General features: G+C 44.4%; 1 protein-coding gene across 1 annotated transcript; it reads right to left on the reverse strand.

Annotated features, from left to right (window-relative positions):
* Nucleotides 1–47,726: 47,726 nt before the first annotated feature.
* Nucleotides 47,727–928,679, reverse strand: VIPR2 (vasoactive intestinal peptide receptor 2). The gene is made up of 13 exons (XM_069211169.1): nt 928,161–928,679; nt 749,031–749,133; nt 539,936–540,043; nt 524,695–524,795; nt 348,548–348,645; nt 226,367–226,502; nt 210,758–210,908; nt 152,646–152,706; nt 113,834–113,903; nt 107,877–107,968; nt 72,480–72,609; nt 72,353–72,394; nt 47,727–48,659 (listed from the first exon to the last, which is right to left on the reverse strand). The coding sequence occupies exons 1-13, from the start codon at nt 928,218–928,220 to the stop codon at nt 48,486–48,488; spliced, it is 1,326 nt and encodes a 441-aa protein (XP_069067270.1). The 5' UTR covers nt 928,221–928,679; the 3' UTR covers nt 47,727–48,485.
* Between the last annotated feature and the right edge of the window lie 220,115 nt (nt 928,680–1,148,794).

The raw sequence follows: 1,148,794 nt of genomic DNA on the forward strand, positions 1-1,148,794 counted from the left end.
AGTTTTGTGAGAAAGAAGACCAGTATTTGGGACATATAATTGAAAGAGGAAAGAGAACGGTGTCAAGAGAAAGAGTCAAAAGTATCTTGAAAATGAGAGAAAAAATGATTTTTGGGGGAATGGTTGGTTACGGTAAACAATAGATAGCCAAAATTTCCTTGGTAGCAAAACCTTTCCTGAAGTTGACACACAAAGATGTACCAGATCCGATTCCATGGGCTGATGAATGCAAGAAACCGTTCCTAGAGCTGAGAGAAAGTCTCTGTCGTACCCTAGCACAGGGAATGCCAGCTTATACAAAATATTCATCCTGGTATGCAATGAAAGGGAGGGCTACAATTGTCTATGCTAAGCTGAATTCATGAAGATGTCAAAAAGCTTGTGGCATACTTCTCCATAACTCTTGATCCTGTAGCTGTCACCTTACCTGGTTGTCCTAAAGTGGCAGTTAACGCCAGCCTTTAAAAGTGTGCGAATATTGTGATCGGATATCCATTGACGGTCGTGGTCCTTCACTCATTCGAGGTATTGCTTACTGAAACTAAAACACAGCAGCTTACAAATTCAAGACTGAAGTGTTACAAGCAGCAAATATTGGCGGGAACCAATGTTGTGCTGGGAAGATGTCAAGTACTGAATCCTAGCACATCATTGCCTATTCCCAAAGAAGAAGGATCTGATTGTTCTGAACATGATTGCCTTAATGACACGGACTTATGCAGCAAACCCAAAACAGACATAAAATATGAACATTTAATATTTTCAAATGATATCCTATTTGTAGATGGCTCATGCTTGAGAACAAATTAAGGTTTAATAAGAGCAGCATATCCAGTCTGCACAATTCCATAATTGATAGAAGCTTCATGGCTTCAATAGGTTTCTTCAGTCCAAGTTGCAGAACTAATTGCCCTTACCAGAGCTAGCAGCTTGACAGCAAAATTGAGAGTGAGTATATTTACAGATAGTCAGTATGGATTTGGTGCTGTCCAGGATTTGGGACAATTGTAGTCTCGGAGAGGGTTCATGACCTCTTCTGGTTCACCCATTTGAAATGGGAAACAGGCCAAAAACCTTCTAGAAGCTCTACAACTCTACCCTGGAGTTGCAGTGCCAAAATGTGCAGCACACAGGAGTGGCAATGGTTATGTCACGATTGGCAACAGGTATGCTGAAGAAGTGGCACGTTTGCGTGCAAATGTGGTTTGCACATTTAACAACTCTTTCACAAATGGAAATGCAGGGGAAACATTCTTACCATGATAATGAGAATAGCTGACAATTGGGATGCATTGAGACAAATGCAAAAAAATGCACCAGAGGTAGAGAAGCACAGTGGATCAGAGCAGGTTGTGGAATAGATGAATAGAATGTCTGGGCTTTAGTGGATTGAAGACCAGAATTGCCAGACAGTTTACTATTTCCAGTGACAAGGCACTTCCATGGCCAGACTCATTTAGGTAGTTAGGTAGGGATGCAATGATATGCACCTTTAAGAAATTCTGGTGTAATCCCAAATTCAGAGCCTAAGCAGAAAAATTGTGTCATCCATGTGTGACATGTCAACAATTGAATGTAGGCAAACGAATGTATGTTACACTAAGTCATGCAGAATGAACAGGAGGTCCTCTTAACCGGATACAGATAGATTTCATGGAAATGCACATTTGCAGTTAATTGAGATATGTTATGGTAATTGTCTGCATATTCTCCTGATGGGTACAAGTTTACCCAGAAAGGAGAAATTATAGTCTTACTGTAGCAAAGTAACTATTGAGGGAGTTAGTACCATGGTGCCTCTCTCTCCAGAATCAAATTGTAGTACTCACTTTAACATTGAGATTATAAAAATATTACAAGTTGAATAGAAGCTCCTTTGCAGTTTGTGAGCAACTCAGCGGAATAATTCAATCACAATTGGAAAAAGTTTGTGCTTCCACTTCCCTGAAATGGCATTATGCTTTGTCTCTGGTGTGAATGAGTCTACAAAGTACATCTGACAGTAAAACTGGCTTACCGCCACATAAAATCCTAATGTGTAGAGCAGTGAGATGACCTGAAGTTCCAGCAAATGCACTTGTGAATATTACAGGTGACATGGTACTTGATTGCTGCAAGGGATTGGCTGATGTAGTATGTTCTGTCTTTCGACAGATTGAAGCTGTTTCCGCAAATCCAAATCAGAGAAAAGAATAAAGAAAACATCTTAAAGAAAAGATGTTCCTCCGGCTGAAGATGCTATTGCACACAAGAACAGGGAGACCACAAAAAGGGTGGGGGAAAGACAGAAGAAAGACACGTTCAGTGCATGCAATACCACTACTGTTGGCGGACACTACAAACACAGCAGCCCGCTGCACTACGCCATGCACTTAGAGTTCCTAGAGTAATTACATGCCCATGGGGTACAAGGCCTATGACCGATTGCTGCACACGTGGAAGTCACAGGACCCTGACTAGGTGTAGATGGCTGTTACCACTGGTGGGGTTGGGATAACTGGCAGCACAATGTGTGGTGAGCAGGAGAATGCACGTGCTGGTACAAAGGTGTGAGCCCCATCTGCCCTTCAATTATAGGAATGTTTTAGTAGCTACCCAAATGAGGCTAATTTTCATAGTATATATAAGGGCAGAGGACACCATTGCTATGCCATTGGAGGGATATTAGTGATAATGTATAGCAGTGTTTTTGTAACTGGGGGGTCTTCTCTGAATTGTACCAATTAAGAGATTGAAATTAAAATAAGGACATTCAGACACAATACAACTAAAAATCTTTATTAAACACACTTGCACCTTTAACATAAAAATGTGTTCATTTTTATTAAAAATACACATTATTTTACACAAAATGTTGGATTTACTAGATCAATTATAGTGACCTTTTTGTGGCTCAAAAGCTAGTGTACAAGACAATATTTACATGACTTACAGCTCCGTAGTTGTTGGTATTAATAACATCTATATTAGCCTGAGCATAAATTTGGTAAATTCAAATAAAGACTAATTCGGGACGTCTGCAAATACTGTTGTGCAAACAAATGACTGCATTTTATTGTTGTGTGAATAATGTGAAAACAGCAAATGTTTCAGCGTCTGAAACATATTGTCAGTCCGAAATATTCCTTTTGAAATGTGTTCTGTATTTTATGTAAAGAGTTATGTTAATTATAGTTTTTTAAATTACTAGATCTATTTATTCTCACAGGCTTTAAGTTCTGCGCTAGAGGTATACTCCTATAACTAGAACTAAAAGTACACTGTTAGACTGGAGGAACACATCCATGTTTTTTCACAGCTATGAAGTATCTTGAACATTTTGTAATGTCTTGAATAATATGAGCTATAATTTTATCGAAGCTTTGTTAATTATGATGTCATCAAAGATTAATTAGCCTGGCTTCATATTCCCTCCCATGAAGCATTGTGATCATGTACTAAACCGATTTGCCTAAAGAGTTATTAAATATGTTTTGCATGTCTAGAATAAGGGCTAATCATGTTAGACTGACATATAGGCGGTCATTCTGACCCTGGCGGTCACAGACCGCCAGGGCGGAGGACCGCGGGAGCACCGCCGACAGGCCGGCGGTGCTCCAATGGGGATTCCGACCGCGGCGGTAAAGCCGCGGTCGGACCGGCACCACTGGCGGGCTCCCGCCAGTGTACCGCCGCCCCATTGAATCCTCCAAGGCGGCGCAGCTTGCTGCGCCGCCGAGGGGATTCCGACCCCCCCTACCGCCATCCAGATCCCGGCGGTCCGACCGCCGGGATCCGGATGGCGGTAGGGGGGGTCGCGGGGCCCCTGGGGGCCCCTGCAGTGCCCATGCCACTGGCATGGGCATTGCAGGGGCCCCCGTAAGAGGGCCCCTAAATGTATTTCACTGTCTGCTGCGCAGACAGTGAAATACGCGACGGGTGCAACTGCACCCGTCGCACAGCTTCCACTCCGCCGGCTCGATTCCGAGCCGGCTTCATCGTGGAAGCCTCTTTCCCGCTGGGCTGGCGGGCGGCCTGAAGGCGACCGCCCGCCAGCCCAGCGGGAAAGTCAGAATTACCGCCGCGGTCTTTCGACCGCGGAACGGTAACCTGACGGCGGGACTTTGGCGGGCGGCCTCCGCCGCCCGCCAAGGTCAGAATGAGGGCCATAGACTGTTTGTGTGTGCTAACACTGAAGCCCTGATTACGACCCTGGCGGTCTTTTGTAAAAGGCTATAATGCATCAGTAACCATCTATACGGTATTTGTTACTATCACGCTGGGTTCTTTGAAAAGCAGTTCACTGTCCTATAGGTCCAGTTCAGCACAATATAAATGCTGCCAATAAAATATAATAATAAACTGAATTGCAAAATTGTATATAAAATGTGCACCCAAGTAGTTGGCCAAGTACAAATATGGATATAATAAGTTTGAAAAGCCAATAAACATTGATTATAAAAGAAGTACACAAACTCTTGTAAATGTGTTCTACTATGTAACATAATGCATCAAATCCATACCATATTTTGAGATTTTGTAGATGTGCCATCATTTAAAACCAGTTGTAATTATCTTTTTCGACATCTGCGTGTAATGGTGAGCATAGGTTGGAATTGAGCCCCGACGGTCCTGTAGAGATGGTGCTACTAAAGCAGCAAAATAGCATCCAACTTGAGACTCAGCCCCCTGATGCATATGTTATGCTCTGAGTGTTAAAGGAATGGCCCAGAATAGTGGTGGGTGGAGTGTGAGTACATGACGATTTTGATCACAGAACCTTGGACACAGGAGAGGCCAGTGATACTTGATTTCAGTTTATAAACCTGTTTTTTTTATAAACAATTTTTACTAATTTTAAAACAAAAAAGGGTAAGGCATAGCAATCTACAGAGTCAGTGAATTATTATCAGTTTACTGGCAGTCACATTAGTTTTCTCCCGCAGGAGTAGTCCCGCAGATAGTGCATACAGGTTTCGGAAAGAACCCAGCCTGGTGCAATCTAGTCGGAGAGAGGTAGGCCAGCATACAGGTAATATGTTTGTATTATCCTGAGGCAGAGGGAGGAGGGGGTTCCGCCCAGGGTTGGTGAGCTGATGCCCTTCTATAAGCAATTCGTATGCAGATGCCGATGTCTCAAAAAAACATGTCTTGTCCTCATCAACCACTCTGAGCCGCTCCGGAAACAGGAGTCGATATGTTAGTCCCATCGCCCTGAGTGTCTGTTTAACTTCAAGATATGACCTGAGCTGTTGTTGGACCTCTTTAGTATAGTCCAGGAAAAGAAAGAGTTTAGCACTTCCACACCAGAGATCTTCCCAGGTCCTGGACTCTTATAAGACTGCATCCCTGTCTCGAAAATTGAAAAAATGGTCAACCACTAGCCTGGGTGCGGCCCCAGGTGGAGGCCGCATAGTAAACTCCTGGTGGGCCCGCTCGATCGCAAACCAGGGCAACAGATGAGATGAAGGCATCCAAGTTATAAACTAGCTTTCTAGATAGTCATTCATGGGTTGGGTCTCCATGCCTTCCAGAATGCCAATTATGCATATATTGTTATGCCGTAAATGGTTTTCGGCATCTTCGGCACAATGGTGCAGCTCCGATCTGTGTGCCAGAAGAGTTGAGTCCTGGAATTTGAGGCTTTTCACCTCATCTTCAATATCAGATTGTCTTGGCCCACCAGTGCGACATCCACCCTGGCCTCCCCAATCTTTGTTTCAATAGCCTCTCTTGATGACTGGATCACTTGAAGGATTGTAGCAAGCTTCTCGAATGGGTGATTCGTCGCACTGTATTCATTTCCCCTTTGGGGGCTGTCAGTGGGCCAGTAGTGAAGTTGTCCACATGTGTCTGGGCTGCTGAGGAGCAGTATGCTCTGTCTTTGCCCTTGGTGAGGTCACCACAAAGGTGTATTCCAGCTGCTGAACCTGCTTGTCATCCTCTCATGACAGCAGGAGCATTTGAACACAGAAGGTAATTCTGGTTCTCTTGTACAAGGAGACAGCTTCAATTGAATGCCAGAAGCACCTCAGCCTGCCAGGTTCCAGACATTCCCCGTTAAGCACTCTCAGTGGAGCTCTGTCTGAGTTGGTGATTATAGGTTTGCCACTGTTTGCACTGCCAAAAGCAATATGACTAATCAATCTTTCAGTCTCTTCCACCTACATCACTCTGTGACCACTCCAAGGCTCGTCTCAGTACCTCAACCCACCTACTGCAAGCACGGTAGCATGAGCAGTCGAGTGTAGGGGTCTGAACTAGCTGATTCCAGTAGATGTGCACAGGAGGAGGAGATTCCTAGCACCCCTGAGGACCCTCCTTTTTACAGTGCTTCAGTTCCCATCATCTGGGCCCCCCTCTGCTTTCAGAGTCAGGTCACCACCGGGGCCCCGGCCAGCCCACAACCCGAGCTGCTCTCCGACCAATTGGAATCCTCTAGGGCCCCTCGTAGCTGGCCCAGTCAATCCATCCCTGAGCAGACAAAGGTACCTTGGTCCAGGCCGTCCCCTCCAGTCAGTGTCAACCAATCAAAACCCTTGGTCAGACTTGCCTCGGATCGCTCCTTTGCCTCTTATCGCTTGCTTCAGCCCGTCCCCACTTTGCCCAGGTCGGGCCAGTTGTGTCAATGCCGGGGGATGGTCACCCCCTCGATCCCCAGATGCTTCACAGGAGGGTCTCAGGGCCAATATCCAGGGTACCGGGGGATCAAGCACCGCTCCACTGTCTACAATTTTGCTTGTGGCTTTTCCTGCTGGGGACCAAACACTGCCCGGCACTGCTACCACACTTAGAATCCTCCCTCCTTGTGGGGTGCCCACATCCTAGGGCCAGGCCTGGCCATGACCAAGGAGGGCCCATTTGGGGGCTAACTGCCACACTCATCTTTCTCTTCTGATGTACTGTGGGTCACCACAGCTTCTCATCCCACAACGTGATGTCTGCAATGATGTCATCCAGGCCGTGCTGATTTCACTGTAGTCCGAGGCCCACTGCCCCAATCTCTGGATTTCCACAAGGGGGGCCGGACCCTAGATCATCGCTCTATTGGCACACGGGCCCAGGCATCGTGCCATCCCCAGCACTCCGAAACACAGCCCCGACTCTGTGCTGCACACTCCAACCGGCGCTGCCTCCCTGAGCACGTTCTCTCTTCCTCATGGGAGGCCCACACCTTCAGAGGCAGGCCTGGTAACGAGGGACAGGGCCACCATGAGAAGTCAACTGCTGCACCTCCGGTGCTTTTCCTTTCACAGCACGGCCACCTCAGTTTTCTGTTCCGCTCTCCAGTGGCCTTCGCAGCCCTGACTCAGGCCCACCGGACCGCACCATTGCCACCTGCCATGTTATGCCGTGGTACACGCTGCGAGTTGAAGAGTAGCTGTCCGCAATCGGCGTCGGCACACCCACCACTCTGATCCAGGCCAACGGCGGTCTCAGTGTTCCGGGGAACAAAGATGTCCCTGGATATCCCGCCATCAGGATGCACAGATGCAGGAGCACTCCTAAGGTACTTCAGCCATTTTGATACCTCAGGGCGCTACCCAACTTCTGTTATTTTTAAAATGAAGGTGTATTTTTGAAAATGTATCAGCATTTGAATATGCTAACCTAGTGTTCTTCATATAGATGTATGGATGAAATGGAATACCTTACTTTTGGATACAAATTCACTGGATACCCACTCAAAGGCAAACTTTGTGACAGCCCTTATAACAAGGACATTGGAAGCTGTTTTGCAGACATTAATATGTGCTTGAATAAAACTTTACCTGTATGCTTTGTACGGTTGAATTGTACATAAATATCCCATATATGTATAGAAACCACACATACTTGAAACAACACATATTTTAACTCCATTCTTAAATAAAGAATAGAATTATTGAATAAAAAATCAAACCTTTTTTGTAGTGAGGTATTTTTCTACATATAAACAACATGCAAAGAATTGAGTCCTAGTATACACATTCTTGGGTCTATGTAACATAAAAGAATATGAAATCTTCAGCATAATCCACTTTTCTTTCAATAAACCCCAAATCATTAATGCAATTAATATTGCATTATTGGAAATATATATATTTTTATTTTTAAATCTGGGCCAAGCACTATCTTTCCACGCAGACCTTAAATTAAGTTATTTTGGATTGATGTATGTGCACGTGAATAACGAGCTGGTCATCATGTGATCAACATATGTATAACCGGACTGTCAAAATATGCATATCTATGCCACTCATTCAGGTGTACAAAAAAGTTGTAAATTCATCTAGCGGTACACCAGTGTCAACCAAGTATCCCTGTTCCAGTCTGACACCTAAAGATGTATTACCTTAACTGTACTAATCGGCAAAAATGCTGTGACCTCTGCCGTTTATCCTGTTTGTGCTGATTTGGTCGTTAAAGGAAGATCGCCTTTTTGCTTGAGTTTTGTTCGTTGCATTATGTTTTTACCTCAAGCGCACCACAGGAAAGGATAACTTGGATCTAAAAAAGCCTCTTAAGCATACCGCTACCAAAGAGATAATAAAAATGTTGTATGCTTTCACAGGGGGGAAGGGAAATAAAAAAACGCGCAGGGAAAAGATATATGTTTGCACTGTTTGGTTATGTTGACATATCTATTTTTGCAGGCACACATTCTATAATGTATGAACTAATAGCCACAGATGAGACATAACATTTCACACATCAAAAAAGTTAGACTGTATCTGGGCTCTGCTCAAGCTAAATGAAAAGTATGGCTGTTGCCCAAAAACTGATACATTTTTTGGCATGTTTAAAATGATGTGATGTACAGCAGATACTAACATTCTTCACTTTAGCTCTGGGGAATAATTGAGTTTTGACCCATCCGCTGAATGAAAATAGCACAAACTCACACTGCTAAAAGAATGATTATAGCCAAACGTATAAAAATATTTTACCTAATCAAACAACATATATTACAACACATTTCAGATTTTTTGTGTTAACTTAAACATGTCAGCTAAAATAGCATCAATGAAAAGCAAGTGAAGAAACGAATAGAAAAAAAGTCAAGCTTGAAACAAGAAAAAAGAAAGATAAATAAAAACAGTTAAAGGAAGAATAAAGAAAAAAAAAGGAACAGGAAAAATGTAAAGGAAGTAATTACGTTTGATGGAAAAATAAATTGTCATGTTTGGTGGAATACGAGAACTATTTTACCTTATTGTTGTAACAGTCACTGTAGATGGACATCTAGCAAACTAAAATAGAGAAAAGGAGCACACTGGACAATGACGTTAGTCGGGCAGCATGTAAGCACAAAAAGATGAAAAGGAATTTCACTGGGCCCTTTCAGGAAGGAGAATATAAAGGAGTAACTTAAAGTGGAAAGTCAGACATTTATAATTATAAATGGCTATATAAAGGCATTCAAATCACAATTAATTGCATATAATTTAGTGATGCGATATAAAATGGCATAAGTTGGATTACTTTTATTTCAGAGATACCAAGGGAATTGATTTATATAAAGAAAACTAAGGAATGACTAGGTGATTTAAGACCTTAGTGATTTAGTACCATTACCATTAAAATCTTTAAGTATCAAAATGTTAGGATGTTAGGATCCAGCCCAAAATGACTGAGGAACAAAGTAAAGCTTTATTGTTAATAACCTGCTTGCATTTATCTCTTCATACTGCAATTCTGTCATCTTTAAGCCAGGAGCGGTTTGCGGTGCTAACAGGGGTGGGGCGGTGGGTGGAGGAAGGGCCATGGGGGGGGTGATTTATTTTTATTTTTTAAACGTACCTTCCTCATCTCCGTCTTCACCGCTGCCACCGCCGCACTGCTCCTCTAATGCAGGCACGCTGCAGGCACCCAGCCTGCTGTGTGACCAATCCTGACACTGCTGAGACGGCCGGCCAAACACACATGCACTTTGAGGGAGAGCGTTGTGCACTCCTCCTCACTGCTCGTCACCCGGTGGCCCCGCCCCTTTTACTAAAAATGATAATCAACATGGTTTATTATCGTTTTTTGGTAAAAGATTTGTAGCAGCTGCTGCTGGCGGTGGGGGGGGGGGGGGTGTGACGCTCCTCCACCCTAGCAGAGGAGTCACGCCTGCTTTAAGCACTGTAAATAACTATTAACTAATGTAGGGGCATATTTATGAGCCCCTAGCCCCACCTTGTGCCACTAAAGCATCATTATTTGTGTGGCCCAACGAGGCCAAAGTACCTGCGCCATATTTACAGAATGGCGCAATGCATGCATTGCACCACTTTGTAACCCTTTGCAGTACATTATACCTGCGTCAGGCACAATGTATGCAAAGGGGCGTTCCCCCGCTACAGGAGCCAAAAAGCTGGGACAAAGAAATCTAACAGATTGCGTCGTTTTTTCCAGCACTTTTGGCGAGTACATCAATAGCGTCATAAAAAATAACGCTGTTGCCCCTGCCCTGCGCCATGGTGCACTGTATTTTAAATATAAAAAAGTGTAGTGGTTATTGCTTTGAAAATAAGAAAATTGGTAACCTCTGCTGAACTTTATAAGAGTGTTGGGATGTAAGGACACTTTAGTTCACCAATGAGGTCTGCTATCAAACAGAGGAACAAGGTCTAAGTCCAAGTTGTTTTGGCAGCTCACATTACCTCAGTGGTATTTCCAATAGCCTCTTCATAATTAGCAGGGGTACTTTATATCTTATTACATGGTAAAAGCATCAACCTGCTTTTTATCCCCTCCAAAATGTTGTGTTTTGCTTTTTCTGAAGTAAAATATGTTCTGCTTGTGGACACTGATGAATCATGAAAACTGTTATTTGGGAATCAATAAATCAAGTTTTATCTCACAGTTTGTTACAAACAAATAGTTTAAGCAGTTTAATGTATTTCTAAAAACGTGCTTTCATATATAAAATGTATGGCATCTTGTATTTAGATTTCAGCTTTCTTGTGCCTAACTCCCACAGTGTATCACAGCAACAAATTACAAAAATATCTTCTTGCATGGCAATGACTGTGAATTTCAGGGAACCAAATAAAGGGTCTGTGACATTAAACTTGTGCTGGTGAGTTTGTGGGAAGTTGAGAAATGGAAGTTGAAACTGCAAAGTTTATCATCATGTCATAACTTTAACTGTAAACTAAATTTCCCACCAAAACATTTCTGCTGAGGAATCTCCTTTATAATCTATCTTCTACAGGAATATTGAACACTTTTGGAAATATAATAAGCTATTTAAAGACGGCAATGTTTTTGAAAATGAAATGCACAAACATGGCAAAGTGCCCTTTGCACCTGCTTCACGGAAGGCTTGAACAAAATCAGGAGAAAATGTTATTCCTTAATTTTTTTCAAGTGGTGGCCGTTATTCTGCCCAGGGAGTTACATATTTTGCTCTGTTAGATGGTTCTCTCTCTGTAGGAATGCATTTCCAGTACTCGACTGTAACAATATTTCACAATCGAGTAGTGTAACTTGCTTATGTGACTAGAGATGTCACAGCCAGACTATATCATGGACTTTATGTTTTGCAGAAACCCACTTATCAGACATTGTATCAAAATTGCTGAACGTGATTGTCAGGCCGCATTTAATGATTTTGTATAATGAAGAGTGTTCATGATGTTCCACCAGTCACGTAACGCTTGGTGCACACATGATCTTGTGGTATGTTATATTTATTATGAACGCAAGAAACAGGCTCCAAATCTGCCTAATAGACTTGCAATTAGAAACAAAGGCAGTGTAAGCATGTTTGTATTTTTTTTAAACGTTGTATTATTTAAAAAAAATATATTTTATAAACAAAAGTGCTGTGAACCATGCATTTACTGTAAAACACAGATGGAATGTATGGCTTATAATTCAGTTTAAGGGATATTTGCGGCAAGATCTACCCACAACACATGAGCAAGATACAATGAACACCTGATCTCCTCCTACCCCATCCAATGACACAGATAAGCGTCCTGCTGTACTCTGTAGGAGCGTGTTCTCCCTCATAGGGAGCGCAAAATTTTGAAACTGGATTAGGCATGGAAAACAAGTAAAATTCAAAGGAGATATCATGCCCCAACCAACCTGCAACAGTGTACCATTTGAACTAATTTTCAATGTTAAATCTGCAATTCTCTACGAGTAGTATTTTTTGTGAGTATATAAGGGTATACAGTTTTTGCTAGGAACATTTGAAAGGTTTTAAATAGTGTCTGATCATGAATGTTCTTGTTTTATATTTTTCGAAGAAAAATGGGGAAGAGGGAAACCACTTTTGAGTACTTCTTGTGGTTTCTCAAGGCAACAAAGTGGGATTTAACTTAAAACAATAGACCAAAGGTCATCCTCTAATTTAATTATTAACCCCTTCACTGCCGGGCCTTTCCCCCCCTCAGGTGCCAAGCTTTTTTTTGGCTTTTTGCTGCAGTTCGTGCTTAGGTCCTCATAACTTTTTGTCCACATAAGCCACCCACGCCAAATGTGCATCCTTTTTTCCAGCATCCTAGTGATTCTAGAGGTACCCAGACCTTGTGGGTTCCCCTTAAGGAGGCCAAGAAATTAGCCAAAATACAGCTAAACTTTCGTTTTTTCCCAAAAAAATTGGAAAAACGGGCTGCAAAAGAAGGCTTGTGTTTTTTCCCTGAAAATGGCATCAACAAAAGGTTTGCAGTGCTAGAATCACCATCTTCAGAGCTTTCAGGAACAGGCAGACTTGAATCAGAAAACCACATTTTTCAACACAATTTTGGCATTTTACAGGGACATACCCCATTTTTACTATTTTTTGTGCTTTCAGCCTTCTTCCAGTTAGTGACAGAAATGGGTGTGAAACCAATGCTGGGTCCCAGAGAGAGAAACATCTCTGAAAAGTAGACAATGTTCTGAATTTAGCAAGAGGTAATTTATGTAGATCCTACAAGGGTTTCCTACACAAAAACGCAGTTGAAATAAAAAAAAAGTATTGAAATTGAGGTGAAAAAAAACAGCCATTTGTCTCCACGTTTTACTCTGTAACTTGTTCCTGCGATGTCAGATGTTTTAAAGCAATATACTGTTACGTCTGCTTGACTCTTCCGGTTGCAGGGATATATAGGGGTTGTAGGTTCATCAAGAACCCTAGGTACCCAGAGCCAATAAATGAGCTGCACCTTGCAATCGGTTTTCATTCTATACTGGGTATTCAGCAATTTATTTGCTGAAATATAAAGAGTGAAAAATAGGTATCAAGAAAAATTTTGTATTTGCAAAATGGTCACAAGATAAGGTTTTGAGAAGCAGTGTTTATTTGCACATCTCTGAATTCCGGGGTGCCCACACTAGCATGTGAATTACAGGGCATTTCTGAAATAGACGTCTTTTTTACACACTGTCTTACATTTGGAAGGAAAAGGGTAGAGAAAGACAAGGGGCAATAAGACTTGGTTTGCTATTCTGTGTTCCCCCAAGTCTCCCAATAAAAATGGTACCTCACTTTCATGGGTAGGCCTAATGCTTGAAACAAGAAACACAACATGGACACATCACATTTTAACATTGAAATCTGACATGTTTTTTGCAAAGTGCCTAGCTGTAGATTTTGGCCTCTAACTCAGCCTGCACCTAGGGAAACCTACCAAACCTGCGCATTTTTGGAAACTAGACACCTGGGAGAATCCAAGATGGGATGACTTGTGGGGCTCCCATCAGGTTCTGGTATGCAGAATCCTTGCAAACCTAAACAAATTGGCCAAAAAAACACTTTTTCCTCACATTTTGGTGACAGAAAGTTCTGGAATCCGAGAGGAGCCACAAATTTCTTTTCACCCAGTGCCCCCCCAAGTCTCCCAATAAAAATGGTACCTCACTTGTGTGGGTAGCCCTAACGTCCGCAACAGGAAATGCCCCAAAACACAAATTGGACACATCACATTTTCCCAAAGAAAACAGAGCTGTTTTTTGCAAAGTCCCTAGCTGTGGATTTTGGCCTCTAGCTCAGCCGGCACTTAGGGACAACTACCAAACCTGCGCAGTTTTGAATACTAGACACCTAGCGGAATCCAAAATAGGATGACTGTGGGGCTCTCACCAGGTTCTGTTACCCAGAATCCTTTGCAAACCTCAAAAGTTGGCCAAAAAACACTTTTTCCTCCCATTTCAGTGACAGAAAATTCTGGAATCTGAGAGGAGCCACAAATTTCCTTCCACCCAGCATTCCCCCAAGTCTCCCAATAAAAATAGTACCTCATTTCTGTGGGTAGTCCTAGTGCTTGAGACAGGGAATGCCCCAAAAACACTATCTGAACACATCAAAATGCTCAAATGCGAAACTACCTGTTTTTGCGGGGGGCACCTGCGTCTTTGGTCCTGGGCTCAGCAGCCATCTAGGGAAACCTACCAAACCCAGAGATTTCTGAAGACTAGACACCAGAGGGAGTCCAGGGAGGTGTGACTTGCGTTGATCCCCCAATGTTTTCTTACCCAGAATCCTCAGCAAACCTCAAATTTAGCTAAGAAATCAAATTTTTCCACCATTTCTGTGTGGGATCACCGTACTGGGACACATTTTCTACCACCCAATGTTCCCCTCAGTCTCCCGGTAAAAATGATACCTCACTTTTGTAGGTGGGCCAAGTGCCTGTGACAGGGAAGAGCCAAAAACATGTTGAAATTGAGGGGGAACCAAAGCGGGTCCAAAAGGGCAGTCTAAAAAAAAAAGAAATTTAGGCTGACAAGTGCAGCAGAAATTTTATTGGTATAGATGAGACACTGTTGGGTGGTAGGAGTTTTGTGGAGTCCTGCAGATCCGGGAAGGTTTCATCACAAAAATGTGGGAAAAATGTGTGATTTCCAGCAAAGTTGGAGGTCTGCAGGGCATTGTGAGTAAGAAAATGGTGCGGGTGTATGTGAAGCACACCACCCTGGAATCAACCAGATGTTTAGTTTTGTCTAGGTCTTGTGGATTTTTCTACATGGCAGAGTCCCAAAGTCAAAAAAGTGCGGCCCTCACCATTCCAGGTGGGACGATTTTGAGAGTTAGCCAAGCTCTCATGGCCCAAATGTAAAACCAGAACTGAAAATAATCAAATGTCCTCTTGCTTGCCATAGGATAAGATGTTTTAGTGTGTGGGGGAGAGCTGAAAGACTGTTACCCTCTTCAGTTGGGGTGGGGACCTAACCAGGCCCATATTGGTTGGTAGCCACCACCCCACTACTTTTGTTTTTTTTAATTCCCTGGCATCTAGTAAACTTTCTGCCCCCCCCGGGTGTGGATCAGGGGTAATTGCCCAATCTGGCAGAACATCTTTGGCCCCATTTATTTGGGGTGGGGGTATGGCTATACCCCCACCCTCTTATTTAGAAAAAGAAATCTTCGAGGGTCTCTGGTGGGCTTTCTGCCCCCCTTGGGAGCAGATGGGCATTCCAAAATTATTATATTAGGCCGATCTGCCCCCGGGGGGGTACAAATGGCATAAAAATATTTATCCCCTCCTGGGGAGCGGCCCTTGCCCAAGAGGCCACTCCCCTTATGCGTAAGAATAAAACAAAACAAAAATCCTGGTGTCTAGTGGTTTCCGCTACCCTGGGGGCAGATCGGCCTAATGATATTATCCTGATCTGACCACGAGGGGCAGAAATGGCTAAAAAAAAAAATGGCCCCCTGGGGAGTGGCCCTTGCCCAACGGGCTGCTCCCCACAGGACAATTACAATACAAAACAGAATTCCCTGGTGTCTATTGGGCATTTCTGCTGCCCGATCGCATCGCGATCGGGCAGCAGAAATGCTTTGAGAGACATGAAAGGAGAGGAAAGGCCTTTCCTCTTCTTTCATGCCTTTCTCTGCCCCTCCAGTGATTGGAAGAGAAATGCAAAAGCATTTCTCTTCCGATCGACGCTGGAAGCCTAGCTTCCAGAACAGAGGGGCAGGCCTCTGATGAGGTCAGCTCACGTGATCGTGCGCTGATGTCATCAGACGCCACGGGCGGGGCTGGTCGGAGGTGGAAGGGAATGGCCCTCGGGGAGCGATAGTTCTTCCCCCGAGGGCCGGTACATGAACGTAATGGTTACGTCCGTGGCGCCTGAGAGGCACAGCCACGGACGTAACCATTATGTCCGTGGCGATTAAGGGGTTAATACCCGTGGTGCACATTAACATGTTCCCTTGCAAACAAAAATACATATTTTCAAGCATTTCCCTTAGCTTAATGGCTCCTAAAATTATGGAAAAGCATGACACATTAGTCTTTATCATGTTGTATAGGATAATATATTGCAAAGAAGTTCTTATAAATCCTATCGCTCACACTAGGTAGTTGAGCTTTAGAAAAATACTTGGGGCTTTATTTAGGAGTTCACAGCATGGGTTACTCCGTGACGGATATCCTGTCCGCCATATTACACAGACCATTGGATATAATGCACTTACAATAAGCAGACGGGATATCTGTCACCTTTCTGATGGGCTAACCCATCCACTGAACTCTAAATAAGGCCCTCTTTTTAGGGTCTCATGCAACATGTGGCACAGAACTCTGAGTCCCGCAATATTCAAATATTTTCTGTTTACAAACCTTTTAAGAAGCCTGAGGTAAGGCAAAAAAGTCACTATTTACCACTTGCAAAATGTCAAATTTAATTTGATTACTTTTGAAGGGGGCTTGTGCAAATCATGTACTTTATTATTTTGTTTGTTATTTTTTTAATAGCACTACAGCACCCAAAATGTGGTTTACCAACACTTTTGAAAGGGAAAGGGGTGAAGTAATCATATTAAATAGAAATATTGTTGGTAGTAATAGCCATAGGTCGGGGTTATCAACTGTGGGGCAGGCCAAATGCCTGTCAGAAAGCTGTGTCTTTTGGGACTTACTGAATCTCAAAAAGTTATCTTTGTGGCACAGCGGTGAAGAAAGGGAGGTTCAAGTGGGTAAGCATGGAGCAACAAGTAATCCCCCCCCCCCAAAAAAAATATTTATATCTCACTGGGTGTGCACTGGCTCAGATTCAGGAGTCTGACCATGGCCGTCAGGTTTGACGGCATGGCATCAACAGATTGGGACAATAGGAGGTTGCCTGCCTATGAGCACCTTTTGCACAAAGTATAAGGTCTTTAGGCCTATACTTTTGTTTGTCAAAGAGGTTCAGGAATCACATCAGTGTCGAACAGATGTGGCATGAGGCAGGCAATGTAATTTTGCTCTCTTTTGTGCGAAGCCTGGCTTTTTGGTGAAGGGCCTGCATCTGGAGTGGTAGCTAATTCTGGAGAGTACCATGGCCAGCACAAGGGAAAGCCTTGGGCAGAAACACCTGCAGCATTCTTCAAAGGTCTTGTAGATGGTAAATTGTAATTTTCTCTGCTACTTACCAATTATATTATTGACAAACTGTTGTCCAGGGTAGCTCCCAGGAGACAGATATTGTGAGGGCATTACTGTAGCTGGTTCAAGGGGAGGTTCTACTCAGACAGGAGTGCAGTGGGATCACTTGGACTTGAGGACAAGATCTTGGTCTCAGTGGCATTGAGGCACAGGTAGTTCTGGTGACAGTAGTATAGGACGCTTTTCATGCAGTCCATGACTTGTTCTTTGATTTCTGCGTTGCTGTTGTAGGCATCTAAGTTTATCTGTAGAAAAGTAATACAAATATTATCATGTAGACATTAAAGAGGGTGACATTAGTGCTTGCCTTGTATGAATATTTAGACCTAAAAGTTTTATAAATCAATAGTGGAAAATGTACTTTAATGGATGAAAACGGCTTAATGTATGCCTACTAGGTATTCACATTAATTTACTCCTTATGTTATCGGCTGTGCTTTGGTTAAGTGAGCTGTTAAAATTACTGTGGACTGGATCTTGCATTTGGAAAATGAGATAACGTGCTATCTTTGTCCTCCATTTTATCATCCTTTTTAAATTAATTTTGTAAAGGTTTTAATTAGTTTGTAACATATAAAGATATATTCATTCATTTACTCCTGCCTAATTGCATGCCGCTACTGACTATAATTATGCAGTAGTAACTCTCAAGCAGGAGGACAGTAGTAGGCTTTCTCAGGCATGGTTAGCCCTGAGAGTTGCTGCACAAATTCAAGTATATGTGCTTGTGAGTGTCGACAAACTTCTCTCTGATTCTTTCACGTCCTGGAAATGATTGGAGATTTTCTCCGTCAGTGGGCTGCAGTTAAAGAGAACAGAACGAAATTAATTCAAAGGTGGAGCAGGAGAAGGGGTTAATGTTTTCCCCACAGGAAAAAGAGCGAAATGTGAGTTGCAGTTGCACATCAATACTGAGTACCTTCAATGTGGTCTTCTACTGTGCTTACAATTGCACACTGTTGGAAATCCGCTGTCATAAAAATTCACGCAGCTTTCCCACCGGTACCCATGGGTAGGTGCAACTTGCGCAGCTTTCCAGACGTACAACACAATATTTGTGATTTCCTAGCACTGCAGGAATATGTTAAAATGTGAGAGGAAATATCGGAATATACTAACACAAGTTTGTATGTAAATGGGCTTGTGTTTTTTTCTTTTTTTTGCTGGCTGTAGAATAACACCTTGGTGCAAATTAGCAGAACCGTAGCACTTTCTCTGTTCTGACCCAGTGTCTATTGTTTGGTGTCTGTTTCATTATTCCCAATTATGCACTCCAATAAAAACTCAGGGAAAATGTTAAGTAGAGCTTTTAATTATCTGCATTTTCCAAATGAGTCATCAGGTGTCAAAAGGATGCATGTCACTGTAATTAGCATTCTAGTAGATCAAGTTATCATTTAGCGTAAGTCAACCTTTTGTGCTGTTGCAATATAACTGAATGATATAACAATAATAATTATTCTACTTAACCACTGAACTTTTTTTTATAGCAAGTGCATTTATCCTAGTTTGGTAGGTGGCAGTTGTCTGTCACAGGTTATTGGGGCTTCTGACATCACTCCCGCTTCCTCTGATTTGATGAAAGTACACCAAGCTTGAATGAGCAGAATCGAAGAATCTAAATTGGTTACTAAGCAATGTATCCTCTCCAACACTTGAAGCTCATACTTGTTTTACTATTTTGAAGATGGGTGTAAGTGGTTTCAAAAGCATTGCCCCATTTTGTGTCTTACTGCTATTGTCTCATTGATTGGTCTGTTCCACATATCTAAATGTCCTTAAATGCTGTGAAGTGTAGCATACAGATGTTACACGCAGGAGGACCCTAGTGTTTCAGCAAACCCTGCGTGGGTTCTGTACCTGGTCTACCCTAAATCGTAGTTGGCCTTGGATTTTGTCTTTGCATCGGTCCTGCATGACGTCAAGTAACCTTTTGACCGCCACTAACTTTTAAGCACTGTTTTCACTTTTAATCTTTAACAATTTATAACTTGACTTCTTTTTGGAATTTTGTCATTTTGGTCTTATTTTTCTCAGATAAATAGTCCCTATTGTTCTAAGCCTGTGTGGAGTCTTTTTGTGGTGTTTTCATTGAGATACTGCATTTTAAGTATATTGCACAAATACCTTACAAAATCCCTCTTAATTTAAGCCTGACTGCTCTGTACCAAGCTACCAGTGGGTGAGCACAGGGTAATTTAGGGAGTGTACCTGTCTTACCCAGACTAGGATTGTGGTCTCTATTTGGACAGAGTGCATTCCTCTGCCAACTAGAGACCCAATTTCCAAGCGACATATACAATAGATTGCTTTTAAATAATGTTAAAAGATTTGCCAATGTTAGTGACATAGAACTTGGTTGTGAAGTTTGAATTGCTGGGTACATTTCTGTTCCGAAGTGCTATGAACTTAGCCACAGTAAAAAAAAAGTAACCAGATGCAGGGGCTCAGAGGTGGCCAATATTGGATGTTATGGTTCCTGGCAGTATTATGTTATAAAGTGCTTTGTGACAGAATGCAATGCAATGTTTTTTGCAAAGCATCCCAATGTCAGTGGAGCAGCTCTCCAAGCCACTGTGCTGCAACCACTTGTACATGCTTATTTCCACCTTTGACGACAAAGTGCAAATGCTGTTTGTTGGAAATGGCCACTCTGCAGGGTCACCCCCAAAGTTTTTTCCTTCCTCCTTCTCTTTTTTGGACCTAATTTTTGCTGGCTTTAGAACTCAGCGCACTTTACCACTGATAATCAGTGCTAAAGTACATATGCTCTCTCCCTTAAAACATGGTAACATTGGATCATTCCCAATTGGCATATTTGATCTACTTGTAAGTCCCTAGTAAAGTGCACTACACGTGCCCAGGGTCTTTAGATGGAATGTGACTAGTGGGCCTGCAGCACTGGTTGTGCCACCCACATAAGTAGCCCTTTAACCATGTCTCAGGCCTGCCATTGCTAAGCCTGTGTGTGGAGTTTCGCTGCCACTTCGACCTCTCATTTAAAAGTACTTGCCAAGCCTTTAACTTCCCTTTTTCTACATATAAGTTACCCTAAGGTAGGCCCTGGGTTACCCATAGGGCTGGGTGCTGTGCAGATAAAAGGCAGGACATATACCTGTGTGTTTTACATGTCCTGGTAGCAGAAAACACCTAACTTATTTTTCTACTGCTGTGAGGCCTGCTCCTTCAAAGGCTAATGTTAGGCCTAACCTCATATATTGTTTGAGTAGTAGATTCAGATCAGAAAGGAGTAAAGAGGTCATATTTAGTATGGCCAGGATGGTAATACAAAATCCTGCTTATTGATGAGGTTGGATTTTATATTACTATTTTAGAAATGCCACTTTTAAAAGGTGAGCATTTCTCTGCACTTAAAATCCTTCTGTACCTTTAGCCTGTCTCCAATCCAAGTCTGGTTGGGCTGATTGACAGGTCCCTTGTGCATTTCACCCAGACAACCACAAACACAGGATGCTCAGTTACACCTGCACACATCTGCACACTGAATGGGTCTCCCTGGGATGGAAGAGTGGCGGGCCTGACACTTACATTTCAAAGGACAGTGGCCTGCCCTCACGCAATGGACTGCCAAACCCCCTACTGGGACCCTGGCAGACAGAGTTGTACCGAAAGGGGAGCTTGTGCACTTCAAAACCAATATTTGAAGACTCCCCACTTCAAAGGCTCCTTTGGGTATATAAACTGGGTCTCTGACCCCACCAACTCAGACACTTCCTGGGACAGACACTCTGAACCAGATCCTGCAACCTGCCAAGAGGAGCTGCCTAGCTGCCCAAAGGACTCACCTGGACTGCTTTGCTGTGAAGGACTGCTGCCTTGCTGTTACCCTTTTGCCTTGCTGGCCTCTGGCTCTGGTGAGAAGTGCTCTTCAAGGACTTGGATTGAGCTTGCCTCCTGTTCCTGAAGTCTCAGGGCCAAAAAGCCTTCTTCTCTTCAAAAGAACTCCTTGTGTGGCAAAAATTGACGCATAGCCTGCCGTTATCGATGCACAGCCTCACTAGAGGTGAAAGAATCACCACATCGTTGACCCAGAATGAAGCAGCCCGGGTCCCCGAGTAGAGATCAACGCAGCACCAGCATTGTGACCAGAACTTCGATGCACAGCCCAATGGATCAACTCATTGCCGAGCCGGAACGACGCAGCTCGACTTGCTGCATGAGGAATCGATGCAGCCCCTGCCATGTGACAGAAACTCCAACGCATCGCCCACCAGATTGATGCAGCACCTTTGACTTCATCCTGCACACCCAGGATTTCGACGCATTGTCCCTGGGCATCAAAAGAACCCCGCATCGCAGTGAGGATTCAAGACTGCATGCTGGAAATTGACGCAAACCTCTTTCTGCATGGGAAGAATCGATGTCTCATCTGTGCGTGTCAGGAAATCCGACTCGTACCTTTCTTTTTCCACGCATCTTCTCCTCTGCGGTTTTCGTGCAAGTAATTTTGACGCATACCAGGTACTTTGTGCACACAAGCGACAATTGCTGATTTTTAAGAACTTATGACTCTACTCATCATTGCAACTTGTGCTTATCAAATCTTGATCGTTTTTTACCTTAAAATATGCTAAAAGGGAAGAGATACTAGGGGAAAAAAGCGCTCCCAACAATCCCCTAATGAAGTTAAAAACGAGTAATAATATTGGAAAAAATGGTGCTCCCGGCCTCGGAGGAATCTTCCCTACCCCCTAAACTTTGAGAACACAGATACACAAACTAAACAATAGAGACCTAGGCACTCATGTGTACATCAGAAATATATAGAAATCAATATTAAATATTAAACAAAGTATATATATCATTGAATGTGTATCCACTAACAATTGCAAATTAACAAAATCCAAGAGGAATCAATTTGATTGGCTGATCCATCCTTTAATGTGATACAGAAACAGCCAACACGTGTTTCGTCATGGGAGTAGATACTCCCCGTGACTTTTTCAAGGCTGAAAGAAATATCAAACATGCGATATATACATCACCAAACAAAGTCCACATCTGTTACAAAACTCCACATAGTTAATATAAATAAATAACATAAATAACAATTTGCCAATTATTTAGTGTTAGGCTGGCATTAACAAAATAATAATAGGAACTAATCGTTAAGTATATTGTGACAATATCGTATGACATTATATGCTAGTATTGTCCCAGTCCAGTGAGAAAAGTGAGAGAGGGAGACCAAGGCATAAACCAACAGGTATCCAAATTAGTAATAATAATATATATTACATAGAAAACACAAACATTAATACTCACACTCAGTGCATATCCGTGAAAATCCATCAAAACCACAAATAAACGGTGAACCATATCCCAAAATAATGCAAAACTAGAGTTCCACTATTGTGTGACGAAAATCACAAAGTGTCCAATAAGTGACCCCCAGAGCACACTGCATCCTACCTCAATTGGGTGCAGAATAAAGACTACCAATACTTCAAGTTGCTTGACAGATTAGCGACAACTACTCTATAAACAAATCACACAAAATGTGTAAGAAAAGACAGGTAGCAAAAGAATACTGGAACCAAGTGCTGCACCAAACATCGACAAAGAGCACCTACACGCTCATAGTCATAAGCATGACTATATGTAGAAGTGAAAAAATATCCAGAACACCTATAACAGCAATAATAGTTATGTACAACCAATTAGTATAACACTATATTAAGAATGTGTCATGTAATTAAGTATCATTCTGACGTACATAGCAGTGACTCTAATCTCTTACCGAATTCCCAAATGCAAACATGCACACCAAACGGAGCTGGAAATACCAGCTCCGCATGCCGATACTCCAAAGAAACCGTTTGCACTGAGCCATCATTCTTAAACTCTCAGCCAATATCCGGCGCGCGTAACAGTCAAACGCGTCACAGAGTGCCTAGGTCTCTATTGTTTAGTTTGTTTTTTACCTTAACTTAATTAGAAAAATATCTTATATATTTTTCTAAACCTGTGTGGTGTATTTTTGTGGTGTCTTCGATGTGTTATGGCATTATTTATTGCACAAATACTTTACACATTGCCTTCTAAATTAAGCCTTACTGCTCAGTGCAAAGCTACCAGAGGGTGGGCACAGGATAAATTGGATTGTGTGTGACTTACCCTGACTAGGATTGTGGTCCCTAATTGGACAAGGGTGGATACCTCTGCCAACTAGAGGCCCCATTTCTAACTCTGTTCTCACCTTAGTGAATGTTATGTGAGTGATAGTCCTTGTAAGGTCAGTTCAGTGGTTGCAATGGACAACCAAGGCCTAGCATGCAAAAATGTTTCTTCAGAATTTCGGCTAGAGGTTTGTGGACATTTGAGAGCCACAGAACGTCTTAATGGCTTCGGCTTGTTATTTACATGCAGTTGGGAGCCAGGGAGCTGTTGCACAATCCTAAGGCTCCATGGTGTGACTACGGTGAAAGGTCGCTAAGATCGTGCACAGCTCATTGGTTGCAGCAGGTTGTTCATTCTGTCCGAGTTGCAGAACCTTCTGATCCACACTGTTCTTTTGGCTCGTATCACAAATTTTACCAGCCAGCAACTTAACACCACATCATCTGACCTAAAACCTGAGAGGATAGCTTGGTGCCTGATTCTTATGCCCCATTGAATTAGGCCTTGGCGAAGTAGCTGGAGTCTCTCATAAGCTAGTTTGGGGCAGAGGCACATGGTTTGAGTCGTGTCCTCATTTGCATCCCCGCAGAGCTGACCAAGTGGCGAATTGAACTCTGTTTTCCAAGTCAACCTGTGGGCAGAGAATGATAATATGGCAGGCCTAAACTTTAGGAATTTTTTGTTCATGTGGATGGAATAGCCTGTCTCCAAATATGGCTGGGGTTCCTGAAGAATGTAAATGTTCAAAGTCATCTATACATACCACCTGCTAGCTAGGGTGGCTATGCCTTTATTGAGTGACTGTATGTTGCCTGATCTATTGATCATTCTTTTGAAGACCGGGTGACCTGTCGCAGTTTCCCAGAGCTCTCTGGCTCCTATGGATGTCAATACCTGAGTAAGGTATTGGCATGCTGGAGACTTAGGGGGTCATTCTGACCCTGGCGGTCTTTTCGCAAGACCGCCGAGTTACCGCCGCGGTGAAGACCGCCGGCCGCGGCGGTATGCCGCTGCGCGTATTCCGACCGCTGGCAGCGTTCCGCCGGAAAACCGCCAGCAGCCACACTGGCGGTCGGCGGGAAAGTGGAGACTGGTCAACCTCCACCACCACGACAGCAGAACACCGCCCACAGAATTACGACCCACATTTCTGTGTGGCGGTCTTCTGTTGGCGGTCTTCTGTTGGCGGTCATGTCCCTATGGCTCCCATCGCCTCCCGGAGGACCAACGCACAAGGTGAGTTGATCGTCCGTGAGGGGAGGGGGTGGGGGGGTGTTGTGTGATGTGTGCGTGCATGGGGGTGTGCGTGTGAGTGTGTAGAGGGGGTGTGTGAGTGCGTGTATGCGGGCGGGGGGTGCTGCTGTGTCAATGGGTAATGTGTGCAGTTCGGCAGGTGCACATGTCTGCATGTATGTGTGCGGGTATGTGTCCCCGTCGTGTATGTGTGTGTGTAGGGGGTGTGTATATGTGCATGTTGGGGGTGTGTGCATGTCGGGGTGCGTGTATGTGCATGTCGGGGTGGGGGTTTGTAACATCTCTGAGGGTGGCAGGGGGGTGGAGGGTGTGGGGGGAGGACTAGTGGGGGGTGGGGGAGACCCCTATCAGTGCCAGGGAAGGAATTCCCTGGTCCCGATAGTGCCTACCGCCATGGTTCGCATGGCGGTTCCCGACCGCCAGAAACCGCGGCGGTAAGCAGGGTCATGATACCCTTGGCGGTCTTGGGTCGACCGCCGGGCTGAAGAGCGCAACCTCCAGCCCGGCGGTCATGACCGCCGTGGCGGTCGGAGTGGTGAAGTTGCGGTCGATCGCGGCGGTGACCGCCGCGGTCAGAATGCCATTTTTTTTACTGCCGGTCTGGTCGCGGTCCGACCGCCGCCTCTCCGCCGACCGCCAGGGTCAGAATGAGGGCCTTAAGGTCTTATTTACAAGAAAGTGATGCTCCACTTTTCTTGTGTTGCCCTGCGTCACTCTAACACCATGTGTGCACCGTATTTACAATATGACGCAACATGGGGCACGTTAGAACAATAGCGTCAAAAATGTTGACACTAATGTGGCACCTTGCAGGATTAGCGCCAAAAATGATGGCACTAATATTGCAAAGTAAAGGGAGGCCCATAGACTAATATGTGTGCAACATTTTAATGCCTGCCCTAGGCAGCCATTAAAAATGACACACAAAATGGCACTGTGAAATCTACTGGATTTCACTGCACCATTTTTTAGGGTCTCCTAGCGCTGGAACGCACCCCTTGCATACATTATGCCTGGTGCAGGCATAAAGTGGTGCAAGGGTTTACAAAGTGGTGCAACGCAAGCTTTGCGCCACTTTGTAAATATGGCGCAATGGAAATGCCTATCTAACGCCACATTATCGTGAAAACAAATAATGCTAATGTGGCGGAAGGAGGCCCTCAGGGGCTTGTAAATATGCCCCTTCGTCTGACATCTCCGTCCAGATTAGCTGGTTCAGTGGCATTACTGTTGTATATTTTAACTTGGGGCACATTTTTACAAAGGCTGCTTATCTAGCTAAGAAATGTTTATTAATTCCAAAATAAGCCGAAGCTGCGTCCGTGAGACGTGCGTTGGTAAGTGGAACACATAACTTAGGATATTAGAAATATTTTTTTTTTGTTGCAGTAAACTGTCCCTCCCTCTCAAAGGTTCACTGCCATGAGGTATAGTTGAGATGAGTTTAGATTCATCGCTTTTATTAACGGTGTTAGAGGCGGCCCTCTCAGTGTTTCATGTAATATAAGAAAGGGTATATATTTCTTAAATATATTTATACAAATTATTGGAAATGCTAATAGATAGATAGTGTTACTTTTTTACATAATGCATTACATCGAATTAGCTGATAATTTAAAATAAACATTTCTGCTTTAACTACTCCACGTCCATTTTTTCTTAAGTGTACGGCGCTGTGGGGTGTCTCTGTGTGTACGTTAAAAACACTAAACACAACCTAGTCTAACACAATAAAGTACCAGTTTTGCCAAAACATAGTTGAGACAACACCTAGAGAGAAAAAGTAGTCAAACAGAAATGATTCAGGAACATCAAAGTTTTCAAATTTCTTCAGAAAGATTGCTGATATGTTTCTAGTGCTAAAGATCCGTGTTTAGAATTTCAAATCATTAGAGCCAAGCCTCAGCGGCACTTGTTAATGAATGTGAATGTTTCACAACTTGCAGCCTCAAACCTCAATGTGTCAGTTTATCTAAAACTCTGAGTTCTTTTTGAGAAATTGAGGTTGGTGGTATATGCTGGCTAGACCAATTTGGAGGATTCTCAGACCATTTTAAAATTTAACCTATTACCCAGTTCACTCCTATGCAGGCTTCAAAGTATTAGTGTAAATTGAGAAAACCTTCCAGATCCGGTAAATGGGCTTGTTGTGGACGAAAGTCTAGCCGGAATAAGGCCATCACTTGAATAACACACACAGTAAAATTTGCGGTTCTATAAAAATTCCAAGTAATTAAATTATAATCTAATCTTTGAGATGGAGAAAAAAATCACAATTTCATGGCCCTCTGACTAACATTCCAGAAGTTATACCCCCGGATTTATAGCACTTGGTTATTCTTTATTGATTGATTCTGCAAATTTTATTATTTTTTAAAATCTATACCCAACATGTTTGTTGCTGTGGGTTGGTTGCAGCACCCTTGTTTTTCGCTATTTACATCAGATAGTCAAATAAGGTAGACAACCTAAGTAGCTAGGTAGCTTGTAGTTTTCTAAATTCATTAATAACTGTGATAATCAGACCCCCCAGCTTTAAGCAATTGTGTAAATCACTAATATTCAATGAAAGTAACCAAGATGCATGATGGCCGGAATTTTCAGGGTAAGGGCGTCAAAGAAAATTAGAAAGTCTTGGTAGGGTCTGCCTTAATACCGTTTTAATTTGCTTTAATTAGTAAATTCCAGTCCGAGTATGCAAAGTGCCATGAAAATAATAATTGTGTAAAAGAATAGGCTTTATACCAACATGCCTTGCTGTCCGTTTTCCTATGGATGAAAGCAGATTATCCTGCAGGTGTAGGAGTTGGTTTTACAGGTGAACCATGAATTTCACTGACTCCCGCCCTTTCTCCCCGCTGTGCGGGATTTGGATCGGTTGAGCTGGAGAGAGCGAGGACGCTAGACCCGCCTTTTTTCTTTTTCTCTATACAGTTTATGACCGAAATAAGCTGCTTAGATGAAACCCAAACAATAATTGGACAAGTGCTTATTATTTCCGCACCATATTCTGTGCATAGAAAATTAACATTACTCCTAATGGGTGTTTGGCAATCTTCAAGGGCTCTAACCCAACGAAATCCAAAAATGGATCCTGGCATCTAAGAGAGGGACTGAATGAGCTGGTGCTGGATGGCAACATTAGTTAAAACATTTGTATGATTATGCACTGTGTCCCTGCACTTCTCCTGCTGAGTGATGCTTTAAGTTAATCAGCTGCAATCTGCTGTTCTTTTAGACTTGGCATCCGTGGCCTGGTTCCTCCTAATGTTTTGCTTTCTAACCTCCTGTTTTTCTGACCCACTTTTGCTGCCCCTTAGGAGTCTGTGCACTTCACCACTGCTGACCAGTGCAGGTGCTATGTACTCAGAAACATGGTAACATTGGCTCTCCACAATTGCCATATTTAATTCACCTGTACGTTCCTAGTAAAGTGCACTACATGTGCCATGGGCCTGTAATTTGAATACTTTAAATGGACCTGCAGCACTGATTGTGCCACCCACTTACCAAATATGTCTCAGATCTGCCACTGCAGAGCCTGTGTGTGCAGTTCAAGCTGCCATTTCGACTTGGCAAGTGTGCCTTCTTGCCCGGCCCAAACCTTCCTTTTTATTACATTTACGTCACACCGAAGGTAGGCACCTAGTTAACCCCAAGGGCAGCGTGCAGTGTCATAAAAGGATTTGGACATGTACTTTTAGGTTTAACATGTCCAGATAGTGAAAAACTTTTAAATTAGTTTTTCATTATTGCAGGGACTATGGCGTTCATTATGAACATGGTGGTAAACCTCGTTCCCCGCTGTGGCGACGCTGAACAGAATCCCGCCATTGGCGATGAACAGAAACCCACCATATAAAGATGCAAAAATCTGAATCTGTCAAAAAAGACCCAGCAAACAGTCACCACCAGGCCCTTGTCGGCAGAACTGCAGGACATCCCACCCCACCACTGCCGAGCACACAAACTCCCCGCCCTCCAAATAATGATGCACAAATCATTTCGGCGGTCAGTGGAAGTCAAACGACCATTGGCGGTACAGACCGCCAGCAATGGGACCCAACAGTAAGAACTGCACACATTGGCAAGTTTGAAACCCACACACCTGACACACATCCACAACACTATAAAACACTCACAGACACATCCCACAATCCTTTGCAATGCCATTAGGACAACTGAGATTGAGAACACCACAAGCAGATACTGAACGCCACAATACACAAATCATACACCCAACCACACAACAGCACCCTCATCTAGATTCACACAACACACCACTCACAGCACACACCATGGCACCCCCAAATACTCACGCTTCACAGAAAGGGAGCTAAGGACCCTGGTGGATGAGATACTGAAGGTCGAGCCACAATTATTCGGGGCACAGGTCCAGCACACACCCACCGCCAGGAAGATGGAGTTATGGCAGACCATTGTCAACAAGGTCAATGCAGTGGGACACCATCCACGCACGAGGGACGACATCCGCAAGAGATGGAACGACCTGCACGGGAAGGTGAGGTCCATGGCATCCTGGCACAACAATGCAGTCCAGAAGACTGGGAGAGTACCTCCACCAACAGCACCTGACTTCACTGACTGAGAGGAAAAGGTACTGGCCATCTGCACCCTGAAGGCCTCACTGGAGGAATGGACTCGGGTAAGTCAAATACAATTACCCCTTGTCCACCACACCTGTAATGCATGCACCACCCCACCTCTCCAACATCCACCAGGACCACTATCCCACTCAGCCCACAATCACTACATACAGTCACCCTGCATGCCCCAAATCCGCTAAGAGGCCCACATCCCTCCCCCTGTACACAGCCACCCACCCCAGCAAGAAATAACAAAGGCACTACACCAACCACAATGCACCTCCACATCCTAAACCAAAATGCAATGGAAACCTCACAAAGGCACCCTGCATGGCCCACAGTGGAAAACCTGCACAAAACAGCCCAGCCCTGTGCACCCCTTTGATTATGCAACTGTAACAGACATGTCCATTCCCCCCAACAGGCACCACCAGCCATGCCACCCTGACAGACAGGACAAGGAGTGGCAGTGCCCCACATGGAGATAAAGGCGCCACCCAGGACACTGGAGACAAAACCCTGGACAGTGAGGAATACCCTGGCCCCTCATACAGTCCTGGACTCTCACCATCCAGCAGCCCCACCCAGGACACCACTGACACCCCTACCACCCAGCCTCCAACATCAGACCAGGGCAACTGGCCCCACACCTGTGTACAGACTGGTGGAACACAAGGACAGAGGCCACAGTCACCGCCTACCAACAGGCAGGAAGATGATGGCCCCAGTACAAGTGGTACCCCCAGATCTGTGCAGGGGACACAGGGGGCTAGGCCCAGTGAGAGGGCATCAGTGGCCCAGGGGGGAGGCCACAGGATGGATGCTGCAGCCCAGGATGTGATCTCAGAGGTTCTGGGAGAATACCACCATACCCAGGACAGATTGGCCCAGATTGTTGATACCCTGGAGCAGAGTCAAAGGCTGCAGAGAGCCCAACACCAAGAGACCATGGAACAGTGGAAACTGCACAATGACACCATGGCCACCATTGCAGGGACGCTGCTGCACCTTGTCCCAACACAAGCCTGAGACCCCCACAGACCAGGAAGCCCCTACTATAGGGCAAGATACAGACAGGCCAACAACAGCAGCAGCAGAAACTGGACTTGTGCCACCATCTCAGCACACACAGGAGACCTGCACTTCAACCTGTACAGGCCAACACCAGGCACCCAAACAGTCCCTCAGGCCCAGATATGGCACTGGAACACCTGCTAAGACCAAGGCCCCCTCTAAGAAGTGACTCTGACAAGAACTGTCCTCCAAGTGTGCCACTGAACCCCGTACACACCGTGCAATAACGACACCAAAAACTGTAAATAACAGATGGACATACCAGCACTGCTAACAAATGCTGAGACCATGTAGCCAATATGGACATCCACCAGTAGCCCACTCCCATCACTGTAAAGTGCACAATGGCATCCCTGACACCAAAAAAAACACCTGTTCACCAATATAAATGTCCCCTATCATTATGTTGAATCAAATGGAAGTGTGGATGCAATTGTCTTTGAAATCATTTATTCATATCTTAATTGCAGGAATGACACCCCACGCATAACATGTGGTTGCGCCAATAGAATTGTCAAACAAGTTGTCCATAATGTCACATGTCCCATGCAAACCTGTTCACAGTGACAATGTCTATAGACCCAACACCCCCATAGAGGATACGGCATACTGACAGTATGCTGCACAGACAGCAACATCATCAAATAGTCCCACATAGTTACTTCAAGTAAAGTTGGATCAGTTGGTTCCTGGAGCGTACATCTTTCCCCTTCTCATCATCATCATCACTCTCATCCCCTCTCTGAGGAAGCTGGTCTGGATATACAGCCCCCTCCGCCTCCAAGAGGGGAATAGATTTCCTCACAGCCTCGTTGTGCAGCATGCAGCAGGCCACCACTATTCTACACACCTTTTCAGGCTCATACCAGAGATCCCCCAGAGATGTTGAGGCAACAGAATCTAGCCTTCAGGACCCCTATTGTGTGCTCCATCACCCTCCTAGTACGTCCAGGGTCCTCATTGTAATTCCTTTCTGCATCTGTCCTAGGATTCCTCACTGGTGTCAGGAGCCAACGCATGTTGGGTAGCCAGATTCACCTGAAAAAGGGGGTAAAACAGGGCTGTCACTGACAACCCTCATTTTCAGACAGCCTGGCTGTCCGCTATGTGCCAAAAAGTGTCAAACCCAATACCTATGATCCATCCTCTGTCCCCTTGTAGTTGTTCCATTATGTGTGGGACACTGCTGTTCCTCAGCACAAAGGAATCATGGACTGATCCAGGGAACATAGCATTCACATGTGAGATGTACTGGTCTGCAGTACACACCAATTAAATGTTCATGGATTGAAAGTTCTTCCTGTTTCTGTGCACCTGTTCACTTACTCTTGGGGGGATGAGAGATACGTGGGATCCATCAATGGCACCTATCACATGGGAAGTGTTGGCACAGGCATAGAAGTCTGAATTGATGGCAGGGAGGTCAGCACTTTGGGTGAATCTCACATAGGACTGCAGGTGTCATACAAATGCATTCAGGAATCTGGACAATATAATGCTAAACATTGGCTGTGAAAACCCTGCACTCATGCCCACTGTCACATGAAATGAGCCTGTGGCCAGGAAATGGAGTGCAGAGAGCACCTGCACTTCAGTAGGGATGGCATGCTGATTCCATCAGGACTGTTGTGGTGAGTAAATATATATTTGTTCATGCCTATGGGGGTTTGGAAAAATAGGACCTGCATGGGGCTAATGAGGGATTAATAACTGCGTAGTAATGGCCAAAATGTCTGCCCCCTGTAATCCAGAAATGTTATAGTGCAAGTGACCTCATACCGCTACCAGCTGTCATAATAGCAGAAGGCGGTGTTCACCGCCGTGCGACCTTTCATTGGTTAACATGGTTGTCAATGGGGTTTATTAGCGTCACCCAAACATCACTTGACTCCCGGATTACGTGCATGCAGGCACTCCACTGAGTGTGCTGCTGTGTCCTGCCTTTGGTCCTCGAAATGGCAAGAGTGGCAGGGGAAAGGGCCCCGGCCTTCACAAGTCAGGAACTGGACTCGCTTGTGGACGGGGTCCTGCATCCGTACGCCAAGATCTACAGACAACCAGAGGTACAGGTGAGTAGGTGGATTGGGGGGCATGGATGAGTGTAATGGTGGTAGATGGCTGTAAACATGTGTGCACGTTTGACACTGTACAGTCGTGGGATTCATGACATGCTGCATGTGTGAGGTCCTGTTATGCTGTTGTGAGTGTCCGTCCCATATGGAAGGTATAGCCAGCTGTATGTAATGTGCATAGTCTGACCTCTGTGTTCCTTTTTCTATGTGTCCCACATAGGTCAGCGCCCATCAGAAGAGGGGACTCTGGCAGGCCATAGCCAGGGAGGTGCAGACCCTTGGGGTCTACAACAGGCAGAGCACCCACTGCAGGAAGCAGTGGGAGGAACTTCGACGCTGGGCGAGGAAGACCTGCGAAGCCCAGCTGGGGAAATCCTCTCAATAAGGAAGGGCTGCCCGTCGGGCACTGACCCTCCCTAATGTGCCGCATTCTGGCAGTGGCGTATCCGGGTCTGGATGGGCACTTGAAGGCTGCACATCAGACCCAAGGGGGTGAGTACAGAAACCATTGAATGCCTCCTTGATGGTTGTGTGACTGTGCTGTGGTATGTATGCTGTCTAGTGGCAGGGACTCTGACTGACGTCCTTTCACATAATGGCCCCCATGGAAAGTGGGGTTGTAAGGGTCAGGTCTGCAGTACTTCAGGTCCTTCAGTAATGTAGGGAATGGCTGTAGAGCAGGGCTGTGGCCACTAGTCAGGGGCATTGCCATGTGTATAGTGGTAGGTGCTGCATGGTGGAATATTTGCAGGGTGGGTGTTTGTGTGAACCAGTATTGTACCTCCATTCGGCTATTTACAAGTGTCTCTCCTGTTTTGTCTCCCCATCCCTATTCTCTTGTGTTGTCTGTGTACATCAGCATCATCTGGCGAGGGAGCTGAGGCACCGGTGAGTGCGGATGCAGTGGCCCACAGTTCCACGGAGGCAGAGTCGACCGAAGCCAAGGGGACCAGTGGTTTGGTGGGCGAGGGGAGTACCACAGGGGAGGCAACTACCACTGGAGGTAGTGACTCTGATAACTTCTCCGATGGTAGCACCCTGGCAGTGATGGACCCCAGTGGGCCCACCCATTCTGTGTCATCTTCTGCCATCCCCCATACCATCACCACCCTCCCATTTGCTGCCCACCGAGTTGCCCGTTCCCACTCACCCAGAAGGGTGGGCGTCTCCTTTGTCCCAGGCAGCTCCTCCCCTGCCCCAGTCAGCCCTGCTGCCCTCACAGAGGAGGCTATTGACCTCTTGAGGACCATCTCTGTAGGGCAGACAACCATCGTCAATGCCATCCAAGGGGTAGCATCAGAGGTGCAGCAGACCAATGCCAACCTGGATGGCATTCACTGTACCGTATCTGGCCTACAGAGACCTTTTCAGGCTCTGGCCTCCTCTTTGACGTCAACCAGTGTCCCTGGTCATTCCGTCCCCCCTCCAACCACCTCTACCCCTTCCAGCACCCCACACCCTTCAACCGTCCCAAGTACACATTCTGACAGCCATGCTCACACCTCAACACACAAGAAGCATACTGCAAAACACAAGCACCACACTTCCCACCACTGGCATACACACAGCCAACATACAAAGGCACACACACCAACATCCACTTCCCCTAGTGTGCCCACCTCTTCTGCCTCCCTGTCTGTCCCCTCTACATGCACACTGCCCCCTCATTCACTGTTGCTGAGCACATTCTTACAATCACCACAAAATCAGACATCCATTCATGCACCCCAGACACCACACCTGCACTCACGACAACGACTTTGGTTGACACGTGCAGCACACTAACTTAACTTGCAGACACACAGACAACATACATTTACACTGGCAGCCTGTCTTGTCCTACTTTGTCCACCCACCTCTTCCCAGGACACTCAAACGCTCAAAAACACCCACCCAACACACATCCACTACACCTCAGCATACTGTACAGTCACCTGCACCCATGTCATGCACACCTACTCCTGTCACGACCACTCCCTCTACCTTCACTCCCACGCCTTCCTCCAGGTCCACCTGATTGCCCCTTAATAACTTTTTCTATCCCGTGTTGACCTATTCGAACCCACTGGCCCACCCCGTCTCGTCCCTAAAAGTGCCCACCTCATTGCCCTGTCCACTCCTCCCACATCACAGCCCGCCCCTGTCCGTCCTTCCCATTCCTGTGCTACCTCCCCTGTGAGCAAGAGACTCCTTGCTAGCCCAGGAATATCTGCCGCACCCCAGTCCAAGGCCGCTCCACCAGCTTCAATGACCAGACTCAAGCCCCCTCCCAAATTTAAAGCCAAGCACCCCCTCCCAGTCGTAAGTTCCCACCCCCTCCACTCCCTGCCCCCTGTTCCCTGAGGTGACTGGATGCCCCATTGTTGCCCCTATGAGGTGGAGTACCTTTGCACTTTTGGCAGTCAAGTTGGGGCAATTTGGGCCCATGGGACTTCGAAATATGGACTTACCATTGGCCTTCTGTTGCTCATGGAGCTTAATTAAAGTTTGTGTGGCCAGTGTTGGTTTTAGCACACTCTGGATCCGTGGTTCATTGTTTCTTTGTGTGGGGGTGTTGTGCACATGTGTGTACTTTGGGCAGGTTTAATTTGCCTTGTGTCGGGTAAGTACCTCTTGTTCAGGTGTGTATGGCTTGTGCTGTTGTGAGGGGTTGCGGGTGCGTTGCTGGGTGAGTGGGGTCGGTGGGTATGTAACTGTGCCCTTTCTTCCCTTGTTTTGTAGGTTGTGGTACTTAACGTCGTCATCTTCATCAGTGGTCTCGGTCGTGGAGGTATGTGGCAAGGAGCAGGCCATGCCTGATTTGCAACTCTCTATCCATATCTGCTTGGGTGTGTTGTGTGAGCCTATGGTGAGTGTTTCCTTTTATTTTGTTTGCTTCCGCCTGGCTTTGCGTGGAGGTGGTTCCTGCCCCCGAACTGATGGCGGTGTTGTGCTTCATTATTTGATGGGCGGGTAGGGCCTTTCCATCAGCCTGTGGGCGGCCTCTGCCATCGTTGTCGGCACTCCTCTGCTGGTGGTGAGTGGTTTTCAGGCTGCCTGTTTTTCAGGTGGTTCATTATTTGGTGGTCCAGACCTCCTGACTGTTGGCGGTAGTTACCGCCACCGCAGGCAGAGCAGTCTTTCCCGCCGTGTTCATAATGAGGGCCTATGTCTCCCATAAGATAGCATTGGCATTAACTTAAAACATCTTATGAGTGTAATTTCCAATTGGGGAAGAGACAAGGATATGAGTTTGGCATCTCTGGACTTACACTTTAAAATCTCAACTTATGGTGAAGTTGGATTTTAAATTTTAAGTCTGAAAATGGCACTTTTAGAAAGTTGGTATTTTCTCACCATAAACCATTCTGTGCCTGAGCCTATCTCTGAATACACATCTGGGATGGGATGGGTAACAGCTATACTTTGTGAATTCTCTCCAGACAGCCAAAAACATAGGTCACTCACCTGCATCTCAATTCATCTGCATACTGATGGATCTTCCTGGGCAGAGGGAAGGGGAGGGCTTGACACTTACATCTCAAAAGGTGGTTTCCTATCTCCACACAAAAAACTGATCACCTTCAACAGATTGCCTAGCAGTCAGGGGCCCCTTGTGCACTTAAAAGAACTCTTCTGAAGTCCCCCTATCTCAAAGGCCTTTTCTGGGTCTAAGTTCTGGACCCCAAACCTCTGAAAATTAGATCTCTGCTGGGACCAAATACACTTTGCCAGGAAGAAGGACTGCTGTGCTGCCAGAAGGGACTGCCATTCTGCAACTGCATTGCTGTGTTGGCCTTATGCTGCTGCTCTAGGGGGGACTGCCACTTTGCTGCTTCCTCTGCTGTATTGGCATGCTGCTTGCTACTTCTGTCCTGCAGCTTGTGGGCTTGTTGGCTTGCCCACTGTTTTTTCCCAGAGGTCCCTGGGACATCAATTAGCTCATGCTTCAATTGTGCACTCCCAGCTCCAGGAGTGTGCCTGGACACTAACGGCAAGACTCAAGTGTGATGCTTCATTTGAGTCCTGCACCGCTGTATCAGGACTGCCTCTGTGTTAGCCCGTAATGCAAACTTCTCCTCATCAGGTGGAAGCGCTGAGGACTGTTGGTCCCAGCCCACATCTGGGCTCCTTGCCCTAGCTATGTTCCTGCAATCCCTCCTTGGAACACGGGCTCCGTGTGCAAGGCCACCCTGCGAGACTTGGGTCCCATGCCAGCCCAGCCTGCAACAACATGAGCCATTCCACCGTGCAATTCACATTTCTCAACTGTAGGCCATGTGTGTGAGGCCCACCATTACCGAAGTCACCAGTCATCAGCCTGTCAGCACCAACCTTAGCCTGGCAGTGGTGCATCTCTTTTTCCATGAACGGGCCACATGTGCAATGCCCGCCAGTACAGATATCATTTCTGTCACACCCTGCCAAAGTCCTGCCTCGCCACCAGCAAGGCGAGCCAGAGAGGGAAGCCTGCCAACACCAGAGTGGCAGCGGGTTCTGTACCTAGGATGGTTGTCTGGGAGGACTCACCTGAGTGCCAGCCCCCGAGTGCAAGGCGGTACCAGAGTATACTCGGCCCCAGAAGCAGAGCTGACCGTGCCTCTTGATCGATTTGGGGCACCACCGGCAAGATGCCACATGGGACAAGGTAAAGACTGACTTCTGTCCTGTTTTCACTTTGAACCTGAGCTCCCAGCTGGGACTATTCTTAACATCCTAAACAGTAGAACAGAAGCATACAGGCTCCTGAAACCACTAGAACATTCACCTAACTCAGCGTTTTGACAACTGACAGCACTCCTTTTTCCATCTTTACCTGAGAAGTATCACACACTATAATAATTGAATGTTTGACATTTTGGCCTCACTATACTCATACTAAAATTCAGTATTTTTGTAAAACTTGCTGTAAAGTTCTCTTTTGGTGGTGTTTTCACTGATTTGCTGTAATTAAGTGTTGCACAATACTTTACAATTTGCCTTCTAAGTTAAGCCTGCCTGCTCTGTGCCAACCTACCAGAGGGTGAGTACAGGTTAATTTAGGTTGTGTATCTGACTTACTCTGACTAAGATTGGGGTCTCTACTTAGACAGGGTGCACACCTCTGCCAACTAGAGACCCAATTTCTAACATGCACCAATGGGAAATGCATGGTATGTTTAACAGGGAGATCAGCTAGTAAACATGACTGGAGTCTAGGTAGGGCTGGTCTAAGGCCATGACTACTGGAGTATGGTGACTGGACTTAACAAGAGGTAGAATTTGACCTGGTGAATCTTAACTTATTCAATCATTTCTGTATTCATTAGCTCAGTTTCTGTAGGAGTGGTAAAAAAAGCTTATTGCAATCCAAAGACAAACTGTCTTTTAAGCAAACTGCTGGTAGAAACATAATCAGGCAAGGTCCACTAGTGAGAATGATGGAGCCTGAATATTAACAGTTTGTTACCTGCGTACGTATAAAAGTGAATTGGTGAAGGTGATTTGCCTAGCCAACAGGGCGCATAGATCTTCAGTGACTTTAAACAGTTCTCCAGCTAAGTTGTATGACTGACTGATGAACTGAGAATAGTATTTGTGTTGTTATTAACTGGCTAAAGCCACTGCTTGGTGCAATTTGGATTCCTGAGATTAGTTGAGCCTCCTGAACTGTTCAGCTTTCCTAGTGTTTCATTTGAACGACTGGCCTTTTGTAGTAAAAAATGGTTTACATCTCAATACAGGTTTAATAGAACGAGGTAATATCCGCAAAGGCAGCATTCTGTTAAAACAAATGAGTACAGTTTGAGTTATTAATAGTACGGAGATGGTAAACATCATGATAGGTATGTAACATTTGGCATGCCAGTAGAATACAGCTTACTATATTGGTGGGGGAGAAAGAACTCCAACATCAGTCATAGGTGGTACACTTGAGAGATGAAGTCTGAAATTGTTTGGCAACTTGTATCTTAAATTGAATTCCCAAATGATGATAAAGGGGACACAGAAACTAGGAACACAGCACATAGCTACAGTTGAACAGAGTGTCAAGGAGGTGACCTTGATCTGTGGGCTCTGTAATAACAAAAAGCAAGCAATAGACTTCTGTGCCACAAAGGAAGGCTGAGGAAGTTGTTTTTGGAGATTTAAGCCAGCTATTAAAGTAATCTAAAACTAAGGCATGATTATTATCTATTTTGTCTACTAAGTACACAGTGATTTCAGCAGCCACTTGCAGAGGGTTGTAGGCCGTGAAAAATATGTTCCGAATTCACTTTTACAAATATGGAAAATGAGAAAAGAAAGAGAAATCATTTTGGCCATAAACGAGCAGATTGGAGCGCTTGTTACCAGAGATTATTGGGCGCATACGAGTGTCAGAAATGAAAGAAACAACATGGTTGGGAGTTGGTGGGTTGTGGGCATAGACTGGTGCAACTGAACGTCCCTTCCTTCCTCCAGATAGGTGTCGGCAGGACAACACTTGGACCACAATTCTCACACAAGCTGGCTATTGTTGGAAAACAAGAAAAAATAATTATTTTGTCTCCTCGTCTTCCTTTGAAGGATGTTGAGTGTGAGGGTGTAAGGTACGGACAGAGTAAAAGTCCACAATGTCGTGTAATGCATCATAGTTCAAGGGGGCCTGCACTGGGGCTAGGCAGCACATTGTGCACAAGCACAGTAAGAGAGCAGGAATGTGCTGTAAAATGTTAAATATGGTGCATTTCTACCATCTCTCTTTTAAGTAGTGCAGCTCAGCAAGGTGGCTTGCTGCGTTACGCTGCATGCATGTTAGATAAATCTGCCCCATTATATCTGAAAAAGTAAAGTTAAATATTAACTGATTGTTCAAGATATAAAGTGCTCAATTACTCAGTGTGCCATGATGTCAATTTAATTGTTGGAATTATAAAGACCAAAAAAAGGAAACACATAAGAAACACATGAGTAAATAATCAGAAGGGAAACTGAAGTAAAATTTGTGTGCGACTTAAGCTGTTTAGAATTTGAATTGAACACAGTTGCCAGGTTGGAGAGAGCCTGTACAGGCTCCCAGTGAATCCTGATCCTGCTTTAAGCAGTGTCAGGATTGGCCGCAGTGCAGGCTGGGAGCCTGTGCCTGCAGCGAGGAGATGGAGGAGCGGAGCGGCGCGTGGCGGAGGAGGTAAGTGTTTTTTCATTTTTTTTCAAATTTAATTGTTATTCCCCCCTCCCCCCGAGCGCCGCCCCTTACGGTTGTCGCGAGCCGTGACTGTTTGTTACTGGGGGCCGATGTTGCAGCATCCAGTAACAAAAGCAGCAGTGCTTCACACTTGCACTCCTACCCCTCCCCGGAGGGCTGGTCTGGCAAAATTGCCAGGGCTGCTTGTTATTCCCAGTCTTGCCTTGCCTGTAGAACTATTTAATCCACATGGAATACCTGACTCCATGGCATTTAACATTTACTGCCTGCTCAAGGGAATGGGCAGCATGTTGCCTTGTTCGAGGAGCCTTACATGCTTTCCCTGTGTCTTAGCTGAGGGTCAGGCAGGGACGGAGAAGAGGTTCGGCTGTAATTCCACCCACCTCCAAAGCTTATCAGCCAGAATTTCCAACAGGTCAAATCTGAGTACTGTAACACCAGGCAAAATATAATTGTTAGGACCGGAGATTGACACAATGATTCCACCTAAGTGTCATCTTTCAAGATATTTAAGGGAATGTTTTATAAAAATTCACACTGTCTCAGTGGCAATGTGGATTTTTCTGGTGTCAATTAATTAATAACATTTTAAATGATGGTTGGTGGGTGACATTTAGTAGGACAACGTTTACATACTTTGTAACCTTTGTGTTTAATCAATTTTTGAACTCCGCCTAACATTGCTGGAAATGTTTTTCACCAACATAAAGATTTTATGAGAGTCTTCTCTCAAAACCTGATTTTCGAGCAAATTCTCCAGCGACAAGTGGTGTTCAGCAAATCTACCTTTAGTGGAAATGTTCTCTTTAATTTTAACAGTGTGGACACTTTGGTACACCCATGAAGAACACAAGCTTTTTTTTAAAACACTTCACAAAGTTAAGGAGGAAAATTGGTCTCACTTGGCATATTCTAAATTGTATCAGGGTGCTGTGCTGTGGTGATGAATGGCTTTAAATTCACATATTTCAGTACTTTGTTTTACTGTTTAATGATGTCCCCTGTAATTGCCAATGCCATCTAGTATATGGGTGAATTAATGGAGTGACTTCCTTTGGACAGTCTTATATGAACTTGTTATACATAAGGGGCGGAGATCTAATGGAGAGCAAAGGCTTTGAGAAAGAATAAGAGTGTACCATCTACTGTGTGAATGTATCTGAATCACCCAAAAACGCATATGCCACACCACCAGAATGTGACCCATTATGTAGAAAACAACTACTACAAGACATTGAGATTTGGTTTACTGTATATTAAACAAAGGTCTAACATTGGGTAACATGAAAGTGAAAACATAGATATTGAAGCAAAAGCTCTCTGCAACTTAAACCAATGGGAATTTCACAATCTCTAATCTTTGAACATTGGTAAGATTTCAAATTAATTGTCATCAAACATGTACTCAGACTGGGATCAGTCTGCCTGAATGTTTAACTTCTGCCACATCACTTTCTATAATCTCATTGGTACTAGAGATCATGTGATATAGTTTAAGGTAATGGCATTCGTTAATGGTCACATGATGTTGCTTTCTGAAACACCTTCAGGGTCAAGAGGCACAAGACATCACTTTGCTCCCTTTGATGTTTCAGCGAATCCTTGTTCATGCTCTTGAACCATTTGACCATTCACAAATGATTTTGACTGTATCCAGGTGTGGAATACTGGCTATGTACAATGAACCATATGTACCCAAAACAAGCAGGGACCCTATTTGTGAAATAAAAATACCATTAGAAATCTATATATACCAAATTGAAGTATATGTGCTAAAAAACAAACAGACAATTATATTTGTGAAATAAAAATACCATTAGAAAACAATAGATCAGAAGAATAGATGGGTTTTTCTATGAGCTTCATCAGTAAATTTCCAAAACTAAATTTGTCAACAGTTAAATACTATATACAACATGTAACTGAAATTTCCAAGATGTGATTGTGTCCCACTGTAGATGGTTTCTTCTCCTTCTGACATCCAGAGAAATGCTAACACACATCAGTGAGAGAAAATAGAAGCACTAAGAGAAAAAGGCAGAGAGAGAAAGATAAAGATAAAGTGAGAAAGATATACAGGGCCAGATCTACAAAGAGAAGGAATAGCCATTTTCAAATAGCAATTTTATCCGAATTGTTATTTGAAAATCCATATTCCTTATGTATGAAATATTTTGTTTCATACTTGTAATTCCTAGTGGGTCACAAATCGACCTACTTCATGAGAAATAATGAGGTGGGTCCCAATTTGCAACCCATTAGGAATCGCTGCTATCTCAGGGATGGTGGCCTTCTGGGATCAGTAGACCAGCATGCCTGTGATTGCATTTAAACAAAGCAATTTTTTTTTTTTAACGCAGCCCGTTTTCCTTAGAGGAAAATCGGACATGTTTAAAAAGAAAACAATGAAACTTTGAAGTTTCATTTTTTAAGAGTAGCAGTGGTCTTGCAACCGCATTTCGGTTGAAAAGCCTTGGTACATAACACTGGAAATCGCTATTTAGAAGGGATACCCTAAAAACGCTCCTTGCAAAGAGCGATTTCTACACCCAAACTGTGATTCTGAAGAATCGCAGTTTGGGTGTTTTTCCATTTGGAAAAGCATTTTTGCTGTCACAAACAGTGCATTTTGGAAATTGGGCAGTTTGGGACTGCAAAAATGCTTTCTTCATATGGCCCATAGAGAGTAAAGGATAAGAAGATAAAAGTGTAAAAGAGAGACAGGGTAAGGATGAAAGAAACAGTTAGAAAGTGGGTGAGATAGAGGGAGAGATAGTGAAAGAGGAAGAGAGAGAGAGGGGAGAGAGAGAGAAAGAGAGAGAGGGAGAGGGAAATTTGAGCTGGTGGTCGCATGTGCGGCCCACTGACACTCATTTTTGGGGACGGATGCTTATTTTTCCTAACACAAAAAGGGGAAAGAAAGAGGAAGGGGAAGACATACAATTAGTGACAATGGGAGGCAGCAAGAATGAAAAAGAACTTGCCAGAGATAGAAAGGAAGGAAACCCTGTTGGCGGAAGAGTCATAAGGTGGAATCAAGAATATGCAGCCTTGGTATTTGGAATTCTGACATTCAATAATTCTGGGTGCCGGCTTCTGAGCAAAACTTTGGGCACTTGAACTTATTCTTTTAAAAATAGGCTGATCCATCAGGACAAAGATGTGTGCCTCCCCTACACATGCCTAATTATTATCAGGTTCCCAAAAAAGGCTCTGATTTAAAAGATGTAACAAATCACAGTTATGGAAAATCCTATTTAAAAATAATACATAATTAAATCATGCTGCAGAACTGCAGAACGAAACAGTCTTCTTAAGCTATACACACATTCCTGCATGCCTGCACACACACACACAAACACACATAAACACACACACACACACTTTTATACTGGAAATGACCTACTCATAAACCTTCCTTTAAACGTCATTTCTAGTGGTTTGTGCACAGACAGAAGCAGGCATGTACATGCTCCCATGCATGCATTCACGGTCTCTTGCGAGCACACGCACACATAGAAGCTCTAATGCATTATACATACAAACACCCATACCCACACATCAATTCATCAATATGTACATTTTTATAAATACATGCATTCATGTATATATGTTTACATACTTACACTATATATCATCTTTTTAATACATAGAACTCTTTTCATCAATTATATTTGCACAGTGGTAAGCAGTTGGATACATTAATTCACATGGAGAACCCTTTTCATTTCTCCCTACCCTCATTGTTTTGCATTCATTACTTAGGACTTGATTTATATCTTGACAGCATTACTGCCAATCTGCCATGGCAGCAGAAACAAGGGTGCCGTCAAGTAGCCAGTGCTCATACTGACGTTTTTCGATGAACTGTGACTGAGCCACTGACCGCCATGGCGGAGTGCTCTTCCTATCTGTCAGGCTGGCTCGATCCCACTGACTGTATTTAGATGACACAGTTCCTCCAGCGGTGGACTGCTGACAGAGGAAGGCTATCGTGGGACCCAATGAACTATGTACAATGGCAGTGGCTATGGAAGAGAGATAAGTCACACATGCACAATGTGCCTTAGCCATTTGTGTCCCCCTATAGTACACTACACACTACATAATACACCATATACACCCTTTTATTCTGTGCCATTCCACCACAACCCGTACATGCCGGAACCACACATTGCCATGCATCAATGAGACAACATACACGCACTATTGATACTACATCCACACACGACACCACCACGACAACCAAACACAACTAAACACCCATCTACACAAACACACTCACACAAAAGCTCAATTACACACATCACAACGACCACCACACAACATCGACACTCACTTGCATGTTACACACAGCAACACAACACAACACACAACCAAACATACACAACATCAGACCCATTGTCAAATAGTACACAGTCTGTCACTACAACATCATCCACTCCAGCTCCCTCCAACTCAACCAGCCAATTGCACACACACATACACATACTGACTCACATACACAGCTGGAATCACAACATCACAGGTCCCCTTGCCATGTGCCCACATGAACATGGTTGACAAGTGTAAATATTACGTCAATATGGTGCCAGCATTCATTTGGCACTGAATGCTGATACCAAAATGATATCTGTACATGTGTGTGATATGTGCCTTGTACCAGTGTGTCCCAATCCATGTCCGACACAATTAAGGTCACAACGTACGCATGTCACAGTAATTTCAAAAGATTTACTTTAACATGTATATGACTGCGGTGGTCCCAAGCTCATGTGGAGTGACCACACCACATAGACTGGCAATGCAGATTGCCTACCTTCGAGTCTGACAATGGGGGTGGGTTGTGTTTTCTCCTTGGTCCAATGACAGCAGAGACAGAAGGTCTTGTCCAGTCGTGTCCAGTCAAAAACAGAAGTGGAATCTGTAAAAAGGGTAGGTTTTTACCCAACCAGTCCACCAACTCAGGTGTGGGGAAGGTCTTGTCCAGTCGTGTCCAGTTGAAAACAGAAGTGGAATCCTGAAAAAGGTAGGTTTTTACCTCATTTCCCCCCACCCAATCCACCAACTAAGGTGTGGAGGTAACAGCGCCACAGTTGGCTTGGGGTAAGGCACATTTAAATCTGCTCGGCATGAAGGGTGGCTGGAGTCCCACCATCAGCCTCCTTTTCCCTTAGCACCGTCAACATGGTTGGGCAGTTCTGATGCAGTCGGTGGGACTCAGTTGGGTTATTGGCTATGGAACTGCCAGCACCTAAATTGGGTGGGTGGACCGCCTGGTAGGTGGATGGATTTTCCATTGAGAAATCGACAGAGGGACTATTACTGCCCATATCTAAATCAGGCCCATATTCATTACAACTGTATATATGAGACCAATGTGTTTATTAATGAAAATCTATGATTCCATTGCAAGACTTCAAATTGAACTACGTTTTATGATAAAACCAAGTGTAATATAAGAGGAGATTGGTTGAATCTAAATTTCAAAGAGGAAGCGGAGACTAGGTACTATATCATTCCCAACATATGGGTGCAGCTCTTCACAAAACTGTATTAGAAGACTGATGATGGGAGAATACGTTTCCTCAGTAGCTCAGCTAGACCCTTTGGATCCTGGTGTATCTTTGTTTACTTTTATCTACATTCAATCACTTATGTGTGACCAAAAACTCAATATTTTGTGAGGCCCCGACTGGATATCTCCTAAGTTCTTGAAGTGAAGTTTGGAAATCAGGACGCTTTACTACTACAAGTGGTGAATGCCATGTCACTGAATTATTACACTTTATCAAGTCCTCATGTAAATCTGTGTTCTTAACAGCACTCTATACGAAAGTCCCCAAGATTGATGCTGCAAATTACAGATCTGTTTATCTCCGAGATGCAGCAGGGAAAATATTTGGAAAATGTATTACGAATAGGTATTATGAGTAGTTTGAGACGGAGGATGTTCTAATTGATTCCAAGTCTGAGTCTTGAAAGGGTATGGGAGGTACAGATCAACAGGATCTGGTATAGTTGGGATCCTGCAGGAACCTCATGTGGGAATGTTGGTCGAGGTATGTTTTTGTGAAATCTTAATTTAATAACTCAGAAGGAGTTAAGCAAGGTTGTGTGCTGGCAGCCACTATTTTCAGTTGCTTTATTTATAACATTGAGGAAATTTTCAAGGACTTACTCTGCCTGAACTTTTTATGCATAAGTCATTGTATACCTTCTTTCAGTACTGTAGTGACATAGATCTAACAATGAATAAGACTAAGGGTATGGTCAATGGCAGGGGGAATTCTCTTAACACAGCATTCACAATCTATGGCAATTTGGCCGAAATAAATTGGTATTTAATTATTTTGGGCTCAAATATTCAGAAAACCTTGGATGAATAGCACAAATTGAAAAAGCATTTTTTTCACTGATATTAACACGAAGGCCTCGGGTTGCTTCAAGGATAGGCTTGGAATTAATTCCTTAGGGCGTGCCCTAAAAAAGTATAACACTAAAGGGGTCTCTTTGGCTCTGCATAGGGAGGAAATATGGGAATGTGCTGATCAAAGGTGTATTGTAGTCAGTGTAATTTGTCAAGTGTTTATTGAACTAGGCCACGGCACCTTTTAACCCTACTGCACCTCAAGCCAGGGCTGGTTTCCATTGAGACACGGTTGAAGATAAGTCTTGCTGTACTATGGATATATTTGTAGACCAGCGAAGAAGGCTTTATTTACAAAGGGTACTGGTGTGAGGGTGCACTCTGGCTATTCTGATTGTCTCTGATTTAGCTATGCCGGGTCTTTCATATTCAAATTATGCTGAGCTATAATATTATAGTTGTGTGGAGAACTTCCTATCTAGTATATGAAAGGTATCTTAATATTAAGGTGTTTCCCTTGAGTGTCTACGCTATAAGCATAGTCCCTGGAACAGTCCTTTTGGCCCATATTAACCTGTGCATTACGTACCATGGAAACTTCCAGGAACCTTGAACATATACTAACAGTTTATTAATCCTCCCGGTGCTAAAAATGTTATTTTAGTACGCCGTTTGGGATGTTTAACAGTTCAGTATTTTGGACACCACAGTGTCAAGGGCACTTAAATGTTTTCAGCATCGTGTCTCCTCCCGGTGTATACTTAAACAAGGCCCTTGCTATACCTACTTGGGGGCATATTTATACTCCGTTTGCGCCGAATTTGCGTCGTTTTTTTCGACGCAAATTCGACGCAAAACTAACTCCATATTTATACTTTGGCGTTAGACGCGCCTAGCGCCAAAGTTCATGGAGTTAGCGTCATTTTTTTGCGTGAAAACCTTCCTTGCGTTAATGATATGCAAGGTAGGCGTTCCCGTCTTAAAAAATGACTCCGATGCATATGCGTCGTATTTATACTCCCGGGCAAAAATGACGCCCGGGAGTGGGCGGGTCTAAAAAACCCGCATTAGCGCCGGATTTTAGCGCCTGGGTCAGGGCAGGCGTTAAGGGACCTGTGGGCTCAGAATGAGCCCAGAGGTGCCCTCCCCTGCCCCCAGGGACACCCCCTGCCACCCTTGCCCACCCCAGGAGGACACCCAAGGATGGAGGGACCCACCCCAGGGACATTAAGGTAAGTTCAGGTAAGTCATTTTTTTTAAAAAAAATTGTGGCATAGGGGGGCCTGATTTGTACCCCCCTACATGCCACTAGGGGCCTACAGGCGATTTTTTTGCCTCAGCCTGACTTGCACCATTTGTGGACGCCCATACGCCATTTTCCCCCGCCGGCGCTGCCTGGTGTACGTCGTTTTTTTTAACGCACACCAGACAGCGCCGGCGACTAACGCCGGCTAACGTCATTCAATAAATATGGCGCCCGCATGGCGCTTTAGAATGGCGTTAGCCGGCGCTAATTTTTTTGGCGCAAAACTGTGTTGGCGCAGTTTTGCGTCAAAAAGTATAAATATGGCCCTGGATGTCATCAATATTTAAGTTGAATCATATTTTCACAAATTACAATCTCAGAAACATTCCAATCCCGAAAAGTGAAGTTTGGAAGAGGGAACCTTCAATAAGATTTTAACAAATTACGCATTCACTAAAAGCCCACCAAGGCTACGATGTGTGCTCCACCTTGATATTTTGAGATTGAACACTGCTGTATTTTATTCTTAGTGTGCCACGCTGGAGAAACATCAATGTACAAAATAAAAAAATTGCATACAAAGATGGAATGCGATTTTACAGGAGCTTGGGGTCTTGGGGCTTCCAACGAAGATACAACAACTTGCTTCAGCAGCTCTAAATCTTTCATGACATTATTGCCCTTCTGTGACCAACAGACCGAGCTCGAGATATTGATGAGGTCCTTCTGAGCACTTTTAGGCTCGTGACAGGATGCAACAGCTTTCAGTACAAATCTACAAGTTTGAAGATTCATTTAGTGAGGCATCCATGACGTCCTTAAGAAAATCCTCTGGCCACAGTCTCAAAGCTCAAAATTGCTCGCGTAATGACTCCGTTTTGCAAACTGCCCTTAATATTTACAGAAAGAACTCATGACATTACTCGCTAAACAGAAATGACCCAGCAAACATAAAAAAATACAGGTTAAGCGAACAGCGCATCTCTGAAATTCATAAACAATTACTATTAGGAAGCTGCATTGGTACAATAATTTATATATAACTACGATACGTTTGATAAAATAACAATTAAACATAGATTTTGAATGCAAAAGTGAACTCCGAGTTGATGAGTTCAGGATGTCCGCTGTTTGCCTTGACTCGTCCATAGAACTGTCTGTCCTAAACATTACATTGCCAAGCACACATCTTGTTGATTGCATACAATCTCGTTCATTGCAGCCTTTTGGAGTTGACCTTTCTCTTGTGGGCTGACGAGGTTTTATATAACGGTGGTTTCTGTTTGCAGAAAAGACTCAGCGCGAGAGTTCCGCGGGAAGTGTGAGACGCTTTCTGAGCCGTTACGAGAAATTGAACAGCTGTGTAGTCTGTAATCTCGATCCAAATACCTGTTCAAGTATAAACTTCTCCATTTTCTTTTCAACTCCCCTTGCACCTGTAAGGAAAGGTCAGACAGAGACTGAGTGACATTTAACACGATTTTTCTTATGACTGAAGTAACTACATTTTTCTATCAGCCGAGGACAATGGGTCAGCTTTCAGGAGCTGACCTGGTCAAACGTATATTGCAGTGAAATCATTTTGGACATCACTTCAAAGGAAGAAGAATATGAATCGTCAAACTGAAAGCAACTCAAGAGCGATATATGTAAGTAAACAATTGTGGTGAGAATAAGCAATTCATTGAGAGTAGGTGACGCAATAGATGTGAAAAAGGCACATGATTTGAATGCAGATCTTAGAAAGAACGTCGACAAAAGGTATGGAAATTCAAAAATATAGGTTTTCTACCTAACGTTTGGTGAATAATGATTTTTTTTTTTATAACTTCTGTAGATTGTGGGTTACATTGCAGACATGGACATGCAGGGGGGCTTGCAGGACCAGCGCTTCCTGCTCATCCAAGTCCTGTCGGCCAAATTGCTGAAGCAGATTTAGTCCACCAACAACTCCTGCTGCGCGGGACAGGCACAGGTATGTCCAAGCTGAGGCAGGGTGAATCCAAAGGCGGAACCATCTTTGTCTTGGCCTATACTTAAAGAGGCTGGACTCTGAAGCTAAGACAGTTCCTGGTAAGAAAGCCAAATCCAGTGTGGCCAGTCACTCTAGATGGCTGTCTAGAGATCTTTGAGATGCATTACACTGCCTCCTTGTTCGAATAAACCTTATGACTGTATCACTCTGCCTACCAGATACATTGATAACATGCCTGACAGCAAATTCCTATTCAGACTTCCATGACTTGGGTCTCAGGACCTGCAGGGCAAGTGAAAATTAAATTTAAGGATAGAATTAAGAGACTTTATTAAATACTTTTCAAAAATTTGTGTATATACTTTCACATAGTAAAGAATACCTGGACTATATGTGTTGGGTGATACTAGGACGGATTAATTATATCCACCTCTAGATAATGGTGCTATTGAACCACAGGTTCTGTTTGGCCCAGATTTACAAAGATTTGAAATTGGCTTTGCATTGCGTCTTTAATGGCGACCCAATGCAAAATCCTTTTTGGGATTTACAAACCAACGCAAATTGCCATTTGCATTGTAGCGCATTTCATCCTTCAACTCAGACAGGGTATCAAGTTAGGGGGGCATTTTAGCACTCTGTTTTTTTTTCTCTGTATTAACCAATTGAAATTTGAACTGCTGAGTGAAAATAGTTACACCCCCTAAGGTTGTGAAAAATACCTCCCCTTTCTCATATGCAGATGATGCATTTTTCTGTAACAGACCCCAAATGGTTTACAATCTTTGGTTTCCAGGTATGTGTCTTGCATGGGGTCTATTGGACTAATCACTAAGCTAATAGATTTGAAGGTTATAGCTATTTGCACCCGTTATCACACTCAAGTCAATATGTATTAATAATCAACCATTTGAAAGAGTTGATTCCTACACATATTTGGTGTTCTTTTCGACTCTAAACTAAAATGGTCTCACTTCATGATTTATCTTTTTAGTGAGACTGGTAGAGTAAATAGAATGAATACATTATTTTGCCACTAGTGTTATTTTGGCATAGTGTTATGTGCATACCTTCTGCCATAAACGTTTACAGAGCCAAGTATCTGCTGCAACATATAGAGCTGGCATATGGGAATATAGCAATTCCCCCAAAAATACCAGAACCAATAAAATGGCCTTTTGAGGAAGAATGTGGGCCTCACAGTACACATCTTTAGGTATGCTTGCCATGAAGAAACTGGGTTACAGTAAATCTGTGACAAGATCAAACATGCTCTGTCTCTTTATGGCTCTTGGTCCGGTTCAATTTGCATTCCCTTCTAATAAAGAAAATTGCATGAGGAACAATAAAAACAACTTAAGTCCTAATACATATTATTATTATGTGATTTATGAAATATTGTAACTCAAATAGGTTTTGAATACATTGTGGGCGGATGTTTAGGACTGATGCAATATCAGAAATACAAAATATTGAGTTCCCTAAATCATATATGGTCAAGTAGAGATTTACTCTTCTTCACTCCTCATCTACATAACTTTAAGATGTATATATGATCAAGGGAGGTAGATTTGGAGTTAAGAATGGTATACTTACCATGACAATTTAGTGGTAGTCTATAGTCAAATTAATATTTTTGTAAGTCAATATTAGGAAGTTATTATTATGCCAACATACTCTAGTGAGAAAGTACAGGAGATATTCAAGGAAGTATGCTGATGCAGGAGTTTTTGGTGATGCTGCATCTGTCACAGGTGTATAACTATAAGAACTGAGTTGTAGAGGAGAAAGTGCCACAATTGTCTTTGCTTGGCGAGTATCTCTGCTGTCCAACAATATTATTGTGGTGAAAGGTACATCAGAGAGGCATTTGAGTTGGGGAAGTGTTGCTTAAAAGACAAGAAAAATGTACAATAAGATGAAACAGTGCGTTAGATGAAGTGGACTCACAAAAGATCTCTGAAGATGCCGTAAAGAACACAGCCCCCATTATGAGTTTGGTGGGTGGTGGAGGCTGCCTGCCAAACTCATCCCGCCATCAGGCCGCCTATGTGGCCTGAACCTTGCCAGCCCTAATTTGAGATCCCCACTGGGCTGGTGGGCAGAAACAGTGTTTCCGCCTGCCGGCCCAGCGGGGAACAAGGCCTTAGCATTGCAGCCGGCACCTAATGGAGCCGGCGGCAGTATGGTGGTGCAGCGGGTGCAGCAGCACCTGTCGCGCATTCCACTGCCCATAATTTGGGCTGTGCATGGGGGCCCCTGCACTGGCCATGCCATGTGCATGGGCCCGCAGGGGCCCTCAAGTCCCCCTTTCTGTAATCCTTACCATGGTGGTGTAAACCAACATGGACAGGCTAGCGTATGGGGACTTGTAATCCCCAGGGCAGCGCTGATTGCAGTGCTGGCCTGGTGGATTACAACTGCCGGGAACACCAGTCTGCAGGCTGGCGGCAACCTTGCGTTGTCAGCGGTCAAAATGTGGCAGTTGAACTGCCACGACCATGGTGGTTCAACCGCAACCTTGACCCTGGAGGTCTGGTGACCGCCATGGTCATAATCAGGCCCACAGTGTCCTTAAAATTCGTGTCTGTGTACCAAGATAAATGTGGCCTCTCCATCCAGCATCAGGTATGCACCGAATAAAGAAACGGGCTTGGGCCTCGTAGGGTACGCTGGCCATACCCATTTGGTTCTGGATACAGAAAATAAGCAGTGGAAAAAACACAGGATGACAATCTACATATCAGCACATGTCGGCTGACCTTGAATGAAAACATTTAAATCCTGCGCATCTCTGATACTAGAAATGCTTCCGAAAGAGTTTCTACCACAGTACAGATCTCTTCAAGTGCAGCATTGTGACTGATGATATCCTCACTCCTAGTGGAGCCCGATCTATCAGCTATGATCCCAACCTAGTAAGACAAAGTGGAATAGCATTGTAGAGAACATTCCTATTACTGAACAGTAATACGCTCCACAGAGTATCTCAAGAAAAGTTCAGCAGAAACGTGGACCATCCTTATCAACCATATTACTAGCAAAACCTACTGAATTCCTCATTCTGCTTAGACTTATCAGTTGAAAGTGCAAAAGAAAATAGTTATTGAGGCATTGAGCTTAAGGGCCATAGATCTCTTGCATGGTCATTTATCTAACACCAAGTCACACTAAACATAATTAAATGTGCTATCATGCAGAAGAAGCATTCCCTTCCTTCATCTAATGTCTACTACTGGAAAATACCCTTATTTGGAAAGTCTTGAAAAGGGTGCTTGTGGTTCAGAATTCGAAAGCCATGATACTTGTTATTTCAAAAAGTATAAATAGCAAATTTGAAAATGTGCTTCAGTGAAAGCAAGTGATGGAAGGTTGCATCATTAAAAGTAGGCATGGTAAGAACACAAAGAGACAGTGTATTGTAAAAGATCCTTCTTAGAAAATAAATCATGCCACTATAATACAAGCTTTTGGGAATTCCAGAAATCAGGAACGATAATGATAAACAACATAATTTCTGAATATTGTAATCTGTGGTAATTAGAAGAAATGCAGGACTTCTAACTTCATAATGGACCATGCTCATTATGTACCTTTTCTAGAACAAGCAGCCTCTCCCTCTTTTATGAAGCATTTATTTTTAGAATGATAAAGTTAAAGAAATGGTGTTAACTGAAGCACGGTGCTCGTAATGAAATAATGTCATTGTTCGGGGTAGATTGTACCACCTTGTGATAAAACATATGCAGGCATGACAATTCAAGATGTCAGAATCATGTTATTCAACATCACATATATGCTGCAAAACACTATATGCACCATTAGTCAAATATTCTCTAGAGACAGGACACACACCTGAAAAGGTGCATTGGCCATTTTGGCAAATTAAATAACAATGATAGAGGAGGCTTTGTAAAAAAAAAGACTATGGCCTAATTTACTGTTTGGCATATAGGGTACTCCATTGTAAACGTAACAAAGAACCTTCTTTTCCAAAATGATGTTAAGCCTGCCCACATTTGGGTAGGAGGATTGTCATCCTTCAGTTAACCGAGCTCCTGTTGTCATCCTTCAGCAAGATATACCATTCTGGGACAAGTAATCCTCACCACCTTTGTTACGAGTCCAGGATTTCAGATATTTTTCATGATGTGTGCACTAAAAATAGAAAAAAGTATCCCGCAATGCTCCAACTGACAAAGGGACCTAATCCAAACCACTACTAAGTTATAATTTTCATAAGGGCTTTTGAATTCAACAATGAGGAGGTAAGCATATGTTAGTTTGTCACCCCCTCCTTGTGACTGGAACCCATCTGCCTTAGACTTGCTCCCATATTTCCTAGCTATCCAAGTCATCACCCCCACTTTTTTATACGCAAATCTGTTAGAAAATTTGTTTTCAGTTGGAATAGTGAGACTTGCCATATAAAAGTTCCATTAGAGGTGAATGTAACCTCTATGCCAAAGAAAAAATCTATAAACCTTATTTTGTAGTTGTATAGAATCATAATGCGTATATAACTTTGACACGCATTTGGGTTCAAGCTCTTGTAAGAAAGGAGCAGTAGAAAAAGATGTTCATGCATTATAATATAAAGCCATGTCTGAACCACACAATTCCTTCTATATATATTTAACTGATACGTAGCCTGAAAGAACTTCATGACCTAGTTTAAATATAGAACATTACGTCTAAAATGCAGTAGGTTTGTTCAAAAGATTATAGACCTGCTTCACAAGGGGTAACTTACCTTTTTGAGTAAGTTTACAACTTTTTGGTTTTTAACAAAATCTGAGTGTATATTAACTCCAAAGGTATAACTCACATGCCTCACCCAAATTGGGGGCATAGGGCTACACACATTGTCTATTTTGTTTCACGCAATACAGTAATACAGTAATAGGTTCAAATTACTGTGAAATGTTGTTGTGGAAATTAAATAGGACATGGACAATGACAAGCATTACAAAGAGCCTGATTCACAAGGGTGAACGTACACTTTTGTGTAAGTTTAAGATTTTTTGCAATTCACAAAGCAATTTTATGAGTAGTATCCTTAGGACGCCTATGTTTTTATGTGCTGAGTCTCTGCCACGAGTGCAGAGACTCCACATTTATAAAGATGCTACTCTTAAAATTGCTTTGTGAATTGCAAAAAATCATAAACTTACCCAAAAGTATAAGTTCAACTTTGTGAATCAGGCCCTCCGTCTTAAGAGGCAATTCTTCAATGGGAACTGACAGTGTAGTGAGCTGTCAAGTTTTATTTCAACAAGGAAATATGAAATGCCAAATCTTACAAGTAGAGGGTTCTGAGTACGAGTAGTATCCTTAGGACCGCCTATCTTTTTATGTGCTGAGTCTCTGCCACGAGTGCAGAGACTCTGCATTTGTAAAGATGCTACCCTTAAAATTGCTTTGAGCATTGCAAAAAATCATAAACTTACACAAAAGTATAAGTTCAACTTTGTGAATCAGGCCCTCCCTCTTCAGAGGCAATTCTACAATGGGAACTGATAGTCTACTGAGTTGTCAAGTTTTATCTCAACAAGGAAATATGAAAGGCCAAATCTTACAAGTAGAGGGTTCTGAGTAATGGGATATATATTTTTTTTGTTCTCAAATTTTAGCCTCAATCATAATTTTTGTACGACTGGCCAATCTCCTGGAACAAAGAGAAAGCAGTGGATTCTATAACATCTTGATTTAAGTATAAAGATCAATGTGAAATGACTTTGCTCCTAACGTTTGGAAGCCTTTCCTGGAATGCTGAAGCTGCAGTTGTGTAGAAGAAGATCTGACTGTTTGGCCTCCTTTATTGGGCAATTCACACAGACATTGCAGAATGCATCACAGGCAGCATAACATTGTCTAGCACTCATTTGTTGCTTTAGGCAATAGATTTTCCGGAGACAAGGCAAATCGACCCGGTGGCTTCTTTATCAGACACAGAAAAGAAGCATCTGATGGTTAACTAAAACTATTTATGACTTTCCTATGAAGCCACACTATTTGTAGTAACATCTTTACTCTGTATGACTATTAGAGGGAACATTACTGAAAGTAACAGGTTTATGTAGATTTGTAGGGTCAGTAGGAAGATGGTTGTTAGAAACGACTTCCACGGAGTCGCAGACTTCAGCGGGGCTGCTGCGGCGTCGGATCTGCGAAGAGCGTCGCGTTCCAGCGGAGGTCACGGCGTCAGGTGCAGGCGGCGTTACAGGATTCAGCAGCGGCGTCGGTCCGAAGTTGATTTCCTTGGATTCCACCAGCTTCCCTTTCAAGGGCCCAGGGACTGGATAGGGCACCACTTGTCAGAGCAGGAGTCTCTCCAGACACTCCAGGTGCTGGCAGAGAGAAGTCTTTGCTGTCCCTGAGACTTCAAACAACAGGAGGCAAGCTCTAACTCAAGCCCTTGGAGATTTCTTCACAAGATGGAAGGCACACAAAATCCAGTCTTTGCCCTCTTACTCTGGCAGAAGCAGCACTGCAGAAAAGCTCCACAAAGCATAGTCACAGGCAGGGCAGCACTTCTTCCTCAGCTATCAGCTCTTCTCCAGGCAGAGGTTCCCCTTGGTTCCAAAAGTGTTTCTAAAGTCTGTAGATTTGGGTGCCCTTCTTATAGCCATTTTAGTCTTTGAAGTCACCTTTCTTCAAAGGGGACTCACACCCGCTTGTGAAATCCTTCCTTGCCCAGGCAAGGCCTCAGACACACACCAGGGGGTTGGAGCCGGCATTGTCAGAGGCAGGCACAGTCCTTTCAGATGAGAGTGACCACTCCACCCCTCCCTCCTAGCAGAGATGGCTAATCAGGAAATGCAGGTTACACCGCAGCCCCCTTTGTGTCACTGTCTAGTGCGAGGTGAAAAACAACCCAACTGTCAAACTGACCCAGACAGGGAATCCACAAACAAGGCAGAGTCACAGAATGGTTTAAGCAAGAAAATGCTTACTTTCTAAAAGTGGCATTTTCAAACGCACAATCTTAAAATCAACTTTACTAAAAGATGTATTTTTTTAATTGTGAGTTCAGGCACCCCAAATTCCACATGTCCATCTACTCTCTAGGGGAATCTACTCTTTAATCATATTTAAAGGTAGCCCCCATATTATCCTATGAGAGAGACAGGCCTTGCAACAGTGAAAAACGAAGTTGGCAGTATTTCACTGTCAGGACATATAAACCACATTACTATATGTCCTACCTTATCCATACACTGCACCCTGCCCTTGGGGCTACCTAGGGCCTACCTTAGGGGTGCCTTACATGTAAGAAAAGGGAAGGTTTAGGCCTGGCAAGTGGGTACACTTGCCAAGTCGAATTTACAGTGTAAAAAATACACACACAGACACTGCAGTGGCAGGTCTGAGACATGATTACAGAGCTACTTATGTGGGTGGCACAACCAGTGCTGCAGGCCCACTAGTAGCATTTGATTAACAGGCCCTGGCACCTCTAGTGCACCTTACTAGGGACTTACTAGTAAATCAAATAGGTCAATCATGGATAAACCAATTACATACAATTTACACAGAGAGCATATGCACTTTAGCACTGGTTAGCAGTGGTAAAGTGCTCAGAGTTCAAAAGCCAACAGCGACAGGTCAGAAAAAATAGGAGGCAGGAGGCAAAAAGATTCGGGATGACCCTGCATAAGCAAAAGTCCAACACGACCCTCTACCAGTCTAAAGCCAGGGTAGAACAATCAACACCTTGATGTACTTCCCTGATTGGGGCGATAGAACAAGGACCCAGGCCCACAACAGCAGGGGCATGTTCCAGTTCTATGCTTTCCTGACTCCAGTTGGATCCCTCTGTCCATACTCTCAGGGCCCACTAAGCTAACCCATGGGGAACCCTTCTCCACATCTGCAGACACCATCTGTGCAGCGCCTAACTTTACTTTGCTCACAGATGTATTGCAATGGGCAGATAGTACCACCAGGGCCAACACAGTGGTGTTGCCCACTCCACCCCCAATGTGTGACTCTCGTTCCACCCCCAGGGGCAACTCTGTCCACCAGGACAGCAAGCCACAGTGGCCCCAGACAACTGTCAGGGATGAGAGCCCGACCTCAGGCCTCTCCAAGCACTGTGACTGTGGAGAGTGGGGGGCAGTAGCCCCAGGTGCCTGACACTCTCCCTTCCACCAGGTCAGAGAAGATAACCTGACCCTGGTCCTCCCCTCTGGGTCTCTGTACCCTCCCTCCAGGAGCGGCACCCCCAGAATAAAAAATTGTCAGGGCGCTTGTAGAAGCAGTCCTGCACAATTCTTTCACTAGTGCAGGGATGTTAACCTGCAACTGATCCTCCAACCTGGGGTCTGTACCTTCAGGTTGGACCAGGGCCAGGGGTGAGGCTTCCCTCCCCCCCCCCTCTCTTCTGGGATCCGGAACCACCCAACTAGGAGTGGCCCCCTCTGAAGACAACATGGTAGGGGCACTGTTAGCAGTAGCCCCTTCCTCCAGGTCAGGGGGGACACCCTGAACCTGATCCTCCAGTCCAGGGTCTGTACACACAGACTGGACCACCGCCTGGCAACCCAGGACTTCCTGGGGGGCATACCTACCCCCCACCACGTCATAGTTTACCCTCTGAACCTGGTCATCCAACCTAGAGTCACCACCCTGCGGTTAAACCACTGCCTGGCACACCAGGACTTCCTTGGGAGCACACTTACCCCCCATCAGGTCAGAGTTTACCCCCTGAACCTGATCATTCAACCCAGAGTCACCACCCTGCGGTTGAACCTTTGCCTGGCACACCAGGACTTCCAGGGGGCACACTTACCCCCCTCTCGGGACACACTGTCCCCAAGGGCCACACAATAGTCTGGCTGGCGCAGGTCCCCTGACCTCTGCCCATCTGACAGAGTCTGGATTCCCCTCAACCCAGAAATGATCTCACCAAGGTCATTTCTGGGGGGCTCTGCTCTCAGAGCTGACCCCTGACCCTCCAGGTTCTCCACTGGGGTCCCCAACCCCCTCTCAACCCTCTGTTTGGACTTCTGCACCCCCTCACTAGGAGTGGTACTGCCAGACACCAGAACTGGTGGGACGCTGGCTACAGCCGCCCCCCCCAAGTTCTCCTGACACTGTGGGGTCTCCCTCAACAGATGGCCCTATGGTACAGGCTAGGCTCCCCTCCTGGTGTTCCCTCATGGAACCCTCCAGGACCTGGGACCGGATCTCGGGCACCTTGGGCCTCAACCCATCCCACTACACTGGAACCTACCTGGGACACTACAATCCTTCCCTACCTCACCTGGTTGGGAACTACCTAGACCACTCCTCTCAGGAGCACCCCCAAATGCCTCTTCAGACTCTCTGGTACTCACCCAGAAGTCTGCCTCCATTGTGATCTCCCTGTGGTCAGAGAACTCACACTCCACCTGGTGTTGGCATAGCTCTGGAAAATAAGGACTAGACATATGCTCTCCAGCAATTACATCACTCAGCCCCTCAGATGAATTAACCAAAGTATCCTTCACCCAACCATTCAGTGACTCTGCTTTGAAAAAGCACCCCACATCACCCTCCTGAGACTGGTGAGACAGTACCTGACTGTCCCTTACACTCAACCCACACTCTTCTGGGATGTATTCACACTCCATAACCAGGACTTCTACCTGCAGGGGAACCCCTCTCCCTGTCACTCTTACCTAGAGTCAGTAGAGTGTCCCTCCCACCAGTAGGAATATGATTCCCCATGCCAGTTCCCCAATCCACCTCACGGACCCTGTGCATCACTGGAGCTACCTCATACCCCTGAACCTCCTGGTGTGTGTTAACTCCCTCCTTCAAGTAGGACACCACATCTCTGGGCATGTGCACTTCTTCAGCAGCACTAGATTTAAAATTGTTGCTGCCACCATTCCAGCTGGATTCAGCCCTCATGACTTCCAGCTCCTTCATTTTGAGCTCATAAGTCCAAATCCTCTTTTTGATCTCTAAGTCCCTCCTCCATTCTTCCAACTCCTTCTCCCTTTGCATCCTCAACTCCTTGAACCGGCGAGCCCTCTCTGCCTGTCTGTCCTGTAACTCTTCAGGAGTCAGACCCTTGGATGACACCATGCTACCCCTCCTGGGGACCCCCCCCCCCCAGGCGTAACAGGTACCTCCACTACACCACTGTGTATCCTCTGCACTTCCACACCCACATTCTCCTCCTCTGTGTGCCCTCCAGCCTTCTTGATTGTCACCGAGGCCCTCTGTGCCTTTTGCAGCTCCCCCTCCCTGGTGGAGCTCTCAGTGGGACAGTCAAGATCTTTAAGGAACTTTTTCAATTGAGCAACTGAGTACTCCTTCAGTTTCTCTATTTCAAACACAGCTCCAGTTGTTGCATCTCCAGATTGAGACATGATGATCACAAGTGCAAATTTCCAAAGGCAGAAAATAAGTTCCCAATGAAGTAAAAAGAATCAGTCAAGGGATCAGCAAAATCATGGAAGTAGAATAAAAAGAGTCCCAAAGAGGAAAAATCGAAGATCACCAAACAAGTAGTATGTGGTCACGTAGTGGTCTGAACTCAAACTGTAGTGTACACCTAATTACTGTATGTCAAGTACAAATACAAGTCCAAATCCCAACCGCTAATCACCAATGTTAGAAATGGGGTCTTTAGTTGACAGTCAGGTTACCCCCTATTCAAGCAAGGACCCTCACTCTAGTCAGGGTAAAAGAGAATCACCCTCAGCTAACCCCTGCTTACCCCCTTGGTAGCTTGGCAGAGCAGTAGGCTTAACTTCAGAGTGCTAGGTGTAAAGTATTTGTACCAACACACACAGTAACTTAATGAAAACACTACAAAATGACACAACACCAGTTTAGAAAAATAGGAAATATTTATCTAAACAAAACAAGACCAAAACGACAAAAATCCAACATACATAAGTCAAGTTATGAATTTTTAAAGATTAAACTCAAAAATAGCGCTTAGAAGCAAAAATGCTTAGATGAGATGTTAACACGGCGTCGTGATGGAGTCGTTCCCAACAAGCCGACACCAGCGGCGCCGGACACGGAGTCGTGTAGACCCCCAAGTACAGTACCTTTGGTGAAGAGTGAAAACAAGCCGATGTGCGTAGTCGGGAAACGCGGCGTCTGTGCGAAATGTTGAATCCGTGCACTTCGAGCGGCGTCGGTCACGACGTGGTGCGGCGACTTCCACGGAGACGCAGACTTCAGCGGGGCTGCTGCGGCGTCGGGCCTGCGAAGAGCGTCGCGTTCCAGCGGAGGTCACGGCGTCAGGTGCAGGCGGCGTTACGGGATTCAGCAGCGGCGTTGGTCCGAAGTCGATTTCCTTGGATTCCACCAGCTTCCCTTTCAAGGGCCCAGGGACTGGATAGGGCACCACTTGTCAGAGCAGGAGTCTCTCCAGAGACTCCAGGTGCTGGCAGAGAGAAGTCTTTGCTGTCCCTGAGACTTCAAACAACAGGAGGCAAGCTCTAACTCAAGCCCTTGGAGATTTCTTCACACGATGGAAGGCACACTGTTGGAAAATGGGTTATTGGTAAGGGCAGGTAGGTACCTACACCTAGCAACAAGCCACTAACCTCCACTTAGGTCCAGTTAGGTCTCAGTAAATTAACCCCAGCTCAACCCTTGGTAGCTTGGCAACGAGCATCAAGGCTTAACTTAGGAGACAATGTGTAAAGCATTCAAATATCACAAAACAGTAATTAAATAAAACACAGGAAACAGCTTAAAAATCCAAAACCAATTTATAAAAATAGTTTATATTTTTATCTTTAAAATGACACAAAAACGAATAAAATCGGATAAAGGGAACCGGAGATATGAATTTTTAAAGAATTATTAGTTTTCTAGCGCTTAGAAACAAAAAGCGCCAATCGGGTCATCTGGTTGCACCAGGACCGGGGCAAAGTCAAAGTTTCAGGCCCACCGCGATGGAGCCCTGCTCGGCTACAAGTCGCGGGAGGCCTCGGTTAAAAAGTTACCTTCTGACTTAGTCTTTATTTTGAAGATTTTCTTCAGCGGGACGAACCTGCCAGTTGAATCCGACCTCCTGGAGCCCTTGTCCGGATACGCGATGTGGGTTTCCTCGGTGGAGATTTTTACCTTCGGACTTAGTCGTTTTTTCGAGGTGAAAATCCTTCGACCGGGGTAAACCTGGATCTTGATCCGACGTCCGTGGAGCCCTTCTCGGATACGATGGCTGGGAGGTCCCGGTCAACTTTTTACCTTCGGACTTAGTCTCTTTTTCGGAGATTTTTCTTTACCGGGACGAACCACCAAGTCAGGCCGGGTCGCGGTTGAGGCAAGCCGGCTAGAATTTCCGCGGCGGGTCGGTCCCTCTCTGGAGCTTTTTTACAAAAATTCTCCAATCTTCTCCAAACTTTTGGGGCTTCACCCAGATGCTCTTTTAAGGTTCTTTTGGGGTCCACAGCTCACCCCAAGGGTCCAGAATTTCTGTGATGGTCCTTGGGGGGTGCGGACTTCAACTCCCAGAATGCACCTGGCACAAACTCCTTTTTGGCCACTGGACAGTGGTCAGCTGGTCACTTTTCAGGAGTTGGTGCAGGGGGACTCTGGATAGCAATTTTTCACCTGTAGCAAACAGGGAGTCCCTCCTTGAACCAGTTGAAGCCAGGCAAAGTCCTTCTTGTGGTGAAGCCCAAGTGTGCAGCTGGTGCAGTCCTTCTGAGTGCAGGTTCCAGGTGCAGGCCAGGGGTCCAGCAGGGCAGTCCTTCTTCTCCTTTAGTTCTTTTCTTCTTGAAATCTGGCAGGGATCTGAGGTGTGGGGGCAGGTCTGCCAGTTTTATCCTTGCTCCTGGGTGAAAAGCAGGGGGGTCCTGGTTCTCCAATCAGGTACAGGGTCGCCCCCCTGTGATGACCACTTCCTGGGAAGTGTGGCAAAAATCCATCCCAAAAGGCAACATTCTCTAAAAATCCAACATGGCTGAATCTGATTTTTGGAGGTTACATCTGGCTGAGCCCACCCACTGGTGTGGCTAAAAATCGTAAACACACCCCTCTCCTGCCCTCTCCTAATCTAATCAAGGGGGCACCTAGTTGTCTGGGGTTGCAGGATGTGGGGGTGTTGCTGGTTGCTCCAAATGTCCTTCTCTGCCTTTGAAGACCAGTTTGGCAGCCCTCCCCCTTCCTGCCTCACCATCTGCTGAGTGGAGATTCTCTCCCCCAAGCACATTCCTTTGTGTGAAGCCAGGCCACTTCACACCTCATCAAGGCAGCTTTGACTAAGCTGCTGCAGGCTGGCCAATCAGAGCACAGCAGCAAAAACAATGCAGGGCTGAAATTGGCAACTTTTTAGGTAAAGTCTAAAACTCTTTACCTGAACAAGTTATATTAAATCCCACAACTGGAAGTTGTGGGATTTATTACAACAATTAATTTGATACCAAATTCTTGGTATGCAACATTTAAGGAGACTTTAAAATTTAAAATAAAGTCTCCCCATTCTAGCCTATGCAGGCCATTTACTTCAATGAGGGAAAAACGAATTTGGCTGTTTTTACCTCACCAGGGTTTATAAACCTATTTTTATAAAGTCCCTGCTTATAGTTACATGGCACCCAGCCCTAGGGGCACATAGGGCACACCTTAGGGGTGACTTATATGTAAAAATAAGGTAGTTTAAGACTTTGGAACTACTTTTAATTCCAAAGTCGAATTTGCATATAACTTTAATTTAAAAGCAGCCAGCAAGGCAGGCCTGCCTTTAAAATGACACTGGGCACCTCAGCAGTGCACCTAGGTGTGCACCACCTATGCTGTGGTCCCTAAACCTACATGCCCTACCATATACTAGGGACTTATAGGTAGGTTAACTTAGCCAATTATAATTAGCCGAATTTGCATATTGATTTTACACAGAGCACAGGCCCTGGAACTGGTTAGCAGTACCCAGGGCACCATCAGAGTCAGGAAAACACCAGCAAAAAGTGGAAAATGGGGGCAAAAAGTTAGGGGGCCTCTGCAATCAGCCCTGTTTTCTCACACACACAAAGTCCAGTCTTTGCCCTCTTACTCTGGCAGAAGCAGCACTGCAGAAAAGCTCCACAAAGCACAGTCACAAGCAGGGCAGCACTTCTTCCTCAGCTATCAGCTCTTCTCCAGGCAGAGGTTCCTCTTGGTTCCAGAACTGTTTCTAAAGTCTGTAGATTTGGGTGCCCTTCTTATAGCCATTTTAGTCTTTGAAGTCACCTTTCTTCAAAGGGGACTCACACCCGCTTGTGAAATCCTGCCTTGCCCAGGCAAGGCCTCAGACACAAACCAGGGGGTTGGAGCCGGCATTGTCAGAGGCAGGCACAGTCCTTTCAGATGGGAGTGACCACTCCACCCCTCCCTCCTAGCAGAGATGGCTAATCAGGAAATGCAGGTTACACCCCAGCCCCCTTTGTGTCACTGTCTAGTGTGAGGTGAAAAACAACCCAACTGTCAAACTGACCCAGACAGGGAATCCACAAACACGGCAGAGTCACAGAATGGTTTATGCAAGAAAATGCTTACTTTATAAAAGTGGCATTTTCAAACGCACAATCTTAAAATCAACTTTACTAAAAGAAGTATTTTTTTTATTGTGAGTTCAGGGACCCCAAACTCCACATGTCCATCTACTCTCTAGGGGAATCTACTCTTTAATCATATTTAAAGGTAGCCCCCATATTATCCTATGAGAGAGACAGGCCTTGCAACAGTGAAAAACGAAGTTGGCAGTATTTCACTGTCAGGACATATAAACCATATTACTATATGTCCTACCTTATCCATACACTGCACCCTGCACTTGGGGCTACCTAGGGCCTACCTTAGGGGTGCCTTACATGTGAGAAAAGGGAAGGTTTAGGCCTGGCAAGTGGGTACACTTGCCATGTCGAATTTACAGTGTAAAAAATACACACACAGACACTGCAGTGGCAGGTCTGAGACATGATTACAGAGCTACTTATGTGGGTGGCACAACCAGTGCTGCAGGCCCACTAGTAGCATTTGATTTACAGGCCCTGGCACCTCTGGTGCACCTTACTAGGGACTTACTAGTAAATCAAATAGGTCAATCATGGATAAACCAATTACATACAATTTACACAGAGAGCATATGCACTTTAGCACTGGTTAGCAGTGGTAAAGTGCTCAGAGTTCAAAAGCCAACAGCGACAGGTCAGAAAAAATAGGAGGCAGGAGGCAAAAAGATTCAGGATGACCCTGCATAAGCAAAAGTCCAACAATGGTATTTGATTAAAGTTTGTTGTATTATTAACTGTCTTGCTACATGTTTATGAAATATATATACCCATTATATACTGCCCTGCCTTATTGTATTATTTGTGTTCAAGGTGTTTTGCTGTAAGATTTTCTTTTTCATCCTTTTTTTACAGTAGTTACTGGAAAAAAGTAGAAAAGGCACAACACATCAGTTTTGATATTGTCCATCAGGTTATCTTTATTAAGGTAGATTCTTCATGAGTTTATGACATTGCCTGGGAGAATAGATGGTTTGGGTTAAGAATTGTTTTAAATATGTGTTGCAATAGGTGTGTGGTGCCAGTAACTGAAAAGCTCAGCACATTGGTCTTGCTACTTGTTGCAGACTTAAGATCCTTAGGGTCTGATTTAAGGAAAGTGGCACTGCATCTAGTGCAGCAACACTTTTCTTGCGCCCCAAAGCACCCCCCTACCACCACCATATGTGTGTGCCGTATTTAAAATATGGTACATCATGGCACAGGGTAGGGGCAATAGCATCAGAATTCCTGACACTATTGATGACGCAACACTTTGGCGCTACTCCTGCTGAGTACATAGGGGCCTATTGTATGAAATGGCATGCCCACTATTAGCCCCTGATCTGAGCAGACATTAAAAGTGCCAAAATAAATGGTGAAAGGAAATCCCTTAGGTTTTCTTGTGGCATGTTTTCGCCCCCCCAATGGGGATGCGTCTGCCTTGAATACAATATGCCTGGCAATGTTAATGGTCTGTGGCATTCAAATAGATAAATATAATAAATATCTTGGTCCATGTGATGCCTACAAGTTATCATAGCAAATGAAGATGCCAGAAAACTGAGTGTGGTCTTCTAACCTGCAATCTAGAGACTATTTTATGGCACATGGAACACAAATTTCGTATCAATTGCCAAGGGAAAGTCTCATATAATACAGCTGGAATTGTCAGCTAACCATGAGAACATTTGTTTCAAGCTAATACAATTATATGATAAGCCATACCAAATATCATGCAAGAGGTGACCATCAACTAGCCACAGTACAAAGAGTCAACCGCGAAGAAGCAAAACCAGCACAGTTCCAGAACAGAAAGCCATGTTTTCAAACCAAACCAAAGAGTAAGAGTAATCTAGGATCAAGCCTGTGGTAAGAGGAATCTGATCAGAGACCATGTGCTCGGATTCTGAGAAAAAGGAGTCAATGACTGGTTAGAAATCAATGTTTGAGAAGAGAGCTAAGAATAGCAGTGACATTATTCTCTAATTACAATTGTTGCACAGCCACAGGAAGTGAAAAAGAAAATTGTTCTCAAAATATGGGGTGACATGCAGAGTGCTAAATATCCTCTTAGTCAATTACTAGACAGTTCAACAAATAAAAACTCCCACATTTATCATCTCTCAGCTACAGGAGGATGGAATGCAACCGGTAGAGTTAAGACTGGGATGGAAAAAGAATCAGATGTGGTGGCAAGCAAATCTCAGAGCTCACCTGCCCCTCAAAAATAATATTCTGTCATATAATGGTCAATCTATTCTGTACAAGAAGTTCACTTTGGACTGAATATAGAAATTTGATCTTTTTACTTCGCTTTTCAATTGTTATTTCTGAATTGTTCTTCTTTACTTTTCACTCTTGATTAAACTGATGTACTTTTGTGCAATATGGGTACTGATTCATCGAAAGGCTGTTGCCAATAGGTTCTACAATATAAAACCTGGAGCATCTGCAATTAATTAGATTTACAGAGCTTCAAAGGGAGAATATTTTGCATTTAAAGGGAACTTTTTACATTATAGATGATGTCCAGCTATTTCCCTTAGATCTGGTATTTCAACAGTGCTCCAAAATTAGCGCTTCAGCACACTAGGGGTTGTCTTATATAACTTTTGGAATTGTAATGACCTTTGTACAGTAGAGATGTCATGTAGGGCCATCTCAAGAGGAGGGAAGCCACAGCTCTTTGTTTCAGGTCCCCCACTAACTTAGATCTTAATGATTGTATCACATTTATTGACATAATTAAATGGAGGCCAGACCCATTCCTTCCTGAAAAAGCTATTTCTGCTAAGCACTAGGGGGACCAAATAATGTTGTTTCTATTTCACTACTATACTTGTTTCCTAAATTAGCTGCTACTTCTTTCATGGGAAATGTTGAAAAGTGGTTGATTAGTAAGAGCATGTAGGTACCTACACTTAGGGCCTGATTATGTCCTTGGCAGATGGGATACTCTGTCACAAACGTGATGGATATCCACCCATTGTTTTACAGGTTCCATAGAATATACTGTAACTTGTAATATGGCAGGTGGGATATCTGTCATGTTTGTGACAGAGTATCCCATCCGCCAAGGTCGTAATCAGGCCATTAGTAATAAGGCCGCAATCACAAATAAGGTCTAGCCAAGGCCTCAATAAATTAATCCTTGCTCAACCCTTGGTAGCTTGGCCGACAAACATTTAGGCTTAACTTAGGAGACAGGTGTGTTAAGCATTTATTATCAACAAAACAGTAAATAAGTAAGACATAGCACCCAATAAAAATCCAACACCGATATACAAAAATAGGAAATCATTTTATCTTTAAAATGATACTAAAAGACAAAACATACATTTTTAAAGAATAAATCATTTTTTTTTTGTTGTGCTTAAAAGCAAACAGTACTAGCTGCCGATATCTGGTCGCGATGGACTGGGTCAAAGTTTGAGACCGACCACGATAGAGCTCAAGTTGGATACACTGAGCGGTAGGCCTTAGTCAAAATTGTACCTTCAAACTTAGTCTCTTTTCTGGTTCTTTTCCCCTCAACAATGAGCAAACCTCCCCAGCAGGCCGACTTACTGTTTGATGACAGCGGCTTGCTTTACTGTGAGGCCTCAGTGAATTCCTGGAGGTCTTGGTTCTTGTCATCGATGGCAAAGAGCTCCGAAGCTTGAGTGAGAACACCTGAAATTCAGGCCGGGTTGCAGTTCAACATCGCTGGCTTGACTCTTGATGATGGGATGGTCACTTTATAGAGCTTCTATCACAAAAATGCTCCAAATGTCCCTAAACCTCTGGATTCTTCCAGAAGGTCTTTTTGTGGTCTTGAAGGGTCCACAACACCAGCCAATGTTCTAGAAGCTCTGAGTTGCTCCTTGGAGTGTCGGGACTACAATTCCCACAATGCACCTGGTCAAATCCTTAAAAGTCCACTGGGCGCTGGTCAGCTGGGCTGTTCTTACAGGAGTTGACACAAGGGACTCTTGGTAGCTCCTTTGAACCTGTTGCACACAGGGCGTCCACTCCTGGATCTTTAGGAGCAAGGGAAAGTTATTTAATGTGGTGAAGCACAGAGTGTGCAGCAGGTGCAGTCAGAGTGAAATCCTTCTTTGTGGAAACCAGGGGTTCAGCAGGGCAGTCTTTCTTCTTCTGATTTCTTCCAGCAGGGATCTAAGTTGCAGGGCAGCACTCTTACTTTTATCCAGGTTTCTGGACTGGCGAGCAGGGGGACACCCATGACCAATAAGGTGCAGAGTGCCACCCTCTGCGGTGATCACTTCTTGCAAAGTGTGACACATTTGTGTCCCAGAAGGCACTGATTATCAACACTTCAAGATGGAGAAACTCTCTCTTGGAGGTTCAGGTCTAGCTAAACCCACTTACAGGTGTAATTGACATTCCCCTATGCTCCCCTTCCAGCCCCTCTCCCAATCTAATTAAAGGGACACCCATCTGGCTGGGGCGCAGGGAATGGGGGAGGTCTGGTTTCTGTCCCAACTGTCTTTCCTCTTTTGAAGACCGGTTTGGCCACCCAACCCCTTCCTGCACTGGCAACTGCTGCTGTGGTTCCTTTGTCTGAGCCCAGGCAACTTCACACCTCATCAAAGCAGCCTGGCAGCCTGACAAAGGCTGACCAATCAGGTGAGGCTGCAACAGGACTGGCTTTAGGTAACTTTAGGAAATAGTTCTAAGCCTCTTTCCCTGTAATAGTTATTTTAAATTTAACACTGGGAAGTTGTTGGAATTATCTTAACAATTATTTTGACACTGTGACGCAAATGTTTAGGTCACTCCTATCAAAAGATAGACGGTATGAGTTTTAAATAAAGCCTTCCCATGTTAGCCTATGGAGCTAAATATTACAATAGGGTACTATGAAATTGGCAATGTTTCCTTCTCAAGGCTGGGCTTATAGGACATCATTTATGATTTCCCTGCTTATAATTACAAGGCACCATACCCTTGGGGCACCTAAGGCAGACTTTATGGGTGACGTACATGTAAAAATAAGGTAGATTGAGACTTTGGCGTGCTGACCCCTACATTGTTTTTGTTGTTTATTAATGCATGTATCCCTTATTTTACGGCCTGCGATAATGATGCACCAAGATTAGGTGGGATAAAGACCCCGTGTTTACTATTTGCGGATGATACCTTGTTATTATCTTAAACTGCCCCTGGCCATGCCAATTTACTTGAGAAGTGTATGTCCTTCTGTAAGGACTATAGTCTTGAAGTTAACACTTCAAAAAACAAATACATGATTTTGGTGATAAAAAACATAAAATAAGGAGGACGATTCTATTGGGTGGAGAAGCATTAGAGAGAGTTACCGATTTTGATTATTTGAGAGTTACACTAGAGGACACTCATAAATGGCAGGCCCATTTGTCACAAGCACATATGAGACTGAAACAGAACTCGGGGGGGGGATCTTGAGATTCGCTTATAGATCTCCTAGATTTGTAATCTCCCCCGCAATAGAAATATACATAATATAAGCTAGAGGGGGCTCTCTGTATGGTGCAGAGCTATAGGGACATGGCAATTTGATGAATTTAGAGCTTGCTGAAAACGCATTTATAAAGGTTTTATTAAACATTCCCACTAGTTCCCTCACGTTGCCTATTCGGTTGGACTTAAAATTAGATTCTATCGCCCATATAGTCGCTATAATACCAATATTGTATTGGATCAGGATCTGGTCCACGGATATTTATGGCCCATACAGAATATGGCTGAATGCCCTGCTGAGCACACATATAACAAGAAAAATTCCCTGGTGTAATGAGGTCGAAAATACTTTGACCAATTTAGGGTTGTCCCAGTTTTGGTCAGACCCTTACGGTGTTCCAAAAAAATGCGGTACAAGTGGTTAAGGATGCATACTGGTCTAATTTAAAAACAAGAAAGCTAGCCGAGGTATCTTCGTCCAGCTTGACAGATAGGTCACGACAATCAAATGCCATTATGAATTTGAAAAATATATGGATTTGATTTTATCCCCTCGAGCACGTGCACTTTATATTAGGTTTAGATTGGGATCATTACCATTATGCACTTTTACTTGCAGATGGCCTAAACAGAATAACCAACAAGACCTATGCCCAATGGGCTGTGGGTTACCTGAATGTATTGCCCATGTGTTATTTTATTGCCCTGCATATGCTAAACAGCGGACCAAATGGATCATACCCCTTTGTAGATCCATGGGTATTAATTATCGCCACTTAGCTCTAAGGATTTGTAAAACAAATACCCATGGTGTTGTGGTGTGTGCTTTGGCTGGATTCCTGGAGGCAACTTGGCACATAAGAGCCAAAAATTTAAGGGGCAGCTTGCAATGTTTTACACCAAATCAAGTTTAAGGCCCTCATTCCGACTTTGACCGGCGGCGGACGCCGCCGGCCTGTCGGGGGCCGCCAGAATACCGCTGCGCGGTCAAAAGACCGCCGCGGTAATTCTGACTTTCCCGCTGGGCTGGCGGGCGGCCGCCTTCAGGCCGCCCGCCAGCCCAGCGGGAAAGATGCTTCCACGATGAAGCCGGCCAAGCAGACAGTGAAATACTTGTAGGGGCCCTCTTATGAGGGCCCCTGCAATGCCCATGCCAGTGGCATGGGCACTGAAGGGGCCCCCAGGGGCCCCGCGACCCCCCCTACCGCCATCCGGTTCCCGGCGGTCGGACCGCCGGGATCTGGATGGCGGTAGGGGGGGTCGGAATCCCCTCGGCGGCGCAGCAAGCTGCGCCGCCTTGGAGGATTCAATGGGGCGGCGGTACACTGGCGGGAGACCGCCAGTGTTGCCGGTCCGACCGCGGCTTTACCGCCGCGGTCGGAATCCCCATTGGAGCACCGCCGGCCTGTCGGCGGTGCTCCCGCGGTCCTCCGCCCTGGCGGTCTTTGACCGCCAGGGTCAGAATGACCGCCTAAGTCTGTAGAGAAAATTGGATATGCTGTGCTTACAGCTAATTTTTGATTTTAAAATTGTTATATTGTATTTTTTTTGTTTTTGTTTATTAAGTCTAATGCGTGAAGGCCCTTATATTGTTCTTTTTATATTGGTGGACTCTTATCATACCTGATTTTGCTCTAGAAACTTCTTGAATATTTTTTAGCTAAAGTGTTTTATATTATGGCTCTTTTATTCTAAAATGTGTATTGTAGAATGAGCTTTTATGGTACTTTTATTACCGAAATAAAGCTTAATGAATGAGACTTTGGCAGTATTTTTTATTTCAAAGTCAAACTTGGGCTCAATTTTATTATAAATGCAGCCTGCAAGACAGGAATGCCTTTAAAATGATAGCAGACACCCAGCAGTGCACCGATAAGTACCTTGACTTCACTATGGTCCCTAAACCTAAATGCCCTACCCGACTTACTGGTAGGTTGCCCAAGACAATTATAATTATGCCTAATTACCACATAACTTTTAAACAAAGCACTGGCCCTGGGCCTGGTTAGCAGAGCCCAGGGATGAGTCAGCGTCAGTAACCATCAGCATCATTCAAAAAAATGGGTTGATCAGGGAAAAAAAAGATGACTTTCTCACAATAAGGGTCCCATGCTTTTATTTTGCTCTCAGTCCCACCAAAGCTTCTGAAATGACTAAGGGCGTATATTCTGCAGTACTGCAAGATTATACCACTTTATCCTTCACAAAACTCCAATCTCTTTTTCATCTGCCAAAAAGTGATATATGGAACATTGGAATATTTGTCAAGTGTTCCAACCACTTAAATCTTTGAACTTATCCAACATTATTTTAATAACACATCTCTTACTTATATTCACCTCTCCTCTACTTGACATGCCATCCTCATCTAATATATGCATTTGGATCAATGGTGCGTCAAGTCTCAAGGAAATAAAACAATATTGCATAAAATATTTAGGAACATCCTGTCAGATGAAATCTCAGAGACCTATCTTAAATGGATTCCAGTGATTAGCGCTTCACTTAATACAGTTTTCAATAATATATACTGTTGAGGATGTTCAGAACAACCTTGAAAATTTCTAAACTAAAATTAACAAATATCTTATCCTCCTGGAGATTGCAGTTGTGAAAAACATTGCTTTCTCATAAGATATACATTTGGTATGCAGTGCAAGCATTCTGGAAAGACATTTGTGTAGGTTTACTTAAATCCTGGGCAAGAACATAATTTTGAATCCACTCATGGCCTTGCTCAATCAAGTTTCATCTGCCATATTGCTTCCATACTTCTGAAGAATTGGAAATTTGCACTGAAAGTTTATGTTGGTAATTGGTTAATGCAGAGGCTTTCAGAAGATAAAAGGATCTTCTGTCATCTAGCTGACAAGCAACAAGTGTTCTGCTAAATCTGAAATACTTTTCTGAGTGTGTAGGATTAATTATGTTTTTATCACTGCAGAATTTGTCAGTAGGTTAAGTACATTTTCCATCCCTTTATGTCCTCTTGAGGGTTTGTAATTCATAGTTTGTATTTACATATTATTATTTTTTCTTCTGTGTAAGTGTTATTCTTGTATAGTGTTGTCATGCCATAGTTTTTCACATTGCTTTCGACTGTTAGGATTCATAGGAAAAAGTCTTTGAATGTTTTATGTTTTGTTCTGCTAATGTTCTCACACAATTTAAAAAGTGTATTCATAGAACAAAACACATAGCTGGAGGGGAAATAACTTACCTCACTGTTCAAAAAGCAGTAGAGAACAGCAACAACCAGCCCCTGCATGAAGACATTTTTCATTAGTAAAAAAATGTAACAATAAATCATTATATTCAGCTGTGAGAAAAGTTAGCATCCTAGTTACCTGGAAAGATCCTATGCACAATTCAAACCATATCTGATAAAGACTGAAATTTGGGATTGATAGAACAGCAAATACTATGTAGTGGACTCCGAATAGTGGAATCAAGAGCAGCGTTGATTTTGCTAGTCTCCTGGAAAATGAGAAGATAAAATACTATTTCAGTCAGTGTGTGCCTTACACCGTTTCTGCAGCAAAGTATAATACCAAGAATGTATAATTCAGTGTTTAATGCCTCTTGCATGCAAGGTACCTTTATGTGACAATCTATCCTTATGCAGTTTGAGGAAATACACATGGAAGCAGATATAATTATACTTGATTCAATAATGTCTTATTATTAAGGCCAACACAACACAGAATGCATCAACAGCACATTATTAAGAGTGATACGGTATCCATGCTTATACGTGCACCATTTTCTAGAGCCACCATGCCTAGGAAAATACCGTGAACATTTGGCACACTTTATTAATCACATACAATGTACATTTAAATTGAGATTATTTTTATTTTCTGAAAATGAAGAGTGCTAAATTTGTTTTTTTTGCCCTCAGTCAAGGAAAGATTGGATGAAGTGATCAAGTAGAAATCTTGCCCGAAATTGTTTTTTCACCACCTCCCTTTGTGGTGTTTAGAGGCTTTTTCACAAAAGCATTTATGAGCGAAAGGTGCCTATTAGAGGAATACTGATTTAAGAACTCTTGCATAACTTTGTGAATCAGACCTGAAACCTCCAACTCTGTATCAGTAAATGTGTAAGGAGGGTACAGTTCTTTCAGTCTATACTCTCTGTACCTGAATATTTCTCAAATATTCAAATTTTATTCCTATTTTATTTGTTCTGAGGAGAGTTCAGGAAAGTACATAAACAACAGGGGAATCTAGTTAATTTAAAATGTCTTTGTGAATATGCCCCTCGTATTTCTAGTAGATCAAATGTGTAGACAAAGAGGAATCAACACGGTTTAGGGCCTGATTACAAGTTTGGCAAATGGACCACCAGACCACTGTGGCGATGGTCTCAGAAAACCCGCCACAGTGGCAGTCCCACACCCACCATATTACGATGTTCCAGCCGGCCCAGCGGCAGTGTTGATGATGGCGGTAGCCCTGCGGAGGACGTGGACAGGGAAACAATGAATATATTACCATAGGTGTTGATGCAGGTGTGTAAAGTTTGTGTAAAAAATACACATATGCATGACGTGTGGAAAAATATGTGTACATTTTTTAAAGGTTTTATTGAGCAGAACAAGAACTGTATAATGTATGTAGGTAAATTGCAATACAAAATATTAAGGTAAGTTATAACATTGTGCGATAATATTAGAGAGAAATAATTAAAATACAGAGTTGAAATAGGCAATATAAATGTGAGAAACAAGCATTTTGGTATGAGAAAAAGAAGAAGAGGGAAAAGAAAAGTAAAGATAGCAATGATAGTGAGATTATTTATTAATGGCCTTGTGAAAACATATAACAACTTTTAACATTGTTAAACATTAAGTATAAACAAGTCGTAAAATTATATGTACATCTTACACGTGAACAGTCAAGAAAGAGATAATACATGTTTTTTAGCATAACATGGTAAATGTTTAGTGAGTAGCATCCATAGCTGAGCGCGCTTAATTGATAGCTGCACCGAGACAATTTTGTAATTGTTGAACCTGTGATGATGAGCATAAAAGGTTAATATTGTCTTTAGACTTCTAGTTGGAGGTAATGCCTGATATGGCTATAGAGATGAGGAGGTCAATTAATTTTCCAAGTAATTTATGCAAACTCCGAAATACATGTGCACTGCCTAGAAACAATAGGTCAAATGAAAATGGTAAATGGTTCTGAGTAATGTCTGTAATGCAATTCCAAATTTAAGCCCAGAATGCGGACAAAGGTGAACATGAAAAAAATATATGAAAATCTGTACTCGGATATTTGTGGCAGCGCCAGCAAGTGTCATGTAGTATTAGTTTAAGATTGTATAGTCATGCAGCAGTGCAGAAAAGTCTAATATAGAAGAAATACAGTGTTTGTGTGTGATTATTGGTGCATGCTGTGAAGTGAATTTTCCTCCATATTTTATCCTAGACAAGGGTTGACCAGCAGAGACCAAAAATCTTCCCATAATGTCTCAATGTGAGTTTTAGATCTGATCAGGTCAGGTTCAATCAGAACCTGATAGATATGTACAAATTTCGAATAAGTCGGTGAAGAGATGAACTAGATTAAGAGGGAGTGTTAGAGAGCTACTGAGTGGTTGCATGTTCACTCAAATTACAAAGTTTATGATACTGAGAGTGCATATTAGGTGAAAGATTGTACATGGAAGATAAATGAGAAAAAGGAATTGGAGAACCAGATTGATGTATTTGAGAAATTAGGTTAATACCTGTTTTTCCACACAGTTCTTCCTTTTTGTTTAATTAAGTTGTTATAATGAATCGGGCTGTTAAAATATTAATCTGTGGTGGGAAGGGTTGTAACGTAATAAGGTTTCGGAAGGGCACATGCGTGAGAAACAGTATTAGGTAACCAGTATTTGTGAGGATTTGTCATAAAAAGAATATTTTTATATGGAAAGGGTGCTATGCCTTGTTCTAGAGTTAACCATAGCTTATGTGGATCATCAGTTGATGAAGATAAGTAGGTTTACAATTCCTTAATGCCAAAGGCTTTGTGATAATTCAGGAAATCAGGGAAGTTAACTACTCCTAAAGATTTGGGCAATTTCAACTTTGAGAGAGAGCTTCGGCAGGGAAGGGGGGCTTGCCACGCCATAGATATTTAGAAAGAACTTTATATATTGAGTCAAAGAAACCTGTGGGTATACGAATAGGAAGCACCATAAGATAAGAATTAATAATGGTAAGCAGCATAATGTTGATGGTGTCAAGTCTACCCCTCCAAGAGAGGTATAACAGAGACGATTTCTGAATAAGGTTCAGGAGTTAGTCAGATAAGATCTCTGAATTGCTTTTGAGTGTACGTTTAAGAGATTGCCCATACCAAATATTTAGGCATTTAATTTTGTTCGGATTCCATAAAAGACCTGTTCCTTCAAAAGTAGTTTTAGTGCAATATTTATTGTGCGGTGATAACCCTGTTTTGTTCAGATTTAATATATATCCTCGTACTGCAGAGTATAGATGAAGTTTTTGAAGAAAGGTAGGAAGAGAGATCTCAGGGCATGACATAAACAAAAGGATATCATCTGCATATGCAGTAAATTTGATATGAGTGTTACTAAATTTAAATCCTGGAAAGTCATCAGAAGTTCGTAATTGATACAGAAAGGGTTCCAAAGCTAAAAGCTTTGGAGTGGAAAATAGTGGGATCTAATGTTACTAGGTCCGAAGAGTGAGGAGAGGAAAAAAGTAATGGGATAAGTTGGAGGAAGTATGGCCCAATACCATGCCATTGTAGAGCTCTCATTAAAAAATCCCAGCCTACTCTGTCAAATGTTTTTCTGCATCCTGAGATAATGCTGCTAGTGATTCCTGTATCTTCTGGGTTTATTAATGCTGTTTCAGAAAGTTCGAGAGTTATCTGTGACATTCCTATTTGTTATGAGATCAGATTAGTGAACATCAATGAGGTTGGGCATAAGAGGAAATAAACGAAGGGCTAATGCTTTGGCAAACATTTTACAATCCGTATTAAGAGACTGGTCTATAGTTCTTACATTGAGTCAGATTGCTATCTTTTTTAAGGATTAAGCATATAGTGGCTTCTATAAAGTTAAAGAGCCAAAAACACAATTTGATTTAATTAAGTAGGTAAAAAGTTTAAAGAATTTGGAAAGGTTCTAAGGAGAAGCTGAGCAAAATGAAGGTAAAATTCTATTGTGTTGTCATCAGGGCCAGGCGCTTTACCTTTTGGAAGGGATCAGAGTGTAGATTGTATTTCTTCAAATAGAAGTGTTTTTTCTAATACTGATAGTTCCGTAGGTAGTATAGTTTTCGGTTTTACATTGGAAAAGTAAGTGGTAAGTGTTGTCTGGAGTATATAACTCCTGGTAGTACGAGGCAAAACATGCTTTAATATCATGCTCTCTGAACGTGTTTTCGCCATGTTGGTTAGTGACAGATTGATCACAGTTTTTTCCTTTCTACATTTTAGATAATGAGTGTGAAGTGAACCAGCTTTATTGTTTCCACCGTAAAATCTTCAATTAATTTTAGGAGGTGAGCCATAAGGTTGCTCAGTTGTAAATTTATTGAACTATATCCTAGCATTGACTAAGGCGTCAAGATCCTGTTTGTTATTCTTGCTGGTATAATATGGAAAATATTTTAAACATGTTCCAATGCCATTGCAGAAGAATGGATCATACATGTTCATTCTAGTCAATAGCAGGAAATATGACAGGTACGCACACGCTTTTACCTGCCTGTATTGGGGGTGGAGTTCCTGATGTGACAGGGGGTCCTGGGCAGAGGGGCCCACTTCAGGGACTGACGTGAACAGAAAGGATTGGGATTGCAAACATCTCATTTCCCTCCATTCCGCCAGCTGAAGGCTGGTGGTGCTCACCGCCACAGTCAGGTCAACAGGAAAGCACTTCGTAATCTGGACAGTGTTTTTCTTACCTGCAATGCCGTAAGGTAGCTGAAATTCCCAGACTGACAGGCTGGTGGTGCCAGCGGGACAGCGGAGGTCTTGTGGCTATGCAAATGCCTGCATTGTAATATGGCGGTTGGACCAACAACGCTGCAGTGGTACGCCCTAATTTTGCTGAAGTTGGATGAGCAAAAGCATTCCCCCAGTAAAATGGCAGCTGATAAATAGTTAAGAAACTAAGGCCCATATTTATACTGTTTTAGCGCCGCATTTGCTCCGCTTTTTGATGCAAAAACGGTGCAAACTTACAAAATACAATTGTATTTTGTAAGTTTGTGCCGTATTTGCCTCAAAAAACGGCGCTAATGCAGCACTAAAAAAGTATAAATATGGGCCTAAATTTAGCAGCAGCAGGCATACACAGGCGAAAAAGAAAATGAGCTTAGAAAATGATACACATCCATTTCTTAAGTAAAAAGATACAACATGTTTCACAGATGTAGAACACTTTCAAAAACAGGATTGTGGTGAGATGCCACTACTTAGAATGTAAAATGTAGACAGTGAACATCCATTCAGCGGTACTTGCTCCAACAGTATTTTGACAGATTCTAATGAGCTTCTTCACTAAAATACTTCAGAGCAAAGCATCCAATGACAAACAAAAATGCGATAAGCTAGCAAATGCAACATCTCAGTGTTCAAGTACCAGTGATTACAGCACAAAAACATGCCTTCAAACGTCTATATATACACTGAAAGTTAAGATAATTTTCTGGGCCTACAAAAATATGGACATTGCTGTGCCAGTATATCATATGGCACCAATTGAACTACAGAAATACACACTAACACCACCACAAAAGAAAGCACACCAGAGGTTTGTGTTTGCGTAACACTTTCTAGTGCCAAAATGTGATCATACAACCACAAGGAAACATAAAGTAAAAAATTATTTTCACATGGAAAATTCAAACAATGCAAAATAAGGCAAGAAATGGAACTTAAGTTTTCATGCGATGTGAAGTACCTAGGGCCATATTAATGGCAGAGTGACGCAGCACAACAAGTCACCTTGCTGTGGTGTGGAAAGTGCTGTATTTAAAAGAATACAGTTTGTTCATGTGTTTGTCCCTACACTAGTGTGTTTTTGGCTGTTGAGCGAGAATGCAGGCACCCTTGCACCTTTGGTGCATTCCTAGGTCTACCACTTCTGGTAAATCTGTGAATGCATCAAAATCTAGGGATATTAAGTGAGAACACCAATGCAACACCTATGGCATGCCTCCCTGGGTCAGAGTAACACGGTGCAGCGCTTTGTGGTGCGTTGCTTTACTCCAGATTTTTGAAGCTGCTTAGGGGCAGAAAGGTGCTCTTGCGTGGCTTCACATATCGCATTTTGGGCTTATGCTGTGCTTGCATCATGTTTTATGGTGAAAGAGTGACGCAACTACCCTTGTATATATGCCCCTTAGTGTCTTTAGAAGTCAGTGCACAGGTGTTTGTTCCTCAGTACAGAGAGAGATGCAGTTTCATTTGCCACAACTAATAACAGGTGTGCTCTCTCCATCTCTTTTGTCAGATTGTGGTTCAGGGATAATTCACCAGTGAAGGGAAGCAAAATTTGTCATTAGAAAAGGCTGTCTATGAGGATTGCCAGCACTGCTGAGCTATATGACGACAAGGAAGAAAAGAGTGTCTTCACAATCTTTTTAATAGTTGTGTTTTCTAGTTCAAGACTGTCAGGTTGTCTTATGTTTGCTCTCTAATTTCCATTTCACTGAGGTTTTACATATTGCAGTGTCTTCTTGATGGGCAGTATTTTCCCTGGCCACCAGTCCACCTGGTGTGGAACAATAAATCTTATCCAATTTTGTTGCAGTCTCTTTAGGCTTGTTTTTAACCTGAACACTAGCACCAGTATTTGTACAGCACTCGGAACATGCAGTGGGACATTTCTCACTTTGAGAGAATTTACATTCTGCCATCACCTCCAGCATCACAATGGCACAGCTGTTGTGATTTCAAATGAATATGTGCATTCAGGTGTGCACTCTCCCTAAGACTTGGATCTCTTTGTTCTCTATATTATTTCACTGTGTAATAATATGTATACATCTAAAGTTTTATTCCAAATTATGTTTTGTGGCATGATTAGCTTCAGATGTGCACAGGTAACACACTATTAAGTACACCAACATGTCCCACTAGGATTCCTCATTCTAAATAAGAAAGACGATTGTTCCCTAATAGTATGATCCGATACGTTAGGTCAGTTAAATTCACAGATAGCCTCCAATGACACTTTAAGTTGGCTCATGCTTCTAACACTGGAGACAGAAAGAAATGCTAGAACGATAAAATAATACAAGACAGCTTGCAGGTACCTGTGAAATATGTATCTCAAATGTTCCCATTATGTCTAGTTGTTCCATCCCTTCTCACGCAAATTAAGTAGATGATATATTTACTCCACTGTTATATTAATAGCATCAATGTTTTCAGTGTTTATTTTATTGTGGATTCAAGTTGTCTTTTTTTCCAGTATTTTACTGACTTTTAAAAATCAGTGGTCATTGTTTCAGCAGCTGCCTGCCGATGAAAGAGACGAAGAGTAGTGGTCACCAGAGTTTGCAAACCATGATGTTTTTATAGAAGTGTATGTTACAGTATGCATATTTCATTTAAAAAAGGAATTTTTCTAGAGATATGGGATTCCCCTGTGGTCTGTGTGTGCAATGAACTGATGGTAGGCTTTGCTACTCACAGCTTTTTTGTGTTTTTCATGTGTTTGATCTATCTCACTAAAAGTCTGTCACTTTTTCTTACACTCATTGATTCACACTCCATCTCACCCAAAATCTCTCCCACAATTACTGCCTCTTACACTCCCACTGTCTTAGAACAATGTGGTGTTTACAGCACTATTAAAGGTACTTCTAAGATAACATTTGGGTCCTACTACAACAATCACTGAGGTCTCTTTGTCAAACACATCAGTACAAGATATAGACAATAGAGAATCCATTCTCTTTTTCACAATGGAGGAGCTGTATGTTTAGACACCAGTCTTGCACATATTAATTAAGTAAACTGACTCCTCACCAAACTTACCACTGCACAGACAGAAGGATTTAATTATTTGTGCTAACAGCTTCAGAATTTACATGCACTAGCCTGTGCCATAATTAAAAATAAAATGTAACCCTCATTTAGAGAATTGAAGCCAGAGGCATAACAAAACGTTCATACTTCTTTTACAGAGCCTCAGGATTCCAGATCTTCTGAATAAAAACATCTGGTGCTGAGATACAAACTCTTGCAAGGAAATGTGAGCTAATTTGTTACTACTTTCTGAATTTCAAGAGGCACAACACAGAAGACCATCAAACCACTTTGTTAAATATGAGAAGCAGAGCACACACACACACAGATATACACTGAAAGAAAATTAAGTTTAAAGGGAAATTATAATTAGTTTTAGACATTATACACACAAAAGCATAGAAATTAAGCAGTTATAATCACAATTATCTCAAGTAACTGTAACTCGTGCCCCCACCATGCAAACTGTTCTCATCAAAAATGTCACTGCAGATGTTGCAGTACTGTTATCAATTAAGTCATAGAGGAAGTCATGAGTGATGTAGTATATAGGGTTATTAGCAATGCATGGCGAGGGCGACTGGTATAGTTGCCTTAGGGTACGAATTATAGTTACTTGAGATAACTATACCTACTGAATTTCTATGGTTTTGTGTGTGTAAAATCCGAACCTATAAGATTCCTGCAGCCTTTTGTTTTTTTCAGTGACATCCTATGTTTGTTTACATTTTATTTCCTAAATATAACATCCCTATAACCTTTGGTTTTTTTGTGAATTTCTTTTTTTAATGCTATTTCCTAACTATAACATCCCTGTAACCTGGGTGTGTGAGTGGGTGTGTAAGTGGTTGTGTGGGTGTGTGAGTGTGTGTGAGTGTGTAGTGGGTGTGTGAGTGCATGTGTGGCTGGCTGTGTGGGTCTCTGAATGGGTTGGTGAGGTGTGTGAATGGTTGTGTGGGTGTGTAAGCGGGTGAGTGAGTTGGTGTTCGAGTGCTGTGTGTGTCTATGAGTTGGTGTATGAGTTGTTTTTTGGGTCTGTGAGTGGGTGTGTGAGTGGTTGTGTGGGTGTGTAAGTAGGTGTATGAGTGGGTGTGTGAGTGGCTATATAGGTGTGAGAGTGGGGGTGTGAGTGCTTGTGTGTAATGGTTGTGTGAGTGTGTGGTGGGTGTGTGAGTGTATGTGACTGACTGTAGGTCTGTGAGTGGGAGCAGTTGTGTGGTTGCATGAGTAGGGATATGAGTGATTGTATGGGTATGTGTGTGGTTTTGTGGGTCTGTGAGTGGGTGTGTGAATGGCTGTATGGGTGTTAATGGGTGTGTGAGTGGATTTATGAGTGTGTGGTGTGTGAGTGTATGTGTGAATGGTTTTGTGGGTCTGTGAGTAGGTTGCTTCGGCTGTAGTCATGCCTACAATACCGATGGGAAATTGCATGAGCAAAATACGTTTTGGCACCCACCCCTTTTTCTTGGCCCCCACCTCGCTTGACAAATCACCCTGAAAAATTCCAATCAGCAGCTGAAGTGAATGTCACACTAAATTTGAAAATGTTGTGAAGACTCATCAAATGGCGCCAAAGTTATTAGCAAAACTAAAAATGCTCTTTACATGTGTCTATATATATATATATATATATATATATATATATATATATATATATATATATATAGCTAGATGTTTAAATGTAGTTATAGTTAATACATATCTCCCATAGACCATGCGTTTGGTGCCGCTTGACAAATCGTCATGAACATTTCAAAACTGGTACACTAATTAGTTCAGCTGCCACGTGCAAAGTTTTGGGGTGATTCGTTAAGAAGGGGCTGAAAAAAAGGGGGTCCCAAAATGTGTTTACCCCATGCAATTCCCATGGGGAATTTGAACATGACTACAGCCCAAACGGCTGAACAGAGTTACACCAAATTTGGAGGAAAGCTAGAGCTTTGTCTAGAAAGCTCTCTATTTGTTATTTGGTTTAAATACCTTCAGAAGTTTTGGATGTAATTAAGGGAAAAGAAATTTGTATATCTAGGGACTCAAACCCTTTGCTTATCCACATCTAGAAGGATCCACAGATGAAGGAGAAAAGCAAGACCTTGATTGGCTGCCCACAACCTGAGAGGAAAGATGTGGCCACCATTTTCTTTCTTGCATGGGTCGAGGCGAGGAGAAAAGGATAAAAACTAGCATAAGGGGCCAGGATGAAGGTATCCTGCTAGAGGGAGGCATCCCCGAGGGAGCCCTAATTGGCAAAACTTCTCTAAATATTTTTTTTTAATGATTTGTGGATCCACTCTGGTGCTCAGTGTGTCCCCCACCCTAGTGTAAACTCGCAGAGGATCCATGGATCCCAAATAAATGAAAACAAAATACACCCACTAACACAACAAAACCCGTTGCACACAACCAAAGGCTGTGTGTGACATAGGTTGGATGCCTGCAGAGGGGTTTGCCACAGGGCGCAGCACAGTTTGTAATAACGTGAAGTAATTAGATATTACTTAATACAAAACAAAACATAGAAATTCACTGACAAGCACAATGGTTACAGGGGCGTTACAGTTAGGTTGATGTTTTGCCCATACAAAACCATCAGTTTTAGTTATACATATAGGGGGTGATTCTAACTCTGGAGGGCGGCGGAGGCCGCCCGCCAGAGTTCCCCCCTCCAGAATACCGCACCGCGGTCGTAAGACCGCTGCGGTGATTCTGGGTTTTCCTGGGCTGGCGGGCGACCGCCAAAAGGCCGCCCGCTAGCCCAGTGGAAAACAACCTTCCCACGAGGACGCCGGCTCTGAATGGAGACGGCGGAGTGGGAAGGTGCGACGGGTGCAGTTGCACCCGTCGCCAATTTCAGTGTCTGCTGAGCAGACACTGAAATTCTTTGTGGGGCCCTCTTACGGGGGCCCCTGCAGTGCCCATGCCATTGCCGCCAGGAACAGGATGGCGGTATGGGGTGTCAGAATCCCTCGCTGCGCCGCCATGGAGGATTCTTTTGGGCAGCGGAAAACCGGCGGGAGACCGCCGGTTTTCCACTTCTGACCGCGGCCAAACCGCTGCGGTCAGAATGCCCTGCGGGGCACCGCCAGCCTGTTGGCGGTGCTCCCGCCAACCCTGACCTGTCCATGACCGACGGGGTCAGAATGACCCCCATAGTGATATTTATCTATAACTTGTGGCAATAAGTAACTTTCGGCAACAAGTTATAGTTTCCTAACATAAGTATAACTATATCTGCTGAATATATAGTGGTGGTCACCGCTAGGTAGTTAAAGATATGTCTGCTTTTCCATAAAAAGTGCGATTTTTAGTTTGCTCATAATTTTGGCATCGTTTGATGAATCTTCACAAAACCTTCCAAATAAAAAGGTTCATCAACCTCAGCTCCTTCCTGGAATGTTTTGAATTGATCCATCAAGCAAAGGCAGAGAAAAAAAGGACATCTCAAAATGCAAAATCCCCATACATTTTCCATAGACTTCTTTTAAATGGGCTACAGTAAAAACTGATGAGCAAAATTACTCCAAATTCGGTTGGGAGCAAGGAGAGTCAGACTCCTGTGAGAGCAAGTGCTCTGATTGGCTGCCAGCGGCCAGAGCTGACTGTTGAAAATGGGAAAGGGGGCCATGTGGCCCCCCCCCCCAGAGTTTTAAAAGACCCCAGGGAGCCTACTGCTTGGGCCGATTATGCAAAGTAATAAGAGCCATCATTGAGCCATTAATGGCCCCTGGGACACCATTTGCTGAGGGTGGCTCACAGGCAAGTGTCCTTTGGAGCCCACTGTCTGGGTCACAGTGGTTTTCCTGCCTGCTCAGAAGTTTGAAAAATGCCCCCACTCTCTATGAGCAGACTTTTCATCTGTTTCCCTGCCTGCATTAATGCAGGCAGGAAAACAGATGAAAATATTGGTCAGGCCCATAGGGTGCAGCATTAGGAGCTGCTCCCTGCGGCCTGGAACAATGCTGACTCCTGTTGGACACAGAGAGCTGGCTGGGGCTGCAGGGGCCTTTGGGACTCCCCCGCTGCACCTTACAACACTATGGTGGGTGCCCTGGGGGGCACTGTGACATCCACCTCTATGTTGCAGGTCCCAGGTGGATGGGGTACCTGGGGCTGAAATTGGCCCAGGGTGGGGTGCCACATGCCATTCTCCCCGCACGAATGTCCCCAGGGCCAAAATTGGCCCAAGGAGGGGGACACTTCTGCCCCCTCATCCTCTAAATGTCACTGGGCTCTGGGGGTCCCAGGGACAAGATTGACCATGGGGGCCACAAGCACCCTCTCCCCACAAAAATAAAGCTAGCCCAGGGGGATAGGGTCCCCGTGGCTAAAATAGGTGTGAGGAGGAGGGACTGGTACACCCTCTTGACCTAAAAATCACATGGGCCTCAGGGGAATGGAGTCCTGCTGGGCTAAAATCGGCCCATGGAGGGTGGCCACATGTGCCCTCACCTCAAAGTAACTTCACACCCCAAGAAATGGGGTCCCCAAGCCTGAAATTAGCCCGGGGATGGGGCCACTCATGGCCCCTTCACCTTTATTTAAATAAATGGTCCAAGGGCCTAACAAGGGAAATGGACTTGAGGCATTTGTTCCCCAAGGCCGATCACGGCTTGGGGAGGGGTCTGTATATCCCCCTCTTCTCTTAAAAAATACACGTTTCTGGGGGATGTGGTCTCCAGGGCCTAAAGAGGCTGAGGAAGGGGGGTGGGGCGCGTGGCCCTCCTACCCTTTCAATGTATATGTATGGCCCTGGAGAATGGGGTCCCCAGGGCCTAAGGAGGTTCGGGAAGAAGGGCCACATAGCCCAAACAAAAAACATCTTTCCTATGCACCTCAGTGGAATAAAATGAAGAATTGATCTAGCAGTGATCCACACAAACTACTAATTTTTTTAGGGTATGATAATTGACCACTATGAAAAAAATGATAATCTCTATTTTTATAACAATAATAATGTTTGCTTTTCATTCACTTTTGCCTTTATATGTAGCACAATCCCACTAAAAGTAGCAAAGAACCCTAAAAAATAAACTTGACTGCATATGTAGATTCAGATTTTCTACATGAACAATTGAAAGACCCATTTATGGTCACCTGCTAATGGAAAACTATCAACAAATACATAACTAACAGAATACATCTTAATCTACATACATTTCTCTGCCTGCTCTCTGGCTCACAAATTAAAACTTTGCCCAGCAAGCCCCAAAAAAAAAACATCTTCTGTATGTGTTCTGTACTTTTCTGCACCAAAATGGACAAGACACCAAGCATGGAGCTACACAAACTACTAAATTGAGGACATGATAACTGCCCTTTAGGAAATATTAATAAATCTAATGTTTCTAACAACAGTGGTTGGCTTTCATTTACTTTGGGCGTCATATGTAGGACAATCCTGCAAAAATTAGCAAGGAAGCCTAAAACATAAACTAGACTTTATATGTAAAGTTTCAGAATTACTATATGAACAACTGAAAGACACCTTTATAGTCACACGTTTAAATAAACCAATAAACAAATACATAACAAAGACAATAGATAAAAAGAAAGAAATCACATTAAATCTGATTGCCCCTCTGTAGTTATAGTTAGTATTCCCAAAGATAAGAATTCCTGTGATATTACCTCCCTAATAGCTTTTTATCTGTTTGACAAATCACCACAAACATTTCCAGACCTATAGCATTTTCTATATTTTTAGATGATGTACATTTTTTGTGGTGAATAATTAAGGGGGTGCAAAGACTGAAGGGGTTCCAAAACTTGTTATTGCACCAATGCATTTTCCATAGACTATTGTATTTGATGTAGCATGAAAAAGACGGAATATATTTACCTGAAATTCGTCAGGATCATTCATTATGGTGCAGAGAGGATGCTATAAGTTATAAGGCTTAAACTTATTTAAAATATAAAAAATATATATAAATATATGTCCCTACCTATTATCACTTTAATTAAGTGGTAATAGTGACCTACTACTTACCTGTATCTGAGGCCCTAACGTGGAACACAGCCAAAGTGTAGTAAAACAATATGGCTGCCCTTTCATTTAAAAAAAACAGCCAATTATATACTAGCTTGTCATTGTCATGTACCACGGTACTGCTGAGTTATCATGATAAACCATGGCCCAAACTATAGCTAAGGCCTTGTTGCATTATTGGATTGTGGTACCCTTGCATCACTCATGGTGTTTCATGGCCTATGCAAGACGTAAGTCACCATGTGTGGTCCTGCGTTCATAGGTAAATATGGAGAACTGCAAGGCAGTGCAATGTGCTGTTTGCGTTATTCTGCACACAATAATCTGCATTGCTGCTAAATTTCTGATATATATCTGTATGCCACTGCACTGAAGTCACTCCACTATACATTATTTCCCTCTATGCATCCCTCCACTCTATGCCACTCCAATATATGCTATTACACTGTACACAGCACCATGTATGCCATTCCAGTCTACTTCAATCCACTGTACATCACTCACTAGATGCAACTCCGCCATATGCTATTCCACTCTACGTCATTTTAGTGTATGCCATTCTACTCTTCTCTATTCTACTGTATACTCCTCCACTATACAATACTCCACTGTATGCTGTTCCACTGTATGCCACTCCACTGTATGCTACTTCACTCTATGCCACTCCAGTGTATGGCACTCCACTCTATAGCACTTCATTCTAAGCTATTCTATTGGACCCCACTCCAATGTATGACATTCCACTGTATGCTGTTACACTCTACTCCACGCCACTGTTCGCCACTCCAGTCTACAGCACTCCATTATATATATCACTTCACTATATGTTATTCTTCTGTAGACCATTACATTCTACACCACTGCAAAGTACAACACTCCACTCTACTCTCCTCCACTCTATGCTTTTTTAATTGTACACATCTCCACTCTGCACCAATCCACTCTATGCTGTTACACCGTATGCAACCCCACTCTTTAGTGTACCCCACTTCACTGTACGCAACTCTGCTATACGCTACTCCAGTATGTGTTATTCAATGGTATGCCATTCTACTGTATTCCGCTCCACTCTATGCTATTCCACTATTTCACTGGGTGCCCTCCACTGTATGCTACTCCACTCCACTACTTCAGTGTATTGCACTCCACTCTAACCCACTTTATTCAAAGCTATTCCATTGGACGTCACTCTGCTGTATGCTATTACACTCTACCCCATTCCAGTGTACACCACTCCTCTCCACAACACTTCACTGTACCCCACTGCACTGTAGACTACTCCACGGTATGCTATTCCCATCTATTTCACTTTCCTGTACACCACTCCACTCTCCACTATTCCACTGTAGACCACTCCACTATATGCAACTCCACTCTTCACCACTCAAGTACACACCACTCCATTATATGCCACTACTTTTGATGGTAGTCAATTGGGTACCACACCATTGTACTCCAGTCCAATGTTCACTACTCCAATCTACACCACTCCACTGTACGTCACTTCATTCTACACTATTGTACTCTAAGCTATTTCACTCTACGCTACTCTACCCTAATTGACTCTACTCCATTCTATGCTGTTCTACTGTATGCCACTCCATTCTATACTAGTACACTCTACGCAATTTCAATCCTTACCTCTCTACTGTATGGTATTCCACTCTACCCCACTTTGCTGTATGTCACTCTAGTGTATATTATTACACTCTACCCAACCCCACAATACACCACTCCAGTGTAAACCACGTCATTGTATGCCACTTCACTGCAGGTTACTTCCCTATACACTATTAGACTGTACGCAACTCCACTAAACCCTGTTACAGTCTATGGTACTCCATTGTATGCCACTCCAGTCTATGCTACTCCACTCAATGCTATTGCACTGTATGCCACTCCACTGTATGTTGCCCCACCTAGGCCACTTCACTGTACTGTTCTCCACTCTAACTAACTTCACTGTACAAAACTTTACTACACTCTATGCCACCCTACTAGACTCTACTCACTCTATCCCAGTACACTTCCTGTACAAATTTGCACTCAACTCTATGCTTGCACACTCTATTATACAGTACATTACAAACGTTTCCAGCACTGTATGACACAGCACTCCAGTCTCCTGTATGAAACGGCACTCCTGCATATGTAGCGCTACATACTCATAGTGAGCCCCTGCCCTGCAGCCTGGCCAGGGCAGGGGCTCACTATGAGTATGGAGTGAGCCCCTGCCCTGCCCTAATAGCCACATTGGTGAGGTAGCACAGTTAGTAAGCAGATTTTACTCATATGAAACCCTAAAGTTTTCTAAGCACTATTAATCAAGCCCTAATTAGTAGCACTGCATACTTATAGTGAGCCTCTGCCTTGACCTAATAGCTGCATAGGCACGATGTCTCAGTTAGTATGCAGATTTTATTCCAGGTCACATGAAACCTTTAAAAAAACAGTGTGAAACTCTGCCATATTTTAATGTTGACATTGAAATAAAGTGTTTTTTCCGACTCTTTTTTTAACAATAAACAGCAGCATCTAACTGAACTAGCTGGTGTTTCTTGCTGCAAAGTTGCAGATTAGAGCCAAGAACGTTTTCATAGTGGGAGAAATGTAAAATGAAATTCCTGGTCCCGGTTTGTGTCCAAGGTTGAACTTAAAAACAGAGATGAAAATGCTGAGATTATGGGAAAAATGTAAAATTAAGTTTTAACTTTATGGCACAAAAATCATTTAACACTTGGCCTTACTTTTAGCCAATTAAAAAAGTATCTGTATACCTATGTGTTGATTCTGTTGTAAATGTGGCTTACACTAACTGAGAGAGCTAAATCAAGGATCAGGGTTGGTTCCATGACCGCTTTGCATTAGCATTCATTGTAATTACAAATAATGCACATAGTGAAAGTAGTCTTGCCACCTTTCCAAATAGTGTTTTAGTAGTCTGCAAAGGCTTGGACATGAAAGAAAATCGTATGTATTCACTTATTACATAACACTTTTAAAAGCTTGCTTTTTATTTTTGCTGTTTGAAGTATGTACAAAGGGCAAAAAATGCCGGCTTTAGGTGATGCACTGGCTTGGACATTAAAATACTGGTGTTACAAGTAGAAAAACAGGTGGCAACACTAAAGGGGTCATTACGAGTTTGGTGGGCGGTACGACTGCCATGTTGGCAATGGCAGTCGTACAGCCAACAGGCTGGTGGATAAGACTGCCAAATTATGACCATGGTGGTATTCCTAACAGAATATAGCTAAACCACCGCCAGTGCAGTCAGGATGCCAAGGTCGATGGTAGCCACCTGCATGCCAGCAGATACCATGTTTCCGTCTGACCTAATACAAGGGTGCACACCACTAAGGTTTCCATCGCGGTCACACCACCACGGAAACCCTGTCAGAAATCAACAGTATAAAAAGCAACACTCACCTTCAGAAAGCCATACCCATCCAGAGCTGCCATTATACCTGAACCACATGTCTTCCCGCTGCTCCTGCACGCCCAACAACTCTGGAACCAGCAACAATGACAGCAACCGTGAGTACACACACCTATCACACCCATCACTGTTGCAGAAAGCCAAAGTACCTGCCCACACACAACATACACATTGGGAACGGGCGGTGAGAGTAAAACACACATGTAACCTCACATTGAAACACACACAGCCACATACACACATACATAGTACACACACTACGGCCATCTCACACACATGGCTGGAACACATACCAACCCCCAGATACACAGCACCGGCACAGTCACACACAACAACACACAACACGACACAAGTACACCACAACCACAACACTGCAAAAGCACTGTTAAGCACCTACATTTCACACCTCCACTTGACAAATCATATATACAACACAATGTAACAACACCAGAAGACAAACACACATAATCACACATTCTAACAGCGAGGCATATCTCATAGCCCGCAAATACACATCACAACGGATCTGACATACCAATCCCCACATACACTCATGCTCATAGTACAACCACACAAAGGCACACAACAATGGAAATAACTCATGTCAACACTAACACCACACATTTCCAACACAATTGCATGCCCCCAAGATACACATGCCCATCACACAATACACACCCATCACTGTGGGACAAAAGCAAAGCACACAACCAAACATGCTGCCCAGACACAACAGGTAGCACAACCACCACTCACACAAAATTGACTTACACACGAACAAAATCATCCAAGACCAAAACAGCCCTAAGAAAATAAAGGCAGGACAAAGATGTAACCTTCAAACCAACAACTGGTTGGCCCAGATTTATATAAATTATGAAATTAAAAATACATACATAAATTTGTACAAAAATAAAGGCCATAGGCCATTGTAAACAGATATGTGCAACATGCACATAAGGCACTGGTAAGTGCTCCAGCTTGACTCCTGACTGCCATGTAGATCCACAGGTAGGGGCATCAAGAGGGCAGGCAGGCACCTCAGGGGTGGGGGGGGCAGAAGGGCAGGTTTGGTGTCAGGGATGGAAGGGGAACCTTTGGGCTTGGGGGGCTTAGGTCAAGGCTTAGGGGAGGGCTGGGGGGGTCACACATGATGGGAGTGGAGATGGGAAAAGGTTCAACTCAGAGAGGAAAGATTTCATAGACACATAGGGACAATCATGGCAAAAGGGTTTGGGTGTGGACGCAGAGGGAGTGGTCGTCTGAGGTGGTTTGGTGGATGTCTTTGCTGCATGTGTGTGCGAGGTGTGCTTGTGAGTGTCTGTTGGGTGAGTGAGTGTGGCCTAGGAGGAAGGGGGTGGAGGTGCCCGGAGATGCTGTGATAGATGGGTCACTATCTGTTGGGGTGGTGACTGCAGGCATGGTGGATGTGCTGCATGTAGGCGTGTCTGTGGCGGCTGCAGATGTGGTGACTGGGGTGGATGTCTGAGGTTCTTCTATTGTGCTGATTGTGGGTAGGATAGGTGTTGTGGTTGTATCGGTGAATGTTGTAGTCAAGACTGCAGGTGTGTCAGGTGTGTCTGTGATGCTGGGGTCGTGGGAGTGTCAGTTCAGGTAGTGACTGTTGGTGTGTATGCAGCTGGGTGTTGTTTGTGTGCATACCGGTGGTGTGTCCTGTGGTGCTTGTGTTTGTTAGCGCTACCCTTAGATGTTGATGTGGATGCATGCTTGTCTGTTTGTGTGCTATGGCTGGGTCGGGGAAGAGGGGTTTGGTATTGGGAAGAGGAAGGTGGAGGGGTGACAGAAGACAAAGGGTAACTGTCTGCCATCAGTGTGGAGCACAGAGCCTGAAAGGATCTCTATAGGCCAGCCAGTGCACTATGCATGCCCTCTAGGACCGCATTACTATGCTGGACTTGAGTTGCCACTCCCTGGATGGCATTCATGATGGTCGACTGACCCAGAGAGATCGACCTCAGGAGGGCAAAAGCCTACTCACTGACGACAGCAGGGCTGACTGAGGCAGAGGTGCCTGCGCTGAAGGAGATGCCCATCCTCTTGGGTGAGCAGGCACGTACAACTGGGTGGAGAGCTACAAGGAGGGAAGTGGTAGTAAGGGGGTGGTAGACAAAGATTGCACTGGAGTGGTCTCAGAAGGGTCTGCCAACACCAGGGAGTGTCCACTGGAGGAGGATTCGGAAGATTATGAAGTGGAAGATCCGGTCTCCCCCATGGCACTCTCCTTGCCCTCAGGGCCACTTAGTCCCTCGCTGTTGGTGGTGTCAGCAGGGCGGGTCCCGTGGCCGGCAGCATCCCCATTCGCCTGTGCCCCGTTCCTTTGCCTGCCGATGCTGATGCACACAAACAGAAAGACACATTACAATAGGCACAACTGTAGGTATACATCCCCTGACTAGGGAATCCCTTATAGTATACCACATATCCTACACCATGTCACAACATGTTACTTCTATCCACCTCTTCATGTCATGTCTCTCACTGACATCATAATCCATGTAAGGTAGCACTACTGGAGCTTTCCAGCAATTCACCTGTAAATCTATGTCAGTATGCACATCATGCTCTAGATAAAGCTGATATTCTGTGCAAATCCTGGAAATATCTCTCCATACTCCTATCATATGTTCCATGCAAATAAATACAACTCTAAGGGCACAATCCCGGATGAAGACACAATGTGGCAGTCCCATACAGGTGCCATCTGATTTACAGAATCCATATCTGGAGAACAGCTATGTCACTACATGTACCATGTACCAAATGTTAGAAGAATAGCTGCAGTCACAAAACACAGATACTCAACATCACACCATACATGCATTTACCGCAACAGTGGCCTTCCTAGCACACATGAGGCATCCACTGACAATCACAGAGCGGTGTAACAACAGCTAAACAAAGGACATCCAACTAATTCCTAATAGGGCACAGGACATTCCACCTGACATGTGGATGCAGAGCCACGACATGACAACATGAGTAGACTAACATCACTCACACCAATCCTGACATGTGATTACCTATTCCTGTGCCCAGACAACGCATTTATCCCACTGAAAATACATGTACACATGGACCTACACGACTCCTATTGCACTTACAACATATCCCACAACAACACCTGTATGACAAATAGTGGTACAGCCAACTATGACATCTCGAATTATGAGGTGACCCAAAAACAATGGCTGTCTTAAACCTGTCCACATCAGCTAAGCTAAGGGAAGCAATGATTGTCTCACTCAACAATATCTGCCCCACATAACCATTGTGGCATGATGCAGGCGACTAATAGCTTATGTTACTTTCGTATTGGTACACGATTTCCATATACTGAATGGACATTGCACATTGTCAAAGGGTAGGACAGCCTAAACACTTACCTCCTCTAAAACAATCGCATTGGGATAATAGTGAATCGTCTACACTTCAATGGCATGGAAATGCATTATAAGCCAAATAGACAATGTCAGACACCCATAGTTGGATGTCCTTCCATAACAACCTTCATATTCTCCATAGTATGCATATGAAGGGACAATGGTGACACCTCCACAAACCCAAATGTACAGTCCAATACTGCCAATATCTGTTGACTGATTGAGATGCCAGACTCACATGGATTCAATATCTGTACCAGGACCAAAGGTAACTAGGCCCTGTACCAAATATGTCAGGCACTCTGTAGCAAATATAGCTGATCTCCATAGATGAGAGTTGTTTGACCTCAGAGCTACATATTGAAATATTCTGAAATTTGGACCTGGAAATATTAGATGGGTAGGATGCTACAGCATCTTACATACATATATATGGCTGGATGGAGTCACACATGTGGCACTGTGCACCTAAACATGCAGTCATAGATGTACCTTGACATAGGTAATCTAAACCTACACATGTGCAGGCCTAAGGCCAGATCTCCATCTCTTAATCAAGGAAAATCAGTACTATGTATTTCCAGTAGTCAACATACATGTAGCACCTACTACATTGTCATAGCTACTAAAGTGTGACAGAAAACACCAAACTATGGAGCTAAGTACAAGGATACAGTCAGTACTTGCCCTCTTGTGGATACTGTGCTGCCCTCAGACACCCATCTACCTCAGGGTAGGCCACAGCCAAAATGTGGGCCATTAGGGGGGTTCAGGGTCCGACAGGCACCCCTCCCTCATTAGGAGGTCATCCCCAGCTGGGCCTCCATGGTCTTCTGGGCCCAGCATCTCAGGTGCTCCCACCGCTTTCGGCAATGGGTGCTGGGATCTGATATTGTCTGATGATGCACATCAGTCACAGCAAGTAGGCACACATATCCATCCTCTCTGCACAAAAGCCTTCACAATAAGCCATCACCATGCATCTACACCCTCACAAGTTCACATGCCTGAGGCAACATCACACACAACACCTATCACACATGGCTAGCCCATTGGACTCACCTGCACCTCTGGTGCCCCATATAGCTATTCATACAGGGGTAGGACCTCCTCCACCAGTCTTTCAAGTTCTTCTGGAGTGAAGACAGTGGCGTGTCACCTGCAAGATGTGGCATGATGGCTCCCAGAGGCAGTACAAAGCAGCTCACGTCACTGTGGTCTGCTGGCAACAGTGTCAGGGGTCAAGTGAGCAATACTATAGAAATTTGCGGTCACGGCCGGCACACACAGGACCGTCACTGCCAGTGGTCATTGCCATTGGCCCAAGTCCACCAAAGTCAGCAATGTTAACCAACAGCAAGTTTCACTGCGGTTGTGACTGCCTATCGCCATGACGACTTCCGGCGGCGGATTTATGTCACTTCCAACTGTCCACTACAGTAGGTCAGACACTTGCCATTTTGGGCACATTTCATTGATAGATGTGTTTACTAATCTGCATCATTCACTTACTCCCCCAAAATGCTGTATATCTGTAAGTAGTGGCATCATGTTTGTGCAACAGATTGTCTAAAACATTACAAAGTGACACGTTGAGGGAGTATATATGGTGAAAACTATGTAATGCTACTCAGAGGTTCATAGCCCATAGGTAGTTACTGTTCAATTCCAAAAGATGTGTGTGAATGGTGCAGGGCAGCTAAGTCTTACACACACATACCCGCCCATTAATTTCCTATGTACAATCCCATTTGCATGTTTGCCAATGTGCAGAAATGAGGGTGTATTCTGAGCACATCTGTGGGCTCTACTGTATATGTCTCAAGTGCTAGGCATCCTCTACAGATGTTAGGTGTGAGGTAATATACAAAGTGTTCATGATGTGTGCATACTGCAAACTTCATTGGTTTTTCACTTCTCTCAACAGTTATCCTGCCATGAGGAGAGTGAGACTACCACCAGTGTGCCATCCACTAGTAGACCTAGACACCATGGAGGAAAGGCATGTCATCCATTGTCTGAATTGTCAGACCATCATGGATATTTGTACTGCCTGCAATTCACAACCCTTTGGCATATCTCCCATCGTTCAAGTCTTGTCAGTGCTACACTTCTTGGCCACAGGCTCCTATCAGAATACCTTAAGAGCAGGGATGGTTTAGCCCATGTTCAGTATGGTTTTGAAGGATGTACTGTGTGCATTGTTGAAACACCTAGACAGCTACATCAGGTTTCCCCAATGAGCGGATTTGGCCTATGTGAAGGAAGGCTTTTATGAGATGGTACACATTACTCATGTGGTAGGAGCAATTGATGGTACCTGTATAGCTCTAGTTCCTCCCAGTGCCAATGAACAGGTGTATAGGAACAGGAAGAATTACCACTCAATCAATGTACAGGTGGTGTGTCTTGCGGACCAGTACATCTCACAAGTCACAGCCAAGTATCCAGGATCTGTGCATGATTCCTACAGTACCTGGGGATCAGGGAGGACTTGAAGGACACCACCCTGGTCACCATTGAAGGGGTGCTGGCAGACATGGCCAACACGATGAGGGAGGCAGTGGCACATCACCCGGCCCCTACCACTAGCCAAACCGATGAACAGCCCTCCACCTCCGCTGCCGCTAGTGGACAGGAGGCCCGCCACAGGACCAACAGGCCACCACCACACCTCCCCCTGCGGAAGGAGACCCACCCCGCAAACATTCCCTGAGATCCAGAGGCAGAGGCCACAGACTATTGCCAAGACCCCGCCAGGAAATAAGACTCTCCTGAATGTCACTCTTGTGTCCCACCTTGTCAACCTGTCCACCTTGAACTGCCATTGTTCCCCTTCCTATGCCCCCTTGGACAATGCACCTGTGATCCACATAGACTGGACTCTATCCTGGACTTTCCTCCACCATCACCCCAGCCCATTGCACATCCCCCTCTACTTCTTAGCATTTAAATAAACACCCTTTGAAAAAATACAAGTATGGAGTATGTCAAATGATTTAAGTATGTATTCATTTAACAGGGTTTAAACATTGCAATTCAACTGTACAGTAATGTATATATAGGAAAGACCTGTAGTTTGCTGCAGTCAACACACCAGGAGCGAAAGTAGGGCACACATATCTGCAAATAGAGATGCCAAAACATACAGTGAGTGACCATAGAATTTGGAAAATCATCCTGCCAGAGATAATGTCAAACACAAAACTGTCAATTAAGTCTTAAGTTACACTGTCTTACCTGTGTGTCATTGGAAGTATTAACGTATGATTGCACTTCTGTTGTCCTCATCCTCCACACGGCCATCTCCAGCTTCATTCTCCTGCAGAAAAGGCACCTGGCACATAAGACAAGGTTGTGCAACATAAAGCATGCCACGATGATCTGGCAGACCTTCTTGAGTGAGTAGAACAGTGAACCACCTGTCAGATGGAGGCATCAAAACCTGGCCTTCAGGAGGCAGAATGTCCTCTCTATAATTCTTCTTGTTCACCCATGTGCCTCACTGTAACGTTCCTCTGCCCTTGTCCTAGGATTCCTCACAGGGGTCAGTAGCCATGAGAGGCTGGAGTAACCAGAGTCACCTGCAAATATCGAGGGACAATTGTTAGACACACATTAACCCTTAGGGCCCACACCATACCCATACACCAACATCCACTGGATGGTAACCAGGGCTCACCTATTAGCCACCCCCTCTGCCTCTGGAGTTGAGCCACCACATGCTATTCCTGCCATTCCTCAGGATAAAGGCATCATGCACAGACCCAGGATACTTACATGGGAGATGTACTGGTCCGCAAGGCATACTATCTGCACATTCATTGAGTGAAAGCTCTTTTCGATTTCTAAACACCTGTTCATTTCTCCGGGGGGGGCACAAATGCAATATGTGTATCATCAGTTGCCTCAATGATGTTGGGGATATGTCCCATTGCATAGCAATCAGCTTTCACTGTGGCCAAATCATCCACCTGGGGGAAAACAATGTAGCTGCACATGTGTTTAATCAGGGCAGCCAACACTTTGGTTAACACTATTGAGAACACTGGCTGAGAAATTCCTGCTGCCAAGCCCGCTGTCACTTGGAAGGAGCCATTTGCCAGGAAATGGAGCACAGATAGGACTTGCTCAAGAGGGGGGATCGCAGTGGGTTGATGGATAGCATATATCAGGTCAGGCACCAATTGGGCACTCAGCTCTGTGATTGTGGCCCTGTCAAGTCTATAGGTGAGAATGGTGTGCCTGTCCTCCATTGTTGCCAAGTCAACCAAGGTTCTGTACACGGGAGGATGTCTCCATCTCCTATTCATCTGCAGCGGTTGCAAGCCATGGGGCAAAACGGTGAGCAGCTGGTCAGTATCTCAAATTTCCAACCACTACACTGCATTGCATGATATGATTGTAACAGTATATTGTTGGAGAAGTTCAAATGGTGCTTATGTGTACTGTGATGCAGTTAGGTGCCATGGCCTGCCCCCCCCCCCGAAATAGCGCCTGTCTGTCTTGTAGAGAGGGATATGTGGAAATTAGGTAATTCCGATGACGTTGTACACCGTTGCGGGAGGCGGTCGAGAACCGCTGTGCAACTCCTCATTGGTTATTATTGGTCCCTATGGGGTACAGTGGCCAATGGTGATGTACGTAGGCAGTGATGGTACACCCCGCCGCAGACGTGACCGCCATTTTCTATCTGTTCCCTCACTTGCTTCCTGACCTTCAACAGGAGAGGACCTGCACTGCATGTGCTGCTGTGACCTGTGTGTGGAACCGACCATGGCTCGTGTGACTGAGGAAAGGACCCCTGCCTTCACCTTAGCGGAGTTGGAGAGACTGGTGGATGGGGTGCTACCCCAGTACCGAATGCTGTATGGTCCTCTAGACCAACAGTTGAGTACACTGTGAGCACGAGGACATTGAAAAACACAGCAATATTGTCACAGCTGCAATTGAAGGGTAATTACTCTTTGAATCCATTTATATTTGTGATTCAGCAAAGCTTTGCACCAGTTGAATACCACACACTGTGAGTACTATAATTTCCTCAGAGTTACCCTCCCAGAATACACAATACTAGCGGACATCACACAGTTCCACATTGAAGGTATGATTTATTTTCTTGTGTATTTGTTAATTGCGCTTCATCACAATGACTAATGCAGTGACAGCTATTAATTGAAAGGTCTTGAAGCTTGGTGACAACATAAATCCAAAGTCATTCCTATCAGGGTTTCTAAGGGAACTTTAAGTATTTTGTTCAAATCACAGTATGGGCTCCGATGAAATTTGGCTGAAAGTCAATAAAGCTAGGCATGGGGGTGTCTCTCAGAAAAATGTGCAAGTTGCTTGACCTTCAGTAGCTCATGATGATTTTTACTGACACTACAGAAAAGGTTGGATACCCCTCTTCTAAAGTTATAGATATACCTTTCATTTACAATTTATCCACCACCTTGAAATTGTTCTAAGTAGTGGACCTTGTTACACACTGTTTTTCACAGCTAACCAGACAACTCTAACTAGAACTCTCCACACTACCATGCACTGTGTTATCACTAATAATTATATTATACTCCACAATACAACACTACGCTGTATGGACTCTCTGTCACTCTACTGCACAACACTACACTCAACAAAACTGAACTACACAACACTCTACTCCACTCTATGCCACTACACTCTACAGCACTCTGTTACACTCAAAGCCACACTACTTGATGACACTCCGCTCAACCACAATCCATTTTGTACACTCCAGTCGACAACACTCCACTTTACAAAACTCGGCTCTACAGTTTGACATGCCACTACACTACAACATGCTGCTCCACTCTATAATATTCCACGCCACAATGCGACACACAACGCCACTCCACTGTATAACACATTACTCCACTGTACGCTACATCACTCCAATCTACTCAACTCCACTCTGTTCCACTCTACAGTACTCCATTTTGTGACACTAGACTTTATAACACTCTGTGCTGTACTGTACTGTACAACACTGCACTTTATGACACTGCAGTCAATGACAATCCACACTGCAATTCGAAACACATTTTTTTTACTAAAAAATAATAACCATCAATATACAATGAAAAAAGCAAAGGTTAAGGATAATTTATAGTTAGAAATATGTTTGTTTATTCTTTCTATACAAATCCAACTTAAAATGCACAAACATTAAAAATTATTAAGTTATAATTATAATTTCAATTTATAATGTATGCACCTTCTTGAAATTACTATGCCATACACCTTTGAACACTCTCTCCACACTACGTTAAATATAACTCATGCCTTTTCCTTGCACTGTTTATACCCCTGCATACTACATCACGTATAGCTTGTGAAATCATAGCATTCATAACAACACTTATAACTGCTGAAATAACATTATTTGTCACAACACAGTGCATGGAAGAGTGGCAAGTTATAGTTAGTGTTGTCTGGTTAGCGAGCTGAAAAGAGGATATAATGAGGTTCGCTACTTATAATAATTTGAAGTTGATGGATGAATTCTAAATGAAAGTTATAACTATAACTCTAGAATTTGTAAAGTTTGTGTAAGTTAAACTTGGTTTGTATAGGGAAAATATGTTTCCCTAACTGTAACACTACAAATAAGCTTTAACTTTGGTTTATTCTATCTATCTATCTATCTATCTATCTATCTATCTATCTATCTATCTATCTATCTATCTATCTATCTATCTATTTATCTATCTATCTATCGATTCCATCTATATTTATCAGAAGATGACATAGAAATAACCATTAAGAAATACTAGTCAAGAAAAGTACACATATAGTAGAGAAACCCTCATGTTCTATGTTTAGACTACACTAGTCATAAATGGTAAGGAAGCTGTCCCAAAATAGTTAGTAGACATCATCCATACTAGTATACAACTGAACAAACTTTTCTATATTATGAATCTACCTGGCATTTTCATGCTAAATAGTGCACCATTTATTTTGATTTCTTGTAGACAGGTTATGGGGAGGGTTAAAGCTTTATGATCTGTTAAAATAAGTTTGGAGAGCTGTAGAAGTTGTACAATAAAGATATTTGGCAGAACCCTGACGCTGTTGTACAAAGAACCTGTCAGTTTGATCCAGTGCAGCTCTGGAATCAGGAGACTGATACAGAACAACCAACTAGCTGCAAATCGACATACAAAAACAATCCAATGATTCATATCTAATCTCTAGTGTGAACTGTGCAAATAGAAATGTGAGTTTACAAGGGTTCTCCAAAGCTAGACTTTGATCTGTTGAGAGCTGTGTCTAATTAAAGTGATTAGAACAAGGTCGTACTGAGGTGAAGAGTGATTAAATGTGCCTTTGACATGATACAGGGCATTTTGAACATTCTTTCTGCACACCTGTGCAACATTTATATACAAAACCTCTAAATCATGTATTGTAAATTAAAAAATAGGAAAATACTTGCTAACTTTTGATTTCAACACTTAAACGTGCCTGCAGCAGCCATGAACTATAGCAAAACCAGGCTTGTCTCAAGCTTTTGTAAGGACCTGAGCGAACATTCTTGCGCTCCCCATTTTAGATTTGGAATCTAAGGAGAACCTTGAAGTTGGAAAAAATGTTCACTGGGCAAAGAGTAAACAGAGTATTTAGCACCACTCAGTGGCATGGCCATGATAGCTGCATCAAGTGAGGTCTGCTTTTTAGGTTTCACCTGTACTGCACTTGTGCTGTTCTTGTGCAATCTATTGCATTTGATATAAAACATCTTAAAAGGGGCTTTAAATTGACCCATTACTTACCTCTACTTACCACTGGCTAATCCCACATGGCTCTCACATCACTCTACTTGCTATTGGCTGGTTTCCACATGGGTGTCATTTCCTTGCTTTCTATTGGTCAGCACCTCCTTACTTGCCATTGACTGGCTCCCACATGGGTCTTGTTTCTTTGCTTCCTATCGGTCAGCAACTCCTCCTGGCCTCCAGCTTCATCCAGCTCTTTGAATTCTTCGTCCATGTGGTGGAGATTGGACCCAGTATTGCTTCCAGTGGCCAGTGCATTTTCACTGGCCAGCAGATACCCTTTTTTTATTTACTTTTGAACATTTACTGAGAGAGCATGTGTCTGCAGTTTCTCGCTTGCACCAGCCTCCATGCATGCTTGTAAGCACTATTGCCGGAAGCTTCTTAAGGTACTTTTTTTTGTACATGCTCTCTCCAAAACTGCATGTCTGCTTTCAGTCTCATGCCTGTCTCTCCCTCCCTCCTCTGCACCTTCCTCGTGGTGGCCCTATGCCCCGGCTGTTGTTGCTGCTCCCCAGGCCTCTCTTGTGTTTTGGCTTTGTTTTTTATTTTTGGGACTTTGTTAATTTTTAATGTAGTGCTCATTCCACTCAGAAGTATTGGAGTGCTTTATCTAAGCACCCCCAACAGTGCATGTCTGCAGTCACTCTCATGCCCCACTCTCCTTCCCTCCTCCCTTCCCCACACCTCCCTCAGACTGCCTCCCATCTGATTTTGCTGCTCCCAGCCTCCTCATGTCTCTCTTCTGTATTTGTATTTTATTTTTAAAGCAGTTTGCTCATTTATATACCCTAAATTCGACTCAGAGTTATTTTAGCGCTTTACCTAAGCACTTCCCTTTGCAGCCTTGTTACTACAGCAGGCACTATCTGGTTGCTGTGGGCGGGGGAGGGGTGGAAGGAAGTGCCGTGCTTCAGTAAAGAGCCCTCCAGCTGGGTCACTGACTGTCTTCACCCAAGCGCTCTGATAAAATCTTTATTTAATGTCAGTGGTGATCGGAGGCAAGTATGGGGTGGAATCTTCCTTTGGGCTACAAGTGGCAGGAGCATTCCTCTTCATGACTGGAGAGGCTTGGCTGAAAGCAGCAACCCACAGCTGCTCATGTTTTCTTATATTTTTAATAGAAGAGTCACTGAGCCTCTTATGTTTGATAAAACCCCTTCCACGCCTTCCCTTTTCCACAAGCAGGTGGCTAAAAAAAGCTGAAGTGGTATTTAGATAAGCAAACAAGGAAGGCGTGCTGTGTTTAAGAAAAACTCACCACTTAAACACTTTTTCTGTTGACGTTCAGCACAAGAAGTGGTTTTAGCTGTTATTTTTTCAGAACCCGCCAGATGCCTCCCGGCCAACCATCCCACGGCAATAAAAAAAAACTATAATCCGACCATACCTGAAGCTCAGCAACACGGCTTGTTCTTACTATTTACGTACATTTTGTACCTGGAGTGGTGCCCCAAAATGTGGCACCGATGGATATGGACTGGATACAACTCAATGCATTAGACAAATGCTGCAGATTATCCAACATTTACATACATCATTTCCGATGTGCTAAATTGTCCTCAAACAATGAACTGACATTTTTGGCTGTATTTACTCTTTAACATAATTTATCAGTCAATTCTATCATTATGTTTGTACACCACCATCATACTTAATATCAACTAGAAAAAGTTGCATTTAACAAATCCATGCGACCCCTTCACATAATGACAGCTTTGGTAGCACTGGCAAATTCAGAATGCTTCTTCCAGCAGTAGCACAGACCCATAACAGAAGAGGATGGAGTGAACAAGTTAAAGTCCCTTACCCACAACCCTCCACCGCTTTTGGCAGCATAGTGCCATTGTCCCCAAGGGATCTTATTTGAAAGGAGACGCACCATCCTGCAAATGAACTGTTCCCCCGGTGTTTCATCACAGGAACAAAGAGCCAGAGGAGGCAGGGTTCACATATACAATATAGGACCAGTTCTTTGCCAGTCTGAATATAGGTGATGTTGATGAGAGGCATTGAGGATTGTTCCAGAAACACAAGAGAGTTTTGATGGTTCTGGGCTTCATTGAGAACCAAGAGACACATTCCACATCATCTATCAGTAAGTGAGGCCCAGTGGAAATCGACAGGAAAACTGGCAGAACACACAACCTGTGGTGATGCAGCAGACCAAAGGCTTGTTTTATCCACTGAGCAGACATGCAATGTTTTGATGTATTTTGAGCCAGCCTTGTGTTTTTTGTGAACTTCATTGCATGCCTTTGACTATTAGAGACAGTGATTAACAATCAAAGGAAGCGGGCAATGGGCTGGCAATTAGGTCTCAGGAATCGCCAGACACGCCTTCATATCTGACAGATATGTCCTCTGTTGTTCATCAAGGGGTGCTTTAGGGGAACTGGGGTCATAGTGGCTTTTGGAGGGCTAATTAGAATGGGATGCACAGCAGCATTTGGTGATGTCCAGCCTCAGCTGATGGGGATCCTTAATGTCTATGACATAAGACAGGTAAGTTCCCAGGAGTTCAAGTAATTAGATATCAGAAGTACAAGGATTAACTATATGAAATGGGCATCCTGCATATTCCTGTGGGCCAAAGCATGTTACAGTCTAGAGAGATATGGTCCTCTGAGGATTCAATCAATCAATCAATTAGAAATTTGTAAAGCGCACTACTCACACATGAGGTGTTGAGGTGGGGGGAGGAGGGGAGGTGCTGCTACTGCTCGAACTGCCAGGTATTGAGAAGTTTCCTGAAGGTAAGGAAGTCTTTGGTCTGACGCAGGTGGGTGGGAAGTGTGTTCCACATCTTGGTGGCGAGGTGCGAGAATGATCTGCCACCGGTTGTAGTTCTATGAACACGGGTGACAGTTGCGAGGGCGAGGTCGGCGGAGCGGAGATGCCAGGTCTAGGTGTAGAAAGAGAGCCGTCTGTTGAGGTATTCTGGTCAGGTGTTGTGCAATGCTTTGTAAGCGTGGGTGAGGAGTTTCAAGGTGATTCTCTTGTTGACTGGAAGCCAGTGCAGGTCTCTCAGATGGCCTGTGATGTGGCAGTGGCAGGGGATGTCCAGGATCCGGCGTGCTGAGGCGCTCTGGATGTGTTGCAGTGTCTTCTGGACTTTGGCCATGGTTCCTGCGTAGAGGGCATTGTCGTAGTCCAGTTTTCTGCTTACGAGGGCTTGGGTGACTGTTCTTCTGGTTTCGGTAGGGATCCATTTGTAGATCTTTCAGAGCATGCAGAGGGTGTTGAAGCAGGAGGAGGAGATCGCGCTGACACGCTGGGTCATGGATAATTAGGAATCCAAGATGAATCCTAGGTTGCCTGCGTGGTCGGTAGGAGTCGGAGTGGCTCTAAGACAGGCAGGCCAACAGGAGTCATCCCATGTGGAGGGAATGGAGCCGAAGATGAGGACTTCCGATTTTGTCGGAATTGAGTTTGAGGCAGCTGTTTTTCATCCATTTGGCGATGGCCTTCATTCCTTCGTGGAGGTTGGTCTTGGCGGAGTCCTTGGTGAGGGAAAGGATCAGCTGGGTGTTGTCGGTGGATGAGATGGTGTTGAGGTTGTGGGATCGGGCGGCGTTAGCGAGCGGGGCCATGTAGACGTTGAAGAGGGTTGGGCTGACAGACGAACCCTGGGGAACGCCGCAGATGATTTTGGTGGCCTCCAAGTGGAATGGGGGGAGGCAGACTCTCTGGGTCCTGCTGGTGAGAAAGGAGGTGACCCAGTCCAGGGTTATGTTGTGGATTCCTGCATTGCTGAGGCGTGAGTGTAGGGTGTGGTGGCAGATGGTGTCAAATGCAGTCGAGAGGTCCAGGAGAATGAGGGCCACGGTTTCGCCATTGTCCAGTTTGGTTCTGATGTCGTCAGTGGCAGTGATGAGGGCAGTTTCGGTACTGTGGTTGCTGCGCAATCCGGATTGGGAAGGGTCCAGGGTGCAGTTCTCCTAGAGGAAGCGGGTTAGTTGTCTGTTGATGGCCTTCTCAATGACTTTTGCCGGGAAGGGGAACAGGGAGATAGGGCAGACGTTCTTGAGGTCCTTTGGGTCTGCCTTTGAGAAGGGTGTTGATGCCAGCATGTTTCCAGCTCTCCGGGACAAAAAAGAGCTGCTAATGATCTTCCGTAGTTGGGGTACGATGACAGAGCTTGCTTTGTTGAGGATATGGTGAGGGCAGGGGTCAGATGGTGAGCCAGAGTAGATGGTGATCATGATTTCGATGGTGTAGTTGTCGTTGATGGGGGTCCATGAGAGCAGGAGGTTGGTCGGAGGTGAATCTGTGGTGTTAGTGGTTGCTGGGGGTTCTGGGTGCTGAAGCTGTCGTGGATGTCTGCAATCTTGCGGTGGAAGTAGGAGGCTAGGGAGTCGCAGAGGTCTTGAGAAGGCGGGATGACATTGGCATCGGTGCTGGGGTTGGAGAGTTCCTTCACGATGTTGAAGAGTTCCTTGTGGCTATGTGCATCGTTGTTGATTTGGTCTTTGAAGGCAGTTCTCTTGGTGGTTCGGATGAGTTGCTGGTGTGTGTAGATGGCGTTTTTGAAGGCTGTGTGGTTGTCCAGAGTCTGCTCTTGGCACTTTCTTTCAAGTCTGTGGAAGGTTTGCTTAGATTCGAGGAGGTCGGCGGTAAACCAGAAGGCCCCTCTGTCAGTGCATCTGTTGGAAGGATTCTTGATCGGGTGAGAGAACTGGCACAGGTGTCGGTCCATTGCCTGAAGTTGCGGGCAGCTGCATCAGTGTTGGTGGTGTCGACGGTGGGTTCTAGGAGAGGGTTGCAATGAGTTGCTCTTCGGTGACCTTGTTCAATTTGCGGTGGGGGATCCACTGTGGGTGGTGGTGTGTTGTGGGTTTCTTGAAGGAGAAGTGGATGCAGCGTGATCTGTCCAGTCAAGTTCAGTGGTGTGGCTGAAGGAGACGTGATTGCTGACAGAAAAAATAGGGTTGAGTGTGTCCCCTGTGGAATGGCTTGGTGTCATGATGAGTTGTTTGTGGCCATGGTTGGAGAGGTTGTTGAGCAGGGTGGTGGTGTTGTAGTCATTGATGTTCTCTAGGTGGAAGTTTAAGTCCTCGAGGAGTATGTAGTCAGTGGATGCAAGAGCGTGCGTGCTGATGACGTCAGTGATGGAGTCACTGAACTGCTGTCTGGGGCTGGGTGGCCTGTAGACAAGGGTCCCTCGGAGGGTGGAGTTTGGGTCGGTGTGGATCTGGAAGCACAGGTGTTCGGCGGTGTTGAGGGTGCCTTCAGTGCTGGTCGTGATCCTGAGGGTGTTCTTGTGGATGATGGGGATGCCTCCTCCTGGTTTGTTGGGGCTGTCCCTGCGGGTGATCTTGTAGCCTTCCGGGATGGCTACGATGATGTCAGGGACTGTGGAGGGGTTTATCCAGGTCTCAGTCAGGAAGGTGACATCTGGGGAGGCTGAGTCGAGTAGATACCATAGCTCTACTGCATGCTTTTGGACAGAGCGAGTTTTGAGGAGGATACATCTAAGTTGGTTGCGTCCTGCCTTAGTGGGTGGGTCGTTGGTGTGGAGTTTGGTGAAGGTGTAGTTCCGGCAGAAGAAGGGTCCGCGGGTGGTCAACGGGGAGTCTTGAAGGCAGGCGGGAGAGCAGCTGGTGTTGAGGGCATCGTGGGTGGCGGCGTCCTAGTGAAGATGTGCATGGAGGAGGTGGGTGGGACGAGAGCCAGGGGCACCATTAAGTAGGGAGGTGGGTGGGAGAAGAGGACAGCTGGGAGGCAGGAGTGTGGGTGAAAAAGGGGGCAGGGCCACGGGGCAGCAGCGGCAGGGGAGATAGAGGGGGAAAAGTGAAGTGAGAGAGAGCGGAGTGAGAGAAAAACAGGGAAGAGTGAGCGCAAGAAAAAGGAGTACAAAAAGGGACAGACAGACAGAGGTGAGAGCGGAACGGAGGGCAAAGCAGAAAATAGGAGGAGAGAGGCAGAGGGCAAATGGAAAACAGCAGGGACAGACACAGAAGTGCAGCAGAACGGAGGGCAAGCAGACCAAAGGAGGAGAGAGGCAGAGGGCAGCCTAGTGGGAAAGCAGAGCTCTCCCTCTAGACACCAGGGATAAGGCACAGGCAGAAGCCTGCGGGTGGAGGAGGGCCTCGAACTCCTGACAGGAGTCAGGAGTTCAGAGGAGCGAGGGGTAAAATGTAAATTAGCACTTGTATAGCGCACTACTCACCCGTTAGGGTCTCAAGGCGCTGTACTGATACCGCTATGGAACCCCTCCTGGCTTTTCCCTGTGAGGCACCCACTCCTGAGCACCCCCAGGGTGAAGCCAGGCATCCAAGCGCTGTTGGGGCCGTTGTGGAGATTAAGCAAGCTATTGCCCAGAGTTGCACAGTGGGACCCATGAATTAGATTAGGCACCGAGGCGAGAATTATCTGGTCAAGGGGAATTGAGCCCAAGACCTGCCGAAGCGGGGCTTGAACCCTGGTCTTGAGCCAGATCTCTGCTTCAGGGTCTGCCGCTCTAACCATTGAGCCACACTTCTCCACTTACCAGGTTCTACTTACCAGGTGGAGCCACAGGAAGTAGAGCAGTGCACTGACCAGGTCAGTGGTATTGCTCCTATGTTGGAACCTTGTTATTTATAGCCTAAGAAGTCACACTGTATATTACTGTCCAATGTGGTGTATTTGTACAATGGTGGCAGATGAGAGCAGAGGCTGGTCCAAGCACACAGTACTGGTTGAGAGTGAGCTAGTTACTTTAGTGGATGCACTCGCACAATACTGGCTGGTTAGGCCAATTGTAGACAGTACTTCCTGACTGGCGGAGGACATCTGCACATTAGTGTTCAGTGCACCCTTTCTCTGCACAATAGCGCCTAATTTTTGAGTGGTCCCACATGTTTACCATCACATCCATTGAGACACCCACATAATGCAAATATGAATAGACAGTGAAATATAGTACTATGTTAATAGAATCAGCATTTATCAATAGACTCATCTTACACACAAGCCTAATTTCTGTTTACATTTCATATGCAATGCCCACTATCTTCTGCTTTGGGTAAGTAATTAACTTTAAAACAGTATTATCGTATTAATAAGTTGTGTTATGTTGAAAACATATTTAGTTCACATAGTAATAGTACTTACTTATATTGAGATTGTTCATTGCCTCCAATATCGGGTGACATCAGTTTTTGAAGTAAAATTCGTATGATATTGATAAAGAGGAAGAAGTTTACCTGCGAAAATTCAAATTTCTTATTTTAAACGATAGATTCAAGCCATAAAAGCCTAATATTGTTATCTCTTAACATGTTCTCAGTTGCTTAATACAACTATCTGCTTTCCCGTTTTTTGTAAAGTAAGCTAAATTGGGCAGCGCGGTCTGTGGAATACAAACACTGTCAATCAATCCTAGACATTCAAGGCAAATTCTAAGTTTGACAGTGAAAAATAATAGCCAAGAAAACATAGTTATGCTGCTTTCTCTGCTGTGATATTGTAGCGTTTCATATAGAGCCAAAAAATGCAAATTTGGAAATATTCACAGAATTGGCCCACAGATTATCACATAATATGACATCACAGCTCTCAGGTTTCTAAACACATTGCGTGGGCAGGCTGCCCAGTCCAGCTTTGAAATTTGCAATAGTGTGCTTGTATTTTTGCTCATGGGATAATAAATTAAAGACCACGGGTTCCAGAATGCACTTCTGCTAAAATGACAAGCTGTTTGAAGACCTAACCCGTGTTTATTAAACATGAACACGATAATTTCATACAAATCAATGATTTATTTGTTCATGAAAATTCAAAACTTTTCTTAGCGGAAATTCAGCTGATTTAGCCAAAATATCAAGCTATTGGATCGTTCCATGACATATGAACCCCAAAGTAAAGGGTTGGAATTTTACAACTATACTTTACTCCTCAAGCATTTTGTGAGCAGTGGAGTAGCCACTCTCAGGAGCGGCTCACAGTGGTAAACAGGGATGGGCAAGCACGCACTCAGGTGGTGGGAGGTAGGTGGCAGGCTAATTCATTAAAAAAAATAACTTACCTGTGCCGCCGCCGTCACCACCGCACTGCTCCTCTCCTAGGCTACAGACAGGCTGCAGGCACAAACTCCCAGCCTGGCCTGCGGCCAATTCTGACACTGCTCAGAGCAGGTTTAGGATTGCCTGGGAGCGCCCAGCCAAGGCACTTCCAGGCAGATTGTGAGCCTGTGCCTGCTCTCTCCAGCCGGGCAACAGACTACTTCTTGTGTGTATGGCCGGCCGGAGACAGCCGGCCAAACATATGTGTGCAATATCAATTGAACAGAATATTGAGGGCAGAATAGCAAAAAAATATAGACAGGAAAGTCTATCTTTTTTTGTACCTAACTCCCCATATACAGGGGCATAACTTGGTCAGTAATATTGGTGAGGTGTTAACTTCAAATTTTCCAACAATCTTGCTAGCATATCATGTTATTCTATAGGAGAAGCAGTCCATAAATGGGGCTTGGGAGAAAGTGGAAGGTGAGAGGAGTGCTGATTGTTAGGGGTACTTAAACACAATGGCACAGATTTAAGGGGGCCTAGTGCCATTCCAACCCCACATTAGCGTCATTTTTTCATGCTACTGTGGCGTTGGAAGGCCAAAAACGCGTAGCCATATTTACATGCATTACGCCTCTTTGCAATCCCTTGCGCCACATTATGCCTCTCCAGGCATAATGTATGCATGGGGCATTCCAGCACTGGGGGGGGGGGGGTTGGGGGAAATGGCACAGAGAAATCTTTCTTTGCGTCATTTTTTCTGGGATTTTTAACGCCTGCTCAGTGCAGGTGTTAAAAGGAGACTCCCGTTGGTTTCAATGGGTCCTGGGTGCTTTGCAGATTAGTGTCAACAGATTTGACGCTAGTCCTGCAAAGCGCAAATTATGTGTAAAAAATGATGACACTAGTTCCCTAACTACTGTCATGGTGCACCCTATTTTAAATATAGTGTACACATGGTGGCATTAGGGGGCGCAAAGGGCCAGGAAAAATGGCACTACACTAGGTGCAGTGCCATGTTTCATAAACCTGCCTCAATATTTTGTAGGCCAACCAACATTTTTAAGACCTTCAAAACAAAGACGAGAGAATGTGTGTATGGGTTTTGTCAGTATGTTATATAAAAATGATGGATGAAATCTGACACACATTCCAGAATGACAGCATCTGTACTCAACTAATTACTAGAGAGTACACTTATTAGAGGGGGGGTATGTAACGCTGCAAATACCTCCCCTGAAGCTACGCCCCTGAACATATATGTAACTGTACAGTGCATATATTTTCAATATATAGATGTGGTGGTAGGAATAGTAAATCTATACTTCCTTATATGCATCTACTTTTCTTTATTCTGTCCTCAGTATAAGTATAAGTATGTCAAAAAATTGTTGGTGTGGATAGTCAGTAGTATACTTGTGTTTGGCAACCATGTCACTTGCCAGCAGCAGCAGTTATTCAGCAACCATGCACTTGCCCAATATGCCTTGGAAGAACGGAAGGTGCCCCACACCCCTAGACATGCCCAGCCTTGAAAATTCTGCAGGGGAGAAGATGCTATTACACACCATATTTTATTGCATATTTTGTATATGTACACATTAATTTAACAAATATCACTATGCATAAAATGCACTTTGTTGGATCTAAGCTAGCTAGATTGATTCTATACATTTGTGAATCATCTCAGAGTGTCTCCCACATGCGCAACTACCTTAAATAACTTTTGCATCTAGAATTTAGGCTACCTAATGTAGTTCAGTAAAAATTACGCCTTTGCTTTTAAAAGTGATATTTCTTTGTTTCCTTATGGCAGATGTCAAATAAATGTTTTGCTAAATATTAAAGTAACCCTCAACATCTCCCAAAGAATATAGCTCAAAAGACATTTTTGCCAGTTGTGGGCTCTGACCTAGAAGATTAAAAGTGCATATCAGCAACATCCCTGGAAAAAAGGATATCTTAATTGTGCAGAAGCAAACTTTTGTTGTTTTTGCGCAGTGTGGTATTTATTGAATGTAGTGTGTTTTTCACGTTCAGGAGGAGACTGAAATTATGGTGTTGTCTATGCCTACTTTTTGTTTGTGTTTATTTCTTAGACATTTTTCTAGTACCCACCACATAACTCATTTAAAACTGATCTCTTGCTGCCGGGTGTTCCAGATTATAGTAGCAGAGATTGCTTGAAAGAGAGATGCCTTCAGAGGATGCTGCATTTGGACGTTGTCAGTCACAGTGACGTGACCCTAAACTGACTCACGCTCTGCTGGCTCCAGGAGTCGTAGCCATAGTTAGTGGTTCTTGTATGATACTACCAGGGTTAAAAGATCTAATCTTAGAACTGGCACGATGTGTACCAATCCCAAACATTATTTATACCTCCATCCCCCCTTAGAATTTTGTTTAACTAATGCACCTTCCATTAATGGCTTAACCAAACGTGTTCCATTTAATGCTTATTTCTCCTGAAATTCTATTTTAGGAAATCCTACATTATTCTGTAAAAGTGATCTTCAGATCATGTGAAAATGTGTCCAAATATTTTAGCCTCAAATGCTCTATGCAAATGTTAACTTGTGGGGGAAAGCCACAATTCCACATTATGGTGCAGTCTAATCCCATTACATGTGTCAGGTGGTAGTGACCCAATATTTTGTGAAGACCATATTTTTTCAAGATTTTTAGACTAAGAAGTCCTTCAATAGTGAACTACAATAGTAATATTGTGAATGGTTCTATTTGTCAAATATGAGTGAAAGTGCACAAGTTATCACAATTTATTTTTAAGATGACTGGAACGGTAGAACCTCAAGTCGTTTTTTGACCTGGGCTTCAGAAAAGCTTCAGACATGCCTGTCCGTGATAATGTTCCACAGTACCATTTAACACTGGGGAAGGGGAACTACTCTGCTCTCCAAGGTTGTGTAATCATTACAAGACCCACAAGGGAGCTGGAAAATATTGGATATCGGAAATAAGGAACTAATGAAAAGCCACCAGAGTAGCACAAGCGCAAGACTGTGGCTGTGGCTGGGTCAGGATCTTGCATTGCAAGTCTTACTTAATTGGAATAATATCCCACTCCAAATTCCTCTGTCACATTCATGAAATGTGGTACCAGCTTTACAATAAAGATTATCATCTGATGGACTAGGGTATAATTCTACTGATACATCGAGTAGAACTTATTCCTTGTAAGTTTAGAATTTAAAGAGAGTGAATCGAGATTTCATCTTTCTCTATTTAGAATCATGAAAACAAAGCCAAAACCCTCTGTCCACCTTCAACACATTTTCATGCTTTACAAACATATGTTTTGGCAAACACCATATTGGTACTGAGGAGGATATTTACTAACGTTTTAAGTGTTCAATCTTGTAGTAGATACAAAAACAATGTGTCAGTTGACTTATATTTCTAAGAGTCTACCATTGCAAGGAAAAATCGTGCAGTATTGCTTCTTCCTATTTAGTACTAATAAGAGACTTGAAAAAGCCCTATTGACATGGGGATGAAACATGTCAGCTTAAATATTTTCAATCTAGATGGATGTTGAATAATATAGCCTTCTAAGGAGAAGGGCAATCATGTTATTAGAACATTCCACCCCCTAAGGGTAGAATGTTCGAAATTAAAAAGGGAAAAACAAAAAGATTAGCATTGGAATAGTGGAGCAGAAGGCTTATACAAGCCATCAATAGCCCTGACCCACTACTTTGTATTCAATGAAGCTCTCAACATTCCTATATTGTAATATGTTTTAAGTAATAAACTAGCTTTGATATATATACATTTGGAACTACAATATGCACTATTCATGATTATTCCAGACATTTCAATTCAACAAAATATTTGTTACATTTGTTTGATGCAATCTAAATTAATATACATTTTCCTTTTGGTGGTCCACTGGGCACACAATTTAAGATCATTTTTATGAGTAGGAGGACCTTTAGGTTGGCACTACTGAGCTATACCTATTATATTTACAGTTCAAGCACAATTTCCTTATTGGGACAGGTAGGCGAAGCAGGAGAGGACTCCCTTGCTACTCACAGTTAACTAGTTCAGAAAAAGCAGGGACTGGAGAAGAGTTTCAAGTTTACATTCAGTAGAGGAGTAATGTTTATTGCAGCATGTTGATAAGCACAAATCGATGGCTCAAACAATGCTGGCAAAAACTAAATGCATACTTACATTTAAAATATAAGTACCCAGATCAAATAAATCACATAGGTTGCAAAGGGGATAAGGGTTGCAGGCTGCAACATGGGACAGTGATTGCGACACTTAGGGCCTCATTACGAGACTGGCAGTCTTAAGACCGCCAGCCTTATGGTGGCAGAGAGGACTGCCGCTGCCATGGTGGTCCGACTGCCATATTAACACCAGCACTGCTGGAATCCATGAGCCCGATGGACTGGCCGTGGCAGAGATCGTAATCAAGCAGAGCGGCGCTGCATGCAGCGCCGCCCTGCTGATTACGACCTTGTTCTCCACCAGCCTTTCCATGGCAGTTTTACCACTATGAAAAGGCTGGAGGAGAAAAGGTACAGATGGCTACAGTGCCCCCCCGCTTTGCCCATGCACTTGGCATTGGCAGTTCAGAGATCCCGCTACCCAGCACCATCCCAATTTTCACTATCTGCTGTGCAGACAGAGAACATTGTGAAGGTGCTGGTTTACCCTGCGGCAGCAGCATTGCCTCCGGCTCGATTTTGAGCCGAGATAATGCTGGTGCCTGTTTGCCACTAGGCTGACAGGCGGAAACCTCGTTTTCTGCCCATCAGCCTTGCAGGAAACACCTAATAGGTCCCTCGAGGTGGCCGCTACTACAGCCGCAGCCACCCTGTCGGGAGTTTGCCGGACAGGCTATCCAATCTTAAAATTTCTTAATAAGGCCCATAGTTACTCTAAAGTCATGCACCTGATGAATACGCCTCACAAAGATACAAATGCCCTTAGTTCTATAACATTTGCATACTATGACAGATAAAATACACACAAATATTGCAAAACTGCTATTATGGCACATGCAATCCAAGATTTTATGTCACTTACTATTATTGAAATTAAAATGGGCAACTTCAAAACCCACCATGGGACACTGTTGTCATTCTCATCCCAGCAACTGCAGGAAAAATAAAAAAAAATCATAAATAGAACACACTTTTTGTATTTGGAAATATGAATAACGTGTTACAGGACTTCAGTATAAGTGCAGTACCTGAATTGCTGAATAAGTTTGGTGAAAGTACAAAATATTGGAAAGAAGACACATGGTCAAAGAGCCAAAAATACAAATCGGAATAAAAGTTCTAATTTTGAACACAACAGTTACATGAGTTGAACAAATGTAAAGTTTTTCATTTGTAGACAGTACTGCCATCATTATGCTTTTCTCTTCATTTGCATTTATCCAATCATCACCTGTACATAGAACTGTGGCTACTGGATCAGAAGTGGTCTCCCTCTGGTCTGAAATTTCTCTGGTAATGTAGAAACGTGTTACAGTGTGCATACTTTAGCTAATCTTTTGCATTTTTTTTAAGTATTCTAATAAATTAGAATGATGATCTATGCCAGATATGGCCTGTAAATAGGTGAAAGCAACCCTGCTATGAAAATGGTTTTGTTTGCTTTTAAGTCAAGAAAATGCTCACACCAGTCTGTGAAATTTAGTTTCACAAATTGCATGAAATTATACTGACCCAAAATGTCACAGTATGGCATGTGCAGACTTAACTTTGTGGAATGCCTTGCATTCATAAGTCACACAACATACTGGCATAGGAAGTGGTGGGAGCAGAGCATGTCTCATGCCCCTACAAGATTTCAGCTCAAAATGTTTAAAACGGAACAAACTTCTGCAAAATTTCACGGACGTAAAATGTCCAGAATTTTAAAAAAATTGTGCAGCATACTCCATGTATTGCACAAATTTATGAAAATAATACAAATTTTGCACAGGTCTTCTTCAAAATCTGTTTTAATCAGTAGGAAGTCTGACCAGGATTTTCATAACAGACTAATACAGTAAGATTATGGAGTTTAAGTTAGTCAATATTTTATCTATGGCAGCACTCCCATGCATTTGGAGATGAGGGGTTACCTACTTATTCCTGGGACCATCTCAATATAGTTCAAGTCTTTGGGACCATTCAGTACTGTGAAAACCACACTTCTCAGCACTAAGGCCCTCATTACAACATTGGCGGGCGGCAGAGCCCGCCCGCCAATATTGTACCACCAATGCGGCCTGAAATCCGCCAGCCATAATTTGACATCCCACCTGGCCCGGCGGGCGAGTACGGCCATAACTTTGCAGCTGGTGGCAATGTGGTGGTGTGGCGGGTGCAGCAGCACCCGTCGCGCAATCCACTGCCCGTAATTCGGGCAGTGGATTGAGCGATGGGGCTGTGCATGGGCCGTGCAGGGGACCCCAGGGCCCCCCGAGTCACCCATTCCGCCAGCTATTCCATGGCAGTATTTACCGCCATGGAACGGATGGCAGTTGGGGACTTGTAATCCCAGGGCAGGCCTGCTTGCAGCGCTGTTTTGGCGGATTACAACCGCCTGGACTGCTATGGTGGTAGCCTGGCAGTCCCGGCGTTATGACTGTGGTGAATCCACCACGGTCATAATGCGGGCTTTAGTACCGCCAGCCTGTTGGCGGTACTAACGCTACCTTCGTCCTGGCGGTCAAAGGTCAATGAGGCCCTAAGTCATTAGACAAGAGGGAAGCACACAGTCTAAGATTCCACATGCTCCTCTATTCATTGGCTCCATTGAAGGATCCTGCAGTACAACAATATGTCTAGGCTTCCCACCTTCAGTTGAGGGGGGGGGTCACAGTACTACCCACATCGTATGTGAAGTAACTGTACAGAAAGTCACTGTCAGAGGCCATCAATTGGGTTTCAAAATCCTCAACTCAGTGCTTAAGTTAAAGCTTACAACTTCAAAAGTGGTAGCACAAGATCAGGCTTTTCCAACCGGGAAACCAACCATCACTCAGCTTCAGCATCTGAGAGGCCATGCTCCAGTGTCCTGGTACAGTTGGGTCATTTGGTGGTTACATTGGGAACGTGCAGACAAATCTCTACACTGATGATTAAGTGTCAGTGGGAAATGTTGAATTCTATCATGTCTCCGTGCCACCTCTGGGTGGGGATGGCTCCTCAGCCTCCTACAGTTTCTACCCTCACTACATACAACTCAGAAGCTCTATCATGCGTTTTATCATTTCCTTGAGCACCCCTGAACTTCCAAAGGCTGTCTCTGGGCACAGGTTCTCGTTGGTAGCACCTATTTCCTTCTCTGCCTAAGGGGGATCCTTAATCACTTGCCACATATTAACGTTTTTCATGTCAGAGGTTGCACCTCCAATGCCCATTCTAGGGAGCTCTCCAGTAGCGAGGCAAAACTCGCCTAAATGCTTCACTACTGCGTGGTTTACTTGCCTTGCAATCCTCACCCTGAGTTTCCTGAGATCTCTTCCTATGGACATGACTCAGAACACTCTTCTAAAGGCAGGGCAGACATCCTGAGCTACAAAGCATTAAATCATGTAATAAAGTTCCACCAAACTACATAATAAGCAAATACTGCATCAGAAATTGAATACAGAGGTGTGGTTTAAAAATAGGAGGACTGTTGCTCATTGTGTGGTATTTGCACAAAATATTGAGTTTTTAATATCAGAATTTACAAACATTAGACACAAAATATTGCAATATAAAAATATTGTGATGCAGAAATAGCATTGTCAAGAATATATATTTTTTCAGATAAGTAATATCATTATGAAGAATATCTTTGATAATATCGTTTTAAAAAATGTGGTTGTGAAGAACCATTCATTAATTATTTTAATGTGTTTTAGTTCATATATTACATTTAAGATATTATTGTTTATATAATTGTTTTAAATATAGTTTGTAATTTTAAGCAGTTTAAAATTTTTCATTTAATTGTTAATAGTAATATAGTGTTGTAGCAGGTTTTTGGTTTGCAAGTTAATTACGTAATAATTATATTTTAATTAATGAATAATTTTAAAGTATGTATATGATTGATATTAATTACGTATATTTATTTAATTGATTATATTTTTAAGTGTGTGTTTGCTATATTTGTAGGGATAGAGTAGAAAGCTAATAAAGTAATTTTACTGTATTATTAATTTTTTGAGTGATTATTAATTATGTACATAATGTAACACTGAATTATATTAGCTATATTTTAGTTGCTGGATGCTAGGTTTTTTAGGGGTATAGAGTGGGAAGATGATTAAGTAATATTTCATAAATAATAATCATCAAATATTTAATTGATCAATAATTATGTCAATTTTGTAATAATTACATATATATATTGATTATTTTCTAAGTGTGGGCTTCTGCGTTTGTAGAGTTGGGTGTAAAGTTAATTAAGAAATTAATAATTAATTAATAATTGTTAATTAGGTATTTAATTGATTATCAAATATGTACGTTTTGTTATAATCATTTTATATATGGGTTGCTTGGCTTGTAGGGGTATAGGGTGGCACGTCAATTAAGTAATAATTAAAAAGCCACATTTTACAATTGAAAATAAATTATATTGTTTATGAACAATATAGGTTGGTAAATAGTTTTTTTGTTGTACATATGTATATATATATATGTATATATATATATATATACATATATATGTATATATATATAAAATATATATATATGTATAGTAATATTAAGTTATAATGTTTATATTAGAGTTTTGTATTTTTTCTAAATGAATACAGTTATGCAAACATGTAATGTGTTTGAAGTAAAGTTGTTTACTTACTGTTGCTTAGATTAGAGTGGGAATAGCAAATCTTAACCCTTTGAAGTCCAACGCTTTCCCTACTGTTGAATAGTAATTTTAACCCCTCCAAAGTCCAATCTTTTCCAAAATGTTGCACAGACGAGAGTGGGAATAATACATTTTACCCCTCCAAAGTGTAACAGTTTTGCTACTGTTACACAGGCTAGTGCGGCCTGGGAATAGTAAATTGTACCCCTATGAAGCTCAATCCTTTCTCTACTGCTGCACAATAAGGAGTAGGAATAGTAAATCTTACCCCTCCGAGGTCCAACACTTTGCCTGTTTTGTATGTTGCTTACCCCTCCTAAGACCAGCGATTTCCCTACTGTTGCGCGAGCTGGAGTGTAAATAGTAATTTTAACCCCTCCGAAGCCCAACACTTTCCCTACTGTTGCATAGACTGGAGTGGGAATAATAAACTTTACCCCTCTGAAGTCCAACACCTTCCCTACTGTTGCATAGACTGGAGTAGGAATTGTAAATGTATCCCCTCTGAAGTCCAATGCTTTCCCTACTGTTGCAGTGTTTGGAACAGGAATAATATATTTAACCCCTCTGAAGCTACATACTTTCTATACTGTTGCATTAACTGGAGTGGACATAGTGTATGTATTTTTCCAGACTTAAATACAGTTCCTTATATTGTTTACATGCAATTATTATTATTAGTATTTGTTTCTAATTTTAATTTTATAGTATTTGTTATACTGTATTTTTATTTGTTTCTAAATTTTTATTTGTGTTTATTTTTTTGTTTAGTAATTTGTATAACGTTCTAAAAATAAATTAATACTTTTTTATGTTTCATGTAATATATATATATATATATATATATATATATTTATATTCATATATACTACTCTCAAAATAAAGAGAAAATTGGCACTCCAGCTTGAGAACAATATATTTTATTCCATGCAGCAGTCTTGACCTCTGTACCTAGGATGCACTTCGGCTGTGCAATCAGCCTTTATCAACTGAAGCAGAACACTGTAATTGAATGCCTCTTACGTGTATCAAATAATATCATAGTAAAATATTTCCATCATGGCATTCTCAAATATTGTTTGGTGTCCATTTATAATACAAAAGTAAGACGTATTCGAACCTGCGATTTTTCATCAAGCGCTGCTTTAACATAAGTTTGTCTCTTGTTTCACCACTCTGCTATTACACGGGCCCAGCTCGAAAATCCAATTACATCCCATTCAAGTCTCAATGCAGGGTGCTCTCTGACTTTAGTACACACACTAAAAGTTATAGTGCCAGAGGGCTGCCAAATTGCTTGTGGTGCTCAGTGAGGTGCTCAGCCAGCTCCTTAACATTAACACTATTCCTCTCAAAATAAAGAGAAAACAGGCACTCCAGCTCAATAACACTGTCTTTTATTCCAAGCAGCAGCCTTGACCTCTGTACTCAGGATGCGTTTCAGTTGTGTAATAAGCCTTTATCAACTGAAGCAGAACACCGCAATTGAATGTCCCTCATGTGTATCAAATAATATCATAGTAAAATAGTTCCTTCACGGCATTCTCTAATATTTTTTGCTGTCCATCCACGATAGTAAAGTTAAACTTTTGCAGCCTCTGCGATCTTTCATCTTGTGTTTCTTAGGTTTGTCTCTTGCTTCACCACTCTGCTGTTACGTTGTGCCCAGCTCTAGAAATCCAATTACATCTCATTCAAATCTCAACTCCAGAGGCTCTCTGACTTTAGTACACACATTGAAAGTTGTGGTACCAGAGTGCTGCCAAATCGCTGGTGACATTCAATTGTGGTGTTATACTTCAGTTGATAAAGGCTGATTACAAAGTAGGACCATGTCCTGAGTACAGAGGTCAAGCCTGGTGCTTTTAATAAAAGACATTGGGGGTCATTACAACATTGGCGGTAAAAGGCGCTTACCGCCGTGCAGAAGACTGCCAATACACCACGGCGGCGGTGGTAGCCCGCCACAGCTTTTATGACACACATTTTGGAATCCGCCGAAATACAGACACCCACACAACTCCGCCACACCAAAGGTCAGAGTTAAAGTGTCGAAAACAAAACCTCCACCTCCACGCCAACAGAAACACGCCCATGCTATTACGACCCACAAATCCACGCGGCGGTCTTTCAACCGCGGTATTCTATTGGCGGTACACACCACCGCGCTCAAAATACACACACATCTCCAAAACACCGCCACATTGGACAATTCAAAATACACACACCTGATACACATACAAACAACACTCCCACACACCCAACTCAATATAAAACACACACCCACATCACCCACAAACCCCTACGACCAAAATTCACGGACGAAGGCCAGAGAGACAGCACAGCCAAGACAACACCACCATACAGAGGCACACAACACCATCACCCACACCACATCCACGCACAAAACACCACACACCACTACACATCACCACACGTATCAACACTCACTCCGCCCCACACATCACACACACCACCCCATGTCACGCCAAAGACACCCCCGCTTCTCCGAGGAGGAGCTCAGGGTCATGGTGGAGGAAATCATCCGGGTAGAGCCACAGCTATTTGGCTCACAGGTACAGCACACCTCCATAGCCAGGAAGATGGAGCTATGGCGAAGAATCGTGGACAGGGCCAACGCTGTGGGACAGCATCCAAAAAATAGGGAGGACATCAGGAAGAGGTGGGACGACCTACGGGGGAAGGTGCGTTCAACGGTCTCCAGGCACAACATAGCGGTTCAGCGGACTGGCGGCGGACCCCCACCTCCTCCCCCACAACTAACAACATGGGAGGAGCAAGTCTTGACCATCATGCATCCAGAGGGCCTCGGAGGAGTCGGTGGAGGAATTGACACTGGTAAGTCAAATCTTAACTATCATATCCCCCACCCTACCTGCATGCCATCACACACCCCCATCTTCATCCCCACCCCTATCACCCACAATCCTCACTAATGTACTAATAACACAAACCACCCATCCCAACACCAAGCCCTGCATGACACAACTAAGCATGGACACCCAGCACTAAAGCATGCCCACTGCACATAGCCAGAACAACCTCCTAACCATCATCACACAAGCCCCCACTCAGGAATGCCTGCACTGGGGTACACAGAAACCCACCCATTGCACACCATCACACACACAAATGCACTAATCATGCTCTTATGCCCCTGCAGGAACCCGAAGGACCGTCACGACACCAGAGGGTCCAGACAACACCACTCCACCCCCAGAAGAGGCCCACAGTGACAATAGCAGCTCTGCCCTACTGGATCCTGATGACCAGCCCGGACCATCGTGGGTCTCGGGACAGTCGGTTCCCCTTGCACAGGCACAGCCCAACACTGACCTTCCACCCTCTGGTAACACCAGCACAGCACCCACCCAGCGGGCCCAAACCTCACTACCCAGGACAGGTCAATCAGTGGTGTGTCCACCACTACAGGGAACCCAGGATAACCCACCACCCCAACAACAACAGGGACCTGGGGGCATTGGTAGTGAGCACACAGTCCAGGGGACGGAGGCCCAGGAACACAGGGGAACTGGGAGGGCTGCTGTGCGACAGGGGGCGGACAGGCCAAGGGAACCCACTCTCCACGAGGCCCTCTCCTCCATCATGGGAGCATACCACCATTCCCAGGAGACGATGGCTACGGTCCTGGCCAAGTTTCAGGAGACCCAGTGCCTGCAGGAGGACCATTATTTGGGGTTCAGGGAGGAGCTCAGGACCATCAGCTCCGCCCTGGGCACCATCGTAGGGGTGCTGAAGGACATACAGCATACCCTGAGGGACACCCTGGCACTCCAAGGGGCCCCTGACACTAGCCAGGACGATGAACTGCCCAGCTCCTCCGCCGGCGCTAGTGGACATGACGTCCCGCCACAGGACCACCACACCAGCACCCCACCCCCTGCAGACGGACAACCACCACACAAGCGGCCCCTGAGAGCCAGGAACAGGACAGAGCAAGATGGCAAGACCCCCGCCAGGAAATGAGACCACCCTGATTGTCCTCCCACTGACCCACTTTGTTACCCTGTCCATACTTGAACTGCCCCAGCTCCACTTCCTATGCCCAGATGGGCAGTGCACCTGTGAGACTAATAGACTGGACTCTGCCATGGACATTCCTCCGCCATCACCCATCCTCATTTTACAACCCCCTCCCATTTCTGAGCACTTCAATAGACACCCTTGAAACACAAAACAATCTGGAGACAGTCTGTGATATTGTAAATATGTATTATCAATGACAGAGTCATAATGCGTTTCCCATTGTAAAGCCAACATACCTATGTCACACATCACAAGTCCTTGAAGGATGCAAGCAGATGACACACGTTGGTAACCACACCTGTGAAACCATAATGGAAAGGTACAACTTAGTAGCCAAATACTGGTTGAAATCGACAGACAGGATAGAGGTAGACGTGTGAAAGTTAATGTAATGGTAAAAATGAAAATGTTCTCATCTGTGTCTCACTGGAAATATTGTTGTATGACTGACTCCCTGTTGTCGTTGTCTTCTTCCTCAGCTTTCTCCTCATCACTGTCCACAGGCTCCACAGCTGCCAAAACACCGTCATCTGGACCATCCTCCTGCAGAAAAGGCACCTGGCGTCGCAAAGCCAAATTATGAAGCATCGAGCAGGCGACGATGATCTCGCACACCTTCTTCGGTGAGTAGAATAGGGAACCACCTGTCATATGGAGGCACCTGAACCTGGCCTTCAGGAGGCCGAAGGTGCGTTCGATCACCCTCCTAGTCCGCCCATGGGCCTCATTGTACCGTTCCTCTGCCCTGATCCTGGGATTCCTCACTGGGGTCAATAGCCATGACAGGTTGGGGTAACCAGAGTCCCCCAATAGCCATACACGGTGCCTCTGGAGTTGAGCCATATATCAGGGATGCTGCTATTCCGCAGGATGTAGGCGTCATACACTGAGCCAGAGACCATAGCATTTACCTGGGAGATGTACTGGTCTGCCAAACAGACCATCTGAACATTCATGGAATGATAAGTCTTCCTGTTTCTGTACACCTGTTCACTCCTGTGGGGGGAGACCAGAGCTACATGGGTCACATCAATGGCACCTATGACGTTGGGGATATGTCCAAGGGCATAGAAGTCACCTTTCACTGTAGGCAAATCTTCTACCTCAGGGAAAATGATGTATCTCCTTACATGTTTCAGCAGGGCAGACAACACTCTGGACAAAACGTTGGAAAACATCGGGTGGGACATCCCTGATGCCATGGCCACTGTTGTCTGGAATGACCCACTTGCAAGGAAATGGAGCACTGACAGCACCTGCATGTCAGGGGGGATTCCAGTGGGATGGCGGATTGGTGACATCAGGTCTGGCTCCAACTGGGTGCATAGTTCCTGGATTGTGGCACGGTCAAACGGGTAGGTGACGATGACATGTTGCTCTTCCATTGTCAACAGGTCCACCAGAGGTCGGTACACCGGAGGATTCCGCCATCTTCTCACATGTCCCAGCTGACGGTGCCTACGAAGGACAACAGCGACGAATCAGTAATTTTTCCTCCAGGTATGTACCCACAGTTACACACAAGACTACACCAATCACAAAACCCTTCCTGTATGTGTGTTGAGTGTAGGCCTAGCTATGTGTGACGCAGAGGTAAATGAAGCCATGTGGGCCACTGAAATGGCGGCTGCCTGACTTCTAAACTGGCACAATGGGATTGTGGGGTAACAGCGCTGGCGTTGCACACCATCGCGGTAGGCGGTCGTAGACCGCGGCGCAATGCTGCATTGGTTAACATTGGACCCTATGGGTCCCAGGAGCCAATGAACAGGTGCGCTGGCGCCGATGATGCGCACCGCCGCGGAAGTCACTGCCATTTTCTATCTGTTCAATCACTAGATACCTGACCTTCGACAGGAGAGGACCTACACTGCAAGTGCTGCTGTGACCTCGGTCTGGAAGCGACGATGGCTGCTGCGTCTGGGGAAAGGGCCCCTGCCTTCACTGCTCAGGAGTTGGAGAAACTGGTAGACGGGGTCCTCCCCCAGTACACGCTACTCTACGGTCCTCCAGACCAACAGGTTAGTACACAGGGAGCACGTTGTATGGGCTAGGCCTGGGTGGAGAGGGCTGGTTGTAAGAGGGAAGGGGGCAGAGTTCATAGAACATTATTGCATGTGAATGAATGGGCCACATGGCCAGAGTAGGGAGGGGGCCACTCACATCGACGGTGCAGTTGGTAATGACTGTTCCTCTTCCCTTGTGCATGTCATGTAGGTCAGCGCCCACCAGAAGAGGGACATTTGGCGTGCCATCGCCAAGGAGGTCCGGACCCTGGGGGCCCACCAGAGACGGGGCACCCACTGCCGGAAAAGATGGGAGGACATTCGCCGCTGCAGCAAGAAGACGGCGGAGGCTCAGCTGGGGATGGCCTCCCAATGTGGGAGGGGTGCCCATCGCACCATGACCCCCCTGATGTTCCGGATCCTGGCGGTGGCCTACCCGGAGTTGGATGGGCGCTTGAGGGCATCACAGCAGACACAAGGGGGTGAGTACAACCTCATTCTGCGGCCTTTGCGCGCAGTAGAGGGGTCTGGGTGGGGGAGGAGGCCTGTGGGTGTACCTAGGCCAGCCAGAAACACGAAGACTTGGCCCCTCTGTAATGCAGCCCATGTGGTACTCTACCACACCTCAGTATAGTGCCAAGTCGAGGTATAGTTGCCCCGGTGGTATCCATGTGTGCAGATGTCCACCATTGCAATGTAGGCTATATCCCAGAAATTGCATATGCAGAGGGCAGGAGCACAGCGTAATACAGGGGGCTGCTGTGTCTGTCTTGTCCGCCAACGGTAGCGGTATGCCATGCACTCAACCTGTCTTTCTTCTGTCCCCCCCCTTTTTCTGCTCTCCCTGTTCTTTTGTACATCAGCATCATCAGGCGGAGGTACAGTGGCACCGGAGCACGAGGGAGCTGCATCCTACAGGGCCATGGAGGGCCATACCACGGACTCTGAATGCACCAGTGGGACGGAGGGCGAGGGAAGCTTCACGTCGGCCACCGGATCACCAACCAGCGACACAGACTCATCCGCCGATGGGGGCTCGCTTATGGTGGCGGCACCATCTGTGCGCCCCACTTCTACAGGTACAGCCGCCACCTTCCCTACCAGCACCGCCCTCCCAGCAGCCCCTCAGCGTTTGCCCCGTGCCCGCTCACCCAGGAGGGTGGGCATCACCTTCGCCCCAGGCACCTCAGTCCCTGCCCCAGTCACCCCTGCTGCCCTCAGTGAGGAGGCCATTGACCTCCTCAGGTCACTCACTGTTGGGCAGTCTACCATTGTGAATGCCATCCAGGGTGTAGAACGAGAGTTGCAACACAGTAATGCATTCCTGGAGGGCATTCATTCTGGTCATGCTGTCCTTCAGCGAACCCTGCAATCTCTGGCCTCAGCACTGATGGCAGCCATTGTCTCTGTGTCTAGCTTCCCCCCTCCAACCTCCTCCACCTAGACCCAATCCCCTGTACCCCAGCCCATCCCAAGCACACCTACAGACCAGCATGCACACAAGTCAGCACACACAAGTAGCTCAAGCAAACATAGGCACCACACAACCCACAGGCACTCACGCAAGCCTCACCCACATACAGACCCAGCAACATCCACTGCCTCCACTGTGTCCCCCTCCTCCTCATCTCCCTCCTCCCTCCCAGTCTCGTCTACACACACACTCCTGCATGCACCACATCTACAGGCACCATGAATCGCACAAGGACACCCAGCACCCCAAGCCGCTCACCTGCACTCACCACCTCCACTCCCATTTACACGTCCCCTGTGTCCTCTCCCAGTGTGTCTGTGATGCCCCCTCCCAAAGTACACAAACGCCGGCAACCACACACCCAACGTCCATCCACCTCACCACAGCCTCCAGTACCTGCACCTGCACCCAAAACACCTAAAGTGACACCTCCTACAACCACCTCCTCTTCCTCCACTCCCAGACCCCCTCAAACTACCCATCCCAGTGTTCGTCAGAAACTGTCCCTCTGTAAATTTGACCTTTTTGCCCCCCCTCCAATTCATCAGTCCCGTCGTAGCGCCTCAGCCAAAAAGCCTCCAATACCAGTGGTGCCTGTACAAGGAATGTGGAGTGCACCGGCCACGAGGGCAGGCAGTGTGACCCGGAGCCAAGGCACTGGCAGCCCACCCCCTGTAAAGGCTCTGAAATTGGAGAGTGGACGACGGGACCGTGTGAAGACTCCTGGTGGGAAAACAACTCACATGTGTTCCATGGGGATTGGAGAGTCAGCTGTGACTCCACCAAAGGTGGGGAAGGGCCAGAGGAAGTCTGCCCAGCCTGTTGTGAGTATCACCGCCGGAGTCATAGCCCAGGAGGGCCCAAGTATCATCACTGGTCAGGAGACCACCACCACCGTCATAGCCCAGGAGGGCCCAATATCGTCACTGGTCAGGAGACCACCGCCACCGCCGGAGTCATATCCCAGGAGGGCCCAAGTATCGTCACTGGTCAGGAGACCACCGCACTGTCATAGCCCAGGAGGGCCCAAGTATAGTCACTGGTCAGGAGACCACCGCCACCGCCGGAGTCATAGCCCAGGAGGGCCTAAGTATCGTCACTGGTCAGGAGACCACCGCCGGAGTCATAGCCCAGGAGGGCCCAAGTATCGGCACTGGTCAGGAGACCACCGCCACCGCCGGAGTCAGTGCCCAGGAGGGCCCCGGCTGCCACAGCCCAGGTGGGCTATGAGGGAACGTCCTGCCACACACCAATGCCCAGTCTAGTGAACGTCATGCCACACACCAATGTCCGTACCAGAACCGCGATAGCAAAGCACCGCTGAACAGTCCAGAACCGCCATGGCAAAGCACAGCTGAACAGGCCAAAGACCGCCATGGCAAAGCACTGCTGAACAGGGCAAAGACCGCCATGGCAAAGCACCGCTGAACAGTCCAGAACCGCCATGGCAAAGCACCGCTGAACAGGCCAAAGACCACCATGGCAAAGCACCTCTGAACAGTCCAGAACCACCATGGCAAAGCACCGCTGAACAGGGCAAAAACCGCCATGGCAAAGCACCACTGAACAGGGCAAAGACCGCCATGGCAAAGCACCGCTGAACAGTCCAGAACCGCCATGGCAAATCACCGCTGAACAGGGCAAAGACCGCCATGGCAAAGCACCACTGAACAGTCCAGAACCGCCATGGCAAAGCACCGCTGAACAGGCCAAAGACCGCCATGGCAAATCACCGCTGAACAGGGCAAAGACCGCCATGGCAAAGCACCGCTGAACAGGCCAAAGACCGCCATGGCAAAGCACCGCTGAACAGGCAAAAGACTGCAATGGCAAATCACCGCTGAACAGGGCAAAGACCGCCATGGCAACCCACCCACTGTATAGACTTGAGAGACTGTGGCTTTGCACTCCCCAGAATGGTCCAGTGGGCAAGCCACCCACTGTAGAGACTTGAGAGACTGTGGCTTTGCACTCCCCAGGATGGTCCAGTGGGCAAGCCACCCACTGTATAGACCTGAGAGACTGTGGCTTTGCACTCCCCAGGATGGTCCAGTGGGCAAGCCACCCACTGTAGAGACTTGAGAGACTGTGGCTTTGCACTCCCCAGGATGGTCCAGTGGGAAAGCCACCCACTGTAGAGACTTGAGAGACTGTGGCTTTGCACTCCCCAGGATGGTCCAGTGGGCAAACCACCCACTGTAGAGACTTTAGAGACTGTGGCTTTGCACTCCCCAGGATGGTCCAGTGGGCAAGCCACCCACTGTAGAGACTTGAGAGACTGTGGCTTTGCACTCCCCAGGATGGTACAGTGGGCAAACCACCCACTGTAGAGACTTGAGAGACTGTGGCTTTGCACTCCCCAGGATGCCACAGTGGGCATGGAGCCCCGTCGTGGATCTGGCTTTTCAGTCATCCGGCTGAGGTGCCCCCCCTTCCCTTCCCCCTGAGGTGCCTGTAGTATTTCTATCTGATGCCCCGGCAGTGTTCTCTCCAATTGTGGTCAGGTATCTTTTGTGGGCCTCGCCCATGCATTTTCGGGCTAGTGGTGCACGGACATTGATATGTACATATCTGCACTACTTCTCGTAATGTATATATTTCTGCCTGATTTTCGTATATATCTGTATATTTTTGCAAGACATGTATATTGATACATTACAATGTCTGAACGGATTTCGCTTTGTCTTTGCATTCTTCCGGGGGGATTGTGGGTTGTTACTGTGATTTTTGTGGATGCATTGGTGTGTATGTTGTAATATGTGAGGGTGGGGGTGGGGGTGTTTCGTGGGTGTCCCCCTAACTTTTGCTTCCCCCCTCCCCCATGTCGTAGGTGCAGTACTCACCATTGTCTTTGGCGCCTACGTAGATGGTGGTCGTAGAGGAGCAGAAAGACAAGCGCAGGGAGTATTTGGAGTTCCGGCTCCATGGAGTCCTCGTTCCTCGTGGGATGTGTTCAGGTGAGCATTTTCCCATTGCAGCAACTGTTTCCGCCGTGTTTTTATCCACAGTGAATCCGCCACGGAAAAGGTGGCGGATTGGCGGGTTGTGATACTATGGGCGGTACATTGTCTTCCGCCTGTCTGTTGGCGGTGACCGCCGCGCTGCTTGTCTGTACCGCCCTGGCGGGCGGTGTGTTAAAGTGGCTGTCTTTGTTGGCGGTTTCCGCCAGGGTCATAATTTGCTTTTTTGTTCCGCCGGCCTGTTTGCGGTATTACCGCAGCTTTACCACCGTCTGCCAGGGTTGTAATGACCCCCATTGTTCTTGAGCTGGAGTGTTGGTTTTCTCTTTGTTTTGGGAGGGGTAGTGCTAATGTTAAGGTGCGTGGCAGAGCCCCTCACTGAGCACCACCAGTGATTTGGCAGCACTCTGGCACCACAACTTTCATTTTGTCTAACATAAGTAATTTCAACACTAGCAAAAAGGAGGCGCAGGCCACTCTCAAATGCGGGCTCGAGGCAATTAATCACACTGTCTTACTCCATAGAAGTGCCCATGTGGCCCCTTTGGGAAGCACAGCACCTGGCGCAAGGGCCGGCTCCTCTATCAAAACTACCCTAGTGGGGGTCTCAGTATGGGAAGACAGGGGGTTCCTACTGTGCTGGCAACCGCAGAACTGATGCTAAGCATAAGCACCAGAACTTAAGTGAGAACAAACTAGCTGTGGTCCACTCTAAGGGCAGTCTCTTGTTGAAGTGGGTTACCGCCAAACTGAAAAAGAGCTCAAATCTTCCAGCAAAAATCAGCACAGCACAATTTGCTGATTCACAACTTGGATACATGGAAATTCTTGTTAACTCTGAGGGAAATACAGTGACAGCCCTTATCATAGCTAATCTGCCAAAAAATAACCCTGAGCTACTATTGCTTAGCAAAGGTCCAGCAGCGGCTGTGACAGGGGATACTGGTGCATTAAATAATAACCCTGCAGCTATCCCAGCTTTTCACACCACGTTATCAACAATAATCCAACTGGTGCAAGTCCAATGCTCTGAGACACCTCAAAATAATGCACAACCACAAGCAGAAAACTTGCAGGTGCTGAAATCATTAGCTGTGATAGCAGGGAAGGTATCAGCACTCACATCTCCGGTCTCAGAGCTACAGCAAAGAGTGACTGATACGGAATAGGTTGGATCAGCTTCTGCAAGGGCCATCGGAGAGCATGAGGGTGAGCTTGCTCTGGTCCAGTCTAAGATTGAAGACCTGGAGAATCGGTAGCATCACAACAACCTTCAGGTTTTTGAGATCCCTGAAGGAAAGAAGGGGGGTGACCTGCAACAGGGTGTTGTTCAGGTATTTAAGGGTTTACTCTGAACTGTCAAATTGGGACAAGTAAGAAATAAGTAAAATTATTTAAAATCATTTAAAAAAAAGTTACATATAATGTTTTGGAATTTAATTGTTTATATCTAAACAATATATGTATATATATATATATATTTACATATACATGTATATATATATATATATATATATATATATATATATATATATATATATATATATATATATATATATTAGAAATGCTGTTGTTGGTTGATTCGGGTGTAAGCCCTGGTCAAGCAGCAGTCACAATCCTAGTCAGGGTAAAGCACAAGCATAGCATGGATCCACTTCATAGATGTGTTGCGCAGAGCTGAGCAAGACGATGGTTCTGAGATGCGTCAAGGCTGCGGTGTGAGGTCCTGTTGATTCAACGTTGAGGATCCAGTTGATGGGGCTTGCAGTGTAAAGCTCGGTGTGAAAGATGTGTTGCGCAGTGAAATGATATGTCGGTTTTGATGAATGGTGAAGCTGGGATACAGAGTTGTGATATTGACATCAAGGCTGCAGTTGACGGGAGATGCAGGGAGCATTCCCAAGTTACTAGCACTTGAGTGGTACCATTTGGCAGGGTAGACTTTTAGTTGGAGGAGTCCAGCTGCAAGCGCAGGGTGGTTGGTAGTCTTTTATGTTCCTGAGACTTCAATTCAGGAGGCCAGCCATCTATCCCTTGGAGTCACCCTGGAGTCAAATGATGCAGGTCCAGTCCTTTCCACCCAGGCAGGGAAATAGCAGGCAGCAGGGCAGCACAGCAAGGCAGGAATCTAGCAAAGCAGAAGTCCAGGAAAGTGGCAGTCCTTCAGCAGCACAGCAGTCCTTCTTCCTGACAGAGTATTGAAAGGTCCAGAAATGCACTGAAGTGCCGGTGTCTGAGGTCCAGTTCTTATACCTAGTGGTGCCTTTGAAATGAGGGAGACTTCAAAGACAGGCCTTTGAAAACTCTGATCCCCAAAGCCGTGGGGAGGAGGCAGCCGTCATACCGGCTACTTCCCCCCAGTCGTACGACGATGTTCCCCCCGTGCTGACCGGCAGGAGCATCGCATTACGATGTTATCGCTGGTCAGACCAGCAGGAACAGTGCTACGGTATCAGCCTTGGATCCCTTAAGGGAGCAGAGGCCAATAATGTAGCACAGCAGCACCCTCAGAATGCCCACTGTCTACAAAATAGACACTGCTCATTCTGAGGGTGCTAGGCAGAGGGAGCCCTGCACTGCCCATGCCCCTGTGGCCCCATGCACTGTGTTTCCACCAGCCTTTCAATGGCAGGGTCTCTGTAATGGAAAGGCAGGTGGAAACAGGAGTTGTGATCACGCAGCTCTGTCGTGGCTGACCACAAGTCTGTCTGCCATCAGCCGGTCAGGAACCAAGTCACCAGCAGTTACAACGGTCCCTGTCTTGTGGCGGTCAGACCCCCTGGAGTGCGTCGGTCCAACTGTCACAGCGGCGCTGGGGGTCTCAAGACCGCCAGCCTCGTAATGAGGGCTTAAATGTTGTCAGGGTGAGCTATCCCATCAGGATGGGGGTGTGAAGGTCTGCACTTCGAAGACACTGCCTCAGCACACACACAAATAATTCTCACTAGCCTGTTGTGTACCCAGCCATCCTTGGACCAGGGCAGAGAAGCAGGAAATTCTATACACCTCTGTGGGGGTATACTCTGGACGTTTCTTACACTTCAAAGATGGCACCATATGCAAAACTACAACCCTCAGACCCTCTCTTCAGTTCACTTCTGGACCTGAGGAAGGTCTTTCAGAGTACTGGCCTGCTGCCTGTGGCCTGCTGTGAATGTCAAAGGACTGCCCTGCCTCCTGAAGTCTGTCTTGTGTCCTCAGAGGACAGCCCTGGTGCTCGGACCTGCTTTCCTGCTTTAGTCCAAGACTTCCACTGTGATTCCAATGGATAGTTAGATGGCCTCCTGATCAGAGCCTCAAGGACAGAAAAGGGTCCAACCGTCTTGAACCCACACCTGGACTCAGACTACGCCAGTCCGGTCCCTCTAAGTGGTGGCCTTTCATTCCTGGACCCTTGGAATTGGTGCTCAATGTGCCCAGCTAGCCCAAAGCAAAGACTTTGGAATTTTCTGCCAAAATGTGGTCTGAGAACCGACAGGTAACTGGGACATACCAACTAGCCGATCCGCCCAAAGTGCATCTGTGTTCGCCCTAAACGGCAGATCCTGTTACATTCTTGCAGTAGCAAATCCTGTGTAGTGGCTCCTCGCAGAAGATGTATCCGCCCTTCTGGATCCCTCATTGGCTACAGCCTGTAGATTTGTCCTGCTGGAGATCTTTGACTTCCCAAAAAGAGAATATGTTTGAATGAAGAAATCTTCACCGTTACCTCTTCCAGTGATTCTCTGATGACAATACCGTCTCCTCTGGCACCGTTAGCTGCCTTGCCCCGGTAAAATTCACCTTCTCAGACATTTTTCTTAAAAAAATTCTTCCTAGTCTAAAGGCAAGCTGGGACCGGGCAAAATCCACTTCAGGTATCCAAACGGCACTCCATCACAGTCAGCAATAACTCAACTTTGCCCCAGTCTCATGGGAATTTTCTTGTGTTGTGTTTTCACTTATTAATGACTGTTTAAGTGCTGCAAGTGTACTTTACACATTTTCCCTATGTAAAGCCTGAGTGGTTTTGTTGCCAAGCTATCAGAAAGTTAAGCACAGGTTAATTTAGTGAATTTTTACAGTTCACCCTGACAAGGATTGTGGCTATTGCTTGATTAGGGATTCACACCCTCAACCAACAATTCAATTTCTCTCATTGGTGCTCAGTGGTGGATTCCAGTATTTGTGTTTGTCAAGTACCATGCAGTGAATAGTGTAACTCCCACTACTAATCTTGTTACAAATAATATTGTACCAATTGGATTTCTTTTTCAAATTCTCCTCAACTGGGAATTTTTGCTTTTTCCAAATTCACTGCCATTGAACGTGACTGTCTGTGCCTAGGTATGACTCTACCTGCTGGTACAGAGTTTGAGCTTGATAACCTGGAGTGCTACACTGCAGCTGAACTCAGTGGAGCCGGAAGACAGAAGGGCTGAGAAAGAGTTGAAGCTGCAGCTGGTTAAATTAAACTTGAAGGCAGCCAAGGAAGAGGTTGCTGTTAAGAGGACCCCTGAGAAAAGGAAACTGATGCTGGAGGAGGATTTGGCAGAGGAAAAAAAGGCTAAGACAGCCTTGGAAATATAAAGATCTTCTTGAGCCTGAGAGAGTTGGACCTTAAAGTTAGACAAGCAGCAGAATTCAACAGCAATGGTGGTGTAGGTTCTCATTATAGTAATGCATCGACTGCGGGTACTAAGTACAATTCCATACCATGTGACACTTTCTGCCTAATCCGGGTATTCTGGAAACTGCAGCTCCTCACCTTTGACCAAGAACAGGGATGATTGTGGCAACAGGGCAAATGACAAAAAAAACTCTGCAGGGGAATCGTAGTCGATCAGATCTCATCCTTTTCTCCCAATTGCATTAATCTCACACAGGCAAAGACAAACAGAGGCAGAATATAATTCAATAAGGATTTATTGAAGTAACCGGATCTTAGATAAAATGGCATGTATTGCAAACACTAGGATGATAAAATACAATAAAAGCAAAGTTGTGACAAGGAGAGTGAAACACAAAAACAGTCCCACCAACCTGTTTTTTATAATAAAACAGCTGACATTCTAAGAAAGGGTCCCCATGTAGGAATATGTGTGGTTCTATCAATGTTGGAGACACAGTGTACCACTTTTGCCGGCAACCCTATCTAACTGTAGCCTTGAGGAAAGCTCAAAGTGAAATGAATGTCCTACTGAGAACATAATGCTTTCCTAGGCGAAAGAACAATTAGTTAGAGAAAAATAAAACAACACCGCAAATGGCAATTGCAAGAAAAATAAAGCCAGGCTGTATAAAATGTAGCTGGGCTAAAGTGCACAACGGCAGGCCTAGTTTACTAAAATAATGTGTCTACAATATGGCTGAAGTAGCTATACAACAGTGGCAGCTCACATTCAGTGTCCACTGGAGAGGTGGAGGTCCACATACCAAAAGACCTGGTTCTTGGTTCTGTGATGAGGGATGACACAGACAAGTGGTTTTCCGCCTCTGAGGCAGCCCTGAGGATGCATGGGGTACTAGAGGAGTATTGGAGGAGGGGAGTTAGTTTTCATGACCATTTCAGACCTTGAGCATTGAGAACAGGCAAGAAAACTGCAGGGTGCCAGCTTAGAAAATTTCATTTTATGTCTTTACCACTATTTCAAAGTTGTTTAAAGCACAACAGTGTAATCCCAAAAATGACCAATAGTCTATATTTGATGGACAGTTTAGAGAATGAGAAATCACAATCATGATGCATGATGTGAATGAGTTCTGGAAGGATCCGCAAAGATATATATTTTTTTCCGAGGGTTTTCTCTGAACCCCTGTGGTAGCTCGTTCTTAGAATGTAAGTGTGTTGTTAAAGGTAATAAAACCAACCAAACAACAATATAGATAAATATATAAAATACATGGTGGTTCAAACAAATTTGAACTTAGAAGATGCACATTTTATGAGAAAAATTAAAATAACATGGGGACAAATGGATCAGGAGTGATTACTGAAAAGCTAATTTTCTTTAGAAACCAAAAGAAAAATATGTCTTGTGCAAAACAATAAGAGTGAAAGAACTCATGAGAAAATAGATGTCTAACTGGAAACTCTGGGTCCGACTTCATTAACCCAGAAGTGTATGTGTTTGGATTGATACTGGATTTCAGTTAAAGAGTGTCACAATGTCTCACTGATGCAATTCAGCATTTTTATGGTAGTCAATTTATATTTTGTGAATTGATTCAGGAGGCTATATCCAGTAAGTTGGTATCAAGATATTTGTCACCCCAATATAATTTAGGATGTACTCAAGGTGTCAGTAGGTGGAGCCACGTTCAGTTATGCCACAGATAAAATGTCATTCCTCAAGCAGATTGCCAAATTTAGGGTCACCCTGATTCAGCTAGAGTTGGAACATTGTTAACTAATTATGAAACAGAATAGCACAAATAAAGCAATGGAGATATTTAAGAAGATCAGGGTTTTCTATAAGTAACTTAAAAAAATATAAGACTTAAGGCTCCAAAGGTGCATCAGCTTCTTAAGACCTTTGAATATATCACATTTCTTTGTTGTATTATAGTTCTGAAGATAGGGGAACAAAATAATAAAAATTATATCAATTGCTTAATCAATCAGAGTGGGCCAGAAGTCTATAAAATGAAATATACACTTGAAACTCTTTGGACCCCATAATGAGTTTGGCGGATGGAAAAGTCCATCCGCCAAACTCCCATCATGGTGGCTGCCACCTAAGCAGCGAACCCTTTACCAGAGCTATTATGGGTTTCCTGCTAGGTTTTCGTAATCGAGCCAGCGGAAATGTTGTCGGCTGCAGGGTGCACTAGCACCCTTGCAATGTTCACTGTCTGCAAAGCAGACATTGAGCATTTCGCAGGTGCTGGTCAGGGAGGACCCTGCACTTTCCATGCCAAGTGCATGGGCAGAGTAGGGGCCCCCCGTGGCTCCGTCCACCTGTTCTCTACTAGCCATTTCATGGCGGGGCTACCGCTATGAAACTGCTGGTGAGGAATGTGGTTATAAACCCAAGAGCAGCGACAGGATCCAAGATCCTGTTTGAGCTGGTGGTTCCCTGGTGGTCCGACCACCAGGGTTGTCATGTGGCAGTCGGACAGCCGCATTGGCAGCGGTCCAGACCAGGACTGTGAGTGAGTGTGACAGTCTATAGATTGCCACACTCGTAATAACGCACTTTGTATTTATTATTCAAATTTGTATACGGAGGCTATCCAGTGTGCTTTAGAGGCAATAGAAGGATAATGGTTCTCAACAGAAAAGGGAGTATTGGGAGGTAATGGCTATAAAATTAAAGAAACCCTATTCTATGGAAGATGTAGTCATTAGTATAAATAACGTCCCAATGGCAAAGTGCCTGGTGCTGAATCCATTCCTTCTGAAGCCTATAAAACATTTTGGGATATAATAATCCTCGTTCCTTGACAATTAGTAACACCTTTGGAGGATGTGTAGCTGCTCCTTCCTCTACTGCAAAATTAATATTGATGGTTTTCCCAAAACAATGGGGGGATATCAATCAATGTGGGTTGTAATGATAAAATGGTGTACACCATTAATAAAGTCATAAAAATGACATAAAAATGTATAAAAAATAAAAATTGCTAAAAGTTTCGTATACTTTGTTTGACATGATGAAAAAAAAAATGTATTCCATCCATAGATATTACAGTGCACACTTACATAGTCACAATAAATTTTCAATGAAGAACCACAATATTTATTAGTTGGGATACTTCCTAGTGCAGTAATGGTATTCTTGAGGGCCCTGTTGGCCTTTTCTGTTGACCAACCTGAGAAAAATGGGATCTTACTCAACATGCTAATGCCAAACGTGATCAGAAATGTGGTAGCTGTGATTAAAAAATTACCCCACTTTTGTAATGTAGGGTGAGTAGGAGAGAGCTATAGGTAATATGATTTACAGGTTGGACTCTAAGCTACCACATTAGTATCAATATTGTGTGTGGGAGAAACCTCTCACACCACCATACAATACAAACAACAAACATAGATCAAAAATAACAATCAGTTGAATAGTACATTTGGAAGAGTAATAGCATGTTATAGCTATTAGTAAAGAGTCCATTCGTAATATCAACACTTATTTATTTCACAAGCAGATGGCAATCGACATGTGTTTCATCAATGACAACTTTTTCAAGGCTGTAATTTCACAAGTAAAACCACCAAGAGTAATGTAATGCACAATATAATGGATGGTCCTGATTATATTTGAACCAGGGAAAGACCACCAACAGTCGTGCTGATCAAGTGTAATAGTAATGGACTAGAAACAAGGTGGGTCGCTTCAAAATGGTCAAAATGCCATGTGCTAGGAAATCATGATAACAGCCATGAATCAATTGGTAGAGTCAACGAATAAGTGCTGCTTGTGGCAGAAAAGTCAGCCAAATATAGGTCCTTGATGAGATGCTAAAGGCATTATAAGTATGAATGCAGTTTCAGATTTGTTAAATATTACTCTTGGAAAACGACAGATGGAACAGCAATGCCCTTGTCCCTACTATTGTTTGCTTTGTTTTTCGAGCCATGATTATCACAACTGTATAAAACTGAGGATATACCCGAATCACATTACAGAATGGGGATCGTAAAATCATAGCAGGTGCTGAATATATTCCTGCTTTTATCACACATCCAGTCACTAATTGGAATAAAGGACGAAACCATAGTGTTCAGGGAATTAGTAACATTTTAAACTTCATAAAACACAACTACTTTGTAACCAGATGAAGCTAGATCAGGACCGAAGACTAGCGAGATTAGCTACTTAGTTTAGTGTAAAGATACCACACAATCAAACATGTGTTAGACTTGAACTATAAATTGCTTAATAAAGAATCAGTAGCATTTCTGTGTAAATGGAATATATCAACCACTGAGTTAACATTATAAAATTAATCATCCTCCTGCAATTCTTGTTTTTTGTTCATGTCACTAGCGCTAATTATTCTGGATATTTTTCCGAGAGGGTGGAGGCATCATGGAGGAGTTTAATAAAGGGGTATCATAAACCACGTGGCGTTCTACATTATGTGCAGCAACCTACTAGGCACGGAGGCTGGACCATTACACGCCCAAAATTATATTGATGAGACACATTTGGGGGTAGTCAGCTTAGTTTATGGGTATGAGGAAAATTGTATGGCAACTCGTGAGCCATTGTATGTCAATCTGCAAAGCAGCATGTTTTATGAACCTTATACTTCTACATGATATAAAACACTTGCGGTACTTATAAAATATATGTGGTATGAAAAAAATATTAAGCACATTTATACAAAGGTGGAGTTATTTTTTCGTTCAAAGAATCACAGCATAGATATGGGATGACTGCATCCTTGTTTTTTCAAAGACCCTTAATTCTGAGATTACTCGTACCATCTGAGTAAAGAAGGTTAAATCGTTGTACATATTGCCTAGTTTGAATTATTCACAAAAAAACGGAAAATGATTCATGAGACAACTATACAATTTATTTTTAGACAAATGAAGTGATATCTGTATGCGTTCAGTAAACAAATAGGCAGAAAAATTGGGTGAAGTAATTACCATTGCTATCATGAATAGCATCTTACCTACTCATAAATTGACTAATACAACAAATGCAAAAGTTCAACACTTTAAAATCATACTAGATCTTATTTATACAACAGTTAAACCTCAGCTATTGGGAGCAAAGCACACATTCAGATGTTTTTAGATTTTCTAGATGTGACACACCTGATGCGGGCCTGATTTTTCTGGTTTCTCAGTGTAGTTAAATCCAGATATATTGGAATCAAATGTTTAAATAAATTATTGAACTGTTCAGATCTAAACTTAGCTGTGCCTCTTGTGTCCCACACTCTTGGCCAACACTGTGATCGTATTTTAAAGTGTTGATAATTATCTCACACACCATATCCTGTATAGTAAGAGGTAGCAGAAGTCTTTCCTACTGGGTATGTGGTTTGCTTTAACAGTGAGCCCACCCTTCATCTGCCAGTTTGTTACCACTACGTTGCTCATCCATATCCCACGTATTACTTACAAGGTGATTCCTACCTCACTAAGACAGGAATATCCAGGCCCAAATACCGAAAAAAAACATTCCCATGCTGAGTGACATAAAAGGCTATTCTACTGAAAATTCGACCTGTTTTTTCCTGTCTTGACCGAGACAGAAGCTGGGTTGCAAGGTAGCAATACAATATCTGGGAACTTTAACCACAGTCCTCATAATGGTGTTGTTACACTTCATGTTTCACCCCAAATGTGCTCACTATATTATCCATTTAGGAAACTATGGCCGTCATTATGAACTCGGGGGTAATCACCGCCGACCGCTGTGGAGACGGTGAACAGAAGACCACCAGTGGCGGTGGACTGCACACCGCCGAAAAATGATGCAAAAAGGTTAAACCTCCAAAAATCCTGCAACCTCCACCCACGGCCAGGGCATACAACGGCGGAAAGGCAGTACACCGCACCCTGCCACCGCCATGCAGACAAACCCTCCACCCACCAAATAATGCTGCACAAATCAGCGTGGCGGATAGTGAATGCCAAACGACTATTGCCGGCACGGACCGCCACAGCCAGCAATGGGACCCACCAACAACAAATGCACACATTTGCAAGTCTGAAACCCACACACCTGACACACATTCAAAACACTATAAAACACTCACATACACACCCACAATCCTTTGCATTGGCAAGAGCATGACTGAGTTTGACAACACAACACGCATACACTGAACCCAGCATCACTCAAGTCACACACACAAATACACCACCAAAACACATACATACCCCAAACACCATCACAAGCCCCACACACAACCACACAACAGCACCCTCACCAATACACCCACAACACATCACCCACAACACACACAATGGCACCCCCTAAGCACCTCCGCTTCACAGACAGGGAGCTAATGACCATGGTGGACGAAATATTCAGGGTCGAGCCACAGCTATTAGGGGCACAGGTGCCGCAGATACCCGTGGCCAGGGAGATGGAGTTATGGCAGCAGATAGTCAACAAGGTCAACGCAGTGGGAAACCATCCACGCACAAGGGACAACATCCAGAAGAGATGGAACAACCTGCGCGGGAAGGTTCAGTCAATGGCATCCAGGCACAACATCGCCATATAAAAGACTGGTGGTGGTCCCCCAACTACTCCATCCAAACACACTGACTGGTAGGAGAAAGTCCTGGCTATCCTTGACCCGTAGGGCCTCACTGGACTCACAGGAGGACTGGACTCCGGTAAGTCAACGGCAATACCTTAACAGTCACCACACCTGTAATGCATGTATTACCCCATCCCCTCACTACCACCAGGACCACATCCCCTACCACATCCTAGGTCCCAGCATGACCACAATCCCACAAACAGATCTCCATCCAGTCCCCTGTGCACAGTCACTTACCCCTGCATGGAATCCCAGTGCCACTACAGCACCCACAATGCACCTCCACCCTCACATAAAATGCAACTAAATGTACACGAAGGGACCTTGCATGCTATGACAGGGGAATATAACCATCAAATAGTGCAGAGCAGTGCAGTGCAGCAAATGCCAATAAAGTTCCTGACACCCACCTGCCTATTCCCCCACACACAGGCACCACCACCCATGCCACCCAGATGGAGATGTCAACGAGTGCCAGCCCTCCACCTGAAGATAGAGGCCCCACTCAGGAGACTGCAGAGAGATGTATTGAAATAGAGGAACTCCCTTGCCCATCACACAGTCCTGGACTGTCATCCTCCAGAAGCCCCACCCAGGACATCACTGACACCCCTACCACCCAGCCACCATCATCAGCTCTGGCCAACAGACCCCACACCAGTGTCTCCCAGCCACGGACTGACAGACCACATATACAGAGGCCAGAGTCTCCACCCAACAACAGGCAGGATGATGAAGGGCCAACTGCAAGTGGGACTGCCAGACCTGTGCAGGAGGCACAGACACAGGGGGCTAGGGCCAGTGGAAGGGCATCAGTGGCCCACGGGGTGGCCAAAGGAGGGCTGCTGCAGCCCAGGAGGTGATATCTGAAGTCCTGGGAGCATACCACCATACCCAGGACAGGATGGGCCAGATCCTGGCCACCCTGAAGCACATTCAGAGGCTGCAGATAGCACAACACCAGGAAGCCATGGAGCAATTGAAACAGCTCAATGTCACCTTGGCCCCCATTGCAGGGGTGCTGCAGCACCAGTACCACAGCCAGCCTGAGTCCTCCACCCACCTGCAAGCCTCGACCACTAGCCAGGACACTGCCCTGCCATCTACATCTGCAGCAGCTACTGGACTGGTGGCACTGCCAGAGGACACACAGGAAACCAGCACCCCTACCCCTGCAGCCCAGCTGCACCTTCGCAAATGTGCCCTCAGACATACCACTGAAACACCAGCCAAGACCAAGACCAGCGCCAGGAAGTGACTCTGACCTGAACTGTCTTCCTTGTATGCAACTGAGCTACCATGTTGACATGCCACTGCCATCACACCATCTTCCAATGGGCACATGAACTAAAACACAGTGCTACCAACAGCTGAGCATGTATTTGCACTATAGGCCCACTCTCTGTCACTGTCCCAATACTTATGCATATTTTGCCATTCCATAAATACACCTGTGCACCCAAATTGTATGCCTCTCATCAATATGAGATATGAATTGTGAGTGTGTATGCATTTGCCAGTTAATATAATAATCACACCTTTATTGCAGGAGGGGATTCAACAGACTGTAGTGTCTGAAGTATGTCACACTGTACCTAATATTGAGTTCCCTGGCACTTGCCACTTCAGTCATCATTTAGCATTGTCACAGACAAAAGACACCACAGTACTTATTACATGAGTCAGACTGTAAGTGTGCAGTGAAGACATCAGCATCATTGAACAGAACCTTAGAGTCACTGGAAGTATAGACGTATTAGTTGGGTCCTGGAGTTGAGATCTTCCCCTTCTTCTCCCTCACCATCCTCTCATCTTCTCCTCCTCTCTCTCTGAGGTTGCAGGGCTGTTTGGACAGCACCCTCCTCTTCCAGCCAAGTTGTGCAGCAATACAGCAGACCACCACTATCCTACACACCTTGTCAGGGACATAGCACAGGGATCCCCAGCGAGATGAAGGCAACAAAATCTAACCTTCAGGAGACCTATTGTGTGCTCAATCACCCTCCTAGTACGTCCATTGGCCTCATTTTACTTCCTCTCTGTTACTGTTCTGGGATTCCTCAATGGTGTCAGGAGCCATTGCATGTTGGGGTAGGCAGAATTACCTGCAGAAGTGGTCAAAAGAGAACTTGAACAAACTGCCTTTACTTGCATACAGCCTGGATGTCAGCAATGTACTAACCAGTGTCATACACACTCACCTATGAGCCAACCTCTCTCCACTTGTAGTTGTTCCATCATGGGTGGCACACTGCTGTTTCTCAGGACAAATGAATCATTGACTGAGCCTGGGAACCTGGCATTGACATGTGATATCTACTGATCAGCAGTACACACCAATTGTACATTCATGGAGTGATAGCTCTTATGATTCCTATACACCTGTTCAATCTCTCTTTGGGGTATGAGAGGTATGTGAGTTCCATCAATGGCACCAATCACATGGGGGATATTGGCAAAGGCATAAAATCCAGATGTGATGCCTGGGAGTTCAGCCCGTTGGGGAAACGGGACATATGTTTGAAGTGTTGAACCTAGGCATCCAGGAATCTGGACAGGATTTGGCCATGGTCATGATTCCATTTTTTTTACCGCCAGCCTGTTGGCGGTAAGACCGCCGCTTCTCTGCCAACCACCAGGGTTGTAATGAGGGCCCAAATGTAGTAAGAATTGCTCTGACGCTCCATTGCAGGGACATGCTGGCAAGTTGCTGCCCCACATTTTTGCCCCATCAGAAAAACACAGCGGACGCCACACGGTGCTTGCCCTGAATCTAGAAAGCAGAGACCTCTCCCACTGTGAGAGCTCCAATGTTAAATAGTTGGGCAAATCTCCTGTAGCTCATGTAACAAAATAGAGTACAAGTTAAAAAGCTCCTCCATTCTTTGGGAGATGCTGAACTCTGTGTAACAACACTTTACCAGCCACATGCTGTGTTTGCTTAGTGTATCAGGATAAACATCTTGGAAAAGCCAATGCCAGTGAAACACTTTTGTAGCATATTTCAGCCAGGGAATAGAGCGACCATTGTCTGAGCTGAAATAATCTCAAATAACTTCTCTATTAAAGCTTCCCTCTGTGTTTGTCCACACACTCACTCAAAGTGGAAGTGAGGCCAGTTTGATTCTATGTGAAACATATTCAAGATTGAGTTCAGAATGAAGAGTAAAGTGGGGACAAGTTGGCGGAAGACTCAACAACCATATTGAAAGCCTGTTTTTCTCCACCTACATGGGGGAAGCCCCCTGACCCCTGCTCCATATGTAGCTGTAGGTACACACTGGAGATTAAAAATCTTGTTATAAGGGCAAATGGCCCCCCTGCCTTCTCTCTGAAAAAGATTAAATAGTGGCCTGGCCGCCCTTCTCATTTTCATGCATGCTGCATTCACTTGGGGTTGCCAGGAGTTAGAGGCATCAAATATAACCCAACTAGCAAAAATTCTGTAGAGCGCTCAGAGAATGGCTTGCAGCTTAACGTCAGATTTCTCCTATCTTGTCCAGAGACCATTAAGTGTGATTTCCAGAAGTTAGTTTTCATGTCAGCAAGGCATGGGTGTCTTTGCCATTAAAACTTCATCATCATCATGTAATAATGCGGATAGAAGTGTATTGCCACTTTTCAGTACATCCCTCGTAGTAAAGGATTAAGTGGGTGCTTAGATCATTTATATAAATATTAAAAAGCAGGGGAGCCAACACAGACCACTGATGCACCCCACTCTCTAAGGGAAAAACACCAGAAATGTCTCCTGTTCAGCCATAATGCATCCTAGCCCCTAGATTTTTGTGTATGGAGTGCAAAATTCTTTCCTAAGGAACTTATACCATAACGCTAAATCAGTCATCCAAAGCTTGGCCCTGTTCATGTAGTAGAATGCAGAAGATAGGTCCATAATTGCCAAGTACAGTGGGCAACTGTGGTATCAACGATGATGATGAGAACAGGTCCACGCAGATGATGTTGATAACAGCCTTTTATTCAGTACAAGTTTCTCAAGTAAAATAACAGGAGCTCCAGCCTTCAATAAAACCTCCAGCACCTTCAACTGTCCAGCACAGAATGCTGACCAGCTGAGGAAGATTCTAAATGCCGCAGGTGAAGCTGGAATATACCAAATAAATCCCACACAATACAGATACCCCAAAAACATAGAAATACTACAACAAAACACTACCTACAATATAGTTCTAGAAATAAACACAATACTACACCACCCCCCACCCTATATAAATTAAATTACAACAATTCGATTCAAATTCCAAATCCGTCCATCATCAAGTTTGACAGCCCCTTTAAACACTTTAACAACCACATGTATAGGATTGAACTTAGATGAACTAGAACTGTTAGTTCCTGGTAATTTAACCTTAACCTTGTCACCAATACATACAACACTTTTTCTCACAGATTTACGAACATCATAGATTTCCTTTCTTCTTAGTCGTTAATATTCATCTTTTTCGTTAGCACTGCTTTCAATAGATTCTTTCTCCACCACACAAGAAAGATGTCTCCTAAACCAGGGAGGATTAATTTTGGTGTGTGGCACACACTTCTTAAACAATAAGAAAGGAGTCTGACCAGTGCTGGAATGTGGAGTGAACCTGTACTCTTCCACCGTATTCTCCACCCAACTCTCCCAACCAACTCCATTTATTTTAGCTAATTGGATGGTTTCTTTCAAAGTTCTATTGAAACACATTCAACAATACCATTGGTTTTATGATGATAAAGTGCACAGTTTCTGTGAACAATACCCCTAGATACCAGAAAATCTCTCATAAATTTCGAGGTGAATTGAACACCATTATCTGACAGAATCGCACCAGGATTCCCCTCCCTGCTGAAAACTTTGGAGAGAAAATCCACAACAACCTTTGAAGTGATCTCAGAAACAATGCACACTTCTGGCCAACGAGAAAGCATATCCATTAGTACGATGATATACTTAGAACTACACCTAGAGGACACAGGTGCCATAATGTCAATAGCAACTTCGATCCATACCTCATTTGGAATTTCTTTAAGTACTAATGGTTGAGTTCTCACCTTAAGTATCTTGTCTGCCAAACAGCATTCAACGCAATCACGTACTTTCCTTTCTAAAGCAATATCCATTCCTGGCCACCAATATGAAGTTTTCATTCTTTCCTTAGTTTTGCTTATGCCAGGATGACCAGAATGTGAGAGGGCAAGAAGCCGGTTACGTAAAGATAACGGAGGAACAAGTTTGTTACCCCTTAGCAACAAACCTTCATGTAACCACAACTCATCCCACACTTTCTTGTAAGGTAAAATTGAAGTGCCACGATAATCCTTCAGTTTCCCTGTCTCCAGTAAATTTATCCCATTAGAAAGATCTTCATCCTTACTTAACTCTTCACGCCATTCACCTTCTAAAACACACCCATCTGTTATAGTACAAACTCGCACCTCTTCATCCGTCCACCACGACATGTTATCACACTCATCAATAACATCATCAGACACTAACCTAGACAAGCAATCCGCCGTCTTGTTGTCACATCCTGGAACATATTTCACCTTAAAAGTATAATCTTGGAGCCCCACTATCCACTTACAAATGCGAGAAGACACATTATCTAAACCCTTCTTCCCAAATATTTGTTGCAAAGGTTTATGATCGGATAGTACTTCAAAAGAAGTTCCCCAAAGAAACTGTCTAAATTTCTTAATGGCCCAATAAATTGCGAGAGCTTCTTTCTCAATAGTAGAATAATTAAATTCTGCATCACGTAAAGTGCGAGATGCAAACGCAACTGTGGTTTCAAATCCCTTTCTCAGTTGCTTCCATACACATCCCAACCCCTTATCAGATGCATCAGTGATAAGGTGACACGGAAGACCAGGTTGGAAGCTACTAAGAGATTGGGCAGAAGAGAGTGCTTCTTTAAGATCCTGAAACTCCATCTCACAATCCTTTGACCAAACAAACTCACTCCTCTTCTTGATTTAAAAATCTAATGGAGTTTGATCTTTTAGCAAAGTTGGGAATGTAGCTAGCATAGAATTCTGCCATGCCTAAAAAGATCTGAATATCTTTCTTACAACTCGGAGTAGACAAATCTGCAATAGTATGTACTAAATCATCTTTCGGCTTAACACCATCACCTGAAATAATATGTCCTAAATACGTTATTTGAGACTGACCAAATTTACACTTTTCTTTTTTCAGTGTGATGCCCTTGGCTCTGAACAGTGAAAGAACACTTATCAATTTCTTGATATGTTCTTCATGAGTGTTGGTGAACACAAGAACATCGTCTTGGAAAAAACACACACCCCCCAACCCCCCTAAAACATCTTGCATTAGTCTCCGAAATACAGCTGCTGCTGAACATAAACCAAATGGCATACGATTAAATTTGAAAACACCAAAGGGAGTAATAAAAGAGGTGAGAAGTTTAGAATCTTCAGTCAGTTGCACTTGGTGATACGCAAAAGTTAAGTCAAGGGTAGAAAAAACGTTTGCATCTCCTAATGAACTTATCATTTCATTGATGTTCGGTAATGAAAATCTGTCTTCAACCACTTGCTTGTTCAGGTTGCGAAGATCAATACACAGTCTAATGTCTCCAGAATGTTTGGTCGCAACCACTATGGGAGCTATCCATTGTGCTGCTCCTACTTCCTGGATAATTCCACTGTCTTTAAGTCTTTCAAGTTCTTCCTTCATCTTTCCTTTTAAACTTATAGGAATGTTTAGTACTTTTGAAACTATGGGTTGTGCATCTTTTCTCTAAACAATCCGATGTTTGTAGCCTTTTATGCAACCTACTTTGGCACTAAATACATCAGGATATTCATTCCATAATTGCCGCTCAAGATCTGACAACTGTAGCACCGTAACCTGTGGCACTGCATTAGGGTTCAAAACAATTCCCAATTCCTTCTGATGAAGCCATCTTAAAATGGTATCTCCAACCATAGGAACGTAAATTTTCCCTGTTATTTCATTTCCTTTGAAATTAATCTTTGCATTAAAGTATCCTTTCAATTCAATAGGTTTGCCACCATATGAAAAGGTCAAAACATCAGGTGACAGCAGATCAACTTTACCTTCAAAGGACGTCTTATAATCTTCCACTGACACAAGAGATAGTTTGGCACCAGAATCCATCATCATTGTGATAGGATATTCATTTATCATAACAAGGTCTCTTGGATACTCACAACGAACAGTGGAAATGCAGTTAACATCATTTACTATTTGTAAGATGAAAGGTTGATTATCATTATCATCTGACACTTCATTATATTTACGTTGACTTTATTAGAGGATTTACAGCACTTAGCGAAATGACCTTTTTTGTTGCATTTGTTGCAGACGACATGATTAGCTGGACAGTCTTTGAAGTTCGCTAGATGAGAAGGTGACCCACATCTAAAGCAAAATGTTTTAGTTTTGTTCTTTAAGTTAATGGAGTTTTTAAGCTTTACATCAATTTTGTTTAAAGAAGAAGAAGCTTTGGAATTCTTTAAGGTTTCAATACAAGCTTGAGAATGTTTAATTTGTTTGGCAACTTTCAACACCTCATCAAGAGAAGGATCACTCTTGGACCATAGAGCTTCCCTAATTTTATCACACTTGCATTCTAACATAAATTGGTCTCTAATGCGTTCTTCAATAGTAGTACCAAAATTGCAAAGAGAAGCTAGTTCACGAAGTTTCGTTATATAATCTTCTATAGATTCTTCATCCATCTGTTTACTTTTGCCAAAATAAAACCTTTGTAGGAGAATTGATACTTTAGGTAAGAAATGTCTGTCAAGGCGAAGAAGAGTTTCATCAAAATCATTTAAAGGAGCATCACCAACTGCTCCGTCCAAATTTGACACTGCAGGTAAAGTGTCTAATATTTCTTGCCCTTCTGCACCTAAGCAATGTTGTAGAAGTGATGTCTTCTTTTCAATAGAGAAATTGGTTCCACAAACCTTTAAGTATGTTAAAAAAACTTTTTTCCATTTTGGCCAAGGAATTGTCGGATCACCAGGAGAAGATAAGAAAAAAGGAGGAGGAGAAATGTTCTGCAGTATAGAAAATCAGAAAATAAAGATGAAAGAAAGTCAGTGTAGGAATAACAGAACTGAAGAAAAAAAGAAATAAAGAGAGAAAGAGAAAACCGTACCAAACTGAAATTCAAAGAAAAGGAAAGTTGTAATGCTATGAAAGAAATTAACAAGTAAAAATGAACAAGGAAAAGAAGAGGTGAAAAGAAGGAGTGAGAACAATGTATGCAGATTAATTGTCACAAATAATGTAACAATTTATGCAAAATATACGATTTGCAAAACAATAGAACCGAAAGTGCAGGAGTAAGATTACTAATATGCCAAAATATGCGAACTAGAAATGAAACACTGGCCACATAAGCACAGATACGATCTTCCTTAATATTAAAAGAACACTGACTATATGCGGAAGCGCACACAACTAGAAAAAACAGGTGTATACACACAAAAACGAGAGAATACAAGTCAGCGTGTTTAAATAGTAACTCTAGCGGCAAAACAAGCTGCGGCATAAAATTAAATGAAATCGTTCCTCGTTGCCTGGTAACCGCATGTGCGGGCAAGCAACGAGAGGCTTTCTCTCGCCGCGCGAAGGAAAAAAGCTTTCCTCGCTGCCTGAAAACTGCGCGCACGTAATACAAGCAGTGAAGAAACAACGCTTTCCTCGTTGCCTGGAAACAGCGCGCACGCGGTCGAGCAGCGTGGATGAAAGTAAACGATATTAAAAGGAAACAAATTAGCGACAGAGTTAAGATTGAGGAGGAAAGGTAATTAGAAGGCAAGAAGGCGAATAAAGAGAACAGGCAAGTTGAAATAGCAAGAATGAAAGAAAAGAAAACTGAATAAGAGAACAGCAAAAAGGGGAAAATTAGCAAGAGAAAAAGAAGAAATATGTGAAGAAAAAAACGAGTAAAACAGATAGTTAAGAGAAAATGAATACAAATAGAAGCATAAAAAGTAAGATTAGGTGATCTACAATACCAGAGCCAAAAATAGACTAGAGTTCCTGTTTCAGGACTAAGGTTCGCCAGCTTGTCGCCAAAATGTGGTATCAATGATGGTGATGAGAACAGGTCCACGCAGATGATGTTGATAACAGCCTTTTATTCAGTACAAGTTTCTCAAGTAAAATAACAGGAACTCCAGCCTTCAATAAAACCTCCAGCACCTTCAACTGTCCAGCATGGAATGCTGACCAGCTGAGAAAGATACTAAATGCCGCAGGTGAAGCTGGAATATACCAAATAAATCCCACACAATACAGATACCCCAAAAACAAAAATACTACAACAAAACACTACCTACAATATAGTTCTAGAAATAAACACAATACTACAGCAACATCTATCAATGGTAGTTTTACTCACAATCAAAAGCACGTTCAGGCACTGCTCCACTGTACCTAGCCCATGTCGAAAGCCGTACTGACAGGAGGGACCAGAATGTTATTGCCGCTAACCCAGGTCTGTAGACAGTTACAAATAACCCTCCCTAGGATCTTCACTAAACTATTGATGAGGGCGATCAGCCAATACCATTTGGGGGGCCTTCTAGCTCCTTTTTTAAAGATCGGGACACTTGTGGAAAATGGCTGAAGAATTCAGGAGCCTGCTACACAGTTATATTCTCATAAGAACGAACAGAGATATAACTTCAATAGAGATTAGCCTTGCCTCTTTGACCTACACTTCAGACTGAGAAAACATTGACGTATGAGCAGATATGGGTGTTGCAGACCTTTTTAAGACAAGATTTTGATGCTAACGTATACACCTTTCAGAGCTAAAATGAAACGATTCCATTATTGTTTCGATCTAATGAATATCATCTGATACATTGCCAATTTTCATTGTTTTCACATGTATTGCATTGTGCTTCACTCTTTGGTAGCATGGCACAAAAGCAGTCTGGCTTAACTTAGAGACCCTAAGAACACCTTCCTGCACTTAAACAATAATTCATGGCACTTTGCTCTTTCTATGTGTGCTGCATCCTGCAGCACACAGAGATAGAGCAAAAACAAGGAGAAGTAAAAGTATTTCTCCTTGTTGCACCATGCTAACACCACCCCTGGGGTCATAAATCTGGGGACAGCGTCAAAATGCAATGGGTGTTGCAGTGGAACACCCACAGCAAAACCCATTGCACATCCCTTTCATGATAAGTCATGTGTGTAAAGGGGCTGTATTTACAAGGCGGTGTTAAGCTGAAAAAAGTGGCTTAACACCACCTTGTAAATATGTGATGGGACATTTCACCACCGCAGCGTAGCTAAAAGTGACGTTCCGGTGGCATAATGGGCTTGTAAACAGGCCCCCTGGTGTTCTTAGAGAACTGCCCTAATGTAAAAACATGCATGTTTCCATGAAGTGACAGGGAATCCAGTGTTCTACATTGTACCAACAACATTATCGTTTAAAGCCTTAAGCACAGCACTGAGTGAAAATGTTGTGCTAAAAAATGAAAACATTTTCAAAGCAGAGCGAACAAAAGATAAAAGACTAAAAACATCACCACAACATGAAGATTCTGCAAAAATAATAAAATGAATAATTCGTGTAACTAATTTGCAGTGTTTCACATATTGTTTTTATTGTTTTAATCTATCTAGGTAGTTCATTAAACCTCCATCTTCATAAATTATGTAATTGTGTACCACATTAATGTGTTTTAGTATTCAGATTACCTGTGTCATCTAACAAATATTTATTTTCTTTCTGCCAGTCTTCTGCTTCAAATGTGTGCATAAATCATAGCATCAAACATCAAACTATCCCTCTTCCATCCAGTACGTTCAATAAAACCCTCAACACAACATACAGAGCCATCCTTTCACAGAAGAAGTTCATGTGTCCTTTTATTCCTGCCCCTTTGTCACCAATTAACAAAACTTCAACAGTTCAAGTCCTGTACTAGTAAGACCCTAAAACTTGATAATGGATCCCAACTGTATCTCACTGCAAATTGTAGCCAGCACTCAGCAGAGGCTATTCCCTTCCACCACCAAACTGAAAACAGGGAGAAGGCCTAACTTTTATGGCTTTCAAATTTCCCTCTAGAGTCAAAAGATACAAAAACGCATCATAGAGTCTTTGATCCCCGAGCAGCCAATCAAACAGTTCAACATTGTGTAAGTCTAGTACGTGACCACTCGAGTTATGGGAAAGAGCGACAAATCATTTTCATGTTAAAATGTAATGGAATTGTATTCATTTACTTTAAATGCAGAACAAAATTACACAAATGCTACAACACTATTGAAAACATTTTGAATTAAAAGTTTAATAGATGGAAATATATCAAATTGAACTAAAAGTCTTTTTTCTCATATTTAAATTAAATAAACTTCCACTGGAAAATTGTTTATATGTATTAATAATTATTATTTGTGATCTGTAGACTTAATTACTGTTAATGTAATTATTTTAATAACATTTATTGTTACATCAGTTTATAAATTCAAAATATGTTATTACAAGACTTTTGGTAAACAATAAATAGGTACTATGTTTATATTTTGTAACATTAATACCTATTTATTTAACAATTTAACTATTTAAAATCATTTAATTTCATTCAACATTATTTCCTCTGTTATGTTATCTTAAGTACCTACCTCAATTTTTTTTATGGGATGGTGTTTCAGTACCAATGGTTAGTCATATATAGTGCTGGACATACTGCTGTTTTTAGTAGTAGCTTACACTTGTAGTTTGTGAATGCTGAAAAGTAGCAAACTTTCTCAAAAGTGTAAACTTACTCAAATGTATAAGTCACCTTTTTGAATCAGCATGTAGGAATTCATTGTCATTCTTGTTAAGCCAGTTCTAACCGCTAATGGTAACCTGGGAACATCTCTCATTCCTTGCTCTCTATAGTCTTACAAACAATAATTAGTGTTCTGAGGTCTAAAAACCCTTAGCTATCATATTGAATGTGTTCTAAATATTTTCCTCAACTCCACTACTGATTATTATTCCTCTTTGCTTGTTGTTGCTAGTGTGCTATCTCTGTAGATTAGTGTTTTGCTAGTTGAAACATGCTTAGGTTCATTATTTTGTTCTAATTTTGTTGCACTCAGGATTCTGTTGGACCTTGTTGCCCCCACCTGATGTATTTTGTTGACTCCACCCCTTCCTCCTGCCATCCATCTGTCAAGTTCCACACCTATTCCAGTTTTGTGCAGCAAATGGACCATCTAGACTTTTACTGAATGAATTCCCATAGACAACACCTGTACTTATTTCCACAGGATCTCACAGAGAAGCCTTTTACTCAATAAAAACATTTTCTCTGTTTTTGTACTTATTGTCTGGAGGTAGACACATTTGTTTTCTCATACTAGATAGGCAGCATTCTTCATGCAAGATGTAATATATCTTCTTTGTCCAACTAAGTTGGAGCAAACATAGCTTTTTAGTGAATTGACGTAACAGTAAATCATATCAAAATATTTGTAAATCAAGCCTTTTGTTTCTATCTTGGCTCAAATATGACACATTTAATGTTGACAAAGAAATCTTGAGGTCAGTGTTAAAGGAAAATGTGGATACAGTTAAAGTCAAGAAAACTATATAAGGCTGATTATTGAACAGAGAATCATCAATTTGGCTTTGATCCACTAAAGGTTGCAATGAGTAGAGTTACTCGCTCTTGTGACAATTATGGTGTACTTCTGAAATCCAGAGTAACAAGTAAGCTGGGAGTACTGTGAGAGTAAGGCACATCACAATCTTTGTGATTTTGTCCATTTGTGTTCAGGCCAATTCACTAATAAGTTAGGCTTGCTTGCAATAAACCAGAAAAAAACAAAAGGTAGACTGTAAACCCAGAAAATAAAAGTCCACTCAAAATTGTGTCAACGTTTGATGTCTTCATCAGGAAATCAGATATAATGTTGAACATTCGAAAAAAGATTTTTTTGATCAGGTTGTCAAAGAGAAAAGTGCTACTCCAGTGTTTTTCATAATCCCAAAAGAAATTAACAATGTGATAGTGGTGTATGCTACCAGCAATTAACAAATTTAATTAAGAGTCTTTGCAACTGGGAAATATCATTTGGCATCCCATTGGAAATGTTGTTAGGAAAGAATGTCTCACCCATATTCATATAATGGTTAAAACTATGGCCACAAATAATTATGTGAATAAAATACTATTCATCAGCATCATAAAAAAAACTCAAAAATAACCTAATAAAATATACATTATAAGGTGACATACAGTAAAGCTTCTGAGCAGGTAGAGACACGTACACTTGCAATTCTTCTTACCCATTGTCCTCTAGATACACTCTTGTCACTATCCATATGCTTGTGAATATAGTTGGGATTCCTGTAAAACAGAAACTGTCATATGATCTTGGAAATATTAATTACTAAAAAACAAAATAGAAACTACTACATACTTTAAAACATGAGAAAAACACTCCTTCATATGGTGATTTTAGATGATACCAAATGATGTTTATCATTAACTGATAATACAGTCTAACTCATAGTCAATGATGTGCACCATAATAAAACTTGAAGGGTCCAGTTCACAAAGAATTTTCATGAGTATGTGTAACTTACTTTTGCAGTACCCCGGGATTAATTTCACAATTAAGCCAAGAGTACTACAACAGTAACACAACAGGTTCTTTGTGAGTCGGGCCCTTCATGAGCAAAACAATCATCTTTAAGCATCACTACCCTGAACTTGAATCACAGAATCTAGATCAGAACAGCCGACATGCACATTTTTAGATTCATTTTTGTAAAGAGGGCAATCCCTTTGGTACAGTAGATTGTCCATAGAACTGTCAAATGCAGGGGAGCGAAAGAAGGTTTTGTGAGAGGGGTTTTCAAAATGTAGTTAGCAGCCACAAATACTTGAATCTTGAAGCTTTTTCCATCCTGGAACCACTTCATACTCTGCTTCTTGGAAGAGGGAGGAAATGCCGCCCTATGAGCTAGGGACATGAGGAATTAGTTTATCCACAGAAATGCAATATTTCAGTGGAGAAAAACATGCAATAAAAATATGAAAACTAATTCCTTGTTGATCAATTTCAGTGGATTGTCCACTGTGCAGATGACAGAAGTCCTATGCATTAATGAGCAAAAATACAAGTGGATCTCTGCAACTTGGCTATATTTGTATTCATACTCTAGGGGGATCTATAATGATGCACCACACATTGAAAATGGTATTAAGAAGAACATATTTCTATTCACAAAATGCTCCACAGTAAGGTGTGTATCTTTCTTAGACATTGTCCAGCACTAACCCCTTTAGTATCTTACAAATCCTATCCACATTACGCATAGAACGTGTAGAATGTTCAACTCTACTGAAGATACCATATACCACCCTTCTCATAATATTAAAATGACAGCCACGTTATTAAGAACAAATGATAACATATTACTGAAACATAACACAATCTTTATATTTCCCAGGTCTCTTTATATTTCTGTCAGACCTTCTCAACCAACTCTGTGACTTTTTCAGACACTGTACTTTGACTGACCAAATGTCTTTCATTATCTTCTTGAACTACACTTTTACATTTTGCATTTCACCACACTGTTGAGATTCCAAATGTGAGAATTATTGGTCTTGGCAGCATTTTTAAATAACTTTACCACCCTTAAAGGTTTACTAAATATTAACAGTATAACATGACTTATTGGAACTTTGACTCTTAACTCTCACTAAATCTATGAGTTTTCCTACAGCTTTCTTGTAATCAACACATTCTTCCTTTGCCTTCAACTTATCTTTTTCTCTCATTCTCCACTCTCCTCTTTTACTCACCTTACCCACATCCTTACCAATATTTGTCCATGCAGAACACAACATTGTGTTAGTCTTTCTTCCTGTAAATAACTTGAAAGGAGCACGACCTGTGGTGCTATGAGGTGTGACCCTATAAGCTTCAATCCATTTTCATCTCTTTTGGGAAATATCTCCTTCCCTAAAAACTATAACATTTCCTCAGAAGTACATTGTACTCCATGTCAATAAGAAATGTCTTAGGAAGATATTCCATGCTAAAATTTTCCAAAAGAAAGTTTATGATACTTCTCCTATTTATCTCATCCACTATTACATTTTCAGGCCATCTTGAAAACATATCTACCAACTCTACAATACAAATCCCCTGAGCTTCATTACTCATCCCACGCCTTTTGAGGAAATTGCCTTATAATCATGGGTTGCTGTCTTGTAAATCTTGTTACTTTGAGAGCACTCCATGTATTCCCTCACAACTTTCTCCACCTGTTTGCCTATTCCCGGTCACTGCTTATCCTGCTTATCCCTTGGTGTCCTTCATGTGTCATTTTCAGCAACTTTTCCCTATCTAAATTAGATGGAATTAGTCTACTTCCCTCATAGGTCAACTCCTGACTCTCTGAAAACTCATCTCTCACATTCCAATATACTGATTTTTTTTTGTACTTACATTCCTGTTTTGACCTCTACCCTTTCCTAACAAATCTTTTCATCTTTGAAAAGAAGCATCCTTTGCTAACTCATTTTTTCATTTAAAATGGTCCACCACTCCATCACTAATGAAACATACTTATTTATTTTCTTTATCATTCTCTACATCCACTACAACATCCTTATCTATTAATCCTGAACAACAATTGGCCGCTACATTGCTTTCCCCAGGTGCATACCCCTTTGCTTATTCTACTCGAAACATTATCAATTTCTTTTTGTAAATACAAAATGTTTGAGTGACTTGTGATCTGTGTTTTTCCCCCAGACAAAACATTTTCATTTTTGATGGTTCAGAACACAGGCATTGCCTCTTTATCTGTAACAGAATATTTATTTTCTGTGTCCTTAAAGTAGCGAGATGAATGTTACAGTATTTTTCAACATTACTGTTGGACTTTTTTCCTTATGCAGGGTCATCCCCAGTCTTTTTGCCTCCTGCCTCCTATTTTTTCTGACCTGTCGCTGTTGGCTCTACGACTCTGAGCACTTTATCACTGCTGACCAGTGCTAAAGTGCAGGTGCTCTCCCATCTAAAGTTGGCATGATTGACTTATACCTAATTGGCATATTTAATTTAGCTATAAGTCCCTTGTAACAGTGGTATCTCTATTCCCAGGGCCTGTAAATTAAATGCTACTAGTCGGACTGCAGCGCTGCTTGAGCCACCTACTGAAGTAGACTTTCAAACCTGTCTCAGGCCTGCTAGCACAGGGCCTGTGTGCGCAGTTTTCTGTCACAGGGACCTGGCATCTAAATTCACTTGCCAGGCCCAGAAATCCCCTTTTACTACATGTAAGTCACCCCTAAGGTACGCCCCAGCTAGCCCTATGGCCAGGGTGCCATGCATGTAGAAGGCAGGACATGTGCCAGGTTGCATGGCCGGTCCTGGTAGTGACAAACAGCCCAACTTGGTGTCTCACTGCTGTGAGTGCTGCCTTCTCAGAGGATTGCATTAAAAATGCCCTGCCTTAAGTTTAAGGGGTATTGTCTGATTTATGAGGGGTAGTGTAGGCATGTTTGGTATGGTTGTGATGGTGATAATAAATGCTGCTTACTGGTGTAGGTGTATTATTTATTACTATTACAGAAATGCCTCTTCTAGAAAGTGCACATTTCTCTGTGCTTATAACTCTGGTGTTTTGCAGCTTGACTCCAATCCACGTCTGGGCAGAGTAACAGTTGGGGCTTTGTGCATAATTTTTAGACAGCCTGTTCACAGGGAGGGTGGAGGTGTCACAGAGGTGCATCTGCATACTGAATAGTCTTCCTGGGGTGGGAGAAGGGAGAGGCATTTGTAAAGGCTGTGCCCTGGCCTCACACAATAGGGTCACTTACCCCCCACTAATGTTTGGAGCCTGTGCTGGAGGAGAGAGGAGGCACTCCCAGAAACAGTTGTAACTGGTTGGAAACTCCTCTCCCCATCATTGCAAAAACTGTAAAGATTGAGTATAAGTACAGGGGAATTAGTCCCACAATTTGGAGACTCTTGGAATCATCTTGGAACTGGGCACAAAGGACTGGAAGGACTCACCAGGAACCGCCATGGACTGCTGCTGCTGTGCCTACCTGTGATCTGCTTGGTCACTGTAAAGGACTTGCCACCTGCTTGCATCCCCTGTGCTGGCCTGTTGCTGGGCCCCTCCCCTTGTGGGCATTTTTCTCTGACTCTTGTCCCCCATGGGCAGGGTGCTGTGGCCTCTGACCCTTATGACGATCTTAGGGCACGAAGAGTGCCTCAACATGTGTCTGTAACTAGCACTGTGGAAAGCGCTGCTTCTGTAGTGCTGGTAGCACTTGAAAAGCGATTTTTCAGCCTGTGGCAAGGAATCACTGACGTGACCCGGACTTAGGATAATGCCCTAGGTACTTTAAAAGAGTGCGTTGCTGTGCCCGTAATCACCGCCGCACCCCGAGGAGGCTGTACGACCAAAGAGCGAGTGCAGCGCGCTTCACAGTGCCCCCGGGGCACAAAGGAAATACTTTTTCTGGAGTCTGGAGAAAGCGTGCTCCTATTGGTGCCCCAGGGGCAAGGTTTGCTCCGTGGAGTGCCCCGGGGCACCAGAAGGCCCTTAGTCGGGCCCAGATGACGCCAGAGGCAGGCGAGAGAGGAGGAAGCCGCTCCTTGCCCTGTCGAGCCAAAAAGGGCTCTTTGTCGGATCACGGGCGGGGCAGTAACCTTGTCGGAGGCTCCCCTGCACCGTGGGTCCCTTGTTTGGCCCCCTTGTGGGCCAGTGCCATTTTGGTGGTTTCCCCCCTGCATTGGAGGGCCAGTGCTGGCCCAGGGGGGATCCATAGATATCGTGGGCCCCAGGAGGGGCCCGTTACAAATCAGAGGGGGTGCGTGGTGCCCCCCTAACTCCTTTGGGGACTTTGGCCCCCCTCACGAGGGCTGGTTGCGGCCCAGGGTGGTGCCCCCAGCGATCACAGGCCCCCAGAGGGGCCCATCAGTAGTGCAGAGGGAGTGCATGCCGCCCCCCTCTGCCTCAGAGTTTATCAGAAGCCCCCGTTTGGTGCAGAGGAGCTCCGGGGGCTCCATGTTTTCGTTCTCCCAGCACTGGAGGTGCCTTCATCATCAAACCAGGTACTTTTAAAGGGACAATATATATCATCGGTTCTTCTAGAGACTTTGTTGATGCATATATTGCCTACCTGTTTATGATGCCTTCATATATGTATGTAAATGTTCCTATTATGGGCATACCATGCTAATATGTTTTTCTGACTTGCCATATGTTTTATAATGTTCCTACTATGGGCATTTATGATATCCTTATGACAAGTGCTTTGGTGTAATAACTTGTCTCCTGACTACTGCTTATGTTGCAGAACACTGAGTAACCTGTGTGTTATATGTGACTACTGCTAGTTTGCAGAGTAACTAATGTGTAACGTTCTGACAAATGCTAAGGTAGCAGGATACTACTGATATGTAATGTTTGGTCTAATAATTGCATTGTGTACAATACAGTATATTTTCATATAACTGGCTGTTGTGTTTCCTTTGTGGTTGGGATAGTGTGTCACATGCGTTGTGTGTGTTGTGCAAATGCTTTACACATTGCCTCTGGGATAGGCCTGACTGCTCGTGCCAAGCTACCAAGGGGGTCAGCAGGGGTTATCTTGGACGTGCAACTCCCTCGCCCTGACTAGAGTAGGTGGGTTCTGCCTGGCTGAGGTGCATACCGTAGCCAACCAGAAACCCCATTTCTAACAATTACCATGCAATTACAATAGCACCACCCCCAAACCTTTTTTACTGGCTTCAGTCCATGGGATACTATTGTAATCAGGAAATAAATGTGCACCATTTGAATGCCTTACGTTTCTTCTTCGTTTCACCACATTTTTTCCACATGCTTCATCCCATGTATATTCTAGGCGCTTTTTTTGTAAATTCCTGATTCCTGCCATTATCTGGAAATTAATTTACTGTAATATACAAGTAATCCTAAAGATTATGATAGTTTCTTTTTATTCTTGAGAACAGGCATGGCTGTTATGGTCTCAATGAGCTCTTGCTTTAGCTTCACTCTATCTTTAGAAAGTATACGACCCAAAATTTCTAGTTCTTCTCATGTTAATTTGCATTTTTCCACTTTCTTTGGTGAAACCTTCTCCCTAGTATCATATTCTTCAATTGATGAACCACATATTAACCGAGTCCTGATATATCCCGACATCTTTCATTTCATTTAATATTTCAGACATTGTCATCTGAAAGTTAGAGGCAGCAGATATTAACCTGAATGACATCCTTCTAAATCTGAAAATGCCACCAGGGGTCACAATTGCTGTATAGTCAATTGTTTATTTTTGTAATTGAATTTGGTGGTACACCAGCATTAGGTCGAGCTCCGAAAAATACTTTGCATCACCTAACATATTTTTGCAAGTTATTTATGCAGGGAATGGGAAATCTGTCAACCACCATTCATTTATTCAGTCCTCTAAGATCTACATTCAACAGGAGCCAACCATTCTGTAGCCTCTACTCTCTCTATCGCACCCAATTGTTCCACCTTTATCAGCTATGTTTCTCACTTTACTCACCTCTCTTTACTTCAACTTGATTTTATGGGCGTATAATTTCAAACACAACTACCCTCCATAGAATACTTCCACAAATTCTTTCTGAAACTTCATCTCACCATCTTCTTTTTCTTTCAAAACTTTTAAAGGATCAGTATTGGGATCTCACACTGTGCAAGATCTATTTGATGAAAACCAATTATTGCATCTGCTTTCAATGCAACATAAAACACCATAGTGCAAGCGTGTCTGAGTTGAGGGGATAGATTGTTTATGTGCAGGAAGGTGTCCCTTCCTGCATGTAAACAATTGTCCATGGCATTTTGCTTCTTCTATGTGTGCTGCAGAATGCAAAAAATGAGGAGGAATAAAACCATTCCTCCTCGTTTTGCCATGCTAATACCACCCTTGGAGTGGTGTTAGTTGTTGGCGCTGCCTCGGGTTTTTGACAACTCGTAAATCTCGGGCAGTATCAAAAGCAATGGGTGTTGCAGTAGAATGCCCACAGCAACACCCATTGCACACCCCTCTGTCGTAGAAAACTGCGTCAGAGGGGCTTATATTTACAAGGAGGCATAACAACACAAAAAAAGTGGCGTCACACTTTGTAAACATGGACCAGTACTTAGTGACACCGGAGTGTCATGAAAAGTGAAGCTTCGGTGGTGCTAGGGGCTCCTAAATATGCCCCTTAATCTATTACATTTTTTATTTGAGAGTTCATTCAAATGATCAAAAATGCCTTGGCTTTGTGGTCCCAAACATCATTCTACAATAAGGATTTTCCCTCTGTTATACCTTGTAAATTAATTGTTCTATTTTTCCCACCTCAAGTTAGGTTCTCTGGGCATTGTTAAAAAACAGAGGAGGACCTATATTTTGCGTTATCAATATCAATATTACACATTACACAGTTTTATAATACTGTGTGTAATCTCTGGCACCCGCCTGACCCGCCCTCACTAGGAAAAATATAGGTTATAAAAGCAAAATGTAAAACGATAAACAAAAGAAGAAAAATACAAAACGAGAGAAAACAACAGTTCTCACTCAAAATACAACCAAAATGAAATGCAGCTATTCTTTATCACTCTCCTTCTTTAATTGTTTAAATTAATATGTTGAAGATATTAAGCTGCACCAACTTGGAAGCAGATGAGTTATGTCCCCTATGCTATAAAAAACAAGAAAGAAACCAGATAATAAAATCTTTTCTTCTAGAGTTAGATGATTGGCCAATCCAGTTTCTCAACAGAATACAGTCTTGGTTGGCCAATGCAAATCCAGCTTTGAATTCTAGCTTTTATAGTTTTGATAAAAATGTGCATTTTCCATTAAAATGAAAGAAAAAAGGCCCTCATTACAAGTCTGTCAGTCCTAAGACCGCCAGACTCGCAGTGGCGGTTGGACTGCCACCAATGCGGCAGTCGGACAGCTACATTATGAACGTGGCAAAAGCACCATGGTCCGACTGCTGGCACTGCCAATTTTATGCCATCCAGCAGCCTGGCAGTGCCACAGTCTTAATCCGCCAGGGCAGCGCTGCAGCTTTTGCATGGCTGTTCAACCACCATGCAAAGGCTGGGGGAGACGGGGTGCTGGGGGTCCCATGGGGGCCCTGCACTGTGAATGCACTTGGATTGGGCAGTGCAAGGGCCCCCATGGGCAGCCCTGTCGCTCTTTTAACTGTGTGAATTACAGGTAGTGAACCTGACGCACCGCAACATTGCTGCCGGCTTGATTACAAGCCGGCATCAATGTTGTGGGTAGTTACTCGCTAGGTCAGGGGGCAGAAACTCTGTCTCCGCCCGCTGGCCCAGCAGGCCAGCAGGTTGAAGACTGAAATGGTGGTCTTCCCTCCTTACATGTTTAGCGGGAGACCTCCGCCTCCCGCCAAAATGGTAATGAAGGCCCTAAGTGTCTTTCAAGCCAATCTAGCGTCTATGTTGATAAACGTGAATTATTTTCCTTTATTTTTGCAATAAATTAAATGAATGCAACCAAACAATGGACGCAGCTCTTTTGACTCTGCCCTCAGTAAAGTGAATGCATCACACCATGAACACATGCACAAACCAAACAACCTATTTCCTCAGTAAATCCTATGATCACACAGTGAAATTAGGGTTTGCTATCTGTTGAGTTTGTTTTCTGTTGTGCTCCTCTGTCACTAAGTATGTCAGCACTCTGGAACAATTTCAAAACAGAGCACTGTTAACTGATAAACTTTGACATGCTCTACAGAATAACAAATCTATAAGCGGATGGATGACCAACTGCCTTCCAGAATTAAACAATACATTGTGTTTTCATACAATTGATAGTGCTGAGATATTTTCAGAGTGTGTGATACTCTTCACATTAATTTTTCATTACATATCATGAAATACGTAATCAGCAATTAAAACAGCACACTCTTTGGTTTAGCAAACATAATGAACAATAAAGCAGTGGCGGCTGGTGAAATTAGAAAGTAGTGAGGTGCAACAGCTGCTGCTAATTTCACCAAGTGATCTAGAAAAGCGAGCACCCTTGAGTTCTCCAATGGGTTTTTAGGACTATCTCCCAAGAACATAATGAAAAGTATGGAACCAACCGGTACGTTTTCTGATACAGTTTTCAAAGTTTTAGAAGTGCTCCAGACCATTTTCAGGGGGGACTTATGAAATCTACCAATACTTGTTCAAGGTGTGCTTTATAGTAATGACCCTCCTTATGTGTTCTGATTGAATTTTCCCTCAGCACCGCTAATGATTTTATTGATGCATAACTGCTGCTCCGTATCCCTACTTGCTCTCCACTACAGTGCAATGACCCATGTGACAAATTCTTGCTTCAGTCTGCTAGTCTTTCAGAGCAGCTGGTGCCAACTCTGGACCAGTACACCTGACTATTTAGAGGCAATAGACCTTCAGTATACCTCTGAACTTACCCCATTTTGCAAGGTATTACTGACTTTGGAATAATTTCAACCCTCCCAACATTTGAAATGCTTCCCACTTGCTTTAACTGGGACACATGTTCAAATGTGGGCTATACCAATCAACCTTTCATCATTCTTAGGTTGATAAAATGAGTAACAATAAACATCTCTTATAATACAGCACCATGATGTCCTAACGGATGAATTGTGCAATTTACAAACACACATTATATTCTCTGAATATATATTAGGGGTGAGCATTAAACTTTGCTCTGCAAGCGGCCACCCTGCGTGGTGGAGATTACCTGCAGCCACCCCTACAAAGCACACTTTCCCTTCAACTAGACTCTCTTGGCCCTAATGAAATAGCCCTAATTATCAGTGCACAACTTACAATCTGCCTATGTAGGAAACAACTAAGTTTTCACAGCTTCTTGAAACTTGCCAAGGCCAGATTCAGTCTGCATTTCCAGTGGAAATGAATTCCATAGTCAGGCACACAGGACTCAAGAGGCTCTCAAACCCCAATGGTGACCATGGTCACTGTAGTAGCTTTTCTGTGTCAATACCTGAGTCAACGCAACCTCACCTAGACCGGCCCCCTCCGTTCTTGGCCAATCAGATTTCAAGGAGGTCAGAGTACGTTGTTACCACCACCTGGTTGAAAGTTTCTCTGCTGACTGAGTCGGCCATTTCACCAGTTGTCTTCCCAGCCATTGGACCTGTGAAACCCGCACCACCCAGGGTAGAACAAAGTGTTCTTCCGTGCACCCTAGTAACACCACCAACCATCACCATGACCAACACCACTATTTCCTTTGCCAAGTACTTCATGGTCGATGGAGTGGCTGCAGCCATCTCGAAGACTGTTGTGGCAACAAACGAGAGGGTCAAGCTGTTGCTGCAGGGAAGAGGGTGGACCATGATGGGCATTGTTGGTTATTACTGTGAGGGTTGCATTATTTGGATATTAACGGGGAGTGGGATTTCTTAATTAAAGGGGCAGAATGTATATTAACTGCAATGCTTTGGAACAGATGTAGCTTGTAGACAGTCGCAAACAGCCTTTACAATATATCAAGACGCTAAATCTAGTATTAACAAATCTCTTGTGATTTGAACCTAACAACATCTTTTATATATGAATGCAGCAACTATTCTGCTACAGTCACTGTATATGCTAGATGCATAGTTTTGTTCAGCGTTTTTGCCTGCTTTCGACTGGCCCACATTTGCAGCTTTGAGATCTTTAGAGTCCTAGATTAGTTTACAGCTGTGGTACATGCTGGAGAAAGGGTACAAATAAATGTTCTTCTAATTGGAGGTCGTTGAAGCTACTTTTCTTTACCTTCACTGTGGGTTTCATGCATGGGCCTATAGTGTTTTTGTTAATCTGTTGAGTGTGATGGTGCTCACCCTAAAGACTGAAGCCTCTTTGCTCTTGTCTAAGGTCATAAGATTTGTTGCAGGAAATACTACTTGCAGACAACCCAGAACACCTGGCCACTATAGAGGCCTGCAGTTATACCTCTACGAAATAAACTGCGGCTTCCATTGGACCTGGGCCCTAAGCATGGGGGCTCAAAGGCAACACATCCTCCTTTGTTCTGTAGGCCCCTGGCCTGCCTCTGTGTACAACTTCCACTTCCTCCAGCCTCCATAATGGCTACTACTCTGTCTGATAAAAAACCAGCAGCCATTATTGTGCTGGTCTCAGACTGGTCTCCCGCAGTTCCAAATAATCCCTTTACATAATCACCTTTTCTTGGGTGTAAACCACCTGTCATGGTCCAAAATGCCATAACTGCCTTTTAGGAAGCAGAGATGAGCCTCAAATTAACTCTTTAAATGGGAGCAGGTATAAATGATTTAAGGTGGGTGGAACTCTGCAAAATCTCACAGTTTTTACGTAACTCTGCGGAATTCCATGGAGTACATATATATATATATATATATATATATACATATATATATATATATATATATAGGACCTACTGGCAGTCACCACTAGTTATTTATAGTTAGGATCTGGTTTCTATAGAAAAAGCATTTTTTTGTTTTGCTAATAACGTTGGAGCCACTTGACAAAAAACTTTCATGTTCACATCAGCAGCTGTCTGGAAAGTTTGGGGGTGATCCAATCGGGGGGGCAAAGAAAATGGGGGGGTCTGAAAATGCATTTTCCCATAGGGATTTTAAACAGCACTAGAGCCAAAACTACTGGACAGAATTACACCAAAGTTGGCAGAAAGATAGCTCTTGGTCCAGAAAGAGCCCTTTCTTTAATTGGTGTAAATCCTTACAGTAGTTTTTGAGAAATTAAAGGAAATCCAAATTTGTATATATAGGGACGCGGGTCCGTCTCAAATCCAACGCGAAGCATCATAGCTTTACACAACAGAAGAAACCAGTCTGATTGGCTGGACTCAACCTTTGGAGAAATTTGTGCACGGCTCCAGGTACTGGAAATAGGGGCTGTAAATAATAAAGGGGGTTAGGGTAGAGGTAGTCTGACCCAGTGAGTGACTGAGGGATCCCTTATGAGTTTGAAATGGTTTGAAACTCTTTTTTTCCACAGTTGTGGAGTCTCAACTCCATCATCAAAAACCTAGAAATTCACTGAAAAACAAAGCTTACAGGGATGTTATAGTTAGGGTCACGTTTTAAACATACAAAACTATAGAAAGATACCTGTGTCCAGGGAAAAGAGATGAAAACTCTGCTTTTTGACAGTGGACCTGTTTGACAGGTCCTGCTGCCAACAAGGGGAGTGTTTGCTGTGACTTGACAGCTGCAGCCAAAGCACAGCAAACAGCTTAGTCCCGGGGGGGGGCACCTCAGGACATAGCAGGAGCTTGTTGTGGGGGGTGGCTGTCCCCAGGGCCATCTGTGTCTCCATGAGGAGGGCCTCACCGCCCCCCTCCAATGTGTTAGAAACCCCAGGGAGGTTGTGATCTTTGGGGCTACGGAGGTGCAAAACAGACCCTCTTTCAATTTTTTTCAGTTTGCCCTGTGGAGGGGATGGTCCCCGGAGCTGCAGAGGGGGAGGTGCCCAGTGAATTAATTCTGAAAAGCCCTAGGGAGGTGGTGATTCCTGGTGCTGTGCCTCCCCCACTTAATTTAAATATAGCCCAGGGGAGGTGGTGGTCCCCAGGGCTGCAGAGGGGCTGGGCGCTCCCAGCATAATAATTCCTAAAAGTCGCAGGGAGGTGGTGGTCCTGGGGGCTGCGGGAGGGGGGCCAGGCACCCCCCCAATCAAAATCAACATTGCCCCTCAGACTTGGTCCACCTGGGGGCTTGAAAAAATTGAAGCGCTGGAGTCCCCGCTGAATTGTTTTTTCAATTTTCGCGAGATCCGCTGATCCGCCGCAAATTGCTGTGAAAAGTAAAAGAAAATACTTTTTTGCCATTAGGGATCCCTTTGGGACCCAAGCACCAGAGCTAAGAGGTCAGGGTGTTCAACCCTAGGCCATTTTGTAGTTTTTATTCTTTTCTTTCTGGCACTCTACTCCAGCTGAGTCCCAAGATGGCTGACAACACTTCAACAGCTTCCTTGTTGAAGTGTTGTCAGCCAATCCGATCTCAGCGCGAGATCCAAAGGGGTTGTGAATCCTTCGCATCCCTAGATATACAAATTTGGATTTTCTTTATTTCTCTAAAAATACTGAATGGATTTACATCAAAACAGGGTGATTTCCGGACCAGGACCTACCTTTATGGCAAATTTGGTGTAATTCCGCCACTAGTTTCGGCGATATCGCTGTTCAATTTTTATGAATGTGGGAAAAAGTGTTTTGGGATTCCCTCTTTTTCTTGCCTCCCCCGCCCAGATTCCCCCCCCCCCGGACGGAACACCCTGAACCTTTCCAGACTGCAGCTGACGTGACTGTCAAATTTTTGGGAAAGTTTCATGAAGATAAGTCAAGCGGCACCAAAGATATATGGGCAAGAAAAAAATGGTTTTTATATAGAAACTAGGTCCTAACTATAGCTAACTAATGGCGACAGTCACTAAGAAATATATATAGTATATAATGTATATATATATATAGGACCGGGCCTACCCGGGGGAATGTGAGCTTTAGAAAATTAAGAGGGGGCGTGGAAGGATGCGCTTGATTTTTTAAAAAATTCACATTAAAATTTGCGAATATTAGCAGACTTTCTGTGAATTATTTAAAAAGTGCTTTTTTCCATGGTGGGCTCCCAGGGGACCGTTGGACCAAGGTTAGGGGTTTAGGGTATTCCTACCCTACCGTCTTTTTCCTTTTTTTGCATTTTTGGCGTCCAACACTTCCTGGTTGAAGTGTTGGCTGCCATTAAAATCTCAGATATTACTTTTCCAATATATTTTAATGTTCCCAGAGCAATTAGAAATTTATTGAACGATAATGACATTGTTGAATCTATCCCACTAGAGCCCCCTTTTGCTCCTTTGTTCATTGTATAGCCTAGGCCCTAGAGGGTATATATATGCTTACTGTTAGAAATTGGGTCTTTGGTTGGCAGTCAGGTTACCCCCTGTCCATGCAAAAACCCTCACTCTAGTCAGGGTAAGTCACACACAATCCAAATTATCCTGTGCCCACCCTCTGGTAGCTTGACACTGAGCAGTCAGGCTTAACTTAGAAAGCAATGTGTAAAATATTTGTGCAATAAATCATGCAATAACACAATATAAACAGCACAAAAATACACCACAGAAGTTTAGAAAAATATTGAATATTTATCTGAGTAGAATAAGGTCAAAACTATCAAGATTTGATAAATAGAAGTTGAGATATCACTTTTGTAATGAAAAATAGAGTCTTTAGTTCTTAAAAAAAGCAATAAGTATCTCTTGCAAGAACAAAGTACCTGGTTTGCATCTAAATTCTCCGCAAGGGACCGCAGAGGAGGAGATGCGTAGAAAACTGGGAGGTATGCATTGGTTTCTCCAGGCGCATACAGATGAGGCGTCAATATTTTCCACACAGCAAGGGCCTTGCGTCAATTTCCAACGCACGGACTTGGATCCTCTTTGGGTTGCGGGGTATTTGGATGCCCCGGGGATGATGCGGAGAAATCCTGGGCATGCGGGACGAAGTCACAGGAACTGCGTCGATCCGGAGGTTGATGCAGGGAAGTTTCTGTTGCACGGTATGTGCTGCATTGATTCCTCTTTGCAGGAAGTCAGTCTCTGTTGTTCTGGCTCAGCAATGCGTCGATCCAGTGGGCAGTGCGTCTAATTTTCTGTTGCAATGCTTGTGCTGAGTCGTTCTCCACTTGGGGAGCTGGGCTGCGTCATTCCGTTTCGGCGTGTGGTGATTTTCTCACCGCAATGCAGGCTCTGCATCGATTCTGGCAGGCAGTGCATTGATTTGTCACTGCAAAAGAAGTTCTTTGCAGAGATTAAGGGGTTCGTTATGACCCCAGCGGTCGGAGCTAATGTTGCGGTACTACCGCCAACAGGCTGGCTGTACTTACCACCACATTATGACATTGGCAATGTGACCACCATGGCGGTAGCAGCTGCAAGGCTGGAGATATGAATCTCTAGCCCGGCAGCCGCCATTGTGCCGCTGGGGGGTATTATGACCCTGCCTACTGCCATGGAGGTAGGTCCTATCACTGATAGGAGGCCCCCTCCCCCCAAACCTCTCCAAACACCCCTCACCCCTCTCTACATCCACGTCCCCATTCACACACACACGCAGACACACACTCATCCACACATACATACACGCATGCGTTCATCCATTCAAGCACACATCTGCACACACATCGAAACATACACACAGGCACGCATTCACATTTCCATACATACACGCACTAACACACATTCATACAAGCACTCACACACATTCATACACACATACAAATAATACTAAACACACACTTGCATTCACGCACACACTCACCAATACATGCACACCCCCCCACACACACTCAACACCCCCAGCCCCCTACCCTGTCCGAGACCTGACTTACCTGGATCCAGGGTGTCTTCTGGCAGGGGACGAGACGGGACGCTGCTGGTGGTAGCAGTGCCACCTTACTGCCATCCGCCAGTATGGCCACAGCTGGATTTCCACCTTCCTTTTGGGGGAAATCTGGCTGTGGACATTTTATGGCAGACGGATGGTAGCCGCGGCAGCGGTCTTTTGACGGCCGTCACAGCCACAGTAGGCGGTTTTTACCACCACTGTCTAAATGAGGGCCTAAGTCTTTTTGGCCCTGAGACTCCAGAAAACAGGAGGCAAGCTCAATCCAAGCCCTTGGAGAGCACTTCTCAGCAGAGCCAGAGGGCAGCAAGGCAGGAGGGCAACAGCAAGGCAGCAGTCCTTTTCAGCAAAGCAGTCAGGTGAGTCCTTTGGGCAGCCAGGCAGCTTCTCTTGGCAAGTTGCATGTTCTGGTTCAGAGTTTCTTCTCCAGTAGGTATCATGTCCAGAAGTGTCTGAGTTGGTAGGGTCAGAGGCCCTGTTTAAATACCCAAATGTGCCTTTGAAGTGGGGGAGACTTCAAAGAGTGGCTTAGAAGTGCACACGGTCCCCTTTCAGTTTCAACCTGTTTGCCAGTGTCCCAGTAGGGCGTTTGTGTGAGGGCAGGCCACTGTCCTTTGACGTGTAAGTGCCAGGCCTTCCACCCTCCCAGACCAGGAAGATCCATTAAGTGTGCAGATGTGTGCAGGTGTGACTGAGCATCCTGTGTTTGGGGTTGTCTGAGTAAAATGCCCAAGGGAGCTGTCTACTAACCCAGCCAGACCTGGATTGTAAGGCACAGAAAAATGTAAGTGCAGGCCTCACAGCAGTGTAAAATGAACTTAGGAGTTTTAAACTACCAGGACATATAAACTACTCAGATACATGTCCTGCTTTTTCCCTACATAGCACCCTGCCCTATAGGTTACGCATGGCCTACCTTAGGGATGACTTATATGTAGAAAAAGGGGAGTTTAGGGCTTGGCAAGTACTTTTAAATGTCAGGTCGAATTGGCAGCAAAACTGCACACATGGGCCTTGCAATGGCAGGCCTGAGACGTGGTTAGGGGGATACTTATGTAGGTGGCACAATTAGTGCTGCAGGCCCACTACTAGCATTTATTCTACAGGCCCTGGGCACATGTAGTGCACTTTTAGTAGGGACTTATAAGCAACTTCAATAAGCCAATTCGGTATGAGCCAATGTCACCATGTTTTAAGGGAGAGAGCATATGCACATTAGCACTAGTTAGCAGTAGTAAGGTGCGCAGAGTCCTAAAAACAGCAAAAACAGTGGCAAAATGTGGAGGGGCGCAGGCAAAATGTTGAGGGTGACCACCCTAAGGCTTTCAGTTCTAACACTTACCCCTTTATGTGTAACAGTCAAATCAAAGATTTGGATGGAGTAAACTAAATAGGGGAATTAACAAACTCCTGCTTGACCTTGGATATTGTTTTGTAGCTTTGGCAATGTCCTTTTTCAATTTTATGTTGTTTTGGCAAAAGTTACCACCTAGGGTAGTGATGGCAATCACCAATTTTGATTATATGGATTTTAGGATCCGTTTAAAGTCACAGACCACGTAGCATTTGGTGCATTGCCAGTAATCAGACATTGTGGTTTAACTTTTGGCCCAAAATATGCACACTTGCATGCCAGCACATAAACATTTATTGGGATCGATAATACATATGTTCAGACAGCACACAGATAATACATCTAGGCCCAATCTCCCACTGCACTGCTTTCACTCACTTACCTGTATGTTGTTGCATATCGTCGCCCCACAGGGCTTCCCCAGAAAACAACTATGAGCCAGTTCATTGTCTGATCCTGGGCTGAAGGGCATCATCATGCAAACAGGCCACAGAAAGGCATGGGCCCAGCCTTAGCTGCAGCTCGTGAAGTCTGTACTGGGTGTGACATCCGAAAACAAGTACACTTCACAGACATGCATGTATATCCTACCAGCAGGAAACGTATGCGTGTGTCATTCTATTCCTATGAAGCAATGAGGACTTAGCTTGAAGAAAAACTCCAAAAAATAACTCTTCCACAGGCCAAGAGCAAAGCTGAACAGAAGCTCACATAAAGGGAAGCACTCACTTACCGAGTATAAACATCTCAGTGATGGTTACGACTGAGTTCTACAAAGTTGAAAAACAGCAGTTGTTGAAGAACAAATGGCAATGTATAAAATTAAAGTAATATGAACTTGCAGGCAAATAAACACGTGCATTGCACTCCCAGAAGTCCGTCTGCTACTGGACACAGCCTCACGCAAATTTAACAACCAATCAACAAAACATTAAAGGTGGGTGAAGCTCAGTCTCTCTATCCAGCCTAGGGCCACCCTCTCTCACCTTGACTTTACAGGAGCAGAAATGTTACTGATTATTTTATTAATTAAAAATGTACTGATCATTGATGAACTAATACATGAAAATGGGTGACTTTTGTAAATGGCCACCATAATCCATTTTGTTTTCGGCTTAGGCTAACTTTAGCTCAATTTGCCGTTGTTTTTCATTGCTCAACGCTTTCCTAAAAGAGTGTGATTAATAGCTTATAGACGTGTAGACAGCTCCCCCTAGAGGGATTTTGTGTTATGTCTTACAAAGTCAGATTTATTAGGTCATTGCTTGAGTTTGACTGTCCCATTGTTTAGAAAATTGTCACTAACTTGTGTTGTTCCTCGAGGGTGGGAATAGATGGCAACTGTATTAGATGTTTCTTCCTGAACCTAAAATTCGGACAAGATGGAACAATGGATCCACAGACGAGACGGAAGAGAAGAAGAAACTGTTATAAATTGAGACTAGCTAATGATTACGTAAATGAAATGTTGACAAATGAACATTCAGTGTATTATGAATGTGTAACTTTTAGTTATCTAACTTTAGTTTTATTGGCTGAATTGTATAACACCCCATGTCTTAACCAATCATGAGTTTTGTGAAAGTTAATGTAATGTTCTGTCACCTATTCTTGGGAGCTTTTTGTTGGTTGAAGAGAGAGACAGACTAGACTTTTCGAGATTTCCCAGTGATAATTTCAGAGTTAGATTAATGGGGAGTTTTATAGTCATGTAGGCTTGAGGGATTTAGAGATCATCCTACTGATGCTGTCCCCTTGCTGAAGTAATCTTCTGATTGTTGTTCTATGGGTAATGTATAAATGGTGTATTGTTATATGTGTCTTTTGTTTTACAAGTACCAGCTGCAAATCACAAATTAAATGCTGCATAATTACATTGTTATTGTTATAACCAGAGTTAGTACATTTTACTAAATTTGTGTTTCTAAATCTTTTACATGAAGCCGAACATGTTAATGCTAATTAGTGGTTAGTGAGGGAATTCATCTTTACATGCTCATGATTTATATTGACATTCTTTGATCTATTGCTCAAATGTATTCTATTTCACTGTTACAAATATTGGAGTTTTAAGTTGTGATATAATACTTGAGTTAACTTGTTTACTTGCATTGATTAAACTCACATATATAAGGCATTCTAATCAACCGTTGATGATCCTATATGCATATCATTTATATTTGAGAATTATTTTCGTGACTTTAACATTGTTAACATAGGGAAATCAATTTATAATCCTTCTTAATAAACTGGTGTGTTTATTGTATAGTGATTAGATTATTGATTTATTGTTTATTGATGTTTATTATGACATACATCCTTGACATCCTCTCAAATCAATGTTGTGTCAATCCATTGGCCTAAGGCGCGAAATCCACTATTTAATTTGAGGTAATAGCTAGGATAACTTCACTGGTTTGCCCTATCCCCTGCTCATTAGAAACAATGGAGATTTGCTAACTCCGCCCTGTGCCACTGCTATCAATGCTCATGTGCAGATTGTATTAATGCTACGGAAGGCAGGCATTCACCCACTGCTGACATAACTGCTCTGGCATGTGCATCAAGGGTGAGGGATACCTTACCCAGCACATAAGCAGCTACACTGCATTTCACCTCTGAAAAAATAAATAAAAAGCATGACCGATCTTTTCTCTTTACTGAGCTGCTTGTGTATGCACACCCTTCTCTCCTCTTCCATGAATAATGGGGCACCACTCCTTTGGCCCCTATATGCCAGGCACCCCTGCAATAAAGGTTCAGTTCAGCAATATCTGTAGATATCCGATCCTCATTACCTCTTTCAAAAGTGCAGAAGCGGTGTAAATTGGCTTTTATCCTCAGTCGCTAATATAATGTTGCAAAATGGTGTTAAAAATAGTATCCTTATTTGCAAAACGCTCTATTTACAGTTAGATCTGTATCTTTCTTAGTTGTTGTCCAGAACTAGCCCCTCTTGCATCTTACAAATCATATCCATGTCCTGCATTACCCCCAGAAGATGTAGATCTCTTGCTCAAGGTACTACAGGATGCTCTTAAATTCTTTCAAAAAATTATAATCTGTTCACATTGTAGATGTAAATGAATGGTGAGTAGATTCCTGATTTTTCAGAATTATTCATGAATGATATCCTCAGCAGCTGTTTTTGAAATATCAATTGGGTCTCTATGCACAAGATAGATTCGCATTTAATGAAACCTCTTGCTACGAAGCATGATACCATCAATTGTACTAGAAAGTATAACCAGACAATCTGACGTCCACAAACTGGGAGAATGTCAAGTGAAAGAGCAATTTGTTGTCCACACTCGCAATTGGTTACTACCCAGTAAAAGAAATGAAAAATATTTAGAATTTCTGATGTAATAACAGCCTGCTTCTACTGAAGCCCACTGGTCCTTTTTCTCTCTGCACCTTCTTCAACACTTAACTTACTGCTATTTGGCTGAAGGGAGAGCAAAGCAATTATTTCAATGAAATACTGATTCAAGCTAATAAAGGCAGCACTCTCTACATTGGGAAGTGACAAATTTGTCAGTCTGTTCCTATCCAGAAGTGAAATGATATGCTACTGCCAACAGAGTAGTTATGCCTACATTGGGCTCTCAAATGTATTTTTTGAGTCTTCAATAAATTTAGCACTATTTGAGAAAACTGCAGAAAAGTTTTAAAAAGTTTGACTCATCTTCAAACATTTCATTTTTTAGAGATTCATAAAGGTCCTTCACGTTAGGCATAATAAATAGGATAGTGGTGGAGTCTCGAAGTGAACTTCCTGCCTGTATTTTCCATATAGAAAAATATGTAGCACCTGCTGCAAAATCTATGGGATGGGTTTTCACCAAACATGGATGAGGTGAAGTAACTTGGTTCAGATTTAATGTGTTCTTTCATTGTGTTTATATCTATACTTCTTTTTTTGCCTAAAAGTCAAAGAACCAAATGTCAAACCTAAAGGAAAACTAATGGTGTCTCAGTCAGCAGTAATCACAGTTTTGGAATGACAACTTTTGTTGATCAAATGAACATTTTTGAAACATGTTTTGTTGAGTGAATGCTTCTGAAAATTGCAATTGTGGCTGACCGTCTCTAAGCTGATACAGTGCCTGGTGTGTGCAATTTAGGTAGAGGGGAGGAAGTCCACATAGTGGTTGGAAAATTTCTTCTTGGCTACAAAATAATTTAAGTTTTGGAAGTGAAAGTCATTATTTTATAATTTAATCACATAACTCAGAATAAATTCATTATTTTCAACTCTATAATTTTACATTGAAATGTGATTTTATATATGAATATGGTATGGTGTAATTTCCATTTTTCTAGGAAAACACATTCAAGCAAAGCTCTTCCACACAATTGTTTTTTCCAGAAACCCGTTTCTAAGCAAATATGTTTCTAAGGGTGTTACTTTATCCTAATTAATGTCCTTTGTATCTATAAAAAAAAACCTGCAGTGTTATTTTCCAGGATCACATAACTCTCTTATTTCAATTTTGTTGGGAAAAGCCCCACACCACATTAGTTTACATCTGTGTTTCGACTTGTCTTCTTTCAGAGAGAAACATCCCACACATTCCTCCATTTTTAATTTCTCCCTCCCTTTTTGATCCCCAGGCTAGTTTTGCCACCTTCTTCACTTCAATTGCTATATCTCCAGCTCTGCCTATGCTCTTGTAAATCTATTTTGAACTTAACCTAGTAGCTCTACCTGTTCTGTAGTAACTCTTTGACTATGGATATGGTAGTAGTTATTCCTAACTATACATTGATACTCCTACCTTGACTTCAACCCTAGGTCCTCTACCAATTCTGAAACCCTGGCACCTTCCTCCCTGATATTACACTGGTGTTGCTGCCTCTGCATCTACATAATTCACGTCCCCCTTAATTAACCTATTATCTCTAAACCTGCCTAAAATACCTGCAACTATACTACTAACTATACTTGAGTACATCTACCTCTATCTATACCCTAGTAACCCCACCCCTATCTATGCCCTGGTACGTCAAACCCTTTCTATAACTTTGTACCTCTATCCCTGACTATGTACTAATACTACTACATCCATGCATACCAGTAAGTCTGCCAGTACCTATGAATTAGTGACTCTACTCATACATATGCTTAGGTATTTTAATCTTTGTCCCTGTCTATTACTCTTCCCTCAGTACATCTACTTAGTACTTAGTACCTCTATCAATATCAATAAACTAGCACCTTTTCTGCGACATATATTCTAGAATCGATTCTCCCTCTTCATCTCTCCATTATGCCAGACCCTTTTTAATTCTGTCACTACCTTTATCATAATACCTATACCCATTCATATTGATATGTGCTTCAAACTCTGTCCCTGCCCTATTACCCTTGCCCCTTCTATACTCTAGTACCTATTTATTTAAAATAACTATACCTCTCTCACTATCTATGACCTAGAATCTATTTTCCTCTTCACGTCTCCTTTATGCTGGCCAGAATCAGTGTTTTGTGCCCTTTTACTATTCTGTATTCATTTCTGGCTGCTTTGTTCTGACTTAGCATCAATACTATGGGCCTGATTTAGATCTTGATGGAAGTCTTGCCATTCTTCTGTGGTGGCAGTTTCAAATAGTCCATCAAGCTGACAGAGTTTCGACCTCGATATTTAGATGTATGGTGGCTGAACCTCGGACTGCCGCAATGGAGTGTTATCGAGGGCTGCCTCGCCTATGGCGCGGTGGACACCTATGCTGGCTAACATTACTTCATCACCATCAGGCTGGCGGGTTACCGTCAACCATATTTAGGTTTCACAGTTGTACTGGTGTTGTTCTGGCGGCGGTTTTCTAACAGACAGAGTCTGTTGTGGGAGGTGTTTAACACTGTGCTATGCCTGTGGCTATGAAATGATTGCCAGCAGCACACACCTGATGTACTGTTGCTATATAAGTCCACTCGCATACCACACTACACAATGCACTCAATTCACACCAGTATCCTTTGCCTTTCCATGACCACATTTTCCTGCAGGAAACACACAATGTTATATATCAGAAAACACAGCTGAGGCTACACCTACACACAATAGAACCACACCAACCACCACAACAGCACAAGAAATCAAATCCATACAAAATCACACATACACACATCACAACACCAACCAGAACCAGAACCAAATAACCACACTCACCTGAATTTTACACATAGAAAAGGTCACACAACCAAACATAAACAACAAACACCAGACCCACATGCAACTGCCACACATACAGACAGAACCACATCACCCACTCCAGCTCTCTCTGCCTCAACCAGCCAATCAACTCCCACCCCTCCCACCCTTACTCCCCCTTTCCAATTCTACATTTACCTTACCTTGATACCTACGACACCTAATCCCACCCCCCCAAGTAAAAACCTTGATATGTCAGATATGTCCCCAAAAGAGGACCCCTAATGAGGAGTTTACGCCTGGAGTATAGGCAGGAGACAAGTTAAGGGAAACAGAACCAGGAGAAATTGTATCTTCCAAACATTGTTCACTGTCATATATGTGTTACATTGCCCAAATTTGTACATGAGAGAAGTTTTACATGAATGATTACTTGCGTTCAACTTTCATAAAGTTTGTCCCACACTGTGTATTGCTGTCCAATTCATTGTGTTAAAGGAATGGAATTGATGTTACAGTGAGATACATGTTCTGACTCACATTCACAACTAGAAATACATTCCAATTGCAGAGTTCACATATAGACATTGCTTACATTTGTAATGGATTTTTAGATTTTGGTGCAAGCATTCAGTTTGGTAATGAATACTTACACCAAATGAAAAGTTTTGTAAGGTATCAATAGGCATTGTTACGGGTGTGTGTCAATTAATGTCTGACACAACTATTTTCCAAACATATGCATTACACAAGTGTTTTCAAGATAGTTATAGGACATGTATATAAATGTATGGGTCCCGAGCTAATGTTTAGTGACAATTCAATGTTAACTAGTAATATTGAATGTTAACCTTTGAGTCTGGTGACAACAGGGTGGTTTTTCTTCGTGATCAAGGACTTCTCCAGTCAGGTTCCACTTCAGAAACGAAAGTGGAAAAAGGAAAGAAGGTAGGATTTTACCTCATTCCCCTTCCAATCTGCCAACTCAGGTGTGGAGGTTTCCCCGTCACACATGCCTTGGAGGGAAGGCACATCATGATTGGCTTGGTGGTAAAACTGGCTGGCATCCCACTGCCAGCCACTATTTCCTACGGGGCAGTCGATGTGAGTGTAAAGTTCTGGTGGACTTGATGGGACTTGGGCGGTCTATCGTCTATGGTCCTGCACGTATCTAAGTCGCCAAGTCAGAGGATGAACTATCCAAAGGAAAACTGAAGGTGGGACTGATTCTATTAAGATCTAAAATACCACTTTCTGTTTATTTTCTTTAGATATCACTCTTCTCCTTTTTGGTTTTACCCTCCATCTGCTTTCTGTTACACTTTCTCTAGAAAGGTAAGCATCATGGGTTAATTAATTTGGTAAGTTGTGAACTATTGATGTTGTTCACTGCTCCTATTAACCATAATCAGGTATTGTCTAACGGGTTTCCACAATGCCTATATCAAAGCCAGACTTTCAGGATACCCACATGACATAAATAAGATTACAGCAAAGGGTTGTACAAATCCTCCAAACTTTTTCATGACATTTTCCAAAATTCCATTAAAAAGTGCAGAGAATTGGATTTTTTAGTGTGAAACATGGCTTGTGGGTACTTGAAGTGACTTTTTTTTCTAGAGCACGCTTTATGTAAAAATAATTTAAGAGATAGAAGAAGAGTGGTTTAAACAGAATTTGTCTCTCAATGAGATATTTTTTTGCAAATGCGAGACTCCAGCATGCAAAACATCACACAAAATTGCATAATGCAAAATTTCAAGATATTTCACCCACATATTATGATTTACATTTATGCTCCACTTCAAGTATCATGAAGGCTGCAGGTAAGTAAACATTTGGCTCAGTGTTGTGGTGAGCAACAGGGAATCCAAGTTAGAGGGTTACAAGATTGAGGATTTGATACCTGGTTCTGGGGTAGTAAAGAGCATTGTTTTGGGTTGCATTTGTTTTAAACCAATTACTTTTTGTAATACAAACTCTAGACCTAGAATGATCCCAGTTCAATAGGGCGGTGCCCAATAAGTTGGGCCTGACCTCCTGCTTCCTTGTCTGGGTCATATACCATTTGGCAGGACTCATTATTATCCAGTCCACAGGGAACTGCCTCCAACCTGGGTGTGCCACTATTGCACCATCTGACTAACCCCCATTCTTATTGTGGCATATATAGACTTTCTCAAATAATTGTCCTGGTCTCTTGTGGGCATTGGACCTCAGCCAGTTTCTCTTGGGCAGTATAGGGTCTTCAATACTGTATTAATGGTAATGTCACACCATAGCTTCTACTTCACCAGAGGGTTTTTGTAGGAAGGTGGGTTATTAGCAGGTAGAGGTATGCACCTTCAGCTAGTAATAATACCACAATTACTAATAATGTACAGTCAAGTCTCAATTAATCCTTTCTCAACCCTTGGTAGCTTGGCAATGAACAGTCCAGCTTAATTTAGGAGACAGGCAAGTGTAAAGCATTCATATCACCAAAACAGTAAATAAGTAGAAGACACAACACAATAGAAATCCAACACCAATTTATAAAAATAGGGACTGCTTTTATCCTTAGAAGGACACCACAATGAGGAAAATCTAATGTAGGGAACCAGAGATATGAATTTTCAAAGATTAAATTATAAAAATGTGCATACTAGCACCAAAAAGCATTAAGTGCCAATTGTGTCTAGCTGGTCGCGCTGGACCGGGACAAAGTCAAAGTTTTAGGCTGACCGTGATGGAGCACATGTCAGATGGGGTAAACAGGAAGTCCCTTTTTTACCTTCACTTTTTTGGAGCTTTTTCTCTCTGCTTTGAGCGAGTGGGTCTTCGGATGCAGACTTCAAGTGGATGATTGCAGCCTGCTGCAACGCAATGCTTTGGTGAACTCCTGCAGGTCTTCATCATCAATGGCGAGGAGCTATGGAGATTTCAGCTGGACAAGCCAGTTCTATCAGGCCAAGTCACAGTTTTTTGATGGCCACTTGACTCTCGACAAGCCAGTCTTCTTCTGGAGCTTAGTCAAAATTTCCCAAACTTTCAGAAGTTCTTTTCTGAAGGTTCCTAGATGAAGGAAAGGGTCCATAACACCTGAGAAGGGTTTAGGAAAATCTGATGTGCCTATTGAGGGTCTGGGACTCCAACTCCCACAATACACATGTTCAATCCAGGAAAATGAGCTGGAGTTGTCATGTAGTGGATTTTGCAGGTGGCTTCTTCCAGCACTTTTCTACCTGTTGCTGTTCAGGAAGTATATTCCCCATTCTTCAAGACAGGCAAATCCCTTATTGTGTGGATACTTTAAAGTGCAGCAAGTGCAGGCATTCTGAGTGCAGTCCCCTGTTGTGCAGTCCAAGTGTTCAGCAGGGCAGCCCTGCTTCATTAGATGTTTGAGTCAGGGATCTGAGGGGCTCCTGCAGATCTCCCATATTTATTCCACATTCTGTGCTGGCGAGAAGGGGGTGCATCCCAGCCAATGGGGTTCAAGTTGTCTCCCTTTGTGATGACCACTTCCAGGGAAGTGTGGCATATTTTGTCCCAGAATGTGCAGATACTCAAAAATCAAAATGGAGAAATTATCTCCTTGGAGTGCAGGTCTGGTTCACCCACCGTCATGTGTGGCAAACGTATCCCTGCACTACCCATCTAGCCCCTCTCCTAAATGTAATTAGGGGAGCTCCCATCTGGCTGGGGATCAGGGAACTGAGCACTGGCCTGGATCCTGTGACATCAGTGCTTCTACCTTTGCTGTTCAGTTTATTTCTCCAAGCCCCCTTCCTGCCCTGAAGTACTTTTAATTTCAAAGATGAGCATAGTTTTATTTTAAAACTAGCCTGCAAGGCAGGCCTGGCATTATAATGACAGTAGACACCACAGGAGGGCACACCTAAGTGCATGAAGTCCACTGGTATCTCTAACTTACATGCCATAACATTTACTAAGGACTTACAGGTAAGTTGTCTTGGCCAAATAGAATTATATCAATTACCATATACTTTGAAAGACAGAGGACTGACCCTGGGATTGGTTAGCAGAGCCCAGGGCACTTTCAGAGTCAATAACCACCAGTACCAGTCAAAAAACTGGGGTGATCAGGGCAAAAAGGATGACTTTCCTACAGTTTTCATGTATGTATTGCAGTTAATGTCGAAGCATAGCTCCTGCTTACCCAAACAATTTGGTGCCCTGCACAAAATATTGGTGTTAGCGCGTCTGACCTTAATAAGTAAACTTACAAGGGGAGGCGACTAGGTTGATGAACCTTTTGACATGCAATTAAGATGTTCTTATCATAACTCCAGTACATGCAAATCAATAATCAATAACCAATATGCAATATCAAAAGTCAACAATAATCAATAACAGCAAAAATCAATAAAGTCAGTAATTGTCATGCACCATGACCTTTCAGTCATGACTAATCACACCTTTTAGTAAAAGTTAGAATATGTATTTCCCTATATTAACAATGCTAAGGTCATGTAGATTAATCTCAATATCAAATGAAACACATACAGAAACAATAGTGGCTGTCCAAAGCGGCGGAAGAAATGTAATCTAATCAAAGCTTGAACTACAACACATTCTAAGGTTATGGTGCAAATTAATAACAAAGTCAACTACGTCAAAGTGATTACATACATTCGAGTTCAGCAGAGAAATTCATCAAGTATTACTCCCTATTAGCACAATTTTATCATTGAGGATCCTTAACTAGCATCAGATTAGCATCAGCATATTGGGCATCATGCAAAACAATTTAGTAACACAAATTTGGAAAAACATCTAACTATGGCTCTATCAAAAAAGTGCAGTTGGTACCTAGAAAGAAAAACAGATATGAATGATAATCAATAGCCTAATTCATAATACCGCTCCTCAATGTGGATCAGCAGGCAGAGTCATTCTTCATCCTCAGGACATCAGTCGATTAGCAAGGCATCAGGATTCAGCATCAAAGTTCAGAAACGCAAAGTCTTTAAGCATTAAAGTTAAGCACATCTCTTGTCAAGATGCCCAAGAAATATTGACCTTTCAGCCAGCAAGAAAATGGACAATGATGGTGTGGCAAATGCTGCTTTCTCCTCAATGCAGTCCAGTTAAATTAAAACTACTAAACTATTTCACAAATCCCTACTGGTCAATTAATCGCATGTTCACACTTTGTCTAATAAAACAAAAACTCCAAATCCATTAATTCTACTATTACTCCATTCACATGTCGTTGATTGGTTGTCCTGCAATGTCCTCATCTACTGGCTTGTCAGGCAACAATATTGTTGCAGCTTCTACTCCAGTCAGTCGCTCCATTGTTCTCCTCCTGAGAAAGTCAGTCTCACACACATTACACATAAAATGTTACATTAGCAAGAAATGCATCTTCTAGAAGTTGGTTCTCTAAGTTATGAGCACATTTAAACAATGCAAATGGAAAAGCACAGTTAAACTCTCTAGGACAGCCATTTATTAAACATAAGAAATACAGCTTTGACATGAGGCCTGGCAACTAGGCCAAGATCTTTGCTAAGTTAAGACCTGCAATTAATAAAGCTAATACATACTGCGTAACCCTTAATATAACATATTACTACATTAGACAAACATATATTTAACATTTCATAGTATTAGAATATTAATAAGTACTCTGTGAACATTGACGGCCACTCATCATAATCACATTTTCAAATGTGTGCATTATTTTTCTACGTTATTATATTTTCTACACAAACTCTTTACTCAGAATACATGAATACTCTTTAATAATGTTTATTAAAATGCCTGCACTGTCATTGGTGAAGCAGCTTATACTTCTATATAGTACTTACACCACAAGACCATTCCATGCCTCCACAAGGGCCCTTCTATACTTGCACCATAACATTTGTACTGCTACTGAAGTGGTCTAAGAATTAGGGGTTTACTGTTACATGTCTGCCAGAGAACAGTATCTAATAAAGAAAATGCTGAGCACTGGCACAGGTCCTCATATGTGTGAGGTCCTTTTTTGTAATCCTAATGTGCCTGAAAATTAAAAAAGACAAAATAAAATTTGTTATGTATTACTCTACATACCTATTATGTAATTCAAGCTAAAATCTGTAAAGTGTACATGTCTCCTTACAGCCCCTATAAGAGACTAAGGATTACGATTTACATATATCATAATAAATTATATATATGAATTCGTTGAATCTAAACTCTTTACTACTGACTATTATTGGGTTATTTATTGATGCTATCTGCATTTCCACAGTCAAGTGGCGGTAAGTCAGAATAAGCTTTTTGCGTGGGAAGCAGATTTCAGATCATGTTCTTTCTAGTATCTCATGTTTGAGCATCCCTCAGAGTATGGGAAAATCCTTAAACAATTTTACGGAACAACTTCTGACGTTATCCACAGTATTAAGATTATAATCTCAGACACACCATTGACATCACAGAGGCTATCCAAATATCAGCCCTGTCAACATTACGTTAGTTATGCTTTTTCTACATTACAAGAGACTTTAACTGTAACCATAGTTCAGATCATCAGATATATTTTTAGACAAATATTCCTGTAAAGCATGTGAGTTTTTCAATATTTGTTTTTATGTCTGGGTTTTTCAAACAGGTTAATTAATTTTAACATCCTTAAAGGGGGCTTTGGGACCAACCCTTTTCAGCATACCGTTTTTGCTCAGATTCTTTCAGCCACTGGCAAGACTCTCATTATTATGACATTATTATGACATTGGTGGTAAGTCCCGCTTACCGCCATGCCGACTGCCGCCAACATACAGCCACCGCCGCAGTTTACCGCTGCCCATATTATGACCCACACATAGCAATCTGTCACTATACAGACACAAACATAAGTCCGCCAGCCCAAAGGTCAGTGATAAACTGGCGGTAGCAAAACCCACACCATTACGCAAACAGAACTACGTCCACAGCATTAGGACCCACGAATCACCGCAGAGGACATTCAACCACGGTAAACCATTGGCAGTACATACCGCTGCACTCAAATTACACACACACATACGAAACAACACCACATTGGACAATTCAAATTACACACACCTGAGACCCTTACACACACCACACCCACACCACTATAAAACACACACCCACACTACCCACAACCCTTTACGACTAGTAAGAATTGCCACTAGAGGGAGATACAGCAAGAGCACCCACACAACCAGAGCCACAGAATTCCATCACCCATACACCATCCAGGCAACTCACAGCACACACCAGAACACATCACCCCACACACCCTCACACACACCACTCACACTACACCCGTGGCACCACAGACACCCCAGGTTCTGGTGGAAGAAATCATCCGGGTAGAGCCACAGCTACTTGGATCACAGGTGCAGCAGACATCCATTGCTAGGAAGATGGAGCTATGGCGGAGAATTGTGGACAGGGTCAACGTCGTGGGACAGCACCTCAGAACCAGGGATGACATCAGAAAGAGGTGGAACGACCTACGGGGGAAGGTGCTTTCCGTTGTAGCAAGACATCAACTGGCTGTACAGAGGACTACCGGTGGACCCCCACCTCCTTCCCCACAACTAACAACATGGGAGGAGCAAGTCTTGGCAATCATGCATCCTGAGGGCCTGGCAGGAGTAGCAGGAGGACTGGACTCTGGTAAGTCAAATCTCTCTTACTATCACCCCCCCACCTGCATGCCATCACAAACCCCCACCCATCTGACCTGGGGTCAGTGGCAGTGGGCACACGGTTCAGGGGACAGAGGCACAGGACAACAGGGAAGCTGGGAAGACTACTGTGCAGCAGGGGGAGGACAGGCCCAGGGAACCAACTCTCTACAAGACACTCACCTACATCCTGGGAGCATACCACCATTTCCAGGAGACAATGGGCCAGATACTGGCCAAGTTGCAAGAGACTCAGCAGCTGCAGGAGGGACAGTACCTGGGGATCAAGGAGGACCTGAGGGACATCCACACCACCCTGGTCACCATTGCAGGGATGCTGGCAGACATGGCCAACACTATGAGGGAGGCAGTGGCACACCACCAGGCCCCTACAACTAGCCAAACCGATCAACAGCCCTCCACCTCCACCACCAGAACCCCACCCCCTGCAGAAGGAGAACCATCCCGCAAACGGTCCCTGCGATCCAGGCAAAAGCCAGAGAACATTGACAAGACCCCCGCCAGGAAATAAGACTCTCCTGATTGTCACCCTTGTGTCCCACTCTGTCACCCTGTCCAACTTGAACTGCTATTTTTCCCATTCCTATGCCACCTTGGACAATGCACCTGTGATACAAATAGACTGGAACTCTTACCTGGACTCTCATCCACCACCCTCCCCCCCAGCCTACAGCAATACCCCATCCACTTATTAGCACGAAAATAAACATCCTTGTAAAAAATACAAGTATTGAACTGTGTATTTGTTTAACAATCTGTAGACACTGCAATTCAACTGTACAGTAATGTATATATAGGTATGACCTGTAGTTTGCTGCAGTCAATATACCAGGAGCCAGAGTGGGGCACATATATCTGTAAATAGACATGTCAAAGGGTACAGTAAGTGGCCATAGTAGCGGGAATATCATCCTGCCAGTGACAACTTACAATATATAACTGCAATGGAAGGTGAAGTTACTGTGTCTTACCTGTGTGTCACTGGAAGTACTGTCGTATGATTGATGTTCGATTCTCTACTGTCCACAGCCTCCACCGCTGCCACACGCCCATCTCCAGCCTCATCCTCCTGCAGAAAAGGCACCTGGTGACGTAAGGCAAGGTTGTGCAACATGCCACAATGATATGGCAGACCTTCTTGGGTGAGTAGCACAGGGAACCACCTGTTAGATGGAGGCATCGAAACCTGGCATTCAGGAGGCTGAATGTCCTCTCGATTATTCTTCTTGTTCGCCCATGTGCCTCATTATAATGTTCCTCTGCCCTTGTCATGGGATTCCTCACTGGGGTCAGTAGCCATGAGAGGTTGGGGTAACCAGAGTCACCTGCAAATATCGAGGGATACCTGTAAGCCAGACACCAAATCTTAGGGCCAACCCCATACTCAAACATCAACATATACTGGGTGGGGACCATGGGCTCACCTATTACCCACACCCGGTGCCTCTGGAGTTGAGACATCATATATGGGATGCTGCTATTCCTCAGGATAAAGGCATCATGCACAGACCCAGGATACCTTGCACTGACATGGGAGATGTACGGGTCCGCCAGGCACACTATCTGCACATTCCTGGAGTGAAAGCTCTTTCGATTTCTGAACACCTGTTCATTTCTCGGGGGGAGGGAATGCAATATGTGTACCATCAATTGCCCCAATGATGTTGGGGATGTGTTCCATTGCATAGAAGTCAGCTTTCACTGTGGCTAAATCCTCCACCTGGGGGAAAACAATGTAGCTGCGCATGTGTTTAATCAGGGCACACAACACTCTTGTTAGCACAATTGAGAACATTGGCTGTGACATTCCTGCTGCCAAGCCCATTGTCACTTGGAAAGAACCGCTTGCCAAGAAATGGAGCACGGATAGGACTTGCACAGGAGGGGGCATCCCAGTGGAGGGATGGATAGCAGAGATCAGGTCTGGTTCCGATTGGGCACACAGCTCTGTGACTGTGGCCCTGTCAAGTATGTAGGTGAGGATAATGTGCCTGTCCTCCATTGTTGCCAAGTCCACCTGTACACGGGGGGATGTCTCCATCTCCTATTCATCCTCAGCGGTTGTAATCTAGGGGGCAAAATGATGAGCATCTGGTCAGTATTCAACATTTCCAAAATGTACAGTGCATTGCATGTTGTGAGTGAAACAGTATGTTGTTGTATAGGCCCTAATGGTGCCTACGTGTGCTGTGACACAGTTAGGTGCCATGGCCTGCCCCCCCCGAAATGGCGTCCGCCTGTCAAGTGTGGATGGACAAGTGGAAATGAGGTAATGCTGCTGATGTGGTGCGCCGTTGCGGGAGGTGGTCGAGTACCGCAGTGCAACTCCTCATTGGTTGTCATTGGGCCCTATGGGTTTCAGTAGCCAATGGTGATGTATGCCGGCAGTGATGGTAAACACCGCCGTGGACGTGGCCTCCATTTTCTATCTGTTCACTAACTTGCTACCTGACCTTCAACAGGAGAGGACCTACACTGCATGTGATGCTGTGACCTGTGTCTGGAACCTACCATGGCTCGTGTCACTGGGGAAAGGGCCCCTGCCTTCACTGCTGCAGAGATTGTTGGATGGGGTCCTACCCCAGTACTGAATCCTGTATGGGCCTCCAGACCAACAGGTGAGGTCACTGTGAGCACGATGCATGGGGCATGAATGCATGGAGTGCTGTATGTGAGGGCCTCGTGTGAGGGGAGGTGGTTGAGGGGTCCAGGCAGCGTACTGCATGTATGGTGGACAATCTATGTGCGTAAGGGGATGGGAGGGATATGGTGGGACATTAGTGTAACAGTCCGGACGGTCTGACTGATAACTTTTTTCTATGTGTATTTCTCTGCAGGTCAGTGCCCATCAGAAAAAGGGTATATGGCGTGCTATCGCCAAGGATGTGCGGACCCTGGGGGTCTACGGCAGACGGAGCACCCTCTGTCGCAAACAGTGGGAGGACCTGCAACGCTGGGCAAGGAAGACGGCGGAGGCCCAGCTGGGGATGGCCTCCCAACGAGGAAGGGGTGCCAGTCGAAACTTGACCCCCCCTGATGTTCTGCATGCTGGCGGAGGCCTATCCGGAGCTGGATTGGCACTTGAGGGCATTATAGCAGCCACAAGGAGGTGAGTACAGATTCACATTATACCACTTGTGCGTGGTGGAGTGGCCTTGAGGTGGGAGATGTGGGCCTGTTGGTTCCCCTAGGCCAGGCCGGACATTGCAGAGTAGGTTCCATGTTGGGGAGGGGCTGATGAACTCCACCTCCAACCAAGCTAGTGGGCATCCACTACTGGGCAGGTCTCTGTGGGTCTCAGGTATGCTTCAGTTGGCGTTAGGTATTACTGTCCATGGCATGGTGACTAGAATTGTGACTGGTAGTGCATTGCCTAGTGTGTAGGGAGGTTCCCTGTGTGTGTGTGTGTCATGTACGCCAATGGTGGTGTTGTTGTTGCCAATGACCAAGTGTATCCTCTGTCTCTTTTCCCTCTTTTTGTTTTGTCATTCTGTCCTTATGTGCATTAGCATCATCTGGCGGAGGGGCAGAGGCACCGGCGCCAGAGAGAGCTGCATCCCACAGGGCCCATGAGGCCGAATCCACCGATGGTGAGTGCACCAGTGGGACGGAGGGCGAGGGGAGCACCACGGCAGAGACAGGAGGGGACGGTTCGGAAAATGATACCTCCTCTGATGGAAGATCCCTAGTGGTGTCGGACAGCTCTGTGCCTACCCCAACTACAGGTACAGCCGCCAACCCCCGTATCAGCAATGCCTTCCCAGCAGACCCTCAGCAAGTTTCCTGTGCCCGCTCACCCAGGAGGGTGGGCATCTCCTTTGCCCCAGGCACCTCAGACCCTGCCCCAGTTAGCCTTCCTATCCTGAGTGAGGAGGCTATTGACCTCCTGCGATCTATCTCTGTTGGGCAGTCAACCATAGTGAATGCCATCCAGAGGCTGGCAGGGCATTTGCAACACACAAATGCATTCCTGGAGGGCATTCACTCTGGCATGGCGGCCCAACAGAGATCAATCCAGGCTCTGGTCTCCTACCTGATGGCAGCCATTGTTCCTGTCTCTAGCCTCCCCCCTCCAACTTACTTTGCCGAGTCCCATTCCCCTCAACCCTAACCTATCCCAAGCACACATTCAGACCAGCATGCACCCAAGACAACACACAGGAGTGGCTCAGGCAAACACAAGCACCACACATCATCCCACAGGCACTCACACAAACACCATCCAGATGCAGACACACCAACATCCACTGCCTCCAATGTGTCCCCCTCCTCCTCCTCGCCCACCTCCCTCCCAGTAGCATCTCCACTCACACCTGCATGCACTACATCCACATCAACTGCCTCCATCACCATCACACCTATCACTACAATCCCTTCACTGGCAGTCACCATCCCCACATCCATGCACACATCCCCTGTGTCCTCTCTCATTGTGTCTGTGCCCCCTCCTCCCAAAGTACACAAACGCAAGCACTCAGACACCCAACAGCCATCCACCTCACAACAGCATCCAGCCCATGCACCTGCACCAAAACACAGCAGACAGACACCTCCAACAACCACTCCCTCTTCCTCCACTCCCAAACCTTCACCCTCTTTTGGCCCCAGTGTCCCTAGGAAGCTTTTCCTCTCTGAAGTTGACCTCTTCCCTCCCCCCCCCTCCCGTCCTTCACATCGGGCCAAGGTGGTCAGAACCCAGGCTAGCACCTAAGCCACCCAGTCCATGGCCACAGTAGTTTCGTCAGCTACTGCAGGTGTGACAGGCTCCAAGGAAACACCCATCAGCCCTGGCAGCGTGCCTGCACCAGCTGCCAAGGGGAAGGGCAAGGGTGCACCACCAGTTGGCAAGGGCAAGGAGGCACCACCAGCTGCCAAGGGTAAGGGCAAAGAGGCACCACCAGCTGCCAAGGGGAAGGGCAAGGAGGCACCACCAGATGGCAAGGGGAAGGGCAAGGAGGCACCACCAGATGGCAAGGGCAAGAAGGCACCACCAGCTTACAAGGGGAAGGGCAAAGGGCCTGGCCCTGCAGGTAGGAAGGACAGGAGGCCTGGTGCTGGGACTGATTCTAGGCCTCAACACCAACCATGGCACTTCAGCCGTCCGAGGCGGCAGGAGAAAGGCTGGAGCCTCCCCCACCACTGGCAGCACCAACACCAGCACCGCCACCAGCACCGCCACCAGCACCACCACCAGCAGCAGCAGCCCCTGTGGGCAGCCGTCCAAGGCTGCAGGGGAAGGGTTGGAGCCTCCCCCCACCACTGGCAGCACCGCCACCAGCACCGGCACCTGCACCGGCACCTGCACAGTCACCAGCACTGCTGCCAGCAGCAGCAGCCCTAGTGGGCAGCCGTCCGAGGCTGCAGAGGAAGAGCTGGAGCCTCCCCCCACCACTGGCAGCACCAATAACAGCAACACCGCCAGCAGGAGCAGCCCCAGTGGGCAGCCGTCCTAGGATGCAGGGGAAGGGCTGGAGCCTCCCCCACCACTTGCAGCACTGACACCAGCACCGCTGCCAGCAGCAGCAGCACCAGTGGGCAGGCATCCATGGCTGCAGGGGAAGGGCTGGAGCCTCCCCCTCACCACTGGCAGCACAGACACAAGCACCGTCGCAAGCAGCAGCAGCCCCAGTGGGCAGCCAGCTGAGGCTGCAGGGGATGGGCTGGAGCCTTTCCTCACCACTGCCAGCCCCAACGCCAGCACTGCCACCACTGAGCAGCCGTTGCCGCCGGCGGGCAGTGTGTAGTCCTGCCTCCATGGACTGTAATGCATCCTGACCCCTGCAAATCGTGTGGGTCTGACACCCAGGTAAGAGACTGTGACCTTGCACTCCCCAAGATCTGAATCACAGGGCACACAGCCCCATCCAGAACCGGTGAAAGAAGGCATCCACTCACCCCCTCCTTGCCAGGATGAAGCACACTGGGCACAAAGCCCCTTCCAGAACCAGTGGAAGAAGGCATCCACTCACCCCCTCCTTGCCAGGATGAAACACACTGGGCACAAAGCCCCCTCCAGAACCAGTGGAAGAAGGCATCCAGTCACCCCCTGCTTGCCAGGATGAAGCACACTGGGCACAAGGCCCCCTCTAGAACCAGTGGAAGAAGGCATCCACTTACCCCCTCCTTGCCAGGATGACGCACACTGAGCACAAGGCCCCCTCCAGAACCAGTGGAAGAAGGCATCCACTCACCCCCTGCTTTCCAGGATGAAGCACACTGGGCACAAGGCCCCCTCTAGAACCAGTGGAAGAAGGCATCCACTTACCCCCTTCTTGCCAGGATGAAACACGCTGGGCACAAAGCCCCCTCCAGAACCAGTGGAGGAGCCACCCACTTGAGAGGCTGTGGCCTTGCACTACCCAGGACCAAGCAGTGGGCAAACCACCCACTTGAGAGACTGTGGCCTTGCACTCCCCAGGACCAAGCAGTGGGCAAACCACCCTCTTGAGAGACTGTGGCTTTGCACTCCCCAGGACCAAGCAAAGGGCATGTTGCCCCCTCCAGGACAAGTGGTGTTGTACCATCTTTGGGCTGAGGTGTCCCCCTGTTCCCCGTCCCCCTGATGTGCCTGTGTATTTTCGACCTGATGCCCCTGCAGTGTTCTCTCTGTGTTGATGCAGGAGTAAGGTGAGGCCTTGGCCTATGTGATGTGGCCCTGTGGCCCACGGACATTATGGACTGGGCAGTGTCCCTCCATTTGTATATATGTAAATACTGTTTTGATTTTTGAGGATGTATTTCTAGTATTTTATCTTACTACACTCACTTCAATCAATTCCTTTTGTCCTTGCATTATTCCTGATGGGTGGGGGTGGATGTGTAATGTTGTTGCATCTGGTTGTGTGTATGGTGTTGGGGGTGGGGTGTTGCGTCTGTGTGTCACTCTCGTTTTCCTCCCCCTTCCCCTGTGTGCTAGGCGGCAGTACTCACCGTGGTCATCTTCGCCGGCGTTGGTATTCCTGGTGTAGGAGGAGGTAGACCAGCATGGGGAACACCTGCAGTTCGGGCTCCATGGCGGTGTGGTTCTTCCCTGAGTGTCCAGAGGTGAGTTGTTTCCCTTTTATGTTCTGTTCCCGCCATGCTTTTGATATTGTTGGTACTACACCGGGAAAGGTGGAAGATAGGCCTCTTGTAATACTGTGGGTGGTAAATTGTCTTCCGCCTGGATTTTGGCGGTTACCGCCGAGGTGCTTGTTGCTACCACTGTGGCGGTCGGTGTGTTGAAGTGGCTGCCTGTGTGGACGATTTTCGCTGTGGTCATAATTCAATTTTTCTTACTGCTGGCTTGTTGGTGGTATTACCACCGCTTTATCACTGACCTCCGGGGTTGTAATGAGGGCCTTATTTATTCACACTTTGGCTCAGCTCATGGTGTACAGCTCTCATACCTGATGAGGACAGTCCTCTGTGTCAGCTCCTCATTTCTCATTTTCACCATCACTTGACATGCCTCTCACTTGTTCTTGCCCCTGCCATCACTTCTGATTTGCGCACTCCGGTTTGCTTCCACCCCTCACCTATGTGTCACTCCTCGTTCATCTGCCTCCAACCTCTTTCACATGTGTGTTGCTCATCACTGCTTGTTAGACCTGGAATCCTTGTTGTGGTTTCCCTAGTCTTTTTGCCTCTGCTTCCTGTGTTTTGACTGTGTGCTGGACTTTGTTTTGCCTGTTTTTGGTCCTCTCTGGGCACTTTATCACTGCTGACCAGTGCTAAAGTTCAAGTGCTTTCTGCGTAAACTATATGTGTAATTGGCTTTTCCATGATTGGCATCCTTGATTTACTAGTACGTCCCTAGTAAAGTGCACTAGAGGTGCCCCGGGGCCTGTAAATCAAATGCTACTAGTGGGCCTGCAATACTGACTGTGCCACTCACCTGAGTAGCCCTGTAAACATGACTCAGACCTGCCACTACAGTGTCTGTCTGTGCAGTTTCAAAACTGCCAATTCAACCTTGCAAGAATACCCACTTGCAGGGCCCAAATCTGCCCTATTTGTACATGTAAGGCATCCCTAAGGTAGGTCCTAGGTAGGCCCAGGGACAGTGTGAAGTGTATGATAAAGGTAGGACATGTAATCGTGTGTTTTACATGTCCTGACAGTAAATACTGCCACATTTGGTTTTCAGTGAGGCAAGGCCTATCACTCTCGTAGGTTAACATGGGGACTGCCTTAAATATCTTTTAAGTGCAGTTTCCCATTAGGGGCAGATAGATATTTGGAGTTTGGGGTCTATGAACTCACAATTTGAAAATACATCTTTTGGTAAAGTTGTCTTTTAGAACTCTGCCAAGTAGAAGAGCTTGAGGAGGAGTACTTCCCCTTTGCCAGTGAGTTTGGTCTGCTGGGTTGGTCTGCAGTTGCTGCTTCTGCCTTTGAGAGGACAAAGACTGGACTTTGCTGTGTTTTCCTGCTCGTGAAGTGACTCCAAGGGCTTGGACTGAGCGTGCCCCCCATTCTGTAGTCTCAGGTCCATTAGAGACTTACTCTGCCAGCACCTGGACTCTCTTGCTGAGACTCCTACCCTTCCAAGTGGTGCCCAATCCAGTCCCTGGACCCTTGAAAGTAGAAGCTGTTGAAAAACCAAGACTGAAATCCATGCAGAGGAACCGTGCGGGAAAACAATCTAGGCAGCACCTGTTTTGCAGCTGAAAAATCTATGCACCACCTGCATCGCGACTGAGAAATCAGTGCAACACCGGTGTGCGGCTGCTAAAATTGATGCACCGCGCACACAGCGCGGCTCTTCATCACAGTGCGCCAGAATTTTACTTGCATCGTCCCTGATGTCAAAACTACAGTGAACCAGCGCGGACCCAATGTTGCCTGTCCAGATATCGATGCATTGTTCTTCTGCGGGAGATAAAAACGATGCATTATCTGCCCGACTGGAGAACAATTGATGCACGTCCTCACTTGCGAGTAAGGAATCGACTTATCGATGACTTTCTCGACACACGCTCGCTGGTGCAGCTTCATTTTTAACACAAACCAGGTACTTTGTGTAAAAAAAAATGTATCCACTGATTTCTATTTTCTAGGGATTAAGACTTTTTTTAATTTAAAAATTCATAACTTTTCTTATGTATGTTGGATTTTTGTCGTATTCGTCATTGTGTTACTGTGTGTGTTGGTACAAATACGTTACACATTGCTTTTGAGAAAAGTCTGATTGATTGTGCTAAGCTACCAAGGGGGTGAGCAGGGGGTATCCTAGGTGTGTATCCTACCCGGACTAGACAGAGTGTCCCTGCTGGACAGAGTGCAAACTGACTGCCAACCAGAGACCCCATTTCTAACATTGGTGATCAGTGCTTGGGATAGAACTTGTATTTGTACTTGGCATACAGTGGTTGGTGAACACTACTGTTTTCAGTGCAGACCATTACATGACCACATACTACTTGTTTTTTTCTCTGTGGATTTTTTCAGCTTCATTTTTGTTCCTTTTTCCTTGGGATCACTCTGTCTTTTTGGAACTCTTACATCTTTATTGAACCTCACCCACAAGCATGTCTCAAACTGGGGATGCACCAGCTGTTACTACATAAGTTGTGTTTGAGTTGGAGAAACTGGAGGAGTATACAGTGGCTCAGCTCAAACAATTTTGCAAAGAACTTTCCGGTCCAATCAAAGGGCCCGTTAGGAAGGAGGAGCTGCAGAAGGCGCTGGGAGCCTGGTTGGCAGCTAAAGAGAATGAGAGGCACACAGAGGAGGAGAATGTGGATGAGGAGGTGTAGGGCATACATGATGTTGTGTTGGGTAACTCTGACCAGCCTGGAGGGAGGGCATCCCAAGGGGGTGAGCAGGGGTTATCCTAGGTTCGTATCCCCCTACCCTGACTAGAGTGAGGGTCCCTGCTGAGACAGAGTGCAAGCTGACTGCCAACCAGCGAACCCATTTCTCACACTGCTCATTAATTCCACCCCAACATCATTTTTCCTCCCTCTACTTTCATTAGATGTCTCACTTACACTACATTGTTTGAAGAGTCAGCAAAGAAGAAGTAATTCAGTAGTAAAAAAATGACAGTCTTTATTTATAACGACTCTTAAATTACTTGTTTTGCATAGTTTTACATTTATTAGCGCGGTTCACATATAACTTAATGTATTCTCTGGAATGTCATATAAATTAAAACTTCATTGAAATTTAATAATGATCTGGACAATCATATATTTTTATATGAGTTATGCAAGAAAATGTGTTCCGGTGCTCTAAGATGGCAACTTTTCTGACAGACTGCACACAAACCCGAGGGCACCACATAAAATCTCTGGGGGCACTAGCCAAAGTAAAATCAGGCAGAATGTTATAATGCACTTCTGCCAAATGTACCCTGTGATGTCACATATTCAAATCAAATAAAGGGTACACTAACTTGGTCACACTTGTGAATCTATATTGCCATGCGCTTGCTAGAAATACTTGTTGTGCAGATGGGTTTGTTATCAGTTTAGCAAACCCATACAAAGAGTAAACAAAAACAATAAAACGTCAGTAAAACATGACCCAAACAATTCGATTATGTTCAAAAGCTTAACTAATGTAGCACTTGATGAGAACATAGGTTATACAAGGCTTCATAAATCATATGCCATGTATGGTCAATTGTTACATATCGGCCACATAAAAATGACTGGATACGATTAAGTCATAAGCCATGGAAGCCACGGAGAGCGTGAAACTCGTGATTAAACCATATTGTGTTACTATTGCCAAGGAGCCCACACACCCTTCTTGCTTTAGTTAAGTCTGTCCAAACCCCTACCATCGAAAGAAAAGGACGACCCTTCAACCTAAATATACATTCGACAATGGAAGTGAAACCTATACAGAGATACGGTTTTACTGGTAAAGAAGTGAAAAAACAGGCATAGATAAAAAAAAAAAAAAAAGAAACGACTTCGCCTTTCTAAGAGGATATGTGAACTGTTCGATAACCATTATCTAAACGAACGAACACTGGCTTTGAATTTTCTATCAGATATGTGCTGGCTAATAAAAATGAATTTAGAACAAAAACGGACAAAATCCCTGCTCTCTGCTGCTTTATTAAATTTTGCATAGTTGAGTTCTTATGTTATACTTTAATTAGAGTAGGCAGAATTTGTCGGCCACTACCACATCTTCAAATTTGTCAGCTTGAAAGAACCAGTGTGTGGGCTGTTTTCTTTGTTACCATCACGACTCATCAAACCAATATAAAAAAACGACCCACACACTGACTCTAATAAACTTACCCATTTGGCAGTGCCAGGTGGCCAGAATGCACAAAAGGCTAGTCCAAAACTGATAGAAGGGTTTTAGGAACAAGATATAAAACTCAATCCCGCCAGTTTAAATAATCAGCCGAAGAGCATTCTCATGTTGGGAACTCACACATAAGCCTTATTACAACCTTGGAGGTCGGTGATAAAGTGGCATTAATACCGCCAACAGGTCAGCGGTAATACCCGTGAAATTATGACCACAGCAGAAACAGCTCAGAGAGACATCAACTTTAACACACCAACCGCCAACGCGGAATTAACATGCACCACGCGGTAACCGCCAACAGCCAGACGGAAGACAATGTTCCGCCCACTGTATTATGAGAGCCCAATCCGCCACCTTTTTCGGGGCAGTACCAATGACATCCAAAGCCTGGGGGAAACACTGCACAGAAGGGAAACAACACACCTGTGGAGACTCAGGGAACAGCCACGCCGCCATGGAGCCCGAGATGCATATATTCCCAATGTTGTTTTACAACCTGCTCCACTACGAACACCAACAACAGCGAAGATGACCACGGTGAGTACTGCCACCTAGCACACAGGGGATGGGGGAGGAAAAAGAGAGTGACACACACATACGCAACACGCAACACCCCCGACACCATACAAACAAGCAGATGCAGTAACATAACATATACAGCCCGTACCCCTCAGGAATAATGCAAGGACAACTACTATAGAGCAAAAAGAGTGTAATAAGATAAATATAGTAGAAATAACTGCACACAGAGAGAACACTGAAGGGGCATCAGGTCAAAAATAGCCAGGCACCTCAGGGGGACGGGGAACGTGGGAGCACCTCAGCCAGAAGATGGTACAACGCCACTGGTCCTGGAGGGGATAACATGCCCATTACTCTGTCCTGGTGAGTGCAAGGCCACAGTCTCTCAAGTGGGTGACTTGCCCACTGACACTGGAGGGGGCAATAAGCCCATTACTCTTTCCTGGGCAGTGCAAGGCCACAGTCTCTCAAGTGGGTGACTTGCCCACATGCTCTGGAGGGGGCAACATGCCCATTACTCTGTCCTGGGGAGTGCAAGTCCACAGTCTCTGTAAAGTGGGTGACTTGCCCACTGGCTCTGGAGGGGCAACATGCCCTATGATCTTCATCCTGGGGAGGATGGGGTGAGTGGTTGGCTTCTAGACTGGTTCCGGAGGAGGCATCGTGCCCCACGTGCTTCATCCCGGGGAGGATAGGGTGAGTGGATGTCTTCTCCACTGGTTCTGGAGGGGGATTGTGCCCAGTGAGCTTCATCCTGGTGAGGATGGGGTGAGTGGATGGCTTCTCCACTGGTTCTGGAGGGGGCATCGTGCCCAGTGAGCTTCATCCTGGGTAGGATGGGGTGAGTGGATGGCTTCTCCACTGGTTCTGGAGGGGGCATCGTGCCCAGTGACGCAGATCTTGGGGAGTGGAAGGACACAGACTCTCGGATAGATGTCATACCCACAGGATTTGCAGGGGCCAGGCCGCACAACAGCCCATGGATGCAGGACTACACACTGTCTGCCGGCAGTGACGGCTGCTCAGAGGTGGCAGTGGTGGTGCTGCTGGGGGAGCTGGTAGTGGTGGGGGGAGGCTCCAGCCCATCCCCTGCAGCCTCGGACGGCTGCCAACTAGGGCAGGTGGTGGTGCTGGAGGTGGTGCTGGTGGCGGTGCTGCTGGTGGAGCTGGTGGTGAGGGTAGGCTCCAACCCATCCCCTGCAGCCTCAGATGGCTGCCCACTGGTGCTGCTGCTGCTGGTGGTGGTGTTGGTGGTGGTGCTGGTGGTGGTGCTGGTGGTGGTGCTGTTGGTGGAGCTGGTAGTGGTGGTGGGGGGAGGCTCCAGCCCATCCCCTGCAGCCTCTGACGGCTGCACCACCATGGTTGTTGGTGGTGGCTCTGACTGAGTCCCAGCACCAGGCCCTTTGTCTCTACTGCCTGCTGTTTCAGGCCCCTTGCCCTTCCTTCCTGCAGCTTGGGCTCGTTCCTTGCCCTTCCTTCCTGCAGCTGGGTCTGGACCCTTGCCCTTCTGTCCTGCAGCTAGGACTGGCTCCTTACCCTTCCTTCCTGGAGCTGGGGCTGGCCTCTTGCCCTTCCTTCCTGCAGCTGGGGCTGGCTTCTTGCCCTTCCTTGAAGCACTTGGGGCAGGCACCCTTTCCTTCTGGCTGGCTGGTGGCCGGGATCCTTTCCCACCTGGAGTTGCTTGGGACAGTACTGTGCCCGTGGACTTGGTGGCTGAGGTGCTTGCCTGGGTTTTGACCACCCTGGCCTGATGTGAGGGACGAGGGGGGAGGGCTAGGGAAGAGGTCAATGTTGGTGAGGAAAAGCTTCCTAAGGACATTGGGGCAGAAAGAGGGCGATGGTTTGGGAGTGGTGGAAGAGGGATTGTGGTAGCAGGTTTCAGTTTACTGTGTTTGGGTGCAGGTGCATGGGCTGGATGCTGTTGTGAGGTGGATGGCTGTTGGGTGTCTGAGTGCTTTCATTTCTGTACATTGGGAGGAGGGGGCATAGACATAGTGGGAGAGGACACAGGGGACGTGTGCATGGATGTGAGGGCGATGACTGTCAGTGAGGGGTGTGTACTGATAGATGTGCTGGTGATGGTGGTAGTGGATGAGGATGTAGTGCATGCAGGTGTGAGTGGAGATGCTGCTGGGAGGGAGGTGGACGAAGAGGAGGAGGGGGGCACAGTGGAGGCAGTGGATGTTGGTATGTCTGCATCTGGATGGTGTTTGTGTGAGTGCATGTGGGATGAAGTGTGGAGCTTGTGTTTGCCATGTCCACTTGTGTGTGTTGTCCTGGGTGCCTACTCGTCTGCCTGTGTGCTTGGGATAGGTTGGGGTTGAGGGGAATGGGATTGGGAAGAGGAAGTTGGAGGGGGGGGAAACAGAGACAATGGCTGCCATCAGAGAGGAGGCCAGAGCCTGGATCACACAGGCCACCAAGTCAGTGTGAATGCTCTCTATAAATGCATTGGACTGTTGCATTTGGTCTGCCAGCCCCTGGATGGCATTCACAATGGATGACTGGCCAACAGAGACGGATTGCAGGAGGTCAATAGCCTCCTCACTGAAGGCAGCAGAGCAGCAGAGCTAACTGGGGCAGGGCCTGAGGTGCCAGGGGTGAAGGAGATGCCCACCCACCTGGGTGAACGGGCACAGGCAACTCGCTGAGGGGCTGCTGGGAGGGCAGTGCTGGTAAGGGGTGGCGGCTGTAGCTGGGGTGGGCACAGAAGTGTCTTGCACCACCAGGGAGCTTCCATCGGAGGAGGTATCACTTTCCAAACTCTCCAATCCAGTCTCTGCGATGGTGCTCTCCTCGCCCTCCGTCCCACTGGTGCCCTCACCATCAGTGGATTCAGCCTCCTGGGTCCTGTGGGACGCAGCTCCCTCCGTCGCCGGTGCCTCTGCTCCTCCGCCAGATGATGCTAATGCACAGAAGGACAGGGTGACAAAACAAAAAGGGGGAATACAAAGGATACACTTGGTCAATGGTGACACCAACACCACTGTTGGCGTACACAACACACTCACACACAGGGAACAGCCCTACACATTAGCCAATGCACTACCAGTCACAATGCTAGTCACCAACCCATGGATAGTGACACCTAACGCCAATTGCAGCAGACCTGAGACCCACAGACCCCTGCCCAGTAGTGGATTCCTACTAGCTTGGTTGGAGGACTTTCACATCGGAACCCTCTCCAACATGGGACCTACTCTGCAATGTCAGGCCTGGCCTATGGGCACCCACAGGCCCACATCCCCCCCCCGGATACCACCCCACCAGGCATAATTAGTAATGAAGGGCACTGTACTCACCCCCTTGTTGCTGCTGTGATGCCCCCAAGTGCCCATCCAGCTCTGGATAGGCCACTGCCAGTATGTGGGCTATCAGGGGGGTCAGGGTTCGACGGGCACCCCTTCCTCATTGGGAGGCCATCCCCAGCTGGGCCTCCACCGTCTTCCGTGCCCAGCGTCTCAGGTCCACCCACCGTTTCCGACAGTGGGTGCTCCGCCTGCCGTAGACCTCCAGGGTCCGCACGTCCTTGGCAATGGTAGGTCATATTCCCTTCTTTTGATGGTCGCTGACCTGCAGAGAAATACACACAGGGAAAGGTATTAGTCCGACCATCCTGCTTGTTACACTTATGGCCCACCATGCCCTATCTCATCCCCATTAGCACAGACATGGCTCAGCATACATGCTGCCCAAGGACCATCCACCATCCCCCCCACATGAGGCCTTCACACACAGCACTCCATGCATTCACGCCCCATGCATCGCACTCACGGTGTACTCACCTGTTGGTCTGCAGGCTCATACTGCAGTCGGTACTGGGGTAGGAACCTATCCACCAACTCCGCCGAGGTGAAGGCAGGGGCCCTTTCCCCAGTAACACGAGCCATGTTCGGTTCGAGACACAAGTTACAGCAGCACATGCAGTTTAAGTCCTCTCCTGTTGAAGGTCAAGTAGTAAGTGAGTGAACAGATACAAAATGGTGGTCACGTCCTCGGCATTGCGTACCGTCACCACCGGCATATATCACCATTGGCCACTGTACCCCATAGGGCCCAATGACAACCAATGAGGAGTTGCACAGTGGTTCTTGGCCGCCTCCCGCAACGGCACACAACGTCAGTGGAATTGCCTCATTGCCACATGTCTCTCCATACAGGACAGGCGGACGCCATTTCAGGGGGGGTGCAGGCCATGGATCCTAACTGCATCACAGTACACAAATTTACATTATGGACATATCCCACCACAATCATGTTACAATCACAATATGCATTGCACTGTAATGGTTAGAATGAAGAGCTAATGACCAGCTGCTCACTCTTTTGCCCCATAGATTACAACTGCTGCGGTTGAATAGGAGATGGAGAAATCCACCCTTGTACAGACCCCTTGTGGACTTGGCAACAATGGACGACAGGCACATTATCCTCACCTATAGACTTGACAGGGCCACAATCACTGAGCTGTGTGCACAATTGGAGCCTGACTTAATATCTGCTATCCGTCACCCCACTGGGATCCCCCCTCTAGTGCAAGTGCTATCTGTGCTCCATTTCCTTGCAACTGGTTCTTTCCAAGTGACAGTGGGCTTGGCAGCAGGAATGTCACAGCCAATGTTCTCAATAGTGCTGACCAGAGTGTTGTCTGCCCTGATTAAACACATGTGCAGCTACATTGTTTTCCCCCAGGTGGAGGATTTGGCCACAGTGAAAGCTGACTTCTATGCAATGGGACATATCCCCAACATTATTGCGGCAATACATGGAACACATATTGCATTTGTCCCCCCCCCCCGGAGAAATGAACAGGTGTTCAGAAATCGAAAGAGTTTTCACTCCATGAATGTCTAGATAGTGTGCCTGGCGGACCAGTACATCTCCCACGTCAATGCTAAGTATCCTGGGTCTGTGCATCATGCCTTTATCCTGAGGAATAGCAGCATCCCAAATGTGATGGCCCAACTCCAGAGGCACCGGGTGTGGCTGATAGGTGAGCCCTGGTTCCCACCCTTTGGATGTTGGTGTATGGGTATGTTGTGGGTCCTAAGGGTGAGTGTGTGGCTAACAATTGTCCCTCGATATTTGCAGGTGACTCTGGTTACCCCAACCTCTCATGGCTATTGACCCCTGTGAGGAATCCCAGGACAAGGGCAGAGGAACGTTACAGTGAGGCACATGTGCGAACACAAAGGATTATAGAAGGGACCTTTGGCCTCCCGAAGGCCAGGTTTCGGTGCCTCCATCTAACATGTGGATCGCTGTGCTACTCACCCAAGAAGGTCTGCCAGATCCCTTCGGCATGCTGTATGTTGCACAACCTTGCCTTGCGCTGCCATGTGCCCTTTCTGCAGGAGGAGGAGGCTGTAGATGGCCGTGTGGCAACAGTGGACCCTGTGGACAGTGATGATGAGGAGGCAGAGGATGAGGATGAGGACAACAGAAGTGCAGTTATTCGTCAATACTTCCAATGAGACACAGGCAAGACAGTGTTACTTCGCATATCATTGACAGTTCGATGTGTGACATTGTCACTGGCAGACTGTGGATTGCTGCTTCTATGCCCACTCACTGTACCCTTTGGCATCTCTTTTTGCAGATGTTGGTGCCCCACTATAGCTCCTGGTGTGTTCAGTGCAGCCAACTACAGGTCTTTCCTATGTAAACATTACTGTACAGTTGAATTGCAATGTTTGAACCTTGTTAAACAAATAAATTTTGAAATCATTTGACATACACCATTATTGTATTTGAGTGTTTATTGGAGTGCTCTGAAGAAGAGTGAGTCGTACAATGGGCTGGGGTGATGTTGGAGGAAAGTCCAGGTTGGAGTCCAGTCTATTTGTATCGCAGGTGCAGTGTCCAAGGGGGCATAGGAAGGGGAGCAATGGCAGTTCAAGGTGGACAGGGTGACAGAGTGGGACACAAGGGTGCCAATCAGGAGAGTCTTATTTCCTGGTGGGGGTCTTGGCAATAGTCTCTGGCTTCTGCCTAGATCGCAGGGAACATTTGCGGGGTGGTTCTCCTTCTGCAGGGGGAGGGGTGCTGGTGGCCTGTTGGTCCTGTGACAGGGCCTCCTGTCCGATAGCAGCAGTGGAGCTGGAGGGCTGTTCAGTAGTTTGGCTAGTGTCAGGGGCCCGCTGGTGTGCCACTGCCTCCCTCATACTGTTGACCATGTCTGCCAGCACCCCTGCAATGGAGACCAGGGTGGTGTTAATGTCCTTCAAGTCCTCCATGAGCCCTAGGTACTGTCCCTCCAGCAGTCGCATGTTCTCCTGCATCTTGTCCATGATCTGGCCCAGAGTATCCTGGGAATGTTGATATGCTCCCAGGATCGCGGTGAGCGCCTCCTGGAGGGTCGGTTCCCTGGGCCTGTCCTCCCCATGTCGCAGAGCAGTCTTCCCAGCTTCCCTGTTGTCCTGTGCCTCTGTCCCCTGAACCTTGTGCCCACTGCCACTGATCCCAGGTTCCTGATTGTCCTGTGTTTTTGGGGTTGCCTGGGGTCCCTGTAGTGGTGAACACATTGCTGATTGACGTGTCCTGAGGACATAGGTATGGGCCCACTGGGTGGGTGCTGTGGTGGTGTTTGCTGAGGGGGGAGGCTCTGTGATGGTGTGAGAGTGTGCCCGGGTAACCGACTGTCCGGAGGTCCCTGATGGGCCAAGTTGGTCAACCAGATCCAGGTGTCCAGAGCTGCTGTCATCATTGTGGGCCTCTTCTGGGGGGGTGGATGTTGCTGGCACCTCTTCACCAGTGACATTGGCTGGGTTACCTGTGGGGATGTAAATGCAATGTTATTGTTTCTGTGTGTGATATCTTGTGCACGGGTGTGTTGCCCTCTATGGTTGTTATTGCCCTGGCAGCTTTGCCTTGTGTGAGTTGTTATTTGGTGGGCTAGCTGATTGTCTCTAGTGTCCATGCTTTAGTGATAGGTGTCCATGCAGGTTTGTGAGTGGTGTCCATGCTTTGGTGGTGCATGCAGGGCTTGGCATTGGGATGAGTGATATGTGATGGTGGGGTGTGATGGAGGTGGTGGAGTGATGGGAGTGAGGGCAAGGGTGGGGGTATGTCATTGCATGCAGGTAGGGGGGTGTAGGTAGCAAAGAGTTGACTTACTAGAGTCCAGTACTCTTCCTACTCCTGCCAGGCCCTAAGGATGCATGATTGCCAAGACTTCCTCCTCCCATGTTGTTAATTGTGAGAGAGGAGGCGGGATCCACCGCCAGTCCTCTGTACAGCCAGTTGGTGTCTTGCTACAATGGAGCGCACGTTCCCCCGTAGGTCGTTCCACCTCTTCCTGATGTCGTCCCTTGTTCCGGGGTGCTGTCCCACGGCGTTGACCCTGTCCACGATCCTCCGCCATAGCTCCATCTTCCTTGCAATGGATATCTGCTGCACCTGTGATCCAAATAGCTGTGGCTCTAACCAGATGATTTCCTCCACCATGACCCTTAGCTCCTCCACAGAGAACCTGGGGTGTCGTTGTGGTGCCATGAGCGTAGTGTGAGTGGTGTGGGTGAGGGTGTGTAGGGTGATGTGTTGGGGTGTGTGATGTGGGGTACATGGGTGGTGTATAGGTGATGGTGGTGTATGCCGCTGTTCTTGTCTGTGGTCGTGGTGTCAGTCTCGTGCCAATAGTTTGTAGTCGTAAGGGGTTGTGGGTAATGTGGGTCTGTGTTTTATAGTGGTGTGTGGGTGTGGTGTGTGTATGGGTGTCAGGTGTGTGTAGTTTGAATTGACCAATGTGATGTTGTTTTGTATATATGTGTGTGTATTTTGAGCACAGCGGTATGTACTGCCCATGGTTTACTGCCATTGAATGTCCGCTGTGGTGATTTGTGAGTCATAATGTTGTTGGTGTTGTTCTGTTGGCCTAACAGTGTGGGCTTTGATACCGCCAGTTTATCACTGACCTCTGGGCTGGCGGACTTTTGTGTGTGGCTGCATAGTGACGGATTGGTATGTGTGTGTCATAATATGGTAAGCGGATACCCGCCACGGTATGTTGGCAGCAGTCGGCATGGCGGTAAGTGGGATTTACCACCAATGTCATAATGAGGACCAAAGTTACAACCTAGTTGCCTCAATGAGATAAAATCCTATAGGCCAATGGTTCTTAACCTTTTGGCTTCTGTGGACCTCCATTGTATCATTACTGGAACCCTGGGACCCCCACTGAATCATTACAGGAATCTGGAGACCCCCCACTGAGTCATTACTGAAATCCCGGGACCCCGTCAATGATTTGAACCGCATTCATCAAAAACACACACACATGATAAAACATTTTATTTAATTTGCAAACAAATATAAATTTAAACAAATATTTTTTTTCAATCTAATAGGGAGGCAGGAGCTTTTTTAAAATTCAACTGAAGCCACACATCGTCCAAACCATATTCATAGAAATGGATCAACCTGTACTTTAACGCCTGGTCTGACCAGGCAATAAATAATGGTGCTAAGTGGGCTTAGCGCCATTATTTAGGTGTGCTTCCCACCCGCACTACATTTCTGCACCAAGAGTTAAATATGGCGCTGGGGGGCTAACGTCATTTTTAGGACGGGAGCGGTTACCTTGCATCTCATTGATGCAAGGTGGGTTCGCGCATCCTCAAAATGGTGCTAACTCCAATATTTTGCTGATATACAATCAATCAATCAGAGTATTTGTTAAGCGCACTACTCACCCGTGAGGGTCTCAAGGTGCTGAGAGGGGCTGCTACTGCTCGAACAGCCATATCTTGAGATGTCTCCTGATGGTAAGTAGGTCCTGTGTCTGACGCAGGTGGGTGGGAAGAGTGTATAAGGGTCTAACATCAAACTGTAAATGTGGAGTAAAGTTAGCACTGCTTTAGCACCAAAATAATTTATCATATTTTAGCATAGTAGAGATGAAGAGACAAAGCTCTGAATAATGTCTTTCTTGTGGATTAGGTCGATCCAGTGTTGAATGAGGTTCAGTGTGTCATGTAAGTTGAGTATGTTTTCATTGTAAAATCAATTGCAGAGCAACGTAGGAGGCTGACGACCTTCAGAAAGATATTGTTTTGTGTGGAGGGAAAGGGTGGTTGCAAGTGTGATGAAAGCATTAATAAACGTGTTGCCTCTCTTTGACGGTGCATAGATGAGGGCTTTGAGGGAGGTGATAGTCGTCAGTTCAATTCTGAATCAAGTCTGCGATCACTGTTCGATTATAGATTGTTCCCCCTAGTCTTGTATAGTCCGATTTTTCTTTGCTAGAATGGTATAGCTGTTGCAAGTAATGATATCTAAAGCCGGTCAATATAGGAGGCAGCCGATTTTTGTGAAAAACAAAAAAAAGCTGTGAGTATAGATGGGTGATCTGATGAATAGTGCGTGAGTATGCTACCTGGCATGAAAAACGAAATGTACAGCTCTCCCACAGCAGGAAATTCCCAAGTAAGCTGTGGTAATCAGAATGTTTATTGTCCCAAAGAAGTTATTCCCAGAGTTGACCCAAGATTTGTCTCCTGACACAGCACTTTGGAGCAAAATACATATTGCTGTTAGTGGCAAAGCAGCATTTTGTAAATGCTCCTCCTTGCATTCTGACTGTGAATCGGATTCTCAAGTTAGCCAAATTATTATCAAAATACACTTTAACTAGATGATCGTGTTAACGTCCTTTTCCTGACGCATTTAATTGCAATTTACTCTTTCAGAAAAGTATTTAAATCTACAAAGGACTAAGGGCCAGATGTATCAAACATTTTGGGCCGTTTGCCATCGCAAAAATGCATTTTGGTATGTATCAAATCCAATTTGAGATTCGGTAACTTGTTACTGAATCGCAAATTGGATTTACGACTACATACCAATTAGGAATTAGGAAGGGGCGTGTCAAGGACGTGCCTTCCTAATACCGAATTGCAGAGGTATGTATGATTGTTTTGTGACCGTAAATACGGTCGCAAAACAATCTCAGTTGATACCAATTTCAAATTGGTGGTAACCCATTCGCAAATTGTGAAAGCATACAAAAACATTTTTAAGAGCAGGCAGTGGTCCCACAGAACACTCCTAATCTTAAGAAATGAAAAGATAACTTTTCATTTTTCTTTTTTAAACACATCGTGTTTTCCTTTAAGGAAAATGGGTTGCTTTCATTTAAAAGCAATCACAGATATGGTGGTCTGCTGAGCTCAGCAGGCCACCATCCCTGTGATTGTAGCCATTTGCAAGAGGTCACAAATTGCGACCTACCTCATTAATATTGATGAGGTATGTCCATTTGCGAGCCCTTACGAATCGCTATATGAAACTCCTGGAGTTTCAAACATTCAATAGAGATTACTTAATTGCCATTCACAAAAAATCGCAATTAGGTAATCGGTATTGGAAATAATGATACAGCAGTCCCAACGCGATTATGCAGTCACGAAAGGCGAATTTCACCTTTTGCGACTGCATTATGGCCTTTCCAAATGCACAATCCGTATTTTGTGAGTTGGCAAGCAAAGGCTGACTTGCAAAATAGGGATTGCGGCTCGCAATCAAGAAGGGGCAAGCCAAGGGCTTCCCACCCTAATTGTGAGTCGCAGGGGGATGTATGATTGTTTTGTGACCACAACTGTGGTTGCAAAACAAACGCAGTTGTCACCAATTTCAAATTAGTGGTATCCCATTCACAAACAGGAAGGGTTCCCTAGGGGACTCCTTCCCCTTTGTGAATGGATGTGACAATATTTTTTCAGAGCAGGCAGTAATCCCACTGGCCACTGTCTACTCTGAAAAAGTTTTGTTTGAAATGCATCCCATTTTCCTTTAAGGAAAACAGGCTGCATTAAAAAAAAAAAAAAAAAAAAAAAAAAGCTGCTTCATTTAAAAAACAGTCACAGGCATGGTGTTCTGTTGTCCCCAGCAGGCCACCATCCCAGTGAGTGCAGCCATTCCCAAAGGGGTTGCAAATTGCGACCTACTTCATGAATATTAATGAGGTAGGTCATTTGCGACCCCTTTCAGAGTAGCAAACAGTGTGAGTTACATTGCTGTGCATTTGTTTCTGCGATTCACAATTTGCGACTCGCAAATGAGTTGCAAATTGAGAGTTACAAAATGAGCAGTCGTACATCTGGACCTAAATCTAGGAAAAATAAGCACCTTACATGTAGCAATCGTTGTCCCATGTTGGTACCTTATACATATTTCCATGTCATTTTTGTTTTTCCATAGAATAGAAACTAAAATATTACAGTGAGGAAGTGCTTAATTTATGAAAGAAAGAAAGATCTGCCGGTGCACGAAGCCCTGCTCAAAAGCTTGCAGCACCACAAATTGCACATCGGCTAGCCGGAAACCCAGTCTGTAGTCTTAAAACACCCACCTCATGCCTCTTTAAATAACAGCCGGACACTCCCTGTCCGTTTACCTCATTTTTTCAGGTCCCTGCTTTTTACTTTTTGATGGTTTTTCATCTTTCTCTTCCTCCGTCTTTCCAATTATAGTGATTTTCACCCTTATTTTCTTGGTAGAAATCCGAAGTGAATAATACGTGACAGTCCCCTAAATAAGTGCTTTGACCTCAAGGGGAACCGCTGGTTAAATTGAGCACTGCTGTGAGGGCAGTTGCTGTGTAACCTGAGAGACCTGGGCACATAAACAGAAAAGGGCTACTGCTAGGTGGTAACTAGAGCTCCCTGCATAAAACTAAGGGCCAGGTTTATGAAAAGTGGTGCTACATTACATGTAGCACCACTTTTCCTGCAGCCCCTTTCTCTCCCCCCATACCGCCACCATGTATGTGCTGTATTTAATATGGTGCAGGGTAGGGGACAATAGCATCAGAATTTCTGACACTATTGATTTACTGTTCAGGGTTAGCACCAATATTTGGTGCTAACTCTGAACAGTACATAGGGGCCCATTGTAAACTTTAGTGTGCCCTCTTTTAACGCCTGCTCTGTGCAGGTGTTAAAAGTGCCAAAAAAATGATGAAAGAAATCTCTTAGATTTCCTTGTGCCATTTTTTTGCCCCCCCCTAACTGGGGGATGCACCCTTTGCATATATTATGCCTGCCACAGGAATAATGTAGCACAAAGGGTTACAAAGTGGTGCAATGCATGAATTGCGCTATTTTATAAATATGGTGCAGGGAAAAGGCCACCTTGGCGCCGCCTTAGCATACAAAAATGATGCTAAGGCAGTGCTAAAGTGGGGCTAGGCCCTCTTAAATCAGTGCCTGAGTGCTGACCAATCAGAAATCTCAAACAGTAGGGTCACCATCTCAAAACAGGTGGGAGAGGCGAGTCTCGTTATATGGAGGTGTGCTAACGCCCAGTAGAGTCAAAACTTGTCAATCTTGGAAGTCAGTATTTTTACTGAAACGGGAGCTTTAGAGTCTGAAAAGCCTGAAAAGTATTTGCAGAATGTTTTTCCGGTCCTTTGCGTCTACTGGCCACTGTCTAAAAACTACATGAATATGCTTGAAGAATATTGCAAAAGGTAATCAACTTTCTACTACTCATGCTCTTACTGAAAAGGTGAAAAGCAGGAAGATTCATGAAATATGAGAACAAATGTGTATTAATCTTTAAAGGTTATACATACAACTTTAAACTTCATTCCAATTTGGCAGAAACCCCTAATTCTCGTGTGAAAATGCACAAATATATACCCCTATGTGGATGATGAGCGCTAACCAAGGTAAATTCAATTACTGTATCATTTAAATTCCACTTCTTAAGGCTTAAAATGTGTTTTATTTGTACCTAGCAAGACCCTACCTTAGTCTACATCTGCAGACCTTCTCTCCCTTCTCCCAAGTCTCACACTCGCATACAGGGAGACCAAATCCAGCTAAATCGCATTAGTGTATGATCTGGAATGTGCAATGAGTGCTGATGCAATTAGCGCCATCGCTACCTTCTGCTACCGGAGTGCCCATCCATGTTGGTAGTGGCTGTGATTCTAACACATAAAAGTATCTCGTTAAATTTAGTACAGAGATATTCCTAAAATGGGACCCAGTCTAATAAGGATTTTAGTAATTGCCCTGATATATGTGAATATTTCCCAGTGTCCAATAAATGCTAGTCAGTAGAACCATTCGCTTTGTTCGGGTGGTGTTTTTTTCCTCATAATGCGATGATGGACTGATTTGCACTCCATAGCGCTAATGGCATTACTCGTCCTTTATGAGAGTCGAATGGGGGCACTTGTTCTTTGGCAAGACCAGGGATATCATATTGTGATATTAAATTTTTTATCAGTGGAGCACAGTACTGACTTCCAATATGTCTATAGTTTAGAGGAGATCTTCAACAAGTATATGCGTACCTCATTTGGGGTTTGGAAAAGGAAATAATCAAGTGGAGGAAGGTCATTTTGACTGCTACAATTTTGTGACACCAGGACTAATCACCCACATGCTATGAATGCAAGTCATGTTTACGTGTCTGTATCAAGATTTATAATTTATATGCATGGTCTGCTGTAGGATTGAGGCTAACTAAATTCCCAATTAAGTACTAGAACTAATCTGAAATGGGAACTGCTGTCTGAGGGCTGCCATCTGATCAGCATGTGTACAAATTTTCAATATCTGTGACTTTTTGAGGTGTGAGATACTGCGATATTCTGTTAGCTCGGTTAAAAGAGTGATTATAGAGCTTTGTGAAAAGATTGTCATCAACATACATCGCAAATTTTTAGGACTGTCACCTATTTACCTTCCATGTATATCTAGCTCACATTTCAGGGTTCCCCACTGCTAATAGCAGTGCCTGTGTGTGGACGTTGCCAGGACTTATTTCTCATATAGATGAGCAATAGTTTCCTTGCTTTCTTTGGTCATAGCTTCCAATGACAGCCTTGCCTCCCACTTACCTCCTGTCAGCAGGTTCCACATTCCTCGCTGTAGTCTTGGGGACATTCTCAACAGAGCCTTTTCTGTCCTGTTTTGCAGAGTGGACACATCTGCTGTGATATTCAGGATTCCACTCATCTCAGACAAAGATTTCATGTGATATTGTTAGCCTCTCATGTACACCACATCTTGCGACCTGGGAAAGTCTGACTTGCTGGAAGGAGCACCTATTTTTGCAGTGTAATTGTTGATAGTTCTTGGAACAACGGGCCCTTTGGACAAAAAAAAATTATGTCCATTTTCTTCTTGGCTGTCTTCAGGATCTGTTCTTGGACCTGAAACTGATGCACCTTTGTGAGTCCATTCGGAGGGGCATTTCTCATCAGGAACAAATCCAGCATCCTTTGTGTCTGGTCTAGCTCAATGACTGTGCCTGCATCAGGGCCCAAGGTAATACCGAATAACATTTGTACATATGCTTCTATGTCTTTACTCTGTACGCCACAGAACCTCCCATATGCTTATATTGTTCCTCCAAGTGTTGTTCTCCATTATCTGGTCTTTTATGGTGATGATCCCCCTTTTAGTTATTTTTAGCTCCTCATACCTGTTGGCCTCCACTTCTTTGAGGGAAAATACACTTTCTTCTACTGTCCCTTTTGATATCTTGGACCTCCTATCTAAGTTCAGACTTGAAAGCAATTAGGTCATCCCAAAGATCTCTTAAAATCCTTCATAAATGTCTTCATGATAGGGCCTCAGCCAGCACACGTTAATAGATTTTTTTTGGGGGTGGGACTAGAGCTGTCCTACAGCATAGGGAAACCCTCTCCCAATGGACTGATTTTGGTCCCGCTTAACACAACAGACTCATTAGGACCTTCCAGAAAAGAAGCCCTACAGACCCTGGCCCAATGCTCTACAGAACTCTGCCACATCTTGGACAGCTTTGTAGCCATCTCTTCACACCACTGAGAGGTGCCTGTAGTCAGAAATTTCACTCAAATTCTTTCACTTCAGCTTCAATCTCTTTTTGCGATTGTAGTAGGTGCTGCGCTTTCCACTGCACAACTTTCATACAAACCCCCAGGAGTTCTCCAGAGGAAAAAGCCCTCAGGATGGGCATACTATTACAGAGGAATGGGAGACATGTCTCACCAAAGCCTCATCATAGCCAGACCCTCAATTCATCTTTTTTACTGAGAAATAACATTGAGTTGTTTTCAGCACTCCTAAATGCATCACTTCTAAAGTGAAGTGTGCATCATTTAAATAAATTAAGTGCAGTGTTACTGTGAAAAGCACAACTTCACATTTTCTTTCCTGTGCACATAGGGCTTTATTAACTAACTCTCATCAACACACCTTAAAAAATCTAATTTCGAGCTGTGATACTAAAACAATGTAATGAACAGGGTAACCCTATATCATAAGCCCCTAAACTTGAAATCATTAGTCATTCATATACACAAAATGCTTATCCCGATCCTTTAAATCTTTAACCAAATGTTCCTAACCATATACCCTACACTCATCATCTAGCCTTTAGACCCCACACCCTATAACCATAACACTATAATTTCAGCCACAATCTCCTTAACCATAATTTCTTAACTTCCATACCAACACCATGACCCCAAACCTATACCAAACAAGCTTAACTCAAACTCTTAAGCCTCTGGACCATGCAATCATCCTTAACTCCTACCCAATGTAATTTAACCGTATACTATTAAACTATATTCCGATTTCAGTCTTTAACTCCTAACCCCACAACCCCCAAATAATAACCTCTGTGCAGCACACCCTTAACACATAGAGCAATTATAGCTTCACACTGCCCACACTTAAATATATTTTGTGAACACACAGTTTGGAAACTTCACCATTTTTAGAACTATTAACTGCGAAGTGTTATTTTAGAGGTGTTGTTTTCAGAGTAAGTTAGTGCCAAATTCATCAGGATGTCTTTCTTTGCTGTTTCAAACAATCTCAGGACACTATTACAAATTTCAAAATCTAAACCAATTTCAAAGATAACCAAGCACTCCACACCACTAGGTACAAGATGTTGTTAACACAACTTAAAAAAAAAAAAATATATATATATATATATACGTGTGTGTGTGTGTGTGTGTGTCAAAAACATGTTAAATATCTTACCCCATCCAATGAAAAGGTATAGCATGAGGTGTCTGTTAGGAGAAAATATAACCACAAGGAGTGTATGCAGGTAAAGTCCTTCAACTAATAACCAGTAGAAGTTTGCCATTGCACAGTAGTGAAGAAAGACCATAATAGTTTGACAGCCAACCTGGAAAATAAACAAATAAAAATTTTATTGGACAAATTGGTTAATCTGAAACACAATATATAGATTTATTTTTTATCTTCCAGGAAATTTCACAATGCATTGTGATATTGCAGAGAATCGTTTCACCGTTTTATTAAAACAGCACGTCACCCTTATCTTCCTCTTCCAGAGTTGATAAAATTTACACCACTAAGTCAGTTCATAGAAATACCTGTTAGTTAAAGTTCAGTGACAAGGCAACATCTGTGGTAGTTGGTGTTATGTACAAAAACAATAAGAAAAAGGAGTAAAATACTAGTATTTATAATGATAGTAGCTATTATTATTATTATTATTATTATTATTTTTATTATCAGTAATAGTAGTAGTCTTTTTATTGTTAATACTAATACAAATAATAACAATAGTAGTAATAATAATGACAACATCGACAAGAGAACAACACAAACAACGACAGCAATAATAATAATAATAATAATAATAATAATAATAATAATAATCATAATAATACTATAAAGCACGCACATTATATTTTAGCTTCCATGAGTGCCATAAGGCTAAAGACATGTTTAATAAGCATTTGTCGCTATTCAAGCCATGCCCACACCAAAGCAAGGGGCTTTGCACTGTCATATACCGAAATTATCTATGAACTAAGCCTGTGTGTAATTTTCTAATTCCATAGCCAGTTTAAGAGCACATCCTTGCATTGCTACTTCTAGAGTGCAATTAGACTGCTATGTCTTCTTATGGATGACCATGGCAAAGTAATCCATTTTGTCTGAAAAGGGTTTGTCTTGTGCAATAAGGTGGCAAGCTGCATATTCATGGGAACTGCTGGATAGCCTCCGAATGTAGGCCTTGGAAGTGCCCCTTCATATATATTGATAGTTGACCTCATCCAAAAAATATATGTGGGTTCAATCTGTACACACATTCAGAGGGAAATCCAATGATCGAGCTTACTTTTCAAGACTTCATTTGTGCATTTGAAGCTGTATAAATAATATTGGCTCATTTTGCAAAGTGATTTTTATTTGACAATTTTAAAAAGTCTCTTTGCATTTAAAGTGGGCCAGGATTGGATTGGACTGGATTGTACTGGATAAACTGGGTCAGTAGTTCTGGCCTGGTCAGAGATCGAGAGTCTAACAGTGGATAAAGTACAACAGTCACTGACTCAGTTGACCCAAAACGCTGATTGTGCTTCTATTGAACCATCTCCATCCATTTTCTTCAGATAGCATGTGAAGCAAAATGCTAGTCTGGCCAAGTCGCATCACAGGACAGCGTTTGCACATCATCCGCAATGTGATCTTCCTTATTTTTTGCGCAGTGGTGGGTGTGTCAGTTTGGTATAGTGAAAGAGACTAGCAGTAAGGATTCACAGAAATTCTGAATCATCAGTATTCATGAAGCAGGATCCCATCTATGAATCCTTGTGACCATCCGTGAACTCAGAAATTGAGGCATGTGTGGGACAGCAGTCCATGATTACCAGTTCTGAAGCTGTTTTAATGGCAAAAAAGAGTCTTTTTACAAAGGTCGCATCAGAGAAGCATGCTCTGTGGAATGCATGTCCTCTAGATACCCTTTTTTGCCCATTCCTGAAAATTGCACTGTGGAGCTGTTGCTTAAGGGCAAACTTACACTAAGTGAATGGTTACTGACTGAGAAGAGCAGCTCGTAATCTTTCAGTGCTTTGTGACTGCTGGAAGAGCCCCAAATCATTGACACACTTATTTCCATGTGGATTGCAAGAAGGGCTGGAATGTTTCTTTGACACCCCCATTTTCCTTGTGATTCACACAAGATTGCAATGTCCTCAATATTATTTTAAAACAGTGCCTCACAATGTCTGCACCATGCGAAATGCACATTTTGCGAGAACTTCGGATTTTGTAAGGCGGTGACTGTGACCACAACATGAAGGTAAGGAATTTAGGAATGATTTGCAATATGTTAATTGTGCTTCAAATAGTGCATACCATAAGCAATAGAAAAGCTGGACTGCAGTCTAGCATTTGCCAAAAAACACTTTTTAGGCATCGTTTTACCTGACTTAGACTATTGTCGCTATATATAAATATATATGTGTGTTTGTGCCAAGAACGTTAACATTTTTCAATTGGTGTAAGTGTGTGTGTGTGCTTGTGCCAAGAACGTCAACATTTTTATAATTGGTATAAAAAATCTGCAATTCAACTTCCCACATGCCAAATCCCTACAGGAGCTTCCCAGAAGCAGGCCTGGAATAACTACACTTGCATCTTCCAAGAACATTGTGTTAGAGTGGATACCAAAATCCTTCTACTAAATAAAAAGTATAACAGCCTAATTAGCAAGTGAACAGGCGATTACATGCACTACTTTGTAAAGTTGTACACTTGGCCCTGTGTAGCACAATGTTATATCTTGAGAATTATGTGATATTTTTCTACATTTATGTTTAGAGAGCAGTGCTCTTTAATTTCTGCAAAAAACAGTGTAATATGTAACATGTAGGTCAACGGTACAACAGTATTGTGTTTGTTTTTTCCAGCAGTTAGTAGATAGACCTGACATACTTAACATCCCAATCGTTTGCCTTTACCCCTTATGCTTGATGAACATGGTTTTGTTGGCATTAGGACTCTATGCATTTTACCCCGCTTACCAGGGGTGAAGTGCTTGTGCTCTTTCTGGAAAACATGGTAAAAAATGTCCCACACATATTTAGTACTTTTAATTTACTTACAGCCCTCTAGTAAATTGAACTAAATGTTACATGTACTGACAGTGAAAAAATCCTATAGGTATTTTTTCACTGTTGTATGGCTATCACTCCCCTTGACTAACACTGGGTTACCTTATTACATTTAAAATGTAACTTCAGTTTGGAACTAGATAGAGGAATGCTGCCTCCACCCAGATACATTGTAATTTAAAATCATCTTTAATGGTAAAATCAGATTTTAAGTTACTATTCTAAAAATGCAGCTTTTGGGAAGTTGGCATTTTGTGCCTAAACAAAATGTGCCTTTCTACCAGTGTCAAAGGTTACATGACTGCGAATAGCTCTCCTCTGGTGGGAAGTGTATTCTTTCCAGAAAAGGCATAAAAGAGGCTGAAGTTTTAAGGAACCTGACACCAGGCCTGCCCTTGCCTTTGTAATCCTAGATAGTTTGGAGCCAAGACCATGATAAGGAGAAGACCTGACCAGAACCAGTGTTTGGGGTAGGCCAGGGAATTCCCCCACACAATTTCTGGCACCAGGTATAAAAAAGACTTCTTCAGAACATAACATCTCATCAGAACAGTCCTGGACCTGTGCAAGATTCAGAAGAAGGAATGGCCTGCTGTATGAAGAAAGAAGATAGGACCTGTTTTCCTCAAACCCAGACTCCCCAGATGTGCCTCCAAGGGTCAGTAGGCTGATGTCCTGTTTCAGCTATAGCAACACAACAAGCTTCCAGAGCCCTCTCCCCTGCAACTGCTTAGCTGACTCGTTTCAACTGGGCCTGCCTAGACCTGCCTGGACCTCCCTGAGCACTGCTGCTGGCATCTGCTGAAGTGAGTCTTGATCCCCAAGCACTGCCCCCAGGTCCTATACCTTTGGCTGGCATCAGAGAGTAGACTCCTTATGACCTCAAGGCGAAGATACAAAGGTTTTGAGTTCCTCGTGGCCGTGACCTCTACATGGCAAGTGACACAAAAGCTCAGCAAGATCTGCAATTGTCTCTTACAGCAGCAGCCCGCATTGACCACCAACACAAAGCTCCAGCAACAACCGGCTCTTCATGCTACCACTGTGACAGTCCACAATGCCTGACTTGTTTTTCTCGCTGACAATGACCTCCTCCATCAACAGCCTCGTGGCTCCCACCAGCACAAACTGCAGCTCCTCACAAAGACTTGAGAAGGTACGTTGTCAGCAAATTTGGTCCCTGTATCTGGCCGACACTCCATCTCAGTCAGCCTGAGCTTGTGACTTTACCCCAGTCTAGCACAGCCAGATAACAGCATGTGAAGCTTTCTGCTTTTTAGTGTTACTTTCTCCTACAACTTTAAAAACTGATATCTTTGCTACTTTTGATTGGATTTTTGGTGTCATTTTATTTATGAAAACTTACACTATTTTTCTAAATTGGTTTAGGATCTTTGTTTTGTTGTGTTTGCACTTTTTTACAGTTTGATGGCTGCATGAATACTTGACACATTGTCTCTGAGTTAAACCTGACTGCTTTTGAGACAAGCTACCAGAGTGTTCAAACAATCGATTGTAAAATGTGGCTACTCACCCGTGAGGGTCTTAAGGCACTGGGGGGAAGAAAGGGTGCTTAGGATCAGTCGAAGAGCTAGGTCGTGAGGTCCTTCCTGAACTGTGACAGAGTGGGGGATTGCCTGAGGTGGATGGGGTGGGTGTTCCAGGTCTTGGTGGCAATGTGGTAGAAGGATCTTCCTCTGGCTGTGGTTTTCCAGATGTGGGGGATGTTGGTGAGGGCCTGGTCGGCGGAGCGAAGTTGTCTGGTGGGAGTGTAGAAGGAGAGTCTGTGGTTGAGGTAGGCTGGTCCAACATCGTGTAGGGCCTTGTAGGCGTGGGTCAGGAGCTTGAAGGTGATTCTCTTGTCGATAGGCAGCCAGTGTAGGTCTCTCAGAAGGGCAGCGGTGTGGCTGTGTCAACGGGCGTTCTTGATGAGACAGGTAGAGGCGTCCTGGATGCGTTGTAGTCTTTTTCGGGTCTTGGCCGTGGTTCCGCCGTAGAGTGCATTGCCGTAGTCGAGGCGGCTGCTGGCGAGGGCCAGCGTGACTGTTCTTCTGGCTTCGGTAGGGATCCACTTGTAAATTTTACAAAGCATGTACAGGGTGTGGAAGCAACCCGATGAGACGGCGCTCACCTGTTGGTCCATTGAGAGCGATGAGTCTAAGATGATGCTGAGGTTGCGGGCGTGGTCAGAGGGGATGGGGGCATTTGTGAGGGCAGTAGGCCACCAGGAATCTTTCCAGGCGGAGGGTGTGGAGCCGAGGATTAGGACTTCTGTTTTGTCCGAGTTCAATTTGAGGCAACTGTCTTTCATCCAGGCGGCGACTGCTTTCATTCCTTCATGGAGATTGTTCTTGGCGGTGGTCTGGTTGGTGAGGGAGACTATCAGTTGGGTGTCGTCAGCGTAGGAGACAATGTTGAGTGTGTGGTTTCTGATGATGGCAGCCAGTGGGGTCATGTAGAAGTTGAAGAGGGTGGGACTGATCTTGGTGGCTTCTGCGAGAAAGGGGGCGAGTCGGACCTTCTATGTTCTGCCGGTAAGGAACGAGGAGAGCCATTTCAGAGCTGAGTCTCGGATGCCAGTGTTGTGGAGACGGTTGCGTAGCATGTCGTGTGAAACTATGTCGAAGGCAGCAGAAAGGTCCAGGAGGATGACAGTCTCACCTCGGTCGAGGAGAGTGCGGATGTCGTCTGTGGCGGCGAGGAGGGTGGTATCGGTGCTATGGTTGCTTCTGAATCCTGACTGAGAGGGGTCCAGCATGTTGTTGGCTTCCAGGAAGGCTGTGAGTTGTTTGTTGACTTCTTTCTCAATGACTTTGTCAGGAAAGGCAGGGGGATGGGCCGATAGTTCTTGAGATCTGTCGGGTCCGCAGTGGGTTTCTTCAGAAGAGGTTTGATCTCAGTGTGTTTCCAACTCTCTTGGAAGTTGGCAGTTTCGAAGGAGCGGTTGATGGTATGCCGGACTTTGGGTGTGATGATGTTCCTGGCTTAGTTGAAGATGTGGTGAAGGCAGGGGTTGGTAGGTGCTCCTGAATGGATGGTTGCCATTATGTTGCGGGTCTCGCTGTTGGTGATGTTGTCCCTAAATACACCTGAGTTAGGCCCGGGTGTTTTTAGGAGCTTTTGTGGTTCATCCTGTCAAGGACTGTGTTTATTATTTGAGTGGGTTTTCCACCCCTCTCACCTAATAACTAGGCCAGGGAGTAACTCTAAGTACGCCAGAGTAATTAGAGTGATTTTGGTGACTCCATGTCACTCTTTGACATGGAGTTACCAATAATTATGCAATTATGCCCCTGCTATAATAAATAAATAAGTACAGATACACAAATCTAGCAAGTGGGAGTGGCTGCTGCTTGTGTTGTTGTGCATTAATAAAGATAGAGCTAAATCCTAATAGTAACTTTGTGGGAAAAATCACATTGATATTCATGTTGTGTTACATTTAGCACTATTTCTTTGGGCAAAATGAGCCCTTATGTCCATGTTGGATAAAAGGGAGCATTTTTGCATTAAGAAAAGAGCACTAAATGCCAAAGTAATTATGCTAAAGCAAATTACGTGAGTTACGCCTACCACAACCAATAACGCAATTTCTTACATTATTGTTATGTGCAGTACAATGAAATGTTCCTATTTTTGTTTGGATAGATTAAATATAACAAGTGATGTACTAAACTGGCACTGACTGCTGCAAAAAGCAATAGAGCAAAATAACATATTCTTGCCAAATAACAAAGTCTTGAAAATTTGTGGATTGCATCATGTTCACAAATTATTGCTGCACACAGCATATAAGTATATTTCCAAACCATTTTTGCACTTTGCACTGCTTTGAAATGGTGCTGAAAAATTGCCTACTCTGAGAAGTACTGGTACATTTTCTGCATGAAAAGCTTAAGTTACTATTTAAAGCTTGATTAGTATTCATTATAGCTATTCAATTGTTCATTCTTCCACTGGAAAATATTTTCCCCATGGGGAAACTTCTTATTCTACACTCCTGTTAATTTTGGGGGTTGTTCCTACCCTAGAAGGAGACATACTCATGCTCTTAATAGGAAAACCTCTTCAACTGGTTGCAAGGGTGGAATGAACAGATAAACATGTAGGGCCCTATTTTGAGTTTGGTGCATGGGAAAGCCCGTCCACCAAACACCTGACAAGGTGGCCTCCACGTACATTGTGACTTGCCCACTGGAGTTATTAGGCGTTTCTCGCTAGGTAGAAACCTGAGCTTCCTCCAGCTGGCCTATTGGGAAACAGGCTACAGCATTGTCTCCGACTCGTAATCAAGCCAGCGGCAATGCTGTAGCCAGCAGGTTGCACCAGCACCCTCGCAATGTTCACTGTCTGCAGAGCAGACAGTGAACATTGTGAGGGTGCTGCCCAGGGGGTTCCCTGTACTGCCCATGCCATGAAAAGGCTGGCGGAGAATGAGGTCAAAATCCCCAGGGCACCGCTGCTTGCAGCGCTGCCCTGGCAGATTAGGTCCACCACCAACCTCCAGACTGCTGGGATCTCTCATCCTGAGCTGGCGGTTCACTGGCAGCCCATTTGCAAGGGTTGTAATGCAGCGGTCGGACCACTGCATTGGCGGCAGGCCGACCACCATCGTGAGTCTGGAGGTCTAGTGACCACCAGGCTCGTAATGAGGCCCTTTGTGTATGCGCACACATCCACAAGGCTGAAGGTGCACATAACTTTCCCCACCCTGAACGCTCACTCTTGGATCAAGTGAGAATATTAACTAAAACTCTATATCATGTTGGGGTAATATTATGTATGAGTAGATTGATTTACTAGAGCCAGCTCATCAATTTTCAACTAGAATAGTGAAATTCAACCTGTAAATCAAGTCACATGCACATGGAAATTATAGAGGCCAGTTACAAGTGCAAATAACTTTGTGAATCGGTTCTTTAGTGTCCTTCCCCTAGAACAGTTATACTAAAGAAGGAAAATTATGATTTCTCTCTATTTATATGAATTGGACACTAAATCCAACTACCTTTATATTTACCTATTAAGTGGAAAGAAGCTTTTTGGTGTGAAAAATATGCACCTTTTAGTACTGGCAGAATTTGAGCACTACTATAATACAATGTGAAAAGGGATCACAAATCCAATTACATACTGTGAGCTATTTTCGGGCTTAAAGTACGTTTTAAAATGTGATTCTGAGAGTTTTAAGGGGTCCAATGGGTCTACTGGACTTGCTTGGAGATTTCCTCTTTGGCCGTCTTGATTTACTGTGCCAAATATTTCAGTCATGTTCTCAGCTGGTATCTCAAAAAATAAACAACTATTTATCTATAGCAATCATTTTGTACCTTGAAACAATAATACTGTGCATTATTCTGCCCTACAATAGTTGGGCCTGGAAGACCAAGTCGAAAAATAAACTTTTATTTTCGCATTACCCATATCGAGAGTCAAGATGACTCATGATGATAGTGATCTTAAATCCCTTATTGCCCTACTGCAAAACCATAATTTGTAGATTACTTTTTTATTTATGTTTGCATGAGTATATTAATCCGGCTTGGTATAGAATAATTTACATCTTCTGAAATTATTCTATTTTCTTTGGTACATGTGCCTTTTATGAGAATATTGATTAGACTCCTACTGCATAAATATTGCCAACGATGAGTTTCTTGTGCAACATCAACCCATTGTAGATCCACATGCTGTGCAAATGTTTTATTTAGCATCACTTTACCTTTAGAAGTTTGTAGGATGTGTGAGTATTAGCATAAAAATATGTTTCATCAGCGTTTTTCCTTTGCTAATACCTGTCCTAACTGTTCAGTAGGTATCCCCCCCTTAATACTGACTGCAAACTATTGTGATATCAGGATATTGTGTAAAAAATACCAAGGACAAAATTATCGAGATGGTCAGTTTATATAGGTAAGTACACATTGCCTTTACTGAACTTCACGTCTATGCATCTTGAAGATGTTTACATCTTCAAGGTACATAAAAGTGGAGTTAAGAAGCTGTCATTGTACTAAACCATTGACTATGGATGATGTGATACTCTTTGTCAGTTTAAGGCAAAGTGGTGTCATACAGAGGGACATTTTGGTCCTCTGCTTTATGTCACATTAAATCTTAATAGGTACACCAGTTGTTGATGCCCGAATGCTTTTTGAACCCAAGCACTGGATGGTGGAATAATGCACAGCATGTGAAAGCTTGAGGTTAGACATCAGCATCTGTTTTGCAGGGCCCTTCTTTTTAGATTGAAGACTGCTAATAAAAGATTATTGATCTGTTGTGACTGTTTGGAGGTTCATGTGCATTCACAGTGTATTTCTCCTTCCATTTCTTCCAGATCTCAAACTTCATTTAACCGTAATACAGACTGATGTATTCTTCCCAAAATCCTTTCAGCATTTTTCAGCTCATTGTTGTTTTTATTTAGGACAGTTTCCATTATGGCATTGATGGACTTAGCCTTTTCTGCAGGGTCACCCACAAATTGTTGGTCTTCATCACTTCTGTTTTCTGAATCCATTTGTGTTAGCTTTTAAGGCTGTGTGCACTTTACCACTGCTAACCAGTGCTAAAGTGCTTGTGGTCTCTCCTTTAAACATGGTAAAATTGACTTACACCCATTTGTCACATTTAATTCACTTGCCCCTAGTAAAGTGCTACTACATGAATCTAGGACCTGTTAATTAAATACTGCTAGTAGCATGGTGCATGTGTTGTGCCACCTACTAAGTAGCCCTTAAAACATGCCTCAGGCCTGCCATGCCAGTGTGTGCAGTTTTAAAATGCTATTTCAACCTGGCAAAATAAAGCTTTTGCCAGGCCTAATTCTTTCTTTTTAATACATATAAGTCACCACTCTGGTAGGCCCTAGACAGCCCATAGGGAAGGTGCATTGAATTTAAAAAGTTGGACATGTACTTTCACATGTCTTGGTTAGGACACATTCTCAAATTTGTTTTTCACTATTGCAAGTCATGCCTCTCCCATAGGACAACATTGGATTACCTTATTACATTTAATAATTGATTACTTTTGTGTGGGAGCATGCAGGAATCTCATGTTTGGTATCTGAGGAATTTTAATGTCTTTATTGGAAACAGATTTTAAGTCACAATTCTGAAAATGTTGATTTAACAAAGTTGGGACTTTCTTGCCCTAAACATTTGGTACCTGTAGCCTGCTGCTGGGTCACAAGGTTAGGCGAAGTGGGCAGTTGGCCTTTGTGTATTCCTCCCAGACAGCCACATAATAGAGGACCTGAGTATTGGCAGGATAGGCCAACTGGACTTGATGAGGGAGGCACAGCTGTCCCCTGTCACACTTGCACTCTAAAGACACTGCCTCAGCTCAAACACAAAAAACTTCACACTAGCCTATTGTGATCACAAAGAGACTGGGACTAGGGCATGGAAGCAGGAACTTCACCTCTGTGAGGGGACAAACTCCAGAGATTTCTTTGACTTCAAAGGGGGACCACCCGATATAAAAATGGGTCTCTCAGGCCCACTCTTCACATCACTTCCTGGACCTGTGGAGGACTCAGAAGGAGGACTGCTCTGCTGCCCTGCTGCTGGAAGGACTGCCCTTTTGCCTTGTTGCAAGAATGACCACCCTGCAGTCTGCTGCTTGAAGAAGGAAGAGTGGACCTGCTCCTTGAACCCAGAACCACCGAGTGACTCCAAGGGCTAGCTGCCTGACCTACTGTTCTGAGCTGATATAACAAGTTCCAGAGACCTGTCCTTCATCCGCCCGGCTGCCAAGTCTCAAATGGACCTGCCTCTGCCCTGCTGCCAGCCTCTGCTGGAGTGAGACCTGATCCTCAAGAGGTGCCTCCCAGGTCCTGGGCCCTTGGCTGGCATCAGAGTGTACTTCTCCTGGCCCAATTGTGGGTTCCCTCAGAACCAAGACAGTGCAATGAAACTAAACACAGAGCGCCAGAGGACCTTCCATCGCAGGACCTTATAGCACCTGATCTGTGGACTCATTGGAACTTACGTGGTTTGACACAACTCAATGCAGGACCTCACATTGCAGCCCTCACAGCTCCTCAAAGGAACCAACACAGTGTGGCTCAACTTGATACAGGACCTCTCATTGCAGCTTTTGGACCGCTGCAGTGTAAAACAATACCCTGCATCAAGGACATAAGGTATAACCCTCAGTGGGACTAAGCTGGTCCCTGTTTGTGGTCTACCTTAACTTGTGACTTTGTGCAGGCCTAGCATGACAAGATAACTGTGAGTGGCTGTTTCTGCTTTTAGATGCTACACTTACATTAGAACTTAAAATTGCATATCTGCGGTTTTACTGATTGGATTTTTGTAATTTTGGTGTCAAATAATGTATTACATTCCACTCTATTTTGCTACAGTCATGTGCAGGATTTTTCTTGTGTTGAGTTATCACTTTCTTGTTGTCTGTGCGCTGCATAAATACTTTACACAATGCCACTCAGTGAGGAATGACTGATTTTGTGCCAAGCCACCAGAGGTTTAAGTACAGGTTTTTTTAGTGACTTTTTGGTTCACCCAGACAAGAGCTGTTGCTTGAGAAGGGTTCACACCCCCTGAACCAGCAACCCAATTCCTCACAGGCATGAGCATTGGCAGAGGTGTTGAATTTTCAGCTATCTTGACTATAGATATGGCGCATGAATAACTCTATTTCCCATTTTGTAATGTCTCACTAATATTTGTAATATTCTCTTTTGTAGCCTGGCTCAGTTCTGATCTTAACCCAGCTATCAGCAATGGATGTTAGAAACAACAAACAACATGCAAGAAAAGGTAAATAAACGAAGACCAATATATCCGTAAAAATAATATTCCAAATGACACATAAATGTATCAACTGAAGCATACTTTTTCAAAATTCTGTAAAATAGCCACAGCAACAAAATTATTTTTAGCTGGCTAACAGATGCTAAGGAGAGGCACATAGGTTTATTTTCAAGCCTCTTAGTCTATAGCAATACAATTTTCAAACACTTACCTTTGAAAAGGATCTAGTCAGGTTGTGTGCACATAAGTTAGCCTACTTAAAATGTTACCTTCACACCCAGAGACGTGCTAATTTTGAGTGATTACTAAAATATCTTGGAAGAACCACTGAGAAGAAATTTTAAAAAGTGGCATTGTCCATACCTGAGCTTGATCAAGTGTTTTGGTTAAGGATCACAGTCCTCGTTGACATTACACTCCATTCTATACTCTTTTATTTAGATTTGCTTTAGTTCAGCTTTCTCAAGAATCTTGATCATGATTTCTGCCTCATGCTGCCCCAAGAAGTAATGGATCAGACCAGTGCCCAAGCTGCTCTAGGAAGTCAAATTAATTCTTCCAAAAGACAAGACTGAAGCTACATTTCCTACCCCCAATATATGTCGCCACCAAGTTGCACTAGTTGCCTCATCATCAATATTTTGAGCAAATAGGTACAGGAGCATTTACTAATTTTCTTCTAACAAAGGCGTATGAACCATTTGAAATGGACTGACATATATTCACATCAACTAAAACAGGATAGTTTGGAGTACGACAAAAATGGGAGAAACATCATCTTCAGAGCTTCCACCCTCCTAAAAACTATTGTTTGTCTACATTCTATGTTCAATGGGAGAATAAAGCAGAGACATGGAACAGACAGGGACTACTGGGCTGTTTGCTTACAGGGCTTATAAAATCAGCAAGTAAACAAATCACCACTAGACCTAAATGTCAACAAAACCATTAAGGTCTAAACTCAGGTTTTTTTTAAAAATAGAAGTAAGATATATATTATGAGTAGAGGTCTTTGATGTGTCATAAGTATAGCATTATACCAAGGGTGGTGCCTCATTGGACTGAGTCATCAACTGAAGACAATTCGGTGTGTACCCTATTGGTTACAGATTCATATCCCAGAGGGTGTACTTAGTCTTTTACATTCTTTATTGATTGACTAAAGAAAATATTAATTTTGGAAAAATAAGCATATTTTATCCTTTTATATACTCAAGATGAAAATGTATTCTACCAATGCCCCTGTTCTGCTTTTTCATGTTCATTTACTTTTCGACATATAATGCTGTAGTGCTGTGGCAGAGTAAATCAGATGGACGAGAGCGTGTGGGACAAGACAAACTGACTCACCTCGATTGCCCTTTCAGATGCAGATCTGACATACTTTTTCACCCCTGCCTAAGCATAACTGGCCCATGGGTGTCTGTGGCCAGCACTGAAACTAATTTAGGATTCACATTTGACTGAATTTAAACCCACCATACTCACCTTTTCAGATACAAATCTGTCATGTGACTGCCCCATTTGAGCCCTACTGACCGACTACAAGTGAGTCTGGCATTTGACCAACTACTGATTACTGCTGGTAATGGTGACGTGTGATGGACAGAGACTCTAGTCTACCTATATTTCAGAGATTATCTCAACAGGTGACTGAGTGATGCCGAGTGCCTCCATTTCATATGTAAAACCATCAACCAGTCCTGAATTTTAGTTAGCCACACATTTCCTTTTGGTATTTGCTGCTTTTTTTTTCAATATCAATGTGTGATGCTAGTCTCTGCATGTCAAGTGCTGTTTGCTTATGAGCCAGAAATTGTTGTAAGTATGCATGCGACCTGGATCCATTACATATACTAGTGAACCTACCACCCTTTTATAGGTAGGTTAGTTAGACACATTCAGTTAAGTATTTCCTCAGTTAAAGAACTTGTTACTAAAATTACACACAAATGACAACTTTGAAGATTGCAATTGAAGCTGCTCCCTTCAAGGAGAGATGTGTTCTTACTCATCACATGAAAACTAAACACTTACAGAGGAGACGTCAGAGCCAGGTCTCTGACAACAGGTTCTCAATAATTCCATACCAATGGAATTTCAAGATGCTTAAAGGCACATTTGGCAAATTAAATCACTCATCACTTGATTCAGTCACACAGATCAGACCAGGTCAACTGTACATACATCTTCTTAACATTGCGAACGGGCAAGGAGACATTTTGACTCCTGGTTTTCATGTGGTGGATCAGGTTAGTGGTTTGAATGCTAATAGCCTTATTGCCAATAGGCTTTCAGGTGTCAATAAATGTTAATTGTCCTTCCACTCATTTGCGTGTTTGCCTTCTGGCCGCCGTGGCAGTATGAGCAAATAAGAGTAGTTTTCACACTTTATTGATTGTATTAATCATATTTAATGCTATGAGCCGTGGGCAATAAAACTTAATTGACACATAGTGGCATATTTACAAGTAAGTGGCTCATCAACTACGATGCGCCAGATACTTTGTGCTGCTCTGCGCCTCCCCTAACAACACCATGGTGGCAATCTGTTTACAATACAACACACCATGACCCAATTTTTGGCGCAGTTGTGGTGCTATGATGAACTGGCGCCAAAAATGCTGCCGCTAGTCCAGCAAAGCTCAGGGAGACCTAAAGGATATAGCACTAGAATCAGTTTAATGCCTGCTCTGGGCTGCTGTTAAAAAATGACACTAGAATGGCACAGTGAAATCCTGTAGATTTCACTGTGTCATTTTTTTGGGCCTCTCTGCAGGGGAATGCCTCCATTGCATACATTATACCTGGCAAAGGTATAATGTGGCGGAAGGGTTTAGAAAGTGGGGCAATAATACCATTGCGGCACTTGTAAATACGGCGCAGGGTGAGGCCTGTTTAACGCCGCTGTAGAGTAAAAAAAAATGATGCTACGACGGTGCTAAGGGGCGCAGGGGGCTTGTAACTATGCCCCCAAGTATGTTATTCCTGAATCTCCTCTGTCAGTTGGCAGGCCGTTGTTTGTGAAATTCTGAATGCCACTTCCATTCATGGAGTTTTCCATAAACTGTGAGTTAAGTAATGGTAACCAGATGTCCTGAATAATTGGGTTCAAAATGAGAACAGTTACCATCACAACTGACAGGAAGCAGGTGTGCATTCCGTAAATTTATATACTCTATTGACTTAAAGCTGAAGGAGATAGGTTAACAGTGGCATATGTTTTTTATAACTTTAGTTTTGTGACTTCAAAGTGATTTACTGCACCTATCAATCACTCTTTTGTGTTTGTTACATTGGTTCAATCTAGGGGAATTCACAAAAGTCTCTACCATAACTAATGCAGTATTGAGAATATGCGTCTGTGCAATATTTATACATGCTATGTAGATAGTTATGGCATGCAACAAAGTCACTGATGACACCAAATAAAAATTCACTTCAGATGCATTTAGTTTCATAATTATATGGCTATGATCAGAAAGGCCACGTCACTAAAAATACGGTTGAAAAGCATGCTTTAGTATTGCAAACACGAAATGTGATCCATTCTCTGTTTCTCAAAGTTGTTTAACACGGTCTCCGTTTCGATGTAATCCTAATTTGTAAGACTCAATTGTAATGTACAGTGCCCTGAGATAGACAGGGCCAGGAGTGTTTTAAAAATGGATTATTAAATAAATAAATATACTTTACGTTTATAGCCTACAAAATGTGACACAGTTGCCAATGTCTTTCCTTATTCTCGAAGACATTTTGTAACAATCTTTGGTAATTGCTTCTCATTATGTTTTTCAAAAAGTCCAACTTCATTAGCACTGCACATGGGCATATCCTCCCAGACCATAACATGCTTAAGGCATGTGAAACACCCCTGTTAAATCATCATAGCAGTACACTTTAGCTGAATTGCCACAGAAGATATTTACCAATGATTGCACCACGCCGCGACAGTCTGGCGAGTTGGGGAAAAAAACGCTGTCCTTCACTAAAACAACAACTGCTTTTATGATGAAAGAGAGGAACAGATTTAGATGAATGTAGTTCCTTGTGCAGTGGAGTTTTCTAAATACGGAAACAGAAAAGAAAAGAATATGTTTTAGTGACAGAAAACATATTTTACTTCTTATTCTCATAATCTCATGTTTTTAATCAATGTTGCAACACTGTAGGCATTCAAACAACAATTTCTTGCTTTGGTCTGCTCAAGTTGTTGCTCAGTGTTTGCCACAGCCAAAAAAAATAGTAATTCATAGTGAAGATCTGCACCGGCAGCCACAAAACTCATGGGCCAGGCCGGGTGGAGGGTGAGAGTGGGGTGGGGGAGGTGAAATAAAAAAAAAAAATTAAAAAAAACTTACCATTCCCACACTGACACCTGTTGCTTCGCTCCTCTGCTCTTCTGGTGTCCCAGCAGTCCTGGGACACCAACACAGGCTCCCCATGCAATCCTGGCACTGCTCTCATGGTAAAACCCAGAATGAGAACAGTGCCAAGATTGGTCTGAGCGGCTTGGTCTACCGCGCAGACACTGCCTGGGGGGGTTTGTGCAGTTTTTCCAACCCCGGTTGTTGGAGAAACCTAAGTGTGCATGTGTGTTTGGCAAGAATAAGACAGCCGGCCAACACATGCACACGTATGTGCACTCCACTGACCCTCTCCTCCCTCCCATTGTCTAACTGCCCCGACCCTGCACATGTTGCTGGCTGAGCCAGCAGCTGAAAAATAGAACAATAGTAAACTATTATTTTATTTTTCAGCTGCTGGCTTAGCCAGGCGGGAGACATTCCATCGCCATTGGGAAGAGCTGACCCTGGTGGAGATGCATGTTAATTTTTAATAACTGTGTTGATTGTACACTATAACCTTCCATATTCAGGCAAATTTGCTGCTAAAGCACTTATTTTGAGTGGCCCATAAGTCCCAGTGAGACCAGTAAATGAAGTTGCTAACTGCATTGGTAATAATAAGCGTAGGGTGAATACTGCAGCTCTAGATGTTTCACTTGCATATAGCTCAGGTGAAATACAGGCCAAAAATGTGAAATAGCATGTGGGAATGGATGCATAATCACTGATTTGCGCATGATAATTACTACTTGTCAGGGGAAATCTTGTATTGGCCTGTAACCAGCGGCGACTCCTCTGTAATGGCACAGAGCATCGCCCCACTGCTCAGCACCAGAAAATGAAAAACAAAATGATAATAAAACAATTCCATTGTCTTTTTATTTTTATTCCCTGGACCCTCGCAGACTGAGCCGATGCCACAAGTGTAGGGTGGGGCAGGGCTGGGACATCCTCCATGGGCAGCAGGGAGGTGGAGGAGTGGTGGGCACTGTAAATGCACATGTTGGTTTGGCCAGCCACCTCAGGCTGGCCAAACTGACATGCGTATTTACATTTCTCCAACCCAGCTGTGTTGTACAGCCAGGTGGAGAAAAGGCACAGACTCCCTGTGCCTGAGTGAGTATTTTAACAGCCCCCTCAGGCCAATCACAGAGCAGCATCTGGATTGGTTGGGGAGTTTGGGAGCCTGTGCTATATGGCCGTCGGGAGCAGAGGGCCAATAAGTTGACTGGCAGCAGGACCGTAGTGGCAGCTGCAGGTAAGTGTTTTTTTAAAAATTATTCTACCCCCTCTGCTTTGCCCTGCCAGTTTCATTTGCCAGCAGGCACCAGTGCCTATAACTATTATAATGTCAACCTAATATCTACCCTCTGTCATAGTTGGGTCCATTCAGTGGCCTACAGAGGAAAAGACCATTTTAAGCTTTTGAGGGCCCTAGCAATTCTGTAGCTTAATAACGTATCGACCTACAACAAATGTCCCAGACAGGAAGGCATTTGAACGTGAGTGCCAGGCCAGATGCACCTATTTATCTGCCCTTGATTTATCCCTAAATATGTATGGCCTGAAGAGCAAGGTATGGTAGAACATCGAATCAGAGAAGTGGCTTACGTTGGCAGATACCAATACTGAAAGTGAATGTTACACAAGGAATTTTAATGACAACATTTGTTTTGAAGATAAATGTGAGTTTGGAAGAAAGATCATATGTCTAAATTAGAGTCATAGTTGAAGCAAAGAAATATGCATACAAATCAGAGCTGGCTGAAGATAAGAAAAGGCCCATTCCTAAAAAAGCCCGGGACCACCAGAAAATCCGGGTTACATTCTAATGCCAGATGTGTGCCAGCTAATACCCAAAAAATTATATGATTTAACATTTAAATAAAAAACTGTTGCAAATGACAGGACAAACAAATCATTAATTACTGACAATGTGAGCACCTGACCTTTGGAACAGAGTCTTTTGTTCACAAGGTGGTGATGGAGGAGTAACTACTTCCAAGCAGAGCTGCAGCCCGTTCTCTTTGGCTTAGACGGATGCTTCCACCACCTCTTTTCACCAATCTACCACTGTCTCCTTGACTTCAGTTGCTCCTCAGGACTCAGACAGGCCATCAATGCCCACAAAGATGGATGGATGGCTGCACTGGTGAGGACTTTTCTGTCTACAATTGATGATGGAAGGAGAACAGTTTCATGCTAGACTGTGCAGCAAGAGTGGTCTTGTCAGTGTCTTCCTATATCCCCTGCACAAGAGCTCTCCTGACTCCATGACCGACATCAGCAAGGCAGTCTGTATGAGACATGTGTACATTCCCCAGATGAGGTGGCCTATTGAAAGCACTGTGGTTTCTAGGGTGGTTGGATGCCCTCCTACACTGAATCTCAACCTTAATTGAAACCATCTGTTAGAAATGGGGTTTCTAGTTGGCAGAGGTTGGATTGAGCTTGCCTACTGTTCCTGAAGTGTAGGGCCAAAAATACTTCTTCTCTGCAAGGAAACTCCTTGTGTGTCGAAAATCGATGCACAGCCTGCCGGAATCGACGCACAGCCTGCCTAGCGGTGAAAGAACCACCTCATTGCTGAACCTGAATGATGCAGCCCGGCTTCCCGAGAGGAGATCGACACAGCACCAGCATTGTGACTGGATCATCGCCGCACAGCTTCACAGGATTGATGCATTGCTGAGCTGGAACGACACAGCCCGACTTCCTGCATGAGTGCGACAGAAACTCTGATGCACTGCCCACCGGATCCACGCAGCACCTGTGACTTTGTCCTGAACCCCCAGGATTTCCACCCATCATCTCTGGGCATCAAAAGACCCAGCATCGCAGTGAAGATCCAAGCCTGCGCGTCAGAATTCAACGCAAAGCCCGTGCCGCGTGGAAAAGAATCGGCGCATCATCTGTGTGCGTCTGGAAGTCTAACGCACACCTTCCTTTTTCCACGCATCTCCTCTGCGGTCCTCGTGTGTGTAATTTTGACACATACAAGGTACTTTGTGCACACAAGAGGCATTGGTTGATTTTTACAGACTTAAGACTCTTCTTATCTTTGCAATAGTGATATTTCAAGTTGGAATTTTTAAATCTTGATCGTTTTGACCTTAAATGAATTAGATAAATATCTTATATTTTTCTAAACCTGTGTGGTGTCTTTTTGTGGTGTTCTCACTGTGTTATTGCATGATTTATTGCACAAATACTTTGCTCATTGCCTTCTAAGTTAAGCCTGACTGCTCAGTGACAAGCTACCAGAGGGTGGGCACAGGATAATTTTGATTGTGTGTGACTTACCCTGACTAGGATTGCGGTCTCTACTTGGACAAGGGTTTATACCTCTGCCAACTAGAGACCCCATTTCCAACACCATCTATCATCGTTCCCTGGGAAAGTAGCAGGAAAATGCTTAGGGTAGTTCACAGGCGTGCTGCTGGATTGTGAGCCTGCATCAGCCTCAGTCTCAACTGTTTCTGAACTTACTCTGTGATGAGTTATGATGTCTCAAGTCACCTGTAATAATGAAATGGCATAGCAGTTCAGCTTTGATAAGTTATGACAGTTGAGCTGTGACGTCATGTTGCCTGCTGCCAGAGCCAGCTGAAATATTGAAAAGGAGGATAAAAGAGCATAAATACAGCTGCATTTTGACCAGTGGTCTTCTCATTCTTCTGACCTGCTTTTTAAAATGAACAATGATCAACAAAAAAAAGGAGATATTTATAGCAACTATTAGAACTGCCGTCCTAAGGGTGTTCTTTCCACAGATGTATTGCCTTTTGCCTCTCATTGTTGCTGATTCTTTTTGTTGGCCTTCGGACTCTGAGCACTTTACCACTGGTGACCAGTGCTGAAGTGCATGTGCTTCTCCCCTAAGAATGATGACATTGGTTTAATACCTGACTGGCATATTTGAATTACTAGCAAATCCCTGCTAAAGTTGTATACCACATACCCAGGGCATGTACTTCAAATGCTTCTAGTTGGCATACAGCACTGATTGTGCCACCTCAATAAGTAGCCTTTCCAAACTGTCTCAGGTCTGCCATTGTACAGCCTGTGTTTGTAGTTTACTGCCACTTCAACTCAGCATTTAAAACTACTTTGCCAACCCTTAAACTCCCCTTTTATTACATATGTCATCCCTAAGGTAGGCTCTAAGGGCAGGGTGCTATGTAAGTAAAACTTAGGACATGTACCTTTAAGTTTTACATGTCCTGGTAGTGACAAACAGCCTATTTTGTTTTTCATTACTGTGAGGCATACTCCTCTCATAGGCTAGTATTGGGATTTCCTTAATATACTTTTTAGCTGTAATTTCTGATCAGAAAGGAGTAGCTTTGTCATGTTTCATATCTTTGGAATGGTAATGATAAATCCTATTTACTGGTGAGGTTGGATTTACCATTAATGTTTTAGAAATACCACCTTTAGAAAGTGGGCATTTATCTGCACGTACTGCTCTGTGTGCCTGACAGCCTGTCTCCAATACACATCTGAGCTTGGCTGGGGGACAGCTGCCTTTGTGCATTCCCTCTAGACAGCCACAACACAGGACACTCAACTGTATCTGCATTCTGCATCTGCAACTGCATCTGCATTCATCTGCATACTGATGGGCTGAAAGGATGGGAGGGGCTCATACTTACACTTCGCGCCTTAGTGCCTTGAGACCCTTACAGGTGAGTAGTTGCACTTATAAACAATGACTTGATTTGATTTGAGTGTCCTTTCCCCACCTAAAGGGCTGATTTACCCCCATAGCTAGACTGGCAGACAAGATTGGGTTCAAGGAATCCTTGTGCACTTCAGAGAGTTCTCTTGAAGTCATCCCTTACATCAATGTCACTTTTGGGTATAAATACTGGTTCTCTGACCCCTTAAAATCAGGAACCTTTTGGCCATGTAACCAGACATCGCTCTCTCTGTACCTGCACATTGCTAAAAGGAACTGCTGTGCTACTAGAAGGGGCCGCCACTTTGCAAACTACTCTGCTGTGTTGGTCAGCTGCTTGTGAGCGGCAGCAGGTACTGCCATTTTGCGTCCTACCCTGCTGTAATGGCCTGCTGCCTGCTACTTTTGTGCTTTGCTGACTCTAAGTGCTCTCCAAGGGCTTGTTGACTTGCCCCTGTTTTCAAAATCCCAGAGCAATCAAAGATTTTATCTGTGTACCACTGCCATAGGATTCTACCACTTGTGAGTCCAGCCTCTGTACTTGTGACACTGATCAGTGCAGGTTGAAGACTCAGCCTGCCTTGTGAACCGAGTACTCGACCTTTACAACTGATGCTGCAGAGCTGAGGGACACACTTCCAGTGCAAACCCGAGATTGAGTGTTCCATACTATGCCAGCCAGAGTGCCTGCCTCTGTACTAGACACCACAGTGCACCGGCCAGACACTCCAAACATGACTCACAGCCCATCGGCCTGCGTCACCTCGACAATCCAGGACTCAGCTTTTTCACCCCCCAAAGCAGACTGTTGGTGGGCATCGTCCGGCCTCGCCTACTTCCATGAAGTGAGCTGCAGTGTGACTCACCAAAATACAGTCTTCATTTCCCATGAGATAAGGTACAATGATTCTTGAGACCTTTGAGGTCTCTGCACGCAGCCTACATGACATTGCAAGTGGCTGTAAAATATTGAGAACTTTAGGGAGTACTATGGTGGTGCTCTTACCATGAGGAAGTTCCTTTGCTTTTCTTTCATATTATTGTAAAACACCTAAAAAAGCAGATATACATATTGCACTGTGAATTTCCCTGCATATTTTAAATTCACATATGCTGAAAAGCATTGATTGTATTGTTATTGTTTGGTCTCATTTTGCTATCAATATAGAAAGTTAATTTTATAAACCTGTGTGGAGTCTTTTAGTGGTGTATTCATCGCATTACTGAGTGTGTGTTTCACAAATACTTTACACATTGCCTGTTTTGATAAGCCTGCCTGCTCTGCGCCAAGCTACCGGAAGGTGAGCACAGGTTATCTGATTAGTGTATCCACCAGTGCTCCACGCCTGCTGTGGGGTTTTGGTTTTTGGTTGTTTATAAAGAATTTCTTGTAAAAGAATACAGTATTGAAGTTGATGCACATAATGTTTTTCTCATCTTTGGGTGAGAACTGTTCCTGAAATATTCATGCAAGCAATGCACATTGTGTTTTTTGTCCTTTCCTAAAGGTGTTTTGCATCTTCAGCTCAGCTATCCCGGTGTTGGCCCAATCATTCTCATCCATTATCCGATGCTGATTGGTGCTCTGAGAAAGTAACCAACCACACAGAAAATCTGGTTCTCCCTATGATTACCGGAGTGCCAACTATGTACTGTTGTATATTCTTTCTTAAGATGTGTCCCATTTTATCTACATTATTTTCGTATTTACTTTGCCTGTTAGGATGTTACTTAGCAAAGGTTTGCCTCTCAATCCCCAGGTTGCGTCTGACGTGCTAAAAGGCAGTTCACAAATTTTAGGTTCAAATAGTGCACTGCCTTTTTCTGACCGATCTGTAATTTTGCCAGCCACCTATGTACTAATGTCAAATCACTAATTTCCCATTCACAGTGAGTCAAAGGATGACCGTTGTAATGAATATGAATTAAGAAAGTTGATATTTATAATCCTACAATTATAATCCTGATTAGCGACGTAAAAAGAGTCGGTGGTCTGCAATGCATAGCAGACCACCTTCCCTTTTTACGTCGCTAATCAAAACTATAATTGTAGGGTTGTAAACAGAAAACATTTTCCAAAGTAGCCTTCTTCCTTAAAGGAACAGGTGCTTCTTTAAAATCATGTTTCCTGTTTGGTAACACATTGGGGTTAGCAAGCAGTGGTTCTCAGGGAAACTGGCTACTGCCGTCTGAGGCAATCTGGTACGATTTCCAAAGGATAAGCTGTCCAAGTAGGACAGCTCACTAGTTCCAAACAATTTACAACCCCTTTTGAGGTGTTGATGGTTCATGGTTTGCAACAGCATTTGTGTGCAAATCTCAAATAGAAGGGGAACACCATTTTTAAGAGTTCCACGTGGTGATTCAGGATGTGTTGCGATCCCCTTTGCAATTTGGAAGTGTTTTTATGAATCAGAAAAGAGAATTTAGTGTACAGTAAAAAAATCTTCCTGTTAAGAACCCAATGTGTTTGTGACTTGTAGGGTTTTCAACTACAAAATAAGGACCTGGATCTGGCTCCATGTTGTTTTAATTGGCCCTGTTGCAACTTTCACTTCTGCCATCAATGACACCATAATGTGTGCCAAACTGTCATGCAAACTATAACATTATCACAATATTTCTTTTAAATTTCTCTCGTAAAATATCATAAAAGTTTTATTGTTCCGAAACACTACCTTCAAACATTCTCATATCATTCCAAATGGTCAGAGGCATAGCTCCAAGGGTGGGTGCGGGGTAGTGACACTCCTATAAATAAATTAATTCTTGGTTTGGTAGTTGGGTCCGGGAGCCTTGGGTTGGGTCTGCTGAGGTTTTAACATGCTTGTTGTTTTTGGATCAGGATGTTAAATATATATATAGATTGGTTTGCCAAAACTGTAATAAATCTGTACCTGTAGAAGAACTCCTTCAATGGGTGCAAATGTACTATTTATTGGAATTTACAAACATTGGCAGTAGTAGGCTTGGAAAGCTGCACTAGTCTCAGGTTTCCTTAGAGACATACTACTGGCAATTAAACATGAAAGAAGGTGATGGGAAGAGTGCTTGTAAATATTCTAATCACTGGCAACTGGTCAGCATCCACAGTGCCACTGTAAACAATTTCTGGTTTGCCAGACAGAGTAAAGGCAGATAGCGTGGTGGAGGACTTGAAGTCAGCCACCCTGCCTTTTCTCTGAACACCAGATTTAGAGATGCTTGCTGGTCCCTGGACATGTCTTTACATTGGCAGGAACCACCATCCTGCTGACCATTAAACTTTTCCAAAGTTTTTTTTTTTATTGAAAGAAACAAACCCTCCTTAAGCTGGAGTTTGTTTTTGAAAAATAAAAAACTTATGACACCATTTTTTTCCCACTGTATTTTGATCATTTTTCTTTCCTTTTAGTGTACTGTCCCTTTGTGACAGATAGGTTAAAAAAAATATATATATCCTATTGTGCACTCAAAATAGGTCAAATGGCTTACCTATGACAGCCTGTACTCCGTTGGGCTGTCAGAGGTAGTTTTACATTGATGAAGTCAATTTTACTCCATTTGTGTAAAATTTGCTGTTTAGCGACTCAAAATCAGCATGTAGACTTGAGGTTGGCAGACATGGTACACATTTGCAATGGAGTTCCCTCTACAACAAACTTGAAATCAGCCCCCGAGGCCCACCTAACGCAAATCATTACTGACCCAGATCCTCATGGGAACAGTCCATCCTGAACCTTGTTTATCTTATCCATTCACTCTGCAGCCCACTGCTTTTTAGCTGGGAAATTTGAGATTCACATCATGGAATCTCCCTGACTTAGCTACACACCTGAATATGGTTTATATGCATCTATGTATGAAACAATTAACTAAATTCTTTTTACCAATAACATTTTTACCACATGCAGTCATTTGCAGGCCTAACCTAGTGAATGTATATTGCATTTTTTGTTGTCTAATGTGTCAGTGCACTAAATCTTAACATGAAGTTAATACCAGGAGGTGAAGCGGACATGCATTTAAATGGAGTACTCTCCAAGAAGATTGATGTTGACCCCATCACCCAGTTTTCTAAATGATTGCTATAGTCATCGATATAATTTTACAGATGCCCCACAACAGCTTGTACGCTCTGCCAAATCCTATGTGTCAACCTCCTTTATCATTTTCCAAATTGTAATGTGTGTCTGACTGCCTAATTAGATGAAAAGGATATATGTGTCTTTAATCAGTTGCAAATTACGTAGTAGATATATATTGCAATGTTATTTTCAGAGGATAGCTATTCCTATTTCTTTGTGGAAGCCATCCCATATTTATGAGCAAACATAAACCTGAAATAGGGATAGGAGCCCATATTGGTGATAACATCCTTTTAAACAAAACTCAGATTTTAATTCAAATGTTATCTTGTTCTTTGTGAAGACATGAGAACTACCCCTTAGGCTCCCATCTCTGGTCCCCCTGCAATTCCTGATTCAGTCAGCTGAATACGGTATTACATGAAATACAAGATCCCTGTATTCATCCCGGACATTTCACAATCTGCTTGAAGGTGAAATTACTAGGTGCAAAGGGCCGTAAAATGTGGTTTATTGCAAGGAATGGGTGCTATAATCCAGACTTACATGGCAATTCCTCATTCCTTAAGGGATCCTGAGAGGTAACTTGGAATCCTCTAGTATTTCTGCATCCCAAAAGTCAAAAGTACAAAACACATAGCATTGGTAATACTTTGTGGCCTTCCTGAAGGACCAGTGATGGAAGGCTTGTGTTTGACAAATAATTGGAACATCAAGTCATTCAGGTTTTTCATTACAGTAGTGGGCAGGTCAACAAGCCCATGGTTTTGCCTACCATTAAGCAGGAGGCCCCCTTGTCATGTAATAGAATACTACGTCTTGGTTGAACCGCCCCTGTGGTATCATCTTACTGGGGTGTGGATAGACAGCTGATGATGAAGCATGCCATTATTTACTGGGTGGGGCATCTACTCCAATTCTTGGAAGAATCCAATTGGTTAGCTGTAGGAGAGGTTAGTCCCAAAACCCTATTACTGGAGGAATTGTCCTTACAGTCAAGTAACCCCCTGTAACCTAGTTGCTATTGTGTGATATAGATCATTTAACTAGTGCATTACATAAGCTGACCACCTGTTCATCCTGGTGTCATGTTTTGAATCATAGTTTATTTTGTATTTGTTCTGGTGGTCATCACATTTCTTTTGATTTTCACTTTTATTTATTGATACCCCTTCCCCTCCTTCCAACAAGCTGGATTCATTTTTGTCCACAGGTTCCTCCCCTTAGGGAGGAAAAAGGTGAAAAGCCCATTACCGTGTTAGGTGTAGTGTGATATGCCAATAAGAGTTCCTGTATAAAGTTCTCTATGGAATGACCAATGCTGATTGCCGATTGTAAGCCTTCCTTTATCATTCTATTTGCCCTTTCAATTAGTCCATTTGCTCTGGGGGCAGTAAAAGGCAGTCTTCTCATGTTTTATAGATAATTTATTCAGGAATTGTTTTAGTTCTTGTGATGTAAATTACGCCCTGCTGTTGGTGATCAGTGTAGACTGAAATTCTTTTTCACAGAAACTTTACCACAAATCCCAACGAGGTCTTTGGTTGTAATCCGATATACCATTCTAGTGCAGATCCAGTGGGAATGGTAGCCTTCATTCTTAACATATATTTTTTTATTAACTCCTGATCGATTCATGGGGCCAATGATATGAATGGCTAGTTTGATCCATGACTTATGTGGCACCTCAAAAGGAGACAATAGTGGTTTAAGTACAGATTTGCTTCTGTCACTTAAGGAACAGCTGACACAATCCTTAAATTCATGTTATATATATGGCCCATCTTTGGAAACCAATATATAGCTCTCACTCTATTCTTAGTGAGTCTTGTGCCTAGATGTCTCTCATTAACCAAAGAGACTATTTTGCTTTTCATGCCCATGGGTGGTATTATTTTTGTGTTACTAAGACCAAATCATGATGTATGTTTAGTTTGTGCCTAACTTCCTACAACCCCTTCAGATCTGCTTTAAGATCACTGCAATTTGATGGCCATCCACCAGTGATGTACTTCTTTACATTTTGTAAAACTGGATCCTCTTCAATATGTTTCTTCCATTCAGACTTCACTAACATAGTACACTTAATAGGCATGATCGGGGCATCCACAATTTCTTCTTGTTCCTCTCCTTTTAATGACCTTCTAGAAAGGCAGTCTGTAGTTGGGTGATGGCAGGTACTCAGGATGTGGTGAACAATAGGTCTCATAATTGTTTTTTTTAAAATGTTTTATGGCCCAGAAGCATGCCAGTGCCTCCTTCTGAAGTGCAGAGTAGATTTGTTCTCTCTTAGATAAGCACCTATATTCTTTGCCATCCACTATTTATGAAACGGTGGCACCTAACCCTTTGTTGCTGGCGTCTGTGGTTACTATGTTTTTCCTTCGTGTATCAAATATTCCCAGAGTAGGTGCACTTATTATTGCTGTCTTCAACGTCTTAAATGCTTCTTGACATTTATCACTACTAATGAACCAAGAGTCTATTTTTAGAATACATCAGAGGTCCACACTAATGCCTGAAAAGTTCTTTAGATATTTTGACATATACTGCACCACCCCTAAGAATGATTTAAGCTCTTTCTTGTTGTTAGGGTGAGATGCCTTTTCTACTGCATCAATCAGGCTCCATTTTGGTCTGAATCTCTCCTTCAACATAGTGTGGTTCAAATAATCAATGGATGTGACCTCTAATTGGCATTTCTCTTTTCCTAAGTTTAATCCACATTTATCAACCTCCTTAGGACTTGCCTCAGAATTTGTTCATGTTCATTGATATACTTACCCAATAGTAATATGCGGTCTTGGAAAGGTGTTTCTGATCCCTTCTAAGATCTTTTGCATGATTATTTGGAAAACTGCAGCCACGGATGCTAATCCTAGGGCAGGGTTCTGCAAAGTCGGTCCTGGAGAGCCGGGTCCATGCCAGATTGTTAGCATATCCACATTTAGAAAAATGTAGATTTCTGAAACATCTTTTTTCTAAATGTGGATATGCTAAAAATCTGGCATGGACCCGGCTCTCCAGGACCAACTTTGCAGAACCCTGTCCTAGGGCATCCAGAATAATAAAAATGCTCCGATTGGCATAATGAATGCAGCCAAAGGTCTTGATTCTGGATGAAAATCCACTTGATGGTAGGCCTTTGCAAGGTCAATGACGCTGAAGTATTTTGCTTCACCCATGGTGCTTAATTTATCAATGATTCATGGTAGGGGGTGTCTCTCAACCCAAATGCTTTCTATTATGTCAATCAACACATAGGCACAGACCTTTCCCAACAATTCTTTTGCCAAAACTATTGGGTATAGCAATTCCGAACAGTCTGTAGGTTGTACAATTCCCATGTCAGTCAATCTGGAGAGTTCCCATTCCAAGGTTCACTTGAGAGGTGTAGAATAGGTCTTAGTTTGTTAACCACCAATTATGCATTGTAGCTGAGCTTTATATCGAATTGGAAGCCTTTTAGTAGATTTATTTTTTCTGAAAACAAGTAGGAAAACTCATAACACAGATCTTTGTAATCACCCATAGATCTGTCAACCAGCAATACCTGCTCTTTAGTATTGGGATTTAACCTAATTCCTAACTCTTTTTAGTGTTGCCACCCCAATAGGTTTGAACCTTTTGAAGTTACATACACCTTACCAAAGGTTGAGTGACCCTTAAATGTAATACACACTTTTGCCACACCTTCTAGAGGAATGGGATCTATTGTGTACCCTGTAGGGTTCATATCTGGTACATCAAGTGTAAATTTCTCATACCCCTTTAACTGTTTGAATTCTAGTTAATTTATTATTGTTTATGAAAGCAAGAGTCAGCATACATTGAGACTGCACTACCACTTAAAACACAGGGCCATATTTATACTTTTTGACGCAAAACTGCGCTATCGCAGTTTTGCGCCAAAAAGATTAGCGCCGGCTAACGCCATTCTGAAGCGCCATGCGGGCGCCGTATTTATTGAATGGCGTTAAACGGCGCTAGCAGACCGGCGCTGCCTGGTGTGCGTGGAAAAACACCACGTACACCAGGCAGCGCCGGCGTTGGGGAAAATGGCGTTAGGGCGTCTTAAAATGGGGCAAGTCAGGTTGAGGCAAAAAAATCGCCTCCACCCGATTTGCGCCATTTTTAACGACGCCCACGACGCCATTTACATGACTCCTATCTTAGTAAAGACAGGAGTCATGCCCCCTTGCCCAATGGCCATGCCCAGGAGACTTATGTCCCCTGGGCATGGTCATTGGGCATTGTGGCATGTAGAGGGGCACAAATCAGGCCCCCCTATGCCAAAAAAAAAAATACAAAAAAAATAAATTATACTTACCTGAACTTACCTGAATGTCCCTGGGATGGGTCCCTCCATCCTTGGGTGTCCTCCTGGGGTGGGCAAGGGTGGCAGGGGGGGTCCCTGGGGGCATTTGAGGGCAGCTGTGGGCTCATTTTGAGCCCACAGGTCCCTTAACGCCTGCCCTGACCCAGGCGTTAAAAAGAGGCGCAAATGCGGGGTTTTTTGCCCCGCCCACTCCCGGGCGTGATTTTTGCCCGGGAGTATAAATACGACGAATTTGCGTCGCAGTCATTTTTTTAGACGGGAACGCCTACCTTGCATCTCATTAACGCAAGGAAGGCGTTCACGCAAAAAAATGACGCTCATTCCTCATACTTTGGCGCTAGACGCGTCTAACGCCAAAGTATAAATATGGCGTTAGTTTTGCGCCGAATTTGCGTCGATAAAAACTACGCAAATTCGGCGCAAACGGAGTATAAATATGCCCCACAGTGTTTTGGGTACATCGAATTAGATTCACCATCACTCTCACATAATTGAAATATACATTTCCTTTCCTCATAGTTACCCTCCTCATTTGGATTTATCATCTTAAGGTCCCTGACAATTAGCACTGTTTGTGAGGTGGTTGCTGCTGCCATATCAGAAACATTTCAAATTATTTTTCCCATTTTTTTGTCAGGATTTATTTCTTTTTGTATTTTGCATGCTTCTTTATATGATTTCTCTGTATAAATCTCGTAATGTTCTCAGTGGTAATTATCATTTCCCTGATATACTGGGCTGTTTGCTCCACTGATTTAACTCATTCAATTGCTTCTTGTAATGTAGGGTTTCTTGATAATAGTTTTTTCTGTATACGAGGTTGATTTGTACACTCGACTAATTGATCTCATAGTAGGGAATCATTCAAACTACCAACAGCACATAATTTGGCCAAACCACTTAGTACTACTATATAGTTTGTTACATGTTCATGTTTTTCCTGGTGTCTGCTAAAGAACTAGTGCCTTTCTAACACAGTTTTCACCTGATCGCTGAAATGGGTTTCCAACTTTATAAATGGCATCCTATAGACATCTGACCCACCTTCACCCTCTCTGTAAGCAAAAGTATAAGCATCAAATAAGGTTTTATATATTTCCTTCCTTGAATACCCACATTATGTAAAAAAAATTGTTTGTGTATAAGATTTAATTTCTCCCCTTGTAGCCATTAGGTAGGATTCAAATAGTTTCCCCCATACTTTCCAGCGACATGAAGACTCACCTACTTCATTTAGAAAAGGGTTGTCATGATTGCCGCTGCCATACTGATTACCGTACTATAACTATGTGCAAAAGTTTTATGAGTGACAAACAGGTATCACAGATAACTCAGTCAGCAGTACAAACCTTATTAACACATGCACTGAATGCAAACAGAAAATTAATAAGTTACTGTTCTACGCATAGGTTTACCTAAATTTAAAACACTAAGGGAGTCATTATGAGTTTGGCGGTCTTTTGGGAAGCTGCCTCAGTGGTGGACGCCAAAAGACTGCCATGTTGGCGGTCATCTGACCGCCATATTAAGAGTCATGTTGTGAAGTCAATAAAAAAACAGCCAAATTTCCAACACTGCCAGGATACTGGAGGACAGAAAAGAGGCAGTCCCACCACTAGCACTAAAAAGCCCCAAAAATCTTCCATTCATATTACGATCCACAAATCACAACAGAGGTTCATCCATGGTGGAAAACCATTGGCGGTGCGAACCGCGGCAGTCTCAACTTACACCATACTGAACACAACACCACATTGTATAGTTTGAATACCCCACACCCAACACATATTCACACACACAGCGCACCTTCACACTGCACTGTAAAACACACCCCTACACAGCCCACAACTCTTTGCAAACAGAAAGCCACACACTGCCACAGACAACAAACATTTTAGAGATATACAAAAAGCAAGAATAGGCACCCATTTACATTTCACACATCACACACCTGTACAACATGCACAGCACACATTTTACTACCACCCAAATTCAACAACAACCTTCACCTACTCACATCACAGCATATACACCTCACCATTTAGCTTTTTCTGAAGTCTTTTTCTTTGAACACTACTGCACCGTCTTCACCACCACTACCATGTCCCTACAAAAACACCCACATTTCACGGATGATGAGTTGAGGGTCATGGTGGATGAAATTCTCAAGGTAGAGCCATACCTGTTCGGAGCACAGGTCCAGCAAACATCAATTTGCATGAAAATGGAGTTGTGGCAAAGAATAGTCGACAGGGTCCATTCTGTATGCAGCTATCCACCCACAAGGGAGGACATCAGGAAGAGGTGGAACAACCTCAGGGGAAAGTTACATTCCATGGCATCCAGGCAGCTGGCGGTAATGAAGATTGGCAGTGGGCTCCCACCTCCTCCCCTACTTTCACATCTTGGGAGGAGAAGGTCTTGGATATACCACATCCTGAGGACCTGACAGGAATACCTGAAGTAGAGTTGGGTACGTTCCCACAAAATCCACGTCACCCAACTGTCATGTCCTGCATGCTCCCTCACCATCTTCACCCACCCCAATTAACATACCACCCACTACACCTCTGCCCAAATGTTCAAATATCCCTCTCAAGCATGCCACATGTCCACAAAACTTACCTGGCTCTACAGCCTTTGGAAATGCCACATGAAGTACAGGCAACTCACAGCACTACTACTCCCAGAATGCAATATCCCACCATTTTGAAAACCCGAACAGTGCACCAAATGTGAGGTGCCATGCATGTGAAACTAACTACCAATCTAACCCATTTTGTATGTGCAAGTGTTAAACAGTTAATACCAATAACAGCAATGCAATGACCCACTCCCAAATTCATCACAAGCAAAACACAGCTATTGCTGAGTGCCCTATCCTAATGCCCTTACAACAAAGAGTCCTAAGATTGAAATGTACTCACCTAGGGTGGAAATCTAAATGCCAAAGTAGATGCACACGCAGTACTTCCAGATACAGGTCAATGTATATTGCTTACTCCCATTCTGTCTCCCTACTCTGACACTATTGTGGATTGTACAGTTCTTTTTTCTGCCATGCATCATGTCAGACACTTCACTAGGCAACAAAGATGGACCCTCATGTCAATAATCAGACAACATAAGAAGGTATCAGCAGTCCAATCACTACCAACATCGTTTAACAGCTTCAAGCATGGTGTATGGTATTGAAATTACAGAGTCTCATGTTGTACCGAGTAAGATTGTGCAGCAGCTGCTATTGTCATTTCTGGGATCATGTTTAAGCACTGTCTGCATCTCACACAACATCAATAATACCTTAAATGTAACAGCAACTCTGTGTTCCACTTCTCCAACAGGTAACCTTGCCAATGTCATCATGGACAGGATACCAGTGACTGTCACTTCTCCTCTGGATGAAGGCCCCAGAGACAACATTACCCTGGATGTGTGCACATTGAAGACAAAGCTGGCCTATCAGTAACACCTGGTCAGTCAACAACTGTCAGCCTCACCCTGCCCACACCGTCTCCTCCCAGCCCTGTTGCATCAACAGCACAGGCAGCCAATCACCCCAAACCTGTGTCTGCAGAACTGTCTCATCCATTGTGTGCCCACAGTATAAGTACCTGGGTCTCCTCTCGTCACCTCTGACAATGGTGGTCCTGTCACCACTGTGAGTGGGCACAATATGCAAGGGGCACAGGCACGTGGGGGTAGTGTACGTGGGAGAGATGCTGTGGGCCAGACGATGTGGGTTTAAAAGAACAATACTGAAAAGAAACTATCTCACAAGTCTTGGGAGCCTACCACAATTTATAAGGCATGATGGGCCAGGTAATCACCATGATGAGGGAAATCCAAAAGCTGCAGTGGGACAACCACCATGAAGTCATGCAGCAGTGGCAAGCGCAAAAAGCCACTACCCTGAGTAGGTCTGTCACACAACATCAGGACCTCTTCCACTAATAATGAGTCATCAAGCCCTTCAACATCATCGGCTGCTAGTAGAATTGAGGCTCTGCCAGGGTAAGGACATGCCTCAGACACCCCACCCTCTGTAGCAGAGGAACCCCCATGAACCAGGATGTCTACCGAGACATCCAGGAGGAACAGATGCCAAGACAAAACCCGCTGCTAGGAAGCAAGCCTCTCCTGAATGGTTCCCCTTGTGTGCCACAGATACACCTTGTTAACTGTTCTGAAACCTATATCCATTGTCCTAAGGTGCAAGGACACTGGACTTGTGTTTCCGAATGGTGCAACAGCTACCGTGATGATTTCAGCCACCATGACTGAACCCTTCACTGTTTACTTTGTGTTTTTTTAGTTGCTAATCACACATATTGTTTTACAGTCCACAATAAATCACACTTAAACACAGGTCATGTGTAAGTGTCATTCATGAACCATGTACATCTGTTATGCATTGCAACTCTAGTATCAATATGTTCCTCTGTATTGCACAGCCGTTGTTATGGACATCACACATTGACTCTATCAGCAGGAGACTCATTACATTGGAATTGTAACATGGACTTGTTCTAAAACAGGTGTATACTACATCTACACACATTAATTGCAAGATATGCAAACAGCACATAGTGTATAACTGTTAGTAACAATAGGATGTTTGCTAAGGTCTCATGCACTACTTAACCACAGGATACAGAAGTTAGGGGCACGTCAGTCTCCCTACAAGCTAGGAGACATACAGATTGGCCCTCTGTATCACCTAGTAAAGCCTTATCAAATACCCATATCTTAGCTTCCTTATACTCATACCCCATGGTACAGACAGGGATCAGTACTGATGTCCCCTGTCTAAGAATCATTCACTTACATTGGTCACGTACTGTAGGCTTGCCACTCACCTATGTCAGTCCATAGAGACAGGCAGATTGGTCTGCAAAGTAGGAACACACTGACAGTTATGTACAAGGTAGGTTACATCCAACAGAAACCATTGTGATGGTAGAGGCTATTGTTCTACATTTTCACATGTGTCAGACACATATGGACACACAAAAGACACCCTTTTGACCACCTCCAGAACCGTACTGGTCATCTTGATGGGAAAACACATTTCCACCCCATTGTCCTGACAGGCTGGCCATGTTAATTACACTCCACAGACTTGTGGCAATTAGTACCTAGTTTCAGCTATGTCCACTTCTCATTTCTGCCTGCAATTCCCATCTGCTTCTGACACTGTCTCTCACTTGCCAAGGATGAGGGACCAAACTGGAACTCAGCAAAACTGTGATTGACAAAGATAAGTGATAGGACATAGCAGAAAACATTCATCAATTCAGACAAGTAATGTTCACAAGTGTGACTATGCATATATTCATTAACAAATCATGGCACTGCAGACCACTCTGTTCTGTGCATAATAACTAATTGCAATCTCCATGCATAGCTCACTCATTGGAATTGCAGCTAGCAAAAACTTTGTAGATGATAGTAAAAGATGATGGTAAAAGAGGAGGTGACATGCTACCAATTTAGGTTACAAATTGAAATCTCAGCATTAAGAAGACATTACATACCTTGAGTCATTTGAAGTAATGATTGATGAAATCTGCATTGAAGTCTCCAGCTTCATCTTAATCTGGCTCATCATCACTTTGCAAATCTGCATTTCCACCCACAGGTTCTGCTGTTTTCCCCTCATCTGGTATGAATGGATTCCGACTTCTCAGGGCAAGGTTGTGGAGCATGCAGCAGGCAACAATTATTTGACATAAATTGTTGGGTGAGTAGAGGAGGGCTCCTCCTGATCTGTCCAGATGGCAAAATCTTGCCGTCGTGAGCCCAGAAGTACGCTCCACAACACGCTTTGTCCTTCCGTTTGTCTCATTGTAGTGCACTTCCCCTGGTGTGGTTGAGTACCTCACTGGTGTCTACAACCAAGGATAGTTGGGATAGCTACAGTCCCCTATAAGGATATAGGGAGAACAACACATAAAAAATCGAGTACATACACAATTGTGATAGCAGGAGATAAACTTTGCAAACACACATGTCAAATCTGAATTACCAACCAGCCAGGCCTCTGTGTAGAGTTGTGTCATCAGGACTGGGATATTGCTGTTCTGCATGATGAAAGAATCATGGTCTGATCCTGGATACTTTGCACTGACTTGTGAAATTTACTGGTCTGCCAATCATACCACCTGCATGTTGATGGAGTGGTAGTTTTTCCTGTTCCTATACACCTGTTCATTGCCACTGGTGGCAACCAAGGCTACGTGAGTGCCATCTATGGCTCCAACCACATGTGGAATGTGTCCCATAACAAAATAAACTCTGCCTTCACATAAGCCAAATCCGCACGCTGGGGAAACCTGATGTAGATGTCCAGGTGTTTCAACAATGCACACAGTACATCCTTCGAAACCAGACTGAACATTGGCTCAAACATCCCTGGAGTTAGGGCAACTGTATTCTGGAAGGACCGAGTGGCCAGGAAGTGTAGCACTGACATGACTTGAATGATGGGAGGTATGCTATAGGGATTGTGAATGGCAGGCATCAGATCTCGCTCCAACTGATCACAAAGATCCATGATTGTATGTCTATTCAGGCAATATGTCTGTATGGTATGTCTCTCCTCCATGGCTTGCAGGTCTACTAGTGGGCAGTACACTGGAGGTTGTATTCCTCTCCTCATGCCAGGGTAACTATGTGGAAACATACAAATATTGTATGTTACATGAACAATGCACACATAATGAATATGTCCATATAAAAGTCACACATATCTGCATTTGAAGTCAGTTACAATATCTGACATCTACAGTACAGCATATTGCTATGCATCCTATGACACTCCCCTTGATGCACATTTCCTGAATTATCTAATGTACTATACATACATATTTAACTGTGACTGACAGTGTTTGATAGTCCAACCGTGTTTACATGTGCAACACATTGTGTAGCACCCATTCTACATTAATGACACACATAGGATGTTGAGAATATGTGTACATTTCTTTCACCACAAATCCATCTGTTACACAGCTTTAACTACTCACATGCACAAATAGACTACTAAACCTGAAGGCAGTACTTACAGATATTTAGAACAATATAGGAAATCGAACATGACTCAGATACCAAAACGTTTTCATACATGAAATGTGCTGAAAATGATAGCCATCTGACCTACTGTACTGGTGCACTGGACATGTGGAAGTGATCTAACTCCGCCGGTGGATGTCATTATGGCAGTAGGCGGTCACAACCGCGGTGGAGATTGCCATTGGAACACATTGCTGCCTTTGGCGGACTTGGGCCAATGGTGATGTCCATCATGGCGAATGTGACCACCATCTTCTGCAGTATTGCTCACTTGACTCCTGACACTGTTGCCAGCAAGACCTTCACTACCTGAGCTGCTGTGTACTGCCTCTGGGAGTTATCAAGCCACATCCTGCAGCTGATAGGGCCCCAACCTTCACCCCAGAAGAGCTGGACAAGGTTGTGGAGGAGATCTTACCCCTGTATGGACGGCTATGTGGTGTATCAGAGGACCAGGTGAGTCCAATGCTATACCAATGTGTAATAGGTGTAGGTGTATGATGGTGTACCTGAAATGTTGAGTAGTGAAGGTTTTGTTGCCTGCAGATGCTGAATTGTTCATGAGAGAGGATGGGAATGTTTGCCTACTTGATGTAATTGAAGTGTTCTGTCCACTTGTGTTGGTATCGTGCATGTGGACATAACCTTTTCCTTTAGTCTGTGTCATCCATGCAGGTCAACCCCCATCGAAAGAAGGGAAGCTATGACAAGTGCAGTCCCTGGGGGTCCACAGCCGGTGGGACACCCTCTGTAGGAAGTGGTGGGAGCACCTCAGGCGCTGGGCCCGGAAGACCACAGAGGCCCAGCTGGGGATATCCTCCCAACGAGGGAGGGGTGCCTGTGAAACCTTGACTCCCCCCTAATGGCCCGCATTTTGGTGGTAGCCTACTCTGTGGTGGATGGGCGTTTGGAGGGTAGCACAGCAGCCACAATGGAGTAAGTACTGACTACACACATGAACATGCTTGTGCCAGTCAAGTGTATGATGTCTAAGTATCTTAGCGATGACAATGTGGTAAGTGCTACAGGTAAAGGGTCTCCGAGGAAGACATAGTGCTACAGTTGCCAACATTAATACACAAATGTAGACATTGTATTGTGTATAGGGACATATTACTCACCTATGTTGACCAAATTGTATGACAGCATGTGGTGATGCACATGTGACTGTGTCATATGTGTACCTCTACTCTGCTATACATATGTGTAACCTGCCTTGTCACCCTTCCCACCTACTGATTCACAGTCCATATACTCAATTGGTAAGTTGTCGAGCTCTTCAGTTTCTGACCATATCTATTCTACTGAATCTAACTCTATGTGCAAAATAGGGGCTGAAAGAAGAGTAACAGGGCAAAACATTCCTGTGTTTTAAAACAGATGGAAACGCCATGTGAGGGTGTCATCCCAAATGGGAATTTGACTTGGCATCCTCACAACACTCCCTCTGAGGTGTGAGGCGGTGTCCCCATAGTTATGTCTAAACTATACATTGGCAAATGTGATGTTTCATCAGAGTGGACCTACATGGTGGAAAGCACAATGGTAATGATACATTAACAGTACAGGACATATCACTGGCATGTGTGTTCAGACAATTTGTACCATGTACATGGTATTGGGAAGGTAAGTGGCTAGCCTGATGCTATATAGTGCAGGACCATACTTATATTTGTGCAACATACACTGTTTTTTGCCTATAACATGTGTCAATTTGTACCTTTCTATGTTGAGGGCTCTACTTTGCCATAGTTACCTTTGCTAATCTGAGGCTCTTGCGACACATTCTGTAAGGGATCAACTCATTTTAACCTAACGTCATAGTGTAACAGGTGTCCGAATTGACATTCACATATTGATGGAATGGGAAGTGTTGTCAGTCAATTTGCTGGACTCTAAGTGTATGTATCAAACATGGTTACATTAGAAGTGGCTTATGTCAGTGTTACTTTAGTGCTAAGAGATTAGGTTCCACATGTCTGGACAGTTGGTAGTGATGTAGGTTTTATTATGCTGTCATGTAGGGGTTCTACTCAGCATGAATAGTGGAACGGTATGTGGCCTTCATGCACATGATTTGTGTCAATTGTATTGAAGGTGTTGATATGCTCCCTGTGGTTGTCTATGGTTGTATCCTGTGTGCTAAGTAGGACCCTCTTGCAGAACATAACTTTGTTGTTTTTGTGTCAGTGAGTATGATAAATGATTCCAGAAACTCTATCTAAAGGTTTTTTAAAGACGTTTGATATATGTTTTACTGACATGGTATGTCATTTTATGAGCCCCACTATTTGGGTATGTCTTTTGTAGTGATTTCATCTGAAGTATTTGACTTTGTGAATGTTATATACAGAGTCACATGTTGTTATGCCATTGCAAAGCAACATGCTGTGTTGTAGTTGAAGTGAGATGAATTTACTTTCATGAAACATGACTACTGGTGATGGACTGGGCAAGTGTAGGGGTAGGCATGATATTGTGATATCAGTTAACAGCATATCCTAAGGATGATTTTTTCATACACAGTGGTGATCTGTATATGGAGAGACTTTTGATATTGCCAAATCATCTTGTGCATGATTAGTTTGTGTTACAACTGAAATGATGGTGATGTAGTGATCAGATGGTTGGCTTATGTTGTTGGTGAAACTGTTGTCACATAGGATTGTTGGAAGTATTTAGTTGTGACATGATGTAGGCTCTAAGTGGTTCCTATCTAGGCGTTTCTTATACATAGATGTGAGGTTACTGTTGTGAATGGTACAATGTATTTGTATGTTAAGAATGTTATGACCCCCTCTCTCTCTCTCCCTGTTTCTCTGAATCAGCATCAGCAGGTGAAGGAGAAGGGGCACAGCTGTGTGAGGAAGCTGCTGCCCATGGTACCTGGACTTCTGATACCACTGACAGCAAGGGACCCAGTAGCCCGGAGGGTGAGGGAAGTGCCACTGGGGAGACAGGATCCAGTCCATTATCTTCGGAATCCTCCTCCAGTTGACATTCCTTGGTGGTGACGGACCCATCTGGGACCACCCCAGTGCCATCTCTGTTCACCACCCCCTATCTATCACCACCCTCCCTGTAGCTCTCAACCCAGTTAACCATGCCCGCTCACCCAAGAGGGTGGGCATCTCATTTGCCGCATATACCTCTGCCCCAGCCCCTGTCATTCCTGCTTCCCTCAGTGAGGAGGCTATTGACCTCCTAAGGTCCATCTCTGTGGGTCAGTCAATCATTGTGAATGTCATCCAGGGACTTGCAACTCAGATATAACATAGTAATACATTCCTGGAGGGCATTCACAGTGCACTGGCTGGCCTACATTGATCCTTTCAGGCTCTGGCCTTCACACTGAAGGCAGTCAGTCATCCTTTGTCTCCCGCACCCTCCCCCTTTCCTCTTCCTAATCCCAAACCCCTCTTCCCCGACCCAGCCAAAGCAGACAGACAACCATGTATCCACCTCAACATCCAAGGGTAGCACAGACAAACATAAGCACCCCAAAACACACCACCAGAATGCACACAAGCCACATAAACCTGCACACACAGCAACAGTCGTAACCTGCCCTGACAGACCACCACCCCCAGCATCACTGACAGCACACCTTACACATGCTACACCTATCCTACCCACAGACAGCACCACAGCAGACCCTCAGACATCCACTCCAGTCAACACACCCACAGACACCACAACCACAGACACGTCTACATGCAGCACATCTACATAACTGCAGTCACCACCGAACAGTCACCCACCTACCACAGTATCCCTCAGCACCTCCACCCCCTCCTCCCAAGACACATAATCACCCTAATTCACCCACACAACAGACACCCACTACCATCAAACATATCTCGCACAAACGTGCACCCAAGACACCCACACCAACACTCCAGACAACCACTCCCTCTCCCTCCACACCCAAACTCTTTCGCTTTGACCATCCCCATGTGTCTAAAAAAGCTTTCTTTTCGGAGTTTGCCCTTTTCCCTACTCATCTCTCACCCCATGGTACCCCTAAATGGTCTGTGTCCCTCCCCAATTCCGGCCCCTCCACCTCCAAGACCTCCCCTACCCCAACCACCAGATAACCCCTGAGGTGCCTACCTGCCCCATGGATGCCCCTACCTGTGGAGGTTACATGTCAGCCAGGAGTCAAGCTGGGGGCACACATCTGTGCACTGTGTGCATACTGACTATTTACATAATGAACTGGCCTATGGCCTTTGTTTTTTGCAACAATTTTGATATTAATAATTACTTAAACCAACATGTAGTTGGTTTCCTGGTTACATCTTTGACATGCATTTCTTTCCCTAGTATAGAGCTGTTCCTGGCTGCCATTAGTTGTGTGTCTGTATATGTGTGTGTGTGTTCTGCTTGGGCTATGTGTGTTGTTTAAGCAGTAATTGACGTTGTGTGCAGTGCTTTTGTCTGAAAGTGTTAGGATGTGTGTTGTGTGATGAGCAGTTGTGTGTTCAAAAGATTTTGTTGTGTTGGTATTGTGTGTTGTTTGTTTTGAGATGTGTTTGTGGGTGTATTGTGTGTCTTTATGTGTTTTGACTGTGTACGTGTTATGTGCATGAAATGTTAGATAAGTCGATCGGTAAGTAGAATGAGTGTGTATTATTATGTATTTTTTGCCTTTTGGTGTTACATTGTGATGTATGTGTGATGTGAACCTGGGTAGTGTGCTTTGTGGCTCCCTGCCAAGTGATTGGAAATGGTGCGGTTTTGTTTTTGTTGTGACGTGTTGTGTTGTTGTGTAGTACTGTGTGAGTGTGGGCCAGTGCAGTGTTTCCGTATGTCCCTGTGTGTGTTTGTGACATGTGTATGTGTGTATGTGTGTGTGAGTGGTGGCCAAGGTGTGTTTGTTGTGTATATGCAAGTGTGTGTGGCTGTATGTCAGTGTGTATGTTGGTGTGCTGTTATGTGTGTGTGTCGCCCTCGTACACCCTTCCAGAATGTATGCAGATGTTTTTCCCTGGGTTTCATGGTGGTGTGACCGCGGGTTAACCCTTGGTCTGGCAAAAACATGCTCTCCGCTGGTCTGCAGGTGGTTACCATTGTCCGTGGCAGCCAGACCACTGTGGCAGTGCAGGCAGTGCTTTGGCTGTATTCTGTTGGGAATACCCCCATGGTTATAATTTGGCGGTCTTCATCACTAGCCTGTTGGTGGAATGACTGCCACCGCCAACATGGCGGTCCTGAGACCGCTAAACTCATAATGAGGCCCTAAATATTTTCCTAAAGTTTACATTTGCCGTACTTCCAATTCCATAAATATTTTTCTAAGTTATTGCTGTATGTGTCACCGTAATATCAGATGAATGGCAGAATAACTCACAGTCATGCCACAATATTTTCACAATATTTAGTTTGTGGGTCACCATACAACATTATTCAGTCACACTTGCAGTTCTGACACATGTTCCTGTCACCATGATGCCAAACAGATGGTAGAAGTAATTTAGAGGCATGCTACAGTATATTCTAATATTAAGATGTGTGTGTTACTGTATAAATTATATTTCGTCCACATCTACAGTTCCTGACCATTAATTCCACTTCTTCTTAGTTCTGATCAGTAGGCAGTGAGGGAAGGTGTTCGGCCACTGAGGTATGCTTGGAGGGGCTCTACGCTGTCTTTTCACAATGCAGAATAGGGTGGAGCATGCAGTGACGGTGGAGTTGTCTCTAACATGATTTGTAGGGTGAAGCATCTCAACACTCCTTCCTCCAGAGTGGCAGAGATGGCTCCGATAAGGTTTGTGGGTAGAGGTGGTACAGACACACCCTCCTCCAATGACTTTGTTTTCAAGGTGGAGCCTGGTGGGGTTACCAGAGGCAAGATCAGCACATCTGCCTCCCTAATGTAAATGAACCGAGTGGAGCTCTTCTTGCTCTGGGTTAAAGCAAACTTCCTGCTTCTTCCAATACAGCCATCCAGGTGAACTTGTTCAGCAAAGATCCCCAAACTCACTAGTAGACAGGAGTTTGTATGCTTCCTTGTTGCATTGCACCTTGCCGTGATCATGCTTCTGTAGTAGGCCCAGTACTAGTAGTCATCAGTGCATGAAATAAATGTTACAGTGGTATATGTTTTTAAAACTTCATTTAGGCCACGGATAGCATTGGATTAAATTTTAAATATTGGCTATTGCTTGCATTTCAGTTTCAAGTGTATGTATTCTGGGGTAATAATATTTGATGGCATAGGAGGATGTTGTTTGACCCTGTGGCAGGCAGCCATTTTGTGCATGAAGCCAGTGTCCCTTTGCCATATGCTTGCATATGTTCTTTGTTTCCCATGCCTCCTTGTGACTTGTTGTTGTTTGACCTTGTGGCTGGCTTGAAGCCATTTTGTCCATCTAGCCAGTGACCCTTGCCATATGCTTGCGTGTGATCTTTGTTTACCATGTCTCCTTGACCCTTGTTGTTGTTGTTTGACCATATGGCTGGCAGCCATTTTGTCCATCCAGCCAGTGTCCCTTGCCAAAGGCTTACATGTTTTCTATATTCTCCATGCCCCCTTGTTTGCAGTTGATGTTTGACCTTGATCATGAGGCTAGCAGCCATTTTGTGCATGCAGCCAGTGACCCTTTGCAATAGGCTTGCATGTGTTCTTTGTTTGCCATGCCTTCTTGCTCCTTGTTGTTGTTGTTTGACCATGTGGCTGGCTGGCAGCCATTTAGTCTATCCAGCCAGTGTCCCTTGCCATAGGTTTGCATGTGTTCTTTGTTCTCCATGCCTCCCTGTTTGAAGTTGTTGTTTGATGATGACTAGGGGGCAGGCAGCCATTTTGTGCATGTAGCCAGTGTCCTTTTGCCGCAGGCTTTCATGTGTTCTTCTTTGATCTCCTTGCTACTTGTTGTTGTTGTTTGACCATTGGCTGACAGACATTTTGTGCATGCAGCCAGTGTACCTTTGTTATAGGCTTGCATGTGTTCTTTGTTTGTCACGCCTTCTTGCTCCTTGTTGTTGTTATTTGACCATGTGGCTGGCTGGCAGCCATTTAGTCCATCTAGCCAGTGTCCCTTGCCATCAGCTTGCATACGTTCTTTGTTTTCCATTTTTTTCTCTTTTAATTTTTCTAATTTTATTTTTAATTTTTATGCATTTTTTTTGTTTATTTGTACTTTTTTTTTTTTATATATATATTTTTTTGTATTACTTTTTTATTTGTTTACTTTTTTTTTTTTTTTTTTTGGTTTTTAATGTTTTTATTTTCTTTTTTATTTTAATGTTTATATTTTAGTTTTTCATTTTTTAATAATTTTTTATTTTCATTTTAAGTTTTATTTCATTCTGCATTTTGTAACGATCCATCCATCCACACCCATCTGAGCCATTCCTTCATCCATCCATCCATCCATCGACTAAAGACGCAAAGTTGTAGTATAGCATTCAGTTTCTTATTTGTAATTCCATTTCCTCCAGGACACCAAGGCTGCGGAGCATGGCAGACAAATCAATAGCACAGTTCATTTTGTTAATGATTGTTTCATTTCCGCTGGACCACCTTGCTGTCATAAGTCATTTAAAGGGATATTACATTCAGCAATGCACCTCTCTCTGAGTACCTTTAAACAGATGGAGATAGATCTGCCTGCTTTGCTGTCTGATTTGAAATGTAATTTTTTTCATGGTATGGTGGTGTGGTTTACCTTTACAATATTTGATTAAATAGGTATATTACATAAGTAACCAATCACACTAAGATTGCATTTCTCTGTACTATTTTCAACCTGCAACAATGCTACATTTCACTAACTACATGCACAAGAGAGGAGACCCCCACAGTACTGCCAAAGAGCAGATCTTACAGTTACTTTGGTCCACAGGCACCAAACACTTTTCTTTGTGCATCTTACTGCCACTGCCTACCTAGAGATTAAAACAGGCCCTAAGAAAGTTGCTCCCAAGAAAGTGGCCATTGAGAAGAAGCAGCTTTCCGCCAGTGGCATGCCAACTGCAACTTTTTCGGGAGACGTGTACCTGCCACACTGGCCTCCGAAGAGGAACTGGGAGCAGCAGTCACTTCTGCATCAACAGCATCACCCCAACCCAAACCCGAGACCATGTCTATCAGTGAGGCAGCTACAGCTATCATGGCTATGCTGATAAGCAGTGATGTTGAATTGGATGTGTCCCTTTCACAAAGTAGTACCCTATCGTTTCGGGAAACAGAGCAAAGTGGACAGCAGCCGCAGCCAGATCTTCCTGAAGTTGGAGCAGAACAGGAGGATGAGCTTCCTGCTGAGCAAAAACTTCTTATTTTAGAATCAATGTCTCCCAGATCTCCAGCAAGAAAAAGGAAAGGAACTACTCAACCATCTTCTCCCAGCATCACTTCTGATGATGATAGTAGGGACACGGATTGGACCCCGGCAGAGTCTGGGAGACACCAGTAAAGGCAAGGGAAAAGAAATGTTCCAGAAAGTGTTAGAGTAATGGAAGGGGATGATGATGAGGAGAATGATGATGATGAGCCAGTCACTGTGGAAGCTTTCACAGAGGAGTCTGACATTACTATCCAATGTGCTCTGAGGGATGTGACACTGGCAGCACCGCCAGCTCCCATATTTGTAAGGCACCAACAGAGACCTGCACCGACCTGTGCCTGAAAGGAAGTATACACTGAAGAGATGCAATCCACACACCCACCTATATCCAGATCTTCTTCAGGCATTGGCCCAAGAGAAAAGTACACCTTAATAACTGGCTCAACGTGGTCACAGTGGTGAAGGTAAGGAGAGCCAGGAAACATCAGCTACAATGGTCAACTCACAGTGGAAGATGAGGAAGATGAGTGTGACATCCTCAGCAAAGCAGCCCTGCCCCCAGCAGTGTGCCAGAATTACCCACCTCAGTGACCTTACAAAGGCACAGGATGACTCAAAGTCAGATGGAGACACCACAGCATATGGCTACTACTGCACAATGCACTTTGAGTCTCCCACCACCTACTTTTCAAAAGTCGCCTGTTTCAGTGGCCACACAAAAGAAGCACGTCCAGGCTACAATTACAGGCATGTTAAGGCAGGCAGGACCTACGACCACAACATCCCAGTGGCACGTTTGTATAATGGGAAGCTGGCAAAAATGTTAAAACTTGACCTCCTCCGTTTTCTTTTGTGGAAGTAGTGGGATTCTTAGAGTTTGTAGTGGCTGTGTGCCTGAAATGCAAGGTTCCAAGCCAGACCTATTTCGCATGAGTTGCTTTTCCAGCACTGTATCACGATGTTCTGCAATTCATTGGACAAGCTTTTCAGCAAAGTGTTGTCCACACTATCCACCTGACCACAGACATGTGCACCAGTTGTTCGGTGACTGATTACATGTGCATTGCTGCACACTGGATCTCTTTTCTGGGGTAAAGCAAAAGCTATCTACAGGTCTTGGTGCTGAAGAAATTTTTAAGAGCATTTGGCGGCATGCAACAGTAGCCATGTTTGCCATGGAGAAATCACACACAGCTGCAAACATTTTGAAGGAAGTTAATAGCAAGGTGTCTGAATGGCTGTGACCCAGAGATCTTTGATTTGGATTTGTTGCCACAGACAATGGCAGTAACATAGTCAAGGCCATGGCAAATGTTGGCTATTTCAGGATCCAGTGTTTGGCGCACTGCATCAACCTTGTTGTGAAAGACTTTCTTTAAAAAGAAAACATAGGCCCTCATTATAAGATTGGCGGCAAATGCTGCCTAATGCCACGGCGATGGCCGGCAACATACTGTCATCGTGGCTACCGACCGTTAATGGCATTGTGACCCTAGCTGGAATTCCGCCAGAAGGTTGGTGGAATTCCGGCTACGGTTATGGTGACGGACGGCGATAAGGTGGCGTGATTCGGCCTGGCGGTGTTTTGCTGGTGCACGCTGCTGCTGGCAGCACGCCGCTTCCCGTTTCCTGCCAGAGGACCCCCTGCGAGCACGTAAGTCGGGTTCTCCAACAGGAGAGAGGGGTGAAGGTATTGTGTGCGTGGGTGTGTGTGACTGTGTTTGAATGTGTGCATGCGGGTGTAATGCGTGTGTGCATGAGTGGGTGTGTGTGTACGTGCATGTTGTGTCGTGTGATTGCTTGTGTGCCTGGATGTATGTTCGTGAGTGTTGCTGTGAGCGTGTATTAATGTATGCATGCGTGGGTGAATATGTGTATGCGTGTGTGTATGGATGTGTATGTATGTGTGTGTATGTGTGTATATGTGGGGGGCGGGAGGGGGTGGGAGAGGGTGTGGGAGGACTCTGGGGAGGGGGAAGAGGGAGGAGGAGACCCCTATCAGTGCCAGGGAAGGAATTCCCTGGCACTGATAGTGCCTACCGCCAAGGTTTTCGTGGCAGTACAGAAACCATGGAAACCATGGCGGTATGCGGGGTCAAAATGCCATGGGTGGCCTAGTGACGGCCGCCAGGCTGGAGACTGTAGTCTCCAGCCCGGCGGTCGTTACCACCGTGGCGGTCGGTGTGTTAACTTGGCGGTTTGGCTTTGGCCAAACCGCCAATGTCATAATAGTGGAGGTATGTACCGCCATTCTGTTGGCGGTAATACCTCCACTATTACACTGACCGCCGGGGTCATAATGACCCCCATAGTCAGCAATATACTGAGCCACCTGTAGATGCATCTGCACTTATTTCAACCATTCTTTTAAACCCCGGGAACAGTTGCAGATTATTCAGCGTACCAGTTAAAGCCCTGATACAGGACACGCCAACATGTTGGAACTCAACCTATTATATGTTGCAACGTCTGTTTGAGCAATACAGTCAGATCAATGGCTTTGTCATTCAAAGAGGAGCTGATGCAATTGGGAAACCTATGACTATGGATGCGGACAAAAGGGGCCTAGTCAAATGCCTCACACAAATGCATCTCCCTTTTGAGGTTTTCACGCAGGAAGTTAGCAAGGAGGACAGTGCAATGGGCCGAGCTATCCCGTTATTGCACTTGTTACAGAAGCAGCTAAAGAAGATGTCTGAAACATTCGCATTCAGGGGTGCGAATGAAAACCCAGAAGTGCATGGCTTGGTTAATAGCCAATGCTATCACTTGACTTGTAATGCAAGGCTGCAAAATAACATCATTTCACCAAAAGAGTATATCTGTGCCAGCGTACTTGATCCACGCTGCAAAAAAAAATCTTTCTGCTATCATTCCTTTTTCTGAAGGGGTTATTTCACAATACAAGAGGTGGATTGTTGAGCAAGTGGGATTACTGGAAGAAGAATGGCTGGATCTTAGTGTCCCACACCACAGTTCTGGGGTGCCCCTTCAAATTCCTGAGAGGGCAGTCTTGTCTCACATCTTCCAACCCCACAAACAAAACAAACAGTGACAACAGCAACAAAAGAATCGGACCCAAACTCTTCATTGGCTTGGTTTCAAGGAAAAAGCGGTTGAGCAAGTGGCAACACCAATGACGATTCAGCGGATGTTCCAGGAGTCTCTGGATGACCCAAAAGAGGTGAATGTGGTTCAAAACCCATTGGTGTATTGGTATCAGAACATGCGACAATGGTCAGAGTTTAGCAGGCTAAAGTTTCTAGCATTCCCTGTAGCTAGTGTGTCTGATAAACGTGTGTTCAGTGCAGCTGGTGCATTTGTTACAGTGAGAAGGACCAGTCTCTTGCCTCATAATGTGGAAATATTGACCATGATCAAAATTACCCAGCATTTTATACCACATGATTACACAGTTCTCGAAACACCATAGGAGGAGGAAAAGGATGATTGGTCAGAATCAAGCGAGTTAGCTGACTAACTTCTGGGAGTTCCACAAGAGTTTGAGAACAAACGCTACTTCCTGGATTGACTATGCCAGGGCCACCATAAAACCTTTTAATTATTTCTTGTTCAGCTTCTTTTTCTCTTTCTTTCTTGGAAAAAAAAGAAAAAATATTCTAGTGCAAAATTATGTTTTTGTCAGATGTATGCTGCTCCACCATTTATTTTATAGTCACATATAAGCCCGGTTTGGAGTTGGACCCATGTGCAGTGAAGAAGCTTCCATATACCCTTCAGGACATTAGAAATAATTCCAGCCTCCCTCACATGCCATCGGCTATCCTATTCTTTCTATCACCTAGCAGGGCTGCCCTAGAAGATCATTGATTAAAAGACTGCCAATACCAACGCCTAATTCCAATGTGTGGATGCCATCAAAGAGGACATATTGTGTTCAACCACCATGCTTGGATTGGAAGAGGTAACTTCTAAGTACCTATTGCACCAATGAGTGGTAATATATTGATGGATTGGGAATTTGTGAGTGATGACTCATGTATGTGGTAGCTGACAGTGAGGGAGGGATTTCAACAAATGTGTAAACTATTTCCAATTATTTGCAAAGTTTGAAGGCTGATGGAAAATAGTGAAATTTACCTGCAGGGTCTACTCCTTTTTCTGGTCCCTCATAACAAGCCAGCCACTTTAGTTACCAAACACAGATCTATACAAACAACACTCCAGCTCTGTTTCTCTATTTGTTTTTCAAAAGCAGTGCACTTCACAGGTCCACCTTGCTCAGTTTGGGACTGGGAAGGAGTTACTCTTAATCTGGAGGAGGAAGATAGAAGGACTCAAGGAGGGTGTACCTCAACACCTAGGAAAGGAGAAAGTAATTGACACCAAAGAGAACTGGTGATGATGATGAAGACTCTGAGGCCTAGTACTCATTCAGTTCTGTGAGCTGGAGAGAGATGTGTTGATTTGGAATTGCTGCTGGGTATGAATTTGCTGCATTGCTAGCTCAAACTCCTCTTATGTTCCTGCTCTGTCTCTGAGTCTCCTTGGTATACTTCTGATTACTCATGAAGCTTACATTGCTTTCTTCTGTCCTTTTCCTTTACTCTATAATACAGTTACTTGTATTCAGCACAGAAGCATTCTCCTAGTCCTCTCCTGCACAGCAAAACTACCGGACAGGTTCAGACAGGCACCAGAGTGACAGACATTCAAGAGTGGAGATGCATCACCAAATTTGGCAATACAGGATCATTTTCCTTTTGACAATTCTAATTTTTAGAACTGGGAGGGTTACATTCAGTCTTCCATATTTCAAAACAAGCAGACATAACACTTAGGATATACTATCTGGGATATCTCTGAGGCAGAAGGGCTGTTTCCAATGAATTTACTGAACTCTGTCATACTTACTTATCCCTTTGTTTCCTTCCACAACAGATTGATGATGGTGTGCTGCTCAGGGCCCTAACAAATTTTGTCTTGGTTTCTTTTGTGTAGTATTTGTCTTTGTTACACCTTTCCTCAAATCCCCTTTTCCATCCATTCATTATGCCCCATATCCTCTTTGCCCGGGCTGTGAGATTTATTAAATTGTGAATTCAATTAATCACACACTTGCTGGGGTGGATGTGGTAAAAGCAAAACAAACGCACTGCATGACCTTCTACCTTCCATTAAATGAGCAATATTCCACACTGACCCCATCAACATCTTCATTCATGCCTTGTGTGTGTGTTTCATAAAGGCTTAACCTGATCCAAACACACTTGAGTCTGAGCCCACTTCTCATGACTCCATGATTTCATGTCCTAAGTTTAGTTTTATAGCTACCCATCAATGCTCAGAAGAAACTGATACTGCTAGATTTTATTATCATATGGTCTTCTTTGTTGTGTGCCTAATGCTGTTGTTGTGGTAGTTTGGTCTCAGTCTTCCTAAAGTTATCTCATATGACCCACAAACTTGTTGTTCTCTTTCAGTCTAGTTGGCAGTGATTGATAACCCTTTAATCCTGCAGTTGGAGTTCACAGAGGTTGGAATGGCACCTTCTGTCTTTCCAGTTAGCGCGCTAGCCTGCTACTACTACCCCTACTGCCCCCTTAAGATGCCACCTTAGGAAAAAACCTGCATAAGAAGACTCCCTTGCTTCATCAATTCAGGGAAGAAAAGAACTATGGATTGAAGTGAACATGTTAACTTAGTAATTAACTCCTACTGAAGATGTTGCCTGTGTGTACTTGTTTTTTAAGCAAAATACGCAAGGACAATCATCCCCTAGTGGTCAATATATCGTTGCAGAGAGCAATAAAGCAAGTTTCTAAGTAAATGACATATTGTTTTAGCAGATCAAAATAACAGGCTACACTAACAGACAGCAGTGCAAACTAAAAGTCTAAAACACCAAAATAAAGATTGGGGATGCAAATGAAGTAAGAAAAAAATCCCCTTTATTATTTGCAAACAGAAAACCCTCCCTCTGCACCCACAACAGTCCCATCCCTCTTCCTGAACAAGTAACTCTTTCCCCAAAAAGTCCAACGAAAAGTCCAAAGTCCAGCCCAAATCCATCCCCACTCTGTCCGCTCACAACAGATTCCTCTCACCAAAACAAACAAAATTAAAAAAGGGCTTTAAAGAGGGCACTATGAATATGGGTCCAGAGCTGGTACAGGCTCTGCACAATGCTGGCGAGCCAGCTCTGCATCTGGTACATCGTCTGCAGGATATGTCGCCGCAACACCTTGTTGGAGCAGGAGGGTGCAGCAGCAGGTGCAGTGAGGAACCCTGACTGCTGGCGGTGGTGCTATCGATGTACTAGCCAGTAGGATGGAGGCTGGTGTGCTGCCCTGCTGGATCCTGGGTCCTTTGGCGACGTCTCATAGCAACGATATCTACACAGAAGACGCGCTCCTAGGCAGACTTGCCGGACAAAAATTGACACGAGCAAACGCCGAACTTGGCAGTCGGTATGAGCCCCGCTGTCATACTCCATTTAAACAACATAGGTAGCATGGCTCACCGATCGAGTAATTAGAGGAAGATATACAGCAACTATCCCATTTTTTCTACAATTAAGAATTGCTATTACCCTTTTCCAGTCCTGATGAGGCCTTAAATCAGTAGGCCGAAACGTGTTGACTTCTTTTTATTGCAAGTGTATTGGGCTTGCCAAACAATGGACTATATTGCAAAGGCTTAAGATGCACTATATCACGCTTGTGTGAAAGAAATACATAACGCGGTGATAGTTAAGTGCATGTAAAGCCCATTTCCTTAGCAAGTAGGAGTGGATCACACGTGGAGTTACGCAATAGTGACCACTATTTAAATGCGTAGGGCACCACCTTTGGTGGTTTTTTATACTGTTAAACCTTATATGTGGTCTATTTGTTAGTAATGTGAGTAATGTTTTGTTTATATTTATTTATGTGATGTGTATTAAGTAATGTATTATACAACCATAGCTCCTTTTTTGCTAAAAAAAAAAATTGAAATAAATATGAGAAAGAAATGAACTCAGGAGTAACAGAATTAAGTACTGTTCTTTAAACTTAGGACTAAATTTGTCCCTTCCTGTCGTTTTCTCTTTGATGTTGTATTGACCCTGGGCAGGTTAGGGTTATAGGGTCCCCCCTGGTTTTTGGGGATCCTGGGTCCCAGGCAGCTGTTTTGGCCTCTTCCTCCTCCAGGATCACCAGGTGCTGATATTCTTCCGGGATGTTGCCCAGCCTCTGCTGCCACAGACGGCCACTGTCTCCTGCCTGGTTGGTGTTCATAGACCAGGAGTAGCTATATTGAGAAAAAGAAGAATAAAAATGACAAATTGTAAGCAATGCTCTGGGAAAACACTTCTTCAAAAGAAAGATAGTTGGTGGCACAGTAGCACTACATTGCTGGCCCTCGAGGGACATTAAAATTTGATGTGGTTATGATTAGGAGAGTCACATGGCCAATATTTAAATGGCTTACCTACACATGCCTCACATAAAAAGCACTGACTATTTGGTAGAAAAGAACTGAGGCAGAATAAGACCAGATTTAAAAAAAACTGTGATTTCGTTTTTTAAAGGCTTTTATAGTAACTAAACAGACACACTTAGTGAAAAAATAAAAATGAATTACCTCTCATTTATCATGAGTAAGGCATTATGCACTATGGTGTTCAAATACTTTGCTATTGTCTGTAGCTTGGGCTGGTGTAACTAGCAATTATCTATCTTTAATTCCAATGGCCCTGCTCTTCCCCACATGCCTTTCACTTAATTTAGTTTTTACCCTGATTCCAAAGAGGCTGGTAAATAAATAAGATATGTCCACATGTCATATATAAAATATAAATATATTTATCCTGTCTGCCCAAAGTAGATGGGGGGTGTGATGCACTGCTTTACAGCGAAAGGAATAGGCTATATGAATGGTAGTTGGCTTGCCAAAACTGAAATTAAATCAGACACTTAATATTAGTCCCACTTTACTCACTTGTCTCGCTCACCATCACAAATTCTTTCCAACAAATTGACTCCCTGGGCAGTAAGGAAAGTAAATAAACTTTACTTCTTCCCCTATATGCACCCATAGCCACCATGATTTAAGCTTTCATTTCTCTTATCCAGTCTTCCACCCAAATTCACAATCCTTTATCCATCCATTCAGAAGCTACCTTATCCACCCTTTCTTTCACCCATCCATCCATTTACCCAATACCAAAACTCACCTGTGCATCATTTGTCATCCACATATTCATCCTTTCCTTTCACTTTCACCCATCCTTTCTTTTAACCTTCCATTCTTTCATGTTTCTATCAAGCCATCATTTTTAGCGTACATTATATGTGATTTTGGTGAGTTGCAGATAGAAGAGGCCATAAGTAACCCAACAACCACTGCAGCTGTAATGCAGGTGTTCATGAATGTGATCATGACAACATCCTTGTAGCTAGGTAGTAAGAATAATTGTCAATAAGCAAGCATTGTGACTTACCATTGCCCGGCCCTGCCATTGCATCTCCCCCTGTCCATCTGCTCCTGTAGCGGTCGAACTAGCAGAGGCTCTATTGGTTGGTGTGGCTATAAAAAAAGTACACGATTTTTAGCTGCCTAGATCACATAATAAATAATATTCTTAACATAAAATAAACTTAACTTACCACTGAGTGGAAGCTCTATGATATTTGGAAAAAAGTTAGCATTGTAGAGCATACACACTATTAAAATATAATCAGCAAGCCCCGAAATCTCAATGCCTAGTAGGTCAAGCAGATCCTGGTCATGGTTTATGATATTCGCCCAGCGGTGCATCAGCTGCTGGGTCGTGTGCTGGACCTGGGTGGTGGGCCTGACCACTGCCACACCCTATCCCAGCATTGCCGATGCTCCCACCAGGGGTAACTGCTCACAGACCTGCCATCTGCTGTCAGCATCAAGGAGTGGTGGCACTGCACATAAAAAAACAGTGCTGCCACTTCTTCCTCACTAAAGATAGGCCGAGGCTGCACCCCTTGACGATAGCGCCACCCACAAGACAGGCAGCCACTGTGGCCCTGCTCTGCCATGGTACTGGGATATGGTGAAGAAGAGAAGAAAAGAAACAGGAAGAAGAAATAAGTGGAAAAATAATCAAAAATACAAAAAGTTCCCAAACACAAAAAATGAAAACAACGTAAAAATAACCAAACACAAAAAAACACACTAATACAATAAATAAAAAATAGGGGTAAATCAAGTGTAAGAGTGGAGGATTTCAGAGACTGAGGTCAAATGAAAACTTGAAAAGTTGAAGGCCCAGCAAAATAAACAGAGTGAAAAACAAGATGGCTGCACCTATGCGAACTGTGTAGTGCCGTTCGCGTGCAATTTTGAACATGAGTACGTACTTCACATTGCGTTTGACACCAAATGCAATTTATAAGGGTGCAACTGAGAAGTCTGCCTGCTTGTGGAACTCCGCGTAGCGCAGAAGAGTTTTTAACCACTTGGCGGAGTTAAACATAGCGCGACTCCGCACACTCCGCCCAGGCCTACATTTTAGTGTTGCAAATGTGCTAAGGGCTTTGGAAAGGACTAGGGGTATATTTAGAGTTATGTGGATGTGAGCCACGCACCAAGAAGTGATAGATGTCCTGTTCACCCTATTAGTGTATATGATGTCTCTATCCACTCTAAGAACATCTGTTGGTTTTTGACAGATAAGCCACATCCACCGAACACATAAGTAAGGGAAACATAGGAAATGTTACCTATTCCTTCCTTGACAGTTCATCTATGCTGTTTTAAAAAATTGGAAACTATAGGATAAGCAGGTTATGATATATTGCAGCAGAGAAAATTTGTGCCTTTTTTTCTTGGCATCTCCCTTTTCTACTTACTGGTGCAGTCTGCTCTTGGGACCCTCCTGTAGACAGAGAGGAGGGGTTTTCATTCGCTTGCAAGTTTTCTTCCTAGAATATCACTGTGGACAAGCATACCTACGACATCTACATGGACAACTTCTCATTAATGTCAATTGGAGTCCTTATGGATCCATCCATTATGGAAATTGGGTCAACGTGAACCATTCCTAGGAAGGGGCACTACAAAGTTTCCCTCTATCCAATTTAGATAGTTCAGTCAGTCTATGGACTGTAGACGGGAAATGGTATTTTAGGCAGGAAGCTCACTCACCCAGCCACCAACCAGATTGGGCAAGGATTATTTGTTGTAATGTCTCTCTGCTTGGCATAATTACATTTATATAATGAGATCAGCAATGTAATTTAATTTTCACAAGAATCCATTGGAGAAAAAAGTACACTGATTTAACACCTATGTACCTCAGCATTCTAACTATACCAATTTTTCTTTAAAGAATTCCTACATGCTCTTAGAGTCCCAAGTTCTGCTTAACTTCTATTGATGGATACTGACATCTCAATACATACTGATTAATGTCTCTCCCCCCCAAAAGAACAGAAATTTATAGTCCTATTAAGCAAACTGGGGAATTGAGAAATTAGCAACATGTGTTTGAATTTAAATTGATGTAAAATACTGAATTTCCCTTAATTGAATACTTGGTTAACTATTATCACAAATCTTTTAAAAAATGTTGATAGTTATGTGAGGTAAAGATGTGCAAAACATTCCTAAAGGTATAGAGACAACTGGCTACTCTGCCCATTTTGTATAAATTTCTAATATTTTCCACAGTCCTTTTGTTATGACCATGTGACACTGTGGAAGAAGAGTTTAGCAGTTTGTCAGCACTGGTTGAAATGTAAAATAGTACTAGAACAATGATGTAAGTGAAAGTGCAATAAAGGACTTCATCGACTATAAGGCATTACTAAGATAAACTGGCAACATACGTTGAGTACATCCACACTTGTTCAAATATTTGCTAATGTTTGTCTAGTCTAGTCCTGTACCACACTCCAGAAAGGATTTGACCACCACAGATGTTTGTGTAGAACATGTTAGATACACCCACTTCAAAACAATATTTGAATATTGTACTCTCTCTGAAATTTGTGAACAGCATTTGGAAGTACAAATAGTGCTGACATAGGAATTAAGTGGTATTGATATGGAACACTGTATATGTCATAAAGGTATATGGGGACAGCGGGGACCTCTTGTCAAGACAACTTCACTTGTTAAAAGCATCTGCCGGTATTCCACTGTAACCATAGTCTTCTTGTGTCAAATACTTTTAAATTCCTAAGGATTATTATGGGTTTATTCCAGTGATCCCATAAGAAGAGCAAACACAGGGCTAACCTTATCTTGTACTCTGCCCTTAATAGTTACTTTTGTGCCTAAAGTTATCAGATGTACTCCCATAGTTCTCTTCTGTTGCATATTAAACATTTTTACTCATACTGAAAACATTAGCTAACATCAATACTTTTGTTGCGTCTTAAAGAGAGGCCCATTTAAATCTGCATGTAAACTAAACCCAGGGAAGAAAGCAATGGCAATAGCTGAGCAGCATGAGTGGTCACACTGGGAAATAAACCATTGCTAATTTTTCAACATACCCTTTACTATCGTTCTCAACATTTATCTTCCATAGGGAAATATACGGTGAAAAACTCATGTAACTCCAGACCATTGATATCCTGAGGGAATGTTGATAATTTTCCTGCCAACTTTAGCCTTCCAATGCCCCTTGCATGATTAACAAAAACAACAAACATTACCAATAGCTCCTTTTTGGCAACTTCACAAAGTTCATTTGGAAGTCAAACTGATCTGGAAAAAAAAACCATGCTTTAAAGTTGAAATTATATTTGTTTATTGTTTCTCCAGAATGAGTTCCTCTACTTTACTACGTTCTATCAGGTATATGGTATGTTATGCAAATTTGTAAAGCGCACTATCACCTCGTGTTGGGCAGGTGTGAGTCTAGGGCCTAGTAGGACTATTCAAAAAGCCAGGTCTCCAGCTTCTAGAGGAATTCAGGAAGTGAGGAGGAGGTTCCAGTGTGTAGTAACAGACCATTCAATACCTTAGGAGCGATGTGGGAGGAGGCTTGACTGCCAAACCTAGCTTTCTGTATGCATGGGGTTTATACAAGTAAGGGTCAGGACAAGCGAAGGTGTCTGAAATGTTTGTGAATGCAGATTTGATTGTTGTAGTATGCTAGGCCTGCGTTATATGGTGCTTTGAAAGTGTGGGGGAGTAGTTTGAATTGTGCTCGTTTGTGAATGGGGAGCCATTGGAGCTCCTTCAGGCGTTGTGTGATCTGAGTGCAGCGTGGGTGGTTGACAGTGATTCTTAATTTAGATATGTATCAAAACTATGAAATTTGTTTAGGTCTTTTAACGATTCAAAGGTATATAATTTTAAGGAATTTCTACAAATACATGATAGTATTAAGATTTGTGAGTGCTGTGCAGCCTGATATTTTGGTTTTATTCTATGTTAAATCATGTATTCACTTTCTTTAAAACTAGTTATAGCCAGCAAAAACAAAGTGGTGTCAGTTCTCTTTACGAGCAACTAATATGTTGAGAAACATCTTCCTTGATTTATTCAACTGAATAGCATTACAAACTTAACAGGACCATGACTGAATAGGGTACATGTATGTATATTGATTCCTACTGAAAGTTCTAGCTTGGAGAAAGCAGAGAGTGGTGAGACTGAAAAACTAAATAAGAAGAGAACAGGCAGTAAAAAGATGATAGAGTCAGAAAATATTGGAGGTCTATGCTTGTGGATTTCAAACTATAGAAAAGAGGGACATAGCAGAATCTGTATCTGAGAGAACCAAAGACTCTGAGTAGACAATGGATAATTGTCTGGAAATATGAAGCAGGAAAACAAAAAGAGATCATGATTCTAAATTAGAAAGGTTGACAGTTTTAGTTCCTTAAAATGCATGGACAATTATTGAGTGGCAGCAAAAAGCAAAGGATGGAGCAACAGGAACTGTAAAACAGATGACAAAAACCTCAAGGTAGAAATTATAAGTGAATGACAAATTGATAAAAATACAAAAACATATTGTAGATGACATCAAATTAAGGCCCCTATTACAACCCTGGTGGTAAATCCTGCTTACCGCCGTGCCGATGCCCACCAACATACCATGACCGCGGCCATATTCCGCTACAGGTATCATGACCCATACAGAGAATACCACCACAATACAGACACCCACACAAGTCCGCCAGACCAAAGTTCAGTGATAAACTGGCGATAGCAAAACCCACACCGTCACGCCAACAGGAATACGCACACAGTATCACGACCCACAAATCTTTCAACCACGGTAAACCATTGGCAGTACACACCACCGTGCTCAAAATACACACACACACTTACAAGACACCACCACATTGGACAATTCAAACTACACACACCTGACACACATACACACACCACACCCTCACACTCATACCACAATAAAACACCCACCCACATTAACCACAACCCTTTCAACAAACAAATTAGAACAAGCAGAGAGAGAAAAGCAAAGAGCACACCCTCACCCAGAGGCACAGAACACCATCACTCATACACCATCCACGCACATCACATAGTACATCACAACACAGCACCCCACACATCACCTCACACATATCACTCACACCACATCATGGCACCTCAATGACACCCCAGGTTTTCTGAGTTGGAGCTAAGGGTCATGGTAGAGCAAATCATCCGGGTAGAGCCACTGCTATTCGGATCACAAGTGCAGCAGACCTCCATTGCAAGGAAGATGGAGCTATGGCGGAGAATTGTTGCCAGGGTCAACACCGTGGGACAGCATCCAAGAACCAGGGATGACATCAGGTAGAGGTGGAACGACCTACGGGTGAAGGTGCGTTCTGTGGTATTAAGATACCAGATAGCAGTACAGAGGACTGGCGGTGGACCCCCACAACTAGCAACATGGGAGGAGCAAGTCTTGGCAATCATGCATCCTGAGGGCCTCGCAGGAGTAGGAGGAGGACTGGACTCTGGTAAGTCAACTCTTTACTACTATATCCCCCACCCTACCCGCATGCCATTACTAACTACCACCCCTACCCTCACCCCATCACTCCACCACCTTACATATACCCCACTAGCACAACCCACCCATCCCAATACCAAGCCCTGCATGCAAAACCAATGCATGGACACCCATCACAGACCTGCATGGACACCCATCATCACAGTATGCACACTAGACAGACTCATCCACACCACACAATCAGCAATCACACAAAGCCAATGCGACAGGGAAAGCACAATTCCATTAGGGAAACACACCCATTGCACAAGATGGCACACACAGCTACAATAACAATGCATTTGCATCCCAACAGGACCCCTACCCATAGTCACCAGACAGGAGGTGCCAGCTACATCCAGTCCCCCCACAGAAGAGCCCCACAGTGATGACAGCAGCTCTGCACGCCTGGATCAGGATGACCAGCCTGGCCCATCTGGGACCTCTGGACAGTCGGTTCCCCTGCCACAGTCCCAAACCACCACAGAGCCTCCCCCCTCAGGAAACACCAGCACAGCACCACCACTACAGGGAGCCCAGGCAACCCCATTAACCCAGGACGATCAGGGACCTGGGGTCAGTGGCAGTGGGCACACGGTTCAGGGGACAGAGGCACAGGACAACAGGGAAGCTGGGTGGACTGCTGTGCGACAGGGGGAGGACAGTCCCAGGGCACCCAATCTCCACGAGGCACTCTCCAACATCATGGGAGCATACCACCATTCCCAGGAGACCAAGGGCACAGTACTGGCCAAGTTTCAGGAGACCCAGCGGCTGCAGGAGGGACAGTACATGGGGATCAGGGAGGACCTCACCAAAATCTACACCATCCTGGTCAATATAGCAGGGGTGCTGGCTGATATGGTCAAGGACATGAGGGAGGCAGTGGCTCAACAAAGGGCCCCTGACACTAGCCAAGCCAAGGAACAGCCTTCCACCTCCGCCGGCGCTAGTGGACAGGAGGCACCACCACAGGAACAGCAGGCCACCAGCACCCCACCTACTGCAGAAGGAGAACCACCCCACAAACGGTCCCTGCGATCCAGGCAGAAGACAGAGAACATTGCCAAGACCCCCACCAGGAAATAGGAACCTCCTGATTGTCACCCTTCTGTCCCACTCTTTTACCCTGTCCACCTTGAACTGCCATTGCTCCCCTTCCTATGCCCCATTGGACAATGCACCTGTGATACCAAAGAGACTGGACTCTACCATGGACCTTCCTCCACCATCACCCCAGCCCCTTGCACATGCCCCTATACCCATTAGCACCTAAATAAACACCCTTTAATCAAATACCAATCTGGAGTCAGTCTGATGAGTTACGAATGTATTACAACAAAACTAGCAAAAAATTGCAAGGTACATGTTCATTTACTCATACCAATGTATGACAGTTGTTGGCCAGCAGTACACATAGCAGAAGGCAGAATGGGGTACAGAGATCTGGAAAAAGGAAATACAAAGGGAACAGTCAGTGTCCATAGACAGAGGTTAAGAGGCTGCCATGTACAATGTCCTAAAGTAAACTGATATGTGAAGAGGAGTTACAGTGTCTTACCTGTGTGCCACTGGAAGTACTGCAGGATGATGTTTGTTCTGTTGTCAACATCTTCTTCCTCTGCCTCCTCTTCCTCACTGTCCACAGGCTCCACCGCTGCCACAAGACCATCACCAGGCCCATCCTCCAGCAGAAAAGGCACCTGGCGTCTCAATGCCAGGTTGTGCAACCTACAGCATACCACGATGATCTGGCACACCTTCTTGGGTGAGTAGTACAGGGAGCCACCTGTCAGATGGAGGCACCGGAATTTGGCCTTCAGGAGGCCGAATGTCCTCTCAATAATACGCCTAGTTCACCCACGTGCCTCATTGTAGCATTCCTCTGCCCTTGTCCTGGCATTCCTCACTGGGGTCAGTAGCCATGATAGGTTTGGGTAACCAGAGTGACCTGCAAATTTCGAGAGATACCTGTTAGACACACACTAACCCTTAGGGACTACCCCATACCCAGCCACCTACTCATACTGTGTGGGGACCTTGGGCTCACCTATTAGCCACACCCGATGCCTCTGGAATTGGCCCATCACATAAGGGATGATGCTATTCCTCAAGATATAGGCGTCATGCACAGAGCCAGGATACTTGGCATTCACATGGGAGATGTACTGGTCCGCCAAACACACCATTTGCACATTCATCGAATGGTATCTTCTTCTATTTCTCTACACTTGTTCATTTCTGCGGGGGGGACAAATGCCACATGTGTCCCATCAATGGCTCCAATGATGTTGGGGATATGTCCCAGGGCATAGAAGTCAGCTTTCACTGTGGCCAAATCCTCCATCTGAGGGAACAGAATGTAGCTGCGCATGTGTTTCAGCAGGGCAGAAAACACCCTGCTGAACACATTTGAGAACATTGGCTGAGACATCCCAGATGCCATGGCCACTGTAGTTTGGAAGGAGCCACTTGCCAGGAAATAGAGCAGTGACAGGACCTGCACAAGAGGGGGTATACCTGTGGGCTGGCAGATAGCTGACATCAGGTCTGGCTCCAATTGGGCACACAGTTCTTAGATTGTGGCACAATCAAGTCTGTATGTGATTATGATGTGTCTGTCGTCCATTGTCGACAGGTCCATCAGGGGTCTGTACACCGGAGGATGTCGCCATCTCATTTTCTGCCTCAGAGGTTGTAGCCTATGGAGGAGAACGGTGAGCAGAAGGTCATTCACCACATAGATAGCACAACTGTGTCTGAACTAATGTTACAAAATCTGTGTGTGACATCTTGAGTCTCTATATGTGCCAATATGTGCTGTGACGCAGTCAGGTGCCATGCCATGTGCTCCCCTGAAATGGGGGCTGCCTGACTTGTTAGGAGGGACAAGGGGAAATGAGGTAACTGCGCTGGCGTTGTGCAGCGTCGTGGTAGGCGGTCGACGACCACCCTCGCAACTCCGCATTGGTTATCATTGGGCCCTATGTACGCTGGCGGTGACGGTACGCACTGCTGTGGACGTGACCTCCATTTTCTATCTCTTCACTCACTTGATACCTGACCATCAACAGGAGAGGACCTACGCTGCCAGTGCTGCTATGACCTGAGTCTGGAAGCGACAATGGCTACACTGTATGGAAAAAGGGCCCCTGCCTTCACTGCGGAGGAGTTGGACAAACTGGTGGATGGGATCCTCCCCCAGTACACGCTACTCTATGGTCCTCCACACAAACAGGTGAGTACACTGTGAGAATGATGAGTGGGCAATGCCTGTTTGGAGTGGTGTGGATGTAAGCCACATGTTGGGGGGTGGCCTGAGTTCTGCATGTGAGGTGGTCAGGGTATGTGTGTCAGGGCATGGGTTGGAACTGGTGGGCAATGAGTATGATGGTTGGGAAGGTTGAGTAATTAAATTTGTTCGCTTTGTTTACATTCTAGGTCAGCACCCACCAGAAGAAGGGTATTTGGCATGCCATCGCCAAGGAGGTGCGGACCCTGGAGGTCTATCACAGACGGAGCACCCACTACCGCAAGAGATAGGAGGACCTGAGCCGCTAGAGCAAGAAGACGGTGGAGGCCCAGCTGGGACTGGCCTCCAAACGTGGAAGGGGTGCCCATCGCACCATGATCCCCCTGATGTTCCGCATCCTGGCAGTGGCCTATCTGGAGTTGAATGGGCGCTTGAGGGCATCACAGCAGCCACAAGGGGGTGAGTACAGTTTCAGAAAGCTGACTCTGCGCGGTTTAGGAACTAGCTGGGTAGGTGTGTGGGCTATGGGTGCCCTTAGGCCAGGGCGATCATGCCAGGGTAGGTCCCTTGTTTGCAGGCTCTGAAGCACCCCTACCCCAATTGGGCACACAGTTCTTGGATTGTGGCACAATCAAGTCTGTATGTGATTATGATATGTCTGTCGTCCATTGTCGACAGGTCTATCAGGGGTCTGTACACCGGAGTATGCTGCCATCTCATATGCTGCCTCAGAGGTTGTAGCCTATGGAGGAGAACGGTGAGCAGTAGGTCATTTACCACATGGATAGCACAACTGTATCTGAACTAATGTTAAAAAATCAGTGTGTGAAATCGTGAGTCTGTATATGTGCCAATATGTGCTGTGACGCAGTTAGGTGCCATGCCATGTGCTCCCCTGAAATGGCGGCTGTCTGACTTGTGAGGAGGGACAAGGGGAAATGAGGTAACTGCGTTGGCGTTGTGCAGCGTCGCGGTAGGTGGTCGATGACCGCTGCACAACTCCGCATTGGTTATCACTGAGCCCTAAGGGTCCGAGGAGCCAATGATGATGTACGCCGGTGGTGACGGTACGCACTGCCGTGGACGTGGCCGCCATTTTATATCTCTTCACTCACTTGATACCTGACCATCAACAGGAGAGGACCTACACTGCAAGTGCTGCTATAACCTGAGTCTGGAAGCGACAATGGCTACAGTGTCTGGAAAAAGGGCCCCTGCCTTCACTGCGGAGGAGTTGGACAAACTGGTGGATGAGGACCTCCCCCAGTACACGCTACTCTACGGTCCTCCAGACAAACAGGTGAGTACACTGTGAGCATGATGCGTGGGCAATGCCTGTTTGTAGTGGTGTGGATGTAAGCTACATGTTGGGTGGTGGTCTGAGTGCTGCATGTGAGGTGGTCAGTGTATGTGCGTCAGGGCATGGGTGGGAACTGGTGGGCAATGAGTATGACGGTCCGGACGGGTGAGTAATTAAATTTGTTTGCTCTGTTTACCCTCTAGGCCAGCACCCACCAGAAGAAAGGTATTTGGCGTGCCATCGCCAAGGAGGTGTGGACCCTGGAGTTCTATCACAGATGGGGCACCCACTGCCGCAAGAGATGGGAGCACCTGAGCCGCTGGAGCAAGAAGACGGCGGAGGCCCAGCTGGGGCTGGCCTCCCAGCATGGAAGGGGTGCCTGTCGCCTATCCGGAGTTGGATGGGCGCTTGAGGGCATCACAGCAGCCACAAGGGGGTGAGTACAGTTTCAGAAAGCTGACTCTGCGCGGTTTAGGAACTAGCTGGGTGGGCGCTGTGGGTGCCCTTAGGCCAGGGCGATCATGCCAGGGTAGGTCCCTTGTTTACAGGCTCTCAAGCACCCTTACCCCAATGGTACAATTGGACAGCTACTAGTGTGCAGGGTCCTGTGGGTGTCAGGTGTGCAGGTGCTGGCGTTAGGCATTGTACCCAATGGGCTGGTGACTACCATAGTGTCTGGTTGGTCAAGGCCTAGTTTTTAGGGCAGCTCAGTGTGTGTTGTGTCAGCCAACGGTAGTGGTGTTGCTGACATTGACCATGTGTGTCCTCTGTCTTCCCCCCCTTCTTGTTTTGTCACCCTGTCCTTGTGTGCATTAGCATCATCTGGTGGAGGAGCTGAGGCATCGGCGACTGAGGGAGCTGCATCCCATATGGCCCATGAGGGTAAATCCACAGAGGGTGAAGGCACCAGTGGGACGGAGGGCGAGGGGTGCTCCACGACAGGCACAGGAGGGGATACCAGTGACAGCGACTCCTCCTCCGATGGAAGCTCCCTGGCGGTGGCGGACACCTCTGTGCCCACCCCAACAACAGGTACAGCTGCCACCCCCCATACCAGCACCGTCCTCCCAGCACCCCTCAGCGTGTTTCCCGTGCCGGCTCACCTAGGTGGGTGAGCATCTCCTTCGTCCCATGCACCTCAGGCCCTGCCCCAGTCAGCCCTGCTGCCGTCAGTGAGGAGGTTATTGACCTCCTGAGATCCCTCACTGGTGGGCAGTCAACCATTCTGAATGCCATCCAGGGTTTTGAGAGGCATTTGCAGCAAACAAATCCATATGTGGAGGGCATTCATTCTGGCATGGCGGCCCAACAGAGAGCATTTCAGGCTCTGGCCTCAGCACTGATGTCAGCCATTGTCCCTGTGTCCAGCCTCCCTCCTCCAACTTCCACTACCCCGACCCAATCCGCTCTACCTTAGCCTATGCCAATCACACCTTCAGACCAGCATGCATACACATCAACACACAAAAGTGGCTCAGTAAAACATAAGTACCACACACCATCACACAGGCACTCACACAAGCACCATACTCATGCACACATAACAACATCCACTTCCTCCACTGTGTCCCCCTCATCCACGTCCTCCACCTCCCTCCCAGTCTCATCTCCACTCACACCTGCATACACTACATCATTAGCCACTGCCTCCATCACCAGCACGCCCATCACAACACACTGCTCACGAGCAGTAACAACCCCCACAAACATTCACACGTCCCCTGTGTCCTCTCACAGTGTGTCTGTGAGCCCTCCTCCCAAAGTACACAAATGCAGGCACACACCCACTCAACAGCCATCCACCTCACAACAGCCTCCAGCCCATACACCTTCACCTAAACTCAGCAGACGTACACCTCCTACAACCATTACCTCTTCCTCCACTCCCACACCCCCTCCATCTTCCTGTCCTAGTGTGTCTAAAAAACTTTTCCTGGCTAACATTAACCTCTTCCCTACACCTCCCCCCGTCCTTTCCCTAGGGCCAGGATGTCTAGATCCCAGCCCAGCACCTCAGCCACCAAATCTACGTCTGCTGTGATCCCTGCAAGTCCGGGTGGATCGAAGGGGGCACCCGTCAGGGCTGCCAGATTGCCACCTGCAGATGTGAAGTACCACCCGATTCCGCCACCTGCCAAGGTCAAGAAGGGGCCGGCATCCAGCAGGGGAAAGTCACACCACCCACCCAGCAAGGCCTCACCCAAACACAAAGACGACAGTGCCAAGGTCCCAGCAGCGACTGCCAAGGTGGGGAAGGGACACAAGACAAAGGGCAAGACACCTCAGGGCACAATGCCTCCTGGTGAGGGGCTGGTGACCACCATTTCCTCAGAGATGGCAGCGACCTGTACCATGGTCACCACCGCCGCAACAACTGCCACCTGCACCGCCACCTGCACTGCGCCTGCACCGTCATCTGCACTTCCGCTGCCACATCTTCAGTCTGCAGCATCCTCCCCAAGGATCAGCCATCCGAGGCGGCCGGAGACAGTCTGGTGTCTCCCTCCACCACTACAGACACCTGCACCATGGGCAGCACCGGCAGCATCTCCACCGCAGCCACCGCCACCTGCACCACCATCTGCACCACCACGTGCCCAGCCGGTGCCACTATATCGGACTTCAGCAGCATACCCAGTGGGGTGTCGTCCAAGGTTGCAGATGACGTCCTGGACATTGGACATGTTACTTGAGGCACACCACCAGCACTGGCACTACCAGCAGTTTGCAGCATAAGTCGCCGCAGGATGGAGTGTGGCTCTGCGTCCATGGAGTATCATGCTACCTGTTCCAAGTACATCTCGTGGCTCAGACACCCAGGTGAGAGGATGTTAACTGCACAATGCCCTCTCCAGTACCAGTGGAGAGATGCATCCACTCCCCCTGTCCTTGGCAGGATCAAGCACTCTGGGCACAATGCCCCCTCCAGAACCAGTGGAAGACGCCATCCACTAGAGAGACTGTGGCCTTGCACTCCCCAGGACCAAGCAGTGGGCAAACCACCCACTTGAGAGACTGTGGCTTTGCACTCCCCAGGACCAAGCAGTGGGCAAACCACCCACTTGAGAGACTGTGGCTTTGCACTCCCCAGGACCAAGGAGTGGGCAAACCATCCACTTGAGAGACTGTGACTTTGCACTCCCCAGGACCAGGCAGTGGGCAACCCACCCACCTGAGAGACTGTGGCTTTGCACTCCCCAGGACCAAGCAGTGAGAGACTTGAGAGACTGTGGCTTTGCACTCCCCAGGACCAGGCAGGGGGCATGGAGCCCCCTCAAGGGCCAGTGGCATCGTACCACCTTCCGGCTGAGGTGCCCCCCCTCCAATTCCCCCTGAGGTGCCTGTGTTTTTTCCACCTGATGCCCCTGCAGTGTTCTCTCCGTTGTGAGGCAGGTGTCATGTGTGGGCTTCGCCCATGCTTTTTGGGACCACTGGTCCACGGACATTTACAAGGGACAGTGTACGGCCTAGTGTATATAATGTAAAAAAAATTATATACTGATTATTTAAAATTCTATTGCTATATCTGAAAGTTCCAATTTAACACTGGTTAGACTCATTTCAATTTTGTCCTTGTGTTGTTCCAGGGGGTGACAGGGTGTATCAGTAATGTTGTTGGATGTGTTAGTGTGTATGTTGTTGTGGGTGAGGGTGGGGGTGTTGCGTGCCGCATGGGGGTGTCACTCTCTTTTCCCTCCCCTCTCCCCTGTGTGATAGGTGCAGTACTCACCGTTGTCACTGCAGCCGACTTCTTTCTACTTCCTGGTTTATGAGAAGATACACCAACATGGGGAGGATCCGCAATTCGGGCTCCATGGCATCCTGGTTCTTCGTGGAGTGTCGAAAGGTGAGCGGTTCCCATTCGATGTACTGTTTCCGCCATGGTTTTGATGTCGTTGGTACCGCCCCGGAAAAGCTGGCGGATTGGCCTCTCATAATAGGGTGGGTGGTACATTGTCCTCCGCCTGTCTGTTGCCGGTGACCGCCGCGGTGTTTGTTGCTACCGCCCTGGTGCTCGGAGTGTTAAAGTGGCTGTCTATGTTGCTGGTTTTCGCCGTGGTCATAATCCCATTTTTTTTACCGCCGGCTTGTTGGTGGTGTTACCGCCGCTTTAACACCGACCGCCAGGGTTGTAATGAGGGCCTAAGTGTTTAGATGGAGAGCAAACAGATGTGTTTTGATTTTATTTCTGGAATGAAATAAAGTAGGGCTTTGAGTACGGGAATAACAATTATAAGATAATTGATGTCATTGTCCATTAAGCCCACCTCCTTAAACAATATTATGCCACCCTTACCTATGCTGAGTAGATCATTTACATCCTCAATCTCTATCAATACATACTGAGTTGCCATCTCCTAGTGAGCTGCCTTCTGCAAGTTGTTAATATACTGACTACGTCCCCTTATGTTTTTTCTAATTAGATAATCACTGTATACCTAATTACTTCAAGAGCAATTGTAGTTTTGTAACAAACAGATCTTAAGTGTTTCTTAAGGATTTTGGTTTCTTGGGGTTTGAGCTTGGTAATTTGGCAAATATACTGTATAGTGCAGGCGGAAAGGCTCCATGGGAGGATGAAACATTGACTAGTTTTAAGAAGAAAGGTAGACATCATTAGCACTATTTGAATCATCCAGAAATGAAGAGACTTTAATTTTGACTAAAAGTTTAATGGTTGTGTCCAAGTCTGCTTCCACAGACGAAGACTAGGGGCCAGCTGTACAAAGCAGTTTTTCAGAAATAATTGTTCTGATTCGGAGTGTGAGAAACTGCTTTTGGCAATTTACTAAACAAATTTTAGGAGTCACTAACTTTTTACCAGCTCCGAAAATGGGTTTAGAAATGGATAATAAGCTACTACTTGGAGGCGTGTGGTGCAGGTATCACTTCCAAATAACAATTCCTATTCATATGTATCAAGAGTTTAGGACCGAAGTAGCAGTTGTAAACCATTGAAAAGTTACATACTCCAAAGATGGGGTTGCATTCCATGTGCAAAAGTGAAAGAGTTCCCTGGGGTCTGTTCTCCTTTCTGAATGTTAAAAAAAAGTTTATTTTAGAGTAGGTAGTGGTGCCCATAACCACTGCTAAGAAGTGACTTATTGGTATGTATGACCAGTAAATTTTACATTGGCCCTAAGAATGGAACTGTGTTTTATGTTTATCAAGCCGCTCTGGAAGGGTTGTTTTTTTAAATTTCTGATCTCATATTCAGGATCTTTTTTAACTGGGGAGTATCAGAAAATTAAACCAAGAACATTCCAAATCCAAGTTAATGCAAAAATAAACAAATTTGAGCATGCAGCTTCAGAAAAAAAGCAAAAAAGAAGAAGAACAAAGGGATTCTTCTTTTAGGCATAGATTATGACCATGGATCATTTGTTGGGGATTCTGAGTAAGAGATGGCCAGTATAGTAAGAATACTAATACAATGTTAATAATGTTCTCAATGACTGCTCAAAAATATTTGTTGTTAATTCATTCAGGGGCACCATTTTATTTTTTCGCTGTGTGGTGATTGGCTTTTGCCTTCAAGTATTTTACATCAGTAACGATCATTTTGAAACAGGTGGTCAAACCAGTTTATTTTTCATAGAAATGGATGGCCTAACTCTATTTTAACTATTTCTAGCCTGTAGTCTTTTGGTGAATGCTGCTTGCTTCGATAATAGCATTAGTTTAATATATGACTAATTGTAGGGAGATCCAACATGTCTTTAAAAGTTAGGCTTTGTATCTGACAGTCTGTGTTGGACCTGGTCCTCTCTGCAGGGTCATCCCCAACATTTTGCCTTCACCTCTTCCTTTGTATGAACCCAGTTTTGTAGGCTTTTAGCATTCTGCGTACTTTACCACTGCTTACCACTGCTAAAGTTATTGTGCTCTTACTTATAAACACGGTACAATTATTTGATATCCCATTAGCCCATTTAATCACCTTATATGTCCCTAGTAAAGTGGTATAACATGTACCTACAGCCTGCAAACTAAGTGCTATTAGTAGGCCTGCAACACTTATTGTGTCACCAACTTAAGTAGACTTTTAAAATGTGTCTCAGGTCTGTCATTGCAACCTATGTGTGCCATTTAAACCTTTGATCGACCTGACAAATAAAACTTCTGCCATGCCTAAATCTTTTTTAATACATTTAAGTCGCCCATAGGGTAGGCTTTAAACAGCCCATAGGGCAGAGTGTGTTGTATTTAAAAAGCTGGACGTGTACTTTAAAGTTTTACATGCCCTGGTGGTGAAAAGCTCTAAACAATTTAATGTTTTTCACTATTGTAAGGCCTACCTCTTGAATAGGATAACATTGGGCCACTTTATTACATTTAATAAGTGATAACTTGAGTTTGGGAGCAGGTAAGAAATATCATGTTTGATGCCTGAAAATGTGTTATTTCAAACTGTCTTTAGTGATAAAGCCAGATTTTAGGCCACAATTCTGAAAAAGCAACTTTTAGAAAACAGGCATTTTCTTGTCCTAACCATTTGGTGACTGCAGCCTATATCCTGGGTCACATGACTGGGTGTACTTGACAGTTCGCTTTTGTTTATTTCTCCCAGACAGTATCACACTACAGAGTCTGGGTGTTGGCAGGGTCGACTGTCCTGGCTTGATGGGGGTGGGGCTGTCTCCTACTACCACACTGGCTCTTCAAAGTCAGTGGTCCAGCTGACACACAAAGGAAATCAAATTAGCCTATTGTGCCCCCAGACAGACCAGGACCAGGTCAGAGAGGCAGGACATTCCAAACACATCTATGGGGGAAACTCCTGAAGGTTCTCCCACTTCAAAGGGCGCACCGTGTATTAAAATGGGACAGTCAGACCCATGCTTCAGTACACTCCTGGACCTGTTGTTACTACAGAAGGACTGCCCTGCTGCTAGATGGCTACCATGCTGTTTTAGGACTGTCCTGCTGTCTGAGGAAGAAGACTGGACCTGCAACCTTCATGAAGTGACTCCAAGGGTCTGCTGATCGACCTGTTCTGAGCTACAGGGACACAACAAGCTTCACAGGCCACTTTGCAATACCGTATCTGACTTGCTGCAACTGGACCTGCCTGAGCCCTGTTGGCCTCCGCTAAACTGACCTCCTCTTCCCAAGAGATCCCTAATTGGTCCTAGACCCTTGGTGTGGCATCAGTTGAGCTCCTCTTTGAAGAAAAGGAGAAATCCTGACATTTTGGGCACTTTGCCTCCACAAACAAGCCCATTCACCTCAAGATCTTGTCTACCAACACAAAACTCAGTGGAACCCAACTCTTTGTGCCACAGTGACTGACAGCTCCAACAGGGAACACAAGATCTACACTTTGCACCACAGCATCAGCACCCAGCGATAACCGCCTATGCAAATCTCCAGGAATGACCTTCCTCAATGCCCGATAGGATCTGCACACTACAGTGACAACTGTCCATGATGCCTGGCCTGCTGTTTGCGCTACAGTTCTCTGCTCCTTGCAGCCTTGTCTACTGCAAGCAGATCTCTCCACTCTGGACCTTAAAAGGTAACTTTTTCAGTGGGACTAACCTGGTCCCTGTAGCTGGCCCATGTTCCATTGCAGTCAGCCTGAACTTGTAACTTTCAGCTGGTCTCTCACAACTGGATAACCATGAATGGCGCTTTGTGCTTTTAGGTACTATACTAACTTGAAATATTTAAAATTGCACATATCTGGTTTTACTAAATGGATTTTAGTTGTTTTGATGTCAAAATGTGGGTTTTTTCTAGCAGTGTGTTTTCACTTTATTACTGTGTGCTACAGAAATACTTTACACATTGCCTCCAAGTTAAGCCTGAATGCTTTTGCGCCAAGTGACCTGAGGATTCAGCACAGGATAATTGTACTTTTTGGGATTCACCTTGACAAGGATTATGGCTGTTGTTTAAGTAGGGTTTCACCCACTCAAACCAACAGCCCAATTTCTCACAGTCCGTATATCAGATGTAAATGAAAAGAGAAGTTATCAGTAGACATAAGGATGGTAGCCTCAGCTGTTCCTGTAAATTACAGCTTTTCCTGCCCTTGCCGGTTTGCTTGTCTGTCTTGGTGAAGAATCTGTAATCAGTCAGGTTTATTGTTGTCTATCAAGAGATGTGCAATTTCAGTGTTCTGAGAGTTATTAATTTACCATTTAAGAGCATCCATTTTGTATCTCCCATTTGAGTATTAATTTTATTTTATCAGTCCTTCTTGTGTTTGTATAATAATACTAGGGAGATGCCTGTGCTGTGTTTTCTTTTATTTTGCAATCAGGGTGGTGGTACCTTTTTAAAAACTGGTTTGGGACATTAAGGCACATTTTCTGCAAGGTCAGGATCAGAGGTACTTTCTTGTTGATAGGGAGGTGGAATGTTGTGGATGCTATATGCTCTGCACATAGTAGATAATCCAGACCTTTACATTGAGAGGTTGGGCATTGTCGAGGTAATGTGAAACAAAACCAGAGAGGAAACTTGGAAGAAAGGAGGCTTGAATTCTTGAGAAGTTTCCCAATGTAAGCATTTTTAATCAGATACCTGAATAAAAAGCACTAATTAGAGTGGACACTGTTTACAAAGTTAAATTATTGTTTTATCTTTCAATATACATTTACTTCTGTGGGCACTGTTATAAGAAGAAGGATTTCTTTTATTCACAAGATCCCGCATATAATTGTAACTAAAACAGTATTTGCTTAGTAGTGCTGTTTGTCATGGTCTTAGTGCATCTTCTTTTTCCTTCTGTTTACCCGAACACGTCAAATATGGCTTCCACCTGATTAATTATGATGTATGTTGTCATTCGTCTGTGAAATTTACTTGATGTACATTTACCATAACCAAGTGGTTTATTTCCTTTCAGTAAGCTAAACAAATGATGGGGATCCACAATGCTGAAAAAATGTTGGTGATATCTGGAGGTTTACATATGTGAGTGTTCTATTAATTCGTCACCCTTGTTCAGTTGATAAAATTAAGTTTGAAAATTGTTGTCAGACAGGAGGTTTGTATTCCAGATATTGCCAGTGCATTTTTAAATAAACTACTAGCTCTGTGCTAAATCCCTCTTACACAGCAGCCCCCTCCTTCCTTGAAGAAGGTTGATATCTAATTGTGCACATCACTCATGGTGCCTCCAACTACTCACCACAGATGTGTTAATCAACAGGACCTTGCGTTTTGCACATTTTACAACATCAAAGCACCCTTCGACATTGTAGTCTAGGATTCCATGTTTAATCTAGGTAGTCACTTGCCATTTATTCTTAAATATGCCTGGGTTTTTAAATACAATCACACAACCTGGGTTCTTAAATACATCACACACAGGGCTATTGCTTCTTCTTTGTAGTTGGGAAAACCTCTACTGGTTTTTAGATGTTTCTTATCATTTGGTCTTATTTGTGTAGTACTGTACTAATGACTTAATTGACAATTCTCTTTCTAAGCAACATTATTATAGGCGTATCTATGTTATTTAAGAAATTCCCGCCATTTGTTCTTGTAGGAACTCTGTCAAATAATCTACATTAATATTTTGCCTTTTAATGTGTTCCTTGAATGCTTTGGTAATACTGCCAATCACATGCAGCATGATAATATCATTGTTTAAAACCTGTGCACAGTTGGGGTGCCCTAAAATGGTTATTATATATTTATTGTTTCCCTGTCCTATCTGCTATACAGTGCTTCACAACCTGCATAGATTGAGTTCAAGATTTATGAAGGAATTCTACGTGCTTTTGAATGCTACATTCTCTGACATTCTACTGAATCTATGATCATGTTCATTTTTGGCTTTCTACATATCACTCTTGATCCTAGAAAACATGAAACCCTATGTCCCATATGAACAATGCTGATCCAAAGCTAAAAAGCATACAAATCAGTAGTGTAGTCCCCACTGATGATCAGAAAAGAAGTTACATGGTAAATCACATGTAGAAGATTGATAACATTTTTAATGTGGTGAACCAATGGGCTGGAGCCAAGATCATTAGGACCTCTGCCACTTTCACCAGGGGATGACTAATCACCTTTGACGTTTTGCTTTATATAAAAATGGTCGCACACATTCTGATCCCTGCATCTAGCTTGCAGGCAACAAATATGGGGGCTAACCAATCAGAAGATTTAATGTATACCCTGTTCTGAGCACATTGTTCCTGTTTCCAATTTCACCTTTATTTGAACAGTCACTAAAATATTGTTTTTTGTTATGTATACTGTTTTAAATTCTGTGCTTAAAGATAAACTACCAACAACAACAATCTGCTTACAAAAGGGCTATTAAATGCTTATTTAATGCAATTATTTAAATGCCCAACACATAATGCATCATTCTCGAATAACAACTTTTGGCCTGTCCCTGTTTTAAAGACCTTTTTCAACTCACCTTGATGACTCAACCCAAAAGATTTCCAAAACTTTGAATGACAAGCATCTTCCAACTCTTAACCCTTCCTATAGAAGCTTAAATGAGTTTTAAAATAACAAAAATTTGTGTGGTTCACAACCTCTGACTTTTGGGATTTGAGTTTGAAAACATCAAACTTTTTATATCAGTATGTGACCTAGGGAGTTATTATATAGGACAATTTGTACTCCGCCAACATATTTACCGTATAATCATTCACACATGTATTCTTGTAGCAAATGTAAGAATACAACACAACATCAACACACAATTTTCCTAATCTAACATTATTGCAAAAGAGTAACACAGTACTTTCACAAATATTTTGACATTAGACACATTATGCTTGACAGAATAATCAGATGTATTCCCTCCCAACCACATACTCATAGAAAATTCAGATCCACACTTCCCCTTTCCTAAAAAAAGTTAATCTTTAAATGTCTGCCATTCACACCCAACCTGTCTTCAATGGTAAGCCATTGAACCTGCCTAAATTAAAAAGTTTCTGATCCTGGGTATTTTACACATTTGTTTCATAATTTAATTCCTTGTGTTATATACCCATCTCCTTGGAGCCTCAAATCCTTTTTTTATTATTTTCTTTTCCTATCTTTTTGCTATAAATAGATAACATATTACTAACATCTTATAGATATTTCATTTTTATTGATTGTTTTTATTTATTTTTATTTAGTGATAATTCATTTGGAGCATGAATAGTAAGTTTGATCCCCGAAAATATGTTCTACAATGTTGTTTATATTTGGATTGAGAATACTTCAATGTTCATTGTAACACTTTCCACAATGTTACTTAGATTGTTGTGGAAATAAACAGATGACCCTTGCCCTCAAGCCGAATACTTTCCTTAATGTTGCTTATTTTGGTTGGCCATAGTAAATATGATGACACACCAAAGAGCCACATACTTTCTTCAATATTGCTTACTTTGGAATTAGAATGGTATATCTGTACCCCCACCCCTCAACAGCCCAAAACGTTCTCAAATGCTGCTTATTTTGTAGTGGCAATAGTACCTTTGACCCACTGTCCCCAAACTCCAACACGGTCTTTAATGTTACTTAGTTCAGAGCACTTAAAAGTCAGCACTGGCACTTAATTGTCAGCACCGGTACATATGACAGTCTGCCATATGGTGGTGCTGTTTATATAATGTAGAGACAAGCATAACAACAGTTGTACATTAATAATTAAATATACATTAGGTATGATTAATACCTGCTGCCAAAGGCATTCGTTTAGCTTTGGGGCCCTAAAATTGTCAGAATCTTCACACTTGTGGGAGTGTGATGGTTATTATAAGTTGCATAATTACTGTAACTGGCAGCACTGACAGCGGCAGTAGCTGGTGCAAGCGAACGTGGCCTCCTGACTAGGGTCCTGACACTTATTTTCTTTACAAATTAATCACTGTCTGAATCGCATATCCAGGAGTTAATCTACCTCATCTATCAACAGGTAAAACATTCAGGGAACAAAAGAATTGTACTATCAGTACTTCTTTTTTTGATGTTCACAACTGCGTAAATTCTGCCACAAACTTTGCCACAAACAGGATTTTGTGTGTTTCAGAAGACACAAAATCCTGGGTGAGCACAGGCACTAGGTAGCCATTGATAACAAGTATTTCTCCTGTTTCCCCACCTCTGCTTACACCTTGCTTCTCCTGGAGGGTAGGCATCCCTTGTCTTCCTATGAATACTTATCACACAAGACCAGCTACAGAAAACCTTACTTATGCACAAAACTTTTAAATATGACCTCAAGAGAAGGATCCTTCCCATTACCACCTTGTGACCAGTGAAGGAAAAAATAAAGTCTCCATAAAATCCCAAATTAACTTTACTGGCAGCACTTCTTCATACCTCCAATAGGCAGATATACCCGAGCTGTCCAAGAGTTTGAATGGTAACATTTTATGTTCATGATATAATCCTCAGCTGCTAGCATTAGTTTTCTAGCCCAAATAATAAATCTGTGCAAAAGTTATATTTATACAAGTGTAAAGCAGTATTTTCCTTCAGAAGCAAGCACATAAAAAAACCTGAGGCACCCAAAGAACATATCAGTTAGCTGTGTAGTACTGAAACAAAGAAATGTGGAGTCATGACCACTAAAATTGAGGACTCTGCTAAGTATTTGATAACCAAAGAAACATACACTTAAATGCATCCAGACCCGTAGGGCTGGTCAGTTCTAGGTTATTAGCCTGCTGTCAAATCAATCAATATTTTTCTTAGGAAGGATCACATTGTCCTAATCTGATGAAAAGTGCAGGAGAAGACGAGTGACTCAACTATTGGTCATTTTCAGGCCTAAAAGATGCCAACTTGCACACCTCCTGTCTGTTGAACCTCAGTTAAGTATCAGTAAATGTACCAAACCCCCCTACTTTCCAACACTACCTCCAAACTCCACCCACATGCAGCAAAACTGTTACTTACACTTACCAACCCCAGCAATTTCATATACGCTCCATTCATCTTCAGTCATAGTCCAGGAACTAAGCAAACACTTCAGATTTAGGGGAAGATTTGCTAATAAGTCACACAATACAGCAAGACAACTTGCTGTGTTGCGTGATAGGAAGAGGACAGGAATGTGCCATATCTCAAAAGATATGTCACATCCCTGCCCTCTCGCAGCACTGGCACACAGAGTGCAGCCCAGCACAAATTCAGCCACCCTTGTGCCATTGTACAAGGGTGCATACGTTACATTCAGGATTGTTTTTCGGCAGGAAGGTATGCCTTCCTGCCCAAAAACAATCCTCTGAGGCTTTTTCCTCTTTTTACCTATGTTGCAGAATGCAGCACACATAGAAAGATGAAAAAAAGAGGAGAAATAATTATTTTGCTCCTTGTTATGCCTTACTTGGGAAGACGTACCGTTTTGACTCATGAGGGGGGTTCACTAGTCTTAGTAAATCCGGGAATGCACCAAAATCCATTGGTGGATGCATGGGAACACCCACGCTCTACCCATGGAACGCCTTCCCAGGGTAAAGTGATGCAATGCAGCAACTTGAGCTGCCTTGCGTTACTCCAAATTTACTAAGCCTCACAGAGCCATGCAAGGTGCCTTTGCATGGCTTAGTAAATCTCACTGAAGCCCTTGTGTTTCATTGTGACGCAATAGCAACGTAGGGGCTTAGTGATTTTGGGCCTTAATTTTTATTTATTTAGTAACTTTATGTAGTGCATCTTCACTATCAGGCATTTGCGTGCTTCAGATACTCACTAATGCCCTCGCTGTAATATGTCTCTTTGCATGAATGACAGATGCTATGAACATGAAGATGGAAAATTCATAGAGGAGATAAGTTGGGCTGTGGGAGTTTAGAGAAAGTACAACAAAATTGGCGATGCATAACATTAATACATTATTTAGAATTTGGCTGATAGGAAGTTCCATTAACCGGATTACCAGTGCATATAACTGATAGTACTTGTAATACGGCGGACTTGATATCTGCCAGGTTTTGACAGAGTGTCTGGTCAGCCAAACTCCAAATAAAGCCCTAGGTTTTTCCTAATGCAAGAAGCCTTAACGTCAGTCCTCTCACAGGCTTGAGCTGTCAGTAGGGAAATTATTTTGTCTTATAACAAGTGCTTTGCATACTAAAGCGCTATCAGCCTTAGGCTTTAACCCCTTCGCAGTCAAGGACAAAACAGTTTTAGGCCATTTCTGCCCCCCGGTATTATTTATTTTTATGTTATTCAATGAGGGGGCAAGGGCCGCTTCCGCGGGGGGAAATATTCTTAGGCTCAGCCTATTATAATTAGGCCGATCTGCCCCAGGGGGGCAGAAACCCCTAAACACCAGGGATATATTTTTATTTATGTTTACTTTTGTTTTTTATATATGGGGAGCCACCTCTTAGGTAACTATCGCTCCCCTGGGAACAAAACGTATTTAGGCCATTTCTGCCCTATTTTTGTTAGGCCAATATGCCCCAAGGGTGGCAGAAACCACTAGGCACCAGGGATTTTTTTGGGCACCAATTTCTCGCAGGGAGAGCAAACCCTTAGGCAAGGGTCGCTTCCCTGGTGGGGGGGGGGAATTTATTTTAGGCCATTTATGCTCCCCTTGGGGGCAGATCAGCCTATTTCTAATAGGCCGATATGCCCCCGGAGGGCAGAAGCCACTTAGGCACCAGAGATTGGTGTGTGTGTATGTGTGTGTTTTGTTAGGGGGGCATCCCCTTGGGCAAGGGTCACTTCCCATGGGGGCACATTACTGTTGGCAATATCTACCCCCCCTTACGGGCAGATTGGCCTATTTTTGGAAGCCCATCTGCCCATAAGGGGGGCAGAAAGCCCACCAGGGACCCCCGCTCCAAATTAATGTGGCCACATTTGTTCTGCCTACCAGTAGGCAGATGGGGCAATTACCCCCAATCCACACCCCAGGGGGGCAGAAAGTCTACTAGATGCCAGGGAATTAAAAAATAACAAAAACTAGTTGGGTGGTGGCTACCAACCAGCTTGGGCCTGGTTATGCCCCCACCCCAACTGAAGGGGGTAACAGTCTTTCAGATCTCCTCCTGCACACTAAAACTTCTTATCCCATGGCAAGCGAGAGGACATTTGATTATTTTGGGTTTTGGTTTTACATTTTGGCCATGAGAGCTTGGCTAACTCTCAAAATCTCCCCACTTGGAATGGTGAGGGCTGCACGTTTTGGACTTTGTGACGCTGCCATGTAGAAAAATACACAAGACCTAGACACATCTGAAAACTAAACATCTGGTTGATTCCAGGGTGGTGTGCTTCATATGCACCTCGCACCATTTTCTTACCCACAATGCCCTGCAAACCTCCAACTGTGCTGGAAATCACACATTGTCCCACATTTTTTAGATGGAACCTTCTGGAATCTGCAGGAACCCACACAATTCCTACCACCCAGCATTGTCTCATCTATACCAATAAACATTCTGCTGCACTTGTCAGCCTAAAAGTATTTTTTTCAAACTGCCCTTTTGGACCCTGTTTGGTCCCTCCCCCCTCAATTTCAACATGTTTTTGGCTCTTTTCCATCACAGGCACTTGGCCCACCTACACAAGTGAGGTATCATTTTTACTGGGAGACTTAGGGGAACTTTGGGAGGTAGGAAATTTGTCCCGTGCAGTGAACCCACACAGAAATGAGGGGAAATATGATTTCTTAGCTAAATGTGAGGTTTGCTGAGGATTCTGGATAAGAAAACATTGTGGATCCACGCAAGTCACACATCCCTGTACTCCCTCGGGTGTCTAGATTTTGAAATGTCTGGGTTTGGTAGGTTTTCCTAGATGGCTGTTGAGCCCAGAACCAACAACGCAGGTGCCCCCCCAGGAAAAACAGGTAGTTTTGTATTTATCATTTTGATGTGTCCAGATAGTATTTTGAGGCATTTCCTTTCGTGGGCAGTAGGCCTACCCACACAAGTGAGGTACCATTTTTATCAGGAGACTTGATGGAACGCTGGGTGGAAGGTAATTTGTGGCTCCTCTCAGATTCCAGAACTTTCCGTCACAGAAATGTGAGGAAAAAGTGTTTTTTGGGCCAAATTTTGAGATTTATAAATGATTCTGGGTATCAGAACCTGGTGAGATCCCCACAAGTCATCCCATCTTGGATTCCCCTAGGTGTCTAGTTTTCACAAATGCACAGGTTTGGTAGGTTTTCCTAAGTGCCGGCTGAACTAGAGGCCAAAATCCACAACTAGGCACTTTGCAAAAAACAGCTCTGTTTTCTTTGGAAAAAGTGATGTGTCCACATTGTGTTTTGGGGCATTTACTGTTGCAGGTGCTAGGCCTACCCACACAAGTGGGGTACCATTTTTATCGTGAGACTTGGGGAAACACTGGGTGGAAGAAGATTTGTGTCTCATCTCAGATTTTAGAACTTTCTGTCACCGAAATGTGAGGAAAAAGTGTTTTTTTTGGCCAAATTTTGAGGTTTGCAAAGGATTCTGGGTAACAGAACCTGGTGAGAGCCCCACAAGTCACCCCATCTTGGATTCCCCTAGGTCTCTAGTTTTCAGAAAAGCACAGGTGTAGTTGGTTTCCCTAGGTGCCGGCTGAGCCAGAGGCCAAAATCTGCAGGTAGACACTTTGCAAAAAACAGCTCTGGTTTTTTGGGGGAAAATGTGATGTGTCCACGTTGTGTTTTGGGGCATTTCTTGTAGCAGGTGCTATGCCTCCCCACACAAGTAAGGTACCATTTTTATGGTGAGACTTAAGGGAACGCTGGGTGGAAGGAAATTTGTGGCTCCTCTCAGATTCCGTAACTTTCTGTCACAGAAATGTAAGGAAAAAAGTGTTTTTTGGGCCAAATGTTGAGGTTTGCAAAGGATTCTGGGTAACAGAACCTGGTGAGAGCCCCACAAGTTATCCCATATTGAATTCCCCTGGTGTATAGTTCTTGAAAAATTTTCAAGTTTGGTTGGTTACCCTAGGTGCCAGCTGAGCTAGAGTCCAAAACCCATAGCTAGGCACTTTGATAAAAACATGTCAGAAAGTTACGAGGGCCTAAGCGCGAACTACCCCAAATAGCCAAAAAAAGGCATGGCACAGGAGGGGGAAAAGGCCTGGCAGCGAAAGGGTTAACAGTGGCATCAGAGTCTCGCCTCACCGCTAGGCCTTCCCATATAGGAGGACCACAACAAACAATGGCACCTGTCATTGATGGTTAGCCATCAGCACGCTCATTTGCCTGTGCAAGCGCGTCAGACTTTAATAAGTATACTTACAAGGGGACGCAAATAGGTCGATGAACCTTTTGACTCGCGATTAAGAAGTTCTTACCATAGCTCCTTTACATAATCAATAATCAATAGACAAAAATCAATAATCATTAGTAATCAATAAAGTCAATAATCAATGGAGTCAGTAATTGTCACGCACCATGACCTTTCAGTCATGAATAACCACACCTTTAGTAAAAGTTTAGTAAGTTTATTTCCCTATATTAACAATGCTAAGGTCATGTAGATTAATCCCAAAATCAAATGAAACACATACAAAAACAACACTAGTTGTCCAAACCGGTGGAAGAAACGCAATCTAATCAAAGCTTGAACTACAACACACTCTAAAGTTACAGTGCAGATCAATAGCAGAGTCAGCTGCGTTAACAAGACGTAACACATGTAATTAGGCAGAGAAATCCATCAAGCATTAGTATCTTTCTTCATAAGTCAAAATCCTCAACTAGCACCAGATTAGCATCAGCATGTTGGGCTTCATGCAAAACAATTTAGTAACATAAATTTGGAAAACACCTATCTATGGCTCTATGAAAATAGCGCAGTTGGTACCTAGAAAGAAAAAGCAAATATGCATAATAATCACAGTTTTATCACATTATACCTATCCTCGGTATGGGTCTGCAATGCAGAATCAGTCTTCGTCCTCAGGACATCAGTCGATCAGCAAGGTATCAGGTCTCAGTCAGGAAAGTAGGGGCAAAGTCATTAAGCATTAAGGATAAGCACGCAATTAGTAAAGACACATAAGAAGGTAATATCTTTTCAGTCAGGAAATGTGGGCAGAGACAATGACTCTCTCAGAATGTCAGAATTAATGTCTCTCCCCTCAAATCTGAAGTCTTTTCCCCTGTGTCGTTATTATATCAAAGTCACCTAAACTATCCCCTAATTCCTTATTGGTCAATTAATTCTATGTTCACACACTGTCAAATAAAATTACCGTAACAAATCTATGAATTCTAATATTTCCCTGTTCCCATACTGTTGATTGGTTTGTCTTATGATGTTCTCATCATCCGGCTTGTCAGGTCACAATATTGTTGCAGCTTCTACTCTCGTCAGTATCTTCATTGTCCTTGTCCTGGGAAAGTCCGTCTCACACACACTACACATAAAATGTTGAATTAGCAAGAACATCATCTCCTAGCAGTCGGTTCTCACGGAAAGCTTCCGTTAAGCACATTTAAACAATACAACAGACATTTCACAGTTGATTTCACTTGGTGGAAATACAGCTTCTACATGAGGCCTGGCAAAATAGGCCAAGACACTTGCTAAGTTAAGGCCTACAATTAATAAAGCTAAAACATACTTCATAACCCTTAATATGACATATATCTGCATTAATCTAATATTTTTTAAACATTTCATATGTATTAATCATTAATTTAGTACATTTCATTAACATTGATGGCCATTCGTCAAGGTCACATTTTCAAATGCGTGCATTATTTTTTGTACGTTACTTCATTTTCTACGTTATTTCATTTTCTGCATAAACTCATTATTTAAAATACATACACATTCATGAATAACTCCTATTAAAACACCTGCGCTAGCACCTGCCTGCGATTACCTATAATGAAAACACTTTCTGACAACCTCTTGTGCTGCTGGCCCGAGTAGCTTCCTACTGTAGTGTGTCTTTTTAAAAAAGAAAAGGCGGTAGTTCTACTATTGGCAACCAAAATACAGCTTTCAAAGGAAGGCTTCAATAGGAGAGGAAACATGCTATGAGTTCTAAATAGGAACCACAGTAAATCGTAGGTCTGACCGCAGTTAAAGCTTACTCTTTAAGTGTGTAATTATCCCTTCAATCATCTTTTGTTGGTGTCATGTATGGATGACTGAAAATCAGCCAGAATCCGTTCATGGACACCTACAAATAAGAACAATCTGCAATATTTCAATACCAGGAGTTCAAGATCACCGACTGAACTTGCCTATGGTGGTGAAAAGTAAACGTCGATTTACACAATAATCTTAGAAGACTCAGGCTCATATTTATACTTGTTTTGTGCCAAATTTGCGTCATTTTTTGTACGGAAATTTGGTGCAAAATGAACTCCATATTTATACTTTGGCGATAGACTGGTCTAGTGCCAAATTTATGGAGTTAAAGTCATTTTTTGGACGTGGAAACCTACTTTGCATCACTATGACTCCATAGCCTTAGCTAAAATCACGCACAGGAGGAGGAGGGGTCAGGGCAGGCGTTAGGGGACCTGTGGGCCGATTTCCATGGTGGAACACCATGGAATAAGCCCACGGGTGCCCTCCCAAGGGACACCCCCACCCACACCAGAGGGACAGCAGAAGATGGGGACCCCATCCCAGGTAAGTATAGGTAAGTACAGGTAAGTGCCATTGAGGGGCCTGAAATGGGCCCCCCTACATGGCACTGGGTGCAATGGCCATGCCCAGGGAACCCTGGTCCCCAGTGCTGGCCACAGGGGTGGTGGGCATGACTCCTGTCTTTTCTTAGACAGGAGTCATGTGGTATGGATGGTTTTGTGTCAGAAAATGACTCTAGGCACGTTAGAGTAATTTTACTTTACTCTAACCTTCCTAACATCATTTTTTGGTGCAAAACCCCTTCTTCCATACCGCCAGCCCCACCCGACTAACATCATTTGTTTTTACACTAGCCTACCCTTTGCACCGGGTTGCACCATTCCATAAATATGATGCCCCGCTGGTGCACAGAAATGGTGCAAGCCGATGCTAAACCTTTTGGTGAAAAACTGCATTAGCATAAAGTATAAATCAGGACCTGAGTCCGTAAAGACCTACGACTTTAGGTAGGCGGAATGAGGGCCTATTTGCCCATTTGTAAAGGCTCACCTATGGGAAAATTACATATGTCTGGTGTAAGCAACCATCTGGAGCAAATATTATTTGCAGACACATGGAAGAATGAGGACGTTTTCAAACACAAAGCCCATAATACCACATCCACACACAAAAATGAAAGACAATGGGACACTGTTTTTAAATGCATGTGCGTTAGAATGGCCTTGGTTTAAATTTTTTTGCATATGGATTAATAATTACTTTTTATTTTAGTCATTTAAAAAAATAAGTCCTGTGAAGAAGGGAAACTGCCCAAAATACACTGCAAGGCAAGTTGATGATAACCTGCCTTAAATTACGCTAAAGTGGACCAAAATAAGAAGAAGTATTTATAAATAAAATATACAAATTTGTTTTCACCAGTAATTACTGATCAGTTTCATTTTGGGACGGTATCAAAATACTTATAGAAAATGTTAATACCATTTCTGTGAACTGAAAAGCAGAAACTTTACAAAGGACGTAGGGCCAGATGTATGAAAATATTTTGCACTCGCAAACGGTAAAATAGTCCGTTTGCGAGTGCAAAATAGTGGTCTGCAATGCATGAAAAGCAGTCGCAGACCACAAAGTAGAAATCACAAAAATTGCGATTTTTAGCGTTGCGACCTGGATTTTTCGAATCGCAATTTGCGATTCGCAAAATCCAGGTCGCAAGGCAATGCTGCGAAAAATCGCAAATTGCGATTTTTCGCAGAATGGCATTTTGCACATGCAAAATACCATGATCTGCAACCAGGTGGTAACCTGGTGCAAAATTTAAAAATGCAGTAAAACTGCATTTTTAAATTTAATATGTAAAGCACACATGCCCTTTTGGCATGTGTGTACCTTACATGTTTAAAAGAAACATTTTGGGGTGCAGGAGAGGGGGCCTTAGGCCACCAGCACCCTGGTCTTTTGCATTTCCAAAATTGCGATTTCTGGTTCAGAAATCGCAATTTTGGAAATGCAAAAAATTTGCAGCTATGGGCCAACACGCCCATAGCTGCGAATGGGGCCGGGATCGCAATTTGCGATTCGGTAATAGCATTTGCGATTTTTAAGAAATCGCTATTACCGATTCGCAAATGTGATACATGGCCCTTTGTGAGTTGGTAATAGCGATTTCTTAAAAATCGCTATTACAGAATCGTAATGGCCCATGATCATACATCTGGCCCTTAAAGAACTGTGCTGTGGGATACTAACAAAGCTTGTTCATGCAAGAGAAGCTTTTACATTTATTCTGGTGCCAAAGCATCATTGGTAAAGATATCTCCCTTTGTATTTTTCAAGATTGATTGTGACTTACGTTGGGCGTTACTGCAAGCCTTGCTTGATTCTTTATCTCTTGATTAAAAATACGAATTTTTATTTGTTGTACCATAAAGGTTTTTGAATTTTATTGTTGAATAGCTCACCATCAAAAGTAGCTTTTTAATTGTGCAGTCTGATTTTTTCGATTCTGAAGGATTATCACCTTGAGGCATGGCTTACTGCTTGTGTTTCTTTTGTTTAAAAAAAAAAAATATATTCAGAGTCATTCGTGTTCGTAAAGACATTATTGCAGACATAATTGCCAACGGGCACCAGACAGAGAAAGTAAATGACAAAATATTAGCCAAATATTACAGTGCTAATTGACAGCATATAGAAAAAAGGAAAACAGAAAAATGGTTGGTAGCCCAAACACTAATTAATGCACACAGTTAGTCCCCATTAGAGTAAGCCCAAATTCTCTGAAAGCATTTAACTGCTTCAACATTTGGCAGATAAATGCCCACCACACCATTACTTTGGGGGGTATCAATGCCCCTCGCAATACATAACTGAGCAGTAGTGACTATATTAGACATCAATGACATGCAGCTGGGGTTGTTCTCAGTGGTTTAGGCCAGCATAATCTCCCTAACAGATAACTGGAAATTGAATCCGAAATGTGATATTATAGCCTTAGAGCCCACCGTAGTGTGCTATACCAGATATTAAAGGCCTGCTCTAGCATTAGAGGGCCTTTAACAAGGAAGAAGGAATGTAATGGCTGGCATAGCCTATCTATGAAGGGCTATAATGCTAGTAGAACATTCTGCCACTAGAGGTCAGAATGTTCTAATAAATAAAACAAAGGACTCATGGAGCCCCAGGTGACTGAAATCTCCTTGTGCTCTGTGAGTCCATTCTTCACAGCTATTGCTGTGAACAAAGAACATAGGAATGTTGAGGCTCTGGGCTTTTACCAGCTACTAGAAACCAGGAGCACTCCATTTTCTTCAGTGGAGCTCCCAGCATTTAAATGTTCTAAGGACAGTTGAACCATACCTGCTCAGAATTCCTGAAGTACTGAGCAAGTAGCCAAACATATGCACTATGGGGGTCATTCTGACCTCGGCGGTAAAAGGCGCCTACCGCCGGTCAGAAATCCTCCATAATCCCGCCGCGGTCGCGGAAACCCGCCACGGTCATTCTGACCCGCAGAAGGCAAACCTCCGAAAATCCGACCGCCACAACAGACCGCCAGACCAGCGGTCGGCGGAAAGGTGGAGGTGACCAAACCTCCACCGCCACGCCAACAGAAATACGCCCATCCCATTACGACCCACGAATCCACGCGGCGGTCATTCAAACGCGGTATTCCATTGGCGGGACACACCGGCGCGGTCAGAATACCCACCAACGAACAAAACTCACCCACATTGGACGATTTGAATCCCACACACCTGATACACATACACACACCACTCCCACACACACAATACAATATAAAACACCCACCCACATCACCCACAAACCCCTACGCTTACAAAATCGTAAAGAAGCCAAGAGAGAGACACCAGCATCCAAAACATAACAGCCACAGCCACTCAACACCATCACCCACACACTATCCACACACAAAACAACACACACCACCACACTCAACTCACTTAAATACACATACTCCACCCCACACATCATACACACCACCCCATGGCACCCCAAAGACAACCCCGCTTCACAGACGAAGAACTCAGGGTTATGGTGGAGGAAATCGTTCGTGTAGAGCCCCAGCTGTTCGGCACACAGGTACAATACACCAGCATTGCCCGGAGGATGGAGCTATGGCAGAGGATTGTCGACAGGGTGAACGCAGTGGGACAGCACCCCAGAAATCGGGAAGACATCAGGAAGCGATGGAACGACCTACGGGGGAAGGTGCGTTCCATGGTATCCAGGCACAACATCGCCGTGCAGAAGACTGGCGGAGGACCCCCACCTCAACCCCCACAATTCACATCATGGGAGGAGGAAGTCTTGAACATCCTGCATCCTGACGGCCTCGCAGGAGTCGGCGGAGGAATGGATACTGGTAAGTTGAAGCTTCAATACTGCTTCCCCCCCACCTGCATGCCAAATCAGACCCCAACCCTCACCCCCATCCTCGAACCCCACCCTCACCCCCACCCCCATCCTCACCCCCACCCTCACCCCCACCACCATCCTCACCCCCACCCTCACCCCCACCACCATCCTCACCCCCACCACCATCCTCACCCCCACCCCCAGCACACCTATTCCCCGCCAATGTCTCACCATCACAACCCACACATCCCAAAACCTAGGCCTGCATGCGTCCACTAAGCATGGACACCCATCACCAAAGCATGCCCAATGCATATACACATCCCCCCCACAAGCCACCCTCACCAAAGCCCCCACACACGAATGCCAGCACTTGGGGACACGGGAACCCACAGATACACCCATATGCCACACATTGAAACTATAACCATACCTCTATACCCCTGCAGGACCCGACCGTCAACACACCGCGGCGGAGGGGCCAGAATTATCCACACCCCCCACCCAAGAGGCCGTCAGCGATGACAGCAGCTCTGTCGATCTGGACACCGATGACCAGCCCGGACCATCGGGGACCTCTGGACAGTCGGTTCCCCTCACACAGGCACAGGCCACTATAGACCCTAACCCCTCTGGGAACACCAGCACAGCTCCCACCCAGCGGGCCCATGCCTCTGTCTCCAGGGCGCGTCAATCTGCGGTGTGTCTACCACTACAGGGCACCCAGGATAACCCACCACCCCAACAACAACAGGGACCTGGGGGCAGTGGTAGTGGGCACACCGGCCAGGGGGCAGAGGCCCAGGGAAACAGGGCAACTCGGCGGGCAGCTGTGCGACAGGGGGGGGAGGAGAGGCCCAGGGAACCCACTCTCCACGAGGTCCTCACCACCATCATGGGAGCATACAACCGCTCCCAGGAGACGATGGCGACGGTACTGGCCCGGTTCCAGGAGATCCAGGTGCTGCAGGAGGAACACTATCGGGGGTACAGGGAGGACATCCGAGCCATCAACACCACCCTGGTTACCATGGTAGGGCTGCTGCAGGACCTCGTAAACAGCAGGGCGGACACTGAACAACACCCAAGGGCCCCTGCCACTAGCCGGGACCAAGAACAGCCATCCACCTCCGCCGGCGCTAGTGGACAGGAGGCCCCCGCACAGCAGCAGCCCACCAGACCCCCACCTCCTGCAGGAGAAGAACCACCCCGCAAGAGGGCCCTGAGATCTCGCAAGACAGAGTAGGATGTCAAGACCCCCGCCAGCAATGGATACCACCTGATGTCATCCCACTGTCCCACATTGTCACCCTGTCCATCCTCGAACTGCCCATGCTCCATCTCTCCACAGGCCTCTGGACAATGCACCTGTGTGACTGTTACTCTGGACTCTGCCATGGACATTCCTTCACCATAGCCCCCACCCACTTGAAACCACCCATCCCATTTTGAGCACTTTAATAAACACCTATTGTGCACCAAAATATCTGGAGTCTGGCTGTGATTTCAATAGATTGTAATTGACATGACAGTGCAAATATGTCCTTGTACATGGTGAAGTCAACAAACAGCTGCCACAAAGCTGTAGTCCATGGGGAAACGAAGCACAGGACTCGTAGTGGGGACCCCAGATCTGAAATAGGGAGGGAAAAGCCAAAACTCAGTCATCATACACTGGGGCAAATAGACAGGCAGCAGAGATGCTGCAGAGTAGTTAACTTTTACTAAATTATCTTTGAAATGTTACCTGTGTCCTATTGGAAGTACTGTTCAATGATTCTGTCCCTGTTGTCTGTTTCAGCCCCGTCGTCTTCCTCCTCGTCACTCTCCTCAGGTTCCACCGCTGCCACAACACCACCGTCTCGACCATCCTCCTGCAGGAAAGGCACCTGGCGGCGCAAAGCCAGGTTGTGAAGCATGCAGCAGGCCACGATGATGTGACACACCTTCTTAGGTGAGTACATTAGGGATCCACCTGTCATATGCAGGCACCTAAACCTGGCCTTTAGGAGGCCAAAGGTGCGTTCGATCACCCTCCTAGTACGCCCATGGGCCTCATTGTACCGTTCCTCTGCCCTGGTCCTGGGATTCCTTACTGGGGTCAGTAGCCACGACAGGTTGGGGTACCCAGAGTCCCCCACTAGCCATACACGGTGTCTCTGTAGCTGTTCCATCACGTAAGGGATGCTGCTATTCCGCATGATGTAGGCGTCATGCACTGACCCTGGGAATTTGGCATTTACATGCGAGATGTACTGGTCAGCCAAACACACCACCTGGATGTTCATTGAATGGTAACTTTTTCTGTTCCTGTACACCTGCTCCCTGTCTCTTGGGGGAACCAAAGCCACATGGGTCCCATCAATGGCACCAATTACGTTGGGAATATGTCCAAGGGCGTAGAAATCACCCTTCACTGTAGCCAGTTCGCCCACCTCAGGGAAAATGATGTAGTTCCTCACGGATTTCATCAGGGCAGACAACACTCTGGATAACACCTTTGAAAACATGGGCTGAGACATCCCAGAAGCAATTCCCACGGTTGTCTGAAATGACCCACTTGCCAAGAAATGGAGTACTGACATGACCTGCACCAGAGGGGGAATCCCTGTGGGTTGGCGGATGGGGGACATCAGGTCGGGCTCCAGCCGGGCACACAGTTCATGGATAGTGGCACGGTTAAGACGGTAGGTCAGGATAATGTGGCGTTCTTCCATTGTCGACAGGTCCACCAGCGGTCGGTACACGGGAGGATTCATCCGTCTCCTCGCCCAACCCAGCGGACGGTGCCTAGGAAGGACAACATGGAGCACACAGTCAGGCAACCCACAGGTACGTACTCACAGCTAGCACAGTATACGATTCTCTATGCAGTGAATGGCGTGTATGAGTGGCTATGCAAGGCCTAGGCCTGTGTGACGCAGTTGAAATTGAGCCATGTGGGCCCTGGAAATGGCGGCTGCCTGACCTGTGAAGTGTGACAATGGGATGTGAGGTCAATGCGCTGGCGTGGCACACCGCGGCGGGCGGCGGGCCAAGACCGCGGCGCGAAGCCGCATTGGTTAACATTGAAGCCTATGGGTTTCAGGAGCCAATGGCGAAGGGCGCCGGTGGTGGCGGGACGCACCGCCGCGGTACGCACCGCCGCGGACGTGACCGCCATTTTCTATCTACTTATCCACTTGCGACTTGAACTTTCACAGGAGAGGACCTATACTGCAAGTGTTGCTGTGACCTCGGTCTGGAAGGGACAATGGCTGCTGCGACTGGGGAAAGGGCCCCTGCCTTCACTGGAGAGGAGTTGGAGAAACTTGTGGATGGGGTCCTTCCCCAGTATGCGCAACTCTACGGTCCTCCAGACCAACAAGTGAGTTTAATTCTATCTGGATTTGGGGCCACTGGCTGGCTTGGGGGCCTGGCGGGGATGGGGTGCATGTTGGGGCTGGCGGGGGGCCTGGCGGGGATGGGGTGCATGTTGGGGCTGGCGGGGGGCCTGGTGGGGATGGGGTGCATGTTGGGGCTGGCGGGGGGCCTGGCGGGGATGGGGTGCATGTTGGGGCTGGCGGGGGGCCTGGCGGGGATGGGGTGCATGTTGGGGCTGGAGGGGGGCCTGGCGGGGATGGGGGGCATGTTGGGCATGGCGGGGGGCCTGGCGGGGGGCCTGGCGGGGATGGGGGGCATGTTGGGCATGGCGGGGGGCCTGGCGGGGGCCTGGCGGGATGGGGGGCATGTTGGGCATGGCGGGGGGCCTGGCGGGGGCCTGGCGGGGATGGGGGGCATGTTGGGCATGGCGGGGGGCCTGGCGGGGATGGGGGGCATGTTGGGCATGGCGGGGGGCCTGGCGGGGGGCCTGGCGGGGATGGGGGGCGTTGGGCCACTGGAAAGGAAAATGCTGAGTAACTTGAACGTGGTATTTCTCCCTCCCTGTACGTGTCACATAGGTCCGCGCCCATGAGAAGATTGGGATTTGGCGTGCCATCGCCAAGGAAGTCCGGGGCCTGGGGGTCCACCATCGACGGGGCACCCACTGCCGCAAGAGGTGGGAGGACATCCGCCGCGGGACCAAGAAGACCGCCGAGTCTCTGCTGGGGATGGCCTCCCAACGTAGGCGGGGTGCCTGCCGTCAACTGAGCCCCCTGATGTTCCGGATCCTGGCGGTGGCCTACCCTGATTTGGATGGGCGCGTGAGGGCAGCACAGCAGACACAAGGGGGTGAGTAGAAGCATCATCTACTCTGTTGTCGTGCAGTGGAGGTGTCTGGGTGGGGGAGGAGGGCTGTGGGTCCCCCTAGGCCAGGGCGATATCTGTAGGCTGGGCACCCCCGTAAGCCCCTGTGTCCCCAGCCACCACCCTCAGTAGTGTGTCAGTACAGCCATCCCTGGGCCGTGTCATCCATGGGTGCAGTTGACAACTCTAGGCGTGTAGGGCATGTTCCACGGAATGCGTAGCGGACCCCAAGTGCGCAACTTAGTGCAGGGGGCATCTGTGTCTGTCATGTCCGCTAACTGTACCGGAGATCCATGTACTCAATATCCCTTTATTTCTCTCTCCCCCCCCCTTTTTGTTTGTCTTTCTGTGCTTGTGTGCATCAGCATCATCAGGCGGAGGAGAAGTGGCATCGGGGCAGGAGGGAGCTGCATCTCACATGGCCCAGGAGGGCCATGCCACAGAGTCAGACTGGACCAGTGAGACGGAGGGCGAGGGGAGCTCCACGACGGGGACGACTGGAGCCTGCAGCGACACGGACACGTCCTCGGAAGGGGGCTCCCTTGCGGGGGTGGCACCATCCGTGCCCCCCGCCATTACAGGTACAGCCGCCACCCAGCGCACCATCTCCGCCCTCCCAGCAGCCCCTCCGCGTTCGCCCCGTGCCCGCTCTGCCAGGAAGCCGGGCATCTCCTTCGCCCCAGGCACCTCAGGCCCTGCCCCTGTTACCCCCGCTGCCCTCAGTGAGGAGGTCATTGACCTCCTCCGAACGCTCATTGTTGGGCAGACTACCCTTTTGAATGCCATCCAGGGGGTGGAGAGGGAGGTTCATCGCAGCAATGCGTACCTGGAGGGCATTCATTCGGGTCAGGCTGCCCATCAGCGATCGTTCCAGGCTCTGGCCTCAGCACTGACGGCAGCCATTGTCCCTGTCTCCTGCCTGCCTCTACTAACTCCCTCCTCCCAGTCTCCTGTTCCTCTGCCTGTCCCACCCACACCATCAGACCAGCCTGCACACACCTCAACACCCAAGAGAAGCTCATCCAAACATAAGCACCACAGATCACCCAGACATTCACACACGCAACATTCCGATGCAGACATGCCAACAGTCACTACCACCTCTGTGACCCCCACCTCCTCGTCTCCCTCCTCCCTCCCTGTGACGTCTACACTCACACCTCCATTCACCTCACCATCAGCCAGTGTTTCCATCACCAGCACACCCTCCACTCCAGTCCGCACACGTGCAGTCACCATCCCCACTGCCATTTACACGTCCCCTGTGTCCTCTCCCACTGTGTCTGTCACCCCCTCTTCCACACCACACAAACGCAGCCACCCACCCACCCAACAGCCATCCACCTCACGACAGCCTATCCCTCCTGCACCTGCACCCAAAGACAGCAAACGTGACTCACCTACAACCACATCCTCTCCCTCCACTCCCATTCCCACTGTACCTACCACTCTCCATTGTCCCAAGAAGCTCTTCCTCGCCACTACTAACTTCTTTCCTGACCCTGAGCCCCCCCCTCCTTCTCGTCGGGGTAAGAAGAGCACCTCAGCCACCACCAGCCCTGCAGCCCCCTTGACAAGGGTGCAGGGGTATTGGAGCCCGCCAGCCCGCATGTCTGGATCTTCACCCAGCAGCAAGGGGACAGCCAGCCCACCCCCTGGGAAGAGGAGCAGAAGGCGGAAGGGGCGCCGCAGGAGCCCGCCTTCTACATCCCCCCCGGACACCACCCAGAGACAGTCACCAGCCACAGCTCCAAAGGGAGGCAAGGGCCACAGGCCGACGACTAAGGAGGGCAAGGGCAGCAAGTTGGAGAGGTCAGGCAGCAGGCCTGCTGCCCAGGAGGAGCCCACAACCCCCATAGCCGCTGCCCCGGGAGAGCCCACCACCCCCATAGCCGCTGCCCAGGGAGGACCCAGCCCAGCTGGCCAGGAGGGCCCCACCACCCACAGCCCAGGTGGGCAGTGAAGGAGCACCATCCCCGCTGCCCAGGAGGGCACCACCAGGCAATTAGCAGTTGGCCATAGACCGTCCGCCGTCTCAAGAACCGCTGAACTGGGCCCCGCCGTCTCAAGAACCGCTGGACTGGGCCCTTCAAGGCAAGAACCGCTGAACTGGGCCCCGCCGTCTCAAGAACCGCTGGACTGGGCCCTTCAAGGCAAGAACCGCTGAACTGGGCCCCGCCGTCTCAAGAACCGCTGAACTGGGCCCTTCAAGGCAAGAACCGCTGAACTGGGCCCCGCCGTCTCAAGCACCGCTTAACTGGGCCCTTCAAGGCAAGAACCGCTGAACTGGGCCCCGCCGTCTCAAGCACCGCTTAACTGGGCCCTTCAAGGCAAGAACCGCTGAACTGGGCCCCGCCGTCTCAAGAACCGCTGGACTGGGCCCTTCAAGGCAAGAACCGCTGAACTGGGCCCCGCCGTCTCAAGAACCGCTGGACTGGGCCCTTCAAGGCAAGAACCGCTGAACTGGGCCCCGCCGTCTCAAGAACCGCTGAACTGGGCCCTTCAAGGCAAGAACCGCTGAACTGGGCCCCGCCGTCTCAAGCACCGCTTAACTGGGCCCTTCAAGGCAAGAACCGCTGAACTGGGCCCCGCCGTCTCAAGAACCGCTGAACTGGGCCCTTCAAGGCAAGAACCGCTGAACTGGGCCCTTCAAGGCAAGAACCGCTGAACTGGGCCCCGCCGTCTCAAGAACCGCTGGACTGGGCCCTTCAAGGCAAGAACCGCTGAACTGGGCCCCGCCGTCTCAAGAACCGCTGGACTGGGCCCTTCAAGGCAAGAACCGCTGAACTGGGCCCCGCCGTCTCAAGAACCGCTGGACTGGGCCCTTCAAGGCAAGAACCGCTGAACTGGGCCCCGCCGTCTCAAGCACCGCTTAACTGGGCCCTTCAAGGCAAGAACCGCTGAACTGGGCCCCGCCGTCTCAAGAACCGCTGAACTGGGCCCTTCAAGGCAAGAACCGCTGAACTGGGCCCTTCAAGGCAAGAACCGCTGAACTGGGCCCCGCCGTCTCAAGAACCGCTGGACTGGGCCCTTCAAGGCAAGAACCGCTGAACTGGGCCCCGCCGTCTCAAGAACCGCTGGACTGGGCCCTTCAAGGCAAGAACCGCTGAACTGGGCCCCGCCGTCTCAAGAACCGCTGGACTGGGCCCTTCAAGGCAAGAACCGCTGAACTGGGCCCCGCCGTCTCAAGAACCGCTGAACTGGGCCCTTCAAGGCAAGGAGCGCTGAACTGGGCCCCGCCGTCTCAAGAACCGCTGAACTGGGCCCCGCCGTCTCAAGAACCGCTGGACTGGGCCCTTCAAGGCAAGAACCGCTGAACTGGGCCCCGCCGTCTCAAGAACCGCTGAACTGGGCCCTTCAAGGCAAGAACCGCTGAACTGGGCCCTTCAAGGCAAGAACCGCTGAACTGGGCCCCGCCGTCTCAAGAACCGCTGGACTGGGCCCTTCAAGGCAAGAACCGCTGAACTGGGCCCCGCCGTCTCAAGCACCGCTTAACTGGGCCCTTCAAGGCAAGAACCGCTGAACTGGGCCCCGCCGTCTCAAGCACCGCTGGACTGGGCCCTTCAAGGCAAGAACCGCTGAACTGGGCCCCGCCGTCTCAAGAACCGCTGGACTGGGCCCTTCAAGGCAAGAACCGCTGAACTGGGCCCCGCCGTCTCAAGAACCGCTGGACTGGGCCCTTCAAGGCAAGAACCGCTGAACTGGGCCCCGCCGTCTCAAGAACCGCTGAACTGGGCCCTTCAAGGCAAGAACCGCTGAACTGGGCCCTTCAAGGCAAGAACCGCTGAACTGGGCCCCGCCGTCTCAAGAACCGCTGGACTGGGCCCTTCAAGGCAAGAACCGCTGAACTGGGCCCCGCCGTCTCAAGAACCGCTGAACTGGGCCCTTCAAGGCAAGAACCGCTGAACTGGGCCCCGCCGTCTCAAGAACCGCTGGACTGGGCCCTTCAAGGCAAGAACCGCTGAACTGGGCCCCGCCGTCTCAAGAACCGCTGAACTGGGCCCTTCAAGGCAAGAACCGCTGAACTGGGCCCTTCAAGGCAAGAACCGCTGAACTGGGCCCCGCCGTCTCAAGAACCGCTGGACTGGGCCCTTCAAGGCAAGAACCGCTGAACTGGGCCCCGCCGTCTCAAGAACCGCTGAACTGGGCCCTTCAAGGCAAGAACCGCTGAACTGGGCCCTTCAGGGCAAGGACCGCTGAACTGGGCCCCGCCGTCTCAAGCACCGCTCCGCTGGGCCCCGCCGTCTCAAGAACCGCTCCGCTGGGCCCCGCCGTCTCACGCACCGCTGAACTGGGCCCTTCAAGGCAAGAACCGCTGGCCCTTTGGCAGACGTGGCAGGGCAGGATCTATCTCGGGCAGGGCTGCAGGATGTCCTCTGGCCAACTTGCCTCCTCCAGTGGCAGTGGGGTCTGTTATGGACTGTTTGGACTGTGGCTTTGCTCTCCCCAGGATGGCCCAGTGGGCAGGCCACCCACTGTATGGACTGTATGGACTGTGGCTTTGCTCTCCCCAGGATGGCCCAGTGGGCAGGCCACCCACTGTATGGACTGTATGGACTGTGGCTTTGCTCTCCCCAGGATGGCCCAGTGGGCAGGCCACCCACTGTATGGACTGTATGGACTGTGGCTTTGCTCTCCCCAGGATGGCCCAGTGGGCAGGCCACCCACTGTATGGACTGTATGGACTGTGGCTTTGCTCTCCCCAGGATGGCCCAGTGGGCAGGCCACCCACTGTATGGACTGTTTGGACTGTGGCTTTGCTCTCCCCAGGATGGCCCAGTGGGCAGGCCACCCACTGTATGGACTGTTTGGACTGTGGCTTTGCTCTCCCCAGGATGGCCCAGTGGGCAGGCCACCCACTGTATGGACTGTATGGACTGTGGCTTTGCTCTCCCCAGGATGGGCCAGTGGTCATGGAGTCCCCTCGTGGATCTGGCGTCGTGTACTCAAGTGGCTGAGGTGCCCCCCCTTCCCTTCCCCCTGAGGTGCCTGTCCTATTTTCTTTCTGATGCCCCTGCAGTGTTCTCTCCGTGGAGTTCTTGTCGTGGGACTGGGCCTTGCCCCTTTGCACAGGACCCCTGTGATCCACGGACAGTGGTTGGACTACATTTAGTAGCTGTATATATTTTGTACATAGTTTATTTCAATATATCTGGCCGTTTATGATCTCTTCTTTTGGTCTTTGCATTATTTCGGAGGGGGGTGGTTTGTGGGTTGTGACAGTGATCTGTGGGAATGCATTGATGTGTGTGTTGTAGTGGGTGTGGGTGGGTGGGTGTGTGCCGGTAATCTTTTCCCTCCCCTGTGTCGTAGGTGCAGTACTCACCGATGTCTTCCGCGCCGCCGGGCGTGCTCCTGGTATATGAGGAGGAATAGGAGTGCGGGGATGACCTGCAACTCTGGCTCCATACTGCCGGAATCTCCCGTGGAGTGCGTAGAGGTGAGCGTTTTCCCGTTCGTAGTCTGTTTCCGCCGTGTTCTTATCGGCGGTGCTCCCGCCCCGGAAAAGGTGGCAGATTGGTGGGTCGTAATAGGGTGGGCGGTACTTTGTCTGCCGCCGGGCTGTTGGCGGGAACCGCCGCGCTGTTTGTTTGTACCGCTGTGGCGGTCGGAGTGTTAAGTTGGCGGGCTGTGTTGGCGGTTCCCGCCAGGGTCAGAATGCCATTTTTAATACCGCCGGTCTGTTCGCGGTCCGACCGCCGCCTCTCCGCCGACCGCCAGGGTCAGAATGAGGGCCTATGTCTGCTGTTGGGGCTCTGCACTTGGGACAGCAAATCTTATCCGAACCTTGGCTTAGGGACCATTTTGAGATCCTTTTCGGAGTATATTACAGCATGCAAATGGTCTTAAACTGCTCTAGCTTTACACTTACAAAGTGAACAAAACAATCAATAGTCTGTAGAGAACCCAGGATCTCTTCTGGACAAATCTCTGAATTAAGTACCCTGCTCCATTTGGAAGCCAGCAGTGAGCTATCATCAGTATTATAGGTGCCAAAGATCTGATATAATGCACTAATTGATGCCTTATTGGGTGCCCTATATGAGTATGTGAGAATATCAGAATCTTCAAAAGTTATCTGATCCTTACTCCCACGTGAAAAGTAATCCTGTAACTGTAGATATTTAAAGAAAAATTTATGAGGAAGATCATAGGAAGTCCGAAGGGACGCATATGAATAGACCCCATTACTATCATACCATTGTCCAACAGTTGTGACCCCTGCCCTTACCCATGCCTTGCCAACAGTGTTCTGGAAAATAGAGGGAAAGGTTGTGTGGAGCAGGTAAGGATTAGTTAAAGCAGATTTCCCTCCAAATGCAGATAATATCATTTATAATCTTGAACTGGATCCATTTGCAGGAATTGGGATCAGAGAGTCTGAGGAAGAAAAACCTGACATCTGGCCCCAAAGCCAGTTGTTAACCAAAAATAGACAAATCCAGATCACGCCCAGTAGGCAGAGTTCGTATGTAGCCAGCAAAAGCTGCCCAAAAGTTAAACTTGAAATAGGGAAGTTGGAACCCACCCTGTTTATATGACAGTTTCAGGAAGTAAATGCATGCCTGGCTTGTCTTTTACCCCATATAAATGTACCAATAACCCCCTCAAGGTGCTTGAAAAAGGATCCTGGACCCTGAATTGGGATGGCTCACAATAGATATAATAATTTAAGCAAAACATTAATTTTAATAATGTTACAGCGGCCTAATATTCTAATTGGAAGTCAATTCCATGAATGTAGTTTAATGATGTCTGACTGCAGAAGAAATTTATAGTGAAGTTTGAAGATGCAATCAACTCAGTTACCCAACCTCAGTCCTAAATAGGTAGCCATTACTACTGTCCCTGGTGTCAGACCTGTCGGCTGGAAATTGAGCAATACATGTGTTTTGGTTAAATTTAATTTATACCCAGAAATGCTCCGGAACCTATTGGCTACATTGCAGACTAAATCAATAGTAACAAGTGGGCCTGACATAAAAATGGCCAGATTCTCAAAAGAGTCTGCATCTTTAAGCTCAACACCATTAGATATTACTAGCTGTAGCCCTTGATTGAGTAAGAGAGACTTCAAGTAAGGCTCAATATACAGTGTGAATAGTAGAGGAGAGAGTGGGAACCCTTGTTGGGTGCCCCTAAGAGTCCTAAATGATGACAAGGAATTCCCACCATAAACTATTTATATGGTTCTTGTAAAGAAATTGTTTCCATTTAATACATCTTCCACTGAGGCCGAAGATCCCCATTATTTCCCACAAGCAGTTCCAATTGACACAGTCAAAGGCCTTCTCTGTGTCTTGTAAGACCATGCCCACCCTTTTAGCGAATCTTTCAGCATCATCAAATGGAGCAATTGCTGTATTTATGTGACTAGTGGTGTCCTCACCAGGTACAAAACCATGCTGTTGCATTGAGAACAGGTCCTGAATTGAGGCCAGCCAAGTAGCTAATATTTTTGTGAAAATCTTTGCAACTGAATTAATAAGGGAAAAAGCAGATGTGATCCCCTATACTCTGGTGGATAGTATTTTTTCATAAATACAGCAAGTTGGTAAGGTTTCACAAGGCTGGTACATCTCCTTCCATATCAATGTGACCTATCAAATGCATAAATTCTGCTAAAAGAATATCAATGAGTACTTTATAGAATTCAAGTGGAATGGCGTCCTCTGTGGCCACCTTTCCAGATGGAAAAGCCTTAATAATGGCCTCTTCTTTAGACACTGAAATGTCTACTTGTAAAGCCAAATCTTGGCTATCTTCCAAGTGTGATAAACAGCATCCCCGCAGATATTCCAAAAGTTCAGACAGATTAACTGGTTGAGGCTGCCTGTAAACAGCCTGATAAAAAAGAGTAAATTGCTCTGAGAAAGCCTGCGAGTTAGTATGAAGAGCTCCATCATTGACTTTAATACTTTGAATAACTCACCTTGAACTTTTCTCTGAAATCTGATGGACTAATATTCGGCCAACATTCCCCTCATACTCATATTGAAGTGCTTTATTCTTCTGATGGTTAGGGGCAACCTTTTCTCTAAATCCCCTATCTAAAAGAAACTGTCTTGCTAACTCTAGATAAAGAGCTGGTCCTCCCAGGTCTCTGGCTATAATACTTAATCCCAGGATGCTTGTTTCCTGTCCAGGGAGGACCTGGCCTAGCAGTTCGGGCTGGACTGTTCCCATGGGGAACAGGGTCAAGGCTGATTTGCATATGGCTGGGTCCAAACTGGGGTGACGTTGCGAGCAAAATAACGATGGATGAAACCCAGATCTGTGACTGGGGTGAGTGTTTGAAAAGTTTCAACTCTCCGTCCATCATTTTATTTTGTTTTGTGATGTTGCTTTGTGTGCCCGAAGTGGCAAGGGTATGCCCAGACGTGGGTCCCTTGTGCGCTGCATCACTGGATTCAAGCTAGCTGGCTGATGAAGGGTGATACCCTGAAACCGGTCCCAGGATGCTTGTTTCCTGTCCAGGGAGGACTTGGCCTAGCAGTTCGGGTTGGACTGTTCCTATGGGGAACAGGATCAAGACTGATTTGCATATGGCTGGGTCCAAACTGGGGTGACGTGGCGAGCAAAATAACAATGGATTAAACCCAGATCTGTGACTTGGGGTGAGTGTTTGAAAAGTTTCAACACTCCGTCCATCATTTTATTTTGTTTTATAATACTTGAGCATGCAGGAGGTCTAGTTCCCTTATTGGTGGTGCAGCTTAACTACCCCCTCCTTTTCTAACTTGTTTTTATTAAGAAAAAACTGCAAACTGACTTCATGGTGTCCTACAGAGCCGGTGGAGTGTCTGTTCCAGTATTGACCATTAGGAACTCCCTGAGTAGCCCAGACAAATAGGTTTGTTAGGCTGGATTGTAGAGAATGTGACAGGGAAATGTGAAATAACAATTTTCCATTCTGCCTGCTGCCATAGGAAGTACAGGATTGAGATCGGAAGTAATCTTAGGACAGACTTCCATTTCCACCCCTTGAGCAAGCAGTGGCTAAGCAAAGATCATATCAGTCCTAAAATATTGCTAATGACTGGAGGAATAGAAAGTATACCCTGGTCTAGTGGGTTAGGGAGCCCCCCACAAATCACTTAGATCATGCAATCTGATGATTTCTAGAAAGGATGCACTTGACTTAGTCATACTCTGATAAGCAAAGCGATCAGTAGTGTCTACCCCATAATCTATTATGCCATTGAAATTGCCCAGCGATATTATGTCCCCTGTCCAGTAAAACAATTCTAAACATAGGTGATCAAATAGCCCTGGATCATCAGAATTTGGACCATAGACTGTGCACAAGACATATTTTCGACTATACATGAAAAAGTGAGCAATAGCCCACTTTCCCTTGGATCCACAGCAGTTTTAAGAACCTTAACCTCAGCATTCCTAGGTGACAAAATGGCAACCCCACTGGATAGAAACAGCATGGGAAGTACTAATTAGGGTATTATAGCCTAGTTGTTTCAGTAGGAAACTATCCTTATATGCCAGATTAGTCTCCATTAAACAGAGAAATTGTGGTTTATATAGAGTTATCTCTTCCCATACTAATTGTTACTTAAGAAGGCGATTAAGGCCAGCAACATTGCAACACATAATTTTCAACCCATCCATTATAATAATCGTTGTTACACAGCATGGCTATCCTTTATCCATAACACAATAACTGGCAAGTGTCATAGCTAGGCAGCACCACAACTAAGACCATGTGAACATTCTGACTCATTATCCCCACTTAGCTACTGAACCCAACACCCCCCCCAAAACAGAATAGCTGAATAAGCAAAAAAAAAATTGAAACACAATGCCCACTCCCCTCCCCTAAAAAATCCCTCCCCACCATTTCTGGAGAAATAAATCATCCCTCCCATGAACTGTCAGCTTGTAGGACAGCACTGTGAGATCTCAACCCTGGCACCCTTGCCTCCTCCATCCCCCTCCGCCCACAACCAGCAAAAGTAAAGTGCAAGCAGTGAAAAAAAAAATACAAAACATTCAAGTACAAAGCCCAGCATAGACCTGAAACTGAGACTAGTACTAGTGTTCAGAATCAAATGGGAGGGGTTGACCATGCCATTTTCTGAGAACCTGCATAGTATATAATATAGCATAGTTGTGTCCACCCATCATAGATAATCTTAAGTCTGACAGGTTCTTGAAGAAAAACCTGAGCCCGGACTTTAAATGGATCAATAATTTTATGCAGCTTCCAACACCAATCCATTGTGAGTTTGCAAAGGTCCGATCACACAAAGACTGACATTGAGTCAATAGCAACAGGTGCAGTAGATTGGACTTTCAAAGAGATTGCCTGCCTCAGTAAAAAGTTATCCACAAATATCAGGATTGGACGAAGATGTGCTTGAATAGTATTGGTAGAACTTCGAGTTAGTGGGAGATGGTGTGCATGCTGAATTTGGGAGCCCATATCCCAATTGGCCTGGTCCGGGAATGCCCTCATGAACATCCTGACAATTAACTGCAGTGGATCGTCCCTTTCCCTTTCTTCAGGTATTCTAAAGGCAGTCAAGTTATTGCGGCATTGACGATTCTCCAGATGCTCAATCTTAGACTGAACAGCCGCCCGTCGACTCTCATATTGTCTAATTGTCCTAACTGAGGCTGTTCCCACCTCCTCTGCACCTGCTGCAGAAGCTCGACCACCTGTGTAGTAAGTGATGTAACCCTCCCGGTCACTTTGACCAAGGACTGCTGCAGCAACTGACCATCTGCTCTAACTTTTGCATATTGTTGGGGTGCCTCTGATCACTGCATCTGCATGAGTTGTTTGATTGCAGTATTTGATGGTTTGTGCCCAGCTATGACACAGTGGCAACAGGTATCACATCAGATGAAGGGTGGCTTGGTGGGGTATGGTCGGGCATTAAAATATTTTCCCTGAGTCTTGCTTGGACCAACATCTGGGTTCATGGAAGTGTTGGAGTATCATGCCTACGTGGAAGGGGGACAAAGCCATTGACTATCCTCCCCTAATGAAGATTGACTATCCGGCCTCTCAGTAGTTATCTGGGATGCCAATACTTTTCTTTCCTCCTTGGAGGTAACCCAATTCTGCAAGGGACTGTTTTGAGAATTGACTTTGTTGTGAGGGGCTACCGGGTTACCACACTGGGAACATCCTTGAGCATCACTACCATCTTTAGCTTAAGCCTGGCTTTTCTGATCAAGCTGCTTCCCTTGCTTCCCCTAGAAACCCCTCAGCTGGGTTGGGTGCAATACAAGATCTCTGCATGCCCTCCTTTTGTGATGAGCATACTCATTTGGACAAGTGCATTATCAGAGTGTTGCTCACCACCCAGAACAGCTGGGTGGGCTAAAGTGACTAATGTGGTTGCAGTGCCAGAATGTCCAGAATCTGTCATCTGGTGGAGTGAAGCATCGATAGAAGATGGGTTTGCAACCGTTTTTGAAGACTCCTCCAAGCCCACTGTCTCAGTCTCACCCCCAGTGGCCTCAGTAACCTCCACCTCTGTACCCTTGTTGGCCCCTTTGGCACGCCCAGGCCCCTCAACCCCCTGAGAGGTTTCCTCCACAGCACTGGGAAACAGCCCACAATCTCTGTGCCAGCTCTATATCTGAAAGAGAAATGAGTGAGTCAGAGGAAACCATAGGAAGATGCAGCAGGTCCAAACAGTTACCTTGTTACAGGATCATTGGTGAAGATGTCACAGCAGATGAGAGCTGATACATTGTTCCTAGTTGATGCCGGGAGCAGGAAAACCAGTGAAGAGAGTGAAGACGAACCTTGCTTGCATGCTTGAACCACGTCCATTAGCAGTTCGACAGTTGATGACACTTCACCAGAGATATGCCCATGCTCTGAGCGTGTTTGCACTATGCTGGCAGCTGTGTCAGATTGCAGTAACTTCAGGGAAGGGTGGCCAACTTTGGAAGCGGCTGTCCTCCCCACGGTGAGCCTAGAACTGGCTGCAGAGTGCTGGGCCTCTAAGGCCATTGCCATTGGTTCCATGTGATTCCCTCACACTCCACAAAATGCGCTGGACCTACTAGGCACCATATCATTCACGGCACAAAAGATTACTTCTGTCAGGAGAAGACGAAGATGCCACGGAGAACTAGGTTGCCACAGAATGCCCTTCAGGGTAATTGCTGTATCCAAAGCTGCCCTCACATCAAAAAGCCACACATAAATGTCTATTGCAGTTTATTGCAAGAAGTAAGTAGCCGGCAGTTGGGGGCGGGGAGGGTAACAGGGACCTTGGCGGAGAGGACTCACAATAGTGGTAGCAGTGTCAGCCCGCCACCTTTCTATTCCCCCTTTCTTGTATTTCAGACGAAATTAAACTGTACTTATTGTTAATTTTAATATAGATTTTAGAATTAAATTATTATATTATGTTATTTCTATTATGGTATATGTGTAAATGTATGTAATATGTATGGGTTTGTACATATGTATTTTGAATGTATATTACCATGTGTGTGAATACATACACACACATACACAAACAATACACTTATAATGTCCTTGACCATTCATTTGCTTTGATGTCCTGATAAATAATATATCTACATAGTATTCCAACCTATCATACCTGCTATACCTATAATACCTACCTACCACACTTACCTTAACTAAAACTAACCTGCTGTATCCTCCCTATCTAGCTAACAAATCCTAAACCATCAAACCTAAACTGCTTACTGTAATGAACCTTTTTATCCTACCTGTTGGAAATGGCCTTTCTGCAGGGTCACCCCCAAACTTCTTGCCTTCCTCCTCCTCTTTTTCTGACCTAATCTTTGCTGGCTTTAGGACTCTGCACACTTTAACCCTGCTAATCAGTGCTAAAGTGCATATGCTCTCTCCTTAAAACATGGTGACATTGGCTCATACCCAATTGGCTTATTTAATTTACTTGTAAGTCTCTAGTCAACATGTGCCCAGGGCCTGTAAATTAAATACTACTAGTGGGCTGCAGCTCTGGTTGTGCCACCCACATAAGTAGCCCCCTAACCATGTCTCAGGCCTGCCTCTGCAATACCCGTGTGTGCAGTTTCACTGCCATTTCGACTTGGCATTTAAAAGTGCTTGCCAAGCCTTTAGCTTCCATTTTTTTTACAAATGAGTCACTACTAAGGTAGGCCCTAGGTAGCCCATAGGGCAGGGTACTATGTGGGTAAAAGGCAGGACATGAACATGTGTGTTCCATATGTCCTGGTAGTGTAGAACTCCTAAATGTGTTTTTACACTGCTGTGAGGCCTGCTCCTTTCATAGGATAGCATTAGGGCTACCCTCATATACTGTTTGAGTGGTAGATCCTGATCTGAAAGGAGTAGTCAGGTCATATTTAGTATGGCCAGAATGGTGATACAAAATCCTGCTTAATGGTGAAGTTGGATTTTATATTACTATTTTAGAAATGCTACTTTAAGAAAGTGAGCCTTTCTCTACACTAAAATCCTTCTGTGCCTTCCAATCCATGCCTGGCTAGGTTTAATTGACAGCTCCCTTGTGCATTCACTCAGACAACTCCAAACAGAGGATGCTCAGTCACACTTGCATACATCTGCATATTGAATGGGTCTTCCTGGTATGGGAGGGTGGAGGACCTGACACTTACATGTCAAAGGACAGTAGCCTGCCCTTACACAAAGGACTGCCACACCCCTACTCAGACCCTGGCAGATAGAAAGGGGACCTTGTGCACTTCTAAGCCACTCTTTGAAGTCTCCCCAACTTCAAAGGCACATTTGGGTATTTAAGCAAGGTCTCTGACCCAACCAGCTCAGACATTTCTTGACAAGACACTCTTGTCACCGACACTTCCTGAGAAGAAACCCTGAACCAGATCCTGCAACCTTCCAAGAAGAACTGCATGACTGCCCAAAGGACTCACCTGACTGCTTTCTGAGAAGGACTGCTGCCTTGTTGTTGCCCTGCTGCCTTTCTGCTCTCTAGCTTGCTGAGAAGTGCTCTCCACGGGCTTGGATAGAGCATGCCTCCTATTCCCAAAAGTCTCAGGACCAAAAAGACTTCATTGCTGCAAGAAGAACTCCCTGTACGGCAGAAATCGATGCACAACCGGCAGAAAAGGAGGCACAGCCTGCATCACGGTGAAAAATTCACCCCTACGAACCGGAATGACGCAGCCTGACTTTGCAAGGAGAAGATCAATGCAGCGCCAGCGTAGTGCCAGAACACGGCCCACTGGATCAACGCACAGCCAAGCTGGAATGATGCAGCCCGACTTCCTGAGATGAATCGACGGAGTGTCTACCGTGCGGTAGAAATTTCCACGCAACGCCACCGGATCTACGAGGCCCTGTGACTTCATCCAATCCGTGCTGGATCTCAATGCATCGTCCCGGGGTGTCGAAAAACCCTGCAGCCTGAAGAGGATCCAAGACCAAGTGCCAGAAATCGGCATTCCCTGCGTGGAAAATAAACAATGCATCGTTGTGTGCGGCCCGAGAAATCAACGCACACCTCCCTGTTTTCCTCGCATCTCCTCCTCAGTGGTTCCTTGTGGAGATTTTGAATGAAAACCAGGTACTTTGTGCCTGCAAGAGACATTTATTGCTTTTAGGAGGCTAAAGACACTTTATATAATTTTTACAGTGATATTTCAACATATACTTACAGTATTGCATCTTAATATTTGTGACCTGCATCTTACCAGATAAATATTACATATTTTTCTAAACACTGTGTGGTGTATTTTTGTGGTGTTCTACTGAGTTATTGCATGATTTATTACACAAATACTTTACACATTGCTTTCTAAGTTAAGCCTGAGTGCTCAGTGCCAAGGTACCAGAGGGTGGGCACAGGATAATTTGGATTGTGTGTGACTTACCCTGACAAGAGTGAGGGTCCTTGCTTGGACAGAGGGTAACCAGACTGCCAACCAAAGACCCCATTTTTAACACTACCCAACCTACATACCATATCTACTTACTTAGCATAGCTACTTACCAGCTATATCCACCCATTCTATGTGACATAACACCTAGCTATCTACTGTTTTACCTGAAATTCATGCTATACTTAACCTACTTTACATGCTATAGTTTAGGTACCATATTTTCTATTCCTATCAACTCTAACTTACCACCCATCCTTAGCCTACCATATTTAATTTGCTGTACCAACCTGCTATACCTATCACTCCTACCAACATAAATAAATTGCCATGCCTACCTTACTACCGATAGAAGATAGCATACCTGCCGACCAATCATACCATAATTAAACTACTTCATTTAACCATATCGAATCTACAATATCTTCCATATCTATCTACCATATCTAAACTATCATAACCAGTGTATCACCAACACCTAACCTACCATACCCAAACTACCATACATTGCTGAACATACCTACCTATGATACATAATCTGCCATACCAACCTTACTACCATTAGGTCAGTGGGTAGTTATTATTATACAAGCATAATCCTGCATTGAACTCCTAGCAGAGCGTGTGTGAGTTTACTTCACTAACTTCTCTTACCAGCCATGTAATTTTTTTGTGTCACTGGTGTTCCTCTGGCCTGTTCTGGTTTATGGATTTGTTGCAGATTACAGCTTCAATACTTGGGTGGGAAAGTGACTCTTTTGACATAGTCATCCCCATACTTTTGGCCTCGTTTCTGGTGCAGTATCGACTGCTAAACAGGTCCCCAGTGCCAGATCTCTTTACCCCAAAACTGCACAGTTGTTTTTCTGAGGGACCCAAACAGATCACAGAGCAGGATCTCTCTCCTCAGGGAGAAGACCAAACAGCCCCAGAGGGAACTGAGCCTCAGGAGCTTGGGTCTTACACAGCAGAGCTCCTTTGACCAGAGGGACTCTCTAGGGAAGATCTGAGCCAAGAATAACAAACCTGTCCCACTCTCGAAGGCCTGAGGCAGCAGGCAGCTGCACAGGAAAAAGGTGATGTTAGTTGTACCCACAGGACTGATTCAGAGGATCCGGTATACTGAGGCCAGAAATGTTTAACATGGTGCCACTGGGAGACTGGTAGTGCCACAGCAATGGAGAAAGTTTCTTCTAAATTTGGCCAATGACATCCCTTTAGCTGGGCATTTTGGCCAGACAAAAACATGGAGTCGGTTGGCCAACTACTTCTACTGGCCAGGCATGTCCTAGAAAGTGAAAGAGTTTTCTAACTCCAGTGCCATCTGTCAGGGCAGTGGCAAGACAGGTGGACAACCAAAGTCCCCTTTAATTCCACTTTCAGTGGTTAGGTTTCCCTTTAGCTTTGAAAGGGATAGGATCCACATTGTTGGTCTCCTTGACCCTCCCACAGCATCAGGAAACACGTTTATACTGGTGATAGTGGATCATGCCACTAGGTACGCTGAGGCAATCCCCCCTAAGGACTACTACTGCCCGCAACACATGTGGGCTGAATGTGGTGTGACCTATAAGTTCACAGCCTCATGTCCACCCCAGTGCAATGGTCTTTGTTGAGATGTTTAACAAGACTCTCAAAGGCATGATTGGTGGGCTCTCTGAACAACTCAAAAGGAGATTGGATGTCCTACTTCCATGCCTTCTAACAGGGACCATCGTTCAAGGATGGCTGAGTACATGAAAAAAGAAAACAAAAACCTTGAGGCCAGCCAAGAGCCCCAGAAGCTCTGGTTTGACCAAAAATCTGCAATGGTTGTATACCAACCTGGGCAGAAGGTATGTGTGTTGGAGCCTGTGGCCCCTGAGACCATCCAAGACAAGTGAAGTGGACCCTACTTCATCCTAGAGAAGAATGGGAAAGTCACCTATCTGGTGGACTTTGACAGTTGCAGGAATCCCAACAGGGTAATCCATGTAAACAGCCCAAAAACTTACCTTGATTGAGGTGAGATGACCATGCTCATGGTCACAGATAAGGGACACGAAATTGAGAATGAGCTTCTCCCTGATCTTCTCTCCAGCAATCCCAAGTAGGGCTCAGATGACGGAGCAGTCTTTTCAGACACCTTCTCAGGCCAGCAGCAGACTGTCAAGCACGAACTGGTTTGTCCCACGGAGACACAATGTTGACCAAGTTACTTGTTCTCAGTTCCTCCTAGACATTGTGTGCCTCCCACTCAAATGCACCTGATCGCATTGGAATGCCCCCGGGGGAAAGGGGATGGGTGAAAGAGAAAGAGAAACACTGGAACTGCAGGTCCAGATCCTAATGACTAGTGGTTGTTCTCAAAGAGTTGGTATTTCCTATGATACTTTACATATCAGTCAAACAGCTCATTACTTATAAACCATGTTTATACTAGTCTCTAACTACTATGTGCAAGCTAGGTGTACATGTCAGGTTCACCTTTCTCACTTTAGATGTCTCTCCCTCTCTCTAGGAAGTTTCAGGAAATGATGTGGATTATCTGTAATTAAATAGGAACCTTGAACCTCCTACAACATCTATGACTACTCCCACTGTGACCCCAGATTGGTGCCACATCACCGCAATTAATGTCTACCTAAATGTACTTGAAGTTCCATGGATATCTTGCTTGATCACCTTGTTGAGATTTCCTAAGGTGCTGACTCACTGAAAGCCATAGACATTTAAATAGATAACAAATAATGACAACAAATTCTCAGGCAATTCGGGTTTGCAGACACTCATGGGTTAATAAACACACTGTACTTAGAATTCCAAGGAACACAATTTGGTGCTTCTTGATCACACTGAAAAGATAGGGTTAACATCAAAACATTATGGAGTAAAGTTTGCATCACTCTGGGAACATAGGCTTAATATCAAAAGACGACAGTGCAATGTTTGTATCACTCTGCGAACATGGGTTTAATATCAAAAGATCACAGTGCAATGTTTGCATCACTCTGGGAACAAAGGGTTAAAATCAACAAGACAAGCGATTGGTTTTATCACTGTTACATCACAACGTAAGTTGAGCAGAACAATGAAACTTTCAGACTATGCACAGAATTTTCCATATCACCATCATCAATTATGCAAATGCCATATTAAACTGAGCGATAGCTAAAGAATTTCCTTTCTGCAATAGCAAGCAACAATGATAAGCTTTATTACACGACTACGACTAGCAACGCGCATCCCAGTGGCCTTAAACGTCAATGATGTGCCTTCTTAGGTGCATTGTGCTCCAAAACATCTGACTGTTGAATATCAAGTCAGCGTCTTCACAAATGAATGCCTTTCGAGTGTACGCAGCGCGTTTCTGCCTTTTTAGTAGTCAATTCTCTCCATCTCTTCATCTCCCCAGAAGCGGCATCTGGGATACAGGATTGAACATGAAGAGCAAATGTGAAGAAGCGAAGACTCCTTCTCTGCAGCTGGTGACCTTTACAGCAAGCAATTCACTCAGGTTAGGTGTGGTTTAAATGCCTGCTGCATCCAGCCACACCCAGTCCAAATCATAGGGAGCCACACCCACTCTGAGTCATAGGGATGCTGAAGGCTTGAGCAACACATGTCCTAAACAAGCAGTGGTCTGAAACAAGTATTGGTTCCAACAAGCATTGGCCTTTGTCAACAAGCATTGGTAACTGTAAAACATTCTTATGGGGTTGCAACAAACATTAGTCCCTGCAAAGGCAGATGGTTGGCTTAAGATTTTTTTTACTGGGGCACATCCAGGTTTGCACGTCTGACACAGACTGACTGCAGGCAGGTCTTACACCAGTTTGGAAAGCTCTTTTTTTCCCCTGGCAGACCTATCTGGTGTACCCATGATGTGGACACTCAAGAAAGTTTAGCTGTCAAAGAAAGATCTACAAACAATCTGACTATGTCCAGGAGAGCATCAAAGCTGAGGTCAGCAAGATGCTGGAAATGGGAATCATTTAGCACTCAGAAAGTCCCTGCACCAGTCCATTTGTGCTAATCCCCAAACCTCTTCCCAGAGTGGAAGAAAGGGATGAGGTTCTGTGTGGACTATAGGGGTCTCAGTGCAGTGACCAAAACAGATGCCTACACAACTCAAAGAGCAGATGAACTCATTGACATATTGGGAGCAGCCAAATATGTGAGTACTGTTGATCTCACATCAGGGTATTGGTAGATAGGCCTGACTCCAGGAAAAAAAGAAAGGCCTGCATTCTCCACTTCTGATGGGTGTTTTCAGTTCACTGTTATGCCCTTTAGTCTGAAGAATTCCCCTGCCCCCTTCCAGAGGATGGTGGGCTAGAAGACTTTAGTGCAGCATATACGGATGATATTGCTGGCTTCAGCTCTACCTGGCAGGATCACCTGATCTACCTCAGAAACATCCTTGAGGCTCTGAAAAGGGCAGGCATTACTATCAAGGCAAGTAAGTGCCAGGTAGGGTAGGGTCGGGTTGTATACTTGGCACACCTGGTAGGTAGGGGCCACGTTCAACCACTCCAAACCAAGATCCAGACAATTCTAGACTGGGAACCTCTAACAACCCAGACCTAAGTCAGGGCATTCCTTGGCTCGACTGTGTATTACAGAAGATTTGTGAAGGACACCTCTCACAGAACTCTCATCCAAAAAGATGCCCAAAAAGGTAAACTGGACAGTCAGCTGTCAAAAGGCATTTCATTCCCTGAAAGGTGCAATTTGCTCAGCACCTGTTCTAAAAGCTCCAACAGATTACTCTAAACAGTTCATTGTGCAGACAGATGCCTCTGAACATGGGGTAGGAGCAATCCTGTCCCGAATCAATGATAATGGCTATTACCCACCTGTTACTTTTATCAGCAGGAGGTTAACTCCCTGAGAGCAGTGTTGGAGTGCCATTGAGAGGGAAGCCTTTGCTGTTGTTTGGTCCCTGAAGAAGCTGAGACCATACTTGTTTGGTTTTCACTTTCTAGTTCAAACTGACCACAGGCCTCTCAGATGGCAGATGCAAATGAAAGGTGACAAACCCCAAATGGTGAAAGTGATCCACCTCCCTACAGGGAATGGACTTTACAGTGGAACACAGACCAAGGACTGACCATGCTAATTCAAAGGCCTTTCCAGGTTTTTCTACTTAGAAGATGAAGACTCTCCTGGAAAGGGTTAATTTCATCCTCTTCCGTTTGGGAGCAGGTTATGTTGGAAAGTGCTACTTTTGACATGGTCACCTCACACTTTTTGCCTGGTTTCTAGTGCAATTTTGACTGAAAGTGCACTGGGTCCCCGCTAAACAGGTCCCCAGTGCCAGATCTCTTTCCCCTAAAACTGCAAAGTTGTTTTTCCCAATTGGCAAACCTTTAACTGCCACTGTTAAGTCCCTGGTAAATGGTACCCCTGGTACCTAGAGCATGGGGTACTGAAAGAATGCCTCTGAGGGCTGCAGCACAAATTGTGCCACCCTCATGGACCCTTTCACTAAGTGCACCTATTGCTGCTCTCTCAGGCTGGTGCAGAACTAAAATGAAAACACGACATGACACACAGCCTGTGTACTCTGTCCTCTTTACACTGCATGCAATATATGTAAGTCATCCCCATAGCAGACCTTCCAGCCCTAAAGGCAGGGTGCATTACATTACATGTGAGGGCATACCTGCATGAGCCGATATACTCTTGCTATGTCTTTGTTGATTCTCAGACATAGTAAGTAAATAGGGAAGCCATTTTAAGTGCATGTGCTGGACACTGGTCATTACGAGTTCCCCAGCTATATGATGTCTTCACTGAAGATAGGGATGTTTGATATCAAACATCTTGTGTTAATAAACCATCACTGAATCCAGTGAAGGATTTATTAATACATGAATTCACAGGGCACCTTAGAGGTGGCCCCTGAAAACCTACCAACTCCTAGCGTGGATACTGACTGGTCAAAACCAGTGCAGCTACCTTAGACAGAGTTCTGGCCTCCTGGGGTGACAGCCAACACTCTGGAGGGCTCATAACAAAGGTTTTTTCTGGGCAGTTTTGTTCACACCTCGTCCAGGGAAGATAGACGTTCCAGGATGGGCAGGTTCAAAGGCCTTGCCACCTTTGTAATGCAATCCAGGCCTCTCCAAATGGTGGAAAAGGTGGGCCCCAGTTCCCCGTCCTAACTTTTGGTGGGAGGACTGGCTGGAAAATTGGTTAAATTAGGAGGAGTGCACGTTTCAGACCAGTCCCACCCCTAAGGTGGATGAGCTGAAGTGGACACTACTTTCAAAATTGTTCTATCTTGTTTGGAAGGAATTAGGCCACTAGGGTTAAGGTTATGCTCACTTCCCACAGGAAGTAGTCATAAAAAGTGTGTAGTCATCCTAAAGGTGAGTAGCCCATTGACTACCACCTGGCATTCCCTGTAGTGTCCCTAAATTCAGTATTTAAGTGGCACCCCTGAACCCTAGAACTCAGATTCCTGACAACTTCAGAAGAGCCAGGCACTACATAGTCACATCTGCAGAGAAGACGGTAGACACCTAGAACCACATGTGCCAATGTTTGGTTTTGCGACTCGCAATTTGTGGGTCGCAAAACTGAATGATGCAAAGTGTCAATGACACTATTAGCTATTCGCAAGGAGGTCGCAAAGGCCCACTTCATGATTATTCATGAGGTAGGTTGCAATTTGTGACCCCCTTGGGAATGCTGGCCCTCACAGGGATGGTGGCCTGCTGGAGACAGCAGACCACCATGTCTGTGACTGCTTTTAAATAAAGCAGTTTTTTTTTTTAAATGCAGCCCGTTTTCCTTAAAGGAAAATGAGATGCATTTCAAAAACAAAAAATAAAACATTTTTGTTTCATTTTTTCGGACCACTGCCTACTCTGAAATTTGTTTTTCACTGACATTCACAAAGGGGAAGGGGTCCCGTTTGCGAATGGGTTAGCACCAGTGTGACACTGGTGCTAACTGCGATTGTTTTGCGACTGCATTCGCGGTCACAAAACAATCATACATGGGACTGCAAGTCGCAATTAGGAAGGGAACACCCCTTCCTAATTGCGAGTCGCAATCCCTTTTTGCGATTCGGTAAATAGTTTACAGAATCACAAAAATGGGTTAGGACATGGAAAAATGCACTTTGCACGTCGCAAACAGCCCGATTCGCTGTTTGCGCCGTGCAAAAGCCTTCGTACATGTGGCCCCTACTGACTTGGCCCCAGCACTACCAGCCTGTCTGCAGCCCTTGACGATCCTGCACCAAAAGATGACATGTCCTGCAGGCCAACGACCTCCAACACTTTGGGAGGACTACCTGCCTTTGACAAAGATCAAGTTCTCTCGAGAACAGTGGACCTGTTCAAGAAGAAACCAACTTTAAAATAAAAAGAACTCTGCCCAGAGGAACCGCAAAACTGCCTCTGGACTTACCTCTGCACCTGATGCACATGGGCTAGTCCAAGTAGCCCACCGGTCCTGTGAAGGCTCCACAGCGATTCTGAGTCTGAGTTCACCGTGGGCTGACCTCTGCCAGACACTGCCTCAAATCCTGCAGCCTCAAACTGAAGACTTCCCTGGACCGCAACCTGCCCAGTAAGCTGTTTCTGATGCCAAAAGACACTCTTGCATCCGGAGCCCCTGGGACTTGGGGAGCTGGACCGTCAGTGCCCCTATGTTCCCTAGCATCAGAACTTACCTAGGCAGCTGTGGGTTTTCTGTGTTCAGCCTCCTGTCCCGAGCCTACAGCCTTTTTCCAAAACTGATCTCCCCAATTGATTTGCATTGGGGGCCTGATGCTGTGTTGGCACTCTGCACAAGGCTGCACCTGAGCCGCTGAGGGTGTAAGTTTGGTGCTGCCTTGTGGCCCCCTCTGCTTCCCACAACCCCAGGAGATCGACCCCTGACACCACTTCACTCACCTGTGAGCAGCCCATCTTTCGTTACCCCCAGTCTCCATTGGTTAACATTGGGCATCCCACGCTGTGTTGGCACTCTGCACCCGGCCGCCCCTGTGTCACTGAGAGTGTAAGTTTGGTGATGCCTTGTGGCCTCCCTTGTGCTTACCTCCAGCTCAGGAGATCGACCTCTTACACCGCTTTACTCACCCATGAGCAGTGCATCTTCGTTCACCCCTAATCTCTATTGGTTAACATTTGACACCTGACTCCGAATTTGACCTCTGCACCCGGCTGCCCTTGTGCCGCTTTAGGAGAACTCTTAGTACTGATTTGAACCTTACCTGGTGTTAGCTTAACGTCCCGAAGACTGGATTTGTAAGTCATGTACTTATATGCATAACTGCATTCTTGGTTTCCTTCCATATGTTAACACTGCTAACTGAAAAATGGCACTGTGTTGATTTTTTGAAACAACAAGTATTTATGCTTGTAAATCTACTTACCTGATTACGAAGTTCTTGGCTTTGAAACATATATAAAAAGAAATGTTATTTTTCTGAATTGGTTTTGTATTTATTCTTTGAGTGTGTGTCTCATTTATAGGCCTAACTGTTCGGCCACACTACCACAAACTAGAACAGTAGTCGTACCTACTTTTGCCTCTACAATACCAATTGGGGATCCACTGGACTGTCTGCACAGCGTCCTACAACTTGTATCATGCTTGCAGTATTCTTTCCACCATGTGTTTGATTTTTGTTTTCATAACAAATGCATTGAATTTGAATTTTACCAAGATAGCATGGCAACCTGACCAGGAGATACAAAAGGAATAATGCAAACAAAATATCCATAAACAATAACATAGAATGTACACAGTAACCCCACAATGCCTCCTGGTGGTGATTTATATACTTCTCAGCAGGCACTCATTCAAACAGCTCCCCATGTCCAGCCGTCCTGTTACCATAAGTTTGAATCTCTTCTTCAACACATGTGTTAATGAAACAGATTGGTTCTAAAATAACCCTCCTATAGTCTGCCTACCTCTGCTAGATTTTGCAGTGTTTCTGGGGGCATCCCCTCTCCTGATACACGGCAATCTCCAGTCCCATGCAGCGATCCAGGCCTGCTTGCACACTGCCAGGAAGAAGGCACTGCCCATGCCCCACGAGAATTTTTGTTTACTTTAGATGTAGGCAGCCTTCATACAAATATTCCGGAAAGGGAAGCCATTGAAATTATAGATTGAAGGACATAAATTAGACTCAGGATTGTCCTGTTTGACTGTATTGTTCAATGATTGGAGATAGTCCTGATTAATAACTGTTGCCTTTTTGGCACATGTTAGTACATAATGGAACGAGCACAGGAACTACATATGCCTGAGTGTACATAATCTATACATGGGGTATTTGAAGAAAAGGTTTATGTATATTGAATATTTGTTTTTAAATGCCACTTATTGGTTGTGCTACGTAGATTATATATTTTTAATTTAGCATGTGTTGGAAATGGCCCTCTCTGCAGGTTTGCCTCAGATTATTTCGCCTTTCTCCTCCTATTTTTCTTACCATTTGTTTTGGGCCTTAGGACTCTGAGCACTTTATCACTGCTAACCATTAATAAAGTGCATGTGCTTCTCCCCTAAAACATGGTAACATTGGTGTATCCACAACTGACACACTTAATTTACATGTAAGTGCCTTATAAAGTGGTATACCACATACCCAGGGCCTGTAAATTGAATGCTACTAGTGGGCATGTAGCACTGATTCTGCCACCCACTTAAGTAACCCTGTAAACGTGTCTCAGGCCTGCCACTGCAGAGCCTGCATTTGGAGTCTCACTGCCAACCTGACTTGCCATGTAAAACATGTTTTCAAGCTTTTAAATCTCCTTTTTTTACATATAAGTCATCCCCAAAATAGGCCATAGGTAGCCCATGCAACAGGTTGCCATGTAAGCAAAAGGCAGGGCATATACATTTAAGTTTTCATGTCCTGGTAATGAAAAACTCCCAAAGTCATTATTTATTACTGTGAGGACTGCCTCTCTTATAGTCCAGCACTGGGAATTCCTTATATTATCTTTAAGCTGTAATTCCTGATCTGAGAGGACTAGCAGCATCATGTTTAGTACCACTGGAATGGTAATGATGGATCCTTTTTACTGGTAAAGTCCGATTTATTGTTAATATTTAGAAATGCCACTTTTAGAAAGTGGCCATTTCTCTGCACTCCCGCCCTGTGTGCCTACAGCCTATCTCCAATACATGCTTGGTTGGGCTGGATGACAGCTACACTTGTGCATTTCCTTCTGACACCCACAACACAGGTTACTAAATCTGCCTTCATCTGCATACTGATGGGTCTTTCTGGGGATGGGGTTGGGAAGGGCACCCACTTACATCTCAAAGGGTAGTGGCCAGAGCCCCCACAAAGCAGCTAATTGCTTCCCACTGTTAATCTGGAGCCAAGGCTGACCTGAAAAGGGGGACCTGTGCTCTTCACAAGAACTCTTTGTAGTCAACCCCCACATCAGAGGCACTTTCTAGTATTAATACTGACCCTGACCCACTAAAAGGTGTACATTTCTGGACTCAAGAAAACGCTGCAGGAGTAAAGACTGCGGTGTGCCACGATTGTCACTTTGCCAGGATTGACTGCTCTCAGGTATTGTTGCCCTGCAGTGCTGTGGCCCCTTCTGCCTGCTGATCTCTGTCCTCAGTAGCCTAAGACTCATTCTCGAAATCCAGAATTTCTTTGAGCAGCTTCTGCTTACGTTTGCCACTCACTACTTTCAAACCAAACCCGAGTGGCCTTTACCAAATTTTGCCACTCGTATCTGTAAACTGCACGGAGCAGCCCTGCTTTCCTTTGCCACTCGCTACTTTCAAACCTAAAACGAGCAGCCTTTGCTGCTTGCATCAGTGAACAGCCCAGAGTAGTCCTGCTTTCCCTTGCAGCTCACCTAATTCAAACCCATCCCGAGCAGCTTTTGCCAATCTTCAGTGCTCGCATCTGTGAACTGCCCAGAGCAGCCCTGCTTTGCCGCACGCTACTTTACTTTCTGTAAACCCAAACAGATTTTTTAAACTTTGCCGCTTGCTCCTGTGAATCATCTGGAGCAGCCCTGCCTTTCTTTGATGCTCACTACTTTCTGTCAACCTGAGTGGCTTTACCAAACTTTGGCACTTGCACCTGTGTACCATCCACAGTGGCCCTACTTTACTTTGCCACTCACTACTTTCAGTCACCCCAAGTGGCTTTGCCAAACTTTGCTGCTTGCACCTGTGAACAATCCAGATTGGCCCTGCTTTCCTTTGCGCTCGCTACTTTTAGTCAACCCAAGCAGCTTTGCCAAACTTTTCCACTTGCACCTGTAAACCATCCACAGCAGCCTGCTTTCCTTTGCCACTCGCTACTTTCAACCAACCCGAGCAACTTTGCACAGCTTAGCCGCACACAGCTCCCAGAGAGGAACGCAACTAGGACAATACCGGAGTCCCTCAGAACATCGCACACCCGTGCCAAGGAGCCCCCAGCGCAACTCATTTGATCTCTGCATTTGCTCATCAACCTTGCTCTATTTCTGAGGCTGCAAAGCAAATATTTTGCTATTCAAATTGGATTTGTATCATGCTAATCTTAAAATTAACCAGATAAACAAACTTTTGTTTTTCCACATCTGTGTGGAGTTTTTTTTCTGTGGTATATCTCCTGAGGCTATTACTTGTGTAGCACAAGTACTTTACACATTGCCTTCTAAGTTAGGCCTGCCTACATGACGCCAAGCTATCATAGGGTGAGCACAGGCCAATTTGTGTTGTGTCATTGACTTGCCCTGACTCGGATTGTGGTCCTTACTGAGACAGGGTGCATACCTCTGCCAACTAAAGAACTGATTTCTAACAGCATGGACATAAAGAACAATGAAATTAATGTCTCTCTTGGTGGACCTTCTGCACAGACATAAAGGCCCTACTCCACTTCTCCAGTGTACACCCAAATGACCGAAAGGAATCAGTCTCATTTAGTCAATCCCTCTGCAATTATAGAAATTAGTCCTTGGTGGAGGATTACTCCGTACAAGTTCTGTAAAACAAGATTATTCTACACTTCAGATAAGACTCTCAAGGAAAATGACTTATTTGTGGAATGAAGCAATAAATAAGACCATGGAACACAGAGTTTGTGTGGCAATACATTCTGTTCTTAATAACAAGATCAGAAACATCATCAATAGAAAATTTCTTATTGTATGTAAAAACGAGGACCCCTGAAAGTGACAGATCACATTTTTCTCCAGGGCACATTGTTCTCCATCGAGACTGGGCTATGTTTCTTCCTGCGACCGGAGGTTCTGTAGGTGATGGGGGCATAATACCTGGCAAAGAGGATATTGGATCACTTCCCTTCTTGGTCACAAGAGGAGGTCCTCCTACGCAAAATAATCCATATTCCTGAAGACTGGACTCTTGGTTTCTGAAGGATGTAGAGGTGGCAGAGTGCCTTAGATTGGCCTCACAGTGGTATTTCTATGAGATCATGGGAACAGTGTCCTTCCGGTGACTTTATGGGAGGCCTATAATACGGTTATCCACAATAGGGGCCAGAGTATAATAGCGATAAAGAAACACAGGAAGGAGGAGACGCTGCTTCTGGAATGGTGTCTCATTTAGCTGGAATGAGATTTACATACCATGGGAGACAAACCCCCCGGCATGCTCCTGCAGGTGATGAAAACCCAATACCACAACCATTTGACACAAGCTGCCTGGAAGCACTACTGGGGGGTTAAATATTGCTTCTACTATATGGGCGACAAAGACAGCTGCCTTCTTGCGTGGTTGAGTAGCAGAGAGGAGGAGGCCCGTTTGGTGGCTGAGATAATGACAAATTCCAGAGACCTTGGTCGCTTCAATGTACTGATTGCCTATGCCTTCCTGGATTACTATAAGGAGTTATATATGGCCAGGTGAGGCCCATGAGGTCAGTGAACATTTGGTGGATATGCCTCTCCCAGCCCTGCACTCATCAGCTAGGGCTGCCCTTGACGCTCACTTGACAAAACTAATGACGCTGTCCAGGTGATGAACTTGGGGAAAACACCATGTACTAATTGCCTCCCTGTAAAATTTTATAAATGATTTACAGCTGTGCTTCTCCAACATCTCCTGAATTTTTTTGAGGCTGTGAACAGGAAGGGGGCCCTGTCCCCGGACCTCAATCATGCCATTATTGTGGTCATCCCAAAGAAGGTCATGCCTCCGGCTCTTTGTTCTGCATATCAACCCAACTCCCTTCTCAACACTGAAAGTAAGATACTGCAAAAGATCCTTGCATCCAGACTGACAGGAGTGATCTCCATGCTGGTCCATGCTGACCAAACTAGCTTCCTGGCTCAGTGACCCACTAGGTCAAACCTTCACAGTCTGCTTTTATGGATAGACAGATACAATGCAGATTCTGCAGCATGGACACTACTGTTGTTGGATGCGGAAAAAGTGTTCAACTCCTTTGGCTGGCATTACTTGTTTGAGGTTGTGAAGTGCCTTGACTTTGGCCCAAAGTTCTGCAGAATGGTGGCACTCCTGTACAAGACGCCTACAGCGGTGATGAAGGTCAATGGTGTGGTCTCTGAGCCAAATGCAGTTGGAGGGGGAAGGAGGGAGGGCTTCTTACTGGAGCCACTAGTGTGCTGGGTGTGTCACAGGGTGCACATTGTGGGGTTAAACCCAGTTTCAGAGGACCTGGAGAAGATCTCATTCTATGCAGATGGCGCTTTGGTGTACTTGATTGATCTTAAATGGTCAGACCCTGCGTTCCTGTTAGTGCTTTGCTTCTTTGAGACCTAATTGTGGTTCTGTGTTAACCATGATAAATGTATTCTTTTCAGTTGGTTAGTTGGGAGGGCCTGGATCCTGTGCCATCTGGCCTCTGGGCCACGATGGGTGGATTTAGATATCTAAGTATTGTGATTACTTTGGCCTGCATGCAGTTTCTGGAGCAGAACATCCAGCGGGTCATGATGGAGTTCTGCACAGATGTGGAGCACTGTTGCACACTCCATCTGATGATTATGTGCAGGACAGCGTTGAACAAAATGATCACTCTGCCCAAACTGCTTTATGTTTTGCAGAACACACCATCCTCAATTCCTGACCCTTATTTAGGCAGTAGTGATGAGTTGCTTCATACTGTGTTGTGGGATGGTGCCGCCCCAAAGATAGCTCTGAGGACACTATACATATCTGTGTATTCTGGGGGACTGGCAGACCCAGACATTAGGACGTAACACAGCGTAGCACAACTTTACTTCCCCAATGATTGGGGTCATTGCTCGCATAGTGAACCGGCATACCCTGATTTACCGCATGGCTACAGGAAGGCAGACACATCTCCACTATGCCTAAGGGACCAGGAACCGACTGCACCTCCCCAACTCAACTAGGACCACATTGAGGGCCTGGGATGCTGTCACGTGTGCCATGGGTTGGAAAGGCAAGGTTACCCTAACCATTCTGCTTTGGAGGGGTACGGTGTTGCTGGAGACCGGGAGGCTAGTCAGTTTTGGTGAATGGGAACTCATTGGGATCTACCCCGTGGGAGATGTATTGGAGGGCGGGGATGTTAAGTTCTTTGCGGCCCTACTGGAGGAATATGCTCTTGCTGAGACCCAGTGATTTAAATACCTGCAACTTACACATGCCCTAAGGGGAGACCATGTCCTGGGTTTGGACCTCCCTGCATCCTCCCCACTGTAGACATGGGTGTTGGGGGAAGCTCGGATCCAAAAGGCAGTTTCCCACCTTTACCGCACTATATTAAATAATATACTGGACCACCTGAGGGACTGTGAGAAAAATTGGAACGGAACATTGGGTTACTGGCAGATTTGTAGTGGAAGGCAGCGCTGATGCATTTCAGAGAACTGGCTATTAGAGCCAGGCTGTGTTTAATACAGTTCAAAATTCTCCACAATGTATACTATAACAGAACCTGAGTCTACAAAATGGAGTGAGCGGGTACCCCAATGTGCCTCCTCTGTTGAGCAGTTGCGGGCACATTCCTGATACATGCTCTGGGGCTGCCGGAAGGTCTCAGTTGAGAAGAGATACTTGGCAAGCTGGAATCTGTATTGGGGGCTCCCATTCCTAGATCACTCCAACTGATTGTTCTTGGCATGCCAAATGACACGGGTATCCCTATAAAGCAATTGCTGATTTGTATGTTGGGTTTTGTCGTAGCCACGCGCAACCTGGCCAGGTACTGGGGTAGCTGTTGCACCCACCATGACCATGTGGCAGGAGGGGATGAATCAAGGTATGGAGGCGGAGAGAGTGGTGTATGAAAATCGGGGATGCCCTACGAAATTTGAGCAGGTATGGGGGAACTGGAGGGCATACCACTACCTGATGGATGGCTTTGAAGATGCCCCGGGAGAGAGGACTTCACTGTAGCAGGTGATGATCATGGTTAAGGTGCTGAGTGGTTGACATTCTGATTATGCCTGGAACACTTGCTATGATCCTAAGTGCTGGGCAGGCTGTGACTAGTTCGCTGTACATTCTGAAATGGAACTGTGGATGTGCTGTGGCATTAATGCGTGTATGTTTCTTTCTTGTGGCACTTTGAAAAGCAATAGAATATATTCTAAAAGTAAAAATAAAAAGAGTATGTTGGATAAAGAGGAAGATAGCTGTGTGTGATCTTCGATGAACATTGATCAGCCATTATACTAAAGAAGCTAAATGTTCCAATGGTGCAGCATTGTTTAGAACTGAGAACCAACTGAAATGAATAATCCTTGAGAAGACATAATTGGATTGGAAAGTGCAAATTGTAACAACGAAAGAAAACTTAGTGACCCTTTTGAGAATTTCTATTTTTGCACACACATGTCAGGCCTCAATGAGCATGAATTGTGGGAACAGGTATTAATTTTATAGGAGCCTTGCGATCTCCTTTTGTGAGCTTAAGAGAGAGTTTCAATATCTAATTGCATTGGAATATGAAAATAGTCGCACAACTTGAACTACTTTCACCAATAACAGAAATATTCACTAGAGTGATTTCTAATTTTGTAGTACATTTTAGAACATTGGGCCATATGTTTGAAAACTGGGGTCTGCGAATCGCAAACAGCGATTTTTAAGAAATTGCTATTTCAGAGTCGCAATTGGCCATGTAACAAATTTGCAATTCGGAATTAGCGATTTCTTAAAAATCGCTATTTGTGGTTTGCGAGGCCCATTTACCGAATCGCAATTTGCATTCTCGCAATTTGCGATTTTTTTGCGATTCAGTAAAAAATCGCAAACTGCGAGAAAGTTCGAGAATGCACACCTGGAGGAGCCTGATGACATCACCAGCAGGAAATGAGTCATCCCAGGCAGTTTCAGGTGCCACACCCAAACCAGCATCCTGAGAGAGAGCAGCCCAGCCACATAGAGCAGCAATCAGCAGGGGCAGAAACACCTGAGCCAGGATGGAGATGCCAGGAACATCACAGGAGAAGCAGGAGAGGAAGCGCAAGCTCAAGTTTAATGAACAGTAGCTGGAGGTACTGACTGAAGAGGTTGTGAGGAGCCATGACCGCCTATTTGGGAAATCTTCACTCCAGGTTCCTGAGAGCGAGAAAAGAAGGTTATGGCTGGACATCTAGGGAAAAATCTGCGCCATTGGAGTGGCACAGCGCTCCGTAGAGGAGATTAAGAAAAGGTGGTATGACCTGCGCTCCCGGGCAAAGGAGAGGGTGGCAAGGAGACTTGCGGAGGCCAGGGGCACAGGTGGCGGACCACCAACCGAACCACCATCCACACCACTGGAGGACCTGGTGGAATCCACACTCTTCCCTGAAGCTGTGACAGGGGTCACAGATATCGACACCTGCGGTCAACCGAGTACCAGCCAAGGTAAGTGCAATGTTGTTTGTGAACCTAATATGTGTATGCACAAAAGCCCCTTAGGAATTAGCATGTAATGTGAAGTAGTGTGTGAAGTAGTCCAGTCCACATCTTAGAAGCAGCACAACAATGCATTATGGAAGTTGCTGTCCACAAACTAGTACAGACAGTGGCATAACAATACAATAAAGCATAGTGACACCCAAGGTAACACAACACACACAACACCATGTAGAGCAATACCTGTACCTTTATTGCCATTTTTAGACAGATAATGTAACATACAGAACTGACATGCTGCATATTGTTGTTGCAGGTGGACCAGGCCCAGCAGCCACACACAGTCCATGGGTAGGGGAGACGGACACCCAGCAGCCCTCTGACACCAACACCAGTGGGTCCCTCCACAACTCCACTGTGCGCCGCAGGCCAAGGGCACTACCACTGCCAGACTTCAGCGGCAACTCGGATGTGCAGCAGGAAGGGCCAAGCACACCGTCTGCACCAGACAGGCACAGACAGATACTGGAGGGCAGGGGTCAGTCAGCACAACGCAGGAGTGCCACAGTGCCCGTCCTTGTTCGGGGGCCTTGAGGCTGCTATGTTGCAGCAACAGCGCCTGCAAAACAAGTGCATACTTAGTTTGGACCGGAACCTGAGAGTCCACACTAGACACATGATGGGCCTGCATCGGCAACTGGACGCACTGAATAGCAACATCACACAGCTGCGTGAGGGACAGGTGCAGGCTTCTGAGGACACTAGGGACCTTATTAGTGCAGTGCGTGACCTCTGCCAGGAGCTGCGCCATGAAAGGGTTAGCCGGCGCAGACATGAACACCGATTCAGGACAATGTTTGCAAGCTACTGCAGGTCCTCCAACAGGATGGCGAACTCCACAGCACTCATCGCCCGTCGCGCTGTGGCGGCACAAGTGGAGGCTGCACACACCATCAGGGACGTGGTGCAGGGCCTTGTGCACATCACTAATGTGATTGAACTTGTCATGGGACAGAGATCTGCCACTCCCAGTGAGGTAGCCTTGGGGGCACTGAGGACAGTTCTAGCCTCAGTAGTGTGGCCGTACCTGCAGCAGACACCAGATGGCGCAGTGCCAGGTGCAGCACTGCCACTGAAGGTGACATTCAGGGTGCCAGTGAGTTAACTGGGCACCCGAGTGGTGTGCGTGGGAGGAGAAAGTGACTCTTGCCGCATTAACACTGGTGTTGCCACTCTGACATAATAGTGCGTGTCTCAGTTCTTTTGTTAATTTTAGTTTTTTCCATCACCTGTTTCCTTCATTTATCACTCATTCATTACCTGACGTAAGGTAATACATTTCTATCACTACAGGTACAGTTGTCAGTGGATTTTTGTCATTCATACTCACGTCTGAAATGGTTGTGTGTGATGTTGGAACGCCTTTGCCTTCCCTCTGCTGCACTGGTCCTGTCTGCTGGCTGTAGAGGTGGTATGGGATCGTCATCCTCATCTGATTCAGTGTTACTGATTTCTATAGGTATGCCCCTGGTTGTAGCTATATTGTGCAAGATTGCACAAGTAGCCACTATTCTACATGTGGTTTCTGGACTGTACTGTAGTGCCCCTCCACTTTTGTGGAGGCAACGGAAGCGACTCTTCAGCAGGCCAAATGTGCGCTCCATAACGTTGCGGGTGTGCTGCATTGTATCTCCGTTCTGCTGGTGTTGCGGGATTGAGGTAGGGCGTCATCATGTAGGTGCGTACTGCGTGTGATGAGTAACTCTGCCATCTGACATGGGTTTGTCATCTATGCACCAGTGTACAGAGTGACATTACCTAGTAGATATCCTTCACCAAACTCCCCAGCTAGCAGTCTTGTGTGAATGCCGCTGTGACGAAAGATGTAAGAATCATGTGTGCACCCAGGGTACCTGGCCATGAGATCAGTTATGATATAGGAGGCATTGCATATTACCTGTATATTCATGGAATGTTGGTATTTACGGTTTAGGTACACATACTCTGTGACTGATGGTGGACATATTGCCACATGTGTGCCATCTATGGCACCTAGGACGTGGGGGAACTGTGCTATCTGGTAAAACTCTATCTTTGTCTGCTGTATTTCCTGTGGGGTGTGGGGGAATCTGATGTACTTTTGGAGTTTGCTTAGCATGGCGTTGATAAATGCATTGAAAAATCTGGAGAGGGTACTCTGTGACACCCCCCCAGCTGCTGCTATGACCCCTTGATAGCTCCCTGAGGTGAGTAGGTGTAGGGAGCATAATACCTGCACATGGGTGGGTATGCTGTGAGTCCTTAGTGTTCTGCGCTGCAGTATGGGTTGTAGCTCAGCTATCAGATCAAGTATCATGGCTGAGTTCAACCTATACCTCTCAAATATTTCCTCCTCTGTCAGGTCAAATAGTGTAATGCGCACTCTGAAAATGCGCTCCTGTCTCCTCCTCCCTCTCCTCAAACCTGCCAAGATCCTCATCCTCCTCGCCATGATGTAGAATGCAGCCATTGTGGAAAAGAGTCTGAGACATTCTGGGCCTCTTTATATAGGTTGCACCTGGTTACCACCTGGTTTCACTTGGTTGTATTTTGCATGTGCAAAATGCCATTCTGCGAAAAATCGCTAATTGCGATTTTTTGATGCATCTATTTGCGATTTGGATTTTGCGACTCGCATTTTGCACCTCGCAATTTCATACTGGAAATACAGAATCGCAAAATGCGACTCGCAAAACCAGGTCACACCGCAAAAAATCGCAAATTTTGCGATTTCTTATTTTTGGTCTGCGAATGCCTTTCATGCATCACAGACCACGTTTTTGCACTCGCAAACGGCCGATTTTTGCGATTCTCACCGTTTGCGAGTGCAAAATCTTTTCGTACATCTGGCCCATTGTGTCTAAGGCAGGTCTTTGTTATTTTGTAATGGTCTACTTTTAATTTTAGTATACATCAGACGAGCCACTGTAAACAGATGTATTACCTGTAGAGAGGACAAAGTTATGAGATTTCCTTTTGGATAATGAGACATTCTGTTGCATTCTGGTCTTTCTCTTTTTTCCATGTCCATGCAGGAGTACAATGCCATGCCGAGATAGGGCTCTTGTATTCAAAGGTAATCTGTCTGGTTAATATGCTATATAGGCGGCCTTTTTTATTCTATATCTATTAGACTAGAATCCTACCCATTGCAAGGGTGTTTCACCTTAGCGATTGCCTGTTTTTATCTTTAGACCGCCGGATTGACACATCATTTCTCTATATCCTTGAGACTAAAATGCTGCCTGTTGCAAATCTTTTCATTCCAGGGATCGTCTGTCTTTAATTTTAATACTGATGGACACCTTGCACGCATTAGAGCAGCCATCATAAAGAGGATTCCCACACAAGGAAAAATGCTTTTTCATCTGTTGCTTTTGCTGATACCATTCAGTATGAGTGTATGCGGCGTTTGACTGTAGGAAGAGAAGATATAGAAAGAAGTAAAACTTTATTGTGCCATAGTTGAAGCTATGTGTAGAATGTTGGTGTGAATTCAAGTAGCTGGAATACATATATTCAACTGTAGCTAATAACACACATTGCTACATATAGTAATGGTATGCTCATTTGCTTAGAACGTTGGTCAATGGTACAAAGTAATTATTTATCTCTCTATGTTGTTACAGTTAGTGTCTTGGGAAACTGATTATTTCTGCCAAACATATGTCTATTGTCTCTTTGCTAAACGTTGTAGAAAGTGCATTTTAATACGCGGATCCATTAATTCACTTCTTGGACAGACACAAACAATGCTAGTCTCTAATTTTATGTGAGCAACTTTAGTCAATCAGTTCCCAGAAAGAAAAAAAAAAAGTTTACTGCAATAAAAATGCATCTGTGATACCTGTGCTGATGTTCTGATAGGCATTTTTATCTACAAAACACGTTCAACAATATGTGTAAGAATACATTTTACCAAAACCTACATAAAGAGATTTACTCTCTGGGTAGCACTATTAAGGTTTCAAGGGGATAGATGATGATTCGAAAAATATACCACAAATATTTTCTTAACATAAATAGACGGACTATCTAGGTGACAGACTCTAAGAATAACTTTTTTGGAGGTATTCTCAGTTGTAGAGTATGTACGGATTTAAACTTTGTACCCTGTGAATCAATCGATTAGAATGTGTAAGTATATATTTTTTCAGATGTATTAGTAAGAAATATAAACCCTGTGACATAAAGCCTTTGCATGTAGTTTAGGGTTGGATCTATATCTCGTCCTGTAGAAGGTTGTGAAATTTGTTCTTCTTAGTCTGCGTAAACATGCTTTTTTTGTTTGGAGGGTAACCAATCTTTATTCACATTGTGACCCAAAAATAATAACACCAAATCATAACATAAAGTGCACCTCAACACCAAAACAAATTTAACAATAACACCAAAAGCACAGCCAGAACACAGTAAGCTACCATATGTAAAACATGAATTAAGTTTTCAACCCGATGACCACCATTCCTAAAATAAGGAAAGACCCATCACCTTGGCAGAGTAACCCAAATCATAGTCTGGCACACACAACAAAACCCAAGCACAGGGAAATACCTTTTATAAAAATTGATTGCGGAGGTGTATGTTCCCAATGAGTGTCACAATGAAACCAGTCAGCACCCAAGACACCACTGCCCCAGAGCCCAAGAGCAGTCCAGCATCCCAATCCGCCACCAGCAGGAACAAAGCAACATCAAAATCAAAAAGATCGAACAATCCCAGCCAGTCCCCACCAGCCACTCACCAAAAGCAAAAGCCCAGGAACCCAAACACCGCATGAGCAACAACGCATTTTTAAACAACCACCTTCATGCAAACATGGAAACCAATAACTCCCCAAAAGCTCAAGCACCCAAGACATCATATCAGTGATCATGCTTCCTAAAAACCTCTACCATTGTGCAAGCACAGAATCCAAAGATAGCCCTTAAGTGCATATATCCACCCAAATTAACATGCCCCTTAATTTAAACCCTCTATCAAAGACCAAAGAAACCCTAGTATAAAATGTTTATCCCTCATACACATTCACATGTTTGGCATCCACACCGCATACTTGAAATCAAATCTCCAGCTACAGTCAAAACCACCAGTATTATCCTTAAATCAAAATTTCACGCTACAGTTCTTCTTCTTTATATATATACATCCGTCACTTCTCCATGCATGATCACTCATTCAGCGTCCTGGGCACCCGGACCCCTGGCGAGTGACCGACGAAAACCAACAAAGACCGGTCAATCTCTCCAACCCCGATGCCGCTCCACTCCCAACGGCGGCAGCCCGGGTCACCGGACTACCATGAAATCACAGCCTCCCAAGTGCTGACCGACCCCGCCATGACACTTTTTTTTTTGCATAGTCATGTACAACGTAGTACATCAGAGCTAGACAACACTTTGATAACTTGCAGGCAGATGCAGAAAATAAATGGTATATGTCCTGCCATTTAAAACACAACAAGCAACAAGAAAAACTCACCAAAAACATCCAGTACAGTAGATCAGTACTGATAAAAACACCCCAGTATGCAGGAGGGTTCATTGTGTTAATCTTAGTTCATCAAAAGTATCTCCATCAACAGGATAACCCAGAGTCTGTGACAGCCCGTAAACAACTGTTGAACACAATTTTACAATCTAAAAACTGTACTTGTAACAATTCAACTACGGTCCTTTCGAAAGGAGGATTTAATTCATGTTACTGATAAGTCTTTAGGGTAGCGAAGTACATATGAAAATTTGTGGGGAAAATGCTAGGGAGTCAAAACAGAGGGCTGCACCTCTGGCTCAGCCCATTCAAGGCAACATATCCAGGATCCTCAAGATGTAAGCCCCGGTAAAGGGCACTCAGCAGACTCCATTAGTTCTGTTGGAGACACAGACTCCACCCCAGCATCTGAATCTGAATCCTCCGTTGGATGTTCCCATATGCCCAATATCTTTGACCAAAGTCCTACCATGGATCTCCTTCGCTCATCCTGTGCATCATCTTTAAGTAATGCTCTCTCCTCACTCTAGTCCACTTAGCGACCTCTCTGGTCCACTGAGCACGCCCCAGAGCCACCAATGAAGTCTAGTATTTTGCTATTCCCTGTTTAGCCAGTATTAAAGCCAGATCTAAAAATCTGTAACCCGCTTGCTTAGGACTCGGCCTAGAGAATAAGCACAGTAAGCATACCTCTACTGTGCATGGGAGGGCTCACCCCAAGGCATCACTGAGACTGGCAACAACCCCCCCCAGAAGTTTTGGAACATGGTGCAAACCCATACTGTATGTGCAAAGTCAGTATCTAGGTGAGAGCAGCGTGGACAGAGCCTAAGGTGGCCCCCATAGATAACTTGTGGTCTATGTAGTGTTAAATATGTCATGTGACAATAATTAAACTAAATATATTTGTCTACTATTTCGAGAGACTTTTTGTGGGCAGGCTAATATCTTCTGTCAATCGGCCTCCGAGACTTTATGTCCCAATAGCACTTCCCATCACCGTCTGATTGTTAGCAGGGATTTCATAGTGAACTGTAAAAGAGCTTAATATAGCCACTTTATCAAGTGTCTGGCTAACCCCAGAGGCAGTACACAGTGCAGCACTCAGTGTCTCTCAGCTTCCTGGATAGTTCCAGGACACAGTGTCCTAAACGTATGAGTCAAGGCTTGATATGTTGGGAATTGGCCCAGTGGTAAACCATATTGTTCTATCAGATCTGCCAAGGAGAGTAGCATTCCTTGTTGAAAGCAATCCCCCATCAACCCAGTATGCCAGTTGGGCTTGTGTGAAGAAGAGAAGTGGATCACCATGTTGAAGGACAATCAGAGGCAGTTCCCTCACTACATTGAGGTCCCCAGAGAGCGGCAGCAGCATCTCCTCCAACACCACAGTGCCACCTCGACTAGCTGATCATGATGAGGGAGCACCACCAAGCGCTTAAGCAGCTTTGCCAGTAGCACAGATTGGTCAATGCCTGCTCTCGTGAGCCTAGCTCAAACAGATGTGATCCATCCAACCACTGTGCAACCCACTGCAGCTGAGCCGCAAGGTAATATAATTCAAAGTCCGAGGCACCCCTCCCCCGGTGGCCTTCGGAAGATCTCTAGTGAGACCCTATTTTGACCTGTGTCCCACACCAGCTCCCACAAGAGGGAATCAAGTTGTCTGAAACACGATGTTGGATCCTTGACTGGTAAGTTGGAGGAATAGCATAAACATCTAGGTAACCTTACCATCTTGGTTCAGAGAATCCTTGCCATTGTTGGTAATTTTAAGGCTCTCCAGAACTGCATGCGTGAGCACAAAGACATGAGTGCAGTGCCCAAGTTAGCATTTATTAGATCGGTTGGGGAGTGGAATTTTCTGATACCCAGATTTTTGAATGTTGTAGGGAACCAGGCCAAGCCCCTTGGGAATATTGGCAGATGCCCTGTGTCTGCAAATAATGGTAACAAGTGTGTTTTGGCCACATTAACTTTTAAGCCAGCATACGTTGCAAATGATGACAGTAGTGAAGTGCAATTGGAGCTCTTGTAGGCTCATCTCTCAAATAAAGAGCAGGTCACCTGCATAGAGGGAAATCATGTATGATCCATCTCCCAAGATCAGTTCAAGATCAGGGACTTGCAGTCGAAATAAAACAGCCAATGGTTCAATGGCTAACGCAAATAGAAGTGGCGACAGTGGGCACCCCTATCTGGTGCTTCTATAAATCTTGTATTAGGAGAACACCATGGATCCAGTTGTAACTCTGGCAACAGGGCGCGCGCAAACAACAATCTGACCCAGTTCACACACGCATCACCAAGTCCCATCTCTGTCATAACAGCAAATAGTAAGTCTCAGTCAATGGAATCGAATCATCTTTCAAGATCAATCGACATCAGTGTGGCACTTGGTTAGTTGGGCAATTCTGGGTGATATATGACATGAAATAACCCTCAGATATTCGGAGAAGTGATTCTCACCGGGATTAACCTGTTTTGGTCTGGGTGCACCAAAGCATGCATGTGAGGCGCTAGTCACATGGCAAGTATCTTACTCAGAATCTTAAAATCCATGTACAAAATGAATAAGGGGCAAAACGCCAATGCCAGGGTGGCCAGCTCAGAGGTCTTGGGAAGAGATATCACCAACTCTTCCCTCGTGGAGTCCAGTAGTGTCCCGAGCTGGAACGAGTCCTCAAATAATGTCTGTAGTTTGGGTGCCAGGTCGGAGGGGAAGGCAGCATAGAACTCCACCTGCAACCCATCAAAGCTTGCCGTTTTCATACCAGCCATCTCCTTGATGGCTGCTCTAATTTCCTGGACTGTCACCTGGTCTCCCAGGGCCTTCCTAGTCTTGCCGTCAACGGACAGGAAGGGAGATAAAAATGCCAGTAGCGCAGTTTCTTGTGGCCGTCGAGGACTACAATAGCGATTCTCGTAGTATCTATGGAAGGTGGCATTGATATCCTTCGGGGTGTAAGACACAATTCCCCGTTCTAGGAGAATTTGTGTAATGGGACGTCCTCAAGTCGTCTAATTGTTGAATTAAATACCCACGATAATAAATGTCCCCCTTTCACTTCTTTTTTTTTCATGGACTCTAGCTATATAATCGCCATAGTCCAAGCACTGTAAGCATTCCAATACCCTGTAGTACTCATCTCTGGTTTCACTATATGTGGTATTAGCTGTGTCCCCCTGCCCCAGATTATTATCCAGGTTATATAGCCTGTCCTCCAGGGTTCTGAGTTCTTCTTTCAAGACCCTCTTGTTCCCTACCATCTATCCTATACAATGTCCCCGGACCACCACCATAAATGCGTCCCATTCAATCAGGGTACTAGAGGCAGTCCCGTGGCTATTTTGGAAATATACCCTAACGTTCATAAGGGAATATCCTCCAGCAGTAAGGGGTTAAGCTTCGACAACAGTATACCTGATATTTCCATTATGGGGCAGTATTTTATTAAGAGGAGACTATGGTCAGACAATGTTCTCTACAGGTATTTTGTGTGTAATATTTGGCTACTCATTGGTGCGGAGCACAAAAACGTGTCCAACCTTGTGTGCAACTTATAGACTGGAGGATAAAATGAATATCCATGCAGTTGGTCATGCTGTACTATCCAGATTTCAAATAGGTCCCAGTGTGCAAGCTCTCTGATAGCTTACAAGCAGGGGCACCCAGTAGTGGTGGAGTAGACCTATCCATGTCTGCATTCATCACACAATTAAAATGCCCTCCCAAGAGTATGTTACCAAGTCCCGTGGAGGCTAGAGGTGTGGACAATTTACGAAAGAATGTTAACTGATCCTGGCTCGTGGCATAAACACTTCCCAGTGTTATCTCCATAACCAGCGGAATGCTTTTAACCAATACATAATGGGAGTAAACTCAGTAAGTTGTTGTGTAAACGTGGTCCCTCCACCTGCGGCATTGGCGTTCATCCTCCCTGGCTAACAGATGTGTACATCACAACATTGCCACAGGTACCTGTGTATATTATGCCGTTTAGGGGCGGTTCCCATTCCCCTAATGTTCCATGTGACGAAAGTCATAGTCTTACCCACTTCAGCCATTCAGGTATAAGTCGTGTAAAGGTTAGGGTAAGTGGTCCCGACCCACCCCCCACATGCAATTTCACCCCCCAGTTAGCTTAGGACCCCCTGGCCCAACAAAAAGAACACCTGCCACAAATTCCTATACCCAAAGACAGCCCAGCAATGGCCAGCTGTCGCAACCTATAACAACAAATAACAATGAAAAAGGAACATCATTACAAAATCATAGCCTCTAACCAGCTGGTAACGGTGACCTTCTAGGGGTGGGCAATCAAGCTATTCGCTCAAAAGCCCAGCCCTGGCCACATCTGCAATCCATCAAGGCTATTTGAAAATAATTCAGAGACTGCATCCAGGGCGGGAACCCATTATTGAATCCATCGATCAGCAGTCTGCTCCATCTGATCCAGTCGTATCGACTGCTAGGCAGGGCCCCAACTGTAATATTTATACTCTTGTGGTGAAGTTACATGTTGGACAGAAGTTAAATCAAGTCCTCTGCTGTTTGAGGGGTTACCTGAGGGGGGAGTAGTTTTGAATATCTGAGAAATGTGAGCCATGGGGTGAGGAGCCCTCAGTACTAATTTCAGATCCTTGAGTCGACACCAGCTCCACCATCACTCCACCATCGCTTTTAGAGCTGCTGATCTCTCTTTTTCAGTTTGCGAAGGACAGGGCTTGCTCAGTGGGGATCCCACGTCGATGCCCCAAGATCTCTTCTTCAATAGATGCTTGACTTTGTTGGATTTCGTTAATAGATTCAAGTATGTACCTTCTGATTTGTATGTACCTTCTGATTTATAGCCTTCTAGCTAAGACCAGGCCTCGTTGGATGAGACACAAAAATGTGTGTTGCCATCTTGGATGATTCGCAATTTCACTGGAAAGATTAGCGAGTACTGCAGCCCTTCCCCCTGGAGAGCTTTCTTGACATTCTGATAGGATGCCCTTTGAGCTTACATTTTTCGCAGTAAAGTCTGTTAATATCAGTACTTTCCCAGTTCCCAACATAAATGGGCCACGCTCACATGCCTTCTGCAGAATGGTGTCCCTGTCCTTACAGTGTCGGAGACACGCCACCACAGGGTGACGTGGGCTGCCCAGTGACAAGGGACGTGCCAGGACTCTGTGAGTCCTCTCTAAAGCAAAGAATGGTGTAAGGCCAACATGTGACACTGATGTATTCTGCCGGGTCTCTAAGAACCCCACCATGTCCTTGCCTTCTTTTCCTTCAGGAAGTCCCACCACTCTAATATTGTTGCAGTGATTACGGCCTTCTGCGTCTTCGGCCCTTTGCTCCAACAGTTGCAGTAGTCCTTCAAGGTCTTGCAGTTTGTGGGAAAGTGCATTATGTTCAGGTCTAAGTTCTTCCACTATGTGTTTCACAGCTTTCACCCTATCAGACAGTTTGTTATGTTCCGTCCAAAGGAGGCCCAGGCCTACTGAGACCACACCTATGTCTTGATGTAGGATATTTTTGGTATTGGCAATGGCAGCTATAACTTTATCTAAATGTGAGTGGATGGCTGAGTTTCTTGGGCCCCTTGCATTCAGTCCATCCAGCTGGGGAGGGAGGGTCTCAGACTGTTCAGGTTCAGGCTTTGGTTAGTTCCTATTGTGGTTTTTCCTTGGCTTCTCTCCCCAGGCTTTGGTAGCAAGCAGAATATCTATTGTACAAACCCTCCCTCTGTTGTTTCCCAGCTGGTGGCAGCCCCACCTATATGCTTGATTATTGCGCATCCATCTGGTCTGAAATGTGGTGGACCCACAGCTCACCAGTCCAAACCAGTGCCCCGCTTTTCTTATGACTGTGGGTGGGATTCCCAAGTGAGCACTCACCACTCACCACCTCAGTTCCATCTCAGTAGCCTGCCTACAGGCATGTGCATAGCGCCTGAGCCGCCTGCCTGTCTTAGGCTGAGAGATGAAGGTCATTTCCACAGCATACAGCTGAAGCTCCCACGCAGCAGAAGCCAACAGGCACCACGGCTCACCGCCACCCATCCACCTTGTACTCACAGCTGATGTAAGGTGTGGCAGCTACAGTCTGAGGCACGACCGCAGCGCCCCATGCACCTGGCAGCCACAGTCAAGGCCCCTTGTGAGCCCCCTCTTTGCTGATGTGTTTATACTCTTTCACCTCCCTAGTGACAACTTGAGGGTCTAGTCCCAAAATATGATTGTTGCCCTTCCTGTATCCTCTGGCACCAGTTAGGTGCTCTTGGGCTGCACCAACTCCAGTGTGGCCGTGAAGGGCAGAAGCCAATGGCAATCCACTTGGAGGTCAACAGGGACCCAGCCCAGGGATTGGCTGATGTGTCCTGTGCCGCCAGTGGTCACAGTCGGGGCTCCACCTCTGACCCTTGCCCCGCAAGCATTTCCCTTTAATTGAGTTGCTGCTGCTCAGCAGAGTCGAAGGACAGTCAGCCCTGCAGCCTAAACCACTGTGGCCAACCCCCCCTCACAAAGCGAATCGAACGCCCATATCAGCAGCTGGTCATCAATAGGGCAAGATTTCAGATCAGGCACACCAGAGGGGCTCCAACTTAGGGTCCACCCAATATTGTGGCTGCAAAATTCAGTTTTCCAGGTAAAATTGTCAGAATTAATGCAAGACCGAAGCCAAGCGCCAGATTCAAGCTTCTGCCATCTTCGGCGCCTTAGCAATGCCCCCCGCGTAAATATTTTTTGCGGACCAATTGGTTGTGACTACTGTCATCTTAAAATCGTATAAACCGTACAAGTAATAATGTTCACAGTTCAATAATAGGCCAGGGGTATGTTAATATATATAAATGAGTGAGTGTGATAATGGTATGAGAGAGGTTGTCTTTTTTGGGGGTTCTCATGCAATCGGATATACTAATTATTAGATTTATAGCAAGATGATTGCTGCAATATAGTAGTCATATGGAAAGTAAAAATCTGTCAAATGTTGATTATAACTTTAAATAAAAGATGTTGTGAAGAATACTTGCATCACAGTGCATATATTCGAACACTGAACATGTTTATGGGTTAGTTGGTTTTTGGTTTGTTGTGTCCAGTGAACACTTGTGAATAACTTGAAAGACATGTAGTAAACAGCCTAAGGTAATGCAGCCTGAATGAGAAGAGTGCTGATTGCAGCTTTTGAAGTGCACGAATGTGTGAATTCCATTGGTTCTTTAAACATAGGTACAGCTATTCGTAGTGCCGCTGTTTGTTTTACTTTGCCTTGAACAATTCCCTTTTGCCTCTTCCGTGTGTAGGACTCCTATACTCCTAGCTCAGTCTGTGCTGTTTAAATTCCAAATCATGCTTTCATAACAGCGATGGGATGGTTAGACCACTGCAGGCACTTTCAACTATCTTGTTAGTGTAATAAGGCATCCATTTAATTTTTCCCGATAATTCTGAGCGCAAATGGAATTTTATGCCTGAATCAATGGACGTCATTTAGGGGTCGCCAGATGTCATATCTGCGACCCCTGGCTTGCTCCTTGCGGCCCCTGGCACTGATTTTGCACTGAGGTGGCAAAATCAGCGCCGGGAAGACATAGGCAACTTGACCCTAGGGCTTAGGGCTATCGGCCGCGGCTCCACTCTGTTTTCCTTTATCATTTATTACACTAATAGTGAATAATGTTTCATGTTTAGTGAATAATGTTTCATTATTTACTATTAGTGTAATAAAAATGTTGTGCAGTAAGGTGGGGTATGACCTTCCTTGACAGCTGCGGTAAGTAAAAAAAATGTTTTTAAATGTACGTTGCGTGCGTGCTTGCGGGTTAGAGTGTGTTTAAATGAGGGAGAAAAGGTGTGAATGGGTGTCTAAGTGTAAATAAATATGTAGATGTAAGAATATGAGTGTGTGAGAAATTAAAGTTCAAAGGGCGAGTGATGTCACTTCCGCTACCTCTGGCATTTTTTGATAAATTGACGTTCATGCCTGAATCGGGATTTCCTAGTAGTGTATTCAAATCTACACCTTCTGATTTTTAAAACATATTTCACTAGTAAAAAGCAGGCAGAATTTATTCAGAGAAAAGTGCTTGGAAGTAGGAAAAAATCTGAAGAGATCAGTGTCCTAATTTCGAGTTCCATATTTATTATTCATTCTGAGGGTTGAAACCTATAGTTGTACATTAATACCACAACCAGTAATAATCATACATCAACCCCAATTATACACTAAGTGGGGTAACATCCATGGGTGTGATACTGCTCTTCTTGAGCATAACTGCCCTGATATTCTGACACTTTAATTTTTCAGATCTGCGAATAAATGCCTGATTTTACAGGCTTGAAAATTCAGCTTGTAAAATTACAAAAGAATAGCTTGCCATTGCAACCCGGTCCCCCTAACACTTTCTACGACTCAAGGGGAGCGCAAACTGCACCCTCCATGCAGTGAACAGCCTTCCCTGCCCAGAAATATCCTACATACTTCTCCACATCTGGTTCAATATCACAAAAGACTTCTGCTACCATTTAATTGGGGGTGTTAATCTACACAGAATTGAGAATTCCATGCAGAATTTGTCCCAGAAAAACCTGGTCAGTAATCAGTGCTTAATTTGTAAAAAACAAATTACGTTCCAGGGCCCTCTTCAGGAGGCCACTGCAACTTCCCACCTATTTCCTCTGCCAGCGCGTCCAGCACAACTACTTACCATCGCATTCCCACAATTGTGACATTTCAGACAATTCTAGGCTTTCAAAGCCATTAGAATGGCTTTGGAGGCAGGTATTTGTCATTTTAGTATGTATTTAGGAAATAAACAACTGTTGCTGTGCTCATCTCTACATTAGACATTCAACACCTCCAGGTGGCAGATTGTCACAAGTGCTGGCACTGCTGGTGCTGAGCACCGGAGACCACGGACTCAAGTTAAGCACTGGGTCAGTTTGCTCATGTCCTGATTGTTGGTTAATGAATTAAAAATACTCTGTTTAAAAAAATAAAGAAATTAGGAAATTCCAAAATGCATGGCAAAGGTGATGCAAGGACAATTACAGTGCTCTACAAAACTCTTCAGTTCAAGTGTGAGGAAAAGACAAAGGCACCTATTTTCTGTGAGTACAGAGTGAGCTCAATCCACCTTTTTGTCTTAATTCATTACCATGCTGAAAAAGATGCAGCTTCGCTTGAAGATATATCTCACCAACATATAAAGACCATTATGTGTTGAATTGTTGTTCATATCACTGAAATGGATTGGAAATATATTTCTTGGATTAGACAATTTCAATCATGAGCTTCGAAGTAATCCTAGCCGAATTACAATTAAAGTTACATTATGATCATATAAATAGCACTACTGGCCTTTGGCTGCCACCCTGAATGTCATATTGCCATATTTGTCTGAGGATTGGATCAAAATAAAAATTCAAAAAGCACATTGGCAGGAAACTATGTAGAAAATGCAATCAGTGATGAGTCACTGCAGTATATTTACAGGTGGCTACATGTAACCTCGAATGCGAATCTTCAAGTCTCCATGGAGAAACAGAACAACAAATTGCTCTCAAAATAGGTTGAGATTGAAAGGAAATTGGAGGGCGCACATTTGAAAGATAGGGGTCACTGCGTTGACAGTTGCTGTTATTTATAGTTGAATCCAGGTCCATGTATAACGAAACGGGATGATTTCCACACGAATTCTGCTATTAATATAGAGCAAATGTAGCTGAGCGCACCTGAGTTCTATACTACAGTAAGACGTTTTTGGAGGCAGGGAAATTCTAAATTGAAATTATTAAAGGAGGATAGCATTTGCATAACAAATGAGACCTTAACAAAATTACATGATATTAAACATAATTATACGTCGATGATAGCAATTATTTTAATTTTAACATACGGGTCCGCTACACACTGGTTTACAGAAAGAGATATGCACAACACCAGGTAAGTATACCTGGATTTACTTGCCTTGCGAATACAAAGAATTCCGTAGAAAAATGACTTATTTTACAGAAAAATGACATAAATATTACTTCGTGAGCTTACCTGTAGACACAAAGAATGATACTTCCTGTTGTGAGGGCAACCAAAGAAACGCTATGACCCAATGTGTAAATTGTTTTCAAAATTCCAAAAAGGGATGCCTAGTGAAAGGAAAAATATGTGTTAGCTTTCGTTCAGTGGTTTCAACTGTAACCCTTAAAACAGCCATAGCAATTTTAAAATTTGTCAGGCGCTTCCAACAGAAGTACACTCGATTTTTAAAATAAATTTCCAATTGGATCATCTTTGTCTTTCTTCTATAAAATGCTCACCCATTTCAGTTAGCGCATATGTTTGGGAAGTAGTTGCTCTATACTTCAAATTTCGTTTTTCCCCCATATATATCTAATGCATCACATCCTAACATGTATCATTACCTTTTACAGTTTAGGCCTAATTCCAAGAGATCTCTTAATTTCCTTGGGGCTTGTAACAGCAATTACCAGGGATTATGAGATGTTTACTTTCTCCTGGAGTTTACAGCTAAACTGGGTGTGGGCCACGATGATGAATTACTTGGGGAATGTGAACTGAAATTACTGATTGGTAATTCCTCATTTTCATATAGACTCCCGAGGTCCAAGTTGTAATGGGCCAGACTTTCCTTGCCTGCAGAGTTACCAGAACCCATGTTATCTTTAACTTCAGTGGTGGGGAGTAGTGGGCCATTTACAGGGCTAGGGCCTTAGTGGTGATGTTTTGGATCACCATGAGTATCACATCAATGAGATGCAGCTAACTTGTAACCTAAAATTGCCTCCTACCAATGTGTCATAAAGTGCATTTCTGCAGCTGTGTATTCAGGCAGCGCTCATAAGGAGCTATTTTCTGGAGTCTTGTACTGCTTATAACGACATTCCTTTATCATTTCTATACAATACTTATTAATTTAACGAAAGCCTTTGGATGGCACCTGCTGTTTTGAGAGAAATAAGCATGTTGAAGCTAGAGAATACTTAATTGTGCACTGTGTGCACATCATAAATATTCTACAGCCACTAGATGGTCTTCTAGGAGAAGTTACCAGATTATCAGACTTCCATAACTCTGGGTAGGAGGGGATCCAAGAGACAGCAGTAAAGCATACTGCATGGCAAAAATATTTTGCATGGATTCATGCAGTGATGCAAAATGCATCCCCATTCACTATGTCAACTGGCATAAAATAGCTCTTTGGTACTATGAATGCTATGTAAAACACAATTCAGGCTAAAACAAGCCTTTTGCAGCTGTTACGGAGTTTCTGCTGGGGAGCACAGGTGGCTCTCCTTAAGTACCACCTGGGTAGGGAGGAAGGATGCTTCTTCCCAGAAGGAAGGTGTCACAGAGGAATTCTCAGAGGAGAAAAATCAAAAGGATGCCTCCAATTAGCATAGAAATTTCCAGCAAGCACTCTTATAATGTGAGAGACTCAAATGGGATGGTGTGTGGTAAAATTACTTAGTCTGTCCATTCTCCATCTAACCTGAGAGAAAAAGATAAGTTCATGTGGTCGTCTTACCACTGAACATCACATTAATATGGTCATCAAGCTGCAATCAAATAACAATGACAGTATCTTAAATCCTGATGAGTGTATTACTTGGTCCAGGTACTGTTTTTCCTGCCCGGATCACATTAGAATGCTTTGCCAATCCTAGTTTAACAGGTTGCTCCACAGCTCGAGAATCAATTCAATTTCAAACAAATAGTATACAGGTAATAGGATGTCCCAGTAGGATACGATGGACATTTTCTTCCCTGTGAAGACCTTGACTCTCAGCCTGACCGAAATATCTACTGCATGCCTCCATCTGAGAAATATCAACGGACAGCGAAATTTCCAATGCATTGTTATAGCTCTTGATGGCAACTCAGTAGTGCTTACCTCTGAATGGGAGTGCTAAATGTGGCACTTCAAGGAATCAAAATAATCGATGTATTAAACCTGACTTGTTTCTCAAGTCAAATTTATTGTACAAGATGTGAGCTCAAAAGGTGAGCTTCAAAGCGGAAGCAGACTTTACAGGGCAACTGGTAGTTACACACAAAAGGGGCGGCTCTTTCGTTTTTAGCAGACTGGCTGGCATCACAGACAGAGTGGGGAAGCCACTGCCAAACTGGTTTTTTTCTGTGGACCTGTAGCCCTCAGGTAGCCACACCTCTGAGATAAAATATAAAAGGTTTACAAACCAAGAGAGGGATTCTGCCATTTTGGGAGCTGCCAGAACAGTATATTCCAGGCTGTCTAGACGCCACACTTCACAGGAAGCCATCACTAGGTGGGAGGAGACCTGGCAGCCCATTGGCTAGTAGTCACTGTATTTCCAGAGGGCAAGATGTGGGCATAAAGTGGCACCCCTGGCACCCAGACTTCAGATCACATTTGTATTGGAGAGAGAACAAAGGAAGGACTACCCTGCTGTTCCCTGGATCCAGCAAAGAGAGACTTCCTGAAAGACTTGACTGCACCTTGGGCTAGCAAAAAAAAGAATGCGCCTCTGGAATCCCACTTGAGGAAAAGTCACCTCCAAGCCACAGTCTGAGAAGATGTTTCCAAAAGTCAATTGGGTGATTCCCTTTTACAGCCACAGGGCCATAAGAGCTGAATAAGCCTGCGATGGCAAATTGGTAGCTAGGAATGCCTGCCCACTGCTGACCACTGAAGTTCAGCCAGGGAGACACAGTCTCAAATCTAAAAAATTGCACCCAAGTCTGCTGGACCAGAAAGAGTCACCAGATTGCAGTTTGGTCACCCAGCAGGAAAGCTACTGCCAGTTAAATGGAACCGCTAACAGAATACTGGCAGACCTTTGACAACTGGTTTTTTAATAGACTTCTCCCAGACATAGAGGGACATTGACCCCTGTGGCCAAAGTCACTCAAGCATGGACAGTGGGGTGGCCCCAGGAAGCCCACCATTAGTGGCTCAACATCCTCGAGCATCTTCAACATGCTCTATCCCTTGCAGAAAGACCACTCTGCTGAAATCTGTGGCAGTTCACGCAAAGAACCTGGAACTGGCCTAGAACTGAACTGGAGACTGCATTGGCTGTCAGGTAACTGCTTTCCTCAACCTTAATGGTTCCTGTGATTTGCTTCCTGACAGAATTGGTCACCACAAGTGTGCCTTTATACCCGTTTTCAAGTTACATGATGTGGATAATCCTAAACTGTGAGTTGCACTAGATTACAATGATTTATTGTTTCTTCAAAAAGTCATATGTACAGAGCCCTCGTTACATTTATTCATTGAGGTGTCTATTTAAAGATAAAAATACAACCTATCATTTAACATCAGTGTACGATTTTGATTGCATTGCATTTTATTCTTATTCAACTTTGTAGTACTTCTAAATGGTTTACACTTGTTTATTTTTTAAACTTGGCTGCTTTGAGCCACAAATACCCAGGACTGAGCTAAGGTTTTTCAAGCAAACTTGACTGTACCTAATATAGGTTTGTGAGCTTAATACAAGGGAATGTCACACGATTAGACCATATAATAAAACGCTTTCCTCACTGCGCAATACATCTTCACATTGGAGAAAGGCAGTCTGTTGTTCAAATGTGTATTTCCTTTATTTTTCTATATTTTTTGCCGCAAGATGAAACATCAATATGTTCACATAGTGTACCTTTGAAAGAGAGTTACTAAATCCCTTCGCAGCAGAAAAACTCCAGCCATTTCGAGAGTGGAAAAGGGCCACAGAGAAGTTTGTGAATGGCCACAAGCTAACACATTTGTTGGTGCCCGCAAACTCGCAACGTAAACCATTATTGATCTGCCCACTCCCTACCCCTATTGCGATAACGTATGCTGCTGTGGCATATAATTATGAAGTAGTAAAACCATTTACTCCTGGCTGGTATACATTTCTGTGTACATAACAGGCATAACCATAGCAACTTTCAGTTGTTTATACAGTTTTATAGTCATAAAAATACCTTCTGAATTTTAGAAAGGATTTGGAAATGGCATACTACTTACCTTTCTTTCGGATACTGCTAAAAAATAGGACCCATGGCACCAGTGCATAAGAATACAGTTTTATGTTTTACACTGTGTAGTCCCCATTAACAGAACCATTCTATTTACATGTGTTCTAATCAGTGCTTATTTTGAGCCAGTGGTTTTTGGTGCAGGGCACCAGCACTTATTTTTGAGGGCCAGCACTTATTTTTCTGCCTCGAGCATTTACTGCGAGCAAAAGACAGATGAGAAAGACAGAGAACGAGAAAAATGAAAAAAAAGCTTCACAAAGTGAGAAAGCAAAAAGCTGCAAGAGTGAGCTGAAGGGGCAGGGAGTGGCTCTAAATGGATTAAGGAGGCCCGTGATGGCTTCAGGATCACGATGCCTCAGTATTTCGTGCTGGCACACTTAATTGCAGCAGCCGCGTGTTTCACAGGAGAGCTTGGGCACCAGCACATTTTTATTTACAGATTAAGCACTAGTTCCAACTGTAGCAAACTAATACCATGCATGTCCAGAAATGTTTAAAAAATGCTGCTCGTGAGGCATACAGAAACTTCTACCATTTAATATACCACCCCCCATATTGCCATGACTAATCACCTGTGACAAAATGTTACACCACTTCATTCCTGTTAATGCAAATGTTTTAATTTGAAATTATTAATGAATGTTTATGTATTTTGAATAATGAATTTAGTAGAGAAATGAAAAATGTAGAAAATAATGTGCATGTTTGAAATTGTGACCTCGGAATATGGCCACACGTATTTGCGAAAAGTATAAAGAAGAAGACTAACTTATTCGTAAATAAAGAAAATGTATTAAAATAATGTAGTAATGTGACATATTGAAGGATATAAACTATGTTTTAGTAATTGTAGGCCTTATCTTATCGAATGTCTTGGCCTAGTCTTACCAGGCCTCATGCAGAAGCTGTATTCATAGCGTTTAATGAAAAGTGCTAACAAATTGAACTAACTGTGAACTTCACATTGCTTAATGAAATTTGCTTAGCTGAAACTTCTACGTGAACCGATGGACAGGAGATGATGGAACCAGAATTGTAACACATGGTGTGTAAAGCGCTCTGGATGTACTTTCCCAGGACTCGAACAATAAGGACACTGGCTAGAGAAGAAGATGCAACATTTTTGATACCTGACGAGCCGGATGATGAGAACATCGCGAGGCGAACCAATCAATGACATGAGAACTTTGAAATATTAGAATCCATACATTTGGAATAGAACGATTATTGGATAAAGTCATAACGGGTGATTAATTAACCAATCAGAAATTAGGGGATAGTCTGGGTGACTTTGATATAACAATGTGACAGAGGGAAAAGTTTCAGAGATGTTAGGGGAGAGGATTGCGAGAGCAGACCTTTATTGAAACCGCATTACCACAGAGGTGACTTGAGATTCTGTCACTGGGCTCAAACTCTCTGACTGAGAGCCTGATGCAATGCTGATCGACTGATGACCTGAGGACAAAGACTGATTCTGTTCTGACCCATACTGTGGATAGGTAGAAATGACAATGTGACTGTATTACATTGTTTTTCCTTTCTAGGTACCAACTGCGCTGTCTATGTAGTATTCTTAGCTTAGATGTTTTCTCCAAATTCATGGTCTAAATTGCTTTTAGCATGACGCTCTACATGCTAATCCTAATCTGGGTTAGATAGGGTTTTCCTTTACATGACAGTACTTGACATGACTATATGACAATTGATTGAGGGACAATTCTGCTGAACATATGCCACTAATTAGGTTATTGGGATTGATCTTCTTATTGATTTGTGCTAATGCTCTAGAATGTATAGTGATGAAAGTTTTGATCAGATTATGTTCATTGGCATCTGCTGACTAATTAACTGCTGGTTATTATTGAATTGAATTGAGTTTTGAATTAATCTCATGATTTAGTATTGTAACAAAAAAGGCAATAAAAATATTAAACGTATACTGTATTTGAGGTGTGATTATTGATGGCTAGAAAGTCATGGTGTGACTATCGTTTTGGTGTTATTGATTAACTTTTCAATGTTTTGACTAATATTATTGAATCTGTGCATTGATTACTGTGTAGATTGGTCACATTGTGGCTAGGATACTCCATGCGAATCAAAGGGTTCATTGAACTAAACGCGTCACCTTGTAAGTTTACTTATTAAGGACAGGTAGGAGACACTTGGTTATATGTTGTAATCTGTCTGGTTTAGTAGGTTGATCGGGCGTGGTCAACAAGTTGGTGTATGAATCAAAAGTGAGTAAGGGAAAATTTCTACAGAGATCTGGTGAGTCCTATGTGCACCTGGACAGATGCATTGACCAGTTGAGAGTAAGATTTGCGGGTCGCATTTTGCTTGCGAATCTGGGAAACCGAGAAAGAGGAATAGCTGCATGAGCAAAAGTGCCATCAGTGAAAATCCGTAAGGTTTCTGAAACGATTGTGTTACTTTTCCTGTAGTAAACCAGCAGATTTGTTTTGAGTTTTGGGTTTTGATTAAGTGCTTGCAAGGACAAGCCGCAAGATCTCCACCGCGATACATGCGGGGGGTCCGAGTACTAGTTCTGCTCCAACAGCCCCGGCACAGACAGCAGGGACAGTGAGTCCAGTACAGGTTAATGGTGAGCAGTTATCAAAAGGGATGCAGGGTGACTCTAGTGTGTTGACTATTTTAGTGGTCTAGGCACAGTTGAATCTGCCACCGATACAGAGAATTTATCCTGAACTACTGATTCTTGAGACAACTTCGAACTTAGTGGTGCCCACGGAGCAAGTGGTCCCAAGACCATTGTTGGTCCAGACTGAGCCGACTCCGATATTGAGACCCCAGGCACAGCCACAAGGTATGTCGAGATTTACACCAATGACAGGGACACATTCAGATTTGACTCCAGTCATGAACCAGAGTATGGGAGTACCTCTTCCACAGAATGAAGGTGCTAGAGCAGCTCTAAATGCAATATCGCTACTGATTACTGTTGGTACAGCAGTACCATTGTTTCCGCAGAAGAAACCAATCACAGGAGAACAGGGTGAGATGTCCCAGAGTCTAGTGAGGAGGGGAATAAGTGAACAGGTTCAGGTAGCCTCTTCTATGGGACAGACTTTTGATGGATCAAGGTCCTTGTTGGATCTCAGTCCACTTGTCGCACTTCCTGATGCCGTAAAGAGTCCAAGTGCAGGTCTGAGCTTGAAGTTGTTGACTCCACAGGCTCCAAGTGCAGTGGTACAACAGGTGCCACCACTAAATGACAGTAACATTACGTTACAGGGATTGACAGCACACAAGCTGAATGAATGGCTAGACAATTTGAATACACCATAAAGCATGTCTAAGGGGGAAGAGCAGATTGATCGTGTTAAGTTGATTACGGAAGTAACCGAACTAGTAGAAGGATCAATGGGGGCGAATAGGCTAGAATCCTATACTGAAGCGGAATTGAGATACACTTGTCCCAGAATTACGAGAGAGGTGAGCAAGGTGCATCAGAGATTGGCAGATCTGGCAGAAAAACATGAAATAGATATAGAGAAAACAAAGCACCTGAAAAGGAGTTATAGATTAGATTTTGAGGCAAAGGATTTTGAGCACCTGAGATCAGCCAGAATGAAAGCACATCTTAAAGAGTTACTGCAAAGTGCTTAGATCTGGGGAGCGTTAGAGAAGTGGGAAGGCAGATGGGCAAAGAAGAAGGATAAACGGAAACGAGATTCACAAGAAGGGTCTGAAAGTGTAGAAAAGGATAAAGATCCAGTAAAGATTTTACCAATGAGAGAAATTCCAGGGGGGGCAGTTTGTTCATGTTCCTTGGCACAGGAGTGACATACTGTCATTCACAAATGATTATCCAAAGCTGAGGGAGAGTGGTATCAGCAGACAGACAGGTTTGTGAAGCTTTCCAAGTATCTTTGGGAAGATCTGAATACCTTATTGGAAATAGTGGTTCCAGCTGATTTATGGGTTGAGTGCAAGAGAACAGTAGAATCGGACAACAAGTGAACCAGACAGGGACAGAACTACAGGTGCACCATCACCTGAAGTAATGAAGCATTATTATAAGGTGGTTGAGTTCCTGAAGACGAGAATTTCAGCTAAAAATATTGATTGGCAGAAGATCGATCGCACAGTGCAGCAGGTAAAGGAGTCGATACATGCCTACTATGAGAGATTGTTAAAAGCGTTCAAGGAGTACAGTGGCAAAGAAGCGATCGAGCCGAAATACATGTTGCATTTTGTGTTCAGATTTGTGGAAGGATTGAGACCTGAAATAGGTCAGATGATTAAGAGTCATTTGGTTTGTTGGCAAGCAAAGCCGATTGATGAGGTTGTTGTGTAGCCATTTTAGCTAAAGCTCCATGCACGTTATTTTAACACACTAGGCCATGTCGCTGTGCACTCTAACCTAGATATATGTTATTCGGCTTCAGTTTATTATTGTTACAATAGCCACTTTTACGGTCATGTTTTATTTTCTGTTTATCTAACTATTTTTGCCTAGGCCAGCACTCTGTTCTCAAACAAGACATTCTTGCTTTTACAGCAAGATAGGTTGCCGATGAACGTGGTATAAGTTTAGTCTCAATATTCGTAGAAAACATGCATCTTTACGCAGGGACATTTTCTTAGAACAACAGCTGTTTTATTATATAAACACTTCCCTGTCCCTTACACGTTAGAGGGAGATTACAGCCAGAGAACCACGACTGTATGCTGATTGCTGAATGCTTTGCTACAGATGCTAATGCAGACTTCGGGCCTTTGCTCAGGTATGGGGGATGATGTCTTCCCAGGGGAACCTGAAGGGCAGAATTAGAGTTTAACATGCTGTGCTCCATTATAGTCTAGGTAGGAATTAGTCTATTGACTGCAGTGACAATATGGTAGCGTTATTCTTATGCTTCACTCTCCTTGTCACAATTTTAATACTGTCATGCTGTATCATCCTGGTTATTGCAGCTCACGCTTTGCTATCTAAGATGCAGTCACTTCATTAAAATCATTATTGAAACATATACTGTCTCTGTTTGTCATTGTATATATGAGACTAATGTAATTGAGAGAAACGGATGAGACCTGAGTGACCACGGCTTCCCTAAGAAACCAATTATGTCATGCGCTGAGCTGCCCAGTCATCCCTGCTCTTGGGTAGAGGTTAGGAACTGCTAGTTAGCCGGAGCAAAACCCGGATTGGAGCGACAGGTGTCACCTGCAGTGGGTTAGACTTAGGGCCTCATTACAGCCCTGGCAGCCGCCGGTACACTGACGGTAATACCGTCAACAGACTGGCAGTGTACCGGCAGTGTATTAGGACCGTGGCGCATTAGCCACGGCCATACCGCTGGCCCCTCCACTTGATCGCCAGGCTTCCACCAGGCTGTCATAATCCCCAGGGCAGCAGTGCAAGCAGCGCTGCCCTGGAGATTATGAGTCACAACCGCCAGCCTCTCCATGGCAGTAAACACAGTCATGGAAAGGCTGGTGGTAAGGCGGACTCGGGGTGCCACTGGGGGCACCTACACTGGCCATGCACTTGCCATGGGCAGTGAAGGGGCCCCCAGGCACAGCCCCATCGCGCATTTCACTGCCCGAATTTCGGGCAGTGAAATGCGCGACGGGTGCTGCACCCGCTGCACATCAACATTGCCGCTGGCTCTATTATGAGCCACCTGCAATGTTGATGTGACTTTTCCGCTGGGCCAGTGGAAAATCATAATAGGGAGCCACGAATACTGCCAGTACTGACGGTATAGAGGCGCCTGCGGCGGTCTTTTTGTAAGACCGCCGAAGTCGTAATGAGGGCTTTAGTCTCCCACACCATGGGCGATTCTGCCGCTCAAAATCCAGTAGTCTCATTAGAATAATGAGAGCCTGCGTGACAAGGTGTTGCAGTATGCAAAATACTGTAGTGATGAAATTAAATTGAAGCAGAAAAAGTTAAAGGAGAAAGCGACTGTAATGCAGATCAAGGCAGCCCAGACAGGAGTTCAGGGAACTTTTGTCCAGCAGATACCCAGCAGCAGGGAACTGTTATGTTCCAGCCCCAGGTGCGAGGTAGGGGACGTGGAATTAATATGAACCGTAGTCCAGAGTTGAATACTGTGGTGGTCAAAATGATGTGCAAGGGATGAAGAAGATGTTACTGTGTCACATTTGCGGGGCCATGGGACATTGGAAGCGGGACTGTCCGATGATGGTGCAGGAAAGTATTGTTCGACAGAATGGTGATGTCAATACATTGCAAAATGTAAGAGTGTCCAGAATGCGATGCCCTAATCCATATTTTAAGACTAGCATGAATCAGATGCAAAATTTTCAACCAATACAGCAGGTGCAAGTGCCTCGGGCACAGATAACACAGTTACAGCCAATGCAGCAGCAGGTTCCCCTGGTACCTAGACAGCAAATGCAGATACCTCAAGCCCCGATGGAACAGCAACAGATTTTGCTTACTCATCTGGTCATGGGTCAGAGACAAGACAGAAATTGTGACACAGTGCACCAATTCCCATTACACAGTGAAAATGAAATAAATGGTGAATGGATGAGCGATAGTTCAGATGAGGAGCCATGTGTGCTTGCAGCATCCTTAGAAGTAGATCAACGAGGTCCCTATGTGAAGGGGAGAGTGATAGGTCACAAGGTTTCATTCTTGGTGGATAAAGGAGTTACACTCTCGACTGTAAAGAGTGCAGAAGTTCCGAATTTACCTCTTTTAGGAAGAACAGTCCAGGTGGTAGGGGTAGCAAATAAACATTTGACAAATCCAATTACTGATCCAGTGCAAGTTGAGATTGGCAACTTCCAGGGACTGCACAAGTTTGTGGTCTGTGATTCAAGTCCAGTATCCCTACTAGGAAGGGACTTGTTGTGTAAAACAAGGTGCTCATTTACTTGTTCAACTGATGGAATTGAAATTCAGACAAATAGCGATGATGAAGAAGAACCAGCTCCAGAGACCGAGTGTGAGAATACCAATGAAGAGTATCCATTGATTGAGTTTTTCCCTATGTTCAGAGTGAAAGAGTTACATGCAGACTTGCAGGGAACAGTACAGGAAAACGTGTGAGACTTAACAGGAAAGGAAATAGGTTTAAGAAAGGGAGTGGAACCGATTAAAGTTACTTTGAAGCCGAATGCAGTGTTTCCGCAGCTTCCACAGTACAATATGGCACAAGATGTCTTGAAAGTGGTGTAGATAATTGGAGAATTTGTGAAGCAGGGAGTTATAAAAGAAGTATTGAGGAGCCCATGTAATTCACCGGTAATGGGTTTAAAGAAGCCATGTGGGAAAGTACAAATTGTTCAGGATTTGAGAAAGGTGAATGACATCGTGGTCAAGTGCTGTCCCGCAGTGCTAAATCCAGCAGTAATAATGTTTCAGATACCATGTGATGCAGAATGGTTCACAGTGGTTGATTTGTCACAAGCTTTCTTTTCTGTGCCTCTTCATGTGGATAGTCAGTATCTCTTTAGTTTCAAATTCCTAGACAGAGTCTATGGCTGGTGCAGGCTTCCTCAAGGGTACACGGAATCACCATCCTTGTTTAATCAGACCCTGAAAAAGAATTTGGAGTCATTGGAGTTACCATTTCAATCGACTCTGATACAGTACATTGATGATTTGTTGATTGCATCCAAAACAAGGGACGAGTGTAAGTACGACTTGATTGCCCTATTAAATCATTTGGGAACATTTGGTCATAAGGTGTCACCATTGAAGTTGTAGTACTGTCAGAAAGTGGTGAAGTACTTGGGTCACCTAATTGAGAAAGGGTTGAGGAAAATATCCAAAGAAAGGATCATAATGATATTGCAGAGAAGTCCTCTGACGTCACAGAGAGATGTCAGGATGTTTGTGGGCATGGTGGGTTATTGCCGACAGTGGATTTAAAAAAATTCTGAAATCTCAAAACCATTGCAGAAGTTGACACACAAGGATGTCACTGATCCTATAGCTTTAGACGAGGAGCAGATTGAAGCGTTCACTGAGTTGAGAGAGTTTGTGCAGAGCTCCAGCATTAGGTATGCCTGATTACACGAAACCCTTTACATTGTTCTGCCATGAGAGTGATGCATGTTCATTGTCTGTTTTGACTCTGGTCCATGGAGGTGCTCTTCCCCCAGTAACATATTTTTCAGCTACCTTGGGCCCGGTTGCAGCAGCCTTACCAGGTTGTTTGCTTACAATAGCCGCAGTTGGTCAAAGCCTTTCACAATGTGAAGAAGTAGTGATGGGATATCCCCTGACGGTAATGGTCCCTCACTCAATTGAGATTTTACTGACAAGGCCGAAAACGCATTACTTGACAGGTGTCCGACTGACAAGGTATGAGACGAGTATTTTAGGTGCTCCTAATGTGACACTTTAAAGATGTACAGTGCTGAACCCAGCAACTTTACTTCCAAGTGACACTGCTGAAACTGAAAAAGATGACGATATTGAGTACGATTGTCTTGAAGTAACTGAGTTGTGTACAAAACCGAGACCTGACATTAGAGATACCCGATTGGAAGAAAATGACCAAATTATCTTGGTTGATGGTTCTTGTCTCCTCAGAGATGGTGCAGGGACATTGAGAGCAGGATATTCTGTGTGCACCATTACAGGTACCCTAGAAGCCTCCTGGCTTCAAGGAGTATATTCTGCACAAGTAGCAGAATTGGTAGCTCTTACTAGGGCGTGCTATGTCTCTGCTAGGCTGAGAGTCACTATCTACACAGATAGCCAATATGGATTTGGAACTGTTCATGATGTTGGACAATTGTGGTCTCAGATAGGTTTCCTGACTGGCGAGAGAACAAAAGAGTTGCTGTATGCAATACAATTGCCTGAAGAGATTGCTGTGGTGAAATGCAGTGCACATCTAGAATCACAAGACTACGTGTCACTGGGAAACGGATATGTGGATCAAGTTGCAAGATTTTGCGCATTGAACTGTATATCATTCAAAGACAAATGGAAACTGATGTCAGAAGAAGATACTACATATACAAGTTTTGCATTAAGAGTGATTGATACATTAGAAGAGTTGAAAACCTTACAGGGTAATGTTGACAAGGAAGAAAAACGACTTTGGTCCAAATTAAAATGTGTTTAAAGGCAGGATGAGATGTGGGTGTCGGAAGAGGGTCAAATGGTTCTGCCAAATAGCTTGCTGTCACAAATGACCAGGGACTAACATGGTCAGGCACACATTGGGAGGGATGCCATGGTTCGACTGTTCAAAATTGATTGGTTCAACCCTAAGTTCAGACAAGCAGCAGAAGCAGTATGCCATTGCTGTGTAATCTGTCAGCAGCTGAATGCGGGAAAAGGGACCATGGTAAATTTGAGCCACATTGGTAGAGCAGGAGGTCCTTTCAGCAGAATGTAATTGGATTGAATTGAGATGCTTGCGTGTGGAGGCTTGAAGTATGTGTTGGTGATTGTGTGCATTTTTAATCACTCGATTGAAGCGTACCCTACACGAAGGAATGATAGTCTAACAGTAGCGAAGCTGTTGCTCAGAGAATTAAAACCATGTTTCGGATTTCTAATCTCTTTAGAATCAGATAGGGGAACACACTTTAATAATGAAGTGAATAAACTTTTATGTGTAGCACCAAACATTGAGCAGAAGTTGAATTGTAGCTACCACCCTGAAGCATCAGGACTAGCAGAGCAGATCAATGGTACCTTAAAATCGAGAATTACCAAGATGTGTGCAGCTATGAATCTGAAATGGCCAGATGCAATGCGTTTGGTGTTGATGTCAATGAGGAATACACCTGACAGGAAGACAGGACTGTCACCCCACAAAATTCTTATGGGCAGAGCAATGAGATTGCCAGAAGTTCCAACCAATGCACTTGTAAATATTAAGGATGATATGGTGTTGGACTACTGCAAGGGTCTAGCCGATGTGGTTTGCTCTTTCTCTCAGCAGGTGAAGGCCACCACGCTGCCACCAATTAACGATCAAGGGCATAACAGGAGAGCCGGCGACTGGGTCGTCATCAGAAAACATGTTCGCAAGACGTGTTTGGAGCACGTTGGAGAGGGTCTTACCAAGTGATCCTGACAACTACGACAGCTGTGAAGTGTGAAGGAATCCCGAACTGGATTCATGTGAGTCACACGAAGAAAGTGGCATGTCCACTGGATCACGAAGAAGCATTACTGAGAGCTCCAGCAATTGCGAAGCAAGTTGCTGCTTCAGAACCTGAGAAAGAACAAAGAGAGCCTGAAGTCGAACCAGAGCTTGTGGAAGATGGTTCTATCACCCCTCTAAGAGACGAAAGTGAAGAGGTACAGGAGGACGCAGGAGAACCTATCTCGACTGATGCAGCAAGAGAGTCTATCATAACTGATCTAGCTGGAGAGCCTAGCTCAGCAGGGGTTCTCCCAGAAGCAGATGGATCTGAAAAGCACACAGAGCAAGGGATAGACCCAGAAGGTAAAGGAGTTGAGCTGGATCAAAGTCAAAGTGATCCGACTCCTCCTGAGCCTGTTGCAGGTCCATCAAGAGAAAACACAATAGAGAAGGAAAAAGAGAAGAGTCTAATCCTGAAAAGAATATTGACTGAAGGAACAAGAAAAGGAGATAAGTGGTCAGAATTGCAATTAGAAAAAAGAAAAGAGATAGTTATAGATCAGACAATAGAGGAAGAAGTAGATGCAACAAGAAAAGAAGAATTGAGTGAAGGCGAGTTAAGTGGTGATCGAAAATTGAAAAGAAAGAGAATAGCAAGTCAAAGATACGCAGGTCCTGAATGGGCAAAATGCAAACACGAACAAATGGCAACACAAGTTTATGTCTTTTTGCTTTGATAGGGATGTTCCAAGTCAGTATTTTGAATAACCTGAAAGATGATCAAGGGCTGAACTATGAACATATTTGAGAATATCCTTGGAGAAAAGAGACTGTCGAAGTAAACTGGAAAAGACATTGATAATCTGATTTCACATTGAAAGACCGGATGTGACAAGTTGCTAATCGATCTTGACAAAGGAAAAAGGGTTCCTGAGAGTGAAACTGAACTATTGAAAGAAGACATTTTCTATTTTTGATTTTTGCTGCACTTTTTCTAAAGTTACTTCTGCTTTCTGAGTCTTTGCAGATCATGGCTGAGTTCAATAACCAGGCTAAAGACACTAAGCGCTGTAAATATATGAGTATTGGTTTGGCAATTATGTGTGCGACTTTGTTTATAGTGGTGTTTGTGGGTATGTCTGTTCTTGATGCGAAAGGAGCCAACCATACTATTGCTTCTGAGACTACTAAATTAACGGCTTTGGAGAAGTTTAAGTTAGAAATTTGCATGACTATACTAATGCTCAAGGAGAACTCTCTTCTAACGTTTTCTATCGTTTGTTGAGTGAGTATGTTGAGACAATGGATACACACAAGGATTGTCTTGTGTGTATGCAAATTCCTTCATCCGTCGAGGAAGGAATTACTTACCATAGTCTTCCTTTAACATATGGGATAAGTTGTAGTCTGCTACTAACAAGGTTTTATGATCAGGAGAATATCCAATATTTTTATTCTAACCATGATGTAGTGTTTTCATTTGTACTGATTATTAGGTATTTGAGTAGAGTAGCTAAGGATCAGGAAATAGTATTGGTTAGAGGATTCTTTGAGCCCACACTAACGTTTGGGACTGCTTATGCTCACTGCAATAATCTCACATGCTTGCTTACACCTTTAGAGAACAGCTTTTTAAGTCATATTGATTATAGGAGAAAGGCATTAAAAGAAAAATTAGAAAAAGGCTTAGAGAAAAGGACTTACAAGAATGATTATGCGTTCACTGCAATTAAGACACAAGGAAAATTAGCTTTAGATGCATTACACGTAGGGAAGCTTTGTATATATAGGCCGAAGTCACGCACTGACACTTTATTTGTGGGAAAGAGAGAAAGTAGAAGTATTTTTGTTTCAGAGTAAATGGACTTTTATGCTGAACAGTCAGGAACCTGCGATTGTAGGTATTTACTATATTTGCTGACTTAATGATTATTACCGTCTTCCAAGAGGATGGTATGGGACATGTTATTTGGGGATAGTATTGACTGAATTACCTCATAAGAGAGAGAGAGGAGGGAATCCTCTTCTGCAGTGGTGGGTGACATATTTGATGCAGTGATTCCTTCACTGGGAGTCATCCTGAACTTGATCAAAATTCAAAAGTTGTCTACTATTGTGGATAACATGCTGACAAATTTTACAGGGGCAATACTCCTGATAGATATTGAATTGGCCACGGATAGAGCTCTGACTCTTCAAAACCGTCTTGTTTTAGACATCCTTCTAGTGAAGGACGGCGGAGTCTGTAAAATGATTAACTCTAGGCATTGCTGTTCTCACATCCCTAACATTAGTAAGGAGATAAGAGACTAAGGGCCAGATGTAGCAAAGGGTTTTACCCATTCTGTGTCTATGGGAAAATGTGTTAGTACATCTGGCCCTTACTTACTAACCTGACTAACACAAGTAGTGATTTGAAGGAGTTGAAAAAAACAAGTGTACGGGAAAAGGTTGGAAAAGGATTTGCTTCAGTGGGAAATTGGCTTAGTCAAATATGGAATGGGGTACTATTAAACATTATACAGGGAATATTAATTGTAATTGCTTGTTTATTAGGCTTATGGGGATTATGCAAATTATGTTAAAAGATTAAATTGAAAAGGTCTCAAAATAATTAGAGGAGGGAAGAATGAAACAGGGAAAGAATCTATAGAGAAGGTTTCAGGAGAAGATAAAATGTTGAGGAGATCGAACTGTGAAACTGTCAAAGGAAAAAGTAGTGTGATTACATATTTAGTCATCAGAGGAGGGATTGTTAATGCAAATGTTTTAATTTGAAATTATTAATGAATGTTTATGTATTTTGAATAAAGAATTTAGTAGAGAAATTAATAATGTAGAAAATAAGGTTCATGTTTGAAATTATGACCTTGGAAGATGGCCACCAGTATTCGCGAAAAGTATTAAGAAGAAGACTAACTTATGCATAAAGAAAATGTATTCAAATACTGTAGTAATGTGACATATTGAATGATATAACCTATGTTTTATTAATTGTAGGCCTTAACTTAACAAAGGTCTTGGCCTAGTCTTACCAGGCCTCATGCAGAAGCTGTATTCCTAGCTTTTAATGAAAAGTGCTGACAAATTGAACTAACCGTGAACTGCACATTGTTTAATGAAATTTGCTTAGCTGAAACTTCTACGTGAACCGACGGACAGGAGATGATGGAACCAGAATTATAACGAATGGTGTGTAAAGCGCACTGAATATACTTTCCTAGGACTCGAACAATAAGGACTCTGACTTGAGAAGAAGATGCAACATTTTTTATACCTGACAAGCCGAATGATGAGAACATCGCAAGGCGAACCAATCAACAACATGAGAACTGTAAAATATTAGAATTCATAGATTTGGAATAGAAAGATTATTGGATAGAGTCATAACAGGTGATTAATTGACCAATCAGAAATTAGGGGATAGTCTGGGTGACTTTGATATAACACTGTGATAGAGGGAAAAGTTTCAGAAATGTTAGGGGAGAGGATTGCGAGAGCAGACCTTTATCGAAATTGCATTACCACATAGGTGACTTGAGATTCTGTCATTGGGCTCAAACTCTCTGACTGAGAGCCTGATGCGATGCTGATCGACTGATGACCTGAGGACGAAGACTGATTTTGTTGCTGGCCCTTACCGTGGATAGGTAGATATGACAATGTGACTGTATTGCATTGTTTTTCCTTTCTAGGGACCTACTGCGCTGTCTATATAGTATTCTTAGCTTGGATGTTTTCTCCAAATTCATGATCTAAATTGTTTTTCACATGACCTCCAAGATGCTAATGCTAATCTGGGTTAGATGGGGTTTTCTTTTACATGACGGTACTTGACATTACTATATGAATACTGATTGACTGACAATTCTGCTGAACATATGCCACTAATTGGGTTATTGGGATTCATCTTATTGATTTGCGCTAATGATCAAGAATGTATATTGATGAAGGTTTTGATCAGATTATTTTCATGGCATTGCTGACTAATTAATTTCTTGTTATTATTGAATTGCATTGAGTTTTGAATTAATCTCATGACTTAATATTGTAACAAAAAGGGCAATAAAACTATTAAACGTATATATGAGGTGGTTATTCATGGCCAGAAAGTCGCTGTGTGACTATCGTTTTGGTGCTCTTGATTAACTGTTTAATGTTTTGACTAATAATATTGAATCTGTGCATTGATTATTGTGCTAATCAGGTAAATCTAATGGTTGTCAAAGGTGCACAAGTTTATCATATCATATACTAATTCGTGGCAACGTAGATTATCGGAAGCCGAGCGGGTGGAGGAGAGAGGCCGTGAGATGAACATGGTCCTTGGATCTTGGATTGCTGTGTTTCAAGTAAGACATATCTTTTAAAACAAGTTTCCTCACGCTATATTTAGCTATGACTATGACTGATATTGCCAGCTTTATGTAAATAAAAAGCGTGAAGAAAAAAGCGTGCATATATGCATACATACAGGGGCTTTGGGACGGCCCACTTCGGCCTTTGATCTGTTGGACTGTCATTCACGTTTGCTTTCGCCCACCTAAGCATAGAGCATGGGAGTGTGCCGGAGACTTCAGCAAATGGCTCTTGTGCTTTGTTTGAATGCATGCTTTGCTGGCTACATTCGCACATTCATGTAAAATGAAATGCACGTCCTCGCTAGGGCTGGCAGTGCTTTACTCTGCCAATACTTTTGCTCGTTCTTTCTACTCTTTTATGTTTTTTGGTCATTCTTGTGTTTAAACAATACATTCAAGGGGCAGTAATATAAGCCAAATACAGTGGCGCAAGGGAGGTTCCCCCTTCGGACTTATACAGGAGCCCTCAGGCCCGGGTACTGTTCTGAGGGGCCCTCTGGAGCTCGGCCCCCTCCGGGGGCTGGGCTGGGCCTTTGTTACGCCTTTGTTACGCCCAAGGTCATATCGTATATTTTCTGTGACCCCGTAGGAATCACAATTTGCTGCGTTGTGCATTAAAACTAAAACGGTATATCTGTTCCGTTCACAGTTCCATGCTAGGAAGCACCAATGTTCTTGTGTTAAAATGCTGCGTAGTGGCAAATTATTCTTAAATGCAATTATTTATTGTAAATTAAAGTCTGCAGCATTTAGGCAGTGGCCTTTTCCCATCTTTACTGTGTTCCGTTTGTAGTAAATAAACTAATAACATCTCATGAGCCTTCCAAGGCCCAATATAATGCGCTGCCATTGCATGTTCTCGGTGAAAACACTCTGCATTCGTTTACGATCATTACGTCAAGGTAAAGCACTGAAATTTCAACTTGTTATATATAGCAGTAGGTCGCGTTACCAACACAGCCTTAGCACAAACAGATACGTGTGGCATCCTTTAGAAATGAGTACGCAATTAAAAACTGCAGACGACGTAATATTAATTAAGCATCCATTAAGCTAGATGTACCTGGTGATGCAGAATCGTCGTCAGTTTTGCTCTAAAGTGTAAACTGAAGGTCTCTGGGGCTAAAGGACGCCAGTATACTCATCCTGGCCTTTGGGGCACATTTTCAGAGCGGCTTTCTGTAAAGTGAATTATTTACATTTTCAAATGTGTAGCACACAGGGTTGTAGAACAAAACCACGCATGGCTTACCAATGCGTTTGGAACCATGACCGTGTCTTTACCATGCATGCCTTTACAACGAATTTCATTATAAAAACATGCTTAGTAATGCCATGTGTAATCACACCATGTGTGGTTGTATGATACAACGCCCCCAAGCCCCTTGCCCCTACCCTAAACCCTAAAACCTATCCTGACCTAAAACCTACCCACCCTGTCCTTAAACACTACCCCAACCCCGCCATAAGTCCTAAAACCTACCCTGCCTTATCCTAAAACCTACCCCGCCCTGTCCTGAATACTACCCAGACTCCCACCCCACCCTACCCCTGCCCTAAATCCCAAAACCTACCCTGTTCTAAAAACTACCCCACCCTATCCTAAAAACGACCCCAACCCCCAAACCCTATAATCTTCCCTATCCAAAAACTACCTCACCCTGCCCTAAAACCTACCTCAAGCCCCCGCCCTATGCCCTAAAACTTGCCCTGTCCTAAAAACGAAACCACCTTGTCCTAAAAACTATCCCACCCTGTCCTAAAAACTTCCCCAACTGTTCACCCCTGCCCAAAACCCTAAAACCTACCCCACCCTGTCCTAAAAACGACCCCACCCCCCACCCAACCTGAACTCTAAAACCTATCCCGCCGTGACCTTAGAAACCCTCCCACCCAACCCAGCCCCACTTACCTGGCCTCCGCATTTCCCTCCCGGCTGTTCCTGCTGTGTACCTGAACCACGCATATGCACGGTGCCTTCACCACACATTTGTGAGGTTCAGGCACATTTGTGGTTCAAGCAAGCATGGTAGAAAAGGCCGTTTTCTAGTGCAGAGCCATAACAGCAGGCTTAGGCTAAGATATACCTAATTAAGTTAATTTGTCCTGTCATTAGCCTAGCAAGGGGGAACATGGGCCCTTATGCAAGCAAGCGGCACTGAGCCCTTGTTAATGGTGCCAAATTGGGATGTAGTAGGCCCCTGACACTCTTAAGTGGACACCAATGGATCTGCCACATTGATTCTAGTTTCGCTCCAGCACTTAGAGAGAAAGGAAACGTTTTACAATACAGTGATTAGTGTGTCAAAAGTAACAGGTTGAAGAGCCTCCAACAAGCTACTGAAGCAAGAAGAAACCTTTATATCTCATATTAATTGGACTAATATATTACGTATAATCATATTATGTAATTCAACCAATTTACTTGTCTTTCGTGTATCTTCAAGTCAAGTGATTTCAAAATATTCTCAATTTACTAGAACATTGGCAGTCTCTATTTTTTCAAAGCATAACATTAACCTTGCAAAAGAGTCCTGCAGTTATCGAAGAGCAGTGTTTGGAAACTAGTGACCTCTGAACCTATGCCCTTAGTACCAGTCCCGAAATAGCATGACCATTCCATTCAAATTACTTCTCATTTTTAGATCAAGTAAGGATTTTGTGTCAATTCTCTAAATCTCCAGGGGCACTCTTCCAAAGCTCTCGCTGTCGCAGTTTTCCTGTAGCACTCACGTGGCTAGGACAACTTTCTGTACACCCCACCAATTTGAGGGTATTCCTTGCACTTTCCAACCTGGACAGGATTTTACTTCAGCCTTCGACAGAAACACACATTACTAGCCACTGTGAAGTGATGTGCTCATCTGTATTCACCATAATGGTGTAATTAACTAAGATGAAATAATGTTGTACCAACAAAATGTGTCTCCACTAGTAAGACATGCCGCTCGCATGTCTAAGTCTCATTTACGTCTGCAAATGGCATTGAGAATCAGGCAAAAAGCATTCTACTCGAGCTCCTCCTGAGTACTATGGTTGGACAATGAAGGCGTGTCCATTCTTGAGAACAAGTTAGAATAGGTTTGTGTACTGTTAGACCTGTCATCCATGTATGGTCTTCTCCCGAACGTTTTGCCTTACCCACTAATGCTTTGTGAATTTCGTTTTTGTAGGCATTAGGACTGTGCACTTTACAACTGCTACCAGTGCTAAGGTGCTAGTGCTCACTACCTACAACATGGTAAAATTGTATTACACCTGATTGGCCTATTTAAATTACTTTTAACTCCCTAATAAAGTTGTTAGACTTGGCATCATTGGCGTAGTCCACCCTAACTTTTTGCCTCTTTTTCCCAGGTTGTTGATGTGTGCTGGACTCTGTTTTTGCTGTTTTTGTTACTCTGGGCACTTTACCACTGCTATCCAGTGTTAAAGTGCACGAGCTGTATTGTAAAATGTATATGTAATTGGCTTTCCATGATTGGCATATTTGACTTACTAGTAAGTCCCTAGTACAGTGCACTAGAGGTGCCCTGGTCTGTAAACCAAATGCTACTATTGGGCCTGCAGCACTGATTGTGCCACCCACATAAGTAGCCCTGTAAACATGTCTCAGACTGCAACTGCAGAGTCTGTGTGTGCTGTTTGACTGTACCTACTTGCCAGGCCTAAACCTTCCCTTTTTATACATGTAAGGCACCCATGAGGTAGGCTCTAGGTAGCCCTAGGGGCATGGTGCAATGTATGTTAAAGGTAGGACATACACTTATGAGTTTTACATGTCCTGACAGTGAAATACTGCTAAATTCATTTTCGCTGTCACAAGGCCTATCACTCTCATAGGTTAACATGGGGGCTGCCTTTAAATGTGATTAAAGCGCAAATTCCCTTTGGGAGCAGATAGAAAACGGGAGTTTAGGGCCTCTGAGATCACAATTTAAAAATACATTTAGTGAAGTTGGTTGTTAAATTGTGTGTTTGAAAATGCCACTTTTAAAAAGTGAGCATTTTAAACCATTCTGTGACACTGCCTGTTTGTGGATTCCCTGTCTGGGCTCAGTTCGACAGCTGGACTGTTTACACCTCTCTCTAGACAGTGATACAAAGGGGTCTGGGGTGTAGCCCGCATATCCTGACAAGTCATCTGGGCTGGAGGGGAGGAGTGATCACTCACACCTGGATGGGCTGTGCCTGCCCTCACACAATGCAGTCTCCAACCTCCTGGTGTGTGGCTGGGGACAGGCCTGGACAAGAAAGGATCTTACAGACACTTGAGACTTTGCTTTGAAGTTTGCCAACTTCAAAGGCAGAAAGGGGTATAAGAAGAGGACCCAAACCCCAGACTTTAGATTACTTCAAGGATTCAAGAGGAACCTCTGCCTGGAAAAGAGCTGCAGAGCTGAAGAGAAGTGTTGCCCTGGCCTGTGACTGTACTCTGTTGGGCTATCCTGCAGTTGCTGCTTCTGCCTGTGCAAGGGGACAGAGACTGGACTGTGTTCCATTCCTGCTTGAGAAGTGACGACAAGGGCTTGGAGTAGAGCTTGTCTCCTGTTTTGAAGCTTCAGGGACAGCAAAGTCTTCACCAACCACACCTGAGTCTACTTGCTGTGGACTCTAGCGTGCCAGAGGGTGACCACTTGAAGTTAATTCCTGGAGAAAAACCAGTCTAGGGATGCTGTGGGACTTCGCAAAGGACGCTGCTGCCCAGAACCACGACCTGCTTGCCCGAGGCCGTGGACCTCGCTGAGTGTGATGAATGCAATGACCCTGTGAGCTGACGGTGTAACTCCAGAACCGCAACGCCACCTGTCCCGAGGCCATGGACCTCTTAGAAGTCCAATGACCCTGTAGGCCTCGCGTCACTGCAGCCGCTGATCCTGCCCGACTTTGCTGATATTGGAGTGCTGTAAGTTCAACGTCCGTGACGATCCAACGCCATTGCAGTGCCTGCAGCCCTGTTATGTTACTGCGACCCCATGAGGTTGCCCCGCAGCATCATGACAGCGCCGGACTTCGTATTTGCCGGAACCAAGGGAGGACCTGTAGGGAGGACCTGACGCCACTGCGCGACGCCACAGTCCTTCTGTCTGGTGGCACTGGAACCAACGCCACCTCGGACCCAGCGAAGCCGCTCTCCCCAACTCTGTGCACTGACCTGTTTTCTACTTGTTTCTTAAGGTACTATACCTGGGGGTTGAAGGACTCTGCAAACGACACCACTAGCATCGCCTTGTAGAAAACGACTCCGTCACGTTGCTGTATAATACCAACTTCAGTAATTGTGCCTCAAGGCACTGTTTTCTTGCTTTTAACTGCTAAATTTGAATTTTTAACTCTATATTGTTGGTTTTTATCGTATTTGGTCTTGTTTATTCAGATCAAATATTTACTATTTTTCTAAACCTGGGTTGGGTCCTTTTGAAGTGGTTCACTGTATTACTGTGCATGATGCTTAACACATTGGGGGTCATTCTAAGTCTGGCGGGCGGCGGAGGCCGCCCGCCAGACTTCCCCCACCAAAATACCGCTCCGCGGTCGAAAGACCGCTGAGGGTATTTTGGGATTTGCCCTGGGCTGGTGGGCGACCGCCAAAAGGCCGCCCGCCAGCCCAGGGCAAATCATCCTTCCCACGAGGACGCCGGCTCAGAATTGAGCCGGCGGAGTGGGAAGGTGCGACGGGTGCAGTGGCACCCGTCGCGTATTTCAGTGTCTGCATAGCAGACACTGAAATACAAAGTGGGGCCCCCTTCAATATACTCCTAGACCTCATAAGGACTGTGTGGTACTCTAGAGGACAGCTCTGTTACTTGAGTCCTGCAGAGATCCACAGATGCCTTTCCTGCTTCCCTGCTCCTTGAGGCATGCCTTGTCCTTCAGAGTAATATCCTGTTGCTGGAGACAATTGTCTCTATTTGAAGGAGAGAGGGCCTTCTCTTTGATCCCAGGCTACCTGAGTGACTCCAAGGGTCAGTTGGCTGACATCTTGTTCTGAGCTACAGGGACACAAGAAGCACCTGACCAGCGGCCTCATCTGTACCTAAGCAGTGCGACACATCTTGATGCAAATCTCTGCATCACAAGCTCCTGACCGGTGGCCTCAACATGAACTGATGCAGTGCACCTCATCGCCAGACTTTGCATCTCAGCTCCTGATCGGTGGCTTCAGCAACACTGACCCAGCAATACACATCTCCATGCAAGTCTCAGCCTCACTGCTCCAGAGTGGTGGCTTCGTTGAGCACATGGTGTGATGCATCTTGACTCCAAACCTTGCATCAGAGCTCCTGCTCGATGGCTCCAGCGACACCAACGCAGCACAGCGTTGGCCAATGCAGACCTCACATCTCAACTCCAAAGACACAAGGTGCCTTTCAGCAGACCAAATTCAGTCCTGTACCCTGTCCTTGCTCCAGTTAGGTCCGCCTAAACTTGTGACTTTGACACAATCAAGCATGACCAGTTAGCTGCAATTGGCACATTGTTCTTTTAGGTGCTATACTTACCTAAACCATTACATTTGAATATCTCTGGTTCTACTGCTTGGATTCTTGTCATTCTGGTATCATCGTATTTATTGTAACTTAGAGTATGTTTCTAAATTGATTTGGGATATTTGTTCTGTGTTTTCACTTGTTTGTGTGCTGTACAGATACTTGACACAGTGCCTATAATATATACCTGACTTCCTTTGAGTCAAGCTACCAGAAGGTTAATTTAGTCACCTTTGTGGTTCACGCTGACAAAGGATGTGGTTGTTGCTTTAGAACAGTTTTCACCCCCTCTACCACAACCCTAATTTCTTATATGTACTATTTAGACAATGAAATCACAATGGCTACATTGCATGTACTCTATAACAAAAAACTTTCTCAGGCCTGGAAAGATGGGTGCCCATTTCAGCTTACAAGGAAACTATCTCTGAGAGGAGGCTCATGGAGAAAAAGGTTACCTTATGCAGGTGGCAGGAAAAGATACTACAGCAAGATTTGAATATTTGATATTCAATGGAGGATTTTATATCTCCTCCTTATTTGAAGGTACTTTGAAGGTACTGAATAATGTTTTGAGTGAGGTACGGAGATTAGAGTAACAATTACAATGACAATTTTGTAAATGTATTAGTGTTGTTGGGTCCGCTAGAGATGTTTTAGCACACCAAAAGCAGCAATTTCTTTGAAGAGGCTGTATGTGTACTAAAACTTATTTTAGTGTCTTATTAATGCGTTAGGCAAAAAAGTATGCCTTTTTAATATCTTGTTGGCTTTATGGTAGACAGTCCAGAGTTACTAACACATGGACTTGTGAACTGTGATAGCAAAATGTGCCATTGTTGGTCCTATTCTAACAGCCAACACAGCTCTAGGCTCAATAAATTCTGTTCAAAATCTTTATGAGTGGTTACAGGAAGCTTTTGATATCATAATACCACTCAGAAAAACAAAACAATACAAAAGAAAACAAAGCACCTTGGAGAAATACAAAAGTAAAAAAGATAAAACAAATCAGAAGGCTGCAACAAATCTGGCTCAAAACAAACAATATTTAAGACAAATGTCATCTACGCAACCTTAAAATATACAAATCATCAATCAAAAAAACTAAAAAAAGAAGGTACTACTCAGACAGAATTGAAAATGTTATATCTGCAAATAAAGGATTTATAAAATTCTCAATGAATTTCCAAAACCTAAATGCATGGAAGGAACTCATCCCATTACTTAAGAATTCACAGACAAACTGGCAAATCATTATACAACCAAGGCAGACACAGCTCTCCTATTTAAAACAAAGGAAAACCACCAGCACCTTCCCGTTTCCAAAAATCTCCTCCAAGAGTAAGCCAACCCAGCCTGTGCACTCTTTCAATCAAATTTCGCAAAGTGAATTTATGGATTTGGTCAAAGCATGCATGCCCTTCTGATGGCCTTATGACCCTTGTCCAAATCACATCTTCAATAACTTTTTTTTTATCTACCTCTTCTGCCACACCGGAAAGAAGAATCATCAATAATTCTATAATCTTTCCTGAAGACCTTGAAAAGGCATATATATGCCTGTTAGTAAAGAAAACAAACCTGGACCGCATGACTTTAACCACTACAGACCCTTTTTCGGGGCAAACTGATAGAAAGAGCAGCATTCGCCCAGATGTCACAATTCATTGAAGTTAACTCCATACTTTCAGACTACTGCCCAGGAAGAGGCACTGAATCTGCCCTCATCGCTATCTGAGATGATCTTAAACACACAATAGACTGCAATGGAGTGCTGCACTACTTCTCTTGGACCTCTCAGCTGCCTTTGACAAAGTTGACCATGACACCCTAATACAAAGACTCTACGTAGCCAGCATAGAGGGGACTTCTTTCGACTGGATTACATCCTACCTTCAAAACAGAACAAATGCAATCCATACTTCCCTTTTCTCGTCTAAACCCTACTTCACAGAAACAAGGGTCCGTCAAGACTCAATAATCTCACCCATGTTTTTCAACATCTACATGATGTTATTACCGACAATGATTAATGAATTTCAACCCACATGCTACAACTATGCGGACAACACACAACTACTACTTAAACTGGAAAGCCCCAATGACATTGGAAACTGTCAAATCTTCAGTTGCCTCAGAGCCATTGATCCGTGGATGACTTTGAGAAATCTCAACCTGAATGCTTCTAAAACGGAAATACTGACATGTGGTGATTAGAAAAATTATGACCCAATCTGCGCCTGGCCTGTTGATTTGGGACCACCTCCTAAAGTACCTAAGGAAGTTAGAAACCTTGGAATTACCATGGAATTAAACTCCAAGTTAACAAATAATACCCAAGTGGACAAATCAGCAAGATCAAGCTTTATCACCACGAAAACTCTGTCACGCATCTTTCCCCCACATAGGACTTCCACACACAGTGTAGGCTACGATCTCCCTTGTACTATCTAAACTGAATTATGCCTATGGTCTCTACCATGGATCTCTATCTACTATGAAAAAACTACAACACATTCAGAACTTAGCTGCCAGAAATACCCTACATGTAAAGCCACACACCTGCATCTCCCGTGCCTTGAGGGCCCTACATTGGTTACCGGTTGCCAGAAGATCCACCTTCAAGCTGCTTTGTATCACCCACAAAGCAATACATGTAACAGGACCACCTGTCATCAGGAATAAAATCACCAAATTCATTATACAAATTAACCTCTGCTCAGGGTTGGCACCCCGTCTGAAAACACCACCACACAAGAAAAAGACATAGGTGGTACATCTTTCTCTGTTCTAGCGGGCAAACTATGGAAATCATTACCCTCAAATATAAGATCCACAGTACCAGGTTACCTTCAGAAAACTTATCAAGAGTTAGCTCTTTTCTACGTAGCCACCATACTCAAACAGCAATGGACTGCGTGTTGCAGTGTAGGTAAACATTTCTAATTTGATTATCTGTATACCCAGATATGTGTATTTCTTTGTACAAATATGTGTAATAACTATTTTATCTTAAAATGTATACATACTCTTTATGCCTGTTTAACAAATAAATATTTTATCTATTGTTAAATGTGCATTTGTATGTCTGTGTAAATATATTTAGATGTATATGTGTATGTATGCGTGTGTGTGTGTGTATGTGTGTATATATATTTATATATATTATTCTACACTTAACATGTTCATAGATCATAGTTTCTATATGAATTGTTTCATTAGATGCTTATGAGTCTCTGTTTTTATTTCATCTATCACAAAAGGTAAATATTATCTTAACTATTTATCTACAAGCATTTTACAATTGGAATATTGGGGAAAGATAAAATAATGTTATAAACGTACACAAATAAATTAGCTTCAAATACTGCAACAATTGAACTTTTGTGTTTGTATGATACAAATTTAAATCTCACTATATTGTATTCATTACATATATATTCCCTTAATATTTAATTATGTATCTATATATTGATTACTGTAGCCCTACTGTACAAGAGAAAAAACAACTCTCTTGAAAGCTTTACTCTGTCTCACCATCACCCTATATCACTATCAATCAACCCTCTATCTCCACTTTCTGACTCATCCCAAGCCCATTATACTTATATGATGTACAAAATAACATAGACTCTTCCCTCCTGGACCCCTCTTGGATCACCCCAAACCTCAGTTCACTAGTATGATCTCCCAAACAACCCTACTAATTTCTCCCTCATTTATCTCTCCTTTGACTCATCCCAAACCTCATCTTAGTACTATGATCTCCCAATAAACACTTCTGGATTCTTCTCTCTTTTATCCCTCCAAAATTCTATTCAATCTAACTAACAGACTCACATGTCCTCTGCTCAAATTAACTCATACCTTCCTATACTAATACTAATACTATACTCATATTTCCCTATACTAATCCATTACTAATCCTTTTGGTTTTCGGAGTAGCATGCTTTGACGCCTCGTCAGGGGTAGTAAACATTATATAAATACAATTGAAAATACAATCATTTTCAGTAAATCCACTTCATCTCTGTTAGATCCCTGTTGGATAATGTTCATGGCGCTGGGGACATCTTTTGTGTTCAAAACTAGTACTTTGTATATTGTATACACTTCTAATGCATTAAGGTTGCTCAGATATCTCATTAGGAATGGCGTTTTTTAGGCAGACAGAAGGGTGATGTAGGCAATTTGACAGGTGGTTAATAAGGAATGAATGATTTGTTGATGTCTGAGGTAGCAACAGGATGTTCCATGTGATAGTGTTAGGGGTAAATAGCAGGTTAGGGTTTGAGGCTGCTGTACGTATTAGGCTGTTTACAATTTAGTCAATCAAAATCCCTATATAATTTTATGATCATATCAGTCAAAGGTTTTCTGTCTGATATATCGAGAAATCTGGTGAAAACTCTTAGTGATAAGGTTTTTGGGTTTATATCCATCTATACTGACCATCAGTAGATACATGATAACGAAGGAGCTCTTTGGATTGTATGGAGATTTCGTGATATTCCCAAATATTCCCAAGATTGAGCATGGAAAGCAACAACAGGCACAGGCTAACAAGCTTACTTTTACGTAGATCATGTGACTTTCTGGGCAGGATCCTATTATCACTGTACAGAGTTATCCATGGCTGAGAACTCCACACAAAGAGAATAAGATCACTTGTGAAAATGCACATTTATTTCTCTACAGACAATATATTGTTCAAATGGAAAAACCAATTTGCCTATAACCCCACCACACCTTGGGGTGATTCAATCACCTTACCACCATAGAAAGAGATGCACAATATCCCTTAGTTAGAGTAAAAACCTTGCCATTTTCAGGGTTGAAATGGGAGTGAACGGAGTTTGTAAATGCTTACAAAAGCCCTAGCCATGCTTTGGAATGCTTTGGAATAGCCACATTCAGAGCCCTTAAGTACCATTTTGGGTGTGGTGAACTCCACACTTATTGCAGAGATCTCCACCCACATCAGCGGGTAGATCTAAAAAAAAAAGGCAAATTAGGTGATAAAGTTAAATTTATGAGTAAATGCATTTTTGTGGCCCTGTATTTTATGGAAAATTCTCAGGAATGGATAGATCAGTGCAGATCGCTGAAGGCAGCCAATGTATATTAGTTATTCTCAGTTTAGTTATGAGTTTCTAATAGCAAGAGGAAGTCAGAAGCAATTGAATGAAGTAGGAGAGTTGTGGGTGTTTTTTCAATGATTTTTGTTTGAATCTGTTTATTGAGGTTTCTCAGTTACACAATACAATGGTAATGCAAATGATAGGTAGTATAGCATGCATTAAAAGACATAGGGCCTCATTACAACAATTGCCGCCCGCCAAGTTGTAACCGCCGTGCGGCCGCCAATGCAGCGCACTCCCACTGTGCCCATTCTGACATCCCCGCTGGGCTGCAACTTGGGAGCCAGCTCCAAATGGAGCCGGCGCTGTTGCAGCTGTGCGACAGGTGCAGCTGCACCTGTCGCGCTTTTCACTGTCTGCTGTGCAGACAGTGAAAAGCAGTATGGGGCTGTGCCTGGGTCCCCTGCACTGCCCATACCAAGTGCATGGGCAGTGCAGGGGCCCCCAGGGGCACCGCAACTCCCCTTCCCGCCAGCCTTTCCCTGGCGGTTCCTACCGCCATGGAAAGACTGGCGGGAAGGGGACTCGTAATCCCCTGGGCAGTGCTGCAAGCAGCACTGCCCTGGCGGATTAAAACCACCGGGACAAACATGGTGGTAAACCTCCTGTCCCGGCGGTGCGACCATCGCACTTCCGCCGCGGTCCTAATCCGCGAGTTTGTACCGCCAGCCTGTTGGCGGTACAACCTCCAAAACAGCCCTGGTGGTCTTTGACTGCCAGGGTTGTAATGAGGGCCATAATGATATACTTTGGGCAAGATATTGTGACAAACATGTTACGTCAATAATGCAGATGGATACAGTAGTGAATAACTTCCAGTAACCTGTACAAAAGGATAAACACTAGAGCCTAGCTCTGAATTTGGACACCTGTTCAAAAGGTATGTCTCTATGTGTATAATTAGGCATCTGTATAGTAACCCTTGCAAAAAAAGGGGAAAAAACAATAGAGGCGGAATGCCAGAGGAATCATCAGTGACGTTGGGACAGATTCATGCATTTTGATAGAAATATAGCAGTAACAACTCTAGCAGACCACACGACTTGGAAACCTGCCACCACTTCTTTCACCCATCATCTTCAACAGATGCTGTGTTAGTTACCCACTGTTAAGAATCTCTGGAAGTGTGTGAGTGAGGGGTGTCATGATGAACAAAATTATTATCATCCACCATTAACCGTAGTCTAAGAGTCTGAGGCTCCTACCACTGTATCAGCGATATCGTCTGAGTAGTATGAGTAATTAAACTGCAAGTCAGATAAGATCCTATCCCAGTAAGTGGCAATGGGATACTTCCTCAGCCAAGTGTGTCTTCTCTATAAGGGCTATGCTTGTGCTCAGTTAAGCATCGAATTCATCCAAGCTGTGAACGGTGGGGGTTCAGAGAATTTCCATCTGCTGGTAATAAGATGCTTAGCCGCTATGAAACCCAAGTCTAGAAAGTAAGAAGTTACCCTCTGCTTTTTGTGCCTGCAATACAATACCAGGAGAAATATTTCCCATTTGTGCAGGTCCAGGTGCTCAGTGCATGTGGATAAACCTGATGTGATGGTGGTCCAGTAGCTATGTAAGTAGGGGCAGACCCAAAGCATGTGCAGCAAGTCAGCATCTATGTAGGCACAACGCGGGTAAGCTGCTTTCTCTCTGTGGCAATATTGATTCACATTGGCAGGTGAGAGAAAAGTCCTATGTACTATATAAAGCTGAATAAGCTTGACCCAGGCATTTTGCAGTTCATGACTCTGGCCCTCCACCAGGGGCAGCCTATTCATTATCAGTGCAAGGACTTGTTAAGTCTGCTTCCCAGCCTTGTCACAGAGTGAGAAGCTGCGGAGTAGTGTGGGAGTGGAGTGAACCAGCACACCGTCGTATGAGATGTCTACCCCTGCCATCACATGTAAATATTGGATCGTGAGATGGATGGGCAGTTCGGTGGTCATGTCTCCCCATTGGTTTCCGAGCGTGGCGATCAGTGAGTTGTGGAGTAAGAATTGTCTACGGAGTAGGCAATCCTCCCCCATCAACATATTGTATGTTGCCAAGGTCTGTCCTTGTATAGGTCCCCAAATGTGTGCAGGATCGCAGCGTGCCATGCTGTCAGCTCAGTTGTTGATGTGGGCCCACCATTCCTAGGTGTACCGAGAAGTGCCAACCCTGGTGCATAGGGGATAACGTGATTAGTGATGCATAGGCATCCATGATAGAAATTATATACAACCCCCAGTAATATTGAGTCAGGCACACACATTCGTATACAAGAGTGGAACAGTTGCAGAATAACGGGCAAGTTCTAGCTAGGTTAGGATCTGGCTGTGTCCGGCAGGTGCAATCCCATCAGCCATTTAGCAATCCATTGGATTTGAGAAGCAAGGTAGCATTGCTTGAAATGCAGTGCTGCTAGACTTTCCCTATCTCCTATCTGTGGGCGAGCAGAGCTTCGTCACAGCCACCCTGCTGCTTGACTTATTCCAAATATATTCTCAACTCTACTGATCAAGTGTGTGAAAGAATACAACAGGGATATGAAGAGAGAAGTTAGCAAAGAAATATTGGAGGCGGGGCAAGATCACCATTTTTATTAACGCCACCCTCACATTGCCTCCAGTGGCAGCTTGTGCTGGAAGGCCATTTACGCATGCAATGATGTAACTGCACGAATGACATTGACATAAAAAAGATCAGCTGTAGAATGCCAAACTTTCAACCCCAGGTATCTAAATGTGTGCTGCTGCCAGTGTAACTGCACTGCGTTGAGGACAAAGCATAGATTGGGGATATCGGGGAGAAAAGGGAATAGGTAGGATTTTGTCCGATTTGTTCTTGGCCCAGATATAGGTGCAAAATGAGTCAAAGTTGAAGCAACCGTGGCATGGATGTTGTGTGTGTCCCTGATGTAGAGCAGCATATTTTCTGCATACAGAGATATTACATGTGCCCCATCACCTAGAGGGATGCTCCAAGGTGTACCCAGTTTTTGCATTGCGAGCGCTACGTTTCAATCGCCAGGGAAAACAACAGCGGTGACAGCAGGCTGCCCTGCCTCGTTCCCCTCTGTATAAGAATGGACCCAGAAATAAGGGGTCCCATCTTGATCCTGATTCGGGGGTTAGTATATGATATTTTTACTAATCGTAGAAAGCGATGACCGATGCCATAGCGGGGCAGCACATCAATAAGATAATTCCACTCCAAGGAGTCAAAGGCCTTTTCAAGGTCTAAAACCAGGCATCCAGAACAAGACCAGGTATGATGGGTGTAAGTCATAATTCTAAAGAAGCGGCATAAGTTCAGAGATATATTTCTGCCAGGGACAAACCCATTTTGATCTGGGTGGACCAAGGGCAAGTCCAGGGGTGCTAATTGATCCACAGGTATTTTAGCTAGGACCTTATAATCAGTGTTGAGCAGAGCTAGTGGTCTTTGTTTAGTTTGGGCGGAGAGATGACTGTTGTCTCTCTTTGGGATGCAGAGAGACTGCCGATGGAGAGGGCCTCCCCATACATTGACCACAAGTCTAGGCTAATTGAGGTGCATATGTGTTGTAGATCTCCACCGTCACCCCGTCAGGCCCTGGAGAGCTGCCATTGTTCCTACACATTGATTAGATCTTTTATTTTGACCAGTGTAGTAGGACCATCTAGCTCCATTCGCTGCTCTGTGATATTGCGGGGCAGTGTCAAATGTAGTAGGTGTTTTTTCATTGATATGTTGCAATGGGAAAGGATTGGTCATGCATGAATCCTAGTGCCAGCATTTTCATGTTAATTTTTGCAGTCAGGAGGGGTAGAATGTAGAACCTGTGGCTATGTTAATGACTTGATGTTTGGAGGGTGGGACTGGGAAGATGAACTACCACTAAAATGGTATAAGTACTACAAGAAACTAATGACCTCTAGCATTTAGTTGTGTTGTTTGTATGACAGCTGTTGTTGCGAGGTTTAGAACCCTTACATCAAAGCTTTAATTCTGACAAACACTTTGGTATGATTGACAGACTTATCATAGCTCTGTTGCTTCAAATCTCTGAATAGACTTGGCATTTGTTTTTTTTATGATGTAGAGTAACTGTCTGTGTTTATATGTGCTCCTATTGTTTCCTTGCATCACATCCTGATGCTACCAGCAACTTGCATGCCATTCTTTCACCAGAGAGTGCTTGTGCACCGACTGTACTGTGTGCACCTGATATATATATATATATATATATATGTATATATATATATATATATATATACCTGATATATATATATATATATATGTAATTGTAATTGTATTTATATTGCAAATACTAACCGTGAAGTGGCACGGAAGAGCTTGTCTTGCTAGCACGCTACTCCAGAACCCAAAAGGATTAGTGGCAGATTAGTATAGGGAAATATGAGTTAATTTGAGTGGTGGACATGTGAGTCTGTTAGTTGTATTGAATAGAATAATGGAGGGATAGAAGAGGAAAGAATTCAGAATTGTTAATTTGGAGGACATAGAAGTAAAATGAGGTTTGGGGTGAGTAAAGGAAAGATGGAGGAAGGAAGTGGCTATAGAAAGGGATCAGGGAGGTCATAGTAGTAAAAAGAGGTTTGGGATAAGTCAAAGGAGAGATAGATGATGGAAGAATTTAGAAGGGTTGTTTGGGAGATCATAGTAGTAAAATGAGGTTTGGGGTGGACCAGGAGGAATAGAGGTAAGAGGAGTCCAAAAAGGGTTATTTTGGAGATCATAGTAGTAGAATGAGGTCTGGGATGATTCAAAGAGTAGAGATAGAGGAAGAATTGAGAGTGGTATAGGATGAGAACAAGTAGTGGATTAGAAAGAGAGATTTTTTTTCTCTTCTACAATAGGGGTAAAGTAATAAATATATAGAAACATGACTACTTAGAAAGGGTATATATGAAAAGGGAACATAATATATTGAGATTTAAAGTTTTGTTGTATAAACGCAGACTTTAAAGTGTTGCAGTATTTAAAGGTAATTTATTTGTGTATTTTTTTATAACTATTTGTTTGTCTTTTTTTCCATTTTAAAATTTTTATTTATTCCTCTGTATTTCAATAGTGAAGTGCTTGTATGTAAAATAGATATGATGATAGTTACCTATTGTGCTAGACAAATAAAACAGAGACTCATAAGCACTTAATCAAACAAGTTATATAAAAAAACTATGCAATGACCTATAAACAGGTTAAGCAATGATTACTATATATATATATATATATATTTAAATGTAAGTAATATAAAAATATATATAAAGATCATAGTTATTATACATATTTGTACACAGAAATAGACATATCTAGGTATATACATAATATCAAATCATAAATGTCTACATACACAGAGATATGCTGTACATTAGTGTTTGCGTATAGTGGTTATGTAAGGAAGAGCTAACTCTTAAGTACACTTCTGAAGATAAGATAGTTTTCCCTGGATATTATATCTGGGGCTAATGAATTCCATAGATTGGCTGTTTGAACAGAGAAAGGTGTACCGCCTATTGTCTTTTTCTTGTATGGGTGGGGTTTAGAGGTGAGGTGCCAATCTCGAGGGGAGATTTATTTGTTAAATGCATTTGGTGATTTTATTCCTGATGAGAAGTGGTCCTGTTCCATGTATTGTTTTGGGGGTGAAACTAAGCAGCTTGAAGGTGGATCTTCTGGCAACAGGTAACCAATGTAACTCAAGGCAGAGAAGATGTGGGCTTGTGGCTTTACATGTGGGAGTAGTCTGGCAATGAGTTCTGAATCCATTGTAGTCTTTTCATAGTTGATAGGTATGACCCTTGGTGTAGGCCATTTGCGTAATCCAGTTTAAATACTACAAGAGAGATAGTTGCCTGGACCTTGTGTGGAAATCTTAGGTGGGGAAGATGCATTGCAGAGTTTTCATGGTGATGAAGCTTGATCTTGCTCATTTGTCCATTCACTGTTAACTCGGAGTCCACTGTAATTTCAAGGTTTCATATTTCCTTAGATACTTAATGAGGTGGGCCTAAATAATCAGGCCAGGCGCAGAGCAGGTCATACATTTTCCAATCGCCACATGAGTATTTCCGCTTTGAAAGCATTCAGTTTGAGATGGCTCCATGTCATCCACTGATAAACAGCTCTGAGGCAAATTAAGATTATTGAGTTTCCAATGTCTTTGGGGCTTTTCAGTTTAAGGAGTATTTGTGTGTTGTCTGCATAGTTGGAGCATGTGAGCTGAAATTCATTGATCACTGATAGTAATGCCTTCATGTAGCTGTTGAAAAGCATGGGTGACATGATTGAGCCTTGAGGGACCACTGCTTTTGTGAAGTATGGTTTGGATGATAATGGAAGAGTATGGATGACGTTTGTTCTGTTTTGAAGGTTGGATGTGATCCACTCGAGAGAAGATCTCTCAATGCGGGCTTCGTAGAATCTTTGTTTTGGGTGTCATGGTCAACTGTGTCAAAGGCAGCTGAGAGGTCCAGGAGAAGTATGCAGCAATCCCATTGTGGTCTACTTTGTTTTTAAGGTCATCAAGATGGCGGTGAGGTTAGATTCCATGCCTCATCCTGGGGGGAATCCAGTTTGGTAGTCTGAAAGTATGGAGTTATCTTCAATGAATAGTGAGATCTGGACAAAAGCTACTCTTTCTATCACTTTGCCCAGGAAAGGTCCATTTGTAAATAGTCTGTAGTTGTTAGGGTCATGCAGGTCCAGGTTTGTTTTCTTTAATATGTATATGTATGTTTTTTTAGGTCTTCAGGTAAGATTCCTGTAGTTAAAGAATTATTGATGAATTTTCTTACTAGTGTGGCAGCAATGGTAGATAGAAGAATGTTCTTGAAAATGTGTGATGGACAATGGTCAAAAGGGTAGCTGGAAGGCCTACTTGCTTTGACCAGATCCATAAATTCACTTTGTGATATTTGCTTGAAGGAAAGCAAAGGCTGGGTTAGCTTACCCTTGGAGGGGATTTTTTAAAATGGGTTGGTGCTGGAGGTTTTCCTTTGTTATAAATAGGAATCCAACATGTCTGCTTTGGTTGTGTAATGATTTTCTAGTTTGTCTGTAAATTCTTGAGTAATGGAAATTTACTCTGTGCATTTAGGTTTATGAAATTTGGTGACAAATTTCTAAAATACTTTATTTAAACATTTAGCATGTGAATTCCATCTGAACAGTACCTTTTTTTATAGCTTTTTTGCTTGTTGATTTGTATATTCTGTTAAGTTTGTGCAGGTGAAGTTTGTCTTTATTGCTGTTTATTTTGAGCCTGTTTTTTGCATCCTTCTGATTTGTTGCTTTATCTTTTTCAGTTCTGTATTTCTCCAAGGTTCTTGATTTCTTTTGTTGTGGTATGTTGTTCTTAGTGGTATTAGGATAATGAAAGCTTCAAAGCCGGTCATAATGTTTTTTAATGGAATTTATTATGTCTAGATCTGTGTTGGCTGTTAGTTGTGTTTCGGAGTAATCAAAACTGAGTTTGCTCCATGGTTGATGGGTGGATGCATTTAAGGTGGTCTTGGGAGTGTTGATTTGTTTTGTTTTATGTTGGAAAGCTACCAGATGGTGGTCTGACCATATGACTTGACTAATCCTTTGAAAGGTTAGTAGTTCTGGATTTGCAAAAATTAGACCTAGGATGTGCCCAGTGATGTGTGCAGGTTTGTATACGATCTGATGTAGGTTCAGTGTGACTAGGCCTGTGTTTTTGGATGGGGTATATTGGGTGTGTCAAACCAAATGTTTAGGTCCCCAAGAATACATAGGTTGGAATGTAGAGTTGTAAGGTTATGGGAATGTTGCATTGCTATGTGGTGGTCTGTAAAGGAGGAGGAAGTTACAGGAGGAAGTTGGTGTAGGATTGCATCTGGTGATGAGGGCCTCACAACTTTGTACAGAAATATTGTCAGTTTTGTGAGATTGATTGGTTGCTTGAATATAACAGCTAGTCCACCTCCTCTTTTGTCTATATGATTTTGTATAATATTTTGATAGCCTGTAGGAATGGCTTTATGCAACACTGGTGCCATTTCATCTTCCAACCATGCTTCATTTATGAAGAGTAAGCCAGATTGTGTACCAGTGAATAGGTCATAGATTTGGTGCTTGCTTTTAGAGAGTGATTGAGCATTTATTAGTAGTCAGTTTAGAGACTGTATTTTGGTGGTGGTGTGACTTTGTTTTCGGAAAGAATGAGCAGTATATTTAAAAAATGTAGCAGGTGTGTCATTAGTGCAGGTATTAACTGTATGAGGATCGCAATAGGGTAGTTTTTCTATATTGTGTTGCTCGTCTAAAAGGCTTAGAAGGCATTTTGTTGGGTCTGTGTGAGTTGTGTCACTGCTCCATCTTGTGCCCTTTGTGCTGTACATTTTACTCAAGAGGCTAATGTCACAATTCCCTTGTGGTGCCTTCCTGTACCAAAGACTCCAAGTCACCCTTCCCCTTTGGTACCTTCCTGTTTCAAGCTCTCCATGGCCCCTCTCCCAGGAAACCTGAAACCGTTGACCATCCTGTTCTGTTGCTATACAAGTTTAGTCTGTTTTGCACATGCAGATAATCACGTCTTTTAAGACAGGTATGCTTCCTTGGTGGCTCATTGTACTGTCCCATCATGCACTTGGGTTCCATTATCCTTGTTAATTGTTGTAAATTACTGTTTTCACCTGACATCTACAAGGCCTCATATCCATGGGTCCAACACATGATCTTCCCCAGGTTCACTCAAAGTTTCCACGCTGCCACATGGGACACATGCCTTTTCTGGAACACTGTTTTCTTCTAGTATAAATACCCTCTCTGAACCTTCATTGGCCCTTGACCTCGTTCCAGTCCTGTTCAGGCATCATCCCTGCATTCACCTCTTGAGTCACCCAGAACTTCCAGTGGTCTAGTCTTCCAAGCCTTCCTGATGATTCTGTGATCATGGCATCTGCAACGACTCAGTATTTTCCTTCATGAGCTGTGATTTCACCTCCTCTTGAGTATCTTGCACAGAGTCCCCTGTCGTCTTTGGATTCATGTTTAGGTACTGTCATAGCTAAGCACTTTCCCCTCAGTTTAGTGTGCAGTAATCCGTAGATAAACAAATAATCCTAAAACTGATTCCTTTGATGGTGTGAAGACATTTCTGGATGTTAGACATTGTTTGAGTATTAATCCCCATGAGACCCAGTTCTCTGGACTCTTTCATTGCAGTGCTCTGAACTCTATTGCATGCAAACTGAACGTTTGCTGCTGTGTTTCTTGATAATTTGTATCCAGTATTTTAGGAGGTACTTCTAAAGTTCAAAGTGTATTCAAGTTTGAATCGGAATCTTGTATGTTCCAGAAAGTCAGAAAAGCCACATTATTTCTAGAAATGTTTTTTTTCTCTCTCATGCAATATTTTTGATAAGTCGGTAAGTGTACAAATAATATGAACAATTGATAGATCATTTTGAGTTCGGAACCTATGAGCATTATTGCCTCTTGTTGGTTCCAGTGTATCACACCTGCATTCAGGATAACGAGGACCAGGGAGTTCCGATCCTAGTAGGCAGCAAATGAGTAGTTTCCTCAGTGATGTAAGTTCAAATTTTCTTGTTTTAACCCATACCCTTTTCCACTCTGGGGACAGTTTAGAACCAGATAGTTGTTACTTGTTTCACTAAGCCACCCCAGCTGGGATTGGAGGTCCAACATAGTCTCCACGTTGGAAACAGGTAAGTGTGTCACATGTCTGTGGTAGAGATGATGGTTGAGTGAGATGGTAATTTCTGTTGTTTTTGTAGAGTAGCTTTGTGTGTAATAGACATGGAGATGTGAAGTGAGGAGTGGCATGTTGTGGGGTGGTGGTAGAACATTTGGGTCATATTTTAAGGCTCTAAATTGTGCAATGGATGGGAGGTGGGTGAATGGGAGTTGTTGTGTTGGTGTATTTATGGTTGGTGTTGGTGAAGATAGAAAACTTGGGAGTTGAATATAAGGAGGCAATAACGCTGCCCATACAAAGGAGGACGAGTCCCTCCCTAACCACCACAGGACTGCCAGGGGAACACAGAATGGAGAAATTGGGCAGCTTCCTGGAGCGGAGACAGACGGAGGGAACGGAGCGGCTCCAGAAACACCAGAGGTAGACCCAGCTGAACATAACCTCTCGCCCTGCAGAGACAGGGAAGCGGCGGCGCAGGCCATCTGACAGGCCTTGGAGAAAGGGGGAGATAAGGCTCGGGTGAGCTTCATGGCCCTGTTGGGCACGCATCCTACTAGGGACGGGGTCTGGTGAGCACGGTATAGCTGCCCTTTGGGAGAACAACCCATAAACGCGGAAGGGAAGGTGGAGCGGTGTGGTCACCAAAAACGCTGGAGCAGAGAGGAGTTGAAATAGCAGGCAAGCCCTCGCTTTAAGCCTGTGGACGCGACCCACAATATCCCCGATGTCTTCCAAGAACAGGCACAAGGGTAAAACCATGGATCGAACCCCGTCCGTGGAATGCGGTGGTGGGGAGCCTCAGCACCAGCCGCAATCTAAAGGGCAGGATACCTTGGACAAAATCCTGAGTGCAATTGAGGACACAAAAACAGCGTTGTAGCAAAATATTAATCAAGTCGCAGTTGAAGTGGGCCTCCTGAGAGAGGATCACCAGAAGCTGGCTGACAGAGTCAAGGAAACGTAATCCGCCCTGACTGTGATAGTACCGGCACAAAAAGACCTAAAAGCTACAGTGATGAACCTCACAGACAGAGTGACACGGCTAGAACAAAGAGCAGAAGACGCGGAGGCGAGAAACCATAGGAACAATGTACGGGTCGTAGGATTTCCGGAGGGAGTGGAGGGCTTGAATATGGTGGATTTCCTCGAGGAGTGGCTTCGCACAGTCGTGGCACCGGACAGACTGACCCCCTTCTTTGCATTGGAATGGGCGCACCGGGGGCCCTCGAGGCCCTTGGTGCCGGGTAGACTGTCCGAGTGGTGGTTGCTAGACTGCTACACTACAGGGATAGGGATACCTTGCTGCAGCGGGCCAGAGAAGCAGGCCCTTTTAAGGTGGCGAATGGGGAAGTGACACTGTTCCCGGATTTCACACTCGAAGTCCAGTCCAAACGTGCCTCGTTCCTGGCGGTTAAGAGGGCCCTCAGAGATGAGGGAATACAGTACTCACTCCTCTTCCCAGCGAGGCTGAGGGTAGCTCTTGAGGACAAGACTACATTCTTCCAGTCCCCCAAGGAGGCGTGGGAATGGTTGGAAGCACGTGGATGTTGGCCTGGATAGCGCACGAGGGAGGAACGAGCTGAGGGCTGTCCCCGCAGGGGCCCGAGGAGACAGCAGAGCAGAAACTGCAACCGCACGGCACCAACACAGGCACAGAGGGAGTTGGGAAAGAAAGCGGCCCTGGAAGCAGCGGCCTCCATGAGTGGAGAGGCGTCCCCTCCTGAGGGATCAGGAGGTGAATCAGATGACACAGCGGGATCCTCCGTGGGGGGCTCAGGGTGCTCGGCGCGTGCCCTGAAAGTGACCCCGCAGACGGCAGATGAACTTGAATAACTGAACAGTACAGTCGGCCTCGAGGTGAGGAGAGTTACATGAGCTTGGGGCCCCCCTGAGCACGCCACCCCCTACCGGATTCTCGACCATCCATCAGACTGGCGAGAACTAGCACTAAACTGTTGAATATGTTGCACTGTTGCACAATTCTTTGGGCAACCTACTGTTTGAGGGGCGCCCTGGGGAGGGGGAGTTGACTTTTATTCTTACAAGTTCAGATGGTGCCTGTGAGACGGTGGTGTGACGGTGTAGGACATGCGATAAGATCCGGGGGGATCGGGCCACCGGGGTGGGATGGGAAAATGGCAATGCTTATGACACATCAACATGGCAGAGCATAACTTCATAACGTGGAACATACGGGGATGGGATCTCCAGCCAAAAGACATAGAATATTGTCCTATTTAAAAAGAAGGGGTATCCAGGTGGCGATGCTACAGGAGACCCACTTGGCAAAAGGGGAAGCACAGAAATTGAGACGCAGGTGGAGAGGGCAGGTGTTCGCCACGGAATACACCGCATATGCACGGGGTGTGCTGATTTGGGTCCGGGCCGGGGTACCATTTGAGGTAGTATCAACCAATATAGACCGTGAGGGCCGATTTGTGATAGTGAGTGGGAAGCTGCATGGTACCTCGATTGTCCTAGGTAGTATTTATGCTCCCAATCAGGATCTGGTCACCTTCATGACGTGCCTATCGAGTCAACTCACCCGGCAGCAGGCAGAAGAACTGATAATAGGTGGGGACTTTAACAGTATACTAGATGTGGACATGGACCGCTCCACCGCACCGATGCCTGGGGCGGCAACACACAAAGTATCCAAGAGACTGAGGGAATGGTTGGACTCCTGGGGCTTAGTGGATGCTTGGCGAGAACAACACTCCTCTGATAGAGACTACTCATGTTACTCAGGTCTCCACTGTGTGCACACCAGGATAGACAGAGTGGTGTGCACAGCAAACGTGGGGGGGCTGAATGACCCACTCTGAATATCTTGGTCGTACCCTATCTGACCGCAGCCCTTTACTGATTACATGGAGAGTAACCGAAGACAGGCCCCCCCATCCCGACTTGGAGACTGTTCCCGGCTACGCTAGAAGATCAAGCATACAGGGACGACCTCCGCTCATATCTGTCAGACCATATACCATATACCATATAGCATACAGAGGAACTTGACGGTTTCTTACGCCAACTCTCCCTGACCACCCTGACGTATGAGGAACGTGACAGACTGGGAGGGCCGGTGACAGCGGAAGAAGTGCAGGAAGACATCTTGCAACTAGCCTCAGGGAAGACTCCGGGGACAGAACAGGCACAAGGGTAAAACCATGGATCGAACCCCGTCCGTGGAATGCGGTGGTGGGGAGCCTCAGCACCCGCCGCAATCTAAAGTGCAGGATACCTTGGACAAAATCCTGAGTGCAATTGAGGACACAAAAACAGCATTGCAGCACAATATTAATCAAGTCGCAGTTGAAGTGGGCCTCCTGAGGGAGGATCACCAGAAGCTGGCCGACAGAGTCAAAGAAACGTAATCCGCCCTGACTGTGATAGCACCGGCACAAAAAGACCTAACAGCTACAGTGATGAACCTCACAGACAGAGTGACACGGCTAGAACAAAGAGCAGAGGACGCGGAGGCGAGAAACCATAGGAACAATGTACGGGTCGTAGGACTTCCGGAGGGAGTGGAGGGCTCGAATATGGTGGATTTCCTTGAGGAGTGGCTGCGCACAGTCGTGGCACCGGACAGACTGACCCCCTTCTTTGCATTGGAACGGGCGCACCGGGGGCCCTCGAGGCCCTTGGCGCCGGGTAGACCGCCCAGAGTGGTGGTTGCTAGACTGCTACACTACAGGGATAGGGATACCTTGCTGCAGAGACCAGAGAAGAAGGCCCTTTTAAGGTGGCGAATGGGGAAGTGACACTGTTCCCGGATTTCACACTCGAAGTCCAGTCCAAACGTGCCTCGTTCCTGGCAGTTAGGAGGGCTCTCAGAGATGAGGGAATACAGTACTCACTCCTCTTCCCAGCAAGGCTGAGGGTAGCTCTTGAGGACAAGACTACATTCTTCCAGTCCCCCGGGGAGGCGTGGGAATGGTTGGAAGCATGCGGATGCTGGCCTGGGCAGCGCACGAGGGAGGAACAAGCTGAGGGCGGTTCCCGCAGGGGCCCGAGGAGACAGAGGAGCAGAAACCGCTACTGCACGGCACCAACACAGGCACAGAGGAAGTTGGGAAAGTAAGCAGTGGCCTCCATGAGCGGAGAGGCGTCCCCTCCTGAGGGATCAGGAGGTGAATCAGATGACACAGTGGGGTCCTCCGTGGGGGGCTCAGGGTGCTCGGCGCGTGCCCCAAAAGTGACCCCACAGACGGCAGATGAACTTGGATAACTGAACGGTACAGTCGGCCTCGAGGTGAGGAGAGTTACATGAGCTTGGGGCCCCCCTGAGCACACCACCCCCTACCGGATTCTCGACCATCCATCAGACTGGCGAGAATTAGTACTAAACTGTTGAATATGTTGCACTGTTGCACAGTTCTTTGGGCAACCTACTGTTTGAGGGGCGCCCTGGGGAGGGGGAGTTGGGTTTTATTCTTACAAGTTCAGATGGTGCCTGTGAGACGGTGGTGTGACGGTGTAGGACATGCGATAAGATCCGGGGGGATCGGGCCACCAGGGTGGGATGGGAAAATGGCAATGCTTATGACACATCAACATGGCAGAGTATAACTTCATAACATGGAACATACGGGGGATGGGATCTCCAGCCAAAAGACATAGAATATTGTCCTATTTAAAAAGAAGGGGTATCCAGGTGGCGATGCTACAGGAGACCCACTTGGCAACAGGGGAAGCAGAGAAATTGAGACGCAGGTGGAGAGGGCAGGTGTTCGCCACGGAATACTCTGCGTATGCACGGGGTGTGCTGATTTGGGTCCGGGCCGGGGTACCATTCGAGGTAGTATCAACCAATATAGACCGTGAGGGCCGATTTGTGATAGTGAGTGGGAAGCTGCATGGTACCTCATTGTCCTAGGTAGTATTTATGCTCCCAATCAGGATCTGGTCACCTTCATGACGCGCCTATCGAGTCAACTCACCCGGCAGCAGGCAGAAGAACTGATAACAGATGGGGACTTTAACAGTATACTAGATGTGGACATGGACTGCTCCACCCCACCAATGCCTGGGGCGGCAACACACAAAGTATCCAAGAGACTGAGGGAGTGGTTGGACTCCTGGGGCTTAGTGGATGCTTGGCGAGAACAACACCCCTCTGATAGAGCCTACTCATGTTACTCAAGTCTCCACCGTGTGCACACCAGGATAGACAGAGTGGTGTGCACAGCAAAACGTGGTATGGGGAATGACCCACTCTCAATATCTTGGTCGTACTCTATCTGACCGCAGCCCTTTACTGATTACATGGAGAGTAACCGAAGACAGGCCCCATATCCCGACTTGGAGACTGTTCCCGGCTACACTTGAAGATCAAGCATACAGGGACGACCTCCGCTCATATCTGGCAGACCATAATAAAATTAATAAGGGGTCCACCTCCTCTAGGTCCACAGAATGGGAAACGCTTAAAGTAGCAACGAGAGGTCACTGTATGGGACAAACGGTGGGGGTGAGACGTACATTGGAGCGGGAGTTGACCAGTCTGGAGAAGAATCTGCATGAGTGGGAACGAAGAAGGGGTGGGGAGGGGCCAGAACTAGAGGAATATGAACGAGTGAGGAGGTCCCACTCCAAGGTTGAGGAACAACTACGCTGCTATAACATGCAAAAATACCTAGCCTCATTGCAATTCGAGGAGGGCAGATCGGGTAGGATGCTGGCGTGGTTAGTGCGAACAGGAGGGGATAGTGAACCCATCACAAGTGTGAGAGACACTGAGGGGGATCGGAGATGTAGACTGGGCCCTATAAATGACGCCTTTAAATAATACTACACCCACCTGTATAGGGACCCAGGCAAGCTCAACACAGAGGAACCTGACGGTTTCTTACGCCAACTCCCCCTGACCATCCTGACACATGAGGAACGTGACAGACTGGGAGGGCCGGTGACAGCGGAAGAAGTGCAGGAGGCCATCTCGCAACTAGCCTCAGGGAAGACTCCGGGGACAGATGGCCTTCCAATTAACTTTTCCAAAAAATTTACAACGCTGTTGACCCCACAACTAGTGGAGATGTACACAAAGGCATTGCATCACAGCAGGTTGCCAGACTCGCTCAGGGAAGCACTGGTGGTCCCCCTACCCAAACTGAAATCTAAAGAAGCATCAGTAACTGACTTTCGCCCCTTATCAATGGTGAACAGCGATTTCAAAATCCTTAGTAAGATTCTGGCCAACCGCTTACTCCAATGTATACTGGCTTTAGTACACACAGATCAGAACGGATTTGTTCAGAACCGCAGTACCTCCCTGAATCTCGGGCAGTTATTCACCATCCTACACATGCCCAAAGAGAAGAGACCTACTTCGGGAGTGTTACTAGCGGTGGATTTTGAGAAAGCCTTTGACTCGGTCCGTTGGGACTACCTCAGGGCGGTGATGCTGCGGATGGGCCTGGGAGAGGGTTGGGTAAAATGGGTGGACATATTGTATGGTGCCCCGTTGGCAAGGGTCAAGACGGGTAGGATGGTATCTGAGACTTACCTCATTTATAGGGGAACCAGGCAAGGTTGTCCTCTGTCCCCACTATTATTCGCCCTTGCCATTGAACCTCTGGCCTCCAGGTTGAGGATGGACAGAGTTGGTAGAGGAGTGGAGTGGGGGCAAACAGAGCATGTCATCTCATTGTACGCTGACGACATTCTCATCCATCTCAGGGATGGAGAATCTGGTCTTCCTTGGGCCCTGCGAAACTTGGAACAATTTGGAACCCTGTCAGGACTGCACCTCAACAGGCGCAAGACATTTGTCTTCCCCATTCTGCCAAGGTGTGAGCGCCCCACCGCATGTCCAGAGGACATGATATGGGCACCCCGCACCTTTAAGTACCTTGGCATTCAGGTGCATCATGAAATGGGGGATCTCCGGGACGGTAACATCGGGAGGGTACTTCGCTCCTTGAGGGCATCTGTCGGATTCTGGCGCTCCCTGAAACTGTCTATAATGGCCAGAATATCATTAGCCAAAATGATCATGTTACCCCGTCTCCTTTATTATTTCGCTAATTTGCCGCTGTTGATCCCATCGGCATGGTTCTGTGAGTTGAATACCCTGCTGCGGGAGCTCATATGGGACGGAGGCCGTAGGCACACATCGCTTTCCATTCTTTGTAGACCGGCTCAGTCGGGGGGCCTAGGAGCCCCAGACTTTGAGTCCTATTACTTAGCATCCCAGCTGCAGTGGGTTTCCAGATGGTTCACAGGAGAGGGTCAACTGGACAGATGCACTACTAGCGGAGTGAAGGGTATGGATCTGATTATTGCACGCTTGATAAACCGGCGGGTGGCACACCAAACTGACAGCCTTATGACGAGAGTCGCTGCATCGTGCTGGAAGAAATTAAAAAGACGTGTGGGAGTGGGTCCACCCTACTCTCCCGCCCTACCACTATCGGCGCTGATGCTGGGAGTCGAGGAGAGAAGCCAGACTGGCCCCGGGTTGGGAGCATGGAAAAAAGCGGGTGTGGAGACAGTGGGGGACCTATTTAGAGATGGGGTGCTGAGATCCTTTGCCGACCTGGTGGAGATTATTGGGGTACCACAGGGGCAATTCCTTCTATACCAAAGGTTGCTGCACAATCTGAGGGAACACTGGGAAACAGTTAATGCGCAACCCCCTACCCATCAGATATTACACCTACTATTGGTATCGGGGGCGAGGCCCACCTAATTACTAGACTATACCGGGCCCAAAATGAGCACACCCTGGACCTGCTCCAAACACAAAGGGAGAAATGGGAAAGGGCAGTGAGTAGGGACCTAACTGACATGGAATGGAAGAGAATACTGGCGTACCCCCGGATGGTCTCACGAAACACACGACTAAGATACATCCAATACAGTTATATTCACAGAACGTACCTTACCCCACACCGTTTGTCCCTAATATATGGTGGCCCCCCAAAGTCATGCCCCAGATGCGAGGACATAGACTCAGACTTCGACCATATGGTGTGGAGTTGCCCAGAACTCCAGCGGGGTTGGGGAGCGGTACTGACTGACCTGAATAAATTACTCGAAGTGGATCTGTCCCTGGTCCCGACGCTGTGCCTCCTGGGTCTTGGAACAGGACTCCCATGTGGGAAGGTGGGTAGTCGATTCCTGGACCTAGCCCTGGCCCTTTATAGAAGGTTGATCACACTGGGCTGGAAATCACCCAGATGCCCTCTACTGAAGGCATGGAGACAGGATGTTACGAAATGGGCGAGGGCAGAACTGCAGGTCCTGATTATCGAGGAGGCGTGGGGCCTCCGACAGACTCCTATCACGCCAGCATGGGAGGAAGTACTGATGAAATGGAACCGTACAGTGATGTAGACGATCCAACAGTGGGAGAGGATGTAGCAATGACAGGAACGGGAGTAGGATAAGAGAGATGGCAACAAAGTCATATCAGCTGGGGTATAGTGTATAGGGAAGACCTGAGGCTACTCATGCAGGGTAAAACAGTGGCGACTACAGGCCGAGGATGAGAACCCCAAACCACGAAACAATTTTTTTTTAAAATAATAATTGACAATTTGGGATATGGAACAGACACGAGGGATAGGTAGGAGCTGAATGGATCGGATACCCTCCCCCCAGGGAACCAGCCAGAAAGGTATGGGAGACCCACCCCACATACCGGTGGAGAAGTATACGATCCTTTCCTGCAGCTGCTCTCACCCGCTTGCACTGGCGCCATCAAGAAAAGTTACTATTTTTTATTAGTTAAAGGCTGTCATGTAGGCATCGCAGTAGAAAGGACAATATGGCACACTCACGAAATGTATATATGATCAGGAGACCCGAGTAGACCGAGTACGTAGTAAATCTAAACATGAAGCACGGCTAGAAGGTATAACGAAACAATTAATAGTATATACAAGAAAGTGATAAAGATGTCTACAAGGATGAGGGTGAACAGAACGGTGGCCGGTGGCCGTCAAGCCATGTAGAGTATGTCTATGATAGCAAAATGTTAATAAAAATGTTAATAAAAATATATTTAAAAAAAAACAACAATTACAACCCTAGCCCTATTAGCCAATAAAAACCAAAACCCTAAGCCCTTAGTTCAATAGGAGCCCTAGCCATAGGAACCAATCAGAACCCTAGCCCCAATAGCCGCAGCCAATCAAACCCAAACCCCAAGTCCTTAGGTGAATAGAAAACCTAGCCATAGCAACCAGTCAGAATCCTAGCCCTAACATCCAATCAGAATGCAAATCCTAAGCCCTTATTCCAAAAGAAACCCTAGCAACCAATCAGAGCACAGATGCAACAGACAGTAAAAACGTATATAATAGCCAAGTGACCTTCAGCACAGGCTGCTGGGCAGGGGGCATGGAGGTGCTCCTCAATTCAGAATCTCCTAGGATACAGACAGGCTAAATTCACACTTCATAGCTTTCTGTTCATCTTTGCATATAAGGCTCAATTCTGAAGCCACTAAAAAACTACTTTTCGCACACTTAAATTAATAATTTTTTCAAGTCAAAAACAAGTGCAACATACACTTTCCAGACATAGTTTAAACCATCAAACCGATTAAGCAGACCCTTAAACACACTTTGGTAAGCCTCTGGGGTGTATTTTGCCCCTTTTGCCTTGTAGTGAGCTGGGGGCTTAGTACAGTTTGGGGGAAAACTTGAAATGAAGTTTAAACATTCCCCACAGGTAGAACAAAACCTCAGTTTTAAAGTACAAAATTCACAGAAAAACAAGTGGTAAGTTTAAAATAGTCATGGGTAAAGGAAAAGGCACTTTTACCATTTCAAGAATACATAGCACAAAGTCTCTGCTCTTACTACTTTCTTTGTCTTTTGCTCACTGGGCTGTTTAGGGCACAGAGAAGCTGGAGTCACAAAATGTAGGTGGCTGTTTTTGTGGTTCCTCCACAAGCTTAAAGGCCAGTTCAAGTGAGAGAAGAAAGCTCAGGGTTGCCTAGTAGCTAGAGGGCCAATCAGCATTCACTAATTTGGTAAACTCAAAAAAATGGAAGTCTATATTTTTTCCTAAGCTTTAGCCACACATTCTTCTTTCAGTATTCTGCAACATCCAAAAAATTCCAGTATTTTTTACTGTTAAAGCTTTTGATTTGTTTTTTATTGTTCATTATTGCCTATTATACTGACAACAGCTTTTATATTTGTTACTGACTGGCAAATGGGCTAACTTGGTCATCATCTTTGCTCTTCTGAAAACAAAGTCTCACTAGTTCAGTACTTCACTGGGCTGTGCCTGGACTGGAGCAGGAGTCTCCATAGCCTTTCAGTGTGTATGGGTATAGTGCAGGAGCCTTTAAAATCACCTCTGTAGCAGGAGTAGGCAGATGGTGAAACACCAGCCCTCAAGACTACTGTTGAGATTTTCATGAGCTGTATCAGACCTCTGGTGATATCTCTCAAAGCAGGCATTGTAGACATCACAATTGCAGCTGCTTTTCCTTAGCAGACTTGAATACCAGGCCACTCGTATATATAGGTCATGGCCAGGGTATAGCCTGTACTATTGAACTGGTTGCTACTTGCCTCTGTCAGAGACCTGGGAGAAGAAGCGTGCACTAGTTGGTAGATTTTGGTGCTTTCCTATCCCATTCCATGGTAATGAGACATGCCAGATTGCCTGTATTGTATCTTACGGGGGATTTGGAGAGAATGGATGGTCAAGGTATCTGGAGAATCCATCTGATATTTTTTTGGGCAAATTGTTTGGGCAAATGTCCTAACAGATAACAGAGCAGATAGTCTGGTATTCATCACCCACATATACAGCAGCAGCAGTGCTCCTCATCCTTACTCCCTTCTCAGCCTCTGTCTTTGTCTGACCAGCTTTCAGGGCTACCCCTTGACGTCTGCTCCTTATAGTCTAAATTCAATTGGTATGAAGCTACATTAATTGATTCCACTGCATCTAAGGCTTTTTAGACTAATTAATGCTACAGGCACTAACCTAGACTAGACACATTTAAAAATAATTCTTATCAACATAATTGGTTTTGCAGGTATTTACAAAGCTAAAAAATAAATGATCAATAAAAGTATGTTGAAGTTGGAAGCCCAATTATTAGAGATACTGCAGACCTATTCCAGGTGCTATGCTGTTATTCCTGCCACCATAGGTAAAGCTTTATTGCAATGTAGTTCAGTTATTGCAATAATTACATTGAGTGTAACAATTCTTAATAACTCTTATAGCACAGTTTAAGACCAGTTTCATAAGGGTGTTGAAATTCACTGGAGCAACACTGCAGTATGAAGGAGGCAATTCACAAAGGCATGTAATTGCACGTAAAAGGGTGCTCCTATGGTACTTTTTCATGTACCCACACATGCCTTTGTGAATCAGGCCCAAAATATTGAAAATGGAGATACAAAGGGGAAAGTCTGGGTCATATTCATATACACTTAGTCCAAAGAGAAACACTGTGGACTCTTTGCCCTTTTACTAATATGGAGTTGGATGTTTAAGGCAGGTTCACAAAGGTATGTAAAAGTATATAAAAGAGGGCTTCTGTAGTGCTTCTTCCTGTATTCATAAATGCTGTCAAGAATCTGCCCCTCGGCGTATAAATATATAGGCCTACACAGAATAGGTATTTCTGTAGATTCAAGTAAAGTTATCCAAGAAAGTATATTTTTAAGAATTACACCTTGCTCACATGTCATGGTCCCATTATAATCACTCTAAGGATATCTGTTAGCTGTGAATGGATTTCACAGTGATCAGTTTGCTCATATGGAAATATATTATGTGACGTTTCTCAAACTGAAATTAATGGGGAGCTTTTAGGCTACAGATAAAACCGGTGGGGCAATCCTATGTATACATATGTGGGTGTGTGTGTGTGCGCGCATGTATGTACCCAACATGTTTTAAGCTGACTTTATATTTTTCATGTATACACAGCCAAACAAAACCACATCAAGCCAACAATGCTGCTTTGCATCCAATGTGGCTGGCCAGATCAATGTGTGTTGCAAAGTACATTGCTTGTGTCTTTCTGTGTTTCACACTTGGCACATTCAGCAGCTGTGTTGGTGGGGTATAAGGAGGACCACAATAAATAGAGCTGGGACATAGGCATCATAAGGCTCCTCTCCAGTGACACCACTGAATACAAAATCCTATGAAGGATCGTAGGATAAGATGTTGATCACCTAGCTACTTTTCTGGCCCCTTATTGATTTTGATTTTTTAGCCATCACACGTTTCAAGATGGCATATGGTTCAACAACAAAACTGCAGTACAGATTAGGGACCATTTCTGGACGTGCTTAGTAGTACGTACCCCTGACCCACAGTATTCATGTGTGTATGTACTTGGGCCCATATTTATAGTCTTTTAGCGCCATATGTGCGTCATTTTTTTGACACAAAAATGGCACAAACTTACAAAATATAATTGTATTTTATAAGTTTGCGCCACCTTTGCATCAAAAAATGACACAAATGTGGTGCTAAAAAAGTATAAATATAGGTCTTAAGTCTCAGAAATAAATCTCATACTACTCTCACTATGGTCATTCAATAAGACGAATCCTCATTATATGTGAAGAAATGCACAATTTTTTCTTCAGGTTGAAGACTTAAAGCAGAAAAAAGCCCAGCTTAAAAAATGCTGATGTTTACTCACTCAGGTTTCTATCTAAGCTTGGTACAGAACTCAAACTTTTTGGGAATTTGCAAACATCCCATGTAGTAATGTAGGACATCTCTCACTCTCACGTTTTGAAGTTGTGCTTCTACCGGTCAATATTTATTCCTGGATTTTGCATTCAATGAAAACTCTGTGTGAGGATGTCATACAGAACTCTACATTTCCAAATGAGGGGAACCTTTTACTCCAGGCCTGATAGACTATGCCAGTGGCTTTTTCAAAGTTATCCCCAACACACCTGCTTTTTGTCCTAACCTGAAATTTATGACAGTGGGCAAACCGGTATTCAGACACATTTTTTTGATTAAATAAGTGCACTTTGCAATTCTAAAATTCTATATATCCTGGACCCTAAACCCCAAGGGCAAAATTTGAAAGATCACTGAGTAACACCCAGGTTTTAAACTATAAGTAAGACAAAATGATCAACCTACATCAGGAGAATTTGTGCTGTGGTATAGGAAGCAGCTCAACGAGTTTTGCTGAGTTTCACAATATAGACAAACCATACACCTCTCTCGTCTTTCTTATCTTGGTCAAGAGAAGCTACTTTTTTTTACCAAATAGTCTCATCATGAGTCAACATAAATACAAGGGAATTTCAAGACAAGATTACCTTAATTATCACAAGTACCCCAGGGTTCACTTAAGGTGCCCTATGCTATTCCACTTATTATTTCAGCCCTTGAGTCTTGTGTGATGAGATGTTAGATGTGTCCCCAATGAGTGTTAATATTATATAAATATAATACCTGGGATTCTGGAATTTCTGTAAAAACACCAGTATTTAATGTCTTCTTAATAAATGGGATTCTATAGTCCCTGTTTAATGCACATCTCTAATTTATTTATAATAGGTGACTAGTGGCACACTCAGTCACTGATTATAGGAGAAAAATGTCATAACTCGGCCATTATAAGTTATTTTAGTCATGTTCTGACATAACAATGCCTATTGCCAGAGCCAGCAACCCAGGCCAAAGGGCAGATCAGATCACAGAGCATGATTAAAGCAGCTGTTTAACAACAACAACATTGCTTTCCTTGTGCTCTATTTTAGAAGCTTACGATGACAAGCAGAGAGAGTATGTTTTTTTTGCACTCCTTACATAGAGAAAAGCTAGAATTGTTCAGGATGTTTCTACACATTCGGAGCTACAACTGTTTTTTTAAAAAAAACATACTTGTATTGAACTGTTTCTACTATCTGTTTGCAACAAATATAGAAATGATTTGATGTCTTTAAATTGCAGTAGTGGAAATAGTATAATGGCTCTAATAATAAAAACAGTATTTGTATAGTACAGCTTATGACATATACACTAGTCTCTCAGTTAATTTTTCATTTTTCTCAAAAAGTATCTTATATGGGATATTCTTCAGAGACACCCTAGTTTAAAACAATTTATATTTATGGGGGATGTACTACTATGTTGTCTTTGTTCCTCGGGCAAAATCGTTGAGCGCTGGGTCTTTGATGGAGCGCCTCATGGAAGTCTTCTTCCCTCCTTGGGTTCAGGGCCATTCCTAACAATAGCCAGAAATGTGACTTGCATTTGTGGTAACGGGCTAACACATGCGGGCAAAAGCAAAACTGAAAGAAGACAAAAATAATTTGGAAAACATCTATCTAGAGTCACTACCTATAAAAATATGCTGGTGCAAGTTACTAACTGAAAAAGGGAATACAAGAAACCACATTCAGTTACACTTCTCCTCCTAGGGCAGTTGTAAGCATTGGCACGTCGTGCGGAACATTCACCATCTTCTGCCGTTGATTGGCAGCACCATCAGGACAGTGCAGAACACGAGCTGCACAATAGGACAGATCAGCAGTTTTGAATTATTTGGCCTTATTAGTACTGAACCACTTAACAGAATAGGGTAGTTAAGACTATGATGAGAGAACTCATCAGGAAACTCAGACCAGAAATGTGAGAGAGCAGATTTAAGCATACATTAACTGCCTCTAAGAAGGTTCAGAAAGGAACTGACATAGTTCCAAAGTTCTTCACTAATTAAAATAGCCAAGATCCATTTGATTGGTCCATCAAGTGGGCACACATAGGGCATTGATTTCAGCATCCAATCATTGTAGATGGCACCACCAAGTTTTGCAACTGTATGAAATTCTCTCAGTAATAGTACATTGTTTCTTCTATAATTTCATTCTATTCTACTCAAATATTACATTTTCTAATAATCTGCTACATGCATTTCCCTTCCCATGGCATACATTAAACTAAGGTAATATTCTTTCCCATAAACTTCATGAATCTTCCTGTGCAACTCAACAGTTAGAACAAATATTGTTACATTAGCTAAACTTGAAACATGCTCTTCTCCTGGAGTACAATGGAACATTCAATATTACTTCTACAGCCTAAAGAAAATAATTCAGGTCAAAGTCTACAGCATGAAGGAATACAATTTCCCATGACTGCTTGAAAAATGAATTTTAAGGCCTAGTCAAGTTAAGAAAGCCTAAGCACATTAATACAGTTCAAAACATTAATAAAACCCTTTGCGCACTTTGAATCCGAATCAAGTATGCAAAGCATATTATGTTTATTGAAGCATCGTTCATGTTATGTCAATGAAATTTGAATTGTACATGTATTTTTCCACTTAGTTCAATATAAGTGTGTTTAGTTCATGTTCAATTAATATTCAAAATACATTTCATTTATACTATTTCTACATAAAAATAACACTCTCATGTTAATATTCATTGTTAATTCACACATTTATGAATGCAACATGCTTTCTTGTTAAACGTGGTGTCAGAATACGACTGGTAGGCACAAATGGATCATTGAATGTGCATGTTTTAGTTTCATCACTATTTTCCTGTTGAGTCTTTTAAATGCAGGTTTGTTAGCTGCCATATACCATATGCAATGTCTATGCCACTAATTATTTAATAAAATGTAATGTCTCTCGCTGGGTTCATAATATCCCCTGGGGGAGCAGTCATAGCACACTCCTATATCTTGTATTTTCAATACAAGATCTTCTCTTTAAAAAAAATCACCAGCTAGCTGAAAGCGCGCAATTTTTGTGAGCAAATATTGTTGGCTACAGTGAGATTGGGTGTGAAAATCAAACAAATTAAGACCCAGTTCACTAAAGATGTTTTTCAAGTTTGGTGCACTAACCCAGCAATTTGCAAGAGTAAATTTCACACTGTGATTCCAGAATCAAGATTGGAAGAATTTTACTCTGGTAAACTATGGACACATTGCAGCAAATCATTGAGCATTGTTGATGTGCATTCATACATGCAAAAGCATAGCTCCAGGTGGTTGATCCTAAACACTGTATAAAAAGAAAATAAACTACTAAATGTAGAGGTCTTGTGGGGTGAGTCGATTCTTTAGGGTTATGATTAGGTTGGGATTGCTGTTATTTCAAGGTACAAATAAATTAAGAACCAATTTTGCCGTCATGATAGTGGATTTCCAGGGTGCTCCTTACAATGCTGTTACCTGAGCAACTTGATTCACATTATGAATTGTCAGCTTTTGGCTGCTGTACTGGTGAACCGGGAGGTGAACATTACTCTAGACTGATTTGTATACAAGCATCAGTTTATTTCCCCTTTACTCCCTTATACTACTTGGATATATGAAATTGGATAACACTGTGAAAATAGAACTAATTATATAAAGGTAAAAGGAGGAACTAAACTTACTTTATGTTCTTAGCCAGTAGGTCTGCTTGTCTGTCTCCTTCAGAAAGGCTACTCCTCCTTTTACTGGATGAGGAAGAGTTGGGCTCTGTACAACGAAGATTACCGGAAGGTAACCAGTGCATCTTCTTCCCAACTGTGACACATTTATTGCTAAGTGTCCTCATGCAGTCAGTGAGGGCATAACATTTAGAAAACATTAAGGTCCATATTTATACTTTTTGACGCTAAACTGCGCTAACGCAGTTTAGCGTCAAAAAGTTTTGCGCCGGCTAACGCCATTCTGAAGCGCCATGCGGGCGCCGTATTTATTGAATGGCGTTAGCCGGCGCAAGCAGACCGGCGCTGCCTGGTGTGCGCGAGAAAAACCACGTACACCAGGCAGCGCCGGCGTAGGGGGAAAATGGCGCATGGGCGTCTTAAAATGGGGCAAGTCAGGTTACGTCGAAAAAATCGTCGTAACCCGACTTGCGCCATTTATTTTCGACGCCCATCCCCCATCAACATGACTCCTATCATTGTAAAGATAGGAGTCATGCCCCCTTGCCCAATGGCCATGCCCAGGGGACTTCTGTCCCCTGGGCATGGTCATTGGGCATAGTGGCATGTAGGGGGGCACAAATCAGGCCCCCCTATGCCAAAAAAAAATATTAAAAAAAAATAAAAAAATACTTACCTGAATGTCCCTGGGGTGGGTCCCTCCAGCCTTGGGTGTCCTCCTGGGGTGGGCAAGGGTGGCAGGGGGGGTCCCTGGGGGCAGGGGAGGGCACTCTGGGCTCATTTTGAGCCCACTTGTCCCTTAACGCCATGACTGACCCAGGCGTTAAAAAGCGGCGCAAATGCGCCGTTTTTAGCCACGCCCACTCCCGGGCGTCTCTTTTGCCCGGGAGTATAAATACCACGTAAAGGCCTGGGAGTCATTTTTTAGACGGGAACGCCTCCCTTGCATATCATTAACGCAAGGAAGGGGTTCACGCTAAAAAATGACGCACATTCCGGGAACTTTGGCGCTATTCGCCTCTAACGCCATAGTATAAATATGGCGTTAGTTGGCGTTAGTTTAGCGTCGAATTTGCGTCGAAAAAAACGACGCAAATTCGGCGCAAACGGAGTATAAATACGGCCCTAAAGCTATATAATATCCCTTCATTGAAATATTCCTTTGAGTGTTCTGTGATAGAATATCATGCGGCACCTTTAATAGCATACACCCATGTCAACCTGTAAACCACTTCCAAATTATTCAAAGTGTTGTCAAAATATGCTGCAGTTTGAGAGTAAAGTACTCCTTATGGCCTAGCTTGATTAATGTGATCACTATTGAATAAGAAGCAAGGTACATATTTTCGAACTAAGTAGATATGAAAAAGCTGCAGCCATGTAGAGGGGTTTTACCAGTTGTGTCCAAGCCAGTCAAAACATCTCTGACTTGGTGCAATTAATGCTATCAACACCATTTCATCTGCGTCCAGTGCACTTGAGCACTCTGACCTTTTTCTAAGTTATTCCAGTGTTTGTGTTGTGGTAATAATTTATTGGTCCGATTCATGAAGAACTGAGTAAATCTACAAGCTGAAGAGCCAGCTGCACATGGAGATGGCTGCTTAGTAACACCTTTCCAGCTGCTCACGCCTAATCCCCACAGCCCTGACCCCGAGAGGGCCTGCCCCACTTGAACAGATAACACCCTGTATCTTACCATGACCAGAGACTGAGGTGGTTTGTGGTGGAAAGCATAGAGATGGAGTTCTCACTGGATAACACATCGACCAAGATCCGGGCCCAAGACGGCGGCCGCCGTGGCGGATTGGTAAGAGCTACATGACCCTCTAGTGGTTCAGAAAGCCCGGGAACCACTCATTGGATGCATAAACTGCTGTGATTCTTTTTGGATGCCTGGTACCAGGATGAGGAGAGACTGCAGCAGTGCCTCCTGGACTGCCCCATGGAAGAAGATAATAGAACGTGGTCTGGGGCATGTGCTGCCTGTGGAGCATGGCTCACCCCTGAACTAAAGACTGACTAGCTGATGCTTGTGTTGGAATGGGGTGGCTAAAAGACCTGGAAGACTCCAGGCTCTGCTGGGGGGTGAGGAAGGAAACTCTCTCACTCATTGTTGCTTTTAGTGACGTGATGTTCTCCACCTTTACTGCTATGAGAATGGCTGTAGACATAAAAGGAATATTGGGATGTCTGAGGGGCAAGGTAGCCCAGTGAGGTCACTGGCATGATGTGGCAGTTGGCTGGCATCTAGAGCTAGATTCATATTCTCCTTTGTGGTCAGAGGTCACAGTTACACTTGGGAGGCTGAGACGAACCTCCTCACTACACATACACTGCCACTACCTTGCTAGACCTCAATCCCAGGCAGCAGCTGGGTAAGGAGGCAGCCCTGCAAAGCCTAATTAGACTATAATGGACCAGGAACTGCAAATGACAATGGAGGGAAGTAAGGGACAGGAGACCAGACCACTCAAACACAACAAGCCACTGACAGCTCAAGGTTACAGGGAGAGCACCAACAAGATTCTGCAGAGGCACACATGTTAGACACACAGCATAAACTGGACGAAATTCTGGAGGCAATTACTGCAACTAGGGACAAAGGTAGATAAGGTGGCTGCTGCAAGTGTAGCCACAGCAAATTCACGGACCAAGTGTAATGCAATGATAAAGCCCTTGAAGTTCTGATGACAAGCTGAAATGTGTGTACTAGTTTGGTCAAGCAATTTTTAAGATATACCTCTACAATAAACTTTCCAATTTGCTAAACAAAAAGAAAACTTTGTCCCGAATTTCGGTTAGGAATTTTCCAAGAAGGATTGGTTTGATGGAAATAAGATTGTTCAAGTGGTCTTTTGTGAAATAGTAATATTACTTGTGGTGTGCTTCCTCCTCATCTTTAACTATTCTTTGGAGTATTTGGCCATTTGGGCAACATGGCCTATGAGTGGTTAAGCTCTCCTAAGTGAATGAATATTGTTGCATGTGCAATGCTGTACGTTCTTTAGCCTATTTGTGCTTTTCAATTTTTATGTCAATTTAATTGCACCACACCTTACAGAGATGTATGTGGGTCCATTGGATGAGGACACACTGCTAGCTATCACAAGAGATGCTTTAATAGTATCTATCTTTAAACTAGATAGAGTCAACATGGATATGGCCTGTTACAGACAACAATCTATCATAAATTTGCACTACAAAATTATCATAAAAATACAAGACTGGTGCCTCCACTGGGGACAGCACGAATAGCAAGTGGTACTGTAATGTAAGTAAATTACGTGCACAAGGTCACGAGACGAGTAAAGCATATGTGTGTTCACTTTTTACAAGTTTATGGTGCCACTTTGAGTTGGGCACCTTTACATTGACAATGTTTTGATTTGTGTTGCTAGTTTTACATACAATATACAGTCACAGAAATCAGCTGTTTATAGGTTGTTTACAGAAATAATTTTTCAGAGAGCGGTTCAGGTGGTTGTATTTGAAAGTAGTTAAATGCAGACATGGCTGAGAATGAAGGTACACTTGGGGAAGAGTCTAGTGGGTTAGTGCAGTAGGAAATAACTAGAAGATTCATACATACTGAAGTGAGGGCATCTGTGAAAGAGGCTGTGCAATTTTAATAAAGAGAATGTGTGATTAAACCTGAGTTGATGAATGTTGGTCTATGTCAGAGACGAAAGAGGCTAAGAAGGTGGTAAGCATCTGAGGAAAATTAAACATATTTAAAAAAATGAGGAAAGGAAATGTAAGGCGAGAAATGGAGAATCTGGTGTAGTTACCAAGAGAAGAAAGGGTGCTCTAGATGGCACACATATGGAAGGTATCCAACACTGTACATGAAGAGCTCTTTTGACCATTGGAGGGGAGGATGGTTTAATATGATGATAATGTAGGAGTTGTCTGTGACAATGATAAGGGTGATTTTAATAGGAAACACATGGTCAATGAAAGAAATGAGCATCAAAGGATCCTGTGGAGAGGAGAGGTTCAACCCTAAAAATATAAGATGCCCTTGAAGTGTCGAGTTGTGGCTGACAGACCGCAATGATGGTGTTCTTAAAGAATAGATAAGAACAACTTTTGACAATGAGGTCAGAAGTGTGATGAAAGCGGAATGCTAAAGGCCTGTAATGAAGTAAAAAGTCTGTTTAACATTGAATTTAGATCTAGAGTTTACTTCCTACCTGCTGAAACTGTGTAGAGACACACACAAAGGTGGTGCTTGAACATTCACTAAAGCAATGTCAGGACATGGTGGAAAAGGCAATGAGGTAGATGCAAATGTACTGAGAGGATGGAGGCAGCGGGCCATCCATTTTCTGGGTAATACTAAAGCAGATCTAACTACAGAGATATAGAAGGCAAATCTAAAGAAAATAAATCCTAACTTGGCAGGTATGGCTAGCAGACAGGCCCATAGGTTTCCATTATGGATAAAACTAGGTTTAGGCAAATACAGGGCAATGATTACAGCACTGCACAAAGTACAGAGCAGTATGAGACAAGTGTTCGGCAGAAGTCTTTTTGAAAGAGCTGTCTGGAAGAATCTTACTATTGGTGGAGGAATTCAAAGGTCCATGTATCGCAATCCAGCAAGTGGAAACAGTAAAGAAGTTCAAGGCCCAGTATGGTTTTTCCATAAAGAGGGACAGGAGCAAGGAACAAATGTAAAAGATGATGGAGGTACAGTTGATAATGGATCCAAATGTGAGCAGTGACCAGTATTGTTTTTTCCCAATGTGGTTTTACAAGATCCAGTAAGGAATGACAATACATCTGTGGGTACTAGAAGTAGTGACAGGTTTCAGACTAGGTTATCTGGAAGGATCCAAGAGAAATGATACAAAATCAAGAGCAGTAGGAACTAGTAGAGAACTAGTAGAAAGGCAAATGCTGAAAAGAGAAGCTACAATCACAACAGGAACAGGTACAGAGGGTTCATAAGCACTTTCTTTTTGGTGTGGAAACAGGACAAGTGTTGGCACCCTGTAATAAATTTGAGAGGGTTCAACATGTATTTGTTATACAGACAATACAGTCTGTTACAAAAGACTTTTCAGGAAGGGGATTGGTTAGTGTATTTGGAATTGAAAGTTGTTCACTTCACTGTGCTGATAACCCTGAACAGTCAAATCAATTTGAAATCCAGGTGGAGAGGGCCGGTATACCAAGTCTCCAATTTCTGGCATTACTATTTCGTCTTTCTTCCTTACACGCTGGTTTCATAAAGGTGCTAGGGCCAGAGATAACGACCTTAGGAAGCGATGTGCATGGATTATTTACCAAGGCAATATTTTGTTTATGTCTCAGATTTGGAAGAGTTAAAAATGTTAAAGGAATTATTAGAGTCTTGGTTTTGTCATTAATGTAGTGAAGTCAATTATGAATCCAGTCAGATCAGTGGACGTTTTAGGTTTTCAGGTGGAAACTTTGCAGGTGAGTCTGATATTGCCAGGAAGGAGAGTCAGGAAAGCAATAAGCCATACTTTAATCCAAGGAAATAGTATCCTTGTAGGTTTTGGCACATGTCATATATTTATAGCTGATGTCAGTCCAATCTATTTTCCAAAGACCATTGCATTACAGAGCTTGCAAAGTTCAAGACAGGTAGTTTGACAAAGGGTATTTGATATGCAAGCATGGTATGCTGACAGTGGAAGGAGAAGTTGAAGTGATACTGTCGCAGGTCGAACAGTATGAAGACCACTGAGGCATATTTTAGGTGATGGTAAGTGGTTTTTTTTTTTTCTTATGATAGGGGGGGGGTGGAGTAGTATGCACAAAATCACAAGTTTTATCGTCTTTCTTAGTCACTTCGCTCTTCCTTTGTATTGTTTCCCAGGTTCGTGATGGTACATTCTTGCTTCTTATTTTACAGGTAACCCAGCTGCCTTGCTCGCTCGTCGGAGTCCAGGGTGGTGCCGGAAATAGAAGGGAGAACGCCAAGGTAAGTATTGGTTTTATTAATAGGCTTTTTCCTATACTCTTACTTTTGGACTGGGAGGTGGTACACACAGAAGGAGGGGGTTGGTGCCAGTGAGGAGTGGTTCAGGGACTAAGGTGCACGCCTTATTCTTAGTGTAGGTATAAGTGACCCCGGTGAATTACTTAGAGTGCCCTTCCTTCTACCTCCCTTTCCAACCCTCCTCTATGACCCCTCCCCAGTCCCTTCTCCCCAATTTCCCTTCTTCCTGTCCAAAAGGACCGTACCTTGTTAAGCCACGACCCTCCAGGGTCGTGGCTGGCTTGGTGGTGTTCCTCCTGCTGGTGTCCTGTTTCCAGGTTCAGGAGCTCTTCTCTTCTCTCTCTGTCATCCAGTTCCTCGTCTGCTTCTTTCCTGGGGCTCTTTTCCTCCTCGCGCTGTTCTTGCCTTGAACTCTCCGTGTTGTCTTTTCTCTCCGCTCGCCTCTCGTTCACCGCGTTTGGTTCCCCCCTCCTCTCCCCCGCGTCTCCTTTTTGTAGTTCCTTAACCCGGGAAACACACGTCGTTTCCCGGGCAACGCCGTCCTGCCGGCCGTGCTCCGGCCGCGTCTCCCCGGCAACGGGAAGACGCGGAACTGACGTATCGGCGTCGGCCGATACGTCATTTCCCATGTCCGTAGCCGGGATCGCCCGGCTACACTCCCCTCCCCAGGAAAGGTCCTGCTCGAGGACCGTAGCAGCGTCTGGGAAGCGAGACAAATAGTCTGCTGGGGCCTGTTGGCGACCTGGGATGTGACGGACTTGAAAGGAAAATGGTTGCAGTTCAAGGAACCATCGCAATATCCGAGAATTGGTATCCTTGTGGGCAGATAACCACGTGAGGGGAGCATGATCTGTAAAAAGTATGAAGGGGCGGCCTAGAAGGTAATATTGTAACGTATCCACGGCCCATTTTATGGCCAGACATTCTTTTTCAATGGTCGGATAGTGTTGTTCCCGGGGAAACAGCTTCCTGCTGACGTATACTACCGGGTAGTCTCTACCGTCCCCGTCGGGTTGGGCCAATACTCCCCCTAAACCCACATCTGAGGCATCAGTATAGAGATGGAAAGGTTTCGAGAAATCTGGGCAACGGAGTATCGGATCTTTGGTTAGGAAGGATTTCAGTTGTTCAAAGCTGGACGTCTGTTGGGCCGAAAAGGGTGCTAGCCTATTAGGATGGGATTTGGACAGAAGGTCCGTGAGAGGGGCAGCCACGGTAGAATAATCAGGTATGAATCTTCTATAATACCCTACTAACCCTAAGAAGGATCGTAACTCTTTCTTGGTTGTCGGTTTAGGGGCATTTAGTATGACCTCTACTTTTTTTGTTTGGGGTTTCAGGTTCCCTTGACTAATTTTGTACCCTAAGTACGATATGTCGGGAGTTCCTATGACACATTTTTTTGGATTGGCAGTTAACCCTGCGGTGACAAGGGTGTGGAAAATTTGCTGTAAATGTTTTAGATGATCATTCCAGGTTTCACTGAAAATTACTACATCGTCTAGGTAGGCCGCTGCAAAAGATTGGAAGGGATTTAAGAGTTTATCCATTAACCTCTGGAATGTAGCTGGTGCTCCATGTAAACCAAAGGGTAGTACCGTGAACTGATACAGACCGGACTGGGTGGCGAATGCTCTTTTCTCTTTATCTTCTGTGGCTAAGGGAATCTGCCAATACCCTTTGGTCAAATCTAAGGTAGTCATATATTTGGCTTTTCCTAGTTTCTCTAATACGTCGTCAACTCTGGGCATAGGATATGTGTCAAACAGGGAGTTTTCGTTAAGCTTCCTGAAATCAATACAGAATCTAATAGTACCATCGGGTTTCGGTACTAAAACCACCGGGGAACACCAGGGACTATTTGATGGTTCAATCACACCTTGGTCTAACATTTTCTGTATTTCAGCCTCCATAATCTGTTTCCTTGCTTCAGGAATACGATATGGCCGTAACCTCACAATTTTCCCTGGTGTGGTTCTTATTTTATGAGTTATCAAGGTGGTCCTACCTGGTAACGCTGAAAAGAAATCCCGGAAATGTTCCAGTACTCTGTATACCTGTTCTTTTTCCGCTTTTGTTAAGGTTTCATTTACTGGGGGTAGATCTTCCCTGTTGCTGTGTTCGGTTGGACAGAACTCAATACTTAACTTATTATGTGGACATAGGACTCCTGCCAACACGCTGGCAGTGTTTGAGGGGTCTGGGTCTTCCCATTTTTTTAGAAGATTTATATGATAAATCTGTGATTTCTGTGGAGTGCTCGATAACTCAACCAGGTAGGTAACTGGAGATACGGCACTTATTATCTTATATGGGCCCTGCCATTTGGCAATTAGTTTTTGTTCTGAGGTCGGACGCATAATTAAGACCTGATCCCCTGGTTGTAAAACCCGTAACTTGCTTCCGTGGTCATAATATCGTTTTTGAGTATTTTGAGCTTGTTCCATATTTACTTTGACCGTATCCCATAAATTTTGTAGCTGGGATCTTAAATTGTGGGCATACTCTAGAAGGGGTCTTCCCCCTTCTTCGGCCTCTTCCTCCCATGTTTCGATGGCCATGTCAAGAAGAGATCTTGGCTGTCTTCCAAACACCAACTCAAAGGGGCTGTGTCCTGTAGAGGACTGTTCATGTGTTCGGATAGCATATAACACTAAGGGTAGTTTTTGATCCCAGTCTCTCCCTGACTCTTCCATCACTTTTTTTAGTAAGGTTTTTATTGTTTGGTTATACCTTTCCACTAGTCCATCCGTCTGAGGATGATAGACCGAGGTACGGATGTGGGAAATACCTAAGGTTTTACATATTTGCTTCATAAGAGTGGACATAAAAGGAGTCCCCTGGTCAGTGAGTATTTCATGCGGAAATCCTACTCGGGAAAAAACATTAATCATGGCCTGGGCCACTGTCTTAGTTGTCATACTTTTTAAGGGAATGGCCTCGGGGTATCGTGTGGCATAGTCAACCATGACTAGGATATACGTATAACCTTTAGTGGAGGGTATTACAGGTCCTATTAGATCCATTCCTATCCTACTGAAGGGAATGTCGATAATGGGTAGGGGTATCAGAGGGGCTTTCTTAGGTCTGCTGGGTTCAGTGAGTTGGCATCTGGGACATTGGAAACAAAACTTCCGTATGTGAGCAAATACTCCCGGCCAATAGAATCGTCTAAGAAGGTATTCTTCCGTTTTTTCCCTCCCATAATGACCTCCCCCGGGTTGACAATGTGCCATCGTTAGGACCTGATTACGATAGTGATCGGGTACCACTAATTGCTGTTTATGTTCTCCGGTACTAGTAGTGGTTATCCGATATAAGAGGTTTTTCTTAATGAGGAAGTAGGGACCCACCTCTTCGGTTTCTTCTTCTCTGGCCGATTTCCAAGCATGAGCGAGAGAAGGATCTATTCTTTGCTGATTGGGGAAACTGACAGGGACTTCATGTGTTTCTGCAACAATGCCTGTGTCCGGTCCTGCTCTCTCCTTTCCCAAGTAAGTCAATTTTTCTATTTGTTTCTCTCTGCGTGATAATTTCCTCCGGATTGTGGGGCTTTCTATACTGCTATTGGAGAAAGGAGCTTCTCTCCACCAATCCTGTGTCAGTTTGGGTTGTCGAACATAATCTAGTATTTCTTGGAAATGTTCATAATCAGTTCCAATGATACACTCCTCTATCAGATTGGACATTATACCCATCGACAAGATATCCCGGTGTTTTCCCCATTCGACTGTGACGTTACATAAAGGGTATTGTTCCTTATCTCCATGTATGCAACATATATTCACCCATTGTTCTTTTCTTTCATCTACTATGGGGACTACGTCTTTTCTCACCACCGACTGACTACACCCTGAGTCAATAAGGGCCCATATGGGTTTCCCGTTGACGGTCAGAAGCTGTTTAAATTTTTGGTTACCTTTTCCGGTACACAGTACCCGTCGCCTAGTAACTCCAATTTCCATTGGCTCACTACTATCCTGTTTTCTGGGGCACATTCGGGCAATTTGGCCCCATTCCCCACAGCTGTAACATTGGGGTCCTGCTACCGAGGGAGGGTTAGGAACTCGGTGAGGTACTGGTTCCTCCGGAAAGGTTCTTAATGCAATTTTAGGAGTGGGAGGTCCTGGTTTTAGGCTGGGTCGGGTGGACATGTTTCTTACATCAGCGGTGCGATGATAAGCACACGCTAAATCAATTGCCATGTCAGTAGTCACCTTTGGATGTTGACGGATCCAGTGTTTAGTGGGGGTAGGCAGGGATTCCAAATACTGTTCAAGGACGATTGTTTGGATCACTTCCTCCCTACTATTTCCGGAAGACCCTAACCACTTTAAGGCCAAGTCCCTTACCCGATAATAAAAGGTTCGGGGGTCTTCATTCGGTCCCCATTTGATTTTTCTAAATTTAACCCTATAGTATTCTGTGTCATGTCCCACACGTTCCAAAATACTAGTCTTTATCTCTTGATATGGCGTGGTTCCACCCGGGTTTGCTGCTTGATATGCTGCTTGTAAGATCCCTGTAAGTAAGGGGGCGACATACTGACCCCATCTATCCTCAGGCCATTGGGCGGAGGACGCCACTCTCTCAAAATTAGTGAAAAAAGCTTCGGGGTCTTCTCCGTCTTGATATTTCTGTAACACGGAACTTGGGACATTGGGATGTACTTTACTACTAGCAATGGTCTCAGTCAATTTTTTCATGGCCGTCTCATGTACCAGTTGATTATTCGCGAGGATGGTTGCCTGACTTTTTAAAGCCGACTGCAATGCTTCCCTGTCCTCCTTGGCCTCTCGCTGGTGGGCCTCCCACACCAGTTGGAGATGATGTTGGCCCTCGGCCAATTGCTTTATCATATCCTCCAATGAGGGTTGGTCACTCATGGTTATACTGTTCGATTACTGCGAGGGGCTCTACAGATTTAGATCCCACTTCTGACACCACTGTCGCAGGTCGAACAGTATGAAGACCACTGAGGCGTATTTTAGGTGATGGTAAGTGGTTTATTTTTTTCCTTATGATAGGGGGGGGTGGAGTAGTATGCACAAAATCACAAGTTTTATCGTCTTTCTTAGTCACTTCGCTCTTCCTTTGTATTGTTTCCCAGGTTCGTGATGGTACATTCTTGCTTCTTATTTTACAGGTAACCCAGCTGCCTTGCTCGCTCGTCGGAGTCCAGGGTGGTGCCGGAAATAGAAGGGAGAACGCCAAGGTAAGTATTGGTTTTATTAATAGGCTTTTTCCTATACTCTTACTTTTGGACTGGGAGGTGGTACACACAGAAGGAGGGGGTTGGTGCCAGTGAGGAGTGGTTCAGGGACTAAGGTGCACGCTTCTATTCTTAGTGTAGGTATAAGTGACCCCGGTGAATTACTTAGAGTGCCCTTCCTTCTACCTCCCTTTCCAACCCTCCTCTATGACCCCTCCCCAGTCCCTTCTCCCCAATTTCCCTTCTTCCTGTCCAAAAGGACCGTACCTTGTTAAGCCACGACCCTCCAGGGTCGTGGCTGGCTTGGTGGTGTTCCTCCTGCTGGTGTCCTGTTTCCAGGTTCAGGAGCTCTTCTCTTCTCTCTCTGTCATCCAGTTCCTCGTCTGCTTCTTTCCTGGGGCTCTTTTCCTCCTCGCGCTGTTCTTGCCTTGAACTCTCCGTGTTGTCTTTTCTCTCCGCTCGCCTCTCGTTCACCGCGTTTGGTTCCCCCCTCCTCTCCCCCGCGTCTCCTTTTTGTAGTTCCTTAACCCGGGAAACACACGTCGTTTCCCGGGCAACGCCGTCCTGCCGGCCGTGCTCCGGCCGCGTCTCCCCGGCAACGGGAAGACGCGGAACTGACGTATCGGCGTCGGCCGATACGTCATTTCCCGTGTCCGTAGCCGGGATCGCCCGGCTACAGATACCTAGATAATTTAGAAGCTTGGAATTAAATTAATCTTATGTGCTTGGAGTTCCCAGCAGGATTGCATGCATTGAAATGTTTCATGGAAACTTTAGGAGGACGTTTTATGGTGAAATGGAAGGATGATGTGTCTGCAGTGATCTATAGAAATCTTTTAGGAAAGAACAGCTCAATGCAGTTAACAAAATTGGCAAATGCCTTATTGTGCTTCTTTCTGGAACACAAGAAATATAGCAGCACAATATTTTCCCAGAACATACAACTTTGTGGTGAATTAAAATTCAGGCTACCTGTCAATTTTCCATGCCTAGATGTTAAATTGAGAAGTTTTAGGATAATTGTGGAGATCTGGGAGTTTCTGTAAATGTATTTCTTAGCCTTTTTGTGAAAGTTGTATACACTATATATTAATGGATACACGGCTGTGGGGTTAGATGAAAGATATGGTGGTGGATAATAGAGTAGAAAGTGATCCTAATCCCCTATGCTTCTATGTGTCCCACGTGGGATATACCCACTGTAGGTGCCCAGTCTCAATATATTACTAAGGACGTGCAGACTAGACAACATCTGAAATAGAGCCAAGTAGTGCTGGAAGAGGACATTTTGTCCACCATTGAAAGTGACTTGCTGAGCATATTGGCGAGATTCGAAGGCCAAATTGGGCTTAGGAATTGACCTTCAGAAATAGTAAATATTCACTTAGGTTTTTTTAAACAACTTATTAGTTATTTTCTAACGTCTAGCACTAATGTAGGACATCTAAAACCAATCTAAGTTCAGCCATCACAAGCAAAAATCTAGGTCTAATTCCAACCCTGCAGGAATCTTACAAACTCAATTAAAAGCCAAGCAGGATTCGGAAGATCAAAGGTGAAGCGACCTTCTTTGGTTGTCATAAGAAAGATATGACTAAGTTTTGGTTGCCTGTGTGTTGGGGATGAGCAACGGTTACAGCTCAACTAGCCAATCATATCCGGCCTGAAGCATGGGTTGAGTACTATCAAACCCTTTCATGATGATAATTTGATACGTGAGGCCATGAGGGACAGGGCCTGATAAATACGGTGACTTTAGAACTGCATGAGGTTGAAAAAGCTGTAGGGGAAAGCCCCTGGGCCTGATATCATTCCTGGTGGTGTCTATTTGTATAAAAAGGCAAGATGGGCTTATTGCATCTTACTTATTAGTAATGCAAGGGGGCTCCTATCCCCAACTCTTGGAAAGGTGCTGAGGTGGTACCTATTTGTAAAAAGGGGATTGAAATCGGCCCTCAAGCTACAGACCAATAAGCTTAATTGATTCTTTACAGAAGGTCTTTTGTCAAATTGTTCTGGAAAGGTTTTGTATGTGGATTCATGAAAATCAAATCCTTTCCCCTTCCCACAAAGGCTTTTGGGATAAAACTGGCACCACGGACCAGGTATTCCGCTTTCTTTTAGTGTACTGAAAAACACTGCTAAATGGCAAAGCCACTAGTATGTCGCCTTTGGTGACCTGAGGTTTGCGTTTGATTTGGTTCTCTGGCAAAGGATGCAGCAGGAATTAGAGTAGATGGAATGCCTCATAATTTACTTATGATAATTCTTCTTCTTCACTGCTAGTGTTCGCTTGGGGGATAAAGGACAGCTCAAAAAACAAATCTCAATCAGAAAGGGTGTATGGAAAGGTTGCATGCTTGCCCCAACTCAATTCTGGTTATATTTGGATGATGTGATACAGTTCCTCTTAGCTATACCTTCAGATGTTCCGTCTTTCAAAAATATAAAGATACCTACACTGCTGTTTGCAGACAATACCGTACTGGTATCGCACACCCCCAAAGGGCTCCAAACTTGTTGCTACATTTTGAGGACTTTTGTTCATTTAGAGGTTAATGCACTAAGACTAAGTACATGATAATAAATTAACATAAATCAAATGGAGGAAAAATGTGGTGAGCAATTCGAAAGGGTAGATGCCTTAGAGTACCTAGGCATTAAATTATTATCTGGCATGACTTGGAAACAACAAATACATAAAGCTACTCTAAGGCATAAGCAAGTAGCGGGTGCCATTATGAAGGAGCATTCTTCTTATAGTAGTAAACTTATAGCCCCAACTGAGACCACTTACAATACTGAAGCACTTTCCTTGGCATTGTATGTAGCAGCACTATGGGGTTTTTTCCAACTTGACTGGCATGATTGCAACTGAGTATAAGTTTTTAGTACTTTGCTGTCCCTGCTCCCTAGCACTCCTTCCTATCTGCTTGCTTTTGATTTGGGCACGAAAAGTATAGCTGCCATGTCAGGCTCAGGCAGTGGCTTAGAACCACTCCTTAACTTCCCAACTATGCAGAAGCATTCCAGGAGATAATTAGGTTGGATAGATTCCACAAGATTGACTGGAGTAATAATATTAGTAAGACGTTTATATCATTAGGTTTATTTAGTCATTGGAATCAAGCACTTCTTGAGCAAATCCTGAAAAGAGAAGCACTTTTCGTGATGCTCCTTTGGCACTAAGCATTGCTCCATGTTTACAAGGAGGTGTAACACCACTTTTTTGTGGCGTTATACCTCCTTGTAAATATAGGCCCCACCGATGTAGTTTTTCTAAGTCAGAGGGGTGTGCACTGGGTGTTGCGGTGGGCGTTCCAATTCAACACCCATTGCTTTTCATGCTGCCACAGATTTCCGAGTTGTTGTAAACCTGAGACATCGCTAAAAACTAATGCGATCCCTGGGCATGGCAAAATGGGGAGAATTGCTTTTATTCCTAATAGTTTTTTTATTTTTCTCTGCAGCACACATAGAAGAATTAAAATGCCATGGAGGATTGTTTACGTGCAGGAAGGGACACCTTCCTGCACTTTAAACAATCATTCAAAATGACGCTTTGGTACTTCTAGCATACATAGGAGTGCCAAATCACCATTATAGATTTCTTAAGTGCAGGAAGGGACACCTTCCTGCACCTAAACAATCTATCCTCTCAACGCAGACACCCTTGCACTATGGTGCAAGGATGTCTGTGTTCGCGCTAGGCAGCTTCATTCAGCGCCAGCGCAGGGGGAAACGCAGGGGTACACCGTATTCCTCTAAATATGGCGCATCACTGCGTTTCTAAAGTGGCACAGCTCGGAGCTGCTTTTTTTTGTGCAGCACAGCGCTGCACCACTTTCACACAAATCTGGGCCTATATTGGCATTGGGTGTTGCAGAGGGAGTTGGAGATTGCTTTTAGAGGTTCTCTTAGAAATAATTTCTTATAGTTTAAGCATTACCTCTGTTTGAAGAATACCTTAACTATCTCTCCAATTCCCTTTATAAGAATTTATATGTTCACTTCAGGATTGGCTCTTTGGGGGTCATTACAACATTGGCGGTAAAAGGCGCTTACCGCCGTGCAGAAGACCGCCAATACACGGCCGCGGCTGAGGAATCCCGCCACAGCTATTATGACCCACATCTCGGAATCCGCCGAAATTCAGACACCCACACAAGTCCGCCACACCAAAGGTCAGTGATAAACTGGCGACAACAAAACCTCCACCTCCACGGCAACAGAAACACGCCCATGCTATTACGACCCACAAATCCATGCGGCAGTCTTTCAACCATGGTATTCCATTGGAGGTACACACCGCCGCGCTCAAAATACACACACATCTCCAAAACACCGCCACATTGGACAATTAAAAATACACACACCTGACACACATTCAAACACCACTCCGACACACCCAAAACAATATAAAACACCCACCCACATCACCCACAAACCCCTACGACCACAAATTCGAGACGAAGGCCAGAGAGTCTGCACAGCCAAGACAACACCACCATACAGAGGCACACAACACCATTACCCAACCCAAATCCACGCACAAAACACCACACACCACTACACATCACCACACACATCAACACTCACACCGCCCCACACATCACACACACCACCCCATGTCACGCCAAAGACACCCCAGCTTCTCCGAGGAGGAGCTCAGGGTCATGGTGGAGGAAATCGTACAGGTAGAGCCACAGCTATTTGTCTCACAGGTACAGCACACATCAATAGCCAGGAAGATGGAGCTATAGCGAAGAATCGTGGACAGGGTCAACGCAGTGGGACAGCACCCCAGAAATAGCGAGGACATCAGGAAGAGGTGGAACGACCTAAGGGGGAAGGTGCGTTCAACGGTCTCCAGGCACAACATCGCGGTTCAGCGGACTGGCGGCGGACCCCCACCTCCTCCCCCACAACTAACAACATGGGAGGAGCAAGCTTTGACCATCATGCATCCTGAGGGCCTCTCAGGAGTCGGTAGAGGATGGGACACAGGTAAGTCAAATCTTAACTATCAGATCCCCCGCCATGGCAAAGCACCGCTGAACAGGGCAACGACCGCCATGGCAAAGCACCGCTGAACAGTCCAGAACCGCCATGTCAAAGCACCGCTGAACAGTCCAGAGACCGCCATGGCAAAGCACTGCTGAACAGGGCAACGACCGCCATGGCAAAGCACCGCTGAACAGTCCAGAACCGCCATGGCAAAGCACCGCTGAACAGGGCAACGACCGTCATGGCAAAGCACCGCTGAACAGTCCAGAACCGCCATGTCAAAGCACCGCTGAACAGTCCAGAGACCGCCATGGCAAAGCACCGCTGAACAGGGCAACGACCGCCATGGCAAAGCACCGCTGAACAGGGCAACGACCGTAATGGCAAAGCACCGCTGAACAGTCCAGAGACCGCCATGGCAAAGCACCGCTGAACAGGGCAAAGACCGCCATGGTGAAGACCGCTGAACAGGGCAAGCACCGGGTAGGAATGAATAGACCGTCACATCAGGCATCCTTATCCCATGTGCAGCTGGGACAGTGACAGGACAGGTACTTTCACGGGGAGACTCATCCAGTCTGGGCACCAGTCCCCCTCCAGAACCAGTGGAGACCTGCATCTACTTGAGAGACTGTGGCTTTGCACTCCCCAGGATGGCACAGTGGGCAAGCCACCCACTGTAGAGACTTGAGAGACTGTGGCTTTGCACTCCCCAGGATACATCAATGGGCATGGAGCCCCGTCGTGGATCTGGCTTTGCAGTCATCCGGCTGAGGTGCCCCCCCGTCCCTTCCCCCTGAGGTGCCTGTGGTATTTCTATCTGATGCCCCGGCAGTGTTCTCTCCGATTGTGGTCAGGTATCTTTTGTGGGCCTCGCCCATGCATTTTTGGGCTGTTGGTGCACGGACATTGTTATGTACATATCTGCACTACTTCTCCTAATGTATATATTTATGACTGATTTTCATATATATCTCTGAATATTTTTTTTGACATGTATTATGCCACATTACAATGTTTGACCGAATTTCGCTTTGTCTTTTCATTCTTCCGGGGGGGTTGTGGGTTGTTACTGTGATTTTTGTGAATGCATTGGTGTGTATGTTGTATTATGCGAGGTTGGGGGTGGGGGTGTTTGGTGGGTGTCCCCCTAACTTTTGCCTCCCCCATGTCGTTGGTGCAGTACTCACCGTTGTCTTCTGCGCCTACGTAGATGTTGGTCGTAGAGGAGCAGAAACACAAGGGCAGGGAATATTTGGAGTTCCGGGTCCATGGAGTCCTCGTTCCTCGTGGGATGTGTTCAGATGAGCGTTTTCCCATTGCAAAAGCTGTTTCCGCCGTGTTTTTATCCACGGTGAATCCGCCCCGGAAAAGGTGGTGGATTGGCGGGTTGTAATACTATGGGCGGTACTTTGTCTTCCGCCTGTCTGTTGGCGGTGACCGCCGCGCTGCTTGTCTGTACCGCTGTGGCGGGCGGTGTGTTAAAGTGGCTGTCTTTTTTGGCGGTTTCCGCCAGGGTCGTAATTCAATTTTTTTATCCGCCGCACTGTTTGCGGTATTACCGCAGCTTTAACACCGTCCACCAGGGTTGTAATGACTACCTTTGTCTCTTAGGATGTTGACTGCAAAGTGGTGCCCACAATTTGCCTCTTATTTCTCATGCCCAAGTTGTAAAAAAGCCAAAGAAAGCATAGCCCATGTGTTGTTTATCTGCTATGAGGATTCTACAATGTGATCCTAGACCTTTGTACACTTGTACTATGGTAAATTTCTCGGCATGATGTCGCTTGCTAGATGCAAAGCTTTAACAACTGCCTAGTGTTTTTGTCATTTTTCATCATTGTACCTTTAGGCATGTACCAGCATTGGGATTTTAAATTCTTCTGTTCATTACCGAAGGGGTACTAGTTTCCCTGACCACTATCTATCTTACTAAGAAATGGAACACTGATGAAGTATGAAGATTTATATCATATACACATGAGTGAGAGAAATTGGTCTACCGTTATTAGAGCACTGTATATCAAAGAATGATTAGGAACATTTGGCATAAAGCTGAGGACAATCTTAAATTTCATTAGAGTGATAGTGGGGCACTGCACATTGAATAGTGACTGGAGCATCTTAGGCAATACCTTATCTTGTATTAAAGGGACTGTGGGAAAGTAAATATTCAGCTGGAAATGGCCTGTGCCTTCTTTAGTAGTTTATCTGTTTTAGTTTATTGATTCTATATCTATGTTAGATGATAGTGATGCAATTGTTTTTAGGCTTTTGGTTGTTTTATTATTATTTGATTTATTCAATGCACTTGGTTTATATTGTTTTAAGGATGTATTTTTCCCAAACAAACCTGTTTGAATTATGTATTTATTAGAAAGCCGGCAGAACTTTCAGCCTTAGTCCTGCTCCCATAGAACTGCTAAGTCCAGTATTCTCTGAACTTGAACCTAAGCAACCCAAGACAAGAAACCAAAGACCATTTACAGCTTAGTTTTGAGGTTCAAGCTGGATTGTTCTTGTTGGAGCAAAATGAAGGCTGATTTTCCAGTGGCAGGATCTAATCTGCGTGCATGGTAGACAACAAATCGATGGACTGGGATGCCGCCCTGAGTAATTACCAGTAGCTGAGATTAATTCAAGCAGCTGAACTGTCACTTTTTTGTACTTTTCAGCAGATTTGGTCCGGGATGATGGCGTATGCGTGTTCCCAGTCTCTGATACTTCTGAAAGTGTTGATAAAAGTGAGGCCTGTGGAACTGGTTAATCAATTTTGGGTATTTCAGATATGGTTTTCAGGCAAGGTGGAATTGGCAATCAAAAAGCCATTCTTAATACCTATGAAATTAGGTATGTTGGTAGCTCATGTGGAGAAGAGAAGAATACCTGTTGTTAGAATAAGATCCTCTGAGCTGCCTTTTCTGGTAGTTATCAGGAGAATCTGGAAATTAGCAAGGTCACTCAAGAGGGGCTACAGAACTCATCGGGGAGTCTTGGGCTCCAGAGAACAGGAGAAGGTATAGGCATTTGGAAGGTATTGATAGTATAGTGCATGGAGAGGAATTTAGATCTTGTGGAAGTTCTAGCAGTTAAGGTAGCAAATGTTTAGCAGAGCCTTTGGGAATGGTTACACTTGCCTATTTTTGCAGTGCCCTCTTTAATAGATGATTGATGGTCGAAAGAGATGTGTTGGGGTGTAGGGTGATCAAAGGTATTCTTGTTTGGATCATTCAAAGTCAAGATCTGATTCTTTAATCAGTGTATGTTTGGTGTATAAACTGTTTGAATATTTGTTGGGGAGTAGGTATATGGGTTTAATGGAGCTCACAGAAAGTTTACTTTGTCTTTCAGAAGAGTTTCTAAAGCCAATGATTTGAAGATGAATAGTTGACTTCAGTTTGCAAATTGTGTTTTTTTAGTGTGGAGAGGACCTAAGTGTATATTTGATTCTGTTTCCCAAATTAGGTTTGTGTAGCACTAGCAGTTGTATGTTGGAGGATATGCAAGAGTGTGTGAGTCACATACAGGAATTTAGATCCAGTAATGTGAGCCAACTGCTGATTTCATATGTGAGTCATTATAAAGCTATTACATCTGAATCAATAGCAAGTTCTGTGAGACCAATCATGAATGAGGTTAGCGTGGAGTTGAATGAGTTTGAAGAACATTCTGTAAAGGCTGCTATGACTAGCATAGAATATCTGTCAGATGGCATACTGAACAATATTCTGAAAGCTGCAGACTGTTCAAATTTGTCAATTAATCGATTATTACACAGAGAAAATCTCAATCTTATTAAATCCCAGGGGCTATCATTATCCTTCCTGCCTTTCCCAGTTAAGAAATAGTAGGATTTGAAATTATTTTGAATTTCATGATTAGAGGTTTGATAAAGGTTTTAAAAAATGAAACAGTTTTTGGTTACACTATATGTTTTTGGTATGACAGAGTATCAATCATGGGGAATTTAAGCAGGGGAGAAATTACTGATGAGTTGAAATTATGCCTTGAGGTTTGAGGTTTTCCCAGCATTAAACAGAAAGAATACTGTTGTGCAGGGGCATATAGCAGCACTGAAAGGGGTATTCTGATTCTTGTTTAGTTATATTTGTTCTTTAAAGGTGCTGGAAAAGTGACGATTTAAAGTTATTATGTTTAATGCTAGCCTCTGTGTCATTAATGAGTTCTTGATTATTGCTGCATAATTACACGTTAATTGTCGTTTTCAAAAGTTTTCACTGTTATTCCTTGTAATGTCCAATCTGAGACTTTCAGACATACCTCCTGAATGCTTTTGTAAATTCCATTTTTGCATAAAAAAATATAACTTAACTTATTTTCGCATACCACATGTACAAATCAGTAGGGCAAACTCAAACGTGCTAATTTTCTCCAAAGAAAAAGTATTTTCTCCACAGAGAACCCCATTCCATTCACTGCCTGCAAATATGGGGCCGTTCCAGGAACGAAGGTCCCTCAAGAAAATTAATAGAAGCAAATGACAATAAAAACCAAAGGGAATCTATCTACACTTTACAGCATTAAAGATGTAAAAATCTGCACATTTATTTACAAACTGAACAATGTGGTGAGAAAACATATGCACACAAGGTAAAACTTATAATGTACTTAAAAGACATTACTCAGGCATTAAAACTGTGACACAAAAAAACCTAAGGAATGAGGTCACATTCCAACAGTAATCATGCTCATCACTACTTAATGAGAATAAACAAAATCTGAGTCAAAGTACTACAGTCAATGACATTTCGATCCCTTGTGCAAGTACTGGGATCATCATCAGGACAAAGATAATGTGTCTGAGGAGACAGGATTATCCGTACATAACCCAGTGCTTGAATAATACAAGACAATGCTGAATCCCTAATTGCTATGCTGGGATCACCATCTGGGCAAAAGGAATATGTCCATAAGGAAAGGGATTATCATTACAAAACACAGTGCCTGTAAGCATCAAGAAAGCAATGAGAAGGACAGAGGGGAGAGGGCACGAAAAAAATAAAAAAGAGTGAAGAAAAGAAAAAAAACGCGAAATAATGTATTAATATCATTCTAAAAATGTATACTCAATGTACTACCTAAGCCCAAGTGTGTGCGTCACACCATGCTAAGAGTGTTCAATGAGTGAAAATGGGAAGGGACAGTGCTGTGGGGGCAAAAAGACAACAGAGAGTGGTGCCACATAGTATATTGGACTGCATGTGAAATTTAAAGGAACCAGACTGCAATGGTGCAAACAGATAAGGGGACTATAATAGAACTATAAGAGAACTGTAGTACCCCAAGCAGGGCAGTGAAAAGTGTGATCATGCCAAAATGAGAGGAGCCAACACCAACCTCAATCAATCCAGATATGGAAATTCAAAATGCCACATTGGAGCCATCCAAAATTGAGCGTTATGAGACCTAAATACAAGAAAAGCCAATTAATGAGGTATGAGCCAGTGTGCAGGCCTACATAATGATCCGAGGTACAAAAAACCTACCAAGGGGTCACACGAAGAGGGCTATACAGTCCCTTAAGGCACGCCGACCATAGCCTAGGATACATCCGACCAAAAGTGGTATTGTGCTAGTAGATTACCTCAAGTGTGGGACCATCCAAGGGAAGCCATATGAGGAAGGCACGCTGGCCAAAAGAAAACAATCTGGCACACTGTGGCGGGCAATTAAGGTAAGGGACGATATTGGAGGGACTGAAAAGCGCATGCATCTGAGTCATGCTATCGGGACGGCCATCTTAACTTAAGCAAGTACCGCTATGCAAAAAAGGAGGGGAAGAAACAGATTGAGGGACAGAGGGACCGGGAGACCTGTCTGAGGGGGACATACGGATATTATTTAGATAAAGGGGGCACTTCTTATGTGTATAACATAAAGGAGAGTGTATGCACATAATTTGAAAACATTGAAAAACGTGACAGCCATCTTAGAATAGGATACATAATTAAGCACAATGGAAAGAATTAATGCATGAGTCGGAACCATAAAACCGTCCCTCAATATTGGGGTGGACATCTTAAATAAAGCAAAGGCTAGTGAGCAAAATAAGGGGCAAAAAAAGGGAACCGAACAAGGGGAGCCATAAGAAGGGAGCATACAGAAAAAAGAAAATAATATAATAAAAAAGAAAGAAGAAGCTGAAACCTGATGCATGAATAAAATAATAGCATGAAAGAAAGTATGGGCACATGCAAGGAGAAAGTGGAAAAATCATGACAACTTGAATAAAATCAAAGACCGATATATAACCTAGCCAGTCAACCAAGTGCCTTACTGACACAACAAGAATAAATCAAGAGTACAAATACAGTATTAATTAAAGGAGAAGAACCACAATTAGCAGGCAGGTATATATGTGCCAAGAGGTCATAGTAATAACCACAATATGACTAGCCATTATACAGAACGTGTGTCAAAAGAAATTAAGACAGAAGGTCCCAAAAGTAAACATATATTAACACGGCCCAGTCCTACTTCCTATTCAAACCAGTGTTAAGGCTGTTAGTGGCATTATCCACTTCAGTTCCTCTTTGTTGAGTAAGGCGTTGATGTTGGCCCCTCTTGGAGGGGACTTAACAACCACGAGAACTTGCCAACGGTGATCATTTTTACTGTGCTGCTTCTTCATGAAGTGGGGAGCATTCATCACTAAACAACGAAGGCTACTCTGTGTTGTTTGACCAGTGTAAATCATATTGCATGGGCATGTGCTAGCATAAATTACATTTTCAGTATTACAATGTGAGATCTGATTCAATATGATTTTGATATTATTAAACACAAACTCTTGCGTCTCAGTAGGAAACTGCCATACTCTACAATTTCCACATCTAGAATGACCGACAACAGGGGGAGACCCCAGAGAGTAGTTAACGTGGTGCTGGATCTAGTAATGGGCAAGTTAGCTCTTACAAATATCAAAATCAGGTTGAACTGGCAAAATAAATGTGCCGATGTTTACATCTTTAATTCTGTAAAGTATACATAGAGTCCATTTGGTTTCTATTGTTATTTGCTATTTTTTGTCTTGAGGGACCTTTGTTCCTTTATAGTATATTTTAACCCCTGGTCCCTGAGTATCCGTGAGCTCCCTTATTCCTTACAGCAGTTTGACCTTTTTCATGACAGAATAGGGGGCAGAGAGGGCTTTGTGAATATCTACAAATATATAAGTTGATGGTGTTTATAAATCCACTATGAATTCACATCCTATAACACCCTCTCCCCAGGTTGCAGACCTGCTGTTACGAATATCTTCATGTGATTAAACCCATTTGGACTTCGGAACCCAGATTTATGGGGTTGAACTCGTAAGCATAGTTATTTGCATGTGCACATTTGACATATATGCAGACATGGTTTCAAAAATGGAGTCCAATATTATGATTCACATTTTCGCTACCATAAAGTTCAAAAATATGCAAGGCAATGCATTTTTGCATGCTGTTTAAAACACATTCTGTTTCATATTTTTTGTCAGTCAACCATATTTACTTCCCCTCTTTAGACCTTTCTCAGTTTATTTTTTACTTGTTTAAGTGCACATTTCTCATCAAATAGCAACTAAAAGGGTATGGAAATATAACAACCAAACGTAAGGTTGTGATTACCTTTCACTAGATAACCACATCATCTTGGAAAAAAACAGATGTGTCTTATTTTTCAACATCTCTTTGATTTACGACTTTTTCACTTCATCTATTGAAATAATTGATTTGCCATATCCTTCTCTAGCTTGTAAGTTCTAATTCTCCAAAGATTTCAAACAGTTAGTAAAAATCCTTAAATAGCTATCACTGTTTATACTTTGGATCTGAAACAGCCCACTGTCACTACTGTGTCTAGCAACTACCTACTGAATATTAGTTTGTTTATATGCTATAGGAATATAGGTTTATACCTCTGAGTGAAGACTAATAATTTGATCAAAGAGATGCATGCATAATGGAAGAAAGGCATAAAGTTGGAATAGAAAATACATTTTCTCTTTCTCTCGTACAATGAGCAGACATTCTCGTGTGAGTCATTTAATCTGCTCTAAGTAACTGAATCTTTTAGTAGATTGCTCAATAATTTGAGTGCTTTTTTAGGTGAGCAGCTTAATCTAAACAGTAGTTCATCTTTATCAAACTTTACATTTCATGAATCCAACATAAAAACGCACTTAGCTGTGGAGATCGCATCAGGATGCAGGTCTCTAGTTAAAGTAATAGCAAGGCTACTATGTAATCAAAATATAGAGGTGAATGAATGAATCTTTATTGCCTGATTAATTAAAATAATTACAACATATTAAAATAATAAAATCAAAACATTTAAAATAAACAGCCAAAATTACCCTTCAGATGACAAAGCAGATGCCTATTCGTAGCATCTTCTATCTAAATACATTAAAACACTATAAAGCCCAGAAAATCACCCCAACCTGGTGTCCCCAGATGTTAATTACAAGCTGTTACACAAGTAGGTACCCGTAATACAACTTTCTGCGGATACCAACTAATTGTTAGCCTGTTGATCCAGTCCCATTTCCAACAAAGCCCAGGACCAGCGCAACAAGATATGCATTAGCCAGGGGACTGCTGTGCATAAAGAGCCTCTCTCAGCTTGTCATCCAGGACCGTTGGGTGACAGAGAGGGATGGCATGGGTGGCAGGAGCCATCTCGTCAGAGCTGTTTCTTTGAGGCCCCCCTTCCCTCCACAGATACCCATGCTAGTTTGACTCCTTGGCTGGTGTAAGGCTAAACACAGCTTGTGAAAGAATTTTCCAAAACGGGCTGGTTCCATGGGGACCACTGCGGTGAAAATAAGGCTTAGAGCTTTGTTACATGCTCCCACCCCACAGAGGTTTTAACAGGGGGCGCCGTTCAGTCGCCAAGCAAGGGCAACAGCATCCAAGATGTTTTACCGATTCAGTATGGTGTTTACACAACGTGCATTCATGAATGTGCCCTTGTACAATTTTCCACTTCCTTCGGTATTCCCAGGCAGATAAGATTAAAAGGCGCATCTGCAGAAAACATAGAGGTATTCATTCCCTTGTGAAATTTTGAGATGGTCAAAGATTCTCAAATGTGTCTGACTATTCGCCACAACCACTGTGACTAAACATACAGATGTCAGTTGGTGCTTTAGTGTTGTTTTGTTACAAGTGAGGGGTGTTTGTCACTGCTGATAGATAAATTCTAACACTGTTCCTTATAGGTATTGAAAGCAATACAATGAATGTACATGCGTGTGTATGAAAGACAAAGCAAACCCACGCAAAATAGAGAGAACCCATGCTAGAGTAAACAATCTTTCACAAATTGTAGTTTGCACTAGAATACGCTCTGTAATGAGCTACTTTAGAGGTGGATTTACTTACACGACTGTTGGAGCGCCAAATTAAATATAGACTATCTAACAGTGATGTAGCTTTAGTAAATGCCGCATATGCAGTTGCACAAGGGTCCACGGGTTTAAAAAGTTGGGAATAGGGGCACAGTTTCTTATTTGCATTAGGGCCTTTGGCACTGTTGCAACACCGCTGCCACCTAATCTATGAAAAATCTATTTCTCTTTTTAATTTCAGATATACTGTGTAAGAAAACTGGGCTCTTTGCAGATGCACACCCCTACTTTTCCCCCACTTGGACTAATAAATGTGTTTTATTTTTACTCTGACGGAGCACTTGAGTCTGCTAAGTAGGTCCCAATGCCAGTGTTCTCTCCTTAAATTGATTGCCATCTTGATGATTCCCTGATAAGCAAAGACTTTAGTCGATTGCTCAATAATGTGATTGCTTTTTTACCCCCTCTTAAGCTCCTAGTAAATGATATTCAGGTTATAAGTGGTAAATGGGTCCCCAAGGATGCAGCATGAGTTTGTGCCATCCTAAGTGACCCACAGAAATTGCTGATGGCAGGCGTGCTATTGCTGTTTGCCAGAGTGGTGCAGAACAGCTTGAGTTTGGCTGTGCCCTTACCATGATTGGCACAGTCCCATCCACTACCTTACATATATGTCAGACCCCGCTAAGGAACACCTCTGCAGCCCAGGAGGCAGGGTGCATTATTTTTAAGGTTCAGGCATGTAAGTACAAGCGTATACAAATGCAAGCTGGTCCACATGATACCATGGGCATACCCAGGTGGCTAGCTCCATTATGGTACCACCTTGATATGTTGAGTTTGTTGTGAGACAACATGCTTCCTCTCCCCCAACATGAGTCTGGTTTCAAGAGATTCTAGCATGCACCCAGGGGTCACCCTAGAGGTTGCCCACCTGTTTGATACTCCTCTTTGTGCTCTGTTTGAGCTGCCCATGTTTGTTGCCATGAAGACAGGTTTCTGACCTCCTGCCAGGCAGCGTGGGCGTGCCCGGGAATCAGAACAGAGGCTGAGGCAAGAAGGAGGTCACACCTCCCACCTCCAGTCGGGCTAGTGAAGGGAGCCATCAGGGCGGGGAGCTTCAAAGGCTCCACCACCCCATCTGTGCTGTCACCCAGTGGAGAAAACATCCCTCCCCATGCACCAGGCACATTTGCTTGTGGCCAGGCAGGAAATTATGTATGCAGGACTGTGCACACCCTAGAAGGCGGACCACACCTCTAGGGTGAGCAGCCCAGTCTGTGCACTAAATTGTGATTTCTGACATCTTTAGAGTGTCAAAATATGACCTGTCCCACCCAACACGGTCACATCAGGGGTGAATTAGTTGCAGTAGCTAGTTACCCATTGGCCACTAGTCTCCACCCCTCTAACGCCCCTAAATCCAGGATTTAAGGGACACCTCTGGCACCAGAACCTTAGTTCTGATCAATCAACTTCAAAGAAGGACCAGGAGGAGCTCTGCATCACAGACAACCAGACTTTGCCCATTGCACCAAGACAAAAGATGGATACTCTGTCCCTGAGGCAACAGAGTGGGAATTGCATGAACAACCCTTGCCCTTGGCTGAAACTTGTCACTCCACACCGGAGGGACACTTGTAGAATCCAGAAGCACCCTCAGATTCCCCTGGACTAGTGGCTCTAGTCACCTCCAAACTGCAGGTAAGGTAAAAACACTCACAGGATCCGAAGTTTCACTGGCCATCGGGCCCACCAGTGGATCAATGAAAGCCAAGTGGTCCAGTGTCTTCAAGAAGTTGTAGTCCCACGTGCTTCTAAGTTTCAGGCGGCTACACCGCTCCCTCCGACCCCATGAAGTTCCAAAAGGAATACAGCACCTTCACCGCTGCCTAGGCTTGTTAGCTGACAGTCCGGAAACTAACTCCCACACTCAACGCTGCAGTTGCAAGGCACAGTGTGCAGGCTGCATTGACATCTGCAACTCAGCCTCAGCTGAGATTTTCAATCCCTTTGTCAGCACCATTGAGTAAGAAATAAAAACAGCAACAGTGCAAGTCCCATTCAGCAACACTGACAGCCAGGACAACTCTGCACCTGGATGCCACAGGCCAGGTAAAACTGTGATCTGGTCCTAGGGACTGCACAACCTTAACCCTATAAGAGTTCTACGCAACTCGCTTTCTAAGTTCATTTTTGCAACCAGTGATATTTTTTCTATTGACTTCAATGTAACATTTAAATGCCGGTTCTGCTATGATTTGTTTGCTTTTAAAATCTATAACTCTATGATTTGGTGTTGGATTTCTTTTGCGTTAGGTCAATTACTTACCGTCCATATTGGTCCTCTGAAATGCTTTGCACATGTTCCTTTAAGTAAAGCCTGACTGCTCTTTGCCACACAAACAGGACTGAGCTAAGGATTTACTAAAGTGAATCCAAAGACCATCTTTGGAGTATTGTGAGAGTATTACATAGTGAGCACTAACACCCATATAACACTACACTTTTCTACAAACATTTTTTTACCGATTTTAGTGACTGCAAATTTGTTTTTATCCAGCACAGCGCCCATTTGGAAAGTGTAAATGGTCCACACAGGCTTTAATATGTTCCCACCACATAGTCCATTTCCACCATGTAATTCATGTGACATCTGTGAGAGAATCACTCGACTCAGATTCCAGCTGGTATTTGCTCATACAAGGGGACATATTCCAAAGGATAATTTTGGTACCCAGAACCCTGAAGAAAGCCTGGTATTCACCCCCTCCTCCACTGTGCAATGCAGGTATGACAGTGCAGCAGGGTTAATCACAGGGATAAGGTAATTTGCTCCTGCTTTGTCATGCAGGCACGAAAGTGGTCATGACAATGCAGAGGTTAATTCTGGGGATTTCCCTGTGACTGGAATTAGTGGTACCCCTAATGTATGGTAGGCCACCATTATCCTGATGGTATAGTGTTGACTAGGGTAACCCTTCAGGACTGCCAGGTGAACAGGGGCACCACCATAGTCCTGGCATGTCCTGGCTGCACCTGTACTCGAGAAAAGTCTCAGTTGTGGGGATGTGATCTGATGGATTTGGGGATTTGGTCTAGGTGGAGGTGATTCCTCTGCTCAAGTCAAACTAGAGTACTTGGTGTTATGATAAATTAAGTGGAACCCTAAGGTGGCCGTAATTATATACAACCCAAGAGTATGTCTGTGAGCATTGTAAATGTGTTTCCTATCATATTGTTCCCATGTATTTACCAGCTCATACTTACTAACATGTATAAGCTTCAGGAAAGTTGGGCTATGCACATTACTCTCGCTATACAAATGTAGCACTAAGGTTGTGGTTTGGGCCTGCTTTAAAAAAACTTGGTGTTTTCTAAACATATCATATGTTTGAATAAGGAAAATATACAAGCACCCAATTCCACTTTTTTAAAAAGTCATGTGTTTTCAGCAAGACTAATGTTTGACACTTGCCACAATCCTAAATTACTGCACATTGGTAAATAATTTAAATAATTTAGGGGTGGCCAATCTAGAGTTAGTTTAACTCATAATGTGGTGGTAAGCATTGCCCTAATGTTATATGCCATTTTGCTCATCTCAGCAATTGTGTGTAGTGTATTTTACCAAACCGTGGAGGGGCATAAGGACTGACTGAAGTTGCCTTATCAGTGAATAATGTAAAATTGTCATACTCTTGACTTTAAAAATTGCGGGTCATGTAATGTCTTTAACAGGCTGATCCATTGAGGTGAATACAGAACAAACACGTTTTTGGAGGGTGTTCAAAAGTGGGTGACCCCATTAATGTCACATTAAAAAAAAAGTCCCAGAAAATCTCCCAGGTCATTTACAGAGATTACCATATTTTTTAATGCACTGCAAGCGGAAACTGTATGCTCTCCAGCTAGAGTGCGGGGGCGCCTTGTGTTTTTTTCTATGGCTCTACTTTTTGGCCTGAAGGGAGTTATAGAATAACTCAAGCACATGTTTATTTTTAATAAAAACCCTTTGTTCAAAATATTTTAGTGACCGTAAGGATTGTTATGTATGTATATTAACAATAACTACATTGGTTTATAGTAAGTCATAAATTGTTGTGGTGACTTTTTGACAAAGCACAAATAAACTTTCCTTATACATGTTGGTGTGCTTAGACCTGCTAAAGCAAATAGGCTTGATTTTTATATTTTATTCTGCTGACCCTTTCACAAAGCCAGAAGGTCTGTCTTACTTAAAATGACATGCGTTAAATTGTTACATTATGTAAAAAAATAATCTCATGACAATCAATGAAAAAACAGAGGTTAAAATGGCATTATAGTAAAGTTTTAGTAATAACATCTTACTATACATTAAAAAACTCAGAAATTCACTGAAAAAAAAGTTTAAATTGATGTTATAGTTTGGTGAAAATGGCAGAAAAAGTGTAACATTTTAAACTCCGAAAAACACTGAAACTCACCAATTGCAGTTAACTGAAGTAACTATGGCCCTGATTACCACCCTGGCGGTCCAAAGACACGGCGGCTGTGGCGGTGTCACTGCAAAAGGGTGGGCAGTGAATACTTTCAAATTAGGAGTCTGGCAGTTTGGCCGAAGCCAAACCTCCGAGCCTCCACCCGTCCCGCCACATTACCACGTTCTGCCGGACTGGAGGTGAGCACCTCTAGCACGGTGTAAGGAGTGATACCGCTAGCATTTCTGTCACCAGGATACACTCACACACATGTCCATATACCCACATATATGCACTCACATACTCCCACACACAAACAAACACACCCCCACTCACCCATGCACTCACGTCATACACCCCCATTCACACTAAAATACATACACAAGCACCGCACTCATGCACTATTTCACTCCCTCTCCCCCTCCACCAGTGTATACATACATTCACTCCCCCTCCCACCTGCACTGCATATATACATTCACTCCTTCATCCCCCTGCACTGCATACAAACATTCATTTCCCCCTCCCCCTGCACCCCATACATACATTCAGTCCCACATCCCCCTGCACTGCATACATACATTCACTCCCTCATCCCTCCTACACTGCATAGATACGTTCACTCCCCTCTGCACCGCATACATACATTCACTCCCTCATCCCCCCTGCACTGCATACATACATTCACTCCCCCATACGCAGGCGTTAGAGGACCTGTGGGCTCATTTCCATGGTCTTTGACCATGGGAGCCGTCCACAGGTGCTCTTCCCTGCACCCAGGGACACCCCCTGCCACCCTCGACCACCCCTGGAGGATACCCATGGATGGGGGACCCATCTACGGTAAGTACAGGTAAGTAGAGGTAAGTAATATATATACATTTTTTAAGTGGCATGGGGGGGCCTAACTTGGCCCCCCCTACATGCCACTGTGCCCAATGGCCATGCCCAGGGGACAGAAGTCCCCTGGGCATGGCCATTGGGCAGGGGGGCATGATTCCTTTCTTTGCTAAGACAGGAGTCATTTCCATGGGGGTTGTGCATCAAAAAATGACGCTAGTCAGGTTAGAGTCAATATTTTTTACTCTAACTTGACTTGCACCATTCTTTGATGCACAACCTCCAGTCTTCCCTACGCCTCAGCTGCCCGATTACCGTCAATTATTTTGACGCTAACCAGGCCACAGCGCCGGCCACCGTCATTCATTAAATATGACGCCTGGCTGGCGCATTGGAATGGCGGTAGCCGGCATTAAACTTTTTGATGCAAACCTGCGCTAGCGCAGGTTTGCGTCAAAAAGTATAAATATGGGCCTTAGTGCCTTTGCATAGAATGACCAGGCTGCCCTGTCTTGCCTGATCGTTGGCAGTTTTATAATAATATGCGGCTTAGTTGCCTACTCCTCTCCCATTATAAAATTTACGTAAAGCGCATATTGGAAAATTTCCAATGCCCATGTCTTTTGTGTTCCTTTCACCTTCTTATTGTATGAAAGCAAACATTTACAAAGCGGATTCTCTTTCCTTCATTCTTGTTATTGTTCTGCAATTAATTTGGTCCACAAAGAAAAATAAGGATATGCACTGCAAGGAGCCACCAACTGCATAGCCTCTGTGTCTTATTTACACGTATGAAAAGTGAAACATAAATATTATTTCACAAATCTTACAGAAAACAATAAATGTTTCTAACAAATATATGGAAAACGAATTTTCATCATACATCTTTCTAACATTATTATCCTTTGTCTTCATTATTCATTGGAAATGTCATATTGTGGAACATCAGGCAGGAAGAGTGTCAGCAATGCCACATTAGCTGCCACTCACATTTGTAAATACTGTTAACCAAAAAGGCTTTAATTCGATCCAAGCAAAGCAACTCAGAAACACGCAGTTTATATGAATTTGAAACTAGACAAATATTTACTTTTACAGGCACCAAATGAATACCAATGCTCCATGATTGGCACTGAATGTGAGGCCCATTCAAAATTATGTTTTACCCACTTGCTATTTGTTTAAAGTATGCATGGCATGAGGCTCATTTCTATGGCAACCTAAATGAGATGTAAAAACATAAGGCTGCGATATTACAGGATTATTTAAAAACTCCAACTGTGTCAGTTAAGCTCAGTGTGCATTGCAAGAACCGATGTTACCGTATTTATCGGCGTATAACACGCACTTTTTCTCCCTGAAAATAGGGAGCAAATGATGTGTGCGTGTTATACGCCGATAAAATGTAATGGTTTTTTTTCCTGAAATGTCCTCTTAAAATGAGGTGCGTGTTATACGCCGGTGCGTGTTATACGCCGATAAATACGGTATTTACACTGGAGTTCTGACATATTTATGCATGGAATTAAGCATTGGGTCAAATAATAGTGGGGGAGGGGTGGGGAGAGGTGATTAAAAGCATAAATGGTCTTAGTTCCTAGGCCCATATTTATAGTTTTTGGTGCAAAACTGTGCTAACGCAGTTTTGCATCAGAAAATTTACTGCCAACTTGCGTTATCCTCAGATGCATGGTGGCGCCATATTTATTGAATGGTGCAACCCGGCGATAAGGCACGGGTAACGTCCTGAAAAACGACGCTAGCCTGATGGGGGTGGCGGTAGGGTAGGAGGGAGTTGTGTGGCAAAAAATGACACTATCCTGGTTAGAGGCAAAAAAATGCCTCTAACCAGACTAGTGGCATTTCCTGGCACACAACCACCAAAAACATGACTCCTGTCTTAGGAAAGAGAGGAGTCATGCCCCCACCCCAATGGCAGCACAGGGGACAAGTGTCCCCTGGGCATGGCCATTGCATCCTGTGCCAGGCGGGGGGCCCCAAGTTAGGGCCCTCAATGGCAAACAAAAAGTAAAAAATACTTACCTGGACTTACCTGGGATGGGCTCTCCCATCCTCCAGTGTCCCACTAGTGGGGGTTTTCCTGGGTCTTGGGGAGGGCCCCTGTGGACTCATTTCATGATGTTTAACCATGGAAATGGGTCCATAGGTTCCATAAAGCCTGGTCTGACCTAGGCATTAAATAATGGGGCTAAGCGAGCTTAGCACTATTATTAAGCCCCTCCTCCCACCCGTGCGTCATTTTAGCACGGGGGTAAATATGGGCAATGGGGATAGCACCATATTTTGGATGGGAATGCCTACCTTGCATCTCATTGACACAAGGTAGGTTCACTCATACAAAAAATGGTGCAAACTCCCATATTTTGACGTTAGACGTCTCTAACATAAAAATATAAATATGGAGTTAAGTTTGCGCCAAATTTGGGTTAAAAAAATTACGCAAATTTGGTGCAAAAGGAGTATAAATACGGGCCCTAGTTGGCTGGTTATTACCGCCTTTTTAGGTGTGGCCTTATTTCGCCAGCCTTATGTTACCTCAAAATATTGATAACAAAAATACATACTCATCTATGAAAATGCAGGGCTTTCCTGTCAGCCCTCTTCATTTGTTCATCCATTCAAGGGTCATTTACATTTTGATTCCATGCACTACAGCATACACTATGGAGCAATGGATTATCCCACTTCAGCCACTTGCTCTCTTCACTGAAGAGCATTTTCCTTGACCATATATTGTACAATGGCATAAAAGGGAGTGCATGTCATGATTATTTTCTTATTTTATTTGCAGGATATGCACACCACGTATAGATGGTGACATTTATAAAAAAGGATTACTATTTTTTTAATGATAATGCCTATTGAATGTGCTTCGACAAATATTTTACAAACATCGTGAGTTTGCTAAGTTAAGACCTACTGGTTTTCCCTAAACTTGCTTATGAAGTTTTAGGTATTAGGTTTTGTGCTTGCTGTTACCTCCTGCAGGGATTTCCTCACAAATGTACCAGAAAACACACTTATTTTCACATTCTCCCAGGATGCACAACCCCTTGTTAACTGCATCATTCATAAGACCAGTATAGGTGGGACATTAAAACATGAGGTGTCAACAGATCTTGAAAATGTGAGCTACACTAGTAAATTACTGTAATAATGGAATAGCCCAGATTGACTGTCACCAGACAAAAGCTGTGCAAATCAGTGTAACCATAACAGGACAAAAAGGGTGACTTCACACATTGTCTTCGAAAATTGTCACTGAAAACCTGTCAATCAATGTATTTAGGTAAAATTACTCAGAATAACTGAAGGTTCTATTGATTCAAATTCTTCACATAAAAATCCAACTCCCATCTCAGTTAAAGGACTTTATATTCTCTTTTCACACTGCACTAATCTTGCACCGTCTCTTCAGTAGTAACTGTAGGCTTTGTCCAAATTCAGCCAGACAATGGACCTCATTGACTATATTTCCAAGGCCTAAACTGCTTCACCTCAACAATCCAACTCTGCTCATTTAAAATTGAAACACATTTTTTAGACGAGTATTAACTTGGAGAAAAGTAATCTGCTTAACACCCCACCATCTGAATCCTGAAGCCAAGACAATGCATACTCTATGCAAATAAATATTTAGTTATCATTTCATGCTTCATTTTAAGGTGCACTTCTGTTGTATGTGAAAGCCATAATCAATGAACAAGCTGATACTCAATATTGCAGTTTAAAGTGCTTACCTCTAATCTAGGGTAACACACATTTCATTACAATGTGCGTTGTTGCTTTATGCTCAACACTGATATTCTTTTCAAGTGTAAGGATTCTTGTCAGGAGTGTGTCCTATATATTCCAGTCAGTAATGGTGTAGCCCTTTCTGTGAACATATTGAAACTTTCCCTGTTTTTTTTTTGTCTCGGAATGTTTGATACTTGTCGAAATAAAACTGTGTCGTCCCTCACACCTGCTATGTTATAAACCTTCCAAACATTGAAATTGTTGGTTTAAATATTTGGATAATGGCTTGATTTGGTGGTAAACGTATTTCAATGTTACTTATCCTTACACTCTGTCACATTATTTGTTCATACATTTGAAGTACTTAAACCAATTTAATTTGTGGTGCATGGCTTGTGATGCAAAGTGGCTTTAAGAGTTATATACTTTTTGCTGAGACTTCTAATTTTGATTTAGTTTTGCTACTAGAACAGAGTGATACAATAAGCAAGCAATGACCTAGCCATTAGTTTTGGGTTATGTTAGACTTTTGCACTGTGCATTGTAATGGCTATATGGTGTAGTTTGTTTGTGACAGGCATGCTTTGTGTGTTACAGTTGGGGTGTGTGAATGTGTGGGTGTGGTGTTTTGGGCAGTGGTGGTGTGGGTTTGGGATGGTTGTCTACCCAAAATCATTAGGAAAGAGGGGACATTACTGTATTTTACAGCAAGATGTAGTCCAAATATAAAAGTAAATAATACATAATTTTACAGTTAGTTGTGAAGGTGAGCTCATTAAAAATTTCAATAGTGAATTTCAAAAATGTCAATTGAAAAATATAGTGTGAAATTAATGTTGTGTCAAAAATATTGTCACTACAAAAACATTGCGAAACAGAATATCTATGGTCAGAATATTGTTTTGTATAATTAGCTTTTAAGAAAAAGGTTGTTTTAGTATCATTCAAATTATCAGAGTTGTAATAAATATCACTTTTTAATTCATTTATTATATTAATTAGTGGATTAATTTTAGATGTTAATATTGTTGAGATAATTGTTATCAATGTATTATAATAGTAAAGTTAAATGCATAATTTAAATAGTTTTAAACTTAACTACTAATATATAATGTTGCGGGTTTAGGGGAATAGGATGGGAAGGTAATTAAATTATAATCCATTTATTTTATTTTTGATGTTAATTACTGTAAACTTAATTAAATGTATATTTTAATTCTTATAGTTTAATAGGTAATTAACATTTTAATAGTGGGTTGTTGGGTTTGTAGGGGACTAGGGTGTAAGTTATATAAGTAAGAATTTTCTTTAATCTTTTTAAGTTATTTAAATGTTCCATTGATAAGAATTTGTAACTGATTATTCATTATAGAAACTTTAAATGTTACTCGAGTCATGTATTAATTTATTGATCAGTGTATTTAAATATAATACTTGCTAAATATATTTTATATTTATTATTTGTTTAAATTATATTTGTTTTATTTAAGTATTATTTTAGTATTGCTTTTTTTAGTTTTTCTTTTTTTAGCATCTGTGTTTTTTGGGTAGTAAGCAGGGACGTGATTTTTATTTTAATTCATTTTAATATTTAATTTACTTGAAACATTATTTTGTATTTTTATTTACATTTTCATTTTTTTACATTCAAAATAAGATTTACAAATTTTATGTTGCTAAGTATTTTACTGTTTTCTAATAAATAATTATGACTTGGAATGGTATATGTAATCCTTCCGAATTCCAACACTTTCCCTACTGCTGCTTAGAATGGAGTGGCAACTCTGTTGCTTAGATTGGAGTAGGAGGGGCAAATAAAACCCCGGCAAAGCCCAAACCATTCCCTACTTTTGAATAGATTGGAGTGGGAATAGTAAATCTAACTCTTCTGAAGACCAACACTTTCTATACTGTTGCTTAGAGTCAAGTGGGAATAGTAAATTTAAGCTTCCAAATTTCAACACTTTCCCCCCTGTTGGTTAGACTGGAGTGGGAATAGTAAGTTTAAGCCCTCCAAATGTTCGACACCTTCCCTACTGTTGCTTAGCTTGAAGTGGGAATAGTAAATCTGACCCCTCCAAAGTTGAACACTTTCCCTACTGTTGCTTAGATTGGAGTGGGGTAGTAATTCTAACCCTTTCAAACTTCAAAACAGTCTGTACTATTTCTTAGATTGCAGTTGGAATAGTAAATTTAACCCCACAGAACACTCACATTTTCACTATTGTTGGTTAGATTTTAAGTAGAAGTAGTAAATCTAACCCCTCTCAACTCCATCACCTTCCCTACTGTTCCTTACATTGTTGTGGTACTAGTAAATCTAACACCTCTGAAGTCCAGCACTTTCCCTACTGCTGCTTAAACTGGAGAGGGAAGAGTAACCACTTTCCCTTCTGTTGCTTAGGTAGAAGAGGGAATAGTAAATCAAACCCCTTTGAACTCTAACACTTCCCCTGCTGTTGTTTAGATTGGAGTGGGAATAGTATATCTAAAGTCCAGCAGTTTCCGAACTGTTGCTTATGTTGAAATGGGAATAGTAAATCTAACCCCTCCAAAGTCCACCACCTTCTCTACTGTTGCTTCAACTGCAGCGGAAATAGCAAATGTAACCCCTTCACAATTGAACGCGTTGCCTATTGTTGGTTATACTGGTGTCTGAATAGTAAATATAAGTTCTCCGAAGTCCAACACCTTCCTTGCTCATTTGCATATTGGAGTGAGAATAGTAAATGTAATGCATGCAAAATTGAACACTTTTCCTATTTCTTTTGAATGCAGTCATGTTAATTCGTTTTATTTAAATTTAATATTAATTGTTTTTCCAAGTATTTAGTTTTTAAATAGTTGTGTTATTTTTAGATAAATATTTGCAAATTATGTTGTCATATGAATTTAATTGATTTAATTGTTATATTTTCACACACTCCTAGATGCACTTTCAAAGAAAAGTTTATTTATATGTAATACAAGAGTATAGTTTATTAATTCATTTGGTCTAGTAAGATCCATCATTTTATGATAATATACAGATTATATTCATGTCCTTTTGGAAACATCTTCTAAATACATTTTTTATTCATCCCGTTTCACCTTCTTCCAAAACATGATATATTGCATCCCATTCAAAATATACTAAAGCATAATTCATAAATATTTTCATATCCCTCACAGACTAAATGAGATTCCATAGCAAAATTAATTTTTCATAGTTATTTCACAAATAGGCTTTTTGGCCCAGTGGCCTTACAACATCCACACCTACCAAATTAGTATAAATTGAGTATGATAATTGCCTCAAATCGAAAGTGCCACTACTGATACTGAATTAGCAGATTGGAAAGCTACACAGAAGTAAAATAAAATTTATATAATAAATCCCTATTCATAAAGCTTTTGCACTGTGTAAATAAATAAAGAAAACATTTATTTTGAAGATGTTTTCGAATGAACATAAATAAAATATCTACAGCATTGCCACTTTGCCACTGAATAGTTATTTGTTTTCATAGGAAATTGATTTTTTGGTTTGCTAATAACTTTGACTCCTTTTGATGTATCTTGTGGAAACTTAACAACAAAAAGTCTCATTCACTCCATCTCCTTCGTGGTAAGTTTTGGGGTATGTCAGTGAGGGTTGAGAAAAAGGGGGGGGTGTCCTAAAAACATGCTACAAAGGTACAGCCAAAACAGCTGAACAGAATTACATCAAATCTGGCACAAAGCTAGATCTTGGTCCAGAAAGTATTCTATTATCTGGTTTGATTTGCTGTACATCCTTTCAGTAGTTTTTGAGAAATTAAGGTTTAAAATGTATGTATATTTCATGCCACGGAAGATCCACTCATCTGACAGATCTGAAGATAAGATCTGATTGGATGCCACCACATCAACAAATAAGTAGCAGCATCCACTTTAGGACTCAGGAACTCAGCCTCTGTCCTGAAGAAGGACCAAAACATATAAGGAACCATCATAGGGGTACCCTGCCCCAGTAGGTCTGTTAGGTAGTCCCAGAGGGACCTCCCTGGGGGCCAGTAACCTTTTTTGTATATTTTTTTAATGGATCGCATATCTGCAAAGGAAGTAATTTGATATGGGACTAGGGTGCGAGCCTCCCCTCCGTGAGTCTTCTTCAGGCCCCAGTGACCCATCCCTGTGGCTGAATACATATAGAGGGGAGGGACATGTGGCGCCCCCTCCCGTTTCCTTAAGAGGCCCCTGGGACTCTATCTCCAGGGGCCAAAGTTTACATTTTGGGGATGAGGCTGTCCTTAACACCCTAGAGGTGGCACTCGTAGGGGCTCGTATCCCAAACGTATTCCTCCTGCATGCTTGAGGGGAAGCACAATGCCTTAACCCTTCTTAAAGTAAAACAAAACGTAGCTGAGCACTGGGGCAAGGAAATGATAGCCACGCCGTCTGCATGCTAAGTTACCAGCCCTTTTTATAGTGGAAAAACGAAAACTAGTTATTGAAGAGAAACCTACAGCCTTTTACATGGGATTCAGCACCATGATTCAGGACAAGGGACGTTTGAGTGCTTAATTGCACTTTGTACCTGAAAGCTACTGAACAATCTCACACAAGCTCTTCTAATTCTTTATTTCCTAGCTGTAGCTCTTTGATTTTTTAACTTTGAGATTTCCTGGCCCCTACCACTGTGCTAGACACCCACCTGTTGGCGAGGGCATTGCATGCTTTTACAGTTGACTGGCAGGGAGCCCAACTGCTATGGAATTAGAACCTAATATTGACTTATTTATAAATCCCAGTAGCTATAGTTACTGATTTGGTTGATTTTATAAAAGCTTAGGAGGTCCTTATTCCCTATATATTTACCTTATAGTCTCTTTCCTTGTTTTATGTATTACAGCAGAACTAACCAGTGAGCATAATCAGATAGGAAGTTTGCGCTGTTGCTTTCTGAAATCCTTATCTGTGGGTCTGAGAGGTTAGCAGCTGACATTAAAAAAAACAGGGCAGAGCAGCAGCAGTACAAAGTGAAGAGGAGAGGGTGAGAGAAATCCCGATGGTCTTGGGAGGCAGTTCACCAAAATGTCAGGAGTAGCGGAAGTGACAAAATGCGCCCTTTGACCTCCATTTTCACTCACAGACACATACTTATGCATACACACAAAATCACACTTACACACACACACACTCTCACCCACAAGCACGCACACAACATACATGTAATAGCATTTGTACTTGTCCCAGCTGCCATGGAAGGACATATTCACATTTTTGTTTTACCACTAGTGAATAATATTTTATTATTCACTATTAATGTAATAATAAATTGCAGAAATTGCAGGATCCCCAACTAACGTCCATAAGGAGGAGCTGCCACTGTGCTCCTGGCACTGAATTTACCACCTCTGAAGCTAGGGGCTTAAAAGACAGTGCCCGCGGTCGCAAAGGGAGCTAGTGGGTCGCGCCTAAATGACATCCTAGCTTAACAGGCAGCCAGTGGTGTGCCATGCTGCTAGTTCAGAAAAACTTTAAAGCTATGTGTTTCATACAGGTGCACTGATGTCACTACATTTTTGTATGACTTTGGGGTAGAGTGGTGAAATCGTTCTGCTTAACAAAGTGAAAATGAAAGGCAGAGTAGAAGAGCCACCATTTAGGACGTAGGCCTACTTTTTCGAGGCAGCTAACCACTTAGCTGAGTGCTGCTATGAACCCTAAATACCATACCAACAAATGGATTGTCAGTGGATTATGATCATTGATCCATGCCTTGTATACCGAGAGTCAATTGACATCCACGGTTTGACAGCCATCAAGTGGGGCAAAGTGCCTGTGTGTACCTCGCTAACGCCCCTGCAGCTACAAAGTCCCCGATCTACCACAGATGCTTCTAGCAGGGAGCCCAATTAACAGCAGTTTGTTTTTATGCATGACCAGGAAAAGAGGCCAACTAAAAGCACTAGTAGGGTTAGGTAACCTTGACTTGGTTCTGGTTTTGACGATACTTCCACTGGTTCCCTACCACCATGAATCTGAGAGTACCAGTAAGCGCTCTTCCATTCTGCAATGAGTCCAGAAACGGCCAAAAACTGGCAGCATCACTGTTTCAGACACTACAACCAATCAACAAATGGAAAGGGGTTTTCCAGACAAGCCATAACGTTGCTCCCAACCAATCAAAGATCACCAAACTTTCCCACAACTAGCAAAACGTGTTTTTCTTCTTTCTTATTGTCTGGGAGCAGCAGGATGTAACACGCCTGAATTACTGCATTAAGAAAAAAATATTTACTGAAGGAGTCATAATACATTACTCAGTAGAACCCAATAGCTTTACACATTTGCTATTAATAATAAAATTGAATAAGAAAATGCTGAATAATACACTTTATTGCCTGATGTGTATCGGTGTTATCGGAAAAAGTATTGCTTTTTATACAAGAAAGAAAAATCTGCTTAAAATGCAGGGCTGTTTCACCTTTCAAATATGTGAATGGATGCTGATGTAAATCTTACTAAACATATTATTTCTAAATGGATATTGAGCAGCAAATCACTGAGAAGCAATATCAGTCTTCACACATTTTCCCCAGTGCATCCTGTTCTGCACTGGGGACAAAAAGATGCACTCTTTGAAAGTAGGTGAAAATATGATGTATCCTACAAAACTTTTCCCTCTTCTGTCACTAGGCCAAAATATTAAAAAATTCTGATTGCCAGCAGAGAGTGAACTCTCACCTTTCTTCATCCTCTGACAGCACTGCCCATCAGCATCTACTGTTGCACGTGAGGGAAAGGTGAGGGAGAAAGACGGCCAGATGACAATTAAAATAAAGGACCACTATGACTTTCCAGGAAATCGTAGGAGAAAAGTGTTTCTCCTCGGAGGTTGTAGTTCTAGAGAGGGTGCTGTTCAAATAGCTCTGTGTGCCCTTTTGTACATTTGCTCTTCAGTGCTTCCCAGGGGGGAGGGGGGTATCAATTCAGAGATGGGGAAGTTCATGGATAAGATGGGCGTCTGCAGACTAACAAATGTATCTCTGGGGATGAAGTTAGAAGCGTTACTGTCTGCTTCCATGCACACAGGCTCACAAGCTACATGTTTTCATTGTGCACCGTTAGCATCAACTGGCAGAGGCTCAGTGCAACTTCAGAGGGTCCAAACTATAAGAATGTTGCATGGGGCTCACTAAAAAGGTGCTTGCCATTCTACCATGCACTGCAGGAGCGTGCATCCATTTCCCCTGCCTCCCCTATAGTTAGCCTGACAGGCTGACAACATTATGAGAAAAATGGCTAATTAAACGGAATAATTCAGCATATTTTGTCAAGATTGTTTCACAATTTTGTCGTTTCAACTCTTATTATAAGTACCTAGGCAAAAGAGTAACTTTATCAGCACCAGGTTAGTGGTATTCAACCTTAATGTAGAATAACATGCTTCAAAATTTTGTGACCAATATATAGATGACTAAACGATCTACAAGGTAAGTATATGAAGATGTGATTCCTATACTTAACTATATAAACATACCTTGTCCATAAATTCAACCTCAATATTTTAGTCACGACAATTTGAAAGCACGATATTCTGGAGTTGATATTCTTGCACATAACATTTTAACACCTGAATACAGCAATAAGTGACCACAAGGTGACTCATTTATCTTTGCAAAGAGCCTGACACATTGTGGTTATTTTTTTAGTAACGTTTGGCCCGTTTGAGATAAAAACACAGTTTTTTTTAAATCTGAAAATTGTGCAGATGGTGAATTATAAGGTGAGGTGAATGCATAGTTATGCAGAAAATACTGCAACTGTAGAAATACGTAGTCATCGATACAGTGTAGCTCGAACAGATGCTTTGGTTTTGTTTCAGTATTGTATTGGGGAGGTAAAAAGGTATTACTTTGACCAGGTTGCTTATTACTCTTCCCTTTTAATTTTACAGTACATTTCACCCCAAAGATGCTGTAATGCCAGTCCGCCTTAATGGAATACTGGAATTTTCAGTGTCATTTCTTTGCATTTTTGTAAACAATCCACAATTTGGTTTTGCACAAGACCATCCTTGATGGGACTTTTACCCTTGGAATTCCAGACTATCAGCTTCGACTGATTCCTACTAGGTCTCATTCAGGTAAAGGGTTTTTGGATACACACTGAACTGCTATGAAGAAAACGATTATTTGTCACTGAAGAAATGTATTGCATTAGGTTGGCAATTGGTTAACTAGTAGAATGTTTCCTATTTTATGTCCAAAAAAACCTCTTCACCTAAATCATGCAGAAGGCATCTTGAAGACATTTTGACTGAGGTGATTCAATAACCTGAAGCAAATTCAATAAAATTCACCACCAGTTGGAAAGTGGCCTTCAGATTTGAGCTCACAATTGAGAATGCCACTTGAAATTATTTTTTGTTTCCAAAAAAAGAACAAAAGCTCTAAAAATGTGCTCTTAGCCCGCTCATTACTTACCTTGGTTGGCTTCATTGGTACTCTTATTTTCTTCCTTTCCACTGATGAGCGAGTGTCAGCACATGTGGGCTTCATTTCTTCTCTGTGTTTTTGTTTTCTTCCCTGGAGCATAAACGAAGTACTGATTGATTTCTTGATTAGTGTTCTTCCACGCTGCAAGTGCTCGGATTGAGGTTCTTTTTTTGTGAGTGTGTATTGATCATTTGTATGTTCCATTTACATGCTGCTACGCTGCTTCATCTTGTTTTCTTAGCTGTTCCTTTGCCTCTTTGTTTTTGTAGATTTTTTATCTTTCAATAGTTCACTTTCCAATAAACTGCTTTTCTCTGGCCAGTCTTGTCCGGGCCGAAGAACACAGCACCACCATTTTTTAAAATTGAAATAAAGTTACATGTTGCAGCATTCACAATGGTTTATATGTTTAGGACTCATCCTCATTTTGATTATATTCTGTGTAATGCTGCCTTCCTTCCGAATTTGGGGAATCCAACATAAGTTGCATGTTTTTAAATTGTACCAACTGGTGATATTGGTCGTTGCCTAAATGCATATGTATGCATGCTGCAAGCAGTTCATAGGCTGTACATCTCAATAACACACCATACCAAACTCATACCATACCTCCAATAACAGATCATGCCATACCACACCATACCATACTATACAATCAAATACTATAATATACCATTTCATACCATACCAAACCATGCTATACCACAACATAACATAAAATATGTTATTTAAAAAAATATAATTACCTACATGGCAAAGTACTGCATGGTAAAAATACAAATATTTACCTGTGTGGTACATACCTGAATCGTAAAGACTGTGGGGTAAAGGTCTTGTGTGGTAAAGCCTGTTTCCCCTTGGGCAGGACCCAAATGTTTTGAGGGCACTGTCGGTTGCTTTATGCCTTTCACTATATTTGTCAGGCACCTTCGCCTCTTTGACAGTTTGCCCTATCCTTCTCCCCATCACTCCTCCCACCCCATATTTTAGGTCTTGCTTGAGACAGCACATGTGCTGTCACTTGTGAGATATTTTGTTTACATAGAGGGTTTAGAGCCTACCTATTGCTTACCATTGAATGTCATTCATTGTCATTCTCATTTCCTTGATACCCTTTGGTCAGCAAGGGCTGGCTTTACTTCCACTTTGTGGGTTCGCCCTTACCCCAGAACATAGCCCAAGTACTGATTCAATTGCTCACTGTCCTTACACTGTGCACCACATTCAGAGGTATTTTTTCCTCTTCCTTTTTCCTCCCCCACCGCATTGTTGATTGTCCTCCCCCACCCTCCTCCTGCACCGTTGCTTTTGTTGTCCACCCCTTACCCACTGTTGTTTGCCCTGTCTATCCCCAAACCGCTACCCTTTCGTTGCACTCCTCCAATCAGAAAAACATTTTCCAAAAGTCAGGCAAATCGGTGTCAACATGCTTAAAAAATGCAATTCGTTTTCCTGTGCTGAGTGGCCTTTTTGCTGCATCTTCATTCTGGGAGAAAATGACAAATTTCAGCACGTACGTAACATAATTAAATGTTTTTCTTGTGAAGGCAGTGAGTAATCCCATACTAAGAAAATTTATCAATGCCCCTCCCAGTCATCGCTGGCTGCATCATTGAACTTTTTTTTCAAACTTTTCAGTCATGCTGCACAGGAGCCACACTGTCGTACAACATGACTAAAAGAAAGTGGCAAAGCCAATAGCTCTCTCATAGGCGAGGCCTATTGGCTTTGCCAGTGCTGGTTAAAATGACAATATTATTTTGTGTTCATAAATGGACCACAGATCTTTGTAAAATTCACAGAAATTAGAATATTCATCTGGTACAAACTGGCCATACATCATCTGTCAAGGACACAGATGCTTATTATCAATGGAGTCTACAGCGATTAGTAAATTTAACATTCTAATAATAGTATGTTAATCCCATGTAATTTATCTTTTTAAAAGTTATTTTGATTTTGCAATGGCACTGTGTGAGTGTTAAACTCCTTAGTGAAGCGGGTCTTGGTTAGGCCACACACTGCACTGTGTCACTTCAAACAGTATTGAATACACCCACAAGTAACAGCAAAGTCGTATTTGTAAATTAACTGCAGTTTTCTAAAACTTAAAATGGGTAGTAACTCTAGTGGGGTCAACAGAAAGCTGTAATTAGGTCGCCTGATGGAACCAGGTCAATTGATTATAAGTCAAAACCAGGGGTTCAGGGTCGGCAGTCGAACTTGGATTACTAATGGAAAATGGGGTCACTATAGTAAAAGGCCCTGTATTACAGAAATTATTGCTTTAGAATATATCTTAAAAAATATCTGTCTTTAGATTGCAATCTTCTTAATTTCGGATTTGCTGTTTTCATGTAGTAAATTTCAATGACTCATTTACTATCTGATTTGCAGTAACGGTTTGGGAATCCAGATATATTACTATGTATAATAAGATTGTGACTTCTCTCTCCAGTAGTACATTTCAAGTGCAACGTTTAATATGGAACAGTGGTTGCAGGTGGTGGCACCAGTGTTCATTGTGGAGACCAGAAATTGTTTCTCATTGTTAGACATTGACACAGTGCACAAAAGACAAAGGCAGGAAAGGAAGAAGAGAAAGATATTAAAAGTAGCAACAAAGTGGGAAATAAGGAGAGGAAAAGAATTCACAAGAGTGAGAGAAAGAGACAGGAAGTGTAGGGTGATGGAACCAAGAGAGATGAGGTGCAGTCAAAACTAGGCTGTCCCATGATAGAGCACTACCGGTGGCAGGCTACTAATAACGACTTTAAGCACCAGGACTTAGTTTTAGTTAAACAATCTAAGTAGTGTATATATCCTTATTTTAATTGTAGTTTAAGACATTTTAGAAGCTTCAGATACAGGGTTAAACTGTGTTTGCCTGCTGCTTGTTGCCCCCCGGGCAAGGTTGGCTGCTGCCAGGAGTTTGGCCGGGAGCGAGTGCGGCTGCCTCCTTGCTTCTTCAGGCTGCCCCATCTCACCTGCCCAGCTGCCTGATGCTAACTGCCTACTGCCTGCGAGGGCTGCCGAGCTGTAGAGCGTTCCAGGCCCTCTGCCTGCTGTCTCACCACCTCCCACTCCTCCTCCATTGTCAGGGCAGTCTGCTGGAAGGGAGGGTGGCATGAGTTGCCCCTGCCACCATTCTACAGGGTCATTTTTAGCCCCACCTGAGCAGCAGCGCACATTGCACCGTTTGGTTTGCTGCTTGATCGACCCCATCCTCCCCTACTGTTAAGCAGCAGTACACTAGAGAGGAGGACAAGGTGAAAAGTTCCACTGGTCTAGCGGGGCTCCCTCTCATATCCACCAGGACTTGGCCTAAAAATAAGGTGTCAACTTGTGCAACTGAGGAAAGGTGAGCAGGGGTAGGAATCCTGCGGTCGGTGCTCCCCAATATCGGGGGGCTAGACAGGAGGGCTGTGCATTCATCAGCAGAGGTGGCCACAGTTAGTTTGCGGTGTGGCCTGTTGCCCCATGCCCTTCTCCGTCTGCCCCCACTCTCCCTCTCTACTCAAATGAAACGTGTAGTTCCCTGGATGTTCTAAGAAAAGCGGGAGCTCCTTACAGTTGCCTGTGCTTCTCGGAATAGAGGATTACCCAACTGTCTGTAAGGAGGCACTTTCTTGTAAGCCTCAAAGCTGACATTTCCAGTTTTTACCTTTTGGTTGGGCCAGCACCTGATGCACATCCCTGTGATCTCCGGCAGGTGTCCTGCGCCAGTGATATGTGGAAGTGCTAATTTGACACCGGGCGTCTAAAACTAGATCTAACCTTTTGGAAATAGAGATATCCTGGTCTCGGATCTGAAGAGTAAGAATCAATTTTTTTCACTTTGGGAAAAGGGGCCACCGTCAGTGGCCTTAGGAATAAACACGAGCACATGCAATGGCTTAAATGGGACTACATGGCCTGGAGGCCCAAGGGGAACATACCTGGAGGTGGGGCAACCCTTCAGTTGATCCCCAAGAGTCAGATAGAGTAATACCTTCCCCCCAGGTGTCCCAAAGTCAATAGGAGGCCTATGACTCCCAGAAAGTGCACCCCCGCTTCCTGTTAAATCCCACAATCACCCATGTACTACTCTGTGGTCAGTCTTGGACATGGTAGATGGATCTCCTGTCCCCCAGAGGGAAGGTTTGTTACAAAGAATAGACTCCAGGACTCGGGGGGGGACTTCACATTGCCAGACCTGGATATGGATTTATGTAGAACAAATGGGCCTCAACTGGGTGATCTTAACCTACAGCCCAGGGAGCCCTCTCCCCTGCCATTGTCTATAGGATTACAACCTTTTAATAATACACCCTCAAATCATCCCCCTCTGTACTCCCATCTTTCTGTGACCCCTGATTTGTATATAAGTGATAATCTCCTGTGTCATCCGTCGGAGAAAGATGTAAAGGTTTCCACATCACTGCTCAGTTTAGAGAGAGACTCCTTTCCTCAATTATTGTAAGGTTAAAATGCCACTTGTGAATGTTCCCCCTACCGAAAGCCCGGTTAATTCGATTAAAGTTATCTTTGATGATATTTCTCCAGGGAGGGGTCCTAGCGAAAAGATCCAGAGTGTAGAACCGAAAGTATTTCCAAATTGCAAAGCTCACTCCAGGAAGGAGACAGCTGCTGGAGAATCATGCCCGCCGGAGACAAGTTCACTGCACAAGAGTTAAAAATGCAGCAGAATGAAAGAACAAATTGGCAGAATCTCAAAAAAGAGCAGGAGAAAAGTGTGATTTATAGAGGAGGCTCCTACTCCACATGAGACTTAATTCTCAGAAGGGCCTTTGCAAAACTGTCATGCAGGCCTATTAGACATGGGCATTCTTTCTGGTCCCCCCAGCCTAATAGTCGAAATAGAAGAAGGGGGACCTGTAATGGAGGAATGCTTGGTCACCCCACTCTCTGCTTCAATGCCCCTGAATCCCACTGATGTGCCATTGCCCCTGAACCCCATGGCCATGCCATTCGTAGATCTAAGCCAGAAGAACGGCCATCTAGAGTTGCGGAATCCAGTTGGAATACATCAGAGGGTGTACTGTGTGGACACTTGTACCTTGGACTTTATTCCCCTCTTCACCATGAAATTAATTGTAAATAGAACATTACTTTTAAAATGCTTCTCGGAGATAGAATCTCAGAGATTATGTCTAAGCAGTGATATTCATCTGGTATCTCTTGTAGCCCTGGAGCGTGACACTGAAACATGGATGCCCTTTCATTCCAAATTAACAGTCAATGTGATTTTTTAAATAACGCTGAATGCTTACAATCTTGGGGTACTGATGTTATCCCAATATTGGGGAAGAAGTCTGTTGGTTGGGATTTCCACTAGTATGGACGGGGTTTAGAGGGTGGGCCACCTCTCTGCCCTCTCCCCATACCAATGGCCCCCTTGCAAGAAATCAGGAAATGAATGTTTCTTTAGGGAGGTATGGTAGACAGGTGTCTCTTAGGGACCCCCCCCAAATCAACCCCTGTGACACAAACGAGGGCATGCTCCCCGGAACTGGTTACCAGGTGTTTTAAATGGTTTTCCCTCAGCATCTCGCAAAGTGCAATTATTCCACTAGCAGTTAAGGTTATCTCCTAGAAAGTAGCAGGCATAAAGGACAGTAGTGAGAAAACGGTCTTCTTGAACACCTTAAATGTAAATGAGATTTGCTTATGGTCGATATGGTATAATGGGGAGCTTTTGTGTGATAATTACTATGCTTTATATTGCAACGCGACACCCTCGAGGATGAGACATGCAAAGCGGGGGGTTGGCCTTTTGGCTGATCAACAAACTTAATTGGAAGTATGTCTGCTTTAGTAGAGATTCTAGCAATTTGTTTATAGTGGTAACATTTTCCTGTGCGGGGGGTCAGAAGATGCTCACATTTTATTGGTAAATGTTTATATACCTCCTGATGGTTCCTGTGATGCCCTTCTCCTTAAGATATTCTCTTTTATTAATATGTTTACTGACAGTGAGCTGCCACCCCCGTATAATTCTGATAGGGAACCTAAATTGTAAAATTTCCAATTGTGCCCTGTATCAGTATTGGGATGAGGAAAAGGAGGAAGCTTTACAAATTCCAGCTTGTGTCTTCCCTCACAAATTAAGAGTTGATAAGAGACAGAAGCTCTTTTTGGAAGAATTAAGAATTATTGATTGTTTCATAGCAACAGAAGATTTCCATTGGTTTCCCCTGCACAGTATACACCCCAATCCCAAGTGGGAGCGGCAATATTGGATTATGTGGTGATAGGCTGCATGGCGTTGGGTGACCTCACAATATTAGAAACTCCCATTAGTGATCATAGCCTGCTGTCCTTCTATCTTGATTTGAATGTGTCCCCATCTAGTCCTTGGGGTCTAGAAGGGCCAAAGCTACATTTGATTAAAAAACAACAGGAAGGATACAGTGGGACCAAGGATGATCATGGTCCTGAATAATAAATTGGAAACCACTATCAGTAAACTTGAATACTAGACAGGAGATGAAATGGCAACATTTTTAGTGTTTATGCAGCAGTTGCTTGTTGTCTCCCTCCAGAAATCAATGAGGGGCAAGCTTAAGTCTATCCTCTGTCCTCTAATTGTACTAAATAGGGAGATCAATTCCCTCGTTCTGAAGCAATGTAGGGTATACTCCCTTGAAAGAAATATTAGAGTTTCCTTATTGAACAGGAGAAGGATGTGTCTGAAGTTGTGTATAAAGACTGAAGCTGGGGATAGATTCTGGGTCAGTATAAGAGAAGCGATAGTAAAGGGACAGTCAAGGCGATTCTGGTTACTTATGGCTGGTGGCAGTGGCTCAAGAGCTGAAGCTCTGCCAACTGCCATTGATAAAGCAAGCTGGATTACCTTTATCTCGAGTCTTTATGCCTCATGAGGTTGGAGATTCATGCCCGTACAAGTCCCCTTCTGAAAATGAGATTGAGGTGGCCATTAGAGGAATGGGTAGCTTGGTCACTATTGGGCCGGACAAAATCCCCATTTCAACCCTAAAACAAGACACACCCACCTGGAGTAAACTATTATCTCATGGTTTTAGATGTTATTATGAAACCAGGAAAGATCCCCCATCCTGGAAGGGGAGTATTATCATTCGATTATTTAAGAAGGGAGATTGTAATTGCCCTCGGAATTATCGTCATATTGCTCTTTTAGACGCGGTGGGCAAAGTGTTAGTGAAATGTCAACTGACCCAGGTTAGTGAATGGATGGAGGAGAACAAAATTATTTCATTGGAGCAATCTGGGGTTAGGAAAAAAAATTGGTACTTTCAGGTGATTAATAAAAAAATATGTTTCTGTGAGAGGAGGTGATAACCTATGGTGCCTACATAGATTTCTCCACGGCATTTGATAAAGTGGATTGAGTGCTGCTGTGAGGAAAGCTGGTTGGATTGGGCATGCCAGATATGTTGTTAGATTAGGCCCTCTCCCTCCACTCTTCCACCTAGTGCATGGTGCTCCTAGGGGGCGATAGAGGTCTCTCCCAAGAAATTCCCACTCCAAATTCATTAAAATAAGGGTGTCTGTTAGCTCTGTTAACTCTTTTCTCTATATAACTCTGATCTCCCTGGTTATTTAGCTCAAAGTGAGGGCATCGCCCCAACAATGGGTGGGAGACAAATAGTCTGCCTTCTCTACGCAGAAGACGTAATAATTTTGGATCTCACACCAAAAAGGTTAAATAACTGTCTGCTGGCCTTACAAAAGTTTGCAGACGCCATTATTTAAAAATAAATGTCTCTAAAAGTAAGATCATGTGCTTCCATGGGAAGAAGAAACCCACATTTGGCAATTTCTTATGGTCCCTGGGATCTCAAAAACTGGAAATTGTGAAATCAGAAGCGTTATTGGGAAGTTAGTATGTGGGAGCCTCAGTAATAAGGCCCTTATAGCCAAAAACATAAGCAAGGCCGAGTCTCAAGCAAACGGCTTGGAAGCCCTTAATAAGCTGACCGGCAGGAGACACTTTAAACATCTTTTGAGGTGTTCCGAGCAAAATGTCCGGCCTCACTGCTCTATGGGTCGGAGCAGATCGAAGTCTCCAAGTGGGGGTTTCCGGATAAGTTGGAGGGTCATGTCCTCAGAAAATAATCCTCCACTAGTTTAGCACCCCAATGACGGCTGTAAGGCTGGAGATGGGTTTGAGAAGCACTTTTGTACAATGCCAGGCTAAAGTGGTATGGTGGGATAGCCAGCCTAGCAAGGAGTGATGATGATACCCTAAGGTCTCTTTTAAAGAAAGAAATGATTGTGGGTAACAAGGGAAAGTACAAAATTGGCAGCAATTTCACTTATGCTGTTGACCTGTTACAACTAGATTTTAGCTCTCTCACCACTACACTTAAAAGCCAGCTTAAAGCAGGCCACCTGGTCTTTAAAATTCCTGTTAGACAGGGAGGCCTGCGCATATAGAAGGGGCTTCCTGCCGTCACTAGACTCTCTGGTTTTTAATAAAATACAATCGTTTTGGAATCTGCTTCATGGGGTAGGATGTTTCTGGGTTTTTCTGCAGCAGGGGATGCTTCCACTTAATGTCTCGTGGGCCAGGTAGCATGGTTCCTCAATTGTTTGTAATCTCTGTCGGAATGGCATTCAAGATCTGACCTATGTCCTGTTTGTGTGCCTGCCTTTGCTGCTAGATCATCGAAAATGGATGAGACCCATAAGCCTCAACTATCCTTATATACTGTGCAAAACGTACTTTATTTTCACTCAAATTAGATGCTCTGTTACATCATTTTTAACTTTTCAAAGTGTTAATTAAAATTATATTGACTATTTTGGTCTTATCGTTTTGCGGTTTGCACATTGTTTTTATAGTTTTGTGAAGAATGATGAATTTGTGATTTTTAGGCCCTTGTAATTTGTATTTTTGTATTGAGGTTTATGTGAATCTCCATTGGAGTTCTGTATCATAAATAAAATAAACTTGAAACTAGAGGATAGTAAGGACTATTGCTTAATTGAAATCAATACACACTTAGTAGCAATTGGTGGACATGCCTATAAATACCTCCTTAAATAAAAATAATGAATTTCATAAAAAATATTTATGTAGATGAACTTTTTACAATTCTTTTTATATGTGTAGAACTCTTAGACCTATCACTCCCAACTGCATTTTGGATGGCAGTTACCCACATACAATGTTTTGGCTCTATTTCATTAATTCTTTTAATTTTAGTCTTGGTTTATGTATTGCCATTGCACAAAGGCCTGATTAAAGGTCGTGTGATATTTGAAAATGCTAGGATTTCTGGAATTTCCCCCAACATACTAGTCGTCTGGTCAAGGAAATCCTACAGTGATTGATCCCCGGAGTTAGAATTTCTACAGAATTCACAGAATTTACCCTTACTGTCCAGCTCCAAACCTGACTCCTTGCTTTGATGTAGATGTCATGCTTAATTTGAGCCGTCTGTTACCACTGGGGCCCACGACACTCTTTTTTGGGTACCGGCACTTGTTTTTCTTGCTTATTTTTCTGGCATTGCACTTTTTTCTCCATTTGTTCTACACTAACAATGAGCCGGAAAAAGAAAACACACAAAGGTGAAAGAATTAGAAAATAAAAGATGGTAAAAAACATTAAGAGGGAGAAAACAGATACCTACAAGAGAGAGGTAAATGGGTAGGGACTGCCTGATGGTGGATGGAAGAACCATAGGTCCATTGAAGACTCTGCCGCCTTAGTATTAGGTCTAGACATTTTAAAGCACCTGCAACCGTTTCTGAGCAGAACTTTGGGCACCCGCACTCATTCTTTTACAAGTTAATGACTGTCTAGATGCATTTCATAACAAAGCTCACTTTTCAGTGGCATATTGCAAATGTTAAAGGAGTGTAATGCTTAAGTGTCTAAAGAAGTCCCAGTTTAGTCAATAACACTAGCACCTTCGCATTTCATACAAGGAAATGCGCCTTGAGACCCTCACGGGTGAGTAGCGCGCTTTATAAATGTTTTTGATTTGAAGGAAGAGATTCATGGAACTCAATTTGTGACATCACATGCCCTTTAACCTCCACTTTCACTCACATAGTCATACTTACAGATACTCACAAAATCACACTTGCATACACTGCCTCTCACATAAACACACTCTCATCGACAAGCACACACGACATACACTTAAAAGCATTTTTTACTTACCTCAGCAGCCATGAAAGGGCACATTCCATCTAATTGTACTCCATTTTTAGCGCACTAATAGTGAATAATATATTATTAATCACTATTATTGTAATAAAAATTGACAGAAAGCAAAGGCAGCTGCGACCCCTGGCGACCCCTAAATGACGCCCATGAAGAGATTATAGTTGAACAGTAATAGTGGGGTGGTAAATGCACTCCTGAAATTAATATTTCCTTGCAGTATCATTCTACGGTTACTGTTTAGTTATGGGTTTCTGATCTGAAACGGAGAATAACATGTGGTTTTAAGTAATTCCACCTGTCTCAACATGTTTTCCACATCATTTTAGGCCTGCTACCCAGTGCATATTCCTTCTGCTTTTGGAAGGTGGAACCTGCCTTGGTTTTGATGCGCGCAGTACATTTGGGTGTTGTAAAACCCACCAATTTATAATTCCCATTTCGGCTGAAAACAGTTTTCAGCTGAAACTGAATTACTATCCAGCTCATGAACGGTCCCTTGGAATAGGTAAAAGTGTATATGTGAAATAAATGCGGCAAGAGAATGAAGCATGAAACTAGATTAGTGAGAGCAGAGCATCATTATCACCTGGAGTGCAAATAATCTTGTAGTCCAAGTACTTGTAAAAACGAGGACAGCTCCAGTGTTTGCAAATAAGAATATAGTAATACACAGGACAAGCTAAGAAGTGAATAATGAACTTCCCACGATGTGCAGGGTTGGGTAAAGGTACCTAGAGTTCCCGTGATGGATTTTCTTGTCTTGCACAACTCTAAATTGTAAAACATACTTAAGTTTGGATGAAGCCTCTCATCATCAATGGTCTGATTCCGAACTGTGGATATGCTAAATCAAAAGAGACATAGCAGGTGGAATGATAGAGTAGATCGACTGGTGTGCTTGCAAATTAGATGAAAGGAAGGTGTTTGAAACCATAATAAGTATTTTTTAAATAAATGAGTGTCTAAAGTTTTTTTTTTTTTAAATGATGATTATAGTTTATACATAAAAATACAAAAATAGATTATATTGTGTAAGTTATCGGTGAATGAAGGTTTTTGTTGTAAAATTAAGATGATGTTTATTATTTGAAATTTTCTTTGCCTGATTTGTTTATTTTGAATACTTGGATTGGGCAGCATAATGAAAATAGGTGTCCCTAACGCATTCTAGATGAGGGAGCTCCAAAACTGATTACATTTAAAGGTGAGAGTTTGCCTCAATTGCCCGAAACCATGGCCACACATGGCCATAAGGATCATTGATACAACTAAACAACATAAGCATCATAGGAATGCTCTCCATAACTCACAGCAGCTTTCAGACATTTCAAAGCACATATTTGAAATGCCCATTTTTCCTCAAAACCACCAGGAATGGAAACCTTGATTTAACAATGGTAATATACCCAACCCAGCTGAAACTAAAAAGTGTAACAATTGAATGTTTAATGGATTGCCAAGTAAGTTTAGTCATCCAGTACATTACCCTTCTCCCCATGTAATACAGTTATACCCACTTGCCATTTGAAACAGGAAAATTAGATAGGTGTCAGGTGAAGCTTTCCCATAACTTACCTGGAAGGTTTTCCACTATGGGCACAGACAACACCTTACAGAATCTGCAGATACTTAGATTCTCCTCAAGCTTTACCCATAGCCAGCAAACACACAAGACACTTGGACCAGTATCATTAATAGATGCTTTTGCTATACACCAAATTAGTGCATCTGAGGAAACGTCCTTTTTGCAGGATCACCCTCACTTTTCCCCCTGAAGTTTTGCTAGATTCAGTGCTGCTTTAAGATCTGAACACAGGTACCGTGACATCTAGTGCCTAGTGAATGTACCATGACCCCTAAAGAATATGTACCATTGGCTTATACCTGATTCACATATTTAACTTACCTTTAAGAATATGGTACTCTCTGTAACACGGGCCTGTAAGTTAAATGTCATTAGTGAACTGCAGCACTGATTGTGCCACCACTAGAGTGACAAAGTGAAAACATGACTCCAAGCCTGCCAGTGTAGCCAAGAATTGTAGTTTTAAATCTACAAATTCCCTTTGCAAGACCTAAATCTTCCTTTTTAATAACTATAAATCAACCCTGATGAAGGCCCTAAGTGCCCATAGGTAGGGTGCATGATATTTAAAAAGGTGAATATGTGTTCTTACATTTTCCATGTTCTGGTAGTGAAAAATCTCCAAAGTCATTTTATACAGTGGTAATCTGGCTCTGCCATAGAAAAGCTCCAGGTTACATTAGAACATCTTTTAATGCACAACTTTGGTTTAGGAATAGCTAGAACCATGATTCAAGGGCCCAAATGAATAGGACTTTAAATCCAATCTGATGGTAAAGTCAGATTGCAAATTGCTTTTTTGAAAATGCATGTTTAGAAAGTTTGCATTTTCCTGCCTTAAATCTCCAGTAGCCCTTTCTGAGATAATCCTCAACTGTCACATGGAATCCTGGTGGTAGGTGTGAATTGCTCTTAGGAAAGGGAGCAAAGAATCCTTGGCTTAGAGGAGGTGTGACCTCTTTAGGACTGGATGGCCTGGGGGTGTGTGGCCACCAACTGTGACAGCTTCAAAGGGGCAGCCCTATCATAGGCAGATGTAGCTCTCAAATTTGTATTTCACTGCTGCAAGACCTATCTCTATCATAGCATAACATTGCAGTTACCTTATTACATTTTATAAGTGCAACTTCAAAATGGTAATAAGTAACAAGTTCATGTTTGGTGTTTTTGGAATTGTGATAAAGGGACCTATTTTATATTAAAATCAGGTTTTTGATCACAGTTACAAAAATGATACTGCTTGAAATTTGCCATTTTTCTGCCTTGAGGCCTTGTGTGCCTATTCCCAGGCCTGGGTCAAATGACTAGATGTACCAGACAGTTAGACTTGTGAATTCCTCCCAGACGGTCACACAACAGAGGGATTAGGTGAGCCTGAATGGGCCATCTGCTGGTAGGATGGGGGGGCAGAGCTGAGTACAGCACCACTAGCACCTGACTAAACTGTGTTTTGTCTCCACACAAAGGGCCTAACAACCCTGTATTGTCACTTCAGCCAGCTTGGAGTTGGGGCAGGGGAAGCAGGAGATTCTATACACTTCAAGGCCAATGTCTAGATCCTTCTCCTACCTTCTACTACCAAGGCACTGGTGTATAAAAGAAGGACCTCAGACACCAACTTGTCAGTGTACTTTTGGACCTGTGGATACTCTGCCAGGAAGAACCTCTGTGCTGCTACAAGGTCTGCCCCTCTTGTGGACTGTTACTCTGAAGGAGCTTCTGCCCTGCTGTGCTGACCTGCTGCCAGGTACCCTCTTCCCTGGGAAAGAAGAACTGGACCTCCAACTTCATCTTGAAGCCAGGACTCCAGAGTGACTTAAAGGGTTAGGCTAATGGCCTCCTGATCTGAGCCTTAGGGACATAAAAGGCTCCCCATAGTTTCTGGACCTTTTGTCAGCTAGTTCCTGACCAACAAGTGGTGTGTCACATGACCTGGACCCTTGGTGTGTCTCTTGAGCTCTTGAAATCAAGCTTGTGAGCACTTTACAACCACAAACAGGCCCATTTGCATTGGAAGTGTGCCACTTGCACTTGAAATCAGTGCGAGCTGCCAGCCTGTCTCTTTGCATAGCTGCATCGTCAGTGAGCAGGGGACTGCCAATACAAAATTTCAGCCCGTCTGCTCCTAGGTCCACACCGACTCCCACCCATGGCGCTCTCCTTGCTCCTCACAACACTCTCCAATGCAAACAGGGCTCTTGGTACAAAACTTGAGAAGGTAAAGCTAATACGGGACTGTATGCGGCCTGTGATCCTTCGCAGTTGGCCTAAACATTTAACTTTGACCCGGTCCAGCGAGACCAGATAGCTTTGGATGTGCTTTCTGCTTTTAGGTGCTACATTGCATTTTATTATTTAAAAATGCATAACCCCGGTTCTACAAATTGAATTTTTGTCATTTTTGTCTTGATTGATTTATGAAAGTAAGCTCTATTTTTCTAACCTGGTTTGGGATCTTTTTGTGTGGTGATTTTACTGTTTGAATATTTGCACAAATACTTTTCACACTGTCTCCGTTGGATTAAGCCAGCAGCCCACCCCACTGATGAGAAAGTTTCTCTAAAAAACAAATTACTAAGAGAGAAGGTAAACATTTCACCGGAGCAAACCTGGTCCATGTAGCCAACCTACTCTCCATCACGGTCGGCCTTAACTTTAGTCTTTGACCCGGTCTATCACAACAGATAGCTGTGGTTGGCTCTTTTTGCTTTTTGATGCTAGAAAACTCTAAAACTCCTAAATATTATTTCTACGGTTCTCTTAATCAGATTTGTTTTCATTTCGGTGTATATCTATTAGTAATGATAAAGCCTTTACATTTGTTTTCATTTGAGCTAAGCCCGAATGCTCTGTGTCACAAACCTATCCGGTAGTGAGCAAAGGTTTACATTAAAGTAACTTAACTGGAGCTGATAAAGAATAGTGACATTATTACTTTTGGAGGTCTCACAACCACCCCAAATTCTTATTCACTTTCTCACAGTCCAAAAACTATGCAGCTTCAATATAGCAAATGACACAATTAATGTAGAAGCACCAAATCATTGTATAACCCAAGACTAATTCAAATGAAAAAAGGCAACATGGTAATTTAGATACTTGCTGACCCCAGAATAGCATTTCTATTTCTGTGTGTTTTTTTATCCAGTCTGTGGTAGATTGATAGAGGTGTTTTGTTGTGGTCTGTGATGCAGGTGGCAGGTGTCACAACCCTCTCTTGTACCCTCAGTACTATGTGTTTTGCACACAGGGCTCATGTTGTTTTCCCCCTCTGGCACCTCATGGCCTCCTGCAAACCATTGTTCCCCTCCCAGAGCTTTTCACCCCCATGAACCTCCTGTACTGTTGCTCCCCATGGTTGCACTCTTGTAAGAGTTTCACATGTTTCCTAGTTAATTTTCTCCATCTGCCATTACCTATTGCATTTAACCATTTACCCTTGTTTTCAGCCTGCCTAGGTTATCAACTGTTGTAACCTATTGACTCTAATGGCCAATGCTTTTTGGTTCCGGCTGTTTTGGTTAACTGATTCTAAACGTCACTTGCACCTGCCATCAACAGATGTCACATCCGTTAGGTTAACACATGTTCTCTCCCAGGTTTCCTTTGGAACTTTCCAGCCTTCCATGTGAACCATGTTTGTTCCATCAGGGGTAAATACCCCGTCTGAACCTAAGTTGGGGCTTAGCCTAATTCCAGTCCTGCATAAGCATCTTGCCTGCACTCACCTTCTGAGTCGCCCAGAAGCTCCAGAGCTCTAGTTTTGTAAGCCTTCCTGTTGATCCTGTGTTCCTGACTCCATCGATGTCTCCTGTGTCATGTCCAGAGCTATGAATCCACCTCCACAAGAGCTTCTTACACCTCAGACTCAAGTCTTCCTCCGGATTCCAGTTGAAGAATTAAAGTCAAGGCTAAGTACTTCATCCTCAGATTAGTGTGCACCAATCCTTAGCTAGTTTTGAGACTTGTCTATGACAGAGTTCCTTCAAGAAGAAAACCTGTTCTTGGAAATCGGGCATTATGTGTGTCTACGTTTCGAAAGTCCTAGCGCTCCAGACACTTTACCTCGTGGACACTCTGAGCTTTATTTGATTCAGAAGTGAAAGTCTTCATGTTCATATTACTTGATAAGTTTTATATAAAATGGAAAGACTTTGAGCACCCAATCTATACTTTTGTGTTTTGAATTGAACATTGATGTTTTAGACATTCTGTGGAGTGCCATAAAACACTGGTGTTCCTTTGAATTGTACATGCTCACAAGCTTTATTTGTAATGAAGTCTGTAAGTGATATTGTTGTAAATGGCTGTTAAAAAATAAATGCTAACAAGTGTTAGTAAACAACACTCCTTGTTGTTTCTAGTGCGCCGCACGTGCATCAACACTATAAGGTCCAGGGAGTACAAACCCTCCTGCGCTGTGTCAAAAGGGAACAGAGCAGAGCCAGTGATGCAAGTCTATCATTTTCTTGTTTTATCCCAACCACCCCTGGAGGCAGTGAGTGAATTAAGGTTGTGGTTACTTGATTTAATTCTCTGTCTCTGGTGGGATAAGAGGTCCAGCATAGTCTGTGCAGTTGGAACGAGGTGACTGTGTGACAGCAGGGCTGGGGTTAGTTTGGAGAGTTAGTAGTAGGGAGGGAGCTGGGGGTAGCATTTGCAGTTCCCTGTCTATGCTACAGGAGCACGACCTATGGTTGATGGCCAAAGCAGCTGTCACAGCAGCCCTGTAGCTCATTGTTAAAGTCCAGGTTCATTATGTGTGAGCCTGAGACTGCAGATGGTAGTATTTGTCATCCTGGTAATTCTTTACCTAGCACTGGAAAACCTGTAATTGCATAGAGAGATATTTGAGCCTCTGTTCTGGAGAACTGATAAAATCAAAAGGCCTTTACAGTATGTCCATATATTTCTAACTATGGCAAAACCGGTCTTAGGTTGCTTGTGTTCCGTTTGAGAGAGGACCTGGCCTGGCAGTTCAGGCTTGACTGTTCCCATTAAGAGCAGTGTCAAGACTGATTTGTGTTTGGCTGGGTCCAAACCGAGGTGTCATGATGCTCAAAAAAACAAGGGATCGGAATGCAGCCAGTGGCTGAGAATAATTGAAGCATACCATCCGACGCCTTGCTGTTCTTGCATTTACCATCCTAAGTGCACGTGGTATGCCCAGACATAGGTCCTGGGCTCACTGTGCCACTAGACACAAGCTATACCTGGCTGAAGAGCCCTAACCGTTCCTAGATTACTTATGTTCTGTTTCAGTGAGGACCTGGCCTGGCAGTTTGGGATAGACTGTTCCGATAAGCAGCAGTGTGAAGACTGATTTACATATAGCTGGGTCCGATCTGAGGTGGCATGGAGAGCAAAAAAAACAATTGATTGGAATGTGGTCTGAGCGATTTACCCTGGCTAAGATTAATTCAAGCATTCTGTTTGTCACCTTGTTTTTTTCATCTGCTGCCCTAAGTGTGCCGGATGTGGGTCCAGGGCTCACTGTGCCACTGAAACCAAACTATGCCTGGTTTTAAAGCCCTAACTAGGGCAACACTGGTCCTAGGTTACTTGTATTCCAAATCAGGGAGGACCTGGCCTGGCCGTTTGGGATAGATTGTTCCCATGAGGGGCAGGGCTAAGACTGATTTGCGTATGGCTGGGTCCAAACTGAGGTGGCATGGTGGGCAAAAAAAACAATGGTTTGGAATGACCGATTCCTTGTGGCTGAGATTAATTCAAGCATTCAATTCATCACCTTGTTGTTTTTGCATCTGCTGCCCTAAGTGCACCGTATGTGGGTCGTGGGATCACTGTGCCCCTGGAACCAAGCTATGGCAAGCTCTAAAGCCCTAACTAGGGCAAAACCAGTCCTAGGCTGCTTGTGCTGCGTTTCAGGTAGGACCTGTCCTGACAGTTCTGGTTGGACTGTTCCAATGAGAAGCAGGGTCAAGACTGATTTGCATATGGCTGGGTCCAAACTCAGGTGGCATGGTGAGCATAAAAATTATTAATTGGAGTGCAGCCCTGAGCGATTGCCAGTGGCTGAGATTAATGTAAGCACTCCCTACATCACTTTGTTGTTTGAGCCTATAGTGAAAGCCATCAACTAGGTATTAGCACTGTACTTTCTAAAACACACTAGAGAGTGTAATAACAGAAACCTGCACTGATGCAAATGCAACCACTTTGCACCAATTTGCTGCAGAAAGATTTTTGCACCAGGATACAAAAATGAGAAAATAGTTGGCCCAAACATGCAGAACCTATTTTGAATATACATCATTTTATTGATATCACTAAGATTTTAGCAAAGACACCATAGTTTAAGAACCACTCATAAACACAAAGTAAACATTTCCAGGTACATCAGTAATTCTGATACAGTAATTTTGCAACCAGAATCACCAAGGCTTCTGCATCAATAGTCCATCAGCGCAGAATTAATTTGGAATTCATGTCACACTCTGAGGAATGGAGAATTACAGGGGCAGATTTAGCTTCCCACACTAATTACTGTAGGTAATTGCCACTTCTGGACTGTTTCCAGGGAGACAGTGTTTAATAGTTTAAGGTGGGGCCCACCACCACTCATTTTTAGGGCCAGTACTTATTTTTCCTCGACAAACATTGATCAGAGCAAGGAAAGAGAAAGATGGAAACTGTGACAAAAGGAGTGAAAAAAGAGTCTTTATGAGTAAAATAAGGAGGCAGGAAGTGTCTGATGAGGGGTAACATTGACACAGGATGGAATCAAGACTATGCAAGCAGGTATTGAGTGACCCAACCTTCTATAGTACTGGCTGCGGGCTTCTTAGCAACCCTTTGAGGCTCAGCACTGAGGGCCTGATTTAGATCTCGGCGGATAGAATACTCTGTCAGAAACTTGACAGATGTCGCTGTATTACGATCTCCATAGGATATAATTGTATCATCATGTGGGGGACGGGATATTTGCCACATTTGTGACAGAGTTTTTCCCTCTGCCAAAATCTAAATCAACACCTTAGTCTTTTACTGAATAATCCTTGCAGGGATATATTTGATGCATGGAATCTGGCCTCCTAAAATCCTGACCTGATAAGGCATGCTGAGGTAATGGATTGCATTTTAATTCAGTGTAAACTGCTGTCTCCACCAAAATTCATATAACAACCAAAATTAGAACGAGGTCCTTAGAGAGCTAATAAAATTGGGATAAGTAATTTTGCCTTGGCTAGTCTCAGCTATTAAAAAGTTGAGAAACTTTCGTCAAATATTTTTCTTCCATGTTTGCCTTGCTGCACGCCGTTAAATGATGATGGATGGCTCAAATGTTCAAAAGTTAAACTGAACTCCTTTTTAAATCAACCAAGGATTCTATGGCACTCTCTTTCAATTGCCCCTCAGTGACGGGGCCAAACCTAGCTCTTGACAATTTAATTTGTAATCTAGACATTCATATTAACACAGATTCTTACTACCCCCTGTCGCTTCTAAGTTTCATATTGCGGTCATAAATACACATATTCTTCTACGATTTGATTTTGAAAATTCTGGTAACCTAGCCTAACCAGAAACGTATCAGGCTACCGTAACTAGTACAAAATGTAACTGCCTCACTTATTGTCAATGTTCGTAAGTTCTCACATACCTCATCTATTTGTGCAGATTCACTGACCACCCATTACATGTAGTGAGCAGTGCAGCAACACTTTCCAGGACTTATTGAAAAATTATTTAATTAATTTATTCTTATTTGCACAAACGAACACTGCACTCCGCATTGCAATTTTTATTGTGAGTTCCAAGATCTCGAGCTACAATTTTGCTGACAGAGCCCTATCCGCGGCCACTGCCAACACAAGGAACTATCTCTCTCTTCCAGTCTTCTGCAGTTCAGGAAGCTCCTGAAATCTTACCTGTTTCACGAGCAGTAATTTCCACTATGGTAACGTGTGCTTATATTCATGGAATTACAAGGTCATTTGTTTTATTCGATCAGGAATATACTTGAGGCTTCTTAACTTCTTACAATACTTAGCAGCCCGCCTCTCCTCACTTTAATTCATGCCTTTGCATGCTAGCAAGTTTGGTTGAGCGTGCAAGAGCTGTGTTGTATTTAGAGAGGTCTGTGTTGTATTTAGAACAGGATTACATGGACATTCGAATTGTAACGCAGTAGCATACACAGTTTTAATTGTGCTAAGGTTCTTATTCGCAGATATCTGTATATCTGTTAGAGCCTCTGATGGATTATCAATATATTCTGAAATAAGTTCTAATTAGTGAGTATTGTAGACATTTCAGCAACAGAACACGAAGCATCTGATCGGTTTTAATGACCGAAGGCTCGAAGCGTCCCATAATATCAGTGACACTTGACGCACAATAATTCAATCTTGTATTTTGAAAGCAACAATAATTGAACAGCACATTGTTAAGTTGAAGTCATATCAGATGTATTGACCGCTTCTTGTTGAGCAGGTCAAAGAATGCCTTCCACTTGCACAATTGAGTCATTTAAGTCCTGGGGGAAGGCAACTTCCTTTCTTTATAATTATCAGATTGATTATTTGTTTCTTAAAGGATGAACGTAAGAAATCAACAAGTCAGACAGGCATGAGTTAGGCAGTGGACGTCATTAAAGGAATCGAATACTTGGGTTATAATCAGCCACCTAGCTAGTTTGCAGAAATGTTCAAAAAGGAAACACACAAAGAGCGTTCTTCTAGCCCTAAATGGATAAATCAATAGATCATGTGTGGTCGTAAAAGGGATCCTGTCAATCTCAGAATATGAGACAGAGTATGAAGAAGAATCCTTTATTGCAGAGGATCATAAAAACATCGCAAAAGGCCACACATCTCTATAAAATATAGTACAGCATTACAACATACAATTCTAATTAAAGTATCTTCATTTAGATGGGGACGGTGAACTATTAATACAGAAAATAAAAACCGATACCCAAACTTGAACCAGCACTTACCATTTTCTTTAGAAATCCTGATTCAGTTCCCTCAACTTCTGAGAAGCACCCACATTCAAACTCAAAGCACGTTTTGGATAAACTGTATAAGACATAACTAAATAAAACGTCTTGTGTTTGCCAAATCGTCAGTGTGACCCCAAGTGCTAAATGTTATGTTATTTATTACATTTCCTTGCCTAAGGTCCCCCACAGCAAAGGGGCAGAACGCACATACTTCACTAAAAGTGCTGTCAGACTAGCCTGTAGATCAATCTGGTAGCACCTCAAATGCCATTTTGACAGGTCAGTGTGTGAGTCCATTTACTAGAAGCTTGTGCGCCTAATTTATGGCAAAGTGGGTCAGTTTTACTGTCGATTTCCCTGATATTACCACAAGTATTAATATAGTACAAAATACCCTCTGCACACAATTAAATTGTAAAACGTCTCTCAGTTCAACATCCAATTACACTAAAGGTTTGTAGACAAGCAGGCAAAGTTTTGATCCTTTTATTGGTATAGAACGTAAATCCTCAACAGCCAACGCACGTTTTGTCACTTCTGTGACTTTCTCAAGGCTAAGGCAAATATTACGAAATATAAGGTCCATGCCCAAGTCGGAAATATCCAGTAATTTACTACAAAAATATCCTGTGTGTAAGAAATGATCCCTGTGGTCCGAAGGCTTCTATGGTGTGGCAAAGCGTCCATAATACAGCCCAAGGTAGTGTGAATACTTGTACCCAATGTGCAAATGCGTTTGATTCCAACATCACACAATATTGCTACATTTGAACTCCAGAGCACAGACTCATCAGGATCTGTTTTTTTGGATTGCTGCTCTTTTTGGGTCTTTAGACACATGAACACAACTTTTTGAGGCCATTAGTGTGCTTGACTTTTGTTCATTGGATACAAGTGTTCACCACTATCTTGGACCGTATTGTGGACACTTTGCCTCGCACTAGCAATGATAGTATTCAAGAACTGCCAGAATATAGTGATGGTACTAAATATAAATTTACTAATTATAACTACACGTACGAACCATGTTCACTGTTTAAAAAAATAAAATAAAATTGGCATTTGTGGCAGGTGGATACATAAAAATGAATACTAGAGACAGCTCATCACAAAGGTGAAATGTACAAAACGGATATACAAAGGCAGTGATAATTTAATAAATGTAAATCATCTCAGCACCATATCATAAACGTGACCTTTCCTTCTGCTTGTAGTCTTGAAAAAAAAAAGGACAAAAAAACATATAGATTATCCTTGAGTCACTCTCTCATACCTTCCGAAATCGTGAAAGGGTCCCCTCATGTATGTCATAGAGCTTTTCTCTTTCTTTCATCTCCTGCATTTTATGTAGCCAGCTCTCGAAGGTCGAAACTTCGACCGTTTTCCATTTCTGGAGTATCAAAGATTTGGCTACTAAAGATGCTAAAAATAAATATTGTTTTTGACATCTGGATAGATTTGGTTAACTACACACCCTAAATAATGCGCCCAAGAGCTTAGGTATTAATGAGGCCCGGAGTTATCCCCAATCCTCTGAAAGACCTGGCTCCAAAAGCTAAACAGGATGAAACAAGTAAAGCATGAATAGAGCCAATCGCCTTTAACTAACCTGAATCCAAAGCATACGCCTGATACAAAAGGAAACATTTTATGGAGCCGAGATGGTGTATAGTACATCATCCATTTGGAGAAAAAAAAACATTATTTTATAATTGGCCCCTCTAATAGCTTTACAAGGTCATTGATTGTACTGTCTCCATGAAGATAGGTCGAACCTGCAGACCGTAGGGAGTTAGATTTCTGTCCAGAGTGGTCAGAACCCATTTCGCACTAAGCTGCTGTATCACAATTTGATAACATTGGCCTACTCCCAGCAAAGCTGTACAAAAATAGGCTTGACTGAGAGAGGAGGTCATAGGATTGCATGAGGACAGAACTTTTTGGAGAACATTTTTAAACTGAGCATATGAAAAAAAGTATATCAATTTAATCTGGCTTCAGGACTTCACAACACCAGTCATAAAGAAGTCCTTGAACGGAGATGTCCCAATTCTCCCCCAATTGCACATAGTTTATTTTTTAACTAGGAGACCTAATAGCGCACAATACTTTAGTAAAACATCCAGATGAAACTCAGGTAAAAGAAATTCCTCTTTCGTTTGGGTGTCTCTGAAAAATGCAACAATTTAAATCGGACAGCTTTCAGGAGTTTTGGAATTTTAAGAAATGGGGAGGGCTTCATTCCTATTTCAGTAAGCATTTGTTCAAGATAAAATTGTTACAGCGGTTCTGTGGACATGCTGCTTTGATACTCCAGTCTAAGAAATTGGCCTGATAATACTTTTTAAATTGGGGTAGTGATAGTCCTCCATCCCCTACAATTAGGCATAGGGTTTTCAACTTGGTCTGGATTTTTTTCCCGGGCCAAATAAAATGTTGCAGCATCTGCCCAAGTTCCAAAAAGAACCCCTGAGGTACTTTAATCATTACATTAGATAAAGCAAACAAAAAAAAGTGGAAGGATCATAAGAGCAGTGCGACCTGTAATAGTATGAGGATACGGCTGCCACTGACATAGAGGATTCCTAGCTTTAGATAAAGTTGAGAAATAATTAAGTCGATACAAGTCAGACAGTGGTCAGATAAAAAAAAGCCTAGATATCTAATAGGTCTTGCAGGTAGGGCTTGAGGTCGCGTCTCGATTGGAAGTATTAGCTAAGACGCGTTGGATAGTAATGTTTCTGATTTTGCATGATTAACTCTGTAGCCCCCTAGACGCGAGAAGACTTTAATCTCAGCGAAAGTTCTAACGATACTTAGCTCATCTGCTTCCAGATATAAAATCAAATCATTTGCAAAAAGCTTCAATTTGGGTGCACCCTGGAGGGGGTCTTGATGCATCTTGTTGGAGAGCTGCAGCCAAAGGCTCAATGAACAGTGCAAACAGCACTGGAGACAGTGGTCAGCCCTGCCAAGTCCCTCGGCTAATTGAGAGTGTTCCTGCCATTTCCGAGTTGACTATAATTTTGGCTTGAGTCCTAGCATAGAGATTATCCAACAGCTGGACTATTTTTGAGGGAAAGCCAAACCACTGCGAGGCCGACGGTGCTTTGTTTATCAGCCGCGTTGCAGATGGTGAGGCGTAAATTTCCCCATACAGCATTCTGTGCATGGATTTTCAGCTCTTGTCTGCCAACTTCACCTATCAAGGGCCTAGGGACTGGATAGAACACCACTTGGCAGGGCACAAGTCTCAGCAGAGAGTCCAGATGTTAGTAGAGGAAGTCTTTGATGGCCCTGAGACTTCAAAACAGGAGACAAGCTCAACTCAAGCCCTTGGAGATTCTTGACAAGCAGGAATGCATAACAAAGTCCAGTCTTTGTCCTCTTTCACAGGCAGAAGCAGCAACTGCAGGATTGCCCAAGAAAGCACAGTCACAGGCAGGGGCAGCACTTCTCAGCAAATCAGCTCTTCTCCTTGGCAGAGGTTCCTCTTGGTTCCAGCAGTGATCTAATCTTCAGGGGTTTTGGGTCCTATACTCATACCCCTTTCTGCCTTTGAATTAGGCTTTCTTCAAAGGAAAGTCTCTGTTGTTCACAAAATCCTGCCTTGCCCAGGCAAGGCCCCAGACACACACCAGGGGATTAGAGACTGCATTGTGTGAGGGCATGCACAGTCCTTTGAGGTGTGAGTGACCACTCCTCCCTCTCCTCCTAGCACATATAGATCAACCGTTTAACATGCACTGCATGCCCATGGGACTACCTAGGGCCTACCTTAGGGGTGCTTTACATGTATAAAAAGGGATGGTTTGGGCCTAGCAAGAGGGTACACTTGCCAAGTTGAATTGGCAGTTTAAATCTGCACACACAGACACTGGTCTGAACCATGTCTACAGGGCTACTAGTGTGAGTGGCAGAACTGGTGCTGCATGCCCACTAATAGCATTTTATTTACAGGCCCTGGGCACCTCTAGTACACTTTACTAGGGACTTACTAGTAAATCAAATATGCCAATCATGATTAAGCAAATTTACACATACATTTTACGTAAGAGCCCTTGCACCTTAGCACTGGTTAGCAGTGGTAAAGTGCCCAGAGTATCAAAAACAGCAAAAACAGAGTCCAGCACACATCAACAGCCTGGGTTGCAGAGGCAAAAAAGTAGGGCAGACCACACCATGGATGCCAAGTCTAACATCTGTAATAATTAATCTAGGTAGGAAGCCAGATTGATGGTGTTATTCTTGCCACCATAATGTTGGTGAAAAGCTTATAGTCACTATTCAACTATTCAACAGACTTATGGGGTGATAATAACCCAGCTACTTTGCTGGTTTCCTCTTTTTTAGAAAACTAACTATTACGGTTTTGGTAAATGTTTGAGGAACTTCGCATCCCTCTAGTACCTGATTGAAAAGTTTAACCAAAAAAGGCGTAATCTGATCCCTAAGTGCTTTATATATCTCTGCTGGGAAGCCATCTGTCCGACAGGCTTTATGATTAGGAGAGGTTTGGATAGCCTCCTGAACCTCAAAGAGTGTAATAGGAGAAACAGCACTCTACTCACTTTGGAGAAACCTTTGGGCTCTAAAAACTAGCTAACAGCTTCTAAAGAGATGAGAGGTACCAAAGTATAAAGGTCTGTATAGTGATCTATAAAGACCTTTTCAATATCATTGACTTTATGACTGCAATATTATGACTTTTTTTTAACTGACCAGGCCAGATATTTCCCGGTACATTTGCTCTCCTCATATTGCTGCTGGGTACTATGGTTTTGGCAGAAGAAGTAATTGTCCTTCAATGCCTGTCAGGAGTTTCTTTAGTTGAAGCCTGACATAGGGTAGTACTCTCCAAATGAATCTGGGTAGCCAGAACCAGTGCTATTTGCAAAGTTTGAGATTTCTCCTTCCTTGCTCTAAAGAATTGTGCTTTCTAAGTGATTACTTTCCCCCTTATACAAGCCTTGTAAGCTTCTAAGATGGCAAAAGATGACACCAAGCCCATATTTCTCTCAAAAAGATCCACTGCATTGGATTTCATGAGCGCTAGCCATCCAGCATCTGTTAATAGAGACGTATCAAAAATCCATCGTGGCCTCATAGCCTGTTCAAGGTTAAACTCAAGTTCAACAAAGGGAACCGGATGATGTGAAAAGGGGGTAAAATGTATCCCTGAAGCCTTCCTGTCCCATCTATGTAACACCAAAAAAAAGTTGATCCTAGAAGCTGAATTGAACCTTTTAAAAAGCAGGTAAATCCTTGATCTAGCGGATGCTGTGCACACCAGGGATATATTAAGGCCAAATCGTTCATCATCGTGGCTAAAAACCTGGCGGTCTCGGGTTTGTTCTGAGCTTTATTCTTATGTGACAAGTCAAGTCTTAAATCTTGTACAGTATTAGAATCCCCCCCCAATAATCAAGTGGCCTGGAAATCTATCAGACCATAGAAGCTAGCTATAACAATTAGTTGGGTACCTATTTCCAAATGGATAAAATTTCACCTTGCATTAGTGTCCCTAATCACTTTCACGGCTTTCCAAAAAAAGTGTATGAAAAAAAAGTGTCCATTCCTCTTAAGACCGTGTTTGTGGTTTGAAATGTGTCTCTTGGAGGAGGATTATCTGTGCTTGCGCTGCATCCAAACATTGGAGCATTGACTTAAACTTGACTCGGTTATTTGCACCATTAATATTACATGAGAATACGTTAATAAGTTTTCTACTCATTGTGGTAAATAAAAATATACAGCTTCCCTATTCTTGCTACCCTTTGACCTACTCCGCAAAGCCTTGCCATCTTTAGGTTTTGTTTTCCTAATATTATAAAAACCACCCATTAAACAGTGCTGTCTTGCCATCATATTTCCACCTGCATTATTGTCCCCTCCAACACTCTTCAAAGCCCTTCCTTCCTCACCACCCTGCTGAGTAGCCTTCCCCGCCAGGGGCCACCTACCCAGCAAACCCGCTCTCCTCCACCCACCCCTCTCTTCTCGAGTTCTTTGATAGGGCACTCAAAATCCTACTACCTGGAAAGCAACAAAGGGCACACATCGGTTTGGTCTGAAAGAAGAATAAAAAAGAGGAGAGAGAAAAAATAGGAGATGGGGATTAAAAACAAGATTGATTTGCAAACTTGTACCCAAATGAGTAGCCACACCATCAGTGGACCAAAAAAGGGGGAAAAAAAGGCTCTCCCCACCCCAAACCACTGCTACCTTACACGCATTTCAGATCAGTCTCAAAGGCTATCTGCTGCCTTTCGCTCTTGTATAACCACCATTACATTCATCAAGAAAATAGTGAAAATAGTAGAATGACCAGAACTTCCCTTCTCTCCCTTTTTCTTAATGGAGTACAAAACGCTTCTTACATGGTCGATGGATTGGATAAAAAACTTTAACTTGGATTGCTGTATAATACGGGCTGGGTTTCCACATTGAAATCATCTATTAATGCCACAAAATCCTTGTGTCATCATGCCGCTAACATAGACATGTCTGAAAATATGTGGAATGTGACATTGTCGGATGTTGTAAAGAATTTCTGTTTAATTGCACTGGTGAGAATTTGCTCCTTGATTCAGAAATGTACAAAGCTGATTAGAATTGTTCTTGGATACTTAGCATTGAGCGGACAAGTGATGGCAACCCAATGTGCACGGGTGATAGTTAGGTCAGTCCAGTCAGAAAGTTTGTCTGGCAGCACATATTTAAGAATAAGTTCTGAGATTATTAATGCGACTGGTCGACCTGCTTCCCGATCTTCTAGAATACCTACAAATCTCAAGTTCGACTGTTGGGACCTATTTTCTTTGTCGTCCAACTTCAACTGTAGCTTCTCACCTAATTGTTGCTCAACTCTTCCAGACAAGAGACTCTTTGTTCTACCTGGTTCAGTCTACAGTGAGTTGCTGGATACTATCGTTGATATGGGCCAGAGGTTCATTTGGTTGCTTATTTGCGTTCTCCTGAGACAGTTTAATTTCCCGTATTTCACTGAGAATTTGAGTAAGTGTAGTCATTAGGAAGGCAGTCTGGGGCGGAGAAGGGACTATCACTATACAGCAACCCTCCTTTTGAGTGGTTTTGCCACGGAGGGGGTCTGAGTTTCATCGAAGGTGGCCCCAACTAATTCTGAGCTATTTATCTGCTTACTGCTCTTTTCTTGGACGTGCTCCTCCGCTTCTGGTCATTTCTGGCCTTCATTGGAGCTGGCTACAGAGAACAGCAAGGAGACATTCTTCCCTGGTGGATATGTGTCCTGAAGTATTGCAGCAGATTGAGATGTAGGTTGGTTTAATGGTAGTGAGGGCATTATCGATGAGGCAACACCTACGACTTCTGAGCCGGAAACAAATTTGCTTCTGGAGCAGATTTAAGAAAGTACAGGAAGACCGTGCTTCAGCTTTAGTTGGCATACCTGCCCTGGGCATCCAGTTGGTGCCTAATGACCTATGAGTTTTGCTAGTCTTAGGGGTTTTCCTAATGCCACGAGTTTTCATTGGCAGATCTCTTAAGATGCGCTTCATTAGTGGTTTAGATTGAGCTGTGTGGAGCATGAAGGAAGAAGCGCTGGGGTTTTTAACTGAAGGGCCACAACTTGCAGAGTTCTTCCGTGACCCACAAGTTACTGCCCCCCTGGGAGGGACCTAGAGCCCCCCTGAGTTGCAATCCCTTCTTAGTCTTTCCCTCTCAGCAATTCTGCACCAGTTGGTTGTGTCCTTCATGCTGTGTAGCTCAGAATTTCTCCTTTTGAGCCCTCCTTTCTGGGGAGATTTCTAAGTGTGGCTGCTTATGCTTACTGGAGGGTGGGGGTCTGGCCAAATTTCCGTTCCTCACCCTTCTGCTCCAGATACCACCACCTTCTGGTTTTTGCAGCTGTTAATGCTTTGGAACTTAAATAGATAATTAGCAAGCAATTCCTATCAGTGTTTATTGTCCAGTCTGACAACTATTTGTGCACTAGATTTTCTTTCCCTCCCCTTTTCTCCACTTCTACTACCTTTTCTTCTCTCCCCTATTTCATGTAGTTGTAGCCAAATTAGGTTGATTGAATCAAATCAGGTTGGAAATCAACAGGTGGAGACGAAGGTTCAAGAAGAGTAGCGAGTTTACACTGACCCGTAGCCAAAGGCAGCATGTCTTCAATATGGAACAGGTGATGACATCAGTCGCCGCTGCTGCTTCAAATGCTTTATCACAGATTCTAGTTCTTTAATGGTTCCTGCTCTCTATGCACCAGGCTCATTTCGACCGGACTGCCTCCTCATGGGCCGTGAACAGGGAGGAATGACGCCCTTCCTGCAATCGTTGCTGAAGTGACCCCACAGGGTCAAGAATGCCCTCCAATCTCATACCAGTAGATTAGGAAACTATTATTACCATCATTAGGCCAAATGCTGTGGACAATCCTATAATGTCTCCCCCGAAAAGTTCTTCATTTGAGGGGTAAAACTCCACAAAGAAGAAAAAGCACCGTATAGCATCACATGTTGTATACTCCTAAAAGGTTAAATTAGACAGCTTTAGTGTAGTGGAAGTTACTGAGTGTGGATAAGGTAGCTGGTTCCTTTCAGAGGCAGACAAGTATCTGTACTGCCACTGGAAAAATCTTTATTGTTCAGACACAGATACTAATTGTGTGGTGTATTGTGTTGTTTATATGTAAGACCATTCCTATTATTCACGTTCACTCACCCTTTTTTTGCTACACTGGGTGTAAGCAGAGCAAAATGTGTGTTTTTGTGACCCCTGGATGCTCAGAAAAGGAATGACTTTTCTATCTTTGACTTTTAATCATAAGTGGTAGGCATATTGGTTAGAAGTCATGATGTTTTTTCTTTGTTGGTTGTTTGAGGATGGTTCAGTGAGCTAAATGTTCTCTGTGGTCACATGTGGTAAATTGGAGGTTATGAGTTTAATTCACAACAAGTCATCCTTACATCCTTTGAAGATTGGCAAATTCAGTGCCGTGCTTTGGGTAATAGTAACACCTCTTAATTACTGGGCTCAAAAGCAACGGATGTCTCATATTTAGCTCAAATTACAAAACAAGTTATTATTATTGTTGCTGTTATTATTATTATGAGCGACTGGGACACTAGTTGAGTTGGGGTGAATCACTACTCAAACAGCAAGCACAATCCTTGTTGGAAGGAGGCACAAGCAATCCCTAAATTAACCTGTGCCCATTGTTATGGTAGCTTGGCAATGAGCAAACAGGCTTAACTTAGAGGCAACGTGTAAAGTATTTGAGCAACACTTAAAACAGTAATAAAGTAAAAACACCACAAAAGAAAAATCCCACACCAATTTAGATAAATAGGACAACATTTTATAAATAAATCATGACCAAAATGACAAAACTCCAATCAGTAGAACAAGAGAAATGCAATTTTAAAGATGTAAGTGAAAATAGTGCTAAAAAGCTCAAAGTGGCACTCATGGTTATCTGGCTGTGTGACCCCCCCCATAGAAAGTCACAAGTCCAGGCTGACCACAATTGAGTGCAGATACAGGGAACAGGTTAATCCAGCTGAAAAGTTGCCTTCTCAGTCCAGTGCAAAATGTCCCGTTAGCAGTGGAAGGGGCTGCAAGGAGCAGAAAAGTGTAGCAGATAGTCATTGATGCAACGTAAATAGCATGCCTGGTGTCGAGGTCAGTCATTGCTTTGCAAGCAGGTGGGCCAGGGCTTCATGGTGGTGTTCCTGTGAGCAGTGGATGCTGTAGCATGAGGGGTCGCTCTAATGGAAATTTGTGTTGGTGAGCTGTGCAAGTGACAAGGTTTGGCGACAACTGGCCCGTTCACGATTGCAGAGCCCAAACACTTCAATTCAACCTCTCTGAGGCCACACCAAAGGTCCAGGACCTGAGAGTCATCACTTGGGGGTCAGGCACTAGCCCCTGGAGCCAATTTGGGAGTTCTGGGTTCAGATGCAGGCCCAAATCTCTCTCATTCAGGCCGTTGGGCAGCAGGGCAGCAAGGCTGCATTCCAGTGAGGTAGCAGTCCATCAAGGCAGTACTCCAACAGGGCAGCAATCCAGCAGAGTGGCAGCAATTCTTCCTGGCAGAGTCTAGACAGGTCAACTAGTGTCCTGAAGAGTTGGTGTTTGAGGTGAGGTCTAGTATTTATACCAAGTGCCTTGTAGAAGAGGGGGAAGGATTTAAAGGTTTCTTTTTGTAGTGCACACGTTTCCTGCCTCCCCTGCCCTGGTTCAGGCTATCCACAGGGCATATTGCAGCCCTTTGTCTGGAGATAGGACACAGACTATTCAAGTTTAAGTAGGGTTGTGCCCTGCTCTCCCATCCTGAGAGTGATGGCCCATCAAGGCACACCTAAGCTCCCTAGTGTGTGTGGCTGTCTAGGAGGAATACAGAAAGCCTAACTGTCAATTATAGCAAGTCATGTGACCCAGAGACGGGCTACAGGCATTACATGGCTAAGGGAGGAAAGTGCCAACTTTATAAAAGTGGCATCTTCAAATCTGTAAGCAAGAATCCAACTTCACCACAAGAGAGAATTTTTCATTACAATTCCAAAAACACCGAACATGAACTGGTTACCCATTCCCATTTGAAAGTTATGTCCTGTTAAACGTATGGGAGGCATGGCAAAGCCTGCCTCTACTATGGGAGAGGCAGGCCTTGTCATAGTGAAAAATGAATTTAAGAGTTTTTCCACTACCAGAACATGTCAAACTTAAATGCACATGTCCTTCTGTTTCAATACACTGCACCCTCCCCTGTGGGCTGATCAAGGCATACTTTAGGGGGTTCTTAGAAAAAAGTTTTGTCCGAGCAAAAGGTTTATTTTGCCAGGTTGAAAAGGCAGTATAAAACTGCAAACACAGGCTGCAATTGCAGGACTGAGACATGCTTAAAGAGCTAATAAAGTGGGTGGCACAATCAGTGCCACTAGTAGCATTTCATTTATGGCCAAAGGCACAGGTAGTGCCATTTTACTAGAGACATACAAGAAAATTTAATATACCAAATGGGTATTGTCAATTTTACCAGGGTTTAAGGAGGAAGCAATAGCATTTTAGCACTTGTTAGCAGTGGTAAAGTGTGCTGAGTCCTAAGGTCAGCAAAAACAAAGTCCCCAAAACAGAAGGTGTAAAGGCAAAAAGTTAGAAGGAAAGCCACGCCAAGGATTCCAGGTCTAGCTAGTCTTGAATAACCAAGTAACATCAATTAACATGTTGTGCCATCAAAGTAAATTCATCAAAGAGCAAGCACTGACTTTAGTCTAACAAAAAGATTCATCTTCAAAACATAATGGGAACACAAATTAAGCAATGTAACCGTCCATGAAATGCTACGACCTTGTAGGACAGTTCAAACAATCGATGGCAAAAAATGCATGAAACTAATGTCTGAAGGGGGCTGGCCCAAAGCCCACTCTCTTTTTGTCATTCTTATTGTACTTTGAAGAATAGATAACATGAGTTTGTTTAACTGCTAAGGCAGTCCGGTTCGAGGCCTAAGAAGAGCAATGCAGTATCATTTGTGCACCAGCCCTGCCTCGGATGAATTAAGTAAATGCAGCATTGCCCTGCCAGGGCCTACCCTTCTCCTCAGCACTTGAAAAATGGAAAATATTTAATTTGAACAGACTTTCCCATCGCCCTAAAATACATCTTCTGGTAATTCAGGAGCCAAGCTAACAGCTTAATATTCATGGTCTCTCAATATATCTTCAGGGCAATCTGATAATATTCTGAGGCAAATTATAGGAACATTTGTCTAGACTTACTTTAGGATAACCCTGTACTGTCATATCAGACATTGCATATGCTTTACATTCAATTCAAGACTTTTCACACAGTTCCTGCCACCCATTCAACAGATTTGTCATGACCGTACTTTAGTGAAAGTCTGCGGCTGGATATATGATTGATGACCATGAATGAAATGAAAATACCGAGCTGTTATCTACTGTACAGGATCATCAATTTAGAGCAATGCTGGGCTACATATTTAATAATTTGATTTTGAGACCAGTATTACGCGCCTGTATCTCTTTTACTTTGGGTTGTATTGCAGTTATATCCTAGTGCTTCTTTTTAAGGACAAGTAGAGCAAATGTGCACGTAAGGCATTAGCCCGACCTCTGGCAAAATGCTCCAGTGCATCAGTGCCCAGTTTTTCGGAGGCTAAGCTAAAATGATGTTTTGCTGTTGAGGCAATCCTCCCCCCTTATCTGCCAGGCCATTGTCAGGCCGTTTATTAAAATAGTTAATTATTTTTCGGTCATTTGTGCTGAATCCATAAGGCGGCCCTTACAGTATCCCCAATATAGTACCAGGCCTGAAGCTACAATTAACTGTGTACTTCAGAAAAAAGGTAGGGTCTAAAAGAAATCTAATGGATGAACGATAAATTATCCGTCATCATAAACACTGAAAAATGTGAGTGTAGAACTCATCTGTAAAGTATTGAAGACGACTGTTCTCTTTCTTTGCTTGCCATATTTATTATGAAGAATTCTTCAGGCATTTATCAAAAATCATTTATCTGCACATTCAGTTAAGACATCACGCCATCTTTGCCACCTTATCTTTTCAATTTATTATAAAAGCTTAAAAGGAGGTCAGTTCAGATCTTTAAATATACAGCAATGTGACTCAACTTTTCCGTCTCTCCCCAGTACATATTGTTATGAATAACAAACTCAGTGTTCCAGCATTCTTTCCTCTGTTCTGAGAGAAATGCCTCCAGCCACTGGAAAGCCCAGGAGCAAGGCCACACAATGATGTCTTAAATTCAAGGAACAATTTGAAACTGAAGCAGATTTGCTAAGAGAATGTGAGGCACTATAGCAACAATGTTTACAACTGCTGACATTAAAGATTAATAATTTGGTTTTGATTTCTTTCAAATGTTTTTCGAAAATTCTGCGAAATCCCTGTTCCTAACGTCAAGAACTACTAATTTGGAGGTTGCTAAAAATGCATAATGTCACTCAGGAGAGTAATCTAATTTGGAGTAGGAAAACGTTTTGGTCTGGGGTGAAACCTGAAATTGAAGATTGTCAGATTGAGTCCTATTACATGCAAACGTTACCAGGTCCGTAGCAAGAATTATATTTTTAGCGGAGCATGGCCCTCATCTATGACCAAACATTAACACTGTGTTCTATAAGTGCCTTTTTTCCCAAATACTGTTTGTACTACGAAAATTGACTCCCCCTGAACATTGTGGTAGGTTAATAGCAAGGACAGAATATCTAAATGTAAGTGCATATAGGAAAGTATAGATTCAGCATATACGTTGAGTATCTATATATACATTCCATTGGTACATATATGTGAAATAAATTATGGACAATCTATACTTACTTCTCAATATTCTGGATTCAATATTTTGTGCCATAGATATTCTGATTTCAATATTGAGAGTGCAAATGTACGATCCTATCTGAAGGAATATGTGTATATCTTAAAGGCATGTATTAACGCACACTCAATCAACTTTTTGCAATCCAACTTTAAATCATATGCATTAGATGGGATTTGAAGAAGAGCTATATAAAGTTGTCAAATATACTGACCCCAAACGTGTGTAGTTTCTAAACTGTTCATGCTTTGTGAGCTGGAAAGCTTATGAAGTTCTGTTTTTTTTTTTTTTTTTTAACTAGGCTGGCCTTTGCTGAAAGCCCTCCCTCCCACACCTCTTGCCTCAGGCAGTGGGTGTCCAGCCTCCACATTTAATTTTTTGCTGGAGGATGTCCTACCTGGAACCTTCTGTTTCAAGAAATCATCACAACTGGAAGGCCCAAAAGGGTAACCATTATCTCATGTAAAATTAGGAATATTCATCTACTTCATAAAGTATGGAGTTTCCCAATTCCATCCAACTTTGTAAGTGAAGTTTTAATTTAACTTGCCGATGGAATAAAGTAACTTTACGGAGAGCTTAGAGAATGTCCATCAAGAACATTTTGGGAAATTATTGGTAAACTATGTGTTTTAAATATTTTAGGTTTACAACAATTGTGAAAACTAAATAGAATTTAAATGTGATTTTAAGGGGGAAGCTGGGAAGGTTCCATAATGAATTTCATTATAAGGTTCTGACAAAAGATGGATTGAATAATTACATTAAATCAAAGCACCCGTCAAAACTGCACTGACTTGAAGCAGGCTCTAACATTGGCACCCTCCTCCCCTTATAGTCACAGACAGGTTGTGCAAAAGGTGTTGTACAAAAGGAGACCTTTGTTATACACCGACCAGCAAGACGGGTACCCAAGGTAAAGAATAGGTGATTGTTTGAGCTTGGACAGGTTCCATTGAAGGCCTGTGGCCTGACTGAGGATACTAGTTTAATCTCTAATTAGAAGAGCCATAGATGGACAGGCAGCAGCATTACTTTTTAAACTTTGAGTGGTGGTTTCATGGTTTGTATGTAGGATACTGCTCTGTGATAACATCTCTCTTTGATGCTGCTTGCAGGGTACCTCCCATTTGGATGCTACAAAGTCCTTTACTTTTGGAATTATGGACATTCGCCACTCTTTCACATGCCATATAGTCTTTGTATAGAATCCTCAAGGTGGCATCCTCTATGTCACTAACATTGCTTGGATAAGCATGTAGTTGTCTGAGTGGTGAATGTAAAAAGCATGAATGCATGCCATGTTTTATATGCAACATTTATTTGCAGAGGGATTGTTCTGCATTAATACAGATGAAAATAAAAGTTAAGCTTTGTGTTATGAAACAGTTAAGAGAGTGCCATATTTAAATGTACACTACATAATCAAATCGTCTCCTTGATAGAACTTGAACTTCTCAGCATGTAGGTTGTACTTTCCAGTGACCATGCTAGCAAATGTAGACATGGTTCATATGCAGAAAAAGAGAAGGCATCAGCAATTCCCACTAAATTTATATCGTAACAAATTACCAAACGGGCAACATTGTTAAGCAATTTGCAAAGCTTGATGTGGCTCAGGTAACAATAGTTCGAACCCTATTTAAACTTTACAGACCAGCATTCAAGGTGACTTTCAGATCATATACATTAAGCGTCCTTTTAGGAGATACAGTGTAAAATTGTGCATTGAAATCACATTGGGCCAGATATTTTTCGCCAAAACATGAAAAGCTATTAATTCCACTTAAAATCTCCAATCATCTGTTGTCCACATGTGTCTAGCTCTCAATCTGCCCCTTTAGGCTCTCTATTATTTTCTCTATTCCCTTCCCATCTCCTAATTTCTGTCCACACTGCCTCCCTCAGCATTTTCCCTGCTACCCCTATCTGTTTGCTACTGCATCTATCTTCCCATTCCTGTCTCTCCTGCTCTGGCTTTTTCTATTTACTCTTCTTTTTTTCTCCTACTATTTCTTCTTTTCAATAGTCTCTTTTATCTATCTTCTCTTCTATGTTCTCTGTACTTCTCAATATTTGTTTTCTCTCTCTAGCTTTCTGCTCTATAGACCATGTATGGCAACTGAAACTTTCTTTTGACTGTGCATGGTCATTATCAACATCTGCCACCTTTCTTCGACCACTGTGCTTTTTGCTGTTCCCCAGTAGCAGAAGTCTACCATGTGAGGCCTCCTAGAACTGGAGAAGTCCCCTACAATCATGGAACAAATAAGTTGGTGTAATTTAGCCATCATATCTCTGCAGCTTTCTGTAAATTCTTGTTGGGCAGGCCATCAGGCTGTATAGATTTGGTGGGTTTTAATTGCTCTAGGCAGATGACAACCCATTGACATCCACAACAGTACCTTCACAGTGTAGTGGACTTCAAAGAAAATGTTTCTGGTAAAAACACCAGGCACATTTTTGTTTCCAAAAGCAAAGTCAGGACATGGAGGAAATGTTTCTCACAAGTCTCAAGTTTATTTCACTGTATTGTACAGCATGCTGTGGGTATTTTGCAGCATGCTGTGCATGATGACGTTACACAGCAAAACAAATGTGAAAGCAGAGAGTGCTAATGGAATCCGTGGTGATCAACAATGTCCTACCTCATACCATTTCTACACTTCTTGCAATAACAGCAGTACCCCACTTGTGTGACTGGCCTAACGCCTATGAAAGGAAAGGCTCTCTTAGTCCCAAATACACAAGGAAACATCAAGATTTTGCCTTGCAAATTGACCATTTCTGGTGATGTGGGTGGCTGCGATATTTACGTCAGGACTTGGTCAGCACCCAGGGAAACATGCCAGGCCCAGACATTTCTGAAAACAAGGCACCTATGGTGGTCTGGGTGGTGAGGCTTGCGTGGATCCCAATATCCCTTCATTCCCTGCAAACACCAAATGTTGGCTAAATCACAGATTCCCTCATATTTCTGATAAGGAAAATACTAGAATCTGTGAAGAACCCTCAAATTCCTATCACCCTGCATTGCCACACTTCTCCCAATAAAAAACTGTAATCCAACTGCTCACCAAGTATAATGTACTTAAGACATTAATTGCATAGGATCTCATAACATCAAATAAATTAAGAGAAAACAAATCAGAAAATTACAGCCGATATTCTGCAGGGTTGTCTTCAGCTACATTTTGAAAGATAGATAGTCTATTACAGCAGTCCTTTGTGACAATGCAGGCTATGTTGGGTCATTTCAGACTCACCATACTGCTAGCTAGGGTTTTTTCAACCCTCTGCAGCAGGCACATTAACCTATCAAACTATTTGACTCCTGTAATAGACAGGAAAGTTAAGGAAGGCAATGGTTAACTAGGGTATTATATAGTTATGTAGTTTTATAGATAACATTTCTGGCCCACACTAATACTAATACCATAATACTAAGCAGTTGGCAGCAAACTGTAACTTACACCTCTTTCATTGACATAAGACATTTCTGCTATGAGGGTTGTTTAACACAGGTCCTCTGCATATAAACAAATCACCCATCATTAAATGAACAGGCATGGAATAACTGAAGAGACCTGGTACACACTGCAGGTCAATTGCAGGACTTTAATCTAGTCTAGACTGCAGGTCCCAAATATCTATACCATTATGGCCACTTTTCTTTATCTCAAAATAGCAATCGGATATGAGATGATAGTAGAAATGAACATTCCAGCAGATCAATCCACTTCTCTTTCCCTACAACCATGCCAGCTCAGACCCACAATTACACACAAAATTTCTGATTGGACAGCCTAATGCAGTAACTATCTAAGAAGACTACAGTCATAAGAAATACCCTAAAGGGACCTGCAGAGCTGTCCAAAGCTGCCAGCCTACTTAAAAAGCATAATCACAAACCAAAAGCACCATCCTTCCAATCACCCACTGTACTATGTGGCATAACGGGCTGCATATGTACCTAAGTGCTTCAGTGCCAAGATTTATTTTGATCCAATTAGAATCTTTTTTCCATCACAATTCAGAATTACAAAACAAAATGTGCTTCATTTGTGCTTTCATAACTGCTGGTATAGGTTGAAATATCTATACAGTTCATTTACAAATGGTTACCTTCTGTGTGTATTAGAAACAAATTGACATCCTACATTCTTTCTTTTCTCACTTCCTGTCCACAGGGCCTCTGTAATTATATCATTCTGGAGCTGCAGTATTTTCCACATAATTATGAATTTTCCGCATTTGCCACACAAAACACCAGCTGCTGGTAGCTGAAACAGATCAAAAGTTACTAAAAATGCTGCAACACGTGCTGCTGCACAGGGGAAGGTCCTTCGCAAAGGCTGACTGGTCCCCTTTCAGTTACTTATAGATGTATTTGGATGTCGAACTGGTAATAAAGAGGTGAAACTTTTGCCCAGACAGTGCTAACAGGTCTAAAAAAAAGTCAAAATAATCTAAAAATGCACCACATTAAGCCGCATAATTTGAGTTTTCTTGTTGCCTACTTTAGTTAACCTTGCACCTAATTTGGGCCTCCCCTGCTGCGTAATTCCAGGGACCCTGCCTGCATCCCAGAGTGATTGTCCCATAGTTCCCTTTACATAATCCCCCCACTGCAGTCAAAAAATTTTACAAAAACTTCTCCACGTTTTAAATAATAAATACCAATTGGTCAGAAGACATAGCCTGACATTTAAACTCTGTTTTTGAACATACAGTAAACGCAGTAACAGGACGAAAAGGGCAGTTGTATTGCTCATTCACCTTCTGAACCCCAGATTAGGTTGTAGGCAATGTGAATGCAGTTCGTTTAGCAAAACTCAGTTTAAACTAATTTTCATTAAATCCTGTGCCACCTGCTTTTGAGGGGGGGGGGGCAAAGATTAATATTGTCTGGACCAATCCTCAAATACCCACCTCACCCCCTGGGGCTACGGCCGTGCATGTTACTATAAAAATCTCATAGTGTGCGTGATCTCAACCTATCTCCCAACCCTGCGCTGATGTATAAAGGTTCTGCTACTCCACGGCAAGGTTAGCTTTATATACATTCCAATACAAATGCATACCTATATTATCAGCACAATCTATAATAATTTTCATAACTTATAATGATAGCACCAGTATTCGAAGCCATCTTCTGTTTTTTCAGTGGCCTCATTTATTGAAAGGGAAGTCTGTTTAGTGATTCATTAATTTTACTTATTTATTCTTTGTGAGGAAGGCACTGACTGACCAGTTAGAGTTGGAAGAGAGGACAACGCTTAAGCATGACTTGTGAGCTGCACATTACCAAATGCAACCCTTCATAAGCACAAGTAAGCTAGTGGCTCTCAAAGTACTTTTGCCTTTCTTAAAGTATTTCAGCCAAGTTCATGGTTTAACCCTCTAAGGGGTGCTATGGTATGCTTGTAATAAAATCTACTAAAGAAAACAACTACATCATGAACGTACAATGTCCAAACAATAAGAATTCCCAAAAATGTGTCAACAAGAAATCACTCAAAAGTTATGATAACATTGTTTAAACAATGTTAATCTGTCCAAAGGTATCATAGAAGATTTTTTATTCAGGATAGTAGCCAGCAAAGGCTTGATATACCTGGAACAGCCTGGCAGCACGTGCTTGTTGTGAAGGTCTGACGTGAACAGGAGGAGGTAGCCTTAAGAACGGTGCAGTGTCCTCATATAGAGGCAGTGACCACTCCTGGCCAATTCTCCTGTGGGTGCTGCATCACCCAAGAAAAGTAGATGCTGTCATGAAAAGTGGTGATGTTTGCAGCTGGGTTCCTAGAGAGATTCTTAGGCTCTTATGAATTAATGCATTTTCCCACAAACACAGAATGGTAAAACATTTTGATATTTTAGACCCCTAGATCAGACATGGAAATTAATAAAATTGTTTTAAAGAGGCACATGCACTGCCAGAGGTAGAAGCTGGTTTCAAGGCCTGATGAATGACGTGTCCATCCGATTTCACTAGTTTTATTTGGGAGACAGCAGAGTCTCCAACCTATCACTGGTCCCTGGGGAAAATATTTGACTTGCAATGACCTTGCTAGATTTTGTGAGTTACTTTTCGGCAGAACTCTGACATTTGACCCTGTCACAAGGCAGGTCGCTCCCCCCATCTGCCACGCAGCCCCCTGTGGGTTGAACCTCCGTTGCCACTTTTGCCGCCTGACTACTCGCTCCTTTTTTTCTATTCCCCTGAGCTTGTGCTTCTGTGCCACTTGTTTTTTCCATTCTGTGCCCTCATATGGAGGCCGCGAGGCGGGCGCGCAGCGGATGCGCGCAGCGGGCGCGCCACTGGCGCGCCAAAGGCGCACCTAAGGCAAGCCCGTCTGCGCCCGTCCGTGCCTGGACCGCACCCAGCACCAGAACCCCTGGAACCCGCACCCCCCGTAACGCCAGACTGCACTATGACGCAAGCACCCTCACGCACTCAACACCAGATGAGACCACCCCTGCTACCGGGCCACCTCAAAACGCACCCAGGGGCCTTTCACCTGGCGGAAATGCAGATTCACCAGCATCCAACCCTCCACACCACCAGCCAGAGAACCCAACCACCTCCGCTGCATCCTCCTCAACACCCGCTCCGCTCGCAAGCACGCCATCGAACTTTGGGACCTCCTAGACTCCACTGCCCCTGACTTTGCCTTCCTGACGGAGACCTGGCTGAACGCCACCTCAGCACCAGACATTGCCATAGCCATCCCACAGGGCTACAAGATCTCCCGCAGAGACCGCACCAACGGAGTGGGAGGAGGAATCGCCATCATCCACAAAGACTCCATCAAAATCTCAACAAACACCGATGAAACCCTCACCACCGCCGAGCACATGCACTTCCAGATCCACACCGACCCCAACACCACCCTCAAAGGAACTCTCATCTACAGACTTCCCGGACCCCGCCCACAGTTCAGTGACACCATCGCTGACCTCATCAGCACCCACGCCCTCGCTTCCACGGACTACATCCTCCTCGGGGACCTGAACTTCCACCTCGAGAACAACAACGACGCCAACTCCACTGCCCTGATCGACAACCTCGCCAACCTCGGACTCAAACAGCTAGTAACAACACCCACTCATGCCGCTGGACACACGCTTGACCCCATCTTCTCCGCAAGCCCCCACGTTTCCTTCAACCACACCACCGAACCACACTGGACCGACCACAGATGCGTCCACTTCACCTTCAGAAAACCCACCACACACCACCGCACCCAACAGCTACCACGCCGCTGCTGGGGCAAGGTCACCGGGGACCAACTGACTACCGCCCTCGCCCTGAGACCACCCACCGACCCAGACACTGCCGCGACCAACCTCACACAGTGGATCAACGACTGCGCCAACACCCTCGCCCCTCTCAAGACCTTTACAACCAACCACACCAACAAGAAAGCCGCCTGGTTCACCGAGGACCTCCGGATCTCCAAGCACACCCGTCGGAAGCTGGAGAAGAAATGGCTCCACGACCGAACACCAGACAACCACACAGCCCTCAAGAGTGCCACCCGCAGACATCAGCAACTCATCAGGACCGCCAAGAAGACCGCATTCAAGGACCGCCTAGACAACAACGCACACAACACCAAAGAGCTCTTCAGCATCGTGAAAGAACTCTCCAACCCCAGCTCCATCACCAACGACATCCCGACATCTCAAGACCTGTGCGACTCCCTGGCCACCTTCTTCCACTGCAAGATCACCGACATCCACGACAGCTTCAACCCCGACCCCCCCTCACCCACCACCGAGTCCACCACCCCTGCGACTACCACTCGCACCAGTCGCCTGACCGTCTGGTCCAGCGTCAGCGACGAAGACACCATCAAAACCATGAACTCCATCCACTCCGGATCCCCATCGGACCCCTGCCCTCACCACGTCATCAACAAAGCCAGCGCAGCCATCGCGCCCCACCTCCGGAAAACAATCAACTGTTCCTTCGAGACAGCAACCTTCCCAGAAAGCTGGAAGCACGCCGAGATCAACGCCCTTCTGAAGAAGCCCAAGGCGGACCCCAAGGACCTCAAGAACTTCCGTCCCATCTCCCTGCTCCCTTTCCCGGCAAAAGTGACCGAGAAGATTGTCAACAAACAGCTGACCCGCTACCTCGAAGTCAACAACATCCTGGACCCGTCCCAATCTGGTTTTTGCAGTAACCATAGCACCGAGACCGCCCTCATCGCCGCCACTGACGACATCCGGACCCTGATGGACAAAGGAGAAACAGCTGCCCTCATCCTCCTGGACCTATCAGCAGCCTTTGACACGGTCTGCCACCGCACCCTATCAGCATGCCTCCATGACGCCGGTATCCAAGAGAAGGCCCTGGCCTGGACCACATCCTTCCTCTCCTGCAGAACCCAGAGCGTCCGCCTCCCACCCTTCCGCTCCAAAACCACTGAGATCATCTGCGGCGTCCCACAGGGATCCTCCCTCAGCCCGACACTGTTCAATATCTACATGGCCGCCCACGTCGCACGACAACACAACCTCAACATCATCTCCTACGCCGACGACACCCAGCTGATCATATCCGTCACCGAAGATCCCGACACCGCCAAAGCTAACCTCCACCGAGGAATGAAGGCCTTAGCCGACTGGATGAAGGACAGCAGACTGAAGCTGAACTCAGACAAGACGGAGGTCCTCATTCTCGGACCCACCCCATCAGCCTGGGACGACTCTTGGTGGCCCACGTCACTAGGCACAGCCCCGGAACCCACGGACCACGCACGCAACCTGGGGGTCATCCTCGACTCCACTCTCTCCATGACCAGGCAAGTCAACGCCGTCTCTGCGTCCTGCTTCAACACCCTCCGTATGCTCTGCAGGATCTTCAAATGGATCCCCCTCGACACGAGAAAAACCGTTACCCAGGCCCTCATCACCAACAGACTCGACTACGGGAACGCCCTCTACTCAGGAACTACAAACAAGCTCCTGAGACGACTCCAACGCATCCAGAACGCCTCGGCCAGACTCATCCTCGATGTCCCCCGCCGCAGCCACATCACACTCCACCTGAGAAGCCTGCACTGGCTCCCCATCAACAAAAGTATCACCTTCAAGCTCCTGATCCACGCACACAAAGCACTGCACAACACCGGACCCACCTACCTCAACAACCGACTCAGCTTCCACACCCCCACCCGAAGCCTCGGCTCAGCCAACTTCGCCCTCGCCACAGTCCCCCGCATCAGAAAAACCACCGGCGGCGGCAGATCCTTCTCCTACCTCGCCGCCAAGACCTGGAACACTCTCCCCACCATCCTACGACAGACCCAGGACCTGCTGGCCTTCAGAAGACTCCTCATGACCTGGCTCTTCGACCAGTAGCACCCCCCCTCCCCAGCGCCTTGAGACCCTTGCGGGTATGTAGCGCGCTTTACAAATGCAGTGATTGATTGATTGATTGATTTCCAGATTTCAGTTTAATTTTCCTAATGCTCCAGACAACAAAATCCGTGACAGTTTTCCAATCACTAACTATGGTTAGTCCAAAGTTTATGTATTGTTTGACGCTTTCTGAGTAAGGTTTTGTTCATGAAAATTGTCCATTGAGGACAGCAATTGGCCTGGGGAATACTTTGTGTGGACACTTCTAAAGAAACGAGGGTAACACTCAGATGCCAGGCAATTTTCCAGCACCAGCACATAGATTCCAGAAGATGTGAACTCTTGAGCGAGGGAGCCAACATTGCTTCTGACAGTCACACTGTTCCTGTTCCTCCTGATCAGTCAACCAGGTCATTACAGTTAGAAAAAGGTGTCAGTAGGTGGGGCATTGTTCCATACTTTCCACTCCTGCTTTTTTTTATGGGTGGGGCTGCTGCCAGAAAGCAAGCTACAGGCATAGCATATTTCACAGTGGAAATCACAGTAGTCCTAGTCTGCACTATGGAATTTGCTGCACCAGTCCTGTAAGTCAGGCAAACCACAGTAATAGTTTAATGAGTGTAGGTTCACATAGGCCTTGCACCCCTGGGTCGCATGTCCAACACTTAAGATTCTTTTGCCTCAATTCCACCAGCACTAGGGTATTAGTAGTGATGGGGAGATGGGTCCAATAATTCTTGCTGGGGCCCCAAGGTGTTCCATATTAGGACAGGAATCCATCATGCAAAAGCAGTGCAGCAGAGGCTAAGGAGCCAAGAGACCCTCCTCTTCGTTCAACCTGAACCTTGCACCTTGCAAGCGTTGTTGACTGCCACTTAGTAACTAAGAGCATTGCCTGTAATCCTGTGCCTCCTATTTAAGCCTTTACTGTTACATATGGAGCAATGTCATGGTTTAGCAAACAAAATAGAAGATAGATTTTTGTATAGTGCACATCCTCAAGTGAATTATTTCAAGATGCTATCAACTGTGATGCTCAGGTAAAAGGAGGCACTGCAAAGAAAAGTAATTGATTGCAGTCACACAGTTTAGTCAAGCTGTGAAGCTGGGACTGAAACAAGGTTTTCTAATCACACATTGTGAAATTCAGCCACGGATATCTTCTTCTCTACTCCTTCTGTCCTGATGATGATTATATTAGTGATAAGAGGCATGCCTGTAGTCTTGTGCCTCCTATATAAGTTTATTATTGTTGTTGTATATGGAGCTGCATTATGGTACAAACGAGGTTCTTTCACAGTGTGCATCCCGAAATGAATTATTTGATTTATTTCTTATATTACTTCTAATTGCTTCATTATTAAGCTGTGGTTGAAACCATGTTCTTAGAGTAAGGGCCCCACAATTAGTTTTGCCCCAGGCTCCACAAAAAGCTACTGATAGGCCTGAAACAGGAAGAAATTTTTTAGTGAGAATTAATGTAAAACATAGCTTTTAGTTAGCAAGAGGCATTGTACAAAAGGAAGGTCTGTGGTCGGCCCGCCTAGCATGTTTAATGAAGAATAGTATTTCAGTGATAAAAGCTTTTATAAGCCTCTAATATGAGCGATCAGAAACCCTCTTGTAGTGAACATGAAAAATGTGACTGTTGGGTTGTGTCCGTCGTGCATTCCGCGCGACGGAACATTGGAATGAGAGGAATGTGGAATGTTGGTGGGGAATGTTGGGTGAGGTTGGCAGTTGCAACGGGGGAAGGAGGTGGACAGACGTAAGGAAAAGCGTTTACAATGAATCTTAAATAAACCTTACTTCAATCAAGATTACGGTGTCCGGTACCTTTCAGTGGCGACGAGGGTCCTGGTACATCTTCCTGTGGCCGCATTAAGATCTTAAAGATCAAATGTGGGTGGATCAATTTCCCCTTCCGAACATTTCTGAAATGTTATCTTCAATTAAGGGTGCTAAGGTGTTTTCGCTACTCGACATGACATCTGCATATCACCAAATCAGTTTACATCCAGACTCTAGACACTACACTGCTTTCATTACGCCATTTGGTTTATTCCAATTTAAACGTATGCCATTTGGTCTTGCATCTGCGTCTGCCGTCTTTCAGAGGACTGTAGATAGTATGTTTAGGGCACTGAATGGTGTGAAAGCTTTCCAGGATGACATTTTGGTTTATGGGAAGGATGAGCAGGAACATGATGAGCGATTAAGTTGTGTTTTGAACATGTTAAAATCGAAGGGAGTAACCTTAAGTTCTACAAAATGTCATTATGGAGCATCTGCTGTCAATTATCTGGGTTTTGAATTGTCGGCTGATGGTATCAAACCCAAAGGATGTTTAGTGGAAACTATCCGGAATTTTGAAAGTCCTGAGAACAAAGACCAATTAAGGTCTTTTATGGGTTTGGTAGAGTTCTACGCCCGATTTATTCCGAATTGTTCAGAGAAAATGTATAATTTAAGGAATCTTTTAAAAAAGAATGTCAAGTTTGAATGGGATGAACATTGTAATGGTGAGTTTGAACATATTAAACATGAGATTGCTCAAGCTATTCCTTTGAAACCATTTGATACTAGGGATCACACCATCATCATGACTGATGCCAGCCAAAAGGGGTTGGGAGCAGTGTTATTACAAAGGAGGAATGGCAGGGAAGAAGTGGTAGCGTTCGCATCAAGAAGCTTGAGGGGCGCTGAAGCGACGTATTCGGTAATTGAACGTGAGGCTTTGGCATGCTGGTGGAGCATTAATCATTTTAAACAATTTGTTTGGGGCTCAAGATTTACAGTGAGAACAGATCATAAACCACTGGTTCAATTGTTTACTACTAGGGGTGCTGAAAAAGCTACTCCTAGGATTGCCAAGTGGCAATATAGTTTGAGTGATCATAATTTCAAAATAGAATATGTGCCGGGTAAAAAAAATGTTTTGGCCGATTGTTTGTCGAGGTTGCCTAGCACAAACTCGTTAGGTGAATTTTCTTCTGAGAATGGTTCTAAGAACGATGATAATGATATTGTTGTTTGCTCTATCAATGAGCAATTGGATGGTGCTTTGTGCGAACAAGAGTGGAGGGATGCTTGTGAAGATGACCACGAAATGAAATCGGTCATGAATGCTGTAATCACTGGTTGGTTGCATTGGACCTCTGAAGAAGAGATAAAGAGCAAGTACAAACATATCTTTGACGAGTTATCAGTAGTTGGAAGTTTGTTGTATAGGTCCAATCAGTTAGTGGTACCAAGTGGGATGAGAAACAAAGTTTTATTCTTGGCACATGAAGGTCATATAGGGATGCGAGCCATGAAACGCAGGATAAGAGAAGGTTTTTGGTGGCCAGGAGTTGATAAATGTATTGAACATTTTGTAAGGGATTGTATATATTGTGCCGCCAGTGATAAGTCCCAGGTTACTATTCCAAGCCCAATTGAAGCAGTGTGTGTGCCGGACAAACCGTGGAGTAAGCTGGCAATTGATATCATTGGCCCAATGATGTTGTCTCACGGAGTCCATGAATATGGGTTGGTTTTAATTGACTACTACAGCCGATGGCCCGAAGTGAAATTTGTGAAGGTTTCTGATACTAATAATGTGGTCCAATGGTTAGAAGAAGTTTTCGCCAGAGAGGGCATTCCCGATGAAATTCTGACAGATAATGGTCCTCAATTTACTTCTTTGCAATTTATGAAGTTTATGCAATTTTTAGGGATCAAACATGTGAAGACCTCATTGTACCATCCAAGAAGTAATGGCCTTGTCGAGAGGTTCAATAGAGTCTTGAAGGACAATATTCAGTTATCCAAAGCAAGCGGATTACATTGTAAGTCAGAATTGGCAAAGTTATTATGGGCAGTACGCACTACGAATAACTCTGATACGCATGTTCCACCGTTTGTTTTGTTACGTGGTCGCGTTCCGTCTTCAAAACTGTCCAAGGAATGGATGGGTCATTTCAGTGTCCCATGGTATAAGGTTGACAGTGCGGCAGACAAACGCTTGACTGCTCAACAGAGATATACGTCTAATTCTCAAAAAATGTGTAACCGCAAAGGTGTATGGAAGGAAGGTGATTTGGTAAGACTGAAATTTCCGAGGGTTATGGTCAAAGGTATGTCCAAATTTAGTGATTGGAAGAAAATAATTCAGGTGGGTGATAGCGCTGTCAAATTGGACGATGGCAAGTGGTGCAACAAGAACAAAATATCTGTACCAAAGGTTGAGGGAAAAAATTGTGAACACTGTGTAAATGTCAATAAGCGGATTCCGTATGATACACCTGTTCTGACTGTTTTGCATGGTGTTCGCTCTTCCAGAACTGTTAAAATGCCTAAAAAATTTGATGACTATGTGATGTTGTTAAGTAATATTTCTTGATGTAATTGTCATTTTTGGGTGCCAGTAACCATAAGACATCATTAGGAAACGAAGTTATTAGATAAGCAAATTTATTATAAATTGTTTTGTTGTTACTACTGTAAATAATGTAAGGGAGAAGATGTGTTGGGTTGTGTCCGTCGTGCATTCCGCGCGACGGAACATTGGAATGAGAGGAATGTGGAATGTTGGTGGGGAATGTTGGGTGAGGTTGGCAGTTGCAACGGGGGAAGGAGGTGGACAGACGTAAGGAAAAGCTGTTACAATGAATCTTAAATAAACCTTACTTCAATCAAGATTACGGTGTCTGGTACCTTTCAGTGACAAAGGGGAAAATAAAAAAATTACTATTAAATATATTTCAACAACTAATGGTGTCGTACCTGGTAACTGAAGTCCAAAAGCTATGAAGTATATTCATCATACCTCAGCCTCAAAATTAGCACAATGAATGATGAATAGTACATTAATTTTAGGGTAGTGACACCAATAGGTTGTTCATATAAATAGCAATGTATGAAGAATGCAAACATAGTTCAAGCTCAGGAGAGTTATGGGAAATATGCAGTTCAGTTGCCTGGTTAAAGTATAAATAAAAAGAATTGCTGCCCCCAGAGAAAGTTGTGGACAGTGGTTTGTTTTACCAGCTCTAGGCATCTTATGCTTTAGTCTTTTTTTTGAAAAAATAGAATATCTGTTAGGTTTAGAATGCAAACTTATTTGCTGAGGCAAAAGCTTACAGGACATGGTATACGTTTCAGCAGTTGAGTTCAATAATGTTTGTACAGAAAATATATACGTTGTGTATGGCACTAGGCATAAAAAAGCTTTGCAATTCAGTGCAGGTCGTGGACGGGTGTCGCGAATACCTAGAAATCATGTTCCATGTGGAAGGTGTTTTAGGTAATTTGATATGTCTCTTGTGCTCTAATGTATAACGTCTTATTTTGAGCCGGTGTGGTAGTCTTCTATGCTCTAATGTCCTCTGCGAGATTGAGCCCGAGTAGATCTATCTATTAAAGGTGACGGGTCGTTTGTCTTTTCAGCCAAGTTAGCGCCAGCCTTAGTACATTTCTCCTCTCTGGGAGTAGACGTGCTTCCCACTTCGATTCTTTTCGTGAGTTCAGATTTCCATAAAGATGTTTGGGGGCCAATGGTAGACGTCCAATGCATGGCAACGCGTCCTCTCGCTACCACTGATGTGAGCCAGGTCCACAAATGTTTACTCCGTCTTTAAATGTTTGGATTTAGACATTAAAGAAAGTAGGCAGATCTCAAAACTGACATGTTTCTGTCATTATATTCTAGTCATGGTATATTTACCAACCAAGCTACTCGAGAATTAATGGCCTGATTTAGAGTTTGGCAGATGGGTTACTCCTTACAAATGTGAAGGATATGCTGTCCGTCTTATCACAGGTGCACCTTGTCATAAGATGGAGAATATATTGGTCACATTTATGAGGAGTAACCAGTCCAGCAAACTCTAATTTAGGCTCTAAATAGTTCAAATGTTACCACAAATGGCAGAGTGGAGGCACCAGGTTAATAAAACTGTTACTAGTGTAAATTCATGTACACTATTAAAAACGCTGTCCAAGTTTCCAAAGTATTCAGGTCGACTTAGCCTCATTATGTTCGTAAGACAGTGAAACACTCATCTCATAATAAGCCATAGAATGCCAAAATGCAAAACAAAATGGAAGGGTCTTAGTTCACATCTGCCTTTGGCACTATGCAGTTGGTGCTAGCATTGCACCTCAACTTCACTATTAATTTGAGGTAATAACCGCGTTAGAAATGAAGGAGAGAGCCATTGCAAATAAAATAACTCAGAATGGCTATTGCTGTGGCCTCTTCTGTGCCCTCATTGGAATGAGACTGCCATGTGCATCAGGAAGAGAATGAGTTCACAGTGTGCTAGTAACCTTATTTGATCCCAGAGCTGGTAGTGCCCGGTGCAACAATCTTTTTGTTGACCCCCACCACATGACCTCCTCTTCGGGTTCCCTCACTACCACTTCGCAAAAGTGCACCTCATCCTTGTATAGCCCCTCTCTCACTTACATTTCATTTATTTTAATGTGCTGGTAAAGGCTGGTTTAACTAATCCACTCAGCTACTCACATAAAGCACAGATCTGTTCTTTGCAGCAGGTCATATTAACTCCCTGCGCTACTTTATGGAGAGTCAAAACTGCCACTAGACACAACACCAATCTCTGCCTCTCTTGCAGGAACATTAATTACAAGAGTTATATTCACTTTTTTGTTGAAGCCTGGAAGCTGGACGCACGAGGAACACTGCAACACAGTGCTTTCAAGTTGTAAGTTAATGCTAAACACAGTTCCCCCTGACTTCAGTGGCCCCCTCCAGGTCAGCGCCCGGTGCAGACACACTGGTTGCACAGCCCTAAAGTCGGCCCTGTTTGATCCAAGGGTACCCTGGTGAATTTGTGTCTTGCCCTTATTTGCTCTGTTTAGGAGTATGGTAGCTCTTCCGTCTTTTGCATTACTATCGGATCAGTGACCTTAACATAGAGTAGGTAAGACAGCTCCAGTTAGAGGGATGTAGTGTTCAGGAGATAATCTAATAGTGAGTTTGTGGAAGAGGGTGGGTGCAAGTGATGTAATGTGGAGTTGAGAGTGTGGGAGTGACCATGTGTACAGTTATGGCTTTATATTGGTATAGGAACTATTGACAGTATGGGACATGAGTAGCACGTAGTCGGTTAGTGGTGGCATTGGGCAGTGTGTACTCTAGTGATTGTGTATGCAAAAGAGACACCAGCAGTGATTAGGGAAAGCAGAGTGATGTTTGGAGACTACCTATGTGTCAGAACTGAACAATAATTAGGTAGACTATGTGCCCTATCACATTAAATGCAGCAAACATACATTATGGTATGGTGGAGTGCGCAGCAGTGTCTACATGTCTAGAAGTAATACCTCAAGACAGTGATTGTTGGGAAGGCATTGAATCCAGCGACAGATTGTGCAGCCATGACTGTAATTGAAAGTTAAGGACCGTGAGGCAAAGCGAGGTCCAGTGACTGAAACTGAAGAACCAAAGAAGGTATGCAAAAGAAGGTCTCACTGTGACAGTGTTCGATGGCATGAATCCCAATGATGGTATGTTCAGCAGAGTCGAAGAGTGACAGAATCATTATAGATAAATGATCTTCATAAGGTGGCAAAATATCAGCTTTCCTGCCACTCTGTGGGGTCATAGCTCTCCAAAAAACATCACAAAAAGTGAGACCAGACTGATTATGAATGTAAACATTGGAAAAGGCAACTAGATACATGAGTGGAGGGCAGGACATCGTATTGATCCAAGAGATTTCATGCATCTTGTTTATTTAAGGGATGGATAGGAATCCTGTGAAACTATTCGATGAAACATAATGTGTCTGTGGATGTGGCAGGAGTATCAATTTAGGGAAACGATTATTACCAAATTGTAAGTTCTGAAAAAGCAGTTGTATATGCCACAAAAAACACACATTTTGGGTGAGGCTGCATCGCAATATATTTAATCGAACAAGGCTGTATTTGATTTGATATTTTTTTTTACCTAATTCCGGATATGGACATAAACATTACTAATCAAAAGTAGCATTTAATGTCAAACAACATTCGGCTTGGATATAATCTTGTTTAGTCATGAGAAGAATGGTGATGTTATTATAAGTGTTTTTTTTTTTATATATTTTTATATTTGTATATGTTCTAATAAACGATTGAGTAAAAACATGATCTATGAATAACACTGAGGCGGTCATTCCGACCGTGGCGGTCTGCGGTGAAGCGGCGGTAAGACCGCCAACAGGCTGGCTGTCTTTTTTCATAGATTCTGACCATGGCGGTTACCGCCATGGCCAGCCGCCGCTTCACCGTTCCGACCGATACGACGGTAACGACCGCCGGGCTGGAGACCTGGGTCTCCAGCCCGGCGGTCGTCACATACCACCGGCGGAATTCCGACCCGCCTGACCCTGGCTTACCGCCATGGATTTCATGCGGTTTGGGACCGCCATGAAATCCATGGCGGTAAGCACTATCAGTGCCAGGAAATCCCTTCCCTGGCACTGATAGGGGTCTCCCCCACCCCTACCCCCACCACGACTCCCTCCCCTACCCCCCCACCACCCCTGCCACCCCCAAAAGGTTGCAGGACCCCCCTCCCCACCCCGATCCCCAACATATACACACACATACACGCACGCATACATGCACGCATTCATGCACATACACCCCCCCGCATTCATTCACGCATTCATGCACATACACCCCCCCGCATTCATGCACGCTTTCATGCACGCATTCATGCACATACACACACCCCCGCATTCATGCACGCACTCAACCGCCCCTCCACATACACACACGCACACCCCCATGCACGCACACAACTCACAACACCCCCCACCCCCTTCCCTAACGGACGATCACCTTACCTGTTCCGGTGATCCTCCGGGAGGGAACGGGACCCATGAGGGCAGCACCGCCGACACTGCCACGCCAACAGAACACCGCCACAGCGAATCACAAGTTGTTATTCGCTGAGCGGTGTTCTGTTGGCGTGGCGGTGGAGGTGGAGCTACCTCCACTTCCCCGCCTGCCGCCAGTATGGCTGTTGGCGGCTCTTCGTCCGGAAACGGGTGGAGCGCTGCCAACGGTCGTAATGGCCTGTGCGGAAGACCGCCAGCACTGGCGGTCTTCTGTACGGCGGTCCCTCTGCGGTCTCTTGGAAAGACCACCGAGGCCAGAATGACCGCCTGAGTGTTTAAAAATGTCCTCCCTATTTTTTTGGATTGATTGATTTTTAACTTTTTAGTCAAATGGGGTACTGACTCAGTAGGTAGGAGCTAGCTCAGTGCTGTTGCCATCTAAATACCCAAACAAGAAAACAACCTCTTATTTGTATTCAATAAACAAACTTTTGTTGTATAGGGCCATGTAGTAGAATGAGCAGCAAAAAAGACATTGCTAGCAGCTGGATTGAAGGTGGGCCAGTATTAATTTCCACCTGGTTGGTCGCTGTCTGTAGTGGCATAGTGGGTAAAAGAAATGATGAACTAGACTGTAGTATCGACTAATCATGTATTAGGCTTTCCATTTTTTATAACCACAGCCAATGCATTACATGTACTTTCTGAATTGGTCAAATAGGAAGGGAAGACTGGCATCAACGTTTACTGTAGCATTTTTACTGATTTGATTTTGCTCTGTTTTTCAAGTACTCTAGCACTGTGAACTTGTTAGAAATGGGGTCTTTGGTTGGCAGTCAGGTTACCCCCTGACTAAGCAAGAACCCTCACTCTAGTCAGGGTAAGACACACACAATCCAAATGATCCTGTGCCCATCCACTGGTAGCTTGGCACTGAGCATTCTGGCTTAACGTAGAAGGTAATGTGTAAAGTATTTGTGCAATAAACCATACAATAACACAATATAGCACCACAAAAATACACCACACAGTGTTTAGAGAAATATATAATATTTATCTGGATAAATGCAGGTCAAAAACGATCAAAGATGCAATAAGTAAATATAGAGATATCACTGAAAAGTTATATAAAGGCCCTAATTACAACTCTGGCGGTAAGTGCCGCCTACCGCCATGCTGACTGCCGCCAACATACCGTGACAACGGTGATATACGGCTAAGGGTATTATGACCCACAAAGTCCTCCAGACCAACTGTCAGTGATAAACTGGCGGTACCAAAACCCACACCGTTACGCCAACAGAAATACACCCATAGCATCATGACCCACGAAGCACAGCGGCGGTCATTCAACCGCGGTAAACCATTGGTGGTACACACCGCCACACTCAAAATACACACACACATAAAAACACCACCACATTGGACAATTCAAAATATACACACCTGACACACACATACACACACCACACCCACACACCAATATAAAACACACACCCACATTACCCACAACCCTTTCCGACCCAAAAATTTTGGCAAGTGAGAGAGAGACACCCACTGAATCAGAGCCACAAAACACCATCACCATACACCATCCACGCACCTCACAGCACACACCCCAACACATCACCCCACACACCCTCACACATACCACTCACGCTACAACCATGGCACCACAAAGACATCCCAGGTTCTCAGAGGAGGAGCTAAGGGTCATGGTGGAGGAAATCATCAGGGAAGAGCCACAGCTATTCAGATCATAGGTGCAGCAGACGTCCATTGCTAGGAAGATGGAGCTATGGCGGAGAGTCGTGGACAGGGTCAACGCGGTGGGACAGCACCCCAGAACAAGGGATGACATCAAGACGAAGTGGAACAACCTACGGGGGAAGGTGCGTTCTGTGGTAGCAAGACACCAGGTAGCTCTACAGAGGACTGGCGCTGGACCCCCACCTCCTCCCCCACAATTAACAACATGGGAGGAGCAAGTCTTGTCGATCATGTATTCTGAGGGCCTCTCAGGAGTAGCAGAAGGGCTGGACTCTGGTAAGTCAAATCTTTACTACTTTATCCCCCACCCTGCCTGCAGGCCATCACATACCCCCACCATTACCCTCACTCCAATCACTCCTTCACCTCACATATGCCCCACCATCACAACCCACCCATCCCAATATCAAGCCCTGCATGCAACACCAATGTATGGACCCCCATCACAGACCTGCATGGACACCCATCACCAAAGCATGCACACTAGTGACAATCACTTAGCCAAACCAAGCACAATTCACACAAGCCAAAGCTGCCTTGCTAATAACAACCATAGAAGGAAACAGATCCATGCACAAGATGGCACACACCGATACAATAAGACTGCATTTACATCCCCACAGGACCCCCACTCCACGTCACCACAGAGGAGGTGCCAGCCACATCCAGTCCCCTCCCTGAAGAGGCCCACTGGATCGCAATGACCAACCTGGCCCATCAGGGACCTCTGGACAGTCGGTTACCCAGCCACAGTCCCAACCCACCACCGAGCCTCCCCCCTCAGGAAACACCAGCAGAGCACCCACCCAGCAGGCCCATACCTCTGTCCCCAGGACACGTCAATCAGCAGTGTGTCCACCAATACAGGGACCCCAGGCCATCCCACAAACACAGGACGATCAGGGACCTGTGGTACAGGCAGAATCCAGAGAAAATTGCCAAGACCCTAACCAGGAAATAAGACTCTCGTGATTGTCACCCTTTGTCCCACTCTGTCCACCTTGAACTGCCATTGCTCTACTTTCTATGCCCCCTTGGACAATGCACCTGGGATACAAATAGAATGGACTCTATCCTGGACTTTCCTCAATCAGCAACCCAGCCAATTTCAATACCCCCTACACTTATTAGCACATAAATAAACACCCTTGGAACAAATTCAGGTAGTGAGTCTGTGAATTCTATGACAAATGTATTACCTTCACAAACTGTAAACATTTCAAATCAAATGTACTGTAATATTTACATAGGTCTGACCTGAAGTGGGCAGCAGTAAACACACCAGGAGCCAGAGTGGGGCACAGAGATCTGGAAATAGAGATGCCAAAGGATACAGTAAGTGGTCATAGAGATAGGGAAATCAGGCTGCATGTTCAATGTCAAACACAAAACTGCAATTAAAGGTGAAGTTACAGTGTCTTACCTGTGTGTCACTGGAAGTACTGTTGAATGAGTGTACTTCTGTTGTCCACATCTTCTTCCTCTGCCTTCTCTTCGTCACTGTCCACAGGCTCCACCGCTGCCACACAACCATCCTCAGGCTTATCCTCCTGCAGAAAAGGCACCTGGCGTCTTAAGGCCAGGTTGTGCAACATGCAACAATGATCTGGCACACCTGTCAGATGGAGGCACCAGAACCTGGCCTTCAGGAGGCCGAAGGTTCTTTCTATAATCCTCCTTGTTCGCCCATGTGCCTCATTGTAAAGTTCCTCTGCCTTTGTCCTGGCATTCCTCACTGGGGTCAGTAGCCATGAGAGGTTGGTGTAACCAGAGTCACCTGCAAATATTCGAGGGATACCTGTTAGCCACACACTCACCCTAAGGGCCAAACCCACACCCATATACCTACATCAACTGGGTGGGGACCATGGGCTCACCTATTAGCCACACCCTGTGCCTCTGGAGTTGAGACATCACATATGGAACGCTGCTATTCCTCACGATAAAGGCATCATGCACAGAGCCAGGATACTTGGCATTGACATGGGAGATGTACTGGTCCGCCAAACACACCATCTGCACATTCAGAGAGTGAAAGCTTTTCCTATTTCTGAACACTTGATCATTTCTCTGGGGGGAGGGCACAAATGCTGTATACCATCAATGGCACCAATTATGTTGGGGATATGTTCCATTGTATAGAAGTCAGCCTTCACTGTGGCCAAATCCTCCACCTGGGGTAAAACAATGTAGCTGCACATGTGTTTAATCAGGGCAGAAAACACTCTGGTCAGCACTAATGGGCAGATTGGCTGTGACATTCCTGCGGCCAAGCCCACTGTCACTTGGAGAGAACCAGTTGCCAAGAAATGGAGCACAGATAGGACTTGCACAAGAGGGGGGATCCCAATGGGTTGACGGATAGCAGATATCAGGTCAGGCTCCAGTTGGGCACACAGCTCCCTGATTGTGTCCATGTCAAGTCTTTAGGTGAGGATGTGCCTGTCCTCCATTGTTGCCAAGTCCACCAGGGGTCTGTACACAGGTGTATGTCTCCATCTCCTATTCATCCACAGTGGTAGCAGTCTATGGGGCAAAAGAGTGAGGAGCCGGTCACAAACTGAACATTGTAGCCACAACAGTACAATGCATGATGTTAAATTGAAATGTATAAGTGGCATTTGTCCTGAATGTCTAATTGTGAACTGTGACACAGTTATAATCCAGGGCCTCCCCCCACCCTCTGAAATGGAGTCCACCTCTCCTGTTTGGAGGGACAGGTGGAAGTAAGGTAATTCCGCTGACTTTGTGCGCCATTGCGGGAGGCGGTCGGGAGCCACCATGCAACGCCTCATTGGATGATATTGGCCCCTACAGGGTACAGTGATCAATGGTAATGTACGCCGGTGGTGATGGTATGCCCCGCCGTGAACATCACCGCCATTTTCTATCAGTTCACTCACTTGGTACCTGACCTTCAACAGGAGAGGACCTGCACTGAATGTGCTGCTGTGACCTGTGTCTGAAACCTACCATGGTCCATATAACTGTGGAAGGGGCCCCTGCCTTCACCTCAGCGGAGTTGGAGAGACTGGTGGATGGGGTCCTACCCCAGTACGGACTGCTGTATGGGCCTCCAGACCAACAGGTGAGTACACTGTGAGCACGATGCATGGGGCATGAATGCATAGAGTGGTGTGTTAACGACTTGTGTAGAGGGGGGTTGGTGGATGTCCCCAGGGCAGCTTGTGTGCTGGGTCCTGTGTGTGCAAATGGCGATGTGAAGGTGTATGGTGGGCCATAAGTGTAACAGGCAGGACGGGCTGACTAATACCTTTCTCTGTGTGTTTTTCCCTGCAGGTCAGCGCCCATCAAAAGAAGGGTATATGGCGTGCCATCGCCAAGGACGTGCAGACCCTGGGGGTCTTTGGCAGGCAGAGCACCCACTGTCGGAAACAGTGGGAGGACCTGAGATGCTGGGCACGGAAGACCGCAGAGGCCCAGCATGACTCCCCTCATGGCCCGCATACTGGCAGTGGCCTATCCGGAGCTGGATGGGTGCTTGAGGTCATTGCAGAAGCCACAAGGGGTTGAGTACAGTGCCCATCCTTTCAACTTATGTATGGTAGGGGAGTACCCAAGTGGGGGATGTGTGTCAGTGGGTGCCCCTAGGCCAGGCCTGACATTGCAGAGTAGGTCCCATGTTGGCCAGGGTTCTGATGTGATATTCCTCCTACCTAGCTTGTAGGCATCCACTACTGGGTAGGGCTGTGTGGGTCCCTGTATGCTGCAGTTGGCAGTATTTGTCCCTCCCCATGCCCTGGTGGCTGGCATTGTCACTGGTAGTGCATTGAATATTGCGTAGGCCTGTTCCCTGTGTGTGAGGCTGGTACGTACGCCAACGGTGGTGTTGGTGCAGTCATTGACCCAGTGTATCCTTTGTCTCTCCCATCCCTTTTTGTTTTGTCACCTTGTCCTTATGTGCATTAGCATCCTCTGGCGGAGGAGCGGAGGAGCAGAGGCACTGGCGACGGAGGGAGCTGCATCCCACAGGACCCAGAAGGCAGAGTCCATCGATGCTGAGAGCACCAGTGGGACAGAGGGCCAGGGGAGCACCACGGCGGAGAATGGAGGGGACAGTTCGGACACAGATATCTCCTTCAATGGAAGCTCCCTGGTGGTGGTGGACACTTCTGTGACCACCCCAGCTACCGGTACATCCGCCACCCCCGTCCCAGCACCACCCTCCCAGCAGCACCTCATTGTTTTGCCCATGCCCGCTCACCCAGAATGGTGGGCATCTCATTCGCTCCAGGCACCTAAGGCCCTGCCCCTGTGAGCCCTGCTGCCCTACGTGAGGAGGCTATTGACCTCCTGCGATCCATCTCTGTTGGGCAGTCAACCATTGTGAATGCCATCCAGGGGCAGGCAGCCCAAATGCAACAGACAAATGCATTTCTGGAGGGCATTCACACTGGCTTGGAGGTCCAACAGCGATCCATCCAGGCTCTGGCCTCTTCTCTGATGGCAGCCTTTGTCCCTGTTTCCACGCTCCCCCTCCAACTTCCTCTTCCCAATCACATTCCCCTCAACCCCAGCCTATCCCAAACACACAGCAGACGAGCATGCACACAGGACAACACACAAGAGTGGCACAGGCAAACACAAGCACCACACATCATCCCACAGGCACTCACACAAGCACCATCAAGATGCTGACATATCAACATCCACTGCCTCCACTGTGGACCCATCCACCACCTCCCTCCCAGTTGTGTCTACACTCAGACTTCCATGCACTACATCCTCATCCACTACCGCCATCACCAGCACACACAACTCACTGGCAGACCACACCACAACAGCCAGGCATACGTCCTCTCTCCCACTGTGTCTGCCCCCCCTTCAAAGGTACACAAATGCAAGCACTCAGACACCCAACAGCCATCCACCTCACAACAGCATCCAGCCCATGCACCTGTACCCAAACACAGCAGACAGACGCCTCCTACAACCACTCCCTCTTCCTCCAATCCAAAACCTACTCCCTCTTCCCGCCCTAATGTCCCTAAGCAGCTTTTCCTCTCCACCATTGACCTCTTCCCTACCCCTCCCCCACATCCTTCACATCTGGCCAGGGTGGCTAAAACCCAGGCAAGCACCTCAGCCACCTAGTCCACGAGCCCAGTCGTGTCCACACCCACTCATGGTGGTAAAGGATCCAGGGCACCAGGCAGCCTCAAGGAAAGGGTGCCTGCCTCAAGCGCTGCCTGGAAGGGCAAGGTGCCCTCCCCAGCTGCTGCCCTGAAAGGCAAGGTACCATCCCCAGCTGCTGCCAGGAAGGGCAAGGAGCCTGACCCAAGTGCTGCCCCGAGGGGCAAGGTGCCACCCCCAGCTGCTGCCAGGAAGGGCAAGGAGCCTGCCCCAAGACCTGCCCTGAAGCGAAAGGAGCCATCCCCAGCTGCTGCCATTAAAGGGCAAGGGGCCCGCACCAGCAGGCAGGAAGGACAAGGGGCCTTGTGCTGGGGCTTAGTGGTTGTGCAGCCGTCCGAGGCTACAGGGGATGGGTAGGAGCTTCCCCCACAACCACCACCAGCAGCAGCAGCACTACCACCACCAGCAGTGGGCAGCCATCTGAGGCTGCAGCGGATGGGCAGGAGCTTCCCCCCACCCCCAGCAGCAACACCACTGCCACCACTGAGCAGCCGTGACTTCCGGCAGACGGTCTGTAGACCTGCCTCCATGGGCTGTTGTATGGCCTGCAAATCCTGTGGGTATGGCACTCAGCTGAGAGACTGTGACCTTGCGCTCCACAGGATCTGAAGAACAGGGCAGGATGCCCCCTTCAGAACCAGTGGGTATGACACCCACTCTCTCCATCCTCCCCAGGATCTGAAACACAGGGCACAATGCCCCCTCCAGAGCATGCGCGCAAGTCAGCCACTTGAGAGACTGTGGCCTTGTACTCACCAGGACCAAGCACAGGGCATGTTGCCCCTCCAGGGCATGCGCGCAAGTCAGCCACTTGAGAGACTGTGGCCTTGTACTCACCAGGACCAAGCACAGGGCATGTTGCCCCTTCCAGAGCATGTGGGCAAGTCACCCACTTGAGAGACTGTGGCCTTGTACTCCCCAGGACCGAGCAACGGGCATGTTGCCCCATCCAGAAAATGTGGGCAAGTCACCCACTTGAGAGACCATGGCCTTGTACTCCGCAGGACCGACCAACGTGCATGTTGCCCCCTCCAGAACCAGTGATCTTCTATCCTCTGCTGACTGAGGTGCCCCCCCATTCCCTGTCCCCCTGAGGTGCCTGCCTATTTTCCAAATGATGCCCCTGCAGTTATCTCTCCATGTTGGTGCAGGAGACAAGTGGGGCCTTGGACTTTGTCATGTGGCCCGGTGGCCCACGCACATTGAGGACTGACCATTGTCCCTTGAACTGTACATGTGTACATACTTTTAGATTGAATGTTTGTATTTTTACTGTATTTATATTATTACACTAAATGTAATCTATTAGTGTTGTCCTTGCATTATTCCTGAGGGGTATGGGGTCAATATGTATTATTACTGCATCTCATTGTGTGTATGGTGTTGGGGTGGGGGTCTGTGTTGTGCGTGTGTGTGTGTCACTCTCTTTTTCCTCCCCTCCTCCCTTGTGTGCTAGGTGGCTGTACTTACCGTGGTCATCTTCGATGTTTTTGGTGTTCGTGGTGGAGCAGGACGTAAAATATCATTGGAAAGATTTGCAGCTTGGCATGGCTTCGTGGTTGTTCCCTGTGTCTCAAAAGGTGAGTCCTTTCCCTTCTAAGGTCTGTTTCCTCCAGGCTTTTGCTGTCGCTGGTACCCCCTAGGAAAAGGTGGCGGATTGCAGGGTCTTAATGCGGTGGGCGGAACATTGTTCCGCCTGGCTATAGGCAGCTACCGCCTTGGTGCCTGGTGTTTCCGCCCTGGCGGTTGGTGTGGTAAAGTGGCTGTCTATCCGAGTAGTCACTGCCATGGTCATAATTTGGCGGTAGTTACCGCCAGCCTCTTGGGGGTATTACCGCCACTTTATCACCTACCGCCAGGGTTGTAATGAGGGCCTTAGTACCAATTCCTTGAACAGTTTGGTACCGTTCCTAAGCTGTGCTGGAAACTGATGATCCTAGCAGTGACATACCAATTGGTACTTGTAAGCAAAGTTTCACTTCTAAGGGGAGAGTATTATGTTTATTTTCACTTTTACTCTCAAATAAAAGTCTCTCATATTATCATAATATAAATACTTCATTTGACATACAAGATCAGAATCTCTGATCATAAAGTCAACCATTGAGTTGTCCACTTCTTGCATTAGTCCACTTTACTACGAGACCTGGTCAAAGTGGAGAAGAGTGGTATGGTCTTCAATATCTCTGAGTGCTTGAGTTGTAATATACTAAACTTCTGAAAAGCTAATGAATTAAAATATGCATCTCTACCTACATAGTTTATACTATCTTGGCTGACCATCACAAAAATGTCAATCCCCAAAAGGCAAAAATAACACAGTGTACAATTATTTTTTGGTACAATGGGAAAAAGTGTAGCCAAAATATCTGTAACTGAACATATAGTGGTTGTGGTTGTGATCGAATTTATATAGCACTTACTAGCACTGATGAGGCGATGAAGTGCTTTATGCCAGGCAGCATACTGCTCCGGAACCCAAGGTTAGTGGTTAGTCAATTCGTATTGTAAGTTATTGGGATTACTCTTGTGTGCATTGGCAAACCATTCCATACATTTATTCAGTTCAGTTGCTTGGGGAATTAAGTTAGAAATTATGTATCAGCAATAGTAGGGAAAGGGAAGCTAGAGGAGATTAGGTATTGCTAGGTGTAAGAAATTGGGATACTGGTTGAGGGGGTGAAACCTTTCTCAAGTAGCAACCACAATTCTTCTCAGGGTGAAGTCACAAGCAAACTTTTCCCAACCTTCTTCTAAGGGCACAGGTCTGGAATGACACCACTTAGCAGCGTAGACTCACAGATGTATGAGTCAAGGTGCAGGGCAAGGTTCTTGGAGCATTCTGTCCCCGAAGCTCAAGTCAGGAGGCCAGTCAACTAGCCATTGGAGTCACGGTGAGGGTCTGGGTTCAAGAGATGCAAGCACAGCCCTTCTCACTAAGAGAGGAGGGTAACGGGTAGCAGGTAGCACAGCAAAGCAGGAGTCCAGGAGAGTGCAGTCCAGCAGAGTGGCAGTCTTTCAGCAGCACAACAAGCTTTCTTCCTGGCAGATTGTCAAGAGGTCCAGAAGTGTACTGAAGAGTTGGTGCTTGACACTCAGTGTATATACCCAGTTGTGCGTTTGAAGTGGAGAAGAATCTTCCAGAGGTTTCCCTTTAAAGTCCCCCGGCATCCTGCCTTCCCTACCCAGCCTCCAGACTAATGACAGGTGATATGCAGCCATTTGTGTGGAGGCAGAAAGCAGCCTATTCAAGGGTAGGTGGGGCTGTAGCCAGTTGCTACCTCCCATCCTACCACTGATGGCCCATCCAGGCACACCTAAACTCCCTATTGTATGTAGCTGTCTGGGGAAACACGCAAAGCTCAGCTGTCAGCTACACCCAGTCAAGTGACTCTGGCATAGGCTACAGGCACTTAGGGGCCAGATTTATCATTTTATGGAATTGCGATTCCCTAAGTATGATTCCCTGTGAATCTCAATTAGGGAATCGCTATTTAAATTGATGAAACTCTTAGAGTTTCATTTTGTGTTTTCTAATGGGTCACAAAGTGACGTACCTCATTAATATTCATGAGTATAGCCGCAATTTGCGACCCATTAGGATATGCTAAAATCACAGGGATAGTGGCCTACTTGGCTCAGCAGGCCACCATGTCTGTGATTGCTTTTTAATAAAGCAATCTTCTTCTTTTTTTCAAGTCAGACCATTTTCCTTAAAGGAAAACAGGATGTGTTTAAAACAGAAAAATTAAAAGTTTTCTTTACATTTTTTAAGAGTAGGCAGTGGTCCATTGGACCACTGCCTGGTCCTAAGAAATGTTCTTGTATGCATTCACAAAGGGGAAGGGGTCCCATTTGCCAATGGGTTACAACCTACATGAAGTAGGTGGTAAAATGCGAATGTTTTGCGACCACATTTCAGTCTCAAAGCATTCTTGCATACCTCTACGCTTCGGTATTAGGAAGGGATGCCAAATACCAAATTGGTATGGAGTCGCAATTCCAATTGCAATTCGGTAACAAGTTACTGAATCACAAATTGGAATTCATACATACCAAAATGTATTTATGCAGTCCCAAACAGCTTGATCGGGCCATTTGAGACCGCAGAACTGCATGATACATCTGGCCCTAAATGCCTAAGGTAGGAAAATGCCAACGTTCTAAAAGTGGCAACTTTTAAAATTGTAATGTCAAATCTGATTTCACCATACGTTTGAATGTTTCATTCCAATTCTAAAAACATCAAACATGAGCTGGTTACCTCCTATTTGAAAATTGCAGCTTATTAAATGTAAAAAGATAACTCCAGTCTATGGTAGAGGTAGGCCTTGCAGTAGTGAAAAAGAATTAAAGAGTTTTTCAGAACCAGGACAGGTAAAGCTTAAACCTACATGTACAGCTTAAAAGTGCATGTCATGCATTGCACCCTGCCCCCTGGGCTGTCCAGGGACTACCCTAGCGGTGACCTATATGTATAAAATAGGAAGGTTTGGGTCTGGCAAAGGGTTTAGTTTGTAGACAGTGGTAGGGTGCACACCAGGTTTAAAAATTCTTAGATTTTAGGATGCTCAAAGATCATGTAGCGGCATGCAACCCTGGAATGTGTGGATTTTTCCTTCTTTTCTTTAATGGTTTGGTTCTTTGATTTTTGTTGGCTATATTGCAGTAATTGTTTTTCATGTGTCTCTTTTTCTTTTTCTCAGATGTCATCTGTTCATTTGATTTCCATTGTCTTTCTCACGGTGTTTATAGTATTTCATTTATTTTTATTTCACTGGGGTGTCTGGGGGTCATGTGATATGGTTTAATCACATGGTAAAATTTGAAGCATCAGCTACACCTGTGTTTCTCAAATAGAGTATTCAACAATGGGTTGGATCATTGCGATCTGGTTCACTGTTGCAGGTAAACCTGTTTTTTTCAGTTACTGGCTAACAATAGTTTTAAAATAATTATTTGGTTTTCAGTTGCAATGTAATGGGGTCTACATGCACTCTCAGTGGATGACTCTGTTGTGTTTTCTCGCTGGAGCACGCTGTTCAGTTTAACGAGGACACAATATTTATTATCTGATGCAATTTATATGAGCTATAATTCCTTTGTATGAATCACCTAGGTTAGTTTTCATAATACTAGTTTTAAACGGTCACTTTTCACTCATGTAGTTGTTTTAACTAGCAGTTGTATTAATTGGTGGGTTAATTTTAGGATTCTGCCTAGTTTTATCTTTTACATGTAGTGATACAATTCACACATAAGTTTGTTTCAGCATGTTTGATAATGTTTTCAGGCACTGTTTGTTCTTATGTGTATGTTTTCAGCATAGTTACCCCCGAGGAAGGGCAGTTTGCCCGAAATGCATTGGGTCCATATATATCCTACGTCAAATTATGAGGAATGGTGAACTGCCATGTGTTTTGAGAAAAGCCTGGACAGGCATCTCCGTGAAACCTACAAGTTGAAACTTGGAATAATGAAGGCCTACGTTTCAAATGTTAACCTATGGATTAAAAAGGCTTACAAGGAAGAAAGTACTGAAACTTGCTGAGTGCATCATTTCATTTTCATTGACTGTGCATCTTGGGTCTGGGAGACCTGAGGAGGCCCGAAGTTCTTCCGAAACATTTCCTTTGTCAGGTCGAAATGGTAGTTTGAACTGCACACAAAGGCTGCAATGGCAAAGAGTAAAAAAAATGGCATCAAACCTCCTTGTAAATATGGAGCAGTGGTGAGCGCCACTGGAGCGTCGCAAAAAGTGACGCTTCGGTGACGATAGGGCCTTGTAAATCTCACCCTATGTGTCTCCTTTTGGTTATTTCAGAGGGCCTGGCGGTGTTTAAAGGAATTGCAGACAGACAAATAAGTAATATGTCTGAAATTCTTCAGTCACAACTCTTGAGCTGTGTTGATTTGGTTACAGGCAAGTCTGAACAGCTCATTTTTATAGGGATTCCTGAAACACACTTAGGTTGAGCTGGATCTCAGATTTGGGCCAAAAACAATCAAGACTCAAGGTCCTTTTGCATTCAGTGATGTTCTTCAATGTTTCATCCTTTTGAACAATTACTGATTTGTCTGATGGGTAGACATTGAGCAAATGGCTGTGGTTGGTTTACAGTGATGTGCAAGTTTCTGAAAATATGCGAGGCTTTTGCATCAGTTTGCTTTATGGACAAGGCACAAGACCTTCGATGTGGCCCTGGTCTAGACAGGAAACCAATAGAGTGCTTTGAGGATGGGTTCGAAGTCGTCCCACTTATGAACGCTGAGGCGCAGTCTGGCTTCTGGTTCTGAAGATTTTGGAGTCTGTCAATGAGCGTTTTGGGGTGGCTGGAATAGACCATGCTACAGTAGTCAAGATGTGTCAGGATGCTGTTTTTTTAGTCAGCTTGATTCTATGGTTCATAGGGAGGAGTGGGCGAATTTTACAGAGGAGGAGAAAGAGCTGTATGTTTACCTCCTTTGCCACAACATTGACCTAGGTGAGTAAAAGAGGTCAGCATTGTAAAGAGTTCCAAGATTCCTTATTTCTTGTGGGGTGGAGGGTGGGTTTCTGCGGCTTGAAGGCCAGCTATATGGCATGAATCAAACTTGTTCATCCTTCACCCCTGTTACTAAGATCTCAGATCTGGTTGTATTCATGCACTAGCAGCTTCATCCAGCTAAATATATAAAAACATGGCTCTGGCACAAATTGACCAGATCTTGTCACTCAGTAGCCTAATGCAAACACTCCTGAAATCTGTGTTACACTTCATAACTGCAGGTTAAAAACTCAGACTTCCACTCAACATTTCATCCTGCAAGAGGTTAATAAAATGAATACCACTGAGACGGGTAGCAATGAACACCAATTTTTCAGTGCAGGACATCCAGAGGGATGAACTTTGCAAATACATATGTTATGTAAACTGATGTTGTTGGGTTATTTTGCCTGATCCAGCACTGGGCCCTATTTCTAAATCCAAGGCCCAATGAATTTTTCTTCTCTGTTTTATTGGGTGAGGAAACAATGCATCAAATTATTCAAATTCATTTCAGTGTACCTTGATGGTCACACATTCAATTCCAGAGACCAAATTAGAGTTCAAAAGGCTTTATTTCAGAAGTCAAACTTACATAAATGAGTCTGAAAATCATAGTATAAATGTACAGAATAACCAAAGGAGAATCAAAACAACACACAATATGAAATTTGACTAACATGTAAAAGGCCACTAATTCAATAGCGATAATGCAGAAAATAAAGAAAATCAATTGATGCATTGAGTTTGATTCCAAGCTTTCCTGACTAACTGTTTGATCTAAAATTCTAACTTGGCTACTATCTATGGGTTCAGGAAAATAGTCAGCATGACAGAACTTCTGTAGAAGTTTTCATCAAGAGAGGTATGGTGGCATGAAGCCACATATTACTAAAAGTTCCAGAGATGTATTTCAGTGTGATCTGCTCTCAGCTAAAGGCAGAAGATCTGACTCTTGACACTAACTAAACCACACGTATATCTTGATTGTTCCAAGAGTGATATCATAGGCAAGTACCTTTCCCAATTCAAAAACATAATCACAAATAACAAGTTGTTAATTGACATTTGGGCCTTCTGAAGTTTTCAACATCAACCTTGGTACACCCTTGCACTTTGGAATTTCACAAGAGTTACAGTTGCCCACTCAGGATACTCCTCCCATCCTCAATAAGCGTTCCTCCGGCCTTTTCTTATCTTCCCAAACAACAAGCTCCCCATTAACTTGGTCTCAGATCCTGACACTTGCAGCTTTAGAAAAAGATTAAAAAAGCAAACTTCACATGAAGGTTAGAACACAGAAATATATATATGGGCCTTCACTCTGGCTAATTAAGCACAAATACACTTTCATGTTAAATAAATTCTGTACGTCTCTTATGTCAAATATACAATAATTATAAAGAATAATATTTCTAAAATACTATAACATAAACATTCTTTCAAACAATGATAAAATATGGCATACATGAATCATTACATTCATTTGTGCACCTTACTCATATGTCTCATAGTGCACCACGTTTAAATGAAAACATTTCTTACATTAAGCAGAAAACAACCACATCTTCATTTAATGTTTGAAGAGATGTAATTGTGCAGCCAGGTTATGCTCTCTCAAACCTGTTAGCCAATCAAAATTGATTTGTCTACCAACAGCATAAATTTGAAAGGTCGCTTGGCACTGGTTATGGAGATGAGCCAAAGGAGCAAACATAACTTCTGAAAAGAAGGCTTAAGAGGAATTTCCTAAAAAAGTGCTGGGTTGGAGCTTGAAGAACGGTTTGGGAGCGGGACAATACATTATTGAAGTGTGATGTCACAGACAATCTTTATTAGTGGATATAACAGTGGCTTTGAAAAAGGGGTAATGATCAGTGGTACAGCAATAAAGAGCACTATATCTGACTACAGAGATGAAAGAACGTTAGCTAACTCATACAAAATGTAAAAGAAAACCTGATAATTGCATTTTAACTCTCCACAAGTGTAGGGTGATTTTAAAGTAGTGTATTCAGGACTACCAGGAGTCAGATTGGCTGTGCTTTGTGCAAAGTTTTGTCCATCATTAAATTGTGTTCCTGTAGTCTAAAATACTAATATCTAACCATTTAAAAACCCTGTGTGATCACAGTTTTAATGTTTCCAGTATTGTATGATTAATTATTATTTATTACATTATGAATATTTGATCATATTAATTGACCAAGTTTGAATAATAGAAAAGAGCCACAAAGAAGCAGTTCCTCACATTAACAGGTTTTAACCAGGATGCCACATGCCTCTTTGTGAAGATATCATAAAAACCAAACATTGTGTGCATGCCTAACTACCTGAAGTAAAATGGGTCAGATTTAAAAATATGTTGCCTATTTCTGGAAACGTATTGACAGACCCTTTCATCACGTCATTTAAAAGGCTTTTATTTATTTTTTATTTTTAAAATAATTGAATTCAAAACAGAAATTCCATTGCAGCACAATGTGCGCATCATTTTGAAAGACACAGCTGGCTGGCTGCTACTGATGGATGTAAATTGTATTTGCTCTTTAAGTGAAGTTAGGTTGGTTCAACCTTTTGTGCAACAGTGGGAGCTACTAAAGTACTGTACACAATTGTCTTTAGTATCTTAAATGTCATGTCTAAATGTTTTTTCCTGGAAAGCAGGGAAAAGAAAAATAACAGAGTGATCTTGCATTTTCTTCACAAATCAGTATCTAAATGCCATACTTAAACAAGGAACCATTGATAATGACACAAGGGTTACAGATGTCCCCCGGGAAAGCATTAGGTTTTTTGTTAGTGAGCCAGTTCCAAATCAAAAGCAAAATAGCAACAATTTTATTGGCAAGCTGTTTTAACATTGAATGTGGAAAAATAGCGATAACGTTGTGATTTGCCCATGAAATTTTGTCTGCTGAGGTAATTTTGCCTTCTCTGAGGCAAAGTTTACCCTACCCAAAGAAACTGGACTGTTTTCCAGTCTTTGGATTTTTTGCCCTTGGCATGTGTGAAGGAAGCGGTGAGGGATAGGGGCTGGAGTGGGGTGGTCTATTATTGGGTACACGGTGCTTTGATACCAATTGCATATAAGGACTGATTCACAAGTACCAAGAATTTTCATATTTTAGATAAGATTGTAAGTAAAATAAAATTTAATAGGCTTCTGCTTGCATAAAATATCTGTTGAAATGTGCCCCTCGATATCCTCACAGCAGCCCCCTCTGGCATTCAGGGTTTTCTGTCTTTTCTCAGCTGATGGTTTGATGACTGATCAATGCAAGAGCGATTTTCTCACACACTGCTCCAAGGATCATCTCACGAGTATCCTCCACTGGACCTCACATTCTCCAGACACTCTCTTCCTTCATAGAGTCCTCTGGTGTTGGCAGGCAGGCAAATGTTGATGCTCCAGGCTTCAGGACAGGTGATCTTGAGTGCCCTCAGTGATGTGTCCTCTCCCAGATGGTTGACTGGCAGGCCTTAATCCCCATTCCTGGTCGCACAAGGCAGGAGTGTCACTGAGCTTCTCCACGTTTGATGGTTGACGATTTGGGAGAACAAAGCCCCCCTTTTTTTCCAAATCCACACAGACAAAGTTAGCTTTAAAGTTAGCATTGTGGGGATGCCTCTTTTGTTGTGCCCACTCCTCTGTCCTGTCCTTTGCCCAGGAAGCAGTCTGTCACAGTAGGGGTAGCTCCAATACAGATAGCCCCACAACACAGTACATGAGAAATACTTGTGGATCAGACCTAATGTCAGTCTTACTAATATGTGCCTAACAAAAGGTAACAAAGACCTCCAGCCCTCCTCTTCATGATTCTCTTATCAGCCCCATCCACTTCCTGAGGTGTGCCCAGGCCCCACTGACTACTGACCTTTCCAGAATCAAAGAGCCCATTTAAGTGCCTGGTTGTACCTGGCTCTTCTTTCCACCATTGTGTCCGCCACACAGTTCTCAAGAATGTAGCAATACAGAAATCCGTCTGGGGGCTCCTTCACATGCCTTTCCTAGGCCCTGGGTTACAACTATGGAACCCACAGGCATCCATGTATTGTACCACTCGCAGGCACATATTCATCACAGCACACATGCATACACATGTGTGCTGCACTGTGCTCCCTACTAACACAATATAGGCCAAGGGTGATTTAAACATAGAACAGTGGAACTTTACAAAAGTGGTCCAGTTGCCTCCCCCATCAATGACACAAGGAAAAAGGCCTGTTCACGCTACTGATGATCATTAGTAAAACTCAGTATGCTGCCACCATGGCGCTTGTGTGACCTAGCATCTAGTCCTTTATCCATAAAAGGTTAGTTCTCTGGGGGCCCGTCTCGGTCCAACAAGTTCACAATCTCTTAGATACAACTAGATTATGGGCCTCATGCATGATCCGTGTTCACCCATGACTGAAAATCCGCACCAGGGATCCAGATATCATTGCAGTTCGGGCACGCAGTGCAGGGGTGCACATCCGTCACTATGCAAAAGACATTTCCATTCGATCGAGTGCCTTTACATCCAAATGATAATCCCCAAGCCAGTCACAAGATTCATATTGATCATTGCTGTGTATGCTCCAAGAGAATAGAAGGACAGCATTGTTCCCTTAGCAAATGCACTTTCTAGACCTTCTTGGAGGAGTCTATAAAATGAGGTTGCTGAGAGTGGAGAATTGTTACTGGAATAGGAGATCTTCCTGGATCACCTGAGGAAGGGATCAGTGGGATATCTGGACTTTTCCAAAGTAATCTTGGGTGGGGGCTGATACCTCTGCCGAAAGCCTCTTTTTCGGGTCACCTATGGAGAGCACTTTGGAAAGCCTAATGGCAGCCCCTATTAGAATCTTGTGAAGGCTTCTTGCCTCACACTATGTGGAAGGGCCACATGCTGAGCACAATGCCAGTGATGGTACCAAGAATGCACTTTCATCAGAGTGTGGTTGTGCAGAACTTTGACAGTGCACATTCAAGCAGTGACTCTTCCAATCACCTGCAAGATGTATACCATGTAATAGAGTCCTGCGGTATTCTCTGTTTTGGGCACTAGAAAGTTACCCCTGTGTCTGGTGCAGCATAAACCCTGCTTCATTACAAATTACTGTATCCTCCGATTTCCTATTTCTTAAAAACAGATCTAATTGCATAATGAGCTTTTTCTTACTGCTAATTTGTCATGCTTATCTTTCTTTTCACCTGTGTGGTGATATCAAAACCCAGTTCTGAGTCTGGTGCCACAGTGTTGGGGTTTACATAAGAAAAACATCCCATAAAGGTGAATCATGTCAGTTAGGGCTTCTTCAGATTCTCTGGAATTTTCATGCTTCTAGTGTAGATTACTGTATTAATCAAATTATTATAGGTAGGGCTAGACACACACACCTACTCAGGACCAGGATACCCTCACGGTGATAGTGTGCTTTACAAGTACACATAACAATATGGTTTTATGTAGTCCTGATACTGCCATGGGGATGCAGTTTTGATTTTGTTCCTTTCCTGTCCAATCAATAATTGCACTCGATCAGTGCACTGAGTTAACTCTGAAGCACTCTTATTGCCTGTGCATTACGACAAAAGTGCCATTAAAAAGTGTCTCACTCTTAGTCCTACTGTCTTTGCAACAAGACCAAAATTACCCACAGGATAAGAATAATGTCTCCTATTCCCCAATCAGATACTTTCCTTCCTTCACATTTTGTCTGTAGCCCTTGCATGGGCCAAAACTCCATTGAGAGCTGAAGTCGACATTGAATAATTCACCATTTACAATAAAGTCAAATGCGTGCTGTTTGGGTGCACTAGCCTAATCCCCTCTAATGTTTCTCCCACTTTAGGGTCTCTCTTGGTGCAGTCTCCTTCGAAAATACTTGCATATTTATGTATTTGTGACTATCTCTGTACTTAAACACTAGGATGCAATATCATACCATAGAATGCATTTTCTTGGTGATCAGAGAACTAGAACAATTTCAATAGGAATGCAGCGATAAAACAAATAGACTAATTACAATAGCAACAAAATCCTAAAATAAGGCCATATTACAATTCAGTTAAAATGTTGTGATGTGTAACGTCCACTTGGCCTCTTCGCATGCAATGCAATTAAATTAATCGAGATGCATTGCTTTAATATAATATTAGCTTGAAAGTCAGAGCAGTAGATTGAGAAATATTACTACAGAGTGGCTACAGATAAAAAGGTGAGACTTGGAACACAGTGAGCAATTTATTTAAAGAGTAAAGGAAGCACCCGCCTTGGAAGAAAATTAAATGTAAAAGGGACGCTTTATACTGGACGCAAGACCACCTTAATAATTCAGTTAATGTTAGCCTTCATTTAGTAAATCGTAATTTTAGTTACATAGCAGTGCAAGGAAGCACACTCCTGCCTGGACAGAAATTAAAATGTGTTAAGCAAGGGGGTATTTTCCACGATATAAAGAGCCAACCTCGATGACTTGATTACTATGTTTGTTTTTATAGAGCTCCATGCCAGTTACATACAAAGTAAGAAGTACCTGCCTGCCCTTTGGCAATTAGTGAAACTTACAACGAACAATTCGGACAAAAGAGATGATGCCAGTCGCTTTTGGACTGCCCTTCATGAACACCAAGTGCTCTGCAGTGTTACAGTTTCTAAATTAATGTATTGACAGTTGTGAAGAACACTGCAAACTTCAAACTATTTCAGTGCACAAACATTACAGTCAAACTTTGTATTCTTACAGTTACTTCTCTTAGTTTGATACTCGAGTATATTATTCTAAAAATAAATCTTGTATTTAGCAGTCCCTTTTTATTCATATTACTAGGCTTTGATAATAAGCAAAACATTTATAATAAATCAATCGATGTTATATTGCTGCTCAGCTCTATAGTTACTAATAAAACAAAGGTTAAAGTAACATATTTAGGTGAGAATTTGCAGTGACAAACTAATGTTTTAAACATACAAAAGACTGAAATTCACCAGCTGTAGTTAACTCAAATCACTTTAATTTGTGCATTAAGGTAACTAAAATGTGTACCCCTGTGATGCACCGTTTTCTCATCAATAATTGTATTGCAAATGTTACAGTGATATTGTCAATGATGACATGGAAAAGGTCAGGAATGATTTAATATGTAGAGAAAGTAGCAGTACATAACAAAGGCTTGAGATATAGTTACATTAAGGCGTGAGTTATGGTTACCATAACTAATGAATTTCAGTAGTTTTGTTGGTTTAAAATGTTAGGTTGTCACTGAAATTTTCACCTACTTTTAACATTACTTTAACCTTTGTTTTTCAGTTTTTGTCAGTGAATTTCCAGGGTTTTTTAACGTAAAGTAATATTTTATTACTATATGTAAAGCTTCCCTCCCCAAGGCACTTTGGGACCCAGGGACTTTGTGTTTTTTCATTAAGGGGAGGAGGGCATGCTGCCTCTTTCCCCGAGCCAATATGGGCCCGGGCAACCCCATCCACCAGGGATTTTTTTAATTAAGTGGAGGGAGGTGCACGGTCCACCTCAGAAAGCCTCCAAGAGCCCAGGAAGTCCCATCCCCTGGGGCCAAAACAGATTTGTTGAGGTTGAGGGTGTGGTGTGTGTCCCCCAAGCCACAAAAAGGCTCCTGAGGATCCCATCCCCCGGGGCTACAACATATTTGTTAAGGAGAAGGGGGCACATGGCCCCCTCCCTGAGCCACAAAGGGCCTAGGGGACTTCATCTCCAGGGGAAATATTCTAATTAAGAGGATGGGGTACTCAGCCTCTCTCCCCGAGCCAATAGTGGTCACTGTGACCCCATCCCCAGGGCCAAAATATATTTGTAAAGGGGAGGCAGGTGTGAGGCCCCCTTCTCCTAAACAAAAGAGGCCCAGGGGACCCCATCCCCTGTGGCCTTATAGGGGTGTGGGGTAGCCTGAGCCAATACTGACCCCAGGAACCACATTCCTTGGGGCCTGAGATACTTCTGGGTAGGTCCCTGGTGCACACCCGGGGCACCTATCAAACATTATATTGGGTCAGCAGGGGGAGCCTCAGGGTCACCGCGGCCCCACCGGCTCACACCATGCACCCCTCCTGTGTGCTCTAGGAGCCGGCATTGCATCCGGCTAGATGAAGCAGCTGTTTTTGTTTGCTCCCGGAGACAAATGTCTGCTCCTACCTGGTGGGAGAGTGTAAAATCTCCTGCCAAGTGAGATTAGACATGTCTTCACTGCCTGCATTCCTAGAAGAGATATTTTTCCCTGCTCGGGCTCTTGTGGGCAGAGAAACTACTGTGTCTGGGGCTGGTTCTCCCAGGAGACAGTTTTTGTGCTGCCCCCAGGGGATGGGGTCCCCAGGGCCTTTACAGGCTTGGGGAAGGGGCCCGTGCCCTTTTCCCCTTTAATTGAAGAAATGCCCCTGGCGATGGGGTCTCCTGGGCCTACTGAGGTTCAATGAGAGTGGCACCCACCCTCTCCCCTTATCATTGAAATTCAGCCCTAGGGGATGGGGTCATCGGGCCTTCTGAGGCTCAGGAAAGGGGGCAACACACCTCTCCCCCTTTAATGTTATATCAGCCCCAGGCGATTGGGTCTCTGAAGCCTATTGAGGCTTGAAGAGGGCGGCTGCATGCACTCCTCCCCTTGCTATTGATATTGTCCCCGGTGGTCGGGTCCCCGGGGCTTCCAAGAGGTTTGTGGAGGGAGGCCACGCACCCCCACTACTAAATAATTCTTTGCCCATCCCTTGGGCTGTGGACCACCTCTAAAGATGGGGGGCTGTACTACCGCAGAAGCTTGTCCTTTTTTATTTTGCACTGGATTTGCTGATCCTCTTTGAATTTGCAGCAAAATACAAATAGAAACAGGGCTACCGGGTCAGGGTATCTCTACCTTGCCCCTTTAAATCGTTTGTCCTGAATCCTAAGATTGGCTACCACCACATCCTTGTTGATGTGGTGGCAACCAATTAGATAGCAGCATGAGATGTTAGGTCTGCAGAACCACCACAGTTTGATATTTTTTTTTTTTTTGCCTTAATTACTCACAAGCTACTAACCAGATTTACACCAAATCACAAAAAGCACTCCCTTTGGACCCAATTCTAGCTTTCTGCCAAATTTGTTCAAAGTCCATTCAGCCATTTGGGATGTAGCTGTGAATGGAAAACAGTTTTTTTCTCAGCCCCCCACTTTATGGATTACCCCAATACTTTCTGTGTATGAACTAGGCGAAGAAGAGCAATCTTTTGGAACGTTTTGTGAAGATGTGTCAAACTTTGCTAACGCTAACAAAAAAGGGGACAGCACACAATTCATCCAGATGCATTGTGATAAATGCAGTGTATGAAGTCACTCACTTGAGGTTAAAGCTATTAGACATTTGAGCCCCGAAAGTGGTCTTCCCCATTTCACCTTACTCCTCCTTTTTTTTCTGATCTCATTCTTGTTGGTGTTAGGACTATGGGCACTTCTCCCATTAAGGAAACATTAATATATTTAATAAGTGCTAACTTTTGATTCGGTACAGGTTACCTTTTCATGGCCAGTGTCTGAGGATTTGCAATTAAGAATCCTCTTTAATGATGAAGTCAGATTTTAAGTTACAATTTTGAAAGTGACACTTTTAGAAAGTTGGAATTTTCCCGCTATAACCATTTGGTGCATGCAGCCCGTTCCTGAGTTACATGACTGGGTGTATTTGGCAGTTGACTTCGTTTATTCCTCCCAGACAGCCACACAAAAAAGCCTGGATGGGTCTTCAGCTGGCAGGATGGTGGTTGCAGCTGGGCTGGGCACAGCCCTACTAACAAGTGAATAGGCTGTGCCCTACCTTCATGCAAAGTACTTGCCACCACTGTATTGTTCATGCAGCCAGATTGGAGCCAGGACAGGCGAGGTAGGGAACTTCAAGGATTTCAAAAGGAATACTCTAGAAACTTCTCCTGCTTCAAAGGTGGCACCAAGTAATCGACCACAGACTAAACTCTTCAGTACAATTCAGGACCTGTTGATAATACAGAAGAATGATTGCTGTACTGTTCTGCTACCAGAAGGACTTCCACTATGCAGCCCTGCTACTCTGCTGCTCAGGGGCCTGCTTGCTGAGAAGGAAGTCTGAACCTACATTCTTCATATCAGGCTGAAGTGCCTGCAAGGGTCAGCAGACTAACCTGTTTTGAGCTACAGAGACATAACAAGCTCCAGAGGCTCCTTGTGACTGCACATCTGACCTGCTGCCTGGACGTGTAACTGGACTTGCCCTTCACCTGCTTTCTCTTCAGGAGTGAGTTCTTGATCCCCGAGAGGTGCCCCTCAGATCCTGGATGCTTGGTGTGGAATAAGTTCATGTCTCTCCTCAAGAAAAGGAGAAATTCTGAAGTTTTGGGCTCTTCATAAATGTGAACAGGCTTGTTTGATCCAACATCTTGCTGACCGTGCTGTCCGCCAAAGTGAAGTTACAGTCAGCCTGATTCTTCACGCAACAGTGACCATCAACGACGTCCAGCAGTACGTGATCTGCACTTTGCACTACAGCATCAACAGCTCACAGTGACTGCCAATTCACCCCTCTCAAACAGTAACCCCATTTCCACCAAAAGCCTTTAGTTTTCACCATTGTTGGTGCTTCCAGAGCTGTGTATCTCTGGACGTGTATATATGTATATACAATATTAATGTAAATTCATCTTATGAATTTATTTTAAAAGTAAAAAATAGAAATGCTACATCACTATTAACTTAATTTTGAATAAAAAATATGATATATTTAAATGTGTTAAATTAATATTTTTTATTTATTTTTAAAAAATCCAAAATAAATCAAAATGTTTACATTTAGCCACAGTATCAATACTTCCATAAGTGGGAATTTAGATGAAATAACTATGAACTCTTTGTAATGGGGGCATAAGCCAATGCGTACATATGAGATACCAAGTGTGTGGTTTGTTCGCCCAAAAAAACAAGACAATCCTACCACGGAACCATGGCTCCTGCTTATTAACCAGTACTATGAATGTGTTACATTTGTAATAATGTATTTGTGATTTGAACTTCAGAATGCTCCACTGTGAGTAGCACATAATCTTCAGATCCTAGCCATGCTCTAGGGGTCACTCTGCTCGTAACAACTGTTAATATAAGTAATTTTCAATTATTTAAACTACAACCCAGTAAAAGATTATGTCCAAAATTCAGCACATTTACATGTGTTGTACGATGTGGTGCTGTACGATCGTAATCGTTGGTGCCACAATATTAAACAAGTAACATGCTTATACAAAAGAGCATCATCCCTACCTGGTGTTCAGACGTGACATTCTCGTCATAGCCACACGCATCTGGCACATTTGGATAAATCTCCGACCAACCTAGTCTTGTACAGTTTTTGCTGATATTCCCTAAAAACACAAATACATTAAAAACATTATTTCTCATTACTGAACACACCGGCATTATTGGCGAGTCAGTCATTTTTATTTTTAAAATATATAAGATGAACCTTTGGGTTAAGGTATGAGATTTCAGAAACATGCACATCAACACAGTTTAATCCGCATCTGAAAAACAGGCAGCTCTACTTTAGTTCTGAGTTTAGAGCAGACTTACTTTCATCTCTGCAGCAAAGCTGTGCTTCTTTTCAAATACATAGAGAGTGACATTCTATCCAAGGCATAAATATAAACAATTTAAGAAAACTCTGCGCGAACTAACAGAAAGTCTTCCAGTCCAAAGATCACCTACATGAAAAGTAGATTTCTGACGATAAAACATTCACTGCCCAGTGATAATATACATCATGACATCCTATTTCAGTCCAGGTTAGTCTTCACAACACAAATATGCTAAACTCCCTATCCAAACCTAAATTCAAATATCACGTTCCTGTATTTGTTTGGCTAAGCAGACAAACACTACGAATAATGCTATTATTTTTATTGAGTCAAATAACTTGCATGTATGTATAAGAGTATGCAACGCATGTTTCACCCAGCGACTTAATAATGCCAAGGGTTTGATCAAGGCTATAGATACGAACAGTGATTACCATAGACATAACAAAATGGATCTCAGGTCAACAAGCTGTCTTTTTCTGATTAGATTAGTATTGTTGGACTTTTTCCCTTAAGCAGGGTCATCCCCAGTCTTTTTGCCTCCTTCTTCCTGGTTTTTCTGACCTCTCGCTGTTGGCTCTAGGTCTCTGAGCACTTTATCACTGCTGACCAGTGCTAAAGTGCAGGTGCTCTCCCATCTAAAGTTGGTATGATTGGCTTATACCTAATTGGCATATTTAATTTACTTATAAGTCCCTTGTACAGTTGTATCTCTATTCCCAGGGCCTGTAAATTAAATACTACTAGTGGGCCGGCAGCGCTGCTTGCGCCACCCACTGAAGTAGACTTTCAAACCTGTCTCAGGCCTGCTAGTGCAGGGTCTGTATGCACAGTTTTCTGCAACAGGGACCAGGCATCTAAATTTACTTGCCAGGCCCAGAACTCCCTTTTTACTACATGTCACCCCTAAGGTACGCCCTAGCTAGCCCTATGGGCAGGGTGCCATGTATGTAAAAAGGCAGGACATGTGCCAGGTTGCGTGGCCTGTCCTGGTAGTGACAAACAGCCTAACTTGGTGTCTCACTGCTGTGAGTGCTGCCTTCTCATAGGACTGCATTAGAAATGCCCTGCCTTATGTATAAGGGGTATTGCCTGATTTATGAGGGGTAGAGTAGGCGTGTTTGGTGTGATGGTGATAATAAATGCTGTTTACTAGTGTGGGTGTATTTGTTATTACTATAACAGAAATGCCACTTCTAGAAAGTGTGCATTTATCTGTGCTTATGACTCTGGTGTTTTGCAGCTTGACTACAATCCACGTCTGGGAAGACTAACAGTTGGGGCTTTGTGCATACTTTTCAGACAGCCTGTACACAGGGAGGGTGGAGGTGTCACTGAGGTGCATCTACATACTGAATAGTCTTCCTGGGCTGAGAGAAGGGAGAGACAGGGCACACCTACATTTGTAAAGGCTGTGCCCTGGCCTCACACAATAGGGTCGTTAACCCCCCACTGATGTTTGGAGCCTGTGCTGAAAGGAGAGAGGGGGCACTCCCGGAACCAGTTGTAACTGGCTGGAACCTCCTCTCCCTACCATTGCAAAACATTGCAAGGACTGAGTATAAGTATAGGGGAATTTTCCTCACAATTTGGAGACTCTTTGAACATCATGGAACTGGACACAGAAATTCTGGACGGACTTAAAAGGGACCGCCATGGACTGCTGCTGATGTGCTGACCTGTGACCTGCTTGGTCACTGTAAAGGACTTGCCACTTGCAGCCTTTCCCTTGTGCCGGCCTGTTGCTAGGGCCCCTCCGCCTGTGGGCCTTTTCTTGAACATTTTGCTCCCCAGGTGTAGGGTGCTGTGGCCCCTGACCCCTGCCGTGACCCTGAAGCATGAGAGGTGCTTCACTTGGTGCCTAATTTATTGCTGAGTAAAGTACTTCCCCTTTTTCAGGGCTTTTGCAAGAACATCACCACCGCAGCCCGGGCTGTTGACTGGGGCCCTAGCGCTGTGAAAAGCACTCTCATAATTGCCCCAAATCACCGCCGCAACCCGGGTCGTCGTATTTGTATGCAGTGCGAGGATCGCGCTGTTTCCAGTGCCCCCGGGGCACCCAGAAGGGAGGATCAGAGCGAGTGCGCTCCAAACAGTGCCCCCGGGGCGAAGCGCGCTTCTTAACGTGCCCCCGGGGCTCCACTCGACAGCCCCGGTCAGGGCTGAGAAGAGGCTCGCGCACCACATTGGGTGCGGCAGCGTAGGGAAGCAGGAGAAGAAGCATCATCAGAGGCCCCTGCTCCCTTCTTCACTTTGGCAGCCCCACCGAGGAAGAGGGAGGCTGCCTCCCACTAAGCAGGACACGGTGCGGAAAGGGAGTTCCCTTTCCCCCGGTCACTGCCCTAGGGGCACGATCGCCCCAACTACTTGGTTGTCTTGTGGCTTTTGGGCCCCCCTCTTTGGAGAGGGCCATTAGAGGCCCAGGGGCCCCACAAGGATCACGGGTCCCCAGAGGGGCCTGTTTCAAACATTACAGAGAGGGTGCTGATACCCCCTCTCTCCAGGAGCATTGTGTGGCCCCCCGTGAGCGCACAGGAGTGCCGGGGGCCCCCCATACTCCTCTCGCTAGGCACAGGGAGACCCCCACATTGCACAGAAGAGCGCCGGGGGCCCCTTCTTGGCCTCTTAGGCACTGGAGGTGCCTTTATCATCTACCAGGTATTTCAAAGGGATACTATATATCAGAAGTTCTTATTAGAGACTTTATTGCATTATATATTGCCTACCTGTTTTATGATGTTTCTGTGTGCAAATGCAAATGTTCCTTTTATGGACATGCTTGCTAATATGTTCTTCTAACTTGCCATATGTTTTCTAATGGTCCTATTATGGGCATTGTATGATATTCTTATGACAAGTCCTTTGGTGTAATAATGTGTTTTCCTGACTACTGCTTATGTTGCAGAATACTAAGTAACCTGTGTGTTAGGTGTGACTACTGCTCGTTTGCAGAGTAACTAATTTGTAATGTTCTGACAACTGCTAAGGTAGCAGGATAGTACTAATATGTGATGTTTGGTCTGATAATTGTGTTGTGTACAATACAGTATATTTTCATATAATCTGGTGTTGTGTTTCCTTTGTGGTGGGGATATTGCGTCATGTGTGTTGTGAAAACGCCTTACACATTGCCTCTGGGATAAGTCTGACTGCTCGTGCCAAGCTACCAAGGGGGTGAGCAGGGGTTATCTTGGACGTGTAACTCCCTTGCCCTGACTAGAGTGGGTAAGTTCTGCCTGGCTGAGGTGCATACCGTAGCCAACCAGAAGCCCCATTCCTAACAGGTATCTAACCCCATAGTAATGCTTGCCATCACTTAAGGGATGCTGTAACGTTATCATAGTAGTAACTCATAAAAAATCACAACTTGCACATTTCACCACTATAATGCAACACTTCTGTTTTAAAAACTACCCCAACTGAGGTAGGGGGATATTAAAATCCATGAATTCTAGTAGTTATCTGTTATACTCATCAAAATAACTAACCCTGATCCACTAAACTAGATTTCAATAACCACACCTTGGTAATAATAACTGATCCAGCCTTAGAGAGCATGTCTACCTTGACCGACCTGCCAGTCTTACACAATAATTTCCCACTTCTTCTCAACACTATTTATCTTGTACCTTATTTGCATGGGTCTTCCCTTCTTTGTATTCTATGTAAAATATGGAAATGTCTAAGTTTGACAGTTTCCTTATTTTCCTGAAAAAGAAGGTATGTTTGTGCGTAAAAACATGGCAACACTTATTTTCCTGCTAGAAAAATATCTTCCAAATGGGCTGTTACTGGACAAGGCTCCCACAAAAACGTTTTTGCTGGAATTTTCATCCAAAGACGACAACCTTCTGTGGCTAACTCTATTGGATTCAAAGGTGACAAACATTTATAAATTTGCAAAACTTGCAAACTCAGTAAGTGAAATTACATTTCAAACATGACTACTGCCAACAGAAATCAAACACCTTTAATTTTCATCACATTTCCATGCAGGAAAATTCATATTTTTTATTTTTGGGGGGCCTTTACTCAAACATTTTTAGGTCAAGTGTAGCGTTTAACGTGTTGTATACTTAATAAGTAAACTTATGCTGTGGGTTCCAGCGATTTCATTTGTTGAATCCAGTGTCATTTAAAAATCCTTGCTTGCTAGTGATCAGTTCTGCCTCTTTGTCCTGCCTTTTTCTCTTTGGGAGCAGCACAAACTACTGTATAATTACGCTTTGTCCTGTTTATATCTTCTGTAGGGGACTTTTTCTTTTAGTATTGGCCTGTTTGTCTTACGCTGTGGCTGTATAATCAGCCCCTCCTCCCCACCAGCTCCCTCTGCAAACATAAATCAACAGCAGTGGGGGTCTTTTCCAGAGACAGCTTGCTCTCTTCTTTTTTAAACATGACTGATTCTGTTTGTTGTGCCTAGTTTATAAACGTCACTGAAAAACACGAGTCCCGTCTTCATGTGGGTTGTGGAAGTTTTATTTTCTTTAAGATGGACTAGCTCAACATCGGATATCGTATAGAATCTCTAAGGAAAACACGCTAAGCTGGCTGGTTGTGGCCACCCCAGCTGTTGCTCAGGACCCAGCCGCTACCCACCATCCTCGCAACCCAGCCCAGCGGCTTTTGCCGAGCTCCCTCCCATCTCGGCTGCTGGGTTTGAGCTTCCTCGCACTCCTAGCCGTGGAACCTGCAGTTCTGTTCCCTCCTAGCGCTGGGACCCGCAGCTTTGCTGTCTGCCAGCCCAGAGCCCCATGTAGCTCCTGTCAGATCTAGGACCTGCTGCCAAGCAGCTCGTAGGCTCCTGGGGCTCCGGAACATGCCTCTGTCCGGGTAGCGGGGCACACAGCTGTGCATGCTGTCTTGGCAAAACTTTTTTCCTGCTGCTGGCCAGAGATACGGAAAATGGCCACTTACAGTGAACAGTTTCTTGCCTGTTCCACCGCCTGCCTGCCTGAGCTCGTTTGATGGGGAGCGGTGGGTTTAGGGGATGGGGGTCAGCAACCCCCAACTACCGATTCCAAAAAAAGGGTTGCCCCGCTGAGGCTCCCTGAAAATGACGTGATGGGTCCCCACCAAGAAAAAGGAAAAATACGGAATGGGTGAATAAATAAAAGCAGTTCATTGGTTTGGCTTTCCGGTTTTTCTTTGCTTTACACATTTTGCTTTTTTGGGACTGCTTGCACCAAGTTAGTGGGAGATCTGGCAGTGTATCACTGTGCTTGGGAGGCGCTGCTGCCGTCTCCAGGCTTCATTCGTGTAAAACATATGTCCCAGAGGCTTAACGTGCACCTCAACAGTTTTTACCATTGAAACCAGCGCAAGAATAGAAGCGGCCCGGGGTGGTGGTGGTTACTCGTCAGGCACTGTCATCACATAACCAAACAACCTTTGCCCGGATTTTGCTATCTGTATCTTTGTTCTACATTTAAAAATCCGATTACTTTGTCTTGAAATGCATATTATTGCAGCCCTAGAGTCTTGAATATACGTTGCAAAGTTTTGAGCCTCACATTACAAATTCACATGCAAAAAATAATTAAAAACCGTAATTATTCAATCATCGGGGTTCTCAACTTTGCAAAGACCATGAGTGTGTAGTTCAGTCAGCCCAGGTTTTTGCTATGCTTTCTCGGACTTGTAGTCCTGAGTTTACAATGGTTTAAACAGAACTGTGGGACCTAGAATACAAAGCAAAAAAAAACCTTCTCTGTGTCAGGATGAGCTACTCACGCATGTATCCAGGCTGGACTTTGTGCATTTATGCGCTTTCAATGCAGTTTGTAATTTGCATGAGTGACTGAGTAGAACATGTTTGGGGATATTTTAGGGTGCAAAGCACACACTGTTTTCTGCAGTTGCAAACAGTTCTTGAATAGCAGTCTGATACGAATATGACATTATCCATCCTTCATGTTCCAGGTCAAGGCAGATGGTTATAAGCCGAAACTGAGTCTTATTACCTTGTCTGCAATTTGTGAAGCGTTAACGGCTTTACCATATAACACGACTCCTGTACCGTACGTTCTTCCCCACTTCCTCCGTCTCTGGTCATTATCTGTTCCCAAAACACCCCCGAGATGAAGTTCAGTTACTAATGCTCTTATTATCTGTTTGGCACTGGAATCAATGCACAACTCATTTAGACTGTCAACGATGTGTTCCTGGGCTCCTTGACTCATATGCGATTTTTTTTTATGGATTCGGTTCCTTCATTGTTCATTGGTATTGAAGGGTTGACAAGACCAGAAAAGGGAACCCAGGGGCTCTCTGACGTCCCACTCATTGGGTCTGATTTTAGCATGTGGCGTTTATTGTTCCGAGTGTCTGCCTCTTTTGTTACTGCAAGCAGATAAATGCCCTTGAAATCAAGAGAAACTACAGAATACTCTACCTTGACTAGAGTGAAACATTTCTGCCATGTAGTGGCCGCCTTTGCATAACAAATAAATTCGATTAAGTGTTTAAACTCTTTGTTGACGTCCTGATCGTGACCTTTTATGATGCAACCCTCGCCAATCAAGTGTCTTTGACCATGAGATGCACTGCTGGCTAATAAACTGGAAGCTTGAACCTCCACTTCCTAGGCCTTTGCTGATAGGGCAGCAAGATTCACCTCAAATGCAGTGGCAGATCTCAGACTCAAAGATGCATCAAATCCCTTTCAACAGGATGAGCCATACTCTACAACTTCACTCGTAATCATTATTCACGTGTCTCCGGTTCACATATACGTCATGGAGAGTCAGCATCAGCAGAGGTCGGCCACATGCCAATCCCTCCTCTATTATGTCACAGCAGGAAAATCTCACCCTTCACAAAGGGTTGCATTCACACAGACGGCTAAGCGTGGAAAATAGGTGGCCCAGAAGTCATTGTGCTGAGTAGCTCCACTACAATGGCAATATGTTGGTCCGATTAACTCAATCAGGGCCGTACTGGGACAGATTTTTTAGATTTATACTTTATGGCATAATTAATTAAAATCATTGCAATCACCATGCAAAAAGCCCCAAAACGTTTGAATACCATAAAACATTCATCTGGGACAGAATGAAGCCCCTGGCACCAAAAATGCGTTTTCCCCCTTATCTGCCCCCTGGAGGGTACACGTTCTACAAGACACCAGGGAAAAATGGTTCCAATAAAAAAGGCATTGGAGCATCCTACCAAGTCATCAGACTATTCCCCTCCCCATATTGGCCATAGCAGTGTTGCTGGACATGCAAGGCAGCAGATTGAGGGGGTTTATCCTAATCAATCCACCGTTTTGGGCAAAAAGCCCACTAGAAACCAATGATAAAAGAGGAACAGTCTTTGTACCCCTTGTGTGAGTTACCCCCACTGTGCCTCCAGAGGGCAGAAGCCTACTAGACACCAGGAAGAATAAAAAAGGAGTGGGACAGCCCACTAGACATAGTAAAGTGCCCACCCCACATAATAGGCCCAATACATTTTCTTCCCCCATGGGATGAAAGTTGTTTTTTCCCCTTATCTGCCCCCTGGAGGGTACAAATTCTACAAGACACCAGGGAAAAATGGTTCCAATAAAAAAAGCATTGGAGCATTCCCCTCCCTATATTGGCCAGAGCAGTGTTGCTGGACATGCAAGGCAGCAGATTGAGGGGGTTTACCCCAGTCAATCTACCGCTTTGGGCAAAAAGCCCACTAGAAACCAATGACTCAATTTAGAGAAAATAAATTGTGAGGATGGCCCTCCCAGGCATCTGGACATGTCTCCAACCCCACGACAGGCCCAACAGTCTTTCTGCCTTTAGGGGGTAGATTGGGGGTTTATCCCCAATCCTTCTCACAAGTGACAAAAAACATTGGATAACAGGTAAAACAGTATAAGAAAAAGAGAAAGGGATGCAGCTTGCCCAGGCTTCCGCCTATGTTCCAACCCCTTAATGAGTCCAACAGTTAAGTCAAAACAGCTTTATTCATAAATATTGCATAAAAGTTACATTAAAGCACGCTATTTGAGGTCAAAATACATTTGACGCATGCATACAAAAATAATTTCATCCAATACTAATAGCGCAAGCAAAATATTTAATTTCAGGTCAACTCACATTTGAAGTACGGTGATATACCGATAGATAAAATAAAACTTGCAAATGTTTATCATAGCATTCATTTGTACCTTTTCCTCACTGCTAAAACTGTGTGTATAACATTTAATACTACACAGCTTATTTCTTGTGTCTCAAGACATTGCGGACGTATCATGCTTTGCTTGTAGCATCTAAAAAGTGGATGCCCACTTAATTGGAACTAAAAATTGATTCCGTAATATAATGTGCAAAATAACGTTAGGTGAGTAGTACTTTGCTGGAGTAAGCTGTTGCAAGGGCATTGTGAGCCAGCCTCCCTGCAAGGGGAAGGATGCCAAAAAGTGCAAAGTGCTAAAGTCAGGTAAAGGTTGTGTTATTAATAACCCTAGGTTTATGAGTAAACCTAGGTAGAAAGGGAAGAGTTCTATACTAACAAAGGTTATAAGAGAACTATACAAGGCTACACTCGACAAGTATTTGGATTGTTCTGCTCTCTCCTTAAAACACTGGTTTTGGAACAAACCTTTAATCCTTAATTTGCTGTTTTTGTCCATCTGCTCAGGATTAAAAAAAATATTCTGGGGCACCAAGCTCTGACATAGACTGTTTGGTATAAGCGAGCCAAGGGATTTTTACTGAGTTATTCAGCTCAAGGCAAGCTTTTAATACTAGTCTTGAAAATGTTGCCTCTAATCCATAATAACAGAGCGGCTAATTGAATAGTATCTGATATGTAGTTTACCCGTAATTCAGTTTGATAAATGTAGGTGGCAGTGTTCGTTGCTCTTAAAAGGAGTCTTCATAAGAAAGCATTTTACGCACCTTGAAGAGCACCAGAATTAGTGTAACCCCATATAACTGCCTCAGGTAGAGCTACTGGAAAACATTTGCTACTATGCAGCTGTAGCATCACCCTCAGGTGTCTGTGCCTGAGCTTGTTTGCAAAGCAAACGATTGCCTCAATCACCCTTGCAAATTACTGCATTCAATGTTTATCAGATGTCCCCACTGCAGCAAAGTGTCAAACAAAATTCCCAATAGTTAAATGTGGTGACCTTAGCAACCTCTGTTCTCCCATTGAAATGGGGCTTGGTTTTCATATTTTTCAGTCCACCCATCATAATGAAACACCTACTAAAATTTACTTTAAATCAAGATTACTCATAAAGTTCCTAAATGCATCTAATAAAATCTGACAGGCGTCAGCGGCTCTGGCTAAGAATACTGAGTTGTTGGCATATAGCAGGGTTGGTATTGGGCATTTCCCAACCTGTGACACATCGGCACCATGTTAGATCAGGAAGAATTCCAAGGCAGTTATATATTATTAAAACAGGGATGGCTCTAGGATGCAGCCTTGGTGTACGCCGCTTAGAGCTCAGTAGGAAAGTACATTCTCCACTTGGGCCATATCTACTTCTTACTACATTATCCGTAAGTAATTTATTAGAATGATGAGAGCCTTTTCCATTAACATAGTTAATCACATATTCCATATTTTGAGTGATTTGCATTGTCAAAGGCACAAGAGTGGTCCATAAAAACCATGTGGGGTGAACCTTGCCTTGCCTTGAATACTTTCCTATTATTAACGAGAGATTAAGGGATTGAAGAACTGTACTGATGCCCAGTTGGGAGCCTTACTGAATGTCTGATAAAATGGAGTTTCTACTGGCCCATTTCTTTAGTCTTGTGACTAAAACTTATCACTGGATCTTGGAGGCTGAATCAAGGAAGGAAATGAGTCGATAACAATTTAGCTTACATCTATCCCCTTTTTTAAACATAGGGATTATGACTGGTTTGTTTGATGATTTTATTAAGGAACCCTGATTAACTGTGTGCAGGACACTGGTGATGATTGGAGCTCAGAGGGTGTTTTTGGACTTAAAGATATCCACTGGCACTCTGTCAAGGCCTGGCGCTTTCCCAAAGGAAGATATCTCAATTGCACGGGCTACTTCGTAAACTTCAATAGGACTACTAAGATTAAGGGGCGCTACAGGGTTTATATTTTCAGCAGGGTTATATTCAGTGCGACTGAGTTAAAGACCTTGGCAAAATGTGCCAACCATCTATCAGCTGGGATGCAATTTTAAATTTTGGAGGTAGAATTTTCAGACATATATGAATTTTTTGTAATGTCCCAGAATTCCTTTGTTTGTCTCTGTATCTCTATTTGAAGACACTGCTTCAAGATCATCCCATCCTGCTTTTCTATCCCTCCTCTAAGGCTGTTTTATATATTGAGCATGCTTGCCTAACCCCTAATGCTGAGTAAAACCAACTCTGTAATGGTATATCCTTTTTGCTGGGTTTATTGGTGAGCATGCATGAAATCTCAAAGCTAACTAATTCATATTTGTTTACAATATGGCTAGGGCTTGATTATGTTGCAGGCAGGTAAAAATTGAGTTGAAATTCTTGGTAACAAGATCTTTCGGAAACTTGGGGGCATCTGTTTTGTCCACTTGATTCTCATACCCCTGTTTTCTTGATGGACCAGAGCTTCTTTCTGCACTTGTTTGACAACTAGTCTTAATTTTAGTTCAACGTTCAAATGCAGGGGATTGTGGTCACTCAAACATTTTGCAATGACCTAAAATTTATGAATTAAATACTAATATCCAAACTAATTCAAATAACATCTATAATGCTTCCCTTTCAGGAACCTGTAAAAGTAGGTATGTCTGTGGCATCTTTAGCGCCTATGCCACTTGCAAACACTAGGTTGTACTTAGTGATCAGCCCACATAAGACCTCCCCGTATGTGGAATGTTTAAAGAGCAATATATCCTCTCCAAATGCATATATGAAGCAACAGACTGGAGTTTTATTATATTTGCAAATAACAGTGTTAAAACTCCTACCCATATCATTGGTATTGGCTTTTGACACTCATTAACAAGCTTAGACAGTGTGTTTTCCAGTATATCTGTTACTTCTTTGGACCGATTGCAAAGGTGTTCTTATGAAAATTGATAAGCAATACGTCATATATTCCTGAAAAAGAAACATGCAGAACTTGGAACCAAGAGCAATTGTTCACTGTGATAACACTAGGGCATGCAATTTTCTTTGAGGCAAGAGTTGCCATGCCCGCTTTGTGTCTGTCTATTGCAGATGGAGTGGAAGAGTGGCAGTAGACATGCTAATCGTTAACAAAGAAGTCCTCTGTGGCCCATGTCTCTTGACAACAGATGATGTCATAATGTTTCATAAAGTCCAGCCATTGTGGGTTTGATAGTTTTGTACGAATGCCAGCTAGATTCCATGAATGCAAATTGAAACCTTTACCATAGGTTGAACAGTACCATCAAAGTTGCAAGGATTTGAAATTTGCCATTGGAGTGGTCAGATGGTGTCATAAGTGGTCTTCCTATAGAGATTATGAACATGCAGAAACTTTTTTTCTTGTAGTCATTTGACATTGTGGAGGAAATCAAGGGGTTCATATCTATTTGCTAGCTCAAGAATGAAGCCCAGAGGGGGGAGCAGGTGTGCTCTAATGATGGTTTGCAGGGTGGTAAAAAGAGTCAGGAAAACTGGGCGGCAGCCTGTAGAAATATCCTAAAGGGTGGGCATGAATTCTTCTGGGTGCTTTTGAGAGGTATTTCTAACATTGAAAAAGGTTATTGAACAAAGACTGTCTTCTGAAGTTGATAGCCACACGATATCTAGACAAATGTTTAGGAGTTTTGCCCACCTAGCCTACCCTTCTGATGGTCAGGATTTCTGGAGGGCTTGCCCCAATTTGTGAACAGAAGGAAAAAGGCCCACTATATGCATAGATTATTTTTTTTCAAATGAATGGGGAAAAAGGAATGGGGAGGATGCAATTCTCACCAAGCCCCAAACCAGTCCCTAATGCCCAAGTGTTGTTTCTGCCTACCAAATGTGAGATTGGAGAGTTTCCGCCAGTCTTCCCCTGAAGGGGAAGAAAAGTAGGGTGGCCCACATCTGTCCTGATATCAAGCAGCTCCCAAGTCCCTAATGCCATAGCAGTCCTTATGGCCTCTTGGGGCATACAGCATCCTCATCCGTGTGGAGAGCAAGAAGAAATTTGGATTCATATGAGTATGGTTTTGAGATATGGGCAGTCAGGGAGGGGGTACATGCCAATTTCCTCTCAAGTGCCAGTGTGAATGGCTGCACTATTCAGGTCGTGGCTCAGTCAATAACCATGAAACCCTACAAAACCTGGGCACATGTGAAACCAAGAGAACCGGGTGAATCCAGGGCTCTGTGACTTGCCTGAATCCAATTAGATTTTCCTACTCAGAATGCTTAGCAACCTTCAAGCTTTGCCTAAAATTATGCATTTTACTCACATTTCTGAGAGAGAAGGTTCCTGAATCTACATGCATCCACAGAAATCCTACCAATAAGTATTCCCACATTTCTCCTGATAACAATGGTACCCTAGGTGTGTAAGTGGTCCAATTACCCGAGATAAGAAAGAACCTAAACCTGGGACCATGCGAAGACCAAATCAGCTTTGTATCTTTAACAGTTTTCACCCATTTCCTTCAGAGGAGATAGGCGCAGCCACACAAGTGGGGAAAAGTTTTTATTGGAACAAGTGGGGAAAAGTTTGGTGAAGGCATTTTATGGATCCCTGCAGATTCCTAAACTTTCTCTGAGAGATATGTAAGGAAGCTGCTCAATTTTAACATTTGAGGTGTCCAGAGAATTCTGGGTCAGAAAATGTAGTGGGATACACACAAGTCACTCAACCATGGACTCAGCTGAGCCTGGGCCAAATACTGCAGCTATCCACATAACCAGAATGAATCAATTTTTATGGCTGAAATATACATCTCTATGGTGTGTTTTGAGGCCTGTCGTGTAGAGGATGCTAGGTCAAGCTACATAAATAGGGTAAGATTTTTATGAGGAGAAGCCTGTGAATGCTGAATGGCAGGTATTTCGTGGAGTCCCACAAATTCTGGAACTGTCCCTCACAGAAATGCATTATTTTATCCAAAGTTTCATGTTTGCAGAACATTCGGGGAATTAAAGCTTTGTGTAATCCATGCTAGTCATACCTCCCTGGATTCTCTTTGGTGTCTAGATTTTTAAAATATCTGTGTTTAGGTTTCCTTTGGTCTCAACCAAACCTGTGCAATAATACTGCAGCTACCTACATTGCCAAAATGGATCACATTGCAAGAAAAATATTTTGATGTCACCCTATTGCATTTTCTGGCCTTTTCTATCTCAGGCGATAGGTTCAGCCCTAGGCATAAAAAAAATACTGTAAAGGTTGTGAAAATATAATTTGGGAAAATAACCTGGCAAACGTACAATTATGTAAAAACTATCATGTAGCACTATATTTTAGCATGCAATTTCTTAATCTTTGAAGTGAGGACTCATTTCATGTTATGAAAAATAAAAAAACGCAGCTGCTCACATTCTGGTTATTTGTGGTGACACTGAGCTCCTGTGCCATTATTTTGCAGCAAGTGGTGGCATAATTAAACAATGTGGCATAATTGCATATTTTCAGGAATCTTGCCTCACAATTGTAATGGAAGTTTCTGAAATATGAATATTTGAAGTATGCCTGCGTATTTGGAATTTCGTCCGGGCCTAGTTATTCTCATTTGAATTTTTCTACATTTATGCTTCTAAATATAAGGCAGTGTGTAATAAAGTACGCATTTTGCAAAGAACCCTAGTATTGATAATTAGAAAATCAGACATGTAGTAATATTCACTATTCCTAAACTCAGTATTTCGGGCACATTTCAAAACTGCATAGGTTTGCTTCATACCCATATTTTCATTTATTAGCTTCTACCATGTGAATTGCTGCATGCATCGTCAGCACACCATGAAACATCATTATACTCTACAACTCAGTTTTTGTTTCTGGGTATCAAATGTTTTGGACAACCAACAAACATTATATATCCTTGCAACCATTAGGATTGAATGGATGTCATAGTATATAACGTCTGTATATCAGAGGCTACAATTACAAAAGGATATGTCCCTTAAATCAATATTGTCCTACTTATTTTCATAAATTTTTATTTTCAAATCTTAGTTCCTTTGAGCGTATCTTCGTTAATGACCCCGTCCAGAATTCTAAATGTTGGCTATTTTTCAGAAACGTATAGTATTCTAGGTTCACCTATGGGTTTCGCACACCATCACAATCTGCAATTATAAAGAAACAGCATAAAGAAGCATTAAATGACCATCACTTAGAAAACTACAAAAACTGTGGTAAAAATTGTTGCTTTACAAATCTGCTTGTTCCTGAAACCTGGGAATATGGTGGTTTTAGCATAAAAATATTTTGTTGGTGCAATTTTTAGGAAAGACCTCTGATTTCTTGTACACCCCATTTAAATAGACTGCTATGTACGCTCTATCATCATGGTTCCCTCTGTTGGAATACACAAACACAGGGTATCTGTTAAGTATTCAACATGTGGGAAAAAGGGATGCAAGTTTGTCCAGGATACCTTCTGTGTAATAAGAGTTCTAAAGGCTTAACTGTGAAATGCACAAAATATCAAAAAATGTTTGTCGCTTTTAGGGGTAGGGTGGTAAACTTCAGCAACCAAGTGGTTAAAGTAATATCCTAACTCTTTTTGTCTTGTTCACTACTGCTTTTTAATCTCTAGCATTTTTTGTGTTTATGTAAAGTGCTGTGGAAAAGGTATATAAATGAAAATAAAAAATAGTGCTGACATGATTTTCTGTTCGAACACAGGCGCAAAAAACTCTGCTTCTGTACACCGTTATTTGTGTCACCTGAGGCAAACAATGTGAACAAAGAGCTTCCTTGGTACCATGAAGAACCTAAGTAAGTATTAGCTTGCAAAGATAATTAAATCAGTTTATCTACAGTACCTTTTTTTTTGAAGAAATGCCTGAAAACATTTGGGCATGCCACAGTGACGATCTCTCCAATCTCTGCTGGACGCCAACAGGTAATATTATCCCAAATTCCTCTGCAGCCTAGAAATAAACGTTTTGATGTGAAATGTGAAACAACCAACACATCACAAGTTTATCTTACTATGTCATGCACTGGGTACCATTAAGTAAACAATTATTGCTGCACATTTCTTGTGAAAAATATCAGAAAACGTACTACCTTTTCAGTTTCTGGATACCAATTTGAGCGAAAGAAGAAAACAAAAATTAGTTTAATGTTCTGGACGATGAAATTTAGTCCACCAAATACTGCTGTCCCTCTTATATGATAGAAGGTGACTAGGTTGATTTTTCTCTTTTACAACGATTTAGGCCGTCATTTAAAATGTCTGGCCTGCCTGTTTGGTAAGGAGTTTTTGTCAAAAGTGCTTTCTGTGAAAACGCTGGACCACTTTCAGAGAAACTGCAAAATGTCGGCAGTCCTGGAATGACCACATGATGGACCTGCCAGCATTTTTCCATCTTCATAAGCAAACTCACAAAGAAAAGCAATGCTCCGGATATGCATGGATTTTCTTATAGTAAACATATTTCCCCGTTCCTGAGACCACCATACAGTTCCTCGTTCTTCCTGCTGGAAAAGCATGGGACACATGGCATCTATAAGCCCACCCTACCTAGGGCAGGGCTTGCAACATCATGTTGGCCAGTAACCTAGCAATGGAGATTTGTGATGGATGAGCCAGTTGTGGCTTTGAGGTTAGAAACACAGTTGCTCTTCCACCTTCAAATGAGGCTGAAAAACTGACGATAACCCTGCACACCCTCCTCAGTGCCTCTGTTGGCAATGGGCCTCTGTTGGCCATGGGCCTCTCCCCAGGGGACATATGGGGGCAATTACCCCTGATCTGTCCCCAGGGGGGCAGAAAGCCTACTAGGCACCAGAGATGTTTTTTTTAATGAAAAAAGAGGGGTGGGACTACTCCAGGGGGACATAATAAGAAGAGAGGGGTGAGGGCTTCCCAGAATTGGCACCGCCATGCCCCCACCCCTAAATAAGGGTAAACAGTCTTTCTGCTCCTCTCAGAGGGGCAAAAAGCAAACTTGGCATCAGGAACTTTTTAAAAATAAAGAAAAGAGCGATGGGGTCGGCCAAGAATGGGCATGGTCATAAACCCACTCCTACATAAGAGTAAACCCAGGGGGAGGGACGGATAGACCACTAGGCAACAGGTAATTAAAAAAAATAAGAATAGAGGTGTGGGGCTGCCCAGAATGCGCATGGCCATGCCCTCACCCTTACAGAAGGGCAAAGAGTCTTTCTGCCTCCCTCAGCAGGAGATGGGACAATTACCCCCCAATCTGCCACCAAGGGGGCGGGGGGTGGCAGAACGCTCAATAGATGCCAGGGAATTACCCACAGGGGCATGGCCATGACCCCATTCCAACTAAAGGGGGCAACAGTCTTTCTGCCCCCTGGAGGGGCAGACTGGGTTAATTACACCTAATCTCCCCCTAGGGGGCAGACTAAAGCATCCCATCCCAATGGTAAGCAGGAGGACATTTGATTCTTTTGGGTGTTGTTTTTACATATGAGCAAGGAGAGTTGGCTAACTTGCTGTATCATCCGACTTGAAATGGTAAACAGCAGCACTTTTTGGGCTTGGGTAGGCGGCCATCTGGAAAAATCTACCAGACACAGACAGTTGTGAAAACTAGATATCTGGTGAGTCCACGGGGTGTGCTTCACATGCATCCTGCAACATTTTCTTATCCACAATGCCCTGCGAACCTCAAACAATGACTACAAACACACATTTTCCTCACATTTCTGGGAGTAAAACCTCTGGAATCTGCAGGGTGCCACAAATTTCCTACCACACAGCATGCACCAAGTCTCCCAATAAAAATGGTACATCACTTGCATGGATGGGCCAAGAGACCTGCACACAAATGGCCCGAAAGTGCTACATGGAGAGATCATCAATAGGGGTAGCTGTGGGATTTGGAGCCATTCTCAAACGCCACCCATGGAAACCTACCAACCACAGACATTTTTGGAGAAGTACACAACTATGGGATTCCAGGACGGTGTGCCTTGTGTGAAGCCCATGAGGTTTTCTTACCCACAATGCCCTGTGAACCTCAAACTTTGCCTGAAATCAAGCATTTTCCCTATATTTCTATCATGGAAATTTTCAAAATCTGCAGGATTCCACAAAATTCCTGCCACCCAGCATTGCCCCACTTGTGCCAATATAAATCCTGTATCACTTCTGTGGCTGGGCCTAGTGCCAGCGACAGGACAGATCTAACGAAGGTCAATAGGAGTCCCTATGCAAGGGCTCCCATTGACCTTGGTTTGATCTGTTTTTGTTGCGGGCACTTGGCCCAGCCATGGAAGTGGGGCAGCATTTTTATTGACACACATAGAAGGAAATGGCTCAATAGCCATAGCCATAATGTCTATTCACTATTGAATCAGGAGGCCAGGATTTGGGTGGCAATATCAGAAGTCTCTTCATCACAAATTGACTAACGAAACAATCTTGCTTCTTGCTTGTAGTACTTGCAGATCACAAGCAACAAATATGACCTTTAAAAATATATTTAAACAAGTAAGGGACCAATTTCTCTCCTTTATTTTACAAACAGTTACAGTTCACATCTACATGAAAGGGCGTGCATTACAAAATTGCAGCCAAAAATGAAGCTGTTAAGATATAAAAAAAAATACCACTGTCCTTGAAATGAGAAGCACTGAGGACACAATTAGCCTCTGGAAAGTCAGCTAACCAATTCCAACATGATTTAATTTGTCATAATAGAGAGTTACATACACACAGACAGAACAACAGGCACTGGATTTAAAAAGGAGAATTAATGCAAGAGAACCACACTGGAAAAATAAGCACTTATTTTTCAAACTTGCTTTTAGGCATAGGTGATGTAGACGCCATTGAACTACGCTGATTTATACATGGCCTTTCTTTTTTCCCATCTACTGTCATGAGAATTTAAATAGGACTGCTCTGAAAATTTGACTTATCTAGCATAGCAAACTAAATCAGCGCAATCTCTTTCTTAAGTGTTTACACTTAATCTAAAAAATAACAATAAAAGCCAGACTCATGACAATTGGTGTTGCTAGAGCTACACCCAAAGCAATTGTTAGGCAGCATTTAGACAAGTTCCCTCCTCATTCTGTGTGAAGCTGGTCAAACTTAAATGTTCTAGAGTGATGGTTCTTAACCTGTGGTTCTGGACCGCTGAGGACCCACAAGACCTCCTCAGGGAGTCAACAGCTACATAGAAAATTAAATAATAATGCAAACATAAAGACGCAAAATGTAAAATTGGAGGCTAACAATTAAGTTAGTATCCTCAGATTGCTTCATGGGAGCATGGCAAGTGCATCAAACAGGATTTAGTATGGTTGATTGAGTGGCCTTTATTGAATTTAAAAAGCTCAAATTGCCCCATTAAAATTACATTTTTTCATAGTTGTGTGTGAATTAAAAAAGTGTATTTTATCATTTGTGTATTTGTTTGATGATACTTGCTTCTGTATTTGTTGTGTGTTATTTTGAGGTTCAAATCATCAAAATTGCTGAAGCCCCAGGCTTCCAGTAATGGCTCAGTAGTTTCCTGGATTACAATAATGATTCAGCGGGTGTCTGCGGGTCCCAGTAGTGATTACATGGGGATCTACAGAAGGTTAAAAACCACTGTTCTAGAGATTTGCGAAAGTCGCTTATTTTTATTTGTTGGAATGAAAAGTTACGAAGGTAGGTATTGCTGTAAGAGTTCTAGGCAAAAAAAACACCTTTCCGTAGCAATTCTCTTAAATAAATCTTTCTACAGAAAATATATCCCACAAAAATATTTGTTCCTGGAGTTTTCACTCACTTGTAAAGTTGAAAACTGTGCATTTTCTCGAAGGGTGGAGCTTATTAAATGTATTAGCTAAATTGTAATTTAGCATATCTTTAATAAGACTGCTGAAGTACAGAAACAGCCAGATCTACTTGTTTGCCACAGCCTAAAATGCAATTCAGATTGATCACACAGAGTCTCATATGAAACTGAAAGTTGAAATAATATCTTACAGTAGGTGGGTAGGTTAACAAATAGGAAATACGGTACAGTTTCTGGGCAATATGTTAGATGTTAAACAATAGATTCTGAACCGCTTGTTTACAAAACGTTTTCCCTTGCAACTAAATATCATCAAACTACAAAAATTGCACAGGTAAAGCACATGCCCTTCAAACTATACAAATGATTGAATACCATTACAAAAAACATTCAATGAAAAATGTTTCTGTAACAATCTGGTCTTTTTTATTGATAATGTTTTTTTAGCATTTCAAATCAATCAATTAAAATTACATTATTCGATCTATACAAGATCATAAAAGTTCAGTAAGAAAAAAAAATACAACATACAAAGAAACCACAATAAAATAATCCCAACATTACAAACATAAACAAATGCAAGGTTAATCACACACATTATCTATACAAATGATCATTCGTTGCAACAAGTAAACAATATTATACCCTTCTAAAAAGCATTAAAAGACAGATAAAAATATAGATGTCGTCATAAAAAAGTGCATTGTGCACACAGTAGTTAAACATACTGAAAAGGAGCCCCCTTCCTCAACCTGCAACTTCCTTAATCTCAATGAAAAAGCTAAAATACTTGCAACAGCATAAGTTGTGTAAACATTCGAAAGTAGCTGTAAAAACATAAGAGTGGGCCTCACTTGTACAAAACAGTGAGATTTCAATAGCGGTAATAAAAACTTTCTGCGTGGAATCTTGTAATGGATCCAAAAAAAAAAAAAACTAAATGCAACAAATTTTGTGAAGAAAAATTGTCACAAGTGCAGGTGCCCAAGTTATTGCTCCAAAAACAGTTTTTGGACATGCCAATAACAAATGAAACTGGTTAAATCTAAACTTAGTTAGGAGAAAATGATGGTGAATATTAACAGTGTATTACAAACAGGGCTCAACAGTGGGCCAGACACACGCAAGGTAGGACCACGAACTATAGGTTTATTCAACTTTGTTGCTTCCCTCACAAATTTTCTCCACAGCAAAAAATTCTTCCGATCCAAGTAAGATCACCCTTCAAAATAGAAGAAGGTGACTCAAACAGGGCAGGCCTGTTTAATTTAGCAAGGGTTTCCCTGATATACTTCAACCAACTGATCCGTGACTAACCATCCAGATTCAACAATCCTGTATGATCTCCCTCCTAGATGGTTTTCAGCCCGTGCCCAGATGGTCAGCCACCTAATCAGTGGTGAAAGGGCAGTCAAATCCCATAAGAATGGTAACCCTAACTCCTCATGTACCATAAATGCAGGTGTGGTAATAGGAACAGCTAATAAGCACCTGCAAAAACACTTTTAACCACTTGTGGGTACTTGGTATTAATATAACCCCAGATGTCACTACCATGTATGGCCAGAGAGACAGATTTTGCTTGATAAATCTTCAATAGAGCCCCAAGTGGCTTACTTCCTATTTTTGCTGAAAAGGAAAACAGGGCACCAACGTTTTTAAATAGGGCTAACTTCTTAGCCTTCACTAGTGACCTCCATGTGACTCAGCCATCAAAGACACCACCCAAACAGGAATAAGTACCAAACCTAGACAACCTATAATTCTGCATATAAAAGGATCTTGACAGGTTTCCTTAACTAGTAGAAAGATCTAAGCTATTCTTATGCTTGCTAAAACCGTCAAATAATGACTGGAGCCCTAGGGCAGTCCTAGCAAGCAGAACAGTGTCGGACAGGTAGAAGAGTGCTGGAATCATATGAGAACCTACATGTGGGCAATCTACAGGTTTATCAAGTATCCTGGCCCACAATTACATACATCATGAACAAAAACAGGGCCAGAATACTACCTGGATGGACACCGCTCTCCAATCAAAAAGATATGGTGCAAGCACCGTCCACGTTATAATGAACTACCATTGTCATATCCCTATGTAGGTCAACATGAAAACCTACAATAGCCATATCCATGCCCTTGCCCAAAAGAATCTGCCACAATATAGTCCTATTGACCTTGTCAAAGGCAGATGAGAGGCCCATATGCGCAATAAAAAATGATCCAGATTTAGCTACAGTGTATTTGTTGATCAACATGTAAAAATTGAGACACTGATCACATGTGCCTAAACCTGATTAAAAGCTGTACTATAGATCTGACAAAATAGAACCCTCCTCTGCCCAGGTTATAGCCCTCTCAAGGTTGACCCTGTCCATCACCTTAACAACAGAATCTATTAATGAGATGGGCCTATAACAACTTGGAAGTGCCCTCAAGCCTTTTCCATGAACAGGAATAATAATAGTCTGTGACCAAGAATGCAACAACCCCGTTCGAACAGCTAGATTAAATAATCTAGTAAGGATCGCGGCCCACAGACAAGGCAGTAGGGCCTGGTGCTTTATGGCTTGTCAATCCTATGATTGCTTGCTCCTCCTCCTTTACATCACAGGTGAGGATGTTCTTGACACATACCATAGACAACTCAGAGGTTGCTGCCATCCTCACACTCTACCCCATTAATACCTTAAACATGCTCAATCCATACCTCTGGGGAAATGTGAGAAGAGATGTCATGTGCACCATTATCATTATATAGGGGATGGTTAATTACCTCCCGAAATTGCCCACAATCTGCCTTTTTGGGTGCCTCCAACAGGTCAGTCCAAGTTAGTTCTCTAAGTTCTCTTTTCCTCTCCTCGATCTCCTGCTTATAATCCTTGTGTCCACTAGAAATGAGGCTACGATCTTTCGGCATTTAAAATCATGACAGGTTTCTACTTCACATTGGTAGTTAATGTCTTTGTTACTTTGTAATACTTTTGATCTGATCCACAAAAAGCACTTTTTTCTTTTTTGTAATGCTGCTATTTTGTACAGATATCCCCCTTCGATGCTCATTAACAAACTAACAATTTATTTTTCTTACGCATGACATTAATATCAAAATGTTGACTCAAATAAGTAAGTCTAATTACAATTTTGAAGCCTTCTACAGGACCACATATAATCAGTTCAATTTTATAAATCAATAATTCGGCACACAGTAACAACTGTTACCACAACTGACTTTCAAAGTGGGCACATATGCATGGAGCAAGGAGCACATGTACAGTCACACACTACAGCAGTCACCCAGATATACGCCAACATACAGCATGTTTTAAGTGGAGTTTGCCACTTGTCATAATTAATCCTCATTTATGAATCTGACATTCTCTCAAAAACGGCTTGTTAGCAATTTCTTAGTGACCATGTGCATTCCTCACTATTCAGCCAATTGATCAACTGTGGGCACACAATCCCATAGGACACTTTTAAGGATAGTTTAGCAGTTATGTTTTGGAAACATATCAAGCACTGCAACTTTATTTGCAGGAACTTGGCTGTAACCCAACTGCATCACTTTCGCAGAGCTTTAAGGTGGCTACTGCTATCACACTGGTCTTACAATGGGATCCTCACTTTTGAGTTCTTTATATGAAAAGCACAGAGGATACCCTGTTTTATATTACATAAATGTTGGGATGGAAAAGACATCTGCATGGTGATTGACTTGTACCCCTGCCTTGAGTGCCCAGCTGTAATGTTGTATGGATCCCGAAAGCTGATTTTTGTTGTCATGGCCAAACACAGATCGTGCATGTGCATCATGACATTGCTTGTCCCTTGGTGGATGGGGAGGGGCACCCGAAGTGCTACCCCCATAAAGGTAGAAGGCTACTGCCTTCACCAGGAGTTAAGTAGCACAAGCACAGTGGTGGCAGCATACTGTGTAGTTATCAGTAGGAGTGAACCGATCCTTTTTAACCGGTGTCACTGGAGTGAGGCCTATAAGCCCACTCACCTTTTTAAAGTTCTGCTGCTGTGTGCTTAACACTCCCCTTGGCCTACATCAGTTAGGTGTCAAGTGCTGAGCAGTGCAGGAGTAAAGACTCTGAACTGATTGTATTTCTGTCTGGAAAGGGTACAGTACAGGCATATATTGGTGCTGTGCAGTTTGTGCATGGTGGATGCACATACTGGGTATATGTACATCTGTGAGTACATTACATAAGACATGTAGTGTTGTGTTGTGTAGTGTATGCATGATGAATGCATGGCCTGGGTGTATGTAAATCTGCAATGAGTACATTACATGAGAGACGTAGTGCTGTGCACTTTATGCAGACGGTGAATGCATGTTCTGAGTGAATGTGTACCTGCGAGAAGTACAGTACATGAATGGTGTATGTTGTGCAGCACATCAATAGTGATTGTGTGTGCTAGTTGTATGTGTGCCTGCAAGTGGCACAATACAGAAAGGCTGCAGTACTGAGCTATTCGTGCAGACTTAATGTGTGCAGAAGGTATGTGTGCAGAAGGTATGTTTGCCTATGATGGGACAATAAGTGGAGGTAATAGTGCTGGACTATCTGTGTGCTGTATACATACACTGAGTGCAAGTGTAAGTGTGCCTGTAATGGTACATTACATATAGGACCCTGGGTTTCATTTTGGGACTCCAAGGCTTGCCTGGTAAAGACATGAGGAGGTAGGGGAATCCCCAAACCAGATTTATGTATCGTGGCACTCCTGTGAGCTGAGTGGGACACACTGGAGACTGGAGAGAGAGAGACTCTCCCTGTGCACTTCAAAGGGATCTCTTTGATTCAGTGAGAGAATTATAAGACAGGGGTTTGGCCTTATCTCAGGAAAATACAGAACCTTGGAGACAAACCTGTATGCCAGGAGTGGCTGCCATGTTGCAGACTGCCGTGCACTGAGGACCCGTGACTTGGTTGGTAGTATGGTAGTATTGCTTCAACCCTGTATGCCAGAATGGGCACCTGATATTAGGAGTGCAATGAGGATCCGGCCACTGCCCGAGAACTGTAAAGTTATGTGACCCAAAGGTCATAAGGAAGCATTGAGGACTGCAGCCTCTCCACACATGGCCTGTGGCCAGTCCCCGCAGCCAAGCCCCTAACCACCCAACCCCATGCTGTGAACGCCCTTTGGCCCTGTGTGGCGGGAATTGGCCCTAGGGCCTTTCTGTCTGGGTGTCAGAATATGTGTGAGAGGGTGTCTCTGGGTGTGAGTGGCTGTGAGAGTGTCTGTCTGGGTGTGAGAGAGTCTATGTGAGTGTGAGAGTGTGTGTAAGAGGGAGCACTTTTTACTGGTTAGCTAGTAAGTGCTACCTCATTGGGTGCATGGCCAGTGTGGGGGAGGGGGACTGTGTGGCCTCCCTCCCCTGGCCGATTTCAGCCCCAGGGACCCCATCTCCCCAGGGCAATATACAATTCAATGGGGAGCGACCCGACCTTATACAATATTTTTTGTGGGAGAGGGGCCCCTTAATTTTCAAGAATAGTCTTGAGCTAAGGCGCTCCCCCGCATTCATTAATTCTTTAGCCCTGGGGATATGGCGGTCTCCGGTGCATAAATAAAGCCCACAAGGGGGAGGCATGCCCCACTCTTCTGTATTTTTCATATGCCCCTGTGACCTGGCCGAACAGGGGGCTTTATTAAAATAATCGTGGGGAGCCACACTTGCTTTTAAAAAAAATATTTGCAGTGAATTTGCAACTTGTCACAAATTCATAGCAAATTATTTTTAAAAAGTGCTTTTTTGCCCTAGGGGGAACCCTCTGGGACCCAAGCACCACACCTAAGGGGTCAGGGTGTCCTTACCCTGGCCCCTTTTAATTTTTAAATATTTTTTGCTGAAGCCAAGCCGAGTCCCAGAATGGCTACCATCACTAATTTGTTGAAGTGTTGGCAGCCAATTGGATCTCAGCACAAAATTGAGAGTGTGTGCAGAGCCTTCGTGTCCCTATATATACAAATTTGAATTTTCTTTTATATCTCAAAAACTACTGAACGGATTTACACCAAGTCCAAGATCTATCTTTCTATTAAATTTGGTGTTATTCCATGTGGCAGTTCGGCTTCTATTCCTGTTCAAAATATCTATATAAAAATAAATGTGGCAAAATGCATTTGGGGGATTCTATATCAAGAGTGTTTTTTTACTTGCCTATATCTTTGGCACAGCTGGATGAATCTTCACAAACTCTCCAAACAATCTGCCAGTCCCGTCAGCTGCTGCCTGGAAAGTTTTGGGGTGACCTGTCTGGGGAGGGGGGGGGGGGGGCAGAGAAAAAGGGGGGTTCCTAAAACATGTTTCCCCCATTCATAGAGATTTTGAACAGCCATAGCGCAAAAACTACTGGACGGAATTACCCCACATTGGGCAGGATGGTAGGTCCTGGTCCAGAATGAGTGCTATACTGTTTTGGTATAATTCATTTTGGTAGTTTTAGAGAAATTAAAGAAAATCTCAATTTGTATATCCAGGGACGTGAAGGATTTGTTACCCCTCCCGATCTCGTGCAGAGATCTGATTGCCTGATAACACTCCAACAACAGAAGTCGAAGGTGAAAAAAAAAGGGGCCAAGGTACGAACACCCTGAATCCTTAGCTCTGGTGGTTGAGTCCCAAAGGGACCCCCACCCCAGGGCTAAAAAGCATTTTTTGAAATTTTACGGACGGACTTGTAAAGCAGGTCCCACTGTCAAAATCTGAAGTTTTCAGCTCGTTCCCCTGCAAACGTGCAGGGGATAGAGATGAAATGCTTCAGCAAGCACGGAGCTGCTGTCAAAGCAGCTCCATGCTTGCTGAAGCAATTGAACTGCCAGAGAAGCCTCACGGATTCCCCTGCAGTGCCAAGTAGCCTGTAAGAGCTTTTTATTATTATTATTATTTTAAAACATAAATAAATACGTGAATATATAAGGACCAGCAAGCCCATTACAAGCTATAAAAACTTAGATAAAAAGGCATAGCTCAGTGTGAAGGCCGCAGACCCTCACATTGAGCTTTGGGAGTTTGATTCCAGCTGAACCCATTTCCCTCTTTTTTTTAAATAAAAAATATTATTATCGGTTTTGTAAAATAACAAATCCATTTTTTATTTTACATCTAACACAAACATCTCATTCTATGTATACAACATTTTAAAGCCAAAAAATACTCTATTTCCCTATCACTTTCTTCCTTTCTTTCTGTCTCTCTTTCAATGAATTTCTCCCACTCACACACCCACTCAGACACTCATGCACCCACTTACAGACCCGTTCAGACACTCACACACCCACTCACAGACCCAGTGACACCCTCATGCACCCACTCACAAACCTGCACACACTGAAGCATCCACTAAAACACTGATGTATGCACTCTCAGACCCAGACAGAGATCTGACAGCCACTCTTACCCCTAGATGCACCCTCTCACACCTAATCTCACACCCAGAGAAGCGCGGCCAACTCCCGCCATGCATGGCCCAAAGGGCTTTAGCACAGCGTGGGTTTGGTGGCTAGTGGGTGTTGGCTGCACGTCAGGTTTTGCGGGCAACCTCGCCTGTGCACAGGTGAAGGCCATGCATGGTGCAAGGTTGGGTAACGCATAGTAATTAAAATGACTAAATGTTAAAAAATAACATAGAAATTCAGTGAAAAATCCAAAGGTTACACGGACGCTATTGTTAGGAAATAGAATTTGAAAACATAGAAATTCACTTAAAAAACAAAGGTGACATGGACATTATAGTTAAGTTCACATTTTAAACGTACGAAGCCACAGAAAAGTAACTATAACTTGTGCCCTAAGGTAAATATGGTTGCGCCCTCGCCATGCACTGCTAATTACTCCACAAATTACGGCACTCAGGCCATCTTTCATAACATCATTGATAATATCAATATAATATCTGTAGTAACATTTTTGACAAAAAAACTGTGCATGGAAAGGGCGCGAGTTATAGTTATCAAAAGGCACAAGTTATAGTTACTGGTGGTAAGTCTAACTATAATTAGTAAATTTCTATGTTCCATGGCTTTGTACTTTTAAAATGTGAGCCTAACTATAACGTCCCTGCAACCTTATATGTAAATATATATATATATATATATTCTTAACCATAAAATCACTATATATTAGCAGCACTCTCAGGAGGTCAAAAGAGAAAAAAGTTTATTCAACACAACGCGTTTCGGCTGACTAGCAGCCTTGGTCACGTGCATAAACCAACCAATACAAACAACAATATATATCTGGTGATCATGGTCATAGAAATAGGACTTCATTATATGTTCTCAAAAATTACTATTATTCTTTTCTTTGTAGATTTCAGATATAAATTTCAAATATATAACCATAATTAACCTGTTGCACTAAGAAGGGCAAATATCATACTGTACAACCAAAAAAATTATTTCAATTTCATCCATATACATCAATTACATATAAATAAATATGATATAAAAATATAAATATGTTTATAAGTAAATATAGATGATTTTAAAATATCAAGAATTATACATTCCTATATCAGTAGACAATACCAATAAAAATATATAAATATAAATAGTTGTATAAATATAGATGTTTAAATATTCATGTACCATATATATATACCCAAAACATAGACAAGGTTCCAAATCAAATATATAATTTAAATTGTTTGTAATAAATCATTTGTCATAAATGTATTTGGAACCAATGTCATAATTCAAATAACGGATTCATATGTTCCAAGAATCTGTCTATTAGATATCATATACATCATACAGTCTTTGAATATTTCCCTTCAGACAACAATATAATTCTTCCTTTTCCAATTTCTTTGTTGTACATGTCAATAAAAAGAATACTTCCTATTGCTTCTATGAATCCAATACCTATCACCTTGTGAAGAAACTGAACACTAATCACCAGTGAATACACAAATCTGGAATCCGGCCGGACCCCATCATTCTGAAAAAGACATAAATATAAAAGACACATTATACTCTACAAATTATTAGAAGACTTACTGAAAGAATAAATTTGGAGGAAATAGCAATTAATTAAAACCAGAGTCAAATAAGCTTGTTAATCATAGCGTAACTGCCTTAAGATCATGCCATCAAGGAACACAGACTAAATATATGGATTAAATATATGTAATACTGTCTCATATTAATGATCTCAGGTGTCCAATAGGTGAGTACTCAATTCTTCACCAATATTTAATCCCTTCGGTACTTTGGTTTCTAGGTCAACAATATATCTAGATTCTTTTTTCCTTAACATCAACTCTTTATTTCCACCTCTATGATGTGATAATCCATGTTCAATACCATAGTAAGATAACATCGTGGAATCGGAGTTGTGTTTTTCCTGAAAGTGCCTCGCTACAGGATAGTGGGAATCCCTTGTTGTGATAGCACGCATATGTTCTAAAATGCGTTTTTTTACAGCATGTTTCGTACTACCCACATACCTCAGATGACAAGGACATTCCAATACATATATGGTAAATGGAGTACTGCATGTTATAAACTGCTTAATTTGTCTGTTTACTCCTGATTTGCTCATAGGGTACTTAGTAATTAGAGGCCCCCTCTGTAATTCGTTACCAATAACAGGATCACTTTTCAGAATATTCCAATGTTTGGAAAAAATCTTTTTAATCTGTGCTGTATCTTCATTGTAGGTTAGAATCAGTCTAATATCATAGCCCTTCTCATTTTCTCTTTTTTCAGTATTATCAAAGAGAGTATGTACTTTTTCAACTTTCTTAACCTTGTCTATAGCCTTTCTGATTACCCAATCCAGGTAACCTCTTTGTTTAAACCTTCTAATCATATCTTTCTGTTCTCTCTCAAAAATCTCTTCTGTATTACTGATTCTTTTCGCCCTTAATAGTTCACCATAGGGAATAATCCATTAAAGTTTTTCCGGATGTCCACTAGTAGCATGCAATAGGCTATTACCTGCTGTAGCTTTACGAAAGAGTTCAGTGTGGATCATCCTTTCCTTGATCTTAATCCTTGTATCTAAGAAATCAATCGAAGAGTAACTGATATCATATGTCAATTTGATATTATAATCATTCTTGTTAAGTTTCTCAATGAAACATTTGGCCTCATTCTCAGAATCTTTCCAAATTATAAAAAGATCATCGATATATCTTAACCATAATATAGCCTGATTGATTTCTGGATATTTTTCTTCATCTTTGAAGATTCCTTCTTCCCATAGACCCATGAATAAGCAGGCAAAACTGGGAACTTGGTTATATATTTGAAATTTATATTTGAAATTTAAAAAGAAAAGAATAATAGTAATTTTTGAGAACATATAATGAAGTCCTATTTCTATGACCATGATCACCAAATATATATTGTTGTTTGTATTGGTTGGATTATGCACGTGACCAAGGCTGCTAGTCAGCCGAAACGCGTTGTGTTGAATAAACTTTTTTCTCTTTTGACCTCCTGAGAGTGCTGCTAATATATAGTGATTTTATGGTTAAGAAGAGATTAACCGGAGCGCTCTGCCGGTATTTTTGCTGCACCACCCCTCTTGGGCCACTTGGAGCCCTTTTGTGAGCATATGCATGGAAGAATATATATATATATATATATATATATATATATATATATATATATATATATGTGCGACAGGGTCAGAGGAGTTATATTTATGTCATAAGTTCAAAAGGAAAGGCATTTTTTAGTTTAGTAATACTGTTGGTACCATTCGAAGAATCTGCACAACACTTCCCAAAAAAAACTCATCCACTTGGAATCCTTCATGAAAAGGTTTGTGCTAATCAGTTAAGAAGGGAGCAAGAAAAAGGGGAGTGGGTTATCCCAAAACAATGATTACCCATTTTAATTTCAGAAGAAATGTTTCCTGTTTGTTACAGAAGAAAATGCTGAATGGAATTACATCAAATTTAGCACAAAGATAAAACTTTACTGCGAAAGTATGAGTTTCTTTATTTGATTTAAATCCGTTCAGTAGTTTTCAAGACATTTGAATATAAAAATGTGCTTAGGTTATTCATAAGGGTGTTATTCTCCTGGAAAAGTTAGAGATGTCTGGAACTTTGGTGTTGTGTTATGATCTGATTTGCCAATTTAACAGCGAATAGTTAATATTGATTGTCTGGCGACAAAATAGAAGCAATATATTGTGTCAGCCATTACAGTACTCAGGGACATGGTACCTATGTTCTGAAATAAATGAAACAAAAAAATATAAGGGAACACAATGAACACACACACCTTACTACCCCTAGGGCCATGTGGAAGGTCCAATGGGGACCCCTTCTTGATTGGCTAGCCACAACATGGACAAAATGTTGTGCCAGTAATTACAGCACTTGGGCATGGCCCCTATTGAATTGCATTGTAGCTAAAGTCAAGTTATGAGGGACACAAAAAGGAACAGATATAATAGTCGATAACAGAATTTAGTCAAGTATATATCTTTTGTTGGTGGTTTTATACTCATTTTAGGAACTCTGGTGAGTTCTTAGGTGATTTTACCTTGTGATAAATTCTAAGCCTCTGCTGGGATTTTATGAACCATTTCATGATTTTCTGATAGCCATTATGGAAGGTACTGCCGAAGCTAAAACAAGAACACATTTTTTATTAGCTCATACTATCATCCTCAGCCACATAAAAAAGGCGGATATGAGTAATACGTACTTTTCACCACTTGCAGGAGCTTGTCAGCTGATTCCAATGTTTTACTGCAGTTTCATCACAGTGTTCCAATGAACAACTAGAGCACTAACATTCTGTATTTCTGACAAAAGTGAGCCACACCTCTGAACCTCATCTTGACGGAATCAAAGCTATAAAACTGAAAATATTTCCCTCAGAAATAAACAAATGAGGTTCATTTTATCATTAAAGTTATAGTTAGTGTTCCAGAAAGGTAAACACACATTTTCAATAACTCCTCAAATATCTTTCTCATCAATGTCAGAAAAAATCAAGGGCTTCATTACCGTCTGCCTCACGGTGATGGCCGGACCGCTGCAATTGTGGCAGTCCGACCGCCGCATTAAGGCCCTGGCAGTGCTAGATGGCTTTGAGAAAGACGATTCTGTCAAAACGTGTCAGCCGACGTGAATAAAAGTTCTACAACCCTCTTGACATGTGGACATTTCTGTGTTTTTAAACGAATACAGCCAAGGCCTGGCACCGACCCCGTTTGGTGGATGGAGTCGAAGAAATTGCAGGGAGTCGGCATGTGGGATAGTGCTTTCCTGACTTCCGCCGCCATTGTTTATGAGGAACCTATAAAGATAACTGGAAAGTGAGGAGCCAGTGGCGTGCTGGTTTCAGCATCTGCTGTAAGACGCTGGGACAGGCGATCCCCCGTTCCGTGCTTATTTATGGTTATAGCGCATTCGAAATAACAACGATTTGGATAATGGCAGGGGTTTATTTGAACAGGTGATTTCCTGTTCATGATGGCCGAAGGAGGGTTGTTTGAGGCTGTGCAGAAGGACTTGAAATTGCACGGAGTTTGTTTAATGAAAATGATACTATGCAAAGCTTGGATGTGCCAAAAGGGACTATGGTTTCCTCGGATAGCTCAAGGACTTTAAAGAAAAATTTAAATCTGTATGAGAAATTGTGTAAGAAGGAGATCAATTGTAGTTGGAAAGTGATCTCCATAGATAATTATATTGAAGTAGGATGAATGCCAAGAGGTTTATGTATCCTACGTTCCAGAATCCTCACCAGAAATTGTTGGAAGAATGGTCTCTCTTAATAGCAGGTACCTCTAAGAACATGGGGGGATTATTATCAAAGTATGCTGCAATTGAACTGAATGAGATTGGGGTGGAGCTGAAGCGATTGTAAGAGTTATTGGACATGCATTCTGCGCAATAAGAAATTCAGTCTTTTGTAAAAGAGATGGAACCTAGGTGAACAAAATATGAGGAGGAATTTAAGACAAAAAAAGAAGAACATTTTTAAGGGACCAGATTGATTATCCATTGGGGCAAATTCTGACCTTTGGAAGGAAATATGAGACTGCCAGGAAGAAATTTAGGCAGACCAACTGATTGCGACAACAAGAACTTGTGACTTCCGAATCTGGCTCTGAAAGCCTCTGGGATATTGATGAACAGCAAGGAAAGTCGCCTTCAAACACATTCCCCTTCACCACACTTGAGGAGTATCACCTTTTAAGGTGGGGTCAGGTTCCCCAGAGAATACCCCCAAAAGGAAGAGGGGGCAGCAGCGACACAGGGGAAAACCCATAGGGGAGGCACTGCAGAAAGGAAACAATATTTTGCATGCGAGGAACACACAGCAAGGCAAGAGAAACAAATAATGGCTGAGAATCTCCTTACATTTGTAAATCTATTGCCCCATGTTTTGACTTGTGATGAACAGTCCCTGTTAGAGTTAGCTTTATCCTTTTGCCCAACTGCAAACTTTGATTTTAGTTGTTCTCGCATTAAGATTTTTCTGTTTATCAGAAAATTTAAGTAATTGAAGATTTTTTAACAGCAAAATGGAAAACAAAACATGAGGAATTACATTTTCACAAATGTGGAGTCTGATTCTGTCTCTGGCATTCAATCTATTCGTAACATTGAAGTGTTGGCAACATTAAGAGAATGTGAACTGGGTATTAGAGATTGGGAGTCAGAACGAGAGTTGCTTTGTAACCTAGGACTGAATATTGAAAAGACAAGCAGGAATGAAGTTAAGCCTAAATATATTTGTAATCCTAATACCGGCCATGATAATACTGACACCTTTTTATGAGGTGGCGGTATGTGACATTGTAAGGTTGTGGAAACAAGGAGAAAAACATTTTGCAAAAAATCCTACTAAGGGCCAGCAGGAGGCACTTGCGTCCCTTAGGAAAGATTCCTCTTTTGTGATCAAGCCGCTGGGGACACTGGTAACTTATTAGGTCAGACCAAATCAAAGGGTCTTTGATAAGCCCCCATCCTCAGATCACCTATAGAAAGAGTGAGTCTTTGAAGGATATACTGGTTCACAGCTATCAGACAAAGAAACAGAACACTCCAGGATTTTGGTTGAGGGAACAACCAGGTTTCTTTAATATGGTAAATGCAAAGCCTGTGCTCATAGTTCTAACAAGAAGGAATATGTGCTTCCAACAGGGAGAGAGGTAAAAATCAGAAAATGTATAAATTGCATTAGTGTTTTTGTTGTGTATGTTTTGGTGTGCTCATGTGGCTTGCCGTATGTGGGGAACACAATCTTACCAGGGAGGAAAAGGATCCTTGAACATCTACAGGCTAAAAAGTCCAAGGACTTAGCTACCCAGTGGCCAGACATTGCCTTCTTGTGCCTGCATCTAATAATTTTGAGGTCTCATTTTTGGCAGTGACAGGGTCATGATCAGCACAAGAGGAGGAGACAGGGACTGCAACTTGAGGAAGCTGGAATCTCAGTACATAATTCTACTTGGTACCAAGGACCTGGGTGAACTTAACCAGGATGAATAACTTTATGTTCATGTTTGTGATTGATGTATAATTTCAAAAGAACACTAATGAGAATCTATGACTGTGTTAAAATGCTATTTTGTTGACTGATAACTGAAACAGTGCTCACTGTCATTTCACACCCTGTGCAAACAATACTATTGATTTACACGTGACCTGCTCTCAGATAATGTTTTTTTGGCTTCATTTCTCATTTTAATTGTTGGGGATGGTATCAGGAATCCCTAGGGTGCCTCCTGGATTATCTGTCAGCATCCCCAGGGATTAGGGTTAAATCATATCTCTGTTTTTGGTTAAACCTTCATGTTTCTAAGTAAACATAATGTGCTGTTACACAATTGGTTTTATCAATGCTTGTTTTACCTATGCTTGTTTGATAATGTGAGCAGGTGTAGACATGTGCTTCTAATTGGGCATGGTGACTCATCTCAACTGCTTTCCTGATTGGCTATAAATAGCAGAGTGAAGCATGCCTTCCTGCTTGAATTTGTTTTGCTTCCTGATCTCAGCATCTGACTTGGCAGTCAAGCCCCTGCTGCCATCCTCATATGCAGGACTTTTGAGGCAATTCTTTTCTTTGTTCCTGTACCAGCTGACACCAGGCATTCCTCCTGATGCTTGTTTCTGGTCCAGGGAGGACCTGGTCTGGCAGTTCGGGCTGGACTGTTCCTATGAGGAACAGGGTCAAGATTGATTTTCATATGGCTGGGTCCAAACTGGAATGGCATGGTGAGCAAAAAAACTGAATGATTAAACCCAGGTCTGTGACTGGGGGTGAATGTTTGATTTGTTCTACATTCCGTCCATCTTCAGTTGTTTTTGCACCAGGCATTCCTCCAGCACACTGGAAAAGACTGCAGCTAAGTGACTAGCATTGTTCTTTGAGCGCTGCACTTTCCTAGAACAGCTGGTGTATTTCAGACCTCGTATTTTGGCAGAGTGCTTATCTTGAAGAGACAAATGCATTTCTGAACATTCTATATTATTATTGTAGTTGCTTGCCTAAATGTGCTTCAGGAAATCTGCTTGAGCTCAAGTACTACAAAAAGTGACTGCAATTTTAAAAGAGCATTTACATGACTTTTCTTTCTCTAATAGCATAACTCTTAGATTTAAATTGTGTCATTCATGCCTGTGTTTCAGGTTTGAGGAATTTGCTTTTTGAAGGGTTTTTCACACCCAGAGTGAAACCAAACCAAACTGTGCCACCCTAACTGTTTGAACCCAGAGTGGACATTTGTATTTCTTGGATTGTTGTTGTCCCTTTTAGTTTAACCCAATGCATGCAGGAAAGTTATATGTGATATAATTAATGCCCTTGTTTGTCTTTCTTGTGCATGCTAAGTGCAATCACAGTTCTAATTGTAGTGTGCAACAGTCCATCTCTGTGAAGCCAGCTCTAGTGTCACAGTACTTATTGTTAATGTATTCAGTTTGGGTTTTTGGCAATGCAGTGTTAGTAAATGTGCCAACAGTTACTATTATCCAAGAAAAGTGCTGGAGCATCCCTGTGTTCTTCTACCTCTCCTGTGGCCATATCAGAAAGAGAGATTCATTTTCAATGAAGTTGAGTGCACTAACTCTACTATCACTCTTTCAACAATGACATGCCCCCGAAGATACAGGGTGCCTGGCTGGACCGGCAAGATATGGCAGTGTTTTGTCTCTTTCTCTTCCACTCCCCCTTTCCTTTTTGAACACCTGCCGGGGTTTCAGTGTCCACCAGGAAATGCAGAGAGGTGTCCCAGGAGGTCGGGGGACATACCATCGCCCCTGCAGACATCCTGCTTTTCAGGTGAGTGGCCCCGTCTCAACAGAAGTGAAACTGAACTGCTGAAAGACAAATTGTCTATTTTTGATTTTTGCTGCAAGTTTTTCCTAAACTTCTTCTGCTTTCTGGTACTTTACAGATCATGGCTCACTTTAGTCAACAAGGTAGAAATGCTAGGCGCTGTAAATATGTGAGCATTGGTTTGGCATTTATGTGTGGGATATTGTTTGTGGTGGTGATTGTGGGTATGTCTGTTCTGGTAACGAAAAGAGCCAACAATGCTTTTGGAACGACTACTACACTAACGGCATTAGAAAAGTTTAAGTTATATGAGAAATATTTGCATGAATATACTAATGCACAGGGAGAGCTTCCTTCTAACATTTTCTATTGCTTATTGAGTGAGTATGTTGAGACAATGGATGCGAAGAATTGTTTTGTGTGTACACAGATTCCTTCATCAATCGAGGAAGGAGTCACATATCATAGCTTACCTCTAACCTACGGGATAAGTTGTAGTCTGTTACTAACAAGGTTTTATAACCAAGAGTACATTCAGTACTTCCATTTGAATCATGAGCTTGTGTTTTCATTCGTTCCTATAATTAAATATTTGAGTAAAGTAGCTAAGGATAATGACATAGTAATAGTTAGAGGGTTCTTTGAACCTACGTTGACGTTTGGCACAGCTTATGTGCATCGCAACAATCTGACATGCTTGCTTACACCTTTAGAGAAGAGTTTTTTAGATCACACAGATGATAGGAGAAAAACATTAAAGGAGAAATTAGAAAAAGGCTTAGAGAAAAGGACTTACAAACATTATTATGCTTATACTGCTTATACTTCAATTAAAATGCAAGGGAAATTAGGTTTAGATGCACAACACGTAGGGAAGCTTTGTATATATAGGCCTAAATCGGGCACTGACACTTTATTTGTGGATACGAGTAAATGTAGGCATGTGTTTTTGTTTCAAAGTAAATGGACATTTATGTTGAATGGGCAGGACCCTGCATTTCCGTGGATTTACTATATTTGTGGACCTAATGCTTATTACCGTCTTCCAAGAGGATGGTATGGGACATGTTATTTGGGGAGAGTTTTCCCAAAGATTTATCAAATGGATGATTTCACAAAGTTTCCGGAAATGACTGAATTACATCATAAGAGACAGAGGAGGAAGTCCTCTCCTGCTACATTGGGAGATATATTTGGAGTGGGGACTCCTTCACTGGGAGTCATCCTGAATTTGAGTAAGATTTGAAAGTTGTCTACTGTTGTGGATAACATGCTGACACATTTTTCAGGGGCCATACTCCTGATAGATACTGAATTAGCTGCCGATAGAGCAATGACTCTCCAAAATCGTCTTGCTTTAGACATTTTTTTAGCGATGGATGGCCGAGTCTGTAGAATGATTAATTCTTGGCATTTTTGTTTGTATATACCAGATGACAATAAAGAGATAAGAGAATTACTTACTAATCCGACAAATACAAGTGCTGATTTAAAGGAATTGAAAGAACCAGGTGTTTGGGAAAAGGTTGGCCAAGGGTTTGCTTCAGTGGGAAATTGGCTCAGCAACATTTGGAATGGGGTACTTTTGAAAATATTACAGGTGATATTAATTGCTGTGGTCGGTTTATTGGGGACATGGGGATTATGCAAATTATGTAAAAGGATTAATTTGAGAAGGTCTAAGAATAATCAGAGGAGGGAGGAAAAGAAAAGGGAAACATTTTACAGGGAAAATTTGAGGGGAAACCGAAATTATGAAGAAATTGAATTGTAAAAGTTTTAGATAATGCAGAAATTTGTGGGTAAAAGTTAGTGTGATGACACTTTTAGTCATTAGAGGAGGGATTGCTAGTGCAGGTGTCTTTAATAAAATGTATTGATGAGTGTTTATGTATTTTGAATAATGAGTTTATGTAGAAAATTAGTTAACATAGAAAAATAATGCATGCATTTGAAAATTTGACCTCGAAGAATGGCCATCAATGTTCATGAAATGTACTAATTAATGATTAATACATATGAAAAATTGAATGTGTGTTAGACTAATGCAGTAATATGTCATATTAAGGGTTATGCAGTATGCTTTAGCTTATTAAATGTAGGCCTTAAGTTAGCAGTGTCTTGGCCTTTTTTGCCAAGCCTCATGCAAAAGCTGTATTTAATAAAAATGCTGACCAAGGTAATTAAGCTGTGAAATGTCTATTGTATTGTTAAATGTGCTTAACAGAAACTTTTCATGAGAATCAACTGCTATGAGATGATGTTCTTGCAAATGCGTAATGTATGTGAGACTGACTTTCCCAGGAAAAGAACAATGAAGATACAGACTAGAGTGGAAGCTGCAACAATATGGTTACCTGACAAGCCAGATGATGAGAACATCGCAAATGGACCAATCAACTGTATGTAAACGTAGAAATACTAGAATTCATAGATTTGATGTAGTAATGTTATTGGACAAAGTGTGAACATACAATTAACTGACCAATAGGGAATTAGGGTATAGTTTAGGTGACTTTAATATAACGACGTTTATTCTGAGAGAAGACAGTCATCGCCCTTATTTTTCCTGACCGAAAGGTTATTACCTTCTTATGCGTCTCAAATAGAGACTTGTTTATCTTTAATGCTAAATGACTTTGCCCATACTTTTCCTGACTGAGACCTGATCATTGATGATCGTCTGATGTCCTGAGGATGAAGACTGATTCTGCTTTGTTGAAACATACCGAGGATAGTGTTAGTGCGTCTGACCTTAATAAGTAAACTTACAAAGGGACACGAATAGGTTGATGAACCTTTTGACTCATTTACAATGTTCTCGTCACAGCCCAGATACATTAACAATAATCAGTAATCAATACACAATAATCAATAATCATTAGTCAAAATCAATAATCAATGGAGTCACTAAATATCATGCACCATGACCTTTCAGCCATGAATAACCACACCTTTAGTATAAGTTTAGTACTTTTATTTCCCTTATATTAACAATGCTAAAGTCATGTAGATTAATCTCAAAATCAAATGGAACACATATAAGAACAATACTGGTTGACCAAAGCGACGGCATAAACGCAATCTAATCAAAGCTTGAATCACAACACATTCTAAGGCAATTGTGCAAATCAAAAGCAGAGTCAGCTGCAATAAAGATATGTGATACATAGAATTCAGAAAGATAACTTGTCAACATTAGTCTGTGTAATTCGCCAGTCATTATGTGAATGCCCTCATCCAACCTCAGATTAGCATCAGCATGTTGGGCTTCATGCAAAACAATTTAGAGCACAAATTTAGAAAAAACATCTAGCTGTGGATCTATCAAACAGTGCAGTTGGTACCTAGAAAAAAAAGGCATAAAAATGCAATTCAGTCACACTGTCATATCTACCTAACTACAGTATGGGTCAGCAAGCAGAATCAGCCTCAGGTCATCAATCGATCAGCAAAGCATTAGGCTCTCAGTCAGAGAGTATGAGCCCAACGACAGAATCCCAATCTCTTCTTCTCCCAAAGTCACTCTAGATCTCTGGTATCATCATATGTTTAATTTTCCCCTGTTGCGTTGCTATATCAAAGTCACCTAAACTATCCCCTAGTTCCCCATTGGTCAATTAATCGTACGTTCGTACACTACCTAATAACATTTCTATACCAAATCTATGAACTCTAATATTTCGCTCTTCACACAAAGTTGACTGGTCCAGTCAGTGTCTTCATTGTTTGCGTCCTGGGAAAGTGCATCTCACACACGTTACACACATTTTGTTACATTACTAGGAATATCGTCTCCTGTCCGCTGGTTCTCACAGAAAGCTTTGGTTAAGCACTTTTAACAAGTCAATGAACTTTTCACAGTTTAGTTCACTCTGTCAGCATTTTATTAAACGCTAAGAAATACAGCTTTGCATGAGACCTGGCAAAACTAGGCCAAGACACTCGCTAAGTTAAGGCCTGCAATTAATAAGCTATAGCATACTTCATAACCCTTAACATGACATATTACTACATTAATCTAATACATTTTCAATATTTCATAAGTATTAATCATAAATTAGTACATTTCATGAATATTGAAGGCCATTCTTCTAGGTCACATTTTCAAACGTGTGCATTAATATTCTCTACGTTATTCATTTTCTACATTATTCTTTATTCAAAATAGATAAACACTCATTAATAATTTCTAGTTAAGACACCTGCTTCAGCAATCCCTCCCCTGATGACTAAACGTGTCATCACACTAATTTCCACCCACAAATCTTTACAGTTCAATTTCTTCAAACTTGTGTCTTCTCCTTGAATTTTCCCTGTAAATTCTTTCCCTTTTCTTTTCTTCCCTCCTCTTATTATTCTTAGACTATTTCTATTTAATCCTTTTACATGATTTACATAATCCCCATATCCCCAATAGACAACCCACGACAATTCAAACTCCCTGTACTATTTTCAATAGTATCCCATTCCAAATGCTGCTGAGCCAATTTCCCACTGAAGCAAACCCTTTGCAAACCTTTTCCCAAACACCTGGTTCTTTCAATTCCTTAACATCACTACTTGCATTAATCCGATTACTAAGTAAATCTCTTATCTCTTTACTATTGTTAGGAATGTAGGAGCAACAATGCCTAGAATTAATCATTTTACAGATTCTGCCATCCTTCGCTAAAAGAATGTCTAAAGCAAAAAGGATTTTGAAGAATCATAGCTCTATCCGCAGCTAGTTCAGTATCTATCAGGAGTATAGCCCCTGAAAAATTTGTCAGCATGTTATCCACATTAGTAGACAACTTCCGAATCTTGATCAAATTCAGGATGACTCCCACTGAAGGAATCAACACACCAAATATATCTCCCACTATCGCAAAAGAGGACTCCCTCCTCTGTCTCTTATGATGTAATTCAGTCACTTTTGTAAACTTTTTCAAATCCTCCAATTGATAAATCTTTGGGAAAACTATCCCCAAATAAAATGTTCCATACCATCCTCTTGGAAGACGGTAATAAGCATTAAGTCCACAAATATAGTATATCCCCGGAATCGCAGGGTCCTGCCCATTCAACATAAATGTCCATTTACTCTGAAATCAAAAACACATGCCTGCATTTACTCGTACCCACAAATAAAGTGTCAATGCGCAACTTTGGCCTATATATACAAAGCTTCTCTACGTGTAATACATCTAAAGCTAATTTGCCTTGTGTTTAAAGTGCAGTATAAGCATATTCTTCCTGTAAGTCCTTTTCCCTAAGCCTTTTTCAAAATTTTCTTTTAGCACCTTTCTCCTGTCATCAGTATGATCTAAGGAGCTCTTCTCTAAAGGTATAAACTAACGTGCTAAATTATTCTTATGAGCATAAGCTGTGCCAAACGTCAATGTAGGTTCAAAGAATCCTCTAACTAACACTATGTCATTATCCTTAGCTACTCTACTCGGATACCTAATGATAGGAGCAAACGAAAACACAACAGCATGATTAGAATAGAAGTATTGAATATACTCCTGGTTATGGAACCTTGTTAGTAGCAGATTACAACTTATCTCCTAAGTTAACGGCAATTTATGATAGGTGACTCCGTCCTCGACTGACGAAGGAATCTGCGTACACACAAGAAAATCCTTTGCATCCATTGTCTCAACATACTCACTCAATAAGCGTTAGAAGACATTAGAAGAAAGTTCTCCTTACGCATTAGTATAACCATGCAAATACTACTCACCTAAATTTAATTTCTCTGCAGCCGTTAGTGTAGTAGTCTCAAAAGCAGAAGTGTGGTTGGCTCCTTTCGCATCAAGAACAGTCATACCCACAATCAATACTATAAACAATATCCCACACAGAATTGCCAAACTAATGCTCATATATTTACAGTGCCTAGCATCTCTAACCTGTTTACCTAAGTCAGCCATGATCTGTAAAGAATCAGAAAGCAGAAACGACTTATAAAACTTGCAGCAAAAATCAAAATTAGACAATTCTTCTTTCAGCAGTTCAGTTTCACTTCCAGGAACCCTTCTTCCTTGTCAAAATCAGTTAGCAGCTTGTCAAAATCAGGTTTCAAAAGTCAAATCAGGTTATCAATGTATTTTCCGGTCCTTTCAACGGTCTCTTTCTCAAAAATATTTCTCAGATTGTTTCAGCAGTTCAGTTTCTCAACCTTCTTCACGTCACCTCAAAATATTGAATTGTAACGTCCCTATCAAAACAAAAAGACATGAACTCTTGTTGCCATTTGTTTGTAGTTGCATATGCCCATTCAAGACCTGTGTACCTTCTACTTGCTATTCTCTTTCTTTTCAACTTTTGATCACCATTCAGCTCTCCTACTCTTAGTTCCTCTTTCCTTGTAGTTTCTACTTCTTCCTCTATTGTTGGTTCAACATCCACCTCCTTCCTTTTCTCCACTTGCGATTTTGGCCACGTATCTCTTTTCAGCGAACCTTCTGTCAATATTCTCTCCAAGATTGAACTCAAACCCTTGTCTTTCTCTGTGGTGTTTTCTCTTGATGGACCTTCAACCAGTTCAGGAGGAGTCAGATCACTTTGACCTTGATCCACCTCAACTCCTTCCTCTTCTCGTCTGGCAATTGTTCTCTTTGTCTCTCAGAATCGTCTACTTCTGGGAGAACCCTCTCTGGATTAGGCTCTCATGCTGCTTCAGTTGAAATAGGTTCTCCGAATTTCTCCTGGAGGTCTCCACCCTGGTTTCTCACAGGAGTAACTGAACCGTCCTCACCAAGTTCAGATCCAGTTTCAGTTCCTCTTGGTTCTTTTTCTGATGCTGTGATTTGCCTCACTGTTGTTGGCACTCTCAACAACGCTTCTTCATGATCCAGTGGACATGCCACTTTCTTCGTGAGACTTGACTGAATCTAGTTCGGGATTCCAGCACACTTCAAGGCTGTCATAGTTGTTAGGACCACCTGATACGGTCCCTTTCAACGTGGCTTCAAACAACGGTCCCTTTCAACGTGGCTTCAAACACGTCATTCTCACATGCTTTCGGACAACAACCCAGTCTCCGGCTCTCAGGTTGTGCCCTGGGTCATGGATCGATGGCAGTGTGGTGGCCTCCACCTGCTCAGAGAAAGAGCAGACTACATCAGCCAGAACCTTGCAGTAATCCAACACCATATCATCTGTAATGTTGACAAGTGCAGTTGCTGGCACCGCTGGTAATCTCATTGTGTTGCTCATGAGGATCTCATGGGGCGACAAGCTTGTCTTCCTATCAGGTGTGTTTCTCATTGACATCAGCACCAAAGGTAATGCATCAGGCCATTTCAAATTCGTAGCTGCACACATCTTTGTAATTCTTGACTTCAATGTACTATTCATCTGCTCCACTAGTCCTGATGCTTCAGGGCGGTAATTACAATGTAACTTCTTCTGGTCAATGTTCAGTGTTGCACACAGTAATTTAATCACTTCATTATTGAAGTGACTTCCCCTATCTGCTTCTAAAGAGATCAGAAACCCGAAACGTGGTATCAATTCCCTAAGCAGCGGTTTTGTTACTGTGAGGCTATCATTTCTCCGTGTAGGGTATGCTTCAATCCAATGACTAAAGGTGCAAACAATCACCAACATATATCTCAAACCTCCACACGCAGGCATCTCAATCAAATCCAATTGCATTCTGCTGAATGGACCTCCTGCTCTTCCAATGTGGCTCAAATTAACCACTGTCCCTTTCCCCGCATTTAATTGCTGACAAATGACGCAGCAATGGTAAACTGCTTCAGCGGTTTGTCTAAACTTGGGGTTGAACCAATCAATTTTGAACAGACGAACCATGGCATCCCTCCCAATGTGTGCCTGACCATGATAGTACCTCGCCATCTGGGACAACAGGCAGTTTGTCAAAACCAACTGACCCTCTTCAGAAACCCACAATTCATCTTGTCTTTGAACACATTTCATTTTACTCCATGAACGTTTCTCCTCCTTGTCAACATTACTTTGCAACAATTTTAACTCTTCCAAAGTGTCAATCACCTTTAATGCATAATTCTTATATGTGGTGCCTTCTTCGGGTAACAATTCCCACTTGTCCGTGAATGATATACAGTTCAATGCGCAAAACCTGGCGACTTGATCCGCATACCCATTTCCCAATGAAACAAAGTCCTGTGACTTCAGATGTGCACTACATTTCACCAGGGCAATCTTTTCAGGCATTCGAATATCATGTAACAGTGCTTTAATCCTTTCACCATTTCTCAGTGGTGAACCAGAAGAGGTCATGAAACCTCTCTGTGACCACAATTGGCCAAAATCATGCACTAGTCCAAATTCATACTGGCTATCTGTATAGATTGTAACTTTCAGCTGCGCAGAAACATGAAATGCTCTAGTAAGGGCTACCAGTTCTGCTACTTGGGCAGAATACACTCCTCAAAGCCAAGAAGCTTCCAAGGTACCTGTAATTGCCTACACAGCATATCCTGCTCTCAATGTCCCTGTATTGTCTCTTAGACAAGAAACATCAACAAAAACAGTTTGATCATACTCTTCCAATTGTGTATCTCTAATGTCAGGTCTCGGTTTTGTGCACAACTCAGTTACTTCGAGACAATCATGTTCGACATCTTCCTAATTTTTAATTTCGGTAGTATCACTTGGAAGTAAAGTTGCCGGGTTCAGCATTGCACATCTTTTCACGTTATATGCTCCCAAAATACTCGTCTCATACCTAGTCAACCTAGCACCAGTCAAGTATTGGGTTTTCGTCCTTGTCAGTAAAATTTCAATTGAGTGAGGGACCATTACAGTCAGGGGATATCCCATCACCACTCCTTCACACTGTGAAGGACTCTGACCAACTGCGGCAACTACACGCAAACAACCTAGTAAGGCTGCTACAACTGGGTCCAAAGTAGCTGAAAAATATGCTACTGGGCGATGAGAACCTCCATGGACCTGAGTCAAAACAGACACGAACATGCATCATGCTGATGACAAAACAATATGAAAGGTTTTGTGTAGTCAGGCATACCCAATGCTGGAGCTCTGCACAAACTCTCTCTCAACTCAGTGAACGCTCCCATCTCATCCTGATCTAACACTATGGGTTCGGTGACTTCCTTATGAGTCAGTTTCTACAATGGTCTTGAAATTTCTGAAAAATTCGGGATCCATTGGCGACAGTAACCCACCATTCCCAGGAACATCCTGACATCTCTCTTTGTGGTTGGGTGACTTTTCTGCAGTATCATTGTAATCCTTTTTCTGGATATTTTCCTCAACCCTTTCTCAATCTGGTGACCCAAATACTTCACTACAGTCGACTGAAAATGCAATTCTAATGACTCCAAATTATTTTTCAAAATCTGGTTAAACAAGGAAGGTTATTTTGTGTACCCTTGAGGGAGCCTGCATCAGCAATAGGCTATATCCAAAAATGTGAAACAAAAGAGAAATTGGTTATCCTCATGAAGGGGCACAGAAAAGAATGCTTGTGACAAATCAATGACTGTTAACCATTCTGCATCACATGGAATCTAGAAGATTATCACAGCTGGATTGGGCACTATGGGACAACACTTGACCACAATCTAATTTATTTTTCTCAAATCCTGAACATTTCAAACCTTCCCACATGGCTTCTTCAAACCCATTATCGGTGAATTACATGGACTGCTCAACACTTCCTTCAAACCTCCCTGCTTCACAAAATCTGCAATTATCTGCGCCACTTTCAATGAGACATCTTGTGTCATGTTGTACTGTGGAAGCTGAGGAAACACTACATTCGGCTTTAAGGTAACCTCGACTGGCTCCACTCCTTTGATCAGACCTACTTCCTTTCCTGTCAAATCCCACACATTCTCTTGTACTGTTCCCTGCAAATCAGAATGGAGCTCCTTCACTGTGAACATTAGGAAAGGGGTACTCTTCATTTGTAGTTTCACACTCAGTTTCTGGGGTTGGGTCTTCTTCATCATCACTATTTGTCTGGATCTCAATTCCATCGTTTGAACAAGTAATCAGACACTTTGGGGTCATTACAACCTTGGCGGTCTGCATGGCAGACCGCAGAGTTTGCGGGCGCCAGAATACCGCCATTGGCGGTATGGCTGGCTCCCTATTTTGACATTTCCACTGGCCCAGCGGAAAAGTCACATCAACATTGCCGCCGGCTCGTAATTGAGCAATTGAGCTGAAAGACATGCTGCATTTTGTATTCAGATTTGTGGAAGGACTGAGGACTGAAATAGGTCAGATGATTGAGTCATTTGATTTACTGGTAAGCAAAGCCGATTGATGAGGTGTTGCAGTATGCAAAATACTGTAGTGATGAGATCGAGTTGAAGCAGAAAAAGTGGAAAGAGAAGGCGAGGGTGATGCAGATTAAGGCAGATCAAACAGGAGTGCAAGGATTTTGTGCACCAGATACCGCAGCCACAGGGAAATGTCATAGTTCAGCCTCAGATGAGAGGTAGGGGTTGTGGAGGCAATATGAATCGTGGTCCAGATTTGAACACTGTAGTGGTTCAGAATGATGTGCAGGGGATGAAGAAGCTATTGCCGTGTCACATTTGCGGACCCATGGGACATTGGAAGCAAGAGTGTCCGATGATAGTGCAGGAAGGTGTTGCTCTGCAAGGTAATGACATCAATACCTTTCAAAGTGTGAGAGGACCGAGATTAAGGGGTCCCAATGCACATTTTCAGAATAATGTGAATCAAGTGCAGAATTTCCAGCCTATGCAACAGGTGCAAATACCCTGTGCAGAAGTGTCACAGTTGCAGCTGATGCAGCAGCAGGTTCCCAGGGTACCTAGACAGCAAATGCAGATACCTCAAGTGCTGATGGAGCAGCAACAGGTGATGCTTTCTCAACAGGTCAAAGGTCAGAGACAAGACAGAAGTAGTAACACAGTGCACCAATTCCCGTTACACAGTGAGAATGAAATAAATGGTGAATGGATGAGTGACAGTTAAGATGAGGAGCCATGTGTGCTTGCGACTTCTTTAGAAGTAGATGAGAGAGGACCCTATGTGAAGGGAAAGGTTATGGGTCACAGAGTTTAATTCTTGGTGGACACAGGAGCTACACACTCTACAGTGAGAAGTGCAGAGGTTCCGAATGCCCCCCTTTCAGGAAGAACAGTCTGGGTTGTGAGGGTAGCAAATCAGTATTTGACAAACCCGATTACAGATCCAGTGCAAGTTGAGATTGGCAATTTCCATGGACTGCATACATTTGTAGTCTGTGATCCTCGTCCAGTATCCCTACTGGGAAGGGTCTTGTTGTGTAAGACAAAGGGGGTCATTATGACCCTGGCGGTATTTGACCGCCAGGGCTAAAACGACGGGAGCACCGCCAACAGGCTGGCGGTGCCTCCCGGCGTATTTTGACCGCAGCGGTAGCGCCGCAGTCGCACCGCCGGGGCTGGCGGTATACCGCCATTTTAGCCCCGGCGGTGATAATCCACCAGGGCAGCGCTGCAAGCAGCGCTGCCCTGGGGATTATGACTCCCCTACCGCCAGCCTGTTTCTGGCGGTTTGCACCACCAGGAAGAGGCTGGCGGTAAGGGGACTCAGGGGGCCCCCAGGCAGAGACCCGTCGCGCATTTCACTGCCCAAATTTCAGGCAGTGAAATGCGCGACGGGTGCTACTGCACCCGCTGCACATCAATTGCTTCTTGAACGCCTTCAACAATCTTTCATAGTACGCGTGTATAGACTCCTTTGCTTCCTGCACTGTCGTGTCAATTCTCTGCCAATCAATATTCTTGGGCAAAATCCTTGTTTTCAGAAACTCAATCACCTTATAGTAATATTTCAGTACCTCAGGTGCACCTGTATTCTTATCCATCTCTGGTTCACTTGTTGGCCAGTCTACAGTCCTCTTATACTGGACCCATAAATCAGCTGAAACCACTATCTCCAGTAATGTGTTCAAGTCCTCCCACAAACACTTCGCAAGTTTCACAAATCGGTGTGTCTGCTGATACCACTCTACTGGCTTCTCCCTCAATTTTGGATAAACGTTTGTAAAAGACAGAATGTCACTCCTACTCCACGGAACATGAACAAAATCTCCCCCTGGGATTTCCCTCATTGGTAAAATCTTCACCGGATCTTTGTCCTGTTGTACATTCTCAGTCACTTCTATAGAATCTCTTTTTCCTCTTGTCTCTTTTCTTTACCCATCTGCCTTCCCACTTCTCTAAGGCTCCTCAAACCTGAGTACTCTGCAGTAATTCCTTAAGATGCGCCTTCATTCGGGCAGACCTCATGTGTTCAACATTTTTTTGCTTCGAAATCTAATTTGTAACTTCTCTTTAAATGCTTCATTTTTTCAATTTCTATGCCATGCTTCTCTGCCAATTCTGCAAATCTCTGATGTAGCTTGCCCACCTCTCTTGTAATCCTTTGGCATAAATATCTCAACACTGCTTCTGTGTAGGATTCTAATCTATTCACCCCCATTGTTCCCTCAACTAGTTCACCTGCTTCTATGCTTAGTCTGGCACAATTCAATTGCTCTTCTCCCTTTGAAGCATTCTGTGGGGTATTCAGCTTGTCTAACCATTCAATCAACTGCGGAGCTGTCAGTCCCTGTAACTAAATGTTACTCGCTTGGATCTGTGGCACCTGCTGTATCACTGCATTCGGAGTCTGCAGTGTCAATAATTTCAAGCTCTGACCTGCATTTGATCCAGTCATAGAATGTGGTAGTGCAATAAGTGGACTGAGATCTAACAATGATCTCGATCCATCAAAAGTCTGACCCACGGAAGAGACTACCTGAAATTGTTCTCTTGGTCCCCTCCTCATTAAACTCTGAGACATTGCTCCCTGTTAATTCATAAGTGGTTTCTTTTGTGCAAATATTGGTACCACTGGACCAACAGTAATCGGCAGCGATATTGCATCCGGGGCTGCTCTATCACCTGTACTCTGTAGGAGAGTAGCTTCCATATTTTGATTCATTACCGGAGTCAAGTTTTACTGTGTCCCTGTCATTGGTGTAAATCTCGGTATTACCAGTGGCTGCACTTGGGGCAACAAGATCGGAGTTGGCTCACTCTGGACCAGCATTGGTCATGGAACCATATGCTCCGTTGGCACCACTAAGTTTAAAGTCATCTCTAGAATAGGCACATCAGGATATATTCTCTGTATCTGCGGCGGCTGCATCTGTGTCTGAACTACAGGAGTAGTCAACACATTAGGACTACTTTGCACCCCCCCTGTGTCACGTCACTATTAAACAGTACTGGACTCACTGTCCCCACTGCCTGTGCTGGGGCTGTTGGATTAACACTAGTACTCGGACCACTTTCATACACCATATACGGTGGTGGTCGGTCTCTCAGTATCTGGGTAACAAGATCCTCAGCATCTGATTCCTCCAATACTATGGAAGGCCTTCTTACTTCCTTACTCTCAGACGGACTTCTATTAGTTTTTCTAATCGCTTTCTTTCCTTCCGTCTCATTATCCTGCGTAATCGCTGGAAACAACTTAACATCCTGCAAAGTCACTGATCTCCATTTCTTCTGTTCTCAGTCCCATTTAGCTTCCACTAAAGTCTTCTCTACCCTTCTTATTCTTCACTCGAATTTTATTTGCTGTTGCTGTCTTGCTACCAGCTCCCAAACTGCTAATGCCTCAAACTGTGCTCGTCTCGGAAGGGGCTTTGACTCATATGGCACCATTAGCAATTGCTACAAAATCCTCAAATTAAGCGTCCCATTTTTAGGAAACGCTGAGCTCCCATTTTTCTATGTCAACTTGCACCATTGCTTTAGCCAAAGACATGGGGCAACACCTCAGTCCTCCATTACAATGTAAGCCGGTGTATTCTCTGGTAGGGTAGGCTCTCCTGCACTCGCTCTGATATACGTATCTCCCCTTAGGGCACTTTTCAACACATTGAAAAACTTCATCTTTTCTACTTTTGTTTATTTGAATCAAATCAGGAAATTACTTTTAATCTCAAGATTCCTTTCACCCACGTTCCCAACCAATCGCTTCTCATGGATGGCTGCCAATCTGTGCGTGACCCTTCTCATCAACCAACCTATCCCAACGCAGCTCCAATGACATCACACTCACACGTACTGCCGCTGACAAAGTCTTGTGGCTCGTCCTCCTAAACTCCAGTCCACTCAAAGTAATGCAAAATATTGTGAGCACTAACCAAAAAACAAAAACCCAAAACAAATCGGCTGGTTTACTACAGGAAAGGTAACACAATCGCTTCGGAAACCTTAAGGATTTTCACTCATGGCCCTTTCGCGCATGCAGCTATTCCTCTTTCTCAGTCTCCCAGATTTGCAAGCAAAATTTGACACGCAAATTTTACTTTCAACTGATCAATGGGTCTGTCCTGGTGCACATAGGACTCACTAAATCTCAGTTGAAATTTCCTCTTGCCCTCTTTAACTCACACACTGACTTGCTGACCACGCCCGATCAACCTACTAAAACCAGACAGGTTACAACATATAACCGTGTCTCATACACTTTTCAATATAGTCCGGAGTCTTAGACCCCGCAGGGTCCGTACATCAACAACCACGTGGACAATTTTTGAGCACAAAGCGCCACACACATGTGAAGTCCAATGACTTCCCTACTCTTACACTGCGGAGTATGCACACTCCTATTAAAACTTCATTTGGAGTACGCAAACTCCCTAAATTCTCACATACATCACAATTCACCTGCAATTTGCATAAGCTGTGCAAGCGCAACCTATCTTGTTCACTCGATAACTAAAAGGCTAGGAACATGCCCAACACCACTATCAGGATCCAAGATCTGGGAAAGTAATTTCTAGGCTTAAGCGAACATCATTTTTTCTACAAATGTCATTTTGAAAACAAAATCCAAATCTAAAGAATACTGAATCCTCAATGACTGTCAACACCTGTCACTATGTATCCAGTGTCTACAACGAGCTCCTAAAGAGACTCACCATCCTCTGCTACCATATCTTTTAGCACGTCTGACCTTAATAAGTAAACTTACAAGGGGACGCAAATAGGTCGATTAACCTTTTGACTCATTTAAGATGTTCTTGCCATAGCCCCGACACATGAACAATAATCAATACACAATAATCAATTATCATTAGTCAAAATCAATAATCAATGGAGTCTGCAAATATCACGCACCATGACCTTTCAGCCATGAATAACCACACCTTTATTATAACTTTAGTACTTTTATTTTCCTTATATTAACAATGCTAAAGTCATGTAGAATAATCTCAAAATCAAATGGACCACATATAAGAACAATACTGGTTGACCAAAGCGATGGAAGAAATGCAATCTAATCCAAGCTTGAATCACAACACATTCTAAGGCAACGGTGCAAATCAAAAGCAGAGTCAGCTGCAATAAAGATATGTGATACATGGAATTCAGCAAGATAACTCATCAACATTAGTCCTTGTAATTCATTAGTCATTATGTGAATGCCCCCATCTAACCTCAGATTAGCATCAGCATGTTGGGCTTCATGCGAAACAATTTAGAACACAAATTTAGAAAAACATCTAGCTATGGATCTATCAAACAGCACAGTTGGTACCTAGAAAGAAAAGGCATAAAAATGCAAATCAGTCACATTGTCATATCTACCTATCCACGGTATGGGTCAGCAAGCAGAATCAGTCTTCGTCCTCAGGTCATCAATCGATTAGCAAAGCATCAGGCTCTCAGTCAAAGAGTATGAGCCCAATGACAGAATCTCAATCTCTTCTTCTCCCAAAGTCACTCTAGATCTCTGGTCTCATCGTCTGTCTAATTTCCCCCGGTCGCGTTGCTCTTTAAAAGTCACCTAAACTATCCCCTAGTTCCCTGTTGTTCAATTAAACGTACATTTATACACTACCCAATAATATTTCTATACCACAACTATGAACTCTAATATTTCGCTCTTCACACGAAGTTGATTTGTCCACTTTACGAAGTCCTCATCATCCGGCTCGTCAGGTAACAAATCTGTTGCATCTTCATCTCCAGTCAGTGTCTTTATTGTTCGTGTCTTGGGAAAGTACATCTCACACACATTACACACGTTTAGTTACATTACTAGGAATATCGTCTCCTGTCAATTGGTTCTCACAAAGAGCTTCGGTTAAGAACTTTTAACATGACAATGGACTTTTCACAGTTTAGTTCACTCTGTCAGCATTTTATTAAACGCTAAGAAATACAGCTTTGCATGAGACCTGGTAAAACTAGGCCAAGACACTCACTAAGTTAAGGCCTGCAAGTAATAAGCTATAGCATACTTCATAACCCTTAATATGACATATTACTATATTAATCAAATACAGGTCACATTTTCAAATGTGGCAATTAATTTCCGCTACGTTAGTCATTTTCTACATAATTCTTTGTTCAAAATACATAAACACTCATTAATAATTTCTAGTTAAGACACCTGCTTCAGCAATAGGTATAATGCGATAAAACTGTGATTTCTATGCATATTTGCTTTTCCTTTCTATGTACCAACTGCGCTTTTTTGATAGAACCTTAGTTAGATGTTTTCCAAATTTATGTTACTAAATTGTTTTGCATGAGGCCCAACATGCTGCTGCTCATCTGATGTTAGTTGAGGATTCTGACTTATGACGAAAAGAATAATGCTTGATGGATTTTGATGCTTAACTACAAGTATTACATCTCGTTAACGCAGCTGACTCTGCTGTTGATTTGCACTGTAACTTTAGAATGTGTTGTAGTTCAACCTTTGATTAGATTGCGTTTCTTCTGCCGCTTTGGACAACCAGTGATATTTTTGGATGTGTTTCATTTGATATTGAGATTAATCTACATGACCTTAGGACTGTTAACGTAGGGAAATAAACATCCTAAACTTTACTAAAGGTATGGTTATTCATGACTGAAAGGTCATGGTGCGGTACGATTACTGACTCCATTGATTACTGATTTTAATAATTACTAATGATTGTTGATTATTGTGTATTGATTATTGATTATGTACTGGAGCTATGGCAAGAACTTCTTAATTGCGAGTCAAAAGGTTATCGACCTATTCACGTCCCCTCCTAAGTTTACTTATTAAGGTCTGACGAACCTAAATGTCAGAATTGTTTAGTCTGTCGGATGACAAATAAACAGTTTATTTCTATGTCATTAGGTAGCATTGAAATGTTGGCTTGTTACTAATGTGGTTTTACTTGGAGTGGTCTTGGCAAATCCTATTTGAACCGCCCAAGTAATAACGCTTTCACCATGAGTGATGTCAACCGGAGGTACACTTAATCTCTGATGTTATGACAGCTGAATTAAAAAATCCTAACTTTTATAAACCTACAAAAGCAACACTTTTCTGTGGAGTTTCTGCTAATCCAAATATATCAGCATCATTTACCTTGCTAGTAACTTGTAGTGCAGCTATTTGTCTGAGTCAATATGTAATCTGTATTATAAGGAATGTATAAGGAATGTAAATCCTTCACTTGTGCCTAGTTACTGCCTTTTTTATGTCAGCGTTGTGCTCTTTGGGAGAGTCACATCTTACTCCGTCTTTCCAAACATTTCTGCAGTTCTCACCCAAACTGTTTAAAGTGTACCTGCCTACTTTGGCAACCATTTTTTGACTTTCAGTTTAATCCCTTAAGTGCAAAGAGCATGTCTCCTGCCAAGAAAAGGAAAGGTAAATATGGGCCGTTTAACGAGTTAGCCAGAGTTTGCAGTCGAGATACCAGAGGGTTAGAATTAAATTCATCATTCAATATCTCTGCTGTAAAAGTTGGCTATTATCCGTAATTCGCCCGAAATGGTTAATAACTGCTCTCACTCGAATTTAATGGGTGCTTTTCCGAGAGCTGTTTGACATTTCTGAAAAAAAATGCTAACTTGTTTTGGCTTCTCTAAGCAGGTGAAAATTGTCAGCAAGATTGATGGTGGGGGGTGTTGTTCGGGTGGGCAGGGGTGATGGTCATGCTTGTGCATGTCCATGGGAGCATTAACTGCTTTCTTCCAACTGCAGGGGCAAGGGTATGTAATGCTCCTTGCCACAGTTCCAGACCTTACAGCTCCTCTGAAGGGTCGGGGGGTCCTGGGCCTGGAATTAATGGGTCCAGAGATTTTGGACCAAATAATTCCAGGCCTTAAAACACTCATAAATATGAATTTTACCCAGATTTGCCATTCTGAAGTAATACAACTTACAACAATGGCCTATGTGTTAAAGAAACATTGGGGCATGTTTTCAAGAAAGTGGCTCATCGGGCGTGATGCGCCACTTGTCTTGCGTCGGCCCTACCCCACCTAACGACACCATGGTTGCGCTATATTTACAATATGGTGCACCATGGCAGCAGTTAGGACAATAGCGTCAACATTTTTGCACTAGCGTAAAAAGTTCTGATGGTAGTGTAGCAAAGCAAAGGGAGGCCCATTGATTAAAATGGGTGTGTCATTTTAACGCCTGCTCTGAGCAGGCACTGAAAATGATGGAAAAAATGGGGCAGTGAAATGTTGCATATTTCACTGCGCCATTTTTTCAGTCCTTCCTGCATCAGAACGCCCCCCCTTGCATACAGTATGCCTGCTGCAGGCATAATGTGATGCAAGGGTTTACAATGCAAGCATTGCACCACTTTGTAAATTTGGCATGGGAGAAAGGTCTCTACAATGCTGCCTTAGTGTTAAAAAATTATGCTAGGGTGCACAAGGTAGGGCTAGGGGCTTGTAAATATGCCCCCTTGTGTCTTCTGTATTGCTCTGTTTGGACACAGGAGAGAGCAGGGTAATCTATATCTACACAGCTGTAAAACGTTGTACCTGAAAAAATTCAAATGTTACTACTTTGTAACTAATAAATAAGTGGAACTTAAAGTGGTCTACACACAGCTCGAGCACAAAATTGGAATGAATACAGAGAAGACTTCAGCCATTACAAGCTTATTAGACCAAAGCTGTCAAGTAAGCAACTTCTTCCTTCACAAAAACATTCCTTCAGTCAACATAAGACCTACACCCAGCCTCTCTATCACGTACCCTGCTACACCAAATCTCTGCAGGGAATAACGATTCCAGGTCCTTGCCTCTCCTTCGTGAAGAGACAGACTTACCAAAGAGCCCATCACAGACTTAGAAATAATATTTCGACTTTCCTGTTCCACCTACACGTAAACATGATTCACCTTAGTGTGACACAAAGGCACATGAGAAGATAAAACAAGCACTGGCAAGGCCAATATGCTGCGCCTATAGGAGATGTATTGGCTTTGTCAATTTTTTTTTTTATTAATTTTTATTTTTAGCTATGCTTTACAGAAGCGTGGCAACTATGCAGCATGGCTGAAAGTAAAAATAAATTGCTACGATGTGGTCAATGCTGGCCAGGTATTAGAGCTTTTTTTTACTTTCAACTATGTTGCAAAGCAGCTGTGCTGCTGTACAAGATGGGTAAAACACATTGATAAAGCTAAATAGCACCCACAGATGTGAGAGCTATTTGTCTTTGTCAATGTTTTTTTGGGGGGGTTGGAGTGTTATGGTTGTCATGGTACAGCCATCAACAGGGCAGAGTGGAATGGGTGAAGCAAAAGCTATCGGCAAACAACAAAGCAGGAGGGGGTAGGAGGTAGCAAAACAATGGCCATACAATGAAGAGGCAAGTAACAACAGGCAAAAATGATGTAAGGGGAGGGGCAAGCAACAATGGGCAAGCAATCACAGGGAGAGGGTACGGGGGAAGGAAAAAAAGGACTTCCATCCCAGCGCAAGAGGCAGAAGGCCGCTAATAAAAAACAAACAAAGAGCAATCACTACTTGCTCATTGCTCAATGGGAGGGAGAAATAAACAGAGAGATGGTGAAACAGGGAGATGCTGACCTATCAGGAGCCAGCAAATGAGAGTGGCAATGAAGTGAACCAATGGTAAGTTATGGGTAGCGTCTAAGCCCTTGTTTTTTCCATGTAAACAAAATGTCTTATAAATGACGGTGCCTCATACAAGACCTAAAAATGTTTTTCCTCTTAACCCTTTAGCTGCTACGCCTTCCCTCCACAGTGCTAAGCCCTTTTTTTGGTTATTTGGGGTAGTTTGCGTTTAGGCCTCCATATGTTTTTGCCCACATAAGCTATCAATGACAAATTTATGTCGTTTTTACCCCAACATCTTGGGATTTCTAAAAGTACACAGAGTTTGGGAATTCCTTTGGAGGGGGCTGAGAAATTAGGCAAAATATAGTAAAATTTTGTTTTTAGGAGGAAAAATGGGGGAAACATCCTGCAGAAGAAAGTGTATGTTTTTTTCCTGCAAATGGGATTAACAAAGGTTTGTAGTGCTAATATTACCACCTTTCCAGCTTTCAGGAAGAGGCAGACTTAATTCAGAAAAACAATTTTTAACACAGTTTTGGCATTTTAGTGGGAGATAGCCCATTTTTCCTATTTTTCATGCTTTCATCCTCCTTCCAGTTTGTGGTGGAAACGGGTGTGAAATCCACGGTGGGTCCGGGAAAGCTAAACATTTCTGAAAACTAGATAAAACTCTGAATTCAGCAAGGGGACATTTGTGTAGATCCTTCAAGGTTTTCCCAAAGAAATCAAGTGTTGAAATAAAAAATACTGAAAATTAGTAGGAAAAAAGACCATTTATGACGTTTTCATCTGTATCTTCTCATCACAATGCCTGATTTACAAAACCTATATGCCAGTACATCGGCTAGACTCTTCTGTTTGTGGGGATCTATAGTGTTTGTGGGTTTTTTCAAGAACTCAGGGTACCCAGAGCCAATAAATGAGCTGCACCTTGCAATGTTTTTTTTTATTGTGTACAGGGTATAGAGCAGTTCACATGTTAACATATAAAGTGTGAAAAATAGTTATCAAGGAAACCTATGTATTTCCAAAATGGGTATAAATTGTTGAGTCTAGAAGCATGGAGTTATTTGCAGATCTCCAAATTTGTGTGTACCCATACTAGTATGTGAATTAGAGGGTATTTCTCAAAATGACTTCTTTCTTACACATTGCCTTACATTTGGAAGGTCCAAATGAGGAGAAATACAATTGGTGATAACACTTGTTTACTATTCTGTGTTCCCCTAAGTCTCCCAATAAAAATGGCACCTCTTTTGTGTGGGAAGGCCTAGTGACCACAACAGAAAATGGCCCAAAACGCAACATGAACACATCACATTTTTTAATTTAAACTGACCCATTTTTTTGCAAAGTGGGTAGCTGTGGTTTTTGGGCCCTAGGGAAACCCAGCAAACTTGTACATTTTTTAAAACTAGACACCTAGGGGAATCTAGAATGGAGTGACGTACATGGTTGTCACCAGGTTGTGTTACCCAGAATCCTTTGTAAGCCTCAAACTTTCACTTAAATACATTTTCCTCACATTTCTGTAATGGAAAGTTCTGGAATCTGCAGGAAGTCACAAACTTCCTTTCACCCAGCATTCTCCTAAGTCTTCTGATAAAATCGGTGACTCACTTGTGTGGGTAGACCTAGTGCCCGTGACAGGAAATGGCCCAAAACGCAACATGGATACATCAAATTGTTCCACAAAAAGCGGACCTGTTTTTTGCAAATTGGGTAGCTGTGGTTTTTGGGCCCTAGCTCAGCCGGCACCTAGGAAAACCTATTACATTTTTAAAAACTAAACACCTAGATGTGCCCAAGATGGAATGATATGCATGGCTCTTACCAGGTTGCGTTACCCAGAATCCTTTGCAAACCTCACACTTTGACTAAAAAACACATTTTCCTGACATACCTGGATATGAAAGTTCTGGAATCTACAGGAAGTCAGAAACTTTCTTTCATCCAGCATTCTCCTAAGTATTCTGATGAAAATGTTACCTCACTTGTGTGGGTAGGCCTATTGCCTATGACAGGAAACGGTCCAAAACGTGAATTGAATACGCAACACACCTGTTTTGTGCAAGGTCAGTAGCTGTGGTTTTTGGGCCCTAGATCGGCAGGTACCTAAGGAAATCTAGCAAACCTGTAATTTTTTTCAAAATTAGAAACCAAGGGGAACCTAGTATGGGGTGACTTGCATCCTTAAAAACCTAACATTTTGACTAAGAGAAACACATTTTCCTCATATTTCTGTGATGGAAAGTTCTGGAATTTGAGGGAGCCATAAACATCCTTCCACCCAGCATTCTTCTTAGTTTTTTGATAAAAATGGTTCCTCAGTTGTATGGTTAGACCTAGTGCCCACCACAGGATACAGCCCGAAATTCAACATGGATACATCAAATTGTTCCACGCAAAAATGACCCATTTACTGCAAAGTGGATAGCCATGGTTTTTGGGCCTTAGCTTAGCTAGCACCAAGAGAAACCTAACAAACCTGTACATTTTTTTAAACTAGACACTTAGTGGAATCCAGAGTGGGGTGACATGGGTGGCTATTACCAGCTTGTTTTACTCAGAATCCTTGGCAAACCTCAGACCTTGACTAAAAATCCACATTATCCTGAGAGTTCTGAAATGGGATCCGCAGGAATCAAAAAAATTCTGACCATCCAAAATTTCCCCACTACTGCTAATAAAAATGCTGCACCATTTGTGTGGCTGGACCTAGTACTAGTGACAGGAACGGATCAAACTAAGGACAATGGGAGCCCTTGCCCGAGGACTCCTATTGACCTCAGTTGGATCCATTTCTGTTGCTGGCACTAGGCCCAACCACACAAGGGGCACAGCAGTTTTTCCAGTAGAAGTGGAGCATTGCAGGTAAGAAAATGGGGTGGGATGCATGCAAAGCACACGGCCTTCAACTCCCCCAGATGTCTACTTTTCATAATTGTCTGGGTCTGATAGGCTTTTCCAAGTAGTAGCCTACCCAAGCCCAAAAAGCACAGCTGTTCACCACTGTAAGGGTAATGATACTGGGAGTTAGCCAGGCTCTCCTGTCCCATTTGTAAAAACAAAACCCCAAATAATCAAATGTCCTTTTGCTTGATATTGGGGTGCGATTCTTTAGCCCACAGAGGAGCAGAAAAACAGTTTAGAATTTAGGGGTGGGAGGGCTAATGTTGGGTTCGGAAACACACCATTATTTTATAAAAAATATATACTGCTGTCATACAGAAGGATATTTGCCCCACTGTGGGGCAGTTAAGGGATAATTGTCCCATCTGCCCCTGGCGGGCAGAAAGACTGTTTCCCGGTTTTATGAGGGTGGTGGAATAGCCCTACCCATTCTGGGCAGCCCCACCACTATAATTAAAAAAAAGTAGTCACAGGTGTCCAGTGGGCTTTGTGCACCCCCAGGGGGAGTCGATGGGGTAGTTGTCCCATCTGCCCCCCCTTGGGGACAGGCAGAAAGATTGTGTCCCCATTATATGGGGGTGGGGGCATGGGCATGCCCACGATGGGCTGCCCATAAGTCATACAATTACAAAAGAAAAGTAATCCCTGGTATTTAGTGGGCTATCTGCCACCCAAAGGAAAACATGGGAGTAATTGGCCCCATCTCCCCCTCAGGGGGCAGAAAGATGGTGGCCCCATTTTTTGGTGGTGGGGACATGGCAATGCTGGGCAGCCTCCCCTATTATTAAAAAAAAGTAATCCCTGGTATCAAGTGGGCTTTCTGCCCCCGACCCCCAAAGGGGGACAGATGAGGTAATTGCTCCATTTGCCCCTCAGGGGGCAGAAAGATTGTGTTTGTGCCATCACCCCATAGGGTGGTGGCATGGCCATGTTCATGTTGAGCAGCCCCTGCCCCTACAAAAAAAGTAATCCCTAGTATCTAGTGGGCTTTCTTCCACCCCCAGGGGTAGGGGAGATGGGGATAATTGCACCCATCTGCCCCCCCAGTCGGGCAGAAAGACTGTTTTTATTTGTGGGCACGGCCATGCCCATACTGGGCAGCCCCCACCCCTACAAATAAAAAAAAAATCTCTAGTGTCTAGTGGGCTTTCGCACCCCTGGGGGGGATAGATGGAGTAATGGCCACCATCTACCCCAGGGGGACAGAAAGACTATACAGATTTATTTTTTTAAGGGAGGACTACAAGTCCTTGCCCAAGAGGCTGCTGCCCACTCACTGGTGTCTAGTGGGTGGATTTGTGCTTGGGGATCACCCTCTTGCAGCAATCCCCAAGCAGGAATCTACTAGGGAAGGACACTGTCGGAATGGGAAGATTGTAACCTTTCCAATGATACCTCTCCCATCTGCCTCATTGCTTGGGGTATGAGAAAGCTCCATGAGCACCGAAGCAGTGAAAGTGAAATGAGGCGCTCTCATTTCACTTTCACTGAAATTAGGCCAGCACACCATTCATTCTGATCAACATTTCAATGAAAATACTGAAATAGCCTCTGGAGCTGAGTAAGATGTTCCCCAGGTCTCAACGCTATTTCCAGTTGCAGAAAATCTCTCTGGTGCCTGCACCAGAGGGATTTACTGCCTTGTGTGCCAGGACGGCCGGGAGCTGTCCTGAGCACACGAGCAGCGTGTGCGCAGACAGCTCCCGGACGTCCTGCACACACAAGGATTTAAAGAAAAATATATTTAGTGTTGTGAATCAACCAGGATATGTAGCCCCTTGAAAAGGCAGGCATTAATGGTGTTATTACCTATGCACTGCACATTTGCAAGGGCCTGCACTTGTGCTGCAAAATTTATTTCTACGTTTTGAACCAAGCCTTCTGTGTTTATTAATGATGCTGCAGCTATCACAGTACCACATTTTATGGCCAGATGGCAGTGCTGTCACCTTTTCAATTCCCCCAGAGAATATTGTTTTTAATTTAGAGACATGTGCTAAGGCTATGTGAGGCCCCACATGACATTTTTCACTAGTCCCCAAAAAACTACTGACACACCTGAGGGATAGAAACAGTCTTACCACATGATAATGTTACCTTTTTTGTTGCTAGTGGGTGATTTAGCACTGAAACCTGAGCAAAAGGAGTTAAATCAGTGTAGTAAGATAAGATATCACTTCACAAACACCAATGCAGTTATATTAAAATTAGGAGTGTGCAAAGTGTGTTATGAAACTGTGATCTTGTGGAATTACTAAACATTGGCCTTCTCACTATTTGCAGAATTATACTCTTTTCCTACGCCTGCATGATACTTTGATGGCACAAGTGATTCCCAAGCACTTTGTGTGTAAGTGCAGGCTTGCTTATCCTTTTTTCATAAGTTCTCTAAAAACCACAGCGCACAGATAACGCACAAACATTGAGTATGGAAGTGCATATTTTGCTTAGCTTTTTCTCTTGAGCACTTTGAAACAGTGTTCTACCAGCTGCCTTAAAGAGCACACGATTAGTGAGTGCACACCTTGGTTACATTTTTTTTTATTATTTGAAAACATTGGGCACTTGTAAGCTTTTAGTACACAAGTGCATGTATTGCTTAGCTTTTACAACACAAAATACACCAACATACTAACAAAGTTTCAATTCTCACATGAAAGTCCAATTTACCTGGAACTTTGCACCCTTCACATACTTTTCATAATATTTACAAGAAATGTCTGAAGCTTATGAGAAAAAACTTTGCATCTTTGAGTATTCTTAGTTAGAAAGAGACCTAGATTCAACTGATTTTGTGGCTTGTGGCAGAAAAATGAATTAAAAAACTGAGCATCTGAATTAGTCTTGGAATTAACTTGCTCATACGCACCACAACTTTGAGTGCTATTTATTTCTAGTACTTTGACACTTCTGTTTAATCTTAATTACTTGAAAGTTCTCACTTTTGTAGAAAAAATGGAAATTCAACAGGCATGCAGGAAAGGAAGACTAACAAGATGGCCAAACTGTTTTGTATCCTTCCTATGTGTTGCTTTGTTAATTTCTAGGTTGCAAGAAGTACAACCTGTGCACACGGAGATGTGGCCTGATGCACAGTGGAGGGATATAGACTCTAGTGAGGCTCCTCTGTGAAATGCTCTCCCATGTTGTTTATCCTGAATGTAGATTTGGCAAGCTCCCCTCCCCTATAAGCTAGTTGCATAACTGCATCAGGGTATGTTGGCTCACAAGCGGTGAGAAGGGGTGACAGTAAAGTAGAATTAAAACCTGCCTCAGTGCCCAAAATGGTGCCTATTAATTAGACAACCATACAGGTGCTGAAACGGAGCACAGTGGCATCTAGGAGGAGCTGTGAAAGCATCAGTCTGTGGCCATGGGTCTCTGATGAAGAAGAAAAATTAGGATTTGCGAACTGGAAGGTGTAGTGTGAGCTCTTGAGGCATTGAGCACCCCTGACCCCCCAGGAGAATGGCTTATGTTCTGGTTGATACAGCACCACAATAGAGATAGTAGTCTTGGGGTAGGTGTTGTGTGTGGAGTCAGGACAGAACCACATGAATGAAGTTTCCCACTTAAACAGATACTGGAGCATGTACAAACTGAAGGCCTAGAGTGCCTTAAAAAATAGAAACAGCAAAGCGTGGATAAAACTGTCGAGCAACAAGTGAGGCACGAAGTGTAAGACTACGAAAGGCCACTCTTGCAATTTTCTTAGATACACTTCCACACTAAAGCCATAGCAAGACTTGCAGAAGTCGATATTTCTGAGGATTACACCCCTTAACCTTGTTGATAATTACCAAAGATGGTGCTTGAGGCTGTTTCTTTGCTTTGAAACAAGCCCATGGACCCAAGGAGAAGGGACACTCCGCAGCGCCGGAGGTCAATGCTTTGTAAGTTTATTGTGATACCCTTCTAGTGGCCAGGAGGGTGCTCACCCAGAGTGTGGAGCCATTGCAACGGTGCGGTTACCTAGGATGATATACACCATACTTCTGGCACATTACTCAACCAAGAGTACAACACTCACTGATTGATGACAGGGCACAGGAAACCTAAACGAAAAGCTCAAAAAGTGCACCCCAATCCTAACCATCAGGCTGAGGGGAACAAAGATAATGCCAACCTATTTAGAAATGTTGAGATTACACTAATGGGACACACAGAGAACGTTAATGCCATTTTACAGGCCATACTGGAAATTAAACGACTCTTGAAATGAAGAGAGACACAATGGCCATGGATGTAAATTTGTTGCAGTCAGATCACAAAAAATCAGCATCAGGGTCACAAATAATGAATCCACACTGTCTACATTTAGACCCTCAAGGTGCATATTATGATCACAAATGAAGGAGCTGAAAGATAAAGCAACAAAAAGTAGACAATGCTGATGGGCCCTCTGACAAAAACAACATATCCTTGGTGGGAATACCAGAACAAGCAGAGGAAAACAGAGCAGAGGCATTCCTAGAGAATTGCTTGACTGATAATGTCTTTGAAGGCAAACCTTCAAAGTTCATAGCAGTAGAAAGGGGTCACATGGTTCTGAGGTGACCATCACCACATGTAGCCCTCCAATATCAATGGTAGCCTGCTTCTTGGAATATTGAGATAGAGACAGAATAATGCAGTCAGCATAAGCACTCACACCATGGACTGTGGATGCAATTAGGTAAACAAATGTTTTGACTATATGGCCTTTGTGAAATGGCTGATAAGATCCTTTTTGGACATCAAACAATTGCTTTGCAAGCACGAAATTCAATACTCATTGTTATTGTCGGCAAAATGTAGAGTGATATTAGAAGGGCGTACACATTTCTTCAACCCTGCAGATGAGGCTTGGTCAGGGGCAGAGATAAGAAGACTGACACAAGATTTAGTCAAGTGTAGACCAGGAGAGGGCACATAAGTGCTAGCCGTGAAGTAGGAAAACTAACTTAATTACAGTCACACAACCAAAGAACAAGCAGAAGAAGAAAAATCACAAATAGTGACAGAAAATACCAGTACCAAAGGGAAATTACCTCTAACGTCTATTGACTGCAGATTGGGCTGTGAAGGGAGTGGAATGAATATCACATCTAAGGAGGTACTGGACGTCAGCCTGATTGTGACTAAAATTACTGCTGGAACTATAACTGTTGCTACACTGAAAGGAAGGTTGGATGGGCTTGTCCTCATGTTAGCAAGAATGTATGCAATGAATCACAATCAAATGCAGTATTACGACTCTTTGTCCCCTAAACTAGCTAATTGCTGGGAAGCCCTGTGTTGGTGACAAAAATACAGTATTCAATAACACAAAAGATAAGTTGTTTCCTCCCCTGCAAGGAGTAGCAGTTAGAATTACAAAACAGAAATTCTCTAGCTCTGTACAACCAGTTAGTTGATGTTTGGAGAAAACAGTATTTCAAAGCCTTGGAATAAACCATTTACTCCCCTATTCCAGAGATTCACATACAGTTGAATATCTTCCTGCTGAATGTAGAAGTGGGACATATTGTTACAAGAACCGAATAACTGCACAGAATGAGACCATAACCCACTCCTCATGGGCTTTAAGGGTGACTGGCTTGTTCCAGCAGTGCCATCCTGGAGTCTGCCAGTGGTGGTCATGGAGGACACACCATTCTGAGTCACATTAGATGAGCCTGTCAACCTTTACATTAAGGTAAATGAGGGCACATCACAAGACACAGTCAACAACTGGGAAGCCTCCAAGGTGGTGTAAAGCTGATGGTGAGGTGGAAGCTTTCAGAGCTGCAGCGAGAACTATGTCGCCTTATGTACCTAAGTACATTTGACCAACTGGGATGAAAGGAGTTACTAAATACAGAGGCCAAACACAGCCCACTGGTGGAATTGTTCTGAGGGACTAACTCTAGGGAATATGTAGCCAAACAACATGAGGGCAACATGAGGGCAGTGGTGTGTAAGGACACCAGGGTGCCTGGCTGGTCTACTCAAAAGTTGATAAACAGTCCATATGCTTGATGTGCTCCAGCAAAGGGGATGTCCTATGTCTTATCCACACGTATGAAATAAATCAAGTGTTTGCAGCACACTATTCTGAACTCTACACACCACCCCTGACAGCAGAAATGCAACGTATAATTAATTAATTAGAGAGCGTGCCTATGGTACGACTAACACAACAAGCAGATTTGTTGGAGACCACAATCGACTAGGGAGAAATAAGGACGACTTGCCAAGGGCAAAATACCAGGTGCAGACAGCCTGCCCCCTCAATTCTATGCCACGTATAAAGTAAAACTAACTCCTAAAACAATAGTTGCTTATACAAGGGCCTTAGATAATTAAATCATATCTCTGTCCACAAGGGAAGCAATTATAGTGGTGTTACCCATGATCAGGAAAGACCTATTGGATATTTGGTCCTATAAACCACCATCTATGCTAAACTCTGAATACAAGATTTTAGGAAAAGTAATGACTAACAGAATGATGTTCTTGCGTTGGATTCTGGTACACCCTGAACAATGCAGGTTAATTCCGAGACAAAATAACCACAGCTGTTTGCAGTGTCTTTTAGAGTACTTGAAAAGACCCCCACAAAATCAATGGGACTCAACAATTGTACCTAGATATAGAGAAGGACCACAACTCACTGTTGTAGCAATACCTGCTTATGATACTAAGACAGACAATGGAAGATAGGCCTGCCCTTCTCTTGATGCTGCTTGATGGTGCAGCTGCTATAAGCTAACCTGGTAGCTATAGTGGGAACAGGGAGGGTAATTTTGTCAAGGTGGCCTATACAGAGAGCCAAAACAGGGATGATTTCTCTTGCCCCTACTGTTTGCCCTGGCAATGGAGCCTCTTGCTAATACACTACACCGAAGGGCCCTGGAGTGGGGGGCGTAGTTGCATGGATAGGTACAAATGCAGACAATTCCCTCCTTTATTTGTGTCACCCAATGAATAGCCTACTTGAAATTATGAAGGTGATAAATGAATTTCATAGTATGTTTGTGCTGCAGCTCAATTGGCCTTTTTGATGATAAACCTAATGTCTGATCACTCCAAACTGGAAGGATTCTGGGCAGTGCTACAAAGGATGCCTACCATGCTTAAAAACGTATGAGTACACATTTATAACACTTCTGCACAATTAATAGTAGGCAATCATAATAGAGCAATATTGAAGATTAGACACATTCCCCCCTAAGAGTACAAGCTCCCTTTGTTGCCTCTTTGAAGAGTGGTTATAAGGAATAAGCTAGTATTGCTTATATTATTATATCACTTTTTTATGGGACCGGGGCACCTGAAGGGGAGATTGTTTAAGGAGCTGCAAGAGCTATTATCAAGTTTGCTATGGGGCAGAGTCAGAAATGTTCTGCTATAAGTAAGACAAATCAACCGTATGTAGAGGAGGGTCTTGGAGTCCCCAACTTGGAAGGCTACTATATGTCAGCTTAATTGGTTTGGCTGATGAGATGGATGGACACTGAAGATGAAACTGAGGGAGCAGAACTAAAAGCGAGCATCAAAGGGGATGCTTGTTTGGAGGGCACTGCATACAGCAGGATACTGCTATATAAAATACATGTAGACAATTGGAACCACTTTGCTGTGTTCCCTAGAAATACTAGAGTAGTCCTTGCCTTGATTGCTCTTGAAAATATATGACATAGATGTCCTTGAAGAGGTTGGAATAACTACTGCTGGTGACCTCTACTCAGAGGGCAATTCTTCCTCTATAGAGCGTTGGTGAAAGCTGTCAAGATGATGTGGAATTAATTTTGGTTAACTAATATGCATTTGAAGCTGACATGAGTGGGCCTAGCTGCCTACTCCGTCTTGAAATTAATACTATATTTCTGTTTGCAGTGCATAGTACTTCTCTATGTCAGAAAACAGAGTCACTGTGTGCTCATTTCAAATGTTATTCTTTGCTAGCTTATGTTTTGAAGGTTGTAGAGTAGCAATTTGTTGGTTTAAACCAAGACTGCAGCACCTGAAGTGGATGAGAAAACTGAGGAGTAGAATACTGCTTTGTGAGATATCGTGAAGGTTGCAGCGGGAGAAGGTGGCATTGTATTAGCCATGAAAAAGAGGCCAAGACCAAAGGCATAAAAGGCACTGGGCTTTAATTAGTGATTGCTCTGTGAGAACCTGAAGACTATCATTTGAACAAAATGTTATGTTTTAAATGTGTGATGCTTGTTGGTTAGCTACATCACTTGCCCCTGTCCACCTTTTCAGGCAGACGTTTTATCTCCTAGACCAATGTTCCTTATTTTCCTGCTCATGGAGATAGTCTTGAAAGCTAGTAACTTTCTTCTCAATCTAATTGGAACCTTTGTCTGGTTCTTTTTTTATTCTATAGTTGTTGACACTAGCTGCTTCTAAAATGGTTATCGATGTTAGCTCATATTGCTAACAAGATGGTCCTAGCCATCAGTAGCTACTCTTCTGTCTGAGCAGTAATTATTCTAGTGTCCCCTGTGCTGTTATTAGTGTTCTTAGTTCAGTTTGCGTTCATTTTTGGACATCTCCTAGTCAAATGTTGGTACTTTGAGCCCTTTGATTTTCCACTGCATTGTAGTATTCCTTTTAGCAATCACCATCATCTGGTCAATAAATATGTATGTTTGGTGTGTTTAGGTCTTGGCATGTTGCCCAAGAGCTCAATGTTCAGTGCCTAGATTTTAGCCCAATATTGTTTCACCTCAAGACATTTCCCTACCCTGTAGTAGAAGGCCGTCTGTGAAGCTTGACATCTAGGACGGCATCAGATGCCCCACAGTATATTTGAGCTATTCTTTTCGCTTTAGGTAATGATAGCGGATAAAATAAGGATGGTATTTGCACCACACTAATTTGATACAAACTCGAAATTCCACTAGCAAATAACCGAGACGTCAAACTCAGGAACAACAAGACGGGCAAACCACACTGCCACACTGCCACACTGTCTGCTTGAAACGGATGTGTGCCTAGCAGCGGGAGCATACGGTTCGTAGAAACAAATATATTTCTGTTTGGTAACCAGTTAACCCCTTCTCTGCCAGGCCTTTTCCCCCTCAGGTGCCAAGCCTTTTTTGGCTATTTGGGGCAGTTCGCACTTAGGCCCCCATAACTTTTTGTCCACATAAGCTACCCACGCCAAATTTGTATCCTTTTTTACAACATCCTGGGGATCTTAGAGGTACCCAGACTTTGTGGGTTCCCCTGAAGGAGACCAAACAATTAGCCAAAATACAGCGAAAATGTCATTTTTTCAAAAACAAAATGGGAAAAAAGGGCTGCAGAAGAAGGCTTATGTTTTTTTCCCTGACAGTAGCATCAACAAAGGGTTTACGGGGCTACAATCACCATCTTCCCAGCTTTCAGGAACAGGAAGACTTAAATCAGAAAAACCCATTTTCCAACACAATTTTAGCTTTTTACTGGGACATACCCCATTTTTACTATTTTTTGTGCTTTTAGCCTCCTTCCACTTAGTGACAGAAATGGGAGTGAAACCAATGCTGGATCCCAGAAAGCTAAACATTTCTGGAAAGTAGACAAAAGTCTGCATTCAGCAAGGGGTAATTCGTGTAAATCTTACAAGTTTTTCCTACGGAAAATAACAGCGGAAAAATATTAAAATTGAGGTGAAAAAACAGCCATTTTTCTCCAAGTTCTTACTCTGTAACTTTTTCCTGGCATGTCAGATTTTTGAAAGCAATATACCATTACGTCTGTTGGACTCTTTTGTTTGCAGGAAAATATTGTGCTTGTAGGTTCATCAAAAACCCTAGGTACCCAGAGCCAATAAATGAACTGCACCTTGCAATGGGTTTTCATTCTATACCAGGTATACAGCAATTAATATGCTGAAATATAAAAAGTGAAAAATAGGTATCAAGAAAATCTCTGTATTTCCAAAATGGGCACAAGATAAAGTGATGAGAAGCAGTGGTTATTTGCACATCTCTGAATTCCGGGGTGCCCATACTAGCATATGAATTACAGGGCATTTCTCAAGTAGACGTCTTTTTTACACACTGTCATACATTTTGAAGGAAAACATGTAGAGAAAGACAAGGGGCAATAACACTTGTTTTGCTATTCTGTGTTCCTCCAAGTCTCCCAATAAAAATGATACCTCACTTCCGTGGGTAGGCCTAATGCTCGCGACAGGAAACACAACATGGGCACATCACATTTTTACATTGAAATCTGACATGTTTTTTGCAAAGTGCCTAGCTGTAGATTTTGGCCTCTAGCTCAGCCAGAACCTAGGGAAACCTAGCAAACCTGCATATTTTTTTAAACTAGACCCCTAGGGGAATCCAAGATGGGGTGACTTGTGGGGCTCTGACCATGTTCTGTTACCGAGGATTCTTTGCAAACCTCAAAATTTGGCCCAAAAAACACTTTTTCCTCTCATTTCGGTGACAGAAAGTTCTGTAATCTGGAAGAAGCCACACATTTCCTTCCACCCAGCGTTCCCCCAAGTCTCCCGATAAAAATGATACCTCACGTGTGTGGTTAGGCCTAGTGCTTGTGAAAGGAAATGCCCCAAAACACTATCTGGCACATCAAAATTATCAAACACAAAACTACCTGTTTTTTTTTGAGGGGGGGGGCACCTGTGTTTTTGGTCCTGTGCTCAGCAGCCATTTAGGGAAACCAACCAAACCCAGACATTTCTGAAAACTAGACACCCGAAGGAGTCCAGGGATGTGTGACTTGTGTGGATCCCCCAATGTTTTCTTACCCAGAATCCTCAGCAAACCTCAAATTTAGCTAAAAAATCTCTTTCTTCCCACATTTCTGTGTGGAATCACCGCACCGGGACAAATATCCTACCACCCAACGTTCCCCTCAATCTCCCGGTAAAAATTATACCTCACTTGTGTATATGGGCCAAGTGCCTGTGAAAGGAAAGAGCCAAAAACGTGTCGAAATTGAGGGGGAACCAAAGCTTGTCCAAAAGGGCAGTTTGGAAAAAAAAAATTTAGGCTGACAAGTGCAGCAGTATTTTTATCGGTATAGATGAGACAATGTTGGGTGGTAGGAATTTTGTGGATTCCTGCAGATTCCGGAAGGTTCCAGCACAAAAATGTGGGAAAAATGTGTGATTTCCAGCAAAGGTGGAGGTTTGCAGGGCATTGTGGGTAAGAAAATGGTGCGGGTACATGAGAAGCACACCACCCTGGAATCAAACAGATGTTTAGTTTTCAGATGTGTCTGGGTCTTGTGGATTTTTCTACATGGCAGCGCCCCAAAGTCAAAAAAGTGCAGCCCTCACCATTCCAAGTGGGACAATTTTGAGAGTTACCAAGCTCTCATGGCCCAAATGTAAAACCAAAACCCAAAATAATCAAATGTCCTCTTGCTTGCCGTGGGATAAGATGTTTTAGTGTGTGGGGAGAGAGCAGAAAGACTGTTACCCCCTTCAGTTGGGGTGGAGGCATAACCAGGCCCATACTGGTTGGTAGCCACCACCCCACAATTGTTTTTTTTTATTTATTCCATGACATCTAGTCGACTTTCTGCCCCCCCCCGGGGTGTGGATCGGGGGTAATTGTCCCATTGGGCAGAACAACTTTGGCCCCATTTATTTGGGTGGGGGTATGGCCATGTCCCCACCCTCTTATTTTGAAAAAAATCTTCCCTGATCTCTGGTGGGCTTTCTGTCCCCCTTGGGGGCAAATGGGCCTTCCAAAAATAGGCCGATTGGCCAACAGTAATGTGCCCCAGTGGGGAGCGACCCTTGCCAATGGGGCAGCTCCCACAAACAAACCAATCCCTGGTGTCTAGTGGTTTCTGTCCCCAGGCTGATCTGCCTCGGGAATGGGCAGAAAAGGCCTAAAAATATTTTGCCTCCCCTGGGGAGCTGCCCTTGCCCAAGGGGCCGCTCCCCTTTTGCGTTAGTATATAAAAAAAAGAACATCTCCTGGTGTCTAGTGGCTTCTGCCCCCCAGGGGCAGATTGGCCTAATATCATTAGGCCGATCCGCCACCGGGGGGGCAAAAATAACCTAAAAATAATGTGGCCCCCCGGGGAGCGACCCTTTCCTAAGGGGTTGCTCCCCACATATAAAAAAATAAATAAACAAAAATGTATCCCTGGTGTCTAGGGGTTTTCTGCCTCCCCCCCAGGAGCAGATCGGCCTAATTATATTAGGTGACCTGCCCCCAGGTAGGGCAGAAATGGCATAAAATTATTTGCCCCCCCGGGGAGGGGCCCTTGCCCAAGGGGCCGCTCCCCTTATGCGTAAGTGTAATAAACAACAAAAATTCCCTGGTGTCTAGTGGCTTCTGCCCCCCTGGGGACAGATCTGCCTAATTATATTAGGCCGATCTGCCCCCGGGTGTGGGGGCAGAAATGGCCTAAAAACAATTTGGCCTCCCAGGGAACGACCCTTGCCTAAGGGGTCGCTTCCCACACATAAATGAGCATTTCTCTTCCGCAATCGCTCTGGAAGCATGCTTCTAGCGCGATGGGAGGTGACCTCTGATGAGGTCAGCACGCTCTACTGTGCTGCCGTCATCAGACGTCACTGGTAGGGTCAAGGGGTGTCGGGGGTGGAAGGGGAAGCGATTCCCCTTCCATCCCTGACCTGGGGTGGTGGGAGGAGCGGCCCTCTGGGGCGCGCTAGCACTTCCCCGTTGGCCGATGGTTGGACGTAATGGTTACGTCCGTGGCACCTGAGAGGTACAGCCACGGACATAACCATTACATCCGTGGCCCGCAAGGGGTTAACAGAAGTGCAAGCAGTATGTTTATACAATCCAGCAGTAACAGCTTTTATGAACTGCTGCAACATTCTGCAAACCTCATGCAGACTCTATGTGCATAAAATACATTTTGTTTGCATCAGACAGTTTGCATCAGGTTCACTCATTTTTCTAATTCTCAATGTCATGAGAAATAGCTAATTATTTGCACCAAATTGAACAAAAAACTAAAGGGTATTTTTCCATTAATTTTATGTTGTGTTTTAATTTGAAAATTCCCCTGCCAGAATTATATAAACACTGGGAAAACCCAAATAATTTTGCATTTCTTGTGGATTAAAATGCAGGGAACCCCAAGAATGTTTGGGTACAGTGATTTCTCAACATTTGTCCTTCATGCCTTGCATCCATTACTGGCTGTATAAATACTGAATGTCCGTAAATCACAATTTCTTTAGCCTTAGCATGTCAGCACTAAAGTTTATCCTGGCACTGAAATGTGAGCCTTAGAGAAGTGAGTTGGCAAAACAATTGCCCAATGAGATTACCATATGAACCACAAGAGACATAACCTTATGCTCTGTCTATGGAGAAATAGCCACTGAAATATGTATTTGTATTTATTTAAAAACAATAGCATTTTGCTAAACAAATGTGGTACATAGCAATGATGACAGTACATATTTCAATGAAAAGAAGGTGTTCAATCTCAGTTGTTAAAAAAGAAATTGAAGTGTGGGTTAATTAAGCCATTTGAAACAACATGTTTGGAAAAGACACAGCTATATTAAAAGAAATAAGATGTATCTAGTTAAAATGACTTGAAATGCACATATTTACAATAGAAATGGGCAATAATAATACCTGTATTGAAAAGTATAAAAATTCCTTTCTCACTGATGTTTTAACTCTTGTTGAGATTGTATCTCATGAATTTGTGGTGGTATGGAGTTCCAGTGCAAGAAGCCTAAGAGGTAAGATTCAAAACCAGTAGGCAGTAACGGGTGGCTTGGGCACATATGACCAAAAGGTTATGATTGGTGGATCTTAGGTCCAGAGTAACTGTGTATTGCGATAGGAGGCAACAGATAAAGTTAAGGGCAAGAGCATTAACTGTTTTGAATGCAATCATCAGTACCTTACAGTTGCCTCTCTGACATGTACCGTCATGGTGGTGGTATCTGAACTAAGATCCTGCTTCAATACATTTTACTGAGTTCAAGTAGCAAAATGGAGGATCTTGTCAAGAGGTGCAAATAAATATTCGGGATGGCCATCAGAAGACAATGGCAGTAATGCAGTTTACCAAATACTTAAGAGCTTGTAAATGTTTTGGATGCGTTGAATGGTATGTGTGAGTGTTTTTCTGTGCACATTTAATAATTAGAAATGTTCTGCATTGGTGATTTTGTTTGCTTCAATTTTTGTACACAGAGTGAACAGACATCCAAGGCCCCTGACCGAAGCAGCAAAGTTGTGAGATTGTGTAGTATAGTGGATATAGTCGGTAAGAAGGTTGGGTGCCGATGAAAGGTGAAGGTGAAGTATAGGCTATCATCTTTAGGGCAGTGCAGCAGGAGTGACTGCAGTGCCATTGCTCAATGGATGGAAATGATTCAATCTGAGATGCATGACAGGAGGTGGGATGTAAAACCAGAAAAAATAGAAAAATGGATTTGGGTATCATCAATGTAGATGTAAATTAAGACCCCAAAAGAGGCGATATTATCACCAAAGGAGGTGATGTCAGTGGAGATTAGGGGAGGTCCCAGAACAGAGCCTTGCAATGTGCTTACTAAGGCATAGTAGACTTTGATATCAGTAAGTCCCACATGTGATAGAAGAGGTATAGGGTAAATCATTTTTGTGTAAGTCTTGTGATGCCTAATGAGTCTAGAGAGAAGAGGATAGGAGAATGTTTGACTCTGTTGAAAGCATAAGTCCAAAAGTATGGGGATAGAAGAATGTTGATTGTGTTGGACAGCGGTGATAAAGCTGAATTTGAGTGAGTGCTCTTCAGTAGAATAAAGGGCAGGAAATATGATTGGAATTAGCAATTTAGATTGTTGAAAAAAGATAATGCATGAGGGGATTGAAGATCAATCATCCCAGACCAGCTTGCTGTCTAAGGAAGAAGAAAGGCGAATTGCAGGTACTGGATAGATGTCACAGGTAGACAATGGACTGGCAGCAGGTATTTTTTGAAGAGGTGGCACCACTATAGATTTGTGACATGTTGGGTATTTGTCAGATCTGAAGGAATTGTTGAAATAGAGGTCAGACAAAGAAGAATACAGCATGTGCCCCTCCTTTCTTTTTATGAACTGTTACTAAAGATGTGCACCAAACAAGAATAACAATGGGATCAAAATACCTAAAGAAAATTAATTGCCACAGCTTGATACCACATTAACAGTTGCTAAATAGTCATTAAATAGAAAAGACCTGAGGGGTTGGTGTTCACTCCATGCCTTGAGTTAACATTTTAGCACTCAGACCTCTCCATAGGGATGCCAAAACTAGCCCTGGAAAATAATATAATAGTACATGACCCCACATCAAGTTCATACATTTCTCACTTCTCAAAGTTTGTAAATTTTGTCAGCTTTGCAGAGCTTCACAAGTACATGAAAATTCTCTGAAAAAAGACTGTTTGGAGAAGATTTTTCTTGAAAATGAATTCTCTTTCTAGAAGTGAGTTATTGTATGGTATTATCCTTGCAAATTCAAATTTTAACAAAATTGTTTTTTTTGTTTTTTTTGTAAACCTTTACCACTTCACACCTTTACCACTTCACACACTCTTAATACATATCTCTATAAACAGTCTTCGCATTATCAACGCCAAAACAGCATATGGTCACAAATCAAGTCATTGGTGGAGGGGGTAAATGCTATACTCAAGCAACAACCACAACCCTTGTCAGGGAGAGCACCTAAAGTCATTGAACTAACCTGCGCTTAACCCTCTGGTAGCTTGGCACAAAATGAGTCAGGCTTAACCTACAGGCAATTTGTAAAGTATTTATGCAACACAGACACAATAAAGTGAAATCCCAACAGAAGAAAAATCCTAAACCAGGTTATGAAAATGGAGTACATTTTAATAAATAAAATGATATCAGAATGACAAAAATCACAACAGTAGAACTTAAAATATGCGAGTTCAAACATTTTAGGTAAACTTATCACCTAAAACCACACAGCACCACTCATAGTCATCCGATCTTGCTAGATTAGGGGAAGGCCACAAGATAAAGCTAACTACGATGGAGCACAGGTCAGATACAGGGACCAAGTTAGTCCCGCAGGGGAGTTACCTTCAGAGTCTGCTGCAGGAAGCCGCGAAGAGCAGGGAGAGTGACACAGATGGTAATCTTTGTAGTGCAAAGAGCAGGTGGGGCATTGTGGACCGTCGTCACTGAAGTGGGAAGAGCTAGTTGAACGTTGGGATTGCTGTTGCTGGAGCTTTGTGTTAGGGGTTACCATGGGCTGTCATTGCTGTGATGCGGAGCACAGATCTTGGGTTGCATGTTGTCTCTGGTGGTACTGTAGCGCAAAGAGCAGGTATCCCTGGAGCTTCACATTGATAGCTTTGCTTTCAGCAGAGTCTCGGCGCTAATGGAGGCATTTGCAGTTGTGAAGAGCCAAAACTTCAGGATTTCAAACATTTTTCCTTGGAGGAGCTAACACCGATGCCAGCCAAGGGTCAAGGACCTTAGAGGCACCTCTAGGGAATCAGAAACTCACTCAAGTACAGGCCAGCAGGGCTTAGGCAGGTCCAGATGCAGGTCCAATGCAGTAGGTCATCCGAGAAGTTGACAGGGATCCTCTGGAGCAAGAGTTCAGCTAACTAACCCTTGGAGTTGCTCAGGTTAGCCTGGGATGAGGTGAGCTGGCCCAGTCTTGCCTAGATAGCAAGGTGGTCCTCCATCCGCAGGGTAGTCCTCTGGCAGCAGGACAGTCCTTTTTGTAACAACTACAGGTCCAGGGGAGTTCTGATGAGTGGCTCTGGCGGTCCAATATTTATACCTGGTGCCTGCCTTTGTGTGGCTGAACTTCTTGTCCTACCTCTACATCAGGTTCTGTGGGAAGCAAAAAGCTTTGAATCGTAAGGGGGGTTGGGTACAGCTACTCCCGCCAAACATCCTGCCAGAATGGTCAATCCTATCCATACCGAAGCCCTATTTGTGTTACTGTCTGGAAGCAATACATAAGCCCCAACAGCAAAGCCATTGACAGTCAGGTGATCCAGGACACAGGCACAAGTGGTTAGGAAAACAAAATGCCAAGTTTCTAAAATTAGAATTTTTCAGAATTGTAACATAAAATCTGACATCATCATTAAAGAGGATTTTAAATTACAATTCTTGTGAGTGTAAACAGCATATCTCAATCTGCTCCCAATTCAAAGGCATCACTTTTTAATTATAATAAAATAACACAGGGTTATTTAATGGGAGAGATAGGCCCTTCAAAAGTAAAAGATGACTTTAGGAGTTTATCACTGCCAGGGCATGTAAAACATAGGTACACTTGTGCTACTTCTTAAATACAATGCACCCTGTAGGACCCACCTTAGGGAGACTTGTAAGCATTAAAAAGGAAAGCTTAGGCCTGGAAAAGGTTTATTTTGCCAGGTCAATGGCTGTTTGAAACTGCACTACAGGCTGCAGTAGCAGGTCTGAGACATGCTTTAAAAGACTACTTTAATAGGGAGGGCAATGAGTGAAGCAGACCCACTAGTAGCATCTAATTCACAGGCTCAGGCTACATGGGTAACTCCCAACTCAAGACTTGCAAGTAAATTAAATGTGCCAATTAGGTAGAAGTCAATGTTTGAAGGAGAGGGCAACACGCACTTTAGCACTTGTTAGCATAGGTAAAGGCAACAGAGTCCTAAAGCCAACAAAAGCGAATTCAGCAAAGCAGGAGGAGTGAAGGGAAAAAAGTATGGGGGAATATCAGGCTAGGGATGTCAGGTCTTACACAAATCCCTTATGTCAGAAATTTTCAAAATACTTATCTTCCTTTCTCTGGGTCGTATGAACAATTTGAAACTGGTTGCTTATTGTTGGACCTGGCCCTTTTTGCACGGTTATCCCCAAACTTTTTGCCTTCCTCCTCCGGTTTTCATGTCTCTCTTTTTGTTGGCCTTAGGACTCTGGGCACTTTACCACTGCTGATCAGTGCTAAAGTGCATGTGCTATCTCTTTTAAACTTGGTATGATTGGCTTACACCTGTTTGGCAAAGTTAATTTACCTGTAAGTCCCTTGTACAGTGGTATCCCATAAACCCAGGGCCTGTAAATTAAGTGCTACAAGTGGGCCTGCAGCGCGGCTTACACCACCCACAGAAGTGACCTTTCAAACTTGTCTCAGGCCTGCCACTGCAGGCCTGTGTAAGCAGTTACTGCCACATTGACCTGGCATTTGTTGTTAATTGCCAAGCCTGAGACTCCCTTTTTACTACATATAGGTCACACCTCAGGTAGGCCATAGGTAGCCCTATGGGAAGGGTGTGGTGCAGGTAAAAGGTAGGACATGTGCCTTCATTGTGTGTCATGTTCTAGTAGTGACAGAAAGCCTATTTGGTATCTCACTGCGATGAGGCCTTCTCATCTCATAGGCTAGCATTGGAAATTCCCTTAAAGGTACTCAAGTGGTAATTTTTGATCTGTGAGGAGTAACATGGGCATGTTTGGTATGTTTGGAATGGTAGTGAGAAATCCTGCTTATAGGTGAAGGTTAATTTTTCATTGCTATTGTAGAAATGCCACTTTTGGAAAGTGGACATTTCACTGTGCTTATGACTCTTATGTTGTGCAGCCTGTCTCCAATCCACGTCTAGGGTAGAGTGACAGCTTGAGTATGTGCATACTTTCCAGACAGCCATCACACAGGGAAGGTGGAGGTGTAACAGAATTACATGTGCATACTGAATGGGATTACTGGGCTGGGAGAGAGGGAGGTAGGCGCACTTACATTTGTATGGGCTGTGTCCTGCCCTCACACAAAAGGCTTGTTTACCCCCTGCTGATGTCTGGAGCCAGGGCTGGGGCTGAAAGGGGGTGTTGTGCACTTCTAAAGTTCTTTTGAAGTTTCCCCTAGATCAAAGAAATTTTTAGCATAAGTACATTGGCTGTGACCCTATGTTTTTAGATGATGAGGTGCATCTACTGCCCCGTGCACAAGCAGGCATCCCCTTTGGTGTCAGTGTGGGCAGCTGAAGCTGGGACCTCTGTGGAACGAGGGACCCGACAAGGTCTCTGGCAAGACCTCACAGCCAGGAGGCTCCTTTTTTTTGCCACATTCATATCAGATCTCGCTGAGAGGAAGAGCGTGCAGCAGCCACCATGCCCTCTGATTATTCGGAATGCGAGGGACATACCAAGGTCTCCCCGCTGATGTGAGTAATGTGTGTGTGTGTCCCTCCATGTTTGTGCATACCTTTCAGGAGCATTCATAAATCCACTGGCAGGATGGGAAGGAATCCTTGGCGGAGGTCTCAATCACACCGATTTTGCCTAGTTACCATATTCACAGTAGTAGGCATGCAGGTGTTCCTGTAACTTAGGTTTGGTGCTCACATTATTGTCTAATATGTACTAGAGGTGCAGGTGCATGGCATTTATGTGTTATTACTAGTGATGTGTGACGACCATAGTGATGACTTATGTATGGTGATGCCTTTGTGATTCATGTGTTTTCTCTCTCTAATCTCCCTAATCTAACTGCTGCATTTCATGATCTGATATTAAGGTATATGTTGCATTTTCTTTGTCAGGATACTAGGCATATTCCATGATCTGCCTTGCATGCTCATAGAGGGTGCTTTACATGTCCTATGCAACTCATATGTTTTATCTATTGCACTAACTGCAATGGTTTGACAATTGCCTAGTCGGCAAGGTAATTTATGATTCATGTCATGTATGATCAATGATGTATACACAATACAGTATTTTTATAACTTTGTGTAAAGTCTTGGTTGTAGTGTATTTATTGTGTCACTGGAGTGTGTGTGTTGCACAACCGCTTTACACATTGCGTCTGGGATAAGCCTCACTGCTCTGACCAAGCTACCAAGGGGGTGAGCAGGGGTTATCTTGGGTGTGTAGCCCCCTTACCCTGACTAGAGTGGTGGGTTCTGCCTAGCTGAGGTGCGTAACCTAGCCAACCAGAAACTCCAATTTTAACACTTATTTAGAAAAACTCAATGTAAATTACAACATTTGCAACAACTCCTTTGAGAGATGCAGACATCAGGGCACACAAAATAGTACAGTGCACTGTGAGTGCCATCAGAAGGATACTTGGTCTGGGGCTTAACCTGTCAAAGGACAGTCTTTCTACTCAATGTGGCATCATGTCTTTTGTAAAATTGATGATTGAATCTGCAAACAGAAACACCTTATAATTAGTTCCAGAGATCAATAATTAAACAAATGTGTTCATAACATTTGTCTTCTGTTGAATAACATTTTTATTTTTGATAGTCTCTTCACAAAGCTAGTACAATTGTCAATAAGTCACACAACCTCGGCCCTTCATACAAGCAAGGGCAATATCATCCTTGAGTGAAAAAACAAACCACTCACTTTGGTTATGACAACAGAGGTAAATTAATCACATTCTGTCATTGTCTCTGCTCTCCACATGTGACCTGTTTGAGATGATAACGATGAATGTGAGTAAGGCACTTGGTGTGGGGGTTGCAATCAGGGACATCTTAATAATTTGGGGGCTTTGAGGGGCCCTGTTCAGAAGAGCTTTGAATTTATGGTCTAATTTCAGCTCTTTCATGCCCTCTCTGGCCAGGTCACTGACGGTGCCCAGGCACAATCATTCAACTTCTAAATGTGTTTCATTCTAATATTCAGGGAGAGTGACGTGTTTTCAGTATTGTAACACAGCAGCAGCTCACTAATATTACTGCAAATAATCTCTGTGACACCCTCCAATTTCCAGTGATGGCCTGTTTTGATCTAAAAGAAACTCTTTATGGATGTTGCATGTACCAAACACATTTCTCTGCAAAATGTCTGTAATAGATTATCACGCAACACCTACATTAAAAATAAATTGAAGGAAAACAGTATTTACAACAATCTCTTTAAGAATTTTTCAAGGTCATCAGGGCAAGACTCTCTGCAGAACAGAGCTGGCTCTATCAGGGACACCCCTTAAAGGTTGGGGCCCTGGGCCAGCACTGGGCACAGACCTGGAGGGGGGGCACTCATCTCAGGGTGTGGGGCAATGTGTTTAGCAATAACTTACAATTAAAAAGTGCCTGCAGATGTCCTTGGGCGTCCAGGAGTCAGGCAACAATAAAAATGTGACGATAACTCTTATTAATGTTCTTGACAGAGAGAAAGATGACGTTTTATCCAATGGCAGTTTGGCTCACCATAAAATACCGTAAAGGGTTCATATACCTCCTGCAAGGCACATATCTGTATTATATGTGGATAGCTGAGTGGATTAGTAAAGCTAGTCTTCACCAGAGCCTCACCAGAAACAATAAAATGTATGTGAGAGACGGACTATGGAGAGATGGGGGCACTTTTGTCAGGTGGTAGTCTGGGAATCCAAGGAGGAGATCATGGTGGGGGGAGCGCAGGGCACCACCAGTGCTAAAGCCAGCCCTGAAAGGTCTCCATGTAACACATGCCAATGCAAACCCAGTCACATGCAGAGACTGATATGCACAAGAACACATTGATACACGGAAAGACAAAACATACAAGCATTGATAAAAAGGCACACACATAAACATACACATCTAGACACTGACAAATGTGTAACAGAGAATATGTAATTGTACACCATTACAGGCCAAAATCACACAGAGGCACTAATGCAGAAGACTACACAAATACACAAAGATGCACAGACATTCAAAGGCACACCACCAAGAAGCACACATATAAATATTCCCTTAAAGGGACACACAAATGAGCAAAGCTCTGCATATAAATACATTCTACAAAAATACACAGGTCACAATACACACAGGAACAATAATTCACATAAAATTCACACACATATACTGAAGTTGCAGCTTTTGGCATTCTTCACAATCAAAGAGAAAGAAGCACTTGTGGAATATAACTAATTTGTTGCTATAGTATCGGCTTTCTAAATACCCACTAGACTGCAATCAACGTGAAACAACCTGACAACCTTGAGGAAATTACTTTTTGATTGTTGAATCTGCATTGCATGACAATTTAGAAAAAATCCAAAAGCTTCATACAAGCGTAGTTATTTGCAATGCTACTTAGGGAGAGAGATAAAGTACTGCCAGAGTCTGCAAGAGGTAGAGGGATTATTGCCTCAATGATAGCGCTGAGAGGTGGCATCCTTCTGTGATTCACTATACCACTTATCCCATGTTATCTCCACTTCCAGGGCTGTCTTCGGTTATGAAGAATTGCGCACAACTGCGCTAACCCAGTTGTGCGTCATTTTTTTTTAACACCAGCTAATGCCATCCATGTGCCATATTTATGAAATGACGCACGATGGCACTAAGGAATAGCTATCGTCTTTAAAAAGATGCTAGTCGGTGAGGGATGGATCTAGGGGAAATGACAAATAGCTAGTCAGCCTAGCGTAATTTTGTGACACAGAAGCAGCCAAAAAATGACTCCTGTCTAAGTATAGACAGGAGGCATTATCCCTAGCCCAAGGTCCCCGACAGCGGACCAGTGTCTCCTGGGCAAGCCCTACATACCCAGAGCCAGGCAGAGGGTCCCATGTAAGGGACCCCCAATGGCACACCACACACATACACTTGCGTGCAACTTACCTGGCATGGGCTCCCTCCCCCAGTGGTAGTGTCACTGTGGCTTGGGTGGTGGTGTTGCTGGGGATTGTGGTGGGTATCTTTGTGCCCATTCCATGGTGCTCTTCCATAGAAATGGGCTTACCTGCACTTTAACACCTGGTCTGACAAGGTGTTAAATAGTGGTGCTAAACAGGCTTAGTGCCATTTTTTAGGTCCGCCTCCCACTTGTGTGTCGTTTCTGCATCAAGTGTTAAATATCGCGCTGGGGGGCTAGCGTCATTTTTAGGAAGGGAATGCCTACCTTGCATCTCATTGATGCAAGGTGGGTTGGCGCTTCCTAGAAATGGTGCTAACCCTAATATTTTTTATCTAGACGGGTCTAGAGTCCAAATATAAATATGGAGTTAAGTTTGTGCCGCTTTAGCGCAAAAGAAAATTACACTAAGGCAGCGCAAACATTTCATAAATATGATCCTTACTGTTTTTGTCCCCTAACTTGAGAATCCTCCAGGTCACTACAGTCAGAGAGCTCTTACCTCTTCTCTGGAGTTCTAACGACTTTTAACTCTCACCAGGAACTGCCTACCAAAATGTGCCCCACACATTCAATCTTGTGCACCTCCTATTTTCCCTTGATAATAGCTCCTTGGTGACATCATGATCCCTTTTGCATTCTCCAATCATCTATATTCATTGTACACTAACATTCATTTTCCCACTTCCAACCCAACCTCCAGTTGCGATTCTTTAGCAGTGACATGTCGACCTTCTGTATAATGCAGACAATCTATTTTCGACCCACCTTCACACTTAATTTTCCACCTCTCACTTACTTCTCCAGTACTCTACCCAACTCAACCCATCTCACACACATCCTAACACCAGCACTATTGGCCAGAATCAGGCTTGCTTTTCAACCGCACCATTCACCTGAAATCATTTGTAACTGCTATGGGAGCCAATAATTGAATTTTAAATGTGCACAAGATACACCCAAACACTGGCTCCCATACAGGGTAGTGTATAGATCGTTGTAAAAGTCCTAAGCAAACGTATTTATTGGAGACGCTTGCTGCTTTGACCACCCACTTCCCTTTCTCTTTAAAGGACAACTCTTAACTTTGGCATGTGAAATCCATTCAAGCTTCCCAGGTAAACCCCTGCCTCACCTTATCACCACTAGTCAGGGGTGCAGTGAGAAATAGGGCTCTGTACAAACGGATGAGACCATGATCTTGCTCTGTCTTACATTTTTTGGGAAATACACGCAAATGCTCACTCTTCAATGACAAAAGAACACAGAAATTTACTTCAGACTTTTTATTTCTCACTTCTCAAGCCAACACTTGCCTAAGCACGTTTCACAGCAGAAATTGCCACATATTGTTTTGAAGACACTGCAAAAAGCACGTTTTTTCCATTGAATAGTGTGTTAAACATTAATTCAGAAAGTTCATATCTCCCGAAAGAAACCATCAGTCACTTATAATGTGGTACCATATCTTTATGTCTATAACTGGAGTGAAGCTAACAGCTGTATAAACACCTTTGGATGGAAGCACATTTTACGGCGCAGGATGAACAAACACGTGGCTTTGAGCAGTGAAGCAGGTGCAAGTGGAAAAACCAGATTATTAACCTCTGTCGGAATGTGATTCTGAATTCAGTTGTGGTTAGTCCGTCACTGTGTATACCTCCTCGTTCATTCATTTAAAGTAGACTCTCACTGAAAACTTAAACTATCAGTGAAGATTTTGGAAACAGATGAAATATCTTGACCTTGTCTAATTACACAAAAACACAAAAATCATTTCTAGCCAATTTACCATATCACAAAAATATCAAAAATTCACATAAGATTTTAACTTACAATTACTAGTTGGGTGCACCACAAGCAAAGATGTTGTTTGTTCCATTTAAATGATGGTATTAATTTGGCACCCATCAAAAAGAAAATGGCGGAATTCCCATCTGACCTCCTTTTGACTACCCGCACATTTACAGGGATGGAAACATGGCTCTTACTTAGACACCCCATACATCACCTCAATCCTCTGACCAGTTCATCCAAGAATTCTCCCAGACAGGTAGCAAAAGTACGTACTCCAGGAGTCATTATTGGCAAATCCTACCAATTCAATCCACAACAAGCATGCACCAATGGATCCTATGAAGAGATACCATGAAAGGGGGTCTGAATTTGGACTGAGAAATGCATTTTTGTTTACTCTACTAATTTTATTAGCAGATAAACGTATTAAGGAATCTTAACTCAGAAGTTAATTATTGGTTACAATAATCACCCTGGTTCTTTAACTGGTGTCTGTTTTGCCATCTCCAACATAGTCCTTTTTTATTTCCTGTCATGAAACACTGAACCCTACAATTTAGATGAGCAACTGTAAATAACCATTTTTTTGTGCATGTCCATCTCCCTGTTACAACCAAAACATTTTTTTTCTCCTACTATGAGACATTGGATCCTACGACATGACATGTATTAAAAAATCCTACTTCTGCTCACATATTTTTTTGTTGTAATATACAATTTGTTCTCAAAACGTCTAAATTTTTAATTGTTTTGGAGTCAGATAATAATGGGTAGAAAATCTATGCTCTTTTTACTTAATGGTGAAGGATGATGATGACCAGGGAAGGAATATTGCTACTTTGAGTACAGTTTACCAACCAAATCTAGCTCTAAATACCTCCCCATATTTTGCATGATCATTAACTTAAAGAATCATATTGCTTGCAATTATTTATTTTTCAAGTGGTTTTCTTATTTTGGTGTCACATAAATAATGCAGAAGCCTATCATCATCAAGTAAAAGAGATCAAGAAAAAGGCCCTGACCATGAGAATCGTATCTAGCTCAACAAATGCATGGGACTTTTCATCATTATCAAGGAATTCACCAAACCAACAACCACAACCTAAACCATCACCCCTATATATGAACTGTGCAACAGTCTCTCTAACCACAAAAAAATCACGAGATCGACAGAAACTTCTAGCTCCAGCAACCTCCTATCAACCTTCCCAGCCAGCTAACCTCATCTCCCAAAGACTACCAAATGACAGCATTGAATGCTCTATCCATTGAAGACACTGCAGCAATATTGATAACAGTCCACTCAGAGACTCTGACAGACCTCTGCCCACATGATATCTACATTCTCGGAAGAGTCACTGTAAGAAATGGAGTCTCTAGTTGGCAGTGGTTTACACCCTGTCCAAGTAGGGACCCTCACTCTAGCGAGAGTAAGGGAGTGACACAGTTAAGATAACCCCTGCTCACCATTTGGTTGCTTGGCTCAAGCAGTTAGGCTCATCTCAGAGACAATGAGTAAAGCATTTGTACACACAGTAACACAGTGAAAACACCACAAGAGTACTCTACACCAGTTTAGGAAAATAGCCAATATTTATCTGAGTAAAACAAAAACAAAACTACAAAAATCCAACATACAGAAGTAAAGATATCACTTTTTAGAAGTTTAAGCAATTAAACAGATGTATCTCTTTAGCACAAAATACTTGGGATGCATCAAAAACAAAGATGATGCGGGCCACAGGGAAGATGTGCCGATTCCTTACTGCACAGCGGAGGTGATGCGTTGATTCTTTCCTCGCAGGTGAGATGATGCATTGGTTCCTTAATGGCGGTAGAGGAGATGTATTGATTCTTTCCTCACAGGAAAGGTGATGAGTCCATTTACGAACATGCCACCTTGGTTCCTTACTGCAGTGTGGGGTTGGTGAAAAATTGGCACACCAGGGATGATACATGGAAAATCAAGATGCTCTGTGTTGATGGTATCACAGTGAAATTGGTGCTGTGTCAATTCTGCAGCCACGAGACAGGCCCTCTATCGATTTTCCAGCTGCAGGGCAGGTGCTGGGTCGATTCTTCAGCCGTGAGGCAGGCATTGTGTTGATTCTTCTGGTGGGCATGCTGATTCATGTATTTTCTCCTTCAGATCATCAGCATGCACTTCAAAGGGCCCAGGGATTGGAGTTAGCACCACTTAGCCAGTCAGGACTCTCAGCAGAAGAGCCCAGGCACTGACAGATGAAGTCTTTGATGTGCCTGGAACTACTTAAAAGGAGGCAAGCTCAGTTCAAGCCATTGGAGAATCTTTGCAAGCAGGATGTAGAAAGCCAAGTCGAGTCCTTTCACTCCCAGGATAGAAGTGACAAGCAGCAGGCTAGCACAACAAAGCAACAGGCAGAGTGGCAGTTCCTCCTAAAGCTTCCAGCTCATCGTCCTGGCAGAATTCTCTCAGTCCAGAAGGATTCTAAGTGGTGTCAGAGGTCCAGTACTTATACCCATTTCTGTCTTTGAAGTAGGCAAACTTCAAAGAGAAGTCTTTGTAGTGCAGAAGGCCCTGCCTTTCCCTACCCGGGACCCAGGCACACTCAAGGGGGTCTTAAGACTGCTGTGTGTGACGACAGGCACAGTCCTATAAAGTGTCAGCTCTTCCCACCACTCTACCTCAGGAGGACCCATCAGACTGGTGATGGGCCTTCAAGATATGCAGGGCACACCTCAGCTCCCTTTGTGTGACTGCTGAGACTAAATGCACAAAGAGCCTAACTGTCATCCTGACCCAGACGTGAATTTAGTAGACAGGCAGAGACACAGAATGGATAAACAGGAAAATGCCCACTTTCTAAAAGTGGCATTTTCAAACTCATAATTCAAAAACCACCTTCATCAAAAGATGTATCTTTAATTTCTCTCTATCTTCTCCCTATGGGAAACTACACGTAAAACATATTTCCAGGTAATTCCCATGCTACCCTATGCAACAGATAGTCCTTGCAATAGTGAAAAATGAATTAGCAGTATTTCACTATTACACTAAACACACAAATACATGTCCTACCTTTTAAATACTTTGCACTTTGCCCATTGGGTGCCTTGGGCCTACTTTAGGGGTGACTTACATGTTTTAAAAGGAAGGTTTGGGCCTGGCAAGTGGGTGAATTTGCTAGGTTCAAAATGGTATATTAAAACTGCACACACAAACACTGCAGTGGCAGGTCTGTGTCATGTTTACATAGCTACTCATGTGGGTGGCACATGAGTGTTTCAGGCCCAATAATAGTATTTGATTTACAGACACTGGGCACACCTGATGCACTATACTAGGGACTTACTAGTAAATCAAATATGTCAGTCATGGATAAACCAATCACCAATACAATTTAGACAGAAAGCATAGGCACTTTAGCACTGGTTAGCAGGGGTAAAGTGTCCAGATTCTCAAGCCAACAATAACAGGTCAGAAACAATAGGAGGAAGATGGCAAACAGTTTTGGGATAACCCTGCAAAAAGAGCCAGATCAACACAGCCCTCTTCCTGCCTAAAGCCAGGGTAGACCAATCAATACATAGATGGACTTCTCTGCTTAGGATGATAGAACATGGACCTTGACCAGGAACAGCAGGGCTGCGTTCCAGCTCTACGCCTTTCTGAACCCAGTTGCATTCCTCTGTCCATAATATCAGGGCCCGGTAAGCTAACCCATGGGGAATCTTTCTCCTCACCTGAGGACACTATCTGTGAAGCACCTGACCTTATTTTGCTCACAGGTGTATCCCAGTAGGCAGCCAGTACCACTGTGGCCAACGTAGTGGTTTGGCCTATTCCACCCTCTGGTGTGACTCCTGTCCCCAACCCAAGGGCAACTCTGTCCACAAAAACAGCAACCCACAGTGGCCACTGACAGCTGTCAGTGAAGAGAGCCAGGCCTCATCCCTTCCAGAGCTCCCTAACCCCTGTGGTTTCTCAGAGTGGAGGGCGGTAGCCCCAGGTGACTGGCACCCTTTGTCTACTCTCCCTCCCACCAGTTCAGGGGTGGAATCCTGTGACTGGTTCTCCAGCCCAGGGTCTGTACCCTTAGGCAGGACAGGAGTCAGGCTCTGTACCCTCCTTTTAAAAGCGGTACCCCCAGACTCCAGAACTGTCAGGGCATCTGTGGCAGCCACCATGCAAACTTCTTCCACCAGTTCAGAGGTGCTAACCTGCAACTGGACCCCCAACCCAGGGTCTCTACCCTTAGACTGAGCATGTGCCTAGCAAGTCAGGAGGAGTACAACGACCTCCCCAAGGGAAACACATTCCTCATGTGTTGTGTGAGAGTCTGCCTGGCACAGGTCTCCTGACCCCTGTCCATCTGACAGAACATCAAGCCTTCTCAAGCCAAAAGTGGAGTCACCAGGGCCATTCCTGGAGTGCTCTGACCACAGAGCTGGCAACCCCTGTCCCACTGGATCTTCCTCTGGGGACTGCCTCCCCCTCACACCCTCTATCTAGACTTCTGCACCCTCCCTCCAGAGTGGTGCTGCCAGACACCAGAAATGGTGGGAAGCTTGTGACAGCTGCCCCCAAGTTCTCCTGACACTATAGGACTCCCATCAGTGGATTGTCTCCTGGTGCAGACCAGGTCCCCATGTCTGTGCCCCTCTGAGAGCAATTCAAGCACTGGGTCTGAAGATAGGGCACCCTGGCCTCTGCCCACTCCCACCCCTTTTCTAGCTCCTGGAATGGGCATGGGACCCTCCCCTGGGGAAAACCTGAGACATCCTCCTTGGGATCACTCCCCAATGCCATCCTAGACATTCTGGCACTCACTCAGATGTCTGCCTCCAGTGCAAGCTCCCTGGGGTCAGAGAACTCACACTCCATCAGGTGTTGGCATAGTTCTGAAACATTGTGACTGAACAGATGCTCTTCAGCAATTAAATTATACAGCCCCACACATGTGTTAATTTATTTACCCATCACCCCCCCATCCAGTGCCTTGAAAAGTACCCCACATCATCTCCCATCTGGTGAGACAGTATCTGACTGTACGTCAAACTCAACCTATCCCCCTCTGGGGTGACTCCAAACTCCCTAACCATGGCTTCCTTCATGGGGGTGCACCTCTCCCTGTCACTACTTTCTAAAGCCAGTAGAGTGTCCCTCCCGCCACCAGGTATATGACTCCCCGTGCCAGTGAATAAAACTCAAAAGTTGCAAAGAGAGAAAAATGAAACCAGTAAGTTGTAATGGTCTGCAAATGGAAGTAGTATACACCTATTACTGTATGTAAAATCCAAATACAAGGTCTATCCTCACCACTGATCACCAACACAATTTACAGAAGGAGTACTTGCACTTTAGCACTGGTCAGCAGTGGTAAAGTGCCCAGAGTCCTAAAACCAGCAAAAACGAAATGCAGTACACAGTCAAAAACAGGAGGTCAAAGCAAAACATTTGAATGATAACCCTGCAAAAAGGGCCATTTCCAACAGTCACGATCAATGCTGCACTCTAATCCATCATCAACACCTATCTCAAAACATTCACCTTCCCAGATAACTGGAAACACGCCAAATCACTGCCCTCCTTAAAAAACCTCAGCTGACCCCCGAAATACTCAGCAACTACCTACCCATCTCCCTGCTCCTCTTCCCAGCCAAAGTCATTGAGAAGACCATGAACAAACAACTTATAGACTACCTAGAATGCCACAAGCTCCTGGATGACTCACAGTCAGGATTCTGGAACAAACACAGCACTGAACAGCCCTCATCACTGCCACAGTTGGCTTATGCTCCATCCTTGACCATGGACAGACTGCCACTCCCATCCTCCTCAATCTTTCTGGCACTTTTGACACCATCTCCCACCACACACTCATCACCAGACTACACACAGCTGGAATATAAGGACCAGCACTCATATGAATAGCTTCCTTACTCTCCGGAAGAAGCAATGAGTGAGGCTATCGTCATTCACATTCAGATCCCAAGGACCTCATCTGCGGAGTCCCACAGGGGTCTGTCACTCAGCCCTGTACTTTTCAACATATACATGACTTCTCTGGCAAACATCATCAAATCACACAAAATCAACATAATCTCCTATGCTGATGTCACCCAGCTCATTTTTTCCCTCTCAGATGACACTGTCACCACCAAGACAACCCTTCAAACAATGCATGACCAGCGTGGCCAACTGGATGAAAGAAAACTGCATCAAGCTCAACACTGACAAAACTGAAGTGCTGCACATTGGGACTAAGAGGTCACCTGGGACTCCACGTGGTGACCCACTGATCTAGGACCTACATCCAACCCAACTGACTGCGCTAGGACCTAGGACTCATTCTGGCCTCAAATATAAACATCACCATCAAGTCCTAGGTGAAAGCCATCACCTTCTCATGCTTTCTTACGCTCCGCATGTTACATAAAGTCTGCAAGTAGCTCCCACCGGACACCAGACGTATCATCACGCAGGCCCTAATCACAAGCAGATTGGACTATGGCAACACAATCTACACCAACATCCCAACCCATCCCATCACAGACTTCAAACCATCCAAAATGCTGCTGCTACACTCGTGCTCAGCCTCCGAGCCGAACCTACACCACACTGCTCCTCAGAGAGCTCCACTGGCTCCCCATCCAGAAGCACTGCTGGTTCAATCTTCTCACACACAAATTCAAACCACTACACAACATGGGACCCGCCTACCTCAATCACCAGCTTCACTTCTACCAACTAACCACACAACTTTGCTCAGTATCACTCTCACTCGTGCACACATCCCATAGCAACAGAACCACAGCAGGAGGTGATCATTTTCCTACCAAGCCACCAAATCCTGGAACAACCCCGCAACACATCAGGGCCTCCTTCTAACTTCTTGAATTCCACAAGAAGCTGAAGACCTGGCTAATCAATTAGTCTTCTTGCGGGGCCATCAAAACTGCCTGTGTTCAGGCCCAGTCTCACCACACACCTACACAGCTCCTGGGCACCCTAACGGGTAACAAGTAGTGCTCTATAAATCCACCTTACATTAAATTACATTACATATGTTGTCATCGTCGTTGCATGATCCATGATGATAAAAACACCAAACTGGAGCTTCTTTTCCAAAAATATCAGTACAAAGGTACAACCAATTATACCTTTCAAGTTAATAACAGGGATAAAGTAGTAATAAAATGTACGTTTTCTGCGGACAAATCTCCTCAGCTATCCTTTTTTTTAAATCTCTTTATTGGCATTCCTACATAAAATATCACATATGATACAGAATGCAATAAGATGTTCAATCTCAGAATACAGGATCGGATATGGTTTCCTTTGTATATAGGAATCATGTTCAATCAGCAGGTCACCAATCAAAATAAAGGTATGTTGTATGTGAGGTGGCCAGTATGGTACCCCAAATTACCTTAGTGCATATAATCTCGTAGAGGAGTAGTCATGATGTCCAGAATATAATGGAAAGAACTCAACGAGAAACAAATAACAGAAATTTCTAACAGCTGATGTCGCCCCGGGGGTGGGGGAAAAGGAGAGGGAGGCGGGAATGCATCTCCACAGTATCCCCAGCAAGGGGCAGTTCTCATCCCAATGCCAACCCATCATGTCTATGCATATGTGAGAGTCTATGGTGCCTGGGCCCTTGCAACAACCCCAGATATAGCGACTCCAAAGTTGCCACCTAGGTGGGGGGTTGGTGTAACTTATCGAACAGCTTGAGCCTATAAATGTCCCAAATCGTGACAGCACCATCACCTCCCCACAGCCGGCGATCATGAGTTATGGTGTCCGCATCTGCAAGGACCCATCTACGAGTCACTCGGAGCCAACAGTGTAAAATGGGCAGGTGCTGGGCCTTCCAAGCCATAGCAAAGAGGAATTTAAATAAAGCAAACACCAGATCCACCAGCTTTAAATAATGTGTATTACGCTTGGTGCATTTTGTAATCCCCAGAAGAAAAAGGAAGGGGTCTAATGGTAACTGCACATCAATTATCGCAGAAATCTGTTCCAACACCTGAGCCCAAATATGCAATAACAGAGGGCATTACCACACCACATGCATAAATGTAGCATCTGCATGTCCACAGCGAGGGTAGACCAGAGACATCCCTTGAAACATTTTGTGGAGGCGGGGGAGTGAGGTATGTTTGGTGAAGATAATTAAATTGTGTAAATTTCAGATAGCATTGTGAGAAATGCACTTCATCCGTTCCAGAGCCATAGACCATTGCTTGGCAGTCAGAATTGTACTGAGGCATTTATCCCAATTGGGCTTATCACAGGTCAGGAGAACCACACATCCCACCAGTAGTGCAGTGCATATTGCTGATACCGCCCGACGACCCCAGCCATTCGATAAGAAGCACTGCAATCCTGTGTGTTGGGGTAGTTCATTCTGTCCCTGGGATCACACCCACTCGATCTCTGCCACAATGGCATTATAAGTCAGGATGGAACCATAACCCACCCCTTAGAGGTCTATTAGGCCCTGGAAGGAGAGCAGTAAAGCCTCATTAAATAAATTCCTCAGTTGGGTAATCCCTGCATCTCGCAATGGAGGGGGAGGCTGTAGCAATGTCTTAAGAGCAGGTAGGCTCCGGAGCGGTAAATGTGGTGCATAAGGCATTGGTGCATGGTGGTGCTGCATGAAGTGGGCCCAAATAAGTTTGGCTACACATGGTAGCCTACCCACTCCTTTAGCAGGCCCTACTCTCCAAAGCAGCTGGTCTAATATATTCACATCTTTTAGGTCTAACCGGACATATCAACCTTACCTGGTCTCATCACCTGTCAACCATCGTATGGACCCATTGTAACTGAGTCGCTGCAAAATATAGCTCCAGGTCAGGGACCCCAAGCCCCCCTCAAGCTTGGGGCACTAGAATATGGGGAGCAAGGTTCTGTTTCAGCCTGAACCCCAGATGAGGGAGCACTCAAGACCACATAGTGCATCAAAAAAACAATCGCAGTGGGATCACCGATAAAGTTGAAAAAAGCATTGGAGCCTCAGAAGAACAAGTATTTTCACTATGGTCGCTCTACTCATTTGTGAGAGGGGCAACCCCATTCAAAATTTAAGGATTTGGCGGAGTGAAGTCATGGTATTGCCATAATTGCCGGAAAGCAAGTCCTTGTCTGCAAGATATATATTTACCCCCAGGTAACAGAAAGTTTTGAAGTTCCAGAGGAGCTGCTCTTCTACCAATGCCACACGCTTCTCAGGCTCAATTGGACATGGTGGAAAAATGCAGGACTTGCTCCAGTTAACCCTGAGGCCTGTCATATCACTGAAAAGATCTAACAGGTCATAAAGGGCCGGAAGGGTATGTGCATGGTCTCTTAAGTAGACCAAGACATCATCTGCATACAGTTATCTGGTGGGCCAGTCTGTCCCAGCCTTAATGTAGGGTCCCTGGTGTGTAGCTGAGCAGCCAGCAGGTCCATAGCCAGTGTACAAAGAACCGAGGATAGGTAACATCCCTGTCTGGTTCCCCTCCCTATGGAAAAAGAGGGCAAAATCTGGCAACCAGTACTGACCCTTACCAGCGAGGCAGTATATAATGTCTGAACCCATCAAAGGAAAACAGGGCCCACACCAAATGCCTTCCACACCTGTAGCAAATAAGACCAGCTGAGCATGTTGAACACTTTTTCGAAATCTAGTAAGGCCTCAACTGGAAAATTAACCCCCGAGCCACCCAAGTAGTAGTGTCCATATTATCACAAAGACATCTAATATTGGAGGATGTTGCCCATTATGGCACAAACCTACATTGGTCTGGTTGGCTCAAGTTATTTAGCACCAGAATCAGTCTGTTGGCCAGAATCTTACTTAGTATTTTATTGTCGATGTTTAACATTGAGCACAGTCGTAAGAGCTCACCTCAAAGGGATCTCTGCCTAGTTTCAGCCTCACTACAGAAAGAGCCTTGCACAGGGACCCTGGGAGCATGCCTTGGTCATGCACCTCACGGTAAATCTCTAGGAGTCTAGGGGCTAAGGTTTTCCTGTAAGTGGTATAGAATTCCACAGGGAACCCATTGGTACCATGGGTTTTGCCGCAGGCCATCTGAGCAATAGCTAGATGGACCTCCTCTATCTGTATAGGTTGTTCTAGTTCCGTCAAATGTAATGGAGAATGGTGGCGAAGTACCATCATATGAAGGTAGTCTCGAAGCTGCATCGCAGGTGGTTCTGGTGGGGGGAATACAGCCAGTTGTAATATCTTGTTAAGACCTCATTGAACCCTTTCAGCACCTGGCCTGAACTGTCCCGGATGGCACTGATCAGGGTCCTAGGGAACTCTGACAGCAAGAACCACGCCAGAACACGACCTGGCTTATAACCATCAGCATGCTGTCTGGCTAAGGAGGTCTTATAGTCTAGGGCACATAAACATCCAACCTCCTCTTGATATTGGCAACATAGGGCTACAAGGGGAGGTTGGGCACCCGGTTTTGTCACCGACTCCACCTCTACCATTCTCAGGTGTGTCTCTATATCCAATATCATGCGTGTGAGTGTTGCGCGAGCTCCCCTTGATGTACTAATGCAATGACCTCTCATAAAAACTTTTACGACATCCCATGCTAGTCCCCCTGAGTGACACAGATCCAGTGTTATCGGTGAAGTACTGGGTGAGGTGTGTAGCAATGGTACCTCCGTATGCTGAATCTTGCAGCACTTCCGTAAGGAGTCGCCAGGTGGGGATGGCAACTTTCGCTCACTGGAATGTGAGCTGCGGAAAAGGGGCTGGCAGTTGGCGTTGCATAAGAAATAAACAAGTCTAGTGTGGACCTGCTGTCCCGGTGTATAATAGAAGTACTTTTGCTCCCCAGGGTGTCCCAGAAGCCACACATCATGCACATTAATGGACCGGGACCATTGTTGGAACTGTTTTGTGGTCTGTATGGCATGTGTGCCCGGAAGTGGGGGAACAGAGCGCTCCAAATCAGTGTTGTACACAATTAAAGTCGCCTCCCCAAAACCCTGGAGAAGAGTCAGGGACATGGATTCAGAAACTCACCCTGTGAAGTGCTGGGGACATAAAGATATGCCACAAAGAAAGGGTGCCCTTCCCGGTCCCCTCCTAGAAGCACATATCGGCCATCCATCACCATCAACCAGGATATGTTTTACAAACTGTGCCTCAGGGGCGTAGGCCAAGTGTTCCGTACCATGCAACTGACCACTCCAGTGTTTACTAACTTTATCGACCTCCCCAGGGATAAAGTGTGTCTCTTGGAGACAAGCAAATTGAATGTGCCTGTGCTGGAGAGAATACATTTTGTGTATTCTTGCTGGGGTCGCCATGCCACAGATATTCCAGGTCAAGGCACTAACAACGACAGCCATGTGGTTAGACAGTATATGCTAAAATCCTCAGAATATTTAACATTCCCAACCCACCTCACCCTCCCACCCCACATCAGTCAAACAGAAGAAAAACATCAAACAATTATGATAAATAACTCTCCTATACCAGGTCTATTCACCTATTGGCCTCATGCCACAACACCCCAAACTTTGCAAAAGGCATAAGATGTGTATCCACATCAGGAACATGTCCATATGGAAAACTCTGATGGGGAGACCAAGGAATGATTCTCTTGTAAAAGCATCAATAATGGCTACCTGCCACAGGCTTAGCTATCGAATTTACAGTTACAATAAGTTCTGTCAATAGTCAATATCTCTTATGTGACTTCCAAGATGCATTTGCCTGCTACCATGTGTTCTCTCACATTTAACAAGGTCAGTAATGACTAACCACCCACAGATTTCAGGAGTTCAGGGGGCACCTCTGGAGGGAGCGCACCTGAGCTGGGGGCCCCAGGTTCCGATTCCAGATCTGTGTTCGGTGCAATATGGTGTAAGAATGCGGTACCGGTTGGCATCATTTGTGGAAATCTCCGCCATCTCCTGTGTCCTTTCTAGAGCGGCTTGCTCCTCAGTGGGGCAAGACTGCAATCCATGTGGATGGTGGTGACATAGTTTAAACTTATGATCGGTCCAGTCCAGTTGACTTTGTGTGTCTTACAGGTTTCCAAGTTCTCAGGTACCCTTTTAATGCAGAGCCACTTGCAGGCCTTTTCCGGCGTTGTGAAAAAATGCATGGTGCCAGTGTTCACCACCCGGAGAGGTGCAAGAAACAATAGGGCATAGTAGAGATTCAGGGTCCGGAGCTGAATCCTGACCACCACAAATGTGTTGAGTCGCTTCTGGACCTCTGTTGTGTAGTCCAGGTATCTCATAATACAGTTGGTCCCATCAAAAGGCCAGGGGCCCTTCGCTCTAGACAGCTGCAGTATCAAATCTTGGTCCTGAAAATTAAGCAAGCGTGCTATAATTGGGTGGGGAGGAGCCCCTGGCAGCAGGGGACAGTGCCAGACCCTGGGTGCTCTTTTAATAGAGAAACATTTCAGAGTTTTAGTGTTTAAAACTGTGTTCAACAGCCAATCTTCAAGGAAGAACTTGGGCCCATATTTATACTTTTTGAAGCAAAACTCAGCAAAGTATAGCACCGGCTTGTGTCATTCCAGAGTGGCAGCCGGGCGCCAAATTTATGGAATCCCACAAGCTGGCGCAAAGGGTGATCTAGCATCTGGGAAAATTACGTTAGCCCGGTGGAGGTGGCGGAATGGGGGAAGGGGATTTTGCACCAAACAATGAAATTAGGCTGGGTTGAGGCAGCAAAAATGCCTTTAACCAGCCTAGCGGCTTTTCCTGACACAAAACCATCCATACCACAAGACTCCTGTCTTATAAAAGACAGGAGTCATGCCCACCACCCCATTGACCAGCACAGGGGACAAGGGTCCCTAGGGCATGGCCTTTGCACCCAGTGCCATGTAGGGGGTCCGATTTCAGGGCCCCCAATGGCACTTAATTTTTTTTTTTAAATACTTACCTCTACTTACCCTACTTACCTGGGATGGGGGTCCCCCCATCCTCTGGTGTCCCTCTGGTGTGGGTGGGGGCATTCTTGGGACTTGGGGTGGGCACCTGTGGGCTCTTTCCATGGTGTTTGACCATGGAAATGGGTCCACAGGTCCCCTAATGCCTGTCCTGACCCAGGCAGTAAATAACGGTGCCAGGCAGGCGTAGCGCCTTTATTTAGGCCCGCCTCCCCGCGTGCACCATTTTTGCATGGAAGGATGAATAAGGCGCTAGGGGCTTTGAGTCATTTTTTGGACGGGAACGCCTACCTTGCATCTCATTGATTCAAGGTGGTGTCACACATCCGAAAAATGACTTTAAATCCAATATTTCTGTGCTAGACAGGTCTAGCGTCAAAATATAAATATGAAGCTAAGTTTGCGCTGAATCAGCGTAAAAGAAATGGCGTAAATTCAGCATAAAGAAAGTATAAATATACCCCTTGGTGTTTGGACACTCGGCCTTCTCCGGGAAGCCAATGAAATGGACATTATTGCAGGCAAGAACGTCCCTCCATATCCTCAGCTCTCGTCTGAAGCACTCGTAGTTTAGGCTGAAGTACTTTCATTTGATCTTGGATGTTCTTCATTGAGGGCGTAAGGGAGGTCAGCGAGGACTCTGCCTCACCTACCCGCTCCACCAGCTTGGCATGATCTGGTCAGTTTCAACCTGTATGGCACCCAGTTGGCCTTCCATCACTGTCTTGGAGTCCTTTATACCCGTAGGATTTTCTCAAACATGATGGTATGCTTCTCAAGTGTACTCTCCAGCTGTTTGATAGGGTCTGTTGGAGGTGGTATGGCACCCAGCATGGCCATGATGGACTTTGGGGGCCAGAAGGATGAGGGGAGGATCAATGACGCTGGCCTCAATGGCCTCCTGCTTTAAGAGTCCGCTATTCGCACCATCTTGGCCACGGCCCATCTCCTCATCTATCCACCCCTCATCTGGACTTCAGAATTGAGAAATGACATTAAACTGGTTCTAAAGACAAGGTGAAATATACCAAACAGACAGGAAAGATGGGATGACACCGGGGCTGATTAAAAGCTGAGCCAAAGAATACCGCACATCTAGGTTCCGACAAGGAGACGTGCTCTAATTACTAAATTTACTGCCTAAATCACATAAAAAATATTTTTTCAAAATATTGTTGATAATGGGATCTCTGTACATGATGTGCAGTGCTTGTCACTATCTCACTCGCTGTTAGCACCTCAGGCAGCTAAGTAACATCTTCTTGAGTAGCTCTCTATTGATTACTCACACGTTTCAATATGCCTTTTACATTTGCCTGAGTCTCATGTTTGATCTCTTTACCGCTTAAGCTTTCCTATTTTCTAATCTATGGAACCCTAATTAACATGACAACACTTTTCAGACATTAGTAATGTCCAAATCCAAGATGATGGATGAACCGGAGCTCTCCCATCCACCTACATACAAGGACAAATCTACTACTGGGCCATACATTTATCAGACTGCATCAAACACAAGGGAATGCTACTGGACAGCACAAATAAGTCTCACTTTGATATGCCCTCATACCCCCAGAACATGCCTGCTGGCAGGTAACTAATGAAAATCCTATTTTCTTTTACTCTTAGGCTCTCAGTTAGTGACTGTGTCTCCTTGAATCATGTATCTGGATTTCGTTTGTGGATCAGTCATCTATTGACCAGTACACTGGATCCATAGTTTTAGGTAGTATAACCTATGGGCCCTCCTGCAACCCTTCATATCTTTTCATATCTTTTATATCTGACATGACTTACTAAAATGTGCTAAGGATTTACATATATTTAGAATACTTTTATTTTTTGTTCAGTTCTTGTAACCTTTCTCAAGATCTGTTGAGAAGTGGTTTATCCCTACCTTGCTCTTAAATTCTGACATGCCTCTCCTTATCTGCACATGTACTTTTCCTATACTCTCTCAGCATTAGCTTGCACTATCCACTTGAGCACCACAGTCTCCTCTGGTAATCTGCCTATTCAATTATTATTATTAACACGTATTTGTAAAGTGCATTGTTCACCTTGAAGGTATCATGCCACTAGCAAACAGCCTGAAATGCACAAAACCTTCTTAATTCTGTGACAGATAACTATATCCAGCCACTAGCCTCTAGTTAGAGAGGAGCCATGTTTGTAGGTTCCTCCTAAAACTATACACATTTCCATTGGCTCTACCAGGGGCTGGCAGTTTATTCCATAAAGGAATGCCCATGACCAGAAACGACCTACTACCCAACCTTGCATTCCTAAACCTGAGCATACAGACCAGTTTGACAAATGAGGACCATAGGAGCCTATGAGGCCTACAATGACTACATTTTCTTTGTAGATGTACTGGACCTATTCCATTTATGGTGTTATAAACCACACACATTGCTTTGAAAACAATTCTCTCTCTGACTGGTAGCCAGAGAAGCTCTGTTAAAGTACTGGAGGCAGAATCAGGTCTAGATTTATACAGCGCAAGTTTTGCTGGTATATTTTGGACCCTCTCTAACCTTTTGAGTAGATAATCTGGGGCTCTAAGTGGAAGTGTGTCACAGTGATCAATTCTGCATAAACCAGTGCATTGTCCCACTAGTTTTCTCGCAGGCTGCAGGAATAGTGGAACAATATTTTCCAAGGTTTATCACCAATCCATAGCATGTAGCAGCCACTTTTTTTATATGTTTCCATGGAAAATTTCTCATCCATGAATGCTTCAAAATGTTTAACAGCCTGAGCTGTTTTAAGGTTCTTAGAGCTGGTCCAGGACCAAAAATTGCTCTGAAGTGAGTATGCCACTTTAGAGAGAGAAGAACATAAAAACAATGCCTCACTTCCATTGAATTTTAATGTGTTTGTCCTGAGCCAATTTGCCATCTCTGATAGGTGTGTGTAGCCTTTCAACCTGGGTCATGCTGTTATTATCTAGGATTAGGCATAGCTGGTTGTTGTCCGCTTAATTTACAAATGAGATCCCATGTGATTTGATCAGGGTCAGCAGTGGTTGTAGATACACATTGAAAAGAATGGGTTTTAAGGCAGATTCTTGTGGTACCCTGTGTACAGCTTCCTTGTACTCTGACTGGAAAGAAGGAAATGAAATTGTTTGATATCTGCCTGACAGGTAAGATTTGACCAAGTGCAAAAGGTGCATTCCACCCCATCCCTTTGTTAATCTGGTGAATAATATTTGATGATTGACAATAAGGGATGCAGCTGACAAATCTAATTATATCAGCTCTGCAATCTGACCTCTCGATCATCCTAAGTCCATCCATTGCCAGTATTAATGCTGTTTCTGTGCCATGTGCTGGTACAAAGCCTGTTTGTTCATTTTCTAGCATATTGTGATTTTCTAGATAGCTAGCTAGTTTTTGCTAACATATTTCTCCACAACCTGTACTGGATCAGTCCAGATACATCTATGACACTTTCTCTATCTTATGCTTGCAGCACTCCCATAGGTGTAGCATGTGTCTTACTTCTGGTGATCATCATTGTATGCCTCTTTTCACAAGTGCAATAGCTAGTGTGAGATTTTAGACTCATGTGTGCAGTGGAACACTGATAATAACTATTGCTGAATAATTTTGAGGAATAAGTTACCAACTCTGTCCTTGTCCTTAATTATATTAAAATACATAGGATTCTGTGTTTCCCTGTATGAACAGCAGCCTCTAATTTATTTTTCTTTTTAATAGGTGACCTGTGACGCACCTAATGAAAAGACATCAGAACTAAAGTATTATAAGTTATTAAAGTCAAGTTCTGACATCATGATGCCTGCTGCCAGTGCTTAATTTGTAAATAAAAATGTGTTGGTGCCCAAAGCCCTCCTCTTAAACACGCGGCTGCTGCAATTAAATTTGCGAACACGGAATACTGAGGCAGCATAATCCAGAAGCCATCTCTGGCCTCCTCAATCCATTTAAAGCAACTCTCTGTCCAGTCAGGTCACTCTTGCAGCTTTGTGCTTTCTCCCATTGTGACGCTTTTTCATTTTTCTCTTCCGCCGTCTTTCTCATATGTGTCTTTTGCTCGTAGTAAATGACTGAGGCAGAAAAATAAGTGCAGGCTCTCAAAAATAAGTAACGGTTCTCTGCACCTGAATCAACAAGTACAAATTAAGCACTGCCTGCTGCCAGACCCAGCAGCGGAGGTGAAAGGCAGGTCAGGTCATGGAGTATAATTGAAGCAGCTTTTTAGAGCAGCAAACCATTGCTCTATTTTAATAGGTGTTATTGTTATTCTTCATGTTTGCAAATATGCTTTCACTTCCATATGAAAGAGCTATGCACCAAGGTTTTAAGTGGTTTGTGGGAAAGGTGATGGTATTACCATACATTTTATGGGCTTAAGTACCCCTGTGCACATGATAAGGATGTTGCAAGTCACCTAGGAGTACCACAACCTTATGAAGGAACTTGGCCTTCAACCTTCTTCCTCTATATAGTTATTGAAATCCTCAGTGACTTAAAATATCCTTATAATGCACTGCACAGGGTACCATATCCCTAATATTATTTTAATATACTAATTCTTTTCCTTAGCCTACCTCTTGTGTTACATTCTTCTCTCTGTATTGACTGGTTTATACTTTATCATTTATATCTTACATTCCTCACTTTTCTTGATTAATTTAAATTTGGTATTTGTAATGTTTTCTCAAAAAATACACAACGTTGAAAAAGCCCTTGGCCTGCAAGCCACTTGATAGGGCAAAACACGAGTTACTATATTTATCAGAGAAAGGCTTTTATGGCTAGTGCACCCACCACTATGTTAATTAAGCATGGAACTGTCACATCAGGCTTTTAAGGAATAGGTTGCAGCCTAATTTGCTAAGTAAAAACTAGGCAGAACGTTAATCCTTTCTTGTGGTTTCTGCTTAGCTGGTAATGTCCTAACCCAATGACTTTGTGGCGTGACTATTACCCCATACCACCATATCCTTAAAAGGGCCACCTATGTCATCACTTGAACTCACAGTCCTTCATGAAAGCAATTATTCTTTTAAGGTATTGCAACGCCTTACACATCAACCTTCAAGATAAAATAAGAAGATCGAAGCTACTACAACGTTATCCTGCCAACTTTCTCACACAGCCAAAAACATGTCAACCCAATTTTTTTATTGGCATTTTTATCATCACAAGTCCAGACATTTTGAGAATGAAATGAGACATTACAATTCGTCTTTGTCATTGACATATCAACCACAGCAGGCTCTGCCATTGTCATCTATTACTAATTCAACATCATCATATATTGGGAGCATCAGGAGTTTATAGTCATTTTTCTAGTAAAAACGTGTAACATATTTCCAACTAAGTCTAAGTGGAAAATAGAAACCCTCCCCCCCTTATCTTCCCCTCCACCTTATTTCCATAGAGTGCTCTTTTTGTAACTATCGGTCTTATATTTCGTATTTTAAGCTTTTCAATATTGATGTCAATGGATAAAACAAGAAGCAAGTTTTTTAGGCTGATTAGTGTGTCTTTGTCCCCCCATTCGCCCTGGGTTATTCACATTTTCATAGTAAGCTTGTCTTTCCCAGAGTTCAGTGACTTTTATGTATATATAGTAAGGTCCATCCCCCCTAGATTTGCTACCGCTTGGTCCTTTATAGCGCAGGAGAGAAGGCCATCAGCGGCTCCTTCATCCCTCCTTGTCCTATATCAACCACATTTTTCACCAACTGCGTTGGCTTTGAACCACATGATATCTGCTGTTAGTAATCTCTGTTGAATCTGACAAATGGAAAACACTCCCTTACAAAAACCTTAACTTCTGCCAACTAAGATCCAACCATCATTACAGAAATCCGTAAACACAGGAAGGACCAGGAAGACAGCTGAAATCCTTCCAATTTGAAAGTTTAAAAGGGGCGTGTCGTAACATAACATGTATTAGAAGTGTAATTGACGCCCGGATTAGTAATAAGTGCAACAACCACTGTCTGAATGAATGAATCAAAAATATTTTCTAAAGCACAAACAGCTGCTCCCAATGAAGCGTCTTCACGCTAGGCAGACAGAAAGTGGCAGATATTTCCTCTTTTCTACCAGACATATCTATCTTTCTCCAAACAGAAAAGTCTTCAGGTTGGCCTTAAAGGCAGATTCTGAAGCCATTGCTCGGAGCTGATCCGGCAAGGAGTTCCACAGGCTAGCAGTCTGGAAAGAGAATAATCTTCCACCAGTTCTTGCCTTATGTACTCCAGTAATACATAAGAGACTTTGATTTGCTAAGCGAAGTGCCCTGAGTGGTATGTATTTCTTTAATTTGGCCTGTTTAAATACGGGACCTTTTTGTGTATGGCCATATCAGTAATCATTAATGCTTCAAATGTTATTTGCCTTATAGGCAGCCACTACAATTGCTTCAAGCCTTCCTGAATGGACTGTTTGGGAATGTTCAGGACAAGCCGCGCTGCTGCGTTTTGCATACGTTGCAGCCAATTTAGCAGTTCCATCAGTGCTCCCAGGCACAAGACATTGGCATAATCCAGCCTGGAAGTAATCAAAGCATGTGCAATGTATTTTCCATGACTACTGAGAGAAATTCTAATGTATTTTTTAAAGATTGAAGGCGTGAAAAGCAAATACATCAAGTGAACTGCACGAGGTTTAAAAGATAATTTTTTATCTAATTGCACACCCACATTTCTATGACTAACGTAGAGATAGGAGGTTCCCCAGTTCAGTCAGCCATAGCCTCCCGATGTGAAGAGTCCTCAAAGGCCAACTTTTCTGATTTATCAGAATTGAGCTTCAAACAGCTGCTATGTATCCAACTTGCAATGGCCAATTGTCATCCCTGAGAATGGGCTGTCATAGCATCGTCCAGTTGTTAAAAAGCGGGCATTCGCTGTGCATATAGTCCTCATATAACATGTTAAATCACCGAGGCTGAACTTCAAGGGCCAGCAGAGCCATATAAAAATTTAATATGCTGGGGCTGAGTTCCGAACGCTGTGGCACACCACATCTCATTTCTCTGATACTGGAAGTGTAACTTCGTAAAAAGACTGCCTATGGTCAGTTGGTAAATAAATATTTTAACCAATGCCAGGCTCTATACACAAAGCCAGCCTTGTCCAATCTCTGCAAGAGCATATCATGGGATACCATGTTGAATGCAGTGGACAAATCAAGAAGAATGACCACTGATTTCTTTCCTAAATTAGTTTCATCTAATAAGTTTAGTGACCGCTAAAAGTGCTGTTTCTGTGATGAAACTCACGCAGAAACCTGACAGACGGATGAAATATCTTATTCATTTAAACATGTCTGGTGATCTGGAGGTTTACCAGCGTTTCCAACATTTTGCCAACCACAGGAAGGAGAGGAATACTTCTGTAGTTACTCAAAATAGATGTATCGGATTTGGCTGTTTTCAGAACCAGCAGTACCAAAGCCTTTTTCCAGGCTAACTGGAAAATTCCTTGTTCCAGTGAAAAATTAGGCAACAAATTAATTAAAGCATTAAAAAAAAAATGCTGCTGGAGTCAGAATATGTGAAAGGGAGACATCCGTAGTGGAGCCAGATCTGAGTTTTTGGATATTCCATTGTGATTGTGCTAGAGATATTGACTCAAACACCTGTAGCAAGGACCCCATACTCTTGAGAGACTTGAAACAAACCCGGGCACTGAATTTTGAATTCTTCGAAGATGCAGTGGTCTTAGTTTTAAGGTCTGCAAAAGGCATTTTCAGTTATCTAGACTACTGAGTATAGGGGAACAAGGTGGTGGTTCTCAAGTATTTGGCGATGAGGAGATGTTTAATTTTGATAAGGAGCATTAGACCATCATAAGACTGTGATCTTTTTGAGGAGTGAAGAGAAGATTTAGTTCCAAAGAAAGGGACCCCATATGCTAACAGTGGAGTTTTATCTTTGGAGTATTAGTGAAGTTGTTAGCAAATTTAAAGTAAATCACTGGTTCGGGTTATTTTATCATTACAGAGGCCATATTGAGAAGCAACACAATGGACTTCACAATTCTGCTGATGCTCTTTTGGTTACATTATAAAAACATGTTCCTCTAAAAAGTGTTATCTACAGAACATTAAAGAGTTGTTTATCCATACAACTAAAGGTAAATCCAATTTTAATATTACCTTCATGCATATAAAATAATACCTGTTAAAACTTGAACTTCCATAGGAAAAAGAAAACATATTTCTTCAATGGGTGTTTGTTCCCTTCATAACCACATCAATACCCTTGACTGTGCCCAATGCTGAGAGAGCAGTTGGACTCTGACTGATACATCCAAGCATGAGATAAATATTAAATAACAAGATGAATAAAGATCAACCCTTGGAGGAATGACACATGCTAGTATCAACATACTAGAGCTTTGGAAGCCAAGGACTAAGGTGTAAGATTTTGTTCAAAGAAAGTATTTTACCCAGGAATTACTTGCTGTTCCCCACAGAGGAGAATTAAGTGTCACTGGAGTGCATGAGATCAGAGAGAGATATAGGATAATGTGTGGTACTATGTTGCAGAGTTTCAGGAGTAGAGGAAAATGCCCTGCACAGTTAGGGCAATCTCATAATGCTGTGAAGTGAGTAGAAGCTGCCATTGAAATCATCAAAATTTTGTGTTGGTGGGGACCTTGTTGAATTTACTGGGCGCCAAGTTCCTGAGAACATTATCCAGAAAGATGAAATGGGAAACATGGGTCTGATTTAAGGTTTGGCACATGGGCTACTTCATCACAAACACAAAAGGTATGTCATCTACAATATTGCAAGTTTCCAGAGAAGAAAAATGCATTTGTAATAGGGTGGACAGGATATCAGTGATGTTTGTGATGAAAACAAAATCAGGTCCTTGGTTATAGTTGTTAATATTGTCATTGGATTTTTATAGATTGTGACTGTGTGTGTGTTTTGTGTGTGTGTGTGTGTGTGTGTGGATGTGCCCACGTGTGTGTGTGTTAAGGTGGGAGGCCTGTAATGATTCAAACTCATATTTAAATGGCAGACATTAGGCATGAATATTTGTTACTTCAATTGGCGATCTTAGCAGTGGGCAGTTAGTGCACTGAAGTGATAAGAGTGTTTGAAGTTTCTCTGAGGTTAAGCAGTATTATAAAATCTGGGTACAGGTTTACAGTCAGCTATGTGGTCTAAATGTCAAAGGCACAGTAGGTGTTTAGTATGCAATTTAATGCCCTACAGTTGTTTGTTAAACGGTGGTGAGGTGAAGAACTCATTTAGGATCCAGAAGTGGTGAACTTGGTGGTGGCAGTGTCATTTAGTGCCAACAGGTTTAAACATAGTTTTCTGGATCTGCTCTAGACACAATATTTAAAAAGAAAATTAAAAAAGGCTAGAATCTCAAAGTTAGCACCTTCATTATTTTGTATGTGCTATGTGCAAATCACAAATAAGTGTAACGTTTTGTGACACCCCATGTTCAGGTTTTACAAATTGATGCAATAAATAAAAGGATCACTCAAATTAGTGTGAGACTGAGGCAAAGCAGGCTAGCATTGAGTTTAATGGTAGAGATTGTTGAAGTGCAGGTGTATTATGAGAGGCTCGTTCTTGGGTCAATGTGAGCGCCGCTTTTGACACGGTGGACCTTGACATACTAACTGATAGGATACAAGAGATTGGAATATCTGGGTCTGCCTTAGATTGGATCACTTCCTTTATTAAGAGTAGATCAGATCAAGTCTTAGATAGATCATATTTCTCATAGTGTGTTAAGAACAGTTGCGGAGTTCCGCAGGGGTCCTCCCTCAGCCCCACTTTATTTAATATATACATGTTACCTCTTGCAGAAATAGTCAAGCCCTTTGGGCTGGCCCTGGTGTCATATGCAGATGACACACAACTAGTTGTATCACTATCTACTGATTCCTTCACCAAAGGTTCAGCACTTGGTCCATGCCTCCAAGCTGTGCCATCATGGATGTCCGTAAGCAAGTTAAAACTTAATGATAATAAAACGGAAGTGATGATACTCAGGCAACATACAAAGCCCATCCCTAATCCATCAATCACAGAGGGTTTGGGATACCTACCCCCACCGAAAGGACTTATCAAGAGTCTTGGTGTATGGCTTGATCCACAACTGTCCATGGCCCATCAAGCTAATAAAACGGCTGCCACCTCCTTTGGCCTCCTCAGGCTTTTTGGAAGGGTTTTTAGAATCCTGCCTTTCATAGCCAAAATAATTATCATACAGACATTGATCGGTTCACGTTTGGATTATGAAAATGCATTGTATATTGGAGCGCCTGGATATGTGATTAAAAAGTTGCAGATAGTCCAGAATGCCTCTGCATGTCTGCTTCTGAACATACCTGAACATGAATCTATAAAAGCAGGAATTTCCTCTCTCCATTGGCTTCCTGTGGCTAAGAGGATACAATTTAAGACACTGTGCCATATGCATAGAGCATTGCACAATAGAGGTCCGGAAATGCTGAGGACCTTAGCCTCCTTCTATTCACCTAATAGACCACTCAGATCCTCCACAGCCTTCCTAGTAGTGACCCCTAAAGTGAAGAAGGCCAGATGGGGTGGAAGATCTTCAGCTTTCCAGGGGGCAAAGTTATGGAATTCTTTACCTCTTAGTCTACGAGTGATCAGCCATGAACTAACCTTCTGCAAGGCTTTAAAGACTTGGTTTTAAAAAAATAATTTCCTCACTCATTCTCTACTCTAGTGTTCTAGCTCTGAGCGCTGGAAGGCCTTCGGGTAGCCATGGGCTATATAAATCCACATAACGTAACATAACATAACTTTCCTCTCTTGTTGTCTGTAGCTAAAGTCAGCGTTATGCTTTGGAGGTTGATGTTGAGTTTGCTAAACATCTAGGTTCATATTTATCATTTTCACACGCAATGCAGCAAAACAATTTGCTGTGCTGCCCTGTGTGAAAGGGAGATGGCAGGAATACACCACATTTATTTTATATGGCACATTCCTGGCCTCCCCCTAGGCTGGCGCACTCAGTGCAGCCTAAAGCCAAGACAAACAACCTCCAGTCATGGTGCAAGACTGCCTGCTTTGCAGAAAGGATTGTTTCTGTATAGGAAGGGGCATCTTCCTGCACAAAACAACCCTTAGATACAATTTCCTCTTTCCAAGTGTGCTGCAGAGTGCAGCACGCTTAAAAAGAGGAAACAAGGGCAGATGAAGATATGCTTGTTGCACCGCTGGTGGGAAGACAAACAATTCTGATGCATTTCTAGGTCTACCAGTGTTGGTAAATCTGGAAATGCATCATAATGTATGTGTGGATGCCTGGGGACACCCTCACTCCATCCTTGTAACACCTCCACCATGCACTGTAAAGCATTGCCTTGCGTTACATGCAGGGCGGCCTTGCATGGCTTGGTAAATCGGATTCTAGGTTTTGGGTCACCCTATGTGGCCCTGCTTGAGTTCTTGGGCTTTTCCCCTTGTTATGTTGTCTCTTAGCTCTAAGAAGTTTTGGTGAATGCCTGCACTTTTTAAAAATAACATAGCATAATGTAACATAGGATTGTCCACGCTAACAATTTCATAAGAGACTTATTAAGATCATTAAAATGCCTTCAAAATCTTCGGAACATAAATTACTTAATGTAAGGTTATTTTGATAAGAACTTCAAAGCCAATAGTCCTGGCTTTAATTTGACACTGTATTCCAGCCCAGACAGTCACAAATGCTGTCTACATGCATTGCATGGGCGAATGCTACACTACAACCTACAAAATTTGATTTGCCAGTGCTGAAAGAAGTAGAAACAGATGACTGCGTTTATCTAGAAAGCATATACAAGATAAAGAATTGAATGTGGCAAACAACATGATGTTTGAGTGTATTTTTTAAATGGAAAACGGACCCTTATGAAGATTAATGGGAGCACTTCCTGAAATTCGGAATGACACACCACGTGGTCAATAGAATGTGGTGAGTGGCTAATACTGTTGTGGTTGTAGTCAATGTCCACGCTGCACGTTTTAACGAATTTGAAAGAAGCACATATCACAAATAGCTCCGCTATGAAGCCAGATCTAACTGGCATAGTTATCACAATGGTGTGTTTCAAATACAGTTTAAGCATAAATTGAGGGATTTACACACAGATACAGCAAAACAAAACAATGTGTGAGAGAATATAAAGTACATGTATTTTAAAGGACACAGGGAAGAAATGTGTCCGATATCATTGGGTCAGCCGGGAAGGGGAGAACACACTGAGGGAAAACAATAGTAGTTGCAAAATAAATCTTTTCAGAAAAATAAACGTAAAGATTTAGTTTATTACAGGATTAATAACATCTTCATGGAGTGTGTTTTAATTATATGTTAATAAATGTATTGCCAGACAAAACTTAGTCATATGGTACTGCTCATGCAGAATTTGCTTTACTACCTCATTGCATTTCAAACACTAATATGATCTAATCCAAAATTAGAATGTGCAAAATAAATTGCCAGCACTTTGAAAAAAATAATCAATTAACTAAAATATGAATGTATTATTATTCTTAAACAAAATCTCCTTCGTTCGTACCCACGAATTTAAATCGTACACTTACGGCCCCTTTTAATATATGGAAAGTTTTTATAGCATTACTAAAACCTACACAATTCCAAATTCTCGAAGTAGAGCTGGGCTTGTCCACTCACCACATCAGCTCAATTTCACATTATTTAAAATGAATATATATTTTTACATATAATCCATTTCAACTGATATTATTTGCATATTTTTTGTTCATTCTAAAAACTAAACTGGATTTTACGATCCTGTAACTCAGTCATTCTAGCCTAAGTCAACAACTGCACTTTAAAGTTAAAAATATACAATTTCGATAAACATCACGTTATTTGGAGCAGGTAAACAACTCATACACTTTTATACCATTATTTGCTACTGAACTCTCACAGGCAGCATCTGAATTCACAGAATGATCCAGGTCAGAGCCAAATCCTTGTCCTACTGAAATATCTTGAGTCAGTAAATTGCATTGATTTAATGATGGTCTTTTGGCCCATATTATAATCAGCCCGAGAACAGACCCTAATTAGCATTTACTGCTTCCAAATAGACTACCTTTACATTATTACTCTTATTAACCACAAGCATTGGCAAACCCAATAGATATCTCCCATGAATCCTATTTGCTTTACCATTTTTTTCCCCTAGATATTCACAGTGAATGTACATCCATTCTTGGCGACCATCTATAAATAGATTTTCTTAAAGCATATTAAAAGTTGTTAAAAGTTGTTCAGCAATGGCTGCTGTGAGTGTGCATGCTTACGCAGAAGCCATCTTTGGAATTAATTCAACTGTTGCCATCATGGATGCACTTGCATATGTGGCAACCATATATTGACAGCCATTGCTGACAGGAAAATGTAAACAAATTATGAGTGGGATTTTACATATTTTGGTGAAAACATTGCAAGAAGCAATGCTCATCGAGGCCAATGGACCTTTGGACCCTGCAACAGGGTGTGGTAGGACCATGAACACAATGTCTATACAACCCAATTAAATTACACTCCATGACCAATGTGGCTGCGGAAGAAAACTCTAGTCAGGGATTTATTACAAACTCAAGCTCAAAGTCACCTTATACCAAGTTCAGACAACCCCTGTTAGTGAATATAGGCAGTGTCTACGAAGCCAGGGCTCTGAGGAGGTAGATGTGGATGAGCAGCCAAGACTTATCTAGGAGGCATGCAAAGCTTATACAATAACACAATAGTCACACAGTAACTTATCACACATGAAAGGAACCACACTGTGTTGCAAAAATGAAGGTACTTTATTATAGTAACACCACACTAGATTACTTGTAGGCAGTCCACCAACTGGAGGTAAGTACACACTATATATATGTATATATATATATATATATATATATATATATATATATATATATATATATATCCAACAGAACAGAAAATGTCGAAGCCCAAATTCAGAGTCATCTCGGGCATTTATTCTTGATAAGGCCTGCACAGTTAAAATCCTCCTCCCTAACGCATTTCAGCGATTATGCCTTGATCACAGGTTTATATATATATATATATATGTATACACACACACACACACACACACACACACAGTAATAAATAGGAATTTGCACATGAAACAACAGCATTGGCAAGGATTTGTGAATAATAATTGAGGCCCTTGGGGAGGACCAAACCACATACTAAAATAGTGGAATGCGAAGTGAAGTCCCCCACCCAAACTTATGGAGTAGTTAGAGGGGAGCTGGAAGGCCTAGGAAACCCAAGAGGTGAGTACCTGAGTGAACTCCAGTGACCAGAAAAGCAGAGGTAAATACCTGGTCTTTCCAAAGACTAACAAAAGGACTTAGAAAATGGATTGTGCAAGAACAGGACCAGACCAGAGGAAACCAAAGGTGGATTCTGGAAGAAGAGGACCTGCAAAAGGAGGGGACAGAGTCCAGTCCACAATGGAGTGTCCAGTCGGAGCAGGAGCCACTACCCAGCCTCCTGTGGATGAAAATCCGGGTTGACTGGGGAAGAAGATGACCAGCTGTGGAGTCCAGGAGCTGCTGAGGAGTCCTTGGAGTGGTGCAGATGGTGTCCCACTTCGGACGTTGGGTCGCAGTTGTCGGTGGTTTAGGAGAACCAACAACACACCTTGGCAAATGCAAGAAGCAGCAAAAGAAGAGTGGCAAGGTTGAAGAGGAACAGCAAGGTCCAGGAGACTTGACCCTTGGAGGGGAGTCGAGGCTGACCCTTAGCAGTTAGGAGAGTCAGCAGAAGCAGTCACAGCCCCACAGGCAACCCACTGGCAGCAGGCACAGTAAGTTGCAGTGAGGCCCAATCACCACACCTGGAGAGGACTTCCACATCACTGGAGCAGCAGAGAGGAGACTGTCCTTGGCAGGATGAAGTGCTGGAGGCTGGGGCTACTCGGAGCCTATACATCCGTAGGAGCAGGAGTCAACAAGCCTTGGTTTCTGCAAGAGTTGCAGTGCACAGGGGTGCTGGCTTGCAAGGAGAGGCAAGGGCTCACCATCTCCCAAGTTGGAGAGCAGGCAGAGGGGAGTAAGGGGACCACTCCAGACCATCACCTGCAATGCAGGATCCACGTGGTTCCAGAGGAGAGCAGATCGACGCAGCTAGTCATAGTTGCTGTAGGTGCTTGCAGATGCAGGGGAGTGACTCCTTCACTCTAAAGGAGATTTCTTCTGGTTTCCTAGTGCAGCTGACGTCTTGCTGACCCCAGAGGGTGAACAGCAGGGGAAGTGTTGCAGTTGCAGGAAGAAGTCAGAGAAACAATGTTGCAAGGCGAGGTTTTCTCAGAAGCTGCAGTCTTGTCAGTTCCTGAAGTGTCCAGTTGCGGTTCCAGTAGTGAGGAGCAGAAGTAAATGATGCAGAAGAGTCCTGGTGAAGTCTTCCACATCGAATCTGGTGACCCACCCGCAAGGGAGTCCCTAAATAGCCCTAAATGGGGGTTTGGTCACCTTGCACGGTGACCACCTATCAGGAGGGGTCTCTGACATCACCGGCCTGTCCTGGCCACTGAGATGCTCCCAGGGGCTTCTGCACCTCTTGGTTTCAAGATGGCAGAATCAAGTGGCCACCTGGAGAAGCTCTGGGCACCACCCCTGGGGTGGTGATGGACTGTGGAGTTGTCACTCCCCTTTTCTTTGTCCAGTTTCGTGCCAGAGCAGGGACTAAGCGTTCCCTGAACCTGTGTAGACTGGCTTATGCAAGAAGGGCACCAAATGTGCCCTTCAAAGCAAACCTGTGACTTGGCGAGGCTACCCATCCGGAGTTACCATTATGAGGCTGGGTACAGATAGTGACTTGTGTACACGGTTAAATGGCTTCCAGGCACTTAGGAAGTCCAGAGCAATGGAACTGGGGGATGTAGGGGCACCTCTGCTCATGCAGGAGTGTCCTCACACACAATGACCTGCACCCTGTCCTCTGGGCTAGGACAGCATACCAAAAGGGTGACTTACAGGGACCTGGTGCAGTGACCTCTGGTGAAAGGGTGCATGCACCTTTTTTATGCAGGCTGCAATGGCAGGCCTGCACACATATTTTGCATGGGCTCCCATGGGTTGCACAATACATGCTGTAGCCCATGGGGGACCCCTGGTGTCCCAATGCCCTGGGTACCTAAGTACCATATACTAGAGACTTATAATGGGACGCAGGATTGCCAATTGTGGAGTGCACAAAAGTCCTAGGCCACCAAATTTGGAAGGAAAGAGACAATCACAGGGGTCCTGGTTAGCAGGATCACAGTGAAAACAGTCTAAGCACACTTATAGTAGGCAAAAAGTGGGAGTAAGCATGCTAACTAAGAGGGTACTTCCCTAAAAATATTTTGGAAAAAAAGGAAATCTTGTGTCAGCATGTCAGAAGCTCAATTAAGAGTCTTTTGAAAGGGGTTAAGAATATTCTCTGAGTCTCAGAGGGACAACTCAAAGAGGCCAGCAGAGAGGAAGATACCTCTCCAAGGAGCTCAGCATAAAGGACCAAGAGCTCAGCTTCTCATCATCAGGAATCTGGAAGGATTTCTGAAAACAGCCAAACTGATCAAAAATATATATTAAAGTTCATAAAGCAATCTGATTCACTTTGAAAAGCAGTCCAATTTACGTTGAAGGGGCATCATCCAAAAATAATCGATCAGATGACTTCACTTGAAACATTTGCTTCCATTCCCAGGTCTGGTCATGGGAACTTCAGCCATCCATATAGATCCACACAGGATTGAAACATTTGCATACTTTAATAGTCCATCTGTTCAAGATATTCTGCTCTCAAGGACACTATTACATTGTCTCTATATGTCTAAACAATAGGGCAAATTTCCAAAGCTAGTCTTCTCATGGGAACAAAGTCTGAATGAAAGCTCACGTTATGAAAAAATGAATCAGCATTTTCTGCACAGTCAAGAATTACAAATATAACAGGCTTCACTTAGGCTGACACAAATGAATTAAAGCAATACATTTAATAATATGTTATATTAATCACACTTTTAATATGCAGACTTAAAGTCCTGTGTAAATAATGCTTCAATAGCATGTATGTTACATTAATTTTAAATGGAAAAAAAAACTCCTTTAAAGAATTTCATTAGATATGATAGAGAAGTCAATTTCTTTCATTTTTGCATTGTCTAATCCTAAATTATAACATTAAGGGCCAGATGTAGGTATATATGATTTTGCGACTCTCAAATTGCGAGTCGGACCGACTCGCAATTTGCGACTCGCAAAATCATATGCAGAATGGTGTCCATGACACCATCTGCGAATCGCAAGGGGGTCGCAAAGCCCCACCTCATTAATATTAATGAGGTTGGTCGCAATTTGCGACCCCCTTGTGATTCCCTGCACTCACAGGGATGGTGGCCTGCTGGAGACAGCAGACCTCCATGTCTGTGACTGCTTTTTTTATAAAGCAGTTTTATTTTTGTATAGCAGCCTGTTTTTCTTAAAGGAAAACGAGTTGCAATACAAAAGAAAAAATTAAACCAAATTGTTTCATTTTTTCAGAGTAGGCAGTGGTCCATTGGACCACTGCCTGCTCTGAAAAGTTATTTTTGGCGACATTCACAAAAGGGAAGGGGTCCCCATTGCGAATGAGTTAGCACCCACTTGACATGGGTGCTAACTGCGAATTGCTTTGCCACCGCGTTCGCGGTCACAAAGCAATTTTGCATCACAGTGCGAATCGCAAATAGGAAGGGAACACCCCTTCCTATTTGCGAGTCGCATTCCCATTTTGCGAGTCGGTACTGACTCGCAAAATGGGAATGTGCATCGCAATGTGGGTTTTGCATGGCACAAACTGCGAATTTCGCAGTTTGTGCCATGCGAAACGCTTTTTACATCTGGCCCCATATCTCTTAAAAATTGAAAACCCTTGATTTATTTCAAATACCACCTTAGTCAAACTCTACAATGTAAATGCACGCACATTAATAAAATGTGTCAGTGCAATTTCTATGTTTAAAAATATTAGTGTTTTGTTTAACTTAAGGCATAAACTGTTACATTTTAATGACTTTGGTGACATGAAGGACAGCACTAAATGTTAAGTTACATCACTAGCAGCCAAATAGCAGTAAGCATATGCAAGATCCCCCAAAAGATATTTAAAAAAACAGTAATTTTAAAAACAAGGAGTGGGGACAATGGATGAAGATGATGGATGTGCTCAAATAATGTACAGCTGCCAGGCCCCACAAAAAATAATTATTTCAAAAAAGCTATTAAGCTATTAAAAATGTTTGATGGTTGCAGGGAATGGGGTCCCTTAGGCAAGCAGACCAATAGCAGTGTGCAGCTGCTGGACCCTCAGTAAAATGTAAAAAAGAATCTAAAAAAAGATATAAGAAAGCAGATAAGGGACTGTTTTATTGTTTGTTCAGCATGCTCATTATTCGGTCCCTTGTGCAATTTAGATCACCAATTATATATCTATTTTGACCTAAGGAGTAGGGTCCCTCCTTTTTGTATGAAACCTTGTGGGTTATTTCTCTCTACAAGGCAGGGGGTTAGGATAAGGGTAAAATAAAATCTTAACAATGGAACGGTAAAGAGGTAATCCAAAGGAGAATAATATGTTAATTGTAAAAGGTAAGGGGTAAATTTAATTAGAGGAGGGTAAGAGGTTATGGGTAAGGATAAGGAGTGAGGCGTAAAGGTAAGGTGGTAAGAGTAACGATAAGGGCTTAAAGTACAGGATTAAGGATAAGGGATTAATGGTAGAAGTAAAGGCGTAAGGGGTAGCGATTGAGGGCAAGAGTAGGGTTAAGAGGTTAAAGTTAAGGATTAGAAGTATGTGGTTAGGGGTAGCTGTTAATTGTAAGCGGTTATGGGTAGTGTTGGGGACATAGGGTTAACTGTAAATGGCAGGGTATTAAGAGTAAGCAGAAAGGAGATGAGCGGGTAAGAGTGTTTAAAGGTAAGTGGTAAGTGTAAAGGGTTAGTGATATAGGTAAGGGTTAAAGATAAAGGGCTAAGAGATTAAATTAAGGGGATTAGGGGTCAAAGGATAAGTGTTTGAAGATATGGTGGTAAGTGTGAGGGGGTGTTGATAAGGAGTCATGGGGAAAGTGTTAAATGTAAGAGATTAAAGGTTTAAAGATAAGGGGGTAAGTTGAAAAGGCCAAGAGAAAAGGGCTAGGATAAGGCAAAAAGTTCTAGGTTAAGGGTACGAAGTTAAGAAAAAAGGGCTATGGGTAAGAGGTTAACTATAAGGGGTAAGTGATAAGAGATTAAGTGTAAATGTAAAAAGATAAAGGACAAGATTGAGCGGTTAAGTGTAAGGGGTAAGAAATTAAATTCAATTTAAACTAATTTATCAAGTGTATGGCTACCTGACGGGCTTCCCATTGCTAGGGCAAGTTAGGCACAGCTCTGAAATCTTAAGCAAACAAATCTGTCTTAAGCTGTTTCCTGAAGCTAAGTAAGTTGTCATTTGACATGAGAGTAAGTGGCAAGGACTTCCACAGCTTAGGGGTAAGAAAGTAAGAAAAGCAAAGGAGGCCCCCCAGCACGTAGCCTTTTTCACACTAGAAATGCAAAGAAGGTGCAGGCTTCTGGATCTGAGTGCTCTATTTAGATGATATGAGCTGATCAGCTGATGAAAGCAGTGAGGTCCTGTCTTATGTCTCACGCCGTGGACCATGCACAGCACTTTGAACTGAGTCCTCTTGCTAATGGGTAACCAGTGAAGAGTAGTGAGTACGGGAGAGGCCTTCTTAAACGTGGAGATACCGAAGAGGATGCAAGCTGACACATTCTGAATTACCTGAAGGCTTTTAATGACTGAGAGTGGACTTCCCGAATAGAGGGAGTTCCCATAGTGAAGGCGCAATAAAATAAGGACTTGAACCACCATTCCCTGGGCGGCTACAGGTAGCCACCTAAATGTTTTCCTGTGGACTCGTAATAGGCCAAAACAGCTCAAAGAGACCTTCCTAGCCTTGGCCCCCATGGTGAGTTTGCTGTAGAGTATGAAACCCAGGCTTTTTACTTCTGCATTGTGGGGGTGATTGCCCCAAGAGGAAGGCCAGCAAAGCTGATTCCGCAGTGACAGATTGTGGCCGAGCATCAGTACCTCCGTTTTGTTGCCATTTAGCTTTGCACAACTGGCAGCCATTCAATCAACAACTTGTTGTAAGCAGACATTAAGTTGCTGTGAGACAATTGCTGTATTGGGGGTTAGGTAAACAACAATCTGTTTGTCATCTGCATAGAACACCATAGAAAAACTTAAGGAACAGATTATGTTTGACAAAGGATGGACTGAAGGATGAGCCTTGCAGAACACCACACTTCAGATGATGGGTAACTGAAAGAAATACTCCTTCACTGACTTGGAAGCTATTATTGTTTAAAAAAGAGGAGAGCCATTTTAATGCTGTCCCTGTGACCCCTACCTCTTCTAATCTTTGCAATAAGATTGGATATGAAACAGTGTCAAATACTGCACTTAGATCGAAAAGGATGACAGTGGCTGAGCCACCAAGGTAGAGGACCATTTCAGTCACAGAAAGTAGCGCAGTTTCCTCACTACATCCTGGTCATAATTCAGTTTGTGTCGAGTGCAATATGTCCCAACATTCCAAGAATGTTGAGAGATGATTGCTAATTACTTTTTCCAGGATTTTTTTTTTTTACTCCAGGGAGGAGAGAGATAGGCCTATAGCTCTAGGTTAACTCTGGGTTTAATGATGGCTTTTTTAACAAAGGTCTAATGACCTCATTCTTCCATGAGTCCAATATGCTGCCACTATTCGAAGAGAGACTATATATGTCAGTGAGTATCGAAATGATAGCATCCCTGCTTTTCACCTGCACCTGCATTGAAAATAATACAAAGGAATACATTATTTACTAAGAGATGGTGTTCTGTAAACATCATAAAATTAATGTACAGGTGATTAGATGGTGACAGTGAAGCAGTTAAAAAAGCTTAGGCACAAAATAAAGAGGAAATGGTCAATAAGGAAAAAGCTGTGAAGAGATGGTAGACAAATACACAACACTTAATGAAAAGTCTGCTATCAGGCCTGTCCCAGACTTCTTCCTTCTCAGAATTTGAGCTTTTGCAAGTCCTCAATGCTAGTAGCTGCATATTATGCAGTAGGGAGGGGCTACCTGGCCACAGAAAGAGTCAATCATTAATGGGAGAGGCAAAAAGAAAACCGTTGTAAGACTGTTGCTTACATGTATTCTACCTCCCTAAATTCTCCGTGGATAAGCATAAAGCAAAGTCAGAAAAGTGTGTAGTCTTGTCAGAGAAGAAAAGGACAGAAGACACTTTTGAACATCTATTTGTTCACGTAATCAATGGTTGCATTCTTCAGGAACTGAAATCAATACTTGTCCCTTAAAATTTAAACTTGTGTGCAACAGTGCCCTTAATCTATCTATTTTTCCAGTGACTATTGGGTTCTGTTTTTATTTTGAAGCATACCAACAGATTGTTGAACTTATACTCAGCTGTACAATATGAGTATGGTCACCGGAAGTGAACATTCATATTCGGGTGTATTGAAAAATGCAAATAAAAAAGTGGCAAGTGGGGTCCAAAAGTGAATAGCTTGGAATACATTGGGCAGCTGTTGGGCCTTTGGTAACATTAAAAATGAATAACAGAAAGCTCAATTCAGCAGAGGAGGGATACAAGACACCCAGAAACCTGGTAAAGCTGAAATGCTACAAGGGTATGACAAACACAAGAATAGGGAGGACAACTATCATGTAAGGAGCAGGGAACTGAGAAAACATTCACAACACAAATTCCATCCAATTATGAGCTAGGACTGATACAAAGCCCAATTTATGCACTCAATTACTTTTGTACCTATTATCCACAAAGGATAATGATGTGACCATGTGTTATAAGAAATAAGATGTTCCCTGATGTACGTTGAAACTATATTGTGTCCTTATACAGAAATAGAATATTCAGCCTAGATCTTCCATGTGGTCATGGACTTCTTGAATTAATAGCATTTTCACTGTTATGCATGGTAGGATGTTCTTTGTCCTATATGTTTCACTTGAGAAGCATTTAAGAATGTACCATTTTAATACATTACCTGCTGATATTTGTATTTTTATGTATCCTCAACAGGTGTATCAGGACAATTGTTTGGCACATAAGACCTATAAATTCACAACATTGCTCTACAGTATAGCCACAAGTAATTACAAATATGTTGAAAAAATAAAAATACATTTGTGTCTTATTGCAAAGCACAGACTAAAGACAACATCAATAGGTGCAGCTCACAATATTCTCTTAGAGGCAGCACATTTCTATTCATGTAAGATTGTGAAGAAAATTAAATTAAATTAATGTTTGAATTGATCACAACTGCCATTTTTATTTTGTCATTAGTTGTAATCATTCTTAGTGATTTAGCCAGCCTTAAAAGCTTAAACTATAACCACTTTGCTTTAGATCTCACAGAGACCCATTGTTGTCAAAAAGATTATTTTAAGAAGCTAGTAATACAAAACCAAACTGTCTCTCCAAAATGTCAACCCAACTTAAATTGGAAAAAGTTCAAAGTGGTAAACAAAGAACCACACTTTCACTGTATCTAGGAAATTATTAACCTTATTGCATCTGTTTGTTTCAGCATGTTCTCCTTTTCGCTTCTTTTTACTTCTTTTCTCCCTTCTTATCACTTTATATAGTTCTAACTGTCCCATTGTATTCGTCTTAAAAATACCCTTTGTTTCAAATGGTGTCATTTTAGAATTATATTAGCTAGGTTATAATGCTTTATTTCACATCATTCTAAAATATAAGTGATTTAAAGCACCTTTCCTCGTTCTACATGTTTATAATGTAAAATAAAAAAGACCAAAAAATAGATAAGCAAAATTGTATTTTCGCTTGCAATTTGTGTGAAGTTTCTTAGGTGCCCTTTCGTGAATTTGCAAAACCTTTCAGGATGTTATTTCAACCACACAAACAACATATTTTCCCATTCTACCATGTTTTAGAGTTAGGCCTTGAATATATACATTTAAGGTCAAATTATTCGCAGAAATGGATGTGCGAGAAACTATTGTTAAATTTGCAACTGTAATAAAAAATTACCATCTGTGCATAATCCTCAAAAGATTGTGTGAATAGGAATCTTTGCCAAATATACTGGCAAACCACAGACCAATATGTGCACACATCACACTAGCAGCCGATTACATGCTCACATTCATGATAAATTGGTCTGGAAGTAGTGGTTGTAATTAAGAATACTTAAATTGACTATGCTGTTGGCTTGTGTTCGCTATTCTCCTGGATTGGGTGGCAGGGATATGGTGAGTGCATCACCCATCTTAAAGCAATAATTTAATGGTTAGCTGTGTTTTCCTTTTTACCATAGCTTTTTATTTGTTATATTTACTGATTATGGGTTTTTTCCACCACTTGCTATGTAGCTTTTTTGTTGAGCAAATCTTTTTTTCCTAATTGTTTGTAATGTGCTGCTGCTAGGAGCAAATATGCATAGACATTTTAAGGCATGGGCAAAGTGGGCTCTGGCCCAGGGCCTAAGCCTTTCAGGGGCCTCCTGATAGAGCCAGCTCTGTTCTGCAGAGTCTTCCCCTGATGACCCTGAATAGTTGTTAAATACCGTTTTCCTCTAATTTATTTTTAATGTGTTTGATGCGTAAGAGTCTATTACAGGCATTTTGTAGAGAACTGTTATATAAAATGTTTCTTTTAGATCAAAATAGGACCTCACGTATGAGAAATGAAGGGTGTCACAGATTATTTGCAGTGATATCAGTGAGCCGCTGCTGTGCTACAATACTGAAAACACACATCACTATCAGTGACCTGGTCAAAGAGGGCATGAAAGAGCTTGCACTGGATCATAAATTCAAAACTGTTCCGAACAGGGGCCCCCAAAGTATGTTTGGACCAGGACCCCCAACGTTGTTAAGATGTCCCTGCTAATAGCCTGAATTTATTCAATATAATTATATTATTCCTTATCATTTCTAGTTCTTATTCCATGTTTTTATGGCCTGACCACTCTGGCAAGTTGTTGAATCTTTCTAAATTGTATATGTAAGCATGCATGGCTGGTTTAGTGGGACCATAATACAAGTAATGGTGTTTCCCTGTTTAACTGGGGAGCCATACAATTATGTGGGCAATAAAGCACCTTCTGGCTTTTGGTCTTCTTCCAGATTTCACAAACTAGAATACCTGCTGCAAAAGTCACCAGACCCTCTAATATGACATTAGTTCAGGGAGCCATAAATCTAGAACACTTTCTCATATGCACATCATTTCTTATTGGGACAATTCATAAAATCACTTATGAGTATGGGTAGTAGTACTAAAGCCATTCTCTTTTACAGACTCTGAATACCTTTGGAAATCGTCCTGAAACGTCCAACTGCCTAGTTTTAAAAGTGCAAACAGGGCACAGTCGTTTGCATTTCTACTGACTGTATTTGAATTATGTTATTTATTCCCATTTTAGAAGTTTTGGTGCCGTTTCACTAAGACTTGAGAATATGTAAAACGGTATTGCAGGAACGCTATTTTCTGTAATACAAAATGCTTTTGTGAATAGGCACTTTAATGTAAAATTCTGTTATAGGCAGTTGTCCCTGTCACCAACTCCCTGTGTCACACAACAACAGAAAGGGACACAAACGTTAAATAAACCTCTTTTTATTCTTCGCACATGGTGCAGAAAATGTACTTGATTTAAAAAGTTACCAAATTTGGCATATATGTAAGAGAGAAACATTAATCAAAACAAAGTAAGGTGAATGATGTCTTCCTTTCACTACTATGGGACGTATTACAATACCTCAAGTGCATGTTATACACTTTTACTGCCTAGCAGACCCAATTAACTTTCGACCAAATACTGTGCATTTGCACAAGTCTAATTTTTCTCAGCAAGAAAAAAAAAAAATTCTGAGAAGTTCCTTCCATATCATCTGGGGAATGATCCAAAATGTAAAGGTTTGGGGACAAACACTACAATGGCAGATTTTCGAATATTTTAAGTGTGCTTAAAAATCCCACACTCCTGACCGTGAACCCGAAATCAGAATTTCGAACCACAACTTTCTTGCTAGGCTCGCGTCATTAGCAAAACCCTTTGAGAGTCCTGGCCAGAAAAGCTTTTACCTGGTTTGACTTCTTCCAAGATGACAACATCCTAATAAAACAAATTAGTCTGACTTTACTGTGGGATTTCCGCCACACACAGGTGTCTGTGGCTGGCATTGCAGCTTGTAACGAATGATTATCTTTAAGCAAACACTGACAAGGGAGTCCAATTTATATGAACACCATGCTGCCTCCAGTGGACTTTGACATGGCAACAATATGGATTGGCTTCTCCCCCTTAAGTATTTAGTAATATTGCCAATTTGTCTCTATTATTTCAGGGCTGCCCATGGACATGTATTGCATTACAGGGAATGAGCAGATGTTTTAGTATGTTTACTTGTTCCTAGAGGAACCTTTTGGAACTGACCCAAAACGAATTAATTATAGGGCACATAATGTGACTTTTCACTTTCTTATTCTGTCTTCATCGCCACACGCTTTGATTTTTTTTCGACTAACTTTGCAAGACTGTATTTATTTTGGACTAATTGTTCGCACTTTTCCCACCTGTCCTAATATCCCTTTTATTTAAAACTCGCCCAGTTCTTGTTGACTTAACCATTTAGTTATTTCTGAGCATGGGCAGCATAAATGTTTTTGTCGGCAATCGATCCCGGAAGAGAGTACATATTTCCAAACCCTACCTATATAATTGTTTTGATTGGCTTCCACGTCGGATTTTTAAAGATCATTTTTGTATTTTTGCATTCTCGTATTTGTACAACGCTTGTTTGCGAGCAGTGTGCTCATAAAGATATCCAAGCACAGGAAAAACAGGATGCTATGATCCAAGGCTACTACATACAAGAACGGCTATGGAAATGACAGTTTAAATCATACTGCTGCACAATATTGCTTCCTTAAACACAGCAGATTCTATATGTTCAGAAGTCCAGGTTTACATTGCTTTTTTATGAGTAGTTATGTCTTACTCCTGTCTTAGATGGTCATTAGACGTGAATATCCAGGCCTGATGCTCATTCATGGAGAAAAAAACCCACACATACACAGTCGTTCATAAAAATAATTAACTGTTAAATAAAATTAATTCAGTGTTAAGTAATTAAAGGTAAACAGTACAATTTGATACATATATTAATCAGAATAAAATAATTAAATGTAATTAATATTAAGTAGAATTAATTTCAAGTTACTTAATGTAAATAATTATTAAATAACTAGTAATTATTTTTTAGAAAATTCGTATAAAATATGGGCTAATGATTTTAATGTATAATTTATCAATATAAATAGGAATAGTAATTTTTTTTACAGGTTAGGGATGGGAAGGGAGAAGTTGGAGTCAGGTGTTTTAGGATACAGGGATGGGTAGTCTATCGATCTAGTAAGGTGTTTCAGGTCTCTGGGATTGGTAGTGCATAGAGGTAGTATGTAGCTTTTAGGGCTCAAGGATAGGTACTGTTTAGGGTTAGTAAGGTTTTATAGGGCACAGAGATGGGTAGTGTAGCAGTAGAATATGTATTTTCAGGGCTCAAGGGTGGATTAGTGTATAGGGCTGGTAATGTGTATTTTAAATCCTTATGGATTGGATAAAATTAAATGTAAATGTAATTACATTATAATAATTACCTAAATTAGATTATAGTATTGGATTAAATAACTATTTATTATAGAATATTTAAAAAATAAATTTTGATATTATATATGCATTAATATCACAAATATCCCTCTCTCTCACTTTATATATACATACATATATATATATATGTATATATATGTATATATGTGTATATATATATGTATATATGTGTATATAGAGAGAGAGAGAGAGCGAGAGAGAGGGAGAGAGAGAGGGATTGATAGATAGATAGATAGATAGATAGATAGATAGATAGATAGATAGATAGATAGATAGATAGATAGATAGATAGATATACATATGTATATTTACATTTACATGTAGAAATGTAAAAAACATGCTTAACATCGTAACTGTGAGATAAAGTACTCCATGTGTAAAGTACTACGATGTAAACTTGATCCTGATATTATAAGAACAATGCAATAACGTCTGATTAAAGAATTAATGATGTAACAACCGACATTCATCCAGAAGGGTGCCCAAGTCACAGTCTAGTGGAAGATGATGCTGAAAAGTGACATAAATTGACAGTGGGGCACATGACTAATAATGCATAGGATTGCTCTATAAGGGAGTGCTACTGTAAGACAGAACTGCAAGGGTAGTAGTATCACCACACAGGATGTTTATTATGGGCCACCTCATAATAAATCTCTGAGAAGGCATACAAGTGTCATCCAGTGGATGTCTGGTTCTCTTCAGAGAGTTTGTATCTCCTTCCAGGGGTGCAAGCAGGGAGCAGGCCACCAACATAACCAGTCAATTCACGATATTGTGCATAATCCCTATTCACATCGCATCAATGTCATGTGAGCCCAATCCTGACCTAGCCTTCCCCTTGAATCCAGAGACTAAGGGCCTGATTACGAGTTTGGCAGTCGGATGAGCCGACAGTCAAGCTCACGGGGATGAGACTGCAGTCAACCTGGCAGCCTTACCCCTAGTCATAATACGATGTTCCCACCGGGCTGACTAGTTGGAACTTTGTATTATGACATTCCCACCGGTCAGCCTGGTTGGAACAGTGCTACGGTATTGGTCTTGGCTCCCTTAATCAAGCCGAGGCCAATACTGTAGCACAGTAGCACCCTCAGAATGCACACTGTCTGCAACATTGTTGTGAGCAGTCCAGGGGGGGCCCTGTGGCTTCCAGCACTTCCTTTCTACCAGCCTTTTCAAAAAGCTTGCAGAAAAGGGACTCGTGATCAGCATAGCAGTGCTGAACTCAGTACCACCGTGGCTGACCACCAGTCCGATGACAGTCAGTCTGTCAAGAACCATATGTCTGGCTGGAATGGTGGTCTGACTGCCAGGGTTGTATTGTGGTGGTCAGACAGCCAGGAGTGCGGCGATCCGACCACCACCGTGAGTCTGGCGGTCTCAAGACCGCCAGCCTTGTAATGAGGCCCTAGGTTACCAAAACAGCCCATTCAGAAATTCATGAATAACACATTTTAAGTTTTAAAGTGAAATTGCTAATACAAATCGACAAACAAGAACTCGAGGATTCTGTTATATAGATGACATGGTTACATACATATTGCCCTCTTGAAGTTAATAGAAAAAAATGGAGCAATCATTTTGTAAATTATATTTGGTCCACAAAATCTATGCCAGACAATGTTTTGTTATTGACATTCAGACAGATAACATTATAAGTAAATCATATATTTGAAAAGTTATCAGCATGATCTTCAATAAAGACAAAATTGCAAATTTAAGCATGGATCAGTTGATTATTGTAATGAGACAGTTTGTAGTTAGGTAGAGGTATATGTAGCACATAGAAAGACATGTAGAGAAAACTAAAACGGAATACCAATAGCAATTACTCATTATCAAGTTTTAGCATCAGTCATGTTCAGTCATATTTAAGTTTATATAGGAGAAAACTAGACCTTGGATAAGGACTTTTGGCTTTTTCTTTTAGACGCGGACAATTGTGCGACACCAAAGACATATATATAAGAAGAGGTATGAGACAACAAAGATCTGAAGTGATAAAGGGGGATGCTTAGTAACAAACTATCCCTGGAAACAATGATCAAAACCAGTATTTAAATTATTAAAAGAGGGACTGATGTATGTACCAGTGGAGTACACAGATATATTCAAAACTTAAAATGGCTTATTCGATTTTTTTTATATCAGAATTAGAAAACACACCTTTTGAATATCAAAAAAAAATTGAAGGAGAGACTGATTAATATGAATATTTAGAAATGAAAGCAAAATATATATCTTAACCAACTGTGTCACACAATGCTTTAGAAATCTTTGAAGCCTTAGTGGAAAGAGATATTATTAAAACAACGTCTAAAAATGTAAATCTTTATATTCAAAATGGAAAGCACATAACAAAAGGTTTGGTAGCATGTCATGCATGATGTGTTTGAATTGTGTAGCGGAACAATGGGATTTGTGCTGTTTTCATTAATATTTTAAAAATGCTCATTATATGATCATTCTTATTTTAGAAAAGGGTATGCAAATGTTCCATATCTGGAAATTATATATTGTAACATATCTGTATATTAAAACAACTGATCATAACTACCTGTAATCTACCTGCTATTTCCATTAAGTTTTCAGTACAAAAAAAACAAGTTTGAAACCTGGCATTATAGGCAAATACTATGTGAAAAGCAAATTATTTTAAGGGAAAACAGATTTTGTTACCTTGTTTAATTTTTTTTTTAAATATTCTATTAGAGACAGATATTTAATATGTGTTTTATAATACATGGTTAATCATTTATACTTATTGTGAAATAGTGTGTCTCCTGATTAATAACGTTTTTTTGACTGTCTAGGTTCCACTGAGTAAGTTTTCCATTCATTTATTCATTTTCAGATTAACACTGTAAAATAACTCCATGGGAGAACTGGAACACTTTTGACTTAGTACAGGGCTAAGAGTATTCAGTCTTGTAACTTAGAACAAATCCCATTTTAAGAGGAAAATTCAAGATGATTAAAAAGTCCAGTAGGGAAAGCAAAGAACAACTCAAAGAAGACAACCCAGAGGTTACGGTGATTAAATAGAAAAGAGGAATCTCGACTGTGTTCAATTGAGAAATTATATGGGGCAGAACTGTAAGCTACTTCTATGGAACATATTGAACTACTTGGGATTTCCAAGCAGCGCAGGATAGCAAGCTTAATAGGACAGGCTATCATTCCCTCTACACTGTCTGACAAGGATGCGTACTCCTCCCCACTTCTTCCCACTGCCCCATCGTTCATGAATTGGTAATGTTATGACAAGACAGTTTTCTGACCCAGTGATTGTAAAGATTTTATTGTTTGCACTTAACTGTTGCATCTTGCCTTGAACTGTCGTGTATCGAGTGGTGGCAGGGATTCAGGGTAGAAAGCCTTGGAATGATGAACATTATCTTTTCTCCTTGTATAAAACAGCAGTTTGGCTGCACATACGTCTACACAATGGTCCATATTTTGTGACATGTGGTCGTATTGTTAATATTTCTATTCTCCAGAGCATGAAGCGTAGAGTGTGATTTAACTTAATACAGCTTGGGGGTAATGGGGTATGGAAGGATGCTGTTTTTGCTTGAGTGTGAATAAGGTAAAGGTAAAGTATGGGTTGTTATTGCCTCCTATTTCAAATAGCTCCAGGTTCAAATTACTCATTTTGTTGTGAAATTAGACAAATGCTTCCATTATTCCAAACATGCCAATAGCCAACTCTTTGAAACTTAGAACATGTCCAGTAAAGTGTGGGCCATATATACACATAAACATTTTAGATTCATCTTACAAAATTATTACATGCATCTCAGGAATGGATTTTCTTCCCATATTTTCAAGCAGCATGGAACAATTTCATGATAAAAACAATTGACTACTCCACTGTTTCATGTAACAAAATGCCTTTCAGATTTGATTTTATGCTAATCATATAACTTGGCACAGGACAACATATAAAATTAACTTGCATTGCAACATCAAGGTTGCACAAGGTTACTTTATTGTTCCATTATGATTATGAACAGAAACATGACTGGTGATTGTGAGAAGCATGTAATTTGTTCCTTTTTATGATAAATATATCTATATATTTTTAAGAGTAATTAAAATTAATTTGACCAAAATGAGAGTTACCATTGGACAGTCCAGCTTTATCACAACCGTGATAAGTGTGTTATACTCTTTTTGATATACTTCACCTCAGCTTCTTTCAGGTAGGTTTGACTGCTCAACCAAGCTACCCCTGAGAATAAAGAAGGCTTGAGGAGCCAACTTTCTTCAAAGGGATAATTGTGCTTTAAGTATGCTTTGTGGTAAGGGCCACTTGCAGTTTTCCCTTTCTAGAGAGGTGTGCTTCAAATGTGCTTGGTGATAGGGGCTACTTGCAATTTCCCATATCATAATATTTGCTGTGAAGGAAGGGATGGGGAAAAAGATGTACATTCATTATAGGTTCAGTGGGAGTGTCACCAATCTAGTGAGATATACGAAATAAAGTAAGATGCAGTCTATTTGATAAGTTAGACATCAGATATTGCCTGAAGTATTCCAAGATCAATAATCAAATATTTGGAAAAGGAAGGTAAAATAAAATGGTAGATAGCCATAGGAAGCATGATAGGGCAACTCTTTTAATATAATTTGACTGCAATTTAGTTTCCTGAGATTTGAAAAAATAAAGTAGAAAATGGTACTTTTTTCAATATACAAAAGAGGGAAAGACAATGAGCAACTAACATTTTTGAGGAAGATATTTAAAAGGAAGCTGGTCAAGTCTTACATCCAAATGTCACATGACCTTAATACAATGGGATAGAGTGAGTGATGTTGAAATAAGGAACATGCTGCATGCTGCTGTTTATTTAAATGGAGCCATTAAAGACATGTGTGAGAAGTTTTATGTCTCAATTTGTATACTAAATCATACTAAGTTAGTGAGGAGAAGATATGTTGCTATTCGTTTATTATATCATACAATTTATATAGTTAAACCCGGATCTGCAACATCTTAAGAAAAAATGTATCATACAGTCTGAAGCTTGTTTATTTACAGTTAGTGCCTTAGTAGATGTGCAACGTCATGTTTTGGCTTTCTTGATTTGTGCTTCATTTAGCTCTCTGCATATGTAATACCAATTTCACTAGCCAATTTCAGCACTGTGCTGCAACTCTCTTGAGACTGGTCAGCTCTATATAATCCCATGTAAATGAAAAAAATGAGTAAGATGTCACTTTTCTACTTGTGGATCAAATACAATGTTATGATCGACTAAGGGTAACACTTTCATATAAACTTTTAGGTGATAGAAACCTCATCTTTTCTCTATCACCTATTTTTTAAACATTTTAACTTTTTAGAATTCAGTATTATTTTCCTGTGCTCGTTCTCCCTTCCCTCATTGATCTTCAAATTTCTCTTAAGAATACAATCTGCTTTCACAATAATTTGCAATGCCTCCAACTTTCAATCCTACATCAACAATCAAATCAAATCAAATTGTATTCAGTTATAAAAACATAGCCATAATATGGCAACAGAGAAATACAATAAAAACATAGAATAATAATAGTCATAAATGCATAATTAAAAACATTAAAAAGATCAAAAATTTACAGAAGTATGCCAGTGTATCGCACATTTTAGGAAAAACCCCACCGCATGGCATACTAGTTCATCAGACATCACACGTAAATAATAAAAGGCTGGATAACACTGGCTTAACCTTTCCGTTTAAGATTGGAAATCAAAATCACAGCCTAAAAGGTGCATACATCTCATAAAAGAATACAAAATGCAATAGGGTCTGTAAAGAGGTACCATCAGAAGGACGTAGACGAATACATTTTAAGTTGAACTGACCTAGAGGGAAGCACAAGTTACACCTAATAAAGCCTAATTGGAATCTGGCATTGAGCCTCCTTTCCCTGACATTTTTGACCGGAGATAGATAAGAGCTCAATCCCTGGGTGCACTTTGATCGTAGCAAAATCCTGCACAGTGGGTTTCATCAACGATGACATGAAAATAGTCAATGGTGGTGCTAGCCCCTCTGCCACAAAAGTAGGGGCCTGCCCACCAGGATTATGCACCAATTCAGCAGTATTTATCCATACTAATTTAACGAGAGCATTGATTAGGGTGCCATCTCTCTGATCCCAACGCTGATCAATAGTTGAGAAACAATCCTTCCTTTCAAATTAATTAGACAGGGTAGGGTAAGAACCAATTTTAGTATTAAAATCCCTCGCAACAATGATACAAAAATCATTACAGATAGACTCCATTCTGGCTTTCAGTGTAGACAGGACTGAAAATAAAACTTGAATTTGACAGCCGAGCTCCCACACCGCATTATAAAAATTTACAATAAAAAATGTAAACTTGTTGGAAAAAACTGCCCACCCAATTAAAATACCCTGATGATTACAGCTAATTTAGTAAACCCTGTAAACCCTAGAAATGGTAACAAGCATCATCAGCCCTCCCTAGGCCGTTGGCCGGGACACACGATAGCAGGAAACGCAAACCTTTAAAACCCGGTCCCCACATGGCCTCCTCCATGACCAGGTCTCTTACAGCAAAAAACAAAATCAAATAAATGAATATACCCAACCCATCCTGAAGCTTGGAGTCATACCCCGCAACATTCAAAGAATTGAGCTGTGACAAAGATAAAAATCCATCCCTAGGACATACATCCAGGATAGTATGTGATTCCCCCCATTTGTAAAACCCGGGTGTGGCACATCATAAGGTGGAACACTGGCAGGTCTCATAAGTCAGTCATTATCCCCCAAGCCAGATTGGGCAGAGAATCTGTAATTAAGACTGACTAAAGGCTGATCACTCCATGGCCTAGGAGCAGCAAAAGTTTGCAAAATGCACAGCTGAGACAGATGCTAATAGAAAAATCCTAAAGGGACCAGACTGATTGCATCAGCGGTAGAACTACCTAGCACAAAAGTGGAAATCAGGCGATGGGCCAGCCCTGGATACCAACAGTTTATAACAATACAGTCACATTTCAAATTCTTTACAGATGGGCCCACCTTGGCCTACCCACAAAATGTCCTCAAAGTCTCTGGGTTAAAAATCATAGTTTTTGCCCAACCAAGAACCAACCTTGTTTTTCAGCTGAACAGTGGACTCTTGTCACCTGGTAATAACAAGGGTACATTTGTAAGGACAGCAACATAAGGACCACAATCTGGTGGAAGATTAAGTCAAGAGTAGGGTTCTGAGTGGGAATTGGCAGATATAGCACTGTCCCAACAATAACTGGGTTATTTCTGTTCTTGATAGGCAGAACCCCAAGAGTTGGTTGTCAGACTATACCAGGGACAGGTCTGACTATATCATCATAAATCGTTTGACTAGGCAGAACTTCCTTGGAGGCTTGAACAGTGGGCAATTAACCCTCCTTTCCTGTAGAAAGTCCAAAATAACAGTTAACACATGAAGATTTGGGGTCATGATCTGGACCTTGGTGGTCCCCCAGTCTGGAAGCCAGCAAGGTCAATGTTGCTTCCAAGGATCAGAGTTTTTCTTTCAAAGGGGGCAGGCATGATTCCACCAAGGGCCTGATCTGACCTAAGAGATTGTCCATATAGGGCACATAATTCTGCTCTTGATATGGAGCACAATGTGAACGTGGAGGAGCAGCCAGAGCATCATTAGTTAGCTCAGGGGTAGCAGACTCTACTAGTTTTTTGCAATTTCTTTTCGCTGGTCATTTTCTTTTTGGCATTGGTCTTCCTTCACCGTGAAGCATATTAGATAAATCAAGAGAATTGCCCGCGCAGCACTCAGATACCACCCCTAGCTGACAGTTGGCATTTTCAGTCAAGGGGGGCCTAGAGCAACCTCCCAGGGTTACATCTGCAGTAGCCCCTCCAGAAACCTCATTACTGGGGTCATCAACATTGATGAGGGCTCTTTGGTGATCATTGAGCTCAAGGGAAAGCCTCCTCTCAGCCTAAACATCAGTCCAAAAAGAGTCAAGGGTTGAGCTGAGAGGCTCCCTGCTTGCCACTGACTGATCCTTGCTGCTTTCTTTTTCCCATTCTGACAACCAAAAAGGCACAAAGTCCTAGCAAAACAACAGCTCCACGAGCCTAGATGCCACAGGCTCATCCAGCTACATAAGAACAAAGGTCACTCACCTAGGATCCTGGTCCAGGATAAAAAAAGCCTTATTGGGGGGGGCATCCCAGCCCAGTCTTGGACAGCCATAGATGGGTGCAGACAGGCCCACTCTTAGCCGGGACTGTGTTGGGTCGCACCTGGGTGCACCCCGGTTGCATCCCACGCTGCATGAGAGCACCTCTTTAGTGTCTGCGTGGAACTGGTGAAAGGCGAGGGGCTGCTGAAATCTGTAGTCCTCAGCGCCTGGCCCCCTCAGTCCACTCAAGTATCCCCTGCTGTGGGAGAGCACAGCTGATGAAATAGGCAGGCACCTCCTAGCGTTTGCATTGAACTAGTGACAGGCAAGCGGCTGCTAGAATCTGTAGTCCTCAATGCCCCCCCCCTTAGTCCAGGAAAGTATCACACGCTTCGGGAGAGCACAGTTGATGAAATAGGCAGGCACCCCCTTGTGTCTGCATAGAACCAGTGACAGGCAAGGATCTGCTAGAATCTGTAGTCCTCAGTGCCTGGTTCCCTCATTCCAGGCAAGTATCCCACGCTAGGGGAGAGTGCAACTGATGAAATAGGCGGGCTCCTCCTGACATTTGTGTGGAACAATTGACAAGCAAGGGGCAGCTGGAATCTGTAGTACTCATCACCCAGCTCCCTCAGTCCAGGCAAGAATCCCGCTCTGTGGTAGAGCGCAGCTGATGAAATAGGCAGGCGGCTCCTGGTGTCTGCGTGGAACAGCATCAGCAATCTCAATGCCCTTCTCTATGAACATTTTGTAGAAGGGTTTAAATAGCCATTTATATAATGCTTTATTTGCATATGGTGGCTTTGCTTTTGTTTCTCAGAAGTGCAGTAAAATTCAGCAAAATCGACTATTCTAATTTTTCCTTTTCTCATAACAGGAGTATAGTATTGTTGTGTAGTCATTTTAGTTATAGCTCCATGCACATTAGTTTAACACACTAGGCAGCTGTGCACTTTGACCTAGATATATTTTAGTCGGCTTTGCATTGTTATTTTTACAATAGCCAGTTTTATGGTCTTGTTTTATTTTCATCTAGCTAACTGTTTTTGCTTAGCCCAGCATTGAGTTCTCAAACAAGGCATTCTTGATCACTTTGTGCTTCAGTCAAGGCTACAGTTTGGTACATTGCCGGTGAACGTGGTAGAAGTTTAGTCTCCAACATTCGTAGAAAATACACATCCTTATGTAGGGACATTTTCTTAGAACATCAGCTGTGTTATTATAAAAACACTTCCTAGTCCCATTATACGTTAAGAGGGAGATTCCAGCCAGGGAACCACAACTGTATGCTGATTGCTGAGTGCTTTGCTACAGATGCTAACGCAGACTACAGGCCTTTGGTCAGGTATGAGGGTTGATGTCCTCCTGGAGGAACCTTAAAGGCAGAATTAGAGCTTAACATGCTGTGCTGAGATTATGACTTAGGAAATAGTCAATAAATTCTAGTGACAATATGATAGCGTTATGCTTATGCTTCACTCTCCTTGTCACTATTTTAATATTGTCATGTTGTGTCGTCCTGGTTATTGCAGCTCACGCTTTGCTATCTAAAATGCAGTTATTTTATTAAACCAGTCATTAAAACTCATATTGCTTCTTATTGTCATTTATATATGAGACCGAATTGTGAATGAGAGAACCGGATGCAGCCTGAGTGACCACGACTTCCCTGAGAAGTATAATATGTCATGGGCTCGGCTGCCCAATCATCTCTATCTCTTGGTGGAGATGAGGCACTGCTAGCTAGAAAGAGCAAAACCCGGATTTAGAGCGACAGGTGTCACCCGCAGTGGGTCAGACTTAGTCTCCCACACCGTGGGCGATCCTGCTGCTCCAAATCCAGTAGTCTCACTAGAATAATGAGAGCCTACGCAACAGTATTTTGTGATTTGACAACAGGTTATGACGTGTGAAGGAATTCCATCCATTCTTACCCTAAATTATCAGTACATTACCATAAATCATTTTCTTTTTAACACTAGGGAAACTAAAATGATGGTGAGAGACAGATTTTATGTGCAGTGCCTTGTGTTTGTTTGCTTGATCTCAAAGGTTTGAATATTAGAAAGCCACTGTATGAAATACCTGTCTGTGAATTTGATAGGTGGTCGACAATACAGTGAAAGTCTTGAGTGGGGCACCTATCTGGGCGACAGTGATATAATTGATCCTTTGGAGGGGGGAGATCCCTTTGAGCCAGATCTCATATTCCAAGGCTGACCACTGCGGTTACAGAAGGGCCACACTAATGTGAGATTTTGAGAATATTCTCATGAGATATCATATATAAATATAAATAAATATATTTTAAATGGGACTTATTTACATTGTCAGTGCTAACCCTGAATGCCTGCAATGCCTCTGCCACTGCTGATCTAGAGATAGGCACCTCAATTATCCATTGTTTCCAAGTACATGGCAGTATCTCTGGGGTTGTTAACCCCTTCGCTGCCAGGCCTTTTCCCCGTCAGGTGGCAAGCCTTTTTTTGGCTATTTGGGGCAGTTCGCGATTAGACCCTCATAATTTTTTGTCCACATAAGCTACCCACGGGAAATTTGCGTCCTTTTTTTCCAACATCTTTGGGATTCTAGAGGTACCCAGACTTTGTGGGTTCCCCTGAAGGAGACCAAGAAATTAACCAAAATACAGTGAAAATTTCATTTTTTTTTAAAAATGGGAAAAAGGGCTGCAGAAGAATTTGCCTGAAAATGGCATCAACAAAGGGTTTGCGGTGCTAAAATCACCATCTTACCAGCTTTCAGGAACAGGCAGACTGGAATCAGAAACCCCAATTTTTCAACACAATTTGGGCATTTTACTGGGACATACCCCATTATTACTATTTGTTTAGCTTTCAGCCTCCTTCCAGTTAGTGACAGAAATAGTGTGAAACCAATGCTGGATCCCATGAAGATAAGCATTTCTGTAAAGTAGACAAACTTCTGAATTCAGTAAGGGGTAATTTGTGTAGATCCTACAATGTTTTCCTACAGAAAATAACAGCTGAAATAAAAAAATATTGAAATTGAGGTGACAAAAACAACAATTTTTCTTCACGTTTTACACTGTAACTTTTCCCTGCGATGTCAGATTTTTGAAAGAAATATACCATTACATCTGCTAGACTCTTATGGTTGCAGGGAGATATAGGTCTTGAAGGTTCATCAAGAACCCTAGGTACCAAGAGCCAATAAATGAGCTGCACCTTGCAATGGGTTTTCATTCTATACCGGGTATACAGCAATTCATTTGCTCAAATATAAAGAGTGAAAAATAGGTATCAAGAAAACCTTTGTATTTCCAAAATGGGCACAAGATAAGGTGTTGAGTAGCAGTGGTTATTTGCCCATCTCTGAATTTCGGGGTGCCCATACTAGCATGTGAATTACAAGGCATTTCTCAAATAGACGTCTTTTTACTCACTGTCTTACATTTGGAAGGAAGAAATGTAGAGAAAGACAACGGGCAATAACACGTCTTTTGCTATTCTGTGTTTCCCCAAGTCTCCCAATAAAAATGGTACCTCACTTGCGTGGGTAGGCCTAAGGCGTGCGACAGGAAACGCAACATGGACCCATCACATTATTACATTGAAATCTGATGTGTTTTTTGCAACATGCCTAGCTGCGGTTTTTGGCCTCTAGCTAAGCCGGCACCTAAGGAAACCTACCAAATCTGTGCATTTTTGAAAACTAGACACCTAGTGGAATCTAGGATGGGGTGACTTGTGGGGCTCGCTCCAGGTTCTGTTACCTAGAGTCCTTTGCAAACCTCAAAATATGGCCAAAAAAACACTTTTTCCTCACATAAAGGTGACAGAAAGTTCTAGAATCTGAGAGGAGCCACAAATTTCCTTCCACCCAGCGTTCCCCCAAGTCTCTCGATAAAAATGGTACCTCACTTGTGTGGGTAGACCTAGGGCCTGAGAGAGGAAATGCCCCAAAACACAACGTGGACACATCACTTTTTCCCAAAGAAAACAGAGCTGTTTTTTGGAAAGTGTCTAGCTGTGGATTTTAGCCTCTAGCTCAGCTGGCACCTAGGGAAACCTACCAAACCTGTGAATTTTTTAAACCTAGACACAGGGGAATGCAAGGTGGGATGACTTGTGGGGCTCTCACCAGGTTCTGTTACCCAGAATGCTTTGCAAACCTCACAATTTGGCCAAGAAACACTTTTTCCTCACATTTTGGTGACAGAAAGTTCTGGAATGTGAGAGGAGCCACAAATTTCCTTCCATACAGCGTTCCCCCAAGTCTCTCGATAAAAATGGTACCTCACTTGTGTGGGTAGGCTGTTATGAAAAGACTCCGATTACACCCAGTAATCTCAGTCATAAGTTTATTTGGAGAAACACAACCTGGTGTCTGACCATCCCAGAGGTTGCGCGCCAACTGCCACCTCTGGAATGGTGATCGCTCTACATTCTAGATGACATTTACATCATAACATAGGCCTAGTGCCCGCAAAAGGAATTGACCCAAAACACTATCTGGACACATCAAAATGATCAAACACAAAACTACCTGTTTCTGCAGGGGCACCTGCTTTTTTGGTCCTGGGCTCAGCAGCCATACAGGAAACCTACCACACCAAGACATTTCTGAAAACTAGACACCAAGGGAGTCCAGTGAGGTGTGACGTGCGTGGATCCTGCAGTGTTTTCTTACCCAGAATCCGCGGCAAACCTCAAATATAGCTAAAAAAATCACATTTTTCCCACATTTCTGTGTGGGATCACCACACCGCGACAAATTTCCTACCACCCAACATTTCCCTCAGTCTCCTGGTAAAAATGATACCTCACTTGTCTAGGTGGGCCAAGTGCCTGTGACAGGGAAGAGCCAAAAACATGTTGAAACTGAGGGGGAACCAAAGCAGGTCCTTAATAGCAGTTGGAAAAAAAATTAGGCTGACAAGTGGGGCAGAATTTTTATCAGTATAGATGAGCCAATGCTGGGTGGGAGGAATTCTATGGATTCCTACAGATTTCGGAAGGTTCCATCACAAAAATGGGGAACAATTGTGTGATTTCCAGCAAAGTTGGAGGTTTGCGGGGCATTGTGGGTAAGAAAATGGTGCGGGTGCATGTGAAGCACACCACCCTGGACTCACCCAGATGTTTAGTTGCCAGATGTGTCTAGGTCTTGTGGATTCTTCTACATGGCAGCGTCCCAAAGTCCAAAAAGTGCAGACCTCACCATTTTAAGTGGGATGATTTTGAGAGTTAGACAAGCTCTTATGGCCCAAATGTAAAACCAAAACACAAAATATTCAAATGTCCTCTTGCTTGCTGTGGAATAAGATGTCTTAATGTGCGGTTGGAGAGCTGAAAGAGTGTTCACTCCTCAGCTGGGGTGGTGGCAGAACCAGGCCCAAACTGGTTGGTAGCCACCACCTCACTTTTTTTTCTTTTTTTATTCCCTGTCATCTAGTAGACTTTTTGCCCCCCCTGGTGTGTGGATCGGGGTAATTGCCCTATATGCCCACTGGTGGGCAGAACAACTTTGGCCCCATTTATTTGGGGTGCGGTTATGGCCTCTTATTTTAGTATTTTAGAAAAAAAATCTTCTCTGGTGGAATTTCTGCCCACTTTGGGGGCAGATATGGCCAACAGTAATGTTCCCCCATGGGGAGCGACCCTTGCCCAAGGGGCAGCCTGCCAAAAAAACACAGACACACACCATTCCCTGGTGCCTAAGGGGTCGCTCCCCTTATCAAAATAAATGTAAAAAAATCCCTGGTGTCTAGTGGCTTCTGCCCCCCCCCCGGGGCTGATCAGCCTAATTTATATAGGCCAATCTGACCCCGGAGGGGGGGCAGAAAAGGCGTAGTAAAACAAATTGCCCCTGGGGAGTGACCCTTGCCTAAGCGGTCACTCCTCCTATTAATATACATTTTAAATAAACAAATTCCTGGTGCCTAATCGGCCTAATTAATATAGCCCGACCTACCCCCGGGGGAGGCATAAAAGGCCTAATAAAAAAATTGCACCCCGGCGAGCGACCCTTGCCTAAGGGGTCGCTCCCTTATCAATATAATTTTTAAAAAAATCCCTGGTGTCTAGTGGCTTCTGCCCCCCGGGGGCAGATCAGCCTAATTAATAATGGCCGATCTGCCCCCCCCAAAAAAACTGCCCTCCTGGGAGAAACCGTTGCCTAAGGGGTCACTCCAATTAATGTAGGCCAATCTGCCCCGAACGGGGGCCAGGAAACACTTTCAGAAGGCCTCGTAAGAAAGGGGAGACTCTCCCCTTTCTTAGGAGGCCTTCCCGAATGTGGGGAAGACCGTTAGTGGCCATTTTCCCCAATGGAGCAGGAAGCGGCCGCAAGGCTGCTTCCTGCTCCGATGGGGAAATCCACATAGTTACGTCAGCGTGCCTCGCAGTGCGCTGATGTCACAAAGGTGCAGGGGAGACACGGAAGAGCTTCCGTTTCTCCCAGGGAACAAAAAATAATAATAATAATCCTCGGGTGCGACGCACCCGAGGATTTATTAACCCCCTCCCTGGTGTCGGCCACTGGTCGTGACCCGCACCAGGGAGGTAGTGCGGGCATCGGCCAGTGGCCGACGCCCGCATTTAACGGGTTAATGATCAGCCTTCTTGGTTCTTAATTGGTCTAGCTCCAAAGTCTGTTGGTGAAAAAGAGTTTTCAGATCCACAATCGGATTCATTTCAGGAACTGCAATCACCAAACACTGGGTTCAGAACCTGCTCTGAGCGAGATGCTGATAACTTACGGAGCTGGAACTTCGACTGTCCGAGATATGGGTGACTACTTCCTGAAGTCATGTTGTAATCAAACAAGTTAGATGTGTGATAAACTAGTGCCCCTGAGAAGTTGCCACAGTTTAAGAAGGAAAATGTCATATGGATAAGAAACTTCCTTGCAACATGAAGAACTCCAGAAGGCAGTATGGAGGCATCCAGGATTCAGGACAAAGAGCACTAAGAAACAAGGACTGGCAAGTGGTGTACGTGAATAACTACAAAAGGAAGACAGCTGCGTTGTGTTGCACCTGCTAACAAAATTGGAACCCATTTATATGAAATAAAGAGGAACAGAAAAGTATGAAACCCTACATGATAAACTCCATAATGGATTGGGAATCCAGTAACAACTGAAGGTAGAAATTGCCTTACTGGACTACCTACAGAGCACCTTTAAAGAGCATCAGCAAACTTTCAAATAAGTGATTGCTCTTCTGGACTCAAGCCCTCCAGAAGAAAGCCAGAAGTGCCCAGCAGTGGTAAGGAGCTGGGAAACCCCTGGAAAACTATCCCTAGGTGAGTGCTTCCCCTTGCCTGCAGCTGAAGGCTCCAAGAATCGGCTTGCATCTCCTGAATGCCATCAAAAATCTCCACTCACAGGAGCAAAATCAATCCTTTCTTAGTCCTGTATTCTAACCAAACCTCATTTCCTAAATTAAATCCACATACCCTTTCTCAATCTGATTTCCCACTTATAGGCACCATGTCATCCTTTGAATGAGAATTTACCTCTGGAATCAATTCAGATTTTCAGATTGCTTGTCACAAATGAGGTATATATTAAATGATTTCTTTAGATGTGAGTTCTCCTCTACAGGACAAATAGATTAAGCCAAACTTGAGAATCAACCTCAGTTCCCCATTCTTTAAAATACATTTTACTAATGTAGACGAAGTTTGAGATCTCACTTGACTTCCAAGTTGTTTCACTGGCTAGCACCTGACAAATTCAATTGACAATAAATCTCTTGAACTGACATTCTTTACCACTTCAGTCATATTACATATCTTGACATATGTAATTTGGAATGAACACCAAAACTTCTCATAGGAGACTAAGCCCACAATGTTGCTTATCTCTATGGGTCTCCTTATGTCTAACAGTACTGCTTATTCCCTTTGCTCTTCATCTAGCATCTCTTCATATACTCTTTTGGCAAAAATGATCTTGATATTCTGCCCTTGCTATTGTCCTTCTTTGCCATACAAGAGATAAACACTAGATTATTTTATCCACTGTTGCCCTTCCCCACTCAACTCATCACACTGCACTTGGGCATTGTCCAGCACTAAGCAGTGCATGGCAATAAAAGATATGCCTTTTCCATGGTGCTCCCCATTTATTTTACCACAACTGTTTACTGAATCAGCACTCATCTGAACTATTGTGGCTTTGGGATAGCTGGGTCTACTGACCACTTTGCCATTAACATTTTATGTCTTTCCCTCCCCCAGAATGTACCTTATTAGATCAAAGTTCTTCAAGCAAGAACATCTTGTTCAATCAGATTTTCAGGAAAAGGTTGTTTTTTAATTTAATGGAGAAACAACATTTCTTACTATTGACTTAAATCAGTCATAAACTTTCTCATTTACCATTTAATCTTGTGCACTGCATCTCTTTATTGTTTGTTCTGTCACTCAACAAATTTACATGAAACTAACTTTTCCCAGGTCAGCAATTTTCTTGGCTTTTTCTTTAGCTTTCTCATTAATTCTCAGCCATATAATTCTGGATTTTCAATGCTGTTCTTTACACAAAACTTCTGCTTCTAGCCCAGGCTGCACTTCCATTATTTTCCAACATTTTACATGCTGCTCTAAGTGGAACTAATCATCACCTTATCCTTCCTTCTTATTTAAAATAGATGGATCCAATTATGAAACATTTACATCTCTCATTTGTCCATTTTCTCTAGTAATCCCTAACTTTATATCCAAGTCTCATGAATTGATGACAGTATTTGCAGAATGGAACTAGACTAAGTGAACATTGACAATTGCACACAATGATGTCTCATCTCCAGCATGTGAGACCCCTCTAAGAATCCATCTTTGAACAAATACTGTTCTTCTTGAATGAACTGAACTAGTGGTCCTTGACACCAGGCAGAAGACAAACTTCTTCAACAAATCAACGTGGAGTTCTAATTTCTTTGAATAGTTATTTAATGTTTTGACTGCTGTATTCAACTTGACCACATGATCCCAGTAATTTCTAGTGTTGTACCAAATTGGTGGAAAGTGGATTATTGGTAAGGGCAGGTAAGTACCTACACTTAGCAATAGGCCACTAACCTCCACTTAGGTCCAGTTAGGTCTCAATAAATTAAACCCAGCCCAATCCTTGGTAGCTTGGCAATGAGCGACAAGGCTTAACGTAGGAGACAAGTACGTAAAGCATTTGAAAATCCTGAAACAGTAAATAAGTAAAACACAAAACACAATTTAAATCCAATGCTAATTTATAACAATACATTATATTTTTATCTTTAAAATGACACCAACATTATTAAAATCGAATAAGGGGAACCAGTAATATGAATTTTTAAAGCATTAATGTTTTCTAGCGCATAGAAACAACTAGCGTTCAAAGAGTTAAAAAGGTCACACTAGACAGGGACAAAGTCCAGACTTTAGGCCACTCACAAGGGAACACTGTTACACTTACTTTCAAAAGTGTTTCTTGATTTCGGAAAGTGGTCCACAGCACCAGCCAAGGGTTCAGAGGCTCTGAGATGCCTCTTGGGGTCTGGGACTACAACTACCACAATGCAGCTCTTCAACCTATGGAGTTGCTCCAAACATCTCCAAACTTCTGTATCTTCTTCCAGAGGTCCTTTTTGGGTCTTGAAGTGTCCACAACTTGATCCAATGTTCAAGAAGCTCTGAAGCGCAGGTCAGTGGTCCAGCAGAGCAGTCCTTCTTCTTCATTGTCGTGTTTCTTGTGGGGATCTAAGGTGTAGGTGCAGCTCTGCCATATTTATCCTTGCTTCTGGGGCGGAAAACAAGGGGGCCTAACTGTTCAATCACAGACAGGCCTCTTCCCCCTTTGAAAACCACTTCCTGGCAAGGGTGGCAAAAATAAATCCCAGGGAGCAACATCCTTCAAAAACTGATTTTTGGAGGTTAGACCTGGCTGAGTCCACCCACTGGTGTGGCTAAAAATCTTAAACACACCCCTCTCCTAATCTCATCAGGTGGGTACCTAATTGTCTGGCGTTGCAGGAAATGGGGGAGGTCCTAAACTGATCCAAATGTCCTTCCCTGCCTTTGAAGACCAGTTTGGCTGCTCTCCGCCCATCCTGTTTCACCATCTGTTGAGGCAGATCTACTCCCCTAGGCACATCGTTTGTGTTCAGCCCAGGCTACTTCACACCTCATCAAGGCAAGGCGGCCTGGCCAGGCTGCCAGAGGCTGGCCAATCTGAGAAGGGCACTACAGAGCTGAAGTTGGCAACTTTCCGTTAGAGTTTTAAAACTCTTTATCTGAACGAGTTGTATTAAATTCAACAATGGCAAGTTGTGGGATTTATTATAGCAATTAATTTGATATGAAACTCAAGGTATCTGTCTCTTATGGAGACTTTGTTAATTAAAATAAAGTCTCCCCATGTTAGCCAATGGAGGCCGTTCACCACAGTGAGGGAAAAACAAATTTGGCTATTTTACCTCACCAGGGCTTATAAAACAATGTTATAAGGTTCCTGCTTATAGTTACATGGCACCCAACCCTAGGGCACATAGGACACACCCTAGGGGTAACATATGTAGAAATAAGGTAGTTTAAGACTTTGGAAGTACTTTTAATTTCAAAGTCGAATTTTCACATAACTTTAGTTTAAAAGCAGCCAGCAAGGCAGGCCTGCCTTTAAAATGTCACTGGGAACCTCATCAGTGCACCTATGGGTGCACTACCTATGCTGGGGTCCCCACACCTACATGCCCTACCCTATACTATGGACTTGTAGGTAGGTTGCTACTGCTAATTAGAATTAGCCTAATTTGCATACTCATTTTACACAGAGCAGAGGCCCTGGGACTAGTTAGCAGTCCCCAGATCACCATCAGAGTCAGGAAAACACCAACAAAAAGTGAAAATAGGGGCAAAAAGTTAGGGGGCCTCTGCAATCAGCCCAATTTCACACATAAATCCATTTCGAAGATTGTTGTAGGGGGAGCCCCGAATCGTGTAGTCAGTGTAACCTCATACTTGTGAAGCAAAACATGTATCTCCTCTAAGTTTCAGTTTGTTTTCATCTTAAATTGTTAACTGGCAAATTCAGACAGAATATAATTATTTATATCTGAGTGACTCAATATAAAATCACTTACAGATACATTTACATGATTTATTGTCAGTAAGTTCAATCTATTACCCCAAAATCTTCTAAATCCCATTGACTCCCACAGACTCTTGATCTGTTTATAAAGAAATTAAATACAGTTTTTATACAGGGATTGCGGATTCCCTTGCGTTAATTAATTCCACTGATTTGCCTGACGCTAAAGTGCTCATGTGCATCAGACGGCCCCCAGAAGTCCATGCACAAGGTAGTTGGAATCCCTCTGGTACGAGCATCAGAGGGATTTCTTTTACAATGAAACAGCCTCAGGAAATGGGGGAGAAATTCTTTGTTTTCACACGCATGTTGCATGGATGTAATTTCAATGAAAACAAAAGTGAAATGAGCCGATTGCTCATTTAACTTTCCCTGCCTTGGTGATCAGGGGACTATCTCAGCCCCCCGAGAACTGAAGAAGACCGAAGAGGTATCATTAGAAGGTGGAGAATATCCCCCTTCCAATGGCACCACTCCCTAGTGGATCCCTGCTTGGGGATCACCGTAGGAGGGCAATCCCCAAGTGGCGATCCACCCACTAAACACCAGGGAAGCACCAGGCAAGACCTTATGCTCCCCCATTATTTGTTTTGCAATATTTCAGTCTTTCTGCCCCCATCTTGGGGGCAGATAGGGGCAAAAGCCTCTGATCTGCACCCAAGGAGGGCAGAAACCACAGTAGGCACCAGGGACATTTATTTGTATTATATGGGTGCCGCAGCTGGCAAAAATGGGCATGCTGATGCCCACCTACCCCAAATATGTAAACAGTCTTTCTGCTCCCCCTGGGGGGCATATAGGGGCAATAGCCCCAAATCTGCCCCCACCAGGGAGGACAGAAAGCCACCTAGGCTCCAGCGATCACCTTTTTTTAACACACTTTGGGGTGGGAGGGCTTACCATTGACCCCCAACCACCCAAAATATCTAAACATTATTTCTGCCCCATCCTCGGGACAGATGGGGTATTAGCCTCAGATCTGCCCTGGGCACCAGGGATTGCTTTTTTTTCTAACTTTGGGGTGGGGGTGCTCAAAAAGGGCTTACTAATGCCCCCACCCACCCAAAATAAGTAGACAGTGTTTCTATCCCACCTGGGGGCAGATGGGGGCAATGGCCTGTGATCTGAACCCCCACTGGGAGGCAGAAAGACCACTGTGCACCAGAGATTCTTTTATTAAACCTTGGGGTGGGGGGCTGCCCAAAATGGGCTAGCAGATTACCTCACCCACCCTGAGCATGTGAACAGTCTTTCTGCCCCCCTGGGGGTGTGGCTTGGGATTATTACCCCCACTCTGCCCCCAGGAGGGCAGAAAGCCCACTATACGCCAGTAAAGATTTTTTTGTTTTTAGAAGAGGGGTGAGGCTATGGCCATGCCCCCACCCCAAATAAATGGGGACAAAGTCTTTCTGCCCCCTGAGGGGCAGATGGGGTAATTACCACTGATCTGCCCCTAGGGGGTCGCAAAGCCCACTAGACACCGGATAATTCAAACAAAATAGAGGGGTGGGGGCTGCCTACCACCATGGGCATGTTTATGCCCCGCCACCCCAACTGAAGGGGGTAACAGTCTTTTAGCCCCCCTGTGGATTAATGCATCTCATCCCAATGGCAAGCAAGAGGACATTTGATTCTTTTGGGTTTTGACTTTACATATGGGCTAATGGAGCTTGGCTAACGGCAAATATCATCCCAATTGCAATGTACCCCACACCATTTTCTTACCCACAATGCCCTACAAACCTTCAACTTTTCATTTTCTCTATATTTCTGAGATGGAAACTTCTGGAATCCGCATGACTTCACAAAATTCCTACCACCCAGCATTGCCCAATCTGTACTGACAAAAATTCTGCCCCTGTGTGTGGGTGCCCAAAGTAGAATCAGCCTAAAAATGTATGGGAAAAAAACTGCCCTTTTGGACCCACTTTTTTTCCCCCTCAATTTCTACAGGATTTTGGCCCTTCCCAGTCGCAAACACTTGACCTACCTACACACGAGAGGTCTCATTTTGATTAGAGGCCAAGGAGAACGCTGAGTGGTAGGAAATTTGTGCTGGTGCAGTAATCCCACACATAAATGTGAGGAAAATTTGATTTTCGAGCTATGTTTGAGGTTTGCAGGGGATCTAGGGTAAGAAACTCCTGGGGGGTCCCTGCAAGCCACAACTCCCTGGACTCCCTCAGGTTTCTAGTTTTCTGAAATGTCTGGGTTTGGTACATTTCCTCAGAGGGCTGCCAAGCCCAGGACCAAGAAGTCTCTACAATACTTTTTGGGCCCTCCCTTGTTGCGAGTACTAGGCTTATCCACACAAGTGAGGTATGATTTTTATCAGGAGACTTGCGGGAATGCTGGGTGGAAGGAAGTTTGTGGCTCGCCTCAGATTCCAAAACTTTCCATCGCAGAAATTTGAGAACAATGTGTTTTTTAGACAGATTTTGAGGTTTGAAAGAGATTCGGGGTAGCAGAACCCAGTGAGAGCCATACAAGTCACCTCATCCTGGATTCCCTTGGGTGTCTAGTTTTCACAAATGTATAGTTTTGCTAGGTTTCCCTAGTAGCCTGCTAAGCTAGGGCCCAAAATCCACAGCTAGGCACATTGACAAAAAGGGTCAGTTTTAGATGGAAAATTGTGATGTGTCCATATTGTGTTTTCGGCTGTTTCATGTCACGGACACGAGGCTTACCCACACAAGTGAGGTACTATTTTTATCGGGAGACTTGGTGAAATGCTGGGTGGAATGAAGTTGTGGGTCCCCTCAGATTTCTGAACTTTCCATCACAGAAATGTGGGAAAAATTGTTTTTTTGGACACATTTTGAGGTTTGCAATGGATTCTGGGCAACATAACCTGGTGAGAGCCACACATGTCACCCCATCTTGGATTCCCCTGGGTGTCTAGTTTTAAAAAATGTACAGGTTTCTAGGTTTCCCTAGGTGCCGGCTGAGCTAGGGCCCAAAATCCATAGCTAGGCACATGCAAAAAAAGTTTTGGATGGAAAAATGTGATGGGTCCACGTTTCGTTTTCAGCCATTCCGTTTCATGGACACTAAGCCTACCCACACAAGTGAAGTACCATTGTTATTAGGAGATTTGGGGGAATGCTGGGTGGAAGGAATTTTGTGGCTCCCCTCAGATTCCAGAATTTTCCATCACAGAAATGTGAGGAAATTGTGTTTTTAGACAAATTTTGAGGTTTGCAAGGCATCCTGGGTAACAGAACCTGGTAAGAACCACAAAAGTTACCCCAACCAGGATTCCCCTGTGTGTCTATTTTTCATTATGTACAGGTTTGCTAGGTTTGTCTAGGTGCTGGGTGAGCTAGGGCCCAAAATCTACAGCTAGACACATTGCAAACAAATGGTCAGTTTCCAGTGGAAAAAATGTAAGGTGTCCACATTGGGTTTTGGGCCGTTTCCTGTCACGGACACTAGGCTTACCCAAACAAGTGAGGTACCATTTTTCTCTTGAGACTTGCAGGAACACAGAATAGTTGAACAAGTGTTATTACCAATTTTCTTTCTCTGCATTTGCGCCTTCAAAACGTAAGACAGTGTTTAAGAAAGAAGTCATTTTGAGAAATGCTCTCTAATTCACATGCTAATATGGCTACCCACGACCTCAGAAAAGTGCAAATAACCTCTACTTTGTCTCTCCATATCTTGTGACCATTTTGGAAATACATAGGTTCCTTAATATTGGTTCTGGGTACCTTGTGGGTTCGTGGTGACCCTACATGACCTACATATCCCTGCAACCAGAATGGATGAGCACACATAACAGTATATTGCTTAATGAAAACTTAGATACAAATGGCTGTTTTTTCAAACCAAGTTCAATGTTTTTTTTATTTCAATTGTTACTTTCTGTAGGACCACCTTGAAGGATCTACACAAATGGCCACTTGCTGAATTTAGAATTATGTCTACTTTTCAGAAATGTATATTTTTCTGGAATCCACCATAGGTTTCACATCCATTTCTACCACTAACTGGAAGGAGGTTGAAAGCACAAAAAATGGGGAAAATGGGCAATGTCCCAGTAAAATGCCAATACTGGGTTGAAAAATTTGGGCCCGTATTTATACTTTTTTAGCGCCGCATGTGCATTGTTTTTTGGCGCAAAATCGTCGCAAACTTACAAAACACAATTGTATTTTGTACGTTTGTGCCGATTTTGCGTCAAAAAAAGACACACATATGGCGCGAAAAAGTATAAATATGGACCTTGGTTTTCTGATTCAAACCTGATTGTTCCTGAAAGCTGGGAAGATGGTGATTTTAGCATCATACACCCTTTGTCAATGCCATTTGCAGGGAAAAAATAGATGCTTTACTCTCCATTACTTTTTCCCATTATTCGCAAAACCCCTCAAATTTAGCTGTGTTTTGGCTAGTTTCTCAGTTCCCTCCAGGGGAATCCACACACCCTGGGTATTTTTGGAATCCCCAGGATGCTGGAAAAAAAGGATGCAATTTTGGCATGGATACCTTATGTGGACAAAAAGTTATGGAGCCCAAAGCGCAAACTACTCCAAATTGCTGGAAAAAGGATTAGCATGAAGGGGAAAAGTCCTAGCATTGAAGGGGTTAAAGGTTCCGATAATAAGTAGGTCAATGAGGTGTTTACCTTCCCAGACAGGTCCCCGCTAGGGGCATCAGTTCAAGGAGAAGGGGGCGTTTGAATTGTGCCACACCCCAAATAAATACATCCATGGCTTGGTAGTTGGGTCTGGTGACTCAGAGTCTGGTCTGCTACATCTGTGTTGGTTTCTTCCCCTTTTTTAGTTGGGAAATTTGAGATTCACACCCCCGAATCATATTGACCAAGCTACGCCCTGGTGCCCACAGTCACAAGTTTAGGTATTTAAAAGGTGCTGCTGCTTCTAAACAGTGCCCTGTATTTATTGTACAAACTATCAGAGCACAGTGGGAAGGGCGCTTCTTCTGAGTCCCCACCTCAGCAGGGAGAATGGACTTCTTACACTTGCATCAAAGCAACTGACAAAAATATGATATCTTTACCTAGGCAGGGTACCCAGTCACAGGTACAGGTACCTAAAAAGGGTTGCAGCGTCTAAAACAAATGTTCTCTCTGAGTTTCCAATATTGCCACAGCACCGCTTATCTCCCATAGGCTTTGACAACCAATTGCTTTCAGTCTTTTTGTGCAAAGTCTACTTGACAATATCATCCTAGTTTTTTTTAATAATGATAGCATGAAAGAACGAAGTCAAAAGTCTATAAAACAAACACGTCATAACTACGAAACCTTGATTTAAATTAGGGTATACAAATTGCCACCAATGAAATACTGTTCTATAGATATAACATTCCTCACCCTAATTGTGACACATTCCAATAAATGAATAAATATATAAATTATGTAAATTAAAAATACATCAACATTTCCATGCAGTAGCATTGAGGAAAGAAAATAGTATATATATATATATATATATATATATATATATATATATATATATATATACTGACAGGTCTTAATATTGAAATATTGTTTTGTATTGATTGAGACTGAAATCCATATTAAACACGTGCTGCAGGAAGCAGGTTCCTTCAAGAAAAACATGGATAAAATCGTGAAGCCTTTAAACAATGAAAGGAATTTCACGTGGGAGGTTTTTGCAAGGCATGTGCTGTAGCAGCAGATGGACGAGCACAAAGATCTCAGTAAAGATAACAGTATAGGGCACACATATGAATGATTTATGGCCCATCACTCACACGAGTGCACATTTAAATATACAATGTGTACAGAGCTGTATTGAGGCCTTACATCTGGCATCTTATGCTGTTTTAAGATCTTGTGTCTGTTTATTAACTCACCACATCCTCATTCAGTTTCTTTATTATTCAAATGGTACTTTTCTAGCAAGAGTTGTACATAATGTGGGAACAACTGCTAACAAATATAATTATTTGATGAGAAAATATGAATGCATGTTCAAAAAAAGCACAAGATATATAACCAAGAGAGATGTTAAAGGATTTGATTAATTTAAAATTCAGTAGCATTTAATAAATTACTTTATTTCAGTTCTTAAACAGTAAAAGATAACCTAGTTTGTCAGAAAAAGGGACGAAGGCACAAAAAAATGGGCCGATGACAGAAGGCAAAAAGAAGAAGGACAATAAAGACGAGGGCAAGTGGAGTGTGATGAAGCAGTGAGGTTACAAGTACACCCATAAAAACTGAGAGAATGCCCTAAGGAAACTATAACTCACACCCCGCCAAGCACAGTTATCTGATCAATAATTTTACTGCAGATGTTACAGTGACATTATCAATGAGGTTAACAAAGATGTCATGAGTGCTGTAATTTGTGGAGTAATTAGCAGTATATAGCGAGGGCGCAAGTTTTATTTACCTTAGTTATTTTAAATAACTAACTACTGAAATTCTCTGGCTTTGTGTGAGTAAATTCAGAACCTAACTATAATGTCACTGTAATCTTTTTTTTCCCAGCAAATTTCTATGTTTTTTAATGAAACGTAATTTGAGTTACTATATGGTAATCCAATCACTGTGCACATGACCTTCGGCCAGGTACAGTGGAGGTTGACGGGCTCTTCCCTGCAGCCATCCCCTATAACCACCCAACCCTGTGCTATGCACGGCCAACCGCTATTACCAGCCGACTCCACACTGCCCTTGGTCTTCAGCCATGCGTGGCAGTGGTTGGCCGCAAGGCCTTGCCTGTGGCCAGGCCTTGCAGCCAACTCCCTGTAACCACCCTGAGAGTTTTTCTAAACTTTAATTAATGGCATAGCTAGAATGATATATTTTAGTACACATTGAAAAGAAAAATTTAATTGTCAAGAAAAAAGAGTGAGATCACCTTTCAGTATGAAGTTGAAAAGAAATTAAATTAGGCAAATGACCAGAGATACACTAAGCTTGGAACCCTCAACCGTCAGTTTGAGGGGCAAAAACCTTAACTACTAGTTCACAGATGACTTCTTAGTAGATAGCGTCCACACATAACTTTGACATTCAATCCAAATATTTTGTTGGTGAAAAAGTCAAATATTTTATTGGTAAGAATATTTCACATTCAAAACACTTGTAAATAAACAGACACACTGCATAATATACAAGGACTTGAAACTTCAACCTACTGAGTGACAGTCCAATATCTTTTCCAGTAGGCCATACATAATTTAATTTACTCTTAAATCCACTGAATTCAAGCTAACCTGGCTGATGAAAGGTGATACCCTGAAACCATTCCCAGGATGCTTGTTCCCTGTCCAGGGAGGACCTGGCCTAGCAGTTCGGGCTGGACTGTTCACATGGGGAACAAAGTCAAGACAGATTTGCATATGACTGGGTCCAAACTGGGGTGACGTGGCCAGCAAAATAATGTATTAAACCTAGATCTGTGACTGGGGGTGAGTGTTTGAAAAGTTTCAACACTCAGTCAATCATTTTGTTTTGTTTTGTGATGTTGCTTTGTGCGCCCTAAGTGGCAGGGGTATGCCCAGACGTGGGTACCTTGCTCACTGCGCCACTGAATTCAACCTAACCTGGCTGATGAAGGGTAATACCCTGAAACGGGTCCCAGGATGCTTGTTTTCTGTCCAGGGAGGACCTGGCCTAGCAGTTCGGGCTGGACTGTTCCCATAGGGAACAGGGTCAAGACTGATTTGAATATGACTGGGTACAAACTGGGGTGACGTGGCGAGCAAAATAATGATGGATTAAACCCAGATCTGTGACTGGGGGTGAGTGTTTGAAAAGTTCCAACACTCTGTCCATCATTTTATTTTGTGATGTTGCTGAGTGTTCCATCTGGCCATGATGCTCATTTCACAGAAATTAAACCGAACAGCACGTACAAATAAAAACATAGCAGATGCCCCAGTTGAAGCTCTAATTCTGGAAAGGACAAATTATCCTAACTTCTCAGCTTGGCGGAGGCAAAGCGAGTGTGTTTACGTCACAAATTGAGAAATGATTTGAAATCGTACGTGAATGTGAATGCATCTTTCATCTATTGGAGCACAATTACACACTCTCACACCCACTTTCACACCCACATAGACCCTTTCATACCCACTCTCAGACCCAGACACTCTCACAGCCTCTCCCACATCCAGAGGCAACCTCTCACACCTATTGTCACACCCAGAGAGACAGGCACTGCGGCCAACTCCCACACGAAAGGCCAAAGGCTGTGCACAGCATTGGGTTGGGTGGTTAGCTGGGTCAGCTGTAGGGACTGACTGCAGACAAGGCTCTGGGGCCAACCCCCGCTGCACACAGCCAAAGGCCATGCGTGGCAGTGGTTGGATTAATGTGTAGTTACTTTACGTAAAAAAAAAAAAGCATGCACCAAAACAATCAAAGGTTACAGGGTCATTATAGTTAGGTAATAGAATTAAAAAACCCTTAGAAATTCACTTTAAAAACGAAGGTTATAGGGACATTATAGTTAGTTTCTGAATTTACTCGTACAAGTCCAGAGAAATGCAGCAGTTACAGTTAGGTATTTAAAGTAACTATTACTCGCGGCCTAAGGTAACTATATCTTGCGCCTGGCCATGCACTGCTAATTACCCCAGATATTACAGCACTCATGAGAACCTTTATAACAACATCAGAATTATCAATGACACATTGGAAGTCAAATTATTGAATGAAAAACTGTGCATGGGTGAGTGAGTCACAGTTATCTTAGGCCACAAGTTATAGTTACTTGAAATGACTAATAATAACTGCTTAATTTCTCTGGTTTGTTGTCCCTCGTCAGGCACAGTTTTCTCATCAATAAATTTATTGCAAATGTTGCAGTGATAATATCAAAGTTGTCATAGAAGGTGTCATCATTGATATAATATATGTGGAGAAATGAGCTGTGCATGGTGAAGGCACGAGTTATAGTTACCTTAGGGCGCGAGTTATAGTTACCTGAAACAACTGTAACTATAACTGCTGAATTTCTATGGGTTTGTATGAGTAAATTGAGAACCTAACTAGAACGTCCCTGTAATCTTTATTTTTTTCACTGAATTTCTATAGATTTAAAACGTAAAGTAATTTTAATTATTATACGGTAATCCAAAGATCGCTGCACATGGCCTTCGGCCTGTGGCCAGGCCCTGCAGCCAAGCAACTATAACCTTCCAAACCTGCACTGTGCACGGCCTTTGGCCTTTTTCAGCAGGGGTTGGCCACATGGCATGAATCTGTTAGTGGACCTGTGAGTGGGTGTGTGACTGTCTAAGTGGGTCTGAAAGTGGGTGAATGAGTCTATGGGTGGGTTTGAGTGGGTGCACGAGTGGATTTTATGAGTGGGCGCACGAGTCTCTGAGTGCATGTATGAGTGAATGAATTAGTGTATGATGAGTCTGTTTTTTACATTTTTTTTTTTTGCTTATTCAGGAATATTCATGAATATCAGGCATAGTAAAGAAAAATCATTTTAAACCCATATTTTGTCCCTCAAGCACCCCTTTTATCACACTATTTTTCATTTTGTTTTTCAGGATGTGGCCTTGCAATTACAGCGCTTCTATTCACATGCGCATTTGCAAAACTTTGCAAATATTTGTGAAGTATTTGTGCTTTTAGATATACCAATTTGGATTTGCCTTAATTTCTCGTAAACTACTTAATGGATTTACACCAAATATCCAAAAGCATAATATGCTTACCAAAATGTACCTTTCTTCCATGTTTGGTGTAAATTTGTCCATTGGTTCAGGCTGTAGTCATGCCCAAAACACCTATGGGAATTAAGACGGGAAACACAAGTTTTTTACCCCCCACCTTTTCTAGGCCCCTGCTTGGCAGATCACCCCAACACATTCTGTGTGCAACCAGAATCACAGGCACACTTTGTTTTGGAACATTTTTTGAAGATTCATCAAACTGTGACAAAGATACAGGCAAGTAAAAAAAAAATCTAAGGGAACATGGTTCTAACTATAACTGTCTAATAGCGACTGCTCATCCTTTACTTTGTCCCCAGGTGGGCCACTTCATGGGCCCCCTCCTAGGGCTTATGGTAGTGCCTCCCCGGGACACTCAATAATATGAATGCAGGTGAGCCTGCAGAGCATGTCTGCACCCCAGGGACTGCCATCTCCCCAGGGTATAATATTTACTAGAAATGTGGGGGGCCAGTATGTCCTCCCCGGCAGTCCTGAGAACTGCCACCTCAGTGGGGCTAAACATACAATTAATGTGGAGGGCCTGTGCAGCCACTACAGCCCCGTGGGCCGCCACCTCCCTGGGGCAAAGGATCTTGAAATAATGTGGGGGCCCATGTGCCCCCCCAACAGCTCCAGGGACACCCCACCACCTCAGGGCTAATTACATGTTTAATAATGGGAGCCAAGTGGCCCCTGTCACCCCGGAATCGCCACCTCCCTGGAGCAATTCAAACCGGCCTCCCCATGCTCCAGGGGCTGCCAACTCCCTGGGGCTGAAATAAAATAATGATGGGGAAAGTCTTGGATCCTGGCCTGCGGACTGCCACCTGCCCAGGGCTTAACTGAATGATGAAGGGTGGGCCACTTTCAAGTTATTTCATGGAGTGACCATTGAAATAACAATAGCTTCTCCATAGAGTGACTTAAAAGTGGCAAACAAACAAAATGTTTGGTTGCAAATGTTATGGTTATGTTTTGAGGCACAGCAGAAGAGAGTTCTTTGTGGCCTACTGGTGAGGCTCTTAAATGTTACTCAGTAGGTTGAAGGTTAAAATCCTGGTATTTCATGCTGTGTGTCTGTTTAGTTACTAGTGTTTTGACAGTTAAACTAGTGATGAAACATCTATGTAGTTTGCCATTAATACAGCAAAGTCTTACCTGTGGTCTAGAGGTTAAGGTCTCAGGCTGTCACCCTAAAGCTTGAGGGTTCCAGTCTAGGTGTTTCAGCAGTCACATGCCTGCTTTAATTACTTTTCAAATGCAAGTATTTAAGATATATACTGAAATGTAATCTCACTCTTTTTACTTAAATGCATTTTTCTTTTTAATTTGTCCTAAAATATATCATTTGAAGTATATCATTCATCAAAGTCTAGAAAAACTTTCTGGGTGGTAATTGGGGATAGGCTGCAAGCCCCACTGTGCACAGCCTAAGACCATGAACAACGCAGGGTTGGGTTGTTATAGGGGCTTGTCCACAGAAACTGGATGTAGGCTAGGCCCTGTGACCAATCCCCGCTGCACATGGTTGAAGGCAGTGCATGGTGTGGTGCTGGGTATTTATAGGGGCTTGCCCACAGGGCCTGTGGCCAGGCCTTGAGGCCATGCACAGTGGTGGTTGAATTCATGTATAGAAATTTGCATTACCATATGTTAAAAAAAACATAGACATTTACTGAAAAACCAAAGGTTACATGGACATTATAATTAGGAAATAGAATTACATTCAAATTCACTAAAAAAAACAAAGATTACAGAGATGTTATAGTTAGATTCTGATATTACTCACACGAAACCATAGAAATTCTGCAGTTATGGTTAGAGTTATTTCTAGTAACTATAACTCACGCCCTAAGAGGTATCTATAACTCACGCCTGCGCCATGTAGTGCTAAATACCCCAGATCTTACAGTACTCATGACAACTTCTAGAATGTTATTATTAAAAATATAAATGAAACATTATCAGTAAAATTGTTGAAGAAAAAACTGTGCATGGTGGGGGTGCGAGTTATAGTGCATTATCCATACTTATTTGCACTTATAGATGACACTGAACAATGCATTAATAGTGTGAGTGAAAATTCACACATTCAAAAAGGTGTGGGTATTTAGCTCATTTGCATTGCATTTCCCTGTCCACTCATCTGACATTCCAATGAGAATGCCAGCACCTTACCATGCATGGGAAGTTTACAACTGCAGATGTTATGCAATCCATGAATTACTTCTGGACATGTGCTTTTTGCATGCAACACCTTAAAGTGTTTGGCTTTAGCAATTATGTCTGGCTAAGGGTTGTGGTAGTAATGATTTTTTGATGCTCACAGAATGTGGTTAGCTTGTGGAGACCTGCATAATTCTCTTGGCGACTCTACTGACAGTGATTGCTCATAGGGTGGTCTGCTCGTGAGTAGGATTACGAGTTTGACAACTTTGAAAGAAATATGCATAACTCTGTTCCCATTACTTATTTAACTTTTTCAATATGCCATACTCTCCGAATTGATTAAAGAAGGCAAAATTGACAGGTTATGAAGTATTTTGAAAATCAAATTGACTTGAGGTGTAAATTCAGTAAGCTAGAACTGTGTTTGCTGTAAGAAATTGGGTTACTGGTTGAGGAAGATAAGACCCTACTCAAGCAGGAACCAAAGTCCTGTTAGGGTGAAGTCACAGACAATACTTAAATTTACCTGTGCTCAACCGTTGGGTAGTTTGGCACAGAACAGTTATGCTTAACTCAGAGTCGATGTGCAAAACATTTGTGGAACAATTCAAATAGTAATAAAGTGAAAACACATCACAAAAGGAAGCCCATACCAGATGGTAAAAATGGAGTACATTTTAATGAATAAAGCAAGACCACAGCAACAAAAATCTAATCTGGAGAATCAGAGATATGCCATTTTAAATATTTCAGTGAAATTAGTGCCAAAATACACAAAGTGCCAGCTGTAGATATCTGATCATGCTGGACCGAGACAAAGTCACATGTTCAATCCGACCGCGATGGGTCGCTGACTCACTACAGAGACCTATTTAGACCCACTGAACAAGAGAACCTTAAATCCTGATTGCAGAGTGTTGCAGGGCCCTGTGTTGAGGATGCGTCATGCAGCCAAGGCAATGCGTCAGTTCCGAGGAGCCGCAAAGTTGTGATGGAAGGTCCTGCATCATCATTGAGCATCCCATCGAAAAGGGCTTGTGATACAAAGTCTGGCATGAGGATGTCTTGCACAGCCGATGTGATGCATCAGTTCTGAGACGCTATGAGGTGGCAATGAGAGGTTTTGCTTTGTCATGAAGGATCCCATCAATAAGGTCTTCGATGTGAAGTTCAGCATCAAGAATGTGTTGCGCAACTGAGGCAATGCATTAGTTCCAAGGAGCTGTGAGGCTCAGAGATGATGTGTCAGTTCTGCTCGGGCTGTTCCGTGCAGCAGAGGATATACGTTGGTATTGCTGGATCAATAGATAGTCTGGCAGAGCACCTCCGGGCCCACTTCCAAGGGTTCAGGACTAGGGTGGCAGCACTTAGCAGGGTAGGACTCACAGTTGCAGAAGCCAGAGACTAACCTTGTAGTCACTCTGATGGTCCTGGGTACAGGGCAGTAAACAGCAGGTCAGCACAGGAGGCAGACGTTCTTCATGGCAGCAGTCCAGCAGAGTGGCAGTCCTTACAGCAGCAAGTTCCAGATGTGTTTTGAAGAGTTGGTGTCTGAGGTCCAATATATATAGCTGGTGTCTCCTCTGAATCTTCTAGAGGCTTCCCTTTAAAGTGCACAGGTTTACTGCATCCTCTGCCCTGGCTCCAGACTAACTAGTGGGGGTATGCAATCCTTTGTGTGAAGGGAAGACACAGCCTATTCATTTGTGAATGTGGCAGTGCCTAACTTCACCCTGCCAGTGATGGCCCTCCCAGGCACACCTAGCACTCTATTGCGTGTGGCTGTCTAAGAGGAATACACAAAGTCCAACTGCCAGCTACATGCAGTCATGTGACACAGAGACATGTTGCAGGCCCAAAGGGGATAAGGCAGGAAAATGACAACTTTCTAAAAGTGGCAATTCAAAATTTAAATTAAAAATTCAACTTTGCCACAAAAGAGGATTTTCATTACAATTTCAAAGACATCAAACATGAGCTGTTTATCTGTTCCCATTTGGATGGTACACCTTATTAAATGTAATAAGGTAACTCCAATTTTATCCTATGGGTGAGGTAGACCTTGCAACAGTGAAAAATTATTTTAAGAGTTTTGCACTACTAGCACATCTAAAATGTAAAAGTATGTCCTGCAATATGTGCAGCAGGGCAATGATTAGCATGTATTCTAAAGGCCCTGGCTACATATCATACCCCTTTAACAGGGGCTTATAAGTAGATTAAGTGTGCCAATTGGGGACAGGCCAATTTTACCATGTTTTAAGGAGTGAGCACACACACTTATTAGCAGTTGTAAAGTCCTAAGATCAACAAAAACAAGATCAGAAAAACATGGAGGAGAAAGGCAAAATGTTTGGGGGAAGTCCACCCTAAGGCTGACAGGTCTAACACTTGTTTAAGTAAGTACTAATTCAATACTTTTCCCTTGATCATAGTAATAATAGAGAACGTTCACAAAGTTAGTCTATCATGTGTTTCCAGAGTAATAAAGCAATGAAATTCAGTTTAGCAAAAGGTAAAAACATTCAACTCAATCTGGTATGTATGTAGTCACCTGTCCATATGCTTTCCCCGTATTTCAAACTCTCTAACATCCTTCTTATCCAAACATCCATAATTCCTCCATTTTCTTTTCTTTTCTTTCTGAAGGCAGATTTGTCAATATTCACTATACATTTGCTGATAATTTCCTACCAGACAAAGGGTTGGAGATTTACCCCTATCAAGACCAGTAGTAAAATCATTTTCAGGAAATCAAACACTTAGATGGGGCTGCTGGAGAAGAAATTTTTTGTACTGGGAAAAAAGGTTAAAAAAAAAACCTTTACAGAAACTAACAAAAAACAAGCATTTGATGAGCTAATATATGCAGAAAATATAGTTACTGTATGTCGGTATATGAAAGCCAGACCCATTAGCTTTGACAATCGTTACCTGCGAGATAGAGTCTTTGGACTTCATTATTTCTCCTCTTGTGGAAACCATGACTCACTCTGTGGTGCTTTATTTTAAGAAAGCTAATCTCAAGATATTTAGGGGCATGTTTACAATGAATTGGCTTATGCTAGCCCTACAAGTCTTTTTGTCATGCTGCCCTATGCCAATTCAAAAGGGCAGGAATGCACTGTATTTACAAGATATGGTGCATTCCTGTCATTTCAGCCAGCACCGGCACACAATGTGGTGCCTAGTTAAAACACTGGCACCCTTGCACCGTGGTGCAAGGGTGTCTGCACTGTTGGCAGGATTGTTTTGTGCAAGAAGTGGCTCCTTCTTGCACAAAAACAATCTATTGAGGCGTTTTCCTCTTTCTAGAATGCAGCACACATAGAAAGAGGAAACAACGAGGAGAAATAAGATTTTTCTCCTTGTTAAGTCTCCCCTGTAGGGTACAGCTATGATGCATTCCCGGGTTTCCAGATTCTTGTAAATCTGGGAATGTGTCAAAAACCATGGGTGTTGCAAGGGAAAACCCACAGCAACACCGATGGGACTCCCCACTGATGCAGTATAGGGCAACGCAGCGACTGCATTGCCTAACACCTTAACTACGAGGCCATAAAAGGCCACACAAAGTGGCTTTGTGTGGCCTTGTAGAATATGGGTCTGTACTCTGCGCCGCCAAAGCATAATAAAAAGTGACACACCGGCAGCACAAGGGGCTTGTAAATAAGCCCCATGTTATGTCTCTGCATTGCAGAGTGTACCTTACCCTTCAGGTGCTGAATGACTTTCACAGCCAGACTAAAAATAGTGGATTGCCATTCACATTGGAACTCTATGGACTCCAAGTATTAGAGTTATGACAGGAAAAAATGCTATTTTTACATCAGCATCGCTTCCATTTTCAGCTCATGCTCATATAAGAACTACTAGAATGATCGTGGCAGAGTGTATTTAGGCTGGTGTGAGTGTTTGTGTAGGTGTGTGGAGGGTATTGGAGTAATGTATGTGGATGTATAAATGTTTGTGTGCAAGTGTTTGTGTCTGTGCAGACGTGTGTACCCATCCACTTGGAACTGTACTGAGTTATTTTTTTAACATACGTTTCCCCACATAATTCGAGGAACCTAAGGGTTCAATATAGTGTAGTCAAAGTTGAATGAACCATCCACTGCCACTGTGAAACAAGATAATTTTATAACATAGGCCATTGACTGGTAGATGTGGATAATCCATATCTGATTTACATATGTTCTGTTATTGCCTGCAGATGCACCTAACAAGTAAAGCGAAAGTCAATCAAACTGAATCACAGAGTCAAAGCTCAACCAACAAATTCAGGTCAGTGGTACCAGTAGGGTACAGTATGACGCATGTCTGAAACATCTGCCTGTATAGGAAAGACATTGACCAAACAAAATAACGAGACCTCTATCAATACTAACTTTAGCACAAATAGCGCTTAGGCATATTTTGAAATGGCATCTGCCATGGACGTCTTTTCACTAAAATGCCAGGGGAAGCAGAAGTGACATCATGGCCTTTGACTTTCTGTGACATTACAGGAAGAGACACCACTTGACCCTGCTGACACCACAAGAAGTGGCATCACATGACCTTTGACTATGCTGTTGTGATATCACAAGAAGTGACATCATGCTGTACTGAAACTCAAGACATTATAGTAGGTACATCATAGATTAAATACTCTCTTAAATTAAGTAAAATACTGAAATGTCCTTCCTGCACCTGAAACCACCCCCGCTTCCCCAAATTAACTCCATTAAACATAATTAACCCAATTCTTACCAAATTGATACCAAATAACACCAGGATTGGTGTTTTAGAAGACATCGTTAAGATTAAAATACATATGCAATTTGAGATTAATATGCAAGGATGCTGACAAATATTGTTTGAATTTGGAAAATAGGCAGACTGTAACAACATCTGCTGCCAAGACTTGTGACGAATAATGATTGTAGTTGAGTCGAAGACTGTTTGCTGCTGCTCTCTTTGATTATATAAAGTGGTGGCAGTGACGCTTGCAGTATACATGTATCAATATGGTTCGAAGCAGTTCTCAATTTGTGCTTGTTGTTTCCGGTGCTGAGCACAGGCACTTATTTTTTAGGGTGGGGCTTACTCTTGTGCCTCAAGCATTTGCTGCTACCAAAAGACACATATGGGAAAGGGGGATGAAGAGAAAAACGAAAAAGCGTCACAAAGAGAGAAAGTAGAAAGCTGCAAGAGTGAGCTGAAGGGGCAGCGAGTTGCTTTATGTGGATTGAAGAGGCCCGAGATGGCTTCAGGATTACACTGCCTGATTATTCCGTGTTCACACATTTAAATTGTAGCAGCCGCGTGTTTGAGGAGGGCTTTGGGCAAGCACTGGTTCTATGTAGTGTACAGGTTGTATACTCAGGTTAAACAGACGTAGGAGCTTAATAGGAATGTAAACAACTTTATTTATTGTCAATTCAGCCTTTCCTGATAGAAATGTTTTAAGTAGTGGACTGGAAAAGAGCTGCGTACAGATGTTAATCTTTAGGAATTTCTTGAAATAAAATAATTCTGTGGCTGCATTACTTTTTCCTTATCATCACACAAAAGCTACTCCAATACTTGGACTCACTCGCATGCAGCTTTTCAGCACACCTTCTGACCTGCAGCCCCCACCTACTTCTATTTCAGTATTGGGGCCTATACACAGCTCCTGCATGGGCCTCTTGACCTGAAGCAACCACCACTGATCTGTTAGTACTGCACCTCACAAGCAGCTCTGCCATTCTCCTCAATCCTGCTTTGACAATACATACATCGACGCGCAGCATGGGTATTACAACTCAAGCCTCATGTGGGGAATCCACATTTATTGTGAATTGCAACAGTTGCAAGATGCAGTTGTTTCAAAATCAGGGAGCTGCTGCCCTGAGCAGCACCTGATTTCTGAATGCCGGGGTATTTGTAGTGTCCTGCTGGACACGTTCTAGTGTTTGGCCAGCCTCTCTGCTGAGGGCTGGCCTGCCACATATACCCCACACCAACCCAACACAGGCGTCACCGGTCAGGTGACCCTGGCAATAAAAGGGGCCGGGTGCACGTGCCCTGGGCCAGTTCCACCCACCAAGAAACTGTGTCTGTGTCCTATCTTTTTTGTAGCATGGGGGCCTAGGGCCCCAACAGTACAGTATTTTTCTCAGTAAATTGTAATTTTTCCTCTTGCTGGTGCTGTCTTTGCCCCCTCAGAGGTCATGGGTCGCAAGAGCATTGCCAGGGGTCGCAAGTAGTTGTCAGGTGTCACTGCTGCAACCCCTGGCGACCTCTAAAATGACACCCTTGATTTATGTTCTTTATGCACACACGCTATAAACAACACAAGGACTGGGCAGGTTTGTGCGCACATACATAAATGAGGAGGTATAAAGCCAGCACAGCCCTCACAGGCCAACTTGACAACACACTGGAAAGCACTGAGAAGACTTGGCAGCATTCATGTGGAGAGATGGAGTCACCATGGCCACATTAAATGAGACAGCACATGACAAGGGAAAAAAGATTGGCAGGAAGACATGTCCAAGAACTAACGGGCTCCATATGATGTGTACTCATTATGACCTGACCCTAAGATGGCTGCACTGAAGTCTCCCGAGATCGTGACTCTTAATATTGATTTCGTGAGACTATACTGCTGTCATCTTGACAGCAAGCTATACCAATATGGGCAACAGAAAAGGTTGGTCATCTTAAAATTAGGATCATACATGAGCCCTGACTAAAACATAAAAAATACGAAACAGCTGCAGTTTCTTCGGAGCAATCTTGTAATTCTTTGAGAATTTCATGAAAGTCAGAAATGTACTTGAAGTCTACAGAGACACATGATTTAATTTGTGACTCTCAGATAGAGGGTTTTGTGAAACATGTCCTGAGTATGAATTTAATAAGTAAAATGGTTTGGAAGAGTAGTCACAAATTCCAAAACAGTGATTCTTTCCACGTAGCTTTCTTTTGTGATATCCTCTTCATATACCCCAAACTAAAATTTCACGATTTTGATCTGAGGAAATCAAACAAAGAGGCAGAGACGGTAGCTACAACAACTGGGCCAAGGATTCCCTTAGGAGTGTCTGCAATGTAGAGATATTTTGCACATTAAAGATCTCAATGCCCTCTTCTCGGACACTTAAAGAGGATACATTCTACTCAGAGTCTGTCCTATTGCATAATTGTAGGTCTGTGGTACTATAGCTCTTCCCTTATTTCGTTCCCACCCTTCCCTTTCAATTCACCCCTCTCCCTCTATAATTGCTTCAACACCCTCCTCATCAGTTTTGGCTTTTAACTTCTCTATTTCTGACACCTTTGTTCCCTGCCACCTATTTTCCTACTTGTTTGGTACTTCATTGACATCTGTTCTCTCCCTCACCTCCTCTCTTTCTCATAACCTCTTCAATTGCTCTTTCTTAAAACTCAGATTTTTGTCCCAACCTCTACTCGCATATTTTCATTTCTATTCTCTCTTTTCTCACCATTTTGTATCCTTATTTTTTCATCTCCCTTCCTTCACAATTCAATTCCTCCTCCCTCATTATTTCTTCTTCCCTCCAGTTCCATGGGCTCACCGACTTTTACCACACAATTATAGGTTCTGGTGAAGCAAAAGAAGAAAGCCTTGGTAAAGCTAATAATTCTCACCTGCATATCCTATTGGCTTTGTCAGTGTTTTTAGCCATGTTGCACAGCAGCTGATTTGCACATGGCTGGGACCATACTGGGGTGGCATGGTGAGCTAAAGAACAATGGAGTAAACCCAGATCGGTGAATGGGGGTGAGTGTTAAAAAGGATTCAGCACTCCGTCCACCATCCTTCTGTGTTGCTGAAGTTTCCCTATATGGGAAGGGTATGCCAAGAGGTGGGTCCCGAATTCAATGTGCCACTGGATTCAAGCTAGCCTGGCTGATGAAGGGTGATACACTGAAACCATTCCCAGGATGCTTGTTTCTGATCCAAGGAGGACCAGTCCTGGCGGTTCGTGCTTGATTGTTTGGTCACGACAGAATTGCATATGGATGAGTCCAAACTGGGGTGGCATGGTGAGCAAAAGAATGATGGATTAAGCCCAGATGTGTGACTGGAGGTGAGTGTTTGAAAGGTTTCAGCACTCCATCCATCATCCTTTTGTGTTGCCCATGTTGCACAACAGGGCGGCTCCTATACAGCATGGTTGCAAGTTTTTCTTTTTTTAAAGAGCTATGATGCTGCTAGCACCAGCTGTGCCCTAGTGCTTTTATTTTTTGCTAGCATGAGGTCAGAAGCATCCACACAATGAAAGGGGAAAATCCAAAACTGTTGAGGTGGTCCATCTCCCTACAGGGAATGGACTTTATAGTGGAACACAGACCTGGGACTGCCCATGCCAATGCAGATGGCCTTTCCAGGTTCTTCCATTTAGAAAATGAAGACTCTCTTGGGAAAGGTTAGTCTCATCCTCTTTCGTTTGGGGGAGGGGTTGTGTAAGGAAATGCCTCCTTGGCATGGTTACCCCCTGACTTTTTGCCTTTGCTGATGCCAAGTTATGATTTGAAAGTGTGCTGAGGCCTGCTAACCAGGCCACAGCACCAGTGTTCTTTCCCTAAAACTGTACCTTTGTTTCCACAATTGGCACATCCTGGCATCCAGGTAAGTCCCTTGTAACTGGTACCCCTGGTACCAAAAACCCTGATGCCAGGGAAGGTCTCTAAGGGCTGCAGCATGTCTTATGCCACCCTGGGGACCCCTCACTCAGCACAGACACACTGCTTGCCAGCTTGTGTGAGCTGGTGGGGAGAAAATTACTAAGTTGACATGGCACTCCCCTCAGGGTGCCATGCCAACCTCACACTGCCCATGGTATAGATAGGTCACCCCTCTAGCAGGCCTTACAGCCCTAAGGCAGGGTGCACTATACCATACGTGAGGGCATATGTGCATGAGCACTATGCCCCTACAGTGTCTAAGCAAAACCTTAGACATTGGAAGTGCAGGGTAGCCATAAGAGTATATGGTCTGGGAGTCTGTCATACACAAACTCCACAGCACCATAATGGCTACACTGAAAACTGGGAAGTTTGGTATCAAACTTCTCAGCACAATAAATGCACACTGATGTCAGTGTACATTTTATTGTGAAATACGGGCATCTTAGAGATGCCCCTGAAAACATACCTGACTTCCAGTGTGGGCTGACTAGTTTTGCCAGCCTGCCACACACCAGACGTGTTGCTGGCCACATGGGGAGAGTGCCTTTGTCACTCTGTGGCTAGTAACAAAGCCTGTACTGGGTGGAGGTGCTTCTCACCTCCCCCTGCAGGAACTGTAACACCTGGCGGTGAGCCTCAAAGGCTCACCCCCTTTGTAACAGTGCCACAGGGTATTCCAGCTAGTGGAGATGCCCGCCGCCTCCGGCCACGGCCCCACTTTTGGTGGCAAGGCCGGGGGAGATAATGAGAAAAACAAGGAGGAGTCACTGGCCAGTCAGGACAACCCCTAAGGTGTCCTGAGCTGAGGTGACTCTGACTTTTAGAAATCCTCCATCATGCAGATGGAGGATTCCCCCAATAGGATTAGGGATGTGCCCCCCTCCCCTCAGGGAGGAGGCACAAAGAGGGTGTAGCCACCCTCAGGGCTAGAGGCCATTGGCTACTAACCCCCCAGACCTAAACACACCCCTAAATTGTGTATTTAGGGGCCCCGAGAACCTAGGAAACCAGATTCCTGCAACCTGAAGACGAAGAAGGACTGCTGACCTGAAGCCCTGCAGAGAAGACGGAGACACCAACTGCTTTGGCCCACAGCCCTACCGGCCTATCTCCCCACTTCGAGATAAACTGCAACAGCGGCACGTCCCCTAGGGTCCAGCGACCTCTGAAGCCTCAGAGGACTACCCTGCATCTAAAAGGACCAAGAACTCCCAAGGACAGCGGCCCTGTTCCACAAAGACTGCAACTTTGCAACAAAGAAGCAACTTTTAAAGACCACACGTTTCCCGCCGGGAAGCATGAGACTTTCCACTCTGCAACTGACGCCCCCGGCTCAACCTGCGGAGAAACAACACTACAGCGAGGACTCCCCGGTGACTGTGACTCTGTGAGTAGCCAGAGTTGACCCTCCTAAGCCCCCCCAGCGACGCTTGCAGAGGGAATCCAGAGGCTCCCCCTGACCGCGACTGCCTGCTTCAAAGAACCCGACGCCTGGTAAAGACACGACACCCGCAGCCCCCAGGACCTGAAGGATCCGACCTTCAGTGCAGAAGCGACACCCAGATGGCCCTCTCCCTTGCCCGGGTGGTGGCTATCCCAAGGAGCCCCCCCCCTTACCTGCCTGCTTCGCTGAAGAGACCCCTGGGTCTCCCATTGAAACCAATTGCAAACCCGACGCCTGTTTGCACTCTGCACCCAGCCACCCCTGTGCCGCTGAGGGTGTACTTTTTGTGCTGACTTGTGCCCCCCCGGTGCCCTCCAAAACCCCCCTGGTCTGCCCCCCGAAGTTGTGGGTACTTACCTGCTGGCAGACTGGAACCGGGGCACCCCCTTCTCTATTGAAGCCTATGCATTTTGGGCACCACTTTGACCTCTGCACCTGACCGGCCCTGAGCTGCTGGTGTGGTAACTTTGGGGTTGCCCTGAACCCCCAACGGTGGGCTACCTTGGACCCAACTTTGAACCCTGTAGGTGGTTTACTTACCTGCAAAACTAACAAATACTTACCTCCCCCAGGAACTGTTGAAATTTGCACTGTATCTAGTTTTAAAATAGCTTATTGCCATTTTTGCCAAAACTGTACATGCTATTTTGCTGATTCAAAGTTCCTATGATACCTAAGTGAAGTACCTTTCATTTGAAGTATTGATTGTAAATCTTGAACCTGTGGTTCTTAAAAGAAACTAAGAAAATATATTTTTCTTTATAAAAACCTATTGGCCTGGAATTGTCTTTGAGTGTGTGTTCCTCATTTATTGCCTGTGTGTGTACAACAAATGCTTAACACTACCCTCTGATAAGCCTACTGCTCGACCACTCTACCACAAAATAGAGCATTAGAATTATCTCTTTTCGCCACTATCTTACCTCTAAGGGGAACCCTTGGACTCTGTGCATGCTATTTCTTACTTTGAAATAGTACATACAGAGCCAACTTCCTACAATGGTGAAGAGTTCTTTGCTGTTTTGAGAGTTGTAGTCAAGGCATGTCTTGTAGTGATCTCTTTTGGCAGTGCGTAAGAGTTGGTGATGGGTGTGAATGGTGGTTTTGAGTGTGGAGAAGTTGGTTGTGGAAGGTTCTAGTCTCCATATTTTCTCAGCTTGGCGGCATTTGCGCTTGGAGTCTTGGAGTTCAGGGGTGAACCATGGGGCGTTCTTGATGTTGCGGGTGGTGATGTGTTTTGTGAGGGGGGCTAGTGTGTCTGTGCAGGTAGTGATCCATTTGGACAGGTTGTGTGCTCCTGCGTTGGGGTCGTTGGTGTGGGGGGGTTATGGGCCAGTTGGGAGTTTAGTCGTTCTGTGGGGATCTTGTCCCACATGCGGTAGGGTGTGGTGTGTTGATGGTAGTGTGTGGGGGGTTTGGTGAAGGAGAAGTGGACGCAGCGGTGGTCAGTCCAGAGAGTTCGGTGGTGTGGGTGTAGGCTATGTGTTGGCTTGAGGTGAAAATTGCGTCGACCATGTGTCCTGCTGAGTGGGTGGGTGCGGTGACCAGTTGTTTGAGTCCGAGGTTGGTGAGGTTGTCTATGAGGGAGATAGTGTTGTGGTCTTGTGGGTTTTCTAAGTGAAAGTTGAAATCACTGAGGATGATGAAGTCTGTGGAGGTGAGGGCGTGCGCGCTGATGCTGTCGGCGATGGTGTCGCAGAAGGCGGGGCGTGGTCCGGGTGGTCTGTAGATTAGTGTGCCTCTGAGGGTGGAGTTGTTGTTAATGTGGATGAGGAAGTGGATGTGTTCAGTGTTGTCGATAGTGTCTTGGGAGCTGGTGGTGACTTTGATGGTGTCTCTGTGTAGGGTGGCGATGCCACCGCCTGGCCTGTTGAGGCGGTCTTTGTGTTGGAGTTTGTATCCCTTGGGGGTGGCTATGGCTATGTCGGGTTCTGAGGAGGGGTTGGTCCAGGTTTCCGTGAGGAAGGCGATGTCAGGTCAGTGTGATGTGATGAGGTCCCAGAGTTCTATGGCATGTTTGTGAAGTGAGCGGATGTCGAGGAGCAGGCAGTTAAGGTGGTTGTGGTGGGTGGCGTTGGTGTGGTGCGTGAGGGTGTTGTTGCGGGGTGTGTTCTGGTTGTGGGCTAGGGTGCTGCCGGGTTGGTTGGTGGGGGCAGGGTGGGTGAGTCTTGTGTTGGGGGTGTTGTGTTTGTTGAGGGTGGGGTCGCTATGGTTGGGGTTTGGTGTGAGGGATGACGAGCAGGAGAAGTGGCAGGTGTAGCAAGTGAAGGGGCCATGAGTGTTTGTGGGGCTAGATGTGGTGCATGTGGGGCAGGGGCCTTGGTTGAGAGAGTGAAGGGTGAGGGGGGAGTAGGTGTGTCTGAGAGGGCCAGGGGTTCTGGTGCGGTCCAGGCGCAGACGGGCGCAGACTGGCTGCCACAAGAGGAGGGGAGGATGGGAGTGGCACTAATTTTTTTTAAAGTGCAATAATGTGGCCAAAGCTAGCCACGTCATAGTGCTTTTTTTAAACTTTGAGCAATGCTGCACAACATTGCAGAAAACATTTACAAAGCAAGTAGCTCATAAAGGCGAGACCTATTCACTTTGCCAATGCTTCTTTTCTACCTAGTAACTTCCAACTGCTGGATGATGTCCTCTGGTAAAAAATAAAGTATATCTGTATTCAAACAGAGTTAATCAAATGCAAGTAACTGCCAGATACACTAAAGACATCACTACAGGCTACCCCTCTCCTGACTCCAAACTTTCTGTTGATTGGAACATAGATATAATTTTGCCAGAATCAAACTATTTGATAAAGTGGGAAGCAGGAAATGGTGCATGGGTCTGCTTCTGCCCCACACTGCATTTTGGCCAATGTGAAAGGTTTTGACTCTGTCCCTTCAACACGGATACATTTATTCATGCCTGGTGCTCCTAAGCTGGTTGTCATCAAAAGAACCCACTCCTGAAGTTCAGCGATGCTTAAAGACCAAAGAAAGAATAGGTTTTTGAACGAAGACCATAATGACAAATATCTTTTTCATGAGGAATCAATAGTTTTCAAGCAAAGTCATTGAAATCCTGGATACAGTATATACAAACGGAAGGGGTGCTGTTAAACTCCCAAAAAGTAAAGGAAGAGTACAAATGAGTAAGTGGGCATGCAGGGAATTCCTCTATAAAAAAGAAAATGCGACATGCAAGCAAGTGTCTTCTATCTACTATTCTTCGGTCACTACCTTATTGAAGTACAGATCTCCATTCAAATGCCATACCGAAACCTGGGGAAGGTATCAGGAGGAAGAGGCTGAGGCATAAAGTGAACAAGGGGGGACTTCTCCTAACAAACAGGAGAGTATAGTTGAAGATGGGCTGGCAGTAAGTTAATTATCTTGTTGAATTTTCACCAAGAAGGACATTTCACCAGGTTGGTTTCGACAACCTAGTAAATGTTTTTCAAGATCAAAAATTAATGGGAAACAAATTACTGAAAAAGGTGCATCAAAAAGAGACTGACTGGGGACAGGTACCAAGGCAGCTGGGCAGGCTGAAAGGGCTTCACGGATGTCATATGGTCAGAAACACTGAGAGAACCACACGTTCCCCACTATATCCCAGTAAAGATATCAGCAGAGTGAAAGGGTCCACTGTCAAATTTCAGCCTTAAACCTAGGGGAAGGGAGTGACTTATCCAAAGGTCCAGAACTCTGCACTGGGCCAGATCCATTTTTTAGAGGAACAAAGCAGAGAAAAAGGGGACTGGTGAAGGCAAATATCAGCCTTGCCACTAGGGGTGAAAGACAGAGCCATCAAAAGGCCTGAAACACTACACTTTATGTCTACATGACTAAGTAAAGCAAAGTGAAGCAGAGTTTTCAGGTTGTCTTAGGTCAGGCATGAGTAGCTCTTCCAGCTCTCCTTCTTATGGCCACCCCAATGTCATTAATCTCTGCTATTCCCTCAAACTGGATTTGGATATTATGGCAGAGAGCTCAGCATCACACACCCTGCAAAAACAAAGGAAAAATTAAGCTCTTGTTACCACAATTATCACCCTGACTATGCTTACCATGTGCTTTGCTGAGTCCAAGTCAGCTGTCTTGTGGAACGGACCAGTTGTTGCTGAGGAGTCCTAAAGGGGGAAATGAAGCACATAACCAAGCCTTTGCTCTCCACTTCTTTCGTCTTGACCATCTGCAGCCACTGGTAATGGATCATCACTTTTGAAATCAACCATGAAAGTCCAACTCAGTCAACGAGGAAAAGGGGCAACAATGTGAGGTTTGCTATACCCCTATTTCATTTGCAAATCACAAACAGTACACAATTAGACAGCAAGAATTTGCCATAACCTCATTAGGAAAGACCAGGCAAAACATGCCTTGGGGGCATGCCTTTAGATCTAAGTGGTGCCGATGAATAAAGTCATGATATTGAGCACCATACATAAACCGTACTGAGGTATAGGTTATACTTGCTGAAACGGACCCCACGCTATTTAACAGCCAGAGACCTCTGCTTTTCTACTGCACACTGGATCACGCAACAAGGCTTCAAAAGACTGAAACACAAGACAGATGTTTTGACGTACAGGAGAATGACCTTCAGCCTAAACATAATCCAAAATCCTGCATTTCAGGAATTGTCAGAAGCTGTAACTTTTCCGTGTGTCATTGAAATGAGGAGCTGTACTTCAATTAAGTGGTGACTGAAGAACAATGGATAGAAGATCCTTCCTTGCAATTTGAAATTTCCCAATTTGCTTTGCTGATTTAGCACCACAAAGTAACCATAAGGTAACATAGTAGCACTATTCAAAAAATCAAATTAAAAGCAAAAATGAATACCTATTGTGGTAGGGAACAAATTATCCAGGGTCCAGGATGGCTACCGATTGATTTCCATAGACGCAACAGTTATGGCGTTCCTAAACGATGGGCAATTCGCCATGCATTCACAGCACTGGAAGCATCATGTGGGTGGAGCAATGAAATGCGAGGCATCCTCTTATCTATTTGCTACCCCCGCGGTGCATTGTATATAACGTTTCAATTTTGAACTTTAAATTATCATTATAGTGCACTCGCAGGCATACTTATTCCAATCTAGAGACGAAGTCTCCCCTTTTGCTTAACCCTCTGTTTCTATGTGCAAGACTGGTTAACATCTGTGGATCTATTTCCTCAAGCCTTCACTTTGTATTCAAATATCAAAGTACTATTGACAATTCTGTCAAAGGCATGTTATTTTACAGCGCTATGGGTCCTCAACTGTAGTCTCCCAGCACTAGAGCGATCGAAAACAAGCAAATAACTCAATCCATCAATTAATAAATGTATGTTTCATTGCGTTGCTTTAAGCATATGCATGTGGGTAGTCAAAAGAAGCCAGAATCCTAGAAAATGAAAACAATTTATCTGTTTCTGGCTTACTGGACATTTAAAACAGCCCTAAGCACACCGTCATTCTGAGAATTGCTCAAGAAAAATATGGGTCACAATTTGTAAGAACGCCTTCAGGGCTACAACGTCTTTAACTGCTTTCTGTCAGGACGATTTGAACTGATTGGCAGGTGTTGATTTTACAGCGGCTGCCGTCCCCGTGTTGTTAAACCCTTTTTTTCTGATTGATCGAATAGTACACTGAGCTACAGTTCAGTTAGAAGAATAAAAGCATGTTAAAAACGTGCTGTTCTGGAGCCTACTAAGCCCTACAAGGAAATGTGCTTGCACACCAAACGTGACGTTTTCTCTGAGGTAATTACTTCACCCATTAGACATCACCAGCTCTGTCAAGAAATAACTACTGTATTTTTTTTATCGTTTTCATCAGTCTTTGAACAGACACGTACTTGACATTTCAGAGAGTGTATTGACTGTCTTTATTTAGAAGTCCCGCGCATGATAAGCTCAGATACAGGAGATTGTTTTATGGATCCACCATCTTGATGGTCTGGCTACTGTTCCTCAGTTAACATTTTGAAGTCGAGCAAGCAGCAGAAAAGCACATCGTCCACAGGAGCCCTTTTGTCAGCACACAATGAAACATTTAAAAGCAGTGACGTAACGAAGCTTGAGCCCCCCCCCCTGCAAAGTACCTTGAGTGGCCCCCTTTCCCTGAACCCAGACAGTGGCCTGCGGCCCGAGCACAGTACAGTGTGGTGAGGAGGCCCTATGGAGCTCACTCGGCCCCCCCCCCCCCCCACACACACACACAAAAGCGAGGGCTGCGGGGAGGTTTTGTTAAGCCACTGATTAAAAGGAAACATATCCCACCCCATGCATCCATCGCCAGCAACCACCTGAATTTTTCTACAGTGCTTATATCTATGTATTCCTGGGTGACCCCGGACTGCCTTCGTGATTAGTTGCCTTGTTGATTGTGTCACCGGCAAGGTGCTGCAATTACTTTATGTGGGAGCGAGGACTAGCTTTGATACTGGGTAGGGCTTAAGATATAGCGATCGTGCTGTCTTCTTTATTTTGGATTTTCCTGAAATTAAAAAGTCACTGGTTTGAATTTCACAAAGCCTTAGACTCAGACTTCAATCCTTCCTCAGGTCGGGTGAAGTAATGAATGGTTATCTGTTATTTACAGAGTATGAAGACGCACTACATAAAAATATAAGTCACTATTGTTATAGGCAGATAGATTTGGGACTCTGCTGCCAGTCCCTGTTGTAATAGGGTGAACAAGAGAAGATGTTGGACGACTGTGTGAGTTGTGAGTTATAACTTGTACTCTAAAGGCTTTCCTCAATAGCAGCAGAAGACACTATGCTGAGCATAGTCCCAAGAACATTCCGGTATACTTCTGCTGAAGATGGCAATCTTTACTTGTTTTTTGGAAGCCTGGGCACTTGAATGGTCAGAAGGCTTGCTCCAAAGTAAGGCCTGGACCACTTAGAGCATTTCAGTTTAGTTGATGTGCCAGCTGGGGGACTGTTTTGCCCACAGATAGTTGTGGGAAAGACCCTTTAAGCTTTCCATTAGAAGTGAGTTCATGGTAACTGGTCAGAAATAAACCAAGAAAAAGAAAATTCTTTCTCTTAAGATTTCCACTTTGTTACACTTACTGCCTTTTTGTGGAAAGAAGAAGCATCTTTTGGGTTTCTGAAGACCTAGAGGGCCGAGGGGCATTCTCACAATCAAGATCATCCTCTTAGCAAGAATAGCCTTATCCTGCTCAGCTTTTTAAACTCTAGATTGCCACTGAGTGATATTTTGAACCACAGGTATCTTATCTGTGAGCGTGCACAGTCGGCTTTATCATCATGACCTACTGGCTCAAAGTGAACATCTAGAAAACATAAGGAAAGCTTTATCAAGTACCTGGCATCTTTGTGATCTTTGTTGGGCATCGGCCATCAAAATCTCCTTCCTCCTCATCAGCATGCTGCATATCAGATATCTTCAGCTTTGCAAAGCCTCCCACTCATTTTATCTAAGGCCCTGGTCCATAACTTGCATTGTGCGAGTGGACTAATTTGTGCTTCAAAAACATTTTTGAAGTACGAAAATTACAATTTTGAACACAACGACTGCCTGTTTCTGTACTGCTGTGCTCCTTTGCAGCTCAGTCTCATGTGTGCCACTTTCACAAGGTTCAACTGAGATCCCCATCCCATGCATTAGGGTTTGATTCACAAAAATGCATTTTGTAGTGTGTTTTGTACTGCTACGAAACGTAATACAAAATGCAATTCAGAAACCACGTGGGGAGTTTAACAACTCCACACTCGCTATACTTGTGTCTGGAGCTCTCCGCCCTGATTGCAGAGACTATGGGTGCAAAAAACTCCGTACATCCAAGTATGGGGAGTGCGGAGTCATAAAACTCTGCACACAGTTTGTGAATATCAAAAAGTAGTATACTTTCACAAAAATTTAAGTTTATATTTGGGGAAAAAAAGGAACTTAGTTTGTTTTGCCTATTTTTTGATTTTCCCTTTGACTACTCAAATCTATCAATAGGGTGATGTAGCAACTAAAACCAGGAGAGATGCTTTTCTTGTCTTGCCTATACACTGCCATTGTACAGCTCATGACACTACCAGCCCACAATAGAGCATCCTGGCTCTCATCTACACACCTTGACTAACCTCACTTGCCATCTGCTTGCCCATGTAAACTGGTCTGACCACATTGAAACAAATAACACCCAGGATATTGATGGGCTAAAACACTGAGTTGCCACCATGCAAGGTTGAATGTACAAGTCGTACATACAGTTGAAGCCTACCAAGGCATTGGTGAGATGAAAAGACAACATCAAGTGCAACAGAGACTAACATAGATACATGTGTATGGCCTTGCTCCACAACTCATCAACTGCTACAGTCCCCAGGCTTTCCTAAATGTACCTGTTGGAAATGGCCTTTTTTGCTGGGTCCTCCCGTGTCTTTTTGCCTCCTGCCTCCTATTTTTTCTGACCTGCTGCTGTTGGCTTTTGAACTCTGAGCACTTTACCACTGCTAACCAGTGCTAAAGTGCATATGCTCTCTGTGTAAATTGTATGTAATTGGTTTATCCATGATTGGCATATTTGATTTACTAGTAAGTCCCTAGTAAAGTGCACTACTGGTGCCAGGGCCTGTAAATCAAATGCTACAAGTGGGCCTGCAGCACTGGTTGTGCCACCAACATAAGTAGCTCTGTAATCATGTCTCAGACCTGCCACTGCAGTGTCTGTGTGTGTAGTTTTAACTGTAAATTCGACTTGGCAAGTGTACACACTTGCCAGGCATAAACCTTCCCTTTTCTTACATGTAAGGCCCCTCTAAGGTAGGCCCTAGGCAGCCCCAAGGGCAGGGTGCAGTGTATGGTTAAGGTAGGACATAAAGTAATGTGTTTTATATGTCCTGACAGTTAAATATTGCTAAATTCGTTTTTCACTGTTGCAAGGCCTGTCCCTCTCATAGGTGAACATGAGGACTACCTTTAAATCTGATTAAAGTGTAGATTCCCTTTGGGAGCGGATGGACATGTGGAGTTTGGGGTCTCTGAGCTCAGAATTTGAAAATACATCTTTTAGTAAAGTTGATTTTAAGATTGTGCGTTTGAAAATGCCACTTTTAGAAAGTGAGGATTTTCTTGCTTATACCATTTCTGTGACTCTGCCTGTTTGTGGATTCCCTGTCTGGGTCAGTTTGACAGGTGGGCTGGCTGCACCTCACACTAGACAATGACACAAAAGGAGCTGGGGTGTAGTCTGCATTTCCTGATGAGCCATCTGTGCTAGGAGGGAGGGGAGGGTGGTCACTTACACCTGAAAGGGCTGTGCCTGTCCACACACAATGCCATCCCTGACCCCCTGGTGAATGTCTGGGGCCTGGCCTGGGCAAGGCAGGATTTCACATTCAGAAGAGACTTTACTTTGAAGTAGGCCTACTTCAAAGGAGAAATTGGGTATAAGAAGGGCACCCAAAAGCACAGACTTTAGAACACTTCTGGAAACAAGAGGAACCTCTGCCTGGAGAAGAGCTGAAGAGCTGAGGAGAAGTGCTGCCCTGCCTGTGACTGTGCTTTGTGGAGCTATCCTGCAGTTGCTGCTTCTGCCAGAGTAAGAGGGCAAAGACTGGACTTTATGTGCCTCCCATCTTGTGAAGAAATCTCCAAGGGCTTGATTTAGAGCTTGCCTCCTGTTGTTTGAAGTCTCAGGGACAGCAAAGACTTCTCTCTGCCAGCACCTGGAGTCTCTGGAGAGACTCCTGCTCTGACAAGTGGTGCCCTATCCAGTTCCTGGGCTCCTGGAAAGAAAGCTGGGGGAAATCCAAGGAAATCGACTTCGGACCAACGCCGCTGCTGAATCCGGTGACGTCGCCTGCACCCAACGCCGTGACCTTCGCTGGAACGCGACAATCTTCGCAGGCCCGACGCCGCTGCAGCCCCGCTGAAGTCCACGACTCCGTGGAAGTCGCCGCACCAAGTCGTGACCGACGCCACTCGAAGTGCGCGGATTCAACGTTTCGCACAGACGCCGCAATGCCCGACTTCGCGCATCGACTTGTTTTCACTCTTCACCAAAGGTACTGTACTTGGGGGTCTACGTGACTCCGTGTCCGGCGCCGCTGGTGTCGGCTTGTTGGGAAAGACTCCGTCACGACGCCGTGTTAACACCTCATCGAAGCATTTTGTGTTTCTAAGCGCTATTTTTGGGTTTAATCTTTAAAAAATCATAACTTGACTTGTGTATGTCGGACTTTTGTCGTTTTGGTCTTGTTTTGTTTAGATAAATATTTCCTATTTTTCTAAACTGGTGTTGTGTCATTTTGTAGTATTTTAATTAAGTTACTGTGTGTGTTGCTACAAATACTTTACACCTAGCACTCTGAAGTTAAGCCTACTGCTCTGCCAAGCTACCAAGGGGGTAAGCAGGGGTTAGCTGAGGGTGATTCTCTTTTACCCTGACTAGAGTGAGGGTCCTTGCTTGAACAGGGGGTAACCTGACTGTCAACCAAAGACCCCATTTCTAACAGTACCACAATCATTTTCAGGCATAAAATTGCACAGAAGGCAAAGGCAGCTTGGCATCAACTGGCCTTGCTTCACAGAGTGAATGCCTTCTTATGAGAAGCAGGATTCATTCATGCATTGGTCCTGTACTACCGTGATGAAGGTACTACAGTGCTGGCCAGCATTATTGAGGCCAATCTAAACACTTCAAGAATAGCTTATGTGCTACAAAACGACATTGTAGAAAGGGCTCCCAAACCACAACAGGATCACTTCAGCTCTGAAAGAAATGCACAGGCTCCCTACATCCCTATCGATCACTATTGAGATGTATTGCATCAGCTACACTGGTGTAACAAAGGCCCCTGCAGCACCTGCGGTGAAGGGGGGATGAGAGCTCCCAGGGGCCCCCTCAGCACAGTACCCTAGCCTGAGAGCTCTGACCGGAGGGGAGGGCGTCCATGTACTGTGCAGGGGGGCCCCTTCATGTTTCGCTATGCCACTGATCAGCTAGGGACGAAATTCACAAAGCTGTTTCCAGCTGTAAACCAAACTAGGCATTTCAAACTAGCAGGAAGTTGGTGTTAATATCCAATAACACAATTGTACTCGCATTATTGACCTAGAAAGATTGAATGTCCAAGGTCGCAAAGATTCTAACCTGTACTTTCTATGCGACTGAGCAAGTGTGAAGGCCACTGAGCTCACTGATTGATGTATAAATACGTTCAGCCAGAAACCTGTTTGCCGGCAGACTGAAGCCAGGGGCAGAGTTGAATATAGGTGGAGTGGACAACGGCTAACACTGGAGACAGAAGCGAGTTGTGATTGAAGCCCTTACAAGGACATTTCCAAAACCAACACCAGAGAAACTGTTGAGGAGTGGGGCAACTTGAACATGGCACTAAGACCAGCTGATATCATGTGTATTACACAAATAGTGCAATGTTATATTATGTAGTCGGCAATTCGTTCGTTTGGTAACTGGTGTTAATCACATAAATATTTCAATAATGCCCTCCATTTAAATAGTGCACAGCAAAAACAGAACTTGCTGTTGGTGTATTAAGGAGACATTCACGAAGGTTCATTTTACCTTTGGAAAGTGGCAGTCTCATTTTAGAGGGCCCAAAAGTGCACTGTTACATGGCCTAAGACCTAGTCTACATATTCTGGCCTTGCTCGTGGTTCTTGACCATTCAGTAGCATTCAATACCCTTGAAAATCCACTTCTTCTAGGTTGGTTTAGTGAGGTGGTGAGAGATTCTGACAGCTATGAAGATGGCTTTTTCAAAACAGATTGAAAAAAGTGAAGATAAACTTGTTTACTCCTCCCTTTGTCCCACTGATTGGTTGGTTTGAGTACAGGGTGCAGTTGCCACCATTTGTATTGACCATATGCACCCAGCTATTCAATAATATTTTTTGTCGTGACGGCTTAAAAGTTCACTGATGACAGTTTGATTATTTACATGTTTTTAATTTAATTTCCAGGAAGATCACACTAACGTTCATAGAATTTTTAGGTAGACTTAAACATTGACAACGAAAAATTGTCGAGCTCAATGAGGCGAATATACGTTTACTACTGTTGGACTCAAGAAATTCGGAAGTACAAATCTTTGACTCTAAACTTATTGGCTGCGGGAGAAAAAGTGAAACCCGTGGGTGTCGCTTTAAGTTTCAATGAAACCACATATTTGTGAGATGGTTTTGTCAAGCAATATTGTTATATTTGATTGCTGAGACTTATAAGGGCGGATGCAGGGCAGAGACTTTTCACCTCAAGTTGCTGAAATGCGAAATGATTCACCTGGTGGTTTAAAGCACATGGATGCTGCCTTCAAGTGAATGCAAACACTACCTTATTCCTCAACCCCATGGATGGCCATTTGGGTTTGAATTGCTATGCAAATTAGTAATAAGATGAAGATGATCAAGTGTTCTCATTTTATTGAAAAGATGAAAAGCTGTGGCCCATATTTATACTTTTTTAGCGCCGCATTTGGGTCATTTTTTTACGCAAAAGCGGCGTAAACTTGCAAAATACAATTGTATTTTGTAAGTTTAAGCCATTTTTGTGTCAAAAAACGACGCAAATGCGGCGCTAATAAAGTATAAATATGGGTTTTATGTGCGCAAATTTGGGCCCTAATGTATACTTTGGATAGATTTCTGCATATCCTCAACCCACTCATCTATCTTGATTGAGCGAAAGCTAAGACGTCTATATAATAAACAAAACAGGAAAGTATTACAAATCACTCTACCGTATAAATAGTATAACAAGAAATGTACATGGAATCACAAAGGAAGGGTTAATAGAAATGTGCACAGAGGACAACTGCAGACCAGTAAATGAATGTGAAAAGTAAAAGTGACAGGAGAAGACCTAGATGTAGGATGAAAGAATGGCCTCCGGGACAGGGTAAATTGTAATTTGTATGAAAAATTAAATTGGGTCCAAGGGTATTCAGTTCCAAAGTAGCATACACGATCTTTAAATAGATCCCTTTTCTAGAAAGAAAAAAAGAGCGAATGTAGATATAAGAAGAGTTTAGAAGGCGGTAGGGTTGCAGAATTGTGAGTTGTTTGCCTGGCACTGTACACTAAAATAGATACATTTCATGGATTATTATTATTATTGTTATTAGTAGTATTAGTATTATTTTGATGTACTCAACGCCACTCTTACTCACATAAAAGAACAATAACCAGTGGTGTCAAAGAAACCCATACAATGAATAAGCTGAGTTTTTTTCAAAGCGTTTCTAAAATCTAAATGACCAGGGTTTGGTTTGGTGGAGAAACAGATTTGAACTGATAGGCACTGTTAGACCTGGCAGCCTTAGGGTGGTCACCCCTAACTTTTTGCCTGCCTCCCTCCACTTTTTGGACACTGTTTTCGCTGACTTTTAGACTCTGCACACTTTACCACTGCTAACCAATGCTAAAGTGCATATGCTCTCTCCCTTTAAACATGGTAACCTTGGATCATACATGATTGGACTATTTAATTTACTTATAAGTCCCTAGTAATGTGCACTATATGTGCCTAGGGCCTGTAGATTAAATGCTACTAGTGGGCCTGCAGCACTGGTTGTGCCACCCACTTAAGTAGCCCCTTCCACCTTGTCTCAGGCCTGCCATTGCAAGGCCTGTGTGTGCAGTTTCAATGTCACCTCGACTTGGCATTTAAAAGTACTTGCCAAGCCTAAACCTCTTCTTTCTCCACATATAAGTCACCTCTAATGTGTGCCCTAGGTAACCCCTAGAGCAGGGTGCTGCGTGGGTGAAAGGCAGGACATGTACCTGTGTAGTTTACATGTCCTGGTAGTGTAAAACTCCTACATTTGTTTTTACACTACTGTGAGGCCTGCACCCTTCATAGGCTAACATTGGGGCTGCCCTCATACAGTATTGAAGTGGTAGCTGCTGATCTGAAAGGAGTAGGAAGGTTATATTTAGTATGGCCAGAATGGTAATACAAAATCCTGCTGACTGGTGAAGTTGGATTTAATATTACTATTCTAGAAATGCCACTTTTAGAAAGTGAGCATTTCTTTGCACTTAAATCTTTCTGTGCCTTACAATCCACGTCTGGCTGGGTTTAGTTGACAGCTCCTTGTGCATTCACTCAGAGACACCCCAACACAGGGTACTCTGCCTCACTTGCATACATCTGCATTTTGAATGGGTCTTCCTGGGCTGGGAGGGTGGAGGGCCTGCTCTCACACAAAGGACTGCCACACCCCCTACTGGGACTCTGGCAGACAGGATTGAACTGAAAGGGGACCTGGTGCACTTCTTAGCCACTCTTTGAAGTCTCCCCCACTTCAAAGGCACATTTGAGTATAAAACAGGGCCTCTGCCCTACCTCATCAGACACTTGCTGGAGAAGAAACCAGAACCTGCATCCTGCCAAGAAGAACTGCCTGGCTGCCTAAAGGACTCACCTGACTGCTTTCTACAAAGGACTGCTGCCTTGCTGTTGCCCTGCTGCCTTGCTGAACTCTTGCCTTGCTGCTGAAGTGCTCTCCAAGGGCTTGGATAGAGCTTGTCTCCTGTTCCCTGAAGTCTCAGGACCAAAAAGACTTCTCTTTTTCATTTGGACGCCTTGTGCACCGAAACATTTGATGCACAGCTTGCTCTGCGGTGAAAAATTCACCGCACGCCAATTCGGAAAGACGCTGCTCGACGCGACGCCTGCGGTGCGACCTGAACTTCTACACACGGCCTCGCCTGGACAACGCCGCCCGACTCCAGAAAGGAAATCAACGCGCCGCCTGCCGTGAGGGAGAAGATTCCACGCACAGCCCACCGGAACGACGCACAGCTGGAAAACAAGCCTAGGATTCCACGCACAGACCCCGGGACATCTGGTAATCCCGCGAACCACAGAAGGAGACTGTCCGCGCGCCGGAAAAACGACGCACGACTTCCCCGCATGAAAAATAACAACGCAAGTCCGTGTGTGCAGGGGAGAAACCGACGCACACACCATTTTTCCACACATCTCTTCCTCTACGGCCCTTTGCGGAGATTTTCCACTTTAAACCAGGTACTTTGTGCTTGAAAGAGACTTTGTTTGCTTTTTAAAGACTTAAGACACTTTATATCACTTTTCAGTGATATCTCTACAATTTCATATTGCATCTTTGATCGTTTTGACCTGCAATTAACCAGATAAATATTATATATTTTTCTAAACACTGTGTGGTGTATTTTTGTGGTGCTATATTGTGTTATCGTATGATTTATTGCACAAATACTTTACACATTGCCTTCTAAGTTACGCCTGACTGCTCATGCCAAGCTACCAGAGGGCGGGCACAGGATAATGTGGATTATGTGTGACTTACCCTGACTAGAGTGAGGGTTCTTGCTTGGACAGAGGGTAACCTGACTGACAACCAAAAAACCCATTTCTAACAGGCACCCTTATGAAAATATAGCTTTTGTATGTGTCGATCGATGGAGATATCTTTTCTGTTAACGTTTGCAAACGTTTGAGCAAAATTGCATTAGTACCATTGCAATGCTAGGCAGTCGAGCAATGTTGGTGCAAACTTTCACCATCACTGATGCAAGGAGGGCAGTAGAATACGTGTGACATGCCCTTTGAGAAGAATTATTGGTTGAACCAGAGACAATTCAAAGCTTAAAATCCCATGTTTTCCATTCATAGGTGAAACATCCTTTTTTATAGTGCTTTCCATAGGCCTATTTTCCATACACTTATACGATAAACAGCAAAGATCAGGACACCCTGAAGTGTCCTTGAATATGTGTGATTGAGAGAAGCCAGGAAAAAACGCAGGTTTTCATGCCGAAAACTACCTCCGTTACTAATAAAAAGTAAATTACAATGTGTATGAAATTAGAACATGTATCTTAGAGGTATAGATTATTATATATTACATATATACTTTAGAAATTCACAGAGATAAACAAAAGTTAAAGGGTCATTATAGTTTTAGATGAAAATATAAGTTAAAACATAAGCTTTTAACTTAACAAACCCACAGAAAGTCACAAGTTACAGTTATCTCAAGTAACTATACCTCGTACCCAAAAGAAACTGTATCTTACACCCTCGCAATCCACAGAATTTTTATCAGTCATGTTATTTCACATGTCATTAGGAATGTTTTCAATGCAGTCATTGAATATGTCATGAGTGATGTAATATTTGAGAGTACAGGCCATGCATGGCAAGGGCCCGAGTTACAGTTACTTTAGGGCACAACTGAAGTTACTTGAGATAACTATAACTATAGAATTTCAGTTTAACATTATGTTTTAACTTACATTTTCATCTAACTCGGTTCTGTGCTCAACTTCCCATGGGTGCCCAACTCCCTGCTCCTGCACGACCTCTGGGGGCCTCCGAATTGAGTTTTACGCAGAGCCTGGCCAGTGGCCAGGCCCTGCACACAAATCCCAACAGGCAGCCTACCCGCAATGTCATGCAAAGCACTTTCAGACCCCCACAGAAGCATATTTTTCAATTTGCCCCCCAGGTGGGTCCTTCCGGGACTCCACTTCCCTCATGGACCAGCAGTTTAGGATACCCCAACCATAGCTCCTCATATATTATTTTAACTTATTTTGTAGGACTTTGGGACCAAGTCCTAATATAATGACTATACCTTTCCTCAAGATTGCGTCCAACCAATCACAACTTGTGGTTGAGCTCACAGAACCTTCTCTATGTGTTTGTGGCATGATATCACAAAGCACACTATGTATGAATCAAGAATCTGTATTCTACCAAATATGGTATAATTCCATTCAGTCATTTTTGTGATATTGCTGTTCAATTTTCCTATTGAAAATGCATGGGGAAATTGAGTTTTGAGCTCACTTTTTTCTCAGCTTCTCCTGATGGACCACCCCAAAACTTTCCAGGAAGGGTTTGAGGTAGATGAAACCTTTTTTGGAAAGATTTGTGAAGGTTCATCAAACAGCGGCAAAGTTATTATTAAAGCAAAAAATCAAATTCCTATGGTAATGTGGGGATAACCATAAATAAAATAACAAGTGGCAACTGTCACTGAGTAATATATAGGTTGCAGGGACGTTATAGTTAGGTTCTGAATTCACTCGTACAAAACCATAGAAATTCAGCAGTTACAGTTATAGTTATTTCAAGTAACTATAACTCGCACCCTAACGTAACTATAACTCTCGCCCTTGCCCTGCACAGTTTTCTTATGAATAATTTTATAGCAAATGTTGCAGTGATAATATCAAAAATGCCATGGAAGATGTCATCAATTATATAATATGTGGAGTAATTATTTTCACTTGGCGAAGGCGCGATTTATAGTTACCTTAGGGCGCGAGTTATAGTTACTTGAAATCTCTCTAACTATAACTGCTGAGTTTCTATGGCTTTGTACGAGTAAATTCAGAACCTAACTATAATGTCCTTGTAACGTTTTTTTCAGTGAATTTCTATGTTTTTTTAACATACACTATTTTTATTTACTATATGTTAATCCACCACTGCTGCGCACAGCCTTTGGTCGAGAGGAGCAAGTGTTGGCCGCAGGGCCTGTGGCCAGGCCCTGCAGCCAAGCCCTTATAACCACCCAATGCCATGCAGTGCATGGCCTTTGCCCTTGCACAGTGGTGGTTGGCCACTGGGCCTGTCTCTGTCAGTGTATCTGTGAGAGGGTGCGTGAGTGCCTGAGTGGATCTGAGTGAGTGCATGAGTCTCTGAGTGCATGTATTAGTGAATGAATTAGTCTATGCCCATTAAGAATCACCGGGAATTTTGTGAAGATTTGTCAAACGGTGCCAAAGATATAGGCAAGTCAAAACATGCTTTTTCTATGGAAACATGGTCTCCTAAATATAACTACCTACTGGCGACTGCCAGTAGGTAATATATATATATATATATATATATATATATATATATTTAAACGCAATGTGTTTCACCTTCGTGAGAGAGCGTTGTGAGCTATTTTTTGTTTGCGATTGAAATTGACAGCCAGGTTACTCCACTGGCATAGACGCTCCAACCCCCCATGGGTACAGACTCCAGGAGGAACATTCAGTTTGTTGCGAGATATATATATATATATATTTAGATAGATAGATAGATAGATAGAGCCAGTTACTACCTACAGTTTCGAGTGGGCACCCTCCCGCTGGGATCTTTTACTGCTTGCTGGTATGCTGGCTTGCTACCTCTCAGACCACTACCTCCATGGTGAAAAGTTGTACATAAATATAGGAGGGGGTCCTATGGACTCCCCAGACCGTAGGGACTGCCACCTACTCTGTGCTATAAACATAAAGAGTACAGGGGGCATTCTGCCCATCTGTGCCACAGAGACCACCACCTCCCCAGGGCAAAGTTGTAAATAAATGTAAGGGGGATCCTATGGACCCCCTACAACCCTGGAGACTCCCACCTTCCTGGGGCAATAAACATAATTTATGGAGGGGCCACGCAGATCCCGCCATGATCCTGGGGACTGCCATCTCCCCGGGCTCAAAATGAATTAATGTAGAGTTTGTCACAGACCCCTGGCACTGGGGACCACCACCTCCCTAGGGCTAAGTGAAATGATGGAGGGGGCCACATGGCCCCCCTCATGGAGCCATAGATGGCCCTGGGGACTGCCACCCCCTAGGGCCAGCTCCTGCTACATCCCGAGGGGCCCACTCTCAGGAGATAACTGTTTGCTTTTTCTTGCAAAAGCAGACATAGCTCCACTTTCAGCAAGCGGGAGCTGCCAAGCAGCTCCCGCTTGCTGAAAGGGGAGTTTTCATCTCTTTCCCTGCATGCAAATATATGTGTAAAAAATGAATTTCAAGGTGGAATTGCAGCTCTGCAGTTTCACCTTCAATATTATCTGATGAATAGGCTTGAGGAACAATCACATTGGCAAAGTTACAGACACACCAGGTCACTGGAGACATTTCCTTAATGTCCTTTACACATCTGTAGTGTAGGAGATGCACTATACATTTATCCAATGAGGCAACACTTATTAATTAGCCAGTAGAAAGTACTCCAGTTGGGTAGACATTTTGCACAAAAACGATGGCCTCTTCTTGGATAAATATATAGGGCAGGATTAATTCTGTGGATAAATATACAGGGCAGGATTCATTCTGGCACGATACTCATCTCAAAGAAATTGATCCTCAACAGTAAGCACTTACACATATAAACAAAGCAGGTGTCCACGTTGAAGTGCCACTTCTGTAAAGTACTAAGGGGCATAGTTAAGGAAAGTGGTGCTGCTCGTAGTGCAGCACCACTTTCTAAGCGCCCCATAGAGCCCCACCTACCGCCACCATGTGTGTGCCGTTTCTAAGATGCGGTGCCCCATGGAGCAGGGTAGGGGGCAGTGGCATCATTTTTATTGATGCTATTGATGTATTCTGCAGGAGTAGCACCAAAATATTGGCACAACTCCTGCAGAGTACACTGGCGCCCATTATAAATAATGGAAGCCCCCCTATAATGCCTGCTCTGAGCAGGCATTAAAAGTGCTGTGTAAAATGACACAAGGAAATATGTTAGATTTCCTTGTGCCATTTTTTCAGCCCCCCTAATGGGGGAACACCGCCTTTGCCTGGTGAAGGCATAATGTAGTACAAAGGGTTACAAAGTGGCGCAATGCATGCATTGCACCACTTTGTAAATATGGCACAAGGATTTGGGCCTCGTTGAGCCACATTAGCGTAAAACAAAAAATGACGCTAATGTGGTTCAAGGTGGCGCTTATAAATATATCCCTAATTATCCTAACTTTTTGCACATGGCCAAGGCAAAGCGAGTGTGTTTTCCCTGCATTTCCATTTTGAAAAGTTGTCTGTAATCCTTGATGGAGGTGTTTGCATCCTTGCCCTTTTTGAGAACAATATCTCATGTAGTGACTGTGACAAGTGGGTTCTCTCTTGTCAACTGGTGCTGGGATCCAACACGCAGTGTATGGCTGAAGGCCATGTGCTATGCACGGTTGGGTTGTAATAGGGGGTTGGTTGAGGGCCTGGGCAGTGGTTGAATTAATGTATTATAATTAAAATACCTTTACATTTAAAAAAAACATGGAAATTCACTGAAAAATCCAAAAGTTACAGGGATGTTATAGTTAGGAAACAAAAGTACAGGGAATGCAGGAGTTACCTTAGGGTGCGAGTTATAGTTACTTAAGAGAAGTCTAACTATAACTGCTACATTTCTATGGTTTTGTACGAGTAAATTCAGAACCTAACTAAAACGTCCCTGTAATCTTTGGTCTTTTTTGTGAATTTCTATGTTTTTTTAACAGAAAGTAATTTTAATTACGAAACGTTTTTCCAATCTCCACTACGCACAGCCAAAGGGTTTGGGCACAAGACCTGGCCCTGCAGCCAGGCTTTGTTGCCAAGCCCTTATAAACACCAAACCCCGCGCAACGCATGGCCTTTGGCCGTGCGCAGTGCAGGTTGACCACAGGGTCTGTCTCTGTCAGTGGATGTGTGACTGGGTGCATGGGTGTCTGAGTGGGTCTGAAAGTGCATGTGTGAGTCTATTAGTGGGTCTGCGTGGGTGCATGAGTGTCTGAGTGGGTGTGTGAGTGGGCGTATGTGTTTCTGAATGCATGCATGAGTGAACGATGTAGTGTATGAATGTGTCTGAGGTTTTTCATTCAAATACTTCCAGAATCGCTAATATTTTGCAAATAAATAGCCAAAATTTGTGAAAATTTATGAATTTTCACAAACATCAAACGCCATGAGGCGAAATCATATTAAACCTATAATTTGCCCTCCTGGGGTCAGGGAACCTTCACCATGACCCATTATGCCTCTTTGAATTTAAATTTTCACCCTCGTGGACCGTGTACTGTGAAATAAAATGGCAGTCACAGCTTTGTAGTCAGGTTGTGGTTGGGCAATCGCAACACTTTTTTCACACGTGTATTTGAGAAAATTCACAAATTTCACAATTAATTGCGGCTAAAGAAATACAAATTTATTTGCCCTTGAATATCTCCTAAATTACTGAATGGATTTACATCAAATAACAAAAAGCACAATCTGCATACTGGTAGCTGGCTTTCTGCCAATTTTGATGTAATTCCATCCAGTGGTTGGGGCTGTAGACGTGCTGACAGTTCCTATTGGAATTAACATGGGAAATGCAAAATGATTTTGAGCAAAAAAATTTTGAGCCTCCTTTTTCTCGGCCACCGCTGGATGGGTCACCCCAAAACTTCCTGTGCACAACAAGAATCACTGGGACACTTATTTGGGAAGATTTTGTGAAGATTCTTCAAACGATGCCCCTGGCCCACTGTCAAAGCGCTGAGTAAGTTCACCCTGCATTTGGCAGATGGAGACATAGACACTCCACAGCACCAACAAGAAGAGGTGAATTCTGTCCATGAATCCCCTTTTGCTTTCTGGTGTCACAACCCCTTCATTTGCCCTCTGTACAGTGGGTCTGGCGCACATGGCTCGTGCTGTATTTCCCCTGTGGCACTTCATGGTCTCCTGTTACACCAGGATAAATACCCTTCAGGCCCCATGGTCCCATTCCACTTAACCTCTTGGCAAGACCCTTCTCAGAGCACATGAACCCATTAGAACATTCTAGTACCATTGTCCAATTAGATTTTTGGTTTGCACACTTGTGAGGAATAGACGTGTTTCCTGTTTATTGGTGTCAACTGCCATGACCCATACATACCAACATTTAGAAAGGGGAAAGTGGCAGACTTAAAAATAATATTCCATTGAAGCAGAGGCAAGTTCAGGAGTGAGACAGCCAAAACAAAGCCAGTTTTTCCTTCAAAAGATCAGGAGACTCCCACCTGAATCGGGTCTTTTGGCATGTATGCATGACCTGCTAATGTTAGTTGATTCCACCTGATTCTGTTTATTGGTTCCAACTGCCATGACCTACTGACTTCACCTGCTAATGTTAATTGATTCCACCTGCTTCTGTTTATTAGTTTCAACTGCCATGACCTATTGACCCCACCTGCAAATGTTAATTTATTCCACCTGCTTCTATGTACTGGTTCCAACTGCCATAGCCTATTGATTCCACCTGTTAATGTTAATTGAATGCACCTGTTTGCATTAAAATTCACAACCATTAGGCTGACATTTGTTCTTTTTCAGACCCTGTTGGAACTTCCCATGTGAGCCATGTGCCTTTCAGGAGTCAGCCACACCCACAGAGTATTTAAACTGCACCCGAAACTCAAGTTGGTGCTTTGCCTTGTTCCTGTCCTGAGCAAACATCATTCCTGCACTCACCTCCTGAGTTCACCAGGTTCCTCCAGCACTCTTGCCTTTCTCAGCCCAAGCCTTCCTGCAGCTCCTGTGATCCTGATGCAGTTGATGCTTCTGACACCTTCACTTCCAGTGTGGTGATTCCTCTTCCTCTTTGGCTTCCTGCACTACAGCTACAAAGACTTCTTCTGGATTCCAGTTTTACGTAGAAGAGACAAAGCTAAGTACTTGATCACAGGTTAGTGCACACTTATCCTTAGATTAAGCCTAAGACTATCTATAAAACCGCTCTGAATAGAGAAAGTTTGCTTTCCAGAAATCGGTAACCTCCTTCCCTAGCTTTAGCGCTATGAACTCCTTTACAGATTGGGTGCTTCGGACTTGAATTATATAAGAAATTAAATCTGCTCACCAGTATTTCTTGACAAATTTTTGCAATAAGAATGGAGAGAACTTATTATAGCTCACTATATGTATCCAAACCTGTACAGAGAACTGAATGTAAAATGATTCTTGGGAGTGCCAGAAAATCCAGCCTTACATTTTTATTTGTACCTGCTCTCATGCAGTACTTGTAGCAAAGCCTGCACACATACAATATTGTGCATAACTACATAATCTTTGTATGCTGAGAATTGTTGGTGAACTATTCTTCTTGTTATTTCCAGTACACTACATCCACACCAACACAAAAGATCCAGGGAATGTAGTACTGCGTACCCAGTGTTGCAATGCAGCAGAGCAGGACCAGTGCTACAAGTCTATCTTTTCTTATTTTGTCCCAACCCCCTTCCCCTTGAGGGCAGTGTATGATTTAAGGGTTTAGGGTCTGTTGATCATGGGCTGCCCTTCGGGGGGATAAGAGGTACAGCATCGCCTCTGCAGTCCTATTCAGGTGAGGGAGTAACACCTGCCACTCTCGTTGGACTCTCGCTTGCATGCTAAATGTGTGACACTTTAAACTCTGCCCCCGCATGGCAATATTTCCATTGCATAAGCCTTAATTACATGCAGCATGAACACAGCAAAACGAATACCCACTTGCCATGTCTGAGTGATTTTTTTCACATACGAAATTAATATTTCAGATAGAGCTACTTGAAGAGCAGTGTCAGTTTCTTGCCCAGGAACACAGAAATAAGTGTACATTCTGAAGCTGTGGCCAAACGACCAGTACTTCTGACACTGAAACTAGAAAAACAAGTTTGAGATCCAGTGTTGGCTCATCATTCTGTGCTTCTCAGCAAATCACTTAGGGGGTCATTCTGACCCTGGCGGTAAAATCCGCCAGGGTCAACGACCGCGGGAGCACCGCCAACAGGCTGGCGGCGCTCCCATGGGCATTCTGACCGCGGCGGTACAGCCGCGGTCAGAAACGGAAAACCGGCGGTGTACCGCTGGTTTCCCGCTGCCCTGGGGAATCCTCCATGGCGGCGCAGCTTGCTGCGCCGCCATGGGGATTCCGACCCCCATACCGCCATCCTGTTCCTGGCGGTTTTGGCCGCCAGGAACAGAATGGCGGTATGGGGTGTCGTGGGGCCCCTGGGGGCCCCTGCAGTGCCCCACAAAGATTTTCAGTGTCTGCCATGCAGACACTGAAAATCGCGACGGGTGCAACTGCACCCGTCGCACCCCTTCCACTCCGCCGGCTCCATTCGGAGCCGGCATCCTCATGGAAGGGTGTTTCCCGCTGGGCTGGCGGGTGGCCTTCTGGCGGTCGCCCGCCAGCCCAGCGGGAAACCCAGAATACCCGCAGCGGTCTTTTGACCGCGCAGCGGTATTCTGGCGGTTCCAGCCAGGCCGGCTGCATCCGCCGCCGGCCGGGGTCAGAATGACCCCCACAATCTTCCCGTGGTTAAATATACAAAATAGGTGAAATGGTGTGCTTGGAAAGCTCTCTAATGCCCTTGAGCCAAGATCGCCCCAAATAAAACTGCTAAGCGAGCAAATACCCATTGAAGGTTCCAAGTTATTTTTGATAATATGATCTCATAAATAACATCAAGGCAGCTCTACACACACTAACTATAATGTCATATAGCCCAACTGAGTTGGCTATTTATTTCTGCTTCCCTACCTGTTAGCGATCCTCTACTCTTCATTTCTTTTATATTATGCAATATTCCCATTCATAAACCCATGAATCCATGCCCCTATTTCTTTGTTATTTTTCAAGCCTGAAATAAATATTGACAATTGTCAACTATGAGGTCGAATTAGATGGAGAATGATGCTGGAAAGGGGTATTTCCCTTGGAAACATTGCTAAGGAGATAATAAACATTATTCTTCAATATTACCCTTTGATTCAGGTAGGTGAGATTGTCAGCCCACTAACCCGTGAAAATGCCGAAAGGACACGATTACAATGAAGCAAATATGGCTAGAAGAGATGGTAATTAGGCAATACTGGAAAAACAGATGAAAACAGAAGTATGCTCTCTTTGTTAAATTCTGGCAGGTCTCACGTGCTGGAATGTAGCAGGGGAGAATGATAAATCATTTACCATAATAATAATGCGGATTTTGGCACATTAAGCATGAAATTCCCTATATAATTCCCCAACAAAGTACAATCGCCGAGAAATCAGATTTTATCAGATGCTACATTTAGGCCCATATTTATACTTTTGTAGCGCCGCATTTGCGTCAGAAAGCGGCACAAATGCGGCGCTAAAAAAGTATAAATATGGGCCTTAGTACCTCACCCCACTGGGTCACTCCTTGTCAGAGGTATCATGGCTATCAACATCATATCCTGTTGCTATGGCCTCGGTGAAGCTCGCATAAGCACTTTGGCAGAAGGTATAAAAACACCAGAATTGGGACCCTCAGTTCTCCAAAAATATGATTCCATAATTTAGTAAACACTCAAACATTTGTCAACATGCAGACCATCAGTGAACTTAGAATGGCATCAAAAACATCTTGAGGTATAGCTGCATCTCGAATGAAATAACATTAGCGATGTATCATATTAGTCATGTAGCACATGAAAATATTACATTCACAATTCTGCAGTACTTAACATACTTTGGCAGTAGCATACAGTTTGCACAGCGTCTCTCCTTATTGGTAAGGTAATTTAATGGTACGCTCGTGTATCGTCAGAATTATATCCCATAAATAAAATATATAATAAACTAAATTGTTCAGCGGATAAGACTTTTTCCATCGGAGGAATTGCCTGCATTAGTGCATCCCCGCCCACCTCCCCCGTTTTCATACACAAATATTACTTTAAAAAAGGTTGGATATTGAAATCAAGAGTTCTTTGTAAACATCCCGAACTAACTGAAACATCTCTTGACAGAAGTATTTCACTGTGCACTCGCTGCATCTGGAATTCCTGAATAAAACCTAAATCCATGCACCGTGCATCAGGATTTTAGTGTTCCAAATAAACCTGATCACTGCAGATAGCAGTCACTTTCAGTCCCCGGCTAATAATGGTACAGACTGAAATATAAACACAAATATCTATGCAGTAGGACAATGTAACCTATACTAAATCGGCCAAAGAATGTAATGAGGATCCAGTCTTGTCTTCATTACGGTAACTTTTTTAATCACAAATGATACTTTATTCTCCTCTCCCACGTCCCCTGTTACTTACACTTGAAACAAGCATTTGCAATGCAATAGGTCTCGCATATTTCGAACAAGTTGTCATCTTTTGAAAACAGCACCCACACGAAAAGACAAAAAAAATCTTGAGTGGAAACAGAGAAAAGACAACAAAATAAAATAAGTTTGCTTTAAAAAATAAAATTTTGCAATTTTGTTTGTCCTTCTAAGCACGTTTTTGCCAGTCACAAGCCTTCTGTTTGGGGGTCACTGGAAGTTTAAACAAAATAGTACCTCTATCACATCAGGAGCAGTGGACGGGCACTAATTGAGTTGAAATTAATTAGTGCTTGATCCCTGTGCCACACTGAGGAACGTAAATGATGCCAGACATGCCTTGACTAATTATGAGGCTGTAAAGAAGAGTGCCACATAAACCAACAAATGGTGAGCGACAGGCGGACTACAAGCCCTTTACTGATCAAAACAGTGTCTTGCATATAAGACGCATGCGCAAGCACATGCACTTGCAGGATCCACCCTAAAAAAGTTTTTAAGCAGGTAAACGTGATATGTCTGATATCTCTGTTCTAATTTGTGCACACCCTATGGAGGGATAGGGCACCTTAGATTTATCATGCACTTGGTAGCCTGAATCAGTCAAACAATTCATGTCATAATAGGCACCAGCCAAAGGGTCATTTAGTGTTTGACTGAGCACGACGACCTTTGTAAATTGGTGTAGTCCTGCAACACCAAAGTCACTATTCCTGCACTGTATTTCAAGTTGAGGGAAGTGCTGGATTTGGCATGGTAAAGCGTCTGCTGTCTTCATCGTTGGTAATTTTTGTTATGACGGCAGATCCACCACATGCCCTTTACTTAGCTCATGGTGCTCCACCGTATTTAGGGCAGGGCAGCCGTCACTAGATTTCCCTATGACTTGTTCTCATGACATTTGCTTCTCAAGGAACTGATAGCTCCACTAGGGCCTGCTTGTGCACAACATGCTGTCGGGGCAACCAAATATTTGGCAGGAAATTGTTGCAATTCCGACTATTGTATGTTACATACCAGGAGGGGCAGCAGGGTATTTCATCCGTTCAATCTAGAGAGGCCACAGCTCCCTGGAGGCCTATTCCCCCATGATGGAACAAGCGTGGAGCCTACAGCTTCAGCTGTGTTTCGCAGAGTTAATGATTTTAATGATGTAATATCGATTTACTAGCATATACAAATCGCACACCTGTCACTGGAATACCAGATATATTCATGGGGCCCCATACACTAATCTGAAATGGGCCCTTCTTTACCTTCAGCCAGCACTACAAATCCATACCTTCGCGAAAGCGTACACGTTCGATCTGCAAATCGAAAGTTTGTTGTATTTTGTCAAAATAGCACATGTATGCACCGTACGTGTTATTTACAAAGTCCATAGTTGTACATGGTTAAAGATCACACATGCACTTTCTATGGCTTTGCATCCGACTTCTGAAGTAAAACCCATAGAATTAATCGGTGCAACCAGGCACCAATCCCGAAATCATTACTTTACAATGAATGCTGGGAGACAGCATCATCGTCTTCAGAAAATGTGAGTAATTCCAAGAATTACTAGAGCGGGAATTGAAGAAGATTGATTAAACAAATACAACACGTAATAAACATCCTTCTAATAAACGTAATTATAAGGCTCATCTGTGGGAGAAATTGATCAAATGATAAAGGGACATTCTTTAAACAACTAACACAGTAATATAGGTATTAACAGCCTCCAAAATTATAGTTTGATAACGGATTACAAGAAAGTACTTTGGATAATAATAACAGAAAAAACACGCGCCTAATGAAACAGTATAAAGATGAAAAGGCACTTTAAGCGCATTACGCAATAAACAGAGAGTTAGTAAACGTTTAGAAAACAGAAACGCCGACAGTCTGCGCTCAGGATAATCGTAATACTTAATAGAACTTTACTTAATGCAAAAGAGGTATACATTTTTACCTGGAAAGATGAGGCAGACGACTACAAGCGAATTTATATATTAATAAAGCAGCAATAGACCCCAGTGTTGTATTTGCCATTGAGGAAAGTGTTTCTAGGCAAAACCTGCGAACATGTGGACATATGAAAAGCAGGGGTCGCACAATTTCCCACATAAGTGTAAAATGCGCCTCAGAAATAGTGAGTTTGGTGAGATAGGAGCACCAGCAATTTACAGATGTCCTCGCTCTCAGCTAAACTCTAAATAACCCTTTGCCTGCTGCCAATTACGACATGAATTGATTGATTGATTAACGCTACAAAGTACATGATTAACCTAATGAGGCCTAGCCATGCAAGGAAATAGTCCAATCATCTTTTCAGACAAGCTCACTAAATATATACCTACAAGACTACTATTCATACGTTGAGTGAGGTGTTTTCATGCATTTGTCTGATTTACCAATATTCCGGTTCCTTGCCATTGTGGGGCAGCCGGGCCCTCTGATCTCCTTCAATGACACCTCAAATAAAACTAACCACCAGCCTACCACCCTCCTCTTACTGATGGGAATAACCAGGTCCCATGGTTCCCTAGACAAGGAAATTCGGAGTAGTCTTGAAAGCATATCTTGCAGTTTCACTGTGACAATGAAACTTACAATTGATTTACAAACTTAAAAATCAGTTTTGAATCCTGTATAGGAAATAAACCGAGAGCTGTGTGCTCTAGACGATAGTGGCTGTGTCTGTTATGACATAGTCTACTTAAACTGCCCTTCAAGGACAGAGCAAACTTTGAATTAATTCAAAATTCTGTTACATGGGTAATATACAACCCTTATCTCCGTTCTAATGACGCAACTCAATGGTAGGGCTTTTGTATTGACAACAGGGATCACTGGACAATGCATAGGTAATTACCAAAGTTTGCGAGGACAATTTAACTGCTATGAAAGCACGTTTTAAGTGCTTAAATAGCACTTGTTTACGAATTGCGTTTGGATTTATAGCGCTGTACATTACAGCTGTCCTTAATATTGCACTTAATGGACTTGAAATTATCATTCTCAGGAAAATTAAAGGTTGAATCAACAATCAGCAAGGTCTGGAACATGTGCCCTGCAAACAGACCTCAGAAAGTGCATGCAGGGATTATTTTGACTAAGTCGAGCACGGTGACTACATTGTCACTGTTTTTGTGGATTCGGCCTATCTTCTACAACAAAATATTTGTATGAAATTTATAGTGACGGCATGCAGTCCAGAATGAAGCTTAGTTCCATTTTTTTTCTTTTTAGCAAATCTTTGTCTTAAGCCTGACAGTGATCTGAATTAAATTGATAAGGGACTCCAGAGCCGCTGCTGATGAGCTAGCTACACAGTTAACTTATCTTCTCTTTAACCTATCCTTTTCCAAATTGATGATCGATATTTTTCAGGGGCAATGTACTGTAGTTCGCAGGCAGTTGCACAGCCGCTTGTTTCTTCCCCTACAAGAGAAGGACCTACTTCTGGCACTTTGATAGAGATAACAGTGATGAGGTCCGCAACCCTCCACCTCCCACTGCCCTTCCCTACAGAGTAGGGTCAACCATATCCTGTAACTCTGGTGCATCAAAAAAGCAGAAGGAAATGTGAGGCCATGATCTGCAAACTCAGTAGTGTTAGCGCATCAGACCTTAATAAGTAAACTTACTAGGGGACGCAAATAGGTCGATGAATCTTTTGAGTCATATTAAGAAGTTCTTACCATAGCCTCTGGTACATAATCAATCATCAAAACACATTAATCAATAATTATTAAATCAATAAAATCAATAATCAATGGAATCAGTAAATGTTACACACCATGACCTTTAAGCCATGAATAACCACACCTTTAGTAAAGTTTTTAGTAAATTTATTCCCTATAGATTAACAATACTAAAGTCATGTAGATTAATCTCAAAATCAAATGAAACACATATAACAGCAATACTGGTTGTACAAGGCGGCTGAAGAAACACAATCTAATCAAAGCTTGAATCATGACACATTCTAGAGCTACAGTGCCAATCAATAGCAGAGCCAGCTGTGACAAAGTTATAACGTACATAGAATTCAGTAAAATAACTCGTCAATCATTATTCCCTGTAATCCGTCAGTCAATTTGAGTGCCCTTAACTAACGTGAGATTAGCATCAGCATGTTGGGCTTCATGCAAATAATTTAGAACACACATTTAGAAAAAACATCTAGCTATGGATCAAAACAGCGCAGTTGGTACCTTGAAAGAAAAGGCATAAAATGCATAACAGTCACATTTCGTCATATCTACCTATCCACTGTATGGGTCAGCAAGCGGAATCAGTCTTCGTCCTCAGGTCATCAATCGATCAGCAAAGCATCAGACTCTCAGTCAGGGAGTATGAGCCAAATGACAGAATGAATCTCAAATCTCTCCTCTAAAGTCTCTTCTTCTCTCAATATCTGCATAAGTCTGAACAATTCTCCTCTGTCACGTTATATCAAAGTCATCTAAACTATCCCCTAATTCCCTATTGGTCAGTTAATCGTACGTTTATACTCTACCTAATAATATTTCTATACCAAATCTATGAATTCTGATATTTCACTGTTCTTATGAAGTTGATTGGTTCACTTTACGATGTTCTCATCATTCTGGCTCGTCAGGTAACAATATTGCAGCATCTTCAGCTTCAGTCAGTGTCTTTATTGTTCTTGTCCTGGGAAAGTACATTTCACACACATTACACATACGTTGTTACACTAACAGGAACATCATCTCCTGTTAGTTGGTTCTCACGGAAAGCTTCTGTTAAGCACTTTTAACAAGACAATGGACATTTCACAGTTTAATTCACTCTGTCAGCAATTTTATTTAACGCTAAGAAATACAGCTTCTGCATGAGGCCTGGCAAGACTAGGCCAAGACACTCGCTAAGTTAAGGCCTACAATTAATAAAACTAGAGCATACATCATAACCCTTAATATGACATATTATTACATGAATCTAAAAAAAATTCAATATTTCATTAAGTAGAAATCATTAATTAATACATTTCGTGAACATTGGTTGCCATTCTTCGAGGTCACATTTCTGCATTTGTTTCTATATTAATTCATTTTCTACATAATTCAATTATCCAATATACATAGACACTCATTAATAATTTCTTAGTTAAAACACCTGCGCTAGCAGTAGTTAGCTGATATTGTTAAAAGGGAATGCAGAGAGCATAGGTGGCTAGATTGAAACACCTAATGTATGATGTAGACACACAGGAAATGCTCTTATCTATCTTCTATTAGCTCACCACAAATACTCATTCAAAGGTTTCAACTATTTAACGGTAAGCACTAACATAGCCATTTTTAGCGTTTATCTATTTGAAAGTTTGATGGAATCTCAGAAACTTCAGCAAGCAGGCACCACGATGTCTAGAGCAGTGCAAGGTTCCTTCACAGCCAAAACGGATACATCATAGAAGCAATGTGCATGCATCACGCATGTACACGCACACACACACACACACGCACACACATACACTCTCTCTAACACACTCACTCAAAAGCACAAAAAATAATGAGCAGCATCAACAAAGCAGGGAAAGATTCACACACAAGGGCACACAGTTTACTATCCCAAAGAAACTGGTTACAGCACAGAAGACAGGGTCAGCTTTAGTGCTAGTAGCGCCTGGTGCAACAATCTTTTATGGCTGGCTTTACTAATCCACTGAGCTATCCACATAAAATACAAATCTGTCCTTTGCAGCAGGCATAGTAACCCTCTTTGTACTTTATGACGGGTCAAAACTAACACTAGACAAAAATCCGATTTCTCCTTCTATAGCATGAATGTTAATCACAAGAGATATCATGACATTTTTATTGTTGCCTGACACCTGGAAACACAAGGAACTCTGCATTAGGAGCTTCTAAATCATAGGTTGTTGCTAGACTCAGTGCCCCCCAAACCTCAAACTACACCTAGAGATCAGTGCCTCCTTCCAGATCAGCGCACAATGCGACTACACCAGTCGCACCTCACTAAAGTCGGACCTTCACCCAGAACCATTACAGCATTGAAACATGCGTGAGCTTCCCTTCTTGAGCATCTTCGACCATGGTAAGAGCCAGATGTATTTTTGGGTGCAGGGAGAGAAATATAACGATCGGACCCACTGTAAGGTCAATACGTCGCTGGTAGGGCCTACATCTGGTTGATGTCAATTTCTAGAGGCTTCATCTGGCCTATTGTGTCCAATGATGGAGATCATACCTGTCATTTTACATTATGTTTAGGGGTAATTCTTGCACATTCTCTCCAGTTCTAAAAATCCACAGCTGAAGTGTTGTATCCAGCTTTTGAGGCTCCTTCTGGCACTCACCTTGCAAGTGGGGAGCTGACTTCAATGCTTCTCCTTTCTCCGAGTTCTACAGGACTGAATATTAGCCAATGTGCTCATAAAAATAGAAATATCTAGCAGTTTTTTCAGACTGGCATTGTGAATGACGAATGCACTAAAAAGGCCGCAGCTTACAGAGTCGTCCCCACTGCTCTTCTCAACTGGAGTGCAGTCAGCAACCGACGCTTCACCCTTGGTCACCTGCTGTGCTATTGCACAGTTAACTAGCTCAATGGGTTAATGTGCTTACTGGAAAGATCTGGTAACAGTAGTTTTTGTTTGTCTGTTTAAACTAATACAATAATATACACAATAAAGCACGTTTTCATTTGTTTGCAGTCAATGTGTTCTCTCTTGCAAAATTAGCTAAGTGGTTGGCAAGTAAAATGCACACATACTTTTCACAGTGAGTGCCAGCTGCAGTTCTGCTTAAATAGGGGACAGACAATACAAACCCGGTACAATTAACCACTTTACCAAAGGACTAGCATCATCTCCAAGGCAAGTTAACCTTCCAAATGAGAGACAAAGCTTCCAAAATGAGGCCCATGCCTTGCTGGATAGAAATTCACGCCACTTTAAAATCAGACCCCTTATCAAGTTCACACCAAGAAAAGGCACTTCAAAATCATGACACGTGTTATGGCCAATGAACAATACAGACCCCACAGACCCCTTGGGAACCCCTTCCCCATTGCGAATGTGTTACCACTAATTTGGAGTTGATAGTAACCTGTGGATGTTTGCCAACCTCATTACGGGTTAAAAAATATTCAATCATAACACTGCGATTAAGTTTTAGGAAGGGACGCCCAAAACACCCCCCATTCTTACTACTGAATTGCAATACCAAATTGCGATTCGGTAACAGGTTACTAAATAGCAATTTTGCACTTTAACTTACCAGACAGCTTTTTAGCAGTCGCAAACGGCCGAGAACCTGACACGCACACAATTACAACAGAAAAAACGTGTTTGGTTGATAGAGTACTCCTTCACAGATGTGGTGGATGTTCCGTCTGCCATATCGCAACTGCATTATGCCCTTTGATATTTGTAATATGCTGGATGGGACATCCGCCCTCATGTTGATGTAGGTTCCTGAATGCCAAGCTCTAAATCAGGGACAAAAGACCAGGTTTTGGACTGAATGCTGTACAATGCAAACATTAACCCCCACTTGCAAAGATCTGGGTTTAATCCATTGTTTTTTTGCCCACCATGTCACCCAGTTTGATACCCAGCCATATGCAGATCATTCTTGACCCTGCCCCCAATAGAAATGGTCCAGCCAGGTCAGGTCCTCCCGGGATTGGAAACTAGCATCATGGGACCAATTTCAGGGTATCACCCCTCATCAACCAGGCTAGCTTGAATCCAGTGGTGCAGAGTACGGAACCAGATCTGGGCATACCCTTCCCACTTAAGGCAACAAAGGGGGAAGGGTATGCCCAGATGATGGACAGAATGCTGAACAAACAAACATTCACCCCCAACCACAATGATCTGGGTTTACTCCATCATTTTCTTTGCCCACCACACCACCCCAGTTAGGACCCAGCCACATGCAAATCAGTCTTGCCCTGCTCCCCATGGGAACAGTCCAGCCTGAACTACTAGGCCAGGTCTTTCCTAGACTGGAAACAAGCATCCTGGGACCGGTATTGAGATATCACCCCTCATCAGCCAAGCTAGCTTGAATCCAGTGGTGCAGTGAGCAAGGGACCCACATCTGGGCATATCCTTCCCGATTATTGTGACAAAGGGAAGAACAGATGGTGGACGGGATGCTAAAAAATGCAAAACTCTAAATCAGGCCTTGAAATAGGTATTTCTTTTTTTTACACCTTTCATGCCTTTAATAAAAAATAGATGCTCATGGTTACAATTTAAAATAACCCATCTCTAGGAAAAAGCCTGCATACAAAATAATGTAAAGGCCAATGTTCAAGTAAGTAGACTCAATTTCAAGATTTAGAATTACTGCGCCTTACTAACACTAAAAGCTCATTAGGAATATATGTATGTTAGACCTGTCAGCCTTAAGGTGGTCTTCCCCAAAACGTTTTGCCTCTCCCCTTCCATTTTTTATGAGCCTATTTTTGTTGGCCTTAGAACTCTGGGCTCTTTACTATTGATAACCAGTTCTAAAGTGCTGGTGCTCTCTCTGTAAAGCATGTTAGATTGTCTTATACGTAATCAGTATATTTATTTACTTGTAAGTCTCTAGAAAACACATATACCCATGGCCTCTAAAGTAAATGCTACTGGTGGGCCTGCAGCACTGATTGTGCAGCCCACTTTAGTAGCCTTCAAAACATGTCTCAGGCCTGCCATTGCAGAGCCTGTGTGTGCAGTTTTGAACTGCCATTTCCAACTGGCAATATAAATCTTTTGCCAGGCCCAAATCTTTCTTTTTTTATACATATAAGTGGCCCAGCGGGTAGGCCCTGGACTGCTCAGGGGGCAGGGTGCAATGCCTTTAAAAAGTTGGACATGTACTTTTAATTTTTTATATGTCCTAGTAGTGAAAAACTCAGATTTGTTTTTAACTACTTCAAGGCCTATCTCTCCCACAGGACAACATTGGAGTTGCCTTATTGCATTTTATCAGTGTAATTCCCAAATGGTAAGAGATAACCAGTTCACGTTTTGTGTCTTGGGAATTGGGTGAAAAGCCCTATTTTATTATGTAGACAGCTTTTTTATCACAATTTTAGGAATGTATGATAGAGCCACTCATGCTGGAACCACGCATGCCTTAACAACACGGTCGGGCCAATGACCATGTTGTTGCCATGCATGCTTCTACCACGCATGCCTTTACAATGATTTGTTTTGTGAAAGCATACCTAGTAAAGGCATGTGTGGGAACAACATGAGTGGTTCTATCATACCACCCTCTCACCTGCCCTGAAGCCCAAAAGTACCCCATCCCTAAAACCTAAAACCTAAAAAAATAGCATAACTCCTGCCCTAAAATACCCAACCCCATCCCACCCCTAAAAAAGAAATTAGCCCAGCCCTCCACCCACCCCAAGCCCTTAACCCACCCCTAAAACCTTAAAAAATAAAATAGCGTGACCCATACCCTAAAATGCCCAAACCCCACCCACCCCAAGCCCGTAATCCACCCCACCCCACCCCACCCCACACCTTAAAACCTAAAACAAATAGATCAACTCCTACCCTAAAATACCCAACCCCCACCCTAAAACAATAAATTAGCCCAAGCCCTTAATCCATCCCCACCCCTAAAACCTAAAAAAAAATAGCACAACCCCTATCCACCCCAAGCTCTGAATCCACCTCCACCCCTAAAACCTAAGACAAAAATAGCGCAACCCCTTACCCTAAAATCCCCGAATCCCCACACCCACGGCCCTAAAAAAAAAAATAGCCCACTACCCCACACCCACCCCAAGCCCTTAATCCACCCCACCCCTAAAAATTTTAAAAACAAGAAATAGCGCGACCCCCACCCTAAGCCTTACCCCAAAAAACAGCCCCCAACCCTAAAAAAAAATAGCCCAACCCAACACCCACCCCAAGCCCGTATTCCACCCCCCTAAAACTACCCACCAACCCCACTTACCTCACTGTGTCCTCTCCCGAGCCACTATGCCTTTTTCTGAGCCTTAACCAAGCATATGTGTAGCTTGGCACATGCATGGTTAAGGTTCAGAAAAAGACAGTCATTGTTCCGGGAAGTATGGTTAACCCTGTGTGGGAAACGTCTGCGTTGTTCCCATCACATTGTTTAGGACGTTTTCCCAATTTTAAAAGTGTTACTTTTAGAAAGTTAGAAAGTTGGCATTTTTTACCCTTAGCACGTATGCCTATACCCATCCTTGGGCACATGATGGGGTGTAACTGACAGTTTACCTTTGTGAATTATTCCCAGACAGTCACAGAATAGAAGGATTAGGTGTGCCTGAGTGGGGAATCTCCTGACAGGATGGTTGGGGCAGAGCTGAGCTCAGCCCCACTTACAACTTAACAGCCTGTACTCTGTCTTCAAACAAAGGGCCTAATGAACCTGTATTGTCACTGCAGCCAACTTGGAGCGATGGGAGGTAAGAAATTCCATGCACTTCAAAGCCACTGTCTAGAAGCTTCTTTCACCTTCCAGAACCAGTGCACCAGGGTGTAAAAGAAGAAATTCAGACACCACCACTTCAGTACACCTCTGGATATGTGGATATTCTGCCTTGAAGAAGGACGCTGTTCTGCTACAAGGACTGCACTCTTAAGACCTGCTATCAGCTGCCATCTTGCCTGAGGAAGAAAAATGGACCTGCAAATTCATTCTTGAAGCTAGGACCCCAGAGTGACTCAAAGGACTGCTCTGCTGGCCTTCTGAGCTATGCCTCAGGGACATAAATGACTCCTCATAATTCCTTGGCCCATCTTCAGTAAGTTCCTGACCCCCAAGAGTTGCCTCTCAGGTCCTGGACCCTTGGTTTGGCTCGCTAGCTTTTGAAATTAAGCTATTGGGCTCTTTGTGACCACGAACGGGCCTATTCCTAACTGGGACTGTGACACTTGCTCTGAAAATTAGTGTAAGCTGCTGCCAGCCTGTCTCTTTGCAGAACAGCATTTATTGCCCGTGGAGGACTGCCGCCACCAAGTCCTATTCTGCCCATCTGTGATTTCTGGCCTGCTGTTTGCGCCCCACTGACCACCGCCTGCAATGCTCTTGTTGTTCCCTGCAACTCACTCCAACGTGAACAGAAATCGTGACACAAAACTTGAGAAGGTAAAATTCAGCTGAAGACAAATTCTGACTCGTGCTCCATCGAGATTGGCCTGAAGTTGTGACTTTAACCCGGAATGGCATAACCAGATAGCCCAACTTAGCATTTTATGCTTTTAAGCACTGTGATACAGTTTATCCTATACAAATCATAACTCAATTTCTACTGATTGGAGTTTTGTCATTTTGGACTTGTTTCATTTATTAAATTATCGTCTATCTAACCTGGGGCGGGATACTTTTTGTGTGGTGTTTTCACTGTTGTACTGTTTGAAGTTTTACACCAATACTTTACACATTGCCTCTAAGCTAAGCTTGATTGCTCTGTGCCAAGCTACCAGGGGGTTGAGCACAGGTTAATTTTGGGTTTGCTTGTGCCTTAAACTGACTGGGATTGTGGTTGCTGCTTGACCTGGGATCACACCCCAGTTAACTAGTAACCCAATTTCTAACAATGTACAGTAATTCATATGAAACACTTTTTTGGGAGGGCAAGAAATGCTGAGGAACAGTAAAGGAATCCCGTTTGTCACTTCTGAACATCCTGCTCACTGGTCCAAAAAACCTCAGTGGAATACATCTTGCCAAAGTGGCTGCCCAGAGAGACAACAAAATGTAAAAAACTGAGATACCTTTATGTTTCTCCTCGGCATAAATATCAAGCGAACTTATGCAGAGTTCACTCTGGGGGCCTCATTACAGTTTCCAATGTAATTCCGATGTGGTCTGTAATGTGAGTTACTAGCATGATGGCAGTTACAAAGTCCCAGACAACACCATGGATCAGGTGCCTTTCACATAGACATATTGGCTGAAGAAACTCTGAAAAGGAATAGGATATTACTATTTTTTTACCTTTCCACTCATTATGTTCAATGCAAATGCATTATGCACGAAATCTTTTATTCCTCAAAGTCAGTATGTCTTTCCAGTGTTTCCCCTAAATAATATACAACAATGACCTGCCTGTGAAATAAATCAGGGTTGATGTGTGCGTAACATTCAAACTACAGGTTCAAATGTGTGCAGGTCTCACTGGCAGTGTAACCCTCTGCTGTAATAGAGGAGTCCATTGTGTCATAGTAATATTTAGAACTTACTGTGAAATGACATGACATTTCAAGTTAGGAAATTGAACCCATGCAAGCTATTTTAATGTAATAAATAGTAACATGGGAATACTATTCCTACAATGTCATAATGACCAACATTGTTGTGACTGTTGTTGAATAAAGGGCCTGAATTCCTTTCAGAGGTAACCGAAAATGTCTGGATTTGTTAAAAAGTGGTAGATCCTCAGTTTCTCATCTCTGCCTTTGAGAAAGCCTAGCAGATGTAATGCTGACTAAGGATCCTTAACCAGAAGAGAATCTATCAGTGGAGTATTTACAACGTCCTCCATGAATTGCTTGATTTTCAACCCTCCCCAAATCAGACCACAGGGCCCAATACAAAGTTTGGCAAGTAGTAACTGCGCCCTCTTTTGCAGTAGCTATGCTTTATTTATCAACAGGCAGAGAAAAATCCACAATATTTGTAGTAACCCATCAGGGTAGCAGACGCTTCACAGATAAAGTGAATGAACCGTTCATCAGATGAGTCAAATGGTTGGGACATATCCAGAACATTTGGCACCCAATCCTTTTCTTTGCGGGCAAACATAGAAGATGGCTCCGCCTCCTGGAAGGTGCTTCTTAGCATGACCTAGGACCTAAAAATGATCTGCCAGGCATTTGACAGGTCAGCCATTGTAGACCAAACAATGAAACCGCTGCCATTTTCGGTGGCGTCCGCTCTCCCCTCTCACCTCACTCTCACAAGGCGAAAACCGATGGAAGCGGTACTTTCGTTGGCTGTGGCACAGACAGCAAATATCAGTTTTAAGAAGGATTCCCCAAATTTGCTTTCCTCTAAATCAGGCCGCTAGTGTCCCGGCATCATTTTTCATTAAAAGATGAAAGGGCAAATTTAAGAGCCACTAGCGCCTCCTTGTACCACCTTAGCATATTTATTTTTACGCTATTGTGGCCCAATGAGGCCAAAATTGGTGGACCAGATTTACAAAGTGGTGCAATGCATGCTTTACACTACTTTGTAACCCCTTGCACCACATTATGCCTGCGTCAGGCATAAAGTATGCAGCGGGGCGTTCCGGTGCTAATGCCTGCTCAAAGCCATTGTTTTTAATGGGCCCCTATGTACTGTTCAGGGTTAGTGCCAACATTTTGGCACCAGCCCTGCACAGCACATCAATAACGTGATAAATTCTGACGCTATTGACCCCTACCCTGCGTCATGGTGTGACGTATTTGAAATTCACGCACACATGGTGGCGGTAGTGGGGCACTAAGGGGCACAAGGAAAGTGGTGCTGCACTAAGTGCAGCACCACGTTTCTTAAATCTACCCTGGAGTGTATTCAAATAATCAATTCTCCAGCATCTGAATGAAAGTATTACATTTCTCGAACTCCGAAACCATCACAGTGGCAATAGCAACCAATTATCTCACTATATACTTCAAGCGAAATGATTTATGCTGCGAAAATGACATATTTGAAAATCATATCTATATTCTCCACTATATTTAAGTTGGTAATTGACCCATCATAACACAGACTATTTTGATTTGATGTAGACTTTATGAATTACTTTTGACAGGTCTGTCTGAGCATACTTTTTCCCAATTACCAACATTGATTCTGTTGAACGTTGTCACTTGCAGCAGTCCACCATGCAGTAATCTTGAAATAAATATGAACTAGACACCTTGGACACATTTATGTGAATCTGAATTGGAGAACTATAAAACAGTTCTGATACCATTATCGACATACAGGAATCACAATTTTTTTCTAGTAACACTAAAACAATACAGTGTAGGTGTGCCATGGGCCCTAGGGCAATGAAGAAAATGAGCTCTGTGGCCGCCACTTGAAGTGTCGAATACAACAATATTCAGTGTCAGTGGGCCCGTCAGGCATCTGGGCCCCGGCGACACTGCACCTGCAGCACCAATGGAAGCTGCAGCCCTGAAACAATATACTGTTTATCGTGTATGCCACATCTTCATTTATATTAACAGTACAGGCCTCCCTGCGAGTGCCCCAGATGGGGTGTTAATTCCACAAACCTGGAATTAGCAAATCTGGTGATTTCATTACCTCTGGGGGTGCAAAATTAACAGTAATTCTGAGTTGAACCAACCAGTATCTTAAAAACATGGAATTAATACTAGAATCGTGTCAGATTTCCTATAGCGATTTTCTCTGCTCAAAGAACTGTTGTGTTTTTATGAACCTCGCAATCCCGATGGGGTGACTGCTATTAATGTTCTAATGGAAATTAAATGCAATAACGTAATGAGACCCGAAGTTTAATACCAATGGTTTCACTAGTGTGTACTTTTGTAGACACATGTATATTTCAGTTCAGTACACGAACTGTCACTTTCCTCTTACCGGTCTAATTTTTTATTCTGTTTTGTAATATACCCACAATGCGAAGAGCCAACTAACCACAGCCTACTAAAGCAGATGACATTGATAAAGAGTGGCAGATAAAGCCCGAGAGGTAATTGCCTGGTTAAATTATGAAGCAGTGAGAAAACAATAAAGACAAGATCAAATTACAGATGGTTGATTAAAAGGGGAGAATAATAAATAACAGATTTACCTTGGAGGAAGGCATATCAGAGGCCGCTGTCATTAACAAAGATTGACAGCACCCACGGTCCAGTCTTGTCCAAGTCAGTAACAAGAAGTAATGTGTGTAAGTAACAAAAGAATACTATAATCTGTTACCGTTTTAAACATGTGTGTATGGAGCAACAGGATGTTAACTACTGTATGTAATTTACACTATAACAAGCTAGAAAGATGTGATCATGAAAAATACTAGGATGGACATGGTGTGCGTAGTGGTGCATCACAGAGGCTCGAAGGCCTCCTTTGGTGACAGGAAGCGAGTCATACATGGACTTTCATCTTATTTATCTAACGTCTCATGCCTGTGCTCACCAAGGAGCTTGCTGTCATACATCACAAACCCACAGTCTGTCAGACGCCTCACCTCTAGCTGTGTCAGTCTGTTTTTTTCTTCTTTAGATAGGTACCATGGGAAAGCCTTGACCTTAAATGAGTAATGTCATATTATTGACTCCTTGTGCATTTCTCAGGAGATTAAATACAGCTTTGCAATGCTTGCATGACCTTGGAAAGAGCTGAGGTGTTACCTATGGTCATTCACATTCTTGCTCTGTGTTGGTTGCTCCTGACAAATGTCTCTTCTTCTCCACATACCCCAGGTAAGCCAATGGGTTTTAAATGTGGGACATGTATAGTGGAATGTGATTGGGGGCAGCAATGTTTAAAGACAGCATTGGACGTTAGGGAGCATTCTTGAAAAATACATTTATAGTTATGGATCATCCACCCTTTATTTTGGTGGCCATTGCACCATTTACACATACAATCAGGTATGATCTTGTTTTGAATGGCGTTAGACCTGACAACCTTAGGGTGGTCACCCACAACTTTTTGCCTGCTTTCCTCAACATTTTGACACTGTTGTTTCTGGTTTTAGGACTCTGCACACTTTACTACTGCTAACCAGTGCTAAAGTGCATGTGCTTTCTCCTTTAAAACATTGGCTCATACTCAATTGACATATTTAATTTACTTGTAAGTCCCTAGTAACGTGCACTGCAGGTGCCCAGGGCCTGTAAATTAAATGCTAGTAGTGGGCCTGCAGTACTGATTGTGCAACCCACATCAGTAGCCCCTTAACCATGTCTCAGGCCTGCCAGTGCAAGGCATGTGTGTGCAGCTTCACTGCCACTTCGACTTGGCATTTAAAAGTACTTGCCAAGCCTGAAACTCCCCTTTTTCTACCCATGTCACCCCTGAGGTAGGCCCTGGATAACCCACAGGGCAGGGTGCTATGTAGGTAAAAGGCAGGACATATACCTGTGTGTTTTATGTGTCCTGGTAGTGGAAAACTCCTACTTTTTTTCCCACTGCTGTGAGGCCTGCTCATTTCATAGGCTAACATTACGGCTACCCTCATAAACTGTTTGAGTGGTAGGTTCTGATCAGAAAGGGATAGACATATTTAGTATGGCCAGAATGGTAATACAAAATCCTGCTGACTGGTGACGTGGGATTTTATATTAATATTTCAGAAATGCCACTTTTAGAAAGTGAGCATTTCTCCGGACTTAAAATCCTTCTGTGCCTTACAGACTGTCTCCAATCCACATCTGGGCTGGGCTGGTTGACAGCTCCCTTGTGCATTTCACCCAGACAACCACGAACACAGGATGCTCAGTCACACCTGCACACATCTGCATACTGAATGGGTCTTCCTGGGCTAGAAAAGTGGAAGGCCTGACACTTACATTTCAAAGGACAGTGGTCTGCCGTCACACAATGGACTGCCAAACCCACTACTGGGACCCTGGCAGACAGGGTTGTACTGAAAGGGGACCTTGTGCACTTCGAAACCCCCATTTGAAGTCTCCTCCACTTCAAAGGCACTTTTGGGTATATAAACTGGGTCCCTGACCCTACCAACTTAGAAACTTCCAGGGACAGATACTCTTAACCAGATCATGCAACCTGCGAAGAGGATCTATCTGGCTGCTCAAGGGCTCACCTGGATTGCTTTGCTGTGAAGGACTGCTGCCTTGTTGTTGCCCTGCTGCCTTGCTTGCCTCTGGCTCTGCTGAGAAGTGCTCTTCAAAGGCTTGGATTGAGCTTGCCTCCTGTTTTCTGAAGTCTCAGGGCCAAAAAGACTTCACCTCTGCAAAGGAACACCTTGTGCAGTGAAAATCGATGCACAGCCTGCCGGAATAGACAGACAGCTTGTCTAGCGGTGAGAGAATCACTGCATCGCCGACCCGGAATGACGCAGCCCGGCTCCACGAGAGGAGATCAAAGCAGCATTGATATACTTCAAAAACTGCCATAGAGGTGATGTGTAGTAATATTAGGACAGCCCTCATTAGCACTACTGGTTCTCTTCAAAATTAGTGGAAGTGATAGTAATTGTGCAGAGAAGAATAATTATGCTTGATTACTTGATTGCCACACAGTTTTTCCCTTTTTAACTGATCACAATAACCAGCAAGTGCATAATTGAGGGCTTTTTCTCATCCTGTAATTCACTGTGCTTAAATTGCATTGTGGACTGGGTGCTGACCATACCCTCAAGCCCAAAGCTTAACACCCTAATCCTGACTGCCCGCTGTAATTGCCCTTTTGCTCTGCCAAGTACATTGTGGGTGTAATGTGGATGCATTGCCTGCTTTGTACCAGACACTTCACTGATGTCTTCTGCACTCAAAAAAGCTTGACTGATGTTGTTGAGGAAGTTATTTGAGATGTTAAGAGCGACAATGTGTAAGATGTGTAAAATCATTCAACAGCAGTGCATTGTGAGAGTTATTGTTGTGCCGTGTAGAATAACTGGAGAATGTAATCAGTTTTGGAGTTTTGCATTGTAACCATATAGATGCTTTAATAGAAGTGTTTAAGGAAAATGTAATTTAGTTTATTACATGTTAATAATCTTTTGAGTAAAACATCATAACATCCATTTTCAAAAATAATTTTGGTTAATATATTCGATCCCATTTCACACAAGGAAGGGGCAGGAATGCAAGCATTCCAGGTTGGTGGTCAAATTACACCATTATTGGTAAGCCAATGTCTGTTTAGTAGTATAACTCCTAGTCACTCATCAGTGAACTTGGTCCTTCCCTTGGAGCCTTTCATCAGCCTCACGTTTCCTCCAGTAGGGCTGCCATTAAGCATGTCAGAGATTATAAGATGGCGTTCTACCACCTGCACCCTGCCCCTCATAAGAGAAGGTTATGTAGTCAAAACCAACAGCAGGATGTAGACATTGCAGGTATGGTAGAATTCTGAAAAAACATATATATCCCTATTCACTTCAATCCAAACCAGTTCAAACTCTTCCATATTGACTACACACACACACACACACACACACCACACACACCACACACACACACACACACACACACACACACACACACACACACACAGAGTTTCATGGTGTTTTCAAATAAAGTACCAAAAGGAAAGCCAAGACTGGGAGGTCTACAGCAGGCAATTCCTTCAATTTAACAGACTCAGTAGCTTTCAAACATTTTCTAAAAGCTAAAAGAGAGAGTGCGCTCCTCCGACAAGAGGCTAACTTATACCAAAGATGTAAGGGTTATGAAGTTTGGGGATCCATAGCCAGAGAGGGTACTGAACCCAACTTTGTTACATCATGTGTAGAGGCACAACATTGTAAGCCAGAAAAGAGGGCAGTGTGATGCATAATTCACATAGATTCCAAACCTATGTGCTTAAAGGTAGGGGTGATATAATCTTATTTACCCAGCCCAAGAAACAGATTGTTGCAGTATTTTGAACATGCTGTAGGCACTACATATTAACAGGAGTGGATAAATGACTTTACAACACATGCCATTACAACGCATGCATTGACCTTAATTACAAAAGGACTTACATTGTGGATCTTTAACACACATTTTGTGGTGTTTCACACACACATACACACACACACACACACATATACACTGAAAAAAATAAAGTTAAAGTGTGTTATAGTTAGGGCAAAGTGTCAGCAGTTCAAAAAATAGTGTTTTCAATGTAGAAAAAAACCACTGGATTCACCAGTTACAGATAACGGAAGTATCTATAACTTGCCCGACAGCCAGAGACAGTGTTGTCATCAATTATGTCATTTCAGATGTTGCATTGATGTTATCAATGATGTCATAGAATATCATGAGTGATGTAAAAAGTGACATAATAAGCAGTGCATGGTGAGGGCAAGAGTTATAATTACACAGTTATTTAATGGGAAGGTAGCTGCATGCCCCCTCCACATAAAAAATCAAGTGGCCATTGTACTTCATGTGTATCAGTATCCCTACTAAATATGTATATTTCCCTATTCATTTTTTTGCATGTAAATTTATTTGATTGTGTAGGAGCCCTGATGTGTTGTGTTTTCATTCTCAGGATACTCTAGTAAGCAGTTAATGGAGCAAAGTGAATTATTTAGAGTTTGGCAGGCAGGGTACTCTGGAGAATATGTGGCTGGGCCTGTTTGCTAAACTCATTGTTCCTTTGCTCTGTTTAGAGTTGGGGAACATGTAAGGTTTGGAACAGCAGAAACTACACTGGCTATGCCAGTAAAACCTTTGGGCAATGGCTGAATTGCATTGGCTCTGCGATCAGTAGACATCAGACTATGCACTGTATTGAGGATAGAATTTCCATTGTCATATTCTTCTAGTCAGGACCTTCTTGAAAACCCTCATAATCACAAACATAAAAGGCTAAAAGACCCTCCCATGCTGTGATACAACTACCAGCATGTTAGGGCAGTAAGCATTTTTGTTTTGCAGTAACAAACTCCAGCTTTTGAAGTTTATATTTTAAGAACAAAAAAACTTTGAAGTGTTAAGTTCACTGAACATGGTGTCTGCAGTGCAAAACCTCAGTGCCCTCTGGCATCGTGACAGCTCTACTAAAGACACACAATTCACTGCTTTTTGGCAGAGAGTTCTAAATATGGCGGTCTTTACTCCACAGGGGCAGTACGGTACACCAAACCAAACCTTAAAGAAGCTCCTGAGTATTCTATTTGAATTTGATAGCCACATATTGAGGTGACAAAGAGCAGACTGGACATAGTATTTGGGTAAAGTCCTAGAACGGGTCTTTCTTTGACCCTTAAATTCTAAACTGAGCATGTACTCACTGGAGGACATGGAGCATTAGGACAAAGAAGTACTCAATGTTTCAAATCATCAATCATCAAACATATCCCAACACCTGCAAAGAATGAGTATGAGGGTTGATAGAGCGTTCCGTACTAATAATTTACCTGTATTTGGACGCTCTTTAGGCCGATGAATCTTTTGGCTAAGTGGGACTCTCTTCACCCGAGATCAGTCAATTTAATCAAATCAATAATCAATAACGAACGTAAGCAACGCCCTGATCAACATAACACTTAACAATTAATCCAGAATACATGTCGGCGAACCATGACCTTCCGGTCATGAATAACCACACCAGTTTATTCAAAGTTAATGAATTTATTTCCCTATATTAACAAAGCTAGCACAATATAGATGTGTCTCAACACCAAATGATAAACGTAAATGAACATTAATAGCTGTCCATAGCGGCGGAAAAGATGCAATCTATGCAGCATTTGAATAACAAGGCATTCGATAATAGCAATGCAAATCACTAAAACTATAATCTGTAATGAGCTAATTGCATACATTTAGTCAGCATAACAAGGTCTCAAATTGCATTGTGCAACAAAAGGAATCCTCATCTAACCTCAAATTAGCATCGGCATGTGGGACTTCATGCAAAAACAATTTAGCAACATTAATTTAGAAAAACTCCTAACTAGGGCTCTTATCAAAACTCAGCAGTTGGTTACCTAAAAGAAACACAATGCAATTGTACAATTTCCTTTCATATTTACCAATTACAATCAGCATTCAAGGAAGTCTTCGTCTCACAGGTACCGTTTCTCGATCAGCATGGGACGGGGCAAAGGGGCAGGGGTGGACGGGGCAGTTGCCTCACAGCGGCAAGATAAACTACTACTTCATGCAAAGGGGCAAATCAAAGTTAAAGTCTCTAGGGTAAGAATCATTTAAGTCTCTTTCTCTCGATTAAAGAAAGAATCAAAGTCTCTTTCAAAATGGCGTCACAGCAAGGTGGGCCATATTAGCTGCAAAATGGCGGGTAACGGCAATAATGGCTGCAATGGCTGCAATGGCTGCAATGGCTACCTTCTTCTGGTGCACCTGGTTTAAATAGACAACAGTTCAAATCCAGTAGGGTCTTCCATTGGAGGGTTCATAGGTTGGCTTCAAATTGTCCAATCAAAAACAACAGTTCTCAAGCTCTTACTTAAGCATACATTATCCTTGGAGACAGGTACGTAAGTTGCAACATTTTATACCAATTAACTCACTTTCAGAGCTTCCATTGTCCGCACCTGCAGATTGACCTTGGAGCAAAGAGAAAAATGCCAGGCTGGCACGAAACCTTAAGATAAGCATGTGAACGATCTCAGTGGAAAAGTACAGCTTCAAGCAGAAATACACGTTTATTAGCACATTGGAAAAATACGAGCATCTAAACCGTGAGACCAGGCAACTAGGCCGAAGCCTCCATTAAAGTAATGCTAAGCTAAAACATTTCAAACAAGCAAATCATAGCACACGTTTATGATTATGTCGGATTAGTGCACTTCTAATACATCACGTTATATAAAGCACGCTTATAAATGTTGGCAACTACTCTGAGGGCACATTTTGTCCCCGTACAATCTTTATTAGTTCGGTTAAAGTCACTCTTGATTATTGCAGCACTACGTTTAAGCGTCAATAAATGAAAAACCTTTATTTCTGCGTCATCAATCCCTCCTCTGATGACTACTTGTCATCACACAAACTATTCCCACAAATTTTATTCCATTAAAATTCTGTCAGTTCTCTTTTCCTTTTAGTTCCCCTAATTTTCTCTTTATATTCTTCTGCCATTCTTTTCATCATTTTCTCTTCCTTCCTTCTTTTAATTCTTTCCATAATCATTATTATTCCCCTTTTTATTCCCCAAATTCCAAATATGCAAATCAATACTATTAAAATTCCCTCTATTATCTTTAGTAATATTCCATTCCAAATTCCACCAATCCAATTTCCCACTGAAGCAAGTCCTTTTCCAACCTTCTCCCACACTCCTGGTTCTTTCAATTCCTTCAAGTCTGCACTCTCTTTTGTTAGATTAGCAAGCATAGTTTTAATTTTCACACTGTTGTCTGGAATATACGTGCAACAGTGGCGCGCACCAAGCATTTTGCAAACGCCGCCATCCTTTGCTAAAAGAATGTCTAAGGCAAGCCTGTTTTGAAGAGTCATAGCTCTTTCCGCTGCAAGCTCAGCATCTATCAGGATTATAGCACCTGAAAACTTTGTCAACATGTTATCCACTATAGTAGACAACTTTCTTATTTTGATGGAATTCAACACAACTCCCAATGAAGGAATCATGGCTCCAAATATATCTCCTACCACAGCAGCTGCGGTCTCTCTTTTCTGGATACGATGGGATCCAGATGTCTTTGGAATCATCGATAGGTCATCCAGTTGATAAACCTTTGGGAACACTATACCCAAATAACATCTCCCCCACCATCCCTTTGGAAGACGATAATAGGCATTATGCCCACAAATGTAATATACACCTGGTATGACAGGGTCAAGTCCGTTCAGCATGAATGTCCATTTGGCCTTAAAGATAAACGTGTGTTTACATTCACTCGCTCCTACAAAAATGTTATCATAATAAGATTCACCTCGATATATACAAAATTTCCCTACATGCCAAGCATCTAAAGCTATTCTCCCTTGTGTCTTTATTGCAGCAAAAGCATAATTATCTACTGAAGTCCTCTTACTTAGCTCTTTTTCTAATTTTGCATTCATTTGTGCCCTTCTATCATCTGTGCGATCTAAAAAGCTTATTTCTACTGTAGAGAGCGAGCAGGTAAGATTTTCCCTATGAGCGTGAGCTGTTTCAAAAGGTTGCATTGGCTCGAAAAATTCCCTCATTATTTTAGCATCCCAATCTTTAGCAATCTGGCTTAGCTGCGCTATTATAGGAACATATGCAAAGGTAACATCATAATTCGAGTAAAAATACTGTATGTTAGTTTGACCATAAAATCTAGAAGTTACTATACTACATGTAATCCCATATGTAAGAGGCATGTGGTGATAAGTCACCCCTTCCTTTACTGATGTCGGTATCTGTGTACACACATAACAATCTTTCGCATCCATAGTCTCAACATATTCTGTTAGCAAGCGATAGAAAACATTATACGAAAGCTCCTTTTTATCATGCAAGTGTCTCTCATCTAATTCTAGTCTTTTCAATGCGGTTAGTTCAGTGACAGTAACAGAAGCAAAAGTAGAAGCATCAATTTTCTCATTCTCACCCTTTCCATGCATTGCAAGCACTATTGCCATTATTATTAGTACACATGCAATTATCAAGCCTATACACGCATATTTACAATATTTCACTCTACTGTTTTGTGTAGCCATGATCTGTATAGAATCAGAGAGCTAGAAGCACCTATAAAGAAACTATTTAGCAATTCAGTTACAAAGCTGAACGAGCGCAATGTTCACACAGTTTTCTTCAAGAGGCCAGTCACTTATCGGTTAGCAGCATTTGTCTCTATTCGGCAATAACTCAGTCTTTTATCGGTTCAGCAAGTGTCTTATCCGGTTTAGCAATGTCTCAGCTGGTTGTTTGTATCACGTTAGATTGCAACAAGCAATGTCATTTATTACCCTTTCAATCGACAGAGTCCATAAAACTTTTCTTTTCTATTGGTATCTCTTCTTCTTCGTTCTCGAGGCTAAGAGATACAAATTCGTCAGTCCAATCGTCATTGACTACATATGCCCATTCTGGACCGGAATATCTCCTGTTTGGTATCCTTTTCCTTTTCAATTTTGCTTCTCTTTTCGATTCTGCCTCACTAGTACTCTCCTCTTTTGCCAAGTCTTTTCCTTCAGTTGAGGATGGTACCACGATAGTCACTTCCTTTCTTTTCTCTTTCACTTTTGGCCTTTCTCCGTCGTTCAAGTTTTCTTTAGTCCTTTGTTTTATTGGTGATATACTTAGTCTCCTCTTTGCACAGTGTCCATTTGATGGACCTGCGATCTTTTCTGTGGAAGCTTGAACTGTTTCGTTCTGTTCTGCCTTGTCCCCTCCTTCTGGGGAATCAATCACGTTCTCCTTTTCTTTTTCTCTATCGTCTGCTTGTGGGAAAGCCCTCCTCTGATCAGGCTCTCCTGCCTTTTCACCTCTTTCGAGCCCTTCGTCACCGTTACTTTCTTCAGACTCTTTATCACTTTCAGCTGCTTCAGGCTCTTTATCACCTTCATCTACTTCAGGCTCTTTGCTACCCTCAGCTGCTTCAGGTTCTTTGTCACCTTCAGCTGCTTCGTCGCTGTCTGAGGTTTCTCCTTGGCCTTCCCCAAGTGAGTCTGTTGCTTCGTCCTCAGAGAATATTTCTCTCTCTTCTGTTCCTGCCTGTTCGCTTTCAGTTCGGTTTTGCTCTGTCTCAGCGCTCAGCACTGTTTTATCAGGCACTGGCAGTTTCAGCGCTTCAACTTCCTCATCTGTGGGACACAACACTTTCTTTGTGTGACTGGCGTGAATCCAGTTGGGAACTCCCGCACACTTCACAGCGGTAGTGGTCGTCAGGATCACTTGGAAAGGGCCTTTCCAACGGGGTTCCAGACACGACTTTCTCACGTGCTTCTTTACTACGACCCAGTCACCTGCTTTCAGTGTGTGTCCTGGACCTTGGATCGGTGGCAAGGTGGTCGCTTCCACCTGGTGAGAGAAAGAGCGAACCACGTCAGCCAGACCTTTGCAGTAGTCTAACACCATATCATCTGTAATATTCAAAAGCGCGTTTGCGGGAACTGCAGGAAGTCTCATGGCCCTGCCCATGAGAATTTCGTGCGGAGACAATCCAGTCTTTCTGTCAGGGGTGTTTCTCATTGACATTAACACCAAGGGCAATGCGTCAGGCCATTTCAAATTTGTCGATGCACATATTTTCGCCATTCTTGATTTCAATGTACCATTCATTTGTTCCACCAGTCCTGAGGCTTCAGGGCGATAGCTACAATGCAGTTTTTGCTCAATGTTCAGCGCTGCGCAAAGTAACTTTATCACCTCGTTATTGAAGTGACTTCCTCTATCTGATTCTAAAGAGATCGGGAATCCGAAACGTGGTATTAACTCCCTCAACAATAGTTTTGCAACTGTAAGGCTGTCATTTCTACGTGTGGGGTATGCTTCAATCCAGTGACTAAAAATGCACACAATCACCAACACATACTTCAGACCTCCATGCACAGGCATCTCAATGAAGTCCATCTGCATCCTACTGAACGGGCCACTCGCCCTACCAATGTGGCTCGCGTTCACAACCCTTCCCTGGGTTCATCTGCTGACAAATGACACATCAATGGCAAACTGCTTCTGCAGCTTGACGAAATCTGGGGTTAAACCAATCAGTTTTGAACAATCTTATCATGGCATCTCTCCCTAGGTGAGCCTGCCCATGATAGAACCGCGCTAGCTGCGATAAGAGACTATTTGGCAAAACAAATTTTCCCTCATTTGAAACCCATAACTCATCTTTCTCTTTATACATTGTGATTTAATCAAGGAATCTCTTTCATCCTCCCTGACGTTATTCTGTAATGCTTTTAGTTCATCTATTGTATCTACGACCTTCAAGGCAAATGCTTCAGCTGGTTCGAGTTCTGGTTCACTTATCGAATTCCATTCATCTCTGAGTAATATACAGTTCAAGGCACAAAATCTTGCGACTTGATCTGCATATGCATTTCCCAGAGAAACATAGTCCTGTCCTTTTGTATGAGCACTACACTTTACCACTGCAACTGGCATTTGAATGGCGTGTAACAATTCCCTTATTCTCTCCCCGTTTTTCACTGGGGATCCTGAAGAAGTCAGGAAACCTCTCTGTGACCATAGTTGTCCTAAGTCGTGCACAATTCCAAACCCGTACTGACTATCAGTATAAATGGTGACTTTCATCAATGCAGACAGTTGACATGCTCTTGTAAGGGCTACAAGTTCTGCTACTTGTGCAGAATAGACTCCTTGAAGCCAGGACGCTTCCAAGACACCTGTTACAGTACATACAGCATATCCTGCTTTCAAAATTCCCATCCCATCTCTTAGACAGGAACCATCAACGAAAACAATTTGGTCATTTTCATCAAGCTTAGTATCCTTAATGTCAGGTCGAGGTTTTGTGCAAAATTCAGTCACCTGAAGGCAGTCATGCTCGACGTCTTCAGCGTTCTCAATTTCAGCATTTTCACCAGGAAGCAAGGTTGCTGGATTCAACGTAGTGCACCTTTTCAGCTGCACATTCGGTGAGCCCAGAATTATCGTTTCATACCTTGTGAGTCTTGCTCCAGTCATGTGTTGCGTTCGGGAGCGGGTCAAAAGTATCTCAACTGAGTGAGGGACCATGACTGTTACTGGGTGTCCCATCACTATTCCTTCACTCTGAGTGAGGCTGATACCAACTGCTGCTACGGCGCGCAAACACCCTGGAAGTGCTGCTGCGACCGGATCCAAAGTAGCTGAAAAATACGCTACTGGTCTGTTTATGCCACCATGGGCTTGAGTCAAGACAGACAAAGAACATGCATCACGTTCATGACAAAACAGTGTGAAAGGCTTTGTGTAATCAGGCATACCTAAAGCTGGAGCCCTGCACATGCATTCCTTCAATTCGATAAAAGCATCCATCTCATCTCCTTTCAGCTCAATTTGATCCAAGGCATCCTTCTGGGTCAGCTTCAGTAAAGGCTTTGCTAGAGTTGAAAAGTTGGGAATCCACTAACGACAGTAGCTCACCATTCCCAAAAACTTCCTCACCTCCCTCCTTGTCTTTGGTGGACTCATTTGAAGTACACTTGTTATTCTTTCCTTCATTATTCTCCGTGACCCTTTCTCTATCTGGTGACCCAAGTATTTCACTTTCTTCTGACAGAACTGCAACTTGGAAGGAGACACCTTGTGTCCATTCCTTCCCAAATGGTTCAACAGAGCAATGGTGTCAGCTGTGCAGCCACTTTCTGTCTTAGATGCGATCAGTAAGTCATCGATGTACTGTACTAGGGTTGACTCGAATGGCAATTCTAGCGCTTCCAAGTCTTTCTTTAGAATCTGATTGAATATTGACGGTGACTCAGAAAACCCTTGAGGAATTCGACACCAACTGTACACTCTGTCTAAGAATTTGAAACAAAAGAGAAATTGACTGTCCTCATGAAGAGGCACCGAAAAGAATGCTTGTGACAAGTCGATGACTGAGAACCACTCGGCATCGCAAGGGACTGGAAACATTATCACAGCTGGATTTGGTACGACAGGGCAACATTTAATTATGATGTCATTTGTTTTCCTCAAGTCCTGTACAATTCGGACCTTTCCACTCGGCTTTATTAGTCCCATGATTGGTGAATTACATGGACTGCTTAACACTTCTTTCAGTACTCCCTGTTTTACAAATTCGTCAATGAGTTGGGCAACTTTCATGAGGGTGTCTTGTGCCATGTGGTATTGTGGGGTCTGGGGAAAGGTTGCATTGGGCTTTACAGTCACTTTCACTGGTTCCACTCCTTTCATCAATCCCACCTCTTTCCCTGTCATATCCCACACTTCCTTTCCGACTGTTTCCCGTAATTCAGCTGGAATATCTTCTTCAGTTATCATTGGGAAAAGACAAATCAGGGGATACTCTTCATCGACAGTTTCCATCTCATCCCCTCTACACTGTCCTCTTCCTCCCCATCACTGCTCGTCTGAATTTTGATTCCATCGTTCGAACACATAATCGAACATCCCAATTTGCACAATAGGTCTCTCCCTAACAGTGCTATCGGGCTTGAGTCACATACCACAAATTTGTGTAACCCTTGATAGTTACCAATGCTGACTGGTACCGGATCTGTAATTGGGTTTGTCAGGTGCCTGTTTGCTACTCCCACCACTTGAACTGTTCTCCCTGAGAGTGGCAAATTTGGTACTTCAATGCTCTTAACAGTTGAACGTGTGGCTCCTGTGTCAACCAAGAATGAGACACGATGACCCATTACTCTTCCCTCCACGTACGGACCCTTTTGATCAACTTCCAAGGATGCTGCAAGCACACAATCTCCTTCCTCTCCTGAACTTTCACTCTCCCATACATTGTTTATTCCACTCTCACTGTGTAATGGGAACTGTTGTACGGTGCCATTTGTATTCATTACCTGACCCGAGACCTGTGGAGGAACCATCACTTGCTGCTGACTCATTGGTGCCAAAGGTATTTGCATTTGCTGATTAGGTACCATGGGAAACTGCTGTTGCATTGGCTGCATTTGCGTCATCTGCATACGGGGCATCTGCATCTGCTGCGGCTGCATGGGCTGTAATCCCTGCAGCTGATTTATGGTCTGAAAATTTGGGTTTGGACCTCTCATTTTCGGTCCCCTCATTGTCTGAAATGCATTGACATCATTGTTTTGCTGACCAACACCTGCACCTTCCTGCACCACCATCGGGCACTCGCGTTTCCAATGACCGACGATTCCGCGCACGTGACACGGCATCACCTTTTTCAATGCCTGCACACCATTCGGAGTCACAACAGTGTTCAAATCCGGACCATTATTCACAAAACCTCCTCTGCCTCTGCCTCTCGCCTGTGGCTGAAACATCATATTTCCCTGCAACTGCGGCTGCGGTTGTGGTACCTGTTGTTGGAACCCTTGCAACCCTTGCAAACCTTGCAGACCTGTCTGAGCTGCTTTAAGCTGGATCATCATCACTTTCTCTTTCAACTTTTTCTGTTTCACTTCAATTTCGTCGCTACAGTATTTCGCATAATTCAACACCTCATCAATAGGTTTCGACTGCCAACAAATCAAATGCGACTTTATCATCTGACTTATCTCTGGTCTCAGCCCTTCCACAAATCTAAACACAAAATGAAGCATGTCCTTCGCCTCTATTGTTTCCGTGCCACTGTAGTTCTTGAACGCTTTCAACAACCTCTCATAGTAACAATGAATCGACTCTTTAGCCTCTTGGGCAGTTCGATCGATCTTCTGCCAATCCACATTTTTTGCGGCAACCTTCGTCTTCAAATGCTCAATCACCTTATAGTACAGGCTCATCACCATAGGTGATGGTGCACCCGTATCCCTGTCTCTCTCTGGTTCACTTGTCGGCCAACCTACAGCTCTTTTGCAATCCTCCCACAAATCTGCCGGAACCACAATCTCAAAGAGAGTGTTCAGGTCTTCCCAGAGACATTTTGCAAGCTTCACAAACCTATCAGTCTGTTGATACCATTCAATCGGTTTCTCTCTCAGTTTGGGAAAATCATCCGTAAAAGACTGAATGTCGCTTCTGTGCCATGGTACATGTATTAATTTTCCCCCTGCTGTCTCCCTCATTGGTAACATGGTTACTGCATCACTACTCTGTGGTCTTTTCTCGTTGAGCTCTGGGACACTGTCTTTCCTCTTTTCCTTTCTCTTTACCCATCTGCTTTCCCATTTGTCTAAGCACCTCCACACTTGTGCACTCTGCAACAATTCTCTAAGGTGCGCCTTCATGCCTGCTGACCTCATGTGTTCAAAATCTGTGGTCCCGAAATCCAACCTGTAGCTCCTGCTCAAGTGTTTCGTCTTGTCTATGTCAACCCCGTTTTTGTCAGCTATTTCTTGCAAGCTTCTGTGTACCTTGTTCACTTCTCTCGTAATCCTGGGACATAGATACCTCAGCTCTTCTTCCGAGTAGGACTCTAACCTATTCACACCCATAGTCCCTTCCACCAATTCTTGTGCTTCCATGTTCAACCTGACCCTATTCAGATAATCTTCTCCCTTCCCACTGGCTGAGCTTTGTGTGGAATTCAGACTGTTGAACCACTGTGTCAGCTGTTGCGCATTCAACCCCATCAGTGTAGCATTCACATCGACTGCCATTGATGGTTGCGGCAACTTTTCAGTGTTCGATGATAGCGGTATCGTCAGTGGGGGACTCGACCTCACCAGTGTTGACTGAGCACATATGGGACTAAACTCCATCAAGGACCCAGATCCAGTTGGCTGAGCCGCTATCGGAGTTATCCCTGGAGTGTTTTCTATGCACCTCCTTTCTGTCCCATTCTGCAGCATTGATCCCTGACCGCTCATACCTAAGTTAGGCTGACTGTACAAAGGTACCGGTGGACCTACAGTAATGGGTAGTGATATCGCATCTGGGTTCTGTCCATTTCCCATGTTCGGAGACATGTTCATTCCCACACTATGGGTCATCATTGCCGGCATGCCCATCTGACTCCCCGTCATCTGAGCATGTGCTGTTCCCCCCTGCATCTGCTTTTGAGGCATCAAAAACTGGGTTAATTCAGCTTGTGCCAGTGTTGGGTTCTGACCATTCTGTCCTCCCATTACGGTTGGATCTAGAATCATTCCCGTACTGTTGTCACTGCTGTAGTACCTTGGGACCTGCGGCTGATAATTTTCTGCTGGTTTCAGTATGGGCACATCTGGATATATTCTCCTAACCTGCGGTATCTGCGGGGTGAACAGTAAACTCGGGTCCTTAGATCCCGATGATGCTCCTGAATTCGGAGTTTCACTGTTCTGTACCGGTGCCGGAGGGGCAGAACTGGTACTTGGACCTTGTCCACTCTCTGCATAAGGTGGTGGACGGTCGTTCAGCAATTGCATGATTAACTCCTCATCCTCTAACTCCTCTTCTCTTCTCAACTTTTCCTCGTCCTCTCTATCCTTGGAACACCTCCTCTTTGTCTTACAGGTAGCTTTCTTACCTGTCTTCTCTTCTTCCTTAGTAATTGCGGGAAACAATTTTATCCCCTGCAATACATCTGACCTCCACACCTTCTGTGCATTATCCCACCGAGCGTCCGCTAGTGTCTTTTCTACCTTCCTTATCCTAGTCTCGAACTTATTTTGCTGCTGCTGTCTAGCCATTAGTTCCCAAATCGCTAGAGCCTCAAACTGTGCTGGCCTTGGAGGTACCTTCATGTCATACATCGCGAATCTCAAATTCCCTAGGATCCTTATATTGAATGTCCCATGGACCGGGAACGCTACGCTCCCATGTTTCTCTGTCAGCTTGTGCCATTGCTTTAGCCAAAGGCACGGAGCTACCCCCTTTTCCTCCATTACAATGTAAGCTGGTGTACCTTCGGGCGGCGTTTCCTCTCCTACGCTCGCTTTAATGTAGGACTCCCCCTTCATCGCACTCTTTAATGCTTTAAAAAATTTCATTTTCTCATCTTTTATTTCACAAAGTTTGTAATCAATAGGTGACTTTAATTCCCGGAATACTCTTCGCCTGCCTTTCCCCTTCCAATCGAGCCCCACGGACTGCGTCCAATCCGTGCGCGACCCTTCTCTGCAACCAACCTATCCCAGCGCGGCTCCTAGTGACGTCACACTCACACACACTGCGGCTGACAAAGCCTCGCGGCTAGTCCTCCTTCACTCAGCTCCTCTCGTAACAACTTCTGGCATGTATCGCGAGCTACCAAAAATATAAAACAGATCTGTCGGTTTACTACAGGAGGGGTAACACAATCGCTTCAGGACCTTAGGGATTTTTCACTAGCCTCGGCAGTTATTCCATCTTTCTCGGTCCCCACGTTCGCAAGCAAATCTGACCCGCAGACTGCTCTCAACTTGTCAGTGATCTATTCTAGTGCACTTTAGAATTTTGTCAAAGCCCGAAGTCGAAGTTTTCTTTCACTCCCTTAACACACGTACCGACTCGTTGACCACGCCCGATCAACCTACTAAACCGACCAGACCACAACATAAAACAAGTGTCTCATACACTTTTCAACATACTCCGGAGTCTCTTGACCTCGCAGGGCCCGTCTCAACAACAACAACCACGTGGACCTTTTTATGCACGAAGCGCCACATGCACATGAAGTTCGACGACTTCCCTACTCTCACACTCGGAGTCGCACCTCCGCTATTTCTATGAAGTTCGACGACTTCCCTACTTCTACACTCGGAGTCACACCTCCGCTATTCTCTAAAATCCTCGCAACCTTTTCACACAATCTGCGGCAATAAGCTGTGCAAGCGCAAAATCCTAACTTCACTCATACCATCACTAGTACTGCCAACGCTGATCTCACACCTCCATTCTCTTCATTCGCAAGCTCCGAGATCCCGGGAAAGTCGCGGTGGACTTAGCCCATCATCATTTTCTCAATCAGTTTTATCCAAGAAAAATCTAATTCAACTTCTCGAGTGGGGTCTCAAAGGGCGTAACCGTTAATTCAACACCATGTACTTTAACAGTACGGAGTCCCAAAAGGCGAAACCGTCCTCTGCTACCATCTACTGATAGAGCGTTCCGTACTAATAATTTACCTGTATTTGGAAGCTCTTTAGGCCGATGAATCTTTTGGCTAAGTGGGACTCTCTTCACCCGAGATCAGTCAATTTAATCAAATTAATAATCAATAACGAACGTAAGCAACGCCCTGATCAACATAACACTTAACAATTAATCCAGAATACATGTCGGCGAACCATGACCTTCCGGTCATGAATAACCACACCAGTTTATTCAAAGTTAATGAATTTATTTCCCTATATTAACAAAGCTAGCACAATATAGATGTGTCTCAACACCAAATGATAAACGTAAATGAACATTAATAGCTGTCCATAGCGGCGGAAAAGATGCAATCTATGCAGCATTTGAATAACAAGGCATTCGATAATAGCAATGCAAATCACTAAAACTATAATCTGTAATGAGCTAATTGCATACATTTAGTCAGCATAACAAGGTCTCAAATTGCATCGTGCAACAAAAGGAATCCTCATCTAACCTCAAATTAGCATCGGCATGTGGGACTTCATGCAAAAACAATTTAGCAACATTAATTTAGAAAAACTCCTAACTAGGGCTCTTATCAAAACTCAGCAGTTGGTTACCTAAAAGAAACACAATGCAATTGTACAATTTCCTTTCATATTTACCAATTACAATCAGCATTCAAGGAAGCCTTCGTCTCACAGGTACCGTTTCTCGATCAGCATGGGACGGGGCAAAGGGGCAGGGGTGGACGGGGCAGTTGCCTCACGGCGGCAAGATAAACTACTACTTCATGCAAAGGGGCAAATCAAAGTTAAAGTCTCTAGGGTAAGAATCATTTAAGTCTCTTTCTCTCGATTAGAGAAAGAATCAAAGTCTCTTTCAAAATGGCGTCACAGCAAGGTGGGCCATATTAGCTGCAAAATGGCGGGTAATGGCAATAATGGCTGCAATGGCTGCAATGGCTACCTTCTTCTGGTGCACCTGGTTTAAATAGACAACAGTTCAAATCCAGTAGGGTCTTCCATTGGAGGGTTCATAGGTTGGCTTCAAATTGTCCAATCAAAAACAACAGTTCTCAAGCTCTTACTTAAGCATACATTATCCTTGGAGACAGGTACGTAAGTTGCAACATTTTATACCAATTAACTCACTTTCAGAGCTTCCATTGTCCGCACCTGCAGATTGACCTTGGAGCAAAGAGAAAAATGCCAGGCTGGCACGAAACCTTAAGATAAGCATGTGAACGATCTCAGTGGAAAAGTACAGCTTCAAGCAGAAATACACGTTTATTAGCACATTGGAAAAATACGAGCATCTAAACCGTGAGACCAGGCAACTAGGCCGAAGCCTCCATTAAAGTAATGCTAAGCTAAAACATTTCAAACAAGCAAATCATAGCACACGTTTATGATTATGTCGGATTAGTGCACTTCTAATACATCACGTTATATAAAGCACGCTTATAAATGTTGGCAACTACTCTGAGGGCACATTTTGTCCCCGTACAATCTTTATTAGTTCGGTTAAAGTCACTCTTGATTATTGCAGCACTACGTTTAAGCGTCAATAAATGAAAAACCTTTATTTCTGCGTCATCAGGGTACATGAGACAGTTTGCAAACAAAAACAAGGAGTGATGATACATCTTTCCGGCAGAAGTGGCAGGGACAACAAGCATTAGCAAAGCCAACAGATCTCCCGTTTATAGCCATGTTGCACAGCATCCCTAATGCTGTGCAACATGGGTTGAGTAAAATAAAAAAATAAAAAATGTACACAGCTGTTCAAGTCATTTTGTAGGTGCATATATCAGGCATGCATGCTGCTACAAAATTACACTGATGCTTTTTTATGTTTTTGTTAACTATCCAAGTCAAATTGATACATAGAATAAGAAAAAAAGCTTTTTTACATTTCTATAAAGCATGCAAGTATGAGTGGAAGCAACAGGGAACAGAAGCAATGAGAGAGAGGGCGAAGAGACAGGGGCACTCAGAAAGAACACATGGGGGGTGGAGGGATACAGAAGCAACACGAGGAGAGCTGGAGTGGCTGCAACATGGAGAAGTACACAGGCAAGCACAACAAATAGGGGATGGGGAGAGGCACATGCGGACAGACAGCTGAATGAGCATGAAAGAAAAGTACACAAGAAAGGAGGCTTGAAAACGCATGCACTCTCCGTGAGTGTTTACACAAAAGAAAAAAAGTTGTTCCCTGATATTGAGTACAGACACCAGGGAAAAACACAAATGGTAAAGAGACAGTGATCATGGGATGGACAATCCCAAGCTTGACTAGCTGGGACATGGATATGAAGCATGCTAATAAGAATGACAAAAGACAAAGCCAACAGCAAGCAATGGACAAAATGCAGTTCTAGGTAAGTCTCCAAAATGTCTTTGCAACCAGACATCTCTGCTGTCTATTAGGCTTTGACTTACAAAAAGGACAATTATTTCAATAAGTGAATGGGAACACGGAGGAGTAATGGTTCTGAAAAAGGCAGGAGTTTAGCTGGAGAGATTAAAGGGCCTGATTTAGATTCTGGTGGAGGGGGTTACTCTGTCACAAATGTGACGGATATCCCATCTGCTGAATTAGGATCCCATTATAGCCTATGGGGATTGAAATATGGTGGACATGATATCCGTCAAGTTTGTGACGGAGTATTCCCTCTACCAGGACCTAAACCAGGCCGTAAATGATCCATGTGATTCGATTAAGCATAAAAGTGTGCAGACTCACTAACATTGTAACCCTAATCTGCCATAATGTTCTGTGTGTCTACCTTGCAGGTTACATAACAAGACCAAATATCTTATGAATTGTGAGACTTGCCTTTGAAACCTTCCATTGCTTGATTGCTTAGGGAGGTTTTGCATTTTATTTCTTCCTCATGGATTTCCAGCATGAACCTGCATTCAGGGTGGAAGGCACTGACCTATTGAAACAACAAAAAAAAAACATATGTTTAACAAAGCGAAATAGAACTGTACATTTGCATAAAATCACAAAAGCCGTGTGAAGGGAACAGGTGGATGAAAACACAGGTCACCCGAATTTACCTAGAATTAGAAAAATTATTGGGAACACTTGGCACCTCACCTCTAGGACCCTAATTACATGTTGCACTGTTCTGGTAAATTTACTGTTAAACCTGCCCAGTAATATGCAATTAGGAGTTAAACCCCTTGGAATTGTGAACTTACGATTCTCTTAGGTTTAAAACATACTTTTACCATCTGCTTTCAGTAGGTGGCATGAGATGAGGGAAGGAAGTGGGGAGAATGAGGGGGGGGAACGGGAAACATTTTTCTAGCAGGTGATAGAAATGTATACGTCTTCCTCTTTGAAAAAAACAGGAATAAGACTTGGATGCTGCTGCAGCAATGAACTAATATGATTTTTTTGCCCCGTCTTGTCAGTCTTTTACTGTTCTGTTTGGGTAGAGTGACGATAAATACAGCAACAAAGATGGCTCCCAAAAAAGGACACCATTATATGGCAGGATCTCAGCACAGATGGAGAGACAATTACATGGTGCGTGTAAGCAGTGTCCTATAAGGGAAGAGATTAATGGGGAAATTCTGCCGGGGCAGCGGCAGTTGGCCCACGGTCCCTGAGACATTTTTGACTTTTTTATTTTACAGAAACAGCTGTTACGTGTAGATGGAGCAGAGGCGTACTCGTCCCTAATCATTGATATGCGCTGCAAGCAGCTTTGTACATAGAAAGCGCTAATTACTTGGTGAGTTGGAGCGGCTGCCTAAGGGGATGGTGATTAATGGAGTAATTCTGCCAGGACAGTGGAGGTTGGGCCACAGTTCCTGATACCATTTTGACCCTTTTTCTTTTTCAGAAATGGCAGTTCGGTCTTGAAGGAGCTGGACTTAGTCGTCCCTAATTGTTGACACGGGCCACGTGCAGCTTTATAATTAGAAATAAATTAATAGTCTCATGGTTCCGATACTGTGGTGTGCTCATGACGAATATGTGTTCATGAGGTAGGAGCCTCAAATTTAGGTTTGACACATAAGAGGTGTCGGTAGCTAGATTTAGCACTAATGTGTGCCATTGGTTTTACAGAGACATATGACTGACAGATATTTGTTGCACTACTTGAGTGTCTGGGATTTGTGGATCTAAGCAAGGCTTTACTTTAGTATGGTCGCTTATGTGCGATATTATATGTTAAACGTCAGATACACGCTTGATTATACAAGGTATTTGCTGCATTGTTATTGGGGTTGAGTGGGTTTAATTATAAGGATATAGACGCTTCTTATGAGATGGAGGGGCAATTGGCATGTGGCGCAAAGGACTATGAATGCACAATTATGCCATCACCAATGGTATTTTTGACAAATTGGCAACTTACGTTCTGTATGGAATAACGATGTGTGTTTTGACTTGTTACCTCTACTTAATTATACAACAAATACATAGGGTATTTTTCTAATTTATTCATATGGAATTGTATTTTGAAACTTATGGGTGATGGGTGCATTTTATGTCACAGAGTGACTGGTTTTAACACAGAGAGCTTATGTTTGTCCTATGTAAAATTGATGTTTTTTTCTGTTTTAGCCCTGATGAAGTAATGGAGCAAGATGCCAATTCGCCAAAACACAGTCGGTTTTTATGTTGAAGGGAGTTGGGCTTGGTCATCCCTAATTGTTGATCCGGGCCCAGTGCGACTTTATAATTTGAAAGAATGTAATAGTCTGACGGTTTGGATACTGTAGTGGGCTTGTGATGAATATTTGGTCATGAAATACACTTGACTGACAACAGATACACGCCTGATTATACAAACCCAAGTGAATTTGTGGGGCAAGACACCCATTCAACGAAACACATGTTGTCAGAGGGCTAAGAACCCCCAAAAATTGGATTCTTAAAAATAATGGACTTTGACATTTGATGAATAATTTTACGTTTTAATGGACGGTCTATGTGTGCTTAAGGCTTTGTTGCTTTACAGCCAGGAAGTCTGGCTTATTAGCAGGGACTATTTAGTTACTCTGGGCCATGTGTACTAATATTATGAACAGCGATTTCCTACTTGTGATTATCTCCAAATGGCAATTAGGAAAATCCTCTTTTTAATGTATGTAACTTTTTTCTATTAGCAATTTCTAGTGGGTCCATAAATCAACCTACCTCATAAATAATAATTAAATACTTTGCAATTTGTGACCCATTAGGAATGACTGCCATTACAGGAATGGTGGCCTGCTGGGGTCAGCAGATCACCATGTCTGTGATTTGCTTTTTAATAAACCAATCTTTTTTTTAAACACTGCCTCCTTTCCTTAAAGGTATACAGGATGTTTTTTAAAAACAGAAAATGAAACATTTAAATTTCATTTTTAAGAGTACGCAGTGGCCCATGAGACCCCTGTCTGCTCTAAAACAATATGTATTTTTTTTACTTTCTCGAAGGGGAATGGGTCCCGCATGGACCCCTTTCTGTTTGTGAATTGGTCACCACCACTTTTGAATTGATGATAAAGTATTATTGTATTGCATTCGGAATTCAGTCTCAAAACAGTAATTAACATTTACTACTGCAAATTGATATTTGGAAGGGACGCCCTAAACACATCTCTGACCAAATTGCAATTTGTCTTTTGTACATTAAATTAAGCTTTTTGTGGCTGCAAATGGCCCAAGGCTGTGATTCGGGCCATTTGCAACCCCAATAAACCATCTTTCATCTGGTCCTCAGATCTTAACTATAAATGTCATTTTCATCGCAAATCCATATTCTTCCAATTTTAAATTTATTGAAGCTGCACGTCTGTGTGCTTCAAGTACTGATTTTATCCTGTCTTTTATAAAAACAAGAAAGATGTTACGGTGAATTAGATTTAAAGTCTGTGCAGTCCCTTCTTCATGTGAAATATTTAACAGTACCCTCCACATGGATATGTATCTCCACGGTCTAGAAATATAACATAGAATACTGAACCTCTACATTTTTTAGTCCTATAAAACACATCTTTCTTACAACAAATGTAATCACTTTGGACTGACTCAGTAGCAAGCTTTAATTTGAGGTACCAAACATTATCCACATAATAGCTGAATATGTTAATAGATACAAACATGACAACGTTGATAAAAAGATCAAACTAGGAATGCATTACAAACCTTGTAGAAATATTCCATATTTATTTGCAACTGATGAGCTGTAAACAATTTAATTAAGCAATGTAGTGCACTTGGCTTGAACTATAAAGGGGCAGGATTCCCAGTGGGTGCAATATAAAGTTTTACACAGGAATGCAGATATGATTTTTGGAATTTGACACAGGCCTTTTAGTGTGTCAGATTGTTTAAAGGTTTTCCATTTGAATATTCTTGCTGATCAAAATGAAGAAAATACACAACATATACAAGGATTTTAGGACCCAAGAGGGGAAGGATTAAATTATTTTTAAAAAGAAAATGTTAAATTAGCATCATCTAAATGAAACATGGCGAAGGATTATTCAGAGAAGGCTCATTTCAAATAATGAATAAGAAACTTTGAATTTACTCTGAGGCCACCACAACCTGCATTAAATCCATTAGATTACCAGGGGCTTTGCAACTCTAAAAATTTTAAATATATGTCAACCTGACCCTGCCCAGAAGAAAAGACCCAGAAACAAAATATAAGACAATATAATCTTTGAAGGTACTCCTTCCAATGAGTTTTATTTTACTTTTAACCAATAACACGGACATTAATAGACAAAAACATAGGTATATGCATGTGTCTTTCAGGTGCCCCCAGGGTGTACCCCCAAAATTGCTCTCTATCCTGACTACCGTTCTATGTCCATTGACTCAGCTTCTTGAGCACTATCAAGCTACCTTCCAAATTCATATGTGAATAATATCCACATCCATTTAAGGCTAGATAGTAATCTAAACAATACAATCAACACCACCACACTCCTAAAATATGTCCTTCACTGGATGAAGTAGTGCTTCCTCTGCATAACCAATATTGAAATAATTGTATTGGGAAGAAGTGACTCCATCATATTACACTTTGACTGGCCTCCAAGTTTCAGCCCCACTCTAACTTCAGAATCCCACGATCAAAGAATCTGATGATGTTCTTCAACTCAGAGCTATCATTCTTTCATTCTTTTTGGAATTCATTGTACTGGTGATTGGAATCAATTTACTTCGAACAGACAACATTGTGGAACTGAACAAAGTACTCGTCATGGCCTGCTTTCTACATGAAGGCACCATCATTACGACTGGCCTTTCCAAAATACTCATTAAAGGGGTAGAAAGACTTTAAAATTAAGCAGTTAGAATGTGTTCTAACTTACTTAAGCCTGACCTTGTCTAGCCTCACCTGAAAGCACTCCACTGGTTTCTAGCCAAAAACGGGAACAAATTCAAAGTTGTCTGCACTGAACACAAAGGGGGTCATTCTGACTTTCCCGCTGGGCCGGCGGGCGATCTCCAAAAGATCGCCCGCCGGCCCAGCGGGAAAGCCCCTGCAAAGAGGAAGCCGGCTCCGAATGGAGCCGGCGGATTTGCAGGGGTGCGACGGGTGCAGTGGCACCCGTCGCCATTTTCAGTGTCTGCAAAGCAGACACTGAAAATCTTTGTGGGGCCCTGTTAGGGGGCCCCTGCACTGCCCATGCCAGTGGCATGGGCAGTGCAGGGGCCCCCAGGGGCCCCACGACACCCGTTCCCGCCATCCTGTTCCTGGCAGTAAAAACCGCCAGGAACAGGATGGCGGGAAGGGGGTCGGAATCCCCATGGCGGCGCTGCTTGGAGGATTCCCTGGGCCAGGGGTAAACCGGCGGGAAACCGGCGGTTCCCCTTTTCTGACCGCGGCTTTACCGCCGCGGTCAGAATGGCCCAGGAAGCACCGCCAGCCTGTTGGCGGTGCTTCCGCGGTCGTTGGCCGGGTCAGAATGACCCCCAAAGTCTAATGGGTAAAACCCAGATACATCTGCAGCTAAGAGTGAAACCTTCATACATTGACTACTAACCTTATCCAGCAACAATTGATGAAACACAGAGGCAGATTCATGGAAGCACAATAACTGAGATCGTGAAACCCTCTCGGTCCCTCCTTCTGATTCAAACCCAGTCACATGTTCTTCAGGAAGCTCTTAAAACTGATTTATTCAAATTCACTCTCCCAATAGATATTTCAGATTTTCTGGGATCACAACCACAGACCTTTACCTATGGGCTCTGACTCTTTCTGACAGGATGTGTTCTCCCCCCTATATTGCTTGCTTCAGATCAGACATTTTTATTATAGCTTGTGCAATTGTAAAGCACACATTAAACTCCTAAATTTTATAAGGGATAACGTACCCCATGCCATACACCAGAAGGATATTGCAAATAACAAAGGAGTTCCATAACCATATTGAGGAACAATGCCAAAGGCCAACTTACTTTATAAGGTTATGGAACGTTGAGGTGACTTGCAATATCCTTATCATGTAGGCCAGGGGGTATGATTTCCCATATAATACATGGACACACCATCACCTTTCCCACAAAGCACTTAAAACCTCGGTGCAAATCTCTTCCATATGAAAGAGTGAGCATGTTTACAAACATGAAGGATGAAAATAAAAACCTCCAGTGCAAAATTTAACACATCAAAAACCTGTTAGATATTTGCTAAAACAGAAATGAGAAACATTTAAATGCAAGCCAGTTTAAAAAACAAGACTGCAATGGCTTGGAAGGTGTCAAAGCATGCAGAAAAATTCCAGCTTTTTTCTATCTAAGGAGTGCAAAAATATAAACATATTCTTTCTGCTTGCCATTGTAAGCTATTAAAATAGAGCAGGAGAAAGAAAAGCAATGGTCAGTTTGTTGCTTTAAATAGTTGCTTTAATTATGCTCCGTGACATTGTGATGTCAGAACTCACCAGTATTAGCATTATAACAGTCGAGTTCTGATAGCTTTCTTTAATAAACAACGACTAGTTACCAATTATAAATAAATTAGTGACTGCTTTTTATGCAAGGATTAAGGCAGCTGATACATTATAAATAAATATAGAAAGATATACATTTATGGTTGCCAGTGTCTGTACAGCAACCACTAACCACAGCCTCCTCAGTTCATACATTGTAAGGTTACTAGGACTGCAGTTTATTGCCTTTGCACTAGTAGGTGAGTTTAAACTTTGTTGGTCTGGGGATGAAATGACTTACAATTAGCATGAATTATATTCTCTTTATACTTGAGATGAGTGAAGTTTGATTCACTATCATCAAATTGCTCATGTTGTTAGAACTGTGGATTGAATGTGATTTTGAAGTTACTGTCTAGTTGTTTTAACTAGTAATGAGGGCAGGGTTGGCTCTAGAGCTAGTGGCACCTGGTGCAATAATCTTTGTCGGCACCCTCACTCCCGTGATTACCTTCTCCATGGATTACCTCACTGCCACCCTACTATGGTAGCCCTCATTTCTCCCTCTATCACATGCATTTTGTTTTTTTATAGAGCTTCTCATACCAATGTAGGGAGTCAGAGTGCTTTACATTATACACATATTATAGAGAGACAATGATTTATATGTGTGGAAATCAGTGTATAGGAAAACGTTACATAAGACAATGATGACTACAATGTGTAGGAGTCACATGTCATCCATACTGGTAGGTGTTATATTTTAAGAGTGCTTGTTCTGGAGAAGCACAAATTCAAGATTTAAAATGTAACCCAGTGGTTGAGGTTGGCCATGCTAATAAGAATTTATTTCTACCCAAACCTCCTTTGGCAAGCTTAGTATAATCAAAGACCTGCAAAAATATATGTTTTTAACCTATATCTTTCAGAGTGCATGCAGCTCTTTGATATTAGTTCATAGCTCACTATGCTATACTAGGATTGTAACTTATGAACTGCGAGTAACAAAAGGATCTCTGTGACAAAAGGAGTAACCCACTGACCTATCAACATAAAAAACAATTCTGTGATATGCATAATATATGTGCTTTGCAGCAGGCACATTATCACTCTGCGCTTCTTTATTGTGAGTTAGACAAAACTCATGTTTTTCCAGCGGGTACATTAATCACAAGAGTTATCTAGATGTTTTTATTATTGCCTGAAAATTGTTGAGCACACAATGGACTCCATATCATACACTTTCAAATTCATTAGACATTTCAAAATACCCCATCCCCATTATCGGCATCCAAGGTGGTAGCAAACCACCCTAAAGGTAGCCCTGAATAGGGATATTTAGGGGTATTACATTTTGTGATGTTTGCTACCACTTGGAGTTCGGCATTAACGTTTTGCCAACTGTGTTGACAGTCTTTTATGTTAGTTTGGTTTATTCCCAATTTGAGTGTGACTTACATACTTATTTCTTAGCATATGCCATAGAGAGTTACATAACAGTATTTCTAAATCATGCCCTGCATGCCTAAAAATGATCATAAATTAACGCTATATTAGTAGGGGAGGCCAAGCACAATTTTAATTAGCCTCCTGCAGTCAGGATTTAGGGCTAGATGTATATACAACTGGTTGCAAAATACTGGTCCGAATTTGCAACCCGTATTTGTGTGATCAGTGCAGTAATTTGGAAAACGACCTATGTACTCACAGGTTGTTTTTTCAAATTATGGATTTATAATGGATCACAATTAGACATACATCATTGATGTTAATGAGGTAGGCCCTAATGTGCCACCAACTAGGATTCACTGCTATCACAGGAATGGTAGTATGCTTGGGTCAGCACACCACCATGTCTGTGACTGCTTTAAAATAAAGTAACCATTTTTTATAATCCAGCCCATTAAAATATTTTATTTTAATTTTTCAAGAGTAGACAGTGACCCATGGGACCACTGCCTGCTCTTAAAAAATATTAAACATTTTTAGACAGATCCCTTCCTATTTGCAAATGAGCTACCATTAACTTTGAGTTGTGGTAAAGTAGGACAGTTTTGCGCATGCCAGTCGCAAAACATTAGTACATACCACTATGATTTGGTAATGAAAGGGACATCCTAAACAAGCCCCTTCCAAATACTGAACCATAATTATGTTACACACCCAAATTGCGATACAGAAATATGTTACCGAGGGGTGTGGCCAAGCGAGCCATCATGGCGGGCGCTAACTAAAAGAGCTCATGCTCCTCCGGAGTCTTTTGTCGATCCTGCCTGACAGCGAGCTTCCCCTTATCCGGAGGTGAGGGTTGAGGTGACCTGTGACACCGGAAGGGGGCTCGCTGAGTCCCAGAGTGGGCCGGAGTGGCCGCAGGAACAGCAGCTGACGCGGAGGCTGGAGCGGAGGTCGGCCCGGAGAGGCGGCTCTCGGAGGGGGCCGGGAGTTGGACGATGAGGCACAGAGTTTGTTGAGGCTGTGAGCAACAGGGGCCTGGGGCCCAGATGTGGACTTTCTATGTAGGGGCCTCAGAGACCATGGTGCTGCAGGCTGGTGTGAGGCCTGAGTGCTGCGGACGGACAAGGCCGCTGTGGTGTCCCGCCCCCGTGGGGTGCCTCCTGTGGGCCTCTTGAGGTCACAGTTGCTACTTGGTGTGCTTCCTCCTGTGGTCGAGAGGAAAGGTGCGGACGGAGACTGTGCCTTCTGGGGCACCAAGGAGCGCCGGATCGAAATGGAGTTGAGACAGACGCTGAAGAGGGCACTGCAGGGCTCACATGCTGTAGAACGTCGTGCATTTCTCTGTTGCAGGGTCTGGTTGGATGCCGCTGGCAGGGAGCTGCTGGGCCTGGGGGGGCCATTGGAGCTGTGCCCTCCGATATGTACCTCCTCCGAGGCACATTGTGATTCGTCCCCCGCGGGCGACTGGGTGGGCAGTGCAGACGGGCCACTGGCACTGGGGCCCTGGTGCTGAGGCGGCGGTCTGCCCGGCCCAGCGATGTCATGGGCCATCCTAGTTCCTGGGGTGCTACTGGGGGGGCCAGACTGATCTCATGGAGGCCTTGGCCTCTCATAACTGGAGATAGCTGCGTCCGGCCTGCACCTCTGCCGGAGTTTCTTCACTGCGACTTGCTTCCTCCAGAGTGCGACGCTTCTGTTTGGTCCCTCTGGTTGGGTGATGCCTCACTGCCTGTGGGGGACACACCTGGATCGGATGTGAGAGAGGAGAGCTGGACTGTGTGTTGCTGTGGCTCTGGTCTCCTGATCCTGTTCTGCAGTGGAATCCTGCTTCTCTTGGAGTGGGGACGTTGAGTGAAGGATCATAGCAATGAGGCATGACAAACTCCCCCAGACTAAAGCAGCACAGATTAAAATGGATCAGTACACTGCACCCAGGGACTCCTCTACCGGCCAGGCATCTGGTACACTAAGGGAGGTCGGCTAGACCCCTGCCACCCCCCCTCCAGACATGGCAACGCTCCTGAAAGCAATCCAGGACTCCAGGGAGGCGGTCGAATCTAAGGTGGATGGGGTCTGGGTAGACTTATCCCTGGTGCATCAAGACTTGTGGCAAGTGGTATCCCAGTCCCCGGAGTGTGCTAGCTTTATTGAGGGGAACTTGAGGCTTTTTTTCAGCACAATGTGGGCTTGGAGACCTCCAGGGTAATGGTGTGGGTGGCGTGCAAGCCAACGATGAAGGGTATTATTAAGGGCTACATTTGTGTACAGGAGCAACACTAGAGGACGCAATGTGAACAACTTGAGGCTAAGATATTGGAACTGGAGGGGCGTGTTGGACACCCAGACGCACAAACAATACAATGTCAGTTGGCCCTGATGCGGTCAGAGCTACATCAAAGGTCTCTTTAGGAGGCCAAGCAACGTTGGCATGCCTTGACTAGGAGGGTGTATGAGCTGGCCGATAAGGCAGGTAAACTGCCCTACTGGTTGGTGACACATGGGGCGGTAGCCAGGGTGATGCCTGCCATAAGAGACGGAGAAGGGAACACACATGTGGAATTAGACGTGATTGCTCAGGTCTTTGCAGATTAATACGAGGAATTGTATACCGAAGATCCTCTCCTGCATCTGGTTGAGAGGGATTCTATGGTCTGGGACCTATTGGTACCTACTGTCCCTTGTACCCTTGCTCAAGACTTGGACTGCCCACTGGCGGTGGAGGAGGTGGATGCTGCCATCTCCGTGCTTAATGGGGGTAGAACCACCAGACCTGACGGCTATCCAATTGAATACTATAAAAAGTTGTGCTAATTGTTGGTGCCTCATCTCATGAAACTTTACGATGCGGCCCTAACAGCGTGGGCTTTTCCCCCTCAACTCAACTGCGCCACGATTGTAGTCCTGCCCAAAGAGGGGCAAGCCCTAGATCAATGTGCGTTGTATCGGGCAATCTCCCTTATAAACACGGATATAAAGATTTATGCTAAGGCGTTGACTCTGCGTCTCCATCTTATTCATCTGGATCAATGCGGCTTTATGCCAGGAAGGAGCACCGGTCACTGTATCCAGTGACTCCAGGTGGCCCTGTCCCTTGGCTCTTGCGCCGATAGCCCTCTGGCCCTTCCCCTCATAGATTTCTGTAAGGCATTCGATACGGTGTCATGGGAATATATGGAGGTGGACCCGTACTTCGTCGAATGATTCGTCTCCTGTATCAATACCCCACAGCCCAGGTTCAGGTGAATGGGGTACTTTCCCTGACATTTCCGATTACACTGCAGGGCTGCCCCCTCTCTCCTATGCTGTTCCGTTGGTGATTGAGCCTCTGGCGAGTTTTCTGCGGGCGATCCCCTGATGTGGGGCTGGAGGTGGGGGGAATAGGTGGAGGATAGAGTTGCACTGTATGCTGACGATGTGCTGGTGTTTTTAGCGATCCGCTTGTGTCGGGACCCAGATGTATGGAATTTGTTAGAGCGATTTGGGGAAGTGTCTGGTCTTCTTGTCAATGCCCAAAAATCTGCCTGTCCTCAGGTCCCCGTGCGGAGAAATGTTTTTTAATACTTGGGGTCCATGTTTTTGATCTGCCTGACCTAGTGTGGGTGCTACATTTTGAGAACCCGTCAGCGCTTCTGGACAGGGACCTGCAGCACTGGAAGGATCTCCTTCTCAATCCCATGGGGCGCACAGCCCTCCTCAAAATGATGTGGCTACCTCGATGCATGTATGCCCTTGCAAACTACCCTTACCACATTCCAAGGCGTGGGTCCGTGCTATCACATCCAAGTTTACTAATTTCATTTGGAATGGTGGGAGGCACAAGGTGGCTTTTCACACCGTGCAGAAGTCTCCATATGAGTGGGGCATGGGTGTCCCGGACCTCTATATTTACTGTCTAGCTGCCCAGGTGGTGCCCATAAACGACTGGTTTGCCGGGTTTGGGATGACCCAGCGTACCGACTGGAGATCTGAGAAGGGGACTTTCGAGGCCTATTGGATATGCTTTATGGCGGCAGAGTTCCTGTCCAAACTGCGTCTTCCACCCGAGTGGCAGATCACTGTTGGAGGACGGCTCTGAAACTTATAAAATGGGACCGACATCTTACTCGAATGACCCCGCTGTGGCGCAGCAGCTGGCTGCTCCAACTCACCGCACTAAAAGGCTTTCTACTGTGGGATTTAAGAGGGATTACTTACTTAGGTGATGTCTTTATGGGAGACGACCTTATGTTATTTCAGGATATGAGAACTCAATACGGGTTGCACCGGACAAAGTTCTTCCGATACTTGCAGTTGCGCCATGCCTTGGGGGCCCATGCTGCAGCGCACACCCAGCTCCCCGACTGCAAACCGCTTGAGGCCAAGTTGTTAGCTGGGAGTCTGGGGTAGAAAGCGGTGTCCCAAATGTATTAATCGCTGTTCACAAATGCCCCAGATGGGTTAGACCATCTGCGCCAGCGATGGACGCACTGGGAAGGGGAATTGGATGAGGATGATTGGTGGGAGGCATTGTTGGCCCCCGAGAGTTAGCCATATTGGCTAGGCTGCGAATGGTGCAGTTCAACTATCTTCATGCTTCCTATGTGTCCTCAGCAATAATGTCGAGGTTGTCGGGTGGGGGGGGGCAGCTCGTGCTAAGTGTGGTCTCCTTGGGGGAGATTTTTTCCAGAAAACACAGACTTTATTTGGGGGTCGCCGAGATTACCTCGTAGTTCTAAAGCAACCCCTAGTGATGCCTTTGCAACCCCTGGCCTCTGATGGGTGAAGACAGCACCAGGAACTGACAAACAGGGCATTTTATTTAATAACATGCTCCCAAATTCAGACAAAGGAGGCACTGGTAGTAGCAGCTGACTGAGCTTGTAAGAGTTGCAACTTGCAGCTATTACAATTCAGCCTGAACTGTGTAGGTGTCACCTACCAACACACTTCTAATGCCTCTCATGCCACAGATAGCACCAAGCATGGGAATGCGTGGCTAGGTGGACTTTACTGTTGGTCTGCAAGGTCATATAAAAGCAAACTGAAAATTTGGCAGATATGTGGATGGAGTCTACACGTCTTTCCTTTGGGTCTTACAACCAGAAGAACAGTGTTGGCTGCTGCATGGTAGGACTGAGCAGCTTCTTGTGTATCCCAGTACGAGCACAACAGCGAGTGAGGGCTACAGGTAAGGACCAAGGTACATTGTAGAGCTGGTGGGGCTCCCTGTCGGGGGTAGAAAAGTGGATGAATCTTACTGTGGAAGCAAAACCTTAACATAAATTTTAGGCATGCTGGAATTTACCTCATTCTGTTCTCCCACAGTTTACTGGATCAGAGATAGTGTTAACTCTCAAATTAAAGAGGCAATGTGTTCCTGCATTAAGGCATCCTCCAGAACATTAAATTAGCAGAGTGAAGTACCTCATTAATTAATGGGGTGCGCTTAATAACTGGCTTCTTGATCAATGTAAAGTTTTAGGGTTTCATTACAAAAATTGAAAAATAAGCAGTACAGAATCAAATGACTGGAAGACTATGAGATGAAAAGTTGTATAGAGTATGTAAAATCTGAATTTATTTTAAGTCCTAAATGAGCAAATAAATCAGTAAATAGTTAGACAGCCTCCCTAGTAGAATAGGAACGTCTTCCGGCTTACCCCCAAATTGAGTGGTTTATATACACAGTTCTTACATAAGAAATTAGTAATTCTTCAAAGCCTTTGGGGATGAGAGCAACAATACAATTTCTGTAGCAAATCAGAGCGTAAGAATAGTATGCATTATAGCCTTAACACATAAGCATGATCCCAATTCTTAAAAAAATTATTCATTACCTCCTATGCCACACAATACAGCAATGGAAATAAAGTAATATGACCTCAGTTTGACTGCATGCTGGGGGTCTGTGGAGAAAGGATATGCATGGAGTGAGGGGGTAATCTGTGAGTGACAGAGATGGCATCCACCTTCTCTAAAATGAATTTTGACACAGAAATGTGCCATACCTAAAACATATTAATAAACACAATTCTCTACATCATAGGAAATTTATTTCAAGTGCAATTATGTTAATTCAGTCTCTATGTGTAACATAGGCCCTCATTTCAACCTCAACGGTCTCCTCCAGAGACCGCCGAGGTTCCGCCAGGCGGAAGACCGCCAGTGTTGGCGGTCTTCCGCCAACCATATCATGACTGCTGGCGACCCTCCGCCCTTTTTTGGATGGAGAGCCGCCAGCAGCCATACTGGCGGTCGGCGGTGCAGTGGAGGCTGCTCCTCCGTTACTGCTACATCATCAGAACACTGCCCACCATAATACGACCCAGTATTCAGCGTGGCGGTGTTCTGGTGACGGGGTGCTGGTGGCAGAGCAGCCCCCATGGATCCTGTCCACTCCCGGAGGATCACCAGAACAGGTAAGGTGATCATCTGTTGGGGTGGTGGGAGGGTGTTGTGTGGTGTGTGCGTGCGTGCATGGGGTTGTGCGTGTAAGTGTGTAGATGGGTTGTGTGAGTGCGTGTATGTATGCAGGGGAGTGTACTGTGTGTATGGGAAATGTAACGTGTATGTATGTGTGCATGTGTGCATGTATGTCCGCGTGTATGTGTGTGAGTGGTGTGAGCATGCGTGTAGGGGAGTTTGGGGGTATGTTTGGGGGGTTCAATGGGGTCTGGGGCGGGGGTGGGGAGGAGGTCCTACTACCTTTTGTGGGTGTAGGGGGGTCATGGGTGGTTGGGGATGGACTCAAGGGAGGGGGAGGGGGATACCCCAATCAGTGCCAGGGAATGAATTCCCTGGCACTGATGGTGCATACCGCCATGGATTTCGTGGAGGTTGAAAACCCCACGAAATCCATGGCGGTATGAGGGGTCCTGATACCGCCGGCGGACTAGTGACGGCCTCCGGGCTGGAGACCGTTGTCTCCAGCCTGGCGGTCGTTACTGCCATGGCGGACGGTGCGGGACATTGGCGGTTTGGCATACGCCAATGTCATACTGGGGCGGTAATGACCGCCAGCCTGTTTGCGGTCTTACCACCCTATTTGCACCATCTGCCAGGGTTGTAATGAGGGCCATAATGTGTACAGAGGCACATTAATCATCATTTTTGATTCACAAAATTTAAACCTGAAAACCTTTTCCACTTTACATGCAAGTAATAAAGGGCATGGCAAACCTACATGTGTGTCCCATTTCTGGAAGAGCACAGTTAAGACAAAAGTGTCAGGACTGAGATGTACACATGCATGTGGGTCCCCGTATTCAAAGTATGGTAGTGTTTGTTTGTATGTCATGCCTAAGGTGTATGGCAATGGGCCCCAGTACAGAAGTACAGAAGTAGTAATGGTGGGTTCCACAGGCCAGAATTCGGATGTCAATACTGAAGGAATGGAGACGGATGCTCCACCTGTAAAGGAAGAGCTACATATCGGTGCACATCTGTAATTGCACAACTGAGTTGTGTGACAGAGCTGTCTTTGAGTCCCAGTACTAAAGGTTCAGTGCTGGGTGTTTTGGGCCAGGAGACACAAGGAAGAGCTGCACATCCATCCCAATATTGGAATAGCAGTAGGTGGGACTACAGTCCAGGAAGTGAATGGCAAGTCTGCATTTCCATCCCAGTACTGTAGTAGTATCTGTGGGAGGATATGGGTTAGGAAATACAGCCATGAATGCATTTCTTTCAAGAAATTTGTAATAACTTCTATACTGGGCTCCTTTCCAGTCTATTACTCAAAGTATCTCTTTAGGATAGGCTGAATGGACGTTAAATGAAGATGCTTGCACAAGAAAACATAGCCTTTTCTGCTCCTACCTGAGTTTCACCTACATATACAGCTTGTATACTACACACAGTACAGAACACTTGATTACTTCATGTATACTGAAGAGTGTCACCTGCTACTATGTATGATCACTAGTAGCAGCGGCAAAGAGTCTGTGAGTCCCCTACTGTTATGATTCACTGCAGGCTGAAGCAGCACATGTTGCTACTGTGGTTCCTTGTATAGCACAAATTAGAGCGATATTCATCAACATCTTTGCATAATAATTTGAGTTCCATCTGCACCTTTATTGTTCTTTCAAAGTGTTTTGACTAATGTAGCATAGTATGCAGCAGTGGCCAGTAATTTGAGTAGGGTGGGGGGCAGGTGGGCCACACACACACATACACACTAAATCCCACCCATGAATTCACACATGCATAAACACACAGCCATTTACAACCCTCACTGACAAATATTCATAATACACACACATGCATGCACCAAAGATTAAAAAACAGAACACTTACCTGCTGCAGCTCTCAGGGAGGGTGACCTCGGAGGTCCCAGCAGGGTTCGACTAACAAGTCCTTCTATTTGCCGACCTTGGGTGAGCCAAAGCAATTAGTCTGCAGAATCTACCTCGTCGCAGAGTGGAATGGGTCAGTGAGAGTTGCTGACCCCTCCCCACTCTGTGACAAGATGTCAGTGATAAACACTCAGCCCTGGGCAATCCAGGGCTTAAAACTGAAGTCCCTAGGTCCGAGGCAAACAGTGATGCTCCCCCTGATAAGGAGAGGGAGGGCTTCAAGGCGCTTTGCAGCTGAGGAGGTCACACCCAAGGTGGAAATTCTAGAGGAAATAATCAGGTCAGACAGCCAATTAGCGAATGTACAGCACCTTGCTGTTTGACCTGAACAAGAAGAGCATTTGTCAGGCTGACCTTTGCTCAGCCTGACAGACATTTGTCAGGAAAAAAGTGGGGGCAGGGCCAATCCACCCGTCAGGACAGGCCACGGCTGATAGCATTTGATCTATGATATTACTTCATGTAATTCCCAGTGTTTCAATGCAGCACAATATCACTACCTGTGTTATCACTACATCAGAGTCAAAGGTCATGTGATGTCACTTCCTTCCATGTCATTAGGATAAAGTGATGTTACATTCTGTGATGCCACAGAGAGTCTTATGGCAAGTTATGTCACTTTCTCTACCTCAGACATTTTGGTGAATAGATGCCCATGTTAGAAATACGCAATATGCAAACACTGAATCCAGGAGAGAATTATTTGCACATGTTTTGTGAACTACTCAACTTTACATCCGCTTGGTTTCCAAATGCACAAAACAACCTAGTTAAATTATTTTTTTCTATTAGGACAATCTTCCCTAGTTCAAGCTATAAAGAAACACATACTACTGCACCTAAAATATAAAATGAGCTAAGGCAAGATTTGGCCATGCAATTTCTGGGGGAACTGCGCATGAATAGACCTCAAGGTGGGACGAATCTAGTTCAATATTATATATGCCATGGCTGGGTTCACATTTCATGTTTTTTATCAAGGACAATAGAAGTAGCAGCAGTGAGAGAGCTAACACATATAACAATGGCAAAGATGCTGTACCATATTTAAATGATATTGTAGTCTATTGCACAATAGTGGTAACTTGGCACAGAGCAGTCAGGCTTAAGTTAGTGGCAATGTGTAAAGTATTTGTACAACACTTCAAACAGTAAAACAGTAAAGAAAACACACAAAAGAGCTGACAACAGACTTAGAAAAACAGAACAGCATTTAACAAATAAGACAAGCCCAAAACAACAAAAATTCAGTTAGTAGCACCAGAGATATTGAATTTTAAACATTTTAGAGAAAATAACACCAAAAGGCGTAAAGCGCCAACTGTGAATATCTGGTCGTACCAAATTGGGAAAAAGTCATAAGGTCAGGTCAACAGTTATGGAGTGTGGGCCAGCTACAGGTCCGAGGGGGCTGGTGTGGTGCCCAGAGCCGTGGGCCACCAGGAGTCGTCCCGGGGGTCTGTAGACGAGTGTTCCTCTGAGGGTAGTATTGGGGTCGGTGTGGATCTGGAAATGTATGTGTTCGGCGGCGAGGGGGGTGTCTTCGGTGGTGGTCGTGATGTTGAGGGTGTTCCTGTAGATGATGGCGATTCCTCCTCCTCTTTGGTTGACGCGGTCCTTTCGGGTGATCCTGTAGCTGTCGATGTCTGGAGCTGAAGAGGCGTTCATCCAGGTTTCTGTGATGAAGGCGACGTCTGGTGCTGTTGTGTCCAGGAGGTTCCAGAGTTCGATGGCGTGCTTGTGGACGGAGCGTGTGTTGAGGAGGATGCACTTGAGGTGGTTGTTGTTGCGAGGGCCGGTGGGGGGTCTGCAGGTGCGGTGGAATGTGTATTTGCAGGCTTGGCAGGTGAAGGGTCCATGGGTTAGTTTGGGGTTGGCTTGGTAGCAGGAGGCTGTTCGACCGGTGTTGAGTGCGTAGAGGGAGTTGGCGTTGTATCTGAGTCCGGTGCTTTGAGTGTGGTGGGGCCAGGGGTTCTGGCGCTGGGCGCGGTCCAGGTGCGGACGGGCGCCATAAGAAGGGAGGGGGGAGGAGGTGGGAGGGAGGGAGAGCAAATGGGAGAAGGGGGGCGGGGCCGCAAGGGTGGCAGCGGCGGGAAACACAGGAAGCGCTAGGCGGGATCAGAGAACCGAAAAACAGGAAAAAAGCAGACGAAGAGCCAAAAATGACAAAGAGCCAAGTGTAGACGAAGACAGAAAGACAGAGAAACAATACCAAACAGAAGACAAGCAAAAACAGGGAGACAAAGGAAAGAGCCAAGTGTAGACAAAGACAGACAGACAGAGAAACAATACCAAAGAGAAGACAAGTGCAAACAGGGAGACAAGGAAGGACTGACAAAGGAGGAAAGGAAAGGCAAGAAGGCAGAAGCTAGAAGCTACCTGGCAGGGGCCATGGCAGGCGGAGCTGAAGCGGTGGGGAAGCGACCTACCCGAGGGTCAAGGGTCGCTCTCTTGAGAGGTCTAAATCTAGGTGACCATTTTGTGTATAAATAGAGCTGTGCCTATTTTGCCTTTTGCTAGTTATCGCCGGTTGCAGAAAAGAGAAGATGCAGGTAGGGGTTAGCCTCCAGAGAGCAATAAGCTAATCTCTGCAGAGCTGGGTATGACCTACCAGTTATTTGTTATTTTCCTAGGAGAAAATTAATATTAATGGTGAAATAGTTATTTGGGAAGAAGGAGATTGGAACATATTTCGATTTAACATCTTTGATGATTTTCAAGATATATACCAACTGTTGAAATTCTAAACAGTAGCAAAATTCTGACATTGTTGGAAAGCCGATTGCCAGTTTATTCTCACATTGTGTAAAAATATAATGCAGTTTTTGAGAGACGTTTTATACGAGCCTTAAAATTTGCATTTAAAGAACAAACTGAAATTGAGGAACTGTTCTGAGTGTGAAACAAAGCTGACTATGAACTTTCATAAAGAAAGACAATTGTCCTTAAGAACAAAGTTTGAAAGTTATGATGTTTTGTAAAAAGAATAACAGTTCAAGAACTTAGGGCCAGATGTAGCAAAGGTTTGCGAGTCGCAAATGTCCCGAATCGCTATTTGCGACTGCGCAAAATTGGAAATGGGATGCAAAAATTCAATTTCCGACTCGCAAAAAGCGATGCGAGCCATTACCGACTAGCAAAATGTGCGACCCCATTTTGCAACCCGCAAATAGGAAGTCGCAATTTGCGAGTCGCAAACCATATGCAATTGCAACTCGCAAATTGCGACTAGTCGCAAAAAGGCCAGTTTGCATGTCCCATTTACCACTAACTCAGAGCAGGTAGTAATCATTACCAAAGTATAAAAGGAGACCCAGAAGGCATCTGGGTTACTCAAGATGGCGGAGATATACCTGATAGCAGTGAGGAGGAGAGTCCACGCAGCCCAGCAGAGGAGGAGCCAGAGACAGGAGAAGATTTACAGAACAAGGCAGACTCTTTTTCAGCAAACTGAGGAGGAGATCTACGACAAATACCGACTTAGCAGCGCAGCTATACTTGAATTAATTGAATTACTCAAACCACAGCTAGAACAGCTAGAACGCCAGACTCTGCGCGGCTGCACCATCCCTACGCATGTGCAAGTGCTATGCTCACTGCACCTCTTGGCCTCGGGGAGCTATCAGGGGGTAATTGCTGTGGCAGGTAGGGTATCTCAAAGTGCACTATCAAGGTTCCTCAGGGCATTCCTAGATGCCTTACTCACACACATGTCTCACTTCATATACCTACCCAGGAATGAGTCACCAAGCTGGACTTTTACCGGATTGCCAACTTTCCCCATGTCATAGGGTGTGTAGATGGGACACATATTCAAATATGCCCTCCTGCAAACCTGGAATATCTTTTCCGCAACAGAAAGTGTACCCACTCACTCAATATTCAGGTTGTTTGTGACGCCCATTATGTCATCACTGACATTGTCGCAAAATTTCCAGGCAGTACCCATGACTCCTACATTTTTAGGCACAGTGGGATACACCAACGCCTGGAACGTGGGGAGTTTGGAGATGGATACCTCCTAGGTAGAGCTGCATTACACCTTGTAGACATACACACAGATCAATGTGCACACCAACCAGGACTTTCTAACAGTGTACTGTTTGTGCCCAACAGGTGACAGTGCATATGCACTACGGCCATGGATAATGACTCCGTTCTTAACACCCAGCAATGAATGCGAGAGGCGATACAACAGTGCACATAAGAGGACCAGGAACCTGATTGAACGCACCTTCGGATTGCTGAAAGCAAGGTTCAGATGCCTCCACCGCAGTGGAGGTGCCCTCCAGTATACCCCCATTACAGCATTCAAAATTGTTGTCGCATGCGCCATCCTGCACAATATTGCCACCCGACGTGGGCTACCTCTCACCCCTGCAGACCCAGATTCCGAGGATGAAGAGCAGGAGCAACCACATCGCCATCATGGGGATCGGAGCATCGCAAATCAAGGCAGACTGAGACGGGAACACATCGCAAGACAATACTTTGGAAGGTACGTGTCAACTTCAACCATACTCACCTACTGACCAAAAACTCCATTTGTTAAGTGGAACAAAAAAACTATTTAATATGTGCAGAAATTGAACTATTTACAATGACAAACTGCTCAGGGACTTAAAAAAGCCAACCATGCATGGGGCACATTGCCGTCATGTGCCCCAACATCAGGGACAGGGTTTAGTCTATGACCTACGGCGGCCTCTGCCAGCCTGGCTGGTCCCAGGTTGTTCTGCAGTGCTCTGCCTGGTACTCCCACTCCGGAGCACCCTAGTGTCACCAGCAGAGACACTGCTCACAGTGGAGCCCTCTTCGCTGTCCTGGGGGGTGTCCCCTGTACCCCTGGACACATGCTGTGCCTCCATTAGATCGATCACATGGGTGATCCGGCCCAGGCCTCTTGCCACATCCGCTGCAAAGTGGCCCGTTTCCACTTGGAGGCCGACTGTCCTTCTTGACAGGCCAGTGGTGTTAAATGCCAGTCTGCCAATTGATGAGGCCATCCTGTCCAGCCTCTGGAGCAGCTGGTGGTCCCTGCGCCGCCCACCCTTGCTCTGTGACAGTAGTCCAGCCACCAGTTCCCGCATGGACAGGGCTAGGTCCCCAGTGTTTGTGCCTATGACGTCCAATTGTGCATGGAGCTGCTGCATGCTGGTCTCATTACAAAGCGGTGCAGAACCCCACTAATTCTCCCTAACATTTGGTTCTGCAGGCGCTGACCACATAGCAGTTGCGCCTCGGTCATGGCGGTCGATGGACGCCTGGACTCAGCCTGCAGCCCTGCTCTCCTCAACCTGCGTCGCCTGCGCAGCGGTGGATGCCCTGTGAGCTGTACCGTGGCACTCCTGGCTGTTGCTGGTGCAGCCTCCGGAACCACTGTTGCAACAGGTGTAGTCATCAAGGGGATGGTGTTGGTGGTGCAGGTGGGAGTGGTGGCAGCTCCTGTGCTTTCCTCATGGGGCTGGCTGACTGTTGGCACCTGGCTGCTGTGGCTTGTGGTGGTGTCTTGTGGGAGACCTGTGGGACATGGGGAACAGACTGTCAGTGTCTACTATCTGTTGCACACTTCCTAATAAACATTTGCCTATTGACTGCCTACTTGACTACATTGCCCATAATGCATCATTCTGGTGTTTGCTACCCTGAAATGGAGCTATCTTGGTTGTGCATGCCCCTGTGTACATGTTGGGTGGGGGTATGGCATTGATGGGGGTACAGGCATATCACATGGTACTCACCGGGCTCAGAGGTGTCCAGATCTCCGAATCCTGTAACTGCCTCCTGCTCCAGGGTCTCCTCCACCCTTTCCTCCAGGGGTGTGGGTGGTGGTACGGATGATGGTCCCCCTCCTGTGCCTCTCATCTCCCGGAGCCTTTCTGCCACCCTCTCCTTGGTCCGGGAGCGGAGGTCATACCACCTCTTCTTGATCTCATCCACACTCCTGTGGCTGACCCACAGGGAGTTCACTTTTTCCTGAATTTACAGCCAGAGTTGTTTTTTTGTTGAGTCTGGCACATTGAGGGCTGCCTTCCCAAAAAGATCATCATAGTGCTGACAGCATTCTTCTGTCAGCACCTCCAGCTCCTTCTCAGAAAATTTAAATGTCCTCTTTCTGGGTGTTTCTGCCATTGTAGCTGCTGTTCCTCCTGTTGGCTGTTCAGCAGTTTAAAATGGGTGTGGTCCTCCCTCCTCCCAGGTGTATTAGTAAACTTCCTGGCTGTGATGTTATCATCATGTGCCAGGAAGTGTTTCCAGAGTGTTCTGGAGTGGTTTCTGGAGTGTTCTGCAGCACCTGCAATCAATTTACATGGTACTCGCAATTTGCGACACCCACTCGCAAATTGCGAGTCCATTTTTTACGCGGTCGCAAACAGCGACCTCGCAGACAGCGGACTCGCTATCTGCGTTGCGACTCCGGGTGCGAGTCGCAATTTGTCCACGGAAATTGTACCTGCATTCCTATTAGCGACACGCAATTTGCGAGTCGCACATGCTCGCAAATTGCGAGTCGCGAATTTTTTTGTACCTACATCTGGCCCTTAGTTACATTTGGACAGCATATGCTTACATGATTTAAATTTCCTTTTAAAGTAAAGATTATTTTTATGGTATCAGGCGTTGAACTTATGCACCATGTGTGCTTACATGCTGGTTTTGTTCTAGAAGCAATCCTGTGATTTCACCGTGTCCCAGATCCCCCTCTCCACTGTACCCCACTTCAAACAGTTCCCCTCATCTAGCCACACTAATATTCTGTGTTTCAATGAAAGGAACTACTACTGCTCAAAGGTGATCTGCTCGAGGTTTTGTTCCTGAGGATTCCAAACTGTGGCAGGAACAGTATGTAGGTGCCCAAATACATCTTTCCTGTTGAGGTATATAGCCCAAATGTAAAGATCCAAATGTGTGGGGACAACCCCATTTGCCTGTACAAAGCTTCATACACCCAGGGCACAACCAACAACGGTAAAATCTTATTAAGCTCCATTGTGGTCCCAAATACTATACTCAAAGGAGTCTCATAATATACATATATAACCTCAAATTACCAGTGCTGGTAAATTTAGCATTTAATGACTTGTATGCTCAAGTCCCTATATACCCATGTTTGCCTAGCAAGTTCTAGAAATGGTGTTTGCATAAGAAAGTGGGTTGCTAGTTCAGGGACTGAAACCCTGCTGAAGCAGCAACCACAATCCTGGTCAGGGTGAAGTCATAGGCTAACCCCAAATTAACCTGTGCTCAACCGTCTGGTAGCTTGGAACAGAGCAGTCATGCTTAACTTAGAGGCAATGTGCAGGAAAGTATCCTCTTTTGGACGGTCACCCCCACACCTTTTACTCTAGTTGCTGTTGTTTATGACTCTAAAAGTGCACTGGAACCTGCTAACCAGGCCCCAGTGCTAGCTCCTTAACTTGGTAACTGTGAGTTGGCATTCCCACTTGGCAAGTTCTTTAACCCCCTTATAAGTTCCTAGTATATGTTACCAGTGGCACCCAGGGCATGGGTGTTAAAGAGGTCACCAGGGTCTGATGCACTGTTTGTGTCACCCTACATGACCTAAGTAAACTACTAACAGCAGACCTGCTATTGCAGACTGCAGGAGCAGTACAAACAGCTCAAACCTGACTGTGCCCACACCATGTGTGACACAGCCCAGGCTCAATCTAGAATATGTGATGGTCCCCCCTAAAAAAGGTCTCAGGAGCCCATAAGGCAGGGTGCATTATATTAAAGGTGTGGACCTAAAAGTGCAAACGTATATGTCCCTATAGTGGTACTTTCCATTAAAGGCTACTGTAGGGGGGCGTGGCTTCGGGCGTCAAGATGGCGGTCGCACTCTGAGAGTGCTCTGGACCCCTCCGTCATCCGCCCGTAGTTAGAGTGGCCTGACCGAGCTGGAGACGTCGTTTTGACAGTCCTTGTGACCCCTGGGCCCCTGAGAGGCTCCGGCGAGGAACTCCTGGCGAAAGCAGCCCCCGTTGTCGAGCCGCGACTGTCCCGTCCCCGAAAACAAAATGGCAGCCGGGACTGACTTCCACGGCTGAGCTGGGGCCGGACCGGCGATCCCCCCGGACGCGGCCGCGCTGGAACAGAGGTGCGACGGGGTAAGAAGGGGAACCTGGATAGGGTTGAGGCTACGACCCTAGCGCGGCTCCCGCGGCGTGTGGGGGCGGCGCCGCTGCGTCTGGAGGAAGAGAGCGCCGTGTGGATGAGGCTGCAGCCGTGCGCAAACTTGGGGACAGCGGCGGAGGGAGCTAAGCGGCTGCGCTGTACCCAGGACCCCGCTGGCCGGAGCTGGAGCGGCGGAGGGGCGGTTGCAGAGAGGGACTCCCTGGTGCCCTGAGTGACGGCAGAGGCATGCCGGGGGTCCACGGAGCGCGGCGGAGACATCGAGGCAGGATGAGGCTGTGCTAAAGTTACCGATACGGCCGAAAAATCAGCACCGCGATCCGAACTAACGGAAGGGCAATGGCCCTGAGTGACCTCATGGCGTCACTGGAGCAGCGTAATTAACACCGGGGCCGGTCGAGGCTTTACTGAAGGTACCGGCTCGAAGTGAAAACGGGGTGCGGGAGGGGAAAGGAGTCAGGGAAGAAAGATGCCCTACCCCCCCCCCCTTAGCACTTAATACCTAATGGCAATTGGCAACTGGGCCAAGATGAAACTGGACTCATCAGATCTCAAAGGTGAAGAAGATCACAGCTTGGGCCTGAATGCCTCTCCCCACGCACTCATAATCGCAGTAACAGCAAACGTGCAAGGGATCTAGACTTGATTGGAAAACTACCCGACTCCTGTCTCCGATGCCGTGATGGGGAGAGACAAGGCGAACAAGCAACCTCCATCTTCCCAGCAAAAGATTGACCAATTCACGACACCGGCTGGCCAGCGAGGAGAGGGAGACACAGCTAGCGGAGGCCCCGCACCGAACGGAGTGAGTGCCATCCTTCAAGCCATTCAAGCATCACAGTCTGCTGTGGAGACTAAGATCGGGGAAGTACGAGAAGACGTGGGTCTGGTTCGGCAAGACCTCAGAAACGCAGTGAGCCGGATCACCGAGGTTGAAACTAGAGTCTCCCAGACTGAAAACGACCTAGCTGACCTTAGAAGTAAAGTGGCCCAGCTGCAGACTCGAACTGGCGAGCTGCACCGTCGTGCGGAAGATGCAGAGAACCGATCAAGACGCAACAACCTGCGTTTCATCGGATTTCCGGAGGGCGTGGAGGATGGTGGGGCATCTGAGTTCCTAGAAAGGTGGATTAAAGCATGGATGCCGGACCAGTCCCTTTCGCCCTGGTTTGCGATTGAAAGAGCCCACAGGGCATTGGCCCCGCGCCCCCCACCGGGCGGCCCAAAACGACCAATGATTGCGCGCTTCTTTAACTTTAAGGATAGAGACAATATCCTTAAAGAGGCTAGGAGGTCGGAAGATCTTCAATGGGAGAACCCTAAAATCTTAATTTTCCCAGACTATACCCGTGAGGTCCAGATCCGCCGCCGGTCGTATGAACACGTTAAGCAGAAACTTAGAGCGATGCAACTTTCATACATGCTCCTCTTCCCTGCGCGGCTCAAGGTCCTCTTGGCCGGGCGAGCACATTTTTTTGAAACACCTGAAGAGGCTTGGGACTGGCTGACGGAGGAGGGCATCGGTGCCCGGAGGGGGCCCCTGGAGAACACAGAGGGGGCCCCTCGGGTCGGACCCCTCACCCCAGGAGGCCCCCGGAGGAGCCGGAGGCGCACCAGATCCCGGAGAGGGAGACCGAAAGACACAAACAATTTGGACAACAATGAGGAAATCCGAGATTCTGGCTCACAAACAGAGAAGAAACCCACAGACCCTTCTGGTCCTCAGATCCCAGGCCAAACGGCAGATGATAACGGCCTGAGTCAGTCCCCGGTCCTTGGTTAATATGACACACTTGACACCTGCTGATGGGAGTCCAAAATGACTTGAGATGTCCGTTTCACCTATGCAGACCTTACAAGGGTCACTACAGAAGGTGTCATGCCTTTCTACTATAAGATACCTGAGACTTGGCAGGTCACCACTAATTGTAATTGATCCGACTATATGGAGGGGTCCACCACTCCACCCCAAGGACAGTCCTGCTGGCTGTCTGGTTTTGGTTGGGTATTTGGGCGACAGATGCTTCCGGGGTGGGAGTATGGGGAGGAGGGTGGTTGGGGGGAGGGGTTTTTGAAGTTAGCCTAGATAGGAAGAAGTTGCTTAGCTTCCTTATTATCTTACTGTTTTGTTTGAAATGGTCGTCCCTGGGTCCACAGCCTGACACTCAGCCCTATGCACCACCTATACAATTCACGCCTGGCATTCATTAACTCAGGTTCTTTCTTGGAACGTAAATGGTCTGTTGGATAAGATTAAGAGGTCAGCAGTATTTAACACTCTCCGCAGATACTCCCCCTTAGTGGTCCTTCTGCAGGAAACCCACCTCCTTGGGACTAGGTGCCCCATGCTCATACGGGGAGGGTATGACAGAGTATACCACGCAGGCTTCTCCAGGGGCTCTAGAGGGGTAGCCATTTTACTTCACCGCTCTCTGCCTGTGGTGATCACAGCAACACAGGCCGACCCACAGGGCAGATTTGTAGTGGCTACGGGGACTCTTCATGGAACTCCGATAAATTTTATATCTGCATATGCCCCCCCGACGAGACTTGATGCCTTCTTGCACTCGCTTCGCCGAGTGGTTGTAGGATTGCCCCAGGGGACCACCCTGCTGGGGGGGGACTTCAACGCGGTTCTCGATCCGGATTTGGATGTATCCGGCGAGATTACGGCCAGTAGATTAGCCAGGGCTTCGGCTCTTACTAGTTGGACCGAGAGCCTTGGCCTCTGCGAGGTATGGAGAACTTGGCACCCTAGGGATCGCCGGTACACCCACACGTCGGCCGCCCACCGGACGCAATCCAGAATTGATCTGGTATTCATGTCTGCTCTGGACCGCTCGAGTGTCACAGGGGCAGAGATACTCCCCCGGGGAGTCTCGGACCACGCACCAGTGCGGGTCCGACTGGGTGGAGCGGATCCCTCCAAACGCCCAGTATGGCGCCAAAACGCATGGTATTTACAAGACAAAGACTACACCCAAGAGATCAGAAATCAACTAACTCAATACTTCGATCTGAATCTGGGGTCGGTCCGCTCCCCAGGATCATTATGGGCCGCCTGTATGGCTACCCTCAGAGGGCATGCCAAGTACCTTCTCCGTACCCGCGAGCGGGACAGGAACTCCCAGATCTCTGACCTGGAGGCCAGGGCTCTGAGACTGGAACGCCAACAAATGACTTCTTCGTCTGCCGCTGCCCTGAGACAGCTGACTATGGTTAGAGAAGAAATTAAACACATAATGCTAGATTCAGCCAGGTGCATTTGGAGAGCTTCGGTGGCCCGTATATATGGCTGGGGGGACAAAAATGGGAAGCTCCTACATTGGCTGGCCGCGCGTCCTCTGGCCAGCAGGGTTATACCTGAGATTTTGGAGCCCTCGGGCGCCCTCTCTAGGACACCAGCTGAAATCGCACAAAGTTTTGCGTCCTACTATGCCCACCTCTATGCAATGCATCCCCGCCCCGCTATTGAGAAAGAGACTCCCCTCCTGAATGAGATCACTCTCCCCAGGATCTCCCTGGAGGCAAGAGACAGGCTAGATGAAACTATTAGCCTTGCAGAGATCACCAGTGCAATCTCCAGCCTGGCATCGGGCAAGACCCCCGGCCCTGACGGATTCCCGGCAGAGCTATATAGCAAATGCAGTGATATACTGGGTCCCCACTTACTCAACATGTATGGGGAAGCCGAGAAACTAGGCCGATTTCCCACCGAGATTGACCAGGCGACAATAGTAGTGATTCCCAAAACTCAGCCCCCATCAAGACATTGTTCGGCATACCGACCCATCTCACTTCTAAACATTGAGATCAAAGTGCTTTCCTCGACACTGGCCTCTAGACTGAAAGAGATAATGCCTACACTAGTGCACCCTGACCAGTGTGGCTTTATGCCCACTCGTAGCACCAGGCACTGCATTAGGCGGTTGCATCTGGCTCTGGCACATCGCAATACTCTGTCGCACGCACACTTGGCATTACTCTTGCTGGACTTTGAAAAAGCCTTTGACACAGTGGATTGGTCTTACCTTGAACTGGTCTTGCAGAAAAATGGACTCGGTCCCAGATTCCGAGGCCTGGTGAGACTCCTGTACTCCAAACCGACAGCTCGAGTCCGGGTGAATGGAGTGGTCTCTGACCCATTCCCTATTGGCCGCGGAACCCGGCAGGGTTGCCCGCTATCCCCGTTGCTCTTCGCATTAATGATAGAGCCTCTTGCGATACTGCTGCGAGGAGATCCCGTGATCGAGGGCTGGTCCTGGCATGCCTGTGCAGAAGACCGTGTGGCGCTATACGCAGACGATGTCCTCCTATACCTATCCAACCCGGCTAAAAGTGGCCCCTGCGTGCTAGAGATCCTGGGCCTCTTTGCGGAAGCCTCGGGGCTGATCCTGAACCCCGCCAAGTCCCTACTGGTCCCCATACACCGCTCCGGGGATTGTGTGGACTGGCAGCGAAACATTCCAGTACGAAGAAATAGCTTCAAATATCTGGGAATGTATATTTCACTTCTCCCTGAGTTGACATGGGAACTTAACTTTACACCGTTAACCAGAAAAATCAGAAGTGATCTCCTACACTGGAGGACACTCCCCCTTAACCTGCTCGGTAGAATCGCGCTCTATAAGATGATGATCCTTCCTAGGCTCCTCTACCTCCTGCAAAATTTTCCCCATCCCATCCCTAGGAAATGGTTTGGGGAAATGGACTCATTGGTGCGCCAATTTATATGGGGCAGAGCCCGCCCACGATTAGCGCTCAAAACCTGCCAGAGGGATGTATATGATGGAGGTTTGGGCATGTCCAATATCCACTCCTACCACCTCGCGACACAAGTACTTGTGATTAATGACTGGATGGGGGGTGGGTGGACAGACCCGGCGTACCGACTGGAGCTCCAAACGATGGATTACCCACGGATTTTGGACACCCTCTATGGAGGTCCGATCTCTCGAGACGTCCCAGATGTGACCAGGGTGGTTCTACAGGGATGGCGGACGGCTCAAAAGTCAACGGGGTGGTGGGGACGACTTACCCAGCAGACCCCACTGTGGCATGGGAGGCAATTGGTGGAGGTGGCGGGCTTGGAGGGGTTTTGGAACTGGGACAACATAGGCATCTCCACACTAGGCGATGTCTGGAACAGGTCACACATACGGTCCTTTGAAGATCTCCAGAAAAACTTTTCATTAAACAAGACACAGTTCCACAGATACCTCCAGCCCCGACATGCCTTATCAGTACACATCCGAGAGGGGGAAAACATACCTGAATGCAGCCTCATGGAGGCCAAGGCATTGATGGGGAGCCTAGGTAGGGGAGGTGTTTCCCATATATATCGCACCCTGGTCTCCGGCACCTCGTGCTCCCTGGGGGTACTTCGCAAGAGATGGGAGGGGTGGGTGGGCCCCATGGAAGAGATGGAATGGGGTGAGGCGCTAATGGCCCGCGGGCCCTGGCGATCGCCACCCGTTTCAGATTGATACAAACTTACTTTTTGCACACAGCATACCTCACACCCGACAAACTACACAGAGCGGGCCTCCGCCCCAACGCGGAGTGCCCTCGCTGCAGAAACCTTACAGCTGACTTCTTCCACATGGTGTGGACCTGCCCGGCCATGGTAGCCTATTGGGGAGCGGTCCTGGGGGAGATTTCTGAGGTGTTGCAGGAGAATATAGAGAGAGAGCCTCTACCCCTCCTCCTCGGGATCATGGGTGACATCGAGCTAAGGAGACCAGATCGAATTTTCCTTGGGGTGGCGTGTTTAGTGGCTAAGAGGGACATAGTGGCAAACTGGAAGGCCAAGAATGCCCCATCATTGGCTAAATGGAGACAGGGAGTGGATTGGTGTGCGCAGAGTGAAAAACTTGTATATGAGGCTAGAGGATGTCCGAATAAATATAATAGGATATGGGGGAAATGGGAGGCCGCACTAGGCTCCTGAATACTATGTTATCTGTTATCTTTAATATTAGTGCTATCTGGGATCACAGGTTCGACCAATGTTGGATTCCCGTTGGCATTGTGTTATGACCTTTGTATCATGGTTATTTTTTCTTTTGCAAAAATCAATAAAAATTCTTTATAAAAAAAAAATAAAGGCTACTGTAAGTGATCCACGGTCCATAGAATAACATGAGCTAGCACCTGGGAAAACCAGAAATCGTCAGCTCCGTTATAGTACCACGAAAGTGGGTCATGTTTGATATCAAAACATGCCTTCTCACCTCAACACAAATCTTACGTTGAGGGTGATGTAGTCAAGACAGGATTCTGACCCCTCAGGGCAGCGATCAAACAATCCTAGGGGTCAGGACAATGGCCTGGACAGAAAGGAGGTTACATTCAGGCCTCCCTCCCAGGAAAGCTAGTGAAGTTGCGCATCAAGGTGGTTAACTTCACAGGGCCTACTGCTTCTGATATGCAAGCAGGCTGTCTCCCAGTGGAGGACAAAGCCATGCCCTTGCTCCCAGGCACATTTGCACACGGGCAGGTGGAAAAATTATTTAGTCAGGGGATGTACACCCCCAGATGTGTAGCCACACTGCTATGGTGTGCAGCCTGGTCTGTACAGCTGAGGACAAGATGCAGAATAGAGGGTCCTGGGCAGAAAAGGTGCCACAACCCACTGGCTGGGTCACCTCAGGGATGTATTGGCCAATGGAGCTAGTAGCCCATTGACTACTTGCACCCACACCCCCATGCCCCTAACTCTAGCCACCAACTGTAAAAAGTACTCACTGGATCTAAAGAAGCTCTGGCCATCAGGCCCTCGGAGGGATCACCCAAAGACAGGTGGTCCAGTGTACTATAGAAAGTATAGTCCACCTCTCTACAAAGTTACAGCCAGCTACCATTTTCCACTGGACCTGCAGAAGGGGAGATAGTTTATCCTCCACCTTAGCACTGCCCAGACCTGTTGGTGGCCAGTCTGGTCATCACCACCTTACTCGATCCTGCAATTAAAGGCATGCTGCAACACTTTCATCGGACATCACCTGTGCCTCCACTGTTAGGTTTTTACATTATTTTCCTCACCATCCCAGTGGTAAAACCAGCAACCGCAGCTCCTGTTCAGCAAAAAGGAGAGCCAAGCACACCTCTGCACCCAAGATGCTGAAACTAGGTGGAATTGTTCTTCCTGGTGAATCTTGGTCCAGGTGCCTTCCCAATCTTAACCCCAGTGGGCTCCCACGAACTTAACTTACAACTCACTGAATGTCACAAGTACCATTTTGTAGCACCTAGGGCTCCTGCGTTCAGCACCAAGGACAGCCAGGAGACCTCTCCACCCGGACCCCACAAGCCAGGTAAAACTGGTCTGAAACTTGGGACCCGCACAACCTTAACCAAAAGTGGGTTTCTCTGAGCTCACCCCGCAAGTAATCAAGTGTATCTAGTGGCTTTTCCTGTTGACTGCAATGGTGAGATTTGACAGGTTGTAAATGCACTGATGTTATTTCTGCTTTCAAATCCATAACTCCAGTTATACATAATAGGGTTGACTCGTTTTGGTGTCTAAAACTATACAAAAACCTGTTCTTTTTTTATAAATTGGGGTCGGATATCTTTTGAGGTGTGCCAATTACTTACCGTCCATGTTGGTACTCTGAAATGCCTTACAAATGTCCCTCTAGTAAAGCCTGACTGTTCCTTGCCACACTACCAGGACTGAGTTAAGGGTTTATTAATATGAATCCAAAGGACCATATTTGGAGTACTGTAACACTTTTACACAGTGTAGCCTAACCAGCATGGCTGCATGATACTTGACTTTCCTACACTGGTGTTATATCGGTGGGATCCTGAACTTGTGTTTCACAGTACCACAGGAAATCCTCAATTGTCATTAGAGTCAAAATAATGATATACAGATGTTGGGATACTTTGTGTCCAGAATAGAATGTTTATCTAGAAACATTGTTAACAAAATATATGTGGCTGTCAATGGTCAAAACATCATAAGTTGGCAGGATCTAGCCAAGATAGACTTACAGTTGATTCCAGGTTCACTAAATCTGATAGTTTGAGACAACATACCTTCAGGTTATTTGGACGATAATCTTGAAGGTAACGCTTATGTGGAAGCATTGAAAATGACTCACAAGTTTCTATGGTAGATATATTGAAACAATTTCCTAAGGTGTTTTCAGATACGCTTGGAACGGTTTGAGCACGAAATTCACATAAAACCTAATACTGAACCAGTTGTCACAAAGTGCGCCCTGTCCCACTCAGTCCTAAGGATGAACTCAAATCTACCCTCAAAATTGCGTTCTGATGGAGTCATTGATCCATGTGACTCTTCAGAATCGGTATCTCCCATTGATGCAGTGAGGAAAAATTCTGGGGAGGTTAGACTTTGTGCAGATTAGTGCTCACTAAATGAAAACATACTGATTGACTGTTACACCCTTCCCAAGATACAAGAATTGGTTGCTAAGTTAGGTGGGGCAAAGATATTTTCCATCATGGATATCAGATCGGCTTCTCACCAGATACCCCTCACAGTTGAATCGCAAGAACTCACAACATTTGTTACCTCATTCAGTGTGTATTCAGTTTTAAAGCTACCGTGTGGCCATGCATTGGCGGCTAGTGTTTTTCAAAAACTCATGGATAATATTTTGGAGGGCATACCAGGGGTTTAAGCGCATCAAGGCGACATTTTGGTTTTTACTCATAACTTGGAAGTGCATAATTTGTCATATAAGTGTTATCAACATTAGCCAAAGCAGGTATCACAATAAGAAAGGATAAATGCAAATGTGGCACTTGCCATATTGAGTATTTAGGTCACATGATCACACTTGAAGGCATTAAACCTTAATTGTCTTTGATTAGAGCAATCTGTGATGCTGATCCTCCTAAAGATAGGGATGCTCTGCGTTCATTTTTAGGCTTGGCAGAGTATTATGTACGGTTTGTTCATGGATTTGCACAGACTATTGAGCTTCTACAATTTCTATTAAGAAAAGGGGTTACATTTTTGTGGACAGGTGACTCATTTAAAAGTTTTGACAAAATCAAAAGCATGAGTGTAGAAGCCCCTGCATTTCATCCATTTCAAGATGATTGCAAGGGTTTTATCACTGTTGATGCAAGCTTGACAGGTTTGGAAGCAGTATTTGTCAGGCAAAGAACACACTATAGCATTTGCATCCAGAATATTGAAGAATGCCGAAACACATTATTGTACCATTGAATGTGAAGCCCTGGAGGGTGTATGGTCAATTGACAAATTCAGGACATACATCTGGGGATGTTGAGTTTCAAATATTCACAGATTATAAGCCACTAGTGCATTTGTTAAGTGGTAGTGGGTTAAGTAAAACATGAGATTAGTCCATTTACTTTCCAAGTTACAAGAATGTCACTTCAATATTAAACATTTGCCAGGAAGAAAAAACTTTAGACCTTATTGCCTGTCATGCACGTTAGTAAGTGAAGAAAATGATGTAGCTGATTTAGATGACACAGAGGGGGTCATTCCAACCCTGGCGGTCGGTGTTAAAGCGGCGGTCAAACCACCAACAGGCTGGCAGTAAAAAAAAATGCAATTCCAACCCTGGCGGAAACCGCCAACAGAGACCGCCACTTTAACACACCGCCCGCCACGGCAGGACAAACAAACAGCGCAGCGGTCACCGCCAACAGACAGGTGGGAGACAATGTACCGCCCACCCTATCACAACCCACCAATCCGCCACCTTTTCCGGGGCGGTAGCCCCGCCGATAAAAACATGGCGGAAACAGACATTTCAAACGGAAAACGCTCACCTCCATACACCCCACGAGGAATCTGGAGAGCATGGAACCCGAACTACACATCCTACCAGCCATTGTCTTCCTGCTCCTCTACCAGGAGCACGAACGCCGGCGCAGAAGACAACGGTGAGTACTGCACCTACGACACAGGGGAGGGGGAGGCAAAACATTACGGGGACACACATATGCGACACACCCACCCTCACCCACTACAACATACACATCAATGCATAGCAACACATCACAGTTACACCCCCAAACCCCCCGGAAGAATGCAAAGGCAAAAGGAAATGATTATAAATATAGAATTATATTGTAAGACTGAGTATAAAATATATCACACATCTATAACTTCATATACATAAATTGTCCAGTCCGATATGTCCATCAGCCATTGTTCGTGGGCCACTGGGCCAAAACACATGGGCAAAGCCCACACAGGATACCTGCCTCCAACGGAGAGAACACTGCAGGGGCATCAGATAGGAAAACTACAGGCACCTCAGGGGGAAGGGAAGGGGGGGCACCTCAGCCTGATGAGTCCACGACGCCAGATCCACGAGGGGCCTCCATGGCCACTGTGCCATCCTGGGGAATGCAAAGCCACAGTCTCTCAAGTCTCTACAGTGGGTGGCTTGCCCACTGCCATATCCTGGGAGTGCAAAGCCACAGTGTCTCAAGTCTCTACAGTGGGTGGCTTGCCCACTGCCATATCCTGGGGAGTGCAAAGCCACAGTCTCTCAAGTCTCTACAGTGGGTGGGTTGCCCACTGTGCCATCCTGGGGAGTGCAAAGCCACAGTCTCTCAAGTCTCTACAGTGGGTGGTTTGCCCACTGTTCAATCCTGGGGAGTGCAAAGCCACAGTCTCTCAAGTGGATAACAGTCTCCACTGGTACTGGAGGGGGACTAGTGCCCAGAGTGCTTTGTGCAGCCCTGCCCGACACAGATGCGGGCCTGCCCCTTCCGCCAATGGGCCAGCGGTGCTTGAGATGAAGGGCCCAGTGCAGCGGTGCTTGAGACGGCTGTGCCCAGCGGAGCGGTGCTTGAGATGAAGGGCCCAGTGCAGCGGTGCTTGAGACGGCAGTGCCCAGCGGAACGGTGCTTGAGATGAAGGGCCCAGCGGAGCGGTGCTTAAGATGAAGGGCCCAGTTCAGCGGTGCTTGAGACGGCGGTGCCCAGCAGAGCGGTGCTTGAGATGAAGGGCCCAGCGGAGCGGTGCTTGAGATGAAGGGCCCAGTTCAGCGGTGCTTGAGACGGCGGTGCCCAGCGGAGCGATGCTTGAGATGAAGGGCCCAGTGCAGCGGTGCTTGAGACAGCGGTGCCCAGCGGAGCGGTGCTTGAGATGAAGGGCCCAGTGCAGCGGTGCTTGAGACGGCGGTGCCCAGCGGAGCGGTGCTTGAGATGAAGGGCCCAGCGGAGCGGTGCTTGAGATGAAGGGCCCAGTTCAGCGGTGCTTGAGACGGCGGTGCCCAGCGCAGCGGTGCTTGAGATGAAGGGCCCAGCGGAGCGGTGCTTGAGATGAAGGGCCCACTTCAGCGGTGCTTGAGACGGCGGTGCCCAGCGGAGCGGTGCTTGAGATGAAGGGCCCAGCGGAGCGGTGCTTGAGATGAAGGGCCCAGTTCAGCGGTGCTTGAGACGGCGGTGCCCAGCGGAGCGGTGCTTGAGATGAAGGGCCCAGTGCAGCGGTGCTTGAGATGGCGGGGCCCAGCGGAGCGGTGCTTGAGATGAAGGGCCCAGCGGAGCGGTGCTTGAGATGAAGGGCCCAGTTCAGCGGTGCTTGAGACGGCGGTGCCCAGCGCAGCGGTGCTTGAGATGAAGGGCCCAGCGGAGCGGTGCTTGAGATGAAGGGCCCACTTCAGCGGTGCTTGAGACGGCGGTGCCCAGCGGAGCGGTGCTTGAGATGAAGGGCCCAGCGGAGCGGTGCTTGAGATGAAGGGCCCAGTTCAGCGGTGCTTGAGACGGCGGTGCCCAGCGGAGCGGTGCTTGAGATGAAGGGCCCAGTGCAGCGGTGCTTGAGATGGCGGGGCCCAGCGGAGCGGTGCTTGAGATGAAGGGCCCAGTGCAGCTGTGCTTGAGACGGCGGTGCCCAGCGGAGCGGTGCTTGAGATGAAGGGCCCAGCGGAGCGGTGCTTGAGATGAAGGGCCCAGTTCAGCGGTACTTGAGACGGCGGTGCCCGGCGGTGCCCAGCGGAGCGGTGCTTGAGATGAAGGGCCCAGTACAGCGGTGCTTGAGTCGGCGGTGCCCAGCGGAGCGGTGCTTGAGATGAAGGGCCCAGTGCAGTGGTGCTTGAGACGGCGGTGCCCAGCGGAGCGGTGCTTGAGATGAAGGGCCCAGCAGAGCGGTGCTTGAGATGAAGGGCCCAGTTCAGCTGTGCTTGAGACGGTGGTGCCCAGCGGAGCGGTGCTTGAGATGAAGGGCCCAGCGGAGCGGTGCTTGAGATGAAGGGCCCAGTTTAGCGGTGCTTGAGATGGCGGTCCTTCATTGTCCAGCTCGGCTGTGGCTGGCGGTCCTTCATTGCCCAGCTGGGCTGTGGCTGGCGGGGCCCTCCTGTGCAGCTGGGCTGTGGCTGGCGGGGCCCTCCTGGGCAGCTGGGCTGTGGCACCGGGACTGTGTGTGTCCTCCTGCACACCTGGGATGGCGCTGGTGGGGCCCTCCTGGCCAGCTGGCCTGCTGCCGGACTTGTCGGGCGTGCTGCCCTTCCCACCCTTCCCTGCACGCTTGTGGACCTTTCCCACCTTTGGCGGTGTGCCAGGTGGCACCTCACTTCCTGACGGTGCCAATGTAGGGATTTTGGTCCCTGGGGTCTTTGGTCGCTCGCGCCGGGCACTGGCAATCTTAGGATGCTTTTCCAGTGGTGGGCTGGCCGTGCCTTGGCTCCTAGCTGAACTGGATGCCCTTGAGGGTGGGGGACTCCACAGTCCATGGACAACAGTCTTCACTGGTCCCGGTTTTGTGGTGGCTGAGGTGCTGATTGGAGTCTTATGAGACGGACGGGGTGGGGGAGTTGTAGGAAAGAGGTCAAGTTTGGAAAGGAAAATCAATTTGGAAAGAGAGGGACGGGTAGGTGTAGTGGGTATGGGAGTGGAGGAAGAGGATGTGGTTGTAGGAGTGTGAAGTCTGGTGTCTTTGGGTGCAGGTGCTTGGGCTGGAGGCTGCCGTGAGGTGGATGGCTGTTGGGTGGGTGGCTGCCTGCGTTTGTGTAGTTTGGAGGAGGGGGTGACAGACACACTTGGAGAGGACACAGGGGACGTGTAAATGGTAGTGGGGGTGGTGACTGCACGTGTGCGGAGTGTTCTGGTGGGTGTGCTGGTGATGGACGTAGTGGCTGAAGATGTTGTGCATGCAAGTGTGAGTGAAGACGTCACAGGGAGGGAGGAGGGAGACGAGGAGGAGGGGGACACAGTGGAGACAGTGGCTGTTGGTATGTCTGCATGTGGATGCTGCTTGTGTGAATGCTTGTGTGATGTGTGGTGCTTATGTCTGGATGAGCTTCCCTTGGGTGTTGAGGTGTGTGCAGGCTGGTCTGATGGTGTGTCTGGGATAGGCAGGGGATTGGGTCTGGGTGGAGGAAGTTGGAGGGGGGAGGCTAGAGACAGGGACAATTGCTGCCGTCAGTGCTGAGGCCAGAGCGTTGAACGATCGCTGATGGGCAGCCTGACCAGAATGAATGCCCTCCAGGTATGCATTACTCTGGTGCACCTCTCTTTGTACACCCTGGATGGCATTAAAAAGGGTAGACTGCCCCACAATGATGGTCCTTAGGAGGTCAATGACCTCCTCACTGAGGGCAGCAGGGGTGACAGGGGCAGGGCCTGAAGTGCCTGGGGCGAAGGAGATGCCCACCTTCCTGGGTGAGCGGGCAGGGGGCAAACGCTGAGGGGCAGCTGGGAGGGCGGTGCTGGTGCGCTGGGTGGCGGCTGTACCTGTTGTTGCGGGGGGCACGGATGTTGCCGCCACCACAAGGGAGCTCCCTTCAGAGGACGAGTCGCTGTCACTGACATCAGCACGAGTCCCCGCTGTGGAGCTCCCCTCGCCCTCCGTCTCACTGGTGAAATACTAGTCAGTTGCATGGCCCGCCATGGCCATGTGAGATGCAGCTCCCTCGTGCTCCGATGCCACTTCTCCTCCGCCTGATGATGCTAATGCACACATGAACAGGAAGACCACAAAAAAGTGGGGGAGGAGAAATAAAGACATGTTGAGTGCATGGATTACCGCTACCGTTGGCAGACAAGACAGACACAGAAGCCCCCTGCACTACGCTGCGCACTTGGGGTCCACTACGCAATCCGTGGGACATGGCCTACAAGCCTATGGACGACAACTGCACACATAGATGACACAGGGCCATGGATACCTGTACTTGGCACCCTACAGAGGTAGGGGGCGGGGCCACAGGGCCATGCCTTACAGAGGGGCCTTGCCTACAGAAATCGCCCTGGCCTAGGGATACCCACAGCCCTCCTCCCCCACCCAGACACCTCCACTGCGCGCAAAGTCAGCAGAATGTATTTGTACTCACCCCCTTGTGTCTGCTGTGATGTCCTCACGCGCCCATCCAAATCGGGGTAGGCCACCGCCAGGATTCAGGACATCAGGGGGGTCAATTGACGACTGGCACCCCTCCTACGTTGGGAGGCCATCCCCAGCAGAGCCTCCGCCGTCTTCCTGCTCCCGCGTCGGATGTCCTCCCACCTCTTCCGGCAGTGGGTGCCCCGTCTGTTGTGGACCCCCAGGGTCCAGACGTCCTTGGCGATGGCACGCCAAATCGCGACTTTCTGGTGGGCGCTGACCTATGTGACATGTACAGGGAGAGAAAAATTGTCATCACCTTCTGCATGCTCGATGTGAGTGGCCCCCCATCCCCACCCTTGCCATGTGGCACATGCTCTCATCTGTCGTCTGATGCATGCCTCAATCGCTCCCCTCCCCACCATCTTTCATCCACCCGACTCAACCCAGGCATTGGCCACAAAGCATGGTCCCAGTGTACTTACCTGTTGGTCAGGAGGACCGTAGAGTAGCGCATACTGGGGGAGGACCCCATCTACAAGTTTCTCCAATTCCTGAGCAGTGAAGGCAGGGGCCCTTTCCCCAGTCGCATGAGCCATTGTCTCTTCCAGACCGAGGTCACAGAAGCACTTGCAGTGTAGGTCCTCTCCTGTCGAAGATCAGGTATCGAGTGATTAAGCTGATAGAAAATGGCGGTCACGCCCACGGCGGTGCGTACCACGGCGGTGCGTACCGCGACCGCCGGCGCACATCGTCATTGGCTCATGAAACCCATAGGCTTCAATGTTAACCAATGCGGCTTTGCGCCGCGGTCTTCGACCGCCTACCGCCACGGTGTGCCACGCCAGCGCATTGACCTCACATCCCATTGTCACACTTCACAGGTCAGGCAGTCGCCATTTCAAGGGCCCACATGGCTTAATTTCTACTGCGTCACACATACCTAGGCCTTTCCTCAACACTCATACAAACCATTCAATGCATAGTGAATCGTGTTGTGTGCAAGCTGTGGGAACGTACCTGTGGGTTGATTGACTCTGTGCTCGCTGTTGTCCTTCCTAGGCACCGTCCGCTGGGACATGCGAGGAGATGGATGAATCTCCCCGTGTACAGACCGCTGGTGGACCTGTCGACAATGGAGGAACGACATGTCATTCTGACATACAGGCTTCACCGAGCCACTATACATGAACTGTGTGCCCAGCTGGAGGCAGACCTGTTGTCACCCATCCGCCAACCCACAGGGATCCCCCCTCTAGTGCAGGTGCTGTCAGTACTCCATTTCTTAGCAAGTGGGTCATTTCAAACAACAGTGGCCATAGCATCAGGGATGTCCCAGCCCATGTTTTCCAAGGTGTTGTCCAGAGTGTTGTCTGCCCTGCTCAAACACATGAGGAGCTACATCATGTTCCCTGAGGTGGGGGATTTGCCTACAGTGAAGGGTGATTTATATGCCCTTGGACATATCCCCAACATCATAGGTGCCATTGATGGGACACATGTGGCTTTGGTACCCCACAGCAGGAGTGAACAGGTGTATAGGAACAGGAAAAGTTATCATTCCATGAATGTACAGATGGTGTGTTTGGCTGACCAGTACATCTCCCATGTTAATGCCAAGTTCCCTGGGTCAGTGCATGACGCCTACATCCTGCGGAATAGCAGCATCCCGTATGTGATGGGTCAACTCCAGAGGCACCGGGTGTGGCTATTAGGGGACTCTGGTTACCCCAACCTGTCCTGGCTACTGACCCCAGTGAGGAATCCCAGGACCAGGGCAGAGGAACGCTACAATGAGGCCCATGGGCGGACTAGGAGGGTGATCGAACGCACCTTTGGCCTCCTGAAGGCCAGGTTCAGGTGCCTCCATATGACTGGTGGATCCCTAATGTACTCACCAAAGAAGGTGTGCCAGATCATCGTGGCCTGCTGTATGCTTCACAACCTGGCTTTGCGACGCCAGGTGCCTTTTCTGCAGGAGGATGGTCCAGATGGTGGTGTTGTAGCAGCTGTGGAGCCTGTGGAGAGTGAAGAGGAGGAAGCCAAAGAGGAAGACAGAGACAACAGGAACACAGTAATAGAGCAGTATTTTCAATGACACACAGGTAAGAGTAGACACCGGCATATTACATTTACCTAAAGACTCCTACCTCTCTACTGTCTGACTTTTTCCCCCAGTGTATGGTAACAGTGTTGTGACTTTCCCTTCCGATTTCAGAGCTGTGGGCCCCACTGCGTGACATCTGCTTTGTTTCCCCATGGACTACAGCTGTGTGACAGCGGTTTGTTGGCATCACAATGTGAATAAACATTTTGGCACTGTCATGTCTAATACATTTGTTAAAATCACAGACAGACTCCAGATTGTTTATGTGCAATAAGTGTGTTTATTCAAGTGCTCTAATTTGGATGGGTGGTTGCAAATCGGTGAGGGGTGATGGTGGAGGATTGTCCATGGCAGAGTCCAGACTATCAGTATCACAGGTGCATTGTCCAAATGCCTGTGGAAAGTGGAGCAGGGGCAGTTTAAAGTTGGACAGGGTGACAATGTGGGACAGTGGGATGACAATCAGGGCGGCATCCTTTGCTGGCTGGGGTCTTGACATGTTACTCTGTCTTCTTCCTGGATCTCAGGGCCCGCTTGCGGGGTGGTTCTCCTTCTGCAGGGGGTGGGGTTCTGGTGGCCTGTTGGTCTTGTGTCGGGGCCTCCTGTCCACTAGCGCCGGCGGAGGTGGTAGCCAGTTCTTGGTCCATGCTAGTGACAGGGGCCCTTTGAGGTGCCACAGTGTTCCGCAATGTGGTGATTAACTCATTCAGGGCCACTACGATGGTACCCATGGCGGAACTGATGTTTCTTAGTTCCTCCCTGAACCCCATATACTGTTGCTCCTGCAGAAGCTGGATTTCCTGAAACCTGGCCAGGACCGTCGCCATCGTCTCCTGGGAGCGGTGGTATGCTCCCATGATGGAGGAGAGGGCCTCGTGGAGAGTGGGTTCCCTTGGCCTGTCCCCCCCTGTTGCACAGCAGCCCTCCCAGTTCCCCTGTTTCCCTGGGCCTCCGTCCCCTGGACCGTGTGCCCACTACCACTGCCCCCAGGTCCCTGTTGTTGTTGGGGTGGTGGGTTAACCTGGGTTCCCTGTAGTGGTGGACACACCGCTGATTGACGTGTCCTGGGGACAGAGGTATGGGCCCGCTGGGTGGGTGCTGTGCTGGTGTTCCCAGAGGGGGGAAGGTCTGCTGTGGCCTGTGACTGTCTGAGGGGAACCGACTGTCCCGAAGTCCCCGATGGACCGGGCTGGTCATCTAGATCCAGGGAGACAGAGCTGCTGTCATCACTGTGGGCCTCTTCTGGGGGTGGAGTGGACATTTGTGGACCCTCCTGCGAGGTGACCTGGCGTTCGGGTCCTGCAGGGGTATAAAAGTATGGTTATTGCTTCTGTGTGTGCCAATGGCGTGCAATGGGTGGGTGCCCGTGTACCCCAGTGCTGGCATTCCTTTGTGGGGGCTGTTGTGACGGTGTTTTGGGGGGGGTGATGGGTATGTGCATTGGGCATGCTTTGGTGATGGGTGTCCATGCTTTGGGGCCGCATGCAGGGCTAAGTTTTGGGATGGGTGGGTTGTGATGGTGAGACATTTGCAAGGGGTAGTTGTGATGGGGGTGGGGGTGAGGGTGGGGGTATGAGTTGGCATGCAGGTGGGGTGGGGGGGATGAAGTAGTGAAGATGAGACTTACCAGAGTCCATTCCTCCACCGACTCCTGCGAGGCCCTCAGGATGCAGGATGTTCAAGACATGCTCCTCCCATGTTGTAAATTCTGGGGGAGGAGGTGGGGGTCCGCCGCCAGTCCGCTGTACCGCGATGTTGTGCCTTGATACCATGGAACGCATCTTCCCCCGTAGGTCGTTCCACCTCTTCCTGATGTCGTCCCTATTTCTTGGGTGCTGTCCCACAGCGTTGACCCTGTCGACTATTCTGCTCCATAGCTCCATCTTCCTGGCAATGGTGGTGTGCTGCACCTGTGTCCCGAACAGCTGGGGCTCTACTCATACAATTTCCTCCACCATGACCCTGAGTTCATCATCTGAGAACCTGGGGTGTCTTTGAGGTGCCATGGGGTGGTGTGGGTGATGTGTGGGATGGATTGTGTGGTGCTAAGTGTGGTGATGTGTGAAGTGCGTGCTAATATTGCAGGGTGACAGTGAATTGGGCGTCTGGGTGCTCGGATGTCTTTTCTCGGTGCGTGTTCACGAATCTCTAGGAGTGGAAGTTTGTGGGTGATGTGGGTGTGTGTTTTATATTGTATTGGGTGTGTGGGAGTGGTGTGTGTATGTGTATCAGGTGTGTGTATTTCGAATTGGCCAATGTGGTAGTGTTTTGTACGAGTATGTGTATTTCGACCGCGGCGGTGTGTACCGCCAATAGAATACCGCAGTTGAAAGACCACTGCGTGGATTCGTGGGTCGTAATGGCATGGGTGTATTTCTGTTGGCGTGACGGTGGAGGTTTGGTCATCGCCAGTTTATCGCTGACGTTTGGTGTGGCGGACTTTTGTGGATGTCGGTATTTTGGCGGTTTGCCTGTTGTGGGTCAGAATGACCATGGCGGTTTACCGCGGCGGTGTTATGGCGGTCTTCTGTCTGGCGGTAAGCGCATTTTACCGCCGAGGTTGGAATGACCCCCAGAGTGTGTTGTAGCTATGGTTGACACTGTAGAGGAATTTGCCCTCATCACTGAACAGGCATGGGAGAAAGCACATGCTGAAGACACCAAGCATAGTTTAGTGAAGGAATATATTATGAAGGTTGGCCAGAAAAAAGAATCAGGTGATTTCAAGGTCTTTTATCAGGTGGCACCAGAATTGTCAGTGATGAATGACATGGTCATGCATCACGAGCTGTTTATTCTGCCAGAAAGCTTGAGAAAATATATTATATTATATTAGCAGCACACCAAGGACATTTAGGAGTCATTATAACATGCTAACTTCTCAAACAATAGTATTGGTGGATTTCATTCGAATTTCAGGTTGAATCTTTAATTGACACATGCACTGAGTGTCTCAGGCAAGAAATGGAAAATGTTGAATAGTCCTCTTCATCCCTTTCCTTTCCCAGGAAAACTATGGGACAAAGTGGGCATGGATTTGTCCAGTCCTTATGAAATTTTGCCAAGCAATATGAAATATTTAATTCTTTTGATTGATTATCATTCCAAGTGGTTATATCACATGTTCTGTGACACCCCTAGTACTAGAAATGGCATCAAATTCCTAGAACAGGTGTTTGCAATTGAAGGGTCACCACAAACAATTGTCACAGTCAATGGGACACATTTTGTGTCATATAATATGTGTACATTTCTTGAAAGAAATGATTTTAAACATCTGAAAGTTGCACTGTATTCTCTGAATTCTAATGGCTTAGTAGAGAGAGCGATTTGAATAGTGAATGAGGACATTCAAACACTATTTCATCAGGAAGTGATGTTCAGGAATTCATCAAAGCTAAAATATGGAATTATAGCATTGCACCGCATAACACCACTGGGGTATCTCCTTTTATGTTATTGGGAAGATGAGAGATACACACAAGTGTGTTTCCTGAATGGTTAAGGAACAAAGATGTGTGTAGTGATAGAGAAGTGAAATAGACAGCGGTGGCTTCATGGGTGCTATATAAACAATTGGCAATGAAAGAAAAATGTGATAGTGGTAAGGATTTTAAAAATACAAATCTGCTTGTGGGTGATTGCGGGTTTATAAAAAATCCCAGAAAGGTTCAAAAAGGAATGTCAAAGGTGTCCTCTCCTACACAAGTCACAAGAGGAAATAAAGGATCAGTCCTTCTTTGTGACAAGGGATGGTGGAATAAAAGAAGTCTTGTACATCGTTCTAATGTGCAAGCATCCTCCTTGAAGAAACTATCAGAAGAGGTGATTGAGCAATGTGATTGGTTAAATTGGTTGCAAGATTCTCCAAAAATGTCTTCAGTTCTTTGAGAATCATTCTCTACTCGAAATGACATGGAAGACAATTCAAGGGATATAGTGGAGAGTGAATCAAATGTTGTGATGTCTACGACAAGAAGGGGGGGTCTTAACAAAACACCTTGCAGATTCAATGATTATGTGATGGAATAGGTTTATGGTTTGAAATAAATGTATATTAACTACATTCTGGTTATATACATAAAAAGGAAGGGAAATGTAGTAGTATTCTAAGTGATTTGAGAGCGCAAGCACTCCATGCCGTGATTCAATGTGTGTTCAAGTGTGGAATGGTGTGTGTGGACTGAAGGCAACTGGTCAGTTGCCTGGGGATCTTGCCGGTGCCAGTCGAACTCGGTTGTGGGTGTTTCTATTTATAGAATAAACCTCCTCAAAATACCTCATCATCTCGGCCTCCTTTTACCAAACCATGCCACTAGGTACCCAGAGGCAATTCCTTTCAGGACTGCTATTTCCCCTGCAGTGCAAAAGCTCTCCCTTGAATCTTCAACAGGGTTGGGTTTCCTAAGAGGGTTCTGCCTGACAGAGGGACACAATTTATGTCTGCATATGTGAAAGCTATGTGGAGTGAATGTGGAGTAAGTTACAAATTCCCCACCTCTCTATCATCCCAAGGCAAATGGTTTAGTTGAGAGGTTCAACAAAACAATGAAATGCTTGATAAAGGACAAACTTGAAAAGCTCAGAAAGAGATGGGATGTTCTGTTAGCCTGCCTCTTGTTTGCCTACAGATAAGGGTGTTGGCTTCAGCCACTTTGAACTTCTGTTTGGCCATCTTGTAAGGGTCTTTTGAATCTAGTGAGGGAAGGTTGGGAGAGACCTCTTAAACAACCCAGGCAGGAGATAGTGGATTATGAACTGGCCTGCACCCATGACTGGCTGAGTACATGAAAAAAGCAGGCAAGACTTTGGAGGTCAGCCAGAGCTTCTTAAACTCTAGTATGACCAAAAGTCAGCCCTGGTTGAGTACCACCAGATCAGTTAGTGTATGTGTTGGAGCCAGTGGCTCCCAGGGCTCTCCAGGACAAGTGGACTAGGCTCTACCCCATTGTGGAGAAGAAAGGGGAAGTCACCTATTTCGAAGGCGTAGTTATCCCTAGGAACCCTCACAGGGAGCTCCATGTAAACTGTTTGAAACGGAAACCACACTAAGATAGGACTGACATGACCATGTTGATGGTCACTAAGCAGGAGAGAACCCATTTCTGACCTACTATCAATCGACCCACAGGATGGTTCAGTGGAAGGTCTTGTTTGATACCTTCACTGCACAGTAGGAGCTGACTACAGGCAAGTCCTCAGTGAGTCTGCAGAGCTCTTTTCCATGACCCCAGTTCAGACAACCTGGTGTGTCCATGATGTGGACACAGGTGACAGCCTCCCTGTCAAAAACAAGATATAATGATTGTCTGATCAAGTCATGGCCTGCACCAAAGCCCGAAGTAAGCAAGATGCTAGAGCTTGGAGTGATAGACCCCTCTGACAGGCCCTGGGCTAGCCAGTGGAACTGGTCCCCAAGTCTCACTCAAATAGTGAAGAATCAGAGATGAAGTTTTGTGTGGAGTACAGCCATTTAAATGCAGTCACTAAAACTGATACACATCTCATACCAAGGGCATATGAGCTTATTGATAAGCTGGGTGCAGACAATTTCCTCAGTACCTTTTTATTTGACTTTAGGGTACTAGCAAATTGGACTCACCCAAGCAGCAAAGAAGAACTCTGCATTTTCTACCCCTGAAGGACACTTTCAGTTTACAGTGATGTCTTTTAGCCTAAAGAATGAACCTGCCACTTCTCAAAGGTTGGTGAATAGAGTTCTTTTAGGTCTGGGTACCTTTAGTGTAGCATATCTTGATGACATTGCTGTCTTTAGCTCCACCTGGGAGGATCACCTGGTCCACCTGAGAGATGATTTACAGGCCAAACAGCAGGCAGGCCTAACTATCAAGGCCAGTAGGTTCCAGATAGGTCAGAGTTCTTTTGTAAACTTGGCCCCTCTTATAGGTGGAGGTCAAGTTAGACCAATTCCTTGGCTTGCCTGTGTACTACAGGAGGTTTGAGAAGAGGTATGGTACCATTGTTGCCCCTTATGTGTAAGAAGCAGCCAAAGACATTTATTTGGACCACTGAATGTTAAAAAAGCCTTTGACACCCTAAAAGCAGCCATGTGCTCAGCACCTGTCCTGAAAGCACCAGGCTATGGGTACAAGTTAATTTCTAGACAGACAGCACTGAATATGGGATTGTGGCACTGTTGTCACAACTAATGATGAGGGCTAGGATCAACTAGTTGCCTAATCAGCAGGTGACTCCTCCAGAGAGAGCAGTGTTGAAGTGCCATTGAGAGAAAAGCCTTTGCTGTGGTTTGGTTTCCAAAGAAACTGAGACCCTACCTGTTTGGGACTCATTTCAAGGTTCAGACCGCCTACAGGTCTCTTAGATGGCTGATGCAGGTAAGAGGTGAGAACACCAAATTGTTGCTGTGGTCTATTTTGCTACAGGGTATAGACTTTACAGTGGAACACAGACCTGGGACTTACCATACCAATGCAGATGGCCTTTCCTGGTTCTTCCACTTAGGTGATGGGGACTACCAAGAGTGAGATTAGTTGCTCATCACCTTTCTTCTGAGGGGGGGGTGGCATGTCTGAAAGTGCCCTTTTTGGGTGATCATCCACACGCATTTTGCTCTAGATGTTGTTGGTTATGAGTCTGAAAGTGCATGGGAGCCTGCTAACTGGTCCCCAATGCCAGTGCTCTCTCTCTGACTTGGTAACTGTGAATTGGTATCCCAACTGGCAAGTACTTTAACCCCCTTATAAGTCCCTAGTATATGCTACCAGTGGTACATAGGGTATGAGTGTTAAAGGGGTCACCAGGGTGTGAGCCACTATTTGTGCCACCTTGCATGATAATTCAAGTAAACTACTGACAGCAAGCCTGTCATTGCAGACTGCAGGAGCAGGGCAAACTGCTCAAACGTGATTGTGCCCACACCTGGTGTTGCACAGACCAAGCTCTATCCTTAATATATGTCAGTCCCACTGAAGGAAGGCCTCCTGAGCCCAGGAGGCAGGGTGCATTATATAAATGGTGTGGAAATATAAGAGCAATCTTATGTGCCTCTATGGTGGCCCTTTCTATTAAAGGCTACTATAAGTGAACAACAGTCCTAGGGATAACATGGGCTGGCACACAGGAAAACTCAAAGTTATCCCAGTTTTCCTGTGCTCTGGCTGCCAGCCCACAGCTGCTGTTATCAAGACAAGACTCTCACCCCCGGGCAGAGGTGGGAACACTCCCAGGAGCCAGGACAATGACCTAGACAGGAAGGAGGTCACACCTTCTTCCTTTCCAGAAAGGTTAGTGAAGTGGCACAGCAAGATGGTGAGCTTCAAAGGGCATGCCTCAGTTATGCAGAATTAAAAAATGGGTTGATAGAGGACCTTCAGGAGGGGACTCACAGATGGTAAAACCCAGGTGCTGGGTTAAAGGTTGTTGGAAGCATGCTCTGTCCCTGAGGCTTCTAGGGCAAACTAGTCCTTGAAGTCACTCTGGGGTCCTAGATTTAGAGATGCAGGTCAAGCCCTTCTCATTTAGGCAAGACGGTAGCAAGGCAGCAGGTCAGCACAGCAGGGCAGCCCTCCTTCTGGGCAGCAGTCCAGCAGAGTGGCAGTTCTTTAACGAAAACAGCACCCCTTCTTGCTGACAGGGTCTACAGGTTCAGAGTGTACTATAGAATTGTGGTATGAGGTCCCATATTTATATCAGGTGCCCAATTTAAAGTAACGGAAGCTTCTAGAGGTTTCCACCCTCCTGAGGTGTCAGGCGTCCCCTTTTTCCTGGTCCCGGCCCTAACCTGTCTGGTTTTACATAAGACCAGTATTGAACCCTTTGTGAGAGTGCTAAGACAGAGCCTTTGTGATATGCAAATGTGAGTGACAGTCCCCACCCCACCCCGGTTAACCCAGAGTGGCCCATCCTGCCAACACTTAGGCCCTTATTATGACATTGGCGGTAAATCCCATTTATCACCCTGCTGCCTGCCGCCAACATACCACCGCCGCAGCAGATATCGGTTCACCATATTATGACACACACACACCAATTGGTCACTATTCAGCCACAGACACAGGTCCGCCACACCAAAGGTCACTGATAAGCTGGTGGTATCAAAACCCACACCGTTACGCAAACAGTATAAGGCCCAACATAATATGACCCACGAATCACCACAGCGGACATTCAATGGCGGTAAACCATTGGCGGCACATACCGCTGCGCTCAAAATACACACACACATACAAAACAACACTACATTGGTCAATTTAAATAACACACACCTGACACCCATACACACACCAAACCCACAAACCCACATCGCTATAAAACGCCCACCCACATTACCCACAACCCCTTACAAATACAAACCAATGGCACGAGACAGACACCGCGACTACAGACAAAACCAGAGCCACACACCACCTACACCTGTACACCACCCACGTACCCCACATCAAACACCCCAATACATCACCCTATACACCCTCACCTACACAACTCACACAACACCCATGGCACCACAAAGACACACCAGATTCTCAGAGCTAAGGGTCATGGTGTAGGAAATCATCTGGGTAGAACCACAGCTATTTGGAGCACATGTGCAGCAGATATCCATTGCTAGGAAGATGGAGCTATGGCAGAGGATCGTGGACAGGGTCAACGCCATGGGACAGCACCCCAGAACAAGGGACAACATCAGGAAGAGGTGGAACAACCTACGGGGGAAGGTGCGTCCCATGGCACCAAGACACCAACTCACTGTACAGAGGACTGGCGGTGGATCCCCACCTCACCCCCCCACAACTAACAACATGGGAAGTCTTGGCAATCATGCATCCTGAGGGCCTGGCCAGAGTACCAGGAGGACTGGACTCTGCTAAGTCAACTCTGTACTACTATCACCCCCTACCTGCATGCCATCACATACCCCCACCCTCACCCTCACTCCCATCATTCCACCACCTCCCACACCCCCCACCATCACATCTCACTCATCTCAATGCCAAGCCCAGCATGCCATACAAATGCATGGACACCACTTACAGACCTGAATGGACACCTATCACTAAAGCATGCACACTAGAGAGAACAAATCATCCCACCATACACCAACAAACACAAGTGAAAGCTGGCAGGCCAAATACAAAGAGGGCAACCCACTGATGCACAATATGTCACGCACAGAAACAATAACCCAGCATTTACACCCCCACCGGTATCCCAGCCAATGTCAGCGGAGAAGAGGTGCCAGTGCTATCTAGTCCCCCAACTGAAGAGGCCCACTTTGATGACAGCAACTCTGGTTGCCTGGATCTGGATGACCAACCTGGCCCATCAGGGACCTCTGGACAGTCGGTTACCCAGGCACAATCACACACCACCACAGAGCCTCCCCCATCTGGAAACACCACCAAAGCACCCACCCAGCGTACCCATACCTCTGTCCCCAGGACACGTCAATCAGCAGTGTGTCCACCACTACAGGGACCCCAGGGCACACCTCATACCCAAGACAATCAGGAACTGGGGGTCAGTGGCAGTGGGCACACAGCTCAGGGGACAGAGGCACAGGACAACAGGGAAACTGGGAGGACTGATGTGTGCCAGGGGGAGGACAGGCCCAGGGAACCGACTCTCCAGGAGGCACTTGTAGAAATCCTGGGGCCTACCAACATTACCAGGATATGCTGGGCCAGATCCTGGACAACATGCAGGAGAACAGGCGGCTGAAGGAGGGACAGTACCAGGGGATCAGGGAGGACTTGCAGGCCATCAACACCACCCTGGTCTCCATAGCAGGGGTGCTGTCAGACATGGCCAACATTATGAGGGAGGTAGTCTCACAACAGCGGGCACTTGCCACTAGCCAGACATCTGAACTGCCTTCCACCTCCACTGCCGCTAATGGACAGGAGGCCCAGATACAGGACCAACAGGCCACCAGCACCCCTCCCCCTGCAGAAGGTGAACTACCCCACAAACATTCCCTGCGATCCAGGCAGAAGCCAGAGGCTATTGCCAAGACCACTGCCAGGAAATGAAACTCTCCTGATTGTCACCCTTGTGTCGCACTCTGTCACCCTGTCCACCCTGAACTGCCATTGCTCCCCTTCCTATTTCCCCTTATACAATGCACCTGTGCACCAAATAGACTGGAACAATACCCTGGACTTTCCTCTATTATCACCCAATCCCAATGCACTTGCCCCTCTTCTTCTTAGCAATTCAATCAACACCCTTTGAAGGAATACAAGTATGGAGTATGTCAAACTTATTTAAGTATGTATTTGTTTAACCAGGTTCAAACATTGCAAATCAACTGTACAGTAATGTTCACATAGGAAAGATTGGTAGTTGGCTGCAGTGATCTCACCAGGAGCGATAGCGGGGCACCAACAACTGCAAAATGAGTTGCCAAAGGGTACAGTGAGTGGGCATAGAAGTGGGAAATAACAACACGCCAGTCTGGCAGACCGTCTTGGGTGAGTAACACAGGGATCACCGAGTTAGATGGAGGCACCTGAACCTGATATTCAGGAGGCCAAAGGTCTGTTCGATTAGCTTTCTTGTTCGCCCATGTGCCTCATTGTAACGTTCTTCTGCCCTTGTCCTGGCATTCCTCACAGGGGTCAGTAGCCATGATAGGTTGGGGTAACCTGAGTCACCTGCAAATATCGAGGGACAACATTTAGGCACACACGACCCTATGTGGCCCACACCATACCCATACACTAACATCTACTGGGTGGGAACCAGGGCTCACCTATTAACCACACCCGGTGCCTCTGTAGTTGGGCCATCACATTTGGGATGCTGCTATTCCTCAGGGTAAAGGCATCATGCACCGTCCCAGGATACTTAGGGGGTTATTCTAACTTTGGAAGAGGTGTTAATCCGTCCCAAAAGTGACGGAAAAGTGACGGATTTACCACCAGCCGTATTATGAGTCCATTATATCCTATGGAACTCGTAATACGGCTGGTGGTATATCCGTCACTTTACCGTCACTTTTGGGACAGATTAACACTCCTCCAAAGTTAGAATAACCCCCTTAGCATTGACATGGGAGATGTACTGGTCTGCCAAGCACACCATCTCTACATTCATGGAGTGGAAACTCTTTCAGTTTCTGAACACCTATTCCTTTTGCCGTGGAGTAAAAAATGCAATATGAGTTCCATCAATCGCCCCAATTATGTTGGGGATATGTCCCATTGCATACAAGTCATCCTTCACTGTGGCCAAATCCTCCACCTGGGAGAAAACAATGTAGCTGCACATGTGTTTAATCAGGGCAGACAACACTCTTGTCAGCACGTTTGAGAACATTGGCTGAGCAATTTCTGCTGCCAAGCCCACTGTCACTTGGAAGGAACCAGTTGCCAAGAAATGGAGCACAGATAGGACTTGCAGAAGAGTGGGGGATCCCAGTGGGGTGACGGATAGCAGATATCACGTCAGGCTCCAGTTAGGCACACAGCTCTGTGATTGTGGCCCTGTCAAGTCTATAGGTGAGGATAATGTGCCTGTCCTCCAGTGTTGCCAAGTCCATCAGCTGTCTGTACAGAGGGGTATTTCTCCATCTCCTATTCATCCACAGCAGTTGCAGTCTAAGGGACAAAAGAGTAACGAGGAGGTCACAAACTGAACATCGGAGCCACAACAGTACAATGCATGATGTTAATTTGTAATGGTTAAGTGGTATTTGTCCTGTATGTCCTATTTTTAACTGTGACACAGTTATTATCCAGGGCCTGCCCCCACCCCATGAAATGGCATCCGCCTGTCCTGTGTGGAGGGACAGGTGGAAGTGAGGTAATTCCGCTGACATTGTGTGCTGTTGCTGTAGGCGGTCAGGAACCGCTGTGCAACTCCTCATGGGTTAACATTGGGCCCTATGGGGTACAGTGGCCAATGGTGATGTACGCTGGCGGTAACGGTATGCACCGCCGCGGACGTGACTGCCATTTTCTAACTGATCACTCAATTGCTACCTGACCTTCAGCAGGAGAGGACCTACACTGCATGTGCTGCTGTGACCTGTGTCTGGAACCTACCATGGCTTGTGTGACTGGGGAAAGGGCTCCTGCTTCCACCTAGGTGGAGTTGGAGCAACTGGTGGATTGGGTCCTACCCCAGTATGGACTGCTGTATGGGCCTCCAGACCAACAAGTGAGTACACTGTGAGCACGATGCATGTGGCATGAATGCATGGAGTGGTGTGTGAAGGGCTCAAGTTGGGGGGTGAGTGGATGTCCCCTGGGCGGCGTACAGCTTGTGTGCTGGGCAATGTGTGTACAAATGTTGATGTGAAGGGGTATAGTGAGCCATAAGTGTAACAGGCAGGACGGTCAGACTGATACCATTTCCTGTGTGTATTTCTCTGCAGGTCAGCGCCCATCAAAAGAAGGGTATATGGCATGCCATCGCCAAGGATGTGCGGACCCTGGGGGTCTATGACAGACAGACCACCCACTGTCGTAAACAATGGGAGGACCTGAAACGCTGGGCATGGAAGACAGTGGAGGCCCAGGTGGTGATGGCCTCCCAATGAGGAAGGGGTGCCCGGTCGAACCCTGACCCCCCGATGGCCCGCATACTGACGGTGACCTATCAGGAGCTGGATGGGCGCTTGAGGGCATCAAAGCAGCCACAAGGGGGTGAGTACAGTGCCCATCATTACAACTTACGCATGGAAGCTCCCTTGTGGTGGCAGACACCTCTGTGACTACCCCAGCTTCAGGTACAGCCGCCACGCCTGTACCAGCACCGCCCTCCCGGCAGCCCCTCATTGAGTTGCCCGTGCCCGCTCACCCAGAAGGGTGGGCATCTCTTCTTCGCCCCAGGCACCTCTGGGCCTGCCCCAGTTAGCCTGCTGCCCTGAGTGAGGAGGCTATAGACCTCCTGAGATCAATCTCTGTAGGTCAGTCAACCATTGTGAATGCCATCCAGGGGCTGGCAGCCCAGATGCAACAGACTAATGCATTCCTGGAGGGCAGTCATGCAGGCTTGGCGGCCCAACAGAGATCAGTCCAGGCTCTGGCCTCCTCTCTAATGTCAGCCATTGTCCCTGATTCCACCGTCCCCCCTCCAACTTCCTCCTCCCAATCCCATTCCCCTCAACCCCAACCTATCCCAAGCACACAGGCAGTCGAGCATGCACACAAGACAACACACAAGAGTTGCACAGGTAAACACGAGCACCACACATCAACCCACAGGCACTTACACAAACACCATCCAGATGCAGACATACCAACATCCACAATTTCCACTGAGTCCCCCTCCTCCTCCTCCGCCTCCCTCCCTGTTGCGTCTACACTCACACCTGCATGCACTACATCTTCATATACTACGAGCATCACCACCACACCTAGCAGAACACACACCTCACTGGCAGACACCTCCACAACAGCCATGCACACGTCCCCTGTGTCCTCTCCCACTGTGTCTGTCACCCCCCTCCCAAGGTACACAAACGCAAGCGCTCAGACACCCAACAACCATCCACCTCACAACAGCATCCAGCCCATGCACCTCCCTCTTCCGCCACTCCCAAACCTTCCCCCGCCAGCCCTAATGTCCCTAAGAAGCTATTCCTCTCCACCATTGACCTCTTCCCTACCCTCCTCCCTGTCCTTCACGTCTGGCCAGGGTGGCAAAAACCAAGGCAAGCACGTCAGCCACCCAGTCCACGGGCCCAGTAGTCTCCACACCCACTCGTGGTGGGAAAGGATCCAGGGCACCAGACAGCCTCAAGGAAAGGGTGCCTGTCCCAGCTGTTGCCAGGAAGGGCGAGGAGCAAGCCCCAGCTGCTGCCAGGAAGGGCCAGGAGCCAGCCCCAGCTGCTGCCAGGCTGCAGGAGATGGGCAGGAGCTTCCCTTCACCACCAAGAGCAGCAGCAGCACCTCCACCAGTGGGCACCCATCCAAGGCTGTAGGGGATGGGCAGGAGCTTCCCCCACCACCACCAGCAGCAGCAGTAGAAGCACCACCACCACCAGTGGGCAGCCATCCGAGGCTTCAGGGGATGGGCTGGAGCCTCCCCCCACCAGCGGCTGCAACAGCACCACCACCATCACTGAGCAGCCGTCACCACCGGCCGACGGTATCTAGTCCTACCTCCATGGGCTGCTGTGCGGCCTGCCCCCTGCAAATCCTGTGCATATGACACACACGTAAGAGACTGTGACCTTGCACTCCCCAGGATCAAGAGCACAGGGCACAATGTCCCCTCCAGAACCAGTGGGTAAGACACCCACCTACCCCAGCATCCCCAGGATCAAGAGCACAGGGCACAATGCCCCCTCCAGAACTAGTGGGTAAGACACCCACAAACCCCAGCTTCCCAGGATCAAGAGCACAGGGCACGATGCCACCTCCAGAACCAGTGGGTAAGACACCCACCAACCCCAGCCTCCTTAAGATCAGAAGCACAGGGCACGATGCCCCCTTCAGAACCAGTGGGGAAGATACCCACCTGAAAGACTGTGGCCTTACACTCCCCACAACAGAGCACAGGACATGTTGCCCCCTCCAGAGCATGTGGGCAAGTCCTTCACTTGAGAGACTGTGGCCTTGCACTCCCAGGACCAAGCATAGGGCATGTTGCCCCCTCCAGAGCATGTGGGCAAGTCACCCACTTGAGAGACTGTGGCCTTGCATTCCCCAGGACAGAGCACAGGGCATGTTGCCCCCTCCAGAGCATGTGGGCAAGTCCTTCACTTGAGAGACTGTGGCCTTGCACTCCCAGGACCAAGCATAGGGCATGTTGCCCCCTCCAGAGCATGTGGGCAAGTCCTTCTCTTGAGAGACTGTGGCCTTGCACTCCCCAGGACAGAGCACGGGGCATGTTGCCCCCTCCAGAGAATGTGGGCAAGTCACCCACTTGAGAGACTGTGGCCTTGCATTCCCCAGGACAGAGCACAGGGCATGTTGCCCCCTCCAGAACATGTGGGCAAGTGTCCCACTTGAGAGACTGTGGCCTTGCACTCCCCAGGACAGAGCACAGGGCATGTTGCCCCCTCCAGAGCATGTGGGCAAGTCACCCACTTGAGAGACTGTGGGCTTGCACTCCCCAGGACCAAGCACGGGGCATGTTGCCCCCTCCAGAACCAGTGGTCTTATTCCATCTGCCGGCTGATGTGCCCCTGTTACCTGTCCCCCAGAGGTGCCTGCCTATTTTCCAAATGATGCCCCTGCAGTGTTCTCTCCGTGTTGGTGCAGGTGACAAACTGGGTCTTGGACTTTGGCCTGTGGCCCATGCACAATGAGGACTGGGCAGTGTCCCTTGAACTGTACATATGTATATACCATTTCATCGCATTTTCGTATTTCTACTGTATTGTTATTATTGCACTCGCATTTGCACATTCCTGTTGTCCTTTCATTATTCCTCAGGGGTACAGGGTAAATATGTTTTATTACTGTAGCTGATTGTGTGTATGGTGTTGGGGGTGTGTGTGTTGCGTGTGTCTGTCACTTTCTTTTTCCTCTCTCCCTCCCTCCCCTGTGTGCTAGGCGGCTGTACTCACCGTGGTCGTCTTCACCGTCGTTGGTGTTCATGGTGGAGCAGAATGTAGAGAATCATTGGGATTATTTGCAATTCGAGCTCCATGGCAGCCTGGTTGTTCCCTGTGTCTCCAAAGGTGAGTCCTTTCCCTTCTGTGCAGTGTTTCTGCCAGGCTTTTGACGTCGTTGGTACTGCCCCGGAAATGGTGGCGGTTTCCTGTCACATAATACGGTGGGCGGAACATTGACTTTCACTTGGCTGTTGGCGGCTACCACTGTGGTGGCTGTTGTTTCCGCCCTGGCGATCGATGTGGTAAAGTGGCTGTATAGCTGAGTTCTCACCCCCATGGTCATAATTTGGTGGGAGTTACCACCAGCCTGTTGGCGGCATTACTGCCACTTTATCACCGACCGCCAGGATTGTAATGAGGTCCTTAGTGTCCATTTATCTCACTTTCTGGGAGCAATGCACAAAGACCAACCTGCCAGGTATACCTAGTCATGTGACCCAGGAACAAGAGCAAGGCATCAAAGGCCAGAAATAGAAAGCCTTTAGGACTTTTCGCACTTTACCACTTCTACCCAATGCCAAAGTGCTTGTGCTCTTTCCTTAAAACATGTTAGAATTGACTTACACCCAATTGGTAGATTTAATTTACTTGTAAATCTATAATAAAATGCTTCTTCATGTATCCAGTGCCTGTAAACTAAATGCTACTAGTGGGACTGAAGCACTAATTGCCCAATACTTAAGTAGCCCTTTAAACCTGTTTCAGACCTGCCATTGCAACCTGTGGGTGCAGTTTTTAATTGCTATTTTGATGTGGCAAAATAGATTTTCATGCCCATACCTTCATTTCGCATTTCTTAACGGACCGAATAGCTATTTTGGGGCAGTTAAGAAATGGAAAATGGGCTTTTCAGGTGCACAACGCTATTTAGGGAATCGCAAATTGTCATTTCTACTCAGAGGAAATCACAATTTGCGATCCTCTGAAAAGGAAATTGCAAATAGGGATTACCAGTTTGCGATTCCTATTCAGATGTACAAAGCATTTCCTAAATGCGAATTGAGCATTTAGGAAATGCAATTACCATTGACTTCAAGTCAATGGTAACCATGTGCAATTTAAAAAAAGCAACCCAAAATTCGTTTTTTAAAGTGCAATAGAGCACCACATGCCCCTTGGGCATATTTGTCCTCTACATGTACCCCACTATTTTTGGGATGCCAGTCAGTCAGTCGAATAACTTTATTCGGCAGTTGCCATAAAAGTGCAAACCAGAACACATATTACCGATCTATAAATAATATAAAACACAATTAAAAACTATAAAACAATTTCTAAGAACACCATATAAGCATCCGATCTAAAACCCCTTGACATATAGCAGATAAATATACTAAATATGATTAAGAAATAACGAAAGCACAAAAATACAGATATTATCTAAAAATAGTAGACTTTCACTAACATATACAAATTTAAAATAGAGTAGACCTTTTCCTAATACTTAAAGAAGCTGTAACAAAATCTAGTATATTATGACAGGTTTGAATATCTGACAGTCTCTGAAAATATAATAGAGCTTCCTTGTAGTGGATAGGTCTAAGGTGACATAAAATGGGTAGGATAAAAGCCCTTCTGGGAGCAGCGTATAGAGGGCAAAAAAGAAGAAAATGTGAGGTACTCTGATTTGACTTGGAATCACAGGGGCAGAGTGGTAAATCCTTTTTCCAGAAACATGGTTCGGGAAAGGCTACCTTAAAATGAATTAGATTAAATCTAAAAAGTGTTAAAAGAGAAATTGTTCTAAAACTTGAAAACCAGGTCAAATAGGGTTCATGGCATGGAGCAGTCGCAATCCGAGTATAGGGATCGAAGGATTTCAGTTTCAGGGAACTATAAAATCTCAACTCTGAAACGTGCTCAGAATAAGTTGACTTCAAAACAGTCCTAGAATTTGTAGTTAACAAATGGGGTTCGTCAAACATATACCTGAGCCCTAGCTTCTCGAAGGAGTTTCGCAGAAACTTAAGCCAGGGAATCCTATTTGAATTGTCTAATTGTAGGCAGTCAGAAATGCAGTCTTGAACAAGTTTTGCCGCGGGGTTTAGCCAGCATCTAATCCAGAGCAGTAGAGGAGCAATGGAGACCCTGTCCTCCAAAAAGCATTGACCCATTTCTTCATGGCAGATGATATTTGCTGTACATTTTGGAACCATCCGTAATCTACGCAGGAATTTATTTTCAACGCTCTGGAGAGAGGGAATTTTGTTATAGCCCCAAACTCCTGCCCCGTATAGGACTGCTGCAGCGCACTTGGAGTTATAGAGTGTTTTCATCTGTGCATGGGGTCTGTGGCCTAGTTTACTAGTAAAGCGAAAAATTGCTTAGTTATTCCTTGTCAGCTGTTGGAGCTTGAAGTTAATATGTGTCTTCCAGGACAGAGAGGAACTCATATGCAAGCCTAAATAACAAAAATTATTCACCTTGTTTAAAATATGTCCTCCCATACTAAATTGTTTAGACTTTGTATTACGTGGGCCACATGTCATAACAAAAGTCTTGGGGTAATTTACTTTCAGATCAAGGTTCAACATAAAATTGTAAAATAGGTCCAAAAGTCCCTGTAAACCATTTGCGGTACGAGCAATTAAAACTGCATCATCAGCATATAATAAAACTGGAAGTGATCTCTGGCCCATCTTTGGTACATCCTTTGCATGTTTTACCAGCGAATCATAGAGCCCATTTATGTAGATCAAAAAAAGAAAGGGCGCTAAGATACATCCCAGTCTTACGGCCCTTGTTGATGGAATGGGAGAAGTTCTCTGCCCATGTAAACCAGTCTGAACAGAAACCGTTAAGTCTGTGTGTAGCCGTTTAATAAGCTCCAAAAGGGACGTATCACAGCCTAAAGCTCAGAGGGTTTGCCATAGCTTCGACCTATTAACAATATCAAAGGCACTAGTTAGATCAATAAATGCTATATGAATGGACTCTTTTTTGACTATCACATATTTATTGAGTATCAGATGCAGATTTAAAACTTGCTCAACTGTACCTACACCGGGTCTAAAACCAAATTGAATAGGGGATAAAATCTGGGCCTCAGTCACCCAATCTTCTAAACGGGATAAGATCACGCTTCCTAAAATCTTTGCAGTCGAATCAATAAGGGAAATTGGTCTGTAACAGGAAGGATCTTGTCTGTTTGCTTTTTTGAAGATGGGAACAATAATAGCCGATTTCCATGAGATGGGTATGTTACTATTTACCGCGCTATTCAACACATTTGTAACTAGCGGACCCCAAAGGTCAATTTCAGATTTAAAAAGATCAGCGGGAACCCCATCAGGGACAGGAGCCTTTCCCGGCCTTGATCGATTGATGGCACTTAAGACGTCATGGAGATCAAAGGTAATATCTAAGGCCTTAATATTAGGGTCTAACATAGAATTTGCTGTAAGATTATCTTCTATATACAGGTTCTCATTATTTCCTGGACAAAAAACTTTCCTGAAATGAGTTACCCAGGCGTCCTCGGCAATAAGACATTCATCGGCCTTAGTATTATTATCTGAGAAGTAAGAGTGATTTCTCACTTTCCAAAATTTTGAAGAATCCTTCAGCTCAGAGGCAGTCAAAAGTTCATCCCAGGCCTTAGACCTAATTATAATAGGCTCTAGCTAGTTTAACTAGTTGGCGGCAGAAGGGAATTGCTTTGAGAGCATCTTTAAGTTTTGTATGGGCAGATGAGCACTCAGAGTCAAACCATCTGCGGGCCACTGGCCCCTTTAAGGGCCTGTCCACCACCAAGGCTTGCGAGATATCAGTACTTAAAGATTCAAATTCACAAACTATACATTTAGGATCTAGCTGCTGAGACAAACACATATGAATAGAGTCTGACCTACTTTTTACAATATCATGGTTAAAAGTTTTAGGATCTATTTTGTCCCATTTTAAGCGTAAACCACAATTTGGATTATAAACAGTAGTAGCTCTCAAACTTTTATTCTTAGGAACCTGGTTAATTTTTAAATCCAAGTTAAAACTAAGGGGATTATGGTCACTGGCACAGTGAGGCGTGATCTTAAATTCTTGAATTAAATCAAAATCAGAGGAGTCAATAAGTAAAAAATCAATAAGGCTCCCCTTCAAATTCCCTGTAAAAGTTGGTATTTTACAGGCGTCAGCAGTCAGTTTCTCTGTGACGTGTACCAGATCAAACTTACAAATAAAAAGATTTAGAGCATCTCCTTCAGTAGTATGATTGAAATGAATTAATGACTCTCTACCCTCAGCATGGAAAGCACACAGGTCCATGTGTTCCTTGCTACACAGAGGAGTATTGAAATCACCCACCCATAGAGTAATTAGATCACTATTCTGCAAAACATTTGATGAATCTATAAGATCCGTTATCTCCTCCAAGTGACCCATAAGGAGGCCCGAGGGATATTATTATAAAAATTTTAAATTAGGATATCATTTTGTCCGCTAATAGAAACTAAAACATCCATGAAGTAAGGGGAAGACCAGATTAAGGACACGTTTAAAAGCGGGAGATGTAAGGAAACAAGAACTAAAAGGCCACCACGTGCTCTCCCCATTTGGGAAGTTATTGCCGGCTGACACAGAGAAGTAAAACCATTCAGAAGGAACGTGTCTTTAGACCAGGTCTCCTGTAGACAAACTATGTCATATGAAGAAATAAAGCTCCTCCAATCCAAATTGTCAGTTTTGGATTGCAGCCCTGCTATATTCCAGCTAAGCAGGGTTAGTGGTCTAGACCCAGGACATGAAGTTAAAACTCTAGTATTTATAAGAGTTGGCGAGTCCAATACAGGCATTTCTGTGTCCCAAATACATTCATTGTGAACATTCCCGGCTTTTGGTCTCTCTGTATTAGAGGAACAAGGGTAGACCAAAGCCGTCAGTCAATTGTTTTAGTCAAGATAGTTAAGAGCTGAAAACCGGTTGCTAGTGGGTACGTTTACCTGTAATTGGGACCTTTCTGGGTCAGGTCTATGGATACTTAGATTAGTAACAGTGCGTTTTGGTAGGAGCGCGGGGTCATAAAATTGACACAGGGGATGTATTTGAATCCTATTACATGACCTATTACATTGTTCCAAGTTGGTCAAAAGATAGTCCACTGAACGAGGGTTTGCTAAATTTAGAACAACATAATCTCCCTCCTCCATTTTCTTTGAATATCCAACCCTCCCCACTCTACGGGCCATAAGAATCTTGTCATTATGGTAAAAATTAGATTTAATGTTGGATTTCAACCAGTGACCAGCTTTCCTAATTAGGGATTGGGTATCTTCTTGTTTGGAACTCTCCAAAGGGGGAACATTTGAGAGAACCAAAGCATACGGATTGCAATCAGGAGGTAGATGTAAAGAATCTGCGTGACTTGTAAATTTATTTGGTCCCATGTCTTGCAACCTAGAGGAGTGAACTTCCCTTGACAACCCCTGTGCAGGGTAGTCAGCTGAAAATTCTTGGCCAGGAACGGCCTGTAAGTCAAGCGAAGGATTACTTACTCCTTGAGATACCAAGGTAGAAGGAGGGATGGTTTGATAAGCCGGTACTTGACTATGAGATATTCCCGTACTTAATAATCCTGGCTTGAAAAAATTAGATAAAGTACTGGTCACATCATTACAAAAGCAATCAAGCTTCCTAGTGATCAGAGTGATAAGTTTTGCCTCTAAAGTTGCACAAAAAGATTTGAGTGTCAAGTCTATAGTACTAGAAAAGTCTTCAGGGGCATCCTTGCTCAGAAGACGTTCAGGGGAGAAAACCAAGGAGACTGGGACTTTGACACTTAAAGCCAGGAGGGTGGATAAACTATTTTTGGGGCCCAAGGCCTTTTTTATATTTTTGGGCTTTTTCACGGCTCTCCTCTTCTTTGAAGGAGAATCTGCCTGAGATCAGGAGCTTTCCAGAGGTGGGATAACTTATGGGGTAGAAGAATTGATGCGATCAGTGGGAGGGAGTATATCGTCGCCCAATTGTCTAATACTTGAAGGAAGGATCGGTGGTAAAGGACCCGTTCTTGGAATAGTGGTTATGTGAACAATAGGTTCCAAAGGGGGGTGCTGTACAGTGCTTTGGACAGCCCCAATCCTTTATTCTACTTGTTCTAGTTCAGATTCAATAGCCCCCATCACAGAGGATAAATAACTAGTAATGGAGGACTGGAGAGAGCCGGGCCCGCCTTCCCCCTTTTGCATACAGTACCTTTCACAGCTTCCGGAAGAAAATATCGCAGGCGGGAGGAAGGGATGTTAGATGGGGGGCCCAGCCCAGCCTCTTCCGGTCGATGACTTGTGAAGGACGGGCCCGCCCTTGGCCCGGGCTTTGCCTGCGCGCGTCCCGCGAGGCGGGATCGCTAACAGGAATTTAAAGGGCTCCTGCCCTCTTCAGTGCTTGCCGCTTCCTTCCGTCCCCCAGGCGCTGGAAAAGCGCATCCCGTGAGGCAGGAGCGCTAACAGGAATTCAAAGGGCTCCTGCCCTCTTCAGTGCTTGCCGCCTCCTTCCGTCCCCCAGGCGCTGGAAAAGCGCGTCCAGCGAGGCGGGAGTGTTAACAGGAATTTAAAGGGCTCCTGCCCTCTTCAGTGCTTGCCGCCTCCTTCCGTCCCCCAGGCGCTGCCCACGCGCGTCCTGCGAGGCGGGAGCGCTAACAGGAATTTAAAGGGCTTCTGCCCTCTTCAGTGCTTGCCGCCTCCTTCCGTCCCCCAGGCGCTGGAAAAGCATGTCCCGTGAGGCGGGAGCGCTAACAGGAATTTAAAGGGCTCCTGCCCTCTTCAGTGCTTGCCGCCTCCTTCCGTCCCCCAGGTGCTGGAAAAGCACGTCTCGCGAGGCTGGAGCACTAACAGGAACTTAAAGGGCTCCTGCCCTCTTCAGTGCTTGCCGCCTCCTTCCGTCCCCCAGGCGCTGAAAAAGCGCGTCCCGCGACGGGGGGAGCGCTAACAGGAATTTAAAGGGCTCCTGCCCTCTTCAGTGCTTGCTGCCTCCTTCCGTCCCCCAGGCGCCGCCCACGTGCATCCCGCGAGGCGGGAGGGCTAACAGGAATTTAAAGGGCTCCTGCCTTCTTCAGTGCTTGCCGCCTCCTTCCGTCCCCCAGGCTCTGGAAAAGCGCGTCCTGTGAGGCGGGAGCGCTAACAGGAATTTAAAGGGCTCCTACCCTCTTCAGTGCTTGCCGCCTCCTTCCGTCCCCCAGGCGCTGGAAAAGCACGTCCCGCGAGGTGGGAGCGCTAACAGGAATTTAAAGGGCTCCTGCCCTCTTCAGTGCTTGCCGCCTCCTTCTGTCCCCCAGGCGCTGGGATGCATTTCAGGGGCCTTTTGCCCAGAGCCATCCGTGATTCTGCATTTCCCAAATAGTGATTTCCTAATAAGAAATAGCTATTTGGGAAATTCAAAACTAGCCCATTGTCACAAATGGAATAGGATTTCTTATTTGTGATTTCCTAATAGCGATTCCTACTTTGTGCATTGTAGGAATCGCTATCAGGAAATCGGTATCTCTATACATGGCATTTTGCGTTTCCTAAACAGCGATTTCTATGAAGTTGCTTTTTAGGAAATGCTAAATTGCATCTACGTACATCTGGCCCCAAATGTTTAGAACAAGAAAAAGCCAACTATGTAAAAGGGGCATTTTCAGATTTGAGATTAAAAATCTGACTTTACCACTGAGGTGGGTGCTTAATTACAATTCTATAGACACCAAATTCGAACTGTCGCTCTGCTCCTAATTGAATGCCATCACTTATTACAGTAAATATAATAAAGTAACCCAATGTTATCCTGTGGTAGGCCTTGCAGTAGTGAAAAACAAATGTAGTGGACTTTCACTACCAGGACATGTAAAACTTGAAAGTATATGTCCGACATTTCAAATTCATTGCACCCTGCCTTCTGCGCTGTTCAAGGACTACCATAAGCGTGACTTAGATGTATTAAAAATGCTATCTATGCTATACGTTGACTTGACATAGACCCAGCCTTCGTGTCCCCATGGAGTCTGATCTAGAGACCTGATTCCAAGGTAACTAGGGGTGGGGGGCTCTTCTTGTGGAGATAGTACTGGCAGATTAGGTTTAACACACCTAGCTTTCTTTAGGTTAGAGATTAGGTTCAACATGCTAGGGTATTAGGGCTTATTTCACATCTCATGTTATTGCAAGATGGTGGGGGTCTTTATATTCACAACTTGCATTTTTACAATTCTGTTTCTTGCATTGTTCATTATCCTAATCAGTGCAGCCATGCAATTTACAGTAGACTGCAGTCTTGTTAATAAAACCTATTGAAAACTCAAATGCATCTCCTTCATTGCCTGTGTGTGACTTGTTGCTCATGTGAGAAAAGGGTAATCTCCATTTAACCACGACTCCGCCAAGATGTCACACTCTTGAGTCCATGTGTAAAGTTTGCCACAAATCACCTTTTGCTATTTTGGGTTTTTGGTGAGTTACTGCTTGTGAGCCGGGATGGTTGGGCCGACAGTTGAGACTTGTTGTAGGATTGGCCTAATCGCCTACAAACGAAAGTGCTGCCATCTCTAAACCAACAGTCTTGCCCAGAGCAAGAGTCCAACTACAACAAAGGAACGAGCACTAGCACTTTTGCACTGGTTAGAAGTGGTAATGTGCACAGAGTCCTAAAAGGCTACAAACAATGATTCAGAAAAATGAGGATGAAGGCAAAAAGTCTGAGGATGATTGCAGAAAGGGCCAAGTCCAACAAGCATAAAATGTAAATGCACCCTCAAAATATAGCTAGGCCTCCATTGTTCACAGCAGACTCGTTATGTACAAAAGAGCCGCAAATAACCAAAGAGCTTAGGATTAAGTTGAAACAAGAGGAATCAGCATCAAAATGAGGTGTTACCTCAACCCATCTGGAGGATCAGGTGCTGGCTGCCATATAGACAGGTGTGTGGTGAAATATTAAAATGAGGTTTAGAAAGAGCATATGGATGCCCTCTGCATTAAATTATTATTCTGTAAGTTTATTTTTCCATTACAACTAATGGCATCATCCAATATTAGGAATGGTTTTACCTGGGCACGCTGTGAGAGAAATTTATAGAATGTTCTAGTCAAAATATGTGCTTTCAAAAAACAAGAAATGAATGTCCTGCAATCCATGTCCTCTTCGCAAAACCCATCACTTTAGATATTCAGCAAAATATATCCATGAACCCAGAGTCCAATCCAGTAGTAGCTTTTGAATGGAGGTCCCCGTCTGTCCAAAGACAGAGACCCTACTTTGTCACAATCAATACAAAATGTGACCCTGTAACTAGATAAATGCAATTTCTCCATCAATATATTAAAGGGTTTTAGAGCACCTAATTACAAGGAGCAGATGGCAATAAAAGATGTCAGTTGACTGCTAAGTTACAAATCTTTTTCTCATCTCACATTTACTGGCATGTGCAGAATATCTTGCTTATTTGGACAGATTGGTTTCTTTTACACTGTTTGACAAGGAGGCATGCAAACGAGGCACTTAACAGTAACGTTTGGGAATATACATTTAGCTGGTCATTGAGGGCTTTCACTTCATCAGCAGTTTGATGGAGGTACCGTGCAAAGATGTTATTTGGAAAACAGGAAATCTTGAGGGGAAAGGTAGCAAAAACTTCCACAACTTTCAGATCTGCTCATGGCAGTGTCTCTGCCCTCTTTTAATGCACCCATTTCTATTTACGTATCCTTCATAGCATTTTATAACATCTACAATGTATTTATTAAATGTGTAAATGTGAAATTTGGAATCGGTTGTGTTTCTATTTCAATTTCCCACGTGTTAGGGGAGGTGAGCTGTTTTAATATTTTAGAGGAATAACAAAAACAGTCTATAAGTAAGAACTATAATATGGCACGTTGTCCCTCAAAACAGATTCTGTATTAGAGATGACCAGGAGCTGCAGTAAATCATGTTACAAGTTTAATATACTGTAAATACACTGATCATACATTTGATCTGCAACATGGACTGCCTCACAGGTCAGTGCATTATAGATCGGTAGCAACAACATTCAACTGTGGAAAGATCTGGGACTTGCAATTCTTCAACTGCAGAGAAGAGAAATCTAGGTAAGAAACGTGTATGCAGATCCCTGTACTTGTGCTGTAGCTCACTTCTCAAACATCACAAAATTCAACTTTTGCAGCCCTGAAGGTAACTTAACTTCTAGTCCTGGGGGAGCCTGCTCGCCAGAACACTAAGAGCAGCCACAAAGCTCAACAGCTTACCAACATGGCCCTGTGCAGGAGTCTAGGCTTCCTCAGTAATCTCATGTTCTGTTCTATGCACTCTCAGGTTGCTGACTCAGGGTCCTGCAGCAGGCACTGTACAAATCTCCAGCGCATACTCATAGCCTTGCCCTCTTCCGCAGGCACTTGTCACTTGTTGGTATGAGCTGGTGGCTGTGGCATAGAACCAGCTGTTGCCCAAGTCAGGCTGTTGGACCTGGCCCTTTTTGTAGGGTCATCTCCAAACTTTGTGCCTCCTTTCTCCTATTTTTTCTAACCTGTTTTTGTTGACTTTAGGACTCTGGGCACTTTACCACTGATAATCAGTGCTAAAGTGCATATGATCTCTGTCTAAATTGTATTAGTGATTGGTTTATTCAATTTCATGATTGGCATATTTGATTTACCAGTAAGTCACTAGAAGATGCACTATGTGTGCCCAGGGCCTGTAAACCAAACGCTACTAGTAAGCCTGCAGCACTGATTGTGCCACCCACATGAGTAGCCCTGTAAACATGTCTCAGACCTGCTATTGCAATGACTGTGTGCACAGTTTTAAACTGCCATGTTGACCTGGGAAGAGCACCAACTTGCCAGGCCCAAACCTTCCCTTTAGTACATGTAAGGCACCTCTAAGGTAGGCCCAAGGTAGCCCCATGGGAAGGGTGCAGTGTATTTAAAACTTAGAACATGTACTGGTGTGTTTTACATATCCTGATAGAGAAATACTGTCAAATTAGTTTTTCACTATTGCGAGGGCTATCTCTTCCATATGATAACATGGGAATTGCCTTAAAATATCACTTAGGTGTAATTTCCCATTGGGAGCAGGTAGAGATTGGAGTTTCGGGTCTCTGAACTCACAATTTTAAAATACACCTTTTGGCAAAGTTGATTTTTAGATTGTAAGATTGAAAATGCCACTTTCAGAAAGTGGATATTTTCTTGCTTTACCATCCTGTGCCTTTGCCTGTCTGCTGGAATACATTTCTGGGTCAGGATGACAGTTGGGTTGTTTGGGAATTCACTCTAGACAATAACACAAAGGGAGCTGCGGTATTTCCTGCATATCCTGATGGGTCTTCCTGGGCTAGAGTGGTGGGAGGGGCTGACACTTGAATAGGGCTGTGCCTGTCCTTACACAATGCAGTCTCTAACCCACTAGAGTGTGTCTGGGACCAGGGCAGTAAAGGCACGATCTTGTGCACTACAAATACTTTCCTATGAAGTTTGCCTACATCAAAGGCAGAAATGAGCATAGATATTGAACTGCTGACCCCACAACTTCAGAACACTTCTGGATCAAGAGGAGACTCTGCCATGAAGAGCTGAAGAGCTGTGAGGAGCAGTACTGCCCCTTTGCTGTATGCGATTTACTGGGTTGACGTGCAGTTTGTTTTTCCGATTTGGAGATAGCAAAGACTGGACTTTGCTGTGTATCCTGATTGTGAAGTTTCTCCAAGGGCTTGGACTGAGTGTGCCTCCTGTTAAAAAGTCTCAGGGACATCAAAGACTTCTCCTGCCAGCCCCTGGGTTCTCTTGCTAAGGACCTTGACTTGCCAAGTGGATTCCACTCCAGTTCAGGGCCTTTGTAAGTGAAATATGACATAAAAACAAGAAGAACCAAGCAGTGGTCTCCTTTGAACTACGATAACTGTGACTGACACTGCAGGCCAGACACTGGCGCGGCGCCTCTGATGTCCAGCAATAACCTGAGTCCCGAGAGCCATGTCACCAACGTCCATGACACCCAACTCCGCTGAGATGCCTGTGGCCCTGTGATGTGACAGTTACCCCGAGAGGTTGCTCCATCACTTCTCGATCTGCTGGACTCATCGACCCCGCCAGATCGTAAGGAACTGACACTTCACCGCTGGCACACTTCATGTGAGGAATCAATGCCTCATCTCCCATATGTAGCAGTAGGGAACCAACGCAGCAGCACAAAACTGACACTGCACTGGCTCCAGCGACACCTCACCTCCTCAACTCCAAGCCACGTCTTTGACTCTACCTCGTTTCTAAGGTACTGTACCTGCGGTCTGTGAGACTCAGTGACTGGCACTTTACTCCCTCACGAGTTGGGTCAGACTGTTGGGAATGATTCTGTCAACAATGTCAAGATAGCCCCAGTTGGTGCTATTGTGTTTCTAAGTGCTTTATTGGGATTACATCTTAAAAAATTCATATCTTTGCTTGTGTATATTGGACTTTAGTTGTTTTGGTCTTGTTTTATTCAGATAAATGTTGGCTATTATTCTAAACGTGTGTGGAGTAGTTCTGTAGTGTTTTCACTGTGTTACTCTGTGTGTGGGTACAAATACTTAACACATTGCCTCTGAGATAAGCCTGACTGCTCATGCAAAGCAAAGGGGGTGAGCAGGCGTTATCTTAGGAATATGACTCCCTTACCCTGACTAGAGTGGGGGTCCATACTTGAACAGGGTGTAAACTGACTGCCAAATAGAGACCTAGGGGCACATGTCTGTATCATTTTTTCTGTCGCAAACGGCCCGATTCCCAGAATTGGACTGCTTGCAACAGGAAAAAACATTTTTGTATGTACAGAGCCTATTTTGTGATTCGGTAATCTATTTGCCGAATTGCAAAATTGGTTTGCGATTCACAATTAGGAAGGCGCGTTCCCTTCCTAAATGCGAGTCGCAATGCATTGTAGGATTGTTTTGTGACCGTGAATGTGGTCACAAAACTATCGCAGTTAGCACCAGTTTCAAATGGGAACCCTTCCCCTTTGTGAATGGCAGCAAAAATATTTTTTCAGATCAGGCAGTGGTCCCACGGACTACTGCCTGCTCTGAAAAAATTAAAAGAAAACTTTTCATTTTAGTTTTTGGAAAGCATCTTGTTATCCTTTAAGGAAAACGGGCTGCATTTAGAAAAAAAAAATGTTTTATCTAAAAGCAGTAACAGACATGGTGGTCTGCTGTCTCCAGCAGGCCATCATCTCTGTGAGGGCGGACATTCCCAACGGGGTCACAAATTGCGACCTACCTCATGAATACTCATGAGGTAGGTCATTTGCGATCCCATTGGGAATTGCAAACAGTGTAAAGTACACTGTTGTACATCCGGTTTTGCGACTCGCAATTTGGTTCTTTGTACATGTGGCCCCTAATTTCAAATGCAGGCATTCTGTCTGCCAGTAAAAAGGAGCAATTGTAGAACATGGCAGTAGTGCTTTAGTGTCCTTTAGGTGACGTGGGCTTGGACGCAGAATTTTTCATCTCCTTTTCCTCCTGAAATGAGTCAGTGGGAGGAAATATTCTCACCCTTTGGCAGTCTCCTATGCTTTCAGCAGAATATCAGAGTCTAAAAGCTACAGAAGGTACACATGGCTCAAAACCCCTTTTTGCCTTCTCATTGTAGCACTTACCAGCGGCCTCTGAGTCAAGGGTCACCAGAAAAAGGACACAGCTACAAAGGAGAAATTCAGGAGTCAAGCCAGTGACTTTTGGTGACCCTTAAATTAAGTCCATGTGTTTAGCACTCCATGAGTGTGCATGTCTTTGTATTTAAAGTCCATTTGCACTCTTTACATTGATCTGCCGACTCACCCATTTCTCCCCCTCAATTCTCCTCAGCGGCACACTTAGGTGTATGGCAACTGTTGGACCTGACAGCCTTAGGATTATCATTCACAAACTTTTTGTCTGCCTCCCTCCATTTTTCTGACACTATTTTTGCTGGTTTTAGGACTCTGCAAACTTTACCACTGCAGGTCCAGTGCTAAAGTGCATATGCTCGCTCCCCTAAACATGGTAATATTGGTTCCTACTGTGGGAGGCTGGCCTGGCTTGTAGTGGGTACCAGAGGTACTTACACCTTGTGCCAGCTCCAGTTATCCCTTATTAGTGTAGAAGAGGTGTTTCTAGCAGCTTAGGCTGATAGAAGGTCGCTATGGCAAAGCAGCTTAGGCGGCTGAACTAGGAGACATGTAAAGCTCCTACTATACCACTGGTGTCATATGCACAATATCATAAGAAAACACAGTACACAGAATTACTAAAAATAAATGTACTTTATTTTTATGATAATATGCCAAAAGTATATCAGTGAGTACCCTCAGTATGAGGATAAGTTATATACACAAGATATATGTACACAAACCAAACATAGGTAAGTCATAGCAAGAAAAGTAATGCAAACAGTGTAGTATTACAGTAGATTGCAATAGGAGCACATAGGTATAGGGGCAACACAAACCATATACTCCAAAAGTGGAATGCGAACCACGAATGGACCCCAAACCTATGTGAGCTTGTAGCGGGTCGCTGGGACTGTAAGAAAACAGTGAGGGTTAGAAAAATAGCCCATCCCAGGATCCTCGCACCCCATACTTCTACTGTCTCCCAAAGATTCACAAAGGCCGGTCTCCCCCACCAGGCCGCCCAATTGTTTCAGGGATTGGGTCTGTCCTCGAACCACTATCCATATTTTGTGACCATTTTCTACGACCTCTTGTACAACAATCGGTAACTTACCTTAGGGATACAAAAGATGTCCTCAATCTCATTGAAACTATAAACCTAACAGTCAACGTTCATGCCCTCATCACTCTTGATGTTGAGGCTTTATATACCAACATCCCACAGGCAGCTACACTGGAGGTAGTTGAGGCAGCCCTTTTGTCAGCCAGATTGGAGTCAACTACCCCCGTTCATTTCATCATGCACTGTGCTAGCTTAGCCATGACAAGGAATTTTTTTCAGTTCGAGGATAAACTTTTCCACCAAATCCGCGGCACCTCGATGGGCAGTACTTTTGCCCCTAGTCTAGCATGTATGTATATGTATGATTTTGAGAAGCGCTTCATTCTGCCAGAGACTAATCCTTTTTTTGACAACATTAAACTATGGCGTCGATATATAGATGACATTTTAGTTATCTGGCATGGTTCTGTCTCAGAAGTTGACTCCTTCACGACCTGGATTAATGGTCTTGATCCCTTTTTGAATTTTACATCTTCTGTCTCTACTATTGAGATCCCTTTCTTAGACTTAGTGATCAGCATTGAGGAAGGTAAACTGAAGACAAGAACCTATCATAAAATGACTGATCGAAATAGCTTATTATTATATGACAGCTATCACCCTAAGGCATTGAGAGACAATTTACCGTACGGGCAATTCTTGCGTCTCCGTCGGAATTGTAGTGATCTTAAGCTATTCAATACCCAAGCTACTGATCTCCAGACAAAACTACATGACCGCCACTATCCTGATAAAGTCATAAGGACGGCCTACAAACGAGCCAAATATAGTGACAGAGATTCACTATTACAGTTGACCCCCAGATCCACAGAAACCAAATTGACGTGTGTTTCCACCTTCACACCATTCTCTAATACAGTCAAAAAGATTATTAACAAGAGATGGTCTGTTCTCTGCAGTGGAGGCAAGAGTATTCCTAAGCCTGTTTTTGCTTTTAAGAGGACCTCTAACATTAAAGATATGGTAGTACACACTCGACCGAGACTCACTATGACTTCGACCAGCCAAAGGTCTCTATTGGATCTTCCCCCAGTCAAGGGTCATTTTCCATGTGGATCTTGCAATGTTTGCTCACTCACTAAACGGACAGACACCCTAGATTTAGAACCCATACTAACGTGGCGATTGATGAAACATACTAATTGAAATACTCGCAATTGTGTTTATCTGATCACCTGCCCATGTAATCTGCGATATGTAGGGATGACCACACGAGCTGTGAAAGTAAGAATAAATGAACACCGCAGCAACATTCGCTGCGGTAGAGTCACTACTAAACTTAGCATCCATTACATTGAGTCCAACCATACACCAGATGATATGTGGTGGGTTGTATTACAGACTAGTGCCTCAAAAGGTACTCGTCCACTTTTTGAACTTGAACAGCGCTGGGTTTACAGACTCAACACCCATCGCCAAGGGTTGAATGATGACATACCCTGGTTCAACCTTTCAATGTAGATAATTATCAGCTGACCTATCATCCACCCATGGCCGAAAAATGTATATTTTTTTTCTTATGACTATAACAATATGGGCTACGGTGGTAACATCCTCTACGTCAGTTTTTTACTCCTTTCTACACTTTCTACTATTGAAACGAGTGCTCTTTATGGGATTGAATTAGCTACGAGCATGTCACTGTATCAGATGGAGGCTTTTTGAGTTTTTTTGTGCTGTCCTAGATTGGTTTACACACCTATTTTCCTTACATCCATACTAGCCTAAGATGACCGCCATGTTTTTCCTTACCTAATGACGCACTTTGAAGCCCCTCTTCTATCTCTATTTTTACCGTCCCGATCGCGTCTTGTGCGGAGGGAGTTGTTGCTATGCAACTAATTGTGTAATTGACGTCTGCGCGCTCTGCACGCGCACTATTATGTCCTTTGAGCACCCGGCTTCCATCTCATTCGGGAACGGAGCCTGAGGGTAGGTGCTGCGTCAGGACACCGACACATATACAAGTAAGTGCCTCCGCGTCCTGACGGATACTTTTGGACGTAATGCCGTCTTGTTCACTCGAGATACCGGTCCCATGGGGGGGACGCAGGTCTCCTCCATCGGTACTTCTTTTCTTTTTTAATAAAAAAAGTGACCCGTTAACCGATAGTTACCCTGAATCTTTCTGTTCAACTACTCGGCTATCTTTGGCAACAAGGGGGAGGGACCAAGTATGTGTCTAAACCCCGAGCCCCTAACGTGACTGTCTCACTACTTTTGAGCATTTGTCTATCTGACTGCGATACGGATTACATGTACATGCATCTAGAACCCGGGGCGATTGCCTCTACCATTGATTTTTTCCATGATTATGTGAATGCTGTTTCACCGCACATATTAGTACATATTATTTAGCTCTTTTTCTATCTGACTGCATTGTAAAGTTCGTCTTACTTACTTTCAGGTACCGTTTGAATAGCTTGGTTTACTATTGAGGAACAGACTTTTTATTGTTTACTTTTTTTTTACTCACTTTTGTGCTCTCCTTGTTATGTGTCTCTGTTTACCTTGACCAGAATGGTTGTGTATCGGGCATCAGGCCTACGTGATCCCATGAAGCCCCGTCTCTAGTGGAGTTGGTAAGCCCTACCAATATATTATCAGCATGGGTTGCTATCTTCCACTCCATCACGATGTGTTGCACAGTTTGTCACAATTTTATCATTGACTTGATCAAATTACTCTTTCATGTTCAACGAAGAGATTATACAATTTTAACCTCTGTTCTTTTTGTATTTAGGGTGACTGATAGGAAAAAGCCAGTCCTGTTTCATCCTAGTAAGTGACTGATGACGCCTTGACTGTAAACGATAGATTGCAGGAGTCTATATACATATATATGTTTTTTCTCCTTGGTTTCGATTGAAGAAGTCCAATTATTTAATAGGTCCTGAAGAAGCGTCATAGGATCCTTTTGGGACCATAAGAAGACGCGAAACATGTCGACCGCATATTAAGGAATTTCGGATAATTACCGACTTCCTCTATTCGATTGTCTTGTGTGAGTGTTTGAGCATTATCTCGATTTTCACTCCCTTGCCATTTTTTAATCTTGGCCATCTCCCAACATCAAAGAATAAAACAATTAGTGAGGGTCCTGAGCCAATTTTATCCTTTACTCCAGTATTTTCTTTCCCCACGGACCCATACTTGGCTCCGCGGCATCATCGGCAAAACAAAAGATCTCCGGCAAAGAGCCCCCCCTTTTTAGGGGGGAGCCAGTCAGACATTGACTTCCTCTATTCGATTGTCTTGTGTGAGTGTTTGAGCATTATCTCGATTTTCACTCCCTTGCCATTTTTTAATCTTGGCCATCTCCCAACATCAAAGAATAAAACAATTAGTGAGGGTCCTGAGCCAATTTTATCCTTTACTCCAGTATTTTCTTTCCACACGGACCCATACTTGGCTCCGCGGCATCATCGGCAAAACAAAAGATCTCCGGCAAAGAGCCCCCCCTTTTTAGGGGGGAGCCCGTCAGACATTGCAGCGCCGGTCTGACGAGGAGCTGTCCGATGATGAAGTGTGACACCGAGTATGGTGTGTGAGGACTCTTGCTCCTGATGATCAGGACTCTTTTACTCCTTCTCCCTATTCTTTTGGAACAGTGTATCATATTCTATTATTAAGCACTTGAAAAAGTACCTGAACAGGCACTTGGAAGGAAAGTGAACCGGAGTCCACGCGAAGTCACAAAACGGAGTCCCACAACTCCGGAGGACAACTCAGCAGGTTGTGTACTGCAGGATAGAGTATCGGGGACCCAGGCTTGGCTGTGCATGAAGGAAATCCTGGAAGAGTGCACAGGAGCCGGAGCAACTGCAAATCACGCGGTACCCAGCAGTGCAGTCTAGCGTGGGGAGTCAAGGACTTACCTCCAACAAACTTGGACTAAAGAGTCACTGGACTGTGGGAGTCACTAGGACAGAGTTGCTGAGTTCCAGGGACCACGCTCGTCAGGCTGAGAGGGGACCCCAGAGGACCAGTGATGCAGTCTTTTGGTGCTTGTGTTAGCAGGGGGAAGATTCCGTCGACCCACGGGAGATTTCTTCAGAGCTCCTTGTGCAGGGAGGAGGCAGACTACCCCCAGAGCATGCACCACCTGGAAACAGTCGAGAAAGCCGGCAGGATGAGGCGATACAAGGTTGCTAGTAGTCGTCTTGCTACTTTGTTGCGGTTTTGCAGGCGTCCTGAGCAGTCAGCAGTCGATCCTTTGGCAGAAGGTGAAGAGGGAGATGCAAAGGAACTCTGGTGAGCTCTTGCATTCGTTATCTGAAGAATTCCCCAAAGCAGAGACCCTAAATAGCCAGAAAAGGAGGTTTGGCTACCTAGGAAGGAGGATTGGCTACCAAGAGAGGTAAGAGCCTATCAGAAGGAGCCTCTGACGTCACCTGCTGGCACTGGCCACTCAGAGCAGTCCAGTGTGCCCCCAACACCTCTGTTTCCAAGATGGCAGAGGTCTGGGACACACTGGAGGAGCTCTGGGCACCTCCCCTGGGAGGTGCAGGTCAGGGGAGTGGTCACTCCCCTTTCCTTTGTCCAGTTTCACGGTAGAGCAGGGCTGGGGGATCCCTGAACCGGTGTAGACTGGTTTATGCAGAGATGGGCACCATCTGTGCCCATCAAAGCATTTCCAGAGGCTGGGGGAGGCTACTCCTCCCCCGCCCTCACACCTATTTCCAAAGGGAGAGGGTGTTACACCCTCTCTCAGAGGAAGTCCTTTGTTCTGCCTTCCTGGGCCAGGGCTGCCTGGACCCCAGGAGGGCAGAAACCTGTCTGAGGGGTTGGCAGCAGCCGCAGCTGCAGTGGAGACCCCAGAAAGGCAGTTTGGCAGAACCCGGGTACTATGCTAGACACCCGGGGGATGATGGAATTGCCTTGGGGTGACAATTCCATGATCTTAGACATGTTACATGGCCATGTTCGGAGTTACCATTGTGACGCTATACATAGGTGGTGACCTATGTATAGTGCATGCGTGTAATGGTGTCCCCGCACTCACAAAGTCCGGGGAATTTGCCCTGAACGATGTGGGGGCACCTTGGCTAGTGCCAGGGTGCCCACACACTAAGTAACTTTGCACCCAACCTTCACCAGGTGAAGGGTAGACATATAGGTGACTTATAAGTTACTTAAGTGCAGTGGTAAATGGCTGTGAAATAACGTGGACGTTATTTCACTCAGGCTGCACAGGCAGGCCTGTGTAAGAATTGTCAGAGCTCCTTATGGGTGGCAAAAGAAATGCTGCAGCCCATAGGGATCTCCTGGAACCCCAATACCCTGTGTACCTCAGTACCACATACTAGGGAATTATATGGGTGTAACAGTATGCCAATGTGAATTGGTAAATTTAGTCACTAGCCTCTTAGTGACACATTTTAAAGTAAAGAGAGAGCATAACCACTGAGGTTCTGATTAGGAGAGCCTCAGTGAGACAGTTAGGCATCACACAGGGAACACATATAGGCCACAAACTTATGAGCACTGGGGTCCTGGCTAGCAGGGTCCCAGTGACACATAACAAACATACTGACAACATAGGGTTTTCACTATGAGCACTGGGCCCTGGCTAGCAGGATCCCAGTGAGACAGTGAAAACACCCTGACATATACTCACAAACAGGCCAAAAGTGGGAGTAACAAGGCTAGAAAGAGGCTACTTTCTCACACCTATCCAATGGGTTTATATGTATTTAATTTACCTGTAAGTCCCTAGTAAAGTGCACTACATGTGCCCAGGGCTTGTAAATTAAATGCTACTATTGGGCCTCCACTGATTGTGCCACCCACATAAGTAGCCCCTTAACCATTTATCAGGCCTGTGATTATAAGGCCTGTGTGAGCAGTATCACTGCCACTTCGACTTGACAGCTCCCCTTGTGCATTCCACCCAGACAACCATAAACACAGGATGCTCAGTAACATCTGCATACTGAAGGGGTCTTCCTGGGCAGGAAGGGTGGAGGGGCTCACACTTACATTTCAAAGGGCAGTGGCCTGCCAACACAAAGGACTAATAACCCCCCACAGGGATCCTGGCAGCCAAGACTGGGCTGAAAGGGGAACTTGTGCACTTCAAAACCCCTCTTTGAAGTTCCCCCCAATTCAAAGGCATTTTTGGGTATATAAACTGGGTCTCTGACCCCACCAGATCAGACACTTCTGTACCTACACCTGCACACTGTCAGAGGAACTGCCTGGCTGCACAAATGACTCATCTGACATCTTTGCTGAAAAGGACTGCTGGCCTGCTTGTTGCCCTGTTGCCTTGCTGGCCTCTGACTCTGCTGGAAGGACTCTGTCTTCCCCTGAACTGCTCTACAAGGGCTTGGGTTGAGATTGCCTCCTGTTTCTGAAGTCTCAGGAATAGCAAAGACTTCACCTCTTCAAAGAAACTCATTGTGCATCAAAAATTGATGCAATACCTGCAGACATCGACGCAAAGCCTGCATTGCGGCTGGAAAATCACCACATGGCCAACCGGAACAATGCAGCATCGACTTTCCGGGCAAAGAATTAATCACGGCGCCTGGCTTGTGATAGAAAATTGGACGCATCGCCTACCGGATTGACACAGCGCCTTCTCTTTCTACCAGCACGTCAAGGATTTTCAACGCATCATCCATGGACATCAAAGAATCCCCGCATTGCAGTGAGGAACCAAGACTGCCTGCCTGAAACCCAATGCAAACCCCTTGCAGTGTGGAAAGAAACGATGCATTGTCTGTGCTGCGCCGGAAAAAGTGATGCAACAACTTATTTTTCCATTCATCTCCTCTGTGGTCTCCATGCGGCGTTATTTTTGACGCATCCCAGGTACTGTGTGTAGCAAAGAATCAACCATTGATTTCTAAGGATTGAGATATTTCAACTTGTGCTTATTGGATCTTTGTCGTTTTTACCTTATTTTATTCAGATAAAAATTATCTATTTTTTTAAACCTGTGAGGTGTATTTTTGTAGTAGTTCACTGTGTTACTGTATGATTTATCACACTAATACTTTATACATTGCCTTCTAAGTTAATCCTGACTGTCCAGTGCCAAGCTACCAGAGGGTGGGCACTGGATAATTTGGATGGTGTTGTGACTTACCCTCACTAGGACTGTGGTCCCTACATAAAAAGGGTCTATACCCCTGCCAACTAAATACCCCATTTCTAACAGTAGCTTAGGTGATGCACTGGATATTCTCCTTACTTTGTCTCTCCCCTGCCAACCAACCTCCTAATGCTGCTCTGGGGAAGGCCAAACGCTGGATAGCAGCATTGGTAATGCCCTGGTTGTTGTCCCTTTGCACTAACTGGTGCTGCCCCTCTACAGGATGATAGTGATTATTTGCTTCATGTGCGGCAAAGGCTTTTAAACTCAGTCAGCAGTGGAAAAGTTATTTGTGGCAACTGGCCATATTAAAAGTACAGAAAGCAATGAAAACATTGCAGCATTACTTGAAGCAACATCTGTAGTGTTGGCATAGTGTGACAACACACTTGACCCAAGTCATGACGCAATGCCTAATGCATCACAATGTGCAACAGACATCTTGAAAGTATCAAAACCAATATTTGTATTGCTTTCCATGCTGGTAACATGGTTTTAAGCACTGGCAAACTGCACACGTTACTTGCCCAAAATTGTCAAAGCAATACCAATTGGCTTTGCCAATGCTTCTTTAGCACTGAATGCACGTAAATAAACACATCCCAGGAATGTCCCAGAACGAGGTGATAGTTTTGACATATGTCAGCAATCAGTAAGTAGGTTGTGTGTGATTGGGTCAAAGAGGAGTGAGATCTTTTTGATAAACCAGCTGGCAGACAAACAAATGAAAAACATTAGTTGAAGGCTTTTTTGAAGAACATATGTTTTCTCAAACCCATCAAAGTATTCCACCAAAGTATTAATCACAAGTGTTATGTTTAATCATGCATATAAATATGTTAAAATTGTGATCTCTGACAAGCACTTTGCCCCTACTATTCTAGAACAGGAAATATAGTAATCTGTATCTCAGAATATTTTTCAATATATGTTGTTTTAAACGTTTTCAACCAATAAAGACATTTCAACCACATATGCTGCACAAAGGACAGTCTATCCAAAGTGTAAAAAAAAAACTTCTATCAAGAAAATATTTAGGCCATTTCCTTTTTTTTTTTTTTTTTTTTGTGACTCAGATAGGACGAGAATTGAAAAGATCAAACAGACCAATATGGAAATACTTAGAAAAGAAATGGATCAAATTGATACACCATAGACATACAAAATAGCAAGAGGGAGAATACACCATAATTTGCTATCACATCAGTTCTGCAATGTCAGTAGGATAATGTCAGAGAGGGATAGAGATAACCAACAAAAGTAGACTTACCCAAACAGAACAGTGGGCCCTTAACCAAATTAATTCCGAGCACTAGGATTGTCATTAAAGTACAGATCCCAGTTAAATCCAGCCCAGATGCATTCAAGTCTCTTAATGGAGCGGGCCCAACTAGATTTTGCCAGAGCCAATTCCAACTCATAGAGGTGCCAAATAGCAGCCCAACACTCGTCACCCTTGGAGATGTTGGAGAAACACAGGCTCTACCAACACAAAGCCTAGCTGAAACAACTATTATTGATAACAACTTTGTCAGACTGCTATCAGAAGCAGCGCTACAGGCCTAACAGAATTTCCTTAAGGGTAAACTGTATGTTACAACCAAGGCAGTCTAAAAGCAAATGAGTCACACATAAAATTCATGCTAACCAGGGCAGTCAAAAAACATATGCAAAATGTCAGCGGAGAAGTATCCAAATTTGGGGCATTTAGGCCCTCATTACAACTTTGGTGGTAGGAAAGCAGACAGTGTGCATTCTGAGGGTGCTGCCAGAGAAGCCCCTGCACTGCCCATGACATGATCGTAGGCAGTGCATGGGCTCCCCTGTGGCACCCAGCACAGCCTTTCCGTCAGCCTTTCCAAGGCCGTTGAACTGCCATGGAAAGGCTGGTGGAAAGGGGACTCGTGCTTAGCATGGTAGTGCTGAACTCAGTGCCGCTGTGGCTGACCATGTTCCTGGCGGGGACGGTGGTACCCTGGCAGTCTGACCATCAGGGTCGTAATGTGAGGATTTGACCACCTGGAGTGTGGCAGTCTGACTACCACCATAGCTTTGGCGGTCCTTGGACCCCCCAGTGTCGTAATAAGGCCCTTAGTCTTCTCTCCCCCATACCTCCCGCCCACTTAACGATTCTGTCTGGGGTATGATATAACATGCAAATAGTCTTAAATTGCTGCAGTCTGAGATTTATAGAATGTATAGACACATTGATAATCTCAAAAGCATTGAAGATTTCAGAGGGAAGGATCTCCTCTGACAAAACCATACTCTATTTAGCAGCAAGAGCAGGGTTATCATCAGCAAAATGCTGGCAAAACCTTTCAACGACTGTGCTCATAAGTGACTTCTTAGGCACCATGTACAAACAGGAAAGTAGGTCACAACCCACCAAAACGGTTGTGAGCTTGCATCTTGTCATGAAAAAATCCCTCATCTGCAAATATTTATAAAAGAAATGATGGGGGAGATCAAAATACACTTGAAGGCCCTCAAATGACTGAAATCCATTAAGGTCAGAAAGATGTCCTGTGACCTTCACCCCATGATGTGACCAGGCTCTGAAGACTGCATCTTGGAAAATGGGGGGGATATTGGATTATCCCACAGGGGTGCATCTTCATGTATTAGCAGTAAAGAGAAGCTAGAGAGATCACCCACAAAATACTAACAATGTTCCAAATAAGCTTAAATCAAATGTGTTTAAAATAGTTGGGATCCCCAAGTCAGTAAAGAAAGAAACAATAATCAGGCCCTAAAACAAGTTGATAACCAAAAGTAGATTGGTCTGTATCACCATTTGTGATCAGGTTTCAGATTCGGCCAGCGAATGCACCTTGCCCATATGGAAAGTTAATATATGGCATGGCACAACTAGTACACCTGTGTAGGAAGTTGGCTCTGTATGTGCTATTTCAAAGTAAGGAATAGCATGCACAGAGTCCAAGGTTTCCCCTTAGAGGTAAAATAGTGGTAAAAAGAGATAATACTAATGCTCTATTTCGTGGTAGTGTGGTCGAGCAGTAGGCTTATCCAAGGAGTAGTGTTAAGCATTTGTTGTACATACACATAGACAATAAATGAGGTACACACACTCAGAGACAAATCCAGCCAATAGGTTTTGTTATAGAAAAATATCTTTTCTTAGTTTATTTTAAGAACCACAGGTTCAAATTTAACATGTAATATCTTGTTTGAAAGGTATTGCAGGTAAGTACATTAGGAACTTTGAATCATTTCAATTGCATGTATACTTTTCAAGTCATTCACAAATAGCTACTTTAAAAGTGGACACCTAGTGCAATTTTCACAGTTCCTGGGGGAGGTAAGTTTTTGTTAGTTTTACCAGGTAAGTAAGACACTTACAGGGTTCAGTTCTTGGTCCAAGGTAGCCCACCGTTGGGGGTTCAGAGCAACCCCAAAGTCACCACACCAGCAGCTCAGGGCCGGTCAGGTGCAGAGTTCAAAGTGGTGCCCAAAACGCATAGGCTAGAATGGAGAGAAGGGGGTGCCCCGGTTCCGGTCTGCTTGCAGGTAAGTACCCGCGTCTTCGGAGGGCAGACCAGGGGGGTTTTGTAGGGCACCGGGGGGGACACAAGCCCACACAGAAATTTCACCCTCAGCAGCGCGGGGGCGGCCGGGTGCAGTGTAGAAACAAGCGTCGGGTTCGCAATGTTAGTCAATGAGAGATCAACGGATCTCTTCAGCGCTGCAGGCAGGCAAGGGGGGGCTTCCTCGGGGAAACCTCCACTTGGGCAAGGGAGAGGGACTCCTGGGGGTCACTTCTCCGGTGAAAGTCCGGTCCTTCAGGTCCTGGGGGCTGCGGGTGCAGGGTCTTTTCCAGGCGTCGGGACTTAGGTTTCAGAGAGTCGCGGTCAGGGGAAGCCTCGGGATTCCCTCTGCAGGCGGCGCTGTGGGGGCTCAGGGGGGACAGGTTTTGGTACTCACAGTCGTAGAGTAGTTCGGGGGTCCTCCCTGAGGTGTTGGTTCTCCACCAGCCGAGTCGGGGTCGCCGGGTGCAGTGTTGCAAGTCTCACGCTTCTTGCGGGGAGTTGCAGGGTTCTTTAAAGCTGCTTCTGGAAACAAAGTTGCAGTCTTTTTGGAGCAGGTCCGCTGTCCTCGGGAGTTTCTTGTCTTTTTCGAAGCAGGGCAGTCCTCAGAGGATTCAGAGGTCGCTGGTCCCTTGGAAGGCGTCGCTGGAGCAGAGTTCTTTGGAAGGCAGGAGACAGGCCGGTGAGTTTCTGGAGCCAAGGCAGTTGTCGTCTTCTGGTCTTCCTCTGCAGGGGTTTTCAGCTAGGCAGTCCTTCTTCTTGTAGTTTGCAGGAATCTAATTGTCTAGGGTTCAGGGTAGCCCTTAAATACTAAATTTAAGGGCGTGTTTAGGTCTTGGGGGTTAGTAGCCAATGGCTACTAGCCCTGAGGGTGGGTACACCCTCTTTGTGCCTCCTCCCAAGGGGAGGGGGTCACAATCCTAACCCTATTGGGGGAATCCTCCATCTGCAAGATGGAGGATTTCTAAAAGTTAGAGTCACCTCAGCTCAGGACACCTTAGGGGCTGTCCTGACTGGCCAGTGACTCCTCCTTGTTGCTTTCTTTGTTCCCTCCAGCCTTGCCGCCAAAAGTGGGGGCCGTGGCCGGAGGGGGCGGGCAACTCCACTAAGCTGGAGTGCCCTGCTGGGCTGTGACAAAGGGGTGAGCCTTTGAGGCTCACCGCCAGGTGTTACAGCTCCTGCCTGGGGGAGGTGTTAGCATCTCCACCCAGTGCAGGCTTTGTTACTGGCCTCAGAGTGACAAAGGCACTCTCCCCATGGGGCCAGCAACATGTCTCTAGTGTGGCAGGCTGCTGGAACTAGTCAGCCTACACAGACAGTCGGTTAAGTTTCAGGGGGCACCTCTAAGGTGCCCTCTGTGGTGTATTTTACAATAAAATGTACACTGGCATCAGTGTGCATTTATTGTGCTGAGAAGTTTGATACCAAACTTCCCAGTTTTCAGTGTAGCCATTATGGTGCTGTGGAGTTCGTGTTTGACAAACTCCCAGACCATATACTCTTATGGCTACCCTGCACTTACAATGTCTAAGGTTTTGTTTAGACACTGTAGGGGTACCATGCTCATGCACTGGTACCCTCACCTATGGTATAGTGCACCCTGCCTTAGGGCTGTAAGGCCTGCTAGAGGGGTGTCTTACCTATACTGCATAGGCAGTGAGAGGCTGGCATGGCACCCTGAGGGGAGTGCCATGTCGACTTACTCGTTTTGTCCTCACTAGTACACACAAGCTGGCAAGCAGAGTGTCTGTGCTGAGTGAGAGGTCTCCAGGGTGGCATAAGACATGCTGCAGCCCTTAGAGACCTTCCTTGGCATCAGGGCCCTTGGTACTAGAAGTACCAGTTACAAGGGACTTATCTGGATGCCAGGGTCTGCCAATTGTGGATACAAAAGTACAGGTTAGGGAAAGAACACTGGTGCTGGGGCCTGGTTAGCAGGCCTCAGCACACTTTCAATTGTAAACATAGCATCAGCAAAGGCAAAAAGTCAGGGGGCAACCATGCCAAGGAGGCATTTCCTTACACAACCCCCCCCCAAACGAAAGAGGATGAGACTAACCTTTCCCAAGAGAGTCTTCATTTTCTAAGTGGAAGAACCTGGAAAGGCCATCTGCATTGGCATGGGCAGTCCCAGGTCTGTGTTCCACTATAAAGTCCATTCCCTGTAGGGAGATGGACCACCTCAACAGTTTAGGATTTTCACCTTTCATTTGCATCAGCCATTTGAGAGGTCTGTGGTCAGTTTGAACTAGGAAGTGAGTCCCAAAGAGGTATGGTCTCAGCTTCTTCAGGGACCAAACCACAGCAAAGGCCTCCCTCTCAATGGCACTCCAACGCTGCTCCCTGGGGAGTAACCTCCTGCTAATGAAAGCAACAGGCTGGTCAAGGCCATCATCATTTGTTTGGGACAAAACTGCCCCTATCCCATGTTCAGAGGCATCTGTCTGCACAATGAACTGCTTAGAATAATCTGGAGCTTTTAGAACTGGTGCTGAGCACATTGCTTGTTTCAGGGTGTCAAAGGCCTGTTGGCATTCCACAGTCCAGTTCACTTTCTTGGGCATTTTCTTGGAGGTGAGTTCAGTGAGGGCTGTCACAATGGATCCATATCCCTTCACAAACCTCCTGCAATACCCAGTCAAGCCAAGGAATGCCCTGACTTGAGTCTGGGTTTTTGGAGCTACCCAGTCCAGAATAGTCTGGATCTTGGGTTGGAGTGGCTGAACTTGGCCTCCACCTACAAGGTGTCCCAAGTAAACCACAGTTCCCTGCCCTATCTGGCATTTGGATGCCTTGATAGAGAGGCCTGCAGATTGCAGAGCCTTCAAAACCTTCTTCAGGTGGACCAGGTGATCCTGCCAGGTGGAGCTAAAGACAGCAATATCATCAAGATAAGCTGTGCTAAAGGACTCCAAGCCAGCAAGGACTTGATTCACCAACCTTTGGAAGGTGGCAGGGGCATTCTTTAAACCAAAGGGCATAACAGTAAACTGATAATGCCCATCAGGTGTGGAGAATGCTGTTTTCTCTTTTGCTCCAGGTGCCATTTTTATTTGCCAGTACCCTGCTGTCAAGTCAAAGGTACTTAAGAATTTGGCAGCACCTAATTTATCTATGAGCTCATCAGCTCTAGGAATTGGATGAGCATCTGTCTTGGTGACAGAATTGAGCCCTCTGTAATCCACACAAAACCTCATCTCTTTCTTTCCATCTTTGGTGTGAGGTTTGGGGACTAAGACCACTGGGCTAGCCCAGGGGCTGTCAGAGCGCTCAATTACTCCCAATTCCAGCATCTTGTGGACTTCCACCTTGATGCTTTCCTTAACATGGTCAGACTGTCTAAAGATTTTGTTTTTGACAGGCATGCTGTCTCCTGTGTCCACATCATGGGTACACAGGTGTGTCTGACCAGGGGTTAAGGAGAAGAGTTCAGGAAACTGTTGTAGGACTCTCCTACAATCAGCTTGCTGTTGGCCAGAGAGGGTGTCTGAGTAGATCACTCCATCTACTGAGCCATCTTTTGGGTCTGATGACAGAAGATCAGGGAGAGGTTCACTCTCTGCCTCCTGATCCTCATCTGTTACCATCAACAGATTCACATCAGCCCTGTCATGGAAGAGCTTAAGGCGGTTCACATGGATCACCCTCTTGGGGCTCCTGCTTGTGCCCAGGTCCACCAGGTAGGTGACCTGACTCTTCCTTTCTAGCACTGGGTAAGGGCCACTCCATTTGTCCTGGAGTGCCCTGGGAGCCACAGGCTCCAGAACCCAGACTTTCTGTCCTGGTTGGAACTCAACCAGTGCAGCCTTTTGGTCATACCAAAACTTCTGGAGCTGTTGGCTGGCCTCAAGGTTTTTGGTTGCCTTTTCCATGTACTCTGCCATTCTAGAGCGAAGGCCAAGTACATAGTCCACTATGTCTTGTTTAGGCTCATGAAGAGGTCTCTCCCAGCCTTCTTTAACAAGAGCAAGTGGTCCCCTTACAGGGTGGCCAAACAGAAGTCTTGGCTACTGCAGGGGCAGTAGTCGACCTAAGGGGAATAGCTTCAGGATACCTAGTAGCATGATCCACTACTACTAGGATGTACATGTTTCCTGAGGCTGTGGGAGGTTCCAGTGGACCAACTATGTCCACACCCACTCTTTCAAAGGGGACCCCCACCACTGGAAGTGGAATGAGGGGGGCCTTTGGGTGCCCACCTGTCTTACCACTGGATTGACAGGTGGGGCAGGAGAGGCAAAACTCCTTAACCTTCTGGGACATATTGGGCCAGTAGAAGTGGTTGACTAACCTCTCCCACGTCTTGGTTTGTCCCAAATGCCCAGCAAGGGGAATATCATGGGCCAAGGTCAGAATAAACTCTCTGAACGACTGAGGCACTACCACTCTCCTAGTGGCACCAGGTTTGGGGTCTCTGGCCTCAGTGTACAGGAGTCCATCTTCCCAATAGACCCTATGTGTTCCATTTTTCTTGCCCTTGGACTCTTCAGCAGCTTGCTGCCTAAGGCCTTCAAGAGAGGGACAGGTTTCTTGTCCCTTACACAGCTCCTCCCTTGAGGGTCCCCCTGGGCCTAAGAGCTCAACCTGATAAGGTTCAAGCTCCAAAGGCTCAGTTCCCTCAGAGGGCAGAACTTCTTCCTGAGAAGAGAGGTTCTCTTTTTCTGACTGTGTTGCAGTTGGTTTCCCAACTGACTTTCCTTTTCTCTTGGTAGGCTGGGCCATTTTTCCCGACTCCAGCTCTACTTTTTCACCCTGTGCCTTGCATTGTGCTCTTGTTTTTACACACACCAGTTCAGGGATACCCAGCATGGCTGCATGGGTTTTTAGTTCTACCTCAGCCCATGCTGAGGACTCCAGGTCATTTCCAAGCAGACAGTCTACTGGGATGTTTGAGGAGACCACCACCTGTTTCAGGCCATTGACCCCTCCCCATTCTAAAGTTACCATTGCCATGGGATGTGCTTTAGTTTGATTGTCAGCATTGGTGACTGTATAAGTTTTTCCAGTCAGGTATTGGCCAGGGGAAACCAGTTTCTCTGTCACCATGGTGACACTGGCACCTGTATCCCTCAGGCCCTCTACACTTGTCCCATTAATAAAGAGCTGCTGCCTGTATTTTTGCATGTTAGGAGGCCAGGCAGCAAGGTTGGCTAAATCCACCCCACCCTCAGAGACTAGAGTAGCTTCAGTGTGGACCCTGATTTGCTCTGGGCACACTGTTGATCCCACTTGGAGACTAGCCATTCCAGTGTTACCTGGATTGGAGTTTGGAGTGGAACTTTTCTTGGGACAGGCCTTGTCTCCAGTTTGGTGTCCAGACTGACTACAGTTTCGACACCAGGCCTTTTTGGGATCAAAGTTTTTACCCTTGTACCCAGGATTGTTTTGTGAAGAGGCTCTGGGCCCACCCTCCTGTGCAGGTTTTTGGGGGCCTTTAGAAGACTCTTGACTATTTTTATTTTTGGCTGTCTCACCACCTTTCCCCTGGGGAGGTTTTGTGACCCCTTTCTTTTGGTCACCCCCTGTGGAAGTTTTGGACACCCTAGTCTTGACCCAATGGTCCGCCTTCTTTCCCAATTCTTGGGGAGAAATTGGTCCTAGGTCTACCAGATGCTGATGCAGTTTATCATTGAAACAATTACTTAACAGGTGTTCTTTCACAAATAAATTGTACAGCCCATCATAATTACTTACACCACTGCCTTGAATCCAACCATCTAGTGTTTTTACTGAGTAGTCTACAAAGTCAACCCAGGTCTGGCTCGAGGATTTTTGAGCCCCCCTGAATCTAATCCTATACTCCTCAGTGGAGAATCCAAAGCCCTCAATCAGGGTACCCTTCATGAGGTCATAAGATTCTGCATCTTGTCCAGAGAGTGTGAGGAGTCTATCCCTACACTTTCCTGTGAACATTTCCCAAAGGAGAGCACCCCAGTGAGATCTGTTCACTTTTCTGGTTACACAAGCCCTCTCAAAAGCTGTGAACCATTTGGTGATGTCATCACCATCTTCATATTTAGTTACAATCCCTTTAGGGATTTTCAACATGTCAGGAGAATCTCTGACCCTATTTATGTTGCTGCCACCATTGATGGGTCCTAGGCCCATCTCTTGTCTTTCCCTCTCTATGGCTAGGATCTGTCTTTCCAAAGCCAATCTTTTGGCCATCCTGGCTAACTGGATGTCCTCTTCACTGGAGTTATCCTCAGTGATTTCAGAGGTGTTGGTCTCTCCTGTGAGGGAACCAGCATCTCTGACTATTATTTTTGGAGTCAGGGTTTGAGAGACCCTGTTCTCCCTAGATAGGACTGGTAGGGGGGAATTTTCCTCCAAGTCACTATCCTCTTCCTCTGAGTTGCCACCCTCAGAGGGGTTGGCCTTTTCAAACTCTGCCAAAAGCTCCTGGAGCTGTATTTTGGTAGGTTTGGGGCCCATTGTTATTTTCTTTATTTTACAGAGTGACCTTAGCTCCCTCATCTTAAGATGGAGGTAAGGTGTGGTGTCGAGTTCCACCACATTCACATCTGTACTAGACATTATGCTTCTAAAAGTTGGAATACTTTTTAAGAGACTAAAACTAGTTCTAGAATCTAATTCAAACTTTTAACAAACTTTTAAACTCTAAAAGAAATGCTAACAGGGACTAACACAAGGCCCTAGCAGGACTTTTAAGAATTTAGAAAACTTTTCAAATTGCAAAAATCAATTTCTAATGACAATTTTGGAATTTGTCGTGTGATCAGGTATTGGCTGAGTAGTCCAGCAAATGCAAAGTCTTGTACCCCACCGCTGATCCACCAATGTAGGAAGTTGGCTCTGTATGTGCTATTTCAAAGTAAGGAATAGCATGCACAGAGTCCAAGGGTTCCCCTTAGAGGTAAAATAGTGGTAAAAAGAGATAATACTAATGCTCTATTTCGTGGTAGTGTGGTCGAGCAGTAGGCTTATCCAAGGAGTAGTGTTAAGCATTTGTTGTACATACACATAGACAATAAATGAGGTACACACACTCAGAGACAAATCCAGCCAATAGGTTTTGTTATAGAAAAATATCTTTTCTTAGTTTATTTTAAGAACCACAGGTTCAAATTTAACATGTAATATCTTGTTTGAAAGGTATTGCAGGTAAGTACATTAGGAACTTTGAATCATTTCAATTGCATGTATACTTTTCAAGTTATTCACAAATAGCTACTTTAAAAGTGGACACAGTGCAATTTTCACAGTTCCTGGGGGAGGTAAGTTTTTGTTAGTTTTACCAGGTAAGTAAGACACTTAAAGGGTTCAGTTCTTGGTCCAAGGTAGCCCACCGTTGGGGGTTCAGAGCAACCCCAAAGTCACCACACCAGCAGCTCAAGGCCGGTCAGGTGCAGAGTTCAAAGTGGTGCCCAAAACGCATAGGCTAGAATGGAGAGAAGGGGGTGCCCCGGTTCCGGTCTGCTTGCAGGTAAGTACCCGCGTCTTCGGAGGGCAGACCAGGGGGGTTTTGTAGGGCACCGGGGGGGACACAAGCCCACACAGAAATTTCACCCTCAGCAGCGCGGGGGCGGCCGGGTGCAGTGTAGAAACAAGCGTCGGGTTCGCAATGTTAGTCAATGAGAGATCAACGGATCTCTTCAGCGCTGCAGGCAGGCAAGGGGGGGCTTCCTCGGGGAAACCTCCACTTGGGCAAGGGAGAGGGACTCCTGGGGGTCACTTCTCCAGTGAAAGTCCGGTCCTTCAGGTCCTGGGGGCTGCGGGTGCAGGGTCTTTTCCAGGCGTCGGGACTTAGGTTTCAGAGAGTCGCGGTCAGGGGAAGCCTCGGGATTCCCTCTGCAGGCGGCGCTGTGGGGGCTCAGGGGGGACAGGTTTTGGTACTCACAGTCGTAGAGTAGTCCGGGGGTCCTCCCTGAGGTGTTGGTTCTCCACCAGCCGAGTCGGGGTCGCCGGGTGCAGTGTTGCAAGTCTCACGCTTCTTGCGGGGAGTTGCAGGGTTCTTTAAAGCTGCTTCTGGAAACAAAGTTGCAGTCTTTTTGGAGCAGGTCCGCTGTCCTCGGGAGTTTCTTGTCTTTTTCGAAGCAGGGCAGTCCTCAGAGGATTCAGAGGTCGCTGGTCCCTTGGAAGGCGTCGCTGGAGCAGAGTTCTTTGGAAGGCAGGAGACAGGCCGGTGAGTTTCTGGAGCCAAGGCAGTTGTCGTCTTCTGGTCTTCCTCTGCAGGGGTTTTCAGCTAGGCAGTCCTTCTTCTTGTAGTTTGCAGGAATCTAATTTTCTAGGGTTCAGGGTAGCCCTTAAATACTAAATTTAAGGGCGTGTTTAGGTCTGGGGGTTAGTAGCCAATGGCTACTAGCCCTGAGGGTGGGTACACCCTCTTTGTGCCTCCTCCCAAGGGGAGGGGGTCACAATCCTAACCCTATTGGGGGAATCCTCCATCTGCAAGATGGAGGATTTCTAAAAGTTAGAGTCACCTCAGCTCAGGACACCTTAGGGGCTGTCCTGACTGGCCAGTGACTCCTCCTTGTTGCTTTCTTTGTTCCCTCCAGCCTTGCCGCCAAAAGTGGGGGCCGTGGCCGGAGGGGGCGGGCAACTCCACTAAGCTGGAGTGCCCTGCTGGGCTGTGACAAAGGGGTGAGCCTTTGAGGCTCACCGCCAGGTGTTACAGCTCCTGCCTGGGGGAGGTGTTAGCATCTCCACCCAGTGCAGGCTTTGTTACTGGCCTCAGAGTGACAAAGGCACTCTCCCCATGGGGCCAGCAACATGTCTCTAGTGTGGCAGGCTGCTGGAACTAGTCAGCCTACACAGACAGTCGGTTAAGTTTCAGGGGGCACCTCTAAGGTGCCCTCTGTGGTGTATTTTACAATAAAATGTACACTGGCATCAGTGTGCATTTATTGTGCTGAGAAGTTTGATACCAAACTTCCCAGTTTTCAGTGTAGCCATTATGGTGCTGTGGAGTTCGTGTTTGACAAACTCCCAGACCATATACTCTTATGGCTACCCTGCACTTACAATGTCTAAGGTTTTGTTTAGACACTGTAGGGGTACCATGCTCATGCACTGGTACCCTCACCTATGGTATAGTGCACCCTGCCTTAGGGCTGTAAGGCCTGCTAGAGGGGTGTCTTACCTATACTGCATAGGCAGTGAGAGGCTGGCATGGCACCCTGAGGGGAGTGCCATGTCGACTTACTCGTTTTGTCCTCACTAGTACACACAAGCTGGCAAGCAGAGTGTCTGTGCTGAGTGAGAGGTCTCCAGGGTGGCATAAGACATGCTGCAGCCCTTAGAGACCTTCCTTGGCATCAGGGCCCTTGGTACTAGAAGTACCAGTTACAAGGGACTTATCTGGATGCCAGGGTCTGCCAATTGTGGATACAAAAGTACAGGTTAGGGAAAGAACACTGGTGCTGGGGCCTGGTTAGCAGGCCTCAGCACACTTTCAATTGTAAACATAGCATCAGCAAAGGCAAAAAGTCAGGGGGCAACCATGCCAAGGAGGCATTTCCTTACAACCTGTATCCCCAAATAAAGATTTCCATAGCCCCTTCCAGCAGTTTAAAAAATGAATTCAGAATCCGTAGTGAATAGCCTGAAACAAATAATAATGTTACATTGATCAATAATACTGATTGGAAGTTTATTTCATAGTCATAATTTATTAATAACTGAAAATAAGAGGGGCTTGCAGTTCAGTTGCACTATTTTCCCAACCTGTGTACCTTACTGAACTCCAAGACATGTGGCAGTTAAACTCATGCCTGGAATCGGGTTTCAGCTTTGAAATCCAGCAGAACTTGGGTTTTAGATAAGTTTAGCTTATATCCAGAAAATACTCTGAATCTATCAGCCTCATCATTAATAAAGCCAAGAGCAGTTGCCGGTTTTGAGGAGTAGATAACAACGTTGTCAGCATACGCAGTTATTTAAAGCATACAGTTACCAAAGACACGGGCTGGATCTAATAACTTCGATCTAACTATTACAGATAAGGCTCCATGTATAGCACAAATAAAAGGGGCGATTTGGGGCACCCTTGCCGAGTGCTCCAATAAATCTGAAAAGGTGTACAAAATAAGCCAGCATGGACTAAATTGGCTCTGGGGTCCTTATCCATTGACTGCAACCACTTACAGAAGCAATTGCCAATGCCAAAGGCGGCCACTGTAGCCCAGAAACAATCCTATACAACACAATTGAACACCTTTTTGGTGTCTAAAAGAATTATGCCCATCCAGAAATCAGACTTTTCCGCCATCTCAAATGTGGTGGCCGCAGTATTGACTTGACATGCAGTGTCCTGCTCAGAAATTAAGCTATGCTGTTGTGGCGAGACCAGCCCAGAAAGAAGAGGGGCAAGGCAAATGGCCTGGATCTTAGCGAATACCTTAGCACCTGCATTGATTAGCGATATCAGACAATATGAACGATATGAGTGTGTAAAGAGCCATCACTGCCCTTAATTGACTGAGCCACTCCCCTAGACTGCCTATCGGAGATTGGATACGCAAGTAGCCGCTACCTTCTCTTTCAAAGACCACCCCAAAAATGAGCGGTTTTCAATTAAGCAAAAATATATGGTTTGTCGGTCAGCGCTCCCCGTTGCTATTTCACGAGCATGCATAACCTCAAGCACCATAATGGACTGACATAGCAACTGAACACTATGTTGACAGGCTTCGATTTGCCTAAGAACAAACTGTAGTGTGGTACCCCTTTTAAAAGCCTTCTTTGCATCCCACACAATCAAGGGGGGGGTTGCTGTACCCACATTAAGCTGCAAGAGTTCGGAAAGTGAGCCCATCATAAATTCATGGCAATCAGAGGTCACTAACAGATGGCGGGGAAAGGAGAACTGGCGCTGCTCAGCCCTCACCGAATGTAAGTTAAAATATAGTAATATAGGATTATGATCCGAAGTGATCTTAGGGCAGACGTCCATGCCTGCCTCCTTCAATAAACGGCAGCTGGCAAAAAGCAGCATATCATTCCTTGAGTAATGCTTAAGTGTGGATGAATAAAAAAGTATAACCAGACTTAGTTGGGCATAGAGTTTTCTATGCATCTCGCAGTTCATGCAGGCGAGCGAGTTCAAGAATAGAAGCCCAGGCCTTCACAATATGACGAAGAGCATGGTGATTCATAGAATCAATACCATAATCAATGAGACAATTGAAATCATCTATTAGCAGCAGCTACCTGGGCCAATCAAGTAGTTCAAGGCAGAGGAAGTCAAAAACCCCAGGCTCATCAGCATTCAGCTCATAAACTGAACACAGCACAAACATCTGGCCATGAAGTATCAGCTAAGCAATCACCCACCAGCCCTTAGAATCCACTGCAGTTTTAAAACCTTATATACTAAATTCTTATCAAACAAAATGGGTACCCCATGAATAGAGATGGAATGGGAAATGCATGCAATAATATTATACCCAAGATGCCTTAGCAGCGAATGTCTTTCTAGGCAAGGTGTGTCTCAGTTAACGATAATATTTACGGCTTATAAATCTTAATTTCTTCCCAAAATAGTTGAAAATTTAAACCAGAAACATTCCAGCACATACATTTGAACCTACCCATTTGAAAGGATCCAACATCATCAGGTGTACCTCCCACAGTTCAAAATCAAACTTTACAAAGTAGTAGTCAGTCATCAAAGCATAAAATAACAGTTGATCATTCTGACTGAATTTCCCACTCACCATAGCAGTAGAAGAAATTATTATCAAAATCCTAAGAGAAAAACCCCACCCAGTAGAACCCACCCCCTCCCAGTATCAGACAAAAGGAACCATCCCCTCCCCTTGGCTACTGATAGTTGAGACAGCCCTACGAGACACCCTCCCATACCCCCCTCCCTCACGACCACCACATCACACTGCTACCACCTATTGGAAAGTAGAAATAGAAATAGAAGTCACAACAAAACAACTAAATTAGGAGCTAAACATAAAAAATAATATCAGCACTTAATAACAAATTAGATCTCAGTTCCCTTCAATTTTTGAAGTACAGAAATGGCATCCTGTTTAGAATAACACATCTGAGTGAAACCATTTTTAATATTTTTGAATTTAGCAGGTTCCTGCAGGAATACGTATGCTCCAACTGCCTTAAAGGGATCAATTGATTGACGAAACTTCGAACACCAATCCATAGAGGCATTACATAAATCAGAGTGACCAGAGATCAGCATTGAGTCAATTTCCACAGGTAAGGAAGGGCAAGGCTTAAATGAAATTTCCTGTCTCAGCAAAAAGTTGCTGATATAAGTAAGAAATGGGCGAGGATGCAGGGCCTTAGTGCTGCTGACAGCTGCATTGTTATTCCGAAGTAAAGGAGGACGATGCATATATTAAATCTGTGAATTCATATCTGAATCACATAGTTCAGGAAATGCCTTCATTGAATTTTTCTCCTGCACAACAGTACCAGCAACAGCCACAAGGTTTTGTGTACAGTGCACCACAAATGGCTCTACAACAGCCAATGCAAATGATACAACCACAACAGAATTATCAGACAGGGATGGTAACATCCACCCCAGGGCAACAGTCAGCACTGCAGTATATTCAGAAGACACCACAGCAAGCAAAACATGTACCACAGCCAATGATGGAGGGGGGCACAATTTTTCAAGCTGGGACTAATCCATTCTTCATGCCATGACAGCCTGCACCTGACACCCTGATGTGCCCTGTGATAGCAAAAACATTGCATTACAAACAAGAGCCTATGGCATCCATTAGTATATTGGGAAGAAAATATAAATTATTGCTTGATACAGGGGCAACCAAATTGTGCATTAGACATGGAGGTTTACCACTATCAAATAAAACAATGGCAGTACAAGGGTTCTCAGGTGAAATAATGACAGTACCATACACCTGTGAGATTCCAGGTAAGGTAGGAGATTCTGTAGTTTCAGGATGATTGCTATATGCACCGTAAGCTTCTACAAATTTATTGGGAAGAGATTTGTTACACAAACGGAACATGTCCATTATATTCAACGATGATGGGACAATGCTTTGTTCCACACCAGGGCTACCATCCATGTGTATGGTCTTACGGACCACCCCAGACAGTACAGAAGTACAAATGAGAGGTGTACCCTAAATGTAAAATGTATTCCCGCTATAGAAAGGCATAATGGAACTCATAATGACAGAACCAGCCATGCCGGGCAAATGGATAGAGTCTCCACCTAAATTGCTGTTTAGACCAGAATTTTCAGACCCAGAGACAGAAGAAGTATTAGGGCTATCCCAAAACATTATCAGGTTAACAAAAACATTTGGGATTCTAAAAGCAGATCACAAGCAAAATATGTGGACAACAGTGATATTCATAATTCCAGGAGTCAAAGTTTTCAATATTTCAGATATAGAGTTACTAGAAGAAAAAGTACATGACAGTAGGATAGTGTTTCAAGAAACAGCAGGGGTTGAAAAATGAGTAGTAGTGTGCTCACCACAGATATCCAGGAAAACAACAGGGGAAGCTGGAGAATTACTTACACAGGTACCTCACAGCTATGGTCACAAGATACAAACGATGTAGGATTAATATTGAGCACTCAACTTTGTAAGACAACACTAAAGAAAAACGAACAATTCCCTAGAGTTAGACAGTACCCTAATACATGTGAAGGACATGAAGGTATAGCAATTACCATACACGCCTTAGTGAAGCAGGGTATTTTATACCTCTCGCCCTCACCATGCAACACCCCGATTTTTCCAGTGCGCAAATTGCAGGGAAATAATTGGAGGATGGACAAGAGTTTTCCATAGTACCACACCCCTCAGTGATATTAACCAACATCCCAAACACAGCAATGTGGTTTACAGTGATTGATTTACAAAATGCATTTCATGGTGAACCTTTATATCAGAGAGTAATTTTTTGACAGCATTTACATTTTCTGGAATTCAGTATTTGTATTCTCATTTTCTCAAGGATACTGTGAGTCACCCTCAGTTTTTAACAACAGCTTTGAGGAATGATCTGATGAATTTCCAAAGCGAAAGTACAGTGTTACAATATGTGGATGATTTGCTGATTTACAATGACACTAAAGCACAGTGTGAAAAGGACACTGTGGAATTACTGATACTGTTAGCATACAAAGGTTAAAAAGCTGAAAAGCAGAAATTACAGATTGCTCAACAACAAAGTACAGTACTTAGACAGATAGGTGGTCATTCTGACCCTGGCGGTCTTTGACCGCCAGGGCGGAGGACCGCGGGAGCACCGCCGACAGGCCGGCGGTGCTCCAATGGGGATTCCGACCGCGGCGGTAAAGCCGCGGTCGGACCGGCACCACTGGCGGGGTCCCGCCAGTGTACCGCGGCCCCATTGAATCCTCCGCGGCGGCGCAGCTTGCTGCACCGCCGCGGGGATTCCGACCCCCCCTACCGCCATCCAGATCCCGGCGGTCGGACCGCCGAGATCCGGATGGCGGTAGGGGGGGTCGCGGGGCCCCTGGGGGCCCCTGCAGTGCCCATGCCACTGGCATGGGCATTGCAGGGGCCCCCGTAAGAGGGCCCCTACATGTATTTCACTGTCTGCTGCGCAGACAGTGAAATACGCGACGGGTGCAACTGCACCCGTCGCACAACTTCTACTCCGCCGGCTCGATTCCGAGCCGGCTTCATCGTGGAAGCCTCTTTCCCGCTGGGCTGGCTGGCGGTCTGAAGGCGACCGCCCGCCAGCCCAGCGGGAAAGTCAGAATTACCGCCGCGGTCTTTCGACCGCGGAACGGTAACCTGACGGCGGGACTTTGGCGGGCGGCCTCCGCCGCCCGCCAAGGTCAGAATGAGGGCCATAGTGTCTGCTGAGGGTTGTTGCATTACTCAAGATGGAGTGCTAATGGTTACAAATCAACCACTACCCCAGACAGTGAAGACATTACAGAAATGTTTAGGGCTAACTTTGTGAGACAGAGGATTTTTGATTACAGCTCTAAGACTGCACCCTTGTACCAGATGATCGAGGGGAAACACCTTCAGGGACCACAACACTCCACTGGAAACCACCATTGCAGCAAATATTCCAAGAATTAAAGGACTGAATAGCCACTGCCCCGTGTTATCAGCACTGGATCATAATTACGAGTTTTTTCCTGCTCTCCCATACTAATGGAGATACAATGACAGCAGTACTAACACAAAAGTATCCTTTGGGCCATAAATCCATAGCCTATTCAGTAGAGAATTAGATGAGATAATGAAAGGACAGTTTCCATGCAAACAAGGACTGGCTGCTGCAGCATTCGGAGTAGAAGAAGCATCTCTGATAATAGCAGGGAGTCCTACAACACTATACATAGAAAATGTCCTCTTTGCAGTTCTGCAAAAAGTAAAGAGTACCTTAACTACACAGAGAGCATCTGGACATTAAGTAATACTTTCCAATGCCGCTATTAAAATAGTTCATGTTCACACAGTGAATCCAGCTCAAGTTCTAGTGGAACCATTGATAGAAGTTCATCATGATTGTACAACACATCAGGAAGACACAGAAGTACAAACTTCAAAATTAACTTTACCACACAGCAGAATGTTATATAGTGATGGTTCATCCTTAATAGATCAGCAAACAGGTATAAGGCACACAAGCGCAACAGTAGCAGAACAAACAGGAGTTCCACCGAATGTCATGCATTCAGTATTACAGTACCCATATCTACAATATACATTCTTCCAGCATTGAACTATACTATATGGTATCGAGGCAATGAGACACAACCGGTAGGTAGGAACAAAAAGTGTCAAATTACATTAGATGTTTAAAACCTACAAGAAGGAACAGCAACATTAATGGATACGTACTGGGCATGTGGTTCACAAGCACATTATCAACTGCCCAAAAGTTGTCAGAGTGTGTTAGCACGTCTGACCTTAATAAGTAAACTTACAAGGGGACGTGAATAGGTTGATGAACCTTTTGATTGCGCTTAAGATGTTCCCACCATATACCCCGCACATGCAGATCAATAATCAATAACAATCAATAACATTAATAATCAATTCGAGTCAGTAACTTTAACCACACGTTTATGTAAAAGTTAGAATATTTATTTCCCTATATTAACAATGTAGGCTAATCTCAAAATCAATTGATAACCACACAGAAACAACACTGGCTGACCGAAACGACAAAAGAATCGCAATCTAAACAAAGCATGAGCTACTACACATTCTCAAATAATGGTGCAAATGAATAACAAATAACTGCGCAAACGATATTACATACATTTATTTTCAGCAAAGGAAAGACATCAGCTGTTATTACAGATAGAGAACTTCATCAGTAAACTCCCTAAATAACATGAGATTAGAATTAGCATGTTGAGCTTCATGCAAAACATTTTAGTCAACACAGATTTGGAAAAAAACATCTTACTATGGCTCTATCAAAATAGCACAGTTGGTACCTAGAAACAAAGCAAATAGATATAGCAAACAACATTATAGTCAATATACCTTTCCTCAGTTTGGATCAGCAAGACGTGACAGTCTTCATCATCAGGACATCAGTCTGATCAGCAAGGCATCAGGATTCAGCATCAAAGTTCAGCAAAGACAAAGGGGGTCATTCCAACCTTGGCGGTAAAATCAGCTTACCGCTGTCAGAAGACCGCCAACATACCGCCGCGGCCACGGTAAACCACCACGGTCATTCTGACCCACAACAGGCAAACCGCCAAAATACAGACATCCACAAAAGTCCGCCACACCAAAGGCCAGCGAGAAACTGGCGATGACCAAACCTCCACCGTCACGCCAACAGAAATACGCCCACACTATCACGACACACGAATCCACGCGGCGGTCTTTCAACCACGGTATACTATTGGCGGTACACACCGCCGCGCTCAAAATACACACACACTTACAAAATGCAACCACATTGGACAAATCAAAATCCAAACACCTGATACACATACAAACACCACTCCCACACACCCAAGACAATATAAAACACACACCCACATCACCCTCAAACACCCACTCCTCCAGAATCGGGACCACGCACAGAGAAATAGAGATCCGAGCACCCAGACGCGCATTTTACTTTCACCCAGCAATATTACCACGCAGTTCACACAACACACCAATACACATCACCACACTTAGCACCACACAATCCACCTCACACATCACCCACACCACCCCATGGCACCGCAAAGACACCCCAGGTTTTCTGAGGATGAACTCAGGGTCATGGTGGAGGAAATTGTATGGGTAGAGCCACAGCTCTTCAGGACACAGGTGCAGCATACCACCATTGCCAGGAAGATGGAGCTATGGAGCAGAATAGTCGACAGGGTAAATGTAGTGGGACAGCACCCAAGAAATAGGGACGACATCAGGAAGCGGTGGAACGACCTACGGGGGAAGGTGCGTTCAATGGTATCCAGGCACAACATCGCGGTGCAGCGGACTGGCGGCGGACCCCAACCTCCTCCCCCAGAATTTACAACATGGGAGGAGCAGGTCTTGGCGATCCTGCATCCTGAGGGCCTCGCAGGAGTATCTGGAGGAATGGACTCTGGTAAGTCTCATCTTCACAACTTCATTCCCCCCACCCCACCCCACCAGCATGCCAACTCATACCCCCACCCTCACCCTCACCCCATCACACCTACTCCTTGCAAATGTCTCACCATCACAACCCACCCATCCCAACCCCAAGCCCTGCATGCGACCACAAAGCATGGACACCCATCACCAAAGCATGCCCACTGCACATACCCATCCCCCCAAAACCACCGTCACAAAAGCCCCCACACAGGAATGCCAGCACTGGGGTACACGGGCACCCACCCATTGCACTCTATGGCACACACAGATGCAATAACCATCCATTTATACCCCTGCTGGACCCGAACGCCACGTCACCGCGCAGGAGGGTCCACAAATGACCACTCCACCCCCAGAAGAGGCCCACAGTGATGACAGCACCTCTGTCGACCTGGATCTAGATGACCAGCCCGGCCCATCGGGGACCTCGGGACAGTCGGTTCCCCTCAGACAGCCACAGACCACAGCAGACCTTCCCCCCTCTGGGAACACCAGCACAGCACCCACCCAGCGGGCCCATCCCTCTGTCCCCAGGACACGTCAAGCAGCGGTGTGTCCACCACTACAGGGCACCCAGGTTAACCCACCACCCCAACAACAACAGGGACCTGGGGGCAGTGGTAGTGGGCACACTGTCCAGGGGACAGAGGCCCAGGGGAACAGGGGAACTGGGAGGGCTGCTGTGCGACAGGGGGGGGACAGGCCCAGGGAACCCACTCTCCACGAGGCCCTCTCCTCCATCATGGGAGCCTACCATCATTCCCAGGAGACGATGGCGACGGTCCTGGCCAGGTTTCAGGATATCCAGCTCCTGCAGGAAGAACAGTATTTGGGGTTCAGGGAGGAACTACGAACCATCAGTACCGCCCTGGGCACCATTGTAGGGGCTCTGAATCAGGTAGTCACCACATTGCGGGACACTGTGGCACCACAAAGGGCCCCTGACACTAGCATGGACCAAGAACTGCCTACCACCTCTGCCGGCGCTAGTGGACAGGAGGCCCCACCACAGGACCAACAGGCCACCAGCACCCCACCCCCTGCAGAAGGAGAACCACCCCGCAAGCGGGCCCTGAGATCCAGGAAGAAGACAGAGTAAGATGCCAAGACCCCCGCCAGCAAAGGATACCTCCCTGATTGTCATCCCACTGACCCACATTGTCACCCTGTCCATCCTTAACCTGCCCCTGCTCCACTTCCCACAGCCATTTGGACAATGCACCTGTGATAATACTAGTCTGGACTCTGCCATGGACAATCCTCCACCATCACCCCTCACCGATTTGCAACCACCCACCAATATAGAGCACAGAAATAAAGTTATTGCACAAAACATTCTGGAGTCTGGCTGTGATTTAGTACAAATGTATTAGAGATTACTGTGCCAAAATGCATATTTACATTGTAATGCCAACATACCACTGTCACACAGCTGTAGTCCATGGGGAAACAAAGCAGATGTCACGCAGTGGGGCCCACATCTCTGAAATCGGAAGGGAAAGTCACAACTCAGTTACCATACACTGGGGAAAAAGGACAGACAGTAGAGACGTAGTAGTGGTTAAGTATATGTAATATGCTGGTGTGGATTCTTACCTGTGTGTCACTGAAAATACTGCTGTATTACTGTGTTCCTGTTGTCTATGTCGTCCTCTTCGGCTTCCTCGTCTTCACTCTCCACAGGCTACACAGCTGCTACAATACCACCATCTGGACCATCCTCCTGCAGAAAAGGCACCTGGCGTCGCAAAGCCAGGTTGTGAAGCATACAGCAGGCCACGATGATCTGGCACACCTTCTTTGGTGAGTAGTAGAGAGAACCACCTGTCATATGGAGGCACCGGAACCTGGCCTTCAGGAGGCCGAAGGTCCGCTCGATCACCCTCCTAGTTCGCCCATGGGCCTCATTGTACCGTTCCTCTGCCCTTGTCCTGGGATTCCTCACTGGGGTCAGTAGCCATGACAGGTTGGGGTAACCAGAGTCACCAATTAGCCACACACGGTGCCTCTGGAGTTGACCCATCACGTAAGGGATGCTGCTATTCCGCATGATGTACGCGTCATGCATTGAGCCAGGGAACTTGGCATTCACATGGGAGATGTACTGGTCTGCCAAACACACCATCTGTACATTCATCGAATGATAACTCTTCCTGTTTCTGTACACCTGTTCACTCCTGCTGGGGGGTACCAAAGCCACATGTGTCCCATCAATGGCACCTATGATGTTGGGGATATGTCCAAGGGCATAGAAGTCACCTTTCACTGTAGGCAAATCCCCCACCTCAGGGAAAACGATGTTGCTGCGCATGTGTTTCAGCAGGGCAGACAACACTCTGGACAACACCTTGGAAAACATAGGTTGAGACATCCCTGATGATATGGCCACTTTTGTTTGAAATGACCCACTTGCTAAGAAATGGAGCACTGACAGCACCTGCACTAGAGGGGGGATCCCTGTGGATTGGCGGATTGGTGACATCAGGTCTGGCTCCAGCTGGGAACACAGTTCACGGATAGTGGCTCGGTCAAGCCTGTATGTCAGTATGACATGTCTTTCCTCCATTGTCGACAGGTCCACCAGCGGTCTGTACACGGGAAGATTCCTCCATCTCCTCGCATGTCCCAGCGGACGGTGCCTATGAAGGACAACAGCGAGCACAGAGTCAATCAACCCACAGGTACGTAACCACAGCTTGCACATAACACGATTCCCAATGCATTGAATGGCTTGTATGAGTGTTGATGCAAGGCCTAGGTATGTGTGACGCAGAAGAAAGAAAGCCATGTGGGCCCCTGAAATGGCGGCTGCCTGACCTGTGAAGTGCGACAATGGGATGTGAGGTAAATGCGCTTGCGTGGCACACCGTGGCGGTAGGCGGTCGAAGACCGCGGCGCTAAGCACCATTGGTTAACATTGAACCCTACGGGTCTCAGGAGCCAATGAAGATGTGCGCCGGCGGTCGCGGTACGCACCGCCGTGGGCGTGACCGCCATTTTCTATCAGCTTAATCACTCGATACCTGATCTTCGACAGGAGAGGACCTACACTGCAAGTGCTTCTGTGACCTCGGTCTGGAAGAGACAATGGCTCATGCGACTGGGGAAAGGGCCCCTGCCTTCACTGCTCAGGAATTGGAGAAACTTGTGGATGGGGTCCTCCCCCAGTATGCGCTACTCTACGGTCCTCCTGACCAACAGGTAAGTACACTGGGACCATGCTTTGTGGGCAATGCCGGTGTTGAGTGGGGTGGATGAATGATGGTGGGGAGGGGAGCGATTGAGGCATGCATCAAACGACGGTGAGAGCATGTGCCACATGGCAAGGGTAGGGATGGGGGGCCACTCACATTGAGCATGCAGATGGTGATGACTATTTTTCCCCCCCTGTACATTTCACATAGGTCAGCGCCAACCAGAAGATCGATATTTGGCGTGCCATCGCCAAGGACGTCCGGACCTTGGGGATCCACTAGAGACGGGGCACCCACTGCCGGAAGAGATGGGAGGACATCTGACGCTGGAGCAGGAAGACGGCGGAGGCTCAGCTGGGGATGGCCTCCCAACGTGGGAGGGGTGCCAGTCGGACTTTGACCCCCCTGATGTCCCGGATCCTGGCGGTGGCCTACCCCGATTTGGATGGGCGCGTGAGGACATCACAGCAGACACAAGGGGGTGAGTACACTCTCATTATGTTGACTTTGCGCGCAGTGGAGGTGTCTGGGTGGGGGAGGAGGGCTGTGGGTATCCCTAGGCCAGGGCGATTTCTGTAGGCTAGACCCCTCCATAAGGCATGCCCTGTGCCCCCGCCCCCCACCTCTGTAGGGTGCCAAGTACAGCTAATCAAGGCCCTGTGTCATCTATGTGTGCAGATGTCGTCCATAGGCTTGCAGGCCATGTTCCACGGATTGAGTAGTCGACCCCAAGAGCGTGGCGTAGTGCAGGGGGCTTCTGTGTCTGTCCTGTCCGCCAACGGTGTCGCCAATGCATGCACTCAACATGTCTTTATTTTCTCCCACCCCCCTTTTTGTGGTCTTCCTGTTCATGTGTGCATTAGCATCATCAGGCGGAGGAGAAGTGGCATCGGAGCACGAGGGAGCTGCATCCCACATGGCCATGGGGGGCCATGCAACGGACTCCGAATTCACCAGTGGGACGGAGGGCGAGGGGAGCTCCACAGCGGGGACTCGGGCAGACATCAGCAACACGGACTCGTCCTCTGAAGGGAGCTCCCTTGTGGTGGCGGCAACATCTGTGCCCCCCACAACAACAGGTACAGCCGCCACCCACCGCACCAGCACCGCCCTCCCAGCAGCCCCTCAGCGTTTGCCCCGTGCCCGCTCACCCAGGAAGGTGGGTATCTCCTTCACCCCAGGCACCTCAGGCCCTGCCCCAGTCACCCCTGCTGCCCTCAGTGAGGAGGTCATTGACCTCCTGAGGACGCTCACTGTTGGGCAGTCTACCATTTTGAATGCCATCCAGGGTGTAGAAAGAGAGGTGCACCAGAGTAATGCATACCTGGAGGGCATTCATTCTGGTCAGGCTGCCCTACAGCGATCGTTCAACACTCTGGCCTCAGCACTGATGGCAGCCATTGTCCCTGTCTCTAGCCTCCCCCTCCAACTTCCTCCACCCAGACCCTATCACCTGTACCTCTGCCTGTCCCTGACACACCATCAGACCAGCCTGCACACACCTCAACACCCAAGGGAAGCTCAGGCAGACATAAGCACCACACATCACACAGGCATTCACACAAGCAACATCCACATACAGACATACCAACACCCACTGCCTCCACTGTGTCCCCCTCCTCCTCGTCTCCCTCCTCCCTCCCTGTCACGTGTCCACTCACACCTGTATGCACAACATCTTCAGCCACTACGTCCGTCACCAGCACACACACCAGAACCCCCCGCACACGAGCAGTCACCACCCCCACTACCATTTACACATCCCTTGTGTCCTCTCCCAGTGTGTCTGTGACCCTCTCTTCCAAGATACACAAACGCAGGCAGGCACCCGCCCAACAGCCATCCACCTCACGACAGCCTCCAGCCCAAGCACCTGCACCCAAAGACACCAGACTTCATACTCCTACAACCACAACCTCTTCCTCCACTCCCATACCCACTACACCTACCCGTCCCACTGCTCCTAAGAAGCTTTTCCTGTCCAATCTCAACCTCTTTCCACCAACTCCCCCACCCCGGCTATGTCATAGGACTATAGTCAGCACCTCAGCCACGACAAAACCGGGCCCTGTCATGACAGTCTGCCATGGACTGTGGAGTCCCCCACCCTCCAGGGCAGCAAGTTCAGTACGGAGCCAAGGCACGGGCAGCCCACCCCCGGAGAAACATCCAAAGATAGGCAGTGGCCGGCGCGAGAGGGTGAAAACAGCAGGGACAAAAACCCCTACCATGGCTCCGGCAGCAAGTGTGGAGACAGCTGGCACACCGCCCAAGGTGGGAAAAGGGAAACGGGCGATCAGGGAAGGCTGGAAAGGGCAGCACGCCCGACAACACCGCCATCAGCCCAGCTGGCCAGGAGGGCCCCGCCAGCCCCATCCCAGGTGGGCAGGAGGCCACCAACAGGCCCGGCACTGCAGCCCAGGAGGGCCCCGCCAACCACAGGACAGATGGGCAGGAAGGCTCCGCCAGCCACAGGACAGGTGGCAAATGACCTCCATGCCATGGCCAGATCCGCTGCACTGGGCACCGCCGTCTCAAGCACCGCTGAACTGGGCCCTTCATCTCAAGCACCGCTGAACAGGGCACCGCCGTCTCAAGCACCGCTGAACTGGGCCCTTCATCTCAAGCACCGCTGAAGTGGGCCCTTCATCTCAAGCACCACTGAACAGGGCACCGCTGTCTCAAGCACCGCTGAACAGGGCACCGCCGTCTCAAGCACCGCTGAACTGGGCACCGCCGTCTCAAGCACCGCTGAACTGGGCCCTTCATCTCAAGCACCGCTGAACTGGGCACCGCCGTCTCAAGCACCTCTGAACTGGGCCCTTCATCTCAAGCACCGCTGAACTGGGCCCTTCATCTCAAGCACCGCTGAACTGGGCCCTTCATCTCAAGCACCGCTGAACAGGGCACCGCCGTCTCAAGCACCGCTGAACTGGGCCCTTCATCTCAAGCACCGCTGAACTGGGCCCTTCATCTCAAGCACCGCTGAACAGGGCCCCGCCGTCTCAAGCACCGCTGAACAGGGCACCGCCGTCTCAAGCACCGCTGAACTGGGCACTGCCGTCTCAAGCACAGCTGAACTAGGCCCTTCATCTCAAGCACAGCTGAACTGGGCCCTTCATCTCAAGCACCGCTGAACTGGGCCCTTCATCTCAAGCACCGCTAAAATGGGCACTGCCGTCTCAAGCACCGCTGAACTGGGCCCTTCATCTCAAGCACCGCTGAACTGGGCCCTTCATCTCAAGCACCGCTGAACAGGGCACCGCCGTCTCAAGCACCGCTGAACAGGGCACCGCCGTCTCAAGCACCGCTGAACTGGGCACCGCCGTCTCAAGCACCGCTGAACTGGGCCCTTCATCTGAAGCACCGCTGAACTGGGCACCGCCGTCTCAAGCACCGCTGAACTGGGCCCTTCATCTCAAGCACCGCTGAACTGGGCCCTTCATCTCAAGCACCGCTGAACAGGGCACCGCCGTCTCAAGCACCGCTGAACTGGGCCCTTCATCTCAAGCACCGCTGAACTGGGCCCTTCATCTCAAGCACCGCTGAACTGGGCCCTTCATCTCAAGCACCGCTGAACAGGGCACCGCTGTCTCAAGCACCGCTGAACAGGGCACCACCGTCTCAAGCACCGCTGAACTGGGCCCTTCATCTCAAGCACCGCTGAACTGGGCCCTTCATCTCAAGCACCGCTGAACAGGGCACCGCCGTCTCAAGCACCGCTGAACTGGGCCCTTCATCTCAAGCACCGCTGAACAGGACACCGCCGTGTCAAGCACCGCTGAACTGGGCCCTTCATCTCAAGCACCGCTGCCCCATGAGTGGCAGGGGCTGGCCCACATCTGTGTTGGGCAGGGCTGCGCGAAGCACTCTGGGCACAAAGCCCCCTCCAGAACCAGTGGAGACTGTTATCCACTTGTGAGACTGTGGCTTTGCACTCCCCAGGAATGGTCCAGTGGGCAAACCACCCACTGCAGAGACTTGTGAGACTGTGGCTTTGCACTCCCCAGGATTGAACAGTGGCCATGGAGGCCCCTCGTGGATCTGGCGTCGTTCACTCATCTGGCTGAGGTGTCCCACCTTCCCTTCCCCCTGAGGTGCCTGTAGTTTTGCTATCTGATGCCCCTGCAGTGTTCTCTCCGTTGGAGTCAGGTATCTTGTGTGGGCTTTGCCCATGTGATTTGGGCCCAGTGGTCCACGGACAATGCATGCTACAATGCTCGGACTTGTACATTTATGTATATAAGATTTTTTGATGTGTAGATATATTTTTAAGCCAGTTATACAATATATTCCAATGTTTAGAATCATTTCCTTTTGTATTTGCATTCTTCCGGGGGGTTTGGGGGGTGTCACTCTGATGTGTTGCTATGCATTGATGTGTGTGTTGTAGTGGGTGAGGGTGGGTGTGTCGCGTATGTGTGTACCCGTAATATGTTCTTCTCCCCCCTCCCCTGTGTCGTAGGTGCTGTACTCACCGTTGTCTTCTGAGCCGGCGTTTGTGCTCCTGGTAGAGGAGTAGGAACACTATCGCTGGGAGTATGTGGAGTTCGGGTTCCATGCTGTCCTGATTCCTCGTGGGGTATATGGAGGTGGGCGTTTTCCCTTCGAAATGGCTGTTTCTGCCGTGTTTTTATCGGCGGGGCTACCGCCCCGGAAAAGGTGGCGGATTGGTAGCTTGTGATACAGTGGGCGGTACATTGTCTCCCGCCTGTCTGTTGGCGGTGACCGCCGCGCTGTTTGTTTGTGCCGCCGTGGCGGGCGGTGTGGTAATGTGGCGGTCTCTGTTGGCGGTTTCCGCCAGGGTCGGAATTCCATTTTTTACCCCGCCAGCCTGTTTGTGGTTTGGCCGCAGGTTTAACACCGACCGCCAGGGTTGGAATGACCCCCAAAGTCTCTTTAAGCAGTTCGAAAGAATAGAGTTAAATCCTCAGGAAGATTTGGGAGAATGTCTTTTCTACTCTTGGTGCAGTCTGGCTAAGTTAGATTTCCTAAAACTATTTCCCAAGTTCCTATTGGTCAAGGGATCACATTTTCACACTTCGTCCACTAAAACTAAAACTCAAAATCTACATTTCTACTAGTACATGGCTCACATGTCGATGATTGGCTCCTCTCATCCTGTTCTCATCCATCCTGCTCGTCAGGTAAAAATATTGTTGCAGCTTATAGTCCAGTCAGAGTTTCCATTGTATTCTCCTGAGATAGTCAGTCGTACACATATTACATTAACCATGTTGCATTAGCAAGTACAGCATCTTCTAGCAAGCAATTCTCATGAGAAAGACTATTACCTACAAGCACATGGACAGTAAAGTGGAAAATCACAATTTAATTCTCTAAGCAGACATTTTATTAAAACGCCTAAGAAATATAGCTTAACATGAGGCTGTGCAGCTAGGCGAAGACCTCCACTAAGTCAAGGCCTACAATAGGTAAAGCTAATACATAATGCATAGCCCTCAATGTGACATATTACTACATTAATCAAACAAGAGCTGAACATTTCATATTAATAAGCCATTAATAAGTACACTTAGTGAACATTGACAGCCACTCACTTGGTCACACTTTCAAATGTGTGCATTATTTTTCTCCAAGCTATTTCATTTTCTATGCACTCAACACTCAAAAGACATGAATATTCATTAATAATGTCAATACTAAAATCAGCGCTACCAATCCCTCCTCTGGTGACTAAATGTGTCATCACACCAAACCTTCACTCACAAATTTTTGCATCTGTTAAAATTCTGTCATTTCAATCCCTTTAAATCTTTGTTCCCGTTTTGAATTTTTTCAAAAAATTTTTTTCCTTTTTCTTTTCTTCCCTCCTCTGATTATTCTTTGTCTTCTTTAATTTAATTCTTTTGCACAATTTACATGTTCCCTATGCTCCAATTATGCAAATCACAATAATAAATATCCCTTGTATTATTTTCTATAATATCCCTTTCCCAATGTTACTGAGCCAATTTCCCACTGAAGCAAATCCTTTGCCAACCTTTTCCCAAGCACTTGGTTCCCTCAATCCTTACAAATCAGCACACTCATTAGTCAAATTAGTAAGCAGGCTTCTAATTTCTTTACTATTATCAGGAATGAACGAACAGCAATGCCTAGAATTAAGCATTTTGCAAACTCCACCATCCTTTGCAAAAAGAATGTCTAACACAAGGCGGTTCTGAAGAGTCATAGCTCTTTCAGCAACTAATTCAGTATCTATCAGGATCATGGCTCCTGCAAAATGTGTCAGCATGTTATTCACAATAGTAGACAACTTTCGAATCTTTATCGAATTCAAAACAATTCCCTCTGAAGGAATTACTGCTCTAAATATGTCTCCCACTATACTAGGAGACTAACTCCTTTGTCTAAAGTGATACAATTCAGTCACTTTCAAAAATTTCTTTAAGTCGTCAAGTTGAAAAATCTTTGGGAAAACTATCCCCAAATAACATGTCCCACACCATCCTCTCAGGAATCGCTGTATGCTTTCCATTCAACATAAATGTTCATTTACTCTGAAACAAAAACACGTCTACATTCACTCATTCCCACAAATTAAGTGTCAGTGCAAGATTTAGGTCTATATACACAAAGATTCCCTACGTGTTGCGCATCTAAAGCTAATTTCCCCTTTGTTTTTATTGCACTATAAGCATAATCATGTGTGCAAGCCCTTTTCTCTAAGCCTTTTTCTAATTTCTCCTTAAATGCCTTTCTCCTGTTATCGGTGTGGTCTAAGAAGCTCTTTTCTAAAGGTGTAAGCAAGCATGTCAGGTTATTCCTGTGAGCGAAAGTTGTGTAAAAAGTTAATGTAGGCTCAAAGAAACCTCTAACTAATACTATGTCATTATTCTTAGCTACTCTACTCCAATACCTAATTATGGGGACAAACGAAAACACCAAGTCATGGTTGGAATAGAAATAAATACTGGAAGTACTCCTGGTTATAGAATCTTGTTAGTAACAGAATACAACAAATCCCATAAGTAAGAGGCAAACTATGATAGGTAACTCCTTCTTCAAGTGATGAAGGAATCTGTGTACACACAAAACAATTCTTCGCATCCATCATCTCAACATACTCACTCAATAAGCGATAGAAGACATTGGAAAAAAGTTCCCCTTGTGCATTACCTACGTGCAGATATTACTCATCTAAACTAAACCGCTCTTTTGCAGTTAATGCAGTAGTTGTCTTTAAAGCTGAAGTATGGTTGGCTTCCCTCTTGTCAAGAACAGTCATACCCACAATCAATATCAGAAACAATATCCCACACGCAATTGCCAAACCAATACTCATGTATTTACAGCACATGTTCTTCCTACCCTGCTGACTAATGTTACTCATGATCTGTAAAGAATCAGAAAGCAGAAGAGAAGATTTAGAAAAATGCAGCAAAAATCAAAAACAAAAACATTTTTCTTTCAGCCGTTATTTATAGCTTTCAGTCTCACTTCCATGATCCTTTGTCAAAAATCTGTAAGCTTGTCAAAATCGGTTTAGCAGCTTGTCAAATGAGGTTTTCAAAAGTTTTTTCCGGTTATTTTCAACAGTTTCATTCTCTTGGCACTTTTCTCAATTTGTATCAACAGTTCAGTTCATTAGCTTCCTTCAAGTGCCAAAATATAGACCTGGAATGTCTTGATCAAAACAAAAAGTAAAACATTATTTCTGCCATTCACTTGTAGTTGCATACCCCTATTCAGGACCTGCATACCTTCAACTTGCTATTCTCTTTCTTTTCAACTTTCTATCTCCATTCAATTATCCTTCACTTAGATCCTCTCTCCTTGTTGTATCTACTTCTTCCTTGACTGTTGTTTCAACAACTGCTTCCTTTCTCTTTGCTTGTGATTCTGGTGACTTATCTCCTTTCAGTGGACCCTTGGGCAATGCCCTTTTCAGTTTTGAACTTGAAACTTCTTCTTGCTCTGCAGTGTTTTCTCCTGACAGACCTGCAACTGGTTCAGGGGAAGTCAGATCACAATGGCTTTGTTCCATCTTAACTCCTTCCCCAGCTCTCCTGCTGCCTCAATTGAGATTGACTAACTGTCACCCTTCTGGAGGTCTTTTCCTTTGTCTCTCGCAGGAGTGACTGAACCGTCCTCAATGAGTTCAGATCCGGTCTAAGTTCCTCTTTCTTCTTCTTCTGGTTCTGAGTCTTCTTTGTTCATTGTTGGTACTCTCAACAACTCTTCTTGATTGTCCAAAGGGCATGCCACCCTCTTTGTTAGGCTTGTGTGGATCCAGTTTGGAACTCCAGCGCACTTCACAGCTGTGGTAGTGGTCATAACTACCTGGTACTGACCTTTCTAGCGAGGCTTCAAACTCATTTTCCTCACGTGTTTCTGGACCACAGCCCAGTAACTGGCTCTCAGGTTGTGTCCTGGGTCGTGGATTGGTGGCACTGGTGGCAGTGTAGTGGCTTCCGTCTCCTGAGAGAAAGAGCAAACCACATCAGCCAAACCTTTGCAGTAGTCCAACACCATATCATCTGTAACTGTTGACAAGAGCATTTGCAGGCACCTCTGGCAACTTCATGGCTCGGCCCATGAGGATCTCATGGGGTGACAATCCTGTCTTCCTATGGGGTGTGTTTCTCATAGTCATCAGAACTGAAGGCAGTGGGTCAGGCCATTTCATATTTGTGGATGCACACATCTTTGCAACCCTTAACTTCAATGTACCATTTATCTGTTCCACTAGTCCTGATGCTTTAGGGCGGTAACTACAATGCAACTTCTGTTCAATGTTAAATGCTGCACATAGTAATTTAATTATTTCATTGCTGAAGTGACTTCCCCTCTCTGATTCTAAAGAGATCAGAAAACCAAAACATGGTGTCAGTTCCCTAAGCAGCAGTTTCTCTACTGTGAGGATGTCATTTCTTCATGTAGGGAACGCTTCAATCCAGTGATCAAAGATGCATACAATCATCAACACGTATCTCAAACCTCCACACACAGGCATCTCAATACAATCCATTTGCATTCTGCTGAATGGACCTCCTGCTCTTCCAATGTGGCTCAAATTAACCATTGTCCCTTTCCACACGTTCATTTGCTGGCAAATGAAGCAACGATGGAAACCTGCTTTAGCAACTTGTCTAAACCTTGGGTTGCTCCATGAACGTTTTTCCTCCCTGTCAACATCATTCTGCATTTTTTCAATTCTTCAAATGTATCAATTACTTTCAATTGAAAACTTGGACATATTTCATTTTCTTCAGGTAACAATTCCCACTTATCGTTGAACGATCTATAGTTCATTGAGCAAAACCTTGAAACTTGATCCGCATATCCATTCCCCATTGACACAAAGTCTTCTGATTTCAGATGTGCACTTCAGTTCACCAAGGCAATCTTTTCAGGCATTTGGATAGTATGTAACAATTCTTTAATTCTCTCATTATTTCTCAGTGGTGAACCAGAAGAGGTCATGAAACCTCTCTGTGACCACAACTGGCCAAAATCATGGACTAATCCAGATGCATACTGGCTATCCGTATAGATGGTAACTTTCACCTGAGCAGAAACAGGGCATGCTCTAGTAAGGGCTACCAGTTCCGCTACTTGTGCAGAATTTACTCCCCAGAGCCAAGTCGCTTCCAGGATACCAGAAACTGTGCACATGGCATATCCTGCTCTCAGTGTCCCTGTATTGTCTCTTAGACAAGAACCATCAACAAAGATAATTTGGTCATTTTCTTCCAATTGGGTGTCTCTAATATCAGGTCTTGATTGTGTGCATAAGTCAGTTACTTCAAAACAATCATGCTCAATGTCTTCCAATTTTTCAATTTCATCATTTTCATTTGGAAGTAAAGTTGCCGGGTTCAGCACTGTACATCATTTCAATGACACATTTGGTGTCCCTAGAATACTCATCTCATATCTGGTAAATCTTGCACCTGTTAGATATTGGACCTTGGTGCCGATAAGGAGAACTTCAACTGAGTGAGGGACCATTATTGTGAGGGGATGTCCCATCAAAATGCCTTCACACTGTGTGAGGTTCTGTCCAACCTCTGCAACTGCACGCTGACAGCCTGGTAAGCCTGCTGCGACTGGGTCCAAGGTAGTTGAAAATTATGCTACTGGGCGGTTTACACCTCCATGGACCTTTGTCAATACAGACAAAGAACATGCATCACGCTCATGACAAAATAATGTGAAAGGTTTAGTGTAGTCAGGCATACCCAAAACCGGAGTTTTGCACAGACACTCTCTCAATTCAGAAAATGCTTTCATGCAAGTCTGGTCTAACACTATGGGATCAGTGACCTCCTTGTGGGTCAGCTTTTGCAAGCGCTTGGAAAAGACCAAAAAATGTGGAATCCTTTGGTGGCAGTAGCCTACCATCCCTATAAACATCCTGACATCTCTCTGTGTGATCGGGGGATTCATTTGCAATATTTTCATGACCCTTTCTCTGGATATTTTCCTTGATTCCTTCTCAATTTGGTGACCCAAATATTTCACCTCTTTCTGACAGTATTGCAATTTAAGTGGAGACACATTATGACCATTTTTTCCCAAATGATTCAGCAAGGCAAATTTGTCATACTTGCACTCGTCCCCTGTTTTGGACGCAATCAGCAGGCCATCATTGTACTGTGCAAAAAACCCAAAAGTACACTGTTCCATACAACGAGAAGAAAAGAGAACTAGGGAGACCTGAATCATCAGGAGCGAGTGCCCTCAAGCATCACAATGGATGACTGGCATCAACATTGTGTAATGCTCCTCGCCAGGCCAGCTGTGCAACGCCTGACGGGCTCCCCACATAGGGGGGACACTAAGCCGTGTTGGACCGATATTAACTAAAGAGGTAGCACCATCTAAGCGGACATGCCTACACTCAAGCACCCGTAAAAAAGGAGAGAACAAAGAAAATTAAGGATAAAATTGGTTAAACATCGCTGCATATATCATCATTTTAATCAATAGTCAGGGATGAAACCAAGATTAAAAACACAGGAAAGTAATAAAATGAGTATCAATGCTCAATTACTTTCAAAGAATGGTAAGAGCGGAGGTCTGACTATTTACAGAACTTCCTAAGACAAGGTCAACATGTTTCGCGTCGTGCGGTCCTCACGGATCCATTGACGCTTCATCAGGACCAGAACACTCAGTATGTAAACTCCTCTCCAAATACATAAAATAAATTATATGGAAATTACATCAATAGTTAATATAGGCTGGTCACTTACATTGAAGTACACTAAGCCAGGTCAACAGTCAGGTCGCCCTAGAAAACAAACAGTGAGAACAAACACCAAAATATACCCAACAAGTGGTCATCGGTGTAAAGGTGCAAACATTGTGCAATAGATCGCAAAAAACGAAAAAGAAAGATGACAAAAAGTGGGCTTACCACCCCCAAGTCGGGAACTGGCTCCTTGGTAAGCACGTCCCAAGGACTCGGCTAACAGCTAAAACATGGTAAACATAAGTAGTCAATCAAAGTAGATAACAATTTGTTAGTCATGAAAGAAAGCAGTGCCAGCTTGATTCCTCATTCGGTAATAAATATAATAATGAAATTACCCAGAGAATTCTCATAACAAAATATATGTAAATGGATACAGTCAAGTGAATGGACAATAGTCCAGTGACACTACAGGTTAACACGTTGAGCACATAGGTGAAACTTACAGCCAGTACGGAAATAGTTATTAAAACCAGTCTCGCTAGGATCAATATTGTCCATACTGTTCATGTAAGAGTTCCAATATATCGGTAACCGAACCAATGTTCGGATTACCACGTTTCAAAGAAACCGGAACGTAATGGTAAAGCGGGTCACCATTAGATAATTATAGTCAGCAAACAAACTTACTTGTGTCGCGCTGGTCCAAAATAATAGACCTACCCTCCGGGGCGTGCAACCGCAGACAAACGCGGTGGAACGCCGCCGGAGTACATAAGCTCTCATGCACCCGGAAGTCGGTGAACGTCTCACATCCGAGAGTGACTCGGAGCGGGTAATAAACATAAAAAGAAGGACTCCGGTTAGTCTTGGAGTCACAAAGATAGAAACTGAGGTAGGATTCAGGTCTTGGATGTCCTCCATAGAGAACGATAGATACACCGAGTGGACAAAGACATTTCTTATTTTTAGAACCGAAGTGTTCGTTCAGAAAATGAAATACAATTCTCATTAAAAGTTAATAAAGATTGGTTATTGCTCACAACTGTGAGCAGAGGAAATAACGCTCAGGAAATGTATAGTCATGGTGAAAGTCGGCATGAAATCACAACCTAGGAAAGTATTACACATCCCAATTAAAAGCCTCATGACAAGTATCAGAGATTGGTTGGTCTTAATTATCAACACTTCTAAACGTTTGGCTGACACCATCACCATTCAAATCAATGCTATTGAACATAGCCTTAAGACCACGATAACACTAACAGCTTTTAAAAGCCGCCTTTCTGAGATCACAGCTGAATTGAATGAGACAAAAGATTTTTTGACACAACAAAAGATCACTAAACTACAAAAGGATATTGTTAGATTTAGTCGAGAAAAGGTGTATCCTTACATCAAAGATGATTATGAAGTTGACAATCAGTCTCGATCATCTGATGAATCTGTGACAGCCCCTAAAAAGACTTGCACTTATAGCAGTGGTTCATCATCTGATGGGTGGAGTACGGATGATAACTTACCACACAACTTCTATAATTATCCTCCTTACCCGGTACACCAACCCATGCCTTGGCAATCCCCTTATCCCTTCTTTCAGCCCCGCCCTATGATGCCATACATGCCTTTTTTAGGCCACGGCCGGGGAAGGGGCAGAGGCAGAAGAAGAGGAAGAGGCAGACGTGTGCAGTGGTCCAGAGAGGAACCTCAGATGTTGACCAGGAGCCAAACAAAAAGCCCCTCAGTGAGAACCTAGTTGTCAACCTATCATCTAGATCACTCACGCCTATTGAACTAGATGTACTCAATAAGGGTTTAGGTTTTGTCCCTACCCCTGAGGAGGATTTCTTTCGTCTACATATCGAAATGTCACAGTTCTTTCGGAAAATCCGATTACAATTCTTTTTTAAGGATAACCAGTACAACCTACACAGCTTGACTCTGGTCTAAGAAAACCATCGACCTTTGTGCCACCACAAGTGGTCATGCCCAGCGAAGTTGTTACTTTTGAGAAAGCAATACTCGCTGATATAAATAAATTGTGTCCTAAACATCCATTTATTAACATTCCCAATAAAGAGAAGAAGGCTCTTCTTGACCTAGCATCTGACCCTCAGATTACCATCAAACAAGCTGATAAAGGTTGAGCTATTGTTGTTATGAACTCCACGGATTACAAACAGGAATGTCTCCGCCTCTTAGGCGATTCGACTTATTACGCCAAAATCAGGTGTGATCCCACATCCAGATTACAGACTCAGATTAGGATCCTCATTGAGGAAGCCAGGAATAACCAGTGGATTTCACCAAAGGAGGCTGAATTCCTGGACACACCACATCCCCGTGTCCCCTACTTTTATTGTCTGCCCAAGATTCATAAAGGCGTAACACCACCACCAGGATGCCCCATTGTCTCGGGTATTGGTTCAGTTTTAGAACCACTGTCAGTTTTTTGTGATCATTTCCTGCAGGTTCTAGTTAAGAACTCATTCACCTATTTGAAGGACACCAAAGATGTCCTGAATCTGATCGAATTGGTCAACACCTCTGGCACTGTACAAGGCATTATCACTATGGATGTTGAAGCACTATACACCAACATTCCACAAGAGGCCACTTTACAAGTCATAGAATCGGCTCTTCAAGAATCATCAAGGGCCCTTTCCACTCCTGTAACCTTTATTATGCACCTTGCCAGACTGGCTCTGACTGAAAACTTCTTTCAATTTGAGGATCAGTTTTACCATCAAATTCGGGGAACATCAATGGGCAGTACTTTTGCTCCAAGCTTAGCTTGCTTATACATGTTTGATTTTGAAAAGAAATTTATTTTATCATCTTTGAATCCTTTCAAGGAACATGTTACACTATGGCGGCGCTACATTGATGACATTCTCATCATTTGGAATGGTCCTCTGCAACTTGCGGATCAATTCACAACTTGGATCAATACTCTTGATCCTTTCTTAAGATTTACGACCACGGTATCTGCTACTCATTTACCTTTTCTTGATTTAATGATTACCATTCACAATGGTAAACTAACCACCTCGGTTTACCATAAACCTACTGATCGTAACTCCTTGTTACTGTATGAAAGCCATCATCCAAAATCGTTACGGGATAATTTGCCTGTTGGTCAATTTCTACGACTCAGAAGAAATTGTAGCTCCTCTTTTGAATTCGATCGTAAGGCAGACGGTCTTCAAGATAAGCTTTTCGAACGGCATTATCCGACTTGAGTTGAAAATCAAGCACGGAAAAGGGCAAGGAACAATAACAGAGAAACCTTACTTACCACCTTTGATAAGACACCCCAGTCTAGAATTACTTGCGTATCCACTTTTACTCCTCTATCGAATTCTATTAAAAAACTGATTAATAAAAGATGGTCTATTTTAACTAGCGGAGGTTATGAGATTGCTCGACCTCTGTTCGCTTTCAAGCGTTCAGCTAATATTAAGGATATGGTCATCCATACCCGTCCGCGACCACCTTCCGTTATTGATACCCAAAAGACATTATGGGGTCTTCCACCTGTTGTAGGCCACCACCCATGTGGTAATTGTAATGTATGTACTCTGACCAAACACTTATCTTCTGTGTATCTGGACCAGATAGGCACATGGCATCTAAATAAACATACCAACTGTAACACAAGGAACTGTGTCTACATGATCACTTGCCCTTGTGATCTACGTTACATTGGTATGACGTCGAGACCTGTTAAGAACCGTATTAACGAACACCGAAGCAACATCCCGTGCAACCGGATTACTACGAAGCTCAGCACACATTTCTTGGCAGTAAAACATTCTCCTGATGATTTGTGGTGGGTGGTTTTAGAAGCACCTAAGGTTCGACCTAATGACTCAGGGCATCTTTTTAGGACAGAACAGAGATGGGTGTTCAAATTGGGCACCCACATACGAGGTCTTAACAATGACATCCCCTGGACCTCGTTATCCTGATCACGTCTCTCTAGGCTGGACTCCCCAATAATGAAGTTATTGAACTTTAAACTTCAGTGGGTTTGAGTATCTATTGAACCCCCCCCCCCTCCAGGATACTTGTCATGAGGCTTTTAATTGGGATGTGTAATACTTTCCTAGGTTGTGATTTCATGCCGACTTTCACCATGACTATACATTTCCTGAGCGTTATTTCCTCTGCTCACAGTTGTGAGCAATAACCAATCTTTATTAACTTTTAATGAGAATTGTATTTCAATTTCTGAACGAACACTTTGGTTCTAAAAATAAGAAATGTCTTTGTCCACTCAGTGTATCTATCGTTCTCTATCGAGGACATCCAAGACCTGAATCCTACCTCAGTTTCTATCTTTGTGACTCCAAGACTAACCGGTGTCCTTCTTTTATGTTTATTACCCGCTCCGAGTCACTCTCGGATGTGAGACGTTCGCCGACTTCCGGGTGCATGAGAGCTTATGTACTCCGGCGGCGTTCCACCGCGTTTGTCTGCGGTTGCACGCCCCGGAGGGTAGGTCTATTATTTTGGAACCGCGTGGCACAAGTAAGTTTGTTTGCTGACTATAATTATCTAATGGTGACCCGCTTTACCATTACGTGTGGGTTTCTTTGAAACGTGGTAATCCGAACATTGGTTCGGTTACCGATATAGTGGAACTCTTACATGAACAGTATGGACAATATTGATCCTAGCGAGACTGGTTTTAATAACTATTTCCGTACTGGCTGTAAGTTTCACCTATGTGCTCAACGTGTTAACCTGTAGTGTCACTGGACTATTGTCCATTCACTTGACTGTATCCATTTACATATATTTTGTTATGAGAATTCTCTGGGTAATTTCATTATTATATTTATTACTGAATGAGGAATCAAGCTGGCACTGCTTTCTTTCATGACTAACAAATTGTTATCTACTTTCATTGACTACTTATGTTCACCATGTTTTAGCTGTTAGCCGAGTCCTTGGGACGTGCTTACCAAGGAGCCAGTTCCCGACTTGGGGGTGGTAAGCCCACTTTTGTCATCTTTCTTTTTCGTTTTTTGCGATCTATTGCACAATGTTTGCACCTTTACACCGATGACCACTTGTTGGGTATATTTTGGTGTTTGTTCTCACTGTTTGTTTTCTAGGGTGACCTGACTGTTGACCTGGCTTAGTGTACTTCAATGTAAGTGACCGGCCTATATTAACTATTGATGTAATTTCCATATCATTTATTTTGTGTATTTGGAGAGGAGTTTACATACTGAGTGTTCTGGTCCTGATGAAGCGTCATTGGATCCGTGAGGACCGCACGACGCGAAACATGTTGACCTTGTCTTAGGAAGTTCTGTAAATAGTCAGACCTCCGCTCTTACCGTTCTTTGAAAGTAATTGAGCATTGATACTCATTTTATTACTTTCCTGTGTTTTTAATCTTGGTTTCATCTCTGACTATTGATTAAAATGATGATATATGCAGCGATGTTTAACCAATTTTATCCTTAATTTTCTTTGTTCTCTCCTTTTTTACTGGTGCTTGAGTGTAGGCATGTCCGCTTAGATGGTGCTACCTCTTTAGTTACCATCGGTCCAACACGGCTTAGTGCCCCCCCTATGTGGGGAGCCCGTCAGGCGTTGCACAGCCGGCCTGGCGAGGAGCATTACCCGATGTTGATGCCAGTCATCCATTGTGATGCTTGAGGGCACTCGCTCCTGATGATTCAGGTCTCCCTAGTTCTCTTTTCTTCTCGTTGTATGGAACAGTGTACTTTTGGGTTTTTTGCACTATTATTGGGAGAATGTACACTGGACCAAGTAATCTCCCGGTCCCTCCTCTTTTTCCTTTACATCATTGTACTGTACCAAGGTCGATTGGAAAGGTATTTCCAAAGACTCCTAATTCTTTTTCAAGATCTGATTGAATATGGAAGGTGACTCTGAAAACCTTTGAGGAATTCAACACCAACAGTAAACTCAGTCTAAAAATTTGCAACAAAGGAGAAATTGGCTGTCCTCATGAAGAGGCACAGAAAAGAAGGCTTGTGACAAGTCTGTGACAGTGAACCACTCAGCGTCACATGGAATTTGAAACATTATCACAGCTGGATTTGGCACCACGGGGCAACATTTGATCACTATGTCATTTATTTTTCTCAAATCCTGGGCAATTAGAACTTTCCCATGGGGCTTTTTCAATCCCATTATCGGTGAATTACATGGGCTGCTCAACACTTCCTTCAGGACCCCTTGTTCCACAAATTCTGCAATTATTTGGGCAACTTTTATAAGAACATCTTGTGAAATATGGTACTGGGGAATCTGAGGAAAAATCGCAATCAGCTTTACAGAAACTCTAACTGGCTCAACTCCCTTTATCAGACATATCTCTTTCCCTGTCAGATCCCACACTTTCTCTTTAACCGTTCCCTGTAAATCAGAGTGAAGCTCCTTCACTGTGAACACTGGAAAGAAATCAATCAGCAGGTATTCCTCATTTGTGGTTTCACACTCGGTCGCAGGAGCTGGATCATCCTCATCATCGCTATTCATCTGTATCTCGATTCCATCATTTGAACAAATAATCAAGCATCTGGTTTTACACAGCAAGTCTCTTCCCAGTAGGGATACCGGACTTGAATCACAGACTACGAATTTGTGCAATCCCTGGAAGCTGCCAATTTTAAACTGTACTGGATCTGTAATTGGGTTGGTCAGATACTGATTCGCTACTCACACAATCTGAACTGTCTTCCCTGAAAGGGGCAAATTTGGAACATCTGCAGATCCTACTATAGAGCGTGTAGCTCCTGTGTCAACCAATAATGAAACTCTGTGACCCAAGACTTTTCCGTTCACATAGGGACCTTTCTGATTGACTTCTAAGGAAGCTGCAAGCACACACGCCTACTCATCCGAACTTTCACTCACCCATTATTCATTTATTCCATTCTCACTGAGTAACATGAATTGATGTACAGTGTTTTTACTTTGGTTGGACCTCTGAGCTGTGACCTGTTGAGGAAGCATCACCTGCTGCTGTTCCATCGGAGCTTGATGTATTTGGATTTGCAGTCTAGGTACCAAGGGAACCTGCTGTTGCACTGGCTGTAATTGTGTCATTTGTACATGTGGCATTTGCACCTGCTGCATGGGTTGAAAATTCTGCATTTGATTCCCATTATTCTGGAAATTTGGATTAGGACCTCTTATTTTCGGTTCTCTCATATTTGGAAACAAGTTGATGTCATTGGGTTGCTGAACGACACCTTCCTGCACCATCATTAGACACTCCCATTTCTAATGTCCGACTGCTCCACAGGCGTGACAAGGCAACACTCTCGTAATTCCCTGCATATCATTCTGAACCACTACAGAATTTCAAATCAGGACTGCGGTTTCCATTACCTCCGCGACCTCTACCTCTCGTTTGATTCTGAATCACCATATTCCCCTGCTGCTGCAGTTGCTGTGGACAATTTCCCTGCATCCCTGTTTGTGCAGCTTTAATCTGCATCACCATTGCCTTCACTTTCAGCCTTTTCTGCTTCAACTCAATTTCATCACTACAGTACTTGGCATACTGCAACACCTCATCAATCGGCTTTGCGTGCCAGCAAATCAAATGACTCTTAATCATCTGGCTAATTTCAGGTCTCAATCCTTCCACAAATCTGAACACAAAATGAATCATGTCTTTCGTCTAAATTGTCTCTGTACCACTGTAATGCTTGAATGACTGCAACAATCTCTCGTAGTATGCATGTATTGACTCTTTTGCTTCTTGAGCTGTCCTGTCTATTCACTGCCAGTTAATGTTTTTGGGTGAATTTTCATTTCAAACATTTAATCACTTTGTAGTAATATTTCAACACCTCAGGAGATGTGTACATGTTACTGATCTCTCTCTGGTTCTTTTGTCGGCCAATCTATACTCCTCTTACACTCTATCCACAGATCAGCTGGAACTACTATATCAAATAAAGTGTTCAAGTCTTCCCACAGGCACTTTGCAAGTTTCACAAACCTGTCTGTCTGCTGGTTACATTCTACTGGCTGCTCTCTCAATCTGAGATAATAATCATTTGTAAATGACCGAATGTCACTTCTGCTCCATGGGACGAGAACAAAATTCCCTCCCGGAATCTCTCTCATTGTTAAAATTTTCACCGATTTCTCCTGAGAAAGCCAATCTTACACACATTCTTACACACATTACATTAACAATGTTGCATTAGCAAGTGCAGCATCTTCTAGAAAGCAGTTCTCATGAAAAAGACTGTCAGGTACAAACACATGGACAGTACAGTAGAAAATCACAATTTGATTCTCTATGCAGACATTTTATAAAAACACCTAAGAAATGCAGCTTGACATGAGGCCGTACAACTAGGCCAAGACCTACGCTAAATTAAGGACTACAATTAATAAAGCAAATACATAATGCATGACCCTCAATGTGACCTGTCACTACAATAATCAATCAAAAGATCAACACTTCATATTAATACGCCATTGATAAGTACACTTCGTGAACATTGACGGCCATTCACATGGTCACACTTTCAAATGCTTCCATTATTTTTCTCTAAGTTATTTCATTTTTTGTGCAAACTCAGCACTCAAAATACCTGAATATTCATTAATGATTTCAATACTAAAATAAGTGTTAACTGTTAGGATAATGTCTCAACCGCTAGTGGTACCATTACATGAAAATGTCACAGTGGAAGACATTTATGCACATGCACAAGAGAGAAAGCATGCCTTAACACACAGGTGGAAGAGGAGCATCGGTCAACAAATTGCCCTGGATGTTAAAGATGTGCCAGAAGAGTTCCTACTATTCTCCTAAAGTGAAATTTTGGCCGCCAGTATGTCCACCGGATATCTTTTTCCATTGTTTCAAGCAGTTGCTTATGCCAGATGACTGAAGCAAATGAGATATGAACTTATGTTATTAGTGAATGGCCCAGATGATGGTTTTAATGCTATCAGAGAAAAATCAAGGGCAATGAGAATAATGGTGATGCAGAATTGTGTTGTATTGGACTTACTAATGGCCATGGAAGAAGAAGTGTCTGCCAAGATTGTTTCCTCCTGCTGTATGTTGATTCCAGGAAATGATGAAGACAACAGTACACCAAAGCTAGCTTTGCACCACTCTGAGAGAAAACATGGCAACTGAACAAATCAAACCCACGGAATGGTTTTCAGGGTGGTTCTCATTGTTACCATCCTGGATGTCATGGTTATTAAAAGCCCTCCTGCCCATCATAATAGTACTACTGCTATTTTGCTTCCAACTAATACCACAATGCTGGCAGAGAAAGATGGAAAACATGGGCAGAGTAGCCATTAGTTTGATTAGAACAAAAATTAGGCTAATGGGCAATTGGGGATAGCCAGCATCAAATAAGTGTTGATCAATTGACAAGAGGGGAGAATGTGGAAATAGAAATGCCTACGTTCCTCCCCATTGTGAACAGACTCCATCTGGTACAAAAAACATATGTGAGACAGAAATAGACACACCAGCAAAATGTGCTGAAACTGGAGTTTTGGTACATGTGATAGCCACAGGGTGGAGGCCTTGACCTTTGGTAAAAAGAACACAAACAGGTCCAAGAAATAACCTACTGACCTTTGTACTCCGCTGAGCATTATGGGTCCTAGGGAAGTTAGTGGTTAGCCCAGACATAAATAGCCAACACTCTCAGTACAAACAAGATGGTGTGACTTTGATGATCAGCAGATGTGCTTGTAGTGAGCAATGAAATGTGGTAGGGAGCAAACCATGCAAACCATTGTATTTCAAATCTATATAAGTTATGTGAAGTCAGATATGCCATGAGACTTGCCGAATGTGTCTTTGTATGTGATACTTCAGCAGCGTTCCCGTACGTTGATAAAAGTGATCCTAAGAAACCAAGACAGGAGACTGGAGTGGTTTTTGATAAGCAGAGGGAAATAAAAGTCCACATTTTGACAGAACTCATTCTTGGCACTGGGGTAGAGGGTCCTCAATACCAGAAAATGGGTCCTTATTGCCGGAGAGTTAACATGTGAGGATTAAAAGAACTCTTTAGTGCCTCACTAGCTTGACTAAAAGAATCCAGAGCACAGTGGTGTAACAAAACTAGAAGGGGCCCCCATGCACAGAACATGGAGGCGGCCCTACTCGGGCCTCACTCTGGCCAGGTGCTGTGCTGAGGGGGCCCCCTGGAGCTCAAACAGAAATGAAAACGAAGCAGGGATGGGGGTGCGTGGGGTGGAGAAGAAACAGAAGGGGCAGGAGGTGGGATGAAAAAGAAGCAACATGGACAGAGGATGCATGGGAGGTTATAAAAAAGGGGGGGTAGGAGACAGCCTGAACCTAAGCAACTGTTAACAAGAGCGTTATATATCCGCAACCTACAGATGATAATGCAGTTCTTCATCCCCATTTAGACCCCTCGGGCTCTTGGTTTTGAGCTGTATTATGAACCGTGACTCCAAACGTCTCAGTTGTAACTCTCTGTCTCCTCCCCTTTCATAGGTTGAGGATATATAACACTCTTGCTAACAGTTATCAGATAAGATTACCTGTGGATGTGTAGATAGAGGACAGTTATAGATAAATATCAAGGAGACAATGAGGTAAATTTAGGATGTATATGAGAAAGTATGAAAACAATAATAGATAAATGTACCAATCTATCATCAGGTATATATAGGAATTACAGAGGTAATTGCATTGAGTAAGGTTAACAGTCCCAACAGAATAGAAATGGACATAATGATTGTTGTTAATAGTGATATTCTTTGCACATATTAATTTAGAAAATCTGTGTAGCTTTGGGTAGGTTTTATGGTGGTTGGGAACTTGGTTTTTAATGTACAACATTTAATTTATTTTTAATAGACTGCATGTCCCACAATGCACTGATAGGGGGTCATAGGAGAGACACTACAAATAGGGGACATGGAGATAGGACTAATTTACTGTGATCAAGACCAGCAGGTCGAAACGCGTCAGTGGTGAAGGATGGTGATTTAATTTTGACTGTAATAAAAATAAATAACTTCCTCCTGGAGTGCGGTGGTGAAGTTGCTTGCAACTGTTTGTTCTTGGAAATATATATATATATATATATATATATATATATATATATATCCATACATATATATATATATATCTTACCTACTGGCGATAGTCGTCTGTAGGTACTTAAAGCTAGGAGCTAGTTGCCATAGTGACATTATTTTTTGTTTTGCTTGTAACTTTGGGCGCTGTTTGACAAACCTACACAAACTTTTCAAAACTAGTACACATCTGTCTTCAGCCACTGTGTGGAACGTTTCTGAGTGATTCAACAAGCAGGGACTGAGAAAAATAGGGGGCCCAAAACATGTTTTCCCCATGCAATTTCCCATCAGAATTTTAGACATTACTGCAGCCCGAACTGCTGAACCGAATCATACTAAATTTGTGAGAAAGCTAGCTCTGAGTCCAGAAAGAGCACTTTTTGTTATTTGTTCTAAATCTGTTCAGTAGTTTTGGAGTTATTAAAGGAAAAACGAAATGTATATATTTAGGGAGGCGGACTCTCGCAAGTAGATCCTTGGATCCCAGACCAAAATCAAGGCCCTTTTGGCTGGCCGCAACCTGATAGGAAAGTTTTGGCTCCCATTTTATTTTCGCTTGGGCTGTGAAAAGGAAAATAAAAGGGAAAAACATATAAGGGGTCATGATGTATCCAGACCCCCTAAGGACACAGGAAAAAAATATTGTCAATTTTTTTTGTCTGATCCGTGGATCAGCGGATCCACTGCAGGGTTCAGCATGACCCCCCCTGTGTAAACTTGCGAAGGATCTGCAGATCCAAAACCCAATGTAAACACACGCACACACACCAAAACCTGCTCTGCACAGTGAAGGCTGCGTGTGATATGGGGTTGAGGGGAGGTTTGGCTGCAAGGCAGTAGTTGCATTAACATGTGGTAATTAGATATTACTTTACATTAAAAACTCCTAGAAAAATCAGGGGAAAAAAAACAAAGTTTACAGTGATGGTATGGTTAGGTTGATGTTTTACCCATATAGTTATACTTATAGGTATATTTAGCTGAAGACACTCTAACTTGTGCTGGAAAGTAACTTTAGTCTACAAGTAATAGTTTCTTAACATAAATATAACTGTAAGTATAACTGCTGAATTTATATGGTTTTGTATGGGTAAAATGTCAGCCTAACTGTTTTCAGTGTGTGTGTGTGTGTGTGTGTGTGTGTGTGTGTATATATATATATATAAATATATATATATATATATATATATGTTTATCTTTATCTATATATATATAGACCCCCAGAGAGGGGGAAGGGGTCCAAGAGATGCCAAGCCACAAAGGGAGGCCAAAAGCAAACACAGCGGGAGACGAAGGTGAAAGAGGATAATCTAATAGTGTTGAATTTAACTGACATATCAGTTACAGATACTGAAATACAAGTGCTCCACTTGGGTCTCACTTTGTGTCCCTCGAAGAATTTGGATTACATGCAAACATGTATTGATCTTTACCACTTTGTACAGAAGGTTAAATTGATGAAGTTACACCAGTTACATCCTACTGGAAATAAAAGTGAAGACGCTAATATTGCAGATTTTACAGATATTCTGACAGAGGAAGATTTACAGGCATTACAATTATTGCAGGAATTGGAGGATCTGGCACCAACTAATGTTGGGACAGCCATGGACAGTATAGTAGAAATGCTGGATGAAGTGGGCATCGCACAATGAAGTGGGAAGAGTCATTTTAAAAAGAAATCGAGGTTTATTCCCAAAATGCCCCATGATGCAATTGATTGCTTGCAGGAGGCAATCATGAAGGATCTGGAGTCCCTTATCGCATGTGATCTATAGAAGGAGATTAAAGGGAGTAATATTATCACCAAAGAACAGTGGTAAGCTAGTCTCTCACTCAAGAATGATAATACAATAGTCATTAAGCGTTCGGGTAAAGGCGAGAACATTGTGTTGCTATCAAAGGAACAATTTCAACGAGAAGCCCTAATACAATTTGGGGATAGAATATGTTATCACAAGGTAGCAGTATGTGGGCAGTATACATTCTTGTTATAAATTAGTGGATTTTTGGAGAGATAGGGGAATGTTGTTGGATGAGGAATATCAGTTTCTGAAGGTGGAACACCCTCGTATTCCCACTTTTATCATATACAAAGATTCACAAAAATGACAAAGTTCCACTAGTACGTCCTATAGTCTCCTCAAAAGGAAGTCTACTAGAAAAGGGCTCTGTTTTTTTAGACCATTTCCTTTTTCCATTTATGAAGGATCTTAGCTCCTATGTTAGAGACTGTACACATTTTCTGAGGATTATTGAGGGCATTGAGTGGGAGCAGGATTTCTTCTTATTACTCATGATATAACTGGCCGGTATACATGCATTTCACATGAATTCGGCCTGAAGGCAGTAGAATTTTTCTTGAAAAGTAGACTGGTTAAATACTTGGCGCATAATGCTATGATTCTACAAATGATATTGCTCTGCCTGCATAATAACATCTTTATATTTTCAGGACAATTATATTAGCAAAGGCAGGGGACAGCGATGGGCATGTGCTTTGCCCCCAGCTATGCAAATCTTTTTGTCGGCTGGTGGGAGAAGCATATGGCCTTGGCTGAGGAGAATGACATTTGGATTGAACAGGTGACTTTATGAGCACAGTATATTGATGATTTATTTATCATGTGGAGAGGATCAGTGGAGTCTGCGGAGGTCAGATAAGTAAGCAAGAAGTCCCATTTCTTATAGAAGGAGCACTTCTTTGCGTGACCTTAAGAGACACAGTCACTATACAAAACGACCTGTGAATCAGGCTAAGATCTCTGTTTTGGTTATTAATGTGCAAAGAGTAAGGCCTGTAAGAATAGTTTCAAGTTTAAAGACTTTGAAGCCCCAGGGAGGAAACTAAGAAAGGTGAATACTAGACATCTAAATTGTAATTCTGATTATGTGGTCTTCTGCTTGGCATGCCCTTGTAATAAAAAAAATTTAGAAAGTACCATACATTTTGTGAAGAAAAGAAATACTTGAGCACATGAGAGTCATAGCAAAGAGAGATGTGACCTATTCTGTGGCTCTGCAGTTCCAACTGAAGCACAATAGCAATAGGGATCGGTTAAGTGTTTTCTGTATAGATCAGGTAACTAGATCTGAAAGAGGAGATGACAAAATGCAAAAATTAAGACAATTGGAGTTGCAATATATCATTGAGCTATGCACAAGGGCACCATTAGGATTGAATTATGAGGAAGAGTTATGGACTCATATTGGTTGAATGCAGCAGTAATAAGAATTTTAATTGAGAGTGTAGGGCCCATCCAGGGAGTGATAGTATTGTATTGCCATGTAAAGTAACAAGGCTTGTGGTGGCTTTCCAAGATGTTGTATAGGATGGATGTGAGGAGACTGTAGATAATGCATATATAGTGTATTATATTTTATTTTACAGTATTCATTGATTAAGTCATTATGAGTTTAGAATCATTGATATACTTTTTTAATAAATACTTTATGGATATATTATTTGAAATGTATCAAATTATAACAGAAATAATTTGAATGTACTGAGCATATTGTTAGGGTTTGCAATGTTATTTTGCCAATATTGGTATTGCAAGATTGAACATCTAAGGCGATTAGATGGTGGTAAAATGGCCACCTTTTATCCCCCTAGTACGGAGAGTGATTAGGTATACAGCAGTATTGTTTAATTATGAGTTATTAATTATGTATATGTCTCCAGTTGCTAGGAGGGTGGATGCGCACGTACCATGAAGGTTCTAAATGTTGGGAAAAATGAAATGAAGAACTCATGTGGAAATGTTTGGACTAGGTATAACATGATGAGCATGTTGTTAAGATGGCTGCCATGCAACCCTGTTTGACCAAAACAACATTTGCATTGCAGTCCATCCTTTAAACAATGAGAGTGAGGTACGCTTCCCTAATGAATTGCATGTATTTAAGGATGGTTGAAAGCGAGGCACCGGTGACCCTGATGAGGGCTTTTTAGCCAAAATGCATTTGTTTTTCTATTTGGTGGTCGAATAAATTAATTACTGATTAGACTACTCTCTGACTACACAAGTGAATGTTGTGGTTAGGTGAAATGTCAGTTTAAATGTAACATTTTATCCTAAAAAAACACTAAAATTCACCAGTTATTTTAAGTAACCACAACTCGCATCCTCCAACATGAACATAGTCCTCATCAATTATGTAATTTCAGATGTCACCAGTGATGTTATTGATGATGTCATAGAAGATGTCATGAGTAACATTATATGTCAGGTTATAAGCAATGACTGCGGCCGGGCCCTGCACCCAAACCTCCTCAGTCAGCTAACCCCACCGAGCATGGCCTTTGTGTGTGCACACACCCTGGGGTTATCCGCAGGGTTAGAACCTTTAGTCAAACCCCGTGCGCAGCCTCCCGCAGGTGGCCAGTCCTGTGTCACTCATGGCCTTCGGCCATGCTCACTGTGGAGTTGGCCACAGAGGCTGGTCTGTAGCCAGGTCCAGAGCCCAAAGCCCTGCTGTCAGCCACCTCCCATTGCGCATGGCCTTTGGCTGTGCATGGCATGGGTCAGCCGCAGGGTCACAGGGCCAATTGCCAGTACATGGCTAATCTGTCACAGACACTTATGCCTCCCTTTTATGATTCTGTAGAAGTCTTGTGGAAGCCACTGTGGCCCCTGATGTCCTCCAAAATAATTTGTTTTTAAAACTTTTGCCTTGGTGGTTTCCTTCTGGAACCCCCAAGAAGGTCCAGGTAGTCAGGATACCCCCGACCCAGCCCACTTACATCCTCTTTTTTCATTTTCAAGGCACAGGGGACTGAGTCCATGCTTGAGTGGGACCTAGGTGTGATTTGTGCTTGACAGAGACCTAAGTACAATTTAAGGACTACTGTGATGGAGCGTGGGCTGAATAAAGTGGCCTGGGGACATATTTATTAACATTTCACACAGCAAGGGAAGTTGCTGGCTGTGTTGCGTGAGAGGGAGAGAGCTGAACTGCACCATATTTGCAACGATATGTCATAATTCAGCTCTCTCACAATGCTGGCACACTTTTGGCTAACTAGCACTAATACAGGAACACTGCACCATGGCAAAAGGGTACCTCCATTACGGCCAAGATTGTTTATGTGCAGGAATTGATGCCTTCATCAAGATGATGTCCAGGGATCTGCAGCCATTTCTATAACAAGAGCTATTTTTTTATCAAATAAAACCATTCGGCATTGCTCATAAATATCACTCTTTTACAGCGGGCACAGATCAGACAAACGTACAGTAGTGAGCATCCGTGCCTCAACAGGGAGGGTGACTAGCAGTAATGTCATGAAATCCTTTATCAATATGAAATGCCTACAGTTACCAAAAGAGTAAAAACCTTAGTAGTAATTTATTTTTAGCACAAAGTAGCAAGTCCCTTCTAATTAGTACTATAAGGTAAATATTAGCTTTTAACTCATTTTGGAAAGAATGTTGGCAGTTTTAGAGAGAAAGGTCCCCATTTTGACTCAATGGATGACATGTGTAGCAATAAAATGAAACATGCTGGTGTTATTCTGTTAATGCCCACTGTTTAAAAAAATGTCTTGAATGAGTACTTGTCAGTCATTTTTGTATCATGCAGCAGAGAGATCAAGTAGTACCTTCCAAGTACTTATCAGGGGACAACAACCATTCCACTATGAGGCTCCAACTAGTACTGGTAGCCTGTAGTGCAGTTAGAGACTTTGGGCCTGATTACAACTTTGGAGGAGATGTTAATCTGTCCCAAATGTGACGGATATACCACCAGCCGTATTACGAGTTCCATAGGATATAATGGACTCGTATTACGGCTGGTGGTATATCTGTCACTTTACCGTCACTTTTGGGACGGATTAACACCTCATCCAAAGTTGTAATCAGGCCCTTAGACTTGTTTACAAGCCCTGTTTGCCGTTGGTGCATTACTTTTTGTGATGCAGTGATAGCGCATAGTGCAGGCCTGTATCTACAAGGCCATGCAAATCCACTTTGTGTGACTTTTCACAGTCTTGTAGATATGGTGTAAGGCAACGTAGCGCATGATGCTGCGTTGCCTTTCACTGTGTCAGGGAGGCTTTCCGTGGCGCTGCAGTGTGTTTTCCCATGCAACACCTATGGGCTTTGACCATTCAACATAAAAGTCCATTTACTCTGAAACGAAAAAACATTCACTCGTTCCCAAAAATAAAGTGTCAGTACCTGATTTTGGCCTATGTATACAAAGCTTCCCAACGTGTAATGCATCTAATGCTAATTTCCCTTGTGTTTTAATTGCAGTGTAAGCATAATCATTCTTATAAGTTCTTTTCTCTAAGCCCTTTTCAAATTTTTCCTGTCATCAGAATGCCCTATGAAGCTCTTTCCTAAAGGTGCAAGCATGTGAGCATGTGAGCATGTGAGGTTGTTCTTGTGCGCGTATGCGGTTCCTAATGTTAGTGGAGGCTCAAAGACTCCTCTAACTAATACTAAATCAAGATCCTTAGTTACTCTACTCAAATATCTACTAATAGGAACAAATGAAAACACTACATCGTAGTTAGAGTAAAAATACTGTATATATTCTTGATTATAAAACCTTGTTAGTAGCAAACTACAGCTTATTCCGTATGTTAATGGTAAGCTGTGGTACGTAACTCCTTCCTCTACTGATGAAGGAATTTGCTTACACACAAGACAATCCCTTGCATCCATCGTCTCAACATACTCACTCAACAAGCGATAGAAAAGGTTAGAAGAAAGCTCTCCTTGAGCATTATTAGATTTATGCATATACTTCTCATCCAACATAAACCTCTCTAAAGCTGTGAGTGTAGTTGTCTCAGGAACAGAAGCACAATTGGTTCCTTTCACATCAAGAACAGACATTCCCACAATCACTACTATAAACAAAATCCCACACGTAATCGCCAATCCAATGCTCATATGTTTACAGCACCTAGCATTCCTAACCTCAGTACTTAATTGAGCCATGATCTGTAAAGAATCAGAAAGCAGAAGTAACTCTTATATAAAGTGCAGTAAAAACGCAAAAATAAGGAAAAGTTCTCTCACAATTTCAGTTACACATCCAAGAACCCTTCTCTTTGTCAAAAATCGATTAGCAGCTTGTCACATCCGGTTTTCAATGTCTAATCAGGTTATCAATGTCTCTTCCGCTTCATTTCAACAGTCTCTTTTAGGTTTTTCAGATTGACTCAGCAATTCAGTTTCTTGTTCACCTTCAGGTTATATCAAAGTACTGACTCAGAACCTCTCTATCAAAACAAAAGGAAATAAACTCATTTTGCCATTCATTAGTAGTTGCATACACCCATGCAGGACCTGCATAACGCCGACTTCCTATTCTCTTTCTTTTCAACTTTCGAACACCACTTAGTTCTCCTTCACTCAAATCTTCCTTTCTCGTAGTATCTACCCCTTCCCCTATTGTTTTATTTATGACCAATTCCTTTCTTTTCCCTACTTGCGACTCAGGCAATTATCTCCTTTTCTTGAGCCTTCTGTAAATATTCTTCTCAGAATTAACTCTTCTTTTTCTCTTTCTCTATGGTGTTTTCTCTTGATGGACCTGCAACGGGCTCAGGAGCAGTCGGAACACCTTGACTTTGATCCGTCTCCTCTTGGTCTGGCACTTGCTCTGTCTGCTTCTCAACAACATCTGCTTCTGGGAGAACCTCAGCTGTGCTAGATTCTCCTGCTGTATCCATTGAGATTGATTCCTCTGCACCCTCCTGTAATTCTTCACCTCTGTCTCTTACAGGGGTAATAGGACCATCTTCCACAACCTCTTGTTCAATTTCAGGTTCTCTTGGCTCTTTTTCTGGTTCAGGTGCAGCAACCTGTTTCGCTGTTGTTGGTGCTCTCAACAACACTTCTTCATGATCCTGTGGAAATGCCATTTTCTTCGTATGACTCCCGTGTATCCAGTTCAGAAGTCCTGCACACCTCACAGCTGTCGTAGTTGTCAAGACTACCTGGTAAGGCCCTCTCCAGTGTGGCTCTAAACACGTTTTGCGAAAATGTTTTCGAACAACGACCCAGTCACCAGCTCTCAGATTGTGCCCTGGATCGTGGATGGGTGGCATGGTGGTGGCCTGCACCTGCTGAGAGAAAGAGCGAACCACATCAGCTAGACCCTTGCAGTAGTCCAACACTATATCATCTGTAATGTTTACAAGCGCATTTGCTGGAGCTGTTGGTAATCTCATTGCTCTACCCATGAGGATCTCGTGGGGCGACAGCCCTGTCTTCCTGTCAGGTGTATCACTCATCAACATCAAATCCAAAGACAATGCATCTGGCCATTTCAGATTTGTAGCTACACACATCTTTGCAGCTCTAGATTTCAAGGTACCATTCATCTGTTCCACTAGTCCTGATCCTTCAGGGTGGTAACTAAATGCATCTTCTGCTCAATGTTTAGTGCGGCACATAAGAGTTTAACCACCTCGTTATTGAAGTGAGTTCCCCTATCTGATTCTAAAGAGATCGGAAACTCGAAATGTAGTATCAACTCCCTAAGCAATAACTTGGCTACTGTGAGACCGTCATTCCTTCTTGTTGGGTATGCTTCAATCTAGTGACAAAAATGCACACAATCACCAATACGTACTTCAGACCTCCACACGCAGGCATCTCAATGAAATCCAATTGCATCCTGCTGAATGGACCTCATGCTCTTCCAATGTGGCTCAGTTTCACCACTGTACCTTTTCCTACGTTTAACTGCTGACAAATTATACAGCGATAACATACTGCCTCTGCTGCCTGCCTAAACTTTGGATTGAACCAGTCAATTTTTAACAATCGAACCATGGCATCCCTCCCAATGTGTGCCTGTCCGTGGTAATATCTGGCAATTTGTGACAATAAACTATTTGGCAGGACTATATCTGACCCTCCTCAGATACCCAAATTTCATCAGCTATTTGGACACATTTCAGTTTTGATCAAAGTTGTTTCTCTTCCTTGTCAGCATTATTTTGCAATGTTTTTTAACTCTTCCAAAGTATCAATCACTTTCAATGCAAAACCTGTCCATGTTTTGTCTTATTCTCACATCAATTCCCACTTACGATATACAGTTCAATGCGAATTGATCCGCATATCCATTTCCTAGTGAGATATAGTCCTGTGTCTTTTGATGTGCACTACATTTCACCATGGCAATTTCTTCAGATAACTGTATGGTATACAGCAATTCTTTTATTCGGTCGCCATTTCTCACTGGTGTACCAGTAGAGGTCAGGAAACCTCTTTGCGACCGCAATTTACCAAAATAATGAACAATTCCAAATCCAAATTGGCTATTCGTGTAGATGGTAACTCAGTCTAGCAGATACATGGCACGCTGTACTAAGAGCTACTAATTCTGCTACTTGTGCAGAATACACACCTTGAAACCAAGAAGCTTCTAATGTACCTGTAATTGTGCATACAGCATACCCTGCTCTCAAAGTTCCTGTACCATCTCTGAGAAAGGAACCATCAACAAAGACAATTTTGTCATTTTTTTCCAGTCGGGTATCTCTGATATCACGTCTTGGTTTTGAGCACAGCTCAGTTACCTCGAGACAATCATGCTCAATGTCTTCTTCCCTTTCAATTTCAACAGTATCCCGTGGAAGTAATGTTGCTGGGTTCAGCACTGTACATCTTTTCAATGTTACATTTGGAGCACCTAGAATGCTTGTCTCATACCTGGTGAAAGTCAAATACTGTGTTTTCGTCCTTGTCAGTAAAATCTCAACAGAGTGAGGTACCATTACCGTCAAAGGGTATCCCATCACAACTGCCTCACACTGTGATAGGCTTTGACCAACTGCAGCGACTGCATGCAAACAACCTCATAAGGCTGCTGTGACTGGGTCCAAGGTAGCTGAAAAATAGGCTAAAGAGCAATAAGCACCTCCATGCATCTGTGTCAAAACAGACAAAGAACAAGCATCACGTTCATGACAAAACAATATGAATGGTTTTGTATTATCAGGCATTCCCAACGCTGGGGCTCTGCACAAACTCTCAACTCAGTGAACGTCTTCATCTGATCTAAGGTAATGGGATCTGTACCCCCTTTTGTGTCAGCTGCTGTAATGGTTTGGCAATATCAGCAAAGTTTGGAATCCACTGACAACAATAACCTACCATTCCCAGAAACATTCTGACATCTCTCTGTGAAGTCGGAGGACTTCTCTGCAGTATCATTGTAATCCTTTCTTTGGAAATTCTCCTTGATCCTTTCTCAATTTGGTGTCCCAGATATTTCACTGACTTCTGAAAGTACTGCAATTTCAAAGGTGACACTTTATGTCCAAATTTTCCCAAATGATTCAACAGGGCAATTGAGTCGTATTTACACTAGTCCCTTGTTTTGGATGCAATCAGTAAGTCATCATTGTAAGGCACCAGAGTCGATTGGTGCAGTAGTTCCACCGGCTCCAAATTCTTTTTCAAAATCTGATTGAACAGAGATGGTGACTCTGTGTACCCTTGTGGAAGCCTGCACCAGCTGTAGACTCTGTATAGGAATTTGAAACTAAAAAGAAACCGACTATCCTCATGGAGAGGCGCAGAAAAGAAAACTTGTGACAAATCAACCACTGTGAACCACTCTGCATCGCATGGAATCTGAAACAATATTACTGCTGGGTTCAGCACTACAGGACAACACTTGACCACCATGTCATTCACTTTTCACAAATCTTGCACAATTCATACTTTCCCACAAGGCTTCTTTAAGCCCATTATCGGTGAATTACATGGACTGCTCAACACTTCTTTCAAAACCCCTTGTTTTAGAAAATCTCCAGTTAGCTGCACCACTTTCATCAGAACATCTTATGCCATGTTATACTGTGGAAGCTGCGGAAACACTACATGCGGCTTCAAAGTGATCTTAATTGGCTCCACTCCCTTGATCAAACCCACTTCTTTACCTGTCAGGCCCCACACATGTTCCTGTACTGTTACCTGCAAGTCTGCATGCAATTCTTTCACAGTAAACATCGGAAAAAAGTCAGTCAACGGGTACTCTTCGTTAATGGTTTCCTTTTCAGTTTCAGGAGCTTGTTCTTCCTCATCATCACTATTCGTCTGGACCTCTATTCCAGCAATTGAACAACTAATCGAACATCTGATCTTACACAATAAGTCCCTTCCCAGTAGAGATACTGGACTTGAGTCACAGACTACAAACTTGTGCAATCCCTGAAAATTGCCAATCTCAACTTGTACTGGATCTGTGATCGGATTTAACAACTGCCTATTTGCCACCCTTACAACCTCTACTGTTCTGCCTGAAAGAGGTAAGTTTGGAACTTCTACACTTTTTACTGTGGAGCGTGTAGCTACTGTGTCCACTAGAAATGAGACCCTATGACCCATCACTTTTCCCTTCATAAAAGGTCCTCTCTGATCTACCTCTAGATATGCTGCAAGCATGCATGGCTTCTCATCCGAACTCTCACTCAACCATTCATCATTTATACAATTCTCACTATGTAATGTGAATTGGTGCACTGTGTCACTACTTCTGTCTTGTGTCTGACCTGTGACCTGCTGAGTGAGCATCATCTGTTGCTGTTCCATCGGGGCTTGAGGTATCTGCATTTGCTGTCTAGGTACCATAGGAACCTGCTGCTGCATTGGTTGCAACTGTGTAATTTGTGCACGACGCATTTGCATCTGCTGCATGGGTTGAAAAATTCTGCACTTGGTTTATGTTATTCTGAAAATTCGGATTAAGTCCTCTCATTCTAGGGACTTTTAAAGATTTAAATTTATTGACATCACCACTTTACTGAACAACAACATTCTGCACCATCAATGGACACTCCCACTTCCAGTGTCCCACGTTTCCGCAAAGATGACACAGTAAAATTTTTTTTATCCCTTGCACATCATTCTGAACCACCACAGTACTCAAATCCAGACCACAATTCATATTGGCTCTACAACCCCTACCTCTCACCTGAGGTTGGAACATAACAGTTCCCTGCTGCTGTGCTATCTGTTACACTAAAGCTCCCTGCACTCCATTTTGAGCTGCCTTAATTTGCATTACCATCACCTTCTCCTTCAACTTTTTCTGCTTTAACTTAATTTCATCACTACAGTATTTTGCATATTGCAATACCTAATCAATCGGTTTCGCTTGCCAACAAATCAAATGACTCAATCATCTGGCCTATTTCAGGTCTCAATCCTTCTACGAACCTGAACACAAAGTGCAACATGTCTTTCGGCTCAATTGCTTCTTTACCACTGTACTCCTTGAATGCCTTCAACAATCTCTCATAGTAAGTATGTATCGACTCCTTTACCTCCTGCACTGTCCTGTCAATTCTCTGCCAATCAATATTTTTAGGTGAGATTTTCGTCTTCAGGAACTTAATCACCTTATATTAATGTTTCATCACTTCAGGTGAAGGTGCCCCTGTAACTCTATCCCTTTCTGGTTCATTCGTCGGCCAATCCACTGCTCTCTTGCACTCAAACCACAAATCAGTTGGAACCACTATCTCCAACAGAGTATTCAAGTCTTCCCACAGACATTTATAAAGCTTCACAAATCTATCTGTCTGCTGGCACCACTCAACCAGTTTCTCTCTCAATTTTGGATAATCATTTGTGAATGACAGAATATCACTCCTGTGCCAGGGAACGTGCACAAATTGCCCTCCTGGAATTTCCCTCATTGGTAAAATCTTTACTGGATCCTTTTCTTTCTGAACACCTTCGGACCCTTCTTGTGAATCTCGTTTCCATTTATCCTTCTTCTTTGCCCATCTGCCTTCCCACTTCTCTAATGCTCCTAAAATCTGAGCACTCTGAAATAATTCTTTGAGATGCGCTTTCATCCCTGCTGACCTCTTGTGTTAAAAATCTTTTGCCTCAAAATCTAACCTGTAACTTCATTTCAAGTGCTTTGTTTTCTCAATTTCTATGTCATGTTTATCTGCCAGATCTGCCAATTTCTGGTGTATCTTGTCCACTTCTCTCATAATTCTTGGACACAAATATATCAGCTCTTCTTCAGTATAGGATTCTAACTTGTTTACTCCCATTGATCCCTCAACTAGCTTGGTTATTTCGGTAGCCAGCCTTACACAATTTATCTGCTCTTCACGCTTGAATGCATTTCAAGGAGTATTCCGACTGTCCAACCACTCATCTAACTGCTGTGCTGTTAATCCCTGTAATGAAATATTACATGCATTTGGCAATGGCACCTGTTTTACCACTGCACCTGGATTTTGCGTCATCAAAAGCTTCAAGCTCTGACTTACACTCGGGCCATTTACGCCATCTGGAAGCGCAACAAGTGGACTAAGGTCCATTAATGGCCTGGGTCCATTAAAGGTCTGACCCATAGATGAAACCACCTGCACATGCTCTCTCACCCCTCTCCTCACCAGGTTCTGTTACATTTCACCCTGTTCTCCCTCAAACGGCTTCTCTTGCGCAAACAATGGTTCCGCTGGACAAACAGTAATCGGCAGTGATATTGCATCTGGTGCCGCTCTAACACCCGCATTTTGTGGAAGGACTACTCCCATGCTCTGTTTCATCACTGGTGTCACATCTGACTGTGTCCCTGTCATTGGTGTGAACTTCGGCAAACCCTGTGGCTGTGCCTGCGGCAAAAACATTGGAGTCGGTTCAGTCTGAACTAGCATTGGCCTCGGGACCACTTGCTCCGTAGGAACCACTAAGTTCGAGGTTGTCTCAAGAATTGGTACCGCTGGATAAATTCTCTGTACCGGTGGTGGATGCATCTGTGCCTGGACCACCGAAGTAGTCACTGCATTCGGAGTACTCTGCACTACCCCTTGTACCTGTCCGTTTTCTATTTGAACTGGTCCCACTGTCCCCGATACTTGAGCTGGGGCAGTTGGAGCAGAACTAATACTTGGACCCCTTTCATGTTATGGTATATGGTGAAGGTCGGTCCCTCAACACCTGCGTAGTAAGATCCTCAACATCTGAAGCTTCTTCTTCCACATAAGTCTTTTTCTTCTTCTTACCCCCGATGAACTCTTATCACTCTTGCTAGTATCCTCTTTCTCGTCTGACTCATCTTCCTCTGTAATAGCAAGAAACAACTTAACACCTTGCAATGTCGTCATTCTCCACTTTTTCTGTTCCCAATCTCATTTTGCCTCTGCTAAAGACTTCTCTACCTTCCTTATTCTCCTCTGGAATTTCATTTCTTGCTGTTGTCTTGCTATGAGCTCCCAAACTGCTAATGCCTCAAACTGTGCTGGTCTCAGAAGTGGCTTCTTCTGATATAATGTCGTTCGCAATTGATCCAAAATTCTCAAATTAAACGTTCCATGCTTCAGAAACACTAAAGCTCCCTGTTTCTCTGTTAATTTCCACCACTGCTTCAACCAAAGACATGGCACAACACCTCACTCCTCCACCGCAATATGTGCCAGAGAATTTTCTGGCGGGGTCGACTCCCCCACTGGCTTGTCCTCCTGATCTTCGATCACACAAAACGAATGCAAAAGTATTGCGAGCACTAACCAAAACCAATAACCGAAAACAAATCAGCTGGTTTACTACAGGAAGGTACACAATCGCCTCAGAGACCTTACGAATTTTCACTGATGGCCCTTTCACTCATGCAGCTATTCCTCAGTCTCCCACATTCGCAAGCAAAATTAATCTGCGGTCTGCATAAGTCTTTGCAAGCTCAACCTACTACTTTCACACTATCACAAAGACGCCGAAAACATACCCAACTTTAATAACGTCAACATTTTATGAATGACCACAACTGAATATATGTTTTAACAATTTTATTTCCCTATTGGTTACAATACTAAGTCATCAGGTTAGATCAAACTTCATTCAATCAGCTCAGAGTTAGCTCATTAGTGACCACCAATAACATAATCTAATCAGAACTTGAGAAAACATATGCTCTAATGCTTCAGCATAAGCCAACAAAGATGTATATTAACATTAATAGCAGAGTTCAGCAAAACAGTCCATCAATCATTTGTCACCGTGTATGTTAGCATCTCAGAATAGGAATCCTACCTACCCCTAATTAGCATTAGCATGTGGAACTTCATGCGAAAAACAATTTAGAACATGAATTTGGAAAAACATCTAGCTAGGAGAAAAATTATAAAACAACGCAGTTGGTACCTAGAAAGAAAAGGCACAAAAAGTAAATCAGTCACATTGTCATAGCTACCTATCCACGGAATGGATCAGCAACAAAGTCAATCTTCATCTTCAGGTCATCAAACGATCAGCAACGCATCAGGCTCTCAAGAGCATGAGTCCAATGACAGAATCTCGAATCTCTTCGAACGTCCATGCCTAACCTCGAATATCTAGTCTCTCCAACGGTTCTGAAGTATTTCCCCTTTGTCACGACATTACATTAAAGTTACCCAGTCCATCCCCAAATTCCTAAATGGTCAATTAGTCACCCGTTATGACTCTACCCAATAACTTTTATTTTACAAATCTCGGAATTCTAATTTTATGCCGCTCTAAGGTTGTCGATTGATTCACTGTACGATGTCCTCATCATCCGGCTCATCAGGTATCCAAAATGTTGCATCTTCTTCTCCAGTGTCTCTATTGTTTGAGTCCTGGGAAAGTGCACTTCATCTGCTTTACACCAAGTTTGATACAAATGTGATTCCCTCATCTCCTGTCGTCGGTTCATTGCAGAAAATTCTAGCTAAGCAAATTTTATTAAAATAAATGGTTCATGGTCAGTTCAACGCATCAGCTTTTCTACATTGCACAATTAGTCAGCTTCTGCATGAGGCCTGGCAAAACTAGGCCACAACTTAGGCTAAGTTAACTCTACAATATAATGCAAAACATACGTTATACATCTTAATATGACATATTACTACATTGTTATTGCATATATTTTCAATATTTCACGCATTTTTAATCATTTTAGTACAACTTCGTATAAGCTTGCAGCCACTCTTCGTGGGCACATTTTCAACGTGCATGTTAATTTTTCTACGTTTAATTTCTCTATCATTTTCTTGTTAATCAAAACGCATAAACATTCATTAATAATTTCTGATTAACATATCTGCTTCAACAATGTTTTGGGCTGTGTGTGTGCAAACATGAGAAGTTGTGGACTTTCAAGTCGGTGAACAATCTCGGGCTACAGGCGTGAGATGAAGAAAGACCCTTAGTGGGTGACACCTAAGATGGTGGAGGTGAGAGTGGCAGAAGGGTGCGTGTAGCTTTAAAATGTAGCCTCGCCATTGGAGCACCAGAATGATTGAGAGGCCACAGGTATAGCCCTTAGTATATACTTTCTCACCTAAGGGTAGAGGTCTGTGAGTCAGTTCCCTGAAGGGCCCAGTGTAGGCTCAATTGTGACAGGGAAGTCTGTGCACTTTGCTTAGCTTTGACATAAGGTTATGTAATTTATTACTGCCAAATAGTTACATTGATTGTTCCTGCTAAACATGCTTTGTTTAATTGATACATATGTGCGAGGTGACCCAAGGCATATGTAAACTTACAGCAAGTCTTTTTTTTTTGCAAGCAGCACTTTTTTCTGATGGGATTTTAAGGGCAGACGCCTATAATGTCACAAGCAAAAGATAAAGGTTCTAGGAAGTAATGTGCTGTTGGTTAATAATCCTGGACTACCTAGCCGTGTCACATGGCTACTTGGAAACTGTGTGGTTGGATCACATACAGCATTCATATTCCGAAACAGCACATGAATTGGTCTTATTCATGCGTGTACCCCAAGACATTAAAATGAGTAAATGGAGCATTCATAAACTTCATAACAGCACAACAAACCCATGCGCGTGTTCCACATACAATAACAATACTTCAAAATCTGTGAACTAGATGCAAGTCAGGCGAAAGTAAAAAAGCATTGTTCTAACTGAATAAACGCATTATTTTACTTCAGTCCAATTATCATTTTAACCTTATTATAGTATTTGACAGTAACTTTCTCACAGTAATGTAAGTTTGGATACAAATACTACACATTCAAAGGGCACGTGATGCATGATATTCACAAAATAAATTATATCAGCAACTGGACTTTAGTTTAAAGGAATTTACAGCATTGATTGCCTAAACACGTTGTTACCAGCTACTGTGTGTAAGTGACGCAGTTATGTGCTGATTAAATGTTTCTCTTCACAAAGTTTTCTTTTGGCTTGAATAAAAGATGTCTTGTATTTTGCTGAACTTTTATTAGGAAATTATCTTATTTTACTAGGTAATCTATCACAAAGTGCATCTTTCTTGAGGCATACATTACGAATCAGAAGGCAGAAAACAATCAGAAAATTGGCAGGGCGAATGGATTTTTAATTTGCTCAGACGCCACATGGTGCTTAGTGCTTAATTTGTGAAAAAAAGTGCAAGACCCCACAGCTTTTCTTAGAAGTCCACCATTGGTGATGCACAATGCAAAGATAACAGAATGTGAAGGCTATCTAGTTTTCTTTTGACCTCATATCTCTTTCTCCCACCACACTGCAGGTCGTGTCTGTTTCTCTCACTCTTGGAAGTTCTTTTTCATTTCTGCTTTCTCATTGTTTTACTATCTTTCTGTTGCTACTCCATTTCTGTTTTTCTGTCACTTGTTCTGGATCTGATGGACAATAAGCGCTGGCATCCACCACCTGCAAACATTAAGCAGTGTTTTTGCTCCTTCACTCTGGTGCCTATTCACAAACTGCAATTTGTAATACGTCTTGTAGAACTATAATAATATTAAATAAGTACTACAAATTGCTAGTCAGAACCTACATGTGGAGCTACACACCTCTGTCTGCCCTGTCTTTTTCTGTGCATCTCTACCCCTACTGTGGAGTCTCTGCACATGTAGGTATATATTTTAGTAGTAAATGTTGGAGAGATGGGGGAGTGGCTGGAAAATTTAGAATATTTACAGCTAAAGGGAATGGGTTTATGAAGGTGTAAGGAGGGGCTATGCAAGGATAGGGAGTGGTTTAAGAAGGGACATGCCCACAAAAGTATCAAGCCTACTCCTCAACACAATCTACAGTTCTATAGTTACTACTGCCAAACAGAAGCCAAACAGTTGTATATATGTATTTTAAATGTAGAATAAAAGAAAAATGCTACAGGATTATCAACCTAATGTTAAATAAAATCTTAAATTAAATGTAAAATATTCAATTAAATATAAATTATTTGTCTGAAGTTTCAATAAAAAAAAAAAATTCTCACCTAAAATAAAAAATATATATTTTAATAAAAGAAATGTATCAAATGAATTTAAAGTATTTTATAATATTTTCATAAACGTAAATATTACCTTACTTTTTTAATTGAAAAATGTCTGTTAAAATATTTCACATTCAAGTAATAAATATGTTTTCTTTATATATTTTTAACATTCAATTATATTTATTTATATTTATAACTATTTTGTATAATTTCATTTAGTTTGAAATTAATGAATTTGAAGTTTTAATTTAAGTCCCTAGTTCAATTTTTTCTAATGGAGAGTGTTGCAGTGTCGGGTGGTTGGCCATTTATGGTTCTAGTTTTACTACTATTTTTGGCAGTCCTAACACTCCTAAATATGGCTCCATTCTCTTTTTGAGGGAATGGGGGGACTTGTAAGTCTACATTTTAAGTAACTTTACACTCTGATTTTGTGAGTATCCCAATGTTGTGAAGCTTCTCAAAAGTATGAGTAAATATACACAACTTTGTGAATAGCCCTATATATGTTTAGACAAGGCAGCATGCCAGCTGGAAAGAAAAGCAGCAACATTTTAGCAAAGGTGTGACAAGTGAAATTGACATAGGGCAGAAAACGCTGAGGCAACTATATTCTTAGTTAGGCTGGTATGAATTTATTTATGACTTTTTATGTTGAAATCACTTAATCTCTATGTACACTTTGAATAAGTTGAGAAGTACAGACCACTCATTTTATATTGCCAGCCTATTAGTTGCCTCCCCATAATTCAGGCTTTACCAGTCCAAAACAAATCAACAGATGTCTAAGTTCAAGGAGCTTGAGGCATAGGCCAAATGACCTCCCTGGCCCACTCTCTGGGTCCATCTCTTTTTTAACTTATTCCTGAAATTGAGGTTTTTACTGCAAAGCTATAAGAATAGCAGACAATTATTAGATACGGTGGGAAAAGCCTGAAAGAAACATTGATCTTCCCATCGGATACCTTGTGGGTTGGGAGTCTATGCTAGCATTTGTCAGGGGTAAGGACATATGAGCTGATTTTCTCAGTTTGATGGGCAGAGGGCAGTGAGGGGTGTTTTTATAATGCAGAATAATATAACGTGGAATTTAAGCTGAATTTGGAGCGAGAGGATTGATTAATGGATCATGGACACAAGCTCCCAAGGTCTCAAGGCCTCGTTTACAAGAAACTGGCATATTGGCATTTGTTAGACCTGACAGCATTAGGGTGGTCACCCCTAACTTTTTGCCTGCCTCCCTCCACTTTTTGGACACTGTTTTTGCTGGCTTTTAGACTCTGTGCACTTTACCACTGCTAACCAGTGCTAAAGTGCATATGCTCTCTCCCTTAAAACATGGTAACCTTGAATCATATCTGATTGGACTATTAATTTACTTATAAGTCCCTAGTAATGTGCACTCTATGTGCATAGGGCCGGTAGATTAAATGCTACTAGTGGGCATGCAGCACTGGTTGTGCCACCCACTTAAGTAGCCCCTTTTCCTTGTCTCAGGCCTGCCATTGCAAGGCCTGTGTGTGCAGTTTCACTGTCACCTCGACTTGGCATTTAAAAGTACTTGCCAAGCCTAAACCTCCCCTTTCTCCACATATAAGTCACCTCTAATGTGTGCCCTAGGTAACCCCTAGAGCAGGGTGCTGTGTGGGTGAAAGGCAGGACATGTACCTGTGTAGTTTACATGTCCTGGTAGTGTAAAACTCCTAAATTCGTTTTTGCACTACTGTGAGGCCTGCTCCCTTCATAGGCTACCATTGGGGCTGCCCTCATACAGTATTGAAGTGGTAGCTGCTGATCTGAAAGGAGTAGGAAGGTCATATTTAGTATGGCCAGAATGGTAATATAAAATCCTGCTGACTGGTGAAGTTGGATTTAATATTACTATTCTAGAAATGCCACTTTTAGAAAGTGAGCATTTCTTTGCACTTAAATCTTTCTGTGCCTTACAATCCACGTCTGGCTGGGCTTAGTTGACAGCTCCTTGTGCATTCACTCAGACACTCCCCAAACACAGGGTACTCAGCCTCACTTGCATACATCTGCATTTTGAATGGGTCTTCCTGGGCTGGGAGGGTGGAGGGCCTGCTCTCACACAAAGGACTGCCACACCCCCTACTGGGACCCTGGCAGACAGGATTGAACTGAAAGGGGACATGGTGCACTTCTTAGCCACTCTTTGAAGTCTCCCCCACTTCAAAGGCACATTTGGGTATAAAACAGGGCCTCTGCCCTACCTCATCAGACACTTGCTGGAGAAGAAACCTGAACCAGAAACTACATCCTGCCAAGAAGAACTGCCTGGCTGCTCAAAGGACTCACCTGTCTGCTTTCTACAAAGGACTGCTGCCTTGCTGTTGGCCTGCTGCCTTGCTGAACTCTTGTCTGGCTGTGAAAGTGCTCTCCAAGGGCTTGGATAGAGCTTGCCTCCTGTTCCCTGAAGTCTCAGGACCAAAAAGACTTCTCTTTTTCACTTGGACGCTCCGTGCGCCAAAATTTTCGACGCACAGCTTGTTCCGCGGCGAGAAAAACGCCGCACACCGGCGCTGATCGACGCGATGCCTTCGGGACGACCGGAACTTCGACGCACGGCTTCGCAAGGACAACGCCGCCCGACCTCCAGAGGAGAAATCGACGCGACGCCTGCCGTGAGATCGAAATTTCGACGCGCAGCCCCGCAGAACGACGTGCAGCCGGAAAACAAGCAAGAAAATCCCCGCACAGACCCGGGACATCTGGTAATCCCCGCGATCCACAGAAAGAGACTGTCCGCGTGCCGGAAACGACGCACAACTTTACCGCGTGAAAAATAACGACACAAGTCCGTGTGTGCTGGGGAGAAATCGACGCACACACCCTTTTTCCACGTATCTCTTCTTCTGTGGCCCTCTGAGGAGATTTTCCACTCCAAACCAGGTACTTTGTGCTTGAAAGAGACTTTGTTTGCTTTTTAAAGACTTAAGACACTTTATATCACTTTTCAGTGATATCTCTACAAATTCACATTGCAACTTTATTCGTTTTGACCTACAATTATCCTGATAAATATTATATATTTTTCTAAACACTGTGTGGTGTATTTTTGTGGTGCTATATGGTGGTATTGTATGATTTATTGCACAAATACTTTACACATTGCCTTCTAAGTTAAGCCTGACTGCTCGTGCCAAGCTACCAGAGGGTGGGCACAGGATAATTTTGGATTGTGTGTGACTTACCCTGACTAGAGTGAGGGCTTTTGCTTGGACAGGGGGCAACCTGACTGCCAACAAAAACCCCATTTCTAACATTGGTGATCAGCGGTGAGGATGGGACTTGTATTTGTGCAGTGACATACAGTAGCTAAGTATTTCACTACCTACCCACAGTTGAAGGTCAACTTGATTTTTATCTCTTTTTGCAAATTCGTTTTTTCCTGACAATTTTCAAAAACTAAATCCTCACTCAACATGTCTCTGACTGGGTCTCAGATAGGAGACTTTGACCTAGTCCTGTTGGATACATATACGGTCAAACAACTAAAAGGATTCTGCAGGGCAATGAGGGTACCCACCCAAGGGGCCTCCAAAAAGGAGGACTTTCAATTGGCGCTGAGGGCCTGGGCAGAAGCCCATTTAGAAGAGGATGATGAGGAAGAGGAGCCAGAAAATGGCCCCTCAGAGGATTTGTTACTATCTGTGGATGGTGTTACCACTGCAATTGTGCTTCCAGACCAGGGAGCAGTGTCTCTGTGCAAAGCCTGACCACAGAGGAAAGGAGAGAGGAAAGGGAGTTCCAATTGCAAATGGCAAAACTGAAAATTGAGGCTCAACAGGAGGAAAGAAGGGCAGAGAGAGAAGCCAAGCAAGCTGAGGCTGAAAGAGCAGCCAAACAGATTGAAGCTGAAAGAGCTGAAGCTGCAGCTGAGAGAGCCTTGGCTGAAAAGAAACTGTTATTGGCTCATGAACTGAGTCTCAAGGAGCTGGATCTCAAGGCAAAGCAGTCTGAATCCAGCAATAATGGTGGCAGCATACTGACAGGACCTGCTGGAGAAAAGAAGGTTCGTATACCCAAAAATGTGGTGCCCAGTTTTGTGGTGGGAGATGACATAGATAAATGGTTAGCTGCTTATGAAGTTGCACTAAGGGCTCATGAGGTTCCTGAAGGGCAATGGGGGGTAGCTATGTGGGGTTATGTACCGCCATTGGGGAGGGACACACTTCTCACATTGGATCAACCTGATCAAAACACATACCCACTTCAGAAAGCCACTTTACTTGCCAAGTTTGGGCTGACCCCTGAGGGATACCGTCAGAGGTTCAGGGACAGCACCAAACAAACCACACAAACATGGGTAGATTTCTTTGACTTCTCCAGTAAGGCACTGAATGGATGGGTGCGGGGCAACAAAGTAGATGATTATAAAGGTTTATATGACTTGATTCTGAGAGAGCATATGCTTAATACTACTTTTACAGAGTTGCGCCAGCACTTAGTGGATAGTAAGCTGACTGATCCCAGGAAGCTTGCTGAGGAGGCGGACCTCTGGGTTAGCACCAGAGTGTCCAAGAAGGTACCTGGGGGGGACACCCACAAAGGTGGTCAGGGTTCCCAACAGAAGAAAGAGGGGGGAGATAAACTTACAGATAAGGAACTCTCCAAAGGCCCCCAAAAGAATTCCCAGGGAGGGGGTGGCAACCATTCCTTTTCCAGATTTGGGAAAAAGCCAGGGACATATGATAGGTCAGGAAAATCCAACCCCAAATGCATGGAGTGTTACCAGTATGGTCACTATAAAGGTGACCCCCAGTGCTCCAAGAGAGCACCGTCCACTACCGGACAGACACCTGGGTTGACTAGTGTAGCGCTCGGGGGGGAGATGGACCCAGATAGCTTTGGGGAACAGGTAGAGATTTCCCTAGTGTCCCTGGGAGAAGGAGAAATGGTGCCCAAAGCCCACATGCCCCAAAATACTTCCAAGTACAGGCAGTGGGTCACCATTGATGGGCAGAAGGTGGAGGCTCTGCGTGACACAGGAGCCAGTATGACTACTATCAAGAGTCAGCTGGTGTCAACAGAGCAGATAGTCCCTAATACGTTCCACCAGGTCATAGTCGCTGACAATCGTGAGAGTCACCTACCGGTGGCTCTGGTTCCCTTTGAGTGGGGGGGGGGGTCTCTGGTACTCTGAAAGTAGCTGTGAGTCCTGCCATGCCTGTAGATTGTCTGTTAGGCAATGATCTGGAGCATACTGCTTGGAAAGAAGTGGAGCTCAGATCTCACCTGGAGATGTTAGGGTTACCTGAGTGGGTCTGCATGACCACACGGTCCATGGCTGACCGAGAGGGAAGTCAAGGGCATCTGGAGCCTGGAACAATGGCCCAGAGAGCTGCCAAGAGGAGGGGCAAGGGGCGCGGGAAACCGGGCCCAGAAGTTCCCGCAGTGGTTGACGGAGCTCCTGAGGAGGAGGCTTCCGAGCCAACTGGGGAAGACATTGCCACCCTAGGTGACCTACCTGGGCTTGCTGGCTGGCAAGTTGAGGGCGGAGCCACCAGGGAGGAATTCTGCAAGGCGCAGAAAGAATGTCCCACTCTGGAGGGTCTGAGGAAGCAAGCCTCAGACCAGGCAGCAGGTGAAGCCTCTGGCGATCACCACATATATTGGGAGAATGATCTCCTCTACAGTGAGCCCAAGGTTCCGGCCTTTGGGGCAGCGCGTACGCTGGTGGTCCCCCAGTGTTACCGAACCTTCCTACTGGGTCTGGCTCACGACATTCCCCTGGCAGGACATTTGGGGCAAGGCAAGACCTTTGACAGGCTTGTCACCCACTTTTATTGGCCCAGAATGAGGAAAAACTCAGATAAGTTCTGCAGATCTTGTCCTACCTGCCAGGCCAGTGGTAAAGCAGGAAAAAGGGTTAAAACCCCCCTGATTCCACTTCCTGTCGTAGGCACCCCCTTTGAAAGGGTGGGCATCGACATTGTTGGACCATTGGACCCCAAAACTGCCTTAGGCAACAGGTTAATCCCGGTTTTGGTGGACCATGCCACCCGTTACCCAGAGGCAATCCCTCTGAGGACCGTAACTGCACCGGTGGTGACCAGAACTCTGATGGGGATATTTACCCGTGTGGGATTCCCAAAGGAGATAGTGTCTGACAGAGGCACTAACTTCATTTCTGCATACATGAAGTCTCTGTGGGATGCGTGTGGTGTAACCTACAAGTTCACCACACCCTATCACCCCCAGTCTAATGGTCTTGTGGAGAGATTCAACAAGACCTTGAAAGGCATGATTGGTGGCCTCCCTGAGGCCATGAGGCGTAAGTGGGACGTCCTCTTACCATGCCTTCTCTTTGCTTACAGAGAGGTCCCCCAGAGGGGGGTGGGGTTCAGTCCCTTTGAGCTTCTCTATGGGTACCCTGTCAGGCGACCCTTAAGCATTGTCAAGGAGGGGTTGGAGAAAGCTCCAAAGGCACCCCCTCAGGATGTGGTCAGCTACATGTTGGCCCTCCGCAACCAGATGACCCGCTTCTGGAAAGAGGCCCAAAGTAACCTTGAGGCCAGTCAAGAGGTAATGAAACGCTGGTATGACCAGAAGGCCACCCTGGTAGAGTTTCAACCTGGAGACAAAGTGTGGGTAATGGAGCCAGTAGAGCCTAGAGCTCTCCAGGACCGCTGGTCTGGCCCATTTGAAGTAAAGGAGCGGAAAGGGGAGACCACTTACCTAGTGGACCTCCAAACCCCTAGGAACCCCCTAAGGGTGCTCCATGTTAACCGACTAAAGGCTCATTTTGAGAGGTCTGAGGTCAACATGCTTCTGGTCACAGATGAAGGAATGGAAGAGGAGAGTGAACCTCTCCCCGACCTCCTCTCTGCCCAAGAAGGTGATGGGTCAGTGAAAGGGGTCATTCTTTCTGACTCCCTGACTCTAAACCAGAATGGAGACTGCTATGAGCTGTTGGAGCAGTTCTCCCCCCTGTTCTCCCTTACTCCTGGACTGACCCACCTCTGTGTTCATGACATTGACACCAGTGACAGTCTCCCTGTGAAGAACAAAATTTACAGGTTATCGGATAAGGTGAAGGCCAGCATCAAGGAGGAGGTCTCCAAGAGGTTAGCTCTAAGGGTTATCGAGAAATCCAGTAGTCCCTGGGCCAGCCCAGTGGTGTTGGTCCCTAAGGCTACTGCCCCAGGTGCGAAGCCAGAACTCCGGTTCTGTGTGGACTACCGGGGTCTCAACTCAGTCACACGGACTGATGCTCACCCCATCCCCCGAGCTGATGAGCTCGTTGACAGGCTGGGCGCTGCCAAGTTCCTGAGTACGTTTGATCTTACTTCAGGGTACTGGCAAATCGCCCTGACTGAGGGGGCTAAAGAAAGATCTGCATTTTCAACCCCTGATGGCCATTACCAGTTCCGGGTGATGCCGTTTGGATTGAAAAATGCCCCCGCTACCTTCCAACGGTTGGTTAACGGGGTCCTAGCTGGCAAGGATGCCTTCTGTGCAGCCTACCTGGATGACATAGCTGTCAACAGTTCCAGCTGGGAGGAACACCTGCTCCACCTCAAGGAGGTGCTTCAGGCCCTGCAACTGGCAGGCCTGACCATCAAGGCTAGTAAGTGCCAGATTGGGCAGGGTTCCGTGGTGTACTTGGGACACCTAGTGGGTGGTGGCAGAGTGCAGCCACTCCAGGCCAAGATTGAAACTATCAAGGCCTGGCAACCACCTAGAACTCAGACTGAGGTGAGAGCCTTTTTAGGCTTCACAGGATACTACCGCAGATTTGTCAAGGGCTATGGTACTATTGTGTCACCCCTGACTGAATTCACTTCCAAGAAACAACCTAGGTTGGTGAATTTGACAGAGGCTTTTCAGAAAGCCTTCGACTCCCTGAAGGAAGCCATGTGCACGGCCCCCGTGCTCAATGCCCCTGACTACTCCCAGGAATTTATCGTGCAGACAGACGCTTCAGAGCATGGCATAGGGGCAGTCCTAGCACAGCTAAATGAGGAGGGCCTAGACCAACCAGTAGTCTTTATTAGCAGAAGGCTATTACCACGGGAACAGAGGTGGAGTGCTATTGAGAGAAAAGCTTTTGCTGTGGTCTGGGCACTGAAGAAGCTAAGACCCTACCTGTTTGGGACTCACTTTCGGGTTCAGACAGACCACAGGCCCCTCAGATGGCTCATGCAGATGAGGGGTGAGAATCCAAAACTCTTGAGGTGGTCCATTTCCCTACAGAGGATGGACTTTACGGTGGAACATCGCCCAGGGGTTGACCACGCCAATGCTGATGGTCTCTCCAGATACTTCCGCCTTAGCGATGAGAGCTCCCAGGAGGTCGGGTAGCTCTGCCCACTTTCAGCTGGGGGGGACACATGTTAGACCTGACAGCCTTAGGGTGGTCACCCCTAACTTTTTGCCTGCCTCCCTCCACTTTTTGGACACTGTTTTTGCTGGCTTTTAGACTCTGCGCACTTTACCACTGCTAACCAGTGCTAAAGTGCATATGCTCTCTCCCTTAAAACATGGTAACCTTGAATCATACCTGATTGGACTATTAATTTACTTATAAGACCCTAGTAATGTGCACTCTGTGCATAGGGCCGGTAGATTAAATGCTACTAGTGGGCATGCAGCACTGGTTGTGCCACCCACTTAAGTAGCCCCTTTTCCTTGTCTCAGGCCTGCCATTGCAAGGCCTGTGTGTGCAGTTTCACTGTCACCTCTACTTGGCATTTAAAAGTACTTGCCAAGCCTAAACCTCCCCTTTCTCCACATATAAGTCACCTCTAATGTGTGCCCTAGGTAACCCCTAGAGCAGGGTGCTGTGTGGGTGAAAGGCACAACATGTACCTGTGTAGTTTACATGTCCTGGTAGTGTAAAACTCCTAAATTCGTTTTTGCACTACTGTGAGGCCTGCTCCCTTCATAGGCTAACATTGGGGCTGCCCTCATACAGTATTGAAGTGGTAGCTGCTGATCTGAAAGGAGTAAGAAGGTCATATTTAGTATGGCCAGAATGGTAATATAAAATCCTGATGACTGGTGAAGTTGGATTTAATATTACTATTCTAGAAATGCCACTTTTAGAAAGTGAGCATTTCTTTGCACTTAAATCTTTCTGTGCCTTACAATCCACGTCTGGCTGGGCTTAGTTGACAGCTCCTTGTGCATTCACTCAGACACACCCCAAACACAGGGTACTCAGCCTCACTTGCATACATCTGTATTTTGAATGGGTCTTCCTGGGCTGGGAGGGTGGAGGGCCTGCTCTCACACAAAGGACTGCCACACACCCTACTGGGACCCTGGCAGACAGGATTGAACTGAAAGGGGACCTGGTGCACTTCTTAGCCACTCTTTGAAGTCTCCCCCACTTCAAAGGCACATTTGGGTATAAAACAGGGCCTCTGCCCTACCTCATCAGACACTTGCTGGAGAAGAAACCTGAACCAGAAACTACATCCTGCCAAGAAGAACTGCCTGGCTGCTCAAAGGACTCACCTGTCTGCTTTCTACAAAGGACTGCTGACTTGCTGTTGGCCTGCTGCCTTGCTGAACTCTTGTCTGGCTGTGAAAGTGCTCTCCAAGGGCTTGGATAGAGCTTGCCTTCTGTTCCCTGAAGTCTCAGGACCAAAAAGACTTCTCTTTTTCACTTGGACGCTCCGTGCGCCGAAATTTTCGACGCACAGCTTGTTCCGCGGCGAGAAAAACGCCGCACACTGACGCTGATCGACGCGACGCCTTCGGGACGACCGGAACTTCTACGCATGGCTTCGCAAGGACAACGCCGCCCGACCTCCAGAGGAGAAATCGACGCGACGCCTGCCGTGAGATCGAAATTTCGACACGCAGCCCCGCAGAACGACACGCAGCCGGAAAACAAGCAGGAAAATCCCCGCATAGACCCGGGACATCTGGTAATCCCCGCGATCCACAGAAAGGGACTGTCCGCGCGCTGGAAAACGACGCACGACTTCCCCGCGTGAAAAATAACGACTCAGGTCCGTGTGTGCTGGGGAGAAATCGACGCACACACCCTTTTTCCACGTATCTCTTCTTCTGTGGCCCTCTGATGAGATTTTCCACTCCAAACCAGGTACTTTGTGCTTGAAAGAGACTTTGTTTGCTTTTTAAAGACTTAAGACACTTTATATCACTTTTCAGTGATATCTCAACAAATTCACATTGCAACTTTATTCGTTTTGACCTACAATTATCCTGATAAATATTATATATTTTTCTAAACACTGTGTGGTGTATTTTTGTGGTGCTATATGGTGGTATTGTATGATTTATTGCACAAATACTTTACACATTGCCTTCTAAGTTAAGCCTGACTGCTCGTGCCAAGCTACCAGAGGGTGGGCACAGGATAATCTTGGATTGTGTGTGACTTACCCTGACTAGAGTGAGGGCTTTTGCTTGGACAGGGGGCAACCTGACTGCCAACCAAAAACCCCATTTCTAACAGCATTGATGCATCATTTTTCTTGCACCAGCCACAAATCCCGTAACAATGCCATGGATGCACTGTATTTACAATTCAGAACTCCATGGCGCATGTTTTCACAGATGCATTAGAAATTCTGAGGCATCTGTTGGCACTAAAGTGACACATTGCTGGAGTTGCATCGTAAATCTGACATAACGCTAACAATGAGTCAAGACAAAGAGGAGAGTCCCATTGTAAAAAAACCTGTGTCACTTTTATGCCTGGGCTGAGAATGTGTTAAACTTTTGACCCAAGGAAGTTGTAGAGTGATGCAATGAAATTAAGTTGTAAATTTCACTGCATCAGTTCCAAGTGGCTTTTTATGTGAGAATGTCTACCCTGCATACATTATACCTGACGCAGGTAAAATGTGATCCAGGGCTTTTTTAAACTGATGCATTGGGCCCAATGAGTCTGTATGTAAATATGGAGCAGTATAGAGCACTGATTGTGCCTCTGCTGAGTAAAAAAAAAAAACCTATGCAGCAGCAGTGTAAGGGGCTTGTAAATGAGGCCTTCCGTTTTGTAGCTAGTCACTATTTTCTAACCATGAGTTTGGCTTCAAAATGTAATCATGCAGAGTGAGTAATTGTCTTCCAAGTGTTCAACTGTTAGGATGACTGCTAGTAATGCACTGTTTTTGACTGGAATGAAGGGTGTGACCTATTAATAATTGCTTCTTTGTTTCATGAAAAATGCTATTGAAAGATAATTATTAAATTAACTGGCTGATTCATGGCGCAGCAGGCCTTCCATGGATTGTTTGAATATTTGGAACAAGCTGAAAGAAGTCATTTAGTGGTAGCCCAAGGTGAAAATTGCTAATTCTGGCTGGGTAGTTGGTATAAATTGCATTTCCTTTACTATCCCTGATATCAAGGGTTATGACAAATAAAAAACAGTGATAAGGCTCTGTTTACTTTCTGTAGTTTTCATTCACTGCCTTTTAACTCGCTATTGCGTGACTGTATGTAATTTTTATTAAAACATTTTGTTATATTTTTGTCATTATGTGGTCGTGCTATTTTGTATCATTTTCACCCACTTAAGACTAGTGGAAGAAGGAAATGTCTTGTGGGAACTGTAAAACTGCAGCCAAGAGTCATTTTCTTCTTGACCCAGTCTCCTGCTGGGAACTCAGTTGACTTTTTGTGTGTGTGGTGGTCCTTGCATCCACTTTTCAAACAAGATACAGCCCAAAAGCATTTTGCATAGTATGGGGACCTTAATGTAAATTTTGGGGATAATTTCACGTTTAGCAAACAAGTGCAGTTTTTCCCACCACCAGAATAAACATCCATGTTCAAGTTCTTCCTGGATGTCTGGAGACTTGCATTATATTATGTGATGGTCTGCATGTGCCCTGAAATTTGGGAAAACACCCTTGTTGGAAATTGTGCTATTAGTTGTGTGGCCAGCACAAGTAATAGTTCCGCATTTGTCCTTAGTGTGAACCAAACACCCTACTGTAGCGCTTACCTCTCACAAGGTAGCGATGCGGAGCATTCTAAGGCCTACCAAAAGGAGGTGGTGTGAGCTAGGAGTCACCAATCACTGGCACGCAGTAATAACAATCAATAAACGATTGTCCAGTCAGTACTTTTTCTTTAGAAAAGAAGTATGTTTATTATGCACACACTACTAAATACTAAGCAGTATTTTACAAATATGAATTGGTAGATGGAACATACCATGGTTGACCTTGCAGAACAACTGGTGAACCCTAGAGGGGTCACCCAAACATATTACGAGTGTTCAAAGAGTCATAATATAATAAGGATATTACTTTGGCATGAATCATTCTTATAATTGCAATAATGATAGATCAATGAAACATATGCAATCATCATGTAAACCCTATAAAATATTTATCAGAAATAAACTCTGTGTATGTGCTTTCTTTCATACACTTGGCATTGGAAGGTAAAGGTCAGAAGAGCATCTAGACATCACCACAACTGAAATAGCACTTTGAAGAAGCATTGTATTGTAACCTTATAATCAGCCCCTAGACAGCACCATCACATGAAAACAAAATGAAAAAGAACATTGTAGTGTAACCATACATTCAGCCCTTAGAGGACGTAGTGCATTACACATTTTCAGGCCTTCCAGGCTTTCTAGAATATTATCACACACAAGGCACTCAGAGGACAAACTACTCCCAGTTGTAGAGCAAAAGCTCCAACAATTGGAGAACTAAATAAGACATTCACTAGTGGGATAGATTAGGTTTTTGGAGTCCCCCTACCTAGGATGTTTTCAGTACTTGGCTGGTGCGCTCGAGGAAGGCTAAGCACCAGAAAAGGCATGCCATATGCATGCCTTTAACAAATGAAATTAAGCGATTTTTAAAAGGTAAGCCCACAAACCAATGAAAATGACGGGTGTGACGTGGTTGTGGTTAAAAGCCCACAGAGAAATTACAACAGGCTAGAGTGCTTGTGCGCTCGACCCTAAAAGGGCAGAGTATTACAGGACACCTGATTTCATAATTCAGAAACCTTTGTTCTAACAAATTGAAAATAATAATACAAATAATGGAAGACAAATATAACTACTGAATACCTCATTTAGAGTTTTGCAGAACAGGAGACGCCATAAGTTTGAAGAGCACACGTGCCTTGCCAAATCCATGCTTTCCAGCCTCATTTAGAATAAGGGGAACCTCTGGGTTTCCAACTGTGAAGCCTCAACTGCCTCCACCATCAAAAACCCTTAACCCTGTGGTCTGTCTGGGACTTGGATAATATGTTACAGTGGTATTAGTCTTGCCCCAATTAGGGTAGGCTATAATCACTAATTGTTTCTGCCTGGGCCTGTCATGTGGGGAATGGCAGACCAAGGCAAGGAAAGCAAACAATGGTCAGGACACACATTGAGAAAAATTTCTGTTGCGTAGCGGGCTTAGTTTTTTATTTCTAATCTTCGAGTTCGAGAAAAACAAAAAAGAAGATGCCAAGCAGCAAAAAAACAAAAAAAAAAACACGTTGATCAACTGGACCTTCATTTTTCCAAACGTCTGTTGCACTGGCAGGAATCTTCAATATAAGGAATGATTCACAGCAGGCTGGCCGGTGACCGAGCCTCCACTGACCCAGAGGCACACCAGATTGTCTGCCATGGTCTAATGTCCCCCGCCTCATCACAAATTATCAGCTTTTTCTGAATATTACTGACATAAAATTACATATCAGCCATTCAGAGAAGTGCATATGTTACCCAGTGCTTTAAATGGAAAAATAGAAGTGCAGGTACTCTGTACCAGAGTACCTGCTTGTTTCTGAGAAGTGGCGGTACTCTCCAATTAAAAGTATTACGTTTTTCATGAGATATGCCGGTACTCTCCCTCTCAAAATAAAAAAGTGCCGGTACTCAGTACCGGAGAGTACCGGCCCATTTAAAGCACTGATATTGTTACCCCAATGTAAGAGCCGTGCCTCTTTTATTGCAAACTAGTACTGTCAATTGATGGTATGAAGGCCTTTTTTGGAAAATGTTACTAATCTGCACTAATCGTATGGCAGACCTGCTGCCATGAACTACTGATAATGTTTCATTAGGAATACAGCAGATTTGTCAATATAATCAAAATCTAATAAAAGTACAATATGATTGGTTCATGAAGTCCACATTAAGCCCTCTGACCTCCAACATTTGCTTGTGAGGACCTAGACATTTTCTCCATTTCTATCCGTCATTTGTTCTAGATAAGAATTCTCATTTAGTTCTTTTAATTTTAGTTTTCTCAAATTAACGTCATAACCATCGGAATCGGAAATATCTTTCTCCTCATGCCACTTTTCATTGTAAGAATACATTTTACTTTTCATGGGCATAATCTGGCGTAACTCTCTTAATTCGCATTACACTTTTTACTTAAGAGTTCTTGAAATTTCGCCACTGCACAACATCATGCCGATTGTGGCAAAAAGTATCACGAGCTCACATGAAGAATGCAAATGACCAGAAGGCGAGCAGTTGCTGTTTGCAGCACTTCTGTTTGGGCCATTATTTTTTTTACGTGAAATATGTCCTTTCATCTGGACTCATTTCACGCTAAAATATAGCGCCAAATGCTGTTTTCCATTCCATTTTATTGCACATTATGTTGCTTGTAGTAGTAGTATGTACAAGCCAAGCATCATAACAGCATGTATACTTTGTGATGTCTAGCATGCTGTTAGCCTACATTAGCCCTTATTACAAGTGGCCTGATGATGCTGATGTGGGCCTAACTAATCTTACGTACCCAATCAGACATATAGGGCCATATTTATACTTTTCGACGCACAACTGCGCCTACACAGTTGTGCGTCAAAAAAGTTAACGCCGGCTAACGCATTCTGAAACGCCATGCGGGCGCCGTATTTATTCAATGACGTTAGCCGGCGTTATCCGGCGGAGCTGCCTGGTCTGCGTGAAAAAAAATTACTTACACCAGGCAGCGCCGGCGTAGGGGAAAATGGTGCTTGGGCATCAAAAAATGGGGCAAGTCAGGCTGAGGCAAAATTTTCGCCTCAACCCGATTTGCGCCATTTTTTTTTTTTACTCCCAACCCCCATTGAAATGACTCCTGTCTTAGCAAAGACAGGAGTCATGCCCCCTTGCCCAATGGCCATGCCCAGGGGACTTATGTCCCCTGGGCATGGTCATTGGGCATAGTGGCATGTAGGGGGGCACAAATCATGCCCCCCTATGCCACAAAAAAAAAAAAAAATACTTACCAGCACTTACCTTAATGTCCCAGGGGTGGGTCCCTCCATCCTTGGGCGTCCTCCTGGGGTGGGCAAGGGTGGCAGGGGGTGTCCCTGGGGGCATGGGAGGGCACCTCTGGGCTCCTTCCGAGCCCACAGGTCCCTTAACACCTGCCCTGACCAGGCGCTAAAAAACGACGCTAAAGCGGCTGGACGTCATTTTTTTTGACCCGCCCACTCCCGGGCGCCATTTTTGCCCGGGAGTATAAATACGGCGCACATGCCTCGGAGTCATTTTTTAGACGGGAACGCCTACCTTGCATATCATTAACGCAAGGAAGGTGTCCACGCTAAAAAATGACGCAAACTCCATGAACTTTGGCGCTAGATGCGTCTAATGCCAAAGTATAAATATGGAGTTCGTTTTGCGTCGAATTTGCGTAAAAAAAAATGACGCAAATCCGGCGCAAACAGAGTATAAATATGGCCCATAAATTCTTCTGGAATAGTCAGCTTTGTGCTCTTTAACCAGAGGTTTCAACTGCTGGAAGCAGACACCATCTACGGGTGGAATATTAGGGGAAAACATGCTGGATTCACTATAGGAAAGCTGATTCTGCAGGTTATTCCTCAAAAGCTTGTAATCCCCACCATGCACCACTTCCAGAATTACTAGCCCCCTCCGCCTCAAGCAAATAAGAGGGATTATAAAGGGGACCTCGTAATAAGTACCCAAATGTTTTATTCTGTTTTATTGTTATTTATATACCACTTTCCGTACCTCCAAGCCCAGTGCTTAATTTGTGAATGAGTTCAAAACTCTGCTCAGCAGCCCCTCCTGTCGGTGCAATTTATTGTCAGCACGCTGAATACCATAACAGTGTAGCAGTCTATTTACCTCGGGCCTCTTTAATATTTACCCAGTCATTTCCTTCCCCCTTTTCTCACTCTTGTAGGTTCCTGCTTTCCTCCCTTTGTGGGGGGTTTCTCTTCTTTGCTGGGCGCCCATGGTTGAAGAGATGTTGTTTGTTGTTTTGCCTACATGCAGCACTTTGCTCGGGTTACCCGAGGGTTACAATGATGTGTTCAAGCATGGTGCGTCCGTCTAATGTCCTTTTGCAGTCTTGTATTTTCAGCATATTTATCCTTCCATATGATAACTATCCTTCAACATATGAAATATATCAAATGTAAACTCTAACTACAAATAAACATGTGAAATTTATCTTCAAATAAACTTGGAATACTGTGGGTGACGCTGCAATTCTCAGCTAATCCTGGCATAATAATTTACTAGAGGTGTTAAAGAGGAGAGGGAGAGAATGGAGCGTTAAGGGCAAAATAATAGTCGAAAAACAAGCATAAAAAGCATTTCCAATGCAATACTGATACTCATGAAAAGCGCTTGAATACTGCCCAGTGAGATCGCACTGTGTACAAAATAAAGATAAAAAGTAGTCCAGAAACCATATGGAAAACAGGGATCCGCGTATCTTTTCAGTAGTTGCCCGGAGCGCTCGAGGAGGGCTAAACACCGGAAAAGGCATGACATATACATACCTTTCACTAATAAAATCAAGCGAATTTTAAAAGGCAAGTCCACAAACCAACGAAAGTGATAGGCGTGACATGGGCGTGATTAAAAACCCACAAAGAGATTATAATAGGCTGGAGCGCTTGTGCGCTCGACCCTAAAAATGACACTAGGGTGGTTCTAGCTGGGTGTTAGGGGGTTGTAAATATACCCCAGAGTCTCCTATTTGCTAGAGGGGCTAACTTATTACACGTAGATGTCCTTTTAAGTGCTGCAGGAAGAACAGAAATAAGACGTAATCAGTTTTCATTACCTCAAATTTTTAGACCTATATTAGTAGTTTTGCATTAAACTGTAAAAATATTCTCCAACTGGATACTAGAAACAAAATGCTTCTGGTAATCAAATCACAAAATAATAAAAAATGTGGTAAATTCTGTATAGTGTATTAATTCTGATTTTTTACATCAGAACACTAAGGGGCATATTTACAAGCCCCGTGTGCTTCCAGAGAGTCACTTTATTTGAAATTCCCACAGCACGTGGTGCAGACCCCTATCTATTAGGCCATGCAAAAACACTTTTTGTGGCTTTTCATAGCCTCGTAGATATGGTGAAAGGGAGCGCAGTGCAAGTTGCTGCATTGCCTTACTCTGCGTCAGGGGGGAAGTCCTTGGGCATTGCGGTGGGTTTTCCCACTCAACACACATGGATTTTGATGAACGCCCAGATTGGCAAGGCTCTGTAAACCTGGTAATGGCTCAGAACAGTGTGCTTCCCAAGGGGAGGAGTAACGAGGAAAGATATCTCTATTTCTTTTAATTTTTTCCTCATTGTATGTGTGCTGCAAGAAAGAGGAAAACACCTCCATGGATTGTTTTTGTGCAGGATGGTGTTCCTTCCTGCACAAAAACAATCCTGCATGCAACGCAGGCCTTGCACGAAGGTGCAAGGGTTTTTGCATTGGCATTAGACATACAAAAGGGGCCCTTGCAGGAGAGAGGACAGAAATGAACTGTATTTTGTAAATACAGTGCATTTCTGCCCTTCCCCTGTGGCGCAGGTCAGCGCAGCAAGATCCCTTGCTACGTTGCCCTGCACCACTTTACTGTAAATATTCCCCTAAATGTTTTGCTACGCCTAAACAGCAATATGATTACCGGCTCTAGCTGGTTTTTCCTTCAGGATTTAGTTCAGGATTCTAAATGAGCCTTTCATTTGGAATCACACATTGTATCCTTTGAAAAACATTTCGAATGAGTGATTCGTCATTTGTAATAACACGGATGTTTTCCTGCAACAGTAATGTGGTTTGTAGAACGGTCAATAACAGGTAATAATATTAGTAAATTATATTATCAAACTCAATGCCACTCTTTAGTTGTTCTTCCACATTTGCAGAATATAAAATAAATCAGCTCACTTGTACTCAAATCTATAAACTGCAGATTGGACACAACTTTGTACAGTACCTTCATTACAAAACTGAGCTATATCACTATAAACAAACATTTGTAATGCAATGGGTCTCGCATTTGCTAAAGATAGAGCTATTAGTTTTGCAAACTCCTAACCGGACTTTTCTTGCCACATAAATTGAAAATTAAAAGTAAAACAGTTTCACATAAGCGAGCTGATTCACAGTGCCACTGCTGCAATGAGCATCAGTGTGAAGACGCACACAAAAGGAAAAAGAAGTTTGCGCACAGTCAAACATATCAGCCAAAGTGCAATTAGCCATGTAACATGGGCGATGGCCAAGGCCGTAACAACACCGCCCCAAGGAAGGACAAACATAAACCATTTACCAATGTCATCAAAGGATTTTTGGAGGGCAAGCCCACGAATGAGTGGTAGTGATGGGCGTGAGGGGGGCATTGTTAAAAGCCCAGATACATACCAACACGTCAGAAAAGATGAAAAACAGTTACATTTCAATTGCTGTTTTGCTGCAAAAATGCATCAATCAATGCAATTGCGTGCCACAAATTTTCCATTTTTATGCCGCAAATAAATCAATGTAGCAATATCCTGGGGGGTCTGATTAACTGCATCCACTGGAATGATCGGGGAAGTGGGGTCCACTTCATTGTGGAACCCACCACCAATGACTGCACATTGCCAGGTTTCCCAGGTCCATGAGTGATGGGCTACTCCAGTCCAGGTTTTTTCTTTGAATGCTGGGACTTTAGTTCTGTTTTATAATAATATAAATAAGACTCAGAGTTCAAAGGAAAAAACATGGACTGAAGCAGTACATCAAGCATGGACCTGAGAAGCTTAGCAGGTCTTTAACTGTGTTTGAGAACTAGTGAATAAACGCACATCTCAAACCAAGCTTTATCAAGGCCACACCAAAGGCCCTTTCTAGTCTATGGTTAGTGATACGCTGCCCGTCTAATATGCAATATGTTCAGATAATCCAGACCAATAGCTAACACTCTGTTGCATTTTGGGACTGAAGGTTTTGCTTTTAAACTTGACAGTAAGGTCCACAAATCTCTTAAAGCAAAGTACTGATGACCAAAAAACTAGGACCAGATGAAGATCTGAAAAACATGAAGATATTTGTCAGAAATGCCTTTGGTACAAAGATAGCATTCAGCACCTTAACTGCAACTATGGAATGGTGAATCCCTTAAGAGATTCCAGGCACTCGACCTGCAGCCAAGAATTCTGGGGTCCAGAATCGGCTCCTCCTCTATGGCGGAAGACCTTTGCCCCCGCTAGCAGCAGCAGCTGCAAAACTTGAAAAATAAATTAATAATAAACCATGTTTATTATCATTTTATTTTTCTAGGCGGCGGGCCATGGAGATGACAGGCACAAGAGGGAGTGGTGTGCACTTTTGTTAGTGCACATGTGGGTTTGGCCAGCCATCTCAGAACGGCTAAACCGACATGCGCACTGAGCTATCTCCAACCCAAGCTGCGATGTTAGAGACAGAAGGCAAAGGCTCCCAGAATGTCTGGGATTGCAAATCAAGGGTGCTCAGGCCAATCCTGACGCTGCTCTCATGCTTCCAGCAGCATTAGAGGAGTGTTACGATTGATTGCAAGGCAGTCTGGGAGCCTGCGCCTCCTGCAGTGGAGCCAGAAGAGCTGCGACAGGTATGTTTTTTTTTGTTTGTTTTGTATTTTTTTTGTGTTTTTAATTTGTTCCCTGCCACTTTGGCCTGACACCAGCCGCCACTCCTGGGGTCCCAGGGAGGTGGAGGGGAAAGAGGGCAAGTCAAGCAAAGATGTGTCCACTAGGCCCTCTGAAAGAGTACAGGTGGAATATGGATGCCCCTGGTCATCCACCAAAGTATCATTATGGAACTAATCCAAAACACTCCTATATTAATCTAGAGGGTGGATCGGTGAAAAGATGTAGAAATTCGATGGAGTCCTGACAGGAGTTGTAATCTTGGTTCACTTCAATCAAACAGAAAGACACCTGAAAGTAATGATTTGTAAAAAGAAAGCCATTGTGTCACCCGATAATCCTTGACACAGGTGAAGTCAGATGCCAGTAGCATTCTTGGACATGTAAGCTTCAGTCATGCTTTTTACCTGCAGATCTGCACAGAAGCGAGTTAGAGCTATTAGCGTTGTAAACTCCTAACCAGATTTTTCTTGTCACATAGACTGAAAATTAAAAGTAAAACAGTTTCACACAAGTGAGCCGATTCACAGCGACATGACCGCCATGGGCATCAGCGTGAAGAGACACACAAAAGGAGAAAAAAATGTTTGCTCTCAGTCAAACTTATCGGCAAAAGTGCAACCAGCCATGTAACAGAGGTGATGGCCAAGGTGATAACAAAACCTCCTAAAGGAGGGACAAATGTAAACCATTTACCAATGTCATCAAAGGATTTTTGAAGGGCAGGACCACAAACGAGTGATAGTTTTGGACGTGCAGAGTGTGTGGTTAAAAGCCCAGATACATACCAACATGTCGAAAAAACAGCACTTGCGCGCTGCTATGCTCGACCTAAAAATTGAGCTATATCACTGTAAAAAAAGAACACTATGTTGTGTATTTGGAATTCTAGGCACCAAGAGGTCATTGAGGTTATATTAGGCACCGTATTCATTATCAAATCAAATGTGTGTCTCATGTATGAATTTGCAAAGCACTTTCATGTTGAGAGTCACCATGTATGCATTTGAAAAAAAAATGAACAGAGCTAATATGACCTTACTTAAGTCATGAAGGGCCAGATTTTAAAAGCCCTAACGCCACCGGGGCGTCACTTTCAGTAACGCTCTGGTGGCGCATTTCAATGCTCCATATTTACAAGGAGGTGTAATGCCACTTTTTGTGGCGTTACGCCTCCTTGTAAATATAGGCCCCTCCAACGCAGATGCGTCAAACAGGTGTGCAATGGTTGTTGCAGTGGGCGTTCCTTCGCAACACCCATTGTTTTTTAAGCTTCCCCAGATTTGTGAGAAATCGTAAATCTGTAGCAGCGCCAAAAACTAACCCCTCCCCAGAGATGGCGTTAACATGGCAAAATGAGGAGGAATGCTTTTATTCCTCCTCATTTTTTACTTTTTATATGTGTGCTGCAGAATTCAGCACACATAGAAGAAGCAAAATGCCATGGATGATTGTTTATGTGCAGGAGAGTGCCACTTCCTGCACATAAACAATCATTCAAAAATAGACGCTTTGGTACTTCTATGTGTGCTGCATTCTGCCAAATCGTCATTGTAGATTGTTTATGTGCAGAAAGAGACATCTTCCTGCACATAAACAATCACTCCCATCAACGCAGACACCCTTGCACTGGTGCAAGGTTGCCTGCGTTGGCGCATGCATCTTAATTTAGTGCCACTGCATGGGGAAACGCAGGGCTGTGCCGTACTCTTGTGAATCCATACAATGCAGCCCTGCATTTAAAAAATGGAGCAGTGCGGCCCTAATGATTTTGACGCAGCACAACGCTGCACCAGTTTCTTTTAAATCTGGGCCGAAATTTTTGTGTATATACCGGTAATTTACTAGCAAAAAAAGAAATAAATAATGTCTGGGTTTTCTTTCGGATTTTCATTATGACTGATGCAGTTTGCAGTCAATTTTAGAAACTCTTTATCTAGGATTCAAAGCAGCTGATAATTGGCTGGATGTTACATGTTTTTTTTAGATGCTTTCAGAATCACCGATCCCTAACTTCCCACTTACTTTGAACCTTGCCAAGTGCAGTGCTTTCATTGGAAATATAGGAGACGGTCCTCCTTATTCAGGGTACCTGTTTGCTCCCAATACTCTCCCATTAAATATATTACAGCAGTGCTGAGAAGTTCAGATACTCTCCCTTTGAAATTAAAGAAGTGCAGGTACTCAATACTCAACAGTACCTGCCTAATTAAACCACTGACAATTATAAAGTACACTGTTCCACAGAAAACGAAAAGTAACACAACTAATGTACAGGGAAACATGCATAGTCAGGAGCAGAACAGCCCTCACACATCGAATAGGATTTCAAGCTTCATCACTGGGCAAGCTCCTCATCAGACCGGCACTGCAACGTCTGGTGGGCCACCCCTTTAAGAAAAGGAGGTAGCTCTTAACCGGAGATTTTACTACCAATGGTAAATGTGCCTATAATGGACACAAACTATAGATGTGTGCAGGAGAGAAAAGTGGTGAAACATAAAATTGGCTCTAAACTATACCCATACCCATATCATAGCTGATGCACCACTTTTTCTTAAATATGAGCCTTAGGGCTACATGTACGAAAGTTTTGCGTTTTGCGACTCGCAAATTGCAAGTCGCAAAACTGTATGTTGCAAAGTGTCAATGACACTATTTGCTATTCGCAAGGGGGTCGCAAATGCCCTACCTCATGAATATTCATGAGGTAGGTCACAATTTGCGACCCCCTTTGGAATGGTCACCCTCACAGGGATGGTGGCCTGATGGAGACAGCAGACCACCATGTCTGTGACTGCTTTTAAATGAAGCAGTTTTTTTTTAATATGCAGCCCATTTTACTTAAAGGAAAACAAGATGCATTTCAAGAACAAAAAATGAAAGTTTTTGTTTCATTTTTTCAGAGCTTTGCTCTGAAAAAATGTTTTTACTGCCATTCACAAAGGGGAAGGGATCCCATGGGGACCCCTTCTGCTTTGCAAATTTGTATTTGTATGTGTAAAGCGCATTCCGGCCTTAGCATCGAAGCGCTGGCAAAAAAGAAATGAGTGTCAAGAGACCGGCAGAAGTAGGAAGACAAAGCCTTATCTAGGAAATAACCAGATTTTTACCATCCTCCTAGAAACCATAAAATTCTGCTCCTTCCTTATGAAAAGAAGAAGCGCGTTCCAATGTTTAGCTGCCACCACCGTAAATGCCTCATCTCCCCATCTAGCCCTACGCGTGCGGCAAACTTGAATCAGATAGGCTTCCTTTGATCTGAGTTGCCTACTTGGCCTATACCAGCAAAGCCTCGAAGCTAGATAAACAGCTCCACCTCCATGAACCAACTTGAATGTTAAACATAGAGTTTTAAAAATAATCCGCTTCACAATCGGAAGCCAATGCAATGATTTCAGGTTATTGTTGGCAGAGGCCGAGCGAGGAAGATCTAAGATCAAACGAGCCGCATTATTTTGGATCAATTGGAGCTTTCTTAATTACATTTTATCCAAATCGAGCGACAGAGAGTTACAGTAATCAAGTCTGGACATAACTAAAGTCAGAATGACTCCCACTCTCTCCTCCAATTGCAGATAAGGAAACAAAAAATATCTATGTTTTTAAAATCCAATAACTTGGTTTGACCATAGCATTCACTTGAGGTTTGAAACTAAGGCAGTTATCAAAAATGACTCCCAAATTTCTGGTGTCAGTAATTGGAGTGGGAAGCTCCCAACATTGCGAAGGCCACCAGCGAGAGTTCCACAGCTCATTGCCAGAGCCAAACAACAGGATTTCTGTTTTGTTACTGGTGAGTTTTAGCCAATTCTGACCCATCCAGCAGTTAATCTCTTGCATACAGTTACTAAATCGATCTGCTGTTTCCTCCCAGTTTTGTCTGGAAACAGGAATGATCAATTGGGTATCATCAGCATAAGAAGTAGGCATAAAACCTGTACGAGTGGATAAATTTGGCCAAAGGGGTGACATAAAGGTTAAACAGAGTAGGGCTAATAGCCGATCCCTATGGGACCCCACAAGGCAGACAAAATGCCAGGGCCCTAAAATCAGCCCAGCTCGAATGGGTTAGCACCAGTGTGACAGTGGTGCTAACTGCGATTGTTTTGTGATTGTTTTGAGATTGCATTCGTGCTCACAAAACAATCATACATGGGACTGCAACTCACAATTAGGAAGGGAACACCCCTTCCTAATTGCGACTCGCAATCCCTTTTTGCGATTTGGTAAATAGTTTACTGAATCGCAAAAATGGGTTTGAACATGCCAAAGTGCAATGCCCCGATTTGCTGTTTGCGATATGCAAAATGCTATGTACATGTAGCCCTTAGCCTCTTGAGACTGCCCGCCTTTCCTTACCTTGTTAATCCTGATAATAAGATTGGATGGTAAATTCTGACCCCTGAGCAAACTCTTGTTTGTGCAAAGCTTTCAATTGCAAGTACTGAGGTACCTACCACGCATAAGTAGTTTTCCGTTATTAATTTTGGCAGCTCAATCCAGCCGAAATTTACTGAGTAAAAACATTCTGTATATTTTTATATGTGTGGAATTTGGAACAGAAAGCACCACGGTTAGACTGTAATACCTCCTTTTCAAAATGAAAACTCCAAAAAAGAGGTAGTCACTGCACCGAGGAAAAATCCTACCACTCGGCATCAGGGTTTAACAGGTGTGGCAAATAACTTACTCCATTTGTGCTCCATCTTAACCAGGGCGAACATATTTATTTAGTAAGTGACAGGCCAGCGGCAGCTGTCACCGTACAGTATATTACATTTTATTCAGCTTATGTCATCTATATGAGGCAGGGCATGGTGCATTATTTTATGCATAAATCTACACCAAGTACCAGCTATACTGGAATGGGAAGCTGATACATTGAGCTGTTAAGGAGGTGGAGGGTGGTCATCCAGTGAGTTGATTTATCAGTGAAATAGGTTGTTTAGTTGCTGAAAGTACAGTGGCAGTGGGACCCAGTGGTATGATGATCCGGCTACAGCTCAGTTAGATTGCCTTTTATGACCCAAAAAATGGACAAGGTAGCTCTTCTCTTACTTGTGTTATAATCTATAGACTATGGAAACTGTTAGAAATGGGTTCTTTGGTTGGCAGTCAGGTTACCCCCTGTCCAAGCAAGGACCCTCGCTCTAGTCAGGGTAAGTCACACACTATCCAACCTATCCTGTGCCCACCCTCTGGTAGTTTGGCACTGAGCAGTCAGGCCTAACTTAGAAGGCAATGTGTAAAATAATTGTGCAATAAATCATGCAATGACACAGTATAGCACCACAAAAATACACCACACAGTGTTTAGAAAAATATATAATATACATCTGGTTAAATGCAGGTCAAAACGATAAAGATTTGATAATTACAAGTTAAAATATAATTTCAGAGAATGATAAAAAGAGTCTTTAATCTTTAAAAAGCAATAAGTGTCTCTTGCAAGTACAAAGTACCTGGTTTGCATTCAAATTCTCTGCAAAGGACAGCAGAGGAGGGGATGCATGGAAAATGGGGAGGTGTGCGTCGGTTTCTCTGGGTGCACACAGTCGATGCATCAATAATTTTCCACGCTGGGAAGGCTTTGTGTCGATATCCGGTGTGCGGACTTGGATCCTCTTCGGATTTTGAGGTTTTCAGACGTCCCGGGGACGATGCAGAGTAATCCTGGGCGTGCAGGACGAAATCACAGGAGCTGCATCGATCTAGTGGGTGATGCGTGGAAATTTCTGTTACACTGCAGGTGCTGCGTCGATTCTTCTTGCATGAAGTCGGGCTGCATCTTTCCAGCTCGGCTTTGCGTCGATCCAGTGGGCTGTGCATCAAAGTTCTGGTTGCAACGCTGGTGCTGCGTGGATCTCCTCTCAGGGAGCTGGCCCTGTCATTCCGGTTTGGCATGTGGTTGTTTCCTCTCCGCGATGCAGGCTGTGCATTGTTTCTGGAAGGCTGTGCATAAAATTTTCGCCGCACAAGGAGTTCTTTGAAGGATGAAGTCTTTTTGGTCCTGAGACTTCAAGGAATAGGAGGCAAGCTCTATCCAAGCCCTTGGAGAGCACTTCTCAGCAGAGGGCAGCCAGGTAGCAGGGCAACAGCAGGGCAGCAGTCCTTTGCAGAAAAGCAGTCAGGATAGTCCTTTGGGCAGCCAGGCAGTTCCTCTTGGCAGGTTGCAGGTATCTTGTCCAGGAAGTGTCTGAGGTGGTAGGGTCAGAGGCCCTGTTTAAGTAACCAAATGTGCCTTTGAAGTGGAGGAGTCTTCAAAGAGTGGCTTAGAAGTGCACCAGGTCCCCTTTCAGTTCCATCCTGTCTGCCAGGGTCCCAGTAGGGGGTTTGGCAGTCCATTGTGTGAGGGCAGGCCACTGTCCTTGCAAATATAAGTGTCAGGCCCTCCACCTTCCCAGCCCAGGAAGACCCATTCAGTATGCAGATGTGTGCAGGTGTGACTGAGCATCTTGTGTTTGGGGTTGTCTGAGTGAAATGCACAAGGGAGCTGTCAAGTAACCTAGCCAGATGTGTATTGTAAGGCACATAAGGATTTCAGTGCAGAGAAATGCCAACTTTCTAAAAGAGGCATTTTTAAAATAGTAATATTAAATCCAACTTCACCAGTCAGCAGGATTTTGTGTTACCATTCTGGTCATACTAAATATGACCTTGTTAATCTTTCAGATCACAATCTACCACTCAAACAGTATATGAAGGTAGCCCTAATGTTAGCCTATGCAAGGAGCAGGCCTCACAGCAGTGTAAAAACGAATGCAGGAGTTTTACACCACCAGGATATATAAACTGCACAGGTACATGTCCTGCCTTTAATCTACATAGCACCCTGCCCTAGGGGTTACCTAGGGCCTACTTTAGGGTTGACTTATATGTAGAAAAAGGGGAGCTTAAGGCTTGGCAAGTACTTTTAAATGCCAAATTGAAGTGGCAGTGAAACTGTACACACAGGCCTTGCAATGGCAGGCCTGGGGCATGGTTAATAGGCTACTTATGTGGGTGGCACAACCAGTGCTGCAGGCCCACTAGTAGCATTTAATCTACATGCCCTGGGCACATGTAGTGCACTTTGCTGGGGTCTTACAGGTAGATTAAATAAGCCAGTTGGGTATAACCAATGTCACCATGTTTTAAGGGAGAGAGCATATGCACTTTTGCACTTTTTAGCAGGGGTAAAGTGCACAGAGTCCTAAAACCAGCAAAAACAGTGTCCAAAAATTGAAGGGAGGCAGGTAAAAATTTACGGGTGACCACCCTAAGGCTGTCAGGTCTAACAGAAACCTTCCTAGCTCATCGACTAAGGACAATATTCATGTTGGCAAATTACTATCTATTCATCAGTCACTGATTCAGAAACTGTGTAATTTTTCCTTGATAATGAAATTTGTTCCTTCAAAATGTTCCACTTTTATATTAAAATTTCTGTGTGAGCGAATCTAATTCTAAGGGTGGCTTTGTGGGCACTCATGGGTAGGCTGATGTGTAAAAGTAGGTGGACACACATAACCATGCAACTTGGTAGATGTTCGTGCAGAATTTACAGTTCTATTCCCTCGTGTAAACACTCATTAAGGTACATCTGTTACACTTCCATATGCAAAAATAGTTACACATTTGAGCATTAATATCAACGACCTACATATTTGTACTGGAAATCATTCTGGATTTCAAAAAGATTGAAAATATAACTTTATTTACAGGAACATATTTTTGACCTATCTGTCAGGTAGTTTTACAAATTTGGCCACATGTGATCAAACCTCTTCCTAAACAGAGAGTAATAGCAAGTACTTTGCTACTCAGCTTGTGCATAGTTGACTTACACTCTCACTATAGGATGCCTGTAATTTGTGACCGGTAATGGGAGTTACCGGCCACAACATATGTTTCAAGTGTCACAGCAATAGTGTGCCTTGCGAAATTCCACCGGGACATTTCACTTGCTCAAAGCAGGTGTGATGCTGAGTTGAAAAAAGACCCACAAATGTAGAATAACATGCAGGAATCAGTCTGGGACCACTGACTGACTCTTGTTACTCTAATTTCTGAGGGCCCTGCTTGTAATAGGCCGCTACTCTCATAACCTAGATGTACAGGTGGCTACGGAATCTGTGAGCATATCCTCATAAGTATTCCCGCAGCCCCTGTAATAGGGAGCGAAGTGGCTATATTGATTTTGAATTTAGCAGCATAGCTTTACTACAGGGAGTGTGAGAGAAACGAGATTTTAGGCAATGCAGGTCGGATAGTCTGCGTGGGAGAGCAACCATCTGCGGATAATATTTACCAAACATTTTTATGAGTAGTTGTGCCTTACTCCTATCTTATACGTAAATTATTCCTGAATATTAAAGACTAGTTTACAAAGCATTTCCTGTGAGTAGTTATATCGTTCTATATTCAGCCTTAGATACGTCTTACTCGTGAAAATCAAGAATTAAAACATGTCTACTGGCAGAAAAATATTTTTGGGATTTGCAAAGCTTTTCTTTGTGAATAAACATTTCGTACTCTAAGAAGTATATGAAGTAGACTTGTCTAAGCCTCGAGTAAGACACAGCTACTCGATGGAAATACTTTGTCACTCAGTGTTGAAACTAATGGGTAATTCACTCCTACGGCACCAGTATGGTATAATACTCAAAGGAAAGGCTTCGTGAAATGGGCATTGAGAAACGATATCTGTGGATTTCAAGAAATTCCATTTCAGCTTTATTAGGCCGTAGTGTGATGTCCTCGGAGTAGCACGCATCTACCATCAGCTGGGTAACTATCTGCGACTCAGCATTATTAAGCGCTATGATACATGCCACCCCACACGTCTCGGAACGTCATTCACTTCAATGAATATTTTTAACTACATCCAACACCCTACGAGCCATGCACCCTAAAAAAGGCTCCTAGGAATCGAGGAACTTTGAAGCGCTTCTCTGTCGGGCCAGGGACATAAGCGCTGCACAAATGTTTCTGTACAGTAGAATACCACCACCTTCACTAGTACTTTGAAATATCTACGGGCCTGATCGAGCTTCACGAGTTCCAAATGCTTAGAGGCTTCAAAGATAATAGATTTAAATGCGCGAACTATTCAACACTTCCAAGGACTTTTTTTTGTGATGCGGTTGGTGTTGTATGGCTGACAGTAAACTGATAAATGAGGTCAGGGGGTTAATGTGTCTGCTGCAGAAATGTACATGTGCCTTCTTTTCCAACTGGTGTGTACAGCATGTATATCATACTGACTGTGAAATATATGGTTTCATGTGCGAGGCAACACATTGGCCATACAACGCTAAATGGGTTCGTTTGACCTAAAGTGATACCCTGCCCTTTTCCTAACCCCACGAGTGTGTACAATGTTTCCTATGCTTACACTAGGCACAATAGTACTTCATTTTAATTTGATTGCTATACTTTGTTTTACTTGCCTCCCCGTTCTACACATGCCCCAACACACTTTGCGTGTCCTCACACTTTCTTAGGGCCATATATATACTTTTTGACGCAAAACTGCGCTAACTCAGTTTTGCGTCAAAAAAATTAGCGCCGGCTAACGCCATTCTGAAGTGCCATGCGGGCGCCGTATTTAATCAATCACGTTAGCCGGCGTTAGCCGCCGGCGCTGCCTGGTGTGCGTGGAAAAAAACGACGTACACCAGGCAGTGCCGGCGTAGGGGGTTAAGGAGCTTGGGTGCCAAAAAATGGGGCAAGTCAGGCTGAGGCGAATTTTTCGCAACAACCCGATTTGCGCCATTTTTTCCGACTCCCAACCCCCATAGAAATGACTCCTGTCTTAGCAAAGACAGGATTCATGCCCCCTTGCCCAATGGCCATGCCCAGGGGACTTCTGTCCCCTGGGCATGGTCATTGGGCATAGTGGCATGTAGGGGGGCACAAATCAGGCCCGCCTATGCCACAAAAAAAAAAAAAAAAATACTTACCGGAACTTAACTTAATGTCCCTGGGATGGGTCCCTCCAGCCTTGGGTGTCCTCCTGGGGTGGGCAAGGGTGGCAGGGGGTGTCCCTGGGGGCATGGGAGGGCACCTCTGGGCTCCTTCCGAGCCCACAGGTCCCTTAACGCCTGCCTTGTCCAGGCGCTAAAAAACGGCGCAAAAGCGGCCGTACGTCATTTTTTTTGACCCGCCCACTCCTGGCCGTGAATTTTGCCCGGGAGTGCAAATACGGCGCACATGCCTCGGAGTCAATTTTTTAGAAGGGAACGCCTACCTTGCATATCATTAACGCAAAGTAGGTGTCCACGCTAAAAAATGACGCAAACTCCATGGACTTTGGCGCTAGACGCATCTAACGCCAAAGTATAAATATGGAGTTAGTTTTGCGTCAGAATTGCGTAAAAAAAAAGACACAATTCCGGCGCAAACAGAGTATAAATATGCCCCTTAGTGTCTGGAGCAATCTACGGTGTAGGTGTAAGATAGATGTTGAGATAATTGTGGGAAGTACCTGCAAACATCTGTGTGCATATAATGCCTACAAAATCTTTGATATTCCTCTAGGAAACCCTACTTTTCCACCCTCAATTGGAGCTCATGTGTTTGTGTAATATAGTCATCATTTTTGCATATTATGCACAAAAATGTCTCACTTATACACACGACACTTCTGTGAATCGTGCAAAATGCATGTATGTGCACCTAGTGTTTTCTGTTAATGTGTAAGTCCAACTTCCTCCTGCAAAAGAGTGGTGAGTCAGCCTCTATGTGTACATTGATCTATAAATAGCATAAAACACTGTGTCGAGAGGTTACAAATAGTCTTACAAATACATTCAGACAAAGTAGAAAGCAAATGCTTCAAGAAAGCCTCTCATCCCAGGAGCTCTCTTCGGTGTGTGTTATTGTTATACCGAAGAGTATTATCCAAAGGTGCAGGTGCCAGGCCCAATACAAACATTATCAGACTCTTTTTTTCCATTCATTTTGTTTTGCTTCAAATAGTACAACATGTTATGTTTTCTGAATATTGTTTATATTTTTTTAATTCTTATTTACTAACTGGTATATAGTCGCTATTTTTTATATCTGTAATATATAATGCAACAATATCAAAAGCACTCCCAGAGAATCCGACCACAAGATGTTTTAAATGCTCTATTCAAATAATATAATGTATGTGTCTTTTATTTATGCTTTTGTCATATTTATGAGCTTTGATATGCATTTTATAAATGTATAAAACTATTCAAGCTTGGACGTGAGAGCAGCCAATGGGTATGTGTTTTGGCTAGCGTCAACCGTTTTACTGACTTTTAAATATTTGCTAAAATGTTAGACAGCAGGAGTACCCGTCAGGCAATGTCGGTGCCGAAGGAACCCCTTCTTTCATGCTGTTGCGCCATGCTATGTTTCTCTCTTAAAGCAGATCGGTTCAGCTGCATGCCATCAGGAACTTGCGTCTCGTTTTGCCACTCACTTCCCGAGGAGAGTTTACATTATTTCTGGTGGTGAATAAACAGTGACCTGGGCTGTGCTATGTATAGACAGTGATTCAAGGATTTTAGAGCGGGTGAAGTCAGGAGTCCTTTTAAATCCAAACAGATCGTAACAAAAATAATAAACAAAAAAGGGGAAGAATTTCTTTTGGCTGTGCTGTTCCACTGGTGAGACTATAAATCACCTTTTTGGAAGATTCGCTTAATTTTCACGGGGATATTGTTAACCGTGCAAATAGTAGGACAAAGCGAAGGTGGGCACGTTTTATTGCCTGCCTGAATTGTTAGGGTTACGTCAACATTTACTCTTCCGCAGCTGAACCTGTCACAGGTGGAGGCTGAGCTCTGAGGCATGGCGAAAAATGGCCTCCTTGTCTGTACGCGCTAACCTTGTTTATTGCTGGGCACGCCAGTGGGGAGAGGCGGAGGACGCTCCCGCAGTAGCTTGTGCTCATCTGAACACATTAGTGTCAGGAGTAACATGGGGTGCTGCTAATTGATGACACAGCACAGCAGGGTGGAAATAGGGTCTAGTAGGTAATTTGTGAATTGCTATGCTTTGTATAGAGCAATGTTTGCCAATACAAGGGCCTCTTGGTGTTATTTTGTGTTTTCGAATGCAGAATGCTGCCTTCTTGGGTAATCTCAATAGTGGCTATTCCACATGGCACCACGTCCTCCCATCAAATCCACGTGACTGTGATCAGTAGGGCCTACATTTAGATGATGTGACGCAGTGTGTTCGATGACAGCCACCCAGATTTACTAAACTTTGACACAACATAACTCACAAAGGGAAATTGTTACTCTGCGTTGCATCAAAGGAAGAGAGCAAAATTGCACCACATCCAGTAAGATATGGCACACTTGTGCCCTCTCATAGCATTGGAACACTTCTGGCAGCCTAGTGCCAATGCAGTGACCATTGCTCCATGATGCAAGGGCGCCTGTGGTGTGGTCAGAATAGTTTTGGGCAGAAATGACTACCTTCCTGCACCAACAATATTCTTAGAGGTCTATTTCTCTTTGGGTATGTGCACACAGGCAAAGAGCACCTACAAAGTAGAAATAAAGATATTTCTTTTTGTTATGCCAACCTCAGGTAGACGAACCATTTTGGTGCAAACCCATGTTTACTGGCTTTATTAAATATGGGGCTTGTGTCAAAATACATGGGTGGATGCACGGTAACGTCCATCCTCCACCCATGTTACACCTCCCTGATAAAAGGTAATGAAAGGCAGTGCTATACACTGCATGGAGTTACTTTTGGCTTGGAAAACCCCAACATAGATTATTACTGGGGTTGAGCCACAAAAGTAGCGCAGCTCCTAGGTATATCTGGCCTGTATTCCCTAGCATAGAATGTGTATCTACTTGTGTCTAATTCTAGTGTATATTCTAACCCTGTCCAAATTTCAATGTCTTTCCCTCCACAGCATGACTATATTGTTCTGCCTGAGTCATAATTTCCATACTGCAGGGCGTTTTTCTCTGTCATCTGAGTTTCTCTCTGATCTAGGACTGCATTCTGACTTGAGCGAAGTAGTTTCTTGTGGTACCTCTGCAGGAAACACCACAGATTCTGAGTATTATTGGGTGCTGAAACACACCAGGTAAAACATAATAATTGTCCATGCACATTTTCCTCCTGATTAAAGAAGGTGATGAGTATGCAAAGAAGAGAGTATGGAATCAGAAAATACATTATAATAATCACTTGTTTTTATGGAGTACTTTGTATGGCTCTTCTGCTGTTTCTAAGCGCAGTTAAGTAATAAATGTTATTATTACTCATTTTATGGTACTCAATTTTTCGACCTTCAGGAGGATGGGAAGTTGAGGCGATCATGCAGGGATTTGAACTTGTGACCTACCATTCAACACTTGTTCCAGCAGCAAAATGTCAACGCATTTAGCTGTCCCATGCGCTAATGGACCTATCAATACTATGCCCCCATGGTAGTCTCTATTCAGGGCCCGGAAAATTCTGAAGGATGGTAAATGGAGTGGAGACACTATGGAGAATAGTTAACAGCCGGTCCAGTGTTTCCCCACCCAGTTCACAACTGTGAGGCCTAACTAAATTTCCGTTATGCCAGCGTTATAATATGTACTTTTGGGGAATACATTTTGCACTTCTTACGTAAAATTCCTGAAATTGTACCATTTGACCATGCCCTGTCCACTGTCAAAAGTTACAGCAGGAGCATGGGAACAAAACGAATGATCAGAACATAAACTGCTGCTGTTTGCAGTGCTTTGGTTTTTTGTACTATTTTTATATTGCGAAACGAGTCTCTGTGTACAAATTGGACACAAGCATATATTTCATTCTGAAATACAAAGCTAGATACCAGAATTGCATTTTTTGTGATTACACATAATTTTGCACCTTTTTGCTAAATTTCTTGTAATATGCAAAAACACATTATAGGAATATCACACGTCTTTACTCAGGACAGAGGACCCTAGTCTCAATTTTATATGTATTTTGTAGGTAGTGTCCTTCTTGTCAGTGTAAGGGAATTGGATATTCCAATCAAAGACCCAAATAATGCGCATGTCATAGGGAGAGTGCAATATAACACCTATTAAAAATCAGACTCCCCAATGTTCACAATTAATCGAAGTGATAAAGTGCACCTGTTCTGAGTTTTCGGGGAACAACATGCAGATTTTGTGTGCCTACCACGCCGAAATCTGCATGTTCAGGTAAATATCATCCACACTTCTCCTTTTAAATCCCAGCAGGTCTGACCTTCCAAAACTTATTGAAGTGTGAGGAATGTACAATACCGGGAGCAATAACTTCCACACAACTGAGTTCCAACCCAGTGCAATAGGAGTCTGCACAGAGATCAGAAAACTCAAAAACACCCATAATAAGGGTGTATAAATAACATTCATACCTGATAAATACCGTTCTCTCAAGGTGTGGTATTTCCCAGTCTGAGTTTTCAACAGGGAAATGAGGCATATCATGCAGAATCACTTTTTAAGACCACACATTCTGTAGGTTTTTACCTTTTTTGGGTCTTTTCCCCAGATACATGTCTTCAGGGTTGACATGTTGGAATTCATCATTGAAATACTGCAAACTGTGAGGGCTTGGTATTGCACAACTCGTAATTCTGCTCCATGTGAAAGGCATGATGAGGACCTTGGTGTATTCTGCGCCCCATTGTCAGATTGTGAAAGGTGAATTCTAATCCTGGGTTCCAATTTTCTAACATTGGATGTAATCATGCCTCTCCGTCTCTCACTCCCATCATCTGCTAAACTGATGGACGGGACTTAAACATAATATACCTATACTACTAATCAGCATCTTAGTAGGCACTTCTCAGCCACAACACTGGCACCGATTACATTGGCTATTGAAGGGATATTAATAGGAATTCACATCAAACAAAGAAAAATCCAATTGTTTATGTAAGATTACAAGCAGGGCCACAGGAACTATGCAATTCTACAGCTGTATTTTTTCTGCATAATGATGGATTGTCTGCATTTGTCACATAATCCATCATCTGCTGCATAACCTGCAAATTTTAGCGAAAATAGTTTCTGCTTAAACAGATCGGAAGTTACTAGAAGCATGGTGACACGTGTTCCTGTGCAATGGAATGCCCTTAGCAAAGGTTAACTGGTCATTTTTGAGTTTCTTTTTGCGGAATTTGGGTGTTAAGCTGGTACCAATAATGTGAAATATTTGCCTCGGCAGTATTACTACGAACAAAAATGACAAAATAGTAAGTATTCCTGTCACAAAATGTGCTAGGTTCCACCGGATAATTTGCCTTCTCTCGCTGCATAATATAGTCATCACTGTTGCATAATTGGGTCCTCCCTTGCTACCTGTCCCCTCCGTAGACCTAAGACCCCTGCACTTGGATAGATTTTTGTGAAGGAAATTGTCACAAGAGTAAACTAGCGGGTTTGACGTTTGCTTTTATCAGTGTTCTACAAGAGGAACAGCCAGATTCTGAAAGTCTCCCTTCATAACGAAGCAATGTTATTCCAGCCATCACCTCGACCTTATAGAATGTTTTCTCGGGCTTCTGCACTGGTGGGCCATGTTTCCCAAATCATATTTAAGGTATTAACCTCAGATACATGAAATGCTGAACGGACCTGCCAGAGTTTTACCCCGCGACTTGAAATGTACACAGAGCTCTAGAGCAGGGCTTCCCTGGCTGAGTTTTCATAACTTTCAGTGCAACAATATATGAGGATATGTCCGTAGGCGCCCTGCATCACAGTACTATATCCAGCATCCGGAGAAAAAAATCTATAAACATATCTAATAAAGTTTAGCAAGTTTACCATGCTACTATTCAAACAACGTTAACCGTTTAACAGCAACAGTGCAAAGGCAAAACCATGTCATAATTACTTGTTTTTCACACAGCGCTTCATTTCACACACAGTCTTGAAGGTGACACTGGCGTGGATAGCTGCATCTGGCTGTCGAGGTCGTGACACAATAGCTAGTGTAACTGCTTTTCGGCTTAATCTTTCACTCTCTCGCCCATATTAAAGGCACGCAAGGCCAATTGTATTTAATTCCCGCTAAATATCTCAGTTAGTCAAACATGGCAGGGTTGCCTCTGTCGTTCCTCCTTTCGAGGCGGAAACATGAATAAAATGTATTTGGGGAATATTAACACCTGTTATTTTCAGACGTACAAAACCATGCTATTCCATTGTAGCATGCCCTATATTAAAAAGAACCAACTGTCATAATTAATTAATGATCATATTTCCTTTAGGCTTATGAAATGAAACACGTTTTGTTCCACTGTTCAACTTTAATTAATATGCTATTCCCGCAAGAGTGTGCTGATTTATGAAAACCACTTTTAAAATGAGTGTGATAATTAAAGTTGCTGGTTCAGCGTTTGCAAATGATAAACTTTTGTTTTAGATTCATCCTTAGCATGGTATATTGGCACCTAAATATACCATCTGCATCATCATAAGAACTGAAGAGATAATGCATCATTATGCAAATATTCTACGTAAGTTACTCTGCTATACCCGACTATTTCGCGAAATCATTGTGTTATAGTTGTTAGCAAACGGAGACACAATCGTCTGTCTAGTTTGTTATCTCGAATTTGCTGAACTGTCAGTTTAGATTTGCAGCCATCAGTTCCCTACGATGTTTACAAAAGAGCTCCCTATCACCAGCAAACACAAGATGCAACAACCCGTTAAGTGAGACTCCGCTCAAGATTGTATAAACTAGGACATACTTACAGGCGCCAGGCAATAAATGGACACAGTCAGGATGACCAGAAAAATCCCCATTGTCTCCATGTGAAAGTTTCGTTTCTACATATATGGTACTGTTTTGCCCCCAAATTGCCAAGCACAAGTCCCAGGGTCCAAAAACGGTGTCTAGATCATGGAGTGGGCTAGCCCTGGGGCAAAACGATCGAGCCCTCGCTGTGGTAGAAAGAATTGTCCAAAGGTCGGGTCGTGCGTTCCCTCCTCGCGTGCTCAGGTTGTAGTGAGGCTCTGCATCAAGTCAGTGGTATCAACACCTTCGGAGAGCGGTGGACATTGACCCACCTTCCCATAAATCCACGACCGTCCCAGCCGAACACACCCGCCGCCACCGCTGCTTCCGCCTCGCTCCAGAGGACTGGTGATTGTACACTGCGCGCTCAACTTGACAAGTTTGGAGAAGAATCTCCCTCATGCGCGCACGTCTTATCAGGCACTGGAAGCCCCCCTGCGTATGCACGCACTTGGCTGCAAAGTGGATGCATGAGTGGGAGAGTCGTGTCTCCCCCTTGTGTTTCTTGCAGGCGGGGTTTGTGCAACTAATGCAACCCCTTGGTGAGATGAGAGGAGGGATAGAGGCTACTAGGCAGAGTTGGGAGTCTGTCAGCTGCTACTAACAAGCGCAGCCTCGGCATTCAGTCAGAGGGAAAATCGTGTCTTCCAGCGGTTAACCCTGGGGCTGCCAGTGAGGATTGTCAGAAAGCTCGTGCCGGCAAAACCATGAAAGCGTCACTTTAGAAATCTGGGAAAGAATTAAGCATCTACTTCGTCCTTCGTCCTTCTTATTTCTGTTTGAACGTGCTGCATAGCAGGAAGTACTGCTGTTTAGCAAAGGCTCATTGGTAGCGTGGAAAGGCTGGCTCGATTTTTTCATACACAGCAATGCGCGATCACCCTGTTGTAGCGCTGTAATTTTAAACAAGTAACGGCCTCCTAACACGGTTTCTCATACGAGAGGCTACAGGTGTTACAGTTGTTTCCGGTAAAGCTTCGATTGTCTACACAATCTGCTAATAGTTTTACTAGCACAGCTCATTGGCAACTTCAATGTCCTAATCATTTTTCCTAATATCTCTCCTATTCTGTTTATCGGGTGACTCACCTAAGCCTAAACACTTCCCAAGAGGTCACATCCACAGCACACCACCAAAATACCTCTGATATCATACAAACATTTTCCACACTACGGCTCACTGCACTGGTCTTCTGGCAGCCAGAATGGCCAAAGTTCCAGCTTCTCCAGAGGACCAATATGGCGGATGTATCTGAAAACATACCTATAAGACTCTGCTTCAGTTATGACACTTGCAGCCCATTACATATAATTTTACCCTTCAGTAGCATTGTTAAATTGGGCCCTCTCTGCATACACTTTTTGCCTTTTCCACTCTGTTTTTGCTGATTTCATTTTTGTTGGACTTAGGACTTTGTGTTGTTTACCACTGCTAACCGGTGCTAAAGTGCTTGTGTGCATTCTCTAAAACATTTTAAAATTGGCTTACACCTAATTAGCACATTCAAGTTATTGTGCTTGAAAAGTTGTGCATCTACTTTCAAATTTTACGTGATCTAGTGGTGAAAAACTCTCAAATTTATTTTCACTATTGCAAGGCACACCTCTCCCATAGGATAACTTTGGATTGCCTTATTATATTTAATAAGTGATAATTTTAATTTGGGACAGGTAGAAATGACGTGTTTGGTATCTGAGGAATTGTATTTTAAAACCCTCTTTAATGGTAAAGGCAGATTTTAAGTTGTAATTTTAAAAATGCCACTTTTAGAAAGTTTTAAGAAGTGATGAATGGAATGATTGACTTAATCTCAACCACTGGTAAGAACCTAGAGCTGCATCCCAGTCCATTGTTATTTTGCACACCATGTCACCTCAATTTAGCCCGGTTATATGCTAGACAATCTTGACCCTACTCCATTTGAGAAGAGTCCAGGTCCTTCTTGAACTGGAACACAGATTTAGTCAGCATCTGTTGCCCTCCCCAGCTCCCTTGCTGCTGCCGCTGCCTCTACCACAGGATCGAACTGAGAGCCTGCTGACTCTCAGTTCGAGGCCCTCCTCCGGCTGCAGGCTCCTGCCTGCCCCTCATCCCTGGTGACCCAGTGGCCATCCAAAAGTAAGTATCTCCACTCGCTCACTCTTTCTCTCCTCTTTTTACTAATTTTTTACTCCTTTTACACCTTTCTCTTTTTACCTCCTGTACTCCTTCTTACTCCTTTTTTCCTGCACTTCTCCCGATCAGCTCTGTCCCTCCCAAGCCACTACTGCCCGTGCGGCCCTGCCCCTCCCCCACAAAACGCCTTTCACACCCTCCAGCCTCCCAGCTGACTGAACCCCGCCTCCCTACCCTCCTTAAAGGTGGCCGCAGCACTGTGAGAGGTTGACTCCTCTGACCTTTGGTCAGCGTCTGTTGCCTTCCCCAGCTCCCCTGCTGCTGCTGCTGCCTCTGCCACCAGATTGAACTGGGAGCCTGCTGACTCTCAGTTTGAGGCCCTTCTCCACCCATAGGCTCCTGCCTGTGCCTCATCCCTGGTGGCCCAGTGGCCATCCAAAAGTCAGTATCTCCACTCTCTCACTCTTTCTCTCCTCTTTTTACTCCTTTTACTTTTTTCTCCTTTTAACTCCTTCACTCCTTCTTACTCCTTTTTTCCATCTCTTCTCCTCTCAATCGGCCCTCTCTCTCCTGTGCCGCTGAAACACCCCACACCTGGATACACTGACGCCCACCACAACGTCATCAACTGCTTCCTTCTGAGTATACCTTCCGTCCATAAGCACGCCACCTAACTCTGGGACCTGATCGACTCCGCCAGACGAGACATCGCTTTTCTTACCGAGATCTGTAACAACCCACCTCTAGCCCAAACATCGCCATTGCTATCCCAGATGGCTACAGCATCCTAAGGAAGGAACGGCCCTCCAGTCCCGGGGGAGAACTTGTTATTGTATACAATTCCTTACTATGCATCACGGCCAACATGGAGGAACATTTGACCGCAATGGTGTTGTGTAGCCATTTTAGTTATAGCTCCATGCACGTTAGTTTAACACACTAGGCCGCTGTGCACTTTGACCTAGATTTATTTTATTCGGCTTTGCATTGTTATTTTTACAATAACCAGTTTTACGGTCTTGTTTTATTTTAATCTATCTAACTGTTTTTGCTTAGCCCAGCACTGTGTTCTCAAACAAGACATTCTAGATCACTTTGTGCTTCAGTCAAGGCTACAGTGTGGTACATTGTCGGTGAACGTGGTAGAAGTTTAGTCTCCAACATTCGTAGAAAATACACATCCTTACGTAGGGACATTTTTTTAGAACATCATCTGTGTTATTATAAAACACTTCTTAGTCCCATTACACGTTAAGAGAGAGATTCCAGCCAGGGAACCACGACTGAACGCTTCGCTGCAGATGCGAACGCAGACTACAGGCCTTTCCTCAGATATGAGGGTTGATGTCCTCCCGGGGGAACCTGAAAGGCAGAATTAGAGTTTAACATGCTGTGCTCAGATTATGACTTAGATAGGAAATAGTCCATAAATTCTAGTGGCAATATGATAGCATTATTCTTATGCTTCACTCTCCTTGTCACCATTTTAATATTGTCATGTTGTGTCGTCCTGGTTATTGCAGCTCACGCTTTGCTATCTAAGATGCAGTCATTTTATTGAACCAGTCATTAAAACTCATATTGCTTCTTATTGTCATTTATATATGAGACCGAATTCTGAATAAGAAAACCGGATATGACCTGAGTGACCACGACTTACCTGAGAAGTATAATATGTCATGCGCTCGGCTGCTCAATCATCCCCATCTCTTGGTAGAGATGAGGCACTGCTAGTTAGCCGGAGCAAAACCCGGATTTAGAGTGACAGGTGTCACCTGCAGTGGGTCAGACTCAGTCTCCCACACCGTGGACGATCTTGCTACTCAAAATCCAGTAGTCTCATTAGAATAATGAGAGCCTACGCTACAATGGAAAACCTTCACTTCCTGATCCAAGCAAAGCACAACTCCTCCTTTCGCAGCATGCTGGTCTACAGACCGACCAGTCCACACCCATCATTCATCGACACCATTGTAGACATGGCCCCCCCTAGGCCCAGGCATCCTCTGACTACCTCCTCCTCGGCAACCTGAATTTCCACCTCGAGGGCCTCAACGACCAAAACACCACCTCCCTACTAGACAACCTCGTCACCCTCAGACAACTGATCACCGCACCCATGCAGGCCACAGGACACATACTGGACTCCATCTTTACCTCAAGCAACCAGATTACCATCAAAACCATCTTCACCCCGGACTGGAAAGACCACCACTGCCTACACTTCACCATCACCACACCCAACAGCCACACCCATGCTCCCAGGGCCCCCACAGGAAATGGAACAAAATCACTGACAAGCAGCTCACCACGACACTCGCCAAATCACCCCCGCTCCCTCCGATGATGCCAACACCGCAGCATGCAACCTCATCCTGGATCACCAAATGCGCCGATGCCCTAGCCCCCCTCCGTTTAACATCGGCCAAGCGCATCCCAAAGAAAGCCAGCTGGTTCTCTGCCGAACTCCTAGAATCCAAGTGCACCTGCAGACGCATAGAGAAGAAATGGAGAAACAGCCAAACCATTGAAGGCCTCACCTCCTTCAGAGCCGCCACCACCATCCACCATCGACGCATAAAGAACGTGAAAAAACCCACACTCTGGGAATGCATCAACTCCTCCACGCACAACACAAAGGAACTCTTCATGGTCATCAACTAATTCACCAATCCCCCCTCCGAAGCCACCAGCATCCCCCCATTGCAAGACCTCTGCGAAAGACTCACCACCTTCTTCCACCACATCATCAAGGGCATTTACAACAGTTTCCTCCCGGAGAACCTGCCCAGCATCAGAACCAACCCACCCCCCCAGAACCCACCCAAACCCTCAACAGTTGGTCCACTCTCACCACATAGGAAACGGTGATCAGCACTCACTCCGGAGCCCCACAGATCCCTGTCACCACCACATTTACATCAGAGCCAGCACATCCATCGCCCTCGAGCTTCTTAAGACAATGAACTGCTCCATCAACACAGCCACTTTCCTGGAAGACTGGAAACACTCCGAGGTACGCCCGACTGAAGAAACCCTCAGCTGACCCATCAGAGCTAAAGAATTTCCAGACCATCTTGCTGTTACCCTACCAGGCCAAAGTACTGGAAAAGGCCATCAACTCACAGCTGCAGCAATTCATCGAGGACAACAACTCACTGAAAACCTCCCAGTCAGGCTTCCGCAGCAACCAAAGCACCAAGACAGCTCTTCTTGCAGCCACCAATGACATCCGCACACTCCTGGACCGTGGCCACACCGCAGCACTGATACTCCTTAATCTCTCAGCAGCCTTCAGCCCCAGTCTCCCACAGCACCTTATGCACCAGAATTCACGACGCAGGAGTCCTCGTTAAAGCCCTGCACAGAATTCACTTCTTCATCTTCAGAAGAGCACAGAGAGTCAGGCTCCCACCATACACATCCAAACCTACAGAAGTCAGCTGCAGAGTTTTTCAGGGATCCTCCCTGACCCCAAAACTGTTTGGCCATGGAATGGACATTGTGTCATATGTCATATGCCGACAACGCAATTCAGGCTGGACTGTTCCCATGGGGAACAGGGTCAAGACTGATTTGCATATGGCTGGGTCCAAACTGGAATGGCATGGCAAGCAAAAAAACTGATGGATTAAACCCAGATCTGTGACTGGGGGTGAATGTTTGATTTGCTCTGCATTCCATCCATCATCTGTTGTTTTTGCATTTGTCACCCCACGTGGGAAGGGTATGCCCAGACGTGGTTCCCGTGTTTTTTATTCCACCAGCTTCAAGCTAGCCTGGCTGATGAAGGGTGGTACCCTGAAACCGTTCCGAGGATTTTTTTTCTGGTCCAGGGAGGATCTGGTCTGGCAGTTCGTGCTGGACTGTTCCCATGGGGAACAGGGTCAAGACTGATTTGCATATGGCTGGGTCCAAACTGGAATGGCATGGCAAGCAAAATAACTGATGGATTAAACGCAGATCTGTGACTGGGGGTGAATGTTTGATTTGCTCTGCATTTCGTCTATCATCTGTTGTTTTTGCATTTGTTGCCCCAAGTGGGAAGGGTATGCCCAGACGTGGGTCCTGTGTTTGCTATGCCACCAGATTCAAGCTAGTCTGGCTGATGAAGGGTGATACCCTGTAAGCGGGTCCCAGGATGCTTTTTTCTGGTCCGGCGAGGACCGGGCCTGGCAGTTCGGGCTGGACTGTTCCCATGGGGAACAGGGTCAAGACTGATTTGCATACATTCTTCCAAGTGCAAATAAAGCACTAAACATCCTATGTAGTAAAGCAGTTGTTCCAGTAATTAAGAAGTAGTCAGTCAGTCAATCAAAGGATCTTTATTTGGCATTATGCCATAAAAGCACATATACATATAAATATTTAAAATACAATCCATATAAATTAAAACAAAAATGTAAACATCTACAACGCCATGGTCATAATGCTGGAAAAAAGACTGCCAGCCTGTTGGCGGTCTTACCGCCGCTTTAACACCGTCTGCCAGGGTTGTAATGACCCACTATGTATGTTCCCTTCATCAAAATGTTCAGCAACCCATATATAGGCATATAATAATTTATGTGCATTAATGTCCCAACAACAAAATAAAATCATAAATAGTCAAAATGATGATAAATTATGTCAATAAATAGGTACTTCGACCAATTCATATCGGTTCCTAATAACAATGGCCAATTTAATAAAACTTAAAACTGAATGACACATTTGTATAGATGAAAGTCTTTGAATACTAATCAGGGCTTCCTTATTAAAAATAGTATGTAGATTACGCAGAATTGGCAATATAAAAGCTTTTCTAGGAACAAAATAAAGCGGACAAAATAAAACAAAGTGGCTGGTACTTTGTTTAGAAAGATTGTCACAAGGACAAAACGGTAACGTTTTTTGCCATACACATTTATTTGGAAAAGCCACTCAAAAATGTATCATGTTTAATCTAAAAAGGACAAGTAAAGAATACAGAGAAGGATTCGAAAACCCAAGAAAATATGGTTCTATCAAAGTCGAAGTTGAGATCTGCACATATAGATCAAATGTTTTCAGTTTCTCTGCTACTTGATATCTATGATTCGCACTATACTCTATATATCGAGTTTTGACCATTTCCTTAGCATTAGCGGGTATTAGCTCAGGTTTGAGGTACATTTCCTCCAAGCCCAATTTCCGAAAGGAAGTATGTACAAAAGTAAGCCAAAAAATCTTATTATGATTGGCTAATTGGATACAGTCAGTTAGACAATCTTGCACTAGGCTAACCGCCGGATTTAGCCAAACTCTTATCCATAGCAGGAGTGGGGCGATATCAATCAAGTCCTCAATGTGTCGTACTCCCAACTCCTCATGACAGATAATATTAGCTACGTTCTTAGGTACCAGAAGCAGCCTATGCAAAAATGTATTCTCTGTACGTTGTAAAAGAGTTGAATTGGTGTATCTCCAGAGACCCGACCCATAAATAGCTGCGGAAACGCATTTAGATTTATAAAGCAAAATAATCTGGCGACTGATCTATGTCCTAATTTACGGGCAAATCGATAAATCGCTTCCATATTTCTCTCCATTCGTTGGGCTTTTAGAATGAGATGGGGGTTCCACAGCAAGGAAGAACTTAAATGCAGTCCTAGATAGCAAAAATATTTCACCTTTGTTAAAATAATCCCCCCATAATAAAACCTTTTGTTCGTGTATTTCTAGGACCACTAATCATAACATGTGACTTTGTAAAATTGACATTCAAATCAAGCTCCTGCGTAAAAGTTAAAAAAAGGTCCAATAAATTCTGTAGACCATTTGCTGTGCGGGCAATTAAAACGGCATCAGCAGCATACAGCAAAATCGGGAGTTGTCTAGAACCCATCTTAGGAAATCCCTACCATTTTTAACTAGAAAACTATAAAGGCCATTGATATATAACAAAAATAGAAAAGGTGCTAAGGTACAACCCTGTCTAACTTCCCACATAAATGGGAGGGAAGGGGACCTTTCACCATACTGGCCATATTGTACTGAAATAGTAAGATCAGTATATAATCGTTTAATCAACTTGAGAAGATCCTGATCGACCCCCATTGCATCCATAAGTGACCACAACTTCACTCTATTCACCAGATCAAACGCACTGGATAAATCAATAAAAGCTAGGTGAATGGATCCTCTCCTAGCAGTAACATATTTGCTAAGAATAAGGTGCAAATTTAAGGCCTGATCTACTGTACCTAATCCAGGCCTAAAGCCATATTGGACTGGGGAAAGAATTCCTGTCTGTGTCGCCAAATCCTCAAGCCGGGTAAATATAACACTCCCCAAAATCTTAGCCGTAGAATCTATGAGCGAGATTGGTCTATAACAGGTGGGATCAAGCCTATTACCTTTTTTAAAAATCAGAACAATTATTGCCGTTTGCCATTAGGAGGGGATGGAACTTTTAACTGCACTGGTCAATACATTTGTGATTAGCGGACCCCACAAGTCAGGTAAAGATTTGAATAAGTCCACCGGGACCCCATCCGGGCCAGGGGCTTTCCCTATTTTCATTCGTTTAATGACTGTAGTTACCTCGTGTACCTCAAAGAATAGATCATTCATACTCAGATTTGTGGCAGCCGATACCGGATGGCCATAATCCCCTTTTCCGTGACTGGGGTCACTTGCAGATTGAAATACTGTTGTAAAATGTTTCACCCAAACCCCCTCCGGTATCATACAGTCATCCTCCTTATTATCACATTCTGAGAAATAGGGATGGTTAACCACTTTCCAAAATTGTGCAGGATCCTTCAGTTCCGTTGCTGCCAAAAGATCTTCCCATGCTCTAGTTCTAATTTCCTTCCTTCTGTCCTCAAGGGCTAACTTATATCGGCCCCTGGCCTGTTTCACTAATTCTTGGCTAAATGGGACTGTCTTAATAGCTGCTTTTAGATCTTTATGAGCAGCTGTACAAGTTGAATTAAACCAGCGTAGGGGCTTTATTCCCTGAGTAGGCTTACTGCACACTAAAGCCTCAGAAATAGCACAACTTAGAAGTTCATAAGCAGCTACAAGATGGACATAAGTAGGTTGTGGCAACAAACATTTATTAATGAGATCAGAGTTATGCTCTATAATTTCCTTGTGAAAAGTTCTGGGGTCTACTCTATCCCATTTCATGCGAAGCCCAAAATTGCTTTTAAAAACTACATTCCCCCTATGATCTGTTCTTGTTGAAACTAACCTATTTTTAGAGGCTACATTTATACACAAGGGGTTATGGTCACTGGCACAATGTGGTATAATCTTAAAGTCCAATATTAAATGGGAATCTGAGGAGCTAATTAAGATAAAATCTATTATACTACCTTTAGGATTCCCCGTATAGGTGGGTATCTTTTGCATGTATCTAGCTGTCTTATCCCTTGCATAGACAAGATCAAATTTATAAATAGGGTATTTAAAGCTTCGTCTTGATTAGAATGAGTGAAATGAGTGGGTGACTCTCTGCCTTCAATAAAGGCACCACACATATGGGGGAGTTCCTGGTTACATAATGGGACAATAAAATCTCCAACCCAAATCATTACTAATTTTCTGTCCTGAAACTTCCCAGAAGAATCGAGGAAGTTTATTAGCTCCTCGAAGCTTCCTTGCAGGGAATCACACAGAATATTGTTGCAAAAATTTAGAAGCAAGATATCCTTATTCCCTTCCATCACTAATTGGACCACCATAAAAAATGCAGAGGACCAGACCAAAGACAACTCAATTTTTGGGAGTTGTAAGGATACAAGAACCAGGAGCCCCCCACTTGCCCTTCCTGCTAAGGAGGGGGATGCTCGCTGGAACACAGAAAAATACCCATCCAAGTGGAAAGGGTCCATAGACCAAGTCTCCTGGAGACAAATAACATCGTAAGTGGATATAAACTCCAGCCATTCTGGGTTTCTATCCTTGGACCGAAGCCCTGCAATATTCCAACTAATCAAAGATAAAGGATTATTAATATTAAAGATCCTATCCACTGGCTCCTTATTTATAGCAACATCTGTTGTGATTTGGGGTGAAATATCTATCTCATCAAGCCCTGTCAATTTTACAGGAGACGCATGCCCAACTCCCATCTCTGTTTCTTGAAGGGTGAACCCATTCCTGGCTGCTTGTCAGTCATTTGCATCAAGAGATGTCAAGTCCTGACAGCAGTCAGGACTAGGAACATAACTCTGTAGAAGTGTCTTTGACAATCCCACATTAGAACCACGGGAAACATTAATAGAAGGGAATAGAAAAAAAGTTGAATCGTAAAAGAAACTTAAAGGGTCAAATTGGATCTCACCCTTTCATTTAACACAGCTAGAAGAAACCTTCAACAGGTATTTAACCAAACAAGAATTAGCAAAATTAATCACAATACAGTCCCCTTCATGTACTTTCTTAAATGGACCCACCCACTTCACCCTTTGTGCCATAAGAATTTTACTGTTTAAATCGTCTTGATGATTAAGCTTTAGCCTCAGCCAATGCGCGCATTTCCTCATTAATGCCTGAGTATCTTCCCTCTGAGTAGAATCAAGAAGGGGCACATTGGCTAGGACCAAAACATATGTCATGCAATCCAGTGGAAGTTGCAAAACCTCCTTTTGAGCAATGGGGGAAGTAATGGGAGAAATAATCTTAGAGGCCATTTCACGTTCCAAAGGGATGCCCATACCACCAGCCAAGGTAGGTAAAGTCTTTATGGGTGGATTTCCGTAAGTTCCATAAATAGATGTAGAACAAGCCAGGGATTGGTCATGACCAGTAGATAGATTAATTTGCTGTGCGTCTTTATATTCAAACTTAGCTTCCTGTGTGTGGGTAACACCAGTTTTTGAGGAGAATGTTTGCGTAATCGATTTAAGCAATGTATTCTGGAGTTGCTCAAATTTAGTGTTTATTAATGTTACTAGTTTCTCCTCTAGAGCAGTAAAAAGGGGTTAGAGCGTGGAATCCAAATTAAATAGATGGCCGTCCTGAGGGACTCTCAAATCTCTAATATCAGGGCCTGAGACATTTGGTGGACCTGAAAGTAATGATAGATCTACCAGAGAATCCAATTGTGGTCGGATATTTCCCTTTGCTCTTGAAGTCCGCTTTATATCCTAGGGTGTTTAAAATGGACTCCCTCTTTCCTTTTCTTTGACGGTGGAGGGTCCGCAGTAAAATGGTCCACAGTAGCTTTGTCACTTACATTAAAAGGTTGCAGACCAGGTATACTATTTTTAGACCGGTGAAAATCCTGATTGGGACTATTAATGGGGAGGCCTTGAGTCTTGTGGTGAGATTGAATATACACCACGGACTCAAGGGGAATTGTTTGGGTGAGATTATGAGCAACCCCAATCTTTTCTTCCACTTGCACGAGTTCAGTTTCAATAGCCCCAATCACTGATGATAGATAGCCGGTTATAGATGATTGAGTATGGGTACCCTGGGTACCATCAGCCCCTGGTATAATACTTTTCTTATGCCCATTGCATAGGAGAATGAGGGGCCAAAGTGCCCTGTCCAGAAAGTAAAAACCAGGGATAATATGTTGAAAAATATAAACAGGAATCTATAAAACTACTCACATGTCGTTCCTTGTTATTATTATGCGGTATATTACCCTAAAAACGGGTGCAGCTTTACTAAATGTACGTGCAGGGTATAATTCAACTCAGAGCGTCTTACCGCATTCGTCCTCGAATGCGGTTATCAGAGGGGTGGCCCAGCCCGGCCTCCTCTGGTCACAGACAGGCTCAGGATGTGCCCACCCTTGGCCCGGGCTTTGCCCGGGCGCCGCCTGCGTGCTCCCCGAGGCGCGGGTTTCCTCAGGGCTTTAAAGTGCGCAGTGGTGTTCCTGTAAGTCAGGCCCGCCCCTCCTCCAACAACAGGGCGGCAGAGGCGTTCAAAGTTTCCCCGCGGCACGGGTTTCCTCAGCGCTTTAAAGTGCGCAATGGTACTCATGTAAGTCAGGCCCGCCCCTCCTTCAGCAACAGGGCGGCAGAGGCGTTCAAAGTTTCCCCCAATTAAGAAGTAAACATAAGCATATAAAAGTATACACTAGAGGCGGTCGCCCACATGGTGTTGCTTGCTTTGAGCTCACATTAAAGTCATAAGACATGCAAACCAGGTTGTTATTTTCCAAGCATGCATTTTTGTATGTGGAGTGTTTTTCTACACCAGAGGTCAAGCAGTTAACACCCTGTATTGATAGGTGACTCATTTTTATTTTGACCTCCCTAACAGGATTGGAAAACAAAAGTCAGAAAGTATGGTCCATCATTGGCACCCTCTAAGATTCTTTAAAAGTCAACATGTTTACACCCATGTTGCTAGCCAGGCATGTTCTCGAGCATTATTAGGGACAGACCTATCCCTACATTGTGTAGCTAAGTCCCTTACCATAGTCCATTACAGTGAACATCTAGTAAAATATAGGAACATACAACCAGATGATTGTCTCAGATTATTATTCTATCCTTGGTGATAGCTCCAGAGTCACTGAGAGAACCTAAAGACATTTAACATTAAATAATTCAATATCCTGGTCAGACTGCATTTGGACGGAAGCAGAGTTACTGAGTAAGTACAAAATTATAATAATTTTCACAAGCAATACCCAGCCTTTATTTGTTTAAACCAACGAAAACTGCTTTGCCCCACCTAGGAGGAGAATAACTCATCACCATGGGTGAGGAAAGCCATGCAGCATTGATACTCCTTGATGTTTGGGCATCTAACAAAATGATTTATCATGAAATATAGATCAAAAGGATTGTTAGAAATGAGGTCTTTAGTTGGTTACCCCCGTCCAAGCAAGGACCCTCACTCTAGTCAGAGTAAAAGAGACTCGCCCTCAGCTAACCACTGCTTACCCCCTTGGTAGCTTGGCACGAGCAGTAGGCTTAACTTCAGAGTGCTAGGGGTAAAGTATTTGTACTAACACACACAGTAACTTAATGAAAATACTACAAAATGACAAAACACAGCTTTAGAAAAATAGAAAATATTTATCTAAACATAACAAGACTAAAACGAAAATAATCCATAATATACAAGTCAAGTTATCAATTAAAAACCAAAAAGAGTCTTCATGTAATTATAAACACAGCGCTAACGCTGTTAGCGTGCAAATGTACCTTGGGTGTGTCAAAAATAACCTTGCACGGGCGAGTGTGCATCAAAAAGGGCGTGCGATGCATTGATTTCACTCACAAGCGAGACCTTGCGTTGTTTCTCCTTTAGTTGGGTCAGCGTGCGTCGTTTCTTCTCCCCGCAGGAGAGCGATGTGTTGATCCGGTCAGCACTCTCGGGTTGGGGCAGGCCTTGCCTTGTTTTTACACACCCAGCGGTGTTTGCATCAGATATTCATCCGCACGATGGTCCGAAAACCACGTGGCGCAGGTTGTGATCTCACCAGCCTCCGTCAGTGATGCTGCGAGGCATTTCCCCAGCTCCGGGCGTCAATCTTCCGGTCGCATTGAAGGCGAGCGCCAATTTTCAGCCACAAAGGCGGCGACACGTCGTTTTTTCAGCCGCAGATCAGAGTCACGTCAAACTGGATGGGCACCACTTGGCAGAGTAGGAGTCTCTCCAGAGACTCCAGGTGCTGGCAGAGAGAAGTCTTTGCTGTTCCTGAGACTTAAAACAACAGGAGGCGAGCTCTAAATCAAGCCCTTGGAGAGCTCTTCACAAGAAGGAAGGCAACACAAAGTCCAGTCTTTGTCCTCTAGCACAGACAGCAGCAGCAACTGCAGGAGGACTCCACAAAACACAGTCACAGGCAAGGCAGCACTTCTTCCTCAGCTCTTCAGCTCTTCTCCAGGCAGAGGTTCCTCTTGGTTTCCAGAAGTGTTCTCAGGTTTGTGGTTTTGGGAGCCCTTCTTATACCCATTTTGCCCTTTGAAGTTGGCTTACTTCAAAGGAAAGTCTCTTTTGATTGTGAAATCCTGCCTTGCCCAAGCCAGGCCCCAGACACACACCAGGGGGTTGGAGACTGCATTGTGTGAGAGCAGGCACAGCCCTTTCAGGTGTGAGTGACTACTCCTCCTCGTCTCCCTCCTAGCACAGATGGCTTCATCAGGAAATGCAGACTACACCCCAGCTCCCTTTGTGTCACTGTCTAGTGAGAGGTGCAACCAGCCCAACTGTCAAACTGACCCAGACAGGGAATCCACAAACAGGCAGAGTCACAGAAATGGTTTAAGCAAGAAAATGCTCACTTTCTAAAAGTGGCATTTTCAAACACACAATTTTAAAATCAACTTTACTAAAATATGTATTTTTAAATTGTGTGCTCAGAGACCCCAAACTCCACATAGCCCCCGTGTTAACCTATGAGAGGGACATGCCTTGCAACAGTGAAAAACAAATTTAGCAGTATTTCACAGTCAAGACATATTAAACACATTACTATGGCCCTCATTACCACCCTGGCGGTAAATGCCGCTTACCGCCGTGCAGAAGACCCCCAACATACCGCTGCGGCCACAGAATTCCGCTACAGCCATTACGACCCACAGCTCGGAATCCGCCATAATACAGACACCCACACAAGTGCGCCACACCAAAGGTCAGTGATAAACTGGCGATAACAAAACCTCCACCGTCACGGCAACAGGAATACGCCCACACGATCATGACCCACGAATCCATGTGGCGGTTTTTCAACCGCGGTATTCCATTGGCGGTACACACCGTTGCGCTAAAAATACACACACATTTACAAAACACAACCACATTGGACAATTCCAAATACACACACCTGGCACACATACACACACCACACCGACACACCCAATCCAATATAAAACACACACCCACAACACCCACAAACCCTTACTACCAGAATTCTGATACCACGCCAGAGAGAGACACCACCATAAACAACACCAGCATCCACAGACACACAACACCATCACTTACACAGCACCCAGGCTCCTTAAACAACACACAACAACACATCCCCTCACACATCACAACACACACCACCTCACACATCACCCACACCACATCATGTCACCTCAACGACACCCCAGGTTCTCTGAGGAGGAGCTCAGGGTCATGGTGGAGGAAATCGTCCGGGTAGAGCCACAGATGCAGCACACCTCCATTGCAAGGAAGATGGAGCTATGGTGCAGAATCATCGACAGGGTCAACGCAGTGGGACAGCACCCCAGAACACAGGATGACATCAGGAAGAGGTGGATCGACCTACGAAGGGAAGGTGCGTTCCGTGGTCTCCAGACACCAGATTGCTGTACAGCGGACTGGCCGTGGACCCCCACCTCCTCCCCCACAACTAACAACATGGGAGGAGCAGGTCTTGGCAATACTGCATCCTGAGGGCCTCGCAGGAGTAGCAGGAGGACTGGACTCTGGCAAGTCAAAGCTTTACTATTATATCCCCTACCCTTCTGCATGCCATCACATACTCCCACCCTCACCCTCACACCCATCACTCCAATACCTCACATATGCTCCACTATCACAACCCACCCATCCCAACACCAAGCCCTGCATGCAACACCAAAGCATGGACACCCATCACCAAAGCATGTCCACTTCAGATACCCACACAGACCCCAAACCAAATATCACACAAGGACCAAGACAAGAATGCAAGCACTGGAGTACAGGGTCACTCACCCATTGCACATGATGGCACACACAGATGCAATAATCATGCCTTTACACCACTGCAGGACCCCAACCCAATGTCACCGGACAGGAGGTATCAGACATATCCAGTTCCCCCACAGAAGAGACCCACAGTGATGACAGCAGCTCTGCACAACTGGATCAAGATGACCAACCCGGCCCATCAGGGACTTTGGGACAGTTGGTTCCCCTGACACTGGCACAAGCCACCACAGAACCTCCCCCCTCAGAAAACACCAGCACAGCACCCACCCAGCGGGCCCATCCATCTGTCCCCAGGATACGTCAGTCAGCAGTGTGTCCACAACTACAGGGAACCCAGGCAAAGCCACCAACCCAAGAAATCAGGGACCTGGGGGCAGTGGCAGTAGGCACACGGTTCAAGGGACCGAAGCTCAGGAAAACAGGGAAACTGGGAGGACTGCTGTGCGACAGGGGGAGGACAGGCCCAGGGAACCCACTCTCCACGAGGCCCTCTCCAACATCATGGGAGCTTACCATCATTCCCAGAAGACGATGGCAACGGAACTGGCAAATTTCCAGGAGAACCAGCGGCTGCAGGAGGAACACTATCTGGGGATCAGGGAGGACCTGAAGTCCATTACCAAACACCCTGGTCACCATTGCAGGGGTGCTGCAACACCAGGAGGGACACTGTGGAACAACAAGGGGCCCCTGACACTAGCCTGGACGATGAACAGCCCTCCATTTCCGCCAGCGCTAGTGGACAGGAGGCACCGCCACAGGAACACAACACCAGCACCCCATCCCCTGCAGATGGAGAACCACCCCGCAAATGGTCCCTTAGATCCAGGAACAAGACAGAGAACATTGCCAAGACCCCCGCCAGGAAATGAGACCCCCCTGAAAGTCACCCTTTTGTCCCACTTTGTCACCCTGTCCATCCTTCAACCTCCATTGCTCCACTTCCTTCAACCTCCATTGCTGCCCCTTTGGACAATGCACCTGTGAAACAAATAGAATGGACTCTGCCATGGAAATTCCTCCACCATCACCCCTGCCCATTTTACAACCCCCTCCACTTATTTGCACAGAAATAAACACACTTCAATCACAAAACAATCTGGAGTTAGTCTGTGCTTTCACAAACGTGTAATTGCAATAACCATGGAATATAGCAATGTCAATTTAATTGTTCACATACTGATGTAACACAGCTGTAGGGCTGGAGGAAATATAGCAGAGGGCACAAAGTGGGACCCACATCTGTGAAATGGAAAGGCAAAGTGACAAGTCAGGGTCCATACACTGAGTGAAAATGACAGACTTATGCTAGCTCCAACAATAGTATGAGATGTGGGAGGCAGTGAAATCTTCTTACCTGTGTCTCCCTGGAAGTATTGCATGATTATGTTGTTTCTGTTGTCGATATCCTCTTCTTCTGCCTCCTCTTCTTCACTGTTCACAGCTGCCACAAGACCACCAGCTGGACCATCCTCCTGCAGAAAAGGCACCTGCCGTCGCAAACTTAGGTTGTGCAGCATACAGCAGGCCACGATGATCTGGTACACCTTCTTTGGAGAGCAGTAGATAGAACCACCTGTCATATGGAAGCCCTGGAACCTGGCCTTCAGGAGGCCGAAGGTGCGTTCAGTCACCCTCCTAGTTCGCCCATGTGCCTCATTGTAGCGTTCCTCTTCCCTTATCCTGGGATTTCTCACTGGGGTCAGTAGCCATGACAGGTTGGGGTAACCAGAGTCACCTGCAAATGTTGAGGGACAACTGTTAGACATACACTAACCCGAAGGGACAACCCCATACCCAGGCAACTATTCACACTGTATAGGGTCCTTGTCCTCACCTATTAGCCACACACGGGCCCGTATTTATACTTTTTTTGCGCAGCATTTGCGTCGTTTTTTGACGCAAAAACGGCGCAAACTTGCAAAATACCATTGTATTTTGTAGGTTTGCGCCGTTTTGCGTCAAAAAGCGGCGCAAATGCGGCGCTAAAAAAAGTATAAATACGGGTTACAGTGCCTCTGGAGTTGCTCCATCACATAAGGGATGCTGCTATTCCTCAGAATGTAAGCTTCATGCACTGAGCCAGGAAATTTGGCATTCACATGGGAGATGTACTGGTCGGCCAAACACACCATCTGCACATTCATAGAATGGCAGCTCTTCCGATTTCTGTACACCTGTTCACTCCTGCGGGGTGTACCAAGGCCACATGTGTCCCATCAATGGCACCTATGATGTTGGGGATATGTCCCAGGGCACAGAAGTCACCTTTCACTGTGGGCAAATCCTCCACCTGAGGGAACACAATAGAGCTGCGCATGTTTCAGCAGGGCAGACAACACTCTGGACAACATGTTAGAGAACATTGGCTGGGACATCCCTGATGCAATGGCCACTGTTGTTTGAAATGAACCACTTGCCAGGAAATGGAGTACTGACAGGACCTGCACTAGAGGGGGGATTCCTGTGGGATGGCGGATAGCTGACATCAGGTCTGGCTCCAACTGGGCACACAGTTCATGGATTGTGGCACGATCAAGTCTATAGGTGACTATTAAGTGTCTCTCTTCCATTGTCGACAGGTCCACCAGCGGTCTGTACACCAGAGGATGCCACCATCTCATCACCTGCCCCAGCAGACGTGCCCTATGGACGAGAACAGCGAGCAGAGATTCAGCCACACTGAGGTATCACAAAATGTCATTAGCACACATTTATTAATTCGCAATGTGCCTGTTACTGTGTGTATTCAAGGCCTACATTGGTGTGACGCAGTTAAAATTAATGCCATGTGGCCCCCTTAAATGGCAGCTGCCTGACCTGTATGGTGGGACAAGGGGATATGAGGTAACTGCGCTGGCGTTGTACACCGTCGCGGTAGGCGGTTGAAGACCATGGCGCAATCCTGCATTGGTTAACATTGGACCCTATGGGTCCTAGGAGCCAATGACGATGTACGCCAGCGGTGACGGTAAGCACCGCCGTGGACGTGACCGCCATTTTCTGTTTGTTCACTCTCTTGATACCTGACCTTCAACAGGAGAGGACCTACACTGCAAGTGCTGCTGTGACCTCAGTCTGGAAGCGACAATGAATCATGTGTCTGGGGAAAGGGCCCCTGCCTTCACTTCGGAGGAGTTGGAGAAACTAGTGGATGGGGTCCTCCCCCAGTACACACAACTGAACGGTCCTCCAGACAAACAGGTGAGTACACTGTGAGCATGCTGCATTGGCAATGCCTGTTTGGAGTGGTGTGGATGGAAGATAAATGGGGGGAGGGGGACTGAGGCCTGCATGTGCGGACAGTGAGTGTATGTGCGTCAGGGCAAGGGTGGGAATGTAGGCCAATGAGTATGATGGTCCGGACAGTTAAAGATTTTCCTTTTCCCCTGTACTATTCCTCTGGGTCAGCGCCCACCAGAAGAAGGCTATTTGGCGTGTCATTGCCAAGGACGTCCAGACCCTGGGGGTCCACCACAAACGGCACACCCACTGCCGTAAAAGATGGGAGGCCCTTCGCCACTGGAGCAAGAAGACGGCAGAGGCCCAGCTGGGGATGACCCCCCTGATGTTCCGGATTCTGGCAGTGGCGTATCTGGAGTTGGATGGACGCTTGAGGGCATCACAGCAGCCACAAGGGGGTGAGTACACTCTCATTCAGCTGCCCCTGCGCGCATTACGAGGTGTCTGGGTGGGGGAGGTGGGCAGTGGGTTCCCCTAGGCCAGGGCAATCTTGGTAGGCAAGGTCCCTTGTGAGGCAGGCTAAGTGGCACCCCAACCCCACTAGTGGTTAGTGCCATCTATACCTAGTCAGGCTCCTGTGTGCAGCAATCAGGCTTAGCCCTTGTACCCCATGGGCATGTGATTAATCTAGGAACTATAAGTGCATGGCGTAGTGCAGAGGGCTGCTGTGTCTGTAGTATCCGCCAGTGTTGCATGCACTGAACATGTCTTTCTTCTGTCTTTCCCCCCTCTTTTTGTGGTCTCTCTATTCTTGTGTGCAATAGCATCATCAGGCGGAGGAGCATTGGCACCGGAGCAGGAGGAAGCTGCATCCCACTGGGCCCTGGAGGGTGAAACAATGGAGTCTGAAGCCACCAGTGGGACGGAGGGCGAGGGGAGCTCCACGGTGGGGACAGGAGCAGACAGCAGTGACAGCGACTCCTCCTCTGATGGGAGCTCCTTTGCGGTGGCAGGCCCCTCCCTGCCCCCCGCATCAACAGGTACAGCCTCCATCCCCCCTACCAGCACCGCCCTCCCAGCAGCCCCTCAGCGTGTGTCCCGTGCCCGCTTAACCAGGAGGGTGGGCATCTCCTTTGCCCCAGGCACCTCAGGCCCTGCCCCAGTGAGCCCTGCTGCCCTCAGTGAGGAGGCTATTGACCTCCTGAGATCCCTCACTGTTGGGCAGTCTACCATTCGGAATGCCATCCAGGGTGTTGAGAGGTATTTGCAACAAACAAATGCATACCTGGAGGGCATTCATTCTGGGTAGACAGCCCAACAGAGAGCATTTCAGGCTCTGGCCTCAGCACTGATGGCAGCCATTGTCCCTGTGTCCAGCCTCCCCCCTCCAACTTCCTCCACCCAATCCCAATCCCCTGTACCTCAGCCTATCCCAAGCACACCATCAGACCAGCATGCACACACATCAACACACAAGGGTGGCTCAGGCAAACATAAGTACCACACATCCCAGAGGCACTCACACAAGCATCATACCCATGCACACATACCAACATCCACTGCCTCCACTGTGTCCCCCTCCTCCACGTCTCCCTCCTCCCTCCCAGTTTCATCCCCACTCACACCTGCATGCACTACATCCTCAGCCACTACCTCCATCACCAGCATGCCTATCACCACACACCGCTCACGTGCACTCACCACCCCCACTACCATTCACGCCTTCCCAGTGTCCTCTCCCAGTGTGTCTGTGAGCCCTCCTCCCAAAGTACACAAACGCAGGCACACACCCACCCAACAGCCATCCACCTCACAACAGCCTCCAGCCCATGCACCTTCACCCAAATTCAGCAAACGTACACCTCCTACAACCACTACCTCTACATCCACTCCCAAACCCCCTCCATCTACCCATCCCAGTGTGTCTAAAAAGCTTTTCCTGGCTAATATTGACCTCTTCCCTACACCTCCCCCCCGTCCTTCCCCTAGGGCCAGGCTTTCCAGGTCCCAGCCCAGCACCTCAGCCACCACATCCCCAGGCACGGTGGTGCCAGCAACTGCGGGTTCATGGAGTGCGCCAACCATCAGGACTGCAAGTGTGCCACGTAGAGAGGGCAAGGACATTCCGCCACCTGCCAGGGTGAAAAAGGTGCCCACATCCCGGAGGGAGAAGCTAAAAACACCTGCCACCAAGGGGTCAGGGAAAATGAAAGGGGATAGTGGCAAGACAGCTGCGCCACCATCAAAGGTGGGGAAGGGCCAAAAACTGAAAAGCAGGTCAGGAGAGGGCATGGTGGCACGGACTGAGGGACCAGTATCACACCTTCTGTCCATGTCGACACCAACCTGTGCGGCGGAGAACACCGCCGCCTGCACCACCACCTGCACCGGCAACTGCACCGCCACAGACCCCGCCGCCAGCACCGCCGCCACAGACCCCGCAGCCAGCACCGCCGCCACAGACCCCGCCGCCAGCACCACCGCCGCAGACCCCGCAGCCAGCACGGCCGCGACTGACACCGCCGCAAGCACCGCTGCTATAGACCCCGCCGCCAGCACCGGCTTCACAGACCTGGCAGCCAGCACCGCCGCGACTGACACCGCCGCAAGCACCGCCAGCCGCCCCGCGACATCCTCAGACAGTGGCACCACCGCAGACATGGCTACCATCCCCTATGGTCAGTCGTCCGAGGCTGGTGGTGAGTTCCCGGACCCTAGGCAGCTTCCATGAAGCATCACTGTCATCAGAGTTGTCACCTGCATATGCAATGCAAAGCCGCAGCAGTGTGGGTTATGTCTCTGCCTCCATGGCGTATCATCCTACCTGTACCTCGGCAATCTTGTGGCACACACACCCAGGCAAGTGTATTGTTCCGGCCACAATGCACAAAGCCACCTCCAGAACCAGTGGAGAAAGGCATCCACTACCTCAGTCCTTGGCAGGATGAAGCACTCTGGGAACAAAGCCCCCTCCAGAACCAGTGGAGAACGGCATCCACTACCTCAGTCCTTGGCAGGATGAAGCACTCTGGGCACAAAGCCCCCTTCAGAACCAGTGGAGTATCTCATCCACTACCTCAGTCCTTGGCAGGATGAAGCACTCTGGGCACAAAGCCCCCTCCAGAACCAGTGGAGAAAGGCATCCACTACCTCAGTCCTTGGCAGGATGAAGCACTCTGGGCACAAAGCCCCCTCCAGAACCAGTGGAGACTGTTATCCACTTGAGAGACTGTGGCTTTGCACTCCCCAGGATAAAGCAGTGGGCAAACCACCCACTGAAAAGACTTGAGAGACTGTGGCTTTGCACTCCCCAGGATACAGCAGTGGGAAAACCACCCATGCATTTTGGGCCCAGTGGTCCACGGACAATGATTGGTGCACTATCCGGATTTGTGTAGTTGGTGCATATAATTGTATATACTGGATTTTGACTTTTGACTAATGGATTTTTATTGATTACAATCGTTACAATCATTTCCTTTTGTCCTTGCGTTCTTCCGGGGGGTTGGGGGGGTGTATATGTAATGTTGCAGCATGTCTTTGTGTGTATGATGTTGTGGGTGAGGGTGGGGGTGGGGGTGTTGCGTGTTGTGTGTGTGTGTCATTCTCTTTCCCTCCCCCCTCCCCTGTGTTGTAGGTGCAGTACTCACCGTGGTCGTCGCCGCCGTCGTTGGAGCTCCTGATAGAGGAGCAGGAAGACCATCGCCGGCAGTATCTGCAATTCGGGCTCCATGGTGTCCTGGTTCCTCGTGGGGTGTGGAGAGGTGAGTGTTTTCCCTTCTGTGTACTGTTTCCGCCGTGTTTTTATTCACGTTGGTTCCGCCCCGGAAAGGGGGCAGATAGGCGTGTTGTGATAGGGTGGGCGGTACATTGTCTCCGCCTGTCTGTTGGCGGTGTCCGCTGCGCTGTTTGTTTGTACCGCCATGGCTGTCGGAGTGTTAAAGTGGCTGGCTATGTTGGCGGTTTCCGCCACGGTCGTAATCCCATTTTTTTTCCCGCCGGCCTGTTGGTGGTATTACCGCCACTTTAACACCGACCGCCAGGTTTGTAATGAGGGCCTATATGTCCTACCTTAACCATACACTGCACCCTGCCCTTGGGGCTACCTAGGGCCTATCTTAGGGGTGTTTTACATGTAAGAAAAGGGAAGGTTTAGGCCTAGCAAATGGGTGGGTACACTTGCTAAGTCGAATTTACAGTTTAAAACTGCACACACAGATACTACAGTGGCAGCTCTGAGACATGATTACAGTGCTTCGTAGCTGGGTGGTACAACCAGTGCTGCAGGCCCACTAGTAGCATTTGGTTTACAGGCCCTAGGCACCTCTAGTGCACTTTACTAGGGACTTATTAGTAAATCATATATGCCAATCATGGATAAACCAATTTCATACACATTTGTATAGGAGCACTTGCACTTTAGCACTGGTTAGCAGTGGTAAAGTGCCCAGAGTAACCGAAAAAGCAAAAACAGAGTTCAGAATACATCAACAACCTGGAAACAGAGGCAAAAAGTTAAGGGAGACCCCGCTAAGGATGAAAAGTCTAACAAGGATGAAAGATGGATGTATTTTTCCAAATGACTTCAAGACAGGAATGACAAGCACAGATCAAACCATCCAAATACATCAAATGCAAAGTCTCATGTTGCATCTTTCAGGACTCTCCACTCTCACCACAATCAGTTAGTCCATCCATATCCTTTTTGTAAGAAATTGGGTTAGGTGAGTCCTGCGCAGTTAATAATCACAATCCTTGTCAGAGTAAACCACTAAAGTCACTGATAAAGCCGGTTACAAAAAACCTGTGCCGAACCCTCTGGTAGCTTGGCACAAAGCACTCAGGCTTAACTTAAAGACATTGTGTAAAGTGTTTGTGCAGCACTTAGACAGTAATAACGTGAAAACACAACACATGAGAAATCCCAAGTCAATTTAGAAAAAAATAAAAAAAAATTAAAAAATGGCACCAAAAATTACACAAATCCAAACAGTAGAACCAGAGATGTGATTTTAAAACATTTTCAATAGAAGTAGTGCCAAAAATCACAAATTACCAATTGTGGTTATCTGATCGTGCTGGTCCAAGTCAAAATGAAGGCTGAAAGTTATAGATTGTGAGTATGATACAGGGACCGGGTTTGTTCTGGTCGAAAGTTTACATCTAACTCAGTCCAGTTTCACACAAGAAGCTCTCATCGAAAATGGTAATTGACAGTGGGGCTTGAGGTTGGATCATGGCAGGTGCTTGTTGATGGCGGGCTAATGGAGTCCTAGGCCTCGGTTGGAACTTTACATTGAAGGGGGACTGCATAGCAGTTATTGTTGGTTTAAAGAGCTGGTTCTCAATCCAAACTTCAATCCAGCTGGAAATGCCTGGAGGTTGTTGTCAAGGAAGAGAACTCTGTGCTGTGAAGTTCAGGGTCTCTACCCAGGATTGTCTTCTCATCAATCGGATGTGGTTCCAGTGCTGGCCTCAGTGAAGTCCCTTCATGTCTGCAAGAAGACTTGGGCTAGTCCTTTTTGAAACAAATAGCTTGGAGCCTCTAGTTCTTTATTTGGAGTCTTTGTTTGTTCAGTTTATGGTTTGAGGAGTACACTCTAATACCAGCCAAAGGTCCTGGAGCCGGGGGGCACCTTTTGGGGTTTAGGCCTCTCACCCCAGCAGGGGCCAGCATCAGGGTTTTGTGGCAGATTCAGTTGGTACTGCTCCATTTGGCAGCTGCAGGGAAAAGACTGTCAAAGTTTGTACTGCCCCTGTAGCTCAATCATGAGGTCACCCAAATGACATCTAATGTAAATTCTAGAATCCTGGGTTCAAGGCAAACATGTCCAGTCTGCTGTCAGGCTTCAGACGACATGACAGTCTTTCTTCCGAGTCTCTATATGCCCAGGAGTGTTGGAATGAGAGGTTCTGGCATTGTCACTCTTATGCCAGTGCCAACCTGTGGATGGGGGACACCACCTTTGTCCAACCCTAAATTGGTTTTGATCAGTTCTTCCCTTTCTCCTGGGGCTCGCTCCAGCATGTCTAGTGAAACTAAGGGCATGTAGGCCCAGGTGTGAGCTGCATTTGCCCGGCATCATGTGAAGTTAGGATAGGGCTGGGTACAGACCTCTGGCTAACCTTTGAAGATCAGGAAGGACTGTGCACAACCCCATAGAACATTCTGCTCAGAAGAGGAACATCCTTCCCCATACCCAAGATCCTTTAGTCTCCTTTCTGTAAGGAATAGATGTGGCACCACAGGAGAGCCATTAACAGTCACATGACCCTGGACACTGAAAGAAAGGTACATTTGGTTTAGACAGAAAAAGGTTAACTTTCTAGAAGTGACTTGTTTGGATTAGTAACCTTAAATTATACTTTACTATTAAAGATGATTTGTGCTCATAATTCAAATGAGGGGAAGAACTATTTCCCTAGCTGTTCCCAAACTGAAGTTATGCCTTATTAAATATAATAAGGTAACCCAATGTTAGTCTGTGGGAGACTAGCCTTGCCCATTGAAAAGCGTTTTTTTTTACTGGCAGGATATGCAAAACCTCAAATACACATGTCCTACTTTATAAATACCACGCACCTCACCCTATATGCCTTTGGGGCCTACCCAAGGGGTGAATTCTAAATTATTAAAAAGGAATGTTTAGACTGGCAAAAGGTTTATTTTGCCAGCAAGAAATGGCAGTTTTAAAGCTGCACTAAAGGCTGCAGTGGCAGACCTGAGATGTTTTAAAGGGCCACTTTAGTGGGTGTCACAATGATTGCTGCACCCATTTGTAACATTTAATTTACAGGTCTTGGGTACATATAGTACCAGTTACTAGGAACTTATAAGGGAACTAAATGTGTGTGAAGGGGGAGCACAAGCACTTTACTACTGGTTAGAAGGAGTAAATTATACTAATGCCAACTTTTAGACTTGGCATCCTTGGCATGGCTTCCCCTGTCTTTTTTGTCTATGTTTCCCATGTTTTGACTGTGTGCTGGACTTTGTTTGTGCTGTTTTTGGTACTCTGTGCACTCTACCACTGCTGACCAGTGCTAAAGAGCAAGTGCTCCCTGTGTAAAATGTGTGTGTAATTGGCTTTTCCATGATTGGCACATTTGATTTACAAGTAAGTCCATAGTACAGTGCACTAGAGGTGTTCAGGGCCTGTAAATCAAATGCTACTAGTGGGCCTGCAGCACTGGTTGTGCACCCACATCAGTAGCCCTGTAAACATGGGTCAAACCTGCCACTGCAATGTCTGTGTGTGCAGTTTTAAACTGCCAATTCGACCTGGCAAGTGTACCCACTTGTCAGGCCCAAACCTTCCCTTTTATACATGTGACGTACCCCTAAGGTAGGCTCTAAGTAGCTTCATCGGCAGAGTGAGGTGTATGTTAAAGGTGGGACATGTACTGATGTGTTTTACATGTCCTAACAGTGAAATACTGCCAAATTCGGTTTTCACTGTTGCAAGGCCTATCTCTCTCATAAGTTAACATGGGGCCTCCCTCTAAATACGCTTTCAGTGCAGTTTCCCTATGGGAGCAGATCAAAATGTGGAGTTTGGTGTCCCTGAGCTCACAATTTAAAAATACATCTTTTGGTAACGTTTTTTTTTTAAATTGTTTGAAAATGCCACTTTTAGAAAGTAGTCATTGTCTTGCTTAGGCCATTCTGTGACTCTTCCTGCTTGTGTATTCCCTGTCTGGGTAAGATTGACAGTTTGGCTGTTTGTGAATCCCCTCTAGACATTGAGACAAAGGGAGCTGGGGTGTTGCCTGCATATCCTAATGGACCATCTGTGCTATAGTGGAGGGAGGAGTGGTCACTTACACCTGAATGGCCTGTGCCTGCCCTCTCACAATGCAGTCTCCAACCCCCTGGTGTGTGTCTGGTGCCTGGTCTGGGCAAGGCAGGATCTTGCTCAACAAGAGAGACTTCCCGTTGAAGTTTACCAACTTCAAAGGCAGAAAGGGGTATAAGTAGTGGACCCCAAACTCCAGATTTTTAGATTACTTCTAGAACCAAGAGGAACCTCTGCCAAGGAGAAGAGCTGAAGAGCTGGAGGAGTACTGCCCCTTTGCCTGTGACTGTGCTTTGCTGGGTTGGCCTGCAGTTGCTGCTTATGCATGAAAGAGGACAAAGACTGAACATTGTGGTGTATTCCTGCTTGTGAAGAATCTCCAAGGTCTTCGATTGAGCTTGCGTCCTGTTTTCAAGTCTCAGGGCCATCAAAGACTTCCTCTGCCAGCACCTGGACTCTATGCTGAGACTCCTGACCACCAAGTGGTTCCCTGTCCAGTCTCTGTGCTCTTGAGAGGTGAATTGGCAGAACAAGGGCTGAAATCCACGAACAAAACACCGTGTGGGGAAAAGTTTGATGCATCACCTGCAATGCGGCTGAAAAACGATACGCATCTACTTTGTCGCAAAAATCAATGCCCACCTGCATCGCAGCTGGGAGATCGATGCATCAAGGCTGGAAAAACGATGCAACACCCACTTGTGGCTGATGATAATGTCATAAACCCCACCCAGCACGGTTTTCCGACCCCTCGCAACCGGATTTCTCACGCATCATCGATGGGGATCAAAAATCAACTCATGCCTGAGTGGATCCAATATGCTTATCCGGAAATCAACACAACGCCAACCCGACCGGAGAAGAAACGCCGCACAGCCTCGCTTGCGAGCAAGAAATTGAGGTATCAATGACTTTTCTGACGCACACTTGCCTGTACGGCTTTATTTTTTATGCAAACCAAGTATTTTGTGTAAAATCAATGTTTCCATTGTTTTCTATGGAGCAAGACTTAGGCGGTCATTCCAACCGCGCCGCCCGCCATGCGGTAACCGCCATATGGCCGCTCTGCGGTCAAAAGACCACTGGGGCCATTTCAACTTTCCTGCTGGGCCGGCGGGCGCTAGCCAAGTTAGCGCCCGCCGGCCCAGCGGGAAAGGGGCCTGCAACACTGAAGCCGGCTCCGAATGGAGCCAGCGGTGTTGCAGGTGTGCGACGGGTGCAGTTGCACCCGTCGCGCTTGTCACTGTCTGCTAGGCAGACAGTGAAAAGCAGGCTGGGACCCTGTTAGGGGGCCCCTGCACTGCCCATGCCAGTGGCATGGGCAGTGCAGGGGCCCCCATGGGCCCCAGGACACCCATTCCCGCCATCCTGTTCCTGGCGGTGAAAACCACCAGGAACAGGCTGGCGGGAAGGGGGTCGGAATCCCCATCGCCGCCATGGAGGATTAGCCCAGCCGGGGGAAATCCGGCGGGAAACCGTCGGACCCGGTTGGGCTTTGAAGAACCGCCAGCCTGTTGGCGGTGCTTCAGTCATCCGCGACCGCCAGGGTCAGAATGACCCCCTTATTCTTTTGAAAATTAATATCTTGGCTTGTGTATGTTGGATTTTTGTTGTTTAGTCTTGTTTGATGTATGTAGTAAATTAATAAAAACACACGCTATAGACCAATCACAAATATGCAATTACTGCTGGGACAAGCAAATACATTTAACAGCGCTATCAGAGGGGCAGCAAATCAGAAGACCAGTGAGCGAGATTGAGGCATACGAACAGATTCACCCCATACTCTCCCATGGCACCACAAAGTAAACGAAACAGCAATCAATACAACATAATGACATGGAATGTGAGGGGTATGGGCACAATAAATAAAAGATCTCGTATTCACGCACGCCTCAAGCGACTGGGAACACACATTGCTATCCTCCAAGAGACACACTTACTGGAACCAGATCTGCAGGAAATACGCGCGAAGTGGGGCGGACAATTGACAGGCACAACATACTCTGCGTTCGCACGGGGGTATTGATATGGATTGCAGGAGTTCCATTTCACCAAACAGCACACAGAATAGACCCAGGTGGTAGATTTGTGGTGATGGAAGGCCAGCAAGATGGCAGACAACTCTCTATAGTCGGTATACAGTATATGCACCAAATGGTGGCACAGCGGGATTCTTGGGTACCCTCACACCGGCATTGCTAGCAAACCCATCAGCTCCGGCTGTTTGGGGTGGGGATTTTAATAGTATACCAGACATCACCTTGGATAGATCCAGCGCCCCAATGAGCGCAGTAGCGAGGAAGAACACCATAACCCCACTGCAACACTGGGCTGGCGACTTGAGGCTTTATGACATATGGCGCATAAAACATCCCCTTCAGAGGGAATACTCATTTTACTCAGCCCCACATAGAATACACACTAGAATAGATACAATTTGGGGCACCCAGGACATAACCGCATTGGTAGTTGGAATGGAATACCTAGCGAAGACACTCTCAGACCACTCGCCGCTGAGAGTGTCACTAGGCTGGGGCAGGAGCCGTCAGGTGATCCCAACTTGGCGTTTACAAGTAGACGCGCTTCAGGACCAGGCATTTGTGGACACGTTAAATACCACAATACGACAGTTCTGGGAAATAAATGATCTAACTGCAAATTCACGCGCCATGGAATGGGACGCCCACAAGGCGGAGGTCAGAGGGCAGTGTATCACTACAAGTTGGGGAGTAAGGCGCACACTACATACCGAAATTGTTAAAATGGAAAAGGAACTAAGATCAGCGGAAATAGCAATCGCACGGGGGGAATCCCCCTACTCAACATTACAAGCAGCCCGCATAAAATATAACGAAGCAGACAGCAGAGTTCGTTGCCACGACTACAACTACTACTTAACGCGCTTGCAAACAGAGGGCGACAGGTCGGGTAAGATGCTGGCCGGGTTACTGCGAGAGGACAAACAGCACTCTCCCATAGGTGCCATCCGGGTTGATGCTCACACCACGGTTACCACACAGGGAGAGATAAATGAAAAGTTCAGAGAATATTATAAGAACTTATACACTAAGTGCACCTCGTGCACGGCTACACAATTTGAGTCTTTCCTGGGGGGCTCCCCCTAGCCGCAATTATCTCAAGCAGACAGGGATACACTAGAAGCCCCTCTTACAACGGGGGAAATAGACTTAGCTTTAACCCCTTCGCTGCCAGGCCTTTCCCCCCTCCTGTGCCGAGCCTTTTTTTGGCTATTTGGAGCAGTTCGCGCTTAGGCCCTCATAACTTTTTGTTCACATAAGCTACCCACGCCAAATTTGCGTCCTTTTTTTCCAACATCCTAGGGATTCTAGAGGTACCCAGACTTTGTGGGTTCCCCAGAAGGAGGCCAAGAAATTAGCCAAAAAACAGTGAAAATTTCGTTTTTTTCAAAAAAATGGGAATAATGGGCTGCAGAAGAAGGCTTGTGGTTTTTCCCCTGAAAAGGGCATCAACAAAGGGTTTGCGGTGCTAAAATCACCAGGTTCCCAGCTTTCAGGAACTGGCAGACTTGAATCAGAAAACCCAATTTTTCAACACAATTTTGGCATTTTACTGGGACATACCCCATTTTTACAATTTTTTGTGCTTTCAGCCTCCTCCCAGTCAGTGACAAAAATGGGCATGAAACCAATGCTGGATCGCAGAAACCGCAACATTTCTGAAAAGTAGACAAAATTCTGAATTCAGCAAAGGGTAATTTGTGAAGATCCTACAAGGGTTTCCTACAGAAAATAACAACTGAAAAAGAAAAATATTGAAATTGAGGTGAAAAAAACATCACTTTTTCCCTACGTTTTACTCTTTAACTTTTACCTGCAATGTTAGATTTTCGAAAGCTATATACCGTTACGTCTGCTGGACTCTTCTGGTTGCGGGGATATATAGGGCTTGTAGGTTCATCAAGAACTCTAGGCACCCAGAGCCAATAAATGACCTGCACCCTGCAGTGGGTTTTCATTCTATGCCGGGTATACAGCAATTCATTTGCTGAAATATAAAGAGTAAAAAATAGCTATCAAGAAAACCTTTGTATTTCCAAAATGGGCACAAGATAAGGTGTTGAGAAGCAGTGGTTATTTGCACATCTCTGAATTCCGGGGTGCCCATACTAGCATGTGAATTACAGGGCATTTCTCAAATAGACGTCTTTTTTACACACTGTCTTACATTTGGAAGGGAAAAATGTTGAGAAAAACAAGGGGCAATAACACTTGCTTTGCTATTCTATGTTCCCCCAAGTCTCCCGATAAAAATGATACCTCACTTGTGTGGGTAGGCCTAGCGCCCGCAACAGGATATGCCCCAAAACACAACGTGGACACATCACAGAAAACAGAGCTGTGCCTACCTGTAGATTTTGGCCTCTAGCTCAGCCGCCACCTGGGGAAACCTACCAAACCTGTGCATTTCTGAAACCTAGAGACCCAGGGGAATCCAAGATGGGGTGACTTGTGTGGCTCGGACCAGGTTCTGTTACCCAGAATCCTTTGCAAACCTCAAAATTTGGCTAAAAAAACACATGTTCCTCACATTTCTGTGGCATAAAGTTCTGGATTCTGAGAGGAGCCACAAATTTCCTTCCACCCAGCGTTCCCCCATGTCTCCCGATAAAAATGATACCTCACTTGTGTGGGTAGGCCTAGCGCCCGCGACAGGAAACGCCCCAAAGCGCAATGTGGACACATCCAAATTTTTGAAGGAAAACAGAGGTGTTTTTTGCAAAGTGCCTACCTGTAGATTTTGGCCTGTAGCTCAGCCGCCAACTAAGGAAACCTACCAAACCTGTGCATTTCTGAAAACTAGAGACCTAGGGGAATCCAAGATGGGGTGACTTGTGTGGCTCGGACCAGGTTCTGTTACCCAGAATCCTTTGCAAACCTCAAAAGTTGGCTAAAAAAACACATGTTCCTCACATTTCTGTGGCAGAAAGTTGTGGAATCTGAGAGGAGCCACAAATGTCCTTCCACCCAGCGTTCCCCCACGTCTCCCGATAAAAATGATACCTCACTTGTGTGGGTAGGCCTAGCGTCCGCGACAGGAAACGCCCCAAAGCGCAACGTGGACACAGCCAAATTTTTGAAGGAAAACAGAGGTGTTTTTTGGAAAGTGCCTACCTGTAGATTTTGGCCTGTAGCTCAGCCGCCACCTAGGGAAACCTACCAAACCTGTGCATTTCTCAAACTAGAGACCTAGGGGAATCCAAGATGGGGTGACTTGTGTGGCTCGGACCAGGTTCTGTTACCCAGAATCCTTTGCAAACCTCAAAATGTGGCTAAAAAAACACATGTTCCTCACATTTCAGTGGCAGAAAGTTCTGGAATCTGAGAGGAGCCACAAATTTCCTTCCACCCAGCATTCCCCCACGTCTCCCGATAAAAATGATACCTCACTTGTGTGGGTAGGCCTAGCGCCCGCGACAGGAAACGCCCTAAAGCGCAACGTGGACACATCCAAATTTTTGAAGGAAAACAGAGGTGTTTTTTGCAAAGTGCCTACCTGTAGATTTTGGCCTGTAGCTCAGCCGCCACCTAGGGAAATCTACCAAACCTGTGCATTTCTGAAAACTAGAGACCTAGGGGAATCTAAGATGGGGTGACTTGTGTGGCTCGGACCAGGTTCTGTTACCCAGAATCCTTCGCAAACCTCAAAATTTGGCTAAAAAAACACATGTTCCTCACATTTCTGTGGCAGAAAGTTCTGGAATCTGAGAGGAGCCACAAATTTCCTTCCACGCAGCGTTCCCCCACGTCTCCCAATAAAAATGATACCTCACTTGTGTGGGTAGGCCTAGCTCCCGCAACAGGAAACGCCCCAAAGCGCAACGTGGACACAGCCAAATTTTTGAAGGAAAACAGAGGAGTTTTTTTGCAAAGTGCCTACCTGTAGATTTTGGCCTGTAGCTCAGCCGCCACCTAGGGAAACCGACCAAACCTGTGCATTTCTGAAAACTAGAGACCTAGGGGAATCCAAGATGGGGTGACTTGTGTGGCTCGGACCAGGTTCTGTTACCCAGAATCCTTTGCAAACCTCAAAAGTTGGCTAAAAAAACACATGTTCCTCACATTTCTGTGGCAGAAAGTTGTGGAATCTGAGAGGAGCCACAAATTTCCTTCCACCCAGACTTCCCCCACGTCTCCCGATAAAAATGATACCTCACTTGTGTGGGTAGGCCTAGCGTCCGCGACAGGAAACGCCCCAAAGCGCAACGTGGACACAGCCAAATTTTTGAAGGAAAACAGAGGTGTTTTTTGCAAAGTGCCTACCTGTAGATTTTGGCCTGTAGCTCAGCCGCCACCTAGGGAAACCTACCAAACCTGTGCATTTCTCAAAACTAGAGACCTAGGGGAATCCAAGATGGGGTGACTTGTGTGGCTCGGACCAGGTTCTGTTACCCAGAATCCTTTGCAAACCTCAAAATGTGGCTAAAAAAACACATGTTCCTCACATTTCAGTGGCAGAAAGTTCTGGAATCTGAGAGGAGCCACAAATTTCCTTCCTCCCAGCATTCCCTCACGTCTCCCGATAAAAATGATACCTCACTTGTGTGGGTAGGCCTAGCGCCCGCGACAGGAAACGCCCTAAAGCGCAACGTGGACACATCCAAATTTTTGAAGGAAAACAGAGGTGTTTTTTGCAAAGTGCCTACCTGTAGATTTTGGCCTGTAGCTCAGCCGCCACCTAGGGAAATCTACCAAACCTGTGCATTTCTGAAAACTAGAGACCTAGGGGAATCTAAGATGGGTTGACTTGTGTGGCTCGGACCAGGTTCTGTTACACAGAATCCTTCGCAAACCTCAAAATTTGGCTAAAAAAACACATGTTCCTCACATTTCTGTGGCGGAAAGTTCTGGAATCTGAGAGGAGCCACAAATTTCCTTCCAAGCAGCGTTCCCCCACGTCTCCCGATAAAAATGATACCTCACTTGTGTGGGTAGGCCTAGCTCCCGCAACAGGAAACGCCCCAAAGCGCAACGTGTACACAGCCAAATTTTTGAAGGAAAACAGAGGAGTTTTTTTGCAAAGTGCCTACCTGTAGATTTTGGCCTGTAGCTCAGCCGCCACCTAGGGAAACCGACCAAACCTGTGCATTTCTGAAAACTAGAGACCTAGGGGAATCGAAGATGGGGTGACTTGTGTGGCTCGGACCAGGTTCTGTCACCCAGAATCCTTTGCAAACCTCAAAATTTGGCTAAAAAAACACATGTTCCTCACATTTCAGTGGCAGAAAGTTCTGGAATCTGAGAGGAGCCACAAATTTCCTTCCACCCAGCGTTCCCCCACGTCTCCCGATAAAAATGATACCTCACTTGTGTGGGTAGGCCTAGCGCCCGCAACAGGAAACGCCCCAAAGCGCAATGTGGACACATCCAAATTTTTGAAGGAAAACAGAGGTGTTTTTTGCAAAGTGCCTACCTGTAGATTTTGGCCTGTAGCTCAACCGCCACCTAGGGAAATCTACCAAACCTGTGCATTTCTGAAAACTAGAGACCTAGGGGAATCCAATCCAAGATGGGGTCACAAGTCGTGTGGCTCGGACCAGGTTCTGTTACCCAGAATCCTTCGCAAACCTCAAAATGTGGCTAAAAAAACACATGTTCCTCACATTTCTGTGGCAGAAAGTTCTGGAATCTGAGAGGAGCCACAAATTTCCTTCCACCCAGCGTTCCCCCACGTCTCCCGATAAAAATGATACCTCACTTGTATGGGTAGGCGTAGCGCCCGCGACAGGAAATGCCCCAAAGCGCAACGTGGAGACAGCCACATTTTTGAAGGAAAACAGAGGTGTTTTTTGCAAAGTGCCTACCTGTAGATTTTGGCCTGTAGCTCAGCCGCCACCTAGGGAAACCTACCAAACCTGTGCATTTATGAAAACTAGAGACCTAGGGGAATCCAGGATGGGGTGACTTGTGTTTATTCGGACCAGGTTCTGTTACCCAGAATCCTTTGCAAACCTGAAAATTTGGCTAAAAACGTTCCTCACATTTCTGTGGCAGAAAGTTGTGGAATCTGAGAGGAGCCACAAATTTCCTTCCACCCAGCGTTCCCCCACGTCTCCCGATAGAAATGATACCTCACTTGTGTGGGTAGGCCTAGCGCCCGCGACAGGAAACGCCCCAAAGCACAACGTGGACACAACCAAATTTGTGAAGGAAAACAGAGGTGTTTTTTGCAAAGTGCCTACCTGTAGATTTTGGCCTGTAGCTCAGCCGCCACCTAGGGAAACCTACCAAACCTGTACATTTCTGAAAACTAGAGCCCTAGGGGAATCCAAGATGGGGTGACTTGTGTGGCTCGGACCAGGTTCTGTTACCCAGAATCCTTTGCAAACCTCAAAATTTGGCTAAAAAAACACATGTTCCTCACATTTCAGTGGCAGAAAGTTCTGGAATCTGAGAGGAGCCACAAATTTCCTTCCACCCAGCGTTCCCCCACGTCTCCCGATAAAAATGATACCTCACTTGTGTGGGTAGGCCTAGCGCCCGCGACAGGAAACGCCCCAAAGCGCAATGTGGACACATCCAAATTTTTGAAGGAAAACAGAGGTGTTTTTTGCAAAGTGCCTACCTGTAGATTTTGGCCTGTAGCTCAGCCGCCACCTAGGGAAATCTACCAAACCTGTGCATTTCTGAAAACTAGAGACCTAGGGGAATCCAAGATGAGGTGACTTGTGTGGCTCGGACCAGGTTCTGTTACCCAGAATCCTTCGCAAACCTCAAAATTTGGCTAAAAAAACACATGTTCCTCACATTTCTGTGGCAGAAAGTTCTGGAATCTGAGAGGAGCCACAAATTTCCTTCCACCCAGCGTTCCCCCACGTCTCCCGATAAAAATGATACCTCACTTGTGTGGGTAGGCCTAGCGCCCGCGACAGGAAATGCCCCAAAGCGCAACGTGGAGACAGCCACATTTTTGAAGGAAAACAGAGGTGTTTTTTGCAAAGTGCCTACCTGTAGATTTTGGCCTGTAGCTCAGCCGCCACCTAGGGAAACCTACCAAACCTGTGCATTTGTGAAAACTAGAGACCTAGGGGAATCCAGGATGGGGTGACTTGTGTGGCTCGGACCAGGTTCTGTTACCCAGAATCCTTTGCAAACCTCAAAATTTGGCTAAAAACGTTCCTCACATTTCTGTGGCAGAAAGTTGTGGAATCTGAGAGGAGCCACAAATTTCCTTCCACCCAGCGTTCCCCCACGTCTCCCGATAGAAATGATACCTCACTTGTGTGGGTAGGCCTAGCGCCCGCGACAGGAAACGCCCCAAAGCGCAACGTGGACACAACCAAATTTGTGAAGGAAAACAGAGGTGTTTTTTGCAAAGTGCCTACCTGTAGATTTTGGCCTGTAGCTCAGCCGCCACCTAGGGAAACCTACCAAACCTGTACATTTCTGAAAACTAGAGCCCTAAGGGAATCCAAGATGGGGTGACGTGTGGCTCGGACCAGGTTGTGTTACCCAGAATCCTTTGCAAACCTCAAAATTTGGCTAAAAAAACACATGTTCCTCACATTTCAGTGGCAGAAAGTTGTGGAATCTGAGAGGAGCCACAAATTTCCTTCCACCCAGCTTTCCCCCACGTCTCCCGATAAAAATGATACCTCACTTGTGTGGGTAGGCCTAGCGCCCGCGACAGGAAACACCCCAAAGCGCAACGTGGACACATCCAAATTTTTGAAGGAAAACAGAGGTGTTTTTTGCAAAGTGCCTACCTGTAGATTTTGGCCTGTAGCTCAGCCGCCACCTAGGGAAATCTACCAAACCTGTGCATTTCTCAAACTAGAGACCTAGGGGAATCCAAGATGGGGTGACTTGTGTGGCTCGGACCAGGTTCTGTTACCCAGAATCCTTCGCAAACCTCAAAATGTGGCTAAAAAAACACATGTTCCTCACATTTCAGTGGCAGAAAGTTCTGGAATCTGAGAGGAGCCACAAATTTCCTTCCACCCAGCATTCCCCCACGTCTCCCGATAAAAATTATACCTCACTTGTGTGGGTAGGCCTAGCGCCCGCGACAGGAAACGCCCCAAAGCGCAACGTTGACACAGCCAAATATTTGAAGGAAAACAGAGGTGTTTTTTGCAAAGTGCCTACCTGTAGATTTTGGCCTGTAGCTCAGCCGCCACCTAGGGAAACCTACCAAACCTGTGCATTTCTAAAAACTAGAGACCTAGTGGAATCCAAGATAGGGTGACTTGTGTGGCTCGGACCAGGTTCTGTTACCCAGAATCCTTTGCAAACCTCAAAATGTGGCTAAAAAAACACATGTTCCTCACATTTCTGTGGCAGAAAGTTCTGGAATCTGAGAGGAGCCACAAATTTCCTTCCACCCAGCGTTCCCCCACGTCTCCCGATAGAAATGATACCTCACTTGTGTGGGTAGGCCTAGGCCCGCGACAGGAAACGCCCCAAAGCGCAACGTGGACACATCCAAATTTTTGAAGGAAAACAGAGGTGTTTTTTGCAAAGTGCCTACCTGTAGATTTTGGCCTGTAGCTCAGCCGCCACCTAGGGAAACCTACCAAACCTGTGCATTTCTGAAAACTAGAGACCTAGGGGAATCCAAGATGGGGTGACTTGTGTGGCTCGGACTAGGTTCTGTTACCCAGAATCCTTCGCAAACCTCAACATTTGGTTAAAAAAACACATGTTCCTCATATTTTTGTGAAAGAAAGTTCTGGAATCTGAGAGGAGCCACAAATTTCCTTCCACCCAGCGTTCCCCCACGTCTCCCGATAAAAATGATAACTCACTTGTGTGGGTAGGCCTAGCGCCCGCGACAGGAAACGCCCCAAAGCGCAACGTGGACACATCCAAATTTTTTAAGGAAAACAGAGGTGTTTTTTGCAAAGTGCCTACCTGTAGATTTTGGCCTGTAGCTCAGCCGCCACCTAGGGAAACCTACCAAACCTGAACATTTCTGAAAACTAGAGACCTAGAGGAATCCAAGATGGGGTGACTTGTGTGGCTCGGACCAGGTTCTGTTACCCAGAATCCTTTGCAAACCTCATAATTTGGCTAAAAAAACACATGTTCCTCACATTCCTGTGGCAGAAAGTTCCGGAATCTGAGAGGAGCCACAAATTTCCTTCCACCCAGCGTTCATCCACGTCTCCCGATAAAAATGATACCTCACTTGTGTGGGTAGGCCTAGCGCCCGTGACAGGAAACGCCCCAAAGCGCAACGTGGACACATCCAAATTTTTGAAGGAAAACAGAGGTGTTTTTTGCAAAGTGCCTACCTGTAGATTTTGGCCTGTAGCTCAGCCGCCACCTAGGGAAACCTACCAAACCTGTGCATTTCTGAAAACTGGAGACCTAGGGGAATCCAAGATGGGGTGACTTGTGTGGCTCGGACTAGGTTCTGTTACCCAGAATCCTTCGCAGACATCAACATTTGGCTAAAAAAACACATGTTCCTCATATTTTTGTGACAGAAAGTTCTGGAATCTGAGAGGAGCCACAAATTTCCTTCCACCCAGCGTTCCCCCACGTCTCCCGATAAAAATGATACCTCACTTGTGTGGGTAGGCCTAGCGCTCGCGACAGGAAATGGCCCAAAACACAATGTGGACACATCACATTTTTTCATAGAAAACAGGGCCTACGTGTGGATTTTGGCCTCTAGCTCAGCCGGCACCTGGGGAAACCTAGCAAACCAGCGCATTTTTGAAAACTAGAGACCTAGGGGAATCCAAGATGGGGTGATTTGCGGGGCTCTGACCAGGTTCTGTTACCCAGAATCCTTTGCAAACATCAAAATCTGGCCAAAAAACACTTTTTCCTCTCATTTCGGTGACAGAAAGTTCTGGAATCTGAGAGGAGCCACACATTTCCTTCCACCCTGCGTTCCCCTAAGTCTCTCCATAAAAATGGTACCTCACTTGTGTGGGTAGGCCTAGCGCCCACGAAAGGAAATGGCCCAAAACACAACGTGGACATAACATATTTTTTCACAGAAAACAGAGGTGTTTTTTGCAAAGTGCCTACCTGTGGATTTTGGCCTCTAGCTCAGCCGGCCCCAGGGGGGGGGAAATGCCCTAAAATAAATTTGACCCCCCACCCCTCCAATCCCCCCTTGCCCAGATGCGACCCTTGCCTACGGGGTCGCTACCCCTGCGTAACATTGGCGCCAAAAAACAAATCCCCGGTGCCTAGTGGTTTCTGCCCCCTTGGGGGCAGCTTGACCTAAAATCGACCAATCTGCCCCCAAGGGGGGCAGAAATGGTCTAAACACAGTTTGCCCCCCAGGGGAGCGACCCTTGTCTGATGGGTTGCTCCCCATCTCTAAAAAAACAAACAAACAAAAAAAAAAAACACACAATTTTTTTTTGCCCTGGCGCCTACAGGTTTCTGCCCCCCCTGGGGGCAGATCAGCCTAATAATAGGCCGATCTGCCCCTAGGGGGGGCAGAAATGGCCTAAAATAAATTTGCCCCCGAACCCTCACCCCCCCCCCGGAGCGACCCTTGCCTACGGGGTCGCTCCCCCTGCGTGACATTGGCGCCAAAAAACAAATCCCCGGTGCCTAGTGGTTTCTGCCCCCTTGGGGCAGATTGACCTAAAATCGACCAATCTGCCCCCAAGGGGGGCAGAAATGGTCTAAATACAATTTGCCCCCCAGGGGAGCGACCCTTGCCTGATGGGTCGCTCCCCATCTAAAAAAAAAACACAAAAAAAAAAATTGCCCTGGCGCCTAGAGGTTTCTGCCCCCCCTGGGGGTAGATCGGCCTAATACCAATAGGCCGATCTGCCCCCAGGGAGGGCAGAGATGGCCTAAAATAATTTTGCCCCACCTACCCCCCCCCGGGGAGCGACCCTTGACTACAAGGTCGCTCCCCTTGTGTGACGGCGCAAAAAAAAGATCCCTGGTGCCTAGTGGTTTCTGCCCCCCTTGGGGGCAGATTGACCTAAAATCGGCCGATCTGCCCCCAAAGCGGGCAGAAATGGCCTAAATACATTTTGCCCCTCCAGGGGAGCGACCCTTGTCCAAGGGGGTCGCTCCCCATCTGTAAAACAGAAAAACAAAAAAATCCCTGGTGCCTAGTGGTTTCTGCCCCCCTTGGGGGCAGATCAGCCGAATCAAAATAGGCTGATCTACCCCCCAGGGGGGCAGAAATGGCCTAAAATAATCCCCCCCCCCCAGGGAGCGACCCTTGCCTAAGGGGTCGCTCCCCTTGTGTGAAATTCACGCAAAAAAAAAAAATCCCTGGTGTCTAATGGTTTCTGCCCCCCTTGGGGGCAGATTGGCCTCATCAAAATAGGCCAATCTGCCCCCAAGGGGGGCAGAAATGGCCTAAATATAATTTGCCCCCTAGGAGAGCGACCCTTGCCTAAGGGGTCGCTCCCCACCTAAAAAAAAAAGAAAACATAACAAAAAGAAAAAAAAAAAGAAATGATCCCTGGTGCCTAGAGGTTTCTGCCCCCCCTGGGGGCAGATCGGCCTAATAATAGGCCAATCTGCCCCCAGGGGGGGCAGAAAAGGCCTTCCTAAAAAAATGCCCCCCCTGGGAGCGACCCTTGCCCAAGGGGTCGCTCCCTTTTGCCAATTTCATTGAATAAAAAAAAAATCCCTGGTGTCTAGTGGGGTTTCAAAAGCCGGATTGCAAGCAATCCGGCTTTTGAAACCTGTGAGAGACTTCAAAGGGAAGGAAATACATTTCCTTCCCTTTGAAGCCTCTCGGGGCCTCCCCCATGGGATTGAAAGAGAAATGCAAAAGCATTTCTCTTTCAATCGCCCTGGAAGCTCTGCTTCCAGCGCGATGGGGGAGACCCTGTGACTAATCAGCGCACGCTCGTGCGCTGACGTCACAGGGGGGGTTGGGGGGGTCGGGGGTGTGAGGGGAAGGGCTTCCCCTTCCATCCCTGACTTGGGGGGGTGGGGGGGAACCCCACAGAGGGAGCGCTAGCGCTCCCTCTGGGCTCTGTGCACAGGACGTAATGGTTACGTCCTGGGCACAGCAGCACTGTGCCTCAGGACGTAACCATTACGTCCTGGGCACAGAAGGGGTTAACACAGATGCCCAGGAATAAATCGCCGGGAATAGATGGCCTCCCAATAGAGTATTACTCTGCATTCTCGTCCCGCTTGAAACCCCAACTACTGAAGGTGTTCGAGGAAGCCTGGGCCACCGAACTGTTGCCCCCGTCCCAGACAGAGGCCATGATAGTAGTACTCCCCAAACCGGGTCGTGACCCCACAGACGTAAAATCCTATAGACCACTCTCACTCCTGAATTTAGACTGTAAGATATTGGGTAAAATATTGGCCAAAAGACTCGCTCCCATCATTCATACTCTAATACACAAAGACCAAAACGGCTTCATCCCAAAAAGAAACACCTTTTTAAATATCCGCAGGCTCCTGAGTGTAATGGGGGATACCCCCTCCGACGCATATGACGAAATGGTGCTGTCACTAGATATCGAAAAGGCGTTTGATACCCTGGAATGGGATTTCCTCTTGTCTACAATGAGGCACATGGGAATAGGTCCTAACTATGTGCGTTGGGTTCGTACACTATACTCAAAACCACAAGCCAGAGTGAAGACGGCTGCAGTGATCTCTGACAGTTTCCCTATAACAAGGAGTACGAGACAGGGATGTCCCCTCTCCCCACTATTGTTTGCGATTGCAATGGAGCCGCTAGCAACTAAAGTGCGCTCCATGGCAGACAAATGGGGATTAATTAGGAACGAAACACACCACGTAATCTCGCTATATGCAGATGACGCTCTTATATACACTCGGAAAGGCTCGGAGTCGATACCCTCCATAATGACACTCCTAGCGGCGTTCGGTAGGATATCTGGCCTAGCAGTAAATTGGGACAAATCGTGTGTGTTCCCACTGACTAGATGGCCACCAGGAAGACAGGAGGTGGCACCACGCGGGCGCCTGAAATGGTGCTTTGAAACATTTAAATACTTGGGGGTCCATATTTACGACAGCACAGAAGACCTCATAGACGGTAATCTGGGGAGAGCACTAACCTCCATGAAGGGTTCTTTACCCTTCTGGAACAAACTACCGCTCTCCCCACCGGGGAGGGTAGCGATCGCAAACATGCTGATCTTGCCCAGACTACTATATTACTTCACGGCACTGCCAATTGTCCTCCCACGTAGCTTTTTTAGTAATCTGAACACAATGCTGCTACAGCTCATATGGGGGAGGCAGAGCACGGGTGGCATTATCCACACTGCAGCGACCGGTGGACTCGGGTGGACTAGGGGCCCCCAACTTCGAGCTTTATTACGCAGCGGCATAATTACAATGGCTACAGCTTTGGTTCCACAGGCCGTTGTCAGCTGAGGCTGTATGGATGCAGACTCAGTTAAAAGGAGACCACCTGTTAACATGGCTGTCAAACAAATACCCCAAAAGTGAACCTATCAATGCATTACTAGCTGTGGCACACGCATGCTGGGGGAGGTATGTCCAGAAGGGACATGGAACAGTTCCATAAACCCCGCACGTCCCACTGGAGTGTCTCCTTGAGCAGCAGAGGATCGCGCCGCACGCGTCTTTAGCGTGGTCGGAGGTGGGATTACGACTGGTGGGTGACTGTTTGGAGATGGTAAACTAATGCCATTTGAGGCCATCCAGGCCCTCACAGATGTGAACCCTGGTCAATTCTTATCATATCACACTATATGCCACGTAATTAACAAAGCATGGGGAATGGGAGCCCTAGAGCCAGAGACGTCCCCCATAATACACCACATACTACAGGACGACACCCAAACTAAAGCAATCTCTAACCTATACAAAATACTTAGCAAGCCTTCAGAACCCCACTTAGAAAGAGCTAGGGAGAGGTGGAACACTGTCCTCCCCGTCCCGATCCTCCAAGAAGACTGGCCGAAAGTATTGTCACTCGTCCGGGGGTATCAAGGAACCCCAGATTCCGTACACCCAGTTCAACTTTATACACCAGACGTATCTGTCTCCGGCCAGGCTGAAACGTATGTTCCCCGACACAGCGCCGACATGCCCTAGATGCATGGAACCAGCTGCCCACTTTTATCATATGGTCTGGGAATGCCCCCGGGTGCAAATAGAATGGAACAGGGTGGTGAAGGAGCTATTAGTCTGGACGGGACTAGAATTGGAAGCGGATCCTAGATCTTGCTTACTGGGAGTGAGGACTAGAACAAAAAAGCACAGACATTTACACAAATTTGTAGACCTAGCCTTCGCGATGTATAAAAGGCTGATAGCAATGCACTGGAAAGCACCCAACGCCCCGGACCAGAAATCCTGGCACACCCTCACACTGCGCTGGGCCCGCACAGAACATCAGGTGCTTATAAAATTGACACAAGAAGGTCAGACACACACGGGGTGCAACACCTGGGGAGCAATGGTATCCAAACTCGAAGCAAAAAATGACGACAAACCTCCATGAAGGGGACTATATAAAACTTAAACTGCACCCGTCAGAAACCTACCCAGTCACAACAGCACAGATCACGACCAAGACAAGAAAACGGCTGTAGGGGTGCATATCCTCACACCCCTCAAACGGGGCCATTCCGAGAGAGCACACTGTCTTTGGAGCATTAGTAAGGATACCGGGGAAATCAGGTACACCCACTACCTACCTTCAATAAAGGCAAGAAAGTACACCTATAGCCCCCATAGGGGAGCGATCATAAATAGTAGGTGTCTCACAGCAACTATAAAGGGAGCCTCTCTGATATCTAGCATAAGTGCAACACTATGAGCTACGCAGCAGGAAAATTGATACTGTATGTAATAAATGGCTAGTTAAGTGTGTTAACGGGGGGGTTTGGTTGTTTAAACGAAACATTAACCAGATAAATGTGATCCTGTAGTATCTCTGACCAACGCATGTACTGTATATCTGCTATATAAAACCAATAAAAAATATATACAAAAAAAAAGGTGACAGCAATGGTATACTTGTTTCAAATAAATTTAATAAAATGAAACAAATATGTATTATTGTTTGGATCAATAGTTAACATTTACTACAGTTAGTACAATGTTTCCTTATTTAAAAAAAAGTTTATAGTTAATTGTGAACATAGGTTTGTGTATTTATGAGCACTGGCGTTAGGGTAAATATGACATACTGGTTAAAAATAACTGGAATATAAATACTCTTACTTTCACTACACAACATATCAACATTATGTAGTGTCAGGTTTAGAGTTAGGTTTACGGTTATTCTTAAGGATAGATATACATTAAGGTTTAAGTTAGCACTGGGATCTTTTTAGGATAATACTTCCTTCCTTTAAATTAAACTAATTTAACTTAAAAGTAATTATGCATGTTCTATTAGTATGGGCAATGCAATGGTTATGGTTAATGGCCAGAAAAGTAACTTAAATTTATCTTAATTAGAATAAAATAAAAATATTTAAATACACATGATTAGATTTTCATCAGAGCTTGGAGAAGCGTTATAGTAAGCAACAGGGTGAGGTGAAGTTGTATTATTTACAAAAATTAAAATCACACATATGCTAACAGTACGATAAAGAAATACTACTCAATAATTGATTTTTAAATATTTTTAAATATAATTTTTTACTCTGAATATCACAAAGAGTAAGGTTACCAATGGAGGAAAGGAATAAATGAAAAAAATCAAGCAAAGGCAATTTCAAGTTGAACATGGACACAAGGATAATATTGAGAGCAAACATCAGAGACTAGATTCAGTTTCACATCTAATGTCAGAGAAGTAACTGCAAAATGTCATAATTTGTGGTAACTTGATCAAATTTTTGATATTTCGTGTAAAGAACCATAGCTGTTAAAAAATAAACTTGATAACGTAAAGGTCTCTTTCTGCTAATGACTGTTCACTCCTGAAACACAGTCCAGAAGAGCTGAAATCTAGTTCTTATCATTGTGTGAACAGCAGTTTCTATTCTGCTATATGTTGACCCTGGCAGCTGGTGTTGTGAGATCAAAATTCAACTGTAATAAGTTGCTAGAGTTAAACGTCTATGTCCTTTTCGTTTTACAGGTGACTAGCGATGTCAAAAGTAGACTGTAATAAGAAAAATAGAGACTGTCTTGAAGCAGGGATTGTAGGCTTCCATGTATACAGGCTGGTATATCCATTCCACTTTAATATTGCAATATTAAAATGTCTGCCTTTCTGTAGTCTCTCTGTTTAAGTTAGAACATTCTACCTTCAGTGGCTGGAATATTCTAATAGCCTTACATCCCTGTTTGCCTTAGGTTATGATGGTCATTAAAACCCCTCTCTTATAACATCTGTCCATTCCCTGTATGTCTCAGCATTTTGGATCTCCATTGATCCAGTGCAGGTACTAGCTTTGTTTCTCAGTTATGGAGGATTATAGACTTCATAATTACCATGACAAAAAATACTTTTTCTTGTGATTTGTGCTAAAACTAGCATCCCCCCAAAAAACCAATATTATCAATTGTGAATTATATAGAAACTCAATGTTAACTATGTTCCAGCAACAGCTGCATATGAAAGATGGAACATTTCCAAATAACGTGTACAATTTCCCTCATACTGAATATTGATCAAATATCTAAAACATTTTGCTGATATTTGGGGATCAATTTTATTTAAAAATATTGGCGTCCTATATTACAGCCAGTTGGTATAAAATTGCATATGGCAGAGGTTCGCTCATTTCAATACAGAAAAATATAAAGATTCATCTTACTCCAAGACTCCTCTCCTCCCAAGATTACAGTTTCTGATTAAATGTAGTGAAAGCATCCACCTCATTATATTTTGAGAGTCTGTTTTTTCAGTATTTTACAGATCTACGCGTACTTATTTGCATCAAATCTTCCACAAGACCCAAATTGTCCCTTATGATTTTAGTATCTAAACCATTTAAAAATTATGCTATTTGATTAAAGAGACATTGAATGGATAGTTTAAAATCAACCTACTTTTTCCAATTAATAGGGAGGATAGCATAATATCTACACATCTGCTCTTTCTTCTTTAATATCCACTGCAGAAGTTTGTAACAAACTATTTAAGTGACTTGGTCATGCGTAAAAAGTTATGTATTTATTTGTACTCTCTCAGTTTTATGTCTAAAAAATAACCTCCATTAACCCTTCAGCTCTTTGAATATTTCAAACTGATAAAAAAAGAGTGTTCACAACGTGCAAAATAATATTCTTTCACATTTGGCAAGGCCAGGCCATAATTCTTTATCAACCTATACAATATCTTTCATACCATTCCGGGTACTTTATTGGCCCCAACAAAGCAGAGAAAAGAACCTCAACATCTTAGAAAAATGTCATCTGTAGGGTACAAGGCAGTCCAGCATGTAAAAAAATTAAATAGCGGTAAAACAGACATGTGGGTCAACCCTATTCTGCTCATTATGCATAATGGTTGATTATTCCATTTTGCAAATAAAGATTACATTTTACTAGTTAATGATGAATAATTCATCTATGTCTAACATTGTATATATACCAAAATACATCTTGGTTCATTGATGTACTGGAGGCAGGAGTTCTAATAGTAAAGTGTCTGTTTCATAGATACTTAACAAAATTTCTGTTTTCAGTCATTTCATCTTATATCCCCCCACCAGCTGGAAGAAGTGAAAAATGCTAAAAACTGTTTCTTGAATTTCAAAGCCCTTTTTTTAAGTGCTATATTATGTACATAGAGCTCAATTTTGGTCATTCCACTAATTGGTCCTACAATCATCATATCCTCTCTGGATAGGTTTCGCCTTGGACTTTTTTTCTATCTAACTGGCTTACAAATATTTTTAAAACGTTATAAGAATGTTTGTTTTATATTTTGTAAAAAAAGTTTTTATAACATTTTTCTAGTCTTTTTTGCCAGTTAGATAGAAAAAGAAGAAAACAGCAACACTTACTGGCTGTGGCTTAAAAGAAAGAAGACAGAAGACAGAAATGGCATGTGGGACAGAAAATAGAAGACTAGATGGAAGACAGAAGAGCGAAGACAGAAGAAGGAAGCCAAGACTGAAGAAGGCATGTGGTGAAGAAGAATGAAGACAACGGAGAGAGAAGACGGTACGCAGTAAAGAAGAAAGAAGACACAGAAGACAGCATGAAGGAATGAGGCAAGAAGACAGCAAAGACAGAATAAAGTAAAGAAGAAAGAAGACACCGAATACACAGAACAGAAGACGGCATGTAGAAAGACAAAAAGAAGATGGACGGCAATGGCAGTGAAGACAGAAGAAGGCATGTGGTAAATAAGAAAAAGGAAAGGAAACTGAAGAAAGAAGGCAGCATGCATGAATGAGGCAATAAGTCAGCAAAGACAGAAGCTCAATGACGGCTTGCGTTAAAGAAGAAAGACAACACCGAAGACAGAAGACCACACGCAGAATGGCAATGAAGAATGAAGGTATGGGGTAAGAAGAAACAAAAAAGAAGACAGCAAAGAAAGAAGACGGCACTCAGTAAAGAAGAAAGAAGACATCAAAGACAGAAGACCGCATGCAGAAAGAAAAAAAGAAGGCAGACAGCAACAAAGAAAGAAGACAGAGAAGAAGGCATTGAAGAAATTAGACAGCAAGGAAGTAAGAAGACGGCATGCAGGAAAAAAAGAAGACAGCAATGAAGAAAGAAGACAGAGAAGATGGCTGCAAAGAAAGAAGACATCAGAGAAGAAAGAAGATGACATGCAGGAAGAAAAAAAAATATGTACCTTCAACGTCACAGCCAGCAGTAAGGACACTGGCCGGTGTCCAATAGGAAGTGACCGAAAGGAGTGCTAGGTCCACAGGCAACTCGAAAGCAAAATCGGTGAAGATGACAAATATGACGACAGGTAGTGAAGACGATGTGCTGGCCAATCCGAAGCATGTAAATCAGAGCAACATTGGAGTAAGCCAATGGTAAGCTCAGGTAAGTGAGGGGCCGGTTCCAAGCCCCTGTCAAGTTTTTTTTTTTTTTTTAAACCATTTTTGTTAGTTTTATATAGAACAGCATAAAAACCCAACAGGTCACTTGTACAATTAGGAGAACAAACTGCACAGATCCAAAGCATGTCATACTGGTATACATTCAGGAACCATCATGATAATCAAATACACGGTGCACATTCTCCCTATAATGAAGCAATGCCCATTGTACAGTCCTCCCCAGTTCCCATCCATCTCCCCCACACTCTTTTATACTTGGCTGAACAGCCCCTTGCTTCGTAAATCAACTTCTCTTGCTGGGTGCAGCAGTCTACCCCTCGGCGCCACTTCGCCTTCGCGAGGGCAGTCTCCATCTTCCAATTTGCTGCAATGTCTCTCTTGGCTGCCAAGCAGGCTGTCCACACAAATGACCGGTTTGCTCTGCTGGAGCCCACCCCTTCAAGAACTCCCAGTAAAATAGGTAGCAGAGCAACCTCAACCTCCACCTGTATAACTCCTGACATCTCTTTTACCAGCGCCCACCAGTAAGTGGCTATATGGGTGCAAGTCCACACCATGTGAAAAAAGTCTGCACTAGGGCTTGCACAACGAGGGCAATCAGCCTGGGGCCGGAGGCCCGCTCTATGCAACCTGTCAGGAGTGAGGTATGCCGTATGGAGAAAGTAGGTCTGCAGCACCTGGAGACGGGAGGTCATGGTCAGTGTCTGTGGGGCTATCAATGCTTCTCTCCAGTCCCCATCTCCCTTCGGACCCACCCACCGCTCCCATCGCTCTCGGAGCTTATCAAGTGTCTGAGTTGTGTTAGAGACTGATGAGTGATAGATACGCGACACTCCCCCTTTACCCAGAGCGCCCATCATTATCTTGGCCTCTACAGGGCTAAACTCAGGAAGAACAGTCTCTGCCTGAACGTGCACCTGCAAGGCGTGTCTGAGTTGCAGATACTTTTGAAACTAGGACTGATTAAGCTAGAAGTGCTGCTGAAACTCCTGGAAGGACCGCATGTGGGAGCCCGCCCAGATATCACCCACTGGGAAATACCTATGAGATCCCATTTATGGAACCCCTGGAGTGCCGAGACCCCCCCCCCCAGCCATAGTCCCTGCCACAGCTGCGTCTTTTGAGTGAGGCGGCGCCACGACCCCGTCACCCGCAGCACAGCCCCCCACCCCGTCAGCACCACCCTAGTCACTTCTGTAATTTTACGTGGCAGGCGGTCACCGTTCAGCATCCCGAGCAGACCAGGAAAGCCCATTGTCAAGAGTTCCAACTGATACGCAGGATCCGACCAACCCCCCCAACAAGACATTGACAACCAATAGATGCATCGCGAGGTAGTGAAGATAGAGGTTAGACATCCCCAACCCCCCCTCATAGACATCATCCCAACAGGTACGGAGAGCCAGCCAGGGGCTTGAGCCGTGCCAGAGGAACTGCCGCGCAACCGCCTCCATCTCTCTGAACCACCACCTGGGAATATGGTAGGGAAAGTTCTGAAGCATATAAAGTAACCGGGGAAGTACCATCATTTTATATCAAGTTTTTTTTTAATAACAAAAGATTTCAGAAGCATGCTCGTGTGCAGGCGAAACTTAAAAAGGGGAGAGAGGACATCCTTCTCTTGTCCCACGATTAACCTTATATGCACCTGTATCCATTGAGTTCGCTATTAATCCCCCTTGTGCCCCTTGATATTTCTTAAATATGGCTTGTGTAAATTTTGTGAGAATGCCAAATTCCCCTGGAATACAAAACGACTCTCCCAATTGATGGGGTCAAAGGCATTCTCAGCATTCAATAATAAGACCTGAGCAGAAACCTGTTCTCTCTTTAAAAAATCCAGGTCTTCTATTAAAAATGTGTTTTAGAGGACAGTTGTCAGGCTGCTATAAAACTGCACTGATCTTTATTAAATAATGTACCCACCACTTTCTTCATTCTATTTGGAAATAATTTCATTATTATTTTGTAGTCAGGATTTAGGAGGCTAATTGGTCTATATCAATTTGTATTTTCAGGATTATTATATTTTTAAAGAAAACTTACAAAAACAGTTACTTTCAATGATGGTGAAATATATTGTCCTTTCAATATTTGATAAGTAAGTCTCAAAATCTGTTAATTCAAAATATAATAACTTTTTTTTTAAAATAGATGGGATATCATCCTCCCTACACGCTTTCTTACCTGATAAAGATTTAACCACTTCTTCTACTTCTCGTAAACTAAATGGTGTAGTTAGAACTTGACCCTGTCTGTGATCTAATTCCGGTACGGAAATATTACCTCGGAAAGATCACACCTGTTTGGAGCTATATATATGCTCATAAAGTCGCCAAAATATAACCTGTATCATTTTTGATTGGTAATCCGAGTATTTGCCTCCATTTATAAAGTGATGTGATGGTGTTCTGCGCTCTTCTTTTGTGCACATGCCAGGCTAAGGAACTGCAAGCATATTCACTTTACTCATAAATTGTATGCAAATGACCATTATAAGAAAGATAACCCTGTTCATAATAATAATCCTGCATATGCTGTTTAGTGTATCTAAGTGACTTTTTATAACCCTTGTGTACTTTTTTCCAACCTTCTGGGGATTCTAAAGATACCCAGAGTTTCTGGGTTCCCCTGAGGGAGACCAAGATATTAGCCAAAATACAGCTAAAATCTTTTTTGGGCGGGGGGGAAATGGGAAAAAAAGTGCTGCAGAAGAAGGGAATCTGTTTTTCCCAGCTTTCAGGAACAGGCAAACGTGAATCAGAAAACCACATTTGTCAACACAGTTTTGGCATTTTACTGAGACATACTCCATTTTTACTATTTTTTCTGCTTTGAGCCTCCTTCCAGCAGGTGACAGAAATGGGTGTGATCCCAGTGGTGGATCTTGGACTACTAAACATTTCTGAAAAGTAGACAAATGTCTGAATTCAGCAAGGGGTCATTTGTGTAGGTTCTTCAAGATTGTCCTACAGAAAGTAACAGTTGAAATTAAAAAAAATGAAATTGAGTTGAGAAAAACAGCCATTTCTGTTTACATTTTCTTCTGTAAGTTTTTCCAGCTATGGCAGATTTTTTAAAACAATATACCGTTACGTTTCCCAGACACTTCTGGTTGTGGGGCATATCGGGCTTGTAAGTTCATGAAGAACCCAAGGTACTCAGAGCCAATTAATAAGTTGCACCTTGCAATGGGTTTTCATTGTATACTGGATATACAGCAATTCGTTTGGTGAAATATAAAGAGTGAAAAATAGGGATCAAGAACACTTATGTATTTCCGAAACGGGCACAAGATAAAGAGTTTAGAAGCAGTGGTTATTTGCACATATCTGAATTCAGGGTCCCACATACTAGCATGTGAATTACAGGCCATTTCTCCAAATGACTTCTTTCTGACATACTGTCTTACAGTTGAATGACAAAAATGTAGAGAAAGACAATTGGCAATAATACGTGTTCTTCTATTTTGTGTTTTCTGCAAAGTGAAGAGCCGTGAATTACGCCCTCTAGCTCAGCTGGCACATAGGGAATCCTACCAAACCTATGCATTTTTGGAAAGTAGACACCAAGGGGAATGGGGTGACTTGTTGGGGCTATCTCTGGCCACTGGGTTCTGTCACCCAGAATCCTTTGTAAACCTAAAAAATGGGCTAAAAACGCTTTTTCCTCACATTTCAGTGCTGCAAAGTTCCAGAATCAGAGGGGAACCATTAAATTATTTCCACCCAGCATTCCCCCAAGTCTCCTGATAAAATGGTACCTCACTTGTGTGGATACGCCTAGTTCCTGAAACAGGAAATGCCCCAAAATGCAACATGGACACATCACATTTTTCCAATGAAATCAGATGAGTTTTTTGCAAAGTGCCTAGCTGAGGATTGTGGATTCTAGCTCAGATGACACCTAGGGAAACATATGAAACCTGTTCATTTATGGAAAAGAGATGCCTGGGGGAATCAAGGATGGGGTGACTTGTGGGACTCTCACTGGGTTCTATCACCCAGAATCATGTGCAAACCTCAAAATGTGGCTAAAAACACATTTCCTCATACTTTGGTGCTAAAAAGTTCTGGGATCCCAGGGAAGTCACAAACATCTTTCCACCCAGCATTCCCCCAAGTCTCCCAAAATAAATGGTACCTCACTTGTGTGGGTAGGCCTAGTGCCAGCAAAGGAAATGCCCCAAAACACAACATGAACACATCACATTTTTCCAATGAAAACAGATGAGTTATTTGCAAAGTGTCTAGCTGAGGATTGTGGGCTCTAGTTCAGCCGACACCTTGGGAACCATAAAACCTGTCCATTTTTGGAAAGTAGACACCTAGGGCAATCCAGGATGGGTTGACTTGTGAGGCTCTCACTGGGTTCTGTCACCCAGAATACTTACACAACTCAAAATTGGCTAAAAACACTTTTTCTTCACATTTCAGGGCTGCAAAGTTCTGGAATCAGAGGGCAGCCATAAACGTCCTTCCTCCCAGCATTTCTTTAGGTCTCCCAATACAAATGGTACATGACTTGCGTAGGTAGGTCTAATGCTCGCAAGAGGAAATGCCCCAAAACACAACATGGAGACATAAAACAAATTCCAATTAAAATGAACATCTTTTTTGCAAAAGTACCTAGCTGTGGATTTTGGCCTCTAGCTCTGCCGGCACCTAGGGAAACTTACCACCAAATCTGTACGTTTGTGGAAAGTAAACACTTAGGGGAATCCAGGATGGGGTGACTTGTGGGGCTCTCACTGGGTTCTTTCACCTAGAATCCTTTGCAAAACTTAGAATTGGGCTAAGAGAACATGTTTTCCTCACTTTTCAGTGCTGCAGAGTTCTAGAATCAGAGGGGAGCCAAACACTTCCTTCTACCCATCACTCCCCCAAGTCTCCTGATAAAAATAGTCCCTTTACGTGTGTGTGTGTAGGCCTAGTGCCCGGGACAGGAAATGCTCCAAAACACAACGTGGACACATCACATTTTTCCAATGAAAATGTACGTTTTTTGCAAAGTGATGAGCTGTGGATTTTGGCCTCTAGCTCAGCTGACACATAGGGAAATCTACCAAACCTATACATTTATGGAAAGTTGGCACCCAGGGCCATCCAGGATGAGGTGACTTGTGCGGCTCTTACTGACCATTGGGTTCTTTCACCCAGAATCCTTTGCAAACCTCAGAATTGGGCTAAAAACACTTTCTCCTAAAATTTTGGTGCTGCAGAGTTCAAGAATCTGAGGGGAGCCAAAATCTTCTTTCTACCCAGCATTTGCCCAAGTCTCTTGATAAAACTAGCCCTTACTTGTGTGGGTAGGCCTAGTGCCCACAACAGGAAATGCTCTAAGACGCAACAATGTCACATCACATTTTTTTCAATGAAAACGGATGTGATTATTACAAAGTGCCTAACTGTGGATTTTGGCCTCTAGCTCATCCGGCACCTTCGGAAACCTACCAATCCTGTATATTTAAAAAAAGTAGACATAAAGGGGAATCCAGGATGAGGTGAATACGGTGGCTACCACTGGGTTCTGTCACCCATAATCCTTTGCAAACCTCAAAAGTGTGCTAAAAACACTTTTTTTCTCACATTTTGGTGCTGCAAAGTTCTAGAATCTGAGGGGAGCCACACACTTCCTTCCACCCAGCATTCCACAGAGTCTACCAATGCAAATGGTACCTCACTTGTGTGGGTAGGCTTAGCACTTGTGGCAGGAAATGCCTCAAAGCTCAACATAGACACATCACATTTTCCAATTAAAATATACGTGTTTTTTGCAAAGTGATGAGCTATTGATTTTGCCCTCTACCTCAGCTGGCACATAGGGGAACCTACTAAACTTATACATTTTTTAAAAGTAAACATCTAAAGGAATCCAGTATGGGGTAAGTTGTGTGGCTTTCACGGGCCACTGGCTCTGACATCAAGAATCCATTTTAAACCTCAAAATTCTGCTAAAAAAAAGTTTTCCTCACATTTCAGTGCAGCAAAGTTCTGGAATCTGAGGGGAACCACAAACGTCCTTCCACCCAGCATTCCCACAAGTCTTCCAATAAAAATGGTACCTCACTTGTGTGGGTAGACCCAGTACCTATTACAGGAAATGCCCCAAAACATAATGTGGACACATCACATTTTTCCAATAAAAATGTATGTTTTTTGCAAAGTGACGAGCTGTGGATTTTTGGCCTCTAGCTCAGCTGGTACATAGGGAAACCTAACACACATATACATTTTTGGAAAGTAGGCTCCTAGAGGAATCCAAGATGGGGTGAATTGTGGGGCTCTCACTGACCACTGAGTTCTGTCACCCAGAATCCTTTGTGAACCTCAAAAATGAGCTAAAAACACTTTTCCCTCAGATTTGGGTGCTGAAACGTTCTGGAATACGAAGGGAACCACAAACTTCCTTCCACCCAGCATTCCGTTAAGTCTCCCGATAAAAATGGTACCTCACTTGTGTGGGTAGGCCTAGTGCCTGCTACAGGAAATGCCCCAATACATTATGTGGACACATCACATTTTTCCAATTAAAAAGGATGTGTTTTTTGCAAAGTTCCTAGCTGTGGATTGTGCCCTCTAGCACAGCTGGCACCTGGAGAAACCTACCAAACCTGTAAATTTTTGGAAAGTAGACACCTAGGGAAATCCAGGATGGGGTGACTTGTGAGGCTCTAACTTGGTTCTGTCACACAGAATCCTTTACAAACCTCATAATTGGGTAAAAAAACACTTTTTCCTCATATTTCGGGACTGCAAAATTCTTGAATCTGAGGGGAGACATAAACTTCCTTCCTCCCAGCATTTCCTTAGGTCTCCTGATACAAATGGTACCTGACTTGCACGGGTAGGCCTAATGCTCGCAACAGGAAAGACCCCAAAACACAACGTGGAGACATCAAATCTTTCCAATGAAAATTGACATATTTTTTTCAAAGTGCTTAGCTGGGGATTTTGGCCTCTAACTCTGCCGTCACGTATGGATCTTTCCCCCACATATGGACATTTGTGGAAAGTAGACACCTTGGGGAATCCAGACTGGGGTGACTTGTGAGGTTCTCACTGGGTTCTTTCACCCAGAATCCTTTGCAAACCTCAGAATTGGGCTAAGAAAACACGTTTGCCTCAAAGTTCGGTGCTGCTGAGTTCTAGAATCTGAGAGGAGCCACAAACTTCCTTCTACCCAGCATTCGCCCAAATCTCCTGATAAAACTAGTCCTTTACTTGTGTGTATAGGACTAGTGCCCGCGACAGGAAATGCTCTAAATCGCAACAATGTCACATCACATTTTTTCAATGAAAACTGATGTGTTTATTATAAAGTGCCTAGCTGTGGATTTTGGCCTCTGGCTCAACCGGCACATTGGGAAACCTACCAATCCAGTACATTTATGGAAAGTAGACACAAAGGGTAATTCAGGTTGGGGTGACTTGTGGGGCTCTCACCGGGTTCTGTCACACCTAATACTTTGCAAACCTCAAAATTGTGCTAAAAACACTTTTTCCTCACATTTTGGTGCTGCAAACTTCTAGTATCTGAGGGGAGCCAAACAATTCCTTCCACCCAGCATTCCCCAAAGTCTACCAGTGCAAATGGTACGTCACTTGTGTGCGTAGGCTTAGCACTCGTGACAGGAAATGCCTCAAAGCACAACTTGGCACATCACATTTTCCAATTAAAATGTACGTGTTTTTTTGCAAAGTGATGAGATGTTGATTTTGGACTCTACCTTAGCTGGCACATAGAGGAACCTACCAAACCTATAAATTTTTGGAAAGTAGACACGTAGAGGAATAGAGGATGGGATGAGTTGTGTGGCTCTCACTGGCCACTGGCTCTGTCATCCTTTGTAAACCTCAAATTTGGGCTAACAAAATATTTTTCCTCACCTTTCGGTGGTGCAAAGTTCTGGAATCTGAGGGGAAGCACAAACTTCCTGCCACCCAGCATTCCCGCAAGTCTTCCAATAAAAAATGGTACCTCACTTGTGTGGGTAGACCTAGTACCTGTTAGAGGAAATGCCCCAAAACATAATGTAGACACATCACATTTTTCCAATGAAAATGTCTGTGTTTTTTGCAAAGTGACGAGCTGTGGATTTTGGCCTCTAGCTCAGCTGGCACATAGGAAATCCTACCAATCCAAAACATTTGTGGAAAGGAGGCAACTAGGGGAATCCAGGATGGGATGACTTGTGGGGCTCTCACTTGGTTCTGTCACACAGAATGCTTTACAAACCTCAAAGTTCTCTAAAAAACACTTTTTTCTCACATTTTGGGACTGCAAAGTTCTGGAATCTGAGGGGGGCCATCAACCTCCATCCTCCCAGGATTTCTGTAGGTCTCCCAGTACAAATGGTACCTTACTTTCGTGGGTAGACCTAATGACCGCAAGAGGAACTGCCCTAAAACACAATGTGGAGACATCACATTTTTCCAATTAAAATGGAAATATTTTTGCAAAGTGCCTAGCTGTGGATTTTGGCATTGAGCACTGCCTGCACCTGGGGAAACTTGCCACCAAATCTGTACATTTGTGGAAAGTAGACACCTACGGGAATCCTGGATGGGGTGACTTGTGGGTCTCTCACTAGGTTCTTTAACCCAGAATCCTTTGTAAACCTCAGTATTGGGCTATGAAAACACATTTCCCTCACATTTCGGTGCTGGAGAGTTCAAGAATCTGAGGGGAGCCAAACACTTCCTTCTACACAGCATTCCCCCAAGTCTCCTGATAAAAATAGTCCTTTACTTGTATGGGTAAGCCTAGTGCCTGTGACAGGAAATGCTCCAAAACGCAACATGGTTACATTTAATTTTTTCAATGAAGATGGATGTGTTTATTGCAAAGTGCCTAGCTGTGGATTTTGGCCTCTTGCTCAGCCGGCTCCTTCCGAAACCTACCAATCCTGTACATTTATGGAAAGTAGACACAAAGGGGAATCCAGGATGGGGTGACTTGTGTGTGGGGCTCTCACTGGGTTCTGTCACACAGAATCCTTTACAAACCTCAAAATTGGTTAAAAAACACTTTTCCCTCACATTTTGGTGCTGCAAAGTTCTGGAATCTGAGGGGAGCCACAAACTTCCTTCCACCCAGCATTCCTCCAAGTCTCCCAATGCAAATTGTACCTTACTTGTGTGGGTACGCTTAATGCTCGTGGCAGGAAATGCCTTAAAACACAACGTGGACACATCAAATTTTTAAAATGAAAATGTACGTTTTTTGCAAAGTGACGAGCAGTGGATTTTGGCCTCTAGCTCAGCTGGCCCATAGGGAAACCTACCAAACCTATACATTTTTGGAAAGTTGGCACCTAGGGGAATCCAGGATGGGGTGACTTGTGGGGCTCTTACTGGCCACTAGGTTCTGTCAACTAGAATCCTTTGGGCTAAAAACACTTTTTCTTCAAATTTTGGTGCTGCAAAGTTCTGGAATCTGAGGGGAACCACAAACTTCCTTCCACCCAGCACTCCTGATACAAATGGTACCTCACTTGTGTGGGTAGGCCTAGTGCCTGTTACAGGAAATGCCCTAATATATAATGTTGACACATCACATTTTTCCAGTTAAAATGGATGTGTTTTTTGCAAAGTGCCTAGCTGTGGATTGTTTCCTCTAGCTCCTAAGGAAAGCTACCAAACCTGTACATTTGGAAAGTAGACACCCTGGGGAATCGAGGATGGGGTGACTTGTGGGGGTCTCACTGGGTTCTGTCACCCAGAATCCTTTGCAAACCTCATATTGTGCCAAAAAAACTTTTTCCTCACATTTTGGTGTGGCAAAGTTCTTGAATCTGAGGGGAACAATGAACTTCCTTCCACCCAGCAATCCTCCACGTCTTCAAATAAAAATTATACCTCACTTGTGTGGGTAGGCCTAGAGCCTGCTACAGGAAATGCCCCAAAACATAATGTGGACACATCACATTTTTCCACTTAAAAAGCATAAAAAGGATGTGTTTTTTGCAAAGTGCCTAGCTGTGGATTGTGCCCTCCAGCTCAGCCGGCACCTGGGGAAACCTGTCAAACATGTACATTTTTCAAAAGTAGACACCTAGGGAAATCCAGGATGTGGTGACTTGTGTGTCTCTAAATGGGATCTCTCACACAGAATCCTTTACAATCCTCAAAATATGGAGCTAAAAAAGCACCTTTTCCTCACATTTCGGGGCTGCAAAGTCCTGGAATCTGAGGGGAGCCATAAACTTCCTTCCTCCCAGCATTTCTTCAAGTCTGGTGATACTAATGGTACCTGATTTGCGTGGGTAGGCTTAATGTTCGCAACAGGAAATGCCCAAAATACAATATAGAGACATCAAATTTTTCCAATGAAAATGGACATCTTTTTCCAAAGTGCTTAGCTGTGGATTATGGCCTCTAGCTTTTCTGCTACGTAGGGAAACTTACCAAATGTGTACATTTGTGGAGAGTGGAAATGTAGGGGAATCCAGGATGGGGTGAGTTGTGGAGCTCTTACTGGCCACTGGGTCTGTCTCCCTGAATCCTTTGTAAACCTCAAAATTGGGCTAAAAAATACTTTTTCCACACATTTCGGTGCTGCAAAGTTCTGGAATCTGAGGGGAACCACGAACTTGTTTCCACCAAGCATTTCTCCAAGTCTTCCAATGAAAATGGTACCTCACTTGTGTGGGTAGGACTAGTGCCTGTTGCAGGAAATGCCCCAAAACATAACGTGGACACATCACATTTTCCAAATTAAAAAGGATGTGTTTTTTGCAAAGTGCCTAGCTGTGGACTGTGGCCTCCATCTCAGCTGGCAGCTGGGGAAACCTACCAAACCTGTACATTTTTGGAAATTAGACACCTATGGCAATCAAAGATGGTGCTGCAAAGTTCTAGAATCTGGGGGGGCCACAATCTTCCTTCCACCGAGCATTCCCCCATGTCTCCAAATGCAAATGGTACCTCACTTTTGTGGACAGGCTTAGCGCTTGTGACAGGAAATGCCCCAAAACACGATGTGGACACATCACATTTTTCCAATGAAAATGTACATGTTTTTTGCAAAGTGACAAGCTGTGGATTCTGGCACCTAGCTCAGCTGGCACATGGGGGAAACCTACCAAACCTATACATTTTTGGAAAGTAGAAACCTACAGGAATCCAGGATGGGGTAACTTGTGGGGCTCTCACTGGCCACTGGTTCTGTCACGCAGAATCCTTTGCTGTCCTCAAAATTGGGCTAAGAAAACACATTTGTCTCACATTTTGGGGCTGCAGAGTTCTGGAATCTGAGGGGATCCACAAACTTCCTTCTACCCATGCATTCCCCCAAGTCTTCCGATAAAAATAATACCTTACCTGTGTGGGTAGGCCTAGTGCCCGCGACAGGAAATGCTCCAAAATGCAACATGGTCACATCACATTTTTCCAATTAAAACGGATGTGTTTCTGCAAAGTGCCTAGTTGTGGATTTTGGCCTCTAGCTCAGCCGGCACCTAGGGAAAGCTACTAAACCTGTACATTTTTGGAAAGAAGTCACCAAGGGGAACCTAGGATGAGTTGACTTGTGGGGCTCTCACTGGGTTCTGTCATCCAGAATCCTTTACAAACCTCAAAATAGTGCCAAAAAATACTTTTCCTCACATTTTGGTGAGGCAAAGTTCTGGAATCTTAGGGGAGCCACAAACCTTCTTCCACCCAGCATTCCCCCAAGTCTCCTGATACAAATGGTACCTCACTTGTATGGGTAGGCCTAGTGCCTGTGACAGGAAATGCCCCAAAACATAATCTGGACACATCACATTTTTCCAACGAAAACAAACATTTTTTTTTCAAAGTGCCTTACTATGTATTTTGGCCTCTAAATAGGCCGTCACCTAGGAAACCTACCACCCATGTACATGGTTGCAAAGTAGACAGCTAGGGGAACCCAGCAAGGGGTGTCTTGTGGGGATCTCACTGGATTCTGTGAAAAAGAATCCTTTGCAAACCTCAAAATTGGGCTAAAGAAACACCTTTTCCTCACATTTCAGTGCTGCAAAGTTCAGGATTCTGAGAGGAGCCACAAACTTCCTTCCATCCAGGATTAACCTAAGCCTCGAGATAAAAACGGTTTCTTCTCTTGTGACGGTTGGCCTAGTGGCCGCGACAGGAAATGCCCAAAATGTACTGTGGCGATAAGGGATAACTGAGGTGAGTGTACTAATCAGTCCTTGGATCTGGAACCATTTAGGGAAACCTATCAAACGGAGACATTTCTAAAACCTAGACACCACGGGAGTCCACAGAGGTATGGCTTGTGTCAATCACCCAATGTTTATTTACCCAGAATACCGTGCAAAAGTGAAACCTTGAATAAAAACAGTATTTTTTCTTGCATTTCTGTTAAGTAAACTACAGGAATATGCATGGATCCACAAACAGCTTACCACCTAGCATTCTCCAACTTGTCCGATAAAACTGCTACCCCAATGATGTGCCTGGACCTAGTGCCCATGACAGGAATGGATCACACCAGGGTCAATGATAGTCATTGCATGAGGGCTACTCTTGACCCTGGAGTGATCCATTCCTGACACAGGCAGTAGGCACAGGCACACAAGTGGGGCTGTATTTTATCAGGACAAGTGGGGAAACACTGGGTGATAGGAATTTTGTGGATCCATGCATAGTAGTTTACATGGCAAAAAAGCAAGGAAAAAACATGTTTTTAATCAATGTTTCGTCTTTGCTGGGTATTCTAGATAAGAAAACTTTGTGGAATCCACACATGCCACAACTACATGGACTGCAAAGGGTGTCTAGTTTTCAGAAATGTCTGGGTTTAGTAGGTTTCCCTATATGGCCGCCGAGCCCAGGACCAAAGACACAGGTGACCGTCTTACAAAACCAGGCTGTTTTGTGGTAGGTAATTTTGATGTCTCCATGATATGTTTCGGGCACTTCCCTGTCACATTCACTTGCTCACCCACACAAGTGAGACAACATTTTTCTCTGGAGACTTAGGGGAATGTTGGATGGTAGAAAATGTGTGGCTGCCTGCAGATTTTAGGACTTTCCCTGACAGAAATGCAAAGAAAATGTGTTTTTGAGCAAAGCTTGTGATTTCAAGGGGATTCTGAGTGAAGGAAAACTGGTGAGAGCCACGCAAGTCCTGCACCCTTGGACTCTCCTGGTACCAGTATGTTAAAGTTAATCCACCGCTTACACTGGTTGGTTTTAGCACCTACGGAAATTACGGTTTCAAAGCATGAATACTTATCAAAGTGTCTGGAGATTGAAACCAAGCCTTCTGAAGGTGAGCCATAAAGACACTTTACAACACCAATCGCTTTATGGTCCGTTCACACGCCATTCACGAACAAGCACAACAGTCTCATACCACCCGCCACAGGTCCAATCCAACCAATCACTGCACTCACATCAACTTACTGCTGCCAGGCAAGGGCCAATCACATGCCACAGGACGGAATAACTTTAACTACACTTTACCACCTGTAAAGTGACCGCCTCCTTCTTCCTGAACATTACCAAAGGCAAGTGTAAGGAACGTTTGCTAATGTCTCTCATGACAGCCACCTGAGGCTCAGGAAGACATGTTTTTCATGCGCTTTTAGCACACTCACTGTGCTAAATCCAACTCCTTCCAGTTTGTGGATGCAAGTTGGGGTGTCCAAAAAATGCCTTGTGAGGTCCATTCATCGAACTGAGTGAGCATATCTACCAATCAAACTAAGGCAGACATGTTGGGGAATATTTGCAAAGTTTCCTAAAGAGAATGTCATAAACCATGAAGAAGGGTAGAGTTTGGCACACTGGATAGTCTGTGAGAATGTAGTATATGTTCCAGCCACCGTTATGTGCAGTGCTTTGACTGGAATGCACTTATCATTCAGCAAATTGAACATCTACTAAGTTCTGAAAGAGGATGAAAATGGCAAGAAGTAGGTCAAACACTGACCCATACATGTCATTGTCCTTCAGTGCCAGCATGGCACCAATGGGTTTGAATCCATAGGTGTAGATGATGTGCATCTGTACTACCTTTACTATCTGCCTTCTACCTGTGCAACATCCCTGTCAAAGCACACCTATCATAAGCTTTTCTTACCCGTTCATGTTTCTGTCCTCATAAGAGTCCTGACTAATCCTGTTAAATTGCCAGGTGAACTTATACTAATGCCTTCTGACATTAGCTACTTGAAGCTCAAGAAAACATGCCTTTCATGCACCATCAGCGCACTTAGGGGCATATTTATACTTTGACGCCTGACCCAGCGAACGTCAAAATTTCTCAGTGTGCGTCATTTTCTGGATGCATGAAACCGCCTTGCGTTAATGACATGCAAGGTAGGCATTCCTGTCCAAAAAATGACTTAAACACCCGTGCGCCACATTTATCCAACCAGGCAAAAATGGCGCACGGTTGGGAGGCAGAGCTGGAAAATGACGTAAATCCCGATGTGCGTCAAAAATTAACGCCTGGGTCAGGGCAGGCGTTAAGGGACCTGTGGGCTCTCTTCCATGTTGGGAGACCATGGGAGCAGTCCTCAGGTGCCCTTCCCTGCACCCGGGGACACCCCCTTACACCTAGCCCATCCCTGGTGAACATCCATGGATGGGGGGAACCATCTATGGTGAGTGCAGGTAAGTATTGTTTTTAATTTATTTTAAGTGGCATGGGGGGAGGTCTAACTTGGGCCCCCTTACTTGCCACTGTGCCCAATGGCCATTCGCAGGGGATACAAGTCCCCTGGGCATGGCCATTCGGCTGGGGGGCATGACTCCTGTAATTGCTAAGACAGGAGTCATAGCATTTCATAACATTCCAAAAAGTGCTGAAAATGAAGCTATACCAACACTTAACCTAACACCTAAGGTGCAAGATATTCATTTATCTCGACTGCATTTAACGAATGTCTATATCGACTAGCATGCATAAACTTCAATCTTAAAAGAAGCATTTGGAGTAAGCTTATACTGAAATCTGAAAAGTACATCAAACTTATAATAGTGACCTAAAGTGCTGAAAACTGTAATGCAATGTGCATATTCATATCTATAAATCATCATACCATTCAAATAAATAATGATTCACAATATACCTCTGATGTGCATTAATTATGAATGAATTAGCAGGTGAAATGTCCTGTGACACTCTTTTACCTGACCACTTCCCATCAACAATGTCAATTCTTCCATTTTTGCAACTGGTCTTTCCCAGTCAAACCCAAATTTCCTCCCTCAACCCCCCTCTCCGGGGCCCCACCTGATGTGACTCCTGAGTCCCTAATCTGAGTTGCTCAGCCAATACCATGTTTTTGTGCCATACGTTCCTTGTTCCCCTCCCCGTATCTCCCCTCCAACACCTGCCTCTCAAGGGTATTTATTTCTGAGATACCTCGGGCCTTGGGATGTTTCCTTCAAAAAGTGTTGTGCCTCCTCCATCATCGCAAACACATTGAACCTGTCTCTTTGTAATACTTTGAGCTTTGTGGGCTGAATAATGGTTGCTTCTACCCCAGCCAAATGGAAAGGAGACAATAAAGACTTAGGCCCTCATTACAACCCTGGTGGTTGGTGTTAAAACAGCAGTAAGACCGCCAACAGGCTGGTGGTAAAAAAAATGGAATCATGACCATGGCGGAAACCGCCAACATAGACAGCCACTTTAACACTCCGACCGCCACGGCGGTACAAACAAACAGCATGGCGGTCACCGCCAACAGACAGACGCAAGACAATGTACCGCCCACACTATTATGAGAGGCCAATCCACCACCTTTTCCGGGGCGGAACCAACACGAACAAAAACACAGTGGAAACAGGACTTGGAAGGGAAAACACTCACCTCTACACAACCCATGAGGAACCAGGACGCCATGGAGCCAGAACTCCAAATCCTCCCTACGATAGTATTCCTGCTCCTCTACCAGGAGCACGAACAATGACGACGACGACCCGGTGAGTACTGCACCTACAACACAGGGGAGGGGGGAGGAGGGAGGGAAAAGAGAGTGACACACATACGCAACACCCCCACCCCCATCCTCACCCACTAAAACATACACACTAATACATGCTGCAACATTACATTTACATCCCCGACCCCCCTTGGAAGAACGCAATGACAAAAGGAAATGAGTTGAACGATTGTAATCAATAAAAATCCATTAGTCAAAACTTGAAATACAGTATAAACAATTATGTACACCAACTATACAAGTCCGGATAGTGCACCATTCATAGTCCGTGGACCACTGGGCCCAAAATGCAGGGGCGAGGCCCACACTCGATACCAGACTCCAAACGGAGAGGACACTGCTGGGGCATCAGATCAAAATAAAACAGGCACCTTAGGGGGAAGGGAAGGGAGGGCACCTCAGCCGGATAAGTGCACGACGCCAGCTCCACGAGGGGGCTCCATGCCCATTGATGTATCCGGGGGAGTGCAAAGCCACAGTCTCTAAAGTCTCTCCAGTGGGTGGGTTGCCCACTGCTTTATCCTGGGAAGTGCAAAGCCACAGTCTCTCAAGTCTCTCCAGTGGGTGGTTTGCCCACTGCTATATCCTGGGGAGTGCAAAGCCACAGTCTCTCAAGTCTCTCCAGTGGGTGGTTTGCCCACTGCTTTATCCTGGGGAGTGCAAAGCCACAGGGGGTCATTCCGACCCCGGCGGGCGGCGGTCATTTTGACTTTCCCGCTGGGCAGGCGGGCGACCGCCAAAAGGCCGCCCGCCCACCCAGCGGAAAGCCCCAGCAATGATGAAGACGGCTCCGAATGGAGCCGGCGGAGTTGCTGGTGTGCGACGGGTGCAGTGGCACCCCGTCGCGATTTTCAGTGTCTGCTTTGTAGACACTGAAAATCTTAATGGGGCCCTGTTAGGGGGCCCCTGCAGTGCCCATGCCAGTGGCATGGGCACTGCAGGGGCCCCCAGGGGCCCCACGACACCCGTTCCCACCAGCCTCTTCCTCGCGGGAAGGGGGTCGGAATCTCCATGGCGGCGCTGCTTGCAGCGCCGCCATGGAGGATTCCCTGGGGCAGGGGAAAACCGGCGGGAAACCAATGGTTTCCCTTTTCTGACCGTGGCTTTACCGCCGCGGTCAGAATTGCCCCTGAAGCACCGCCAGCCTGTTGGCGGTGCTTCCTCCGTCCCCGGCCCTGGCGGTCCATGACCGCCAGGGTCGGAATGACCCCCACAGTCTCTCAAGTCTCTCCAGTGGGTGGGTTGCCCACTGCTTTATCCTGCGGAGTGCAAAGCCACAATCTCTCAAGTGGATAGCAGTCTCCACTTGTTCTGGAGGGGGCTTTGTGCCCATAGTGTTTCATCCTTCCAAGGACTGAGGTAGTGGATGTGACACTCCACTGATGGTGGTGCAACATGCAAGCTGCCCAGGCTCCTGGAACTGACCACCAGCCTCGGACGACTGACCACTGGGGATGGCAGCCATGTCTGCGGTGGTGCCACTGCCTCAGGATGTTGCGGGTCCGCTGACAGCGGTGTCAGTCGTGGTGGTGCATGCAGCTGCCTCAGTGGCATCGGTGCTGGCGGCGGTGTCAGTAGCGGCGGTGCTTGCGGCGGACTCTGTGGCAGCGGTTCTGGCGGCGGGCTCTGTGCTGGCAGCGGCATCTGTGGAATCTGTGCTGGCGGCGGCCTCTGTAGAATTGGTGCTGACGGCGGTCTTTGTGGTGGAGGTGCTGGTGGCGGTCTTTGTGGCGGCGGTGCTGGTGGCGGTCTTTGTGGCGGCAGTGCTGGTGGTGGGCTCAGTGACTGCAGTGCTGGTGGCGGGCTCAGTGACTGTGGTGCTGGTAGCGGGCTCAGTGACTGCGGTGCTGGTGGCGGGCTCAGTGACTGCGGTGCTGGTGGCGGCCTCAGTGTCTGCGGTGTTGGCGGCGGTCTCTGTGGCGGCGGTGCAGTTGGCGGTGCTGGTGGCGGTCTTGTCCGCCGTGCAGGTTGGCGTCGACGTGGGCCTGCCCTTGATTTTAGGGCCCTTCCCCACCGTGGATGGTGGAGCAGCTGTCTTGCCACTTTCAACTTTTGTTGTGCCTGAGCCCTTGGTGGCAGGTGTTTTCGCCTTCTCCCTCCGGGATGTGGGCAACTTTTTGACTTTTGGAGGTGGCTGAATGTCCTTGCCCTCGCTCCGTGGGACACTGGCAGCCCTGTTGCTTGGCGCACTCCAAAATCCCGCTATTGCTGGCACCACTGTGCCCGTTGATGTGGTGGCTGAGGTGCTGGGTTGGGACCTGGAAAGGCAGACCCTAGGGGACGGACTGGGGTGGGAGGTGTGGGGAAGAGGTCAACATTTGATAGGAAAAGCTTTTTAGACACACTGGGACGGGTAGATGGAGGGGGTTTGGGAGTGGAGGAAGAGGTAGTGGATGTAGGAGGTGTACGTTTGCTGACTTTGGGTGAAGGTGCATGGGCTGGAGGCTGTTGTGAGGTGGATGGCTGTTGGGTGGGTGTGTGGCTGCGTTTGTGTACTTTTGGAGGAGGGCTCACAGACACACTGGGAAAGGACATTGGGGATGTGTGAATGGTAGTGGGGGTGGTGAGTGCACGTGAGCGGTGTGTGGTGATGGGCGTGCTGGTGATGGAGGTAGTGGCTGAAGATGTAGTGCATGCAGGTGTGAGTGGAGATGAGACAGGGAGGGAGGAGGGAGACGTAGAGGAGGGGGACACAGTGGAGGCAGTGGATGTTGGTATGTGTGCATGGGTATGATGCTTGTGTGAGTGCCTGTGGGATGTGTGGTACTTATGTTTGCCTGAGCCACCCTTGTGTGTTGATGTGTGTGCATGCTGGTCTGATGGTGTGCTTGGGATAGGCTGAGGTACAGGGGATTGGGATTGGGTGGAGGAAGTTGGAGGGGGGAGGCTGGGCACAGGGACAACGGCTGCCATCAGTGCAGAGGCCAGACGCTGAAATGCTCACTGTTGGGCCGCCTGGCCAGAATGAATGCCCTCCAGGTATGCATTTGTTTGTTGCAACTGCCTCTCTACAAACTGGATAGCATTCAGAATGGTAGACTGCCCAACAGTGAGGGATCTCAGGAGGTCAATAGCCTCCTCACTGAGGGCAGCAGGGCTGACTGGGGCAGGGCCTGAGGTGCCTGGGGCGAAGGAGATGCCCACCCTCCTGGGTGAGCGGCCATGGGACACATGCTGAGGGGCTGCTGGGAGGGCGGTGCTGGTAGGGGGGTGGTGGCTGTACCAGTTGATGCGGGGGGCACAGAGGGGCCCGCCACCGCGAGGGAGCTCCCATCAGAGAAAGAGTCGCTGTCGCTGATGTCGCCTGCTGTTCCCGCCGTGGAGCTCCCCTCGCCCTCCGTCCCACTGGTGGCTTCAGACTCCGTTGTCTCGCCCTCCAGGGCCATGTGGGATGCAGCTCCCTCCTGCTCCGGTGGCACTGCTCCTCCGCCTGATGGTGCTAATACACACAAGAACAGGGAGACCACAAAAAGTGGGGGGGAGACAGAAGAAAGACATGTTCAGTGCATGCAATACCGCTACCGTTGGCGGACACTACAGACACAGCAGCCCTCTGCACTACGCCATGCACTTAGAGTTCCCTAATTAATCACAGGGACATGGGGTACAAGGCCTATGCCCTATTGCTGCACACCTGGAAGTCACAGGAACCTGACTAGGTGTAGATGGCTCTTACCACTGGTGGGGTTTGGGTGCCACATAGCCTGCCTCACGAAGGGACCTTGCCTACAAAACTCGCCCTGGCCTAGGGGAACCCACAGCCCACCTCCCCCACCCAGACACCTCGTAATGCATGCAGAGTCAGATGGATGTGAATGTACTCACCCCCTTGTGGCTGCTGTGATGCCCTCAAGCGCCCATCCAACTCCAGATACGCCACCGCCAGGATCTGGAACATCAGGGGGGTCATGGTGCGACGGGCACCTCTCCCAAGTTGGGAGGCCATCCCCAGCTGAACCTCCGCCGTCTTCTTGCTCCAGCAGCGAATGTCCTCCCATCTTTTCCGGCAGTCGGTGCTCCGTCTGTGGTGGGCCCCCAGGGTCCGGACATCCTTGGCGATGGCACGCCAAATATCCTTCTTCTGGTGGGCGCTGACCTAGAGGAATAGTACAGGGGAAAAGGATAATCTTTAACCGTCCAGACCGTCACAGTCATTGACCCACATTCCCACCCTTGCCCTGACGCACATACACTCACCGTCTGCTCATGCACGGCTCAGTCCCCCCGTATCTTCCATCCACACCACTCCAAACAGGCATTTCCTATACAGCATGCTCACAGTGTACTCACCTGTTTGTCTAGAGGACCGTAGAGTAGCGTGTACTGGGGGAGGACCCCATCCACTAACTTCTCCAACTCCTCCGAAGTGACGGCAGGGGCCCTTTCCCAAGACACATGAGCCATCGTCGCTTCCAGACTGAGGTCACAACAGCACTTGCAGTGCAGGTCCTCTTCTGTCAAAGGTCAGGTATCAAGTGAGTGAACAGAGAGAAAATGATGGTCACGTCCGCGGCGGTGCATACCGTCACCGCCGGCGTACATCGTCATTTGCTCCTGGGACCCATAGGGTCCAATGTTAACCAATGCAGGATTGCGCTGCGGTCTTCGATCGCCTACCGCGATGGTGTACAACGCCAGCGCAGTTACCTCATATCCCCTTGCCCCACGTTACAGGCCAGGCAGCTGCCATTTCAGGGGGCCACATGGCATTAATTTTAAATGCGTCACATCTATCTAGGCCTTGCATACACACATTGCAGATTGACAAATGTGTGCAATAAATTCTTTTTTTAATACCTCAGTGTTGGCTGACTCTGTGCTCGCTGTTCTCATCCATAGGGCACGTCCGCTGGGGCAGGTGAGGAGATGGCGGCATCCTCCGTGTACAGACCGCTGGTGGACCTGTCAACAATGGAAGACATACACATCATTATCACATACAGACTTGATCGTGCCACAATCCAGGAACTGTGTGCCCAGTTGGAGCCATACCTGATTTCAGCTATCCACCATCCCACAGGCATCCCCCCTCTAGTGCAGGTCCTGTCAGTACTCCATTTCCTGGCAAGTTGGTCTTTTCAAACAACAGTGGCCATTGCATCAGGGATGTCCCAGCCTATGTTCTCAAACGTGTTGTCCAGAGTGTTGTCTGCCCTCCTGAAACACATGCGCAGCTACATCGTTTTCCAGGTGGAGGATTTGCCCACAGTGAAAGGTGACTTCTATGCCCTGGGACATATCCCCAACATCATAGGTGCCATTGAAGGGACACATGTGGCATTGGTACCCCCGCAGGAGTTAACAGGTGTACAGAAACAGGAAGAGCTACCATTCGATGAATGTGCAGATGGTGTGTTTGGCCGACCAGTACATCTCCCATGTGAATGCCAAGTTTCCAGGCTCAGTGCATGACGCTTACATTTTGAGGAATAGCTGCATCCCTTATCTGATGGGGCAACTCCAGAGGCACCGTGTGTGGCTAATAGGTGAGGACAAGGACCCTATACCGTGGGAATGATTGTCTGGGTCTGGTGTTGTCCCTAATGGTTAGTGTGTGTCTAACAGTTGTCCCTCGACATTTGCAGGTGACTCTGGTTTCCCCAACCTGTCATGGCTACTGACCCCAGTGAGCAATCCCAGGACAAGGGCAGAGGAACGCTATAATGAGGCACATGGGCAAACTAGGAGAGTGATCGAAAGGACCTTCGGCCTCCCGAAGGCCAGATTCCGGTGCCTCCATATGACAGGTGGTTCTCTCTACTACTCACCAAAGAAGGTGTGCCAGATCATCATGGCCTGCTGTATGCTGCACAACCTGGCTTTGCGACGACAGGTGCCTTTTCTGCAGGAGGATGGTCCAGAAGGAGGTCTTGTGGCAGCTGTGGAGCCTGTGGACAGTGAAGAAGAGGAGGCAGAAGAAGAGGATATCAACAACAGAAACACCGTTATCCAGCAATACTTCCAGTGAGACACAGGTAAGAAGACATTACTGCCTCCTACATCTCATACAATTGTTAGACCTATCATATGTCTGTCACTTTCACCCGGTGTATGGACCCTTACTTGACACTTTGCATTTCCATTTCAGAGATGTGGGTCCCACTGTGTGACCTCTGCTATAGTACCTCATGGACTAGAGCTGTGTGACATAGGTATGTTGACAATACAATGGACATTGCTATTTTCCTTAGTTATAGCAAATACACATTTGTGAAAGCATAGACTGACTCCAGATTGTTTTGTGATTCAAGGGTGTTTATTTAAGTGCAAAATAGTGGAGGGGGTTGTAAAATGGTCAGGGGTGATGGTGGAGGAATGTCCATGGCAGAGTCCAGTTATTAGTCTAACAGGTGCATTGTCCAAAGGGGCATAGGAAGTGGAGCTAGGGCACTTTAAGGATGGACAGGGTGACGAAGTGGGACAGAAGGATGACATTCAGGGTGGTCTCATTTCTTGGCGGGGGTCTTGTCATTGTTCTCTGTCTTTGTCCTGGATCTCAGGGACCGTTTGCGGGGTGGTTGTCCATCTGCAGGGGGTGGGTTGCTGGTGTTGTGGTCCTGTGGTGGTGCCTCCTGTACACTAGCGCCGGCAGAGATGGTGGGCTATTCATCATCGAGGCTAGTGTCAGGGGCCCCTTGTTGTGCCACAGTGTCCCTCCTGGTGTTCACAAGGTCCTTCAGCACCCCTACAACGGTGACCAGGGTGGTGTTGATGGACTTGAGTTCCTCCATGATCCCCAAATACTGTTCCTCCTGCAGCCGTTAGATCTCCTGAAACTTGGCCAGTACCGTTGCCATCGTCTCTTGGGAATGATGGTACGCTCCCATGATGTTGAAGAGGGCCTCGTGGAGAGTGTGTTCCCTGGGTCTGTCCTCTCCCTGTCGCACAGCAGTCCTCCCAGTTCCCCGGTTTTCCTGTTCCTCTGTCTCCTGAACCGTGTGCCCACTGCCCCCAGGTCCCTGATGTTCTTGGGTTGGTGGGTTTGCCTGGGTTCCCTGTAATGGTGGACACACTGATGCTTGACGTGTCCTGGGGACAGAGGTATGGGCCCGCTGGGTGGGTGTTGTGCTGATGTTTCCTGAGGGGGGGGGGCTCTGTGATGGCATGTACCAGTGTGTGGGGAACCAACTGTCCCGAGGTCCCAGATAAGCCGGGCTGGTCTCTAGATCCAGTTGAACAGAGCTGCTGTCATCACTGTGGGCCTCTTCTGTGGGGGGTGTGGACATGTCTGGAACCTCCTGTCCGGTGACAGTGGGTAGGGGTCCTGCAGGGGTGTAAAGGCATGATTATTGCATCTGTTTGTGCCATCGTGTGCAATGGGTGGGTGACACTGTACCCCAGTGCTTACATTCTTGTCTAGGACCTTGTGTGATATTTGGTTTGGGGATCTGTGTGGGTATCTGAAGTGGACATGCTTTGGTGATGGGTGTCCACGCTTTGGTGTTGCATGCAGGGCTTGGTATTGGGATGTGTGGGTTGTGATAGTGGGACATATGTGAGGTGCTGGATTGATGGGGGTGAGGGTGAGGGTGGGGTATGTGATAGCATGCAGGTAGGGTGGTGGCTATAATAGTTAAGATTTGACTTAGCAGAGTCCATTCCTCCTGCTACTCCTGCGAGGCCCTCAGGATGCAGTATAGCCAAGACCTGCTCCTCCCATGTTGTTAGTTGTGGGGGAGGAGGTGGGGTCCGCCGTCAGTCCTCTGAAATGCAATCTGGTGTCTTGAGACTACGGAACGCACCTTCCCCCGTATGTCGTTCCACCTCTTCCTGATGTCATCCTGTGTTCTTGGGTGCTGTCCCACTGCGTTGACCCTGTCTACGATTCTGCACCATAGCTCCATCTTCCTAGCTAAGGAGGTGTGCTGCACCTGTGATCCGAATAGCTGTGGCTCTACCCGGACGATTTCCTCCACCATGACCCTGAGCTCCTCCTCAGAGAACCTGGGGTGTCTTTGCAGTGCCATGGTGTGGTGTGGGTGATGTGTGAGGTGATTTGTGTTGTGATGTGTGAGGGGATGTGTTTGTGTGTGTTGTGTGAGGTGCGTGGATGCTGTGTGAGGTATGGTGTTGTGTGCCTGTGGATGCTAGTTTGTTGATGGTGGTGTCTCTCTCCGTGCTTCATTCTCAATTTTTGTCGTAGGGGTTTGTGGGTAATGTGGGTGTGTGTTTTATATTGTATTGGGAATGTGGGAGTGGTGTGTGTATGTGTATCAGGTGTGTGTATTTCGAATTGTCCAATGTGGTTGTGTTTTGTAAATGTGTGTGTATTTTGAGCGCGGCAGTGTGTACCGCCAATGGAATACCGTGGTTGAAAGACCGCTGCGTGGATTCGTGGGTCGTGATAGTGTGGGCATATTCCCATTGGCGTGACGGTGGAGGTTTTGTTATCGCCAGTTTATCACTGACCTTTGGTGTGGCGGACTTGTGTGGGTGTCTGGATTTTGGCGGATTCCGGCCTGTGGGTCGTAATAGCTGTAGCGGATTTCTGCCGCCGCAGCGGTTTGTTGGCGGTCTTCTGCACGGCGGTAAGCGGAATTTACCACCAATGTTGAAATGAGGGCCTTTAAGTTGTTCGGTAGATGAGTACAGTCGATTGTCATGTCAGAAAGGATTCTGATTGAAAATTCCTTATATATTTCAAAGTCTTTTTCCTGAATTGCTTTGTACAATATTTTTCCTTTAATACGATAATCTGTAAAGTTAACCAGGAATGTACAGGGAAATGTAGCATTTGCGGAGGCATGGAGAGGAACTCGATGGGCATCAACATTAGCTAAGTCCTGTGTGTCTTCTGGGAGGAAAGTTTTTGTTGATTAAGTCATTCACATAAGCGATGGATCCTGCAGTGCCTTTTTTCTGTTCAGGGAGTTCTGTGACCCTTAAAATAGACCTTCTGGAATGGTTTTCTAACTCCTCCTAAAAACATATTAAAAAACTGCACTTATAAACATGCTTTGGTGCCCCTTCAATCTCCTCATGTTTTTGGCTCTTATTAGTTGCAGGCACTTGGCCCACCCACACAAGTGAGGTATCATTTTTATTGGGAGATCGAGGTGAACACTAGGTGGTTTAAAATGTGTGCCGGCATGATGATCCCATGCAGAAATGTGAGGAAAATTCAATTTTGTATATAAATTTGAGGTTTGCACGGGATTCTGGGTAAATGAATATTGGTGGATCCACAAAAACCACACCTCCCTGGACTCTCCCAGGTGTCTAGTTTTCAGAAATGTCTGGGTTTGGTAGGTTTCTCTAGCTGGACGCTGAGCCCAGGACCAAAAATGCAGGTACCACCATTGCAAAAACAGGATGTTTTTTGATAGATATGGGGCCACCCTCGTTTTTGGTCCCGTGCTCTGTGGCCATCTAGAGAAACCTACCAAATCCAGACATTTCTGAAAAGTAGGGATGTGGCTGTCTTTGATCCCCCAATGTTTAGCTAAAAGGTCACCCTTTCCTCACATTTCTGTGTGGAAAAGTTGTGGGATCACCACACCGCAGAAATTTCCTAACACCCAGCATTCCCCTCAGTCTCCGGATAAAAAAATAACTCACTTGTTTGGGTGGGCCAAGTGCCTGTGACAGGGAAGGGCCAAAAACAAGTAGATTCCCCTTTTGGACCCACTTTGGTTCCCGCTCAGTTTTGCATTTGATATGTTTTTAGGCTGACTCTGCTTTGGATACCCACTCAAGTGAGGTATACATTTGTGCTGGTGCATTGATCCTACAACTTTCCCACATAGAAATGTGAGAAAATTTAACTTTTTACCTAAATTTGAGGTTTGCAGGAAATTCTGGGTCAGAAAACACCGGGGGATCCATGCAAGCCACACCATACCGCCAGCCAAGCATCATCCATGCACACTGCCAGCCAAGTGCCATCCACGCACACCGCCAGCCAAGCCCCTGTCCACGCACACTGCCATCCAAGAGCCACACACACTGCCACCATATGCTGGTCCACACACACCGCCAGCCAAGTGCAAGTCCACACACACCACCAGTAAAATGCCAGTATGCACACAGCCAACCAAACACTAGTATATGCAGACCATCAGCTGAACTGCAGTTCGCTCACACACAAAAGCTTTCCCTGGTTAGATGAGCCTAAAAATATCACTGATCTGCCCCCAAAGAGGGCGGAAAAGGCCAACATGTGTGCCTAAAAAAAGGGGAGCTACCCTTGCCTAGTGGGCATGCCCATAAACATATACCAGGTGCCTAGTGGGTTTTCTGACTGAGGCAGATCAGGTGTAAAAACCACCACCTAAAGACTGTGCCCATTTTTTGTGGGGGGCATTGGCATGCCCATTCTGGGCAGCAAGACTCCTACACAGAGAACAAAATAGTCCCTGGTGCCTAGTGGCTTTCTGCCTCCCCCCATTGGGGCAGTTCAGGGGATGCTGACAATATCAGAGAGACTATGCCCGTTTTTTAGGGAGGCAGTGGGGGCACTAGCATACCCATTCTGGGCAGCCCCCACTCCTACTCTGTTGAAAAGAATACTCCCTGGTGCCTAGTAGCCTTTTTGTCTCCCCTGGGGGGCAGATCATGGGCCTCCCTTTTTTAGGAAGGGTGGGGGCATTGCCAAGCCCATTCTAGGCAGCTCCCACCCCTACTCTGGCCAAATAAAATACTTCCTGGGGCCTACTGGACTTTCTGCCCTCCCCAACAGGGCATATCAGGGGCTATTGCCCCAATCTGCCCCTAGAGGGGCAGAAAGACTGTGCTTATTTTTTGTGAGGGGTGGGGGTATTACCAAGCTCATTCTGGGCAGCCCCCACTCCTACTTTGGGAGGGGCAGAAAGACTGATTTGACTGAAAAACACTGGGGAGAGCAAAGGCCCTTGCCTAAGGGACACCTCCCCATTTCCTTTGGACTAGTGGGTGGATCCCTGCTTGGGGATCACCTTCCTGTGGTGATCCCCAAACAGGGATCCACTAGGAAAGGGTACAATTGGAAGTGGGAGATTCTTCCCTTTCCAATGATACCTCTCCCACCTGCCTCGGTGCTCGGGCCCAAAGGGAGAGAAAGTGAAATAAGCCAATTGGCTCATTTCACTTTTGTTTTTGATGAAATGTCACCAGCGAGCCGTGCGAGGTGCTCATCATTTCAGTGGAAACTAAAAACAGCCTTGGGAGCTAGGAAAACTCTTGCGTTTACAAAAACCAAATCCCTCTGCTGTAAACAGCAGAGGGATTTGGTGGTTCTGTGATGAGGATGGAACAGTTGCATCCTCAGCACAGGAACGCTGGTGATGAGGACGGAACCATTCCAACCTCAGCACCGAAGGGGTTACATTCTAACATGGCCAGTTTAGCAACATTTATTTTCCTTCCAGCACAGCTATTGCAGAGGAGTGGAAATGTGAATTTATTCATACATTTCTCTGCATTGATTTTTCTGTGGACACATATTTCATCCTTTGCAGGAATCAAATACACAACAAGACTGACAGACCTTTGGACCCAGAAAGATGTGTTGTGAACCATCAACAATACTTCAACACTACCCCTGCAATTTAAACACTATGACCAATGTGGCCACGGAAGAAAAAGTACAATCAGTAACAAAGCGAAAAGATTTATTACAAGCACAAGCTCAAAGTCATGTAGACAGTGTGCAAAACCAAAATATAAATATACATAATCACCAAGGGTTGCCCATGACAATGAAATAGATTCAGGCGAACTAACATCAATAAAACTAAACATTCAAAAAGAATGATACATAAAGTCAATATGAATATCTGTGACACAGTGCTCAGAATTTACAAACATTAGTCAATTCAAACATAGCAGAGTCAATAATCTTTGGATGGGCAGTGGTCAACCCTACAGCTAACCAAATTAGAGAAATACATGTGTGGGGAGAAACACATGTAGTCAAAAGACAAAAATACAAAAAGGAGAAAATAATTTGGAAAAGAATCACTTGGGCTACAGCTCACTAACTGAAAATAAAAAATAAAAAATAAAGCATCAGCACAGTGGAGTTTCTAACCTAAAAAAGGCATTTCAAGGGGCAATGGCAAATGACACAGAGGAAGATACCTCTCAGAGGAATACAGCATTCAGGGAATCTTCATCGGCAAAGCATCAGATCAGCAAGACATCTGCAAATATTAGGAAAGAGTCTGGGTTTGATCAAGTATGTTCAAGACTGCTTCTGACCAAAGTTTGAATGTCCATTGGTATATCAATTCAGAAAAATGTTCCAATTTGTCAAAGATGTCAATTTGTATTACATTGAAAGGGCATTGTTCAATTAAAATTGATCACCAGGCTCCAGTTTGCAACAGGTCAACAATTTCTCAAGTCCATAATGGGAACATCTAATTTCCATGTGATTCCAAAAAGGTTTCAAACAAATATAGAAAATCTCAGTGTATGTTCCTGCACTATAAATGTCTTGAGGGAAAATAGGTACAACTCTTCCAGAGTTAAACAATGTACTTCTTACTAAAGGACTTTGCTAGAAGACTTCACGTTATTAAAAAATAATTCAATACTTTGACATGACCGCAGAACGCAAGCTCAGTAGGCCACAGTTATGCTAGAACAAGAAAATTATAAAAAGCATTAGATTTAATACTTTTTAGTAAAAAAACTGTTATATCCAAACTCATAAATTCATCATTAATAAGACTTCATCAGTATAAACAATACACTTAATTTAAAATGGAAAACCTTTGCTTTTGCTTTACATTAGGTATAACAGAGAACTGCATTTCTCTCACTTGTACACATTTTCAAAGTCATTAATATTTCATAAATCACAAGAAATCTAATTTCATTTCTGAAAGGGCTAATAGTTTAGAGCCTGTGATATTTTAACACCAACTTTAACTTTCTCGCATGTGATTTAATTAAAAAGACACCTATGTGGACCTTTGAAATAAAATAAATTCACATTTAATATGTGTGTCAGTGTAACTTTCTACATTAGTTTTTCTACTCTTTAGATTTATAAAATAAAACTTGTCAGAGTTTAGTGACTCAAGGACAGGGCTAAAATTTACACTCTATCAGTCCCTCATTTGATAGCAAAATAAACCATCACAAAAAGTCCAAATTTGCATTTCAATGACACAATTCAGAATTTCAATGACTTATTCAGATAAGGTCTGCTCTAATTCTCCATTTTCTTGACGTCACAATAATAAATGCTATTTCTTTTCTCCATTTCTATCTCCCCTTTCATCTACCTAGTCTTAGATCATTTCTCTTAATTATCTTGTATATTTTGTAAACTCCAAATGTAGCTGTGACACATAACACCACAATCAAAAGGGGTCTCAAGATAGTTCCTACTATCCTTTTTCACATGTTCCCGCACCATTTTTCAGTAACTGAGAAAAACATTTCCAATAGTTTCCCAAGCACCAAGGGCTGTCAGACTTTCCATTACTCTTTTCAAGTAAGTCATGTTTGCAACATACTTTCTTATCTCCTTATTATTGTCAGGTTAGTCTTTAGCTTGTCTACTGTTGTTGACAATTTCCTAATCTTGAGATTATTCAAGATCACTCCCACTTATGGAATTATAGCAACAAATATATCGCTCACTATCGCTGAGGCACTTGTTCCTCTTTTACCTCTGTAGTTCGATTTCTCATCCCAGACCGGTTCATTGATTTTGTCCACATGAGACAGTTTTGGAAAAACTACTCCCAAGTAACAAGTTCCATACAAGCCTTTCGGCAGCTTGTAATAAGCCTTTTTTCCACATATAAAATAAACACTTGATATAACAGGATCCTGTCCATTCATCATAAAGGTGATGTGCTTTGAAAAACAAAAACTTGTCTACATTTACTAGGACCTACAAAATGCGTGACTGTCTTTGACTTTGGTTGATATATACATAGTTTTCCTACATGTTGCCAAGATAAAGCTAAGAATCCTTGACTCTCAGACACTTAGGCCCTCATTACGTGTCTGGTGGTCCTAGAACAACCAGATTTGCGTTGGCGGTCCAGCCTCCACTTTATGACTGGGGTGAGCACATCATGGTTGGACCGCTGGCCCTGCCACTTTTTCGCCGGATGACGGCCTATCGGTGCCGGCGGTCTCAGTCCATCAGGGCAGCACTGCAAGCAGCGGTGCCCTGGGGATTATGAGTTCCCTTTCTGCCAGCTTTTACATGGTGGATGTAACGTAATGTAAAAACAGGTGGAGACCGGGCACTGGGGGCCCCATTGGGGCCCCTGCACTGCCCCTGCACATGGCATTGGCAGTGCCGGGCCCCTATGGCCAACCTGTCACTCTTTTCATTGTCTACTTGGCAGACAGTAAAAAGTGCGACGGGTGCTGCTGCAGCCAATGCACCGCAACATTGCCACCAGCACTATTATGAGCTGGCATCAATGTTGTGGGTTGATTCCCGCTGGGCCGGTGAGTGGAAAATCTGTTTCCACCCACCGACATAGTGGGAAACTCATAATAACCCTTGCGGTCAGGTCACTGCATCGGCGGCGTTCTGACAGCATGGCTTCGGCGGACGGGCTTTTCCATCTGCCAAAGTCATGATGAGGGCCTTAATGTGCTGCTTTGTTTCCCAATTTTGCAAACCTACTCCCTTTTCTAGTTTGGCATTCATTGCCCTCGTTCTGTCATCAACTTGTCCAATGAACTCCTTTTCTACTGAACTAAGTATGCAGGTCAAATTATTCTTGTGGGCATATGCTGTTCCAAAAGTTAAGGTAGGTTCAAAGAATCTTCCCACAATGTAGGTGTTTTTCGCTTTAGCAATACTACTCAGATGCTTCATTATAGACATGAAAGAAAATACTAGATCATAGTTCTAGTAGAAGTACTGATAATACTCCTACTCCTACAATAGTGTTAATAACAGACTGCAAGATATTCCACATGTTAGTGGCAAGCTGTGATAAGTGATTCCTTCCTGTACTGATGAAGAAATGTTTATGCAAACGTAACAATCTTGGACTTCCATGCCCATTGCACACCGGCAAACCAATGAAATCATTTTGCATTCTGTTGAATGTCCTCCTGTTCTGCCTACTGACTCAGTATAACAAATGTGCATTTCCTTACATTTATCTGCTGACATGTTACACATCAGTGACAGAGTGCTTCCTCAAACAAGGTAAATCTAGGGTTGTGCCATGTTTGCCTGAATGTTCTAATCATTGCACCTCTACCAATGTGAGCTTGTCCATAGTAATACCTTGCCATCGGGGACAATAAGCAATTTGGCAACACTACTTTCCCATCACTGGAAACCTAAACATCATCCTTATTCCTTTGGTCACATCCTACTCTAATCCAATCCTGTTTCTCATCTTCTGTCACTTCATCCTGCAATCTTTTGACTTCTTCCCAAGTATCAATAGCTGCATAAAGAAATTTTGACTTGTCTCATCATCATTTCCATAGCTCAATTTCTCACTGAAGGAAATGCAATACAGGGCAAAATACCTTGCAACTTATTTCGCACATGTATTTCCAAAAGATATATAATCATTTGACTTCTGGTGAGCTGCACATTTTGCAACTGCAATTTTCACAGGTAACTGCAATGCTTTCAGCAATTGATAGACTTTGCCACTGTTTTGGATAGGTGATCCTGAAGAGGTCATGAAGCCTCTCGGGGACCACAACTGTCCAAAGTCATGAATGACAGCAAACCCATATTGACTATCAGTGAATATGGTCACTCTGAGCTGTTCAGAAATACAGCATGCTGTAGTAAGAGCAATTAATTTGGCAACTTGGGTAGAAAAGACTCCTCGAAGCCAAGAAGTTCTAGAATACCTGAGACATCTCAGGTCACCATCAGAATATCTTAAACATGGTCATTTTCGCCTGGGGAACATCTTGAATATCGGGACTTGGTTTGGTGCACAGTTCAGTCACATTGAAACAGTCATGCTCATCCTTATCCTCGCTATTACCTGCATTTTCAACTGGGATTGTCAAAAAAAGAGGCCACATTCAAACACTGCATCTCTTTGTATTGACATTAGAAGAACCTAAAATCTTCTGTTCATATCAGGTTAAACGTGCATTGGTTAAATATTGGGTCTCTGTATGGGTTAGCAAAATCTCCATGAATGGGGGATAAAAACATTCAGTTGGTGGCCCATAACAATGCGTTCACAGCACTCTATAACGACGCTTAACCTGGCTACAGGTCTAAGACAGCTGGGCAATGCTGCAGCTACAGGATCAAGCAAGGCTGAAAAATATGCCACAGGCTTATTGCCATTTCCATGTAACTGTGTCAAAACAAAGAAAGCACATCCATCCCTCTCACAGCAAAATAAAGAAAAACATTTGTTGTAATTGGGCATTCCCAGAGCTGGGGTTCGGCACAAGCTTCCTCTCAGCTCAGTGAAGGCATTCATGTATTTGTCATCAAATGGTACCGGATCAGATACATCCTTGTGTGTCAATCTCATTAAGGGCTTGGAAAAAAGGAAAACATTTGGAATCCATTGGCAGCAGTAGCCAAAGATTCTGACTGCCCTCTGAGTAACTAGGGGATTCATTTGCATGATCAATTAAATGTTCCCTTGGGACACCTTCCTTGCACCTTTCTCTATGTGATGACCTACGTATCAGACTTCCTTTTTACAATACGGCAACTTTACTGGGGAAACTTTATATCCATTTTCTCTGTAATAATTTAAGAGAACTATAATATCTCTTCTGCAGGATTCTTAAGTATTTGCAACCAACAGGTCCTCACTATACTGCACCAAGACTGAATGACAGGGCATTTTAAGAGGCTCCAAGTTCTTCTTCAAAATCTGATTAAAGCTGATGTTGATTCTGTATACCCCTGAGGAATATAACACCATGTTAAAATAATAAGACTTACGAATTTAAAGGGAAAGAGAAATTGACTTAGCTCATGCAAGGAAATTGAGGAAAAAGCCTAGCACAAATCAATGATGGTAAACCACTCTGCTTCACACAAGGTCTGGAATAATATTACTGCTATATTTGGTTCCACAGGACAACATGGAATGACAATTTTATTAATTTTCTTCAAATCCCAAACTATGCAGTATTTTCCATTAGGCTTCTACAATCCTAAAATAGGGGAATTACAAGGGCTTCCTAAAATTTCCTTCAGAACACCTTGCTTAATCAGACTTTCAATCAAGGGTGTTATTCCTGCAAATATGTTGTGTGTCATGTTGTAAGACGGTAGCCTAGGCTACATTTAATTTGGCTTCACTGTTATTTTGACTGGCCAGACTCCTTTTTTTGGTAAGCTTCTTCCACATGTGTTTGTATTTTTATTCCTTCGGTTGTGCGGCTAATGGAATGATATAGCTTACACAGCAGGTCATGTCCCAGCATACTGGACTTGAATCACAAACCACAAATTGTTGCTTATCTTCAAATGAACCTACTTTTACTGGAACATGTTCTGTAACATGATTTGTCAACTGCTTATTTACTATTCCTACAACCTGACTTCTTCTTTCTGATGGGGCAAGTCTGACACTTCTGCAGTACTGACAGTGGAACATGTAGCTCCAGTGTCATCCAAGAATGACACATTGTATTGCATAATGTTGGCATTTACAAAGGGGCCACATTGATCTACCTCTAAGGATGCAGCTAGCATGTAAATCTCATCAAAGGAACAATCATTGTGAAAGGTTTCTAAGAACTTCTCATCACTCAAAGCAATTAAGAAAAATTGTAAAGCTAGGTGGTTCCCATTTGCATTTGACAAATGATTGATAACACTTGCCATTTGATTCATGTTTTGCTGAGGGACAATAACCTGCTCCTGTGTCATCAGGGCTTGTGGCACTTGCATCTGTTATACTGAGGACACTTGTACATTCAGAATTCGGGGTCCCTGGACTCTGAATTTGAACCTAATTGTTACCTTGAGTCTCAGCAACTCCAGTATTCTGTACCAAAATATACACATTATTATAATGACATTGCCTCGACCAATGACCAAAATGTCCGCAAACATGACATGGACTCATTTTCTTCAATGACTGAACAGTGACCAAATTTCCAGTCCTCTACCTCTAGGCTGAAACACATTGCTAATCTGCTGTTGCACATCTTGCATTTCAGCAAGAAAGCAAAGCAGAATTTGTCTCCAACTGGAGCATATAGAGCTGAGGATAATGTAAAAATGATGCCTACGAGAGAAGTACCAGGTGGAGGTTATGTGCATGTACCCTGGAGTACGAGTGATATACTGTCATTCACTAATGATTAATGGAGATTGAAAGAGAAGTCATTGGAATGGTACAAGCAGACAGAGAGATTTGTGAAACTTTCAAAATGCTTGTTAGAAGGTTTGAATACTTTGTTTGGCATTGTGGTTCCAGTTGACTTGTGGACACAGTGCAACAGAATTGTTAATTGGCCTGAACATGAACGTCCGAGAGATCCAGTAAAAAGTGCACCATCTGAAGAGGTGATGAAAAAGTATTATAAGGTAATTGAATTTCTGAAGAACAAAGTGTCCCTGAAAGATATTGATTGGCAGAAAATTGATAGGACAGCATAGTAAACTAAAGAGTCTATTCATGCATTTTATTAGAGATTGCTGCAAGCTTTCAAACAGCATAGCGGTACAGAGAACATTGAACCTAAAGATAGGGGTCATTTTGTGTTTAGGTTTGTGCAAGGATTGAAGCCAGACATTAATGCCATGCTTCAGCAGCATTTGATTTGTTGGCAGAACAAATGAAAACTGAAAACATCCGCAGGAGCTGGGAAAGCTCTTTCCCAGCTCCAAAGGCTGTGTTTAGAAAAGACAAATCCCTCTGTTGTAAACAGAGGGGTTTGGTGGTTGTGTGATGAGGACAGAACTGTTCTGTCCTCAACGCACAAGCGCTGGTGCTGAGGACGGAATGGGGTAAGTGCCCATGGACATTCTAAGTTTACCAACTGTTTTATTCTTCCTGCAAAGCTACTTCAGAGGCGTGGAAATGTCTCTAATTTTAACCAGAATTTATTTATATATTTCTCTGCAACATATTTTCCAAAAGCAAACCTCCAAGAAGATCCATTTGTCCTCCTTGTGGCAAGACTATTCATTCTCCTCAGACAATTTTTAAATACTTTAATGTGAAATATCTGGAAAACTATATTAGCCATACAGGATGCCAAGTCTCCTTACCAGAGCTGGAAGTAGAGACTCAACACAACAAATTATACAACTGGGTTAATTAGTATAAAAAGAGAGACACCATCAAAATAGATGCTGCTGGTTCAGTCTCTTTGCAGCAACTGTCAATTGAGCTTGAGCTGCTATTCAAAACCTACACATTCTAAAAAAAACATTAGCTGCATAGTCATGACATAGTTGGGATACAGGCTGAAAGAGAACATTTGCCACACAATAACAACATGGTCAACCTTCTAGCAGGATGCTGAATCACTCACTCTACAAAACAGGAGCCAATCATAACCATAACACATCCCCCTTTAACCAACAATGTTCACAAATTAGAAATGAAGAAAGGCCACAATATGTAATAGATTACATTTTCTATGAAGTAATATGCTAAAAATTGTGAAAGCAACATCAAATATATAAACCAAATAAAGAGTTAGGAACAATATGGAGTTATTGAATATACCCTAAGGATACACATTATAGCAAATGGTAATCATTCCACCATACTGACCAAGGAGTGATGCTCTTCCACTGCAGAATCATTTCTTGATGATGTACCACCTTTTGATTCTGAAGTTTCTCTAACAGCCACATTGTTCAATTGGGACATACTCTACACACTCGAACATCCACAAATTACAACATTCCTTTTCAGCAAACAAACATTTTTTGGTTCAGAGTATTGCAGATAGCTCTTCTTCTATATTCTGAATGTTTTTAATCCACACTCAATACCACAACTTCACTTACAGTACTTGACATTTTGGGGGTCATTACGACCCTGGCGGAAGGCGGAGAACCGGCGGTAAGACCGCCAACAAGCTGGCGGTCTTACTGCATGGAATTATGACCATGGTGGTTACCGCCATGGTCATCCGGCAGTTCTCCGTTCCACCCGCCAGGGCGGAGACGACCGCCGGGCTGGAGACCTGGGTCTCCAGCCCGGCAGCCGTCACTATTCCGCCGGCGGTATTTTGACCCGGCTTACCGCCGTGGATTTCCAGCGGTTTGAACCGCCATGAAATCCATGGCGGTAAGCACTATCAGTGCCAGGGAATTCCCTCCCTGGCACTGATAGGGGTCTCCCCCACCCCTCACCCCACCCGACTCCCTCCCCTACCCCCCCACCACCCCTGCCACCCCCAAAGGTGGCAGGGCCCCCCTCCCCACCCCGACCCCCAACATCACATCACCCATAGCCACACGACACGCACGCAGGCACCACCTACACACTCACACGCACACATGCCAACATACATGCCTACATACACACACACAGGCAGACACGCACACCCACATTCAAACATACACGCACACATCCATACAGACATACCCACAGACATACATGCACTCATTCCCATACACACAACACCCCGGCAAGCATCCACGCACTCACACGCCCCCTCTACATACACAGACGCACACCCCCATGCACCCACACAACACACAACACCCCCCCACCCCCCTCCCCTCACGGACGATCGACTTACCTGGTCTGACGATCCTCCGGGAGGGGACGGGAGCCATGGGGGCAGCTCCGCCGACACCACACCGCCAACAGAACACCGCCACGGCGAATCACAGGACGTGATTCGCTGGACGGTGTTCTGTTGGCGTGGCGGTGGAGGTGGAGCAACCTCCACTTCCCCGCCGCCCGGCAGTATGGCTGTTGGCGGCTCTCCGTCCGTAAAGGGACGGAGAGCTGCCAACGGTCATAATGGGCCGAGCGGCAAACCGCCTGCACTGGCGGTTTTCCGCACGGCGGTCACTCGGCGGTCTTTAAAAAAGACCGCTGAGGTTGTAATGACCCCTTTGTATCTCTCTTTTCTTGTGCTTTTTTTAATGCAACTCAATTTTTCCGGCTATTACCATTGATCTTCACTGCACCAAATGTGAACCATTTTACATTTTAAGTTCTTTCTCTGAGATTTTTAAAGAGTACATATCCCTTTAACCATTTAATGGCCCCACATTATTATAAGAAGGACTGTCTTCACAGAGACTCCTTCAGCCTACGCCATCCACAAGCAACAATTCAAATGAGAAACTTGTACCTACGTCTAGCTTAGACCACAGATTTGTAGTCTCTTGCACTGGTGAAAGAGAGTGTAGGAAAGACATCCTTTTTGCCCTGGTCACCCCCAAACATTTTGGACAGATACTGGTGGTTACTAACTCCCCGGGCCAGTGCTATGTGTAAAGTTGATATGCAAATTAGGGTAATTATAATTGGCAGTATCAACCTACCTATAAGTCCCTAGTATATGGTAGGGCATGTAGGTTTAGGGACCCCAGCACAGGTAGTGCACCCATAGGTACACTGCCGAGGTACCAACTGTCATTTTAAAGGCAGACCTGCCTTGCTGGCTGCTTTTAGGCTAAAGCAAATTCGACTTTGGAATTAAAAGTACTTCAAACATCTTAAACTGCCTTATTTTTACAAAGAAGTCACCCTATGTGCCCCTGGGTCAGGAGCCATGTAACGATAAGGAGGGACCTTATAAAAATTGTTTTATAGGCCCTGGTGAGATAAAACAGCCAAATTTGTTTTCCCCTCACTGTAGTGAATGGCCTCAATAGGCTAAAATGGGGAGACATTATTTTAATTAAATAAGTCCTCTTCAGTGTCAGATACTGTTGGAAAATGGGTTATTGGTAGGGCAGGTAGGTACCTACACCTAGCAACAAGCCACTAACCTCCACATAGGTACAGTTAGGTCTCAGTAAATTAATCCCAGCTCAACCCTTGGTAGCTTGGCAACGAGCGTCAAGGCTTAACTTAGGAGACAAAGTGTAAAGCATTCAAATATCACAAAACAGTAATTAAATAAAACACAGGAAACAGTTTAAAAATCCAAAACCAATTTATAAAAATAGTTTATATTTTTATCTTTAAAATGACACAAAAACGATTAAAATCGGTTCAGGGGAACCGGAGATATGAATTTTTAAAGAATTATTACTTTTCTAGCGCTTAGAAACAAAAAGCGCCAATCGGGTCATCTGGTTGCACCTCGACCGGGGCAAAGTCAAACTTTCAGGCCGACCGCGATGGAGCCCTCCTCGGCTACAGGTCGCGGGAGGCCTCGGTTAAAAAGTTACCTTCTGACTTAGGCCCTCATTCTGACCTTGGCGGGCGGCGGAGGCCGCCCGCCAAAGTCCCGCCGTCAGGTTACCGTTCCGCGGTCGAAAGACCGCGGCGGTAATTCTGACTTTCCCGCTGGGCTGGCGGGCGGTCGCCTTCAGACCGCCCGCCAGCCCAGCGGGAAAGAGGCTTCCACGATGAAGCCGGCTCGGAATCGAGCCGGCGGAGTGGAAGCTGTGCGACGGGTGCAGTTGCACCCGTCGCGTATTTCACTGTCTGCGCAGCAGACAGTGAAATACATGTAGGGGCCCTCTTACGGGGGCCCCTGCAATGCCCATGCCAGTGGCATGGGCACTGCAGGGGCCCCCAGGGGCCCCGCGACCCCCCCTACCGCCATCCGGATCCCGGCGGTCGGACCGCCGGGATCTGGATGGCGGTAGGGGGGGTCGGAATCCCCGCGGCGGTGCAGCAAGCTGCGCCGCCGTGGAGGATTCAATGGGGCGGCGGTACACTGGCGGGAGCCCGCCAGTGGTGCCGGTCCGACCGCGGCTTTACCGCCGCGGTCGGAATCCCCATTGGAGCACCGCCGGCCTGTCGGCGGTGCTCCCGCGGTCCTCCGCCCTGGCGGTCTTTGACCGCCAGGGTCAGAATGAGGGCCTTAGTCTTTATTTTGAAGTTTTTCTTCACCGGGACAAACCTGCCAGTTGAATCCGACCTCCTGGAGCCCTTGTCCGGATACGCGATGTGGGTTTCCTCGGTGGAGACTTTTACCTTCGGACTTAGTCGTTTTTTCGAGATGAAAATCCTTCGACCGGGGTAAACCTGGATCTTGATCCGACGTCCATGGAGCCCTTCTCGGATACGATGGCTGGGAGGTCCCGGTCAACTTTTTACCTTCGGACTTAGTCTCTTTTTTGGATGTTTTTCTTTACCGGGACGAACCACGAAGTCAGGCCGGGTCGCGGTTGAGGCAAGCCGGCTAGAATTTCCGCGGCGGGTCGGTCCCTCTCTGGAGCTTTTTTCCAAAAATTCTCAAATCTTTTCCAAACTTCTGGGGCATCACCCAGATGTTCTTTTAAGGTTCTTTTGGGGTCCACAGCTCACCCCAAGGGTCCAGAAGTTCTGTGATGGTCCTTGGGGGGTGCGGACTTCAACTCCCAGAATGCACCTGGCGCAAACTCCTTTTTGGCCACTGGACAGTGGTCAGCTGGTCGCTTTCTTCAGGAGTTGGTGCAGGGGACTCTGGTTTAGCAATTTTTCACCTGTAGCAAACAGGGAGTCCCTCCTTGAACCAGTTGAAGCCAGGCAAAGTCCTTCTTGTGGTGAAGCCCAAGTGTGCAGCTGGTGCAGTCCTTCTGAGTGCAGGGTCCAGGTGCAGGCCAGGGGTCCAGCAGGGTAGTCCTTCTTCTTCTTTAGTTCCTTTCTTGTTGAATTCTGGAGGGGATCTGAGGCGTGGGTGCAGGTCTGACAGTTTTATCCTTGCTCCTGGGTGAAAAGCAGGGGGGCCCTGGTTCTCCAATCAGGGACAGGGTCGTCCCCCTGTGATGACCACTTCCTGGGAAGTGTGGCAAAAATCCATCCCAGAAGGCAACAGTCTCTAAAAATCCAACATGGATGAATCTGATTTTTGGAGGTTACATCTGGCTGAGCCCACCCACTGGTGTGGCTAAAAATCATAAACACACCCCTCTCCTGCCCTCTCCTAATCTAATCAAGGGGGCACCTAATTGTCTGGGGTTGCAGGATGTGGGGGTGTTGCTGGGTGCTGCAAATGTCCTTCTCTGCCTTTGAAGACCAGTTTGGCAGCCCTCCCCCTTCCTGCCTCACCATCTGCTGAGGGGAGATTCTCTCCCCCAAGCACATTCCTTTGTGTGAAGCCAGGCCACTTCACACCTAATCAAGGCAGCCTGGCAGAAGCTGCTGCAGGCTGGCCAATCAGAGCACAGCAGCAAAAACAATGCAGAGCTGAAATTGGCAACTTTTTAGGTAAAGTCTAAACTTTTTACCTGGACAAGTTATATTAAATCCCACAACTGGAAGTTGTGGGATTTATTACAACAATCAATTTGATACCAAATTCTTGGTATGTAACATTTAAGGAGACTTTAAAATTTAAAATAAAGTCTGCCCATTCTAGCCTATGAAGGCCATTTACTTCAATGAGGGAAAAACGAATTTGGCTGTTTTTACCTCACCAGGGCTTATAAATCTATTTTTATAAAGTCCCTGCTTATAGTTACATGGCACCCAGCCCTAGGGGCACATAGGGCACACCTTAGGGGTGACTTATATGTAAAAATAAGGTCGTTTAAGACTTTGGAAGTACCTTTAATTCCAAAGTCGAATTTGCATATAACTTTAATTTAAAAGCAGCCAGCAAGGCAGCCTTGCTTTTAAAATGACACTGGGCACCTCAGCAATGCACCTAGGTGTGCACCACCTATGCTGTGGTCCCTAAACCTACATGCCCTACCATATACTAGGGACTTATAGGTAGGTTAACTTAGCCAATTATAATTAGCCTAATTTGCATATCCATTTTACACAGAGCACAGGCCCTGGGACTGGTTAGCAGTACCCAGGGCACCATCAAAGTCAGGAAAACATCAGCAAAAAGAGGAAAATGGGGGCAAAAAGTTATGGGGCCTCTGCAATCAGCCCTGTTTTCTCACACAACCCCCCCCCCCCCAGCCCACACGCCCAGGAGACTCAGCCCAACCCTGGGAGAGTCTTCCTGGCTTGTTAGGCGAGGAAGACAGTGAAGAAAACTGGCTGTCCCTTTGCAGGGCCTACTCTGCCTTATATCCTCCTGTCAGGGTCACTCCCTATGGGTAGTGAAGCCATCCCAACAGTAAAAGGACCCAACTCAAACTGAAACTTTCCTCTAGGGGGGTCTTCCTCCTTTCTCTCTGCCAACTTGGGTAGTGAGGTGCCCACCTCCCCTACTCCAAACTTTGCTAGGGCAACACCTAGCTTACCCAAAGAGGTCACCCAACACTTGAGCAACCCCACCATGACCAACAGGGTCAGGGGGCCTACTTTGCTATTGGCCTTGGGGTCTGCCTCCCAGGCCAAGTACATTGCTGCCAGGAAGGCTAGCACCCAGCAGAGGCTACTGACAGCTGTCAGTACCCAGAACCACACCCTAAGCTCTCCACTGACAGGTGGCTGAGCTGCTTTAGGGGCATCTTTGGGGTCCTGGCACCCCTCTTGCTGTCTAGAGTGGGGGGCTACCACCTCCTGTGGCAGACACCCTCCTTCCACTCTCCCTTCTGTCAGTGCAGGGGCAACACCTTGCATCTGGACAGCTGCCTGACTACTCAGGACTTCCTTGGGGTCAGGTGACGCCTCACCAGTGCCAACTCTGGGCTCCCCCCCTACTGGGGCAGAAGGCCCTTGGCTCCCTGGAACTCTCTTTAAGAGTGGCCTACCCTTCCTTTTCTTCTTTCCTTTTCTTGGGGACCCCTGTCTCCTAACTGTAGGGACTGACTCCCCAGGACTTTGGGTTGGGGGGGGCGCCCTGGGCGACCACCCCATCTGTGACCAGACTCACCTCTGGGAGGTCATTGCCCAGGATACAATCTAGGGGGAGGTCAGCACTGACTACCACCCTAATCCAGTCAAGGATACCCTCCCTCTCTAGGGGCACTATGGCTACAGGTTTGGAGGTGACCTCCCCTGTGGCTATCCTGACTTTCTTTGTCTTTCCTGGGACATACATGTCTGGCGTCACTAACCGGTCACTCACTATAGTGTGACTGGCACAGGTGTCCCTCAGGCCAGTGGTAGGGATCCCATTCACTTGAATGTGGTGGAAGTGCCTACTCCCACCCTCAGGGATCACCAGCTTACCATCTGGTCCTGTCTCCCAGCACAATGCTAGGAGGACTTCATCATCTGAGGAATCCTCCTCTATGGCTACACTGGACAGCCCAGTGCTAACCACCTTCCTTGGACAGGCTGCATCTCCTCTGAAGTGACCTGTCTGCTGACAGTCAAAGCAAGCCCTACTGTCCAAGAGTTTTTTTAACCCTGGGTCTCCCTGTCTCTGCTTGTCAGAGTGGGAGTGGGATTTACTCTCCTCCTTCTTAGGGTTCTGGGGTACAGAGGGAGTCTCTGTGGTGGGCTTACCACCTCCCTCCTTAGGTTTTTGGGGACCTGTCCCCCCCTTCTTGGAGTCTCCCCCCTGGGACTTGACAACCACCCTGGTTCTCAACCACTCATCAGCTGCCTCCCCTAGCTCTCTAGGGTTGGTCTGCTTAGAGTCCACTAGATGCTGGTGTAACCTTTCTTGGGTACAATTGGTCAAGATGTGCTCTCTCATGATCAGATTGTATAACCCCTCATAAGTATCTACTTTGTTACCAATAATCCAGCCCTCTAGTGCCTTTAGTGAAATGTCCACAAAGTCAACCCAAGACTGGGTACTGACCTTCTGGGTGTCCCTGAACTTCATTCTATATTGCTCTGCGGTCAGACCAAACTTCTTGGCTAAGCACCTCTTCATACTAGGGTATGAATCTGCCTCCTCCCCCCTTAAGGTCAGAAGCCTATCCCTCCCTGAGTTGGGGACCAACTCCCACAAAAGGGAACCCCAGTACTGAGGCCTAACCCTTCTCATTTGGAGTGCCCTCTCAAAGGCCCCCAGCCACTTATCTATGTCATCCCCCTCTACATAGGCAGGAACTACCCCCTTGGGTAATCTGGGGCAAACTCCCCCACCCATGGACACCTCAGCTTCTTTATCGCTGCTTCCATCTCTTTTCTCTTTGTATGCCCACTTTGCCTTTTCTAGGGCCAGCTTCTCTGCTTCCAAAGCTATGTATGCTAGCTGGGCCTCCAGCTCTCTTTCTCTGATGGATGGGTTCTCTCCTCCTGAAAGGACCCCCTTCCCACCACTAGCTTTGGATCTGCCCCTAGTGACTGTGTTTACTGAGGACCGTTCTTCCTCATCCTCACTTGGGCTCAGATGCCTTCCCTCCCCTGAGTGGTTAGAGCTTGCATCCTCCCTTCTTTCTCCCTCCTCTGGAGCTTCTTCTGACTCTACCTCTTCGGCCTCAGCCCATGCTGTCAGGGATGTGATCAGGATTTGCTTCCTGAGATCAGTGGTTGCAGGCAACCCTCTTTCAATACACAACCCCCTAAGCTGGACTACTGTCAGTGTGGGTAGGCTAGCCAGATCAAGCTCCATGGTTCCCTAGTTTTGTGTCAACAAAAACTTTTTGCAAAAATTGGAAACAAGAATTTAGAAAAATTACAAAAATTCAATAATTGAAATTAATCCAAATTAAAAATTAAAAACAATTTTTGCACTAGGACAATTTAAAGGATTTTTTATTTGTTTTACCTAAAACGGTAACGTGATATTGAACACAAGTACAGGATCCCGTCGCTGCTTCCAATTATGTTGGAAAATGGGTTATTGGTAGGGCAGGTAGGTACCTACACCTAGCAACAAGCCACTAACCTCCACATAGGTACAGTTAGGTCTCAGTAAATTAATCCCAGCTCAACCCTTGGTAGCTTGGCAACGAGCGTCAAGGCTTAACTTAGGAGACAAAGTGTAAAGCATTCAAATATCACAAAACAGTAATTAAATAAAACACAGGAAACAGTTTAAAAATCCAAAACCAATTTATAAAAATAGTTTATATTTTTATCTTTAAAATGACACAAAAACGATTAAAATCGGTTCAGGGGAACCAGAGATATGAATTTTTAAAGAATTATTACTTTTCTAGCGCTTAGAAACAAAAAGCGCCAATCGGGTCATCTGGTTGCACCTCGACCGGGGCAAAGTCAAACTTTCAGGCCGACCGCGATGGAGCCCTGCTCGGCTACAGGTCGCGGGAGGCCTCGGTTAAAAAGTTACCTTCTGACTTAGTCTTTATTTTGAAGTTTTTCTTCACCGGGACGAACCTGCCAGTTGAATCCGACCTCCTGGAGCCCTTGTCCGGATACGCGATGTGGGTTTCCTCGGTGGAGACTTTTACCTTTGGACTTAGTCGTTTTTTCGAGATGAAAATCCTTCGACCGGGGTAAACCTGGATCTTGATCCGACGTCCATGGAGCCCTTCTCGGATACGATGGCTGGGAGGTCCCGGTCAACTTTTTACCTTCGGACTTAGTCTCTTTTTTGGATGTTTTTCTTTACCGGGACGAACCACGAAGTCAGGCCGGGTCGCGGTTGAGGCAAGCCGGCTAGAATTTCCGCGGCGGGTCGGTCCTCTCTGGAGCTTTTTTCCAAAAATTCTCAAATCTTTTCCAAACTTCTGGGGCTTCACCCAGATGTTCTTTTAAGGTTCTTTTGGGGTCCACAGCTCACCCAAGTGTCCAGAAGTTCTGTGATGGTCCTTGGGGGGTGCGGACTTCAACTCCCAGAATGCACCTGGCACAAACTCCTTTTTGGCCACTGGACAGTGGTAAGCTGGTCGCTTTCTTCAGGAGTTGGTGCAGGGGACTCTGGTTTAGCAATTTTTCACCTGTAGCAAACAGGGAGTCCCTCCTTGAACCAGTTGAAGCCAGGCAAAGTCCTTCTTGTGGTGAAGCCCAAGTGTGCAGCTGGTGCAGTCCTTCTGAGTGCAGGGTCCAGGTGCAGGCCAGGGGTCCAGCAGGGCAGTCCTTCTTCTTCTTTAGTTCCTTTCTTGTTGAATTCTGGAGGGGATCTGAGGCGTGGGTGCAGGTCTGCCAGTTTTATCCTTGCTCCTGGGTGAAAAGCAGGGGGGCCCTGGTTCTCCAATCAGGGACAGGGTCGTCCCCCTGTGATGACCACTTCCTGGGAAGTGTGGCAAAAATCCATCCCAGAAGGCAACAGTCTCTAAAAATCCAACATGGATGAATCTGATTTTTGGAGGTTACATCTGGCTGAGCCCACCCACTGGTGTGGCTAAAAATCATAAACACACCCCTCTCCTGCCCTCTCCTAATCTAATCAAGGGGGCACCTAATTGTCTGGGGTTGCAGGATGTGGGGGTGTTGCTGGGTGCTGCAAATGTCCTTCTCTGCCTTTGAAGACCAGTTTGGCAGCCCTCCCCCTTCCTGCCTCACCATCTGCTGAGGGGAGATTCTCTCCCCCAAGCACATTCCTTTGTGTGAAGCCAGGCCACTTCACACCTAATCAAGGCAGCCTGGCAGAAGCTGCTGCAGGCTGGCCAATCAGAGCACAGCAGCAAAAACAATGCAGAGCTGAAATTGGCAACTTTTTAGTTAAAGTCTAAACTTTTTACCTGGACAAGTTATATTAAATCCCACAACTGGAAGTTGTGGGATTTATTACAACAATCAATTTGATACAAAATTCTTGGTATGTAACATTTAAGGAGACTTTAAAATTTAAAATAAAGTCTGCCCATTCTAGCCTATGAAGGCCATTTACTTCAATGAGGGAAAAACGAATTTGGCTGTTTTTACCTCACCAGGGCTTATAAATCTATTTTTATAAAGTCCCTGCTTAGAGTTACATGGCACCCAGCCCTAGGGGCACATAGGGCACACCTTAGGGGTGACTTATATGTAAAAATAAGGTAGTTTAAGACTTTGGAAGTACCTTTAATTCCAAAGTCGAATTTGCATATAACTTTAATTTAAAAGCAGCCAGCAAGGCAGGCTTGCTTTTAAAATGACACTGGGCACCTCAGCAATGCACCTAGGTGTGCACCACCTATGCTGTGGTCCCTAAACCTACATGCCCTACCATATACTAGGGACTTATAGGTAGGTTAACTTAGCCAATTATAATTAGCCTAATTTGCATATCCATTTTACACAGAGCACAGGCCCTGGGACTGGTTAGCAGTACCCAGGGCACCATCAAAGTCAGGAAAACACCAGCAAAAAGAGGAAAATGGGGGCAAAAAGTTATGGGGCCTCTGCAATCAGCCCTGTTTTCTCACAGATACATAGAGTTTGGTATCAAATTAAATTAAATCCCATAACTAACAATTGTTGGATTTAAAATAACTAGTTCAGATAAAGAGTTTTAAAACTCTACTTGAAAGTTGCCAATTTCAGCTCTGTAGTGTCCTTCTCTGATTGTACAGCATCTGGCAGCTAAGCTGCCTTGCTGAGGTGTGAAGTGGCCTGGGCTGAACACAAAAGATGTGCCTGGGGGAGGGGATCTTCCTCAACAGATGGGGAAGCAGGAAGGGGAGGGCTGCCAAATTGGTCTTTAAAGGCAGCGAAGGACATTTGGAGCAACCCAGCACCTCCCTCACATCCTGCAACTTCAGACAATTAGTTGCCCTTTTGATTAGATTAGGAGAGGGGTGTGTTTAGGATTTTAGCCACACCAACGGGTGGGCTCAGCCAGATCTAACCACCAAAAATAATTTTAAGTCATCTTGGATTGTTGAGGAATGTTGGTCCCTGTGATTGATTTTTGCCACATTTTCCAGGAAGTGGTCATCACAGGAGGAATGAGCTTGCCACTGATTGGATACCCAGGGCCCCCCCTGTTTTTCACTCAGAAGCAAGGATAAATATGGCAGAGTTGCACCCATACCCCAGATCCCTACAAGGAAAAAAGTCAGAAGAAGAAGTGCTGTCCTGCTGGACCCCTGAACTTCACTTGGACACTGCACTCTGAAGGACTGCACCAGCTGCACACTTGGGCTTCACCACGAGAAAGACTTTGTCTGGCTTCAACTGGTTCAAGGAGGGACTCCCTGTTTGCTACAGGTGAAGAATAGCTAACTAGAGTCCCCTGTCTCAGATCCTTAAGAAACTATCCAGCTGGCCACTGTCCAGTAGCCATTTTGGAGTTTGAGCCAGGTGCATTCTGGGACTTGTAGTCTGCACCCCTCAAGGAGCAACTCAGAGCTTCTGGAACCTTGGGGTGAGCTGTGGACTCCTAAAGGACCTTAAAAGACCTTCTGGAAGAAGATCCAGCAGGTTGGAGAAGATTGGAGAACTTTTTGGAAAAAGCTCCATACAGGGACCAACCCGCTGCAGTGATTCTAGCCGGCTTGCCTCAACCGTGACCTGGCCTGACTTGCAGGTTCGCCGCGCTGAAAAAAATCTCTGAAAAAGTGACTAAGTCCGATTGTAGAAAGTTGTCCGGGACCTCCTGCACAGTGTATCCAAAGAGGGCTTCAGGGACATCAGATCAAGATTCAGGTTTGGCCCAGTTGAAGGATTTTCAAATTGAAAAATCGTCTAAGTCATAATGTATAAATCTTCACCAAGGTCTCTTGTGAAGCATATCCGAAGAAGGGCTCCAGGGAGGTCGTATCGCACTGGCGACATCGTCCTGCTGAAGAAAATCTTCAAGAAAATGACTAAGGGGGTCATTACAACCTCGACGGTCTTTTAACAAGACCGCCGAGGGACCGTCATGCGGAAGACCGCCAGTAGTGGCGGTTTGCCGCTCGGCGTATTATGACTGTTGGCTGCTCTCCATCCTTTTTACGACGGAGAGCCGCCAACAGCCATACTGGCGGCCGGCAGGGAAGTGGAGTTTGCTCCACCTCCACCGCCACGCCAACAGAACACCGCCCAGCGAATCACGTCCTGTGATTCGGCGCGGCAGTGTTCTGTTGGCGGTGTGGTGTCGGTGGTGCAGCCCCCATGGCTCCCGTCCCCTCCCGGAGGATCGACGGACAAGGTAAGTCGATCGTCCGTTAGGGGAGGGGGTGGGGGGGTGTTGTGTGTTGTGTGGGTGCATGGGGGTGTGCGTCTGTGTATGTAGAGGGTGGGTGTGAGTGCGTGTATGTCTGTATGTATGTCTGTATGGATGTGTGCGTGTATTTCTGTATATGGGTGGGCGTGTCTGACTGAGTGTGTGGATGTAGACATGTATGTTGGTGTGTGTGCGTGTTTGTGTGTTGGTGGTGCCTGCATGCGTGTCGTGTGTGTGTGAGTTATGTGATGTTGGGGGTCGGGGTGGGGAGGGGGGCCCTGCCACCTTTGGGGGGTGGCAGGGGTGGTGGCGGGTGTAGGGGAGGGAGTCGGGTGGGGGAGGGAGTATGGGGGAGACCGCTATCAGTGCCAGGGAAGGAATTCTCTGGCACTGATAGGGCTTACCGCCATGGATTTCATGGCGGTTCCTACCGGTTCCTACGGCTGTAAGCCGGGTCGAAATACCCGCGGCGGTATTGTGACGGCCGCCGGGCTGGAGACCCAGGTCTCCAGCCCACCGGTCGTCTCTGCCCTGGCGGGCGGAACGGTGAAGCGGCGGATGACCATGGCGGGAACCGCCATGGTCATAATACGGAAAAAAAGACCGCCAGCCTGTTGGCGGTCTTACCGCCGCTTTAACACCGTCCGCCAGGGTTGTAATGACCCCTAATTCTTTAAAAATTCATATCTCCGGTTCCTCTTATCCAACTTTATTCGTTTTGGTGTAAAATTAAAGATAAACATATTTCTTATTTTTATAAATTGGGTGTGGATTTTTAAACTGTTTCCTGTGTTTTATTTAATTACTGTTTTGTGATACTTGAATGCTTTGCACACTTTGGTGGTACAAGCCGCATACCGCCGTGCAGAAGACGGCCAAAACAACGCCGTGGCCGCGGAATTCTGCCACAGCTATTATGACCCACATTTCGGAATCCGCCAAAATTCAGACACCCACACAAGTCTGCCACACCAAAGGTCAGTGATAAACTGGCGAAAACAAAACCTCCACCATCACGCCAACAGAAATACACCCACACTATCACAACACACGAATCCACTCGGCAGTCTTTCAACCACGGTATTCCATTGGCGGTACACACCGCCGCACTCAAAATACACACACAATTACAATACACTACCACATTGGAAAATTTGAAATACACACACCTGAGACACATACACACACCACTCCCACACACCCAATACAATATAAAACACACACCCACATCACCCACAAACCCCCACGACCACAATTACGGAGAGAAGGCCAGAGAGAGAGCACCAGCAAGAACAACAGCATCCACAGGCACACAACACCATCACCCACAGAACTTCCACGCACCTCACACAACACATCACTACATATCAGCATACATATCACCACACACTCCACCCCACACATCACCTACACCATCCCATGGCACGGCAAAGACACCCCAGGTTCTCGGAGGAGGAGCTCAGGTTCATGGTGGAGGAAATCGTCCGGGTAGAGCCACAGCTATTCGGAGCACAGGTGCACCACACCTCCATTGCAAGGAAGATGGAGCTATGGCGAAGAATAGTGGACAGGGTCAACGCAGTGGGACAGCACCCAAGAAATCGGGAGGACATCAGGAAGAGGTGGAATGACCTATGGGGGAAGTTGCGTTCCGTGGTCTCAAAACACCACCTGGCGGTTCAGCGGACTGGCGGTGGACCCCCACCTCCTCTCCCACAACTAACAACATGGGAGGAGCAGGTCTTGGAGATTCTGCATCCTGAGGGCCTCGCAGGAGTAGGTGGAGGAATGGACTCCGGTAAGTCACATCTTAACTATTACAACCCCCACTCTACCTGCATGCTATCCCATACCCCCACCCTCACCCCCAGCACCCCAACTCCTCACATATGTCCCAATATCACAAACCAACCATCCCAACACCAAGCCCTGCATGCATCAACAAAGCATGGACACCCATCACTAAAGCATGGCCACTGCACATACCCATACAACCCCCTAAACCATCCTCACACAAGGTCTCACGCAGGAATGCAAGCACTGGGGTACATGGTCACCCACCCATTGCACACCATGACACACACAGATGTAATAACCATCCTTTTATACCCCTGCAGGACCCCCTACCCAACGTCACCGGACAGGAGGGTCCACAGATGTCCACACCACCAACAGAAGAGGCCCACAGTGATGACAGCACCTCTGTCCAACTGGATCTAGATGACCAGCCCGGCCCATCGGGGACCTCGGTACAGTCGGTTCCCATCACCCAGTCACAGGCCACTACAGACCTTCCACCCTCTGGAAACACCAGCACAGCACCCACCCAGCGGGCCCATACCTCCGTCCCCAGGACACGTCAATCAGCTGTGTGTCCACCACTACAGGGAACCTAGGATAACCCACCACCCCAACAACAACAGGGACCTGGGGGCAGTGGTAGTGGGCACACGGTCCAGGGGACGGAGGCCCAGGAACACAGGGGAACTGGGAGGGCTGCTGTGCGACAGGGGGCGGACAGGCCAAGGGAACCCACTCTCCACGAGGCCCTCTCCTCCATCATGGGAGCCTACCACCACTCCCAGGAGATGATGGCAACGGTACTGGCCAAGTTTCAGGAGACCCAGCGCCTGCAGGAGGAACAGTATATGGGCTTCAGGGAGGAACTCAGAACCATCAGCTCCACCCTGGGCACCATCGTAGGGGTGCTGAAGGAACTAGTGAACACCAGGAGGGACACTGTGGCACTACAAGGGGCCCCTGACACTAGCATGGACGATGAACTGCCCACCATCTCTGCCGGCGCTAGTGGACAGGAGGCACCGCCACAGGACCACCACACCAGCACCCCACCCCCTGCAGAGGGAGAACCAACCCCACAAACGGTCCCTGAGATCCAGGACAAAGACAGAGCATGATGCCAAGACCGCCGCCAAGAAATGAGACCAGCCTGATTGTCATCTTACTGTCCCACTTTGTCACCCTGTCCATACTGAAACTGCCCCAACTCCACTTCCTATGCCCACATGGGCAATGCACCTGTGAGACTAATAGACTGGACTCTGCCATGGACATTCCTCCGCCATCACCCCTCACCATTTCACTACCCCCTCCAATATTGAGCACTTAAATAAACACACTTAAAGCACAAAACAATCTGGAGTCTGTCTGTTATTTCGAAATAGTGTATTAGCAATTACAGTGACAAAATGCTCTTTCAAGTTGAATGTCAACATACCTATGTCACACAGCTCTAGTCCATGAGGAATCTAAGCAGATGTCACACAGTGGGACCCACATCTGTGAAATCGTAAGGGAAAGTGACAACTTAGTGACCATACACTGGGTGAAAACGACACACAGTAGAGAGGTAGTAGTGTTAAAGTGCATGTAGTAGGCAGCTCTGTATTCTTACCTGTGTCTCACTGGAAATATTGCTGGATCACTGGGTCCCTGTGTGCATGTCTTCTTCCCCTGCTTCCTCGTCTTCACTGTCCACAGGCTCCACAGCTGCAACAACACCGCCACCTGGACCATCCTCCTGCAGAAAAGGCACCTGTCGTCGCAAAGCCAAGTTTTGAAGCATACAGCAGGCCACGATGATCTGGCACACCTTCTTTGGTGAGTAGAATAGGGATCCACCTGTCATATGGAGGCACCGGAACCTGGCCTTCAGGAGGCCGAAGGTCCGCTCGATCACCCTCCTAGTTCGCCTATGGGCCTCATTGTAGCGTTCCTGTGCCCTTGTCCTGGGATTCCTCACTGGGGTCAGTAGCCATGACAGGTTGGGGTAACCAGTGTCACCTGCAAATGGTGAGGGACAACTGTTAGACACGCACTAACCTGGAGGGATATCCCCAGACCCAGACAACCATTCCCACTGACTTGCTTCCAGGTGCTCACCTAATAGCCACACACAGTGCCTCTGGAGTTGACCCATCACATAAGGGATGCTGCTATTCTGCAGGATGTAGGCGTCATGCACTGAGCCAGGGAACTTGGCATTCACATGGGAGATTTACTGGTCTGCCAAATATACCATCTGTACATTCATCGAATGATAACTCTTCCGGTTTCTGTACACCTGTTCACTCCTGTGGGGGGGGGGCCAAAGCCACATGTGTCCCATCAATGGCACCTATGATGTTGGGGATGTGACCCAGGTCATAAAAATCACCTTTCACTGTAGACAAATCCTCCACCTGAGGGAAAACAATGTAGCTCCGCATGTGTTTCAGCAGAGCAGACAACACTCTGGACAATACGTTGGAAAATATAGGCTGGGACATCCCTGATACCATGGCCACTGTTGTCTAAAAGGAACCACTTGAAAGGAAATGGAGCACTGACAGCACCTGCACTTGAGGGGGGATTCCTGTGGGATGGCGGATTGCTGACATCAGGCCTGGCTCCAACTGGGTACAGAGTTCCTGGATTGTGGCACGGACAAGCCTGTAGGTGATAATCAAATGTCGCTCCTCCATCGTCGACAGGTCCACCAATGGTCGGTACACCGGAGGATGCCGCCATCTCCTCACATGTCCCAGCGGACGGTGCCTATGAAGGACAACAGCGATCACAGAGTCAAACAACTCAGAGCTACTTACCCACAGTTTACACAGAACACCTATCATACACAAAAGGTGGCCTGTATGTGTGTTGAGTCTAGGCCTAGTTATGAGTGACGCAGTTGGAAATGAAGCCATGTGGGCCCCTGAAATGGCGGCTGTCTGACCTGTAAAGTGGGACAATGGGATGTGAGGTAACTGCGCTGGCGTTATACACCGTCGCGGTAGGCAGTCGAAGACCGCGGCGCAATGCTGCATTGGTTAACATTGGACCTTATGGGTCCCAGGAGCCAATGGCGATGTACGCCGGCAGTGACGGTACGCACCGCTGCGGACGTGACTGCCATTTTCTATCACTTCAATCACTCAATACCTGATCTTCGACAGGAGAGGACGTACACTGCAAGTGCTGCTGTGACCTCTGTCTGGAAGAGACAATGGCTCGAGTGTCTGGGGAAAGGGCCCCTGCCTGCACATCGGAGGAGTTGGAGAAACTCGTGGATGGGGCCCTCCCCCAGTACATGCTACTCTACGGTCCTCCAGACAAACAGGTAAGTACACTGGGAGCATGCTGTATGGGCTATGCCTGTGTGGAGAGGGCTGGATGTAAGAAGGAAGGGGGGAGAGTGCTGCGTGCATGAAAGACGGTGAATGCATGTGCCACATGGCAAGGGTAGAGATGGGGGCCAATCACTTCGACAGTGCAGTTGGTAATAACTTCTCTTTTTCCCCTGTACATTTCATGTAGGTCAGTGCCCACCAGAAGAAAGATATTTGGCATGCCATCGCCAAGGACGTCCGGACCCTGGGGGTCTACCACAGACGGCGGAGGCTCACCTGGGGATGGCCTCCCAACGTGGGAGGGGTGCCCGTCGCACCATGACCCCTCTGATGTTCAGGATCCTGGTGGTGGCCTACCCGGAGTTGGATGGGCGCTTGAGGGCATCACAGCAGACACAAGGGGGTGAGTACACTCTCATTCTGCTGACTTTGCGTGCAGTGGAGGTGTCTGGGTGGGGGAGGAGGGCTGTGGGTTTCCCTAGGCCAGGGAGAGTTCCGTAGGCAAGGCCCCTCCGTATGTCAGGCCATGTGGCACCCCAGCCCACCTCTGTAGAGTGCGAAGTACAGGTAGTCATGCCCCTGTGTCATCTATGTGTGCAGAGGTCGTCCATAGCCTTGTAGGCCATTTCCCAGAAATTGAACAGTGGAGCCCAAGAGCACGGCGTAGTGCAGGGGGCTTCTGTGTCTGTTGTGTCCGCCAACGGTAGCGGTAATGCATGCACTCAACATGTCTTTCTTCTGTCTCCCCCCCCTTATTGTGGTCTTCCTGTTCTTGTGTGCATTAGCATCATCAGGCGGAGGAGCAGTGGCAACGGAGCACGAGGGAGCTGCATCCCACATGGCCCTGGAGGGTGACACTACGGAGTCTGAATTCACCAGTGGGACGGAGGGTGAGGGGAGCTCCACGGCGAGGACAGGAGCTGACACCAGCGACATGGACTCGTCCTCTGATGGGAGCTTCCTTGTGGTGGCGGCAACATCTGTGCCCCCCGCATCTACAGGTACAGCCGCCACCCCCCACCAGCACCGCCCTCCAAGCAGCTCCTCAGCCTTTGCCCCGTGCCCGCTCACCCAGGAGGGTGGGCATCACCTTTGCCCCAGGCACCTCAGGCCCTGCCCCAGTCACCCCTGCTGCCCTCAGTGAGGAGGCCATTGACCTCCTCAGGTCCCTCACTGTTGGGCAGTCTACCATTTTGAATGCCATCCAGGGTGTAGAGAGGCAGTTGCAACAAACCAATGCATTCCTGGAGGGCATTCATTCTGGTCAGGTGGCCCTTCACTGATCTTTTCAGACTCTGGCCTCAGCACTGATGGCAGCCATTGTCCCCGTCTCTAGCCTCCCCCCTCCAACTTCCTCAACCCGACCCAATCCCCTGTACCTCAGCCTATCCCAAGCACACCTACAGACCAACATGCACACACGTCAACACACAAGGGAAGTTCAGGCAAACATAAGCACCACACATCCCACAGGCACTCACGCAAGCATCACACACATGCAGACACACCAACATCCACTTCCTCCACTGTGTCCCCCTCCTCCTCGTCTCCCTCCTCCCTCCCAGTCTCGTCCACACTCACACCTGCATGCAGTACCTCTACAGCCACTACGTCCCTCTCCAGCACACCCACCACCACACCCCGCTCATGTGCAGTCACCACCCCCACTACCATTCACACGTCCCCTCTGTCCTCTCCCAGTGTGTCTGTGACGCCCCCTCCCAAGATACACAAACACAGGCACACACCCACCCAACAGCCATCCACCTCACGACAGCCTCCAGAGCATGCACCTTCACCCAAAGTCACCAAACGTACACCTCCTACAACTACCACCTCTTCCTCCACTCCCAAACCCCCTCCAGCTACCTGTCCCAGTGTCTCCCAAAAACTTTTCCTGTCCACCCTTGACCTCTTTCCCACACATCCCCCACCCGTCCGTCTCATAGGTCCCGAACTAGCACCTCAGCAACAACATCTCCGGGACCAGTGGTGCCTGTAGTCACCAGAATCTGGAGTGCACCGGCCACCAGGGCAGCCAGTGTGGCACGGAGCCACAGCACAGACAGTCCCCCACCTGTGAAGCATCAGAAGTTGGCCAGTGCCCGGCGGGAGAGGGGGAAGGCTCCAGCCACCAAAGCCGCTCCCAGTGGTCCCGTTGGGAGTGTGGAGTCAGCTGCGACACCTTCCAAGGTGTGGAAGGGGCACAAGAAACTCAACAAGTCTGGGAAGAGCTGCACGGCGGAGAAGACCGCCAGCACCAGCCCAGCTGCCCAGGAGGCCACCCCCAGCACCAGCCCAGCTGCCCAGGAGGCCACCGCCAGCACAAGCTGCCCAGGAGGCCAACGCCAGCACCAGCCCAGCTGCCCAGGAGGCCACTGCCAGCACAAGCCCAGCTGGGCCATGAAGGATCGCCAGCAAAAGGCCCGTTGGGCCATGAAGGACAACCAGGCCAGCCCCGCTGGGCCATGAAGGACCACCAGCAGCTGAGTCCCTGCAATGGAGTCCGCCATCTGAGACACCGCTGAACAGGGCACCGCCATCTGAAGCACCGCTGAACAGGGCACTGCCATCTGAAGCACCGCTAGCCCGTGAGCGGCAGGAGCACTGACACAACTGAGTCCGTCACGGGGTGAATGATGCACTCTGGGCACCATGTCCCCTCCAGAACCAGTGGAGACTGCCATCCACTACCTCTGTCCTTAACAGGATGAAGCACTCTGGGCACCATGCCCTCTCCAGAACCAGTGGAGACTGTCATCCACTTGTGAGACTGTGGCTTTGCACTCCCCAGGATGGAACAGTGGGCAACCCACCCACTGTAGAGACTTGAGAGACTGTGGCTTTGCACTCCCCAGGATTGAACAGTGGGCAGCCCATCCAATGTAGAGACTTGAGAGACTGTGGCTTTGCACTCCCCAGGATTGAACAGTGGGCAACCCACCCACTGTAGAGACTTGAGAGACTGTGGCTTTGCACTCCCCAGGATGGGCATGTGGCCCCCTCATGGATTTGGCGTCGTGCACTCAAGCGACTGAGGTGCCCCCCCTTTCCCTCCCCTGATGTGCCTGTTTTCTTGCTCTCTGATGCCCCTGCAGTGTTCTCTCCGTCATGGTCGGGGATCTTGTGTGGGCCTCGCCCATACCGTGTGGTCCCAGTGTTCCACAGACTATCTTAGTGCACTACCTGGACTACTATGCTTGGTATATATTTTGTACATGGTGTATATATATATTACTGCCTACTTGTTTTTAATATATTACAATGGTTACACTAATTTTCTATTGTCTTTGCATTCTTCCCGGGGGTTTGGGGGGGTGTAACTGTGATGTATAGATTTGCATTTGTGTGTGTTGTAGTGGGTGAGGGTGGGGGTGTTGCGTGTGTGTGTTCCTGTTTTTTGCCTCCCCTGTGTCGTAGGTGCAGTACTCACCGTGGTCTTCGCCACCGGCATTCGTGCTCCTAGTAGAGGAGCAGGAAGACTATTGCAGGGAGAATTTGGAGTTCCGGGTCCATGGTGTCCTCGTTCCTCGTGGGGTGTGTAGAGGTGAGCGTTTTCCCTTCGAAATTCCTGTTTCCGCCGTGTTTTTATCCGCGGTGAATCCGCCCCAGAAAAGGTGGCGGATTGGTAGGTTGTGATACTGTGGGCGGTACATTGTCGGAGTGTTAAAGTGGCTGTCTTTGTTGGCAGTTTCCGCCACGGTCGTAATTGCAATTTTTTTACAACCGGCCTGTTGGCGGTTTTACCGCCGCTTTAACACCGTCCGCTAGGGTTGTAATGACCACCTTTGTCTCCTAAGTTAAGCCTTGTTGCTCATTGCCAAGGTACCAAGGGTTGACCTGGGATTAATTTATTGAGGCCTAACTGAACCCAGTGGTGGTTAGTGGACTATTCCTAAGTGTAGGTACTTACCTGCCCTAACCAATCATCCACTTTGCAACAGAGAGCCTCCCAGGTTATGCTCTAAATTGAGGACTTTCTCATACATGCACTCCTGAGGAAACCTACATTTCCCTTCAGAACAACTTACCACGCATTATACATAGCTCATGCTTTACACACCAATACTCTTATTGATGACTAATTCATCTCTAGAGGGCCACCATTTAACAATTTTACAACCAACTGCCAATAGACCCCATCACCAACAAGAGCGCTCTTCCATTCTGCCTCACACACTGGTGACTTACTTACCCACGACAATTTATCATCTTTCTCTACAGCTGCATCATCATCTGTTCTTCCAATGGCAGCCTGTAGAGACCTTCAGACACAATTCCTGAGCTGACTCATTAACCTAATCTGGAAATCCTATACCCTGCATCCCTCAATAAACATAGCCATCCTGAGTGTTGCTCGTCCACTACCAATAGAGAATGCTTGCACAAGCTATTCTGGATCTGTTGTTTTTTTTACTGAAAGGTATTGCCCACAGAAAAAAAATGAATAGGTGCATAGTGCAACTGCACCTTAATGCCTCACTTAAAATAATGGAATAATTAATGTCATTTCCACATGGAGCACTGGACCCAAAAGTGGAAACCAATCCCTTCCAATAAACTTCTGAAAATGTCTACCAAATCTTTGTCTGGCATCAGTAGTTATATGTCTTTTTCACATAAGAAGGACATAACAGGGTTGCCTTCGAAATGTCACCAATTTGAATGTCAAAGAGCTGCTGACAGTATTCTGACCATGCAAGCACAAATTATTTGTTTATTATCTCCCTCAGAGAACATGCAATTTTCACAAAGTGTTGCACAGAATTGGACTAACAACCCACCAATCTAAGAAATAACCTCACCTCTCACCATTACCGGTTGTGGGTACCTTAGCCATCTCTTTTATCAAAATCAACCTAGGGCCTGATTACAACTTTGGAGGAAGGTGTTAATCCGTCCCAAATGTGACGGATATACCACCAGCCGTATTACAATATCCTATGGAACTTGTAATACGGCTGGTGGTATATCCGTCACATTTGGGACAGATTAACACCCTCCTCCAAAGTTGTAATCAGGCCCTTAGACTTGATTCCCTCTTTGGTAATTGTATGCCTAAAGGACTTACTCTAAACTGACACGTCCCAGCTTTTACTGAAAGCCCACAATCCTCTAGCCTTTGTAACACCTTCCTCAGCAATAGATACTCAGGCAATCTAATGCTGAATACCAGAAAAACCTAATGTTCTTAATGTATGACATTTTCCATTTTCCCATTATCCACTAAAATACCGACATGGTTAATTGAAGACCGAAAGGCATTCATGCATACTTAAAGACAATGAGTAACACTATTAAGGAGGCACATAAGGTACATAAAAACTTTTTCTAGCTTCCTTGATGACAGGTTTATGATTTGTCTACAATACTAAATTACCTCACCTTCCCCAAGATGGTTAACACCTGTGGAATATTGGAAGAGTGTAGAAATATACCCTTAATATTAAGACTGTACAAGACGACACATGTATGTCATCAATTTCCTCACACCATCTTTGTGATATCTGTTGGGGCTAACAACTCAGAAGCTTCTATATGTTTGATTTTCCCAAAACCTTTGAAATTTGTGGCATAAGGGTTCACTCATCAAGCCCACCATACAAGAGGCTGTATATATTTATTTATTTATTTATTAATTTTTCTTTGCTTGATTTCTTGTTTATTTATTTATGTCACTTTTTTACTGTGTGTGCCACAGGTTTAAGCCTCTTCTTTAATATGATGCAGTGATTGAACTTCTTTAAAAAAACTGATACCATCACAAGGTACTCTGGAAAATGTTTTTAGCAATTCCTCCTCTTCCATTGACCTTGACATAGGCGTAACTTGTTACTTAGGAATGGGGTTCAGATTTATGCCTAAAGGTTTTTGGTGCCTCATCCCAATAGATGATTACTCCTCTTGGCTATGTACAATTTGCCTAAGGTTCGTTCTTTTTTTAATGCAGCCTCCTTACATCTTTCACCCATGTCTATTCTAGTGTAACCATAGCCACCGTGATCTATATCTGGGACACCTAATTCTTTAATTTGTTCCTCAAACTACTATCTCAAGTTCTGTATATCCTACTAAGAACCTTTAGCTTTTTACCAGAGAATTGTATGCCACACACTGCCATTTTCATTTCACCTTCATTCACTCCAGTCACTCTCTTCACCTACTCTATCTTATTTTCACCCTCTCCTATACCAGATGCCCTACTACCTTGAAGTACCTGTTTCTTGTTGTTAGAAATGGGGTCTTTGGTTGGCAGTCAGGGTACACCCTGTCCAAGCAAGGACCCTAACTCTAGTCAGGGTAAAAGAGGATCACCTTCAGCTAACCCCCGCTCACCCCCTTGGTAGCTTGGCACGAGCAGCAGGCTTAACTTCAGAGTGCTAGGTGTAAAGTATCTGTACCAACACACATAGTAACTTAATTAAAACACTACAAAATGACGCAACACAGGTTTAGAAAAATAGACAATATTTATCCAAACAAAACAGGACAAAAATGACAAAAATCCACGGTACACAATTCAAGTTATCAATTAAAAACCAAAAAGAGTCTTCATGTAATTTTAAACACAACACTGACACTGTTGGGGTGGAAATGTAATTGGGTGTGTCAAAAATAACCCCGCACAGGCGAGTGTGCGTCAAAAAGGGCTTGTGATGCGTCTATATCATTCACAAGCGAGACCTTGCGTTGTTTCTCCTTCAGTCAAGTCGGCGTGTGTCGTTTCTTCTCCTCGCAAGAGAGCGATGCGTCGATTCAAACGGCACTCCCAGGTCCGGGCAGACCTTGCATAATTTTTGCACGCACAGCGATGTTTGCGTCGGAAATCCTGCAGCACGGTGATGCGAAAACCACGCAGCACGGGTTGCAATCTCACCAGCCTCCATCAGCGATGCTGCACGTCGTTTCTCCAGCCATGGGCGTCGATTTTCCGGTCGCGTTGCAGGCGAGCATCGATTTTCAGCTGCGAAGCTGGCGGCGCCTCCATTTTTCAGCCGCAGATCGGAGTTGTGTCGATCTTTTCCCCGCACGGCAGTCGGTGCGTGGATTTCTCACGCTTGGGATGCCACCTTTTCCTTTCAGGGTCCCAGGATCTGGATGGGCACCACTTGGCAGAGTAGGAGTCTCAGCAGTGGCTCTAGGTGCTGGCAGAGAGAAGTCTTTGCTGTCCCTGAGACTTTAAACAACATGAGGCAAGTTCTAAATTAAGCCCTTGGAGAGTTCTTCACAAGAAAAAAGGCAACACAAAGTCCAGTCTTTGTCTTCTAGCACAGACAGAAGCAGCAACTGCAGGATAGCTCCACAAAGCACAGTCCCAGACAGGGCAGCTCTTCTTCCTCAGCTCTTCAGCTATTCTCCAGGCAGAGGTTCCTCTTGGTTTCCAGAAGTGGTCTAAAGTCTGTGGTTTTGGGTGCCCTTCTTATATACATTTTGCCCCTTGAAGTAGGCCTACTTCAAAGGAAAGTCTCTCTTGTTTGTGAAATCCTGCCTTGCCCAGGCCAGGTCCCAGACACACACCAGGGGGTTGGAGACTGCATTGTGGGAGGGCAGGCACAGCCCTTTCAGGTGTAAGTGACCACTCCTTCCCTCCCTCCTAGCACAGATGGCTCATCAGGAAATGCAGACTACACCCCAGCACCCTTTGTGTCACTGTCTAGTGAGAGGTGCAACCAGCCCAACTGTCAAACTGACCCAGAAAGGGAATCCACAAACAGCCAGAGTCACAGAAATGGTTTGAGCAAGAAAATGCTCATTTTCCAAAAGTGGCATTTTCATACACACAATCTTAAAATCAACTTTACTAAAAGATGTATCTTTAAATTGTGAGTTGAGAGACCCCAAACTCCACATATCTATCCGCTCCCAAAAGGAATCTACACCTTAATCATATTTAAAGGTAGCCCCCTCCCCATGTTAACCTATGAGAGGGATAGGCCTTGTAACAGTGAAAACAGAATTTACCAGTATTTCACTGTCAGGACACATTACTATATGTCCTACCTTAACCATACACTCCAGCCTGCCCTTGGGGCTACCTAGGGCCTAGCTCTGGGGTGCCTTACATGTAAGAAAAGGGAAGGTTTAGGCCTGGTAAGTGAGTACACTTGCCAAGTTGCATTTACAGTTTAAAACTGCACACACAGACACTGCAGTGGCAGGTCTGAGCCATGTTTACAGAGCTACTAATGTGGGTGACACAACCAGTGCTGCAGGCCCGCTAGTAGCATTTGATTTACAGGCCCTGGGCCCCTCTAGTGCACTGTACTAGGGACTTCCTAGTAAATCAAATATGCCAATCATGGATGAACCAATTACATACACATTTTGTATAGGAGCACTTGCACTTTAGTACTGGTTAGCAGTGGTAAAGTGCCCAGAGTAACGAAAACAGCAAAAACAGAGTCCAGCACACATCAACAACATGGGAAACAGAGGCAAAACGTTAAGGGAGACCACACCAAGGATGAAAAGGCTAACACTTTTCCTCATCATTGCTGCATTCAGCTTGCTACACTTTCACTGTGCAGCACATCCCAGCACGGTGTCCCTTTTTCACAAATCCGGTACAGTGAATTTCTTGGATTACATGCTTGATTGTTAGAAGTGAGCTCAAAATTTGCTGAGTTCAAATACTTCACATATGTCTGTCCCCTATCCGTTCTCCCAACCTTTTCTTGACACTAGTCTTTTATTCCATTATCCTCATTCCATCTAATGCCAACCTTTACTATTTCTTCTCTGATCGCTTTCACACAAACCTACATAAATTCACTGTCAACTATGATATTTGCCTCTTTAAAGCCTGGATTTTTCACAAGTAATTTTTCTTGCACAAATTATTAGTGTACCTTACTAGCTTATGATGGATAAGGGAATCAGTGAGTTGACTAAATCAACATACATAAGAAAGGTTCCTTAATCCTGCAATGTAATTGCCCATCAGCTAATTTCTCACTTGTTTTTTTGCTAAACATGTGTAGCCTTCCAACACAACACATATCCTCAGGCAAAAATGCTGCTCCAGCATTTTAACTGCCATCTCATAGATGTCATGAGGTTTTCTTTCTTGCCTATTGTAATCTCTGGCAGAATCTCATTGATGTAGCGCCTTTCAACAACAAGATATTGTAATAAAACATTTTGGTAGCCCCAAATGAGAAACTTTTCCTCCAGTGGCTATTAGGTAAGAGTTTAAAAATCTTTTTTCCATTGCTTCCAAGGAAGTAGTTGTCAGATTCTGCCATCTTACCACTGGATGTCACTCACGAGGGCCCTTTACGAACTTGTCCTTACATCAGTAGAGATCAATAAGCACATCAACCCTTATTATACTTAGCTTTGCATCACCTTTCAGTCCAGAGTTCTGTTCCACTTCCCTGATGCATTGAGGTAATTGTAGTTCTCTCTGTCTTTGGACCCTTCCTAAATCACATTCTGGTAGTGGTTTTGGGTTCACTAGATTTGTTCCTGGATCCTACGGTTTTCTGCCCCCTTTGTATTTGCTTTCTGGACTCTTCTTTATATTTGTTCCAATCCACAGTCTCTTCCAGGTTTTCCTATTCCCTGTTTTGGGTCCCCTGGATCCCCTAGTCTTTCCTTCTCCAGGTCCCAGTTAAGCCTTCCCTTCATTGTTGGTTCCCTGAACCTGGTTAAGCGCTTGCATCTTGCTTTTTCCCTGCACCTGTGCTCCTCCCCTGAGCCTCCAGATATTTCAGCCCTGTGAGGGCAGAATGCATCAGCTTCCAACTGACTTCTTTTGAGTCTCCTTGTGCTCTGCTGTGTTCCTGCTGCTATTGCAGACGTGTTCTTTGAATCTGTTTCCTTTATTTCCTGTACCCATTTCACTGCCTTTGGCTATTTTGTACTACCTGTTTCTGTACCTTGTTTTCCTGCATCTCTGTTCCTGTGTTATCCAAGACTCCTGTCTGCACGCTTCTTGATCTGCCCTGTTATACGCAGATCCCTTGCCTTGTGTTCTTTATTTCTCTGTCTTCATATTTCTCTATTCCCTTGTTTGAGTGTACAAATTTCGTAGCCTTGTTTTCAGTATTTCTAGGTCTGTGTGTTCCAGTCCTGTTCCTTACGATGCCAGTCCAGATTTCCCTGAGCCCAGTTCTTTTCTGGTGTTCCACATTCTGTTTCCTACTGTTCTGTCTTGTGGTTATGTTATTATTCTGATTGTCTTACCACCCTGCACCCATTTTCCACATTGCTGCTGGGTGTCTACCAGAACTCTGTGAGATTATTCTGCTCCTTGCTTTCATGTAAGATATTTTCACCTCACAAAGAGATCATTAGCCAAGGAGCATACAAACTATCATTTATGATAGTTTGTCTATTGTCTCCCTTGTTCGACTTTGTTATAGAACTTGTGCTATCATATAGTTTACCTTTACAGACTTTCAGTTTCCTAATCAAAGCCTGTCCCTGACCACTCCAGTCCTCAGCTTTTATCTTTCCTTCCTTGCCAGACTTCATGTGCATGCTTGTACATGTTTTACCCCAGCACTGGAAATCCCTTTATCATACAACACAACAAAGCAATGAACTAATTAACAAGCCAGAGCAAGTAGCTAAAATAACAATTACTGTTTTGGTGTTGCTTTTGTTGGAGTGTGACCTTTAAAATCAATATTAATATGAAAAGCTTGCAATATAATGTGTAATGAAGCTGCATAGAAATTGTGTTAACGTAGAAATAATACACATGTTTTAAATGTGCCCACGGGGAGTGGCCTTCAATGTATATGATGACTAATGAGACTTATTAATGATGAATTAATAATGCACTAATGTATTGATTTGTATTAGCGTATTAAGATTAATGCATGTATTGGGGTTTTGTTAAATTAATCACTAGGCTTAAGTTAGCGAGGGTCTGGGCCTAGCTGCCTGGTCTCATATTAAACTGTGTTTTTCTAACGTGAAATGTGCTGCTTTCCTGAAGGACACGAAGACGTACTTTTCCAGAAGCTAGATATGGGTGTGTAGACGTAGTAAATTATTTCTCATGGGACCCGACTTGCTCAAGGAGACATTCTTGTAAAACGCAACAGTGTAATTCGAGACAGGTGCAAGGCCGCCTGGACTAGGAGAAGACAATGGGACTACTGACTGGAGCGTAAAGTGTAACTTTTCTTACCTGACATTCCACCCGATGAAGACGTCAATCACAGGAACCAATCAACTGCATGAGAACTGTGTTTTGTGGAAAACTCTAGTAAGGTGCGCAGAGAATTATTGGACATAGATAATGATGCACCAAAATTGATCCAATAGGGAATTAAGAGCTAATTCGACTGTTTTAATGTAACCGCATGACCCGAGGGGAAATCAGTCATTCTTCTTTACCAATCCTTGCCATTATGAGCCATTATTCGAGACTTTGATACTTTAAACCACCCTCAGCTTATTCTTTGCCTGATACTTACTTCTCCTCCTTATGAGGGAAGAACCTTATTCTTTAGCTATGCCATACTAGGACTTTGCCCGGTCCTATCCTTGCTGATGCTGAATCGACTGATGTCCTGAGGACGAAGACTGACGCTGTTTGCTGATTCGTTGGAGGGGTAACTATCCGATGAAAATTGTAATTGTCTGTTTGCCTTTTCTTTCTAGGTACCAACTGCTCCTTTGATAGAGGCCATAGTTAGATGCTTTTCTAAATTCGTGTTCACTAAATGTTTGCATGAAGCACAACATGCCAATGCTAATTCAAGGTTAGTTAAGGAGTTCACTAAAATCGGATGCAAATAGACAAATTACTAAATTCTTGCTTTGTTGAATAATGTACTAATTGATACTCTGTTAAAGTTGATTCATATTAATGACGTGTTTTGTTTTAAACATTCATGATCTATGCTTTGATTAAGTTTTGCTCTGATTGCCAAGTGATAGTGGTTTTGATGTGTTTGTAGCTATTGAGACTAATAAATATGATATTAGAGTGTAATTAATAGGGAAATAAGTATTCTAACTCTTAATTAAATTGGTGTGGTTATTCATGACCGGAAGGTTGTGGTATGTTCATCTTATTGAATCTTATTGGTGTTATGGATTAGCTTGTTTATTAGTTACTATCAATATTTATTGAGATATTGATTTTGTGATGTCAGAGAGATACCTTGTTCTGGGAAGTCTCTAAACGTGGTCAAAAGGTTCATCGGCCTAGGCGTGTCCCCTTGTAAGTTTACTTATCAAGGTTCTGACGCGCTATCTTTTTTAAAGTGTTAGTTCCTTGTTTTATACCATCTACTGTGTGGAGTACATTGTTCTTCTCCAAATCGTTCCACTCAGTTCATAAGGGCTTATCCACTGTGTATGTAAACCTCAAGAGTCACCTTATATTTATGTGTCAATCAGCTGAGAACTTGCTTTTCTGTTTTTCAACTCGTTTCAGCTGCCACAATGCTGCTTAGCATTACTTAACTTAGCATATCACTTTCTTGTCTTTCTGAACGGTGCAGCTCATCTGTTAACTGTTTGTTGCACATGAGCGAGTAGCATGTCGCCTTTCAAACCCACTCGATCTGAGCTACACTTGCTTAGAGCAAGCATATGCTATCACCTAATCTTTGCATGCATCAACATCAGTGGTATAACAAAGGTCCATGTAGCCCCTGCGACGTGACTGGGCCCCTGGAACTCAAGGGGTCCTGATCAGCTCAGTATCCTGGCCAGAGATCTCCTGAGCGAGTCCGAAAGGGGGGCCCTCCATGTACTTTGCAAGGGGGGGCGGGGCTCATGTTTCGTTATGCCACTGATCAACATGACAACTTCACACAGATAATGGCAGTATTATACATATCAACATGATGTGACAATATCACTCGTGCAGCCTATGTGCCAGTGACGGATGGTAAAGTTTGAGAGTGGTGGGACTGGGATTCCGCAGCTTGGGGAAGAGGGGGGCGAGTTTACTTTCGGTGGGCATGGATTTATTTGGTAAGCCAGCCTCGATTCCCAATGCTTTTTTTAATGGGATAAAATGGTGCATTTCCAGCATAATCTTTTATGTTAATGAATTAAAAATATTTTTACTTCTACTCTCCGTGTGTTGCTTTGCTAGCTGCCAACATCAATTATTTGCCATGAAAAAAATACTAAAACAATAGTGACCATTAACTACACCACATGTCCATCATAAATGAGTATTTACTTGCCAAAAGCTCTCGCCTGTCTGCTTAAACACACGCACAGTAGCATAAACCAGGGTTCACATGTATCCATCTTGTACTGGAAACGGGTAAACACATTTAAAGTGTGACTGCATGTGTAAAAACATCCATTACAGGAGCAGGCAGCAGCTCTGATGGAGGCACGCGAGCTCAGGCTGCTCTGACATGGACCAGAAGCCCAGGGAGGAGGACAGACTCATCCAGATTGGTTTCAGTACCACACCACATATTGCTTCATTAGGAATGCGCGGGTCATACTCTGCATTCAAACAAGCGCCGTGGTTGGGTTATTAGTGCAGCGGCTGCTCAGACAGTGGTTCAGCGTTGCGAGGGTGTCATCGTTCACCATCTCAGGCTCACTAACCTTTGCTCCCCCACTGGTACTGGCACCACCGTAGCTGGCCTGACACTGGTCTGGCAGTAAATAAATCATGTATCTGAGCAGAAACGTGCACGCCGGCACTACAATGGAGTCCAGGATTAACTCACACGTGAAGCAGTCACAGACAACTCAATGCGAGTCTGCGCAATGTGTCTTAACACACCCTTTCCTACCTCGTCACAGGGTGAGTCCCACCCCACCCTGTGACGAGGTGGGAAGGTGGGGTGACGATATTCTCTCCACTACCTGATTGACGTGGAGGCTTAGCGCTTCAGGGCTTGGGTCTGAAGCGCACAGGGCTAACTTTATCCCCACGTCCTCAGGGGGTGGAAACTGGCCCTTGATGCTTTGTCTTTGCCGAGCTGATGACCTCACAGACCTCAGGGCTGAGAGATTGTCAGCCCGGCAAAATACTCTCTAGTATGATGCACTAGTGTCACAACATAACGAGGAGTGGCAGTCTGGCAGAGAGAAGCCCCTCGTTTAAGTTCCTGTTTGTAAGGGTACGTAACAGGTTAAAAAACATAAATAAAGGCAGATTTAGCATTGCACATTGCTTTCTTTTTCACCCTGGACACAGAAACCACCACTGCTATGTGCCATCATGGTCCTTTGATGTTTTGACAATGTAGAATGCTCACTCCAATGCACGGCGATGCTTGCACTTACTTGTAAATGTAGTCATCTCTATTTTCCAGTACAGCTTTCTTGCTCATTGATTCATTGATTGCGTGTACAATAGACCCAACATTTGAATGTGAAAGTAGGAATCCACTAGTTAATGGTAAAGCTGCAAATACTTCAAGCTACGAGAAAGAAGCAAACACTCTGTGCACACAATGACATACTTTCAAAACCTTCAACTGATCTTCGCAACCCAAAGTAGTTTTACTGATATGGGATATCCGTTTGTGCATTATACATATTGTTTGTGAAGGTTTCCTATATACATTGTCATAAACCATGCCACTCATCCTGAAATACAGGTTAATAGTCAATAGTTAGCAGGAGTCATTTAATCGTCTACCAATTCAGCTGCAGGTCAAATAAGCTTTGTGAACTCCATAGTACCTTGTTCGCTATACATTTATGCTCATTAACAAAACCCTTCTAAATACACCAAACTCAACTGGGCTGTGCACATTGGTGTAGGAAGCTTCTAGAACAGCTTTCATGTACTGGTACTCACGTCTGAGTTTTCACGCAGCTGTAGAGCATGAGGATGACCCTGGAGAGACAGGCATGTCTCCGCTGCTGTGCTGCCCTTATTGTCTCTCTTGCTAGCGCAGGTGTTTTAGTAAAAATATTAATGAGTGTTCTTGTACTATGAGTAACGAATTTATGTAGAAAATGTGGTAACATAGACAAATAATTCACGTATTTGAAAATGTGATCACAATGAGTGGCCGCCAATTTTCACGAAGTATACTTATTAATAGTTTATTAATATGAAATGTAGAGCATATGTTAGGTTAATGTAGTAATATGTAATATTAAGGGTTATACATTATGTATTAGCTTTATTAATGGTAGGCCTTAACTAAGCAGAGGTCTTGGTCTAGTTCCCCGGCCTCATGTTGTGAGAGTGTGAATTTTCCAGTACGTTTATTAATGATTTTAGTATAACTAAATGTATGATTAATTAACAAGTAAAACAGGCGACTTTTGAAAATGGTTGCCACAGTTTATTTTCTGCTCCTAACTGAGCAAAACTCTAACTAAATGTTGTGGTTATTTTCCACAGTTCAATGCTTACATAAAAGTGCATTCAGAGCTTTAGTAGATGTGTCTAGAGCTACCTCTAGTGGATTGCTGAATTATGTCTTACATGATCATGTTTTAACTGAGCATTGCATAAGTTGAATGTTCCATTGTTTGAGAATGTTACTAATACGTGATTTTTCCTCTAGGATGGAAGTGGAGTTGACACAGTAAAAGTTTCTTCATGAGAAGAGGTGTTTGGAAGGAGATGGAACAATGGAGCTACAGATGAGACGGAAGAAGGAAAGTTACTGTTGAAGAAAATGTTTTAGTTAATGTAGTATTGTTGTATTTTAGGTTATCAATTTAGTTGTTGATTGACTGAAGCGTAACCACCCCATAGACTGACCAATCATGAGCTTTTTAAAGTTTAGTATAACAACCTAGGTAGGATTCTCTAGAGAGCAGATGATGACCAGAGATCAGATGAGTAGAGTCAGAGGAATAATCAGAGATTGACCAGAGAGAGAGAGATTCCAGGGTTCCTGTAGCAGTTTGGGTTTAGCTGTTGTTAGGCCCAGTTCTTCTGAAGACATAACTGATGGTGTCCCCTTACTGAAGTAGACTGCTTGTTGCTACTGATTTTGGTAAAGTATGTCATTGTAAGGTTATATGTGTCTCTTTTGCTTTCCAGGTACCAGCTGCAACTCATGATTTGATTGCTGCATAATAATAATATTTTTAATTAACTTGAGTTAAAGAGTTTTTCTAAATTTGTGTTACTAAATTATTTTTATATGAAGCTCAACATGTTAATGCTAATTTGTGGTTAGTGAGGGAATTAACTTGAAATGCTCATGACTTACATTGATATCTTTTGAGTGCTGTACTAATGTATACTTTGCCATAATTACCATTTTTGGTATTATTAATAAGTGTAATTCTCTTGGAGATTATTTGTTTGGTTGTCTTAATTAAATTGAGATATATAGGATGTTCTAATCAACTGTTGTCAATCCTATATGCTTATCATTTGTGTGTTGAGTGTTATTTTTGTAACATTAGCATTGTCAATCTAGGGAAATAAATGTTATAATTCTTCTTAATAAACTGGTGTGGTTATTGACTGAGGTTTAATATTATTGATTGTATTGATTATTGTTGATGCTCACATTGCTCATTGATGACATCCCCTCAAGCCTATGTTGCTTCGATCCATCGTCCTCTAGCGCAGAATCCACTATTTAGTATAATACTAGCTAGGATTCCATGGCGCTGCAACAGTTTTTGGTAGCAGAGGATGGTTACGTCATTGTTTTGATGATGTCATATTGAGGTTGATGTGAGGTTCATTTGATAAAAATAAAATTGTTGAGTTTGTTGAGTTTTCTTTTTCTAAAATGTTATACGGATTTAGTAAGATGAGTTGCTCGTTGCCTTAAGTGACTTTCCCCAGTTCTTGGAGACCCTCTAAGTTGAAGGGTATGTTCCTAGCGGTGTATGGTTGAATTGAGTGGAGTGATTTGCGCTTGCACAGCTTTAGCTAATTTGCAGATGGTCGAGGTGAATATGAGTTTAGAGGTGTAAAGATACTCAAGTAGATTTTGAGATAGAGTGGGCATTCTCCTATAGGCATGAGAGTAGGGAAGCGCTGATCTTCATTTGAGTGTGGCGCTTGATGCAGGAAAAATTATCCACGTGGTTGTTGATGACAGACCTAAGGAGAGAGGTCTGGGACTCCAGAGTTGTTGGACAATGGGTTATTGGTAAGGGCAGGTAGGTACCTACACACAGAGCAATAGGCCACTAACCTCCACTTAGGTCCAGTTAGGTCTCAGTAAATTAAACCCAGCTCAACCCTTCGTAGCTCGGCAACGAGCGACAAGACTTAACTTAGGAGACAGAGGCCCTCATTATGATCTTGGCGGTCGGTGGTAAAGCGGTGGTAAGACTGCAAACAGGCCGGCGGTAAAAAAATTGAATTATGACCGCAGCAGTTACCGCCGCGGTCATCCGCCACTTCACCATTCCGCCCCCATGGCGGTGAGAACCGCTGGGCTAGAGATTGCGGTCTCCAGCCGGGCGGTCATCACTAGACCGCCGACGGTATCAGGACCCTGCATACTGCCATGGATCTCGGGTGGTTGGGAACAGCCATGAGATCCATGGCGGTAGGCACTATCAGTGCCAGGGAATTCCTTCCCTGGCACTGATAGGGGTCTCCCCCACCCCCCGCGACCCCCCACGAATCCTCCGCCAACACTCCCCATCCCCCTGCCACCCCCCCAAAGGTGGCACAACCCCCCTCCCCACCCGACCCGAACATGCACATATACACACCCCTCACGCACACACCCCCAACATGCACATATACACACCCCTACACACACACATACACCCCGTATACACATACCCGCACACATACAAACAGACATGCACACTGTCCGACCCACACACATTTCCCATACACACAGCACCCCCGCACGCATTCACTCACTCACTCACCCCCTCTACACTGTCACACGCACACCCCCATGCACGCACACAACACCCACCAACCCCCTTCCCGAACGGATGATCAACTTACCGTGTCCGTTGATCCTCCGGGAGAGGACGGGATCCATGGGGGCAGCTCCGCCACCAGAACACCGTCACCAGAACACCTTCACACCAAATCATGGTACGTGATTCAGTGGACGGTGATCTGTTGACGTGGTGGTGGAGGTTGAGCAACCTCTACTTTCCCGCCATCTGCCAGTATGGCTGCTGGCGGCTTTCCAAACGAAAAAGGACGGCGGCCTGCCAGCGGTCATAATATGCGGCGCAGAAGACCGCGGTCTTCAGCACGGCAGTACCTCGGCGGTCTTGCGAAAAGCCCGCTGAGGTCGTAATGACCCCCAGAGTGTAAAGCATTCAAATATCACAAATCAATAATTAAATTAAATACAGGAAACAGTTTAAAAATCCAAAACCAATTTATCAAAATAGATTATATTTTTATCTTTAAAATGACACAAACATTAATGCAATCGGATAAGGGGAACCAGAGATATGAATTTTCAAAGAATTATTGTTTTCTAGCACCTGGGTGACTTATATGTAAAAATAAGGTAGTTTAAGACTTTGGAACTACTTTTAATTATAAAGTCAAATTTGCATATAACTTTAATTTAAAAGCAGCCAGCAAGGCAGGCATGCCTTTAAAATGACACTGGGCACCTCAGCAGTGCACCTATGGGTGCACTACCTATGCTGGGGTCCCTAAACCTACATGCCTGCCATATACTAGGGACTTATAGGTAGGTTGACTTAGCCAATTATAGTTAGCCTAATTTGCATACTGATTTTACACAGAGCACAGGCCCTGGGACTGGTTAGCAGTACCCAGGGCACCATCCGAGTCAGGAAAACACCAGCAAAAAGTGGAAAATGGGGGCAAAAAGTTAGGGGGCCTCTGCAATCAGCCCTGTTCTCTCACAGGAGTATATTGACAAGTGTAGTGAGACACTTGGTATATGTTGTAATTTGTTCATTTAATAGACCGATCCGTCGTGATTGGTAAGTCGAGTTTGTGAGAAATTGGTGTGATTAGAACTATACTGAAGACTTGGTGAGTACTAAGGCCCGTATTTATACTTTTTTTAGCGCCGCATTTGCGCCGCTTTTTGACGCAAAACGGCGCAAACCTACAAAGTACAATGGTATTTTGCAAGTTTGCGCCGTTTTTGCGTCAAAAAACGACGCAAATGCGGCGCTAAAAAAGTATAAATACGGGCCTAAGTGCACTAGTCAATAGTCCAAGGATCAGTTGGGAAGTGAAGTTCATGGGCAAATTTTACTCACGAATGTGGGAACTGTGAAAAAGAGTAGGCGAAAGCTGAAGTTTACTTTGAAAGGTTCTGAAGCAATTGTATTACCCTACCCGTAGTAAATGAACAAATTTGTTTTCTTATTTTTTTGTTTAAGTTAGCTCGCAAATTTAGAATACGTTGATTTTGTGTGAGGGTTGTGAAAGAAATTGGTACGATAGGCTTTGTCAGTGTCTCAGTGAGTGTGCTGAGGAGGGGTGAATTAGCGGCATTACAGGAACTCAAACTCAATAAAGACATTATTATCAGACAAGCTGATAAAGGTGGTAATGTGGTTATCATGGATAAGGTGGACTATGACAATGAGATTATGTCACAACTTACTGATTTGTCCTGTTATGAGAAGATATCACACAATCCCATCTCAAACCTTGTACATGTGATCAACAACAGATTATTGGTGTGGCACCAATAAGGGCTACTTAACAAAGATGAATATTTGTATTTGAAGGTGCACCATCCTCGTTATCCATGTTTATATACCCTACCTAAAATACATAAAGGTTTGCCTTTCCCACCGGGGAGACCTATTGTTTCGGGTATCCTTGGTCCCACGGAAAGGCTTTCAGAATTTGTTGACTGTTTCTTGCAACCACTGGGTCATAATCTTCCTTCCTTTATTAGAGATACCACGCATATCCTTAGTATCCTTAGCGATGTGGAGTGGGATAGCAACATGCTCCTGGTAACTTTAGACGTAGTATCTCTGTATACTTGTATTAAGCATGACTTAGGCTTAGAAGCCCTAAGATTCTTTCTCCATAAAAGATCAGCAAATTTATGGGATCATACTAAGATGTTATTGGATATGATTGATATGATCACGACTAACAACTTCTTTATGTTTAATAATATGTGGTTTCGACAAAAACAAGGTGTGGCAATGGGCTCCAAATTCTCTCCATCCTATGCAAACTTGTTCATGGGTTGGTTTGAACACACATGGATTTGGGGCCCGAATGCAGCTGCCTGGCATACATTTATTTTGTTTTGGGGTCACTATATAGACAACTGTTTAATGATTTGGACAGGAGGTGAGGAGAAACTCAGTGAATTTTGTAGTTTCATAAACTCTAACAACATGAACATTAGATTTACTTTTCAATTTAGTGCAGTCAAGATAGAATTTTTGGACATAGAACTTTTTATTTCCAATGATAAAATACACAGTAGACTTTTTCGTAAGACAACTGCCTGCAATTCTATTTTGCATGCGAATAGTGCTCACCCCAGACATCAGGTGGCATCAATTCCCTTTGGAGAATTCATGAGGGCACGACATAATTGTAGCCTTGATGATGAATTTGTTTCTCAAATGAATGATATGGAAATTAGGTTTTTGGCACGTGGTTACTCTCACAAGATGTTAAAAAGAGCCCGACAGAGAGCTAGACATTTGGATAGAAATGAAACTTTGAAACTCAGAGTGCACAATGAGAATAAGGAAGCTTCTAACTTGGTTAGGTTCATAACAGATTTTAATGATGCTTCCTTGATCTTGAAAAAATACATGAGTAAACACTGGAATGTATTAATACAGGACGAATCATTAAAGGATATAGTCACTGGAGGAGTGGTGACATCATTTCGCAAAGGCAGAACTCTGAGAAGCATTTTGAGTCCAAGTTTCACCACCATCTTCCCTAATCAAACTTGGTTATCACAAAGAGGGGCGGGTTTTTACAAATGTGGTTTCTGCGGGGTTTGCCGTTGGGCATGTCATAAGTTGCAGGAATTTTCTCATGAAGGCAAGTCATTTATAATTCGTTCTACCATAAATTGTAATTCTAATTTTGTGGTATATTTAATACGCTGCAGATGCACCAGAATTTATGTTGGGAGTACAATACGACCACTTAGAATTAGAATAGGAGAACATGTTCGGGCACTGAAGAATGTGGATATGAGATATCCCTTGGTAGCACATATGGTTTCTTGTGAGGCACAACCAACTCAGAAAAGTTTTGAATTTTTTGGTCTTGAGCATATCCCCCGTGACTCCAGAGGGGGTAATAGAGAACTACGTCTACGTAGACAAGAAGCAATATGGATTATGAGGTTAAGAGCCATGGAGGTAGGATTGAATTCCGATAGAGAATTGGAATTTTTTCTGGGAGATTAAATTTCGACTCAAGTCTATAGCATAATCATGTTATACTCTGCATTTATGTATGTAAACGTTGTGTTTGAGCTCATTATTGTGTAATATGTGATGTAATTTTGCTCTCATGATTTAACAACCAAGATTCCCAAACGTCATAGTGTGTATAGTACACATAATTACTTTAATTTTAATTTACTCTTGCCTACTTTGGTCCCTCTATTTCATTTCTATATATTACAGTAGTGGAGTTGATATTCAGCTTAGTGACCAATTAATATTCTTTCTTTATGTTATTGTAAATAGAAACAAGTTCTCAGACTGGTCACTCAATAAGTTGTTTGACTTGGTTTTTAGTATTTTTCAATTGTAATTGTAGCATTGATATCATGGATTTAACTGGGTTATTGATATAGTATATGTCTGCTTGGCATCAATTATTGTGGGAATAGTATACTATTTACTCATGGAAATGCATGGTTTGCACAATATTATCGTACGTACTATGGAATACACGTTTCATTTCTGAGCGCGTTGCGGTCCGTTGTTGATGTCCGTTACCCTTGGAGGGGCGCGGTGAACCCGGAAGTGTATATACTTCCGGGTTCGGAGACGCGCGAGTAGCGCACTCGCAAAGCGTCCGTACTTGTAGACGCAGCTTGCCACAATATGAGAAGATTCGGAATAACGGGATGAGTTCTGTGTTTGGATTAGGTTTTTATTTAATGCTATGAAAAATAGTCACTGCTTGAGGCGACACAATAGCTTAATTCGGAGTGACCAAGGTTGTTACTTTGTCTGATGTGATAATTAACTAATTACTGTACAATTTTAAAAGGATTATCTCAGCCAATCTCCTACTGGTTGTTCTGTCTCTTATTTTTGCTATGGCATCGAATGGACATTTACCATATATTGATTTTTGATTTTTATAAAGATGAGGAGCTGGAACGTATTTACTCTTGACTACTATTTAATTTTTTCATTCTGACAGTTAATTGGATCTTACGTTGAAATATTACTAGTGTTGCAAACATATTTGGATTTGAGTAACTTATATCATCGATGGCATCTTGAATAGTGATGAATAAACAAGGTATTCTTGTTAGTGTAATTTTTGATTGGTGACACTTTGTTGCACTTTGGGTGGCATGAAATTACGTGTCAGACTTTGAATGAGGATGGTCTTTCACTTATACATAGCATGTTAGAGGCTGCTTGTGACGTGTTGGTGATTAGTTTTATTCTTTACATTCTATAGCTGTGGGTGTTTATTGCACTTGTTTTCTCACTCATTCCTGGTGGATTTATTATTTAGATTGCACTTCCCTTGGGTTTGAACATACATTTACTATGGATTTGACGTTTGAGCATTTTGGTTTTTAACTCATTTTATTTTATTGTATTCTATGATCTCTAGCCCTGAAGAAGTCGTAAGGGATATAAAAACTTCCCAAGACGAAACACGTGTTGGCTGGAATAATAAAATCCTGTGGATTTCATACTTTTTGAGCGTGAATCAGAGGCTGGAAGGATAACATTCTGTGGATTTCAGACTGTTGAATGTGAATCAGATTCTGAATAAACTTTGGACTCATCGATTATTGATTGGTTGACTCCTGGACGAAAGAATTTTGTGTAACATGGACTGATGTATCGAATTAATTTTTTTATGTGAATTGTTTACTTAAAATTATTTTTTCTTGGCTACCAGAGGGGACCCTCGTTGTGTTAATTTATTAGTGTGAGGTAGTTGATGCTGCGCTGGGATTGGTTGATTGGTGAGAAGAGTCGCACACAGATTCGTCAATCAGTCCGACAATAGAGTAACGCAATTGGATGTTGAGGGGCCGAAGAGAATTGTGGGATTGTAGTCACTTTTCATGATTGGGTATTCTTTCCTTATTTTTGTTTACTATTTGTATTTGTTTAGATTAACTGAGTCTGTTAAATAATATTTGTTTTGGATATCAGGTTTAAATAAATTTCAGTTGAAAATGAAGTTTTTCAAAGCTTTGAGAAGCGCACTGAGAGGTGAGGGGTATATTCCGGCACTCGAAGGAGAGGTTTGTCTGCCAGAGAATACTCCAGCATATATTGTGTTTGAAGAGAAGGGTGCTGAAACATGTCTTTGGTTTAAACATTGGGTCAATATTACAAAAAAAGAAGGTTGTTTGGCTTTTCCAGAAATTGGTACGTTTAGTTTGAGAATTTTGGATAATTTGAGGTCAAAGATGTACAGTTTAAAACCATCACCGAGACCAGCACAATACGAAGCTTTAGCGATGTGGGAGCTGGTAGCTAAACGGCAACAGGCATTAAAATTTGAAAAGAAAAGGAGGAGAGCAGAAAAGACGTTGGCGGAAGCTCTATGGGATGAAGAGCAGAAAAGGTGGAGAGTAGGAACATTACAGGGGATTAGATTATTTCCTGCAAGAACGAAGGAGGATGAGACTGAAACAAAAGATGGCAAAAAAAAGAAAAAGGGTTCAACAGAACAAAATTTGAAAGATTCGAAACGAGTCATGTTCAATGATGATGAGATGGGTGAAGATGAGATAATCTCCCAGATTTTAGAGATCTTTCCACCACCGAATGTGAATCAGAGGAGTGATAATAGATCGAATGGGAGTGGAATGAGTGATACAATTCTAACTGCACCATCCACTTCAGAATTATCAAGGGGTAATGAGAAAGTTCAAATGCAGAGTAGTTTCAATGATTCATTGAGCAACAGACAACAGTTTGAAGTGAAGATTGTGACGACGAGTACTAATTTAGTGTTGTTGCAAGGTTAGCATGGGATTAATTTAAGAGAGCCTGTTCAAATACAGATTCCACAGATGCAGAGCATGGGTGCAGGACAGATGCAGAGGGTTGGATCCTTAGCTAATTCAGATGCAATTACTGTGCCTATTACGATGGGTCCGGTAACTCCATTGTAGGCACGTGTAGATAATAGTGGAGTGAGTTGAGTAATTAATGTTCAGAATAGACCAGGACCAAGTTTGAATGAGACTAATTCTTTAATAGATTTGTTTCCTGTTGAGAATTCTGGAGCGATATTCTGTAATAATCAGGGGCAGAGAGCAATGGTTCTGCAACAATGTGCAAGTTCAGGTCAAGAGTGAGATGCAGGGGCACAAGCTGTTGGTGTTTCATTGAAAGGTTTGTCTGCACAGGAAATAACAAAGTGGTTGGAAGATTTAAGCAATTCAAAAACACAAGAGAGGAAAGATAAAGAGGAAGAAACAATAAACAGAGTGAGATTGAACATGGAAGAAATGAACTCTTAGAAGGGTCTGTGGGAGTGAACAGACTTGAGTCCTATACTGAAGTTCAGTTGAGATATCCATGTAAAATAATTACAAGAGGAGCAGACAGAGTTTATCAGCAGTTACACGAAGCAGCAGATGATTATGACATTGATTTGTCAAAAACAAAAACTCTGAAAAGAAGCTACAGATTAAACATGGAGGAGGAAGATTTTATACACATGAGATCTACCGGGATGAGAACACATCTTAGAGAATTACTTGAGAAAGTACAGATTTGGAGCGCATTAGATAAATGGGAAGGCAGATGGGTCAAGAAAAGAGAAAGACCAAAGAAAGATGATGTGACACAGGCAGGTGAGTCAGTGAAAATACTGCCAATGAGAGAAATACCAGGAGGGAATTTAAAACATGTACCTTGGAATAGGAGTGATATTATAAGTTTTACAAATGATTATCCAAGGTTGAAAGAGAAACTAATGGAGTGGTACCAGCAAACAGATGTGAAACTTGGAAAGTGTCTGTGGGAAGATCGGAATACAGTCTTTGATATTGTCGTTCCAGCAGATTTGTGGATTGAATGCTAAAAGGAGTGTTGATTGGCCAACAAGTGAACCACAAAGAGATTTGAAAACAGGTGCGCCATCTCCTTAAGTAATGAAACATTACTATAAGGTCATTGAGTTTCTGAAAACGAGAATCTCGCTGAAAAATATTGATTGGCAACACATAGATAGAACATCACAGGAAGGAAAGGAATCAGTTCATGCATGCTATGAAAAGTTGTTGAAGGCGTTCAAGCAATTCAGTGGTGTCGAAACAATTGAGAAAGAGAGCATGAATCACTTGGTGTTCAGATTTGTTGAAAGGTTGAAACCAGAAGTAAGTCAAATGATTAGGAATCACTTAATTTGATGAAGTGTTGCAGTATGCTAAATACTGTAGTGATGAAATTGAATTGAAGCAGAAAAAGTTGAAAGAGAAAGCGATGGTGATGCAGATTAAGACTGCACAGACAGGAATGCAGGGAAATTTTCAACTGCTGCCACAGGGAAATGGTTTGTTTCTGAGTCAAGGTCGAGGCAGAGGTCGAGGTGGAATGATGATTCCGGTAGTCAATAGAAATGTGGATTTGAGTTCAGTGGTGAAACAGGATGAGCAGCAAAGGCAAAAGGTGTTACTTTGTCATATTTGCAGAATAATTGGACATTGGAAAATACAGTGCCCGATGTTAAATCAGGGAGGAATTGTACAACAAACACATGGTGTCAATTCATATCAGAGCATGAGAGGACCTAGGATGGGAGGTCAAAGTCAAAATTTCCAGAACAATGTGAATAATATGCAAGGTTTTTAGCCTTTACAGCCAATGCAACAGATACAGAATGCACAACGTCAGGTACAACAGGTACAAATGCGACAAATGCAACAAATGCAGCCACAGGTGCAAATGGTGCCTGTACAGCAAATGCACATGCCGAGACAGTTTCAAATGATACAGAGCCCTATGGAGCAGCAACAAGTAATGCTTTTGCACGTTGTCACGAATCAGATTAATAATAAAAATGTAAAAACAGCTGAACAATTTCCTTTACACAGTGAGAATGAAATATAAGCTGAATGGCCGTTGGATAGTTCAGATGAGGAGGAGTATGTGATGGCCGCATCATTAGAAGTGGATCAAAGGGATCCTTATGTGAAGGTTGAAGTACATGGTCATGAGGTTAATTTTCTGGTTGACACAGAACCGACACGCTCAACATTGAGAACTGTAGAAGTTCCAGATTTACCAATTTCAGAAAGGACAGTGCAAATTGGAGGAGTTGCGAATAAACATTTGGTCAATACTCTTACAGAACCAGTTCTTGTGAAAGTTGGGAATTTCAGAGATTACCTTAGTTTTGTTATTTGCGATTCCAGTCCAGTGTCATTGTTGAGAAGAGACGTGCTGTGCTAAATAAATTGATTGATTTTGTGTTCAATGAAAGGGATTAAAATTGAGACAAACAGTAATGAAGAAAGAGATTTGTCAGTTGATGATGAGAAAAGGACAAACTCTTGGAAATTTGCTTTGTTAAATCTTGCTGATCAGACAGATTAAAATGAGCAGGCAAATGAGGACTACAATTCGGTAGACTTAATTAATTTATTTCCAGTTTTTTTAAAGAAAGATCTGCCGACCGATTTGCAAGAAAGAGTTAAAACAAAAGTTTGGGACTTTTCAGGTAAAGACATTAGTTTGATTAAAGGAGTCGAAGGAGTCAAAGTGGCAGTGAAAGAGAATGTAGTGATTCCTCAGACTGCACAGTGCCCAATGACAAATGAGACAGTTGAAGGGATAAGACCTTTGATCGAACAATTTTTGGAACAGGGAGTTTTGAAAGAAGTGATGAGCAGTCCATGTAACTCACCAATAGTGGGTTTGAAAAAGCTGAATGGGAAAATTCGTCTTGTTCAGGACTGGAGGAAAATAAATGACATTGTGGTGAAATGTTGTCCAGTTGTGCCAAATCCAGCAGTGATAATGTTTCAGATTCCATGTGATGCAGAATGGTTCACAGTAATTGATTTGTGCCAGGCTTTATTTTCAGTACTTCTACATGAGGACAGTAGATATCTCTTTTGTTTCAAGTTCCTGACCACAGTCTATTGCTGGTGTAGAATTCCTCAAGGGTTTTCGGAATCACCATCAATTTTCAATCAGATTTTGAAAAAGATCCCTGAGTCATTGGTAATGCCTTACCAATCAACATTAGTACAGTACATAGATGATGTGTTGATTGCATCAAAGACAAAGGAAGGTTGTAGAGAAGATACAATTGCCTTGTTGAACTTTTTAGGAGACAATGGTCATAAAGTATCTCCTACTAAACTGCAGTCCTCTCAGCAGGAGGTGAAATATTTGGGACATTTGATTGAGAAAGAGTCAAGGGGAATTTCAAAAGAAAGAGTAGTGGCAATAATGAAAATGAAAATACCTTGAAAAAATTGAGGATGTTTCTGGGAATGGTAAGATATTGTCACCGGTAGGTTCCAAATTTTTCAGCTATTTCTAAGCCAATGCAGAAATTGACACGGATGTTTCAGATTCCCATAATGATGGATGAGGAATGCATGAGAGCATTTACTGAACTGAGAGAGAGTTTGTGTCAAGCTCCAGCCTTAGGTATGCCTGATTACACAAAAACGTTCTTGTTGTTTTGTCATGAGCGAGATGGATGTTCTTTGTCTGTCTTGACACAAACAAATGGTGGTGTCAATTGTCCAGTAGCATATTTTTCAGCTACTTTAGATAATGTCGCAGCAGCTTACGAGCAGTTGCAGCAGTTGAGCAGTATAACTCAAAGTGAAAATATTGTGATGGGTTATCCTCTGACAGTGATGGTACCTCATTTGATAGAAATTCTATTGACTAGATCACAAACACAATACCTGACAAATGCAAGATTGACAGGATATGAGACAGTGATTCTTGGAGCACCAAATGTTACGATCAAAACGTGCACAGTGCTTAACCCGGCAACATTGTTATCAAATGCAGGAGAGGATCCAAATAAAATAGATAATGTTGAACATGATTGTTTGGAGGTGACAGAACTATGCACCAAACCAAGAGATGACATTAAGGACACTTATTTGGAAGACAATGATTACATTCTCTTTGTCGATGGTTCTTGCTTAAGAGACAACAAGGGTGCCTTAAAAGCAGGATATGCAGTATGTACAGTCACTGGCATATTAGAAGCTTCATGGCTTAAAGGAGTAATTTCTGCACAAGTCGCAGAATTAGTGGCTCTTACTAGAGCATGTCTATTGTCAGACCAGATGAAAGTAACGATCTACACTGATAGTATGGATTTGGTTTTGTACACGATTTTGGGCAAATATGGTCACAAAGGGGATTCCTGACTTCTTCAGGTTCACCTGTGAGAAATGGAGATCGAATACATGATTTGTTACAAGCTGTACAGAAGCCTGAGAAAATTGCTGTGGTCAAATGCAGTGTACACCAGAGAGGACAAGATTATGTGACATTGGGAAATGCTTATGCAGACCAGGTTGCAAAATGTTGTGCTCTGAATGGGATTTCATTCAAAGGGAATTGGGAGTTGATGTCTGATAATGATGTGGTATACACAAATTTCATAATGCATATAGTTGAGACATTAGATGAGTTGAAAGCCATACAGAACAATGGTCCAGAAGTAGAGCGTAGGGATTGGATAAATCATCATTGAATTCAGAGGGAAGATTAAATTTGGGTGACAGTAGAGGGGAAAATAGTTTTACCAAACAGCTTGTTGACACAAATGGGTAGATACTATCATGGTCAAACGACATAAGGAGAGATGCAATGATCAGGAGTTTTAAACAGGTTTGGTACAATCCAAAATTCAGACCGGTGGCCAAGCTGGTTTGCCATAGTTGTATAATTTGTCAGCAAACGAACGTCGGCAAAGGAACAATTGTCAACATGGGACACATAGGTATGTGAGAGGTCCATTCAGTAGAATGCAAATGGATTTCATTGAGATGCCTGCATGTGCTGGTTTGAAATACGTGTTGGTGATCCTGTGCATTTTCAGTCACTGGATTGAGGCTAATCCAACAAGGAGAAATGCCAGTTTTACAGTAGCTAAATTGCTTTTGCGAGAACTAATTCCACGTTTTGGTTTTCTGGTTTCAATCGAATAAGATAGGGGAACACACTTCAAAAATGAGGTGATAAAATAGCTTTTTTCTACATTAAAAATTCAGCATTGTAGTTATCGCCTAGAAGCTTCAGGACTCAAAAAGCAAATGAATGGAACATTAAAATCACGATTGGCAAAAGTGTGTGCATCGACAAATTTAAAATGGCGAGATACTTTACCGCTAGTGCTAATGTCAATGAGAAGCACTCCTGACAAGAAGACTGGGTTGTCTCCACAAGAAATTTTGATGTGGAAAGCCATGAGACTGCCAGTAATATCTGCAAATGCACTTGTGAATATTACAGATGATATGGTGCTAGATTATTGCAAAGGCCTGGCTGATGTGGTTCGGTCTTTTTCTCATCAGGTGAAAGCAACAATAGCAAAACAAACGCAAGGTCAAGGCCACACGGTGGAAGGGACCTTATCAGATTGTACTCACTACGACCAAAGCTGTGAAGTGTGCTGGTTTGCTGAATTGGGTGCATGCGAGCCATATGAGAAAAGTGCATGATCCAACAGAAGGAGAAGAGGAACTGTTGAGATTACTAGCAGTTGAAAACATTGGGAACTAAGAGAAAGGAATTGAGCAGAATGTCAAAAATGACAGAGATGTGTCTACTCCTATACCAGACGAGAAAGAGCAAAATACTGAAGAAGTTGAGCAATCTGTAAAAGGAGTAGATGAGTTAGTCCGAGAAGAAAAGGAGAAGACTATTTCCGATCCGAGGAAGATGTCCTCGAATGAGAGTAAACAGAAAGAATCACCAGAAGGAAGATTTGCTCAGAGGAGGGTGTTCTCAGAAGCAGGTGTTTTGACATACCAAACTGAAGAAAGGACACTCCACATTGGGAAAGGAATTGCAAGTGGATTGTACTCTTCCTAAACCAGTTGCGGGAACGTCAGAAGAAAAAGGTTCAAAGGAAAGTGAAGACTCAATATTGAGAAGATTGTTGACAAAAAAGACATTAAAAGGAGACAATTGGCCAGAGAAAGATTCAAAGAGTGGAAGGGTTAGTGTTGTTCCACCAATTCAAGAGGAAAACGAAGTGAATGAAGGAGAACATACTAGTGGAGAAGAAGGTGAAAGTGGCAGAAGACCGAAAAGAAAAAGAGTTGCAAGCAAGAGATATGTAGGGTCAGAATGGGCGTACTTAAATGACTGGCAGGAAGAATTTTTGAGCTATTATTTTGACACAGATATTGAAAATTGTTACTTTGGCACATGAAGATTGCAAGAAAGACATTGGGAAAATCAAATGAAAACTCGTGTTTAAAAAGTCGTACTCAAGAGATACAACAACACTTACTGGAATAGACAAATAAGTAACTGGATTTGACAAGCTGCTATAATGAAATTGACAAGTAAACTGTCCAAGAATGAATGAATTCTTCTTAAAAAAAAATAAAAAATTAGGAGGGATTTTTGAGTGTTTGTTTTGAGTTTTGAATTTTTTTATTTAAAAAAAAATTGAATATAGAAAATATGAGTAACTCACATAACCAAAACAGTAGAATTAGTTGTTGTAAAGTGTTAAGCTTTGGATTGGCAGTAGTGAGTGTGTTAATATGTGTATTATTATTCGTATGAGTGTCTGTTTATGAGATGTGTGGAGCCAACCAGACTACGATGATTTAGAGTTCTTTAGATCTAACTGATACGTCACTAACGGAAGATAAATTTAGAATAGATGTCAAATACTTACATGAAGAGAAAGAGCTTTCTTCTAATGTTTTCTGTCACTTACTGCATGAGTATGTTGAGGTCATGGACGCAAAAGATTGTTATGTATGTACCCAGATATCGACTTCAGTGGAAGAAGGAACCACTTATCATAGTCTGTCTGTGACTTACGCTATAAGCTGTAGTCTTTTACTAACACGTTTCTATAATCAAGAATATATCCAGTATTTTGATTCAAACTATGACATGGTATTGTCATTTGTACCTGTCATAGGTTATTTGAATAGAATAGTCAAAGAAAATAACATAGTTATCATGAGAGATTTCTTTGAGCCTACTTTAACATTTGGAACTGCTTTTGCTCATAGAAATAATTTAACGTGTTTATTAACATCTGTAGAAAAGAAATTCTTAGATAATACAGAAGATAGAAGAAGAGAAACAAAGGCAAAGATTGATAAGGGAATAATAAGTAGAATACCTGGAGATGACTATGCTTATACTGATATTACTAAACAAGGAAAACTAACAATAGATGCTGAGCATGTAGGAAGACTTTGTATATACAGACCTTGGAGTAAGAATGATGGAGTATTTGTTGGAAAGAGTGAGTGTAGACATGCTTTTATGTTCGGAGTAAGTGGGATTTTATGATAAATGGACAGGATCCCCCAGTACCTGGGATTTATTATATTTGTGGGAGAAATGCATATTATCATCTTCCTAGAGGATGGTATGGAACATGATATTTAGGGATAGTCTTTCCGAAAATCTATCCATTGGAAGACTTGAGTAAGATTCCTGAAGCAATTAAATTTCAAACAAGACACAAGCAAGAATCAATTTCTAGCATTGTGGGAGACATTTTTGGGGCTATAATTCCTTCAGTGGGGGTAGTCTTGAATTCACTCAAAATACATAAGTTGTCCACAATAGTGGATAACATGTTGACAAGATGTATCCCGGAGCTATCATTTTTCTAGATACAGAATTGGCCGCTACAAGAACTATAGCACTTCGGAACCACCTTGCGTTAGACATTCTTTTGGCGAAAGAGGGCAGAGTTTGTAAATTACTTGGTTCAAATCATTGTTGTTTATTTATACCTGACAATTCAGATAAAGTTAAAGAGTTGATTAAAAATGTAACGATTAATAAAAAAGAGGATTTAAAAGAACTAACAGAAACTACAGTTTGTCAAAAAGCTGGCAAAGGGATTAAAGCTGTGGAAAATTGGTTTAGCAATGTGGGAAGAAATATTATTTTAACAATGGCAAAATGGGTGTCACTAATTTTATTCCGTCTAATTGGAATTTGGGAAATATATAAAATGATAAAATGTTTTAAAAGAAGAAAATTAGAAAAGAATAGAAGAAATTTTGAGATTCAAATGAATAAATTCTATAGAGAAAATAAAAGGAAAAAGAGAAATAATGCAAAAATAAATGAGACTACATTTTGAAATTGATGATAATAAATAATTTTGTTATAGATTGATGTGATGACATAAATAGTCATCAGAGGAGGGATTGTGAGAGGGTGAATTTTCTAATATGTTTATTTATGATTTTGGTATAACTAAATTTATGATGAATTAACGTGTAAAACGGGTGACTTTTGAAAACGGTTGTCACAGTTCATATTCTGTTCCTAACTGAGCAAAACTCTAACTAAACGTTGTGGTTATTTTCCATAATTCAATGCTTACATAAAAGTGCATTCAGAGCTTTAGTAGATGTAACTAGAGCTATCCCTAGTGGGTTGCTGAATTATGTCTTACAAGGACATGTTTTAACTGAGCATTGCAGAAGTTGAATGTTCCATTGTTATGAGAATGTTACTAATATATGATTTTTCCTTGAGGATGAAAGTGGAGTTGATACAGTAAAAGTTTCTTCCTGAGAAGAGGTGCTTGGAAGGAGATGGAACAATGGAGCTACACACGAGACAGAAGAAGAAAAGTTACTGTTGAAGAAAATGTTTTAGTTAATGTAGTATTGTCGTATTTTAGTTATCAATTTAGTTGTTTATTGGTTGAAGCGTAACCACCCCATAGATTGACCAATCATAAGCTTTTTAGAGTTTAGTATAACAACCTAGGTAGTATTCCCTAGAGAGCAGATGATGACCAGAGTTCAGATGAGTAGAGTCGGAGGAATTTTCAGAGATTGACTAGAGAGAGAGAGATTCCAGATTTCCTGTAGCAGTGTGGGTTTAGCTGTTGTTAGGCCCAATTCTTCTGAAGACATAACTGACGGTGTCCCCTTACTGAAGTAGGCTGCTTGTTGCTACTGATTTTGGTAAAGTATGTCATTGTAATGTCATATGTGTCTCTTTTGCTTTCCAGGTACCAGCTGCAACTTATGATTTGATTGCTGCATAATAATCATATTTTTTATTAACCCAAGATAAAGTGTTTTTCTAAATTTTTGTTACTAAATTCTTTTTACCTGAAGCCTAACATGTTAATGCTAATTTGTGGTTAGTGAGGCAATTAACTTGAAATGCTTATGACTTACCTTGACATCTTTTAAGTGTTGTGCTAATGTATACTTTGCCATTATTACCAGTTTTGGTATTATTAATAAGTGTAATTCTCTTGGAGATTATTTGTTTGGTTGTCTTAATTAAATTAAGATATGTAAGACATTCTAATCAACCGTTATTAATCCTATATGCGTATCATTTGTGTGTTGAGAGTTATTTTCGTAACATTAGCATTGTTAATCTAGGGAAATAAATTGTATAATTCTTCTTAATAAACTGGTGTGGTTATTGAGTGAGGTTTAATATTATTGATTGTGTTGATTATTGTTGATGCTCACATTGCTCATTGATGACATCCCCTCAAACCTATGTCACTTCAAGCCATCGTCCTCTAGCCCAGAATCCACTATTTAGGATAATAATAGCTAGGAGTCGATGGCGCTGCAACAATGTCAAGCTCTATTTCTTAACGTTTAATAAAATGGCTGTTCAGAGAGTTAAACTGTGATTTTCCACTGTACTGTTTAAATGTGCTCGTTGCTAAAAGTCTTTCTCATGGGAACTGATTGCTAGAAGATGCTGTTCTTGCTAAATGTAACATTATGAGTGTAGTATGTGTAAGACTGACTTTCTCAGAAGGAGAACAATGGAGACACTGACTCGAGTATAAGCTGCAACAATATTGTCACCTGATGACCCGGATGATGAGGACATTGCAACAGAAGCCAATCAGCGACATGTGAACGGAGTAGTGGTAGAATTCATAGATTTGAAGTTTTAGTTTTATTGGACAAAGTGTGCACATGTGATCCCTTGACCAATAGGGACTTGGAAAGTAGTTTTTAGGAAATCTAACTTAGCCGGACTGCACCCACTGAAGAGAGATATTTGCTCAATTTCTTGCTGAACAAAAGGTCATTACTTTCTTCTGTGTCTTGATGAGGGACGTGATGAACTTTATTGCTTAAAGTCTTTGCGTTTTCTGAACTTTGATGCTGAATACTGATACCTTGCTGACCGAACTGATGTCCTACTGACAAAGTCTGTTTTAGTTTGGCGATCCAAATTGAGGAGAGGTATATGAATTCTAAATGTGACCTGCAATGTGTTTGCTTTTTCTTTCCAGGTACCAATCGCACTGTTTTGACAGAGCCATAGTTAGATGTTTTCCAAATTTGTGTTCACTAAATTGTTTTGCATGAAGCCCAACATGCTGATGCTAATCTGGTGTTCGGTAAGGATTCTCACTAATGAAAGTCTGCGATATGGAATAACGTTAATGTATTTCTTTGCTGAATCTAAATGTATGTGATATCATTTTCACAATTGTTCTTGTTATTAATTTGCACTGTAATCTTAGAATGTGTAATAGTTCAATCTCTGATTAGATTGCGTTTCTTCCATCACTTTGGACAGCCAGTGTTGTTTCTATATGTGTACCATTTGATTTTGAGATGAATTTACGTCACCTTAGCATTGTTAATATAGGGGAATAAATATTTGCATTTTTAATAAAAAGGTGTGGTTATTCATGACCTTTCATTCATGGTGTGTGGCAAATACTGACTTCAATTGATAAATGACTATCATTGATTATTGATGTTATTGATTAATTGTTGATCATTGATCTGCATGTGCTGGAATTATAAGTGTACTTATGAAGGTGAGACATGCTAACAGAGATGGTAGCAGAGACGGATGGTTTGTCTCCTTCAGAGCCCATCATAGACTTCCGGAATAGAATAGCATGTATTAACAGAGATATAGTAGGATTGATGATCCCAGAGGTGGGAGCAGGAAGACATAAAGATCAACGGAGATGGTAGTAGCTTGATGATTGGTCTTTTGAGAGTTCATTATTACTGAGATTTGGATTTTATTTTTCAATGATGTTAATTGGAGAGAAAATGTTCCCTTAAGTCCAGAAATGACTTTTCCAGAATCTAAGATTTTGCCAGAGGTTGTTTGAGGATGTTCTCGGCATTCTAGTGAAAGAGTGAATGGAGTAGATTATTGCGCTTGCACAGCTTATGCAAATCGCACTCGTGAATTGTGATGTTTGTGAGAGTTTAGGGAGTTTGCGTACTCCAAATGAAGTTGTAGAAGGAGTGTGCATACTCCGCAATGTGAGAGTAGGGAAGTCGTTGAACTTCACATGTGTGGTGCTTTGTGCAGAAAAAGTTGTCCACTTGGTTGTTGATGTATGGACCCTCCGTTGTCTATGACTCCGGAGTATATTGTATTAAATTGTATTATTATTGTATTACATTTTTTGTAGAGCACATTCCAGCAGAAGCATCGAAGCGCTATGCAGACCATAAATAAAGAAAAACGAACACATACTACCCCAAATATTTAATTTGCAAAAAGCCAGGTTTTCAGACGTTTCCTAAAGAAGAAGTGATTCGGTATTTGACGCATCGAGAGAGGCAAACCATTCCATAGCCTGGCTGCTTCCACCGTAAAAGCCCGATCTCCCCATCTCACTTTTTTACACCGTGGCACCTTGATTATAAATTTAGAGGATGATCTCAGGTGTCTCTGTGGTTGATAAATCACCAAAGTGGATTTCAAATAATCGCATCCCACCGACTGAAGTGCTTTGTGCGTAAGGCACAATGCTTTAAACATGATTCTCTTCCTGACTGGAAGCCAGTGTAAAGATATCACCCATCTCTTCGCAGAGATAGAATGCGGGAAATTTAAAGTTAGACGGGCTGCCGCGTTCTGAATAGACTGCAATTTATCCAAGGAGGATTTATTGGCATTAAGCAACAGCGAGTTACAGTAGTCCAGATTAGACGTAACCAGTGCCAATACGACTGATTGTCTAAAGTCATCCTCTAAAAGGTGTAAAATTTTCTTAAGAGTTTTTAATGTCCAGAAGCAGACCTTGACCAAGTGATTAATCTGTAACTTAAAAGACAATGAATCATCGAACATAATGCCTACATTTTTAGCAGCTGGCACAGGCGATGGCAACCCCCACAAACAGGAGGCCACCAATTGTTGTCCCAAGGGGAATTATTACATCCAAAACACATAATCACTGTTTTGTCCCCGTTGAGTTTAAGCCAGTTGCAGGTCATCCACTTGTTAATTGCTAACATACAGCGTTAAAATTTTCCTTCGTGTCTTTCACATTAGGAGAAATGGGCACAATCAACTGCGTATCATCTGCATAGGAGACAATCTGGGCCCCAAATGAGCGAACCAGGTTAGCCAAAGGTGCCATATAAAGATTGAAAAGTGTCAGACTAAGGGATGATCCCTGCGGGACACCACAAGGGAGTTGGAAGGGAGAGGCCCTATGATCTCCACATGCTACCGTAATAATTCTGTCTGTGAGGAAAGAGCTAAGGAGCTGCCAGGCCCTCCCTCTCACTCCAACTTGGGCCAACCGGTTACACAAAATAGAATGAGAGATGGTGTCAAACGCTGCTGATAGATCCAACAGGACTAGGATCGACCCCTCTCCCAGATCGCCTCTTCTCCGGATCATGTCTGTCTTGGAAATGAGTGCAGTTTCTGTACTATGAGCACCCAAAAAAAACATGCTGTGAAGGGTCTAGTTTACCATTATTCTGGAGAAAGGCTGACAACTCCTGGTTAAGATGTTTTTCTAATATTTTGGTCAACCCCGGGAGTAGAGAAATCGGGCGAAGGTTGGAAAGGTCCGCCACATCCTTCCCTGGTTTTTTAATGAGTGGAATAACAGTAGCCTGCTTCCAAGCTGCAGGAAAGATGCCTTTCTGAAGAATCTCTACATACACCGGTTCTAGAGCCTCGGCCATCATCTGAGGAGCTAGCTTTAATATACGAGGTGGACACAGGTCTGTGGGTGCCCCTGATTTAAGGGCAATAAGAAGCTCTCTAATTTTATTTACGGAAAGCGGTTGAAAATTATCCAATATTTGCAGTGGTTCCACTCTACAAGAGGGGACTGTGCCCACATCGTCTGCCCAAACAGGGAGTGGGGGACTAAAATTAGTCAACAATTTGATAATTTTATTATAGAAAAAGTCCGCCACTGACTGACAAAATGGTGGGGAATGATGGGGTGACTGCTGCTGAAGGGGCGGTTAAAGAGAGGACTGTCTTAAACAGTTCCCTCAGTGAATTCATGGCCCCTCTAATAGCATTGGAAAAATATGCAGTTTTAGCTAGCTTAACGGCTGTTTTATATTTCCTCAGGGACTCCCTTAGAGTTCCTCTTTCAGCAAGGGATTTATTCATAAGCCATTTTCGCTCTTGCCTGCGGTAATTTCTTTGGAGATTTTTCAACTCCTCGGAAAACCAGACAGCGGAGTGCACCCGATTAGCATTTGACCTGTCCCGAGGTGCAAGCTCATCAATGGCCCTTTTCACGCCGCATTCAAAAATCTTCAGTTGGGAGCCACCTAATGGCTTAGCCTTACCCCAACCTGCTTCCAAGGCTTGAGAGAAATTGCCCTTATTAATTTTAAACCATGGTCTTTTTAGGGCATTATTAAATGAAGGTTTGGCTATAGGTAGCGGTCGAGCCAACGTAATTGATAATAAAAAATGATCAGACCAGTCAACCTCCCGATTATCGTTCCTGGAGATCAAACCTGGCCTTGAAAAAATGGCATCTAACCTATGGTCGGCTCTGTGAGAAGGAGTGCTGTCTCCAGAGAGCCAGTCCAGGCTCTGCATATAGTTCATAAAGTCTACCATACTAGGGTCATATTAAAAAGTGTATGAGACATTTGGTTTTATGTTGTAATTTGTCTGGTTCCGTAGGTCGATCGGGCGCGGTCGACAAGTCAGAGTGTGAGTCAAAGTGAGTGAACAAATTTTTCGACTGAGATCTGGCTAGTCCTGTGTGCACCAGGACAGACCCACTGATCAGTTGAGAGTACAATTTGCAGGTAGAATTTTGCTTGCGAATCAGGGAAACTGAGAAAGAAGGAGTAGCTGCAAGAGCGAGATCTGTCAGTGAAAAATCCGTAAAGTTTCTGAAGCAATTGTGTTACCTTTCCTGTAGTAAACCAGCAGATTTGTTTTTTTGATTTTGGGTTTAGTGCTCACAATCTTTGCATTAGTTTTGTGTGAATTGAAGTTTGGGAGGACAAGCTTCAAGACTTTTTCAGCCACAGTACATGTGAGTGTGACTTCATTGAAGCCTCGCTGAGATAGGTTGGTTAGTGAGAAAGGTCGTACACGGATTGGCAGCCATCCGTGAGAGGTAATTGGTTGAGAAAGTGGGTGAGGAGAATTCTGGGATTAAAAGTCACTTCCTGATTTGATTTTGAATAACGAAAGGTCAAATAGATGACATTTTTCAAAGCTTTAAAGAGTGCTTTAAAGGGAGATACGTACATTACAGCGAGGATAGACGAGACTACACCGCCAGAAGGTACACCGGCTTACATTGTAGTGGAGGAGAGGGTGACGTGCCATGTCTTTGGCTAAAGCAATGGTGCAAAGTGACAGAGAAAGATGGGAACTTAGCATTTCCTACAAATGGGGCATTCAAATTGAGGGTTATAGAGGATTTAAGGATTGTGCTATATGAATCGAAGCCCCTTCTGAGACCAGCACAGTTTGAGGCATTAGCGATCTGTGAGCTAGTAGCCAGACAGCAACAGAAAGTTGAGAGAAGAATGAGAAAGCAGAAAATACTTTAACAGAGGCTAAGTGGGGCATTGCACCAGTACTTATCCTCCAGTTCCGACACAGGTTAATGGCATAGTGAGTCTGGTGCAGGTTGATACTGGCCTGACACAGAGACACAGAGAGAGGGGTAGTCTTAACGTGCAAAAGCAGGTACAATCGCCACAGGTTCAGAAAATTTACCCTGATGTGCCCGTTATGGAAACGGCCACAAACTTAATAGTGCCTACATAATAGGTTTTCCTGCGATCGATATTGGTTCAGACTGAACCAATTCCACTTTTACTGCCCCAAGTGCAGCCACAAGCCATGCCGAGATTCACTCCAGTAACAGGGACATAGTCAGATATGTCTTCAATGAGGAATCAGAATATGGGAGTTACTCTCCCACAGAACTTAAGTACCAGACCGACCCCAGATGCTATATATTTACCTATTGCTGTTGGTCCAGTCGTAACCCTATTTGCACAAAATAAACCTAGTGTAGGTGAACAGGGTGTCATGACACAGAATGCAATGGGGGAGGACATAACGAAAATACTCGAGTAGTCTCTCCCGAGGGACAGACTTTTGACGGGTCAAGATCACTGTTAGACCTTAGTCCATTCGGAGTACTTCCGGATACTATGGTAGGGTCAAACATTAGCCAGAGTTTGAAATTGTTGACACCGCATACCCTGAATGCAGTTGCACAGCAGGTGCCACCGGTCCAAGCCAGTAACATTTCTTTACAAGGGTTGGCAGCTCAGCAGTAGACTGAATGGTCAGACAAGGTGAATACGACGCAGAGTGTTCCTAAGGGAGAGCAGTGTTTGAACTATGCTAGGAGCATGGAAGTGGGTGAGATCATTGAATGAACTATGGATGTGAACAGGTTGGAATTCTACAAAGAAGCAGAGTTGAGATATTTGTGCCCAAAGATTACAAAGGAGGTGTGCAAGATGCATCAGAAACTAGAAGACCTGGCAGAGAATTACGGCATGGAAATAGAGAAAACGAAGCATTTGAAAAGGAGTTACAGATTACATTTCGAGACAAAAGATTTTGAACACATGAGATCTGCCGGAATGAAAGCACACACTCAGGGAATTGCTTCAAAGTGCCCAGACTTGGGGAGCATTAGACAAGTGGGAAGGCAAATGGGTAAGAGACAAGAGGAAAAGGGATTCTGGGGAGCTGACTGCAAATGTGCAGCAAAGCCAAGAGCCACTGAAGATTTTACCAATGAGAGAGATTCCAGCAGGAAATGTTGTTCATGTCCCTTGGAGCAGAAGTGACATTCTATCATTTACAAATGATTAACCAAAATTGAGAGAGAAGCCAGTAGAGTGGTATCAGCAGACAGACAGGTTTGTGAAACTTGCAAAGTGGCTGTGGGAAGACTTAAACACATTACTAGAGATAGTAGTCCCTGCTGATCTGTGGATGGAATGCAAGAGGAGTGTAGATTGGCCAACAAAGCGAACCAAAGAGAGACAAAAATACAGGGCACCATCCTCCGGGGTAATGAAATATTGCTATAAGTTGATTGACTTTTTGAAAATGAGAATTTCGCCAAGAATATTGATTGGCAGAGAATTGACAGGACAGCTCAGGAAGCAAAGGAGTCGATACATGTGTATTATAAGAGGTTGTTGCAGGAGTTCAAGCATTACAGTGGGACAGACACAATAGAGGCAAAATACATGATTCATTTTGTGTTCAGATTTGTGGAAGGACTGAGACTTGAAATTAACCAGATGATTAAGAGTCATTTGATTTGCTGGCAGGCAAAGCTGATTTATGAGGTGTTGCAATAGGCAAAGTACTGTAGTGATGAAATTGAGTTGAAGCAGAAGAAGCTGAAAGAAAAGGCGATGGTGAAGCAGATTAAAGCTGCTTGGACAGGCATGCAAGGGAATTTTCCACAACAGCTACCACAGCAGCAGCAGAGTAACATGGTATTTCAGCCACAGAGGTAATATGAATCATGGTCCTGACTTGGGTACTGCAATGGTTCACAATGATGTGCAAGTGATGAAGAAATTATTACCATGTCACATTCGCGGAGCCATTGGACATTGGAAATGGGAGTGTCAGTTGATGGTGCAGGAAGGTGTTGTTTAGCAAAGTAATTACATCAATTCGTTCCAGAACATGAGAGGACCGAGAGTGAGCGGTCATCACCCACATTTTCAAAATAATGTGAATCAAGTGTAGAATTTTCAACCCATACAGCAGGTGCAAATGCCACATGTACAAATGACACAGTTGCAGGCAATGCAGCAGCATGTTCCCATGGTACCTAGACAGCAAATTCAAATACCTCAAGCCCCAATGGAACAGCAGCACATGATGTTTTCTTAACATTTCACAGGTCAGAGGCTTAACCCAAGTAATAACACAGTACTCCAATTCCCGTTACACAGTGAGAATGGAATAAATGATGATTGGGTGAGCGAAAGTTCAGATGAGGAGCGGTGGGTGCTTGCAACCTCCTTAGAAGTAGATCAGAGAGGTCTCTATGTGAAGGGGAAAGTTAGGGGTCACAGAGTTTCATTCTTGGTTGACACAGGAGCTACATGCTCTACAGTGAGAAGTGCAGAAGTTCCAAGCTTGCCCCTTTCAGGTAAAACAGTTCAGAATGTAGGGGTAGCAAATCAGTATTTGACCAATCCGATTACAAAACCAGTTCAGGTCAAAATTGGCAACTTTCAGGAATTGCACAAATTCGTAGTCTGTGATTCAAGTCCAGTATCCCTATTGGGAAGAGACTTGCTGTGTAAAACCAAATGTTCGATTACTTGTTCAAATGATGAAATTGAGATTCAGACGAATAGCAATGATGAAGATGACCAAACCCCAGTGATAGAATGTGAGACTACAAATGAGGAATATCTTCTGATTGAATTTTTCCCAATGTTCACAGTGAAGGAGTTTCATCCTGACATGCAGGGAACGGTTAAGGAGAAGGTGTGGGATTTGACAGGAAAAGAAGTAGGTCTGGTAGAGGTAAATGAGCCAGTTGAAGTTACTGTAAAGCTGGATGCAGGTTTTCCTCAAATTCCCCAGTACCAAATGCCACAAGATATTCTTATGAATGACACCCAAATAATGACAGACTTTGGGAAACAAGGGGTTTTGAAGGAAGTATTGAGCAGCCCATGTAATTCACCGATAATGGGTTTGCAAAAGCCCTGTGGGAAAGTTTGAATTGTCCAGGATTTGAGAATAATAAATGACATTGTGGTCAAATGTTGTCCAGTTGTGCCAAATCCAGCTGTGATAACGTTTCAGATGCTGAGTGGTTCACTGTCACTGATTTGTCGCAAGCCTTGCCTCTTCATGAGGACAGACAATCTCTCTTTTGTTTCAAATTTTTGGACCGAGTTTACTGTTGGTGTCAAATTCCTCAAAGGTTTTCAGAGTCACCTTCCATATTCAATCAGATCTTGAAAAACAATTTAGAGTTGTTGGAATTACCTTTCCAATCGACCTTGGTACAGTACATTGATGATTTGCTGAATGCGTCCAAGACAAGGGACAAGTGCAGGTATGACATGATTGCTTTAATGAACAATTTGGGAAAGAATGGTCATAAAGTATCTCTGCTTAAATGCAATACTATCAAAAAGAAGTGAAATACTTGGGTCATCAGATTGAGAACGGATCAAGAAAGATATCATGAGAAAGGGTTACAACCATATTGCAGATGAATCAATCGACTACACAGAGAGATGTCAGAATGTTTTTAGGGATGGTAGGCTACTGTCGCCAATGGATTCCAAATTTTTCAGTCATCTAGAGACCATTGCAGAAACTGCCTCATAAGGAAGTCAGTGATACCATAGTGTTATACCAGGCTCGAATGAAAGCTTTCACTGAATTGAGAGAGAGTCTGTGCAAGACTCCGGCTTTAGGTATGCCTGACTATACAAAACCTTTCACATTGATTTGTCATGAACGTGCTGCATTTTCTTTGTCTGTCTTGACACAGGTCCATGGAAGTGCAAACCACCCAGTAGCATATTTTTCAGCTACTTTGGACCCAGTTGCAGCAGGCTTAACAGGTTGTATGCGCACAGTTTCAGTGGTTGGTCAAAGCCTTACACAGTGTGAGGGCATTGTGCTGGAATATGCTTTGACTGTCATGGTCCCTCACTCTATTGAGATTCTACTTACAGGGACGAAAACACAATATTTGACTGGTGCGAGATTGACCAGATATGAAACAAGCATTCTAGGGTCACCAAATGTGTCATTGAAATGATGTACAGTGATGAACCCGACACCCTTACTTCCAAATGAAAATGTTGAAATTGAGAAACGTGAAGACATTGAGCACGATTGTCTTGAAGTAACTGACTTGTGTACAAAACCAAGACCTGACATTAGAGATACTCGATTGGAAGAGAATTACCAAATTATCTTTGTTGATGATTCTAGTCTAAGCGACAATTCAGGGACACTGAGAGCAAGATATGTGGTGTGCACAATTTCTGGCATTCTGGAAGCTTCTTGGCTTCGAGGAGATTATTCCGCCCAAGTAGCAGAACTGGTAGCCCTTATAAAGCATGCCATGTTTCTGCTCAACTGAAAGTTACAATCTATATGGATAGCCAGTATGGATTTGGAATAGTCCATGATTTTATCCAGTTATGGTCACAGAGAGGTTTCATGACCTCTTCTGGTTCACCAGTGAGAAATGGTGAGAGAATTAAAGAACTGTTACATGCTATCCAAATGCCTGAAAAGATTGCTGTGGTGAAATGCAGTGCACATCCAATGTCACAGGACTCTGTGTCATTGTGAAATGGATATAGGATCAAGTCGCAAGGTTTTGCTCATTGAACTGTATATCGTTCACAGATACGTGGGAACTGTTACCTGAAAAAGACTAAACATGTTCAAGTTTTGCATTGAAAGTGATTGATACCTTGGAGAAATTGAAAATGTTGGAAAATAATGCTGACAGGGAGGAAAAACGTTCATGGAGTAAACTGAAATGTGTGCACAGACAAGATGAATTGTGGGTTTTAGAGAGGGTCAGTTTGGTTTTGGCCTAATAGTCTGTTGTCACAAATGGCTAGGTATTATCATGGCTAAGTACATGTTGGGAGGGATGTCATGATTCGTTTGTTTACACATGAGTGGTTCAACCCAAGGTTTAGACAGGTTGCTGAAGCAGTTTGCCATCATCATGTCATTTGCCACCAAAGTAATGTGGGGAAAGGGACAGTGGTTAATATGAGCCACATTGGAAGAACAGGAAGAACATTCAGCAGAATGCAGATGGATTTTATTGAGATGCCTGTGTGTGGAGGTTTGAGATATGTGTTGGTGATTGTTTGCATCTTTAGTCAGTGGATTGAAGCTTACCCTACACAAAGAAGTGACAGTCTCACAGTAGCGAAACTACTGCTTTGGGAAATTATACCACGTTTCGGGTTTCCGATCTCTTTAGTATCAAATAGGGGAAGTCACTTAAACAATGAAGTAATCAAATTACTGTGTGCAGCATTGAACATTGAACAGAAGTTGCATTGTAGTTACAGCCCTGAAGCAACAGGACTAGTGGAGCAAATGAATGGTTTCTTGAAGTCAAGAGTTGCAAAGATGTGTGTCCACAAATTTGAAATGGCCTGACGCATTGCCTTTAGTTCTGATGACAATGACAAACACACCCGACAGAAATACAGGATTGTCGCCGCATGAGATCCTTATGGCCCGAGCCATGAGGTTGCCAGCGGTGCTTGCAAATGCACTTGTCAACATTACAGATGATATGGTGCTAGATTACTGCAATGGTCTGGTTGATGTGGTTCACTTTTTCTCTCAGCAGGTGAGGCTACCACACTGCCACTGATCCATGACCCAAGGCACAGTCTGAGGGCCAGTAACTGGGTTGTGGTCTGGAAAAACATGAGGAAAACGTGTTTGGAGCCTCATTGGAAAGGACTGTTTCAAGTAGCTCTGACAACTACCACAGATGTGAAGTGCTCTGGATTTCCAAACTGGATCCATGCCAGTCACACGAAGAAAGTGGCATGTCGACTGGATCATGAAGAAGAGTTGTTGAGAGTACCAATAACAGCAGAGCAAGTCTCAGGGCCGGAAGAAGAACAAAGAGGAACTGAGACCAGATCTGAGCCCATTGAGGACGGTGCAGTCACTCTTGTGAGAGACAAAGGATAAGACCTTCAGGAGGGTGACAGAGAGCCTATATCATTTGAGGCAGCAGGAGAGCCTAGTCAGAGGAGGGCTTTCCCAAAAGCAGATGATCTTGAGAGACAAACAGAGCAATTGACAGACCCCGAGGGGGAAGGAGTTGAGGCGGATCAAAGTTATTGTGATCTGACTCCTCCTGAACCAGTTGCAGGTCCGTCAAGAGAAAACACCATAGAACAAGGAGAAGTTTCAAGTTTGACTCTGAAAAGAACCTTGACTAAGGGTCCAGTAAAAGGAGATAAGTGGCTGGAGTCACAAGCAAAGAGAAATGAAGCAGTTATTGAAAGAACAATTGAAGAAGAAGTAGATACAATTAGGAGAGAAGATCTAAGTAAAGGAGAATTGAATGGTGATCGAAAGTTGAAAAGAAAGAGAATAGCAAGTTGAAGATACACAGGTCCCGAATGGGCGTATGCAACTACAAGTGAATGGCAGCAAGAATTTTTTTCTTTTTGTTTTGATAGAGACATTCCGGGTCAGTATTTTGGCACTTGAAGGAAGCTGATGAACTGAACTGTTTAAACAATCTGAGAGAACATTTTTGAGAAAGAGACTGTCGAACGTAACCAGAAGAGACATTGATAACCTGATTTGACTTTTTAAACCTGATTTTGACAAGCTGCTTACCGATTTTTACAAGGGATCCTGGAAGTGAGACTGAAAGCTGTAAATAACCGCTGAAAGAAGAGTTGTTTGTTTTTGCTGCAGTTTTTCAAAATTTTCTTCTGCTTTCTGATTCTTTATAGATCATGAGCAACATTAGCCAGCAGGGTAGGAACACTGGGCGCTGTAAATATATGAGTATTCGTTTGGCAATTATGTGTGGGATATTGTTTGTGGTGTTGATTGTGGGTATGTCTGTTCTTGATAAGAGTGAAGCCAACCATACTTCTGCTTTTGAGACAACTACTGCACTAACAGCAATAGAAAGGTTAGATGAGAAGTATTTGCATGGGGATACTAATGCGCAAGGAAAACTTTCTTTTAATGTCTTCGATCGCTTGTTGAGTGAGTATGTTGAGATGATGGAATTGTTATGTGTGTACTCAGATTCCTTCATCATTTGAGGAAGGAGTTAGGTACTATAGTCTGCCTTTAACATATGGAATAAGTTGTGGTCTGCTACTATCAAGATTTTATAACCAGGAGTACATCCAGTACTTTTACTCGACTCATGATTTTGTGTTTTCGTTTGTCCCTACAAACAGGTATGTGAGTAGAGCAGCTAAGGATAATGACATAGTATTAGTTAGAGGTTTCTTTGAACCTACATTGACATTTGGCACAGCTTATCCGCACAGGAATAATCTGTACAAAAACAACAGATGATGGACGGAATGTAGAGCAAATCAAACATTCACCCCCAGTCACAGATCTGGGTTTAATCCATCAGTTTGTTTTACCTGCCATGCCATTTCAGTTTGGACCCAGCCAAATGCAAATCAGTCTTGACCCTGTTCCCTGTGGGAACAGTCCAGCCCGAACTGCCAGGCCAGGTCCTTCCTGGACCAGAAACAAGCATCCTTGGACCGGTTTCAGGGTACCACCCTTCATCAGCCAGGCTAGAGCTTGAATCTGGTGGCATAGCAAGCACAGGACCCACGTCTGGGCATACCCTGCCCAGTTAGGGCAACTTTAGCAACACAAAAGGATAATGGACGTTTATGTTGAATGGACAGGACCGTCAATTCCCAGAATTTATTATATCTGTGGTCTTAATGAATAATACTGTCTTCATGAGGATGGTATGGGACATGATACTTGGGGATAGTTTTCACATAGATTTATCAAACGAATGATTTGAAAACATTTCTGGAAGTGACTGAATTACATCATATGAGACAGAGGAGGGAGTCTCGTTCTTGTATAGTGTTATATGTGTAAGACTTACTTTCTCAGGAGCAGAACAATGGAAACACTGACTGGAGTATAGGCTGCAACAATATTGTTACCTGATGACCCGGATGAAGAGGACATTGCAAGAGAAGCCAATCAGCGACATGTGAACGGAGTAGTGGTAGAATTCATAGATTTGAAGTTTTAATTTTATTGGACAAAGTGTGAACATGCAATCCCTTGACCAATAGGGACTTGGGAAGTAGTTTTAGGAAATCTAACTTTGCCGGACTGCACCAAGGGAAGAGAGACATTTGCTCAATTTCTTGCTGGCTGAAAGGTTGTTACTTTCTTGTGCATCTTGATGAGGGACGTGCTTAACTTTATTGCTTAAAGTCTAAGCATTTTCTGAACTTTGATGCTGAATACTGATGCCTTGCTGATCGCACTGATGTCCTGATGACGAAGACTGTCTTATCTTGCCGATCCAAATTGAGGAGAGGTATAGGAATTCTAAATGTCACTTGCAATGTACGTTTGCTTTTTCTTTCTAGGTACCAACTGCACTGTTTTGATAGAGCCATAGTTAGATGTTTTCCAAATTTGTGTTTACTAAATTGTTTGGCATGATGCTAATCTGATGTTAGTTAAGGATTCTCACTAATGAAAGTCTGGGTTAGGGAATAACGTTGATGTATTTCTTTGCTGAATCTAAATGTATGTGATACCATGTTTGCAATTGTTCTTGTTATTAATTTGCATTGTAACCTTAGAATGTGTAATAGTTCAAATTTTGATTAGATTGTGGTTCTTCCATCGCTTTGGACAGCCAGTGTTGTTTCTGTATGTGTATCATTTGATTTTGAGATTACCTTATGTGACCTTAGCATTGTTAATATAGGGAAATAAATATTCTATCTTTTACTAAAAAGGTGTGGTTATTCATGACTTTTTAATCATGGTGTGTGACAATTACTGACTCCAGTCGATAATTGATTATCATTGATTATTGATGTTTGTGATTAATTATTGATTATTGATCTGCATGTACTGGAGCTATGGTGGGAACATCTTAATTGCGAGTCAAAAGGTTCATTGACCTATTCGCGTCCCCTTGTAAGTTTACTTATTAAGGTCAGACACGCTAACACTCTGCACACACTGGTAGATCACAGACACAACACCTTTAGAGCCGTGCAGTGTCCGTGAGCCAATGCAAATACAGGCCAAATAGCAATCCTGCTGTAAGGTCGGGCCTCAGCTGCTGTCATCCCTGGGCACCCCTCCTTCCCTCCTCATCAGACCTCCACATATTTGCTGGGTGCAACATCTCCCTGTGAGCGCTGATTAATTCCGCAGGTGGACTGGTGGAATTTATTTGTAATTCCGCGCTAAAAAGAGTAATGCAGAATTACTAAATTCCTCCAATTCTGCCAGAGGAATTAAAAATTCTGCCGAGGAAGAATTTCCCCACATTGCCAGATTTTTTTTTGTGAACAAAAAAAGGAGAGGAAAAACAGAGAAATTGCACGTTTTGTCAAGGTGAATGAACTGGATAGGTCGGAGTCCCACATTGATTTCCAACCTAACCTTTAGAATTTTCTGAAGTCAAAAAATGTGTTAGTTAACACAAGTCATAGATGTAAGTTACAATACCTTTCAATTAATATTGTCAGTGTTTATGAGCACTGTGAAGCGCTGTGCAAGAAGATGTTGACAATAAGTTCTAATGAGAAAAATGTCAGAGTATGAAGGTTTGATCGCAAGTAGGGTGGTTTTTACATTTAAGCAACAGACTCATGTTTCTATTACAAACTCAAATGCCCTTATGATTTGTTGAGCAATGTGTCCGTTTATGAACCTGGAATGGGTGATTTTATGCTTAGTGTGGTGTGTGCACAATGACCCATTCGGAGTTGTCTATCTCAGTATCGGCTACTGTCAGAACCACTTTCAGAGGGCCACTGCGTAAGCAGGAGCAACTGGGCCCAACTGTGGTGACTGAGGCCTTTTACTCCCGATATGCTAGGGCCTGCCATACCATGGATCTTGCTCTACTGGGCCAAGCACCTCTTCTGGACCTGACTCTCAGGTAGCATCAGAAGAGCAGTCTAAGCTCCTTCGAGGGGGAGCGTAGATAGAGATCAGTGAACGCGATAACTCAAGGTGCAAGCAGCATGAAAAATAAAGCAATGTCCAGTCAAATACTTGTTTTTATATAAAAAGAAGTATTTTAATTCTAAGTATACACATACAAAGGTAAACAACATTCAAAAGCAATAACACAATCCCCATTGAGGTTGGGGCTGTAGTACCTGTCGGGACAACACTCCCTGTCATCCTAACTTTAGTGCAACGGGTTTGATGTTATTCCCCATTCACTGATGACCGCATCCACGGAATGGAGCTATTAGGCCATACTCAACAGTTTTCCTTTGTGCTTCCTTTAGTTAGTTCAGTCACAATAGTCTATGGGTCATAGTACTGATGGAAGTATGTCCCTGGGGGCCCCAAAGGACCAGTTCAGGGCTTACCTGCTCTAGTGGTATGGAACCCTTCAGCTGCACAGCAAAGTTCTGCTTTGGATTGGCAAAGTCAGGCTGTGCGAAGACACATGTGGCAGCACCTGGCAAGCAAAGGCCATCTCCTCCAAGCCACGCTACTGGCTAGTTCTACCGATTGGGGTTGCTCAAGCTCTGGTGATTGCAGTAAGTCACACTTCCCTTCACAGGGATGGTTGATCTCCTTGCTCCGACAGGGCTTCGGCAATGAACTTTGATCCTCGGGCTTCCTTCGGTGCAATTTGTAGGATGTGAGCCAGATCTGTCTTGGTCACAGCAGCAATTTCTTAGTCCTGGCGACAAATTGATTCCTAGGTGCAGTGTCTCTGGAAGTCATTACTGGCATATGGAGTCACCCCCACCGCACTCACAAGTCTGGTATGCTTACTTGGTGTTGATGTTCATAGTTTCCCCCATTCTGACATGGGAAGCCACCCACTACGAGGTCATACAATGCCTGGTGCTTTCCACGTAACCCTCGCTCCTCTGCTCAGTCCATGGCAGTCCCCCCTGGCACACAGGGGTCACTGAATCAATCCAGCACATAAACTACAACCCCTTTGGTGCTGGTGCTGGTGCAAGAGTGGGTTGCTCATATCTTGCACAGGAAGTCCTCACAATAGGGTTCCCCTTGGACCTTTCCCCTTTCTAATGCTCCCCTCTTCCTCACAGGGCACACTGGTCTTGTTGAGCAGACAGGCACTGGTGCTCAAGGGCAGGTGGTCTTTGTTTCTGTGGGTGATGTCCCCTCACTCAGCAGGGAGACTAGCAGGCCTAGGCCCCCAGTCCTAGTCACAGGCAGAAGTATTGAAGAGCATCCCCTCCCTATACAGCCAATCTGGCTGCTCAGCAGATGACAAAGTTTGGGGTCTCAAACCCCCTTTCTTATGGTCCTTTTTAAGACACAAAATGTAATTTAGTGTTTGAGTCTTTGAAGTTTTATGTTGGGGTTCTTCTGCTTTGAAATGAACATCTTTCCCCTTTCGTCTTCATCCTGAAGGATGTCTGTCACAGCAGGCAGGACTCCAAAGCCAATTAACTCACAAGATTCATGTGGGAGTGTGTTGGGTTCATACGTGGATGTCAGTCACAGTGATATGTGCATTAAAAGGTTATTCTTGGGCTCCTAGCCCTACTCATTATGATTCCCTTACCAACCCCATCTCTCTCTTCAAGAGGTGTCTCCAGTCCCCCTCCTTATGACCTGTTACTAAATCAAAGAGCCCTTTGAAATGCACAGAGCACAGATGTCCCATCCTCCAGTGCATGCCCCTGTCAGCTTACAGGAATGCAGCAATACACACATTTGCCTCTACTCCTCATCTTTTCATCAGGCAGGGCTGCCTAAAATTTAGCCCAAGGTCCTCCATGTAATGCACCAATGCATCCACAGCACACTTACTGCACCGCACTATTATCCCCCTGTATTATGCTACCACAAGCATAACCACATGCAGCAAATGCATTCAGTCTGCATGCACTCTTCAGTACTGTAGCCGCTCTGTACTTTTTATTTTAGAAAAACACACTGCCAGCATATGCTCATTTACCTTGCGTGCACTGTACCACACTTTGGGCCAGATGTACCAAAGGATTTTACCCATTCTGTGTCTATGGGAAAAAGCTTTCGTACATATGGCCCTTTATCCCTTGTGTAGTGTACTTCTTGAGAGCACACATGCACTCAGCGCAAGTTTCCATCATACATGCCCAAATATACCTGATGTAGTCCAGGGGAGAGTTAAGCACACTGCAGTGGAACTTTTTAAAATGGTAAGTGAGTCTGTAGCCTCACTCCAGTGACACATGATAACAAGGACTTGTTCACTACTACTGATCACTACATGTTTTGCTGCCACCAAAGAGCTTGTGCTGCTTAACTCCTGGTGAAGGCTGTAGCCTTCCACCATCAAGAGGGCAGCACTTTGGGGGCCCCTCCCGGAGTGTAATCAATGAGACAGGCCTTTGTCATGGTGCACACGCATGATCCTTGTTCACCTATGACAAACAAATCAGCATTAAGGATGCAGAAAACAGTACAATTGAGCACTCTGGGCAAGGGTACATATATCTTAACAGGAAGAGGACTTTTTCATTCCGATAGATTCTAATTTACATGCTCTTCACTAACAGTAATTTGAGGGTGTGTAATAACAATCCACATCTTACACCACAGTTGTGATCAGCCAACACATATACCAAATCATTATGACTCAGTTTTATAAATGTATTTTATCACAGGAGTCTGCATTAAAAGTGTTGAAGAAAGAAGTGATGCAAAAGAACAATCTCTACCACTGAACACAAACCAAAATACTCATTTAATCATTAACATTGCTTAATCACATTGCAAATTAGTTTCCCTACTTGGGGATCCACAACTAGGAACACTCTGAAGATAATTTGTTTATGTTTGGTAAAGGGCAACAGACTCTCCAACTATATTGCCTTCTGTGATGCGAAAAAAGTCACCAAGGTGCAATGATTCCTACACAAATTCACTGGCAGTGCTTGGAGGTTAAAGGGTTTTAATGTTCCCCAAACCAAAATGCAAGTACATGAAATAAAGATGCTACACTTGTAATTTGCTCAAAAACTTAAAATACAGAAAGCAATGTGTGTGTATTATTGACGTGAGTGTTTTTCTTACTTATATACAAGTACTACAAACAACCACAGCATGTAATGTGTCAGTTAGTACATTTCAACAGCAGTGACCAGTTATCACAGCTAAATAGTCATGGATAGATGCCACCTGGCATCTCTTGTTTCCAGTCAGTGAATTTTAGTTTCTCCAAGACCTAGTCTGACAGGGTGATTAATGGAGCCTAGCGCACAATGGTAAATACACCTCGGAATCCAATAGCTGGAGAGGACATTGTGTACAAAACAATGAAGTCTGGAAAATCAAGAGAAGGCTAGCAGGGCAGAGAACAGTTGAAACTTTAAAAAGAGAGTAGCAAAGAGTGATGAAAATTGAATAATTTATATTCAGGACTTCAGCTAAATAAAAGCCGGTTGGTAAATCAATCCACCACTTTTCCCTTCTGCATGTTTTAACCAGGGAGGCCTGAGAATATTACATTGGAGTATGCTGCAATATAATGTTCCAGAGAGGAAGGGTGAAACTGAGATAACAAGTAGGCCAGGGCACCAAAATAAAAGTGGCCCTCATCAACGAACCAGATAACTAAACAAGCATTGGCAAAGCCAATAGATCTCGCCTATACAAGAGCTATTGGCTTTGGCAATGTGTTTTGTCATGTTGTACACCAGTGTGGCTGCTGTTCAGCATGGCTAAAAAGTTAGTGGCATGAAGTGTCAGAGTGGATTGGGGGTAGAGTGTCATAGAATGGATTTGTTGGAATGTCATAAAGTTGAGTAGGAGGAGTAGAGTTCATAAAGTTGAGCAGAGGGGAGTAGAGTTCAGTGGTTCAGTAGTAAATAGTGTTGTAGAGTAGACGAGTGGGGTGGAATAAGGTGGAGTGAGATGGAGTGCTTTGAGGTAGTGGGGTGGAATGGTTTGGAGTAGGGTGTGGTGAATAGTGTTTGGGTAGAGTGGGGTGGATTGAGTGGAGCGGGGTGGATTGGTGTAGGGAATTAGATGCGATTGGAGTGGGGAGGATTTAAAAGAGTTGAGGTGGATGGGATTGAGGTGGATTCATGTTGGGTGGATTAGTTTAGATTGTGGTAGGTGGTTTGGATTGGAGTGATAGGGGTGGGGTGGATTGGTTGGAATGGGGTAGAGAGGGGTGGATTATACTGTACTGGAGTGAGGTGGATTTGATTGGACAGAAGTGGGGTGGATTGGATTGGACTTGGGTGGATTGGATAGGAGTGGGGTGGATTGGATTGTAATGGGGTGGGCTGGATGGATTGGAGTGGGGCGGGCTGGATGGATTTGAGAGGGGTTGACTGAACTGGGATGGGGTGGGTTGGATTGGATTGAGATAGAGTGGGTGGATTGGAGTCGAGTGTGGTAGATTGGAATGAGTGGGGTGGATTGGGGTGGGGTATATTAGATTGAAATGTGCTGGATTGAAATATGGTAGGGTGAATTAGATTGGGCTATGGTGGGCTGCAGTGGGATGAATTGGATTGGAGTGGTTTGGGGTGGATTGGATTGGATTGGAGTGGGGTGGATTGCATTGGTGTTGGTGGCTTGGATTGGTGTGGGTAAATTGATTGAAGAAGGGTGTACTAGATTGAAATGGGGTAAATTAAGGTGGTTTGGAGTGGGGTGATCAATCTCCTGGAAACCTAAGCAACATAGGACTTAAACAGGCAGGTTGGCGGGGGACACATTGTTTTGGATTAAAGTGGGGCAGATTGAAATGGATTGAAGTGGGGCAGATTGTTTTGGATTGGATTGGGCAGTTTCTATTAGGGTGGATTGGAGTGGGGTGGATTGGAGTAGGGTGGATTGGATTGGGGTGGATTGGAGTTGGGTGGGTTGGAGTGGGGTGAATTGGGATGGAGTGGGGTGCATTGGATTGGGGTGAGGTGGATTGGAGCAGGGTGTATTGGTTTGTATTAGAACAGGACTGATTGTTTTGGATTGGAGTGGGGTAGAATGGAGTGGGACAGGTTGTTTTGGATTGATGTGTGGCAGATGAGAGTGCAGCAAATTAGAATAGGGCAGACTGTTTAAAGTGTGTCAGATTGGAGTAAGGTGGATTTGAGTGGTGCAAACTGTTTTAGATTGGAGTCAGGCAGATTGTTTAGGATTGCAGTGGGGCAGATTGTAGTGGGGCAGATTGTTTTGGATTAGAGTGGTGCAGATTATTTTGGATTGGAGTGGGGCAGATAGTAGTGGGGTAAATGGGAGTGGGGCACATTGTTTTGGATTGGAGTGGGTCATATTGTTTTGGATTAGAGTGGGGCAGATTGTTTTGGAGTGGTGCAGATTGGTTTTTATTAGAGTAGGGAAAATTGGAGTGGGGCAGGTTAGATTGGGGTGGGTTGAGTGAATTGGATTTGGGTGAGTAGTTTGGATTGGAGTGAGGTGGCTTGCTGTGGCATGAAATGGGGTGGATTGACGTGGGGTCGATTGAGATGTACTGCACAAGTATGTGTTAACGCATACTTTCAGAAATTAAACATAACAAAGGAACAATATTGGTTGGCAATATTTCAAACAACTCAATCGTCATCTTTTGAGAAGAAGGGCTACGAGCAAAAACAAAACAAAACATGAGTGGAAAGTGAGAAAATACGACTTGGCAAAATAAAAGAAAGATTGCTTTAAAAAATAAAACTTTGCAATTGTGTTTGTCCTGCTGGGCATGTATTTGCCTTTCAAGTGCCTTCTGTTAGCAGAGCACTAAAAGTTAAAAAGAACAAAATAGTACCTCAATCACATCAGGAGCAGCAGATTGGCACTAAATAAGGGCTTGGTCCCTGCTCCAAACAGAGGAAAGGAAATGCTCCACACAGAGGAATGGAAATGATGCCAGGCTTGCCTTGACAACTTACGAGGCTGTAAAGAAGAGTGTCAAGCAAACCAACAAATGTGGAGCGACAGATGGGCTCCAAGCCCTTTACTGTACACAACAGAGTCTCGCAAGTGAGACACATGCGCTAGTGCGTGCACTCGCAGGCTCAACCAAAAAGGGTGGCCCACATTTCCAAATCAGAACACATTTGATCTTGGAACGACATGCTTCGTAGGTATTTTGAAAGGTATGCACGACTGCATGAATTTGAGTCTGCTGCAGGCAATGCTTGTGTTACTATCAGGTAAATCAACACTAAAAACCGGCCTACCAGACTATCAAACAAACTGCTAATAAATGGCTGACATACTGACCTGTCAGATCAGCCCTTTGAGCACTGCCAGGTTGCCCTATATGCCAGTTTGACCCTACAGAGAGGGACTGATAGGCACTCAGGTCTTTATGTGGGCTAATACATACCCTGGGATTAACTTTTCCCTTTAGTTCAAAAGCAACTCACTGACTAAAGAAGGACACAGTGATGATGCAACATGATGGTTTGAGGCACAGAAGTATGACTTTCTGTTCTGGATTTGGTGGACCCCAGCAGGTGACAAAGACCTGTATGTTAACTTCAAATCTATGTGGAGATTATACTAGGTTAAAAGCACAAACCTGGTGCAGAACAATTTTTATGCAACAAATTCAATAATTTTCATCTGTCACTAATCTGGTGTCATACGTAGTCTCTCTAAGATGAAGAGGCATACCCAAACATAGCCCCGGAGCCAACTGTGCCATAGACGCTGCTCACGGGTACAGCACAACAAGTCCAAAATTACATCTGGAATTGTATGTGTTGTGGTTCAGTGGGAGGGCATATATAGCAGTGTGGTTAAACTACTATTGTTGGGACAAGAGTTCAGATCAGATATATTATTGTTCCGTTAATAAAACCATTACTATAATAAATAAATGAACTACTGAGACATTTTAAAACTCAGAGTACAAATGTATTAAAAGTCAAGGGATCAAGTGCAAATGTTAAAGTTCTAAAGATCACTGTAAAAAGTCCTTGTAAAAGCCTTCATTCGCAACAGACTGACTTTGAGTGAAGTTCTTTTTTTTTTTCAGGGAACTACACGGCTGTAAATGCCGACATTGGCAGAGATGGTGCGACTCACTCAGTACAGTGCTCAGTGTTGCTATCTATAAACAACAGTTGCCCCTAAGTGCCTTATACTTTTTTAATATGATGTATGTTTGTGAAGAAGCCACTGCATAAAGCCACTCTGCATGTGACATATATTTGATAAACCTTGTCACTAATTGTGGCAGTTTTCCACTCAAGTAGAAGATGACCGCATGTTGGTAAGTACGCATATTATTCATGAGGAGCAGTGGCCTAAGCCATAGTCTTCGCTCGTAAGCAGAGCAGGACAAGAACAGACCACATGTGTCAGGAACTCCTTTTTTTAAGATACAGAGCACGCATTCATAGGAGCTCTGGGTTGGGTCGCACGGGAGTAGGAATCTAAAGTCTGAATTCACCCGACTCTTAAGGCCACTAACTTTAATTTGTAAAATGCTGGGAAAAAATTTAACTAAATTAGTTTGTGGTCTGAGTTGTTTGGAGCTGTTAATCGTGAACCATGTGTGGCTTCTACTCTGAAATGCTCATTTGTCCTTTTGAAGGGAAAGATAGGTGATGCTCTTGTTTATAGCTCTTTTTATCATTCCGGCCCTATACTAATGGGCAGAGGGGCCACGCCCCCTCATCTTTAGCCCAGCAAGAAGAGTGCCTGTCAGGCTGAGCAATGGTCACTCTGACAAGAACTCTTTAATTTTAGGTCAGGCAGCCAGGAGATAGATGTGCTAAATGGCAGGCTCCTAGCTGGCTGAGCTGAACTTTACTAGGCTGAAGATGTCACAGCTCCTGTGGGCATGACCTCTTTAGCCTGGCAAAGCACCTCGAGGACCTCCCTCCTGTCACTGATTGCCTTGGAGCTGGGTGCTTCAGTTTAACCCATGAAGTCACCAGGGCAGACTGTCAATCACTGACACTTAGTCAGAGAGTGGGGTGGGGTCAGCGTCTCTCTCTGACCCCATCCCACTCTGTGACAAGTGAGGCACTGCTGTCTTTCCTCATTTGCTAACATAAGGCCAGTCAACGAGAGAAGACAGCAGTCCCAACCCGCCTCAGACCTCGGAAGTAGAGCTGCACAGGTAAGTGTAATTTATTTTTTTAAGGTTTGGTATTTGCTTGCATTTATGTATGAATATTTCGGAATGAGTTTTGTGAATGGATGTGTGTGTGCCCCCGCATGCTTGGGTGAATGCATGGGTGTAAATGAGTGTGCTTGTGTCTCGTCCCCACTCCTCGCTCCTAAAATTACCCTCCGCCTCTTTTACATCCTTCATAAGGTAATTTTTTAGCCCACACCTTCTTGGAATGTGGGGCTGTAATTGTGAGTCAAAATATACCCACCATACCTTATTCAGTCTTACGAAGACAGTGAGAAGCTCTAACCTGTGACAGTAGTTCAAGATGGATGCTTTCATAGCCAATAGCTGGCCTGTGAGGCCAAAATCTAGCCTTATTTGAGACTATGAAGTGTTGGTAGGTGATTTAAATAGCTGTCTGTAGACATTGCACTATAAAGTGTTGTATGCTTGGCTGAGCTTTCCAGGAAAGGTCTCAGTGCCATAGCTAAGACTCAAAATGAGTTTAGCTTTAACCATTCCAAGAAGTGTGGTTTAGCAGAGAGTTAAACGAGAAACATAAGAAGGCACTTGTCTCTTAATCTAAAACATAGGTTAATTGCTCTCAGAACACTACTGCTAGATTCTGTCAGCTAAATTTCACAAGTAAACTCGTGAATGTTGGCACAAGGAGGGCACAACCAGCTCTTGCTCTGAACGACTGTTGTAAATGTCTGAAAACTTGCACAGATCAAGGTAAGCCCTAACAAATGTGCCTTGACTAATCAAGCAGTATTGCAGATATTACCATAAGGGCAAGTGACATTACATATATAACTAGTAAGTCACACCTGCATGTGTCTTTCTCAGGCAATAATATTATGTACTAGGTGAAGTGAGTTAATAATATATATCCACATATGTATTTCTCCAGGCAGTTATATACCGAGGCAAGTAATATTACATATGTAGATATTAATAAACGTCTATGTGCACCTTTCTCTTGGTAGCAATATTATATACCAGTAATTACATTGGGGGTCAAGAATCCAAATGTGAATTCCTCATTGCAGTAATTTTATACAAACACGATTCTATGTGTTTTCTAAACCATACCCACTAATCCTTTTGATATATACTTGGCTTCTTCTTTTATTAGAGTTGTGAGAGAAGTGATAGGAAATAAATTGCATTTTAGATTTGTTTTCTTCCTTTATGCACATACTGAGAAAGCTATGTAATGACAGATGCAATACCAAAGGATGTCATCAAAAGCTTCAACTAGCACATCATAAATACATACCACTTTAGGGGTAGTGAATTGGCGTATGCAGTGCTTTACTATCATTATATTGACAAGTTTTTTACAGATGTCTTGACATGGGGAAAAACTAAAACATTTCTCTCAGACTGCTATGATCAAGGCTGGCTATTTAAAATTCTGACTCCATCCCTAACAATTTGGGCATTAGATCCATGTTGAGGCTTGAGACAACAGCAGCAACTATAGCTGCCAGCAAGATGGAGACAGCTGCAGTGACCACAGTTGTAGGAAAATCAGGGATAATAGCAACTACTGCAGAGACACAAGTTAAAAGCAGATCCCACCACATCAGCAACCAGAGGAGTTACAGCCATCACCACAACACAATCAACAGCTGCTTCAGCAGCAACCACCATAGCAACAACACTTGCTACACCAGCAACAACAGTTGCAAGCACAACAGTGACTACAGCAGTTATTACAGCTCCAAGAAGTGCAAGAATCACAGAAGAGACCACAGCAACAACAACAGTTGGGACAAGAGCAGCGACTAAAGCTGAAGCAATAGCTTAGACCACAGCATCAACCGAAGCTTCCACAACAGTAGCACATTAGCAGAAAAAAAACATTTTCCACAGTTTGACTCATAGCAACAACATCTGAGATCCTACACACTACCACAATAGTAAAAGACCTGCAACAATATTTTCAAACATATCAGCTCATAACGTCTCTCTCACCAACAGCGACCACGCCTCTGAGAACTCTAGTGACTACAATGGCCAACCAGAAGTGAACACAGCTGTGATCATGGCAAGGGCAATAACAGTCAGCTCGTGCAGACACCCTTTCACCGTGGTGCATTGCACAAGGCAGGCAGAAGAGCACTAGCTCAGGTGGAAATATTAAAAGTACCAAAAAGTAGATATGGTGCTGTCCTGTCCCTTCCCTTTGAAACAAAAGCACACAGGCCAACAATTTGAAACAAGAAACAGGGAATGTTTAAAAACAATTGGAGATGTTAATTTTTCCATTGACCTACATTGAAACAAAGGCAGCAAAAAGTTAAGCCATTTTGGCTTAAAAAATTGGGAGTTTCAAGCCTGAATTATGTCAGTCATCATGTATGCACAAATAGAGCAGCAACTATGGTTGCTCACTGCATTGCATCAAATTTTAGTAAACATATTCCCCAGTGTCTAGTTTGGTGCTTTCCTGGCAGTTACTTCTGCTGAAAGTACAATGTAAGTCCTAGTAGGCCCCAAAGTGAACTGTCAATTGACTTGGCAAATATTCCACCTGAAAAACAAGACACTTTCTTCTATGAATCCTCTGCACATTAACTTTTCCTGTCAGGAATCATCGTGAGTTAACTCTGTTCCCTGAATTGCACCATATCTGATTATTCAATCATTATTTCATATCAAACTGTTAATGCATTTCTCAGGTTATGATTTAAATGAGGCCAATGTGTCTTTTCAGTGAGTATGAAGAGGTGGAGAAATAGATAATCAAAACATCAAACAATACAATTTAAATTGACAGTATGACCCATTTGTCCATACAAGGAAAACCAGTCTGAAATAAAGTTAAGATTTTATCACAGATCCAGGCTCAGGTTTATGTAAATGATTCTCAAAGCAAAATTATGAAGATACCGAATCAAGACGACGAAAAAGATCCAAGCAAACTAAGATAAAATAGACTGAGTACTCAACCACAACAATACAAAACATCAAAAGAATGAACTTATGGGTAGAAAAAAAGCACTGTTCAGTTCTCTTAAGCATTAAGGTAATTTCAAATCACCCAGTTTCACTTAGCTTGGGCACTGGAAATTCCTGCAGATTAGCAGGTCACAAAATAATATATGCTGGGCTAAACACATGCAGACAAAAGAAAAAAGAAAAGGGACAAAAATAATTTGGAAAAAAGACATCTGGGGCAAAAGGTGATTAACTAAAATTGACAAAACGTAAGAAAAAAGGGAAGGATCAGCATTTCAGAAACTAAGTCATGAGTCTCCTTATTGGGGCAGGAGCAAAATCTATAAGTCAAAACAAAGCATGTGAATGAAGGGTAAGCACAGAGAGGTCTGTACCTCTCAAAGGCCAAGGGGATCTGCTCCTAAAGGGAAAGGCAAAAGGAATGCTGACAAATGCTGCTTATTCAACTGGGGAACAGGATATTAAAGTCCAAACTGATTGATGATTCGTCAATCAGCTGCATGACATCAATCAGAAGATTCAACTGTCCAATCAAAGTTCATCGCATGACATGGAACTGCAACATGGGGACATATTCCCAAGTCCATTGTGTGAAAGACATCCATTTTAATTCACCTCTTTGGGTTGAAATAATTGTATACAGTCCACTTCCACAATTCCTCAATGTAACGGGCTCAAGGTTACGTTCTCAGGCTCATTATGTGTTAAACAATGGAACATCTATTTACAAGCTAGCGTGTCATGGGAACAAAATCAGAAAATAATGATATGTTAACAAGAATGATTAAACATTTTCCTACACAGTCAGGAAACCGGGCCTTGCAGGCTTCACTTAGGCTAAGTTAAGTGAATTAAACTGGTGCATTAATTTATATCAATTGGAGCACATACATTATTCAAAATTATGAATTCATCATTACTATGCTTTGTTAGGGTACATGTTACAGTAGATTTTAAATTAAACAACTCTGTTAATACACTCCATTAACTATCACGCAGATCTACATTTTCAACATTTGCATGGAACATTTAAAACACTTCTTAAAAATGTATTATCATTTTTGTACAAACTATCAAGTAACATGACAAAGAAGCATGAAATCAAAACATATAATTATACCTAAAGTTTTAGGCCTAAACCCCATCAATTAAGATTGGCATTCTACAGTAAATGCACGTTAATATAGGCTTTCAGTGCAACACTTTACAATTAATCTATTCGTGTTTCAAATAACAAAATGTAAACATTGTCACGTATAGTCAAAATATCAATAACATTTCTGTCAAATCAATACACATATGGGAAGCTGACCATTCAGAACGGATTTGTCGAGATTCTAGATTCTGCTTATTTGTAAAATAATGACCTACATTTTTAGAATCCATGGGGGTCATTACAACATTGGCGGTAAAAGCCGCTTACTGCCGTGCAGAAGACCGCCAATACACCGCCGCGGCCGCGGAATTCCGCCACAGCTATTATGACCCACATCTCGGAATCCGCCGAAATTCAGACACCCACACAAGTCCGCCACACCAAAGGTCAGTGATAAACTGGCGAAAACAAATCCTCCACCGTCACGTCAACAGAAACACGCTCATGCTATCACGACCCACGAATACATTGGTGGTACACACCGCCGCGCTCAAAATACACACACATCTCCAAAACACCGCCACATTGGACAATTCCAAATACACACACCTGATACACATACAAACACCACTCCCACACACCCAACACAATATAAAACACACACCCACATCACCCACAAACCCCTACGACCACAATTATTGACGAAGGCCAGAGAGACTGCACAGCATAGACAACCCCACCATACAGAGGCACACAACACCATCACCCACACAACATCCACGCACAAAACACCACACACCACTACACATCACCACACTCATCACCACATACACCACCCCACACATCATCTACACCACCCCATGGCACGGCAAAGACACCCCAGGTTCTCCGAGGAGGATCTCAGCGTCATGGTGGAGGAAATCGTACGGGTAGAGCCACAGCTATTTGGATCACAGGTGCAGCACACCTCCATAGCTAGGAAGATGGAGCTATGGCGAAGAATAGTCGACAGGGTCAACGCAGTGGGCCAGCACCCAAGAAATCGGGAGGACATCAGGAAGAGGTGGAACGACCTACGGGGGAAGGTGCGTTCCGTGGTCTTAAGACACCACCTTGCGGTTCAGCGGACTGGCGGTGGACCCCCACCTCCTCCCCCAAAACTAACAACATGGGAGGAGCAGGTCTTGGCGATTCTGCTTCCTGAGGGCCTCGGAGGAGTCGGTGGAGGAATGGACTCTGGTAAGTCAAATCTTAACTATCATATCCCCCACCCTACCTGCATGCTATCACAGACCCCCACCCTCACCCCCTCCCCTATCACTCCAACTCCTCACTAATGTACTAATTACACAAACCACACATCCCAACACCAAGCCCTGCATGACACAACAAAGCATGGACACCCCTCACTAAAGCATGCCCACTGCACATACCCATTACACCCCCCCAACCATCATCACACAAGCCCCCACACTGTAATGCTAGCACTGGGGTACACGGTCACCCACCCATTCCACACCATGACACACACACATGCAATAATCATGCTTTTACACCCCTGCAGGACCACTGCCCAACGTCACCAGACAGGAGGGTCCAGACATCTCTACCCCACCCACAGAAGAGGCCCACAGTGATGACAGCAGCTCTGGCCAACTGGATCCAGATGACCAGGCCAGACCATCGTGGGCCTCGGGACAGTCGGTTCCCCTCGCACAGGCACAGCCCACCACAGACCTTCCACCCTCTGGTAACACCAGCACAGCACCCACCCAGCGGGCCCATACCTCGTACCCAGGACACGTCAATCAGCTGTGTGTCCACCACTACAGGGAACCGAGGATAACCCACCACCCCAACAACAACAGGGACCTGGGGGCAGTGGTAGTGGGCACACGGTCCAGGGGACGGAGGCACAGGAACTCAGGGGAACTGAGAGGGCTGCTGTGCGACCGGGGGCGGACAGGCCAAGGGAACCCACTCTCCACGAGGCCCTCTCCTCCATCATGGGAGCCTACCACCACTCCCAGGAGACGATGGCAATGGTCCTGGTCAAGTTTCAGGAGACCCAGCGCATGCAGGAGGAACAGTATTTGGAGTACAGGGAGGAACTCAGAACCATCAGCTCCGCCCTGGGCACCATCGTAGGGGTGCTGAAGGACATACTGAACACCATGAGGGACACCGTGGCACTCCAAGGGGCCCCTGACACTAGCATGGACGATGAACTGCCCACCACCTCCGCCGGCGCTAGTGGACAGGACGCCCCGGCATAGGACCACTTCACCAGCACCCCACCCCCTGCAGATGGAGAACCACCCGCAAGTGGTCCCTGAGATCCAGGAACAGGACAGAGCACGATGGCAAGACCCCCGCCAAGAAATGAGACCACTATGATTGTCATCCCACTGTCCCACTTTGTAACCCTGTCCATATTGGAACTGCCCCAGCTCCACTTCCTATGCCCATATGGGAAATGCACCTGTGAGACTAATAGACTGGACTCTGCCATGGACTTTCCTCCACCATCACCCCTCACTATTTTACCACCCCCTCCAATATTTAGCACTTCAATAAACACCCTTGAAGCATAAAACAATCTGGAGTCAGTCTGTGATTTCGAAAATGTGTATTAGCTATGACAGTGACAAAATCCGTTCTCAAATGTAATGTCAACATACCTATGTCACACACGTTGGTAACCACACCTGTGAAACCGTAATGGAAATGTACAACTCAGTTACCAACTACTGCTTGAAATTGACAGACAGGATAGAGGTAGAAGTGTGAAAGTACTTGTAGTAGGCAAGAATGTGTTCTCACCTGTGTGTCACTGGGAATATTGCTGGATGACTGAGTCCCTGTTGTCAATGTCCTCTTCCTCTGCTTCCTCCTCATCACTGTCCACAGGCTCCACAGCTGCCACAACACCGTCATCTGGACCATCCTCCTGCAGAAAAGGCACCTGGCGTCCAAAGCAAGATTGTGAAGCATCCAGAAGGCGATGATGATCTGGCACACCTTCCTTGGTGAGTAGAATAGGGAACCACCTGTCATATGGAGGCACCTGAACCTGGCCTTCAGGAGGCCGAAGGTGCGTTCGATCACCCTCCTAGTCCGCCCATGGATCTCAATGTAGCGTTCCTCTGCCCTGGTCCTGGGATTCCTCACTGGGGTCAGTAGCCATGACAGTCCCCTAATAGCCACACCCGGTGCCTCTGGAGTTGACCCATCACATAAGGGATGCTGCTATTCTGCAGGATGTAGGCGTCATGCACTGAGCCAGGGAACATAGCATTTACCTGGGAGATGTACTGGTCTGCCAAACATACCATCTGTACATTCATCGAATGATAACTCTTCCGGTTCCTGTACACCTGTTCACTCCTGTGGGGGGGACCAAAGCCACAGGGGTCCCATCAATGGCACCTATGATGTTGGGGATATGTCCAAAGGCATAGAAGTCACCTTTAACTGTAGCCAAATCCTCCACCTGAAGGAAAACGATGTAGCTCCTCATGTGTTTCAGCAGGGCAGACAACACTCTGGAAAGCATGTTGGAAAACATAGGCTGGGACATCCCTGATGCCATGGCCACTGTTGTTTGAAAAGACCCACTTGCAAGGAAATGGAGCACTGACAGCACCTGCACTTGAGGGGGGATCCCTGTGGGATGGTGGATAGCTGACATCAAGTCAGGCTCCAACTGGGTACACAGTACCTGGATTGTGGCACGGTCAAACCTGTAGGTGATGAATAAATGTCGCTCCTCCATTGTCAACAGGTCCACCAGCGGTCGGTACACCGGAGGATTCCGCCATCTCCTCACATGTCCCAGCTGACGGTGCCTAGGAAGGACAACAGCGACCACAGAGTCAAGCAACTCGGAGGTATGTACCCACAGTCTACACAGAACACGAAACATAATCCAAAAAGTAGTCTGTATGTGTGTTGAGTCCAGGCCTAGGTATGTGTGACGCAGTTGAAAATGAAGCCATGTGGGCCCCTGAAATGGCGGATGCCTGACCTCTAAACTGAGACAATGGGATGTGAGGTAAATATGCTGGCGTTGTACACCGTCGCGGTAGGTGGTCGAAGACCGCTGCGCAATGCTGCATTGGTTAACATCGGACCCTATGGGTCCCGGGAGCCAATGACGAAGTGCGCCGGCGGTAATGATATGTACCGCTGCGGACGTGACCGCCATTTTCTATCTGTTCAATCACTCGATACCTGATCTTCAACAGGAGAGGACCTACACTGCAAGTACTGCTGTGACGTCGGTCTGGAAGAGACAATGGCTCGTGCGTCTGGGGAAAGGGCCCCTGCCTTCACTGCACAGGAGTTGGAGAAGCTCGTGGACGGGGTCCTCCCCCAGTACACGCTACTCTATGGTCCTCGAGACCAACAGGTGAGTACACAGGGAGCAAGTTGTATGGGCTATGCCTAGGTGGAGAGGGCTGGTTGTAAGAAGGAAGGGGGCAGAGTTCTGCGTGCATGAAGGACTGTGAATGCATGTGCCACATGGCAAGGGTAGGGATGTGGGCCACTCACTTTGACGGTGCAGTTGGTAATTACTTCTCTTCTTCCCCTGTACATGTCATGTAGGTCAGCGCCCACCAGAAGAAGGCTATTTGGCGTGCCATCGCCAAGGACGTCCGGACCCAGTGGGGTCCACCAGAGACGGAGCACCCACTGCTGTAAAAGATGGGAGGACAGTCGCCGCTGGAGCAAGAAGACGGCGGAGGCTCAGCTGGGGATGGCCTCCCAACATGGGAGGGGTGCCCGTCGCACCATGACCTCCCTGATGTTCCTGATCCTGGCGGTGGCCTACCCTGAGTTGGATGGGCGCTTGAGGGCATCACAGCAGACACAAGGGGGTGAGTACACTCTCACTCAGCTGACTTTGCACGCAGTGAAGGTGTCTGGGTGGGGGAGGAGGGCTGTGGGTTTCCCAAGGCCAGGGCGAGTTCTGTAGGCTAGGCCCCTCCATAATGCAGGCCATGTGGCACTCCACCCCACCTCTGTAGAGTGCCAAGTACAGGTATACATGCCCCTGTGTCATTTATGTGTGCAGATGTCGACCATAGCCATGTAGGCCATATTCCAGGAACTGCATCAGTAGAGCCCAACAGCGCGGCGTTGTGCAGGGGGCTACTGTGTCTGTATTGTCCACCAACGGTAGCGGTAAGCCATGCACTCAACCTGTCTTTCTTCTGTCGCCCCCCCCCCTTTTTGTGCTCTCCCTGTTCTTGTGTGCATCAGCATCATCAGGCGGAGGTATAGTGGCACCGGAGCACGAGGGAGCTGCATCCCACATGGCCATGGAGGGCCACACCACGGACTCAGAATACACCAGTGGGACAGAGGCGAGGGGAGAAACCATGGCGGTCACAGGATCAGCAACCAGCGACATGGACTCGTCCTCTGATGGGAGCTCCCTTGTGGTGGTGGCAAAATCTGTGCCCCCCACTTCTACAGGTACAGCCGCCACCCCCCCTACCAGCACCGCCCTCCCAGCAGCCCCTCAGCCTTCGCCCCGTGCCCGCTCACCCAGGAGGATGGGCATCACCTTCGCCCCAGGCACCTCAGCCCCTGCCCCTGTCACCTCTGCTGCCCTCAGTGAGGAGGCCATTGACCTCCTCAGGTCACTCACTGTTGGGCAGTCTACCATTTTGAATGCCATCCATGGTGTAGAAAGGGAATTGCAACACACAAATGCATTCCTGGAGGGCATTCATTCAGGTCAGGCTGCCCTTCATCGAACCCTGCAATCTCTGGCCTCAGCACTGATGGCAGCCATTGTCCCTGTCTCTAGCCTCCCCCTCCAACTTCCTCCACCCAGACCCAATCCCCTGTACCTCTGCCTATCCCAAGCACACCATCAGACCAGCTTGCACACACCTCAACACACAAGGGAAGCTCAGGCAAACATAAGCACCACATCCCACAGGCACTCACACAACATCACACACATACAGACACAGCAACATCCACTGCCTCCACTGTGTCCCCCTCCTCGTCGTCTCCCTCCTCCCTCCCAGTGTTGTCTACACTCTCACCTGCATGCACTACCACTACAGCCACTAGGTCCCGCACCAGCACACCCATCACCATACCCCGCTCACCTGCACTCACCACCCCCACTACCATTTACACGTCCCCTGTGTCCTCTCCCAGTGTGTCTGTGACGCCCCCTCCCAAAGTACACAAACGTGGGCACACACCCACCCAACATCCATCCACTTCACTACAGCCTCCAGCGCATGCACCTGCACCCAAATCAACAAAAGTTACACCTCCTACAACCACCACCTCTTCCTCCACTCCCAGGCCCCCTCCAGCTACCCGTCCCAGTGTTCGTAAGCAACTTTTCCTGAGCAACCTTGACCTCTTTCCCACCACCCCACCCCTCCAATTCATAGGTCCCGTACTAGCACCTCAGCCAAACAATCGCAGGTACCAGTGGTGCCTGTTAGAGGTGTGTGGAGTGCACCGGGCACCATGGCAGCCAGTGTGACACGGAGCCAGAACACAGCCAGTCCCCCCCTGTGAAGCACCAGAAGTTGGACAGTGCCCGGCAGGACAGGGGGAAGACTCCAGCCGGCAAAGCCGCTCACAAGGGTCCCGGGGGGAGTGTCCACCCAGCTGTGACTCCTCCCAAGGTTGGGAAGGGGCAGAAGAAATCGCCAAAGTCTGGGAAGAGCAGCACGGCAGAGAAGCCCGCCATCATCCCCGCTGCCCAGGAGGCCACCGCCAGCCCCATCGTCAGTGGCCAAGAGGCCACCGCCAGAGTCAGTGCCCAGGAGGGCCCGGCAGCCACAGCCCCACTGGGCAATGAGGGGCCACCATGGCAAACACCGCTGCACAGGTCAGAGACAGCAAAGTCAAGCACAGCTGAACAGGGCAAGCACCGCTGAACAGGGCAAAGACCGCCATGGCAAGCACCGCTGAACAGGTCAGAGACAGCAAAGTCAAGCACCGCTGAACAGGGCAAGCACCGCTGAACAGGGCAAGCACCGGCAACTCAAGCACCGCTAGCCCATGTGCAGCAGGGTCAGTGACGGAACTGGGACCGTCACGGTGAGAGTGATGCACTCTGGGCACCAGTCCGCCTCCAGAACCAGTGGAGACATGCATCCACTCCGTCTGTGCTTGGCAGGATGAAGCACTCTGGGCACCAGTCCCCCTCCAGAACCAGTAGAGACATGCATCCACTCCATCTGTCCTTGGCAGGATGAAGCACTCTGGGCACCAGTCCCCCTTCAGAACCAGTGGAGACATGCATCCACTCCGTCTGTCCTTGGCAGGATGAAGCACTCTGGGAAACAGTCCCCCTCCAGAACCAGTGGAGAAAGGTATCCACTTGAGAGACTGTGGCTTTGCACTCCCAAGGATTGAACAGTGGGCAACCCACCCACTGTAGAGACTTGAGAGACTGTGGCTTTGCACTCCCCAGGATGTAACAGTGGGCAACCCACCCACTGTATAGACTTGAGAGATTGTGGGTTTGCACTCCCAAGGATTGATCAGTGGGCAACCCACCCACTGTAGAGACTTGAGAGACTGTGGCTTTGCACTCCCCAGGATGTAACAGTTGGCAACCCACCCGCTGTATAGACTTGAGAGACTGTGGCTTTGCACTCCCCAGGATGTAACAGTGGGCAACCCACCCATTGTATAGACTTGAGAGACTGTGGCTTTGCACTCCCCAGGATTGAACAGTGGGCAACCAACCCACTGTAGAGACTTGAGAGACTGTGGCTTTGCACTCCATAGGATACATCAATGGGCATGGAGCCCCGTCGTGGATCTGGCGTGGTGCAGTCATCCGGCTGAGGTGCCCCCCTTTCCCTTCCCCCTGAGGTGCCTGTTGTATTGCTATCTGATGCCCCAGCAGTGTTCTCTCCGTTTTGCTCAGGTATTGTGTGTGGGCCTCGCCCATGCATTTTGGGCCCAGTGGTCCACGGACATTAAATGGTGCATTACCTGCACTACTAATCGTGATGTATATTTTGTTGAATGTGAAATTATACGTGTATATATTTGCTTACTGTACTTTTGATATATTACAATGGTTGCACTCATTTCCTTTTGTCTTTGCATTCTTCCATGGGGTTTGGGGGTTGTTACTGTAATGTTTGGATATGCATTGGTGTGTGTGTTGTAGTGGGTGAAGGTCGGGTGGGGGTGGGGGTGTTGCGTGTGTGTGTCCCTGACTTTTGCCTCCCCCCTCACCGTTGTCTTCGGCGCTGGCGTTGATGATGATCGTACAGGAGCAGGAAGACTATCGCAGGGAGTATTTGGATTTCCGGTTCCATGGTGTCCTCCTTCCTCGTGGATTGTGTATAGGTGAGCATTTTCCCATTGAAATGGCTGTTTCCGCCGTGTTTTTATCCACGGTGAATCCGCCCCGGAAAAGGTGGCGGATTGGAAGGTTGTGATACTGTGGGCGGTACTTTGTCTCCCGCCTGTCTGTTGGCGGTGACCGCCGCGCTGTTTGTCTGTACCGCCGTGGCGGTCGGAGTGTTAAAGTGGCTGTCTTTGTTGGCGGTTTCCGCCACGGTCGTAATTCCCAAAAATTTTCCGCCGGCCTGTTTGCGATCTTACCGCCGCTTTAACACCGTCCGCCAGGGTTGTAATGACCCCCCATATCTCAGTACTTTTCTTGGTATAACAGGTCTCGGATGGGAAACATCCTTAACAACGCATCCTAAAGAACGCAGACGTTTTCCTCATAAGCATGCTTGCCGGAACAACACATGGCTTTTCCTGTTCCTTAACCACACATGTGATAAACTATTCATATGTGTGGTTAAGTCATAGAAAAAGCCATGCATTGTTTGGGAGAGGACACGGAGACGGGGTGAGGTAAGTGGGGCTGGGGCAGAGGTGGGGAGTCAGGGTGTTTTTTTTTTTAAGGGATAGGGTGGTGGTTTGAGTATTTTTTTATTGAGGGTTAGGGCGGGGGGCTCACTCTATCTTTTTTAGGGGTGGGAGTGGGGGCTTTGGTATTTTTTTATTTAGGGCTTAGGGTGGGGGGAGGGTAGTATATTTTTAAAGGGGTGGGGAGGGTTTAAGGAAGGGCGGGAGAAGGGAGGAGAGAAGAGTAGGAAGGATTGGGAGAGGACTTGATGAGCTAAGTGGGGTTAGAGCTGGGTAGGTGTTTTTTTTTTTAGCAGTGGGGGTGAATTTTGGGCTTAGGGTGAGTGGGGGTGTCGGGGTACTTTAGTTTTTAGGGGCAGGGGTGGGGGTCAGGGTTATTTTTTTTAGGGCTCAGTGTGGGTAGGGTGTTCAGGTAGTTTCGTTTTTAGGGTTTAGGGTGGGTGGGGAGTTGGCTAGTTTCCTTATTGGGGGAAGGTTTTAGGGCTCAGGACAGGTGGGAGCCCCAGAGTAGTTTTTTGTAGGGCTTAGGGCGGTGGTGGGGTTGGGGTTCTTTAGTTTTAAGGGTAAAGGGGTTGTGATTTATTTTTTAGGGCTTAGGGTGGGTGGGGATGTCAGGGTAGTTTAGTTTTATGGGGCATATAGCTTTTTTATGGTTCAGGATGGGTGGGGGGTCGGGATACTTTCTTTTTAGGGGCAGGATGAGGGTTGGGATAGTTTTTTATTTGGGGCTCAGGGCAGGTGTGGGGGTAGGGGTACTTTAGGTTTTAGGGGTGGGGGAAGTTTTGGGCTTTAGAGCGGGTGGGGGGTTGCATGACAGAACCACACATGCTGTTTTGCATGCCATTACTAGGCATGCTTTTACAACAAATTCATTGTAACGGTATGCATGGAAATGACGCAGTTGTGGTTCTGACCGCGTTGTTAAGGCACGCGTTGTTCTCGCATGAGTGGTTCCATCATACAACTGTCTCAGATCAGTGATGCATCATTACTTTTTTTCCGTGAACCAGCTTTAATTCCACATTTATTAAGGCCGTCTGAAATGTGCCTGTTAGAAATGGGGTCTTTAGTTGGCAGTCAGATTACCCCCTGTCCAAGCAAGGACCCTCACTCTAGCCAGGGTAAGTCACACACAACCAAAATTATCCTGTGCCCACCCTTTGGTAGCTTGGCCCTGAGCAGTCAGGTTTAACTTAGAAGGCAATGTGAAAAGTATTTGTGCAATAAATCATACAATACCACCATATAGCACCACAAAAATACACCACACAGTGTTTAGAAAAATATATAATATTTATCTTGATAAATGCAGGTCAAAACGATCAAAGATGCAATAAGTAAATGTAGACATATCACTGAAAAGTGATATAAAGTGTCTTACGTCTTTTAAAAGCAAACAAAGGGGGTCATTCTGACCTCGGCGGTAAAAGGCCCTTACCGCCGGTCAGAAGTCCGCCATTCTCCCGCCGCGGCCGCGGTAAACCGCCACGGTCATTCTGACCACCAACTGTGAAACCGCTAAAAACCCGACATCCAAGGAAGGCCGCCTCATCAGCGGGCCGCGGAAAACTGGTGATGACCAAACCTCCACCGTCACGCCAACACAAACACGCCCATGCCATTCTGACCCACGAATCCACGCGGCGGTCTTTCAACCGCGGTATTCCATTGGCGGTACACACCGCTGCGCTCAAAATACACACACACCTCCAAAACACAGCCACATTGGACAATTTGAAATACACACACCTGACACACGTACAAACAACACTCCCACACATCCAATCAACTATAAAACACACACCCACATCACCCACAAACCCCCACTAGTTGGAAATCGGAGAGAAGGCGATAGAGATAGAGATAGAGAGAGCGAGCACAGCAATCGAAAACCCCAACACACACAGGAACCCAACTTCATCACCCACACCACATTTACGCACACATCACCACATATCACCACGCACATCACCACAAACACCACCCCACACCTCATCCACACCACCCCATGGCACCCCAGAGACACCCCAGGTTCTCGGACCAAGAACTCAGGGTCATGGTGGAGGAAATAATAAGGGTTGAGCCCCAGCTCTTTGGCACACAGGTGCAGCACACCACTATAGCAAGGAAGGCTGAGCTATGGCAAAGGATCGTAGACAGGGTCAACGCTGTGGGACAGCATCCCAGAAATCAGGAAGATATCAGAAAGTGATGGAACGACCTACGGGGGAAGGTGCGCTCGATGGTGTCGCGACACAACATCGCTGTGCAGAAGACTGGCGGCGGACCCCCACCCACTCCACCCTAATTCATGGGAGAAAGAGGTAGTAAACATCCTGCATCCTGATGGCCTCGCTGGAGTACACGTAGGAATGGACTCTGGTAAGTCGAATCTCAACTACTTCACCCCCCCCCCAACCACCAGCATGCCAACCCACCCCTCACTCCCAATCTCAACCCCCCAGCACACAACCTCCCTGACAATGTCTCACCAGCACAACCCACCCTAAACAACACCAACCCCTGAATGCCAACACAAACCATAGACAGCCACCACCAAAGCATGACCATTGCACATACCCATACACCCCCCCCCCCCCACCACCCTCACAACACCTCCCACAAGGGAATGCCAGCACTGGGGGACAAGGGCACTCAAAATGCACGCCATGGCACACACAGAAACAATAACCATACTCCTTTACCCCTGCAGGGCCCGAACGCCAACACACCGCCACGGAGGGTCCAGATTTGTCCATCCCACCCCCAGAACAGGCCCCCAGCGAGGACAGCAGCTCTGTCGACCTAGAACCTGATGACCAGCCCGGACCATCGGGGACCTCTGGACAGTCGGTTCCCCACACACAGACACAGGCCACAGCAGACCCAACCCCCTCTGGGAACACCAGCACAGCTCCCACCCAGCGGGCCGATGCCTCTGTCTCGCGGACGCGTCAATCAGCGGTGTGTCCGCCACTACAGGGCACCCAGGCTGACCCAACACCCCAACAACAACAGGGACCTGGGGGCAGTGGTAGTGGGCACACCGTCCAGGGGACAGAGGCCCGGGGAAACAGGGCAACTGGGAGGGCTGCTGTGCGACAGGGGGGGAGGACAGGCCCAGGGAACCCTCTCTCCAAGAGGCCCTCACCACCATCATGGGAGCATACCATCACTCCCAGGAGACAATGGTGACGGTACTGGCCAGGTTCACCGAGATCCAGGCACAGCAGGAGGAACGGTACATGGGGTTCAGCAATGAACTCAGGAACATCGCTACCGCTATGGGGACCATAGTCCAGGCCCTCAACCGGATAGAAACCACATTGCGGGACCATGTGGCACCACAAAGGGCCCCTGTCACTAGCCAGGAACAGCCTACCACCTCCGCCGGCGCTAGTGGTCAGGAGGCCCCCACAGAACGACGGGCCACCAGAACCCCACCTCCTGCTGAAGAACAACCACCCCGCAAGAGGAACCTGAGATCTCACAGGAAGACAGAGTAGGATGCCAAGACCCCCGCCAGCATAAGATACCCCCTGATGTCATCCCACTGTCCCACAGTGTCACCCTGTCCAACCTTGAACTGCCCCTGCTCCATCCTTCCACAGGCATATGGAAAATGCACCTGTGAAACTGAGAACTGGGCTCTGCCATGGACATAACTCCACCCTCACCCATCACCGTTTTAATATCATGTACCAATATCTAGCACTAAAAATAAATCACTCATTGCACTGAAATCATTCAGGAGTCAGCCTGTATTATTTACAAATGTATAACACATTACTGATCAATAATGTTCTGTTATTTTTGTGATGACAACATACCGATGTCAATAAGCATTAGTCCATGGGCTAACCAAGCAGAAGTCACGCAGTGGGTCATACAGCACTGAAAAGGGAAGGGAAAATCAAACATCAGTTTAAAAGAACTGGGGGGAAATACACAAAGTAAAGATGCAGGGGGCTTTCAGTAAATGTTAAATGGCGTGGGTGATTCTTACCTGTGTGCTACTGAAAATACTGTTGGATAACTCTGTCCCTGTTGTCTGTGTCGTCCTCTTCGTCTTCCTCCTCTTCACTCTCCGCAGGCTCCACAGCTGCTTCAACACCACCATCTGGACCATCCTCCTGCAGGAAAGGCACCTGACGTCGCAATGCCAGATTGTGAAGCATACAGCAGGCCACGATGATCTCGCACACCTTCTTTGGTGAGTACATCAGGGATCCCCCTGTCATATGCAGGCACCTAAACCTGGCCTTCAGGAGGCCAAAGGTTCTTTCTATGATCCTCCTAGTTCGCCCATGGGCCTCATTGTACCGTTCCTCTGCCCTGGTCCGGGGATTCCTCACTGGGGTCAATAGCCAAGGCAGGTTGGGGTAACCAGAGTCACCAATTAGCCACACACGTTGCCTCTGTAGCTGTTCCATCACATAAGGGATGCTGCTATTACGCATCACATACGCGTCATGCACTGACCCAGGGAACTTGGCATTCACATGGGAGATGTACTGGTCAGCCAAACAGACCACCTGTACGTTCATAGAATGGTAACTTTTCCTGTTTCTGTACACCTGCTCATCGTCTTTTGGGGGTACTAAAGCCACATGGGTCCCATCAATGGCACCAATTATGTTGGGGATATGTCCAAGGGAATAAAAATCACCCTTCACAGTGGCCAAATCAACCTCCTCAGGGAATACAATGTAGCTCCGCATGTGTTTCGTCAGGGCAGACAACACTCTAGACAAAATTTTTGAAAACATAGGCTGAGACATTCCAGATGACACGGCCACTGTTGTCTGGAATGAGCCACTTGCCAAAAAATGGAGGACTGACAGAACCTGCACTAGAGGGGGAATTCCTGTGGGTTGGCGGATGGGGGACATCAGGGCTGGCTCCAGCTGGGCACACAGTTCATGTATAGTGGCTCGGTCAAGTCGGTATCGTAGTATGATATGGCGTTCTTCCATTGTCGACAGGTCCACCAGCGGTCGGTACACGCGAGGATTCATCCTTCTCCTCGCAAGTCCCAGCGGACGGTGCCTAGGAAGGACAACATGGAGCACAGAGTCAAGCAAATCACAGGTACGTTCACCACAGCATGCCGAGCACACGATTATCTATGTATTGAAAGGCGTGTATGTGTGGCAATGCAAGGCCTAGGCCTGTGTGACGCAGTACAAATTATGCCATGTGGGCCCTTGAAATGGCGGCTGCCTGACCTGTGAAGTGGGAAAATGGGATGTGAGGTCAATGCGCTGGCGTGGCACACCGTGGCGGTAGGCGGTCGAAGACCGCTCTACGAAGCCGCATTGGCTAACATTGAAGCCTATGGGTTTCAGGAGCCAATGACGAGGTGCGCCGGCGGTCGCGTTACGCACCGCCGCGGGCGTGACCGCCATTTTCTATCTGCTTAATCACTCGAGACCTGATCATCCACAGGAGAGGACCTATACTGCAAGTGCTGCTGTGACCTCGGTCTGGAAGTGACAATGGCTGCTGCGACTGGGGAAAGGGCCCCTGCCTTCACGTCTGAGGAGTTGGAGAAACTTGTGGATGGGGTCCTCCCCCAGTATGCGTTACTCTACGGTCCTCCAGACCAACAGGTAAGTACACTGGGTGCACATTGAATGGGCTATGCCTGTGTGGAGTGGGGTGGATGTAAGTTGGTGGGGTGGGGTGCGAATGAGGAGTGCAACGCACGACAGATGAGAGCATGTGCCATATGGCAAGGTTGGGGAGGGGGGGCCAATCACATCTAACATGCAGAAAATTGATGATTTTTTCCTTCCCACCCTGTACATGTCAAATAGGTCAGCGCCCATCAGAAAGTGGACATTTGGCGTGCCATCGCCAAGGAAGTCCGGGCCCTGGGGGTCCACGTCAGACGGGGCACCCACTGCCGCAAGAGGTGGGAGGACATCCGCCGCGGGACCAGGAAGACCGCTGAGTCACTGCTGGGGATGGCCTCCCAACCTAGGAGGGGTGCCAGTCGCACCATGACCCCCCTGATGTCCCGGATCCTGGCGGTGGCCTACCCTGATTTGGATGGGCGCTTGAGGACATCACAGCAGACACAAGGGGGTGAGTATCAGCACATTCTGCTATCTCTCTGCGCAGTGGAGGCGTCTGGGTGGGGGAGGAGGGTTGTGGGTGACATTAGGCCAGGGCACTTTCTGTAGTGTAGTCCTCTCCTTTAGGCATGGCCTTGTGCTCCCGGCCCCCACCTCTGTAGGGTGACAAGTACAGCTATCGATGGTCCAGCATCACACATGTGCGCATTTGTCGTCTCTAGACCTGTTGTCCTAGTCAGAAGTACTGAGTAGTGTACCCCGAATGCGCAGCTTAGTGCATGAGGCTCCTGTGTCTGTCCTCTCCGCCAACGGTGTTGACATTGCATGCACTCAATCTGGTCTTCGTTTTTCTCCCCCCACCCTTCTTCTTCATCTTCTTGTGCATGTGTGCATTAGCATCATCAGGCGGAGGAGAATTGGCATCGGAGCACGAGGGAGCTGCAAGTCACAAGGCCCCGGTGGGCCCAGGAACAGACACCGAGGGCACCAGTGATCCGGAGGGCGAGGGGAGCACCACAACGGGGACCGGTGGTGACACCAGCGACACCGATACGTCCTCGGATGGGAGCTCCCTAGCGGTGGCGGCAACATCCAGGCCCCCCGCCTCTACAGGTACAGCCGCCACCCAGCGCACCAGCCCCGCCCTCCCAGCAGCCCCTCAGCCTACGCTCCGTGCCCGCTCGCCCAGGAAGGCGGGCGTCTCCTTCGCCCCAGGCACCTCAGCCCCTGCCCCTGTCACCCCTGCTGCCCTCAGTGAGGAGGTCATTGACCTCCTTCAGACCATCATTGTTGGGCAGACTACCCTTTTGAATGCCATCCAGGGGGTACAAAGGGAGGTGCATCGGAGCAATGCCTACCTGGAGGGCATTCATTCGGGTCAGGCTGCCCATCAACGATCGTTCAATGCTCTGGCCTCAGCACTGACGGCAGCCATTGTCCCTGTTTCCAGCCTCCCTCTTCTGACTGCCTCCACCCTGTCTCTGTCTCCTGTTCCTCAGCCTATCCCATCCACACCATCAGACCAGCCTGCACACACCTCAACACCCAAGGGCAGCTCATCCAGACACAAGCACCACAGAACCCACAAGCATTCACGCAAGCAACACCCAGATGCAGACATTCCAACAGTCACTACCACCTCTGTGTCCCCCTCCTCCTCGTCTCCCTCCTCCCTCCCTGTGACGTCTACACTCACACCTGCATGCACACCACCATCAGCCAGTGCTTCCATCACCAGCACACCCCCCACTACCATTTACACGTCCCCTGTGTCCTCTCCCACTGTGTCTGTCACCCCCTCTTCAAAGACACACAAACGCAGGCAGACACCCACCCAACAGCCATCCACCTCACGACAGCCTCCAGCACAAGCACCTGCACCCAAAGACAGCACACCTGACTCTCCTACAACCACATCCTCTTCCTCCACTCCCATCACCACTTCCCTTGGTCCTAAAAAACTTTTCCTCGCTAATCTTAACCTCTTTCCCTCCCCTGACCCACCCCCTCCATCTGCAAAGAGTCCCAAGAGCACCTCAGCCACCACCAGCCCAGCTTCGAGTGTCACTGTGGTGCATGGGTTCTGGAGTCCACCCTTTGCCAGCAGTGACACTTCAATCAGCAGCAAGGGGACAGCCAGACCCCCCCCAGGCAAGAGGACCAGGAAAACTAAAGGGCCGCCGTGAGAGGACTGACACGGCTGCCCCCAAGGAGCAAAGTTCGCCCACTTCACCAGCCACAACATCTAGGGGAGGCAAGGGCCCGAGAGCCCCATCTAAGGAGCGAAAGGGCAGCAGGGCGGAGAAGTCAGCCAGCAGGAGCGCAGAGCAGGAGGGGCCCACAAGCCCCATCCCGGGTGTTAGGGAGGACACCAAAGGGCCCAGGACTCCGTCACCGTCACCGTCACCGAAGGGTCCAGCAACAGCACGTCAGAGGGCGACTGAGCAGGGAGTCCAGGCCAGGTCTGGCTCCCTTGACTTACTGGACGAGCACCGCTGAAGAGGGCCCCGCTGTGCAGAAGAGCACCGCTGAAGAGGGCCCCGCCGTGCAGAAGAGCACCGCTGAACAGGGCCCCGCCGTGCAGAAGAGCACCGCTGAACAGGGCCCCGCCGTGCAGAAGAGCAGCGCTGAAGAGGGCCCCGCCGTGCAGAAGAGCACCGCTGAACAGGGCCCCGCCGTGCAGAAGAGCACCGCTGAACAGGGCCCCGCCGTGCAGAAGAGCACTGCTGAACAGGGCCCTTCCCGTCAAGCACCGCTCCGCTGGGCCCCGCCGTCTCAGGCACCGCTCCGCTGGGCCCTTCCTGTCAAGCACTGCTCCGCTGGGCCCCGCCGTCTCAAGCACCGCTCCGCTGGGCCCTTCCTGTCAAGCACCGCTCCGCTGGGCCCTTCCTGTCAAGCACCGCTTCGCTGGGCCCCGCCGTCTCAGGCACCGCTCCGCTGGGCCCTTCCTGTCAAGCACTGCTCCGCTGGGCCCCGCCGTCTTAGGCACCGCTCCGCTGGGCCCTTCCTGTCAAGCACCGCTCCGCTGGGCCCCGCCGTCTCAAGCACCGCTCCGCTGGGCCCTTCCTGTCAGGCACCGCTCCGCTGGGCCCTTCCTGTCAAGCACCGCTCCGCTGGGCCCCGCCGTCTCAGGCACCGCTCCGCTGGGCCCTTCCTGTCAAGCACCGCTCTGCTGGGCCCCGCCGTCTCATGCACCGCTCCGCTGGGCCCTTCCTGCATGCACTGTTAACGGTTCACTGTGCCCACCATGCCTCCTCCTTGACCAGTGGAGACTGTAATCCACCTGATGGACTGTGGCTTTGCACTCCCCAGGATGTAACAGTGGGCAACCCACCTATTGTATAGACTTGAGAGACTGTGGCTTTGCACTCCCCAGGATGGCACAGTGGGCAACCCACCAACTGTGGACTCATGTGGCTGTGGTGCCCCCCCCTTCCCTTCCCCCTGAGGTGCCTGTAGTTTTTTCATCAGATGCCCCTGCAGTGTTCTCTCCAAAGGACTCAGGTCTCCTATGTGGGCTTTGCCCTTGTGTTGTTACACTTTGGCCCACGGACACTTCGATTTTCTTTTGATGTGCAGGACTAATTGCCTCGGTTATCCATTGCACTGTATATAGAATTATTTTGATATTGATTTTTTGGCTAGTTGACCAATACTTTTCAGAGCCTATTTTGTACATACATTTTTATTCACAATTGAATTATGTCTTTGCATTTTTCAGGGGGGTTTGGGTGGTGTCACTGTGACTTGTTGCTCTGCATTGGTGTGTACATAGTTTGGGGGGGTGAGGGTCGCATATGTGTGTGCCGTAAGCTTTCGTCCTCCCCCCTCCCGTGTGTCGTAGGTGCAGTACTCACCGTTGTCGTCTGCGCCGGCGTTCGTACTCGTGGTAGATGAGCAGGTAGACGAGAGCAGGTAGGATGTTTAATTCGGGTTCCATGCTGTCCTCCTTCCTCGTGGAGTGCGTAGAGGTGAGCGTTTTCCCGTTCGAAGTCTGTTTCCGCCGTGTTTTTATCGGCGGGGCTCCCGCCCCGGAAAAGGTGGCGGATTGGTGAGTTATGATACTGTGGGTGATACATTGTCTGCCGCCTGTCTGTTGGCGGTGACCGGCGCGCTGTTTGTCTGTACCGCCGTGGCGGGCGGAGTGTTAATGTGACGGGCTGTGTTGGCGGTTCCCGCCAGGGTCAGAATTCCATTTTTTGGACCGCCAGCCTGTTGGCGGGTTGGCCGCCACTTTATCACCGACCGCCAGGGTTAGAATCACCCCCAAAGTCTCTTTCAAGCACAAAGTACCTGGTTCGCGTGAAAAATCTCTGCAAAAGGCCGCAGAGGTAGAGAAGCGTGGAAACAAAGGGGTGTGCATTGATTTCTTGGGCCGCAAACGGCGATGCGTCGTTTAGTTTTCATGCAGGGACATCTGGGTGTTGATTTCTGGCATTTGGTCGTGGATCCTCTTCGGGTTGTGGGGTTTTCAGACGCCCCGGGGACAGTGCATGGATTTCCTGCACTGGCAGGACTAAGTCACAGGAGATGCGTCGATCCAGTGGGCGTTGCGTTGAATTTTCTACTGGACAGCAGGCGTTGCGTCGATTCCTCTCTGCGTTGTTCCGGCTCGGCTGTGCGTTGATCCATTGTGCTGTGCGTCAAATTTCCGGTCGCTATGCTGCTGCTGCGTCGATCTTCTCGTTGCGGAGTCCGGCTGCTTCTTTCCAGTGCGGTGTGCAGTGAAATTTTCACTGTGGTGCAGGCTGTGCGTCGTTTCTGGCAGGCTGTGTGTCAAATTTTGCCGCACAAGTAGTCCTTCTTGAAGAGATGATGGGGGTTATTCTAACTTTGGAGGAGTGTTAATCCGTCCCAAAAGTGACGGTAAAGTGACGGATATACCACCAGCCGTATTACGAGTTCCATAGGATATAATTGACTTGTAATACGGCTAGTGGTAAATCCGTCACTTTTCCGTCACTTTTGGGACGGATTAACACCTCCTCCAAAGTTAGAATAACCCCCGAAGTCTTTTTGGTCCTGAGACTTCAGGGAACAGGAGGCAAGCTCTACCCAAGCCCTTGGAGAGCACTTCACCTCTGCCAGAGAGCAGCAAGGCAGCAGGGCAACAGCAAGGCAGCAGTCCTTCACAGAAAGCAGTCAGGTGAGTCCTTTGGGCAGCCAGGCAGTTCTTCTTGGCAGGATGCAGGTTCAGGTTACAAGTTTCTTATCCAGGAAGTGTCTGAGTTGGAAGGAGCAGAGTCCCTGTTTATACACCCAAGTGTGCCTTTGAAGTGAGGGAGACTTCAAAGAGTGGCTTAGAAGTGCACCAGGTCCCCTTTCAGTTCAATCCTGTCTGCCAGGGTCCCAGTAGGAGGTGTGGCAGTCCTTTGTGTGAGAGCAGGCCCTCCAGCCTCCCAGCCCAGGAAGACCCATTCAAAATGCAGATGTATGCAAGTGAGGCTGAGTATCCTGTGTTTGAGGTGTGTCTGAGTGAATGCACAAGGAGCTGTCAACTAAACCCAGCCAGACGTGGATTGTAAGGAGACAGAATTAAGTGCAGAGAAATGCCCACTTTCTAAAAGTTGCATTTCTAAAATAGTAATATTAAATCCAACTTCACCAGTCAGCAGGATTTAATGTCACCATTCTGACCATACTAAATATGACCTTCCTACTTCTTTCCTTCAGTCCCAATGTTAGACTATGAAGGGAGCAGGTCTCACAGCAGTGTAAAAATTATTTTAGGTGTTTTACACTACCAGGGCATGTAAACTACCTAGGTACATGTCCTGCCTTTTGCCTACACAGCGCCCTGCTCTATGTGTTACCTAAGGCATACCTTAGGGGTGTCTTATATGTAGAAAAAGGGGAGTTTTAGACAATGGCAGGCCTGAGACAAGGTTAAAGGGCTACTTAAGTGGGTGGCACAATCAGTGCTGCAGGCCCACTAGTAGCATTTAATCCACAGGCCCTGGGCACACATAGTACACTCTTCTAGGGATTTATAAGTAAATTCAATAGTCCAATTGGGTATGATCCAAAGTTACCATGTTTAAAGGGATAGAGCATATGCATTTTAGCTCTGGTTAGCAGTGGTAAAGTGCGCAGAATCTTAAAAACCAGCAAAAACAGTGTCCAAAAAGTAGAGGGAGGCAGGCAAAAAGTTAGGGGTGACCACCCGAAAGCTGTCAGGTCTAGCAGTGCCATATTAAATAATTCGTAGTGGCTGGTGACTTCTGCTGCAGAAACATATTTGACACCGAATAGAACAGAAATGCTTGGTGCCACATTTGAGCTTCTTGTGCCTATTTTCATAGCAACTTTCTACGCAACGCTGATGCAATCACCCCAGGGTATCAATATATTTAACCGAAATAGAAGAAATCAAAAGGTGCTGATCAGAAATACCAGTATGTGTCCAACTCTAACAACTAAATTGACTTCAAGACCTAACCAGACCTCTGTCCAAAAAGCTGAAAAAAACTATCCGATTATTGGTTTAAAAAAAGGGAAGAGAGAATTGACCTCAACACAAAAGCTGTGTTTGGTCATATTTTGTGAAATGTGAAGGTAATCAGTACCTAATGATTTTTTAAACCTCAGTATTCAAGGTATAAAGACAGAAATATTCCGTTTTAAATACTTCAGTGCAACAAGCATCCTCTTGGTCTAGCCACCGTGCACTGCTAATTGGTTATAGTATCAGTGAACCATCACTCTGTCTGCATGGCTGATAAGCATTTGCCAGCAATTCGTTGAACTTCCCTGGAATTCCATATCAACAGAAAGATCGCAGGGGCACAGCAGGCACCACTTCAGACTTCGGTAGGCATTTCTTTCTGTTGAATAAAACATGCGAGATGGAAGTGCGGTGTGCACGACCACAGGCTGTGCGATATACCATGATGTTGAGGTCCAGATTTACTAAGCTTTTGCATCGCCCTTGTGCCTCTCAAGGTGACGCAGGCTAAAACAAAAGGTATATTTGAAATTTGAAAAGCCATGCAAGGCCTGATTTGCATACCTTGTATGACTTTGTAAAGAAATGTAACGCAGCGCAACATTTCAACTTGTGCGGAATCCATGGGTGTCCCTTCTGGCAATCCTGCCCATAATTCATGCTCCTTACACTATGATGCAGGGTTGCCTGAGCTGGCTCTATACAGCCCACAGTGTACCAGCTCAAGAAAATAACAGAAATGCACCATATTTTTAAATGTACACATAAACATTACATGGCCAGTTGAAATGGCCATCAACGTCAGTTGGGGGTTAGCCAGCTTCTAGACTTGACTTCCCCTTTTTTAACTCTTGAATTGTCAGTTGTACCCTTGGTCAGAGTAGGCTAGAGGTGGGCGAGCCATTGAAAGCTCGAGCCAGATGGTGGAAGCTCAGGCCAAAAGCCAGCTGAGGTGGGAAGTTGTAGATTCTGCCTTTTCTGCATCTCTGCAGGCACTGTCACATTATTTTCCAATTTTAGTTGAGAGCACCTGAGGAGGAGCTGATCAGTGCTGTTAGCTATTTGCATTTCCAGAATCAAAATGCAAAATTCCTGTGACACAAGCCAGCCCGTCCTGAACTGCACCCAGGTGATTTAGTGAATGATATAATAGTGCACAGTCAGTAAGGATGGGCAAAAAGAAAGAACTTAGTGCAAGAGGGGTGATAACTGGGTTGGGAGGAAGAGGAGAGAATGTGAGAGCAAGAAATATGGAAGAAGATACAGAAAGCAAGAGAGGAGAAAGAGCGATGTAAAAAGTTGGAGTTGGTGAAAGTGATAAAGGTAAAATGGGACAAAGGGGGAATGTGAAGAGAGAAAGTGGAGAGAGAAGTAAACAGAGGCAAGAGAGCATGCAAAATGACCAACTTTTGCATGATGTACCCCCAATTTATGGCCTACTTGCTTTGCTGGCTTTAAAAACTTTGTGCACTTTACCAATGCTAACCAGGTTTAGCATTGGTAAAGTGCACAAACCAAGTGTCTTTAAAGGTAGTTAAATCGGTGTACTCCTGATTTACATATATAACTTGCCAATACTTTCCTAGTTTATTTTATAGGCAGGGCCACTGGAATTTTGGGGTTTGGTGGGTACAACTTACGTGAGAGGAGATACTAAATTATGCAGCCAGAAAAGGCACACTATGCACCCTAATGTGGCACATGTTGTGATAAAATTACTTCATAGTTTTGTCATTTTGTCATATGAAAACACTCTCTGGGCAAAGATTTCAACTGTTTAAGATTGGTTTAACATTCAAATACAGTAATGAGCAACTGAAAGATGACAAGTCAACATTTTCATAGGACCTTCTTCTCTACTACAACACAGGTCACCTCGCTATTAGTAACTTTTGATCTATTTGAGCTAGAAACAAATGTAGCAAATCCATAATTATAATTATGTGAAAAATTGTGTACCCGCAGAGTTGCATAATCCCAGTGGCAGTGGGTGTATGAAATGTACTCAGAGCCCAGATAATAAATGCCGCCTGTGGACTTCAGCACCTCTTATGCCATCCACAGTGTGAGTTTTTAAAACATAGTTTCAAACCTAACATTGTAGCCTGACTTCTGTAGCATAAAGTCTGCAGTGCAACCTGTCAACCTGTATATATTGAAAGGCAAAGATCTCCCTGTTAAATAGTAATGTGTCACCCCTATGTAGGCACTCTAGCCCACAAAGGAGGGTCCATAGCATTCAAAAGCAGTACTTTACAGTAGAAAATTAGTGTTACCATGTCTGTACAGTGACAAGTCCCTAGGGGCTTTTTATCAATGTGGCAGGCATAGCTGTTGTTTAAAGATAACCAGAGTACAGATTAAAAAATTACTTTTGTACGTCAGGTTTGGACCAAAATAATTTAACCTCTCTTTTAATATTTATTTTTAAAAAACACAATTCAATGTCAAAGTTGTTTTTTTAATAAAGATTTAGGAGAAGTAACTTTTAGAAAGCTACATTTTCCCTGCCTATGGCTCCTGGAAGCTTTTTACATTAACTTTTCATAGGTTGTCAATTGAGTACCTTAATCTGGTGTGAAAACTGCTCCCAGATCAAGGAAAATGGCCTGGGAGCAGAAAGTGTTTTCTTTCCCTGGTAGGAAGACCAGAAAAGGTGGTCCCAGGAAGATAATTAACTTCAAAGGGGCCTAACTTGCCAGAAGTAGATATCAGGTGACACCTAGAAAGGCCCACCCTTTGTCCTTGATGCGAGAAGTGTGCAGGTTGACCTTAGGAACCTTTAGCTTATTAGTTAGGGAATAACCTAGAGTCTCCTCCATGCCCTAACCTGTTCCAGTCATAAATGTGATACCCCAAAACACCCTCCCCAGAACACACTCTATACCTGCAGAAGATCAGAAAAGGACTGAACGCAGTGACTTTAAACTGAGAGGAGCTCTGAAGGACTGGACCTGCTCCCTCTAGTACCCAGGACATAGAAGTGGATTTAGAGGGTCAGTTGGCTGACCTCCTTTGTGGCTAAAGGGACACAACAAGCTGTGAGCCCTTTTGCCAGAAATGCCCAGCTGTCCAGTGGCAACTGGATCCTGGCTAGATTTTGCTGTTAGCCTCTGCCTGAGACTTTCTAAGTGCCTTCTGCCGAGATCTCTGGGGACTTATAATTGTATACATGTGGTTGTTTGGGCATCAGAAATAAGTTTGAAAACTTTTCCTGCAGAGCTTTAGCTGGACTCACCACAACATTAGACCAGATTTCCACTTCATCATGCTCTAAGGATCCTGCACCTCTGAAAAAACATCAAAGGAGACAATCGGCATCATTTATAGCAGGATGGGTCTTGATAAAATCTGAAATGAGATTGGACATTGAGGTGAATGGTTAATGTTATTTTTAAAGTTTGACCACTTGTGTTTGTAAGTAGGCCTAACTATCGAAATAGGTAGCCGGCCCATTGAAAAAAAAAATGAGCAAGTGAGTTGATCTCAGTATGTTGGCAACATGTATGAAGGACTTACATATATGAGATGTACTATATGCTTTACTCTCAGGCACTTTACATATTGAGAGAGAATGAATACATTTTGCTTCATGTTATGAATCAAGGGGTTCGAGGGATGTTGGATTTGAATTGACCAAGAGAAGTGGCAAACTTTAAGCATATTTTGGGTATTAGATGGTGTATTAGTTACCGAAAAGGATATAAGGCCTCATTATGACTTTGGCGGTCTTTTTGGAAGACCGCAGTGGTGGCGGCCACCAAAAGACCGCCACATAACGGTCATCCGACCGCCGTATTAAGAGTCATAACCTGAAGAACGCCAAAATGCAGTCAAAAATCTGAGACCACTAGGACACTGAAGGGTGGGAAAGAGACGGTTCTACCACCAGCACCGCCAGTCTGCCAACTTTCCCCCCACCACATTATGAGCCACAAATCAGTACAGTGGTTCTTCCAAGGCGGAAAACCATTGGCGGAGCTAACCTCTGCATTCAAACACTCACTTCAGGCAGAACACCACACTACATTGGACAGTTCGAATACCCCACACCTGACACACACGCACCAGACACACCTACTCACTGCACTATAAAACACACCTCCACACAACCCACAATCCTTTGCTACCAAACCGACATTCACAGACAGCGAGGACCCACAAACTATCAATTAAGCACTTGTACACTATAGGCACATATATACTTCACACTCAGCACGCACCACAGAAATGCACAAACAACACAACACACACATCACAACCGCACACAAACACCACAAACAACCATCACACACAACCAAACACTCCCACCCCACCAAGCACCCTACACTGCACACACAACACCCCCATCCACAACACAACCACCACTATGTCCCATCAAAAAAGCATCCGCGCTTCACAGATGATGAGTTGAGGGTCATGGTCAATGACATTGTTAGGGTAGAGCCACAGCTGTTTGGAGCACAAGTCCAGCAAACCTCCATTGCCATGAAAATGGAGTTATGGCAGAGAATTGTCGACAGTGTGAACTCAGTAGGCAACTATCCACGCACAAGGGAGGACATCAGGAAGAGGTGCAACGACCTACAGGGAAGGTGCATTCCATGACATTGAGACACCAAATTGCCATGCAGAAGACTGGCGGTGGGCCCCCACCTCCTTCCCATGAGTTTACATCGTGGGAGGAGAAGGTCTTGGACATACTGCATCCAGAGGGCCTGACTGGAATACCCGGAGAACTGGACTCTGGTAAGTAACTACCACTTCCCTGGCACAATTTACACCTGTCCAGCATGCTTCCTCACCTCCAAAACACTCCCCAATTCCCTCTATATCCCACTACACCTCCCACATAATCACCTAATGCCCCTCTCCTGCATGACACACCACCACTCAGCCCCAATGCCCAAATAGTCCCTGAAAAAGTGCATGGAGAGCAGTGACAAGAACAATCACTATGGCTCCCATAATGCACCTGCCCATCTACAACAAAACCTGATATGCCCACTTCACAGCACAACTCTTGCATGTATAACTATTGCACTAGCTAAACCAACTGGATGCTTTGACTGAGGACCACTACATGGCAATGACAACAATGCAATGGCACTACACAATGGCAAACAAGGCCATACACAGCCACAGCACTGTACCAAACCAAATGGCCACTTATCCGGATCTGCAACCCTGAAATGGACTGAGCATGGGCTAGAAAGTAAGAAGGAAAACCTCATGCAGCAAATGAACACAGAGGATAAGTTACCATGCATACACACATACTCTCCTCCCACTTGGATCCCATGTTGCAATGTACAGCCATCCCCACTCACATCTACTAAGCCTGATTTACCATGAGCAAACAGGGCACACCGGTTATGTGAATCATCACACAAGACCTCATTTCACCCACCCACCAAAAGTTACCTACCCAGATTGACACCAATCCTCAATGGAGCATGGTACACATGTCACAATTCACTATCCACAAACAATGTATTCAGTGCTGCATCTGTCTTTGCCATTGCTGGGAATCATGTGAAGACACTGTATGTATCAGACAAAAAGACTACCAATCACACCTCCGCCATATAACTCTCTCTCACTCCATCCACAGGTACCCCTGCCACTGCCGCCATGGAGAGGGCTGCAGAGGGGATACAAAGAAGAGCTCATGCAGCACTTGCAGACCCCCAATTCCACCATGGACTCCATTGTAGTGGTGCTCAGGGTCCTCAACACCACATTGCATGCTTCCTCCACCATCGAGTAGGCCCCTTCCACTAGCCACATAACAACTGAGACATCCACATCTGCGGCAGAAAGTGGAATGAGGGCCCTACCAGAGGAACCACAGGCCTCTGCTACCCCTCCCTCTATAGCTGATGAACCCTGCTGCAAAGGTGGACATCCATTCAGACATCCGGCTGGAGCAGACACCAAGACAAAACTCACTGCCACAAAGTGAAACTCTCCTAATTTCTCTCCCTTGTGTATCACTAAGACACCGTGTTGACTGTTCAATGACATTACTCAATTTTTCCGTGGCCCTTTGACAATGGACCTGTGCTATCTACAGATGTGCCACCTACTCTGATGTTTACAACTACCATGACCCCACTCATCACCTGTTTGCCATTATAGCACCATAGAGTGTTTGTTCACATAGCCCCTGTTTTCCCATTACACACTATCGATCGCTGCAACTGCATATGTGTCTTTACTTGAATATTTACGATTGTTTTTTAAGGAAAATGTTATGAGGTTATGTCCCCCTAAACCAACAGGCAGTATAATGTGTTGTGTAGCCATTTTAGTTATAGCTCGATGCACGCTATTTTAGCACAATTAGGTCTGCCGCTGTGCACTTTAACCTAGATATATTTTATTCAGCTTTGTTTATTATTTTAACAATAGCCACATTTGTGGTCTTGTTTTATTTATTTCTATCTAGCTCTTCTTTGCTTAGGCCAGAACTGTGTTCTTAAACAAGCAATCTGTGTTTCTCTCAAGGCTGCAGTATGATAGGTTACCCTTAAATGTGGTAACATTTTGTCTCTGGTATTCATGTAAACATACACATTCTTATGTAGGGGCATTTTCTCAGAACATCAGCTGTTTTATTATGAAAACATTCCCTGTCCCATACACGGTAGAGGGAGATTCTAGCCAGATGACCATGACTGTTTGCTGATTGCTGAATGCCTCGCTAGAGCTGCTTATTCGGACTTCAGGCCTTTGCTCAGGTATGGGGGATGATGTCTTCCCAGGGGAGCCTGTAAGACAGAACTTGAGCTTACCATGCTGTGCTCTAATATAGCCTAGGTAGGAATTAGTCTATTGACTCTAGTGACAATATGGTAGCGTTATTTCTATGCTTCACTCTCCTTGTCACAATTTTAATCCTGTCATGCTTTATCGTCCAGATTATTGCAGTACGTGATTTAGTCTCTAAGATGCAGTTGCTTCATTAAAAGCCTTATTGAAACATATACTGCCTCTGCTTGTCCTTCTATATGTGAGACTAATGTAACTGAGAGAAACGGATGAGATCTGAGTGACCACGATTTCCCTGAGTAGTCAACTGTGTCATGCACTCGGCTGCCCAATCATCCCTGCACTTGGGTGGAGATGAGGCACTGCTAGTTAGCCGGAGCAAAACCCTGATTGGGATGACAGGTGTCACCTGTAGTGGGTTAGACTCAATATCCCACACCACAGGCAATTCTGCCTCTCAAATCCAGCAGTCTCATTAGAATAATGAGAGCCTACGTGACAATGGACAGCAGAAGGAGGCATCCTCTGCAGGACACACAGTACAAGAGCTATGTCCCAGGGCAGATGTAAGGAAGTCACTTGTCCAGGCACAAACTACAGTGAAATCACTCATCCAACCTGCAAAATAGACCATGACACAGAGTTACATCAGGATAGAAGGCATGGTGCCACACAATGCACATATGCAGTACACAGTTATCCAGCCCTTTGTAAGTAGCCACCAAAACAGGGCACAACAGATGACATTTCTACACCCCCAGTCACATTACAATACATTGTAACTGCCATCTGTCATGTCCAAAACTCCATTCTGTATACAGTTACCTTTGGCTAATGAGAATAAATGTCTCAAGCCATAGGTAGCAGAGGCATTGATTTACAGAGCACAGTCAGTGGGTGGAATAACATGAGAAGTGGAGAATGCAGGGGACATAGCTCAATACATGTCTGTCCATTGGAGATGTGAAACTAGCAACCTCCAGTGGGTACACATGTTAGGTAAGATGCATGTCAACTCAGCACCTTACGTTCAAGCACTCAACTCCACAAACACAAACACAAACATAAGGATAGGAAAACATTAAACACCACTGATGAAACTAATCAGGAGGTCCACTGTCAGCAATCAGTGTGGATACACATCACTTGCAAATACATAGTCAGCATACCTGTATGTCACTGGAAGTACTGATTGATGAGCTGAGTCATAAAGTCAGCTGAACCATCCTCATCTGCCTCCTCATCACTATCCATGTGTGCATCTCCAGCCACTGCCTCCTCGTCATCAGCTAGCAATGGTATCTCACATCTCAGGGCAAGATTGTGAAGCATGCAGTAGGCAACTATGATTTGGCACACCTTTTGGGGAGGGTGGAGGAGGGCATCTCGAGAGACATCCAGGCACCTGAAGCTAGCTTTCAGAAGGCCAAATGTCCTTTCAATTACATACCTCATCCTGCTGTGGGCCTCATTGAAACAGAGTCCCCCTTCGGTGGCAGGATACCTCACTGGTGTCAAAAAACAGGGAAGGTTAGGATAGGCAGAGTCACCTGTGTGCATAAAGGTAGAACTTGTCACAATGCAGGCACAGGGAATAATCTGATGACAGGTAGCATAACAAAGACACACATACAAATGCATCCATACCAATGAGCCAAGCCCTCTCTCTGTGTAGTCGTGCCATCATGTGTGGGACATTGCTGTTCCTCAGAATGTGGGAGTCATGCACAGATCCTGGAAACTTGGCTGTCACCTGTGTGATGTAATGGTCTGCCAGACACACCACCTGGACATTGATCGAGTGGTAGTTTTTCCTCTTCCTGTACACCTGTTCATTGGCACTGGGAGGGACAAAGGCTATATGGGTGCCATCTATGGACCCTATCACATGAGGGATGTGTCTCACATCATATGAGTCTGCCTTCACATAGGCCAAATCTCCACATTGGGGAAACCTGATGTAACTGTTCAGGTGGTTCAATAAAACACACAGTACATCTTCAAAACAAGCCTGAACATGGGCTGTGACATCCCTGCTGCCAAGCCCACTGTAATCTGAAAGGATCCTGTGGCAAGAAAGTGTAGCACTGACAGGAATTGAACTGTGGGAGGTATGTCATAGGGATTACTGATCTGGCTCTAACTGGGTACATAGTTCCCCGATGGTCCGACGATTCAGATGATAGGTCTGGATTATATGCCTCTCCTCCATGGTTGCAAGGTCAACTAGTGGTCGGTACACAGCTGCATGTCTCAATCTACTCATGTCAGGGTATCTAGGATAGAGAGTAGAATATGTACTGAGTGATGAGTACTTCACACATGTAAGCAGTACATGTCATCATCGCACACACCAAGCACTGTAGATATGCCTCGCACTGCTGACATACCAATTATGGGCAAGCTGAAGCATCACAGTGACATGCATATCACATGTATTGGCTAAACTAGGATGGCACAACACAGGCCTAGTCCGCGCTTTCTACATAAATATGTATGACACACTTATTTAGGGACTGCAAGGCATGATATGTGCACAAAATGGCATCCACCTGGCATGTTGCACAGGACATTTGGATGTGACCTAAGTCCACTGGCGTATGTCGTCATGGCTGTAGGCAGTTGCAACAGCTGTGCAACTTTTCGTTGGATATCATTGCTGCCTATGGGGGATTGAGGTCAATGACGATCATCAACGCCAGTGACGGTCCTGTGCGTGATGGCGGTGACCCTATTTTCCGCAGCCTTGGTCACTTGACTCCTGACACTCTTGCAAGCAAGACCTCCACGAGCTGATTTGCTGTGTCCTGTCTCTGGGAGCCATCATGCCACGTCATGCAGGTGATAGAGCCCCAGCCTTCACCCCAGAAGACCTGGTGATGCTCATGGACCAGAGGAACAGGTGAGCCCAATGCCATTGTCATGTACTGGGGAGGGAGTACATGTATGCAGGGGGCTTGGAGTAGAGGCGTGTGAGCCAAGAAGGGGGGTATGTTTGGGCACTTGGTGAGGCAGATGTCTGTTGTCCACTGCTGTTGGTATAGGGCATGTGTTCCTGACTTTCTCCTTCTGCCTGTGTCATCCATGAAGGTGAACGCCCATCAGAAAAAAGGGATCTGGCGTGCCATCCCCAAGCAAGTGCGGACCCTGGGGGTCCAGATCTGGCAGAGCACCCACTGCAGAAAGTGGTAGGGGGACCTGGGATGCTGGGCCTGGTAGACCCCGGAGGCCTAGCTGCGAGGTCTTCCCAACTGCAGGAGTGGTGCCCGTCAGACCCTGACCCCCCTAATGGTCTGCATTTTGGTGGTGGCCTCCACTGATGGGCATTTGAGGGCAGCACAGCAGCCACAAAGGGGTGAGTACAGAGGGGATCCTGGCACTTGGCTGGGCTTAGTAGGGATATTGTACCTCATTGCAGGCAAAGTGACATTGTAATGACATCCTGTGTATCGTCTATTGAAAAAGGGTATTATGTACCGTGGCTGAGTATAGCTAGTAGATGTGTTGACATGCTTTACTGTAAGTGGATGTACATCTCCGGTTAACATACCTCTCCCTGTCTGGAATGTGGAGATGCTCATATGACACTGCCACATGTGTGAGACCATCCTGCCTATGCAAAGGATGTCTGTATTAGTATCACCCTAAGCACAGAGTATCACCATCTCCATCCATCTGCATTAGTGGCTTAGAGGTGTCAGTCCACTCCCATCTGTGTGTCATACCTGTTTATGCTACTGTATGACTCTAGTTTTATCACAGGGACTGAATGTATCATGTACTGGGACTGTTTTTGACTGATGGTGGGGCTGCCTTCTAAGTTCCACGACAGATATGGCCTTAATGGGACAGAATCATTAATTTGATAGTTGTATTGTCATATATAGGCGAATTGCTCACTGTAGGGCATGTGAAATTAGGCTAACTGGGAAACTGGTACATGTACAATGGATGAGGTCTGGTTGCAGACATTATGCATTCCTAGGTGCAATACTTGTGGGGAAGTTACCGTTAAACCAATGGAATGGTACCAGAGGTGGTAGGTGCTTTGACAGGTCTTGAACATGTCAGTATGGTATGTATATGGGAAAGATGACAATGGCCTAGCAATTGATGTCCTACATTGCAGAGGTACTGCCTACCTCATGCCCTAATGGTAAGTTAGGGGGCACATGTGATGGGCTGTGACTTTTCTGCTTGCTTTGGCCAAGCTGAAGTGGCAGATTAGGAGAGGCTGGCCTTATGCATGTCACATGGCATGTAGATGTGATTCTAATATTGCAGTTAGTCTCCCCTGGCTGGCTCATGTACTAATGGGATGTGTAAGTGGTGTACAAGCAGTGGTGTTGGTCCATTTGTGTCAACTGCATCCTGACATTTACCCCCTGAGATGTGTGTTGTCTGACCTCCGTGACAGGTATTGCCATTTCTGGAATGGTGTCTAAAGGTGGAGTTGTCATGTTGCACAGTGTGACTGGTGTGACTGCATGTGTGGTTGCATTTTAAGTGGACCATGATGCAATATGTGTGCTCCTGAAGTACATCTGGTGTAACCCTGCACTCAGTGATTGAGTATGGATGTATCATATGTGCTGTATGGACATCATTTGTGATATATATGTGTTTGGTGTCTGCTGATCTGGCTGTATGATTGGATCAGACTATTGTAATGGCTATACCACAGACTCTCATTTTACACATCAAAAGTCAACCGTTTGAGTGTCTGACTTGTAATGTCCAAATCACAGTTGATTTCCATATTGGCATCACTGTACAGAGTGTTTGGTCTGGCATGTAAGGTGACAGGCAGGTGCAGTATGGTCTGTGAGTGGAGTTATCTTCAATGCTATAGATATGTTACAGAGGGCATGGTCTGACCATGTGTTGTTACAGTAGTGGCCAGTAGTGTTTTGTTCAGTCAGCTGGACATCCAATGGCTGATAGGGGCATTGAGGGGTATGATGTGTATTTAGGCATACTATTGATAGTGCAGCCGGGGCATACTGTGCCAGCAGAAATGTTTTTGGTAAATATCACGTGGATGCCTCCAGTTGTGCTGTACTACTTAGGTACTGGTGTAGTAGTGAGGGTTGCAATGCAGGAGTGGGTAGTAGGGACATGTTGTGACATGATATAGGTATGTATAATGGCACTTGTGATGGCCAGGCTAAGATAAGTATTGTCACAGAAGTGCTTGTTAACCAGTGTGTATGAGAGCTATGTGTTAACCCATTTTCATCCTATCTCTCTCGCTGTCTCTCCCTCCCTCTCTCTCTATTTGTGTGCATCAGCATCATCAGGTGAAGGAAAAGGGGCACAGGTGAGTGGGGAAGCAGCAGCCCACGGGACCCAGGAAGCTGGAACCAGTGAGGCTGAGGGACCCAGTGGAACGGAGGGTGAGGAGAGTGCTGCAGGGGAGACTGGATCTAGCACCTGTTCTTCAGGATCCTCTTCAGTGGACACTCCCTGGTGATGGCAGACCTATCTGGGACCACCACAGCACCATCATTGTCTGCGAACCCTCCTTACTAGCGCTACCCTCCCTGTAGCTCCCCTCCCAGTTGCCCGTACCCTCTCAACCAGGAGGGTGGGCATCTCCTTCACCACAGTCACCTCTGCCCCTGCCCCAGTCAGCCCTAGCTGCCTCAGTGAAGAGGCTATTGACCTCCTGAGGTCTATCTCTGTGGATTAGTCCACCATCTTAAATGCCATCCAGAGACTGGCAGCTCAAGTCCAAAAGAGCAATGTTTTCCTGAAAGGCATTCACGGTGCCCTGGCTGGCCTCCAGAGATCCTTTCAGGGTCTGGCCTCCTCTCTGATGGCAGCCAATGTCCCTTTGTCTACTGTCCCCCCCCTCCACCTATCTCTTACCAATCCCAGACCCCTCTCCCCAAACCATCCAAAACACGCATACACACAGGCATGCATCCAACTCAACAGACAAGGTTACCACGGGCAAGCACAAGCACCACAAAACCCACCACCGGCATGCACACAAACAACACCCACCTGCAGACATAACAACATCCACTACTTCCGCAGAATCCCTCACCACCCCGTCTTTCACAGACACTACACCTGACACACCTGCAGCCACCACACCATAATTTGTAGATCCAGCCACAATACCTGTCTTACCCACACTGACAACAATGTCAGACCCTCAGACATCCACCCCAGTTAGCACATTTGCCCCACCACAACCACCGACAGCCCCACATGCAGCACATGTACCATACCTGCAGACACCACCCCAACAGTCACCCATCCAGCATTGCATCTCCTTGCACCTCCTCCCAAGACACCTAAACGTCCTCACTCACCCACCCAACAGACACCCAGCACCCACAAACATTCCACATACGCACTTACACCCAAAACATCCAAACTGACACACCACCACTCCCTCTCCTTCTACACCCAAACCCTTTTGCCATTAGTGCCCCTGTATGTCAAAAAAGCACTTCCTCTCAGAGTTTTCCTTGTTCCCCTACTCCATCCCACCCTGTGATACCCCCAAGTGTTTTTCCTCCCTCCCCAAGTCCAGCCCTTCCAATTCCAAGTCATCCCCTGCTAGTGCCCATGCCCCTCCCCCTGCCAAGAAATCTACCCCTACCAAGCCCCGGCCCAAAGACCCCCTCCCAAACCCAAGCCCAAGGACCCCCTCCCAAACCCAAACCCAGCTCCAAGGACGCCCCTCCCAAACCCAAGTCCAACCCTCCCTCCAACCCCTGATTCCCTGAGGTGCTTGCCTGCCCCCTTGTTGTCCCTACCATGGGGAGGTAATTTTGCAGTCGGGATTCAAGTTGGGGCTGTATAAGGAACCATTTGTGCCTTTGGCACTTCAGACGGCCAATGGCCTTTTATTTGTACATAGTTTTCTTTCATATTTACTTATTGATTAATACATCTGGACCAACATGTTGTTGGATTAGATGTTCACATACTTGTCCTGCCTTTCTTTCTACATGGCAGTTTGGTGTTTCTGGACTTTGGTTTGTTGTGTGTGTGACGTGTGTGTGTTGGTTGTGCCAGCTGTTGTGCCTAGGCTGCATGTGTGGGTGTAGCCCTGCCATTTGTCCCACTGCCATTGCTGTGTAGTGTGTGTAAGATATGATTGTGTTGTTCCATGCACGTATGTAGCTGAATTGTGTATTGTTTGTGTAGAGATGTGTCATGGTGGTGTTGTGTACCCTTGTGTGGTTGTTGTGTGTGCGCCCGTGTGTGTGGCGATGGCTATGTCATATGCGTTGTGTGTGGTGTTAGAGTGTTCTGACACCTGCTTCGTTATATGCCAGTGTGAATATGTTACTTGGTTGTCACGTGTTGTTACGTGTTGTTGTCAGTATGTTTAGTCATGTGGAGGTGTTCAGTGACATTGCTTGGTGTAGTGTGTGTAGTTGTGTTGTCATTGTGTGTATCGGTGCTGTTGTGGATGGTTGTGTGAGACAGTGGTGGTGCTATGTGGTGCTTGTTGGTGTGTGTATACACGTGTGTTGGCCGTGGTGTGTGTTGTATGGGTGTGCATGTGTGTAGTGTTAGGGTGCATGTGTGTATGTCGGTGTGTGCGTATGTGCATACGGGTGTGTGGTTACCTGTGTGTGTCTCCGTCGCCTGAAATCCCGGATGTGTATGTTGTGTGTGTGTGTGTAGTTTGGGTTTACCCTTCAGTGTGAGGTAGGTGTGTGTACTCACAGTTGTTGTCTTCATCGCCATTGCTGGTTCTGGAGTCGTTGTACAAGCAGGAGCAGTAGGAGGACTTCCAGTGAAGGTTCTATGGTGGCTCCAGTCAGGTATGTGTTCCTGAAGGTGAGCCTCTCCTTTTATAGAATTGGTTTCTGCCAGGGTTTTCCTCGTGGTGCGATCGTGGCGGAAACCTTGGTGGTGTGCAGCCTCGCAATATGTCCAGTGGAAACATGCTCCCCACCAGCCTGAAGGTGCCTACAGCTGTCAGTGGCGGCATGGCCACACTGGCGGTACTGGCAGTTGTTTGGCTGTTTTCTTTTGGGAAGATCGCCATGCTCATAATTTGGCGGTCTTCACCACCGGATCATTGGAGGTACAACTGCCACCGCCAAACTCGTAATGACCCCCATAATGTTAAGTGTATTTGCTCTTTTTTGCGATTCTCATTTGGCTGATCTTGGAAATAATCTCTATACAAGGAAGAAATAAAGATGTCAGCTATAGTTAGCTATATAATAATTCTCTAGAACCTTCATACGCTATAGATAGCTAGATAGTAATAATAATGGTCTAAAACCTTCATATGTAGATACCAAGTGAATGGCTTTTTCATCTAGCATCAGGTTTTTCATGTTCTATGCTTGTTAACGTGCACCAGCTAGACACGGTGGTGGTGAGTATTAAAATTTACACATCTAAACAGGTGATTATCTTGGAAGGTTCTTAACTGTGAGGTTATCTGTGGTGGTGGTTTTGTGGCTAACTCTCCATCATTCTTTGGCACATTTGCTGCAGCACTTATGGTCCTTTTTATACAGTGACTGGTAGCCTGGTGATTGGAAAGTAGTTGTTACAGGGAGTTAAATGATGAACTTAGTATTACTAAAGCAGTGATTCTGTTTTTTCCGACACTTCTAGTGTGTTCCTCCATGGGTTATGGCTCTGTTTTTTGCTGAGCTTCATGCACTGCATTTCATGTAATTTTTGGATTTCAGTTCCAGTATTGTTAAGGCTAAGTATTTAACTGTCAGGTTAGTGTGCATTAAACCATGGACTTGTGTTGTTTAAAGACTTTCTTCCTGAGATGTGATCCTGTTTTGAATTCTTAACATTGTTGGAGTTTTGAGCCCTTGCCCTAAGGCCGAGCACTTTGAACTCTTGTTGTAGTACTCTAAACTCTTCATATGCAATATGAAAGTTAGTAGTTGTGTTCCTGACAAGTTTGGTCTGGCACATAAGGTTCAGAGAGACTAAAGTTGTATTCATTCAGACTCAGATTTCCTGTATGTTCCAGAAGTTCCAGAAATTCATCAGTTATTCATGAATTGGTTGCTCTTCTCTCTTTCATGTTTTGTTTATAATGATTTCTGTAAATTTATCAAAAGTCTGAATAATCATTTATGGGTTCTAAGTAGGGAATAGTAAGCAACATAGTTTTTTTGTTGTTTGTATTGTATCACACCTTCATTAAAGATGACGAATTCCAGAGAGTTCCAACCTTCCAGGCAGTGTACGAGGCAGTCGAGCAGTTACTGCTTTGATGTGGGTTCTTCTTTTTCTTATTTTATCCCATTACCCCTCCCCCGGGGCTGTTTGTGGAACCAGACAGTCATTACTTTTTACACTGTGCAGTGCCAGCTGGCATTGGAGGTCTAGTATTGTCCCCGTGGTTGGAACCAGGTGAGTGAGAGACAGAAGGCGAAACCTTGCACCAAACACCACTCCTTAGACATCGACGACCAATTTCACATTGACAACTTAGTTCAGGCATTATCCAATGTACAGGGTGACGTTCAAAACCTGCAACAGGAAAATCTATCACTTAAAGATGAGTTTGTTAGATATCACCTTTGCTAGTCGCCTTGGTTAGCTGATGCAGGGACTGGGGCCATTCTTAGAGATCCATGGCCTGTGTTACATCCATCACACTTTGGTGAGATGAAAAATACTACTAGTATGCCTTCCCTGTGTAATGTTAATCCTGTACATGTCACTGTAACCACTCCTACTCCAGTGCCCATAGCCATGCCGGAAAGGTTTTTTGGAGACTGCAATGAGTTTGATACCTTTGGAGCCAGTGCCAGCTGCAATTCTTGGAAAAAGCCTAAATCTTCCCATCCAACAGAGCTAAGCTGGCCTTTATAATCTCTGATCTTGGGGGCACAGCTTCTAACTGGGTAATTCCCCCATTGAAAACAATGATCCTGTATTGCGTGACTTTAGAAAATTCAAACAGAGGATGCACTGGCTTATATCACAAGCTTCTTTAGGCTGGTGACGTAAACCCAGTGGCCAGAAGAGAAAGTAACTTCCCTCTTTTATCAAGGTTTGAGAGACGACTTGAAGACTCTTTGGCACACATTATGAATCTCCCAACAGTCTCTTTAGATTTTATTGACTTAGTGGTTTGGTTAGATCATAGCATAACAGAACATAAGGGATAATGCTCTTGAGGGAACTTAGGGCCAGATGTAGCAAAGGTTTTTTTTCCATTCTGTGTCAATGGGAAAGTGTGTTCGTACATATGGCCCTTAGACTCCTAGTGATCTGCTCAGAACATAGAGAGTTAGAGACTAAGAATCAGGATAACCCTGAGCCTATGCAAGTAGCAGGTTTAGTTGGCTTCTTAACTGTAGGAGAAAAAGATAGAAGAAGAAGGATAAATCTATGTTTGCACTGTGGTAAGGCAGGTCATTTAGCCTGTGAGTGTACCGTCAAACCTAAAGGGATTTGAAAGAATGTTGCTGTGACGTCTAACTCGATATAGGAAAACCAGAGAGCCCAACTTACACAGGGGTCAACCAGTCTGGCAAAGGTTCCTGTGCAGACCCCCCACTCTTTGGCAAACACTTCAAAGAAAGTTCCACAACATTTTCCTATTTATGTTACCCTAATAGTTTCAAATAAACAGTGAAAGGTTTTGCATATATTTTTAGAATTGGAACTACTGGAATTTTTCTAATATAGCACTAGCCAAGTCTTTGCACATATCTCCTATTAAGAATAAAGAACCAGAACCAATTAGGACTGTGGATGGTTATGAGCTCTCTTCCATGATAATTACATATGAAATGGTTCCTATCACTCTTGTTGGAGAATGGACATACAGAGTCCTTGATCTTTGACCTCATAGACACACTCAACTTTGGCTTTATTTAGGGGTCCCTTGGCTTCAGCTTCACAATCAATTCATTGATTAGTCTTGTATTCTCATTACTCTAGATTCTCATTTTTGTTGAAACCATTGTTATAAGGAGAGACACGAAGCTGTATTTCCTTTGACATTTGCAGCATTAATTCAAGAATGTACCGCTCAGCATCCTGTAGAACATCAGGATTTTCTTGATGTGTTTGATGAACCAAAGGCTGTGGAACTGCCTTCCCACAGAGAATATGATTGCCACATAGATTTAATTCCGGCCGTGACACTTCACTGCAGTCAAGTGTATACTCTCACAGAACCAGGGACAAAATACCTTAAAAAATATCTGGGTGTTTGTGCCCACCCACATGCATCACAATCCAAAGGAAAGCCGCAAGAAAGGACTGAAGTAGGGACACAGCTGCTGGGGGTGTTGTGCTGCTTGTCCATGGGGTCCTTTAGAGACTTCATATTAAATTAGTCATTTCTGAGTCATTTTTTAGGCTGCTTGTTTCCTAGTTGCAGTTGATCAAGATTGTGACTGCTGCCCCAGCTTTTATTTTGGCTCCACTGGGTGGATTCTGCTGGATTCTTCCTGATTTCTTCCACCGTCCGCTCTATGCATAATTCACTGCAGCCGCCACTGGTATAGTTGTTTCTGTCTCTGTCTCCATCTTTGCCCACCATCACGGTACCCAGCTCGCTTGTGGTAATGGTGTACAGCAGGGCAGCCAGGTGGCAGTGGTTGGCCAAGTTTGAAGTATGGAGCAGTGGAGTGCTGCATCTGTCTAGTATAGTTTTACAGTTGGCATGACTGGTCAGCTGGTCTGGACAATTGGATAGTTTGAGGTGGTGGTGGTTGGAGGCGGCAGCTCCCGCAGGATAAGGCAAGACCCTGATGCTATACTGCTGCCATTCATTTGCATTTTTGCACTACTTAAACCAGTACAGCTAGTAACAACACTAACTTTTAAATTTTTGTTTCAAAGAGAGCTTACGCTTCCTGTTTCAAAGAGAGTTTATGCTTCCTGCTGATACCTTTCCCCTAAGTCTGATTGTGTGACTATATCAAAACCCTGTATGGGACATGAGGAAAAGTAGAATCCCTCCTGGTTTGACAAAGTTCTCTTTGTCCTTTTTGTCCACTACTATGGATGCAATTTTACAATGTGCTGTAGGGGTTATAGAGCAGGAGCTTTTGCTGGCAGAGCACAATATATCTTACTCCTCTAGAACCTTACCTTACTTCTGGTTCACCATGAGCTGCCCCTTATGCACCCCCAAACTTGGATTCTGTGTCCTCTCTCTCTGCTCTCTCCCCCATGTCAAATGTGGCTTGTGTGGGCCAGCCTCCCGATCCCCATTACCCCCAGCCTCTCTGTTACCCCCTCTTCAATTTCAGTGCCTGCGATTCGGGTGGATGTCACTGCAGGTGTCACTGCAGATGACAAAGTGGGAAATAAGAGGATGGAATCTGCTGTACAGAACAAGACCTCTGGCGTGGGAGTGGGGAAGCATCCCAAGTTTATCCCTAAATCTAAGTGCCCTAGGATTAGTGGTAACCAAAGACCTGGGGCTAGTGTTTCTATTTCCAAGGACAAGGATCTGATGGAGAGCATGTTGGATTCCGTGTATGTAAAGATGATTGCCACCTTCGATGCCAAATTGGAACAAATCAGCTTGCATTTATATAGTGTTGAATGAAAGCTCAACCAGTCTCAACAATCCCTCTCTAATCCCTCTACTCCCACTATTTGCTCCAATATTGACTGCTTGCAGCCCGGTGTAAATCCTTCTGAACCCTTGTCATCTAGTTCACATGTTCACCCCCATTGAGAAAGCTGGTCCTCTTGTCACCACTTCTGGACCTGGTCAAGAACTCCGCTCCCGGCTCTAGTGGCGAACGGGGCGCTTAGGGATAGGACTGTTGAACTGACCAATCAACCACGGGATGTTGGCCCTGTTGGGCATCTCAACAGCAATTCTGGACAAGACTCCCACCCCCGCAGCCTAGCTCTACCCTCCTCAATATACCACCAGAGTCCACTCATTATGTCATTGTGTTGAGGAATGTTCTTCCACTCAAGCCTGATACTTCTGAAAATTTCACCCAAGTGAATAAACCTCTGCCCTCCATGATTAGTACTACACTGGCTACATATCAATCCATCGCTGGGGCTCCGGGTAAGTGGTTGAATTAATATGGCCCATCGGTCAGCTGGCTGGGAAAAGATGTGAACCCCTTTGATGGTGACTGTGTAGTTATAAACTTCAACAGACTGTTTGTGGCTGGGAAAGTTTTCGCCTCAGTTAGCCACCCCTATGCCAGTGACCCATTCTCCTCCATCATGATTCCACCCCTTAGTTGTTTCTACAGACCCACTTTTGTGGGATGTCCCCCTCAGTTAAATCACTGGGGGTTTCCAAGGCCTACTGCCAACCCCAGAAACAGCTTCATGCACCAGGTGAACTGGGTCACTTTAATAGATATGAACCCTTCTCATAATTGGGCGATTGTGATTGACTAGTTAGGCCTGACCATGTGGGCACCCAATTTGATTTTAAATGCATATTTTGGAATGTGGCGGGATTCTCAAGTAAGGTGAACGATGTTGATTGGTGTAATATGATTAACTGCTTTAACACTGTATACTTGTAGGAAACCTGGAACAGGGATATAGTGCAGATTTGATCTCAATTCATACTCCAACAGAAAATTCCAGAGGTGGCCATCTTAAAGGTGGCCACTTAACCCTGATATCAACTTCCTTTCAAAAGAGGATTATCAAAACTTATTTGAGGTTACCTTACTTTCAAATTATACCTAGTAGGTATGAACCTAAGCTTGTTCTTGTGGTCGTGAATGTTTACCAGAATAATTTTATTCCGACTTAAGTCTGTGTCACACTCTCCCTTGAACAAACATTAAGTTATCTCCTTGACAATCTTAGTTCAGACTATTTTTCGATCTGGGGAGGTGATTTTAATTGCAGATTCTGTCATATAACAGACTTGGTGGCTTGCGGGCAGTCTGGATGGAATACCAAGTCTTATAGATTTTATAGCATTGCCTCCATCCTTTAGCCCAAAGAACATAGCTTTTGTAATCTCCCCAAACTGCCCAAGTGATCATTACCCCCTATGTTTGTATATTGATACTGGTAAGACTAATCAACCTCTGGCTGTTCTTAAACTCCTATTAGCTTATCATCCAAATAAGGGGGTCTTACATAAATGAGCTACGGTCGACTCTCACATATATTCCTGAGAAACTGTTAAAAAAAAAGGCCCAGTCTTAACTTGTTTAGATGACCAGCGGAAATCTAGGATTATGCTAAAGGAGTTTGAGAAAAATTGTCAGTCGATTGCTAAACTCCTTACAACTTAATGCAGGAAGGAGGGAGGAAGCAGGCCCCACAGATGGTTCGATAGAAATTGCTCCAAAGCACACAGGATCCTTTTTCTTGCTTTAAAACAAACCAGAGAGACCAGGGCTGGGTGAGACAATGCAGAATTAAGTATGAACAGGCTATTCCACAAAGGAAAAATTATCTCAGAGCTGAAGCTTGGAATTAACTTTATGAGACCTGCCCCAAAAAGGACTCTTGTCTCTTCTGGAAGATTATGAATGATCTCTTCCTTAAAGATGCTCACAAGACACAGATAGACGTAGTCACCCCTCACCCCAATGAATGGGTTGAACATTTCTCAAAGCTATACAACTGGAATGATGGAGCTTATAGCTACCCTGAAAGAGGTCTTCCCAGAATGTTAGTCAACAGTGTGGAGATCATCCTGCCTAGTTCTAGCGAGGATGCCAGTGCATTTTTGCTGGTTTTAGGACTTTGCGCATGTTATCACTGCTGACCAGTGCTAAAGTGCTTGTGGTCTCTCCACTAAACATGGTAACATTGATTCATACCCAATTGGCATATTTTATTTACCTGTAAGCTCTTAGTAAAGTGCACTACATGTGCCAGGGCCTATAAATTAAATGCTACTATTGGCCTGCAGCACTGATTGTGTCACCCACATAAGTAGCCCCTGCCATTGCAAGGCCTGTGTGCACAGTTTTACTGCCACTCCGACTTGCCATTTAAAAATTACTTGCCAAGCCTTAAACATTCCTTTTTCTATATAGAAGTCACCCCTCAGGTAGGCCCTAGGTAATCCATAAGGCAGGGTGCTTTGTAAGTAAAAGGCAGGACATGCACACACGTGTTTTACATCTCCTGGTAGTGAAAAACGTACAAATTTGTTTTCCACTACTGTGAGGCCTGCTCCTGTCATTGCCTAGCATTAGAACTGCCCTCATATACTTTTAAGTGGTAGTTTTTGATCTGGAAGGAGTAGTCCATTCATGTTCAGGATGGCCAGAATGGTAGTAGAAAATCCTGTTTGCTGGTGAAGTTGGATTTCATATTACTATTTTGGAAATGCCACTTTTACAAAGTGGACATTTCTCTGCACCTATTGCCATCTGTGCCTTAAAGCCTGTATCCAATCGACCTCTGTTCTGTGCTGGTTGACGGATCCCCTTCTGCATTTAACCCAGTCAGCCATAAACACAAAACACTCTGTCACATCTGCATTCATCTGCATACTGAATGGGCTCCCTGGGCTGGAAGGGTGGAAGGTCTCTCTCTTACACTTCAAAGGCCAGTGGCCTGCCCTCACACAAAGGACTGATAACCCCCCACAGGGATCCTGGCAGACAGGACTGGGCAGAAAGGGGAGCTTGTGCATTTGAAAAACACTCTTTGAAGTTTCCCCCACTTCAAAGGCACTTTTGGATATATATATATATACTGGGTCTCTGACCCCACCAAATCGGACACTTCTGGATGTACCCTTGGACTCTGTCAGATGGACTGCCTGGCTGCCCAAAGGACTCATCTGGACTTCTTTGCTGAGAAGGACTGCTGCTCTGCTTGTTGCCCAGCTGCCTGCTGTCCTCTGAATCTGCTGAAAGTGCTCTCCAAGGGCTTGGCTTAAGCTTGCCTCCTGTTCTGAAGTCTCAGTGCCACAAGGACTTCACCCCTGTAAAGAAAATCCCCTATGTCGGAAAATCACTGGAACTCCTGCAGAAATCAATGCAGTGCCTGCCTCGCAGCTGAGAATTCACTGCTTCGCCTACTGGATCGACACAGTATCTGCTCCTTCTTACCAGCGCATCAAGAATTTTCAACACATCATCCTTGGGCGTCAAAATATCCCTGCATTGCAGTGAGGAACGAAGGCTATGTTCCTGGAAATTGAAGCATCACCTTGCAGCGTGGAAAGAAACAATGCATCGGCTGTGCCACACCGGAAAATCTAACACAGCGCCTTATTTTTCAACGCATCTCCTCCTCTGCGGCCTCCTTTCATTGCTATTTTTGACGTATCCCAGGTACTGTGGGTTACAAGGATATACCCACTGATTCTTAAGGATTAAGGGCCTCATTACAATTACATTTTCTTTGAAGCTTGGTTGTGGTCCCTGTGTAAAGGGCATTGCTGTAGTCCAGTCTGCTGCTTATGGGTGCGTGGGTGACTGTTCTTCTTGTTTCTAAAGGAATCCATTTGAAAGTTTTGCGTAGCATGCAAAGGGTGTTGAAGCAGGAGGATAATATGGAGTTGATTTGCTGGGTCATGGAGAGAGACGAGTCTAGTATGATGCCAAGGTTGCGTGCGTGCGTGGTGGGTGTTAGGGGTGGTCCGAGGGTGGTGGGCCACCAAGAGTCATTCTATGCTGCCTTGTTGGGGCCGAAGATGATGATCTCTGTTTTGTCTGAGTTCAATTTGAGGTGGCTTGCTGTCATCCAGTTGGCGAAGTCGAGGAGTCCGGCGTGCAGGTTATTCTTGGCGGTAGCTGGGTTCCTGGTGAGGGAGATGATGTGCTGGGTGTCATCAGCGTGTGAAATGATGGTGATGCCGTGGGGGCAGAGGATGTTGGCGAGAGGAGCCCTGTAGATGTTGAAGAGGGTGGGGCTGAGGGAGGATCCTTGGGGGACCCCACAGATGATCTTGGTGGCTGTAGACAGGAAGGGAGAGAGGCGAACTTTTTGGGTTCTTTCGGAGAGGAAGGAGGTGAGCCAGTCCAGGGCTTTGTGGTGAATTCCGGCTTCGAAAAGGTGTGTGCGGAGGGCTTGGTGGCATACAGTGTCAAAAGCTGCAGGCAGGTCTAGGAGGATGAAAGAGACGGTCTCGCCCTTGTCCAATCTGGTCCTGATGTTGTCTGTGCAGGCGATGAGGGCGGTCTCAGTGCTGTGGTTCTTGCGGAATCCAGACTGGGAAACGTCAAGTATGTTGTTGTCTTCTAGACAGTTGTACGTTTACTATCTTCTCCACAACCTTTGCGGGAAGGGGAGAAGAGAAATGGGTCGATAGTTTGTGAGGTCTTCAGGGTCTGTTTTTTTTTTTTGTGAAGAGCGTTGACTTTGGCGTGCTTCCAAATATCTGAGAAGGTTGCGGTGTCAAAGGAACTGTTGATGATGGCCCGGAGCTGGGGAGCAATGATTTGGCTGGCCTTGTTGAAGATGTGGTGGGGGCAAGGGTCTGTTGGGGAGCCTGAGTAGATGGAGCTCATGGTTTTGCCGATTTCTTCATCGTTGGTGGGGGTCCAGGTGTTCAGTAGGTTTGTGCGGCAGGGTGATGTGGTGTTGGTTGTATCGGTGGTGGTGATGGTGGGTGCTGATGATGTGAAGCTGTCGTGTATGTCTGTGATTTTGCGGTGGAAGTAGCTGGAGAGGGAGTTGCAGAGGTCTTGGGAGTGTGGAAGGTCGATGATGCAGGATTTGGGTTAGGGGAGTTCTTTGATGATGGCAAAAAGTTCCTTGCTATTGTGCGTGTTGTTGTCTATGCGTTCTTTGTAGAAGGACTGTTTGGTGGTCCAGATGAGTTGGTGGTGTTTGCCCATGGCTGTTTTGAGGGTGTAGAAGTTGCTCATTGAGAGTTCTTGGCGCCAGGCTTTCTCAATTTTTGGGCATTCTCGTTTGGAAGACTGAAATTCTTTGGTGAACCAGGGGGCTGTCTTGATGGTGCGGGTGTTGTTGTTTGTTTTCAAAGGGGCCAGGGAGTCTGCGCAAGTTACTAGCCGTCATGTGAGGTTGAGGGTGGCGGTGTTGGAGTTGTTTGTGATGGGAGGTGGAGCTTGTGCGAGGTTGGAGATCAGGTGTTCTTTGGAGATCTTGTTCCACTTGCGGTAGGGTGTAGTGTGTTGTTGGTGGTGGGTGGTGGGTTTCATGAAGGAGAAGTGGACACAGTGGTGGTCAGTCCAGTGGAGTTCAGTTGTGTGAGTGAAGGTAATGTGGCTGCTGGAGGTAAAGATGGCATCTAGTGTGTGTCCCACTGAGTGGGTAGATGAGGTGACCAGTTGCTTGAGGCCGAAGTTCACAAGGTTGTCCAGCAGGGCCGTGGAGTTGCGGTCATGGGTGCTTTCCAGGTGAAAGTTAAGGTCACCAAGAAGTATGTAGTCTGTGGAGGTGAGGGCATGGGAGCTGATAGTATCGGCGATGGTGTCACAGGATGGGGGCGGGTCCTGGTGGTCTGTTGATGAGGGTTCCTCTAAGGGTGGTGTTGGCGTTGATGTGTACTTGTAAGTGTAGGTGTTCTGCGTTGTCTAGGGTGTCATTGGTGTTGGTGGAGATTGTGATGGAGTTTTTGTGTATTATGGCGATACCTCCTCCTGGTTTGTTGGTGCGGTTTCGACGGGTGATTTTGTAACCTTCTGGGATGGCTATGGCGATGTCGGATTCTGATGAGGAGTTCATCCATGTTTCATTGAGGAAGGCGATGTCAGGAGAGTTTGTGGTGAGCAGGTTACAAAGCTCGATGGCATGCTTGTGGACGGAGCGAGTGTTAAGGAGGATGCAGTTGAGGTGATTGTGGGGTTTGGTGTTGTGGGGCTTGTTGGTGTTGCTGGTGTTGTTGTGAGCGCAGGAGAAATGGCATGAGTGGTATGTGAAAAGTCCGTGTGTTTGTTTGGGGGTTGGCCTGGGCGCAGGTGGAGTGCTGGACTGGGTTGAGAGCAAGGAGTTCTGTGGAGGAGTAGTGGCGCTTGGGGGGGGCGGAGGAGTGTGGACCAGGGGGACGGGCGCTGGGCGCGGTCCAGGTGCGGACGGGCGCAGACGGGCTTGCCTCTGGTGCGCCTCCGGCACGCCAGAGGCTTGTCTGCTGCATGGCCACGCAGCGGCCGCCGTTAAGAAGGGGAGGTGGGAGGGAGGAGCAGCTGGGAGGCCGGAGGCAGGAGGGAGTGTCCAAGGGGGGGTGCGAGGGGGCGGGGCCACAGGGGACGCAGCGGCTGGGTCATAGAAACCGGCGAGAGCTGGAAAATATAACGGTCACAATTAGAGAGCGCAAATTCAAAGCGGAGCAGTAAATGGGCACAGTTTAAAGGTAAAAACAGTGTGGAAAACGAAAAAACAAATACAATAAACTAAATACGAGCAATGGAAACAAAACGAAATGAAATAAAATGAAATACACAATATACTAGACATGCCTACCACTAGGCACCAGGGATGAGGCACAGGCGGGTGCCTGCGGGTGGTGGAGGGCCTCAAACTTCTTTTGCAGCAAACAGCGGGGTCAGGGGCACGGAGGCAGGCTGGTGGAGCAGAGTGTACTCCGGGCCCAAAGCAGGTCAGGGGGTCACACTAGGCACTGCACAGCGGCCGCCATTAAGACGGGGAGGTGGGAAGGAGAGGCAGCTGGGAGGTGGGAGGTGGGAGGGAGTGTCCAATGGGGGTGCGAGGGGGCAGGGCCACAGGGGACGCAGCAGCTGGGTCATAAAAACCGGCAAGAGCTGGAAAATATAACGGGCACAATTAGAGAGCGCAAATACAAAGCGGAGCAGGAAATGGGCGCTGTTTAAAAGTAAAACCAGTGTGGAAAACGAAAAAACAAATACAATAAACGAAATACGAGCAATGGAAACGAAACAAAACAAAACTAAATGAAATACACGGTATACTAGTCACGCCTACCACTAGGCACCAGGGATGAGGTGCAGGCGGGTGCCTGCGGGTGGTGGAGAGCCTTGAACTTCTATTGCAGCAAACAGCGGGGTCAGTGGCACGGAGGCAGGCTGGTGGAGCCGAGTGTACTCCTGGCCCAAAGCAGGTCAGGGGGTCACACTAGGCACCGTGCAGCAGCCACCATTACGAACGGGAGGCGGGAGGGAGGAGCACCTGGGAGGCGGGAGGGAGTGTCCAATGAGGGCCTGAGGGGGGCGGCCTGCAGGGGACGCAGCGGCTGGGTCACAGAAACCGGCGAGTGCCAGAAAAGATAACGGGAACACTTAGAGAGCGCAAATACAAAGCGGAGCAGTAAATGGGCACAGTTTAAAGGTAAAAACAGTGTGGAAAATGAAAAAACAAATACAATAAATGAAATACGAGCAATGGAAACAAAACAAGATAAAATGAAATACACGGTATACTAGACACGCCTACCACTAGGCACCAGGGATGAGGCGCAGGTGGGTGCCTGTGGGTGGTGGAGGGCCTCGAACTTCTATTGCAGCAAACAGTGGGGTCAGGGGCACGGAGGCATACTGGTGGAGCCAAGTGTACTCCTGGCCCAAAGCAGGTCAGGGGGTCACCCTAGGCGCCGCGCAGTGGCCGCCATTAGGAAGGGGAGGTGGGAGGGAGGAGCAGCTGGGAGGCGGGAGGCTGGAAGGAGTGTCCAATGGGGGCGCAAGGGGGTGGGGCAGCAGGGGACGCAGCAGCTGGGTCACAGAAACCGGCGAAAACCGGAAAAGATAACGGGCACAATTAGAGAGTGCAAATACAAAGCAGAGCAGTAAATGGGCACAGTTTAAAGGTAAAAACAGCGTGGAAAATGAAAAAACAAATACAATAAATGAAATACGAGCAATGGAAACGAAACAAAACAAAATGAAATACACGGTATACTAGACACGCCTACCACTAGGCACCAGGGATGAGGCGCAGGCAGGTGCCTGCGGGTGGTAGAGGGCCTCGAACTTCTGGGAGGGAGGAGCAGCTGGGAGGCGGGAGGCGGGAGGGAGTGTCCAATGGGGGAGCGAGGGAGGCGGGCTGCAGGGGATGCAGCGGCTATGTCACAGAAACCGGCGAGAGCCAGAAAAGATAACGGGCACATTTAGAGAGCGTAAATACAAAGCAGCAAATGGGCACAGTTTAAAGGTACAAACAGTGTGGAAAACGAAAAAAAAAATACAATAAATTAAATACGAGCAATGGAAACAAAACAAAACAAAATGAAATACACAGTATACTAGACACGCCTACCACTAGGCACCAGGGATGAGGTGCAGGTGGGTGCCTGCGGGTGATGGAGGGCCTCGAACTTCTATTGCAGCAAACAGCGGGGTCAGCGGCACGGAGGCAGGCTGGTGGAGCCAAGTGTACTCCTGGCCCAAACTACATCTGGTATTCCCGGTGTGCAGAACTGTTCAACAGTGATAGGTGGCACTTTGCTTTTTGAACAAAAGCGCACTTCCTGATGTTTGTATCTCCACTAAGCACCTTTTCGTATGTTTGTAATTGTATGAAAGGTAGGGTGGGTGATGAATTCTTCTCCGCCAGTGGCATGGAGGGGAGTATTTCCCTCTCTCGTGGCTTGCCAATGTTAGGCTGGCAAGCAAGAAAAATCACACACTAGACCACCTCCTGGCAAGATTTCTCAATGTGGCCATTCGCGGAAAGTTGCTACCACTCGTGTTGAGAATACTGCTGCCCATGCTGAGGGAGCTAGCGCTTGAGTAGAAAATCTACTTGAATGGCAGAAAGAAGCAGTGCCCTCTTGAGCTGTGCATTGTGCTATTTGCGTACATTTAACAACATGGAACAAACTCTTGCACTCAAAATCAGCTCGAAAAGTACAATGTACCACATGTAGCAGAACTCTGTGAACTCTGCCCAGGCCTAATAAAATAATGATTTCATACGGTGACTTTTTTAATGAGTTTATTGATTTTAATACATATATCATTGTATGCTTTTATGGTTATACTATTTTTGTATACTGAATAATGATTATCTGAGTCTGAGCCTGAATTGTTGGCTCTGGGATTCAACTGAGATTCCACCTCTCCAGCCTCTTTATCGCTCTTTTTCATACCGAAGAAGAATGGTGAGCCAATAGTATGCATAGACTATAGGTCCCTGAATAAGGTTGCCATGAAAAACAGGTATTAATTGCCTCTCATACCTGTCTTGTTTGACTAGGTTCTTAAGTCCACAGTCTATACTAAATTAGGTCTGCGAGCTGCAAACCACCTCATTTGTGTTCAAAAAGGTGATGAATGGAAAACAGCCTTTCAAGCCAAATTCAGGTTGTTTGAATATACAGTTGAGCCCTTTGGGTTGTGTAATGCCCCTGCTGTGTTCCAGTATTTTATAAATGAGGTGCTGCAAAACCTATTGAACATTTGTGTTGTATATATTGATGACATTCTCATTTACTCGCAAAACATGACTGAACACATTGAACATCAGAAAGGTGCTGCAACAATTCAGAGACTATTACCTTTTTCTCAAGCTTGACAAATGTACCTTCCACACAGAGCCTGTTGCGTTCCTGGGATACTTCCTATCCCCAGTAGGTGTTACCATGGATCAGAAAAAGGTGCACTGGGGTTTGCAAACATTTATAGATGCTTTATCACCTGTGTCCCTAACATAGTAAGCCCCATTACCACGCTTTTACAAAAAAAGGTTCCTTTGTCTGGTCTGATGAGGCCAATAAAGCATTCAAACAACTTAAACAGAAATTCACTATGGCTCAGGTGCTCAGACATCTGGATTCCAACTTACCGTACTTTGTAGAGGTAGGTGCCTCTCAGGTTGCCATAGGAGGTATTCTGTCACAATGTGACAGCACCACTGGACAAATGCATCAAGGAGCATTCTTTTAAAAAAGAAACGTTGCCAGATGAACATAACTATACAGTAGAAGAATGAGAACTGTTGGCAATTAAGTTGTGCTTCCAAGAATGACGGAAGTACCTATTAGGGGTGCAACATACTATTACCAAATATTTTGATTATAAAAAACTCCAATAGTTGCGATCATTAAAGTGCTTGACCCATGGACAAGTAAGATGGTTATTGTTTTTTAGCGAATACAATTTCATCAATACCTTTCGTCCAGGAACACTACAGACTAAGGCTGATTTGTTATCTAGGTGGGGATATTCAAATCAGATTCTGGAATTGACTCCACAGAAAATCATAACGTCTGAAAACATAATAGGTCTTTGTGAACAAGAATCGTCTGTGAATAGGTTAAGAAAAAGTATGAGTCAGGAGGATTTAGAACTGTGGGTGACAGACAAAGATAATCTTGTTCATAACAACTTTCCTTATCATGGTACCACTTTATTTGTTCCTATCAAATCTTTAAGACAAGGAGCCCCAACTTGGTGCCATGATACCCCATAGGCAGTATATCCTCGAATACACAAGACCTTAGCCAATTGTCAGCAATGGTTTTGGTGGCTTAACCTGTCCATGGATGTGCATAATTATGTCGAGACCTGTCCCATCTGTTCTTAGAACAAGGTTTTCCATAATACCCCTGTAGGTCTTTTACTCACCCTACCTATACCCCCACACCTCTGGCATACAACAAGTATGGATATTATCACATATTTGCTCAACCCCCACGGTCACAATGCAATTTCTGTGGTAGTTGATTTGTTTTCCAAAGTGGCCCACTTAATTGCCTTGAAACAAATACCCTATGCCAAAACTCTTTCTTTCCTATTTGCCCAAAATATCCTGCAGTTACACAGTCTGCCCTCCGTCATAATTTCTGACAGGGATCTTCAGTTCATTGTCTGGTTTTGGCACAGTCTTTGCACCTCTTTGGACACTGACGCTCGACTCTCATTTGCCTATCACCCACAGACCGAAATGCAGGCAGAGCAAGTGAAGTAAGTACTCAAGCAGACACTGCAATGTCTTCTAACCTCAACTCCCAAAGAGTGGGGTTCCTTGCTGTCCTTTGTAGAGTTTGCATATAACAATTCACAGGTTTGGCCCTGGGGTACCCCATATTTATTGTGTAACAGCATCAATTCATGAATGCTACCTGAAAATAATGTTACAACATCTGACAATGTACCTGCAATATGAGTCTTTGTAAAGCAACTTGCTGACTCCCAGCGACAAATGTCACAATATTTACAAAGGCTGAGGTTCATATTGAAAGACATGTTAATAAACATCATAGAACCCACCACAGTACAAAAGTGGTGATAAGGACTGGCTAGCCACAAAGAATTTCTGATTACATTGTCCCACATGTTGAAACCTTGGTGTATTGGTCCCTTTCCTATTGGAAAGGTTATTCATCCTGTAGCAGTCCAGTTGCAACTGCCTGATCATTTGCCTGTTCTTCCTGTGTTCCATGTTTCCCTGCTCAAACCGTACCACACTGACACAACCTTCTCCTCCTTCTCCACCTGTAACCTTGAACAGCATCTTGAATTTGAAGTTCAGAGTGGGCCCACTCAGGGCCGTGCTCTGTGAATGGTTTTCCCCTCCCTCTGAAGTCTGAACCATTGACCCTCCTATTGTGTTGCTAAGCAAATTTATATTTCATCTGGTTTACACATGAAGATATCACATGCCCAGTTAGAATAAGCATGTTTCTTCTGAAGAACATTGGGCCGTACCATAAACCACTTTGGTTCCATTGTAATGGTTATAATGTCAATTAATGTTTGCACCTGCTACTGGGTAGGCCCATTTCCCCTGTTATGCAAAACCTGTAATTACCTCTCCTCAGGTTCATTGGGAGATTCCATGCTTCTACGTGGGCCATGTGCCCTTTTAGAACACTTCTGGCTTCCTGTATACATACCCTCCTTGAATCTGCATCAATGCTTGGCCTCAAACCTGTTCCCAAAGTGCACTACCATCGTTACTGCACTTGTCTTCCTGTTTCCCAGTCCAGTGCACGTCTCTTCCCTGTGATCCTCTCCTGATTCATCTGGAGTTTTCAGACATCCAGTCTTTCAAGCTCCTCTGATGAATAGGTGACTCTGGTGTCTGAGACACCCCCATGTGTGTTCCTCCATGAGTTATGATTCTGTTTCTACTGACCTTCTTGTAGTTTTTGGATTTCAGTTCCAGTACTGTTAAGGCGTAGTTCTAAACTGTGAGGTGAGTGCGCACTAAACTATAGGCTTGATATATTTCAAGACTTTCTTCCTGAGAGGTTTTTGAACTCTTAACATTGCTGGAGTTTTGAGCCCTCCCCCTGAGGCCCAGCAGTTTAAAGTCTTGTTGCAGTGCACTGAACTTTTCTTTTACAAACTGAAAGTTAGTCATTGTGTACCCGACAGGTTTGATATGGCACCTTGGAATAGGTTCTGAGAGACTATAGTTGTATTGGTTCAAGCTCAGATTTCCTGTATGTTCCAGAAGTTCTTCAATTATTCTTGAATTGGTTGCTCTATTCTATAATCATTTAAGAGTTCTAAGTAGGGAATAGTATGTAATATTTTTTTTGTCACTTGTAGTAAATCATACCTGCATAAAAGATATAGAGGTCCAGAGATTTCCAGCCTTCTAGGCAGTGTACGAGGTAGTCAAGCACTTCCCAAAGTGACATGCTATATTCTTTTTCTTGTTTTATTCTCCCCACCGCCCGCGGGCGGTCGGTGGAACCAGAAAGTCATCACATGTTGCACTGTGCAGCCCCTGCTGGGATTGGAGGTCTTGCATCGTCCCCACGGTTGGAACCAGGTGTGTGGCAACGGAAATGTGAGCTAATGTGATGTTTAGTCTGAGGATGGGATTATGGGGAAACCATGTGGTGTCATCAGAGGTCAAAGGGTACAATATATGAGGTTACACTACACACAAACAAAAGCACACATATGCACAACCTGCAGTGATGTAGTACTGGAGAATACAAAAAGTGTAATTGTATAGATAAATTTACTAGGGGGATTAGTTAAAAAAAATACAAGTCCAATTAACATACTACGTTGTAAATATGCACCTTCAGACCTACGACCTCAGATCAGTGTAGATTTACGTTTTTTGTATTTACATAACCTTTACAAGTTACCCCTCAGTACGGCTTTCCTCGCACACTTCAGTAACACTTGGGCAATTTCTGGCTCTGCCTGTGCATGGCATTACCTCCAGCATAATTGTTCCTGGTGTAAAATTAATCCTGCTTAAATGCCAGCGCATTTTTACAGTGAGACATTTACTTCACTGTGGAAAAATACATTCTCCTGCACTTCTACAAATTTTGAAGTTGTTTTGTATTCCTTCTGAACATGTAAAAGGATTCACTTCTGACCTTAATACAAGTAAGGCTCCAACCATTTTATGGTGGGAAGAGATAAGAGATGAGTTTGTAAATATCCACCAATTCAAGTATGTCGCTGTTAACAAACTTTGACTGCAACCTGCACCTTAAAATGCCTAATGCTCATCTTTAGCATTGGATTTTTTGCCACATAACCCTACATCACATTAAGGTATTGCTGCACAGGAGTAAAAGAGTTTACAACAGCAAGATCATCTTTTGAATCGTTAGATACCCAGACATTTGTGCATGAAAGTCAGGCAGACATGCAAAAATATATTTTTGAAATAGTTTCATGAGGGATGTTCACAAAGTAGGTTGTGTATTTGCACAAGTAGAGCTACAGCCTTGCATGGATGAAAATTAACATCTCCTTGCAATAGCCTAATTTTTTCAGATTTTGCAGGGAAAAAAAGAGTTGTACTTCAGTAAAAGATTTGTGGAACCACTGCTAGACCTCAGTATTGGCATTTCCACTAGAGTAATTGAACAAGGAAATGTCATCATATTTGTTTAATAGCACAATTTCGTTTTGCCTTCTTCTTCCTTGGGGGAATTATTTTCCCTATAGAGGAAACACTTCACATACATGCCAACAAAGTTTGGGGGTGTTTTCCTCCCTTTCCCATCCTGGAAAGGGCATTACTCCTGCCATTGACAGGAGAGCATTTCTGACCATTAATAACCTGGAAAAACAATTTTCTCCGGCTTTTCCAAACTTTCCATGATAGGAAAGAGACAAAGAGAAGTTTCTGAATTCCCAAAAAAACACACTTGCTTGTCGGTGTTCAAAACGTGACACTTTGGGATGCCCTCCACCACACTTTTATGGAACTTACACATGTCTATTATTATAACATCTTGGGGTAATATTACACGTTAACAACCGCAAGGTCAGCTGGTACAGCGCTGCTTTACACAATTATCTTCTCCTCCATGTGAAGGTAATCCTTTTTAGGTTTCACCTGCACAGTGTTTGTGCTGTGCTTGTGAAATCTAAAGTATTTAATACAAATCATAAAAGGGACTTATATCCCGCCCCCTTGCATTCATTTGGCTTCTGTGTTTGTCACTTACTTTTCCACCATTTTGATCGGCTGTAGCACTATTTCCTGCATTTGCTAATGCTTGCTGTTACCATTTTATTTTATTATCAGGAAAAAGGAACATCAATACAAAACAAGATACATTGCCACTTTCAGAAAACGAAACAAAATAAAATTAACCAAACTTATCTAAGAAATAATTCCCCCAGATCAGAGAGAACTTTTTAACACTACCTATTCTGCTAGCATATCTCATCTCCTGAAGTCTAACTTGCACCATCCTACAGTACCACTCTTGACTAGTAGGAGACAGTTCAGAACGCCAGTTTCTCAGCAAAAGTGACCTAGCAACCGCAGTGGCTATAAATACGAGCTTCTCCCATCTTGAAGAAAGTCTTGCCTCTGGGTCGTAGCCCAAGCTCATTAACCGAATGCTGGGAGATATGGATACCAATGCAATAGTTGTTAATATTGCAAAAACTCCCTCCCAATATCCCTGTATACATCGGCATGTCGCAATCTTATGGATCCAACCTGCTGCTCCTACTTCCTTGCAACGAAAACACATATTAGGATGGCCAGTCCCCATATGAGATAGGGCCTGCGGGGTTCAATACAATAACCATTTACTAAAAAATATAATTTGATGCCAGTTAGCCCCTCGAAGCACGGAGAAATTCAGGTGATTAATAGTCTCCCAGTAGTCACCTGAGACCTCCAGGCTCTCCTGACGAGCCCATTTCGTCTGAGCTCTTGTCCCAAGATCTACTTTGACCCTTTCTGTCAGCAGCCTTCTCCATGACCCTGCATTCCTTATCCGAGAAGGTTCAACTAATTCTGTTACCAATCGTTGGGCATTAATGATGGAATTAACTTCTAAATCCGTTAAAAAATGTAACAAAATATTATAAGGTCCAACCAACAAAAAATAATTTTTAACAGTAATCAGGATATTTAATGGGGCTTCCCACAAAAATCTCCAATCTTACTAAATCCAACGAGCTCCCACCTTTTTACCAAGTCTTCATTAAGCTGAGCCCCAGAATGTAGAAAAATCTGTGAAAGTGGAGTGTCAAAATGTAAAGAGGGGATTGAATATTTTCTAAAAAAGTCTGATCTTCTCTTGAAAAACCATTTAAGAATCTTATAACAAACTTTTTTAGGTGATTTTGTCAAGAGACCTGGGTTCCGAATGTTATGCTCCCTACATATTAATACCCGAAAATCAATAAAAATCCTGAAGCCTGCGGAGTGATCCAAATTAAAACTAGCATAATAATGTGCAAAAAATGCATAATAATAATCTTTTAAATTTGGCAAGGCCAGTCCCACCTTCTCCTTATCGGCATACAGTATACTTAAAGCGGCTCGGGCATTTCGGTTCTGCAAAATAAATGGACGAAATAGGGATTCCAGTTTTCTAAAGAAATGTTGCATTAGAACACATGGAATAGCCGCAAACAAGAAATTGAAAAGTGGTAGAATTGACATTTTAATTAACGCAATTCGGCCTAATATAGAGAGAGGGAGAGACCTCCAACGAGTCAGTAGAGCCTGAGTTTTCTGAAGTAAAGGAGCGAAATTCAACTCGTAGAGATCCCTTATATTGGCCGAAAAATAAAACCCTAAATATCTCATTGGATTGGGATTTATACATTCTCTTAATTCAGGAAGAAGACAAATAGGAGAGGTACCACAAAGAATAATGTCAGTCTTGCGCATATTAATCTTATAGCCGCCGATTTGCTGAAATTCATTAAATAGATTGAAGGCCGCTTCCTGAGAAGAGCGTTCTATGTCTAAAAACAAAATGATATCGTCTGCATAAAGTTTGATCTTTCCCATTAATTTTAACGGAGGTGGAATCTGACTATGTTGCCTAATTTTAATGCCGAGTGGTTCAATAAAAAGGGCAAATAAAATGGGGGATAACGGGCATCCTTGTCTAGTCCTACGTTGTATTTGAAGTTGTCCGACTTACTTCGAGTTTATAATGATATTGGCTTTAGAGTTTAAGTACAACCTTTGAATTAATGCAATAACTTGAGTGGGTACCTTATAGCTAGACAAAATTTAGAAAAGCATGTCCCAGACAACCAAACCAAATGCTTTTTCCACATCCAGCAGAAGAATAATGGCAGGGACTTTATTAGTTGCAAAATAATTGAGAGCCTCAGCTAAATAGTGTGTGTTTGTAGCCAGTTGTCGGCCAGCCACAAAACCGTTTTGATCGGGGTGCCCCAATTTATTGATTACCCCATTGAGCCTATTAGCCAATAATTTTGTCATTATTTTATAGTCTGAGTTTAACAACGAAATTGGGCGGAATGCATTTGGATCCTCCCTGTCCTTATTTTTCTTAGGGAAGCTAACCACGTTTCCTGAATGCCAGGTTTTAGGGATCTGTTCGCCCCGTAGCAGGCCGTTTAATAAGAGCAAAAACTCTTCAGCGAATGCATTTATAAAGGTCTTATAGAACTCAGCCGGGAAGCTGTCCAGTCCACAGGTTTTCCCTGTGGGAAGGTTCTTAACGACATCTAGGAGTTCTGGCTTTGTAAATGGCTGAGACAGTGCCGCACAGTCTTCATCTGAAAGGCGAGGGATATCGAGGTCCATCAGGGACTTCTCAATAGTCCTGGGATCTATAGCTGGGGCATCACTATAGATTTGTCTATAATGTTCCAGCATAATTTTATCGGGGTATCCGGGGTCAGTGCGTCTAGCCCCGGTGACCGGGCATCTTAGAGCATGTATGACATTGCCAGCAATACGATCTCGAACTTGCCATGCCAAAAATGTTCCTGTAAAATTACTTTCTTCGTAGATCTTCTGTATATAGGTCCGATATTCTATATCAACCTTCTTGAAAAAATATTCCGCCAGTGCTTTCTTGGCAGCTTCAAAGGCCTGCCTATTAGTATCCGAGGGGGCATATAAATAGGTAGCTAAATATCTTTAAACTGCATCTTCCAATACCGCAATTTGTTGTCTCAGAAAACGTTTATCAGCTGCCTCCTTGGCAATTACCCAGCCCCTAAAATAGCCCTTAAATGCATCCCAGACTACCGCTGGAGTTGAGGACCCCTGATTTCATTGAAAAAAATCCCTTTTTCGGCCTGTGAAGTCTGTATCCACCCCTCCTCCGACAAAAGGTGGTGATTAAAAATCCACCTTCTAATCTGGGGTATATAAACTGTAGAATGGAGAGAGACTTCCAGCAGCAAAGAGGCATAGTCTAAGAGGCCAGAGTGCTGGACCGACTGAGATTGATAGCACAATGTTTCTGAAATCAGAAAAAAATCTATGCGTGAGGAGCTTTTAAACCGAGAGGAAATGCAAGTATATTCTCTCGCATCGGGAGTGTTCGTTCTCCAGGGATTGCATAGCGCCAAAACCTTAACATAATCTCAGAAGATCTTTGCTACTTTAGGTTTGTGCTATCTCTTACCTTTTACGGTAGTATCTAAAACTGGGTCCTCGAGAAAATTGAAGCCCCCTCCAATAATAATTTTTCCTGTCAATTGCAAGAGGGAGTGAAACAGGCCTATATAAGGGGCTGGATCGTCTATCAAAGGAGCATAAAAACTAACAAAAATAAATCTCTCCTTAGCGACTAAACACTGAACCCAGCACCAAAGCCCCTCGGGGTCAGAAAGAAAATCCAATGGTTGTGCATTAAAGGCTTTGGCTAGAAAGACTGCCACTCCTCTATGAGCCGCTGAAGCTGCTGCAACCGCCATTTTTTTAAACATGCGAAAGCCCGAAACTTTATTAAGTGGAATATGGGTCTCCTGAAGGA

Source organism: Pleurodeles waltl, chromosome 10, assembly GCF_031143425.1.
Source record: "Pleurodeles waltl isolate 20211129_DDA chromosome 10, aPleWal1.hap1.20221129, whole genome shotgun sequence".
Lineage (NCBI taxonomy): Eukaryota > Metazoa > Chordata > Amphibia > Caudata > Salamandridae > Pleurodeles > Pleurodeles waltl.

Excerpts from the sequence above, each read along its gene's own strand:
- VIPR2 (XM_069211169.1), bottom strand. The coding sequence starts at position 928,220 with ATGGAGACAATGGGGATTTTTCTGGTCATCCTGACTGTGTCCATTTAT. Across the intron at positions 152,707-210,757 it reads ATACCTTTTCATTGGATGGG|GAATCCCAACTATATTCACA; the intron begins GTAAGATATTTA and ends TCTGTTTTACAG. Across the intron at positions 72,610-107,876 it reads AATGAACAATCTCAATATAA|GAGACTAGCAAAATCAACGC; the intron begins GTAAGTACTATT and ends CTCATTTTCCAG.